Source organism: Pleurodeles waltl, chromosome 5 (assembly GCF_031143425.1).
Source record: "Pleurodeles waltl isolate 20211129_DDA chromosome 5, aPleWal1.hap1.20221129, whole genome shotgun sequence".
In the NCBI taxonomy this organism is placed as follows: Eukaryota; Metazoa; Chordata; class Amphibia; order Caudata; family Salamandridae; genus Pleurodeles; species Pleurodeles waltl.
In genome coordinates, this window is record NC_090444.1 from 29,387,922 (window position 1) to 30,541,354 (window position 1,153,433).

The 1,153,433-nt window shown below is 48.4% G+C and overlaps 1 protein-coding gene across 2 annotated transcripts; it reads left to right on the forward strand.

Annotated features, from left to right (window-relative positions):
- Positions 1-386,920: 386,920 nt before the first annotated feature.
- On the forward strand, positions 386,921-944,798 carry LOC138295312 (NXPE family member 4-like). Of its 2 annotated transcripts, none has more exons than XM_069233530.1 (7): positions 386,921-387,014; positions 452,256-452,383; positions 481,264-481,369; positions 561,723-562,450; positions 855,536-855,597; positions 911,603-911,821; positions 942,016-944,798. In XM_069233530.1, exons 2-7 carry the CDS (start codon positions 452,304-452,306, stop codon positions 942,546-942,548), a joined length of 1,728 nt encoding a protein of 575 aa, XP_069089631.1. In that variant the 5' UTR covers positions 386,921-387,014; positions 452,256-452,303; the 3' UTR covers positions 942,549-944,798. The 2 variants fall into 2 exon arrangements, with proteins under 2 accessions (XP_069089631.1, XP_069089630.1); XM_069233529.1 differs by lacking the exon at positions 386,921-387,014 and adding an exon at positions 387,455-387,527.
- Positions 944,799-1,153,433: the final 208,635 nt, after the last annotated feature.

A 1,153,433-nucleotide genomic window follows, 5' to 3' on the forward strand; every position in this document is an offset into this window, starting at 1 on the left:
TCACCGTCTTCTCATGGTGTTCCTGCCGCTGTGGGGGGTGTTTGCTAATGTCACAGTCTTTTCATGGAATTCCTGCAGCTGTGGGGGGGAGGGTGTTTGCTAATGTCACCCTCTTTTCATAGTGTTCCTGGTGCTGTGGGGGATGGGGGTGTTTGCTAATGTCACCGTCTTCTCATGGAGTTCTTGCTGCTGTGGGGGGTGTTTGCTAATGTCACAGCCTTTTCATGGAGTTCCTGCAGCTGTGGGGAGGGGAGGGTGATTCCTAATGTCACGTCTTTTCATGGTGTTCGTGCTGCAGTGGGGGGATGGGGGTGTGTGGTAATGTGACCCTCTTTTCATGGTGTTCCTGCTGCTGTGGAGGGATGGGAGAGTTAGCTAATGTGACCCTCTTCTCATGGTGTTCCTGCTGCTGTGGGGGAATGCGGGGTGTTTCCTAATGTGACCCTCTTTTCATGGTGTTCCTGCAGCTGTGGGTGGTGGAGGGTGTTGGCTAATGTCACCATCTTTTCATGGTGTTCCTGCTGCTGTGGGGGATGCGGGGTGTTTGCAATTGTCACAGTTGTTCATGGTGTTCCTGGTGCTAGAGGTGTGGGGGGTGTTTGCTAATGTCACCGTATTTTCATGGTGTTCCTGCTTCTGTTGGGGATGTTGGGTGTTTGCTAATGTCACAGTTTTTTCATGGTGCCTAAAGCTGTGGGGGGGTAGAGGGTGTTAGCTAATGCCACAGTCTTTTCATGGTGTTCTTGCTGTTGTGGGGGGTGGCGGTGCTTGCTAATGTGTATGTCTTCTAATGGTGTTCCTGCTGCTTTGGGGGGTGGAGGATGTTTGCTATTGTCACCGTCTTTTCATGGTGTTCCTGCTGCTGTGGTGGTTGCGGTTTGTTTGCTAATGTCACACTTTTTTCATGGTTTTCCTGCAGCTGTGGGGGGTGGATCGTGTTTTCTAAAGCCATTGTCTTTTCATGGGGTTCCTGCTGCTGTTGTGGATGCGGAGTATCTGCTAATGTGACCACCTTTTCATGGAGTTCCTGCAGCTGTGGGGGGGACGGTGTTTGCTAATGTCACCCTCTTTTCATAGTGTTCCTGCTGCGGGGGGTGGGGGTATTTGCTAATGTCACCGTGTCCTCATGGTGTTCCTGCTGCTGTGGGGGGTGTTTGCTAATGTCACAGTCTTTTCATGGAGTTCCTGCAGCTGTGGGGAGGGGAGGGTGTTTCCTAATGTCACCGTCTTTTCATGGTGTTCATGCTGCAGTGGGGGGATGGGGGTGTTTGCTAATGTCACCATCTTTTCATGGTGTTCCTACTGCTGTGTTGGGTGCAGGGTGTTAGCTAATGTGACCCTCTTCTGATGGTGTTCCTGCTGTTGTGGGGGGATAAGGGGTGTTTCCTAATGTGACCCTCTTTTCATGGTGTTCCTGCAGCTGTGGGTGGTGAAGGGAGTTTGCTAATGTCACCATCTTTTCATGGTGTTCCTGCTGCTGTGGGGGATGCGGGGTGTTTGCAATTGTCACAGTTGTTCATGGTGTTCCTGGTGCTAGGGGTGTGTGGGTGTTTGCTAATTTCACCGTCTTTTCATGGTGTTCCTGCTGCTGTGGGGGATGTGGGGTGTTTGCTAATGTCACAGTTTTTTCATGGTGTTCCTAAAGCTGTGGGGGGGGTAGAGGGTGTTTGCTAATGTCACTGTCTTTTCATGGTGTTCCTGCTGCTGTGGGGGGTGGTGGTGCTTGCTAATGTGAACGTCTTCTCATGGTGTTCCTGCTGCTGTAGGGGGTGGAGGATATTTGCTATTGTCACCGTCTTTTCATGGTGTTCCTGCTGCTGTGGTGGTTGTGGGTTGTTTGCTATTGCCACACTTTTTTCATGGTGTTCCTGCAGCTGTGGGGGGGATGGGGATATTTGTTAATGCCACTGTCTTTTCATGGTGTTTCTGCTGCAGTGGGGGGGGGGGGGGTGTTTGCTAATGCAACCATCTTTTCATGGTGTTCCTACTGCTGTGCTGGGTGCGGGTGTTTGCTAATGTGACCCTCTTTTCATGGTGTTCCTGCTGCTGTGGAGGGATGGGAGTGTTAGCTAATGTGACCCTCTTCTCATGGTGTTCCTGCTGCTGTGGGGGGATGTGAGGTGTTTCCTAATGTGACCCTCTTTTCATGGTGTTCCTGCAGTTGTGGGTGGTGGAGGGTGTTGGCTAATGTCACCATCTTTTCATGGTGTTCCTGCTGCTGTGGGGGATGCGGGGTGATTGCAATTGTCACAGTTGTTCATGGTGTTCCTGGTGCTAGAGCTGTGGGGGGTGTTTGCTGATGTCATCATCTTTTCATGGTGTTCCTGCTGCTGTTGGGGATGTTGGGTGTTTGCTAATGTCACCGTTTTTCCATGGTGCCTAAAGCAGTGGTGGGTAGAGGGTGTTAGCTAATGTCACAATCTTTTCATGGTGTTCTTGCTGCTGTGGGGGGGTGGTGGATGTTTGCTATTGTCACAGTCTTTTCATGGTGTTCCTGCTGCTGTGGTGGTTGCGGGTTGTTTGCTAATGTCACACTTTTTTCATGGTTTTCCTGCAGCTGTGGGGGTGTTTTCTAAAGTCACTGGGGGTTATTCTAACTTTGGAGGAGTGTTAATCTGTCCCAAAAGTGACGGTAAAGTGACGTATATACCACCAGCCGTATTACGAGTTCCATAGGATATAATGGACTCGTAATACGGCTGGTGGTAAATCCGTCACTTTTCCGTCACTTTTGGGACGGATTAACACCTCCTCCAAAGTTAGAATAACCCCCACTGTCTTTTCATGGGGTTCCTGCTGCTGTTGTGGATGTGGAGTATCTGCTAATGTGACCCCCTTTTCATTGTGTTCCTGCAGCTGTGGGGGGGGGTGTTTGCTTTGCTAATGTCACCGTCTTCTCATGGTGTTCCTGCTGCGGGGGGTGTTTGCTAATGTCACAGTCTTTTCATGGAATTCCTGCAGCTGTGGGGGGGGAGGGTGTTTGCTAATGTCACCCTCTTTTCATAGTGTTCCTGGTGCTGTGGGGGATGGGGGTGTTTGCTAATGTCACCGTCTTCTCATGGTGTTCTTGCTGCTGTGGGGGGTGTTTGCTAATGTCACAGTCTTTTCATGGAGTTCCTGCAGCTGTGGGGAGGGGAGGGTGTTTCCTAATGTCACCGTCTTTTCATGGTGTTCATGCTGCAGTGGGGGGATGGGGGTGTGTGCTAATGTGACCCTCTTTTCATGGTGTTCCTGCTGCTGTGGAGGGATGGGAGAGTTAGCTAATGTGACCCTCTTCTCATGGTGTTCCTGCTGCTGTGGGGGGATGCAGGGTGTTTCCTAATGTGACCCTCTTTTCATGGTGTTCCTGCAGCTGTGGGTGGTGGATGGTGTTTGCTAATGTCACCATCTTTTCATGGTGTTCCTGCTGCTGTGGGGGATGAGGGGTGTTTTCAATTGTCACTGTCTTTTCATGGTGTTCCTGGTGCCAGGGGGGTGGGGGGGTGTTTTCTAATGTCACCGTGCTTTCATGGTATTCCTGCTGCTGTGGGGGATGGAGGTGTTTGCTAATGTCATCGTTTTTTCATGGTGTTCCTTAAGCTGAGGGGGTAGGGGGTGTTTGCTAACGTTACTGTCTTTTCTTGGTCTTCCTGTTGCTGTGCGGGGTGGAGGGTGTTTGCTAATGTCAGTGTCTTTTCATGATGTTCCTGCTGCTGTGGTGGATGCTGGGTGTTTGCTAATGTGACCCTCTTTTCATGGTCTTCCAGCTGCTGTGGTGGATGTGGGGTGTTTGCTAATGTGACCCTCTTTTCATGGTGTTCCTGCTGCTGTGGGGGATGGGGGATGTTTGCGAACGTCACCATCTTTTCATGGCGTTCCTGCTGCTGTGAGGGACGGGGTGATGCTAATGTGACCCTCTTTTCATGGTGTTCCTGCTGCTGTGGGGGGGATAGAGGATGTTTGCTAATGTGACCATCTTTTCATGGTGTTCCTGCTGCTGTGGTGGGTGGAGGCTCTTTTTTTGATGTTCCTGCTGCTTTTCTGGGTGTTTGCTAATGTGACCGTATCTTCATAGTGTTCCTGCAGTTGTGGGGAGAGGAGGGTGTTTGCTAATATCACCGTCTTTTCATGGTGGTCTTGCTGCTGTGGGGGGTGGAGGGTGTTTGCTAATGTCACCTTCTTTCCATGGTGTTCCTGCTGCTGTGGGGGGTGTTTTCGAACATCACTGTCTTTCAATGGTGTTCCTGCTGCTTTGGGGCACGGGGTGTTTGTTAATGTGACCCACTTTCATAGTGTTCCTGCTGGTGGGGTGGATGCAGGGTGTTTGCTAATGTCACCGTCTTTTCATGGTGTTCCTGCTGCTGCGGGGGGATGCGGGTGTTTGCTTATGTGACCCTATTTCATCATGTTCCTGCTTCTGTGGGCGGTGTTTGCTAATGTGACCATCTTTTCATGGTGATCCTGCTCCTGTGGGGGGGGGGTGTTTGCTAATGTCACTGTCTTTTCATAATGTTCCTGCTGCTGTGGGGGTGTTTGCTAATGTCACAGTCTTTTCCTGGTGTTCCTGCTGCTGTTGGGAATGTTTGCTAATGTCACCGTCTTTTCATGTGCTCCTGCTGTTGTGGGGGGATGCGGGGTGTTTGCAATTGCCACAGTTTTTCTTGGTGTTCCTGGTGTTGTGGGAGTTCAGGGGGTGTTTGCTAATTTCACCATCTTTTCATGGTGTTCCTGCTGCTGTGGGGGATGGGGGTGTTTGCTAATGTCACTGTCTTCTCATGGTGTTCTTGCTGCTGTGGGGGGTGTTTGCTAATGTCATAGTCTTTTCATGGAGTTCCTGCAGCTGTGGGGAGGGGAGGGTGTTTCCTAATGTCACCGTCTTTTCATGGTGTTCATGCTACAGTGGGGGCATGGGGGTGTTTGCTAATGTCACCATCTTTTCATGGTGTTCCTGCTGCTGTGGGGGGATGCAGGGTGTTTCCTAATGTGACCCTCTTTTCATGGTGTTCCTGCAGCTGTGGATGGTGGAGGGTGTTTGCTAATGTCACTGTCTTTTCTTGGTGTTCCTGCTGCTGTGGGGGATGAGGGTGTTTTCAATTGTCACTGTCTTTTCATAGTGTTCCTGGTGCTGGGGGGATGGGGGTGTTTTCTAATGTCACCGTCTTTTCATGGTGTTCCTGATGCTGTGGGGGATGCGGGGTGTTTGCTAATGTCATCGCTTTTTCATGGCGTTCCTGAAGCTGTGGGGGGTAGGTTTTGTTTGCTAACGTCAGTGTCTTTTCATAGTGCTCCTGCTGCTGTGGGGTATGGGGCGTGTTTCCTAATGTGACCCTATTTTCATGGTGTTCCTACAGCTTTGGGTGGTGGAGGGTGTTTGCTAATGTCACCGTCTTTTTTTGGTGTTCCTGCTGCTGTGGGGATGAGGAGTGTTTTCAATAGTCACTATCTTTTCATGGTGTTCCTGGTGCTGGGGGGATGGAGGGGTGTTTTCTAATGTCACCGTCTTTTCATGGTGTTCCTGCTGCTGTGGTGGATGTGGGTTGTTTGCTAATGCCACACTTTTTTCATGGTGTTCCTGCAACTGTGGGGGGTGGAGGGTGTTTTCTAAAGTCAATGTCTTTTCATGGGGTTCCTGCTGCTGTTGTGGATGCGGAGTATCTGCTAATGTGACCCCCCTTTTCATTGTGTTCCTGCAGCTGTGGGTCTGGGGATGGGGGTGTTTGCTAATGTCTCCGTCTCTTCATGGTTTTCCTGCTGCTGTGGTGCAGCTGTGGGGGAAAGGGTGTTTGCTAATGTCATTGTTTTTTCATGGTATTCCTGAAGCTGTGGGGGTTAGGGGGTGTTTGCTAACATCACCATCTTTTCTTGGTGTTCCTGCTGCTGTGGAGGGTGGAGGGTGTGTGCTAACGTCACTGTCTTTTCATGGTGTTCCTGCTTATGTGGGGGGATGGGGGGATTTGCTAATGTCACCGTGTTTTCATGGAGTACCTGGTGCTGGGGGGATGGGGAAGTTTTCTAATGTCACTGTCTTTTCATCGTGTTCCTGCTGCTGTGGTGGATGTGGGTTATTTGCCAATCCCACACTTTTTCATGGTGTTCCTGCAGCTGTGGGGGGTTGGAGGGTGTTTTCTAAAGTCACTGTCTTTTCATGGGGTTCCTGCTGCTGGTGTGGATGCGGAGTATCTTCTAATGTGACCCCCTTTTCATTGTGTTCCTGCAGCTGTTGGGGGTGATGGGGGTGTTTGCTAATGTCTCCGTCTTTTCATGGTTTTCCTGCTGCTGTGGTGCAGCTCTGGGGGGGGGAGGGTGTTTGCCAATGTCATTGTTTTTTCATGGTATTCCTGAAGCTGTGGGGGGTAGGGGGTGGTTGCTAACGTCACCGTCTTTTCTTGGTGTTCCTGCTGCTGTGGGGGGTGGGTGCTAACGTCACTGTCTTTTCATGGTGTTCCTGCTGCTGTGGGGAGATGGGGGTATTTGCTAATGTCACCGTCTTTTCATGGTGTTCCTACTGCTGTGGGGGATGGGGCTTGTTTGCTAATGTGACCCTCTTTTCATGATTTTCCTTCTGCTGTGGGGGGATGGGGTATTTGCTAATGTCACTGTCTTTTCATGCTGTTCCTGCTGCTGTGAAGGATGGGAATTGTTTGCCAATGGTACCCTCTCTTCATGGTGTTCCTGCTGCTGTGGGTGGTGGAGGGTGTTTGCTAATGTCACCGTCTTTTCATGGTGTTCCTGCTGCTGTGGGGGATGGGGGGGTGATGCTAATGTGACCCTCTTTTCATGGTGTTCCTGCTGCTGTGGGGGGATGGAGGGTGTCTGCTTATGTCACTGTCTTTCTATGGTGTTCCTGCTGCTGTGGGGCACAGGGGTGATGCTAATGTGACCGTCTTTTCATGGTGTTCCTGCTGCTCTGGGGGATTGAGGGTCTTTTTGTGGTGTTCCTGCTGCTGTAGGAGTTTTTTGCTAATGTGACCATCTTTTCATGGTGCTCCTGCAGCTGTGGGGATTGGAGGGTGTTTGCTAATGTCACCGACCTTTAATGTTGGTCCTGCTGCTGTGGGGTTGGACGCTGTTTTCTAATGTCACCTTCGTTCCATGGTATTACTGCTGCTGTGGGGGGTGGGGTGTGTATGCTAAGGTCATCGTCTTTTCATGGTGTTCCTGCTGCAGTGGGGAATGGGGGGTGATGCTAATGTGACCCTCTTTTTATGGTGTTCCTGCTCCTGTGGAGGGATGGAGGGTCTTTTTGTGGTGTTCCTGCTGCTGTAGTTTTTTTTTGCTAATGTGACGTCTTTTCATGGTGTTCCTGTAGCTGTGGGGATTGGAGGGTGTTTGCTAATGTCACTGTCTTTTAATGGTGGTCCTTCTGCTGCGGGGATGGAGGGTGTTTGCTAATGTTACCTTTGTTCCATGGTATTCCTGCTGCTGTGGGTGGTGGGGGGTGTTTGCTAATGTCACCGTTTTCTGATGGTGTTCTTGCTGCTGTAGGGGACTTGGGTGTTTGCTAATGTGACCCTCTTTTCATGGTGCTCCTGCTGCTGTGGTGGATGCAGGGTGTTTGCTAATGTGACACTCATTTCATGGAGTTCCTGCTGCTGTGGGAGGCCGGGGGGTGTTTTCTAATGTGACACGCTTTTCATGGAGTTCCCACTGCTATGGGGGGTGGGGGATGTTTGCTACTGTGAGCATCATTTCACAGTGTTCCTGCTGCTGTGGGGGGTGGAGGGTGTTTGCTAATGTCACCTTCTTTTCATAGTGTTCCTGCTGCTGTGGGGGATGGGGGTGTTTGCTAATGTCATCGTCTTCTCATGGTGTTCCTGCTGCTGTGGGGGTGTTTGCTAATGTCACAGTCTTTTCATGGAGTTCCTGCAGCTGTGGGGAGGGGAGGGTGTTTCCTAATGTCACCGTCTTTTCATGGTTTTCATGTTGCAGTGGGGGGATGGGGGTGTTTGCTAATGTCACCATATTTTCATGGTGTTCCTGCTGCTGTGGGGGGATGCAGGGTGTTTCCTAATGTCACCGTCTTTTCATGGCGTTCCTGCTGCTGTGGGGGATGAGGGGTGTTTTCAATTGTTACTGTCTTTTCATGGTGTTCCTGGTGCTGGTGGGATGGGGGGGTGTTCTCTAATGTCACCGTGCTTTCATGGTATTCCTGCTGCTGTGGGGGATGTGGGTGTTTGCTAATGTCATCGTTTTTTCATGGTGTTCCTGAAGCTGAGTGTGTAGAGGGTGTTTGCTAACGTCACTGTCTTTTCTTGGTGTTCCTGTTGCTGTGCGGGGTGAAGGGTGTTTGCTAATGTCAGTGTCTTTTCATGGTGTTCCTGCTGCTGTGGTGGATGCTGGGTGCTTGCTAATGTGACACTCTTTTCATGGTGTTCCAGCTGCTGTGGTGGATGTGGGGTGTTTGCTAATGTGAACCTCTTTTCATGGTGTTCCTGCTGCTGTGGGGGATATGGGATGTTTGCGAACGTCACAGTCTTTTCATGGTGTTCCTGCTACTGTGGGGGCGGGGTGATGCTAATGTGACCCTCTTTTCATGGTGTTCCTGCTGCTGTTGGGGGATAGAGGATGTTTGCTAATGTGAACGTCTTTTCATGGTGTTCCTGCTGCTGTGGTGGGTGGAGGCTCTTTTTGTGGTGTTCCTGCTGCTCTTCTGGGTGTTTGCTAATGTGACCGTATCTTCATAGTGTTCCTGCAGTTGTGGAGAGAGGAGGGTGTTTGCTAATATCACCGTCTTTTCATGGTGGTCTTGCTGCTGTGGGGGGTGGAGGGTGTTTGCTAATGTCACCTTCTTTCCGTGGTGTCCCTGCTGCTGTGGGGGATGTTTTCAAACATCACTGTCTTTCAATGGTGTTCCTGCTGCTTTGGGGCACGGGGGTGTTTGTTAATGTGACCCACTTTCATAGTGTTCCTGCTGCTGGGGTGGATGCAGGGTGTTTGCTAATGTCACCGTCTTTTCATGGTGTTCCTGCTGCTGAGGGGGGATGCAGGTGTTTGCTTATGTGACCCTATTTCATCATGTTCCTGCTTCTGTGGGCGGTGTTTGGTAATGTGACAATCTTTTCATGGTGATCCTGCTCCTGTGGGGGGGGGGTGTTTGCTAATGTCACTGTCTTTTCATGATGTTCCTGCTGCTGTGGGGGATGTTTGCTAATGTCACAGTCTTTTCATGTGCTCCTGCTGTTGTGGGGGGATGCGGGGTGTTTGCAATTGCCACAGTTTGTCTTGGTGTTCCTGGTGTTGTGGGAGTTCAGGGGGTGTTTGCTAATGTCACCATCTTTTCATGGTGTTCCTGCTGCTGTGGGGGATGCAGGGTGTTTGCTAATGTAACCGTTTTCTCATGGTGTTTCTTCAGCTGTTGGGGGTAGAGGTTGTTTTCTAATGTCACTGTCTTTTCATGGTGTTCCTGCTGCTCTGAGGGGTGGGTGGCGTTTGCTAATTCCACCATCTTTCCAAGGTGTTCCTGCTGCAGTTGGGGGGGTGGAGGGTGTTTGCTAATGCCACCGTCTATTCATGGTGTTCCTGCTGCTGTAGGAGGTGGAGGGTGTTTGCTAACGTCACTGTCTTTTCATGGTGTTCCTGCTGCTGTTGTGGATGCGGGGTGTTTGCTAATGTCAGAGATTTTTCATGGTGTTCCTGCAGCTGTGGTGGATGCGAGCATTTGCTAATGCGACCCTCTTTTTATGGTGTTCCTGCTGCTCTGGGGGATGGGATTGTTTGCTCACGTGACCCTCTTCTCATGGTGTTCCTGCTGCTCCAGTTGGTAGAGGGTGTTTGGTAACTTCACAATCTTTTCATGGTGTTTCTGCTGCTGTGGGGGGTGGAGGGTGTTTGCTAATGTCACTGTCTTTTCATGGTGTTCCTGCTGCTGTGGGGGATGGAGGGGGATGCTAATGTGACCCTCTTTTCATGGTGTTCCTGCTGCTCTGGGGGATTGAGGGTCTTTTTGTGGTGTTCCTGCTGCTGTAGGAGTTTTTTGCTAATGTGACCATCTTTTCATGGTGCTCCTGCAGCTGTGGGGATTGGAGGGTGTTTGCTAATGTCACCGACCTTTAATGTTGGTCCTGCTGCTGTGGGGTTGGACGCTGTTTTCTAATGTCACCTTCGTTCCATGGTATTACTGCTGCTGTGGGGGGTGTGTTTGCTAAGGTCATCGTCTTTTCATGGTGTTCCTGCTGCAGTGGGGAATGGGGGGGTGATGCTAATGTGACCCTCTTTTTATGGTGTTCCTGCTCCTGTGGAGGGATGGAGGGTCTTTTTGTGGTGTTCCTGCTGCTGTAGGTTTTTTTTGCTAATGTGACGTCTTTTCATGGTGTTCCTGTAGCTGTGGGGATTGGAGGGTGTTTGCTAATGTCACTGTCTTTTAATGGTGGTCCTTCTGCTGCGGGGATGGAGGGTGTTTGCTAATGTTACCTTTGTTCCATGGTATTCCTGCTGCTGTGGGTGGTGGGGGGTGTTTGCTAATGTCACCGTTTTCTGATGGTGTTCTTGCTGCTGTGGGGGACTGGGGTGTTTGCTAATGTGACCCTCTTTTCATGGTGTTCCTGCTGCTGTGGTGGATGCAGGGTGTTTGCTAATGTGACACTCTTTTCATAGAGTTCCTGCTGCTGTGGGAGGCCGGGGGGTGTTTGCTAATGTGACACTCTTTTCATGGAGTTCCCACTGCTATGGGGGGTGGGGGATGTTTGCTACTGTGAGCATCATTTCACAGTGTTCCTGCTGCTTTGGGGGGTGGAGGGTGTTTGCTAATGTCAAACTTCTTCTCATGGTGTTCCTGCTGCTGTGGGGGGTGTTTGCTAATGCCACAGTCTTTTCATGGAGTTCCTGCAGCTGTGGGGGGGGAGGGTGTTTGCTAATGTCATCCTCTTTTCATAGTGTTCCTGCTGCTGTGGGGGATGGGGGTGTTTGCTAATATCATCGTCTTCTCATGGTGTTCCTCCAGCTGTGGGGGGTGTTTGCTAATGTCACAGTCTTTTCATGGAGTTCCTGCAGCTGTGGGGAGGGGAGGGTGTTTCCTAATGTCACCGTCTTTTCATGGTGTTCATGTTGCAGTGGGGGGATGGGGGTGTTTGCTAATGTCACCATATTTTCATGGTGTTCATGCTGCTGTGGGGGGATGCAGGGTGTTTCCTAATGTCACCGTCTTTTCATGGTGTTCCTGCTGCTGTGGGGGATGAGGGGTGTTTTCAATTGTCACTGTCTTTTCATGGTGTTCCTGGTGCTGGGGGGATGGGGGGTGTTTTCTAATGTCACCGTGCTTTCATGGTATTCCTGCTGCTGTGGGGGATAGGGGTGTTTGCTAATGTTATTGTTTTTTCATGGTGTTCCTGAAGCTGAGTGGGTAGGGGGTGTTTGCTAACGTCACTGTCTTTTCTTGGTCTTCCTGTTGCTGTGCAGGGTGGAGGGTGTTTGCTAATGTCAGTGTCTTTTCATGGTGTTCCTGCTGCTGTGGTGGATGCTGGGTGTTTGCTAATGTGACCCTCTTTTCATGGTGTTCCAGCTGCTGTGGTGGATGTGGGGTGTTTGCTAATGTGACCCTCTTTTCATGGTGTTCCTGCTGCTGTGGGGGATATGGGATGTTTGCGAACGTCACCGTCTTTTCATGGTGTTCCTGCTGCTGTGGGGGCGGGGTGATGCTAATGTGACCCTCTTTTCATGGTGTTCCTGCTGCTGTGGGGGGATAGAGGATGTTTGCTAATGTGAACGTCTTTTCATGGTGTTCCTGCTGCTGTGGAGGGTGGAGGCTCTTTTTGTGGTGTTCCTGCTGCTCTTCTGGGTGTTTGCCAATGTGACCGTATCTTCATAGTGTTCCTGCAGTTGTGGAGAGAGGAGGGTGTTTGCTAATATCACCGTCTTTTCATGGTGATCTTGCTGCTGTGGGGGGTGGAGGGTGTTTGCTAATGTCACCTTCTTTCCATGGTGTCCCTGCTGCTGTGGGGGATGTTTTCGAACATCACTGTCTTTCAATGGTGTTCCTGCTGCTTTTGGGCACGGGGGTGTTTGTTAATGTGACCCACTTTCATAGTGTTCCTGCTGCTGGGGTGGATGCAGGGTGTTTGCTAATGTCACTGTCTTTTTATGGTGTTCCTGCTGCTGCGGGGGGATGCAGGTGTTTGCTTATGTGACCCTATTTCATCATGTTCCTGCTTCTGTGGGCGGTGTTTGGTAATGTGACCATCTTTTCATGGTGATCCTACACCTGTGGGGGGTGGAAGTGTTTGCTAATGTCACTGTCTTTTCATGATGTTCCTGCTGCTGTGGGGGGGGTTTGCTAATGTCACAGTCTTTTCCTGGTGTTCCTGCTGCTGTGGGGGATGTTTGCTAATGTCACAGTCTTTTCATGTGCTCCTGCTGTTGTGGGGGAATGCGGGGTGTTTGCAATTGCCACAGTTTTTCTTGGTGTTCCTGGTGTTGTGGGAGTTCAGGGGGTGTTTGCTAATGTCACCATCTTTTCATGGTGTTCCTGCTGCTGTGGGGGATGCAGGGTGTTTGCTAATGTAACCATTTTCTCATGGTGTTTCTTCAGCTGTTGGGGGTAGAGGTTGTTTTCTAATGTCACCGTCTTTTCATGGTGTTCCTGCTGCTCTGAGGGGTGGGTGGTGTTTGCTAATTCCACCATCTTTCCAAGGTGTTCCTGCTGCAGTGGGGGGGTGGAGGGTGTTTGCTAATGCCACCGTCTATTCATGGTGTTCCTGCTGCTGTAGGAGGTGGAGGGTGTTTGCCTACGTCACTGTCTTTTCATGGTGTTCCTGCTGCTGTGGTGGATGCGGGGTGTCTGCTAATGTGACCCTCTTTTTATGGTGTTCCTGCTGCTCTGGGGGGATGGTATTGTTTGCTAATGTGACCCTCTTCTCATGGTGTTCCTGCTGCTCCAGTTGGTGGAGGGTGTTTGCTAACTTCACCATCTTTTCATGGTGTTCCTGCTGCTGTGGGGGGTGGAGGGTGTTTGCTAATGTCACCGTCTTTTCATGGTGTTCCTGCTGCTGTGGGGGATGGGGGGCCATGCTAATGTGACCCTCTTTTCATGGTGTTCCTGCTGCTCTGGGGGATTGAGGGTCTTTTTGTGGTGTTCCTGCTGCTGTAGGAGTTTTTTGCTAATGTGACCATCTTTTCATGGTGCTCCTGCAGCTGTGGGGATTGGAGGGTGTTTGCTAATGTCACCGACCTTTAATGTTGGTCCTGCTGCTGTGGGGTTGGACGCTGTTTTCTAATGTCACCTTCGTTCCATGGTATTACTGCTGCTGTGGGGGGTGTGGTGTGTTTGCTAAGGTCATTGTCTTTTCATGGTGTTCCTGCTGCAGTGGGGAATGGGGGGTGATGCTAATGTGACCCTCTTTTTATGGTGTTCCTGCTCCTGTGGAGGGATGGAGGGTCTTTTTGTGGTGTTCCTGCTGCTGTAGGTTTTTTTTGCTAATGTGACGTCTTTTCATGGTGTTCCTGTAGCTGTGGGGATTGGAGGGTGTTTGCTAATGTCACTGTCTTTTAATGGTGGTCCTTCTGCTGCCGGGATGGAGGGTGTTTGCTAATGTTACCTTTGTTCCATGGTATTCCTGCTGCTGTGGGTGGTGGGGGGTGTTTGCTAATGTCACCGTTTTCTGATGGTGTTCTTGCTGCTGTGGGGGACTGGGGTGTTTGCTAATGTGACCCTCTTTTCATGGTGTTCCTGCTGCTGTGGGAGGCCAGGGGGTGTTTGCTAATGTGACACTCTTTTCATGGAGTTCCCACTGCTATGTGATTGTTTGCTAATGTGACCCTTTTCTCATGGTGTTTCTGCTGCTCCAGTTGGTGGAGGGTGTTTGCTAACTTCACCATCTTTTCATGGTGTTCCTGCTGCTGTGGTGGGATGGGGAGGTGTTTGCTAATGTCATGATCTTTTCATGGTGTTCCTGCTGCTGTGGGGGATGTGGGGTGTTTGCTAATGTCACCGTCTTTTCATGGTGTTCCTGCTGCGGTGGTGGATGAGGGGTTGTAGGAAAGTACCATCTTGCCTGGCATGTGACTAACTGTCTCACTGAGGCTCTGCTAATCAGAACCTCAGTGGTTATGCTCTCTCATTTCTTTCCAAATTGTCACTAACAGGCTAGTGACCATTTTTACCAATTTACATTGGCTTACTGGAACACCCTTATAATTCCCTAGTATATGGTACTGAGGTACCCAGGGTATTGGGGTTCCAGGAGATCCCTATGGGCTGCAGCAATTCTTTTGCCACCCATAGGGAGCTCTGACAATTCTTACACAGGCCTGCCACTGCAGCCTGAGTGAAATAACGTCCACGTTATTTCACAGCCATTTTACACTGCACTTAAGTAACTTATAAGTCACCTATATGTCTAACCTTTACCTGGTAAAGGTTAGGTGCAAAGTTACTTAGTGTGAGGGCACCCTGACACTAGCCAAGGTGCCCCCACATTGTTCAGAGCCAATTCCCTGAACTTTGTGAGTGCGGGGACACCATTACACGCGTGCACTACATATAGGTCACTACCTATATGTAGCTTCACAATGGTAACTCCGAATATGGCCATGTAACATGTCTATGATCATGGAATTGCCCCCTCTATGCCATCCTAGCATAGTTGGCACAATCCCATGATCCCAGTGGTCTGTAGCACAGACCCTGGTACTGCCAAACTGCCCTTCCTGGGGTTTCACTGCAGCTGCTGCTGCTGCCAACCCCTCAGACAGGCATCTGCCCTCCTGGGGTCCAGCCAGGCCTGGCCCAGGATGGCAGAACAAAGAACTTCCTCTGAGAGAGGGTGTGACACCCTCTCCCTTTGGAAAATGGTGTGAAGGCAGGGGAGGAGTAGCCTCCCCCAGCCTCTGGAAATGCTTTGTTGGGCACAGAGGTGCCCAATTCTGCATAAGCAAGTCTACACCGGTTCAGGGACCCCTTAGCCCCTGCTCTGGCGCGAAACTGGACAAAGGAAAGGGGAGTGACCACTCCCCTGACCTGCACCTCCCCTGGGAGGTGTCCAGAGCTCCTCCAGTGTGCTCCAGACCTCTGCCATCTTGGAAACAGAGGTGCTGCTGGCACACTGGACTGCTCTGAGTGGCCAGTGCCACCAGGTGACGTCAGAGACTCCTGCTGATAGGCTCCTTCAGGTGTTAGTAGCCTATCCTCTCTCCTAAGTAGCCAAACCCTCTTTTCTGGCTATTTAGGGTCTCTGTCTCTGGGGAAACGTCAGATAACGAATGCAAGAGCTCATCCGAGTTCCTCTGCCTCTCCCTCTTCACCTTCTGATAAGGAAACGACTGCTGACCGCGCTGGAAGCCTGCAAACCTGCAACATAGTAGCAAAGACGACTACTGCAACTCTGTAACGCTGATCCTGCCGCCTTCTCGACTGTTTTCCTGCTTGTGCATGCTGTGGGGGTAGCCTGCCTCCTCTCTGAACCAGAAGCTCCGAAGAAATCTCCCGTGGGTCGACGGAATCTTCCCCCTGCAACCGCAGGCACCAAAAAGCTGCATTACCGGTCCCTTGGGTCTCCTCTCAGCACGACGAGCGAGGTCCCTTGAATCCAGCGACTCTGTCCAAGTGACCCCCACAGTCCAGTGACTCTTCAGCCCAAGTTTGGTGGAGGTAAGTCCTTGCCTCACCTCGCTGGGCTGCATTGCTGGGAACCGCGACTTTGCAGCTACTCCGGCCCCTGTGCAATTCCGGCAGAAATCCTTTGTGCACAGCCAAGCCTGGGTCCACGGCACTCTAACCTGCATTGCACGACTTTCTAAGTTGGTCTCCGGCGACGTGGGACTTCTTTGTGCAACTTCGGAGAGCACCGTTTCACGCCTCTTTGTAGTGCCTGTTTCTGGCACTTCTTTGGGTGCTACCTGCTTCAGTGAGGGCTCTTTGTCTTGCTCGACGTCCCCTCTCTCTTCAGGTCCAATTTGCGACCTCCTGGTCCCTCCTGGGCCCCAGCAGCGTCCAAAAACGCCAAACGCACGATTTGCATCTAGAAAGGCTTGTTGGCGCCCTTTCAGCGGCAAAAGACTTTTGCACGACTCTCCCACCCAAGAGGGATCCGTCCACCAAAGGGGAAGTCTCTAGCCCTTTTCTTTCCTGCAGAAACCTCAGCTTCTTCTGTCCAGTCGAAGCTTCTTTGCACCCGCAGCTGGCATTTCCTGGGCATCTGCCCATCTCCGACTTGCTTGTGACTTTTGGACTTGGTCCCCTTGTTCCACAGGTACCCTAGATTGGAAATCCACAGTTGTTGCATTGCTGGTTTGTGTCTTTCCTGCATTATTCCTCTAACACGACTACTTTGTCCTTAGGGGAACTTTAGTGCACTTTGCACTCACTTTTCAGGGTCTTGGGGAGGGTTATTTTTCTAACTCTCACTATTTTCTAATAGTCCCGTCGACCCTCTACAAGGTCACATAGGTTTGGGGTCCATTCGTGGTTCACATTCCACTTTTGGAGTATATGGTTTGTGTTGCCCCTATCCCTATGTTTCCCCAATGCATCCTATTGTAACTATACATTGTTTGCACTGTTTTCTAAGACTATACTGCATATTTTTGCTATTGTGTATATATATCTTGTGTATATTTCCTATCCTCTCACTGAGGGTACACTCTAAGATACTTTGGCATATTGTCATAAAAATAAAGTACCTTTATTTTTAGTATAACTGTGTATTGTGTTTTCTTATGATATTGTGCATATGACACTGAGTGGTACTGTAGTAGCTTCACACGTCTCCTAGTTCAGCCTAAGCTGCTCTGCTAAGCTACCATTATCTATCAGCCTAAGCTGCTAGACACCCTATACACTAATAAGGGATAACTGGGCCTGGTGCAAGGTGCAAGTACCCCTTGGTACTCACTACAAGCCAGTCCAGCCTCCTACAGGGGTGTTTGGAAATGTCACCTTCTTTTCATGGTGTTCCTGCAGCTGTGAGGGGGGGGGTGTTTGCTAATGTGACTGTCTTTTCTTAGTGTTCCTGCTGCTGTGGAGGGTGTTTGCTAATGTCACCATGTTTTCATGGTGTTCCTGCTACTGTGGTTGATGCGTGTGTGTCATAACATGGTGAATGGATATCCGTTGCGGCGGTGGTATGTTTTTGGCAGTCAGCATGGCGGTAAGTTGGATTTACTGCCAACCTCAGAAAGAGGGACTAAATCTCCTGTGCCTTCCAAAAATGAACATTTCCTTGTGTAATGCAAGTGGTGCTCATTCAAAGTGCACCATGAACTTAGGGTCGAGTTCTCTCCATGTAAAAAGAAAACTACAAAATTTGCTAGTACTTTCACTTTCAGTCTCACGGTCACCACAACAACCATGCAATGCTTTCTGTTTATGTTCAGACTGGGCGTCTTTTAGACAATGTGCAACGCTCATGCCAATAGTGGGCACCTTGCTGCTGTGCAACATAATGAAATACATTATATTCTGCAAAGATTGACTTTTATTGTGGCAGCATCGGCTGGGCAGCCTAATCTCTGCACCAGGAGACTGCCTTTATAAAGTCCCTGCACACAGCCCTTTTTAAAATGTAATTTTACATTGCAATAAAGCATGTATTTTTCATATTTTCAAACTCTGCCACGCAGGTCCCTCACTCCTTATATGGTGCACGCCTGCAAGTTCTATGTGGCCAGATGCACCTGCCCAGCAAACTTCAGAATGGATCCCTTCCTCGGACAGAACGGGATGTGGTGAAAGTCCTGGGGGGGTAGGGGCTGTTTGTTAATGTCACCGTCTTTTCATGGTGTTCCTGCTGCTGTGGGGGGTGGAGGCTCTTTTTGTGGTGTTCCTGCTGCTCTGAGGGGTATTTCCTAATGTGACCTTCTTTTCAAAGTGTTCCTGCAGCTGTGGGGAGAGGAGGGTGTTTGCTAATATCATCGTCTTTTCATGGTATTCTTGATGATGTGGGTGTGGAGGGTGTTTGCTAATGTCAACTTCTTTCCATGGTGTTCCTGCTTCTGTGGGGGGTGTTTGCGAACGTCACCGTCTTTCAATGGTGTTCCTGCTGCTGTGGGGCACGGGGGTGTTTGTTAATGTGACCCACTTTTCATAGTGTTCCTGATGCTGTGGTGGATGCAGGGTGTTTGGTAATGTCACCGTCTTTTCATGGTGTTCCTGCTGCTGTGGTGAATGCAGGGCGTCTGCTAATGTCACAGTTTTTTCATGCTGTTCCTGCAGCTGTGGTGGATGCGAGTGTTTGCTAATGTGACCCTCTTTTCATGGTATTCCTACTGCTGTGCGGGACGGGTGGTGTTTGCTAATGCGACCCTCTTTTCATGTTGTTCCTGCTGCTGTGGTGGATGCGGGGTGTTTGCTAATGTCACCGTCTTTTCATGGTGTTCCTGCTGCTGTGGTGAATGCAGGGCATCTGCTAATGTCACAGTTTTTTCATGCTGTTCCTGCAGCTGTGGTGGATGCGAGTGTTTGCTAATGTGACCCTCTTTTCATGGTATTCCTACTGCTGTGCGGGACGGGTGGTGTTTGCTAATGCGACCCTCTTTTCATGTTGTTCCTGCTGCTGTGGTGGATGCGGGCTGTTTGCTAATGTCACCGTCTTTTCATGGTGTTCCTGCTGCTGCGGGGGGTGGAGGGTGTTTGCTAATATCATCGTCTTTTCATGGTATTCTTGATGATGTGGGTGTGGAGGGTGTTTGCTAATGTCAACTTCTTTCCATGGTGCTCCTGCTTCTGTGGGGGGTGTTTGCGAACGTCACCGTCTTTCAATGGTGTTCCTGCTGCTGTGGGGCACGGGGGTGTTTGTTAATGTGACCCACTTTTCATAGTGTTCCTGATGCTGTGGTGGATGCAGGGTGTTTGGTAATGTCACCGTCTTTTCATGGTGTTCCTGCTGATGTGGAGGGATGGGGGGTATTTGCTAATGTCACCGTCTTCTCATGATGTTCCTGCTGCTGTGGAGGATGGGGCGTGTCTGCTAACGTGACCCCCTTTTCATGGTGTTCCTGCTGCTGTGGCGGATGGGGGGTGTTTGCTAAGGTCACCGTCTTTTCATGGTGTTCCTGCTGCTGTGGGGGATGGGGGGTGATGCTAATGTGACCCTCTTTTCATGGTGTTCCTGCTGCTGTGAAGGGATGGAGGGTGTTTGCTAATGTCACCATATTTTCATGGTGTCTCTGCTGCTGTGGGGCATGGGGTTGATGCTAATGTGATCGTCTTTTCATGGTGTTCCTGCTGCTCTGGGGGGTGGAAGGTCTTTTTGTGGTGTTCCTGCTGCTGTCGGGGGTGTTTACTAATGTCACTGTTTTTTCATGGTGTTCCTGACAGTGGGGGGTTGAGGGTGTTTGCTAATGTCACCGCCTTCTCATGGTGTTCCTGCTGCTGTGGGGGTGGCAGTATTTGCTAATGTAAACGTCTTTTCATGGTGTTCCTGCTGCTGAGGGGGGTGGCGATGTTTGGTAATGTCACCGTCATTTCATGGTGTTCCTGCTGATGTGGTGGATGCAGAGTGTTTGCTAATGTGACCCACTTTTCATGGAGTTCCTGCTGCTGTTGGGGGATGGGAGTGTTTGCTAATGTGACCCTCTTCTCATGGTTTTCCTGCTGCTGTGGGGGATGGATGTGCTTGCTAATGTCTCAGTCTTTTCATGGTGTTCCTGCTGCTGTGGGGGAAGCGGGGTGTTTGCTGATGTCACCTTTTTTCATGATGTTGCTCCAGCTGTGAGGGTGAAGGGTGTTTGCTAATGTCACCATCTTTTGATGGAGTTCCTGCAGCTGTGTGTGGTGGAGGGTGTTTCCTACTGTCACCCTCTTTTCATGGTGTTCCTACAGCTCTGGGTGGTAGAGGGTGTTTGCTAATGTCACCGTCATTTCATGGTGTTCCTCCTGCTGTGGGGGATGCGGGGTGTTTGCTAATGTCACAGTTTTTTCATGGTGTTCCGCCTGCTGTGGGGGGTTGGGGATGTTTGGTAATCTCACCTTCTTTTCATGGTGTTCCTGCTGCTGTGGGGCACGGGGGTGTTTGTTAATGTGACCCACTTTTCATAGTGTTCCTGATGCTGTGGTGGATGCAGGGTGTTTGCTAATGTCTCCGTCTTTTCATTGTGTTCCAGCTGCTGTGGTGAATGCGGGGTGTCTGCTAATGTCACAGTTTTTTCATGGTGTTCCTGCAGCTTTGGTGGATGCGAGTGTTTGCTAATGTGACCCTCTTTTCATGGTGTTCCTGCTGCTGTGCGGGACGTGTGGTGTTTGCTAATGCGACCCTCTTATCATGTTGTTCCTGCTGCTGTGGTGGATGCGGGGTGTTTGCTAATGTCACTGTCTTTTCATGGTGTTCCTGCTGCTGTGGGGGGTGTTTGCTAACGTCACCGTCTTGTCATGGTGTTCCTGTTGCTGTGGAGGGATGGGGGTATTTGCTAATGTCACCGTCTTCTCATGGTGTTCCTGCTGCTGTGGAGGATGGGGCGTGTCTGCTAACGTGACCCTCTTTTCATGGTGTTCCTGCTGCTGTGGCGGATGGGGAGTGTTTGCTAAGATTACCGTCTTTTCATGGTGTTCATGCTGCAGAGGGGGATGGGGGGTGATGCTAATGTGACCCTCTTTTCATGGTGTTCCTGCTGCTGTGAAGGGATGGAGGGTGTTTGCTAATGTCACCATCTTTTCATGGTGTCTCTGCTGCTGTGGGGCATGGGGTTGATGCTAATGTGATCTTCTTTTCATGGTGTTCCTGCTGCTCTGGGGGGTGGAAGTTCTTTTTGTGGTGTTCCTGCTGCTGTCGGGGGTGTTTGCTAATGTCACCGTTTTTTCATGGTGTTCCTGAGGCTGTGGGGGGTTGAGGGTGTTTGCTAATGTCACCGCCTTTTCATGGTGTTCCTACTGCTGTGGGGGGTGGTGATGTTTGGTAATGTCACCGTCATTTCATGGTGTTTCTGCTGATGTGGTGGATGCAGGGTGTTTGCTAATGTGACCCACTTTCCATGGAGTTCCTGCTGCTGTTGGGGGATGGGAGTGTTTGCTAATGTGACCCTCTTCTCATGGTGTTCCTGCTGATGTGGGGGGTGGATGGTGCTTGCTATTGTCATAGTCTTTTCATGGTGTTCCTGCTGCTGTGGGGGATGCAGAGTATTTGCTAATGTCACTGTCTTTTCATGGTGTTTCTGTTGCTGTGGGGGAAGCGGGGTGTTTGCTGATGTCACCATTTTTCATGATGTTGCTCCAGCTGTGAGGGTGGAGGGTGTTTGCTAATGTCACCGTCTTTTCATGGAGTTCCTGCAGCTGTGTGTGGTGGAGGGTGTTTCCTACTGTCACCCTCTTTTCATGGTGTTCCTAGATCTCTGGGTGGTAGAGGGTGTTTGCTAATGTCACCGTCATTTCATGGTGTTCCTCCTGTTGTGGGGGATGCGGGGTGTTTGCAATAGTCCCAGTTTTTTCATGGTGTTCCGCCTGCTGTGGGGGGTTGGGGATGTTTGGTAATCTCACCTTCTTTTCATGGTGTTCCTGCTGCTGTGGGGCACGGGGGTGTTTGTTAATGTGACCCATTTTTCATAGTGTTCCTGATGCTGTGGTGGATGCAGGGTGCTTGCTAATGTCTCCGTCTTTTCATTGTGTTCCAGCTGCTGTGGTGAATGCGGGGTGTCTGCTAATGTCACAGTTTTTTCATGGTGTTACTGCAGCTTTGGTGGATGCAAGTGTTTGCTAATGTGACCCTCTTTTCATGGTGTTCCTGCTGCTGTGCGAGACGTGTGGTGTTTGCTAATGCGACCCTCTTTTCATGTTGTTCCTGCTGCTGTGGTGGATGCGGGGTGTTTGCTAATGTCACTGTCTTTTCATGGTGTTCCTGCTGCTGTGGAGGGATGGGGGTATTTGCTAATGTCACCATCTTCTCATGGTGTTCCTGCTGCTGTGGAGGATGGGGCGTGTCTGCTAACGTGACCCTCTTTTCATGGTGTTCCTGCTGCTGTGGCAGATGGGGAGTGTTTGCTAAGATTACCGTCTTTTCATGGTGTTCATGCTGCGGAGGGGGATGGGGGGTGATGCTAATGTGACCCTCTTTTCATGGTGTTCCTGCTGCTGTGAAGGGATGGAGGGTGTTTGCTAATGTCACCATCTTTTCATGGTGTCTCTGCTGCTGTGGGGCATGGTGTTGATGCTAATGTGATCTTCTTTTCATGGTGTTCCTGCTGCTCTGGGGAGTGGAAGGTCTTTTTGTGGTGTTCCTGCTGCTGTCGGGGGTGTTTGCTAATGTCACCGTTTTTTTATGGTGTTCCTGAGGCTGTGGGGGGTTGAGGGTGTTTGCTAATGTCACCGCCTTTTCATGGTGTTCCTACTACTGTGGGGGGTGGTGATGTTTGGTAATGTCACCGCCATTTCATGGTGTTCCTGCTGATGTGGTGGATGCAGGGTGTTTGCTAATGTGACCCACTTTTCAAGGAGTTCCTGCTGCTGTTGGGGGATGGGAGTGTCTGCTAATGTGACCCTCTTCTCATGGTGTTCCTGCTGCTGTGGGGGGTGGATGGTGCTTGCTATTGTCACAGTCTTTTCATGGTGTTCCTGCTGCTGTGGGGGATGCAGGGTATTTGCTAATGTCATCGTCTTTTCATGGTGTTTCTGTTGCTGTGGGGGAAGCGGGGTGTTTGCTGATGTCACCTTTTTTCATGATGTTGCTCCAGCTGTGAGGGTGGAGGGTGTTTGCTAATGTCACCGTCTTTTCATGGAGTTCCTGCAGCTGTGTGTGGTGGAGGGTGTTTCCTACTGTCACCCTCTTTTCATGGTGTTCCTAGATCTCTGGGTGGTAGAGGGTGTTTGCTAATGTCACCGTCATTTCATGGTGTTCCTCCTATTGTGGGGGATGCGGGGTGTTTGCAATAGTCACTGTTTTTCATGATGTTCCTGGTGCTGAGAGGGGTGGGGGGGGGGGTGTTTGCTAATGTCACTGTCTTTTCATGATGTTCCTCCTGCTGTGGGCTATGCGAGGTGTTTGCTAATGTCACCGTCTTTTCATGGAGTTCCTGCAGCTGTGTGTGGTGGAGGATGTTTGGTAATGTCACAGTTTTTTCATGGTGTTTCTGCTGCTCTGGGGGATGCAGGGTGTTTGCTAATGTCACTTTTTTTAAAGCATGTAATTTTCCTATTTTAAAACTCTGCCACGCAGGTCCCTCACTCCTTATATGGTGTGTGCATGCAAGCTCTATGTGGCCAGATGAACCTGCCCAGCAAACTTCAGGATGGATCCCTCCCTCGGACAGAGCGGGAAGTGCTGAAAGTCCTGGGGGAGTAGGGGGTGTTTGCTAATGTCACAATCTTTTCTTGGTGTTCCTGCTGCTGAGGGGGATGAAGGGTGTTTGCTAACGTCACCGTCTTGTCATGGTGTTCCTGCTGCTCTGGGGGGATTTGCTAATGTCACTGTCTTCTCATGGTGTTCCTGCTGCTGTGGAGGATGGGGCTTGTTTGCTAATGTGACCCTCTTTTTATGGTGTTCCTGCTGCTGTGGGGAGATGGGGGTGTTTGCTAAGGTCACCGTCTTTTCATGGTGTTCCTGCTGCTGTGGGGACAGAGGGTGATACTAATGTTACCCTATTTTCATGGTGTTCCTGCTGCTGTGGGGGGATGGAGGGTGTTTGCTAATGTCACTGTTTTTTCATGGTGTTCCTGCTGCTGTGGGGCACGGGGTGATGCTCATCTTTCCATGGTGTTCCTGCTGCTCTGGGGGATGGAGAATCTTTTTGTGGTGTTCCTGCAGCTGTAGAGGTGTTTGCTAATGTGATTGTCTTTTCATGGTGTTCCTGGTGCTGTGGGGATTGGAGGGTGTTTGCTAATGTCACCATCTTTTAATGGTGGTCCTGCTGCTGCAGGGATGGAGGGTATTTGCTAATGTCACCTTCGTTCCATGGTATTCCTGCTGCTGTTGGGGGTGGGGGGTGTTTGCTAACGTCACAGTATTTTGATGGTGTTCCTGCTGCTGTGGGGGACTGGGGTGTTTGATAATGGGACCCTCTTTTCATGAAGTTCCTGCTGCTGTGGTGGATGCGGGGTGTTTGCTAATGTCACTGTCTCTTCATGGTGTTCCTGCTGCTGTGGGGGATGCGGGGTGTTTGCTAATGTCAGAGTTTTTTCCTGGTGTTCCTGAAGCTGTGAGGGGTAGAGGGTGTTTGCTAATGTCACCGTCTTTTCATGGTGTTCCTGCTGCTGTGGGGGGTGGCGGTGTTTGCTAATGTGAACGTCTTTTCATGGTGTTCCTGCTGCTGTGGGGGTGGAGGATGTTTGCTAATGTCACCGTCTTTTCATGATGCTCCTGCTGCTGTGGTGGATGCAGGTGATTGCTAATGTGACCCTCTTTTCATGGTGTTCCTGCAGGTGTGGGGGGGCATGGGGGTGTTTGCTGATGTCACTCTCTTTTCATGGTGTTCCTGCTGCTGTGGGTGGTGGCAGTGTTTGCTAATGTCACAGTTTTTTCATGGTGTTATTGCAGCTGTGACGGTGGCGGGTGTTTGCTAATGTCACAGTTTTTTCATGGTGTTGCTGGTGCTGTGGTTGGTGGAGGGTGTTTGTAAATGTCACAGTCTTTTCATGGTGTTCCTGCTGCTGTGGTGGATGTGGGTGTTTGCTAATGTGACCCTCTTTTCATGGTGTTCCTGCAGTTGTGGGGAGGATGGAGGTGTTTGCTAATGTTTCAGTCTTTTCTTGGTGTTCCTGCTGCTGTGGAGGATGCAGGGTGTTTGCTAATGTCACAGTTTTTTCATGACGTTCCTGCAGCTGTGGGGGGTGGAGGGTGTTTGCTAATGTGACTGTCTTTTCATGGTGTTCCTGCTGCTGTGGGAGGTGGAGGATGTTTGCTAATGTCACCCTCTTTTCATAGTGTCCTGCTGCTATTGGAGGATGGGGGTGTTTGCTAATTTGACTGTCTTTTCATGGTTTTGCTGCAGCAGTGGGGGACGTGGTGTGTTTGTTAATGTCACCATCTTTTCATGGTGTTCCATGGGGCTCCTACAGCTGTGGCCAGGTAGAGAACCAACAAAACGGCTTTCTGAGGGGTCCTCATCACTGTCCGGACTCCTGCTCACAGCTCCACCCTTGTTAACACATCACAGCTGCATTTCCTGAAAAGTAGAAATAGGTCCTTGGGGAGGGGCACCTCAGCCAGGAGATCTTACAAGAGCACTGGTTCTGGGGGGGCCAACATGTCCTGTGCTTGATCCTGGGGAGTGATGGGCCACAGTCTCTCATGTGGGTGTCTTACCCACTGGTTCTGGAGGGGGCAACATGCCCTGTACTTGATCCTGGGAAGTGATGGGCCACAGTCTCTCAGGTGGGTGTCATACCCATTGGCATTGGAGGGAGCAACATGCCCTGTACTTGATCCTGGGAAGTGAAGGGCATGTGGGTGTCATACCCACTGGTTCTGGAGGGGGCAACATGCCCTGTGCTTGATCCTGGGTAGTGATGGGCCACAGTCTCCCAGGTGGGTGTCACACCCACTGGTTCTGGAGGGGGCAATGTGCCCTGTGCTTGATCCTGGGGAGTGATGGGCATGTGGGTGTCATACCTACTGTAGGACGCTGACCTTGCTTTTAGTAGGTACCAATAGTACTTACCCCTTGTGCCAGGTCCAGTTATCCCTTATTAGTAGAGTGTAGTAGTGTTCTACCAGCTTAGGCTGATAGAGGTAGCTATAGCAGAGCAGCCAAGGCTGAACTTGGAGACATGCAAAGCTCATGCAATATCACTTATATTATATGGGTACTATATCATAAGAAAGACAATACTCATAGTTACTAAAAATAAAGGTACTTTATTTTAGTGACAATGTGCCAAAAATATCTCAGAGTATATACTCCCTTAGGAGGTAAGTAACATACACAAAATATACACAACTAACCAAATCAGGAAAGTAAAACAGTCAGAAAGTGTATAAGGGAGACCCCACCCCGAGACCCTGGAAAGTAGGAGTAAAGTACTAAAATTTCCCCAGAAACAAACTAATGCTGTGATAAAGGATTTTGCAGGGACCACAACAGACTGCAAAGCACTGAAGATGGATTCTTGAACCTGAAGCCCTGCAAAGGAAGGGGACCAAGTCCAAGAGTCAATAAAGTGTCTGGGGAGGCAGGAGCCCACTAAACCCCGGATGAAGGTGCAAAATGGCTGCCTCTGGTTGGAAGACGGAGAGAGGAAGTTCTTCTTCATGCAGAAGATGTCCCACGGCGTGCTGGAAGATGCAGAGTTGTTTCTTTGGCAAAATACTACAAACAAGCCTTGCTAGCTGCAAGAGTCACGGTTGGAGACAAAGGGTGCTGCCAGGGCCCAGGAAGGACCAGGATGTTGCCACTTGGGAGAGGAGATAGAGGGGCCCTCAGCAATGTAGAGAGCCCTCAAACAGGAAGGAAGCACCCGCAGAAGCCCTTTAACATGGGTTCAAGAAGACTGAACATGGCGGTCATCTCAACACTGCAAGGAGAGGTCCCACAACGCTGGAGATCATCTCAGGGAGCTGAGCATCGCAGGACGAAATGTGCATGCAGGATTTGTTGGAAATGTGCAGAGAAGCCCTTGTAGCTGCAGATCATGTGGTTGTAGGAACGTACCATCTTGCCTGGCATGTTACCCCCATTTTTTACTTATGTGTCAGTTAGTTTTTGCCTGTCTCACTGGGATCCTGCTAGCCAGGACCCCAGTGCTCATAGTTGTGGCCTGAATGTGTTCCCTGTGTGGTGCCTAACTGTGTCACTGAGGCTCTGCTAACCAGAACCTCAGTGCTTATGCTCTCTCTGCTTTTAAAATTGTCACTGCAGGCTAGTGACCATTTTTACTAATTCTAATTGGCACACTGGAACACCCTTATAGTTCCCTAGTATATAGTACCTAGGTACCCAGGGTATTGGGGTTCCAGGAGATCACTATGAGCTGCAGCATTTCTTTTGTCATCCATAGGGAGCTCAGACAATTCTTACACAGGACTGCCACTGCAGCCTGAGTGAAATAACGTCCACGCTATTTCACAGCCATTTTACACTGCACTTAAGTAACTTATAAGTCACCTATATGTCTAACCTTCACCTGGTGAAGGTTAGGTGCAAAGTTACTTAGTGTGTGGGCACCCTGGCACTAGCCAATGTGCCCCCACATTGTTCAGGGCAATTTCCCTAGACTTTGTGAGTGCGGGGACACCATTACACGCGTGCACTATACATAGGTCACTACCCATATGTAGCTTCACAATGGTAACTCCGAATACGGCCATCTAACATGTCTAAGATCATGGAATTGTCCCCCCCATGCCAAATCTTGTATCAGAGCCTCAGTGATACAGTTAGGCACCACACAGGGAACACATTCAGGCCACAACTATGAGGACTGGGGTCCTGGCTAGCAGGATCCCAGTGAGACAGGCAAAAACTAAATGACACATAAGTAAAAAATGGGGGTAACGTGCCAGGCAAGATGGTACGTTCCTACAACCACATGATCTGCAGCTACAAGGGCTTCTCTTCTCTGACATTTATTGCTTGTTTGAATATAATAGCTAGTCCGCCTCCTCTCTTACCTATACGGTTTTGTGTGATGGTTTGATAGCCCGGAGGAAGGGCTTCTTGCTACACTGGGGCCATGTCATCTCCCAACCATGATTCTGTTATGAATAGTAAGTCAGGTTGTGTGTCTGTGAACAGGTCATAGATGTGGTGCTTGTCTTTTGAGAGTGATCGAGCATTTATGAGCTGGCAGTTTAGGAAAAGTGTGTTAGTGGCAGTGTTGTTTTGTTTAGGAGAAGGGTAAGCAGTATAATTTGAGCTTGAAGCAGGTGTTTTGTTAGTTGTGAAAACTGTGTGAGGCTCACGATAGTCTTCTTTTTCAATATAGTGTTCCTCTGCCAGCAGGTTTAGGAGGCATTTTGTTGGGTCTGTGGGTGTGGGTGGTGGACATGGTGGCTGAGGGAGACATGAAGAGTATACTGTTTTTTTGTAGGGTAACCTTATTATGTAATAGACAAGGGGAGACAAAGTTGTTAAGAGTGGCATGTTGTTTATTTTGTTTGCATCTGTTTAGTGTGGATGGAGTATGGGTTAGGGGTGGTGGAGGAGCATGTGGATCATGATGTAAGGCTGTAAATTGTGCAATGAAGGAGAGGCGAGTGAATGAAAGTTGCTGGGTTGGGGTGCTTGTGGTAGGTGTTTGTGAAGAGTGAGAATGTAGGGGTAAAGATAGGACGGGACTTGTATTCTTTGTGTAGTCATGAGGGTGGGAGTGGGTGTGACGATAAGTATAATGAAAGTTTGTATTGATTTGATGTGCTGATGTGTGTGGTCTGTATTGTTTTTGTGGAATAGTGGGAGGGGATATTGGTGTAGTTGTTTTTGGTGAGGGATTTGTACGTGAGTTAGTGCCGGTGAGTGGAATTAGAGTTTTTCAGGGGGTGTTGATGTGTTTCGGAGATGAATGTATGAGGTATGTAAGAGGGGATGGATGTGTGTCAGGGGAGTTTGTGTTAGTTGTGATGACTGGAAGAGGTATTATGTGTGGTGGAGTGGAGTGTGGGGATTGTATGGTTCTGTGTAATTGGTGAAGAGAGGGAAAGGGTGTTTGTAGATGGCGTGTTGGAAGGCTGGGTTTGGGCATTGTTATGATGAAAGGTGGTCTGTGTGGAGCAAACAGAGGATAGTGTTGTTGGTTTGTATGAACAGGGAGTGTGTATCTGGAAGGCTGAAAGTAATGTATAGTGTGGGTTTGTGTTGTGTGGGTGATAGCAGGTTGTGTTAGTGGGAGTGGACAGAGTAATGTTTGCTGTGAGAATGCAGGGGTTTGACTGTTGTAGTTGTGGAGTATATGTGTATATGTGTTGTATAAGGGTTATTGTGTTGGATGATGGGACATTGCAATCTGTCTGCGATCAGTTTGTGATGCATGAGCTGGATGTCTTTGCAGATAATGAGTTTGCATGTTGATGGCTGTGTAGGGAGTAAACTCCTTTCTGGTCTACTGAGAATTGCAAAGCATTTGTGGCCCTAGGCCATACCAGTCCTGAACAGGCCCAAACAGGCAACTGCCCTTGTCCTCTCCGTCCTTAGCCTCAACGCCTGGGCTGAGACGCCCTGAGTCCTAGACTTAAATAGCCCTATTGGCTAAAAGAAACCTAGTCCTAACCCTAACCAATCAGATTTGTAACCCTGATTCTAACAAACAATGGGAGATCCAGCTCTAATCACCAATCATACCCCTTAACCTGACAACCAATCATAAACCCAGCCCTAGAACAAGGAACCAATCAGAATCTCAGCCCTATCCACCAACCACAACCCCAGCCCTAGAGCCAGCAACCAATCAGAATCTCAGCCCTATCTACTAATCATAACCCCAGCCCTAGAACAAGAGGCCAATCAGAATCTCAGTCCTATCCACCAATCGCAACCCCAGCCCTAGAACAAGGAACCAATCAGAATCTCAGCCCTATCCACCAATCACAACCCCACCCTAGAACCAGCAAGCAATCAGAATTTCAGCCCTATCTACCAATCACAACCCCAGCCCTAGAACAAGGAACCAATCAGAAATGAAGCCCTATCCAACAATCACAACCCCAGCCCTAGAACCAGGAACCAATCAGAATCTCAGCCCTATCCACAAATCACATCCCCAGCCCTAGAACCAGCAACTAATCAGAATCTCAGCCCTATCCACGAATCACATCCCTAGCCCTAGAACCAGGAACCAATCAGAATCTCAGGGTCTCTCTCCTGGGTGTTTCCTCAGATTCAGATTGCAAGACTCCAGCAGGAATACTCTGCATCCTTTACTTCACCGTCTTACCGAAGAAAATGCATCTGGACCCTCCAGGGATTCTACAACTACAACAAAGAAACAAAGACGACTTCTGCAAAATTTAATTTTCAGCTCCTGCCAGCAACTGCAACTGTTTCCCAGTCATGCATTCTAAGAGGACAGCCTCTCTTCAGCCTGCACCAGAAGAAAGAACAAATCTCCCTTGAATCTCCCTTGAAGTGAAGGAGTCACTTCCCTGCTTCAGCAGGCACCCCTCTGCAGCGATGACCAGTGGCATGGGTCCCCTCTCCTGACGAAGTACGTGGATCCAGCATCACAGGTGGTGAACTGAAATGGTCCCGACGTTCTTGACATCCAACTGTCCAACTTTGGTGGAGGGAAGAGCTTGTCTCCCCACGCAAGACAGTACCCCTGTGTAGGAGGCTGGACTGGCTTGTAGTGAGTACCAAGGGGTACTTGCACCTTGCACCAGGCCCAGTTATCCCTTATTAGTGTATAGGGTGTCTAGCAGCTTAGGCTGATAGATAATGGTAGCTTAGCAGAGCAGCTTAGGCTGAACTAGGAGACGTGTGAAGCTACTACCGTACCACTTAGTGTCATATGCACAATATCATAAGAAAACACAATACACAGTTATACTAAAAATAAAGGTACTTTATTTTTATGACAATATGCCAAAGTATCTTAGAGTGTACCCTCAGTGAGAGGATAGGAAATATACACAAGATATATATACACAATAGCAAAAATATGCAGTATAGTCTTAGAAAACAGTGCAAACAATGTATAGTTACAATAGGATGCAATGGGGAAACATAGGGATAGGGGCAACACAAACCATATACTCCAGAAGTGGAATGCGAACCACGAATGGACCCCAAACCTATGTGACCTTGTAGAGGGTCGCTGGGACTATTAGAAAATAGTGAGAGTTAGAAAAATAACCCTCCCCAAGACCCTGAAAAGTGAGTGCAAAGTGCACTAAAGTTCTCCTAAGGACAAAATAGTCGTGTTAGAGGGAAAATGCAAGGAAAACACAAATCAGCAATGCAACAACGATGGATTCCTGACTGAGGGTACCTGTGGAACAAGGGGACCAAGTCCAAAAGTCACAAGCAGCTCGGAGATGGGCAGATGCCCAAGAAATGCCAGCGGTTGGAGCAAAGAAGCTCTTACTAGGCTGAAGAACTGTGAATACTGCAGGAACGACAAGGGCTAGAGACTTTCCCTTTGGAGGATGGATCCCCCACGCCTTGGAGAGTCGTGCAGAAGTGTTTTCCCGCCGAATGGACGCCAACAAGCCTTGCTACACGCAAATCGTGCGTTTGGCGTTTTTGGACGCTGCTGGGGCCCAGGAGGGACCAGGAGGTCGCTAATTGGACCTGCAGAGAGGGGAGACGTCGAGCAAGACAAAGAGCCCTCACTGAAGCAGGTAGCTCCCGGAGAAGTGCCAGAAACAGGCACTACGAAGATGCGTGAAACGGTGCTCGCCGAAGTTGCACAAAGGAGTCCCACGTCGCCGGAGACCAACTTAGAAAGTCGTGCAATGCAGGTTAGAGTGCCGTGGACCCAGGATTGGCTGTGCACAAAGGATTTCCGCCGGAAGTGCACAGGGGCCGGAGTAGCTTGCAAAGTCGCAGTTCCCAGCAATGCAGCCCAGCGAGGTGAGGCAAGGACTTACCTCCACCAAACTTGGGCTGAAGAGTCACTGGACTGTGGGGGTCACTTGGACGGTGTCGCTGGATTCGAGGGACCTCGCTCGTCGTGCTGAGAGGAGACCCAAGGGACCGATAATGCAGCTTTTTGGTGCCTGCGGTTGCAGGGGGAAGATTCCGTCGACCCACGGGAGATTTCTTCGGAGCTTCTGGTGCAGAGAGGAGGCAGACTACCCCCACAGCATGCACAAGCAGGAAAACAGTCGAGAAGGCGGCAGGATCAGCGTTACAGAGTTGCAGTAGTCGTCTTTGCTACTATGTTGCAGATTTGCAGGCTTCCAGCGCGGTCAGCGGTCGATTCCTTATCAGAAGGTGAAGAGGGAGATGCAGAGGAACTCGGCTGAGCTCATGCATTCGTTATCTAAAGTTTCCCCAGAGACAGAGACCCTAAATAGCCAGAAAAGAGGGTTTGGCTACCTAGGAGAGAGGAAAGGCTACTAACACCTGAAGGAGCCTATCACAAGGAGTCTCTGACGTCACCTGGTGGCACTGGCCACTCAGAGCAGTCCAGTGTGCCAGCAGCACCTCTGTTTCCAAGATGGCAGAGGTCTGGAGCACACTGGAGGAGCTCTGGACACCTCCCAGGGGAGGTGCAGGTCAGGGGAGTGGTCACTCCCCTTTCCTTTGTCCAGTTTCGCGCCAGAGCAGGGGCTAAGGGGTCCCTGAACCGGTGTAGACTGGCTTATGCAGAATTGGGCACATCTGTGCCCAACAAAGCATTTCCAGAGGCTGGGGGAGGCTACTCCTCCCCTGCCTTCACACCATTTTCCAAAGGGAGAGGGTGTCACACCCTCTCTCAGAGGAAGTTCTTTGTTCTGCCATCCTGGGCCAGGCCTGGCTGGACCCCAGGAGGGCAGCTGCCTGTCTGAGGGGTTGGCAGCAGCAGCAGCTGCAGAGAAACCCCAGGAAGGGCAGTCTGGCAGTACCAGGGTCTGTGCTACAGACCACTGGGATCATGGAATTGTACCAACAATGCCAGGATGGCATAGAGGGGGCAATTCCATGATCATAGACATGTTACATGGCCATATTCGGAGTTACCATGGTGAAGCTACATATAGGTAGTGACCTATATGTAGGGCACGCGTGTAATGGTGTCCCCGCACTCACAAAGTTCAGTGAATTGGCTCTGAACAATGTGGGGGCACCTTGGCTAGTGCCAGGGTGCCCTCACACTAAGTAACTTTGCACCTAACCTTTACCAGGTAAAGGTTAGACATATAGGTGACTTATAAGTTACTTAAGTGCAGTGTAAAATGGCTGTGAAATAACGTGGACGTTATTTCACTCAGGCTGCAGTGGCAGGCCTGTGTAAGAATTGTCAGAGCTCCCTATGGGTGGCAAAAGAAATGCTGCAGCCCATAGGGATCTCCTGGAACCCCAATACCCTGGGTACCTCAGTACCATATACTAGGGAATTATAAGGGTGTTCCAGTAAGCCAATGTAAATTGGTAAAATTGGTCACTAGCCTGTTAGTGACAATTTAGAAAGAAATGAGAGAGCATAACCACTGAGGTTCTGATTAGCAGAGCCTCAGTGAGACAGTTAGTCACTACACAGGTAACACATTCAGGCACACTTATGAGCACTGGGGCCCTGGGTTACCAGGGTCCCAGTGACACATACAACTAAAACAACATATATACAGTGAAAAAATGGGGGTAACATGCCAGCAAGATGGTACTTTCCTACACCCTGGACACCCCATGTTTTTGGAGTTCCCAAGGCTTGTGGACATCCTCCAAGAACTTCTTTATGCATCACGCGGCTCCGTTCGTCCTTCCTGAGTGGTTCTCTGGTGGCGTGCGATCCCTTTGTGTAGTGCTGTGTGGACCTCCTTTGTACCTTCTTTGTCCCTGTGTTGTGGGACTCCTGTGTGTGCTGTCTGGTCTTTTGAGGGCTTTCCGAGTTACTGAGAGACCCTTCTGATTCCCTTTCCTGGGTAGAGTCCACCAGGTCCCTCTTGGTCCCGGGCAGCACCATTTTCCGCTAACCGCGAGCTTTGCATGTGCCAAGGTTTATTGGTGGAATCCAGCGAAGCAAAACAGACTGCAATCATCCAACCGGCGTGGGACATGTTCTGCACTAACCAGGAACCCGCATCTGTTTTCTTGTGGGCAGTACTGACTGTTGTTCTTCACTGGTGGTTCTTCGTTTGCACCTTCATCTGGGTTAGCAGGGGCTCCTGTTCTCCTTGGACTCTTCAGTGTTTCTTGAAATTGGTCCGGATCTTCCACAGATCTTTAGGTCCAGGAATCCATCATTTGTGTCTTGCAGTCTCTTTTGGTTCTTACATTATCTTCTTTCTCGTGTTCTTGTGTGTTTTAGGAAAGTTGCTGTGATTTACTCCTGCTTTCCTGGGCTCTGTGGTTGGCTCGATTACTTACCTTTGGTGTTTTCTAATACTACCAGCGCCCCTGTACACACTACACTTGTCTAGGTGGGAAATTGACTTTTGCATTCTACTTTCTTAGTATATGGTTTGTGTTCCCCCTAGGCCCATTTCTAACTATTGTGATTTTCACTATTTGCACTGTTTTATAACTGTTTTTACAGCTATTTCTGCATATTAGTGTATATATTTTGTGTGCTACTTACCTCCTAAGGGATTATAGTAGCTATGGTACTTTTGGCATTTGTGTGACCAAAATAAGGTACCTTTATTTTTTGTAACACTGAATATTTTCTTTCATGTGTCTGAGTACTGTGTGACTACAGTGGTATTGCATGAGCTTTGCATGTGTCCGAGTTAGGCCTTGGCTGCTCATCCACATTACCACTAGAGAGCCTGGCTTCTAGGCACTGCCTACATTTCACTAATAAGGGATAACTGGACCTTGTATAAGGTGTAAGTACCTTAGGTAAAGACTGGAAATCAGGCCAGCCTCCACATTGCACCACCAGAACGTCACTTTTTGTGGCTTAATGCCACTTTCTAAATACAGCACCTTTAGACTCATCACTTTGAGTGAAAGGGGCGTGCAATGGGTGTTGCTGTGGATGTATGAGAATTTGTAAACCTGAGGCCTCTCCAAAAACTAACATCACCCCAGGGGTGGCATTAGCATGGCACAACCAGGAGAAATCCTTTTATTTCTCTTTGTTTCTGCCTTTCCTATGTGTGCTGCATTGTGCAGCACATATAGGACTAGCACATCACCATTGTTGATTGTTTATGAGCAGGAAGGGACACCTTCCTGCACATAAACAATCATTCTGGTTCCTTACTGCACAGGGGAGGTGATTTGTTGATTCTTTTCTCGCAGGTGAGACAATGCATCAGTTCCTTACTGGCAGGGGAAGTGATGCATCAATTCTTTCCTTGCAGGAAAGATGATGCGTTAATTTCCAAACCCACAGCCTCAGTTCCTTCCTGCAGTGCTGGGTCTATGAAAAATTGATGCCCAAGGATGGATGCATGAAAAATCCAGACACACTGTGAAGATCAGACAGTGGAAAAACAGACTGACTCAATTCTTCGAGCCACGGGACAGGCACTCCAGCGATTCTGCAGGTGTTGCGTTGATTTTTTCCTTCAGATCACCAGCTTGCACTTCCAAGGGCCCAGGGACTGGAGTTGGTACCATTTGGCAAGTCAGGACTCTCAGCAGAAGAACCAAGGCACCAGCAGATGAAGTCTTTGATATCCTCGAGACCTCTTAACAGGAGGCACGCTCAGTTCAAGCCCTTGGAGAACCTTGGAAAGCAGGATGCAGAAAGCAAAGTCCAGTCCTTTCACTCCCCAGGGCAGAAGCAGTATGCATCAGGCCAGCATAACAAAGCAACAGGAAGTGTGGCAGTCCCTCCTACAGCATCCATCTCTTTTCCTGGCAGAATTTCCTCATTCCAGAAGTGTTCTAACTATGTCGTATCAGAGGTAAAGTACCAATACCCATTTCTGTCTTTGAAGTAGGCAAACATCAAAGAGAACTCTGTTATGCACACGACCCTGCCTTTCCCTGCTGTGGCTCCAGACACACTCTAGGGGGTTGGAGACTGCTTTGTGTGAGGACAGGCACAGCCCTTTTCAAGTGCAGGCATAAGCATCTCCCACCACTGTAGCTCAGGAAGACACATCAGCCTGGTGATGGGCCCTCAGACTATGCAGGACACATCTCCGCTCCCTTGTAGTGACTGTCTGCAGTGAATGCACAAACAGCTCAACTGTCATCCAGACCCAGATGTGTATTAAGCAGACAGGTAGAGGCATAGAATGGCTAAGCAAAAAAATGTCCACTTTCTAAAAGAGACACTGCCCCCTATCCATGGGGCTGCCTTGGGCCTACCTTAGGAATTACTTGCATGTAGTAAAAAAGAAGGTTTGGGCCTGGGAAGTGGTCGCACATGCCAGGTAGAACTGGCAGTTAAAACTGCACACACAGACACTGCAGTGGCAGGTCTCAGACATGCTTACAGGGCTACTCATGTTGGTGGCACAATCAGTGCTGCAGGCCACTAGTAGATTTGATTTACAGGCCATGGTCACACATGGTGCTCTCTACTAGGGACTTGATAGTAAATCATATATGCCATTCATGGACAAACCAATCACCAACACAATTTAGACAGGGAGCACTTACACTTTAGCACTGGTCAGCATTGGTAAGGTGCCCAGAGCCCTAAAGCCAGCGAAAACGAAATTCAGCGCAGGATCAAAAACAGAAGGTCAGAAGCAAAAAGACAGGGGAAACCCCCAAGAACTGACAGGACCAACAGTCCCTGTAGCCTTTGCTTTTTTAAGTGAATTTCTATGTTTTTTATTCTATTTTCTAACTATAACAACCTTGTAACCTTTTTTTACAGTGAATGTATATATACATAGATTTTCACTGAAAACCTAAAGGTTAGAGGGACGTTAAAGTTAGTTTCTGAATTTACACACACTAAACCACTCCCTACCCTCCACAGCCCTCCACACTACTCTATGACACTCCACAACGCTCTATGCCACACCATTCTACTACACTCAGGCCACTCCACTCTACACCACTCTACACTATTCCACTACACTTTACGCCACTCCTCTCTATCCCACTCTACTCCACAACACTTTACTCACTTTATGGCAGATTAATCTTTTTAGTACTGTGCAACTCCACTCTGTGACCCTCCATTCTATGATACTCCACTCAGTGACATTCCATTGTATCCCACTCCAATCTATCCGACTTCAATCTATCCCACTTTAACCTATCCCACTTCACTTTATTCTATTTCACTCTATCCCACTCCACTCTACGACACTCCACTCCATGATACTGCAGTCTGTGTCACTCCACTCTATGACACTCTACGCAACTCCACTATACTCAACTCTACTCTAAGAATGATACTCTACAACATTCTATGCAAATCCACTCTATGTAGCTCCACTATATGACAAATCCACTCTATACCACAAGACTCTATGACACTCTATGCCACTCTACTCTATGCCCCCTATTCTACGTCACTCTGTGACACTACTCCACTCTTCTCCACTCCACTCTACTTCATCCTTTGCCATTCTACTCCACTCCACTCTAGAACACTCAACATCACTCCACGCTAATCTATGCCACTTAACTCTATGCCAGTCAACTCCACTGTACACCACACTACTCTATGACCTACTCTATGACGCTCTACTCTGACACTCTACTCCATGACACTATGCCACTCTGCACAACTCTATTCTATACCACTTCACTCCACTCTATTCCACTCTAAAGGAACTTTACCCACTCAGTGCCCCCCCCACCATATGCCCCTCCACTTACAACTATGATAATCCACTCTATGGCACTCCACAACACTCTACACCACACTACGCCTCACCACTCAACACTCCTCAACTCTGCGGCCCTTTACTCTACAGCACTCTACTCTAAGCCATCTTAGCCCTTCCACTCTATGGCCCTCAATGACACTCCACTCCATGGCACTCCACTCCCCTCCATTCTATGACACTTTATGGCACGCCACTCTAAACGACTCCACTCTATGCAAATTTGCACCACTCCTACTCCACTATACTCAGCTGTTCACCTCTCTACTCAACTTTATACCAGTCCACTCTATGCCACACTATGACTTTTTACCCCACTCTACAACACTTTACTCCACTCTATGACATGTTACTTCACTCTGCGCATGTTACTCCTCTCTATGACAATATACTCTATAGCACTCCACCCTACAACACTCCACTCCACAACAATCCACTCTATCCCACTCCACTCTATGACGCTCCACTGTGTAATTCGTCACTCTGACACTCCACTTTATGACACCTCATTCTGCTCCACTCGATGAACCTTTACACCCCTTCACTCTATGACCCTGCATTATACACCACTCTAGACCTCTCTATACTACTCTACACCACTCTACTCTACTCCACAATGCAACAGTTTACTCCACTCTACACCACTCTGCAACACTCTATGACCCTCCACTCCATGACACTCCGCTGTATCCCTCTCCACTCTATCACAGTCCGATCTACGACATTCCACAACACTCTACAATATTACACTTTACAACACTCTACTCCACTCTTTGTTATCCCACTCTAAAACTCTCTACCCCACTGTACGACACTCTACTCCACTCTATGCCCCTTCACTCTACAAGACGTTACCCTACTCTATGCCTCTCCACTCTCCACCCCCACTCTATGCCACTATGTGGCACTCTACTGTACACCACTCCATGCCACTTCACTCTACGCTACTCTGCTCAACTGTTCACCACTCTACTCTTCTCTATGACAATTTACTCCACTCTACTCCACTCTAAGACACTACACTCTTACACTCCACCCTACGACATTCCACTCCACAATGCTCAATTGTAGTTCACTCCACTCTACAACACTTTACTCTATGACACTCAATTTAATGATAGACTATGCCACTCCACTTTATGACATTCTACTCTACTTTATACCACAACACTCTATGCCCCCTTGCTCTTTGCCCATCCACTCTATAATTCTCCACTCTATGGCACGCCACTGTACATGACCCTGCCACGCAGTACAACAGTTTTCTTCACTGTACTCTACACAACTCCCACTTTGTACTCCACACCACTTTACTCTACATCACTCCACTCTACTCCACTCTACTCTGACACAACTCCACTCAATGCAACTCCCTCTATGGGCTCCATACTACTTTACTCTAGTCCACTTCACTGTACCCCACTCTACTCTATGTCACAGTATTCCACTCTACTCCATTCTAAACCATTCGACTGTGAGCCACTCTAAGCCACTCCACTCTAATCCATGACACTTAACTGCATGAGACTCCACTCTATGACATTCCACTCTGTACCACTCAACAACACTCGTCTCTACTCTACACCACTCCACAGCCCTCTACTCCACTCTACGCCATTCCATACCACTCCACTCTACCACACTGTGCCCCACTGTGTCCCACTCTACTCTATGACACTCCACTCTCCTATGCACCACTAACTTTTAGCTGTGGTTAGCATCAGCTATACTGGTGAACAAAATGGCTAGAACACTTTGGCAAAGCTAGAAACTCTTGCATAGACGAGACTTAGTAGCTTTGCCAATGCTTGTTATGATTGTTCTTCACCCACTCTTGGGAGGGTCAACAACCTGTTTTAATTTGGAAGCCTTTCGAAACAGTTTTACATTAAGCAGTTTAATGTTTTAAATGTACTTACAAATTATGGCAATATCTGAATACATCTTCTATGAAGTTCACTATTATTATAAGAACATGCCTTTTCTGTTCAGAAACAAGTTCCCTGAACATTGCTTCAGTTAGCTGCCAATTAAAATGTAGCCCTTACTGCAAAACAACAATAGTCTCTCACCCAGCTAGCCATAATCTACAAGAACGTATCCATGGTGCATATTAATATTTAGCCAAATGCAAAACAATATAAAGACTCTGTATTTCTAGTACAAGCATTAAAATGTAACAATGGGTATTGATACCTCTAGGTTACTTGTCAAAAACAATTCAATCAGTTTACATTGCATCACACTTTACTTCACCATCATTCTTTTATTGCAGATAAGCATCAAATGGCAATAGTGAAGTATTCTGAGATTCAACACTGACCCAAGTTGCTTTTAGTCATGCTCTAAAACCACTACATTTTTAGACCCAAAAAGTATAAATTCAGTAGCTTCATGTCAGTAAAGGTTTGTTTTAATAAACAGAGAAAAGGTTAATTTCAGTTCAAAATATCTGGATAAACAGCAGGTTATGCTACTTTCCTTTAAAAGGGCTGTCCTTTATGCTGCTACTGTGTGTTTCTGGTGAGCAAAGTGTGTTTAAATGCTGTGTGTTTAAGGCTGCTGTACCACCTCCTTTCTACAGGGGCAGAGCTGAGCAAAAGTATAAACACACTTAATGAAACAGAGGTTTTTTTATAAAAGTTGTAAAAATTGGCACAGATGCTCCTGAAGTCATTTTTTATCAATTAGAAGGCATTGCCTTGTGGGGACCTGAGTTCAGGTCCCCACAGTGCAATCAAGTATCCACAGCGTGAGTGTGTTATCACACTCAAGTACCCACAAGGATATTAACACAACCTCCATACACGCACGGGCACACACACATACTTGCCCACGTGCACACCCACACAAACACACACAGGTGCACGCACACACACACATGCTCACACACACTTTTGCTATGGTTTTGACTGTTTAAAACAGCACAACCTAAATGTCGACCTTACACAAACTAGGGAGGCTCTAGCTAGGAGACTGCAAAACCAGTGCACAGACGTTCTCTTGGATGCTTCCCAGCGCTAGACGTGAAGCCACAGATAACGTGTGGCAGACAAGGTGGGTGGGGCTTGTGAGAAAGTAGCCTCTTTCTAGCATGGTTACCCCCACTTTTGGCCTGTTTGTGAGTGTATGTCAGTGTGTTTTTACTGTGTCACTGGAATCCTGCTAGCCAGGACCCCAGTGATCATACTGAAAACCCTTTATGTCAGTGTGTTTTGCCTGTCTCACTAGGATCCTACTAGTCAGGACCCCAGTGTTCATAGTTTGTGGTCTAATGTGTGTATTGTCAGTAGTGCTCATCTGTGTCACTGAGGCTCTGCTAACCAGAACTTCAGTGCTTATGCTCTCTCTGCTTTTAAATTTGTCACTATTGGCTAGTGACTTCATTTACCAATTTCAATTGGAACACTGGACCCCCCCTTATAAGTCCCTACTATATGGTACCTAGGTATCCAGGGCATTGGGGTTCCAGGAGATCCTTATGGGGTGCAGCGTTTATTTTTACACCCATAAGGACCTCAGACAAACCCTTCCACAGGCCTGCCATTGCAGCCTGCGTGCAATAGTACACACACTATTTCACAGCCATTTTTACTGCACTTAAGTAACCTATAGGTCACCTATATCTCTAACCTTCACTAGCTGAAGGTTAGGTATAAAGTTACTAAGTGTGAGGGTACACTTGCACTAGCAAAGGTACCCCCACATAGTTCAATGCCAATTCCCAGGACTTTGTGAGTGTGGGGACACCATTACACAAGTGCACTACATATTGGTCAATACCTATATGTAGCTTCACAATGGTTACTCTGAATATGGCCATGTAAGGTGTCTAAGATCATGGAATTGTCACCCATGCCAAATCCGGTATTTGGGAGCCAATTCCATGCATCCTGGGGGTTCCACTATGGACCCCCAGTACTGCCAAACCAGCTCTCTGAGGCTTGCACTGCAGCTACAGCTGCTGCCACCTCACAGACAGGGTTCTGCCCCCCTGGGGTCTGGGCATCCCAGTCCCAGGAAGGCAGAAAAAAGCATTTCCTTTGGGATGAGGGTGTTACACCCTCTCCCTTTGGAAATAGGTGCAACAGGCTGGGGAGGGGTAGCCTTCCCCAGCCTCTGGAAATGCTTTGAAGGTCACAGATTGTGCCCTCCCTGCATAAGCCAGTCTACACCAGTTCAGGGACCCTCATTCCCTGCTCTGGTGCAAAACTAGGCAAAGGAAAGGGGAGTGACCACTCCCCTGTCCATCACCACACTAGGGGTAGCACCCAGAGCGCCTTCAGTGTGTCCCAGACTTCGGCCATCTTGCTTTGCAAGGTGTGGGGACACTCTGGAGGCTTCTCAGTGGCTAGTGCCAGCAGGTGACATCAGAGACCCCTCCTGATAGGTCCATACCTGATAAGGTAGCCAATCCCCCTCTCAGGGCTATTTAGAGTCTCTCCTGTGGGTTCTCTTCAGATTCTACTTGCAATTTTCCAGCAGGAATCCTCTGCAACTACTACTTCAGCCGCAGACTGATCCAGTGTGAGAAAGTAGCCTTGTTACCCCCACTTTTGGCCTGTTTGTGAGTATATGTCAGGGTGCTTTCACTGTCTCACTGGGATCCTGCTAGCCAGGGCCCAGTGCTCATAGTGAAAACCCTATGTTTTCAGTATGTTTGTTATGTGTCACTGGGACCCTGCTAGTCAGGACCCCAGTGCTCATAAGTTTGTGGCCTATATGCATGTGTTCCCTGTGTGATGCCTAACTGTCTCACTGAGGCTCTGCTAACCAGAACCTCAGTGGTTATGCTCTCTCTGCTTTCCAAATTGTCACTAACAGGCTAGTGACCAATTTTACCAATTCACATTGGCATTCTGGAACACCCTTATAATTCCCTAGTATATGGTACTGAGGTACACAGGGTATTGGGGTTCCAGGAGATCCCTATGGGCTGCAGCATTTCTTTTGCCACCTATAGGGGGCCCTGACAATTCTTACACAGGCCTGGCACTGCAGCCTGAGTGAAATAATGCCCACATTATTTCACAGCCATTTTACACTGCACATAAGTAACTTATAAGTCACCTATATGTCTAACCTTCACCTGGTGAAGGTTGGGTGCTAAGTTACTTAGTGTGTGGGCACCCTGGCACTAGCCAAGGTGCCCTCACATCGTTCAGGGCAAATTCCCCGGACTTTGTGAGTGCGGGTCACCATTTCACGCGTGCACTATACATAGGTCACTACCTATGTATAGCGTCACAATGGTAACTCCGAACATGGCCATGTAACATGTCTAAGATCATGGAATTGTCACCCCAATGCCATTCTTGCATTGAGGAGACAATTGCATGATCCCCGAGTCTCTAGCACAGACCCGGGTACTGCCAAACTGCCTTTCCCGGGGTTTCACTGCAGATGCTGCTGCTGCCAACCCCTCAGACAGGTTTCTGCGCTCCTGGGGTCCAGCCAGGCCTGGCCCAGGAAGGCAGAACAAAGGACTTCCTCAGAGAGAGGGTGTTACACCCTCTCCCTTTGGAAAAAGATGTCAGGGCTGCGGAGGAGTGGCCTCCCCCAGCCTCTGGAAATGCTTCGATGGGCACAGATGGTGCCCATCTCTGCATAAGCCAGTCTACACCGGTTCAGGGATCCCCCAGCCCTGCTCTGGCGTGAAACTGGACAAAGGAAAGGGGAGTGACCACTCCCCTGACCGGCACCTCCCAAGGTAGGTGCCCAGAGCTCCTCCAGCATGCCCCAGACCTCTGCCATCTTGGATTCAGAGGTGTGCTGGCACACTGGACTGCTCTGAGTGGCCAGGGCCAGCAGGTGATTTCAGAGATTCCTTCTGATAGGCTCTTATCTGTCTTACTAGCATGTCCTCCTTCCTAGGTAGCCAAACCTCCTTTTCTGGCTATTTAGGGTCTCTGCTTTGGGGAATTCTTCAGATACTGAATGCAAGAGCTCACCAGAGTTCCTCTGCATCTCTCTCTTCACCTTCTGCCAAAGGATCGACCGCTGACTGCTCAGGACGCCTGCAAAACCGCAACAAAGTAGCAAAGACGACTACTGCAACCTTGTATCGCTTCATCCTGCCGGCTTTCTCGCCTGTTTCCTGGTGGTGCATGCTCTGGGGGTAGCCTGCCTCCTCTTGCACCAGGAGCTCTGAAGAAATCTCCTGTGGGTCGACAGAATCTTCCCCCTGCAACCGCAGGCAACAAAAGACTGCATCACCGGTCCTCTGGGTCCTCTCTCAGCACGACAAGCGTGGTCCCTGGAACTCAGCAACTCTGTCCAAGTGACTCCCACAGTCCAGTGACTCTTCAGTCCAAGTTTGGTGGAGGTAAGTCCTTGCCTCCCCATGCTAGACTGCATTGCTGGGTACCATGTGATTTGCAGCTGCTCCGGCTGCTGTGCAGTCTTCCAGGATTTCCTTCGTGCACAGCCAAGCCTGCGTCCCCGACACTCTAACCTGCAGTGCACAACCTTCTGAGTTGTCCTCCGGCGTAGTGGGACTCCCTTTTCTGACTTCGAGTGGACTCTGGTTCACTCCTCTTCCAAGTGCCTGTTCCGGTACTTCTGCGGGTGCTGCCTGCTTTTGTGAGGGCTCCCTGACTTGCTGGGCGCCCCCTCTGTCTCCTCATCCAAGTGGCGACATCCTGGTTCCTCCTGGGCCACAGCAGCATCCAAAAACCCTAACCGTAACACTTGCAGCTAGCAAGGCTTGTTTGTAATCTTTCTGTGTGGGAACACATCTGAAAGCTTCTTCACGACGTGGGACATCCATCCTCCAAAGGGGAAGTCCCTAGTCCTCTTCGTTCTTGCAGAAACCAAAGCTTCTTCCATCCAGTGGCAGCTTCTTTGCTCCCTCAGCTGGCATTTCCTGAGCATCTGCCCACTCTCGACATTGTCGCGACTCTTGGACTTAGTCCCCTTGTTTCACAGGTGCTCAGGTCCGGAAATCTACTGTTGTTGCTTTGCTCGTGTTGGTCTTCCTTGTAGAAACCCCCTATCACGACTTCTGTGCTCTCTGGGGGTTATAGGTGCAATTTACACCTACCTTTCAGGGTCTTCAGGTGGGCTATTTTTCTAACCCTCACTGTTTTCTTACAGTCCCAGCGACCCTCTACAAGCTCACATAGGTTTGGGGTCCATTCGTGGTTCGCATTCCACTTTTGAAGTATATGGTTTGTGTTGCCCCTATACCTATGTGCTCTATTGCAATCTACTGTAACTTTATGTTGCTTGCATTACTTCCTTTTGTTATTACTGCATATTTTTGGTATTGTGTACATATATCTTGTGTATATTTGGCATCCTCATACTGAGGGTACTCACTGAGATACTTTTGGCATATTGTCATAAAAATAAAGTACCTTGGTACCCACTACAAGCCAGGCCAGCCTCCTACATCCAGGAACCGCTGTAACAGCAACAAAGTATCCAGAAGGGCTACTTTTCCTCTGAAACATCAGCTCCAGCCAGCAACTGCAACAGTTTCCACAGTGTGCAGGCTCCGGGGACTCCCTGTCTTCACCCTGCATCAGAAGGACAGAAGAAATCTCCAGTGAAGTGACAGAGACACATCCCTGCTCACGCAGGTACCTTCTAGGTTGACGACCGGTTCTCTTGGACTCCTCTCCTAGCGATGAGCATGCTCCTTGGAACACAGGTGGTGGACCTCTTCGACACAGACTGTCCTGAGGTCCTGCTGTCCCAATTTGGAGGAGGTAAGACCTTGCCTTCCCCCAGAATGACAGTACCCCTGTGCACCACATCTTCTTCACCTCCTGAGGCCTCTGTGCACTATTTGCAAACGTCCTTCGTGCACAGTTTGGCCCAGGTCCCCAGCACTCTATCCTGCAATGCTCAACTCTCTGAGTTGTTCTTCGGAGGTGTGGGACCTTCCTTTGTAGTGCTGCACCAACCACATTTTGCACCTCTTTTGTCACTGTGTCCTGGGACTCCCGTGAGTGCTATCTGGTGTCCTGAGGGCTCTCCGAAGAGCTGAGAGCTCCCTCTTCCTCCTCACACAGAGTTGAAGCTGCCAGGTCCCTCCTGGGTCCAGATAGTGCCAACTCGACACAAAATACAACCTGCCAGAACCAAGGCTTGTTGGAGGAATCCAGAGCCAAAACTTGCCTGCATCCAACTTCACGTCATGGGACATCCAGTGCATCATGCAGGAAACCGGTGACATCTTCTTTGGGTGCATTTCTGCAGTCTTCTTTCAACCAGGGACTCTTCTTTTGCACCCTCTTCTGGGTTGGCAGGGGCTCCTGTCCTTCTAGAAACCTCTTTCGACTTCTGGACTTGGTGTCCATCCTTTGCAGGTCTTCAGGTCCAGGAATCCACCATTTGTTGTTTGCAGTCTTGGCTGGTTCTTGCAATAAGTCTAATCACGACTTGTAGTGTGTCCTAAGGAAACTTGCAGAACTTTACTCCTGCTTTTCTGGGCTCTGGGGTGGGGTAATTTACTTACCTTTACTGTATTCTAACTCTCCCAGTGATTCTGCACACCACACTTGTCTAGGGGGGAATTTGTGATTCGCATTGCACTGTCTTAGTATATGGTTTGTGTTGCCCCTAGAACTATTTTCTCCGATTGCATTCTATAGCATTTCCTATTGTTTGCACTATCCTATGTCTAATTACTTACCTTATTTTGGTGACTAGTGTATATATTGTGTATAATACTTACCTCCAGAGAGAGTATTGCCTCTAAGATATTTTTGGTGCTGTGTCACCCAAAAAAACGACCTCTATTTTTAGTAACTCTGAGTATTGTGATTCTTATGATATAGTGCTATATGATGTAAGTGGTATAGTAGGAGCTTTGCATGTCTCCTAGTTCAGCCTAAGCTGCTCTGCTATAGCAACCTGCTAGAACACTATTAATCTACTAATAAGGGATGACTGGACCTGGCACAAGGTATAAGTACCATAAGGTACCCACTATAAGCCAGGCCAGCCTCCTACAACTATAAAACGTTCCACTGTACAAACGACAAACGAATCACGTTGCCAATGCTTGTTGTAATGCACAAGGTGAATGAAGGAGTGAGCAGAGTTTACTTCTGGAATCACGAGTAGCTTTAGAGCTGGACTAGGTTGTTGAGTAATATTTCAAGCCACAGGTGACTCCATCTCATGGGCTGCTGCCCCCCCGGCCCTATCCTGCTGGGGCTGCTACAAGCCCCACGATGCTGAGCCAGGAAGCCAGGGAGACCCCATGTGCCACAAGCTCTTTTAGCAAGCCCGTGAACACTAAATAAGACATTATTTTCTGACTTTCTACCTTTGTTCTTGTAGCTCATCGAGGGTTAACCAGCCGGGTCGGTCGGGCGCAGAGATCTCTGCACCTGAGCAAACACTGACAGTCCTTGGAAAGACAAAGCAGCTGCTGACGAGCCATCAGGCGTCTCTCCAGGGATACTGAGAGGAGAAAGGCTGGGCCGGGGGCGGCTTTTGGGCAGAGAGGCCGGTGCAGCCGCACATGGCGCTGACCTGGGAGCTGCCCTGCCTTCAGAAGGAACATTGGGTTTTAAAAGCAGCTGCTGTTTCCTTGCATGTCCAGCAGTTTTCAGGCAACAATAAAATGTCAAGTAAACGCAGGTGAGTAATGTTTCTGCCGGAGAGAGATCAGAGTTGTGTCTGGTGCAAGTTCTAAGGTAGCCCAGAAGTTAATGCGCCTGCTGCAAAGAATGTGAACCAGGCAGATCTTAAAGCTGTAATCCTCATTGTGACATGTCCTGTAGAATGATTTACACAGGTGTGACTCATTGTCTTTGTTTAACGTGTGGGTGGTGTAAAGTGCTCTGACACCCTAGGGCTGGCATGAGCAGCGCTATGAAAGAGACACAGTGCATGTGTGAGCGAGGGTCTGTGCAGAGATGGGGGTGCTGTTGGAAGGTGGTAGTGAGGGACTCTGTAGAGCAGGAGTTCCCGGGGAGGATGGGGGTGCTAGGCTAGGTGGTTCTAACTCTTGTGGTGCCCACTCTCGGGTCTGTCGCTGCGGTATAGGTGGAAGTGCAGACAATACACCATTGTTGGCCCAGCCTTTAACTGGGGCACCACGGGCTCCCCCAGGGGCCTTCCCTGGCCACAAGGACCACGGCTACATCAGAAGAATGGATTCATACCTTGTGTAGGGTTTGAGAGAAAGATGATGCATTAAAGTGCTGCTGCATCTCAGATTTCAAAAGAGGCGGTGGATGCTTCCTTGTGTCCCCCACACACACCCCCCTGTGTCAACTGATAAGGGAATGACTCATTCTGGACCTCCCTCGCTGACAGCACATCTCCCAACACCTGAGCACCCTCCACTGGCTACCGGTCGAAAAGCGAATCACCTTCAAGCTTCTCACCCACACGTACAAGGCCATGCAAAACACAGGACCAGCCTACCTGAACCATGTCTTCTTCCACACCTCCACCAGATCCCTCCGCTCCCCCCAGATGGCCCTGGCCACCATCCCTTGCATCCGCAAAACCACCACCGTAGGACAATCCTTCACCTACACTGCAGCAAAGAGCTGGAACAACCTCCCCCGCACCTCAGACAAAGCCCGTCACTCACCATCTTCAGGAAGAACCTCAAGACGTGGCTCTTTGGATGAGGCGCCTCCCCTCCAGCACCTTGAGAACCTCATGGGTGAATAGCTGCACTCCACAAATATTGGGGGTCATTACAACCCTGGCGGAAGGCGGAGAACCGGCGGTAAGACCGCCAACAGGCTGGCGGTCTTCCTCTGTGGAATTATGACCATGGCGGTTACCGCCATGGTCATCCGCCGGTTCTCCGTTCCGCCCGCGAGGGTGGAGACGACCGCCGGGCTGGAGACTTGGGTCTCTGGCCTGGCGACAATCACTATACCGCCGGCGGTTTGAACCGCCATGAAATCCATGGTGGTAAGCACTATCAGTGCCAGGGATTTCCTTCCCTCCCCTACCCCCACCATCCCTGCCACCCCCAAAGGTGGCAGGGCCCCTCTCCCCACCCTGACCCCCAACATAACTTCACCCATACCCACACAACACGCACGCAGGCACCACCTACATACTTACACGCACACACGCCGACATACATGCCTACATCCACACACACAGTCATACATGCACACCCACATTCAAACATACACGCACACATCCATACAGACATACCCACAGACATACACGCACTCATCATCATCAAAATACTTTATACGATTGAATTTAACAATCATAAAAGTCATTGCACATAAAAACGATATTCAATAAAAAGCAAATGTTAAAATATATATACATATAAATATAAGTACAACCAAATAAGAGAATAAAAGAAGTTAAAAAAGTAGCAATGTACGGGGCAGGACTTTGGGGCTATCGGGACATGGATGTAGGCATGTATGTCGGCGTGTGTGCGTGTAAGTATGTAGGTGGTGCCTGCGTGCGTGTTGTGTGGGTATGGGTGAAGTTATGTTGGGGGTCAGGGTGGGGAGGGGGGCCCTGCCACCTTTGGGGGTGGCAGGGATGGTGGGGGTAGGGGAGGGAAGGAAATCCCTGGCACTGATAGTGCTTACCACCATGGATTTCATGGCGGTTCAAACCGCCGGCGGTATAGTGATTGTCGCCAGGCCAGAGACCCAAGTCTCCAGCCCGGCGGTCGTCTCCAACCTCGCGGGCGGAACGGAGAACCGGCGGATGACCATGGCGGTAACCGCCATGGTCATAATTCCACAGAGGAAGACCGCCAGCCTGTTGGCGGTCTTACCGCCGGTTCTCCGCCTTCCGCCAGGGTTGTAATGACCCCCAATATTTGTGGAGTGCAGCTATTCACCCATGAGGTTCTCAAGGTGCTGGAGGGGAGGCGCCTCATCCGAAGAGCCACGTCTTGAGGTTCTTCCTGAAGATGGTGAGTGACGGGCTTTGTCTGAGGTGCGGGGGAGGTTGTTCCAGCTCTTTGCTGCAGTGTAGGTGAAGGATCGTCCTACGGTGGTGGTTTTGTGGATGCAAGGGATGGTGGCCAGGGCCATCTGGGGGGAGCGGAGGGATCTGGTGGAGGTGTGGAAGAAGACATGGTTCAGGTAGGCTGGTCCTGTGTTTTGCATGGCCTTGTACGTGTGGGTGAGAAGCTTGAAGGTGATTCGCTTTTCGACCGGTAGCCAGTGGAGGGTGCTCAGGTGTTGGGAGATGTGCTGTCAGCGAGGGAGGTCCAGAATGAGTCATTCCCTTATCAGTTGACACAGGGGGGTGTGTGCGGGGGACACAAGGAAGCATCCACCGCCTCTTTTGAAATCTGAGATGCAGCAGCACTTTAATGCATCATCTTTCTCTCAAACCCTACACAAGGTATGAATCCATTCTTCTGATGTAGCCGTGGTCCTTGTGGCCAGGGAAGACCCCTGGGGGAGCCCGTGGTGCCCCAGTTAAAGGCTGGGCCAACAATGGTGTATTGTCTGCACTTCCACCTATACCGCAGCGACAGACCCGAGAGTGGGCACCACAAGAGTTAGAACCACCTAGCCTAGCACCCCCATCCTCCCCGGGAACTCCTGCTCTACAGAGTCCCTCACTACCACCTTCCAACAGCACCCCCATCTCTGCACAGACCCTCGCTCACACATGCACTGTGTCTCTTTCATAGCGCTGCTCATGCCAGCCCTAGGGTGTCAGAGCACTTTACACCACCCACATGTTAAACAAAGACAATGAGTCACACCTGTGTAAATCATTCTACAGGACATGTCACAATGAGGATTACAGCTTTAAGATCTGCCTGGTTCACATTCTTTGCAGCAGGCGCATTAACTTCTGGGCTACCTTAGAACTTGCACCAGACACAACTCTGATCTCTCTCCGGCAGAAACATTACTCACCTGCGTTTACTTGACATTTTATTGTTGCCTGAAAACTGCTGGACATACAAGGAAACAGCAGCTGCTTTTAAAACCCAATGTTCCTTCTGAAGGCAGGGCAGCTCCCAGGTCAGCGCCATGTGCGGTTGCACCGGCCTCTCTGCCCAAAAGCCGCCCCCGGCCCAGCCTTTCTCCTCTCAGTATCCCTGGAGAGACGCCTGATGGCTCGTCAGCAGCTACTTTGTCTTTCCAAGGACTGTCAGTGTTTGCTCAGGTGCAGAGATCTCTGCGCCCGACCGACCCGGCTGGTTAACCCTCGATGAGCTACAAGAACAAAGGTAGAAAGTCAGAAAAGAATGTCTTATTTAGTGTTCACGGGCTTGCTAAAAGAGCCTGTGGCACATGGGGTCTCCCTGGCTTCCTGGCTCAGCATCGTGGGGCTTGTAGCAGCCCCAGCAGGATAGGGCCGGGGGGGCAGCAGCCCATGAGATGGAGTCACCTGTGGCTTGAAATATTACTCAACAACCTAGTCCAGCTCTAAAGCTACTCGTGACTCCAGAAGTAAACTCTGCTCACTCCTTCATTCACCTCGTGCATTACAACAAGCATTGGCAATGTGATTCGTTTGTCGTTTGTACAGTGGAACGTTTTATAGTTGTAGGAGGCTGGCCTGGCTTATAGTGGGTACCTTATGGTACTTACACCTTGTGCCAGGTCCAGTCATCCCTTATTAGTAGATTAATAGTGTTCTAGCAGGTTGCTATAGCAGAGCAGCTTAGGCTGAACTAGGAGACATGCAAAGCTCCTACTATACCACTTACATCATATAGCACTATATCATAAGAATCACAATACTCAGAGTTACTAAAAATAGAGGTCGTTTTTTTGGGTGACACAGCACCAAAAATATCTTAGAGGCAATACTCTCTCTGGAGGTAAGTATTATACACAATATATACACTAGTCACCAAAATAAGGTAAGTAATTAGACATAGGATAGTGCAAACAATAGGAAATGCTATAGAATGCAATCGGAGAAAATAGTTCTAGGGGCAACACAAACCATATACTAAGACAGTGCAATGCGAATCACAAATTCCCCCCTAGACAAGTGTGGTGTGTGCAGAATCGCTGGGAGAGTTAGAATACAGTAAAGGTAAGTAAATTACCCCACCCCAGAGCCCAGAAAAGCAGGCGTAAAGTTCTGCAAGTTTCCTTAGGACACACTACAAGTCGTGATTAGACTTATTGCAAGAACCAGCCAAGACTGCAAACAACAAATGGTGGATTCCTGGACCTGAAGACCTGCAAAGGATGGACACCAAGTCCAGAAGTCGAAAGAGGTTTCTAGAAGGACAGGAGCCCCTGCCAACCCAGAAGAGGGTGCAAAAGAAGAGTCCCTGGTTGAAAGAAGACTGCAGAAATGCACCCAAAGAAGATGTCACCGGTTTCCTGCATGATGCACTGGATGTCCCATGACGTGAAGTTGGATGCAGGCAAGTTTTGGCTCTGGATTCCTCCAACAAGCCTTGGTTCTGGCAGGTTGTATTTTGTGTCGAGTTGGCACTATCTGGACCCAGGAGGGACCTGGCAGCTTCAACTCTGTGTGAGGAGGAAGAGGGAGATCTCAGCTCTTCGGAGAGCCCTCAGGACACCAGATAGCACTCACGGGAGTCCCAGGACACAGTGACAAAAGAGGTGCAAAATGTGGTTGGTGCAGCACTACAAAGGAAGGTCCCACACCTCCGAAGAACAACTCAGAGAGTTGAGCATTGCAGGATAGAGTGCTGGGGACCTGGGCCAAACTGTGCACGAAGGACGTTTGCAAATAGTGCACAGAGGCCTCAGGAGGTGAAGAAGATGTGGTGCACAGGGGTACTGTCATTCTGGGGGAAGGCAAGGTCTTACCTCCTCCAAATTGGGACAGCAGGACCTCAGGACAGTCTGTGTCGAAGAGGTCCACCACCTGTGTTCCAAGGAGCATGCTCATCGCCAGGAGAGGAGTCCAAGAGAACCGGTCGTCAACCTAGAAGGTACCTGCGTGAGCAGGGATGTGTCTCTGTCACTTCACTGGAGATTTCTTCTGTCCTTCTGATGCAGGGTGAAGACAGGGAGTCCCCAGAGCCTGCACACTGTGGAAACTGTTGCAGTTGCTGGCTGGAGCTGATGTTTCAGAGGAAACGTAGCCCTTCTGGATACTTTGTTGCTGTTACAGCGGTTCCTGGATGTAGGAGGCTGGCCTGGCTTGTAGTGGGTACCAAGGTACTTTATTTTTATGACAATATGCCAAAAGTATCTCAGTGAGTACCCTCAGTATGAGGATGCCAAATATACACAAGATATATGTACACAATACCAAAAATATGCAGTAATAACAAAAGGAAGTAATGCAAGCAACATAAAGTTACAGTAGATTGCAATAGAGCACATAGGTATAGGGGCAACACAAACCATATACTTCAAAAGTGGAATGCGAACCACGAATGGACCCCAAACCTATGTGAGCTTGTAGAGGGTCGCTGGGACTGTAAGAAAACAGTGAGGGTTAGAAAAATAGCCCACCTGAAGACCCTGAAAGGTAGGTGTAAATTTCACCTATAACCCCCAGAGAGCACAGAAGTCGTGATAGGGGGTTTCTACAAGGAAGACCAACACGAGCAAAGCAACAACAGTGGATTTCTGGACCTGAGCACCTGTGAAACAAGGGGACTAAGTCCAAGAGTCGCGACAATGTCGAGAGTGGGCAGATGCCCAGGAAATGCCAGCTGAGGGAGCAAAGAAGCTGCCACTGGATGGAAGAAGCTTTGGTTTCTGCAAGAACGAAGAGGACTAGGGACTTCCCCTTTGCAGGATGGATGTCCCACGTCGTGAAGAAGCTTTCAGATGTGTTCCCACACAGAAAGATTACAAACAAGCCTTGCTAGCTGCAAGTGTTACGGTTAGGGTTTTTGGATGCTGCTGTGGCCCAGGAGGAACCAGGATGTCGCCACTTGGATGAGGAGACAGAGGGGGCGCCCAGCAAGTCAGGGAGCCCTCACAAAAGCAGGCAGCACCCGCAGAAGTACCGGAACAGGCACTTGGAAGAGGAGTGAACCAGAGTCCACTCGAAGTCAGAAAAGGGAGTCCCACTACGCCGGAGGACAACTCAGAAGGTTGTGCACTGCAGGTTAGAGTGTCGGGGACGCAGGCTTGGCTGTGCACGAAGGAAATCCTGGAAGAGTGCACAGCAGCCGGAGCAGCTGCAAATCACATGGTACCCAGCAATGCAGTCTAGCATGGGGAGGCAAGGACTTACCTCCACCAAACTTGGACTGAAGAGTCACTGGACTGTGGGAGTCACTTGGACAGAGTTGCTGAGTTCCAGGGACCACGCTTGTCGTGCTGAGAGGGGACCCAGAGGACCGGTGATGCAGTCTTTTGTTGCCTGCGGTTGCAGGGGGAAGATTCTGTCGAACCACAGGAGATTTCTTCAGAGCTCCTGGTGCAAGAGGAGGCAGGCTACCCCCAGAGCATGCACCACCAGGAAACAGGCGAGAAAGCCGGCAGGATGAAGCGATACAAGGTTGCAGTAGTCGTCTTTGCTACTTTGTTGTGGTTTTGCAGGCGTCCTGAGCAGTCAGCGGTCGATCCTTTGGCAGAAGGTGAAGAGAGAGATGCAGAGGAACTCTGGTGAGCTCTTGCATTCAGTATCTGAAGAATTCCCCAAAGCAGAGACCCTAAATAGCCAGAAAAGGAGGTTTGGCTACCTAGGAAGGAGGACATGCTAGTAAGACAGATAAGAGCCTATCAGAAGGAATCTCTGAAATCACCTGCTGGCCCTGGCCACTCAGAGCAGTCCAGTGTGCCAGCACACCTCTGAATCCAAGATGGCAGAGGTCTGGGGCATGCTGGAGGAGCTCTGGGCACCTACCTTGGGAGGTGCCGGTCAGGGGAGTGGTCACTCCCCTTTCCTTTGTCCAGTTTCACGCCAGAGCAGGGCTGGGGGATCCCTAAACCGGTGTAGACTGGCTTATGCAGAGATGGGCACCATCTGTGCCCATCAAAGCATTTCCAGAGGCTGGGGGAGGCCACTCCTCCGCAGCCCTGACATCTTTTTCCAAAGGGAGAGGGTGTAACACCCTCTCTCTGAGGAAGTCCTTTGTTCTGCCTTCCTGGGCCAGGCCTGGCTGGACCCCAGGAGCGCAGAAACCTGTCTGAGGGGTTGGCAGCAGCAGCAGCTGCAGTGAAACCCCGGGAAAGGCAGTTTGGCAGTACCCGGGTCTGTGCTAGAGACTCGGGGATCATGGAATTGTCTCCTCAATGCCAGAATGGCATTGGGGTGACAATTCCATGATCTTAGACATGTTACATGGCCATGTTCGGAGTTACCATTGTGACGCTATACATAGGTAGTGACCTATGTATAGTGCACGCGTGAAATGGTGACCCGCACTCACAAAGTCCGGGGAATTTACCCTGAACGATGTGAGGGCACCTTGGCTAGTGCCAGGGTGCCCACACACTAAGTAACTTAGCACCCAACCTTCACCAGGTGAAGGTTAGACATATAGGTGACTTATAAGTTACTTATGTGCAGTGTAAAATGGCTGTGAAATAATGTGGGCATTATTTCACTCAGGCTGCAGTGCCAGGCCTGTGTAAGAATTGTCAGGGCCCCCTATAGGTGGCAAAAGAAATGCTGCAGCCCATAGGGATCTCCTGGAACCCCAATACCCTGTGTACCTCAGTACCATATACTAGGGAATTATAAGGGTGTTCCAGAATGCCAATGTGAATTGGTAAAATTGGTCACTAGCCTGTTAGTGACAATTTGGAAAGCAGAGAGAGCATAACCACTGAGGTTCTGGTTAGCAGAGCCTCAGTGAGACAGTTAGGCATCACACAGGGAACACATGCATATAGGCCACAAACTTATGAGCACTGGGGTCCTGACTAGCAGGGTCCCAGTGAAACATAACAAACATACTGAAAACATAGGGTTTTCACTATGAGCACTGGGCCCTGGCTAGCAGGATCCCAGTGAGACAGTGAAAGCACCCTGACATATACTCACAAACAGGCCAAAAGTGGGGGTAACAAGGCTACTTTCTCACACTGGATCAGTCTGCGGCTGAAGTAGTAGTTGCAGAGGATTCCTGCTGGAAAATTGCAAGTAGAATCTGAAGAGAACCCACAGGAGAGACTCTAAATAGCCCTGAGAGGGGGATTGGCTACCTTATCAGGTATGGACCTATCAGGAGGGGTCTCTGATGTCACCTGCTGGCACTAGCCACTGAGAAGCCTCCAGAGTGTCACCACACCTTGCAAAGCAAGATGGCCGAAGTCTGGGACACACTGAAGGCGCTCTGGGTGCTACCCCTAGTGTGGTGATGGACAGGGGAGTGGTCACTCCCCTTTCCTTTGCCTAGTTTTGCACCAGAGCAGGGAATGAGGGTCCCTGAACTGTTGTAGACTGGCTTATGCAGGGAGGGCACAATCTGTGACCTTCAAAGCATTTCCAGAGGCTGGGGAAGGCTACCCCTCCCCAGCCTGTTGCACCTATTTCCAAAGGGAGAGGGTGTAACACCCTCATCCCAAAGGAAATGCTTTTTTCTGCCTTCCTGGGACTGGGATGCCCAGACCCCAGGGGGGCAGAACCCTGTCTGTGAGGTGGCAGCAGCTGTAGCTGCAGTGCAAGCCTCAGAGAGCTGGTTTGGCAGTACTGGGGGTCCATAGTGGAACCCCCAGGATGCATGGAATTGGCTCCCAAATACCGGATTTGGCATGGGTGACAATTCCATGATCTTAGACACCTTACATGGCCATATTCAGAGTAACCATTGTGAAGCTACATATAGGTATTGACCAATATGTAGTGCACTTGTGTAATGGTGTCCCCACACTCACAAAGTCCTGGGAATTGGCATTGAACTATGTGGGGGTACCTTTGCTAGTGCAAGTGTACCCTCACACTTAGTAACTTTATACCTAACCTTCAGCTAGTGAAGGTTAGAGATATAGGTGACCTATAGGTTACTTAAGTGCAGTAAAAATGGCTGTGAAATAGTGTGTGTACTATTGCACGCAGGCTGCAATGGCAGGCCTGTGGAAGGGTTTGTCTGAGGTCCTTATGGGTGTAAAAATAAACGCTGCACCCCATAAGGATCTCCTGGAACCCTAATGCCCTGGATACCTAGGTACCATATAGTAGGGACTTATAAGGGGGGGTCCAGTGTTCCAATTGAAATTGGTAAATGAAGTCACTAGCCAATAGTGACAAATTTAAAAGCAGAGAGAGCATAAGCACTGAAGTTCTGGTTAGCAGAGCCTCAGTGACACAGATGAGCACTACTGACAATACACACATTAGACCACAAACTATGAACACTGGGGTCCTGACTAGTAGGATCCTAGTGAGACAGGCAAAACACACTGACATAAAGGGTTTTCAGTATGATCACTGGGGTCCTGGCTAGCAGGATTCCAGTGACACAGTAAAAACACACTGACATACACTCACAAACAGGCCAAAAGTGGGGGTAACCATGCTAGAAAGAGGCTACTTTCTCACAAGCCCCACCCACCTTGTCTGCCACACGTTATCTGTGGCTTCACGTCTAGCGCTGGGAAGCATCCAAGAGAACGTCTGTGCACTGGTTTTGCAGTCTCCTAGCTAGAGCCTCCCTAGTTTGTGTAAGGTCGACATTTAGGTTGTGCTGTTTTAAACAGTCAAAACCATAGCAAAAGTGTGTGTGAGCATGTGTGTGTGTGCGTGCACCTGTGTGTGTTTGTGTGGGTGTGCACGTGGGCAAGTATGTGTGTGTGCCCGTGCGTGTATGGAGGTTGTGTTAATATCCTTGTGGGTACTTGAGTGTGATAACACACTCACGCTGTGGATACTTGATTGCACTGTGGGGACCTGAACTCAGGTCCCCACAAGGCAATGCCTTCTAATTGATAAAAAATGACTTCAGGAGCATCTGTGCCAATTTTTACAACTTTTATAAAAACTGCCTAGTGGCGACCTCTGTTTCATTAAGTGTGTTTATACTTTTGCTCAGCTCTGCCCCTGTAGAAAGGAGGTGGTACAGCAGCCTTAAACACTCAGCATTTAAACACACTTTGCTCACCAGAAACACACAGTAGCAGCATAAAGGACAGCCCTTTTAAAGGAAAGTAGCATAACCTGCTGTTTATCCAGATATTTTGAACTGAAATTAACCTTTTCTCTGTTTATTAAAACAAACCTTTACTGACATGAAGCTACTGAATTTATACTTTTTGGGTCTACAAATGTAGTGGTTTTAGAGCATGACTAAAAGCAACTTGGGTCAGTGTTGAATCTCAGAATACTTCACTATTGCCATTTGATGCTTATCTGCAATAAAAGAATGATGGTGAAGTAAAGTGTGATGCAATGTAAACTGATTGAATTGTTTTTGACAAGTAACCTAGTGGTATCAATACCCATTGTTACATTTTAATGCTTGTACTAGAAATACAGAGTCTTTATATTGTTTTGCATTTGGCTAAATATTAATATGCACCATGGATACGTTCTTGTAGATTATGGCTAGCTGGGTGAGAGACTATTGTTGTTTTGCAGTAAGGGCTACATTTTAATTGGCAGCTAACTGAAGCAATGTTCATGGAACTTGTTTCTGAACAGAAAAGGCATGTTCTTATAATAATAGTGAACTTCTTAGAAGATGTATTCAGATATTGCCATAATTTGTAAGTACATTTAAAACATTAAACTGCTTAATGTAAAACTGTTTCGAAAGGCTTCCAAATTAAAACAGGTTGTTGACCCTCCCAAGAGTGGGTGAAGAACAATCATAACAAGCATTGGCAAAGCTACTAAGTCTCGTCTATGCAAGAGTTTCTAGCTTTGCCAAAGTGTTCTAGCCATTTTGTTCACCAGTATAGCTGATGCTAACCACGGCTAAAAGTTAGTGGTGCATAGGAGAGTGGAGTGTCATAGAGTAGAGTGGGACACAGTGGGGCACAGTGTGGTAGAGTGGAGTGGTATGGAATGGCGTAGAGTGGAGTAGAGGGCTGTGGAGTGGTGTAGAGTGTAGGAAAGTACCATCTTGCCTGGCATGTTACCCCCATTTTTCACTGTATATATGTTGTTTTAGTTGTATGTGTCACTGGGACCCTGCAACACAGGGCCCCAGTGCACATAAGTGTGCCTGACTGTGTTACCTGTGTAGTGACTAACTGTCTCACTGAGGCTCTGCTAACCAGAACCTCAGTGGTTATGCTCTCTCATTACTTTTAAATTGTCACTAACAGGCTAGTGACCAATTTTACCAATTCACATTGGCTTACTGGAACACCCTTATAATTCCCTAGTATATGGTACTGAGGTACCCAGGGTATTGGGGTTCCAGGAGATCCCTATGGGCTGCAGCATTTCTTTAGCCACCTATAGGGAGCTCTGACAATTCTTACACAGGTCTGCCACTGCAGCCTGAGTGAAATAATGCCCACATTATTTCACAGCCATTTTCACTGCACTTAAGTAACTTATAAGTCACCTATATGTCTATCCTTTACCTGGTAAAGGTTAGGTGCAAAGTTACTTAGTGTGTGGGCACCCTGGCACTAGCCAAGGTGCCCCCACATTGTTCAGGGCAAATTCCCCGACTTTGTGAGTGCGGGGACACCATTACATGCGTGCACTACACATAGGTCACTACCTATGTGTAGCTTCACAATGGTAACTCCGAATATGGCCATGTAACATGTCTAAGATCATGGAATTGGCCCCTCTATACCATCCTGGCATAGTTGGCACAATTCCATGCTCCCAGTGGTCTGTAGCACAGACCCTGGTACTGCCAAACTGCCTTTTCTGGGGTTACACTGCAGCTGCTGCTGCTGCCAACCCCACAGATAGGCTTCTGCCCTCCTGGGGTCCAGCCAGGCCTCGCCCAGGATGGCAGAACAAAGGACTTCCTCAGAGAGGGGGCGTTACACCCTCTCCCTTTGGAAAATGGTGTGAAGGCAGGGGAGGAGTAGCCTCCCCCAGCCTCTGGAAATGCTTTGTTGGGCACAGAGGTGCCCAATTCTGCATAAGCCAGTCTACACCGGTTCAGGGGACCCCTTAGCCTTGCCTGGGCGCGAAACTGGACAAAGGAAAGGGGAGTGACCACTCCCCTGACCTGCACCTCCCCTGGGAGGTGCCCAGAGCTCCTCCAGTGTGCTCCAGACCTCTGCCATCTTGGAAACAGAGGTGCTGCTGGCACACTGGACTGCTCTGAGTGGCCAGTGCCCCCTGCTGACGTCAGAGACTCCTTCTGATAGGCTCCTTCAGGTGTTAGTAGCCTATCCTCTCTCCTAGGTAGCCAAACACTCTTTTCTGGCTATTTAGGGTCTCTTTCTTTGGGGATTCCTCAGATAACGAATGCAAGAGCTCATCAGAGTTCCTCTGCATCTCCCTCTTCACCTTCTGCCAAGAAATCGACTGCTGACCGCGCTGGAAGCCTGCAAAACTGCAACAAAGTAGCTAAGACGACTACTGCAACATTGTAACGCCGCTCCTGCCGCCTTCTCGACTGTTTTTCTTGGTGGTGCATCCTGTGGGGGTAGTCTGCCTCCTCTCTGCATCAGAAGCTGCGAAGAAATCTCCCGTGGGTCGACGGAATCTTCCCCCTGCCAACGCAGGCACCAAAAAGCTGCATCACGGTCCCTTGGGTCTCCTCTCACGACGACGAGCGAGGTCCCTTGAATCCAGCAAGACTGTCCAAGTGACCCCCACGGTCCAGTGACTCCTCAGTCCAAGTTTGGTGGAGGTAAGTCCTTGCCTCCCCACGCCAGACTGCATTGTTGGTTTTTGCGACTTTTGCAACTTCTCCAGCTTCCGTGCACTTCCGGCGGAAATCCTTTGTGCACACCCAAGCCTGGGTCCCCGGCACTCTAACCTGCATTGCACGACTTCCTAAGTTGGTCTCCGGCGACGTGGGACTCCTTTGTGTAACTTCAGGCGAGCACCATTTCATGCATCCTTGTAGTGCCTGTTTCTGGAACTTCTCTGGGTGCTATCTGCTTTTGTTAGGACTCCTTGTCTTGCTCGACGTCCCCTCTACCTCCTGGTCCAATTTGCATCATCCTAGTCCATCCTGGACCACAGCAGCATCTAAAAACGCTAACTGCACGACTTGCAGCTAGCAAGGCTTGTTGGCGTCCATCCGGCGGGAGAACACTTCTGCACGACTCTCCACGGCGTGGGGGATCTATCCTCCATAGGGGAAGTCTCTTGCCCTTGTCGTTCCTGCAGAATTCCTTGCTTCTTTAGTCCACTAGAAGCTTCTTTGCACCAACAGCTGGCATTTCTTGGGCATCTGCCCATCTCCGACTTGCTTGTGACTTTTGGACTCGGTCCCCTTGTTCCACAGGTACGCTCGATTGGAAATCCATTGTTGTTGCATTGTTGGGTTGTGTTATTCTTGCATTATTCCTCTATCACGACTTCCGTGTCTTTGGGGGAACTTTAGTGCACTTTGCACTCACTTTTCAGGGTCTTGGGGTGGGGTATTTTTCTAACCCTTGCTATTTTCTAATAGTCCCAGCGACCCTCTACAAGGTCACATAGGTTTGGGGTCCATTCGTGATTCGCATTCCACTTTTGGAGTATATGGTTTGTGTTGCCCCTATCCCTATGTGCCTACATTGCATCCTATTGTAATTTTACACTGTTTGCACTGTTTTCTAAGACTATACTGCATATTTTTGGTATTGTGTACATATATCTTGTGTATATTTCTTATCCTCATACTGAGGGTACTCACTGAGATACTTTTGGCATATTGTCATAAAAATAAAGTACCTTTATTTTTAGTATAACTGTGTATTGTGTTTTCTTATGATATTGTGCATAATCATTTGTGGTACTGTAGTAGCTTCACACGTCTCCTAGTTCAGCCTAAGCTGCTCTGCTAAGCTACCATTATCTATCAGCCTAAGCTGCTAGACACCCTATACACTAATAAGGGATACCTGGGCCTGGTGCAAGGTGTAAGTACCCCTTGGTACTCACTACAAGCCAGTCCAGTCTCCTACATAGAGTAGAGAGGAGTGTTGTTGAGTGGTACAGAGTGGAATGTCATAGAGTGGAGTCTCATGCAGTTAAGTGTCATGGATTAGGGTGGAGTGGCTTAGAGTGGCTCACAGTCAAATGGTTTAGAATGGAGTAGAGTGGAATACTGTGTCATAGAGTAGAGTGGGGTAGAGTGAAGTGGACTAGAGTAAAGTAGTATGGAGCCCATAGAGGGAGTTGCATTGAGTGGAGTTGTGTCAGAGTAGAGTGGAGTAGAGTGGAGTGATGTAGAGTAAAGTGGTGTGGAGTACAAAGAGGGAGTTGTGTAGAGTACAGTGAAGAAAACTGTTGTACTGCGTGGCAGGGTCATGTACAGTGGCGTGCCATAGAGTGGAGAATTATAGAGTGGATGGGCAAAGAGCAAAGGGGCATAGAGTGTTGTGGTATAAAGTAGAGTAGAATGTCATAAAGTGGAGTGGCATAGTCTATCATTAAATTGAGTGTCATAGAGTAAAGTGTTGTACAGTGGAGTGAACTACAATTGAGCATTGTGGAGTGGAATGTCGTAGGGTGGAGTGTAAGAGTGTAGTGTCTTAGAGTGGAGTAGAGTGGAGTAAATTGTCATAGAGAAGAGTAGAGTGGTGAACAGTTGAGCAGAGTAGCGTAGAGTGAAGTGGCATGGAATGGTGTACAGTAGAGTGCCACATAGTGGCATAGAGTGGGGGTGTAGAGTGAAGAGGCATAGAGTAGGGTAACGTCTTGTAGAGTGAAGGGGCATAGAGTGGAGTAGAGTGTCGTACAGTGGGGTAGAGAGTTTTAGAGTGGGATAACAAAGAGTGGAGTAGAGTGTTGTAAAGTGTAATATTGTAGAGTGTTGTCTAAACACTCATTAGAAATAAAAGTACACAAACCGCCCTTAGCCCTGCCCCGTGGAGAAGGAACAGCAGGAGTATGTAGTGTCCTAAAGCCATTTATATGAATCGGGTTCACAGACCAGGTCTCTTGAAGACACACCCAGGGAAAACGCTGGATATATTCTGACCAAACCTCATTCTCCACTTTAGATCGGAGGCCTGCCACATTCCAAAATAAAAATGAAAGGTGGTCTCTATGCATTTTTTTTAACCTGCCCCGTAGGGGGCTTATTAGCTACCTGAGCCTTCCCTGGGATGATGTTGCTTTCTTTACGTACCAGAGGAGTCAGTGCGCGGGTAGCGATTTGTTTTGGCGGGGCTCTTAAAAACAGTTCATCTTTGGCAAAATGACTGAGGGAAGGTTCCATATCCAATCGTTCTTCTCCAAGGTCTACTGCCAGGTTGTCAGCGCCCAGTTGGGCGGAGTCTGGTGGTTCTATAGGGTGCTTGAGCCTGGGAGGTTCCTTATCAGGTAGTAGTCAATCTGTATCTTCCAGGCTGAGCCCCCAGAATCTATTCACAGTAGGAATCATGTATTGCGACTCAGGCCTGATTCTTTGATCCTCAGGACATACACTCACTCATTCCCATATACACAACACCCCCGCAGGCATACAAGCACTAACACACCCCCTCTACATACACACACGCACACCCCCATGCACCCACACAACACACAACACCCCCCCACCCCCCTCCCCTCACGGACGATCGACTTACCTGGTCTGACGATCCTCCGGGAGGGGACGGGAGCCATGGGGGCAGCTCCGCCGACACCACACCGCCAACAGAACACCACCACGCCGAATCACAGGACGTGATTCGCTGGGCGGTGTTCTGTTGGCGTGGTGGTAGAGGTGGAGCAACCTCAACTTCCCCGCCTCCGGCCAGTATGGCTGTTGGCGGCTCTCCGTCCGTAAAAGGACGGAGAGCTGCCAACGGTCATAATAGGCCGAGCGGCAAACCGCCACAAATGGCGGTCTTCCGCACGGCGGTCCCTCGGCGGTCTTCAAAAAAGACCGCCGAGGTCAAAATGACCCCCATTGATTGATTAATTGAATGCTGCCTGACTTGAAATTAAAATTAAAATTGAGATCATTTAAATGTGAATTTGCTCTCAGATAGACCCGGGAAGCTCTCTGGATGTTATCAGGTCTACCTGGGAGGGCTGCACAGTGGCATAACAAAGGCCCCCGCAGGCCCCCTCAGCACAGTACACAGTGAATGGGTGGGAGGCCCCTGCCTGGGTCTATGAGGGAGGGGGCCATACAGGGTTATTGTAGGGTGATCCTCACGTTTTGTTCCGCCACTGGGGCTGCCTCCTAACACCCTCACTCAGATACATCTTGAGCCTCCCCATTGAGGAGCACCCCACAACTGCTGGCCTGGTGAGGTGACCTTCTTTCATACAAAATGTCCCTGTGGCCATCGACTAACCATGTGAGCATGAATGGGCTCCAGGGGCTTTGTGCAGCTATGCCCTCACATATAATATGGTACACCCTGCCTTAGGGCTGGAAGGCCATGCTAAGTTATAAACCTTAGCACCTGGGACTCCTCCTGCAGACCCAGGTGTGGCTGTACCTCATGACACCCATTTAAGGCTCTCGTAAGATCAGAGACCTGCATGTGGCCCCCTAAAGCCCATTTGGGGGAGTTCTGGAAGGGAAAAGAAAGGCTTTGAGGCAAAATAATGAAAGGAAGATGGCACCGCAGAGTGAAGGGTGAAAGATCAAGAGATAGAGAGGGATGAAAGAGACACCAAGAATACTGTGACAGAGCAAGGTGAGGAAGGACCGCTGAGGGGCAGGAGATGGAGAGAAAGGTGAAACAGTGTGGAAAAGGAGACCGCACAAGTGAGTAAGATTGGTGAGAGAGGGAGAAACGTATTATAAGGAGAACAGAGAGAAAGACTGTAGGAGGCTGGCCTGGTTTGTAGTGGGTACCTATGACCCATAGCGCAGGTTTGCATCAAAAAGTATAAATCTGGGCCTCAGTGTTTAAAAAACAAAGGTACTTTATTTTGGTCACACAAATACCAAATATACCATAGAGGCTATACTCCCTTAGGAGCTAAGTAATACACACATGATATATACTAGTATGCAGCAATAGGCATAAAACCAGTTAGAAAACTGCAATTAGTGAAAACACAATAGGAAGAAATGGGTCTAGGGGAGCACAAACCATAAACTTAGAAAGTGGAATGTGAAAGTCGGGCCCCCACCTAGGTAAGTGTAGTGTGTAGAGGGGAACTGGGGGTACTAAGAAAGCCTAAATGTAAGTACCACTACCCACCCTAGCGACCAGGAAAGCAGGAGTAAATCACAGTAAGTTTCCCAGAACACACACAAAGACGTGCAGAAGAATACTGCAAAACCCAGAAGACACTGCAAGATACCCACCTGGATTCCTGGACCAGAGGACCTGTGGAAAGAGGGGACCCAGTCCAAGAAGCACAGAAAAGTCCAGGAAAGGCAGGGGCCCCTACCCACTAGGATGAAGGTGCAAGAAGTGAACCACCAGCGAAGACGAAGAGTCAGCTCTGCACCCAAGAAGATGAAGTTGGGTTCCTGAAGGGTGTAGGTGATGTCCCATGCCGTAATGAAGATTGCAGTCTGGTTTGCGTTGTTGGGTTTCAACAACAAGACTTGGCACACTCAAAGTTTGCGGTCAGCGGAAAGTGAAGCTGCCGGGGACCAGGAACGACCAGGTGGACTCTACCCAGGAGGGGAAGTCAGAGGGGGCCCTCGGCAACACAGAAAGCACACCGATCCCAGGCAGCACCTACCGGAGTCCCACAGGACAGGGACAGGTGTGTCACAGAAGAGGCCCATGCAGCACTACGAGAAAGGCTCCCACACAGCTGGAGAACCACTCAGGGAGCTCTGCGTCACAGGGAGGCGTGCTGGGAGCTGGAGCTTCAATATGCATGAAGATCTTGGAGGAATGATGCCAACAAGCCTTGGCAGCTGCAAAGGACGCAGTGCATGGGAGTACTGTACTGCGTGGGCAGGCAATGGCTTACTTCACCCAAGTTGGACAGTTGGAAGAGAGGAACATAAGAAACACTTCAGTTCACCACCCGTGATGCAGGATCCACGCAGCTCAGCAGGAGAGGGGATCCATGCAGCTGGTTGTCGTTGCAGATGGTGCCTGCAGAAGCAAGGGAGCGACTCCTTCACCCCAAGGGAAATTCCTTCTTCCTTCTGGTGCAGGCTGAAAACAAGCTGTCCTCAGAGGATGCACGACTGGGCAAATGTTGCAGTTGCTGGAAGGAGCTGTGGATATAATGTTGCAGATGGGGTCTTCCTTCTTTGTTGCAGATTGCCGGGTCCCGGAGCGTCCAGATGCAGTTTCTTCGGTCAGAAGTCGAAGTGGAGAGTGCAGAGGATTCCTACTGGAGTCTTGCAATCCGAATCTGAGGAACCACCCAAAGGAGAGACCCTAAATAGCCCTGAAAGGGGACTTGGTCACCTAGCTGGGTGACCACCTTTCAGGAGGGGGCTCTGGCATCACCTGCTGGCACTTGCCACTCAGATGCTCCCAGAGTTCCCTGCCAACTTTGAATCCAAGATGGCAAAACCCAAGGACCCTCTGGAGGAGCTCTGATTGCCACCCCTGGGGTGGTGATGGACAGGGGAGTGGTCACTCCCCTTTCCTTTGTCCGGTTGTCCCTGAACTGGTGTAGCCTGGATTATGCAAGGAGGGCACCATCTGTGCCCTTCAAATCATTTCCAGTGGCTTGGGGAGGCAACCCCTCCCAGGCCTGTGACAACTATTTCCAAAGGGAGAGGGTCTAACTGCCCTCTCCCAAAGGAAGTCCTTTGTTCTGCCTTCCTGGGCTTGAGCTTCTCAAGCAACAGAAGGGCAGAAACCTGTCTGAGAGGTTACAGCAACTGGGGCTGCCTGAAAAACCTCAGAAGGCTATAATGGCAGTACTGGGGGTCCTCTAAGGAGCCCCAAGAGTGCATTGAATCATACAACCAAGGTTCACAAAAGCATGGGGGTATGATTCCTACATGTTTGATACCAAACATGCCTATGTTCGGATTTGCCATTATGAAGCTGGACCTAGGTAGTCACCTCTGTCCAGTACACACATAAAATGGCGTCCCGCACTCACAAAGTCCAGGAAAATAGTCCTGGAGGTTGTGGGGGCACCTATGCTAGTGCAGGGGCACTCTCAAACACAGGTACTCTGCACCCTGCCCTCAGGGCTGTAAGGCCTGCTATAGGGGTGACTTATAAGTGACCTGGTGCAGTGTAAATGACAGTGAAAGGGTGCATTCACCTTTTCACGCAGGCTGCAATGGCAGTCCTGCAGAAGCCTTTGCATGGCATACCTATGGGTGGCAAAAAATATGCTGCAGCCCCTAGGGATCCCCTGGAACCCCAATGCCCTGGGTACCTCAGTACCGTATACTTGGGAATTATAAGGGGGCACCAGTATGCCAATTGTGGATGAAATACTGGGTTACCAGTATGCAACCACCAAATTTAAGGGATAGAGCATAACTACTTCTGTCCTGATTAGCAGGATCCCAGTAGACACAGTCAAACATACTGAAAACAGCCCAAAAAGGGGGGTAACCAAGCTAGAAAGAGGCTTCTTTCCTACACAACCCCCTTCCCCAAATGAAGGACAATAAGGCTAACCTTGGCCACTTGAGACTTCATTGTCTAGGGTGTGATAAGTGGAGAGTAGCTCTGCAATAGAGCGGTTAGTCCCTTTATCATCCACTATGTGGTCCCTTCCCTGTGGGGAGGTGAACCACCCTGTTTGGTTATTTTTAGCTAGTGAAACTGTGGTCTCTGATATTCCCTAGATTTAAGGTTTGGAAGTGAGAAGGATGACTGTCCCTGGGACTCTGTGTTAGGACAGGGTTGCTGTTCTAAGGGTTGTAATACCAGACAGGTATGCTGTTGTAGCAAGGCTAGAGCAGGGCAAAATGTTTGTCCCCATGGCTCTATAGGAGGACAGGGCTGCTGTCCTTCTTGGGGTAGAGCAGGACAGGGTTGCTGTCCCAAGAGCTCTGTATAAGGACAGGGCTGCTGCCCTATGGCATTTGAGGTAGTGCAGTTGTGCAGCACTAAAGTTTCTCCGGAAGGGCTGGAAGTTTGCTCCATATTTTCTAAGACAGGGCAGGGTTGCTTTTCAGTCTTAGTTTTCCCACAGAGGTGCTTTTTCCTCTGACAGTCCATCTGTGGTAGCTTTTGACTCTTTGGGCACAGGCTCCACTTTAGGGGTGGTATCCCCCCTAACAGGAATGCTATATTTACGGGTAGGGAGGGTAGGGGATACTTTGATATTCTTTTTACCTGTGTTTTGGGGAGTATCCTGAGGCTTCACAGCTCCTTCCCTTCTTTGCTTTTTAATTTCTTTGGAGATTAATGGAAACAATTCCTTGGGAATACCCAGCATGGATGCATGGGTATGAAACTCGACTTTAGCCCAACCTGAGTCCTCTAGTTCATTACCTAAGAGACAGTCTACAGGTAAGCTAGGTGATACTACCACCTGCTGAGGGCCAGTAACTCCTCCCCAACTACTTTACACTACAGCTAAGGGGAGAGACTGAGTGGAGTTGTTGACATCAGTAATTGGTACTTCTGTCCAAGGAGGTGCTGTGCAGGTGACACTAGGTTTTCAGTCACTACAATGATGCTGGCACCTGTTTCCCTGTAGGCCTGGGCCTCAACACCATTTATTAAAATTGACTGTATGTACTTGTCCATGTTAAGGTGACAAGCAGCTAATGTGGCAAGGCCAATGCTGTTGGAGGCTGGCCTGGCTTGTAGTGGGTACCAAGGGGTACTTACACTCTGTACCAGGTCCAGTTATCCCTTATAAGTGTAGAAGAGGTGTGTCTAGCAGCTTAGGCTGCTGATAGAAGGTAGCTATAGCAGAGCAGCTTGAGCTGAACTAGGAGACATGCAAAGCTCCAACTATACCACTGGTGTCATATGCACAATATCATAAGAAAACACAATACACAGATATACTAAAAATAAAGGTACTTTAATTTTATGACAATATGCCAAAAGTATCTCAGTGAGTACCCTCAGTATGAGGATGCCAAATATACACAAGATATATGTACACAATACCAAAAATATGCAGTAATAGCAAAAGGAAGTAATGCAAGCAATGTAAAGTTACAGTAGATTGCAATAGGAGCACATAGGTATAGGGGCAACACAAACCATATACTCCAAAAGTGGAATGCGAACCACGAATGGACCCCAAACCTATGTGAGCTTGTAGAGGGTTGCTGGGACTGTAAGAAAACAGTGAGGGTTAGAAAAATAGCCCACCCCAATACCCTGTAAAGTAGGTGTAAAGTGCACCTACAAACCCCAGAGAGCACAGAAGTCGTGATAGGGGGATTCTGCAAGGAAAACCAACACCAGCAAAGCAAAAACAGTGGATTTCCGGAACTGAGTACCTGTGAAACAAGAAGCCAAGTCCAAGAGTCACGACAGTGTCGAGAGTGGGCAGATGCCCAGGAAATGCCAGCTGAGAGTGCAAAGGAGCTGCCACCAGATGGAAGAAGCTTGGAGTTTTGCAAGAACGAAGAAGACTAGGAACTTCCCCTTTGGAGGATGGATGTCCCACATCGTGAAGAAGCTTGCAGAGGTGTTTCCACGCAGAAAGACCACAAACAAGCCTTGCTAGCTGCAAGGGTCGCGGTTAGGGATTTTGGATGCTGCTGTGGCCCAGGAGGGACCAGGATGTCGCAACTTGGATGATGAGACAGAGGGGGCGCCCAGCAAGTCAGGGAGCCCTCACAGAAGCAGGCAGCATCTGCAGAAGTACCGGGTCAGGCACTTAGAAGAGGAGTGAACTGGAGTTCACCCGAAGTCAGAAAAGGGAGTCCCACGATGCCGGAGGACAACTCAGAAGGTTGTGCACTGCTTGCTAAAGTGTCGGGGACCCAGGCTTGGCTGTGCACAAAGGAAATCCTGGAAGAGTGCACAGGAGCCGGAGCAGCTGCAAATCATGCGGAACCCAGCACTGCAGTCTAACGTGGGGAGGCAAGGAGTTACCTCCACCAAACTGGGACTGAAGAGTCACTGGACTGTGGGAGTCACTTGGACAGAGTTGCTGAGTTCCAGGGACCTCGCTTGTCGTGCTGAGAGGGGACCCAGAGGACCGGCGATGCAGTCTTTTATTGCCTGAGGTTGCAGGGGGAAGATTCCGCGACCCACGGGAGATGTCTTCAGAGCTCCTGGTGCAAGAAGGAGGCAGGCTACCCCCAGAGCATGCACCTCCAGGAAACAGGCGAGAAAGCCGTCAGGATGAAGCGATACAAGGTTGCAGTAGTCGTCTTTGCTACTTTGTTGCGGTTTTGCAGGCATCCTGAGCAGTCAGCGGTCGATCCTTTGGCAGAAGGTGAAGAGGGAGATGCAGAGGAACTCTGGTGAGCTCTTGCATTCGGTATCTGAAAAATTCCCCAAAGCAGAGACCCTAAATAGCCAGAAAAGGAGGTTTGGCTACCTAGGAAGGAGGATAGGCTAGTAAGACAGGTAAGAGCCTATCAGAAGGAGTCTCTGACGTCACCTACTGGCCCTGGCCACTCAGAGCAGTCCAGTGTGCCAGCACACCTCTGAATCCAAGATGGCAGAGCAGGGCTGGGGGGATCCCTGAACCGGTGTAGACTGGCTTATGCAGAGATGGGCACCATCTGTGCCCATCAAAACATTTCCAGAGGCTGGGGGAGGCTACTCCTCCCCAGCCCTGACACCTATTTCCAAAGGGAGGAAGTCCTTTGTTCTGCCTTCCTGGGCCAATTCTCGAGGAGAGGTCAGATCTGAGTCTACTAGTGTCAGAGTCACCAGATCCTCGGGGTCTGCGCACGTTCCGGACACGTCCACCACAAGACAGCTCCAATGCTCTGATTAGAATTGTCACAGAGTCTAAGAGAGTCCAAGTGTGGAAAATGGGATTAGGTAGGGAACAGCTGGGAAGGAGACCTGTAGGAAGCAAAAAGGTTAAAACACACAACATCAAGATTATATCATATTAATCATTACTAGGCTATGACTCTAAGCATTGTCACACTGGAAACATGGATAAAGTAAGCATGGACTAAATAACTAGGCCTCAAGATGTCTGGTTACCTGGGAAGGAATCAAGAAGGATTAATACAACTTTTCAAAGAACCTCTCAATGAAATGTTACACATGGATTAGAAACATCAGAACCTTCTAGAATTACGTTTTCAAATTCAAGCATAGTCTTTTGTATGAGGACAAGGAAATAAATCTGAATGATTTCCATAACACCATAGGAATTGTACTTAAGGGACTTATTATGCTCATACAATATAACATCTAGAATTCTAGCACTTTAGTTTCTTTAAATGCAGGAACATGAATTGCGCACATTGCGGATTTCCACGAGAGTTTGTAAATGCCATGAAATGGTTGCGCACAATGAATAACATGAGTTAGGCACAAGAAATTAATTGCGCGTCTTGCCTATTCGAAGGCCACCAAGTAAATGCCATGAAATGGTAGCGCACAATGCACATCATGAGTTAAGCACAAGAAATGAATCGCGCATCTTGCTAATTCGAAGGCCACCATGTGAATGCCACGAAATGGTAGCGCACACTGAATATCATGAATTAAGCACAAGAAATGAATCGCGCGTCTTGCCAATTCGAATGCCTCCATGTGAATGTCATGAAATGGTAGTGTACAATGAATAACATGAATTAATCTCAAGAAATGAATTGCGCGTTTTGCTGATTCAAATGCTACCTTGTAAATGCCATGAAATGGTAACAAACAATGAGTAGCATGGATTAAACACAAGTCTTGCCGAATCGAATGCTACCTTGTAAATGCCATAAAATGGTAGCGTACAATGAATAACAAGAATTAAGCACAAGAAATTAATCGCACGCCTCGCCGATTCGAATGCTACCTTGTAAATGCCATAAAATGGTAGCGCACAATGAATATCAAGAGTTGAACACAAGCAAAGAATTGCGAGTCTTGCCGATTCGAGTGTCAGCATGTAAATGCCATGAAAACACCAAGCGCACATTCACACGCACAAGAGCAAAATTGTTTTATCATGCAAATTAGGCCCAAGAACTCGAAAGCCTTCGAGAACGGTATTGGGGGCCCAGCCCGACCTCCGTCTTACCGCCCTGATCAAGAATCACCAACAAAGTGAAAGGGCGAGGCCTGGAAGATCAAAGTAGGCCTCCAGAACAGGAGCTCAAGAAGTTGCTGCTGCTCTGCACTGGGACCTCTGAATAGTGAGCATGTGGAGCTGGGCTGGTTCCCTTATATAGAGTCTTGGCCCAGCCCACAAACCACACCCAGGCACGCTGCAGGGAAATCTTCTAGAAGGCCCTGGAAAGGGACCACACCCTGACACACTCTGAAGACCTGCAGCAATACATTGCAAATGAACAGAATTTATAAGCACCTTGAACATAAGTCTTCAGGATTAAACTCTGCAATGAAACAGGTTAAACAACAGCATATCAGCACAATGCATAAATTATGTTATCTTGAAAGTGCTGGGTTTTTGCATTCTAGTCGCCCGTAGAGCGCACACTGCCCTGATGTTGACAGTACTCCCCTCTCCCAGACGCGCACTATGGCCTGGTTTGTCTGGATTGAGATGATGAAAGCGCCTCACAAGTACTGGAGCATGAATATCAGATGCGGAAACCCATGAGTTACTTTCAGGGCCATAACCTTTCCATGAGATTAAGTACCATAGGTTACGCCCTCTCAGTTTGGAATCCAACACCTTCTTGACTTCGTATTCTACTTCCCCCTGCACTAGAACTGGAGCTGGATGAGGGCAGACCTTTTGGACTGCCTTTTTCAGGAGGGAAGTGTGGAACACTGGATGAATCTGTGATGATTTTGGCAATTGCAGTTTAAGGGTCACACAATTGATTTGCTGAAGGACAGTGTAGGGACCTATGAATTTGGGGTTAAACATGTGCTTCTTCTTGAAGTCTATGGCGGTCATTCTGACCCTGGCGGTCTTTGACTGCCAGGGCGGAGGACCGCGGGAGCACCGCCGACAGGCCGGCGGTGCTCCAATGGGGATTCCGACCGCGGCGGTAAAGCCGCGGTCGGACCGGCACCACTGGCGGGCTCCCGCCAGTGTACCGCCGCCCCATTGAATCCTCCACGGCGGCGCAGCTTGCTGCACCGCCGCGGGGATTCCGACCCCCCCTACCGCCATCCAGATCCCGGCGGTCCGACCGCCGGGATCCGGATGGCGGTAGGGGGGGTCGCGGGGCCCCTGGGGGCCCCTGCAGTGCCCATGCCACTGGCATGGGCATTGCAGGGGCCCCCGTAAGAGGGCCCCTACATGTATTTCACTGTCTGCTGCGCAGACAGTGAAATACGCGACGGGTGCAACTGCACCCGTCGCACAGCTTCCACTCCGCCGGCTCGATTCCGAGCCGGCTTCATCGTGGAAGCCTCTTTCCCACTGGGCTGGCGGGCGGTCTGAAGGCGACCGCCCGCCAGCCCAGCGGGAAAGTCAGAATTACCGCCGCGGTCTTTCGACCGCGGAACGGTAATCTGACGGCGGGACTTTGGCGGGCGGCCTCCGCCGCCCGCCAAGGTCAGAATGAGGGCCTATATGTCTTGTAGAAAGCCATACTTTATCACCTGGTTGATATTGCGGTCCCTCACAATGTTTCTTGTCATAAAGCTTTTTGTATTTTTGTTTGGCCTTTTCTAACTGCTGTTGAATCAATTTCTGGGTTTGATGAAGATGTTGAATGGTTTCTGACACAGCTGGTGTAAGAGAACTACTGTATCTTGAGGGATCGTGATGGGCAAGGTGTCAGGATGATAGCCAAACAAGCCGAAAAAGGGTGTAATGCCAGTGGAAGTGTGGAATGAGTTATTGTAGGCTAACTCAGCTAACCAGAGCATTGATGTCCAAGAATGAAGTGCTTTTTCAGCGTAAGCACGCAGATATTGTTTCAAAGTCTGATTTAGTCTTTCAGTTTTACCATCTGTTTGAGAATGATGGCTAGTAGATAGTGTGGAGGTGATTTGAAGTGTTTTGCACCATGTCTTCCAGAAATTGGAGGCAAATTGCGACCCTCGATCGGAGAGGATCATTTTCGGCAGCCCATGATAACGAACCACTCTATTCAGTAAAATAGTTGCCAGTTCACTAGAGGTGAGCAATTTCTTACAGGCAATGAAATGTCCATATTTCATGAGACTACTACCACAAGGATTACTGAATGTTGTTAAACCACTGGTAGTCCTGTAATAAAGTCTAAAGAAATGTGCTCCCAAGGACGACTTGGAATTGGGAGTGGATGCAACAACCCTTTCGATTTCTATTGACTTGTTTTAATGCGAGCACAGACTTCATAGTTGTTTACCATTGCTTTTACGTCTTTTGTCAGGGTAGGCCACCAAAAGTAGCATTGGATTAATTCAAGAGTTTTAGGAGTACCTGGATGACCTGCCGTAGGTGTAACATGCAACCAATGAAATACTATCTTGAGAAGTTTGGTAGTGGGCACGAACAAACGAGCATCATGGAAAGGTAATCCTTGCTTGATTGACCTTTTGGGATCTGCTTGGGCCCATGTCTGCCATTTCTCAATTGTGAAAGAATTACGGATGTCTTCAAAGAAATCTTCAGTTTTTATGATGCATAGGACTTTGTCTGGAGCAATGATAGCTCTGGGGGTTTGAACTGCAGGCAACATGGTAGACTCTTGGCGGGACAAGGCGTCAGCTTCTGGGGACCATACAAATATTTATTTCTTTCTTAATAGCTTAGTGATTGGGGCCACTGTCTGGGAGAAATGATTTATGAACCTCCGATAAAAATTTTCAAACCCCAGGAAACATTGTACATCACAAACAGTCTTTGGGGTGGGCCAATCCGATACGGCTTTTACTTTCTTTTCTGCCATCACCATACCTTGAAGGGTAAGGATAACCCCTAAAAACTCAACTGTGGTAACATGAAGCTCACACTTGGTTAGTTTGCAATATAAATGGTGCTTTAGAAGGGCTACAAGAATTTTCTTGACATGTTGTACATGTTCATTTTCATTGTCAAAGTAGATCAAAATGTCATCGATGTAGACTATGGCAAATATGTTGAGATACTCTCTAAGAACGTCATTCAAGAAACATTGAAATGCTGCTGGAGCATTACACAGACCAAAAGGCATGATGGTGCATTCAAAAAGGCCATATCTTGTCTTGAACGCTGTTTTCCGTTTGTTGCCCTCTCTCATTCTGACAAAATGATAAGCACCTCGTAGATCGAGCTTAGTGTAGATTTTAGCTTTCTCTACTTGTTCCAGCAAGACCAGAATCAGGGGCAAGGGATATTTATTCTTGATGGTGACCTTATTCAAACTTCTATAGTCGATACAAGTTTGAAGATCTCCATTCGCCTTCGGAACAAAAAACAAAGGAGAGTCTGCAAGAGGGCGGATGAAACCATTCTCCAAGAATTGATCTAGATACTTTTGTAAATGTTGATTTTCATGTTCTGACAGGGCATATACACAATAGTTGGGGAGTATCGCACCTGGGATTAGATCAATTTGACAGTCATAAGGTCTATAAGGAGGCAAGATTTCTGCTTCTTTTTCATCTAATACATGTTCATAGGATTAATACTTTTGGGGTAATATAACTTCTTTCTCCGCGGCAGTGGCTATGTAAGAGTTGCAAACTTTTGGTACTTGAGACTTTTGGATGATTTGTTGTTTACATAGCGCTGATGAGAACACGACCTTTCGTTCTGCCCAATAATCTCAGGATTGTGATGAGTTAACCAGGGTAAGCCAAGGATAATTCCATGTTGGGGAGCATGGATCACGTCAAGGATCAGTTTCTCTTTATGTTTATTTCTTTGGTTCTTACCCTAACAGATCACCGACAAGGGGACAGTCTGAAGAGTTACCGGACCTCCAGTCAAGAGTTTTCCATCTACTGCCTGTATTATTTCTGGAGTCTTCTTCTCAATACATGGGATCCCCCATGCACGAACCAATTGGGCGTCAACAAAGTTCCCGGTAGCCCCAGAATCTACTAGGGCCTTCTTGAAATAGGTATTTTTCTTTACTTGAACTTTTATGCCCAGCTTGAGATGTCTAGATTGTGAAGGGTCCACGGTGACACCCAAGAGCAACCCATCTTTACATCTTGGGTGTTTTAGTTTTCTGACTCGATTTGTGTATTGGCTGCAATTTTCTGGACAGGACTTTGTTTGCTCTTTGGTTTGATTGAACATTCTTTGGCGAAATGACCCTTGTGCCCACAATAAAGACATTGGCCCTCATTCCAACCTTGGCGGTCGGTGTTAAAGCGGCGGCCATCCCGCCATCAGGCTGGCGGTCCAAAAAATGGAATTCCGACCCTGGCGGAAACCGCCAACACAGACCGCCGCTTCAACACTCCGACCGCCACGGCGGTACAAACAAACAGCTTGGCAGTCACCGCCAACAGACCGGCGGGAGACAACGTACCGCCTACCCGATCACGACCCACCAATCCGCCACCTTTTCCGGGGCGGGAGCCCCGCCGATAAAAACTCGGCGGAAACAGACTACAAACGGGAAAACGCTCACCTCGACACACTCCACGCGGAATTCCGACAGCATGGAACCAGAGATCCAGGTCCTCCCCGCACTTCTCTACCTGCTCCTCTTCCAGGAGCACGCCCGGCGGCGCGGAAGACATCGGTGAGTACTGCACCTACGACACAGGGGAGGAAAAAAATTACGGGCACACACCCACCCACCCACACCCACTACAACACACACATCAATGTATTCCAATAGATCACTGTTACAACCCCCAAACCCTCCCCCGAAATAATGCAAAGACCAAAGGAATAGGTACCAAACAGGCGGATATATTAAAAAATATACACAAAATTTGATGCACAAAATAAATTAACTATTTACACAATATATACAACTACTTGCAGTAGTCCATCGATTGTCCGTGGACCACGGGGTCCAAATCAAATAGGCAAGGCCCAGTCCCAAAACAAGATCCCCACGGAGAGAACACTGCAGGGGCATCAGATTGAAAAAATACAGGCACCTCAGGGGGAAGGGAAGGGGGGGCACCTCAGCCACTTGAGTACACAACCCACGAGGGGCCTCCATGACCACTGTCCCATCCTGGGGAGAGCAAAGCCACAGTCTCAACAGTCCATACAGTGGGTGGCCTGCCCACTGGGCCATCCTGGGGAGAGCAAAGCCACAGTCTCAACAGTCCATACAGTGGGTGGCCTGCCCACTGGGCCATCCTGGGGAGAGCAAAGCCACAGTCTCAACAGTCCATAACAGACTCCACTGGTACTGGAGGAGGCATGTTGCCCAGAGGACATCCTGCAGCCCTGCCCGAGACAGATCCTGCCCTGCCACGTCTGACAAAGGGCCAGCGGTGCTTGACTTGAAGGGCCCTGTTCAGCGGTTCTTGAGACGGCGGTCCCCAGCGGAGCGGTGCTGGAGACGGCGGGGGCCCTGTTCAGCGGTGCTTGAGACGGCGGGGCCCTGTTCAGCGGTTCTTGAGACGGCGGTCCCCAGCGGAGCGGTGCTGGAGACAGCGGGGGCCCAGTTCAGCAGTGCTTGAGACAGCGGGGCCCTGTTCAGCGGTGCTTGAGACGGCGGGGCCCTGTTCAGCGGTTCTTGAGACGGCGGTCCCCAGCGGAGCGGTGCTGGAGACGGCGGGGGCCCAGTTCAGCGGTGCTTGAGATGGCGGGGCCCTGTTCAGCGGTGCTTGAGACGGCGGGGCCCTGTTCAGCGGCTCTTGAGACGGCGGTCCCCAGCGGAGCGGTGCTGGAGACGGCGGGGGCCCAGTTCAGCGGTGCTTGAGACGGCGGGGCCCTGTTCAGCGGTGCTTGAGACGGCGGGGCCCTGTTCAGCAGTGCTTGAGACGGCAGGGCCCTGTTCAGCGGTTCTTGAGACGGCGGTCCCCAGCGGAGCGGTGCTGGAGACGGCGGGGGCCCAGTTCAGCGGTGCTTGAGACGGCGGGGCCCTGTTCAGCGGTTCTTGAGACGGCGGTCCTTCTATGGCCATCTGCCCAGTGGCTGGTGGGGCCCTCCTGGGCAGCGGGGATGGGGCTCCTTCAATGCCCACCTGGGCTGTGGGTGGTGGGTCCCTCCTGGGCAGCTGGGCTGGGGCCTCCCTGGGCAGCGGCAATGGTGCTGGTGGGGCCCTCCTGGGCAGCTGGGCTGGGGCCTCCCTGGGCAGCGACGATGGTGCTGGTGGGGTCCTCCTGGGCAGCGGGGATGGGGCTGGTGGGGCCCTCCTGGGCAGCTGGCCTGCTGCCTGACTTCTCCGCCCTGCTGCCCTTGCCCACCTTGCCTGAGGGTCTGTGGCCCTTTCCTCCCTTTGGAGCTGTGGCAGGTGACGGTGCCAGGGTAGTGTCCTTGGGGGCTGCTGTCTCAGGGCTCCTGCGCCGGCCCTTCTGTTTCCTGCTCCTCTTCCCAGGGGGTGGGCTGGCTGTCCCCTTGCTGCTGGCCGATGTTCCTGCCCTAGGAGCTGGGGGACTCCAAAACCCCTGCACCTTAGTCAAGGGTGCTGCAGGGCTGGTGGTGGCTGAGGTGCTCTTACTAATCCTACCAGATGGAGGGGGTGGGTCAGGGTCTGGAAAGAGGTTTAGTGTGGACAGGTAAAGTTTTTTGGGACAAAAGGGAAGGGTAGGTGCAGTGGGTCTGGGAGTGGAGGAAGAGGATGTGGTTGTAGGAGAGTCAAGTGTGCTGTCTTTGGCTGCAGGTGCATGAGCTGGAGGCTGTCATGAGGTGGATGGCTGTTGGGTGGGTGGCTGCCTGCGTTTGTGTGGTGTGGAAGAGGGGGTGACAGACACACTGGGAGAGGACACAGGGGACGTGTACATGGTAGTGGGGGTGGTGACTGCACTTGTGCGGACTGTACTGGAGGGTGTGCTGGTGATGGAAGTACTGGCTGATGGTGGTGTGCATGCAGGTGTGAGTGGAGACGTCACAGGGAGGGAGGAGGGAGACGAGGAGGTGGGGGACACAGAGGTGGTAGTGACTGTTGGCATGTCTGCATCTGGATGTTGCTTGTGTGAATGCTTGCGTGATCTGTGGTGCTTATGTTTGGATGAGCTGCTCTTGGGTGTTGAGGTGTGTGCAGGCTGGTCTGATGGTGTGGGTGGGACAGGCAGAGGAACAGGAGACTGGGAGGAGGGAGTTAGTAGAGGGAGGCTGGAGACAGGGACAATGGCTGCCGTCAGTGCTGAGGCCAGAGCCTGGAACGATCGCTGATGGGCAGCCTGACCCAAATGAATGCCCTCCAGGTATGCATTGCTGCGATGAACCTCCCTCTCCACCCCCTGGATGGCATTCAAAAGGATAGACTGCCCAACAATGAGCGTTCTGAGGAGGTCAATGACCTCCTCACTGAGGGCAGCTGGGGTAACTGGGGCAGGGCCTGAGGTGCCTGGGGCGAAGGAGATGCCCGCCTTGGTGTGCGAGCGGGCACGGGGCAAACGTTGAGGGGCTGCATGCAGGGCGGAGCTGGTGCGCTGGGTGGCGGCTGTACCTGTAGGTGCGAGGGGCACGGATGTTGCTCCCTTCCGAGGACGTGTCCGTGTCGCTGTGGTCTCCACGCGTCCCCGTTGTGGAGCCCCCCTCGCCCTCCGTCTCACTGGTCCAGTCTGACTCTGTGGCATGGCCCTCCGGGGCCATGTGAGATGCAGCTCCCTCCTGCCCCGATGCCACTTCTCCTCCGCCTGATGATGCTGATGCACACATGCACAGAAAGACAAACAAAAAGGGGGGGGGAGAGAAATAAAGATATTTTGAGTGCATGGATTACTGCTACCGTTGGCGGACATGACAGACACAGATGCCCCCTGCACTACGTCGCGCACTTGGGGTCCGCTACGCAATCCGTGGCACATGCCCTACACGCCCAGAGATGACAACTGCACACATAGATGACACAGGCCCAGGGATAGCTGTACTTGGCACACTACTGAGGGGGGGTGGGGACACAGGGGCTTACGGAGGGGCCTAGCCTACAGATTTCGCCCTGGCCTAGAGGGACCCACAGCCCTCCTCCCCCACCCAGACACCTCCACTGTGCGCAAACACAGCAGATTGTGCTTGTACTCACCCCCTTGTGTCTGCTGTGCTGCCCTCACGTGCCCATCCAATTCAGGGTAGGCCACCGCCAGGATCCGGAACATCAGGGGGGTCAATTGACGGCTGGTACCCCGCCTACGTTGGGAGGCCATCCCCAGCAGAGACTCGGCTGTCTTCTTGGTCCCGCGGCGGATGTCCTCCCACCTCTTGCGGCAGTGGGTGCCCCGTCGATGGTGGACCCGCAGGGTCCGGACGTCCTTGGCGATGGCACGCCAAATCCCGATTTTCTGATGGGCGCTGACCTATGTGACACGTACAGGGAGAGAGAAATACAAAGTTCAAGTTTGTCTGCGTTATCGTTGGGAGTGGCCCCCCCTCGCCAGCCCTGCCATGTGGCCCCCCAGCCCTGGCATGTGGCCCCCCAGCCCTGCCATGTGGCCCCCCACCCCCCAGCCCTGACATGTGGCCCCCCACCCCCAACCCTGCCATGTGGCCCATGCTCTCATCTGTCGTGCGATTCATACCTCATTCGTTCGCCTCTGCACCTTCGTCCATTCACCCCACTCAACCCAGGCAGTGGCCACAAATCCATCTTGAAATTTACTTACTTGTTGGTCTGGAGGACCGTAGAGTAGCGCATACTGGGGGAGGACCCCATCCATGAGTTTTTCCAATTCTTCACCAGTGAAGGCAGGGGCCCTTTCCCCAGTCGCAGCAGCCATTGTCCCTTCCAGACCGAGGTCACAGCAGCACTTGCAGTATAGGTCCTCTCCTGTGGAAGATCAGGTCTCGAGTGATTCATCAGTTATAAAATGGCGGTCACGCCCGCGGCGGTGCGTTCCGCGGTGGTGCGTACCGCCACCGCCGGCACCCTTCGCCATTGGCTCCTGAAACCCATAGGCTTCAATGTTAACCAATGCGGCTTCGCGCCGCGGTCTTCGCCCGCCGACCGCCGCGGTGTGCAACGCCAGCGCATTGACCTCACATCCCATTGTCACACTTCACAGGTCAGGCAGCCGCCATTTCGAGGGCCCACATGGCTTAATTTCTACTGCGTCACACAGGCCTAGGCCTTGCATAGCCACTCATACAAGCCATTCAATGCATACACAATTGTTTACTGTGCAAACTGTGGCCACGTACCTGTGGGTTGTTTGACTCTGTGCTCCATGTTGTCCTTCCTAGGCAACGTCCGCTGGGTTTGGCGAGGAGAAGGAGGAATGTCCCCGTGTACAGACCGCTGGTGGACCTGTCGACAATGGAAGAACGCCACGTTATACTGACCTACCGGCTTGACCGTGCCACTATACATGAACTGTGTGCCCAGCTGGAGCCAGACCTGATGTCCCCTATCCGCCAACCCACAGGAATTCCCCCTCTGGTGCAGGTCCTGTCAGTACTCCATTTTCTGGCAAGTGGGTCATTTCAGTCAACAGTGGCCATTTCTTCAGGGATGTCACAGCCTATGTTTTCCAAGGTGTTATCTAGAGTGTTGTCTGCCCTGATGAAATACATGAGGAGCTACATAGTTTTCCCTGAGGTGGGCGAATTGGCTACAGTGAAGGGTGATTTCTATGCCCTTGGACATATTCCCAACATCATTGGTGCCATTGATGGGACCCATGTGGCTTTGGTTCCCCCCCGAGAAAGTGAACAGGTGTACAGGAACAGAAAAAGTTACCATTCTATGAACGTCCAGGTAGTGTGTTTGGCTGACCAGTACATCTCCCATGTAAATGCCAAGTTCCCTGGGTCAGTGCATGACGCCTACATCCTAAGGAATAGCAGCATCCCTTACGTGATGGAACAGCTAGAGAGACACCGTGTATGGCTATTGGGGGACTCTGGTTACCCCAACCTGTCGTGGCTACTGACCCCAGTGAGGAATCCCAGGACCAGGGCAGAGGAACGGTACAATGAGGCCCATGGGCGTACTAGGAGGGTGATCGAGCGGACCTTCGGCCTCTTGAAGGCCAGGTTTAGGTGCCTGCATATGACAGGTGGATCCCTGATGTACTCACCCAAGAAGGTGTGTCATATCATCGTGGCCTGCTGTATGCTTCACAATCTGGCTTTGCGACGCCAGGTGCCTTTCCTGCAGGAGGATGGTCCAGATGGTGGTGCTGTGGCAGCGGTGGAACCTGTGGAGAGTGAAGAGGAGGAAGACGACGGGGATGAAACAGACAACAGGGACAGAGTGATAGCACAGTATTTCCATTGACACACAGGTAAAATTCAAAAAAGTATTTTTAAAATTTCTTCTACTCTCCTGCCTCTCTACTGCCTGTCGATTTGCCCCAGTGTATGTTGACTGAGTTGTGGCTTTTCCCTTCCAATTTCAGAGCTGTGGCCCCCACTGCGTGTCTTCTGCTTCGTTTCCCCATGGACTACAGCTGTGTGGCAGCGGTTTGTTGGCATCACTATGTACATATACATTTTGGCACTGTCATGTCTAATACATGATTTAGAAATCACAGCCAGACTCCTGATCGTTTTGTGCAATAATTGTGTTTATTCAAGTGCTCACAAGGGGATGGGTGGTTTCAATTGGGTGGGGGCTATGGTGAAGGAATGTCCATGGCAGAGTCCAGAGTTACAGTCACACAGGTGCATTGTCCGTAGGCCTGTGGAGAGATGGAGCAGGGGCAGTTTAAGGATGGACAGGGTGACAATGTGGGACAGTGGGATGACATCAGGTGGTATCCTTTGCTGGCGGGGGTCTTGACATCCTACTCTGTCTTCTTACGTGATCTCAGGGCCCTCTTGCGGGGTGGTTCTTCTCCTGCAGGAGGTGGGGTTCTGGTGGGCTGCTGTGTGCGGGGGCCTCCTGTCCACTAGCGCCGGCGGAGGTGGTTGGCTGTTCTTGGTCGAGGCTAGTGGCAGGGGCCCTTTGTGGTTCGAGAGTGTCCGTCCTGGTGTTGAGGATATCTTTCAGCAGCCCTACCATGGTGGAGTTGATGGCTCTGATGTCCTCCCTGAACCCCCTATACTGTTCCTCCTGCAGTACCTGGATCTCCTGGAGCCTGGCCAGTACCGTCGCCATCGTCTCCTGGGAGCGGTTGTATGCTACCATGATGGTGGTGAGGGCCTCATGGAGAGTGGGTTCCCTGGGCCCGTCCCCCCCCTGTCGCACAGCTGCCCTCCCAGTTCCCGTGTGTTCCTGGGCCTCTGTCCCCTGGACGGTGTGCCCACTACCACTGCCCCCAGGTCCCTGTTGTTGTTGGGGTGGTGGGTTATCCTGGGTTCCCTCTAGTGGTGGACACACCGCTGATTGACGCGTCCTGGAGACAGAGGCATGGGCCCGCTGGCTGGAAGCTGTGCTGGTTTTCCCAGTGAGGGTTGGGTCTGGTGTGGCCTGTGGCTGTGTGAGGGGAACCGACTGTCCCGAGGTCCCCGATGGTCCGGGCTGGTCATCGGGGTCCAGGTCGACAGAGCTGCTGTCAGCACTGATGGGCTCTTGTGGGGGTGGTATGGAGATTTCTGGACCCTCCTGGGCGGTGTGGTGGCGTTCGGGTCCTGCAGGGGTATAGAGGTATGGTTATTGTTTCAGTGTGTGCCATATCGGTCAATGGGTGGGTTCCCGTGTACCCCAGGGCTGGCATTCCTGTGTGGGGGCTTTAGTGAGGGTGGCTTGTGGGGGAGATGTGTATGTGCAGTGGGCATGCTTTGGTGATGGGTGTCCATGCTTAGTGGACGCATGCAGGGCTAGGTGTTGGGATGGGTGGGTTGTGATGGTGAGTCATTGGCAGGGAGTAGGTGTGCTGGGGGTGGGGGTGAGGGTGGGGGTATGAGTTGGCATGCAGGTGTGGTGGAGGGGAAGTAGTATTGAAGATTCAACTTACCAGAGTCCATTCCTCTGCCAACTCCTGCGAGGCCGTCAGGATGCAGGATGTGCAAGACTTCCTCCTCCCATGCTGTAAATTGTGGGGGTTGAGGTGGGGGTCCGCTGCCAGTCTTGTTCACGGCGATGTTATGCCTGGATACCATGGAACGCACCTTCCCCTGTAGGTCGTTCCATCGCTTCCTGATGTCCTCCCTATTTCTGGGGTGCTGTCCCACAGCGTTGACCCTGTCGACTATCCTTTGCCATAGCTCCATCTTCCGGGCAATGCTGGTGTGCTGGACCTGTGTGCCGAACAGCTGGGGCTCCACACGAACGATTTCCTCCACCATGACCCTGAGTTCTTCGTCAGAGAAGCGGGGGTGTCTTTGTGGTGCCATGGAGGGGTGTGTATGTTGGGTGGGGTGGGGTGTGTGTTGTTAAGTGTGTTAAGTGTGGTGGTGTGTGTTGTTTAGTGCTTGGAGATTGTGTGGGTGATGTTGTGATGTGCCTCTGTGTGATGGTCTACTCTACTCTATGCATTGGTGTCTCTCTGTGTCCTAGAATCGAAATTTTTGACGTAGGGGTTTGTGGGTGATGTGGGTGCGTGTTTTATATTGTATTGTGTGTGTGGGAGTGGTGTATGTATGTGTATCAGGTGTGTGAAATTCAAATAGTCCAATGTTGCTGAGTGTTGTTCGTTTGTGGGTATTCTGTACCGCCAATGGAATACCGCGGTTGAAAGACCGCCGCGTGGATTCGTGGGTCGTAATGGCATGGGCGTATTTCTGTTGGGGTGACGGTGGAGGTTTGGTCATCTCCACTTTTCCGCCGACCGCTGGTATGGCGGCCTTTTGTGGATGTCGGATTTTTGGCGGTTTGGCTGTTGTGGGTCAGAATGACCGTGGCGGTTAATCGAGACCGCGGCGGGATTATGGCGGACTTCTGACCGGCGGTAAGCGCCTTTTACCGCCGAGGTCAGAATGAGGGCCATTGTCCATTCTTTCTACGTAGGTCCTTTTCGTTTTTGGTCAAAGGTCTCCTGATTGTTCCAATTTCCATAGGTTCTGGCATTCTTTCTTTCTGAGTTCTTGATTCTCTATTATCTTGAACACGCCAGGAATATTTTTCAGTCTTTTTTCGTGTTCCCCTTCCTTCTGCAAAACGATGATCCAATCTCAAAACAAGATTTATCAGGTCTTGACAGTCTGTAGGCTGCAGGTCTATTTGAGCTGGAATATCTTTTAACTACTCTTTGAGTCCCTTGTAGAACAAGGCCGCTTGCTTTTCTTCAGGCCAGGATGTCTCGGCTACCAGCTGATTAAAGTTGGCTAAATATGACACTAAGGGGGTCATTCTGACCTCGGCGGTAAAAGGCGCCTACCGCCGGTCAGAAATCCTCCATAATCCCGCCGCGGTCGCGGAAACCCGCCACGGTCATTCTGACCCGCAGAAGGCAAACCTCCGAAAATCCGACCGCCACAACAGACCGCCAGACCAGCGGTCGGCGGAAAGGTGGAGGTGACAAAACCTCCACCGCCACGCCAACAGAAATACGCCCATGCCATTACGACCCACGAATCCACGCAGCGGTCATTCAAACGCGGTATTCCATTGGCGGGACACACCGCCGCGGTCAGAATACACACAAACGAACAAAACTAAGCCACATTGGACGATTTGAATCCCACACACCTGATACACATACACACACCACTCCCACACACACAATACAATATAAAACACACACCCACATCACCCACAAACCCCTACGCTAAAAAATTCGTCAAGAAGGCAAGAGCGAGACACCAGCATCCAAAAAATAACAGCCACAGCCACTCAACACCATCACCCACACACTATCCACACACAAAACAACACACATCACCACACTCAACTCACTTAAATACACATACTCCACCCCACACATCATACACACCACCCCATGGCACCCCAAAGACAACCCCGCTTCACAGACGAAGAACTCAGGGTCATGGTGGAGGAAATCGTTCGGGTAGAGCCCCAGCTGTTCGGCACACAGATACAATACACCAGCATTGCCCGGAGGACGGAGCTATGGCAGAGGATTGTCGACAGGGTGAACGCAGTGGGACAGCACCCCAGAAATCGGGAAGACATCAGGAAGCGATGGAACGACCTACGGGGGAAGGTGCGTTCCATGGTATCCAGGCACAACATCGCCGTGCAGAAGACTGGCGGAGGACCCCCACCTCAACCCCCACAATTCACATCATGGGAGGAGGAAGTCTTGAACATCCTGCATCCTGACGGCCTCGCAGGAGTCGGCGGAGGAATGGATACTGGTAAGTTGAAGCTTCAATACTGCTTCCCCCCCACCTGCATGCCAAATCAGACCCCAACCCTCACCCCCATCCTCGAACCCCACCCTCACCCCCACCCCCATCTTCACCCCCACCCTCACCCCCACCACCATCCTCACCCCCACCACCATCCTCACCCCCACCACCATCCTCACCCCCACCCCCAGCACACCTATTCCCCGCCAATGTCTCACCATCACAACCCACACATCCCAAAACCTAGGCCTGCATGCGTCCACTAAGCATGGACACCCATCACCAAAGCATGCCCAATGCATATACACATCCCCCCTACAAGCCACCCTCACCAAAGCCCCCACACACGAATGCCAGCACTTGGGGACACTTGAACCCACAGATACACCCATATGCCATACATTGAAACTATAACCATACCTCTATACCCCTGCAGGACCCGACCGTCAACACACCGCGGCGGAGGGGCCAGAATTCTCCACACCCCCCACCCAAGAGGCCGTCAGCGATGACAGCAGCTCTGTCGACCTGGACACCGATGACCAGCCCGGACCATCGGGGACCTCTGGACAGTCGGTTCCCCTCACACAGGCCCAGGCCACTACAGACCCTAACCCCTCTGGGAACACCAGCACAGCTCCCACCCAGCGGGCCCATGCCTCTGTCTCCAGGGCGCGTCAATCTGCGGTGTGTCTACCACTACAGGGCACCCAGGATAACCCACCACCCCAACAACAACAGGGACCTGGGGGCAGTGGTAGTGGGCACACCGGCCAGGGGGCAGAGGCCCAGGGAAACAGGGGAACTCGGAGGGCAGCTGTGCGACAGGGGGGGGAGGAGAGGCCCAGGGAACCCACTCTCCACGAGGTCCTCACCACCATCATGGGAGCATACAACCGCTCCCAGGAGACGATGGCGACGGTACTGGCCCGGTTCCAGGAGATCCAGGCACTGCAGGAGGAACACTATCAGGGAGGACATCCGAGCCATCAACACCACCCTGGTTACCATGGTAGGGCTGCTGCAGGACCTCGTCAACACCAGGGCGGACACTGAACAACACCCAAGGGCCCCTGCCACTAGCCTGGACCAAGAACAGCCAACCACCTCCGCCGGCGCTAGTGGACAGGAGGCCCCCGCACAGCAGCAGCCCACCAGACCCCCACCTCCTGCAGGAGAAGAACCACCCCACAAGAGGGCCCTGAGATCTCGCAAGAAGACAGAGTAGGATGTCAAGACCCCCGCCAGCAATGGATACCACCTGATGTCATCCCACTGTCCCACATTGTCACCCTGTCCATCCTTGAACTGCCCATGCTCCATCTCTCCACAGGCCTCTGGACAATGCACCTGTGTGACTGTTACTCTGGACTCTGCCATGGACATTCCTTCACCATAGCCCCCACCCACTTGAAACCACCCATCCCATTTTGAGCACTTAAATAAACACCTATTTTGCACCAAAAAATCTGGAGTCTGGCTGTGATTTCAATAGATTGTAATTTACATGACAGTGCAAATATGTCCTTGTACATGGTGAAGTCAACAAACAGCTGCCACAAAGCTGTAGTCCATGGGGAAACGAAGCACAGGACTCGTAGTGGGGACCCCAGATCTGAAATAGGGAGGGAAAAGCCAAAACTCAGTCATCATACACTGGGGCAAATAGACAGGCAGCAGAGATGCAGGAGAGTAGTTAACATTTACTAAATTATCTTTGAAATGTTACCTGTGTCCTATTGGAAGTACTGTTCAATGATTCTGTCCCTGTTGTCTGTTTCAGCCCCGTCGTCTTCCTCCTCGTCACTCTCCTCAGGTTCCACCGCTGCCACAACACCACCGTCTCGACCATCCTCCTGCAGGAAAGGCACCTGGCGACGCAAAGCCAGGTTGTGAAGCATGCAGCAGGCCACGATGATGTGACACACCTTCTTAGGTGAGTACATTAGGGATCGACCTGTCATATGCAGGCACCTAAACCTGGCCTTTAGGAGGCCAAAGGTGCGTTCGATCACCCTCCTTGTACGCCCATGGGCCTCATTGTACCGTTCCTCTGCCCTGGTCCGGGGATTCCTTACTGGGGTCAGTAGCCACGACAGGTTGGGGTACCCAGAGTCCCCCACTAGCCATACACGGTGTCTCTGTAGCTGTTCCATCACGTAAGGGATGCTGCTATTCCTGAGGATGTAGGCGTCATGCACTGACCCTGGGAATTTGGCATTTACATGCGAGATGTACTGGTCAGCCAAACACACCACCTGGATGTTCATTGAATGGTAATTTTTTCTGTTCCTGTACACCTGCTCCCTGTCTCTTGGGGGAACCAAAGCCACATGGGTCCCATCAATGGCACCAATTACGTTGGGAATATGTCCAAGGGCGTAGAAATCACCCTTCACTGTAGCCAATTCGCCCACCTCAGGGAAAATGATGTAGCTCCTCACGGATTTCATCAGGGCAGACAACACTCTGGATAACACCTTCGAAAACATGGGCTGAGACATCCCAGAAGCAATTCCCACGGTTGTCTGAAATGACCCACTTGCCAAGAAATGGAGTACTGACATGACCTGCACCAGAGGGGGAATCCCTGTGGGTTGGCGGATGGGGGACATCAGGTCGGGCTCCAGCTGGGCACACAGTTCATGGATAGTGGCACGGTTAAGACGGTAGGTCAGGATAATGTGGCGTTCTTCCATTGTCGACAGGTCCACCAGCGGTCGGTACACGGGAGGATTCATCCGTCTCCTCGCCCAACCCAGCGGACGGTGCCTAGGAAGGACAACATGGAGCACACAGTCAAGCAACCCACAGGTACGTACTCACAGCTAGCACAGTAAACGATTCTCTATGCAGTGAATGGCGTGTCTGAGTGGCTATGCAAGGCCTAGGCCTGTGTGACGCAGTTGAAATTGAGCCATGTGGGCCCTGGAAATGGCGGCTGCCTGACCTGTGAAGTGTGACAATGGGATGTGAGGTCAATGCGCTGGCGTGGCACACCGCGGCGGGCGGCGGGCCAAGACCGCGGCGCCAAGCCGCATTGGTTAACATTGAAGCCTATGGGTTTCAGGAGCCAATGGCGAAGGGCGCCGGCGGTGGCGGGACGCACCGCCGCGGTACGCACCGCCGCGGACGTGACCGCCATTTTCTATCTACTTATCCACTTGCGACTTGAACTTTCACAGGAGAGGACCTATACTGCAAGTGTTGCTGTGACCTCGGTCTGGAAGGGACAATGGCTGCTGCACCCGGGGAAAGGGCCCCTGCCTTCACTGGAGAGGAGTTGGAGAAACTTGTGGATGGGATCCTCCCCCAGTATGCGCTACTCTACGGTCCTCCAGACCAACAAGTGAGTTTAATTCTATCTGGATTTGGGGCCACTGGCTGGGTTGGGGGCCTGGCGGGGATGGGGGGCATGTTGGGCCTGGCGGGGGGCATGGCGGGGGGCCTGGCGGGGATGGGGGGCATGTTGGGCCTGGCGGGGGGCCTGGCGGGGGCGTGGCGGGGATGGGGGGCATGTTGGGCCTGGCGGGGGGCATGGCGGGGGGCATGGCGGGGGGCCTGGCGGGGATGGGGGGCATGTTGGGCCTGGCGGGGGGCCTGGCGGGGATGGGGGGCATGTTGGGCCTGGCGGGGGGCCTGGCGGGGATGGGGGGCATGTTGGGCCTGGCGGGGGGCATGGCGGGGGGCCTGGCGGGGATGGGGGGCATGTTGGGCCTGGCGGGGGGCCTGGCGGGGATGGGGGGCATGTTGGGCCTGGCGGGGGGCATGGCGGGGGGCCTGGCGGGGATGGGGGGCATGTTGGGCCTGGCGGGGGGCCTGGCGGGGGGCCTGGCGGGGATGGGGGGCATGTTGGGCCACTGGCAAGGAAAATGCTGACAAACTTGAACGTGGTATTTCTCCCTCCCTGTACGTGTCACATAGGTCCGCGCCCATGAGAAGATCGGGATTTGGCGTGCCATCGCCAAGGAAGTCCGGACCCTGGGGGTCCACCATCGACGGGACACCCACTGCCGCAAGAGGTGGGAGGACATCCGCCGCGGGACCAAGAAGACCGCCGAGTCTCTGCTGGGGATGGCCTCCCAACGTAGGCGGGGTGCCTGCCGTCAACTGAGCCCCCTGATGTTCCGGATCCTGGCGGTGGCCTACCCTGATTTGGATGGGCGCGTGAGGGCAGCACAGCAGACACAAGGGGGTGAGTACAAGCATTATCTACTCTGTTGTCGCGCAGTGGAGGTGTCTGGGTGGGGGAGGAGGGCTGGGGGTCCCCCTAGGCCAGGGCGATATCTGTAGGCTGGGCACCCCCGTAAGCCCCTGTGTCCCCAGCCACCACCCTCAGTAGTTTGTCAGTACAGCCATCCCTGGGCCGTGTCATCCATGGGTGCAGTTGTCAACTCTAGGCGTGTAGGGCATGTTCCACGGAATGCGTAGCGGACCCCAAGTGCGCAACTTAGTGCAGGGGGCATCTGTGTCTGTCATGTCCGCTAACTGTACCGGAGATCCATGTAATCAATATCCCTTTATTTCTCTCTCCCCCCCCCTTTTTGTTTGTCTTTCTGTGCTTGTGTGCATCAGCATCATCAGGCGGAGGAGAAGTGGCATCGGGGCAGGAGGGAGCTGCATCTCACATGGCCCAGGAGGGCCATGCCACAGAGTCAGACTGGACCAGTGAGACGGAGGGCGAGGGGAGCTCCACGACGGGGACGACTGGACCCTGCAGCGACACGGACACGTCCTCGGAAGGGGGCTCCCTTGCGGGGGTGGCACCATCCGTGCCCCCCGCCATTACAGGTACAGCCGCCACCCAGCGCACCATCACCGCCCTCCCAGCAGCCCCTCAGCGTTCGCCCCGTGCCCGCTCTGCCAGGAAGCCGGGCATCTCCTTCGCCCCAGGCACCTCAGGCCCTGCCCCTGTTACCCCCGCTGCCCTCAGTGAGGAGGTCATTGACCTCCTCCGAACGCTCATTGTTGGGCAGACTACCCTTTTGAATGCCATCCAGGGGGTGGAGAGGGAGGTTCATCGCAGCAATGCGTACCTGGAGGGCACTCATTCGGGTCAGGCTGCCCATCAGCAATCGTTCCAGGCTCTGGCCTCAGCACTGACGGCAGCCATTGTCCCTGTCTCCTGCCTGCCTCTACTAACTCCCTCCTCCCAGTCTCCTGTTCCTCTGCCTGTCCCACCCACACCATCAGACCAGCCTGCACACACCTCAACACCCAAGAGAAGCTCATCCAAACATAAGCACCACAGATCACGCAGACATTCACACACGCAACATTCCGATGCAGACATGCCAACAGTCACTACCACCTCTGTGACCCCCACCTCCTCGTCTCCCTCCTCCCTCCCTGTGACGTCTACACTCACACCTCCATTCACCTCACCATCAGCCAGTGTTTCCATCACCAGCACACCCTCCACTCCAGTCCGCACACGTGCAGTCACCACCCCCACTGCCATTTACACGTCCCCTGTGTCCTCTCCCACTGTGTCTGTCACCCCCTCTTCCACACCACACAAACGCAGCCACCCACCCACCCAACAGCCATCCACCTCACGACAGCCTATCCCTCCTGCACCTGCACCCAAAGACAGCAAACGTGACTCACCTACAACCACATCCTCTCCCTCCACTCCCATTCCCACTGTACCTACCACTCTCCATTGTCCCAAGAAGCTCTTCCTCGCCACTACTAACTTCTTTCCTGACCCTGAGCCCCCCCCTCCTTCTCGTCGGGGTAAGAAGAGCACCTCAGCCACCACCAGCCCTGCAGCCCCCTTGACAAGGGTGCAGGGGTATTGGAGCCCGCCAGCCCGCATGTCTGGATCTTCGCCCAGCAGCAAGGGGACAGCCAGCCCACCCCCTGGGAAGAGGAGCAGAAGGCGGAAGGGGCGCCGCAGGAGCCCGCCTTCTACATCCCCCCCGGACACCACCCAGAGACAGTCACCAGCCACAGCTCCAAAGGGAGGCAAGGGCCACAGGCCCACGACTAAGGAGGGCAAGGGCAGCAAGTCGGAGAGGTCAGGCAGGAGGCCTGCTGCCCAGGAGGAGCCCACAACCCCCATAGCCGCTGCCCCGGGAGGAACCGGCACAGCTGCCCCGGGAGAGCCCACCACCCCCATAGCCGCTGCCCAGGGAGGACCCAGCCCAGCTGGCCAGGAGGGCCCCACCACCCACAGCCCAGGTGGGCAGTGAAGGAGCACCATCCCCGCTGCCCAGGAGGGCACCACCAGGCAATTAGCAGTTGGCCATAGACCGTCCGCCGTCTCAAGAACCGCTGAACTGGGCCCCGCCGTCTCAAGAACCGCTGAACTGGGCCCCGCTGTCTCAAGAACCGCTGAACTGGGCCCCGCAGTCTCACGCACCGCTCCGCTGGGCCCCGCCGTCTCAAGAACCGCTGAACTGGGCCCCGCCGTCTCAAGAACCGCTGAACTGGGCCCCGCAGTCTCAAGCACCGCTCCGCTGGGCCCCGCAGTCTCAAGCACCGCTCCGCTGGGCCCCGCCGTCTCAAGAACCGCTGAACTGGGCCCCGCCGTCTCAAGAACCGCTGAACTGGGCCCCGCAGTCTCAAGCACCGCTCCGCTGGGCCCCGCCGTCTCAAGAACCGCTGAACTGGGCCCCGCCGTCTCAAGAACCGCTGAACTGGGCCCCGCAGTCTCAAGCACCGCTCCGCTGGGCCCCGCAGTCTCAAGCACCGCTCCGCTGGGCCCCGCCGTCTCAAGAACCGCTGAACTGGGCCCCGCTGTCTCAAGAACCGCTGAACTGGGCCCCGCAGTCTCAAGCACCGCTCCGCTGGGCCCCGCCGTCTCAAGAACCACTGAACTGGGCCCCGCCGTCTCAAGAACCGCTGAACTGGGCCCCGCAGTCTCAAGCACCGCTCCGCTGGGCCCCGCAGTCTCAAGCACCGCTCCGCTGGGCCCCGCCGTCTCAAGAACCGCTGAACTGGGCCCCGCCGTCTCAAGAACCGCTGAACTGGGCCCCGCAGTCTCACGCACCACTCCGCTGGGCCCCGCCGTCTCAAGAACCGCTGAACTGGGCCCCGCCGTCTCAAGAACCGCTGAACTGGGCCCCGCAGTCTCAAGCACCGCTCCGCTGGGCCCCGCAGTCTCAAGCACCGCTCCGCTGGGCCCCGCCGTCTCAAGAACCGCTGAACTGGGCCCCGCCGTCTCAAGAACCGCTGAACTGGGCCCCGCAGTCTCAAGCACCGCTCCGCTGGGCCCCGCCGTCTCAAGAACCGCTGAACTGGGCCCCGCCGTCTCAAGAACCGCTGAACTGGGCCCCGCAGTCTCAAGCACCGCTCCGCTGGGCCCCGCCGTCTCAAGAACCGCTGAACTGGGCCCCGCCGTCTCAAGAACCGCTGAACTGGGCCCCGCAGTCTCAAGCACCGCTCCGCTGGGCCCCGCAGTCTCAAGCACCGCTCCGCTGGGCCCCGCCGTCTCAAGAACCGCTGAACTGGGCCCCACCGTCTCAAGAACCGCTGAACTTGGCCCCGCAGTCTCAAGCACCGCTCCGCTGGGCCCCGCCGTCTCAAGAACCGCTGAACTGGGCCCCGCCGTCTCAAGAACCGCTGAACTGGGCCCCGCAGTCTCAAGCACCGCTCCGCTGGGCCCCGCAGTCTCAAGCACCGCTCCGCTGGGCCCCGCCGTCTCAAGAACCGCTGAACTGGGCCCCGCCGTCTCAAGAACCGCTGAACTGGGCCCCGCAGTCTCAAGCACCGCTCCGCTGGGCCCCGCCGTCTCAAGAACCGCTGAACTGGGCCCTTCAAGGCAAGAACCGCTGGCCCTTTGGCAGACGTGGCAGGGCAGGATCTATCTCGGGCAGGGCTGCAGGATGTCCTCTGGCCAACTTGCCTCCTCCAGTGGCAGTGGGGTCTGTTATGGACTGTATGGACTGTGGCTTTGCTCTCCCCAGGATGGCCCAGTGGGCAGGCCACCCACTGTATGGACTGTATGGACTGTGGCTTTGCTCTCCCCAGGATGGCCCAGTGGGCAGGCCACCCACTGTATGGACTGTTTGGACTGTGGCTTTGCTCTCCCCAGGATGGCCCAGTGGGCAGGCCACCCACTGTATGGACTGTTTGGACTGTGGCTTTGCTCTCCCCAGGATGGCCCAGTGGGCAGGCCACCCACTGTATGGACTGTATGGACTGTGGCTTTGCTCTCCCCAGGATGGCCCAGTGGGCAGGCCACCCACTGTATGGACTGTTTGGACTGTGGCTTTGCTCTCCCCAGGATGGCCCAGTGGGCAGGCCACCCACTGTATGGACTGTTTGGACTGTGGCTTTGCTCTCCCCAGGATGGCCCAGTGGGCAGGCCACCCACTGTATGGACTGTTTGGACTGTGGCTTTGCTCTCCCCAGGATGGCCCAGTGGTCATGGAGTCCCCTCGTGGATCTGGCGTCGTGTACTCAAGTGGCTGAGGTGCCCCCCCTTCCCTTCCCCCTGAGGTGCCTGTCCTATTTTCTTTCTAATGCCCCTGCAGTGTTCTCTCCGTGGAGTTCTTGTCGTGGGACTGGGCCTTGCCCCTTTGCACAGGACCCCTGTGATCCACGGACAGTGGTTGGACTACATTTAGTAGCTGTATATATTTTGTACATAGTTTATTTATTTATTGGGATTACTGGTGTACATATTTCAATATATCTAGCCGTTTATGATCTCTTCTTTTGGTCTTTGCATTATTTCGGAGGGGGGTGGTTTGTGGGTTGTGACAGTGATCTGTGGGAATGCATTGATGTGTGTGTTGTAGTGGGTGTGGGTGGGTGGGTGTGTGCCGGTAATCTTTTCCCTCCCCTGTGTCGTAGGTGCAGTACTCACCGATGTCTTCCGCGCCGCCGGGCGTGCTCCTGGTATATGAGCAGGAATAGGAGTGCAGGGATGACCTGCAACTCTGGTTCCATACTGCCGGAATCTCGCGTGGAGTGCGTAGAGGTGAGCGTTTTCCCGTTCGTAGTCTGTTTCCGCTGTGTTCTTATCGGCGGTGCTCCCGCCCCGGAAAAGGTGGCAGATTGGTGGGTCGTAATAGGGTGGGCGGTACATTGTCTGCCGCCTGGCTGTTGGCGGGAACCGCCGCGCTGTTTGTTTGTACCGCTGTGGCGGGCGGAGTGTTAAGTTGGCGGGCTGTGTTGGCGGTTCCCACCAGGGTCAGAATTGCATATTTTAGACCGCCGCTTTATCACCGACCGCCAGGGTCAGAATGAGGGCCTAAATCCTGGTTACCTTGTCGTAAGTCTAATAATTCACGATCTGCCGACAATGTTACAGTTCTACGATCAGATACTCGTTCAAACTCACAAACAAAATGTCTCCAGTTGTAAAGCAGGGGACTTTCTTTACGCACAAGAGGAATAGCCCAGGTAGCTGCATCCCCAGTCAGGTATGATAACAAGAAAGCCACTTTGGACTGGGCATCAGGGAAAGTATGTGCTCGGCAGGTGAAGTGTAATTCCACTTGAACCAGGAAAGATTGAGCTTTCAAGGGATCACCTGAGAAACGTTCTGGAGGAGCTAAAGGAATGGCCGAAGGAACATTGAGGGAAATGTTTGTAGGATTACCTCCAGAAGTCTGAGAAGAAGGACCTGGCCAAGACACACCTGTAGGATTTTGTTCCTTCTTCACTACCTTATCCTGTAACTGACTCACTCTCTCAGCTAGGCTAGCTGCCAAATCTTTTGATGACACCACCCCTGCTTGGAGCTGCGTGATAGCCTTGACTAGCATGTCCAATGTGGCCATGCTGAGAACATACGCAAACCAGGAGGATTATTAATTTGTGGGCTCACTATTCTGTCAGAGTCACCAGATCCTCGGGGTCTGCGCAAGTTCCCGACACGTCCACCACAAGACAGCTCCAATACTCTGATTAGAATGTCACAGAGCCTAAGAGAGTCCAAGTGGGGAAAAGGGGATTAGGTAGGAAACAGCTGGGAAGGAAACCTGTAGGAAGCAAAAAGGTTAAAACCCACAACATCAAGATTATATCATATTAATCATTACTAGACTATGATTCTAAGCATGGTCATACTGGAAACATGGATAAAGTAAGCATGGACTAAATAACTAGGCCTCAATATGTCTGGTTACCTGTGAAGGAACCAAGAAGGATTAATACAACTTTCCAATGAACCTCTCAATGAAATGTTACACATGGATTAGAAACATCAGAACCTTCTAGAATTACGTTTTCAAATTCAAGCATAGTCTTTTGTATGAGGACAAGGAAATAAATCTGAATGATTTCGATAACACCATAGGAATTGTACTTAAGGGACTTATTATGCTCATACAATATAACATCTAGAATTCTAGCACTTTAGTTTCTTTAAATGCAGGAACATGACTTGCGCACATTGCGGATTTCCACGAGAGTTTGTAAATGCCATGAAATGGTTGCGTACAATGAATAACATGAGTTAGGCACAAGAAATGAATCACGCTTCTTGCTGATTCGAAGGCCACCAAGTAAATGCCATGAAATGGTAGCGCACAATGCACATCATGAGTTAAGCACAAGAAATGAATTGCGCATCTTGCCGATTCGAAGGCCACCATGTGAATGCCACGAAATGGTAGCGCACACTGAATATTCATAAATTAAGCACAAGGAATGAATCGCAAGTCTTGCCGATTCAAATGCCACCATGTGAATACCATGAAATGGTAGCGTACAATGAATAACATGAATGAAGCACAAGAAATGAATTGCGCGTCTTGCCGTTTCGAATGCTACCTTGTAAATGCCATGAAATGGTAGCGAACAATGAGTAGCACGGATTAAACACAAGAAATGCATTGCGCGTCTTGCCGATTCGAATGCTACCTTGTAAATGCCATAAAATGGTAGCGTACAATGAATAACATGAATTAAGCACAAGAAATGAATCGCATGTTTTGCCTATACGAATGCTACCTTGTAAATGCCATAAAATGGTAGCGTACAATGAATAACATGAATTAAGCGCAAGAAATAAATTGCGCGTCTTGCCGATTCGAATGCTACCTTCTAAATGCCATAAAACGGTAGCGCACAATGAATATCAAGAGTTGTACACGAGCAAAGAATCGCGAGTCTTGCCGATTCGAGTGTCAGCATGTAAATGCCATGAAAACACCAAGCGCACATTCACACGCACAAGAGCAAAAAATTTTATCATGCAAATTAGGCCCAATAACTCGAAAGCCTTCGAGAACGGGATCGGGGGCCCAGCCTGACCTCCGTTTTACCGCCCTGATCAAGAATCATCAACAAAGTGAAAGGCCAAGGCCTGGAAGATCAAAGTAGGCTTCCGGAACAGGAGCTCAGGAAGTTGCTGCTGCTCTGCACCGGGACCTCTGAATAGTGAGCACGTGGAGCTGGGCTGGCTCCCTTTTATAGAGTCTTGGCCCAGCCCACAAACCACACCCAGGCACGCTGCAGGGAAAGCTTCTAGAAGGCCCTGGAAACGGACCGCACCCTGACTCACTCTGAAAGCCTGCAGCAATACATTGCAAATGAACAGTATTTATATGAGCCTTGAACAGAAGTCTTCAGGATTAAACTCTGCAATGCAAAAGGTTAAACAACAGCATATCAGCACAATGCATAAATTAAGTTATCTTGAAAGTGCTGGGTTTTTGCATTCTAGTCGCCCGTAGAGCGCGCACTGCCCTGATGTTGATAACTAGATGCTGGTGTGACAAGTCAGACACACAACTATTCAAAATATGCTCTCTCAACAGAATGTTATACAAGCCCTCATAGTCTGACACTTTGCTGCCATGGAACCATCCTTCCAATGCTTTAACAGAACAGTCTACAAAGTCAACCCAGTCATGTGAGGCCTCTATTCTGGTCTTCCTGAACTTTACTCTGTATTGTTTATTGGTTTTACCAAAACCATGTAAGAGTGCAGTCTTAAGAACACTGTACTTGCCTGAGTCTTCTTCTCTAACAGTGAGAAGTCTATCCCTCCTCTTGTTAGAAAAGGCCAACCACAGAATAGCAGCCCACTACCTTTAACGGTCCCTCTGATCTTTACAGGACCTCTCAGGTGCAGCAAACCACTTGTAAATGTCATCACCCACCTTGTATGGGGAACAACTGTGTGCAGGTTCCTGGATTCAATGGAATCCTTCCTAACTCCATAATTCCTGAAACTGCTGCTGCTGCCACCATGGGGAACTAACCCCAAGCCCTGCCTTTCCCTTTCCACTGCCAAGGCTTATCTATCTAGGAGGCCTATCTATCTAGGGCTAGCTGTTGCTGCTGCAGCCTGGCCTTCTCCTGTCTCAGTTTCCTGAGCTCCCTATCTATTGAGTCTTTTCCAGGAATTGTGCAATTGGATCTCTCAGATACTGAGGTGATGTGGTAATGGGCAGAGGTGGATCTTTTCCTAGCTTTTGTAACCCTAGTGACCTGACCTCTGGGTGTGAAGGGAGCCCTACCTGAGTGACTACATGTAAGGAAATGCCTCCTTGGCATGGTTACCCCCTAACATTTTGCCTTTGCTGATGCTAAGTTTTGATTGAAAGTGTGCTGGGACCCTGCTAACCAGGCCCCAGCACCAGTGTTCTTTCCCTAAACTGTACCTTTGTCTCCACAATTGGCACCACCCTGGCACTCAGATAATTCCCTTGTAAATGGTACCCCTGGTACCACGGGCCCTGTTGTCAGGGAAGGTCTCTAAGGGATGCAGCATGTCTTATGCCACCCTGGGGACCCCTCACTCAGCACATGCATACTGCCTCACAGCTTGTGTGTGCTGGTGGGGAAAAAATTCTAAGTCCACATGGCACTCCCCCCGAGTGCCATGTCAACCTCACACTGCCTGTGGCATAGATAGGTCACCCCTTGAGCAGGCGTTACAGCCCTAAGGCAAGGTGCACTATACCACAGGTGTAGGAGGCTGGACTGGCTTGTAGTGAGTACCAAGGGGTACTTACACCTTGCACCAGGTATCCCTTATTAGTGTATAGGGTGTCTAGCAGCTTAGGCTGATAGATAATGGTAGCTTAGCAGAGCAGCTTAGGCTGAACTAGGAGACGTGTGAAGCTACTACAGTACCACTAATGCCATATGCACAATATCATAAGAAAACACAATACACAGTTATACTAAAAATAAAGGTACTTTATTTTCATGACAATATGCCAAAAGCATCTCAGTGAGTACCCTCAGTATGAGGATAGGAAATATACACAAGATATATGTACACAATACCAAAAATATGCAGTATAGTCTTAGAAAACAGTGCAAACAGTGTAAAATTACAATAGGATGCAATGGGAGCACATAGGGATAGGGGCAACACAAACCATATACTCCAAAAGTGGAATGCGAATCACGAATGGACCCCAAACCTATGTGACCTTGTAGAGGGTCGCTGGGACTATTAGAAAATAGTAAGGATTAGAAAAATACCCCACCCCAAGACCCTGAAAAGTGAGTGCAAAGTGCACTAAAGTTCCCCCAAAGACACAGAAGTCGTGATAGAGGAATAATGCAAGAAAAACACAACCCAGCAATGCAACAACAATGGATTTCCAGTCGAGGGTACCTGTGGAACAAGGGGACCGAGTCCAAAAGTCACAAGCAAGTCGGAGATGGGCAGATGCCCAAGAAATGCCAGCTGTTGGAGAAAAGAAGCTTCTACTGGACTGAAGAATCTGAGGATTCTGCAGGAACAACAAGGGTTAGAGACTTCCCCTTTGGAGGATGGATCCCCCACGCTGTGAAGAGTTGTGCAGAAGTGTTTTCCCGCCGGATGGACGCCAACAAGCCTTGCTAGCTGCAAGTCGTGCGGTTAGCATTTTTGGATGCTGCTGTGGCCCAGGATGGACCAGGATGTCGCCAATTTCGTCAGGGGACAGACGGGATGCCAAGCAAGACAAGGAGCCCTCTCAAAAGCAGGCAGCACCCGCAGAAGTGCCAGAACAGGCACTACGAAGAAAAGTGAAATGGTGCTCTTCTGAAGTTACACAAAGGAGTCCCACGTCGCCGGAGACCAACTTAGAAAGTCGTGCAATACAGGTTAGAGTGCCATGGACCCAGGCTTGGCTGTGCAGAAAGGATTTCCGCCGGAAGTGCACGGGAGCTGGAGAAGTTTCAAAAGTCATGGTTACCAACAATGCAGTCTGGCGTGGGGAGGCAAGGACTTACCTCCACCAAACTTGGACTGAAGAGTCACTGGACCGTGGAGGTCACTTGGACAGTCTTGCTGGATTCAAGGGACCTCGCTCGTCATCGTGAGAGGAGACCCAAGGGACCAGTGATGCAGCTTTTTGGTGCCTGCGGTAGCAGTGTTAGGGTTTGTACACAGCAAAGAGCATGTCCCCTCTCACTGCACTAGTGGGTTCTGTAATAGCTCCCTTTTAAACTTACTATTCAAAGCCTTTCTTGTTATCTCACCTTCCCCCCCCCCTAGGCTTCTGTGTATGTTGTTTAATGTGCTGTTTTGTTTACACATTGGGCCTTGCTTTTACCAAGGCTTCTTTAAAACACTCCTCCCTAGGCCATGTGTTAATCCAACTCATTTGCATAATAACTGAAACTCTGCACACCTTTCAAGAACATGTGCAGCATGTGAGGACCACACCCAGCTCTTCAAACCACACCCAGCTCTGCACACCTTCCAAGAACATGTGCAGCATGTGAGGACCACACCCAGCCCTTCAAACCACACCCAGCTCTTCGAACCACACCCAGCCCTGTCTATAAAAGGCATCCCCCGAGCCTCACCCAGTGCTTGTGCTCGTCTACCTCCCGCTTACCTGAGAACAGATCCCTCGGCGCTGGCACTCCTGCTCTTTACAGACTTTCTTTGACTTCAATTGGCGCAGCTGCTGGCTCTTCCTTCTTCCGGTTTCCGGTTCCTCCTTGCCTCAGCCTCTCTCCTACGAGTAACCTGCAAAAGAGAAAGAAGACAAGGTTAGACTGATCAGTATCTCTTGCCAGCAACAAGTAAGTGCAAAACTTTTTATTACCTGAGGGAGCTTTGACGGCAATTTCTGGATTCGTGTATAGACAGTTTGAGGCGAAGTGCCTTCCACGAGCATTGTGATTAAGGCTCTTTGTTGCAGGATTATTTTGCAGGACTTTGTGAAGCGGACATTGTTTTTTTTCATGGAACTTTTGGGAATCGAACAGTGAAAACCATTGACAGCAAGGAAAACAGTAAATCAAGGACTTGCACAAATTACATGCTGTATTTTGATGTAAAAGTACAGTATTTGTTTTATAAAAGATTCTGGAAATATGCGAAAAGTGAGTCTGCTATTGGGAATTTAGGCTTTAGTTATATTATGATGAATGTTTGATATTGGTAATTCTGATAACGGTATTTGTTTAATTTTTTAGAAGCTTAACAGTAATAGAAAACACATCCCAGAGCAGTAACACATTCCAAACCTGGAAACTAGAGACCAGGATCCAAGAGGTACTTTTAGAAGAGAATTTCCAATAAATAAAGGGATAGTCAGGAACCCATTTAGGAATAGGTTGCACTTATCTGTTCTTTGTTTATGTTTCATTAGGCACCAGTTTCTACAGAAGTCAGAAAGGGCCGCAGATTTGTGCAGCACTTCAACAGTGGAAACGCAAGAACGGTGTTGTCTCTCTTTATTTTATTTTATCCACTTCCCCCCTTCCCTTGAGCTTCTGTTCTTAGTGCACTGTTTTAAAAACTAGTGTGCTGGAACAAGCAGTTTCAGGGTGGGGTCGGATTGTCTTCAACCTCCATCAGAACTGAACAAGAACTCAGGTGAGCTGGGCTTTGACAGAAGCACAAGCCTTAAAAAAATAATTTCAGTTCAGGTGGACGATGAATACCGGGGAAGAAATAGAGGGCATTGACGTCACGGATATGGCGCAGGCCCTAAATGAGGACTTGGCTCATAATGAATCAGTGTCTGGCATCTTGCAACATATGCAAGAGGAAATAGAGAGATTAAAGATGGAGAATACCTCTTTAAAACAGGATTTAAGCAGGTATAAATTTAGGGGATCTCAGTGGAACACAGCTTCTACGCCTTTGTTTAAAACCTCCTCAGAGACAGGGGCGCCATCAAAACATACAACTTTGCCTTCCCCAGTTGAGGTTACTGTTAATGTTCCTAATGTTGTGCCCTTAGCAGCACCTGAACGTTTTCATGGCGATAGTAACAAATTCCATGTTTTTATCAATCAATGTCAATTACACTTCATTTGTAAGCCACAACAGTTCCCTACTGATGATACGAAAGTGGCATTCGTCTTGTCTTATTTGGGTGGCACAGCAGCCAATTGGTCAATTCCTTTCGTGGATAGAGATGATCCCATCCTCCATAATTGGAATCAATTTAAACGTACCATGACCAGCCTTTTTGCAAAACACACTTTCATGCAGGCAAGTGATAATGAGCTTTTAAATCTTAAACAAGGTAACAAGGATTTATTGACCTATCTCACTAGTTTTAATCGTTTACTCACCGAGACACAGTGGCCAGAAGAAAAGCGTGTCTCCCTTTTTTATAAAGGTTTGAGAGACGAGTTAAAAGACGCGCTGGCTCATATCGTTGATTTGCCAAAAGACTATTCAGACTTTGTAGATTTAGTTGTGAAATTAGAACATAGACTAGGAGAAAGAAAGAGAGATAAATACAAACTGGAATCACGGTTAACTTTTATTAGACACGAGAAGAAAGACACAGATAATAAACTCCCTGAACCAGAGCCTATGCAAATAGGGACACTCAGAGGTCCACTCACATCAGAGGAAAAAGAAAGAAGGAGAACATTTCAATTATGTTTATATTGTGGCAGGGCAGGTCACTTTGCCAGAGAATGTCCAGTAAAGCCTAAAACTCCACGAAAGGGTGCTGTTTCCTCCACCTCCTCAACTGAATCGGGAAACGATTAAGCTCGACAAGGGGAGAGGTTACTTGTTCGAGAAAACATCTTAATCAAACCTCTAATGCTGCAGCCTTCAGGGTACCGCACATACCTAGACATTTCATAATTCAGGTCGTTGTAATTGTTACTACCCAAGTGAGGCATTCTCTCCCTGTCCTACTGGACTCAGGCGCGACAGGAAATTTTGTGGATAATAAGTTAGCTGAAATCTTAGGACTTCCTATGTGCCTAAAGCCTTGTCCAGAAGCAGTATGTGCAGTGGATGGGTCAGAATTGACCTCTGGATTAATCACAAAACAAACAAGTCCACTTGTTATGGTCTGTCAGAACGGGCACACAGAGGTGATTAGCTTTGATCTGATAGATACTCCTAATTTTGGTTTGATTCTCGGGGTACCCTGGTTAACAACTCATAACCCAAAAATTGATTGGGTGAATAGAACTGTTACTTTGGATTCCTCTTTCTGTAGAACCAATTGCTATCAAGAAGCAGGTACAGAACAGAGCACAGTATTACACTGTGCTAGTGTTACACAAGATGAACCAAGTCTCCCTCCTGAATATTCTGACTTTAAAGACGTCTTTGATCCAGTAAAGGCTAGTGTGCTGCCCCCACATCGGTCTTATGACTGCCGTATAGATCTTATCCCAGGGGCCCCTTTACCTAATAACAGAGTATATGCTTTGACTGACGAAGAAACCAAATACTTAAGAACCTACCTAGATGACCTACTACAGTCTGGGTTCATCCGTCATTCCACATCTCCAGTGTCATCTCCACTCTTTTTTATCCCGAAGCCGGATAAATCCCTGCGCGCGTGTATCGATTATAGAGGACTAAATAAGGCTACAATAAAGAATAAATATCCTCTTCCTCTAATACCTGTGTTGTTGGATCAATTAAGACATTCTACTGTATACACTAAACTAGATCTGCGGGGAGCTTACCACCTGGTTCGAGTAAAAGAGGGGGATGAGTGGAAGACAGCTTTCAAGACAAAGTTTGGTTTATTTGAGTACACAGTAATGCCCTTTGGGTTATGTAATGCCCCTGCGGCCTTTCAGTTCTTTATAAATGAGGTCCTACACGAATTCCTGGACGTTTGTGTCATAGTATACATAGACGACATCCTCATTTACTCTAAGAACTCAGAAGAACATACCCAACATGTTCGTGCAGTATTATCAAAGTTAAAAGAAAATCATCTTTTTGCTAAGTTAGAAAAGTGTACTTTTAATGTCAACAAGGTGGACTTTTTAGGATACTGCCTGTCACCTCAAGGAATAACTATGGATGTAAAGAAAATCAGTGCTATTGCTGATTGGCCAGAACCATCCTCTGTAAAAGATATTCAGAAATTTCTGGGTTTCGCCAATTTTTACAGGAGGTTTATTGCACATTTTGCAGACATTGCAGCCCCAATAACTACCTTGTTGCGGAAAGGGCAACGATTTCTTTGGACTGATGAGGCGGCACACGCCTTTCAACTCCTAAAACAAAAGTTCACTTCAGCCCCAATTCTGAAACATCCTGATCCTGACTTGCCCTTTTTTGTTGAAGCGGATGCTTCACAAGTAGCTTTAGGAGGAGTTCTCTCTCAACGAGATGCAGTAGATGGCCAGTTACATCCTATAGCCTTCTATTCCAAAAAGTTATTACCAGCTGAACAAAATTACACTGTGGCTGAAAGGGAACTACTAGCTATCAAAGTAGCCTTTTCAGAATGGAGGCACCATTTAATGGGAGCCAAGTACCCAGTTACAATCTTTTCTGACCATAAGAACCTACAGTTTTTTGGATCACTTAAAGCACTAACACCACGTCAGATGCGCTGGTTAATTTTTTTTAGCACATTTGACTTTGTTATAACCTATAGACCAGGTGCACAACAAATTCAATCTGATGTGTTATCTAGATACGGACATACCTCAGACATGAAACAAGATAAAATAGGAGAACCCATTATTCCTCCCCAAAAGTTGTTGGCACCAGTACAACAGAAGGATTTCATCACAGATCTATATAATGCACACATGCAAATAGCACCTCAGGATTGGTTAAAGGATTCCCATAACACAATACAACGAGGTTTATTGTATCACGACAACATGCTGTTAGTGCCCACCTCTGAATTACAAACACAGGTGATAATTTGGCATCACGCCTCACCGTTGGCAGGTCATCCTGGTTGGGTAAAAACCCTGGAAAATGTGCAAAAACACTTTTGGTGGGACACTATAAGAAAGGACATTAAGCAATTTGTCACTACCTGTCCAATTTGTGCAAGACATAAATCTTCTCATAAGGCTCCTGACGGCTTGTTAATACCAATGCCAACACCCAAACAACCTTGGCACACTGTGAGCGTAGACTTTATTGTAGGTTTACCACCTGTAAAATCCTTCACAACAGTGTTGGTTATAGTGGATTTTTTATCTAAAATGGCACATTTTGTACCATTACGGAAATTACCCACGGCGGCAGAATTTGCCGATATTTTTATAAGGGAAATTGTGCGTTTACATGGTTTGCCAAGCAAAGTGGTGTCAGACCGAGGGAGCCAGTTCAACTCCAGATTTTGGAAAAAATTATGTGAAAAACTGAAAATAGATGTGGCCTTATCCACTGCTTTCCACCCAGAGACAGATGGACAGACTGAACGACTGAACCAAACCTTACTTCAAACGCTACGTTGTTTATTGGCTGATTATTCTAGTGAATGGTTGGAAGCTCTTCCTGTAGCAGAGTTTGTTTATAATAATACTGAGCATTCAGCTCTACTTTGCTCACCATTCTATTTCTTGCAGGGGTATCATCCAAGAGCTATACCCATTTTGTTAGAAGATTCCCTGTTGCCTACAGTAACGGATAGATTAACGAGGTTAGGTGACATACAAGACAAAGCCAGGAAACATTTATTAAAGTACAAGGAAAGCATGAAAAGACAAGCAGACAAACACAGGTCTGAGGCCCCAATGTATAAAATTGGTGACAAGGTATGGCTCTCCACAAAAAACCTAAACATAGAGGGATCCCGAAAGCTGCAACCACGTTTCATTGGACCCTTTAGTATAACTGCCATAGTAAACCCGGTAACAGTAAAATTAGATTTACCAAAAGAATATCCAGTACATACTACATTCCATGTGTCCTTGCTTAAGCCGTACAACTCAAAAACCCGACCTGAACCACCACCTCCACCCATACCAATTAAAGGAAATCTGGAATATGAAGTGAAAAGCATAAAAGACTCAAAAAGAATTAGTGGACGTCTGTTTTATTTAGTAGAATGGAAAGGATATGATGAATCTGAGAATTCATGGGAACCAGCATCATATGTACATGCCCCACAGCTGATTAGACGGTTTTATTTAAAAAATCCAGGAAAACCCCGTCCTGTAGGAGGGCCTTTGAGGGGGGCAACTGTTAGGGTTTGTACACAGCAAAGAGCATGTCCCCTCTCACTGCACTAGTGGGTTCTGTAATAGCTCCCTTTTAAACTTACTATTCAAAGCCTTTCTTGTTATCTCACCTCCCCCCCCCCCTAGGCTTCTGTGTATGTTGTTTAATGTGCTGTTTTGTTTACACATTGGGCCTTGCTTTTACCAAGGCTTCTTTAAAACACTCCTCCCTAGGCCATGTGTTAATCCAACTCATTTGCATAATAACTGAAACTCTGCACACCTTTCAAGAACATGTGCAGCATGTGAGGACCACACCCAGCTCTTCAAACCACACCCAGCTCTGCACACCTTCCAAGAACATGTGCAGCATGTGAGGACCACACCCAGCCCTTCAAACCACACCCAGCTCTTCGAACCACACCCAGCCCTGTCTATAAAAGGCATCCCCCGAGCCTCACCCAGTGCTTGTGCTCGTCTACCTCCCGCTTACCTGAGAACAGATCCCTCGGCGCTGGCACTCCTGCTCTTTACAGACTTTCTTTGACTTCAATTGGCGCAGCTGCTGGCTCTTCCTTCTTCCGGTTTCCGGTTCCTCCTTGCCTCAGCCTCTCTCCTACGAGTAACCTGCAAAAGAGAAAGAAGACAAGGTTAGACTGATCAGTATCTCTTGCCAGCAACAAGTAAGTGCAAAACTTTTTATTACCTGAGGGAGCTTTGACGGCAATTTCTGGATTCGTGTATAGACAGTTTGAGGCGAAGTGCCTTCCACGAGCATTGTGATTAAGGCTCTTTGTTGCAGGATTATTTTGCAGGACTTTGTGAAGCGGACATTGTTTTTTTTCATGGAACTTTTGGGAATCGAACAGTGGAAACCATTGACAGCAAGGAAAACAGTAAATCAAGGACTTGCACAAATTACATGCTGTATTTTGATGTAAAAGTACAGTATTTGTTTTATAAAAGATTCTGGAAATATGCGAAAAGTGAGTCTGCTATTGGGAATTTAGGCTTTAGTTATATTATGATGAATGTTTGATATTGGTAATTCTGATAACGGTATTTGTTTAATTTTTTAGAAGCTTAACAGTAATAGAAAACACATCCCAGAGCAGTAACACATTCCAAACCTGGAAACTAGAGACCAGGATCCAAGAGGTACTTTTAGAAGAGAATTTCCAATAAATAAAGGGATAGTCAGGAACCCATTTAGGAATAGGTTGCACTTATCTGTTCTTTGTTTATGTTTCATTAGGCACCAGTTTCTACAGAAGTCAGAAAGGGCCGCAGATTTGTGCAGCACTTCAACAGTGGAAACGCAAGAACGGTGTTGTCTCTCTTTATTTTATTTTATCCACTTCCCCCCTTCCCTTGAGCTTCTGTTCTTAGTGCACTGTTTTAAAAACTAGTGTGCTGGAACAAGCAGTTTCAGGGTGGGGTCGGATTGTCTTCAACCTCCATCAGAACTGAACAAGAACTCAGGTGAGCTGGGCTTTGACAAGCAGGGGGAAGATTCCGTCGACCCACGGGAGATTTCTTCACAGCTTCTGATGCAGAGAGGAGGCTGACTACCCCACAGGATGCACCACCAAGAAAAACAGTCGAGAAGGCAGCAGGAGCGGCGTTACAAGGATGCAGTAGTCATTTTAGCTACTTTGTTGCAGTTTTGCAGGCTTCCAGCGCGGTCAGCAGTCGATTTCTTGGCAGAAGGTGAAGAGAGAGACGCAGAGGAACTCTGATGAGCTCTTGCATTCGTTATCTGAGGAATCCCCAAAGAAAGAGACCCTAAATAGCCAGAAAAGAGGGTTTGGCTACTTAGGAGAGAGGATAGGCTAGCAACACCTGAAGAAGCCTATCAGAAGGAGTCTCTGACATCAGCTGTGGGCACTGGCCACTCAGAGCAGTCCAGTGTGTCAGCAGCACCTCTGTTTCCAAGATGGCAGAGGTCTGGAGCACACTGGAGGAGCTCTGGGCACCTCCCAGGGGAGGTGCAGGTCAGGGGAGTGGTCACTCCCCTTTCCTTTGTCCAGTTCCGCGCCCAGGCAGGGCTGAGGGGTCCCTGAACCGGTGTAAACTGGCTTATGCAGAATTGGGCACATTTGTGCCCAAGAAAGCATTTCCAGAGGCTGGGGGAGGCTACTCCTCCCCTGCCTTCACACCATTTTCCAAAGGGAGAGGGTGTAACACCCCCTCTCTGAGGAAGTCCTTTGTTCTGCCATCCTGGGCCAGGCCTGGCTGGACCCCAGGAGGGCAGAAGCCTGTCTGTGGGGTTGGCAGCAGCTGCAGTGTAACCCCTGAAAAGGCAGTTTGGCAGTGCCAGGGTCTGTGCTACAGACCACTGGGAGCATGGAATTGTGCCAACTATGCCAGGATGGCATAGAGGGGGCAATTCCATGATCTTAGACATGTTACATGGCCATATTCGGAGTTACCATCGTGAAGCTACACATAGGTAGTGACCTATGTGTAGTACACGCATATAATGGTGTCTCCAGCACTCACAAAGTCGGGGAATTTGCCCTGAACAATGTGGGGGCACCTTGGCTAGTGCCAGGGTGCCCACACACTAAGTAACTTTGCACCTAACCTTTACCAGGTAAAGGTTAGACATATAGGTGACTTATAAGTTACTTAAGTGCAGTGAAAATGGCTGTGAAATAATGTTGGCATTATTTCACTCAGGCTGGAGTGGCAGGCCTGTGTAAGAATTGTCAGAGCTCCCTATGGGTGGCAAAAGAAATGCTGCAGCCCATAGGGATCTCCTGGAACCCCAATACCCTGGGTACCTTAGTACCATATGCTAGGGAATTATAAGGGTGTTCCAGTAAGCCAATGTGAATTGGTAAAATTGGTCACTAGCCTGTTAGTGACAATTTGAAAGTAATGAGAGAGCATAACCACTGAGGTTCTGGTTAGCAGATTCTCAGTGAGACAGTTAGTCACTACACAGGTAACACAGTCAGGCACACTTATGAGCACTGGGGCCCTGTGTTGCAGGGTCCAGTGACACATACAACTAAAACAACATATATACAGTGAAAAATGGGGGTAACATGCCAGGCAAGATGGTACTTTCCTACAACAGGTGAGGGCATATGTGCATGAGCACTATGCCCCTACAGTGTCTAAGCAAAACCTTAGACATTGTAAGTGCAGAGAAGCCATAAGAGTATATGGTCTGGGAGTTTGTCAAACACAAACTCCACAGTTCCATTATGGCTAGACTGAAAATTGGGAAGTTTGGTATCAAACTTCTCAGCACAATAAATGCACACTGATGCCAGTGTGCAATGTATTATAACATGCACCCAGAGGGCATCTTAGAGGTGCTCCCTGAATACCAATCTGACTTCTAGTGTAGGATGACCAGTTTCTACCAGCCTGCCACACACCAGACATGTTACTGGCCACATGGGGAGAGTGCCTTTGTCACTCTGTGACCAGTAACAAAACCTGTACTGGGTGAAGGTGCTTCACACCTCCCCCTGCAGGAACTGTAACACCTGGCGGTGAGCCTCAAAGGCTCACCCCTTTTGTTACTGCGCCCCAGGGCATCCCAGCTATTGGAGATGCCCGCCCCTCCGGCCACTACCGCAACTTTTGGCGGCAAGGCTGGAGGAGATCCTGAGAAAAACAAGGAGGAGTCACCCACCAGTCAGGACAGCCCCTAAGGTGTCCTGAGCTGAGGTGATCACTGCCGTTAGAAATCCTCCATCATAGTTTTGGAGGATTCCCTCAATAGGATTAGGGATGTGTCCCCCTCCCCTCAGGGAGGAGGAACAAAGAGGGTGTAGCCACCCTCAAGGACAGTAGCCATTGGCTACTGCCCTCCCAGACCTAAACACACCCCTAAATCTAGTATTTAGGGCACCCCAGAACCCAGGAAATCAGATTCCTGCAACCTGAAGAAACAAGTAGGACTGCTGACCTACAAGCCTGCAGAGAAGACAGAAGACAACAACTGCTTTGGCCCCACCCCCACCGGTCTGTCTCCTGATTTGAAAAGCTGCAACTAGCGACGCATCCGACAGGGACCAGCGACCTCTGAAGCCTCAGAGGACTGCCCTGGACTAAAGGACCAAGAAACTCCCATGAGCTGCTCAACACCAGCAACTTCTTTGCAACAAAGAAACAACTTTCAAAGACTTCACATTTTCCGCCGGAAGCATGAGACTTCACACTGTGCACCCAACTCCCCTGGCCCGAGATCCAGAGAACAAACACCACAGGGAGGACTCCCCTGCCACTGCGAGCCTGTGAGTAGCCTGAGATGACCCCCCTGGCCTCCAACAGCGACGCCTGCAGAGAGAATCCAGAGGCTCCACTTGACCATGACTGCCTGTAACAAGGGACCCGACGCCTGGAACCAGCACTGCACCCGCAGCCCCCAGGACCTGAAGGAACCAAACCTCAGTGCAGGAATGACCCCCAGACGACCCTCTGCCTATCCCAGGTGGTGGCTGTCCCGAGAAGCCCCCACTGCACCCAGCCACCCTGGTGCTGCTGTGGGTGTGTTTTGTGTGCCTACCTGTGTCCCCCTCAGTGCTCTCCAAAATCTCCCTAGTCTGCCCCGAGGACGCGGGTACTTACCTGCTGGCAGACTGGAATCGGAGCACCCCTGTTCTCCATAGGTGCCTATGCGTTTTGGGCACCTCTTTGACCTCTGCACCTGACTTGCCCTGAGCTGCTGGTGTGGTAACTTTGGGGTTGGCTTGAACCCCCAACGGTGGGCTGTCTATGCCCAGGAACTGAGACTTGTAAGTGTTTTACTTACCTTACAAACTAACCATTACTTACTGTAGGAAAGTACCATCTTGCCTGGCTGGTAACCCAATTTTTACTGTATGTATGTTTGTTTTTCCCTATGTGTCACTGGAATCCTGCTAGTCAGGAACCCAGTGCTCATAATGTATGCTCTGTATGTGTTCCCTGTGCGGTGCCTAAGTGTATCACTGAGGCTCTGCTAACCAGAACCTCAGTGGTTATGCTCTCTCTGCTTTTAAAATTGTCACTGCAGGCTAGTGACTAATTTTACCAATTCTCATTGGCACACTATGTAGGAGGCTGGACTGGCTTGTAGTGAGTACCAAGGGGTACTTGCACCTTGCACCAGGCCCAGTTATCCCTTATTAGTGTATAGGGTGTCTAGCAGCTTAGGCTGATAGATAATGGTAGCTTAGCAGAGCAGCTCAGGCTGAACTAGGAGACGTGTGAAGCTACTACAGTACCACTTAGTGTCATATGCACAATATCATAAGAAAACACAATACACAGTTATACTAAAAATAAAGGTACTTTATTTTTATGACAATATGCCAAAGTATCTTAGAGTGTACCCTCAGTGAGAGGATAGGAAATATACACAAGATATATATACACAATAGCAAAAATATGCAGTATAGTCTTAGAAAACAGTGCAAACAATGTATAGTTACAATAGGATGCAATGGGGAAACATAGGGATAGGGGCAACACAAACCATATACTCCAAAAGTGGAATGCGAACCACGAATGGACCCCAAACCTATGTGACCTTGTAGAGGGTCGCTGGGACTATTAGAAAATAGTGAGAGTTAGAAAGATAACCCTCCCCAAGACCCTGAAAAGTGAGTGCAAAGTGCACTAAAGTTCCCCTAAGGACAAAATAGTCGTGTTAGAGGGAAAATGCAAGGAAAACACAAATCAGCAATGCAACAACGATGGATTCCTGACTGAGGGTACCTGTGGAACAAGGGGACCAAGTCCAAAAGTCACAAGCAACTCGGAGGTGGGCAGATGCCCAAGAAATGCCAGCGGTTGGTGCAAAGAAGCTCTTACTAGGCTGAAGAACTGTGAATACTGCAGGAACGACAAGGGCTAGAGACTTCCCCTTTGGAGGATGGATCCCACACGCCTTGGAGAGTCGTGCAGAAGTGTTTTCCCGCCGGATGGACGCCAACAAGCCTTGCTACACGCAAATCGTGCGTTTGGCGTTTTTGGACGCTGCTGGGGCCCAGGAGGGATCAGGAGGTAGCAAATTGGACCTGCAGAGAGAGGGGACGTCGAGCAAGACAAAGAGCCCTCACTGAAGCAGGTAGCACCCGGAAAAGTGCCAGAAACAGGCACTACGAGGATGCGTGAAACGGTGCTCGCCGAAGTTGCACAAAGGAGTCCCACGTCGCCGGAGACCAACTTAGAAAGTCGTACAATGCAGGTTAGAGTGCCGTGGACCCAGGCTTGGCTGTGCACGAAGGATTTCCGCCGGAAGTGCACAGGGGCCGGAGTAGCTTGCAAAGTCGCGGTTCCCAGCAATGCAGCCCAGCGAGGTGAGGCAAGGACTTACCTCCACCAAACTTGGGCTGAAGAGTCACTGGACTGTGGGGGTCACTTGGACGGTGTCGCTGGATTCGAGGGACCTCGCTCGTCGTGCTGAGAGGAGACCCAAGGGACTGGTAATGCAGCTTTTTGGTGCCTGCGGTTGCAGGGGGAAGATTCCGTCGACCCACGGGAGATTTCTTCGGAGCTTCTGGTGCAGAGAGGAGGCAGGCTACCCCCACAGCATGCACAAGCAGGAAAACAGTCGAGAAGGCGGCAGGATCAGCGTTACAGAGTTGCAGTAGTCGTCTTTGCTACTATGTTGCAGGTTTGCAGGCTTCCAGCGCGGTCAGCGGTCGTTTCCTTATCAGAAGGTGAAGAGAGAGATGCAGAGGAACTCGGCTGAGCTCATGCATTCGTTATCTGAAGTTTCCCCAGAGACAGAGACCCTAAATAGCCAGAAAAGAGGGTTTGGCTACCTAGGAGAGAGGATAGGCTACTAACACCTGAAGGAGCCTATCAGCAGGAGTCTCTGACGTCACCTGGTGGCACTGGCCACTCAGAGCAGTCCAGTGTGCCAGCAGCACCTCTGTTTCCAAGATGGCAGAGGTCTGGAGCACACTGGAGGAGCTCTGGACACCTCCCAGGGGAGGTGCAGGTCAGGGGAGTGGTCACTCCCCTTTCCTTTGTCCAGTTTCGCGCCAGAGCAGGGGCTAAGGGGTCCCTGAACCGGTGTAGACTGGCTTATGCAGAATTGGGCACATCTGTGCCCAAGAAAGCATTTCCAGAGGCTGGGGGAGGCTACTCCTCCCCTGCCTTCACACCATTTTCCAAAGGGAGAGGGTGTCACACCCTCTCTCAGAGGAAGTTCTTTGTTCTGCCATCCTGGGCCAGGCCTGGCTGGACCCCAGGAGGGCAGATGCCTGTCTGAGGGGTTGGCAGCAGCAGCAGCTGCAGTGAAACCCCAGGAAGGGCAGTTTGGCAGTACCAGGGTCTGTGCTACAGACCACTGGGATCATGGAATTGTACCAACAATGCCAGGATGGCATAGAGGGGGCAATTCCATGATCATAGACATGTTACATGGCCATATTCGGAGTTACCATGGTGAAGCCACATATAGGTAGTGACCTATATGTAGTGCACGCGTGTAATGGTGTCCCCGCACTCACAAAATTCAGGGAATTGGCTCTGAACAATGTGGGGGCACCTTGGCTAGTGCCAGGGTGCCCTCACACTAAGTAACTTTGCACCTAACCTTTACCAGGTAAAGGTTAGACATATAGGTGACTTATAAGTTACTTAAGTGCAGTGTAAAATGGCTGTGAAATAACGTGGACGTTATTTCACTCAGGCTGCAGTGGCAGGCCTGTGTAAGAATTGTCAGAGCTCCCTATGGGTGGCAAAAGAAATGCTGCAGCCCATAGGGATCTCCTGGAACCCCAATACCCTGGGTACCTCAGTACCATATACTAGGGAATTATAAGGGTGTTCCAGTAAGCCAATGTAAATTGGTAAAATTGGTCACTAGCCTGTTAGTGACAATTTGAAAGTAATGAGAGAGCATAACCACTGAGGTTCTGGTTAGCAGAGCCTCAGTGAGACAGTTAGGCACCACACAGGGAACATATACAGTACATGCACACCTATGAGCACTGGGGCCCTGTGTGACAGGGTCCCAGTGACACATACATATAGGCCACAAACCTATGAGCACTGGGGTCCTGACCAGCAGGATCCCAGTGACACATAACAAACATACTGAAAACATAGTGTTTTCACTATGAGCACTGAGGCCTGGCTATGAGGATCCCAGTGAGACAGTGAAAACAGTGACAAACACCCTGACATACACTCACAAACAGGCCAAAAGTGGGGGTAACAAGGCTAGAAAGAGGCTACCTTCTCACACACTAGAACACCCTTATAATTCCCTAGTATATGGTATCTAGGTACCCAGAGTATTGGGGTTCCAGGAGATCCCTATGGGCTGCAGCATTTCTTTTGCCACCCATAGGGAGCTCAGACAATTCTTACACAGGCCTGCCACTGCAGCCAGAGTGAAATAACGTCCACGTTATTTCACAGCCATTTTACACTGCACATAAGTAACTTATAAGTCACCTATATGTCTAACCCTCACTTGGTGAAGGTTAGGTGCAAAGATACTTAGGGGCATATTTATACTCTGTTTGCGCCGAATGTGCTTCAAAAATTTTGACGCACAATCGGTGCAAACCCTGCCCCATATTTATACTTTGACGTCCGACCCCCCGGGCGTCAAAATTCTATCATGTGCGTCATTTTTTGGAAGGGGGAACCAGCCTTGCGTTAATTATATGCAAGGTAGGCGTTCCCTTCCAAAAAATGACTTTAAGGCCTGTGCCCCATTTTTATACTCAGACGTCATTTTGACGCATAGGAGGGGTGGGCCTTAAAAAACAGCACACAGCCTGATGGGCGCCGTTTTTTAACTCCTGGGTCAGGGCAGACGTCAAGGGACCTGTGGGCTCGGAAGGAGCCCAGAGGTGCCCTCCCCTGCCCCCAGGGAAACCCCCTGCCACCCTTGCCCACCCCAGGAGGACACCCAAGGATGGAGGGACCCATCCCAGGGAAGTAAAGGTAAGTTTGGGTAAGTATTTTTTTCTATTTTTTTTGTGGCATAGGGGGGCCTGATTTGGGCCCCCCTTCATGCCACTAAGCCCAATGACCATGCCCAGGGGACATAAGTCCCCTGGGCATGGTCATTGGGCAAGAGTGCATGACTCATGTCTTTGCTAAGACAGGAGTCATGTCAATGGAGGTTGGGCATCAAAAAAAAAAATGGCGCAAATCCGGTTTGAGGCCTGAATTTTGCCTCAGACCTGACTTCCCCCATTTTTTGACGCACAACCCCCATTTTCCCATACGCCGGCGATGCCTGGTGTGAGTTTTTTTTTTTTACACACACCAGTCCGCAGCGCCGGCTAACGTCATTCCATAAATAGGGCGCCCGCATGGCGTGTTGGAATGGCGTTAGACGGCGGTAACATTTTTGACGCACAACTGCGTTGGCGCAGTTGTGCGTCAAAAAGTATAAATATGGGCCTTAGTGTGTGGGCACCCTGGCACTAGACAAGGTGCCCCCACATTGTTCAGGGCAAATTCTCCGGACTTTGTGATTGCAGGGACACCATTACACACGTGCACTATTATAGGTAAATACCTATATGAAGCGTCACAATGGTAACTCTGAACATGGCCATGTAACATTTCTAGGATCATGGAATTGTCACCCCAATACAATTCTGGTATTGGGGGGACAATTCCATGCACCCCCGGGTCTCTAGCACAGAACCCGGGTACTGCCAAACTAACTTTCCGGGGTCTCCAATGCAGCTACTGCTGCTGCCAACCCCTCAGACAGGTTTCTGCCACCCTGGGGCCTGGGCAGCCTCATCCCAGGAAGCAGAACAAAGGATTTTGTCTGAGAGAGGGTGTTACACCCTCTCCCTTTGGACATAGGTGAGAAGGGCTGGGGAGGAGTAGCCTCCCCCAGCCTCTGGAAATGCTTTGATGGGCACAGATGGTTCCCTCTCTGCACAAGCCAGTCTACACCGGTTCAGGGGTCCCCCAGCCCTGCTCTGGCACGAAACTGGCCAAAACAAAGGGGAGTGACCACTCCCCTGACCAGCACCCCCCAGGGGAGGTGCCTAGAGCGCCTCCAGTGTGTCCCAGACCTCTGCCATCTTGGATGCAGAGGTGTGAGGGCACAATGGACAGCTCTGAGTGGCCAGTGCCAGCAGGTGACGTCAGACACCCCTCCTGATAGGTGCTTACATTTCTCAGTAGCCAATCCTCCTCTGTGGGCTATTTAGGGTCTCTCCTGTGGGCTATTCCTCAGATAACGAATGCAAGAGCTCACCAGAGTTCCTTTGCACTTCCCTTTTTGACTTCTGCCAAGGATCGACCGCTGACTGCTCCAGGACGCCTGCATAACTGCAACAAAGTAGCAAGAAGACTACCAGCAACATTGGAGCACCTCATCCTGCCGGCTTTCTCGGCTGTTTCCTGGTGGTGCATGCTCTGAGGGCTGTCTGCCTTCACCCTGCACTGGAAGCCAAGAAGAAATCTCCTGTCGGTCGACAGAATCTTCCCCCTGCTAACGCAGGCACCAAACTTCTGCATCACCGGTCCTCTGGGTCCCCTCTCATCCTGACGAGCGTGGTCCCTGGAACACCGGAGCTGGGTCAAAGTGTCTCCCACTGTCCAGTGGCCCTTCTGTCCAAATTTGGTGGAGGTAAGTCCTTGCCTCCCCACGCCAGACAGTAATCATGTGTACTGCATGAACTGCAGCTGCTCGGACTTCTGTGCACTTTTGAAAAACATCCTTTGTGCTCATCCTAGACCAGGTCCCCAGCACTCCGTTCTGCATTGCCCAACTCGCTGAGTTGGACTCCGACGTCGTGGGACCCTCCTTTGTGACTGTGAGTCGACCGCTGTCCTCAGGTCTTCTAAGTGCCTATTCAGGTACTTCTGCGGGTGCTGCCTGCTTCTGCATGGGCTCTCTGAGTTGCTGAGCACCCCCTCTGTCTCCTCCTCCAAGGGGCAACCTCCTGGTCCTTCCTGGGCCCTAGCAGCACCCAAAATCCTCAACTGTGACTCTTGCAGCTTGCAAGGCTTGTTTGCGGTCTTTCTGTGTGGAAACAACTCTGCATCCTCCAGCATGCCATGGGACATCTTCTGACTGAAGGAAAAATTCCTGGCACCTTCCGTTGTTGCAGAATCTTTGGCTTCTTACACCCGGAGGCAGCCCTTTTGCACCTTCATACGGGGTTTAGTGGGCTCCTACCCGCCCTGGACACTTGCGTGACTCTTGGACTTGGTCCCCTTCCTTTGCAGGTCCTCAGGTCCAGGAATCCGTCTTCAGTGTTTTGCAGTCAGTTGTTGTCCCTTTCAGAATCCCCTATCTCGAATTTACTTCTTTCTTGGGTAGTAGGGTAACTTTAGTCCTACTTTTCAGGGTCTTGGCATGGGGTATCTTTGACACCCTTAGGCCCATATTTATACTTTTTTAGCTTCGCATACAATTGTATTTTGCAAGTTTGCGCCGTTTCTGAGTCAAAAAATGACGCAAATGCGGTGCTAAAAAAGTATAAATATGGGCCTTAGTGTTTTCTTACTCTCCCAGCGACCCTCTACAACCTACACTAGGCCTGGGGTTCATTTCTAGTTCGCATTTCCACTTTTGGAGTATATGGTTTGTGTTGCCCCTAGGCCTATTTCTACCTTTTGCATTCTATTGTGATTCCAAATTGTTTGCACTACTTTTCTAACTGTTACTTACCTGATTTTGGTTTGTGTGCATTTAATTTGTGTATATTACTTACCTCCTAAGGGAGTATATCCTCTGAGATACGTTTTGGCATATTGTCACTAAAATAAAGTACTTTTATTTTTATTAACTCTGAGTATTGTGTTTTCTTGTGATATAGTGCTACATGATATAAGTAGTATAGTAGGAGCTTTGCATGCCTCCTAGTTCAGCCTAAGCTGCTCTGCTATAGCTACCTTCTATCAGTCTAAGCTGCTAGAACACCTCTAATCTTCTAATAAAGGATACCTGGACCTGGGACACGGTGTAAGTACCACAAGGTACCCACTATAAGCCAGGCCAGCCTCCTACACTTACCTCCCCCAGGAACTGTTGATTTGTGCAGTGTCCACTTTTAAAATAGCTAATTGGCATTTTAACAAAGACTGTATATGATGTTGTATTTTATGCAAAGTTCCTAAGTTACCTGTGTGAAGTACCTTGCATTTTATGTGTTTATTTTAAATCATGAACCTGTGGTTCTTAAAATAAACTCAGAAAATATATTTTTCTATATAAAAACCTATTGGCCTGGAGTAAGTCTTTGACTGTGTGTTCTTCATGTATTGCCTGTGTGTGTACAACAAATGCTTAATACTAGCCTTTGCTAAGCCTACTGCTCGACCACACTACCACAAAATAGAGCATTAGAATTGTCTACTTTTGCCACTATCTTACCTCTAAGGGGAACCCTTGTACTCTGTGCACACTATTTCTCACTTTGAAATAGTATCTACATAGCCAACTTCCTACACTACCCCTCCCACTACTACACTAGTGTGTTTGCTAGGTGGAAGATCTTTAGAAGAACCCTCCCCTGAATGTGAAGGATGATTCTCCGATTCTATGGGGTCAGAATCTCCCTCTACCTGCTCCTCCTCCTGACCACCAGCATGCTCCTGTATCGCCAGGGGAAGGAGACTCAAAAATAAATTCTTTTTTAGGTTCTTCCTCACATCCAGTGTCTTGTCTGTGCAAAGTCCCTTCAATTTCTTGAAGGTCATGCCCTCAAAGGGAGTACCCATGACCTCAGAGCTAGGCCCAGCAGTAGACATGATGTGTGTGTTAGGGTGGTGTAAGAAGATCCTACCCTACCTAACCTCTAGTCTCTTGGAAAGGAGAGTGAGAGACCAGACCCTTATACTAGGTATATTTCTTATAGCTCTAGGTACGGAGTAGTGTTTCTTGTGGAAAGCACCAGGTGACAGAGTGATAAGGCATTTGCAAGTAATTATTCCACCGCTGCACCAACAATGTAGGAGGCTGACCTGGTTTGTAGTGGGTACCTAAGGTACTTACACCTTATATAAGAGTAATGTCTTTCTTGTGTGTAAGTACTGTGTGACTACAGGGGTATTGCAAGAGCCTGGCTTCTAGACATTGACTACATTTCACTAATAAGGGATAACTGGACCTGGTATAAGGTGGAAGTACCTTAGGTACCCACTACAAACCAGGAAAGCCTCCTACACACCGGTGAAGAAGAGTCAGCACTGCACCCAAGAAAACGAAGTCAGGTTCCTGGAGGGTGCAGGTGATGTCCCACCCCGATTGGAGGATTGCAGTTGGGTTTGCATTGCCAGAGTCCACCAACAAGCCTTGGCACACTCAAAGCCTACAGTTAGTGGAAAATGGGGCTGCCGGGGATCAGGAAGGACAAGGTGGACTCTCCCCAGGAGGTGGAGCCAGAGGGGGCCTTCAGCAACACAACAAGCCCACAGAACACCAGGCAGCACATCCAGGAGTCCACAGGACAGGGACACAGAAGAGGCCCATACAGCACTACAAGAAAGGCTCCCATGCCAGGGAGAACCACTCAAGGAGCTGTGCATCACAGGATAGAGCGCTGGGGGCCTGAGCTTCAAGTTGCATGAAGATCTTGGAGGAAGGATGCCAACAAGCCTTGGCCGCTGCAAAAGATGCGTTGCAAAGGGTACTCTCTTGCGTGGGGAGGCAAGGTCTTACCTCCACCAAAGTTGGAAAGTTGGAAGAGAGGACCGTCGGAACCACTTCAGTCCATGACCTGTGATGCAGGATCCATGCAGGTCAGCAGGAGAGGGGATCCATGCAGCCGCTTGTTGTCGCAGTTGGTGCCTGCAGAAGCAGGGGAGTGACTCTTTCACCCCAAAGGAGTTTCCTTTGTTCTTCTGATGCAGGCTGAAGATGGGCTGTCCCCAGATGATGCACAACTGGTAAACAGTTGCCGTTGCCGACAGGAGCCAGAGATACAACGTTGCTGGAGGTGTCTTGCTTCTTTGTTACAGCTTATAGGGTCCTAAAGTGTCCAGATGCAGTTTCTTTGGTGAGAAGTCGAAGGGGAGGATGTAGAGGCTTCCTGCTGGAGTCTTGCAATCCGAATATGAGGAACCACCCAAAGGAGAAACCCTAAATAGCCCTCAAAGGGGGATTAGTCACCCACCTGATAGGTTACCACCTATCAAGGAAGGGTTCTGACGTAACCTGATGTCACTGGCCACTCAGATGCTGTAGGAAAGTACCATCTTGCCTGGCATGTTACCCCCATATTTCACTGTATATATGTTGTTTTAGTGTATGTGTCACTGGGACCCTGCCAGCCTGGGCCCCAGTGCTCATAAGTGTGCCCTGTATGTGTTCCCTGTGTGATGACTAACGGTCTCACTGAGGCTCTGCTAACCAGAACCTCAGTGGTTATGCTCTCTCTGCTTTCTAAATTGTAACTAACAGGCTAGTGACCAATTTCACCAATTCACATTGGCATACTGGAACACCCTTATAATTCCCAAGTATATGGTACTGAGGTACCCATGGTATTGGGGTTCCAGGAGATCCCTATGGGCTGCAGCATTTCTTTTGCCACCCATAGGGAGCTCTGACAATTCTTACACAGGCCTGCCACTGCAGCCTGAGTGAAATAACATCCACGTTATTTCACAGCCATTTACCACTGCACTTAAGTCACCTATATGTCTAATCTTCACCTGGTGAAGGTTGGGTGCTAAGTTACTTAGTGTGTGGACACCCTGGCACTAGCCAATGTGCCCCCACATCGTTCAGGGCAAATTCCCCGGACTTTGTGAGTGCGGGGACACCATTTCAGGCGTGCACTATACATAGGTCACTACCTATGTATAGCGTCACAATGGTAACTCCGAACATGGCCATGTAACATGTCTAAGATCATGGAATTGTCACCCCAATGCCAGAATGGCATTGGGGAGACAATTCCATGATCCCCCGAGTCTCTAGCACAGACCCGGGTACTGCCAAACTGCCTTTCCCGGGGTTTCACCGCAGCTTCTGCTACTGCCAACCCCTCAGACAGGTTTCTGCCCTCCTGGGGTCCAGCCAGGCCTGGCCCAGGAAGGCAGAACAAAGGACTTCCTCAGAGAGAGGGTGTTACACCCTCTCCCTTTGGAAAAAGGTGTCAGGGCTGGGGAGGAGTAGCCTCCCCCAGCCTTTGGAAATGCTTTGATGGGCACAGATGGTGCCCATCTCTGCATAAGCCAGTCTACACCGGTTCAGGGATCCCCCAGCCCTGCTCTGGCGTGAAACTGGACAAAGGAAAGGGGAGTGACCACTCCCCTGACCTGCACCTCCCAGGGGAGGTGCCCAGAGCTCCTCCAGCGTGCCCCAGACCTCTGCCATCTTGGATTCAGAGGTGTGCTGGCACACTGGACTGCTCTGAGTGGCCAGGGCCAGCAGGTGACGTCAGAGACTCCTTCTGATCGGCTCTTACCTGTCTTACTAGCCTATCCTCCTTCCTAGGTAGCCAAACCTCCTTTTCTGGCTATTTAGGGTCTCTGCTTTAAGGAATTCTTCAGATACCAAATGCAAGAGCTCACCAGAGTTCCTCTGCATCTCCCTCTTCACCTTCTGCCAAAGGATCGACCGCTGACTGCTCAGGACGCCTGCAAAACCGCAACAAAGTAGCAAAGACGACTACTGCAACCTTGTATCGCTTCATCCTGCCAGCTTTCTCGCCTGTTTCCTGGTGGTGCATGCTCTGGGGGTAGCCTGCCACCTTCTTGCACCAGGAGCTCTGAAGAAATCTCCCTTGGGTCGACGGAATCTTCCCCCTGCAACCGCAGGCAACAAAAGACTGCATCACTGGTCCTCTGGGTCCCCTCTCAGCATGACAAGCGTGGTCCCTGGAACTCAGCAACTCTGTCCAAGTGACTCCCACAGTCCAGTGACTCTTCAGTCCAAGTTTGGTGGAGGTAAGTCCTTGCCTTCCCACGCTAGACTGCATTGCTGGGTACCGCATGATTTGCAGCTGCTCCGGCTCCTGTGCACTCTTCCAGGATTTCCTTCGTGCACAGCCAAGCCTGGGTCCCCGACACTCTAACCTGCAGTGCACAACCTTCTGAGTTGTCCTCCGGCGTCGTGGGACTCCCTTTTCTGACTTGGGGTGGACTACAGTTCACTCCTCTTCTAAGTGCCTGATCCGGTACTTCTGCGGGTGCTGCCTGCTTCTGTGAGGGCTCCCTGACTTGCTGGGCACCTCCTCTGTCTCCTCATCCAAGTGGCGACATCCTGGTCCCTCCTGGGTCACAGCAGCATCCAAAAACCCTAACAGAGACCCTTGCAGCTAGCAAGGCTTGTTTGCAGTCTTTCTGCAAGCTTCTTCACGACGTGGGACATCCATCCTCCAAAGGGGAAGTTTCTGTCCCTCTTCGTTCTTGCAGAATCCACAGCTTCTACCATCCGGTGGCAGTTTCCTTGCACCCTCAGCTGGCATTTCCTGGGCATCTGCCCACTCTCGACATTGTTGCGACTCTTGGACTTGGTCCCCTTGTTTTGTAGGTCCTCAGGCCCGGAAATCCACTGTTGTTGCTGTGCTGGTGTTGGTCTTCCTTGCAGAAACCCCCTATCACGACTTCTGTGCTCTCTGGGGGTTATAGGTGCAATTTACACCTACTTTTCAGGGTCTTGGGGTGGGCTATTTTTCTAACCCTCACTGTTTTCTTACAGTCCCAGCGACCCTCTACAAGCTCACATAGGTTTGGGGTCCATTTGTGGTTCGCATTCCACTTTTGGAGTATATGGTTTGTGTTGCCCCTATACCTATGTGCTCCTATTGCAATCTACTGTAACTTTACATTGCTTGCATTACTTCCTTTTGCTATTACTGCATATTTTGGTATTGTGTACATATATCTTGTGTATATTTGCTATCCTTATACTGAGGGTACTCACTGAGATACTTTTGGCATATTGTCATAAAAATAAAGTACCTTTATTTTTAGTGTATCTGTGTATTGTGTTCTCTTATGATATTGTGCATATGACACCATTGGTATAGTAGGAGCAGCTGCATATCACGTGGTACACAGCAATGCAGTCTAGCGTGGGGAGGCAAGGACTTACCTCCACCAAACTTGGACTGAAGAGTCACTGGACTGTGGGAGTCACTTGGCCAGAGTTGCTGAGTTCCAGGGACCACGCTCGTCATGCTGAGAGGGGACCCAGAGGACCAGTGATGCAGTCTTTTGGTGCCTGCGGTTGCAGGGGGAAGATTCCATCGACCCATGGGAGATTTCTTCAGAGCTCCTGGTGCAGAGAGGAGGCAGGCTACCCCCTGAGCATGCACCACCAGGAAACAGTCGAGAAAGCCGGCAGGATGAAGCGATACAAGGTTGCTAGTAGTCGTCTTGCTACTTTGTTGCGGTTTTGCAGGCATCCTGAGCAGTTAGCGGTCGATCCTTTGGTAGAAGGTGAAGAACGAGATGCAGAGGAACTCTGGTGAGCTCTTGCATTCGTTATCTGGTGAGATCCCCAAAGCAGAGACCCTAAATAGCCAGAAAAGGAGGATTGGCTACCAAGAATGGAGGATTAGCTACCAAGAGAGGTAAGAGCCTATCAGAGGGAGCCTCTGACGTCACCTGCTGGCACTGGCCACTCAGAGCAGTCCAGTGTGCCACAGACATCTCTGTTTCCAAGATGGCAGAGGTCTTGGACACACTAGAGGAGCTCTGGGCACCTCCCCTGGGAGGTGCAGGTCAGGGGAGTGGTCACTCTCCTTTCCTTTGTCCAATTTCGCTCCAGAGCAGGGCTGGGGGGATCCCTAAACCGGTGTAGACTGGCTTATGCAGAGATGGGCACCATCTGTGCCCATCAAAGCATTTCCAGAGGCTGGGGGAGGCTTCTCCTCCCCAGCCCTTCACACCTATTTCTAAAGGGAGAGAGTGTTACACCCTCTCTCAGAGGAAGTCCTTTGTTCTGCCTTCCTGGGCCAGGGCTGCCTGGACCGCAGGAGGACAGAAACCTGTCTGAGGGGTTGGCAGCAGCAGTAGCTGCAGTGGAGACCTCGGAAAGGCAGTTTGGCAGTACCGGGGTTCTGTGCTAGAGACCCGGGGGATCATGGAATTGTCCCCCAATGACAGAATGGCATTGGGGTGACAATTCCATGATCCTAAACATGTTACATGGCCATGTTCGGAGTTACCATTGTGAAGCTGTACATAGGTAGTGACCTATGTACAGTGCACGCGTGTAAAATCCCCACAGAACAACTAAACTCCCAACTGGCCCACAACCCCCCCCTACACCAACGACCCCAACACAGGAGCACACAACCTCACCAAATGGATCACTACCTGCGCAGACACACTAGCCCCCCTCAGAAAACACATCGCCACCCGCAACATCAAGAACGCCCCATGGTTCACCCCTGGACTCCAAGCGCAAATGCCGCCAAGCTGCCAAAATATCGAGACTAGAACCTTCCACAACCAACTTCTCCACCCTCAAAACCACCATTCGCACCCATCACCAACTCATACGCACCGCCAAAAGAGATCACTACAAGACACGCCTTGACAACAACTCTCAAAACAGCAAAGAACTCCTCACCATCATCAATAAACTTGCCAAAAGCAAAGCCAGCAACATAGATCCCACACACACACAGCCCCTATGTGACGCCCTTTCCAACCACTTCCTCCACAAAATCCTGGACATCCACAACAGCTTCATACCACACACACCCACCACACATACCCCTCACTCACCCAACCCAACCCCCACTCAGGACCCCCCACCACACTCTCCACATGGAACCCCACCACACACGAAGAAACCGAAAAAAACATGAACTCCATCCACTCCGGTTTCCCCTCCGACCCCTGTCCACACCACATCTACAACAAAGCTAGCCCTACCATTGCCCCCATACTCTACAACATAATCAACTCCTCTTTCGACTCCGCCACTTACCCAGACCCCTGGAAGCACGCAGAAATCACTGCTCTCCTAAAAAAAAAACAAGCCGACCCAGAGATCCTCTCCAACTACCGCCCCATCTCCCTCCTCCCTTTTCCTGTCAAGGTTGCAGAGAAATTAGTCAACACCCGCCTATCCCACTTCCTCAAAGCCAACAACACTCTTGACCCCTCACAATCTGGGTTACGCAAGAACCACAGCACAGAAACCACCCTCATCGCATGCACTGACGACATCAGGACCAAAGTTGACAAAGGCGAGACCGTCGCACTCATCCTCCTAGACCTCTCCGCAGCATTTGACACCGTCTGCCACCACACACTCTGCACACTCCTCCACAACATAGGAATTTGCCACAAAGCCTTAGACTGGCTCACCTCCTTTCTCACCGACCGGACCCAGGGAGTCCGCCTTCCGCCCTTCCACTCCAACACTACCAAGATCACCTGCGGAGTCCCCCAAGGGTCCTCCCTCATCCCCACACTCTTCAATATCTACATGATCCCCCTAGCCAACATCCTCCGAGCACACGGAATCACTATCCTCTCCTATGCAGATGACACCCAACTCATCCTCTCCCTCACCCGCAACCCCACCACCGCCAAAAACAACCAACACGCCGCTCTCCTCGACACCGCCAACTGGATGACCACTAACCACCTCAAGCTCAACTCAAACAAAACCGAGATCATCATCTTCAGCCCCAAACAAAACCACATGGCATGACTCCTGGTGGCCCACCGCCCTAGGCCCGCACCCACCCCTGCAACCCACGCACGCAACCTCGGCATCATCCTCGACCCCTCCCTCTCCATGACACAGCAAATCAATGCTGTAACCTCCTCCTGCTTCCACACACTCTGCACTCTAAAAAAATCCTTCAAATGGATTCCCCCAGAAACCAGAAAGACAGTCACCCACGCACTAATCAGCAGCAGACTGGACTGCGGTAACGCCCTCTATGCCGGCACCACACTCAAACTCAAATGCAAACTCCAGAGAATCCAGAACACAGCCGCACGCCTCGTCCTTGGCCTCCCCCGCCACAAACGAATCTCACCACACCTCAAATCCCTTCACTGGCTCCCCATACACAAGAGAATCACATTCAAGATCCTCATCCACGCACACAAATCCCTCCACAACACCGGCCCAACCTACCTCAATGAAAGAATTAACTTCCACACTCCCACTCGCAACCTCTGATCAGCCGACCTCGCCCAAGCCACAGTGCCCCGCATCCAACGCACCACCTCAGGAGGCAGGCCCTTCTCCTACCTCGCCCCCAAAACCTGGAACTCCCTCCCCGAAACCAAAGACCTACTGGTCTTCAGAAAGAACCTCAAGACATGGTTGTTCGATCAGTGACCCTCCCCCCTGTTTCCCCTCCCCCAGCGCATTGAGACCCTCACGGGTGAGTAGCGCACTCTACAAATGTTTTGATTGATTGATTGATTAATGGTGTCCCCGCACTCACAAAGTCCGGGGAATTTGCCCTGAACGATGTGGGGGCACCTTGGCTAGTGCCAGGGTGCCCACACACTAAGCAACTTTGTACCCAACCTTCACCAGGTGAAGGGTAGACATACAGGTGACTTATAAGTTACTTAAGTGCAGTGGTAAATGGCTGTGAAATAACATGGACGTTATTTCACTCAGGCTGCACTGGCAGACCTGTGTAAGAATTGTCAGATCTCCATATGGGTGGCAAAAAAAATGCTGCAGCCCATAGGGATCTCCTGGAACACCAATACTCTGGGTACCTCAGTACCATATACTAGGGAATTATATGGGTGTACCAGTATGCCAATGTGAATTGGTAATTTTAGTCACTAGCTTGTTAGTGACAAATTTGGAAAGCAGAGAGAGCATAACCACTGAGGTTCTGGTTAGCAGAGCCTCAGTGAGACAGTTAGGCATCACACAGGGAACACATACAGGGCACCTACTTATGAGCACTGGGGCCCTTCCTGGCAGGGTCCCAGTGACACATCGACTAAAACAACATATATACAGTGAAAAATGGGGGTAACATGCCAGGCAAGATGGTACTTTCCTACACAACCCCCCACCAAACGAAGGACAATAAGACTAGCCATGACCTGATGAGTCTTCATTGTCTAAGTGGAAATATCTGGAGAGTCCATCTGCATAGGAGGGGGTTCTCCCAGGTCTATGTTCCACTGTATAGTCCATTCCCTGTAGAGATATGGACCACCTTAACAATTTAGGGTTTTCAACTTTCATTTGTTTTAGCCAATGTAGAGGTTTGTGGTCTGTCTGAACAATAAAGTGAGTGCCAAACAGGTATGGCCTCAACTTCTTCAGTGCCCAGACCACAGCAAAGGCCTCCCGCTCAATGGCAGACCAACGCTTTTCTCTGGGGGTCAACCTTCTGCTGATAAAAGCAACAGGTTGATCCTGGCCCTCAGAATTCAATTGTGATAAGACTGCCCCTACCCCTAATTCAGATGCATCAGTTTGAACAATGAATTTCTTGGAGTAACATGGGCTTTTTAGGAAAAGTGCAGAGCACATGGCCTGTTCGAGCTCCTCAAAAGCTTTCTGACAGCTAGCTGTCCATAATACCTTTTTAGGCATCTTTTTACTAGTGAGATCATTAAGAGGGGCTGCTATGGAGCCATAGTTTTTAATGAATCTCCTATAATACCCAGTGGGGCCTGGAAGGCTCTCTCCTGGGTCTGAGTTGTAGGGGGAACCCAATCCATGATTGTCTGGATTTTCCCCTGAAGTGGTGCAATCTGTTCTCCACCCACCAGGTGTCCCAGATAAACCACATTTCCCTGCCCTATCTGGTACTTTGAGGCCTTGATAGTGAGGCCTGCCTATTGCAGGGCCTCCAAAACTTTCCAAAGGTGGACCAGGTGCTCATCCCAGGTTGAGCTAAAGACAGCTATATTATCAAGATATGCTGCACTAAAAGCCTCCAACCCTTGCAGGACTGTGCTCACCAACTTCTGAAAAGTGACAGGTGCATTCTTCAAACCAAAGGGCATCACTGTAAATTGGTAGTGCCCTCCTATAGTTGAAAATGCAGTTTTAGGTTTAGCATCCTCAGCCAACTTGATCTGCCAATACCCTGCAGTCAAATCAAAGGTGCTTAGATACTTGGCAGATGCCAGTGTATCTATGAGCTCATCTGCCCTGGGTATTGGGTGAGCATCAGTTTTTGTTACCTGATTGAGACCTCTGTAGTCTACACAAAACTTCATCTCCCTTTTTCCATCTTTTGAGTGAGGCTTTGGTACCAGCACCACAGGGCTCACCCATGGGCTTTCAGAAGGTTCAACCACTCCTGGATCAAGCATTTTCTGAACCTCTTGTTTTATGCAGTCCCTGACATGGTCAGGCTGCCTACAGATTTTACTTTTGACAGGCAAGCTGTCTCCAGTATCAATTGTGTGTTCACACCAAGATGTGGTGCCTGGCACAGTTGAAAAGAGTTCAGAAAATTGTCCAAGGAGATTTATGCAGTTGTCTTTTTTATTCTGCAGTCAGACAATCTGCCAAAACTACTCCCTCCACTAAAGCATCATTTTCAGTGGTGGAAAAGAGATTAGGGAGAGGGTCACTCTCTTCTTCCTGTCCCTCATCTGTTGCCATGAGCAGGGTGGGATCAGGCAGTTGACATGCCCAGGTCTACCAAATAGGTAACCTCACCCTTTTTCTCAACAATTAGATGGGGTCCACTCCATCTGTCTTGGAGTGCTCTTGGGGCCACAGGCTCCAATACCCACACCTTCTGTCCTGGTTGGTACTGGATCAGAACAGCCTTCTGGTCATGCCATTGCTTCTGGAGCTCTTGGCTGGCCTGAAGGTTTTCACTGGCCTTTTTCCTGTACTCGGCCATTCTGGATCTTAGGCCAAGTACATAGTCCACTATGTCCGGTTTGGGAGCCTTTAACGGTTGTTCCCAACCCTCCTTCACAAGTGTTAGTGGACCTCTTACAGGGTGTCCAAAGAGGAGTTCAAAGGGGCTGAGCCCACTCCTTCCTGGGGTACCTCCCTGTAAGCAAAAAAGAGGCAAGGTAACAAGACATCCCATCTCCTCCTGAGTTTTTCAGGGAGTCCCATTATCATACCTTTGAGAGATTTATTAAACCTCTCTACCAGTCCATTAGTCTGTGGATGATAAGGAGTGGTGAATTTGTATGTTACGCCACATTCCTTCCACATAGCTTTCAAGTATGCAGACATAAAGTTGCTATCCCTGTCTGATACAACCTCTTTAGGGAAACCCACCCTGGAAAAGATTCCCAGGAGGGCCTTTGCCACTGCAGGAGCTGTAGTGGTCCTTAGAGGAATTGCTTCAGGGTATGTATCTTGTGGCATGTTCCACAACCACCAAGATAAACCTATTGCCTGAAGCAGTAGGAGGGTCAAGGGGGCCAACTATGTCAACCCCTACCCTTTAAAAGGGGACCCCAAACACAGGTAGTGGAATAAGGGGAGCCTTTGGTGTGCCACCAGTCTTGCCACTGGCTTGGCAGGTCACACAAGACTTGCAAAAATCTTTAGTGTCCTCTGACATTCTAGGCCAGTGAAACAGGGGGACAAGCCTTTCCCATGTTTTGATCTGGCCCAAATGCCCACCCAAAGGAATGTCATGTGCAAGAGTTAGGAAGAACTCTCTGTACTGCAGGGGAATGACCAATCTCCTGGCTGTTTTGGGTCCCTTTCCTCTGTGTACATGAGGTTGTCCTCCCAGTAAACTCTATGCGAGTCACTGACATCCCCATTTTGCTGTTTGACAGCTTGCTGCCTGAGACTCTCTAATGTGGGACAGGTTTGCTGTGCCACACTCAGCTCTTCCCTGGCAGGCCCCCCTCCACCCAAAAGCTCAGCAGTGTCTGCTGCCAGCTCATCTGGTGAAGGTTCTGCATGGGGAGGAAATTATTCTTCCTCAGAAGGAGAATCATCTGTAGAGGGAGGGATAGTGGGTAGGGATTTAGGGAGCACTTGGTCCATTGTTCCAGGATCCAAGTTACCCTGTCCTTTTTGTTTTTTGGCCTGAGCCCTTGTCAAAGCAAAAATATGCCTAGGAATGCCCAGCATTGCTGCATGAGCCTCCAACTCCACTTCTGCACAAGCTGATGTCTCTAAATCGTTCCCTAGTAGACAGTCTACAGGTAAATCTGAGGCAACCACAACTTTCATTGGACTAGTAACACACCCCCCCCCCATTGAGATTCACAACAGCCATGGGGTGGCTAAGAGTGTTGTCATGAGCGTCTGTCACTTGGCACTGCTGACCAAGTAGGTGTTGTTCAGGGTGCACCAGTTTCTCTATCACCATGGTAACACTGGCACCTGTGTCCCTGTAGGCCTGAACCTCAACACCATTTATTAGGGGAAGTTGCTTGTACTTATCCATATTAAGGGGACAAGCAACCAAGGTGGCCAAATCAATGTCACCTTCAGAGACTAACACAGCCTCTGTGGTCTCCCTAACAAGAACAACCCCAACTAAATTACCAAAAGTGAGCCCAGCTATTCCCTTGGATTGGCTATTAGTAAGTTTGCTCCCACCACCACTGCTATTACTAGGGGCACTAGAATTTGCAGTAGGGGTTGTGGTAGTGGGAGGTTTCGTGTTTTTCTTTAGACAACTGGCATCAGTTGTCCAATGGCCTTTGACTTTACACAAATAACACCAAGGCTTTTTAGGTTGATTATTGGAAGAGGATTTGGACCCACCACCCCCACCAGAGGATTTGTGTGGGCCTGATGAAGACTCAGTTTTACTTTTGTCCCCACCCTTGTCAGAAGACTTACCATCCTTCTTCTTGCCATCCTTGTCACCCCCTGTATGAACTTGTCTGTTCACTCTTGTTCTGACCCATTTGTCTGCCTTCTTTCCCAATTCTTGGGGGAGGTCAGATCTGAGTCCACTAGATATTGGTGTAACAAGTCAGACACTCAGTTATTCAGAATATGCTCTCTCAGAATAAGATTATACAAGCTTTCACAGTCAGAAACTTTACTGCCATGTAACCGCCCTTCCAAGGCCTTCACTGAACAGTCAACAAAGTCTATCCAGTCTTGTGAGGACTCTTTCCTGGTGTCTCTGAACTTAATCCTGTATTGTTCAGTGGTTAAGCCAGATCCATCAAAGAGTGCATCCTTCAAAACTGCAAAATTGTTAGCATCACTTTCTCTAACAGTAAGTAGCCTATCCCTACCATTTCCATTGAAAGATAGCCACAATATAGCAGCCCACTGCCTTTGAGAGACCCCCTGTACCACACAGGCCCTTTCAAGTGCAGCAAACCACTTGTTGATGTCATCCCCCTACTTTTAAGGGGGGACTCTCTTGTGCAGATTCCTGGAATCATGCTCTCTAACAGGATTACTATCAGGAATACTGCTGCAGCCACCATGGGGTCCTAACCCCAATCTCTGTCTCTCCTTCTCCAGGTCTAGGGATTCCCTATTTAAGGCCTGCTGTTGCTGTTTAAGCTTCAGTCTGGTCTCTTCAACCCTCAACTTTTTGAGTTCCCTTTCTAACATACTGTCTTCAGGGTGGGTGGATTGGGAATGCTTGGACACAGAAGATAAATTAGAAACAACGGAGGGGGATCTGTCCCTAACTGACTGAACCCTAGCAACTTGGGCTCCAGGAATAAAGGCTCCCCTACAGTGATGGGAACCTCCATTACTACCAACATTACTGGGTGTCCTGCTAGGGGCAGATCTGGTATAGAACCCTCCCCCCCTCCCTCAAGAAGATCCCCTTAGTCAGAATGGGAACCTTCTATTAACCTCTCATATGATGTGCCTGCTTGGGACTCATCATTCACAATAAGCATGTTAAATAGAAACTCTTTTGTAGGGTTCTTTCCTATCACTAAACCTCTATCTAGGCAGAGACTCCTTAGGCTCTTGTAATTTAAATTGTCATAAGTAGTATTGACCATTTTAAGAGTAGAATCTTCTACAGACATGATAGTAAAAGGTTTAGAAATAGTGAGAAGGAAGAAAATGTTTTAGAACTTTTTAAAGAACAGAGAAAAAACTTTTTCTAACTTTTTAGAAACTTTTAGAAGTTTTAGAATACTTTTCAGCACTTTCTAAAAATCTTAAGAGGAGAAAAGCAAAACTGTTTGGTTAGGTGTACATACACTGAACTTGTTTTGTATATTATTCTCTTATGAAAAGTACACAATGACAAAGTGGTAAGTAGTTGCAAGTACTTATCCCACCGCTGTACAACCAATGTAGGAGGCTGGTCTAGCTTGTAGTGGGTACCAAGGGGTACATACACTCTGTGCCAGGTCCAGTTATCTCTTATTAGTGTATAAGAGGTGTTTCTAGCAGCTTAGGCTGATAGAAGGTAGCTATGGCAAAGCAGCATAGGCTGAACTAGCAGACATGTAAAGCTCCTACTATATCACTGGTGCCATATGCACAAAATCATAAGAAAACACAATACACAGAATTACTAAAAATAAAGGTACTTTATTTTTATGACAATATGCCAAAAGTATCTCAGTGAGTACCCTCAGTTTGAGGATACGTTATATACACAAGATATATGTACACAAACCAAAATTATGCAGGTATTTGCAAGAAAAGTAATGCAAGCCGTGTAAAATTACAGTAGATTGCAATAGGAGCACATAGGGATAGGGGCAACACAAACCATGCACTCCAAAAGTGGAATGCGAACCACGAATGGACCCCAAACCTATGTGGGCTTGTAGAGGGTCGCTGGGACTGTAAGAAAACAGTGAGGGTTAGAAAAATAGCCCACCCCAAGACCCTGAAAGGTAGGTGTAAAGTGCACGTACTCCCCACAGAGAACACAGAAGTCGTGATAGGGGGATTCTGCAGGAAGAACAAACATGAGCAATGCAACAACAGTGGATTTCCGGACCTGAGTACCTGTAAGACAAGGGGACCAAGTCCAATAGTCGAAACAGTGTCGATAGTGGCCAGGAGCCCAGGAAATGGCAGCCGAGGGTGCAAGGAAGCTGCCACCTGTTGGAAGAAGCTTGGAGTTCTGCAAGAAAGAAGAGGACTAGGAACTTCTCCTTTGGAGGATGGATGTCCCACGTCGCGATGAAGCTTGCAGATGTGTTCCAACGCAGAAAGACCGCAAACAAGCCTTGCTAGCTGCATGGGTCGCGGTAGAGGTTTTTGGGTGCTGCTGTGGCCCAGGAGGGGCCAGGATGTCGCCACTTGGAGGAGGAGACAGAGGGGGCACCCAGCAAGTCAGGGAGCCCTCACAAAAGCAGGCAGCACCCGCAGAAGTACCAGAACAGGCACTTGGAAGAAGAGTGAACCGGAGTCCATGTGAAGTCACAAAAGGAAGTCCCACGACGCCGGAGGACAACTCAGAAGGTTGTGCACTGCAGGTTAGAGTGTCGGGGACCCAGGCTTGGCCGTGCACGAAGAAAATCCTGGAAGAATGCACAGGATCCCGGAGCAGCTGCAAATCACGCGATACCCAGCAATGCAGCCTAGCGTGGGGAGGCAAGGACTTACCTCCACCAAACTTGGACTGAAGAGTCACTGGACTGTGGGAGTCACTTGGACAGAGTTGCTGAGTTCCAGGGACCATGCTCGTCATGCTGAGAGGGGACCCAGAGGACCAGTGATGCAGTCTTTTGGTGCCTGCGGTTGCAGGGGGAAGATTCAGTCGACCCACTGGAGATTTCTTCAGAGCTCCTGGTGCAGAGAGGAGGCAGGCTACCCCCAGAGCATGCACCACCTGGAAACAGTCGAGAAAGCCAGCAGGATGAAGCGATACAAGGTTGCTAGTAGTCTTCTTGCTACTTTGTTGAGGTTTTGCAGGCGTCCTGAGCAGTCAGCGGTCGATCCTTTGGTAGAAGGTGAAGAGGAAGATGCAGAGGAACTCTGGTGAGCTCTTGCATTCATTACCTGGTGAGATCCCCAAAGCAGAGACCCTAAATAGCCAGAAGAGGAGGTTTGGCTACCTAGGAAGGAGGATTGGCTACCAAGAGAGGTAAGAGCCTATCAGAGGGAGCCTCTGACGTCACCTGCTGGCACTGGCCACTCAGAGCAGTCCAGTGTGCCACAGACACCTCTGTTTCCAAGATGGCAGAGGTCTGGGACACACTGGAGGAGCTCTGGGCACCTCCCCTGGGAGGTGCAGGACAGGGGAGTGGTCACTCCCCTTTCCTTTGTCCAGTTTCGCGCCAGAGCAGGTCTGGGGGATCCCTAAAGCGGTGTAGACTGGCTTATGCAGAGATGGGCACCATATGTGCCCATCAAAGCATTTCCAGAGGCGCGGGGAGGCTACTCCTCCCCAGCCTTCACACCTATTTCCAAAGGGAGAGGGTGTTACACCCTCTCTCAGAGGAAGTCCTTTGTTCTGTATTCCTGGGCCAGGGCTGCCTGGACCCCCTGGAGGGCAGAAACCTGTCTGAGGGGTTGGCAGCAGCAGCAGCTGCAGTGGAGACCCCGGAAAGTCAGTTTGGCAGTACCCGGGTTCTGTGCTAGAGACCCGGGGGATCATGGAATTGTCCCCCCAATTGCAGAATGGCATTGGGGTGTCAATTCCACGATCTTAGACATGTTACATGGCATTGTTCGGAGTTACCATTGTGACGCTATACATAGGTAGTTGTAGGAAAGTACCATCTTGCCTGGCATGTTACCCCCATTTTTCACTGTATATATGTTGTTTTAGTTGTATGTGTCACTGGGACCCTGGTAACCCAGGGCCCCAGTGCTCATAAGTGTGCCTGAATGTGTTACCTGTGTAGTGACTAACTGTCTCACTGAGGCTCTGCTAATCAGAACCTCAGTGGTTATGCTCTCTCATTTCTTTCCAAATTGTCACTGACAGGCTAGTGACCATTTTTACCAATTTACATTGGCTTACTGGAACACCCTTATAATTCCCTAGTATATGGTACTGAGGTACCCAGGGTATTGGGGTTCCAGGAGATCCCTATGGGCTGCAGCATTTCTTTTGCCACCCATAGGGAGCTCTGACAATTCTTACACAGGCCTGCCACTGCAGCCTGAGTGAAATAACGTCCACGTTATTTCACAGCCATTTTACACTGCACTTAAGTAACTTATAAGTCACCTATATGTCTAACCTTTACCTGGTAAAGGTTAGGTGCAAAGTTACTTAGTGTGAGGGCACCCTGGCACTAGCCAAGGTGCCCCCACATTGTTCAGAGCCAATTCACTGAACTTTGTGAGTGCGGGGACACCATTACACGCGTGCACTACATATAGGTCACTACCTATATGTAGCTTCACCATGGTAACTCCGAATATGGCCATGTAACATGTCTATGATCATGGAATTGCCCCCTCTATGCCATCCTGGCATTGTTGGTACAATTCCATGATCCCAGTGGTCTGTAGCACAGACCTTGGTACTGCCAGACTGCCCTTCCTGGGGTTTCTCTGCAGCTGCTGCTGCTGCCAACCCCTCAGACAGGCATCTGCCCTCCTGGGGTCCAGCCAGGCCTGGCCCAGGATGGCAGAACAAAGAACTTCCTCTGAGAGAGGGTGTGACACCCTCTCCCTTTGGAAAATGGTGTGAAGGCAGGGGAGGAGTAGCCTCCCCCAGCCTCTGGAAATGCTTTGTTGGGCACAGATGTGCCCAATTCTGCATAAGCCAGTCTACACCGGTTCAGGGACCCCTTAGCCCCTGCTCTGGCGCGAAACTGGACAAAAGAAAGGGGAGTGACCACTCCCCTGACCTGCACCTCCCCTGGGAGGTGTCCAGAGCTCCTCCAGTGTGCTCCAGACCTCTGCCATCTTGGAAACAGAGGTGCTGCTGGCACACTGGACTGCTCTGAGTGGCCAGTGCCACCAGGTGACGTCAGAGACTCCTTGTGATAGGCTCCTTCAGGTGTTAGTAGCCTTTCCTCTCTCCTAGGTAGCCAAACCCTCTTTTCTGGCTATTTAGGGTCTCTGTCTCTGGGGAAACTTCAGATAACGAATGCATGAGCTCAGCCGAGTTCCTCTGCATCTCCCTCTTCACCTTCTGATAAGGAATCGACCGCTGACCGCGCTGGAAGCCTGCAAACCTGCAACATAGTAGCAAAGACGACTACTGCAACTCTGTAACGCTGATCCTGCCGCCTTCTCGACTGTTTTCCTGCTTGTGCATGCTGTGGGGGTAGTCTGCCTCCTCTCTGCACCAGAAGCTCCGAAGAAATCTCCCGTGGGTCGACGGAATCTTCCCCCTGCAACCACAGGCACCAAAATGCTGCATTACCGGTCCCTTGGGTCTCCTCTCAGCACGACGAGCGAGGTCCCTCGAATCCAGCGACACCGTCCAAGTGACCCCCACAGTCCAGTGACTCTTCAGCCCAAGTTTGGTGGAGGTAAGTCCTTGCCTCACCTCGCTGGGCTGCATTGCTGGGAACCGCGACTTTGCAAGCTTCTCCAGCCCCTGTGCACTTCCGGCGGAAATCCTTCATGCACAGCCAAGCCTGGGTCCACGGCACTCTAACCTGCATTGCACGACTTTCTAAGTTGGTCTCCGGCGACGTGGGACTCCTTTGTGCAACTTCGGCGAGCACCGTTTCACGCATCCTCGTAGTGCCTGTTTCTGGCACTTCTCTGGGTGCTACCTGCTTCAGTGAGGCTCTTTGTCTTGCTCGACGTCCCCTTTCTCTGCGGGTCCAATTTGCGACCTCCTGGTCCCTCCTGGGCCCCAGCAGCGTCCAAAAACGCCAAACGCACGATTTGCGTGTAGCAAGGCTTGTTGGCGTCCATCCGGCGGGAAAACACTTCTGCACGACTCTCCAAGGCGTGGGGGATCCATCCTCCAAAGGGGAAGTCTCTAGCCCTTGTCGTTCCTGCAGTATTCACAGTTCTTCAGCCTAGTAAGAGCTTCTTTGCACCAACCGCTGGCATTTCTTGGGCATCTGCCCATCTCCGAGCTGCTTGTGACTTTTGGACTTGGTCCCCTTGTTCCACAGGTACCCTCAGACAGGAATCCATCGTTGTTGCATTGCTGATTTGTGTTTTCCTTGCATTCTCCCTCTAACACGACTATTTTGTCCTTAGGGGAACTTTAGTGCACTTTGCACTCACTTTTCAGGGTCTTGGGGAGGGTTATTTTGCTAACTCTCACTATTTTCTAATAGTCCCAGCGACCCTCTACAAGGTCACATAGGTTTGGGGTCCATTCGTGGTTCGCATTCCACTTCTGGAGTATATGGTTTGTGTTGCCCCTATCCCTATGTTTCCCCATTGCATCCTATTGTAACTATACATTGTTTGCACTGTTTTCTAAGGCTATACTGCATATTTTTGCTATTGTGTATATATATCTTGTGTATATTTCCTATCCTCTCACTGAGGGTACACTCTAAGATACTTTGGCATATTGTCATAAAAATAAAGTACCTTTATTTTTAGTATAACTGTGTATTGTGTTTTCTTATGATATTGTGCATATGACACTAGGTGGTACTGTAGTAGCTTCACACGTCTCCTAGTTCAGCCTAAGCTGCTCTGCTAAGCTACCATTATCTATCAGCCTAAGCTGCTAGACACCCTATACACTAATAAGGGATAACTGGGCCTGGTGCAAGGTGCAAGTACCCCTTGGTACTCACTACAAGCCAGTCCAGCCTCCTACATTGGTTGTGCAGCGGTGGGATAAGTGCTTTGAGACTACTTACCACTCTTGTCATTGTACTTTTCATAAGAGAAAAATATACAAAACAAGGTCAGTGTATATACACATAGCCAAAAAGTTTTGCATTTCCTCTTTTCACTCTTTTCTAAGTGCTGAAAAGTACTTCTAAACTTTCAAAAAGTTCTTAAAAGTTTAAAAAGTTTTTTTCTGTCTTTCCAAAAAGTTCTGAAAACTTTTTTCTCTTTGTCTATCACTTTAACTCTCTCTAAAAATGTCTGGCACAGGCCAAAAAGTTGAACTGTCCAAACTTGCATATGATCACCTTAGCTGGAAAGGAGCAAGGAGTCTCTGCATAGAGAGAGGTTTGAGTGTAGGGAAGAATCCTTCCTTAGAACTGTTAATTAATATGCTTAGAGTACAGGATAAGGCCATAAGTGCCCAATCTGTAGAAAAAGTAGCTAATGGTTCTCAATCTGATCCAGGGACTCCCCCAGGAAAAGGTTCAGGAAATAAACTTCTCAGCCTGCCCATTACTAGACAGTCTAGCATAGTTGGTACAGATGTTGAATCACATCATACTGATGATGTGCTCTCACATTATGCTGGTAGCCAAGCTGTTAGGGTGCCCTTGGTAAGGGACAGGTCTCCTTCTGTTCATTCCCATCATACCTCTGTATCTAGAAATGTCCCTCCCACCCACCCTGATGACAGATTGTTAGAAAGGGAGCTCAATAGATTGAGAGTGGAGCAAACCAGACTGAAGCTCAAGAAGCAACAGCTGGATTTGGATAGACAGTCTTTAGAAATAGAGAGGGAAAGACAGAAAATGGGTTTAGATACCCATGGTGGCAGCAGCAGTATTCCCCATAGTCATCCTGCAAAAGAGCATGATTCCAGGAATCTGCATAAGATAGTTCCCCCTTACAAGGAGGGGGATGACATTAACAAGTGGTTTGCTGCACTTGAGAGGGCCTGTGTTGTACAGGATGTCCCTCAAAAGCAGTGGGCTGCTATCCTATGGCTATCATTTACTGGAAAAGGTAGGGATAGGCTCCTTACTGTAAAAGAAAATGATGCTAACAATTTCCAAGTTCTTAAGAATGCACTCCTGGATGGTTATGGCTTAACCACTGAACAGTACAGGATAAAGTTCAGAGATACCAAAAAGGAGTCTTCACAAGACTGGGTTGATTTCATTGACCAGGCAGTGAAGGCCTTGGAGGGGTGGTTACATGGCAGTAAAGTTACTGATTATGACAGCCTGTATAACTTGATCCTGAGAGAGCATATTCTTAATAATTGTGTGTCTGATTTGTTGCACCAGTACTTGGTGGACTCTGATCTGACCTCTCCCCAAGAATTGGGAAAGAAGGCAGACAAATGGGTCAGAACAAGAGTGAACAGAAAAGTTCATACAGGGGGTGACAAAGATGGCAACAAAAAGAAGGATGGTAAGTCTTCTGACAAGGGTGGGGACAAATCTAAAAATGAGTCTTCATCAGGCCCACAAAAACACTCTGGTGGGGGTGGTGGGCCCAAATCCTCCTTTAATCAGAACAAGGAAAAGAAACCATGGTGCTATTTATGTAAGATAAAAGGCCATTGGACAACAGATCCCAGTTGTCCAAAGAAAGGCACCACAGCTCCTACCACTACAACCCCTACTGCTACACCTAGTGTCCCTACTAATAGCAGTGGTGGTGGGAGCAAACCTACTAATAGCCAATCCAAGGGAGTAGCTGGGCTCACTTTTGGTAATTTAGTTGGGGTTGGTCTGATTAGGGACACCACAGAGGCTACTTTAGTCTCTGAAGGGGCTATTGACTTAGCCACTTTGGTTGCTTGCCCCCATAACTTGGAGAAGTACAAGCAACTAACCCTAATAAATGGTGTTGAGGTCCAGGCCTACAGGGACACAGGTGCCAGTGTCACAATGGTGATTGAGAAACTGGTGCACCCTGAACAACACATACTTGGACACCAGTACCAAGTAACCGATGCTCACAACATAACACAAAGCCACCCCATGGCTGTTGTAAATCTCAACTGGGGGGGGGTATCTGGTCCAAAGAAAGTTGTGGTAGCTTCAGATTTACCTGTAGACTGTCTATTAGGGAACGATTTGGAGACATCAGCTTGGTCAGATGTGGAGTTGGAGGCCCATGCAGCAATGCTGGGCATCCCAGGGCATATTTTTGCATTGACAAGGGCTCAGGCCAAAAAGCAAAAAGGACAGGGAAGCTTGGATCCTGGAACAATGGACCAAGTGCTCCCTAAAGCTAGGGCTAGTAGAAGCAAACCACTTCCTACTATCCCTCCCTCTACAGTGGATTCTACTTCTGAGGAAGAAGAATTCCCTCCCTGTGCAGAACCTACACCAGAGGAGCTGGAAGCAGACACTGCTGAGCTTTTGGGTGAAGGGGGGCCTGCCAGAGAGGAGCTGAGTGTGGCACAGCAAACCTGTCCCACATTAGAGGGTCTCTAACAGCAAGCTGTCAAACAGGCTAATGGGGATGTCAGTGACTCACACAGAGTTTACTGGGAGGACAACCTCTTGTACACTGAGCATAGGGATCCTAAACCTGGAGCTGCCAGGAGATTAGTGATTCCTCAGGAGTACAGAAAGTTCCTCCTAACACTGGCACATGACATTCCCTTAGCTGGGCACCTGGGTCAAATGAAAACTTGGGACAGATTGGTACCATTGTTTCATTGGCCTAGGATGTCTGAGGACACAAAAGAATTTTGCAAGTCCTGTGAAACCTGTCAAGCCAGTGGCAAGACAGGTGGCACTCCAAAGGCACCCCTTATCCCACTGCCTGTGGTTGGGGTTCCCTTTGAAAGGGTAGGGGTTGACATAGTTGGCCCCCTTGACCCTCCTACTGCTTCAGGCAATAGGTTTATCTTGGTGGTAGTGGACCATGCCACAAGATATCCTGAAGCTATTCCTTTAAGGACCACTACAGCTCCTGCAGTGGCAAAGGCCCTCCTGGGAATATTTTCCAGGGTGGGCTTCCCAAAGGAAGTAGTATCAGACAGAGGAAGCAATTTCATGTCTGCATACTTAAAGGCCATGTGGAAGGAGTGTGGTGTAACTTACAAGTTCACAACACCCTATCATCCACAAACAAATGGACTGGTGGAGAGATTTAATAAAACTCTCAAAGGCATGATTATGGGACTCCCTGAAAAACTCCGCAGGAGATGGGATATCCTTCTACCATGCCTCCTTTTTGCCTACAGGGAGGTACCCCAGAAAGGAGTGGGCTTCAGCCCCTTTGAACTTCTTTTTGGACACCCTGTTAGGGGTCCACTCACACTTGTAAAGGAGGGTTGGGAACAACCTTTAAAAGCTCCTAAGCAGGATATTGTGGACTATGTACTTGGCCTCAGATCAAGGATGGCTGAGTGCATGAAAAAGGCCAGTAAAAACCTTCAGGCCAGCCAAGAGCTCCAGAAGCAATGGCATGATCAGAAGGCTGTTTTGGTTCAGTACCAACCAGGGCAGAAAGTGTGGGTCTTGGAGCCTGTGGCCCCAAGAGCACTCCAAGATAAATGGAGTGGACCCCACACAATTGTTGAAAAGAAGGGTGAAGTCACCTACTTGGTTGACTTAGGCACTGCCAGGAGTCCCCTTAGGGTGCTCCATGTCAACCGCCTGAAACCCTACTATGACAGGGCTGATCTCACCCTGCTCATGGCAACAGATGAGGGACAGGAAGACGACAGTGATCCTCTACCTGATCTCTTCTCTTCCACAGAACAAGATGCTCTTGTGGAAGGGGTAGTTTTGGCTGATTGTCTTACTGCTGAGCAGAAAGATAATTGCATAAATCTCCTAGGACAATTTTCAGAACTCTTCTCCATTGTGCCAGGCACCACTTCTTGGTGTGAGCACACTATAGATACTGGAGACAGTTTACCTGTCAAAAGTAAGATCTATAGGCAGCCTGACCATGTCAGGGACTGCATAAAGCAAGAAGTTCAGAAGATGTTGGAACTAGGAGTGGTTGAGCACTCTGACAGACCATGGGCTTCTCCTGTGGTACTGGTACCAAAACCCAATTCTAAAGATGGAAAGAAGGAAATGAGGTTTTGTGTAGACTATAGAGGTCTCAACTTGGTAACCAAAACTGATGCTCACCCTATACCCAGGGCAGATGAGCTAATAGATACACTGGCATCTGCCAAGTATCTAAGCACTTTTGATTTGACTGCAGGGTATTGGCAGATCAAATTGTCAGAAGATGCTAAATCTAAGACTGCATTTTCTACCATTGGAGGACATTACCAGTTTACTGTAATGCCTTTTGGTTTGAAAAATGCACCTGCCACTTTTCAGAGGTTGGTGAACACAGTCCTGCAAGGGCTGGAAGCTTTCAGCGCAGCATATTTGGATGATATAGCTGTATTTAGCTCCAGCTGGGATGATCACCTGGTCCACCTATGGAAAGTTTTGGAGGCCCTGCAAAAGGCAGGCCTTCACCATCAAGGCTTCAAAGTGCCAGATAGGGCAGGGTAAGGTGGTTTATCTGGGACACCTTGTTGGTGGGGAACAGATTGCACCACTTCAGGGGAAAATCCAAACTATTATTGATTGGGTTCCCCCTACCACTCAGACTCAGGTGAGAGCCTTCCTAGGCCTCACTGGGTATTACAGGAGGTTCATTAAGAACTATGGCTCCATTGCAGCCCCTCTTAATGACCTCACATCCAAGAAAATGCCTAAAAAGGTATTATGGACAGCAAACTGTCAGAAAGCTTTTGAGGAGCTGAAGCAGGCCATGTGCTCTGCACCTGTCCTGAAAAGCCCTTGTTACTCTAAAAAATTCTATGTCCAAACTGATGCATCTGAATTAGGAGTAGGGGCAGTCCTATCACAACTTAATTCTGAGGGCCAGGATCAACCTGTTGCTTTTATTAGTAGAAGGTTGACCCCTAGAGAAAAGCGTTGGTCTGCCATTGAGAGGGAGGCCTTTGCTGTGGTCTGGGCTCTGAAGAAGTTGAGGCCATACCTGTTTGGCACTCACTTCATTGTTCAGACAGACCACAAACCTCTACTTTGGCTAAAACAAATGAAAGGTGAAAATCCTAAATTGTTGAGGTGGTCCATATCCCTACAGGGAATGGACTATACAGTGGAATATAGACCTGGGAGTAGCCACTCCAATGCAGATGGACTCTCCAGATATTTCCACTTAGACAATGAAGACTCATCAGGTAATGGCTAGTCTTATTGTCCTTCGTTTGGGGGGGGGGTTGTGTAGGAAAGTACAATCTTGCCTGGCATGTTACCCCCATTTTTCACTGTATATATGTTGTTTTAGTTGTATGTGTCACTGGGACCCTGGTAAACCAGGGCCCCAGTGCTCATAAGTGTGCCTGAATGTGTTACCTGTGTAGTGACTAACTGTCTCACTGAGGCTCTGCTAATCAGAACCTCAGTGGTTATGCTCTCTCATTTCTTTCCAAATTGTCACTGACAGGCTAGTGACCATTTTTACCAATTTACATTGGCTTACTGGAACACCCTTATAATTCCCTAGTATATGGTACTGAGGTACCCAGGGTATTGGGGTTCCAGGAGATCCCTATGGGCTGCAGCATTTCTTTTGCCACCCATAGGGAGCTCTGACAATTCTTACACAGGCCTGCCACTGCAGCCTGAGTGAAATAACGTCCACGTTATTTCACAGCCATTTTACACTGCACTTAAGTAACTTATAAGTCACCTATATGTCTAACCTTTACCTGGTAAAGGTTAGGTGCAAAGTTACTTAGTGTGAGGGCACCCTGGCACTAGCCAAGGTGCCCCCACATTGTTCAGAGCCAATTCACTGAACTTTGTGAGTGCGGGGACACCATTACACGCGTGCACTACATATAGGTCACTACCTATATGTAGCTTCACCATGGTAACTCCGAATATGGCCATGTAACATGTCTATGATCATGGAATTGCCCCCTCTATGCCATCCTGGCATTGTTGGTACAATTCCATGATCCCAGTGGTCTGTAGCACAGACCCTGGTACTGCCAGACTGCCCTTCCTGGGGTTTCTCTGCAGCTGCTGCTGCTGCCAACCCCTCAGACAGGCAGCTGCCCTCCTGGGGTCCAGCCAGGCCTGGCCCAGGATGGCAGAACAAAGAACTTCCTCTGAGAGAGGGTGTGACACCCTCTCCCTTTGGAAAATGGTGTGAAGGCAGGGGAGGAGTAGCCTCCCCCAGCCTCTGGAAATGCTTTGTTGGGCACAGATGTGCCCAATTCTGCATAAGCCAGTCTACACCGGTTCAGGGACCCCTTTGCCCCTGCTCTGGCACGAAACTGGACAAAAGAAAGGGGAGTGACCACTCCCCTGACCTGCACCTCCCCTGGGAGGTGTCCAGAGCTCCTCCAGTGTGCTCCAGACCTCTGCCATCTTGGAAACAGAGGTGCTGCTGGCACACTGGACTGCTCTGAGTGGCCAGTGCCACCAGGTGACGTCAGAGACTCCTTGTGATAGGCTCCTTCAGGTGTTAGTAGCCTTTCCTCTCTCCTAGGTAGCCAAACCCTCTTTTCTGGCTATTTAGGGTCTCTGTCTCTGGGGAAACTTCAGATAACGAATGCATGAGCTCAGCCGAGTTCCTCTGCATCTCCCTCTTCACCTTCTGATAAGGAATCGACCGCTGACCGCGCTGGAAGCCTGCAAACCTGCAACATAGTAGCAAAGACGACTACTGCAACTCTGTAACGCTGATCCTGCCGCCTTCTCGACTGTTTTCCTGCTTGTGCATGCTGTGGGGGTAGTCTGCCTCCTCTCTGCACCAGAAGCTCCGAAGAAATCTCCCGTGGGTCGACGGAATCTTCCCCCTGCAACCGCAGGCACCAAAAAGCTGCATTACCGGTCCCTTGGGTCTCCTCTCAGCACGACGAGCGAGGTCCCTCGAATCCAGCGACACCGTCCAAGTGACCCCCACAGTCCAGTGACTCTTCAGCCCAAGTTTGGTGGAGGTAAGTCCTTGCCTCACCTCGCTGGGCTGCATTGCTGGGAACCGCGACTTTGTAAGCTTCTCCGGCCCCTGTGCACTTCCGGCGGAAATCCTTCGTGCACAGCCAAGCCTGGGTCCACGGCACTCTAACCTGCATTGCACGACTTTCTAAGTTGGTCTCCGGCGACGTGGGACTCCTTTGTGCAACTTCGGCGAGCACCGTTTCACGCATCCTCGTAGTGGCTGTTTCTGGCACTTCTCCGGGAGCTACCTGCTTCAGTGAGGGCTCTTTGTATTGCTCGACGTCCCCTCTCTCTGCAGGTCCAATTTGCGACCTCCTGGTACCTCCTGGGCCCCAGCAGCGTCCAAAAACGCCAAACGCACGATTTGCGTGTAGCAAGGCTTGTTAGCGTCCATCCGGCGGGAAAACACTTCTGCACGACTCTCCAAGGCGTGGGGGATCCATCCTCCAAAGGGGAAGTCTCTAGCCCTTGTCGTTCCTGCAGTATTCACAGTTCTTCAGCCTAGTAAGAGCTTCTTTGCACCAACCGCTGGCATTTCTTGGGCATCTGCCCATCTCCGAGCTGCTTGTGACTTTTGGACTTGGTCCCCTTGTTCCACAGGTACCCTCAGACAGGAATCCATCGTTGTTGCATTGCTGATTTGTGTTTTCCTTGCATTCTCCCTCTAACACGACTATTTTGTCCTTAGGGGAACTTTAGTGCACTTTGCACTCACTTTTCAGGGTCTTGGGGAGGGTTATTTTGCTAACTCTCACTATTTTCTAATAGTCCCAGCGACCCTCTACAAGGTCACATAGGTTTGGGGTCCATTCGTGGTTCGTATTCCTCTTCTGGAGTATATGGTTTGTGTTGCCCCTATCCCTATGTTTCCCCATTGCATCCTATTGTAACTATACATTGTTTGCACTGTTTTCTAAGACTATACTGCATATTTTTGCTATTGTGTATATATATCTTGTGTATATTTCCTATCCTCTCACTGAGGGTACACTCTAAGATACTTTGGCATATTGTCATAAAAATAAAGTACCTTTATTTTTAGTATAACTGTGTATTGTGTTTTCTTATGATATTGTGCATATGACACTAGGTGGTACTGTAGTAGCTTCACACGTCTCCTAGTTCAGCCTAAGCTGCTCTGCTAAGCTACCATTATCTATCAGCCTAAGCTGCTAGACACCCTATACACTAATAAGGGATAACTGGGCCTGGTGCAAGGTGCAAGTACCCCTTGGTACTCACTACAAGCCAGTCCAGCCTCCTACAGTAGTGACCTATGTAAAGTGCACGCGTGTAATGGTGTGCCTGCACTCACAAAGTCCGGGGAATTTTCCCTGAACGATGTGGGGGCACCTTGGCTAGTGCCAGGGTGCCCACACTCTAAGTAACTTTGCACCCAACCTTCACCAGGTGAAGGTTAGACATATAGGTGACTTATAAGTTACTTAAGTGCAGTGGTAAATAGCTTTGATACAACGTGGACGTTATTTCACACAGGCTGCCATGGCAGGCCTGTGTAAGAATTGTCAGAGCTCCCTATGGGTGGCAAAAGAAATGTTGCAGCCCATAGGGATCTCCTGGAACCCCAATACCCTGGGTACCTCAGTACCATATTCTAGGGAATTATATGGGTGTACCAGTATGCCAATGTGAATTGGTGAAATTGGTCACTAGCCTGTTAGTGACAAATTTGGAAAGCAGAGAGAGCATAACCGCTGAGGTTCTGGATAACAGAGCCTCAGTGAGACAGTTAGGCATCACACAGGGAACACACACAGGGCACATACTTATGAACACTGGGGCCCTGCGTGGCAGGGCCCCAGTAACACGTAGACTAAAACAAAATATATACAGTGAAATATGGGGGTAACATGCCAGCAAGATGGTACTTTCCTACACTTTCTTGTCCAGTGCCTGGTGGGTACAGCTTTGAGTTCCTTTCTCAGAATCCTAGTTCCAGTTCCCTGTACTAACGAAGCATTTCTTGTCCAGTGCCTGGTGGTTACAGGTTTGAGTTCCCTTCTCAGAATCCTAGTTCCAGTTCCCTGTGAGTATGAGGGCTTTCTTGTTCCAGTGCCTGGTGGGTACAGCCTTGAGTAGCTTTCTCAGAATCCTAGTTCCAGTTCCCTGCTCCAACAAAGCCTTTCTTGTCCCAGTGCCTGGTGGGTACAGCTTCGTGTTCTTTTCTCAGAATCTAGTTCGACTTCCTTGTACCGACAAGGCCTTTCTTGTCCCAGTGCCTGAGGACTACAGCCTCAAGTTCCTTTCTCAGAATCCTAGTTCCAGTTCCCTGTACCAACAAAGCCTTTTTTGCTCCAGTGCCTGGTGGGTTCAGCCTCAAGTTCCTTTCTCAGAATCCTAGTTCCATTTCCCTGTACCAACGAGGCCTTTCTTGTTCCAGTGCCTGGTGGGTACAGATTTGAGTTGCTTTATCAGAATCCTAGTTCCACTTCCCTGTACCAATGAAGCCTTTCTTGTCCCAGTGAATTGTGGGCACAGCCTCGAGTTCCTTTCTCAGAATTCTAGTTCATGTTCCCTGTACCTACGAGGCCTTTCTTGTCTCAGTGCCCGGTGGGTACAGCTTCGGGTTCCTTTCTCAGAATCCTAGTTCCAGTTCCCTGCAACAACAAAGCCTTTCTTGTCCAGTGCCTGGTGGGTACTGCTTTGTCATCCTTTCTCAGAATCCTAGTTCCAGTTCCCTGTACCAACGAAGGGTTTTTTGTCCCAGTGCCTGGTGGGTATAGCTTCAAGTTCCTTTCTCAGAATCCTAGTTCCAGTTCCTTGTACTGACGTGGCCTTTCTTGTTCCAGTGTCTGGTGGGTACTGCTTTGAGTTCCCTTCTCCGAATCCTAGTTCCAGTTCCCTGTACCAACAAAGCCTTTCTTGTCCCAGTGCCTGATGGGTACAGCCTCGAGTTCCTTTCTCAGAATTCTAGTTCCAGTTCCCTACACCTAGGAGGCCTTTTTTGTCCCAGTGCCTGGTGGGTACAGCTTCTAGTTCCTTTCTCAGAATCCTAGTTCCAGTTCCCTGACTAACAAAGCCTTTCTTGTCCAGTGCCTGGTGGGTACAGCTTTGAGTTCCTTTCTCAGAATCCTAGTTCCAGTTCCCTGCTCAAACACAGCCTTTCTTGTCCCAGTGCCTGGTAGTTACAGCTTCGAGTTCCGTTCCCAGAATCTAGTTCGACTTCCTTGTACCGACGAGGCCTTTCTTGTCCCAGTGCCTGGTGGGTACAGCTTCGAGTTCCTTTCTCAGAATCTAGTTCGACATCCTTGTACCGACGAGGCTTTTCTTGCTCCAGTGCCTGGTATGTACAGCCTCGAGTTCCTTTCTCAGAATCCTATTTCCAGCTCCTTGTACCGAAAAAGCCTTTCTTTTCCCAGTGCATGGGGGGTACAGCCTTGAGTTCCTTTCTCCGAATCCTAGTTTCAGTTCCTTGTGCCTACGAAGTGCTTCTTGTCCAAGAGCCTGGTGGGTACAGCCTCGAGATTCTTTCTCCGAATCCTAGTTCCAGTTCCCTGTACCGACGAGGTGTTTCTTGTCCCGGTGCCTGGGGACCACAGCCTCAAGTTCCTTTCTCAGAATCCTCTTTCCAGTTCCCTGTGCCGACAAAACTGTTTTGCTCCAGTGCCTGGTGGGTTCAGCATCGAGTTCCTTTCTCAGAATCCTAGTTCCAGTTCCCTGTACCGACGAGGCCTTTCTTTTTCCAGTGCCTGGTGGGTACAGCTTTGACTTCCTTTATCAGAATCCTAGTTCCACTTCCCTGTACCAACGAAGCCTTTCTCGTCCCAGTGAATTGTGGGTACAGCCTTGACTTCCTTTCTCAAAATCCTAGTTCCATTTCCCTGTACCAACGAGGCCTTTCTTGTTCCAGTGCCTGGTGGGTACAGCTTTGAGTTGCTTTATCAGAATCCTAGTTCCACTTCCCTGTACCAATGAAGCCTTTTTTGTCCCAGTGAATTGTGGGTACAGCCTTGAGTTCCTTTCTCAGAATTCTAGTTCATGTTCCCTGTACCTACGAGGCCTTTCTTGCCTCAGTTCCCGGTGGGTACAGCTTCGGGTTCCTTTCTCAGAATCCTAGTTCCAGTTCCCTGCAACAACAAAGCCTTTCTTGTCCAGTGGCTGGTGGGTACTGCTTTGAGATCCTTTCTCAAAATCCTAGTTCCAGTTCCCTGTACCAACGAAGGGTTTCTTGTCCCAGTGCCTGGTGGGTATAGCTTCAAGTTCCTTTCTCAGAATCCTAGTTCCAGTTCCTTGTACTGACGTGGCCTTTCATGTTCCAGTGTCTGGTGGGTACTGCTTTGAGTTCCCTTCTCCGAATCCTAGTTCCAGTTCCCTGTACCAACAAAGCCTTTCTTGTTCCAGTGCCTGATGGGTACAGCCTCGAGTTACTTTCTCAGAATTCTAGTTCCAGTTCCCTACACCTAGGAGGCCTTTTTTGTCCCAGTGCCTGGTGGGTACAGCTTCTAGTTCCTTTCTCAGAATCCTAGTTCCAGTTCCCTGACTAACAAAGCCTTTCTTGTCCAGTGCCTGGTGGGTACAGCTTTGAGTTCCTTTCTCAGAATCCTAGTTCCAGTTCCCTGCTCAAACAAAGCCTTTCTTGTCCCAGTGCCTGGTAGTTACAGCTTTGAGTTCCTTTCTCAGAATCTAGTTCGACTTCCTTGTACCGACGAGGCCTTTCTTGTCCCAGTGCCTGGTGGGTACAGCTTCGAGTTCCTTTCTCAGAATCTAGTTCGACTTCCTTGTACCGACGAGGCTTTTCTTGCTCCAGTGCCTGGTATGTACAGCCTCGAGTTCCTTTCTCAGAATCCTATTTCCAGCTCCTTTTACCGAAAAAGCCTTTCTTTTCCCAGTGCATGGGGAGTACAGCCTTGAGTTCCTTTCTCCAAATCCTAGTTCCAGTTCCTTGTGCCTACGAAGTGCTTCTTGTCCAAGAGCCTGGTGGGTACAGCCTCGAGATTCTTTCTCCGAATCGTAGTTCCAGTTCCCTGTACCGACGAGGCGCTTCTTGTCCCAGTGCCTGGGGACCACAGCCTCAAGTTCCTTTCTCAGAATCCTCTTTCAAGTTACCTGTGCCGACAAAACTTTTTTGCTCCAGTGCCTGGTGGGTTCAGCCTCGAGTTCCTTTCTCAGAATCCTAGTTCCAGTTCCCTGTACCAACGAGGCCTTTCTTGTTCCAGTGCCTGGTGGGTACAGCTTTGACTTCCTTTATCAGAATCCTAGTTCCACTTCCCTGTACCAACGAAGCCTTTCTCGTCCTAGTGAATTGTGGGTACAGCCTTGAGTTCCTTTCTCAGAATTCTAGTTCAAGTTCCCTGTACCTACGAGGCCTTTCTTGTCCCAGTACCTGGTGGGTACAGCTTTGGGTTCCTTTCTCAGAATCCTAGTTCCTGTTCCCTGCAACAACGAAGCCTTTCTTGTCCAGTGCCTGGTGGGTAATGCTTCGAGATCCTTTCTCAGAATCCTAGTTCCGGTTCCCTGTACCAACAAAGCGTTTCTTGTCCCAGTGCCTGGTGGGTATAGCTTCAAGTTCCTTTCTCAGAATCCTCGTTCCAGTTCCTTGTACTGACGCTGCCTTTCTTGTTCCAGTGCCTGGTGGGTACTGCTTTGAGTTCCTTTCTCAGAATCCTAGTTCCAGTTCCCTGAACCAACAAAGCCTTTCTTGTCCCAGTGCCTGGTGGTTACAGGTTTGAGTTCCTTTCTCCAAATCCTAGTTCCAGTTCCTTGTGCCTACGAAGTGCTTCTTGTCCAAGAGCCTGTTGGATACAGCCTCGAGATTCTTTCTCTGAATCCTAATTCAAGTTCCCTGTACCGATGAGGCCTTTCTTGTCCCAGTGCCTGAGGACTACAGCCTCAAGTTCCTTTCTCAGAATCCTAGTTACAGTTCCCTGTACCAACAAAGCCTTTTTTGCTCCAGTTCCTGGTGAGTTCAGCTTCAAGTTCCTTTCTCAGAATCCTAGTTCCAGTTCCCTGACTAACAAAGCCTTTTTTGTCCAGTGACTGGTGGTTACAGGTTTGAGTTCCGTTCTCAGAATCCTAGTTCCAGTTCCCTGTACGTATGAGGGCTTTCTTGTTCCAGTGCCTGGTGGGTACAGCCTCTAGTTCCTTTCTCAGAATCCTAGTTCCAGTTCCCTGCTCCAACAAAGCCTTTCTTGTCCCAGTGCCTGTTGGTTACAGCTTGGAGTTCCTTTCTCAGAATCTAGTTCAACTTCCTTCTACCGACGAGACCTTTCTTGTCCCAGTGCCTGGTGGGTACAGCTTCGAGTTCCTTTCTCAGAATCTAGTTCGACTTCCTTGTACCGACGAGGCTTTTCTTGCTCCAGTGCCTGGTATGTACAGCCTCGAGTTCCTTTCTCAGAATCCTATTTCCAGCTCCTTGTACCGAAAAAGCCTTTCTTTTCCCAGTGCATGGGGAGTACAGCCTTGAGTTCCTTTCTCCAAATCCTAGTTTCAGTTCCTTGTGCCTACGAAGTGCTTCTTGTCCAAGAGCCTGGTGGGTACAGCCTCGAGATTCTTTCTCCGAATCGTAGTTCCAGTTCCCTGTACCAACAAAGCCTTTCTTGTCCCAGTGCCTGATGGGTACAGCCTCGAGTTCCTATCTCAGAATTCTAGTTACAGTTCCGTACACCTAGGAGGCCTTTTTTGTCCCAGTGTCTGTTCGGTACAGCTTCGAGTTCCTTTCTCAGAATCCTAGATCCAGTTCCCTGACTAGCGAAGCCTTTCTTATCCAGTGCCTGGTGGGTCCAGCCTAGAGTTCCTTTCTCAGAATCCTAGTTCCAGTTCCCTGCTCCAACAAATCTTTTCTTGTCCCAGAGCCTGATGGGTACAGCCTTGAGTTCCTTTCTCAGAATTCTAGTTACAGTTCCCTACACCTAGGAGGCCTTTTTTGTCCCAGTGCCTGTTCGGTACAGCTTCGAGTTCCTTTCTCAGAATCCTAGATCCAGTTCCCTGACTAGCGAAGCCTTTCTTATCCAGTGCCTGGTGGGTCCAGCTTCGAGTTCCTTTCTCAGAATCTAGTTCAACGTCCTTGTACCGAAGAGGCCTTTCTTGCTCCAGTGCCTGGTGGGTACAGCCTTGAGTTGCTTGTTCTGAGTCTGAGTTCAAGTTCCCTATTCCTACGAGGCCTTTCTTGTCCCAGTGCCGGGTGGGTAAAGCTTTGAGTTCCTTTCTCAGAATCATAGTTTCAGTTCCTTGCACCAACTAAGCCTTTATTGTCCAGGGCCTGGTGGGTACAGCTTTGAGTCCCTTTCTCAGAATCCTAGTTGCAGTTCCCTGTACCTACCAGACCTTTCTTGTTCCAGTGCCTGGTGGAAACAGCCTCGAGTTCCTTTCTCAAAATATTAGTTGCAGTTCCCTGTACCAATGAAGCGTTTCTTGTCCGAGTGCCTGGTGGGTACAGCCTTGAGTTCCTTTCTCAGAATCCTAGTTCCAGTTCCTTTTACCAATGCGGCCCTATTTGTTCCAGTGCCTGGTGGGTACAGTTTCAAATTTCCTTTCTCAGAATCCTAGTTGCAGTTCCCTGTACATACAAGGCCTTTCTTGTCCCAGTGCCTAGTGGGTACAACTTTGAGTTCCTTTCTCAGAATCCTAGTTCCAGTTCCCTGTACCAACAACGCCTTTCTTGTCCCAGTGACTGGTGGGTACAGCTTTGAGTTCCTTATTCAGAATCCTAGTTCCAGTTCCTTGTTCCGAAGAAGCCTTTCTTGTCCCAGTGCCTAGTGGGTACAGCCTCGATATCCTTTCTCAGAATCCTAGTTCCAGTTCCTTGTACCGAAAAAGCCTTTCTTGTTCCTGTGCCTGGTGGGTATAGCTTTGAGTTCCTTTCTCAGAATCCTAGTTCCAGTTCCCTGCACCTTCGAGGCCTTTCTTGTTTCAGTGCCCGGTGGGTACAATCTCAAGTTCCTTTCTCAGAATCCTAGTTCCAGTTCTCTGTACAGACAACACCTTTTTTGTCCCAGTCCCTGGTGGGTACAGTCTTGTGTTCTTTTCTCAGAATCCTACTTGCATTTCCCTGTGAGGACGAGACCTTTCTTGTCCCAGTGCCTGGTGAGTTCAGCTTCGAGTTCCTTTCTCAGAATCCTAGTTTCAGTTCCTTGTACCGACAAGGCCTTTCTTGTCCTAGTGACTTGTAGTTACAGCCTCGAGTTCCTTTTTCAGAATCCTAGTTCCAGTTCTTTGTACCTATGAGTCCTTTCTTGTCCCAGTGCCTGGTTGGTACAGCTTTGAGTTCCTTTCTCAGAATCCTAGTTCAAGTTCCCTGTACCTACAAGGCCTTTTTTCTCCCAGTGCCTGGTGGGTACAGCTTCAAGTTCGTTTCTCAGAATCTTAGTTCCAGTTCCCTGCAACAATGAAGCCATTCTTGTCCAGTGCCTGGTGTGTACTGCTTCGAGCTCCTTTCTCAGAATCCTAGTTGAGGTTCCCTGTACCTACAAGGCCTTTCTTGTTCCAGTGCCTGATGGGTAAAGCCTCGAGTTTCTTTCTCAGAATACTAGTTCCAGTTCCCTGTACCAACAAAGTGTTTCTTGTCCCAGTGCCTGGTGGGTATAGCTTTGAGTTCGTTTCTCAGAATTCTAGTTCCAATTCCTTGTACTGACGCGGCCTTTCTTTTTCCAGTGCCTGGTGGGTACTGCTTCGAGTTCCTTTCTCCGAGTCATAGTTCCAGTTCCCTGTACCGACGAGGCCTTTCTTGTCCCAGTGCTGGGTGGGTAAAGCTTTGAGTTCCTTTCTCAGAATCCTAGTTGCAGTTCCCTGTACCTACGAGGCCTTTCTTGTTACAGTGCCTGGTGGGTACAGCCTTGAGCTCCTTTCTCAGAATCCTAGTTCCAGTTCCCTGTACCTATGAGGAAATGTTTGTCCCAGTGCCTGGTGGGTACCGCTTTGAGTTCCTTTCTCAGAATCCTAGTTCCAGTTCCTTTTACCGATGCAGCCCTAATTGTTCCAGTGCCTGGTGGTACATTTTCGAATTCCATTCTCCGAATCCTAGTTTCAGTTCTCTGTACCGATGAGGCCCTTCTAGTCCAGTGCCTGGTGGGTACAGCTTCGAGATCCTGTCTCAGAATCATAGTTCCAGGTCCCTGTACCAAAGAAGTTTTTCTTGTCCATTGCCTGGTGGATACAGCTTCAAGTTCCTTTCTCAGAATCCTAGTTGCAGTTCCTTGCACCTACAAGGTCTTTCTTGTCCCAGTACCTAGTGGGTACAGCTTTGAGTTCCTTTATCAGAATCCTAGTTCCAGTTCCCCGTACCAACAAAGTCTTTCTTGTCCCAGTGACTAGTGGGTACAGCCTCAAGTTCCTTATTCAGAATCCTAGTTCCAGTTCCTTGTACCTGATAGAGCGGAACGTAGTAATAATTTTTCCTGCGTTCGGACGCTCTTTAGGCCGATGAATCTTTTGACTTAGTGGGAACTCTCTGTACTCTTAATCGATCAATCTCATCAAATTCAATAATCAATAACGAACATAAGCAACACCTTGAACAACATAAAACTTAACAATTAATCCAGAATACATTTCGGCGAACCCTGACCTTTCAGTCAGGAATAACCACACCAGTTTATTGCAAAGTTAGTAAATTTATTTCCCTATATTAACAAAGCTAGCACAATGTAAATGTTTCTCAACACCAAGTGATAAACATATATGAACATTAATAGCTGTCCATAACGTCGAAACAAGTGCAATCTATGAAGCATTTGAATCACAAGGCATTCGATAATAGCAATGCAAAGCACTAGTACGATAATCTGTAATGAACTAATGGCATACATTTAGTCAGCATAACAAGATCTCCAATTGCATCGTGCGACATATGGAATCCTCGTCTAACCTCAAATTAGCATCGGCATGTGGGACTTCATGCAAAAACAATTTAGCAACATTAATTTAGAAAGCTCCTAACTAGGGCCCTTATCAAAATCAGCAGTTGGTTACCTAAAAGAAACACAATGCAATTTTACAATTTTCCTTTCATATTTACCAATTACGATCAGCATACAAGGAAGTCTTCGTCTCACAGGTACCGTTCTTCGGTCATCATGGGTACCGTTTCTCGATCTGCATAGGACGGGACAAAGGGGCAGGGGCGAACGGGGCAATTGCCTCACGGCGGCAAAGTAAAACTACTACTTCATGCAAAGGGACAAATCAAAGTTAAAGTCTCTAGGGCAAGAATCATTAAAGTCTCTTTCTCTCGATTAGAGAAAGAATCAAAGTCTCTCAAAATGGCGTCGCAGCAAAGTGGGCCATAATAGCTACGAAGTCTGCAAAATGGCGGGTATCGAGCTGGTAATGGCTACCTTCTTCTTGTGCACCTGGTTTTTATAGACAACAGTTCGAATCCAGTAGGGTCTCCATTGGAGGGTTCATAGGTTAGCTTCAAATTGACCAATCAAAAACGACAGTTCTCAAGCTTTTACTTAAGCATACATTATCCTTGGAGATGGGTACGCAAATCGCAACATTGTTTCCCAATTAGCTCACTTTCAGAGCCTCCATTGTCCGCACCTGCAAGTCGACCTTGAATTAAAGAGAAAATATGCCAAGCTGGCACTAACTTTAAGATAAGCATGTGAACAGTTTCTGTGGAAAAGTACAGCTTCAAGCAAAAATACACGTTTATTAGCACAGTGGAAAAATACGAGCATCTAAACCGTGAGACCAGGCAACTAGGCCAAAGCCTCCGCTAAAGTAATGCTAAGCTAAAGCATTTCAAATAGGCAAATCGTAGCACACGTTTATGATTATGTCGGATTAGTGCAATTCTAATACACCACGTTATATAAAGCACGCGTATAAATGATGGCAAACTACTCTGAGGGCACATTTTGTCCCCGTACAATCTTTATTAGTTCGGTTAATGTCACACATGATTATTTCAGCACTACGTTTAAGCGTTAATAAATCAAAACCTTCATTTTCTGCTTCATCAATCCCTCCTCTGATGACTACTTGTCATCACACAAATTTAGCCCACAAATTTTATTCCATTAAAATTCTGTCAGTTCCCTCTTCCTTTTAGTTCCCCTGGTTTGCGCTTTGTATTCTTCTGCCATTCTTTTCATTATTTTCTCTTCTTTTCTTCTTTTAATTCTTTCCATAATCATTATTATTCCCCTTTTATTCCCCATATTCCAAATACACAAATTATTAATATTAATATTCCTTCTATTATTTTCAATAATATTCCATTCCAAATTCCCCCAATCCAATGTCCCACTGAAGCTATTCCCTTTCCAACCTTCTCCCACACTCCTGGTTCTTTCAATTCTTTCAAATCTGCGCTTTCTTTTGTTAGATTAGCAAGCATAGTTTTAATCTTCACACTATTGTCCGGTATATAGGTACAACAGTGACGTGCACCAATCATTTTGCAAACGCCTCCATCCTTTGCTAAAAGAATGTCTAAAGCAAGCCTATTTTGAAGAGTCATAGCTCTTTCCGCTGCAAGCTCAGCATCTATCAGGATTATAGCACCTGAAAACTTTGTCAGCATGTTATCCACTATAGTAGACAACTTTCTTATTTTGATGGAATTCAGCACAACTCCCAATGAAGGAATCATGGCTCCAAATATATCACCTACCACAGCAGCTGCGGTCTCTCTTTTCTGGATACTATGAGATCCAGATGTCTTTTGAATCATCGATACGTCATCCAGTTGATAAACCTTTGGGAACACTATACCCAAATAACATCTCCCCCACCATCCCTTTGGAAGACGATAATAAGCATTATGCCCACAAATGTAATATACACCTGGAATGACAGGGTCAAGTCCGTTCATCATGAATGTCCATTTGGCCTTAAAAATAAACGTATGTTTGCATTCACTCGCTCCTACAAAAATGTTGTCATAATAGGATTCCCCTCGATATATACAAAATTTCCCTACATGCCAAGCATCTAAAGCAATTTTCCCTTGTGTCTTTATAGCAGCAAAATCATAATTATCTACTGAAGTCCTCTTATGTAGCTCCTTTTCTAATTTCGCATTCATTTGTGCCCTCCTATCATCTGTGCGATCTAAAAAGCTTATTTCTACAGCAGAAACTGAGCAAGTAAGGTTCTCCCTATGAGCATGAGCCGTTTCAAAAGGTAGCATTGGCTCGAAAAATTCCCTCATAATTTTATAATCCCAATATTTTGCAGTCTGGCTTAGCTGCGCTATTATAGGAACATAAGCAAAGGTAACATCATAATTCGAGTAAAAATACTGTATGTTAGATTGACCATAAAACCTAGACATTACTATACTACATGTAATCCCATATGTAAGAGGCATGTGGTGATAAGTTACCCCTTCCTTTACTGATGTCGGTATCTGGGTACACACATAACAATCTTTCGCATCCATAGTTTCAACATACTCTGTTAGTAAGCGATAGAAAACGTTATACGAAAGCTCTTTCTTATCGTGCAAGAGTCTCTCATCCTGTGCTAGCCTTTTCAACGGGGTTAGTTCAGTGGCAGTAACAGGAGCAATAGTAGAAGCAGCAATAGTCTCATTCTCACCCTTTCCATGCATTCCAAACACAATTGCCATTATTATTATTACACATGTAATTACCAAGCCTATACACACATATTTACAATATTTCTTTCTATTATTTTGCGTCATGATCTGTATAGAATCAGAGAGCTAGAAGCACTTATAAATGAAACTATTTAGCAATTCAGTTACGAAGCTGAACGAGCACAATGTTCACACCGTCTTCTTCAAAAGGCCAGTCACTTATCCGTTAGCAGCATTTGTCTCAATTCGGCAATAACTCAGTCCTTATCAGTATAGCAAAGGTCTCATCCGATTTAGCAATGTCTCAGCTGGTTGTTTCTTTCACGTTATATTGTAGCAAACATTTATTACCCTTTCAATCAACAGAGTCTATGAAACTTTTCTTTTCTATTGGTATCTCTTCTTCTTCTTCGTTCTCGATGCTTAGAGATACAAACTCGTCTGTCCAATCATCATTGACTGCATATGCCCATTCAGGACCAGAATACCTCCTGTTTGGTATCCTTTTCCTTTTCAATTTTGCTTCCCTTTTCGACTCTGCTTCGCGGGTACTTTCCTCTTTTGTCAAGTCTTTTTCCTCACTTGACGATTGTTCCACGACAGTCACTTCCTTTCTCTTCTCTTTCACTTTCGGTCTCCCTCCTTCGTTCAAACCTTCTTTACCCTTTTCTTTTATTGGTGAGATGCTTAGTCTTCTCTTTGCACCATGTCCATTTGATGGACCTGCGATCTTTTCTGTGGAAGCTTGAACCTTTTCGTTCTGTTCTGCCTTATCCCCTTCTTCCGGGGAATCGATCACGTTCTCTTTTCCTTTTTCTGTATCGTCTGCTTCTGGGAAAGCCCTCCTCTGATCAGGCTCTCCTGCTTTTTCACCTTTTTCGAGCCCTTCGTCACCGTTACTTTCGTCAGGCTCTGTATCACTTTCAGCTGCTTCAGGTTCTTTGTCACCTTCAGCTGCTTCAGGCTTTTTGCTACCCTCAGCTGCTTCAGGTTCTTTGTCACCTGCAGCTTCTTCATCGCTGTCTGAACTTTCTACTTGGTCTTCCCCAAGTGAGTCGGACTCTTCGTTTTCCAATAATATCTCTTTTTCTCCCACTTCTGCTTGTTCGCTTTCAGTTCGCTTCTGTTCTTTCTCAGCACTCGGTACTGTTTTATCAGGCACTGGCACCTTCAGCGCTTCAACTTCCTCATCTGTGGGACACAACACCTTCTTTGTGTGACTGGCGTGAATCCACTTGGGAACCCCCGCACACTTCACAGCGGTAGTTGTCGTCAGGATCACTTGGAAAGGGCCTTTCCAACGGGGTTCCAGACATGATTTTCTCACGTGCTTCTTTACCACGACCCAGTCACCTGCTTTCAGTGCGTGTCCTGGACCTTGGATCGGTGGCAAGGTGGTTGCTTCCACCTGGTGAGAGAAAGAGCGAACCACGTCAGCCAGACCTTTGCAGTAGTCTAACACCATATCATCTGTAATATTCAAAAGCATGTTTGCGGGAACTGCAGGAAGTCTCATAGCCCTGCCCATGAGAATTTCGTGCGGAGACAATCCAGTTTTTCTATCAGGAGTGTTTCTCATTGACATTAGCACTAAGGGCAATGCGTCAGGCCATTTCAAATTTGTCGATGCACATATTTTTGCCATTCTCGATTTCAGCGTACCATTCATCTGCTCCACCAGTCCTGATGCTTCAGGGCGATAGCTACAATGCAGCTTTTGCTCAATGTTCAGTGCTTCGCAGAGTAACTTTATCACCTCGTTATTGAAGTGACTTCCCCTATCTGATTCTAAAGAGATCGGGAATCCGAAACGTGGTATCAACTCCTCAGCAATAGCTTGGCAACTGTAAGGCTGTCGTTTCTACGTGTGGGATATGCCTCAATCCAGTGACTAAAAATGCACACAATCACCAGCACATATTTCAGACCCCCATGCACAGGCATCTCAATGAAGTCCATCTGCATTCGACTAAAAGGTCCGCTTGCCCTACCAATGTGACTCGCGTTCACGACCGTTCCCTTTCCTGGGTTCATCTGCTGGCAAGTGACACATCGATGGCAAACTGCTTCTGCAGCTTGACGAAATTTGGGGTTAAACCAATCAGTTTTGAACAATCTTATCATGGCATCTCTCCCTAGGTGAGCTTGCCCATGATAGAACCGCGCAAGCTGTGATAAGAGACTATTTGGCAAAACATATTTTCCCTCATGTGAAACCCATAACTCGTCTTGTCTCTTTATACATTGTGATTTGATCCAGGAATCTCTTTCATCCTCCCTGACATTATTCTGTAATGCTTTTAGTTCCTCTATTGTATCTACAACCTTCAAGGCAAATGCTTCAGCTGGTTCTAGCTCTGGCTCACTTATTGTATTCCAATCATCCCTTAGTAATATACAGTTCAAGGCGCAGAATCTTGCGACTTGATCCGCATATGCATTTCCTAGAGACACATAGGGCCTCATTATGACCCTGGCGGGCGGCGGAGGCCACCCGCCAGGATCCCGCCCTCCAAATTACCGCGCCGCGGTCAAAAGACCGCGGCGGGTATTACGAGTTTTCCCCTGGGCTGGCGGGCGGTTCCAGTTAAACCGCCCGCCAGCCCAGGGGAAAACGACCTTCCCACGAGGATGCCGGCTCGTAATCGAGCCGGCGGAGTGGGAAGGTGCGACGGGTGCTACTGCACCCGTCGCGTATTTCACTGTCTGCAAGGCAGACAGTGAAATACATTTTGGGGCCCTCTTACGGGGGCCCCTGCCGTGACCATGCCATTGGCATGGGCACGGCAGGGGCCCCCAGGGGCCCCGCGACCCCCCCTACCGCCATCCTGTTCATGGCGGCTTTCCCGCCATGAACTGGATGGCGGTAGGGGGGGTCAGAATCCTCATGGCTGCGGAGCGCGCTCCGCAGCCATGGAGGATTCCAATGAGCAGCGGAAAGTCAGCGGGAGACCGCTGACTTTCCGCTTCTGACCACGGCTGAACCGCCGCGGTCAGAATGCTCATTGGAGCACCGCCAGCCTGTCGGCGGTGCTCCCGTGGTCGGTGGCCCTGGCGGCCACCGGCCGCCAGGGTCAGAATGACCCTCATAGTCCTGTCCTTTCGTGTGAGCACTACACTTTACCACTGCAACTTCGGCTGGCACTTGAATGGCATGTAACAATTCCCTTATTCTTTCCCGGTTCTTCACTGGGGATCCTGAAGAAGTCAGGAAACCTCTCTGTGACCATAGTTGTCCAAAGTCATGCACAATCCCAAACCCGTATTGACTATCAGTGTAAATGGTGACTTTCATCAATGCAGACAATTGACATGCTCTGGTAAGGGCTACAAGTTCTGCTACTTGTGCAGAGTAGACTCCTTGAAGCCATCCCGCTTCCAAGACTCCTGTTACAGTACATACAGCATATCCTGCTTTCAAAATCCCCATCCCATCTCTTAGACATGAACCATCAACAAAAAGAATCTGGTCATTTTCATCAAGTTTAGTATCCTTGATGTCCGGTCGGGGTTTTGTGCAAAATTCAGTCACCTGAAGGCAGTCATGCTCGACGTCTTCAGCGTTCTCAATTTCAGCATTTTCTCCAGGAAGCAAGGTTGCTGGATTCAACGTAGTGCACCTTTTCAGCTGCACATTCGGTGAGCCCAGAATTATCGTTTCATACCTTGTGAGTCTTGCTCCAGTCATGTGCTGTGTTCGGGAGCGGGTCAAAAGTATCTCAACTGAGTGAGGGACCATGACTGTTACTGGGTGTCCCATCACTATTCCTTCACTCTGAGTGAGGCTAATACCAACTGCTGCTACAGCGCGCAAACACCCTGGGAGTGCTGCTGCAACCGGATCCAAAGTAGCTGAAAAATACGCTACTGGTCTGTTCACGCCACCATGGGCTTGGGTCAAGACAGACAAAGAACATGCATCACGTTCATGGCAAAACAATGTGAAAGGCTTCGTGTAATCAGGCATACCTAAAGCTGGAGCCCTGCACATGCATTCCTTCAGTTCAACAAAAGCATCCATCTCATCTCCTTTCAGCTCAATTTCATCCAGGGCATCCTTCTGGGTCAATTTCAGTAGGGGCTTTGCTAGAGACGAGAAGTTGGGAATCCACTGGCGACAATATCCCACCATTCCCAAAAACTTCCTCACCTCCTTCCTTGTCTTAGGTGGACTCATTTGGAGTATACTTGTAATTCTTTCCTTCATTATTCTCCGTGACCCTTTCTCTATTTGGTGACCCAAGTATTTCACTTTCTTCTGGCAGAACTGTAATTTGGAAGGGGACACTTTATGTCCATTCCTTCCCAAATGATTCAATAGAGCAATGGTATCAGCTGTGCAGTTGCTTTCTGTCTTTGATGCAACCAGTAAGTCATCAATGTACTGTACTAGGGTTGACTCGAATGGCAATTCTAGTTCTTCCAAATCTTTCTTTAGAATTTGATTGAATATTGACGGTGACTCAGAAAACCCTTGAGGAATTCGACACCAACTGTATACTCTGTCTAGGAATTTGAAACAAAAGAGGAATTGGCTGTCCTCATGAAGAGGCACAGAAAAGAATGCTTGTGACAAGTCGATGACTGAAAACCATTCAGCATCGCAAGGAACTTGAAACATTATCACAGCTGGATTCGGTACTACTGGGCAGCACTTTATTATGATGTCATTTATTTTTCTCAAATCCTGCACGAGTCGGACTTTCCCACTTGGCTTTATTAGTCCCATTATCGGAGAATTACATGGGCTGCTTAACACTTCTTTCAGTACCCCTTGTTTTACAAATTCGTCAATAAGTTGGGCAACTTTCATGAGAGTATCTTGTGGCATGTGGTATTGTGGGGTCTGGGGAAAGATCGCATTGGGCTTTACCATCACTTTTACTGGTTCCACTCCTTTCATCAATCCCACCTCTTTCCCTGTCATGTCCCACACTTCCTTTCCGACTGTTTCCCGTAATTCTGCTGGGATATCTTCTTCAGTTATCATCGGGAAAAGACAAATCAGAGGATACTCTTCATCTACAGTTTCCATCTCATCCCCCTCTACACTGTCCTCTTCTTCCCCATCACTGCTCGTCTGTATTATTATCCCTTCGTTTGAACACATGATCGAGCAACCCAATTTGCATAACAGGTCTCTCCCTAACAGTGCTATCGGGCTTGAGTCGCATACCACAAACTGATGTACCCCTTGATAGTTACCGATGCTGACTGGTACCGGATCTGTAATTGGGTTCGTCAGATGTCTGTTTGCTACTCCCACCACTTGAACTGTCCTCCCTGAAAGTGGCAAATTTGGAACTTCACTGCTCTTAACGGTTGACCGTGTGGCTCCCGTGTCAACCAAGAATGAGACACGATGACCCATCACTCTTCCCTCTACGTACGGACCCCTTTGATCAACTTCCAAGGATGCCGCTAGCACACAATCTCCTTCTTCTCCTGAACTTTCACTCTCCCATACGTTGTTTATTCCACTCTCACTGTGTAATGGGAACTGTCGTACTGTGCCGTTTGTACTCATTACCTGACCCGTTACCTGCGGAGGAACCATCACTTGCTGCTGACTCATTGGTGCCAAAGGTATTTGCATTTGCTGATTAGGTACCATAGGTAACTGCTGTTGCATCGGCTGCATTTGCGTCATCTGCATACGAGGCATCTGCATCTGCTGCGGCTGCATAGGCTGTAATCCCTGCAATTGATTTACAGTCTGAAAATTTGGGTTTGGACCTCTCAATTTCGGTCCCCTCATTGTCTGAAATGTATTGACATCATTGTTTTGCTGACCAACACCTACACCTGTACCTGCACCTACACCTGCACCTACACCTGCACCTTCCTGCACCACCATCGGGCACTCGCGTTTCCAATGACCGACGATTCCGCACACGTGACACGGCATCACCTTCTTCATTGCCTGCACACCCGTCACAACAGTGTTCAAATCCGGACCATTATTCACAAAACCTCCTCTGCCTCTGCCTCTGGCCTGTGGCTGAAACGCCATGTTTCCCTGCAACTGCAACTGCTGTTGCGGTACCTGCTGCGGGAACCTTTGCATCCCTTGCAAACCATGCAAACCTTGCAGACCTTGCAAACCTGTTTGAGCTGCCTTAAGCTGCATCATCATCACCTTCTCTTTCAGCCTTTTCTGTTTTACTTCAATTTCGTCGCTACAGTATTTCGCATAAGTCAAGACCTCATCAATTGGTTTCGACTGCCAGCAAATCAAATGCGACTTTATCATTTGGCTTATTTCTGGTCTCAGCCCTTCCACAAATCTGAACACAAAATGGAGCATGTCCTTTGCCTCAATCGTTTCCGTGCCACTGTAATTCTTGAACGCCTTCAACAACCTCTCATAGTAACTATGAATCGATTCTTTAACCTCTTGGGCAGTTCGATCAATTTTCTGCCAATCCACATTTTTCGCGGCAACCTTCGTCTTCAAATGCTCAATCACCTTATAGTACAAACTCATCACCATAGGTGATGGTGCACCCGTTTCTCTATTTCTCTCTGGTTCACTTGTCGGCCAACCTACAGCTCTTTTGCAATCCTCCCACAAATCTGCCGGAACCACAATCTCGAAGAGAGTATTCAGGTCTTCCCAGAGACACTTTGCAAGCTTCACAAACCTATCAGTCTGTTGATACCATTCAATCGGCTTCTCTCTTAGTTTGGGAAAATCATTCGTAAAAGACTGAATGTCGCTTCTGTGCCATGGTACATGTACCAATTTTCCTCCTGCTTTCTCCCTCATTGGTAACATTGTTACTGTATCACTACTCTGCGGTCTTTTCTCATTGTGTTCTGTAACACTGTCCCTCCTCTTATCCTTCCTCTTTACCCACCTGCTTTCCCACTTGTCTAAGCACCTCCACACTTGTGCACTCTGCAACAATTCTCTAAGGTGTGCCTTCATGCCTGCTGATCTCATGTGTTCAAAATCTGTGGTCCCAAAATCCAACCTATAGCTCCTGCTCAAGTGTTTCGTCTTGCCCATGTCAATCCCATTTCTGTCCGCTACTTCCTGCAAACTTTTATGTACCTTGTTTACTTCTTTCGTGATCTTTGGACATAGATACCTCAGCTCTTCTTCCGTGTAGGACTCTAATCTGTTCACACCCATATTCCCTTCCACCAATTCTTGTGCTTCCATGTTCAGCCTCATCCTATTCAAGTAATCTTCTCCTTTCCCACTGTCTGAACTTTGTGTGGAATTTAGACTGTTGAACCACTGGGTTAGCTGTTGCGCATTTACTCCCATCAGTGTAGCATTCACATCGACTGCCATCGATGGCTGTGGCAGCTTTTCAGTGTTCGACGTGAGAGGTATTATCAGTGGGGGGCTCGACCTCACCAGTGTTGACTGAGCACATATGGGACTAAACTCCATCAAGGATCCAGACCCATTGGGCTGAGTCGCTATCGGAGTTATCCCCGGAGTGTTTTCTATGCACCTTCTTTCTGTCCCATTCTGCAGCATTGATCCCTGACTGCTCAGACCCGAATTAGGCTGACTATACAGAGGTACCGCTGGACCTACGGTAATGGGTAAGGATATCGCGTCTGGGTTCTGTCCATTCCCCATGTTCTGTGGCATGTTCATTCCCACACCATGGGTCGTCATTGCCGGCTTGCCCATCTGGCTCCCCGTCATTTGAGCATATGCGTTTCCTCCCTGCATCTGCTTTTGAGGCATCATAAACTGAGTTGATTCAGCTTGTGCTATTGTTGGGTTGTAACCATTCTGTACGCCCCTTAAGGTTGGATCTAAGATCGTTCCTCCACCATTTTCACTGCTGTAGTACCCTGGCATCTGCGGCTGATAATTTTCTACTGGTTTCAACACGGGCACATCTGGATATATTCTCCTAACCTGCGGTATCTGCGGGGTGAACAGCAGACTCGGGTCCTTTGATCCCGATGACGCTCCTGAACTCTGTGTTTCATTGTTCTGTACCAGTGCCGGAGGGGCAGAACTGGCACTTGGACCTTGTCCATTCTCTGCATAAGGCGGTGGACGGTCGTTCAGCAATTCCATTATTAACTCCTCATCTTCTAACTCCTCTTCTCTTCTCAACTTTTCCTCATCCTCTCTATCCTTGGGACACTTTCTGTCTGTCTTACAGGTAGCTTTCTTCCCTGTCTCCTCTCCTTCCTTAGTAATTGCGGGAAACAATTTTATCCCCTACAATACATCTGACCTCCACACCTTCTGTGCATTATCCCACCTAGCATCCGCTAGTGTCTTTTCTACCTTTCTCATCCTGGTCTCAAACTTCTTCTGCTGTTGCTGTCTGGCCATTAGTTCCCAAATTGCTAGAGCCTCAAACTGTGCTGGCCTTGGAGGCACCTTCATGTCGTACATCGTGAATCTCAAATTCTCTAAAATCTTTATATTGAAAGTCCCATATATTGGGAACGCTACGCTCCCATGTTTCTCTGTCAACTTGTGCCATTGCTTTAGCCAAAGACACGGAGCCACCCCCTTCTCTTCCATTACAATGTAAGCTGGTGTACCCTCGGGCGGCGTCTCTTCCCCTACGCTCGCTTTAATGTAAGACTCCCCCTTCATCGCGCTCCTAAATGCTTTAAGGAATTTCATTTTCTCGTCTTTTATTTCACAAAGTTTATAATCAATAGGTAACTTTAATTCCACACAATTTGTAATCAATAGGTGACTTTAATTCCCGGAATACTCTTCACCTGCCTTTCCCCTTCCAATCGAGTCCCACGGACTGCGTCCAATCCGTGCGCGACCCTTCTCTCCAACCAACCTATCCCAGCGCGGCTCTTAGTGACGTCACACTCACACACACTGCGGCTGACAAAGCCTCGCGGCTAGTCTTCCTTCACCCACCTCTCCTCGTAACAACTTCTTGCATATATTGCGAGCTACCAAAAAATAAAACAGATCTGTCGGTTTACTACAGGAAGGGTAACTCAATCGCTTCAGGACCTTAGGGACCTTTCACTAGCCTCGGGACTTTTCACTAGCCTCTGGCCGCTATTCCGTCTTTCTCAGTCCCCACATTCGCAAGCAAATCTGACCCGCAGACTTACTCTCAACTTGTCAATGATCTGTTCTAGTGCACTTAGAATCTTTGTCAAAGCCCGAAGTCGAAGTTTCTTTCACTCCCTAACACACGTACCGACTCGTTGACCACGCCCGATCAACCTACTAAACCGCCCAAACCACAACATGGATCAACATACTCCGGAGTCTCTGGACCTCGCAGGGCCCGTCTCAACAACAACAACCACGTGGACCTTTTTATGCACAAAGTGCCAGACGCATATGAAGTTCGACGACTTCCCTACTCTCCCACTCGGAGCCGCACCTCCGATATCTCTATGAAGTTCGATGACTTCTCTACTTCTACACTCGGAGTCGCACCTCCGCTATCCTCAAAAAAAAAGAAAAATCCTCGCAACCTTTTCACACACCCTGCGGCAATAAGCTGTGCAAGCGCAAAACCCTAACTTCACTCATACCATCACTAGTACCGCCAGCGCTGTTTCCACACCTCCGTTCTCTCCATTCGCAGGCTCCGAGATCCCGGGAAAGTCGCGGTGGACCTAGCCCATCATCATCTTGTCAATCAGTTTTATCCAAGAAAGATCTAATTCAACTTCTCGAATGGGGTCTCAAGATGCGTAACCGTTAATTCGACACCATGTACTTTAATAGTACAGGGTCCCAAAAGACGTAACCGTCCTCTGCTACCATCTACTGATAGAGCGGAACATAGTAATAATTTTTCCTGCGTTCGGACGCTCTTTAGGCCGATGAATCTTTTGACTTAGTGGGAACTCTCTGTACTCTTAATCGATCAATCTCATCAAATTCAATAATCAATAACGAACATAAGCAACACCTTGAACAACATAACACTTAACAATTAATCCAGAATACATTTCGGCGAACCCTGACCTTTCAGTCAGGAAGAACCACACCAGTTTATTGCAAAGTTAGTGAATTTATTTCCCTATATTAACAAAGCTAGCACAATATAAATGTTTCTCAACACCAAGTGATAAACATATATGAACATTAATAGCTGTCCATAACGTCGAAACAAGTGTAATCTATGTAGCATTTGAATCACAAGGCATTCGATAATGGCAATGCAAAGCACTAGTACGATAATCTGTAATGAACTAATTGCGTACATTTAGTCAGCATAACAAGATCTCCAATTGCATCGTGCGACATATGGAATCCTCATCTAACCTCAAATTAGCATCGGCATGTGGGACTTCATGCAAAAACAATTTAGCAACATTAATTTAGAAAGCTCCTAGCTAGGGCCCTTATCAAAATCAGCAGTTGGTTACCTAAAAGAAACACAATGCAATTTTACAATTTTCCTTTCATATTTACCAATTACGATCAGCATACAAGGAAGTCTTCGTCTCACAGGTACCGTTCTTCGGTCATCATGGGTACCGTTTCTCGATCGGCATGGGACGGGACAAAGGGGCAGGGGCGAACGGGGCAATTGCCTCACGGCGGCAAAGTAAAACTACTACTTCATGCAAAGGGACAAATCAAAGTTAAAGTCTCTAGGGCAAGAATCATTAAAGTCTCTTTCTCTCGATTAGAGAAAGAATCAAAGTCTCTCAAAATGGCGTCGCAGCAAAGTGGGCCATAATAGCTACGAAGTCTGCAAAATGGCGGGTATCGAGCTGGTAATGGCTACCTTCTTCTTGTGCACCTGGTTTTTATAGACAACAGTTCGAATCCAGTAGGGTCTCCATTGGAGGGTTCATAGGTTAGCTTCAAATTGACCAATCAAAAACGACAGTTCTCAAGCTTTTACTTAAGCATACATTATCCTTGGAGACGGGTACGCAAATCGCAACATTGTTTCCCAATTAGCTCACTTTCAGAGCCTCCATTGTCCGCACCTGCAAGTCGACCTTGAATTAAAGAGAAAATATGCCAGGCTGGCACCAACTTTAAGATAAGCATGTGAACAGTTTCTGTGGAAAAGTACAGCTTCAAGCAAAAATACACGTTTATTAGCACAGTGGAAAAATACGAGCATCTAAACCGTGAGACCAGGCCACTAGGCCAAAGCCTCCGCTAAAGTAATGCTAAGCTAAAGCATTTCAAACAAGCAAATCATAGCACACGTTTATGATTATGTCGGATTAGTGCAATTCTAATTCACCACGTTATATAAAGCACGCGTATAAAGGATGGCAAACTACTCTGGGGGCACATTTTGTCCCCGTACAATCTTTATTAGTTCGGTTAATGTCACACATGATTATTTCAGCACTACGTTTAAGCGTTAATAAATCAAAACCTTCATTTTCTGCTTCATCATACCTAAGAAGCCTTTCTTGTCCCAGTGCCTGGTGGGTACAGCCCGATATCCTTTCTCAGAATCCTAGTTCCAGTTCCTTGTACCGAAAAAGCCTTTCTTGTTCATGTGCCTGGTGGGTATAGCTTTGAGTTCCTTTCTCAGAATCCTAGTTCCAGTTCCCTGCACCTACGAGGCCTTTCTTGTTTCAGTGCCCGTGGGTACAGCCTTGAGTTCCTTTCCCAGAATCCTAGTTCCAGTTCCCTGTACCGACAACACCTTTATTGTCCCAGTCCCTGGTTGGTACAGTCTTGTGTTCTTTTCTCAGAATCCTACTTGCATTTCCCTGTGAGGACCAGACCTTTCTTGTCCAAGTGACTGGTGAGTTCAGCTTCGAGTTCCTTTCTCAGAATCCTAGTTCCAGTTCCTTGTACCGACGAGGCCTTTCTTGTCCTAGTGACTGGTAGGTACAGCCTCGAGTTCCTTTTTCAGGATCCTAGTTCCAGTTCTTTGTACCTATGAGTCCTTTCTTGTCCCAGTGCCTGGTTGGTACAGCTTTGAGTTCCTTTCTCAGAATCCTAGTTCCAGTTCCCCGTACCAACAAAGTCTTTCTTGTCCCAGTGACTGGTGGGTACAGCCTCAAGTTCCTTATTCAGAATCCTAGTTCCAGTTCCTTGTACCGAAGAAGCCTTTCTTGTCCCAGTGCCAGGTGGGTACAGCCCCGATATCCTTTCTCAGAATCCTAGTTCCAGTTCCTTGTACCGAAAAAGCCTTTCTTGTTCATGTGCCTGGTGGGTATAGCTTTGAGTTCCTTTCTCAGAATCCTAGTTCCAGTTCCTTGTACCAACGAGGCCTTTCTTGTCCCAGTGCCTGGTTGGTACAGCTTTGAGTTCCTTTCTCCGAATCCTAGTACCAGTTCTTTGTACCAATGAGGCCTTTCTTGTCCCAGTGCCTGGTGGGTACAGCTTCGAGTTCAGAATCCTAGATTAAGTTCCCTGTAACAACGAAGCCTTTCTTGTCCAAGTGCATTGTGGGTACTGCCTCGAGTTCCTTTCTCAGAATCCTAGTTCTAGTTCCCTGTACCTACGAGGCCTTTCTTGTCCCAGTGCCTGGTGGGTACAGCTTCGAGTTCGTTTCTCAGAATCTTAGTTCCAGTTCCCTGCAACATTGAAGCCTTTCTTGTCCAGTGCCTGGTGGGTACTGCTTCGAGTTCCCTTCTCAGAATCCTAGTTGAGGTTCCCTGTACCTACAAGGCCTTTCTTGTTCCAGTGCTTGATGGGTACCGCCTTGATTTTCTTTCTCAGAATCCTAGTTCCAGTTCCCTGTACCAACAAATTGTTTCTTGTCCCAGTGCTAGTGGGTATAGCTTTGAGTTCCTTTCTCAGAACCCAAGTTCCAATTCCTTGTACTGATGCGGCCTTTCTTTTTCCAGTGCCTGGTGGGTACTGCTTCGAGTTCCTTTCTCCGAATCATAGTTCCAGTTCCCTGTACCGACGAGGCCTTTATTGTCCCAGTGCTGGGTGGGTAAAGCTTTGAGTTCCTTTCTCAGAATCATCGTTCCAGTTCCTTGCACCAACTAAGCCTTTACTATCCAGTGCCTGGTGGGTACAGCTTTGATTTCCTTTCTCAGAATCCTAGTTCCAGTTCCCTGTACCAACGAAGCGTTTCTTGTCCCAGTGCCTGGTGCGTACAGCTTTGAGTTCCTTTCTCAGAATCCTAGTTGCAGTTCCCTGTACCTACGAGGCCTTTCTTGTCCCAGTGCCTGGTGGGTACAGCTGTGAATTCCTTTCTCAGAATCCTAGTTCCAGTTCCTTGTGGTGACGCAGCCCTACTTGTTTCAGTGCCTGGTAGGTACAGCTTTGAGTTCCTTTCCTCGAATCCTAGTTGCAGTTCCCTCTTCCAACAAAGCCTTTCTTGTCCAGTGCCTGGTGTGTACAGCTTCACGTTCCTTTCTCAGAATCCTAGTTGAGGTTCCATGTACCAACGAGGTCTTTCTTGTTCAAGTGCCTGGTGGGTACAGCCTCAAGTTCTTTTCTCTGAATCCTAGTTCCAGTTCCTTGTACCAACAAAGCCTTTCTTGTCCCAGTGCCTGGTGGGTACAGCCTTGAGTTCCTTTCTCAGAATCCTAGTTCCGGTTTCTTGTACCAACAAAGCCTTTCTTGTCCCAGTGCCTGGTGGGTACAGTTTTGAGTTCCTTTCTCATAATCCTACTTCCAGTTCCTTGTACCAACCAAACCTTTCTTGATAAAGTGCCAGGTGGGTACACCGTTGAGTTCCTTTCTCAGAATCCTAGTTCCAGTTCCATGTATCTACGAAGCCTTTCTTGTTCCACTGCCTGAACGGGTACAGCTTCGAGTTCCTTTCTCCGAATCCTGGTTGCAGTTCCTTGTACCTATGACGCCTTTCTTGTCCCAGTGCCTGGTGGGTACAGCCTCGAGTTCCTTTCTCAGAATCATAGTTACAGTTCCCTGTACCAATGAGGTGTTTCTTGCTCCAGTGCCTGCTGGGTACAGCTTCAAGTTCCTTGTTCTCAGTCCTAGTTCTAGTTCCTTGTACCTACGAGGCCTTTCTTGAGTTCCTTTGTCAGAATCCAAGTTCAAGTTCCCTGTACCACCGAAACGTTTCTTGTCCCAGTGCCTGGTGCGTACAGCTTCAACTTCCTTTCTTAGAATCCTAGTTCCAGTTCCCTGTACCAACTAAGCCTTTTTTCTCCAGTGCCTGGTTGGTACAGCTTCCAGTTCGTTTCTCAGAATCCTAGTTCCAGTTCCCTGTACCTAGGACGCCTTTCTTGTCCCAGTGCCTGTTGGGTACATCCTTGAGTTCCTTTCACAGAATCCTAGTTCCAGTTCCTTGTAGCTACAAAGCCTTTCTTGCGCCATTGCCTGGTGGGTACAGCTTCGATTTCCCTTCTCTCAATCCTGGTTCCAGTTCCTTGTACCTACAAGACCTTTCTTGTCCCAGTACCTCGTGGGTACAGTCTCAAGTTCCTTGTTATCAGTCTTAGTTCCAGTTCCCTAAACCAACAGAGAATACCTTGCTTCAGTGCCTGTTTTGTACAGGCTCGATTTCCCTTCTCCGAATCCTGGTTCCAATTCCTTGTACCAACGGGGCCTTCCTTGTCCCACAGCGTGGTGGATACAGCCTCAAGTTCCTTTCTCAGAATCGTAGTTCCAGTTCCATGTACCTACGAGGCCTTTCTTAGCCCAGTGCCTGGTGGGTGCAGCCTCAAGTTCCTTTGTTAGAATCCTAGTTCCAGTTCCCTGTACCTACGAAGCCTTTCTTGTCCCAGTGCCTGGTGGGTACAGCTTTGAGTTCCTTTCTCAGAATCCTAGTTCCAGTTCTCTGTACCTACGAAGCCTTTCTTGTCCCAGTGCCTGGTGGCTTCAGCCTCGAGTTCCTTTCTCAGAATACTAGTTTGAGTTCCCTGTACCAACAAGGCCTTTCTTGTCCCGGTGCATGGTGGGTACAGCCTCAAGATCTTTTCTCTGAATCCTAGTTCCGGTTCCTTGTACCAACAAAGGCTTTCTTGTCCCAGTGCCTGGTGGGTACAGTTTTGAGTTCCTTTCTCATAATCCTAGTTCCAGTTCCTTGTACCAACCAAACCTTTCTTGATAAAGTGCCAGGTGGGTACACCGTTGAGTTCCTTTCTCCGAATCCTGGTTCCAGTTCCTTGTACCTATGATGCCTTTCTTGTCCCAGTGCCTGGTGGCTACAGCCTCGAGTTCCTTTCTCAGAATCCTAGTTCCGGTTCCCTGTACCTACGAAGCCTTTCTTGTCCCAGTGCCTGGTGGGTTCAGCCTCGAGTTCCTTTCTCAGAATCCTAGCTCCAGTTCCCTGTACCTACGAGGCCTTCTTGTCCCAGTGCCTGGTGGGTACAGCTTCGAGTCCCTTCTCAGAATTCTAGTTCCAGCTCCTTGTACCTACAAATCTTTTCTTGCTCTAGTGCCTGATAGGTTCAGCCTTGAGTTCCTTTCTCTGAATACTAGTTTCAGTTCCCTGTTCCAACGAAGCCTTTCGTTTCCCAGTGTCTACTGGGTACAGCTTCGAGTTCCTTTCTCTGAATCCTAGTTCCAGTTCCTTGTACCGACAAGGGCTTTCTTGTCCCAGTGCCTGGTGGGAAAAGCTTCTACTTCCTTCCTCAGAATCCTAGTCCCAGTTCCTTGTACCTACGAGGCCTTTGTTGCTCCAGTGCCTAGTGAGTACAGCCTCGAGCTCCTTTCTCAGAATCCTAGTCCCAGTTCCCTGTGCCTACGAGGCCTTTCTTCTCCCAGTGCCTGGTGGGTATGGCCTCGAATTCCTTTCTCAGAATCCCACTTCCAGTTCCTGCACCGACAAAGCCTTTCTTGTTCCAGTGCCTGGTGGGTACAGCCTCGAGCTCCTTTCTCAGAATCCTAGTTCCAGTTCCCTATACCTATGAGGAAATGTTTGTCCCAGTGCCTGGTGGGTACAGCTTTGAGTTCCTTTCTCAGACTCTTAGTTCCAGTTCCTTATACCGACAAAGCCTTTCTTGTCCCAGTGCCTGGTGGGTACCCCTTTGAGTTCCTTTCTCAGAATCCTACTTCCAGTTCCTTGTACCGACGAGGCCTTTCTTGTTCCAGTGCCTGGTGGGTACAGCCTCGAGTTCCCTTCTCAAAATCCTAGTTCCAGTTCCTTGTACCAATGAGGCCTTTCTTGCTGCAGTGCCTGGTGGGTACAGCTTAGAGTTCCTTTCTCCGAATCCTGGTTCCAGTTCCTTCTGCCTACAAGGCCTTTCTTGTGCCAGTGTCTTTTGGGTACAGCCTCGAGTTTCTTTCTCAGAATACTAGTGCCAGTTCCCTGTACCAACAAAGCATTTCGTGTCCCAGTGCCTGGTGGGTACAGCTTTGAGTTCCTTTCTCAGAATCCTAGCGCCCGTTACTTGTACCGACGCAGCACTACTTGTTCCAGTGCCTGGTGGGTACAGCTTCGAGTTCCTTTCTCCGAATCCTAGTTCCAGTTCCCTGTACCAACAAAGCCTTTCTTGTCCAGTGCCTGGTGGGTTCAACTTCATATTCCTTTCTCAGAATCCTAGTTCCACTTCCTTGTACCGACAATGCCTTTCTTGTTCCTGTGCCTGGTTGGTACAGCTTTTAGTTCCTTTCTCAGAATCCTAGTTCCAGTTCCCTGAACCAGCGAAACCTTTCTTGTCCCAGTGCCTGGTGGGCTCAGCTTTGAGTTCCTTTCGCAGAATACTAGTTCGAGTTCCCTGTACCGACGACGCCTTTCTTGTCCCGGTGCCTGGTGGGTACAGCCTCGAGTTCCTTTCTCAGAATCCTATTTCCAATTCTCTGTACAGACGAGGCCTTTCTTGTCCCAGTGCCTGGTGTGTACAGCCTCGAGTGCCTTTCTCAGAATCCTAGTTCCAGTTCCCTGTACCAACAAGGCCTTTTTTGTACAAGTGCCTGGTGGGTACAGCGTCGAGTTCCTTTCTCAGAATCCTAGTTCCAGTTCCTTGTACCAACAAACCCTTTCTTCTCCCAGTGCCTGATGGGTACAGCCTCGAGTTCCTTTCTCAGAATCCTAGTTCCGGTTCCTTGTACCAACAAAGCCTTTCTTGTCCCAGTGCCTGATGGGTACAGTTTTGAGTTCTTTTCTCATAATCCTAGTTCCAGTTCATTGTACCAACCAAACCTTTCTTGATAAAGTGCCAGGTGGGTACACCGTTGAGTTCCTTTCTCAGAATCCTAGTTCCAGTTCCATGTATCTATGAATCCTTTCTTGCCCCAGTACCTGAACGGGTACAGCTTTGAGTTCCTTTCTCCGAATCCTGGTTCCAGTTCCTTGTACCTATGACGCCTTTCTTGTCCCAGTGCCTGGTGGGTACAGCCTCGAGTTCCTTTCTCAGAATCCTAGTTCCGGTTCCCTGTACCTACGAAGCCTTTCTTGTCCCAGTGCCTGGTGGGTTCAGCCTCGAGTTCCTTTCTCAGAATCCTAGCTCCAGTTCCCTGTACCTACGAGGCCTTTCTTGTCCCAGTGCCTGGTGGGTACAGCTACGACTTCCTTTCCCGAATCCTAGTCCCAGTTCCCTGTACCTACAAGGCCTTTCTTGTCCAAGTGTCTGGTGGGTACAGCCTCGAGCTCCTTTCTCAGAATCCTAGTCCCAGTTCCCTGTGCCTACCAGGCCTTTCTTTTCCAAGTGCCTGGTGAGTACAACCTCAAATTCCTTTCTCAGAATCCCAGTTCCACTTTCCTGTACCAACAAAGCCTTTCTTGTCCCAGTGCCTGGTGGGTACAGCTTTGAGTTCCTTTCTCAGAATCCTACTTTCAGTTCCCTGTACCAACGAGGCCTTTTTTCTCCCAGTGCCTGATGGGTTCAGCCTCGAGGTCCTTTCTCAGAATCCTAGTTCCAGTTCTATGTACCGATGGACCTTTCATGTCCCAGTGCCTGGTGGGTACAGCCTTGAGTTCCTTTCTCAGGATCCTAGCTCCACGTCCCTGTACCAAAGAAGCCTTTCTTGTTCAGTGCCTGGTTGGTATAGCTTTGAGTTCCTTTGTCAGAATCCTGGTTGCAGTTCCCTGTACCTATGAGGCCTTTCTTGTCCCATTGCTTGGAGGGTACAGCCTCGAGTTCCTTTCTCAGAATCCTAGTTCCAGTTCCTTGTACCTACAAAGCCTTTCTTATCCCAGTGCCTGGTGGGTACAGCTTCGAGTTCCTTTTTCAGAATCCTAGTTCCAGTTCCCTGTACCTACGAGGCCTTTCTTGTCCCAGTGCCTTTTGGGTACAGCCTTGAGTTCCTTTCTCAGAATCCTAGTTCCAGTTCATTGTACCTACAAAGCCTTTCTTGTCCCAGTGCCTGGTGGGTACAGCCTTGAGTTCTTTTCTTAGAATCCTAATTCTAGTTCCCTGTACCAACAAGGCCTTTTTTCTCCCAGTGCCTGATGGGTTCAGCCTCAAGGTCCTTTCTCAGAATCCTAGTTCCAGTCCTATGTACCGATGGACCTTTCATGTCCCAGTGCCTGGTGGGTACATCCATGAGTTCCTTTCTCAGGATCCTAGTTCCTGGTCCCTGTACCAAAGAAGTCTCTTTTGTCCAGTGCCTGGTGGGTACAGCTTTGAGTTCCTTGTTCAGAATCCAAGTTCCAGGTCCCTGTACCAAAGAAGCCTTTCTTGTTCAGTGCCTGGTGTGCACAGTTTGAGTTCCTTTCTCAGAATCCTAGTTACAGTTCCCAGTACCTACGAGGCCTTTCTTGTTTCAGTGCCTAGTGGGTACAGACTCAAGTTCCTTTTTCAGAATCCTAGTTCCAGTTCCCTGTTCCAACAAAGCCTTTCTTCTCCCAGTTCGTGGTGGGTACAGCCTCGAGTTCCTTTCTCACCATGAAAATTCCAGTTCCCTGCACCTACGAGGCATTTCTTGTCCCAGGGCCTGGTGGGTACAGCTTCGAGTTCCTTTCTCAGAATCCTAATCCCTGTTCCCTGTACCTACAAGACCTCTCTTGTTCCAGTGATTGGTGGGTACAGCCTCTAACTCCTTTCTCAGAATCCTAGTTCCAGGTCCCTGTACCAATGAAACGTTTCTTGTCCAGTGCCTGGAGGGTACAGCTTCGAATTCCTTTCTCAGAATCCTAGTTCCAGTTCCACGTACCGATGCGGCCTTTCTGGTTCCAGTGCCTGGTGGGTACAGCCTCGAGTTCCTTTCTCTGAATCCGAGTTCCAGTTCCTTGTACCTACGAGGCCTTTCTTGTCCCAGTGCCTTGTGCGTTCAGCTTTGTGTTCCTTTCTCCGAATTCTAGTTCCATTTCCCTCTACCAACTGAGCCTTTCTTGTCCCACTGCCTGGTGGGTACATCTTTGAGTTCCTTTCTCAGAATCCTAGTTCCAGTTCCCTGTACCTATGAGGCCTTTCTTGTCCAGTGGCTGGTGGCTACATCTTCGAGTTCCTTTCTCAGAATCCTACTTGCAGTTTCCTGTACCTACAACGCCTTTCTTCTTCCAGTGCCTGGTGGGTACAGCCTTGACTTGCTTTCTCAGAATCCAAGTTCAAGATCCCTGTACCACCGAAGTGTTTCTTGTCCCAGTGCCTGGTGGGCACAGCTTCAAGTTCCTTTCTCAGAAACCTATTTCCAGTTCCTTGTACCTACAAGGCCTTTCTTGTTCCAGTGCCTGGTGGGTACACCTTTGAGTTCCTTTCTAAGAATCATAGTTCCAGTTACCTGAACGAACAAACCCTTTCTTGTCCCAGTGCCTGGCAGGTACAGCTTTGAGTTCCTTTCTCCAAATCCTAGTTCCAGTTCCCTGCACCAACGAAGCCTTTCTTGTCCCAGTGCCTGGTGGGTACAGCATTGAGTTCCTTTCTCAGAATCCTAGTTCCACTTCCTTGTATCAACGAGGACTTTCTTGCTCCAGTGCCTGGAGGGTACAGCCTTGAGTTGCTTGTTCTGAGTCCAAGTTCCAGTTCCCTGTTCCTACGAGGCATTTATTGTCCCAGTGACTGGGGGGTACAGCCTCGAGTTCCTTTCTCAGAATCCTAGTTGCAGTACCCTGTACCAACAAAGCCTTTCTTGTCCCAGTGCCGGGTGGGTAAAGCTTGAAGTTCCTTTCTCAGAATCATAGTTCCAGTTCCTTGCACCAACGAAGCCTTTATTGTCCAGAGCCTGGTTGGTACAGCTTCGAGTTCCTTTCTCAGAATCCTAGTTGCAGTTCCCTGTGCCTACGAGGCCTTTCTTGTTTATGTGCCTGATGGGTTCAGCCTCAAGGTCCTTTCTTAGAATCCTAGTTCTAGTTCCCTGTATCTCCCAAGCCTTTCTTGCTGCAGTGCCCGGTGGGTACAGCTTCGAGTTCCTTTCTCCGAATCCTAGTTCCAGTTACTTCTACCTACAAGGCCTTTCTTGTCCCAGTGCCTTGTGGGTACAGCCTCGAGTTTCTTTCTCAGAATGCTAGTGCCCGTTCCCTGTACCAACTAAGCGTTTCTTGCTCCAGTGCCTGGTGGGTACAGCTTCAAGTTCTCTTCTCAGAATCCTAGTTCCAGTTCCCTGTACCAACGAGGCCTTTTTTCTCCCAGTGCCTGATGGGTTCAGCCTTGAGGTCCTTTCTCAGAATCCTAGTTCCAGTTCCCTGTACCAATGGTCCTTTTATGTCCCAGTGCCTGGTGGGTACAGCCTTGAGTTCCTTTCTCAGGATCCTAGCTCCAGGTCCCTGTACCAAACAAGCCTTTCTTGTCCCAGTGCCTGATGGGTACAACTTTGAGTTCCTTTCTCAGAATCCTAAATCCAGTTCCTTGTACCGACGCGGCCCTGCTTGTTCTAGTGCCTGGTGGGTACAGCTTCGAGTTCCTTTCTCCGAATCCTAGTTCCAGTTCCCTGCACCAACTAAGCCTTTCTTGTCCAGTGCCTGGTGGGTCCAGCTTCAAGTTCCTTTCTCAGAATCCTAGTTCCACTTCCTTGTACCAACGAGGCCTTTCTTGTTCCTGTGCCTGGTGGGTAAAGCTTTTGGTACCTTTCTCAGAATCCTAGTTCCAGTTCCCTGAACCAGCGAAAACTTTCTGGTCCCAGTGCCTGGTGGGTACAGCCTTGAGTTCCTTTCACAGAATCCAAGTTCAAGTTCCCTGCACTACCGAAGGGTTTCTTGTCCCAGTGCCTGGAGGGCACAGCTTTGAGTTCCTTTCTAAGAATCATAGTTCCACTTCCTTGTACCGACGAGGCCTTTCTTGTTCCTGTGCCTGGTGGGTAAAGCTTTTAGTACCTTTCTCAGAATCCTAGTTCCAGTTCCCTGAACCAGCGAAAACTTTCTGGTCCCAGTGCCTGGTGGGTACAGCCTTGAGTTCCTTTCACAGAATCCAAGTTAAAGTTCCCTGTACTACCGAAGGGTTTCTTGTCCCAGTGCCTGGTGGGCACAGCTTTGAGTTCCTTTCTAAGAATCATAGTTCCAGTTACCTGAACCAACGAAGCCTTGATTGGTCCAGTGCCTGGTGGGTACAGCTTTGAGTTCCTTTTTCTAAATCCTAGTTCCAGTTCCCTGCACCAACAAAGCCTTTCTTGTCCCAGTGCCTGGTGGGTACAGCTTTGAGTTCCTTTCTCAGAATCCTAGTTCCACTTCCTTGTACCAACGAGGCCTTTCTTGATCCAGTGCCTTAAGGGTACAGCCTCGAGTTGCTTGTTCTGAGTCCAAGTTCCAGTTCCCTGTTCCTACAAGGCATTTATTGTCCCAGTGCCTGGCGGGTACATCCTCAAATTCCTTTCTCGGAATCCTAGTTGCAGTTCCTTGTACCGACGAAGCCTTTATTGTCCCGCTCCTGGTGGGTACAGCCTCGATTTCCTTTCTCAGAATCCTAGTTCCAGTTCCCTGTACCAATGAAGCATTTCTTGTCCCAGTGCCTGGTGGCTACAGCTTCAAGTTCCTTTCTCAGAATCCTAGTTCCACTTCCTTGTACCGACGAGGCCTTTCTTGTTCCTGTGCCTGGTGGGTAAAGCTTTTAGTACCTTTCTCAGAATCCTAGTTCCAGTTCACTGAACCAGCGAAGCCTTTCCGGTTCCAGTGCCTCCTGGGTACAGCTTTGAGTTCCTTTCTCAGAATCCTAGTTCCAGTTCCCTGTACCGATGTGTCCTTTCTTGTCCCACTGCCCTGTGGGTACAGCTTTGAGTTCCTTTCTCCGAATACTAGTTCGAGTTCCCTGTACCGACGAGGCCTTTATTGTTCCGGTGCCTGGTGGGTACAGCCTCGAGTTCCTTTCTCAGAATCCTAGATCCAGTTCCTTGTACCAACGAAACCTTTCTTGACACAGTGCTTGGTGGGTACAGCCTTGAGTCCCTTTCTCTGAATCCTGGTTCCAGTTCCTTGCACCTACAAGACCTTTCTTGTCCCAGTGCCTCGTGGGTACAGACTCAAGTTCCTTGTTCTGAGTCTTAGTTCCAGTTCCCTAAACCAACAGGGAATACCTTGCTTCAGTGCCTGTTTTGTACAGGCTCGATTTCCCTGCTCTGAATCCTAGTTCCAGTTCCTTGTACCAACGGGGCCTTTCTTGTCCCAAAGCGTGGTGGATACAGCCTCGAGTTCCTTTCTCAGAATCGTAGTTCCAGTTCCCTGTACCTACGAGGCCTTTCTTAGCCCAGTACCTGGTGGGTACAGCCTTGAGTTCCTTGTTCTGAATCCTAGTTCCAGTTCCTTGTACCAACAAAGCCTTTCTTGCTCTAGTGCCTGGTGTGTTCAGCCTCGAGTTCCTTTGTCAGACTCCTAGTTCCAGTTCCCTGTACCTACGAAGCCTTTCTTGTCCCAGTGCCTGGTGTGTACAGCCTCACGTTTTTTTTCTCAGAATCCTAATTCCAGTCCCTTGTACCTACGAAGCCTTTCTTGTTCCAGTGCCTGGTGGGTTCAGCCTCGAGTTCCTTTCTCTGAATCCTAGTCCCAGTTCCCTGCACCTGCAAGGCCTTTCTTGTCCCAGTGCCTGGTGGGTACAGCCTCGAGTTCTTTTCTCAGAATCGTAGTTCCAGTTCCCTGTACCTACAAGGCTTTTATTGTCCCAGTGCCTGGTGGGTACAGTTTCGAATCCCTTCTCAGAATTCTAGTTCCAGCTCCTTGTACCTATGATGCCTTTCTTTTTTCAGTGCCTGGTGGGTTCAGCCTTGAGTTCCTTGTTCTGAATCCTAGTTCCAGTTCCTTGTACCAACAAAGCCTTTCTTGCTCTACTGCCTGGTGTGTTCAGCCTCGAGTTCTTTTCTCAGAATCCGAATTCCAGTCCCTTGTACCTACAAGGCATTTCTTGTCCCATTGCCTGGTGGGTTCAGCTTCGAGTCCCTTCTCAGAATTCTAGTTCCAACTCCTTGTACCTACGTAGCCTTTCTTGCTCCAGTGCCAGGTGGTATCAGCCTCGAGTTCCTTTCTCTGAATCCTAGTCCCAGTTCCCTGCACCTACAAGGCCTTTCTTCTCCCAGTGTCTGGTGGGTATGGCCTCGAATTGCTTTCTCAGAATCCCAGTTCCAGTTCTCTGTACCGACACCTTTCTTGTTCCAGTGCCTGGTGGGTACAACCTTGAGTTCCTTTATCCAGAATCCTAGTTCCAGTTTCTGGTACCGACAAAGCCTTTTTTGTCCCAGTGCCAGGTGGGTACAGCTTCGAGTTCCTTTCTCAGAATCCTAGTTCCGGTTCCCTGTACCTGCTAAGCCTTTCTTGCTTCACTGCCTGATGGGTACAGCTTTGAGTTCATTTCTCTGAATCCTAGTTCCAGTTCCTTGTTCCTACGAGGCCTTTCTTGTCCCAGACCTGGTGGGTACAGCCTCGAGTTCCTTTCTCAGAATCCTAGTTCCAGTTCCTGGTATCTAGGAGGTTTTTCTTCTCCCAGTGCCTGGTGGGTACAGTTTTTAGTTCCTTTCTCAGAATCCTAGTTCCAGTTCCTTGTACCAACAAAGTCTTTCTTATCCCAGTGCCTGGTAGGTACACCCTCGAGTTCCATTCTCAGACTCCTAGCTCCAGTTCCTTGTACCCACGAGGCCTTTCTTGTCCCAGTGCCTGGTGGGTACAGCTTTGAGTTCCTTTCTTAGAATCCTAGTTCCAGTTCTCAGTATGAACAAAGCCTTTCTTGTTCCAGTGCCTGGTTGGTACAGCTTTGAGTTCCTTTCTCAGAATCCTAGTTCCAGTTCCTTGTACCTAGGAGGCCTTTCTTGTCCCAGTGCCTAGTGGGTACAGCTTCGAGTTCCTTTCTCAGAATCCTGTTTTGAGTTCCTTGTACCTACGATGCCTTTCTTGTCCCAGTACCTGGTGGGTACAGTTTTGAGTTCCTTTCTCAGAATCCTAGATCCAGTTCTCTGTACCAACGAAGCCTTTCTTGTCCTAGTGCCTGGTGGGTACAGCCTTGAGTTCCTTTCTCAGAATCCTAGTTCCAGTACCTTGTACCGACAAAGCCTTTCTTGTCCAAGTGCCAGGTGGGTACAGCCTCAAGTTCCTTTTTTCAGAATTCTAGTTCCAGTTCTTTGTACCAACAAAGCCTTTCTTGTCCCAGTGCCTGGTGGGTACAGCCTTGTGTTCCCTGTCAGAATCCTAGTTCCAGTTCCTTGTACCAACGAGGCCTTTCTTGTCCCAGTGCCTGGTTTGTACAGCTTTGAGTTCCTTTCTCCTAATCCTGGTTCCAGTTCCTTATACCAACGAGGCCTGGGAAACAACCTGAACAACTACGTTGGAACAACGACTTGCCTGAACAACGAATCCTGAACACCTACTAGGTCTTTTCAATGAAGTACAGAACAACTACTGCCTTAGCACCGACTTTGCCTTAATAACGAAAGCCAAATTAACAAATTTGTAAGTTAAGTTTTGTTTTTTATTTGTTTCGATTTTAATTATTATGTGTTTATATATGCATATATATGTATTTTAAATATGTATATTATTGTATATATTGTATTTATTAATGTATTTTTATTGTATATATTAATGTATATATGTATAATAATGTATAATTATTGTATATATTAATGTATATATTTTTTTTTATATATTTATATATATTTTACATATTTGGTACGTGGTGGTTTGTGTATTGATACTCATTAATTTATTTTAAGCTGCGTTGTGTTTGTGTAGTTCTTTGGAGAGAAGTAGCGCAATTATGTGCGGTTTGTATGGGATGTTGGTGTTATGGGTGGGGAAGTGTCTTAATATTGTGGTAGTAATTTTAATGGTTGAGTATTTTTTTCCTTCATTTTTTTAAAAGGCTTGCTGTGGATTAAGGGACGGGATATATGGGATGGGTGGGATGAAGGGGTTATGGGTGGGGAAGTGTATTCATGATTAGGTATTAATTTATATACTTGGGTATTTTTTTTTTTTTTTTTAATCATTTTGTGGATTTAGGGGTGGGATATATGGCATGCAGGGGTTATGAGTGGGGATGTGCATTAGTACTCGGATATTAAATTATGACGATGAGCATTTTTTTTTTTTAAAGACATGCTGTGGGTTAAGGGATGGGATATATGGGATGTAGGGGTTATGGGTGGGGAAGTGTATTAATAATTGGGTATTAATTTATACACTTGGGTATTTTTTTAATTTTTTTAAATCATGCTGTGTATTTAGGGGCAGGATAAATGGGATGTACAGGTTGTGGGTGGGAAAGTGTATTAATACTCAGGTATTTAGTTAGGACCTTGAGTATTTTTTTTATATTTTTTTAAGAACATGCTGTGGATTAAGGGATGGGATGTATGAGATGTAGAGGTTATGGGTGGGGAAGTGTATTAATACTCAGGTATTGATTTATATACTGGGGACATTTTGTATTCCAATTTTAAAAAATGCTGCGGGATAAGGGGCGGGATATATGGGATGCAGCGGTTTATGGGTTGGGAAGTGTATTAGTAGATAGGTATTAATTTATACACTTGGGTAATTTTTTATTCATTATTTAAAAACAAGCTGCGGGATAAGGGACTGGATATATGGGATGCAGGGGTTATGGGTGGGGAAGTGTATTAATACTTAGGTGTTAATTTATACACTGGGGTACTTTTTTATCATTTTTGAAAACATGCTGCGGGATAAGGGGTGGGATATATGGGATGCATGGGTTATGGGTGGGGAAGTATATTAATACTCAGGTGTTAATTTATACACTTGGGTATTTATTTAAAAAAATGTAAACATATATCGGAATAAGGTGTGAGATATTGGGGATGCAGGGGTTATGGGTGGGGGAGTCACCAGGCAGGTCGCTCCCCCCATCTGCCACGCAGCCCCCTGTGTGTTGAACCTCCGTTGCCGCTTTTGCCGCCTAACTACTCGCTCCCTTTTTTCTGTACCCCTGCGCTTGGCTTCTGTGCCACTTCGTTTTTTCATTCCGTGCCCCTATGTTTTGCTTTCTGTACCCCTGTGCTCTGTTGTCCCTCTCCCGCCGTCTTTTCCCGCCGTTTTTTCCCCGGGTTTTCTCCCAGGTTTTTCCCCGGGTTTTTCCCTTGCTGCTGAGCCCCTGCTGCCCCGCCCCCTTCACTCCCATTGGCCGCCCCGCTCCCACCTCCCAGCTGCTCCACCCTCCCTCTGCCCCCATATGGAGGCCGCAAAGCGGGCGCGCCGCTGGTGCGCCAAAGGTGCGCCTAAGGCAAGCCCATCCGCGCCTGTCCGCGCCTGGACCGCACCCAGCACCAGAACCCCTGGAACCCGCACCCCCGCAACGCCAGACTGCACTACGACGCAAGATCCCTCCATGCACTCAACACCAGACGAGACCACCCCTGCTACCGGGCCACCCCGAAACGTACCCAGGGGCCTTTCACCTGCCGGAACTGCAGATTCACCAGCATCCAACCCTCCACACCACCAGCCAGAGGACCCAACCACCTCCGCTGCATCCTCCTCAACACCCGCTCCGCTCACAAGCACGCCATCTAACTTTGGGACCTCCTAGACTCCACCGCCCCCGACGTCGCCTTCCTGACGGAGACCTGGCTGAACGCCACCTCAGCACCAGACATCGCCATAGCCATCCCACAGGGCTACAAGATCTCCCACAGAGACCGCACCAACGGAGTGGGAGGAGGAATCGCCATCATCCACAAAGACTCCATCAAAATTTCAACGAACACCGATGACACACTCACCACTGCCGAGCACATGCACTTCCAGATCCACACCGACCCCAACACCACCTTCAGAGGAACTCTCATCTACAGACCTCCCGGACTCCGCCCACAGTTCAGTGACACCATCGCCGACCTCATCAGCACCCACGCCCTCGCTTCCACGGACTGCATCCACCTCGGGGACCTGAACTTCCACCTCGAGAACAACAACGACGCCAACTCCACCGCCCTGATCAACAACCTCACCAACCTCGGACTCAAACAGCTCGTAACGACACCCACTCATGCCGCTGGACACACGCTTGACCCCATCTTCTCCGCAAGCCCCCACGTCTCCTTCAACCACACCACCGAACCACACTGGACCGGCCACAGATGCGTCCACTTCACCTTCAGAAAACCCACCACACACCACCGCACCCAACAGCTACCACGCCGCTGCTGGGGCAAGGTCACCGAGGACCAACTGACTACCGCCCTCGCCCTGAGACCACCCACCGACCCAGACACCGCCGCGACCAACCTCACACAGTGGATCAATGACTGCGCCAACACCCTCGCCCCTCTCAAGACCTTTACAACCAACCAAACCAACAAGAAAGCCGCCTGGTTCACCGAGGACCTCCGGATCTCCAAGCACACCTGTCGGAAGCTGGAGAAGAAATGGCTCCACGACCGAACACCAGACAACCACACAGCCCTCAAGAGCGCCACCCGCAGACATCACCAACTCATCAGGACCGCCAAGAAGACCGCCTTCAAGGACCGCCTAGACAACAACACACACAACACCAAAGAGCTCTTCAGCATCATGAAAGAACTCTCCAACCCCAGCTCCATCACCAACGACATCCCGCCATCTCAAGACCTGTGCTACTCCCTGGCGACCTTCTTCCACCGCAAGATCACCGACATCCACGACAGCTTCAACCCGACCTCCCCGCACCCACCACCGAGTCCACCACACCTGCGACTACCACTCGCACCAGTCACCTGACCGTCTGGTCCAGCGTCAGCGACGAAGACACCATCAAAACCATTAACTCCATCCACTCCGGATCCCCATCGGACCCCTGCCCTCACCACGTCTTCAACAAAGCCAGCGCAGCCATCGCGCCCCACCTCCGGAAAACAATCAACTGTTCCTTCGAGACAGCAACCTTCCCAGAAAGCTGGAAGCACGCCGAGATCAACGCCCTTCTGAAGAAGCCCAAGGCGGACCCCAAGGACCTCAAGAACTTCCGGCCCATCTCCCTGCTCCCTTTCCCGGCAAAAGTGACCGAGAAGATTGTCAACAAACAGCTGACCCTCTACCTCGAAGTCAACAACATCCTGGACCCTTCCCAATCTGGTTTTCGCAGTAACCACAGCACCAAGACCGTCCTCATCGCCGCCACTGACGACATCCGGACCCTGATGGACAAAGGAGAAACAGCCGCCCTCATCCTCCTGGTCCTATCAGCAGCCTTTGACACGGTCTGCCACCGCACCCTATCAGCACGCCTCCATGACGCCGGTATCCAAGAGAAGGCCCTGGCCTGGACCACATCCTTCCTCTCTGGCAGAACCCAGAGCGTCCGCCTCCCACCCTTCCGCTCCAAAACCACTGAGATCATCTGCGGCGTCCCACAGGGATCCTCCCTCAGCCCAACACTGTTCAATGGCCCCCCTCGCCCACGTCGCACAACCTCAACATCATCTCCTATCCCGACGACACCCAGCTGATCATATCCCTCACCGAAGATCCCCACACCGCCAAAGCTAACCTCCACCGAGGAATGAAGGCCGTAGCCGACTGGATGAAGGACAGCAGACTGAAGCTGAACTCAGACAAGACGGAGGTCCTCATTCTCGGACCCACCTCATCAGCCTGGGACGACTCTTGGTGGCCCACGTCACTAGGCACAGCCCCGGAACCCACGGACCACGCACGCAACCTGGGGGTCATCCTCGACTCCACTCTCTCCATGACCAGGCAAGTCAACGCCGTCTCCGCGTCCTGCTTCAACACCCTCCGTATGCTCCGCAGGATCTTCAAATGGATCCCCCTCGACACGAGAAAAACCGTTACCCAGGCCCTCATCACCAACAGACTCGACTACGGGAACGCCCTCTACTCAGGAATTACAAACAAGCTCCTGAGATGACTCCAACGCATCCAGAATGCCTCGGCCCGACTCATCCTCGATGTCCCCCGCCGCAGCCACATCACACTCCACCTGAGAGGCCTGCACTGGCTCCCCGTCAACAAAAGGATCACCTTCAAGCTCCTGATCCACGCACACAAAGCACTGCACAACACCGGACCCACCTACCTCAACAACCGACTCAGCTTCCACACCCCCACCCGAAGCCTCCGCTCAGCCAACCTCGCCCTCGCCACAGTCCCCTGCATCCGAAAAACCACTGGCGGTGGCAGATCCTTCTCCTACCTCGCCGCCAAGACCTGGAACACTCTCCCCACCATCCTATGACAGACCCAGGACCTGCTGGCCTTCAGAAGACTCCTCAAGACCTGGCTCTTCGACCAGTAGCACCCCCCCTCCCCAGCACCTTGAGACCCTCACGGGTTTGTAGCACGCTTTACAAATGCAGTGATTGATTGATTGATTGATTGTATTAATACTTAGGTATTAATTTATAGATTAGGGTATTTTGTTTTACTTTTTTTGTAACATGTAGAGGAATAAGGGGTGGGACATAGGGGATGCAGGGGTTATGGGTAGTAAAGTGTATTAATATTTCTGTATTAATTTTAGCACTTGAGTAATTTTTTTATTAGTGTAAACTCTTTTTTTAGGGATGGGATAGTGTTTATTGAGGGATAATGAGTCGGGAGTGTATTGATAATTGATACTGAAATTGTTTTTTTTTTTATTTTGCTTTTCAGCGTTAAAAATGTTTATTTTTTAAAATTTAAAATAGTTATGTATTAATTTTGTATTTAAATATTTATTATAATTGTATTTTGTAGAGTAGAATATTGATTGTAAATACGTAAAACTTTATTATTTTCAATTAATTGTTAGTTTAATTTTTTTATTAATTGTACTTTGTTTTCTTCATTTTTAAAAATTGTTAAAAAATGTTTTTATTTTATTTGGGAAATGTTAGATTTTTTTCTGGTAATATAAAATTAATATGAATATTTTATTTCTTTAAATTTATATTTTTGGAAGTATAATTATAACTGTATATTTAATTTAATTTTTTTTTTTTTTTAATTTTATTATTTAATTTAAAAATCCCAGAAAATGTATAGATATATTTTTTTTTCATTCTTTTAGGTGTCAGAATTTTTTTTCACCAACAAAAACAAATGTTCACATGTAAACATAATTTGTTAATAGTAAAAACACATTTTTTTTATTTTTTTATTTTGTAGATAATATAGTTTTAAGAATGCAATTTGTTTTATTATTTAATATTTACATATTTTTGCACATTTTTTACAAATTTATTTACATGTATTTAACAATTTTTTCTGCTATTTCCTTCTTTTTCCTATTATACCCTATGGGTGAAATAGTCAGTTTTCTATTTTTAGTGCTCTTCCCTGCTTACGTTGTTTGACGTCTTCTTTTTTCAGTCGGAGCAGCGTCGTGGTCAAGACTGGACGGAAGCAGAGACCTCGTTCGAGTAAGTGGAATTATAATTCTTTTTACAGTGTGTTTTAGGGTATTTTTATTGCAGATATAGATGTCGGAGGTACTTCTAAGGTAGGGTTTAGATTTTCGATGTTTGAAATGTTTGTTATGTTTAATTTTTTGTTCCCGTACAGGTTTGCATATGATAGTGGTATCGTTTAAAAAAAAAATGTGTAGCAGTGTTTTACTTTTCAAATAATCGTACTGCTTTTTTAATATATACGAAAAATTGTTTTTTTGCCTGTGATTATTTTATTTTAGGGGTCGACAAACAAGGCAATTGTTCGGTTTTTGAAAAGAATATTTAGTGAATTGTAACAGCCTTTGTAATTATTTATTTTTTGTATTAATAGTGTCCTTTATTTCGTTTTCATGTCTTTTTGTTGATTATTAATTCTTTCTTTAATGCTGTTGCTTTGGTAAGTATGTGATTCACATTTTTTATTTTCTTGGGTATAAAATGTTTTTGGGGTGCTTTTAAAACTGTTTTTTTTTTAAATTTGTAGTTTGGTAAAATGTTATATTTTATTTTTTCAACTTTTTATCGTATATAGAGTTGTTTTTTTCATCATCCATTTATTATGACCAATTTGAATTTTTTTCAGGATGATTAATGTTTTTTTAAAACAAATTTGCAGTATAAAATGCTTCTTCTATATTAATGAAGAAGATTTCTTCAGCAACAAGTGTTTGCATAAAGACATGAAAATTTCAAAGGTAGGAACTGTTTTGGTTGGATTAATTTAGTTCAAAAATAATTTAAAAAATGTCAATTTAATTACTGGTTTTTTTTTTTAAACTGGCAAGAAATTTCTGAGTAGGTTAGTGGTTGTTAGAAATGTAGTATATATGCAAGACTTTCAAGGTAGTCTGAAGCCGCCATTGTATGAAATTCTTGTATTTCTGCCAAAATTCTTTCTGTCATTTCTTTGCTTTTTTGGCTTGTGCGTGGGTTCAGGCTACCTGAGAGTGACTGAGCAAGCCTCATTTCTTGGAAACGTTGCTCCTTCTTCAAAATTTCCATGAAATGATACAGGTGTGGAAGTGGGTTTTCCTATTGCTTTATTGAAGGCGTTGTGCCATCCCTCGATGGCATTATGAGTCTTTGCACCACCTTCTAAGTAGGCCTGGTAGCAGTTCCACCATTCTGTTGGAAATCTTGGCTTTCTTCTGCGACCTGATCTGTTTAGGTGTCCAATCCAGGTTTCTGCGAAATAATTTAGTAAGGGTGCCAATTTGTCTTCATTTATTGTATAATAGTTAGAATCTGTTATTGTTGTGTAATACTCATCTACTTTTTCAGGTGGTACAAAGTATAATGCTGTTAGTTTCCTTAATTCAAATTGCAGTATGCAATCTGAGAAATATTCTCTACTTAAGGATGATTTTTTAATTCTACGCCAATATGCCTGTGAAAAGTGGAACAAGCATCCTGTTATTTGAGTTTCTGGATATATTTTTAGTATTGTGTTTACCATTGACAATTTGAAATCCAGTATTACTTTTCTAGGTCTTTTATTCAGTGTTTTGTTTCTGATTGCTGATAAAGATTCAGTGTAAGTAGAGGAATGTTTGTCAGCCAATAATGCATACACTAGGGGGACTGTAGTGTTATTTTTTGTTGCATGTATAGTTTAAATTTGAGTGAATGGATGGGGTGTAGGTTTAAATGTTCCATCCATCATCCAAATTTCACTATTCTCTAGGATTAGTAAGTTGCCGGTTGTGCTAAATGTTAAAATTCTTTTTTGAGGGCTTTCATTGTCATGCATGAGAAAAGTTTCATTAGAGAAGGTAATATTTAGTTCTGGAGGGATTTTAATGTCTTCATAGGATCACGGTGTTACATGTTGGGGGTTACTTGACAGTTTTTCTCGTTTAAACATTCGTCTAAGGTTAGGTATTGAAGGCATACCTGCAATCTGTACGGGAATACTTTGAACTTCCTCCATTAGAACCTGTCCGCAGGAGTCATTGGAGGTGTGTGCAAAATGTTATATTTTTTGTAAATTTTCTCGTATCTCTATTTCCATTGCAGAGGCAGAGTGGTTGTGCTCTGTTGTCCTAACAACGGTATCTTCCCGAGTAACAGCTCTGCCTCTGCAATGTGAAGAGTAGAATTGTACACACCTCCAATGACTCCTGAGGTCGACAACCTTATCTCTGCAATAAAGATACCCTTAACATTTTAGTAGCTGGTGTCCTGTTGAGGTCATGTAACCTGCTTCACCTTTGACGCCATTCTTAAAATATCTGTAAATAATACAAAAAAATATAGATTATGAAAACTTAGTTAGTTAAAGTGTAGTGCATGCTCTGTCTAATTGTTCGGTGTAGTTGGAATACTAAATTTCACATTTGTTGACTGTTTATCACCTGCCCTGAGATAAGTAATTCATTGATTTAGAATAGTAAATGTGGCCCTAGTCAGTGACCAGTATCTGTTCTGAGGTCAGTACTTTTTGGAGTTGTGATAGTAAATTTCATCTATGTTCACTGTCCAGCACCTGAGCTGACGTAAATATGCAGCTGAGTTGGAGTAGTAAATTTGGCATTTATTCACTGTCCTGAGGTAAGTGCTTTGCGGTGTTGCATTAGTGAATTTGGCTCTATTGAGTGTTGAGCACCTGCTGTATTGTAAGTAGTTGGTGGAGTTGTAATACTGAATTTCCCCTATAGAAACTGTCTGGCACCTTTTTTCATGTAAGTATGTGGTGGAGTTGGAATAGTAAATTTGGGAGCTATTTACTGTCTATCACCTGTGCTGTGGTAAGTTCTTGGTGGAGTTGGAATACTAAATTTGGCTCCATTTGGAGCTTATTATCTGCTCTATAGTAAGTACTTGGTGGAGTTGTAATAGTAGATTTTCCCTGTTGCAACTGTTCAGCATCTGACCTCACTCAAGTATCCAGTGGAGTTGGTATAGTACATTTTGCATATATTGACTGTCTATCACCTGCTCTGAGGTAAGTACTTTGAGTACTTGTATTAGTCAATTTCTTTTATTTAGTATCAAGCACCTGCTCTAAGGTAAGTACTTGGTGGAGGTTTAATAGTAAATCTTACTTTGATTGTAGAGTTCATACTTAGACTGTGTTAAATTGTTGATCTATGTTTTATTTATATTTATTGTATAATTTATTTTTCTTTAATATTATACTTACTTAACTCTTTTTGCTCGGCTTCTTTGTTTTCAAGTTTTTTTTCCCCAGATTTTTCACGTCCTTCAGTGGTTATTTTGTTGGTTGGAGTCTAAAAAAAAATTGGAAAGAGTGTAGTATTTAGTTTTTTTTTTGTATTATTAATGTTCGTACTTTCAATACTTGTGATCGGGTTAGTATTCAGTGCAGTTATACTATTAATTTTTGGCTTTTAGTCATTGTTTTCCACCTGCTCCCAAACGAGTATTAGGTGGTGTTTGAATACTTAAATTAGACTTTACTGATTGTATATAACTTGTCCAGAGGTAAGTACTTGGTGAACTTGGAGTAGCTAATTTGCCCCTATTGAATGTGTAGCACTTGTAGTAAGGTAAGTAGTTGGTGGAGTTTTAATAGTACATTTCTCTTATACTCACTGTCCAGCACCTGACCTCACGTAAGTATGCGGGGAACTTGGAATGGTAAATTTGGAATTTACTGAATGTCTATTATCTACCCTTAGGTAAGTACTTGGTGGAGTTGGAATAGTAATTTTGGTCCTATTCAGTGTCCAGCACCCTCTCTGAGGTAAGTACTTGGTGAAGTTTCAATAGTACATTTCTCTTATACTCACTGTCCAGCACCTACCCTCACGTAATTATGCGGGGAACTTGGAATGGTAAATTTAAAAATTAAATGAATGTCTGTCTGCTGCCCTGAGTTAAGTACTTGGTGGAGTTGGAAAAGTAAATTTGGTTCTATTCAGTGCCCAGCACCTGCCCGGAGGTAAGTACTTGGTGGATTTGTAATAGTACATTTCTCTTATACTCACTGTGCAGCACCTGACCTCATGTAATTATGCAGGAAAGTTGGAATGGTTAATTTGGCATGTACTGAATGTCTGTCATCTGCCCTGAGGTAAGTACTTGGTGGAGTTGGAATAGTAAATTTAGATCTATTTAGTGCCCAGCACCTGCCCTGAGGTAAGTACTTGGTGGAGTTGTAATAGTACATTTCTCTTATACTCACTGTGCAGCACCTGACCTCACGTAATTAAACGGGGAACTTGGAATGGTAAATTTGGAATTTACTGAATGTCTGTCATCTGCCCTGGGGTAAGTACTTAGTGGAGTTGGAAAAGTAAATTTGGTTCTATTTAGTGTCCAGCACTTGCCCTTAGGTAAATACTTGGTGGAGTTGTAATAGCACATTTCTCTTACACTCACTGTCCAGCACCTACCCCTACGTGAGTATGCAGGGAAGTTGGAATGGTAAATTTAGCATATACTGACTGTCTGTCATCTGTCTTGAGGTAAGTACTTGGTGGAGTTGGAATAGTAATTTTGATCTTATTCAGTGTCAAGCATCTGCTCTGAGGTGAGTACTTGGGGGAGTTGTAATAGTACATTTCTCTTATACTCATTGTCCAGCACTTACCCTCACGTAAGTATGCGGGGAAGTTGGAATGGTTAATTTGGCATGTACTGAATGTCTGTCATCTGCCCTGAGGTAAGTACTTGGTGGAGTTGGAATAGTAATTTTGGTCCTATTCAGTGTCAAGCACCTGCTCTGAGGTTAGTACTTGGTGGATTTGTAATAGTACATTTCTCTTATACTCACTGTGCAGCACCTACCCTCACGTAAGTATGCGGGGAAGTTGGAATGGTTAATTTGGCATGTACTGAATGTCTGTCATCTGCCCTGAGGTAAGTACTTGGTGGAGTTGGAATAGTAATTTTAGTTCTATTTAGTGCCCAGCACCTGTCCTGAGGTAAGTAGTTGGTGGAGTTATAATAGTAAATTTCTTTTAAAGTCACTGTCCAGCACCTGCCCTTACGTAAGTATTTGGGGGAGTTGGAATAGTAAATTGTGTATTTATTTACTGTCCTTCACCTGCTCTGAGGTAAGTACTTGGTGGAGTTGGATAGTAAATTTGGTTCTATTTAGAGTGCACCATCTGTCCTGACGTAAGTAGTTTGTGGAGTTGTAACAGTTAATTTAGTGTATACTCACTATCTAGCAGCTGTCCTTACGGAAGTATCCGCTGGAGTTGTATTAGTAAATTTGAGTCTATGTATTGTGCAGTACCTGCTTTAAGGTAAGTACTTGGGTGGAGGTTTAATAGTACATCTTACCTTTTATGTAGAGTCCACACCTAGCCTGTGGTAAAATCTTTATCCATGTGTAGATTACAGTTATTGTATAATTTGTTATTCTTTAATGTTATACTTACTTGAATTTTTTTTTTTTGCTCAGCTTCTTTTTTTTCCAATTTTTCATGTCCTCCAGTGGTTTTTCTGTTCCTTGGGGTCTAAAAGAAATAGTAAAGAGTGTATCATTTAGTTTTTTATTTTGTATTATTAATGTTCTTACTTTCAATACTTGTGATCGTGTAAGTACTGAGTGCAGTTATACTATACATTTTTGGCTTTTAGTTATTGTTTTCCATATGCTCTCAAGTAAGTATTAGCTGGTGTTTGAATAGTTAAATTGGCCTTTACTGGTTGTTTTTAAGCTGCCCTGAGGTAAGTACTTGGTGGATTGGGAATAGTTAATTTGCACCTACTCAGTGTCCAGTACTTGTTTTGAGGTAAGTAGTTTGTGGAGTTTGAATCGTAAATTCACTTTCTTTTCACACCTGCCCTGAGGTAAGTACTTGTTGGAGTTGTAATAATATTTTGTTTTATACTAACTGTGCAGCACCTCCCTCATGTAAGTATCTGGTGGAGTTCGAATAGTAAATTTGTCATTTACTGGTTGTCTATCACTTGCCGTGACGTAAGTACTTGGTGGAGTTGGATTAGTTAATTTGGCATTTATTTACTGTTCATCATCTGTCCTGAGGTAAGTAGTTTGTGGATTTGCAACAGTACATTTGGTTTTATTTAGAGTCTAGCATCTGTCCTGAGGTCAGTAGTTGGTGGAGTTATACTAGTAAATTTGCCCCTATTTTGTGACCAGCTCCTGCCCTGAGGTAAGTAGTTGGTGGAGTTATAATAGTAAATTTCTTTTAAAGTCACTGTCCAGCACCTGCCCTTACGTAAGTATTTGGGGGAGTTGGAATAGTAAATTGTGTATTTATTTACTGTCCTTCACCTACTCTGAGGTAAGTACATGGTGGAGTTGAATAGTAAATTTGGTTCTATTTAGAGTGCACCATCTGTCCTGACGTAAGTAGTTTGTGGAGTTGTAACAGTTAATTTAGTGTATACTCACTATCTAGCAGCTGTTCTTACGGAAGTATCCGCTGGAGTTGTATTAGTAAATTTGAGTCTATGTATTGTGCAGTACCTGCTTTAAGGTAAGTACTTGGGTGGAGGTTTAATAGTACATCTTACCTTTTATGTAGAGTCCACACCTAGCCTGTGGTAAAAACTTTATCCATGTATAGATTACAGTTATTGTATAATTTGTTATTCTTTAATGTTATACTTACTTGAATTTTTTTTTTTGCTCAGCTTCTTTTTTTTCAAATTTTTCATGTCCTCCAGTGGTTTTTCTGTTCCTTGGGGTCTAAAAGAAATAGTAAAGAGTGTATCATTTAGTTTTTTATTTTGCATTATTAATGTTCTTACTTTCAATACTTGTGATCGTGTAAGTACTGAGTGCAGTTATACTATACATTTTTGGCTTTTAGTTATTGTTTTCCATATGCTCTCAAGTAAGTATTAGCTGGTGTTTGAATAGTTAAATTGGCCTTTACTGGTTGTTTTTAAGATGCCCTGAGGTAAGTACTTGGTGGATTGGGAATAGTTAATTTGCACCTACTCAGTGTCCAGTACTTGTTTTGAGGTAAGTAGTTTGTGGAGTTTGAATCGTAAATTCACTTTCTTTTCACACCTGCCCTGAGGTAAGTACTTGTTGGAGTTGTAATAATATTTTGTTTTATACTAACTGTGCAGCACCTCCCTCATGTAAGTATCTGGTGGAGTTCGAATAGTAAATTTGTCATTTACTGGTTGTCTATCACTTGCCGTGACGTAAGTACTTGGTGGAGTTGGATTAGTTAATTTGGCATTTATTTACTGTTCATCATCTGTCCTGAGGTAAGTAGTTTGTGGATTTGCAACAGTACATTTGGTTTTATTTAGAGTCTAGCACCTGTCCTGAGGTCAGTAGTTGGTGGAGTTATACTAGTAAATTTGCCTCTATTTTGTGACCAGCTCCTGCCCTGAGGTAAGTACTTGGTGGAGTTATAATAGTAAATTTCTTTTAAAGTCACTGTCCAGCACCTGCCCTTACGTAAGTATGTGGGGGAGTTGGAATAGTAAATTGTGTATTTATTTACTGTCCTTCACCTGCTCTGAGGTAAGTACTTGGTGGAGTTGAATAGTAAATTTGGTTCTATTTAGAGTGAACCATCTGTCCTGACGTAAGTAGTTTGTGGAGTTGTAACAGTTAATTTAGTGTATACTCACTATCTAGCAGCTGTCCTTACGGAAGTATCCGCTGGAGTTGTATTAGTAAATTTGAGTCTATGTATTGTGCAGTACCTGCTTTAAGGTAAGTACTTGGGTGGAGGCTTAATAGTACATCTTACCTTTTATGTAGAGTCCACACCTAGCCTGTGGTAAAATCTTTATCCATGTATAGATTACAGTTATTGTATAATTTGTTATTCTTTAATGTTATACTTACTTGAATTTTTTTTGTTTTTGCTCAGCTTCTTTTTTTTCAAATTTTTCATGTCCTCCAGTGGTTTTTCTGTTCCTTGGGGTCTAAAAGAAATAGTAAAGAGTGTATCATTTAGTTTTTTATTTTGTATTATGAATGTTCTTACTTTCAATACTTGTGATCGTGTAAGTACTGAGTGCAGTTATACTATACATTTTTGGCTTTTAGTTATTGTTTTCCATCTGCTCTCAAGTAAGTATTAGCTGGTGTTTGAATAGTTAAATTGGCCTTTACTGGTTGTTTTTAAGCTGCCCTGAGGTAAGTACTTGGTGGATTGGGAATAGTTAATTTGCACCTACTCAGTGTCCAGTACTTGTTTTAAGGTAAGTAGTTTGTGGAGTTTGAATCCTAAATTCACTTTCTTTTCACACCTGCCCTGAGGTAAGTACTTGTTGGAGTTGTAATAGTATTTTGTTTTATACTAGCTGTGCAGCACCTCCCTCATGTAAGTATCTGGTGGAGTTCGAATAGTAAATTTGTCATTTACTGGTTGTCTATCACTTGCCGTGACGTAAGTACTTGGTGGAGTTGGATTAGTTAATTTGGCATTTATTTACTGTTCATCATCTGTCCTGAGGTAAGTAGTTTGTGGATTTGCAACAGTACATTTGGTTTTATTTAGAGTCTAGCACCTGTCCTGAGGTCAGTAGTTGGTGGAGTTCTACTAGTAAATTTGCCCCTATTTTGTGACCAGCTCCTGCTCTGTGGTAAGTACTTTGTGGAGTTGGATTAGTAACTTTTCCCTATAATCATTGTCCACCACATGCTGTCATGTAAGTATGCAGTGGCGTTGCAGGAGTACTGTTAGATTTTAGTCACTGTGTATTCGCTGTCCAGAGGTAAGTTCCTTGTAGACTTGGAATAGTACATTTCATGTTTTCTCACTGGGAAGAACAGGTCCTCAGGTAAGTAGTCATCTTGTATGAGGTTAATTCTTAACTTTCTGTAAAGATTTATGCTACCTTTAGTTGCTATTTTGCACTTGCAGTAAGGTAAGTACTCACTAGATTTGTATTACTAATTTACTCCCACTGGTTCTTATTTATCATATCCTGTGAGGTAAGTACCTTTTCAAATGACACTACTAATATTTCGGAACTTCATTTGTTCTAGTTCATTCAGGTATGTACTTACTTTAGAAAGTATTTTCTTTTTTCATATGTTTTTTCTCTAGCCTTCAATTTTGAGGTGAGTAATATCTTGCCTTTGAATTATATTTACTAAGTGAAATCATTTTTTTTTACTATTTCGCAGATGAATTCCTTCACAGATGTACTTCATTTCTTATCATAATCATTTTTTAACATATTTTTTTACCGTAATTTTCAACGCTTTATTCAAACTCTTTTTGAGAAACAGAAATCGTTTACCTTTGATTGGAAAGATGTCCTATAATTTTTTTGGTCATTTTCTTGAAATATATCTATGTAATGTAAAAATGTAAAATTACTTTTTTAATTCGTTTTTTTAGCTGTCCCATAGCTTTGTATATATATTGATATCTATTTTAAGTATATTTTACCTTGCAATGTCAGTAGATGCCGGTGTTGGATAAAATATAGATAACTTTCTCTCCGTACTGCTTCATACGTCCCCTCTGTAAGCTGTTCGGTATAATACTGAACACAAAATGGAGGTCGTCTGTATATATATATATTTTTTTAGGAGTAATGCTATAATTCTAAATAAAATATGTTTTAGACATTTTATTTATTCTAAACTTATTTCTGAAAGAACTTATATTTAATTTTCAAGTATATTTATAGCGTATTTTGCATTTGTTTTCCCTGTTAGTTGTCGTTTCTTGAGGAGAGGAAATACTTCCTGGGTTATGTAGAAACTGTTGTAGGACTAAGGTTTTATAGAGTGTTATTTTCGTTACTGTTCTACCCTTTTTCTTTTTGTTTTAAAACGATTTATTTCATATTAAAAATGTGTTTACATGCTTTTGATTTGTGGTGATGTTTTCATTGTTTTCTGTACGCAAAATATTGTTGTTTTTATTTTCGCTGGTTTTCTAAGGTACTATTGTAGTGGTTCCTGTGTTCGTTATATAGGATGTCGTTGTTTAGGCATATTTCTTTTTAATAGTTTTTTTTGTTGTTTAGACTTCGTTGTTAAAAATTTCGTGGTTTAGGTGTTTTTGGTGTTGTGTGATAGTGGTTTAGGCGGTCGTTGTTTAGGCAGTAGTGGTTCACTCGTACATTCACTAGGCCTTTCTTGTCCCAGTGCCTGGTGGGTACAGCCTTGAGTTCCTTTCTGCAAATCTTAGTTCCAGTTCCCTGCACCGACAAGGCCTTTCTTGTTCCAGTGCCTGGTTGATAAAGCCTTGAGATTGTTTTTCAGAATCCTAATTCCAGTTCCCTCTACCTACGAAGCCTATCTTGTCCCAGTGCCTGGTGGGTACAGCCTTGAGTTCCTTTCTCAAAATCCTAGTTCCAGTTCCTTGTACCTACGAGGCCTTTCTTGTCCAAGTGCCTGGTGGGTACAGTCTCAAGTTCTTTGTTCCAGTTCTCTAAACCAACAGGGAATGCCATGCTTCAGTGCCTGTTACATACAGCTTCGAGTTCCCTACTCAGAATCCTCGTTCCAGTTCCCTGTACCAATGAATGCCTTTCTTGTCCCAGTGCCTGGTGGATACAGCTTTGAGTTCCTTTCTCTGAATCCTAGTTCCAGTTCCCTATACAAACAAAGCCTTTTTTGTTCCAGAGCCTGGTGGGTACAGCTTTGAGTTCCTTTCTCAGAATCGTAGTTCCAGTTCCCTGTACCAAAGAGGACTTTCTTGTCCTAGTGCCTGGTGAGAACAGCTCTGAGTTCCTTTCTCAGAATCCTAATTCCAGTTCCTTCTACCTACAAGGCCTTTCTTGCTCCAGTGCCTGGTGGGTAAAGCCTTGAGTTACTTTCTCAGAATCCTAGTTCCAGTTCCCTGTACCTACGAGGACTTTCTTCTCCCAGTGCCTGGTGGGTACAGGCTCGAGTTCCTTTCTCAGAATCTTAGTTCCAGTTCTCTGTACCTACAAGGCCTTTCCTGTCCCAGTGTCTGGTGGGTACAGGCTTGAGTTCCATTCTCGTAATCCTAGTTCCCTTTCCCTGTACCTATAAAGCCTTTCTTGTCCCAGTACCTGGTGGGTACAGCCTTGAGTTCCTTTCTCAGAATCCTAGTTCAAGCTCCCTGTACCAATGAAGCCTTGTTTGTCCCAGTGCCTGGTGGGAACAGCCTTGAGTTCCTTGTTCTGGATTGTAGTTCCAGTTCCTTGTACCAAGGAAGCCTTTCATGTTCCAGTGCCTGGTGGGGTCAGCCTCGAGTTCCTTTCTCACAATTCTAGTTCCAGTTCCCTGTACCTACAAAGCCTTTCTTGTCCCAGTGCCTAGTGTGTATAGCCTCATGTTCCTTTCTCTGAATGCTAGTTCCAGTTCCTTGTACCTACGAAGCCTTTCTTGTCCCAGTGCCTGGTAGTTACAGCTTCGAGTTTCTTTCTCAGAATCCTAGTTCCAGTTCCCTGTACCTACGAGGCTTTTCTTGTCCCAGTGCCTGGTGGGTACAGCCTCGAGTTCCTTGTTCTGAGTCCTAGTTTCAGATTCCTGTACCAACAAAGCCCGTCTTGTCCCAGTGCCTGGTGGGTACAGCTTTGAGTTTCTTTCTCAGATCCTTAGTTCCTCTTTCTTGTACCTAGAAAGCCTTTCTTGTTCCAGTGGCTGGTGGGTGGAGCTTCGAATTCCATTCTCAGAATCCTAGTTCAAGTTCCCTGTACCCACAAACCCTTTCTTGTCCCAGTGCCTGGTGGGTACAGCCTCGATTTCCTTTCTCAGAATCCTACTTCCAGTTCCTTGTACCGACGAGGCCTTTCTTCTCCCAGTGCCTGGTGGGTACAGCCTCGAGTTCATTTCTCAAAATCCTACTTCCAGTTCTCTGTACCTATGAGGCCTTTCTTCTCCCAGTGCATGTTGGGTACAGCCTTGAGTTCCTTGTTCTGAATCCTAGTTTCAGTTCCCTGTACCAAAGAGGACTTTCTTGTCCTAGTGCCTGGTGAGAACAGCTCTGAGTTCCTTTCTCACAATCCTAATTCCAGTTCCTTCTACCTTCAAGGCCTTTCTTGCTCCAGTGCCTGGTGGGTAAAGCCTTGAGTTATTTTCTCAGAATCCTAGTTCCAGTTCCCTGTACCTACGAGGACTTTCTTCTCCCAGTGCATGGTGGGTACAGGCTCGAGTTCCTTTCTCAGAATCTTAGTTCCAGTTCTCTGTACCTACAAGGCCTTTCCTGTCCCAGAGCCTGGTGGGTACAGGCTTGAGTTCCATTCTCGTAATCCTAGTTCCCTTTCCCTGTACCTATAAAGCCTTTCTTGTCCCAGTACCTGGTGGGTACAGCCTTGAGTTCCTTTCTCAGAATCCTAGTTCAAGCTCCCTGTACCAATGAAGCCTTGTTTGTCCCAGTGCCTGGTGGGAACAGCCTTGAGTTCCTTGTTCTGGATTGTAGTTCCAGTTCCTTGTACCAAGGAAGCCTTTCATGTTCCAGTGCCTGGTGGGGTCAGCCTCGAGTTCCTTTCTCAGAATTCTAGTTCCAGTTCCCTGTACCTACAAAGCCTTTCTTGTCCCAGTGCCTGGTGTGTATAGCCTCAAGTTCCTTTCTCTGAATGCTAGTTCCAGTTCCCTGTACCTACAAAGCCTTTCTTGTCCCAGTGCCTGGTAGTTACAGCTTCGAGTTCCTTTCTCAGAATCCTAGTTCCAGTTCCCTGTACCTACGAGGCTTTTCTTGTCCCAGTGCCTGGTGGGTACAGCCTCGAGTTCCTTGTTCTGAGTCCTAGTTTCAGATTCCTGTACCAACAAAGCCCGTCTTGTCCCAGTGCCTGGTGGGTACAGCTTTGAGTTTCTTTCTCAGATCCTTAGTTCCTCTTTCTTGTACCTAGAAAGCCTTTCTTGTTCCAGTGCCTGGTGGGTGCAGCTTCGAATTCCATTATCAGAATCCTAGTTCAAGTTCCCTGTACCGACAAACCCTTTCTTGTCCCAGTGCCTGGTGGGTACAGCCTCGAGTTCCTTTCTCAGAATCCTACTTCCAGTTCCTTGTACCGACGAGGCCTTTCTTCTCCCAGTGCCTGGTGGGTACAGCCTCGAGTTCATTTCTCAAAATCCTACTTCCAGTTCCCTGTACCTATGAGGCCTTTCTTCTCCCAGTGCATGTTGGGTACAGCCTTGAGTTCCTTGTTCTGAATCCTAGTTTCAGTTCCCTGTACCAAAGAGGACTTTCTTGTCCTAGTGCCTGGTGAGAACAGCTCTGAGTTCCTTTCTCACAATCCTAATTCCAGTTCCTTCTACCTACAAGGCCTTTCTTGCTCCAGTGCCTGGTGGGTAAAGCCTTGAGTTACTTTCTCAGAATCCTAGTTCCAGTTCCCTATACCTACGAGGACTTTCTTCTCCCAGTGCCTGGTGGGTACAGGCTCGAGTTCCTTTCTCAGAATCTTAGTTCCAGTTCTCTGTACCTACAAGGCCTTTCCTGTCCCAGTGCCTGGTGGGTACAGGCTTGAGTTCCATTCTCGTAATCCTAGTTCCCTTTCCCTGTACCTATAAAGCCTTTCTTGTCCCAGTCCCTGGTGGGTACAGCCTTGAGTTCCTTTCTCAGAATCCTAGTTCAAGCTCCCTGTACCAATGAAGCCTTGTTTGTCCCAGTGCCTGGTGGGAACAGCCTTGAGTTCCTTGTTCTGGATTGTAGTTCCAGTTCCTTGTACAAGGAAGCCTTTCATGTTCCAGTGCCTGGTGGGGTCAGCCTCGAGTTCCTTTCTCAGAATTCTAGTTCCAGTTCCCTGTACCTACAAAGCCTTTCTTGTCCCAGTGCCTGGTGTGTATAGCCTCAAGTTCCTTTCTCTGAATGCTAGTTCCAGTTCCCTGTACCTACGAAGCCTTTCTTGTCCCAGTGCCTGGTAGTTACAGCTTCGAGTTCCTTTCTCAGAATCCTAGTTCCAGTTCCCTGTACCTACGAGGCTTTTCTTGTCCCAGTGCCTGGTGGGTACAGCCTCGAGTTCCTTGTTCTGAGTCCTAGTTTCAGATTCCTGTACCAACAAAGCCCGTCTTGTCCCAGTGCCTGGTGGGTACAGCTTTGAGTTTCTTTCTCAGATCCTTAGTTCTTCTTTCTTGTACCTAGAAAGCCTTTCTTGTTCCAGTGCCTGGTGGGTGCAGCTTCGAATTCCATTCTCAGAATCCTAGTTCAAGTTCCCTGTACCGACAAACCCTTTCTTGTCCCAGTGCCTGGTGGGTACAGCCTTGAGTTCCTTTCTCAGAATCCTACTTCCAGTTCCTTGTACCGACGAGGCCTTTCTTCTCCCAGTGCCTGGTAGGTACAGCCTCAAGTTCATTTCTCAAAATCCTACTTCCAGTTCCTTGCACCTATGAGGCATTTCTTCTCCCAGTGCATGTTGGGTACAGCCTTGAGTTCCTTGTTCTGAATCCTAGTTTCAGTTCCCTGTACCTACGAAGCCTTCCTTGTCCCAGTGCCTGGTGGGTTCAGCTTCAAGTCCCTTCTCAGAATTCTCGTTCCAGTTCCCTGTACGAATGAAGCCTTTCTTGTCCCAGTGCCTGGTGGGTACAGCTTTGACTTCCTTTCTCAGAGTCCTAGTCCCAGTTCCCTGTACCTACGAGGCCTTTCTTCTATCAGTGCCTGGTGGGAACAGCTTCGAGTTCCTTTCTCTGAATCATAGTCCCATCTGCGAGGCTTTTCTTGTCCAAGTGTCTGGTGGGTACAGCCTCGAGCTACTTTCTCAGAATCCTAGTGCCAGTTCCCTGTGCCTACGAGGCCTTTCTTCTCCCAGTGCCTGGTGGGTACGGCCTCGACTACTTTCTCTGAATCCTAGTTCCAGTTCCCTGTACCGACAAAACCTTTATTGTTCCAGTGCCTGGTGTGTATAGCCTTGAGTTCCTTTATCCAGAATCCTAGTTCCACTTCCTTGTACTGACGAGGCATTTCTTGTTCCTGTGCCTGATGGGTAAAGCTTTTAGTACCTTTCTCAGAATCCTAGTTCCAGTTCACTGAACCAGCGAAGCCTTTCTTGTCCTAGTTCCTGGTGTGTACTGCTTCGAGTTACTTTCTCAGAATCCTAGTTCCAGTTCCCGGTACCTACTAAGCCTTTCTTGGTCCACTCCCTGATGGGTAGAGTTCGAGTTTGTTTCTCTGAATCCTAGTTCCAGTTCCCTGTACCTATGAGGCCTTTTTTGTACAAGTGCCTGGTGGGTACAGCCTCGAGTTCCCTTCTCAGAATCCTAGTTCTAGTTCCCTGTACCAACAAAGCGTTTCTTGTCCCAGTGCCTGGTGGGTACAGTTTTGAGTTCCTTTATCAGAATCCTAGTTCCAGTTCCTTGTACCAACGAAGTCTTTTATCTCCCAGTGCCTGGTGGGCACAGCCTTGAGTTCCTTTCTCAGACTCATAGTTCCAGTTCCATGTGCCCACAAGGCCTTTCTTGTCCCATTGCCTGGTGGGTACAGCATTGAGTTCCTTTCTCAGAATCCTAGTTCCAGTTCTCAGTACCAACGAAGCCTTTCTTGTTCCAGTACCTGGTTGGAACAGCTTTGAGTTCCTTTCTCAGAATCCTAGTTCCAGTTCCTTGTACCTACGAGACCTGTCTTGTCGCAGTGCCTAGTGGGTACAGCTTTGAGTTTGTTTCTCAGAATCCTAGATCCAGTTCTCTGTACCAACAAAGCCTTTCTTGTCCTAGTGCCTGGTGGGTACAGCTTCGGTTTCCTTGTTCTGAGTCCAACTTCCAGTTCCTTGTACTTACGAAGCCTTTCTTGTCCCAGTGTCTAGTGGGTACAGCCTCAAGATTGTTTCTCTGAATCCTAGTTCCAGCTCCCTGTACCTACGAGGCCTTTTTTGTCCTTTGCCTGGTGGGTACAGCCTTGAGTTCCTTTCTCCGAATCCTAGTCCCAGTTCCTTGTACCTAAGAGGCCTTTCTTGTTGCAGTTCCTGGTGTGTACAGCCTCCAGTCTTTCCTCAGAATCCTAGTTCCAGTTCCCTGTACCTACGAGGCCTTTCTTGTCCCAGTGCCTGGTCTTTACAGCTTCGAGTCCCTTCTCGGAATTCTAGTTCCAGCTCCTTTTACCTACAAAGCCTTTCTTGTTCAAGTGCCTGGTGGGTACAGCCTTGAAATCCTTTCTCAGAATCCCAGTTCCAGTACCCTGTTCCGACTTAGCCTTTCTTGTCCCAGTGCCTGCTGGGCACTGCTTCGAGTTCCTTTCTCAGAATCCTAGTCTCAGTTCCCTGTACCTACGAGGCCTTTCTTGTCCAAGTGCCTAGTGGGTACAGCCTTGAGCTCCTTTCTCAGAATCCTAGTCCCAGTTCCCTGTGCCTACGAGGCCTTTCTTCTCCAAGTGCCTGGTGGGTACGACCTCTAATTCCTTTCTCAGAATCCTAGTCCCAGTTCCCCATGCCTACGAGGCCTTTCTTCTCCCAGTGCCTGGTGGGTACGGCCTTGAAATCCTTTCTCAGAATCCCAGTTCCAGTACCCTGTTCCGACTTAGCCTTTCTTGTCCCAGTGCCTGCTGGGCACTGCTTCGAGTTCCTTTCTCAGAATCCTAGTCTCAGTTCCCTGTACCTACGAGACCTTTCTTGTCCAAGTGCCTAGTGGGTACAGCCTTGAGCTCCTTTCTCAGAATCCTAGTCCCAGTTCCCTGTGCCTACGAGGCCTTTCTTCTCCAAGTGCCTGGTGGGTACGACCTCTAATTCCTTTCTCAGAATCCCAGTTCCAGTTCCCTCTACTGACGAAGCCTTTCTTGTTCCCGTGCCTGGTGGGTACAGCCTTGAGTTCCTTTCTCAGAATCCTAGTTCCAGTTCCTTGTACCGACAAAGCCTTTCTTGTCCCAGTTCCTGGTGGGTACAGCCTCAAGTTCCTTTTTTCAGAATTCTAGTTCCAGTTCCTTGTACCAATGACGCCTTTCTTGTCCCAGCGCCTGGCGGGTACTACTTTGAGTTCCCTGTCAGCATCCTAGTTCTAGTTACTTGTACCAATGAAGCCTTTTTTTGTCCCAGTGCCTGCTGGGTACAGCCTCGAGTTCCTTTCTCAGAATCTTAGTTCCAGTTCCCTGTACCAATGAAGCCTTTCTTCTCCCAGTGCCTGGTGGGTACAGCCTCGATTTCCTTTCTCAGAATCCTAGTTCCAGTTCACTGTACCGAAAAGGACTTTCTTTGTTCCAGTGCCTAGTGGGTACAGACTAGAGTTCTTTTTTCAGAATCCTAGTTCTAGTTCCCTGTACCAATGAAGCCTTGTTTGTCCCAGTGCCTGGTGGGAACAGCCTTGAGCTGCTTGTTCTGAATCCTAGTTCCAATTACTTGTACCAACGAAGCCTTTCTTGATCCAGTGCCTGGTGGGTTCACCCTCTAGTTCCTTTCTCAGAAATCTAGTTCCAGTTCTGTGTACCTACGAAACCTTTCTTGTCCTAGTGCCTAGTGCGTACAGCCTCGAGTTCCTTTCTCAGAATCCTAGTTCCAGTTCCCTGTACCTACAAATACTCTTTTGTCCCAGTGCCTGGTAGTTACATCTTCGAGTTCCTTTCTCAGACTCCTAGTTCCAGTTCCCTGTACCTACGAGGCCTTTCTTGTCCCAGTGATTAGTGGGTACAGCCTTGAGTTCCTTGTTTTGAGTCCTAGTTTCAGTTCCCTGTACCAACTAAGCCAATCTTGTCATAGTGCCTGGTGGGTACAGCTTTGAGTTCCTTTCTCACATCCTTAGTTCCAGTTTCTTGTACCTAGAAAGCCTTTCTTGTTCCAGTGCCTGGTGCGTGCAGCTTCGATTTCCTTTCTCAGAATCCTAGTTCCAGTTCCCTGTACCTATGAAGCCTTTCTTGTCCCCGTGCCTGGTGGGTACAGCCTCGAGTTCCTTTCGCAGACTTCTAGTTCCAGTTCCCTACAAGACCTTTCTTGTCCCAGTGCCTGGTGGGTGCAGCCTTGTGTTCCTTTCTCAGAATCATAGTTCCAGTTCCTTGTACCTACAAAGCCTTTCTTGTCCCAGTGCCTGGTGGGTACAGCCACGAGTTCTTTTCCAGAATCCTAGTTCTAGTTCCCTGTACCAATGAAGCCTAGTTTGTCCCAGTGCCTGGTGGGTACAGCCTTGAGTTCCCTGTTCTGAATCCTAGTTCCAGTTCCTTGTACCAACAAAGCCTTTCTTGCTCCAGTGCCTTGTAGGTCCAGCCTTGAGCTTCTTTCTCAGAATCCTAGTCCCAGTTCCCTGTGCCTACGAGACCTTACTTCTCACAGTGCCTGGTGGGTACGGCCTCAGATTCCTTTCTCAGAATCTCAGTTCCAGTTCCCTGTACTGACGAAGCCGCTCTTGTTCCAGTGCCTGGTCTTTCTTCTCCAAATGCCTGGTCGGTACGACCATGAATTCCTTTCTCAGAATCCTAGTTCCAGTTCCCTGTACCTACGAAGTCTTTCTTGTCCCAGTGCCTGGTGGGTTCAGCCTCGAGTTCCTTTCTCAGAATCCTAGTTCCAGTTCCCTGTACCTACGAGGCCTTTCTTGTCCCAGTGCCTGGTGGATACAGCCTCAAGTTCTTTTTTTCAGAATTCTAGTTCCAATTCCTTGTACCAATGACGCCTTTCTTGTCCCAGTGCCTGGTGGGTACAGCTTTGAGTTCCCAGTCAGAATCCTAGTTAAAGTTCCTCGTACCAATGAAGACTTTCTTGTCCCAGTGCCTGCTGGGTACAGCTTCGAGTTCCTTTCTCAGAATCCTGCTTCCAGTTCCCTGTACCAATGAAGCCATTCTTCTCCCAGTGCCTGGTGGGTAGAGCCTCAAGGTCCTTTCTCAGAATCCTAGTTCCAGTTCCCTGCACCGAAAAGGCCATTCTTGTTCCAGTGCCTGGTGGATACAGCCTTGAGTTTGTTTTCCAGAATCCTAGTTCCAGTTCCTTGTACCGACGAGGCCTTTCTTGTTCCAGTGCCTGGTGGGTATGGCTTTGAGTTCCTAGCTCCGAATCCTAGTTCCAGTTCCCTGTACCTACAAAGCCTATCTTGTCCAAGTGCCTGGTGGGTACAGTCTCAAGTTCCTTGTTCTGAGTCTTTGTTCCAGTTCCCTAACCCAACAGGGAATACCATGCTTCAGTGCCTGGTGTGTAAAGCTTCGAGTTTCCTGCTCAGAATCCTAGTTCCAGTTCCCTGTAATAATGATGCCTTTCTTGTCCCATTGCCTGGTGGGTACAGCCTTGTGTTCCTTTCTCAGAATCCCAGTTCAAGTTCCTTGTGCCAATGAAGCCTTTCTTGTCCCAGTGCCTGGTGGGTACAGCTTCGAGTTCCTTTCTCAGAATCCTGTTTCCAGTTCCCTGTCCTGACAAGGCCTTTCTTCTCCCAGTGCCTGGTGAAAACAGATTTGAGTTCCTTTCTCCGAATCCTAGTTCCAGTTCCTTCTACCTACGAGGCCTTTCTTGCTCCAGTGCCTGGTGTGTAAAGACTTGAGTTCCTTTCTCAGAATCCTAGTTCCAGTTCCCTGTACCTACAAGGCATTTCCTGTGTCAGTGCCTGGTGGGTACAGCCTTGAATTCCTTTCTCAGAATCCTAGTTCCAGTTCACTGTACCTGTGAAGCCTTCCTTCTCACAGTACCTGGTGGGAACAGCCTCGAGTTCTTTTCTCAGAATCCTAGTTCTAGTTCCCTGTACCAATGAAGCCTTGTTTGTCCCAGTGCCTGGTGGGAACGAACTTGAGTTCCTTGTTCTGAGTCCTATTTCCAATTCCTTGTACCAACGAAGCCTTTCTTGCTCCAGTGCCTGGTGGGTTCAGCCTCGAGTTCCTTTCCCAGAATCCTAGTTCCAGTTCCCTGTACCTATAAAGCCTTTCTTGTCCCAGTGCCTGGTGTGTACAGCCTCGAGTTCCTTTCTCAGAATCCTAGTTCCTGTTCCCTGTACTAACAAAGCCGTTCTTGTCCCAGTGCCCGGTGGGTACAGCTTTGAGATCCTTTATCAGATCCTTAGTTCCAGTTCATTGTACCGACAAAGCCTTTCTTGTCCCAGTGCCTGGTGGGTACAGCCTCGAGTTCCTTTCTCGGTATCCTACTTCCAGTTCCTTGTACCGACGAGGCCTTTCTTGTCCCAGTGCCTGGTGGGTACAGCCTCGAGTTCCTTTCTCAGAATCCTAGTTACAGTTCCCTGTACCTATGAGGCCTTTCTTGTCCCAGTGCCTGTTGGGTACAGCCTTGAGTTCCTTGTTCTGAACCTAGTTTCAGTTCCCTGTACCTACGAAGCCTTTCTTGTCCCAGTGCCTGGTAAGTACAGCTTTGAGTTCCTTTCGCAGAATCCTTGTTCCAGTTCCCTGTACCTACAAAGCCTATCTTGTCTCAGTGTCTGGTGGGTACAGCCTCGAGTTCCTTTCTCAAAATCCTAGTTCCAGCTCCTTGTACCTACGAGGGCTTTCTAGTCCAAGTGCCTGTGGGTACAGTCTCATGTTCCTTGTTCTGAGTCTTTGTTCCAGTTTCCTAAACCAACAGGGAATACCATGCTTCAGTGCCTGTTGCGTACAGCTTTGAGTTCCCTGCTAAGAATTCTAGTTCCAGTTCCATGTACCAATTAAGCCTTTCTTGTCCCAGGGCCTGGTGGGTACAGCCTTGTGTTCCTTTCTCCGAATCCCAGTTCTAGTTCCTTGTGCCAATGAAGCCTTTCTTGTCCCAGTGCCTGATCGGTACAACTTCGAGTTCCGTTCTCCGAATCCTAGTTCCAGTTCCCTGTACTGATGCGGCTTTTCTTGTCCCAGTGCCTGGTGAGAAGAGCTTTAAGTTCCTTTCTCTGAATCCTAGTTCCAGTTCCTTCTACCTACGAGGCCTTTCTTGCTCCAGTTGCCTGGTGGGTAAAGCCTTGAGTTCCTTTCTCAGAATCCTAGTTCCAGTTTCCTGTACCTACGAGGCCTTTCCTGTGTCAGTGCCTGCTGGGTACAGCCTTGAATGCCTTTCTCAGAATCCTAGTTCCAGTTCCCTGTACCTATGAAGCCTTTCTTCTCCCAGTGCCTTGTGGGTACAGCCTTGAGTTCCTTTCTCAGAATCCTAGTTCTAGTTCCCTCTACCAATGAAGGAGCCTTGTTTGTCCCACTTCCTGGTGGGAACAGCCTTGAGTTCCTTGTTCTGAATCCTATTTCCAATTCCTTGTACCAAGGAAGCCTTTCTTGCTCCAGTGCCTGGTGGGTTCAGCCTTGAGTTCCTTTCCCAGAATCCTAGTTCCAGTTCCCTGTACCAACGAAGCCTATCTTGTCTCAGTGTCTGGTGGGTACAGCCTCGAGTTCCTTTCTCAAAATCCTAGTTTGAGCTCCTTGTACCTACGAGGCCTTTCTCGTCCAAGTGCCTGTGGGTACAGTCTCATGTTCCTTGTTCTGAGTCTTTGTTCCAGTTCCCTAAACCAACAGGGAATACCATGCTTCAGTGCCTGTTGCATACAGCTTTGAGTTGCCTGCTAAGAATTCTAGTTCCAGTTCCCTGTACCAATGAAGCCTTTCTTGTTCCAGGGCCTGGTGGGTACAGCCGCGTGTTCCTTTCTCCGAATCCCAGTTCTAGTTCCTTGTGCCAATGAAGCCTTTCTTGTCCCAGTGCCTGGTCGGTACAACTTCGAGTTCCTTTCTCTGAATCCTAGTTCCAGTTCCCTGTACCAACGAAGCCTTTTTGTTCCACTGCCTGGTGGGTACAGCTTCGAGTTCCTTTCTCAGAATCCTATTTCCAGTTCCCTGTACTGACGCGGCCTTTCTTGTCCCAGTTCCTGGTGAGAACAGCTTTGAGTTCCTTTCTCCGAATCCTAGTTCCAGTTCCATCTACCTACAAGGCCTTTCTTGCTCCAGTGCCTGGTGGGTAAAGCCTTGAGTTTCTTTCTCAGAATCCTAGTTCCAGCTTCCTGTACCTACAAGGCCTTTCCTGTGTCAGTGCCTGGTGGGTACAGCCTTGAATTCCTTTCTCAGAATCCTAGTTCCAGTTCCCTGTACCTGTGAAGCCTTTCTTCTCCCAGTGCCTGTTGGGTACAGCCTCGAGTTCCTTTCTCAGAATCCTAGTTCTAGTTCCCTCTACCAATGAAGGAGCCTTGTTTGTCCCACTTCCTGGTGGGAACAGCCTTGAGTTCCTTGTTCTGAATCCCATTTCCAATTCCTTGTACCAAAGAAGCTTTTCTTGCTCCAGTGCCTGGTGGGTTCAGCTTCGAGTTCCTTTCCCAGAATCCTAGTTCCAGTTCCCTGTGCATACGAGGCTTTTCTTCTCCAAGTGCCTGGTGGGTACGACCTCGAATTCCTTTCTCCGAATCCCAGTTCCCTGTACCAATTAAGCCTTTTTTGGTCCAGTGCCTGGTGGGTACAGCATTGAGTTCCTTTCTTAGAATCCTAGTTAAAGTTCCTTGTACAGACAAAGCCTTTCTTGTCCCAGTGCCTGGTGGGTAAAGCCTATAGTTCCTTTCTCAGAATACTAGTTCAAGTTCCCTGGACCAATGAAGCCTTGTTTGTCCCAGTAGCTGGTGGGTACAGCCTTGAGTTCCTTTCTCAGAATCCTAGTACAAGTTCCCTGTACCAACGAAGACTTTCTTGCTCCAGTGCATGGTCGGTGCAGCCTTGAGTTCCTTTCTCAGAATCCTAGTTCCAATTCCCTGTACCTACTACAACTTTCTTGCTCCACTGCCTGATGAGTACAGCTTCAAGTTCTTTTCTCCGAATCCTGGTTCCAGTTCCTTGTACCAACAAAGCCTTTCTTGCTCCAGTGCCTGGTGGGTTCAGCCTTAAGTTCCTTTCTCAGAATCCTAGTTCCAGTTCCCTGTACCGACAAGGCCTTTCTTGTCCCAGTACCTGGTGTGTACAGCCTCGAGTCTTTCCTCAGAATCCTAGTTCCAGTTCCCTGTACCTACGAGGCCTTTCTTGTCCCAGTGCCTGGTGGGTACAGCCTCAAGTTCCGTTTTTCAGAATTCTAGTTCCAGTTCCTTGCACCAACAAAGTCTTTCTTGTCCCAGTGCCTGGTGGGTACAGCTTCGAGTTCCCTGTCAGAATCCTAGTTCCAGTTCCTTTTGCCAACAAGACTTTTCTTGTCCCAATGCCTGGTGGGTATAGCTTCGAGTTCCTTTCTCAGAATCCTAGTTCCAGTTCCTTTTACCAACAAGGCCTTTCTTGTCCCAGTGCCTGGTGTGTACAGCCTCGAGTTCTTTTCTCAGAATCCTAGTTCCAGTTCCCTGTACCTACGAGGCCTTTCTTGTCCCAGTGCCTGGTCGGTACAGCTTCGAGTCCCTTCTCAGAGTTATAGTTCCAGCTCCTTGTACCTACTAAGCCTTTCTTGTCCAGGTGCCTGGTGAGTACAGCCTCGAGCTCCTTTCCCAGAATCCTAGTCCCAGTTCCCTGTGCCTACAAGGTCCTTCTTCTCCCAGTGCCTGGTGCGTACGGCCTCAAATTCCTTTCTCAGAATCCCAGGTCCAGTATCCTGTACCGACTAATCCTTTCTTGTCTCAGTGCCTGCTGCATACAGCCTTAAGCTCCTTTCTCAGAATCGTAGTTCCAGTTCCCTGTACCTATGAGGACACTTTTGTCCCAGTGCCTGGTGGGTACAGTTTCGAATTCCTTTCTCAGAATCCTAGTTCCAGTTCCCTGTACTAACAAAGCCGTTCTTGTCCCAGTGCCTGGTGGGAACAGCTTTGAGATCCTTTATCAGATCCTTAGTTCCAGTTCCTTGTACCGACAAAGCCTTTCTTGTCCCAGTGCCTGGTGGGTACAGCCTCAAGTTCCTTTCTCCGTATCCTACTTCCAGTTCCTTGTACCGACGAGGCCTTTCTTGTTCCAGTGCCTGGTGGGTACCTCCTCGAGTTCCTTTCTCAGAATCCTAGTTACAGTTCCCTGTACCTATGAGGCCTTTCTTGTCCCAGTGCCTGTTGGGTACAGCCTTGAGTTCCTTGTTCTGAACCTAGTTTCAGTTCCCTGTACCTACGAAGCCTTTCTTGTCCCAGTGCCTGGTGGGTACAGCTTTGAGTTCCTTTCGCAGAATCCTAGTTCCAGTTCCCTGTACCTACGAAGCCTATCTTGTCTCAGTGTCTGGTGGGTACAGCCTTGAGTTCCTTTCTCAAAATCCTAGTTCCAGCTCCTTGTACCTACGAGGCCTTTCCATTCCAAGTGCCTGTGGGTACAGTCTCATGTTCCTTGTTCTGAGTCTTTGTTCCAGTTCCCTAAACCAACAGGGAATACCATGCTTCAGTGCCTGTTGCGTACAGCTGTGAGTTCCCTGCTAAGAATTCTAGTTCCAGTTCCCTGTACTGACAAATCCTTTCTTGTCCAGTGCCTGGTGGGTACAGCCTCGAGTTCCTTTCTCAGAATCCTAGTTCCAGTTCCCTGTACCAACAACGCATTTCTTGCTCCAGTTCCTGGTGGGTACAGCTTTGAGTTCCTTTCTCCGAAACCTGGTTGCAGTTCCCTGTACCTATGAGGACATTTTTGTCCCAGTGCCTGGTGGATACAGCCTTGAGTTCCTTTCTCAGAATTCTAGTTCCAGTTCCTTGTACCAACGAGGCATTTCTTGTTCAAGTGCCTGGTGAGTACAGCTTCGAGTTCCTTTCTCAGAATCCTAGTTCCAGTTCCCTGTATCTCCTAAGCCATTCTTGCTCCAGTTCCTGGTGGGTACAGCTTCGAGTTCCTTTCTCCGAAACCTGGTTCCAGTTCCCTGTACCTACGAGGCATTTCTTGTCCCAGTGCCTGGTGGGTTCAGCTTTGAGTCCCTTCTCAGAATTCTAGTTCCAGTTCCCTGTACCAACAAAGCCTACTTGTCCCAGTGCCTGGTGGGTACAGCTTCGAGCTACTATCTCAGAATCCTAGTTCCAGTTCCCTGTGCCTACGAGGCCTTTCTTCTCCCAGTGCCTGATGGGTACGGCCTCGAATACTTTCTCAGAATCCCAGTTCCCTGTACCGACAAAACCTTTATTGTTCAAGTGCCTGGTGCGTATAGCCTTGAGTTCCTTTATCCAGAATCCTTGTTCCACTTCCTTGTACCGATGAGGCATTTCTTGTTCCTGTGCCTGGTGGGTAAAGCTTTTAGTACCTTTTCTCAGAATCCTAGTTCCAGTTCACTGAACCAGCGAAGCCTTTCTTGTCCCAGTTCCTGGTGTGTACTGCTTCGAGTTACTTTCTCAGAATCCTAGTTCCAGTTCCCGGTACCTACTAATCCTTTCTTGCTCCACTCCCTGATGGGTAGAGCTTCGAGTTCGTTTCTCCGAATCCTAGTTCCAGTTCCCTGTACCTATGAGGCCTTTCTTGTCCCAGTCCCTGGTGGGTACAGCCTCATGTTCTTTTCTCAGAATCCTATTTCCAGTTCCTTGTACCTACGAGGCCTTTTTTGTACAAGTGCCTGGTGGGTACAGCCTCGAGTTCCCTTCTCAGAATCGTAGTTCCAGTTCCCTGTACCAACAAAGCGTTTCTTGTCCCAGTGCCTGGTGGGTACAGTTTTGAGTTCCTTTCTCAGAATCCTAGTTCCAGTTCCTTGTACCAACAAAGTCTTTTATCTCCCAGTGCTGGTGGGCACAGTCTTGAGTTCATTTCTCAGACTCCTAGTTCCAATTCCATGTGCCCACAAGGCCTTTCTTGTCCCAGTGCCTGGTTGGAACAGCTTTGAATTCCTTTCTCAGAATCCTAGTTCCAGTTCCTTGTACCTACGAGGCCTGTCTTGTCCCAGTGCCTAGTGGGTACGGCTTTGAGTTTGTTTCTCAGAATCTTAGATCCAGTTCTCTGTACCAACAAAGCCTTTCTTGTCCTAGTGCCTGGTGGGTATAGCTTTGAGTTCCTTGTTCTGAGTCCAAGTTCCAGTTCCTTGTACCTACTAAGCCTTTCTTGTCCCAGTGCCTAGTGGGTACAGCCTCGAGATTGTTTCTCGGAATCCTAGTTCCAGGTCCCTGTACCTACGAGGCCTTTTTTGTCCTTTGCCTGGTGGGTACAGCCTTGAGTTCCTTTCTCCGAATCCTAGTCCCAGTTCCTTGTACCTACGAGGCGTTTCTTGTCGCAGTTCCTGGTGGGTACAGACTTGAGTCCCTTGTTCTGAGTCCTAGTTCCAGTTCCTTGTACTTACGAACCCTTTCTCATCCCAGTGCCTAGTCGGTACCACTTCAAGTTTGTTTCTCAGAAAACTAGTTCCAATTCCCTGTACCGACGAGTCATTTCTTGTCCCAGTGCCTGGTGAGTACAGCCTTGAGATCCTTTCTCAGAATCCTAATTCCAGTTCCTGTACCTACGAAGCCTTTCTTGACCCAGTGCCTGGTGGGTACAGTTTTGAGTTCCTTTCTCAGAATCCTAGTTCCAGTTCCCTGTACCTACGAGACCTTTCTTTTCCAAGTGCCTGGTGGGTACATCCTCAAGCTCCTTTCTCAGAATCCTAGTCCCATTTCCCTGTGCATACGAGGCCTTTCTTCTCCAAGTGCCTGGTGGGTGCAACCTCAAATTCCTTTCTCAGAATCCCAGTTCCAGTTCCCTGTACCGATGAAGCCTTTTTTGTTCCAGTGCCTGGTGGGTACAGCCTTGAGTTCCTTTCTTAGAATCCTAGTTCCAGTTCCCTGTACCTACGAGGCCTTTTTTGTTGCAGGTCCTGGTGGAACAGCTTTGAATTCCTTGAGTTCCTTTCTTAGAATCCTAGTTCCAGTTCTCTGTACCTACGAGGCCTTTCTTGTCGCAGTGCTTGGTGGGTTCAGCCTCGAGTTCCTTGTTCTGAGTCCTAGATCCAGTTCCTTGTACCTACGAAGCCTTTCTCGTCCCAGTGCCTGGTAGGTACAGCCTCTAGTTCCTTTCTCAGAATCCTAGTTCAAGTTCCCTGTACCAATGAAGCCTTGTTTGTCCCAGAACCTGGGGGGTACACCCTTGAGTTCCTTTTTCTGAATCCTAGTTCCAGTTCCTTGTACCAACAAAGCCTTTCTTGCTCCAGTGCCTGGTGGGTTCAGCCTCAAGTTCCTTTCTCAGAATCCTAGTTCCACTTCCCTGTACCGACGAGGCCTTTCTTGTCCCAGTGCATGGTGTGTACAGCCTCGAGTCTTTCCTCAGAATCCTAGTTCCAGTTCCCTGTGCTTACGAGGCCTTTCTTGTCCCAGTGCCTGGTCGTTACAGCTTCGAGTCCCTTCTCGGAATTCTAGTTCCAGCTCCTTGTTCCTACAAAGCCTTTCTTGTCCAAGTGCCTGGTGGGTACAGCCTCAAGCTTCATTTCAGAATCCTAGTCCCAGTTCCCTATGTCTACGAGGCCTTTCTTCTCCCAGTGCCTGGTGGGTACGGCCTCGAAATCCTTTCTCAGAATCCCAGTTCAGTTTCCCTGTACCGACTTAGCCTTTCTTGTCCCAGTGCCTGCTGGCACTGCTTCGAGTTTCTTTCTCAGAATCCTAGTCCCAGTTCCTGTACCTACGAGGCCTTTCTTGTCCATGTGCCTAGAGGGTACATGTGAGAAAGTAGCCTCTTTCTAGCCTTGTTACCCCCACTTTTGGCCTGTTTGTGAGTGTATGTCAGGGTGTTTTTCACTGTTTTCACTGTCTCACTGGGATCCTGCTAGCCAGGCCCCAGTGCTCATAGTGAAAACCCTATGTTTTCAGTATGTTTGTTATGTGTCACTGGGATCCTGCTAGTCAGGACCCCAGTGCTCATAGGTTTGTGGCCTATATGTATGTGTCACTGGGACCCTGCCACACAGGGCCCCAGTGCTCATAAGTATGCATGTATGTGTTACCTGTGTAGTGACTAACTGTCTCACTGAGGCTCTGCTAACCAGAACCTCAGTGGTTATGCTCTCTCATTACTTTCAAATTGTCACTAACAGGCTATTGACCAATTTTACCAATTCACATTGGCTTACTGGAACACCCTTATAATTCCCTTGTATATGGTACTGAGGTACCCAGGGTATTGGGGTTCCAGGAGATCCCTATGGGCTGCAGCATTTCTTTTGCCACCCATAGGGAGCTGTGACAATTCTTACACAGGCCTGCCACTGCAGCCTGAGTGAAATAACGCACACGTTATTTCACAGCCATTTTCACTGCACTTAAGTAACTTATAAGTCACCTATATGTCTAACCTTTACCTGGTAAAGGTTAGGTGCAAAGTTACTTAGTCTGTGGGCACCCTGGCAGTAGCCAAGGGGCCCCCACATTGTTCAGGGCAAATTCCCCGACTTTGTGAGTGCTGGAGACACCATTATATGTGTGCACTACACATAGGTCACTACCTATGTGTAGCTTCACAATGGTAACTCCGAATATGGCCATGTAACATGTCTAAGATCATGGAATTGCCCCCTCTATGCCATCCTGGCATAGTTGGCACAATCCCATGCTCCCAGTGGTCTGTAGCACAGACCCTGGTACTGCCAAACTGCCTTTTCAGGGGTTTCACTGCAGCTGCTGCTGCTGCCAACCCCACAGACAGGCTTCTTCCCCCCTGGGGTCCAGCCAGGCCTGGCCCAGGATGGCAGAACAAAGGACTTCCTCAGAGAGGGGGTGTTACACCCTCTCCCTTTGGAAAATGGTGTGAAGGCAGGGGAGGAGTAGCCTCCCCCAGCCTCTGGAAATGCTTTCTTGGGCACAGATGTGCCCAAGTCTGCATAAGCCAGTCTACACCGGTTCAGGGACCCCTCAGCCCTGCTTAGGCGCGAAACTAGACAAAGGAAAGGGGAGTGACCACTCCCCTGACCTGCACCTCCCCTGGGAGGTGCCCAGAGCTCCTCCAGTGTGCTCCAGACCTCTGCCATCTTGGAAACAGAGGTGCTGCTGGCACACTGGACTGCTCTGAGTGGCCAGTGCCTGCAGCTGACGTCAGAGACTCCTTTTGATAGGCTCCTTTAGGTGTTGCTAGCCTATCCTCTCTCCTAAGTAGCCAAACCCTCTTTTCTGGCTATTTAGGGTCTCTGTCTTTGGGGATTCCTCAGATAACGAATGCAAGAGCTCATCAGAGTTCCTCTGCATCTCCCTCTTCACCTTCTGCCAAGAAATCGACTGCTGACCACGCTGGAAGCCTGCAAAACTGCAACAAAGTAGCTAAGAAGACTACTGCAACATTGTAACGGCGCTCCTGCTGCCTTCTCGACTGTTTTTCTTGGTGTGCATCCTGTGGGGGTAGTCTGCCTCCTCTCTGCATCAGAAGCTGCGAAGAAATCTCCCGTGGGTCGACGGAATCTTCCCCCTGCCAACGCAGGCACCAAAAAGCTGCATCACGGTCCCTTGGGTCTCCTCTCACGACGACGAGCGAGGTCCCACGAATCCAGCAAGACTGTCCAAGTGACCACCACGGTCCAGTGACTCTTCAGTCCAAATTTGGTGGAGGTAAGTCCTTGCCTCCCCACGCCAGACTGCATTGTTGGTTTTCGCGACTTTTGCAACTTCTCCAGCTCCCGTGCACTTCCGGCGGAAATCCTTTGTGCACTCGGAAGCTGGGGTCCCCGGAACTCTGACCTGCATTGCACGACTTCCTAAGTTGTTCTCCGGCGACGTGGGACTCCTTTGTGTGACTTCAGGCGAGCACTGTTTCACACATCCTTGTAGTGCCTGTTTCTGGCACTTCTCCGGGTGCTACCTGCTGCTGTGAGGGCTCCTTGTCTTGCTCGACGTCCCCTCTACCTCCTGGTCCAATTTGCACCGTCCTGGTCCATCCTGGGCCACAGCAGCATCCAAAAACGCTAACCGCACAATTTGCAGCTAGCAAGGCTTGTTAGCGTCCATCTGGCGGGAAAACACTTCTTCACGACTCTCCAAGGCGTGGGGGATCCATCCTTAAAAGGGGAAGTCTCTAGCCCTTGTCGTTCCTGCAGTATTCACAGTTCTTCAGCCTAGTAAGAGCTTCCTTGCACCAACAGCTGGCATTTCTTGGGCATCTGCCCATCTCCGACTTGCTTGTGACTTTTGGACTTGGTCCCCTTGTTACACAGGTACCCTCAGTCAGGAATCCATCGTTGTTGCATTGCTGATTTGTGTTTTCCTTGCATTTTCCCTCTATCACGACTTCTGTGTCTTTAGGGGAACTTTAGTGCACTTTGCACTCACTTTTCAGGGTCTTGGGGTGGGTTATTTTTCTAACCCTTACTATTTTCTAATAGTCCCAGCGACCCTCTATAAGGTCACATAGGTTTGGGGTCCATTTGTGATTCACATTCCACTTTTGGAGTATATGGTTTGTGTTGCCCCTATCCCTATGTGCCTACATTGCATCCTATTGTAATTTTACACTGTTTGCACTGTTTTCTAAGACTATACTGCATATTTTTGGTATTGTGTACATATATCTTGTGTATATTTCTTATCCTCATACTGAGGGTACTCACTGAGATACTTTTGGCATATTGTCATAAAAATAAAGTACCTTTATTTTTAGTATAACTGTGTATTGTGTTTTCTTATGATATTGTGCATAATCATTTGTGGTACTGTAGTAGCTTCACACGTCTCCTAGTTCAGCCTAAGCTGCTCTGCTAAGCTACCATTATCTATCAGCCTAAGCTGCTAGACACCCTATACACTAATAAGGGATACCTGGGCCTGGTGCAAGGTGTAAGTACCCCTTGGTACTCACTACAAGCCAGTCCAGCCTCCTACAGTACAGCCTTGAGCTCCTTTCTCAGGATTCTAGTTCCAGCTCCTTGTACCTATGAAGCCTTTCTTGTTCCAATGCCTGGTGGGTACAGCCTTAAGCTTCTTTCTCAGAATCCTAGTCCCAGTTTCCTGTGCCTACGAGACCTTACTTCTCGCAGTGCCTGGTGGGTACGACCTTGAATACTTTCTCAGAATCCCAGTTCCATTTCCCTGTACTGACGAATCCTACTTAAAGTTCCTTGTTCAGACAAAGCCTTTCTTGTCCTAGTGAGTGGTGGGTACAGCCTCGAATTCCTTTCTCAGAATCCTAGTTCAAGTTCCCTGTACCAATTAATACTTTCTTGTTCCACTGCCTGATGGGTACAGCTTCAAATTATTTTCTCCGAATCCTAGTTCCAGTTCCTTGTTCCTACGAGGCCTTTCTTGTTCTCGTGCCTGGTAGGTACAGCCTCAAGTTCCTTTCTCAGAATTCTAGTTACAGCTCCTTGTACCTTCGAGGACTTTCTTGTCGCAGTGCCTGGTTGGTACAGTTTTGAGTTCCTTTCTCAGAATCCTACATCTAGTTCTCTGTAAGAATGAAGCCTTTCTTTTTCCAGTGCCTGATGGGTACAGCTTTGAGTTCCTTTCTCAGAATCCTAGTTCCAGTTCCTTGTACCTACGAGGCCTTTCTTGTCCCAGTGCCTGGTGGGTACAGCCTCAAGTTCCTTTTTTCAGAATTCTAGTTCAAGTTCCTTGTACCAACAAAGCTTTTCTTGTCCCAGTGCATGGGGGGTACAGCTTCGAGTTCCCTGTCAGAATCCTAGTTCCAGTTCCCTGTACCAACGAAGCCACTCTTGTCCCTGGTGGGTACAGCCTCGAGTTCCTTTCTCAGAATCCTAGTTCCAGTTCCCTAAACCAACGAGGCATTTCTTGTCCAGTGCCTGGTGGGTACAGCCTTGAGTTCCTTTTCTCCAAATCCTATTTCTAGTTTCCTGTACCAACGAAACCTGTCTTGTCCCAGTGCCTCATCGGCACAGCTTCGAGTTTGTTTCTCTGAATCCTAGTTCCAGTTCCAGGTACCAACAAGGCCTTTCTTGTCCATTGTCTGGTGTGTACAGCCTTGAGTTCCTTTCTCAGAATCCTATTTCTAGTTCCCTGTACCTACGAAGCCTTTCTTGTCCCAGTGCCTGGTGGGTAGAGCTTTGAGTTCCTTTCTACGAATCCTAGTTCCAGTTCCCTGTACCAACTAAGACATTCTTGTCCCAGTTCCTGGTGGGTAGAGTCTTGAGTTCCTTTCTCAGAATCCTAGTTCCAGTTCCCTGGACCAACAAAGCCTTTCACATTCCAGTGCCTGGTGGGTACAGCTTCAAGTTCCTCCTGAGAATCCTAGTTCCAGTTCCATGTACAAACCAGGACTTTCTTGTCCCAGTGCCTGGTACAGCTTCGAGTTCCTTTCTCTGATTCCTAGTTCCAGTTCCCTGTACCAACAAAGCCTTTATTGTCCCAGTCCCTGGTGGGTACAGCTTAGAGTTCCTTTCTCAGAAACCCAGTTCCATTTCCCTGTACCAACGAAGCCTTTCACATTCCAGTGCCTGGTGGGTCAAGCTTTGAGTTCCATTCTCCTAATCCTAGTTCCAGTTCCTTTACCTACTAGGCCTTTCTTTTCCCAGTGCCTGGTGGGTGCAGCATCGAGTTCCTTTCTCAGAACTCTAGTTCCAATTCCTGGTGCCAACAAAGCCTTTCTTGTCCCAGTGCCTGGTGGGTGCAACCTCAAGTTTCTTTCTCAGAATCCTAATTCCAGTTCCCTGTGCCTATGAAGCCTTTCTCATTCCAGTGCCTGGTGTGTACAGCTTTGAGTTCCTTTCTCCTAATCCTAGTTCCAGTTCCTTGTACCAACAAGGCCTTTCTTGTCCCATGGCCTGGTGGGTACAACTTCGAGTTCCTATCTCCTAATCCTAGTTCAAGTTCCCTGTTCCAATGAAGCCATTTTTGTCCCAGTCCCTGGTGGGTACAGCTTTGAGTTCCTTTCTCAGAATCCTAGTTCCAGTTCCCTGTACCTACGAGGCCTTTCTTGTCGCAGGTCCTGGTGGGTACAGCCTCGAGTTCCTTGTTCTGAGTCCTAGATCCAGTTCCTTGTACCTACAAAGCCTTTCTCGTCCCAGTGCCTGGTGGGTACAGCCTCGAGTTCCATTCTCTTCATCCTAGTTGCAGTTCCCTGTACCAACAAAGCCTTTCTTGTCCAGTGCCTGGTGGGTACAGCCTTGAGTTCCTTTCTCCAAATCCTATTTCTAGTTCCCTGTACCTACGATGCCATTCTTGTCCCAGTGACTGGTGGGTACAGCCTCGAGTTCCTTTCTCAGAATCCTAGTTCCATTTCCTTGTACCAACGAAGCCTTTCTTTACGCAGTGCCTGGTAGGTACAGCTTTGAGTTCCTTTCTCTGAATCCTAGTTCCAGTTCTCCGTACCTACGAGGCCTTTCTTGTCGTAGTGCCTGGTAGGTACAGCTTCGAGTTCCTTTCTCTGAATCCTAGTTCCAGTTCTCTGTACCTACGAGGCCTTTCTTGTTGCAGTGCTCGGTGGGTACAGCCTAGAGTTCCTTGTTCTGAGTCCTAGTCCCAATTCCTGGTGCCAACAAAGCTTTTCATGTCGCAGTGCCCGGTGGGTACAGCCTCAAGTTCCTTTCTCAGAATCCTAATTCCAGTTCCCTGTGCCCAAGAAGCCTTTCTTTTTCCAATGCCTGGTGTGTACAGCCTTGAGCTTCTTTCTCAGAATCCTAGTCCCTGTTTCCTGTGCCTACGAGACCATACTTCTCCCAGTGCCTGGTGGGTACGGCCTCGAATACCTTCTCAGAATCCCAGTTCCATTTCTCTGTACTGACGAATCCTACTTAAAGTTCCTTGTTCAGACAAAGCCTTTCTTGTCCCAGTGAGTGGTGGGTACAGCCTCGAATTCCTTTCTCAGAATCCTAGTTCAAGTTCCCTGTACCAATGAAGACGTTCTTGCTCCACTGCCTGATGGGTACAGCTTCAAATTATTTTCTCTGAATCCTAGTTCCAGTTCCTTGTTCCTACGAGGCCTTTCTTGTTCTCGTGCCTGGTGGGTACAGCCTTGAGTTCCTTTCTCAGAATTCTAGTTACAGTTCCTTGTACCTACGAGGACTTTCTTGTCGCAGTGCCTGGTTGGTACAGTTTTGAGTTCCTTTCTCAGAATCCTACATCTAGTTCTCTGTAAGAATGAAGCCTTTCTTTTTCCAGTGCCTGATGGGTACAGCCTCAAGTTCCTTTTTTCAGAATTCTAGTTCAAGTTCCTTGTACCAACAAGGCATGGGGGGTACAGCTTCGAGTTCCCTGTCAGAATCCTAGGTCCAGTTCCCTGTACCAACGAAGCCACTCTTGTCCCTGGTGGGTACAGCCTCGAGTTCCTTTCTCAGTATCCTAGTTCCAGTTCCCTAAACCAACGAGGCAATTCTTGTCCAGTGCCTGGTGGGTACAGCCTTGAGTTCCTTTTCTCCAAATCCTATTTCTAGTTTCCTGTACCAACGAAACCTGTCTTGTCCCAGTGCCTCGTCGGCACAGCTTCGAGTTCGTTTCTCTGAATCCTAGTTCCAGTTCCAGGTACCAACAAGGCCTTTTTTGTCCAGTGTCTGGTGGGTACAGCCTTGAGTTCCTTTCTCCGAGTCCTATTTCTAGTTCCCTGTACCTACGAAGCCTTTCTTGTCCCAGTGCCTGGTTGGTAGAGCTTTGAGTTCCATTCTCAGAATCCTAGTTCCAGTTCCCTGTACCTACGAGGCCATTCTTATCCCAGTGCCTGGTGGGTACAGTCTTGAGTTCCTTTCTCAGAATCCTAGTTCCAGTTCCCTGGACCAACGAGGCCTTTCTTGTTCCAGTGCCTAGTGGGTACAGCTTCAAGTTCCTCCTGAGAATCCTAGTTCCAGTTCCATGTACAAACCAGGCCTTTCTTGTCCCAGTGCCTGGTGGACACAGCTTCGAGTTCCTTTCTTTGATTCCTAGTTCCAGTTCCCTGTACCAACAAAGCCTTTATTGTCCCAGTCCCTGGTGGGTACAGCTTAGAGTTCCTTTCTCAGAAACCCAGTTCCATTTCCCTGTACCAACGAAGCCTTTCACATTCCATTGCCTGGTGGGTCAAGCTTTGAGTTCCATTCTCCTAACCCTAGTTCTAGTTCCTTGTACCTACAAGGCCTTTCTTGTCCCAGTGCCTGGTGGGTGCAGCCTCGAGTTCCTTTCTCAGAATTCTAGTTCCAATTCCTGGTGCCAACAAAGCCTTTCTTGTCCCAGTGCCTGGTGGGTACAACCTCGAGTTTCTTTCTCAGAATCCTAATTCCAGTTCCCTGTGCCTATGAAGCCTTTCTCATTCCAGTGCCTGGTGTGTACAGCTTTGAGTTCCTTTCTCCTAATCCTAGTTCCAGTTCCTTGTACCAACAAGGCCTTTCTTGTCCCATGGCCTGGTGGGTACAACTTCGAGTTCCTATCTCCTAATCCTAGTTCAAGTTCTCTGTTCCAACGAAGCCATTTTTGTCCCAGTCCCTGGTGGGTACAGCTTTGTGTTCCTTTCTCAGAATCCTAGTTCCAGTTCCCTGTACCTACGAGGCCTTTCTTGTCGCAGGTCCTGGTGGGTACAGCCTCGAGTTCCTTGTTCTGAGTCCTAGATCCAGTTCCTTGTACCTACGAAGCCTTTCTCGTCCCAGTGCCTGGTGGGTACAGCCTCAAGTTCCATTCTCTTCATCCTAGTTCCAGTTCCCAGTACCAACAAAACCTTTCTTGTCCCAGTGCCTGGTGGGTACAGCTTTGAGTTCGTTTCTCGGAATCCTAGTTCCAGTTCCCTGTACCAACAAAGCCTTTCTTGTCCAGTGCCTGGTGGGTACAGCCTTGAGTTCCTTTCTCCAAATCCTATTTCTCGTTCCCTGTACCTACGATGCCATTCTTGTCCCAGTGACTGGTGGGTACAGCCTCGAGTTCCTTTCTCTGAATCCTAGTTCCAGTTCTCCGTACCTACGAGGCCTTTCTTGTCGTAGTGCCTGGTGGGTACAGCTTCGAGTTCCTTTCTCTGAATCCTAGTTCCAGTTCTCTGTACCTACGAGGCCTTTCTTGTCGCAGTGCTTGGTGGGTACAGCCTAGAGTTCCTTGTTCTGAGTCCTAGTTCCAGTTCCTTGTACTTACGAAGCCTTTCTCGTCCCAGTGCCTGGTGGGTACAGCCTCGAGTTCCTTTCTCTGAATCCTTGTTCCAGTTCCTTGAACCGACAAAGCCTTTCTTGTCCCAGTGCCTGATGGGTACAGATTCGAGTTCCCTGACAGAATCCTAGTTCCAGGTCCTTGTTCGAACGAGGTCTTTCTTATCCCAGTGCCTGGTGGGTACAACTTTGAGTTCCTTTCTCCTAATCCTAGTTCCAGTTCCTTGTACCAACGAGGCCTTTCTTGTCCCAGTGCCTGGTGGGTACAGCTTTGAGTTCCTTTCTTCGAATCCTAGTTCCAATTCTCTGTATCAACAACGCCTTTCTTGTCCCAGTCCCCGGTGGGTACAGCCTCAAGTTCTCTGTCAGAATCCTAGTTCCAGTTCCTTGTACCAACGAGGCATTTCTTGTTCCAGTGCCTGGTGGGTACAGCTTCAAGTTCCTCCTGAGAATCCTAGTTCCAGTTCCTTGTACAAACCAGGACTTTCTTTTCCCAGTGCCTCGTGGGTACTGCTTTGAGTTCCTTTCTCTGATTCCTAGTTCCAGTTCCCTGTACAAGCAAAACCTTTCTTATCCCAGTCCCTGTTGGGTACAGCTTTGAGCTCCTTTCTCAGAATCCTAGTTCCATTTTCCTCTACCAACAAAGCCTTTCTCATTCCAGTTCCTGGTGGGTCAAGCTTTGAGTTCCATTCTCCTAATCCTAGTTCCAGTTCCTTGTACCTACTAGGCTTTTCTTGTCTCAGTGCCTGGTGGGTACAGCCTCAAGTTCCTTTCTCAGAATTCTAGTTCCAATTCCTGGTACCAACGAAGCCTTTCTTGTCCCAGTGCCTGTTGGGTACAGCCTCGAGTTCCTTTCTCAGAATCCTAGTTCCAGTTCCCTGTGCCTATGAATCCTTTCCCATTCCCATGCCTGGTGCGTACAGCTTTGAGTTCCTTTCTCCTAATCCTAGTTCAATTTCCCTGTACCGACGAGGCTTTTTTTGTCCCAGTGCCTGGTGGGTACAGCTTCGAGTTCCTTTCTCCAAATCCTAGTTCCAGTTCCCTGTACCAACAAATCCGTTTTTGTCCTAGTGCCTGGTGGGTACAGCTTTGAGTTCCTTTCTCTGAATCCTAGTTCCAGTTCCCTGTACCTACGAGGCCTTTCATGTCCCAGTGCCTGTTTGGTACAGCCTCAAGTTCCTTTCTCAGAATCCTAGTTCCAGTTACCTGTTACGACAAGGCCTTTCTTGTTGCAGTGCCTGGTGGATACAGCCTGAAGTTCCTTTTTCAGAATCCTAGTTCCAGTTCGTTGTACCGACGAGGCCTTTCTTGTTCCTGTGCCTGGTGGGTACAGCCTTGAGTTCCTTTTTCAAAATCCTACTTCCAGTTCCTTGTACCTACGAGGCCTTTCTTGTCCCAGTGCCTGATGGGTACAGCTTCAAGTTCCTTCATCAGAATCCTATTTCTCGTTCCCTGTACCTACGATGCCATTCTTGTCCCAGTGACTGGTGGGTACAGCCTCGAGTTCCTTTCTCTGAATCCTAGTTCCAGTTCTCCGTACCTACGAGGCCTTTCTTGTCGTAGTGCCTGGTGGGTACAGCTTCGAGTTCCTTTCTCTGAATCCTAGTTCCAGTTCTCTGTACCTACAAGGCCTTTCTTGTCGCAGTGCTTGGTGGGTACAGCCTAGAGTTCCTTGTTCTGAGTCCTAGTTCCAGTTCCTTGTACTTACGAAGCCTTTCTCGTCCCAGTGCCTGGTGGGTACAGCCTCGAGTTCCTTTCTCTGAATCCTTGTTCCAGTTCCTTGAACCGACAAAGCCTTTCTTGTCCCAGTGCCTGATGGGTACAGATTCGAGTTCCCTGACAGAATCCTAGTTCCAGGTCCTTGTTCGAACGAGGTCTTTCTTATCCCAGTGCCTGGTGGGTACAACTTTGAGTTCCTTTCTCCTAATCCTAGTTCCAGTTCCTTGTACCAACGAGGCCTTTCTTGTCCCAGTGCCTGGTGGGTACAGCTTTGAGTTCCTTTCTTCGAATCCTAGTTCCAATTCTCTGTATCAACAACGCCTTTCTTGTCCCAGTCCCCGGTGGGTACAGCCTCAAGTTCTCTGTCAGAATCCTAGTTCCAGTTCCTTGTACCAACGAGGCATTTCTTGTTCCAGTGCCTGGTGGGTACAGCTTCAAGTTCCTCCTGAGAATCCTAGTTCCAGTTCCTTGTACAAACCAGGACTTTCTTTTCCCAGTGCCTCGTGGGTACTGCTTTGAGTTCCTTTCTCTGATTCCTAGTTCCAGTTCCCTGTACAAGCAAAACCTTTCTTATCCCAGTCCCTGTTGGGTACAGCTTTGAGCTCCTTTCTCAGAATCCTAGTTCCATTTTCCTCTACCAACAAAGCCTTTCTCATTCCAGTTCCTGGTGGGTCAAGCTTTGAGTTCCATTCTCCTAATCCTAGTTCCAGTTCCTTGTACCTACTAGGCTTTTCTTGTCTCAGTGCCTGGTGGGTACAGCCTCAAGTTCCTTTCTCAGAATTCTAGTTCCAATTCCTGGTACCAACGAAGCCTTTCTTGTCCCAGTGCCTGTTGGGTACAGCCTCGAGTTCCTTTCTCAGAATCCTAGTTCCAGTTCCCTGTGCCTATGAATCCTTTCCCATTCCCATGCCTGGTGCGTACAGCTTTGAGTTCCTTTCTCCTAATCCTAGTTCAATTTCCCTGTACCGACGAGGCTTTTTTTGTCCCAGTGCCTGGTGGGTACAGCTTCGAGTTCCTTTCTCCAAATCCTAGTTCCAGTTCCCTGTACCAACAAATCCGTTTTTGTCCTAGTGCCTGGTGGGTACAGCTTTGAGTTCCTTTCTCTGAATCCTAGTTCCAGTTCCCTGTACCTACGAGGCCTTTCATGTCCCAGTGCCTGTTTGGTACAGCCTCAAGTTCCTTTCTCAGAATCCTAGTTCCAGTTACCTGTTACGACAAGGCCTTTCTTGTTGCAGTGCCTGGTGGATACAGCCTGAAGTTCCTTTTTCAGAATCCTAGTTCCAGTTCGTTGTACCGACGAGGCCTTTCTTGTTCCTGTGCCTGGTGGGTACAGCCTTGAGTTCCTTTTTCAAAATCCTACTTCCAGTTCCTTGTACCTACGAGGCCTTTCTTGTCCCAGTGCCTGATGGGTACAGCTTCAAGTTCCTTCATCAGAATCCTAGTTCCAGTTCCTTGCACCTACGAGGCCTTTCCTTTCCCAGTGCCTGGTGGGTACAGCCTTGAGTTCCTTGCTGTGAATCCTAGTTCCAGTTCCCTGTACCTACGAGTCCTTTATTGTCCCAGTGCCTTGTGGGTACAGTTTGGAGTTCCTTTCTCCGAATCCTAGTTCCAGTTCCCTGTACCGACGAGGCCTTTTTTGTCCCAGTGCCTGGTGGGTACAGCTTCGAGTTCCTTTCTCCAAATCCTAGTTCCAGTTCCCTGTACCAACAAATCAATTTTTGTCCCAGTGCCTGGTGGGAACAGCTTCGAGTTCCTTTCTCTGAATCCTAGTTCCAGTTCCCTGACCGACAAAGCCTTTCTTGTCCAGTGCCTGGTGTGCACAGCCTTGAGTTCCTTTCTCAGAATCCTAGTTCTAGTTCCCTGTAACAACTAGGCCTTGTTTGTCCCAGTGCCTGGTGGGTACAGCCTCGAGTTCCTTGGTGTGAATCCTAGTTCCAGTTCCCTGTACCTACGAGTCCTTTCTTGTCCCAGTGCCTGGTGGGTACAGCCTCGAGTTCCTTGGTGTGAATCCTAGTTCCAGTTCCCTGTACCTACGAGTCCTTTCTTATCCCAGTGCCTGGTGGTTACAGCCTGCCCTTGACCCTTGTTTTCTTGTTCTTTATTTCTAAAACCTGTTCATAAATCCTTGTCTTGTTTTTCTAGGTCTCTGTTTGCTGTCTTGTCTCTCCTGTTCCATTGCAGTGGTGGTCCCCATCTGTTAGAAGGTGACCTCTGGTGTGCTCTCCATGCTGATCAGGTAAGGGAAAGATGTGTGCACTGCTTGACTTGTTAGCCACCCATGAGTCCCCCAGGCCCCCTGAGGTGGGGTCCAGCTGCACCCCGTTCTGTGTGAGCCCCCCAGCACTACTTGACATGTTAGACCCCCTAGCCTTGCCCCCCGAGCCACCTGAAGCTGGAGGCCAGCTGCACCCCTCACACATTTGTTTTTGACAGATTTGTGGAAGTCTCCTGAGGAGAATGTTGGATTGATCCATGGTTTATTTTTGTGCCATGTGCAGTGACCCAACCCCCACCAAATGCCTCTCTCCTCCGCCTGCACACACCACACACTGAGTCAGAGGTGGTGCCAGGATCTGGGAGGAGAACATGTCTGTGGATCACACCCACAGCTAAAATGACCTCTGGACCTGCTGCACCTCTGGCAGCCCCACCCCTGACAGAGCTACAGTGCATGTTCTAGTTTCTGGGCCACCTCGCACAGCCTGCACTGGAGAGACCTGTCCTGCAGCAGACGGCAGCCCATGTGAGTGTGTGTGTTTGTGTTACTAGCTTTGTGGGGGCTTGATTACACAGTGGGGACCTGAAACTAGGTCCCCACAAGGCAAAGTCCTCTAAATGAGTGGAAATGCCTCCAGAAACATCTGTGCAGTTTTTACAAATTGCTTTGTGGGGACATGTGTTTCACCCTGTGTGTTTAATTTTTTTGCTCTGCTCTGCCCCTGTAGCAACAAACAGGATAATGATTTTTAAGAAGCGTACCCATCAGGAAACTTCATACTTGAGTTCAATGGCCTTTTTAATTGTATGTAACATTTTTAAAGCAAAATATTCATCAAATGGAGCTACTGACGTTGCACATTTATTTTTTTGGTGGTTATGTGCTAAGTGTCAGGGCACCCTTGCACTAGGAAAGGTGTCCCCACATAGTTCAGGGCCAATTCCCTGGACTTTGTGAGTGCGGGGACACCATTACACGCGTGCACTACATATAGGTCACTACCTATATACAGCTTCAAAATGGTAACTCCGAATATGGCCATGTGACATGTCTAAGATCATGGAATTGTGCCCCCATGCCAAATCTGGTATTGGGGTGCCAATTCCATGCATCCCGGTGCTTCACTATGGACCCCGGGTACTGCCAAACCAGCTCTCTGGGGTTTTCTCTGCAGCTAGCGCTGCTGCCACCCCACAGACAGGGTTCTGCCCTCCTCGGGTCTGGCCAGCCCAGTCCCACGAAGGCAGAACAAAGGATTTCCTCTGAGAGAGGGTGTTACACCATCTCCCTTTGGAAACAGGTGTTCAGGGCTGGGGAGGAGTAGCCTCCACTAGCCTCTGGAAATGCTTTGATGGGTACAGATGGTGCCCTCCTTGCATAAGCCAGTCTACACTGGTTAAGGGATCCCCCAGCCCCTGCTCTGGTTTGAAACTGGACAAAAGAAAGGGAAGTGACGACTCCCCTGTCCATCACCATCCCAGGGGTGGTGCCCAGAGCCCCTCCAGTGTGTACCAGACCTCTGCCATCTTGAATCCAGAAGTGTGAGGGCACAATGGAGGCCTCTGAGTGGCCAGTGCCAGCAGGCGACGCCAGAGACCCCCTCCTGATAGGTGCTTACCTGACTAGGCGGCCAATCCTCCTCTGAGGGCTATTTAGGGTCTCTCCTGTGGGCTTTTCTTGTGATAATGAATGCAAGAGCTCACCAGAGTTCTTGCCAAGGATCGACCGCTGACTGCTCCAGGACGCCTGCAAAACTGCAACAAAGTAGCAAGAAGACTACCAGCGACATTGTAGCACCTAATCCTGCCGGCTTTCTCAACTGTTTCTTGGTGGTGCATGCTCTGAGGGCTGTCTGCCTTCACCCTGCAGTGGAAGCTACAAAGAAATCTCCTGTGGGTCGATGGAATCTTCCCTCTGCTCCAGCAGGCACCAAATTTCAGCGTCACCGGTACTCTGGGACACCTTTCATCCTGATGAGCGTGGCCCCTGGAACACAGGTGGTGCACCCAAGGGACCCAGACTGTCCAGTGTTTCAACTGTCCAAATTTGGAGGAGGTAAGTCCTTGCCTCCCCTCTCCAGACAGTAATCCTCTGCCACACGTGAACTGCAGCTGCTAGGGCTGCTGTGCACTTTTGCAAGGAATCCTTCGTGCACAACCTAGCCCAGGTCCCCAGCTCTCTGTCCTGCATTGCTCAACTCGCTGAATTGACCACCGGCTTCGTGGGACCCTCTTTTGTAGTGTTGAGACAACTGCTGTGCTCAGTTTTCTTGAACCTGTGTTCAAGTACTTCTGCGGGTTCTGCCTTCTTGTGCATGGGCTCTCTGTATTGCTGAGGGCCCCCCTCTGTCTCCTCTTCCAAGTGGCGACCTCCTGGTCCTTCCTGGGCCCGCGCAGCACAATTTCTTTTCAGCCACAACCTTTGCAGCTAGCAAGGCTTGTTTGCGGTCCTTCTCCAAGGAAACAACTCTGCATCCTCCAGCACTCCGTGGGACATCTTCTGCACAAAGGAGAAGTTTCTAACGCCTTTTGTTGTTGCAGAATCTTCAGCTTCTTCCACCCAGAGGCAGCCATTTTTCACCTTCATCTGGGCTTTAGTGGGCTCCTGCCCCCCGGACACTTTTGTGACTCTTGGACTTGGTCCCCTTCCTTTACAGGTCCTCTTGTCCAAGAATCCGTTTTCAGTGCTTTGTAGTCTGTTGTGGTCTTTGCAGAATCTCCTATCACGAGTTTAGTGTGTTTCTGGTGAAGTAGTATCACTTTTCTCCTACTTTCCAGGGTCTTGGGGTGGGGTATCTTGGACACCCTTGGTGTTTTCATACACTGCCAGTGACCCTCTACATACTACACTAGGCCAGGGGTCCCTATGTGGTTTGCATTCCACTTTCTTAGTTTATGGTTTGTGTTGCCCCTAGGCCTATTGCATCCTATTGTATTCTACAGTGTTTGCACTACTTTCTAACTGTTTACTTACCTGATTTTGGTTTGTGTGTATATTTTGTGTATATTACTTACCTCCTAAGGGAGTATATCCTCTGAGATATTTTTGGCACATTGTCACTAAAATAAAGTACCTTTATTTTTAGTATATCTGTTGTAGGAAAGTACCATCTTGCCTGGCATGTTACCCCCATTTTTCCACTGTATATATGTTGTTTTAGTTGTCTGTGTCACTGGGACCCTGCCAGCCAGGGCCCCAGTGCTCATAAGTGTGCCTGACTGTGTTACCTGTGTAGTGACTAACTGTCTCACTGAGGCTCTGCTATCCAGAACCTCAGTGGTTATGCTCTCTCATTTCTTTCAAATTGTCACTAACAGGCTAGTGACCAATTTTACCAATTCACATTGGCTTACTGGAACACCCTTATAATTCCCTAGTATATGGTACTGAGGTACCCAGGGTATTGGGGTTCCAGGAGATCCCTATGGGCTGCAGCATTTCTTTTGCCACCCATAGGGAGCTCTGACAATTCTTACACAGGCCTGCCACTGCAGCCTGAGTGAAATAACGTCCACGTTATTTCACAGCCATTTTACACTGCACTTAAGTAACTTATAAGTCACCTATATGTCTAACCTTTACCTGGTAAAGGTTAGGTGCAAAGTTACTTAGTGTGAGGGCACCCTGGCACTAGCCAAGGTGCCCCCACATTGTTCAGAGCCAATTCACTGAACTTTGTGAGTGCGGGGACACCATTACACGCGTGCACTACATATAGGTCACTACCTATATGTAGCTTCACCATGGTAACTCCGAATATGGCCATGTAACATGTCTATGATCATGGAATTGCCCCCTCTATGCCATCCTGGCATTGTTGGTACAATTCTATGATCCTAGTGGTCTGTAGCACAGACCCTGGTACTGCCAGACTGCCCTTCCTGGGGTTTCACTGCAGCTGCTGCTGCTGCCAACACCTCAGACAGGCAGCTGCCCTCCTGGGGTCCAGCCAGGCCTGGCCCAGGATGGCAGAACAAAGAACTTCCTTTGAGAGAGGGTGTGACACCCTCTCCCTTTGGAAAATGGTGTGAAGGCAGGGGAGGAGTAGCCTCCCCCAGCCTCTGGAAATGCTTTCTTGGGCACAGATGTGCCCAATTCTGCATAAGCCAGTCTACACCGGTTCAGGGACCCCTTATCCCCTGCTCTGGCGCAAAACTGGACAAAGGAAAGGGGAGTGACCACTCCCCTGACCTGCACCTCCCCTGGGAGGTGTCCAGAGCTCCTCCAGTGTGCTCCAGACCTCTGCCATCTTGGAAACAGAGGTGCTGCTGGCACACTGGACTGCTCTGAGTGGCCAGTGCCACCAGGTGACGTCAGAGACTCCTGCTGATAGGCTCCTTCAGGTGTTAGTAGCCTTTCCTCTCTCCTACGTAGCCCAACCCTCTTTTCTGGCTATTTAGGGTCTCTGTCTCTGGGGAAACTTTAGATAACGAATGCATGAGCTCAGCCGAGTTCCTCTGCATCTCCCTCTTCACCTTCTGATAAGGAATCGACCGCTGACCGCGCTGGAAGCCTGCAAACCTGCAACATAGTAGCAAAGACGACTACTGCAACTCTGTAACGCTGATCCTGCCGCCTTCTCGACTGTTTTCCTGCTTGTGCATGCTGTGGGGGTAGTCTGCCTCCTCTCTGCACCAGAAGCTCCGAAGAAATCTCCCGTGGGTCGACGGAATCTTCCCCCTGCAACCGCAGGCACCAAAAAGCTGCATTACCGGTCCCTTGGGTCTCCTCTCAGCACGACGAGCGAGGTCCCTCGAATCCAGCAACGCTGTCCAAGTGACCCCCACAGTCCAGTGACTCTTCAGCCCAAGTTTGGTGGAGGTAAGTCCTTGCCTCACCTCGCTGGGCTGCATTGCTGGGAACCGCGACTTTGCAGCTACTCCGGCCCCTGTGCACTTCCGGCGGAAATCCTTCATGCACAGCCAAGCCTTGGTCCACGGCACTCTAACCTGCATTGCACGACTTTCTAAGTTGGTCTCCGGCGACGTGGGACTCCTTTGTGCAACTTCGGTGAGCACCGTTTCACGCATCCTCGTAGTGCCTGTTTCTGGCACTTCTCTGGGTGCTACCTGCTCAGTCAGGGCTCTTTGTCTTGCTCGACGTCCCCTCTCTCTGCAGGTCCAATTTGCGACCTCCTGGTCCCTCCTGGGCCCCAGCAGCATCCAAAAACAACAAACGCACGATTTGCGTGTAGCAAGGCTTGTTGGCGTCCTTCCGGCGGGAAAACACTTCTGCACAACTTTCAAAGGCGAGTGGGATCTGTCCACCAAAGGGGAAGTCTCTAGCCCTTTTCGTTCCTGCAGAAACCTCAGCTTCTTCTGTCCAGTCGAAGCTTCTTTGCACCCGCAGCTGGCATTTCCTGGGCATCTGCCCATCTCCGACTTGCTTGTGACTTTTGGACTTGGTCCCCTTGTTCCACAGGTACCCTAGATTGGAAATCCACAGTTGTTGCATTGCTGGTTCGTGTCTTTCCTGCATTATTCCTCTAACACGACTCTTTTGTCCTTAGGGGAACTTTAGTGCACTTTGCACTCACTTTTCAGGGTCTTGGGGAGGGTTATTTTGCTAACTCTCACTATTTTCTAATAGTCCCAGCGACCCTCTACAAGGTCACATAGGTTTGGGGTCCATTCGTGGTTCGCATTCCACTTTTGGAGTATATGGTTTGTGTTGCCCCTATCCCTATGTTTCCCCATTGCATCCTATTGTAACTATACATTGTTTGCACTGTTTTCTAAGACTATACTGCATATTTTTGCTATTGTGTATATATATCTTGTGTATATTTCCTATCCTCTCACTGAGGGTACACTCTAAGATACTTTGGCATATTGTCATAAAAATAAAGTACCTTTATTTTTAGTATAACTGTGTATTGTGTTTCCTTATGATATTGTGCATATGACACTAAGTGGTACTGTAGTAGCTTCACACGTCTCCTAGTTCAGCCTAAGCTGCTCTGCTAAGCTACCATTATCTATCAGCCTAAGCTGCTAGACACCCTATACACTAATAAGGGATAACTGGGCCTGGTGCAAGGTGCAAGTACCCCTTGGTACTCACTACAAGCCAGTCCAGCCTCCTACATTGGTTGTGCAGTGGTGGGATAAGTGCTTGAGACTACTTACCACTCTTGTCATTGTACTTTTCATAAGAGAAAAATTTACAAAACAAGGTCAGTGTATATACACATAGCCAAAAAGTTTTGCATTTCCTCTTTTCACTCTTTTCTAAGTGCTGAAAAGTACTCCTAAACTTTCAAAAAGTTCTTAAAGTTTAAAAAGTTTTTTTCTGTCTTTCCAAAAAGTTCTGAAAACTTTTTGCTCTTTTTCTATCACTTTAACTCTCTCTAAAAAATGTCTGGCACAGGCAAAAATTTTGAACTGTCCAAACTTGCATATGATCACCTTAGCTGGAAAGCAGCAAGGAGTCTCTGCATAGAGAGAGGTTTGAGTGTAGGGAAGAATCCTTCCTTAGAACTGTTAATTAATATGCTTAGAGTACAGGATAAGGCCATAAGTGCCAAATCTGGTGAAAAAGTAGCTAATGGTTCACAATCTGATCCAGGGACTCCCCCAGGAAAAGGTTCAGGAAAGAAACTTCTCAGCCTGCCCATTACTAGACAGTCTAGCATAGTTGGTACAGAGGTTGAATCACACCATACTGATGGTGTGCTCTCACATTATACTGGTAGCCAAGCTGTTAGGGTGCCCTCTGTAAGGGACAGGTCTCCTTCTGTTCATTCCAACATACCTCTGTATCTAGAAATGTCCCTCCCACCCACCCTGATGACAGATTGTTAGAAAGGGAGCTCAATAGATTGAGAGTGGAACAAACCAGACTGAAACTCAAGAAGCAACAGCTGGATTTGGATAGACAGTCTTTAGAATTAGAGAAGGAAAGACAGAAGTTGGGTTTAGATACCCATGGTGGCAGCAGCAGTATTCCCCATAGTCATCCTGCAAAAGAGCATGATTCCAGGAATCTGCACAAGATAGTTCCCCCTTATAAGGAGGGGGATGACATTAACAAGTGGTTTGCTGCACTTGAGAGGGCCTGTGTTGTACAGGATGTCCCTCAAAGGCAGTGGGCTGCTATCCTATGGCTATCATTTAGTGGAAAAGGTAGGGATAGGCTCCTTACTGTGAAAGAAAATGATGCCAATAATTTTACAGTTCTTAAGAATGCACTCCTGGATGGTTATGGCTTAACCACTGAACAGTACAGGATAAAGTTCAGAGAGACCAAAAAGGAGTCTTCACAAGACTGGGTTGATTTCATTGACCATTCAGTGAAGGCCTTGGAGGGGTGGTTACATGGCAGTAAAGTTACTGATTATGAAAGCCTGTATAACACAATCCTGAGAGAGCATATACTTAATAATTGTGTGTCTGATTTGTTGCACCAGTACCTGGTAGACTCTGATCTGACCTCTCCCCAAGAATTGGGAAAGAAGGCAGACAAATGGGTCAGAACAAGGGTGAACAGAAAAGTTCATACAGGGGGTGACAAAGATGGCAATAAGAAGAAAGATGGTGAAAAATCTCAAGATAAGCATGGGGATAAGGGTAAAACCAAAGATCCCACTTCAAATCTTAAACACTCTTCAGAGGGTGGGGATAAAACAAATTCTTCCTCTTCTTCCCAACCTGCACACATTAAAAAGCCTTGGTGCTTTGTGTGTAAAAATAGAGGCCATAGGCCAGGGGATAAGTCCTGTCCAGGTAAACCCCCTGAGCCTACCACCACTAATACATCAAGCTCTAGTGCCCCTAGCAGTAGTGGTACTAGTGGTGGGACTGTTGGCAACAGTCAAGCAAAGGGTGTAGTTGGGTTCACTTATGGGTCCATAGTGGAAACTGATGTAATCAGTCCCAAGACAGTTTCTGTCACACCTAGTGGCATTGGCCTTGCCACACTGGCTGCTTGTCCCCTTACAATGGATAAGTACAGGCAGACAGTTTCAATAAATGGTGTTGAGGCCTTGGCCTACAGGGACACAGGTGCCAGTTTCACTTTGGTGACTGAAAACCTAGTGCACCCTGATCAACACATCATTGGACAACAGTATAAGATTATTGATGTCCATAACTCCACTAAGTTTCTTCCCTTAGCTATAATTTAGTTTAGTTGGGGTGGAGTTACTGGCCCTAAGCAGGTGGTGGTATCACCTAGCTTACCTGTAGACTGTCTCTTAGGTAATGACCTAGAGGCCTCAGGTTGGGCTGATGTAGAGTTTTATGCCCATGCAGCCATGCTCGGCATCCCTGAGGAATTGTTCCCTCTCATTTCAAGTGAAATGAAAAAGCAAAGGAGAGAAGGCCTGAAAACTCAGGATCCCTCTCCATCAACAGGTAAAAAGGGTATCACAGTATCCCGTAACCACCCTACCATTCAGGATCCTATTCCTGTGGTGGGAGAAACCTCTCCTGGGGTGGCACCTGTTCCAAGGGAATCATCAGCTAGCAAAGCTGGACTCCCTGAGGTGGAAGTACCTCTCTGTGGGATAACTAACATTGGTGAGAAAAAGAGCACCATTTTAGTTAACATGGAGCATCCCTCCAACCCTCCCAGAGAAACTTTAGTGCAGAAACTCTGCACTGCCTCACAACACTTAGGACAGCATCCCTGCCCTAGTGTGGAGCTGATAGGACAGCATCCCTGCCCTGCTCCAACCCAAGAGAAACAGCATCCCTGTTCTCTCTTCCAGCCATGTGGACAAAGTTTTTGCCCAGCTATGGCTTTTCTGAGACAGCATCCCTGTCTGGCATTTCCATCACTACAAATAGGTTCAGTGGACAATTCCCACTGCTCTAAACTAAAACTTACTGATAGAAACTCTGAAAATACATCTCCACATTGTTACTTAGCTAAAAAACTTCAAACAGGGTGGTTTACATCCCCACAGGGAAGTAACCATATAGTGGATGATAAAGGGAGTAACCAGTCTATTGCAGAGCTACTCTCTACTTATCACCACTTAGACAATAAAGTCTCAACTGGCCAAGGTTAGCCTTATTGTCCTTCGTTTGGGGGGGGGTTGTGTGAGAAAGTAGCCTCTTTCTAGCCTTGTTACCCCCACTTTTGGCCTGTTTGTGAGTGTATGTCAGGGTGTTTGTCACTGTTTTCACTGTCTCACTGGGATCCTGATAACCAGGCCTCAGTGCTCATAGTGAAAACACTATGTTTTCAGTATGTTTGTTATGTGTCACTGGGATCCTGCTGGTCAGGACCCCAGTGCTCATAGGTTTGTGGCCTATATGTATGTGTCACTGGGACCCTGTCACACAGGGCCCCAGTGCTCATAGGTGTGCATGTATATGTTCCCTGTGTGGTGCCTAACTGTCTCACTGAGGCTCTGCTAACCAGAACCTCAGTGGTTATGCTCTCTCATTACTTTCAAATTGTCACTAACAGGCTAGTGACCAATTTTACCAATTTACATTGGCTTACTGGAACACCCTTATAATTCCCTAGTATATGGTACTGAGGTACCCAGGGTATTGGGGTTCCAGGAGATCCCTATGGGCTGCAGCATTTCTTTTGCCACCCATAGGGAGCTCTGACAATTCTTACACAGGCCTGCCACTGCAGCCTGAGTGAAATAACGTCCACGTTATTTCACAGCCATTTTACACTGCACTTAAGTAACTTATAAGTCACCTATATGTCTAACCTTTACCTGGTAAAGGTTAGGTGCAAAGTTACTTAGTGTGAGGGCACCCTGGCACTAGCCAAGGTGCCCCCACATTGTTCAGAGCCAATTCACTGAACTTTGTGAGTGCGGGGACACCATTACACGCGTGCACTACATATAGGTCACTACCTATATGTAGCTTCACTATGGTAACTCCGAATATGGCCATGTAACATGTCTATGATCATGGAATTGCCCCCTCTATGCCATCCTGGCATTGTTGGTACAATTCTATGATCCCAGTGGTCTGTAGCACAGACCCTGGTACTGCCAGACTGCCCTTCCTGGGGTTTCACTGCAGCTGCTGCTGCTGCCAACCCCTCAGACAGGCAGCTGCCCTCCTGAGGTCCAGCCAAAGAACTTCCTCTGAGAGAGGGTGTGACACCCTCTCCCTTTGGAAAATGGTGTGAAGGCAGGGGAGGAGTAGCCTCCCCCAGCCTCTGGAAATGCTTTGTTGGGCACAGATGTGCCCAATTCTGCATAAGCCAGTCTACACCGGTTCAGGGACCCCTTAGCCCCTGCTCTGGCGCGAAACTGGACAAAGGAAAGGGGAGTGACCACTCCCCTGACCTGCACCTCCCCTGGGAGGTGTCCAGAGCTCCTCCAGTGTGCTCCAGACCTCTGCCATCTTGGAAACAGAGGTGCTGCTGGCACACTGGACTGCTCTGAGTGGCCAGTGCCACCAGGTGACGTCAGAGACTCCTGCTGATAGGCTCCTTCAGGTGTTAGTAGCCTTTCCTCTCTCCTAGGTAGCCCAACCCTCTTTTCTGGCTATTTAGGGTCTCTGTCTCTGGGGAAACTTTAGATAACGAATGCATGAGCTCAGCCGAGTTCCTCTGCATCTCCCTCTTCACCTTCTGATAAGGAATCGACCGCTGACCGCGCTGGAAGCCTGCAAACCTGCAACATAGTAGCAAAGACGACTACTGCAACTCTGTAACGCTGATCCTGCCGCCTTCTCGACTGTTTTCCTGCTTGTGCATGCTGTGGGGGTAGTCTGCCTCCTCTCTGCACCAGAAGCTCCGAAGAAATCTCCCGTGGGTCGACGGAATCTTCCCCCTGCAACCGCAGGCACCAAAAAGCTGCATTACCGGTCCCTTGGGTCTCCTCTCAGCACGACGAGCGAGGTCCCTCGAATCCAGCGACACTGTACAAGTGACCCCCACAGTCCAGTGACTCTTCAGCCCAAGTTTGGTGGAGGTAAGTCCTTGCCTCACCTCGCTGGGCTGCATTGCTGGGAACCGCGACTTTGCAGCTACTCCGGCCCCTGTGCACTTTCGGCGGAAATCCTTCGTGCACAGCCAAGCCTGGGTCCACGGCACTCTAACCTGCATTGCACGACTTTCTAAGTTGGTCTTCGGCGACGTGGGACTCCTTTGTGCAACTTCGGCGAGCACTGTTTCACGCATCCTCTTAGTGCCTGTTTCTGGCACTTCTCAGGGTGCTACCTGCTTTAGTGAGGGCTCTTTGTCTTGCTCGACGTCCCTTCTCTCTACAAGTCCAATGTGCGACCTCCTGGTCCCTCCTGGGCCCCAGCAGCGTCCAAAAACGCCAAACGCACGATTTGCGTGTAGCAAGGCTTGTTGGCGTCCTTCCGGCGGGAAAACACTTCTGCACGACTCTCCAAGGCGAGAGGGATCCATCCACCAAAGGGGAAGTCTCTAGCCCTTTTCGTTCCTGCAGAAACCTCAGCTTCTTCTGTCCAGTCGAAGCTTCTTTGCACCCGCAGCTGGCATTTCCTGGGCATCTGCCCATCTCCGACTTGCTTGTGACTTTTGGACTTGGTCCCCTTGTTCCACAGGTACCCTAGATTGGAAATCCACAGTTGTTGCATTGCTGGTTTGTGTCTTTCCTGCATTATTCCTCTAACACGACTCTTTTGTCCTTAGGGGAACTTTAGTGCACTTTGCACTCACTTTTCAGGGTCTTGGGGAGGGTTATTTTGCTAACTCTCACTATTTTCTAATAGTCCCAGCGACCCTCTACAAGGTCACATAGGTTTGGGGTCCATTCGTGGTTCGCATTCCACTTTTGGAGTATATGGTTTGTGTTGCCCCTATCCCTATGTTTCCCCATTGCATCCTATTGTAACTATACATTGTTTTCACTGTTTTCTAAGACTATACTGCATATTTTTGCTATTGTGTATATATATCTTGTGTATATTTCCTATCCTCTCACTGAGGGTACACTCTAAGATACTTTGGCATATTGTCATAAAAATAAAGTACCTTTATTTTTAGTATAACTGTGTATTGTGTTTCCTTATGATATTGTGCATATGACACTAAGTGGTACTGTAGTAGCTTCACACGTCTCCTAGTTCAGCCTAAGCTGCTCTGCTAAGCTACCATTATCTATCAGCCTAAGCTGCTAGACACCCTATACACTAATAAGGGATAACTGGGCCTGGTGCAAGGTGCAAGTACCCCTTGGTACTCACTACAAGCCAGTCCAGCCTCCTACAGGTACCCAGATAGTTCCAGTGGAGATCCCTGAGGACTCTGGGGAGGGTACTTCCAAAGACCTTTCAGTTAATAGGGCATCTAGTGAAGCTGGTAGTGGGAGGGGGTCACACATTTCTAGGGCACCTTTCACTTCAAAAGGCCAGGTAATTAGAGTTCAGGTAGTTAGAGATAGGTCCACTTCTGCCCATTCCCACATCACCTCTGTGTCAGAGAATTCCCAAGCCTCCCACCCTGAGGATAACACCCTAGACAGGGAACTCAGAAAGCTGAGGTTGAAAGAGGCCAGACTGAAGCTGAGACAGCAGCAGTGGGCCTTAGGCAGGGAGTCTCTAGATGTAGAGAGGGAAAGACAGAGATTGGGGTTAGTTCCCCCTGGTGGCAGCAGCAGTATTCTTGATAGTCATCCTGTAAGAGAAACAGATTCAAGAAACCTGCATAGGATTTCCCCCCTTACAAGGAGGGGGATGACATTAACAAGTGGTTTTCTGCACTTGAGAGGGCCTGTATGGTACAGGTGGTCCCTCAAAGGCAGTGGGCTGCTATCTTGTGGCTATCTTTCACTGGCAAAGGTAGGGACAGACTCCTTAATGTCAGGGACAGTGTTCAAAGCAGGCATCGGGTTTTGTATAGGAAACAATGGAGGGAACCGGGGGTCACTCTAGCAGTGCAGGCAGGGCATGGGGAGGGTTCTCGGGCCAGCCACCACCTGGGCTAGGCAGAGGGTCACGTGGGGGTCACTCCTGCACTGAGGTTTGTTTCCTTCTGGTCCTGGGGGCTGCGGGTGCAGTGCTTGGTCCAGGCGTCGGGTCCCTTGTTACAGGCAGTCACAGTCAGGGTGAGCCTCTGGATTCCCTCTTCAGGCGTCGCTGTGGAGGTGCAGAGGGGTCATCCAGGGGAGGTGCCCAGAGCTCCTCCAGTGTGTTCCTGACCTCTGCCATCTTGGATTCAGAGGTGTTGGGGCACAATGGACTGCTCTGAGTGGCCAGTGCCAGCAAGTGACGCCAGAGACCCCTCCTGATAGGTGCTTACCTCTTTCAGTAGCCAAGCCTCCTTTCTTGGTAGCCAAACCTCCTTTTCTGGCTATTTAGGGTCTCTCCTCTGGGATATTCTTCAGATAACGAATGCAAGAGCTCACCAGAGTTCCTCTGCACTTTTCTCTTCCACTTCTGCCAAGGATCGACCACTGACGTCTCCAGGACGCCTGCAAAACCACAACAAAGTAGCAAGACGACTACCAGCAACATTGTAGCACCTCATCCTGCCGGCTTTCTAGACTGTTTCCTGGTGGTGCATGCTCTGAGGGCTGTCTGCCTTCACCCTGTACTGGAAGCCAAGAAGAAATCTCCTGTGGGTTGACGGAATCTTCCCCCTGCTAATGCAGGCACCAAAAGACTGCATCACCGGTCCACTGGGTCCCCTCTCACCCTGATGAGATTGGTCCCTGGAACACAGGAGCTAGATCCAAGTGACCCACACAGTCCAGTGATCCTTCAGTCCAAGTTTGGTGGAGGTAAGTCCTTGCCTCCCCACGCTAAACTGCAAACCTGTGTAGTGCGTGATTTGCAGCTGCTCTGGCTTCTGTGCACTTCTCCAAGGATTCCTTTGTGCACAGAATAGCCTGGGTCCCCAGCACTCCATCCTGCAGTGCTCAACCCTCTGAGTTGGACTCTGATGTCGTGGGACCCTCTTTTTGTGACTCCGAATTCACAGATCTTCTAAGTGCCTGCTCTGGTACTTCTGCAGGTGCTGCCTGCTTCTGCGGGGGTTCTCTGAGTTGCTGAGTACCCCCTCTGTCTCCTCCTCCAAAGGGCGACACCTTCCTGGTCCTCAACAGCACCCAAAAACCTCTATAGTGACCCTTGCAGCTCGCAATGCTTGTTTGTGGTATTTCTGCATGGAAACACTTCTGCAACATCCAGCATGCCGTGGGACATCTTCCTTCCAAAGAAAAAGTTCCTAGCCCTTTTCGTTGTTGCAGAATCTTCGGCTTCTTCCACTTAGAGGCAGCCCTTTTGAACCTTCATCCGGGGTTTAATGGGCTCCTGCCCCCCCAAACACTATTGCGACTCTTGGACTTGGTCCCCTTGCCTTGCAGGTCCTCACATCCAGGAATCCGTCTTCAGTGTTTTGCTGGTGCTTGTGGTTGTTGCAGAATCCCCCTATCACAACTATTGTGTCTTTCTGGGGTAGTAGGGCAACTTTACTCCTACTTTTCAGGGTCTTGGGGTGGAGTATTTTGGACACCCTTACTGTTTTCATACAGTCCTAGGACCCTCTACAATCTCCCATAGGTCTGGGGTCCATTTGTGATTCGCATTCCACTTTTGGAGTATATGGTTTGTGTTGCCCCTAGACCTATGTTTGCCTATTGCATCCTATTGTGATTCTACATTGTTTGCACTACTTTTCTTACTGTTACTTACCTGTTTTGGGTTTGTGTACATATAACTTGTGTTTATTACTTACCTTCTAAGTGTGGGTATTCTCTGAGATACTGTTGGCATACTGTCACAAAAATAAAGTACCTTTATTTTTAGTAACTCTGAGTCTTATGATATTGTGCTATATGATATAAGTGGTATAGTAGGAGCTTTGCATGTCTCCTAGTTCAGCCTAAGCTGCTTTGCCATAGCTACCTTTTATCAGCCTAAGCTGCTAGAAACACCTCTATTCTACTAATAAGGGATAACTGGACCTGGCACAGGGTGTAAGTACCACAAGGTACCCATTATAAGCCAGGCCAGCCTCCTACATTGGTGGTGCAGTGGTGGGATATGTACTCGTAACTGCTTTACCACTTTGTCATTTGGTGCTTTTCATATGAAAACCTTATACCAAATAGTTCAGTATATGTACACTTAACCACAACTGTTTACTTTTCTACTCTAAAACTTTAAACAAAGTTTCTGAAAAGTTTTAAAAACTTCTAAACGTTTTCCCAAAGTTTGAAAAAGTTTTTTCTCTGTGCTTCTAAAGTTCTAAACCCTTTTCTCTCACTATCCTTAAACCTTTTCTATCATGTCTGTAGTAGAGCCCACTCCCAAAACTATTAATACAACATATGAGAGTTTGAACTATGAAAGTTTGAGGGGTCTCTGCCTGGATAGAGGTTTGAGTATAGAGAAGAATCCTACAAAAGAGTTTCTCTTTAACATGCTCATTGTAGATTACCAGAAACAGTCTGGCCCATCTCAGGAGAGGTTAGAAAATGGGGAAGCTTCCCAGTCAGACTCTGAGGAGTTCCATGAAGGAGCTGGGGAGGGTTCTTACAAAGTCCTGCCCCCTAGTAGGGCACGTAGTGACACTGGTAGTGTTAGAGGATCCCACACCAGTAGGACATCTTTCACACCTAGAGGCCAGGTTACTAGGGTCCAGACAGTTAGGGACATGTATCCCTCTGAAACTTCCCACATTTCCTCTGTGTCTAAACATTCCCAACCCACCCACCCTGAGGATAACTTAATGGAAAGGGAACTCAGAAAGCTGAGGGTAGAAGAGACCAGACTGAAGCTTCAACAGCAGCAGCTGGCCTTATATAGGGAATCCCTAGATATAGAGAGGGAAAGACAGAGGCTGGGGTTAGTTCCCCATGGTGGCAGCAGCAGTATTTCTGATAGCAATCCTGTTAGGGAGCAAGATTCCAGGAATCTGCACAAGATAGTCCCCCCTTACAAGGAGGGGGATGACATTAATAAGTGGTTTGCTGCACTTGAGAGGGCCTGTATGGTACAATTGGTCCCTCAAAGGCAGTGGGCTGCTATTTTGTGGCTATCTTTCACTGGAAAGGGTAAGGATAGGCTCCTTACTGTCAGAGAAATTGATGCCACTAACTACAAAGTTTTGAAAGATGCACTCTTGGATGAATTTGGCTTAACCACTGAACAATACAGGATTAAGTTCAGAGACACCATAAAAGATTCTTCTCAAGACTGCACATATTTTATTAACTGTTCAGTGAAGGCCTTGGAAGGGTGGTTGCATGGCAGTAAAGTTTCTGACTATGAACGCCTGTACAATCTTTTTCTGAGAGAGCATATTCTTAACACTTGTGTGTCTGACTTGTTGCACCAATACCTAGTGGACTCTGATCTGACCTCTCCCCAAGAATTGGGAAAGAAGGCAGACAAATGGGTCAGAACAAGGGTGAACAGAAAAGTTCATACGGGGGTGACAAGGATGGCAAGAAGAAGGGACAAAAGTAAGCATTCTGAGTCTTCATCAGGCACACACAAATCCCCTGGGGGTGGTAGGTCCAAATCCTCTTCTAACAATCAGAAAAAACCTTGGTGTTATTTGTGTAAAGTCAAAGTCCATTGGGCAAGTGATTCCACTTGTCCAAAGAAAAACACAAAACCTCCCACCACAACCCCTGCTGTAACCTCTAGTGCCCCTAGTAAAAGCAGTGGTGGTGGGAAATCTACTACAAATAGCCAATCCAAGGGTGTATCTGGGCTCACTATTGGCACTGTAGTTGGGGTTGGTCTTGTTAGGGAGACCACAGAGGCTGTTTTAGTCTCTGATGGTGGCATTGATTTTGCCACCTTGGTTGCTTGTCCCCTTAATATGGGTAAGTACAAGCAACTTCCCCTAATCAATGGTGTTGAGGTTGAGGCCTACAGGGACACAGGAGTCAGTGTAATTATGGTGATAGAAAAACTGGTCCACCCTGATCAACACCTACTTGGTCAACAATACCAAGTGACAGACGCTCATAACAACACTCTTAGCCACCCCAGGCTGTTGTGAATCTCAATTGGGGGGGGGGTTGGAGGTTACTAGTCCAAAGAAAGTTGTGGTAGCCACTGATTTACCTGTAGATTATCTACTTGGAAACGATTTGGAGACATCAGCTTGGGCAGAAGTGGAGTTGGAGGCTCATGCAGCAATGCAGGGCATTCCTGGGCATATTTTTGCTTTGATAAGGGCTCAGGCCAAAAAGCAAAAAGGAGAGGGAAACTTGGATCCTGGAACAATAGACCAAGTGCTTCCTAAAGCTAGGGGCAGAAAGGGTACATCCCTACCCACTATCCCTCCCTCTACAGATGATTCCCCTTTTGAGGAAGAGGAATTCTATCCCTGTGCACAACCTACACCAGAGGAGCTGGCAGCAGACACTGCTGAGCTTTTGGGTGCAGGGGGGCCTGCCAGGGAAGAGCTGAGTGTGGCATAGCAAACCTGTCCCACATTAGAGGGTCGAAGACAGCAAGCTGTCAAACAGCAGAATGGGGATGTCAGTGACAGTCATAGGGTGTACTGGGAAGGCAACCTCTTGTACACAGAGTCGAGGGACCCAAAACCTTGAGCTGCCAGGAGATTGGTCATTCGACCTGCAGTAAAGAGAGTTTATTCTCACCCTAGCCCATGACCTTTGGCTGGGCATTTGGGCCAGATGAAAACTTGGGAAAGACTTGTCCCCTTGTTTCACTGGCCTCATATGTCAGAGCACACAAAAGACTTTTGTAAATCTTGTGTGACCCGCCAAGCCAGTGGCAAGACTGGTGGCGCTCCAAAGTCCCCTCTAATTCCACTTCCAGTGGTTGGGGTGCCCTTTGAAAGGGTAGGGGTTGACATAGTTGGCCCCCTTGACCCTCCAACTGCTTCAGGCAATAGATTTATCTTGGTGGTAGTGGACCATGCCGCAAGATATCCTGAAGCCATACCTTTAAGGACCACTACAGCTCCTGCAGTGGCCAAGGCCCTCCTGGGAATCTCTTCCAGGGTGGGTTTTCCTAAAGAGGTGGTGTCAGACAGGGGTAGCAACTTCATGTCTGTATACCTAAAAGCAATGTGGAAGGAGTGTGGTGTTAGCTACAAGTTCACCACCCCTTACCATCCGCAAACAAATGGTCTGGTTGAGAGGTTTGATAAAACTCTCAAAGGTATGACAATGGGACTCCCTGAAAAACTCAGGAGGAGATGGTATGTCCTGTTACCGTGCCTCCTTTTTTGCTTACAGGGAGGTGTAGGAAAGTACCATCTTGCCTGGAATGTTACCCCCATATTTCACTGTATATATGTTGTTTTAGTTGTATGTGTCACTGGGACCCTGCCAGCCAGGGCCCCAGTGCTGATAAGTGTGCCCTGTATGTGTTACCTGTGTTATGACTAACTGTCTCACTGAGGCTCTGCTATCCAGAACCTCAGTGGTTATGCTCTCTCATTTCTTTCCAAATTGTCACTAACAGGCTAGTGATCAATTTCACCAATTTCATTGGCATACTGGAACACCCTTATAATTCCCTAGTATATGGTACTGAGGTACCCAGGGAATTGGGGTTCCAGGAGATCCCTATGGGCTGCAGCACTTCTCTTGCCACCCATAGGGAGCTCTGACAATTCTTACACAGGCCTGCCACTGCAGCCTGAGTGAAATAACATCCACGTTTACCACTGCACTTAAGTAACTTACAAGTCACCTATGTCTAACCTTTACCTGGTAAAGGTTGGGTGCTAAGTTACTTAGTGTGTGGGCACCCTGGCACTAGCCAAGGTGCTCCCACATTGTTCAGGGCAAATTCCCCGGACTTTGTGAGTGCGGGGACACCATTACACGCGTGCACTATACATATGTCACAACATATGTATAGCGTCACAATGGTAACTCTGAACATGGCCATGTAACACGTCTAAGATCATGGAATTGTCACCCCAATGCCATTCTGGCATTGGGGAGACAATTCCATGATTCCCCGAGTCTCTAGCACAGACCCGGGTACTGCCAAACTACCTTTCCCGGGGTTTCACTGCATCTGCTGCTGCTGCCAACCCCTCAGACAGGTTTCTGCCCTCCTGGGGTCTAGCCAGGCTTGGCACAGGAAGGCAGAACAAAGGACTTCCTCAGAGAGAGGGTGTTACACTCTCTCCCTTTGGAAAAAGTTGTTAGGGCTGTGGAGGAGTAGCCTCTCCCAGCCTCTGGAAATGCTTTCATGGGCCCAGATGGTGCCCATTTCTGCATAAGCCAGTCTACACCGGTTCAGGGATCCCCCAGCCCTGCTCTGGCGCCAAACTGGACAAAGGAAAGGGGAGTGACCACTCCCCTGACCTGCACCTCCCCTGGGAAGTGCCCTGAGCTCCTCCAGTGTGCTCCAGACCTCTGCCATCTTGGAAACAGAGGTGCTGCTGGCACACTGAACTGCTCTGAGTGGCCAGTGCCAGCAGGTGACGTCAGAGACACCTTCTGATAGGCTCCTCCAGGTGTTGCTAGCCTATCCTCTCTCCTAAGTAGCCAAACCTCCTTTTCTGGCTATTTAGGGTCTCTGCTTTGGGGAATTCTTTAGATAAGGAATGCAAGAGCTCATCAGAGTTCCTCTGCATCTCTCTCTTCACCTTCTGCCAAGGAATCGACCACTGACTGCTCTGGAAGCATGCAAAACTGCAACAAAGTAGCAAAGACGACTACTGCGACCTTGTAACGCTGATCCGGCTGCCTTCTCTACTTTTTTCCTGGTGGTGCATGCTGTTGGGGTAGTCTGCCTCCTCTCTGCACTAGAAGCTCCGAAGAAGTCTCCCGTGGGTCGATGGAATCTTCCCCCTGCAACCGCAGGCACCAAAAGACTGCATCACCGGTCCTCTGGGTCTCCTCTCAGCACGACGAGCGAGGTCCCTTGAACTCAGCAACTCTGTCCAAGTGCCTCCCACAGTCCAGTGACTCTTCGGTCCAAGTTTGGTGGAGGTAAGTCCTTGCCTCCCTACGCTAGACTGCATTGCTGGGAACCGTGTGTTTTGCAGCTGCTCCGGCTCCTCTGCACTCTTCCAGGATTTCCTTTGTGCACAGCCAAGCCTGGGTCCCCGGCACTCTAACCTGCACTGCACGACCTCCTGAGTTGTCCTCCGGCGTCGTGGGACCTTCCTTTGTGACTTCGGGTGAGCTCCAGTTCACTCCACTTCGTAGTGCCTGTTCCGGCACTTCTGCGGGTGCTGCTTGCTTCTGAGTGGGCTCTTTGTCTTGCTGGACGCCCCCTCTGTCTTCTCACGCAATTGGCGACATCCTGGTCCCTCCTGGGCCACAGCAGCATCCAAAAACCCTAACCTCGACCTTTACAGATAGCAAGGCTTGTTTGTGGTCTTTCTGCACGGAAACACCTCTGCAAGTCTCTTCACGACGTGGGACATCTCTCCTCCAGAGGGGAAGTTTCTAGGCCTTGTCGTTCTTGCAGAATCTACAGCTTCTACCATCCGGTGGCAGCTTCTTTGCACCCACAGCTGGCATTTCCTGGGCATCTGCCCACTCCCGACTTGATCGTGACTCTTGGACTTGGTCCCCTTGTTCCACAGGTACTCTCGTCAAGAAATCCATCGTTGTTGCATTGCTGGTGTTGGTCTTCCTTGCAGAATTCCCCTATCACGACTTCTGTGCTCTTTGGGGAACTTAGGTGCACTTTGCACCCACTTTTCAGGGTCTTGGGGTGGGCTATTTTTCTAACCCTCACTGTTTTCTTACAGTCCCAGCGACCCTCTACAAGGTCACATAGGTTTGGGGTCCATTTGTCGTTCGCATTCCACTTCTAGAGTATATGGTTTGTGTTGACCCTATCCCTATGTGCCCCCATTGCATTCTATTGTGACTATACATTGTTTGCACTGTTTTCTATTGCTATTACTGCACATTTTGGTATTGTGTACATATATCTTGTGTATATTTGCTATCCTCATACTGAGGGTACTCACTGAGATACTTTGGCATATTATCATAAAAATAAAGTACCTTTATTTTTAGTATGTCTGTGTATTGTGTTTTCTTATGATATTGTGCATATGACACTAGTGGTACTGTAGGAGCTTCACTCGTCTCCTAGTTCAGCCTAAGCTGCTCTGCTAAGCTACTATTTCTATCAGCCTAAGCTGCTAGACACCCCTCTACACTAATAAGGGATACCTGGACCTGGTGCAAGGTGTAAGTACCCTTTGGTACCCACTACAAGCCAGGCCAGCCTCCTACAGGAGGTACCCCAGAAAGGAGTGGGCTTCAGCCCCTTTAAGCTCCTCTTTGGGCACCCTGTAAGAGGTCCACTTGCTCTTGCGAAGGAAGGTTGGGAACAACCTTTAAAGGCTCCTAAACAGGACATAGTAGACTATGTACTTGGCCTAAGATCTAGAATGGCTGATTATATGAAAAAGGCCAGTAAAAACCTTCAGGCCAGCCAGAAGCTACAAAAGAAATGGCATGACCAGAAGGCTGTCCTGACTCAGTACCACCCAGGACAGATGGTGTGGGTCTTGGAGCCTGTGGCCCCAAGAGCACTCCCAGACAAATGGAGTGGACCCCATCTAATTGTTGATAAGAAGGGTGAGGTTACCTATTTGGTAGAGCTGGGCACTGCCAGGAGTCCCCTTAGGGTGATTCATGTCAACCGCCTGAAACCCTACTATGACAGGGCTGATCTCACCCTGCTCATGGCAACAGATGAGGGACAGGAAGACAAGAGTGACCCTCTCCCTGATCTCTTCTCCACCACTGAAGCAGGTGCCTTAGTGGAGGGAGTAGTCTTAGCAGATTGTCTGACTGCAGAACAGAAAGACAACTGCATCAATCTCTTGAGTCAGTTTTCAGACCTCTTTTCACTTGTACCAAGTACAACATCCTGGTGTGAACATACAATTGACACTGGAGACAGCCTGCCAGTAAAATTTATAAGCAGCCTGACCATTTCAGGGACTGCATTAAACAAGAGGTGCAGAAAATGTTGGACTTAGGGGTGGTGGATTGGGTACCCCCTACAACACACACCCAGGTGACAGTCTTTTTAGGCCTCACAGGGTACTATAGGAGATTCATCAAGAATTATGGCTCCATAGCAGCCCCTCTTAATGATCTCACTAGCAAGAAAATGCCTAAGTAGGTGTTATGGACAGCCAGCTGTCAGAAAGCTTTTGAGGAGCTCAAAGAGGACATGTGGTCTGCACCTGTCCTAAAAAACCCATGTTACTCCAAGAAATTCATTGTTCAAACTGATGCATCTGAATTAGGGGTAGGGACAGTACTATCACCACTGAATTCTGAGGGCCAGGATCAACCAGTTGCTTTTATCAGCAGAAGGTTGACCCCTAGAGAAAAGTGTTGGTCTGCCATAGAGAGGGAGGCCTTTGCTGTGGTCTGGGCACTGAAAAAGTTGAGACCATACCTGTTTGGTACTCACTTTATTGTTCAGACAGACCACAAACCTCTACTTTGGCTAAACCAAATGAAAGGTGAAAACCCTAAATTGTTGAGGTGGTCCATATCTCTACAGGGAATGGACTATACAGTGGAACATAGACCTGGGAGTACCCACTCCAATGCAGATGGACTCTCCAGATATTTCCACTTAGACAATGAAGACTCATCTGGACAAGCCTAGTCTTATTGTCCTTCGTTTGGGGGGGGGTTATGCAGGAAAGTAGTATCTTTCCTGGCATGTTACCCCCATTTTCACTGTATGTATGTTTGTTTTTGCCCTTGTGTCACTGGGATCCTGCTAGGCAGGACCCCAGTGCTCATAATGTATGCCCTGTATGTGTTCCCTGTGTGGTGCCTAACTGTATCACAGAAGCTCTGCTAACCAGAAACTCTTTGTTTATGCTCTCTCTGCTTTCTAAAATTGTCACTGCAGGCTAGTGACTAATTTTTTCCAATTCCCATTGGCACACTGGTACACCCATATAATTCCCTTGTATATGGTACTAGGTACCCAGGGTATTGGGGTTCCAGGAGATCCCTATGGGCTGCAGCATTTCTTTTGCCACCTATAGGGAGCTCAGGCAATTCTTACGCAGGCCTGCCACTGCAGCCTGAGTGAAATAATGTCCACGTTATTTCACAGCCATTTTCCACTGCACATAAGTAACTTATAAGTTACCCATATATCTCACTTGGTGAAGGTTAGATGCCAAGTTACTTAGTGTGTGGGAACCCTGGCACTAGCCAAGGGTCCCCCACTTCGTTCAGGGCAAATTCCCCGAACTTTGTGAGTGCGGGGACACCATTACACGCGTGCACTACACATAGGTCACCACCTATGTGTAGCGGCACAATGGTAACTCCAAACATGGCCATGTAACATGTCCAAGATCATGGAATTGTCCCCCCAATACCATTCTGGTATTGGGGGGACAATTCCATGATCCCTCTGGGTCTCTAGCACAGAACCCGGTACTGCCAAACTGCCTTTCCGGGGTTTCCACTGCAGCTGCTGCTGCTGCCAACCCCTCTGACAGGATTCTGGCCACCTGGGGTCTGGGCAGCCCCGGCCCAGGAAGGCAGAACAAAGGATTTCCTCTGAGAGAGGGTGTAACACCGAATCCCTTTGGAAATAGGTGTGAAGGGCTGGGGAGGAGTAGCATCCCCCAGCCTCTGGAAATGCATTGATGGGCACAGATGGTGACCATCTCTGCAGAAGCCAGTATACACCGGTTCAGTGATCTCCCAGCCGTGCTCTGGCGTGAAAGTGGACAAAGGAAAGGGGAGTGACCACTCACCTAACCAGTACCTCCCAGGGGAGGTGCCCAGAGCTCCTCCAGTGTGTCCCAGACCTCTGCCATCTTGGATTCAGAGGTGTTGGGGGCACACTGGACTGCTCTGAGTGGCCAGTGCCAGCAGGTGACGTCAAAGACCCCCTTTGATAGGTTCTTACCTCTCTTGGTAGCCATACCTCCTTTCTTGGTAGCCAAACATCCTTTTCTGGCTATTTAAGGTCTCTCCTCTGGGGTATTCTTCAGATAACGAATGCAAGAGCTCATCAGAGTTCCTCTGCACTTCCCTCTTTGACTTCTGGCAAGGATCGACCGCTGACTGCTCCAGTACGCCTGCAAGACTGCAACAAAGTAGCAAGACGACTACCAGCAACATTGTAGCGCCTCATCCTGCCAGCTTTCTCGAATGTTTCCTGGTGGTGCATGCTCTGAGGGCTGTCTGCCTTCACACTGCACTGGAAGCCAAGAAGAAATCTTCTGTGGGTAGACGGAATCTTTCCCCTGCTAACGCAGGCACCAAAAGACTGCATCACCGGTCCTCTGGGTCCCCTCTCACCCTGACAAGCGTAGTCCCTGGAACACAGGAGCTAGATCCAAGTGACCCCCGCAGTCCAGTGATCCTTCAGCCCAAGTTTGGTGGAGGTAAGTCCTTGCCTCCCCACGCTAGACTGCAAACCTGTGTACTGCGTGATTTGCAGCTGCTCCAGCTTCTGTGCACTTCTCCAAGGATTCCTTTGTGCACAGCCTAGCCTGGGTCCCCAGCACTCCGTCCTGCAGTGCTCAACCCTCTGAGTTGGACTCCGACATCGCTGGACCCTCCTTTAGTCACTCCAGTTTCACAAATCATCTAAGTGCCTGCTCTAGTACTTCTGCGGGTGCTGCCTGCTTCTGCGGGGGCTCTCCGAGTTGCTGAGCGCCCCCTCTGTCTCCTCCTTCAAGGGGCGACATCCTGGTCCTTCCTGGTCCCCAGCAGCACCCAAAAACCTCTACCATGACCCTAGCAGCTAGCAAGGATTGTTTGCGGTATTTCTGCGTGGAAACACTTCTGCAACATCCTGCACTCCATGGGGCATCTTCCATCAAAAGGAGAAGTTCCTAGACCTTTTCGTTGTTGCAGAATCTTTGGCTTATTCCACCTGGAGGCAGCCCTTTTGCACCTTCATCCGGGGTTTCCTGGGTTCCTGTCCCCCGGACACTATCGCAACTCTTGGACTTGGTCCCCTTGCCTTGCAGGTCCTCACATCCAGGAATCTGTCTTCAGTGTTTTGCTGGTGCTTGTGGCTCTTGCAGAATCCCCCTATTACAACTATTGTGTCTTTCTGGGGTAGTAGGGTAACTTTACTCCTACTTTTCAGGGTCTTGGGGTGGGGTATTTTGGACACCCTTACTGTTTTCTTACAGTCCCAGAGACCCTCCACAATCTCCCATAGGTGTGGGGTCCATTTGTGATTTTCATTCCACTATTGCGATTCTACATTGTTTGCACTACTTTTCTTCCTGTTACCTGTTTTGGGTTTGTGTACATATAACTTGTGTATATTACTTACCTTCTAAGTGAGGGTATTCTCTGAAATACTTTTGGCATATTGTCATAAAAATAAAGTACCTTCATTTTTAGTAACTCTGAGTATTGTGTTTTCTTATGATATTGTGCTACATGATATAAGTGGTATAGTAGGAGCTTTGCATGTCTCCTAGTTCAGCCTAAGCTGCTTTGCCATAGCTACCTTCTATCAGCCTAAGCTGCTAGAAACACCTCTATTCTACTAATGAGGGATAACTGGACGTGGCACAGGGTGTAAGTACCACAAGGTACCCACTATAAGGCAGGCCAGCCTCCTACAGAGAGGAATCGCTGGATGTGGAAAGGGAAAGGCAGAGGTTGGGGTTAGTTCCCCATGGTGGCAGCAGCAGTGTTTTTGAAGTAATCTTGTTAGAGAGCAAGATTCCAGAAACCTGCATAAGGTAGTCCCCCATTACAAGGGAGGGGATGACATGAACAAGTGGTTTGCTGCACATGAGAGGGCCTGTATGGTACAGCTGGTCCCTCAAAGGCAGTGGGATGCTTTATTGTGGCTATCTTTCACTGGTAAGGGTAGGGATAGGCTCCTTGCTGTCAGAGAAAGTGATGCTAATAACTACAAAGTTTTGAAGGATGCACTGTTGGATGGATTTGGCTTAACCACTGAAAAATATAAGATTAAGTTCAGAGACACCAGAAAAGAGTCCTCTCAAGACTGGACAGACTTTGTAGACTGTTCAGTGAAGTCCTTGGAGGGTTGGTTACATGGCAGTAAGGTGACTGACTATGAAAGCCTGTATTATCGAATCCTGAGAGAGCATATTTTGAACAATTGTGTGTCTGATTTGTTGCACCACTACTTGGGAGACTCAGATCTGACCTCTCCCCAAGAATTGGGAAAGAAGGCAGACAAATGGGTCAGAACAAGAGTGAACAGAAAAGTTCATACAGGGGGTGACAAGGATGGCAAAGAGAAGGATGGCAAGTCTTCTGACAAGGGTGGGGACAAAGATAAAAAGCATTCTGCGCCTTCATCAGGCCCACAAAAATCCTCTGGGGGTGCTGGGTCCAAATCCTCTTCTCACAATCAGAAAAAGCCTTGGTGTTATTTATGTAAAGTAAAAGGCCATTGGGCAAGTGATGCCACTTGTCCAAAGAAAAATACAAAGGCTCCCACTACTACAACCTCTACTGCAAATTCTAGTGCCCCTAGTAATAGCAGTGGTGGTGGGAAGTCTACTATAAATAGCCAATCCAAGGGTGTAGCTGGGCTCCCTATTGGCAGTTTAGTTGGGGTTGGTCTTGTTAGGGAGACCACAGAGGCTGTCTCTGATGGTGGCATTGACTTTGCCACCTTGTTTGCTTGTCCCCTTAATATGGGTAAGTACAAGCAACTACCCCTAATTAATGGTGTTCAGGTTGAGGCCTGCAGGGACATAGGAGCCAGTGTAACTATGGCTATGAAGAAACTGGTTCACCCTGATCAACACCTACTTGGTCAGCAGTACCAAGTGACTGATTCTCACAATAACACACTTGGCCACCCCATGGCTGTTGTGAATCTCAACTGGGGGGCTGGGGTTACTGGTCCAAAGAAAGTTGTGCCACTGAATTACTGTAGATTGCTTACTAGGCAATGATTTGGAGACGTCAGCTTGGGCTGAATTGGATTTGGAGGCTCATTCAGCAATGTTGGGCATTCCTGAGCATATTTTTGCTTTAACAAGGGATCAGGCCAAAAACCAAAAAGGACAGTGAAATTTGGATCCTGGAACAATGGACCAAGTGCTCCCAAAAGCTAGGGGTAGAAAGGGTAAATCCTTGCCCACTATGCCTCCCTCACCAGAAGATTCCCCTTTTGAGGAAGAGGAATCCCCTCCCTGTGCAAAACCTATACTAGATGAGCTGGCAGCAGACACTGCTGACCTTTTGGGTGCAGGGGGGCCTGCTAGGGAAGAGCAGAGTGTGGCACAGCAGACCTGTCCCACACTAGAGGGTTTGAGATATCAAGCTGTCAGCCAGCAGAATGGGGATGTGTAGGAAAGTACCATCTTGCCTGGCATGTTACCCCCATTTTTCACTGTATATATGTTGTTTTAGTTGTATGTGTCACTGGGACCCTGCAACACAGGGCCCCAGTGCTCATAAGTGTGCCTGACTGTGTTACCTGTGTAGTGACTAACTGTCTCACTGAGGCTCTGCTAACCAGAACCTCAGTGGTTATGCTCTCTCATTACTTTCAAATTGTCACTAACAGGCTAGTGACCAATTTTACCAATTTACATTGGCTTACTGGAACACCCTTATAATTCCCTAGTATATGGTACTGAGGTACCCAGCGTATTGGGGTTCCAGGAGATCCCTATGGGCTGCAGCATTTCTTTTGCCACCCATAGGGAGCTCTGACAATTCTTACACAGGCCTGCCACTGCAGCCTGAGTGAAATAATGCCCACATTATTTCACAGCCATTTTCACTGCACTTAAGTAACTTATAAGTCACCTATATGTCTAACCTTTACCTGGTAAAGGTTAGGTGCAAAGTTACTTAGTGTGTGGCACCCTGGCACTAGCCAAGGTGCCCCCACATTGTTCAGGGCAAATTGCCCGACTTTGTGAGTGCGGGGACACCATTACATGCGTGCACTACACATAGGTCACTACCTATGTGTAGCTTCACAATGGTAACTCCGAATATGGCCATGTAACATGTCTAAGATCATGCAATTGCCCCCTCTATACCATCCTGGCATAGTTGGCACAATTCCATGCTCCCAGTGGTCTGTAGCACAGACCCTGGTACTGCCAAACTGCCTTTTCTGGGGTTACACTGCAGCTGCTGCCAACCCCACAGACAGGCTTCTGCCCTCCTGGGGTCCAGCCAGGCCTGGCCCAGGATGGCAGAACAAAGGACTTCCTCAGAGAGGGGGTGTTACACCCTCTCCCTTTGGAAAATGGTGTGAAGGCAGGGTAGGAGTAGCCTCCCCCAGCCTCTGGAAATGCTTTGTTGGGCACAGAGGTGCCCAATTCTGCATAAGCCAGTTTACACCGGTTCAGGGACCCCTCAGCCTTGCCTGGGCGCGAAACTGGACAAAGGAAAGGGGATTGACCACTCCCCTGACCTGCACCTCCCCTGGGAGGTGCCCAGAGCTCCTCCAGTGTGCTCCAGACCTCTGCCATCTTGGAAACAGAGGTGCTGCTGGCACACTGGACCGCTCTGAGTGGCCAGTGCCCCCTGCTGACGTCAGAGACTCCTTCTGATAGGCTCCCTCAGGTGTTAGTAGCCTATCCTCTCTCCTAAGTAGCCAAACCCTCTTTTCTGGCTATTTCGGGTCTCTTTCTTTGGGGATTCCTCAGATAACAAATGCAAGAGCTCATCAGAGTTCCTCTGCATCTCTCTCTTCACCTTCTGCCAAGAAATCGACTGCTGACCGCGCTGGAAGCCTGCAAAACTGCAACAAAGTAGCTAAGACGACTACTGCAACATTGTAACGCCGCTCCTGCTGCCTTCTCGACTGTTTTTCTTGGTGGTGCATCCTGTGGGGGTAGTCTGCCTCCTCTCTGCATCAGAAGCTGCGAAGAAATCTCCTGTGGGTCGACGGAATCTTCCCCCTGCCAACGCAGGCACCAAAAAGCTGCATCATGGTCCCTTGGTCTCCTCTCACGACGACGAGCGAGGTCCCTTGAATCCAGCAAGACTGTCCAAGTGACCCCCATGGTCTAGTGACTCTTCAGTCCAAGTTTGGTGGAGGTAAGTCCTTGCCTCCCCACGCCAGACTGCATTGTTGGTTTTTGCGACTTTTGCAACTTCTCCGGCTTCCGTGCACTTCCGGCGGAAATCCTTTGTGCACACCCAAGCCTGGGTCCCCGGCACTCTAACCTGCATTGCACGACTTCCTAAGTTGTTCTCCGGCGACGTGGGACTTCTTTGTGTAACTTCAGGCGAGCACCGTTTTATGCATCCTCGTAGTGCCTGTTTCTGGCACTTTTCCGGGTGCTATCTGCTGCTGTGAGGGCTCCTTGTCTTGCTCGACATCCCCTCTACCTCCTGGTCTAATTTGCACCATCCTGGTCCATCCTGGGCCACAGCAGCCTCCAAAAACACTAACCGCACGACTTGCAGCTAGCAAGGCTTGTTGGCATCCATACGGCAAGAAAACACTTCTGCACGACTCTCCACAGCGTGAGGGATGCATCCTCCAAAGGGGAAGTCTCTAGCCCTTGTCGTTCCTGCAGAATTCCTTGCTTCTTCAGTCCAGTAGAAGCTTCTTTGCACCAACAGCTGGCATTTCTTGGGCATCTGCCCATCTCCGACTTGCTTGTGACTTTTGGACTCGGTCCCCTTGTTCCACAGGTACCATCGACTGGAAATCCATTGTTGTTGCATTGTTGGGTTGTGTTATTCTTGCATTATTCCTCTATCACGACTTCTGTGTCTTTAGGGGAACTTTAGTGCACTTTGCACTCACTTTTCAAGGTCTTGGGGTGGAGTATTTTTCTAACCCTTGCTATTTTCTAATAGTACCAGCGACCCTCTACAAGGTCACATAGGTTTGGGGTCCATTCGTGATTCGCATTCCACTTTTGGAGTATATGGTTTGTGTTGCCCCTATCCCTATGTGCCTACATTGCATCCTATTGTAATTTTACACTGTTTGCACTGTTTTCTAAGACTATACTGCATATTTTTGGTATTGTGTACATATATCTTGTGTATATTTCGTATCCTCATACTGAGGGTACTCACTGAGATACTTTTGGCATATTGTCATAAAAATAAAGTACCTTTATTTTTAGTATAACTGTGTATTGTGTTTTCTTATGATATTGTGCATAATCATTTGTGGTACTGTAGTAGCTTCACACGTCTCCTAGTTCAGCCTAAGGTGCTCTGCTAAGCTACCCTTATCTATCAGCCTAAGCTGCTAGACACCCTATACACTAATAAGGGATACCTGGGCCTGGTGCAAGGTGTAAGTACCCCTTGGTACTCACTACAAGCCAGTCCAGCCTCCTACAGGATGTCAGTGATAGCCATAGGGTGTATTGGGAAGACATCCTCCTGTATACTGAATCAAGGGACCCTAAACCTCGAGCTGCCAGGAGATTGGTCACCGAGAGTTTCTTCTTACCTTGGCACATGACATTCCTTTGGCTGGACATTTGGGCCAAAGTAAAATCTGGGACAGGCTTGTTCCCCTGTTTCATTGGCCTCATATGTCAGAGGACACCAAAGAGTTTTGTCGCTCTTGTGTGACCTGCCAAGCCAGTGGCAAGACTGGTGGCACTCCAAAGGCCCCCTTAATTCCACTTCTTGTGGTTGGGTTGCCCTTTGAGAGGGTGGGAGTTGACATAGTTGGCCCTCTTGACCCTCTAACAGCTTCAGGCAATAAATGTATCCTTGTGGTAGTGGACCATGCCACTAGGTATCCTGATGCCAGCCTCTTAAGGACCACTACAGCTCCTGTAGTGGCAAAGGCCCTACTGGGAATCTTTTCCAGAGTGGGCTTCCACAAGGAAGTGGTGTCAGACAGAGGTAGTAACTTCATGTCTGCATACATGAAAGCAATGTGGAAGGAGTGTGGTGTAACATACAAGTTCACTACTCCTTATCATCCACAAACAAATGGTCTGGTTGAGAGGTTTAATAAAACTCTCAAAGGTGTGATAATGTGACTCCCTGAAAAACTCAGAAGGAGATGGGATATCCTGTTACCTTGCCTCCCTTTTGCTTACAGGGAGGTACCCCAAAAAGAAGTGGTCTTTAGCCCCTTTGAACTCCTCTTTGGGCACCCTGTGAGAGGTCCCCTTGCACTTGTGAAGGAGGGTTGGGAACAACCTTTAAAAGCTCCTAAATAAGACATTGTGGATTATGTACTTGGCCTAAGATCCAGAATGGCTGAGTACACGAAAAAAGCCAGCAAAAACCTTCAGGCTAGCCAGAAGCTGCAAAAGCAATTGCATGACCAGAAGGCTGTCCTGACCTAGTACCACCCACGACAGAAGATGTTGGTTTTGGAGCCCGTGGACCCAAGAGCACTCAAAGACAAATGGAGTGGACCCCATCTAATTGTTGAGAAAAAGGGTGAGGTTACCTACTTGGTAGACCTGGGCACTGCCAGGAGTCCCCTTAGGGTGCTCCATTTCAACTGCCTAAAACCCTACTATGACAGGGCTGATCTCCCCCTGCTCATGGCAACTGATGGGAGACAGGAAGAAGAGAGTGACCCTCTCCCACCAGAGAGTGACTTCTCTTCTCCACCACTGAAGCTGATGGCTTAGTGGAGGGAGTAGTACTGGAAGAGTGTCTTACTGCTGAGCAGAAAGATAACTGTATACATCTTTTAAGTCAGTTTGCTGAACTCTTCTCACTGATACCAGGTACCACTACTTGGTGTGAGCACACAATCAATACTGGAGACAGTTTACCTGCCAAAAGTAAGATTTATAGGCAGCCTGACCATGCCAGGGACTGCATTAAACAAGAGGTTCAGAAAATGTTAGACTTAGGAGTGATTGAGCTTTCATAAAGCCCATGGGCTAGCCCAGTGGTGCTTGTCTGAAAACCTCACAGTAAGGATAGTAAAAGAGAAATTAGGTTTGTGTTAACTATAGAGGGCTCAACCAAGTAACCAAGACAGATGCTCACCCTATACCCAGGGCAGATGAGCTGATAGATACACTGGCTTCTGCCAATTATCTAAGCACTTTCGATTTAACTGCAGAGTAATTGGCAGATTAAATTATCAGAAGATGCTAAACCCAAGACTGCATACTTGGAGGCTTCATCCAGTTTTTCATGTGTCCCAATTGAAGCCTTTGGTTCCTGATCCATACCACCGACACTTCCAACGCTCTCCTCCTCTTTCTGTGGACGGCCATCCTGAATATGAAGTACAGGAAGTTTGTGATTCCCGATTTTTTCAGAACAGACTGCAGTTTTTGATCAACTGGAAGGGCTACCCTCTCAGTGACTGCTCTTTGGAGGATTTCTACTCCGTCCATGCTCCCCACTTGGTTCGCCTGTTTTTTGCCCGTCACCCTGTCAAACCTGGGGCCTCGGGGAGGGGACCTACTGTGATGCTGTGCCTCACCGCGGTGTCTCTTTCTCCGACCACGGTCGGATTGCGCTTCTGATTTTCGGAGCGCCGTCCTCTGCGTTTTTTCCCTGTTTTGGAGGCACGTTCCAGGAAGCATGTTTTGTGCTCCCCGTCACGTCGCCCTTACTTGTTTTAGGGTATTTTCTTTTTTATGTCAGTGGTGGTCTCTTTCTTGTCTTTTTCTTTCCTTTCTTCTTGGTTTCTGTGTACTTCATTTTCCCTGTATTCCTGCTGGTCTCCATGTTGTCTTCTTCTGTTTCCATTTCCCAGCATGCCCCTTTTCTTTTATACTACATCCTTTTTTCCTATTCTTTTCTATGGTATGTTCCCAATTCAAGATGGTGTTGTTTCATTTCTTGTGAGGTCACTTCCTGTTTTCCAGTACATAAGTCACTCAGTCTTGCTCTGCCTTACGTTGCAAACACTTCCCTTTGGTGGTGCTCTTCGCTCCTGTTCATCGTTCCTGTTTCGCTGTTGGAAATTTTTGCCTTTTGTCCTGTTTTCAAGTCCTGTTTATTCTTTCTTTTCAGGAGTTCCTGTTTTGAGTTTTTTTTCCCCATTTTTGGGGGTTTTTCCTCTGGGACTCCTTCTGGAGGGTACGGTCTGCTTAGGTGTTCTCTGTCAAGCGGCACCGTGGCTACTAGAAATGGTCGCCCCTATCTGAGATTATCCAGAACCAGCAGAAGATCAATTTTTCCAATTCTGCATCCAAAGGTGAGAAGTCGTGTGCAGTTTGTGACAGTTGTTGAAGTTGAGCAGAGCCGCTGATCACTGGAGTTTCTTCGTCGTTTGGTTCAGGGCAGTCCTCTGAGGCTTCAGAGGTCGCTGGTCCCAGTTGGATGCATCGCTGGTTGCAGGTTTTCAAATCAGGAGACAGGCCGGTAGGGCTGGGGCCAAAGCAGTTGTTGTCTTCCGTCTTCTCTGCAGGGCTTGTAGGACAGCAGTCCTTTTTCTTTGTTAAGGTTGCAGGAATCTGATTTCCTGGGTTCTTGGGTGCCCCTAAATACTAAATTTAGGGGTGTGTTTAGGTCTAGGAGGGCAGTAGCCAATGGCTACTGTCCTGGAGGGTGGCTACACCCTCTTTGTGCATCCTCCCTGAGGGGAGGGGAGCACATCCCTAATTCTATTGGGGGAATCCGCCAAAACTAAGATCGAGAATTTCTAAAGGGCGGGGTCACCTCAGCTCTGGGCACCTTATGGGCTGTCCTGACTGGTGGGTGACTCCGCCTTGTTTTCCTAATTATCTCCCCCAGCCTTGCCACCAAAAGTGGGGGAAGTGGCCGGAGGGGCGGGCATCTCCACTAGCTGGGATGCCCTGTGGCGCTGTAACGAGAGGGGTGAGCCTTTGAGGCTCACCACCAGGTGTTACAGTTCCTGCAGGGGGAGGTGAGAAGCACCTCCACCCAGTACAGGCTTTGTTCCTGGCCACAGAGTGACAAAAGCACACTCCCCATGTGGCCAGCAACTCGTCTGGTTGTGGCAGGCTGGCAGAAAGTGGTCAGCCTAACACTAGAAGCCGGATTGGTATTCAAGGGGCATCTCTAAGATGCCCTCTGGGTGCATTTTACAATAAATTCCACACTGGCATCAGTGTGCATTTACTGTGCTGAAAAGTTTGATACCAAACTTCCCAGAGTTCAGTGTAGCCATTATGGAACTGTGGAGTTCGTGTTTGACAAACTCCCAGACCATAAACTCTTATGGCTGCCCTGCACTTACAATGTCTAAGGATTTGCTTAGACACTGTAGGGGCATAGTGCTCATGCACATATGCCCTCACCTGTGGTATAGTGCACCCTGCCTTAGGGCTGTAAGGCCTGCTAGAGGGGTGACTTACCTATGCCACAGGCAGTGTGCGTCTGGCATGGCACTCTGAGGGGAGTGCCATGTCTACTTAGTAATTTTCTCCCCACCAGCACACACAAGCTGTGAGGCAGTGTGCATGTGCTGTGTGAGGGGTCCCCAGGGTGGCAAAAGACATGCTGCAGCCCTTAGAGACCATACCTGGCATCAGGGCCCTTGGTACCAGGGGTACCAGTTATAAGGGAGTTATCTGAGTACCAGGGTTGTGCCAATTGTGGAATCAAAGGTACAGTTTAGGGAAAGAACAGTGGTGCTGGGGCCTGATCAGCAGGGTCCCAGCACACTTTCAATCAAAACCTGGCATCAGGAAAGGCAAAAAGTCAGGGAGTAACCATGCCAAGGAGGCATTTCCTTACAAGCTCACCTTGTTTGGCTAGCTAAAAAACTCCGAACAGGGTGGTTCACATCCCTACAGGGAAGTAACCATACAGTGGATGATAAAGGGAGTAACCAATCTATTGCAGAGCTAACTCAACTGGCCAAGGTTAGCCTTATTGTCCATCATTTGGGGGGTGGGGGGTTGTGTAGGAAGGTAGCCTCTTTCTAGCATTGTTACCCCCACCTTTGGCCTGTTTGTGAGTATATGTTTTTACTGTTTCACTGGGATCCTGCTTGCCAGGACCCCAGTGCTCATAGTTTGTGGCCTGAATATGTATACCTGTGTAGTGCTTAACTGTGTCACTGAGGCTCTGCCAATCAGAACCTGAGCTCATGCTATCTCTTCCTTTAAATTTGTCACTACAGGCTAGTGTCCACTTTTACCAATTTTAATTGGCACACTGGAACACCCTTATAATTCCCTAGTATATGGCACCTAGGTACAGAGGGTATTTGGATTCCAGGAGATCCTTATGGGCTGCAGCATTTCTTTTGCCACGCATAAGGAGCTCAGACAAACCCTTTCACAGGCCTGCCACTGCAGCCTGCGTGACATAAAGCACACGTTATTTCACAGCCATTTTCACTGCACTTAAGTAACTTATAAGTCACCTATATGTCTAACCTTCACTTGCTGAAGGTTAGGTGCAAAATTACTAAGTGTGAGGGTACCCTTGCACTAGCAAAGGTGCCCCCACATAGTTCAGGGCCATTTCCCGGGACTTGTGAGTGCGGGTACCGCAGGCACCAAAAAGCTGCATCACTGGTCCCTTGGGTCTCCTCTCACGACGACGAGCGAGGTCCCTAGAATCCAGCAAGACTGTCCAAGTGACCCCCACGGTCCAGTGACTCTTCAGTCCAAGTTTGGTGGAGGTAAGTCCTTGCCTCCCCACGCCAGACTGCATTGTTGGTAACCGCGAATTTTGCAACTTCTCCGGCCTCTGTGCACTTCCGGCGGAAATCCTTTGTGCACAGCCAAGCCTGGGTCCACGGCACTCTAACCTGCATTGCACGACTTTCTAAGTTGGTCTCCGGCGACGTGGGACTCCTTTGTGTAACTTCAGGCGAGCACCGTTTCACTTTTCTTCGTAGTGCCTGTTCTGGCACTTCTGCGGGTGCTGCCTGCTTCTGAGAGGGCTCCTTGTCTTGCTCGGCGTCCCCTCAGTCCCCTGACGAAATTGATGCAGAGAGGAGGCAGACTACCCCCACAGGATGCACCACAAAGAAAAACAGTCAAGAAGGCAGCAGGAGCGGCGTTGCAAGGTTGCAGTAGTCGTCTTAGCTACTTTGTTGCAGTTTTGCAGGCTTCCAGCGCGGTCAGCAGTCGATTTCTTGGCAGAAGGTGAAGAGAGAGATGCAGAGGAACTCTGATGAGCTCTTGCATTCGTTATCTGAGGAATCCCCAAAGAAAGGGACCCTAAATAGCCAGAAAAGAGGGTTTGGCTACTTAGGAGAGAGGATAGGCTAGCAACACCTAAAGGAGCCTATCAGAAGGAGTCTCTGACGTCACCTGCCTGGACTGGCCACTCAGAGCAGTTCAGTGTGCCAGCAGCACCTCTGTTTCCAAGATGGCAGAGGTCTGGAGCACACTGGAGGAGCTCTGGGCACCTCACAGGGGAGGTGTAGGTCAGGGGAGTGGTCACTCCCCTTTCCTTTGTCCAGTTTCGCGCCCAAGCAGGGCTGAGGGGTCCCTGAACCGGTGTAAACTGGCTTATGCAGAATTGGTCACATCTGTGCCCAAGAAAGCATTTCCAGAGGCTGGGGGAGGCTGCTCCTCCCCTGCCTTCACACCATTTTCCAAAGGGAGAGGGTGTAACACCCCCTCTCTGAGGAAGTCCTTTGTTCTGCCATCCTGGGCCAGGCCTGGCTGGACCCCAGGAGGGCAGATGCCTGTCTGAGGGGTTGGCAGCAGCAGCAGCTGCAGTGTAACCCCTGAAAAGGCAGTTTGGCAGTACCAGGGTCTATGCTACAGACCACTGGGAGCATGGAATTGTGCCAACTATGGCAGGATGGTATAGAGGGGGCAATTCCATGATCATAGACATGTTACATGGCCATATTCGGAGTTACCATTGTGAAGCTACACATAGGTAGTGACCTATGTGTAGTGCACGCATGTAATGATGTCCCCACACTCACAAAGTCGGGGAATTTGCCCTGAACAATGTGGGGGCACCTTGGCTAGTGCCAGGGTGCCCACACACTAAGTAACTTTGCACCTAACCTTTACCAGGTAAAGGATAGACATATAGGTGACTTCTAAGTTACTTAAGTGCAGTGAAAATGGCTGTGAAATAATGTGTGCATTATTTCACTCAGGCTGCAGTGGCAGGCCTGTGTAGGAATTGTCAGAGCTCCCTATGGGTGGCAAAAGAAATGCTGCAGCCCATAGGGATCTCCTGGAACCCCAATACCCTGGGTACCTTAGTACCATATACTAGGGAATTATAAGGGTGTTCCAGTAAGCCAATGTAAATTGGCAAAATTGGTCAATAGCCTGTTAGTGACAATTTGAAAGAAATGAGAGAGCATAACCACTGAGGTTCTGGTTAGCAGAGCCTCAGTGAGACAGTTAGTCACTACACAGGTAACTCAGTCAGGCACACTTATGAGCACTGGGGCCCTGTGTGGCAGGGTCCCAGTGACACATACAACTAAAACAACATATATACAGTGAAAAATGGGGGTAACATGCCAGGCAAGATGGTACTTTCCTACACAACCCCCCCCCCAAACGAAGGACAATAAGACTAGTCATTACCTGATGGGTCTTCATTGTCTAAGTGGAAATATCTGGAGAGTCCATCTGCATTGGAGTGGGTACTCCCAGGTCTATGTTCCACTGTATAGTCCATTCCCTGTAGAGATATGGACCACCTCAACAATTTAGGATTTTCACCTTTCATTTGTTTTAGCCAAAGTAGAGGTTTGTGGTCTGTTTGAACAATGAAGTGAGTGCCAAACAGGTATGGCCTCAACTTCTTCAAAGCCCAGACCACAGCAAAGGCCTCCCTCTCAATGGCAGACCAACGCTTTTCTCTAGGGGTCAACCTCCTACTAATAAAAGCAACAGGTTGATCCTAGCCCTCAGAATTAAGTTGTGATAGGACTGCCCCTACTCCTAATTCAGATGCATCAGTTTGGACATAGAATTTTTTAGAGTAACAAGGGCTTTTCAGGACAGGTGCAGAGCACATGGCCTGCTTCAGCTCCTCAAAAGCTTTCTGACAGTTTGCTGTCCACAATACCTTTTTAGGCATTCTTTTGGAAGTGAGGTCATTAAGAGGGGCTGCAATGGAGCCATAGTTCTTGATGAACCTCCTGTAATACCCAGTGAGGCCTAAAAAGGCTCTCACCTGAGTCTGTGTAGTAGGGGGAGTCCAATCCATAATTGTCTGGATCTTCCCCTGAAGTGGTGCAATCTGTTCTCCACCAACCAGGTGTCCCAGATAAACCACCTTCCCCTGCCCTATCTGGCACTTTCAAGCCTTGATAGTGAGGCCTGCCTTTTGCAGGGCCTCCAAAACTTTCCATAGGTGGACCAGGTGATCATCCCAGCTGGAGCTAAAGACAGCTTTATCGTCCAGATATGCTGCACTGAAGGCTTCCAGCCCTTGCAGGACTGTATTCACCAACCTTTGAAAAGTGGCAGGTGCATTTTTCAATCCAAAAGGCATTACAGTAAACTGGTAATGTCCTCCAATGGTTGAAAATGCAGTTTTTGCTTTAGCATCTTCTGATAATTTGATCTGCCGAAACCCTGCAGTCAAATCAAAAGTACTTAGATACTTGGCAGATGCCAGTGTATCTATGAGCTCATCTGCCCTGGGTATAGGGTGAGCATCAGTTTTGGTTACCTGGTTAAGACCTCTGTAATCAACACAAAACCTCATTTCCTTCTTTACATCTTTGGAATGAGGCTTTGGCACAAGCACCACAGGAGAGGCCCATGGACTTTCAGAGTGAACAACCACTCCCAGCTCCAACATTTTCTGGACCTCTTGCTTTATGCAGTCTCTGACATGGTCAGGCTGCCTATAGACCTTACTTTTGACAGGCAAGCTGTCTCCAGTATCTATAGTGTGCTCACACCAAGAAGTGGTACCTGGCACAGTAGAGAAGAGTTCAGAAAACTGACCCAGGAGATTTATGCAATGGTCTTTCTGCTCAGCAGAAAGACAATCAGCCAAAACTACACCTTCCACAAGAGCATCTTGTTCTGTGGAAGAGAAGAGATCAGGTAGAGGATCACTGTCTTCTTCCTGTCCCTCATCAGTTTCCATGAGCAGGGTGAGATCAGCCCTGTCATAGTAGGGTTTCAGGCGGTTGACATGGAGCACCCTAAGGGGACTCCTGGCAGTGCCTAAGTCAACCAAGTAGGTGACTTCACCCTTCTTCTCAACAATTGTGTGTGGTCCACTCCATTTATCTTGGAGTGCTCTTGGCGCCACAGGCTCCAAGACCCACACTTTCTGCCCTGGTTGGTACTGAACCAAAACAGCCTTCTGGTCATGCCATTGCTTCTGGAGCTCTTGGCTGGCCTGAAGGTTTTTACTGGCCTTTTTCATATACTCAGCCATCCTTGATCTGAGGCCTAGTACATAGTCCACAATATCTTGCTTTGGAGCTTTTAAAGGTTGTTCCCAACCCTCCTTAACAAGTGTGAGTGGACCCCTAACAGGGTGTCCAAATAGGAGTTCAAAGGGGCTGAAGCCCACTCCTTTCTGGGGTACCTCCCTGTAGAAGGCTGGACTGGCTTGTAGTGAGTACCAAGGGGTACTTGCACCTTGCACCAGGCCCAGTTATCCCTTATTAGTGTATAGGGTGTCTAGCAGCTTAGGCTGATAGATAATGGTAGCTTAGCAGAGCAGCTTAGGCTGAACTAGGAGACGTGTGAAGCTACTACAGTACCACTTAGTGTCATATGCACAATATCATAAGAAAACACAATACACAGTTATACTAAAAATAAAGGTACTTTATTTTTATGCCAATATGCCAAAGTATCTTAGAGTGTACCCTCAGTGAGAGGATAGCCAATATACACAAGATATATATACACAATAGCAAAAATATGCAGTATAGTCTTAGAAAACAGTGCAAACAATGTATAGTTACAATAGGATGCAATGGGGAAACATAGGGATAGGGGCAACAAAAACCATATACTCCAAAAGTGGAATGCGAACCACGAATGGACCCCAAACCTATGTGACCTTGTAGAGGGTCGCTGGGACTATTAGAAAATAGTGAGAGTTAGAAAAATAACCCTCCCCAAGACCCTGAAAAGTGAGTGCAAAGTGCACTAAAGTTCCCCTAAGGACAAAGTAGTCGTGTTAGAGGAATAATGCCGGAAAGACACAAACCAGCAATGCAACAACTGTTGATTTCCAATCTAGGGTACCTGTGGAACAAGGGGACCAAGTCCAAAAGTCACAAGCAAGTCGGAGATGGGCAAATGCCCAGGAAATGCCAGCTGCGGGTGCAAAGAAGCTTCTACTGGACAGAAGAAGCTGAGGTTTCTGCAGGAACGAAAAGGGCTAGAGACTTCCCCTTTGGTGGACAGATCCCTCTTGCCGTGGAGAGTCGTGCAGAAGTATTTTCCCGCCAAAAGAACGCTAACAAGCCTTGCTAGCTGCAAATCATGCGGTTAGCGTTTTTGGACGCTGCTGAGGCCCAGGAGGGACCAGAAGGTCGCAAATTGGACCAACAGAGAGAGGGGACGTCGAGCAAGACAAGAAGCCCTCTCTAAATCAGGTAGCACCCGGAGAAGTGCCAGAAACGGGCACTACAAGGATGCGTGAAACGGTGCTCGCCGAAGTTGCACAAAGGAGTCCCACGTCGCCGGAGACCAACTTAGAAAGTCGTGCAATGCAGGTTAGAGTGCCGTGGACCCAGGCTTGGCTGTGCACAAAGGATTTCTGCCGGAAGTGCACAGGGGCCGGAGTAGGTGCAAAAGTCGCGGTTCCCAGCAATGCAGCCCAGCGAGGTGAGGCAAGGACTTACCTCCACCAAACTTGGACTGAAGAGTCACTGGACTGTGCGGGTCACTTGGACAGAGTCGCTGGATTCGAGGGACCTCGCTCGTCGTGCTGAGAGGAGACCCAAGGGACCGGTAATGCAGCTTTTTGGTGCCTGCGGTTGCAGGGGGAAGATTCCGTCGACCCACAGGAGATTTCTTCGGAGCTTCTGGTGCAGAGAGGAGGCAGACTACCCCCACAGCATGCACAAGCGGGAAAACAGTCGAGAAGGCGGCAGGATCAGCGTTACAGAGTTGCAGTAGTCGTCTTTGCTACTATGTTGCAGGTTTGCAGGCTTCCTGCGCGGTCAGCAGTCGATTCCTTATCAGAAGGTGAAGAGAGAGATGCAGAGGAACTCGGATGAGCTCTTGCATTCGTTATCTAAAGTTTCCCCAGAGACAGAGACCCTAAATAGCCAGAAAAGAGGGTTTGGCTACTTAGGAGAGAGGATAGGCTACTAACACCTGAAGGAGCCTATCAGCAGGAGTCTCTGACGTCACCTGGTGGCACTGGCCACTCAGAGCAGTCCAGTGTGCCAGCAGCATCTCTGTTTCCAAGATGGCAGAGGTCTGGAGCACTCTGGAGGAGCTCTGGACACCTCCCAGGGGAGGTGCAGGTCAGGGGAGTGGTCACTCCCCTTTCCTTTGTCCAGTTTCGCGCCAGAGCAGGGGCTAAGGGGTCCCTGAACCGGTGTAGACTGGCTTATGCAGAATTGGGCACATCTGTGCCCAAGAAAGCATTTCCAGAGGCTGGGGGAGGCTACTCCTCCCCTGCCTTCACACCATTTTCCAAAGGGAGAGGGTGTCACACCCTCTCTCAGAGGAAGTTCTTTGTTCTGCCATCCTGGGCCAGGCCTGGCTGGACCCCAGGAGGGCAGATGCCTGTCTGAGGGGTTGGCAGCAGCAGCAGCTGCAGTGAAACCCCAGGAAGGGCAGTTTGGCAGTACCAGGGTCTGTGCTACAGACCACTGGGATCATGGGATTGTGCCAACTATGCCAGGATGGCATAGAGGGGGCAATTCCATGATCATAGACATGTTACATGGCCATATTCCGAGTTACCATTGTGAAGCTACATATAGGTAGTGACCTATATGTAGTGCACGCGTGTAATGGTGTCCCCGCACTCACAAAGTTCAGGGAATTGGCTCTGAACAATGTGGGGGCACCTTGGCTAGTGCCAGGGTGCCCTCACACTAAGTAACTTTGCACCTAACCTTTACCAGGTAAAGGTTAGACATATAGGTGACTTATAAGTTACTTAAGTGCAGTGTAAAATGGCTGTGAAATAACGTGGACGTTATGTCACTCAGGCTGCAGTGGCAGGCCTGTGTAACAATTGTCAGAGCTCCCTATGGGTGGCAAAAGAAATGCTGCAGCCCATAGGGATCTCCTGGAACCCCAATACCCTGGGTACCTCATAAGGGTGTTCCAGTAAGCCAATGTAAATTGGTAAAATTGGTCACTAGCCTGTTAGTGACAATTTGAAAGTAATGAGAGAGCATAACCACTGAGGTTCTGGTTAGCAGAGCCTCAGTGAGACAGTTAGGCACCACACAGGGAACATATACATGCACACCTATGAGCACTGGGGCCCTGTGTGACAGGGTCCCAGTGACACATACATATAGGCCACAAACCTATGAGCACTGGGGTCCTGACCAGCAGGATCCCAGTGACACATAACAAACATACTGAAAACATAGTGTTTTCACTATGAGCACTGAGGCCTGGCTATCAGGATCCCAGTGAGACAGTGAAAACAGTGACAAACACCCTGACATACACTTACAAACAGGCCAAAAGTGGGGGTAACAAGGCTAGAAAGAGGCTACCTTCTCACACAACCCCCCCCCAAACGAAGGACAATAAGGCTAACCTTGGCCAGTTGAGACTTTATTGTCTAAGTGGTGATAAGTAGAGAGTAGCTCTGCAATAGACTGGTTACTCCCTTTATCATCCACTATATGGTTACTTCCCTGTGGGGATGTAAACCACCCTGTTTGAAGTTTTTTAGCTAACCAACAATGTGAAGATGTATTTTCAGAGTTTCTATCAGTAAGTTTTGGTTTAGAGCAGTGGGAATTATCCACTGAACCTATTTGTAATGATGGAAATGCCAGACAGGCATGCTGTCTCAGTAAAGCCATAGCTGGGCAAAAACTTTGTCCATTTGGCTGGAAGAGAGAACAGGGATGCTGTTTCTCTTGAGTTGGAGCAGGGCAGGGATGCTGTCCTATGAGCTCCACACTAGGGCAGGGATGCTGTCCTAAGTGTTGTGAGGCAGTACAGGGTTTCTGCACTAAAGTTTCTCTGGGAGGGTTGGAGGGATGCTCCATGTTAACTAAAATGGTGCTCTTTTTGTCACCAATGTTAGTTATCCCACAGAGAGGTACTTCTACCTCAGGGAGTCCAGCTATGCCAGCTGATGATTCCCTTGGAACAGGTGCCACCCCAGGAGAGGTTTCTCCCACCACAGGAATGGTATCCTGAATGGTAGGGTGGTTAGGGGATACTGTGATACCCTTTTTACCTGTTGATGGAGAGGGATCCTGAGTTTTCAGGCCTTCTCTCCTTTGCTTTTTCATTTAACTTGAAATGAGAGGGAACAATTCCTCAGGGATGCCCCGCATGGCTGCATGGGCATAAAACTCTACATCAGCCCAACCTGAGGCCTCTAGGTCATTACCTAAGAGACAGTCTACAGGTAAGCTAGGTGATACTACCACCTGCTTAGGGCCAGTAACTCCACCCCAACTAAACTGAATTATAGCTAAGGGAAGAAACTTAGTGGAGTTATGGACATCAATAATCTTATACTGCTGTCCAATGATGTGTTGTTCAGGAGGCACTAGGTTTTCAGTCACCAAAGTGAAACTGGCACCTGTGTCCCTGTAGGCCAAGGCCTCAACACCATTTATTGAAACTGTCTGCCTGTACTTATCCATTGTAAGGGGACAAGCAGCCAGTGTGGCAAGGCCAATGCCACTAGGTGTGACAGAAACTGTCTTGGGACTGATTACATCAGTTTCCACTATGGACCCATAAGTGAACCCAACTATACCCTTTGCTTGACTGTTGCCAGCAGTCCCACCACTAGTACCACTACTGCTAGGGGCACTAGAGCTTGATCTATTAGTGGTGGTAGGCTCAGGGGGTTTACCTGGACAGGACTTATCCCCTGGCCTATGGCCTCTGTTTTTACACACAAAGCACCAAGGCTTTTTAATGTGTGCAGGTTGGGAAGAAGAGGAAGAATTTGTTTTATCCCCACCCTCTGAAGAGTGTTTAAGATTTGAAGTGGGATCTTTGGTTTTACCCTTATCCCCATGCTTATCTTGAGATTTTTCACCATCTTTCTTCTTATTGCCATCTTTGTCACCCCCTGTATGAACTTTTCTGTTCACCCTTGTTCTGACCCATTTGTCTGCCTTCTTTCCCAATTCTTGGGGAGAGGTCAGATCAGAGTCTACCAGGTACTGGTGCAACAAATCAGACACACAATTATTAAGAATATGCTCTCTCAGGATCAAGTTATACAGGCTGTCATAATCAGTAACTTTACTGCCATGTAACCACCCCTCCAAGGCCTTCACTGAATGGTCAATGAAATCAACCCAGTCTTGTGAAGACTCCTTTTTGGTCTCTCTGAACTTTATCCTGTATTGTTCAGTGGTTAAGCCATAACCATCCAGGAGTGCATTCTTAAGAACTTTGTAATCATTGGCTTCACTTTCTTTCACAGTAAGGAGCCTATCCCTACCTTTTCCACTAAATGATAGCCATAGGATAGCAGCCCACTGCCTTTGAGGGACATCCTGTACAACACAGGCCCTCTCAAGTGCAGCAAACCACTTGTTAATGTCATCCCCCTCCTTATAAGGGGAAACTATCTTGTGCAGATTCCTGGAATCATGTTCTTTTGCAGGATGACTATGGGGAATACTGCTGCTGCCACCATGGGTTTCTAAACCCAGTTTCTGTCTCTCCTTCTCTACTTCTAAAGTCTGTCTATCCAAATCCAGCTGTGGCTTCTTGAGCTTCAGTCTGGTTTGTTCCACTCTCAATCTATTGAGTTCCCTTTCTAACAATCTGTCATCAGGGTGGTTGGGAGGGACATGCCTTGAAACAGAAGTATGGTGAGAATGGACAGAAGGAGATCTGTCCCTTACAGAAGCCACCCTAACAGCTTGGCTAACAGAAACATCACTACCAGTATGGTGAGAATAAATGCTTTTGCTATGATGTGAGACAACACTATTTCTATGGTGTGGCTCATCATCATTACCAACTATGCTAGACTGTCTAGTAATGGGCAGGCTAGGAAGTTTCTTTCCTGAATCTTTTCCTGGGGGAGTCCCTGGATCTGATTGAGAACCATTAGCTACTTTTTCTACAGATTGGGCACTTATGGCCTTATCCTGTACTCTAAGCATGTTAATTAACAGTTCTAAGGAAGGATTCTTTCCTACACTCAAACCTCTCTCTATGCAGAGATTCCTTGCTCCTTTCCAGCTAAGGTGATCATATACAAGTTTGGACAGATCAACATTTTGGCCTGTGCCAGACATTTTTTAGAGAGAGTTAAAGTGATAGTAAAAGATAAAAAGTTTGTCAGAGCTTTTAGAAAGACAGAGAAAAAAACTTTTTAAACTTTTTAGAACTTTTTAGAAAGTTAGAAGTACTTTTCAGCACTTAGAAAAGAGTGAAAAGAGGAAATGCAAAACTTTTTGGCTATGTGTATATACACTGACCTTGTTTTGTATATTTTTCTCTTATGAAAAGTACAATGACAAGAGTGGTAAGTAGTCTCAAAGCACTTATCCCACCACTACACAACCAATGTAGGAGGCTGGACTGGCTTGTAGTGAGTACCAAGGGGTACTTGCACCTTGCACCAGGCCCAGTTATCCCTTATTAGTGTATAGGGTGTCTAGCAGCTTAGGCTGATAGATAATGGTAGCTTAGCAGAGCAGCTTAGGCTGAACTAGGAGACGTGTGAAGCTACTACAGTACCACTTAGTGTCATATGCACAATATCATAAGAAAACACAATACACAGTTAAACTAAAAATAAAGGTACTTTATTTTTATGCCAATATGCCAAAGTATCTTAGAATGTACCCTCAGTGAGAGGATAGCCAATATACACAAGATATATATACACAATAGCAAAAATATGCAGTATAGTCTTAGAAAACTGTGCAAACAATGTATAGTTACAATAGGATGCAATGGGGAAACATAGGGATAGGGGCAACAAAAACCATATGCTCCAAAAGTGGAATGCGAACCACGAATGGACCCCAAACCTATGTGACCTTGTAGAGGGTCGCTGGGACTATTAGAAAATAATGAGAGTTAGAAAAATAACCCTCCCCAAGACCCTGAAAAGTGAGTGCAAAGTGCACTAAAGTTCCCCTAAGGACAAAGAAGTCGTGTTAGAGGAATAATGCCGGAAAGACACAAACCAGCAATGCAACAACTGTGGATTTCCAATCTAGGGTGCCTGTGGAACAAGGGGACCAAGTCCAAAAGTCACAAGCAAGTCGGAGATGGGCAAATGCCCAGGAAATGCCAGCTGCGGGTGCAAAGAAGCTTCTACTGGACAGAAGAAGCTGAGGTTTCTGCAGGAACGAAAAGGGCTAGAGACTTCCCCTTTGGTGGACGGATCTCTCTTGCCGTGGAGAGTTGTGCAGAAGTATTTTCCCGCCGAAAGAACGCTAACAAGCCTTGCTAGCTGCAAATTGTGCGGTTAGCGTTTTTGGGCGCTGCTGAGGCCCAGGAGGGACCAGGAGGTCGCAAATTGGACCAGCAGAGAGAGGGGACGTCGAGCAAGACAAGAAGCCCTCTCTGAAGCAGGTAGCACCCGTAGAAGTGCCAGAAATGGGCACTACGAAGATGCGTGAAATGGTGCTCGCCGAAGTTGCACAAAGGAGTCCCACGTCGCCGGAGACCAACTTAGAAAGTCGTGCAATGCAGGTTAGAGTGCCGTGGACCCAGGCTTGGCTGTGCACAAAGGATTTCTGCCGGAAGTGCACAGGGGCCGGAGTAGGTGCAAAAGTCGCGGTTCCCAGCAATGCAGCCCAGCGAGGTGAGGCAAGGACTTACCTCCACCAAACTTGGACTGAAGAGTCACTGGACTGTGGGGGTCACTTGGACAGAGTCGCTGGATTCGAGGGACCTCGCTCGTCGTGCTGAGAGGAGACCCAAGGGACCGGTAATGCAGCTTTTTGGTGCCTGCGGTTGCAGGGGGAAGATTCCGTCGACCCACGGGAGATTTCTTCGGAGCTTCTGGTGCAGAGAGGAGGCAGACTACCCCCACAGCATGCACAAGCAGGAAAACAGTCGAGAAGGCGGCAGGATCAGCGTTACAGAGTTACAGTAGTCGTCTTTGCTACTATGTTGCAGGTTTGCAGGCTTCCAGCGCGGTCAGCAGTCGATTCCTTATCAGAAGGTGAAGAGAGAGATGCAGAGGAACTCGGATGAGCTCTTGCATTCGTTATCTAAAGTTTCCCCAGAGACAGAGACCCTAAATAGCCAGAAAAGAGGGTTTGGCTACTTAGGAGAGAGGATAGGCTACTAACACCTGAAGGAGCCTATCAGCAGGAGTCTCTGACGTCACCTGGTGGCACTGGCCACTCAGAGCAGTCCAGTGTGCCAGCAGCACCTCTGTTTCCAAGATGGCAGAGGTCTGGAGCACACTGGAGGAGCTCTGGACACCTCCCAGGGGAGGTGCAGGTCAGGGGAGTGGTCACTCCCCTTTCCTTTGTCCAGTTTCGCGCCAGAGCAGGGGCTAAGGGGTCCCTGAACCGGTGTAGACTGGCTTATGCAGAATTGGGCACATCTGTGCCCAAGAAAGCATTTCCAGAGGCTGGGGGAGGCTACTCCTCCCCTGCCTTCTCACCATTTTCCAAAGGGAGAGGGTGTCACACCCTCTCTCAGAGGAAGTTCTTTGTTCTGCCATCCTGGGCCAGGCCTGGCTGGACCCCAGGAGGGCAGATGCCTGTCTGAGGGGTTGGCAGCAGCAGCAGCTGCAGTGAAACCCCAGGAAGGGCAGTTTGGCAGAACCAGGGTCTGTGCTACAGACCACTGGGATCATGGGATTGTGCCAACTATGCCAGGATGGCATAGAGGGGGCAATTCCATGATCATAGACATGTTACATGGCCATATTCGGAGTTACCATTGTGAAGCTACATATAGGTAGTGACCTATATGTAGTGCACGCGTGTAATGGTGTCCCCGCACTCACAAAGTTCAGGGAATTGGCTCTGAACAATGTGGGGGCACCTTGGCTAGTGCCAGGGTGCCCTCACACTAAGTAACTTTGCACCTAACCTTTACCAGGTAAAGGTTAGACATATAGGTGACTTATAAGTTACTTAAGTGCAGTGTAAAATGGCTGTGAAATAACGTGGACGTTATGTCACTCAGGCTGCAGTGGCAGGCCTGTGTAACAATTGTCAGAGCTCCCTATGGGTGGCAAAAGAAATGCTGCAGCCCATAGGGATCTCCTGGAACCCCAATACCCTGGGTACCTCAGTACCATATACTAGGGAATTATAAGGGTGTTCCAGTAAGCCAATGTAAATTGGTAAAATTGGTCACTAGCCTGTTAGTGACAATTTGAAAGTAATGAGAGAGCATAACCACTGAGGTTCTGGTTAGCAGAGCCTCAGTGAGACAGTTAGGCACCACACAGGGAACATATACATGCACACCTATGAGCACTGGGGCCCTGTGTGACAGGGTCCCAGTGACACATACATATAGGCCACAAACCTATGAGCACTGGGGTCCTGACCAGCAGGATCCCAGTGACACATAACAAACATACTGAAAACATAGTGTTTTCACTATGAGCACTGAGGCCTGGCTATCAGGATCCCAGTGAGACAGTGAAAACAGTGACAAACACCCTGACATACACTCACAAACAGGCCAAAAGTGGGGGTAACAAGGCTAGAAAGAGGCTACCTTCTCACACTCCCTGTAGGCAAAAAGGAGGCATGGTAAAAGGATATCCCATCTCCTGCGGAGTTTGTCTGGGAGTCCCATAATCATGCCTTTGAGAGTTTTATTAAACCTTTCCACCAGTCCATTTGTTTGTGGATGATAGGGTGTGGTGAACTTGTAAGTCACCCCACACTCTTTCCACATGGCCTTCAAGTAAGCAGACATGAAATTGCTTCCTCTGTCTGAAACTACCTCTTTTGGGAAGCCCACCCTGGAAAAGATTCCCAGGAGGGCCTTTGCCACTGCAGGAGCTGTAGTGGTCCTTAGAGGAATTGCCTCAGGATATCTTGTGGCATGGTCCACTACCACCAAGATAAACCTATTGCCTGAAGCAGTATGAGGGTCAAGGGGGCCAACTATGTCAACCCCTACCCTTTCAAAGGGAACCCCAACCACAGGCAGTGGAATAAGAGGTGCCTCTGGAGTGCCACCTGTCTTGCCACTGGCTTGACAGGTTTCACAGGACTTACAAAATTCCTTTGTGTCCTCAGACATTCTAGGCCAATGAAACAGGGGAACAAGCCTGTCCCAAGTTTTCATTTGCTCTAGATGCCCAGCAAGGGGAATATCATGTGCAAGAGTTAGGAGGAACTTTCTGTACTCCTGAGGAATCACTAATCTCCTGGCAGCTCCAGGTTTAGGATCCCTTGACTCAGTGTACAAGAGGTTGTTCTCCCAGTAAACTCTGTGAGAGTCACTGATATCCCCATTTGCTTGTTTGACAGCTTGCTGTCTTAGACCCTCTAATGTGGGACAGGTTTGCTGTGCCACACTCAGCTCCTCCCTGGCAGGCCCCCTTCACCCAAAAGCTCAGCAGTGTCTGCTTCAAGCTCCTCTGGTGTAGGTTCTGCACAGGGTGGAAACTCTTCTTCCTCAGAAGAAGAATCCACTGTAGAGGGAGGGATAGTAGGAAGTGATTTGCTTCTACTAGCCCTAGCTTTAGGGAGCACTTGGTCCATTGTTCCAGGATCCAAGCTTCCCTGTCCTTTTTGCTTTTTGGCCTGAGCCCTTGTCAAAGCAAAAATATTCCCTGGAATGCCCAACATTGCTGCATGGGCCTCCAACTCCACATCTGACCAAGCTGATGTCTCCAAATCATTCCCTAATAGACAGTCTACAGGTAAATCTGAAGCTACCACAACTTTCTTTGGACCAGTAACCCCCCCCCCCAGTTGAGATTTACAACAGCCATGGGGTTGCTAAGTGTGTTGTTGTGAGCATTGGTTACTTGGTACTGGTGACCAAGTAGGTGTTGTTCAGGGTGTACCAGTTTCTCAATCACCATTGTGACACTGGCACCTGTGTCCCTGTAGGCCTGGACCTCAACACCATTTATTAGGGGAAGTTGCTTGTACTTATCCATGTTAAGGGGACAAGCAACCAAGGTGGCTAAATCAATAGCCCCCTCAGAGACTAACACAGCCTCTGTGGTCTCCCTAATCAGACCAACCCCAACTAAATTACCAAAAGTGAGCCCAGCTACTCCCTTGGATTGGCTATTAGTAGGTTTGCTCCCACCACCACTGCTATTAGTAGGGACACTAGGTGTAGCAGTAGGGGTTGTAGTGGTAGGAGGCTTGGTGCTTTTCTTTGGACAACTGGGATCTGTTGTCCAATGGCCTTTTACTTTACATAAATAGCACCACGGTTTCTTTTCTTGATTATGTTTAGAAGAGGATTTAGGCCCACCACCCCCACCAGAGTGTTTTTGGGGACCTGATGAAGACTAATTTTTAGATTTGTCCCCACCTTTGTCTGAAGGCTTACCATCCTTCTTCTTGCCATCTTTGTCACCCCCTGTATGAACTTTTATGTTCACTCTTGTTCTGACCCATTTGTCTGCCTTCTTTCCCAATTCTTGGGGAGAGGTCAGATCAGAGTCTACCAAGTACTGGTGCAACAAATCTGACACACAATTATTAAGAATATGCTCTCTCAGGATTAAGTTATACAGGCCTTCATAGTCAGTCACTTTACTGCCATGTAACCACCCTTCCAAGGACTTCACTGAATGGTCAATGAAATCAACCCAATCTTGTGAAGACTCCTTTTTGGTCTCTCTGAACTTTATCCTGTATTGTTCAGTGGTTAAGCCATAACCATCAAGGAGTGCATTCTTAAGAATAGTGAAATTGTTGGCATTACCTTCTTTCACAGTAAGGAGTCTATCCCTACCCTTACCACTAAATGATAGCCATAGGATAGCAGCCCACTGCCTTTGAGGTACATCTTGAACAACACAAGCCCTCTCAAGTGCAGCAAACCACTTGTTAATGTCATCCCCCTCCTTATAAGGGGGAACTATCTTGTGCAGATTCCTGGAATCATGCTCTTTTACAGGATGACTATGGGGAATACTGCTGCTGCCACCATGGGTTTCTAAACCCAATTTCTGTCTTTCTCTTTCTACTTCTAGAGACTGCCTATCTAAATCCAGCTGTTGCTGCTTGAGCTTGAGCTTCAGCCTGGATTCCTCCACTCTCAATCTATTGAGCTCCCTTTCTAACACTCTGTCATCAGGGTGGGAGGGAGGGTCATGCCTAGAAACAGAAGTGTGATGAGAATGGACAGAAGGAGACCTGTCCCTAACAGATGGAACCTTAACAAGTTTACTAGTAGTATAATGTGAGAGGACATCATCTAATTGATGTGAATGCCTACTCCTACTGTGATGAGAGACCACACTATCTGTATGGTGTGACTCTGCATCATCTTCAACCCTGCTAGGCTGTCTGATACTGGGCAGGCTGGGAAGTTTTCTTCCTGAATCTTTCTCTAGGGGAGTCCCTGGATCAGATTGGGAACTATCTACTGCTTTTTCAACAGATGGGGCACCTCTGGCCTTGTCTTTGTGAGAAAGTAGCCTCTTTCTAGCCTTGTTACCCCCACTTTTGGCCTGTTTGTGAGTGTATGTCAGGGTGCTTGTCACTGTTTTCACTGTCTCACTGGGATGCTGATAGCCAGGCCCCAGTGCTCATAGTGAAAACACCATGTTTTCAGTATGTTTGTTATGTGTCACTGGGACCCTGCTGGTCAGGACCCCAGTGCTCATAACTTTGTGGCCTATATGTATGTGTCACTGGGACCCTGTCACACAGGGCCCCAGTGCTCATAAGTGTGCATGTATATGTTCCCTGTGTGGTGCCTAACTGTCTCACTGAGGCTCTGCTAACCAGAACCTCAGTGGTTATGCTCTCTCATTACTTTTAAATTGTCACTAACAGGCTAGTGACCAATTTTACCAATTCACATTGGCTTACTGGAACACCCTTATAATTCCCTAGTATATGGTACTGAGGTACCCATGGTATTGGGGTTCCAGGAGATCCCTATGGGCTGCAGCATTTCTTTTGCCACCCATAGGGAGCTCTGACAATTCTTACACAGGCCTGCCACTGCAGCCTGAGTGAAATAATGCACACATTATTTCACAGCCATTTTCACTGCACTTAAGTAACTTATAAGTCACCTATATGTCTAACCTTTACCTGGTAAAGGTTAGGTGCAAAGTTACTTAGTTTGTGGGCACCCTGGCACTAGCCAAGGTGCCCCCACATTGTTCAGGGCAAATTCCCCGACTTTGTGAGTGCTGGAGACACCATTATATGCGTGCACTACACATAGGTCACTACCTATGTGTAGCTTCACAATGGTAACTCCGAATATGGCCATGTAACATGTCTAAGATCATGGAATTGCCCCCTCTATACCATCCTGGCATAGTTGGCACAATTCCATGCTCCCAGTGGTCTGTAGCACAGACCCTGGCACTGCCAAACTGCCTTTTCAGGGGTTACACTGCAGCTGCTGCTGCTGCCAACCCCACAGACAGGCTTCTGCCCTCCTGGGGTCCAGCCAGGCCTGGCCCAGGATGGCAGAACAAAGGACTTCCTCAGAGAGGGGGTGTTACACCCTCTCCCTTTGGAAAATGGTGTGAAGGCAGGGGAGGAGTACCCTCCCCCAGCCTCTGGAAATGCTTTGTTGGGCACAGAGGTGCCCAATTCTGCATAAGCCAGTTTACACCGGTTCAGGGACCCCTCAGCCTTGTCTGGGCGCGAAACTGGACAAAGGAAAGGGGAGTGACCACTCCCCTGACCTGCACCTCCCCTGGGAGGTGCCCAGAGCTCCTCCAGTGTGCTCCAGACCTCTGCCATCTTGTAAACAGAGGTGCTGCTGGCACACTCGACTGCTCTGAGTGGCCAGTGCCCTCTGCTGACGTCAGAGACTCCTTTTGATAGGCTCCTGCAGGTGTTGCTAGCCTATCCTTTGTCCTAAGTAGCCAAACCCTCTTTTCTGGCTAATTAGGGTCTCTTTCTTTGGGGATTCCTCAGATAACGAATGCAAGAGCTCATCAGAGTTCCTCTGCATCTCCCTCTTCACCTTCTGCCAAGAAATCGACTGCTGACCGCGCTGGAAGCCTGCAAAACTGCAACAAAGTAGCTAAGACGACTACTGCAACATTGTAACGCCGCTCCTGCTGCCTTCTGGACTGTTTTTCTTGGTGGTGCATCCTGTGGGGGTAGTCTGCCTCCTCTCTGCATCAGAAGCTGCGAAGAAATCTCCCGTAGGTCGACGGAATCTTCCCCCTGCTACCGCAGGCACCAAAAAGCTGCATCACGGTCCCTTGGGTCTCCTCTCACGACGACGAGCGAGTTCCCTTGAATCCAGCAAGACTGTCCAAGTGACCCCCACGGTCCAGTGACTCTTCAGTCCAAGTTTGGTGGAGGTAAGTCCTTGCCTCCCCACGCCAGACTGCATTGTTGGTTTTCGTGACTTTTGCAACTTCTCCGGCTCCCGTGCACTTCCGGCGGAAATCCTTTGTGCACCCCCAAGCTGGGGTCCCCGGCACTCTAACCTGCATTGCACGACTTCCTAAGTTGTTCTCCGGCGATGTGGGACTCCTTTGTGTGACTTCAGGCGAGCACCGTTTCACGCATCCTTGTAGTGCCTGTTTCTGGCACTTCTCCGGGTGCTATCTGCTGCTGTGAGGGCTCCTTGTCTTGCTCGACGTCCCCTCTACCTCTTGGTCCAATTAGCACCGTCCTGGTCCATCCTGGGCCACAGCAGCATCCAAACACGCTAACTGCACGACTTGCAGCTAGCAAGGCTTGTTAGCATCCATCCGGCGGGAAAATACTTCTGCACGACTCTCCAAGGCGTGCGGGATCCATCCTCCAATGGGGAAGTCTCTAGCCCTTGTCGTTCCTGCAGTATTCACAGTTCTTCAGCCCAGTAAGAGCTTCTTTGCACCAACAGTTGGCATTTCTTGGGCATCTGCCCATCTCCGACTTGCTTGTGACTTTTGGACTCGGTCCCCTTGTTCCACAGGTACCCTCGATTGGAAATCCATTGTTGTTGCATTGCTGATTTTTGTTTTCCTTGCATTATTCCTCTATCACGACTTCTGTGTCTTTAGGGGAACTTTAGTGCACTTTACACTCACTTTTCAGGGTCTTGGGGTGGGGTATTTTTCTAACCCTTGCTATTTTCTAATAGTCCCAGCGACCCTCTACAAGGTCACATAGGTCTGGGGTCCATTCGTGATTCGCATTCCACTTTTGGAGTATATGGTTTGTGTTGCCCCTATCCCTATGTGCCTACGTTGCATCCTATTGTAATTTTACACTGTTTTCTAAGACTATACTGCATATTTTTGGTATTGTGTACATATATCTTGTGTATATTTCTTATCCTCATACTGAGGGTACTCACTGAGATACTTTTGGCATATTGTCATAAAAATAAAGTACCTTTATTTTTAGTATAACTGTGTATTGTGTTTTCTTATGATATTGTGCATAATCATTTGTGGTACTGTAGTAGCTTCACACGTCTCCTAGTTCAGCCTAAGTTGCTCTGCTAAGCTACCATTATCTATCAGCCTAAGCTGCTTGACACCCTCTACACTAATAAGGGATACCTGGGCCTGGTGCAAGGTGTAAGTACCCCTTGGTACTCACTACAAGCCAGTCCAGCCTCCTACAGTCTTGTTCTCTAAGCATGTTAAGTAACAGTTCCAAAGAAGGATTCTTCCCTACACTCAAACCTCTTTCTATGCAGAGACTCCTTGCTCCTTTCCAGCTAAGGTGATCATATGCAATCTTGGACAGATCAACATTTTGGCCTGTGCCAGACATTTTAGAAAGAGTTAAGTGATAGAAAAAGTGAAGAAAAAGTTTTTCAGAACTTTTTAGAAAGACAGAAAAAAAAACTTTTAAAACTTTTTAGAACTTTTTAGGACATTTAGAAGTACATTTCAGCACTTAGAAAAGAGTGAAAAGAGTGAATGCAAAACTTTTTAGTTATGTGTACATACACTGAACTTGTTTTGTATATTTTTCTCTTATGAAAAGTATAATGTCAAGAGTGGTAAGTAGTCTCAAAGCACTTATCCCACCGCTGCACAACCAATGTAGGAGGCTGGACTGGCTTGTAGTGAGTACCAAGGGGTACTTACACCTTGCACCAGGCCCAGGTATCCCTTATTAGTGTATAGGGTGTCTAGCAGCTTAGGCTGATAGATAATGGTAGCTTAGCAGAGCAGCTTAGGCTGAACTAGGAGACGTGTGAAGCTACTACAGTACCACAAATGCAGATGCACAATATCATAAGAAAACACAATACACAGTTATACTAAAAATAAAGGTACTTTATTTTTATGACAATATGCCAAAAGTATCTCAGTGAGTACCCTCAGTATGAGGATAAGAAATATACACAAGATATATGTGCACAATACCAAAAATATGCAGTATAGTCTTAGAAAACAGTGCAAACAATGTATAGTTACAATAGGATGCAATGGAAACACATAGGGATAGGGGCAACACAAACCATATACTCCAAAAGTGGAATGCGAACCACGAATGGACCCCAAACCTATGTGACCTTGTAGAGGGTCGCTGGGACTATTAGAAAATAGCAAGGGTTAGAAAAATACCCCACCCCAAGACCCTGAAAAGTGAGTGCAAAGTGCACTAAAGTTCCCCCAAAGACTTAGAAGTCGTGGTAGAGGAATAATGCAGGAAAGACACAAACCAGCAATGCAACAACGATGGATTTCCAGTCGAGGGTACCTGTGGAACAAGGGGACCGAGTCCAAAAGTCACAAGCAAGTCGGAGATGGGCAGATGCCCAAGAAATGCCAACTGTTGGTGCAAAGAAGCTTCTACTGGACTGAAGAAGCTGTGGTTTCTGCAAGAACGACAAGGGCTAGAGACTTCCCCTTTAGAGGGTGGATCCCCCACGCCGTGGAGAGTCGTGCAGAAGTGTTTTCCCGCCGGATGGACGCCAACAAGCCTTGCTAGCTGCAAGTTGTGCGGTTAGCGTTTTTGGATGCTGCTGTGGACCAGGATGTCGCCAATTTCGTCAGGGGACAGAGGAGACGCCGAGCAAGACAAGGAGCCCTCTCAGAAGCAGGCAGCACCCGCAGAAGTGCCAGAACAGGCACTACAAAGAAAAGTGAAACGGTGCTCGCCTGAAGTTACACAAAGGAGTCCCACGTCGCCGGAGACCAACTTAGAAAGTCGTGCAATGCAGGTTAGAGTGCCGTGGACCCAAGCTTGGCTGTGCACAAAGCATTTCCGCCAGAACTGCACAGAGGCCGGAGAAGTTGCAAAAGTCGTGGTTACCAACAATGCAGTCTGGCGTGGGGAGGCAAGGACTTACCTCCACCAAACTTGGACTGAAGAGTCACTGGACCGTGGGGGTCACTTGGACAGTCTTGCTGGATTCGAGGGACCTCGCTCTTCGTCGTGAGAGGAGACCCAAGGGACCGGTGATGCAGCTTTTTGGTGCCTGCGGTAGCAGGGGGAAGATTCCGTCGACCCACGGGAGATTTCTTCGCAGCTTCTGATGCAGAGAGGAGGCAGACTACCCCCACAGGATGCACCACCAAGAAAAACAGTCGAGAAGGCAGCAGAAGCGGCGTTACAAGGTTGCAGTAGACGTCTTGGCTACTTTGTTGCAGTTTTGCAGGCTTCCAGCGCGGTCAGCAGTCGATTTCTTGGCAGAAGGTGAAGAGAGAGATGCAGAGGAACTCTGATGAGCTCTTGCATTCGTTATCTGAGGAATCCCCAAAGAAAGAGACCCTAAATAGCCAGAAAAGAGGGTTTGGCTACTTAGGAGAGAGGATAGGCTAGCAACACCTAAAGGAGCCTATCAGAAGGAGTCTCTGACGTCACCTGCCTGGACTGGCCACTCAGAGCAGTCCAGTGTGCCAGCAGCACCTCTGTTTCCAAGATGGCAGAGGTCTGGAGCACACTGGAGGAGCTCTGGGCACCTCCCAGGGGAGGTGTAGGTCAGGGGAGTGGTCACTCCCCTTTCCTTTGTCCAGTTTCGCGCCCAAGCAGGCCTGAGGGGTCCCTGAACCGGTGTAAACTGGCTTATGCAGAATTGGGCACATCTGTGCCCAAGAAAGCATTTCCAGAGGCTGGGGGAGGCTACTCCTCCCCTGCCTTCACACCATTTTCCAAAGGGAGAGGGTGTAACACCCCCTCTCTGAGGAAGTCCTTTGTTCTGCCATCCTGGGCCAGGCCTGGCTGGACCCCAGGAGGGCAGAAGCCTGTCTATGGGGTTGGCAGCAGCAGCAGCTGCAGTGTAACCCCTGAAAAGGCAGTTTGGCAGTACCAGGGTCTGTGCTACAGACCACTGGGAGCATGGAATTGTGCCAACTATGCCAGGATGGTATAGAGGGGGCAATTCCATGATCTTAGACATGTTACATGGCCATATTCGGAGTTACCATTGTGAAGCTACACATAGGTAGTGACCTATGTGTAGTGCACGCATGTAATGGTGTCCCCGCACTCACAAAGTTGGGGAATTTTCCCTGAACAATGTGGGGTCACCTTGGCTAGTGCCAGGGTGCCCACACACTAAGAAACTTTGCACCTAACCTTTACCAGGTAAAGGATAGACATATAGGTGACTTATAAGTTACTTAAGTGCAGTGAAAATGGCTGTGAAATAATGTGTGCATTATTTCACTCAGGCTGCAGTGGCAGGCCTGTGTAAGAATTGTCAGAGCTCCCTATGGGTGGCAAAAGAAATGCTGCAGCCCATAGGGATCTCCTGGAACCCCAATACCTTAGTACCATATACTAGGGAATTATAAGGGTGTTCCAGTAAGCCAATGTAAATTGGTAAAATTGGTCACTAGCCTCTTAGTGACAATTTGAAAGAAATGAGAGAGCATAACCACTGAGGTTCTGGTTAGCAGAGCCTCAGTGAGACAGTTAGTCACTACACAGGTAACACAGTCAGGCACACTTATGAGCACTGGGGCCCTGTGTGGCAGGGTCCCAGTGACACATACAACTAAAACAACATATACAGTGAAAAATGGGGGTAACATGCCAGGCAAGATGGTACTTTCCTACAAGTACCAAACAGGTATGGTCTCAACATTTTCAGAGCCCAGACCACAGCAAAGGCCTCACTCTCTATGGCAGACCAACGCTTTTCTCTAGGGGTCAACTTCCTGCTGATAAAAGCAACAGGTTGATCCTGACCCTCAGTGTTAAGCTGTGATAGAACTGCCCCTACCCCTAATTCAGAAGCATCAGTCTGGACTATGAATTTCTTGGAGTAACAAGGGCTTTGTAGGACAGGTGCAGATCACATGGCCTGTTTTAGCTAATCAAAAGACGTTTGACATCTAGCTGTCCACAATACCTTTTTAGGCATCTTTTTCCTGGTGAGGTCATTAAGAGGGGCTGCAATGGAGCCATACTTCTTAATGAACCTCCTATAGTACCCTGTGAGGCCTAGGAAGGCTCTCACCTGGGTTTGAGTTGTAGGGGGAGCCCATTGCATAATGGTCTAGATCTTCCCTGCAGTGGTGCAATCTGTTTCCCACCTACCAGGTGGCCCAGATAAACCACTTTCCCCTGCCCTATGTGGCACTTTGAAGCCTTGATAGTGAGGCCTGCCTTTTGCAGGGCCTCCAAAACTTTCCAAAGGTGGACCAGGTCATCAGCCCAGGTGGAGCTAAAGGCAGCTATATCATCTAGATATGCTGCACTAAAAGCCTCCAATCCTTGCAGGACTGTATTCACCAACCTCTGAAAAGAGGCAAGTGCATTTTTCAGACCAAAGGGCATAACAGTGAACTGATAGTGCCCTCCAATGGTTAAAAATGCAGTTTGGGGTTTGACAACTTCATCTGCCAATACCCTTCAGTTAAATCAAAAGTGCTTAGATACTTGGCAGAAGCCAGTGTATCTATTAGCTTATCTGCCCCGGGTATAGGGTGAGCATCAGTTTTGGTTACTCGATTGAGACCTCTATAGTCAACACAAAACCTCATTTCTTTTTTACCATCTTTACTGTGAGGTTTTGGGACAAACACCACTGGGCTAGCCCATGGGATCTCAGAAGGCTTAATCACTCCTAGATCCAGCATTTTCTGTACCTCTTATTTTATGCAATCTGTGACATGGTCAGGCTGTCTATAAATCTTACGTTTGACAGGTAAACTGTCTCCAGTGTTGATTGTGTGCTCACACCAGGTAGTTGTACCTGGGATAAGTGAGAAGAGGTCAGAGAATTGGCCTAGGAGATTTAGACAGTTGTCCTTCTGCTCAGCAGTAACGCAATCTGCAAGCACCACTCTCTCCACTAAGCCATCAGCTTCAGTGGTGGAGAAGAGGTCAGGGAGAGGGTCACTCTCTTCCTCCTGCCCCTCATCAGTTGCCATGAGCTGGGTTAAGTCAGCCCTGTCATAATAAGGTTTCAGGCGATTGACATGGAGCACCCTAAGGGGATTCCTGGCAGTGCACAGGTCTACCAAGTAGGGGACCTCGACTTTCTTTTCAACAATGAGATGGGGTCCACTCCATTTGTCCTGGGGTGCTCTTGGGGCCACAGGCTCCAATACCCACACCTTCTGTCCTGGGTGGTATTGGGTCAGGACAGACTTCTGGTCATGCCATTGCTTTTAGAGCTCTTGGCTGACCTGAAGGTGTTTACTGGCCTTCTTCATATACTCAGCCATTCTGGATCTTAGGCCAAGTACATACTCCACAATGTCTTGCTTGGGATCTTTTAAAGGTTGTTCCCAACCCACCTTCACAAGAGCAAGGGGACCTCTTACAAGGTGCCGAATGAGAAGCTCAAAGGGGCTACAGCCCACTCCTTTTTGGGGTACTTCCCTGTAAGCAAAAAAAGAGGCATGGCAACAGGACATCCCATCTCCTTCTGAGTTTTTCAGGGAGTCCCATAATCATAACTTTGAGAGTTTTATTAAACCTCTTAACTAGACCATTTGTCTGTGGATGATAAGGAGTAGTGAACTTGTAAGTTACACCATACCCCTTCCACATATCTTTGAGGTATGCAGACAGGAAGTTACTATCTCTGCTGACACCACTTCCTTAGGGAAACCTACTCTGGAAAAGATTCCAAGGAGGCCTTTTGCCACTGCAGGAGCTGTAGTAGTCCGTAAGGGTATAGCTTCAGGATACCTAGTGGCATGGTCCACTACCACAAGGATAAACCTATTGCCTGAAGCTGTTGGAGGATTAAGGGGGCCAACTGTGTCAACCCCTACCCTCTCAAAGGGCACCCCAACCCCTGGCAGTGGAATTAAGGGGGCCTTAGGTGTGCCACCAGTCTTGACACTGGCTTGGCAGGTCACACAGGAGCGACAAAACTCCTTAGTGTCCTCTGACATGTGGGGCCAGTGAAACAATGGAAGAAGTCTGTCCCAAGTTTTGCTCTGGCCCAAATGCCCAGCCAAAGGAATATAATTTGCCAAGGTCAGAAGAAACTCCCTATACTGCAAAGGGATAACCAATCTCCTGGCAGCTTCAGGTTTAGGGTCTCTTGACTCAGTGTAGAGGAGGTTATCTTCCCAATAGACCTTATGGCTATCAGTGATATCCCCATTCTGCTATTTGACATCTTGCTGTCTTAAACCCTCTAGTGTGGGGCAGGTCTGCTGTGCCACACTCAGCTCTTCCCTAGCAGCCCCCCTGCACCCAAAAGCTCAGCAGTGTCTGCTGCCAGCTCATCTGCTGTAGGTTCTGCCCAGGGAGAGGATTCCTCTTCCTCAAAAGGGGAATCTTCTCGAGAGGGAGGGATAGTGGGCAAGGATTTACCCTTTCCACCCCTGGCTTTTGGGAGCACTTGGTCGATTGTTCCAGGATACAAGCTTTCCTGTCCTATTTGCTTCTGAGCCTGAGGGCTTGTGAGAGCAAAGATTTGACCTGAAATGCCCAGCATTGCTACATGAGCCTCCAACTCCACTTCAGCCCAAGTTGATGTCTCCAAATCATTGCCTAGTAAGCAGTCTACAGGTAAATCAGTGGCTACCACAACTTTCTTTGGACCAGTAACCCCCCCAAGTTGAGATTCACAACAGCCACGGGGTGGCTAAGAGTGTTGTTATGAGCATCCGTTACTTGGTTCTGCTGACCAAGTAGGTGTTGATCAGGGTGAACCAGTTTCTCAAACATCATAGTGACACTCGTTCATGTATCCCTGTAGATCTGAACCTCAAAACCATTTATTAGGGGAAGTTGCTTGTACTTACCCATATTAATGGGGCAAGCAACTAAGGTGGCAAAGTCAATACCACCATCAGAGACTAAAACACCCTCTGTGGCCTTCCTAACAAGACCAACCCCAACTACTTTACCAATGGTGAGCCCAGCTACACCCTTTGATTGGCTATTTGTAGTAGACTTCCCACCACCACTGCTATTACTAGGGGCACTAGAGGACTCAGTTGGGGTTGTGGTAGTGGGAGCCTTGGTATTTTTCTTTGGACAAGTGAATCACTTGCCCAATGGCCTTTACTCTTACCTAAATAACACCATGGCTTCTTTTAATTGTGAGAAGAGGATTTGGACCCACCTCCCCCAGATGATTTTTGTGGGCCTGATGAGGACTCAGAATGCTTTTTAGGGTCGTGCCTGCGTCGCATGCGCTTGCGCATGCGTTTCGCTAAGCGAGACGCTTAAGGAATTAAAAAGGGCTCGGAGCCCTGTCCACGTCACGTCAGTGTCTTTCATTGGCTCGTGGGCTTGCCTGTTAGAATCTGCTTTATTTCATTAGTGGAAGGCATGCATACGTCATGCCTTTTCCGGTGGATAGCCCTCCTCGATCGCATCGATCAAGTACAGAAAACATGCGAGGCTCGCTGTTTTCTGTCCGGCTTGTGGACTACTTTTTCTCTATTTTCCCAGTGCGATCTCGCTTGTTTATCTTTATTTTGCAAATTGATGTGGTTGTGTGATTGGAGCAATGGATACTGCTATTAGGGCAGATGTGAGGTTTGGGGGCTGTGTCAGTAAGGCAAGCGCTCACCCAGGGCGCAGCTGTGCACCATTTTTTATGGCCCTGCGCTTTCTAAAGTGCATACATCGAGCTCAAAAGTTCTCCAAGTTACCACATGCGCTCAGGCAGCGCGTACATACTGCTGGAACAGAGAGGCGACCGCTGCTCCTAGTTTTCGAGCTAATGCACTGAGGGTAATTCCGAGTTGAGTGTATGCGCGTTAAACAGTGCAGTTGCATAGAAACAAGCATACAGTTGCGACGTCTGTGCGCACACACTTTCATTATATTGCCTATCACCAATCTGATGTAGAAAAATTGCGCAGCTGCTGTGTTACTCATATTGTTTAATGTGTGGTGTATACATATTCAGTCACTCGCAATCACAACATACGTACAAAATGTGCCATGCTTTTTGCACGGGGTGGATTGCACTACCATGGCTGTACGTACGGCGTACGGCATACGTGCGTACGTACGTTAGTGTCTATGCACCAGTGGAACTCGTGGTTTGGCATTTACATAGCATGCCTGTAAACTTTTCATACTCAATTGCACTGCAAAAAGCAGCAAAAAACTGATAGTTGTAGAAGGATTCTAAATTGTTCGAAAATACGCGAAAGTCAGCAGAACAGCATCTAAAATCAGAGGAAAAATAAGTTTAAAAAAACATGCTGCGAAAATCTATCAATATACCTAATTTATAGTTAACACAAATTGAAATATGTCTTTTTGATGTCTAAAAAGAAAACAGACTGCTTAAGTCTGCTATCACTTTATTATTATCGCTGTGGCTGATTATTTAGACAAGAATGCAAGTCCAATAATTGACTCTTAAACACATTCTAATTAACACAGCATTTCACTTTTAGTTAAAAATATCTGGTGTTTATTTTTTAGGTCGAGCATAGCAGCGCGCAAGCGCTGCTTTTCCGACGTGTTGGTATGTATCTGGGCTTTTAACCTCGCCCACCGCTCGCCCATTACTAATACTCGTTCGTGGGCTTGCCTTTCAAAAATCCTTTCTTTTTGTTGGTAAATGCTTTACGCTTGTCCCTAATTAGAGCGGTTTTGTTAGCGCCATGGCCATCAACCCTATTACACGGATAATTGCACTTTTGCCACTGCAAGCGAACTTCTTTTTCCTTTTGTAACTCACGGCGGCACTTTGAATCGGCTCGCTTATGTCAACTGTTTTATATTTTCAGTTTGTGTGGCAAGTAAAGTCCAGTTAGGAATTTACAACACTAATAGCTCCACCTCAAGCAAACTCGAGACCCATTGCTTTGCAAATGCTTGTTATTTTTGTCCCCACCCTTGTCAGAAGACTTACCACCCTTCTTCTTGCCATCCTTGTCACCCCCTGTATGAACTTTTCTGTTCACTCTTGTTCTGACCCATTTGTCTGCTTTCTTTCCCAATTCTTGGGGAGAGGTCAGATCTGAGTCCACTAGATATTGGTGTAACAAATCAGACACACAGTTATTCAGAATATGCTCTCTCAGGATTAGATTGTACAGGCTTTCATAGACAGATACTTTACTGCCATGTAACCACCCCTACAAGGCCTTCACTGAACTTTCAACAAAGTCTATCCAGTCTTGTGAGGACTCTTTTCTGGTGTCTCTGAACTTAATCCTGTATTGTTCAGTGGTTAAGCCAAATCCATCCAGAAGTGCATCCTTCAAAACTGCAAAATTATTGGCATCACTTTCTCTAACAGTAAGGAGCCTATCCCTACCCTTTCCATTGAAAGATAGCCATAGAATAGCAGCCCACTGCCTTTGAGGGACCCCCTGTACCATACAGGCCCTCTCAAGTGCAGCAAACCACTTGTTAATGTCATCCCCCCTTGCAAGGAGGGGTCAATCTTGTGCAGGTTTCTTGAATCTTGTTCTCTTACAGGATTACTATCAAGAACACTGCTGCTGTCACCATGGGGAACTAACCCCAACTTCTGTCTTTCCTTGCTACATCCAGATACTGACTTCCTGTCTAAGTCCAATTGCTGCTGTCTCAGCTTCAATGTGGCCTCTTCCAAACTCAGCTTTCTTAGTTCCTTGTCTAGGGTGTTATCCTCAGGGTGGGAGGCTTGGGAATTCTGAGACACAGAGGAAATGTGTGAATTGCCAGAAGTGGACCTGTCTCTACCTGGCTGGACTCTAGTAACCTGGCCTTTTGGAGTGAAAGGTGCGCTACTGATGTGTGACCCCCTCACACTACCAGCTTCACTAGATGGCCTGTTAGCTGACAGGTCTTTGGAGGAACCCTCCCCAGAGTCCTCAGGGCCCTCCCTTGATTCTTCCTGGATACCCTTCTCCTCTACCTCCTGCTCCTGGGATGGGCCAGACTGGTTCTGGTCACTTTCTAGGAGAAGGCTAACGAGAAGATCTTTGATAGGGTTCTTACCAATGCTTAAAACTCTTTCTATGCAGAGACCCCTCAAACTTTTAAAGTTTAGACTACCATAGGTTGCATGAACAACTTTGGGAGTCGCCTCTACTACTGACATAGTTGTAAGAAAGAGTTTAGGGCAGAAAGGAAAAAAGTTTAGACATTTTTTAAAGGAAAGAAAAAAAACTTTTGAAAACTTTTGAAAACTTTCTAGAAACATTTTAGGAAGCTTTATAGAAAGAGAGTTAAACTGTTTAGGTTAACTGTGTATATTTTTAAGTATTTGGAATATGTTGTTCTTATGAAAAGCACCAATGACAAAGTGGTAAAGCAGTTACAAGTACTTATCCCACCGCTGCACCACCAATGTAGGAGGCTGGCCTCGCTTATAGTGGCTATCTGATGGTACGTACACCTTGTGCCAGGTCCAGTTATCCCTTATTAGTAGATTAGTAGTGTTCTAGTAGCTTAGGCTGATAGAGGGAGCTATAGCAGGGCAGCTTAGGCTGAACTAGAAGACATGCAAAGCTCCTACTATACCACTAATATCATATAGGTACTATATCACGAGAAAGACAATATTCAGAGTTACTAAAATAAAGGTACTTTATTTTAGTGACAATGTGCCAAAAATATCTCAGAGGATATACTCCCTTAGGAGGTAAGTAAAATACACAAAATATACACTCAAACCAAAGTTAGGTAAATAAAACAGTCAGAAAGTAGTGCATACACTTTAGAATACAATAGGATGCAATAGGCCTAGGGGCAACACAAACCGTATACTAAGAAAGTGGAATGCGAACCACGAATGGACCCCTAGGCTAGTGTTGCGTGTAGAGGGTCACTGGGAGTGTAAGAAAACACTAAGGGTGTCCAAGATACCCCACCCCTAGACTGTGAAAATTAGGAGTAAAGTGCTACTACTTCCCCAGAAACACAGTAAACTTGTGACAGAGGATTCTGCAAAGACCACAACAGACTGCAAAGCACTGAAGACGGATTCCTGGACCTGAGGACCTGCAAAGGAAGGGAACCAAGCCCAAGAGTCACGTAAGTGTCTGGGGGGGGCAGGAGCCAACTAATCTCCGGATGAAGGTGCAAAATGGCGGCCTCTGGATGGAAGAAGCTGAAGATTCTGCAACAATGAAAGATGCTAGGAACTTCTCCTTCTTGCAGAAGATGTCCCACGGAGAGCTGGAGGATGCAGAGTTGTTTCCTTGGAGAAAGACCACAAACAAGCCTTAGTAGCTGCAAAGATTGCTGTTTGAGAAAAAGGGTGCTGCCCGGGGCCCAATAAGGACAAGGATGTCGCCACTTGGGGGAGGAGACAGAGGGGGCCGTCAGCAACACAGAGAGCCCATGCACAAGAAGGCAGCACCCCCAGAAGTCCTTGAACATGGGTTCAAGAAGACTGAGCATGGCGGTTGCCTCAACACTTCAAAAGAGGGTCCCACGAAGCCAGAGATCAACGATCAACGCTCAACTTCAAGGAGTTGAGCAATGCAGGACGGAGTACTAAGTGCCTGGGCTTGGCTGTGCACTAAGGATTCCTTGCAAAAGTGCACAGAAGCTGTAGCAGCTGCAGTTCACGTGATGCAGAGGATTACTGTCTGGAGAGGCGAGGAAAGGACTTACCTCATCCAAATTTTGACAGTTGGACCACTGGACAGTCTGGGTCCCTTGGGTGCACCACCTGTGTTCCAGGGGCCATGCTCGGCAGGATGAGAGGGGTCCCAGTGTACCGGTGACGCTGAAGTTTGGTGCCTGCTGGAGCAGGGGGAAGATTCCATCAACCCACAGGAGATTTCTTTGTGGCTTCCAGTGCAGGATGAAGGCAGACAGCCCTCAGAGCATGCACCACCAGGAAACAGTCGAGAAAGCTGGCCGGATTAGGCGCTATAATGTCACTGGTAGTCTCCTTGCTACTTTGTTGCGCTTTTGCAGGCGTCCTGGAGCAGTCAGCGGTCGATCCTTGGCAGAAGTCGAAGGGAGAGGTGCAGAGGATCTCTGATGAATTCTTGCAAGTCGTTACCTGAGGAAAAGCCCACAGGAGAGACCGTAAATAGCACTCAGAGGAGGATTCGCCACCTAGTCAGGTAAGCACCTATCAGGAGGGGTCTCTGACGTCACCTTCTGGCACTGGCCACTCAGAGGTCTCCAGTGTGCCCTCACACCTCTGGATTCAAGATGGCAGAGGTCTGAGACACACTAGAGGAGCTCTGGGCACAACCCCTGGGAGGTGATCGACAGGGGAGTGGTCACTCCCCTTTCCTTTGTCCAGTTTCACACCAGAGCAGGGACTGGGGGTTCCCTAAACCGGTGTAGACTGGCTTATGCAAGGAGGACACCATCTGTGCCCTTCGAAGCATTTCCAGAGGCTGGGGGAGGATACTCCTCCCCAGCCCTTAACACCTATTTCCAAAGGGAGAGGGTGTAACACCCTCTCTCAAAGGAAATCCTTTGTTCTGCCTTCCTGGGCCAGGGCTGCCTGGACCCCAGGAGGTCAGAATCCTGTCTGTGGGGTGGCAGCAGCGGTAGCTGCAGAGCAAACCCTAGAGAGCTGGTTTGGCAGTACCCGGGGTCCATAGTGGAGCCCTGAAGATGCATGGGATTGGCACCCCAATACCAGATTTGGTATGGGGGGGAAATTCCATGATCTTAGACATGTTACATGGGAATATTCGGTGTTACCATTGTAAAGCTACATATAGGTATTGACCTATATGAAGTGCACACGTGTAATGGTGTCCCCGCACTCACAAAGTCTGGGGAAATTGCCCTGAACTATGTGGGGGCATATTTGCTAGTGCAAGAATGCCCTCACACTTAGTAACTTTTCACACAACCTTCACTAAGTGAAGGTTAGACATATAGGTGACTGATAAGTTACTTAAGTGCAGCGGTAAATGGCTGTGAAATAACGTGGACGTTATTTCACTCAGGCTGCAGTGGCAGGACTGTGTAAGAATTGTCAGAGCTCCCTATGGGTGGCAAAAGAAATGCTGCAGCCCATAGGGATCTCCTGGAACCCCAATACCCTGGGTACCTAGGTATCATATGCTAGGGACTTATAATGGGGCGACAGTGTGCCAATTGTGGGTAAAATACATCGTTTTGGGAGAGAGAGCATAATCTCTGGGTTCCTGGTTGGCAGGAGCCCGGTAAACACAGTCAAGCACACTGACATCAGGCAGAAAAAGGGGGTAACCATGCCAAGAAAGAGGGTACTTTCCTACACTTGCTTTCCTTTCTAGCCTGATATCCTGGTTTCTTTGTTTTCCATGTTGGGCTTCTGACATTGTAATTGCTGAGTTGGCAGCGGTTCCCTTTATTTCCTTGTTCTGAATCACTGCTCTGTCCTTGTTCTGAATGCGTCTGTATGTTCCATGTACAACCAGAGCATAACTTCCTCCAGTGCCTGTAGGGTACATCCTCGAGTTCCTTTCTCAGAATCCTAGTTCCAGTTCCTTGTACCAATGAGGCCTTTCTTGTCCCAGTGCCTGGTGGGTAAATGTAGGAGGCTGGCCTGGCTTATAGTGGGTACCTTGTGGTAGTTACACCTTGTGCCAGGTCCAGTTATCCCTTATTAGTAGAATAGAGGTGTTTCTAGCAGCTTAGGCCAATAGAGGTAGCAATAGCAGAGCAGCTTAGGCTGAACTAGGAGACATGCAAAGCTCCTACTATACCACGTATATCATATAGCACTATATCACAAGGAAACACAATACTCAGAGTTAATAAAAATAAAGGTACTTTATTTTAGTGACAATATGCCAAAAGTATTTCAGAGGATACCCTCACTTAGGAGGTAAGCAATATACACCAATTATATGTACACAATCCAAAATCAGGTAAGTAACAGTAATAAAAGTAGTCCAAACAATGTAGAATCACAATAGAATGCAATAGGTAGAAATAGGTCTAGGAGCAACACAAACCATATAATCCAAAAGTGGAATGCGAGCCACGAATGGACCCGAGGCCTAGTGTAGGTTGTAGAGGGTTGCTGGGACTGTTAGACAACACTAAGGGTGTCCATGATACCTGTGACAAAGTAGCCTCTTTCTAGCCTTGTTACCCCCACTTTTGGCCTGTTTGTGAGTGTATGTCAGGGTGTTTTCACTGTTTTCACTGTCTCACTAGGATCCTGCTAGCCAGGGCCCAGTGCTCATAGTGAAAACCCTATGTTTTCAGTATGTTTGTTATGTGTCACTGGGACCCTGCTAGTCAGGACCCCAGTGCTCATAGGTTTGTGGCCTATATGTATGTGTTCCCTGTGTGGTGCCTAACTGTCTCACTGAGGCTCTGCTATCCAGAACCTCAGTGGTTATGCTCTCTCATTTCTTTCAAATTGTCACTAACAGGCTAGTGACCAATTTTACCAATTCACATTGGCTTACTGGAACACCCTTATAATTCCCTAGTATATAGTACTGAGGTACCCAGGGTATTGGGGTTCCAGGAGATCCCTATGGGCTGCAGCATTTCTTTTGCCACCCATAGGGAGCTCTGACAATTCTTACACAGGCCTGCCACTGCAGCCTGAGTGAAATAATGCACACATTATTTCACAGCCATTTTCACTGCACTTAAGTAACTTATAAGTCACCTATATGTCTAACCTTTACCTGGTAAAGGTTAGGTGCAAAGTTACTTAGTGTGTGGGCACCCTGGCACTAGCCAAGGTGCCCCCACATTGTTCAGGGCAAATTCCCCGACTTTGTGAGTGCTGGAGACACCATTAAATGCGTGCACTACACGTAGGTCACTACCTATGTGTAGCTTCACAATGGTAACTCCGAATATGGCCATGTAACATGTCTAAGATCATGGAATTGCCCCCTCTATGCCATCCTGGCATAATTGGCACAATTCCATGCTCCCAGTGGTCTGTAGCACAGACCCTGGTACTGCCAAACTGCCTTTTCAGGGGTTTCACTGCAGCTGCTGCTGCTGCCAACCCCACAGACAGGCTTCTGCCCTCCTGAAGTCCAGCCAGGCCTGGCCCAGGATGGCAGAACAAAGGACTTCCTCAGAGAGGGGGTGTTACACCCTCTCCCTTTGGAAAATGGTGTGAAGGCAGGGGAGGAGTAGCCTCCCCCAGCCTCTGGAAATGCTTTCTTGGACACAGATGTGCCCAATTCTGCATAAGCCAGTTTACACCGGTTCAGGGACCCCTCAGCCCTGCTTAGGCGCGAAACTGGACAAAGGAAAGGGGAGTGACCACTCCCCTGACCTGCACCTCCCATGGGAGGTGCCCAGAGCTCCTCCAGTGTGCTCCAGACCTCTGCCATCTTGGAAACAGAGGTGCTGCTGGCACACTGGACTGCTCTGAGTGGCCAGTGCCAGCAGCTGACGTCAGAGACTCCTTCTGATAGGCTCCTTCAGGTGTTGCTAGCCTATCCTCTCTCCTAAGTAGCCAAACCCTCTTTTCTGGCTATTTAGGGTCTCTGTCTTTGGGGATTCCTTAGATAACAAATGCAAGAGCTCATCAGAGTTCCTCTGCATCTCTCTCTTCACCTTCTGCCAAGGAATCGACTGCTGACCGCGCTGGAAGCCTGCAAAACTGCAACAAAGTAGCTAAGACGACTACTGCGACCTTGTAACGCTGCTCCTGCTGCCTTCTCGACTGTTTTCCTGGTGGTGCATCCTGTGGGGGTAGTCTGCCTCCTCTCTGCATCAGAAGCTGCGAAGAAATCTCCCGTGGGTCGATGGAATCTTCCCCCTGCAACCGCAGGCACCAAAAAGCTGCATCACCGGTCCCTTTGGTCTCCTCTCACTACGACGAGCGAGGTCCCTCGAATCCAGCAAGACTGTCCAAGTGACCCCCACGGTCCAGTGACTCTTCAGTCCAAGTTTGGTGGAGGTAAGTCCTTGCCTCCCCACGCCAGACTGCATTGTTGGTAACCGCAACTTTTGCAACTTCTCCGGCCTCTGTGCACTTCCGGCAGAAATCCTTTGTGCACAGCCAAGCCTGGGTCCACCGCACGCTAACCTGCATTGCACGACTTTCTAAGTTGGTCTCCGGCGACGTGGGACTCCTTTGTGTAACTTCAGGCGAGCACCATTTCACTTTTCTTCCTAGTGCCTGTTCTGGCACTTCTGCGGGTGCTGCCTGCTTCTGAGAGGGCTCCTTGTCTTGCTCGGCGTCCCCTCTGTCCCCAGACGAAATTGGCGACATCCTGGTCCATCCTGGGCCACAGCAGCATCCAAAAACGCTAACCGCACGACTTGCAGCTAGCAAGGCTTGTTGGCGTCCTTTCGGCGGGAAAACACTTCTGCACGACTCTCCACGGCGTGGGGGATCCATCCTCCAAAGGGGAAGTCTCTAGCCCTTGTCGTTCCTGCAAAATCCTCAGCTTCTTCCAGTAGAAGCTTCTTTGCACCCACAGCTGGCATTTCCTGGGCAGCTGCCCATCTCCGACTTGCTTGTGACTTTTGGACTTGGTCCCCTTGTTCCACAGGTACCCTCGACTGGAAATCCATTGTTGTTGCATTGCTGGTTTGTGTCATTCCTGCAGAATTCCTCTATCACGACTTCTGTGTCTTTGGGGGAACTTTAGTGCACTTTGCACTCACTTTTCAGGGTCTTGGGGTGGGGTATTTTTCTAACCCTTACTATTTTCTAATAGTCCCAGCGACCCTCTACAAGGTCACATAGGTTTGGGGTCCATTCGTGATTCGCATTCCACTTTTGGAGTATATGGTTTGTGTTGCCCCTATCCCTATGTGCCCCCATTGCATCCTATTGTAATTTTACACTGTTTGCCCTGTTTTCTAAGACTATACTGCATATTTTTGGTATTGTGTACATATATCTTGTGTATATTTTCTATCCTCATACTGAGGGTACTCACTGAGATACTTTTGGCATATTGTCATAAAAATAAAGTACCTTTATTTTTAGTATAACTGTGTATTGTGTTTTCTTATGATATTGTGCATATGGCATTAGTGGTACTGTAGTAGCTTCACACGTCTCCTAGTTCAGCCTAAGCTGCTCTGCTAAGCTACCATTATCTATCAGCCTAAGCTGCTAGACACCCTATACACTAATAAGGGATACCTGGGCCTGGTGCAAGGTGTAAGTACCCCTTGGTACTCACTACAAGCCAGTCCAGCCTCCTACATTGGTTGTGCAGCGGTGGGATAAGTGCTTTGAGACTACTTACCACTCTTGACATTGTACTTTTCATAAGAGAAAAATATACAAAACAAGTTCAGTGTGTGTACACATAACTAAAAAGTTTTGCATTCCCTCTTTTCACTCTTTTATAAGTGCTGAAAAGTACATCTAAACTTTCTAAAAGTTCTAAAAAGTTTAAAAAGTTTTTTTCTGTCTTTCCAAAAGTTCTGAAAAACTTTTTCTTCACTTTTTCTATCACTTAACTCTTTCTAAAAATGTCTGGCACAGGCCAAAATGTTGATCTGTCCAAGATTGCATATGATCACCTTAGCTGGAAAGGAGCAAGGAGTCTCTGCATAGAAAGAGGTTTGAGTGTAGGGAAGAATCCTTCTTTGGAATTGTTGCTTAACATGCTTAGAGAACAAGATAAGGCCAGAAGGGCCCCATCTGTTGAAAAAGTAGTTGATGGTTCCCAATCTGATCCAGGTACTCCCCTAGAGATAGATTCTGGAAGGAAACTTCCCAGCCTGCCCAGTATCAGACAACCTAGCATAGCTGGTATTGATGGGGGGTCACACCATACAGATAGTGTGGTCTCACATCACAGTAGAAGTAGGCAGTCTCACCATACCGATGGTGAGCTCTCACATTATACTGTTAGCCATCTTGTTAAGGTTCCATCTGTTACGGACAGGTCTCCTTCTGTCCATTCTCATCACACTTCTGTTTCTAGGCATGTCCCTCCCACCCACCCTGATGACAGAATGTTAGAAAGGGAGCTCAATAAATTGAGAGTGGAGACATCCAGGCTGAAGCTCAAGAAGCAACAGCTGGATTTAGATAGACAAGCTCTAGAGATAGAAAAAGAAAGACAGAAACTGGGTTTAGATACCCATGGTGGCAGCAGCAGTATTCCCCATAGTCATCCTGTAAAAGAGCATGATTCCAGGAATCTGCATAAGATAGTTCCCCCTTATAAGGAGGGGGATGACATTAACAAGTGGTTTGCTGCACTTGAGAGGGCTTGTGTTGTTCAAGATGTCCCTCAAAGGCAGTGGGCTGCTATCCTATGGCTATCATTTAGTGGAAAAGGTAGGGATAGGCTCCTTACTGTGAAAGAAAGTGAAGCCAATGATTACAAAGTTCTTAAGAATGCACTCCTGGATGGTTATGGCTTAACCACTGAACAATACAGGATAAAGTTCAGAGAGACCAAAAAGGAGTCTTCACAAGACTGGGTTGATTTCATTGACCATTCAGTGAAGGCCTTGGAGGGGTGGTTACATGGCAGTAAAGTTACTGATTATGACAGCCTGTATAACTTGATCCTGAGAGAGCATATTCTTAATAATTGTGTGTCTGATTTGTGGCACCAGTATCTAGTGGACTCAGATCTGACCTCTCCCCAAGAATTGGGAAAGAAGGCAGACAAATGGGTCAGAACAAGAGTGAACAGAAAAGTTCATACAGGTGGTGACAAGGATGGCAAGAAGAAAGATGGTGAAAAATCTCAAGATAAGCATGGGGATAAGGGTAAAACCAAAGATCCTTCTTCAAATCTTAAACCCTCTTCAGGGGGTGGGGATAAAACAAATTCTTCCTCTTCTTCTCAACCCACACACATTAAAAAGCCTTGGTGCTTTGTGTGTAAAAATAGAGGCCATAGGCCAGGGGATAAGTCCTGTCCAGGTAAACCCCCTGAGCCTACCACCACTAATACATCAAGCTCTAGTGCCCCTAGCAGTAGTGGTACTAGTGGTGGGACTGCTGGCAACAGTCAAGTTAAGGGTGTAGTTGGGTTCACTTATGGGTCCATAGTAGAAACTGGGGTAGTCAGTCCCAAGACAGTTTCTGTCACACCTAGTGGCATTGGCCTTGCCACACTGGCTGCTTGTCCCCTTACAATGGATAAGTACAGGCAGACAGTTTCAATAAATGGTGTTGAGGCCTTGGCCTACAGGGACACAGGTGCCAGTATCACTTTGGTGACTGAAAACCTAGTGCATCCTGAACAACACATCATTGGACAACAGTATAAGATTATTGATGTCCATAACTCCACTAAGTTTCTTCCCTTAGCTATAATTCAGTTTAGTTGGGGTGGAGTTACTGGCCCTAAGCAGGTGGTGGTATCACCTAGCTTACCTGTAGACTGTCTCTTAGGTAATGACCTAGAGGCCTCAGGTTGGGCTGATGTAGAGTTTTATGCCCATGCAGCCATGCTGGGCATCCCTGAGGAATTGTTCCCTCTCATTTCTACTGAAATGAAAAAGCAAAGGAGAGAAGGCCTGAAAACTCAGGATCCCTCTCCATCAACATGTAAAAAGGGTATCACAGTATCCCCTAACCACCCTACCATTCAGGATACCATTCCTGTGGTGGGAGAAACCTCTCCTGGGGTAGCACCTGTTCCAAGGGAATCATCAGCTGGCAAAGCTGGACTCCCTGAGGTAGAAGTACCTCTCTGTGGGATGACTAACATTGGTGAGAAAAAGAGCACCATTTTAGTTAACATGGAGCATCTGTAGGAGGCTGGACTGGCTTGTAGTGAGTACCAAGGGGTACTTGCACCTTGCACCAGGCCCAGTTATCCCTTATTAGTGTATAGGGTGTCTAGCAGCTTAGGCTGATAGATAATGGTAGCTTAGCAAAGCAGCTCAGGCTGAACTAGGAGACGTGTGAAGCTACTACAGTACCACTTAGTGTCATATGCACAATATCATAAGAAAACACAATACACAGTTATACTAAAAATAAAGGTACTTTATTTTTATGACAATATGCCAAAGTATCTTAGAGTGTACCCTCAGTGAGAGGATAGGAAATATACACAAGATATATATACACAATAGCAAAAATATGCAGTATAGTCTTAGAAAACAGTGCAAACAATGTATAGTTACAATAGGATGCAATGGGGAAACATAGGGATAGGGGCAACACAAACCATATACTCCAGAAGTGGAATGCGAACCACGAATGGACCCCAAACCTATGTAACCTTGTAGAGGGTCGCTGGGACTATTAGAAAATAGTGAGAGTTAGAAAAATAACCCTCCCCAAGACCCTGAAAAGTGAGTGCAAAGTGCACTAAAGTTCCCCTAAGGACAAAATAGTCGTGTTAGAGGGAAAATGCAAGGAAAACACAAATCAGCAATGCAACAACGATGGATTCCTGACTGAGGGTACCTGTGGAACAAGGGGACCAAGTCCAAAAGTCACAAGCAGCTCGGAGATGGGCAGATGCCCAAGAAATGCCAGCGGTTGGTGCAAAGAAGCTCTTACTAGGCTGAAGAACTGTGAATACTGCAGGAACGACAAGGGCTAGAGACTTCCCCTTTGGAGGATGGATCCCCCACGCCTTGGAAAGTCGTGCAGAAGTGTTTTCCCGCCGGATGGACGCCAACAAGCTTTGCTACACGCAAATCGTGCGTTTGGCGTTTTTGGACGCTGCTGGGGCCCAGGAGGAACCAGAAGGTCGCAAATTGGACCTGCAGAGAGAGGGGACGTCGAGCAAGACAAAGAGCCCTCACTGAAGCAGGTAGCACCCGGAGAAGTGCCAGAAACAGGCACCTCGAGGATGCGTGAAACGGTGCTCGCAGAAGTTGCACAAAGGAGTCCCACGTCGCCGGAGACCAACTTAGAAAGTCGTGCAATGCAGGTTAGAGTGCCGTGGACCCAGGCTTGGCTGTGCACGAAGGATTTCCGCCGGAAGTGCACAGGGGCCGGAGAAGCTTGCAAAGTCGCGGTTCCCAGCAATGCAGCCCAGCGAGGTGAGGCAAGGACTTACCTCCACCAAACTTGGGCTGAAGAGTCACTGGACTGTGGGGGTCACTTGGACGGTGTCGCTGGATTCGAGGGACCTCGATCGTCGTGCTGAGAGGAGACCCAAGGGACCGGTAATGCAGCTTTTTGGTGCCTGCGGTTGCAGGGGGAAGATTCCGTCGACCCACGGGAGATTTCTTCGGAGCTTCTGGTGCAGAGAGGAGGCAGACTACCCCCACAGCATGCACAAGCAGGAAAACAGTCGAGAAGGCGGCAGGATCAGCGTTACAGAGTTGCAGTAGTCGTCTTTGCTACTATGTTGCAGGTTTGCAGGCTTCCAGCGCGGTCAGCGGTCGATTCCTTATCAGAAGGTGAAGAGGGAGATGCAGAGGAACTCGGCTGAGCTCATGCATTCGTTATCTCAAGTTTCCCCAGAGACAGAGACCCTAAATAGCCAGAAAAGAGGGTTTGGCTACCTAGGAGAGAGGAAAGGCTACTAACACCTGAAGGAGCCTATCAGCAGGAGTCTCTGACGTCACCTGGTGGCACTGGCCACTCAGAGCAGTCCAGTGTGCCAGCAGCACCTCTGTTTCCAAGATGGCAGAGGTCTGGAGCACACTGGAGGAGCTCTGGACACCTCCCAGGGGAGGTGCAGGTCAGGGGAGTGGTCACTCCCCTTTCCTTTGTCCAGTTTCGCGCCAGAGCAGGGGCTAAGGGGTCCCTGAACCGGTGTAGACTGGCTTATGCAGAATTGGGCACCTCTGTGCCCAACAAAGCATTTCCAGAGGCTGGGGGAGGCTACTCCTCCCCTGCCTTCACACCATTTTCCAAAGGAAGAGGGTGTCACACCCTCTCTCAGAGGAAGTTCTTTGTTCTGCCATCCTGGGCCAGGCCTGGCTGGACCCCAGGAGGGCAGATGCCTGTCTGAGGGGTTGGCAGCAGCAGCAGCTGCAGTGAAACCCCAGGAAGGGCAGTTTGGCAGTACCAGGGTCTGTGCTACAGACCACTGGGATCATGGGATTGTGCCAACTATGCCAGGATGGCATAGAGGGGGCAATTCCATGATCATAGACATGTTACATGGCCATATTCGGAGTTACCATGGTGAAGCTACATATAGGTAGTGACCTATATGTAGTGCACGCGTGTAATGGTGTCCCCGCACTCACAGAGTTCAGGGAATTGGCTCTGAACAATGTGGGGGCACCTTGGCTAGTGCCAGGGTGCCCTCACACTAAGTAACTTTGCACCCAACCTTTACCAGGTAAAGGTTAGACATATAGGTGACTTATAAGTTACTTAAGTGCAGTGTAAAATGGCTGTGAAATAACGTGGACGTTATTTCACTCAGGCTGCAGTGGCAGGCCTGTGTAAGAATTGTCAGAGCTCCCTATGGGTGGCACAAGAAATGCTGCAGCCCATAGGGATCTCCTGGAACCCCAATACCCTGGATACCTTAGTACCATATACTAGGGAATTATAAGGGTGTTCCAGTAAGCCAATGTGAATTGGTAAAATTGGTCACTAGCCTGTTAGTGACAATTTAAAAGTAATGAGAGAGCATAACCACTGAGGTTCTGGTTAGCAGAGCCTCAGTGAGACAGTTAGGCACCACACAGGGAACATACACATGCACACCTATGAGCACTGGGGCCCTGTGTAACAGGGTCACAGTGACACATACATATAGGCCACAAACCTATGAGCACTGGGGTCCTGACCAGCAGGATCCCAGTGACACATAACAACCATACTGAAAACATGGTGTTTTCACTATGAGCACTGAGGCCTGGCTATCAGGATCCCAGTGAGACAGTGAAAACAGTGACAAACACCCTGACATACACTCACAAACAGGCCAAAAGTGGGGGTAACAAGGCTAGAAAGTGGCTACCTTCTCACACAATCCCTCCAACCCTCCCAGAGAAACTTTAGTGCAGAAACCCTGCACTGCCTCACAACACTTAGGACAGCATCCCTGCCCTAGTGTGGAGCTCATAGGACAGCATCCCTGCCCTGCTCCAACTCAAGAGAAACAGCATCCCTGTTCTCTCTTCCAGCCATATGGACAAAGTTTTTGCCCAGCTATGGCTTTTCTGAGACAGCATCCCTGTCTGGCATTTCCATCACTACAAATAGGTTCAGTGAACAATTCCCACTGCTCTAAACTAAAACTTACTGATAGAAACTCTGAAAATACATCTTCACATTGTTGCTTAGCTAAAAAACTTCAAACAGGGTGGTTTACATCCCCACAGGGAAGTAACCATATGGTGGATGATAAAGGGAGTAACCAGTCTATTGCAGAGCTACTCTCTACTTATCACCACTTAGACAATAAAGTCTCAACTGGCCAAGGTTAGCCTTATTGTCCTTCGTTTAGGGGAGGGTTGTGTGAGAAAGTAGCCTCTTTCTAGCCTTGTTACCCCCACTTTTGGCCTGTTTGTGAGTGTATGTCAGGGTGTTTTCACTGTTTTCACTGTCTCACTAGGATCCTGCTAGCCAGGGCCCAGTGCTCATAGTGAAAACCCTATGTTTTCAGTATGTTTGTTATGTGTCACTGGGACCCTGCTAGTCAGGACCCCAGTGCTCATAAGTTTGTGGCATGTATGTATGTGTTCCCTGTGTGGTGCCTAACTGTCTCACTGAGGCTCTGCTATCCAGAACCTCAGTGGTTATGCTCTCTCATTTCTTTCAAATTGTCACTAACAGGCTAGTGACCAATTTTACCAATTCACATTGGCTTACTGGAACGCCCTTATAATTCCCTAGTACATGGTACTGAGGTACCCAGGTTATTGGGGTTCCAGGAGATCCCTATGGGCTGCAGCATTTCTTTTGCCACCCATAGGGAGCTCTGACAATTCTTACACAGGCCTGCCACTGCAGCCTGAGTGAAATAATGCACACATTATTTCACAGCCATTTTCACTGCACTTAAGTAACTTATAAGTCACCTACATGTCTAACCTTTACCTGGTAAAGGTTAGGTGCAAAGTTACTTAGTGTGTGGGCACCCTGGCACTAGCCAAGGTGCCCCCACATTGTTCAGGGCAAATTCCCCGACTTTGTGAGTGCTGGAGACACCATTATATGCGTGCACTACACATAGGTCACTACCTATGTGTAGCTTCACAATGGTAACTCCGAATATGGCCATGTAACATGTCTAAGATCATGGAATTGCCCCCTCTATACCATCCTGGCATAGTTGGCACAATTCCATGCTCCCAGTGGTCTGTAGCACAGACCCTGGCACTGCCAGACTGCCTTTTCAGGGGTTACACTGCAGCTGCTGCTGCTGCCAACCCCACAGACAGGCTTCTGCCCTCCTGGGGTCCAGCCAGGCCTGGCCCAGGATGGCAGAACAAAGGACTTCCTCAGAGAGGGGGTGTTACACCCTCTCCCTTTGGAAAATGGTGTGAAGGCAGGGGAGGAGTAGCCTCCCCCAGCCTCTGGAAATGCTTTGTTGGGCACACATGTGCCCAATTCTGCATAAGCCAGTCTACACCGGTTCAGGGACCCCTCAGCCCCTGCCTGGGCGCGAAACTGGACAAAGGAAAGGGGAGTGACCACTCCCCTGACGTGCACCTCCCCTGGGAGGTGCCCAGAGCTCCTCCAGTGTGCTCCAGACCTCTGCCATCTTGGAAACAGAGGTGCTGCTGGCACACTGGACTGCTCTGAGTGGCCAGTGCCCACAGCTGACGTCAGAGACTCCTTCTGATAGGCTCCTTCAGGTGTTGCTAGCCTATCCTCTCTCCTAAGTGGCCAAACCCTCTTTTCTGGCTATTTAGGGTCTCTTTCCTTGGGGATTCCTCAGATAACGAATGCAAGAGATCATCAGAGTTCCTCTGCATCTCCCTCTTCACCTTCTGCCAAGAAATCGACTGCTGACCGCGCTGGAAGCCTGCAAAACTGCAACAAAGTAGCTAAGACGACTACTGCAACATTGTAACGCCACTCCTGCTGCCTTCTCGACTGTTTTTCTTGGTGGTGCATCCTGTGGGGGTAGTCTGCCTCCTCTCTGCATCAGAAGCTGCGAAGAAATCTCCCGTGGGTCGACGGAATCTTCCCCCTGCTACCGCAGGCACCAAAAAGCTGCATCACGGTCCCTTGCGTCTCCTCTCACGACGACGAGCGAGGTCTCTTGAATCCAGCAAGACTGTCCAAGTGACCCCCACGGTCCAGTGACTCTTCAGTCCAAGTTTGGTGGAGGTAAGTCCTTGCCTCCCCACACCAGACTGCATTGTTGGTTTTCGCGACTTTTGCAACTTCTCCGGCTCCTGTGCACTTCCGGTGGAAATCCTTTGTGCACACCCAAGCCTGGGTCGACGGCACTCCAACCTGCATTGTACGACTTTCTAAGTTGGTCTCCGGCGACGTGGGACTCCTTTGTGTAACTTCAGGCGAGCACCATTTCACTCATCCTTATAGTGCCTGTTTCTGGCACTTCTCCGGGCGCTACCTGCTGCTGAGAGGGTTCATTATCTTGCTCGACGTCCCCTCTACCTCCTGGTCCAATTTGCGACATCCTGGTCCCTCCTGGGCCACAGCAGCATCCAAAAACGCTAACTGCACGACTTGCAGCTAGCAAGGCTTGTTGGCGTCCAACCAGCGGGAAAACACTTCTGCACGACTCTCCACTGCGTGGGGGATCCATCCTCCAAAGGGGAAGTCTCTAGCCCTTGTCGTTACTTCAGAAGTCCTAGCTTCTTCAGTCCAGTAGAAGCTTCTTTGCACGAACAGCTGGCATTTCTTGGGCATCTGCCCATCTCCGACTTGCTTGTGACTTTTGGACTTTGTCCCCTTGTTCCACAGGTACCCTCGACTGGAAATCCATTGTTTTTGCATTGCTGGGTTGTGTTTTTCTTGCATTATTCCTCTATCACGACTTCTGTGTCTTTAGGGGAACTTTAGTGCACTTTGCACTCACTTTTCAGGGTCTTGGGGTGGGGTATTTTTCTAACCCTTACTATTTTCTAATAGTCCCAGCGACCCTCTACAAGGTCACTTAGGTTTGGGGTCCATTCGTGGTTCGCATTCCACTTTTGGAGTATATGGTTTGTGTTGCCCTATCCCTATGTGCTCCCATTGCATCCTATTGTAATTTTACACTGTTTGCACTGTTTTCTAAGACAATACTGCATATTTTTGGTATTGTGTACATATATCTTGTGTATATTTCTTATCCTCATACTGAGGGTACTCACTGAGATACTTTTGGCATATTGTCATAAAAATAAAGTACCTTTATTTTTAGTATAACTGTGTATTGTGTTTTCTTATGGTATTGTGCATATGGCATTTGTGGTACTGTAGTAGCTTCACACGTCTCCTAGTTCAGCCTAAGCTGCTCTGCTAAGCTACCATTATCTATCAGCCTAAGCTGCTAGTCACCCTATACACTAATAAGGGATGCCTGGTGCAAGGTGTAAGTACCCCTTGGTACTCACTACAAGCCAGTCCAGCCTCCTACATTGGTTGTGCAGCGGTGGGATAAGTGCTTTGAGACTACTTACCACTCTTGACATTGTACTTTTCATAAGAGAAAAATATACAAAACAAGTTCAGTGTGTGTACACAGTGCTAACAAGTTTTGCATTCACTCTTTTCACTCTTTTCTAGTGCTGAAAAGTACTTCTAAACTTTCTAAAAAGTTCTAAAAAGTTTAAAAAGTTTTTTTCTGTCTTTCTAAAAGTTCTGAAAAACTTTTTCTTCACTTTTTCTATCACTTAACTCTTTCTAAAAATGTCTGGCACAGGCCAAAATGTTGATCTGTCCAAACTTGCATATGATCACCTTAGCTGGAAAGGAGCAAGGAGTCTCTGCATAGAAAGAGGTTTGAGTGTAGGGAAGAATCCTTCTTTAGAACTGTTACTTAACATGCTTAGAGAACAAGATAAGGCCATAAGTGCCCAATCTGTTGAAAAAGTAGTTGATGGTTCTCAGTCTGATCCAGGGACACCCCTGCAGATAGATTCAGTAAGGAAACTTCCCAGCCTGCCCAGTATCAGACAGCCTAGCAGGGTTGAGGCTGATGCAGAGTCACACCATACAGATAGTGTGGTCTCTCATCACAGTAGGAGGTCTCACCATACAGATGGTGGAATCTCACATTATACTGCTAGTCAACTTGTTAAGGTTCCCTCTGTTAGGGACAGGTCTCCTTCTGTCCATTCTCATCACACTTCTGTTTCTAGACATGTCCCTCCCACCCACCCTGATGACAGAATGTTGGAAAGGGAGCTTAATAAATTGAGAGTGGAGACTTCCAGACTGAAGCTCAAGAAGCAACAGCAGGATTTAGATAGACAATCTCTAGAGATTGAAAAAGAAAGACAGAAGCTGGGTTTAAATACCCATGGTGGCAGCAGCAGTATTCCCCATAGTCATCCTGTAAAAGAGCATGATTCCAGGAATCTGCACAAGATAGTTCCCCCTTACAAAGAGGGGGATGACATTAACAAGTGGTTTGCTGCACTTGAGAGGGCTTGTGTTGTTCAAGATGTCCCTCAAAGGCAGTGGGCTGCTATCCTATGGCTATCATTTAGTGGTAAGGGTAGAGACAGACTCCTTACTGTGAAAGAAAGTGATGCCAACAGTTTCACTATTCTTAAGAGTGCACTCCTTGATGGTTATGGCTTAACCACTGAACAATACACGATAAAGTTCAGAGAGACCAAAAAGGAGTCTTCACAAGATTGGGTTGATTTCATTGACCATTCAGTGAAGTCTTTGGAAGGGTGGTTACATGGCAGTAAAGTGACTGACTATGAAGGCCTGTATAACTTGATCCTGAGAGAGCATATTCTTAATAATTGTGTGTCAGATTTGTTGCACCAGTACTTGGTAGACTCTGATCTGACCTCTCCCCAAGAATTGGGAAAGAAGGCAGACAAATGGGTCAGAACAAGAGTGAACAGAAAAGTTCATACAGAGGGTGACAAAGATGGCAAGAAGAAGGATGGTAAGCCTTCAGACAAAGGTGGGGACAAATCTAAAAATGAGTCTTCATCAGGCCCCCAAAAGCAATCTGGTGGGGATGGTGGGCCTAAATCCTCTTCAAAACATAATCAAGAAAAGAAACCATGGTGCTATTTATGTAAAGTAAAAGGCCATTGGACAACAGATCCCAGTTGTCCAAAGAAAAGCACCAAGCCTCCTACCACTACAACCCCTACTGCTACACCTAGTGTCCCTACTAAGAGCAGTGGTGGTGGGAGCAAACCTACTAATAGCCAATCCAAGGGAGTAGCTGGGCTCACTATTGCTAACTAAGTTGGGGTTGGTCTGATTAGGGAGACCACAGAGGCTACATTAGTCTCTGAGGGGGCTATTGATTTAGCCACCTTGGTTGCTTGTCCCCTTAACATGGATAAGTACAAGCAACTACCCCTAATAAATGGTGTTTAGGTCCAGGCCTACAGGGACACAGGTGCCAGTGTCACAATGGTGATTGAGAAACTGGTGCACCCTGAACAACACCTACTTGGACACCAGTACCAAGTAACCGATGCTCACAACAACACACTTAGCCACCCCATGGCTGTTGTAAATCTCAACTGGGGGGGGGTTACTGGTCCAAAGAAAGTTGTGGTAGCTTCAGATTTACCTGTAGACTGTCTATTAGGCAATGATTTGGAGACATCAGCTTGGTCAGATGTGGAGTTGGAGGCCCATGCAGCAATGCTGGGCATTCCAGGGCATAGTTTTGCTTTGACAAGGGCTCAGGCCAAAAAGCAAAAAGGACAGGGAAGCTTGGATCCTGGAACAATGGACCAAGTGCTCCCTAAAGCTAGGGCTAGTAGAAGCAAACCACTTCCTACTATCCCTCCCTCTACAGTGGATTCTTCTTCTGAGGAAGAAGAGTTCCCTCCCTGTGCAGAACCTACACCAGAGGAGCTGGAAGCAGACACTGCTGAGCTTTTGGGTGAAGGGGGGCCTGCCAGAGAGGAGCTGAGTGTGGCACAGCAAACCTGTCCCACAATAGAGGGTCTAAGACAGCAAGCTGTCAAACAAGCAAATGGGGATATCAGTGACTCTCACAGAGTTTACTGGGAGGACAATCTCCTGTACACTGAGTCAAGGGATCCTAAACCTGGGGCAGCCAGAAGATTAGTGATTCCTCAGGAGTACAGAAAGTTCCTCCTAACTCTTGCACATGATATTCCCCTTGCTGGGCATCTTGGGCAGATGAAAACTTGGGACAGGCTTGTTCCCCTGTTTCATTGGCCTAGGATGTCTGAGGACACAAAGGAATTTTGTAAGTCCTGTGAAACCTGTCAAGCCAGTGGCAAGACAGGTGGCACTCCAAAGGCACCCCTTATTCCACTGCCTGTGGTTGGGGTTCCCTTTGAAAGGGTAGGGGTTGACATAGTTGGCCCCCTTGACCCTCCTACTGCTTCAGGCAATAGGTTTATCTTGGTGGTAGTGGACCATGCCACAAGATATCCTGAGGCAATTCCTCTTAGGACCACTACAGCTCCTGCAGTGGCAAAGGCCCTCCTAGGAATCTTTTCCAGGGTGGGCTTCCCAAAAGAGGTAGTTTCAGACAGAGGAAGCAATTTCATGTCTGCTTACTTGAAGGCCATGTGGAAAGAGTGTGGGGTGACTTACAAGTTCACCACACCCTATCATCCACAAACAAATGGACTGGTGGAGAGGTTTAATAAGACTCTCAAAGGCATGATTATGGGACTCCCAGAGAAACTCCGCAGGAGATGGGATATCCTTTTACCATGCCTCCTTTTTGCCTACAGGGAGGTACCCCAGAAAGGAGTGGGCTTCAGCCCCTTTGAACTTCTTTTTGGACACTTGTTAGGGGCCCACTCACACTTGTTAAGGAAGGTTGGGAACAACCTATAAAAGCTCCTAAGCAAGATATTGTGGACTATGTACTAGGCCTCAGATCAAGGATGGCTGAGTATATGAAAAAGGCCAGTAAAAACCGTCAGGCCAGCCAAGAGCTCCAGAAGCAATGGCATGAGCAGAAGGCTGTTTTGGTTCAGTACCAACCAGGGCAGAAAGTGTGGGTCTTGGAGCCTGTGGCCCCAAGAGCACTCCAAGATAAATGGAGTGGACCCCACACAATTGTTGAGAAGAAGGGTGAAGTCACCTACTTGGTTGACTTAGGCACTGCCAGGAGTCCCCTTAGGGTGCTCCATGTCAACCGCCTGAAACCCTACTATGACAGGGCTGATCTCACCCTGCTCATGGCAACTGATGAGGGACAGGAAGAAGACAGTGATCCTCTACCTGATCTCTTCTCTTCCACAGAACAAGATGCTCTTGTGGAAGGAGTAGTTTTGGCTGATTGTCTTACTGCTGAGCAGAAAGACCATTGCATAAATCTCCTAGGCAAATTTTCAGAACTCTTCTCTACTGTGCCAGGTACCACTTCTTCGTGTGAGCACACTATAGATACTGGAGACAGCTTGCCTGTCAAAAGTAAGATCTATAGGCAGCCTGACCATGTCAGAGACTGCATAAAGCAAGAAGTTCAGAAAATGTTGGAACTAGGAGTGGTTGAGCACTCTGACAGTCCATGGGCTTCTCCTGTGGTACTGGTACCAAAACCCAATTCCAAAGATGGAAAGAAGGAAATGCGGTTTTGTGTTGACTACAGAGGGCTTAACCAAGTAACCAAAACTGATGCTCATCCTATACCCAGGGCAGATGAGCTCATAGATACACTGGCATCTGCCAAGTATCTAAGCACTTTTGATTTGACTGCAGGGTATTGGCAGATCAAATTATCAGAAGATGCTAAACCTAAAACTGCATTTTCAACCATTGGAGGACATTACCAGTTCACTGTAATGCCTTTTGGTTTGAAGAATGCACCTGCCACTTTTCAGAGGTTGGTGAATACAGTCCTGCAAGGGCTGGAAGCCTTCAGTGCAGCATATCTGGACGATATAGCTGTCTTTAGCTCCAGCTGGGATGATCACCTGGTCCACCTATGGAAAGTTTTGGAGGCCCTGCAGAAGGCAGGCCTCACTATCAAGGCTTCAAAGTGCCAGATAGGGCAGGGGAAGGTGGTTTATCTGGGACACCTGGTTGGTGGCGAACAGATTGCACCACTTCAGGGGAAGATCCAGACAATTATGGATTGGACTCCCCCTACTACATAGACTCAGGTGAGAGCCTTTTTAGGCCTCACTGGGTATTACAGGAGGTTCATCAAGAACTATGGCTCCATTGCAGCCCCTCTTAATGACCTCACTTCCAAAAGAATGCCTAAAAAGGTATTGTGGACAGCAAACTGTCAAAAAGCTTTTGAGGAGCTGAAGCAGGCTATGTGCTCTGCACCTGTCCTGAAAAGCCCTTGTTACTCTAAAAAATTCTATATCCAGACTGATGCATCTGAATTAGGAGTAGGGGCAGTCCTATCACAACTAAATTCTGAGGGCCAGGATCAACCTGTTGCTTTTATTAGTAGGAGGTTGACCCCTAGAGAAAAGCGTTGGTCTGCCATTGAGAGGGAGGCCTTTGCTGTGGTCTGGGCTTTGAAGAAGTTGAGGCCATACCTGTTTGGCACTCACTTCATTGTTCAAACAGACCACAAACCTCTACTTTGGCTAAAACAAATGAAAGGTGAAAATCCTAAATTGTTGAGGTGGTCCATATCACTACAGGGAATGGACTATACAGTGGAACATAGACCTGGGAGTACCCACTCCAATGCAGATGGACTCTCCAGATATTTCCACTTAGACAATGAAGACCCATCAGGTAATGACTAGTCTTATTGTCCTTCGTTTGGGGGGGGGGTTGTGTAGGAAAGTACCATCTTGCCTGGCATGTTACCCCCATTTTTCACTGTATATATGTTGTTTTAGTTGTATGTGTCACTGGGACCCTGCAACACAGGGCCCCAGTGCTCATAAGTGTGCCTGACTGTGTTACCTGTGTAGTGACTAACTGTCTCACTGAGGCTCTGCTAACCAGAACCTCAGTGGTTATGCTCTCTCATTACTTTCAAATTGTCACTAACAGGCTAGTGACCATTTTTACCAATTTACATTGGCTTACTGGAACACCCTTATAATTCCCTAGTATATGGTACTGAGGTACCCAGGGTATTGGGGTTCCAGGAGATCCCTATGGGCTGCAGCATTTCTTTTGCCACCCATAGGGAGCTCTGACAATTCTTACACAGGCCTGCCACTGCAGCCTGAGTGAAATAACGTCCACGTTATTTCACAGCCATTTTACACTGCACTTAAGTAACTTATAAGTCACCTATATGTCTAACCTTTACCTGGTAAAGGTTAGGTGCAAAGTTACTTAGTGTGAGGGCACCCTGGCACTAGCCAAGGTGCCCCCACATTGTTCAGAGCCAATTCCCTGAACTTTGTGAGTGCGGGACACCATTACACGCGTGCACTACATATAGGTCACTACCTATATGTAGCTTCACAATGGTAACTCCGAATATGGCCATGTAACATGTCTATGATCATGGAATTGCCCCCTCTATGCCATCCTGGCATAGGTGGCACAATCCCATGATCCCAGTGGTCTGTAGCACAGACCCTGTTACTGCCAAACTGCCCTTCCTGGGGTTTCACTGCAGCTGCTGCTGCTGCCAACCCCTCAGACAGGCATCTGCCCTCCTGGGGTCCAGCCAGGCCTGGCCCAGGATGGCAGAACAAAGAACTTCCTCTGAGAGAGGGTGTGACACCCTTTCCCTTTGGAAAATGGTGTGAAGGCAGGGGAGGAGTAGCCTCCCCCAGCCTCTGGAAATGCTTTGTTGGGCACAGAGGTGCCCAATTCTGCATAAGCCAGTCTACACCGGTTCAGGGACCCCTTAGCCCCTGCTCTGGCGCGAAACTGGACAAAGGAAAGGGGAGTGACCACTCCCCTGACCTGCACCTCCCCTGGGAGGTGTCCAGAGCTCCTCCAGTGTGCTCCAGACCTCTGCCATCTTGGAAACAGAGGTGCTGCTGGCACACTGGACTGCTCTGAGTGGCCAGTGCCACCAGGTGACGTCAGAGACTCCTGCTGATAGGCTCCTTCAGGTGTTAGTAGCCTTTCCTCTCTCCTAGGTAGCCAAACCCTCTTTTCTGGCTATTTAGGGTCTCTGTCTCTGGGGAAACTTTAGATAACGAATGCATGAGCTCAGCCGAGTTCCTCTGCATCTCTCTCTTCACCTTCTGATAAGGAATCGACCGCTGACCGCGCTGGAAGCCTGCAAACCTGCAACATAGTAGCAAAGACGACTACTGCAACTCTGTAACGATGATCCTGCCGCCTTCTCGACTGTTTTCCTGCTTGTGCATGCTGTGGGGGTAGTCTGCCTCCTCTCTGCACCAGATGCTCCGAAGAAATCTCCCGTGGGTCGACGGAATCTTCCCCCTGCAACCGCAGGCACCATAAAGCTGCATTACCGGTCCCTTGGGTCTCCTCTCAGCACGACGAGCGAGGTCCTTCGAATCCAGCGACGCTGTCCAAGTGACCCCCACAGTCCAGTGACTCTTCAGCCCAAGTTTGGTGGAGGTAAGTCCTTGCCTCACCTCGCTGGGCTGCATTGCTGGGAACCGCTACTTTGCAGCTACTCCGGCCCCTGTGCACTTCCGGTGGAAATCCTTCGTGCACAGCCAAGCCGGGGTCCACGGCACGCTAACCTGCATTGCACGACTTTCTAAGTTGGTCTCCGGCGACGTGAGACTCCTTTGTGCAACTTCGGCGAGCACCGTTTCAGGCATCCTCGTAGTGCCTGTTTCTGGCACTTCTCCGGGTGCTACCTGCTTCAGTGAGGGCTCGTTTTCTTGCTTGACGTCCCCTCTCTCAGCAGATCCAATTTGCGACCTCCTGGTCCCTCCGGGGTCCCAGCAGCGTCCAAAAACGCCAAACGCACGATTTGCGTGTAGCAAGGCTTGTTGGCGTCCTTCCGGCGGCAAAACACTTCTGCACGACTCTCCAAGGCGAGAGGGATCCGTCCACCAAAGGGGAAGTCTCTAGCCCTTTTCGTTCTTGCAGAAACCTCAGCTTCTTCTGTCCAGACGAAGCTTCTTTGCACCCGCAGCTGGCATTTCCTGGGCATCTGCCCATCTCCGACTTGCTTGTGACTTTTGGACTTGGTCCCCTTGTTCCACAGGTACCCTAGATTGGAAATCCACAGTTGTTGCATTGCTAGTTTGTGTCTTTCCTGCATTATTCCTCTAACACGACTCTTTTGTCCTTAGGGGAACTTTGGTGCACTTTGCACTCACTTTTCAGGGTCTTGGGGAGGGTTATTTTTCTAACTCTCACTATTTTCTAATAGTCCCAGCGACCCTCTACAAGGTCACATAGGTTTGGGGTCCATTTGTGGTTCGCATTCCACTTTTGGAGTATATGGTTTGTGTTGCCCCTATCTCTATGTTTCCCCATTGCATCCTATTGTAACTATACATTGTTTGCACTGTTTTCTAAGACTATACTGCATATTTTTGCTATTGTGTATATATATCTTGTGTATATTTCCTATCCTCTCACTGAGGGTACACTCTAAGATACTTTGGCATATTGTCATAAAAATAAAGTACCTTTATTTTTAGTATAACTGTGTATTGTGTTTTCTTATGATATTGTGCATATGACACTAAGTGGTACTGTAGTAGCTTCACACGTCTCCTAGTTCAGCCTGAGCTGCTCTGCTAAGCTACCATTATCTATCAGCCTAAGCTGCTAGACACCCTATACACTAATAAGGGATAACTGGGCCTGGTGCAAGGTGCAAGTACCCCTTGGTACTCACTACAAGCCAGTCCAGCCTCCTACATTGGTTGTGCAGTGGTGGGATAAGTGCTTGAGACTACTTACCACTCTTGTCATTGTACTTTTCAGAAGAGAAAAATATACAAAACAAGGTCAGTGTATATACACATAGCCAAAAAGTTTTGCATTTCCTCTTTTCACTCTTTTCTAAGTGCTGAAAAGTACTCCTAAACTTTCAAAAAGTTCTTAAAAGTTTAAAAAGTTTTTTCTGTCTTTCCAAAAAGTTCTGAAAACTTTTTTCTCTTTTTCTATCACTTTAACTCTCTCTAAAAAATGTCTGGCACAGGAAAAAATGTTGAACTGTCCAAACTTGCATATGATCACCTTAGCTGGAAAGGAGCAAGGAGCCTCTGCATAGAGAGAGGTTTGAGTGTAGGGAAGAATCCTTCCTTAGAACTGTTAATTAACATGCTTAGAGTACAGGATAAGGCCATAGGTGCCCAATCTGGTGAAAAAGTAGCTAATGGTTCGCAATCTGATCCAGGGACTCCCCCAGGAAAAGGTTCAGGAAAGAAACTTCTCAGCCTGCCCATTACTAGACAGTCTAGCATAGTTGGTACAGAGGTTGAATCACACCATACTGATGGTGTGCTCTCACATTATACTGGTAGCCAAGCTGTTAGGGTGCCCTCTGTAAGGGACAGGTCTCCTTCTGTTCATTCCCATCATACCTCTGTATCTAGAAATGTCCCTCCCACCCACCCTGATGACAGATTGTTAGAAAGGGAGCTCAATAGATTGAGAGTGGAACAAACCAGACTGAAGCTCAAGAAGCAACAGCTGGATTTGGATAGACAGTCTTTAGAATTAGAGAAGGAAAGACAGAAGTTGGGTTTAGATACCCATGGTGGCAGCAGCAGTATTCCCCATAGTCATCCTGCAAAAGAGCATGATTCCAGGAATCTGCACAAGATAGTTCCCCCTTATAAGGAGGGGGATGACATTAACAAGTGGTTTGCTGCACTTGAGAGGGCCTGTGTTGTACAGGATGTCCCTCAAAGGCAGTGGGCTGCTATCCTATGGCTATCATTTAGTGGAAAAGGTAGGGATAGGCTCCTTACTGTGAAAGAAAATGATGCTAATAATTTCCAAGTTCTTAAGAATGCACTCCTGGATGGTTATGGCTTAACCACTGAACAGTACAGGATAAAGTTCAGAGATACCAAAAAGGAGTCTTCACAAGACTGGGTTGATTTCATTGACCATTCAGTGAAGGCCTTGGAGGGGTGGTTACATGGCAGTAAAGTTACTGATTATGAAAGCCTGTATAACACAATCCTGAGAGAGCATATACTTAATAATTGTGTGTCTGATTTGTTGCACCAGTACCTGGTAGACTCTGATCTGACCTCTCCCCAAGAATTGGGAAAGAAGGCAGACAAATGGGTCAGTGTAGGAAAGTACCATCTTGCCTGGCATGTTACCCCCATTTTTCACTGTATATATGTTGTTTTAGTTGTATGTGTCACTGGGACCCTGGTAACCCAGGGCCCCAGTGCTCATAAGTGTGCCTGAATGTGTTACCTGTGTAGTGACTAACTGTCTCACTGAGGCTCTGCTAATCAGAACCTCAGTGGTTATGCTCTCTCATTTCTTTCCAAATTGTCACTGACAGGCTAGTGACCATTTTTACCAATTTACATTGGCTTACTGGAACACCCTTATAATTCCCTAGTATATGGTGCTGAGGTACCCAGGGTATTGGGGTTCCAGGAGATCCCTATGGGCTGCAGCATTTCTTTTGCCACCCATAGGGAGCTCTGACAATTCTTACACAGGCCTGCCACTGCAGCCTGAGTGAAATAACGTCCACGTTATTTCACAGCCATTTTACACTGCACTTAAGTAACTTATAAGTCACCTATATGTCAAACCTTTACCTGGTAAAGGTTAGGTGCTAAGTTACTTAGTGTGAGGGCACCCTGGCACTAGCCAAGGTGCCCCCACATTGTTCAGAGCCAATTCACTGAACTTTGTGAGTGCGGGGACACCATTACACGCGTGCACTACATATAGGTCACTACCTATATGTAGCTTCACCATGGTAACTCCGAATATGGCCATGTAACATGTCTATGATCATGGAATTGCCCCCTCTATGCCATCCTGGCATTGTTGGTACAATTCCATGATCCCAGTGGTCTGTAGCACAGACCCTGGTACTGCCAGACTGCCCTTCCTGGGGTTTCACTGCAGCTGCTGCTGCTGCCAACCCCTCAGACAGGCAGCTGCCCTCCTGGGGTCCAGCCAGGCCTGGCCCAGGATGGCAGAACAAAGAACTTCCTCTGAGAGAGGGTGTGACACCCTCTCCCTTTGGAAAATGGTGTGAAGGCAGGGGAGGAGTAGCCTCCCCCAGCCTCTGGAAATGCTTTGTTGGGCACAGATGTGCCCAATTCTGCATAAGCCAGTCTACACCGGTTCAGGGACCCCTTAGCCCCTGCTCTGGCGCGAAACTGGACAAAGGAAAGGGGAGTGACCACTCCCCTGACCTGCACCTCCCCTGGGAGGTGTCCAGAGCTCCTCCAGTGTGCTCCAGACCTCTGCCATCTTGGAAACAGAGGTGCTGCTGGCACACTGGACTGCTCTGAGTGGCCAGTGCCACCAGGTGACGTCAGAGACTCCTGCTGATAGGCTCCTTCAGGTGTTAGTAGCCTTTCCTCTCTCTTAGGTAGCCAAACCCTCTTTTCTGGCTATTTAGGGTCTCTGTCTCTGGGGAAACTTTAGATAATGAATGCATGAGCTCAGCCGAGTTCCTCTGCATCTCCCTCTTCACCTTCTGATAAGGAATCGACTGCTGACCGCGCTGGAAGCCTGCAAACCTGCAACATAGTAGCAAAGACGACTACTGCAACTCTGTAACGCTGATCCTGCCGCCTTCTCGACTGTTTTCCTGCTTGTGCATGCTGTGGGGGTAGTCTGCCTCCTCTCTGCACCAGAAGCTCCGAAGAAATCTCCCGTGGGTCGACGGAATCTTCCCCCTGCAACCGCAGGCACCAAAAAGCTGCATTACCGGTCCCTTGGGTCTCCTCTCAGCACGACGAGCGAGGTCCCTCGAATCCAGCGACGCTGTCCAAGTGACCGCCACAGTCCAGTGACTCTCCAGCCCAAGTTTGGTGGAGGTAAGTCCTTGCCTCACCTCGCTGGGCTGCATTGCTGGGAACCGCGACTTTTCAGCTACTCCGGCCCCTGTGCACTTCCGGCGGAAATCCTTCGTGCACAGCCAAGCCTGGGTCCACGGCACTCTAACCTGCATTGCACGACTTTCTAAGTTGGTCTCCGGCGACGTGGGACTCCTTTGTGCAACTTCGGCGAGCACCGTTTCACGCATCCTCGTAGTGCCTGTTTCTGGCACTTCTCTGGGTGCTACCTGCTTCAGTGAGGGCTCTTTGTCTTGCTCGACGTCCCCTCTCTCTGCAGGTCCAATTTGCGACCTCCTGGTCCCTCCGGGGCCCCAGCAGCGTCCAAAAATGCCAAACGCACGATTTGCGTGTAGCAAGGCTTGTTGGGGTCCTTCCGGCGGCAAAACACTTCTGCACGACTCTCCAAGGCGAGAAGGATCCGTCCACCAAAGGGGAAGTCTCTAGCCCTTTTCGTTCCTGCAGAAACCTCAGCTTCTTCTGTGCAGTCAAAGCTTCTTTGCACCCGCAGCTGGCATTTCCTGGGCATCTGCCCATCTCCGACTTGCTTGTGACTTTTGGACTTGGTCCCCTTGTTCCACAGGTACCCTAGATTGGAAATCCACAGTTGTTGCATTGCTGGTTTGTGTCTTTCCTGCATTATTCCTCTAACACTACTCTTTTGTCCTTAGGGGAACTTTAGTGCACTTTGCACTCACTTTTCAGGGTCTTGGGGAGGGTTATTTTGCTAACTCTCACTATTTTCTAATAGTCCCAGCGACCCTCTACAAGGTCACATAGGTTTGGGGTCCATTCGTGGTTCGCATTCCACTTCTGGAGTATATGGTTTGTGTTGCCCCTATCCCTATGTTTCCCCATTGCATCCTATTGTAACTATACATTGTTTGCACTGTTTTCTAAGACTATACTGCATATTTTTGCTATTGTGTATATATATCTTGTGTATATTTCCTATCCTCTCACTGAGGGTACACTCTAAGATACTTTGGCATATTGTCATAAAAATAAAGTACCTTTATTTTTAGTATAACTGTGTATTGTGTTTTCTTATCATATTGTGCATATGACACTAAGTGGTACTGTAGTAGCTTCACACGTCTCCTAGTTCAGCCTAAGCTGCTCTGCTAAGCTACCATTATCTATCAGCCTAAGCTGCTAGACACCCTATACACTAATAAGGGATAACTGGGCCTGGTGCAAGGTGCAAGTACCCCTTGGTACTCACTACAAGCCAGTCCAGCCTCCTACATTGGTTGTGCAGTGGTGGGATAAGTGCTTGAGACTACTTACCACTCTTGTCATTGTACTTTTCATAAGAGAAAAATATACAAAACAAGGTCAGTGTATATACACATAGCCAAAAAGTTTTGCATTTCCTCTTTTCACTCTTTTCTAAGTGCTGAAAAGTACTCCTAAACTTTCAAAAAGTTCTTAAAAGTTTAAAAAGTTTTTTTCTGTCTTTCCAAAAAGTTCTGAAAACTTTTTTCTCTTTTTCTATCACTTTAACTCTCTCTAAAAAATGTCTGGTACAGGCCAAAATGTTGAACTGTCCAAAATTGCATATGATCACCTTAGCTGGAAAGGAGCAAGGAGTCTCTGCATAGAGAGAGGTTTGAGTGTAGGGAAGAATCCTTCCTTAGAACTGTTAATTAATATGCTTAGAGTACAGGATAAGGCCATAAGTGCCCAATCTGGTGAAAAAGTAGCTAATGGTTCTCAATCTGATCCAGGGACTCCCCCAGGAAAAGGTTCAGGAAAGAAACTTCTCAGCCTGCCCATTACTAGACAGTCTAGCATAGTTGGTACAGAGGTTGAATCACACCATACTGATGGTGTGCTCTCACATTATGCTGGTAGCCAAGCTGTTAGGGTGCCCTCTGTAAGGGACAGGTCTCCTTCTGTTCATTCCCATCATACCTCTGTATCTAGAAATGTCCCTCCCACCCACCCTGATGACAGATTGTTAGAAAGGGAGCTCAATAGATTGAGAGTGGAACAAAACAGACTGAAGCTCAAGAAGCAACAGCTGGATTTGGATAGACAGTCTTTAGAAATAGAGAGGGAAAGACAGAAGTTGGGTTTAGATACCCATGGTGGCAGCAGCAGTATTCCCCATAGTCATCCTGCAAAAGAGCATGATTCCAGGAATCTGCACAAGATAGTTCCCCCTTATAAGGAGGGGGATGACATTAACAAGTGGTTTGCTGCACTTGAGAGGGCCTGTGCTGTACAGGATGTCCCTCAAAAGCAGTGGGCTGCTATCCTATGGCTATCATTTAGTGGAAAAGGTAGGGATAGGCTCCTCACAGTGAAAGAAAATGATGCCAATAATTTCCAAGTTCTTAAGAATGCACTCCTGGATGGTTATGGCTTAACCACTGAACAGTACAGGATAAAGTTCAGAGAGACCAAAAAGGAGTCTTCACAAGACTGGGTTGATTTCATTGACCAGGCAGTGAAGGCCTTGGAGGGGTGGTTACATGGCAGTAAAGTTACTGATTATGACAGCCTGTATAACTTAATCCTGAGAGAGCATATTCTTAATAATTGTGTGTCTGATTTGTTGCACCAGTACTTGGTGGACTCTGATCTGACCTCTCCCCAAGAATTGGGAAAGAAGGCAGACAAATGGGTCAGAACAAGAGTGAACAGAAAAGTTCATACAGGGGGTGACAAAGATGGCAACAAAAAGAAGGATGGTAAGTCTTCTGACAAGGGTGGGGACAAATCTAAAAATGAGTCTTCATCAGGCCCACAAAAACACTCTGGTGGGGGTGGTGGGCCCAAATCCTCCTTTTATCAGAACAAGGAAAAGAAACCATGGTGCTATTTATGTAAAATAAAAGGCCATTGGACAACAGATCCCAGTTGTCCAAAGAAAGGCACCACAGCTCCTACCACTACAACCCCTACTGCTACACCTAGTGTCCCTACTAATAGCAGTGGTGGTGGGAGCAAACCTACTAATAGCCAATCCAAGGGAGTAGCTGGGCTCACTTTTGGTAATTTAGTTGGGGTTGGTCTGATTAGGGAGACCACAGAGGCTACTTTAGTCTCTGAAGGGGCTATTGATTTAGCCACTTTGGTTGCTTGCCCCCATAACTTGGAGAAGTACAAGCAACTAACCCTAATAAATGGTGTTGAGGTCCAGGCCTACAGGGACACAGGTGCCAGTGTCACAATGGTGATTGAGAAACTGGTGCACCCTGAACAGCACATACTTGGACACCAGTACCAAGTAACCGATGCTCACAACATAACACAAAGCCACCCCATGGCTGTTGTAAATCTCAACTGGGGGGGGGGTAACTGGTCCAAAGAAAGTTGTGGTAGCTTCAGATTTACCTGTAGACTGTCTATTAGGGAATGATTTGGAGACATCAGCTTGGTCAGATGTGGAGTTGGAGGCCCATGCAGCAATGCTGGGCATTCCAGGGCATATTTTTGCTTTAACAAGGGCTCAGGCCAAAAAGCAAAAAGGACAGGGAAGCTTGGATCCTGGAACAATGGACCAAGTGCTCCCTAAAGCTAGGGCTAGTAGAAGCAAACCACTTCCTACTATCCCTCCCTCTACAGTGGATTCTACTTCTGAGGAAGAAGAATTCCCTCCCTGTGCAGAACCTACACCAGAGGAGCTGGAAGCAGACACTGCTGAGCTTTTGGGTGAAGGGGGGCCTGCCAGAGAGGAGCTGAGTGTGGCACAGCAAACCTGTCCCACATTAGAGGGTCTCAGACAGCAAGCTGTCAAACAAGCTAATGGGGATGTCAGTGACTCTCACAGAGTTTACTGGGAGGACAACCTCTTGTACACTGAGCATAGGGATCCTAAACCTGGAGCTGCCAGGAGATTAGTGATTCCTCAGGAGTACAGAAAGTTCCTCCTAACACTGGCACATGACATTCCCCTAGCTGGGCACCTGGGTCAAATGAAAACTTGGGACAGATTGGTTCCCCTGTTTCATTGGCCTAGGATGTCTGAGGACACAAAAGAATTTTGCAAGTCCTGTGAAACCTGTCAAGCCAGTGGCAAGACAGGTGGCACCCCAAAGGCACCCCTTATCCCACTGCCTGTGGTTGGGGTTCCCTTTGAAAGGGTAGGGGTTGACATAGTTGGCCCCCTTGACCCTCCTACTGCTTCAGGCAATAGGTTTATCTTAGTGGTAGTGGACCATGCCACAAGATATCCTGAAGCTATTCCTTTAAGGACCACTACAGCTCCTGCAGTGGCAAAGGCCCTCCTGGGAATATTTTCCAGGGTGGGCTTCCCAAAGGAAGTAGTATCAGACAGAGGAAGCAATTTCATGTCTGCATACTTAAAGGCCATGTGGAAGGAGTGTGGTGTAACTTACAAGTTCACAACACCCTATCATCCACAAACAAATGGACTGGTGGAGAGATTTAATAAAACTCTCAAAGGCATGATTATGGGACTCCCAGACAAACTCCGCAGGAGATGGGATATCCTTCTACCATGCCTCCTTTTTGCCTACAGGGAGGTACCCCAGAAAGGAGTGGGCTTCAGCCCCTTTGAACTTCTTTTTGGACACCCTGTTAGGGGTCCACTCACACTTGTAAAGGAGGGTTGGGAACAACCTTTAAAAGCTCCTAAACAGGATATTGTGGATTATGTACTTGGCCTCAGATCAAGGATGGCTGAGTACATGAAAAAGGCCAGTAAAAACCTTCAGGCCAGCCAAGAGCTCCAGAAGCAATGGCATGATCAGAAGGCTGTTTTGGTTCAGTACCAACCAGGGCAGAAAGTGTGGGTCTTGGAGCCTGTGGCCCCAAGAGCACCCCAAGATAAATGGAGTGGACCCCACACAATTGTTGAAAAGAAGGGTGAAGTCACCTACTTGGTTGACTTAGGCACTGCCAGGAGTCCCCTTAGGGTGCTCCATGTCAATCGCCTGAAACCCTACTATGACAGGGCTGATCTCACCCTGCTCATGGCAACAGATGAGGGACAGGAAGAAGACAGTGATCCTCTACCTGATCTCTTCTCTTCCACAGATCAAGATGCTCTTGTGGAAGGTGTAGTTTTGGCTGATTGTCTTACTGCTGAGCAGAAAGACAATTGCATAAATCTCCTAGGACAATTTTCAGAACTCTTCTCTATTGTGCCAGGCACCACTTCTTGGTGTGAGCACACTATAGATACTGGAGACAGTTTACCTGTCAAAAATAAGATCTATAGGCAGCCTGACCATGTCAGGGACTGCATAAAGCAAGAAGTTCAGAAAATGTTGGAACTAGGAGTGGTTGAGCACTCTGACAGTCCATGGGCTTCTCCTGTGGTACTGGTACCAAAACCCAATTCTAAAGATGGAAAGAAAGAAATGCGGTTTTGTGTAGACTATAGAGGTCTCAACTTGGTAACCAAAACTGATGCTCACCCTATACCCAGGGCAGATGAGCTTATAGATACACTGGCATCTGCCAAGTATCTAAGCACTTTTGATTTGACTGCAGGGTATTGGCAGATCAAATTGTCAGAAGATGCTAAACCTAAGACTGCATTTTCTACCATTGGAGGACATTACCAGTTTACTGTAATGCCTTTTGGTTTGAAAAATGCACCTGCCACTTTTCAGAGGTTGGTGAACACAGTCCTGCAAGGGCTGGAAGCTTTCAGTGCAGCATATTTGGACGATATAGCTGTCTTTAGCTCCAGCTGGGATGATCACCTGGTCCACCTATGGAAAGTTTTGGAGGCCCTGCAAAAGGCAGGCCTCACTATCAAGGCTTCAAAGTGCCAGATAGGGCAGGGTAAGGTGGTTTATCTGGGACACCTTGTTGGTGGGGAACAGATTGCACCACTACAGGGGAAAATCCAAACTATTATTGATTGGGTTCCCCCTACCACTCAGACTCAGGTGAGAGCCTTCCTAGGCCTCACTGGGTATTACAGGAGGTTCATTAAGAACTATGGCTCCATTGCAGCCCCTCTTAATGACCTCACATCCAAGAAAATGCCTAAAAAGGTATTGTGGACAGCAAGCTGTCAGAAAGCTTTTGAGGAGCTAAAGCAGGCCATGTGCTCTGCACCTGTCCTGAAAAGCCCTTGTTACTCTAAAAAATTCTATGTCCAAACTGATGCATCTGAATTAGGAGTAGGGGCAGTCCTATCACAACTTAATTCTGAGGGCCAGGATCAACCTGTTGCTTTTATTAGTAGGAGGTTGACCCCTAGAGAAAAGCGTTGGTCTGCCATTGAGAGGGAGGCCTTTGCTGTGGTCTGGGCTCTGAAGAAGTTGAGGCCATACCTGTTTGGCACTCACTTCATTGTTCAGACAGACCACAAACCTCTACTTTGGCTAAAACAAATGAAAGGTGAAAATCCTAAATTGTTGAGGTGGTCCATATCCCTACAGGGAATGGACTATACAGTGGAACATAGACCTGGGAGTAGCCACTCCAATGCAGATGGACTCTCCAGATATTTCCACTTAGACAATGAAGACTCATCAGGTAATGGCTAGTCTTATTGTCCTTCGTTTGGGGGGGGGTTGTGTAGGAAAGTACCATCTTGCCTGGCATGTTACCCCCATTTTTCACTGTATATATGTTGTTTTAGTTGTATGTGTCACTGGGACCCTGGTAACCCAGGGCCCCAGTGCTCATAAGTGTGCCTGAATGTGTTACCTGTGTAGTGACTAACTGTCTCACTGAGGCTCTGCTAATCAGAACCTCAGTGGTTATGCTCTCTCATTTCTTTCCAAATTGTCACTGACAGGCTAGTGACCATTTTTACCAATTTACATTGGCTTACTGGAACACCCTTATAATTCCCTAGTATATGGTACTGAGGTACCCAGGGTATTGGGGTTCCAGGAGATCCCTATGGGCTGCAGCATTTCTTTTGCCACCCATAGGGAGCTCTGACAATTCTTACACAGGCCTGCCACTGCAGCCTGAGTGAAATAACGTCCACGTTATTTCACAGCCATTTTACACTGCACTTAAGTAACTTATAAGTCACCTATATGTCTAACCTTTACCTGGTAAAGGTTAGGTGCTAAGTTACTTAGTGTGAGGGCACCCTGGCACTAGCCAAGGTGCCCCCACATTGTTCAGAGCCAATTCACTGAACTTTGTGAGTGCGGGGACACCATTACACGCGTGCACTACATATAGGTCACTACCTATATGTAGCTTCACCATGGTAACTCCGAATATGGCCATGTAACATGTCTATGATCATGGAATTGCCCCCTCTATGCCATCCTGGCATTGTTGGTACAATTCCATGATCCCAGTGGTCTGTAGCACAGACCCTGGTACTGCCAGACTGCCCTTCCTGGGGTTTCACTGCAGCTGCTGCTGCTGCCAACCCCTCAGACAGGCAGCTGCCCTCCTGGGGTCCAGCCAGGCCTGGCCCAGGATGGCAGAACAAAGAACTTCCTCTGAGAGAGGGTGTGACACCCTCTCCCTTTGGAAAATGGTGTGAAGGCAGGGGAGGAGTAGCCTCCCCCAGCCTCTGGAAATGCTTTGTTGGGCACAGATGTGCCCAATTCTGCATAAGCCAGTCTACACCGGTTCAGGGACCCCTTAGCCCCTGCTCTGGCGCGAAACTGGACAAAGGAAAGGGGAGTGACCACTCCCCTGACCTGCACCTCCCCTAGGAGGTGTCCAGAGCTCCTCCAGTGTGCTCCAGACCTCTGCCATCTTGGAAACAGAGGTGCTGCTGGCACACTGGACTGCTCTGAGTGGCCAGTGCCACCAGGTGACGTCAGAGACTCCTGCTGATAGGCTCCTTCAGGTGTTAGTAGCCTTTCCTCTCTCCTAGGTAGCCAAACCCTCTTTTCTGGCTATTTAGGGTCTCTGTCTCTGGGGAAACTTTAGATAACGAATGCATGAGCTCAGCCGAGTTCCTCTGCATCTCCCTCTTCACCTTCTGATAAGGAATCGACCGCTGACCGCGCTGGAAGCCTGCAAACCTGCAACATAGTAGCAAAGACGACTACTGCAACTCTGTAACGCTGATCCTGCCGCCTTCTCGACTGTTTTCCTGCTTGTGCATGCTGTGGGGGTAGTCTGCCTCCTCTCTGCACCAGAAGCTCCGAAGAAATCTGACGTGGGTCGACGGAATCTTCCCCCTGCAACCGCAGGCACCAAAAAGCTGCATTACCGGTCCCTTGGGTCTCCTCTCAGCACGACGAGCGAGGTCCCTCGAATCCAGCGACGCTGTCCAAGTGACCCCCACAGTCCAGTGACTCTCCAGCCCAAGTTTGGTGGAGGTAAGTACTTGCCTCACCTCGCTGGGCTGCATTGCTGGGAACCGGGACTTTGCAGCTACTCCGGCCCCTGTGCACTTCCGGCGGAAATCCTTCATGCACAGCCAAGCCTGGGTCCACGGCACTCTAACCTGCATTGCACGACTTTCTAAGTTGGTCTCCGGCGACGTGGGACTCCTTTGTGCAACTTCGGCGAGCACCGTTTCACGCATCCTTGTAGTGCCTGTTTCTGGCACTTCTCCGGGTGCTACCTGCTTCAGTGAGGGCTCTTTGTCTTGCTCGACGTCCCCTCTCTCTGCAGGTCCAATTTGCGACCTCCTGGTCCCTCCGGGGCCCCAGCAGCGTCCAAAAACGCCAAAAGCACGATTTGCGTGTAGCAAGGCTTGTTGGCGTCCTTCCGGCGGAAAAACACTTTTGCACGACTTTCCAAGGCGAGTGGGATCCGTCCACCAAAGGGGAAGTCTCTAGCCCTTTTCGTTCCTGCAGAAACCTCAGCTTCTTCTGTCCAGTCAAAGCTTCTTTGCACCCGCAGCTGGCATTTCCTGGGCATCTGCCCATCTCCGACTTGCTTGTGACTTTTGGACTTGGTCCCCTTGTTCCACAGGTACCCTAGATTGGAAATCCACAGTTGTTGCATTGCTGGTTTGTGTCTTTCCTGCATTATTCCTCTAACACTACTCTTTTGTCCTTAGGGGAACTTTAGTGCACTTTGCACTCACTTTTCAGGGTCTTGGGGAGGGTTATTTTGCTAACTCTCACTATTTTCTAATAGTCCCAGCGACCCTCTACAAGGTCACATAGGTTTGGGGTCCATTCGTGGTTCGCATTCCACTTCTGGAGTATATGGTTTGTGTTGCCCCTATCCCTATGTTTCCCCATTGCATCCTATTGTAACTATACATTGTTTGCACTGTTTTCTAAGACTATACTGCATATTTTTGCTATTGTGTATATATATCTTGTGTATATTTCCTATCCTCTCACTGAGGGTACACTCTAAGATACTTTGGCATATTGCCATAAAAATAAAGTACCTTTATTTTTAGTATAACTGTGTATTGTGTTTTCTTATGATATTGTGCATATGACACTAAGTGGTACTGTAGTAGCTTCACACGTCTCCTAGTTCAGCCTAAGCTGCTCTGCTAAGCTACCATTATCTATCAGCCTAAGCTGCTAGACACCCTATACACTAATAAGGGATAACTGGGCCTGGTGCAAGGTGCAAGTACCCCTTGGTACTCACTACAAGCCAGTCCAGCCTCCTACATCATCACAGTAGGAGGTCTCACCATACAGATGGTGGAATCTCACATTATACTTCTAGTCAACTTGTTAAGGTTCCCTCTGTTAGGGACAGGTCTCCTTCTGTCCATTCTCATCACACTTCTGTTTCTAGACATGTCCCTCCCACCCACCCTGATGACAGAATGTTGGAAAGGGAGCTCAATAAATTGAGAGTGGAGACTTCCAGACTGAAGCTCAAGAAACAACAGCTGGATTTAGATAGACAATCTCTAGAGATTGAAAAAGAAAGACAGAAGCTGGGTTTAAATACCCATGGTGGCAGCAGCAGTATTCCCCATAGTCATCCTGTAAAAGAGCATGATTCCAGGAATCTGCACAAGATAGTTCCCCCTTACAAAGAGGGGGATGACATTAACAAGTGGTTTGCTGCACTTGAGAGGGCTTGTGTTGTTCAAGATGTCCCTCAAAGGCAGTGGGCTGCTATCCTATGGCAATCATTTAGTGGTAAGGGTAGAGACAGACTCCTTACTGTGAAAGAAAGTGATGCCAACAGTTTCACTATTCTTAAGAGTGCACTCCTTGATGGTTATGGCTTAACCACTGAACAATACACGATAAAGTTCAGAGAGACCAAAAAGGAGTCTTCACAAGATTGGGTTGATTTCATTGACCATTCAGTGAAGTCTTTGGAAGGGTGGTTACATGGCAGTAAAGTGACTGACTATGAAGGCCTGTATAACTTGATCCTGAGAGAGCATATTCTTAATAATTGTGTGTCAGATTTGTTGCACCAGTACTTGGTAGACTCTGATCTGACCTCTCCCCAAGAATTGGGAAAGAAGTCAGACAAATGGGTCAGAACAAGAGTGAACAGAAAAGTTCATACAGGGGGTGACAAAGATGGCAAGAAGAAGGATGGTAAGCCTTCAGACAAAGGTGGGGACAAATCTAAAAATTAGTCTTCATCAGGCCCCCAAAAGCAATCTGGTGGGGGTGGTGGGCCTAAATCCTCTTCAAAACATAATCAAGAAAAGAAACCATGGTGCTATTTATGTAAAGTAAAAGGCCATTGGACAACAGATCCCAGTTGTCCAAAGAAAAGCACCAAGCCTCCTACCACTACAACCCCTACTGCTACACCTAGTGTCCCTACTAATAGCAGTGGTGGTGGGAGCAAACCTACTAATTGCCAATCCAAGGGAGTAGCTGGGCTCACTATTGGTAACTTAGTTGGGGTTGGTCTGTTTAGGGAGACCACAGAGGCTACATTAGTCTCTGAGAGGGCTATTGATTTAGCCACCTTGGTTGCTTGTCCCCTTAACATGGATAACTACAAGCAACTACCCCTAATAAATGGTGTTGAGGTCCAGGCCTACAGGGACACAGGTGCCAGTGTCACAATGGTGATTGAGAAACTGGTGCACCCTGAACAACACCTACTTGGACACCAGTACCAAGTAACCGATGCTCACAACAACACACTTAGCCACCCCATGGCTGTTGTAAATCTCAACTGGGGGGGGGTTACTGGTCCAAAGAAAGTTGTGGTAGCTTCAGATTTACCTGTAGACTGTCTATTAGGGAATGATTTGGAGACATCAGCTTGGTCAGATGTGGAGTTGGAGGCCCGTGCAGCAATGCTGGGCATTCCAGGGCATATTTTTGCTTTGACAAGGGCTCAGGCCAAAAAGCAAAAAGGACAGGGAAGCTTGGATCCTGGAACAATGGACCAAGTGCTCCCTAAAGCTAGGGCTAGTAGAAGCAAACCACTTCCTACTATCCCTCCCTCTACAGTGGATTCTTCTTCTGAGGAAGAAGAGTTCCCTCCCTGTGCAGAACCCACACCAGAGGAGCTGGAAGCAGACACTGCTGAGCTTTTGGGTGAAGGGGGGCCTGCCAGAGAGGAGCTGAGTGTGGCACAGCAAACCTGTCCCACATTAGAGGGTCTAAGACAGCAAGCTGTCAAACAAGCAAATGGGGATATCAGTGACTCTCACAGAGTTTACTGGGAGGACAATCTCTTGTACACTGAGTCAAGGGATCCTAAACCTGCGGCAGCCAGAAGATTAGTGAATCCTCAGGAGTACAGAAAGTTCCTCCTAACTCTTGCACATGATATTCCCCTTGCTGGGCATCTTGGGCAGATGAAAACTTGGGACAGGCTTGTTCCCCTGTTTCATTGGCCTACGATGTCTGAGGACACAAAGGAATTTTGTAAGTCCTGTGAAACCTGTCAAGCCAGTGGCAAGACAGGTGGCACTCCAAAGGCACCCCTTATTCCACTGCCTGTGGTTGGGGTTCCCTTTGAAAGGGTAGGGGTTGACATAGTTGGCACCCTTGACCCTCCTACTGCTTCAGGCAATAGGTTTATCTTGGTGGTAGTGGACCATGCCACAAGATATCCTGAGGCAATTCCTCTTAGGACCACTACAGCTCCTGCAGTGGCAAAGGCCCTCCTAGGAATCTTTTCCAGGGTGGGCTTCCCAAAGAAGGTAGTTTCAGACAGAGGAAGCAATTTCATGTCTGCTTACTTGAAGGCCATGTGGAAAGAGTGTGGGGTGACTTACAAGTTCACCACACCCTATCATCCACAAACAAATGGACTGGTGGAGAGGTTTAATAAAACTCTCAAAGGCATGATTATGGGACTCCCAGAGAAACTCCGCAGGAGATGGGATATCCTTTTACCATGCCTCCTTTTTGCCTACAGGGAGGTACCCCAGAAAGGAGTGGGCTTCAGCCCCTTTGAACTTCTTTTTGGACACCCTGTTAGGGGCCCACTCACACTTGTTAAGGAAGGTTGGGAACAACCTATAAAAGCTCCTAAGCAAGATATTGTGGACTATGTACTAGGCCTCAGATCAAGGATGGCTGAGTATATGAAAAAGGCCAGTAAAAACCTTCAGGCCAGCCAAGAGCTCCAGAAGCAATGGCATGACCAGAAGGCTGTTTTGGTTCAGTACCAACCAGGGCAGAAAGTGTGGGTCTTGGAGCCTGTGGCCCCAAGAGCACTCCAAGATAAATGGAGTGGACCCCACACAATTGTTGAGAAGAAGGGTGAAGTCACCTACTTGGTTGACTTAGGCACTGCCAGGAGTCCCCTTAGGGTGCTTCATGTCAACCGTCTGAAACCCTACTATGACAGGGCTGATCTCACCCTGCTCATGGCAACTGATGAGGGACAGGAAGAAGACAGTGATCCTCTACCTGATCTCTTCTCTTCCACAGAACAAGATGCTCTTGTGGAAGGTGTAGTTTTGGCTGATTGTCTTACTGCTGAGCAGAAAGACCATTGCATAAATCTCCTAGGCCAATTTTCAGAACTCTTCTCTACTGTGCCAGGTACCACTTCTTGGTGTGAGCACACTATAGATACTGGAGACAGCTTGCCTGTCAAAAGTAAGATCTATAGGCAGCCTGACCATGTCAGAGACTGCATAAAGCAAGAAGTTCAGAAAATGTTGGAACTAGGAGTGGTTGAGCACTCTGACAGTCCATGGGCTTCTCCTGTGGTACTGGTACCAAAAACCCAATTCCAAAGATGGAAAGAAGGAAATGCGGTTTTGTGTTGACTACAGAGGGCTTAACCAAGTAACCAAAACTGATGCTCACCCTATACCCAGGGCAGATGAGCTCATAGATACACTGGCATCTGCCAAGTATCTAAGCACTTTTGATTTGACTGCAGGGTATTGGCAGATCAAATTATCAGAAGATGCTAAACCTAAAACTGCATTTTCAACCATTGGAGGACATTACCAGTTCACTGTAATGCCTTTTGGTTTGAAGAATGCACCTGCCACTTTTCAGAGGTTGGTGAATACAGTCCTGCAAGGGCTGGAAGCCTTCAGTGCAGCATATCTGGACGATATAGCTGTCTTTAGCTCCAGCTGGGATGATCACCTGGTCCACCTATGGAAAGTTTTGGAGGCCCTGCAGAAGGCAGGCCTCACTATCAAGGCTTCAAAGTGACAGATAGGGCAGGGGAAGGTGGTTTATCTGGGACACCTGGTTGTTTGAGAACAGATTGCACCACTTCAGGGGAAGATCCAGACAATTATGGATTGGACTCCCCCTACTACACAGACTCAGGTGAGAGCCTTTTTAGGCCTCACTGGGTATTACAGGAGGTTCATCAAGAACTATGGCTCCATTGCAGCCCCTCTTAATGACCTCACTTCCAAAAGAATGCCTAAAAAGGTATTGTGGACAGCAAACTGTCAAAAAGCTTTTGAGGAGCTGAAGCAGGCTATGTGCTCTGCACCTGTCCTGAAAAGCCCTTGTTACTCTAAAAAAGTCTATGTCCAGACTGATGCATCTGAATTAGGAGTAGGGGCAGTCCTATCACAACTAAATTCTGAGGGCCAGGATCAACCTGTTGCTTTTATTAGTAGGAGGTTGACCCCTAGAGAAAAGCGTTGGTCTGCCATTGAGAGGGAGGCCTTTGCTGTGGTCTGGGCTTTGAAGAAGTTGAGGCCATACCTGTTTGGCACTCGCTTCATTGTTCAAACAGACCACAAACCTCTACTTTGGCTAAAACAAATGAAAGGTGAAAATCCTAAATTGTTGAGGTGGTCCATATCTCTACAGGGAATGGACTATACAGTGGAACATAGACCTGGGAGTACCCACTCCAATGCAGATGGACTCTCCAGATATTTCCACTTAGACAATGACGACCCATCAGGTAATGACTAGTCTTATTGTCCTTCGTTTGGGGGGGTTGTGTAGGAATGTACCATCTAGCCTGGCATGTTACCCCCATTTTTCACTGTATATATGTTGTTTTAGTTGTATGTGTCACTGGGACCCTGCAACACAGGGCCCCAGTGCTCATAAGTGTGCCTGACTGTGTTACCTGTGTAGAGACTAACTGTCTCACTGAGGCTCTGCTAACCAGAACCTCAGTGGTTATGTTCTCTCATTACTTTTAAATTGTCACTAACAGGCTAGTGACCAATTTTACCAATTCACATTGGCTTACTGGAACACCCTTATAATTCCCTAGTATATGGTACTAAGGTACCCAGGGTATTGGGGTTCCAGGAGATCCCTATGGGCTGCAGCATTTATTTTGCCACCCATAGGGAGCTCTGACAATTCTTACACAGGCCTGCCACTGCAGCCTGAGTGAAATAATGCCCACATTATTTCACAGCCATTTTCACTGCACTTAAGTAACTTATAAGTCACCTATATGTCTAACCTTTACCTGGTAAAGGTTAGGTGCAAAGTTACTTAGTGTGTGGGCACCCTGGCACTAGACAAGGTGCCCCCACATTGTTCAGGGCAAATTCCCCGACTTTGTGAGTGCTGGAGACACCATTATATGCGTGCACTACACATAGGTCACTACCTATGTGTAGCTTCACAATGGTAACTCCGAATATTGCCATGTAACATGTCTAAGATCATGGAATTGCCCCCTCTATACCATCCTGGCATAGTTGGCACAATTCCATGCTCCCAGTGGTCTGTAGCACAGACCCTGGCACTGCCAAACTGCCTTTTCAGGGTTTACACTGCAGCTGCTGCCAACCCCACAGACAGGCTTCTGCCCTCCTGGGGTCCAGCCAGGCCTGGCCCAGGATGGCAGAACAAAGGACTTCCTCAGTGAGGGGGTGTTACACCCTCTCCCTTTGGAAAATGGTGTGAAGGCAGGGGAGGAGTAGCCTCCCCCAGCCTCTGGAAATGCTTTGTTGGGCACAGATGTGCCCAATTCTGCATAAGCCAGTCTACACCAGTTCAGGGACCCCTCAGCCCCTGCCTGGGCGCGAAACTGGACAAAGGAAAGGGGAGTGACCACTCCCCTAACCTGCACCTCCCCTGGGAGGTGCCCAGAGCTCCTCCAGTGTGCTTCAGACCTCTGTCATCTTGGAAACAGAGGTGCTGCTGGCACACTGGACTGCTCTGAGTGGCCAGTGGCCAGTGCCCACAGCTGATGTCAGAGACTCCTTCTGATAGGCTCCTTCAGGTGTTGCTAGCCTATCCTCTCTCCTAAGTGGCCAAACCCTCTTTTCTGGCTATTTAGGGTCTCTTTCCTTGGGGATTCCTCAGATAACGAATGCAAGAGCTCATCAGAGTTCCTCTGCATCTCCCTCTTCACCTTCTGCCAAGAAATCGACTGCTGACCGCGCTGGAAGCCTGCAAAACTGCAACAAAGTAGCTAAGACGACTACTGCAACATTGTAACGCCGCTCCTGCTGCCTTCTCGACTGTTTTTCTTGGTGGTGCATCCTGTGGGGGTAGTCTGCCTCCTCTCTGCATCAGAAGCTGCGAAGAAATCTCCAGTGGGTCGACGGAATCGTCCCCCTGCTACCGCAGGCACCAAAAAGCTGCATCATGGTCCCTTGGGTCTCCTCTCACGACGACGAGCGAGGTCCCTTGAATCCAGCAAGACTGTACAAGTGACCCCCACGGTCCAGTGACTCTTCAGTCCAAGTTTGGTGGAGGTAAGTCCTTGCCTCCCCACGCCAGACTGCATTGTTGGTTTTCGCGACTTTTGCGACTTCTCCGGCTCCCGTGCACTTCCGGCGGAATTCCTTTGTGCACACCCAAGCCTGTGTCCACGGCACTCTAACCTGCATTGCACGACTTTCTAAGTTGGTCTCCGGCGACGTGGGACTCCTTTGTGTAACTTCAGGCGAGCACCGTTTCACGCATCCTTATGGTGCCTGTTTCTGGCACTTCTCCGGGTGCTACCTGCTGCTGAGAGGGCTCCTTGTCTTGCTCGACGTCCCCTCTACCTCCTGGTCCAAATTGCGACATCCTGGTCCCTCCTGGGCCACAGCAGCATTCAAAAACGCTAACTGCACGACTTGCAGCTAGCAAGGCTTGTTGGCATCCAACCGGCGGGAAAACACTTCTGCACGACTTTCCAAGGCGTGGTAGATCCATCCTCCAAAGGGGAAGTCTCTAGCCCTTGTCGTTCCTGCAGAATTCCTAGCTTCTTCAGTCCAGTAGATGCTTCTTTGCACCAACAGCTGGCATTTCCTGGGCATCTGCCCATCTCCGACTTGCTTGTGACTTTTGGACTCGGTCTCCTTGTTCCACAGGTACCCTCGACTGGAAATCCATTGTTGTTGCATTGCTGGGTTGTGTTTTTCTTGCATTATTCCTCTATCACGACTTCTGTGTCTTTAGGGGAACTTTAGTGCACTTTGCACTCACTTTTCAGGGTCTTGGGGTGGGGTATTTTTCTAACCCTTACTATTTTCTAATAGTCCCAGCGACCCTCTACAAGGTCACATAGGTTTGGGGTCCATTCGTGGTTCGCATTCCACTTTTGGAGTATATGGTTTGTGTTGCCCCTATCCCTATGTGCTCCCATTGCATCCTATTGTAATTTTACACTGTTTGCACTGTTTTCTAAGACTATACTGCATATTTTTGGTATTGTGTACATATATCTTGTGTATATTTCTTATCCTCATACTGAGGGTACTCACTGAGATACTTTTTGGCATATTGTCATAAAAATAAAGTACCTTTATTTTTAGTAAAACTGTGTATGGTGTTTTCTTATGGTATTGTGCATATGGCATTTGTGGTGCTGTAGTAGCTTCACACGTCTCCTAGTTCAGCCTAAGCTGCTCTGCTAAGCTACCATTATCTATCAGCCTAAGCTGCTAGACACCCTATACACTAATAAGGGATACCTGGGCCTGGTGCAAGGTGTAAGTACCCCTTGGTACTCACTACAAGCCAGTCCAGCCTCCTACAGGGTGAGAGGGGACCCGGAGGACCGGTGATGCAGAAGTTTGGTGCCTGCGTTAGCAGGTGGAAGATTCCGTCGACCCACAGAAGATTTCTTCTTGGCTTCCAGTGCAGGGGGAAAGCAGACAGCCCTCAGAGCATGCACCACCAGGAAACAGTCGAGAAAGCCGGCAGGATGAGTGTAGGAAAGTACCATCTTGCCTGGCATGTTACCCCCATTTTTCACTGTATATATGTTGTTTTAGTTATATGTGTCACTGGGACCCTGGTAACCCAGGGCCCCAGTGCTCATAAGTGTGCCTGAATATGTTCCCTGTGTGGTGCCTAACTGTCTCACTGAGGCTCTGCTAATCAGAACCTCAGTGGTTATGCTCTCTCATTTCTTTCCAAATTGTCACTAACAGGCTAGTGACCATTTTTACCAATTTACATTGGCTTACTGGAACACCCTTATAATTCCCTAGTATATGGTACTGAGGTACCCAGGGTATTGGGGTTCCAGGAGATCCCTATGGGCTGCAGCATTTCTTTTGCCACCCATAGGGAGCTCTGACAATTCTTACACAGGCCTGCCACTGCAGCCTGAGTGAAATAACGTCCACGTTATTTCACAGCCATTTTACACTGCACTTAAGTAACTTATAAGTCACCTATATGTCTAACCTTTACCTGGTAAAGGTTAGGTGCAAAGTTACTTAGTGTGAGGGCACCCTGGCACTAGCCAAGGTGCCCCCACATTGTTCAGAGCCAATTCCCTGAACTTTGTGAGTGCGGGGACACCATTACACGCGTGCACTACATATAGGTCACTATCTATATGTAGCTTCACCATGGTAACTCCGAATATGGCCATGTAACATGTCTATGATCATGGAATTGCCCCCTCTATGCCATCCTGGCATAGTTGGCACTATCCCATGATCCCAGTGGTCTGTAGCACAGACCCTGGTACTGCCAAACTGCCCTTCCTGGGGTTTCACTGCAGCTGCTGCTGCTGCCAACCCCTCAGACAGGCATCTGCCCTCCTGGGGTCCAGCCAGGCCTGGCCCAGGATGGGAGAACAAAGAACTTCCTCTGAGAGAGGGTGTGACACCCTCTCCCTTTGGAAAATGGTGTGAAGGCAGGGGAGGAGTAGCCTCCCACAGCCTCTGGAAATGCTTTCTTGGGCACAGAGGTACCCAATTCTGCATAAGCCAGTCTACACCGGTTCAGGGACCCCTTAGCCCCTGCTCTGGCGCGAAACTGGACAAAGGAAAGGGGAGTGACCACTCCCCTGACCTGCACCTCCCCTGGGAGGTGTCCAGAGCTCCTCCAGTGTGCTCCAGACCTCTGCCATCTTGGAAACAGAGGTGCTGCTGGCACACTGGACTGCTCTGAGTGGCCAGTGCCACCAGGTGACGTCAGAGACTCCTGCTGATAGGCTCCTTCAGGTGTTAGTAGCCTATCCTCTCTCCTAGGTAGCCAAACCCTCTTTTCTGGCTATTTAGGGTCTCTGTCTCTGGGGAAACTTCAGATAACGAATGCAAGAGCTCATCCGAGTTACTCTGCATCTCCCTCTTCACCTTCTGATAAGGAAACGACCGCTGACCGCGCTGGAAGCCTGCAAACCTGCAACATAGTAGCAAAGACGACTACTGCAACTCTGTAACGCTGATCCTGCCGCCTTCTCGACTGTTTTCCTGCTTGTGCATGCTGTGGGGGTAGCCTGCCTCCTCTCTGCACCAGAAGCTCCGAAGAAATCTCCCGTGGGTCGACGGAATCTTCCCCCTGCAACCGCAGGCACCAAAAAGCTGCATTACCGGTCCCTTGGGTCTCCTCTCAGCACGACGAGCGAGGTCCCTCGAATCCAGCGACGCTGTCCAAGTGACCCCCACAGTCCAGTGACTCTTCAGCCCAAGTTTGGTGGAGGTAAGTCCTTGCCTCACCTCGCTGGGCTGCATTGCGGGGAACCGCGACTTTGCAGCTACTCCGGCCCCTGTGCACTTCCGGCGGAAATCCTTTGTGCACAGCCAAGCCTGGGTCAACGGCACTCTAACCTGCATTGCACGACTTTCTAAGTTGGTCTCCGGCGACGTGGGACTCCTTTGTGTAACTTCAGGCGAGCACCGTTTCACGCATCCTTATGGTGCCTGTTTCTGGCACTTCTCCGGGTGCTACCTGCTGCTGAGAGGGCTCCTTGTCTTGCTCGACGTCCCCTCTACCTCCTGGTCCAAATTGCGACATCCTGGTCCCTCCTGGGCCACAGCAGCATTCAAAAACGCTAACTGCACGACTTGCAGCTAGCAAGGCTTGTTGGCATCCAACCGGCGGGAAAACACTTCTGCACGACTCTCCAAGGCGTGGTAGATCCATCCTCCAAAGGGGAAGTCTCTAGCCCTTGTCGTTCCTGCAGAATTCCTAGCTTCTTCAGTCCATTAGATGCTTCTTTGCACCAACAGCTGGCATTTCCTGGGCATCTGCCCATCTCCGACTTGCTTGTGACTTTTGGACTCGGTCTCCTTGTTCCACAGGTACCCTCGACTGGAAATCCATTGTTGTTGCATTGCTGGGTTGTGTTTTTCTTGCATTATTCCTCTATCACGACTTCTGTGTCTTTAGGGGAACTTTAGTGCACTTTGCACTCACTTTTCAGGGTCTTGGGGTGGGGTATTTTTCTAACCCTTACTATTTTCTAATAGTCCCAGCGACCCTCTACAAGGTCACATAGGTTTGGGGTCCATTCGTGGTTCGCATTCCACTTTTGGAGTATATGGTTTGTGTTGCCCCTATCCCTATGTGCTCCCATTGCATCCTATTGTAATTTTACACTGTTTGCACTGTTTTCTAAGACTATACTGCATATTTTTGGTATTGTGTACATATATCTTGTGTATATTTCTTATCCTCATACTGAGGGTACTCACTGAGATACTTTTTGGCATATTGTCATAAAAATAAAGTACCTTTATTTTTAGTATAACTGTGTATGGTGTTTTCTTATGGTATTGTGCATATGGCATTTGTGGTGCTGTAGTAGCTTCACCCGTCTCCTAGTTCAGCCTAAGCTGCTCTGCTAAGCTACCATTATCTATCAGCCTAAGCTGCTAGACACCCTATACACTAATAAGGGATACCTGGGCCTGGTGCAAGGTGTAAGTACCCCTTGGTACTCACTACAAGCCAGTCCAGCCTCCTACAGGGTGAGAGGGGACCCGGAGGACCGGTGATGCAGAAGTTTGGTGCCTGCGTTAGCAGGTGGAAGATTCCGTCGACCCACAGAAGATTTCTTCTTGGCTTCCAGTGCAGGGGGAAAGCAGACAGCCCTCAGAGCATGCACCACCAGGAAACAGTCGAGAAAGCCGGCAGGATGAGTGTAGGAAAGTACCATCTTGCCTGGCATGTTACCCCCATTTTTCACTGTATATATGTTGTTTTAGTTATATGTGTCACTGGGACCCTGGTAACCCAGGGCCCCAGTGCTCATAAGTGTGCCTGAATATGTTCCCTGTGTGGTGCCTAACTGTCTCACTGAGGCTCTGCTAATCAGAACCTCAGTGGTTATGCTCTCTCATTTCTTTCCAAATTGTCACTAACAGGCTAGTGACCATTTTTACCAATTTACATTGGCTTACTGGAACACCCTTATAATTCCCTAGTATATGGTACTGAGGTACCCAGGGTATTGGGGTTCCAGGAGATCCCTATGGGCTGCAGCATTTCTTTTGCCACCCATAGGGAGCTCTGACAATTCTTACACAGGCCTGCCACTGCAGCCTGAGTGAAATAACGTCCACGTTATTTCACAGCCATTTTACACTGCACTTAAGTAACTTATAAGTCACCTATATGTCTAACCTTTACCTGGTAAAGGTTAGGTGCAAAGTTACTTAGTGTGAGGGCACCCTGGCACTAGCCAAGGTGCCCCCACATTGTTCAGAGCCAATTCCCTGAACTTTGTGAGTGCGGGGACACCATTACACGCGTGCACTACATATAGGTCACTATCTATATGTAGCTTCACCATGGTAACTCCGAATATGGCCATGTAACATGTCTATGATCATGGAATTGCCCCCTCTATGCCATCCTGGCATAGTTGGCACAATCCCATGATCCCAGTGGTCTGTAGCACAGACCCTGGTACTGCCAAACTGCCCTTCCTGGGGTTTCACTGCAGCTGCTGCTGCTGCCAACCCCTCAGACAGGCATCTGCCCTCCTGGGGTCCAGCCAGGCCTGGCCCAGGATGGGAGAACAAAGAACTTCCTCTGAGAGAGGGTGTGACACCCTCTCCCTTTGGAAAATGGTGTGAAGGCAGGGGAGGAGTAGCCTCCCACAGCCTCTGGAAATGCTTTCTTGGGCACAGAGGTACCCAATTCTGCATAAGCCAGTCTACACCGGTTCAGGGACCCCTTAGCCCCTGCTCTGGCGCGAAACTGGACAAAGGAAAGGGGAGTGACCACTCCCCTGACCTGCACCTCCCCTGGGAGGTGTCCAGAGCTCCTCCAGTGTGCTCCAGACCTCTGCCATCTTGGAAACAGAGGTGCTGCTGGCACACTGGACTGCTCTGAGTGGCCAGTGCCACCAGGTGACGTCAGAGACTCCTGCTGATAGGCTCCTTCAGGTGTTAGTAGCCTATCCTCTCTCCTAGGTAGCCAAACCCTCTTTTCTGGCTATTTAGGGTCTCTGTCTCTGGGGAAACTTCAGATAACGAATGCAAGAGCTCATCCGAGTTACTCTGCATCTCCCTCTTCACCTTCTGATAAGGAAACGACCGCTGACCGCGCTGGAAGCCTGCAAACCTGCAACATAGTAGCAAAGACGACTACTGCAACTCTGTAACGCTGATCCTGCCGCCTTCTCGACTGTTTTCCTGCTTGTGCATGCTGTGGGGGTAGCCTGCCTCCTCTCTGCACCAGAAGCTCCGAAGAAATCTCCCGTGGGTCGACGGAATCTTCCCCCTGCAACCGCAGGCACCAAAAAGCTGCATTACCGGTCCCTTGGGTCTCCTCTCAGCACGACGAGCGAGGTCCCTCGAATCCAGCGACGCTGTCCAAGTGACCCCCACAGTCCAGTGACTCTTCAGCCCAAGTTTGGTGGAGGTAAGTCCTTGCCTCACCTCGCTGGGCTGCATTGCGGGGAACCGCGACTTTGCAGCTACTCCGGCCCCTGTGCACTTCCGGCGGAAATCCTTTGTGCACAGCCAAGCCTGGGTCAACGGCACTCTAACCTGCATTGCACGACTTTCTAAGTTGGTCTCTGGCGACGTGGGACTCCTTTGTGCAACTTCCGCAAGCACCGTTTCACGCATCCTTGTAGTGCCTGTTTCTGGCACTTCTCTGGGTGCTACCTACTTCAGTGAGGGCTCTTTGTCTTGCTCGACGTCCCCTCTCTCTTCAGGTCCAATTTGCGACCTCCTGGTCCCTCCTGGGCCCCAGCAGCGTCCAAAAACGCCAAACTCACGATTTGCGCCTAGCAAGGGTTGTTGGCGTCCTTTTGGCAGGAAAACACTTCTGCACGACTTTCCACGGCAAGCGGGATCCGTCCACCAAAGGGAAAGTTTCTAGCCCTTTTTGTTCCTGCAGAAACCTCAGCTTCTTCTGTCCAGTTGAAGATTCTTTGCACCCGCAGCTGGCATTTCCTGGGCATCTGCCCATCTCCGACTTGCTTGTGACTTTTGGACTTGGTCCCCTTGTTCCACAGGTACCCTAGATTGGAAATCCACAGTTTTTGCATTGCTGGTTTGTGTCTTTCCTGCATTATTCCTCTAACACGACTACTTTGTCCTTAGGGGAATTTTAGTGCACTTTGCACTCACTTTTCAGGGTCTTGGGGAGGGTTATTTTTCTAACTCTCACTATTTTCTAATAGTCCCAGCGACCCTCTACAAGGTCACATAGGTTTGGGGTCCATTCGTGGTTCGCATTCCACTTTTGGAGTATATGGTTTGTGTTGCCCCTATCCCTATGTTTCCCCATTGCATCCTATTGTAACTATACATTATTTGCACTGTTTTCTAAGACTATACTGCATATTTTTGCTATTGTGTATATATATCTTGTGTATATTTCCTATCCTCTCACTGAGGGTACACTCTAAGATACTTTGGCATATTGTCATAAAAATAAAGTACCTTTATTTTTAGTATAACTGTGTATTGTGTTTTCTTATGATATTGTGCATATGACACTAAGTGGTACTGTAGTAGCTTCACCCGTCTCCTAGTTCAGCCTAAGCTGCTCTGCTAAGCTACCATTATCTATCAGCCTAAGCTGCTAGACACCCTATACACTAATAAGGGATAACTGGGCCTGGTGCAAGGTGCAAGTACCCCTTGGTACTCACTACAAGCCAGTCCAGCCTCCTACACCACTCCTCCAAGGCCTTCACTGAATGGTCAATGAAATCAACCCAGTCTTGTGAAGACTCCTTTTTGGTCTCTCTGAACTTTATCCTGTACTGTTCAGTGGTTAAGCCATAACCATCCAGGAGTGCATTCTTAAGAACTTGGAAATTATTAGCATCATTTTCTTTCACAGTAAGGAGCCTATCCCTACCCTTTCCACTAAATGATAGCCATAGGATAGCAGCCCTCTGCCTTTGAGGGACATCCTGTACAACACAGACCCTCTCAAGTGCAGCAAACCACTTGTTAATGTCATCCCCCTCCTTATAAGGGGGAACTATCTTGTGCAGATTCCTGGAATCATGCTCTTTTGCAGGATGACTATGGGGAATACTGCTGCTGCCACCATGGGTATCTAAACCCAACTTCTGTCTTTCCTTCTCTAATTCAAAAGACTGTCTATCCAAATCCAGCTGTTGCTTTTTAAGCTTCAGTCTGGTTTGTTCCACCCTCAACTTATTGAGTTCCCTCTCTAACATTCTGTCATCAGGGTTGGTGGGAGGGACATTTCTAGAAACAGAGCTATGATGGGAATGAACAGAAGGAGACCTGTCCCTTACAGAAGCCACCCTAACAGCTTGGTTTACATAAACATTACTACCAGTATGGTGAGAGTAAATGCTTTTGCTATGGTGTGAGACAACACTATTTATATGGTGTGGCTCATCATCATTACCATCTATGCTAGATTGTCTAGTAATGGGCAGGCTAGGAAGTTTCTTACCTGAATCTTTTCCTGGGGGAGTCCCTGAATCAGATTGGGAACTATTAGGTACTTTTTCAACAGATGGGGCACCTATGGCCTTATCCTGTTCTCTAAGCATGTTAAGTAACAGTTCCAAGGAAAGATTCTTCCCTACACTCAAACCTCTCTCTATACAGAGACTCCTTGCTCTTTTCCAGCTAAGGTTGTCATATGCAAGTTTGGACAGATCAACAGTTTGGCCTGTGCCAGACATTTTTAGAGAGAGTTAAAGTGATAGAAAAAGAGAAAAAAGTTTTCAGAACTTTTTGGAAAGACAGAAAAAAACTTTTTAAACTTTTAAGAACTTTTTTGAAAGTTTAGGAGTACTTTTCAGCACTTAGAAAAGAGTGAAAAGAGGAAATGCAAAACTTTTTGGCTATGTGTATATACACTGACCTTGTTTTGTATATTTTTCTCTTATGAAAAGTACAATGACAAGAGTGGTAAGTAGTCTCAAGCACTTATCCCACCACTGCACAACCAATGTAGGAGGCTGGACTGGCTTGTAGTGAGTACCAAGGGGTACTTGCACCTTGCACCAGGCCCAGTTATCCCTTATTAGTGTATAGGGTGTCTAGCAGCTTAGGCTGATAGATAATGGTAGCTTAGCAGAGCAGCTTAGGCTGAACTAGGAGACGTGTGAAGCTACTACAGTACCACTTAGTGTCATATGCACAATATCATAAGAAAACACAATACACAGTTATACTAAAAATAAAGGTACTTTATTTTTATGACAATATGCCAAAGTATCTTAGAGTGTACCCTCAGTGAGAGGATAGGAAATATACACAAGATATATATACACAATAGCAAAAATATGCAGTATAGTCTTAGAAAACAGTGCAAACAATGTATAATTACAATAGGATGCAATGGGGAAACATAGGGATAGGGGCAACACAAACCATATACTCCAAAAGTGGAATGCGAACCACGAATGGACCCCAAACCTATGTGACCTTGTAGAGGGTCGCTGGGACTATTAGAAAATAGTGAGAGTTAGAAAAATAAGCCTCCCCAAGACCCTGAAAAGTGAGTGCAAAGTGCACTAAAATTCCCCTAAGGACAAAGTAGTCGTGTTAGAGGAATAATGCAGGAAAGACACAAACCAGCAATACAACAACTGTGGATTTCCAATCTAGGGTACCTGTGGAACAAGGGGACCAAGTCCAAAAGTCACAAGCAAGTCGGAGATGGGCAGATGCCCAGGAAATGCCAGCTGCGGGTGCAAAGAAGCTTCGACTGGACAGAAGAAGCTGTGGTTTCTGCAGGAACAAAAAGGGCTAGAGACTTCCCCTTTGGTGGACGGATATCTCTTGCCGTGGAGAGTCGTGCAGAAGTGTTTTCCCGCCGAAAGGACGCCAACAAGCCTTGCTAGGTGCAAATTGTGCCTTTGGCGTTTTTGGACGCTGTTGGGGCCCAGGAGGGACCAGGAGGTCGAAAATTGGACCTGAAGAGAGAAGGGACGTCGAGCAAGACAAAGAGCCCTCACTGAAGCATGTAACACCCGGAGAAGTGCCAGAAACAGGCACTACAAGGATGCGTGAAACGGTGCTCGCCGAAGTTGCACAAAGGAGTCCCACGTCGCCGGAGACCAACTTAGAAAGTCGTGCAATGCAGGTTAGAGTGCCGTGGACCCAGGCTTGGATGTGCACAAAGGATTTCCGCCCGAAGTGCACAGGGGCCGGAGTAGCTGCAAAGTCGTGGTTCCCAGCAATGCAGCCCAGCGAGGTGAGGCAAGGACTTACCTCCACCAAACTTGGGCTGAAGAGTCACTGTACTGTGGGGGTCACTTGGACAGCATCGCTGGATTCAAGGGACCTCGCTCGTCGTGCTGAGAGGAGACCCAAGGGACCGGTAATGCAGCTTTTTGGTGCCTGCGGTTGCAGGGGGAAGATTCCGTCGACCCACGGGAGATTTCTTCAGAGCTTCTTGTGCAGAGAGGAGGCAGGCTACCCCCACAGCATGCACAAGCAGGAAAACAGTCGAGAAGGCGGCAGGATCAGCGTTACAGAGATGCAGTAGTCGTCTTTGCTACTATGTTGCAGGTTTGCAGGCTTCCAGCGCGGTCAGCGGTCGTTTCCTTATCAGAAGGTGAAGAGGGAGATGCACAGGAACTCGGATGAGCTCTTGCATTCGTTATCTGAAGTTTCCCCAGAGACAGAGACCCTAAATAGCCAGAAAAGAGGGTTTGGCTACCTAGGAGAGAGGATAGGCTACTAACACCTGAAGGAGCCTATCAGCAGGAGTCTCTGACGTCACCTGGTGGCACTGGCCACTCAGAGCAGTCCAGTGTGCCAGCAGCACCTCTGTTTCCAAGATGGCAGAGGTCTGGAGCACACTGGAGGAGCTCTGGACACCTCCCAGGGGAGGTGCAAGTCAGAGGAGTGGTCACTCCCCTTTCCTTTGTCCAGTTTCGCGCCAGAGCAGGGGCTAAGGGGTCCCTGAACTGGTGTAGACTGGCTTATGCAGAATTGGGCACCTCTGTGCCCAACAAAGCATTTCCAGAGGCTGGGGGAGGCTACTCCTCCCCTGCCTTCACACCATTTTCCAAAGGGAGAGGGTGTCACACCCTCTCTCAGAGGAAGTTCTTTGTTCTGCCATCCTGGGCCAGGCCTGGCTGGACCCCAGGAGGGCAGATGCCTGTCTGAGGGGTTGGCAGCAGCAGCAGCTGCAGTGAAACCCCAGGAAGGGCAGTTTGGCAGTACCAGGGTCTGTGCTACAGACCACTGGGATCATGGGATTGTGCCAACTATGCCAGGATGGCATAGAGGGGGCAATTCCATGATCATAGACATGTTACATGGCCATATTCGGAGTTACCATGGTGAAGCTACATATAGGTAGTGACCTATATGTAGTGCACGCGTGTAATGGTGTCCCCGCACTCACAAAGTTCAGGGAATTGGCTCTGAACAATGTGGGGGCACCTTGGCTAGTGCCAGGGTGCCCTCACACTAAGTAACTTTGCACCGAACCTTTACCAGGTAAAGGTTAGACATATAGGTGACTTATAAGTTACTTAAGTGCAGTGTAAAATGGCTGTGAAATAACGTGGACGTTATTTCACTCAGGCTGCAGTGGCAGGCCTGTGTAAGAATTGTCAGAGCTCCCTATGGGTGGCAAAAGAAATGCTGCAGCCCATAGGGATCTCCTGGAACCCCAATACCCTGGGTACCTCAGTACCATATACTAGGGAATTATAAGGGTGTTCCAGTAAGCCAATGTAAATTGGTAAAATTGGTCACTAGCCTGTTAGTGACAATTAATTTGAAAGTAATGAGAGAGCATAACCACTGAGGTTCTGGTTAGCAGAGCCTCAGTGAGACAGTTAGGCACCACACAGGGAACATATACATGCACACCTATGAGCACTGGGGCCCTGTGTGAAGGGTCCCAGTGACACATACATATAGGCCACAAACCTATGAGCACTGGGGTCCTGACCAGCAGGATCCCAGTGACACATAACAACCATACTGAAAACATAGTGTTTTCACTATGAGCACTGAGGCCTGGCTATCAGGATCCCAGTGAGACAGTGAAAACAGTGACAAACACCCTGACATACACTCACAAACAGGCCAAAAGTGGGGGTAACAAGGCTAGAAAGAGGCTACCTTCTCACAGGTGGTTACATGGCAGTAAAGTTACTGATTATGACAGCCTGTATAACTTAATCCTGAGAGAGCATATTCTTAATAATTGTGTGTCTGATTTGTTGCACCAGTACTTGGTGGACTCTGATCTGACCTCTCCCCAAGAATTGGGAAAGAAGGCAGACAAATGGGTCAGAACAAGAGTGAACAGAAAAGTTCATACAGGGGGTGACAAAGATGGCAACAAAAAGAAGGATGGTAAGTCTTCTGACAAGGGTGGGGACAAATCTAAAAATGAGTCTTCATCAGGCCCACAAAAACACTCTGGTGGGGGTGGTGGGTCCAAATCCTCCTTTAATCAGAACAAGGAAAAGAAACCATGGTGCTATTTATGTAAAATAAAAGGCCATTGGACAACAGATCCCAGTTGTCCAAAGAAAGGCACCACTGCTCCTACCACTACAACCCCTACTGCTACACCTAGTGTCCCTACTAATAGCAGTGGTGGTGGGAGCAAACCTACTAATAGCCAATCCAAGGGAGTAGCTTAGGCTCACTATTGGTAACTTAGTTGGGGTTGGTCTGATTAGGGAGACCACAGAGGCTACTTTAGTCTCTGAAGGGGCTATTGATTTAGCCACTTTGGTTGCTTGCCCCCATAACTTGGAGAAGTACAAGCAACTAACCCTAATAAATGGTGTTGAGGTCCAGGCCTACAGGGACACAGGTGCCAGTGTCACAATGGTGATTGAGAAACCGGTGCACCCTGAACAACACATACTTGGACACCAGTACCAAGTAACCGATGCTCACAACATAACACAAAGCCACCCCATGGCTGTTGTAAATCTCAACTGGGGGGGGGTAACTGGTCCAAAGAAAGTTGTGGTAGCTTCAGATTTACCTGTAGACTGTCTATTAGGGAATGATTTGGAGACATCAGCTTGGTCAGATGTGGAGTTGGAGGCCCATGCAGCAATGCTGGGCATCCCAGGGCATATTTTTGCTTTGACAAGGGCTCAGGCCAAAAAGCAAAAAGGACAGGGAAGCTTGGATCCTGGAACAATGGACCAAGTGCTCCCTAAAGCTAGGGCTAGTAGAAGCAAACCACTTCCTACTATCCCTCCCTCTACAGTGGATTCTACTTCTGAGGAAGAAGAATTCCCTCCCTGTGCAGAACCTACACCAGAGGAGCTGGAAGCAGACACTGCTGAGCTTTTGGGTGAAGGGGGGCCTGCCAGAGAGGAGCTGAGTGTGGCACAGCAAACCTGTCCCACATTAGAGGGTCTCAGACAGCAAGCTGTCAAACAGGCTAATGGGGATGTCAGTGACTCTCACAGAGTTTACTGGGAGGACAACCTCTTGTACACTGAGCATAGGGATCCTAAACCGGGAGCTGCCAGGAGATTAGTGATTCCTCAGGAGTACTGAAAGTTCCTCCTAACACTGGCACATGACATTCCCTTAGCTGGGCATCTAGGACAAATGAAAACTTGGGACAGGCTTGTTCCCCTGTTTCATTGGCCTAGGATGTCTGAGGACACAAAGGAATTTTGTAAGTCCTGTGAAACCTGTCAAGCCAGTGGCAAGACAGGTGGCACGCCAAAGGCACCCCTTATCCCACTGCCTGTGGTTGGGGTTGCCTTTGAAAGGGTAGGGGTTGACATAGTTGGCCCCCTTGACCCTCCTACTGCTTCAGGCAATAGGTTTATCTTAGTGGTAGTGGACCATGCCACAAGATATCCTGAAGCTATTCCTTTAAGGACCACTACAGCACCTGCAGTGGCAAAGGCCCTCCTGGAAATATTTTCCAGGGTGGGCTTCCCAAAGGAAGTAGTATCAGACAGAGGAAGCAATTTCATGTCTTTCTACCTAAAGGCCATGTGGAAGGAGTGTGGTGTAACGTACAAGTTCACAACACCCTATCATCCACAAACAAATGGACTGGTGGAGAGATTTAATAAAACTCTCAAAGGCATGATTATGGGTCTCCCTGAAAAACTCCGCAGGAGATGGGATATCCTTCTACCATGCCTCCTTTTTGCCTACAGGGAGGTACCCCAGAAAGGAGTGGGCTTCAGCCCCTTTGAACTTCTTTTTGGACACCCTGTTAGGGGTCCACTCACACTTGTAAAGGAGGGTTGGGAACAACCTTTAAAAGCTCCTAAGCAGGATATTGTGGATTATGTACTTGGCCTCAGATCAAGGATGGCTGAGTACATGAAAAAGGCCAGTAAAAACCTTCAGGCCAGCCAAGAGCTCCAGAAGCAATGGCATGATCAGAAGGCTGTTTTGGTTCAGTACCAACCAGGGCAGAAAGTGTGGGTCTTGGAGCCTGTGGCCCCAAGAGCACTCCAAGATAATTGGAGTGGACCCCACACAATTGTTGAAAAGAAGGGAGAAGTCACCTATTTAGTTGACTTAGGCACTGCCAGGAGTCCCCTTAGGGTGCTCCATGTCAACCGCCTGAAACCCTACTATGACAGGGCTGATCTCACCCTGCTCATGGCAACTGATGAGGGACAGGAAGAAGACAGTGATCCTCTACCTGATCTCTTCTCTTCCACAGAACAAGATGCTCTTGTGGAAGGTGTAGTTTTGACTGATTGTCTTACTGCTGAGCAGAAAGATAATTGCATAAATCTCCTAGGACAATTTTCAGAACTCTTCTCTACTGTGCCAGGCACCACTTCTTGGTGTGAGCACACTATAGATACTGGAGACAGTTTACCTGTCAAAAGTAAGATCTATAGGCAGCCTGACCATGTCAGGGACTGCATAAAGCAAGAAGTTCAGAAAATGTTGGAACTAGGAGTGGTTGAGCACTCTGACAGTCCATGGGCTTCTCCTGTGGTACTGGTACCAAAACCCAATTCTAAAGATGGAAAGAAGGAAATGCGGTTTTGTGTAGACTATAGAGGTCTCAACTTGGTAACCAAAACTGATGGTCACCCTGTACCCAGGGCAGATGAGCTTATAGATACACTGGCATCTGCCAAGTATCTAAGCACTTTTGATTTGACTGCAGGGTATTGGCAGATCAAATTATCAGAAGATGCTAAACCTAAGACTGCATTTTCTACCATTGGAGGACATTACCAGTTTACTGTAATGCCTTTTGGTTTGAAAAATGCACCTGCCACTTTTCAGAGGTTGGTGAACACAGTCCTGCAAGGGCTGGAAGCTTTCAGTGCAGCATATTTGGACGATATAGCTGTCTTTAGCTCCAGCTGGGATGATCACCTGGTCCACCTATGGAAAGTTTTGGAGGCTCTGCAAAAGGCAGGCCTCACTATCAAGGCTTCAAAGTGCCAGATAGGGCAGGGTAAGGTGGTTTATCTGGGACACCTTGTTGGTGGGGAACAGATTGCACCACTTCAGGGGAAAATCCAAACTATTATTGATTGGGTTCCCCCTACCACTCAGACTCAGGTGAGAGCCTTCCTAGGCCTCACTGGGTATTACAGGAGGTTCATTAAGAACTATGGCTCTATTGCAGGCCCTCTTAATGACCTCACATCCAAGAAAACGCCTAAAAAGGTATTATGGACAGCAAACTGTCAGAAAGCTTTTGAGGAGCTGAAGCAGGCCATGTGCTCTGCACCTGTCCTGAAAAGCCCTTGTTACTCTAAAAAATTCTATGTCCAAACTGATGCATCTGAATTAGGAGTAGGGGCAGTCCTATCACAACTTAATTCTGAGGGCCAGGATCAACCTGTTGCTTTTATTAGTAGAAGGTTGACCCCTAGAGAAAAGCGTTGGTCTGCCATTGAGAGGGAGGCCTTTGCTGTGGTCTGGGCTCTGAAGAAGTTGAGGCCATACCTGTTTGGCACTCACTTCATTGTTCAGACAGACCACAAACCTCTACTTTGGCTAAAACAAATGAAAGGTGAAAATCCTAAATTGTTGAGGTGGTCCATATCCCTACAGGGAATGGAGTATACAGTGGAACATAGACCTGGGAGTAGCCACTCCAATGCAGATGGACTCTCCAGATATTTCCACTTAGACAATGAAGACTCATCAGGTCATGGCTAGTCTTATTGTCCTTAGTTTGGGGGGGGTTGTGTAGGAAAGTACCATCTTGCCTGGCATGTTACCCCCATTTTTCACTGTATATATGTTGTTTTAGTTATATGTGTCACTGGGACCCTGGTAACCCAGGGCCCCAGTGCTCATAAGTGTGCCTGAATGTGTTAAAAGTGTAGTGACTAACTGTCTCACTGAGGCTCTGCTAATCAGAACCTCAGTGGTTATGCTCTCTCATTTCTTTCCAAATTGTCACTAACAGGCTAGTGACCATTTTTACCAATTTACATTGGCTTACTGGAACACCCTTATAATTCCCTAGTATATGGTACTGAGGTACCCAGGGTATTGGGGTTCCAGGAGATCCCTATGGGCTGCAGCATTTCTTTTGCCACCCATAGGGAGCTCTGACAATTCTTACACAGGCCTGCCACTGCAGCCTGAGTGAAATAACGTCCACGTTATTTCACAGCCATTTTACACTGCACTTAAGTAACTTATAAGTCACCTATATGTCTAACCTTTACCTGGTAAAGGTTAGGTGCAAAGTTACTTAGTGTGAGGGCACCCTGGCACTAGCCAAGGTGCCCCCACATTGTTCAGAGCCAATTCCCTGAACTTTGTGAGTGCGGGGACACCATTACACACGTGCACTACATATAGGTCACTACCTATATGTAGCTTCACCATGGTAACTCCGAATATGGCCATGTAACATGTCTATGATCATGGAATTGCCCCCTCTATGCCATCCTGGCATAGTTGGCACAATCCCATGATCCCAGTGGTCTGTAGCACAGACCCTGGTACTGCCAAACTGCCCTTCCTGGGGTTTCACTGCAGCTGCTGCTGCTGCCAACCCCTCAGACAGGCATCTGCCCTCCTGGGGTCCAGCCAGGCCTGGCCCAGGATGGCAGAACAAAGAACTTCCTCTGAGAGAGGGTGTGACACCCTCTCCCTTTGGAAAATGGTGTGAAGGCAGGGGAGGAGTAGCCTCCCCCAGCCTCTGGAAATGCTTTCTTGGGCACAGATGTGCCCAATTCTGCATAAGCCAGTCTACACCGGTTCAGGGACCCCTTAGCCCCTGCTCTGGCGCGAAACTGGACAAAGGAAAGGGGAGTGACCACTCCCCTGACCTGCACCTCCCCTGGGAGGTGTCCAGAGCTCCTCCAGTGTGCTCCAGACCTCTGCCATCTTGGAAACAGAGGTGCTGCTGGCACACTGGACTGCTCTGAGTGGCCAGTGCCACCAGGTGACGTCAGAGACTCCTTGTGACAGGCTCCTTCAGGTGTTGCTAGCCTATCCTCTCTCCTAGGTAGCCAAACCCTCTTTTCTGGCTATTTAGGGTCTGTGTCTCTGGGGAAACTTCAGATAACGAATGCAAGAGCTCATCCGAGTTCCTCTGCATCTCTCTCTTCACCTTCTGATAAGGAAACGACCGCTGACCGCGCTGGAAGCCTGCAAACCTGCAACATAGTAGCAAAGACGACTACTGCAACTCTGTAACGCTGATCCTGCCGCCTTCTCGACTGTTTTCCTGCTTGTGCATGCTGTGGGGGTAGCCTGCCTCCTCTCTGCACCAGAAGCTCCGAAGAAATCTCCCGTGGGTCGACGGAATCTTCCCCCTGCAACCGCAGGCACCAAAAAGCTGCATTACCGGTCCCTTGGGTCTCCTCTCAGGATGACGAGCGAGGTCCCTCGAATCCAGCGACTCTGTCCAAGTGACCCCCACAGTCCAGTGACTCTTCAGCCCAAGTTTGGTGGAGGTAAGTCCTTGCCTCACCTCGCTGGGCTGCATTGCTGGGAACGGCGACTTTGCAGCTACTCCGGCCCCTGTGCACTTCCGGCGGAAATCCTTTGTGCACAGCCAAGCCTGGGTCCACGGCACTCTAACCTGCATTGCACGACTTTCTAAGTTGGTCTCCGGCGACGTGGGACTCCTTTGTGCAACTTCGGCGAGCACCGTTTCACACATCCTTGTAGTGCCTGTTTCTGGCACTTCTCTGGGTGCTACCTGCTTCAGTGAGGACTCTTTGTCTTGCTCGACGTCCCCTCTCTCTTCAAGTTCAATTTGCGACCTCCTGGTCCCTTCTGGGCCCCAGCAGCATCCAAAAACGCCAAACGCATGATTTGCGTCTAGCAAGGCTTGTTGGCGTCCTTTCGGCGGGAAAACACTTCTGCACGACTCTCCAAGGCGAGTCGGATCCGTCCACTAAAGGGGAAGTCTCTAGTCCTTTTCGTTCCTGCAGAAACCTTAGCTTCTTCTGTCCAGTCGAAGTTTCTTTGCACCCGCAGCTGGCATTTCCTGGGCATCTGCCCATCTCCGACTTGCTTGTGACTTTTGGACTTGGTCCCCTTGTTCCACAGGTACCCTAGATTGGAAATCCACAGTTGTTGCATTGCTGGTTTGTGTCTTTCCTGCATTATTCCTCTAACACGACTACTTTGTCCTTAGGGGAACTTTAGTGCACTTTGCACTCACTTTTCAGGGTCTTGGGGAGGGTTATTTTTCTAACTCTCACTATTTTCTAATAGTCCCAGCGACCCTCTACAAGGTCACAAAGGTTTGGGGTCCATTCGTGGTTCGCATTCCACTTTTGGAGTATATGGTTTGTGTTGCCCCTATCCTTATGTTTCCCCATTGCATCCTATTGTAACTATACATTGTTTGCACTGTTTTCTAAGACTATACTGCATATTTTTGCTATTGTGTATATAGATCTTGTGTATATTTCATATCCTCTCACTGAGGGTACACTCTAAGATACTTTGGCATATTGTCATAAAAATAAAGTACCTTTATTTTTAGTATAACTGTGTATTGTGTTTTCTTATGATATTGTGCATATGACACTAAGTGGTACTGTAGTAGCTTCACACGTCTCCTAGTTCAGCCTAAGCTGCTCTGCTAAGCTACCATTATCTATCAGCCTAAGCTGCTAGACACCCTATACACTAATAAGGGATAACTGGGCCTGGTGCAAGGTGCAAGTACCCCTTGGTACTCACTACAAGCCAGCCCAGCCTCCTACAATGAGGCGCTACAATGTTGCTGGTAGTCTTCTTGCTACTTTGTTGCGGTTTTGCAGGCGTCCTGGAGCAGTCAGCGGTTGATCCTTGGCAGAAGTCGAAGAGGGAAGTGCAGAGGAACTCTGGTGAGCTCTTTCATTCGTTATCTGAGGAATAGCCCAGAGGAGAGACCCTAAATAGCCCACAGAGGAGGATTGGCTACTGAGAAAGGTAAGCACCTATCAGGAGGGGTCTCTGACGTCACCTGCTGGCACTGGCCACTCAGAGCTGTCCATTGTGCCCCAACACCCCTGTATCCAAGATGGCAGAGGTCTGGGACACACTGGAGGAGCTCTGGGCACCTCCCCTGGGAGGTGCTGGTCAAGGGAGTGGTCACTCCCCTTTCCTTTGTCCAGTTTTGTGCCAGAGCAGGGCTGGGGGATCCCTGAACCGGTGTAGACTGGCTTATGCAGAGAGGGCACCATCTGTGCCCATCAAAGCATTTCCAGAGGCTTGGGGGGCTGCTCCTCCCCAGCCCTTCATACCTATTTCCAAAGGGAGAGGGTGTAACACCCTCTCTCAGAGGAAATCCTTTGTTCTGCCTTCCTGGGATCAGGCTGCCCAGGCCCCAGGGGGGCAGAAACCTGTCTGAGGGGTTGGCAGCAGCAGTAGCTGCAGTGGAGACCCCGGAAAGCAAGTTTGGCAGTACCCAGGTTCTGTGCTAGAGACCCGGGGATGCATGGAATTGTCTCCCCAATACCAGAATGGTATTGGGGAGACCATTTCACGATCCTAGACATGTTACATGGCCATGTTCGGAGTTACCATTGTGACGCTACATATAGGTATTGACCTATATGTAGTGTACGTGTGTAATGGTGTCCCCGCACTCACAAAGTCCGGGGAATTCGCCCTGAACAATGTGGAGGCACCTTGGCTAGTGCCAGGGTGCCCACACACTAAGAAACTTTGCACCTAACCTTCACCAAGTGAGGGTTAGTGTAGGAGGCTGGACTGGCTTGAAGTGAGTACCAAGGGGTACTTACACCTTGCACCAGGCCCAGGTATCCCTTATTAGTGTATAGGGTGTCTAGCAGCTTAAGCTGATAGATAATGGTAGCTTAGCAGAGCAGCTTAGGCTGAACTAGGAGACGTGTGAAGCTACTACAGTACCACTAATGCCATATGCACAATATCATAAGAAAACACAATACACAGATATACTAAAAATAAAGGTACTTTATTTTTATGACAATATGCCAAAAGTATCTCAGTGAGTACCCTCAGTATGAGGATAGCAAATATACACAAGATATATGTACACAATACCAGAAATATGCAGTATAGTCTTAGAAAACAGTGCAAACAATGTATAGTTACAATAGGATGCAATGGAAACACATAGGGATAGGGGCAACACAAACCATATACTCCAAAAGTGGAATGCGAACCACGAATGGACCCCAAACCTATGTGACCTTGTAGAGGGTCGCTGGGACTATTAGAAAATAGTAAGGGTTAGAAAAATACCCCACCCCAAGACCCTGAGAAGTGAGTGCAAAGTGCACTAAAGTTCCCCAAAGGACATAGAAGTTGTGATAGGGGAATTCTGCAGGAAAGACACAAACCAGCAATGCAACAACAATGGATTTCCAGTCGAGGGTACCTGTGACACAAGGGGACCAAGTCCAAAAGTCACAAGCAAGTCGGAGATGGGCAGATGCCCAGGAAATGCCAGCTGTGGGTGCAAAGAAGCTTCTACTGGACAGAAGAAGCTGAGGATTCTGCAGGAACGACAAGGGCTAGAGACTTCCCCTTTGGAGGATGGATTTCCCACGCCGTGGAGAGTCGTGCAAAAGTATTTTCCCGCCGAAAGGACGCCAACAAGCCTTGCTAGCTGCAAGTCTTGCGGTTAGCGTATTTGGATGCTGCTGTGGCCCAGGATGGACCAGGATGTCGCCAATTTCGTCTGGGGACAGAGGGGATGTTGAGGAAGCCAAGGAGCCCTCTCTGAAGCATGCCGCATCCGCAGAAGTGCCACAGCAGGCACTACGAAGAAGAGTGAAACGATGCTCACCCAAAGTTGCACAAAGGAGTCCCACATCGCCGGAGACCAACTTAGAAAGTCGTGCAATGCAGGTTAGAGTGCCGTTGACTCAGGCTTGGCTGTGCACAAAGGATTTCCACCGGAAGTGTACAGAGGCCGGAGTAGCTGCAAAAGTTGCGGCTCCCAGCAATGCAGTCTGGCGTGGGGAGGCAAGGACTTACCTCCACCAAACTTGGGCTGAAGAGTCACTGGACTGTGGGGGTCACTTGGACAGCGTCGCTGGATTCGAGGGACCTCGCTCGTCGTGCTGAGAGGAGACCCAAGGGACCGGTAATGCAGCTTTTTGGTGCCTGCGTTTGCAGGGGGAAGATTCTGTCGACCCACGGGAGATTTCTTCGGAGCTTCTGGTGCAGAGAGGAGGCAGGCTACCCCCACAGCATGCACAAGCAGGAAAACAGTCGAGAAGGCGGCAGGATCAGCGTTACAGAGTTGCAGTAGTCGTCTTTGCTACTATGTTGCAGGTTTGCAGGCTTCCAGCGCGGTCAGCGGTCGATTCCTTATCAGAAGGTGAAAAGAGAGATGCAGAGGAACTCGGCTGAGCTCATGCATTCGTTATCTAAAGTTTCCCCAGAGACAGAGACCCTAAATAGCCAGAAAAGAGGGTTTGGCTACCTAGGAGAGAGGATAGGCTACTAACACCTGAAGGAGCCTATCAGCAGGAGTCTCTGACGTCACCTGGTGGCACTGGCCACTCAGAGCAGTCCAGTGTGCCAGCAGCACCTCTGTTTCCAAGATGGCAGAGGTCTGGAGCACACTGGAGGAGCTCTGGACACCTCCCAGGGGAGGTGCAGGTCAGGGGAGTGGTCACTCCCCTTTCCTTTGTCCAGTTTCGCGCCAGAGCAGGGGCTAAGGGGTCCCTGAACCGGTGTAGACTGGCTTATGCAGAATTGGGCACATCTGTGCCCAAGAAAGCATTTCCAGAGGCTGGGGGAGGCTACTCCTCCCCTGCCTTCACACCATTTTCCAAAGGGAGAGGGTGTCACACCCTCTCTCAGAGGAAGTTCTTTGTTCTGCCATCCTGGGCCAGGACTGGCTGGACCCCAGGAGGGCAGATGCCTGTCTGAGGGGTTGGCAGCAGCAGCAGATGCAGTGAAACCCCAGGAAGGGCAGTTGGCAGTACCAGGGTCTGTGCTACAGACCACTGGGATCATGGAATTGTACCAACTATGCCAGGATGGCATAGAGGGGGCAATTCCATGATCATAGACATGTTACATGGCCATATTCGGAGTTACCATTGTGAAGCTACATATAGGTAGTGACCTATATGTAGTGCACGCGTGTAATGGTGTCCCCGCACTCACAAAGTTCAGGGAATTGGCTCTGAACAATGTGGGGGCACCTTGGCTAGTGCCAGGGTACCCTCACACTAAGTAACTTTGCAACTAACCTTTACCAGGTAAAGGTTAGACATATAGGTGACTTATAAGTTACTTAAGTGCAGTGTAAAATGGCTGTGAAATAACGTGGACGTTATTTCCCTCAGGCTGCAGTGGCAGGCCTGTGTAAGAATTGTCAGAGCTCCCTATGGGTGGCAAAAGAAATGCTGCAGCCCATAGGGATCTCCTGGAACCCCAATACCCTGGGTACCTCAGTACCATATACTAGGGAATTATAAGGGTGTTCCAGTAAGCCAATGTAAATTGGTCAAAATGGTCACTAGCCTGTCAGTGACAATTTGGAAAGAAATGAGAGAGCATAACCACTGAGGTTCTGGTTAGCAGAGCCTCAGTGAGACAGTTAGTCACTACACAGGTAACACATTCAGGCACACTTATGAGCACTGGGGCCCTGGGTTACCAGGGTCCCAGTGACACATACAACTAAAACAACATATATACAGTGAAAAATGGGGGTAACATGCCAGGCAAGATGGTACTTTCCTACACCGGTGATGCAGCTTTTTGGTGCCTGCGGTTGCAGGGTGAAGATTCCGTCAACCCACTGGAGATTTCTTCGCATCTTCTGATGCAGAGAGGAGGCAGACTACCCCCACAGGATGCACCACCAGGAAAACAGTCGAGAAGGCGGCAGGATCAGCGTTACAAGGTCGCAGTAGTCGTCTTAGCTACTTTGTTGCAGTTTTGCAGGCTTCCAGCGCGGTCAGCAGTCGATTTCTTGGCAGAAGGTGAAGAGAGAGATGCAGAGGAACTCTGATGAGCTCTTGCATTCGTTATCTAAGGAATTCTCCAAAGCAGAGACCCTAAATATCCTGAAAAGAGGGTTTGGCTACTTAGGAGAGAGGATAGGCTAGCAACACCTGAAGGAGCCTATCAGAAGGAGTCTCTGACGTCACCTGCTGGCCTTTCCACTCAGAGCAGTCCAGTGTGCCAGCAGCACCTCTGTTTCCAAGATGGCAGAGGTCTGGAGCACACTGGAGGAGCTCTGGGCACCTCCCAGGTGAGGTGCAGGTCAGGGGAGTGGTCACTCCCCTTTCCTTTGTCCAGTTTCGCGCCTAAGCAGGGCTGAGGGGTCCCTGAACCGGTGTAAACTGGCTTATGCAGAATTGGGCACATCTGTGCCCAAGAAAGCATTTCCAGAGGCTGGGGGAGGCTACTCCTCCCCTGCCTTCACACCATTTTCCAAAGGGAGAGGGTGTAACACCCCCTCTCTGAGGAAGTCCTTTGTTCTGCCATCCTGGGCCAGGCCTGGCTGGACCCCAGGAGGGCAGAAACCTGTCTGAGGGGCTGGCTGCAGCAGCAGCTGCAGTGAAACCCCTGAAAAGGCAGTTTGGCAGTACCAGGGGTCTGTGCTACAGACCACTGGGAGCATGGGATTGTGCCAACTATGCCAGGATGGCATAGAGGGGGAAATTCCATGATCATAGACATGTTACATGGCCATATTCTGAGTTACCATTGTGAAGCTACACATAGGTGGTGACCTATGTGTAGTGCACGCATGTAATGGTGTCTCCAGCACTCACAAAGTTGGGGAATTTGCCCTGAACAATGTGGGGGCACCTTGGCTAGTGCCAGGGTGCCCACACAATAAGTAACTTTGCACCTAACCTTTACCAGGTAAAGGATAGACATATAGGTGACTTATAAGTTACTTAAGTGCAGTGAAAATGGCTGTGAAATAATGTGTGCATTATTTCACTCAGGCTGCAGTGGCAGGCCTGTGTAAGAATTGTCAGAGCTCCCTATGGGTGGCAAAAGAAATGCTGCAGCCCATAGGGATCTCCTGGAACCCAATACCCTGGGTACCTCAGTACCATATACTAGGGAATTATAAGGGTGTTCCAGTAAGCCAATGTAAATTGGTAAAATTGGTCACTAGCCTGTTAGTGACAATTTGAAAGAAATGAGAGAGCATAACCACTGAGGTTCTGGATAGCAGAGCCTCAGTGAGACAGTTAGTCACTACACAGGTAACACAGTCAGGCACACTTATGAGCACTGGGGCCCTGGCTGGCAGGGTCCCAGTGACACATACAACTAAAACAACATATATACAGTGAAAAATGGGGGTAACATGCCAGGCAAGATGGTACTTTCCTACAGTTAGACATATAGGTGACTTATAAGTTACTTACGTGCAGTGGTAAATGGCTGTGAAATAACGTGGACGTTATTTCACGCAGGCTGTAGTGGCAGGCCTGTTAAGAATTATCTGAGCTCCCTATGGGTGGCAAAAGAAATGCTGCAGCCCATAGGGATCTCCTTAAACCCCAATTCCCTGGGTATCTAAGTACCATAAACAAGGGAATTACATGGGTGTACCAGTGTGCCAATGAGAATTGGTAAATTTAGTCACTAGCCTGCAGTGACCAATTTAGAAAGCAGAGAGAGCATAAACACTGAGGTTCTGGTTCGCAGAGCCTCAGTGATACAGTTAGGCATTACACAGGGAACACATACAGGACACATACTATGAGCACCGGAGCCCTGCCTGGCAGGATCCCAGTGACACAAGGGCAAAAACAAACATACATACAGTGAAAATGGGGGTAAGATGCCAGGCAAGATGGTACTTTCCTACAGTAAAGTCTTGAGTTCCTTTCTCAGAATCCTAGTTCAAGTTCCCTTTACCATCAAAGCCTCTCTTGTTCCAGTGCCTGGTAGGTTCAGCCTCAAGTTCCTTGTTCTGAATCCTAGTTCCAGTTCCCTGTACCAACAAAGCCTTTTTGTCCAGTGCCTGGTGGGTACAGCCTCGAGGTCCTTGTTCTGAGTCCTAGTTTCAGTTCCCTGTACCAACGAAGCCTTTCTTGTCCAGTGCCTGGTGGGTACAGGCTCGAGATCCTTGTTCTGAGTCCTAGTTTCAGTTCCCTGTACAAACAAAGCCTCTCTTGTTCCAGTGCCTGGTGGGTACAGCCTCGAGTTCCTTTCCCAGAATCCTAGTTCTAGTTCCCTGTAACAATGAGGCCTTGTTTGTCCCAGTGCCTGGTGGGTACAGCTTCGAGTTCCTTTCTCCGAAACCTAGTTCCAGTTCCCTGTACCAACAAATCAATTTTTGTCCCAGTGCCTGTTGGGCACAGCTTCGAGTTCCTTTCTCTGAATCCTAGTTCCAGTTCCCTGTACCGACGAGGCCTTTGTTGTCCCAGTGCCTGGTGGGTACATCTTCGAGTTCCTTTCTCTGAATCATAGTTCCAATTCTCTGTACCAACAAAGCCTTTCTAGTCCCAGTCCCTGGTGGGTACAGCCTTGAGTTCCTTTTCAAAATCCTAGTTCCATTTCCTTGTACCTATGAGGCCTTTCTTGCCCAAATGCCTGGTGGGTACAGCTTCAAGTTCCTTCATCAGAATCCAAGTTCCAGTTCCCTGTACCTACGAGGCCTTTGTTGTCCCAGTGCCTGGTGGGTACAGCTTCAAGTTCCTTCATCAGAATCCTAGTTCCAGTTCCTTGCACCTATGAGGCCTTTCTTGTCCCAGTGCCTGGTGGGTACATCTTTGAGTTCCTTTCTCAGAATCCTAGTTCCAGTTCCCTGTACCAACGAGGCCTTTCTTTTCCCAGTGCCTTGTGGGTACAGCTTTGAGTTCCTTTCTCCGAATTCTAGTTCCAGTTCCCTGTACCGACGAGGCCTTTTTTGTCCCAGTGCCTGGTGGGTACAGCTTCGAGTTCCTTTCTCCGAATCGTAGTTCCAGGTCCCTGTACCAACAAATCCATTTTTGTCCCAGTGCCTGGTGGGTACAGCTTCGAGTTCCTTTCTCTGAATCCTAGTTCCAGTTCCCTGACCGACGAAGCCTTTGTTGTCCCAGTGCCTGGTGGGAACAGCTTTGAGTTCCTTTCTCCGAATCCTAATTCCAGTTCCTTCTACCTACGAGGCCTTTCTTGCTGCGGTGCCTGGTGGGTACAGCCTTGAGTTCCTTTCTCAGAATCCTAGTTCTAGTTCCCTGTAACAACTAGGCCTTGTTTGTCCCAGTGCCTGGTGGGTACAGCCTCGAGTTCCTTGGTGTGAATCCTAGTTCCAGTTCCCTGTACCTACGAGTCCTTTCTTATCCCAGTGCCTGGTGGTTACAGCCTGCCCTTGACCCTTGTTTTCTTGTTCTTTATTTCTAAAACCTGTTCATAAATCCTTGTCTTGTTTTTCTAGGTCTCTGTTTGCTGTCTTGTCTGTCCTGTTCCATTGCAGTGGTGGTCCCCATCTGTTAGAAGGTGACCTCTGGTGTGCTCTCCATGCTGATCAGGTAAGGGAAAGATGTGTGCACTGCTTGACTTGTTAGCCACCCATGAGTCCCCCAGCCCCAGGCCCCCTGAGGTGGGGTCCAGCTGCACCCCGTTCTGTGTGAGCCCCCCTGCACTACTTGACATGTTACACCCCCTAGCCTTGCCCCCCCAGCCACCTGAAGCTGGAGGCCAGCTGCACCCCTCACACATTTGTTTTTGACAGATTTGTGGAAGTCTCCTGAGGAGAATGTTGGATTGATCCATGGTTTATTTTTGTGCCATGTGCAGTGACCCAACCCCCACCAAATGCCTCTGTCCTCCGCCTGCACACACCACACACTGAGTCAGAGGTGGTGCCAGGATCTGGGAGGAGAACATGTCTGTGGATCACACCCACAGCTAAAATGACCTCTGGACCTGCTGCACCTCTGGCAGCCCCACCCCTGACAGAGCTACAGTGCATGTTCTAGTTTCTGGGTCACCTCGCACAGCCTGCACTGGAGAGACCTGTCCTGCAGCAGACGGCAGCGCATGTGAGTGTGTGTGTTTGTGTTACTAGCTTTGTGGGGGCTTGATTACACAGTGGGGACCTGAAACTAGGTCCCCACAAGGCAAAGTCCTCTAAATGAGTGGAAATGCCTCCAGAAACATCTGTGCAGTTTTTACAAACTGCTTTTTGGGGGCATGTGTTTCACCCTGTGTGTTTTATTTTTTTGCTCTGCTCTGCCCCTGTAGCAATAAACAGGATAATGATTTTTAAGAAGCGTACCCATCAGGAAACTTCATACTTGAGTTCAATGGCCTTTTTAATTGTATGTAACATTTTTAAAGCAAAATATTCATCAAATGGAGCTACTGACGTTGCACATTTATTTTTTTGGTGGTTATGTGCTAAGTGTGAGGGCACCCTTGCACTAGCAAAGGTGTCCCCACATAGTTCAGGGCCAATTCTGGACTTTGTTAGTGCGGGGACACCATTACACGCGTGCACTACATATAGGTTAATACCTATATACAGCTTCAAAATGGTAACTCCGAATATGGCCATGTGACATGTCTAAGATCATGGAATTGTGCCCCCATGCCAAATCTGGTATTGGGGTGCCAATTCCATGCACCCCTTGGGCTTCACTATAGACCCCGGGTACTGCCAAACCAGCTCTCTGGGGTTTTCTCTGCAGCTACTGCTGCTGCCACCCCACAGACAGGGTTCTGCCCTCCTGGGGTCTGGCCAGCCCAGTCCCACGAAGGCAGAACAAAGGATTTCCTCTGAGAGAGGGTGTTACACCATCTCCCTTTGGAAACAGGTGTTTAGGGCTGGGGAGGAGTAGCCTCCACTAGCCTCTGGAAATACTTTGAAGGGTACAGATGGTGCCCTCCTTGCATAAGCCAGTCTACACTGGTTAAGGGATCCCCCAGTTCCTGCTCTGGTTTGAAACTGGACAAAAGAAAGGGAAGTGACGACTCCCCTGTCCATCACCATCCCAGGGGTGGTGCCCAGAGCCCCTCCAGTGTGTACCAGACCTCTGCCATCTTGAATCCAGAAGGGTGAGGGCACAATGGAGGCCTCTGAGTGGCCAGTGCCAGCAGGCGACGCCAGAGACCCCCTCCTGATAGGTGCTTACCTGACTAGGCAGCCAGTCTCTCCTGTGGGCTTTTCTTGTGATAATGAATGCAAGAGCTCACCAGAGTTCTTGCCAAGGATCGACCGCTGACTGCTCCAGGACGCCTGCAAAACTGCAACAAAATAGCAAGAAGACTACCAGCGACATTGTAGCACCTAATCCTGCCGGCTTTCTCAACTGTTTCCTGGTGGTGCATGCTCTGAGGGCTGACTGCCTTCACCCTGCAGTGGAAGCTACAAAGAAATCTCCTGTGGGTCGATGGAATCTTCCCTCTGCTCCAGCAGGCACAAATTTCCGCGTCACCGGTACTCTGAGACACCTTTCATCCTGACGAGCGTGGCCCCTGGAACACAGGTGGTGCACCCAAGGGACCCAGACTGTCCAGTGGTACAACTGTCCAAATTTGGAGGAGGTAAGTCCTTGCCTCCCCTCTCCAGACAGTAATCCTCTGCCACACGTGAACTGCAGCTGCTAGGGCTGCTGTGCACTTTTGCAAGGAATCCTTTGTGCACAACCTAGCCCAGGTCCCCAGCTCTCTGTCCTGCATTGCTCAACTCGCTGAATTGACCACCGGTTTCGTGGGACCCTCTTTTGTAGTGTTGAGACAACTGCTGTTCTCAGTTTTCTTGAACCTGTGTTTAAGTACTTCTGCGGGTTCTGCCTTCTTGTGCATGGGCTCTCTGTATTGCTGAGGGCCCCCCTCTGTCTCCTCTTCCAAGTGGTGACCTACTGGTCCTTCCTGGGCCCGCGCAGCACAATTTCTTTTCAGCCACAACCTTTGCAGCTAGCAAGGCTTGTTTGCGGTCCTTCTCCAAGGAAACAACTCTGCATCCTCCAGCACTCTGTGGGACATCTTCTGCACAAAGGAGAAGTTTCTAACGCCTTTTGTTGTTGCAGAATCTTCAGCTTCTTCCACCCAGAGGCAGCCATTTGGCACCTTCATCTGGGCTTTAGTGGGCTTCTGCCCTCCGGACACTTTTGTGACTCTTGGACTTGGTCCCCTTCCTTTACAGGTCCTCAGGTCCAGGAATCAGTTTTCAGTGCTTTGTAGTCTGTTGTGGTCTTTGCAGAATCTCCTATCACAAGTTTAGTGTGTTTCTGGGAAGTAGTATCACTTTTCTCGTACTTTCCAGGGTTTTGGGGTGGGGTATCTTGGACACCCTTGGTGTTTTCATACACTTCCAGCAACCCTCTACATACTACACTAGGCCAGGGGTCCCTATGTGGTTTGCATTCCACTTTCTTAGTTTATGGTTTGTGTTGCCCCTAGGCTTATTGCATCCAATTGTATTCTACAGTGTTTGCACTACTTTCTAACTGTTTACTTACCTGATGTTGGTTTGTGTGTATATTTTGTGTATGTTACTTACCTCCTAAGGGAGTATATCCTCTGAGATACTTTTGGCACATTGTCACTAAAATAAAGTAACTTTATTTTGAGTAACTCTGAGTATTGTGTTTCTTGTGATATAGTGCTATATGACATAAGTGGAATAGTAGGAGCTTTGCATGTCTCCTAGTTCAGCCTACGCTGTTCTGCTATAGCTACCTTCTATCAGCCTAAGGTGCTAGAACACTACAAATCTACTAATAAGGGATAATTGGACCTGGCACAATGTGTAAGTACCATTAGGTACCCACTATAAGCCAGGGCAGCCTCCTACATTGGTGGTGCAGCGATGGGATAAGTACTTGTAACTGCTTTACCACTTTGTCATTGATGCTTTTCATAAGAAAACCATATTCTAAATACTTAGAAATATACACAGTTGACCTAGTCTAACTGTCTTTCTAAAAACGTTCTAAAAACCTTCTAGAAAGTTTTGAAAAATTTGAAAAAGTTTTTCTCTTTTCTTAAAAAAGTTTCTAAACTTGTTTCTCTCTATTCTAAACTCTTTCTTACAACTATATCTGTAGTAGAGGCCACTCCCAAAGTTGTGCAGACAACTTATGACAATTTAAACTTTAAAAGTTTGAGGGGTCTCTCTATAGAAAGGAGTTTAGGGATTGGCAAGAACCCTGCCAAAGATCTTCTCCTTAGCCTCTTCTTGAAATTGACAAGAACCAGTCTAGCCCGCCCCAGGTTCAGGAGGAAGAGGAGTGGGGTACCCAGATAGTTTCAGTGGAGATCCCTGAGGACTCTGGGGAGGGTACTTCCAAAGACCTTTCAGTTAATAGGGCATCTAGTGAAGCTGGTAGTGGGAGGGGGTCACACATCAGTAGGGCACCTTTCACTCCAAAACGCCAGGTAACTAGAGTTCAGGTAGTTAGAGATAGGTCCACTTCTGCCCATTCCCACATCACCTCTGTGTCAGAGAATTCCCAAGCCTCCCACCCTGATAACACCCTAGACAGGGAACTCAGAAAGCGGAGGTTGAAAGAGGCCAGACTGAAGCTGAGACAGCGGCAGTGGGCCTTAGGCAGGGAGTCTCAAGATTTAGAGAGGGAAAGACAGAGATTGGGGTTAGTTCCCCCTGGTGGCAGCAGCAGTATTCTTGATAGTCATCCTGTAAGAGAAACAGATTCAAGAAACCTGCATAAGATTGTCCCCCCTTACAAGGAGGGGGATGACATTAACAAGTGGTTTTCTGCACTTGAGAGGGCCTGTATGGTACAGTTGGTCCCTCAAAGGCAGTGGGCTGCTATCTTGTGGCTATCTTTCACTGGCAAAGGTAGGGACAGACTCCTTACTGTCAGGGACAGTGTTCAAAGCAGGCATCGGGTTTTGTATAGGAAACAATGGAGGGAACCGGGGGTCACTCTAGCAGTGCAGGCAGGGCATGGGGGGGCTTCTCGGGCCAGCCACCACCTGGGCTAGGCAGAGGATCACGTGGGGGTCACTCCTGCACTGAGGTTTGGTTCCTTCTGGTCCTGGGGGCTGCAGGTGCAGTGCTTGGTCCAGGCGTCGGGTCCCTTGTTACAGGCAGTCGCAGTCAGGGTGAGCCTCTGGATTCCCTCTGCAGGCGTCGCTGTGGAGGTGCAGAGGGGTCATCCAGGGGAGGTGCCCAGAGCTCCTCCAGTGTGTCCCAGACCTCTGCCATCTTGGATTCAGAGGTGTTGGGGCACAATGGACTGCTCTGAGTGGCCAATGCCAGCAGGTGACGCCAGAGACCCCTCCTTATAGGTGCCCTCCTGATAGGTGCTGAGTGCCCCCTCTGTCTCCTCCTTCAAAGGGCGACATCCTGGCCCTTCCTGGTCCTCAACAGCACCCAAAAACCTCTATAGTGACCCTTGCAGCTAGCAATGCTTGTTTGTGGTATTTCTGCATGGAAACACTTCTGCAACATCCATGGGACATCTTCCATCCAAAGGAGGAGTTCTTAGCCCTTTTCGTTGTTGCAGAATCTTCGGCTTCTTCCACCCGGAGGCAGCCCTTTTGCACCTTCATCCGGGGTCTCCTGGGCTCCTGCCTCCCCGAACACCATTGCAACTCTTGGTTGTTGCAGAATCCCCCTATCACAAATATTGTGTCTTTCTGGGGTGGTAGGGTACATTTACTCCTACTTTTCAGGGTCTTGGGGTGGAGTATTTTGGACACCCTTACTGTTTTCATACAGTCCCAGGACCCTCTACAATCTCCCATAGGTCTGGGGTCCATTTGTGATTCGCATTCCACTTTTGGAGTATATGGTTTGTGTTGCCCCTAGACCTATGTTTGCCTATTGCATCCTATTGTGATTCTACATTGTTTGCACTACTTTTCTTACTGTTACTTACCTGTTTTGGGTTTGTGTACATATAACTTGTGTATATTACTTACCTTCTAAGTGAGGGTATTCTCTGAGATACTTTTGGCATACTGTCACAAAAATAAAGTACCTTTATTTTTAGTAATTCTGTTTTCTTATGATATTGTGCTATATGATATAAGTGGTATAGTAGGAGCTTTGCATGTCTCCTAGTTCAGCCTAAGCTGCTTTACCATAGCTACCTTCTATCAGCCTAACCTGCTAGAAACACCTCTATTCTACTAATAGGGGATAACTGGACCTGGCACAGGGTGTAAGTACCACAAGGTACCCATTATAAGCCAGGCCAGCCTCCTACATTGGTGGTGCAGCGGTGGGATAAGTACTCGTAACTGCTTTACCACTTTGTCATTTGGTGCTTTTCATAAGAAAACCTTATACCAAATAGTTCAGTATATGTACACTTAACCACAACTGTTTACTTTTCTACTCTAAAACTTTAAACAAAGTTTCTGAAAAGTTTAAAAAACTTCTAAAAGTTTTCCCAAAGTTTGAAAAAGTTTTTTCTCTGTGCTTCTAAAGTTCTAAACCCTTTTCTCTCACTATCCTTAAACCTTTTCTATAATGCCTGTAGTAGAGCCCACTCCCAAAACTGTTAATGCAACATATGAGAGTTTGAACTATGAAAGTTTGAGGGGTCTCTGCCTGGATAGCGGTTTGAGTATAGGTAAGAATCCTACAAAAGAGTTTCTCTTTAACATGATCATTGTAGATTACCAGAACCAGTCTGGCCCATCTCAGGAGAGGTTAGAAAATGGGAAAGATTCCCAGTCAGAGGAGTTCCATGAAGGAGCTGGGGAGGGTTCTTACAAAGTCCTGCCCCCTAGTAGGGCACGTAGTGACACTTGTAGTGTTAGAGGGTCCCACACCAGTAGGACATCTTTCACACCTAGAGGCCAGGTTACTAGGGTCCAGACAATTAGGGACATGTCTCCCTCTGAAACTTCCCACATTTCCTCTGTGTCTAAACATTCCCAACCCACCCACCCTGAGGATAACTTAATGGAAAGGGAACTCAGAAAGCTGAGGGTAGAAGAGACCAGACTGAAGCTTCAACAGCAGCAGCTGGCCTTATATAGGGAATCCCTAGAAATAGAGAGAGAAAGACAGAGGCTGGGGTTAGTTCCCCATGGTGGCAGCAGCAGTATTTCTGATAGCAATTCTATTAGAGAGCAAGATTCCAGGAATCTGCACAAGATAGTCCCCCCTTACAAGGAGGGGGATGACATTAATAAGTGGTTTGCTGCACTTGAGAGGGCCTGTATGGTACAGTTGGTCCCTCAAAGGCAGTGGGCTGCTATTTTGTGGCTATCTTTCACTGGAAAGGGTAAGGATAGGCTCCTTACTGTCAGAGAAAGTGATGCCAATAACTACAAAGTTTTGAAAGATGCACTCTTTGATGAATTTGGCTTAACCACTGAACAATACAGGATTAAGTTCAGAGACACCATAAAAGAGTCTTCTCAAGACTGCACATATTTTGTGTACTGTTCAGTGAAGGCCTTGGAAGGGTGTTTGCATGGCAGTAAAGATTCTGACTATGAACGCCTGTACAATCTTTTTCTGAGAGAGCATATTCTTAACAATTGCGTGTCTGACTTGTTGCACCAATACCTAGTGGACTCTGATCTGACCTCTCCCCAAGAATTGGGAAAGAAGGCAGACAAATGGGTCAGAACATGGGTGAACAGAAAAGTTCATACGGGGTGACAAGGATGGCAAGAAGAAGGGTGGTAAGTCTTCTGAGAAGGGTGGGGACAAAATTAAGCATTCTGAGTCTTCATCAGGCACACAACAATCCTCTGGGGGTGGTGGGTCCAAATCCTCTTCTAACAATCAGAAAAAGCCTTGGAGTTATTTCTGTAAAGTCAAAGGCCATTGGGCAAGTGATTCCACTTGTCCAAAGAAAAACACAAAACCTCCCACCACCACAACCCCTGCTGTAACCTCTAGTGCCCCTAGTAATAGCAGTGGTGGTGGGAAGTCTACTATAAATAGCCAATCCAAGGGTGTAGCTGGGCTCCCTATTGGCAGTTTAGTTGGGGTTGGTCTTGTTAGGGAGACCACAGAGGCTGTTTTAGTCTCTGATGGTGGCATTGACTTTGCCACCTTGTTTGTTTGTCCCCTTAATATGGGTAAGTACAAGCAACTACCCCTAATTAATGGTGTTGAGGTTGAGGCCTGCAGGGACATAGGAGCCAGTGTAACTATGGCTATAGAGAAACTGGTTCACCCTGATCAACACCCACTTGGTCAGCAGTACCAAGTGACTGATTCTCACAATAACACACGTGGCCACCCCATGGCTGTTGTGAATCTCAACTGGGGGGCTGGGGTTACTGGTCCAAAGAAAGTTGTGCCACTGAATTACTGTAGATTGCTTACTAGGCAATGATTTGGAGACGTCAGCTTGGGCTGAATTGGAGTTGGAGGCTCATGCAGCAATGTTGGGCATTCCTGAGCATATTTTTGCTTTAACAAGGGATCAGGCCAAAAACCAAAAAGGACAGTGAAATTTGGATCCTGGAACAATGGACCAAGTGCTCCCAAAAGCTAGGGGTAGAAAGGGTAAATCCTTGCCCACTATCCCTCCCTCACCGGAAGATTCCCCTTTTGAGGAAGAGGAATCCCCTCCCTGTACAGAACCTACACCAGATGAGCTGGCAGCAGACACTGCTGACCTTTTGGGTGCAGGGGGGCCTGCTAGGGAAGAGCAGAGAGTGGCACAGCAGACCTGTCCCACACTAGAGGGTTTGAGATAGCAAGCTGTCAGACAGCAGAATGGGGATGTCAGTGACAGCCATAGGGTGTATTGGGAAGACATCCTCCTGTATACTGAATCAAAGGACCCTAAACCTTGAGCTGCCAGGAGATTGGTCACCGAGAGTTTCTTCTTACCTTGGCACATGACATTCCTTTGGCTGGACATTTGGGCCGAAGTAAAATCTGGGATAGGCTTGTTCCCCTGTTTCATTGGCCTCATATGTCAGAGGACACCAAAGAGTTTTGTCGCTCTTGTGTGACTTGCCAAGCCAGTGGCAAGACTGGTGGCACTCCAAAGGCCCCCTTAGTTCCACCTCTTGTGGTTGGGGTGCTCTTTGAGAGGGTGGGAGTTGACATAGTTGGCCCTCTTGACCCTCCAACAGCTTCAGGCAATGGATTTATCCTTGTGGTAGTGGACCATGCCACTAGGGATCCTGATACCATCCTCTTAAGGACCACTACAGCTCCTGTAGTGGCAAAGGCCCTCCTGGGAATCTTTTACAGAGTGGGCTTCCATAAGGAAGTGGTGTCAGACAGAGGTAGTAGCTTCATGTCTGCATACCTGAAATCAATGTGGAAGGAGTGTGGTGTAACATACACGTTCACTACTCCTTATCATCCACAAACAAATGGTCTGGTTGAGAGGTTTAATAAAACTCTCAAAGGTATGATAATGTGACTCCCTGGAAAACTCAGAAGGAGATGGGATATCCTGTTACCTTGCCTCCCTTTTGCTTACAGGGAGGTACCCCAAAAAGAAGTGATCTTTAGCCCCTTTGAACTCCTCTTTGGGCACCCTGTGAGAGGTCCCCTTGCACTTGTGAAGGAGGGTTGGGAACAACCTTTAAAAGCTCCTAAACAAGACATTGTGGATTATGTACTTGGCCTAAGATCCAGAATGGCTGAGTACATGAAAAAAGCCAGCAAAAACCTTCAGGCTAGCCAGAAGCTGCAAAAGCAATTGCATGACCAGAAGGCTGTCCTGACCCAGTACCACCCACGACAGAAGGTGTTGGTATAGGAGCCGGTGGCCCCAAGAGCACTCAAAGACAAATGGAGTGGACCCCATCTAATTGTTGAGAAAAAGGGTGAGGTTACCTACTTGGTAGACCTGGTCACTGCCAGGAGTCCCCTTCGGGTGCTCCATTTCAACTGCCTAAAACCCTACTATGACAGGGCTGATCTCCCCCTGCTCATGGCAACTGATGGGAGACAGGAAGAAGAGAGTGACCCTCTCCCACCAGAGAGTGACTTCTCTTCTCCACCACTGAAGCTGATGGCTTAGTGGAGGGAGTAGTACTGGCAGATTGTCGTACTGCTGAGCAGAAAGATAACTGAGTAAATCTTTTAAGTGAGTTTGCTGAACTCTTCTCACTGATACGAGGTACCACTACTTGGTGTGAGCATACAATCAATACTGGAGACAGTTTACCTGTCAAAGGTAAGATTTATAGGCAGCCTGACCATGCCAGGGACTGCCTTAAACAAGAGGTTCAGAAAATGTTAGACTTAGGAGTGATTGAGCTTTCATAAAGCCCATGGGCTAGCCCAGTGGTGCTTGTCTGAAAACCTCACAGTAAGGACAGTAAAAGAGAAATTAGGTTTGTGTTGACTATAGAGGGCTCAACCAAGTAACCAAGACATATGCTCACCCTATACCCAGGACAGATGAGCTGATAGATACACTGGCTTCTGCCAATTATCTAAGCACTTTTGATTTAACTGCAGAGTAATTGGCAGATTAAATTATCAGAAGATGCTAAACCCAAGACTGCATACTTGGAGGCTTCATCCAGTTTTTCATGTGTCCCAATTGAAGCCTTTAGTTCCTGATCCATACCACCGACACTTCCAACGCCCTCCTCCTCTTTCTGTGGACGGCCATCCTGAATATGAAGTACAGGAAATTTGTGATTTCCGATTTTTTCGGAACAGACTGCAGTTTTTGATCAACTGGAAGGGCTACCCTCTCAGTGACTGCTCTTGGGAGGATTCCTACTCCGTCCATGCTCCCCACTTGGTTCGCCTGTTTTTTACCCGTCACCCTGACAAACCTGGGGCCTCGGGGAGGGGACCTACTGTGACGCTGCGCCTCAGCGCGGTGTCTCTTTCTCCGACCACGGTCGGATTGCGCTTCCGATTTTCGGAGCGCCGTCCTCTGCGCTTTTTCCCTGTTTTGGCGGCACGTTCCAGGAAGCATGTTTTGTGCTCCTGGTCACGTCGCCCTTACCTGTTTTAGGGTATTTTCTTTTTTTCTGTCAGTGGTGGTCTCTTTCTTGTCTTTTTGTTTCCTTTCTTCTTGGTTTCTGTGTACTTCATTTTCTCTGTATTCCTGCTGGTCTCCATGTTGTCTTCTTCTGTTTCCATTTCCCAGCATGCCCCTTTTCTTTTATACTACATCTTTTTTTCCTATTCTTTTCTATGGTCTTTTCCCAATTCAAGATGGTGTTGTTTCATTTCCTGTGAGGTCACTTCCTGTTTTAAGTCACTCAGTCTTGCTCTGCCTTACGTTGCAAACACTTCCCTTTGGTGGTGCTCTTCGCTCCTGTTCGTCGTTCCTGTTTCGCTGTTGGAGATTTTTGCCTTTTGTCCTGTTTTTATTCTTCCTTTTCAGGAGTCCCTGTTTTGAGGTTTTTTTCCCCATTTTTTGGGGTTTTTCCTCTGGGACTCCTTCTGGAGGGTACGGTCTGCTTAGGTGTTCTCTGTCAAGCGGCACCGTGGCTACTTAAAAGGGTCGCCCCCTATCTGAGATTATCCAGAACCAGCAGAAGACCGGGTGTCTTTTCCAATTCTGCATCCAAAGGTGAGAAGCCGTGTGCAGTTTGTGACAGTTGTTGAAGTTGAGCAGAGCCGCTGATCACTGGAGTTTCTTCGTCCTTTGGTTCAGGGCAGTCCTCTGAGGCTTCAGAGGTCGCTGGTCCCCGTTGGATGCTTTGCTGGTTGCAGGTTTTCAAATCAGGAGACAGGCCGGTAGGGCTGGAGCCAAAGCAGTTGTTGTCTTCCGTCTTCTCTGCAGGGCTTGTAGGTCAGCAGTCCTTTTTCTTAGTTAAGGTTGCAGGAATCTGATTTCCTGGGTTCTTGGGTGCCCCTAAATACTAAATTTAGGGGTGTGTTTAGCTCTAGGAGGGCAGTAGCCAATGGCTACTGTCCTGGAGGGTGGCTACACCCTCTTTGTGCATCCTCCCTGAGGGGAGGAGAGCACATCCCTAATTCTATTAGGGGAATCCGGCAAAACTAAGATCGAGGATTTCTAAAGGCAGGGGTCACCTCAGCTCAGGGCACCTTATGGGCTGTCCTGACTGGTGGGTGACTCCTCCTTGTTTTCCTAATTATCTCCTCCAGCCTTGCCACCAAAAGTGGGGGCAGTGGCCGGAGGGGCGGGCATCTCCACTAGCTGGGATGCCCTGTGGCGCTGTAGCAAGAGGGGTGAGCCTTTGAGGCTCACCACCAGGTGTTACAGTTCCTGCAGGGGGAGGTGAGAAGCACCTCCACCCAGTACAGGCTTTGTTCCTGGCCACAGGGTGACAAAGGCACTCTCCCCATGTGGCCAGCAACTCATCTGGTTGTGGCAGGCTGGCAGAAAGTGGTCAGCCTAACACTAGAAGCCGGATTGGTATTCAAGGGGTATCTCTAAGATGCCCTCTGGGTGCATTTTACAATAAATTCCACACTGGCATCAGTGTGCATTTACTGTGCTGAGAAGTTTGATACCAAACTTCCCAGAGTTCAGTGTAGCCATTATGGAACTGTGGAGTTCGTGTTTGACAAACTCCCAGACCATAAACTCTTATGGCTTCCCTGCACTTACAATGTCTAAGGATTTGCTTAGACACTGTAGGGGCATAGTGCTCATGCACATATGCCCTCACCTGTGGTATAGTGCACCCTGCCTTAGGGCTGTAAGGCCTGCTAGAGAGGTGACTTACCTATGCCACAGGCAGTGTGAGTCTGGCATGGCACTCTGAGGGGAGTGCCATGTCGACTTAGTAATTTTCTCCCCACCAGCACACACAAGCTGTGAGGCAGTGTGCATGTGCTGTGTGAGGGTCCCCAGGGTGGCATAAGACATGCTGCATCCCTTAGAGACCATACCTGGCATCAGGGCCCTTGGTACCAGGGGTACCAGTTATAAGGAAGTTATCTGAGTGCCAGGGTTGTGCCAATTGTGGAATCAAAGGTACAGTTTAGGGAAAGAACACTGGTGTTGGGGCCTGGTTAGCTGGGTCCCAGCACACTTTCAATCAAAACTTGGCATCAGGAAAGACAAAAAGTCAGGGGGTAACCATGCCAAGGAGGCATTTCCTTACAAGCTCACCTTGTTGGCTAGCTAAAAAAACTCCAGGGTGGTTCACATCCCTACAGGGAAGTAACCATACAGTGGATGATAAAGGGAGTAACCAGTCTATAGGAGAGCTACTCTCCACTTATCACCACTTAGACAAAAAAGACTCAACTGGCCAAGGTTAGCCTTATTGTCCATCATTTGGGGGGTGGGGGGTTGTGTAGGAAGGTAGCCTCTTTCTAGCATTGTTACCCCCACCTTTGGCCTGTTTGTGAGTATATGTTTTTACTGTTTCACTGGGATCCTGCTAGCCAGGACCCCAGTGCTCATAGTAAAAACCCTGTTTGTCAGTGTGTTTTGCCTGTCTCACTGGGATCCTGCTTGCCAGGACCCCAGTGCTCATAGTTTGTGGCCTGAATGTGTGTCCCTGTGTAGTGACTAACTGTGTCACTGAGGATCTGCTAACCAGAACCTCAGTGGTCATGCTCTCTCTGCCTTTAAATTTGTCACTACAGGCTAGTGACCACTTTTACCAATTTTAATTGGCACACTGGAACACCCTTATAATTCCCTAGTATATGGTACCTAGGTACCGAGGGTATTTGGATTCCAGGAGATCCTTATGGGCTGCAGCATTTCTTTTGCCACGCATAAGGAGCTCAGACAAACACTTTCACAGGCCTGCCACTGCAGCCTGCGTGACATAAAGCACACATTATTTCACAGCCATTTTCACTGCACTTAAGTAACTTATAAGTCACCTGTATGTCTAACCTTCACTTGCTGAAGGTTAGGTGCAAAATTACTAAGTGTGAGGGTACCCTTGCACTAGCAAAGGTGCCCCCACATAGTTCAGGGCCATTTCCCGGGACTTGTGAGTGCGGGGACGCCATTACATGTGTGCACTACACATAGGTCAATACCTATGTGTAGCCTCACAATGGTAACTCCGAACATGGCCATGTAACATGACCATGGAATTGTCCCCCCAATGCCAAATCTGGTATTGAAGACACAATCCCATGCATCCCCGGGGCTCCACTGTGGACCCTGGGTACTGCCAAACCAGCTCACTCCGGGTTTTCTCTGCAGCTACTCAACCCACAGACAGGGTTCTGACCTTCTAGGGTCTGGGCAGCCCAGTCCCAGGAAGGCACAACAAAGAATTTCCTCTGAGCAAGGGTGTTACACCCTCTCACTTTGGAAATAGGTGTTAAGGGCTGGGGAGGATTAGCCTCCCCCAGCATCTGGAAATGCTTTGAAGGGCACAGATGGTGCCCTCCTTGCATAAGCCAGTCTACACCGGTTCAGGGAACCCCCCAGTCTCTGCTCCGGCGCGAAACTGGATGAAGGAAAGCGGAGTGACCACTCCCCTATCCATCACCACCGAAGGGGTGGTGCCCAGAGCTCCTCCAGTGTGTACCAGACCTCTACCATCTTGAATCCAGAGGTGTGAGGGCACAGTGTAGGCCTCTGAGTGGCCAGTGCCAGCAGGTAACGTCAGAGACCCCTCCTGATAGATGCTTACCTCACTAAGTGGCCAATCCTCCTCTGAGGGCTATTTATGATCTCACTTGTGAGCTTTTCCTCAGATAATGACTTGCAAGAGTTCACCAGAGTTTCTCTGCATCTCCCTCTTCGACTTCAGCCAAGGATTGACCACTGACTGCTCCAGGACGCCTGCAAAACTGCAACAAAATAGCAAGAAGACTACCATCAACATTGTAGCACCAGATCCTGCTGGCTTTCTCAACTGTTTTCTGGTGGTGCATGCTCTGGGGGCTGTCTGCCTTCACCCTGCACTGGAAGCCACGTAGAAATCTCCCATTGGCTGATGGAATCTTCCTCCTGCTCCAGCAGGCACCAAACATTTGCGTCACTGGTACTCTGTGACCCCTCTCATCCTGACGAGCGTGGACCCTGGAACACAGGTGGTGGACCCAAGTGACCCTGACTGTCCAGTGGTCCAACTGTCCACATTTGGTGGAGGTAAGTCCTTGCCTCCCCTCTCCATACGGCAATCCTGTGTACTGCTTGAACTGCAGCTGCTAGGGCTTATGTGCACTATTGCAAGGAATCCTCCATGCACAGCCTAGCCCAGTTCCCCAGTACTCCGTCCTGCATTGCTCAACTCGCTGAGTTGACCACCGGCTTCGTGGGACCCTCTTTTGTAGTGTTGAGACAACCGATGTGCTCAGTTTTCTTGCACCTGTGTTCAATTACTTCTGCCGGTGCTGCCTTCTTGTGGATGGGCTCGCTGTGTTGCTGAGGGCCCCCTCTGTCTCCTCTTCCAATTGGCGATTTCCTGGTCCTTCCTGGGCCCTGGCAGAAACCTTTTACTTCAACTGCGACCTTTGCAGCTAGCAAGGCTTGTTTGTGGTCTTTCTCCAAGGAAACAACTCTGCATCCTCCAGCCCTCCGCGGGACAAGGCTAACCTTGCCCAGATGAGTCTTCATTGTCTAAGTGGAAATATCTGCAGAGTCCATCTGCATTGGAGTGGGTACTTCCAGGTCTATGTTTCACTGTATAGTCCGTTCCCTGTAGGGAGATGGACCACCTCAACAATTTAGAGTTTTCACCTTTCATTTGTTTAAGCCATAACAGAGGTTTGTGGTCTGTCTGAACAATAAAGTGAGTACCAAACAGGTATGGTCTCAACATTTTCGGAGCCCAGACCATGGCAAAGCCCTCCCTCTCTATGGCAGACAAACGCTTTTCTCTAGGGGTCAACTTTCTGCTGATAAAAGCAACAGGTTGATCCTGACCCTCAGTGTTAAGCTGTTATAGAACTGCCCCTATCCCTAATTCAGAAGCATCTGTCTGGACTATGAATTTCTTGGAGTAACAAGGGCTTTGTAGGACAGGTGCAGAGCACATGGCCTGTTTTAGCTAATCAAAAGCCTTTTGACATCTAGCTGTCCACAATACCTTTTTAGGCATCTTTTTCCTGGAGAGGTCATTAAGAGGGGCTGCAATGGAGCCATACTTCTTAATGAACCTCCTATAGTACACTGTGAGGCCTAGGAAGGCTCTCACCTGGGTTTGAGTTGTACGGGGAGCCCATTCTATAATGGTCTGGATTTTCCCCTGCAGTGGTGCAATCTGTTTCCCACCTACCAGGTAGCCCAGATAAACCACTTTCCCCTGCCCTATGTGGCACTTTGAAGCCTTGATAGTGAGGCCTGCCTTTTGCAGGGCCTCCAAAACATTCCATAGGTGGACCAGGTGATCAGCCCAGGTGGAGCTAAAGACAGCTATATAGTCTAGATATGCTGCACTAAAAGCCTCCAATCCTTGCAGGACTGTATTCACCAACCTCTGAAAAGAGGCAAGTGCATTTTTCAAACCAAAGGGCATAACAGTGAACTGGTAATGGCCTCCAATGGTTGAAAATGCAATTTGGGGTTTGACAACTTCATCTGCCAATACCCTTCAGTTAAATCAAAAGTGCTTAGATACTTGGCAGAAGCCAGTGTATCTATTAGCTTATCTGCCCCGAGTATAGGGTGAGCATCAGTTTTGGTTACTCGATTGAGACCTCTATAGTCAACACAAAACCTCATTTCTTTTTGACCATCTTTACTGTGAGATTTTGGGACAAGCACCACTGGGCTAGCCCATTGGATCTCAGAAGGCTTAATCACTCCTAGATCCAGCATTTTCCTGTACCTCTTATTTTATGCAATCTGTGACATGGTCAGGCTGTCTATAAATCTTACTTTTGACAGGTAAACTGTCTCCAGTGTTGATTGTGTGCTCACACCAGGTAGTTGTACCTGGGATCAGTGAGAAGAGGTCAGAGAATTGGCCTAGGAGATTTAGTCAGTTGTCCTTCTGCTCAGCAGTAACGCAATCTGCAAGCACCACTCCCTCCACTAAGCCATCAGCTTCAGTGGTGGAGAAGAGGTCAGGGAGAGGGTCACTCTCTTCCTCCTGCCCCCCATCAGTTGCCATGAGCAGGGTTAAGTCAGCCCTGTCATAATAAGGTTTCAGGCAATTGACATGGAGCGCCCTAAGGGGACTCCTGTCAGTGCACAGGTCTACCAAGTAGGGGACCTCAACTTTCTTTTCAACAATTGGATGGGGTCTACTCGATTTGTCCTGGGGTGCTCTTGGGGCCACAGGCTCCAATACCCACACCTTCTGTCCTGGGTGGTACTGGATCAGGACAGCCTTCTGGTCATGCCATTGCTTTTAGAGCTCTTGGCAGACCTGAAGGTGTTTACTGGCCTTCTTCATATACTCAGCCATTCTGGATCTTAGGCCAAGTACATAGTCCACAATGTCTTGCTTGGGAGCTTTTAAAGGTTGTTCCCAACCCACCTTCACAAGAGCAAGGGGACCTCTTACAGGGTGCCGAATGAGAAGCTCAAAGGGGCTACAGCCCACTCCTTTTTGGGGTACTTCCCTGTAAGCAAAAAAAGAGGCATGGCAACAGGACATCCCATCTTCTTCTGAGTTTTTCAGGGAGTCCCATAATCATACCTTTGAGAGTTTTATTAAACCTCTTAACTAGACCATTTGTCTGTGGATGATAAGGAGTAGTGAACTTGTAAGTTACACCACACCCCTTCCACATATCTTTGAGGTATGCAGACAGGAAGTTACTACCTCTGCTGACACCACTTCCTTAGGGAAACCCACTCTGGAAAAGATTCCAAGGAGGCCTTTTGCCACTGCAGGAGCTGTAGTAGCCCGTAAGGGTATAGCTTCAGGATACCTGGTGGCATGGTCCATTACCACAAGGATAAACCTATTGCCTGAAGCTGTTGGAGGATTAAGGGGGCCAACTGTGTCAACCCCTACCCTTTCAAAGGGCACCCCAACCCCTGGCAGTGGAATTAAGGGGGCCTTAGGTGTGCCACCAGTCTTGACACTGGCTTGGCAGGTCACACAGGAGCGACAAAACTCCTTAGTGTCCTCTGACATGTGGGGCCAGTGAAACAATGGAACAAGTCTGTCCCAAGTTTTGCTCTGGCCCAAATGCCCAGCCAAAGGAATATAATTTGCCAAGGTCAGAAGAAACTCCCTATACTGCAAAGGGATAACCAATCTCCTGGCAGCTTCAGGTTTAGGGTCTCTTGACTCAGCGTAGAGGAGGTTATCTTCCCAATAGACCTTATGGCTATCAGTGATATCCCCATTCTGATGTTTGACATCTTGCTGTCTTAATCCCTCTAGTGTGGGACAGGTCTGCTGTGCCACACTCAGCTCTTCCCTAGCAGCCCCCTGCACCCAAAAGCTCAGCAGTGTCTGATGCCAGCTCATCTGGTGTAGGTTCTGCACAGGGAGAGGATTCCTCTTCCTCAAAAGGGGAATCTTCTCAAGAGGGAGGGATAGTGGGCAAGGATTTACCCTTTCTACCCCTGGCTTTTGGGAGCACTTGGTCCATTGTTCCAGGATCCAAGCTTCCCTGTCCTATTTGCTTCCTGGCCCGAGCCCTTGTGAGAGCATTTGCCCTGGAATGCCCAGCATTGCTACATGAGCCTCCAACTCCACTTCAGCCCAAGTTGATGTCTCCAAATCATTGCCTAGTAAGCAGTCTAAAGGTAAATCAGTGGCTACCACAACTTTCTTTGGACCAGTAACCCCCCCCAGTTGAGATTCACAACAGCCACGGGGTGGCTAAGAGTGTTGTTATGAGCATCCGTCACTTGGTTCTGCTGACCAAGTAGGTGTTGATCAGGGTGAACCAGTTTCTCAATCACCATAGTGACACTCGCTCCAGTATCCCTGTAGGCCTCAACCTCAACACCATTTATTAGGGGAAGTTGCTTGTACTTACCCATATTAAGGGGGCAAGCAACCAAGGTGGCAAAGTCAATACCACCATCAGAGACTAAAACACCCTCTGTGGCCTTCCTAACAAGACCAACCCCAACTACATTACCAATGGTGAGCCCAGCTACACCCTTTGATTGGCTATTTGTAGTAGACTTCCCACCACCACTGCTATTACTAGGGGCACTAGAGGACGCAGTTGGGGTTGTGGTAGTGGAAGCCTTGGTATTTTTCTTTGGACAAGTGAATCACTTGCCCAAAGGCCTTTACTCTTACATAAATAACACCATGGCTTCTTTTAATTGTGAGAAGAGGATTTGGACCCACCTCCCCCAGACGGTTTTTGTGGGCCTGATGAGGACTCAGAATGCTTTTTAGGGTCGTGCCTGCGTCGCATGCGCTTGCGCATGCGTTTCGCTAAGCGAGACGCTTAAGGAATTAAAAAGGGCTCGGAGCCCTGTCCACGTCACGTCAGTGTCTTTCATTGGCTCGTGGGCTTGCCTGTTAGAATCTGCTTTATTTCATTAGTGGAAGGCATGCATACGTCATGCCTTTTCCGGTGGATAGCCCTCCTCGATCGCATCGATCAAGTACAGAAAACATGCGAGGCTCGCTGTTTTCTGTCCGGCTTGTGGACTACTTTTTCTCTATTTTCCCAGTGCGATCTCGCTTGTTTATCTTTATTTTGCAAATTGATGTGGTTGTGTGATTGGAGCAATGGATACTGCTATTAGGGCAGATGTGAGGTTTGGGGGCTGTGTCAGTAAGGCAAGCGCTCACCCAGGGCGCAGCTGTGCACCATTTTTTATGGCCCTGCGCTTTCTAAAGTGCATACATCGAGCTCAAAAGTTCTCCAAGTTACCACATGCGCTCAGGCAGCGCGTACATACTGCTGGAACAGAGAGGCGACCGCTGCTCCTAGTTTTCGAGCTAATGCACTGAGGGTAATTCCGAGTTGAGTGTATGCGCGTTAAACAGTGCAGTTGCATAGAAACAAGCATACAGTTGCGACGTCTGTGCGCACACACTTTCATTATATTGCCTATCACCAATCTGATGTAGAAAAATTGCGCAGCTGCTGTGTTACTCATATTGTTTAATGTGTGGTGTATACATATTCAGTCACTCGCAATCACAACATACGTACAAAATGTGCCATGCTTTTTGCACGGGGTGGATTGCACTACCATGGCTGTACGTACGGCGTACGGCATACGTGCGTACGTACGTTAGTGTCTATGCACCAGTGGAACTCGTGGTTTGGCATTTACATAGCATGCCTGTAAACTTTTCATACTCAATTGCACTGCAAAAAGCAGCAAAAAACTGATAGCTGTAGAAGGACTCTAAATTGTTCGAAAATACGCGAAAGTCAGCAAAACAGCATCTAAAATCAGAGGAAAAATAAGTTTAAAAAAACATGCTGCGAAAATCTATCAATATACCTAATTTACAGTTAACACAAATTGAAATATGTCTTTTTGATGTCTAAAAAGAAAACAGACTGCTTAAGTCTGCTATCACTTTATTATTATCGCTGTGGCTGATTATTTAGACAAGAATTCAAGTCCAATAATTGACTCTTAAACACATTCTAATTAACTCAGCATTTAACTTTTAGTTAAAAATATCTGGTGTTTATTTTTTAGGTCGAGCATAGCAGCGTGCAAGCGCTGCTTTTCCGACATGTTGGTATGTATCTGGGCTTTTAACCTCGCCCACCGCTCGCCCATTACTAATACTCGTTCGTGGGCTTGCCTTTCAAAAATCCTTTCTTTTCGTTGGTAAATGCTTTACGCTTGTCCCTAATTAGAGCGGTTTTGTTAGCGCCATGGCCATCAACCCTATTACACGGATAATTGCACTTTTGCCACTGCAAGCGAACTTCTTTTTCCTTTTGTCACTCACGGCGGCACTTTGAATCGGCTCACTTATGTCAACTGTTTTATATTTTCAGTTTGTGTGGCAAGTAAAGTCCAGTTAGGAATTTACAACAATAATAGCTCCACCTCAAGCAAACTCGAGACCCATTGCTTTGCAAATGCTTGTTATTTTTGTCCCCACCCTTGTCAGAATACTTACCACCCTTCTTCTTGCCATCCTTGTCACCCCCTGTATGAACTTTTCTTTTCACTCTTGTTCTGACCCATTTGTCTGCTTTCTTTCCTAATTCTTGGGGAGAGGTCAGATCTGAGTCCACTAGATATTGGTGTAACAAATCAGACACACAGTTATTCAGAATATGCTCTCTCAGGATTAGATTGTACAGGCTTTCATAGTCAGAAACTTTACTGCCATGTAACCACCCCTACAAGGCCTTCACTGAACAGTCAACAAAGTCTATCCAGTCTTGTGAGGACTCTTTTCTGGTGTCTCTGAACTTAATCCTGTATTGTTCAGTGGTTAAGCCAAATCCATACAGGAGTGCATCCTTCAAAACTGCAAAATTATTGGCATCACTTTCTCTAACAGTAAGGAGCCTATCCCTACCCTTTCCATTGAAAGATAGCCATAGAATAGCAGCCCACTGCCTTTGAGGGACCCCCTGTACCATACAGGCCCTCTCAAGTGCAGCAAACCACTTGTTAATGTCATCCCCCCTTGCAAGGGGGGGTCAATCTTGTGCAGGTTTCTTGAATCTTGTTCTCTTACAGGATTACTATCAAGATCACTGCTGCTGTCACCATGGGGAACTAACCCCAACTTCTGTCTTTCCCTTGCTACATCCAGATACTGACTCCCTGTCTAAGTCCAATTGCTGCTGTCTCAGCTTCAATGTGGCCTCTTCCAAACTCAGCTTTCTTAGTTCCTTGTCTAGGGTGTTATCCTCAGGGTGGGAGGCTTGGGAATTCTGAGACACAGAGGAAATGTGTGAATTGCCAGAAGTGGAGCTGTCTCTACCTGGCTGGACTCTATTAACCTGGCCTTTTGGAGTGAAAGGTGCGCTACTGATGTGTGACCCCTCACACTACCAGCTTCACTAGATGGCCTGTTAGCTGACAGGTCTTTGGAGGACCCCTCCCCAGAGTCCTCAGGGCCCTCCCTTGATTCTTCCTGGATACCCTTCTCCTCTACCTTCTGCTCCTGGGATGGGCCAGATTGGTTCTGGTCACTTTCTAGGAGAAGGCTAACGAGAAGATCTTTGAAAGGGTTCTTACCAATGCTTAAACCTCTTTCTATGCAGAGACCCCTCAAACTTTTAAAGTTTAAACTACCATAGGTTGCATGAACAACTTTGGGAGTCGCCTCTACTACTGACATAGTTGTAAGAAAGAGTTTAGGGCAGAAAGGAAAAAAGTTTAAAAAATTTTTGAAGGAAAGAAAAAAAACTTTTGAAAACTTTTGAAAACTTTCTAGAAACATTTTAGGAAGCTTTATAGAAAGAGAGTTAAACTGTTTAGGTTAACTGTGTATATTTTTAAGTATTTGGAATATGTTGTTCTTATGAAAAGCACCAATGAAAAAGTGGTAAAGCAGTTACAAGTACTTATCCCACCGCTGCACCACCAATGTAGGAGGCTGGCCTCGCTTATAGTGGCTATCTGATGGTATGTACACCTTGTGCCAGGTCCATTTATCCCTTATTAGTAGATTAGTAGTGTTCTAGCAGCTTAGGCTGATAGAGGGAGCTATAGCAGAGCAGCTTAGGCTGAACTAGAAGACATGCAAAGCTCCTACTATACCACTAATATCAGATAGGTACTATATCATGAGAAAGACAATATTCAGAGTTACTAAAATAAAGGTACTTTATTTTAGTGACAATGTGCCAAAAATATCTCAGAGGATATACTCCCTTAGGAGGTAAGTAAAATACACAAAATATACACGCAAACCAAAGTCAGGTAAGTAAAACAGTCAGAACGTAGTGCAAACACTTTAGAATACAATAGGATTGAATACTGTAGGCCTAGGGGGAACACAAACCGTATACTAAGAAAGTGGAATGCGAACCACGAATGGACCCCTAGGCTAGTGTTGCGTGTAGAGGGTCACTGGGAGTGTAAGAAAACACTAAGGGTGTCCAAGATACCCCACCCCTAGACTGTGAAAATTAGGAGTAAAGTGCTACTACTTCCCCAGAAACACAGTAAACTTGTGACAGAGGATTCTGCAAAGACCACAACAGACTGCAAAGCACTGAAGACGGATTCCTGGGCCTGAGGACCTGCAAAGGAAGGGAACCAAGCCCAAGAGTCATGTAAGTGTCTTGGGGGGCAGGAGCCAACTAATCCCCAGATGAAGGTGCAAATTGGCTGCCTCTGGATGGAAGAAGCTGAAGATTCTGCAACAATGAAAGAGGCTGGGAACTTCTCCTTCGTGCAGAAGATGTCCCACAGAGAGCTGGAGGATGCAGAGTTGTTTCCTTGTAGAAAGACCACAAACAAGCCTTAGTAGCTGCAAAGATTGCTGTTTGAGAAAAAGGGTGCTGCCCGGGCCCAATAAGGACAAGGATGTCTCCACTTGGGGGAGGAAACAGATGGGGCCGCCAGCAACACAGAGAGCCCATGCACAAGAAGGCAGCACCCCCAGAAGTCCTTGAACATGGGTTCAAGAAGACTGAGCATGTCGGTTGCCTCAACACTTTAAAAGAGGGTCCCACAAAGCCAGAGATCAACTCAAGGACTTGAGCAATGCAGGACGGAGTACTAAGTGCCTGGGCTTGGCTGTGCACTAAGGATTCCTTGCAAAAGTGCACAGAAGCTGTAGCAGCTGCAGTTCACGTGGTGCAGAGGATTACTGTCTGGAGAGGCGAGGAAAGGTCTTACCTCTTCCAAATTTTGACAGTTGGACCACTGGACAGTCTGGGTCACTTGGGTGCACCACCTGTGTTCCAGGGGCCACGCTCGTCAGGATGAGAGGGGTCCCAGAGTACCAGTGACGCTGAAGTTTGGTGCCTGCTGGAGCAGGGGGAAGATTCCATCAACCCACAGGAGATTTCTTTGTGGCTTCCAGTGCAGGATGAAGGCAGACAGCCCTCAGAGCATGCACCACCAGGAAACAGTCGAGAAAGCTGTCCGGATTAGGCGCTATAATGTCACTGGTAGTCTCCTTGCTACTTTGTAGCGGTTTTGCAGGCGTCCTGGAGCAGTCAGCGGTCGATCCTTGGCAGAAGTCGAAGAGAGAGGTGCAGAGGATCTCTGGTGAATTCTTGCAAGTCGTTATCTGAGGAAAAGCCCACAGGAGAGACCGTAAATAGCCCTTAGAGGAGGATTGGCCCCCTACTCAGGTAAGCACCTATCAGGAGGGGTCTCTGACGTCACCTTCTGGCACTGGCCACTCAGAGGCCTCCAGTGTGCCCTCACACCTCTGGATTCAAGATGTCAGAGGTCTGAGACACACTGGAGGGGCTCTGGGCACCTCCCAGGGGAGGTGATCGACAGGGGAGTGGTCACTCCCCTTTCCTTTGTCCAGTTTCACACCAGAGCAGGGACTGGGGGTTCCCTAAACCGGTGTAGACTGGCTTATGCAAGGAGTGCACCATCTGTGCCCTTCGAAGCATTTCCAGAGGCTGGAGGAGGATACTCCTCTCAAGCCCTTAACTCCTATTTCCAAAGGGAGAGGGTGTAACACCCTCTCTCAAAGGAAATCCTTTGTTCTGCCTTCCTGGGCCAGGGCTGCCTGGACCCCAGGAGGTCAGAATCCTGTCTGTGAGGTGGCAGCAGCGGTAGCTGCAGAGCAAACCCTAGAGAGCTGGTTTGGCAGTACCCGGGGTCCATAGTGGAGCCCTGAAGATGCATGGGATTGGCACCCCAATACCAGATTTGGTATGGGGGGGAAATTCCGTGATCTTAGACATGTTACATTGCAATATTCGGAGTTACCATTGTGAAGCTACATATAGGTATTGACCTTAATGAAGTGCACACGTGTAATGGTGTCCCCACACTCACAAAGTCCAGGGAAATTGCCCTGAACTATGTGGGGGCATTTTTGCTAGTGTAAGAATGCCCTACACTTAGTAACTTAGCACCCAACCTTTACCAGGTAAAGGTTAGACATATAGGTGACTTATAAGTTACTTAAGTGCAGTGGTAAATGGCTGTGAAATAACGTGGACGTTATTTCACTCAGGCTGCAGTGGCAGGACTGTGTAAGAATTGTCAGAGTTCCCTATGGGTGGCAAAAGAAATGCTGCAGCCCATAGGGATCTCCTGGAACCCCAATACCCTGGGTACCTCAGTACCATATACAAGGGAATTATATGGGTGTACCAGTATGCCAATGTGAATTGGGGAAATTGGTCACTAGCCTGTTAGTGACAATTTGTACAGAGAGAGCATAACCACTGAGGTTCTGGTTAGCAGAGTCTCAGTGAGACAGTTAGTCATAACACAGGTAACACATACAGGACACATACTATGAGCACTGGAGCCCTGCCTGGCAGGATCCCAGTGACACAAGGGCAAAAACAAACATACATACAGTGAAAATGGGGGTAAGATGCCAGGCAAGATGGTACTTTCCTACAGTAAAGTCTTGAGTTCCTTTCTCAGAATCCTAGTTCCAGTTCCCTTTACCATCAAAGCCTCTCTTGTTCCAGTGCCTGGTAGGTTCAGCCTCAAGTTCCTTGTTCTGAATCCTAGTTCCAGTTCCCTGTACCAACAAAGCCCTTCTTATCCCAGTGCCTGGTGGGTTCAGCCTCGAGTTCCTTTTTCAAAATCCTAGTTCCAGTTCCCTGTACCTACGAGTCCTTTCTTGTCCCAGTGCCTGGTGGGTACAGCCTTGAGTTCCTTGGTGTGAATCCTAGTTCCAGTTCCCTGTAACTACGAGTCCTTTCTTGTCCCAGTGCCTGGTGGGTACAGCCTTGAGTTCCTTTTCAAAATCCTAGTTCCATTTCCTTGTACCTACGAGGCCTTTCTTGCCCCAGTGCCTGGTGGGTACAGCTTCAAGTTCCTTCATCAGAATCCTAGTTCCAGTTCCCTGTACCTACGAGGCCTTTGTTGTCCCAGTGCCTGGTGGGTACAGCTTCAAGTTCCTTCATCAGAATCCTAGTTCCAGTTCCTTGCACCTATGAGGCCTTTCTTGTCCCAGTGCCTGGTGGGTACATCTTTGAGTTCCTTTCTCAGAATCCTAGTTCCAGTTCCCTGTACCAACGAGGCCTTTCTTTTCCCAGTGCCTTGTGGGTACAGCTTTGAGTTCCTTTCTCTGAATTCTAGTTCCAGTTCCCTGTACCGACGAGGCCTTTTTTGTCCCAGTGCCTGGTGGGTACAGCTTCGAGTTCCTTTCTCTGAATCGTAGTTCCAGTTCCCTGACCGACGAAGCCTTTGTTGTCCCAGTGCCTGGTGGGAACAGCTTTGAGTTCCTTTCTCCGAATCCTAGTTCCAGTTCCTTCTACCTACGAGGCCTTTCTTGCTGCGGTGCCTGGTGGGTACAGCCTTGAGTTCCTTTCTCAGAATCCTAGTTCTAGTTCCCTGTAACAATGAGACCTTGTTTGTCCCAGTGCCTGGTGGGTACAGCCTCGAGTTCCTTGCTGTGAATGCTAGTTCCAGTTCCCTGTACCTACGAGTCCTTTCTTGTCCAGTGCCTGGTGTGCACAGCCTTGAGTTCCTTTCTCAGAATCCTAGTTCTAGTTCCCTGTAACAACTAGGCCTTGTTTGTCCCAGTGCCTGGTGGGTACAGCCTCGAGTTCCTTGGTGTGAATCCTAGTTCCAGTTCCCTGTACCTACGAGTCCTTTCTTATCCCAGTGCCTGGTGGTTACAGCCTGCCCTTGACCCTTGTTTTCTTGTTCTTTATTTCTAAAACCTGTTCATAAATCCTTGTCTTGTTTTTCTAGGTCTCTGTTTGCTGTCTTGTCTGTCCTGTTCCATTGCAGTGGTGGTCCCCATCTGTTAGAAGGTGACCTCTGGTGTGCTCTCCATGCTGATCAGGTAAGGGAAAGATGTGTGCACTGCTTGACTTGTTAGCCACCCATGAGTCCCCCAGCCCCAGGCCCCCTGAGGTGGGGTCCAGCTGCACCCCGTTCTGTGTGAGCCCCCCTGCACTACTTGACATGTTACACCCCCTAGCCTTGCCCCCCCAGCCACCTGAAGCTGGAGGCCAGCTGCACCCCTCACACATTTGTTTTTGACAGATTTGTGGAAGTCTCCTGAGGAGAATGTTGGATTGATCCATGGTTTATTTTTGTGCCATGTGCAGTGACCCAACCCCCACCAAATGCCTCTGTCCTCCGCCTGCACACACCACACACTGAGTCAGAGGTGGTGCCAGGATCTGGGAGGAGAACATGTCTGTGGATCACACCCACAGCTAAAATGACCTCTGGACCTGCTGCACCTCTGGCAGCCCCACCCCTGACAGAGCTACAGTGCATGTTCTAGTTTCTGGGTCACCTCGCACAGCCTGCACTGGAGAGACCTGTCCTGCAGCAGACGGCAGCGCATGTGAGTGTGTGTGTTTGTGTTACTAGCTTTGTGGGGGCTTGATTACACAGTGGGGACCTGAAACTAGGTCCCCACAAGGCAAAGTCCTCTAAATGAGTGGAAATGCCTCCAGAAACATCTGTGCAGTTTTTACAAATTGCTTTGTGGGGACATGTGTTTCACCCTGTGTGTTTAATTTTTTTGCTCTGCTCTGCCCCTGTAGCAACAAACAGGATAATGATTTTTAAGAAGCGTACCCATCAGGAAACTTCATACTTGAGTTCAATGGCCTTTTTAATTGTATGTAACATTTTTAAAGCAAAATATTCATCAAATGGAGCTACTGACGTTGCACATTTATTTTTTTGGTGGTCATGTGCTTTGAGAAGCAGAGAAACGCACAATCAATTGAATCTTGTCTTCCAAGGCATGATCGACTGATTATTAATCAGAGTTCAGTCATTGGTAATGACTGATGGAGACCGGCCAGGCCTGTCCGTGAGGGCGCAACAAAGCTCACCTTGTGAAGATGAGATACATGATGGGATCTTTGCATTTGATGGCCTTTTTATAAAAGTGGATACTCTCCTGTGTAGCAGTTGCATGTTTACATATATGTTACATGTGCGATGTTTGCTCTGATGTCGCTGCATGATGGCTTTGTAAGTATTCATCACCGGTGTCGAAGAATGAGTGAAGCACATCAGTGTTTAGGGAGGCAGCACATTAACACTCTTTTCTGAGTCCAATGTTTTCGAGTGAGGTACATTTCATTCCATCTCAGATACTCTCACAAGGGTGTATGTTGGAACAGAAAAGGCACATGAGAGCCCAACGGGAAGCAGACTTACAGACAAAAGCGCTCATGCTGTAAATGTGCAAACAATTGTTTATGGAACATGAAAATGTCATTCATGTTCTGTAATGTGAGTTTCATGAACTAAATTTCAAGCAGGTCTAGCGTTTCCGCAACGAATCCAAAACCTGAAAAAACCCATCCTATTTGCGCCACTTTTAAAATGAGAAGCTTGGCATAGAGCCGGCTCAGTGCCAGGGGGCTTCGTGCCCAGTGCCCTCCTGGTGCCCACAGAACATCCGCACAGGTAGGCTGCAGGAACAGCCAACCCTGCGCTGGCAGGAGCTGTGGCATGGGCTGTGTCGCTGTGCCCCCGGACTGGCACAGGGTCTCCCAGCACAGGGCAGCTCCGAGCCGGGACATGTCTAACCAAACCCTCCAAGGTGCCTCTAATGTGCTCCAATCACGCAGTCTCACCCCCAAACCTCTTCCTGGTATGAATGTGAGTCTATTCTCAACGCTGTGCCCCCGGACTGGCACAGGGTCTCCCCAGCACAGGGCAGCTCCGAGGCGGGACATGTCTAACCTAACCCTCCAAGGTGCCTCCAATGTGCTCCAATCAGGCAGTCTCACCCCCAAACCTCTTCATGGTATGAATGTGAGTCTATTCTCAACGCTGTGCCCCAGGACTGGCACAGGGTCTCCCCAGCACAGGGCAGCTCCGAGCCGGGACATGTCTAACCAAAGCCTCCAAGGTGCCTCCAATGTGCTCCAATCACGCAGTCTCACCCCAAACCTCTTCCTGGTATGAATGTGAGTCTATTCTCAACGCTGTGCCCCCGGACTGGCACAGGGTCTCCCCAGCACAGGGCAGCTCCGAGCCGGGACATGTCTAACCAAACCCTCCAAGGTGCCTCTAATGTGCTCCAATCACGCAGTCTCACCCCCAAACCTCTTCCTGGTATGAATGTGAGTCTATTCTCAACGCTGTGCCCCCGGACTGGCACAGGGTCTCCCCAGCACAGGGCAGCTCCGAGGCGGGACATGTCTAACCAAACCCTCCAAGGTGCCTCTAATGTGCTCCAATCACGCAGTCTCACCCCCAAACCTCTTCATGGTATGAATGTGAGTCTATTCTCAACGCTGTGCCCCAGGACTGGCACAGGGTCTCCCCAGCACAGGGCAGCTCCGAGCCGGGACATGTCTAACCAAACCCTCCAAGGTGCCTCTAATGTGCTCCAATCACGCAGTCTCACCCCCAAACCTCTTCATGGTATGAATGTGAGTCTATTCTCAACGCTGTGCCCCCGGACTGGCACAGGGTCTCCCCAGCACAGGGCAGCTCCGAGGCGGGACATGTCTAACCAAACCCTCCAAGGTGCCTCTAATGTGCTCCAATCACGCAGTCTCACCCCCAAACCTCTTCATGGTATGAATGTGAGTCTATTCTCAACGCTGTGCCCCCGGACTGGCACAGGGTCTCCCCAGCACAGGGCAGCTCCGAGCCGGGACATGTCTAACCAAACCCTCCAAGGTGCCTCCAATGTGCTCCAATCACGCAGTCTCACCCCCAAACCTCTTCCTGGTATGAATGTGAGTCTATTCTCAACGCTGTGCCCCAGGACTGGCACAGGGTCTCCCCAGCACAGGGCAGCTCCGAGCCGGGACATGTCTAACCAAACCCTCCAAGGTGCCTCCAATGTGCTCCAATCAGGCAGTCTCACCCCCAAACCTCTTCCTGGTGTGAATGTGAGTCTATTCTCAACGCTGTGCCCCCGGACTGGCACAGGGTCTCCCCAGCACAGGGCAGCTCCGAGCCGGGACATGTCTAACCAAACCCTCCAAGGTGCCTCTAATGTGCTCCAGTCACGCAGTCTCACCCCCAAACCTCTTCCTGGTATGAATGTGAGTCTATTCTCAACGCTGTGCCCCCGGACTGGCACAGGGTCTCCCCAGCACAGGGCAGCTCCGAGGCGGGACATGTCTAACCAAACCCTCCAAGGTGCCTCCAATGTGCTCCAATCACGCAGTCTCACCCCCAAACCTCTTCCTGGTATGAATGTGAGTCTATTCTCAACGCTGTGCCCCCGGACTGGCACAGGGTCTCCCCAGCACAGGGCAGCTCCGAGGCGGGACATGTCTAACCAAACCCTCCAAGGTGCCTCTAATGTGCTCCAATCACGCAGTCTCACCCCCAAACCTCTTCCTGGTATGAATGTGAGTCTATTCTCAACGCTGTGCCCCCGGACTGGCACAGGGTCTCCCCAGCACAGGGCAGCTCCGAGGCGGGACATGTCTAACCTAACCCTCCAAGGTGCCTCCAATGTGCTCCAATCACGCAGTCTCACCCCCAAACCTCTTCCTGGTATGAATGTGAGTCTATTCTCAACGCTGTGTGTAAGGACATCATTGTCCGTCATTCTCTGGCGTGTTACACACCAATCACTCATGACACACTGGTGGGACTAGCAGGAAGGGACCCTCGTGTCCAGATGTGCCAAAGCCGCGTTAAGTGTCCGATAAAGAAAGATTTGTGGCCAGTGCTCGCTGCCACCAGCTGGCTTATGTGGGAGGTGATTTTGGAAGAAGACATTTAATTCAGTGACTAGCGCCCGAGGCTGTGGCCCTCACTGCAGTGACCCCCTTTTCTGTGCTGACGTCAGACACTTGCTCTCTGCTGCTTTACTGATTGTGTGTTTGGAACACAGCGCCCTGAGACACAAGTGTGAATGAATAAGTAGGGGGCACATGTATGGCTCAGTTTTAGCACAAATGCCCACAAAAGATGTGGCACATTGCCCCCGCTCCTGTTCCTGTTCCTGCATGGGCAGTTAGCAGTAGCTATGCCATTTTTGCAGAGGTGTTTTTGTCCCCCTTTTATTACTCATTGGGTCTTAAATAACCTCCTTAATATGTGATCAGTCTTAGAGGCAAGTATTTCTTGCAGTTGTACACTCAACTGACTGCAGTCCGGTACAAAATACACAGTCAGTATATTTCAACACTGTGCTGCCTTCATGAAAGATAGTTACTTGCTTTTAGGGTAGCGCTACTTAGCAAACGTGTGCTGCTTCTAAGCCCTTCGTTTATTGTGACGAGGCTGGTGGCATCAGTTAGCAGCTCCATCACAATGATGAGATCCATTCGCACACTACAGATCACTCTTCCTTCAGACAGAGAGGTCACCTGCCCGAACCTCTGTGTGGGAACAACTGGGGCTCGCCCAGATGCAGGACCAGCGTTTGCAGTGCACCCCTGGGGTCTGCCTTGTAAGGGGGTCGATGTTCCGCATTGCCATCCTTCAGTGTGACCCAGTCACCAGTAACACCAGGAGCATGGACATCATGCCAAGTTATGGGTAACTAGTGCCTTTTACTGTTACACATTTATTGGTACTTAAGCTACTGATCTCAGAAGGAGGAAAGGATGAAAACTCCTTGCAGAATGACAGAAACCTTGACCTGCAGATGATGTCAGTGGGCCTTTCAGTCATGGAAGCGTCTTCCTGGCAGATGTTGCCATGAAACAGAAGCTCCTCTGCAGCTGGTCCTGTGAGGTACGGTGTATCCTCATGGGAGGATATGTGCCATCACTGAAGTCTTTTGGAGGAAGATTAGACCTTAGATATTGGTGGAGTCACCTTAGGTAGAACCACATTCAGGGTGTAGCCAGATTCTTGATATCACAGACACCAAACAAGGAAACTTCAAGCTCAGAGGGAGAGCACCTCCGACAAGTTATCGGCAAACTCTGCAGACGTGCTAGGGACTAAACAGTCCCAGTGAATGTACAGAACTGGCCAGGGTATCAATGAGAAGGGGGCCGGGCCACAGGGTACCAGTGAGGAGGCTGAGTATCTCAATGTAGAATCACATCTTGTGTCCGTGAGAAGAATGCAGAGCTCTGCTGATGAACACATAGGGTGTCATCTGCTGATGAATACATAGGGTACCATCTGATGATGAATACAAAGGGTGCCATCTGATGATGAATACATAGGGTGCCATCTGATGATGAACACATAGGGTGTCATCTGCTGATGAATACATAGGGTGCCATCTGACGATGAATACATAGGGTGCCATCTGATGATGAACACATAGGGTGCCATCTGATGAGTAATACATAGGGTGTCACCTGCTGATGAATACATAGGGTGTCATCTGCTGATGAATACATAGGGTGTCACCTGCTAATGAATACATAGGGTGCCATCTGATGATGAACACATAGGCTGCCATCTGATGATGAACACATAGGGTGTCATCTGCTGATGAATACATAGGGTGCCATCTGCTGATGAATACATAGGGTGCCATCTGCTGATTAATACATAGGGTGTCACCTGCTGATGAATACATAGGGTGTCATCTGCTGATGAATACATAGAGTGCCATCTGCTCATCTGCTGATGAATACATCAGGTGTCATCTGCTGATGAATACATAGGGTGCCATCTGCTCATCTGCTGATGAATACATAGGGTGTCACCTGCTGATGAATACATAGGGTGTCACCTGCTGATGAACACATAGGGTGTCATCTGCTGATGAATACATAGGGTGTCATCTGCTGATGAATACATAGGGCGTCATCTGCTGATGAATACATAGGGTGCCATCTGCTCATCTCCTGATGAATACATAGGGTGCCATCTGCTGATGAACACATAGGGTGTCATCTGCTGATGAATACATAGGGTGGCATCTGATGATGAACACATAGGGTGTCATCTGATGATGAATACATAGGGTGCCATCTGATGATGAATACATAGGGTGCCATCTGATGATGAATACATAGGGTGTCATCTGCTGATGAAAACATAGGGTGCCATCTGATGATGAATACATAGGGTGCCATCTGATGATGAACACATAGGCTGCCATCTGATGATGAACACATAGGGTGTCATCTGCTGATGAATACATAGGGTGCCATCTGCTGATGAATACATAGGGTGCCATCTGCTGATTAATACATAGGGTGTCACCTGCTGATGAATACATAGGGTGTCATCTGCTGATGAATACATAGAGTGCCATCTGCTCATCTGCTGATGAATACATCAGGTGTCATCTGCTGATGAATACATAGGGTGCCATCTGCTCATCTGCTGATGAATACATAGGGTGTCACCTGCTGATGAATACATAGGGTGTCACCTGCTGATGAACACATAGGGTGTCACCTGCTGATGAATACATAGGGTGTCATCTGCTGATGAATACATAGGGTGTCATCTGCTGATGAATACATAGGGTGCCATCTGCTCATCTCCTGATGAATACATAGGGTGCCATCTGCTGATGAACACATAGGGTGTCATCTGCTGATGAATACATAGGGTGGCATCTGATGATGAACACATAGGGTGTCATCTGATGATGAATACATAGGGTGCCATCTGATGATGAATACATAGGGTGCCATCTGATGATGAATACATAGGGTGTCATCTGCTGATGCATACATAGGGTGCCATCTGCTGATGAATACATAGGGTGCCATCTGCTGATTAATACATAGGGTGTCACCTGCTGATGAATACATAGGGTGTCATCTGCTGATGCATACATAGGGTGCCATCTGCTGATGAATACATAGGGTGCCATCTGCTGATTAATACATAGGGTGTCACCTGCTGATGAATACATAGGGTGTCATCTGCTGATGAATACATAGGGTGCCATCTGCTCATCTGCTGATGAATACATCAGGTGTCATCTACTGATGAATACATAGGGTGCCATCTGCTCATCTTCTGATGAATACATAGGGTGTCATCTGCTGATGAATACATAGGGTGTCACCTGCTGATGAACACATAGGGTGTCATCTGCTGATGAATACATAGGGTGTCATCTGCTGATGAATACATAGGGTGCCATCTGCTCATCTCCTGATGAATACATAGGGTGCCATCTGCTGATGAACACATAGGGTGTCATCTGATGATGAACACATAGGGTGCATCTGATGATGAATACATAGGGTGCCATCTGCTGATGAATACATAAGGTGTCACCTGCTGATGAATACATAGGGCGCCATCTGCTGAAGAATACATAGGGTGCATTTGATGATGAACACATAGGGTACCATCTGATGATGAATACATAGGGTGTCATCTGCTGATGAATACATAGGGTGCCATCTGCTCTTGAATACATAGGGTGCCATCTGATGATGAATACATAGGGTGTCATCTGCTGATGAGTACATAGGGTGCCATCTGCTGATGAATACATAGGGCGCCATCTGCTCATCTGCTGATGAATACATAGGGTGTCACCTGATGATGAATACACAGGGTGTCACCTGCTGATGAACACATAGGGTGTCACCTGATGATGAATACATAGGGTGTCATCTGCTCATCGGCTGATGAATACATAGGGTGTCACCTGCTGATGAATACATAGGGTGCCATCTGATGATGAATACATAGGGCGCCATCTGCTGATGAATACATAGGGCGCCATCTGCTGATGAATACATAGGGTGCCATCTGCTCATCTGCTGATGAATACCTCAGGTGTCATCCAATGATGAATACATAGGGCGCCACCTGCTGATGAATACATAGGGTGTCATCTGATGATGAGTACATAGGGTGTCATCTGCTGATGCACACATAGGGCGCCACCTGCTGATGAATACATAGGGTGTCATCTGCTGATGAACACATAGGGCGCCACCTGCTGATGAATACTTAGGGTGTGATCTGCTGATGAATACATAGGGTGCCATCTGCTGATGAATACATAGGGTGTCATCTGCTGATGAATACATAGGGCGCCATCTGCTGATGAATACATAGGGTGTCACCTGCTAATGAATACATAGGGTGTCATCTGCTGATGAATACACAGGGCGCCATCTGCTGATGAATACACAGGGCACCATCTGCTGATGAATACATAGGGTGTCACCTGCTAATGAATACATAGGGCGCCATCTGCTGATGAATACATGGGGTGTCACCTGATGATGAATACATAATACATAGGGTGCCATCTGCTGATGAATACATAGGGTGTCATCTGCTGATGAATACATAGGGTGTCATCTGATGATGAATACATAGGGTGTCACCTGATGATGAATGCATAGGGTGCCATCTGCTGATGAATACATAGGGTGTCACCTGATGATGAATACATAGGGTGCCATCTGCTGATGAATACATAGGGTGCCACCTGCTGATGAATACACAGGGTGTCACCTGATGATGAATACACAGGGCGCCATCTGCTGATGAATACATAGGGTGCCATCTGTTGATGAATACACAGGGTGTCATCTGCTGATGAATACATAGGGTGTCATCTGCTGATGAATACATAGGGTGTCATCTGATGATGAATACACAGGGTGTCATCTGAGGAATACATAGGGTGTCATCTGCTGATGAATACATAGGATGCCACCTGCTGATGAATACATAGGGTGTCATCTGCTGATGAATACATAGGGCGCCATCTGCTGATGAATACATAGGGTGCCATCTGCTGATGAATACATAGGGCGCCACCTGCTGATGAATACATAGGGTGTCATCTGCTGATGAATACATAGGGCGCCATCTGCTGATGAATACATAGGGTGTCATCTGCTGATGAATACACAGGGTGGCATCTGATGATGAATACACAGGAAAGGGTACCATCTGCTGATGAATACATAGGGTGCCATCTGCTGATGAACACATAGGGTACCATCTACTGATGAATACATAGGGTGTCATCTGCTGATGAATACATAGGGTGCCATCTGCTCATCTGCTGATGAATACATCAGGTGTCATCTGCTTATGAATACATAGAGTGCCACCTGCTGATGAATGCATAGGGTGTCACCTGATGATTAATACATAGGGTGTCACCTGATGATGAACACATAGGGTGCCATCTGCTGACGAATACATAGGGTGCCATCTGCTGATGAATACATAGGGTGTCATCTGCTGATGAATACATAGGGCGCCATCTACTCATCTGATGATGAATACATAGGGTGTCACCTGCTGATGAATACATAGGGTGTCATCTGATGATGAATACATAGATGATGAATACATAGGGTGTCATCTGATGATGAATACATAGGGTGCCATCTGATGATGAATACATAGGGTGCCATCTGCTGATGAATACATAGGGTGTCATCTGATGATGAATACATAGGGTGCCATCTGCTGATGAATACATAGGGTGCCATCTGATGATGAATACATAGGGTGCCACCTGCTGATGAATACATAGGGTGCCATCTGATGATGAATACATAGGGTGTCACCTGCTGATGAATACATACCTGCTGATGAATACATAGGGTGCCATCTGCTGATGAATACATAGGGTGCCATCTGCTGATGAATACATAGGGTGTCATCTGCTGATGAATACATAGGGTGTCACCTGCTGATGAATACATAGGGTGCCATCTGCTCATCTGATGATGAATACATAGGGTGTCATCTGCTGATGAATACATGGGGTGTCATCTGCTAATGAATACATAGGGTGTCATCTGATGATGAATACATACTGTAGGGTGTCACCTGCTGATGAACACATAGGGTGTCACCTGCTGATGAATACATAGGGTGCCATCTGCTCATCTGATGATGAATACATAGGGTGTCACCTGCTTATGAATACGTAGGGTGTCATCTGCTGATGAATACATAGGGTGGCATCTGATGATGAACACATAGGGTGTCATCTGATGATGAATACATAGGGTGTCATCTGCTGATGAACACATATGGTGCCATCTGCTGATGAATACATAGGGTGCCACCTGATGATGAATACATAGGGTGTTGGTGAGAATACAGGACCAAGCCTGGAATCAGATTTCAGAGAGGTGACAAGCACCGAGTCAGAGACGGTGCCAAGGCCTATCTAGGAACACACGGCGTTAGTTGGAAAGGTATAGGGCTCATCCCCAGGACTGCATAGGGTCTTTGTGAAGACACAGTGCTCTGCCTCAGATGTCCCTGATGTCACAGGCCACTTTAAGTAGCCACCGTGTCTGTGTTTTAAGTATTGTCTTACATGGTCAGTAGAATCACCTGGCAACTTTGCAATAGTTTCCCTTCAAGCATTCATTGAGCTTCTGGGTGGAATGACATGCTTCTCCATACAAGGAGTTGACGAGGTAGCTGATTCAATAGTGCCTGTTGCAGAATTATGTTTTCCTTTTCTACATAAGTGAAGAAGCTTCAAGTGAAGGGGTGCTGTGGGGGTCTCTCTGTTGTTTTCTTGCTAACTCTCCTGATGAGCTGAATTCGAAGAGTTAATGGTATTGGGTTACATGTTGTTAGACCTGCCATCCTTGGTGTGGTTATTTCCCTAACCTTTCACTTTCGGACCTCCTGTTTTGCTGATTTAATTTTGGCTGGCTTTACGACTCTGCCCAGTTTACCACTGCTGACCAGTGCCAAGGTATGTGTGCCCGCTCCTTAAAACATGACAAGATTGGTTTATTCCAGATTGACATATTTAGTTTACTTGTAAGTCCTTAGTAAAGTGCACTGTATGTGTTCAGAGCCTGTAAAGTAAATGCTACCTGTAATCTGTAGCACTGATCTCACTTTTAAAACATGCTTCTGGCCTCTCATTGCAGCATGTGTGTGTACAATATTAAACTGCCATCGTGATCTGGCAAAATAAACCTTTTGCCAGGTCCGAGCCTTCCTTTTTAATACGTATCAGTCACCCCGAGCTTAGGCTCTGGACAGTCCAAAGGGCACAGTGCAATGTATCTAAAAAGCTGGACACGTATCATTAAATTGCACATGTCCGGGTAGTGAAAAACTACTGCATGTTAGATCTCTCCCATAGAATAACATTGACATTACCTTATTACATTTATCAAGCTATAATTTCCAAATGTGAACAGAGGGACAGGTCATGTTTGGTGTCTTTGGAACTGAAATGAAAAATCCTAACTTACGGTGAAGTCAGACTTTAAATTACAATTTTGAAAATGCCACTTTTAGAAGGTTGGCATTTTCCTACCTTATCCATTTGGTGCCTGCGGCCTGTGCCTGGGTCACATGACTGGGTGTAAGTGACAGTTGGGCTTTGTGTATTCCTCCTAGACAGTCATACACAATGGGAGCTTAAGTGTGCCTGGATGGGGATCACTGGCAGAGTGGGAGAGAGGAGCTGTGCACAGCCACACTTACACTTGCATAGGCTGTGTCCTGTCCCCAGACAAAGAGTTGCACATCCCCTGTAGTTAGACAAGAGTTGGGAATAGGAAGGCAGGGCATGTGTGCACTTCAAAGGCAAGTCTCTAGAAGCGTCTCCCAATTCAAAGGCACAACTGGGTATCAATACTGGACATCAGGCATCAGCTCTTCAGTGCACTTCTGGGTCTGTGGATACTCTGACAGGAAGCACTCTGCTGCTGAAAATACTGCCACTCCGTTCAACTGCTGCTCTGAAGGATGCTGCCCTGCTGTGCTGCCTGCTGCCCTTTTACCTGGGTTAGAAGGGCTGGACCATCATCTGTTGAACCCAGGACCCCACAGTGACTTCAGTGGCTAGTTGGCTGGCCTCCTGATTTGATCCTCAGAGACAGAAGGCTTGACGACAGCACGTGGGCGCTGCCATCTGCGAGTCTGCCCTGTAAATGAGCCGAAGTTGATCTGCCAGCCTCTGTGGACCCAAGTCATCTCCGCTGCTATGCGGCTTAACTTCGACAAGAACAGGCAGATTGGCACTACTGCGTAAAGCGGACCCGTCACAAAGACCTGCAGCCCACCAGCAGCCCAAAGTCTCTTTGAAATCGCCACAGCATGATGCAATCTGTGTAGAGGCCCTCGCATCGCTCATCAACAGCAACCTCAACGATAATGCCGGACTCGACATCACAGTCCCTCAGCATCTCTGAACCAATTCATTGCCCCGAATGTGCAAAGCATTCACAATGTGGATCCTCGCAAAGATCCGCAAACCAGAATTTAGGGGACTTTGTTGCATGGACAAAAATGGGCCTTTCAGTCAACCTGTATGTGGTCAGGCTGAACTTGTGACTTTGTTCCGGTTGCAGTAACTAGATATCCATAGTTGGCTCTTAGTGCTTTTTGCCATTATTCTTACTGAAATATTTAAAATTGCATTTATCTGGTTCTACTAATTGGATTTTTGGTATTTTGCTCATGTTTTATTTATATCCTTTTTGTATGGTGTTCTCACTTTTATACTGTTTGAAGTGTTGCACAACATTTTACACATTGCCTCTGAATTAAGCCTGGCTTCTCTGTCCGAGCTACCGGGGGGTTGAACGCGGGTTAATTTGGGGTTTGTGTGAGCCTCACACTGACACAGTTTGTGGTTTCTGCTTGACCAGGGCTCACACCCCAGTCACCCAACAACCCAATTTCTTATAGAGCGTTATCATTCACTGCAGCTGCAGTATACAGCCAGTGTGGTGCTACAGGGCTCATTGTAACTTTTTTCCTTATTGAACTGCCAAACATTGAGCCTGTTTTGAATTTTGTTGATTTTGGTGGAGTAATTTAAAGAAGCATATAATCCATTTTGCACTGACCACAGTATTGCCAGCACTCCTACCTACACTGGTTTCACCACATTATGTATCTCATATGTTTAACAGAACTTTAATATTTATCACAATTGGTTAATGTATATCACTATGTTAAGCTGGTTAAGATGCCTAGATCCTGCCTCTTTGAATTTACATAATTTGTTTACTTGTCAGGCTGCGCAGTTTTTTGATGCAAAGGGCCTGAAATATTTGGTAGTGAGACACTATATACTACTGCAGCCTTTAGTTCTATAATACTAGCACGCACTGGCATATGGGCCAATCCAGTCCTGGTTTTGAAGGGAATGTGTCACCATAACTTTGACCTTTAGCTACTTAAACACCATGTTTAGTTTGAGAGAGGCAATACTTCCATTCAAGACCCAAATGTACAATCCTCCAGGCAAAGGTAGCTGTGCTGCGTTGTGCACTGATAGAACACTGAGCAGCGCTCTATTTCCTGAGGGTCGTTTGCAATAATGTAATCAGTGGTGTTTCCCCTTGGCATGACACCGCATTGCACCATGGCACTAAGGCCAAGAAAATAAACTGGAACTCTACCAAAGTAACATCCTCTGGTACAATTTTCTAGGCAAATTCATCGAAGCAGGGCAAAATATGGGAATTCGTATGGAGGGCTTTAGTTTAGTGGGCTCCTGCCCCCCCCCTGGACACTTGCTTGACTCTTGGACTTGGTCCCCTTCCTTTACAGGTCCTCAGGTGCAGGAATCCGTCTTCAGTGCTTTGCAGTCAGTTGTTGCCATTGCAGAATCCCCCATCATGACTTTGGTGTGTTTCTGGGGTAGTAGGGTAAATTTACTCCTGCTTTTCAGGGTCTTGGGGTGGGGTATATTGGACACCCTTAGTGTTTTCTTACACTCCTAGCGACCTTCTACACACTACACTAGGCCTGGGGTCCATTCGTGCTTCGCATTCCACTTTTGGAGTATATGGTTTGTGTTGCCGCTAAGCCTATTGCATCCTATTGCATCCTATTGTATTATACAGTGTTTGCACTACTTTTCTAACTATTTACTTACCTGTTTTTGGTTTGTGCGTATATTTTGTGTATTTTATTTACCTCCTAAGGGAGTATAGCCTCTGAGATACTTTTGGCATATTTTCACTAAAATAAAGTACCTAGAGTATTATGTTTCTTATGATATAGTGCTATATGATATAAGTGGTATAGTAGGAGCTTCGCATGTCTCCTAGTTCAGCCTAAGCTGCTCTGCTATAGCTACCTCTATCAGCCCAAGCTGCTACAACTGGACCTGGCACAAGGTGTAACTACCATCTGGTACCCACTATAAGCCAGGCCAGCCTCCTACATTGGTGGTGCAGCGGTGGGATAAGTACTTGTAACTGCTTTACCACTTTATCAGTGGTGGTTTCATAAGAAAAACATATACCAAATACTTTAGAATATATACGGTTAACCTAAACAGTTTAACTCTCCTTCTTTAAACTTTCTAAAAAGTTTTAGAAAAGTTTTTAAAAGTTTTTAAAAGTTTTTAAAAGTTTTTCTCTTTTCTCTAAAAGTTTCTAAACTTTTTTCTCTCTGTCCTAAACCCTTTCTAACAATCATGACTGCAGTAGAACTAACTCCCACAGTTGTCCAGGCAACCTCTGGTAGTCTAAACTTTAAAAGTTTGAGGGGTCCCTGCATTATAAGAGGTTTAAGTATTGGTAAGAATCCTAAAAAATATCTTCTCCTTAGCCTTCTCCTAGAAAGTGACCAGAGCCAGTCTGGCCCTTCCCAGGATCAGGAGGTAGAGGAGGGGGGTACCCAGCCAGACTCAGAGGAGTCCCCTGAGGATGCTGGGGAGGGTTCTTCCAAGGACCTGCAGGAAACAGGCCATCTAGTGACATTGGTCGTGGGAGGGAGAGGGGGTGTAGGAAAGTACCATCTTGCCTGGCATGTTACCCCCATTTTTCACTGTATATATGTTGTTTTAGTTGTATGTGTCACTGGGACCCTGGTAACCCAGGGCCCCAGTGCTCATAAGTGTGCCTGAATGTGTTACTTGTGTAGTGACTAACTGTCTCACTGAGGCTCTGCTAATCAGAACCTCAGTGGTTATGCTCTCTCATTTCTTTCCAAATTGTCACTGACAGGCTAGTGACCATTTTTACCAATTTACATTGGCTTACTGGAACACCCTTATAATTCCCTAGTATATGGTACTGAGGTACCCAGGGTATTGGGGTTCCAGGAGATCCCTATGGGCTGCAGCATTTCTTTTGCCACCCATAGGGAGCTCTGACAATTCTTACACAGGCCTGCCACTGCAGCCTGAGTGAAATAACGTCCACGTTATTTCACAGCCATTTTACACTGCACTTAATTAACTTATAAGTCACCTATATGTCTAACCTTTACCTGGTAAAGGTTAGGTGCAAAGTTACTTAGTGTGAGGGCACCCTGGCACTAGCCAAGGTGCCCCCACATTGTTCAGAGCCAATTCACTGAACTTTGTGAGTGCGGGGACACCATTACACGCGTGCACTACATATAGGTCACTACCTATATGTAGCTTCACCATGGTAACTCCGAATATGGCCATGTAACATGTCTATGATCATGGAATTGCCCCCTCTATGCCATCCTGGCATTGTTGGTACAATTCCATGATCCCAGTGGTCTGTAGCACAGACCCTGGTACTGCCAGACTGCCCTTCCTGGGGTTTCACTGCAGCTGCTGCTGCTGCCAACCCCTCAGACAGGCAGCTGCCCTCCTGGGGTCCAGCCAGGCCTGTCCCAGGATGGCAGAACAAAGAACTTCCTCTGAGAGAGTGTGTGACACCCTCTCCCTTTGGAAAATGGTGTGAAGGCAGGGGAGGAGTAGCCTCCCCCAGCCTCTGGAAATGCTTTGTTGGGCACAGATGTGCCCAATTCTGCATAAGCCAGTCTACACCGGTTCAGAGACCCCTTAGCCCCTGCTCTGGCGCGAAACTGGACAAAGGAAAGGGGAGTGACCACTCCCCTGACCTGCACCTCCCCTGGGAGGTGTCCAGAGCTCCTCCAGTGTGCTCCAGACCTCTGCCATCTTGGAAACAGAGGTGCTGCTGGCACACTGGACTGCTCTGAGTGGCCAGTGCCACCAGGTGACGTCAGAGACTCCTTGTGATAGGCTCCTTCAGGTGTTAGTAGCCTTTCCTCTCTCCTAGGTAGCCAAACCCTCTTTTCTGGCTATTTAGGGTCTCTGTCTCTGGGGAAACTTTAGATAACGAATGCATGAGCTCAGCCGAGTTCCTCTGCATCTCCCTCTTCACCTTCTGATAAGGAATCGACCGCTGACCGCGCTGGAAGCCTGCAAACCTGCAACATAGTAGCAAAGACGACTACTGCAACTCTGTAACGCTGATCCTGCCGCCTTCTCGACTGTTTTCCTGCTTGTGCATGCTGTGGGGGTAGTCTGCCTCCTCTCTGCACCAGAAGCTCCGAAGAAATCTCCCGTGGGTCGACGGAATCTTCCCCCTGCAACCGCAGGCACCAAAAAGCTGCATTACCGGTCCCTTGGGTCTCCTCTCAGCACGACGAGCGAGGTCCCTCGAATCCAGCAATACCGTCCAAGTGACCCCCACAGTCCAGTGACTCTTCAGCCCAAGTTTGGTGGAGGTAAGTCCTTGCCTCACCTCGCTGGGCTGCATTGCTGGGAACCGCGATTTTGCAAACTTCTCCGGCCCCTGTGCACATCCGGCGGAAATCCTTCGTGCACAGCCAAGCCTGGGTCCACGGCACTCTAACCTGCATTGCACGACTTTCTAAGTTGGTCTCCGGCGACGTGGGACTCCTTTGTGCAACTTCGGCAATCACCGTTTCACGCATCCTTGTAGTGCCTGTTTCTGGCACTTCTCCGGGTGCTACCTGCTTTAGTGAGGGCTCTTTGTCTTGCTCGATGTCCCCTCTCTCTGCAGGTCTAATTTGCGACCTCCTGGTCCCTCCTGGGCCCCAGCAGCGTCCAAAAACGCCAAACACACGATTTGCGTGTAGCAAGGCTTGTTGGCGTCCATCCGGCGGGAAAACACTTCTGCACGACTCTCCAAGGCGTGGGGGATCCATCCTCCAAAGGGGAAGTCTCTAGCCCTTGTCGTTCATGCAGTATTCACAGTTCTTCAGCCTAGTAAGAGCTTCTTTGCACCAACCGCTGGCATTTCTTGGGCATTTGCCCACCTCCGAGTTGCTTGTGACTTTTGGACTTGGTCCCCTTGTTCCACAGGTACCCTCAGTCAGGAATCCATCGTTGTTGCATTGCTGATTTGTGTTTTCCTTGCATTTTCCCTCTAACACGACTATTTTGTCCTTAGGGGAACTTTAGTGCAGTTTGCACTCACTTTTCAGGGTCTTGGGGAGGGTTATTTTTCTAACTCTCACTATTTTCTAATAGTCCCAGCGACCCTCTACAAGGTCACATAGGTTTGGGGTCCATTCGTGGTTCGCATTCCACTTTTGGAGTATATGGTTTGTGTTGCCCCTATCCCTATGTTTCCCCATTGCATCCTATTGTAACTATACATTGTTTGCACTGTTTTCTAAGACTATACTGCATATTTTTGCTATTGTGTATATATATCTTGTGTATATTTCCTATCCTCTCACTGAGGGTACACTCTAAGATACTTATTGTCATAAAAATAAAGTACCTTTATTTTTAGTATAACTGTGTATTGTGTTTTCTTATGATATTGTGCATATGACACTAAGTGGTACTGTAGTAGCTTCACACGTCTCCTAGTTCAGCCTAAGCTGCTCTGCTAAGCTACCATTATCTATCAGCCTAAGCTGCTAGACACCCTATACACTAATAAGGGATAACTGGGCCTGGTGCAAGGTGCAAGTACCCCTTGGTACTCACTACAAGCCAGTCCAGCCTCCTACAGGGGGTCACACACTAGTAGGGCACCTTTCACTCCTGAAGGCCCGGTTACTAGAGTCCAGGCAGTTAGGGACAGGTCACACTCTGCCAATTCCCAAATGTCTTCTGTGCCACAGAATTCCCAAGCCTCCCATCCTAAGGATAACATTATGGAAAGGGAACTCAGAAAGCTGAGGTTGGAAGAGGCCAGGCTGAAGCTAAAACAGCAGCAGCTGGCCTTAGACAGGGAATATCTGGATGTAGAGAGGGAAAGACAGAGGTTGTGGTACGTTCCCCATGGTGGTAGCAGCAGTGTTTGTGATAGCAATCCTGTGAGAGAACAAGATTCCAGAAACCTGTATAAGATAGTCCCCACTTACAAGGAGGGGGATGACATTAACAAGTGGTTTGCTGCACTTGAGAGGGCCTGTATGATACAGTTGGTCCCTGAAAGGCAGTGGGCTGCCATCTTGTGGCTATCTTTCACTGGTAAGGGTAGGGAAAGGCTACTTACTGTCAGAGAAAGTGATGCTAACAACTACAAAGTTTTGAAAGATACACTCTTGGATGGATTTGGCTTAACCACTGAACAATACAGGATTAAGTTCAGAGCCGCCAGAAAAGAGTCCTCTCAAGACTGGACAGACTTTGTAGACTGTTCAGTGAAGGCGTTGGAGGGATGGTTACATGGCAGTAAAGTTTCTGACTATGAAAGCCTGTATTATTGAATCCTGAGAGAGCATATTTTGAACAATTGTGTGTCTGATGTGTTGCACCACTACTTGGTAGACTCAGATCTGAAAAATCCCCAAGAATTGGTAAAGAAGGCAGACAAATGGGTCAGAACAAGAGTGAACAGAAAATGTCATACAGGGGGTGACAAAGATGGCAAGAAGAAGGATGGTAATTCTTCTGACAAAGGTGGGGACAAAGATAAAAAACATTCTGAGTCTTCATCAGGCCCACAAAAATCCTCTGGGGGTTGTGGGTCCAAATCCTCTTCTCACAATCAGAAAAAAGCCATGGTGTTATTTATGTAAAGTAAAAGGCCATTGGGCAAGTGATTCCACTTGTCCAAAGAAAAACACCAAACCTCCCACTACCACAACCCCAACTGCAACCTCTAGTGCCCATAGTAATAGCAGTGGTGGTGGGAAGTCTATACAAATGGCCAATCTAAGGGTATAGCTGGGCTCACCATTGGTAGTGTAGTTGGGGTTGGTCTTGTTAGGGAGACCACAGAGGCTGTATTAGTCTCTGATGGTGGTATTGACTTTGCCACCTTGGCTGCTTGTCCCCTTAATATGGGGTAAGTACAAGCAACTTCCACTAATAAATGGTGTTGATGTTGAGGTCTACAAGGACACAGGAGCTAGTGTAACTATGGTGATAGATAAACTGGTCCACCCTGATCAACACCTACTTGGTCAGCAGTACCTAGTGACTGAGGCTCACAATAACACACTTAGCCACCCCATGGCTGTTGTGAATCTCAACTGACGGGGTGGGGGTTATTGATCCAAAGAAAGTTGTGGTAGCCACTGAATTACCTGTAGATTGCTTACTAAGCAATGATTTGGAAACATCAGCTTGGGTTGAAGTGGAGTTGGAGGCTCATGCAACAATGCTGGGCATACCTGGGCATATGTTTTGCTTTGACAAGGGCTCAGGCCAAGAAGCAAAAAAGGACAGGGAAACTTGGATCCTGGAACAATGGACCAAGTGCTCCCAAAAGCTAGGGGTAGTAAGGGTAAATCCTCGCCCACTATCCATCCCTCACCAGAAGATTCCCCTCTTGAGGAAGAGGAATCCTCTCCCTGTGCAGAACCTACACCAGAGGCGCTGGCAGCAGACACTGCTGAGCTTTTGGGTGCAGGGGGGCCTGCCAGGGAGGAGCTGAGTGTGGCACAGCAGACCTGTCCCACACTAGAGGGTTTAAGACAGCAAGCTGTGAAACAGTAGAATGGGAATGTCAGTGATAGCCATGAGGTGTATTGGGAAGACAGCCTCCTGTATACTGAATCAAGGGACCCTAAACCTGGAGCTGCCAGGAGATTGGTTATCCCTTTGCAGTATAGGGAGTTTTTTCTAACCTTGGCACATGCCATTCCTTTGGCTGAGCATTTGGGCCAAAGTAAACTTGGGACAGGCTTGTTCCCCTGTTTCACTGGCCTCATATGTCAGAGGACACTAAACTAAAGAGTTTTGTCGCTCTTGTGTGACCTGCCAAGCCAGTGGCAAGACGGGTGGCACTCCAAATGTCCCCTTAATTCCACTTCCTGTGGTTGGTGTGCCCTTTGAAAGGGTAGGGGTTGACATAGTTGGCCCCCTTGACCTGCCAACAGCTTCAGGCAATAGTTTTATCTTTGTGGTAGTGGACCATGCCACTAGGTATCCTGAAGCCATCCCTTTAAGGACCACTACAGCTCCTGCAGTGGCAAAGGCCCTCCTAGGAATATTTTCCAGGGTGGGATTCCCTAAGGAAGTGGTGTCAGACATAGGTAGTAACTTCATTTCTGCATACCTCAAAGCAATGTGGAAGGAGTGTGGTGTAACATGCAAGTTCACTACTCCTTATCATTCACAAACAAAAGTCCCCTTAGGGTGCTCCATGTCAACTGCCTAAAACCCTACTATGACAGGGCTGATCTCACCCTGCTCATGGCAACAGATGAGGGACAGGAAGAAGAGAGTGACCCACTCCCTGATCTCTTCTCCACCACTGAAGCTGATGGCTTAGTGGAGGGAGTAGTACTGGCAGATTATCTTACTGCTGAGCAGAAGGACAACTGAACAAATCTAGTAAGTCAGTTTTCTGAACTCTTCTCACTGATACCAGGTACCACTACTGGGTGTGAGCATACAATCAATACTGGAGACAGTTTACCTGTCAAAAGTAAGATTTATAGGCAGCCTCACCATGTTAGGGACTGCATTAAACAAGAGGTTCAGAAAATGTTAGACTTAGGAGTGATTGAGCCTTCAGAAAGCCCATGGGCTAGCCCAGTGGTGCTTGTCCCAAAACCTCACAGTAAGGATGGTAAAAGAGTGATCAGGTTTTGTGTTGACTATAGAGGGCTCAACCAAGTTACCAAGACAGATGCTCACCCTATACCCAGGGCAGCTGAGCTAATAGATACACTGGCTTCTGCCAAGTATCTGAACACTTTTGATTTAACTGCAGGGTATTGGCAGATTAAATTATCAGAAGATGCTAGACCTAAAACTGCATTTTCCACCTTTGGAGGGCACTATCAATTCACTGTGATGCCCTTTGGTCTGAAGAATGCACCTGCCACTTTTCAGAGGTTGGTGAACACAGTCCTGCAAGGGTTGGAAGTTCTTAGTGCAGCATATCTGGATGACATAGCTGTCTTTAGCTGTACCTTGGATGATCACCTGGTCCACCTTTGGAAAGGTTTGGAGGCCCTGCAAAAGGCAGGCCTCACTATCAAGGCTTCAAAGTGACAGATAGGGCAGGGGAAAGTGGTTTATCTGGGCCACCTGGTAGGTGGGGAACAGATTGCACCACTGCAGGGGAAAATCAAGACCATTGTGGAATGGGCTCCCCCTACAACTCAAAACCAGGTGAGAGCCTTTCTAGGCCTCACTGGGTACTATAGGAGGTTCATTAAGAATTATGGCTCCAATGCAGCTCCTCTTTATGACCTCACTAGTAAAATGATGCCTAAAAAGGTATTGTGTGCTCAAACAGGCCATGTGTTCTGCACCTGTCTTAAAAATCCCTTGCTACTCCAAAATGTTCATAGTCCAGACTGATGCTTCTGAATTGGGGGTTGGGGCAGCTTAATACTGAGGGCCAGGATCAACCTATTGCTTTTATCAGCAGGAGGTTGACCCCTAGAGAAAAGCGTTGGTCTGCCATAGAGAAGGAGGCCTTTGCTGTGGTCTGGGCACTGAAGAAGTTGAGAACATACCTGGTACACCCTCTCCCTTTGGAAATAGGTGTTACAGGCTGGGAAGGGGTAGCCTCCCCCAGCCTCTGGAAATGCTTTGAAGAGCACAGATGGTGCCCTCCTTGCATAAGCCAGTCTACACCGGTTCAGGGACACCAGTCCCTGCTCTGGTGTGAAACTGGACAAAGGAAAGGGGAGTGACCACTCCCCTGTCCATCGCCACCCCAGGGGTGGTGCCCAGAGCTCCTCCAGTGTGCCCCAGACTTCAGCCATCCTGCTTTGCAAGGTGTGGCACTCTGGAGGGCTCTGAGTGGCCAGTGCCAGCAGGTGATGTCAGAGACCACTCCTGATAGGTCCATACCTGATAAGGTAGCCAATCCCCTTCTCAGGGCTATTTAGGGTTTCTCCTGTGGGTTCTCTTCAGATTCTGCTTGTAAGTTTCCTTCAGGAATCCTCTGCAACAACTTCAGACTCTTCTGACCTCGGATCAACCGCAGCCTGCTCTATGAAACGCTGTAACTTCAACAAAGTGTCTACAAGAGACACTTTCTTCAACAACTTCAGCTCCAAGTCAGCAACTGCAACAGTTTTTATGGTGTGCACGCTCTGGGGACTCCCTGCCTTCATCCTGCACCAGATGAACCGAAGAAATCTCCTGTGGAGTGACTCCCTTGCTCCAAGTAGGCACCCTCCAAGATGACGACTGGTACCCTGAGACATCCCTCACAACGACGAGCGTGCTCCTAAGGACACAGAGGGTGGACATCCTCGACAAAGAGGCGGTCATTCCGACCTGGGCGGGCGGCGGTTGCCGCCCGCCCGGCGGAAGCCGCCGGAATACCGCCCCGCGGTCAAGAGACCGCAAGGGGTATTCTAACTTTCCCGCTGGGCCGGCGGGCGATCTGTCAAAGATCGCCCGCCGGCCCAGCGGGAAAGCGCCTTCCACGAGGAAGCCGGCTCGGAATCGAGCCGGCGGAGTGGAAGGCGTGCGACGGGTGCAAGGCAGACACTGAAAAGCCTAGTGGGGCCCTGTTAGGGTGCCCCTGCAGTGTCCATGCCAAGGGGCCCCACGACGCCCGTTCCCGCCGGGCAGGTTCTGGCAGTAAGAACCGCCAGAGCCAGGCCGGCGGGAAGGGGGTCGGAATCCCCATGGCGGCACAGCATGCTGCGCCGCCATGGAGGATTCCCCAGGGCAGCGGGAAACTGGCGGGAGACCGCCAGTTTCCCGTTTCTGACCGCGGCTGAACGTTTGACTGCAAGCGCACTTCTTTTTCCTTCTGTGTCTCTCCCTCGCGCTCATGTTGAGCGTGTTGGTTTGAATGAGCTTGCTTATGTCAACTGTTTTACTTTTCATTTTCAATTTATGTGGTAAGAAAAGTCCAGTTAGGAATTTACAATGCTAATAGCTCTAACTCGAGCAAACAAGAAACCCATTACATTGCAAATGCTTGTTCTCGCTTGCAGTTCCACCTGATACTTGATGCTGGTCATACCCTGTATTTGTTCCACAGTGTAGCTTTTCCCAATAATTTTCACTGTAAGGATTCAGACAGGCATGCGTCAATAATGTGCAGCTGAATGGCATCTTTGTCATTAAATGTATCAAAATCACAGCACTGAACTCGTTGTCCGACTCATGTGATATGGTCATCCATTGGCTCCCCTCTTTCGTGGGAGGCAAGACTAAAAAACTAACTCTCATAGTATGTGTTTTTCTTGGAATGATCTTATTGTTGAGTACTTTAAGCACAATGTTGTAGTTTCAAGCTTTTGTAGCAGGGAGATCCTTGAGACCCTTGCAGAAGCCTTGGCCTGCCAGGTTCTTCATGGTGAGTAGCATCTGTGCTTGACCCTTCTCTCCTGTCGCTCCTCGAAGGTTGTCTGACTCATCTGTTCACTCTCCCCTTGGACCTGAGGTTTCTGATTGAAGTTATCATAATGGTTTTCAGGCTCAAGGATGTGCTGAGGAGCCTTCGGGTGATTTGCTATTCGTCGGCTTGATTAGAGCTTTATTGCCTCCTTGTGAGTGGACTTGTTCTCTTCCTTTATTTATTGATTTATAAATAAATAAACTTTATTTCCACGATTAAAAAAACCCATTGCAATCAGAGAATGAAGAAAAAATATAGCAATTAATTCAGTTGCATTGACAAAGAGGAAGCAAGGAAAGAAAAAAAAAATTGTTGTAATGACGTAAAAACACAGCGCCTAAAATGCCTTCACCAACGTTAATTAAGGACTATAGAATAGCTAAGATACAGTTCATCAGTAATTATCCGAGTCCAAGTGCACCAAGAGGTAAAGTGCTGAAGTGCCATGCTTCCGCTTAGGGTGGAGACAACCAAAAGAAGTGCAGTGCCTCGAGGCACCAGTCTAAGCCCAGGGAGAACTATAGATGCATTCTGAAGTCATAGCTTCCTTGTGAAACAAAGGCTAAAGTGCATTCCGTCATCGTTCATTGCGGCATCACAAGTTACTAAAGTGCAGTTCAACATGGAGGCCCTCATTACAACCCTGGCAGTAAATCCCGATTTCCGCTGTGCCGATGGCCGCCAACATGCCATGACCGTGGCGGTATTCCGCTATGGGTATTATGACCCACACAGAGAATACCGCCACAATACAGACACCCACACAAGTCCGCCACACCAAAGGTCAGTGATAAACTGTCGATAACAAAACCCACACCGTCACACCAACAAGAATACGCCCACAGTATCATGACCCACGAATCAACGCAGCAGTCTTTCAACCGCGGTAAACCATTGGCGGTACACACCGCTGCGCTCAAAATACACACACACCTACAAAACTATACCACATTGGTCGAATCAAAATACACACTCCTGACACATACCACCCCACACCCTCACACTCATACCACTATAAAACACCCACCCACATTACCCACAACCCTTTCAACTAACATATTAGAACAAGCAGAGAGAGAAAAGCGAAAGAGCACACCTTCACCCAGAGGCACAGAACACCATCACTCATACACCATCTACGCACATCACATAATACATCATACAACACATCACACCACACAACACCTCACACATATCACTGACACCACATCATGGCACCTCAAAGACACCCCAGGGTTTCTGAGGAGGAGCTAAGGGTCATGGTGGAGGAAATCATCCAGGAAGAGCCACAGCTATTCGGATCATAGGTGCAGCAGACGTCCATTGCAAGGAAGATGGAGCTATGGCGGAGAATCGTCGACAGGGTCAACGCAGTGGGACAGCACCTCAGAACAAGGGATGACATCAGGAAGAGGAGGAATGACCTACGGGGGAAGGTGCGTTCAGTGGAATCCAGACACCAGATAGCAGTACGGAGGACTGGCGGTAGACCCCTACCTCCTCCCCCACAACTAACAACATGGGAGGAGCATGTCTTGGCGATCATGCATCCTGTAGGAAGCTGGCCTGGCTTATAGTGGGTACCTTGTGGTACTTACACCCTGTGCCAGGTCCAGTTATCCCTTATTAGTAGAATAGAGGTGTTTCTAGCAGCTGAGGCTGATAGAGGGTAGCTATGGCAAAGCAGCTTAGGCAGAATAAGGAAACATGCAAATCTCCCACTATACCACTTATATCATAATGCACAATGTCATAAGAAAACACAATTCTCAGAGTTACAAAAAAATAAAGGTACCTTATTTTTATGACAATATGCCAAAAGTATCTCAGTGAGTACCCTCAGTTAGAAGATAAGTAATATACACAAGTCATATGTACACAAACCCAAAACAGGTAAGTAATGGTAAGAAAAGTAATGCAAACAGTGTAGAATTACAATAGGATGCAAGAGGTGAACATAGGTCTAGGGGCAACGCAAACCATATACTCCAAAAGTAGAATGGGAATCACGATTAGACCCCAGACCTATGGGAGCTTGTAGAGGGTCGCTGGGACTGTGAGAAAACAGTCAGGGCGTCCAAGATACCCCACCCCAAGACCCTGAAAAGTAGGAGTAAAGTACCTCTACTACCCCAAAAGGACACAATAGTCGTGATAGGGGGATTCTGCAAGAACCACAAATACCAGCGAAGCACTGAAGACGGATTCTTGTACCTTAGGACCTGCAAGTCAAGGGGACCAAGTCAAAGAGTCGCAATAGTGTCCAGGGGGGGCAGGAGCCCAGGAAACCCCAGATGAAGGTGCAAGAAGGCTGCCTCCGGATGGAAGAAGCCTAGGATTCTGCAACAACGAAGAGAGCTAGGAACTTCTCATTTGGATGGAAGATGTCCCACGTCGTGCTGAAAGTTGCAGAAGTGTTCCCATGCAGAAATACCGCAATCAAGCCTTGCTAGCTGCAGGGGTCGTGGTAGAGGTTTTTGGGGGCTGCTGGGGACCAGGAAGGACCAGGAGGTCGCCCCTTGGAGGAGGAGACAGAGGGGGCGCTCAGCAACTCAGAGAGCCCCCGCAGAAGCAGGCAGCACCCGCAGAAGTACCAGAGCAGGCTCAGAGTCACAAAGGAGGGTCCCACGATGTTGGAGTCCAACTCAGAGGGTTGAGCACTGCAGGACCGAGTGCTGGGGACCCAGGCTAGGGTGTGCACAAAGGAATCCTTGGAGAAGTGCACAGAAGCCGGAGCAGCTGCAAATCATGCAGTACACAGGTTTGCAGTCTAGCGTGGGGAGGCAAGGACTTACCTCCAACAAACTTGGACTGAAGGATCACTGGACTGTGGATCTAGCGCCTGTGTTCCAGGGACCACGCATGTCAGGATGAGAGGGGACCCAGAGGACCGGTGATGCAGTCTTTTGGTGCCTGCGTTAGCAGGGGGAAGATTCCGTCGACCCACTGGAGATTTCTTCTTGGCTTCCAGTTCAGGGTGAAGGCAGACAGCCCCCAGAGCATGCAAACAGTTGAGAAAGCCAGCAGAATGAGGCGCTACAATGTTGCTGGTAGTCGTCTTGCTACTTTGTTGTAGTTTTGCAGGCATCCTGGAGCAGTCAGTGGTCGATCCTTGGCAGAAGTCGAACAGGGAAGTGCAGAGGAACTCTGGTGAGCTCTTGCATTCGTTATCTGAAGAATTCCCCAGAGGAGAGACCCTACCTAGCCAGAAAAGGAGGTTTGGCTACCAAGAAAGGAGGATTGGCTACCAAGAGAGGTAAGAGCCTATGAGAGGGGGTCTCTGACGTCACCTGCTGGCACTGGCCACTCAGAGCAGTCCAGTGTGCCCCCAACACCTCTGAATCCAAGATGGCAGAGGTCTGGGACATACTGGAGGAGCTCTGGGCACCTCCCCTGGAAGGTACTGGTCAGGGGAGTGGTCACTTCCCTTTCCTTTGTCCAGTTTTGTGTCAGAGCAGGGCTGGGGGATCCCTGAACCGGTGTAGACTGGCTTATGCAGAATTGGGCACATCTGTGCCCATCAAAGCATTTCCAGAGGCTGGGGGAGGCTACTCCTCCCCAGCCATCACACCTATTTCCAAAGGGAGAGGGTGTTACACCCTCTCTCAGAGGAAATCCTTTGTTCTCCCTTCCTGGGCTGGGGCTGTCCAAACCCCAGGAGGGAAGAATCCTGTCTGAGGGGTTGGCAGCAGCAGCAGCTGCAGTGGAAACCCCGGAAAGGCAGTTGGCAGCACCCGGGTTCTGTGCTAGAGACCCGGGGGATCATGGAATTGTCCCCCCAATACCAGAATGATGTAGTGATATAGTATAATGATATAGGGGAACCTACTATTGAACGTGCTGACGCATACGGATGCGCGCACGTGAGAGTTTTTAAACACAGAAGTTTACTGTGTCTGGTTTCCTGACGAAGAGATCGATGTGTAAAGAAGGCTGCCTATAAAAGGTATGGCATTCTTCCCGATGGTTTGTGTGATATATTGATATATTGTGATTGCGAAGGGCTAGAGTGAATGGATTAAACATGATTGGAGGACCTTTAGGCATAATGATTTTGTTGTCTAGGGTTGCTTGGTTGTAATATTGAGGATTGAAATGAGTTACATGATAGCTCAGAATGGAATAGAAAGGATATTGCATTGAAGGTTTGAGGAAACAGTGATACCAACAGTGCATTGTAGTGATTGATAAAAATATGGTATGTGATTTTTGAAAAACTACATAAAGAATTTTGTTTTGTTTAAGGTTGTGAAACAGAAATAGAGGTGGCATTGGTTGGAAGTCTTTGAAGAGCTTGAAATCTGCAGAGTAATGAAATGATCTTGCAGTATATGGGTCAAGGTAAGAGTGTGTTTGTAGGTTTTTATATGATGGTTAGCGGATGTTGCTATGTGATTGAACATGGAGGTTTTTTGCGTTTTAGGTTGATGGATTAATTAAGGGCTTTGGATGAAGAAGAATATTTAATTTAGTGTAGACTTATATGGGTGAGTATGGTTAGTATGTTGGATGTGCTGTATTACCCAGGAAATGAAGTTGATGATGTGTAGGTTAATTTATTTCATTTGGTTAATTGTAGGTTCCCCTATCTATCAGTCCTGATGAAGACCCATATGGAGCCAATATTTGGCCCAAGAGCGTGAGGGGGTCGAAACATCGATGATATTGCTCTAGCCTGGTTTTGGTTTACTTTTGAAGAGAACTGGAATTGGGGGATATAATTCTGTTTGAAGAAATTATATCATGATTCGATGTGGTTTAAGGATTAACCAACAGGCTGTATTTTATAGTTCATATGTTTCCTAAGAGGATGATTTCTGGAATGGTTTGATGTGAAATCCATCACTTCTCATTCTTTACTAAAACACAAGCACTTCATTTCTTTTGCACTTGTTTCTCTTCTATTTCCTTTTTGTTGTGATATGATGGGGATGTCATAAATTGTGTATAAATAAATATATATTTGGTATTTGTAATAAATTATTTTTGTGATAAGTGAAGGGTAATGATGTGTTTGTATGTATGAGGATTGAATGGTTTGACTTTTTGCTCCTAAGGGTCTTTGTTGTTTTTGTAATTAAGCTTTACCCAGACCCCTTTGGGGTTTGTTGGGTTACCCTCTGTGGTCGGTAAAATAGTGACGCAGTTAGGTGCCAACCCATGTGCTCCCCTGAAATGGCCGCTGCCTGACTTGTGAGGAGGGAGAAGGGGAAATTAGGGAATTGCGCTGGCGTTGTGCAGCGTTGCGGTAGGCAGTCGACAACCGCTGCGTATCTCCGCATTGGTTATCATTGGGCCCTATGGGTCCTAGGAGCCAATGGCGATGTACCACCATTTTCTATCTCCTCACTCACTTGATACCTGACCATCAACAGGAGAGGACCTACACTGCAAGTGCTGCTGTGACCTGAGTCTGGAAGCAACAATGGCTACAGTGTCTGGGGAAAGGGCCCCTGCCTTTACTGCGGAGGAGTTGGACAAACTGGTGGATGGGGTCCTCCCCCAGTACACTCTACTCTACGGTCCTTCAAACAAACAGGTGAGTACACTGTGAGAATGATGCGTGGGCAATGCCTGTTTGGAGTGGTGTGGATGTAAGCTACATGTTGGGGGTAGCCTGAGTGCTGCATGTGAGGTGGTCAATGTATGTGCGTCAGGGCATGGGTGGGAAATGGAGGGCAATGAGCATGACGGTCTGGACGGGTGAGTAATTAAATTTGTTCTCTCTGTTTACCCTCTAGGTCAGCGCCCACCAGAAGAAGGGTATTTGGCGTGCCACCGCCAAGGAGGTGCGGATCCGGGGGTTCTATTACAGGCAGAGCACCCACTGCCGCAAGAGATGGGAGGACCTGCGCCGCTGGAGCAAGAAGACTGCGGAGGCCCAGCTGGGGCTAGCCTCCCAACGTGGAAGGGGTGCCCGTCGCACCATGACCCCCCTGATGTTCCGCATCCTGGCAGTGGCCTATCCGGAGTTGGATGGGTGCTTGAGGGCATCACAGCAGCCACAAGGGGGTGAGTAGAGTTTCAGAAAGCTGACTCTGCACGGTTTAGGAATTAGCTGGGTGGGAGATGTGGGGTGTGGGTGCCCCTAGGCCAGGGCGATCATGCCAGGGTAGACCCCTTGTTTGCAGGCTCTGAAACACCCCTACCCCAATGGTACAATTGAGCAGCTACTAGTGTGCAGGATCCTCTGAGTGTCAGGTGTGCATGTGCTGGTGTCAGGCATTGTACCCCATGGGGAGGTGACTACCATAGTGACTGGTTGGGCAAGGCCTAGTGCATAGGACAGATCAGTGTGTGTTGTGTCCGCCAACGGTAGTGGTGCAGCTGGAATTTACCATGTATGTCCTCTGTCTTTCCCCCCCTTCTTGTTTTGTCACCCTGTCCTTGTGTGCATTAGCATCATCTGGCAGAGGAGCTGAGGCACCAGAGACCAAGGGAGCTGCATTCCACATGGCCCATGAGGGTGAATCCACAGAGGGTGAAGGCACCAGTGGGATGGAGTGCGAGGGGAGCTTCAATTCGGAGACAGGAGGGGATACCAGTGAGAGCGACTCCTCCTCTGATGGAAGCTCCCTGGCGGTGGCGGACACCTCTGTGCCCACCCCACCAACAGGTACAGCCACCACCCCCCCTACCAACACCGCCCTCCCAGCAGCCCCTCAGCCTGTTTCCCAAGCCCGCTTACCCAGGAGGGTGGGCATCTCCTTCGCCCCAGGCACCTCAGCCCCTGCCCCAGACAGCCCTGGTGCCCTCAGTGAGGAGGCTATTGACCTCCTGAGATCCCTCACTGTTGGGAAGTCAACCATTCTGAATGCCATCCAGGATGTCGAGAGGCATTTGCCGCAAACAAATGCATACCTGGAGGGCATTCATTCTGGCGTGGCGGCCCAACAGAGAGCATTTCAGGCTCTGGCCTCAGCACTGATGACGGCCATTGTCCCTGTGTCCAGCCTCCCCCCTCCAACTTCCACTACCCAGAACCAATCCCCTCTACCTCAGCCTATCCCAAACACACCTTCAGACCAGCATGCACACACATCAACACACAAAAGTGGCTCAGGAAAACACAAGCACAACACATCATCACACAGGCACTCACACAAGCACCATACCCATGCACACATACCAACATCCACTTCCTCCACTGTGTCCCCCTCCTCCACGTCATCCACCTCCCTCCCAGTCTCGTCTCCACTCACACCTGCATGCACTACATCACCAGCCACTGCTTCCATCACCAGCACGCCCATCACAACACATCACTCCCACAACCATTCACACGTCCCCTGTGTCCTCTCCCAGTGTGTCTGTGAACCCTCCTCCCAAAGTACACAAATGCAGGCACACACCCACTCAACAGCCATCCACCTCACCACAGCCTCCAGCCCATATACCTTCACCCAAACTCAGCAGACGTACACCTCCTACAACCACTACCTCTTTCTCCACTTCCACACCCCCTCCATCTTCTCGTCCCAGTGTGTCTAAAAACCTTTTCCTAGCTAACATTAACCTCTTCCCTACACCTATCCCCGTCCTTCCCCTAGGGTCAGGATGCTTTGATCCCAGCCCAGCACCTCAGCCACCAAATCTGCATCTGCTGTGATCCCTGCAAGTCCGGGTGGATCGAAGGGGGCACCCGTCAGAGCTGCCAGTGTGCCACCTACAGATGTGAAGGACCACCCATTTCCGCCACCTGCCAAGGTCAAGAAGGGGCCGGTATGCAGCAGGGGAAAGTCACACCACCCACCCAGAAAGGCCTCATCCAAACACAAAGAGGACAGTGCCAAGGTCCCAGCAGTGACTACCAAGGTGGGGAAGGGACACAAAACAAAGGGCAAGTCACCTCAGGGCACGATGCCTCCTGGTGAGGGGCTAGTGACCACCATTTCCTCAGAGATGCCAGCGACGTATACCACGGTCACCACTGCTGCAATGACCGCCACCCGCGACGCCACCTTCACAGCCTCCTGCACCGCCACCTGCACCGCTGCTGCCACAACATCAGTCTGCAGCATCCTCCCCAAGGATCAGCCATCCGAAGCTGCCGGAGACGGTCTGGTGTCTCCCTCCACCACTACAGACACCTGCACGATGGGCAGCACCCGCAGCATCTCCGCCGCAGCCAACACCGCAGCCACCGCCGCAGCCACCACCCCCTGCACCACCATCTGCACCGCCAAGTGCCCAGCCAGTGCCACTATATTGGACGTCAGCAGCATCCCCAGTGGGCAGCCGTCTGAGGCTGCAGGTGATGTCCTGGACCCTGGACACGCCACATGAGGCACCAGCACTGGCACTACCAGCAGTTTGCAGACTAAGTCGCCGCAGGATGGAGTGTGGCTCTGCCTCCATGGAGTATCATGCTACCTGTTCCATGTACATTTCGTGGCTCAGACACCCAGGTAAGAGGATGTTAACTGCCACACCCCAGGTGCAGCATCACTGGGCACAATGCCCCCTCCAGAACCAGTGGAGATATGCATCCACTCCGCCTATCCTTGGCAGGATGAAGCACTCTGGGCACAATGCCCCCTCCAGAACCAGTGGAGAGATACATCCACTCCCCCTATCCCTGACAGGATGAAGAACTCTGGGCACAATGCCCCCTCCAGAACCAGTGAAGAGATACACCCACTCCCCCTATCCTTGGCAGGATGAAGCACTCTGGGCACAATGCCCCCTCCAGAACCAGTGGAAGACACCATCCACTTGAGAGACTGTGGCTTTGCACTTTCCAAGACCAAGCAGTGGGCAAACCACCCACTTGAGAGACTTGAGAGACTGTGGCTTTGCACTCCCCAGGACCAGGCAGTGGGCAAACCACCCACTTGAGAGACTTAAGAGACTGTGGCTTTGCACTCCCCAGGACCAGTCAGTTGGCAAACCACCCACTTGAGAGACTTGTGACACTGTGGCTTTGCACTCCCCAGGACCCGGCAGTGGGCATGGAGCCCCCTTGAGGAGCAGTGGCGTCATACCATCTTCCGGCTGAGATGCCCCCCTCCCCTTCCCCCTGAGGTGCCTGCTTTTTTTCGACCTGATGCCCCTGCAGTGTTCTCTCCGTTTTGAGGCAGGTGTCATGTGTGGGCTTCGCCCATGCTTTTTGGGACCACTGGTCCATGGACATTTACAAGGGACAGTGCACGGCCTTGTGTACATAATGTAAAATTTTGTATATACTGATTATTTAAAATTCTCTTGCTATATGAATGTTCCAATAGAACACTGGTTAGACTCATTTCCTTTTGTCCTTGCGTTCTTCCAGGAGGTGACTGGGTGTATCAGTAATGTTGTTGGATGTGTTAGTGTGTATGGTATTGTGGGTGAGGGTGGGTGGGTGGGGTGTTGCGTGCTGCATGTGTGTGCCACTCTCTTTTCCCTCCCCCCATCCTCTGTGTGCTAGGTGCAGTACTCACCGTCGTCGCCACCGCCGCCTTCTTTCTACTTCCTGGTGTATGAGAAGATACACCAACATGGAGAGGATCTGCAATTCGGGCTCCATGGCATCCTGGTTCTTTGTGGAGTGTCGGAAGCTGAGTGGTTCCTCTTCGATGTACTGTTTCTGCCATGGTTTTGCTGCCATTGGTACCGCCCCGGAAAGCTGGCGGATTGGCCTGTCATAATAGGGTGGGTGGTACATTGTCCTCCGCCTGTCTGTTGGCGGTGACCGCCGTGGTGTTTGTTGCTACCGCCCTGGCGGTTGGAGTGTTAAAGTGGCTGTCTATGTTGGCGGTTTCCGCAGTAGTCCTAATCCTATTTTTTTTACCACCGGCCTGATGGCGGTGTTACCGCCGCTTTAACACCGACCACCAGGGTTGTAATGAGGGCCGGAGTCTTTATTTGCGTAGTTAATAAAAACCATTGCAATTCTGAAATAGAAGCAACAAGTGTTGGTAGCTCATCACACAGTAGGACATTTGATAACCATGGTAACAATTGAAAAACAGGGTCTAAAATAAGAAATCGGTATCACCCGTAAGGCTATTTTTGTGCAACTAGAGTTAAAGTGCATTTCAGCAATAGAGCAAGACTCCTGATGAAGGTAAGTTCCTGCAGTTCAAGCTGGAAGACGTGGGGACGGATGTATAACCCTGGTAGAAATGTAGATTTTCCTAGTAAGTTATGATGGAAAGTCTTAATTTTATTAAAGACACGGAGGCGAATATTATGCATTCTTTTCTTACTTTATTTTGAACAGAAGCAGTCAAGAACTACAACTCCCAAAAGGCTTAGCAAGAGGCAAACCAATTGGAGAAAAAGAGTAGTCAAACACTGGACCAATAAGGAGTCACCACAGACCATAGAGTACACCCTTGACTGCAAGCAGCCCTCTTTTCTTGTGTGAGCAGGTCAAAGAGAGTAAAAAAACAAATGAAAAATCAGTCCTATAATTGCCAAAGTGAGAGAGAAGGAGAAAAAATCCTGAACATAGGAAACGAGCCAGGCGAAACTTGGTGAAGAGCGAAGGTCTGGAGGAAGCTGGAGTGCAGAACATTGAAGTCCAGCGTCGTGCAGGAGCGAAAATAGTGAGACTGGAACTATCCCGATGATGGCGGTAATACTGGAGTCGCTGGGAGGGAAAGAAAAATACGTGTTAGTAAAAATAGCGGCGGGATAATATTCGCCTCCGTGTCTTTAATAAAATTAAGACTTTCCGTCATAACTTACTAGGAAAATCTACATTTTATGTCAAGACCGGAAGCTCCTATTATGCAAGTTTAAAGATTGTCAATAACCAAAGAAGTTGCGGTTTTAACAGGTTTGCAATAAAAGGTTCTAAAAACATTATCATTAGACCAATCAGCCAACCCGAGAATGTCCTCTAAACTGGAACCCAACAAAAAGACTTTGGAACCATTGCTCCCCTGGAAGAATGGGCACCAAAGGTGGCAATATCTATACCCGCTAAGGACATAACCCATTTAACCCAACGAGCTAAAGTGGCTGATGAAACTGGGTTGTAAGGTTTACGAAAGGAAATTAAAAGTTGGTGAGAAGAGGACACTCTCAGGTTACAAGTTCTTCTTTCATATTCCTTTAGAGAGAGACCCACACAGAGTTTTGGTTTGTCAGGATAAACAGGGTAGAAGACAGAATGGAGACTGGTTTTGGTGCGTTTGGAAATGTGAAATAGGACACCCGTAGGCATGAAATGACGGGCAGAAACATCCAAAGACTTAACATTAGAGACTCGTTTAATAGAAATTAAACACAACAACATTGTTAGCTTGGCAGAAAGCATTTTTAATGAAAGACCTGAATTGTCCGGCCAAGCGAGAAACAGGTTAAAAACTAGAGAAACATCCCAAATATGGGAATACTTGGGGGACGGAGGTTTGGACAATTTTACTCCCTTCAAGAGGCGACAGATTAAAGGATGTTCCCCTATAGGCTTGCCATCGATATAACGATGGTGCATAGAAATGGCAGATCTATAGAGATTCATAGTTCTATAAGAATTACCTGCGCTTGCCTGGGCCGCTAAGAAATTAATAATTAAGTTTAAATCCGCTGAAAAGGGATTGGCACATTTTCCCACACACCATCCTGACCAAAGAGACCAAGCTGATCTGTAGGCTTGCCTTATGCCAGGAGCCCAGGCGTTATTAATGAATTCTGAAGCATCTGCCGAAATTGGAAAGGTCTGTTGATAACTCGAGGAGAGGAGGAAACCAGACCTGGGACTGCCAGAAGGGAACTACAATGACCAGAGAGGCTTTTTGACGCCTGACCTGGGCTAGTACTCTGTTGATTAAAATGAAAGGAGGAAAAGCATAATATAGTGACTGGGACCAGTCTTGAAGAAAAGCGTCTGTGGAGATAGCTAGAGGATTGGGACGCCAGCTGAAGAAGAGTGGAAGTTGAGAATTGAGTTGAGATGCAAAGAGGTCTATGCGAAAGGGGCCCCATTTGTTTGAAAGTTTTTGAAAGACTGACGGATGCAGTTTCCAATCGCTGGTGTCTTTGAGATAACGGGAATGCCAATCTGCTGTAGAATTCAGGGAGCCTGGGAGGTATTCGGCTAGAAGGGAAAATTTGTGGGAGAGATAAAACTCCCAAAGGCTCTTGGCTAGTAGGGCAAGGGGTCTGGATCTGGTGCCTCCAAGATGATTGATGTAACGTACTGGGGATATGTTGTCCATACGAAGAAGGATGGAACACTGGGCCCTGTTTTTTGTAAAACTTTTGATCACAAAGGAGCCTGTAAGGAGCTCTAAACAGTTTATGTGCAATTTTGACTCCTCTGTGGACCATATACCGCCAGTCGATATCGTACCACAGCGGGCGCCCCAGCCCGTGAGACTTGCATCTGATTCTAATACAAGATCGGGCACAGAGGGGAAGATAGATCTGCTGTTCCATGCATCTAAATGGGATATCCACCACTGAATTTCCATTCGGGATTCTTCGTCTAGAGATATGAGGTCGGAAAAGGCAAGACCCCTGCGAAGGTGAAGGATTTTTAGGCATTGCAGAGCGCGGTAGTGGAGGGGGCCTGTAAAAATGGCCTAAATTGAAGAAGAAAGAAGACCTACCACTCTTGCCAGAGACCTGAGTGAAATTAGATCATTTTGGAGCGTAAGAGTAAGTTCTTTTTTGATTGCAGAAACCTTTGAGGGGGAAGGAGGAGGGTGGCTGAGACAGAGTCTATTCGGAACCCTAAGAACTCTATTTGTTGAGAAGGGATGACCATGGATTTTTTGTGATTTATGAGGAAACCTAGGTCGGTGAAGAGCAAGGTTGTGTTGTGGAGGTGAGAAAGAAGAGAAGACACGTTCTGGTGCATGTTGAGAATGTCGTCGAGGTAAATTATGAGTCTGGTACCCAGAAATCTGAGATGAGCTACAACAGGTTTCAACAGTTTCGTGAAACACCGGGGAGCAGAAGAAAGGCTGAAAGGAAGAGAGGAAAACTGATAGGTTTTTGACCTCCATTGGAATTGTAAGAATTTCCTGTGAGCAGGATGGATAGGAATGGTCAAATGAGCGTCCTGAAGATCTAGTCTGACTAGCCACTTGTTTTGAAGTAAAACATCCCTGAGATGGAGCATAGTTTCCATTTTGAAATGACAGTACACTACAAATTGGTTGAATGATTTGAGATTGATTACTGGCCTGAGTTTTTTGTTCTTTTTGTGAACAAGAAAAAGGGAACTGATGAATCCGGACGGATCAGGGAGAGAAGGTTGGATCGCGTTTTTGTCTAAGAGCGATTGAACCTCTGAAGTAATGAGAGAGGACATCAAAAGAGAGAATTTTGGAGGGAGAGGAGGGAGGGACTGAAAAGGAGGGGAGTAGAGTTTGATGTAATAACTCTGAACAGTGTTTAGAACCCAAGGGTCTGATGACCGCCATTTTGGGAGGAAATATTGTAAACGCCCTCCCACGGGAAGGCCAGAAAGTCGGCTTACCTAGTGAACTGTTGGTTCTGGCATAACGATGTCCACGATTGCGGAAGCCTCTGGAGCTTTGCGGGTAAAATTGTGGTTTCAACTCTTGATTATAGGATTTGAAGGAGTTGGAGGAGCCTCTTGTACCCTGGTTTCGGTACGAGCGGCCGGTAAAGCGGCTCCTGCCTCTACCGGCCTGTGCAAAAACCCGTTGGTTGAACACCTTTTTTAAAGATTGTTGGGCTTTGTCAAGTGACAAGAAAGTGGAAACATAACGGCTGAGGTCTTTGATAAAAGAGTTTTCCATCGGCTTGAATGCCGGGATCCAGTGAGGCTAGGTTAGCCAGCTTAGGGTCCATTTTTAACAAGAGAGCTTTCCTTCTCTCGTGGATGATCGCTTAGTTGGCGTTTCCTAGGAAGCAGAGAGCTCTTTGAATCCAGATCGAAAGATCTGAAAGGTCAATAGGAGAATCATCCAGTCTGGCTGACTCCGCCAGATCGAAAATACGAGCCAGAGGACCCACCACGTCTAAAAGTTTGTCCTGGCAAGCCGTCCAGGCCTTATCAACCCCTTTGCGGGATCCTTACCAAATTTTGTGAAGAAGGTTATCAGGGACTGATCGATGGAGGGAGTGACGGACACGTTAGAGGCTAGGGAAGGCTAGGGAAGGTCTAGGGCATTCCGATCTGAGCTTCGCACGGGTTTGCTTGTCCAAAGGGAGACGAAGACGGGATGAAATATAATCTCCTACATGCTTATAAAGAAGCCACTCAGTAGAATTAGGGTGGTGGATTAGGGAGGGATTCGAACATTGGAACACCCTCGGAAATCGACAATGTTGGATGAAGCGTCACTGAGAGAGAGTTTGAGACGCTTGGGAGGAGGAGAGTATGTTGAAAGATTGTCGTCAGGATTATCAGAATGAGACAAATCGTCCATGTCATCTTCACCAGAGTCCAAAATTTTATAAACAATTATCTTTTTTGGCGCGTCAACAATATTTTTTGATTTAAATTTGCATTTGGAATGAGAAGAAGAAGTAAGCTTTTTTGAAGAATTCCCCTCCTTCACAGGAACCAAGTCTTCAATCTGTTGTGAGGCAACCTCACTGTCCATTTGAGCGCCTTTAGCAGGTCTAGAAGTAGCCTGCTTACGTTTTCTGCCTTCCCCCGCAGAATGGGCCAGAGAATTGGACACCATGGACTTTACTGTATTTTCAATGTTCTTAGACAGTTTTTCCATGGATGCTTGTAAAGCATGTTTTACTGACGACTGAATAGAAATATTCAAACCATGCTTAAACACCTCCTCATCCTCATTTATCTCAGGCATGACAGGAGAACTGTCTGAATCCATGAAAGGAAAGGAAACTGGTGAGGAAAAAAATAAAATAATGTGTCTTGTGGGAAAGTACTTGAGAAAAATCACTGTAATTGACCGTAGAAATGTGGAGGAAAAAACCCTTGGTTGAGTAAGGGTTAACTAAAATGAGAAAACCTCTTTGTCGAAGAAAAACCACTCCCAGAGGGGTGGGGCTGTACAATTGTGCCCGGAAGACGCGAGAGGCCGTGCCCCTGAAAGCCTCTGAATGGACCGCAGAGGAAGCAGCGCGGTCGAAACAGTGCTCTCAGCTGGAAATGCCAGCAGAAAAGGATGTGCACCGACAGGAACAACCAGGAACACATAGAGCGGTCAGTAGCGCGTAAGCGAGGTGCGCTGACAAGAATCCGTGAAATGAAGCTGGGAATAGAACGCGCAACAGTTAGGAGATAATAAGGAGCGAAACGCACGAGGAGAAACGCACGGGGGAGGAGGCGAGGAAACGGGAACCGCTAACTATTAGCGGTGACAGAAGTAATAATGGGAAAAACAATACCAGCAAATAATTAAAAATAGGCAATAAACAAATAATATGTGAGAGAGTACTTATCTTGACTGCAAGCAGCAAGAAAAGAGGGGTGCTTGCAGTCAAGGGTGTACTCTATGGTCTGTGGTGACTCCTTATTGGTCCAGTGTTTGACTCTTTTTCTCCGATTGGCTAGCCTGTTGCTAAGCCTTTTGGGAGTTGTAGTTCTTGACTGCTGCTTTTCAAAATAAAGTAAGAAAAGAATGCATAAAAGAGCCTCCGGTCTTGACATAAAATTAAAAGGCAAGGATTAAAGATGGTAAAGATTAAAATGCAGTTCATCTGGCATTATCAGGGTGGTCCTGTGCGTTGGCTCTTGGTCCAGGCCTTTCAGCCGCATGTGGGTGACCAGTCATGGAGGCAGCTCATACGCTGACTCCATCATGTTCCCTCAAATTTAGTTGTGGACTGTCTAATGAGTAACTCAGCGTTTAAAGCAAATTTTGCAAAACACGCCATAGTTTGTGGTGTCAAGCCTTTCATATGGAACAGGATGACTTGGCGACAAGATGTAATGCAGTTTCAATTAAAGCTGTTTCAAAGATAGATTTTGCACCAAGGTGGTAAAACTGGGCAAATGTATATTATATGAAGAATACTTCTCAAGGATATTTTTATATATTATTTATTTTGTATATGCTTTATTGCTATCTTTCCTTCTAGACCAGTCTTTTCAATACGGCTGCAATCCACCCCTATTCTCTGTGGCATGCGTCAGTCCTCTACTGTATTTCTCTTTCTTGGCCTCTCATTTCAGTATGTCCAACATATTCTCCAATTATCTTTTCCAATTTACTGTCTAGACTCTGCTTTCCAACACATTCTGCTTTCCAGTGGGGAACCTTTCCTTTTGGTCATTCCATTATGGAAGCCATTTATTTCTACTATTTAATGCATATGTCAGTACTTCATTGCTTTTTTCAGGCACATGCACCTTTCCTTTTGGTCATTCCAATATTGCAGCCATTTTTCTCTGCTATTTAAGGCATGTGTCAGACCCTCGTCGCTTTCTTCAGGCACGTGAACCAAGAAATGCACCTTTCCTTTTGATCATTCCGACATGGCGGCCATTTTTCTCTGCTATTTAAGGCATGTGTCAGTCCCTCTTCGCTTTCTTCAGGCACGTGCTGTTTGGTGTAGTCGGGTTTCACCGCGTGATTGTTTTTGGTAAGTTCAGGGCCTGCTCATTAGTGTTTCTACTCATCATTAATCTGTTGGGGTCATGCTTCTATGTTTCATTTCCTTTATAGATTTGACTGAAGTGCTGCAATTCGTGGTGCTACCCTCGCTCTCAGTGGGTTTTAGCGCAGACAACGGGACTGGCGTTGTTGCCGCCATATACCTAAATACTTATAGTTTCCACGTTTGCCCAAGGGGCGTCCCCAGCAGTACCAAGTCTTCTTGATTATCCGTTCACCAAAGATGACTACCTTTGTTTTCTTAAGGCTTATAGTCCACTTGTTGATCAAGCAGTATTTGTGCAGAGAGCTTAGCAAAGTTTGCAAGCCTAGGCCCACACAATTCAGAGATGCAGTCTCGTCTGCTTACCGTGAAGCAGTTATTAGTTGCTGGACTAACTCTGGTGAATGGGAGCAAGTAAATCTGCCAAGTATAAATTGAATAAAATTGGGGCGAGCGCGCACCCCTATTGTATACCTCTGTCTGTAGGATTCTAGATGTTAAACCCTTGTTACATCCAAGGGAACCCGTGCCCGGTGTCTGAGTATAGAAGCTGTACTCCTCTTAACAGGATCAAAGAGATGTTCTGTTCAACTAGAGGCCCCTTCTAAAAATATTAATAATAATAGAGTGTTTTGTAGAGCGCATAGCTACGTCATGAAAAGTGTCCTAGCGCCAAGGATTCGCTCCAGGAATTCAGACAGAACAGTCGCCCAGGAGGCTCAGTTAGATACATCTAAAGAACCAAGGGCCTCCTTTATGAAAAGTCAGCACCGCCTTTGCATCATTTAGTGAAGGAGCCTATCAGAAGGAGTCTCTGACGTCACCTGCTGGCACTGGCCACTCAGAGCAGTCCAGTGTGCCAGCAGCACCTCTGTTTCCAAGATGGCAGAGGTCTGGAGCACACTGGAGGAGCTCTGGGCACCTCCCCTGGGAGGTGCAGGTCAGGGGAGTGGTCACTCCCCTTTCCTTTGTCCAGTTTCACGCCAGAGCAGGGCTGGGGGATCCCTGAACCGGTGTAGACTGGCTTATGCAGAGATGGGTACCATGTGTGCCCATCAAAGCATTTCCAGAGGCTGGGGGAGGCTACTCCTCCCCAGCCCTAACACCTTTTTCCAAAGGGAGAGGGTGTAACACCCTCTCTCTGAGGAAGTCCTTTGTTCTGCCTTCCTGGACCAAGCCTGGCTGGACCCCAGGAGGGCAGAAACCTGTCTGAGGGGTTGGCAGCAGGAGCAGCTGCAGTGAAACCCCGGGAAAGGCAGTTTGGCAGTACCCGGGTCTGTGCTAGAGACTCGGGGGATCATGGAATTGTCTCCCCAATGCCAGAATGGCATTGGGGTGACAATTCCATGATCTTAGACATGTTACATGGCCATGTTCGGAGTTACCATTGTGACGCTATACATATGTCGTGACATATGTATAGTGCACGCGTGTAATGGTGTCCCCGCACTCACAAAGTCCGGGGAATTTGCTCTGAACGATGTGGGGGCACCTTGGCTAGTACCAGGGCGCCCACACACTAAGTAACTTAGCACCCAACCTTTACCAGGTAAAGGTTAGACATATAGGTGACTTATAAGTTACTTAAGTGCAGTGTAAAATGGCTGTGAAATAACGTGGACGTTATTTCACTCAGGCTGCAGTGGCAGGCCTGTGTAAGAATTGTCAGAGCTCCCTATGGGTGGCAAAAGAAATGCTGCAGCCCACAGGGATCTTCTGGAACCCCAATACCCTGGGTACCTCAGTACCATATACTAGGGAATTATAAGGGTGTTCCAGTATGCCAATGTGAATTGGTGAAATGGTCACTAGCCTGTTAGTGACAATTTGTAACGAGAGAGCATAACCACTGAGGTTCTGGTTAGCAGAGCCTCAGTGAGACAGTTAGGCATCACACAGGGAACACATACATATAGGCCACAAACTTATGAGCACTGGGGTCCTGACTAGCAGGGTCCCAGTGACACATAACAAACATTCTGAAAACATGGGGTTTTCACTATGAGCACTGGGCCTTGGCTGGCAGGATCCCAGTGAGACAGTGAAAACACCCTGACATACACTCACAAACAGGCCCAAAGTGGGGGTAACAAGGCCAGAAAGAGGCTACCTTCTCACACGTACGATATGATGTTAAAGCCATAACGCTCAATGGTATCGGCCAGGGGGCGCATATACACATTGAAAAGAGTATAGCTCAAAGAGCAGCCCTGAGGTACCCCTGCAGCAGGTTGGCTAAACTGGAGGCTTTTGTAGGTCTTGTAAGCAGCTACACGAGGATCATTTTTTCCTTGTGTATTCTTCTGTCGCGAGGCCAGGGCTGTCCAGTTATGGATAGTGCTTCGTGCCGGAGGGAAGCACCTTTGGTTGAAGCATATTACTTTTGCTTTCATTGTCCAGGATTCTAGTCCCCCAAGTTGCAGGCCTGTGAATAGTTTTGCACTGATGTCGAAGAGTGCAATCATGTGGTAACTAACCAGGCTCACATATGGGCCTTTCACATGAATAGGATGTATGATTGCCCCTTTCCATGACTCTGGGACCCTATTCCCCTCTAGGCAGGTGTTATATGTTCTACGGAGGTGACTGATCAGGAACACTCAGTTGTTTTTCGTACTTTATGTTCGTCCTTGGACCATAAACGTGCACAGCACAATAAATAGTAAGAAAAAAACATAAAAGATAATACGATCATCAAAGTTAAAATCGAGGCAAGTCCATTTGAGCTGTGCTTGGGTAGGAAAAAAACATAAACAGCCACTAACCCCAAGATATCATTCTAGCAGGGCAGAAACCAGGACGACTAAAACCTAGAAAACAGACTTAAAAGCGGGCTAAGATCCGGTGCCTTCAGCCGTCCGGAGAATCAAAGCTCTATACCAGGTCCAGGTAGCTCGATGCAAATGCTGACATATACAGAATATAAAGTGTCAGATACGATTTTAAAAGAAAATACAAAAAATTGGCTCCTGTTCCAATCAAAAGAGACTAAAACAAGAGCAAAAAACACGTGACACTTCACAGATTTCAGTTCACAACACAGTAGGGATGACGCCACAAACCAACCCCAAAGCATGGTTCACCATGGTAAGAAGTAAAGAGGTTAAAAAAAGCAAAGGTAAAACCCTAGACATGGCAACAATATTAATTCCCATAAAATCAGTGGCACAGTTTCCAAAAGAAGTTGCTCCTCACTTTCCGAGTGATGGGGAGAGGTGAGTCACTCGAGCAAGAAACTCTTGTAATAACCCTGAACACTAGAGCCAAATCCCCGTTTCCTGAGCAGCCACACAGTATATAGATATCGACTGATCTACAAACCAGGGTCTGACTCGTGTCAGATCACGAAATGTGGTTGGCCTCCCAACAGCGTCTTACCCCCATCGAAATACATAGGGGTTTCAGCCAGCTTCTCCTGGGCCTGAAAAATAATACGTGATCAATTTCCTGATTTCAGAACTCCCAGGCAGGCGAAGGAAGCTGGTGGGATTTTCAGCTATAAATGAATTTATTGACAAGTAAAGTTCACACCCTTCATTTTCTATACAGTGTGCGGGCTATTTGGGGGGGGGGGGTTCAATCTGATCAAGATACTCTTCTTTCATAGGGGCAGCTTTGCATTCTTGGAAACCCTCCGCTAGGCTCAAAGATTTGCCTTGACAATGGTAGTCAATGACGTTTCTATTCCACAATGCCACTTTATCTAGGCCCTTAGCATCCACCCTGATTGTGGAAGGATTGTTCTGATACCCACCCAGGCCCAGGTCATTGAGATGGAATTTAACAAATCTGAGCCAATGGCGCATTGCACTGTCTCAACACTTCGCCCAGAGCCAACCTGTAATGATCAAGCTGTGGGGTTGATGACCGTCTAACCCAGTACAAAATGAGTTTCAACATAGCCACGTTACCCACCCTTTCAAGCCTGTGTCAAAAAATAGTGGCCACCTCGGGGTACTCTGTGCTGAATAGCAATCTAAAAACATGATTCTCTTTGTTATCAAACCATTGTCATGTGAGGGCCCCATATTTCTGGTCCATGAAGTGCCACAGCCTTGGTTTGCCCTCTACACCTCCACTGACGGAGAGACCGACTTAGGAGAAGATGCTTTGAATCTTTTGGAGACCAGTGAAGCCGAATGTAACGGCACCGTTTTACTCTTCTGTCCATCTCATTTCCAGGTTGTACTCTTGTCTATTCTAATCCCAGCTAGGCAGAGTTCCTTACTATCTGCAAGGGCTCCCCGTTCATTAACAGTTTGCCTCTGTAGGCTTTGTGCGTTTCGAGCATCATAACTTTAGTTTTCGTGGTGTTCACCTCCAAGCCACGAATATCGCAAAACTCACCGAATATATTGAAGAGATTCTGAAGCCCTGATGGAATTCTGGACAGGAGGAGGGAATCATCTGCAAAGAGCAGTGCAGGTATAGGACAACTAGCACGTCTCGGGGAGTCAAGGGTGCCCTCGCCTAGAAGGTCTACCATGTCATTTATATCCAGGGAGAAGAGTGTTAGCACAAGTACTCACCCTTGTACTCCACACTGGACCGACATGAAGTCAGCTAGAGCACCAGCTGTCCCCCACCTGACGTGCAGTTGTATTAATATGTAGTCATATATGAGCATCCAGCAAGCTCTCATCCACGCCCCTAGCGGCTAAGGTGGACCAAAGCAGCCGCCTCGGAACCAAATCAAAGGAAGCCCTAAGGTCCACAAAAGACATATATAGGTGATCCCGGGTCCGTTTGACGTATTTAGCCACAATAAGATCAAGACGGAAAATGCGGTCTATTGTGCTCATCTTGGAGTGAACCCTGCCGGTAATGGTGATAAAATATGAGCTTCATCCATCCAATCCTGGAGTTTACTCAAGATCTGGTAGCAGAAAACCTTCTGCGGTTGATGTATAAGGCTAATGGGTGGTTATTATTTGAGGTTCCTCTGTCGCCCTTTTTATAAATCGGGATTATCTATGAGTTTTTCCATGAGCCTGGGATATTCCACCCCCGTCAGTATCTCATTCGATAGCTTGTTTGTATAAGGACCCCAAGCGAGGTGTTCAGAGCGACACAGATCACCAGGGATTTTATCTGGTCCCGGGGCCTTCCGGGAGAGAATAACCTTCATCACTTGTAGAGTTTATTGGAGAGTAAAACATAGTGGTGTGGTTACAGTACCCTTCTCCAGTGCTAGGGTTTTAATCACTGCAACATTCAACTCTAAAATGTGAAAAAACCAACCTAAAGGTTTTATCCACCACCCATGTTTCTTGTAAGATGATGATATCATAAGAATTATTAAACATTTCCCAATCGGAGTCTGTAATTTTCCCCTTCATGCCAGCAATATTCCAAGATAGTAACAGTAGGGGATTTCCTCGGCCATTTAAAAAGGATATCGTTTGGTAGAAGGATTACCAAAATCTGGAGGTGTGAGTACGCCTAACTGCCACATGTGGGAGTCTTTTAAGGAATCGCTGGTTGGATACCTGCACTGCCATTTCTAGCTTTATCACGGCCATGTGTAGCTTGAGAAATCTCTACTTGCCAACACATGATGCTTGTGAGCACCCTTCGAGTGTCAGGCAACACTACTGAGGTCCGATAGGGGCTGAAACCTGTAGGGCCAGGGAATATATTTTTCCACCGCTCTCTAGTACTATTTCAAATGGGACCTCCACCAGATAGGGCTTCTGAGTGGGGGGGGTGGAAAAAGAGTTTATAGAAATACCCCAAAGAAACAAGGCCTATGCCAAGTCCCACACCCTCCCAATAGAGCCTAATACCACAGTTAGTTAATCGGTCTGCAAGGTTAGGATATTTATAATTAAATACTATGCAGTCACCAATTGTATGTTTGGATGATGGATCCACCCACCTAACCCTTCTGACAAACAGAATGTCCTGAAATTCCTTGTTCTTGAATTCAGTATTTCACAATAACCAGTGGCAAACTTTATTTATCAGCTGATCAGTGGACTCTTTGTTGCTACTTAGTCATGGGACATCAGTTAGTATGGCCACATAGGGGTAGCAGTCAGGGGGAACGTCCAGTTTAACCTAGTTAGAGTGAATTTGTGAACTCGCAGAGGTTTTGGTCGGTTCACCAGATATAGAACTGGGGCCCCTTGTAGTGCCTGAGGGCTGATGCCCCCCTTTCATACCAACAGTTTCCTTTTTATAAGGTTCACCAGATACCGCGTTGCAGCCTTCGGGAGTAGCCTCCTGACACTGGAGATCCCCTGTCCTACAACTGGTCCCCTTTTGTTGGTAGAAAGAAAAGTGATTATACAGGGGCGGGAAGAAGATTGTTCAACCTGGGAACCACAGTGGGCTAAGGAGGCAAAAGGGATCGAGCTTTGTAATGCACAGTCGTCCCCCATCATGTCTTGATTAGGAACCCCGAGAATTTCATACTGCCTCGTGCGTTCCAGAGTAGTTGCGCTGCATCGTCCAGTTACGTCAGTCTGTCCAGACTCGCCGTTAGCAGAAGCTGCAATTTCCCAAATATAAAATCCAAATCCAAGTCTGGCGTTGACGTGAATCAGAGTTTTCAAGAATTGAAGTCTTAGCTGTGCTGGGCAATACAAGTAGGGTAGGCATAGCTACTGTAGCGATCTGCCCTTTTATAGCCCTAGTAGTTCTAGTCCTAGGGGTCTTTTTCTGGCCTGAGAACACTAAATTGTTTTTAAGTAGCGCTGCAGGCAGGCAATCAGGGTCCAGAGCCCGGCTGCTTCTATGGGACTGTAGCTTTACTTCAATTGTTTGTTTTGTGAAGTTTAGGCATGAAAATCCACTGGATGTGCCCAACAAAAATTTGTTTCTATCTGGGTTCTGCTATAGTTTGGAGATTGGCTCTACCCACTTTTCTTTGGACACCATATTTCCTGACGGGCCCTCTCTCAAGTTGGTTCATGATGGATCATAACAGCTACCTGTTCTTTGCCTTACAAGCCTCACCAGTTTTATCCACTACTGGCCCATGTAGGCTTGCTTGGCCTCCCATACTGCCTTTTTGTATTCTTTAATTATTTCATAGAAGGATTTGAGGTAAGTAGCTGCTATATATTGAGACTTCAAGTTTCTAGCTGCTTTGTTAACTTGCTGCCTATGTTGGCTTAAGGCATAGATATACCACTGTTTTTTAAGTTTCGCCTGCAAGTCGGATGCTTGCATGCTATGCTTACGATGCTTTTTAAAAAAAAAAATCATAAAAGGGGCTTAGACCCCACCCCGTACTTATCTGAACTTACCATTGGTCTTTTCCAACGTCACTCTGCTTTCAATTCTTCTCATTGGCCAGCACGTTGGCACTTCTGTCGTCACTTCTCCCTTCTCTGCTTTGCTTGCCTATCCATGCCTTGGCATAGAGCTTAGCCCAAGTACCACTTCCAGTCACTGGCTAGTGGCTACTTGCCAGTGTCCTTCCGCTAGCTATGCACTTCTGAAGGTACTTTTTAAAAAGTTTTGCTAGCAGGCCGTCTTCCCTCCTCCCTGGTGCTCGAAGAGTCCGGGGTACATGGCTGCTTTGTCTGCACTAATCAGCTGTCTCCAGTCTTTAAAGCTCCCTCATGCAAACAATGGGGGCTGTGCATGACACGTCTGCCCAGGGCTTGCTGTTATACAGCCCCTACCCTTAAGAAATGTCACAATTTTACCAGCAGGCCGTCTTCCAGTTAAATGAAATATTTGGAAAGAACTGGCAACGGAAGAGAAGTGTGTGTGCCTGCATACACGATGGCTATATCCTTGTGTACCTATGTGCATTTTACAAAGTCTAAAATATTGGACTTGTCAGAGACTACTAATGTAGTCTATTGACAAACCCTTGTTTCTCAACTATCATGAAATGTCTTCACCCCGTTCTCTCTGCCCATTGGTCACTCTTCACACACGCCCCCTCCTTCAAGTCATCACAAAATGCACGTCTCCTTTGAAGCGCATTCTTCATCTCACCAGCTTATTTCTCTGCTGACTTGGCTGATTAATGCAAGAAATGATCGGATGTTTCTCTTTTAATTTACTCTTTCGAAAATGTTAGTAGACGATTTAGCGTCCATCACGTCATGGTTTCATTTATTAACACATTACGTGAGTAAACATTAATGGCTCATACTTGTATAATTATATTGCGTGGGATGGTTTCTTGGAGTGCGCCTTGTACTTATATTTTTTTGTGTGTCCGCCGGGTAGGTTCAAATTTGAGAAAAAAATACTTGCGCTGATGCACTATCTGATAAAATCTAAACTTATGTACAATAACATTTTGTTTTAACGACAAACAGGCAGCTTCGAAAATTGGTAGAATGGTTCACATTTCATTTTCTGTCTGGTTCATTGGTCTATCTGAGGACAATTTATTTTATTACTGACACATATGCAAGAACACTAAAACTTATTTAGCAATAAAACCAATTAAGTTAATTAATAATCATATAGAGATATTGAACATGCTTTCACGCTGCCTCGCACAAGCGCGGCCACCACTTTCAGCAAAGTAGGTTGAGGGAACGAACAGAAAGGGAGTTTCCAAGCCCTTTGACAGAGAGGGCAAGTGGTTCCCAGCTCCCAAGCACCTCTTCAGCACAGCACTGTTGCAGTTGTCCTCAGTCTGGAAAGATGAGCACGTTTCACCTAAGACACAACACACACAGATACACTCACTTTTCAACAAAAGTGCTAATACCTGCATTTCATGGATCTCATCACATTATTTGCAGTTAAGTTTATGCAAAGGCAATAGGTTTCGCCTATGCAAATACAATTAACTTTGTAAGTGTTTTTTACATATTACAAAACAGTTGAGCTCCTGTGCAATATAACTTAAAGTTGAAAAAGGCGCTATGTCACAGACAATGCTGGCGTGTTATCGCGCTTTTCTTTAAAGCATGTTGCACAGCTGAACTGCTGTGTGACATGTAAAAAAACATTGACAAAGGCAATAGATTTTTTTGGCCCACATAACGAACTCAGTGGGAAAACCCGGCGACTTCGGCACTGACGGTCAGCAGAAGACCGCCAGCGCGCAGAACCCACTGCCGGCCACATACAGAACATTCAGCTGGGCCAGTGGCCGGAAACAGGGTTTCCGCAGGCCGGCCCAGCTGAATGCAGGACCTCAACATCAACGCCGGCTCCAAATAGAGGCTGGAGCAATGTAGCAGTGCGGCGGGTGCAGCAGCACCCGTCGCACATTTCACTGCCCGTAAATCGGGCAGTTAAATGCGTGAGGGGGCTGTGCATGGGGGCCCTGCACTGCCCATGCCACGTGCATGGGCAGTGCAGGGGCTGCCACGGAAAGGCTTGTGGAACCTAACTCATTATCCGGCGGGCAGTGCTGCTTGCAGTGCTGCCCTGTCGGATATGAAACTCCGCCAGGCTACCTGGTGGCTGAAACCTGGCGGTGGCAGAGTTTCAAAAGTGGCGGTTCTGCCACGTTTATTATATGGCGGCCTGGACCGCCAGGCCAGTGGCGGTAATTACTGCCACCGCCGGCATGGCAGCCCAGACCGCCATGTTCATAATGAGGGCCTTTGCATAGGCGAAACCTATTGGCTTTGCCAATGCTTGTTATGTATCTCCTGCTCATGGATTTTTCATTGCTGTGGAACCAGCTGATTCTTCAGGGATACCTGTATAGTCTCTCATCTAGCAACTGAATCGGACTCTTCCCCTTGCTCAGCTGGTAAGCTTGCTTTACCTTTCTTATAATTTTCCAAGGATAAGTGAGTCCATCCTATTCAAGGCCAGGGGCTGCCTGATTGTTGATGCGGTCAGTGCACTGGTTATTGTTTAATATTTTCGTGATCTGGTGATGATGATCGCATTCGCATCTAACCTCTATATGAAAGCTCTGAATGTCGTGGAAGGTAGAGGAAGCTGTGAAGGTGCAGTCCAAGGTTGACTCAGAATTCCTTGACCTGGGCCTCTGCCATTTGGGAGGCAGCGGGGGTTTTGCCATTAACGGCCGTCAGCCCCAGAGCTTCCAGCGCACGCAGGAGGATGGGGTCGCTGAGTTAATGTTCATGAAGAGCAATTCCTGCCCTGGACCCTTTCTCTGGTGCTTTTCTTGTGTTGGTTTGTCAGGGTGAGGTTGACGTCTCCAGTGATTATCCATGAAATTACCCTGTGGGTAGCTCGCAATTCTAGTAGTTTGTTCTCTGTATTTCTGAGTGATGTGAGGATTTATATATATATATTGACTATCATGGCTGAGGCTGCCCGCGAACAAGAGTTCCAGTTTGTAATTTTTGTTGCCAGAAAGTGGTTGATGTTCACATCTAATTGGCTTCCATTAAAAATGTTGCTGTTTCTTATATACGTTGATAAGCTGCATTTTGGGCACCATTTGGTCTTTGCCTTCTCTGCTAGATTTGAAAATTCTACCTACCCTGGAAGTGGGTTCTCGGCTTTGCACTGGGTTTTTTGGATTCAGGTGATGTCAAAGTTGCGCAAGCTTTGGTCCGGCGGCAGTTTGCTGGCCCCCGCTGTTTTCCACAAAATTAACCTAGTGCTGAATACAGTGAATCAATGTTGCTTTGTATTAGCCTGATCTTATGAGTTTTTCCCGAATTGGATACTTGGAAATATTTTTCCTTTATTTTATTCTGTTGCTGGAGTTGACACACTTTTTGTGTGTTTTACTACATAGGCAACTGCCTGACTCAAAAATGGCATCCTCTATGTATGTCTATGTGGCTTGCCTGGCTCTAAGATGGTTGCAGCTCACTTGCTCCTTCTTTTGTCTTGCTGCTTTACTGAAGGCTATGCCCTTCACAAGATCTTGCTCTTTGTTTGTTTTTAAAGGTGGTTTACCCTGTTTTGTATGGCTGCATGTGGAGGACATGATCGTCTCATGAGAGCTTGCTCTTTCTTTTTGTGTCTGCTGGTGATTCACCCTGCCTTGGAGCTATCTTACTGCTGCTTGCCAAGGAGAAGCATTGCGATGATGGGGGTTCCTTGTTTTAAGTGAGGTGCATTTGCTATTGCTTTTACAGGTTCTTTTAGTTTCACAGTCTTGTTTTTTTAGTGCATGAGTGGTACACAGGCACATGCGCTTTGTACTCATGGTTTGTCTGGATTCTTTGATGTTTTCACCCACTGATACACAGTTATACTCAGAACAGAAGTAGTATAGTCACAACTCTTCATTCTGGACAGTTTGCTGGATGCTGTAATGAGCAGCCAAGATGGCATATGTCCTACTTTCTCGAGGACCTGTCCCTTACTGCCCCTGCCTAGAGAGGGATGTGACCACTTTGGAGGGGCACTCAGGTTCCCAGCCTCTTACAGCCTAACTCTGGCTCCAAGTGCATGTGACTTCATGACAAAACCCTAACTTTGGGGGTGTGGCGAACACTTCATGCAGTGTAGACTTGGCCAGATTCAGACTTGCGTTTGGCCTGTCATTCTTGTGGGGCAATGCATGATATGAGTACAATTCCTGCGATGTTTGATGCATTACAAATGCGTCATACAAGTTCACCAAAATGTCTCGGAAAATTGGTGATTAAGAGTGTCTGTATTTCAGAAGATGACATTGCAACTTGCAATTCAAACGTTTCCTGGGAAGATGTGAGCGCCACATTCATCTGAAACAATAGTGCTTTGAGTTGGTTCACCTTGTCAATGTTAACATTAAATGTTGGAATGGAAAGACACAAGGTGACTACTTTAATTTAATGCGCAGGAGGAAAAAGTATGTTACTGCAGCAGGTCACTAACTTAAAAAAATCCAAACCTATTTACCAGGGCAAGAGCCTACAGGAAATGCTATGGAAATGCCATCCTACTTACAGCACCCAGCTGAGGGTTGGTGGGTTTTATTGAAGCACTGCTTTTGTGCTTCTTGTCTCTGATATTGAAGTCATCCTCACTAGTAATGACTGCACAAGGGCGAGCTGGACTAAGAGTAATGAAGATTACTGGCAAATAATCTGGTGATTCATTAAAGCAAGGACTCTTGCTAGGACTGAATCACCCTTCTGTTCTGTGAGGTGAATTGCCTGACAAAACATTCCACTTCCTCCTTTGATGTAGGGGTAAAATTGTAAATGTGGGGGTGATGGCAATGGAGTGATACAAGGATATCAGTGACATTGGGTTTAGCAGTCACTGGTAAACGTGACCTTGGGATGGAACCCTTGCTTGTAATAAAAGTTACTTGGAATAAAATAAGACAACATCACTTCAAAAGAGTCAGGAAGTGGACCATAAGGTTGGTGCATCCCCTCCACACTGTTTCTGAGTCTGTAAAGTATCTGCAGGATAGTATAGGGAGAGTCCAAGCAGAAGCGGCTGAGAGTCCCAAGCAGAAGCTGCTGAGAGTCCCAAGCAGAAGCAACTGAGAGTCCCAAGCAGAAGCAACTGGGAGTCCCAAGCAAAAGCGACTGGGAGTCCCAAGCAGAAGCGACTGGGAGTCCCAAGCAGAAGCGACTGAGAGTCCCAAGCAAACATGACTGAGAGTCCCAAGCAAAAATGAATAAGAGTCCCACGCAGAAGTGACTGAGAGTCCCAATCGGAAGTGACTGAGAGTCCAAAGCGGAAGTTACTGACAGTCCAAAGCGGAAGTGACTGAGAGTACCTAACAGAAGTGACTGAGAGTACCAAGCAGAAGTAACTGAGAGTACCAAGCAGAAGTGACTGAGAGTCCCAAGCAGAAGTGTAGGAAAGTACCATCTTGCCTGGCATGTCACCCCCATATTTCACTGTATATATGTTGTTTTAGTTGTATGTGTCACTGGGACCCTGCCAGCCAAGGCCCCAGTACTCATAAGTGTGCCCTGTATGTGTTCCCTGTGTGATGACTAAATGTCTCACTGAGGCTCTGCTAACCAGAACCTCAGTGGTTATGCTCTCTCATTACTTTCTAAATTGTCACTAACCGGCTAGTGACCAATTTCACCAATTCACATTGGCATACTGGAACACCCTTATAATTCCCTAGTATATGGTACTGAGGTACCCAGGGTATTGGGGTTCCAGGAGATCCCTATGGGCTGCAGCATTTCTTTTGCCACCCATAGGGAGCTCTGACAATTCTTACACAGGCCTGCCACTGCAGCATGAGTGAAATAACGTCCATGTTATTTCACAGCCATTTACCACTGCATTTAAGTAAATTATAAATCACCTATATGTCTAACCTTTACCTGGTAAAGGTTGGGTGCTAAGTTACTTAGTGTGTGGGCACCCTGGCACTAGCCAAGGTGCCCCCACATTGTTCAGGGCAAATTCCCCGGACTTTGTGAGTGCGGGGACACCATTACACGCGTGCACTGTACATAGGTCACTACCTATGTACAGCGTCACAATAATAACTCCGAACATGGCCATGTAACATGTCTAAGATCATGGAATTGTCACCCCAATGCCATTCTGGCATTGGGGAGACAATTCTATGATCCCCTGAGTCTCTAGCACAGACCCGGGTACTGCCAAACTACCTTTCCCGGGGTTTCACTGCTGCTGCTGCTGCCAACCCCTCAGACAGGTTTCTGCCCTCCTGGGATCCAGCCAGGCTTGGCCCAGGAAGGCAGAACAAAGGACTTTCTCAGAGAGAGGGAGTTACACCCTCTCCCTTTGGAAAAAGGTGTCAGGGCTGGGGAGGAGTAGCCTCCCCCAGCCTCTGGAAATGCTTTGATGGGCACAGATGGTGCCCATCTCTGCATAAACCAGTCTACACTGGTTCAGGGATCCCCCAGCCCTGCTCTGGCGCGAAACTGGACAAAGGAAAGGGGAGTGACCACTCCCCTGACCTGCACCTCCCCTGGGAGGTGCCCAGAGCTCCCCCAGTGTGCTCCAGACCTCTGCCATCTTGGAAACAGAGGTGCTGCTGGCACACTGGACTGCTCTGAGTGGCCAGTGCCAGCAGGTGAAGTCAGAGACTCCTTCTGATAGGCTCTTACCTGTGTTGCTAGCCTATCCTCCTTCCTAAGTAGCCAAGCCTCCTTTTCTGGCTATTTAGGGTCTCTGCTTTGGGGAATTCTTTAGATAACGAATGCAAGAGCTCATCAGAGTTCCTCTGCATCTCTCTCTTCACCTTCTGCCAAAGAATCGACCGCTGACTGCTCTGGACGCCTGCAAAACCGCAACAAAGTAGCAAAGACGACTACGGCAACCTTGTATCGCTGATCCGTCCGCCTTCTCGACTGTTTTCCTGGTGGTGCATGCTGTGGGGGTAGTCTGCCTCCTCTCTGCACTAGAAGCTCTGAAGAAATCTCCCGTGGGTCGACGGAATCTTCCCCCTGCAACCGCAGGCACCAAAAGACTGCATCACCGGTCCTCTGGGTCCCCTCTCAGCACGACGAGCGTGGTCCCTGGAACTCAGCAACTCTGTCCAAGTGACTCCCACAGTCCAGTGACTCTTCAGTCCAAGTTTGGTGGAGGTAAGTCCTTGCCTCCCCACACTAGACTGCATTGCTGGGTACCGCGTGATTTGCAGGTGCTCCGGCTCCTGTGCACTCTTCCACACTCTTCCAGGATTTGCTTTGTGCACAGCCAAGCCTGGGTCCCCGACACTCTAACCTGCAGTGCACAACCTCATGAGTTGTCCTCCGGCATCGTGGGATCTTCTACCATCCGGTGGCAGCTTCTTTGCACCCTCAGCTGGCATTTCCTGGGCATCTGCCCAATCTCGACTTTGTCATGACTCTTGGTCCCCTTGTTCCACAGGTACGCCTGTACGGAAATCCATCATTGGTGCATTGCTGGTGTTGGTCTTCCTTGCAGAATTCCCCTATCACGACTTCTGTGCTCTCTGGTGAACTTAGGTGCACTTTACACCTACTTTTCAGGGTCTTGGGGTGTGCTATTTTTCTAACCCCCACTGTTTTCTTACAGTCCCAGCGACCCTCTACAAGCTCACATAGGTTTGGGGTCCATTCGTGGTTCGCATTCCACTTTTGGAGTATATGGTTTGTGTTGCCCCTATCCCTATGTGCTCCCATTGCATCCTATTGTAATTTTACACTGTTTGCACTGTTTTCTAAGACTATACTGCATATTTTTGGTATTGTGTACATATATCTTGTGTATATTTGCTATCCTCATACTGAGGATACTCACTGAGATACTTTTGGCATATTGTCATAAAAATAAAGTACCTTTACTTTTAGTATATCTGTGTATTGTGTTTTCTTATGATATTGTGCATATGACACTAGTGGTACTGTAGTAGCTTCACACGTCTCCTAGTTCAGCCTAAGCTGCTCTGCTAAGCTACCCTTTTCTATCAGCCTAAGCTGCTAGACACCTCTTCTACACTAATAAGGAATAACTGGACCTGGTGCAGAGTGTAAGTACCCCTTGGTACCACTACAAACCAGGCTAGCCTCCTACAAGAAGGGACTGAGAGTACCTAACAGAAGTGACTGAGAGTACCAAGCAGAAGTGACTGAGAGTACCAAGCAGAAGTGACTGAGAGTCCCAAGCAGAAGCGACTGAGAGTGCCAAGCAGAAGTGACTGAAGGTACGATGTGGGATTCTTTTACCCATACAGGTGAGCTGCTTTAAATGGCTTGAGAAACTTGTAGGACATGAGGGTAGAGTATCCCAAATGGTAGTAAAATGTTAACTGCACCATATTCCATTATCCAAATGTTTCTATCTTCCTTTCTAAAACGGCCATACAAGAGGATGAATCTATCTCATAATCCTCTAGAGTAATGAACAAGTAGTGGCAGTCATCTGGTCCCTCGAAAGAACAATAGGTGAGAGTAATTAAAGTTTGTGCCACTTGTATAAGCACATAATGAAAACTTGTTTTAAATAAGTAGGAAACTGTAGAGGGGATTGAGCAGGATTAAGCTATGTATACTCGATGCCATAGACGTACAGGGTGTGAGTATATACTTCATGCAAAAAAAGGTAAAAAGTAAATTGGAACAAAGCCACAAAGCCATTCGCAGCTCACCCTGTGGTAAAGGGGTGGGGCAGCGCGGCGCGTGGCAAGCGGCAGGTGTGGGGGACACACAAAGCCACATTAAATTTAAAAAAAACGTACCTCACTGCGATGAACTGCACTGCGACCCTTCTCTTGCCCACTTGCAGGCACAGGCTCCCAGTCTGCCCTGCAGCCAATCCTGACGCTGCTCAGAGCAGCGTTAGGATTGGCCAGAGCACCCTTCCTTGGAACTCCAAGGCAGACTAGGAGCGTCTGCCTGCTGTGTGTTTGGTTGGCCCGAGACGGCACGCCAAACACATATGAACACTGAGGGGAGTGCTCTGCACTCCACCCGTCCCTGTCACACCCCATGGCCCTGTCGCTTTTTTTTCAATAAAATGATAATAAACATATGGGCATATTCAAGAGCCATTAGCCCCACATTAGCTCCACCATAGTGTTAGGTTTTTTACCCTAAGGCGCCACTAAAGTGGCATTATCCCAGCACCACATTTACAAAGTGGTGGAATGCATGTATTGCACCACTTTGTAAACCCTTGCACCACATTATGCCTGCGCCAGACATAGGTGGTCATTATGACATTGGTGGTGACTGTTAAAGTGGCGGTAATACCACCAACAGGCTGATGGTAATTACCGCCAAATTAAGACCATGGCGGTGATAACTCCCATAGACAGCCAATGTACCACACCATCTGCCAGGGCGTTAACACCACTCACCACAGCAGTAGCCATCAACAGCCAGGCAGAAGAGAAGGTACCGCCCACCATATTATGACACAGCACACCGCCACAATTTCCGGGGCGGTTCTAACGCCATCAAAAGCCTGGCGGAAACACAACACAGAAGACGAAAGATTCACCATCAGAGACACAGAGAAGATCAACGCCTCCATGGAACCGGAACTGCAGGTCGTCCCAATGCTTTTGTACGCCATGCTCCACCGGAACACCAACGCCGATGAAGACGACGACGGTGAGTACAGCTGCCTAGTACACAAGGGAGGGAAGGAGGAAAAGAAGAGTGACACACACACGCAGAACACACAACATTCACACACACACCATAAACACAACCAGCTGCAGACGAAAAACAATGTCATAGGACACACCTCATAATAATGCCAGGACAACAGTAAGGCAGAATTTAAAATGTATTTGCATGACAACAACCACCATAAGTACCAAAGTGACAAATATTATGTATGAACGATTGTCCAGAAAGGGCCAATGCCCAGTCCAAAGTACAGGAAGCTCACATGGCCCCAACTTGATCCTGATATTCTCCGCATCAAACTGTGCGGAGGCAACATGTTGGAAGTGGGCTGGGGGGGTGAGAGGCACCTCAGCTGAAGTGGGGAACCTGCCCACTGATTCTGGAGGGGGCTCCATTCCCATTTCCCAATGTTGGGGAGTGCAAGGTCACAGTCTCTGAGGTGGGGAACTAGCCTACTGCTTCTGGAGGGGGCACCATGCCCATTTCCTGATACTGAGGAGTGCAAGGTCACAGTCTCTGAGGTGGGGAACTCGCCCACTGCTTCTTGAAGGGGGCTACTTGTCCAACAGTCCCTAGAGGGTGACCTACATGCCCTCTGCTGAAGGTGAGGGCTGCATTGGCTCTGCTGGGGGAGGTGTCCCCTGGACAGCCTCTGCTGGAGGTGAGGGCTGCATTGTCTCTGCTGGGGGAGGTTTCCCCTGGACAGCCTCTGCTGGAGGTGAGGGCTGCATTGCCTCTGCTGGAGGAGGTGTCGCCTTGGCAGCCTCTGCTGGAGGTGAAGGGTGCATTGTCTCTGGTGGGGGAGGTGTCCCCTGGGCAGCCTCTGCTGGAGGTGAGGGCTGCTGTGTCTCAGCTGGAGGTGAGGGCTCCTTGCCTTTCATTGGTGGTTGAGTGGGAACCACTGCTGTCACTGGTGATTGAGTTTGAATCTCTCCTGTCATTGGTGGTTGACTGGGGACCTCTCCTGTCATTGGTGGTTGAGTGGGAACCGCTGCTGTCATTGGTGGTTGAGTGGGAACCTTTCCCTTCCTGGCTGGTGGAGTGGGATCCTTCCCTTTCCTGGCTGGTGGAGTGGAATCCTTCCCTTTCCTGGCTGGTGGAGTGGGACCCTTCCCTTTCCTGGCTGATGGAGTGGGATCCTTCCCTTTCCTGGCTGGTGGAGTGGGATCCTTCACTTTCCTGGCAGGTGGAGTGGAATCCTTCACTTTCTTGCCTCCACGACTAGGAGGTGCCTCGACTGTCCCAGTGGACTGTGTGACTGAGGTGCTGGGCTGGGTCATTGGGATGCAGAGGGAGGGAAGAGGTCAAGTTGGGCAAGGAAAAGCTTCTTAGGGACGGTGGGGCGTAATGAGGGAGGAGGTATGGGAGTGGAGGATGAGGGAGTGGTTGTTGGAGGAGTACGTCCCCTGGACTTGGGTGCAGGTGCATGGACAGTGTGCTGATTCAAGGTGGATGGCTGTTGGGTGTCTGAGTGCCTGCATTTGTGTCCCTTGGGGGGGACAGACAGGGTAGAAGAGGACACAGGGGACATGTGGATGGATGTTGTGAAGGTGTCTGCTAGTGAGGTGTGTGTGCTGCTTGGTGTGGTGATGGTGGTGCTGGCTGTTGAAGCAGTGCATGCAGCTGTGAGTGTGGATGTGACTGTGAGGGAGGAGGAGGAGGGGGAGACAGTGGAGGCAGTGGATGTTGTTGTCTGTGCAACTGTCTGTTGTTTGTGTGAATGCTTATGGCCTGAAGTGTGCGACCTGTGTTTGACTGTTCTTCTCTTGTCTGATGTTTTGTGTGCATGCTCGTCTGTATGTGTGCATGGGATGGGTTGGGGTTGAGGTGACTGGGACTGGGAAGTGATAGTTTGAGGGGGGATGGTAGGAACAGGGACAATGGCTCCCATCAGAGAGGAGGCCAGAGCCTGGAACAATCTCTGTTGGGCCGCCAATCCACCATGGATGCCCTCCAGGAATGCATTGCATTGCTGCATTTGGGATGCCAGCCCCTCAATGGCATTCACTATGGTTGACTGCCCTACAGAGATAGATCTCGGGAGGTCAAGAACCTCCTCACTGAGGGCAGCAGGGCTCACTGGGGCAGGGCCTGAGGTGCCTGGGGCGAAGGAGATGCCCACCCTCCTGGGTGAGCGGGCACAGGCAACTCGGTGAGGGGCAACTGGGAGGGCGGTGCTCGTAGAGGGGGTGGTGGCTGTACCTGTGGCTGGGGTGGGCCCAGAGGTGTCCGCCACCACCAGGGAGATCCCATTGAAGGAGGAATCAGAGTCAGTGTTGTCACCCCCTGTCTCTGCCGTGGTGCTCCCCTCGCCCTCCATTCCACTGGTTCCCTCGGCGTCAGTGGACTCTGCCTCCTGAGATGCAGCTCCCTCAGTCACCGGTGCCTCTGCTCCTCCATCAGATGATACTAATCCACTCATGGACAGGATGACAGAAGAAAAAAGGGGGGAGAGAGAGAAAGGGAACACTGGGTCAATTACAGCGCCAACACCACAGTTGGCATACATATTACCATCACACACAGGGTTCAGGATTGAGCACTATGCACCACACTGGCAATCAATTGGCTAGGTGCCACAGCAAGATGAGGGACAAACACCACCAACTGCAGCCCTCTTGGGACCCACTAAGCCCTGTCTGACATGAAATACAACCTGGCTAGGTTACCTGAATTTGCTATACACCCATTACCCTTGAGCTGGGTCACGCTCCAATGTCTGACCTGGCACTGAGGGGCACCCACTGACTCACACCCACCACTCGGATCCCATGCCACCTACCAATGATTGTAGTTACACCCACTGTACTCACCCCCTTGTGGCTGCTGTGATGCCCTCAAGCGCCCATCCAGCTCAAGGTAGCCCACCGCCAGTATGCAGGCCAACCGTAGGGTCATGTTCCGAAGGGCACTCCTTCTTCGTTGGGAGGCCATCCCCAGCTGGGCCTCCGCGGTCTTCCGTGCCCAGCGTCTCAGGTCCTCCCACCTTTCCCTACACCTGCTGTAGACCCCCAGGGTCTGCACGTCCTTGCCGATGGCACACCACAATCCCTTCTTCTGATGGGTGCTGACCTGCAGAGCTAATACAGACGGAAGGACACCATTACACATACAATCTAGCCTGTCACACATATGGCCCACAGATCCCATTTCCATCTCCATTGGCACACACATCACCCGGCGCCCACCATGTACACTGCAAACAGACATACCACACCCCCAAATGACACAATGCTTGCACACACATCTCCATGCAACCTTGTCACATGCATCGTGCCCAAGGTGTACTCACCTGTTGGTCTGGAGGCCCATACAGCAGTCCATGCTGGGGTAGGACCCCTTCCACCAAATGCTCCAACTCCTCCACAGTGAAGGCAGGGGCCCTTTCCCCGGTCACACGGGCCACGGTAGGTTCCAGACGCAGGTCACAGCAGCACACGCAGTGTAGGTGTTGTCCTGTGGAAAGTCAGGAATCAAGTGAGGATTTCGATAGAAAATGGCAGTCACGTCCGCGGCGGTGTACACCGTCACCGCCGCCGCTGATCCCCATTGGCCACTGTACTCCATAGAGGCCCACATTAGCCAATGAGGAATTGCACAGTGGTGCGAAACCGCTTCCACCACAATGCCCAACGTCGGCGGAGTTACCTCACTTCCACCTGTCCCTAGATAGAGGACAGGAGGTCGCCAATTAATGGTGGTCGACAACATTCAGATAATCCATAACTGTGTCATTGCTTATGATTGCACGTACATCGACCATTCCCACTGTCCCATCACATTAATGCTCTATGTACACTGAGGTGGTGGTTCCATTGTTCACATTCTACTCACTCTTGTGTCCCTTAGATACCTACCAGTGCGGATGAATAGGGGGAGGAGACAAGCCCCCGTGTACAGACCCCTTGTGGACTTGGCTATACTGAAGGACAGGCATATAATAATCACATAAAGAGCTGTGTGTTCAATTGAAGCCTGATCTGATATCAGCTATCCATCATCCTACTGGTATCCCCCCTCTTCTGCAAGTCTTATCAGTGCTCCATTTCTGCCAACTGTTTCTTTCCAAGTGACAGTGGGCTTGGCAGCAGGAATGTCACAGCCAATGTTCTCTGCCTTGCTCAAAAACATGTGCAGCTACATTGCTTTCCCCTAGGTAGATGATTTGGCCACTGTGAAGGCAGGATTCTATGAAATGGGACATATACCCAATATTATTGGGGCAATTGACGGAACACATATTGCGTTTGTCCCCCCGTCAGAATGAACAGGTGTTCAGGAATTGGAAGAGTTTCTACTCTCTCAATGTGCAAATGGTGTGCCTACCGGACCAGTACTTTTCCCACGTCTCTGCCAAGTATCCTCGGTCGGTGCATGACACCTTTGTTCTGAGGAATAGCAGCATCCCACAGCTGATGGCACAACTACAGAGGCACAGAGTGTGGCTAATAGGTGAGCCTGAGTTCCCACCCATTGTATGTCAGTGTATGCCTTCTGGTGTTAACCACATACCATTGTGTAAGGCTAATGTTTGTCCCTCAATACTTGCAGGTGACTCAAGCTACCCAAACCTATTGTGGCTCCTGACCCCTGTGAGGAATGCCAGGAGACGGGTTGAGAATTGTTACAATGATGCACATGGGTGAACCAGGAGAATTATCGAAAGGACCTTCAGCCTCCTGAAGGCCAGGTTCAGATGCCTGCATCTGACAGGTGGATCCCTGTGCTACTCACCCAAGAAGGTCTGCCAGATAGTAATGGCATGCTGCATGTTGTGCAACCTGGTCCTCAGACGACATGTACCTTATCTGCAGGAGAAGGACAGAGAGGATCAGGAGGCAGAGGATGAGGATGTGGATAACAGAACATCAGTTATACGTCAGTATTTCCAATGACACACAGGTGAGACAGTGTAACTGACCATTCCTGTGCCTGTTGTTTTACCTGTGTGACTGTAGCAGGATGGCATTCACTTCCTTTGCATCTCAACATACTGTCACCTATGGCTTCTCATTTTGCAGATGTTGGTGATATTACAACAGTGTACTGATGTGATGACTACAGACAACTACAGGTCATTAATTGTATGCTATCACAGTTTTCAGATCATTTGCACATGATGTGACTGTTTCCATAAATGCAGATCTCATCACATAAAACACTATCAGTCAAGTCGTGTTCAAGGGTGTTTATTATAGTGCAAATCATTGACGGAAAGAGGAATGGAATGGGGTGATGGTAGAGGAAAGTCCAGGGCATGGTTCCATTCTGTTTGTAGCACAGGTCCAGTGTCCAAGGGGCCATAGGAAGGGGAGCAAAGGCAGTTCAAAGTGGACAAGGTGACAGGGTAAGACACAAGGGGGACATTCAGGAGGGTCTTGTTTCCTGGCGGTGGTCTTGGTCTTGGCAAGTCTCTCTAGCTTCTGTCTGGGTTGCAAGGAACGTTTGCGGGGTGGTTCACCTTCTGCAGGGGGAAGGGTGCTAGTGGCCTGTGGGTCCTGTGACAGGGCCTCCTGCCCACTAGCTGTAGCAGACGTGGAGGGCTGGTCAGTAGGCTCGCTAGTGTTAAGGGCCTTCTGGTGTGCTGTCCATTCCCTCATGATGTTGGCCATGTCTGCCAACACCCCTGCTATAAACATCATGGTGGTGTTGAGGGCCTGCAAATCCTCCTTGATCTACTGATGGCGTGCCTCCTGCAGCTGCTTGTTCTCCTGCATGTTGGTAAGGATCTGGCCCACCTTGTCCTGGCATTGTTGGTAGGCCCCCAGGACATTAGTGAGTGCCTCCTGGAGAGTCGGTTCCCTGGGCCTGTCCTCCCCCTGGCGCATAGCGGTCACTCAGTGTCCCTGTACCCTTGTGCCTCTGTCCCATGTATGGTGTGCCCACTGACAATGACCCCAGGACCCTGATTGTCCTGGGTGTGAGGTGTGGACTGGGATCCCTGTACAGGTGGGCACACTGCTGATTGACATGTCTTGGGGACAGAGGTGTGGGGACGTTGGGTGGGTGCTGTGGTATTGGATACTGATGGGGGAGGCTCTGTGGTGGGCTGTGAGTAGGCTGGGGTGGCCGACTGACCAGTGGTCCCTGATGGGCCAGGTAGTTCATCCAGATCCTGAAGTCCAGAGTTACTGTCATCACTGGGGCATCTTCTGTTGGAGGACTAGTTAGACGTGGCACCTTCTCTCCTCTGAGATTGGCTGGGGCACCTTTGGTGATGTAAATGATGTATTATGCCTCATGTCTGTGACAAATTGTACATCTCTGACTTTCCCTTTATCGTTGCTGTTGCCCTGCTGCTTTTCTTTGTGTATGGTGATGTATTGTGGGATTGTTAGCACTCCATGGTGTCCCTGCTTTTGTGATGGGTGTCCATGCAGGGCTGGGAGGGCTGTCCATGCATTGGTATTGCATACAAGGGTAGGCATTGGGGTTAGTCATATGTGTAGGTGCAGTGTGTGGGGTGGAGTCGACTGATGGGAGTGAGAGTGAGGGTGAGGGGGTGAGATGGCATGCAGGTATGGGAGGTGATAAGTAGTAGATATTGACTCACCAGTGTCCAGTCTTCCGGCAACTCCAGTGAGTCCCTCAGGATGCAGTATTGCCAAGACTTGCTCCTCCCATGCTGTGAGCTGTGGGGGGGGGGTTGGTGCCTTGCTGCCACGGAACGTACCTTACCCCATAGGTCGTTCCGCCTCTTCCTGATGTCGCCCCTTGTTCTTGGATGCATTCACCCTGTCCACGATTCTCTGCCATAGCTCCATCTTCCTGCCAATGGATCTTTGCTGTACCTGTCCTCCAAACAGTTGTGGCGCTACCCTGACTATTTCCTCCACCATGACCTGCAACTCCTCATCAGTGAAACGTGGGTGCCTTTGTGGGGACATGGGTGTTGAGTGGTGTGTGTTTGTGAGAGTGTGTTGAGTAATGTGGTGGGGTGTGGGGTGCTTGTGGTGTGTGTGTCTAGTTGTCTCAGTAGTTTTTGTTTCAGTCTGGTGGCAATACTTTGTGTTCGTAAAGGGTTGTGGGTAATGTGGGTGTGTGTTTTATAGTGCTGTGGGTGGGTGAGTGCGGTGTGTATCAGTTTCTGGTGTTTGATTTCAGTTTTGGCCAATGTATTGTTGTTTTGTATTTGGGTGTCCATGCTGAGCGCACCAGTGTGCACCACCAGTGGTTTACCGCCATTGAATGTCTGCTGTGGTGTTTCATGGGTCATAATGTGGTGGGTGTTGTATTGTTGGCATAACGGCATGGGTGAAGAGATTTTCTTGCGCCATTTTTTTTGGCAGTTTTAAAGACTGCTCAGAGCAGGTGTTAAAACGGGGCATACCATTATTTATAATGGGCCCTTATGTACTGTTAGTGACAAGATTTTGGCGCTACTCCTGTAGAGTACACTAATAGCGTCAAAAAATGACACTATTGTATCTATGACAATGAATTAACATGAAATATGAATTATATTTGTTGACTGTTTATAAATACAATAAAGATATATTTTTCAAAGAAAATAGTTGTTTGAGTATATTTTGTGCAGCAACTATGATAAGCATCAATTGCTGTAACTATAAATGAGCTTTTTCTCCAGTTAGTTCAGAAGGCCAACCCTGCCTGACTTGGACAAAGGTTTGGTTCAGCAATCCTGTGCTTCCAGCTCAGGCGGGAGAGACCTGGATTACCACCTCCCCCTGGTCTCTCAGTCCAGATCCTTGTTGTTCCCTTGGGATCAGGGTGGGAGCCGCAAGGAAGGGGAGGAGGAAGGGGAGGAGGATCACGGTTGCCACTGAAGATGCTTCAGATCCTGGCTCTTGCCTCTCTGTGGCTTTTGAACTCGGTTTCCCTGGGTGGGAGGGCCATTTGTACTTAGAACTGAGAGAACTTGGTAGAAGGGAAATTAATTTTCTTCAAAGCACTAGTTTTGTTCAGCTCATAAGATATGTAAACCTTTTAGACATCCGACAATTTTAGTTTTCAAAGAGGTTCTCACTGCTGCCTGAATATACCAAAAATTACTTTCTTGTCTTTTCATCTCTGATCTTTCGTTGTTACTTCACACTAGGAGTTTTGTCCAGTGGTTTTTCTGTTTCTTCACATTTCACATTGGCACCATCTCTTTCTTGTCCAGAATAGAAACGTAAATTGTGCATTAGAAATTCAAACGTCTGTTTTTTTGTTTTTTTCACGAAAAGTCTTTTGTATAAATGGTTTCCAAATATTCTTGTTTTTTAGCAGCCCACACTCTTTTGTGCTTGAACCAAAATATTGTTGAGTTTGAAATAAAAGATGCCCACATTGCACTAGTGATAAAAAGAGATTTACCTAACTGTGTTCTCTTCTTCTGGTTATTTACAGTAGCCACAGCCCTGAGAAGTGGTTCCTGGTGACAGCTGACTCCTCTGAATGAGTTCTCTAGAGCTCAACGCACCAAGAGACACAGGAACACAACCCATGGCTAAGGATCCAGGGACCCAGACAAGGAGGTGGGTCCTAAGTACATGTCAAACACCAGACAGCTCCCAAGGTGGCACCCAATCTGCAAGGATTTTGTGAGATGTGGGCCTCACAAGCCACAGACACTCCTGGCAGAAACAAGCCTTCTAGGGTGCGAAGCCCCTAAATCAAAGAACCCTATCTCAGCCATAGAAAAACACTCATAAGGTACTTTGCAATGTTCACGTGGTAAAAACAGTCTAAAACAAACTAGAGATATCACTGGGCAAGCAAGTGTTAGAAATGAGGTTTCTAGGTGGCAGAGGTATACACCCATGTCCAAGTAGGGACCATAATCCTAGTCAGGGTAGGTCACAACACAATCCAAATTATCCTGTGCCCACCCTCTGGTATTTTGACACTGAGCAGTCAGGCTTAACTTAGAAGGCAATATGTGAAGTGTTTGTGCAAAAACTCATATAGTAACACAGTGAAACCACCACAAAAGTACACCACACAGGTATAGAAAAGTAGATAATCTTTCTCTGAATACATATGGTAAAAAGTTCAAAAATCCAATGTGTACAAGCCACAATATGAATGTTTAAAGATAAAGTCCCAATAAAGCGCATAGAAACGCATTAGCTCCAAATTGGGATATCACAGCGTCGTTGATGGAGTCATTTTCAACAGTCCGACGTCACATGCACCAGTCACAGGGTCGCACGGTCCCCCAGGCACAGTAACTTTTAAAACAAAGAAACTATTGCACATAGTTAGGGAGGTAAGGCGTTGCTGGAGCCAGTGGGGTGTTGGTTCCATACGGTGTCCGGGAAGGTGAGGCATAGGTTTCATGCTGCGAAGCAGGGGACGCGAGGTGTCAGTTCCGTCCGGTTGCAGGGGAGCTGATGCAGCATCGGTGGTGAGGAGTCGTGACAAGGCAGGGTGGATGAATCCATTCAGTCAAGATCTGATGTGTCGACTTTGCAGTGCTGCAATCACACCGCAGGACATCAGCAGCATTGTGGCGACATCTGACTGATGTTGCAGACCGGGGTCGTTACGTTCAGCGAGGATCACGGAGCAGGTAGCAGTGCAGTGTCGGGAAGTGGTGTCAGTGCTGGCGTCACTGAAGTCGGTGAACTAGCCAGAAGCTAGTAGATGAAGTCTTTGTTGGTCCTGAGACTTCAGAACAGGAGCCAAGATCAATCCAAGCCCTTGCAGAGCACTTTTTGGGGAAGGCAGAGTCCTTCCAGCAGGGTCAAGGGCCGGCAGGCAGCAGGGCAACCTGCAGGGCAGCAGTGCTTTGGGTAGCCAGGCAGTTCCTCTGACAAAGTCCAGGTGTAGTTCCAGGAGTGTCTGATTTGGTGGGGTCACTGACCCAGCACATATACCCAAAAGTGCCTTTGAAGTGGGGGGAAACTTCAAAGAGTGATTTTGAATTGCACACGCTCCCCTTTCAACACGGCCCTGTCTGCCAGGATCCTTGTGGGGGTATCAGTCCTTTGTGTGAGGGCAGGCCACTGGCCCTTGAAGAGTAAGAGAGAGCCCCTCTACCCTTCCGGCCCAGACAGACCCATTCAGTAAGGAGATGAAGGCAGATGTGACTGAGTGTCCTGTGTTTATGGTTTTCTGGGTGGAATGCACAAGGGGAACTGTCAAACAGCACAGACCAGATGTGGGTTGGAGAAAGGCTGGAAGGCACCGATGGCAGAAAGTGAAGAGAAATACCCACTTTTTAAAAGTGGCATTTCTAAAATAGTAATTAAATCCAATTTCACCAGTCAGCAGGATTTTCTATTACCATTCTGACCATACTAAACATGACAGGGCCACTCCTTTCAGATCAGAATCTACCACTGAAAAGCATAGAAGGGCAGTTCTAATGCTGGCTTATGAGAGGAGCAGGCCCCACAGTAGTGGAAAATGAATGTGCGAGTGGAAAAAGGGGCGTTTAAGGCTTGGCGAGTAGTTTTAAATGCAAAGTCAAAGTGACAATTAAACTGCACCCACAGGCCTAGCAATGGCAGGCCTAAGACATGGTTTTGGGCTACTTATGTGGGTGGAACAATCAGTGCAGCAGGCCCACTAGTAGCATTTAATTTGCAGGCCCTGGGCACATCTACTGCACTTTACTAGGGTCTTACAAGTAAATTAAATATACCAAATGGGAAGGAGCCAATGTTATCATTGTAGGGGAGAGAGCAGAAGCACTTTAGCACTGGTCAGCAGTGGTAAAGTGTGCAGAGTCCTAAAGCCAGTAAAACTAGGGTCAGAAATATGGAGAGAGGCAGGCACACAGTTGGGGGATGACCACCCCAAGACTGTCAGTTCAAACAGCAAGTCATTGAGAGGAAGTGGCCAGGTGAGAGCCCCTTGGGGGCAGCTAACCAACAGCACTTCCTTGAGAGACATTTTGGCCAGCAGTGGGTAATTGAGATAGCTGGTCAGCAGTGGGTCTATTGGAGCAGTAGGCCAGGATCAGGTCCATTGAGGCAGTTGGCCAGCAGCCGGTCATTGACAGACATTTTGGCAGCAGCGGGTCCATTGGGACAGTTTAACAGCAGCGGGTTGTAGGAGGCTGGACTGGCTTGTAGTGAGTACCAAGGGGTACTTGCACCTTGCACCAGGCCCAGTTATCCCTTATTAGTGTATAGGGTGTCTAGCAGCTTAGGCTGATAGATAATGGTAGCTTAGCAGAGCAGCTTAGGCTGAACTAGGAGACGTGTGAAGCTACTACAGTACCACTTAGTGTCATATGCACAATATCATAAGAAAACTGTAGGAAAGTACCATCTTGCCTGGCATGTTACCCCCATTTTTCACTGTATATATGTTGTTTTAGTTGTATGTGTCACTGGGACCCTAGTAACCCAGGGCCCCAGTGCTCATAAGTGTGCCTGAATGTGTTACCTGTGTAGTGACTAACTGTCTCACTGAAGCTCTGCTAATCAGAACCTCAGTGGTTATGCTCTCTCATTTCTTTCCAAATTGTCACTAACAGGCTTGTGACCAATTTTACCAATTTACATTGGCTTACTGGAAGACCCTTATAATTCCCTAGTATATGGTACTGAGGTACCCAGGGTATTGGGGTTCCAGGAGATCCCTATGGGCTGCAGCATTTCTTTTGCCACCCATAGGGAGCTCTGACAATTCCTACACAGGCCTGCCACTGCAGCCTGAGTGAAATAACGTCCACGTTATTTCACAGCCATTTTACACTGCACTTAAGTAACTTATAAGTCACCTATTTGTCTAACTTTTACCTGGTAAAGGTTAGGTGCAAAGTTACTTAGTGTGAGGGCACCCTGGCACTAGCCAAGGTGCCCCCACATTGTTCAGGGCCAATTCCCCGGACTTTGTGAGTGTGGGGACACCATTACACGCGTGCACTACATATAGGTCACTACCTATATGTAGCTTCACAATGGTAACTCCGAATATGGCCATGTAACATGTCTATGATCATGGAATTGCCCCCTCTATGCCATCCTGGCATAGTTGGCACAATCCCATGATCCCACTGGTCTGAAGCACAGACCCTGGTACTGCCAAACTGCCTTTCCTGGGGTTTCACTGCAGCTGCTGCTGCTGCCAACCCCTCAGACAGGCATCTGCCCTCCTGGGGTCCAGCCAGGCCTGGCCCAGGATGGCAGAACAAAGGACTTCCTCTGAGAGAGGGTGTTACACCCTCTCCCTTTGGAAAATGGTGTGAAGGCAGGGGAGGAGTAGCCTCCCCCAGCCTCTGGAAATGCTTTCTTGGGCACAGATGTGCCCAATTCTGCATAAGCCAGTCTACACCGGTTCAGGGGACCCCTTAGCCCTGCTCTGGCGCGAAACTGGACAAAGGAAAGGGGAGTGACCACTCCCCTGACCTGCACCTCCCCTGGGAGGTGTCCAGAGCTCCTCCAGTGTGATCCAGACCTCTGCCATCTTGGAAACAGAGGTGCAGCTGGCACACTGGACTGCTCTGAGTGGCCAGTGCCACCAGGTGACGTCAGAGACTCCATCTGATAGGCTCCTTCAGGTGTTGCTAGCCTATCCTCTCTCCTAAGTAGCCAAACCCTCTTTTCTGGCTATTTAGGGTCTCTGTCTCTGGGGAAACTTTAGATAACGAATGCAAGAGCTCATCCGAGTTCCTCTGCATCTCTCTCTTCACCTTCTGCCAAGGAATCGACTGCTGACCGCGCTGGAAGCCTGCAACACTGCAACAAAGTAGCAAAGACGACTACTGCAACTCTGTAACACTGATCCTGCCGCCTTCTCGACTGTTTTCCTGGTGGTGCATGCTGTGGGGGTAGTCTGCCTCCTCTCTGCACTAGAAGCTCCGAAGAAATCTCCCGTGGGTCGACGGAATCTTCCCCCTGCAACCGCAGGCACCAAAAAGCTGCATTACCGGTCCCTTGGGTCTCCTCTCAGCACGACGAGCGAGGTCCCTCGAATCCAGCAACTCTGTCCAAGTGACTCCCACAGTCCAGTGACTCTTCAGTCCAAATTTGGTGGAGGTAAGTCCTTGCCTCACCTCGCTAGACTGCATTGCTGGGAACCGCGACTTTTGCAGCTACTCCGGCCTCCGTGCACTTCCGGCGGAAATCCTTTGTGCACAGTCCAGCCAGGGTCCACGGCACTCCAACCTGCATTGCACGACCTCCTAAGTTGTTCTCCGGCGACGTGGGACTTCTTTGTGCGACTTCGGGTGAGCACCATTTCACGCATCCTTGTAGTGCCTGTTTCTGGCACTTCTCTGGGTGCTACCTGCTGCTGAGAGGGCTCCTTGTCTTGCTCGACGACTCCTCTCTCTCCTGGTCCAATTTGCGACCTCCTGGTCCCTCCAGGGCCACAGCAGCATCCAAAAACACTAACAACACGATTTGCAACTAGCAAGGCTTGTTGGCGTTCTTTCGGTGGGAAAACACTTCTGCACGACTCTACACGGCGAGAGGGATCCGTCCACCAAAGAGGAAGTCTCTAGCCCTTTTCATTCCTGCAGAAACCTCCACTTCTTCTGTCCAGTAGAAGCTTCTTTGCATCCACAGCTGGCATTTCCTGGGCATATGCCCATCTCCGACTTGCTTGTGACTTTTGGACTTGGTCCCCTTGTTCCACAGGTACCCTAGATTGGAAATCGATCGTTGTTGCATTGTTGGTTTGTGTCTTTCCTGCATTATTCCTCTAACACGACTTCTTTGTCCTTAGGGGAACTTTAGTGCACTTTGCACTCACTTTTCAGGGTCTTGGGGAGGGTTATTTTTCTAACTCTCACTATTTTCTAATAGTCCCAGCGACCCTCTACAAGGTCACATAGGTTTGGGGTGAATTCGTGGTTCGCATTCCACTTTTGGAGTATATGGTTTGTGTTGCCCCTATCCCTATGTGTCCCCATTGCATCGTATTGTAACTATACATTGTTTGCACTGTTTTCTAAGACTATACTGCATATTTTTGCTATTGTGTATGTATATCTTGTGTATATTTCCTATCCTCTCACTGAGGGTACACTCTAAGATACTTTGGCATATTGTCATAAAAATAAAGTACCTTTATTATTAGTATAACTGTGTATTGTGTTTTCTTATGATATTGTGCAAGTGACACTTGTGGTACTGTAGTAGCTTCACACGTCTCCTAGTTCAGCCTAAGCTGCTCTGCTAAGCTACCATTATCTATCAGCCTAAGCTGCTAGACACCCTATACACTAATAAGGGATAACTGGGCCTGGTGCAAGGTGCAAGTACCCCTAGGTACTCACTACAAGCCAGTCCAGCCTCCTACATTGGTTGTGCAGCGGTGGGATAAGTGCTTTAAGACTACTTACCACTCTTGTCATTGTACTTTTCATAAGAGAAAAATATACAAAACAAGTTCAGTGTATATACACATAGCCAAAAAGTTTTGCATTTCCTCTTTTCACTCTTTTCTAAGTGCTGAAAAGTACTTCTAAACTTTCTAAAAAGTACTAAAAAGTTTTAAAAGTTTTTTTTCTCTGTCTTTCTAAAAGCTCTGACAAACTTTTTTCGCTTTTTCTATCACTTTAACTCTCTCTAAAAATGTCTGGCACAGGCCAAAATGTTGATCTGTCCAAACTTGCATATGATCACCTTAGCTGGAAAGGAGCAAGGAGTCTCTGCATAGAGAGAGGTTTGAGTGTAGGGAAGAATCCTTCCTTGGAACTGTTACTTAACATGCTTAGAGGACATGATAAGGCTAAAAGTGCCCCATCTGTTGAAAAAGTAGCTGATGGTTCTCAATCTGATCCAGGGACTCCCCCAGGAAAAGATTCAGGAAAGAAACTTCCTAGCCTGCCCATTACTAGACAGTCTAGCATAGTTGGTAATGATGATGAGCCACACCATACAAATAGTGTTGTCTCACATCATAGCAAAAGCATTTATTCTCACCATACTGGTAGTGATGTTTCTGTTAGCCAAGCTGTTAGGGTGGCTTCTGTAAGGGACAGGTCTCCTTCTGTTCATTCCCATCATACCTCTGTATCTAGGAATGTCCCTCCCACCAACCCTGATGACAGAATGTTAGAGAGGGAACTCAATAAGTTGAGGGTGGAACAAACCAGACTGAAGCTTAAGAAGCAACAGCTGGATTTGGATAGACAGTCTTTTGAACTAGAGAAGGAAAGACAGAAGTTGGGTTTAGATACCCATGTTGACAGCAGCAGTATTCCCCATAGTCATCCTGCAAAATAGCATGATTCCAGGAATCTGCACAAGATAGTTCCCCCTTATAAGGAGGGGGATGACATTAACAAGTGGTTTGCTGCACTTAAGAGGGCCTGTGTTGTACAGGATGTCACTCAAAGGCAGTGGGCTGCTATCCTATGGCTATCATTTAGTGGAAAAGGTAGGGATAGGCTCCTTACTGTGAAAGAAAATGATGCCAATAATTTCCAAGTTCTTAAGAATGCACTCCTGGATGGTTATGGCTTAACCACTGAACAATACAGGATAAAGTTCAGAGAGACCAAAAAGGAGTCTTCACAAGACTGGGTTGATTTCATTGACCATTCAGTGAAGGCCTTGGAGGGGTGGTTACATGGCAGTAAAGTTACTGATTATGACAGCCTGTATAACTTAATCCTGAGAGAGCATATTCTTAATTATTGTGTGTCTGATTTGTTGCACCAGTACTTGGTGGACTCTGATCTGACCTCTCCCCAAGAATTGGGAAAGAAGGCAGACAAATGGGTCAGAACAAGGGTGAACAGAAAAGTTCATACAGGGGGTGACAAAGATGGCAACAAAAAGAAGGATGGTAAGTCTTCAGACAAGGGTGGGGACAAATCTAAAAATGAGTCTTCATTAGGCCCACAAAAACACTCTGGTGGGGGTGGTGGGTCCAAATCCTCCTTTAATCAGAACAAGGAAAATAAACCATGGTGCGATTTATGTAAAATAAAAGGCCATTGGACAACAGATCCCAGTTGCCCAAAGAAAAGCACCAATGCTCCTACCACTACAACCCCTACTGCTACCCCTAGTGTCACTACTAATAGCAGTGGTGGTGGGAGCAAACCTACTAATAGCCAATCCAAGGGAGTAGCTGGGCTCACTATTGGTAACTTAGTTGGGGTTGGCCTTGTTAGGGAGGCCACAGAGGCTGTGTTAGTCTCTGAGGGGGCTATTGATTTAGCCATCTTAGTTGCTTGTCCCCTTAATATGGATAAGTACAAGCAGCTACCCCTAATAAATGGTGTTGAGGTTCAGGCCTACAGGGACACTGGAGCCAGTGTGACTATGGTCATAGAGAAACTGGTCCACCCTGAACAACACCTACTTGGTCACCAGCACCAAGTAACCGATGCTCACAACAACACACTTAGCCACCCCATGGCTGTTGTTAATCTCAACTGGGGGGGGGGTTACTGGTCCAAAGAAAGTTGTGGTAGCCACAGATTTACCTGTAGACTGTCTACTAGGAAATGATTTGGAGACATCAGCTTGGTCAGATGTGGAGTTGGAGGCCCATGCAGCAATGCTGGGCATCCCAGGGCATATTTTTGCTTTAACCAGGGATCAGGCCAAAAAGCAAAAAGGACAGGGAAGCTTGGATCCTGGAACAATGGACCAAGTGCTCCCTAAAGCTAGGGCTAGTAGAAGCAAACCACTTCCTACTATCCCTCCCTCTACAGTGGATTCAACTTCTGAGGAAGAAGAATTCCCTCCCTGTGCAGAACCTACACCAGAGGAGCTTGAAGCAGACACTGCTGAGCTTTTGGGTGAAGGGGGGCCTGCCAGGGAGGAGCTGAGTGTGGCACAGCAAACCTGTCCCACATTAGAGGGTCTAAGACAGCAAGCTGTCAAACAGGCTAATGGGGATGTCAGTGACTCTCACAGAGTTTACTGGGAGGACAACCTCTTGTACACTGAGCACAGGGATCCTAAACCTGGAGCTGCCAGGAGACTAGTGATTCCTCAAGAGTACAGAAAGTTCCTCCTAACTCTTGCCCACGACATTCCCCTAGCTGGGCACATGGGTCAAATGAAAACTTGGGACAGACTGGTTCCATTGTTTCATTGGCCTAGGATGTCTGAGGACACAAAAGATTTTTGTAAGTCCTGTGAAACCTGTCAAGACAGTGGCAAAACAGGTGGCACCCCAAAGGCACCCCTTATTCCACTGCCTGTGGTTGGGGTTCCCTTTGAAAGGGTAGGGGTTGACATAGTTGGCCCCCTTGACCCTCCTACTGCTTCAGGCAATAGGTTTATCTTGGTGGTAGTGGACCATGCCACAAGATACCCTGAAGCAATTCCTTTAAGGACCACTACAGCACCTGCAGTGGCAAAGGCCCTCCTGGGAATATTTTCTAGGGTGGGCTTCCCAAAGGAAGTAGTATCAGACAGGGGAAGCAATTTCATGTCTGCATACTTAAAGGCCATGTGGAAGGAGTGTGGTGTAACTTACAAGTTCACTACACCCTATCATCCACAAACAAATGGACTGGTGGAGAGATTTAATAAAACTCTCAAAGGCATGATTATGGGTCTCCCTGAAAAACTCAGCAGGAGATGGGATATCCTTCTACCATGCCTCCTTTTTGCCTACAGGGAGGTACCCCAGAAAGGAGTGGGCTTCATCCCCTTTGAACTTCTTTTTGGACACCCTGTTAGGGGTCCACTCACACTTGTAAATCAGGGTTTGGAACAACCTTTAAAAGCTCCTAAGCAGGATATTGTGGATTATGTACTTGGCCTCAGATCAAGGATGGCTGAGTACATGAAAAAGGCCAGCAAAAACCTTCAGGCCAGCCAAGAGCTCCAGAAGCAATGGCATGATCAGAAGGCTGTTTTGGTTCAGTACCAAGCAGGGCAGAAAGTGTGGGTCTTGGAGCCTGTGGCCCCAAGAGCACTCCAAGATAAATGGAGTGGACCCCACACAATTGTTGAAAAGAAGGGAGAAGTCACCTATTTAGTTGACTTAGGCACTGCCAGGAGTCCCCTTAGGGTGCTCCATGTCAACCGCCTGAAACCCTACTATGACAGGGCTGATCTCACCCTGCTCATGGCAACTGATGAGGGACAGGAAGAAGACAGTGATCCTCTACCTGATCTCTTCTCTTCCACAGAACAAGATGCTCTTGTGGAAGGTGTAGTTTTGGCTGATTGTCTTACTGCTGAGCAGAAAGACCATTGCATAAATCTCCTAGATCAATTCTCTGAACTCTTCTCTACTGTGCCAGGTACCACTTCTTGGTGTGAGCACACTATAGATACTGGAGACAGTTTACCTGTCAAAAGTAAGATCTATAGGCAGCCTGACCATGTCAGGGACTGCATAAAGCAAGAGGTGCAGAAAATGTTAGAACTAGGAGTGGTTGAGCACTCTGAAAGTCCATGGGCTTCTCCTGTGGTACTTGTACCAAAACCACATTCCAAAGATGGAAAGAAGGAAATGCGGTTTTGTGTAGACTATAGAGGTCTCAACTTGGTAATCAAAACTGATGCTCACCCTATACCCAGGGCAGATGAGCTCATAGATACACTGGCATCTGCCAAGTATCTAAGCACTTTTGATTTGACTGCAGGGTATTGGCAGATCAAATTGTCAGAAGATGCTAAACCTAAAACTGCATTTTCAACCATTGGAGGACATTACCAGTTTACTGTAATGCCTTTTGGTTTGAAAAATGCACCTGCCACTTTTCAAAGGTTGGTGAACACAGTCCTGCAAGGGCTGGAAGCTTTCAGTGCAGCATATTTGGACGATATAGCTGTCTTTAGCTCCAGCTGGGATGATCACCTGGTCCACCTATGGAAAGTTTTGGAGGCCCTGCAGAAGGCAGGCCTCACTATCAAGGCTTCAAAGTGCCAGATAGGGCAGGGGAAGGTGGTTTATCTGGGACACCTTGTTGGTGGGGAACAGATTGCACCACTTCAGGGGAAAATCCAAACAATTATTGATTGGGTTCCCCCTACCACTCAGACTCAGGTGAGAGCTTTCCTAGGCCTCACTGGGTATTACAGGAGGTTCATTAAGAACTATGGCTCCATTGCAGCCCCTCTTAATGACCTCACATCCAAGAAAATGCCTAAAAAGGTATTATGGACAGCAAACTGTCAGAAAGCTTTTGAGGAGCTGAAGCAGGCCATGTGCTCTGCACCTGTCCTGAAAAGCCCTTGTTACTCTAAAAAATTCTATGTATAAACTGATGCATCTGAATTAGTAGTAGGGGCAGTCCTATCACAACTTAATTCTGAGGGCCAGGATCAACCTGTTGCTTTTATCAGTAGGAGGTTGACCCCTAGAGAAAAGCGTTGGTCTGCCATAGAGAGGAAGGCCTTTGCTGTGGTCTGGGCTCTGAAGAAGTTGAGGCCATACCTGTTTGGCACTCACTTCATTGTTCAGACAGACCACAAACCTCTACTTTGGCTAAAACAAATGAAAGGTGAAAATCCTAAATTGTTGAGGTGGTCCATATCCCTACAGGGAATGGACTATACAGTGGAACTTAGACCTGGGAGTAGCCACTCCAATGCAGATGGACTCTCCAGATATTTCCACTTAGACAATGAAGACTCATCAGGTCATGGCTAGTCTTATTGTCCTTCGTTTGGGGGGGGGGTTGTGTAGGAAAGTACCATCTTGCCTGGAATCTTACCCCCATTTTTCACTGTATATATGTTGTTTTAGTTGTATGTGTCACTGGGACCCTGGTAACCCCGGGACCCAGTGCTCATAAGTGTGCCTGAATGTGTTACCTGTGTAGTGACTAACTGTCTCACTGAAGCTCTGCTAATCAGAACCTCAGTGGTTATGCTCTCTCATTTCTTTCCAAATTGTCACTAACAGGCTAGTGACCAATTTTACCAATTTACATTGGCTTACTGGAACACCCTTATAATTCCCTAGTATATGGTACTGAGGTACCCAGGGTATTGGGGTTCCAGGAGATCCCTATGGGCTGCAGCATTTATTTTGCCACCTATAGGGAGCTCTGACAATTCTTACACAGGCCTGCCACTGCAGCCTGAGTGAAATAACGTCCACGTTATTTCACAGCCATTTTACACTGCACTTAAGTAACTTATAAGTCACCTATATGTCTAACCTTTACCTGGTAAAGGTTAGGTGCAAAGTTACTTAGTGTGAGGGCACCCTGGCACTAGCCAAGGTTCCCCCACATTGTTCAGGGCCAATTCCCCGGACTTTGTGAGTGCGGGGACACCATTACATGCGTGCACTACATATAGGTCACTACCTATATGTAGCTTCACAATGGTAACTCCGAATATGGCCATGTAACATGTCTATGATCATGGAATTGCCCCCTCTATGCCATCCTGGCATAGTTGGCACTATCCCATGATCCCACTGGTCTGTAGCACAGACCCTGGTACTGCCAAACTGCCTTTCCTGGGGTTTCACTGCAGCTGCTGCTGCTGCCAACCCCTCAGACAGGCATCTGCCCTCCTGGGGTCCAGCCAGGCCTGGCCCAGGATGGCAGAACAAAGGGCTTCCTCTGAGAGAGGGTGTTACACCCTCTCCCTTTGGAAAATGGTGTGAAGGCAGGGGAGGAGTAGCCTCCCCCAGCCTCTGGAAATGCTTTCTTGGGCACAGATGTGCCCAATTCTGCATAAGCCAGTCTACACCGGTTCAGGGGACCCCTTAGCCCTGCTCTGGCGCGAAACTGGACAAAGGAAAGGGGAGTGACCACTCCCCTGACCTGCACCTCCGCTGGGAGGTGTCCAGAGCTCCTCCAGTGTGCTCCAGACCTCTGCCATCTTGGAAACAGAGGTGCTGCTGGCACACTGGACTGCTCTGAGTGGCCAGTGCCACCAGGTGACGTCAGAGACTCCTTGTGATAGGCTCCTTCAGGTGTTAGTAGCCTTTCCTCTCTCCTAGGTAGCCAAACCCTCTTTTCTGGCTATTTAGGGTCTCTGTCTCTGGGGAAACTTTAGATAACGAATGCATGAGCTCAGCCGAGTTCCTCTGCATCTCCCTCTTCACCTTCTGATAAGGAATCGACCGCTGACCGCGCTGGAAGCCTGCAAACCTGCAACATAGTAGCAAAGACGACTACTGCAACTCTGTAACGCTGATCCTGCCGCCTTCTCGACTGTTTTCCTGGTGGTGCATGCTGTGGGGGTAGTCTGCCTCCTCTCTGCACTAGAAGCTCCGAAGAAATCTCCCGTGGGTCGACGGAATCTTCCCCCAGCAAACGCAGGCACCAAAAAGCTGCATTACCGGTCCCTTGGGTCTCCTCTCAGCACGACGAGCGAGGTCCCTCGAATCCAGCAACTCTGTCCAAGTGACTATTACAGTCCAGTGACTCTTCAGTCCAAGTTTGGTGGAGGGAAGTCCTTTCCTCACCTTGCTAGACTGCATTGCTGGGAACCGCGACTTTTGCAGCTACTCCGGCCTCCGTGCACTTCCGGCGGAAATCCTTTGTGCACAGTCCAGCCTGGGTCCACGGCACTCTAACCTGCATTGCACGACCTCCTAAGTTGTTCTCCGGCGACGTGGGACTTCTTTGTGCGACTTCGGGTGAGCACCGTTTCACGCATCCTTGTAGTGCCTGTTTCTGGCACTTCTCTGGGAGCTACCTGCTATTGAGAGGGCTCCTTGTCTTGCTCGACGCCTCCTCTCTCTCCTGGTCCAATTTGCGACCTCCTGGTCCCTCCAGGGCCACAGCGGCATCCAAAAACGCTAACTGCACGATTTGCAGCTAGCAAGGCTTGTTGGCTTTCTTTCGGCGGGAAAATACTTTTGCACAACTCTCCACGGCAAGAAGGATCCGTCCACCAAAGGGGAAGTCTCTAGCTCTTTTCGTTCCTGCAGAAACCTCCGCTTCTTCTGTCCAGTAGAAGCTTCTTTGCATCCACAGCTGGCATTTCCTGGGCATATGCCCATCTCCGACTTGCTTGTGACTTTTGGACTTGGTCCCCTTGTTCCACAGGTACCCTAGATTGGAAATCCATCGTTGTTGCATTGTTGGTTTGTGTCTTTCCTGCATTATTCCTCTAACACGACTTCTTTGTCCTTAGGGGAACTTTAGTGCACTTTGCACTCACTTTTCAGGGTCTTGGGGAGGGTTATTTTTCTAACTCTCACTATTTTCTAATAGTCCCAGCGACCCTCTCCAAGGTCACATAGGTTTGGGGTCCATTCGTGGTTCGCATTCCACTTTTGGAGTATATGGTTTGTGTTGCCCCTATCCCTCTGTGTCCCCATTGCATCCTATTTTAACTATACATTGTTTGCACTGTTTTCTAAGACTATACTGCATATTTTTGCTATTGTGTATATATATCTTGTGTATATTTCCTATCCTCTCACTGAGGGTACACTCTAAGATACTTTGGCATATTGTCATAAAAATAAAGTACCTTTATTTGTAGTATAACTGTGTATTGTGTTTTCTTATGATATTGTGCAAGTGACACTTGTGGTACTGTAGTAGCTTCACACGTCTCCTAGTTCAGCCTAAGCTGCTCTGCTAAGCTACCATTATCTATCAGCCTAAGCTGCTAGACACCCTATACACTAATAAGGGATAACTGGGCCTGGTGCAAGGTGCAAGTACCCCTAGGTACTCACTACAAGCCAGTCCAGCCTCCTACAAAAACACAATACACAGTTATACTAAAAATAAAGGTACTTTATTTTTATGACAATATGCCAAAGTATCTTAGAGTGTACCCTCAGTGAGAGGATAGGAAATATACACAATATATATATACACAATAGCAAAAATATGCAGTATAGTCTTAGAAAACAGTGCAAACAATGTATAGTTACAATAGGATGCAATGGGGAAACATAGGGATAGGGGCAACACAAAACAATATACTCCAAAAGTGGAATGCGAACCACGAATGGACCCCAAACCTATGTGACCTTGTAGAGGGTCGCTGGGACTATTAGAAAATAGTGAGAGTTAGAAAAATAACCCTCCCCAAGACCCTGAAAAGTGAGTGCAAAGTGCACTAAAGTTCCCCTAAGGACAAAGAAGTCGTGTTAGAGGAATAATGCAGGAAAGACGCAAACCCACATTTCAACAACGCTGGATTTCCAATCTGGGGTACCTGTGGAACAAGGGGACCAAGTCCAAAAGTCACAAGCAAGTCGGAGATGGGCAGATGCCCAGGAAATGCCAGCTGCGGGTGCAAAGAAGCTTCTACTGGACAGAAGAAGCTGCGGTTTCTGCAGGAATGCAAAGGGCTAGAGACTTTCCCTTTGGAGGACGGATCCCACTCGCCTTGTAGAGTCGTGCAGAAGTGTTTTCCCGCTGAAAGAACGCCAACAAGCCTTGCTAGCTGCAAATCGTGCAGTTAGCGTTTGTGGATGCTGCTGTGGCCCAGGAGGGACCAGGAGGTCGCAAATTGGACCAGGAGAGAGAGGGGACGTCGCGCAATCAAGGAGCCCTCTCAGCAGCAGGTAGCACCCAGAGAAGTGCCAGAAACAGGCACTACGAGGATGCGTGAAACGGTGCTCACCCGAAGTCGCACAAAGAAGTCCCACGTCGCCGGAGAACAACTTAGGAGGTCGTGCAATGCAGGTTAGAGTGCCGTGGACCCAGGCTGGACTGTGCACAAAGGATTTACACCGGAAGTGCATGGAGGCCGGAGTAGCTGCAAAAGTCGTGGTTCCCAGCAATGCAGTCTAGCGAGGTGAGGCAAGGACTTACCTCCACCAAACTTGGACTGAAGAGTCACTGGACTGTGGGAGTGACTTGGACAGAGTTGCTGAATTCGAGGGACCTCGCTCATGGTGCTGAGAGGAGACCCAAGGGACCGGTAATGCAGCTTTTTGGTGCCTGCGGTTGCAGGGGGAAGATTCCGTCGACCCACGGGAGATTTCTTCGGAGCTTCTAGTGCAGAGAGGAGGCAGGCTACCCCCACAGCATGCACCACCAGGAAAACAGTCGAGAAGGCGGCAGGATCAGCGTTACAGAATTGCAGTAGTCGTCTTTGCTACTTTGTTGCAGTGTTGCAGGCTTCCAGCGCGGTCAGCAGTCAATTCCTTGGCAGAAGGTGAAGAGAGAGATGCAGAGGAACTCGGATGAGCTCTTGCATTCGTTATCTAAAGTTTCCCCAGAGACAGAGACCCTAAATAGCCAGAAAAGAGGGTTTGGCTACTTAGGAGAGAGGATAGGCTAGCAACACCTGAAGGAGCCTATCAGAAGGAGTCTTTGATGTCACCTGGTGGCACTGGCCACTCAGAGCAGTCCAGTGTGCCAGCAGCACCTCTGTTTCCAAGATGGCAGAGGTCTGGAGCACACTGGAGGAGCTCTGGACACCTCCCAGGGGAGGTGCAGGTCAGGGGAGTGGTCACTCCCCTTTCCTTTGTCCAGTTTCCCGCCAGAGCAGGGCTAAGGGGTCCCCTGAACTGGTGTAGACTGGCTTATGCAGAATTGGGCTCATCTGTGCCCAAGAAAGCATTTCCAGAGGCTGGGGGAGGCTACTCCTCCCCTGCCTTCACACCATTTTCCAAAGGGAGAGGGTGTCACACCCTCTCTCAGAGGAAATTCTTTGTTCTGCCATCCTGGGCCAGGCCTGGCTGGACCCCAGGAGGGCAGATGCCTGTCTGAGGGGTTGGCAGCAGCAGCAGCTGCAGTGAAACCCCAGGAAGGGCAGATTGGCAGTACCAGGGTCTGTGCTACAGACCACTGGGATCATGGGATTGTGCCAACTATGCCAGGATGGCATAGAGGGAGCAATTCCATGATCATAGACATGTTACATGGCCATATTTGGAGTTACCATTGTGAAGCTACATATTGGTAGTGACCTATATGTAGTGCAAGCGTGTAATGGTGTCCCCGCAATCACAAAGTTCAGGGAATTGGCTCTGAACAATGTGGGGGCACCTTGGCTAGTGCCAGGGTACCCTCACACTAAGTAACTTTGCACCTAACCTTTACCAGGTAAAGGTTAGACATATAGGTGACTTATAAGTTACTTAAGTGCAGTGTAAAATGGCTGTGAAATAACGTGGACGTTATTTCACTCAGGCTGCAGTGGCAGGCCTGTGTAAGAATTGTCAGAGTTCCCTATGATTGGCAAAAGAAATGCTGCAGCCCATAGGGATCTCCTGGAACCCCAATACCCTGGGTACCTCAGTACCATATACTAGGGAATTATAAGGGTGTTCCAGTAAGCCAAAGTAAATTGGTAAAAATGGTCACTAGTCTGTTAGTGACAATTTGGAAAGAAATGAGAGAGCATAACTGTAGGAGGCTGGACTGGCTTGTAGTGAGTACCAAGGGGTACTTGCCCCTTGCACCAGGCCCAGTTATCCCTTATTAGTGTATAGGGTGTCTAGCAGCTTAGGCTGATAGATAATGGTAGCTTAGCAGAGCAGCTTAGGCTGAACTAGGAGACGTGTGAAGCTACTACAGTACCACTTAGTGTCATATGCACAATATCATAAGAAAACACAATACACAGTTATACTAAAAATAAAGGTACTTTATTTTTATGACAATATGCCAAAGTATCTTAGAGTGTACTCTCAGTGAGAGGATAGGAAATATACACAAGATATATATACACAATAGCAAAAATATGCAGTATAGTCTTAGAAAACAGTGCAAACAATGTATAGTTACAATAGGATGCAATGGGGAAACATAGGGATAGGGTCAACACAAACCATATACTCCAAAAGTGGAATGCGAACCACGAATGGACCCCAAACCTATGTGACCTTGTAGAGGGTCGCTGGGACTATCAGAAAATAGTGAGAGTTAGAAAAATAACCCTCCCCAAGACCCTGAAAAATGAGTGCAAAGTGCACTAAAGTTCCCCTAAGGACAAAGAAGTCGTGTTAGAGGATTAATGCAGGAAAGACACAAACCAACAATGCAACAACTGTGGATTTCCAATCTAGGGTACCTGTGGAACAAGGGGACCAAGTCCAAAAGTCACAAGCAAGTCGGAGATGGGCAAATGCCCAGGAAATGCCAGCTGCGGGAGCAAAGAAGCTTCTACTGGACAGAAGAAGCTGAAGTTTCTGCAGGAACGAAAAGGGCTAGAGACTTCCCCTTTGATGGACAGATCCCGCTCGCCGTGTAGAGTCGTGAAGAAGTGTTTTCCCGCTGAAAGAACGCCAACAAGCCTTGCTAGCTGCAAATCGTGCGGTTAGCGTTTTTGGACGCTGCTGTGGCCCTGGAGGGACCAGGAGGTCGCAAATTGGACCAGGAGAGAGAGGGGACGTCGCGCAAGAGAAAGAGCCCTCTCATCAGCAGGTAGCACCCAGAGAAGTGCCAGAAACAGGCACTACGAGGATGTGTGAAATGGTGCTCACCCGAAGTCGCACAAAGAAGGCCCACGTCGCCGGAGAACAACTTAGGAGGTCGTGCAATGCAGGTTAGAGTGCCGTGGACCCAGGCTGGACTGTGCACAAAGGATTTCCGCCGGAAGTGCACGGAGGCCGGAGTAGCTTCAAAAGTCGCGGTTCCCAGCAATGCAGTCTAGCGAGGTGAGGCAAGGACTTACCTCCACCAAACTTGGACTGAAGAGTCACTGGACTGTGGGGGCCACTTGGACAGAGTTGCTGGATTCGAGGTTCCTCGCTCGTTGTGCTGAGAGGAGACCCAAGGGACCGGTAATGCAGCTTTTTGGTGCCTGCGGTTGCAGGGGGAAGATTCCGTCGACCCACGGGAGATTTCTTCGGAGCTTCTAGTGCAGAGAGGAGGCAGACTACCCCCACAGCATGCACAAACAGGAAAACAGTTGAGAAGGCGGCAGGATCAGCGTTACAGAGTTGCAGTAGTCGTCTTAGCTACTTTGTTGCAGTTTTGCAGGCTTCCAGCGCGGTCAGCAGTCGATTCCTTATCAGAAGGTGAAGAGAGAGATGCACAGGAACTCGGCTGAGCTCTTGCATTCGTTATCTAAAGTTTCCCCAGAGACAGAGACCCTAAATAGCCAGAAAAGAGGGTTTGGCTACCTAGGAGAGAGGATAGGCTAGCAACACCTGAAGGAGCCTATCACAAGGAGTCTCTGACGTCACCTGGTGGCACTGGCCACTCAGAGCAGTCCAGTGTGCCAGCAGCACCTCTGTTTCCAAGATGGCAGAGGTCTGGAGCACACTGGAGGAGCTCTGGACACCTCCCAGGGGAGGTGCTGGTCAGGGGAGTGGTCACTCCCCTTTCCTTTGTCCAGTTTCGCGCCAGAGCAGGGCTAAGGGGTCCCCTGAACCGGTGTAGACTGGCTTATGCAGAATTGGGCACATCTGTGCCCAAGAAAGCATTTCCAGAGGCTGGGGGAGGCTACTCCTCCCCTGCCTTCACACCATTTTCCAAAGGGAGAGGGTGTCACACCCTCTCTCAGAGGAAGTTCTTTGTTCTGCCATCCTGGGCCAGGCCTGGCTGGACCCCAGGAGGGCAGATGCCTGTCTGAGGGGTTGGCAGCAGCAGCAGCTGCAGTGAAACCCCAGGAAGGGCAGTTTGGCAGTACCAGAGTCTGTGCTACAGACCAGTGGGATCATGGGATTGTGCCAACTATGCCAGGATGGCATAGAGGGGGCAATTCCATGATCATAGACATGATACATGGCCATATTCGGAGTTACCATTGTGAAGCTACATATAGGTAGTGACCTATATGTTGTGCACGCGTTTAATGGTGTCCCCGCACTCACAAAGTTCAGGGAATTGGCTCTGAACAATGTGGGGGCACCTTGGCTAGTGCCAGGGTGCCCTCACACTAAGTAACTTTGCACCTAACCTTTACCAGGTAAAGGTTAGACATATAGGTGACTTATAAGTTACTTAAGTGCAGTGTAAAATGGCTGTGAAATAATGTGGACGTTATTTCACTCAGGCTGCAGTGGCAGGCCTGTGTAAGAATTGTCAGAGCTCCCTATGGGTGGCAAAAGAAATGCTGCAGCCCATAGGGATCTCCTGGAACTCCAATACCCTGGGTACCTCAGTACCATATACTAGGGAATTATAAGGGTGTTCCAGTAAGCCAATGTAAATTGGTAAAATGGTCACTAGCCTGTTAGTGACAATTTGGAAAGAAATGAGAGAGCATAACCACTGAGGTTCTGATTAGCAGAGCCTCAGCGAGACAGTTAGTCACTACACAGGTAACACATTCAGGCACACTTATGAGCACTGGGGCCCTGGGTTACCAGGGTCCCAGTGACACATACAACTAAAACAACATATATACAGTGAAAAATGAGGGTAACATGCCAGGCAAGATGGTACTTTCCTACACAACCCCCCCCCAAACGAAGGACAATAAGACTAGCCATGACCTGATGAGTCTTCATTGTCTAAGTGGAAATATCTGGAGAGTCCATCTGCATTGGAGTGGCTACTCCCAGGTCTATGTTCCACTGTATAGTCCATTCCCTGTAGGGATATGGACCACCTCAACAATTTAGGATTTTCACCTTTCATTTGTTTTAGCCAAAGTAGAGGTTTGTGGTCTGTCTGAACAATGAAGTGAGTGCCAAACAGGTATGGCCTCAACTTCTTCAGAGCCCAGACCACAGCAAAGGCCTCCCTCTCAATGGCAGACCAACGCTTTTCTCTAGGGGTCAACCTCCTACTAATAAAAGCAACAGGTTGATCCTGGCCCTCAGAATTAAGTTGTGATAGGACTGCCCCTACTCCTAATTCAGATGCATCAGTTTGGACATAGACTTTTTTAGAGTAACAAGGGCTTTTCAGGACAGGTGCAGAACACATGGCCTGCTTCAGCTCCTCAAAAGCTTTCTGACAGTTTGCTGTCCATAATAACTTTTTAGGCATCTTTTTTGAAGTGAGGTCATTAAGAGGGGCTGCAATTGAGCCATAGTTCTTAATGAACCTCCTGTAATACCCAGTGAGGCCTAGGAAGGCTCTCACCTGAGTCTGTGTAGTAGGGGGAACATAATCAATAATTGTTTGGATTTTCCCCTGAAGTGTTGCAATCTGTTCCCCACCAACAAGGTGTCCCAGATAAACCACCTTACCCTGCCCTATCTGGCACTTTGAAGCCTTGATAGTGAGGCCTGCCTTTTGCAGGGCCTCCAAAACTTTCCATAGGTGGACGAGGTGATCATCCCAGCTGGAGCTAAAGACAGCTATATCGTCCAAATATGCTGCACTGAAAGCTTCCAGCCCTTGCAGGACTGTGTTCACCAACCTCTGAAAAGTGGCAGGTGCATTTTTCAAACCAAAAGGCATTACAGTAAACTGGTAATGTCCTCCAATGGTTGAAAATGCAGTCTTAGGTTTAGCATCTTCTGACAATTTGATCTGCCAATACCCTGCAGTCAAATCAAAAGTGCTTAGATACTTGGCAGATGCCAGTGTATCTATGAGCTCATCTGCCCTGGGTATAGGGTGAGCATCAGTTTTGGTTACCAAGTTGAGACCTCTATAGTCTACACAAAACCGCATTTCCTTCTTTCCATCTTTGGAATGGGGTTTTGGTACAAGTACCACAGGAGAAGCCCATGGACTTTTAGAGTGCTCAACCACTCCTAGTTCTAGCATTTTCTGGACCTCTTGCTTTATGCAGTCCCTGACATGGTCAAGCTGCCTATAGATCTTACTTTTGACAGGTAAACTGTCTCCAGTATCTATAGTGTGCTCACACCAAGAAGTGGTACCTGGCACAGTAGAGAAGAGTTCAGAGAATTGATCTAGGAGATTTATGCAATGGTCTTTCTGCTCAGCAGTAAGACAATCAGCCAAAACTACACCTTCCACAAGAGCATCTTGTTCTGTGGAAGAGAAGAGATCAGGTAGAGGATCACTGTCTTCTTCCTGTCCCTCATCAGTTGCCATGAGCAGGGTGAGATCAGCCCTGTCATAGTAGGGTTTCAGGCGGTTTACATGGAGTACCCTAAGGGGACTCCTGGCAGTGCCTAAGTCAACTAAATAGGTGACTTCTCCCTTCTTTTCAACAATTGTGTGGGGTCCACTCCATTTATCTTGGAGTGCTCAAGGGGCCACAGACTCCAGGACCCACACTTTCTGCCCTGGTTGGTACTGAACCAAAACAGCCTTCTGATCATGCCATTGCTTCTGGAGCTCTTGGCTGGCCTGAAGGTTTTTACTGGCCTTTTTCATGTACTCAGCCATTCTTGATCTGAGGCCAAGTACATAATCCACAATATCCTGCTTAGGAGCTTTTAAAGGTTGTTCCCAACCCTCCTTTACAAGTGTGAGTGGACCCCTAACAGGGTGTCCATAAAGAAGTTCAAAGGGGCTGAAGCCCACTCCTTTCTGGGGTACCTCCCTGTAGGCAAAAAGGAGGCATGGTAGAAGGATATCCCATCTCCTGCGGAGTTTTTCAGGGAGACCCATAATCATGCCTTTGAGAGTTTTATTAAATCTCTCCACCAGTCCATTTGTTTGTGGATGATAGGGTGTTGTGAACTTGTACGTTCCACCACACTCCTTCCACATGGCCTTTAAGTATGCAGACATGAAATTGCTTCCCCTGTCTGATACCACTTCCTTTGGGAAGCCCACCCTGGAAAATATTCCCAGGAGGGCCTTTGCCACTGCAGGTGCTGTAGTGGTCCTTAAAGGAATAGCTTCAGGATATCTTGTGGCATGGTCCACTACCACCAAGATAAACCTATTGCCTGAAGCAGTAGGAGGGTCAAGGGGGCCAACTATGTCAACCCCTACACTTTCAAAGGGTACCCCAACCACAGGCAGTGGAATAAGGGGTGCCTTTGGAGTTCCACCTGTCTTGCCACTGGCTTGACAGGTTTCACAGTACTTACAAAATTCTTTTGTGTCCTCAGACATCCTAGGCCAATGAAACAATGGAACCAGTCTGTCCCAAGTTTTCATTTGTCCTAGATGCCCAGCTAGGGGAATGTCATGTGCCAGGGTTAGGAGGAACTTTCTGTACTCCTGAGGAATCACTAATCTCCTGGCAGCTCCAGGTTTAGGATCCCTATGCTCAGTGTACAAGAGGTTGTCCTCCCAGTAAACTCTGTGAGAGTCACTGACATCCCCATTAGCCTGTTTGACAGCTTGCTGTCTGAGACCCTCTAATGTGGGACAGGTTTGCTGTGCCACACTCAGCTCCTCTCTGGCAGGCCCCCCTTCACCCAAAAGCTCAGCAGTGTCTGCTTCAAGCTCCTCTGGTGTAGGTTCTGCACAGGGAGGGAATTCTTCTTCCTCAGAAGTTGAATCCACTGTAGAGGGAGGGATAGTAGGAAGTGGTTTGCTTCTACTAGCCCTAGCTTTAGGGAGCACTCGGTCCATTGTTCCAGGATCCAAGCTTCCCTGTCCTTTTTGCTTTTTGGCCTGAGCCCTTGTCAAAGCAAAAATATGCCCTGAGATGCCCAGCATTGCTGCATGGGCCTCCACCTCCACATCTGACCAAGCTGATGTCTCCAAATAATTTCCTAGTAGACAGTCTACAGGTAAATCTGTGGCTACCACAACTTTCTTTGGACCAGTAACCCCCCCCCAGTTGAGATTAACAACAGCCATGGGGTGGCTAAGTGTGTTGTTGTGAGCATCGGTTACTTGGTACTGGTGACCAAGTAGGTGTTGTTCAGGGTGGACCAGTTTCTCTATGGCCATAGTCACACTGGCACCAGTGTCCCTGTAGGCCTGAACCTCAACACCATTTATTAGGGGTAGCTGCTTGTACTTATCCATATTAAGGGGACAAGCAACTAAGGTGGCTAAATCAATAGCCACCTCAGAGACTAACACAGCCTCTGTGGCCTCCCTAACAAGGCCAACCCCAACTAAGTTACCAATAGTGAGCCCAGCTACTCCCTTGGATTGGCTATTAGTAGGTTTGCTCCCACCAAAACCGCTATTAGTAGGGACACTAGGGGTAGCAGTAGGGGTTGTAGTGGTAGGAGCATTGGTGCTTTTCTTTGGACAACTGGGATCTGTTGTCCAATGGCCTTTTATTTTACATAAATAGCACCATGGTTTCTTTTCCTTGTTCTGATTAAAAGAGGATTTGGGCCCACCACCCCCACCAGAGTGTTTTTGTGGGCCTGATAAAGACTCATTTTTAGATTTGTCCCCACCCTTGTCAGAAGACTTACCATCCTTCTTTTTGTTGCCATCTTTGTCACCCCCGTATGAACTTTTCTGTTCACCCTTGTTCTGACCCATTTGTCTGCCTTCTTTCCCAATTCTTGGGGAGAGGTCAGATCAGAGTCCACCAAGTACTGGTGCAACAAATCAGACACACAATTATTAAGAATATGCTCTCTCAGGATCAAGTTATACAGGCTGTCATAATTAGTAACTTTACTGCCATGTAACCACCCCTCCAAGGCCTTCACTGAATGGTCAATGAAATCAACCCAGTCTTGTGAAGACTCCTTTTTGGTCTCTCTGAACTTTATCCTGTATTGTTCAGTGGTTAAGCCATAACCATTCAGGAGTGCATTCTTAAGAACTTGGAAATTATTAGCATCATTTTCTTTCACAGTAAGGAGCCTATCCCTACCTTTTCCACTAAATGATAGCTATAGGATAGCAGCCCACTGCCTTTGAGGGACATCCTGTACAACACAGGCCCTCTCAAGTGCAGCAAACCACTTGTTAATGTCATCCCCCTCCTTATAAGGGGGAACTATCTTGTGCAGATTCCTGGAATCATGCTCTTTTGCAGGATGACTATGGGGAATACTGCTGCTGCCACCATGGGTTTCTAAACCCAACTTCTGTCTTTCCTTCTCTAGTTCAAAAGACTGTCTATCCAAATTCAGCTGTTGCTTCTTAAGCTTCAGTCTGGTTTGTTCCACCCTCAACTTATTGAGTTCCCTCTCTAACATTCTGTCATCAGGGTTGGTGGGAGGGACATTCCTAGATTCAGAGGTATGATGGGAATGAACAGAAGGAGACCTGTCCCTTACAGAAGCCACCCTAACAGCTTGGCTAACAGAAACATTACTACCAGTATGGTGAGAATAAATGCTTTTGCTATGATGTGAGACAACACTATTTGTATGGTGTAGCTCATCATCATTACCAACTATGCTAGACTGTCTAGTAATGGGCAGGCTGTAGGAGGCTGGACTGGCTTGTAGTGAGTCCCAAGGGGTACTTGCACCTTGCACCAGGCCCAGTTATCCCTTATTAGTGTATAGGGTGTCTAGCAGCTTAGGCTGATAGATAATGGTAGCTTAGCAGAGCAGCTTAGGCTGAACTAGGAGACGTGTGAAGCTACTACAGTACCACTTAGTGTCATATGCACAATATCACAAGAAAACACAATACACAGTTATACTAAAAATAAAGGTACTTTATTTTTATGACAATATGCCAAAGTATCTTAGAGTGTACCCTCAGTGAGAGGATAGGAAATATACACAAGATATATATACACAATAGCAAAAATATGCAGTATAGTCTTAGAAAACAGTGCAAACAATGTATAGTTACAATAGGATGCAATGGGGAAACATAGGGATAGGGGCAACACAAACCATATACTCCAAAAGTGGAATGCGAACCACGAATGGACCCCAAACCTATGTGACCTTGTAGAGGGTCGCTGGGACTATTAGAAAATAGTGAGAGTTAGAAAAATAACCCTCCCCAAGACCCTGAAAAGTGAGTGCAAAGTGCACTAAAGTTCCCCTAAGGACAAAGAAGTTGTGTTAGAGGAATAATGCAGGAAAGACACAAACCAACAATGCAACAACTGTGGATTTCCAATCTAGGGTACCTGTGGAACAAGGGGACCAAGTCCAAAAGTCACAAGCAAGTCGGAGATGGGCAGATGCCCAGGAAATGCCAGCTGCGGGTGCAAAGAAGCTTCTACTGGACAGAAGAAGCTGAGGTTTCTGCAGGAACGAAATGGGCTAGAGACTTCCCCTTTGGAGGACCTATCCCTCTCGCCGTGGAGAGTTGTGCAGAAGTATTTTCCCGCCGAAAGAACGCCAACAAGCCTTGCTAGCTGCAAATCGTGCAGTTAGCGTTTTTGGATGCTGCTGTGGCCCTGGAGGGACCAGGAGGTCGCAAATTGGACCAGGAAAGAGAGGGGACGTCGAGCAAGAAAAGGAGCCCTCTCAGCAGCAGGTAGCACCCGGAGAAGTGCCAGAAACAGGCACTACAAGGATGCGTGAAACGGTGCTCACCCGAAGTCGCACAAAGAAGTCCCACGTCGCCGGAGAACAACTTAGGAGGTCGTGCAATGCAGGTTAGAGTGCCGTGGACCCAGGCAGGACTGTGCACAAAGGATTTCCGCCGGAAGTGCACGGAGGCCGGAGTAGCTGCAAAAGTCGCGGTTCCCAGCAATGCAGTCTAGCGAGGTGAGGCAAGGACTTACCTCCACCAAACTTGGACTGAAGAGTCACTGGACTGTGGGGGCCACTTGGTCAGAGTTGCTGGATTCGAGGTTCCTCGCTCGTCGTGCTGAGAGGAGACCCAAGGGACCGGTAATGCAGCTTTTTGGTGCCTGCGGTTGCAGGGGGAAGATTCCGTCGACCCACGGGAGATTTCTTCGGAGCTTCTGGTGCAGAGAGGAGGCAGAGTACCCCCACAGCATGCACAAACAGGAAAACAGTCGAGAAGGCGGCAGGATCAGCGTTACAGAGTTGCAGTAGTCGTCTTAGCTACTTTGTTGCAGTTTTGCAGGCTTCCAGCGCAGTCAGCAGTCAATTCCTTATCAGAAGGTGAAGAGAGAGATGCAGAGGAACTCAGCTGAGCTCTTGCATTCGTTATCTAAAGTTTCCCCAGAGACAGAGACCCTAAATAGCCAGAAAAGAGGGTTTGGCTACCTAGGAGAGAGGATAGGCTAGCAACACATGAAGGAGCCTATCACAAGGAGTCTCTGACGTCACCTGGTGGCACTGGCCACTCAGAGCAGTCCAGTGTGCCAGCAGCACCTCTGTTTCCAAGATGGCAGAGGTCTGGAGCACACTGGAGGAGCTCTGGACACCTCCCAGGGGAGGTGCAGGTCAGGGGAGTGGTCACTCCCCTTTCCTTTGTCCAGTTTCGCGCCAGAGCAGGGGCTAAGGGGTCCCCTGAACCGGTGTAGACTGGCTTATGCAGAATTGGGCACATCTGTGCCCAACAAAGCATTTCCAGAGGCTGGGGGAGGCTACTCCTCCCCTGCCTTCACACCATTTTCCAAAGGGAGAGGGTGTCACACCCTCTCTCAGAGGAAGTTCTTTGTTCTGCCATCCTGGGCCAGGCCTGGCTGGTCCCTAGGAGGGCAGATGCCTGTCTGAGGGGTTGGCAGCAGCAGCAGCTGCAGTGAAACCCCAGGAAGGGCAGTTTGGCAGTACCAGGGTCTGTGCTACAGACCACTGGGATCATGGGATTGTGCCAACTATGCCAGGATGGCATAGAGGGGGCAATTCCATGATCATAGACATGTTACATGGCCATATTCGGAGTTACCATTGTGAAGCTACATATAGGTAGTGACCTATATGTAGTGCTCGCGTGTAATGGTGTCCCCGCACTCACAAAGTTCAGGGAATTGTCTCTGAACAATGTGGGGGCACCTTGGCTAGTGCCAGGGGGCCCTCACACTAAGTAACTTTGCACCTAACCTTTACCAGGTAAAGGTTAGACATATAGGTGACTTATAAGTTACTTAAGTGCAGTGTAAAATGGCTGTGAAATAACGTGGACGTTATTTCACTCAGGCTGCAGTGGCAGGCCTGTGTAAGAATTGTCAGAGCTCCCTATGGGTGGCAAAAGAAATGCTGCAGCCCATAGGGATCTCCTGGAACCCCAATACCCTGGGTACCTCAGTACCATATACTAGGGAATTATAAGGGTGTTCCAGTAAGCCAATGTAAATTGGTAAAATGGTCACTAGCCTGTTAGTGACAATTTGGAAAGAAATGAGAGAGCATAACCACTGAGGTTCTGATTAGCAGAGCCTCAGTGAGACAGTTAGTCACTACACAGGTAACACATTCAGGCACACTTATGAGCACTGGGGCCCTGGGTTACCAGGGTCCCAGTGACACATACAACTAAAACAACATATATACAGTGAAAAATGGGGGTAACATGCCAGGCAAGATGGTACTTTCCTACAATAACCACTGAGGTTCTGGTTAGCAGAGCCTCAGTGAGACAGTTAGGCACTACACAAGGAACACACACATATAGGCCACAACCTTATGAGCACTGGGGTCCTGACTAGCAGGGTCCCAGTGACACATAACAAACATACTGAAAACATAGGGTTTTCACTATGAGCACTGGGCCCTGGCTAGCAGGATCCCAGTGAGACAGTGAAAACACCCTGACATACACTCACAAACAGGCCAAAAGTGGGGGTAACAAGGCTAGAAAGAGGCTACTTTCTCACACGGGTCCATTGGGACAGTTTACCAGCAGTGGGTCCATTGGGACAGTTTACCAGCAGCAGTTCCTTTGGGACAGTTGGCCAGCAGCCGGTCATTGACAGACATTTTGGGCAGCAGTGGGTCCATTGGGACAATTTACCAGCAGCAGGTCCATTGGGACAGTTTACCAGCAGCAGGTCCATTGGGACAGTTTATCAGCAGCGGGTCCATTGGGACAGTTTACCAGCAGCAGGTCCATTGGGACAGTTGGTCAGCATTGTGTCCTAGAGCTATAATCCTCTCTGCCCCTCACTTCGGCTGCTACACCTGAGTTCTTCCAGGTCTGGGCTCTCATCCCCATTTCGTATTTTGGAAGGAGCCCTGATGGTCCTACAGCTTCAGGAGGAAACTACAAAAAGGAAGATTTTGTTCCACAACATTTCATCAGCAGCAGTAAATCAGGGGTAGCTCCTCCGCCAAGACAAAGGAGCGTCGCCCCCTTGCTTTCAGCAGAAGGGGACGGAAAAAATAAAATGATAATAACAAACTGTTATTATAATTTTATTTTTCGGAAGCCAGGCTAGGGTGGAGTGGGGCTGGAGGGAGGACGGTTCGTGCACCATAAGTGCGCATGTGCGTTTGGTCGGCCAAACAGATACGCACAAGGTGCCACTCCCTCTGTGAGGGCGCTCACACCGGTCACAATGCTGCTGTCATGCTGGTGCCAGCAGCGCCATGGTTGGAGGAGTCTGGAAGCCTGTGTGCTTCCGGGAAGAGGACGTAAGAAAGAGGTAAGTGGGTTTGTTGCTTTCTTTTTCTTTTTTATTCTCCCCGCCCTGCCACCCCTGTTCATTGGAAGCAGCCACTGAATGAAATGCTGTGCTGCCCCCACTGGTGGAGTACCCTCACCACTCATCAGGGCCATGTGGGCAATGCCTGGGTGGGTGACCATTCATTGATGAAAGACAGTATCCTTTGTACGTCACACCCCCAATAATATCAATCAGAGTGAGTTTATGTAGTTCTTTGTAGCACACTGCTGCTGTTTCTAGGCGCTATAAGTAACGTGTGTTCCGTTTGCCAGGAGGACAGGATGCCGGGTGGACCTTGGCTCAGTTCAGTTGGAAAGCATCAAATAACGGCTCCTGTGCACCTATTTATCAGGTTATGCGTGTGTGTGTTATGTGCACAGCTTCTGACATGTTCTGTTTTGTATTTTCAGGATCAACATGTGGCTTCACATATGGACGAAGTGTAACTTACGACTCTTTCTAACACTTATTATGGTTTTCGTTATCGGTTCTATTTATTATCAATTTCCCCAAAAGGTAAGATATCAGTAATGCACTTTAAAGCTTTAGGAACTTGGATATATAGTAAGTTTTTAATATATGTGACCTAAATAATGTATTTATATCGGGACTTTTGTAAAGTGCTGCATGCCACTTGAATGTCTCCCCGAGGCTCTTTGGAGAAGGCTCTGTGGACAAGGCTCTGTGGACAAGGTGAAGGAAGAAGTTGCATGGACACGAGGCAGTTGGCCTGGAATCGAGCATGGCCGTGCCGTCCTACACCGGGACCACCAGGACATGAACAGATGATGTGAAGGGTGGAGGGATGGCAGGACTCCTACAGTTGTGTGGGGAATTACTAGGGCAGGGCACGAGCAGCTCCTAGCCACATATCGAGACGTACAGTAGAGGTGTCCATCCTCTAAGGAGTTCTAGAGGTCGCACTGAGCCTAAGATGTAGATCCTTCAAGGTGAAGGGATCTCCTGTCACAACTGGGCAGGAGGTATCTTCATGTTGGGGCTCTAAGGGGACCCATGAACTGACTATGTATTAATGACTTGGGGTTGTTGGCAGCGCATGAATCTGTTGTTGATATGAGTGGTATCTGGACAGTGGTCAAGTGGTTCCAGTTGTGGAAGGATGGTGATGATGGAAGTTGTTGTTCGATACAGAGCGTTCAGGCAGGCTTTGGCTAGCTTCAGAGCATATCACAACAGGGCGAGCGAGTAGTGCAGAGAATGTTGAGTGAAGAGTAGCCAGTGGCTCATCCGTAGACCTGAACCTTGGGTACTTTACGGTACTCTGCAAAGTCCACCTCGAGATGGAGAGGACCGCAGAGAGCTCCTCAGTGAAGCATTCCTTGAGCTGGAACAGTATCTAAACCTCCCTGTGTTTCTGCCCCACTGACCAGGGAGAACATCTTACTCTCTTGGAGGTGGAACCTTGGGCCTCTGTCCGGGCCCAGGGATATCAGTGTGAACTTTTACTTGACCGGGTGAGTGCGGAAGTTGCAGCTCCGGCAGAAGGAGAGCCCCCAGGAGAAGCAGCTCTGACCTTTTGGAGCTCGACCATGGTATGTGTTGCAGGCCCAAAGCAGAGGTGGACAGACATGAGGAGAACCGTGCATCCCTAGTGTCTCTTACTTCCCTAACTCGTACAGTGGCCCGACCCTCTGAGAGCTTGACCTCCAGGAAGTATGCTCCTCATCTTCCGAGGCGTTTTCAGAGGTAACTTCAAGAATGTGATCCAGTGCTAATGGTGCCAATGGGAAGACAAGCGTAAGAAGTAGGGTTACTGGCTAAGGGGGTGAAACCCTACTTAAACAGGAACCACAGTCCTTGTCAGGGCGACGCCACAAGCAAACCTCAACTTACCTTGTGCTCACCTTCTGGTAGCACAGAGCAGGCAAGCTTAACTTAGAGGCAATGAGTAAAGTATTTATGCAGCACTTTAAACAGTATTAATGTGAAAAATCCAGACGTGAGGAAAGGCCTCTTTTTGACATGGTTAGTCCCCCACTTTTTGGCTTTTGTCTGATGTAGCCTAGAAGTTGTAGTGCCCATGGCCCCTGCTCTTCATGTTCCCTGGGCCAGAGTTCTTGCCCTAAAACTGTTGTGATGCATCAGCGCAATTGGAAACACCTTTAGCTGCCACCATAAATCCCTGGTAAATGGTACTTAGCTGTCCAGGGCAGGAGGTACTAAGGGTAGACCCTGAGGGCAGCAGCACTGATTAGGCCACCCTCTGGTGCCATGCGCTCAAGTGCACCCAGCACTGCCATTGCAGGCAGAGTGTCTATAGGAAAGTACCATCTTGCCTGGCATGTTACCCCCATATTGCACTGTATATATGTTGTTTTAGTTGTATGTGTCACTGGGACCCTGCCAGCCAGGGCCCCAGTGCTCATAAGTGTGCCCTGTATGTGTTACCTGTGTTATGACTAACTGTCTCACTGAGGCTCTGCTATTCAGAACCTCAGTGGTTATGCTCTCTCATTTCTTTCCAAATTGTCACTAACAGGCTAGTGACCAATTTCACCAATTTACATTGGCATACTGGAACACCCTTATAATTCCCTAGTATATGGTACTGAGGTACCCACGGTATTGGGGGTCCAGGAGATCCCTATGGGCTGCAGCAATTCTTGTGCCACCCATAGGGAGATCTGACAATTCTTACACAGGCCTGCCAGTGCAGCCTGAGTGAAATAACGTCCAAGTTATTTCACAGCCATTTACCACTGCACTTAAGTAACTTATAAGTCACCTATATGTCTAACCTTTACCTGGTAAAGGTTAGGTGCAAAGTTACTTAGTGTGTGGGCGCCCTAGCACTAGCCAAGGTGCCCCCACATTGTTCAGGGCAAATTCCCCGGACTTTGTGAGTGCGTGGACACCATTACACGCGTGCACTACACATAGGTCACTACCTATGTGTAGCTTCACAATGGTAACTCCGAATATGGCCATGTAACATGTCTATGATCATGGAATTGCCCCCTCTATGCCATCCTGGCATAGTTGGCACAATCCCATGATCCCACTGGTTTGTAGCACAGACCCTGGTACTGCCAAACTGCCTTTTCAGGGTTTCACTGCAGCTGCTGCTGCTGCCAACCCCTCAGACAGGTTTCTGCCCTCCTGGGGTCCAGCCAGGCTTGGCCCAGGATGGCAGAACAAAGGAATTCCTCAGAGAGAGGGTGTTACACCCTCTCCCTTTGGAAAAAGGTGTTATGGCAGGGGAGGAGTAGCCTCCCCCAGCCTCTGGAAATGCTTTCATGGGCACAGATGGTGCCCATTTCTGCATAAGCCAGTCTACACCGGTTCAGGGACCCCTCAGCCCTGCTCTGGCGCAAAACTGGACAAAGGAAAGGGGAGTGACCACTCCCCTGACCTGCACCTCCCCTGGGAGGTGCCCAGAGCTCCTCCAGTGTGCTCCAGACCTCTGCCATCTTGGAAACAGAGGTGCTGCTGGCACACTGGACTTCTCTGAGTGGCCAGGGCCAGCAGGTGACGTCAGAGACTCCTTCTGATAGGCTCCTTTAGGTGTTGCTAGCCTATCCTCTCTCCTAAGTAGCCAAACCCTCTTTTCTGGCTATTTAGGGTCTCTGCTTTGGGGAATTCCTTAGATAACGAATGCAAGAGCTCATCAGAGTTCCTCTGCATCTCTCTCTTCACCTTCTGCCAAGGAATCGACTGCTGACCGCGCTGGAAGCCTGCAAAACTGCAACAAAGTAGCGAAGACGACTACTGCAACTCCTTAACGCTGATCCTGCCGACTTCTCAACTGTTTTCCTGGTGGTACATGCTGTGGGGGTAGTCTGTCTCCTCTCTGGACTAGAAGCTCCGAAGAAATCTCCCGTGGGTCGACGGAATATTCCCCCTACTACCGCAGGCACCAAAGAACTGCATCACCGGTCACCTGGGTCTCCTCTCAGCACGACGAGCGAGGTCCCTTAAATCTAGCAACTCTGTCCAATTGACTCCCGCAGTCCAGTGACTCTTCAGTCCAAGTTTGGTGGAGGTAAGTCCTTGCCTCCCCACGCCAGACTGCATTGCTGGGAACCACGTATTTTACAGCTACTCCGGCCTCTGTACACTTTCCGTGGAAATCCTTTGTGCACAGCCAAGCCTGGGTCCCCGGCACTCTAACCTGCTTTGCACGACTTTCTAAGTTGTCCTCCAGCGGCGTGGGACTCCTTTGTGCAACTTCGGGTGAGCACCATTTCACTCCTCTTCGTAGTGCCTGTTCCGGCACTTCTGCGGAGGCTGCCTGCTTCTGAGAGGGCTCCTTGTCTTGATTGACGCCCCCTCTGTCCAAAGACGCAATTGGCGACATCTTGGTCCCTCCTGGGCACAGCAGCATCCAAAAACCCTAACCGCACGATTTGCAGCTAGCAAGGCTTGTTGGCGGTCTTTCGGCAGGAAAACACTTCTGCACGACTCTCCACGGCGTGTGGGATCCATCCTCCAAAGGGGAAGTGTAGGAGGCTGGACTGGCTTGTAGTGAGTACCTAGGGGTACTTGCACCTTGCACCAGGCCCAGTTATCCCTAATTAGTGTATATGGTGTCTAGCAGCATAGGCTGATAGATAATGGTAGCTTAGCAGAGCAGCTTAGGCTGAACTAGGAGACGAGTGAAGCTCCTACAGTACCACTTAGTGTCATATGCACAATATCATAAGAAAACACAATACACAGTTATACTAAAAATAAAGGTACTTTATTTTTATGACAATATGCCAAAGTATCTTAGAGTGTACCCTCAGTGAGAGGATAGGAAATATACACAAGATATATGTACACAATACCAAAAATATGCAGTATAGTCTTAGAAAACAGTGCAAACAATGTATAGTTACAATAGGATGCAATGGGGACACATAGGGATAGGGGCAACACAAACCATATACTCCAAAAGTGGAATGCGAACCACGAATGGACCCCAAACCTATGTGACCTTGTAGAGGGTCGCTGGGACTATTAGAAAATAGTGAGGGTTAGAAAAATAGCCCACCCCAAGACCCTGAAGAGTGAGTGCAAATTGCACTAAAGTTCCCCAAAGGACATAGAAGTCGTGATAGGGGAATTCTGCAGGAAAGACACAAACCAGCAATGCAACAATGATTGATTTCCAGTCGAGGGTACCTGTGGAACAAGGGGACCAAGTCCAAAAGTCACAAGCAAGTCGGAGATGGGCAGATGCCCAGGAAATGCCAGCTGTGGGTGCAATGAAGCTTCTACTGGACAGAAGAAGCTTAGGTTTCTGCAGGAACGACAAGGGCTAGAGACTTCCCCTTTGGAGGACGGATCCCTCACGCCGTGGAAAGTCGTGCAGAAGTGTTCTCCCGCCGAAAGACTGCCAACAAGCCTTGCTAGCTGCAAATCATGCAGTAAGCGTTTTTGGATGCTGCTGTGGCCCAGGAGGGACCAGGATGTCGCAAATTGCGTCAGGAGACAGAGGGGACGTCGAGCAAGACAAGGAGCCCTCTCAGCAAAAGGTAGCACCCAGAGAAGTGCCAGAAACAGGCACTAGAAGGATGAGTGAAATGGTGCCCACCCGAAGTCGCACAAAGGAGTCCCACGTCGCCGGAGCAGAACTTAGGAGGTCGTGCAATGCAGGTTAGAGTGCCGTGGACCCAGGCTGGACTGTGCACGAAGGATTTCCGCCGGAAGTGCACGGAAGCCGGAGTAGCTGCAAAAGTCGCGGTTCCCAGCAATGCAGTCTAGCGTGGGGAGGCAAGGACTTACCTCCACCAAACTTGGACTGAAGAGTCACTGGACTGTGGGAGTCACTTGGACAGAGTTGCTGGATTCAAGGGACCTCGCTCGTCGTGCTGAGAGGAGACCCAAGGTACCGGTGATGCAGTTCTTTGGTGCCTGCGGTTGCAGGGGGAAGATTCCGTCGACCCACGGGAGATTTCTTCGGAGCTTCTAGTGCAGAGAGGAGGCAGACTACCCCCACAGCATGCACCACCAGGAAAACAGTTGAGAAGGGTGCAGGATCAGCGTTACAGAGTTGCAGTAGTCGTCTTTGCTACTATGTTGCAGTTTTGCAGGCTTCCAGTGCGGTCAGCAGTCGATTCCTTGGCAGAAGGTGAAGAGAGAGATGCAGAGGAACTCGGATGAGCTCTTGCATTCGTTATCTAAAGTTTCCCCAGAGACAGAGACCCTAAATAGCCAGAAAAGAGGGTTTGGCTACCTAGGAGAGAGGATAGGCTAGCAACACATGAAGGAGCCTATCAGAAGGAGTCTCTGACGTCACCTGGTGGCACTAGCCACTCAGAGCAGTCCAGTGTGCCAGCAGCACCTCTGTTTCCAAGATGGCAGAGGTCTGGAGCACACTGGAGGAGCTCTGGACACCTCCCAGGGGAGGTGCAGGTCAGGGGAGTGGTCACTCCCCTTTCCTTTGTCCAGTTTCGCGCCAGATCAGGGCTAAGGGGTCCCTGAACCGGTGTAGACTGGCTTATGCAGAAATGGGCACCAAAAGTGCCCATGAAAGCATTTCCAGAGGCTGGGGGAGGCTACTCCTCCCCTGCCTTCGCACCATTTTCTAAAGGGAGAGGGTGTAACACCCTCTCTCAGAGGAAGTCCTTTGTTCTGTCATACTGGGCCAGGCCTGGCTGGACCCCAGGAGGGCAGAAGCCTGTCTGAGGGGTTGGCAGCAGCAGCAGCTGCAGTGAAACCCCTGAAAAGGCAGTTTTATCAGTACCAGGGTCTGTGCTACAGACCACTGGGATCATGGGATTGTGCCAACTATGCCAGGATGGCATAGAGGGGGCAATTCCATGATCATAGACATGTTACATGGCCATATTCGGAGTTACCATTGTGAACCTACATATAGGTAATGACCTATATGTAGTGCACGCGTGTAATGGTGTCCCCGCACTCACAAAGTCCGGGGAATTGGCCCTGAACAATGTGGGGGCACCTTGGCTAGTGCCAGGGTGCCCTCACACTAAGTAACTTTGCACCTAACCTTTACCAGGTAAAGGTTAGACATATAGGTGACTTATAAGTTACTTAAGTGCAGTGTAAAATGGCTGTTAAATAACGTGGACGTTATTTCACTCAGGCTGCAGTGGCAGGCCTGTGTAAGAATTGTCAGAGCTCCCTATGGGTGGCAAAAGAAATGCTGCAGCCCATAGGGATCTCCTGGAACCCCAATACCCTGGGTACCTCAGTACCATATACTAGGGAATTATAAGGGTATTCTAGTAAGCCAATGTAAATTGGTAAAATTGGTCACTAGCCTGTTAGTGACAATTTGAAAGAAATGAGAGAGCATAACCACTGAGGTTCTGATTAGCAGAGCCCCAGTGAGACAGTTAGTCACTACACAGGTAACACATTCAGGCACACTTATGAGCACTGGGGCCCTGAACACCAGGGTCCCAGTGACACATACAACTAAAACAACATATATACAGTGAAAAATGGGGGTAACATGCCAGGCAAGATGGTACTTTCCTACAAACCCCCCCCCCCCCCAAAACGAAGGACAGTAAGACTAGCCATGACCTGATGAGTCTTCATTGTCTAAGTGGAAATATCTGGAGAGTCCATCTGCATTGGAGTGGCTACTCCCAGGTCTACGTTCCACTGTATAGTCCATTCCCTGTAGGGATATGGACCACCTCAACAATTTAGGATTTTTACCTTTCATTTGTTTTAGCCAAAGCAGAGGTTTTGTGGTCTGTCTGAACAATGAAGTGAGTGCCAAACAGGTATGGCCTCAACTTCTTCATTGCCCAGACCACAGCAAAGGCCTCCCTCTCAATGGCAGACCAACGCTTTTCTCTAGGGGTCAACGTCCTACTAATAAAAGCAACAGGTTTATACTGGCCCTCAGAATTAAGTTGTGATAGGACTGCCCCTACTCCTAATTCAGATGCGTCAGTTTGGACATAGAATTTTTTAGAGTAACAAGGGCTTTTTAGGACAGGTGCAGAGCACATGGCCTGCTTCAGCTCCTCAAAAGCTTTCTGACAGTTTGCTGTCCATAATACCTTTTTAGGCATTTTCTTGGATGTGAGGTCATTAAGAGGGGCTGCAATGGAGCCATAGTTCTTAATGAAACTCCTGTAATACTCAGTGAGGCCTAGGAAGGCTCTCACCTGAGTCTGAGTAGTAGGGGGAACCCAATCAATAATTGTTTGGATTTTCCCCTGAAGTGGTGCAATCTGTTCCCCACCAACAAGGGGTCCCAGATAAACCACCTTCCCCTGCCCTATCTGGCACTTTGAAGCCTTGATAGTGAGGCCTGCCTTTTGCAGGGCCTCCAAAACTTTCCATAGGTGGACCAGGTGATCATCCCAGCTGGAGCTAAAGACAGCTATATCGTCCAAATATACTGCACTGAAAGCTTCCAGCCCTTGCAGGACTGTGTTCACCAACCTCTGAAAAGTGGCAGGTGCATTTTTCAATCCAAAAGGCATTACAGTGAACAGGTAATGTCCTCCAATGGTTGAAAATGTAGTTTTAGGTTTAGCATCTTCTGATAATTTGATCTGCCAATACCCTGCAGTCAAATCAAAAGTGCTTAGATACTTGGCAAATGCCAGTGTATCTATGAGCTCATCTGCCCTGGGTATAGGGTGAGCATCTGTTTTGGTTACCTGGTTGAGACCTCTGTAGTCTACACAAAACCGCATTTTCTTCTTTCCATCTTTGGAATGGGGTTTTGGTACAAGTACCACAGGAGAAGCCCATGGACTTTCAGAGTGCTCAACCACTCCCAGTTCTAGCATTATCTGCACCTCTTGCTTTATGCAGTCCCTGACATGGTCAGGCTGCCTATAGATTTTACTTTTGACAGGCAAGCTGTCTCCAGTATCTATAGTGAGCTCTCACCAAGAAGTGGTACCTGGCACAGTAGAGAAGAGTTCAGAAAACTGACCCAGGAGATTTATGCAATGGTCTTTCTGCTCAGCAGTAAGACAATCAGCCAAAACTACACCTTCCACAAGAGCATCTTGTTCTGTGGAAGAGAAGAGATCAGGTAGAGGATCACTGTCTTCTTCCTGTCCCTCATCAGTTGCCATGAGCAGGGAGAGATCAGCCCTGTCATAGTAGGGTTTCAGGCGGTTGACATGGAGCACCCTAAGGGGACTCCTGGCAGTGCCTAAGTCAACTAAATAGGTGACTTCACCCTTTTTCTCAACAATTGTGTGTGGTCCACTCCATTTATCTTGGAGTGCTCTTGGGGCCACAGGCTCCAAGACCCACACTTTTTGCCCTGGTTTGTACTGAACCAAAACAGCCTTCTGGTCATGCCATTGCTTTTGGAGCTCTTGGCTGGCCTGAAGGTTTTTACTGGCCTTTTTCATATACTCAGCCATCCTTGATCTGAGGCCAAGTACATAATCCACAATATCTTGTTTTGGAGCTTTTAAAGGTTGTTCCCAACCCTCCTTGACAAGTGTTAGTGGACCCCTAACAGGGTGACCAAAGAGGAGTTCAAAGGGGCTGAAGCCTTCTCCTTTCTGGGGTACCTCCCTGTAGGCAAAAAGGAGGCATGGTAACAGGATATCCCATCTCCTGCGGAGTTTTTCAGGGAGTCCCATTATCATACCTTTGAGAGTTTTATTAAACCTCACTACCAGTCCATTAGTCTGTGGATGATAAGGAGTGGTGTCTTTTTATGTTACACACATTCTTTCCACATAGCCTTTAAGTATGCAGACATAAAGTTGCTACCCCTGTCTGATACAACCTCTTTAGGGAAACCCACCCTGGAAAAGATTCCCAAGAGGGCCTTTGCCACTGCAGGAGCTGTAGTGGGCCTTAGAGGAATTGCTTCAGGATATATTGTGGCATGGTTCACAACCACCAAGATAAACCTATTGCCTGAAGCAGTTGGAGGGTCAAGGGGACAAACTATGTCAACCCCTACCATTTCAAAGCGGACCCCAACCACAGGTAGTGGAATAAGGGGAGCCTTTGGTGTGCCACCAGTCTTGCCACTGGCTTGGCAGGTCACACAAGACTTGCAAAAATATTTTGTGTCATCTGACATCCTAGGCCAGTGAAACAGGGGGACAAGACTTTCCGATGTTTTGATCTGGCCCAAATGCCCAGCCAAAGGAATGTCATGTGCCAGAGTTAGGAGGAACTATCTGTACTGCAGGAGAATGACCAATCTCCTGGCTGCTCCAGGTTTAGGGTCCCTTGCCTCTGTGTACAAGAGGTTGTCCTCCCAGTAAACTCTATGTAAGTCACTGACATCCCCATTTTGCTGCTTGACAGCTTGCTGTCTGAGACCCTCTAATGTGGTACAGGTTTGCTGTGCCACACTCAGCTCTTCCCTGGCAGGCGCCCCTCCACCCAAAAGCTCAGCAGTGTCTGCTGCCAGCTCATCTGGTGAAGGTTCTGCACAGGGAGTAAATTCTTCTTCCTCAGAAGGAGAATCATCTGTAGAGGGAGGGATAGTGGGTAGGGCTTTACCCTTGCTACCCCTAGCTTTAGGGAGCACTTGGTCCATTGTTCCAGGATCCAAGTTACCCTGTCCTTTTTGCTTTTTGGCCTGAGCCCTGGTTAAAGCAAAAATATGCCCAGGAATGCCCAGCATTGCTGCATGAGCCTCCAAGTCCACTTCTGCCCAAGCTGCTGTCTCTGAATCGTTCCCTAGTAGACAGTCTACAGGTAAATCTGAGGCAACCACAACTTTCTTTGGACCAGTAACCCCCCCCACCCCCAAGTTGAGATTCACAACAGCCATGAACTGGGCCATATTCGGAGTTACCATTGTGAAGCTACATGTAGGTAGTGTGAGAAAGTAGCCTCTTTCTAGCCTTGTTACCCCCACTTTTGGCCTGTTTGTGAGTGTATGTCAAGGTGTTTTCACTGTCTCACTGGGATCCTGCTAGCCAGGGCCCAGTGCTTATAGTGAAAACCCTATGTTTTCAGTAGGTTTGCTATGTGTCACTGGGAACCCTGCTAGTCAGGACCCCAGTGCTCATAAGTTTGTGGCCTATATGTATGTGTTCCCTGTGTGGTGCCTAACTGTCTCACTGAGGCTCTGCTAACCAGAACCTCAGTGGTTATGCTCTCTCATTTCTTTCAAATTGTCACTAACAGGCTAGTGACCAATTTTACCAATTTACATTGGCTTACTGAAACACCCTTATAATTCCCTAGTATATGGTACTGAGGTACCCACGGTATTGGGGTTCCAGGAGATCCCTATGGGCTGCAGCATTTCTTTTGCCACCCATAGGGAGCTCTGACAATTCTTACACAGGCCTGCCACTGCAGCCTGAGTGAAATAACGTCCACGTTATTTCACAGCCATTTTACACTGCACTTAAGTAACTTATAAGTCACCTATATGTCTAACCTTTACCTGGTAAAGGTTAGGTGCAAAGTTACTTAGTGTGAGGGCACCCTGGCACTAGCCAAGGTGCCCCCACATTGTTCAGAGCCAATTCCCTGAACTTTGTCAGTGCGGGGACACCATTACACGCGTGCACTACATATAGGTCACTACCTATATGTAGCTTCACAATAGTAACTCCGAATATGGCCATGTAACATGTCTAAGATCATGGAATTGCCCCCTCTATGCCATCCTGGCATTGTTGGAACAATCCCATGATCCCAGTGGTCTGTAGCACAGACCCTGGTACTGCCAAACTGCCTTTCCTGGGGTTTCACTGCAGCTGCTGCTGCTGCCAACCCCTCAGACAGGTTTCTGCCCCCCTGGGGTCAAGCCAGGCTTGTCCCAGGATGGCAGAACAAAGGACTTTCTCTGAGAGAGGGTGTTACACCCTCTCCCTTTGGAAAATGGTGTGAAGGCAGGGGAGGTGTAGCCTCCCCCAGCCTCTGGAAATGCTTTCTTGGGCACAGATGTGCCCAATTCTGCATAAGCCAGTCTACACCGGTTCAGGGGACCCCTTAGCCCTGCTCTGGCGCGAAACTGGACAAAGGAAAGGGGAGTAAGCACTCCCCTGACCTGCACCTCCCCTGGGAGGTTTCCAGAGCTCCTCCAGTGTGCTCCAGACCTCTGCCATCTTGGAAACAGAGGTGCTGCTGGCACACTGGACTGCTCTGAGTGGCCAGTGCCACCAGGTGACGTCAGAGACTCCTTGTGATAGGCTCCTTCAGGTGTTGCTAGCCTATCCTCTCTCCTAAGTAGCCAAACCCTCTTTTCTGGCTATTTAGGGTCTCTGTCTCTGGGGAAACTTTAGATAACGAATGCAAGAGCTCAGCCGAGTTCCTCTGCATCTCTCTCTTCACCTTCTACCAAGGAATCGACTGCTGACAGCGCTGGAAGCCTGCAAAACTGCAACATAGTAGCAAAGACGACTACTGCAACTCTGTAACGCTGATCCTGCCGCCTTCTCGACTGTTTTCCTGGTGGTGCATGCTGTGGGGGTAGTCTGCCTCCTCTCTACACTAGAAGCTCCGAAGAAATCTCCTGTGGGTCGACGGAATCTTCCCCCTGCAACCGCAGGCACCAAAAAGCTGCATTACCGGTCCCTTGGGTCTCCTCTCAGCACGACGAGCGAGGTCCCTCGAATCCAGCAACTCTGTCCTAGTGACCCCCACAGTCCAGTGACTCTTCAGTCCAAGTTTGGTGGAGGTAAGTCCTTGCCTCACCTCGCTAGACTGCATTGCTGGGAACCGCGACTTTGCAGCTACTCCGGCCTCCGTGCACTTCCGGCGGAAATCCTATGTGCACAGTCCAGCCTGGTTCCACAGCACTCTAACCTGCATTGCACGACCTCCTAAGTTGTTCTCCGGTGACGTGGGACTTCTTTGTGCGACTTCGGGTGAGCACTGTTTCACGCATCCTCGTAGTGCCTTTTTCTGGCACTTCTCCGGGTGCTATATGCTGCTAAGAGGTCTCTTTTTCTTGCTCGATGTCCCCTCTACCTCCTGGTCTAATTTGAGACCTCCTGGTCCCTCCTGGGCCACAACAGCATCCAAAAACGCTAACCGCACGATTTGCAGCTAGCAAGGCTTGTTGGCGTTCTTTCGGCGGGAAAACACTTCTGCAGGACTCTCCACGGCGAGAGAAATCCGTCTTCCAAAGGGGAAGTCTCTAGCCCTTTTCGTTCCTGCTGAAACCTCAGCTTCTTCTGTCCAGTAGATGCTTCTTTGCACCCGCAGCTGGCATTTCCTGGGCATCTGCCCATCTCCGACTTGCTTGTGACTTTTGGACTTGGTCCCCTTGTTCCACAGGTTCCCTAGATTGGAAATCCACAGTTGTTGCATTGTTGGTTTGTGTCTTTCCTGCATTATTCCTCTAACACGACTTCTTTGTCCTTAGGGGAACTTTAGTGCACTTTGCACTCACTTTTCAGGGTCTTGGGGAGGGTTATTTTTCTAACTCTCACTATTTTCTAATAGTCCCAGCGACCCTCTACAAGGTCACATAGGTTTTAAGGGTCCATTCGTGGTTCGCATTCCACTTTTGGAGTATATGGTTTGTGTTGCCCCTATCCCTATGTTTCCCCATTGCATCCTATTGTAACTATACATTGTTTGCACTGTTTTCTAAGACTATACTGCATATTTTTGCTATTGTGTATATATATCTTGTGTATATTTCCTATCCTCTCACTGAGGGTACACTCTAAGATACTTTGGCATATTGTCATAAAAATAAAGTACCTTTATTTTTAGTATAACTGTGTATTGTGTTTTCTTATGATATTGTGCAAGTGACACTTGTGGTACTGTAGTAGCTTCACACGTCTCCTAGTTCAGCCTAAACTGCTCTGCTAAGCTACCATTATCTATCAGCCTAAGCTGCTAGACACCCTATACACTAATAAGGGATAACTGGGCCTGGTGCAAGGTGCAAGTACCCCTTGGTACTCACTACAAGCCAGTCCAGCCTCCTACAGGTAGTGACCTATATGTAGTGCACTCGTGTAATGCTGTCCCCGCACTCACAAAGTCCGGGGAATTGGCCCTGAACAATGTGGGGGCACCTTGGCTAGTGCCAGGGTGCCCTCACACTAAGTAACTTTGCACCTAACCTTTACCAGGTAAAGGTTAGACATATGGGTGACTTATAAGTTACTTAAGTGCAGTGTAAAATGGCTGTGAAATAACGTGTGCGTTATTTCACTCAGGCTGCAGTGGCAGGCCTGTGTAAGAATTGTCAGAGCTCCCTATGAGTGGCAAAAGAAATGCTGCAGCCCATAGGGATCTCCTGGAACCCCAATACCCTGGGTACCTCAGTACCATATACTAGGGAATTATGAGGGTGTTCCAGTAAGCCAATGTAAATTGGTAAAATTGGTCACTAGCCTGTTAGTGACAATTTGAAAGAAATGAGAGAGCATAACCACTGAGGTTCTGATTAGCAGAGCCTCAGTGAGACAGTTAGGTATCACACAGGGAACACATACATGTAGCCACAACCTTATGAGCACTGGGGTCCTGGCTAGCAGGGTCCCAGTGACACATTACAAACATACTGAAAACATAGGGTTTTCACTATGAGCACTGGGCCCTGGCTAGCAGGATCCCAGTGAGACAGTGAAAATACCCTGACATACACTCACAAACAGGCCAAAAGTGGGGGTAACAAGTCTAGAAAGAGGCTACTTTCTCACACAACCCCCCCCCCAAACGAAGGACAATAAGGCTAACCTTGGCCAGTTGAGACTTTATTGTCTAAGTGGTGATAAGTAGAGAGTAGCTCTGCAATAGACTGGTTACTCCCTTTATCATCCACTATATGGTTACTTCCCAGTGGGGATGTAAACCACCCTGTTTGAAGTTTGTTAGCTAAGCAACAATGTGAAGATGTATTTTCAGAGTTTCTATCAGTAAGTTTTAGTTTAGAGCAGTGGGAATTGTCCACTGAACCTATTTGTAGTGATGGAAATGCCAGACAGGGGTGCTGTCTCAGAAAAGCCATGGCTGGGCAAAAACTTGTCCAAATGGCTGGAAGAGAGAACAGGGATGCTGTTTCTCTTGAGTTGGAGCAGTGCAGGGATGCTGTCCTATGAGCTCCACACTAGGGCAGGGATGCTGTCCTAAGTGTTGTGAGGCAGCGCAGGGTTTCTGCACTAAAGTTTCTCTGGGAGGGTTGGAGGGATGCTCCATGTTAACTAAAAAGGTGGTCTTTTTGTCACCAATGTTAGTTATCCCACAGAGAGGTACTTCTACCTCAGGGAGTCCAGCTTTGCCAGCTGATGATTCCCTTGGAACAGGTGCCACCGCAGGAGAGGTTTCTCCCACCACAGGAATGGTATCCTGAATGGTAGGGTGGTTAGGGGATACTGTGATACACTTTTTACCTGTTGATGGAGAGGGATCCTGAGTTTTCAGGCCTTCTCTCCTTTGCTTTTTCATTTCAGTAGAAATGAGAGGGAACAATTCCTCAGGGATGCCCAGCATGGCTGCCTGGGCATAAAACTCTACATCAGCCCAACCAGAGGCCTCTAGGTCATTACCTAAGAGACAGTCTACAGGTAAGCTAGGTGATACCACCACCTGCTTAGGGCCAGTAACTCCACTCCAACTAAACTGAATTATAGCTAAGGGAAGAAACTTAGTGGAGTTATGGACATCAATAATCTTATACTGTTGTCCAATGATGTGTTGATCAGGGTGCACTAGGTTTTCAGTCACCAAAGTGATACTGGCACCTGTGTCCCTGTAGACCAAGGCCTCAACACCATTTATTGAAACTGTCTGCCTGTACTTATCCATTGTAAGGGGACAAGCAGCCAGTGTGGCAAGGCCAATGCCACTAGGTGTGACAGAAACTGTCTTGGGACTGACTACCCCAGTTTCTACTATGGACCCATAAGTTAACCCAACTACACCCTTAACTTGACTGTTGCCATCAGTCCCACCACTAGTACCACTACTGCTAGGGGCACTAGAGCTTGATGTATCAGTGGTGGTAGGCTCAGGGGGTTTACCTGGACAGGACTTATCCCCTGGCCTATGGGCTCTGTTTTTACACACAAAGCACCAAGGCTTTTTAAATTGTGTAGGTTGAGAAGAAGAGGAAGAATTTGTTTTATCTCCACCCCCTGAAGAGTGTTTAAGATTTGAAGTGGGATCTTTGGTTTTACCCTTATCCCCATGCTTATCTTGAGATTTTTCACCATCTTTCTTCTTATTGTTCTCTTTGTCACCCCCTGTATGAACTTTTCTGTTCACCCTTGTTCTGACCCATTTGTCTGCCTTCTTTCCCAATTCTTGGGGAGAGGTCAGATCAGAGTCCACCAAGTACTGGTGCAACAAATCAGACACACAATTATTAAGAATATGCTCTCTCAGGATCAAGTTATACATGCTGTCATAATCAGTAACTTTACTGCCATGTAACCACCCCTCCAAGGCCTTCACTGAATGGTCAATGAAATCAACCCAGTCTTGAGAAGACTCCTTTTTGGTCTCTCTGAACTTTATCCTGTATTGTTCAGTGGTTAAACCATAACCATCCAGGAGTGCATTCTTAAGAACTTTGTAATCATTGGCTTCATTTTCTTTCACAGTAAGGATCCTATCCCTACCTTTTCCACTAAATGATAGCCATAGGATAGCAGCCCACTGCCTTTGAGGGACATCCTGTACAACACAGGCCCTCTCAAGTGCAGCAAACCACTTGTTAATGTCATCCCCCTCCTTTTAAGGGGGAACTATCTTGTGCAGATTCCTGGAATCATGCTCTTTTACAGGATGACTATGGGGAATACTGCTGCTGCCACCATGGGTTTCTAAACCCAGTTTCTGTCTCTCCTTCTCTACTTCTAAAGTCTGTCTCTCCAAATCCAGCTGTTGCTTCTTGAGCTTCAGTCTGGTTTGTTCCACTCTCAATCTATTGAGCTCCCTTTCTAACAATCTGTCATCAGGGTGGGTGGGAGGGACATGTCTTGAAACAGAAGTATGATGAGAATGGACAGAAGGAGACCTGTCCCTTACAGAGGGCACCCTAACAGCTTGGCTAACAGAAACATCATTTCTACTGTGGTGAGAATGAATGCTCTTGCTATGATGTGAGACAACACTATTTGTATGATGTGACTCAACATCAGTACCAACTATGCTAGACTGTCTAGTAATGGGCAGGCTAGGAAGTTTTTTTCCTGAATCTTTTCCTGGGGGTGTCCCTGGATCAGATTGGGAACCATTAGCTACTTTTTCAACAGATGGGGAACTTTTAGCCGTATCTTGTTCTCTAAGCATGTTAAGCAATAATTCCAAGGAAGGATTCTTCACTACACTCAAACCTCTCTCTATGCAGAGACTCCTTGCTCCTTTCCAGCTAAGGTGATCATATGCAAGTTTGGACAGATCAACATTTTGGCCTGTGCCAGACATTTTTAGAGAGAGTTAAAGTGATAGAAAAAGAGTAAAGAGTTTTCAGAACTTTTAGAAAGACAGAAAAAAAACTTTTTAAACTTTTTAGAACTTTTTAGAAAGTTTAGAAGTACTTTTCAGCACTTAGAAAAGAGTGAAAAGAGGAAATGCAAAACTTTTTGGTTATGTGTATATACACTGAACTTGTTTTGTATATTTTTCTCTTATGAAAAGTACAATGACAAGAGTGGTGAGTAGTCTCAAAGCACTTATCCCACCGCTGCACAACCAATGTAGGAGGCTGGACTGGCTTGTAGTGAGTACCAAGGGGTACTTGCACCTTGCACCAGGCCCAGTTATCCCTTATTGGTGTATAGGGTGTCTAGCAGCATAGGCTGATAGATAATGGTAGCTTAGCAGAGCAGCTTAGGCTGAACTAGGAGACGAGTGAAGCTCCTGCAGTACCACTTAGTGTCATACGCACAATATCATAAGAAAACACAATACACAGATATACTAAAAATAAAGGTACTTTATTTTTATGACAATATGCCAAAGTATCTCAGAGTGTACCCTCAGTATGAGGATAGCAAATATACACAAGATATATATACACAATACCAAAATATGCAGTTATAGTCTTAGAAAACAGTGCAAACAATGTATAGTTACAATGGTATGCAATGGGGACACATAGGGATAGGGGCAACACAAACCATATACTCCAAAAGTGGAATGCGAACCACGAATGGACCCCAAACCTATGTGACCTTGTAGAGGGTCGCTGGGACTATTAGAAAATAGTAAGGGTTAGAAAAATAGCCCACCCCAAGACCCTGAAAAGTGAGTGCAAAGTGCACTAAAGTTCCCCAAAAGACATAGAAGTCGTGATAGGGGAATTCTGCAGGAAAGACACAAACCAGCAATGCAACAACGATGGATTTTCAGTCGAGGGTACCTGTGGAACAAGGGGACCAAGACCAAAAGTCACAAGCAAGTCGGAGATGGGCAGATGCCCAGGCAATGCCAGCTTTGGGTGCAAGGAAGCTGCTTATGACTGTAGAAGCTTAGGTTTCTGCAGGAACGAAAAGGGCTAGAGACTTCCCCTTTGGAGGACAGATCCCTCACGCCGTGGAAAGTCGTGCAGAAGTGTTTTCCTGCCGAAAAACTGCCAACAAGCCTTGCTAGCTGTAAATTGTGCGTTAAGGGTTTTTGGATTCTGCTGTGGCCCACGAGGGACCAGGATGTCGCAAATTGCGTCAGGAGACAGAGGGGACGTCGAGCAAGACAAGGAGACCTCTCAGCAGCAGGTATCACCAAAAGAAGTGCCAGAAACAGGCACTACGAGGATGCGTGAAACGGTGCTCACCCGAAGTCCCACAAAGCAGTCCCACGTCGCCGGAGAACCACTTAGGAGGTCGTGCAATGCAGGTTTGAGTGCCGTGGACCCAGGCTGGACTGTGCACAAAGGATTTCTGCCGGAAGTGCACGGAGGCCGGAGTAGCTGCAAAAGTCGTGGTTCCCAGCAATGCAGTCTGGCGTGGGGAGGCAAGGACTTACCTCCACCAAACTTGGACTGAAGAGTCAATGGACTGTGTTAGTCACTTGGACAGAGTTGCTGGATTCAAGGGACCTCGCTCGTCGTGCTGAGAGGAGACCCAGGGGACTGGTGATGCAGTTCTTTGGTGCCTGCGGTTGCAGGGGGACGATTCCGTCGACCCACAGGAGATTTCTTCGGAGCTTCTAGTGCAGAGAGGAGGCAGACTACCCCCACAGCATGCACCACCAGGAAAACAGTCGAGAAGGCGGCAGGATCAGCGTTACAGAGTTGCAGTAGTCGTCTTTGCTACTATGTTGCAGTTTTGCAGGCATCCAGCGCGGTCAGCAGTCGATTCCTTGGCAGAAGGTGAAGAGAGAGATGCAGAGGAACTCGGATGAGCTCTTGCATTCGTTATCTAAGGAATCCCCAGAGACAGAGACCCTAAATAGCCAGAAAAGAGGGTTTGGCTACCTAGGAGAGAGGATAGGCTAGCAACACCTGAAGGAGCCTATCAGAAGGAGTCTCTGACGTCACCTGATGGCACTGGCCACTCAGAGCAGTCCAGTGTGCCAGCAGCACTTCTGTTTCCAAGATGGCAGAGGTCTGGAGCACACTGGAGGAGCTCTGGGCACCTCCCAGGGGAGGTACAGGTCAGGGGAGTGGTCACTCCCCTTTCCTTTGTCCAGTTTCGCACCAGAGCAGGGCTAAGGGGTCCCTGAACAGGTGTAGACTGGCTTATGCAGAAATGGGCACCAAATGTGCCCATGAAAGCATTTCCAGAGGCTGGGGGAGGCTACTCCTTCCCTGCCTTCACACCATTTTCCAAAGGGAGAGGGTGTAACACCCTCTCTCAGAGGAAGTCCTTTGTTCTGCCATCCTGGGCCAGGCCTGGCTGGACCCCAGGAGGGCAGAAGCCTGTCTGAGGGGTTGGCAGCAGCAGCAGCTGCAGTGAAACCCCAGGAAAGGCAGTTTGGCAGTACCAGGGTCTGTGCTACAGACCACTGGGATCATGGGATTGTGCCAACTATGCCAGGATGGCATAGAGGGGGCAATTCCATGATCATAGACATGTTACATGGCCATATTCGGAGTTACCATTGTGAAGCTACATATAGGTAGTGACCTATATGTAGTGCATGCGTGTAATGGTGTCCCCGCACTCACAAAGTCTGGGGAATTGGCCCTGAACAATGTGGGGGCACCTTGGCTAGTGCCAGGGTGCCCTCACACTAAGTAACTTTGCACCTAACCTTTACCAGGTAAAGTTTAGACATATAGGTGACTTATAAGTTACTTAAGTGCAGTGTAAAATGGCTGTGAAATAACGTGTGCGTTATTTCACTCAGGCTGCAGTGGCAGGCCTGTGTAAGAATTGTCAGAGCTCCCTATGGGTGGCAAAAGAAATGCTGCAGCCCATAGGGATCTCCTGGAACCCCAATACCCTGGGTACCTCAGTACCATATACTAGGGAATTATAAAGGTGTTCCAGTAAGCCAATGTAAATTTGTAAAATTGGTCACTAGCCTGTTAGTGACAATTTGAAAGAAATGAGAGATCATAACCACTGAGGTTCTGGATAGCAGAGCCTCAGTGAGACAGTTAATCATAACACAGGTAACACATACAGGGCACACTTATGAGCACTGGGGCCCTGGCTGGCAGGGTCCCAGTGACACATACAACTAAAACAACATATATACAGTGAAATATGGGGTTACCTTGCCAGGCACGATGGTACTTTCCTACAACATGGCCATGTAACAAGTCTAAGATCATGAAATTCTTGTAGTGGTTTGTAGTGGCCTGGCTTGTAGTGGGTACCAAAGGTACTTACACCCTGTGCCAGGTCCAGTTATCCCTTATTAGTAGAATAGAGGTGTTTCTAGCAGCTTAGGCTGATAGAAGGTAGCTATGGCAAAGCAGCTTAGGCTGAACTAGGAGACATGCAAAGCTCCTACTATACCAGTGGTGTCATATGCACAATATCATAAGAAAAGACAATACACAGAAGTACTAAAAATAAAGGTACTTTATTTTTATGAAAATATGCCACAAGTATCTCAGTGAGTACCCTCAGTAAGAAGGTAAGTAATATACAAAAGTTATATGTACACAAACCCAAAACAGGTAAGTAAGAGTCAGAAAAGTAATGCAAACAGTGTAGAATTACAACAGGATTCAATAGGTGAACATAGGTCTAGGGGCAACACAAACCATATACTCCAAAAGTGGAATGCGAATTACGAATGGACCTCAGACCTATGGGAGCTTGTAGAGGGTCGCTGAGACTGTAAGAAAACAGTAAGGGTGTCCAAGATACCCCACCCCAAGACCCTGAAAAGTATGAGTAAAGTACACCTACTACCCCAAAAGGACACAATAGTTGTGATAGGGGGATACTGCAAGAACAACAAACACCAGCGGTGCACTGAAAACGGAATCCTGGACCTGAGGACCTGCAAAGCAAGGGGACCACGTCCAGTAGTCACGACAGTATCCGGGGGGGCAGGAGCCCAGAAAACCCCGGATGAAGGTGCAAGGAAGCTGCCTCCGGATGGAAGAAGCTTGGAATTCTGCAAGAACGAAGAGGACTAAGAACTTCTCCTTTGGATGGAAGATGTCCCACGTCGCGATGAAGGTTGCAGAAGTGCTCCCTCGCAGAAATACCGCAAACAAGCCTTGCAAGCTGCAAGGGTCGTGGTAGAGGTTTTTGGGTGCTGCTGGGGACCAGGAAGGACTAGGATGTTGCTCCTTAGAGGAGGAGACAGAGGGGGTGCTCAGCAACTCAGAGAGCCCCGGCTAGACCCCAGGAGGGCAGAAACCTGTCTGAGGGGTTGGCAGCAGCAGCAGCTGCAGTGGAGACCCCGGAAAGGCAGTTTGGCAGTACCCGGGTTCTGTGCTACAGACCCGGGGGATCATGGAATTGTCTCCCCAATGCCAGAATGGCATTGGGGTGACAATTCCATGATCTTAGACATGTTACATGGCAATGTTCGGAGTTACCATTGTGACGCTATACATAGGTAGTGACCTATGTATAGTGCACACGTGTAATTGTGTGCCCGCGCTCACAAAGTCCGGGGAATTTGCCCTGAACAATGTGGGGGCACCTTGGCTAGTGCCAGGGTGCCCACACACTACGTAACTTAGCACCCAACCTTCACCAGGTGAAGGTTAGACATATAGGTGACTTATAAGTTACTTAAGTGCAGTGGTAAATGGCTGTGAAATAACGTGGACGTTATTTCACTCAGGCTGCAGTGGCAGGCCTGTGTAAGAATTGTCAGAGCTCCCTATGGGTGGCAAAAAAAATGCTGCAGCCCATAGGGGCCTCCTGGAACCCCAATACCCTGGGTACCTCAGTACCATATACTAGGGAATTATATGGGTGTACCAGTATGCCAATGTGAATTGGTCAATTTAGTCACTAGCCTGTTAGTGACAATTTGGAAAGCAAAGAGAGAGCATAACCACTGAGGTTCTGGTTAGCAGAGCCTCAGTGAGACAGTTAGTCATCACACAGGTAACACACATAGGGCACACTTATGAGCACTGGGGCCCTGGCTGGCAGGGTCCCAGTGACACATACAACTAAAACAACATATATACAGTGAAAAATGGGGGTAACATGCCAGGCAAGATGGTACTTTCCTACAATGACTAACTGTCTCACTGAGCCTCTGCTAACCAGAACCTCAGTGGTTATGCTCTCTCTTTACTTTCAAATTGTCACTGCAGGCTAGTGATTAATTTGACCAATTCTCATTGGCATACAGGTACACCCATATAATACCATTGTTTATGGTACTTAGGCACCCAGGGTATTGGGGTTCCAGGAGATCCCTATGCGCTGCAGCATTTCTTTTGCCACCCATAGGGAGCTCTGACAATTCTTACACAGGCCTGCCACTGCAGCCTGAGTTAAACAACGTCCACGTTATTTCACAGCCATTTTTCACTGCACATAAGTAACTTATAAGTCACCTATATGTAGCCTCTGGAAATACTTTGATGGGCACAGATGGTGCCCATCTCTGCATAAGCCAGTCTGCACCGGTTCAGGGATCCCCCAGCCCTGCTCTGGCGCGAAACTGGACAAAGGAAAGGGGAGTGATACAGTTAGGCACCACACTGGGAACATATATAGGCCACAAACTTATGAGCACTGGGGTCCTGGCTAGCAGGATCCCAGTGACACATAACAAACACACTGACAACAAAGGGTTTTCACTATGAGCACTGGGCCCTGGCTAGCAGGATCCCAGTGAGACAGTAAAAACACCCTGACATATACTCACAAACAGGCCAAACGTGGGGGGTAACAAGGCTAGAAAGAGGCTACCTTCCTACAATGGGTAGACCTAGTGCCAGCGACAGGAAATGCCCCAAAACACAACGTGGACACATCACATTTTCCCAAAGAAAACTGACCTGTTTTTTGCAAAGTGCCTAGCTGTGGATTTTGGCCCCTAGGTCAGCCGGCATCTAGGGAAACCTACCAAACCTTCGCATTTTTGAAAATTAGATGCCTGGGGGAATCCAAGATGGGGTGACTTGTGGGGCTCTCACCAGGTTCTGTTACCCAGAATCCTTTGCAAACCCCAAAATGTGGTTAAAAAAACACTTTTTCCTCACATTTCGGTGGCAGAAAGTTCGGGAACCTGAGAGGAGCCACAAATTTCCTTCCACCCAGTGTTCTCCCATGTCTCCCAATAAAAATGGTACCTCACTTGTGTGGGTAGGCCTAGTGACCGTGACAGGAATGCCCCAAAACACAACATGGACACATCACATTTTCCCAAAGAAAACAGAGCTGTTTTATGCAAAGTGCCTAGCTGTGGATTTTGGCCTCCAGCTCAGCCGGCACCTAGGGAAACCTACCATACCAGTGCATTTTTTAAAACTAGACACCTAGGAGAATCCAAGATGGGGTGACTTGTGGGGCTCTTACCAGGTTCTGTTACCCAGAATCCCTTGCAAGCACCAAAATGTGGCAAAAAAACACTTTTTTCTCAAATTTCGGTGAAAGAAAGTTCTGGAATCTGAGAGGAGCCACAAATTCCGTTCCACCCAGCATTCCCCAAGTCTCCTAATACAAATGGTACCTCACTTGTGTTGGCAGGCCTAGTGCCAACAACAGGACATGTCCCAAAATAGAACATGGACCCATCACATTTTCCCAAAGAAAACTGACCTGTTTTTTGCAAGGTGCTTAGCTGTGGATTTTGGGCTCTAGCTCAGCAGGCACCTAGGGAAACCTACCAAACCTGTGCATTTTTAAAACTAGACGCCTAGGGAAATCCAAGATGGTGTGACTAGTGGGGCTCTTGCCAGGTTCTGTTACCCATAATCCTTTGCAATCCTCAAAATGTGGCCAAAAAAACACCTTTTCTTCACATTTTGGTGACAGAAAGTTATGGATTCTGAGAGGAGCCACAACTTTCCTTCCACCCAGCATTTCCCCAAGTCTCCCGATAAAAAATGATACCTCACTTGTGTGGGTGGCCCAGGTGCCTGCAACAGAAAAAGGCCAAAAACCTGTAGAGATTAAGGGGATAGCACAGCGAGTTGATAAGCAAATATTTTTCTTTTATACATCCTTTGGCTGACTCTGCTTTGGGGACCCACACAAGTGAGGTATCATTTTACTTGGGAGACTGAGGGGAACGCTGGGGGATAGTAGATATGTGCCAGAGCGCTGATCCTACAAAGAAAATTGGGGCAAATATGCTTTTTTAAGCAAATTCTGAGGTTTGTAGAGGAGTCTGGGTAAAAAAAATGTGGGCGATCCACGCAATCCACACCTACCTGGACTCCTTGGGGTGTCTGGTTTTAAAAAATGTTTGGGTTTGGTAGGTTTCCCTAGATGAAGGCTGCACAAACACATGTAGTTTTGTAATAGATCATTTTGATTTGTCCATGTAATTCTGTGATTTTCCAAACACTAAAATTGTGAAAATAAACGCATTTAGGTTATGTTAAAAAGACCGCTTACCCACCAACCAAGTTGGTGGCATGCTTCATCATCGGGGTCCCACCTGAGGCACCTAGCGTGTCACAGGTGTGCTGTAACGTCTGATTACAGCAGAGCAGGTTTTGTCATTTTTACCACACATACTGGTTGGATTTGGCACGAGGGTGAGTGATGGTTCAGTAGATAAAATTTTATTAGCGTGAGATTTCACAAAATGAAATGCACTGTTAATAACTGAAAGGCCAAAAAACGGAACCAATGACTCACAACTTGTGAGCTATAAAACCATGACAAAGCACCAAGCGCTTTACAGTCCATTCACACTCCTTTCATACATGACATGCACAAGACCATTGACGCCGCCATCCACGGGCCCAGCACATTACAACAATCGCATTGACAGACGCGCCACTCAAGGGCCCATCACTTACATATGCCCACATGCCTGATACAGCAATCACACCAGCTGATGGGAGTGTGTGGACTGACGTTTGGCTGGCACTGGCAGCCAAGTGACACTCCACGTACACCACCAGCCAAGCGCCACCCCACGCACCCCGCCAGCCAAGCACCACTCCAAGCACACCGACAACCAAGCGCCACTCCACGCACACTGCCACCCAAGCGTCACCCCACGCACACCGCCAGCCAAGCGCCACCCCACTCACACCGCCAGCCAAGCGCCACTCCACACACACCGCCAGCCAAGCTCTACCCTAAACACACCGCCAGCCAAGCGCAACTCCACACAAACCGCCATCACTTTTTTTTGTTTTTAAACAACAAAGAAACCACTAACTAATTATAAATAAGTAGAAAACTACAAACACAAAAGCTCTAACTGAAAACATGACAGAAATGCCAACCGTGAAACTGAACATATGAAAATATAAAACAGGCAGTTTACGCTCATGGTATTTCCCAGAAATTGTTTTTGGTGGTTGATAACTCCTGAAACAGCCGGCCACATACAGCCCAGGCTTTGAAGGGCAATAGGGCAGTACATCCGGCTCTCCCTCAGGATACCTCTTCAGGCACATACTTTACATTTCTTAGAGGGCAAGTCTCTTTTTGGGAGTGGGAGGAATGTGATCAGGAAAGTGCTGATCTTTCAATCTGGCCACATCCTCCACCACTGCTACTCTAGGAACTCTTGCCTGTTCCACCACGATAAGGATCTCTAACACTGACTCCTGAAATTTAACAAATGTCATCCTTGACTCAGGTGAACAATCCTTGAACACAGTAAAAGCCTTAAAAGTTGCCAAATGAAATAAATGTAGGGCCAACTTTTTATACCACACGTAAGACTTACGAAGAGCAGTGTAAGGTTCCAACCTCAGATCTACTCTATCAACACCACCCATGTGCTTATTGTAGTCCAAAATGCACGCAGGTTTGCGCACTTCGGCAACGTGACCCCAAACAGACACGGGGGAAGTACTCTCATCATGGATGGTAGATAGCATGTACACATCCCTCCTGTCTGAACATTTCAGAGCTAGCAGCTCATTATTCCGCAAGGCACTGCACTGTCCCCTCTCAAGTTTTTTACAGACAAGCTCCCTTGGATAGCCTTTCCGGTTAGAACGGATTATGCCACAAGCAAGTGTCCACTCTGAACAATTCCCTGAACAACTGCACTCCAGTGTAGAAGTTATTTACGTACAAATGGTGACCTTTGTTAAACAGTTGTCTACCCAGTTCCCACACAATTTTCTTGCTAACTTCAAAAGTGGGCAGACAACCAGGGGGGTCAATACTGGAATCCCTACCAGTGTAGACCCGTAAATTATACACGTATCCTGTACTACTTTCTGACAGCATATACAATTTAGTTCCATACTGTGCACTCTTGTTAGGAATGTACTGCTTAAAAGCCAAACGTCCCTTGAACAGGACCAAAGATTTGTCCACACTTATTTGTTTGCCTGGAAAATACACCTCTGAAAACCGATCTACGAAATGATCTAGGACAGGCATAACCTTAAAAGACGGTCACAATCAGGGTGATCTCGTGGCAAGGCTAAAGCATTGTCAACAAAATGCAGCATCCGAAGAAGAAGCAAATAGCGATTACGAGTCATGGTACAGGAAATATAGCCGTTGCCATCAAGGGACTAGTAGACCAATAAGAAGCCAGTGACGGCTTCCTTATCAACCCCATCTAAAAAGTCAAACCTCAGAACGTTTTCATCTCTTCCAGGTTTGTGGGAATCCACTGGGCAGCTCCAGAATGAGGCCTATGTCTGGCAGCGTTGTCCCTCAAATACTGTTCCGCATACAAATTAATCTGCTCAACAATCTCTTCCAAAAATACATTGTCCATAAACAACTCAAAGAAATTGACAGGCAAAAAAGTTTTCCAGATTTACTCTCCACCTTGGGAGACCAGTAAAGGCAGGCAACTGTGGCTGCTCCATGTCTGGGGCAACCCAGAGGTCAGGTCTTCCAATGGGAAACCCTTCAGCCCCAGGTTGCTGCACTCTTGGCACATCAGTGTCCTCCTCTAAAACAGGCCTTTCATCTGCACTGAGAGTAGCTTCCTCATCAGATGATTCCTGTCGGACTGAAAACTCACTGCCAGAATCTCCTGCTTCCTCCTCTGCCTCAGATGCAGAGTCAGTCTCATAATCATGGTCTGAAGACGACTCAAAGAGCATGCCAACAACCTGCTGAGCGGTCACTCTGCGGCTAGCCATGATCCTTTCTATCAACAAATGGATTGCCAACAACAACTAGTACTAAAATAAGTAATAAACAAAGTGTAGCTTTATCACAAAGAGTTATGTACTAAACACCTATACCACTCACCTGCCTGAAAAAGCTACTCACCAGCACCTACTCTGCACAGACACAGCAATCACCAATGATATCCGACAAAAAATAAAAAAAATAAAAACAAATTAGACATAACACAACACAAATATCATTGTGCACAAATCTGAGGGCAATTTCACACACAATCCTGCATTTAGTACACCACCTACAAACATGTCATTCATGCATGGCAACAATACTCCTTTGGAGTAAATTGCTTTTACTTACCTAAAACATGGAACTGTGCAAACCGCAGGACAACTACTGCCAAAACCGCAAGGATCCACAGCAAGAAAGCAAAAGCTTTGAAGTAGAACAAAAAAAAAATCAACTGTTATAATGTAGGAAAGTACCATCTTGCCTGGCATGTTACCCCCATTTTTCACTGTATATATGTTGTTTTAGTTGTATGTGTCACTGGGACCCTGGTAACCCAGGGCCCCAGTGCTCATAAGTGTGCCTGAATGTGTTACCTGTGTAGTGACTAACTGTCTCACTGAGGCTCTGCTAATCAGAACCTCAGTGGTTATGCTCTCTCATTTCTTTCCAAATTGTCACTGACAGGCTAGTGACCATTTTTACCAATTTACATTGGCTTACTGGAACACCCTTATAATTCCCTAGTATATGGTACTGAGGTACCCAGGGTATTGGGGTTCCAGAAGATCCCTATGGGCTGCAGCATTTCTTTTGCCACCCATAGGGAGCTCTGACAATTCTTACACAGGCCTGCCACAGCAGCCTGAGTGAAATAACGTCCACGTTATTTCACAGCCATTTTACACTGCACTTAAGTAACTTATAAGTCACCTATATGTCTAACCTTTACCTGGTAAAGGTTAGGTGCAAAGTTACTTAGTGTGAGGGCACCCTGGCACTAGCCAAGGTGCCCCCACATTGTTCAGAGCCAATTCACTGAACTTTGTGAGTGCGGGGACACCATTACACGCGTGCACTACATATAGGTCACTACCTATATGTAGCTTCACCATGGTAACTCCGAATATGGCCATGTAACATGCCTATGATCATGGAATTGCCCCCTCAATGCCATCCTGGCATTGTTGGTACAATTCCATGATCCCAGTGGTCTGTAGCACAGACCCTGGTAATGCCAGACTGCCCTTCCTGGGGTTTCACTGCAGCTGCTGCTGCTGCCAACCCCTCAGACAGGCAGCTGCCCTCCTGGGGTCCAGCCAGGCCTGGCCCAGGATGGCAGAACAAAGAACTTCCTCTGAGAGAGGGTGTGACACCCTCTCCCTTTGGAAAATGGTGTGAAGGCAGGGGAGGAGTAGCCTCCCCCAGCCTCTGGAAATGCTTTGTTGGGCACAGATGTGCCCAATTCTGCATAAGCCAGTCTACACCGGTTCAGGGACCCCTTAGCCCCTGCTCTGGCGCGAAACTGGACAAAGGAAAGGGGAGTGACCACTCCCCTGACCTGCACCTCCCCTGGGAGGTGTCCAGAGCTCCTCCAGTGTGCTCCAGACCTCTGCCATCTTGGAAACAGAGGTGCTGCTGGCACACTGGACTGCTCTGAGTGGCCAGTGCCACCAGGTGACGTCAGAGACTCCTGCTGATAGGCTCCTTCAGGTGTTAGTAGCCTTTCCTCTCTCCTAGGTAGCCAAACCCTCTTTTCTGGCTATTTAGGGTCTCTGTCTCTGGGGAAACTTTAGATAACGAATGCATGAGCTCAGCCGAGTTCCTCTGCATCTCTCTCTTCACCTTCTGATAAGGAATCGACCGCTGACCGCGCTGGAAGCCTGCAAACCTGCAACATAGTAGCAAAGACGACTACTGCAACTCTGTAACGCTGATCCTGCCGCCTTCTCGACTGTTTTCCTGCTTGTGCATGCTGTGGGGGTAGTCTGCCTCCTCTCTGCACCAGAAGCTCCGAAGAAATCTCCCGTGGGTCGACGGAATCTTCCCCCTGCAACCGCAGGCACCAAAAAGCTGCATTACCAGTCCCTTGGGTCTCCTCTCAGCACGACGAGTGAGGTCCCTCGAATCCAGCGACACTGTCCAAGTGACCCTCACAGTCCAGTGATTCTTCAGCCCAAGTTTGGTGGAGGTAAGTCCTTGCCTCACCTCGCTGGGCTGCATTGCTGGGAACCGCGACTTTGCAAGCTACTCCGGCCCCTGTGCACTTCCGGTGGAAATCCTTCGTGCACAGCCAAGCCTGGGTCCACGGCACTCTAACCTGCATTGCACGACTTTCTAAGTTGGTCTCCGGCGACGTGGGACTCCTTTGTGCAACTTCGGCGAGCACCGTTTCACGCATCCTCGTAGTGCCTGTTTCTGGCACTTCTCCGGGAGCTACCTGCTTCAGTGAGAGCTCATTGTCTTCCTCGACGTCCCCTCTCTCTGCAGGTCCAATTTGCGACCTCCTGGTCCCTCCTGGGCCCCAGCAGCGTCCAAAAACGCCAAACGCAAGATTTGCGTGTAGCAAGGCTTGTTGGCGTCCTTCCGGCGGGAAAATACTTCTGCACGACTCTCCAAGGCGAGAGGGATCCGTCCACCAAAGGGGAAGTCTCTAGCCCTTTTCGTTCCTGCAGAAACCTCAGCTTCTTCTGTCCAGTTGAAGCTTCTTTGCACCCGCAGCTGGCATTTCCTGGGCATCTGCCCATCTCCGACTTGCTTGTGACTTTTGGACTTGGTCCCCTTGTTCCACAGGTACCCTAGATTGGAAATCCACAGTTGTTGCATTGCTGGTTTGTGTCTTTCCTGCATTATCCCTCTAACACGACTCTTTTGTCCTTAGGGGAACTTTAGTGCACTTTGCACTCACTTTTCAGGGTCTTGGGGAGGGTTATTTTTCTAACTCTCACTATTTTCTGATAGTCCCAGCGACCCTCTACAAGGTCACATAGGTTTGGGGTCCATTCGTGGTTCGCATTCCACTTTTGGAGTGTATGGTTTGTGTTGCCCCTATCCCTATGTTTCCCCATTGCATCCTATTGTAACTATACATTGTTTGCACTGTTTTCTAAGACTATACTGCATATTTTTGCTATTGTGTATATATATCTTGTGTATATTTCCTATCCTCTCACTGAGGGTACACTCTAAGATACTTTGGCATATTGTCATAAAAATAAAGTACCTTTATTTTTAGTATAACTGTGTATTGTGATTTCTTATGATATTGTGCATATGACACTAAGTGGTACTGTAGTAGCTTCACACGTCTCCTAGTTCAGCCTAAGCTGCTCTGCTAAGCTACCATTATCTATCAGCCTAAGCTGCTAGACACCCTATACACTAATAAGGGATAACTGGGCCTGGTGCAAGGTGCAAGTACCCCTTGGTACTCACTACAAGCCAGTCCAGCCTCCTACATTGGTTGTGCAGTGGTGGGATAAGTGCTTGAGACTACTTACCACTCTTGTCATTGTACTTTTCATAAGAGAAAAATATACAAAACAAGGTCAGTGTATATACACATAGCCAAAAAGTTTTGCATTTCCTCTTTTCACTCTTTTCTAAGTGCTGAAAAGTACTTCTAAAACTTTCAAAAAGTTCTTAAAAGTTTAAAAAGTTTTTTTCTGTCTTTCCAAAAAGTTCTGAAAACTTTTTTTTTTTTTTTTTTTTTCTATCACTTTAACTCTCTCTAAAAATGTCTGGCACAGGCAAAAATGTTGAACTGTCCAAACTTGCATATGATCACCTTAGCTGGAAAGGAGCAAGGAGTCTCTGCATAGAGAGAGGTTTGAGTGTAGGGAAGAATCCTTCCTTAGAACTGTTAATTAATATGCTTAGAGTACAAGATAAGGCCATAAGTGCCCAATCTGGTGAAAAAGTAGCTAATGGTTCTCAATCTGTTCCAGGGACTCCCCCAGGAAAAGGTTCAGGAAAGAAACTTCTCAGCCTGCCCATTACTAGACAGTCTAGCATAGTTGGTACAGAGGTTGAATCACACCATACTGATGGTGTGCTCTCACATTATACTGGTAGCCAAGCTGTTAGGGTGCCCTCTGTAAGGGACAGGTCTCCTTCTGTTCATTCCCATCATACCTCTGTATCTAGAAATGTCCCTCCCACCCACCCTGATGACAGATTGTTAGAAAGGGAGCTCAATAGATTGAGAGTGGAACAAACCAGACTGAAGCTCAAGAAGCAACAGCTGGACTTGGATAGACAGTCTTTAGAATTAGAGAAGGAAAGACAGAAGTTGGGTTTAGATACCCATGGTGGAAGCAGCAGTATTCCCCATAGTCATTCTGCAAAAGAGCATGATTCCAGGAATCTGCACAAGATAGTTCCCCCTTATAAGGAGGGGGATGACATTAACAAGTGGTTTGCTGCACTTGAGAGGGCCTGTGCTGTACAGGATGTCCCTCAAAAGCAGTGGGCTGCTATCCTATGGCTATCATTTAGTGGAAAAGGTAGGGATAGGCTCCTTACTGTAAAAGAAAATGATGCTAATAATTTCCAAGTTCTTAAGAATGCACTCCTGGATGGTTATGGCTTAACCACTGAACAGTACAGGATAAATTTCAGAGACACCAAAAAGGAGTCTTCACAAGACTGGGTTGATTTCATTGACCAGGCAGTGAAGGCCTTGGAGGGGTGGTTACATGGCAGTAAAGTTACTGATTATGACAGCCTGTATAACTTAATCCTGAGAGAGCATATTCTTAATAATTGTGTGTCTGATTTGTTGCACTAGTACTTGGTGGACTCTGATCTGACCTCTCCCCAAGAATTGGGAAAGAAGGCAGACAAATGGGTCAGAACAAGAGTGAACAGAAAAGTTCATACAGGGGGTGACAAAGATGGCAACAAAAAGAAGGATGGTAAGTCTTCTGACAAGGGTGGGGACAAATCTAAAAATGAGTCTTCATCAGGCCCACAAAAACACTCTGGTGGGGGTGGTGGGTCCAAATCCTCCTTTAATCAGAACAAGGAAAAGAAACCATGGTGCTATTTATGTAAAATAAAAGGCCATTGGACAACAGATCCCAGTTGTCCAAAGAAAGGCACCACAGCTCCTACCACTACAACCCCTACTGCTACATCTAGTGTCCCTACTAATAGCAGTGGTGGTGGGAGCAAACCTACTAATAGCCAATCCAAGGGAGTAGCTGGGCTCACTTTTGGTAATTTAGTTGGGGTTGGTCTGATTAGGGAGACCACAGAGGCTACTTTAGTCTCTGAAGGGGCTATTGATTTAGCCACTTTGGTTGCTTGCCCCCATAACTTGGAGAAGTACAAGCAACTAACCCTAATAAATGGTGTTGAGGTCCAGGCCTACAGGGACACAGGTGCCAGTGTCACAATGGTGATTGAGAAACTGGTGCACCCTGAACAACACATACTTGGACACCAGTACCAAGTAACCGATGCTCACAACATAACACAAAGCCACCCCATGGCTGTTGTAAATCTCAACTGGGGGGGGTAACTGGTCCTAAGAAAGTTGTGGTAGCTTCAGATTTACCTGTAGACTGTCTATTAGGGAATGATTTGGAGACATCAGCTTGGTCAGATGTGGAGTTGGAGGCCCATGCAGCAATGCTGGGCATCCCAGGGCATATTTTTGCTTTGACAAGGGCTCAGGCCAAAAAGCAAAAAGGACAGGGAAGCTTGGATCCTGGAACAATGGACCAAGTGCTCCCTAAAGCTAGGGCTAGTAGAAGCAAACCACTTCCTACTATCCCTCCCTCTACAGTGGATTCTACTTCTGAGGAAGAAGAATTCCCTCCCTGTGCAGAACCTACACCAGAGGAGCTGGAAGCAGACACTGCTGAGCTTTTGGGTGAAGGGGGGCCTGCCAGGGAGGAGCTGAGGGTGGCACAGCAAACCTGTCCCACATTAGAGGGTCTCAGACAGCAAGCTGTCAAACAGGCTAATGGGGATGTCAGTGACTCTCACAGAGTTTACCGGGAGGACAACCTCTTGTACACTGAGCATAGGGATCCTAAACCTGGAGCTGCCAGGAGATTAGTGATTCCTCAGGAGTACAGAAAGTTCCTCCTAACACTGGCACATGACATTCCCCTAGCTGGGCACCTGGGTCAAATGAAAACTTGGGACAGATTGGTTCCATTGTTTCATTGGCCTAGGATGTCTCAGGACACAAAGGAATTTTGTAAGTCCTGTGAAACCTGTCAAGCCAGTGGCAAGACAGGTGGCACTCCAAAGGCACCCCTTATCCCACTGCCTGTGGTTGGGGTTCCCTTTGAAAGGGTAGGGGTTGACATAGTTGGCCCCCTTGACCCTCCTACTGCTTCAGGCAATAGGTTTATCTTGGTGGTAGTGGACCATGCCACAAGATATCCTGAAGCTATTCCTTTAAGGACCACTACAGCTCCTGCAGTGGCAAAGGCCCTCCTGGGAATATTTTCCAGGGTGGGCTTCCCAAAGGAAGTAGTATCAGACAGAGGAAGCAATTTCATGTCTGCATACTTAAAGGCCATGTGGAAGGAGTGTGGTGTAACTTACAAGTTCACAACACCCTATCATCCACAAACAAATGGACTGGTGGAGAGATTTAATAAAACTCTCAAAGGCATGATTATGGGACTCCCTGAAAAACTCCGCAGGAGATGGGATATCCTTCTACCATGCCTCCTTTTTGCCTACAGAGAGGTACCCCAGAAAGGAGTGGGCTTCAGCCCCTTTGAACTTCTTTTTGGACACCCTGTTAGGGGTCCACTCACACTTGTAAAGGAGGGTTGCGAACAACCTTTAAAAGCTCCTAAGCAAGGTATTGTGGATTATGTACTTGGCCTCAGATCAAGGATGGCTGAGTACATGAAAAAGGCCAGTAAAAACCTTCAGGCCAGCCAAGAGCTCCAGAAGCAATGGCATGATCAGAAGGCTGTTTTGGTTCAGTACCAACCAGGGCAGAAAGTGTGGGTCTTGGAGCCTGTGGCCCCAAGAGCACTCCAAGATAAATGGAGTGGACCCCACACAATTGTTGAAAAGAAGGGTGAAGTCACCTACTTGGTTGACTTAGGCACTGCCAGGAGTCCCCTTAGGGTACTCCATGTCAACCGCCTGAAACCCTACTATGACAGGGCTGATCTCACCCTGCTTATGGCAACAGATGAGGGACAGGAAGAAGACAGTGATCCTCTACCTGATCTCATCTCTTCCACAGAACAAGATGCTCTTGTGGAAGGTGTAGTTTTGGCTGATTGTCTTACTGCTGAGCAGAAAGATAATTGCATAAATCTCCTAGGACAATTTTCAGAACTCTTCTCTACTGTGCCAGGCACCACTTCTTGGTGTGAGCACACTATAGATACTGGAGACAGTTTACCTGTCAAAAGTAAGATCTATAGGCAGCCTGACCATGTCAGGGACTGCATAAAGCAAGAAGTTCAGAAAATGTTGGAACTAGGAGTGGTTGAGCACTCTGACAGTCCATGGGCTTCTCCTGTGGTACTGGTACCAAAACCCAATTCTAAAGATGGAAAGAAGGAAATGAGGTTTTGTGTAGACTATAGAGGTCTCAACTTGGTAACCAAAACTGATGCTCACCCTATACCCAGGGCAGATGAGCTTATAGATACACTGGCATCTGCCAAGTATCTAAGCACTTTTGATTTGACTGCAGGGTATTGGCAGATCAAATTGTCAGAAGATGCTAAACCTAAGACTGCATTTTCTACCATTGGAGGACATTACCAGTTTACTGTAATGCCTTTTGGTTTGAAAAATGCACCTGCCACTTTTCAGAGGTTGGTGAACACAGTCCTGCAAGGGCTGGAAGCTTTCAGTGCAGCATATTTGGACGATATAGCTGTCTTTAGCTCCAGCTGGGATGATCACCTGGTCCACCTTTGGAAAGTTTTGGAGGCCCTGCAAAAGGCAGGCCTCACTATCAAGGCTTCAAAGTGCCAGATAGGGCAGGGTAAGGTGGTTTATCTGGGACACCTTGTTGGTGGGGAACAGATTGCACCACTTCAGGGGAAAATCCAAACTATTATTGATTGGGTTCCCCCTACCACTCAGACTCAGGTGAGAGCCTTCCTATGCCTCACTGGGTATTACAGGAGGTTCATTAAGAACTATGGCTCCATTGCAGCCCCTCTTAATGACCTCACATCCAAGAAAATGCCTAAAAAGGTATTATGGACAGCAAGCTGTCAGAAAGCTTTTGAGGAGCTGAAGCAGGCCATGTGCTCTGCACCTGTCCTGAAAAGCCCTTGTTACTCTAAAAAATTCTATGTCCAAACTGATGCATCTGAATTAGGAGTAGGGGCAGTCCTATCACAACTTAATTCTGAGGGCCAGGATCAACCTGTTGCTTTTATTAGTAGGAGGTTGACCCCTAGAGAAAAGCGTTGGTCTGCCATTGAGAGGGAGGCCTTTGCTGTGGTCTGGGCTCTGAAGAAGTTGAGGCCATACCTGTTTGGCACTCACTTCATTGTTCAGACAGACCACAAACCTCTACTTTGGCTAAAACAAATGAAAGGTGAAAATCCTAAATTGTTGAGGTGGTCCATATCCCTACAGGGAATGGACTATACAGTGGAACATAGACCTGGGAGTAGCCACTCCAATGCAGATGGACTCTCCAGATATTTCCACTTAGACAATGAAGACTCATCAGGTAATGGCTAGTCTTATTGTCCTTCGTTTGGTGTGGGGTTGTGTAGGAAAGTACCATCTTGCCTGGCATGTTACCCCCATTTTTCACTGTATATATGTTGTTTTAGTTGTATGTGTCACTGGGACCCTGGTAACCCAGGGCCCCAGTGCTCATAAGTGTGCCTGAATGTGTTATCTGTGTAGTGAATAACTGTCTCACTGAGGCTCTGCTAATCAGAACCTCAGTGGTTATGCTCTCTCATTTCTTTCCAAATTGTGACTGACAGGCTAGTGATCATTTTTACCAATTTACATTGGCTTACTGGAACACCCTTATAATTCCCTAGTATATGGTACTGAGGTACCCAGGGTATTGGGGTTCCAGGAGATCCCTATGGGCTGCAGCATTTCTTTTGCCACCCATAGGGAGCTCTGACAATTCTTACACAGGCCTGCCACAGCAGCCTGAGTGAAATAACGTCCACGTTATTTCACAGCCATTTTACACTGCACTTAAGTAACTTATAAGTCACCTATATGTCTAACCTTTACCTGGTAAAGGTTAGGTGCAAAGTTACTTAGTGTGAGGGCACCCTGGCACTAGCCAAGGTGCCCCCACATTGTTCAGAGCCAATTCACTGAACTTTGTTGAGTGCGGGGACACCATTACATGCGTGCACTACATATAGGTCACTACCTATATGTAGCTTCACCATGGTAACTCCGAATATGGCCATGTAACATGTCTATGATCATGGAATTGCCCCCTCTATGCCATCCTGGCATTGTTGGTACAATTCCATGATCCCAGTGGTCTGTAGCACAGACCCTGGTACTGCCAGACTGCCCTTCCTGGGGTTTCACTGCAGCTGCTGCTGCTGCCAACCCCTCAGACAGGCAGCTGCCCTCCTGGGGTCCAGCCAGGCCTGGCCCAGGATGGCAGAACAAAGAACTTCCTCTGAGAGAGGGTGTGACACCCTCTCCCTTTGGAAAATGGTGTGAAGGCAGGGGAGGAGTAGCCTCCCCCAGCCTCTGGAAATGCTTTGTTGGGCACAGATGTGCCCAATTCTGCATAAGCCAGTCTACACCGGTTCAGGGACCCCTTAGCCCCTGCTCTGGCGCGAAACTGGACAAAGGAAAGGGGAGTGACCACTCCCCTGACCTGCACCTCCCCTGGGAGGTGTCCAGAGCTCCTCCAGTGTGCTCCAGACCTCTGCCATCTTGGAAACACAGGTGCTGCTGGCACACTGGACTGCTCTGAGTGGCCAGTGCCACCAGGTGACATCAGAGACTCCTGCTGATAGGCTCCTTCAGGTGTTAGTAGCCTTTCCTCTCTCCTAGGTAGCCAAACCCTCTTTTCTGGCTATTTAGGGTCTCTGTCTCTGGGGAAACTTTAGATAACGAATGCATGAGCTCAGCCGAGTTCCTCTGCATCTCTCTCTTCACCTTCTGATAAGGAATCGACCGCTGACCGCGCTGGAAGCCTGCAAACCTGCAACATAGTAGCAAAGACGACTACTGCAACTCTGTAACGCTGATCCTGCCGCCTTCTCGACTGTTTTCCTGCTTGTGCATGCTGTGGGGGTAGCCTGCCTCCTCTCTGCACCAGAAGCTCCGAAGAAATCTCCCGTGGGTCGACGGAATCTTCCCCCTGCAACCGCAGGCACCAAAAAGCTGCATTACCGGTCCCTTGGGTCTCCTCTCAGCACGACGAGCGAGGTCCCTCGAATCCAGCGACGCTGTCCAAGTGACCCTCACAGTCCAGTGACTCTTCAGCCCAAGTTTGGTGGAGGGAAGTCCTTGCCTCACCTCGCTGGGCTGCATTGCTGGGAACCGCGACTTTGCAAGCTACTCCGGCCCCTGTGCACTTCCGGCGGAAATCCTTCATGCACAGCCAAGCCTGGGTCCACGGCACTCTAACCTGCATTGCACAACTTTCTAAGTTGGTCTCCGGCGACGTGGGACTCCTTTGTGCAACTTTGGCGAGCACCGTTTCACGCATCCTCGTAGTGCCTGTTTCTGGCACTTCTCCGGGTGCTACCTGCTTCAGTGAGGGCTCTTTGTCTTGCTTCACGTCCCCTCTCTCTGCAGGTCCAATTTGCAACCTCCTGGTCCCTCCTGGGCCCCAGCAGTGTCCAAAAACGCCAAACGCACAATTTGTGTGTAGCAAGGCTTGTTGGCGTCCTTCCGGCGGGAAAACACTTCTGCACGACTCTCCAAGGCGAGCGGGATCCGTCCACCAAAGGGGAAGTTTCTAGCCGTTTTCGTTCCTGCAGAAACCTCAGCTTCTTCTGTCCAGTCGAAGCTTCTTTGCACCCGCAGCTGGCATTTCCTGGGCATCTGCCCATCTCCGACTTGCTTGTGACTTTTGAACTTGGTCCCCTTGTTCCACAGGTACCCTAGATTGGAAATCCACAGTTGTTGCATTGCTGGTTTGTGTCTTTCCTGCATTATCCCTCTAACACGACTCTTTTGTCCTTAGGGGAACTTTAGTGCACTTTGCACTCACTTTTCAGGGTCTTGGGGAGGGTTATTTTTCTAACTCTCACTATTTTCTGATAGTCCCAGCGACCCTCTACAAGGTCACATAGGTTTGGGGTCCATTCGTGGTTCGCATTCCACTTTTGGAGTATATGGTTTGTGTTGCCCCTATCCCTATGTTTCCCCATTGCATCCTATTGTAACTATACATTGTTTGCACTGTTTTCTAAGACTATACTGCATATTTTTGCTATTGTGTATATATATCTTGTGTATATTTCCTATCCTCTCACTGAGGGTACACTCTAAGATACTTTGGCATATTGTCATAAAAATAAAGTACCTTTATTTTTAGTATAACTGTGTATTGTGTTTTCTTATGATATTGTGCATATGACACTAAGTGGTACTGTAGTAGCTTCACACGTCTCCTAGTTCAGCCTAAGCTGCTCTGCTAAGCTACCATTATCTATCAGCCTAAGCTGCTAGACACCCTATACACTAATAAGGGATAACTGGGCCTGGTGCAAGGTGCAAGTACCCCTTGGTACTCACTACAAGCCAGTCCAGCCTCCTACATATAACAAATACAAATACTTCACCAGTTGACAAACACCCCGCCACCAAGAATTTTCTAATTTTCCCTGGTGCCTAAGTGGCTTCTGCCCTCCTTGGGGGCAGATGGGCCTAAACAAAAATAGGCTGATCTGCTTCCAAGGGGAGGCAGAAATGGCCATCAGTAATGTGCCCCCTTTGGAGGGCGACCCTTGCCAAAGGTGACGCCCCCCCACAAACACACACACACACAAGAACCCTGGTACCTAAGTGGATTCTGACCCCCTTGGGGCCCCGTTGGGGGCAGATAGGCCTAAAAAAATATGCCGATCTGCTCCCAAGGGGGGCAGAAATGGCCAACAGTTCTGTGGCCCCTTTTGGGGGAGACCCTTGCCAAAGGGGACACACCCCAGCACAAAAAAACAAAGGGTAACAAAAGAAAATCCCTGGTGTCTTGGTGGCTTCTGTCCCCCTTGGGGACAGATGGGACTAAAATAAATAGGCCAATCTGCCCCCAAAGGGGGCAGAAATGGCCATCACTAATGTCCCCCCTTTGGGGGGGTGCCCTTTCCCAAGGAAATAACACCAAAAGTCAGTTTTTCTTTACATTTGTCGCTCAATTCTATTGAAATGTAAATCTGCCTCTCGCCTGAGGCTCCACAGCGCCTTGAATGACATTGCGAGGAGCTCTTCCCAGAAAGGGGTGCTGACTATAGGCGAGAAAAGCCATCGGAAAGTCCTTTCTGGTGCCAGCACTGCTGACAGGAGTGTCCCTGAGGTCTGCTCTGGAGGTGAAGCAGAAGTGACCCAGGGCCGCTGTAGCGCTGGTGCGCCCCCACCCCATGGTCACCTCCTCGGATCGCCTCACTACCACCCGGCAAATGTGCCCTCATCTCTCCACAGCCCCAGCACATACATTCACTTGTTTGAAAGCGCTTGCAAAGGCTGCTTTACTAATCCCCTCAGCTGTCCACATAAAACAGAGATCTGTTGTTTGCAGCAGGCACCCTAACCCTCTGCTCTACTTTCTATCGACTCAAAGCTGCTGCTGGACAAAACTTCCATCCCTCTCCCTAGCAGGAACATTAATCACTAGAGGTATCTTGACATTAATTGCTTCCGGAAGGATGGACGAACAAGGAACTTTTCAGCTGGTGCTTTTATCTTGCAAGATTTGTAAGTCATTGCTAAATACAGCGCCCCCTGAGGTCAGCGCCCCCAATGCAGGTCAGCACCCGGTGCGGTCACACCGCTCGCACTGCCCTAAAGCCGTCCCTGGTTACACTCTCGACTTTCCCACTTTTCAAAAACTGTGTCATTCTCGGCAATTATCAGATCGCATTGTCACTTGTTAACTCCTATTTCAAAACTTCGAGCGCTTGGAAAGAGCCTTGATAATCAGCATCATAGACAATATCGTTAACATTGACTTCATGTGATGCAGACCGTGTCGAGGCGCTAGGGCTCACACTTGGAATGTAAAGTTGTGGCGCTGCACCCCTGAGTAGGGACAGTGTCCTCCACTGTGAAAGGCTTGCCGCTTACGCCTTGTTTTGCCACAATATCTAGAAGTGCGAAGGCTTCAGAAGAAATCTCGCAGTTGTGTCTCGGTTCAATGATACTTTTGATATTTTGGCCCATATTTATACTCTGCGTCGAATTAGCATCATTTTTTTAAGCTAATTAGACACAACCCTAACTCCATATTTACACTTTGGCGCTAGAGCCGTCTATCGCCAAAGTTATGGAGTTAGCGTCATTTTTTTACAGCGATAACCTACCATGCATCAATGAGATCCCGGGCAAAAATTGACTCAAAGGCCCTAGCGCCTTCTTTATACTCCTGTGCAAAAGTCACGCACGGGAGGAGGAGGGCCTGGGTCAGGGCAGGCATTAGGGGACCTGTGGGCTCATTTCCATGGTCAGAGACAATGGAAACAGCCCCCAGGTGCCCTTCCCTGCCCCCATGGACACCCCCACCCACCCCTACCTACACTTGGAGGACACCTAAGGATGGGGGGACCCATCCCAAGTAAGTCCAGGTAGGTATTTTACATTTTCTTTTTAAAGTGCCATGGGGGGTTCTAACTTGGGCCCCCCACATGTCACTGTGCCCAATGGCCATGCACAAGAGACATAAGTCCCCTGGGCATGGGCATTGGGCTGGGGGGCATGACTCCTGTCTTTACTAAGACAGGAGTCATGTCCAGGAAGGTTGTGCTTCAAAAAAATGACGCTAGTCAGGTTAGAGTAATTTTTTTATTCTAACCTGACTAGCGCCATTCTTTCCCGCACAACCTCCAGTTCTCCCTACGCCTCCCCTCCCCGGGTTAGCGTCATGTATTTTGATGCTAACCAGGCCTTAGCGTCATCTTGCGCCATTTCCTAAATATGGCGCCCGGCTGGCGTCCAAGAATGGTGCTGGCCGGCGCAATACTTTTTGACGCAAACCTCCGCTAATGCAGGTTTGTGTCAAAAAGTATAAATCTGGCCCTTAGAATTCTCTACTTTGAACTTCCGTAAAGCAAATATCAAACACTCGAGAGCAACAGGGCTATTTACAGAGAACATCTTTAATTCAGCCGGCGCATCGAACAGCACACGGCCACTTTACTCAGAGCAGGGTGGCGGATGGGGCCGTCGGGGCCTCTGGTACATCGGTGTGGATGTCATCTGGGGGTGGGGGACAGATGGGTGTAACATGTAGTTGGGACACCACTACATTGCACACCACTCAGTCCTGCAGCATATTTACATTAGACATTCACAATTTGGGGTACAAGGAAATACAGCAAGTAGCCCAGAATCACAGTTTTTGTTCAAGTGCATGAGCCATGATCGGATCCCCCATAATTGCGTTCCAACGTTAAAAGTACGCGTAATAGCATAGACAATTGTAGAACCACATTGTACACTGCAGTGTCCCATACACCTGTACTGTACTGTAGATTAACATAGCACTTACTAACCCTGGTGAGGCGCTTTGGTGATAGGGCACCGAACAATACTGAACCCAATGGCATTCATTTCATTCTGGAGAGGTGTGTTGATCCTGCCGGCATTCCATCACTGGACATGCAGGTTATCCAGGGATATTGCCACAGCAAGCTCCCAACCCACCGAGCTACTGACTGCAGTGGTGACCAATCGCTGTCCAGTGTAGTTACTATAAGCTGGATACACAGACAGAGGGTGAGCCAATGAAAGGTGAGTATTGTTTGTGAACATGTCTTGACTTCCCAGCAGGCAGGTCGGGCTGTGCCACTGAGGTCACCTTTGGGTCCAGCCCTTCCCTCAAACTACGGTGCGGGGAAGAGGTGTCTGATGGGAAAGTAAAGACTCTTGCATTCACAAAAACATGTTCTAAATATAAACGTAAGCTCTAAAATTCCCAGGAGCCTTTGCTGCCTTCTACAAATAGAAGAAGCTAACTTGTGGCTTGTTGTACTGAGGCCCCCGATCTCCACACACGGGAGGCAAATATAGATGGATACAGGCCTAACACCACAGGAAACCTACAAGCAGTTCCCATTGCAGCAGAGATGCAAGGCCCAAGGCCTAGATACCATGCGCAAAGCATTCTGGGTGGGCAGCAGATTGAATGCCTACATCACTGTCCACAGGTCCCCTAACACCTGTCCTGACCCAGGTGTTAAATAATGGACCTAAGCAGGCTTAGCAGCATCATGTAGGCCCGCTTCCCTCCCGTGCACCTTTTTTGCACCGGAGGATAAATAAGGCGCTAGGGGCTTTGAGTAATTTTTTTGATGTAAACGCCCACCTTGCATCTCATTGACTCAAGGTGGCTTCACGCATCCAAAAAATGACTTTATCTCCAATATTTTCAGGCTAGGCGAGTCAACAGTCAAAATATGGAGTTAAGTTTGCGCTGAATTAGCATAAAACAAAATGGCACTAATTCAGTGCAAAGAAAGTATAGATTTGCCCCTAGAGCCCATATTTGTTCTTATTGATGTAAAACTGTGCAACTGCAGTTTTGCGTCAAAACGTATAGCGCCGCCTTGCGTCATTCCAAAACACCACCTGGACGCAAAAGTTATGGAATCCCATAAGCCGGCGCAAAGGGTGAGCTAGTGTCTTGGAATATGATGTTAGACGGAGGGGGTGGCGGTATGGGAAAAGGGGGGTTTGCACCAAAAAATGACTCTAGGCTGGTTAGAGGCAAAGAAATGCCTTTAACCAGCCTAGCGTCATTTCCTGATGCAAAACCATACATACCACATAACTCCTGTCTTATAAAAGACAGGAGTCATGCCCACCATCCCAATGACCAGAACAGGGGACAAGGGTCACCTGGGCATGGCCATTGCACCCAATGCCATGTAGGGGGGGTCCACTTCAGGGCTCCAATGGCACTCTTAAAAACAGTTTGTAAAATACTTACCTCTACTTACCCTACTTACCTGGGATGGGGTCTCCCATCCTCTGGTGTCCCTCTGGGGTGGGTGGGGGTGTCCCTGGGGCTTAGAATGGGTACCTGTGGGCCCTTTCCATGGTGTTTGAAATACAAATGGGTACACAGTTCCCTCTAACACCTGCCCTGACCCAGGCGTTAAATAATGGCACTAAGGAGGCTTAGCGTCATTATTTAGGCCCATCTCCCCCGTGCACCTTTTTTGCACAGGAGGATAAATATGTCGTTAGGGGCTATAAGTCATTGTTTTGATAGGAACGCCTACCTTGCATCTCACTGATGCAAGGTGGGTTCACGCGTCCAAAAAATTACTAACTCCAGTATTTTGACACTAGATGGGACTACGGTCAAAATATAAATATATGTGTAGGAGGCTGGCCTGGCTTGTAGTGGGTACCAGAGGTACTTACACCTTGTGCCAGATCCAGTTATCCCTTATTAGTGTAGAAGAGGTGTTTCTAGCAGCTTAGGCTGATAGAAGGTAGCTATGGCAAAGCAGCTTAGGCTGAACTAGGAGACATGTAAAGCTCCTACTATACCACTGGTGTCATATGCACAATATCATAAGAAAACACAATACACAGATATACTAAAAACCAAGGTACTTTATGTTTATGACAATATGCCAAAAGTATCTCAGTGAGTACCCTCAGTATGAGGATGAGAAATATACACAAGATATATGTACACAAACCAAAATTATGCAGGTTATAGCACGAAAAGTAATGCAAGCAGTGTAAAGTTACAATAGATTGCAATAGGAGCACATAGGTATAGGGGCAACACAAACCATATACTCCAAAAGTGGAATGCGAACCCCAAACCTATGTGAGCTTGTAGAGGGCCGCTGGGACTGTAAGAAAACAGTGAGGGTTAGAAAAATAGCCCACCCCAAGACCCTGTAAGGTAGGTGTAAAGTGCTCCTACAACCTCCAGAGAGCACAGAAGTCGTGATAGGGGGATTCTGCAAGAAAAACCAACACCAGCAATGCAACAATAGTGGATTACTGGACCTGAGTACCTGTAAGACAAGGGGACCAAGTCCAAGAGTCGCGACAGTGTTGAGAGTGGGCAGGAGCCCAGGAAATGCCAGCTGAGGGTGCAAGGAAGCTTCCACCAGATGGAAGAAGCTAGGTGTTTTGCAAGAACGAAGATGACTAGGAACTTCCCCTTTGGAGGATGGATGTCCCACGTCATGAAGAAGCTTGCAGAGGTGTTCCCATGCAGAAAGACCGCAAACAAGCCTTGCTAGCTGCAAGGGTCACTGATAAGGTTTTTGGATGCTGCTGTGGCCTGGGAGGGACCAGGATGTCACCACTTGGATGAGGAGACAGAGGGGATGGCCAGCAAGTTAGGGAGCCCTCACAGAAGCAGGCAGCACCCGCAGAAGTACCTGAACAGGCACTTGGAAGAAGAGTGAACCGGAGTCCACGCAAAGTCACAAAAGGGAGTTCCACAATGCCAGAGGACAACTCAGAAGGTTGTGCACTGCAGGTTAGAGTGTCGGGGACCCAGGCTTGGCTGTGCACAAGGGAAATCCTGGAAGAGTGCACAGGAGCTGGTGCAGCTGCAAATCACGCGGTACCCAGCAATGCAGTCTAGCGTGGGGAGGCAAGGACTTACCTCCACCAAACTTTGACTGAAGAGTCACTGGACTTTGGGAGTCACTTGGACAGAGTTGCTGAGTTCCAGGGACCACGCTCGTCTTGCTGAGAGGGGACCCAGAGGACCGGTGATGCAGTCTTTTGTTGCCTGCGGTTGCAGGGGGAAAATTCTGTCCACCCACAAGAGATTTCTTCAGAGCTCCTGGTGCAAGAAGGAGGCAGGCTACCCCCAGAGCATGCACCACCTGGAAACAGGCGAGAAAGCCGGCAGGATGAAGCGATACAAGGTTGCTAGTAGTCGTCTTGCTACTTTGTTGCGGTTTTGCGGTTTTGCAGGTGTCCTGAGCAGTCAGCGGTCGATGCTTTGGCAGAAGGTAAGGAGGGAGATGCAGAGGGACTCTGATGAGCTCTTGCATTTGTTACCTGAAGATTTCCCCAAAGCAGAGACCCCAAATAGCCAGAAAAGGAGATTTGGCTACCTAGGAAGGAGGATTGGCTACTAAGAGAGGTAAGAGCCTATCAGAAGGAGTCTCTGACGTCAACTGCTGGCACTGGCCACTCAGAGCAGTCCAGTGTGCCAGCAGCACCTCTGTTTCCAGGATGGCTGAGGTCTGGAGCACACTGGAGGAGCTCTGGGCACCTCCAAGGGGAGGTGCAGGTCAGGGGAGTGGTCACTCTCCTTTCCTTTGTCCAGTTTTGCGCCAGAGAAAGGCTGGGGGATCCCTGAACCGGTGTAGACTGGCTCATGCAGAGATGGTCACCATCTGTGCCCATCAAAGCATTTCCAGAGGCTGGGGGAGGCTACTCCTCCCCAGCCATCAAACCTATTTCCAAAGGGAGAGGATGTTACACCCTCTCTCAGAGGAAATCCTTTGTTCTGCCTTACTGGGCCAGGGCTGTCTGGACCCCAGGAGGGCAGAAACCTGTCTGAGGGGTTGGCAGCAGACCCCGGAAAGGCAGTTTGGCAGTACCCAGGTTCTGTGCTAGAGACCCGGGGGATCATGGAATTGTCTCCCCAATGCCAGAATGGCATTGGGGTGACAATTCCATGATCTTAGACATGTTACATGGCCATGTTCGGAGTTTCCATTGTGACGCTATACATAGGTAGTGACCTATGTATAGTGCACGCGTGTAATGGTGTCCCCGCACTCACAAAGTCCAGGGAATTTGCCTTGAACAATGTGGGGGCACCTTGGCTAGTGCCAGGTAGCCCACACACTAAGTAACTTAGCACCCAACCTTCACCAGGTAAAGGTTAGACATATAGGTGACTTATAAGTTACTTAAGTGCAGTGGTAAATGGCTGTGAAATAAAGTTGATGTTATTTCACTCAGGCTGCACTGGCAGGCCTGTGTAAGAATTGTCAGAGCTCCCTATGGGTGGCAAAAGAAATGCTGCAGCCCATAGGTACCTCCTGGAACCCCAATACCCTGGGTACCTCAGTACCATATACTAGGGAATTATATGGGTGTTCCAGTATGCCAATGTGAATTGGTGAAATTGGTCACTAGCCTGTTAGTGACAATTTGGAAAGCAGAGAGAGCATAACCACTGAGGTTCTGGTTAGCAGAGCCTCAGTGAGACAGTTAGTCACTACACAGGTAACACATTCAGGCACACTTATGAGCACTGGGGCCCTGTGTTGCAGGGTCCCAGTGACACATACAACTAAAACAACATATACAGTGAAAAATGGGGGTAACATGCCAGGCAAGATGGTACTTTCCTACAATATGGAGGTAAGATGGCACTGAATTAGCGTTAAAAAAAATGACGCTAAATCAGCGCAAAGAAAGTATAAATATGCCAGTAAGTATGATAGAACTTACACGCGGGAAGCCAAGAACATTTCTGTCTAAAAGCTCATATCAGCCACCACCGGTTTGGAAAGTAGCTGAAAGCACTGAATTTCAAACAGCTCGTCTATGCATTTAGTTTAAAATGGTCCCACTGGAATTATGCGGCAGGGTAGGGCCACATTATTCGCATCTTTGACTAAATTATGTGGCAAGAAAAAGGTAAATTATTAAGTGTAATGCACACGCTTCATGTTGACTCCTAAAAAGTGAGGAATCTCTGGTCACCAATGGTAGCTGAAGTTTTAAGGATTTCTTCAGAAAAGGATGGAGTGATGCATGTGTAACAACTAATAAAAACAACAAGTTAATATCTCGGAACTTGGTATGGCGTAGGGATCAAAGTTATACTTTGGGTTAGCAACTCTCTTCGGAAGCAGCTGTCATTCGTGCAACACGTGCAGCGGCATTGGGAACAGGGGTTTGAGCGGCCCAATGCACCACAATTGTAGCTGTCGTATAATACCCAAACAGACATAGGACGCTTTAATTGCTTGCACTAAGCCTCGGGTACTCTTGCTGGACCACTGCTCAAAACTGCCACAAGGAAGTAGCATTGCATATGATTTTGTCACTGAAAGGACACAATGAGCCTTTTTAGATTTTATTTTATCTCACTTTACAGGAAACATTCTTGCTAAAAAAGCACCTTCCTAAAAAAATGTCCAAGACTTCAGGACTGGTACTTCAGAAGCCAATCTGTTCTTAAGTCAAGCGCGCAAGCGCCCTGACCTGTTGTAATCTATCTGGTGGCTTTTAACCACGCCCACCGCACGCTCATCACTGTCACTCATTCGAGAGCTTGCCTTTCAAAAATCCTTTGTTATCATTGGTACATGCTTTCCATTTGTCCCTCCTTGGGGCGGTGTTGTGACTGCCTTGGACACCAACCCTGTTTCATGGATAATTGCACTTTGCCGGATATGTTTGACCGCGAGCAAACCTCTTTTTCTTTTTGTGTCTCTCCTTTGCGCTCATGCCCATGGAGGCCGTGACGCTTTGAATCTGCTCGCTTATGTCAACTGTTTTACTTTTGATTTGCAAGAAAAGTCTGGTTAGGAATTTACAACACTGATAGCTCTAACTTGAGCAAACGCGAAACCCATTGCACTGCAAATGCTAGTTATTATTGGTAAAGCGCCGGTGGCACGTCTCACAGCTCACTATGAAGCGCCGGCTTAAATCTGCTTATAGCTGCTTCCTGGCCTCAGCCTCCTGTACCCCTCCTGCGGTCCTTTGAGGTCTCCTGCACACAGCCAGGCCCTCCATCAGGTGACCCTGAGTGCCAGAAGTCCTGGTCATTCAGTACTCTCCATCCTCGAGTATCCTCAGCCTGACCAGGCCCCTCCTGACTCACACACCTGTGGGACCCTTCAGGGCTCACATTCAGGTCTCTCCACCGCCGGAGCTGCCTTTGTCTCCAACATGCTTCATCGTTGAGAAAAAGCTTGTTTCGATTTATGCAAAAAATGTTCACAATAAAAAGCATTGGCCAAGACAAAATGTCAGAAGCCAAGGATAGACCTATTAGCTTTCCCAATGCTTGTTTTTTTTAGCCATGAACGCATGCAACTCAGTGGCTAGAAATGTCGCTTTGTAATCATAGGGCCTGTTAGAAATGGGGTCTTTGGTTGGCAGTCAGGTTACCCTCTGCCCAAGCAAGGACCCTCGCTCTAGTCAGGGTAAAGGAGAATCACACTCAGTTAACCCTCGCTGACCCCGTTGGTAGCTTGGCACTAGCAGGCAGGCTTAACTTCAGAAACAATGTGTAAAGTATTTGTACCAACACACGGAAATATACAGTGTAAACACTACAAAATGGACACCACAGCAGTTTAGAAAAATAGGTAATATTTATCTAAATCAAACAAGATCATAAAGACAAAAGTTAAAATATGAATTTTCAAAAGAATAAGAGTCTTAGGTGGTCATTATGACATTGGCAGTGAGTGATAAAGTGGCGGAAATACCGCCAACAGGCTGGAGGTAATTACCGCCAAATTATGACCATGGAGGTGATCCCTCCCGTAGACAGTCAATGTACCACACCATCCACCAGGGCTTAAACACCACGCACGACCGCGGTAGCCATCAACAGCCAGGCAAAAGAAAAAGTACCGCCCACCATATCACGACATAGCACACCACCCAACACTATCAAAAGCCTGGCAGAAACACTGCACAGAAGACGAAAGACTCACCATCAGAGACACACAGAAGGATAACGCACCATGGAACCGGAACTGTAAGTCGTCACGATGCTCTTCTACTCCATGCTCCACTTGGAATACCAACACGGACGAAGACGATGACGGGGAGTACAGCTCCCTAGCACACAAGGGAGGGGGGAAAAGGAGAGTGACACACATGCACAACACACACCAGACACAACATACACACAACCCGCTGCAGACGAAAAACAATGGCACACGACATATGGCATAATAATGCAAGGGCAACAATAAGGCAGTACTGAGAATGTATTGAATAGGAACAGCCACCAAATGAACCCATTGTGTAACAAAGAGATGTGTACCATTGTCCACAAAGGGCCAATGCCCAGTCCAAAGTACTAGGGGCCCACATGGCCGCAGGGCACAGTCCAAGGCCCAATTTGTTTCCTGACATCATCCGCACAGAACTCTGCAGTGGCATCATTTTGCAAGTGGGCAGGCACCTTAGGTGGATGGGGAATGGGGGGCACCTCAGCCGAAGTCGGGAACTTGCCCACTGGTTCTGGAGGGGGCTCCATGCCCATTATCTTTGTTGGGGAGTGCACAGCAGTCCCTGAAGGTTGGCCTACGTGCCCTCTGCTGGAATGAGGACTGCTCTGTCTCAGCTGGAGGTGAGGGCTGCACTGTCTCAGCTGGAGATGAGGGCTCCGTGACCACTGGTGGTGGTGGTGGAAGTGGTGGTGGTGTTACCCTGCCAGCCTCTGCTGGAGGTGAGGCTGCTCTGTCTCAGCTGGATGTGAGGGCTCCGTGACAACTGGTGGTGGCCCTTGTGCCCTGCCAGCCCCTGCTGGAGTTGAGGGCTCCTTCCCCTTCATGGCAGGAGTCGAGGGCATCTTCCCTTTCATGGCAGGAGTTGTTGGCTTCTTCCCCTTCATGGCAGGAGTCAAGGGCTTCTTCCCCTTCATGGCAGGAGTTGAGAGCTTCTTCCCCTTCATGGCAGGAGTTCCGGGCTTCTTCCCCTTCAAGCCAGGAGGTGTGGGATCCTTACCCTTCTTGCTGGTGGAGTGGGATCCTTCACTGTCTTGCCTCCACGGCTAAGAGGGTCCTCCACTGTCCCCGTGGACTCTTTGGCTGAGGTGCTGGGCTGGATCATTGGGACCGTGCTCTTACGCGCAGGACAGAGGAAGGGGGTGGGAAGAGGTCAAGTTAGGCAAGGAAAAGCTTCTTAGGGACATTGGGGTGGGAAGAGGGAGGAGGGATGGGACTGGAGTTTGAGGGAGTGGTTGTTGGAGGTGTATGTTTGCTGGATTTGGGTGCAGGTGCATGGGCAGTGTGCTTCTGTGAGGTGAATAGCTGTTGGGTGTGAGTGCTTGCGTTTGTGTCCTTTAGGAGGAGGGGACAGACAGGGTGTGAGAGGACACAAGGGATGCGTGGATGGATGTTGTGGAGGTGTGTGCTTGTGAGGTGTGGGGTACTTGGTGTGGTGATGCTGGTGGTGAAGGTGGATGCAATGCATGCAGATGTGAGCGTGGATGTGACTGTGAGGGAGGTGGAGGAGGAGGAGGAGGGGGAGACAGTGGAGGCAGTGGATGTGGTTGTTTCTGCAACTGTCTGGTGTTTGCGTGAGTGCTTGTGGGCTGAAGTGTGGTGCCTGTGTTTGACTGTGCCACTTTTGTGTGATGTCTTGTGTGCATGCCCATCTGTATGTGTGCATGGGATGGTTTGGGGTTGAGGAGACTGGGACTGGGAAGTGGTAGTTGGAGGGGGGATGGTAGGAACATGGACAATGGTGGCCATTAGAGAGGAGGCCAGAGCCTGAATCGATCTCTGTTGGACTGCCACCCCACTGTGGATGGCCTCCAGGAATGCATTGCTGCATCTGGGAAGCCAGCCCCTGGATGGCATTCACAATGGTTGACTGCCCTACAGAGATGGATCTCCGGAGGTCAATAGCCTCCTCACTCAGGGCAGCAGGGCTCACTGGGGCAGGGCCTGAGGTGCCTGGGGCGAAGGAGATGCCCACCCCCCTGGGTGAGCGGGCATAGGCAACTCGGTGAGGGGCAACTGGGAGGGTGGTGCTGGTCCAGGGGGTGGCAGCTGTACCTGCAGCTGGAGTGGTCACAGAGGTGTCCGCCACCATCAAGGAGCTTCCATCCGAGGAGGTGTCTGAGTCTGTGTTGTCATCTCCTGTTTCTGCCTTGGTGCTCCCCTCCTGGTTCCTTAGAGACTCTGCCTCCTGGGTCTTGTGGGATGCAGCTCTCTCTGTCACCAGTGTCCCTGCTCCTCCGCCAGATGATGCTAATGCACACATGGACAGGATGACAGTAAAAAAGGGGGAGAGAGAGAAAGGAAACACTGGGTCAATTACAACACGAACACCACAGTTAGCATACACAGCACCGTCACACACAGGGGTCAGGATTGAGCACTATGCATTGCACTACTGTAGGAAAGTACCATCTTGCCTGGCATGTTACCCCCATTTTTCACTGTATATATGTTGTTTTAGTTGTATGTGTCACTGGGACCCTGTTCTCCAGGGCCCCAGTGCTCATAAGTGTGCCTGAATGTGTTACCTGTGTAGTGACTAACTGTCTCACTGAGGCTCTGCTAATCAGAACCTCAGTGGTTATGCTCTCTCATTTCTTTCAAATTGTCACTGACAGGCTAGTGACCAATTTTACCAATTTACATTGGCTTACTGGAACACCCTTATAATTCCCTAGTATATGGTACTGAGGTAACCAGGGTATTGGGGTTCCAGGAGATCCCTATGGGCTGCAGCATTTCTTTTGCCACCCATAGGGAGCTCTGACAATTCTTACACAGGCCTGCCACTGCAGCCTGAGTGAAATAACGTCCACGTTATTTCACAGCCATTTTACACTGCACTTAAGTAACTTATAAGTCACCTATATGTCTAACCTTTACCTGGTAAAGGTTAGGTGCAAAGTTACTTAGTGTGAGGGCACCCTGGCAGCACTAGCCAAGGTGCCCCCACATTGTTCAGGGCCAATTCCCCGGACTTTGTGAGTGCGGGGACACCATTACACGGGTGCACTACATATAGGTCACTACCTATGTGTAGCTTCACAATGGTAACTCCGAATATGGCCATGTTACATGTCTATGATCATGGAATTGCCCCCTCTATGCCATCCTGGCATAGTTGGCACAATCCCATCATCCCAGTGGTCTGTAGCACAGACCCTGGTACTGCCAAACTGCCCTTCCAGGGGTTTCACTGCAGCTGCTGCTGCTGCCAACCCCTCAGACAGGCATCTGCCCTCCTGGGGTCCAGCCAGGCCTGGCCCAGGATGGCAGAACAAAGGACTTCCTCTGAGAGAGGGTGTTACACCCTCTCCCTTTGGAAAATGGTGTGAAGGCAGGGGAGGAGTAGCCTCCCCCAGCCTCTGGAAATGCTTTCTTGGGCACAGATGTGCCCAATTCTGCATAAGCCAGTCTACACCGGTTCAGGGGACCCCTTAGCCCTGCTCTGGCGCGAAACTGGACAAAGGAAAGGGGAGTGACCACTCCCCTGACCTGCACCTCCCCTGGGAGGTGTCCAGAGCTCCTCCAGTGTGCTCCAGACCTCTGCCATCTTGGAAACAGAGGTGCTGCTGGCTCACTGGACTGCTCTGAGTGGCCAGTGCCACCAGGTGACGTCAGAGACTCCTTCTGATAGGCTCCTTCAGGTGGTAGTAGCCTATCCTCTCTCCTAGGTAGCCAAACCCTCTTTTCTGGCTATTTAGGGTCTCTGTCTCTGGGGAAACTTTAGATAACGAATGCAAGAGCTCATCCGAGTTCCTCTGCATCTCTCTCTTCACCTTCTGCCAAGGAATCGACTGCTGACCGCGCTGGAAGCCTGCAAAACTGCAACATAGTAGCAAAGACGACTACTGCAACTCTGTAACGCTGATCCTGCCGCCTTCTCTACTGTTTTCCTGCTTGTGCATGCTGTGGGGGTAGTCTGCCTCCTCTCTGCACTAGAAGCTCCGAAGAAATCTCCTGTGGGTCGACGGAATCTTCCCCCTGCAACCGCAGGCACCAAAAAGCTGCATTACCGGTCCCTTGGGTCTCCTCTCAGCACGACGAGCGAGGTCCCTCGAATCCAGCAACTCTCTCCAAGTGACCCCCACAGTCCAGTGACTCTTCAGTTCAAGTTTGGTGGAGGTAAGTCCTTGCCTCACCTCGCTAGACTGCATTGCTGGGAACTGCTACTTTTGCAGCTACTCCGGCCCCTGTGCACTTTCGGCGGAAATCCTTTGTGCACAGCCAAGCCTGGGTCCACGGCACTCTAACCTGCATTGCACGACTTTCTAAGTTGGTCTCCGGCGACGTGGGACTCCTTTGTGTAACTTCGGGAGAGCACCGTTTCCACCATTCTCGTAGTGCCTGCTTCTGGCACTTCTCCGGGTGCTACCTGCTGCTAAGAGGGCTTCTTGTCTTGCTCGACGTCCCCTCTACCTCCTGGTCCAATTTGCTACCTCCTGGTCCCTCCTGGGCCACAGCAGCATCCAAAAACGCTAACCGCACGATTTGCAGCTAGCAAGGCTTGTTGGCAGTTTTTCGGCGGGAAAACACTTTTGCACAACTCTTCATGGCAAGAATGATCCGTCCACCAAAGGGGAAGTCTCTAGCCCTTTTCGTTCCTGCAGAAACCTCAGCTTCTTCTGTCCAGTAGAAGCTTCTTTGCATCCACAGCTGGCATTTCCTGGTCATCTGCCCATCTCCCACTTGCTTGTGACTTTTGGACTCGGTCCCCTTGTTCCACAGGTACCCAAGATTGGAAATCCATCGTTGTTGCATTGATGGTTTGTGTCTTTCCTGCATTATTCCTCTATCACGACTTCTATGTCCTAGGAGAACTTTAGTGCACTTTGCACTCACTTTTCAGGGTCTTGGGGAGGGTTATTTTTCTAACTCTCACTATTTTCTAATAGTCCCAGCGACCCTCTACAAGGTCACATAGGTTTGGGGTCCATTCGTGATTCACATTCCACTTTTGGAGCATATGGTTTGTGTTGCCCCTATCCCTATGTGTCCCCATTGCATCCTATTGTAACTATACATTGTTTGCACTGTTTTCTAAGACTATACTGCATATTTTTGGTATTGTGTACATATATCTTGTGTATATTTTCTATCCTCTCACTGAGGGTACACTCTAAGATACTTTGGCATATTGTCATAAAAATAAAGTACCTTTATTTTTAGTATAACTGTGTATTGTGTTTTCTTATGATATTGTGCATATGACACTAAGTGGTACTGTAGTAGCTTCACAAGTCTCCTAGTTCAGCCTAAGCTGCTCTGCTAAGCTACCATTATCTATCAGCCTAAGCTGCTAGACACCCTTTACACTAATAAGGGATAACGGGGCCTGGTGCAAGGTGCAAGTACCCCTTGGTACTCACTACAAGCCAGTCCAGCCTCCTACATTGGTTGTGCAGCGGTGGGATAAGTGCTTTGAGACTACTTACCACTCTTGTCATTGTACTTTTCATAAGAGAAAAATATACAAAACAAGTTCAGTGTGTGTACACATAGCTAAAAAGTTTTTGCATTTCCTCTTTTCACTCTTTTCTAAGTGCTGAAAAGTACTTCTAAACTTTCAAAAAGTTCTTAAAAGTTTAAAAAGTTTTTTTTTCTGTCTTTCTAAAAAGCTCTGACAAACTTTTTACTCTTTTTCTATCACTTTAACTCTCTCTAAAAATGTCTGGCACAGGCCAAAATGTTGATCTTACCAAACTTGCATATGATCACCTTAGCTGGAAAGGAGCAAGGAGTCTCTGCATAGAGAGAGGTTTGAGTGTAGGGAAGAATCCTTCCTTGGAATTGTTACTTAACATGCTTAGAGAACAAGATAAGGCTAAAAGTGCCCCATCTGTTGAAAAAGTAGCTAATGGTTCCCAATCTGATCCAGGGACTCCCCCAGGAAAAGATTCAGGAAAGAAACTTCCTAGCCTGCCCCTTACTAGACAGTCTAGCATAGTTGGTAATGATGAAGAGCCACACCATACAAATAGTGTTGTCTCACATCATAGCAAAAGCATTTATTCTCACCACAGTGGTACTGATGTTTCTGTTAGCCAAGCTGTTAGGGTGTCCTCTGTAAGGGACAGGTCTCCTTCTGTCCATTCTCATCTTACTTCTGTTTCAAGACATGTCCCTCCCACCCACCCTGATGACAGATTGTTAGAAAGGGAGCTCAATAGATTGAGAGTGGAACAAACCAGACTGAAGCTCAAGAAGCAACAGCTGGATTTGGATAGACAGACTTTAGAAGTAGAGAAGGAGAGACAGAAACTGGGTTTAGAAACCCATGGTGGCAGCAGCAGTATTCCCCATAGTCATCCTGCAAAAGAGCATGATTCCAGGAATCTGCATAAGATAGTTCCCCCTTATAAGGAGGGGGATGACATTAACAAGTGGTTTGCTGCACTTGAGAGGGCCTGTGTTGTACAGGATGTCCCTCAAAGGCAGTGGGCTGCTATCCTATGGCTATCATTTAGTGGAAAAGGTAGGGATAGGCTCCTTACTGTGAAAGAAAATGAAGCTAATGATTACAAAGTTCTTAAGAATGCACTCCTGGATGGTTATGGCTTAACCACTGAACAATACAGTTCAGAGAGACCAAAAAGGAGTCTTCACAAGACTGGGTTGATTTAATTGACCATTCAGTGAAGGCCTTGGAGGGGTGGTTACATGGCAGTAAAGTTACTGATTATGACAGCCTGTATAACTTGATCCTGAGAGAGCATATTCTTAATAATTGTGTGTCTGATTTGTTGCACCAGTACTTGGTGGACTCTGATCTGACCTCTCCCCAAGAATTGGGAAAGAAGGCAGACAAATGGGTCAGAACAAGGGTGAATAGAAAAGTTCATACAGGGGGTGACAAAGATGGCAACAAAAAGAAGGATGGTAAGTCTTCTGACAAGGGTGGGGACAAATCTAAAAATGAGTCTTCATCAGGCCCACAAAAACACTCTGGTGGGGGTGGTGGGCCCAAATCCTCCTTTAATCAAAAAAAAGAAAAGAAACCATGGTGCTATTTATGTAAAGTAAAAAGCCATTGGACAACAGATCCCAGTTGTCCAAAGAAAAGCACCAAGCCTCCTACCACTACAACCCCTACTGCTACACCTAGTGTCCCTACTAATAGCAGTGGTGGTGGGAGCAAACCTACTAATAGCCAATCCAAGGGAGTAGCTGGGCTCACTATTGGTAACTTAGTTGGGGTTGGCCTTGTTAGGGAGGCCACAGAGGCTGTGTTAGTCTCTGAGGAGGCTATTGATTTAGCCACCTTAGTTGCTTGTCCCCTTAATATGGATAAGTACAAGCAGCTACCCCTAATAAATGGTGTTGAGGTTCAGGCCTACAGGGACACTTGAGCCAGTGTGACTATGGTCATAGAGAAACTGGTCCACCCTGAACAACACCTACTTGGTCACCAGTACCAAGTAACCGATGCTCACAACAACACACTTAGCCACCCCATGGCTGTTGTAAATCTCAACTGGGGGGGGGGGGGGGGGGTTACTGGTCCAAAGAAAGTTGTGGTAGCCACAGATTTACCTGTAGACTGTCTACTAGGAAATGATTTGGAGACATCAGCTTGGTCAGATGTGGAGTTGGAGGCCCATGCAGCAATGCTGGGCATCCCAGGGCATATTTTTGCTTTAACCAGGGCTCAGGCCAAAAAGCAAAAAGGACAGGGAAGCTTGGATCCTGTAACAATGGACCAAGTGCTCCCTAAAGCTAGGGCTAGTAGAAGCAAACCACTTCCTACTATCCCTCCCTCTACAGTGGATTCTACTTCTGAGGAAGAAGAATTCCCTCCCTGTGCAGAACCTACACCAGAGGAGCTTGAAGGAGACACTGCTGAGCTTTTGGGTGAAGGGGGGCCTGCCAGGGAGGAGCTGAGGGTGGCACAGCAAACCTGTCCCACATTAGAGGGTCTAAGACAGCAAGCTGTCAAACAGGCTAATGGGGATGTTAGTGACTCTCACAGAGTTTACTGGGAGGACAATCTCTTGTATACTGAGGCAAGGGATCCTAAACCTGGAGCTGCTAGGAGATTAGTGATCCCTCAGGAGTACAGAAAGTTCCTCCTAACTCTTGCTCACGACATTCCCCTAGCAGGACATCTGGGACAAATGAAAACTTGGGACAGACTTGTTCCCTTGTTTCATTGGCCTAGGATGTCTGAGGACACAAAGGAATTTTGTAAGTCCTGTGAAACCTGTCAAGCCAGTGGCAAGACAGGTGGCACCCCAAAGGCACCCCTTATTCCACTGCCTGTGGTTGGGGTTCCCTTTGAAAGGGTAGGGGTTGACATAGTTGGCCCCCTTGACCCTCCTACTGCTTCAGGCAATAGGTTTATCTTGGTGGTAGTGGACCATGCCACAAGATATCCTGAAGCAATTCCTTTAAGGACCACTACAACAACTGCAGTGGCAAAGGCCCTCTTGGGAATATTTTCCAGGGTGGGCTTCCCAAAGGAAGTAGCATCAGACAGGGGAAGCAATTTCATGTCTGCATACTTAAAAGCCATGTGGAAGGAGTGTGGTGTGACTTATAAGTTCACTACACCCTATCATCCACAAACCAATGGACTGGTGGAGAGATTTAATAAAACTCTCAAAGGCATGATTACGGGTCTCCCTGAAAAACTCCGCAGGAGATGGGATATCCTTCTACCATGCCTCCTTTTTGCCTACAGGGAGGTACCCCAGAAAGGAGTGGGCTTCAGCCCCTTTGAATTTCTTTTTGGACACCCTGTTAGGGGTCCACTCACACTTGTCAAGGAGGGTTGGGAACAACCTTTAAAAGCTCCAAAACAAGATATTGTGGACTATGGGCCATATTTATACTTTTTGACGCAAAACTGCGCCATTGCAGTTTTGCGCCAAAAAAATTAGCGCCGGCTAACGCCATTCTGAAGCGCCATGCGGGCACCGTATTTATTGAATGACGTTAGCCGGCGTTAGCCGCCGGCGCTGTCTGGTGTGCGTTAAAAAAAACGACGTACACCAGGCAGCGCCGGCGTAGGGGGAAAATGGAGTATGGGCGTCCACAAATGGTGCAAGTCAGGCTGAGGCAAAAAAATCGCCTCAACCCGATTTGCGCCAGTTTTTTACGACTCCCAACCCCCATTGAAATGACACCTGTCTTAGCAAAGACAGGAGTCATGCCCCCTTGCCCAATGGCCATGCCCAGGGGACTTCTGTCCCCTGGGCATGGTCATTGGGCATAGTGGCATGTAGAGGGGCACAAATCAGGCCCCCCTATGCCACAAATTTTTTTCTCCAAAAAATACTTACCTGAACTTACCTTAATGTCCCTGGGGTGGGTCCCTCCATCCTTGGGTGTCCTCCTGGGATGGGCAAGGGTGGCAGGGGGTGTCCCTGGGGGCAGGGGAGGGCACCTCTGGGCTCATTCTGAGCCCACAGGTCCCTTAACGCCTGCCCTGACCCAGGCGCTAAAATCCGGCGCTAATGCGGGTTTTTTAGACCCGCCCACTCCCGGGCGTCATTTTTGCCCGGGAGTATAAATACGACGCATATGCATCGGAGTAATTTTTTAAGACCGGAACGCCTACCTTGCATATCATTAACGCAAGGCAGGTGTTCACGCAAAAAAATGACGCTAACTCCATGAACTTTGGCGCTAGACGCGTCTAACGCCAAAGTATAAATATGGAGTTAGTTTTGCGTCGAATTTGCGTCGAAAAAAATGACGCAAATTCGGCGCAAACGGAGTTTAAATATGCCCCTTTGTACTTGGCCTCAGATCAAGGATGGCTGAGTATATGAAAAAGGCCAGTAAAAACCTTCAGGACAGCCAAGAGCTCCAGAAGCAATGGCATGATCAGAAGGCTGTTTTGGTTCAGTACAAACCAGGGCAGAAAGTGTGGGTCTTGGAGCCTGTGGCCCCAAGAGCACTCCAAGATAAATGGAGTGGACCCCACACAATTGTTGAGAAAAAGGGTGAAGTCACCTATTTAGTTGACTTAGGCACTGCCAGGAGTCCCCTTAGGGTGCTCCATGTCAATCGCCTGAAACCCTACTATGACAGGGCTGATCTCACCCTGCTCATGGCAACTTATGTGGGACAGGAAGAAGACAGTGATCCTCTACCTGATCTCTTCTCTTCCACAGAACAAGATGCTCTTGTGGAAGGGGTAGTTTTGGCTGATTGTCTTACTGCTGAGCAGAAAGACCATTGCATAAATCTCCTAGATCAATTCTCTGAACTCTTCTCTACTGTGCCAGGTACCACTTCTTGGTGCGAGCACACTGTAGATACTGGAGACAGCTTGCCTGTCAAAAGTAAGATCTATAGGCAGCCTGACCATGTCAGGGACTGCATAAAGCAAGAGGTGCAGAAAATGTTAGATCTAGGAGTGGTTGAGCACTCTGAAAGTCCATGGGCTTCTCCTGTGGTACTTGTACCAAAACCCCATTCCAAAGATGGAAAGAAGGAAATGCGGTTTTGTGTAGACTATAGAGGTCTCAACCTAGTAACCAAAACTGATGCTCACCCTATACCCAGGGCAGATGAGCTCATAGATACACTGGCATCTGCCAAGTATCTAAGCACTTTTGATTTGACTGCAGGGTATTGGCAGATCAAATTATCAGAAGATGCTAAACCTAAAACAGCATTTTCAACCATTGGAGGACATTACCAGTTCACTGTAATGCCCTGTGGATTGAAAAATGCACCTGCCACTTTTCAGAGGTTGGTGAACACAGTCCTGCAAGGGCAGGAAGCTTTCAGTGCAGCATATTTGGACGATATAGCTGTCTTTAGCTCCAGCTGGGATGATCACCTGGTCCACCTATGTAAAGTTTTGGAGGCCCTGCAAAAGGCAGGCCTCACTATCAAGGCTTCAAAGTGCCAGATAGGGCAGGGTAAGGTGGTTTATCTGGGACACCTTGTTGCTGGGGAACAGATTGCACCACTTCAGGGGAAAATCCAAACAATTATTGATTGGGTTCCCCCTACTACTCAGACTCAGGTGAGAGCCTTCCTAGGCCTCACTGGGTATTACAGGAGGTTCATTAAGAACTATGGCTCCATTGCAGCCCCTCTTAATGACCTCTCATCCAAGAAAATGCCTAAAACGGTATTATGGACAGCAAACTGTCAAAAAGCTTTTGAGGAGCTGAAGCAGGCCATGTGCTCTGCACCTGTCCTGAAAAGCACTTGTTACTCTAAAAAATTATGGGGGTTATTCTAACTTTGGAGGAGTGTTAATCCGTCCCAAAAGTGACGGTAAAGTGACGGATATACCACCAGCTGTATTACGAGTTCCATAGGATAAAATGGACTCGTAATACGCCTGGTGGTAAATCCGTCACTTTTCCGTCACTTTTGGGACGGATTAACACCTCCTCCAAAGTTAGAATAACCCCCAATATGTCCAAACTGATGCATCTGAATTAGGAGTAGGGGCAGTCCTATCACAACTTAATTCTGAGGGCCAGGATCATCCTGTTGCTTTTATTAGTAGGAGGTTGACCCCTAGAGAAAAGCGTTGGTCTGCCATTGAGAGGGAGGCCTTTGCTGTGGTCTGGGCACTGAAGAAGTTGAGGCCATACCTGTTTGGCACTCACTTCATTGTTCAGACAGACCACAAACCTCTACTTTGGCTAAAACAAATGAAAGGTGAAAATCCTAAATTGTTGAGGTGGTCCATATCCCTACAGGGAATGGACTATACAGTGGAACATAAACCTGGGAGTAGCCACTCCAATGCAGATGGACTCTCCAGATATTTCCACTTAGACAATGAAGACTCATCAGGTCATGGCTAGACTTATTGTCCTTCGTTTAGGGGGGGGGGTTGTGTAGGAAAGTACCATCTTGCCTGGCATGTTACCCCCATTTTTCACTGTATATATGTTGTTTTAGTTGTATGTGTCACTGGGACCCTGTTCTCCAGGGCCCCAGTGCTCATAAGTGTGCCTGAATGTGTTACCTGTGTAGTGACTAACTGTCTCACTGAGGCTCTGCTAATCAGAACCTCAGTTGTTATGCTCTCTCATTCTTTCAAATTGTCACTGACAGGCTAGTGACCAATTTTACCAATTTACATTGGCTTACTGGAACACCCTTATAATTCCCTAGTATATGGTACATAGGTACCCAGGGTATTGGGGTTCCAGGAGATCCCTATGGGCTGCAGCATTTCTTTTGCCACCCATAGGGAGCACTGACAATTCTTACACAGGCCTGCCACTGCAGCCTGAGTGAAATAACGTCCACGTTATTTCACAGCCATTTTACACTGCACTTAAGTAACTTATAAGTCACCTATATGTCTAACCTTTACCTGGTAAAGGTTAGGTGCAAAGTTACTTAGTGTGAGGGCACCCTGGCACTAGCCAAGGTGCCCCCACATTGTTCAGGGCCAATTCCCCGGACTTTGTGAGTGCAAGGACACCATTACACGGGTGCACTACATATAGGTCATTACCTATATGTAGCTTCACAATGGTAACTCCGAATATGGCCATGTAACATGTCTATGACCATGGAATTGCCCCCTCTATGCCATCCTGGCATAGTTGGCACAATCCCATGATCCCAGTGGTCTGTAGCACAGACCCTGGTACTGCCAAACTGCCCTTCCTGGGGTTTCACTGCAGCTGCTGCCAACCCCTCAGACAGGCATCTGCCCTACTGGGGTCCAGCCAGGCCTGGCCCAGGATGGCAGAACAAAGGACTTCCTCTGAGAGAGGGTGTTACACCCTCTCCCTTTGGAAAATTGTGTGAAGGCAGGGGAGGAGCAGCCTCCCCCAGCCTCTGGAAATGCTTTCTTGGGCACAGATGTGCCCAATTCTGCATAAGCCAGTCTACACCGGTTCAGGGGACCCCTTAGCCCTGCTCTGGCGCGAAACTGGACAAAGGAAAGGGGAGTGACCACTCCCCTGACCTGCACCTCCCCTGGGAGGTGTCCAGAGCTCCTCCAGTGTGCTCCAGACCTCTGCCATTTTGGAAACAGAGGTGCTGCTGGCACACTGGACTGCTCTGAGTGGCCAGGGCCAGCAAGTGACGTCAGAGACTCCTTCTGATAAGCTCCTACCTGTGTTGCTAGCCTATCCTCCTTCCTAGGTAGCCAAACTTCCTTTTCTGGCTATTTAGGGTCTCTGCTTTGGGGAATTCTTTAGATAACGAATGCAAGAGCTCATCAGAGTTCCTCTGCATCTCCCTCTTCACCTTCTGCCAAGGAATCGACCGATGACTGCTCTGGACGCCTGCAAAACCGCAACAAAGTAGCAAAGACGACTACTGCAACCTTGTATCGCTGACCCAGCCGCCTTCTCAACTGCTTTCCTCGTGGTGCATGCTGTGGGGGTAGTCTGCCTCCTCTCTGCACTAGAAGCTCCGAAGAAATCTCCCGTGGGTCGACGGAATCTTCCTCCTGCAACTGCAGGCACCAAAAGACTGCATCACTGGTCCTCTGGGTCCCCTCTCAGCACGATGAGCGTGGTCCCTGGAACTCAGCAACTCTGTCCAAGTGACTTCCACAGTCCAGTGACTCTTCAATCCAAGTTTGGTGGAGGTAAGTCCTTGCCTCCCCACGCTAGACTGCATTGCTGGGTACAACATGCACAAGCAGGAAAACAGTCGAGAAGGCGGCAGGATCAGCGTTCAAGAGTTGCAGTAGTCGTCTTTGCTACTATGTTGCAGGTTTGCAGGCTTCCAGCGCGGTCAGCGGTCGTTTCCTTATCAGAAGGTGAAGAGAGAGATGCAGAGGAACTCGGATGAGCTCTTGCATTCGTTATCTAAAGTTTCCCCAGAGACAGAGACCCTAAATAGCCAGAAAAGAGGGTTTGGCCACCTAGGAGAGAGGATAGGCTAGCAACACCTGAAGGAGCCTATCAGAAGGAGTCTCTGACGTCACCTGGTGGCACTGGCCACTCAGAGCAGTCCAGTGTGCCAGCAGCACCTCTGTTTCCAAGATGGCAGAGGTCTGGAGCACACTGGAGGAGCTCTGGACACCTCCCAGGGGAGGTGCAGGTCAGGGGAGTGGTCACTCCCCTTTCCTTTGTCCAGTTTCACGCCAGAGCAGGGCTAAAGGGTCCCTGAACCGGTGTAGACTGGCTTATGCAGAATTGGGCACATCTGTGCCCAAGAAAGCATTTCCAGAGGCTGGGGGAGGCTACTCCTCCCCTGCCTTCACACCATTTTCCAAAGGGAGAGGGTGTCACACCCTCTCTCAGAGGAAGTTCTTTGTTCTGCCATCCTGGGCCAGGCCTGGCTGGACCCCAGGAGGGCAGCTGCCTGTCTGAGGGGTTGGCAGCAGCAGCAGCTGCAGTGAAACCCCAGGAAGGGTAGTTTGGCAGTACCAGGGTCTGTGCTACAGACCACTGGGATCATGGGATTGTGCCAACTATGCCAGGATGGCATAGAGGGGGCAATTCCATGATCATAGACATGTTACATGGCCATATTCGGAGTTACCATTGTGAAGCTACATATAGGTAGTGACCTATATGTAGTGCACGCGTGTAATGGTGTCCCCGCACTCACAAAGTTCAGGGAATTGGCTCTGAACAATGTGGGGGCACCTTGGCTAGTGCCAGGGTGCCCTCACACTAAGTAACTTTGCACCTAACCTTTACCAGGTAAAGGTTAGACATATAGGTGACTTATAAGTTACTTAAGTGCAGTGAAAAATGGCTGTGAAATAACGTGGACGTTATTTCACTCAGGCTGCAGTGGCAGGCCTGTGTAAGAATTGTCAGAGCTCCCTATGGGTGGCAAAAGAAATGCTGCAGCCCATAGGGATCTCCTGGAACCCCAATACCCTGGGTACCTCAGTACCATATACTAGGGAATTATAAGGGTGTTCCAGTAAGCCAATGTAAATTGGTAAAAATGGTCACTAGCCTGTTAGTGACAATTTGGAAAGAAATGAGAGAGCATAACCACTGAGGTTCTGATTAGCAGAGCCTCAGTGAGACAGTTAGTCACTACACAGGTAACACATTCAGGCACACTTATGAGCACTGGGGCCCTGGGTTACCAGGGTCCCAGTGACACATACAACTAAAAAAACATATATACAGTGAAAAATGGGGGTAACATGCCAGGCAAGATGGTACTTTCCTACACAACCCCCCCCCCAAACGAAGGACAATAAGACTAGCCATGACCTGATGAGTCTTCATTGTCTAAGTGGAAATATCTGGAGAGTCCATCTGCATTGGAGTGGCTACTCCCAGGTCTATGTTCCACTGTATAGTCCATTCCCTGTAGGGATATGGACCACCTCAACAATTTAGGATTTTCACCTTTCATTTGTTTTAGCCAAAGTAAAGGTTTGTGGTCTGTCTGAACAATGAAGTGAGTGCCAAACAGGTATGGCCTCAACTTCTTCAGAGCCCAGACCACAGCAAAGGCCTCCCTCTCAATGGCAGACCAACGCTTTTCTCTAGGGGTCAACCTTCTACTAATAAAAGCAACAGGTTGATCCTGGCCCTCAGAATTAAGTTGTGATAGGACTGCCCCTACTCCTAATTCAGATGCATCAGTTTGGACATAGAATTTTTTAGAGTAACAAGGGCTTTTCAGGACAGGTGCAGAGCACTTGGCCTGCTTCAGCTCCTCAAAAGCTTTCTGACAGTTTGCTGTCCATAATACCTTTTTAGGCATTTTCTTGGATGTGAGGTCATTAAGAGGGGCTGCAATGGAGCCATAGTTCTTAATGAACCTCCTGTAATACCCAGTGAGGCCTAGGAAGGCTCTCACCTGAGTCTGAGTGGTAAGGGGAACCCAATCAATAATAGTTTGGATTTTCCCCTGAAGTGGTGCAATCTGTTCCCCACCAACAAGGTGTCCCAGATAAACCACCTTACCCTGCCCTATCTGGCACTTTGAAGCCTTGATAGTGAGGCCTGCTTTTTGCAGGGCCTCCAAAACTTTCCATAGGTGGACCAGGTGATCATCCCAGCTGGAGCTAAAGACAGCTATATCGTCCAAATATGCTGCACTGAAAGCTTCCAGCCCTTGCAGGACTGTGTTCACCAACCTCTGAAAAGTGGCAGGTGCATTTTTCAATCCAAAAGGCATTACAGTAAACTGGTAATGGCCTCCAATGGTTGAAAATGCAGTTTTAGGTTTAGCATCTTCTGACAATTTGATCTGCCAATACCCTGCAGTCAAATCAAAAGTGCTTAGATACTTGGCAGATGCCAGTGTATCTATAAGCTCATCTGCCCTGGGTATAGGGTGAGCATCAGTTTTGGTTACCAAGTTGAGACCTCTATAGTCTACACAAAACCGCATTTCCTTTTTTCCATCTTTAGAATTGGGTTTTGGTACCAGTACCACAGGAGAAGCCCATGGACTGTCAGAGTGCTCAACCACTCCTAGTTCCAACATTTTCTGAACTTCTTGCTTTATGCAGTCCCTGACATGGTCAGGCTGCCTATAGATCTTACTTTTGACAGGTAAACTGTCTCCAGTATCTATAGTATGCTCACACCAAGAAGTGGTGCCTGGCACAGTAGAGAAGAGTTCTGAAAATTGTCCTAGGAGATTTATGCAATTATCTTTCTGCTCAGCAGTAAGACAATCAGCCAAAACTACACCTTCCACAAGAGCATCTTGATCTGTGGAAGAGAAGAGATCAGGTAGAGGATCACTATCTTCTTCCTGTCCCTCATCAGTTGCCATGAGCAGGGTGAGATCAGCCCTGTCATAGTAGGGTTTCAGGCGGTTGACATGGAGCACCCTAAGGGGACTCCTGGCAGTGCCTAAGTCAACTAAATAGGTGACTTCTCCCTTCTTTTCAACAATTGTGTTGGGACCACTCCATTTATCTTGGAGTGCTCTTGGGGCCACAGGCTCCAAGACCCACACTTTCTGCCCTGGTTGGTACTGAACCTAAACAGCCTTCTGATCATGCCATTGCTTCTGGAGCTCTTGGCTGGCCTGAAGGTTTTTACTGGCCTTTTTCATGTACTCAGCCATCCTTGATCTGAGGCCAAGTACATAATCCACAATATCCTGCTTAGGAGCTTTTAAAGGTTGTTCCCAACCCTCCTTTACAAGTGTGAGTGGACCCCTAACAGGGTGTCCAAAAAGAAGTTCAAAGGGGCTGAAGCCCACTCCTTTCTGGGGTACCTCCCTGTAGGCAAAAAGGAGGCATGGTAGAAGGATATCCCATCTCCTGCGGAGTTTTTCAGGGAGACCCATAATCATGCCTTTGAGAGTTTTATTAAATCTCTCCACCAGTCCATTTGTTTGTGGATGATAGGGTGTTGTGAACTTGTACGTTACACCACACTCCTTCCACATGGCCTTTAAGTATGCAGACATGAAATTGCTTCCCCTGTCTGATACTACTTCCTTTGGGAAGCCCACCCTGGAAAATATTCCCAGGAGGGCCTTTGCCACTGCAGGAGCTGTAGTGGTCCTTAAAGGAATTGCTTCAGGATATCTTGTGGCATGGTCCACTACCACTAAGATAAACCTATTGCCTGAAGCAGTAGGAGGGTCAAGGGGGCCAACTATGTCAACCCCTACCCTTTCAAAGGGAACCCCAACCACAGGCAGTGGGATAAGGGGTGCCTTTGGGGTGCCACCTGTCTTGCCACTGGCTTGACAGGTTTCACAGGACTTACAAAATTCCTTTGTGTCCTCAGACATCCTAGGCCAATGAAACAGGGCAACAAGCCTGTCCCAAGTTTTCATTTGTCCTAGGTGCCCAGCTAAGGGAATGTCATGTGCCAGTGTTAGGAGGAACTTTCTGTACTCCTGAGGAATCACTAATCTCCAGGCAGCTCCAGGTTTAGGATCCCTATGTTCAGTGTACAAGAGGTTGTCCTCCCAGTAAACTCTGTGAGAGTCACTGACATCCCCATTAGCCTGTTTGACAGCTTGCTGTCTGAGACCCTCTAATGTGGGACAGGTTTGCTGTGCCACACTCAGCTCCTCTCTGGCAGGCCCCCCTTCACCCAAAAGCTCAGCAGTGTCTGCTTCCAGCTCCTCTGGTGTAGGTTCTGCACAGGGAGGGAATTCTTCTTCCTCAGAAGTTGAATCCACTGTAGAGGGAGGGATAGTAGGAAGTGGTTTGCTTCTACTAGCCCTAGCTTTAGGGAGCACTTGGTCCATTGTTCCAGGATCCAAGCTTCCCTGTCCTTATTGCTTTTTGGCCTGAGCTCTTGTCAAAGCAAAAATATGCCCTGGGATGCCCAGCATTGCTGCATGGGCCTCCAACTCCACATCTGACCAAGCTGATGTCTCCAAATCATTCCCTAATAGACAGTCTACAGGTAAATCTGAAGCTAGCACAACTTTCTTTGGACCAGTTACCCCCCCCCAGTTGAGATTTACAACAGCCATGGGGTGGCTTTGTGTTATGTTGTGAGCATCGGTTACTTGGTACTGGTGTCCAAGTATGTGTTGTTCAGGGTGCACCAGTTTCTCAATCACCATTGTGACACTGGCACCTGTGTCCCTGTAGGCCTGGACCTCAACACCATTTATTAGGGTTAGTTGCTTGTACTTCTCCAAGTTATGGGGGCAAGCAACCAAAGTGGCTAAATCAATAGCCCCTTCAGAGACTAAAGTAGCCTCTGTGGTCTCCCTAATCAGACCAACCCCAACTAAATTACCAAAAGTGAGCCCAGCTACTCCCTTAGATTGGCTATTAGTAGGTTTGCTCCCACCACCACTGCTATTAGTAGGGACACTAGGTGTAGCAGTAGGGGTTGTAGTGGTCGGAGCTGTGGTGCCTTTCTTTGGACAACTGGGATCTGTTGTCCAATGGCCTTTTATTTTACATGAATAGCACCATGGTTTCTTTTCCTTGTTCTGATTAAAGGAGGATTTGGACCCACCACCCCCACCAGAGTGTTTTTGTGGGCCTGATGAAGACTCATTTTTAGATTTGTCCCCACCCTTGTCAGAAGACTTACCATCCTTCTTTTTGTTGCCATCTTTGTCACCCCCTGTATGAACTTTTCTGTTCACTCTTGTTCTGACCCATTTGTCTGCCTTCTTTCCCAATTCTTGGGGAGAGGTCAGATCAGAGTCCACCAAGTACTGGTGCAACAAATCAGACACACAATTATTAAGAATATGCTCTCTCAGGATCAAGTTATACAGGCTGTCATAATCAGTAACTTTAATTGCCATGTAACCACCCCTCCAAGGCCTTCACTGAATGGTCAATAAAATCAACCCAGTCTTGTGAAGACTCCTTTTTGGTCTCTCTGAACTTTATCCTGTACTGTTCAGTGGTTAAGCCATAACCATCCAGGAGTGCATTTTTAAGAACTTGGAAATTATTAGCATCATTTTCTTTTACAGTAAGGAGCCTATCCCTACCTTTTCCACTAAATGATAGCCATAGGATAGCAGCCCACTGCTTTTGAGGGACATCCTGTACAACACAGGCCCTCTCAAGTGCAGCAAACCACTTGTTAATGTCATCCCCCTCCTTATAAGGGGGAACTATCTTGTGCAGATTCCTGGAATCATGCTCTTTTGCAGGATGACTATGGGGAATACTGCTGCTGCCACCATGGGTTTCTAAACCCAGTTTCTGTCTCTCCTTCTCTACTTCTAAAGTCTGTCTATCCAAATCCAGCTGTTGCTTTTTAAGCTTCAGTCTGGTTTGTTCCACCCTCAACGTATTGAGTTCCCTCTCTAACATTCTGTCATCAGGGTTGGTGGGAGGGACATTTCTAGAAACAGAGCTATGATGGGAATGAACAGAAGGAGACCTGTCCCTTACAGAAGGCACCCTAACAGCTTGGTTTACAGAAACATTACTACCAGTATGGTGAGAATAAATGCTTTTGCTATGATGTGAGACAACACTATTTATTTGGTGTGGCTCATCATCATTACCATCTATGCTAGATTGTCTAGTAATGGGCAGGCTAGGAAGTTTCTTTCCTGAATCTTTTCCTGGGGGAGTCCCTGAATCAGATTGAGAACTATTAGGTACTTTTTCAACAGATGGGGCACCTATGGCCTTATCCTGTTCTCTAAGCATGTTAAGTAACAGTTCCAAGGAAGGATTCTTCCCTACACTCAAACCTCTCTCTATACAGAGACTCCTTGCTCTTTTCCAGCTAAGGTTGTCATATGCAAGTTTGGACAGATCAACACTTTGGCCTGTGCCAGACATTTTTGGAGAGAGTTAAAGTGATAGAAAAAGAGAAAAAAGTTTTCAGAACTTTTTGGAAAGACAGATAAAAACTTTTTAAACTTTTAAGAACTTTTTGAAAGTTTAGGAGTACTTTTCAGCACTTTAGAAAAGAGTGAAAAGAGGAAATGCAAAACTTTTTGGCTATGTCTATATACACTGACCTTGTTTTGTATATTTTTCTCTTATGAAAAGTACAATGACAAGAGTGGTAAGTAGTCTCAAGCACTTATCCCACCACTGCACAACCAATGTAGGAGGCTGGACTGGCTTGTGGTGAGTACCAAGGGGTACTTGCACCTTGCACCAGGCCCAGTTATCCCTTATTAGTGTATAGGGTGTCTAGCAGCTTAGGCTGATAGATAATGGTAGCTTAGCAGAGCAGCTTAGGCTGAACTAGGAGACGTGTGAAGCTACTACAGTACCACTTAGTGTCATATGCACAATATCATAAGAAAACACAATACACAGTTATACTAAAAATAAAGGTACTTTATTTTTATGACAATATGCCAAAGTATCTTAGAGTGTACCCTCAGTGAGAGGATAGGAAATATACACAAGATATATATACACAATAGCAAAAATATGCAGTATAGTCTTAGAAAACAGTGCAAACAATGTATAGTTACAATAGGATGCAATGGGGAAACATAGGGATAGGGGCAACACAAACCATATACTCCAAAAGTGGAATGCGAACCACGAATGGACCCCAAACCTATGTGACCTTGTAGAGGGTCGCTGGGACTATTAGCAAATAGTGAGAGTTAGAAAAATAACCCTCCCCAAGACCCTGAAAAGTGAGTGCAAAGTGCACTAAAGTTCCCCTAAGGACAAAATAGTTGTGTTAGAGGAATAATGCAGGAAAGACACAAACCAGCAATGCGACAACTGTGGATTTCCAATCTAGGGTACCTGTGGAACAAGGGGACCAAGTCCAAAAGTCACAAGCAAGTCGGAGATGGGCAGATGCCCAGGAAATGCCAGCTGCGGGTGCAAAGAAGTTTCGACTGGACAGAAGAAGCTGAGGTTTCTGCAGAAAGGAAAAGGACTAGAGACTTCCCCTTTGGTGGACGGTTCCCTCTCGCCTTGGAGAGTCGTGCAGAAGTGTATTCCCGCCAAAAGGACGCCAACAAGCCTTGCTAGGCGCAAATCGTGCGTTTGGTGTTTTTGGACGCTGCTGGGGCCCAGGAGGTACCAGGAGGTCGCAAATTGGACCTGAAGAGAGAAGGGACGTGGAGCAAGACAAAGAGCCCTCACTGAAGCAGGTAGCGCCTGGAGAAGTGCCAGAAACAGGCACTACGAGGATGCGTGAAACGGTGCTCGCCGAAGTTGCACAAAGGAGTCCCACGTCGGCGGAGACCAACTTAGAAAGTCGTGCAATGCAGGTTAGAGTGCCGTGGACCCAGGCTTGGCTGTGCACAAAGGATTTCCGCCGGAAGTGCACAGGGGCTGGAGTAGCTGCAAAGTCGCGGTTCCCAGCAATGCAGCCCAGCGAGGTAAGGCAAGGACTTACCTCCACCAAACTTGGGCTGAAGAGTCACTGGACTGTGGGGGTCACTTGGACAGAGTCGCTGGATTCGAGGGACCTCGCTCGTCGTGCTGAGAGGAGACCCAAGGGACCGGTAATGCAGCTTTTTGGTTCCTGCGGTTGCAGGGGGAAGATTCCGTCGACCCACGGGAGATTTCTTCGGAGCTTCTGGTGCAGAGAGGAGGCAGGCTACCCCCACAGCATGCACAAGCAGGAAAACAGTCGAGAAGGCGGCAGGATCAGCGTTACAGAGTTGCAGTAGTCGTCTTTGCTACTATGTTGCAAGTTTGCAGGCTTCCAGCGCGGTCAGCGGTCGTTTCCTTATCAGAAGGTGAAGAGAGAGATGCAGAGGAACTCGGATGAGCTCTTGCATTCGTTATCTAAAGTTTCCCCAGAGACAGAGACCCTAAATAGCCAGAAAAGAGGGTTTGGTCACCTAGGAGAGAGGATAGGCTAGCAACACCTGAAGGAGCCTATCAGAAGGAGTCTCTGACGTCACCTGGTGGCACTGGCCACTCAGAGCAGTCCAGTGTGCCAGCAGCACCTCTGTTTCCAAGATGGCAGAGGTCTGGAGCACACTGGAGGAGCTCTGGACACCTCCCAGGGGAGGTGCAGGTCAGGGGAGTGGTCACTCCCCTTTCCTTTGTCCAGTTTCGCGCCAGAGCAGGGCTAAGGGGTCCCTGAACCGGTGTAGACTGGCTTATGCAGAATTGGGCACATCTGTGCCCAAGAAAGCATTTCCAGAGGCTGGGGGAGGCTACTCCTCCCCTGCCTTCACACCATTTTCCAAAGGGAGAGGGTGTCACACCCTCTCTCAGAGGAAGTTCTTTGTTCTGCCATCCTGGGCCAGGCCTGGCTGGACCCCAGGAGGGCAGCAGCAGCTGCAGTGAAACCCCAGGAAGGGTAGTTTGGCAGTACCAGGGTCTGTGCTACAGACCACTGGGATCATGGGATTGTGCCAACTATGCCAGGATGGCATAGAGGGGGCAATTCCATGATCATAGACATGTTACATGGCCATATTCGGAGTTACCATTGTGAAGCTACATATAGGTAGTGACCTGTATGTAGTGCACGCGTGTAATGGTGTCCCCGCACTCACAAAGTTCAGGGAATTGGCTCTGAACAATGTGGGGGCACCTTGGCTAGTGCCAGGGTGCCCTCACACTAAGTAACTTTGCACCTAACCTTTACCAGGTAAAGGTTAGACATATAGGTGACTTATAAGTTACTTAAGTGCAGTGAAAAATGGCTGTGAAATAACGTGGACGTTATTTCACTCAGGCTGCAGTGGCAGGCCTGTGTAAGAATTGTCAGAGCTCCCTATGGGTGGCAAAAGAAATGCTGCAGCCCATAGGGATCTCCTGGAACCCCAATACCCTGGGTACCTCAGTACCATATACTAGGGAATTATAAGGGTGTTCCAGTAAGCCAATGTAAATTGGTAAAAATGGTCACTAGCCTGTTAGTGACAATTTGGAAAGAAATGAGAGAGCATAACCACTGAGGTTCTGATTAGCAGAGCCTCAGTGAGACAGTTAGTCACTACACAGGTAACACATTCAGGCACACTTATGAGCACTGGGGCCCTGGGTTACCAGGGTCCCAGTGACACATACAACTAAAACAACATATATACAGTGAAAAATGGGGGTAACATGCCAGGCAAGATGGTACTTTCCTACAGGCACCCCTAGACCAAAATTCTAGATTTGAAAAGGATTCCACAAAGACAAGAAGACCAGCACCAGAGAAACCGCCAGGATGAGAACTGAGGACCTGCTGCACCAGAAGAGGCGCCAAGACCCTTGCTTGCTGCACCAGAGTCCCGACAATCATGACAGTGGAGGAGCTGAACAGTGGACCGACCCCAAGAAACCCAGGGGACCTCCAGGCTTCAAGGACCACCCCAGATCTCCTTCCTGAGTGGAGGCACCACTCAAGAAAAGCAAGTAAACTGCAAAAGATCAAGAAACCAGTGAGGGACACTTCACTGAATCGGCAATATCTCCGCAATCCGAAGTCACAGCTGGACCCAACGACACACAGATGACAGTCTGGAGGTGCCCCCCAACTGTACCTAGTTTGGTGGCGCTGTGTCCCCCAGTGGCTGAGGTAGAGCAATGCCCTGGGTCCTGGTCAGCTGACATCAGACCAGCAGAAAAACAGCTCCCCCAGATCTGACAAATGAACAGGAGGAAGCCCCAGTCGAGGGACTTCGGGAACACCCTGGACCTCTGACCAGAGTACCCCCGTTGTCCTGCAAGCGACCCTCTAAGAGACTTACCTCCAGCTCCAGTGGACTTTGTTGCGCACAGCATCCAAGACCTACAAAATGCCCTGCCCCTGGCCACCCTGGGCCTTGCATCGTGTGTTCTCCTGTGTGCCCCAGGTCCCCAAATCCTTGTGACCTCGACAGGCAACGGGGACCCCCAGGCACCACTTTGAATTTGCAAACCAGCTCCTTTTCCAAGTGGCCCATCCTGGTGGCCCTGTGCCTGTGCCAAGAACTTTTCCAACTCTGCTCCCGCTGGAACCGGGAGCTGCCCAAAGCTCTCCAGCTGGCACAAGGTGCCCACCAACCATTGCGACCACCCTGCAAAAGAAAAGACTGATAACTCATCCATATGGTTTTTAATGCATTTTTAAAAGTGACCGCCTATTGATTCCAATGGTGCGTAATTATGCACTGAAAGACTAACTTTGCTAAAACTTTAAAAAGTCATAACAAGAAAAGTACTTAGCCTATTCTAAAGATTTTGGTCTTAAAAATTACCTAAAAGTCTGAAGTATTTTTATAAACTCTGGTCTCGAGTTATTCATTGAGTGTGTGTGGTGCATGATTGGATTTGTGACTACTCGACCAGCTACGTTACAAATTAGAGCATCAGATGGTCTGATTTTTACTCCTGAAAAATAACCTGTGGTTGTGCGGACCCTCTGCATAGTGTACTTGGTTTTGTAAATTACATAAAGGGCCAGCCTCCATCATGCACTCCCATGTGTGTCCAAACAGAGACTGCATGCTCCATCACTGGATAACATGTTTTGTTGCTAATATGGACCACGGTGGGTGTTCGCCTCTCCCATGTAAGTCTGCACAGAGACTGTGTACTCCTCCACTGCAAAACGTGTTTTGTTGCTAATGTGGTCCACGGTATATGTTGGCCTCTGCCATGTAAGTCCAAACACAGACTACATGCTCTTCCACTGGATAACATGTTTTGTTGTCAATGTGGTCCACAGTGGGTATTGCCCTCTCCCAAATAAGTCCACACACAGACTGCATGCTCCTCCACTGGCTTACATATTTTGTTGCTAATGTTTTCCACGGTGGATGTTGGTCTCTCTCATGTAAGTCCACACATAGAATGCATGCTCCTCCACTGGTTAACATGTTTTGTTGCTCATGTTGGCCACGGTAGATGTTGGCCTCTCCCATGTAAGTCGACAAAAGAGACTGCGTGCGTGCTCCTCCACAGGATAAAATGTTCTGTTGCTCATGTTGTCCACGGTGGGTGTTTGTCTCTCCCACGTACATCCACACACAGACTGAATGCTCCTCCACTGGATAACATGTTTTGTTGCCGATGTGGTCCACAGTGGGTGTTCGCCTCTACCATTTAAGTCCACACACAGACTGGGTGCTCCTCCACTGGATAACATGTTTTGTTGCTAAAGTGGTCAATGATGGGTATTCGCCTCTCCTAAGTAAGTCCACAAACAGACTGCGTGTTCCTCCACTGGATAACATGTTTTGTTGCCAATGTAATCCATGGTGGGATATAACCTGGAAGTGAAAGAAACACAAGGGTAGTAAGGGTGACGAGTGCCGCACTTCTAGGTAGTAACACAGTAGTTTATAACACATATATATGGAAGAGCAATGTCTGGTGCAATCAGGCCGAGTGCCCTACTACCCAGCAGGCACCAAAGCGAGTAACAGAATACCCACAGCCAAACCTAAAGAAAAATTTGCCAGAGCACACAGAATGTTGTGTCCAATAGTGTTGCAGGGATGAAAAACCCTGATGGTTTGTTGAAGGTAAGCGAAAGTCTGAGGTTGAAGAAAACGTCCAGAGTCCTGTTAGTAGAACATGCCTTTATTCGTAGGTGTTGTTGCGCTTGATAATCGTCATAGAAAAACAGCCAACACGTGTTTCGTCACACAAGTGACTTCATCAAGGCTGCAAAAGATATTGATAAAGGCAACAGTTGGTATATAAACGTGTATGGAATCAATAGTGAGCTCATGTCGAAAAGATTCCAAAACCAAAAACCAGTGACTTAGTGTGGAAGCTTGAGAAGATTGGTATTTAAGTGAACAAAACGAGCAAACACAGTGTGACCGGGACACCAATAAAAGGGAGACACCAAATAAATAAAGTGATTTAACACGTCCATGCAATGAATAAAGAGACCCAGAATGTAATCTATTGTGGTCTGATAGATAGTAAAAGTGATACGAAGTATGGTGAATATGAGACTAGGGCAGGGTTGAGAGAGACCAAGCCAATGGATGAGTGTGAACACCTAAAAGGGAGATGTGGAGTAGTACATGTTAGGTGGGTGACAAAGAGAAGAAAGGGCCCACAGTTGTTAAGAGCCATAGTTTATACCTGGGCCATCCGGCCTGAGTGATCACTGTTAAATAGCTCTGTGGGCTGAGATAGGTAATAATGACCTAGGAAGGAAAAGGAAAAAGATTAAAACGGGTATGACTAGCCCGTAGGGGAATGCGATCCGAGAATGTCCGTAAGCATGAGGTACGGAGAGAGAGGAAAATCATTATGTACATACCTTATTGGATAGTGAGGTTCAAAGTGGTAAGGCTGCCTGAACAGCAGCAGGGTGGTTAGGTAAATGAGTACGTAGGTGAAGAATGGTACGGGAGGCCCTGATAAGCCTATGAGTCAAGACCTGAGAGGTGTCAGAAAGATAAATAAAATGAAGGAGTCGGTGTGGAGGGAGCAAAGGCAAACAAAGAAAGCAATTAATAAAGAAAAAATGTTAATTATTTGAAAATATATTTCCCCCAGTGACGAATATGTCTGAAGTCTGTGTTAAGAGAACAATGGTAACGCTAGCCCTACAGGGCTGCAAAGTGCACCTGGTTGGGATAAGAAATCTAACTGGAAAAGAGAAAATGAGGCAAGTACGGTGGATTGATGCCAAATCAAACAATTGGTGCGATACGTAATGTAAAAACGAAGCGCTAATATTAAGCCTGTAAAATGCCAAAGTACTGAAAACAGGCTCGAAAAGCTCAATGTAGCAAAGGTGGAGGATCCATGCGGCAGAAAAAAAGAGGTGTTGAACCTCGGTAATAGAGCCAGGGCACAGAATGGTACTTAAAATGAGCCCGAGAAAGAGAGCGGCCAAAATTGTACGTTAGGCTAAGTCAAACGCAAGTGTAACCGGTGATATTATGCCAGTACTGGGCAAAAGGCAAGCGTACATCAAAAATTGGGCAATCAAATAATATTAGTGATGCGCGTGTAGAAACGGAATGCAAAGAGGGTTTTAAATTAAGGCTAGAGAATGGGTTAAGTCATACGCGGCAATAATGTAAAAATTAAATAAAGGCAACTGTCATGAGCTAAAACATTCAGAAGAGTCAAGTATGGAGTGGCCTAATTGGCAGAAACGGAAGAACATACCTTTGAAAGTCAGGCCGGGGAGGCGCGGTGAGCAGTAAAAGAGCGTCTGATGGTCGTTGCCGACCCGCGCTCTTATGGTGATCAGGGAGTTGGGGAGTCATGGAAATGGAGGGGGGACCCATAGTAGAGCTGAGGGGGACAGTGTGGCGGCCATGTTGGGTGTATGGAATAGTGGTCTGGAAAAAGCGGACTGCAAGAGAATTAGTGAGAGAAAGAAAAGGGAAAGCAAGCGGAAAGTATATGAGTAAAAAGAGGGGGGTGGGAGCATGAAAGTGAGGTTTAGAAAAGGGGGAAGAGAAAGGGAAAACGGAAAAGACATGTCCTAAGTTGGTGATCAGGGTGTACACCCTTACAGTAGTAGTAAGGAAAACACAAAGCACCGTGGAGTGACAAAGACGTACTGGGAGTCCAGTGAACCAAAGGCAATGGTGAGTGTGAAAGACAAGACCATGTAATGTAAAATGCCGCATACAATAAAAGATGTATATACAAATGAATTTTGTGAATGCCTCGTATTACCGAACACATGGTGCATAGTGAAGTCGAAGACGGACACGGAATATAAAAACAAGTTAAAGAATTAGCATCTATTCATAATCGGATGAGTACGTTGTATGTACACATAGATACCTTCAAATATAGTAGAGCATAGCAGGAACGTTATGTACATAATAAAGCTTTAAGCAGAAAGGTTGTCCATAAGTAGATGTGATGCAATGTGCGACGGAATGGAGGATCCCTATACAACACATATGTCTATGCAAATGAACTACGTGGATGCTCTGGTGTTAACAGACACATGGTGCAACGTAAGGCCAAGAACATGGAATATATTGACAGAGTTTCAGAATTAACATCTATTCATAACTGGATGAGTAAATTGTTAGTACATAAAGAAGGATCCAAACCTAGTAGAGCATAGTGAAAGCGTATTGCACATGACTGAGCTTGAGCATACTGGTTGTGCAAAAATAGATATAATGCAACATGCGTACAGGATGGGGTATCAGGTTGGTTATGCCAGGAAGAAGTGTAGTTCATGATCCGTGTTGAGGCCTAGCTCAACTGCGCGGAGTTTTAAGATCCATTTGGCCTCGCATTTACGCAGTTCCCTGGTTCTGTCTCCCCATCTTGGTGAATTAGAAACCTGAGTAATGCCATGGAATCTGATTTTCAGAAGATCCCCTTCCCCATGTGCAGTGTTAAAATGAACGGCAAGGGGATAGTTGATGTTAGCATTTCTAATGGCCCTAATATGCTCCTGAATACGTTCTTTTAGTGGGCGTATAAAACTTCCAATGTAGATCAGACCACATACACATATCAAACAGTAAACAGTGTATTTTGTATTGCAGTTGATGAAACACTTAATGTGGTATGTTGTCCTGGTGTTGTATGAAAATGATATGGTTTTGTTGAGGGCTAGTTGACAGGATATACAGCAGCCACATTTGTAAAAGCCAGTTGGTTTCTCTGGAATCCAACCCAAAGGGCGTGTGGGAGAGGAGAGGCAGAGAAAGCTAGGGCACAAAATGTTCCTGAGAGTCCGACCCCTGCTGTGCACAATGGTGGGGGACCCGCCTAGTGAATCTTTGAGACACGTATCCAGCATTAGCAAGTGCCAATGTTTCTTGAGAATGCGTAGTATCGTCTTGCTGGCTGGACTGTACTGAGTAATAAATGTGACCGGTCTCTGGCTGTTGGGATTTTTAGTAACAAGTTTCTTAGGGCCTCTGATTAGTAACTCATGTTGTTTCTTGTTTGAGATGCGTTTGATAGCACCCGAGATGAGTTTGTTAGAGTAACCCCTAGTTCGGAAGCGGTTGGTCAGGTTTTCGAGTTCCTGCTTAAAAACACCAGTGTCAGAGCAGTTACGTCGAATCCTGACCATTTCTCCGTATGGGATGGCCTTGATCTGTGTGAGAGGATGAGCACTCTGTGCATGCAGGATAGAGTTGCAGGCGGTGGGTTTTCTGTAAAGTCTAGACATAACCTTGTTATTGGTAGTGTACAGCAATAGGTCCAAAAATTCAATTTGAGTAGTGTCCACCTTGTGAGTAAACGTTAAGTTGAACTCATTAGCGTTGAGGTGTTCTATGAGTGTATTAAGGTCATGGATGTCACCAGTCCAAATGGCAAGAATATCATCAATGTACCTACCCCAGTAAAGAATATGCTGGGTGAGATGTGTTGGACAATTCGACCAAAGGTGTATTTTCTCAAATTGACCCATGTATAAATTGGCATACGATGGTGAGAACTTGGCTCCCATGGCTACACCCTGACACTGCCTAAACCACCTGCCATCATGCAAGAATACGTTGTTCTCTAGCACTAGTCATGTGAGTTCAAGAAGCATGTGAGTGTGTTCATATAGTGTTGCATCCCGGGTACTGAGTGTTCGTTGGAGCATTTCGATACCCCTCTCAAGGGCAATGGACGTGTAGAGTGAGCTAACGTCAAGACAACAAAAAACGCAGGTATCCGTCCATTCGATATCTTCGAGTTGACACAAGAGGTCCCTAGTGTCCTGTGTGTACGAAGGTAAGTTACGTACCAAGGGTTGGAGGAAAGAGTCAATGTACTCAGAAATGTGTTCTGTAGGAGAACCGATCCCTGAGATAATAGGTCGGCCAGGAGGAAATCCTCCTGGTTTGTGGACTTTAGGTAGGATGTATATGCAAGGGGCACATGGTGCCTCAATGAACAAAAACCTGTACTCTAAGTCAGTCAGGAGACAACGATTTTTTAAAGATGTCTGTTTGGTTTTGATCAAGTTGGTGATGACAGGCAGAGGGTTGGTTTGGACCACAGAGTAAGCCTGTGTGTCACTGAGTTGTCTATTGATTTCAGTGATGTAGTCAATTTTGTTCATAATGACAACGTTGCCTCCTTTGTCCGCCTCCCTGATAACTATATCAGTATATGTGGAGAGTTTGTGTAGTGCTTGGAGTTCATTGGAGTTTAGGTTCTTATTTGGTCTATAAGTACGGATGTTTACCTTATCCTCTAGGTTGAAAAGTTCTGTACTGATGGCCTTGTAAAAGACATCAATGTGATTGTCCGGTGGTAAAACGGGGACAAACGTGGAGCTTGGTTTGAGCCCACTGACAACTTCTAAGTTTGGTGTGATGTTAAGTTCAGTCAATAGTTCACTGAAGCTTAGTGAGGGCGAGGAAGCGTTGTCAAGGGAGAGAACCGTGTGGATGTCCTGTAGGTCCCTAATAGATTGGTTGCAAGTTGGTAATGTAGCCCGAGCAGCTTTATCAATGTCTGGTTTGCCATGAAAGAACTTTTTAAGCTGTTCACCTCCCATGTAAGTCCTCACACAGCTTGCCTGCTCTTCCACTGGATAAGATGTTTAGTTTCTAATGTAATGTAGTCCACAGTGGCTGTTTGCCTCTCCCATGTATGTCCATACACAGCCAGCATGCTCCTCCACAGGATAACATGTTTGGTTGCTAGTGTGTTGAATGGTGGCTGTTCATTTTTCCCAGGTAAGTCCACACACAGACTGCATGCTCCTCTTGTGGATAACATGTTTTGTTGCTCACATGATCTGCAGTGGGTGCTCGCTTCTCCCATGTAAGTCCACACACAGAGTGTGTGGTCCTCCACTGGATAACATGTATTGTTGCTAATGTGGTCCACGGTGGGTGTTCACCTCTCCCATGTAAGACCACACAGAAACTTCAGCTCCTCCACTGGATAACAGGTTTTGTTGCTCATGTTGTCCACAGTGGGTATTTGTCCCTCCCATGTAGGTCCACACACAGACTGTGTGCTCCTCCACTGGATAACATGTTTTGTTGCTGATGTGGTCCACAGTGGGTGTTCACCTCTCCTCTGTAAGTCTACACACAGACTGCATACTCCTCCACTGGCTAACATGTTTTGTTGCTCATGTGGCCCACTGTGGGTGTTCGTCTCTCCCATGTAAGTCCACACACACCGTGTGGTCGGCGGGGGTGTTCGACTCTCTCATGTAAGTCCACACGGAGACTGCATGCTCCTCCACTGGATACCATGTTTTGTTGTTAATGTGATCCGGTGTTTGCGTACAGCACTGTACAGGATTCAAGTAGCCACTGTCCAAACATTCTTTTTAATATGGGCACATGTGTTTGCTTCTATCCATGCCCAGATACTTTGTTTGACAGTTACGTCCCAGTGTGACTCATATAATATCTATTATTTTCCTTTTCCCCATGCTCAGTGTTGAAATGTCTCGTTAATTGTATCTTATGTGTCAGTCTCTCCTCTTCAGGTACTTTGGAAAAGCCCAATCCTGCCAAGAATCACAGCTGGAAAATTATAGCCCCTTGTCCAGGAAAGGATCACAGCCAACACAAACTGACCTTCAGATCAGCAAGTTCATGAGTGAAATAGACCGGCTGGTACCCAACATCACCTTCAGCCACAAAGACAACACCACCTGCGCAGGGAAGAGCCGGGCCTTTATTGTAAAGCCCAGAGACAGGTACTGCATCGGTGACAAGGTGACAGTCCAACTTGACATGTACGACTACTTGGGCCAAAGGAAGACCTATGGCGGTGATGCTCTAAGGGCAAGGATATACTCTCCGGGTGTAAAAGCTGCAGCTTCTGGGACAATCCAAGATTTCAACAATGGGACGTATCATGTTAATTTCATGCTCTTCTGGGAGACAAAGGTCAGGATCTCACTGCTCCTCATCCACCCCAGTGAGGGTGTTTCGGCACTGTGGAGAGCACGGAATATGGGCTATAAATATGTCACCCACAAGGGAATGTTTACAAGTGCAACCCAAAAGGTCATCACACAATGTGGCTTTGAGTTGGACAGCAAAGAGGAGGTGTGTGAGTACCTGGATGAGAGGGATGAGGAGGCATTCTACTGTGTCAAACCCACCCAGCTACCTTGTGGATCCCTCACAGAACTCGCAAGCCTGCGTACAGAGCTCACCTACCTCAGCAACCTGGAGCTCCAGCTCTTTGAGAGGTAACTGCTTCATTCATGCACATGCCTTGTGTCTTGGGATATGTTGCTTGGCTAAAAAAGTTTACTTGTACTTAACTGCGAACTGAACCATATCTTTGCCCTCCCAAAACATTAGGAAATTGAGGCAATGTAATTGCTCAGGATCACACAGTTTGCAGATGTGAGGAAGCTAGGACTCAAATGCAGGTTTTGTGATGCTGACAGATTGCAAGCGATCCGGCATATAGCTACCTGTCTTCCTGACAATGGTTTGATTCTGTGCATTACAAATAGGACAATTATTCGATCAATCATGATTTATTAACTGTTGCTAATCACCTGTGAGGGTATCCAGGTGCTGAGAACACTCCTGTATTGAGGGCTCAGTTGAACAGCCAGGTCTTGAGTCATTTTCTGAATTCCAGAAGAGAGGATGAAGTCCGTAGGTGAAGGGGAAGGTTTTCTATGATTTCTCCACACGGTAGGAGAAGGAGCTTCATCCACTCTTACTTGTGTGGATGCAGAGGGGTGCGAGGGAGGGGAAAGCAGAGCGCAGGCATCTGGAAGGTTGGTGAAGGCTCAGGCGATGGTTGCTGAATGCTGGTCCTTGATTGTGTGGATCAGCATTTAAAATTGACATATTTTCTGAATGGGAAGCCAATGGAGCTTCTTGAGGTGGGGTGGTGTGGGTTTGTAGGGGGACGTTGTGGATGAGTCTGGCTGCTGAATTCTGTATGGCCTGTAGTGTCTTCAAGTGGTGTGTCGTGATTCCTACAGGGTGCCCACACACTAAGTAACTTAGCACCCAACCTTCACCAGGTGAAGGTTAGACATATAGGTGACTTATAAGTTACTTAAGTGAAGTGGTAAATGGCTGTGAATTAACGTGGACGTTATTTCACTCAGGCTGCAGTGGCAGGCCTGTGTAAGAATTGTCAGAGCTCCCTATGGGTGGCAAAAGAAATGCTGCAGCCCATAGGGATCTCCTGGAACCTCAATACCCTGGGTACCTCAGTACCATATACTAGGGGATTATATGGGTGTGCCAGTATGCCAATGTGAATTGGTAAATTTAGTCACTAGCCTGTAGTGAGAATTTGGAAAGCAGAGAGAGCATAACCACTGAGGTTCTGGTTAGCAGAGCCTCAGTGAGACAGTTAGGCATCACACAGGGAACACATACATATAGGCCACAAACTTATGAGCACTGGGGTCCTGGCTAGCAGGGTCCCTGTGACACATAACAAACATACTGAAAACATAGGGTTTTCACTATGAGCACTGGGCCCTGGCTAGCAGGATCCCAGTGAGACAGTGAAAACACCCTGACATATATTCCCAAACAGGCCAAAAGTGGGGGTAACAAGGCTAGAAAGAGGCTACTTTCCTACAATGAGATCATGATGGCTCTGGTGTTTTGTGTGGTGAACTGGTCCTAGTCCAAGAGCAGGTGATCAGAGTTTGCATTAGGGTTTGCATCCGTAGGAGCGAGCAGGCTAAAAAGGTGTTAGTGGCGGTGGGTTGGGGTTTGACGCTTTTGTAGATGGTGATGATCTTTTTGTTGAAGAGATCTGCCAGGGTGTCCCAGAGTACTGAGAAGGGATTATGATGTTTTAAGTGGCTGAGGGGGTTTCAGAACTCTATGACAATGTTGAAGAGTTTTTTGCTGTGATTAGAGCTGGCTTTAATGCGGTCAGCTAAGGTGCTCCTTTTAGTCTCTTTCAGTAGTTGGTGGTAGTGGTTGAGGGATGATTTGAAGGTGGCTCGGTCTGTGAGCTCCTTCCTGGTGCACCATTTTCTTTCTAGTCACTTACAGTTGCATTCTTGGTTTTCAGTTCTGTAGTATATCAACTGGCCTGTTTAGTGGGTCTCTTGCGTTTTGATTGATGGGCTGACTCTGATGGCTCAATCAGTAATCCAGGCAGAGAAGTTCCTGACAGCCTCTTCTAGGTTTCATGCAGTATCAGGGTGGGAGATTTTGAGGGCATTAGGCCACTGGCCCTCTGATACGTTGTTCCAGCTGCGGTGTGAAGTGCTGGGCGGCTTGGTGGCGGTGCCACGGTATACTGTGATGGTGAAGTGAACGATGACAGTCTTTCCAAGTGAGCTTGGTGACATGTCTGTACTTGACTCTGTCATGGACTGTGAAAATGGGGTCTGAGTGTATGTCTTGCATATTATGTGGGGTCAGTGACTAGGTGGGGGAGACTGATGGATGTTGTTTGTAGTTCTGAGGAGGGTGGTGGTGTTAAGATTGTCAAGGTGAAAATTGAGGTCTCCGAGGAAGATGTAGAGTTTGGTGTCAATGGCGAGCAGGGCGATGAATTCGTGGATGGTATCACAGAAACTGGGCCAATGGTCCTGGAGGTCTGCAGGTGAGGGTGCCTCTAAAGGTGGATTGCTGTCTATTTGGAGTTGGAAATCAAGGTGTGCTATGATCAGGGTGGGGTCGTCTGCGGTGTGTTTGTTAATGCAGTCCCAGTGTGAAATCATGTAGCCACCAGGAGTAGCTGAGGCGATGTCTGGTGCAGATGCGTGGTTGAGACAGTTCTCAGTGAGAAGATTACATCGGGCTGAGTGAGGTGAAGCTCCTCTTCAACACCATCAATAAATATTAATATAAATATTCATGGCTAAAGTGCTTTATGCTCATATCTCATGCACTCTGTGATAAAACTCATTCTAGTACATAACACATGGTGTACTCCCGATTTGCATCTTGACTACCACACTTGTACTGGACAGTACTCGCTTCTCAGCACAACTACTTCCCTTGTACTGGACTGTACTCACACTTCTCAGCAGGACTACCATACATGTACTGGATAGTACTCGCACTTACCAGCATGACTACCACACTTGTACTGGACAGTACTCACCCAGTACTCACCCTTCTCTGCAAGGCCACCATTTGTACTGGACAGTACTCACATTTCTCAGCAGGATTACCACACTTGCACTGGACAGTACTCGTACTTCCCAGCAATACTACCACACTTGTACTGGACAGTACTCGCAAAGTACTCACACTTCTCAGCAGGACCACCACACTTGTACTGGACAGTACTCACACTTCTCAGCAGCACTACCATACGTGTACTGAAGAGGTCTTGCACTTCTCAGAAAGGATTCCATACTGTTAAAACCAGGACTTCTCACCAGTTCTACTATACATTTTGTTAGAAATGGGGTTTCTGGTTGGCTAGGGTATGCACCTAAGCCAGGCAGAACCTTCCCATTCTAGTCAGGGCAAGGGAGTTACACGTCCAAGATAACCCCTGCTCACCCCTTGGTAGCTTGGCACGAGCAGTCAGGCCTAAGCCAGAGGCATAGTGTAAAACGTTTGCACAACACACATCACATATCAGTAATATCCTGCTACCTTAGCAGTTGTCAGAACGTTACACATTAGTTACTCTGCAGAACTAGCAGTAGTCACATACAACACAAAGGTTACTTAGCATTCTGCAACATAAGCTGTAATCAGGAATCACATTACTAAATAAATGCACTTGTCATAAAAGTATCATAAATGTCTGTACCAAGAACATTATAAAACACATGGCAAGTCAAGAAAACATATTAGCATATCATGCTCATAAAGGGAACATTTGCATACATATATGAAACATCATAAACATAGGTAGGCAACATATAAATACATAGGGGCCGCCAGGGCCACCGACCACGGGAGCACCGCCAACAGGCTGGCGGTGCTCCCACGAGCATTCTGACCGCGGCGGTTCAGCCGCGGTCAGAAGCAGAAAGTCGGCGGTCTCCTGCCGACTTTCCGCAGCTCGGGGGAATCCTCCATGGCGGCGGAGCGCGCTCCGCCGCCATGAGGATTCAGACACCCCCTACCGCCATCCTGTTCATGGCGGGAAACCCGCCATGAACAGGATGGCGGTAGGGGGTGCCGCGGGGCCCCTGGGGGCCCCTGCAGTGCCCATGCCAATGGCATGGGCACTGCAGGGGCCCCCGTAAGAGGGCCCCAAAAAGTATTTCAGTGTCTGCTTTGCAGACACTGAAATACGCGACGGGTGCAACTGCACCCGTCGCACCCCTGCAACTACGCCGGCTCAATTCTGAGCCGGCGTCCTCGTTGCAGGGGCATTTCCTCTGGGCCGGCGGGCGCTCTTTTGGAGAGCGCCCGCCGGCCCAGAGGAAATGTGTGAATGGCCGCCGCGGTCTTTTGACCGCGGTGCGGTCATTTGGCGGCGGGACTATGGCGGACGGCCTCCGCCGTCCGCCATAGTCAGAATCACCCCCATAATATCTATATAAAGAACCTATGATATATATATTATCCTTTTAAAAGTACCTGGTTTTATGATGAAGGCACGTCCAGTGGCATGAAAATGACAAGGGGGGCCCAGTGCTCCTCTGCGCCAAAAACAGGGGCCTTGCGATGATTTGGGGAAGAGAGGGGTGACATGCACCCCCTCCTGTACTTATAACGGGCCCCTCCGATGGCCTGCGATCTCAGAGGGCCCCCTCTGGGCCTCAACTGGACCTGCAGAGGGGGGGACCAAGGTGCACAACTATTCTGGGCCACCACAGGGGACTGGTGGTGTGGGAGTCTCTGGTGAGGCTTCCACCCAGCCTGCGGCCTCCCAAAAGGATATTCAGGGCTTCAGTGGGGCCGGGGGGAGCCTCCGATGAGGATTCCTTCCCCCCGCCCGTCCTAAACACATACGCTTAACTCCAAGGGGCAAGGGGAGCCTCCGATGAGGCTTCCTTTCCCCCTGCCCGTGCACCAGGCACTCATGGGCTTCGGCGGGCGGGGAGCCTCCTATGAGGCTTCCTTCCCCTCCTGATGCTCTCTGGCAAAAGAAAGCGGCTCGCCCGGGCCACAACGATGATGGGCCCTACGTTAGGGCCTTCTGGTGACCTGGGGTCGCTCCTCAGAGCAAACCTTGCCCCGGGGGCACCGATAGGAGCACACTTGCTCCGGTTTCCTTTTCTTCGTGCTCCGGAGGCACAGAAGCAGCGCGTCTCTGATGCACTCAGATAATTAGAGAGCCCGGGTTGCGGTGGTGAAACGGGGCACAGCGACACGCTTTTCAAAGTGCTAGGACCCTCCCATGAGCCCGGGTCGTGGCGGTGATTTCTTGCGGCAACAAGCACTTTGAGAGAGCTGTTAACTCAATAGATGAGCGCTCCTTGAGGCGCTAGGGTCATGATTAAGAAGCGTTCCTCATGCGCTTCTGGTTGTTGCAGGAGTCAGAGGCCATGGCACCCTGCCCCTGGGGGACAAAGTACTCAAGGAGCACAGGGTGGCAGGGTCCAGCAGCAGGCCAGCACAAGATGAACGCAAGTAAGCCTGTAAAAACTACCAACTGCTGGTGAGCTGGCTGACAGTTCTGGCCAGTCTGCCACCAACAGATGAAAATCTGACCTCCCAGGGTGAGAGCCTCCACTCTCTAGAGGTCAGAAACAAAGCCTTCAATGGTTGGGGTGTAACAAACCCCTCCTAAAAGGATGACCTACAAATCTGTATTCTAAGGCAGGGAGCTTCAAAGAAACCCACTGCCTTTGGCATGCAGAACTAGCTTTCCTCAGAGGAGGATGCCAAAACTCCCTGCCCCAGGGCCCATCTGGTACTTGGACAGATCTGAAATTAGCAATGCAGAAAAAGTGTCACCCTTGGGTGACCAGCCTGAAGTGGACATTCTATCATGTTGTTTGTGATGGAATTTAGGAACTCTAGACAGGGTGATGCCCACTCCTCACAGGGAATGGTCATCTAGGAAGTGTAGTGACCCCAAGAGTAAGTACCCCATTGGCTACTACCTTTCACTCCCCTTAACCCCTAAATTGAGTAGTTAGAGGACCCCCTGATACCAGACCCTGAGATCTTCTCTGTATCTTCGCTGGAGAAGAAGAAGGAGAAGTGGACGAAATGCTTGCTGAACCCAAGACCGAGGAGCACAATTGACTTGGAGCCAAAACTCTGCCGGCCTGCCGCTGCACCCAACCCCCAGAGAGCAACTGACCTGTCCTGCTGCTGCAGCCTCCAAGAAACTGGGAGAACTGCCAGTGCTCTGCAAATAGCCAGGAGGAACTCCCTTGGAGTAGAGGAGCTACTCCCCTGCATCTGTAGGCAACCAAGAAAACCTTAAGAGGACCAGGACTGCCAAAAACCCAGCACCAGACTTCACCACTGCATCTGAGCCACCTAGCCCATGTTGAAGTGGGCCAACATTGTCAGCGTGGTCCCAACGCACTCCAGAAGAGACGCCCGCCCTGTCCTCACCCACTGTGGACTTCACCACTGGTTCTGCAGCCCTCCCCTGCAACCGCAAGTGATCCAGAAGCAAAACCTCACGCCCCTAGAACACCTCTACACCCGTCTGCCCTGGACCCAGAAGAGGAGAACCCAGAACGTCCCCATGTCTCCCCACCTCATGCGACCTGAGCCCACTTGCTGGCTTGTCGGACTAGACATCCAGTCCACATCTGCAGAATGTTTCTGTGGACCCCCCTGTATCCGCGAGGAACTCCAATGCTTGACCTAATGCCAGAAGACATCCCTGCACCTGCAACCTACAGCCTGAGGAGGAGTGGAGCGATGGTGTACCCACATGCCCAAGAACCTCAAGGGTCCATTCCCCCTGTGGGTTTCCCCTGTAATGTCCTTCCAGTCCATCCTTGCAGCGACTTTGTAACCAGACTGATACAATAGTCTTGAATGTGATACTGTAGGAAAGTCCTCCTTTCTGCCCTGGTCACCCCCAAACTTTTTGTACAGATACTGGTGGTTACTAACTCTTGGCTGTGCCCTGGGTACTGCTTACCTGTCACAGGACCAGTGTTCTGTGTAAAGTAGATATGCAAATTAGGCTAATTATAATTGCCAATATTACCCTACCTATGTGTCAGTAGTATATGGTAGAACATGTAGGTTTAGTCAACCCAGCATAGGTAGTGCACCCATATGTGCACTGCTGAGGTGCCCTGTGTCATTTTAAAGGCTGGCCTGCCTTGCTGGCTGCTTTTAAACAAAAGTTATATGCAAACGTGATTTTGGAATAAAAGTACTTCCAAAGTCTTAAACTACCTTATTTTTTCAATATGTCACCCCAAGATGTGCCCTTTGTGTCTCTAGGGGTGGATGCCATGTAACTATAAGCAGGGACCTTATATAAATAGTTTTTTAAGCCCAGGTGAGGTAAAACAGCCAAATCTGTTCTTCCCTCATTGTAGTGAATGACCTTCATAGGCTAGAATGGGAAAACTTTATTTTAATTTATAAAGTCCCCTTAAGTGTCAGATGCCTCACGTTTGGTATCAAATTAATTGTTATAATGAATCCCACAACTTACAATTGTTTGACTTAATATAACTTGTTCAGGTAAAGAGTTTTAAACTCTACCTAAAAAGTTGTCAACCTCAGCCCTGTAGTGCCCTACTCTGATCGGCCAACCTCTGGAAGCCTGGCCAGACTGCCTTGATGAGGTGTGAAATGGCCGGGCTGAATACAAAGAGATATGACTGGGGGAGGAGAACTTCCCTTAGCAGCTGGAGAAGCAGGAAGGGCAGCCAAATTGGTCTTCAAAGGCAGGGAAGGACATTTGGAGCAACCCAGCGCCTCCCTCACATCATGCAAACCCAGACAATTAGGTGTCCCCTTGATTAGATTAGGAGAGAGCAGTATAGGGGTGGACTCAGCCAGATGTAACCTCCAAAATCAGTTTCAGCCATGATGGATTTTTGAGAAATGTTGCTCCCTTGGATTGATTTTTGGAAAGACCAGGTAGTGGTCATCACAGGGGGAAGGACCCTGCATCTGATTGGACAACCAGGACCCCCTGTTTTTCACCCAGGAACAAGGAGAAAGCTGGTAGACCTACACCCACACCTCAGACCCTTACAAGGAAGAACTACAGGAGAATGACTGCCCTGCAGGACCCCTGACCTGCACCTGGACACTGCACTCTGGAGGACTGCACCAGCTGCTGTAGGAAAGTACCATCTTGCCTGGCATGTTACCCCCATTTTTCACTGTATATATGTTGTTTTAGTTGTATGTGTCACCGGGACCCTGTTCACCAGGGCCCCAGTGCTCATAAGTGTGCCTGAATGTGTTACCTGTGTAGTGACTAACTGTCTCACTGAGGCTCTGCTAATCAGAACCTCAGTGGTTATGCTCTCTCATTTCTTTCAAATTGTCACTAACAGGCTAGTGACCAATTTTACCAATTTACATTGGCTTACTGGAACACCCTTATAATTCCCTAGTATATGGTACTGAGGTACCCAGGGTATTGGGGTTCCAGGAGATCCCTATGGGCTGCAGCATTTCTTTTGCCACCCATAGGGAGCTCTGACAATTCTTACACAGGCCTGCCACTGCAGCCTGAGAGAAATAACGTCCACGTTATTTCACAGCCATTTTACACTGCACTTAAGTAACTTATAAGTCACCTATATGTCTAACCTTTACCTGGTAAAGGTTAGGTGCAAAGTTACTTAGTGTGAGGGCACCCTGGCACTAGCCAAGGTGCCCCCACATTGTTCAGGGCCAATTCCCCGGACTTTGTGAGTGCGGGGACACCATTACACGCGTGCACTACATATAGGTCACTACCTATATGTAGCTTCACAATGGTAACTCCGAATATGGCCATGTAACATGTCTATAATCATGGAATTGGCCCCTCTATACCATCCTGGCATAGTTGGCACAATCCCATGATCCCAGTGGTCTGTAGCACAGACCCTGGTACTGCCAAACTGCCTTTCCTGGGGTTTCACTGCAGCTGCTGCTGCTGCCAACCCCTCAGACAGGCATCTGCCCTCCAGGATGGCAGAACAAAGAACTTCCTCTGAGAGAGGGTGTTACACCCTCTCCCTTTGGAAAATGGTGTGAAGGCAGGGGAGGAGTAGCCTCCCCCAGCCTCTGGAAATGCTTTCTTGGGCACAGATGTGCCCAATTCTGCATAAGCCAGTCTACACCGGTTCAGGGGACCCCTTAGCCCTGCTCTGGCGTGAAACTGGACAAAGGAAAGGGGAGTGACCACTCCCCTGACCTGCACCTCCCCTGGGAGGTGTCCAGAGCTCCTCCAGTGTGCTCCAGACCTCTGCCATCTTGGAAACAGAGGTGCTGCTGGCACACTGGACTGCTCTGAGTGGCCAGTGCCACCAGGTGACGTCAGAGACTCCTTCTGATAGGCTCCTTCAGGTGTTGCTAGACTATCCTCTCTCCTAAGTAGCCAAACCCTCTTTTCTGGCTATTTAGGGTCTCTGTCTCTGGGGAAACTTTAGATAACGAATGCAAGAGCTCATCCGAGTTCCTCTGCATCTCTCTCTTCACCTTCTGCCAAGGAATTGACTGCTGACCGCGCTGGAAGCCTGCAAACCTGCAACATAGTAGCAAAGACGACTACTGCAACTCTGTAACGCTGATCCTGCCGCCTTCTCGACTGTTTTCCTGGTGGTGCATGCTGTGGGGGTAGTCTACCTCCTCTCTGCACTAGAAGCTCCGAAGAAATCTCCTGTGGGTCGACGGAATCTTCCCCCTGAAACCGCAGGCACCAAAAAGCTGCATTACTGGTCCCTTGGGTCTCCTCTCAGCACGACGAGCGAGGTCCCTCGAATCCAGCAACTCTGTCCAAGTGACTCCCACAGTCCAGTGACTCTTCAGTCCAAGTTTGGTGGAGGTAAGTCCTTGCCTCACCTCGCTAGACTGCATTGCTGGGAACCGCGACTTTTGCAGCTACTCCGGCCCCTGTGCACTTCCGGCGGAAATCCTTTGTGCACAGCCAAGCCTGGGTCCACGGCACTCTAACCTGCATTGCACAACTTTCTAAGTTGGTCTCCGGCGATGTGGGACTCCTTTGTGTAACTTCGGATGAGCACCATTTCACGCATCTTCGTAGTGCCTGTTTCTGGCACTTCTCCGGGTGCTACTTGCTGCTAAGAGAGCTCCTTGTCTTGATCGACATCCCCTCTACCTCCTGGCCCAATTTGCGACCTCCTGGTCCCTCCTGGGCCACAGCAGCATCCAAAAACGCTAACCGCACGATTTGCAGCTAGCAAGGCTTGTTGGCGTTCTTTCGGCGGGAAAACACTTCTGCACGACTCTCCACGGCAAGAAGGATCCGTCCACCAAAGGGGAAGACTCTAGCCCTTTTTGTTCCTGCAGAAACCTCAGCTTCTTCTGTCCAGTAGAAGCTTCTTTGCATCCACAGCTGGCATTTCCTGGGCATATGCCCATATCCGACTTGCTTGTGACTTTTGGACTTGGTCCCCTTGTTCCACAGGTACCCTAGATTGGAAATCCATCGTTGTTGCATTGTTGGTTTGTGTCTTTCCTGCATTATTCCTCTAACACGACTTCTTTGTCCTTAGGGGAACTTCAGTGCACTTTGCACTCACTTTTCAGGGTCTTGGGGAGGGTTATTTTTCTAACTCTCACTATTTTCTAATAGTCCCAGCGACCCTCTACAAGGTCACATAGGTTTAGGGTCCATTCGTGGTTCGCATTCCACTTTTGGAGTATATGGTTTGTGTTGCCCCTATCCCTATGTGTCCCCATTGCATCCTATTGTAACTATACATTGTTTGCACTGTTTTCTAAGACTATACTGCATATTTTTGCTATTGTGTATATATATCTTGTGTATATCTCCTATCCTCTCACTGAGGGTACACTCTAAGATACTTTGGCATATTGTCATAAAAATAAAGTACCTTTATTTTTAGTATAACTGTGTATTGTGTTTTCTTATGGTATTGTGCATATGACACTAAGTGGTACTGTAGTAGCTTCACACGTCTCCTAGTTCAGCCTAAGCTGCTCTGCTAAGCTACCATTATCTATCAGCCTAAGCTGCTAGACACCCTATACACTAATAAGGGATAACTGGGCCTGGTGCAAGGTGCAAGTACCCCTTGGTACTCACTACAAGCCAGTCCAGCTTCCTACATTGGTTGTGCAGCGGTGGGATAAGTGCTTTGAGACTACTTACCACTCTTGTCATTGTACTTTTCATAAGAGAATGTGAGAAGGTAGCCTCTTTCTAGCCTTGTTACCCCCACTTTTGGCCTGTTTGTGAGTGTATGTCAGGGTGTTTGTCACTGTTTTCACTGTCTCACTGGGATCCTGATAGCCAGGCCTCAGTGCTCATAGTGAAAACACTATGTTTTCAGTATGGTTGTTATGTGTCACTGGGATCCTGCTGGTCAGGACCCCAGTGCTCATAGGTTTGTGGCCTATATGTATGTGTCACTGGGACCCTGTCACACAGGGCCCCAGTGCTCATAGGTGTGCATGTATATGTTCCCTGTGTGGTGCCTAACTGTCTCACTGAGGCTCTGCTAACCAGAACCTCAGTGGTTATGCTCTCTCATTACTTTCAAATTGTCACTGACAGGCTAGTGACCATTTTTACCAATTTACATTGGCTTACTGGAACACCCTTATAATTCCCTAGTATATGGTACTGAGGTACCCAGGGTATTGGGGTTCCAGGAGATCCCTATGGGCTGCAGCATTTCTTTTGCCACCCATAGGGAGCTCTGACAATTCTTACACAGGCCTGCCACTGCAGCCTGAGTGAAATAACGTCCACGTTATTTCACAGCCATTTTACACTGCACTTAAGTAACTTATAAGTCACCTATATGTCTAACCTTTACCTGGTAAAGGTTAGGTGCAAAGTTACTTAGTGTGAGGGCACCCTGGCACTAGCCAAGGTGCCCCCACATTGTTCAGAGCCAATTCACTGAACTTTGTGAGTGCGGGGACACCATTACACGCGTGCACTACATATAGGTCACTACCTATATGTAGCTTCACCATGTTAACTCCGAATATGGCCATGTAACATGTCTATGATCATGGAATTGCCCCCTCTATGCCATCCTGGCATTATTGGTACAATTCCATGATCCCAGTGGTCTGTAGCACAGACCCTGGTACTGCCAAACTGCCCTTCCTGGGGTTTCTCTGCAGCTGCTGCTGCTGCCAACCCCTCAGACAGGCATCTGCCCTCCTGGGGTCCAGCCAGGCCTGGCCCAGGATGGCAGAACAAAGAACTTCCTCTGAGAGAGGGTGTGACACCCTCTCCCTTTGGAAAATGGTGTGAAGGCAGGGGAGGAGTAGCCTCCCCCAGCCTCTGGAAATGCTTTGTTGGGCACAGAGGTGCCCAATTCTGCATAAGCCAGTCTACACCGGTTCAGGGACCCCTTAGCCCCTGCTCTGGCGCGAAACTGGACAAAGGAAAGGGGAGTGACCACTCCCCTGACCTGCACCTCCCCTGGGAGGTGTCCAGAGCTCCTCCAGTGTGCTCCAGACCTCTGCCATCTTGGAAACAGAGGTGCTGCTGGCACACTGGACTGCTCTGAGTGGCCAGTGCCACCAGGTGACGTCAGAGACTCCTTGTGATAGGCTCCTTCAGGTGTTAGTAGCCTTTCCTCTCTCCTAGGTAGCCAAACCCTCTTTTCTGGCTATTTAGGGTCTCTGTCTCTGGGGAAACTTCAGATAACGAATGCATGAGCTCAGCCGAGTTCCTCTGCATCTCCCTCTTCACCTTCTGATAAGGAATCGACCGCTGACCGCGCTGGAAGCCTGCAAACCTGCAACATAGTAGCAAAGACGACTACTGCAACTCTGTAACGCTGATCCTGCCGCCTTCTCGACTGTTTTCCTGCTTGTGCATGCTGTGGGGGTAGTCTGCCTCCTCTCTGCACCAGAAGCTCCGAAGAAATCTCCCGTGGGTCGACGGAATCTTCCCCCTGCAACCGCAGGCACCAAAAAGCTGCATCTCCGGTCCCTTGGGTCTCCTCTCAGCACGACGAGCGAGGTCCCTCGAATCCAGCGACACCGTCCAAGTGACCCCCACAGTCCAGTGACTCTTCAGCCCAAGTTTGGTGGAGGTAAGTCCTTGCCTCACCTCGCTGGGCTGCATTGCTGAGAACCGCGACTTTGCAAGCTTCTCCGGCCCCTGTGCACTTCCGGCGGAAATCCTTCGTGCACAGCCAAGCCTGGGTCCACGGCACTCTAACCTGCATTGCACGACTTTCTAAGTTGGTCTCCGGCGACGTGGGACTCCTTTGTGCAACTTCGGCGAGCACCGTTTCACGCATCCTCGTAGTGCCTGTTTCTGGCACTTCTCCGGGTGCTACCTGCTTCAGTGAGGGCTCCTTGTCTTGCTCGACGTCCCCTCTCTCTGCAGGTCCAATTTGCGACCTCCTGGTCCCTCCTGGGCCCCAGCAGCGTCCAAAAACGCCAAACGCACGATTTGCGTGTAGCAAGGCTTGTTGGCGTCCATCCGGCGGGAAAACACTTCTGCACGACTCTCCAAGGCGTGGGGGATCCATCCTCCAAAGGGGAAGTCTCTAGCCCTTGTCGTTCCTGCAGTATTCACAGTTCTTCAGCCTAGTAAGAGCTTCTTTGCACCAACCGCTGGCATTTCTTGGGCATCTGCCCATCTCCGAGCTGCTTGTGACTTTTGGACTTGGTCCCCTTGCTCCACAGGTACCTTCAGACAGGAATCCATCGTTGTTGCATTGCTGATTTGTGTTTTCCTTGCATTCTCCCTCTAACACGACTATTTTGTCCTTAGGGGAACTTTAGTGCACTTTGCACTCACTTTTCAGGGTCTTGGGGAGGGTTATTTTGCTAACTCTCACTATTTTCTAATAGTCCCAGCGACCCTCTACAAGGTCACATAGGTTTGGGGTCCATTCGTGGTTCGCATTCCACTTCTAGAGTATATGGTTTGTGTTGCCCCTATCCCTATGTTTCCCCATTGCATCCTATTGTAACTATACATTGTTTGCACTGTTTTCTAAGACTATACTGCATATTTTTGCTATTGTGTATATATATCTTGTGTATATTTCCTATCCTCTTACTGAGGGTACACTCTAAGATACTTTGGCATATTGTCATAAAAAATAAAGTACCTTTATTTTTAGTATAACTGTGTATTGTGTTTTCTTATGATATTGTGCATATGACACTAAGTGGTACTGTAGTAGCTTCACACGTCTCCTAGTTCAGCCTGAGCTGCTTTGCTAAGCTACCATTATCTATCAGCCTAAGCTGCTAGACACCCTATACACTAATAAGGGATAACTGGGCCTGGTGCAAGGTGCAAGTACCCCTTGGTACTCACTACAAGCCAGTCCAGCCTCCTACATTGGTTGTGCAGTGGTGGGATAAGTGCTTTGAGACTACTTACCACTCTTGTCATTGTACTTTTCATAAGAGAAAAATATACAAAACAAGGTCAGTGTATATACACATAGCCAAAAAGTTTTGCATTTCCTCTTTTCACTCTTTTCTAAGTGCGGAAAAGTACTTCTAAACTTTCAAAAAGTTCTTAAAAGTTTAAAAAGTTTTTTTCTGTCTTTCCAAAAAGTTCTGAAAACTTTTTTCTCTTTTGCTATCACTTTAACTCTCTCTAAAAAATGTCTGGCACAGGCCAAAAAGTTGAACTGTCCAAACTTGCATATGATCACCTTAGCTGGAAAGGAGCAAGGAGTCTCTGCATAGAGAGAGGTTTGAGTGTAGGGAAGAATCCTTCCTTAGAACTGTTAATTAATATGCTTAGAGTACAGGATAAGGCCATAAGTGCCCAATCTGTAGAAAAAGTAGCTAATGGTTCTCAATCTGATCCAGGGACTCCCCCAGGAAAAGGTTCAGGAAAGAAACTTCTCAGCCTGCCCATTACTAGACAGTCTAGCATAGTTGGTACAGAGGTTGAATCACACCATACTGAGGATGTGATCTCACATTATGCTGGTAGCCAAGCTGTTAGGGTGCCCTCTGTAAGGGACAGGTCTCCTTCTGTTCATTCCCATCATACCTCTGTATCTAGAAATGTCCCTCCCACCCACCCTGATGACAGATTGTTAGAAAGGGAGCTCAATAGATTGAGAGTGGAACAAACCAGACTGAAGCTCAAGAAGCAACAGCTGGATTTGGATAGACAGTCTTTAGAAATAGAGAGGGAAAGACAGAAGTTGGGTTTAGATACCCATGGTGGCAGCAGCAGTATTCCCCATAGTCATCCTGCAAAAGAGCATGATTCCAGGAATCTGCACAAGATAGTTCCCCCTTATAAGGAGGGGGATGACATAAACAAGTGGTTTGCTGCACTTGAGAGGGCCTGTGTTGTACAGGATGTCCCTCAAAGGCAGTGGGCTGCTATCCTATGGCTATCATTTAGTGGAAAAGGTAGGGATAGGCTCCTTACTGTGAAAGAAAATGATGCCAATAATTTCCAAGTTCTTAAGAATGCACTCCTGGATGGTTATGGCTTAACCACTGAACAGTACAGGATAAAGTTCAGAGAGACCAAAAAGGAGTCTTCACAAGACTGGGTTGATTTCATTGACCATTCAGTGAAGGCCTTGGAGGGGTGGTTACATGGCAGTAAAGTTACTGATTATGAAAGCCTGTATAACACAATCCTGAGAGAGCATATACTTAATAATTGTGTGTCTGATTTGTTGCACCAGTACCTGGTAGACTCTGATCTGACCTCTCCCCAAGAATTGGGAAAGAAGGCAGACAAATGGGTCAGAACAAGGGTGAACAGAAAAGTTCATACAGGGGGTGACAAAGATGGCAATAAGAAGAAAGATGGTGAAAAATCTCAAGATAAGCATGGGGATAAGGGTAAAACCAAAGACCCCACTTCAAATCTTAAACACTCTTCAGAGGGTGGGGATAAAACAAATTCTTCCTCTTCTTCCCAACCTGCACACATTAAAAAGCCTTGGTGCTTTGTGTGTAAAAACAGAGGCCATAGGCCAGGGGATAAGTCCTGTCCAGGTAAACCCCCTGAGCCTACCACCACTAATACATCAAGCTCTAGTGCCCCTAGCAGTAGTGGTACTAGTGGTGGGACTGCTGGCAACAGTCAAGCAAAGGGTGTAGTTGGGTTCACTTATGGGTCCATAGTGGAAACTGATGTAATCAGTCCCAAGACAGTTTCTGTCACACCTAGTGGCATTGGCCTTGCCACACTGGCTGCTTGTCCCCTTACAATGGACAAGTACAGGCAGACAGTTTCAATAAATGGTGTTGAGGCCTTGGCCTACAGGGACACAGGTGCCAGTTTCACTTTGGTGACTGAAAACCTAGTGCCTCCTGAACAACACATCATTGGACAACAGTATAAAATTATTGATGTCCATAACTCCACTAAGTTTCTTCCCTTAGCTATAATTCAGTTTAGTTGGGGTGGAGTTACTGGCCCTAAGCAGGTGGTGGTATCACCTAGCTTACCTGTAGACTGTCTCTTAGGTAATGACCTAGAGACCTCAGGTTGGGCTGATGTAGAGTTTTATGCCCATGCAGCCATGCTGGGCATCCCTGAGGAATTGTTCCCTCTCATTTCAAGTGAAATGAAAAAGCAAAGGAGAGAAGGCCTGAAAACTCAGGATCCCTCTCCATCAACAGGTAAAAAGGGTATCACAGTATCCCCTAACCACCCTACCATTCAGGATACCATTCCTGTGGTGGGAGAAACCTCTCCTGGGGTGGCACCTGTTCCAAGGTAATCATCAGCTGGCAAAGCTGGACTCCCTGAGGTGGAAGTACCTCTCTGTGGGATAACTAACATTGGTGACAAAAAGAGCACCATTTTAGTTAACATGGAGCATCCCTCCAACCCTCCCAGAGAAACTTTAGTGCAGAAACCCTGCACTACCTCACAACACTTAGGACAGCATCCCTGCCCTAGTGTGGAGCTCATAGGACAGCATCCCTGCCCTGCTCCAACTCAAGAGAAACAGCATCCCTGTTCTCTCTTCCAGCCAAATGGACAAAGTTTTTGCCCAGCTATGGCTTTACTGAGACAGCATCCCTGTCTGGCATTTCCATCATTACAAATAGGTTCAGTGGATAATTCCCACTGCTCTAAACTAAAACTTACTGATAGAAACTCTGAAAATACACCTTCACATTGTTGCTTAGCTAAAAAACTTCAAACAGGGTGGTTTACATCCCCACAGGGAAGTAACCATATAGTGGATGATAAAGGGAGTAACCAGTCTATTGCAGAGCTACTCTCTACTTATCACCACTTAGACAATAAAGTCTCAACTGGCCAAGGTTAGCCTTATTGTCCTTCGTTTGGGGGGGGGGTTGTGTGAGAAGGTAGCCTCTTTCTAGCCTTGTTACCCCCACTTTTGGCCTGTTTGTGAGTGTATGTCAGGGTGTTTGTCACTGTTTTCACTGTCTCACTGGGATCCTGATAGCCAGGCCTCAGTGCTCATAGTGAAAACACTATGTTTTCAGTATGGTTGTTATGTGTCACTGGGATCCTGCTGGTCAGGACCCCAGTGCTCATAGGTTTGTGGCCTATATGTATGTGTCACTGGGACCCTGTCACACAGGGCCCCAGTGCTCATAGGTGTGCATGTATATGTTCCCTGTGTGGTGCCTAACTGTCTCACTGAGGCTCTGCTAACCAGAACCTCAGTGGTTATGCTCTCTCATTACTTTCAAATTGTCACTGACAGGCTAGTGACCATTTTTACCAATTTACATTGGCTTACTGGAACACCCTTATAATTCCCTAGTATATGGTACTGAGGTACCCAGGGTATTGGGGTTCCAGGAGATCCCTATGGGCTGCAGCATTTCTTTTGCCACCCATAGGGAGCTCTGACAATTCTTACACAGGCCTGCCACTGCAGCCTGAGTGAAATAACGTCCACGTTATTTCACAGCCATTTTACACTGCACTTAAGTAACTTATAAGTCACCTATATGTCTAACCTTTACCTGGTAAAGGTTAGGTGCAAAGTTACTTAGTGTGAGGGCACCCTGGCACTAGCCAAGGTGCCCCCACATTGTTCAGAGCCAATTCACTGAACTTTGTGAGTGCGGGGACACCATTACACGCGTGCACTACATATAGGTCACTACCTATATGTAGCTTCACCATGGTAACTCCGAATATGGCCATGTAACATGTCTATGATCATGGAATTGCCCCCTCTATGCCATCCTGGCATTGTTGGTACAATTCCATGATCCCAGTGGTCTGTAGCACAGACCCTGGTACTGCCAAACTGCCCTTCCTGGGGTTTCTCTGCAGCTGCTGCTGCTGCCAACCCCTCAGACAGGCATCTGCCCTCCTGGGGTCCAGCCAGGCCTGGCCCAGGATGGCAGAACAAAGAACTTCCTCTGAGAGAGGGTGTGACACCCTCTCCCTTTGGAAAATGGTGTGAAGGCAGGGGAGGAGTAGCCTCCCCCAGCCTCTGGAAATGCTTTGTTGGGCACAGAGGTGCCCAATTCTGCATAAGCCAGTCTACACCGGTTCAGGGACCCCTTAGCCCCTGCTCTGGCGCGAAACTGGACAAAGGAAAGGGGAGTGACCACTCCCCTGACCTGCACCTCCCCTGGGAGGTGTCCAGAGCTCCTCCAGTGTGCTCCAGACCTCTGCCATCTTGGAAACAGAGGTGCTGCTGGCACACTGGACTGCTCTGAGTGGCCAGTGCCACCAGGTGACGTCAGAGACTCCTTGTGATAGGCTCCTTCAGGTGTTAGTAGCCTTTCCTCTCTCCTAGGTAGCCAAACCCTCTTTTCTGGCTATTTAGGGTCTCTGTCTCTGGGGAAACTTCAGATAACGAATGCATGAGCTCAGCCGAGTTCCTCTGCATCTCCCTCTTCACCTTCTGATAAGGAATCGACCGCTGACCGCGCTGGAAGCCTGCAAACCTGCAACATAGTAGCAAAGACGACTACTGCAACTCTGTAACGCTGATCCTGCCGCCTTCTCGACTGTTTTCCTGCTTGTGCATGCTGTGGGGGTAGTCTGCCTCCTCTCTGCACCAGAAGCTCCGAAGAAATCTCCCGTGGGTCGACGGAATCTTCCCCCTGCAACCGCAGGCACCAAAAAGCTGCATCTCCGGTCCCTTGGGTCTCCTCTCAGCACGACGAGCGAGGTCCCTCGAATCCAGCGACACCGTCCAAGTGACCCCCACAGTCCAGTGACTCTTCAGCCCAAGTTTGGTGGAGGTAAGTCCTTGCCTCACCTCGCTGGGCTGCATTGCTGAGAACCGCGACTTTGCAAGCTTCTCCGGCCCCTGTGCACTTCCGGCGGAAATCCTTCGTGCACAGCCAAGCCTGGGTCCACGGCACTCTAACCTGCATTGCACGACTTTCTAAGTTGGTCTCCGGCGACGTGGGACTCCTTTGTGCAACTTCGGCGAGCACCGTTTCACGCATCCTCGTAGTGCCTGTTTCTGGCACTTCTCCGGGTGCTACCTGCTTCAGTGAGGGCTCCTTGTCTTGCTCGACGTCCCCTCTCTCTGCAGGTCCAATTTGCGACCTCCTGGTCCCTCCTGGGCCCCAGCAGCGTCCAAAAACGCCAAACGCACGATTTGCGTGTAGCAAGGCTTGTTGGCGTCCATCCGGCGGGAAAACACTTCTGCACGACTCTCCAAGGCGTGGGGGATCCATCCTCCAAAGGGGAAGTCTCTAGCCCTTGTCGTTCCTGCAGTATTCACAGTTCTTCAGCCTAGTAAGAGCTTCTTTGCACCAACCGCTGGCATTTCTTGGGCATCTGCCCATCTCCGAGCTGCTTGTGACTTTTGGACTTGGTCCCCTTGCTCCACAGGTACCTTCAGACAGGAATCCATCGTTGTTGCATTGCTGATTTGTGTTTTCCTTGCATTCTCCCTCTAACACGACTATTTTGTCCTTAGGGGAACTTTAGTGCACTTTGCACTCACTTTTCAGGGTCTTGGGGAGGGTTATTTTGCTAACTCTCACTATTTTCTAATAGTCCCAGCGACCCTCTACAAGGTCACATAGGTTTGGGGTCCATTCGTGGTTCGCATTCCACTTCTAGAGTATATGGTTTGTGTTGCCCCTATCCCTATGTTTCCCCATTGCATCCTATTGTAACTATACATTGTTTGCACTGTTTTCTAAGACTATACTGCATATTTTTGCTATTGTGTATATATATCTTGTGTATATTTCCTATCCTCTTACTGAGGGTACACTCTAAGATACTTTGGCATATTGTCATAAAAAATAAAGTACCTTTATTTTTAGTATAACTGTGTATTGTGTTTTCTTATGATATTGTGCATATGACACTAAGTGGTACTGTAGTAGCTTCACACGTCTCCTAGTTCAGCCTGAGCTGCTTTGCTAAGCTACCATTATCTATCAGCCTAAGCTGCTAGACACCCTATACACTAATAAGGGATAACTGGGCCTGGTGCAAGGTGCAAGTACCCCTTGGTACTCACTACAAGCCAGTCCAGCCTCCTACATTGGTTGTGCAGTGGTGGGATAAGTGCTTTGAGACTACTTACCACTCTTGTCATTGTACTTTTCATAAGAGAAAAATATACAAAACAAGGTCAGTGTATATACACATAGCCAAAAAGTTTTGCATTTCCTCTTTTCACTCTTTTCTAAGTGCGGAAAAGTACTTCTAAACTTTCAAAAAGTTCTTAAAAGTTTAAAAAGTTTTTTTCTGTCTTTCCAAAAAGTTCTGAAAACTTTTTTCTCTTTTGCTATCACTTTAACTCTCTCTAAAAAATGTCTGGCACAGGCCAAAAAGTTGAACTGTCCAAACTTGCATATGATCACCTTAGCTGGAAAGGAGCAAGGAGTCTCTGCATAGAGAGAGGTTTGAGTGTAGGGAAGAATCCTTCCTTAGAACTGTTAATTAATATGCTTAGAGTACAGGATAAGGCCATAAGTGCCCAATCTGTAGAAAAAGTAGCTAATGGTTCTCAATCTGATCCAGGGACTCCCCCAGGAAAAGGTTCAGGAAAGAAACTTCTCAGCCTGCCCATTACTAGACAGTCTAGCATAGTTGGTACAGAGGTTGAATCACACCATACTGAGGATGTGATCTCACATTATGCTGGTAGCCAAGCTGTTAGGGTGCCCTCTGTAAGGGACAGGTCTCCTTCTGTTCATTCCCATCATACCTCTGTATCTAGAAATGTCCCTCCCACCCACCCTGATGACAGATTGTTAGAAAGGGAGCTCAATAGATTGAGAGTGGAACAAACCAGACTGAAGCTCAAGAAGCAACAGCTGGATTTGGATAGACAGTCTTTAGAAATAGAGAGGGAAAGACAGAAGTTGGGTTTAGATACCCATGGTGGCAGCAGCAGTATTCCCCATAGTCATCCTGCAAAAGAGCATGATTCCAGGAATCTGCACAAGATAGTTCCCCCTTATAAGGAGGGGGATGACATAAACAAGTGGTTTGCTGCACTTGAGAGGGCCTGTGTTGTACAGGATGTCCCTCAAAGGCAGTGGGCTGCTATCCTATGGCTATCATTTAGTGGAAAAGGTAGGGATAGGCTCCTTACTGTGAAAGAAAATGATGCCAATAATTTCCAAGTTCTTAAGAATGCACTCCTGGATGGTTATGGCTTAACCACTGAACAGTACAGGATAAAGTTCAGAGAGACCAAAAAGGAGTCTTCACAAGACTGGGTTGATTTCATTGACCATTCAGTGAAGGCCTTGGAGGGGTGGTTACATGGCAGTAAAGTTACTGATTATGAAAGCCTGTATAACACAATCCTGAGAGAGCATATACTTAATAATTGTGTGTCTGATTTGTTGCACCAGTACCTGGTAGACTCTGATCTGACCTCTCCCCAAGAATTGGGAAAGAAGGCAGACAAATGGGTCAGAACAAGGGTGAACAGAAAAGTTCATACAGGGGGTGACAAAGATGGCAATAAGAAGAAAGATGGTGAAAAATCTCAAGATAAGCATGGGGATAAGGGTAAAACCAAAGACCCCACTTCAAATCTTAAACACTCTTCAGAGGGTGGGGATAAAACAAATTCTTCCTCTTCTTCCCAACCTGCACACATTAAAAAGCCTTGGTGCTTTGTGTGTAAAAACAGAGGCCATAGGCCAGGGGATAAGTCCTGTCCAGGTAAACCCCCTGAGCCTACCACCACTAATACATCAAGCTCTAGTGCCCCTAGCAGTAGTGGTACTAGTGGTGGGACTGCTGGCAACAGTCAAGCAAAGGGTGTAGTTGGGTTCACTTATGGGTCCATAGTGGAAACTGATGTAATCAGTCCCAAGACAGTTTCTGTCACACCTAGTGGCATTGGCCTTGCCACACTGGCTGCTTGTCCCCTTACAATGGACAAGTACAGGCAGACAGTTTCAATAAATGGTGTTGAGGCCTTGGCCTACAGGGACACAGGTGCCAGTTTCACTTTGGTGACTGAAAACCTAGTGCCTCCTGAACAACACATCATTGGACAACAGTATAAAATTATTGATGTCCATAACTCCACTAAGTTTCTTCCCTTAGCTATAATTCAGTTTAGTTGGGGTGGAGTTACTGGCCCTAAGCAGGTGGTGGTATCACCTAGCTTACCTGTAGACTGTCTCTTAGGTAATGACCTAGAGACCTCAGGTTGGGCTGATGTAGAGTTTTATGCCCATGCAGCCATGCTGGGCATCCCTGAGGAATTGTTCCCTCTCATTTCAAGTGAAATGAAAAAGCAAAGGAGAGAAGGCCTGAAAACTCAGGATCCCTCTCCATCAACAGGTAAAAAGGGTATCACAGTATCCCCTAACCACCCTACCATTCAGGATACCATTCCTGTGGTGGGAGAAACCTCTCCTGGGGTGGCACCTGTTCCAAGGTAATCATCAGCTGGCAAAGCTGGACTCCCTGAGGTGGAAGTACCTCTCTGTGGGATAACTAACATTGGTGACAAAAAGAGCACCATTTTAGTTAACATGGAGCATCCCTCCAACCCTCCCAGAGAAACTTTAGTGCAGAAACCCTGCACTACCTCACAACACTTAGGACAGCATCCCTGCCCTAGTGTGGAGCTCATAGGACAGCATCCCTGCCCTGCTCCAACTCAAGAGAAACAGCATCCCTGTTCTCTCTTCCAGCCAAATGGACAAAGTTTTTGCCCAGCTATGGCTTTACTGAGACAGCATCCCTGTCTGGCATTTCCATCATTACAAATAGGTTCAGTGGATAATTCCCACTGCTCTAAACTAAAACTTACTGATAGAAACTCTGAAAATACACCTTCACATTGTTGCTTAGCTAAAAAACTTCAAACAGGGTGGTTTACATCCCCACAGGGAAGTAACCATATAGTGGATGATAAAGGGAGTAACCAGTCTATTGCAGAGCTACTCTCTACTTATCACCACTTAGACAATAAAGTCTCAACTGGCCAAGGTTAGCCTTATTGTCCTTCGTTTGGGGGGGGGGTTGTGTGAGAAGGTAGCCTCTTTCTAGCCTTGTTACCCCCACTTTTGGCCTGTTTGTGAGTGTATGTCAGGGTGTTTGTCACTGTTTTCACTGTCTCACTGGGATCCTGATAGCCAGGCCTCAGTGCTCATAGTGAAAACACTATGTTTTCAGTATGGTTGTTATGTGTCACTGGGATCCTGCTGGTCAGGACCCCAGTGCTCATAGGTTTGTGGCCTATATGTATGTGTCACTGGGACCCTGTCACACAGGGCCCCAGTGCTCATAGGTGTGCATGTATATGTTCCCTGTGTGGTGCCTAACTGTCTCACTGAGGCTCTGCTAACCAGAACCTCAGTGGTTATGCTCTCTCATTACTTTCAAATTGTCACTGACAGGCTAGTGACCATTTTTACCAATTTACATTGGCTTACTGGAACACCCTTATAATTCCCTAGTATATGGTACTGAGGTACCCAGGGTATTGGGGTTCCAGGAGATCCCTATGGGCTGCAGCATTTCTTTTGCCACCCATAGGGAGCTCTGACAATTCTTACACAGGCCTGCCACTGCAGCCTGAGTGAAATAACGTCCACGTTATTTCACAGCCATTTTACACTGCACTTAAGTAACTTATAAGTCACCTATATGTCTAACCTTTACCTGGTAAAGGTTAGGTGCAAAGTTACTTAGTGTGAGGGCACCCTGGCACTAGCCAAGGTGCCCCCACATTGTTCAGAGCCAATTCACTGAACTTTGTGAGTGCGGGGACACCATTACACGCGTGCACTACATATAGGTCACTACCTATATGTAGCTTCACCATGGTAACTCCGAATATGGCCATGTAACATGTCTATGATCATGGAATTGCCCCCTCTATGCCATCCTGGCATTGTTGGTACAATTCCATGATCCCAGTGGTCTGTAGCACAGACCCTGGTACTGCCAAACTGCCCTTCCTGGGGTTTCTCTGCAGCTGCTGCTGCTGCCAACCCCTCAGACAGGCATCTGCCCTCCTGGGGTCCAGCCAGGCCTGGCCCAGGATGGCAGAACAAAGAACTTCCTCTGAGAGAGGGTGTGACACCCTCTCCCTTTGGAAAATGGTGTGAAGGCAGGGGAGGAGTAGCCTCCCCCAGCCTCTGGAAATGCTTTGTTGGGCACAGAGGTGCCCAATTCTGCATAAGCCAGTCTACACCGGTTCAGGGACCCCTTAGCCCCTGCTCTGGCGCGAAACTGGACAAAGGAAAGGGGAGTGACCACTCCCCTGACCTGCACCTCCCCTGGGAGGTGTCCAGAGCTCCTCCAGTGTGCTCCAGACCTCTGCCATCTTGGAAACAGAGGTGCTGCTGGCACACTGGACTGCTCTGAGTGGCCAGTGCCACCAGGTGACGTCAGAGACTCCTTGTGATAGGCTCCTTCAGGTGTTAGTAGCCTTTCCTCTCTCCTAGGTAGCCAAACCCTCTTTTCTGGCTATTTAGGGTCTCTGTCTCTGGGGAAACTTCAGATAACGAATGCATGAGCTCAGCCGAGTTCCTCTGCATCTCCCTCTTCACCTTCTGATAAGGAATCGACCGCTGACCGCGCTGGAAGCCTGCAAACCTGCAACATAGTAGCAAAGACGACTACTGCAACTCTGTAACGCTGATCCTGCCGCCTTCTCGACTGTTTTCCTGCTTGTGCATGCTGTGGGGGTAGTCTGCCTCCTCTCTGCACCAGAAGCTCCGAAGAAATCTCCCGTGGGTCGACGGAATCTTCCCCCTGCAACCGCAGGCACCAAAAAGCTGCATCTCCGGTCCCTTGGGTCTCCTCTCAGCACGACGAGCGAGGTCCCTCGAATCCAGCGACACCGTCCAAGTGACCCCCACAGTCCAGTGACTCTTCAGCCCAAGTTTGGTGGAGGTAAGTCCTTGCCTCACCTCGCTGGGCTGCATTGCTGAGAACCGCGACTTTGCAAGCTTCTCCGGCCCCTGTGCACTTCCGGCGGAAATCCTTCGTGCACAGCCAAGCCTGGGTCCACGGCACTCTAACCTGCATTGCACGACTTTCTAAGTTGGTCTCCGGCGACGTGGGACTCCTTTGTGCAACTTCGGCGAGCACCGTTTCACGCATCCTCGTAGTGCCTGTTTCTGGCACTTCTCCGGGTGCTACCTGCTTCAGTGAGGGCTCCTTGTCTTGCTCGACGTCCCCTCTCTCTGCAGGTCCAATTTGCGACCTCCTGGTCCCTCCTGGGCCCCAGCAGCGTCCAAAAACGCCAAACGCACGATTTGCGTGTAGCAAGGCTTGTTGGCGTCCATCCGGCGGGAAAACACTTCTGCACGACTCTCCAAGGCGTGGGGGATCCATCCTCCAAAGGGGAAGTCTCTAGCCCTTGTCGTTCCTGCAGTATTCACAGTTCTTCAGCCTAGTAAGAGCTTCTTTGCACCAACCGCTGGCATTTCTTGGGCATCTGCCCATCTCCGAGCTGCTTGTGACTTTTGGACTTGGTCCCCTTGCTCCACAGGTACCTTCAGACAGGAATCCATCGTTGTTGCATTGCTGATTTGTGTTTTCCTTGCATTCTCCCTCTAACACGACTATTTTGTCCTTAGGGGAACTTTAGTGCACTTTGCACTCACTTTTCAGGGTCTTGGGGAGGGTTATTTTGCTAACTCTCACTATTTTCTAATAGTCCCAGCGACCCTCTACAAGGTCACATAGGTTTGGGGTCCATTTGTGGTTCGCATTCCACTTCTAGAGTATATGGTTTGTGTTGCCCCTATCCCTATGTTTCCCCATTGCATCCTATTGTAACTATACATTGTTTGCACTGTTTTCTAAGACTATACTGCATATTTTTGCTATTGTGTATATATATCTTGTGTATATTTCCTATCCTCTTACTGAGGGTACACTCTAAGATACTTTGGCATATTGTCATAAAAAATAAAGTACCTTTATTTTTAGTATAACTGTGTATTGTGTTTTCTTATGATATTGTGCATATGACACTAAGTGGTACTGTAGTAGCTTCACACGTCTCCTAGTTCAGCCTGAGCTGCTTTGCTAAGCTACCATTATCTATCAGCCTAAGCTGCTAGACACCCTATACACTAATAAGGGATAACTGGGCCTGGTGCAAGGTGCAAGTACCCCTTGGTACTCACTACAAGCCAGTCCAGCCTCCTACATTGGTTGTGCAGTGGTGGGATAAGTGCTTTGAGACTACTTACCACTCTTGTCATTGTACTTTTCATAAGAGAAAAATATACAAAACAAGGTCAGTGTATATACACATAGCCAAAAAGTTTTGCATTTCCTCTTTTCACTCTTTTCTAAGTGCGGAAAAGTACTTCTAAACTTTCAAAAAGTTCTTAAAAGTTTAAAAAGTTTTTTTCTGTCTTTCCAAAAAGTTCTGAAAACTTTTTTCTCTTTTGCTATCACTTTAACTCTCTCTAAAAAATGTCTGGCACAGGCCAAAAAGTTGAACTGTCCAAACTTGCATATGATCACCTTAGCTGGAAAGGAGCAAGGAGTCTCTGCATAGAGAGAGGTTTGAGTGTAGGGAAGAATCCTTCCTTAGAACTGTTAATTAATATGCTTAGAGTACAGGATAAGGCCATAAGTGCCCAATCTGTAGAAAAAGTAGCTAATGGTTCTCAATCTGATCCAGGGACTCCCCCAGGAAAAGGTTCAGGAAAGAAACTTCTCAGCCTGCCCATTACTAGACAGTCTAGCATAGTTGGTACAGAGGTTGAATCACACCATACTGAGGATGTGATCTCACATTATGCTGGTAGCCAAGCTGTTAGGGTGCCCTCTGTAAGGGACAGGTCTCCTTCTGTTCATTCCCATCATACCTCTGTATCTAGAAATGTCCCTCCCACCCACCCTGATGACAGATTGTTAGAAAGGGAGCTCAATAGATTGAGAGTGGAACAAACCAGACTGAAGCTCAAGAAGCAACAGCTGGATTTGGATAGACAGTCTTTAGAAATAGAGAGGGAAAGACAGAAGTTGGGTTTAGATACCCATGGTGGCAGCAGCAGTATTCCCCATAGTCATCCTGCAAAAGAGCATGATTCCAGGAATCTGCACAAGATAGTTCCCCCTTATAAGGAGGGGGATGACATAAACAAGTGGTTTGCTGCACTTGAGAGGGCCTGTGTTGTACAGGATGTCCCTCAAAGGCAGTGGGCTGCTATCCTATGGCTATCATTTAGTGGAAAAGGTAGGGATAGGCTCCTTACTGTGAAAGAAAATGATGCCAATAATTTCCAAGTTCTTAAGAATGCACTCCTGGATGGTTATGGCTTAACCACTGAACAGTACAGGATAAAGTTCAGAGAGACCAAAAAGGAGTCTTCACAAGACTGGGTTGATTTCATTGACCATTCAGTGAAGGCCTTGGAGGGGTGGTTACATGGCAGTAAAGTTACTGATTATGAAAGCCTGTATAACACAATCCTGAGAGAGCATATACTTAATAATTGTGTGTCTGATTTGTTGCACCAGTACCTGGTAGACTCTGATCTGACCTCTCCCCAAGAATTGGGAAAGAAGGCAGACAAATGGGTCAGAACAAGGGTGAACAGAAAAGTTCATACAGGGGGTGACAAAGATGGCAATAAGAAGAAAGATGGTGAAAAATCTCAAGATAAGCATGGGGATAAGGGTAAAACCAAAGACCCCACTTCAAATCTTAAACACTCTTCAGAGGGTGGGGATAAAACAAATTCTTCCTCTTCTTCCCAACCTGCACACATTAAAAAGCCTTGGTGCTTTGTGTGTAAAAACAGAGGCCATAGGCCAGGGGATAAGTCCTGTCCAGGTAAACCCCCTGAGCCTACCACCACTAATACATCAAGCTCTAGTGCCCCTAGCAGTAGTGGTACTAGTGGTGGGACTGCTGGCAACAGTCAAGCAAAGGGTGTAGTTGGGTTCACTTATGGGTCCATAGTGGAAACTGATGTAATCAGTCCCAAGACAGTTTCTGTCACACCTAGTGGCATTGGCCTTGCCACACTGGCTGCTTGTCCCCTTACAATGGATAAGTACAGGCAGACAGTTTCAATAAATGGTGTTGAGGCCTTGGCCTACAGGGACACAGGTGCCAGTTTCACTTTGGTGACTGAAAACCTAGTGCCTCCTGAACAACACATCATTGGACAACAGTATAAAATTATTGATGTCCATAACTCCACTAAGTTTCTTCCCTTAGCTATAATTCAGTTTAGTTGGGGTGGAGTTACTGGCCCTAAGCAGGTGGTGGTATCACCTAGCTTACCTGTAGACTGTCTCTTAGGTAATGACCTAGAGACCTCAGGTTGGGCTGATGTAGAGTTTTATGCCCATGCAGCCATGCTGGGCATCCCTGAGGAATTGTTCCCTCTCATTTCAAGTGAAATGAAAAAGCAAAGGAGAGAAGGCCTGAAAACTCAGGATCCCTCTCCATCAACAGGTAAAAAGGGTATCACAGTATCCCCTAACCACCCTACCATTCAGGATACCATTCCTGTGGTGGGAGAAACCTCTCCTGGGGTGGCACCTGTTCCAAGGGAATCATCAGCTGGCAAAGCTGGACTCCCTGAGGTGGAAGTACCTCTCTGTGGGATAACTAACATTGGTGACAAAAAGAGCACCATTTTAGTTAACATGGAGCATCCCTCCAACCCTCCCAGAGAAACTTTAGTGCAGAAACCCTGCACTACCTCACAACACTTAGGACAGCATCCCTGCCCTAGTGTGGAGCTCATAGGACAGCATCCCTGCCCTGCTCCAACTCAAGAGAAACAGCATCCCTGTTCTCTCTTCCAGCCAAATGGACAAAGTTTTTGCCCAGCTATGGCTTTACTGAGACAGCATCCCTGTCTGGCATTTCCATCATTACAAATAGGTTCAGTGGATAATTCCCACTGCTCTAAACTAAAACTTACTGATAGAAACTCTGAAAATACACCTTCACATTGTTGCTTAGCTAAAAAACTTCAAACAGGGTGGTTTACATCCCCACAGGGAAGTAACCATATAGTGGATGATAAAGGGAGTAACCAGTCTATTGCAGAGCTACTCTCTACTTATCACCACTTAGACAATAAAGTCTCAACTGGCCAAGGTTAGCCTTATTGTCCTTCGTTTGGGGGGGGGTTGTGTGAGAAGGTAGCCTCTTTCTAGCCTTGTTACCCCCACTTTTGGCCTGTTTGTGAGTGTATGTCAGGGTGTTTGTCACTGTTTTCACTGTCTCACTGGGATCCTGATAGCCAGGCCTCAGTGCTCATAGTGAAAACACTATGTTTTCAGTATGGTTGTTATGTGTCACTGGGATCCTGCTGGTCAGGACCCCAGTGCTCATAGGTTTGTGGCCTATATGTATGTGTCACTGGGACCCTGTCACACAGGGCCCCAGTGCTCATAGGTGTGCATGTATATGTTCCCTGTGTGGTGCCTAACTGTCTCACTGAGGCTCTGCTAACCAGAACCTCAGTGGTTATGCTCTCTCATTACTTTCAAATTGTCACTGACAGGCTAGTGACCATTTTTACCAATTTACATTGGCTTACTGGAACACCCTTATAATTCCCTAGTATATGGTACTGAGGTACCCAGGGTATTGGGGTTCCAGGAGATCCCTATGGGCTGCAGCATTTCTTTTGCCACCCATAGGGAGCTCTGACAATTCTTACACAGGCCTGCCACTGCAGCCTGAGTGAAATAACGTCCACGTTATTTCACAGCCATTTTACACTGCACTTAAGTAACTTATAAGTCACCTATATGTCTAACCTTTACCTGGTAAAGGTTAGGTGCAAAGTTACTTAGTGTGAGGGCACCCTGGCACTAGCCAAGGTGCCCCCACATTGTTCAGAGCCAATTCACTGAACTTTGTGAGTGCGGGGACACCATTACACGCGTGCACTACATATAGGTCACTACCTATATGTAGCTTCACCATGGTAACTCCGAATATGGCCATGTAACATGTCTATGATCATGGAATTGCCCCCTCTATGCCATCCTGGCATTGTTGGTACAATTCCATGATCCCAGTGGTCTGTAGCACAGACCCTGGTACTGCCAAACTGCCCTTCCTGGGGTTTCTCTGCAGCTGCTGCTGCTGCCAACCCCTCAGACAGGCATCTGCCCTCCTGGGGTCCAGCCAGGCCTGGCCCAGGATGGCAGAACAAAGAACTTCCTCTGAGAGAGGGTGTGACACCCTCTCCCTTTGGAAAATGGTGTGAAGGCAGGGGAGGAGTAGCCTCCCCCAGCCTCTGGAAATGCTTTGTTGGGCACAGAGGTGCCCAATTCTGCATAAGCCAGTCTACACCGGTTCAGGGACCCCTTAGCCCCTGCTCTGGCGCGAAACTGGACAAAGGAAAGGGGAGTGACCACTCCCCTGACCTGCACCTCCCCTGGGAGGTGTCCAGAGCTCCTCCAGTGTGCTCCAGACCTCTGCCATCTTGGAAACAGAGGTGCTGCTGGCACACTGGACTGCTCTGAGTGGCCAGTGCCACCAGGTGACGTCAGAGACTCCTTGTGATAGGCTCCTTCAGGTGTTAGTAGCCTTTCCTCTCTCCTAGGTAGCCAAACCCTCTTTTCTGGCTATTTAGGGTCTCTGTCTCTGGGGAAACTTCAGATAACGAATGCATGAGCTCAGCCGAGTTCCTCTGCATCTCCCTCTTCACCTTCTGATAAGGAATCGACCGCTGACCGCGCTGGAAGCCTGCAAACCTGCAACATAGTAGCAAAGACGACTACTGCAACTCTGTAACGCTGATCCTGCCGCCTTCTCGACTGTTTTCCTGCTTGTGCATGCTGTGGGGGTAGTCTGCCTCCTCTCTGCACCAGAAGCTCCAAAGAAATCTCCCGTGGGTCGACGGAATCTTCCCCCTGCAACCGCAGGCACCAAAAAGCTGCATCTCCGGTCCCTTGGGTCTCCTCTCAGCACGACGAGCGAGGTCCCTCGAATCCAGCGACACCGTCCAAGTGACCCCCACAGTCCAGTGACTCTTCAGCCCAAGTTTGGTGGAGGTAAGTCCTTGCCTCACCTCGCTGGGCTGCATTGCTGAGAACCGCGACTTTGCAAGCTTCTCCGGCCCCTGTGCACTTCCGGCGGAAATCCTTCGTGCACAGCCAAGCCTGGGTCCACGGCACTCTAACCTGCATTGCACGACTTTCTAAGTTGGTCTCCGGCGACGTGGGACTCCTTTGTGCAACTTCGGCGAGCACCGTTTCACGCATCCTTGTAGTGCCTGTTTCTGGCACTTCTCCGGGTGCTACCTGCTTCAGTGAGGGCTCCTTGTCTTGCTCGACGTCCCCTCTCTCTGCAGGTCCAATTTGCGACCTCCTGGTCCCTCCTGGGCCCCAGCAGCGTCCAAAAACGCCAAACGCACGATTTGCGTGTAGCAAGGCTTGTTGGCGTCCATCCGGCGGGAAAACACTTCTGCACGACTCTCCAAGGCGTGGGGGATCCATCCTCCAAAGGGGAAGTCTCTAGCCCTTGTCGTTCCTGCAGTATTCACAGTTCTTCAGCCTAGTAAGAGCTTCTTTGCACCAACCGCTGGCATTTCTTGGGCATCTGCCCATCTCCGAGCTGCTTGTGACTTTTGGACTTGGTCCCCTTGCTCCACAGGTACCTTCAGACAGGAATCCATCGTTGTTGCATTGCTGATTTGTGTTTTCCTTGCATTCTCCCTCTAACACGACTATTTTGTCCTTAGGGGAACTTTAGTGCACTTTGCACTCACTTTTCAGGGTCTTGGGGAGGGTTATTTTGCTAACTCTCACTATTTTCTAATAGTCCCAGCGACCCTCTACAAGGTCACATAGGTTTGGGGTCCATTCGTGGTTCGCATTCCACTTCTAGAGTATATGGTTTGTGTTGCCCCTATCCCTATGTTTCCCCATTGCATCCTATTGTAACTATACATTGTTTGCACTGTTTTCTAAGACTATACTGCATATTTTTGCTATTGTGTATATATATCTTGTGTATATTTCCTATCCTCTTACTGAGGGTACACTCTAAGATACTTTGGCATATTGTCATAAAAAATAAAGTACCTTTATTTTTAGTATAACTGTGTATTGTGTTTTCTTATGATATTGTGCATATGACACTAAGTGGTACTGTAGTAGCTTCACACGTCTCCTAGTTCAGCCTGAGCTGCTTTGCTAAGCTACCATTATCTATCAGCCTAAGCTGCTAGACACCCTATACACTAATAAGGGATAACTGGGCCTGGTGCAAGGTGCAAGTACCCCTTGGTACTCACTACAAGCCAGTCCAGCCTCCTACAGAGAAAAATATACAAAACAAGTTCAGTGTATATACACATAGCCAAAAAGTTTTGCATTTCCTCTTTTCACTCTATTCTAAGTGCTGAAAAGTACTTCTAACTTTCTAAAAAGTTCTAAAAAGTTTAAAAAGTTTTTTTTCTCTGTCTTTCTAAAAGCTCTGACAAACTTTTTATCTTTTACTATCACTTTAACTCTCTCTAAAAATGTCTGGCACAGGCCAAAATGTTGATCTGTCCAAACTTGCATATGACCACCTTAGCTGGAAAAGAGCAAGGAGTCTCTGTGTAGAGAGAGGTTTGAGTGTAGGGAAGAATCCTTCCTTGGAATTGTTACTTAACATGCTTAGAGAACAAGATAAGGCAAGAAGTACCCCATCTGTTGAAAAAGTAGCTAATGGTTCCCAATCTGATCCAGGGACTCCCCCAGGAAAAGATTCAGGAAAGAAACTTCCTAGCCTGCCCATTACTAGACAGTCTAGCATAGTTGGTAATGATGAAGAGCCACACCATACAAATAGTGTTGTCTCACATCATAGCAAAAGCATTTATTCACATCACAGTGGTACTGATGTTTCTGTTAGCCAAGCTGTTAGTGTGTCCTCTGTAATGGACAGGTCTCCTTCTGTCCATTCTCACCATACTTCTGTTTCAAGGCATGTCCCTCCCACCCACCCTGATGACAGATTGTTAGAAATGGAGCTCAATAGATTGAGAGTGGAACAAACCAGACTGAAGCTCAAGAAGCAACAGCTGGATTTGGATAGACAGACTTTAGAAGTAGAGAAGGAGAGACAGAAACTGGGTTTAGAAACCCATGGTGGCAGCAGCAGTATTCCCCATAGTCATCCTGCAAAAGAGCATGATTCCAGGAATCTGCATAAGATAGTTCCCCCTTATAAGGAGGGTGATGACATTAACAAGTGGTTTGCTGCACTTGAGAGGGCCTGTGTTGTGCAGGATGTCCCTCAAAGGCAGTGGGCTGCTATTCTATGGCTATCATTTAGTGGAAAAGGTAGGGATAGGCTCCTTGCTGTGAAAGAAAGTGATGCCAATAATTTTACAGTTCTTAAGAATGCACTCCTGGAAGGTTATGGCTTAACCACTGAACAGTACAGGATAAAGTTCAGAGAGACCAAAAAGGAGTCTTCACAAGACTGGGTTGACTTCATTGACCATTCAGTGAAGGCCTTGGAGGGGTGGTTACATGGCAGTAAAGTTACTGATTATGACAGCCTGTATAACTTGATCCTGAGAGAGCATATTCTTAATAATTGTGTGTCTGATTTGTTGCACCAGTACTTGGTGGACTCTGATCTGACCTCTCCCCAAGAATTGGGAAAGAAGGCAGACAAATGGGTCAGAACAAGAGTGAACAGAAAAGTTCATACAGGGGGTGACAAAGATGGCAATAAGAAGAAGGATGGTAAGTCTTCTGACAAGGGTGGGGACAAATCTAAAAATGAGTCTTCATCAGGCCCACAAAAACACTCTGGTGGGGGTGGTGGGCCCAAATCCTCCTTTAATCAAAACAAAGAAAAGAAACCATGGTGCTATTTATGTAAAGTAAAATGCCATTGGACAACAGATCCCAGTTGTCCAAAGAAAAGCACCAAGCCTCCTACCACTACAACCCCTACTGCTACACCTAGTGTCCCTACTAATAGCAGTGGTGGTGGGAGCAAACCTACTAATAGCCAATCCAAGGGAGTAGCTGGGCTCACTATTGGTAACTTAGTTGGGGTTGGCCTTGTTAGGAAGGCCACAGAGGCTGTGTTAGTCTCTGAGGGGGCTATTGATTTAGCCACCTTAGTTGCTTGTCCCCTTAATATGGATAAGTACAAGCAGCTACCCCTAATAAATGGTGTTGAGGTTCAGGCCTACAGGGACACTGGTGCCAGTGTGACTATGGTCATAGAGAAACTGGTCCACCCTGAACAACACCTACTTGGTCACCAGTACCAAGTAACCGATGCTCACAACAACACACTTAGCCACCCCATGGCTGTTGTAAATCTCAACTGGGGGGGGGTTACTGGTCCAAAGAAAGTTGTGGTAGCCACAGATTTACCTGTAGACTGTCTACTAGGAAATGATTTGGAGACATAGGCTTGGTCAGATGTGGAGTTGGAGGCCCATGCAGCAGTGCTGGGCATCCCAGGGCATATTTTTGCTTTAACCAGGGCTCAGGCCAAAAAGCAAAAAGGACAGGGAAGCTTGGATACTGGAACAATGGACCAAGTGTTCCCTAAAGCTAGGGCTAGTAGAAGGAAACCACTTCCTACTATCCCTCCCTCTACAGTGGATTCAACTTCTGAGGAAGAAGAATTCCCTCCATGTGCAGAACCTACACCAGAGGAGCTGGAAGCAGATACTGCTGAGCTTTTGGGTGAAGGGGGGCCTGCCAGGGAGGAGCTGAGTGTGGCACAGCAAACCTGTCCCACATTAGAGGGTCTAAGACAGCAAGCTGTCAAACAGGCTAATGGGGATGTCAGTGACTCTCACAGAGTTTACTGGGAGGACAATCTCTTGTACAATGAAGCAAGGGATCCTAAACCTGGAACTGCCAGGAGATTAGTGATTCCTCAGGAGTACAGAAAGTTCCTCCTAACTCATGCACACGACATTCCCCTAGCTGTAGCTGGGCATCTAGGAAAAATGAAAACTTGGGACACGCTTGTCCCCTTGTTTCATTGGTCTAGAATGTCAGAGGACACAAAAGATTTTTGTAAGTCCTGTGAAACCTGTCAAGCCAGTGGAAAGACAGGTGGCACCCCAAAGGCACCCCTTATCCCACTGCCTGTGGTTGGGGTTCCCTTTGAAAGGGTAGGGGTTGACATAGTTGGCCCCCTTGACCCTCCTACTGCTTCAGGCAATAGGTTTATCTTGGTGGTAGTGGACATTGCTGCAAGATACCCAGAAGCAATTCCTTTAAGGACCACTACAGCTCCTGCAGTGGCGAAGGCCCTCCTGGGAATCTTTTCCAGGGTGGGCTTCCCAAAGGAAGTAGTATCAGACAGGGAAAGCAATTTCATGTCTGCACACTTAAAGGCCATGTGGAAGGAGTGTGGTGTAACTTATAAATTCACTACACCCTATCATCCACAAACTAATGGACTGGTGGAGAGATTTAACAAAACTCTCAAAGGCATGATTATGGGTCTCCCTGAAAAACTCCGCAGGAGATGGGATATCCTTCTATCATGCCTCCTTTTTGCCTACAGGGAGGTACCCCAGAAAGGAGTGGGCTTCAGCCCCTTTGAACTCCTCTTTGGTCACCCTGTTAGGGGTCCACTAACACTTGTCAAGGAGGGTTGGGAGCAACCTTTAAAAGCTCCAAAGCAAGATATTGTGGATTATGTACTTGGCCTCAGATCAAGGATGGCTGAGTATATGAAAAAGGCCAGTAAAAACCTTCAGGCCAGCCAAGAGCTCCAGAAGCAATGGCATGATCAGAAGGCTGTTTTGGTTCAGTACAAACCAGGGCAGAAAGTGTGGGTCTTGGAGCCTGTGGCCCCAAGAGCACTCCAAGATAAATGGAGTGGACCCCACACAATTGTTGAGAAAAAGGGTGAAGTCACCTATTTAGTTGACTTAGGCACTGTTGGAAAGTACCATCTTGCCTGGCATGTTACCCCCATTTTTCACTGTATATATGTTGTTTTAGTTGTATGTGTCATAGGGACCCTGGTAACCCAGGGCCCCAGTGCTCATAAGTGTGCCTGAATGTGTTACCTGTGTAGTGACTAACTGTCTCACTGAGGCTCTGCTAATCAGAACCTCAGTGGTTATGCTCTCTCATTTCTTTCCAAATTGTCACTAACAGGCTAGTGACCATTTTTACCAATTTACATTGGCTTACTGGAACACCCTTATAATTCCCTAGTATATGGTACTGAGGTACCCAGGGTATTGGGGTTCCAGGAGATCCCTATGGGCTGCAGCATTTCTTTTGCCACCCATAGGGAGCTCTGACAATTCTTACACAGGCCTGCCACAGCAGCCTGAGTGAAATAACGTCCACGTTATTTCACAGCCATTTTACACTGCACTTAAGTAACTTATAAGTCACCTATATGTCTAACCTTTACCTGGTAAAGGTTAGGTGCAAAGTTACTTAGTGTGAGGGCACCCTGGCACTAGCCAAGGTGCCCCCACATTGTTCAGGGCCAAATCCCTGAACTTTGTGAGTGTGGGGACACCATTACACGCGTGCACTACATATAGGTCACTACCTATATGTAGCTTCACAATGGTAACTCCGAATATGGCCATGTAACATGTCTATGATCATGGAATTGCCCCCTCTATGCCATCCTGGCATAGTTGGCACAATCCCATGATCCCAGTGGTCTGTAGCACAGACCCTGGTACTGCCAAACTGCCCTTCCTGGGGTTTCACTGCAGCTGCTGCTGCCAACCCCTCAGACAGGCATCTGCCCTCCTGGGGTCCAGCCAGGCCTGGCCCAGGATGGCAGAACAAAGAACTTCCTCTGAGAGAGGGTGTGACACCCTCTCCCTTTGGAAAATGGTGTGAAGGCAGGGGAGGAGTAGCCTCCCCCAGCCTCTGGAAATGCTTTCTTGGGCACAGATGTGCCCAATTCTGCATAAGCCAGTCTACACCGGTTCAGGGACCCCTTAGCCCCTGCTCTGGCGCGAAACTGGACAAAGGAAAGGGGAGTGACCACTCCCCTGACCTGCACCTCCCCTGGGAGGTGTCCAGAGCTCCTCCAGTGTGCTCCAGACCTCTGCCATCTTGGAAACAGAGGTGCTGCTGGCACACTGGACTGCTCTGAGTGGCCAGTGCCACCAGGTGACGTCAGAGACTCCTGCTGATAGGCTCCTTCAGGTGTTAGTAGCCTATCCTCTCTGTTAGGTAGCCAAACCCTCTTTTCTGGCTATTTAGGGTCTCTGTCTCTGGGGAAACTGTAGATAACGAATGCATGAGCTCAGCCGAGTTCCTCTGCATCTCTCTCTTCACCTTCTGATAAGGAATCGACCGCTGACCGCGCTGGAAGCCTGCAAACCTGCAACATAGTAGCAAAGACGACTACTGCAACTCTGTAACGCTGATCCTGCCGCCTTCTCGACTGTTTTCCTGCTTGTGCATGCTGTGGGGGTAGTCTGCCTCCTCTCTGCACCAGAAGCTCCGAAGAAATCTCCCGTGGGTCGACGGAATCTTCCCCCTGCAACCGCAGGCACCAAAAAGCTGCATTACCAGTCCCTTGGGTCTCCTCTCAGCACGACGAGCGAGGTCCCTCGAATCCAGCAACTCTGTCCAAGTGACCCCCACAGTCCAGTGACTCTTCAGTCCAAGTTTGGTGGAGGTAAGTCCTTGCCTCACCTTGCTGGGCTGCATTGCTAGGAACCGCGACTTTGCAGCTACTCCGGTCCCTGTGCACTTCCGGTGGAAATCCTTTGTGCACAGCCAAGCCTGGGTCCACGGCACTCTAACCTGCATTGCACGACTTTCTAAGTTGGTCTCCGGTGACGTGGGACTCCTTTGTGCAACTTCGGCGAGCACTGTTTCACGCATCCTCGTAGTGCCTGTTTCTGGCACTTTTCCGGGGGCTACCTGCTTCAGTTAGGTCTCTTTGTCTTGCTCGACGTCCCCTCTCTCTTCAGGTCCAACTTGCGACCTTCTGGTCCCTCCTGGGCCCCGGCAGCGTCCAAAAACGCCAAACACACGATTTACGACTAGCAAGGCTTGTTGGCGTCCTTTCAGCGGAAAAACACTTCTGCACAAATCTCCAAGGCAAGTGGGATCCGGCCACCAAAGGGAAAGTCTCTAGCCCTTTTTGTTCCTGCAGAAACCTCAGCTTCTTCTGTCCAGTAGAAGCTTCTTTGCACCCGCAGCTGGCATTTCCTGGGCATCTGCCCATCTCCGACTTGCTTGTGACTTTTGGACTTGGTCCCCTTGTTCCACAGGTACCCTAGATTGGAAATCCACAGTTGTTGCATTGCTGGTTTGTGTCTTTCCTGCATTATTCCTCTAACACGACTTCTTTGTCCTTAGGGGAACTTTAGTGCACTTTGCACTCACTTTTCAGGGTCTTGGGAGGGTTATTTTTCTAACTCTCACTATTTTCTAATAGTCCCAGCGACCCTCTACAAGGTCACATAGGTTTGGGGTCCATTCGTGGTTCGCATTCCACTTTTGGAGTATATGGTTTGTGTTACCCCTATCCCTATGTTTCCCCATTGCATCCTATTGTAGCTATACATTGTTTGCACTGTTTTCTAAGACTATACTGCATATTTTTGCTATTGTGTATATATATCTTGTGTATATTTCCTATCCTCTCACTGAGGGTACACTCTAAGATACTTTGGCATATTGTCATAAAAATAAAGTACCTTTATTTTTAGTATAACTGTGTATTGTGTTTTCTTATGATATTGTGCTTATGACACTAAGTGGTACTGTAGTAGCTTCACACGTCTCCTAGTTCAGCCTAAGCTGCTCTGCTAAGCTACCATTATCTATCAGCCTAAGCTGCTAGACACCCTATACACTAATAAGGGATAACTGGGCCTGGTGCAAGGTGCAAGTACCCCTTGGTACTCACTACAAGCCAGTCCAGCCTCCTACATTGGTTGTGCAGCGGTGGGATAAGTGCTTGAGACTGCTTACCACTCTTGTCATTGTACTTTTCATAAGAGAAAAATATACAAAACAAGGTCAGTGTATATACACATAGCCAAAAAGTTTTGCATTTCCTCTTTTCACTCTTTTCTAAGTGCTGAAAAGTACTTCTAAACTTTCAAAAAGTTCTTAAAAGTTTAAAAAGTTTTTTCTGTCTTTCCAAAAAGTTCTGAAAACTTTTTTCTTTTTCTATCACTTTAACTCTCTCTAGAAATGTCTGGCACAGGCCAAAATGTTGATCTGTCCAAACTTGCATATGACAACCTTAGCTGGAAAAGAGCAAGGAGTCTCTGTATAGAGAGAGGTTTGAGTGTAGGGAAGAATCCTTCCTTGGAACTGTTACTTAACATGCTTAGAGAACAGGATAAGGCTAGAAGTGCCCCATCTGTTGAAAAAGTAGCTAATGGTTCTCAATCTGATCCAGGGACTCCCCCAGGAAAAGATTCAGGAAAGAAACTTCCTAGCCTGCCCATTACTAGACAGTCTAGCATAGTTGGTAATGATGATGAGCCACACCATATAAATAGTGTTGTCTCACATCATAGCAAAAGCATTTATTCTCACCATACTGGTAGTGATGTTTCTGTTAGCCAAGCTGTTAGGGTGGCTTCTGTAAGGGACAGGTCTCCTTCTGTCCATTCTCACCATACTTCTGTTTCAAGGCATGTCCCTCCCACTCACCCTGATGACAGATTGTTAGAAAGGGAGCTCAATAGATTGAGAGTGGAACAAACCAGACTGAAGCTCAAGAAGCAACAGCTGGATTTGGATAGACAGACTTTAGAAGTAGAGAAGGAGAGACAGAAACTGGGGTTAGAAACCCATGGTGGCAGCAGCAGTATTCCCCATAGTCATCCTGCAAAAGAGCATGATTCCAGGAATCTGCACAAGATAGTTCCCCCTTATAAGGAGGGGGATGACATTAACAAGTGGTTTGCTGCACTTGAGAGGGCCTGTGTTGTACAGGATGTCCCTCAAAGGCAGTGGGCTGCTATCCTATGGCTATCATTTAGTGGAAAGGGTAGGGATAGACTCCTTACTGTGAAAGAAAGTGATGCCAATAATTTTACAGTTCTTAAGAATGCACTCCTGGATGGTTATGGCTTAACCACTGAACAATACAGGATAAAGTTCAGAGAGACCAAAAAGGAGTCTTCACAAGACTGGGTTGATTTCATTGACCATTCAGTGAAGGCCTTGGAGGGGTGGTTACATGGCAGTAAAGTTACTGATTATGAAAGCCTGTATAACACAATCCTGAGAGAGCATATACTTAATAATTGTGTGTCTGATTTGTTGCACCAGTACCTGGTAGACTCTGATCTGACCTCTCCCCAAGAATTGGGAAAGAAGGCAGACAAATGGGTCAGAACAAGGGTGAACAGAAAAGTTCATGCAGGGGGTGACAAAGATGGCAATAAGAAGAAAGATGGTGAAAAATCTCAAGATAAGCATGGGGATAAGGGTAAAACCAAAGATCCCACTTCAAATCTTAAACACTCTTCAGAGGGTGGGGATAAAACAAATTCTTCCTCTTCTTCCCAACCTGCACACATTAAAAATCCTTGGTGCTTTGTGTGTAAAAACAGAGGCCATAGGCCAGGGGATAAGTCCTGTCCAGGTAAACCCCCTGAGCCTACCACCACTAATACATCAAGCTCTAGTGCCCCTAGCAGTAGTGGTACTAGTGGTGGGACTGCTGGCAACAGTCAAGTTAAGGGTGTAGTTGGGTTCACTTATGGGTCCATCATAGAAACTGGGGTAGTCAGTCCCAAGACAGTTTCTGTCTCACCTAGTGGCATTGGCCTTGCCACACTGGCTGCTTGTCCCCTTACAATGGATAAGTACAGGCAGACAGTTTCAATAAATGGTGTTGAGGCCTTGGCCTACAGGGACACAGGTGCCAGTATCACTTTGGTAACTGAAAACCTAGTGCATCCTGATCAACACATCATTGGACAACAGTATAAGATTATTGATGTCCATAACTCCACTAAGTTTCTCCCCTTAGCTATAATTCAGTTTAGTTGGGGTGGAGTTACTGGCCCTAAGCAGGTGGTGGTATCACCTAGCTTACCTGTAGACTGTCTCTTAGGTAATGACCTACAGGCCTCAGGTTGGGCTGATGTAGAGTTTTATGCCCATGCAGCCATGCTGGGCATCCCTGAGGAATTGTTCCCTCTCATTTCTACTGAAATGAAAAAGCAAAGGAGAGAAGGCCTGAAAACTCAGGATCCCTCTCCATCAACAGGTAAAAAGGGTATCACAGTATCCCCTAACCACCCTACCATTCAGGATACCATTCCTGCGGTGGGAGAAACCTCTCCTGGGGTGGCACCTGTTCCGAGGGAATCATCAGCTGGCAAAGCTGGACTCCCTGAGGTAGAAGTACCTCTCTGTGGGATAACTAACATTGGTGACAAAAAGAGCACCATTTTAGTTAACATGGAGCATCCCTCCAACCCTCCCAGAGAAACTTTAGTGCAGAAACCCTGCACTGCCTCACAACACTTAGGACAGCATCCCTGCCCTAGTGTGGAGCTCATAGGACAGCATCCCTGCCCTGCTCCAACTCAAGAGAAACAGCATCCCTGTTCTCTCTTCCAGCCATATGGACAAAGTTTTTGCCCAGCTATGGCTTTTCTGAGACAGCATCCCTTTCTGGCATTTCCATCACTACAAATAGGTTCAGTGGACAATTCCCACTGCTCTAAACTAAAACTTACTGATAGAAACTCTGAAAATACATCTTCACATTGTTGCTTAGCTAAAAAACTTCAAACAGGGTGGTTTACATACCCACAGGGAAGTAACCATAGAGTGGATGATAAAGGGAGTAACCAGTCTATTGCAGAGCTACTCTCTACTTATCACCACTTAGACAATAAAGTCTCAACTGGCCAAGGTTAGCCTTATTGTCCTTCGTTTGGGGGGGGTTGTGTGAGAAAGTAGCCTCTTTCTAGCCTTGTTACCCCCACTTTTGGCCTGTTTGTGAGTGTATGTCAGGGTGTTTTCACTGTCTCACTGGGATCCTGCTAGCCAGGGCCCAGTGCTCATAGTGAAAACCCCATGTTTTCAGTATGTTTGTTCTGTGTCACTGGGACCCTGCTAGTCAGGACCCCAGTGCTCATAAGTTTGTGGCCTATATGTTTGTGTTCCCTGTGTGGTGCCTAACTGTCTCACTGAGGCTCTGCTAACCAGAACCTCAGTGGTTATGCTCTCTCTCTTTTATTTCAACTTGTCACTGACAGGCTAGTGACCAATTTTACCAATTTACATTGGCTTACTAGAACACCCTTATAATTCCCTAGTATATGGTACTGAGGTACCCAGGGTATTGGGGTTCCAGGAGATCCCTATGGGCTGCAGCATTTCTTTTGCCACCCATAGGGAGCTCTGACAATTCTTACACAGGCCTGCCACTGCAGCCTGAGTGAAATAACGTCCACGTTATTTCACAGCCATTTTACACTGCACTTAAGTAACTTATAAGTCACCTATATGTCTAACCTTTACCTGGTAAAGGTTAGGTGCAAAGTTACTTAGTGTGAGGGCACCCTGGCACTAGCCAAGGTGCCCCCACATTGTTCAGAGCCAATTCCCTGAACTTTGTGAGTGCGGGGACACCATTACATGCGTGCACTACATATAGGTCACTACCTATATGTAGCTTCACAATGGTAACTCCGAATATGGCCATGTAACATGTCTATGATCATGGAATTGCCCCCTCTATGCCATCCTGGCATAGTTGGCACAATCCCATGATCCCAGTGGTCTGTAGCACAGACCCTGGTACTGCCAAACTGCCCTTCCTGGGGTTTCACTGCAGCTGCTGCTGCTGCCAACCCCTCAGACAGGCATCTGCCCTCCTGGGGTCCAGCCAGGCCTGGCCCAGGATGGCAGAACAAAGGACTTCCTCTGAGAGAGGGTGTTACACCCTCTCCCTTTGGAAAATGGTGTGAAGGCAGGGGAGGAGTAGCCTCCCCCAGCCTCTGGAAATGATTTGTTGGGCACAGATGTGCCCAATTCTGCATAAGCCAGTCTACACCGGTTCAGGGGACCCCTTAGCCCTGCTCTGGCGTGAAACTGGACAAAGGAAAGGGGAGTGACCACTCCCCTGACCTGCACCTCCCCTGGGAGGTGTCCAAAGCTCCTCCAGTGTGCTCCAGACCTCTGCCATCTTGGAAACAGAGGTGCTGCTGGCACACTGGACTGCTCTGAGTGGCCAGTGCCACCAGGTGACGTCAGAGACTCCTTGTGATAGGCTCCTTCAGGTGTTGCTAGCCTATCCTCTCTCCTAAGTAGCCAAACCCTCTTTTCTGGCTATTTAGGGTCTCTGTCTCTGGGGAAACTTTAGATAACGAATGCAAGAGCTCATCCGAGTTCCTCTGCATCTCTCTCTTCACCTTCTGCCAAGGAATCGACTGCTGACCGCGCTGGAAGCCTGCAAACCTGCAACATAGTAGCAAAGACGACTACTGCAACTCTGTAACGCTGATCCTGCCGCCTTCTCGACTGTTTTCCTGCTTGTGCATGCTGTGGGGGTAGTCTGCCTCCTCTCTGCACCAGAAGCTCCGAAGAAATCTCCCGTGGGTCGACGGAATCTTCCCCCTGCAACCGCAGGCACCAAAAAGCTGCATTACCGGTCCCTTGGGTCTCCTCTCAGCACGACGAGCGAGGTCCCTCGAATCCAGCGACTCTGTCCAAGTGACCCCCACAGTCCAGTGACTCTTCAGTCCAAGTTTGGTGGCAGTAAGTCCTTGCCTCACCTCGCTGGGCTGCATTGCTGGGAACCGCGACTTTTGCAGCTACTCCGGCCACTGTGCACTTCCGGCGGAAATCCTTTGTGCACAGCCAAGCCTGGGTCCACGGCACTCTAACCTGCATTGCACGACTTTCTAAGTTGGTCTCCGGCGACGTGGGACTCCTTTGTGCAACTTCGTGTGAGCACTGTTTTACGCATCCTCGTAGTGCCTGTTTCTGGCACTTCTCCGGGAGCTACCTGCTGTTGAGAGGGCTCCTTGTCTTGCACGACGTCCCCTCTCTCTCCTGGTCCAATTTGCGACCTCCTGGTCCCTCCAGGGCCACAGCAGCGTCCAAAAATGCTAACGGCACGATTTGCAGCTAGCAAGGCTTGTTGGCATTCTTTTGGCGGGAAAACACTTCTGCACGACTCTCCACGGCGAGCGGAATACGTCCACCAAAGGGGAAGTCTCTAGCCCTTTTCGTTCCTGCAGAAACCTCAGCTTCATCTGTCCAGTAGAAGCTTCTTTGCACCCGCAGCTGGCATTTCCTGGGCATTTGCCCATCTCCGACTTGCTTGTGACTTTTGGACTTGGTCCCCTTGTTCCACAGGTACCCTAGATTGGAAATCCACAGTTGTTGCATTGTTGGTTTGTGTCTTTCCTGCATTATTCCTCTAACACGACTTCTTTGTCCTTAGGGGAACTTTAGTGCACTTTGCACTCACTTTTCAGGGTCTTGGGGAGGGTTATTTTTCTAACTCTCACTATTTTCTAATAGTCCCAGGGACCCTCTACAAGGTCACATAGGTTTGGGGTCCATTCGTGGTTCGCATTCCACTTTTGGAGTATATGGTTTGTGTTACCCCTATCCCTATGTTTCCCCATTGCATCCTATTGTAGCTATACATTGTTTGCACTGTTTTCTAAGACTATACTGCATATTTTTGCTATTGTGTATATATATCTTGTGTATATTTCCTATCCTCTCACTGAGGGTACACTCTAAGATACTTTGGCATATTGTCATAAAAATAAAGTACCTTTATTTTTAGTATAACTGTGTATTGTGTTTTCTTATGATATTGTGCATATGACACTAGGTGGTACTGTAGTAGCTTCACACGTCTCCTAGTTCAGCCTAAGCTGCTCTGCTAAGCTACCATTATCTATCAGCCTAAGCTGCTAGACACCCTATACACTAATAAGGGATAACTGGGCCTGATGCAAGGTGCAAGTACCCCTTGGTACTCACTACAAGCCAGTCCAGCCTCCTACATTGGTTGTGCAGCGGTGGGATAAGTGCTTTGAGACTACTTACCACTCTTGTCATTGTACTTTTCATAAGAGAAAAATATACAAAACAAGGTCAGTGTATATACACATAGCCAAAAAGTTTTGCATTTCCTCTTTTCACTCTTTTCTAAGTGCTGAAAAGTACTCATAACTTTCTAAAAAGTTCTAAAAAGTTTAAAAAGTTTTTTTCTCTGTCTTTCTAAAAGCTCTGACAAACTTTTTATCTTTTACTATCACTTTAACTCTCTCTAAAAATGTCTGGCACAGGCCAAAATGTTGATCTGTCCAAACTTGCATATGACCACCTTAGCTGGAAAGGAGCAAGGAGTCTCTGTGTAGAGAGAGGTTTGAGTGTAGGGAAGAATACTTCCTTGGAACTCTTACTTAACATGCTTAGAGAACAGGATAAGGCTAGAAGTGCCCCATCTGTTGAAAAAGTAGCTAATGGTTCTCAATCTGATCCAGGGACTCCCCCAGGAAAAGATTCAGGAAAGAAACTTCCTAGCCTGCCCATTACTAGACAGTCTAGCATAGTTGGTAATGATGATGAGCCACACCATAGAAATAGTGTTGTCTCACATCATAGCAAAAGCATTTATTCTCACCATACTGGTAGTGATGTTTCTGTTAGCCAAGCTGTTAGGGTGGCTTCTGTAAGGGACAGGTCTCCTTCTGTCCATTCTCACCATACTTCTGTTTCAAGGCATGTCCCTCCCACCCACCCTGATGACAGATTGTTAGAAAGGGAGCTCAATAGATTGAGAGTGGAACAAACCAGACTGAAGCTCAAGAAGCAACAGCTGGATTTGGATAGACAGACTTTAGAAGTAGAGAAGGAGAGACAGAAACTGGGTTTAGATACCCATGGTGGCAGCAGCAGTATTCCCCATAGTCATCCTGCAAAAGAGCATGATTCCAGGAATCTGCACAAGATAGTTCCCCCTTATAAGGAGGGGGATGACATTAACAAGTGGTTTGCTGCACTTGAGAGGGCCTGTGTTGTACAGGATGTCCCTCAAAGGCAGTGGGCTGCTATCCTATGGCTATCATTTAGTGGAAAGGGTAGGGATAGACTCCTTACTGTGAAAGAAAGTGATGCCAATAATTTTACAGTTCTTAAGAATGCACTCCTGGATGGTTATGGCTTAACCACTGAACAATACAGGATAAAGTTCAGAGAGACCAAAAAGGAGTCTTCACAAGACTGGGTTGATTTCATTGACCATTCAGTGAAGGCCTTGGAGGGGTGGTTACATGGCAGTAAAGTTACTGATTATGAAAGCCTGTATAACACAATCCTGAGAGAGCATATACTTAATAATTGTGTGTCTGATTTGTTGCACCAGTACCTGGTAGACTCTGATCTGACCTCTCCCCAAGAATTGGGAAAGAAGGCAGACAAATGGGTCAGAACAAGGGTGAACAGAAAAGTTCATGCAGGGGGTGACAAAGATGGCAATAAGAAGAAAGATGGTGAAAAATCTCAAGATAAGCATGGGGATAAGGGTAAAACCAAAGATCCCACTTCAAATCTTAAACACTCTTCAGAGGGTGGGGATAAAACAAATTATTCCTCTTCTTCCCAACCTGCACACTTTAAAAAGCCTTGGTGCTTTGTGTGTAAAAACAGAGGCCATAGGCCAGGGGATAAGTCCTGTCCAGGTAAACCCCCTGAGCCTACCACCACTAATACATCAAGCTCTAGTGCCCCTCGCAGTAGTGGTACTAGTGGTGGGACTGCTGGCAACAGTCAAGTTAAGGGTGTAGTTGGGTTCACTTATGGGTCCATCATAGAAACTGGGGTAGTCAGTCCCAAGACAGTTTCTGTCTCACCTAGTGGCATTGGCCTTGCCACACTGGCTGCTTGTCCCCTTACAATGGATAAGTACAGGCAGACAGTTTCAATAAATGGTGTTGAGGCCTGGGCCTACAGGGACACAGGTGCCAGTATCACTTTGGTGACTGAAAACCTAGTGCATCCTGATCAACACATCATTGGACAACAGTATAAGATTATTGATGTCCATAACTCCACTAAGTTTCTCCCCTTAGCTATAATTCAGTTTAGTTGGGGTGGAGTTACTGGCCCTAAGCAGGTGGTGGTATCACCTAGCTTACCTGTAGACTGTCTCTTAGGTAATGACCTAGAGGCCTCAGGTTGGGCTGATGTAGAGTTTTATGCCCATGCAGCCATGCTGGGCATCCCTGAGGAATTGTTCCCTCTCATTTCTACTGAAATGAAAAAGCAAAGGAGAGAAGGCCTGAAAACTCAGGATCCCTCTCCATCAATAGGTAAAAAGGGTATCACAGTATCCCCTAACCACCCTACCAATCAGGATACCATTCCTGTGGTGGGAGAAACCTCTCCTGGGGTGGCACCTGTTCCAAGGGAATCATCAGCTGGCAAAGCTGGACTCCCTGAGGTAGAAGTACCTCTCTGTGGGATAACTAACATTGGTGACAAAAAGAGCACCATTTTAGTTAACATGGAGCATCCCTCCCAGAGAAACTTTAGTGCAGAAACCCTGCACTGCCTCACAACACTTAGGACAGCATCCCTGCCCTAGTGTGGAGCTCATAGGACAGCATCCCTGCAGTGCTCCAACTCAAGAGAAACAGCATCCCTGTTCTCTCTTCCAGCCATATGGACAAAGTTTTTGCCCAGCTATGGCTTTTCTGAGACAGCATCCCTTTCTGGCATTTCCATCACTACAAATAGGTTCAGTGGACAATTCCCACTGCTCTAAACTAAAACTTACTGATAGAAACTCTGAAAATACATCTTCACATTGTTGCTTAGCTAAAAAACTTCAAACAGGGTGGTTTACATCCCCACAGGGAAGTAACCATAGAGTGGATGATAAAGGGAGTAACCAGTCTATTGCAGAGCTACTCTCTACTTATCACCACTTAGACAATAAAGTCTCAACTGGCCAAGGTTAGCCTTATTGTCCTTCGTTTGGGGGGGGTTGTGTGAGAAAGTAGCCTCTTTCTAGCCTTGTTACCCCCACTTTTGGCCTGTTTGTGAGTGTATGTCAGGGTGTTTTCACTGTCTCACTGGGATCCTGCTAGCCAGGGCCCAGTGCTCATAGTGAAAACCCCATGGTTTCAGTATGTTTGCTATGTGTCACTGGGACCCTGCTAGTCAGGACCCCAGTGCTCATAAGTTTGTGGCCTATATGTATGTGTTCCCTGTCTGGTGCCTAACTGTCTCACTGAGGCTCTGCTAACCAGAACCTCAGTGGTTATGCTCTCTCATTTATTTCAAATTGTCACTGACAGGCTAGTGACCAATTTTACCAATTTACATTGGCTTACTGGAACACCCTTATAATTCCCTAGTATATGGTAATGAGGTACCCAGGGTATTGGGGTTCCAGGAGATCCCTATGGGCTGCAGCATTTCTTTTGCCACCCATAGGGAGCTCTGACAATTCTTACACAGGCCTGCCACTGCAGCCTGAGTGAAATAACGTCCACGTTATTTCACAGCCATTTTACACTGCACTTAAGTAACTTATAAGTCACCTATATGTCTAACCTTTACCTGGTAAAGGTTAGGTGCAAAGTTACTTAGTGTGAGGGCACCCTGGCACTAGCCAAGGTGCCCCCACATTGTTCAGAGCCAATTCCCTGAACTTTGTGAGTGCGGGGACACCATTACATGCGTGCACTACATATAGGTCACTACCTATATGTAGCTTCACAATGGTAACTCCGAATATGGCCATGTAACATGTCTATGATCATGGAATTGCCCCCTCTATGCCATCCTGGCATAGTTGGCACAATCCCATGATCCCAGTGGTCTGTAGCACAGACCCTGGTACTGCCAAACTGCCCTTCCTGGGGTTTCACTGCGGCTGCTGCTGCTGCCAACCCCTCAGACAGGCATCTGCCCTCCTGGGGTCCAGCCAGGCCTGGCCCAGGATGGCAGAACAAAGGACTTCCTCTGAGAGAGGGTGTTACACCCTCTCCCTTTGGAAAATGGTGTGAAGGCAGGGGAGGAGTAGCCTCCCCCAGCCTCTGGAAATGCTTTGTTGGGCACAGATGTGCCCAATTCTGCATAAGCCAGTCTACACCGGTTCAGGGGACCCCTTAGCCCTGCTCTGGCGCGAAACTGGACAAAGGAAAGGGGAGTGACCACTCCCCTGACCTGCACCTCCCCTGGGAGGTGTCCAGAGCTCCTCCAGTGTGCTCCAGACCTCTGCCATCTTGGAAACAGAGGTGCTGCTGGCACACTGGACTGCTCTCAGTGGCCAGTGCCATCAGGTGACGTCAGAGACTCCTTGTGATAGGCTCCTTCAGGTGTTGCTAGCCTATCCTCTATCCTAAGTAGCCAAACCCTCTTTTCTGGCTATTTAGGGTGTCTGTCTCTGGGGAAACTTTAGATAACGAATGCAAGAGCTCATCCGAGTTCCTCTGCATCTCTCTCTTCACCTTCTGCCAAGGAATCGACTGCTGACCGCGCTGGAAGCCTGCAAACCTGCAACATAGTGGCAAAGACGACTACTGCAACTCTGTAACGCTGATCCTGCCGCCTTCTCGACTGTTTTCCTGCTTGTGCTTGCTGTGGGGGTAGTCTGCCTCCTCTCTGCACCAGAAGCTCTGAAGAAATCTCCCGTGGGTCGACAGAATCTTCCCCCTGCAACCGCAGGCACCAAAAAGCTGGATTACCGGTCCCTTGGGTCTCCTCTCAGCACGACGAGCGAGGTCCCTCGAATCCAGCGACTCTGTCCAAGTGACCCCCACAGTCCAGTGACTCTTCAGTCCAAGTTTGGTGGAGGTAAGTCCTTGCCTCACCTCGCTGGGCTGCATTGCTGGGAACCGCGACTTTTGCAGCTACTCCGGCCCCTGTGCACTTCCGGCGGAAATCCTTTGTGCACAGCCAAGCCTGGGTCCACGGCACTCTAACCTGCATTGCACGACTTTCTAAGTTGGTCTCCGGCGACGTGGGACTCCTTTGTGCGACTTCGGGTGAGCACCGTTTCATGCATCCTTGTAGTGCCTGTTTCTGGCACTTCTGCGGGTGCTACCTGCTGCTGAGAGGGCTTCTTGTCTTGCTCGACGTCCCCTCTCTCTCCTGGTCCAATTTACGACCTCCTGGTCCCTCCAGGGCCACAGCAGCGTCCAAAAACGCTAACCGAACGATTTGCAGCTAGCAAGGCTTGTTGGCTTTCTTTCGGCAGGAAAGCACTTCTGCACGACTGTCCACGGCGAGTGGGATCCGTCCACCAAAGGGGAAGTCTCTAGCCCTTTTCGTTCCTGCAGAAACCTCAGCTTCTTCTGTCCAGTAGAAGCTTCTTTGCACCCGCAGCTGGCATTTCCTGGGCATTTGCCCATCTCCGACTTGCTTGTGACTTTTGGACTTAGTCCCCTTGTTCCACAGGTACCCTAGATTGGAAATCCACAGTTGTTGCATTGTTGGTTTGTGTCTTTCCTGCATTATTCCTCTAACACGTCTTCTTTGTCCTTAGGGGAACTTTAGTGCACTTTGCACTCACTTTTCAGGGTCTTGGGGAGGGTTATTTTTCTAACTCTCACTATTTTCTAATAGTCCCAGCGACCCTCTACAAGGTCACATAGGTTTGGGGTCCATTCGTGGTTCGCATTCCACTTTTGGAGTATATGGTTTGTGTTACCCCTATCCCTATGTTTCCCCATTGCATCCTATTGTAGCTATACATTGTTTGCACTGTTTTCTAAGACTATACTGCATATTTTTGCTATTGTGTATATATATCTTGTGTATATTTCCTATCCTCTCACTGAGGGTACACTCTAAGATACTTTGGCATATTGTCATAAAAATAAAGTACCTTTATTTTTAGTATAACTGTGTATTGTGTTTTCTTATGATATTGTGCATATGACACTAGGTGGTACTGTAGTAGCTTCACACGTCTCCTAGTTCAGCCTAAGCTGCTCTGCTAAGCTACCATTATCTATCAGCCTAAGCTGCTAGACACCCTATACACTAATAAGGGATAACTGGGCCTGATGCAAGGTGCAAGTACCCCTTGGTACTCACTACAAGCCAGTCCAGCCTCCTACATTGGTTGTGCAGCGGTGGGATAAGTGCTTTGAGACTACTTACCACTCTTGTCATTGTACTTTTCATAAGAGAAAAATATACAAAACAAGGTCAGTGTATATACACATAGCCAAAAAGTTTTGCATTTCCTCTTTTCACTCTTTTCTAAGTGCTGAAAAGTACTCATAACTTTCTAAAAAGTTCTAAAAAGTTTAAAACGTTTTTTTCTCTGTCTTTCTAAAAGCTCTGACAAACTTTTTATCTTTTACTATCACTTTAACTCTCTCTAAAAATGTCTGGCACAGGCCAAAATGTTGATCTGTCCAAACTTGCATATGACCACCTTAGCTGGAAAGGAGCAAGGAGTCTCTGTGTAGAGAGAGGTTTGAGTGTAGGGAAGAATACTTCCTTGGAACTCTTACTTAACATGCTTAGAGAACAGGATAAGGCTAGAAGTGCCCCATCTGTTGAAAAAGTAGCTAATGGTTCTCAATCTGATCCAGGGACTCCCCCAGGAAAAGATTCAGGAAAGAAACTTCCTAGCCTGCCCATTACTAGACAGTCTAGCATAGTTGGTAATGATGATGAGCCACACCATAGAAATAGTGTTGTCTCACATCATAGCAAAAGCATTTATTCTCACCATACTGGTAGTGATGTTTCTGTTAGCCAAGCTGTTAGGGTGGCTTCTGTAAGGGACAGGTCTCCTTCTGTCCATTCTAACCATACTTCTGTTTCAAGGCATGTCCCTCCCACCCACCCTGATGACAGATTGTTAGAAAGGGAGCTCAATAGATTGAGAGTGGAACAAACCAGACTGAAGCTCAAGAAGCAACAGCTGGATTTGGATAGACAGACTTTAGAAGTAGAGAAGGAGAGACAGAAACTGGGTTTAGATACCCATGGTGGCAGCAGCAGTATTCCCCATAGTCATCCTGCAAAAGAGCATGATTCCAGGAATCTGCACAAGATAGTTCCCCCTTATAAGGAGGGGGATGACATTAACAAGTGGTTTGCTGCACTTGAGAGGGCCTGTGTTGTACAGGATGTCCCTCAAAGGCAGTGGGCTGCTATCCTATGGCTATCATTTAGTGGAAAGGGTAGGGATAGACTCCTTACTGTGAAAGAAAGTGATGCCAATAATTTTACAGTTCTTAAGAATGCACTCCTGGATGGTTATGGCTTAACCACTGAACAATACAGGATAAAGTTCAGAGAGACCAAAAAGGAGTCTTCACAAGACTGGGTTGATTTCATTGACCATTCAGTGAAGGCCTTGGAGGGGTGGTTACATGGCAGTAAAGTTACTGATTATGAAAGCCTGTATAACACAATCCTGAGAGAGCATATACTTAATAATTGTGTGTCTGATTTGTTGCACCAGTACCTGGTAGACTCTGATCTGACCTCTCCCCAAGAATTGGGAAAGAAGGCAGACAAATGGGTCAGAACAAGGGTGAACAGAAAAGTTCATGCAGGGGGTGACAAAGATGGCAATAAGAAGAAAGATGGTGAAAAATCTCAAGATAAGCATGGGGATAAGGGTAAAACCAAAGATCCCACTTCAAATCTTAAACACTCTTCAGAGGGTGGGGATAAAACAAATTATTCCTCTTCTTCCCAACCTGCACACTTTAAAAAGCCTTGGTGCTTTGTGTGTAAAAACAGAGGCCATAGGCCAGGGGATAAGTCCTGTCCAGGTAAACCCCCTGAGCCTACCACCACTAATACATCAAGCTCTAGTGCCCCTCGCAGTAGTGGTACTAGTGGTGGGACTGCTGGCAACAGTCAAGTTAAGGGTGTAGTTGGGTTCACTTATGGGTCCATCATAGAAACTGGGGTAGTCAGTCCCAAGACAGTTTCTGTCTCACCTAGTGGCATTGGCCTTGCCACACTGGCTGCTTGTCCCCTTACAATGGATAAGTACAGGCAGACAGTTTCAATAAATGGTGTTGAGGCCTGGGCCTACAGGGACACAGGTGCCAGTATCACTTTGGTGACTGAAAACCTAGTGCATCCTGATCAACACATCATTGGACAACAGTATAAGATTATTGATGTCCATAACTCCACTAAGTTTCTCCCCTTAGCTATAATTCAGTTTAGTTGGGGTGGAGTTACTGGCCCTAAGCAGGTGGTGGTATCACCTAGCTTACCTGTAGACTGTCTCTTAGGTAATGACCTAGAGGCCTCAGGTTGGGCTGATGTAGAGTTTTATGCCCATGCAGCCATGCTGGGCATCCCTGAGGAATTGTTCCCTCTCATTTCTACTGAAATGAAAAAGCAAAGGAGAGAAGGCCTGAAAACTCAGGATCCCTCTCCATCAATAGGTAAAAAGGGTATCACAGTATCCCCTAACCACCCTACCATTCAGGATACCATTCCTGTGGTGGGAGAAACCTCTCCTGGGGTGGCACCTGTTCCAAGGGAATCATCAGCTGGCAAAGCTGGACTCCCTGAGGTAGAAGTACCTCTCTGGGGGATAACTAACATTGGTGACAAAAAGAGCACCATTTTAGTTAACATGGAGCATCCCTCCCAGAGAAACTTTAGTGCAGAAACCCTGCACTGCCTCACAACACTTAGGACAGCATCCCTGCCCTAGTGTGGAGCTCATAGGCAGCATCCCTGCAGTGCTCCAACTCAAGAGAAACAGCATCCCTGTTCTCTCTTCCAGCCATATGGACAAAGTTTTTGCCCAGCTATGGCTTTTCTGAGACAGCATCCCTTTCTGGCATTTCCATCACTACAAATAGGTTCAGTGGACAATTCCCACTGCTCTAAACTAAAACTTACTGATAGAAACTCTGAAAATACATCTTCACATTGTTGCTTAGCTAAAAAACTTCAAACAGGGTGGTTTACATCCCCACAGGGAAGTAACCATAGAGTGGATGATAAAGGGAGTAACCAGTCTATTGCAGAGCTACTCTCTACTTATCACCACTTAGACAATAAAGTCTCAACTGGCCAAGGTTAGCCTTATTGTCCTTCGTTTGGGGGGGTTGTGTGAGAAAGTAGCCTCTTTCTAGTCTTGTTACCCCCACTTTTGGCCTGTTTGTGAGTGTATGTCAGGGTGTTTTCACTGTCTCACTGGGATCCTGCTAGCCAGGGCCCAGTGCTCATAGTGAAAACCCCATGTTTTCAGTATGTTTGCTATGTGTCACTGGGACCCTGCTAGTCAGGACCCCAGTGCTCATAAGTTTGTGGCCTATATGTATGTGTTCCCTGTCTGGTGCCTAACTGTCTCACTGAGGCTCTGCTAACCAGAACCTCAGTGGTTATGCTCTCTCATTTATTTCAAATTGTCACTGACAGGCTAGTGACCAATTTTACCAATTTACATTGGCTTACTGGAACACCCTTATAATTCCCTAGTATATGGTAATGAGGTACCCAGGGTATTGGGGTTCCAGGAGATCCCTATGGGCTGCAGCATTTCTTTTGCCACCCATAGGGAGCTCTGACAATTCTTACACAGGCCTGCCACTGCAGCCTGAGTGAAATAACGTCCACGTTATTTCACAGCCATTTTACACTGCACTTAAGTAACTTATAAGTCACCTATATGTCTAACCTTTACCTGGTAAAGGTTAGGTGCAAAGTTACTTAGTGTGAGGGCACCCTGGCACTAGCCAAGGTGCCCCCACATTGTTCAGAGCCAATTCCCTGAACTTTGTGAGTGCGGGGACACCATTACATGCGTGCACTACATATAGGTCACTACCTATATGTAGCTTCACAATGGTAACTCCGAATATGGCCATGTAACATGTCTATGATCATGGAATTGCCCCCTCTATGCCATCCTGGCATAGTTGGCACAATCCCATGATCCCAGTGGTCTGTAGCACAGACCCTGGTACTGCCAAACTGCCCTTCCTGGGGTTTCACTGCGGCTGCTGCTGCTGCCAACCCCTCAGACAGGCATCTGCCCTCCTGGGGTCCAGCCAGGCCTGGCCCAGGATGGCAGAACAAAGGACTTCCTCTGAGAGAGGGTGTTACACCCTCTCCCTTTGGAAAATGGTGTGAAGGCAGGGGAGGAGTAGCCTCCCCCAGCCTCTGGAAATGCTTTGTTGGGCACAGATGTGCCCAATTCTGCATAAGCCAGTCTACACCGGTTCAGGGGACCCCTTAGCCCTGCTCTGGCGCGAAACTGGACAAAGGAAAGGGGAGTGACCACTCCCCTGACCTGCACCTCCCCTGGGAGGTGTCCAGAGCTCCTCCAGTGTGCTCCAGACCTCTGCCATCTTGGAAACAGAGGTGCTGCTGGCACACTGGACTGCTCTCAGTGGCCAGTGCCATCAGGTGACGTCAGAGACTCCTTGTGATAGGCTCCTTCAGGTGTTGCTAGCCTATCCTCTATCCTAAGTAGCCAAACCCTCTTTTCTGGCTATTTAGGGTCTCTGTCTCTGGGGAAACTTTAGATAACGAATGCAAGAGCTCATCCGAGTTCCTCTGCATCTCTCTCTTCACCTTCTGCCAAGGAATCGACTGCTGACCGCGCTGGAAGCCTGCAAACCTGCAACATAGTAGCAAAGACGACTACTGCAACTCTGTAACGCTGATCCTGCCGCCTTCTCGACTGTTTTCCTGCTTGTGCTTGCTGTGGGGGTAGTCTGCCTCCTCTCTGCACCAGAAGCTCCGAAGAAATCTCCCGTGGGTCGACAGAATCTTCCCCCTGCAACCGCAGGCACCAAAAAGCTGGATTACCGGTCCCTTGGGTCTCCTCTCAGCACGACGAGCGAGGTCCCTCGAATCCAGCGACTCTGTCCAAGTGACCCCCACAGTCCAGTGACTCTTCAGTCCAAGTTTGGTGGAGGTAAGTCCTTGCCTCACCTCGCTGGGCTGCATTGCTGGGAACCGCGACTTTTGCAGCTACTCCGGCCCCTGTGCACTTCCGGCGGAAATCCTTTGTGCACAGCCAAGCCTGGGTCCACGGCACTCTAACCTGCATTGCACGACTTTCTAAGTTGGTCTCCGGCGACGTGGGACTCCTTTGTGCGACTTCGGGTGAGCACCGTTTCACGCATCCTTGTAGTGCCTGTTTCTGGCACTTCTGCGGGTGCTACCTGCTGCTGAGAGGGCTCCTTGTCTTGCTCGACGTCCCCTCTCTCTCCTGGTCCAATTTACGACCTCCTGGTCCCTCCAGGGCCACAGCAGCGTCCAAAAACGCTAACCGCACGATTTGCAGCTAGCAAGGCTTGTTGGCTTTCTTTCGGCAGGAAAGCACTTCTGCACGACTGTCCAAGGCGAGTGGGATCCGTCCACCAAAGGGGAAGTCTCTAGCCCTTTTCGTTCCTGCAGAAACCTCAGCTTCTTCTGTCCAGTAGAAGCTTCTTTGCACCCGCAGCTGGCATTTCCTGGGCATTTGCCCATCTCCGACTTGCTTGTGACTTTTGGACTTAGTCCCCTTGTTCCACAGGTACCCTAGATTGGAAATCCACAGTTGTTGCATTGTTGGTTTGTGTCTTTCCTGCATTATTCCTCTAACACGTCTTCTTTGTCCTTAGGGGAACTTTAGTGCACTTTGCACTCACTTTTCAGGGTCTTGGGGAGGGTTATTTTTCTAACTCTCACTATTTTCTAATAGTCCCAGCGACCCTCTACAAGGTCACATAGGTTTGGGGTCCATTCGTGGTTCGCATTCCACTTTTGGAGTATATGGTTTGTGTTACCCCTATCCCTATGTTTCCCCATTGCATCCTATTGTAGCTATACATTGTTTGCACTGTTTTCTAAGACTATACTGCATATTTTTGCTATTGTGTATATATATCTTGTGTATATTTCCTATCCTCTCACTGAGGGTACACTCTAAGATACTTTGGCATATTGTCATAAAAATAAAGTACCTTTATTTTTAGTATAACTGTGTATTGTGTTTTCTTATGATATTGTGCATATGACACTAGGTGGTACTGTAGTAGCTTCACACGTCTCCTAGTTCAGCCTAAGCTGCTCTGCTAAGCTACCATTATCTATCAGCCTAAGCTGCTAGACACCCTATACACTAATAAGGGATAACTGGGCCTGGTGCAAGGTGCAAGTACCCCTTGGTACTCACTACAAGCCAGTCCAGCCTCCTACATTGGTTGTGCAGCGGTGGGATAAGTGCTTTGAGACTACTTACCACTCTTGTCATTGTACTTTTCATAAGAGAAAAATATACAAAACAAGGTCAGTGTATATACACATAGCCAAAAAGTTTTGCATTTCCTCTTTTCACTCTTTTCTAAGTGCTGAAAAGTACTCATAACTTTCTAAAAAGTTCTAAAAAGTTTAAAACGTTTTTTTCTCTGTCTTTCTAAAAGCTCTGACAAACTTTTTATCTTTTACTATCACTTTAACTCTCTCTAAAAATGTCTGGCACAGGCCAAAATGTTGATCTGTCCAAACTTGCATATGACCACCTTAGCTGGAAAGGAGCAAGGAGTCTCTGTGTAGAGAGAGGTTTGAGTGTAGGGAAGAATACTTCCTTGGAACTCTTACTTAACATGCTTAGAGAACAGGATAAGGCTAGAAGTGCCCCATCTGTTGAAAAAGTAGCTAATGGTTCTCAATCTGATCCAGGGACTCCCCCAGGAAAAGATTCAGGAAAGAAACTTCCTAGCCTGCCCATTACTAGACAGTCTAGCATAGTTGGTAATGATGATGAGCCACACCTGTAGGAAAGTACCATCTTGCCTGGCATGTTACCCCCATTTTTCACTGTATATATGTTGTTTTAGTTGTATGTGTCACTGGGACCCTGGTAACCCAGGGCCCCAGTGCTCATAAGTGTGCCTGTATGTGTTACCTGTGTAGTGACTAACTGTCTCACTGAGGCTCTGCTAATCAGAACCTCAGTGGTTATGCTCTCTCATTTCTTCCCAAATTGTCACTGACAGGCTAGTGACCATTCTTACCAATTTACATTGGCTTACTGGAACACCCTTATAATCCCCTAGTATATGGTACTGAGGTACCCAGGGTATTGGGGTTCCAGGAGATCCCTATGGGCTGCAGCATTTCTTTTGCCACCCATAGGGAGCTCTGACAATTCTTACACAGGCCTGCCACTGCAGCCTGAGTGAAATAACGTCCACGTTATTTCACAGCCATTTTACACTGCACTTAAGTAACTTATAAGTCACCTATATGTCTAACCTTTACCTGGTAAAGGTTAGGTGCAAAGTTACTTAGTGTGAGGGCACCCTGGCACTAGCCAAGGTGCCCCCACATTGTTCAGAGCCAATTCACTGAACTTTGTGAGTGCGGGGACACCATTACACGCGTGCACTACATATAGGTCACTACCTATATGTAGCTTCACCATGGTAACTCCGAATATGGCCATGTAACATGTCTATGATCATGGAATTGCCCACTCTATGCCATCCTGGCATTGTTGGTACAATTCCATGATCCCAGTGGTCTGTAGCACAGACCCTGGTACTGCCAGACTGCCCTTCCTGGGGTTTCACTGCAGCTGCTGCTGCTGCCAACCCCTCAGACAGGCAGCTACCCTCCTGGGGTCCAGCCAGGCCTGGCCCAGGATGGCAGAACAAAGAACTTCCTCTGAGAGAGGGTGTGACACCCTCTCCCTTTGGAAAATGGTGTGAAGGCAGGGGAGGAGTAGCCTCCCCCAGCCTCTGGAAATGCTTTGTTGGGCACAGATGTGCCCAATTCTGCATAAGCCAGTCTACACCGGTTCAGGGACCCCTTAGCCCCTGCTCTGGCGCGAAACTGGACAAAGGAAAGGGGAGTGACCACTCCCCTGACCTGCACCTCCCCTGGGAGGTGTCCAGAGCTCCTCCAGTGTGCTCCAGACCTCTGCCATCTTGGAAACAGAGGTGCTGCTGGCACACTGGACTGCTCTGAGTGGCCAGTGCCACCAGGTGACGTCAGAGACTCCTGCTGATAGGCTCCTTCAGGTGTTAGTAGCCTTTCCTCTCTCCTAGGTAGCCAAACCCTCTTTTCTGGCTATTTAGGGTCTCTGTCTCTGGGGAAACTTTAGATAACGAATGCATGAGCTCAGCCGAGTTCCTCTGCATCTCCCTCTTCACCTTCTGATAAGGAATCGACCGCTGACCGCGCTGGAAGCCTGCAAACCTGCAACATAGTAGCAAAGACGACTACTGCAACTCTGTAACGCTGATCCTGCCGCCTTCTCGACTGTTTTCCTGCTTGTGCATGCTGTGGGGGTAGTCTGCCTCCTCTCTGCACCAGAAGCTCCGAAGAAATCTCCCGTGGGTCGACGGAATCTTCCCCCTGCAACCGCAGGCACCAAAAAGCTGCATCTCCGGTCCCTTGGGTCTCCTCTCAGCACGACGAGCGAGGTCCCTCGAATCCAGCGACACCGACCAAGTGACCCCCACAGTCCAGAGACTCTTCAGCCCAAGTTTGGTGGAGGTAAGTCCTTGCCTCACCTCGCTGGGCTGCATTGCTGGGAACCGCGACTTTGCAAGCTTCTCCGGCCCCTGTGCACTTCCGGCGGAAATCCTGTGTGCACAGCCAAGCCTGGGTCCACGGCACTCTAACCTGCATTGCACGACTTTCTAAGTTGGTCTCCGGCGACGTGAGACTCCTTTGTGCAACTTCGGCGAGCACCGTTTCACGCATCCTCGTAGTGCCTGTTTCTGGCACTTCTCCGGGTGCTACCTGCTTCAGTGAGGGCTCTTTCTCTTGCTCGACGTCTCCTCTCTCTGCAGGTCCAATTTGCGACCTCCTGGTCCCTCCTGGGCCCCAGCAGCGTCCAAAAATGCCAAACGCACGATTTACGTGTAGCAAGGCTTGTTGGCATCCATCCGGCGGGAAAACACTTCTGCACGACTCTCCAAGGCGTGGGGGATCCATCCTCCAAAGGGGAAGCCTCTAGCCCTTGTCGTTCCTGCAGTATTCACAGTTCTTCAGCCTAGTAAGAGCTTCTTTGCACCAACCGCTGGCATTTCTTGGGCATCTGCCCATCTCCGAGCTGCTTGTGACTTTTGGACTTGGTCCCCTTGTTCCACAGGTACCCTCAGTCAGGAATCCATCGTTGTTGCATTGCTGATTTGTGTTTTCTTTGCATTTTCCCTCTAACACGACTATTTTGTCCTTAGGGGAACTTTAGTGCACTTTGCACTTACTTTTCAGGGTCTTGGGGAGGGTTATTTTTCTAACTCTCACTATTTTCTAATAGTCCCAGCGACCCTCTACAAGGTCACATAGGTTTGGGGTCCATTCGTGGTTCGCATTCCACTTCTGGAGTATATGGTTTGTGTTGCCCCTATCCCTATGTTTCCCCATTGCATCCTATTGTAACTATACATTGTTTGCACTGTTTTCTAAGACTATACTGCATATTTTTGCTATTGTGTATATATATCTTGTGTATATTTCCTATCCTCTCACTGAGGGTACACTCTAAGATACTTTGGCATATTGTCATAAAAATAAAGTACCTTTATTTTTAGTATAACTGTGTATTGTGTTTTCTTATGATATTGTGCATATGACACTAAGTGGTACTGTAGTAGCTTCACACGTCTCCTAGTTCAGCCTGAGCTGCTTTGCTAAGCTACCATTATCTATCAGCCTAAGCTGCTAGACACCCTATACACTAATAAGGGATAACTGGGCCTGGTGCAAGGTGCAAGTACCCCTTGGTACTCACTACAAGCCAGTCCAGCCTCCTACATTGGGGACAGCGGTGGGATAAGTGCTTTGAGACTACTTACCACTCTTGTCATTGTACTTTTCATAAGAGAAAAATATACAAAACAAGGTCAGTGTATATACACATAGCCAAAAAGTTTTGCATTTCCTCTTTTCACTCTTTTCTAAGTGCTGAAAAGTACTTCTAAACTTTCAAAAAGTTCTTAAAAGTTTAATAAGTTTTTTTTCTGTCTTTCCAAAAAGTTCTGAAAACTTTTTTCTCTTTGTCTATCACTTTAACTCTCTCTAAAAATGTCTGGCACAGGCCAAAAAGTTGAACTGTCCAAACTTGCATATGATCACCTTAGCTGGAAAGGAGCAAGGAGTCTCTGCATAGAGAGAGGTTTGAGTGTAGGGAAGAATCCTTCTTTAGAACTGTTAATTAATATGCTTAGAGTACAGGATAAGGCCATAAGTGCCCAATCTGTAGAAAAAGTAGCTAATGGTTCTCAATCTGATCCAGGGACTCCCCCAGGAAAAGGTTCAGGAAAGAAACTTCTCAGCCTGCCCATTACTAGACAGTCTAGCATAGTTGGTACAGAGGTTGAATCACACCATACTGATGGTGTGCTCTCACATTATACTGGTAGCCAAGCTGTTAGGGTGCCCTCTGTAAGGGACAGGTCTCCTTCTGTTCATTCCCATCATACCTCTGTATCTAGAAATGTCCCTCCCACCCACCCTGATGACAGATTGTTAGAAAGGGAGCTCAATAGATTGAGAGTGGAGCAAACCAGACTGAAGCTCAAGAAGCAACAGCTGGATTTGGATAGACAGTCTTTAGAAATAGAGAGGGAAAGACAGAAGATGGGTTTAGATACCCATGGTGGCAGCAGCAGTATTCCCCATAGTCATCCTGCAAAAGAGCATGATTCCAGGAATCTGCATAAGATAGTTCCCCCTTACAAGGAGGGGGATGACATTAACAAGTGGTTTACTGCACTTGAGAGGGCCTGTGCTGTACAGGATGTCCCTCAAAAGCAGTGGGCTGCTATCCTATGGCTATCATTTACTGGAAAAGGTAGGGATAGGCTCCTTACTGTAAAAGAAAATGATGCCAACAATTTCCAAGTTCTTAAGAATGCACTCCTGGATGGTTATGGCTTAACCACTGAACAGTACAGGATAAATTTCAGAGATACCAAAAAGGAGTCTTCACAAGACTGGGTTGATTTCATTGACCAGGCAGTGAAGGCCTTGGAGGGGTGGTTACATGGCAGTAAAGTTACTGATTATGACAGCCTGTATAACTTGATCCTGAGAGAGCATATTCTTAATAATTGTGTGTCTGATTTGTTGCACCAGTACTTGGTGGACTCTGATCTGACCTCTCCCCAAGAATTGGGAAAGAAGGCAGACAAATGGGTCAGAACAAGAGTGAACAGAAAAGTTCATACAGGGGGTGACAAAGATGGCAACAAAAAGAAGGATGGTAAGTCTTCTGACAAGGGTGGGGACAAATCTAAAAATGAGTCTTCATCAGGCCCACAAAAACACTCTGGTGGGGGTGGTGGGCCCAAATCCTCCTTTAATCAGAACAAGGAAAAGAAACCATGGTGCTATTTATGTAAGATAAAAGGCCATTGGACAACAGATCCCAGTTGTCCAAAGAAAGGCACCACAGCTCCTACCACTACAACCCCTACTGCTACACCTAGTGTCCCTACTAATAGCAGTGGTGGTGGGAGCAAACCTACTAATAGCCAATCCAAGGGAGTAGCTGGGCTCACTTTTGGTAATTTAGTTGGGGTTGGTCTGATTAGGGAGACCACAGAGGCTACTTTAGTCTCTGAAGGGGCTATTGACTTAGCCACTTTGGTTGCTTGCCCCCATAACTTGGAGAAGTACAAGCAACTAACCCTAATAAATGGTGTTGAGGTCCAGGCCTACAGGGACACAGGTGCCAGTGTCACAATGGTGATTGAGAAACTGGTGCACCCTGAACAACACATACTTGGACACCAGTACCAAGTAACTGATGCTCACAACATAACACAAAGCCACCCCATGGCTGTTGTAAATCTCAACTGGGGGGGGGTATCTGGTCCAAAGAAAGTTGTGGTAGCTTCAGATTTACCTGTAGACTGTCTATTAGGGAACGATTTGGAGACATCAGCTTGGTCAGATGTGGAGTTGGAGGCCCATGCAGCAATGCTGGGCATCCCAGGGCATATTTTTGCTTTGACAAGGGCTCAGGCCAAAAAGCAAAAAGGACAGGGAAGCTTGGATCCTGGAACAATGGACCAAGTGCTCCCTAAAGCTAGGGCTAGTAGAAGCAAACCACTTCCTACTATCCCTCCCTCTACAGTGGATTCTACTTCTGAGGAAGAAGAATTCCCTCCCTGTGCAGAACCTACACCAGAGGAGCTGGAAGCAGACACTGCTGAGCTTTTGGGTGAAGGGGGGCCTGCCAGAGAGGAGCTGAGTGTGGCACAGCAAACCTGTCCCACATTAGAGGGTCTCAGACAGCAAGCTGTCAAACAGGCTAATGGGGATGTCAGTGACTCACACAGAGTTTACTGGGAGGACAACCTCTTGTACACTGAGAATAGGGATCCTAAACCTGGAGCTGCCAGGAGATTAGTGATTCCTCAGGAGTACAGAAAGTTCCTCCTAACACTGGCACATGACATTCCCTTAGCTGGGCACCTGGGTCAAATGAAAACTTGGGACAGATTGGTACCACTGTTTCATTGGCCTAGGATGTCTGAGGACACAAAAGAATTTTGTAAGTCCTGTGAAACCTGTCAAGCCAGTGGCAAGACAGGTGGCACTCCAAAGGCACCCCTTATCCCACTGCCTGTGGTTGGGGTTCCCTTTGAAAGGGTAGGGGTTGACATAGTTGGCCCCCTTGACCCTCCTACTGCTTCAGGCAATAGATTTATCTTGGTGGTAGTGGACCATGCCACAAGATATCCTGAAGCTATTCCTTTAAGGACCACTACAGCTCCTGCAGTGGCAAAGGCCCTCCTGGGAATATTTTCCAGGGTGGGCTTCCCAAAGGAAGTAGTATCAGACAGAGGAAGCAATTTCATGTCTGCATACTTAAAGGCCATGTGGAAGGAGTGTGGTGTAACTTACAAGTTCACAACACCCTATCATCCACAAACAAATGGACTGGTGGAGAGATTTAATAAAACTCTCAAAGGCATGATTATGGGACTCCCTGAAAAACTCCGCAGGAGATGGGATATCCTTCTACCATGCCTCCTTTTTGCCTACAGGGAGGTACCCCAGAAAGGAGTGGGCTTCAGCCCCTTTGAACTTCTTTTTGGACACCCTGTTAGGGGTCCACTCACACTTGTAAAGGAGGGTTGGGAACAACCTTTAAAAGCTCCTAAGCAGGATATTGTGGACTATGTACTTGGCCTCAGATCAAGGATGGCTGAGTACATGAAAAAGGCCAGTAAAAACCTTCAGGCCAGCCAAGAGCTCCAGAAGCAATGGCATGATCAGAAGGCTGTTTTGGTTCAGTACCAACCAGGGCAGAAAGTGTGGGTCTTGGAGCCTGTGGCCCCAAGAGCACTCCAAGATAAATGGAGTGGTCCACACACAATTGTTGAAAAGAAGGGTGAAGTCACCTACTTGGTTGACTTAGGCACTGCCAGGAGTCCCCTTAGGGTGCTCCATGTCAACCGCCTGAAACCCTACTATGACAGGGCTGATCTCACCCTGCTCATGGCAACAGATGAGGGACAGGAAGAAGACAGTGATCCTCTACCTGATCTCTTCTCTTCCACAGAACAAGATGCTCTTGTGGAAGGTGTAGTTTTGGCTGATTGTCTTACTGCTGAGCAGAAAGATAATTGCATAAATCTCCTAGGACAATTTTCAGAACTCTTCTCCATTGTGCCAGGCACCACTTCTTGGTGTGAGCACACTATAGATACTGGAGACAGTTTACCTGTCAAAAGTAAGATCTATAGGCAGCCTGACCATGTCAGGGACTGCATAAAGCAAGAAGTTCAGAAGATGTTGGAACTAGGAGTGGTTGAGCACTCTGACAGTCCATGGGCTTCTCCTGTGGTACTGGTACCAAAACCCAATTCTAAAGATGGAAAGAAGGAAATGAGGTTTTGTGTAGACTATAGAGGTCTCAACTTGGTAACCAAAACAGATGCTCACCCTATACCCAGGGCAGATGAGCTAATAGATACACTGGCATCTGCCAAGTATCTAAGCACTTTTGATTTGACTGCAGGGTATTGGCAGATCAAAATGTCAGAAGATGCTAAACCTAAGACTGCATTTTCTACCATTGGAGGACATTACCAGTTTACTGTAATGCCTTTTGGTTTGAAAAATGCACCTGCCACTTTTCAGAGGTTGGTGAACACAGTCCTGCAAGGGCTGGAAGCTTTCAGTGCAGCATATTTGGATGATATAGCTGTCTTTAGCTCCAGCTGGGATGATCACCTGGTCCACCTTTGGAAAGTTTTGGAGGCCCTGCAAAAGGCAGGCCTCACTATCAAGGCTTCAAAGTGCCAGATAGGGCAGGGTAAGGTGGTTTATCTGGGACACCTTGTTGGTGGGGAACAGATTGCACCACTTCAGGGGAAAATCCAAACTATTATTGATTGGATTCCCCCTACCACTCAGACTCAGGTGAGAGCCTTCCTAGGCCTCACTGGGTATTACAGGAGGTTCATTAAGAACTATGGCTCCATTGCAGCCCCTCTTAATGACCTCACATCCAAGAAAATGCCTAAAAAGGTATTATGGACAGCAAACTGTCAGAAAGCTTTTGAGGAGCTGAAGCAGGCCATGTGCTCTGCACCTGTCCTGAAAAGCCCTTGTTACTCTAAAAAATTCTATGTCCAAACTGATGCATCTGAATTAGGAGTAGGGGCAGTCCTATCACAACTTAATTCTGAGGGCCAGGATCAACCTGTTGCTTTTATTAGTAGAAGGTTGACCCCTAGAGAAAAGCGTTGGTCTGCCATTGAGAGGGAGGCCTTTGCTGTGGTCTGGGCTCTGAAGAAGTTGAGGCCATACCTGTTTGGCACTCACTTCATTGTTCAGACAGACCACAAACCTCTACTTTGGCTAAAACAAATGAAAGGTGAAAATCCTAAATTGTTGAGGTGGTCCATATCCCTACAGGGAATGGACTATACAGTGGAACATAGACCTGGGAGTAGCCACTCCAATGCAGATGGACTCTCCAGATATTTCCACTTAGACAATGAAGACTCATCAGGTAATGGCTAGTCTTATTGTCCTTCGTTTGGGGGGGGGTTGTGTAGGAAAGTACCATCTTGCCTGGCATGTTACCCCCATTTTTCACTGTATATATGTTGTTTTAGTTGTATGTGTCACTGGGACCCTGGTAACCCAGGGCCCCAGTGCTCATAAGTGTGCCTGTATGTGTTACCTGTGTAGTGACTAACTGTCTCACTGAGGCTCTGCTAATCAGAACCTCAGTGGTTATGCTCTCTCATTTCTTCCCAAATTGTCACTGACAGGCTAGTGACCATTCTTACCAATTTACATTGGCTTACTGGAACACCCTTATAATCCCCTAGTATATGGTACTGAGGTACCCAGGGTATTGGGGTTCCAGGAGATCCCTATGGGCTGCAGCATTTCTTTTGCCACCCATAGGGAGCTCTGACAATTCTTACACAGGCCTGCCACTGCAGCCTGAGTGAAATAACGTCCACGTTATTTCACAGCCATTTTACACTGCACTTAAGTAACTTATAAGTCACCTATATGTCTAACCTTTACCTGGTAAAGGTTAGGAGCAAAGTTACTTAGTGTGAGGGCACCCTGGCACTAGCCAAGGTGCCCCCACATTGTTCAGAGCCAATTCACTGAACTTTGTGAGTGCGGGGACACCATTACACGCGTGCACTACATATAGGTCACTACCTATATGTAGCTTCACCATGGTAACTCCGAATATGGCCATGTAACATGTCTATGATCATGGAATTGCCCACTCTATGCCATCCTGGCATTGTTGGTACAATTCCATGATCCCAGTGGTCTGTAGCACAGACCCTGGTACTGCCAGACTGCCCTTCCTGGGGTTTCACTGCAGCTGCTGCTGCTGCCAACCCCTCAGACAGGCAGCTACCCTCCTGGGGTCCAGCCAGGCCTGGCCCAGGATGGCAGAACAAAGAACTTCCTCTGAGAGAGGGTGTGACACCCTCTCCCTTTGGAAAATGGTGTGAAGGCAGGGGAGGAGTAGCCTCCCCCAGCCTCTGGAAATGCTTTGTTGGGCACAGATGTGCCCAATTCTGCATAAGCCAGTCTACACCGGTTCAGGGACCCCTTAGCCCCTGCTCTGGCGCGAAACTGGACAAAGGAAAGGGGAGTGACCACTCCCCTGACCTGCACCTCCCCTGGGAGGTGTCCAGAGCTCCTCCAGTGTGCTCCAGACCTCTGCCATCTTGGAAACAGAGGTGCTGCTGGCACACTGGACTGCTCTGAGTGGCCAGTGCCACCAGGTGACGTCAGAGACTCCTGCTGATAGGCTCCTTCAGGTGTTAGTAGCCTTTCCTCTCTCCTCGGTAGCCAAACCCTCTTTTCTGGCTATTTAGGGTCTCTGTCTCTGGGGAAACTTTAGATAACGAATGCATGAGCTCAGCCGAGTTCCTCTGCATCTCCCTCTTCACCTTCTGATAAGGAATCGACCGCTGACCGCGCTGGAAGCCTGCAAACCTGCAACATAGTAGCAAAGACGACTACTGCAACTCTGTAACGCTGATCCTGCCGCCTTCTCGACTGTTTTCCTGCTTGTGCATGCTGTGGGGGTAGTCTGCCTCCTCTCTGCACCAGAAGCTCCGAAGAAATCTCCCGTGGGTCGATGGAATCTTCCCCCTGCAACCGCAGGCACCAAAAAGCTGCATCTCCGGTCCCTTGGGTCTCCTCTCAGCACGACGAGCGAGGTCCCTCGAATCCAGCGACACCGTCCAAGTGACCCCCACAGTCCAGAGACTCTTCAGCCCAAGTTTGGTGGAGGTAAGTCCTTGCCTCACCTCGCTGGGCTGCATTGCTGGGAACCGCGACTTTGCAAGCTTCTCCGGCCCCTGTGCACTTCCGGCGGAAATCCTGTGTGCACAGCCAAGCCTGGGTCCACGGCACTCTAACCTGCATTGCACGACTTTCTAAGTTGGTCTCCGGCGACGTGGGACTCCTTTGTGCAACTTCGGCGAGCACCGTTTCACGCATCCTCGTAGTGCCTGTTTCTGGCACTTCTCTGGGTGCTACCTGCTTCAGTGAGGGCTCTTTCTCTTGCTCGACGTCCCCTCTCTCTGCAGGTCCAATTTGCAACCTCCTGGTCCCTCCTGGGCCCCAGCAGCGTCCAAAAACGCCAAACGCACGATTTACGTGTAGCAAGGCTTGTTGGCGTCCATCCGGCGGGAAAACACTTCTGCACGACTCTCCAAGGCGTGGGGGATCCATCCTCCAAAGGGGAAGCCTCTAGGCCTTGTCGTTCCTGCAGTATTCACAGTTCTTCAGCCTAGTAAGAGCTTCTTTGCACCAACCGCTGGCATTTCTTGGGCATCTGCCCATCTCCGAGCTGCTTGTGACTTTTGGACTTGGTCCCCTTGTTCCACAGGTACCCTCAGTCAGGAATCCATCGTTGTTGCATTGCTGATTTGTGTTTTCTTTGCATTTTCCCTCTAACACGACTATTTTGTCCTTAGGGGAACTTTAGTGCACTTTGCACTTACTTTTCAGGGTCTTGGGGAGGGTTATTTTTCTAACTCTCACTATTTTCTAATAGTCCCAGCGACCCTCTACAAGGTCACATAGGTTTGGGGTCCATTCGTGGTTCGCATTCCACTTTTGGAGTATATGGTTTGTGTTACCCCTATCCCTATGTTTCCCCATTGCATCCTATTGTAGCTATACATTGTTTGCACTGTTTTCTAAGACTATACTGCATATTTTTGCTATTGTGTATATATATCTTGTGTATATTTCCTATCCTCTCACTGAGGGTACACTCTAAGATACTTTGGCATATTGTCATAAAAATAAAGTACCTTTATTATTAGTATAACTGTGTATTGTGTTTTCTTATGATATTGTGCATATGACACTAAGTGGTACTGTAGTAGCTTCACACGTCTCCTAGTTCAGCCTGAGCTGCTTTGCTAAGCTACCATTATCTATCAGCCTAAGCTGCTAGACACCCTATACACTAATAAGGGATAACTGGGCCTGGTGCAAGGTGCAAGTACCCCTTGGTACTCACTACAAGCCAGTCCAGCCTCCTACAACACCATAGAAATAGTTTTGTCTCACATCATAGCAAAAGCATTTATTCTCACCATACTGGTAGTGATGTTTCTGTTAGCCAAGCTGTTAGGGTGGCTTCTGTAAGGGACATGTCTCCTTCTGTCCATTCTCACCATACTTCTGTTTCAAGGCATGTCCCTTCCACCCACCCTGTTGACAGATTGTTAGAAAGGGAGCTCAATAGATTGAGAGTGGAACAAACCAGACTGAAGCTCAAGAAGCAACAGCTGGATTTGGATAGACAGACTTTAGAAGTAGAGAAGGAGAGACAGAAACTGGGTTTAGATACCCATGGTGGCAGCAGCAGTATTCCCCATAGTCATCCTGCAAAAGAGCATGATTCCAGGAATCTGCACAAGATAGTTCCCCCTTATAAGGAGGGGGATGACATTAACAAGTGGTTTACCGCACTTGAGAGGGCCTGTGTTGTACAGGATGTCCCTCAAAGGCAGTGGGCTGCTATCCTATGGCTATCATTTAGTGGAAAGGGTAGGGATAGACTCCTTACTGTGAAAGAAAGTGATGCCAATAATTTTACAGTTCTTAAGAATGCACTCCTGGATGGTTATGGCTTAACCACTGAACAATACAGGATAAAGTTCAGAGAGACCAAAAAGGAGTCTTCACAAGACTGGGTTGATTTCATTGACCATTCAGTGAAGGCCTTGGAGGGGTGGTTACATGGCAGTAAAGTTACTGATTATGAAAGCCTGTATAACACAATCCTGAGAGAGCATATACTTAATAATTGTGTGTCTGATTTGTTGCACCAGTACCTGGTAGACTCTGATCTGACCTCTCCCCAAGAATTGGGAAAGAAGGCAGACAAATGGGTCAGAACAAGGGTGAACAGAAAAGTTCATACAGGGGGTGACAAAGATGGCAATAAGAAGAAAGATGGTGAAAAATCTCAAGATAAGCATGGGGATAAGGGTAAAACCAAAGATCCCACTTCAAATCTTAAACACTCTTCAGAGGGTGGGGATAAAACAAATTCTTCCTCTTCTTCCCAACCTGCACACATTAAAAAGCCTTGGTGCTTTGTGTGTAAAAATAGAGGCCATAGGCCAGGGGATAAGTCCTGTCCAGGTAAACCCCCTGAGCCTACCACCACTAATACATCAAGCTCTAGTGCCCCTAGCAGTAGTGGTACTAGTGGTGGGACTGCTGGCAACAGTCAAGTTAAGGGTGTAGTTGGGTTCACTTATGGGTCCATCATAGAAACTGGGGTAGTCAGTCCCAAGACAGTTTCTGTCTCACCTAGTGGCATTGGCCTTGCCACACTGGCTGCTTGTCCCCTTACAATGAATAAGTACAGGCAGACAGTTTCAATAAATGGTGTTGAGGCCTTGGCCTACAGGGACACAGGTGCCAGTATCACTTTGGTAACTGAAAACCTAGTGCATCCTGATCAACACATCATTGGACAACAGTATAAGATTATTGATGTCCATAACTCCACTAAGTTTCTCCCCTTAGCTATAATTCAGTTTAGTTGGGGTGGAGTTACTGGCCCTAAGCAGGTGGTGGTATCACCTAGCTTACCTGTAGACTGTCTCTTAGGTAATGACCTAGAGGCCTCAGGTTGGGCTGATGTAGAGTTTTATGCCCATGCAGCCATGCTGGGCATCCCTGAGGAATTGTTCCCTCTCATTTCTACTGAAATGAAAAAGCAAAGGAGAGAAGGCCTGAAAACTCAGGATCCCTCTCCATCAACAGGTAAAAAGGGTATCACAGTATCCCCTAACCACCCTACCATTCAGGATACCATTCCTGTGGTGGGAGAAACCTCTCCTGGGGTGGCACCTGTTCCGAGGGAATCATCAGCTGGCAAAGCTGGACTCCCTGAGGTAGAAGTACCTCTCTGTGGGATAACTAACATTGGTGACAAAAAGAGCACCATTTTAGTTAACATGGAACATCCCTCCAACCCTCCCAGAGAAACTTTAGTGCAGAAACCCTGCACTGCCTCACAACACTTAGGACAGCATCCCTGCCCTAGTGTGGAGCTCATAGGACAGCATCCCTGCCCTGCTCCAACTCAAGAGAAACAGCATCCCTGTTCTCTCTTCCAGCCATATGGACAAAGTTTTTGCCCAGCTATGGCTTTTCTGAGACAGCATCCCTTTCTGGCATTTCCATCACTACAAATAGGTTCAGTGGACAATTCCCACTGCTCTAAACTAAAACTTACTGATAGAAACTCTGAAAATACATCTTCACATTGTTGCTTAGCTAAAAAACTTCAAACAGGGTGGTTTACATCCCCACAGGGAAGTAACCATAGAGTGGATGATAAAGGGAGTAACCAGTCTATTGCAGAGCTACTCTCTACTTATCACCACTTAGACAATAAAGTCTCAACTGGCCAAGGTTAGCCTTATTGTCCTTCGTTTGGGAGGGGTTGTGTGAGAAAGTAGCCTCTTTCTAGCCTTGTTACCCCCACTTTTGGCCTGTTTGTGAGTGTATGTCAGGGTGTTTTCACTGTCTCACTGGGATCCTGCTAGCCAGGGCCCAGTGCTCATAGTGAAAACCCCATGTTTTCAGTATGTTTGTTCTGTGTCACTGGGACCCTGCTAGTCAGGACCCCAGTGCTCATAAGTTTGTGGCCTATATGTTTGTGTTCCCTGTGTGGTGCCTAACTGTCTCACTGAGGCTCTGCTAACCAGAACCTCAGTGGTTATGCTCTCTCTCTTTTATTTCAACTTGTCACTGACAGGCTAGTGACCAATTTTACCAATTTACATTGGCTTACTGGAACACCCTTATAATTCCCTAGTATATGGTACTGAGGTACCCAGGGTATTGGGGTTCCAGGAGATCCCTATGGGCTGCAGCATTTCTTTTGCCACCCATAGGGAGCTCTGACAATTCTTACACAGGCCTGCCACTGCAGCCTGAGTGAAATAACGTCCACGTTATTTCACAGCCATTTTACACTGCACTTAAGTAACTTATAAGTCACCTATATGTCTAACCTTTACCTGGTAAAGGTTAGGTGCAAAGTTACTTAGTGTGAGGGCACCCTGGCACTAGCCAAGGTGCCCCCACATTGTTCAGAGCCAATTCCCTGAACTTTGTGAGTGCGGGGACACCATTACATGCGTGCACTACATATAGGTCACTACCTATATGTAGCTTCACAATGGTAACTCCGAATATGGCCATGTAACATGACTATGATCATGGAATTGCCCCCTCTATGCCATCCTGGCATAGTTGGCACAATCCCATGATCCCAGTGGTCTGTAGCACAGACCCTGGTACTGCCAAACTGCCCTTCCTGGGGTTTCACTGCAGCTGCTGCTGCTGCCAACCCCTCAGACAGGCATCTGCCCTCCTGGGGTCCAGCCAGGCCTGGCCCAGGATGGCAGAACAAAGGACTTCCTCTGAGAGTGGGTGTTACACCCTCTCCCTTTGGAAAATGGTGTGAAGGCAGGGGAGGAGTAGCCTCCCCCAGCCTCTGGAAATGATTTGTTGGGCACAGATGTGCCCAATTCTGCATAAGCCAGTCTACACCGGTTCAGGGGACCCCTTAGCCCTGCTCTGGCGTGAAACTGGACAAAGGAAAGGGGAGTGACCACTCCCCTGACCTGCACCTCCCCTGGGAGGTGTCCAAAGCTCCTCCAGTGTGCTCCAGACCTCTGCCATCTTGGAAACAGAGGTGCTGCTGGCACACTGGACTGCTCTGAGTGGCCAGTGCCACCAGGTGACGTCAGAGACTCCTTGTGATAGGCTCCTTCAGGTGTTGCTAGCCTATCCTCTCTCCTAAGTAGCCAAACCCTCTTTTCTGGCTATTTAGGGTCTCTGTCTCTGGGGAAACTTTAGATAACGAATGCAAGAGCTCATCCGAGTTCCTCTGCATCTCTCTCTTCACCTTCTGCCAAGGAATCGACTGCTGACCGCGCTGGAAGCCTGCAAACCTGCAACATAGTAGCAAAGACGACTACTGCAACTCTGTAACGCTGATCCTGCCGCCTTCTCGACTGTTTTCCTGCTTGTGCATGCTGTGGGGGTAGTCTGCCTCCTCTCTGCACCAGAAGCTCCGAAGAAATCTCCCGTGGGTCGACGGAATCTTCCCCCTGCAACCGCAGGCACCAAAAAGCTGCATTACCGGTCCCTTGGGTCTCCTCTCAGCACGACGAGCGAGGTCCCTCGAATCCAGCGACTCTGTCCAAGTGACCCCCACAGTCCAGTGACTCTTCAGTCCAAGTTTGGTGGCAGTAAGTCCTTGCCTCACCTCGCTGGGCTGCATTGCTGGGAATCGCGACTTTTGCAGCTACTCCGGCCCCTGTGCACTTCCGGCGGAAATCCTTTGTGCACAGCCAAGCCTGGGTCCACGGCACTCTAACCTGCATTGCACGACTTTCTAAGTTGGTCTCCGGCGACGTGGGACTCCTTTGTGCAACTTCGTGTGAGCACTGTTTCACGCATCCTCGTAGTGCCTGTTTCTGGCACTTCTCCGGGAGCTACCTGCTGTTGAGAGGGCTCCTTGTCTTGCTCGACGTCCCTTCTCTCTCCTGGTCCAATTTGCGACCTCCTGGTCCCTCCAGGGCCACAGCAGCGTCCAAAAATGCTAACCGCACGATTTGCAGCTAGCAAGGCTTGTTGGCATTCTTTTGGCGGGAAAACACTTCTGAACGACTCTCCACGGCGAGCGGAATACGTCCACCAAAGGGGAAGTCTCTAGCCCTTTTGTTCCTGCAGAAACCTCAGCTTCTTCTGTCCAGTAGAAGCTTCTTTGCACCCGCAGCTGGCATTTCCTGGGCATTTGCCCATCTCCGACTTGCTTGTGAATTTTGGACTTGGTCCCCTTGTTCCACAGGTACCCTAGATTGGAAATCCACAGTTGTTGCATTGTTGGTTTGTGTCTTTCCTGCATTATTCCTCTAACACGACTTCTTTGTCCTTAGGGGAACTTTAGTGCACTTTGCACTCACTTTTCAGGGTCTTGGGGAGGGTTATTTTCCTAACTCTCACTATTTTCTAATAGTCCCAGCGACCCTCTACAAGGTCACATAGGTTTGGGGTCCATTCGTGGTTCGCATTCCACTTTTGGAGTATATGGTTTGTGTTACCCCTATCCCTATGTTTCCCCATTGCATCCTATTGTAGCTATACATTGTTTGCACTGTTTTCTAAGACTATACTGCATATTTTTGCTATTGTGTATATATATCTTGTGTATATTTCCTATCCTCTCACTGAGGGTACACTCTAAGATACTTTGGCATATTGTCATAAAAATAAAGTACCTTTATTTTTAGTATAACTGTGTATTGTGTTTTCTTATGATATTGTGCATATGACACTAGGTGGTACTGTAGTAGCTTCACACGTCTCCTAGTTCAGCCTAAGCTGCTCTGCTAAGCTACCATTATCTATCAGCCTAAGCTGCTAGACACCCTATACACTAATAAGGGATAACTGGGCCTGATGCAAGGTGCAAGTACCCCTTGGTACTCACTACAAGCCAGTCCAGCCTCCTACATTGGTTGTGCAGCGGTGGGATAAGTGCTTTGAGACTACTTACCACTCTTGTCATTGTACTTTTCATAAGAGAAAAATATACAAAACAAGGTCAGTGTATATACACATAGCCAAAACGTTTTGCATTTCCTCTTTTCACTCTTTTCTAAGTGCTGAAAAGTACTCATAACTTTCTAAAAAGTTCTAAAAAGTTTAAAAAGTTTTTTTCTCTGTCTTTCTAAAAGCTCTGACAAACTTTTTATCTTTTACTATCACTTTAACTCTCTCTAAAAATGTTTGGCACAGGCCAAAATGTTGATCTGTCCAAACTTGCATATGACCACCTTAGCTGGAAAGGAGCAAGGAGTCTCTGTGTAGAGAGAGGTTTGAGTGTAGGGAAGAATACTTCCTTGGAACTCTTACTTAACATGCTTAGAGAACAGGATAAGGCTAGAAGTGCCCCATCTGTTGAAAAAGTAGCTAATGGTTCTCAATCTGATCCAGGGACTCCCCCAGGAAAAGATTCAGGAAAGAAACTTCCTAGCCTGCCCATTACTAGACAGTCTAGCATAGTTGGTAATGATGATGAGCCACACCATAGAAATAGTGTTGTCTCACATCATAGCAAAAGCATTTATTCTCACCATACTGGTAGTGATGTTTCTGTTAGCCAAGCTGTTAGGGTGGCTTCTGTAAGGGACAGGTCTCCTTCTGTCCATTCTCACCATACTTCTGTTTCAAGGCATGTCCCTCCCACCCACCCTGATGACAGATTGTTAGAAAGGGAGCTCAATAGATTGAGAGTGGAACAAACCAGACTGAAGCTCAAGAAGCAACAGCTGGATTTGGATAGACAGACTTTAGAAGTAGAGAAGGAGAGACAGAAACTGGGTTTAGATACCCATGTTGGCAGCAGCAGTATTCCCCATAGTCATCCTGCAAAAGAGCATGATTCCAGGAATCTGCACAAGATAGTTCCCCCTTATAAGGAGGGGGATGACATTAACAAGTGGTTTGCTGCACTTGAGAGGGCCTGTGTTGTACAGGATGTCCCTCAAAGGCAGTGGGCTGCTATCCTATGGCTATCATTTAGTGGAAAGGGTAGGGATAGACTCCTTACTGTGAAAGAAAGTGATGCCAATAATTTTACAGTTCTTAAGAATGCACTCCTGGATGGTTATGGCTTAACCACTGAACAATACAGGATAAAGTTCAGAGAGACCAAAAAGGAGTCTTCACAAGACTGGGTTGATTTCATTGACCATTCAGTGAAGGCCTTGGAGGGGTGGTTACATGGCAGTAAAGTTACTGATTATGAAAGCCTGTATAACACAATCCTGAGAGAGCATATACTTAATAATTGTGTGTCTGATTTGTTGCACCAGTACCTGGTAGACTCTGATCTGACCTCTCCCCAAGAATTGGGAAAGAAGGCAGACAAATGGGTCAGAACAAGGGTGAACAGAAAAGTTCATGCAGGGGGTGACAAAGATGGCAATAAGAAGAAAGATGGTGAAAAATCTCAAGATAAGCATGGGGATAAGGGTAAAACCAAAGATCCTACTTCAAATCTTAAACACTCTTCAGAGGGTGGGGATAAAACAAATTATTCCTCTTCTTCCCAACCTGCACACTTTAAAAAGCCTTGGTGCTTTGTGTGTAAAAACAGAGGCCATAGGCCAGGGGATAAGTCCTGTCCAGGTAAACCCCCTGAGCCTACCACCACTAATACATCAAGCTCTAGTGCCCCTAGCAGTAGTGGTACTAGTGGTGGGACTGCTGGCAACAGTCAAGTTAAGGGTGTAGTTGGGTTCACTTATGGGTCCATCATAGAAACTGGGGTAGTCAGTCCCAAGACAGTTTCTGTCTCACCTAGTGGCATTGGCCTTGCCACACTGGCTGCTTGTCCCCTTACAATGGATAAGTACAGGCAGACAGTTTCAATAAATGGTTTTGAGGCCTGGGCCTACAGGGACACAGGTGCCAGTATCACTTTGGTGACTGAAAACCTAGTGCATCCTGATCAACACATCATTGGACAACAGTATAAGATTATTGATGTCCATAACTCCACTAAGTTTCTCCCCTTAGCTATAATTCAGTTTAGTTGGGGTGGAGTTACTGGCCCTAAGCAGGTGGTGGTATCACCTAGCTTACGTGTAGACTGTCTCTTAGGTAATGACCTAGAGGCCTCAGGTTGGGCTGATGTAGAGTTTTATGCCCATGCAGCCATGCTGGGCATCCCTGAGGAATTGTTCCCTCTCATTTCTACTGAAATGAAAAAGCAAAGGAGAGAAGGCCTGAAAACTCAGGATCCCTCTCCATCAATAGGTAAAAAGGGTATCACAGTATCCCCTAACCACCCTACCATTCAGGATACCATTCCTGTGGTGGGAGAAACCTCTCCTGGGGTGGCACCTGTTCCAAGGGAATCATCAGCTGGCAAAGCTGGACTCCCTGAGGTAGAAGTACCTCTCTGTGGGATAACTAACATTGGTGACAAAAAGAGCACCATTTTAGTTAACATGGAGCATCCCTCCCAGAGAAACTTTAGTGCAGAAACCCTGCACTGCCTCACAACACTTAGGACAGCATCCCTGCCCTAGTGTGGAGCTCATAGGACAGCATCCCTGCAGTGCTCCAACTCAAGAGAAACAGCATCCCTGTTCTCTCTTCCAGCCATATGGACAAAGTTTTTGCCCAGCTATGGCTTTTCTGAGACAGCATCCCTTTCTGGCATTTCCATCACTACAAATAGGTTCAGTGGACAATTCCCACTGCTCTAAACTAAAACTTACTGATAGAAACTCTGAAAATACATCTTCACATTGTTGCTTAGCTAAAAAACTTCAAACAGGGTGGTTTACATCCCCACAGGGAAGTAACCATAGAGTGGATGATAAAGGGAGTAACCAGTCTATTGCAGAGCTACTCTCTACTTATCACCACTTAGACAATAAAGTCTCAACTGGCCAAGGTTAGCCTTATTGTCCTTCGTTTGGGGGGGGTTGTGTGAGAAAGTAGCCTCTTTCTAGCCTTGTTACCCCCACTTTTGGCCTGTTTGTGAGTGTATGTCAGGGTGTTTTCACTGTCTCACTGGGATCCTGCTAGCCAGGGCCCAGTGCTCATAGTGAAAACCCCATGTTTTCAGTATGTTTGCTATGTGTCACTGGGACCCTGCTAGTCAGGACCCCAGTGCTCATAAGTTTGTGGCCTATATGTATGTGTTCCCTGTGTGGTGCCTAACTGTCTCACTGAGGCTCTGCTAACCAGAACCTCAGTGGTTATGCTCTCTCATTTATTTCAAATTGTCACTGACAGGCTAGTGACCAATTTTACCAATTTACATTGGCTTACTGGAACACCCTTATAATTCCCTAGTATATGGTAATGAGGTACCCAGGGTATTGGGGTTCCAGGAGATCCCTATGGGCTGCAGCATTTCTTTTGCCACCCATAGGGAGCTCTGACAATTCTTACACAGGCCTGCCACTGCAGCCTGAGTGAAATAACGTCCACGTTATTTCACAGCCATTTTACACTGCACTTAAGTAACTTATAAGTCACCTATATGTCTAACCTTTACCTGGTAAAGGTTAGGTGCAAAGTTACTTAGTGTGAGGGCACCCTGGCACTAGCCAAGGTGCCCCCACATTGTTCAGAGCCAATTCCCTGAACTTTGTGAGTGCGGGGACACCATTACACGCGTGCACTACATATAGGTCACTACCTGTATGTAGCTTCACAATGGTAACTCCGAATATGGCCATGTAACATGTCTATGATCATGGAATTTCCCCCTCTATGCCATCCTGGCATAGTTGGCACAATCCCATGATCCCAGTGGTCTGTAGCACAGACCCTGGTACTGCCAAACTGCCCTTCCTGGGGTTTCACTGCGGCTGCTGCTGCTGCCAACCCCTCAGACAGGCATCTGCCCTCCTGGGGTCCAGCCAGGCCTGGCCCAGGATGGCAGAACAAAGGACTTCCTCTGAGAGAGGGTGTTACACCCTCTCCCTTTGGAAAATGGTGTGAAGGCAGGGGAGGAGTAGCCTCCCCCAGCCTCTGGAAATGCTTTGTTGGGCACAGATGTGCCCAATTCTGCATAAGCCAGTCTACACCGGTTCAGGGGACCCCTTAGCCCTGCTCTGGCGCGAAACTGGACAAAGGAAAGGGGAGTGACCACTCCCCTGACCTGCACCTCCCCTGGGAGGTGTCCAGAGCTCCTCCAGTGTGCTCCAGACCTCTGCCATCTTGGAAACAGAGGTGCTGCTGGCACACTGGACTGCTCTCAGTGGCCAGTGCCACCAGGTGACGTCAGAGACTCCTTGTGATAGGCTCCTTCAGGTGTTGCTAGCCTATCCTCTATCCTAAGTAGCCAAACCCTCTTTTCTGGCTATTTAGGGTCTCTCTCTGGGGAAACTTTAGATAACGAATGCAAGAGCTCATCCGAGTTCCTCTGCATCTCTCTCTTCACCTTCTGCCAAGGAATCGACTGCTGACCGCGCTGGAAGCCTGCAAACCTGCAACATAGTAGCAAAGACGACTACTGCAACTCTGTAACGCTGATCCTGCCGCCTTCTCGACTGTTTTCCTGCTTGTGCTTGCTGTGGGGGTAGTCTGCCTCCTCTCTGCACCAGAAGCTCCGAAGAAATCTCCCGTGGGTCGACAGAATCTTCCCCCTGCAACCGCAGGCACCAAAAAGCTGCATTACCGGTCCCTTGGGTCTCCTCTCAGCACGACGAGCGAGGTCCCTCGAATCCAGCGACTCTGTCCAAGTGACCCCCACAGTCCAGTGACTCTTCAGTCCAAGTTTGGTGGAGGTAAGTCCTTGCCTCACCTCGCTGGGCTGCATTGCTGGGAACCACGACTTTTGCAGCTACTCCGGCCCCTGTGCACTTCCGGCGGAAATCCTTTGTGCACAGCCAAGCCTGGGTCCACGGCACTCTAACCTGCATTGCACGACTTTCTAAGTTGGTCTCCGGCGACGTGGGACTCCTTTGTGCGACTTCGGGTGAGCACCGTTTCACGCATCCTTGTAGTGCCTGTTTCTGGCACTTCTGCGGGTGCTACCTGCTGCTGAGAGGGCTCCTTGTCTTGCTCGACGTCCCCTCTCTCTCCTGGTCCAATTTACGACCTCCTGGTCCCTCCAGGGCCACAGCAGCGTCCAAAAATGCTAACCGCACGATTTGCAGCTAGCAAGGCTTGTTGGCTTTCTTTCGGCAGGAAAGCACTTCTGCACGACTCTCCACGGCGAGTGGGATCCGTCCACTAAAGGGGAAGTCTCTAGCCCTTTTCGTTCCTGCAGAAACCTCAGCTTCTTCTGTCCAGTAGAAGCTTCTTTGCACCCGCAGCTGGCATTTCCTGGGCATTTGCCCATCTCCGACTTGCTTGTGACTTTTGGACTTAGTCCCCTTGTTCCACAGGTACCCTAGATTGGAAATCCACAGTTGTTGCATTGTTGGTTTGTGTCTTTCCTGCATTATTCCTCTAACACGTCTTCTTTGTCCTTAGGGGAACTTTAGTGCACTTTGCACTCACTTTTCAGGGTCTTGGGGAGGGTTATTTTTCTAACTCTCACTATTTTCTAATAGTCCCAGCGACCCTCTACAAGGTCACATAGGTTTGGGGTCCATTCGTGGTTCGCATTCCACTTTTGGAGTATATGGTTTGTGTTACCCCTATCCCTATGTTTCCCCATTGCATCCTATTGTAGCTATACATTGTTTGCACTGTTTTCTAAGACTATACTGCATATTTTTGCTATTGTGTATATATATCTTGTGTATATTTCCTATCCTCTCACTGAGGGTACACTCTAAGATACTTTGGCATATTGTCATAAAAATAAAAGTACCTTTATTTTTAGTATAACTGTGTATTGTGTTTTCTTATGATATTGTGCATATGACACTAAGTGGTACTGTAGTAGCTTCACACGTCTCCTAGTTCAGCCTAAGCTGCTCTGCTAAGCTACCATTATCTATCAGCCTAAGCTGCTAGACACCCTATACACTAATAAGGGATAACTGGGCCTGATGCAAGGTGCAAGTACCCCTTGGTACTCACTACAAGCCAGTCCAGCCTCCTACATTGGTTGTGCAGCGGTGGGATAAGTGCTTTGAGACTACTTACCACTCTTGTCATTGTACTTTTCATAAGAGAAAAATATACAAAACAAGGTCAGTGTATATACACATAGCCAAAACGTTTTGCATTTCCTCTTTTCACTCTTTTCTAAGTGCTGAAAAGTACTCATAACTTTCTAAAAAGTTATAAAAAGTTTAAAAAGTTTTTTTCTCTGTCTTTCTAAAAGCTCTGACAAACTTTTTATCTTTTACTATCACTTTAACTCTCTCTAAAAATGTCTGGCACAGGCCAAAATGTTGATCTGTCCAAACTTGCATATGACCACCTTAGCTGGAAAGGAGCAAGGAGTCTCTGTGTAGAGAGAGGTTTGAGTGTAGGGAAGAATACTTCCTTGGAACTCTTACTTAACATGCTTAGAGAACAGGATAAGGCTAGAAGTGCCCCATCTGTTGAAAAAGTAGCTAATGGTTCTCAATCTGATCCAGGGACTCCCCCAGGAAAAGATTCAGGAAAGAAACGTCCTAGCCTGCCCATTACTAGACAGTCTAGCATAGTTGGTAATGATGATGAGCCACACCATAGAAATAGTGTTGTCTCACATCATAGCAAAAGCATTTATTCTCACCATACTGGTAGTGATGTTTCTGTTAGCCAAGCTGTTAGGGTGGCTTCTGTAAGGGACAGGTCTCCTTCTGTCCATTCTCACCATACTTCTGTTTCAAGGCATGTCCCTCCCACCCACCCTGATGACAGATTGTTAGAAAGGGAGCTCAATAGATTGAGAGTGGAACAAACCAGACTGAAGCTCAAGAAGCAACAGCTGGATTTGGATAGACAGACTTTAGAAGTAGAGAAGGAGAGACAGAAACTGGGTTTAGATACCCATGTTGGCAGCAGCAGTATTCCCCATAGTCATCCTGCAAAAGAGCATGATTCCAGGAATCTGCACAAGATAGTTCCCCCTTATAAGGAGGGGGATGACATTAACAAGTGGTTTGCTGCACTTGAGAGGGCCTGTGTTGTACAGGATGTCCCTCAAAGGCAGTGGGCTGCTATCCTATGGCTATCATTTAGTGGAAAGGGTAGGGATAGACTCCTTACTGTGAAAGAAAGTGATGCCAATAATTTTACAGTTCTTAAGAATGCACTCCTGGATGGTTATGGCTTAACCACTGAACAATACAGGATAAAGTTCAGAGAGACCAAAAAGGAGTCTTCACAAGACTGGGTTGATTTCATTGACCATTCAGTGAAGGCCTTGGAGGGGTGGTTACATGGCAGTAAAGTTACTGATTATGAAAGCCTGTATAACACAATCCTGAGAGAGCATATACTTAATAATTGTGTGTCTGATTTGTTGCACCAGTACCTGGTAGACTCTGATCTGACCTCTCCCCAAGAATTGGGAAAGACGGCAGACAAATGGGTCAGAACAAGGGTGAACAGAAAAGTTCATGCAGGGGGTGACAAAGATGGCAATAAGAAGAAAGATGGTGAAAAATCTCAAGATAAGCATGGGGATAAGGGTAAAACCAAAGATCCTACTTCAAATCTTAAACACTCTTCAGAGGGTGGGGATAAAACAAATTATTCCTCTTCTTCCCAACCTGCACACTTTAAAAAGCCTTGGTGCTTTGTGTGTAAAAACAGAGGCCATAGGCCAGGGGATAAGTCCTGTCCAGGTAAACCCCCTGAGCCTACCACCACTAATACATCAAGCTCTAGTGCCCCTAGCAGTAGTGGTACTAGTGGTGGGACTGCTGGCAACAGTCAAGTTAAGGGTGTAGTTGGGTTCACTTATGGGTCCATCATAGAAACTGGGGTAGTCAGTCCCAAGACAGTTTCTGTCTCACCTAGTGGCATTGGCCTTGCCACACTGGCTGCTTGTCCCCTTACAATGGATAAGTACAGGCAGACAGTTTCAATAAATGGTTTTGAGGCCTGGGCCTACAGGGACACAGGTGCCAGTATCACTTTGGTGACTGAAAACCTAGTGCATCCTGATCAACACATCATTGGACAACAGTATAAGATTATTGATGTCCATAACTCCACTAAGTTTCTCCCCTTAGCTATAATTCAGTTTAGTTGGGGTGGAGTTACTGGCCCTAAGCAGGTGGTGGTATCACCTAGCTTACGTGTAGACTGTCTCTTAGGTAATGACCTAGAGGCCTCAGGTTGGGCTGATGTAGAGTTTTATGCCCATGCAGCCATGCTGGGCATCCCTGAGGAATTGTTCCCTCTCATTTCTACTGAAATGAAAAAGCAAAGGAGAGAAGGCCTGAAAACTCAGGATCCCTCTCCATCAATAGGTAAAAAGGGTATCACAGTATCCCCTAACCACCCTACCATTCAGGATACCATTCCTGTGGTGGGAGAAACCTCTCCTGGGGTGGCACCTGTTCCAAGGGAATCATCAGCTGGCAAAGCTGGACTCCCTGAGGTAGAAGTACCTCTCTGTGGGATAACTAACATTGGTGACAAAAAGAGCACCATTTTAGTTAACATGGAGCATCCCTCCCAGAGAAACTTTAGTGCAGAAACCCTGCACTGCCTCACAACACTTAGGACAGCATCCCTGCCCTAGTGTGGAGCTCATAGGACAGCATCCCTGCAGTGCTCCAACTCAAGAGAAACAGCATCCCTGTTCTCTCTTCCAGCCATATGGACAAAGTTTTTGCCCAGCTATGGCTTTTCTGAGACAGCATCCCTTTCTGGCATTTCCATCACTACAAATAGGTTCAGTGGACAATTCCCACTGCTCTAAACTAAAACTTACTGATAGAAACTCTGAAAATACATCTTCACATTGTTGCTTAGCTAAAAAACTTCAAACAGGGTGGTTTACATCCCCACAGGGAAGTAACCATAGAGTGGATGATAAAGGGAGTAACCAGTCTATTGCAGAGCTACTCTCTACTTATCACCACTTAGACAATAAAGTCTCAACTGGCCAAGGTTAGCCTTATTGTCCTTCGTTTGGGGGGGGTTGTGTGAGAAAGTAGCCTCTTTCTAGCCTTGTTACCCCCACTTTTGGCCTGTTTGTGAGTGTATGTCAGGGTGTTTTCACTGTCTCACTGGGATCCTGCTAGCCAGGGCCCAGTGCTCATAGTGAAAACCCCATGTTTTCAGTATGTTTGCTATGTGTCACTGGGACCCTGCTAGTCAGGACCCCAGTGCTCATAAGTTTGTGGCCTATATGTATGTGTTCCCTGTGTGGTGCCTAACTGTCTCACTGAGGCTCTGCTAACCAGAACCTCAGTGGTTATGCTCTCTCATTTATTTCAAATTGTCACTGACAGGCTAGTGACCAATTTTACCAATTTACATTGGCTTACTGGAACACCCTTATAATTCCCTAGTATATGGTAATGAGGTACCCAGGGTATTGGGGTTCCAGGAGATCCCTATGGGCTGCAGCATTTCTTTTGCCACCCATAGGGAGCTCTGACAATTCTTACACAGGCCTGCCACTGCAGCCTGAGTGAAATAACGTCCACGTTATTTCACAGCCATTTTACACTGCACTTAAGTAACTTATAAGTCACCTATATGTCTAACCTTTACCTGGTAAAGGTTAGGTGCAAAGTTACTTAGTGTGAGGGCACCCTGGCACTAGCCAAGGTGCCCCCACATTGTTCAGAGCCAATTCCCTGAACTTTGTGAGTGCGGGGACACCATTACACGCGTGCACTACATATAGGTCACTACCTGTATGTAGCTTCACAATGGTAACTCCGAATATGGCCATGTAACATGTCTATGATCATGGAATTTCCCCCTCTATGCCATCCTGGCATAGTTGGCACAATCCCATGATCCCAGTGGTCTGTGGCACAGACCCTGGTACTGCCAAACTGCCCTTCCTGGGGTTTCACTGCGGCTGCTGCTGCTGCCAACCCCTCAGACAGGCATCTGCCCTCCTGGGGTCCAGCCAGGCCTGGCCCAGGATGGCAGAACAAAGGACTTCCTCTGAGAGAGGGTGTTACACCCTCTCCCTTTGGAAAATGGTGTGAAGGCAGGGGAGGAGTAGCCTCCCCCAGCCTCTGGAAATGCTTTGTTGGGCACAGATGTGCCCAATTCTGCATAAGCCAGTCTACACCGGTTCAGGGGACCCCTTAGCCCTGCTCTGGCGCGAAACTGGACAAAGGAAAGGGGAGTGACCACTCCCCTGACCTGCACCTCCCCTGGGAGGTGTCCAGAGCTCCTCCAGTGTGCTCCAGACCTCTGCCATCTTGGAAACAGAGGTGCTGCTGGCACACTGGACTGCTCTCAGTGGCCAGTGCCACCAGGTGACGTCAGAGACTCCTTGTGATAGGCTCCTTCAGGTGTTGCTAGCCTATCCTCTATCCTAAGTAGCCAAACCCTCTTTTCTGGCTATTTAGGGTCTCTGTCTCTGGGGAAACTTTAGATAACGAATGCAAGAGCTCATCCGAGTTCCTCTGCATCTCTCTCTTCACCTTCTGCCAAGGAATCGACTGCTGACCGCGCTGGAAGCCTGCAAACCTGCAACATAGTAGCAAAGACGACTACTGCAACTCTGTAACGCTGATCCTGCCGCCTTCTCGACTGTTTTCCTGCTTGTGCTTGCTGTGGGGGTAGTCTGCCTCCTCTCTGCACCAGAAGCTCCGAAGAAATCTCCCGTGGGTCGACAGAATCTTCCCCCTGCAACCGCAGGCACCAAAAAGCTGCATTACCGGTCCCTTGGGTCTCCTCTCAGCACGACGAGCGAGGTCCCTCGAATCCAGCGACTCTGTCCAAGTGACCCCCACAGTCCAGTGACTCTTCAGTCCAAGTTTGGTGGAGGTAAGTCCTTGCCTCACCTCGCTGGGCTGCATTGCTGGGAACCGCGACTTTTGCAGCTACTCCGGCCCCTGTGCACTTCCGGCGGAAATCCTTTGTGCACAGCCAAGCCTGGGTCCACGGCACTCTAACCTGCATTGCACGACTTTCTAAGTTGGTCTCCGGCGACGTGGGACTCCTTTGTGCGACTTCGGGTGAGCACCGTTTCACGCATCCTTGTAGTGCCTGTTTCTGGCACTTCTGCGGGTGCTACCTGCTGCTGAGAGGGCTCCTTGTCTTGCTCGACGTCCCCTCTCTCTCCTGGTCCAATTTACGACCTCCTGGTCCCTCCAGGGCCACAGCAGCGTCCAAAAATGCTAACCGCACGATTTGCAGCTAGCAAGGCTTGTTGGCTTTCTTTCGGCAGGAAAGCACTTCTGCACGACTCTCCACGGCGAGTGGGATCCGTCCACTAAAGGGGAAGTCTCTAGCCCTTTTCGTTCCTGCAGAAACCTCAGCTTCTTCTGTCCAGTAGAAGCTTCTTTGCACCCGCAGCTGGCATTTCCTGGGCATTTGCCCATCTCCGACTTGCTTGTGACTTTTGGACTTAGTCCCCTTGTTCCACAGGTACCCTAGATTGGAAATCCACAGTTGTTGCATTGTTGGTTTGTGTCTTTCCTGCATTATTCCTCTAACACGTCTTCTTTGTCCTTAGGGGAACTTTAGTGCACTTTGCACTCACTTTTCAGGGTCTTGGGGAGGGTTATTTTTCTAACTCTCACTATTTTCTAATAGTCCCAGCGACCCTCTACAAGGTCACATAGGTTTGGGGTCCATTCGTGGTTCGCATTCCACTTTTGGAGTATATGGTTTGTGTTACCCCTATCCCTATGTTTCCCCATTGCATCCTATTGTAGCTATACATTGTTTGCACTGTTTTCTAAGACTATACTGCATATTTTTGCTATTGTGTATATATATCTTGTGTATATTTCCTATCCTCTCACTGAGGGTACACTCTAAGATACTTTGGCATATTGTCATAAAAATAAAAGTACCTTTATTTTTAGTATAACTGTGTATTGTGTTTTCTTATGATATTGTGCATATGACACTAAGTGGTACTGTAGTAGCTTCACACGTCTCCTAGTTCAGCCTAAGCTGCTCTGCTAAGCTACCATTATCTATCAGCCTAAGCTGCTAGACACCCTATACACTAATAAGGGATAACTGGGCCTGATGCAAGGTGCAAGTACCCCTTGGTACTCACTACAAGCCAGTCCAGCCTCCTACATTGGTTGTGCAGCGGTGGGATAAGTGCTTTGAGACTACTTACCACTCTTGTCATTGTACTTTTCATAAGAGAAAAATATACAAAACAAGGTCAGTGTATATACACATAGCCAAAACGTTTTGCATTTCCTCTTTTCACTCTTTTCTAAGTGCTGAAAAGTACTCATAACTTTCTAAAAAGTTATAAAAAGTTTAAAAAGTTTTTTTCTCTGTCTTTCTAAAAGCTCTGACAAACTTTTTATCTTTTACTATCACTTTAACTCTCTCTAAAAATGTCTGGCACAGGCCAAAATGTTGATCTGTCCAAACTTGCATATGACCACCTTAGCTGGAAAGGAGCAAGGAGTCTCTGTGTAGAGAGAGGTTTGAGTGTAGGGAAGAATACTTCCTTGGAACTCTTACTTAACATGCTTAGAGAACAGGATAAGGCTAGAAGTGCCCCATCTGTTGAAAAAGTAGCTAATGGTTCTCAATCTGATCCAGGGACTCCCCCAGGAAAAGATTCAGGAAAGAAACGTCCTAGCCTGCCCATTACTAGACAGTCTAGCATAGTTGGTAATGATGATGAGCCACACCATAGAAATAGTGTTGTCTCACATCATAGCAAAAGCATTTATTCTCACCATACTGGTAGTGATGTTTCTGTTAGCCAAGCTGTTAGGGTGGCTTCTGTAAGGGACAGGTCTCCTTCTGTCCATTCTCACCATACTTCTGTTTCAAGGCATGTCCCTCCCACCCACCCTGATGACAGATTGTTAGAAAGGGAGCTCAATAGATTGAGAGTGGAACAAACCAGACTGAAGCTCAAGAAGCAACAGCTGGATTTGGATAGACAGACTTTAGAAGTAGAGAAGGAGAGACAGAAACTGGGTTTAGATACCCATGGTGGCAGCAGCAGTATTCCCCATAGTCATCCTGCAAAAGAGCATGATTCCAGGAATCTGCACAAGATAGTTCCCCCTTATAAGGAGGGGGATGACATTAACAAGTGGTTTGCTGCACTTGAGAGGGCCTGTGTTGTACAGGATGTCCCTCAAAGGCAGTGGGCTGCTATCCTATGGCTATCATTTAGTGGAAAGGGTAGGGATAGACTCCTTACTGTGAAAGAAAGTGATGCCAATAATTTTACAGTTCTTAAGAATGCACTCCTGGATGGTTATGGCTTAACCACTGAACAATACAGGATAAAGTTCAGAGAGACCAAAAAGGAGTCTTCACAAGACTGGGTTGATTTCATTGACCATTCAGTGAAGGCCTTGGAGGGGTGGTTACATGGCAGTAAAGTTACTGATTATGAAAGCCTGTATAACACAATCCTGAGAGAGCATATACTTAATAATTGTGTGTCTGATTTGTTGCACCAGTACCTGGTAGACTCTGATCTGACCTCTCCCCAAGAATTGGGAAAGAAGGCAGACAAATGGGTCAGAACAAGGGTGAACAGAAAAGTTCATGCAGGGGGTGACAAAGATGGCAATAAGAAGAAAGATGGTGAAAAATCTCAAGATAAGCATGGGGATAAGGGTAAAACCAAAGATCCCACTTCAAATCTTAAACACTCTTCAGAGGGTGGGGATAAAACAAATTATTCCTCTTCTTCCCAACCTGCACACTTTAAAAAGCCTTGGTGCTTTGTGTGTAAAAACAGAGGCCATAGGCCAGGGGATAAGTCCTGTCCAGGTAAACCCCCTGAGCCTACCACCACTAATACATCAAGCTCTAGTGCCCCTCGCAGTAGTGGTACTAGTGGTGGGACTGCTGGCAACAGTCAAGTTAAGGGTGTAGTTGGGTTCACTTATGGGTCCATCATAGAAACTGGGGTAGTCAGTCCCAAGACAGTTTCTGTCTCACCTAGTGGCATTGGCCTTGCCACACTGGCTGCTTGTCCCCTTACAATGGATAAGTACAGGCAGACAGTTTCAATAAATGGTGTTGAGGCCTGGGCCTACAGGGACACAGGTGCCAGTATCACTTTGGTGACTGAAAACCTAGTGCATCCTGATCAACACATCATTGGACAACAGTATAAGATTATTGATGTCCATAACTCCACTAAGTTTCTCCCCTTAGCTATAATTCAGTTTAGTTGGGGTGGAGTTACTGGCCCTAAGCAGGTGGTGGTATCACCTAGCTTACCTGTAGACTGTCTCTTAGGTAATGACCTAGAGGCCTCAGGTTGGGCTGATGTAGAGTTTTATGCCCATGCAGCCATGCTGGGCATCCCTGAGGAATTGTTCCCTCTCATTTCTACTGAAATGAAAAAGCAAAGGAGAGAAGGCCTGAAAACTCAGGATCCCTCTCCATCAATAGGTAAAAAGGGTATCACAGTATCCCCTAACCACCCTACCATTCAGGATACCATTCCTGTGGTGGGAGAAACCTCTCCTGGGGTGGCACCTGTTCCAAGGGAATCATCAGCTGGCAAAGCTGGACTCCCTGAGGTAGAAGTACCTCTCTGTGGGATAACTAACATTGGTGACAAAAAGAGCACCATTTTAGTTAACATGGAGCATCCCTCCCAGAGAAACTTTAGTGCAGAAACCCTGCACTGCCTCACAACACTTAGGACAGCATCCCTGCCCTAGTGTGGAGCTCATAGGACAGCATCCCTGCCCTGCTCCAACTCAAGAGAAACAGCATCCCTGTTCTCTCTTCCAGCCATATGGACAAAGTTTTTGCCCAGCTATGGCTTTTCTGAGACAGCATCCCTTTCTGGCATTTCCATCACTACAAATAGGTTCAGTGGACAATTCCCACTGCTCTAAACTAAAACTTACTGATAGAAACTCTGAAAATACATCTTCACATTGTTGCTTAGCTAAAAAACTTCAAACAGGGTGGTTTACATCCCCACAGGGAAGTAACCATAGAGTGGATGATAAAGGGAGTAACCAGTCTATTGCAGAGCTACTCTCTACTTATCACCACTTAGACAATAAAGTCTCAACTGGCCAAGGTTAGCCTTATTGTCCTTCGTTTGGGGGGGGTTGTGTGAGAAAGTAGCCTCTTTCTAGCCTTGTTACCCCCACTTTTGGCCTGTTTGTGAGTGTATGTCAGGGTGTTTTCACTGTCTCACTGGGATCCTGCTAGCCAGGGCCCAGTGCTCATAGTGAAAACCCCATGTTTTCAGTATGTTTGTTCTGTGTCACTGGGACCCTGCTAGTCAGGACCCCAGTGCTCATAAGTTTGTGGCCTATATGTTTGTGTTCCCTGTGTGGTGCCTAACTGTCTCACTGAGGCTCTGCTAACCAGAACCTCAGTGGTTATGCTCTCTCATTTATTTCAACTTGTCACTGACAGGCTAGTGACCAATTTTACCAATTTACATTGGCTTACTGGAACACCCTTATAATTCCCTAGTATATGGTACTGAGGTACCCAGGGTATTGGGGTTCCAGGAGATCCCTATGGGCTGCAGCATTTCTTTTGCCACCCATAGGGAGCTCTGACAATTCTTACACAGGCCTGCCACTGCAGCCTGAGTGAAATAACGTCCACGTTATTTCACAGCCATTTTACACTGCACTTAAGTAACTTATAAGTCACTTATATGTCTAACCTTTACCTGGTAAAGGTTAGGTGCAAAGTTACTTAGTGTGAGGGCACCCTGGCACTAGCCAAGGTGCCCCCACATTGTTCAGAGCCAATTCCCTGAACTTTGTGAGTGCGGGGACACCATTACACGCGTGCACTACATATAGGTCACTACCTATATGTAGCTTCACAATGGTAACTCCGAATATGGCCATGTAACATGTCTATGATCATGGAATTTCCCCCTCTATGCCATCCTGGCATAGTTGGCACAATCCCATGATCCCAGTGGTCTGTAGCACAGACCCTGGTACTGCCAAACTGCCCTTCCTGGGGTTTCACTGCGGCTGCTGCTGCTGCCAACCCCTCAGACAGGCATCTGCCCTCCTGGGGTCCAGCCAGGCCTGGCCCAGGATGGCAGAACAAAGGACTTCCTCTGAGAGAGGGTGTTACACCCTCTCCCTTTGGAAAATGGTGTGAAGGCAGGGGAGGAGTAGCCTCCCCCAGCCTCTGGAAATGCTTTGTTGGGCACAGATGTGCCCAATTCTGCATAAGCCAGTCTACACCGGTTCAGGGGACCCCTTAGCCCTGCTCTGGCGAGAAACTGGACAAAGGAAAGGGGAGTGACCACTCCCCTGACCTGCACCTCCCCTGGGAGGTGTCCAGAGCTCCTCCAGTGTGCTCCAGACCTCTGCCATCTTGGAAACAGAGGTGCTGCTGGCACACTGGACTGCTCTGAGTGGCCAGTGCCACCAGGTGACGTCAGAGACTCCTTGTGATAGGCTCCTTCAGGTGTTGCTAGCCTATCCTCTCTCCTAAGTAGCCAAACCCTCTTTTCTGGCTATTTAGGGTCTCTGTCTCTGGGGAAACTTTAGATAACGAATGCAAGAGCTCATCCGAGTTCCTCTGCATCTCTCTCTTCACCTTCTGCCAAGGAATCGACTGCTGACCGCGCTGGAAGCCTGCAAACCTGCAACATAGTAGCAAAGACGACTACTGCAACTCTGTAACGCTGATCCTGCCGCCTTCTCGACTGTTTTCCTGCTTGTGCATGCTGTGGGGGTAGTCTGCCTCCTCTCTGCACCAGAAGCTCCGAAGAAATCTCCCGTGGGTCGACGGAATCTTCCCCCTGCAACCGCAGGCACCAAAAAGCTGCATTACCGGTCCTTTGGGTCTCCTCTCAGCACGACGAGCGAGGTCCCTCGAATCCAGCGACTCTGTCCAAGTGACCGCCACAGTCCAGTGACTCTTCAGTCCAAGTTTGGTGGAGGTAAGTCCTTGCCTCACCTCGCTGGGCTGCATTGCTGGGAACCGCGACTTTTGCAGCTACTCCGGCCCCTGTGCACTTCCGGCGGAAATCCCTTGTCCACAGCCAAGCCTGGGTCCACGGCACTCTAACCTGCATTGCACGACTTTCTAAGTTGGTCTCCGGCGACGTGGGACTCCTTTGTGCGACTTCGGGAGAGCACCGTTTCACGCATCCTTGTAGTGCCTGTTTCTGGCACTTCTCCTGGTGCTACCTGCTGCTGAGAGGGCTCCTTGTCTTTCTCGACGTCCCCTCTCTCTCCTGGTCCAATTTGCGACCTCCTGGTCCCTCCAGGGCCACAGCAGCGTCCAAAAACGCAAACCGCACGATTTGCAGCTAGCAAGGCTTGTTGGCTTTCTTTCGGCAGGAAAGCACTTCTGCACGACTCTCCACGGCGAGTGGGATCCGTCCACCAAAGGGGAAGTCTCTAGCCCTTTTCGTTCCTGCAGAAACCTCAGCTTCTTCTGTCCAGTAGAAGCTTCTTTGCACCCGCAGCTGGCATTTCCTGGGCATTTGCCCATCTCCGACTTGCTTGTGACTTTTGGACTTAGTCCCCTTGTTCCAAAGGTACCCTAGATTGGAAATCCACAGTTGTTGCATTGTTGGTTTGTGTCTTTCCTGCATTATTCCTCTAACACGTCTTCTTTGTCCTTAGGGGAACTTTAGTGCACTTTGCACTCACTTTTCAGGGTCTTGGGGAGGGTTATTTTTCTAACTCTCACTATTTTCTAATAGTCCCAGCAACCCTCTACAAGGTCACATAGGTTTGGGGTCCATTCGTGGTTCGCATTCCACTTTTGGAGTATATGGTTTGTGTTGCCCCTATCCCTATGTTTCCCCATTGCATCCTATTGTAGCTATACATTGTTTGCACTGTTTTCTAAGACTATACTGCATATTTTTGCTATTGTGTATATATATCTTGTGTATATTTCCTATCCTCTCACTGGGGGTACTCTCTAAGATACTTTGGCATATTGTCATAAAATTAAAGTACCTTTATTTTTAGTATAACTGTGTATTGTGTTTTCTTATGATATTGTGCATATGACACTAGGTGGTACTGTAGTAGCTTCACACGTCTCCTAGTTCAGCCTAAGCTGCTCTGCTAAGCTACCATTATCTATCAGCCTAAGCTGCTAGACACCCTATACACTAATAAGGGATAACTGGGCCTGGTGCAAGGTGCAAGTACCCCTTGGTACTCACTACAAGCCAGTCCAGCCTCCTACATTGGTTGTGCAGCGGTGGGATAAGTGCTTTGAGACTACTTACCACTCTTGTCATTGTACTTTTCAGAAGAGAAAAATATACAAAACAAGGTCAGTGTATATACACATAGCCAAAAAGTTTTGCATTTCCTCTTTTCACTCTTTTCTAAGTGCTGAAAAGTACTCATAACTTTCTAAAAAGTTCTAAAAAGTTTTAAAAGTTTTTTTCTCTGTCTTTCTAAAAGCTCTGACAAACTTTTTATCTTTTACTATCACTTTAACTCTCTCTAAAAATGTCTGGCACAGGCCAAAATGTTGATCTGTCCAAACTTGCATATGACCACCTTAGCTGGAAAGGAGCAAGGAGTCTCTGTGTATAGAGAGGTTTGAGTGTAGGGAAGAATCCTTCCTTGGAACTGTTACTTAACATGCTTAGAGAACAGGATAAGGCTAGAAGTGCCCCATCTGTTGAAAAAGTAGCTAATGGTTCTCAATCTGATCCAGGGACTCCCCCAGGAAAAGATTCAGGAAAGAAACTTCCTAGCCTGCCCATTACTAGACAGTCTAGCATAGTTGGTAATGATGATGAGCCACACCATATAAATAGTGTTGTCTCACATCATAGCAAAAGCATTTATTCTCACCATACTGGTAGTGATGTTTCTGTTAGCCAAGCTGTTAGGGTGGCTTCGGTAAGGGACAGGTCTCCTTCTGTCCATTCTCACCATACTTCTGTTTCAAGGCATGTCCCTCCCACCCACCCTGATGACAGATTGTTAGAAAGGGAGCTCAATAGATTGAGAGTGGAACAAACCAGACTGAAGCTCAAGAAGCAACAGCTGGATTTGGATAGACAGACTTTAGAAGTAGAGAAGGAGAGACAGAAACTGGGTTTAGAAACCCATGGTGGCAGCAGCAGTATTCCCCATAGTCATCCTGCAAAAGAGCATGATTCCAGGAATCTGCACAAGATAGTTCCCCCTTATAAGGAGGGGGATGACATTAACAAGTGGTTTGCTGCACTTGAGAGGGCCTGTGTTGTACAGGATGTCCCTCAAAGGCAGTGGGCTGCTATCCTATGGCTATCATTTAGTGGAAAGGGTAGGGATAGACTCCTTACTGTGAAAGAAAGTGATGCCAATAATTTTACAGTTCTTAAGAATGCACTCCTGGATGGTTATGGCTTAACCACTGAACAATACAGGATAAAGTTCAGAGAGACCAAAAAGGAGTCTTCACAAGACTGGGTTGATTTCATTGACCATTCAGTGAAGGCCTTGGAGGGGTGGTTACATGGCAGTAAAGTTACTGATTATGAAAGACTGTATAACACAATCCTGAGAGAGCATATACTTAATAATTGTGTGTCTGATTTGTTGCACCAGTACCTGGTAGACTCTGATCTGACCTCTCCCCAAGAATTGGGAAAGAAGGCAGACAAATGGGTCAGAACAAGGGTGAACAGAAAAGTTCATACAGGGGGTGACAAAGATGGCAATAAGAAGAAAGATGGTGAAAAATCTCAAGATAAGCATGGGGATAAGGGTAAAACCAAAGATCCCACTTCAAATCTTAAACACTCTTCAGAGGGTGGGGATAAAACAAATTCTTCCTCTTCTTCCCAACCTGCACACATTAAAAAGCCTTGGTGCTTTGTGTGTAAAAACAGAGGCCATAGGCCAGGGGATAAGTCCTGTCCAGGTAAACCCCCTGAGCCTACCACCACTAATACATCAAGCTCTAGTGCCCCTAGCAGTAGTGGTACTAGTGGTGGGACTGCTGGCAACAGTCAAGTTAAGGGTGTAGTTGGGTTCACTTATGGGTCCATCATAGAAACTGGGGTAGTCAGTCCCAAGACAGTTTCTGTCTCACCTAGTGGCATTGGCCTTGCCACACTGGCTGCTTGTCCCCTTACAATGGATAAGTACAGGCAGACAGTTTCAATAAATGGTGTTGAGGCCTTGGCCTACAGGGACACAGGTGCCAGTATCACTTTGGTAACAGAAAACCTAGTGCATCCTGATCAACACATCATTGGACAACAGTATAAGATTATTGATGTCCATAACTCCACTAAGTTTCTCCCCTTAGCTATAATTCAGTTTAGTTGGGGTGGAGTTACTGGCCCTAAGCAGGTGGTGGTATCACCTAGCTTACCTGTAGACTGTCTCTTAGGTAATGACCTAGAGGCCTCAGGTTGGGCTGATGTAGAGTTTTATGCCCATGCAGCCATGCTGGGCATCCCTGAGGAATTGTTCCCTCTCATTTCTACTGAAATGAAAAAGCAAAGGAGAGAAGGCCTGAAAACTCAGGATCCCTCTCCATCAACAGGTAAAAAGGGTATCACAGTATCCCCTAACCACCCTACCATTCAGGATACCATTCCTGTGGTGGGAGAAACCTCTCCTGGGGTGGCACCTGTTCCGAGGGAATCATCAGCTGGCAAAGCTGGACTCCCTGAGGTAGAAGTACCTCTCTGTGGGATAACTAACATTGGTGACAAAAAGAGCACCATTTTAGTTAACATGGAGCATCCCTCCAACCCTCCCAGAGAAACTTGAGTGCAGAAACCCTGCACTGCCTCACAACACTTAGGACAGCATCCCTGCCCTAGTGTGGAGCTCATAGGACAGCATCCCTGCCCTGCTCCAACTCAAGAGAAACAGCATCCCTGTTCTCTCTTCCAGCCATATGGACAAAGTTTTTGCCCAGCTATGGCTTTTCTGAGACAGCATCCCTGTCTGGCATTTCCATCACTACAAATAGGTTCAGTGGACAATTCCCACTGCTCTAAACTAAAACTTACTGATAGAAACTCTGAAAATACATCTTCACATTGTTGCTTAGCTAAAAAACTTCAAACAGGGTGGTTTACATCCCCACAGGGAAGTAACCATAGAGTGGATGATAAAGGGAGTAACCAGTCTATTGCAGAGCTACTCTCTACTTATCACCACTTAGACAATAAAGTCTCAACTGGCCAAGGTTAGCCTTATTGTCCTTCGTTTGGGGGGGGTTGTGTGAGAAAGTAGCCTCTTTCTAGCCTTGTTACCCCCACTTTTGGCCTGTTTGTGAGTGTATGTCAGGGTGTTTTCACTGTCTCACTGGGATCCTGCTAGCCAGGGCCCAGTGCTCATAGTGAAAACCCCATGTTTTCAGTATGTTTGTTCTGTGTCACTGGGACCCTGCTAGTCAGGACCCCAGTGCTCATAAGTTTGTGGCCTATATGTTTGTGTTCCCTGTGTGGTGCCTAACTGTCTCACTGAGGCTCTGCTAACCAGAACCTCAGTGGTTATGCTCTCTCATTTATTTCAAATTGTCACTGACAGGCTAGTGACCAATTTTACCAATTTACATTGGCTTACTGGAACACCCTTATAATTCCCTAGTATATGGTACTGAGGTACCCAGGGTATTGGGGTTCCAGGAGATCCCTATGGGCTGCAGCATTTCTTTTGACACCCATAGGGAGCTCTGACAATTCTTACACAGGCCTGCCACTGCAGCCTGAGTGAAATAACGTCCACGTTATTTCACAGCCATTTTACACTGCACTTAAGTAACTTATAAGTCACCTATATGTCTAACCTTTACCTGGTAAAGGTTAGGTGCAAAGTTACTTAGTGTGAGGGCACCCTGGCACTAGCCAAGGTGCCCCCACATTGTTCAGAGCCAATTCCCTGAACTTTGTGAGTGCGGGGACACCATTACACGCGTGCACTACACATAGGTCAATACCTATATGTAGCTTCACAATGGTAACTCCGAATATGGCCATGTAACATGTCTATGATCATGGAATTTCCCCATCTATGCCATCCTGGCATAGTTGGCACAATCCCATGATCCCAGTGGTCTGTAGCACAGACCCTGGTACTGCCAAACTGCCCTTCCTGGGGTTTCACTGCGGCTGCTGCTGCTGCCAACCCCTCAGACAGGCATCTGCCCTCCTGGGGTCCAGCCAGGACTGGCCCAGGATGGCAGAACAAAGGACTTCCTCTGAGAGAGGGTGTTACACCCTCTCCCTTTGGAAAATGGTGTGAAGGCAGGGGAGGAGTAGCCTCCCCCAGCCTCTGGAAATGCTTTGTTGGGCACAGATGTGCCCAATTCTGCATAAGCCAGTCTACACCGGCTCAGGGGACCCCTTAGCCCTGCTCTGGCGTGAAACTGGACAAAGGAAAGGGGAGTGACCACTCCCCTGACCTGCACCTCCCCTGGGAGGTGTCCAGAGCTCCTCCAGTGTGCTCCAGACCTCTGCCATCTTGGAAACAGAGGTGCTGCTGGCACACTGGACTGCTCTGAGTGGCCAGTGCCACCAGGTGACGTCAGAGACTCCTTGTGATAGGCTCCTTCAGGTGTTGCTAGCCTATCCTCTATCCTAAGTAGCCAAACCCTCTTTTCTGGCTATTTAGGGTCTCTGTCTCTGGGGAAACTTTAGATAACGAATGCAAGAGCTCATCCGAGTTCCTCTGCATCTCTCTCTTCACCTTCTGCCAAGGAATCGACTGCTGACCGCGCTGGAAGCCTGCAAACCTGCAACATAGTAGCAAAGACGACTACTGCAGCTCTGTAACGCTGATCCTGCCGCCTTCTCGACTGTTTTCCTGCTTGTGCATGCTGTGGGGGTAGTCTGCCTCCTCTCTGCACCAGAAGCTCCGAAGAAATCTCCCGTGGGTCGACGGAATCTTCCCCCTGCAACCGCAGGCACCAAAAAGCTGCATTACCGGTCCCTTGGGTCTCCTCTCAGCACGACGAGCGAGGTCCCTCGAATCCAGCGACTCTGTCCAAGTGACCCCCACAGTCCAGTGACTCTTCAGTCCAAGTTTGGTGGAGGTAAGTCCTTGCCTCACCTCGCTGGGCTGCATTGCTGGGAACCGCGACTTTTGCAGCTACTCCGGCCCCTGTGCACTTCCGGCAGAAATCCTTTGTGCACAGCCAAGCCTGCATCCACGGCACTCTAACCTGCATTGCACGACTTTCTAAGTTGGTCTCCGGCGACGTGGGACTCCTTTGTGCGACTTCGGGTGAGCACCATTTCACGCATCCTCGTAGTGCCTGTTTCTGGCACTTCTCCAGGTGCTACCTGCTGCTCAGAGGGCTCCTTGTCTTGCACGACGTCCCCTCTCTCTCCTGGTCCAATTTGCGACCTCCTGGTCCCTCCAGGGCCACAGCAGCGTCCAAAAACGCTAACCGCACGATTTGCAGCTAGCAAGGCTTGTTGGCATTCTTTCGGCGGGAAAACACTTCTGCACGACTCTCCACGGCGAGAGGGATCCGTCCACCAAAGGGGAAGTCTCTAGCCCTTTTTGTTCTTGCAGAAACTTCAGCTTCTTCTGTCCAGTAGAAGCTTCTTTGCACCCGCAGCTGGCATTTCCTGGGCATTTGCCCATCTCCGACTTGCTTGTGACTTTTGGACTTAGTCCCCTTGTTCCACAGGTACCCTAGATTGGATATCCACAGTGGTTGCATTGTTGGTTTGTGTCTTTCCTGCATTATTCCTCTAACACAACTTCTTTGTCCTTAGGGGAACTTTAGTGCACTTTGCACTCACTTTTCAGGTTCTTGGGGAGGGTTATTTTTCTAACTCTCACTATTTTCTAATAGTCCCAGCGACCCTCTACAAGGTCACATAGGTTTGGGGTCCATTCGTGGTTCGCATTCCACTTTTGGAGTATATGGTTTGTGTTGCCCCTATCCCTATGTTTCCCCATTGCATCCTATTGTAGCTATACATTCTTTGCACTGTTTTCTAAGACTATACTGCATATTTTTGCTATTGTGTATATATATCTTGTGTATATTTCCTATCCTCTCACTGAGGGTACACTCTAAGATACTTTGGCATATTGTCATAAAAATAAAGTACCTTTATTTTTAGTATAACTGTGTATTGTGTTTTCTTATGATATTGTGCATATGACACTAGGTGGTACTGTAGTAGCTTCACACGTCTCCTAGTTCAGCCTAAGCTGCTCTGCTAAGCTACCATTATCTATCAGCCTAAGCTGCTAGACACCCTATACACTAATAAGGGATAACTGGGCCTGGTGCAAGGTGCAAGTACTCACTACAAGCCAGTCCAGCCTCCTACATTTGGTCCCCTTCCTTTTCAGGTCCTCAGGTCCAGGAATCCGTCTTCAGTGTTTTGCTGGTGCTTGTGGTTCTTGCAGAATCCCCCTATCACGACTATTGTGTCTTTCTGGGGCAGTAGGGTAACTTTACTCCTACTTTCTAGGGTCTTGGGGTGGGGTATTTTGGACACCCTTACTGTTTTCTCACAGTCCCAGCAACCCTCTACAATCTCCCATAGGTCTGGGGTTCATTCGTGATTCGCATTCTACTTTTGGAGTATATGGTTTGTGTTGCCCCTAGACCTAAGTTCACCTATTGCATCCTATTGTGATTCTACATTGTTTGTGTAGGAGGCTGGACTGGCTTGTACTGAGTACCAAGGGGTACTTACACCTTACACCAGGCCCAGGTATCCCTTATTAGTGTAGATGGGTGTCTAGCAGCTTAGACTGATAGAAAAGGTAGCTTTGCAGAAAAGCTTAGGCTGAACTGGGAGACGAGTGAAGCTCCTACAGTACCACTAGTGTCACTTGCACAATATCATAAGAAAACACAATACACAGATATACTAAAAATAAAGGTACTTTATTTTTATGACAATATGCCAAAAGTATCTCAGTGAGTACCCTCAGTATGAGGATAGCAAATATACACAAGATATATGTACACAATACCAAAATATGCAGTAATAGCAATAGAAAACAGTGCAAACAATGTATAGTCACAATAGAATGCAATGGGGGCACATAGGGATAGGGGCAACACAAACCATATACTCTAGAAGTGGATTGTGAACCACGAATGGACCCCATGCCTATGTGACCTTGTAGAGGTTCGCTGGGACTGTAAGAGAACAGTGAGGGTTAGAAAAATAGCCCACCCCAAGACCCTGAAAAGTGGGTGCAAAGTGCACCTAAGTTCCCAAAAGAGCACAGAAGTCGTGATAGGGGAATTCTGCAAGGAAGACCAACACCAGCAATGCAACAACGATGGATTTCCTGACGAGAGTACCTGTGGAACAAGGGGACCAAGTCCAAAAGTCACGATCAAGTCGGGAGTGGGCAGATGCCCAGTAAATGCCAGCTGTGGGTGCAAAGAAGCTGCCACTGGATGAAAGAATTTGTGGATTCTGCAAGAACCACAAGGGCTAGAAACTTCCCCTTTGGAGGATGGATGTCCCACGTCGTGAAGAGTTGTGCAGAGGTGTTTTCGTGCATAAAGACCGCAAACAAGCCTTGTTAGCTGCAAGGGTTGTGGTTAGGGTTTTTGGATGCTGCTGTGGCCCAGGAGGGACCAGGATGTCGCCAATTGCGTGATGGGAAAGAGGGGACGCCCAGCAAGACAAGGAGCCCTCTCAGAAGCAAGCAGCAACGGCAGAAGTGCTGGAACAGGCACTAGAAAGTGGAGTGAACCGGAACTCACCCGAAGTTGCACAAGAGGGTCCCACGAAGCCGGAGGACAACTCAGGAGGTCGTGCAATGCAGGTTAGAGTTCTGGGGATCCAGGCTTAGCTGTGCACAAAGGAAATCCTGGAAGAGTGCACAGGAGTCGGAGTAGCTGCAAAACACTTGGTTCCCAGCAATGCAGTCTAGCATGGGGAGGCAAGGATTTACCGCCACCAAACTTGGACTGAAGAGTCACTGGACTGTGGGAGTCACTTGGACAGAGTTGCTGAGTTCAAGGGACTTCGCTCGCCGTGCTGAGAGGAGACGCAGAGGACCGGTGATGCAGTTCTTTGGTGCCTGCGGTTGCAGGGGGAAGATTCTGTCGACCCACAGGAGATTTCTTCAGAGCTTCTAGTGCAGAGAGGAGGCAGACTACCCCCACAGCATGCACCACCAGGAAAACAGTCGAGAAGGCGGCAGGATCAGCGTTACAACTTCTCAGTAGTCGTCTTTGCTACTTTGTTGCAGTTTTGCAGGCTTCCAGCGCGGTCAGCAGTCGATTCCTTGGCAGAAGGTGAAGAGAGAGATGCAGAGGAACTCTGATGAGCTCTTGCATTCGTTATCTAAGGAATTCCCCAAAGCAGAGACCCTAAATAGCCAGAAAAGGAGGTTTGGCTACTTAGGAGAGAGGATAGGCTAGCAACACCTGAAGGAGCCTATCAGAAGGAGTCTCTGACGTCACCTGCTGGCACTGGCCACTCAGAGCAGTCCAGTGTGCCAGCAGCACCTCTGTTTCCAAGATGGCAGAGGTCTGGAGCACACTAGAGGAGCTCTGGGCACCTCCCAGGGGAGGTGCAGGTCAGGGGAGTGGTCACTCCCCTTTCCTTTGTCCAGTTTCGCGCCAGAGCAGGGCTGAGGGATCCCTGAACTGGTGCAGACTGGCTTATGCAGAGATGGGCACCATCTGTGCCCATCAAAGCATTTCCAGAGGCTGGGGGAGGCTACTCCTCCCCAGCCCTGACATCTTTTTCCAAAGGGAGAGGGTGTAACACCCTCTCTCTGAGGAAGTCCTTTGTTCTGCCTTCCTGGGCCAGGCCTGGCTGGAGCCCAGGAGGGCAGAAACCTGTCTGAGGGGTTGGCAGCAGCAGCAGCTGCAGTGAAACCCCAGGAAAGGTAGTTTGGCAGCACCGGGTCTGAGCAGAGACTCGGGGGATCATGGAATTGTCTCCCCAATGCCAGAATGACATTGGGGTGACAATTCCATGATCTTAGACATGTTAAATGACCCTGTTCGGAGTTACAATTGTGACGCTATACATATGTCGTGACATATGTATCGTGCACGCGTGTAATGGTTTTCCCGCACTCACAAAGTCCGGGGAATTTGCCCTGAACAATGTGGGAGCACCTTGGCTAGTGCCAGGGTGCCCACACACTAAGTAACTTAGCACCCAACCTTTACCAGGTAAAGGTTAGACACATAGGTGACTTATAAGTTACATAAGTGCAGTGGTAAATGGCTGTGAAATAACGTGGACGATATTTCACTCAGGCTGCACTGGCAGGCATGTGTAGGAATTGTCAGATCTCCCTATGGGTGGCACAAGAAATGCTGCAGCCCATAGGGATCTCCTGGAACCCCAATACCCTGGGTACCTCAGTACCATTTACTAGGGAATTATAAGGGTGTTCCAGTATGCCAATGTAAATTGGTGAAATTGGTCACTAGCCTGTTAGTGACAATTTGGAAAAAAATGAGAGAGCATAACCACTGAGGTTCTGGATAGCAGAGCCTCAGTGAGCCAGTTAGTCATAACACAGGTAACACATACAGGGCACACTTATGAGCACTGGGGCCCTGGCTGGCAGGGTCCCAGTGACACATAGAACTAAAACAACATATATACAGTGAAATATGGGGGTAACATGCCAGGCAAGATTGTACTTTCCTACACAACCCCCTCCCCCCCCAAACGAAGGACAATAAGACTAGCCATGACCTGATGAGTCTTCATTGTCTAAGTGGAAATATCTGGAGAGTCCATCTGTATTGGAGTGGGTACTCCCAGGTCTATGTTCCACTGTATGGTCCATTCCCTGTAGGGATATGGACCACCTCAACAATTTAGGGTTTTCACCTTTCATTTGTTTTAGCCAAAGTAGAGGTTTGTGGTCTGTCTGAACAATGAAGTGAGTGCCAAACAGGTATGGCCTCAACTTCTTCAGTGCCCAGACCACAGCAAAGGCCTCCCTCTCTATGGCAGACCAACACTTTTCTCTAGGGGTCAACCTCCTGCTGATAAAAGCAACAGGTTGATCCTGGCCCTCAGAATTAAGTTGTGATAAGACTGCCCCTACCCCTAATTCAGATGCATAAGTTTGGACAATGAATTTTTGGGAGTAACAGGGGCTTTTCAGGACAGGTGCAGAGCACATGGCCTGCTTCAGCTCCTCAAAAGCTTTCTGACAGTTTGCTGTCAATAATACCTTTTTAGGCATTTTCTTAGATGTGAGGTCATTAAGAGGGGCTGCAATGGAGCCATAGTTCTTTATGAACCTCCTGTAGTACCCAGTGAGGCCTAAGAAGGCTCTCACCTCAGTCAGAGTTGTAGGGGGAACCCAATCTATAATAGTTTGGAATTTCCCCTGAAGTGGTGCAATCTGTTCTCCAGCTACCAGGTGTCCCAGATAAACCACTTTCCCCTGCCCTATCTGGCACTTTGAAGCCTTGATAGTAGGCCTGCCTTTTGCAGGGCCTCCAAAACTTTCCACAGGTGGACCAGGTGATCATCCCAACTGGAGCTAAAGACAGCTATATCATCTAGATATGCTGCACTAAAAGCTTCCAGCCCTTGCAGGACTGTGTTCACCAACCTTTGAAAAGTGGCAGGTGAATTTTTCAATCCAAAAGGCATTACTGTGAATTGGTAATGGCCTCCAATGGTTGAAAATGCAGTTTTTGCTTTAGCATCCTCTGATAACTTGATCTGCCAATACCCTGCAGTCAAATCAAAGGTGCTTAAATACTTAGCAGATGCCAGTATATCTATTAGCTCATCTGCCTTGGGTATAGGGTGAGCATCAGTTTTGGTTACCTGGTTGAGACCTCTGTAGTCAACACAAAATCTCATTTCCCTTTTACCATCTTTGGAATGAGGTTTTGGTACAAGTACCACAGGAGAGGCCCATGGACTTTCAGAGTGCTCAACCACTCCCAGTTCAAGCATTTTCTGCTCTTCTTGCTTTATGCAGTCTCTGACATGGTCAGGCTGCCTATAGATCTTACTTTTGACAGGCAAGCTGTCTCCAGTATCTATAGTGTGCTCACACCAAGAAGTGGTGCCTGGCACAGTAGAGAAGAGATCAGAAAACTGACCCAGGAGATTTATGCAGTGGTCTTTCTGCTCAGCAGTAAGACAATCTGCCAGTACTACACCTTCCACTAGAGCATCTTGTTCTGTGGAAGAGAAGAGATCAGGGAGAGGGTCACTCTCTTCTTCCTGTCCCTCATCTGTTGCCATGAGCAGGGTGAGATCAGCCCTGTCATATTAGGGTTTCAGGCGATTGACATGGAACACCCAAAGGGGACTCCTGGCAGTGCCTAAGTCAACTAAGTAGGTGACTTCACCCGTTTTCTCAACAATAATGTGGGGTCCACTCCATTTGTCTTGGAGTGCTCTTGGGGCCACAAGCTCCAAGACCCACACTTTCTGCCCTGGTTGGTACTGAACCAAAACAGCCTTCTGGTCATGCCATTGCTTTTGGAGCTCTTAGCTGGCCTGAAGGTTTTTACTGGCCTTTTTCATGTACTCAGCCATCCTAGATCTTAGGCCAAGTACATAGTCCACTATGTCTTGCTTTGGAGCTTTTAAAGGTTGTTCCCAACCCTTCTTCACAAGTGTTAGAAGACCGCTTACAGGGTGTCCAAATAGGAGTTCAAAGGGACTGAAGCCCACTCCTTTTTGGGGTACCTCCCTGTAAGCAAAAAGGAGGCAAGGTAACAGGACATCCCATCTCCTGCGGAGTTTGTCAGGGAGTCCCATTATCATTCCTTTGAGAGTTTTATTAAACCTCTCAACCAGTCCATTTGTTTGTGGATGATAGGGTGTGGTGAACTTGTATGTCACACCACATTCCTTCCACATGGCCTTTAAGTAAGCAGACATGAAATTGCTTCCCCTGTCTGATACCACCTCTTTTGGGAAGCCCACCCTGGAAAAGATTCCCAGGAGGGCCTTTGCCACTGCAGGAGCTGTAGTGGTCCTTAGAGGAATTGCTTCAGGGTATCTGGTGGCATGGTCTACTACCACCAAGATAAACCTATTGCCTGAAGCCGTAGGAGGGTCAAGGGGGCCAACTATGCCAACCCCTACCCTTTCAAAGGGAACCCCAACCACAGGCAGTGGAATAAGGGGTGCCTTTGGAGTGCCAACTGTCTTGCCACTGGCTTGACAGGTTTCACAGGACTTACACAATTCCTTTGTGTCCTCTGACATTCTAGGCCAATGAAACAAGGGGACAAACCTGTCCCAAGTTTTCATTTGCCCCAGATGTCCAGCTAAGGGAATGTCGTGGGCTAGAGTTAGGAGGAGCTTTCTGTATTCCTGAGGAATCACCAATCTCCTGGTAGCTCCAGGTTTTGGATCCCTTGCTTCAGTATACAAAAGGTTGTCCTCCCAGTAAACTCTGTGAGAGTCACTGACATCCCCATTTGCTTGTTTGACAGCTTGCTGCCTTAGACCCTCTAGTGTGGGACAGGTATGCTGTGCCACACTCAGATCCTCCCTGGCAGGCCCCCCTTCACCCAAAAGCTCAGCAGTGTCTGCTTCCAGCTCCTCTGGTGTAGATTCTGCACAGGTGGAAATTCTTCTTCCTCAGAAGATGAATCCACTGTAGAGGGAGGGATAGTAGGTTGTGTTTTACCTTTACTAACCCTAGCTTTAGGGAGCACTTGGTCCATTCTTCCAGAATCCAAGTCACCCTGTCCTTTTTGCTTTTTGGCCTGAGCCCTGGTTAAAGCAAAAATATGCCCTGGAATGCCCAGCATTGCTGCATGAGCCTCCAACTCCACTTCTGCCCAAGCTGATGTCTCTAAATCGTTCCCTAGTAGACAGTCTACAGGTAAATCTGAGGCAACCACAACTTTCTTTGGACCAGTAACCCCCCCCCCCAGTTGAGATTCACAACAGCCATGGGGTGGCTAAGAGTGTTGTTATGAGCATCAGTCACTTGGTACTGGTGACCAAGTATGTGTTGTTCAGGGTGGACCAGTTTCTCTATTACCATTGTAACACTGGCACCTGTGTCCCTGTAGGCCTGAACCTCAACACCATTTATTAGGGGTAGTTGTTTGTACTTATCCATGTTAAGGGGACAAGCAACCAAGGTGGCCAAATTAATGACCCCCTCAGAGACTAACACAGCCTCTGTGGTCTCCCTAATCAGACCAACCCCAACTAAATTACCAAAAGTGAGCCCAGCTACTCCCTTGGATTGGCTATTAGTAGTTTTGCTCCCACCACCACTGCTATTACTAGGGGCACTAGGTGTAGCAGCAGGGGTTGTGTTGGTAGGAGGCTTTGTGCTTTTCTTCGGGCAACTGGGATCAGTTGTCCAATGGCCTTTTATTTTACATAAATAGCACCATGGTTTCTTTTCTTTGTTTTGATTTGAAGAGGATTTGGGCCCACCACCCCCACCAGAGTGTTTTTGTGGGCCTGATGAAGACTCATTTTTAGATTTGTCCCCACCCTTGTCAGAAGACTTACCATCCTTCTTCTTCTTGCCATCCTTGTCACCCCCTGTATAAACTTTTCTGTTCACCCTTGTTCTGACACATTTGTCTGCCTTCTTTCCCAATTCTTGGGGAGAGGTCAGATCAGAGTCTACCAGGTACTGGTGTAACAAATCAGACACACAATTATTAAGAATATGCTCTCTCAGGATTAAGTTATACAGGCTTTCATAGTCAGAAACTTTACTGCCATGTAACCACCCCTCCAAGGCCTTCACTGAATAATCAACAAAGTCTACCCAGTCTTATGAGGACTCTTTTCTGGTTTCTCTGAACTTAATCCTGTATTGTTCAGTGGTTAAGCCAAATCCATCCAAGAGTGCATTCTTCAAAACTGTACAATTATTGGCATCACTTTCCTTAACAGTAAGGAGCTTATCCCTACCCTTTCCACTGAAAGATAGCCATAGGATAGCAGCCCACTGCCTTTGAGGGACCTCCTGTACAACACAGGCCCTCTCAAGTGCAGCAAACCACTTGTTAATGTCATCCCCCTCATTGTAAGGAACTATCTAATGCAGATTCCTAGAATCATGCTCTTTTGCAGGATGACTATTTGGAATACTGCTGCTGCCACCATGGGGTCCTAACCCCAACCTCTGTCTTTCTCTTTCTAAATCAAAGGACTGCCTATCTAAATCCAGGTTGTTGCTTCTTGAGCTTCAGCCTGGATTCTTCCACTCTCAATCTATTGAGTTCCCTTTCCAACACTCTGTCATCAGGGTGGGTGGGTGGGGCATGCCTTGAAACAGAAGTATGGTGAGAATGAACAGAGGGATACCTGGCCCTAACAGATGATACTCTAACAACCTGGCTAACAGAAGTAATACTCCTACTGTGATGAGAACTCACATTAGTACCAGCATTGCTAGGTGGTCTGCTAATGGGCAGGTTGGGAAGGTTCCCTTCTAAATCTTTTGCTAGGGGTGCACAGTGTCAGATTGAGAACTATCAGCTAATTTCTCACCAGAAGTGCCACCTAAGGTCTTATCTTGTTCAATGAGCATATTAACTAACAGTTGTCTTGAGGGATTCTTCCCTACCCCTAAACCTCTATCTATGCAGAGAATCCTTGCTTCCTTCCAGCTAAGGTTGTCATAAGCTATGCTGGCCAGATCAAGAGTTTGGCCTGTACCAGACATGATAGAAAAGGTTTTAAGGGACAGAAAAAGAGAGAAAAAGTTTTCAGAACTTTTTAAAGGACAGAAAAAAATATTTTAAAACTTTTTAAGAACTTTTTGAAAGTTTAGAGGTACTTTTCAGCACTTAGCAAAGAAGTGAGAGAAGAAAAGCAAAACTTTTTGGTTAGGTGTACATACACTGAACTTGTTTTGTATATTTTTCTCTTATGAAAAGTACAAAATGACAAAGTGGTAAGTAGTTGCAAAGTACTTATCCCACCGCTGCACAACCAATGTAGGAGGCTGGACTGGTTTGTAGTGAGTACCAAGGGATACTTACACCTTGCACCAGGCCCAGGTATCCCTTATTAGTGTAGAGGGGTGTCTAGTAGCTTAGGCTGATAGAAAAGGTAGCTTAGCAGAGCAGCTTAGGCTGAACTAGGAGACGAGTGAAGCTCCTACAGTACCTCTAGTGTCACTTGCACAATATCATAAGAAAACACAATACAGAGATATACTAAAAATAAAGGTACTTTAATTTTATGACAATATGCCAAAAGTATCTCAGTGAGTACCCTCAGTATGAGGATAGCAAATATACACAAGATATATGTACACAAGACCACAAATATGCAGTATAGCAATAGAAAACAGTGCAAACAATGTATAGTTACAATAGGATGCAATGGGGACACATAGGGATAGGGGCAACACAAACCATATACTCTAGAAGTGGAATGCGAACCACGAATGGACCCCAAACCTATGTGACCTTGTAGAGGGTCGCTGGGACTGTAAGAAAACAGTGAGGGTTAGAAAAATAGCCCACCCCAAGACCCTGAAAAGTGGGTGCAAAGTGCACCTAAGTTCCCCAAAGAGCACAGAAGTCGTGATAAGGGAATTCTGCAAGGAAGACCAACACCAGATCAAATCAAATCAAAATCATTAACATTTATAAAGCGCGCTACTCACCCGTGCGGGTCTCAAGGCGCTAGGGGGAAGGGGGGGTTACTGCTGCTCGAAAAGACAGGTTTTGTGGAGTCTCTGGAATGCGGAGTGGTCCTGGGTGGTCCTGAGGCTGGTGGGGAGGGTGTTCCAGGTCTTGGCTGCCAGGAAGGAGAAGGACCTCCCACCCGCCGTGGAGCGGCGGATGCGAGGGACGGCAGCGAGCACGAGGTCAGAGGAACGGAGGAGACGGGTGGGGGCGTAGAAGCTGAGGCGACGGTTGAGGTATTCCGGTCCCTTGTTGTGGAATGCAACAACAATGGATTTCCTGATGAGAGTACCTGTGGAACAAGGGGACCAAGTCCAAAAGTCACGATCAAGTCGGGAGTGGGCAGATGCCGAGGAAATGCCAGCTGTGGGTGCAAAGAAGCTGCCACCGGATGGTAGAAGTTGTGGATTCTGCAAGAACGACAAGGGCTAGAAACTTCCCCTTTGGAGGATGGATGTCCCACGTCGTGAAGAGTTCTGCAGAGGTATTTCAGTGCAGAAATACAGCAAACAAGCCTTGCTAGCTGCAAGGGTCCCGGTTAGGGTTTTTGGATGCTTCTGTGGCCCAGGAGGGACCAGGATGTCGCCAATTGCGTGAGGGGACAGAGGGGTGCCCAGTAAGACAAGGAGCCCTCTCAGAAGCAAGCAGCACCCGCAGAAGTGCCGGAACAGGCACTACGAAGTGGAGTGAACCGGAACTCACCCGAAGTTGAACAAGAGGGTCCCACGAAGCCGGAGGACAACTCAGGAGGTCGTGCAATGCAGGTTAGAGTGCTGGGGACCCAGGCTTGGCTGTGCACAAAGGAAATCCTGGAAGAGTGCACAGGAGCCGGAGTACCCCCACAGCATGCACCACAAGGAAAACAGTCGAGAAAGCGGCAGGATCAGCGTTACAACGTCGCAGTAGTCGTCTTTGCTACTTTGTTGCAGTTTTGCAGGCTTCCAGCGCGGTCAGCAGTCGATTCCTTGGCAGAAGGTGAAGAGAGAGATGCAGAGGAACTCTGATGAGCTCTTGCATTCGTTATCTAAGGAATTCCCCAAAGCAGAGAACCTAAATAGCCAGAAAAGAGGGTTTGGCTACTTAGGAGAGAGGATAGGCTAGCAACACCTGAAGGAGCCTATCAGAAGGAGTCTCTGACGTCACCTGCTGGCCCTGGCCACTCAGAGCAGTCCAGTGTGCCAGCAGCACCTCTGTTTCCAAGATGGCAGAGGTCTGGAGCACACTGGAGGAGCTCTGGGCACCTCCCTTGGGAGGTGCAGGTCAGGGGAGTGGTCACTCCCCTTTCCTTTGTCCAGTTTCGCACCAGAGCAGGGCTGAGGGATCCCTGAACCGGTGTAGACTGGCTTATGCAGAAATGGGCACCATCTGTGCCAATGAAATCATTTCCAGAGGCTGGGGGAGGCTACTCCTCCCCTGCCTGAACACCTTTTTTCAAAGGGAGAGGGTGTAACACCCTCTCTCTGAGGAAGTCCTTTGTTCTGCCATCCTGGGCCAAGCCTGGCTGGACCCCAGGAGGGCAGAAACCTGTCTGAGGGGTTGGCAGCAGCAGCAGCTGCAGTGAAACCCCTGAAAAGGCAGTTTGGCAGTACATGGGTCTGTGCTAGAGACCCGTGGGATCATGGGATTGTGCCAACAATGCCAGGATGGCATAGAGGGGGCAATTCCATGATCTCAGACATGTTACATGGCCATATTCGGAGTTACCATTGTGAAGCTACACATAGGTAGTGACCTATATGTAGTGCACGCGTGTAATGGTGTCCCCGCACTCACAAAGTCCGGGGAATTGCCCTGAACAATGTGGGGGCACCTTGGCTAGTGCCAGGGTGCCCACACACTAAGTAACTTTGCACCTAACCTTTACCAGGTAAAGGTTAGACATATAGGTGACTTATAAGTTACTTAAGTGCAGTGAAAATGGCTGTGAAATAATGTGTGCATTGTTTCACTCAGGCTGCAGTGGCAGGCCTGTGTAAGAATTGTCAGAGCTCTCTATGGGTGGCAAAAGAAATGCTTCAGCCCATAGGGATCTCCTGGAACCCCAATACCCTGGGTACCTCAGTACCATATACTAGGGGATTATAAGGGTGTTCCAGTATGCCAATGTAAATTGGTGAAATTGGTCACTATGCTGTTAGTGACAATTTGTACAGAGAGAGCATAACCACTGAGGTTCTGGTTAGCAGAGCCTCAGTGAGACAGTTAGGCATCACACAGGGAACACATACATATAGGCCACAAACTTATGAGCACTGGGGTCCTGGCTAGCAGGGTCCCAGTGACACATAACAAACATACTGAAAACATAGGGTTTTCACTATGAGCACTGGGCCCTGGCTAGCAGGATCCCAGTGAGAGTGAAAACACCCTGACATACACTCACAAACAGGCCAAAAGTGGGTGTAACAAGGCTAGGAAGAGGCTACTTTCTCACACACATGGCCTGCTTCAGCTCCTCAAAAGCTTTCTGACATTTTGCTGTCCATAATACTTTTTTAGGCATTTTCTTAGATGTGAGGTCATTAAGAGTAGCTGCAATGGAGCCATAGTTCTTTATGAACCTCCTGTAGTACCCAGTGAGGCCTAAGAAGGCTCTCACCTGAGTCTGATTAGTAGGGGGAACCCAATCTATAATAGTTTGGATTTTCCCCTGAAGTGGTGCAATCTGTTCTCCACCTACCAGGTGTCCCAGATAAACCACTTTCCCCTGCCCTATCTGGCACTTTGAAGCCTTGATAGTGAGGCCTGCCTTTTGCAGGGCTTCCAAAACATTCCATAGGTGGACCAGGTGATCATCCCATCTGGAGCTAAAGACAACTATATCATCTAGATATGCTGCACTAAAAGCTTCCAGCCCTTGCAGGACTGTGTTCACCAACCTTTGAAAAGTGGCAGGTGCATTTTTCAATCCAAAAGGCATTACTGTGAATTGGTAATGGCCTCCAATGGTTGAAAATGCAGTTTTTGCTTTTGCATCCTCTGATAACTTGATCTGCCAATACCCTGCAGTCAAATCAAAGGTGCTTAGATACTTGGCAAATGCCAGTGTATCTATTAGCTCATCTGCCCTGAGTATAGGGTGAGCATCAGTTTTGGTTACCTGGTTGAGACCTCTGTAGTCAACACAAAATCTCATTTCCCTTTTACCATCTTTGGAATGAGGTTTTGGTACAAGTACCACAGTAGAGGCCCATGGATTTTCAGAGTGCTCAACCACTCCCAGTTCACGTATTTTCTGCACTTCTTGCTTTATGCAGTCTCTGACATGGTCAGGCTGTCTATAGATCTTACTTTTGACAGGCAAGCTGTATCCAGTATCTATAGTGTGCTCACACCAAGAAGTGGTGCCTGGCACAGTAGAGAAGAGTTCAGAAAACTGACCCAGGAGATTTATGCAGTGGTCTTTCTGCTCAGCAGTAAGACAATCTGCCAGTACTACACCTTCCACTAGAGCATCTTGTTCTGTGGAAGAGAAGAGATCAGGGAGAGGGTCACTCTCTTCGTCCTGTACCTCATCTGTTGCCATGAGCATGGTGAGATCAGCCCTGTCATAGTAGGGTTTCAGGCGATTGACATGGAGCACCCTAAGGGGACTCCTGGCAGTGCCTAAGTCAACTAAGTAGGTGACTTCACCCTTTTTCTCAACAATAATGTGGGGTCCACTCCATTTGACTTGGAGTGCTCTTGGGGCCACAGGCTCCAAGACCCACACTTTCTGCCCTGGTTGGTACTGAACCAAAACAGCCATCTGGTCATGCCATTGCTTTTGGAGCTCTTGGCTGGCCTGAAGGTTTTTACTGGCCTTTTTCATGTACTCAGCCATCCTAGATCTTAGGCCAAGTACATAGTCCACTATGTCTTGCTTTGGAGCTTTTAAAGGTTGTTCCCAACCCTCCTTCACATGTGTTAGAGGACCTCTCACAGGGTGTCCAAATAGGAGTTCAAAGGGGCTGAAGCCCACTCCTTTTTGGGGTACCTCCCTATAAGCAAAGAGGAGGCAAGGTAACAGGACATCCCATCTCCTGCGGAGTTTGTCAGGGAGTCCCATTATCATTCCTTTGAGAGTTTTATTACACCTCTCAACCAGTCCATTTGTTTGTGGATGATAGGGTGTGGTGAACTTGTATGTCACACCACATTCCTTCCACATGGGCTTTAAGTAAGAAGACATGAAATTGCTTCCCCTGTCTGTTACCACCTCTTTTGGGAAGCCTACCCTGGAAAAGATTCCCAGGAAGGGCCTTTGCCACTGCAGGAGCTGTAGTTGTCCTTAGAGGAATTTCGTCAGGGTTTCTGGTGGCATGGTCCACTACCACCAAGATAAACCTATTGCCTGAAGCCGTAGGAGGGTCAAGGGGGCCAACTATGTCAACCCCTACCCTTTCAAAGGGAACCCCAACCACAGGCAGTGGAATAAGGGGTGCCTTTGGAGTGCGAACTGTCTTGCCACTGGCTTGACAGGTTTCACAGGACTTACAAAATTCCTTTGTGTCCTCTGACATTCTAGGCTAATGAAACAAGGGGACAAGCCTGTCCCAAGTTTTCATTTGCCCCAAATGTCCAGCTAAGGGAATGTCGTGGGCTAGAGTTAGGAGGAACTTTCTGTATTCCTGAGGTATCACCAATCTCCTGGCAGCTCCAGGTTTTGGATCCCTTGCTTCAGTATACAAAAGGTTGTCCTCCCAGTAAACTCTGTGAGAGTCACTGACATCCCCATTTGCTTGTTCGACAGCTTGCTGCCTTAGACCCTCTAGTGTGGGACAGGTTTGCTGTGCCACACTCAGCTCCTCCCTGGCAGGCCCCCCTTCACCCAAAAGCTCAGCAGTGTTTGTTTCCAGCTCCTCTGGTGTAGGTTCTGCACAGGGTGGAAATTCTTCTTCCTCAGAAGTAGAATCCACTGTAGAGGGAGGGGTAGTAGGTAGTGTTTTACCTTTACTAAACCTAGCTTTAGGGAGCACTTGGTCCATTCTTCCAGAATCCAAGTCACCCTGTCCTTTTTGCTTTTTGGCCTGAGCCCTGGTTAAAGCAAAAATATGCCCTGGAATGCCCAGCATTGCTGCATGAGCCTCCAACTCCATTTCTGCCCAAGCTGAAGTCTCTAAATCGTTCCCTAGTAGACAGTCTACAGGTAAATCTGAGGCAACCACAACTTTCTTTGGACCAGTAACCCCCCCCCCCCAGTTGAGATTCACAACAGCCATGGGGTGGCTATGAGTGTTGTTATGAGCATCAGTCACTTGGTACTGGTGACCAAGTAGGTGTTGTTCAGGGTGGACCAGTTTCTCTATTACCATTGTAACACTGGCACCTGTGTCCCTGTAGGCCTGAACCTCAACACCATTTATTAGGGGTAGTTGCTTGTACTTATCCATGTTAAGGGGACAAGCAACCAAGGTGGCCAAATCAATGGCCCCCTCTGAGACTAACACAGCCTCTGTGGTCTCCCTAATCAGACCAACCCCAAATAAATTACCAAAAGTGAGCCCAGCTACTCCCTTGGATTGGCTATTAGTAGGTTTGCTCCCACCAGCACTGCTATTACTAGGGGCACTAGGTGTAGCAGCAGGGGTTGTAGTGGTAGGAGGCTTGGTGCTTTTCTTTGGGCAACTGGGATCAGTTGTCCAATGGCCTTTTATTTTACATAAATAGCACCATGGTTTCTTTTCTTTGTTTTGATTTGAAGAGGATTTGGGCCCACCACCCCCACCAGCGTGTTTTTTGGGCCTGATGAAGACTCATTTTTAGATTTGTCCCCACCCTTGTCAGAATACTTACCATCCTTCTTCTTGCCATCCTTGTCACCCCCTGTATGAACTTTTCTGTTCACCCTTGTTCTGACACATTTGTCTGCCTTCTTTCCCAATTCTTGGGGAGAGGTCAGATCAGAGTCTACCAGGTACTGGTGTAACAAATCAGACACACAATTATTAAGAATATCCTCTCTCAGGATGAAGTTATTCAGACTTTCATTGTCAGAAACATCACTGCCATTTAACCACCCCTCCAAGGACTTCACTGAATAGTCAACAAAGTCTACCCAGTCTTGTGAGGACTCTTTTCTAGTTTCTAGTTTCGCGTCCAGAGCAGTCAGCGTCGATTCCTTGGCAGAAGGTGAAGAGAGAGATGCAGAGGAACTCTGATGAGCTCTTGTATTCGTTATCTAAAGAATTCCCCAAAGCAGAGACCCTAAATAGCCAGAAAAGGAGGTTTGGCTACTTAGGAAGGAGGATAGGCTAGCAACACAGGTAAGAGCCTATCAGAAGGAGTCTATGACGTCACCTGCTGGCCCTGGCCACTCAGAGCAGTCCAGTGTGCCAGCAGCACCTCTGTTTCCAAGATGGCAGAGGTCTAGAGCACACTGGAGGAGCTCTGGGCACCTCCCAGGGGAGGTGCAGGTCAGGGGAGTGGTCACTCCCCTTTCCTTTGTCCAGTTTTGCGCCAGAGCAGGGCTGGGGGATCCCTGAACCGGTGTAGACTGGCTTATGCAGAGATGGGCACCATCTGTGCCCATCAAAGCATTTCCAGATGCTGGGGGAGGCTACTCCTCCCCAGCCCTGACACCTTTTTCCAAAGGGAGAGGGTGTAACACCCTCTCTCTGAGGAAGTCCTTTGTTCTGCCTTCCTGGGCCAAGCCTGGCTGGGCCCCAGGAGGGCAGAAACCTGTCTGAGGGGTTGGCAGCAGCAGCAGCTGCAGTGAAACTCCGGGAAAGATAGTTTGGCAGTACCCGGGTCTGTGCTAGAGACTCGGGGGATCATGGAATTGTCTCCCCATTGCCAGAATGGCATTGGGGTGACAATTCCATGATCTTAGACATGTTACATGGCCATGTTCGGAGTTACCATTGTGACGCTAGACATATGTAGTGACATATGTATAGTGCACGCGTGTAATGGTGTCCCCGCACTCACAAAGTCCGGGGAATTTGCCCTGAACGATGTGGGGGCACCTTGGCTAGTGCCAGGGTGCCCACACACTAAGTAACTTTGCACCCAACCTTTACCAGGTAAAGGTTAGACATATAGGTGACTTATAAGTTACTTAAGTGCAGTGGTAAATGGCTGTAAAATAACGTGGACGTTATTTCACTCAGGCTGCAGTGGCAGGCCGGTGTAAGAATTGTCAGAGCTCCCTATGGGTGGCAAAAGAAATGCTGCAGCCCATAGGGATCTCCTGGAACCCCAATACCCTGGGTACCTCAGTACCATATACTAGGGAATTATAAGGGTGTTCTAGTATGCCAATGTGAATTGGTGAAATTGGTCACTAGCCTGTTAGTGACAATTTAGAAAGAAATGAGAGAGCATAACCACTGAGGTTCTGGTTAGCAGAGCCTCAGAGAGACAGTTAGGCATCACACAGGGAACACATACATATAGGTCACAAACTTATGAGCACTGGGGTCCTGGCTAGCAGAGTCCCAGTGACACATAACAATCATACTGAAAACATAGGGTTTTCACTATGAGCACTGGGTCCTGGCTAGCAGGATCCCAGTGAGACAGTGAAAACACCCTGACATATACTCACAAACAGGCCAAAAGTGGGGGTAACAAGGCTAGAAAGAGGCTACTTTCTCACACATCCCCCCCAAACGAAGGACAATAAGGCTAACCTTGGCCAGTTGAGACTTTATTGTCTAAGTGGTGATAAGTAGAGAGTAGCTTTGCAATAGACTGGTTACTCCCTTTATCATCCACTATATGGTTACTTCCCTGTGGGGATGTAAACGACCCTGTTTGAAGTTTTTTAGCTAAGCAACAATGTGAAGATATATTTTCAGAGTTTCTATCAGTAAGTTTTAGTTTAGAGCAGTGGGAATTGTCCACTGGACCTATTTCTAGTGATGAGAATGCCAGACAGGGATGCTGTCTCAGTAAAGCCATAGCTGGGCAAAACCTTTGTCCATATGTCTGTTAGAGAGAACAGGGATGCTGTTTCTCTTGAGTTGGAGCAGGGCAGGGATGCTGTCCTATGAGCTCCATACTAGGGCAGGGATGCTGTCCTAAGTGTTGTGAGGCAGTGCAGAGGTTCTGCACTAAAGTTTCTCTGGGAGGGTTGGAAGGATGCTCCATGTTAACTAAAATGGTGCTCTTTTTCTCACCAATATTAGTTATCCCACAGAGAGGTACATCCACCTCAGGGAGTACAGCTTTGCCAGCTGATGGTTCCCTTGGAACAGGTGCCACCCCAGGAGAGGTTTCTCCCACCGCAGGAATGGTATCCTGAATGGTGGGTGGTTAGGGGATACTGTGATACCCTTGTTACCTGTTGTTGTAGAGGAATCCTGAATTTTCAGGCCTTCTCTCCTTTGCTTTTTCATTTCAGTAGAAATGAGAGGGAACAATTCCTCTGGGATGCCCAGCATGGCTGCATGGGTATAAAACTCTACATCAGCCCAACCTGAGGCCTCTAGGTCATTACCTAAGATACAATCTACAGGTAATCTAGGTGATACTACCACCTGCTTAGGGCCAGTAACTCCACCCCAACTAAGCTTAACTATAGCTAAGGGAAGAAACTTAGTGGAGTTATGGACATCAATAATCTTATACTGTTGTCCAATGATGTGTTGTTCAGGAGCCACAAGGGTTTCAGTCACCAAAGTGATACTGGCACCTGTGTCCCTGTAGGCCTGGGCCTCAACACCATTTATTTAAACTGTCTGCCTGTACTTATCCATTGTAAGGGGACAAGCAGCCAGTGTGGCAAGGCCAATGCCACTAGGTGAGACAGAAACTGTCTTGGGACTGACTACCCCAGTTTCTATGATGGACCCATAAGTGAACCCAACTACACCCTTAGTTTGACTGTTGCCAGCAGTCCCACCACTATTACCACTACTACTAGGGGCACTAGAGCTTCATGTATCAGTGGTGGTAGGCTCAGGGGGTTTACCTGGACAGGACTTGTCGCCTGGCCTATGGCCTCTGTTTTTACACACAAAGCTCCAAGGCTTTTTAATGTGTGCAGGTTGTGAAGAAGAGGAAGAATTTGTTTTATCCCCACCCCCTGAAGAGTGTTTAAGATTTGAAGAAGGATCTTTGGTTTTAACCTTATCCCCATGCTTATCTTGAGATTTCTCATCATCTTTCTTCTTGCCATCCTTGTCACCACCTGTATGAACTTTTCTGTTCACTCTTGTTCTGACCTATTTGTCTGCCTTCTTTCCCAATTCTTGGGGAGAGATCAGATCTGAGTCCACTAGATACTGGTGCAACAAATCAGACACACAACTATTAAGAATATGCTCTCTCAGGATTAAGTTATACAGGCTTTCATAGTCAGAAACTTTACTGCCATGTAACCACCCCTCCAAGGCCTTCACTGAATGGTCAACAAAGTCTACCCAGTCTTGTGAAGACTCCTTTTTGGTTTCTCTGAACTTGATCCTGTACTGTTCAGTGGTTAAGCCATAACCATCTAGGAGTGCATTCTTAAGAACTGTAAAATTATTGACATCACTTTCCTTCACAGTAAGGAGCCTATCCCTACCCTTTCCACTGAAAGATAGCCTTAGGATAGCAGCCCACTGCCTTTGAGGGACCCCCTGTACAACACAGGCCCTCTCAAGTGCAGCAAACCACTTGTTAATGTCACCCCCCTCCTTGTAAGGGGTAACTATCTTGTGCAGATTCCTAGAATCATGCTCTTTTACAGGATTACTATCTGTAATACTGCTGCTGCCACCATGGGGTCCAAACCCCAACCTCTGTCTTTCTTTTTCTAAGTCAAATGCTTCCCTGTCTAGATCCAGCTGTTGCTTTTTTAGCTTCAGCCTTGACTCTTCCACTCTCAATCTATTGAGTTCCCTTTCTAACACTCTGTCTTCAGGGTGGGTGGGTTGGGCATGCCTTGACACAGAAGAATGGTGTGAACGAACAGAGGGAGACCTGTCCCTAACAGATGGCACTCTAACAACCTGGCCTAAAGGAGTAATCACCCTACTGTGATGTGAACTCACATCAGTACCAGCCCTGCTACGTGGCCTGCTAAGGGGCAGGTTGGGAAGGTTCCCTTCTAACACCTTTATTGGGGCTACCCTAGAATCAGAGTGTGAACCATCAGCTAATCTCTCACCAGATGTGCCAGCTATGGTCTTATCATGTTCAATGAGCATATTAATTAACAATTCTCTAGAGGGATTCTTCCCTACCCCTAAACCTCTATCAATACAGAGACTCCTTGCACTTTTCCAGCTAAGGTGGTCATAAGCAGTGCTGGTCAGATCCAGAGTTTGACCTGTACCAGACATGATAGAAAAGGTTTAAGGGACAGAAAAAGAAAGAAAAAAGTTTCAGGACTTTTGAAGGAACAGAAAAAAAACGTTTTCAACTTTTAAGAAACTTTTTGAAAGTTTAGGGGTACTTTTCAGCACTTAGCAAAAGAGTAAGAGAAGAAAAGCAAAACTTTTTTGGTTAGGTGTACATACACTGAACTTGTTTTGTATATTTTTCTCTTATGAAAAGTACAAAATGACAAAGTGGTAAGTAGTTGCAAGTACTTATCCCACCGCTGCACAACCAATGTAGGAGGCTGGCCTGGTTTGTAGTGGTACCAAGGGGTACTTAAACTCTGCACCAGGTCCAGTTATCCCTTATTAGTGTAGAAGAGGTGTCTAGCAGCTTAGGCTGATAGAAAAGGGTAGCTTAGCAGAGCAGCTTAGGTGAACTAGGAGACGTGTAAAGCTCCCACTATACCACTAGTGTCATATGCACAATATCATAAGAAAACACAACATACAGATATACTACAAATAAAGGTACTTTATTTTTATGACAATATGCCAAAAGTATCTCAGTGAGTACGCTCAGTATGAGGATAGCAAATATACAACGAAGAAGGGGGGGAAGGGACCGGGAGATGCAGCCCATAGGGATCTCCTGGAACCCCAATACCCTGGGTACCTCAGTACCATATACTAGGGAATTATAGGGGTGTTCCAGTATGCCAATGTGAATTTGTGAAATTGGTCACTAGCCTGTTAGTGACAATTTAGAAAGTAATGAGAGAGCATAACCACTGAGGTTCTGGCTAGCAGAGCCTCAGTGAGACAGTTAGGCATCACACAGGGAACACATACATATGGGTCACAAACTTATGAGCACTGGGGTCCTGGCTAGCAGGGTCCCAGTGACACATAACAAACATACTGAAAACATAGGGTTTTCACTATGAGCACTGGGCCCTGGCTAGCAGGATCCCAGTGAGACAGTGAAAACACCCTGACATATACTCACAAACAGGCCAAAAGTGGGGGTAACAAGGCTAGAAAGAGGCTACTTTCTCACGGGCTCTAACCTGACTATTTCCTCTACCATGACCCGCAAGTCCTCATCTGTGAAACGGGGGTGCCTTTGTGGGGCCATGGGTGTTGTGTGGTGTGTGTAAGTGTGTGGGTCTTGGTACTGTGGTTGGGTGTGTGTAGTGGAGTGCATGAGGGATGTATGCGTGTGTGTGTGTAGTTGTCGCAGTGGTCTTGATGTCTGTCCAGTGGCAATGATTTGTATTCGTACATGGTTGTGGGTAATATGTTTGTGTGTTTTATAGTGGTGTGGATGGGTGTGTTGTGTGTATGGGTGTCAGATGTGTGTTTTGTTAATTGGCCAATGTTGTGTAGTTTAGTATTTGGGTGTCCATTCTGAGCGCGGCGGTGTGTACCACCAAAGGTTTACCACAGTTGAATGTCCGCTGTGGTGATTTGTGGGTCATAATGTGATGGGTGTTGTTTTGTTGGCATAACGGTATAGATGTTGGTACTGACAGTTTACCACTGACCTTTGGGCTGGCAGATTTGTGTATGTGGCTGTGTTCTGTCGGTTTGGTGTGTGTGTGTCATAATATGGCAAACAGATATCTGCCACCGCGGTGGTATGTTGGTGGCCGCCACCCTGGCGGTAAGCGGAATTTACCACCAATCTCACAATGAGGGCCTTTGTCTGGCCTGCTCTTTTCTTATGCAAGGCACTGCATAACCAATTACCTGCTGGGCAGAATGCCTCATATGTGTGACAGCGGCTTCATAGAGTCTTTATTGAAATGTGAGTCTGCGGTTTTGTAGCTTTGTGATGAGTGCACTGTGAGAGGAGGCCTGTTTTTGCATGTTTAGGCCCCACTTTTTGCCTGATGCTGATGTGTTCTAGAAGTTGGTAGTGCCCAGGGCTCCTGCTAAACAGGTTCCCTGGGCCAGAGCTCTTTCCCTAAAACTTTATGCTTGGCACATTTGGTTATACTCTTAAATACCCCTGTAAGTCCCTAGTAAATGGGTACCCCAGTACCTCGGGCGAAGGTTATTAAGAGTAGGCCCCTGGGGGCAGCAGCACCAACTATGCCAACCCCAAGGGCCCTGCCCCAGATGCACCCAGCATTGCCATTGCAGGCTGAGTGTACTGGGGGAACCCAAAAAGGATGAATTCGACATGGCACACTCTCTGTGTGCCCTGTCCACCATACACTGCATATGTTATGGGTAAGTCACCCCTCTAGCAAGCCTTTCAGCCCTAAGGCAGGGTGCACCATACTATATGTGAGGGCATAGCTGCATGAGCCATATGCCCCACTGTGTCCTTGCTAAAACTAGGACATAGTGAGTGAACAGAGCAGCCATTTGAATGTATGTACTAGGCACAGGTCAAGCACAAGTTCCCCAGCTACATAATTGCCACTGCACCCTGGGTTATTTGGTATCAGACAACTAAGAATATTTAATCCAAACTGATACCAGTATTGGATTTACCCCTAAATGTACCCAGGGGCAACCTTAGAGGCGCCCCCTGCGTAAGCTTACCCTAACTGGCAGAGTTGCTGGCTGGTTCCATCTAGCTTCTACTCCAGACAGCCAATATACAAACCTGGGGGAGAGCCTTGGCACTCTGGTTTGTAAGACAATGCCCTTCCTGGGTGGAGGAGCTAACTCCCCCTCCCTCAGGAATGTGCAACACTTTTGCGGTGAACTTCAAAGGGCTACAGCCCCTGAAACTCGAGCCCCCAGGCGTGCTGCTAGCAGCAGAGGGCTTCCCCCTTTGCAAACCCCCACTTTTGGTGGGATAAAAGGCGGGAAACCAGACAAAGGGTAGGAGGAGTGGCCTCACTGAGCATGCACCACCCCTAAGGGCTTGCATGCAAAGTGGACCCTCTGATTCAGTTTTCTCCATCTTGGAATGGAGAAAAACAGCCAATGAGGTTTAGGGAGGTGGCCCTTCCTACAGGAAGTGGTCACTATAATGGGTGCAGCCACCAAAGGGTAAGTGCCCCATTGGACACTACCAGGTTCCCCCTGAAACGCCCACTAAATTCAGTATTCAGTGGGCTCCCCTGGACCAAGATTTTAGATTCGAAAATGATTCCAAGAAGACAAGAAGACGAGCACCAGAGAAACCGCCAGGATGAGAACCAAGGACCACCTTCTCCAGAAGAGGCGCCAAGACCCCTGCTTGCTGCACCAGAGTCCCGACAATCATGACAGTGGAGGAGCTGAACACTGGACCAACCCCAAGAAACCCAGGGGACCTCCAGGCTTCAAGGATCACCCCAGATCTCCTTCCTGAGTGGAGGCACCACTCAAGACAAGCAAGAAAACTGCAAAAGACCAATAAACCAGTGAGGGACACTTCACTAAATCGTCGATATCGCCGCAACCGGACATCACAGCTGGATCCAAAGACACACAGACGACAGTCCAGAAGTGTCCCCCAACTGTACCAAGTTTGTTGGTGCTGCGACCCCTAGTGGCCGAGGTAGAGCAATACCCTCGGTCCTGGTCAGATGACATCGGACCAGGAGAAAACCAGCTCCTCCTGAGCTGACAAAGGACCAGGAGGAAGCCCCAGTCAAGGGAGTTCAGGAAGACCCCGGACCTCAGAGCAGAGTGCCCCTGTTGTCCTGCAAGCGACCCTCCAAGAGACTTACCTCCAGCTCCAGTGGACTTTGTTGCGCACAGCATCCAAGACCTCCAAAACGCCCTCTACCTGGCCTCCCTGGGCCTTGCATTGTGGGTTATGCTGTGTGTCCCGGGTCCCTAACCGCTGGTGACCTCGACAGACAAAGGGGAGCCCCAGGCACCACTTTGAATTTGCAAACCAGCTCCTTTTCCAAGTGGCCCATCCAGGTGCCCCTTGCCTGTGCCAAGAACTTTTCCAACTCACCAGCTCCTTTTCCAAGTGGCCCATCCAGGTGGCCCTGTGCCTGTGCCAAGAACTTGCACCGGGAGCTGCCCGAAGCTCTCCAGCTGGCACAAGGTGCCCACCGGCCACTGCGACCACCCTGCAAAAGAAGTGATTGGTAACTCAACAGTACGATTTTTAATGCATTTTTAAAAGTGACCGCCTTTTGATTCCAATGGTGCGTAATTATGCACTGAAGGACTAACTGTGCTAAAGCTTTTAAAAGTCATAACAAGAAAAGTACTTAACCTATTGAAATGATTTTGGTCTTAAAAATTATAAGAAAAGTCTGAAGTATTTTTATAAACTCTGGTCTCGAGTTATTCATTGAGTGTGTGTGGTGCATGATTGGATTTGTGAGTACAGCACACAATTAGCACATCTCCTGGATTAGCCTAACTGCTCGACCAGCTACCTTAAGAATTAGAGCATTAGATGGTCTGATTTTTACCCCTGAAAACTAACATGTGGTTGTTCGGACCCTCTGTATAGTGTACTTGGGCCATCCTCAAATATGCACTCCCATGTAAGTCCAAACAGAAACTGGGTGCTCAATCACTGGATAACATGTTTTGTTGCTAATGTGGACCACGGTGGGTGTTCGCCTCTACCAGGTAAGTCCAAACACAGACTACATGCTCCTCCACTGCATAACATGTTTTGTTGTCAATGTGGTCCACAATAGGTGTTGCCCTCTCCCAAATAAGTCCACACATAGACTGCATTCTCCTCCACTGGATAACATATTTTGTTGCTAATGTTGTCCACCATGGATGTTGGTCTCTCTCATGTAAATCCACACAGAGAATGGATTCTCCTCCACTCGTTAACATGTTTTCTTGCTCATGTTGTCCACTTTGGATGTTGGCCTCTCCCATGTAAGTCCACAAAAGAGACTAGGTGCTCCTCCACTGGATAATATGTTCTGTTGCTCATGTTGTCCACGGTGGGTGTTTGTCTCTCCCATGTACGTCCACAACACAGACTGCATGCTCCTCTACTGGATAACATGTTTTTTTGCTGAAGTGGTCCGCAGTGGGTGTTCGCCTCTCCCATGCAAGTCCACACACAGACTGCGTGCTCCTCTACTGGATAACATGTTTTGCTGCTAAAGTGGTCCATGATGGGCGTTCGCCTCTCCCAAGTAAGTCCACAAACACTGTTGTGGCCCTCATTCCAACCCTGGCGGTCGGTGTTAAAGCGGCGGCCAACCAGCCAACAGGCTGGCGATCTAAGAAATGGAATTCCGACCCTGGCGGGAACCGCCAACACAGCCCACCACTTTAACACTCCGACCGCCACGGCGGGACAAGCAAACAGCGCGGCGGTCACCGCCAACAGACAGGCGGGAGACAATGTACCACCCACACTATCACGACCCACCAATCCGCCACCTTTTCCGGGGCGGTTGCCCCGCCGATAAAAGCACGGCGGAAACAGACTTTTCTAACGGAAAACGCTCACCTCTACACACTCCACGAGGAATCTGGACAGCATGGAACCGGAACTACACATCCTCCCAGCCATTGTCTTCCTGCTCCTCTACCAGTAGCACGAACGCCGGCGCAGACGACAACGGTGAGTACTGCACCTACGACACAGGGGAGGGGGAGGCAAAAAATTACGGGGACACACATACGCCACACACCCACCCCCACCCTCACCCACTACAACACACACATCAATGCAGAGCAACAAGTCAGAGTGACACCCCAAACCCCCCGGAAGAATGCAAAGACAAAATAAAATGATCATTAAAAATGAAGTATATTATAGCATAATTGAAGTTAAGTGAAATATGAAATATATAAATAAAATATATTACATCATGAACAATATATACATAGGTCAAAAGTCCGGCCCATATTGGCTATCATCCATTGTTCGTGGGCCAATGGGCCTAAACACATGGGCAAAGCCCACACACGAGACCCGATTCCATTGGAGAGAACACTGCAGGGGCATCAGATAGTAAAACTACAGACACCTCAGGGGGAAGGGAAGGGGGGGCACCTCAGCCAGTTGAGTCCACGACGCCAGATCCACGAGGGGCCTCCATGCCCACTGTACCATCCTGGGGAGTGCAAAGCCACAGTCTCACAAGTCTCCACAGTGGGTGGGTTGCCCACTGATCCATCCTGGGGAGTGCAAAGCCACAGTCCATCAAGTGGATTACAGACTACACTGGTTCAGGAGGAGGCATGGTGCCCAGAGTGCTTTGTGAAGCCCTGGCCGACACAGATCCGGCCCTGCCAATGGGCCAGCGGTGCTTGAGATGAAGGGCCCAGCGGAGCGGTGCTTGAGATGAAGGGCCCAGCGGAGCGGTGCTTGACAGGAAGGGCCCAGCAGAGCGGTGCTTGACAGGAAGGGCCCAGCGGAGCGGTGCTTGAGATGAAGGGCCCAGCGGAGCGGTGCTTGACAGGAAGGGCCCAGCGGAGCGGTGCTTGAGATGAAGGGCCCAGCGGAGCGGTGCTTGACAGGAAGGGCCCAGCGGAGCGGTGCTTGTCTTGAAGGGCCCTGTTCAGCAATGCTTGTCACGGCGGGGCCCTGTTCAGCAGTGCTTGTCTTGAAGGGCCCTGTTCAGCGGTGCTTGTCACGGCGGGGCCCTGTTCAGCGGTGCTTGTCACGGCGGGGCCCTGTTCAGCGGTGCTTGTCACGGCGGGCCCTGTTCAGCTGTGCTTGTCTTGAAGGGCCCTGTTCAGCGGTGCTTGTCTTGAAGGGCCCTGTTCAGCGGTGCTTGTCTTGAAGGGCCCTGTTCAGCTGTGCTTGTCTTGAAGGGGCCTGTTCAGCGGTGCTTGTCTTGAAGGGGCCTTGACAGGAAGGGCCCAGCGGAGCGGTGCTTGACAGGAATGGCCCAGCGGAGCGGTGCTTGACAGGAAGGGCCCAGCGGAGCGGTGCTTGACAGGAAGGGCCCAGCGGAGCAGTTCAGAGACGGCGGTGCCCAGCGGAGCGGTGCTTGAGATGAAGGGCCCAGCGGAGCGGTGCTTTACAGGAAGGGCCCAGCGGAGCGGTGCTTGACAGGAATGGCCCAGCAGAGCGGTGCGTGACAGGAAGGGCCCAGCGGAGCAGTGCTTGACAGGACGGGCCCGGCGGAGCAGTTCAGAGACGGCGGTGCCCAGCGGAGCGGTGCTTGAGATGAAGGGCCCAGCAGAGCGGTGCTTGACAGGAAGGGCCCAGCGGAGCGGTGCTTGACAGGAAGGGCCCAGCGGAGCGGTGCTTGACAGGAAGGGCCCAGCGGAGCAGTTCAGAGACGGCGGTGCCCAGCGGAGCGGTGCTTGAGATGAAGGGCCCAGCGGAGCGGTGCTTGACAGGAAGGGCCCAGCGGAGCGGTGCTTGAGATGAAGGGCCCAGCGGAGCGGTGCTTGACAGGAAGGGCCCAGCGGAGCAGTGCTTGACAGGAAGGGCCCAGCAGAGCGGTGCTTGAGATGAAGGGCCCAGCGGAGCGGTGCTTGAAAGGAAGGGCCCAGCGGAGCGGTGCTTGAGATGAAGGGCCCAGCGGAGCGGTGCTTGACAGGAAGGGCCCAGCGGAGTGGTGCTTGTCTTGAAGGGCCCTGTTCAGCGGTGCTTGTCACGGCGGGGCCCTGTTCAGCGGTGCTTGTCTTGAAGGGCCCTGTTCAGCGGTGCTTGTCACGGCGGGGCCCTGTTCAGCGGTGCTTGTCACGGCGGGGCCCTGTTCAGCGGTGCTTGTCACGGCGGGCCCTGTTCAGCAGTGCTTGTCTTGAAGGGCCCTGTTCAGCGGTGCTTGTCTTGAAGGGCCCTGTTCAGCGGTGCTTGTCTTGAAGGGGCCTGTTCAGCGGTGCTTGTCTTGAAGGGGCCTGTTCAGCGGTGCTTGTCTTGAAGGGGCCTGTTCAGCGGTGCTTGTCACGGCGGGGCCCTGTTCGGCGGTGCTTGTCACGGCGGGGCCCTGTTCAGCAGTGCTTGACATGTGTTCCCAGGGAACCAGATCGGGCCAATATTTTCCGCTCAGTCGCCATCCGACCTTTCGCTTGCGGGGCCCTCCTGTGCTGGAGTCCTGGGCCCGTGGGTGTCCTCCTTCACACCCAAAATGGGGCTGGTGGGGCCCTCCTGGGCAGCTCGCCTGCTGCCGGACTTGTCCGCCCTGCTGCCCTTGCCCTCCTTCGCCGATTCTCTGGGGCCCTTGCCTCCCTTTGTGGATGTGCCAGGTGATGGTGCCAGGGTAGTGCCTTTGGGGGCTGCCGTCTCTGGCCCCAGGGGGTGGGCTGGCTGTCCCCTTGCTGCTGGCCGATGTTGCTGCCCTAGAAGCTGGTGGACTCCAATAGCCCTGGACTATGGTCCTTGTAGGTGCAGGGCTTGTGGTGGCTGAGGTGCTGTTTGGACTCTTACGAGATGGAGGGGGTGGGTCAGGTGATGCAAAGAGGTTAATTTGGGAGAGGAAAAACATTTTAGGAGCAGTGGGAAGGGTAGGCGCAGTGGGTATTGGAGTGGAGGAAGAGGATGTGGTTGTAGGAGAGTCAAGTGTGGTGTCTTTGGGTGCAGGTGCTTGTGACGGAGGCTGTCGTGAGGTGGATGGCTGTTGGGTGGGTGGCTGCCTGCGTTTGTGTGGTTTGGAAGAGGGGGTGACAGACACACTGGGAGAGGACACAGGGGACGTGTAAATGGCAGTGGGGTGGTGACTGCACGTGATCGGAGGGTGTGCTGGTGATTGACGTACTGGCTTATGGTGGTGTGCATGCAGGTGGGAGTGGAGACGTCACAGGGAGGGAGGAGGGAGACGAGGAGGAGGGGGACACAGAGGAGGCAGTGGCTGTTGGCATGTCTGCATGTGGATGTTGCATGTGTGAATGCTTGTGTGATCTGTGGTGCTTATGTCTGGATGAGCTTCCCTTGGGTGTTGAGGTGTGTGCAGGCTGGTCTGTAGGTGTGGCTGGGATAGGCAGAGGAACAGGGGAGTGGGACTGGGATGAGGAAATTGGAGGGGGGAGGCAGGAGACAGGGACAATGGCTGCCGTCAGTGCTGAGGCCAGAGCCTTGAACGATCGCTGATGGGCAGCCTGACCCGAATGAATGCCCTCCAGGTATGCATTGCTCCGGTGCACCTCCCTTTCTACACCCTGGATGGCATTCAAAAGGGTAGACTGCCCAACAATGAGCGTCTGGAGGAGGTCAATGATCTCCTCACTGAGGGCAGCAGGGGTAACTGGGGCAGGGCCTGAGGTGCCTGGGGCGAAGGAGATGCCCGCCTTCCTGGCCGAGCGGGCACGGGCGAACGCTGAGGGGCTGCTTGGAGGGCGGAGCTGGTGCGCTGGGTGGCGGCTGTACCTGTTGTAGCGGTGGGCACGGATGTTGCCGCCACCACAAGGGAGCTCCCTTCCGAGGACGTGTCTGTGTCGCTGACGTCTCCACGGGTCCCCGTTGTGGAGCTCCCCTCGCCCTCCGTCTCACTGGTGAACTTGGAGTCGGTTGCATGGCCCTCCGGGGCCATGTGAGATGCAGCTCCCTCGTGCTCCGATGCCACTTCTCCTCCGCCTGATGATGCTAATGCACACATGAACAGGAAGACCAAAAAAAAGGGGGGGGGAGAAAAAATGACATGTTGAGTGCATGCATTGGCGACACCGTTGGCGGAGAGGACAGACACAGAAGCCCCCTGCACTACGCTGCGCACTCGGTGTACACTACTCAATTATTGTGACTTGGCCTACAAGCCTATGGACGACAACTGCACACATATGTGACCCAGGGCCATGGATAGCTGTACTTAGCACCCTACAGAGGTGGGGGGCGGGGGCACAGGGCCATGCCTTACGGAGGGGCCTAGCCTACAGAAATCGCCCTGGCCTAGAGATACCCACATCCCTCCTCCCCCACCCAGACACCTCCTGTGCCAACTGTGCGCTAATATAGCAGAATGTGCTGGTACTCACCCCCTTGTGTCTGCTGTGATGTCCTCAAGCGCCCATCCAAATCGGGGTAGGCCACCGCCAGGATCCGGGACATCAGGGGGGTCAATTGCCGTGTGGCACCCCTCCTAGGTTGGGAGGCCATCCCCAGCAGAGCCTCCGCGGTCTTTCTGCTCCCGCGGCGGATGTCCTCCCACCTCTTTCGGCAGTGGGTGCCCCGTCTGTTGTGGACCCCCAGGGTCCGGACGTCCTTGGCGATGGCACGCCAAATGTCGATCTTCTGATGGGCGCTGACCTATGTGACATGGACAGGGTGGGAAAATAAATATCATCATTTTCTGCATGGTCGATGTGAGTGGCCCCCCTCCCCAACCTTGCCATATGGCACATGCTCTCATCTGTCGTGCGATGCATGCCTCATTCGCTCCCCTCCCCACCATCTTTCATCCACCCCACTCAACACAGGCATTGCCCACAAAGCATGTTCCCAGTGTACTTACCTGTTGGTCTGGAGGACCGTAGAGTAGCGCATACTGGGGGAGGACTCCATCCACGAGTTTGTCCAATTCTTCAGAAGTGAAGGCAGCGGCCCTTTCCCCAGTCGCAGCAGCCATTGTCTCTTCCAGACCGAGGTCACAGCAGCCTTTGCAGTATAGGTCCTCTCCTGTGGATGATCAGGTATCGAGTGATTAAGCAGAAAGGAAATGGCGGTCACACCCGCGGCGGTGCGTACCGCGACCGCCGGCGCACATCATCGTTGGCTCCTGAAACCCATAGGGTTCAATGTTAACCAATGCAGCTTTGCACCGCGGTCTTCGACCGCCTACCGCCACGGTGTGCCACGCCAGCGCATTGACCTCACATCCCATTGTCACACTTCACAGGTCAGGCAGCCGCCATTTCAAGGGCCCACATGGCTTAATTTCTACTGCGTCACACAGGCCTAGGCCTTGCATTGCCACTCATACAAGCCATTCAATGCATATAGAATCGTGTAGTGTGCAAGCTGTGTGAACGTACCTGTGGGTTGCTTGACTCTGTGCTCCATGTTGTCCTTCCTAGGCACCGTCCGCTGGGACTTGCGAGGAGATGGAGGAATGTTCCTGTGTACAGACCGCTGGTGGACCTGTCGACAATGGAAGAAAGACGATGAATGTCCAGGTGGTCTGTTTGGCTGACCAGTACATCTCCCATGTTAATGCCAAGTTCCCTGGGTCAGTGCATGACGCGTACATCATGCGAAATAGCAGCATCCCTTATGTGATGGAACAGCTACAGAGACACCGTGTGTGGCTAATTGGTGACTCTGGTTACCCCAACCTGTCGTGGCTACTGACCCCAGTGAGGAATCCCCGGACCAGGGCAGAGGAACGGTACAATGAGGCCCATGGGCGGACTAGGAGGGTGATCGAGCGGACCTTCGGCCTCCTGAATGCCAGGTTTAGGTGCCTGCATATGACAGGTGGATCCCTAATGTACTCACCAAAGAAGGTGTGTCATATCATCGTGGCCTGCTGTATGCTTCACAACCTGGCTTTGCGACGCCAGGTGCCTTTCCTGCAGGAGGATGGTCCAGATGGTGGTGTTGTGGCAGCTGTGGAGCCTGCGGAGAGTGAAGAGGAGGAAGACGAAGAGGACGACACAGACAACAGGGACAGAGTGATACTACAGTATTTTCAATAACACACAGGTAAGATTCAACACCGGCATTTTACAATTACTTACAGTCTCCTGCCTCTCTACTGTCTGGCCTATTCCCCCAGTGTATGTTAACTGAGTTGTGACTTTCCCTTCAATTTTCAGAGATGTGGCCCCTACTGCGTGTCCTCTTCTTTGTTTACCCATGGACTACAGCTGTGTGACAGTGGTATGTTCTCATCACTGTGTAACTGGACATTTTGTCAGCGTTATGTTTAAAACATTTGTTCACAATACAGGCAGACTCCAGATTGTTTTTGTGCAATAAGTGTTTTTATTAAAGTGTTGAATTTCGGGACATGTTTGAAAATCGGTGATGGGTGATGGTGGAGGAATGTCCATGGCAGAGTCCAGCTTTTCAGTCTCACAGGTGCATTGTCCATATGCCTGTGGAAGGTGGAGCTGGGGCAGTTTCAGGTTGGACAGGGTGACAATGTGGGACAGTGGGATGACATCAGGGGGTATCCTTTGCTGGCGGGGGTCTTGGCATCCTACTCTGTCTTCTTACGAGATCTCAGGCCCCGCTTGCGGGGTGGTTTTTCTTCTGCAGGAGGTGGGGTTCTGGTGGCCTGTTGTTGTGTGGGGGCCTCCTGTCCACTAGCGCCGGCAGAGGTGGTAGCCTGTTCTTGGTCTATGCTAGTGACAGGGGCCCTTTGTGGTGCCACATGGTCCCGCAATGTGGCGACAATCTGGTTGAGTGCCCCGACGATGGTGCCCATTGCGGAACTGATGCTTCGAAGTTCTTCCCTGAACCCCATGTACTGTTGCTCCTGCATGACCTGGATCTCCTGGAACCTGGCCAGTACCGTCATCATCGTCTCCTGGGAGTGGTGGTATGCTCCCATGATGGAGGAGAGGGCCTCGTGGAGAGTGGGTTCCCTGGGCCTGTCCCCCCCCTGTCGCACAGCAGCCCTCCCAGTTCCCCTGTTTCCCTGGGCCTCTGTCCCCTGGACGGTGTGCCCACTACCACTGCCCCCAGGTCCCTGTTGTTGTTGGGGTGGTGGGTTAACCTGGGTGCCCTGTAGTGGTGGACACACCGCTGATTGACGTGTCCTGGAGACAGAGGCATGGGGCCGCTGGGTGGGAGCTGTGCTGGTGTTCCCAGAGGGGGTTAGGTCTGCTGTGGCCTGTGGCTGTGTGAGGGGAACCCACTGTCCCGAGGTCCCCGATGGGCCGGGCTGGTCATCTGGGTCCAGGGAGACAGAGCTGCTGTCATCACTGGTGGCTTCTTCTGGGGGTGGGATGAACATTTCTGGACCCTCGTGGGCGGTGTGGTGGCGTTCGGGTCCTGCAGGGGTATAGAGGTATGGTTATTGCTTCTGTGTATGCCATATCGTGCAGTGGGTGGGTGCCCGTGTACCCCAGGGCTGGCATTCCTGTGTGGGGGCTTTTGTGAGGGTGGCTTGTGGGGGAGATGTGTATGTGCAGTGGGCATGCTTTGGTGATGGGTGTCACCGCTTTGTGGACGCATGCAGGGCTAGGTGTTGGGATGGGTGGGTTGTGATGGTGAGACATTTGCAGGGAGTAGGTGTGATGGGGGTGGGGGTGAGGGTGTGGGTATGATTTGGGATGCAGGTGGGGTGGGGGGGATGAAGTAGTTAAGATTTGACTTACCAGAGTACATTCCTCCAGCTACTCCTGCGAGGCCTTCAGGATGCAGGATGTGCAAGACTTCCTCCTCCCATGCTGTAAATTCTGGGGGAGTAGGTGAGGGTCCGCCGCCAGTCTTCTGCACCGCGATGTTGTGCCTTGATACCATGGAACGCACCTTCCCCCATAGGTCGTTCCACCGCTTCCTGATGTCATCCCGATTTCGTGGATGCTGTCCCACAGCGTTGACCCTGTCGACTATTCTTTGCCATAGCTCCATCTTCCTGGCAATGCTGGTGTGCTGCACCTGTGTCCCGAAGAGCTGGGGCTCTACCCGAACTATTTCCTCCACCATGACCCGGAGTTCAGCGTCTGAAAACCGGGGGTGTATTTGGGGTGCCATGGGGTGGTGTGGATGAGGTGTAGGGTGGTGTATGTGTTCTAGAGTGTGGTGAGTGTGGTGATGTGTGGTGTTTTGTGCGTGGATATTGTGTGGGTGATGGTGTGGTTTCCCTCTGTGTGATGGTGTTCTCTAATCTGTGCTGTCTGTCTCTGGCTTTCTGTCGGATTTTTTGGTCGTGAGGGTTTGTGGGTGATGTGGGTGTGTGTTTTATATTGTATTGGGTGTGTGGGAGTGGTGTGGGTATGTGTATCAGGTGTGTGTATTTCGAATTGTCCAATGTGGTTGTGTTTTGTAAGTGTGTGTGTATTTCGACCGCGGCGGTGTGTACCGCCAATGGAATACCGCGGTTGTAAGACCGCCGCGTGGATTCGTGGGTCGGAATGGCATGGGCGTATTTCTGTTGGCGTGATGGTGGAGGTTTGGTCATCGCCAGTATCCCGCTGACCTTTGGTGTGGTGGACTTTTGTGGATGTCGGGTTTTTGGCGGTTTGCCAGTTGCGGGTCAGAATGAACGTGGCGGTTTACCGCGCCCGCGGCGGTGTTATGGCGGTCTTCTGACCGGCGGTGAGCGCCTTTTACCGCCGAGGTCAGAATGACCCCCTGTGTGTTCCTCCACTGGATAACATTTTTTGTTGCTAATGTAATCCATGGTGGGTGTTCACCTCTCCCATGTAGGTCCACACACAGACTGCATGCTCCTCCACTGGATAAGGTGTTTAGTTTCTAATGTAATGTAGTCCACAGTGGCTGTTTGCCTCTCCCATATAAGTCCTCACACAGACAGCATGCTCCTCCACTGGATAACATGTTTGGTTGCTAATGTGTTGCATGGTGGCTGTTTGTAGGAGGCTGGCCTGGCTTGTAGTGGGTATCAAGGGGTACTTACACTCTGTACCAGGTCCAGTTATCCCTTATTAGTGTAGAAGAGGTGTTTCTAGCAGCTTAGGCTGATAGAAGGTAGCTATAGCAGAGCAGCTTAGGCTGAACTAGGAGACATGCAAAGCTCCTACTGTACCACTGGTGTCATATGTACAATACCATAAGAAAACACAATACACAGATATACTAAAAATAAAGGTACTTTATTTTTATGACAATATGCCAAAAGTATCTCAGTGAGTACCCTCAGTATGAGGATGCCAAATATACACAAGATATATGTACACAATACCAAACATATGCAGTAATAGCAAAAGGAAGTAATGCAAGCAATGTAAAGTTACTGTAGATTGCAGTAGGAGCACATAGGTATAGCGGCAACACAAACCATATACTCCAAAAGTGGAATGCGAGCCACGAATGGACCCCAAACCTATGTGAGCTTGTAGAGGGTCGCTGGGACTGTAAGAAAACAGTGAGGGTTAGAAAAATAGCCCACCCCAAGACCCTGAAAAGTAGGTGTAAAGTGCACCTATATTCCCCAGAGAGCGCAGAAGTCGTGATAGGGGAATTCTGCAAGGAAGACCAACACCAGCAATGCAACCAAAGTGGATTTCCAGACGAGAGTACCTGTGGAACAAGGGGACCAAGGCCAAGAGTCGCGACAAAGTCGAGAGTGGGCAGATGCCCAGGAAATGCCAGCTGAGGGTGCAAAGGAGCTGCCAACGGATGGTAGAAGCTGTGGATTCTGCAAGAACGAAGAGGACTAGAAACTTCCCCTTTGGAGGATGGATGTCCCACGTCGTGTAGAAGCTTGCAGAGGTGTTCCCACGCAGAAAGACCAAAAACAAGTTTTGCTAGCTGCAAGGGTCACGGTTAGGGTTTTTGGGTGCTGCTGTGGCCCAGGAGGGACCAGGATGTCGCCACTTGGATGAGGAGACAGAGGGGGCACCCAGCCAGTCAGGGAGCCCTCACAGAAGCAGGCAGCACCCGCAGAAGTACCGGAACAGGCACTTGAAAGAGGAGTGAACCGAAGCTCACCTGCAGACACAAAAGGGAGTCGCACGATGCCAGAGGACAACTCAGAAGGCTGTGCACTGCAGGTTAGAGTGTTGGGGACCCAGGCTTGGATGTGCACGAAGGAAATCCTGGAAGAGTGCACACGAGCCGGAGCAGCTGCAAATCACGCGGTACCCAGCAATGCAGTCTAGCGTGGGGAGGCAACGACTTACCTCCACCAAACTTTGACTGAAGAGTCACTGGACTGTGGGAGTCACGTGGACAGAGTTGCTGAGTTCCAGGGACCACGCTCGTCGTGCTGACAGGGGACCCAGAGGACCGGTGATGCAGTCTTTTGTTGCCTGCGGTTGCAGAGGGAGGATTCCGTCGTCCCACGGGAGATTTCTTCAGAGCTCCTGGTGCAGAGAGGAGGCAGGCTACCCCCAGAGCATGCACCACCAGGAAACAGACGAGAAGGCTTCAGGATGAAGCGATACAAGGTTGCAGTAGTCGTCTTTGCTACTTTGTTGCGGTTTTGCAGGCGTCCTGAGCAGTCAGCGGTCGATCCTTTGGCAGAAGGTGAAGAGAGAGATGCAGAGGAACTCTGATGAGCACTTGCATTCGTTATCTAAAGAATTCCCCAAAGCAGAGACCCTAAATGGCCAGAAAAGGAGGTTTGGCTACCTAGGAAGGAGGATAGGCTAGTAACACAGGTAAGAGCCTATCAGAAGGAGTCTCTGACGTCACCTGCTGGCACTGGCCACTCAGAGCAGTCCAGTGTTCCAGCAGCACCTCTGTTTCCAAGATGGCTGAGGTCTGGAGCACACTGGAGGAGCTCTGGGCACCTCCCCTGGGAGGTGCAGGTCAGGGGAGTGGTCACTCCCCTTTCCTTTGTCCAGTTTCGCGCCAGAGTAGGGCTGGGGGATCTCTGAACCGGTGTAGACTGGCTTATGCAGAGATGGGCACCATCTGTGCCCATCAAAGCATTTCCAGAGGCTGGGGGAGGCTACTCCTCCCCAGCCCTGACACTTTTTTCCAAAGGGAGAGGGAGTAACACCCTCTCTCTGAGGAAGTCCTTTGTTCTGCCTTCCTCGGCCAAGCCTGGCTGGACCCCAGGAGGGCAGAAACCTGTCTGAGGGGTTGGCAGCAGCAGCAGCTGCAGTGAAACCCCGGGAAAGGCAGTTTGGCAGTACCCGGGTCTGTGCTAGAGACTCGGGGGATCATGGAATTGTCTCCCCAATGCCAGAATGGGGTGACAATTTAATGATCTTAGACATGTTACATGGCCATGTTCGGAGTTACCATTGTGACGCTATACATAGGTAGTGACCTATTTATAGTGCACGTGTGAAATGGTGTCCCCGCACTCACAAAGTCCGAGGAATTTGCCCTGAACGATGTGGGGGCACCTTGGCTAGTGCCAGGGTGCCCACACACTAAGTAACTTAGCACCCAACCTTCACCAGGTGAAGGTTAGACATATAGGTGACTTATAAGTTACTTAAGTGCAGTGGTAAATGGCTGTGAAATAACGTGGACGTTATTTCACTCAGGCTGCAGTGGCAGGCCTGTGTAAGAATTGCCAGAGCTCCCTATGGGTGGCAAAAGAAATGCTGTAGCCCATAGGGATCTCCTGGAACCCCAATACCCTGGGTACCTCAGTACCATATACTAGGGAATTATAAGGGTGTTCCAGTATGCCAATATGAATTGGTGAAATTGGTCACTAGCCTGTTAGTGACAATTTAGAAAGCAGAGAGAGCATAACCACTGAGGTTCTGGTTAGCAGAGCCTCAGTGACACAGTTAGTCATCACACAGGGAGCACATACAGGGCATACTTATGAGCACTGGGGCCCTGGCTGACAGGGTCCCAGTGACACATACACTAAATCAACATATATAAAGTGAAATATGGGTTTAACATGCCAACCAAGATGGTACTTTCCTACACAACCCCTGTGAGAAGGTAGCCTCTTTCTAGCCTTGTTACCCCCACTTTTGGCCTGTTTGTGAGTGTATGTCAGGGTGTTTGTCACTGTTTTCACTGTCTCACTGGGATCCTGATAGCCAGGCCTCAGTGCTCATAGTGAAAACACCATGTTTTCAGTATGGTTGTTATGTGTCACTGGGATCCTGCTGGTCAGGACCCCAGTGCTCATAGGTTTGTGGCCTATATGTATGTGTCACTGGGACCCTGTCACACAGGGCCCCAGTGCTCATAGGTGTGCATGTATATGTTCCCTGTGTGGTGCCTAACTGTCTCACTGAGGCTCTGCTAACCAGAACCTCAGGGGTTATGCTCTCTCATTACTTTTAAATTGTCACTAACAGGCTAGTGACCAATTTTACCAATTCACATTGGCTTACTGGAACACCCTTATAATTCCCTAGTATATGGTACTAAGGTACCCAGGGTATTGGGGTTCCAGGAGATCCCTATGGGCTGCAGCATTTCTTTTGCCACCCATAGGGAGCTCTGACAATTCTTACACAGGCCTGCCACTGCAGCCTGAGTGAAATAACGTCCACGTTATTTCACAGCCATTTTACACTGCACTTAAGTAACTTATAAGTCACCTATATGTCTAACCTTTACCTGGTAAAGGTTAGGTGCAAAGTTACTTAGTGTGAGGGCACCCTGGCACTAGCCAAGGTGCCCCCACATTGTTCAGAGCCAATTCACTGAACTTTGTGAGTGCGGGGACACCATTACACGCGTGCACTACATATAGGTCACTACCTATATGTAGCTTCACCATGGTAACTCCGAATATGGCCATGTAACATGTCTATGATCATGGAATTGCCCCCTCTATGCCATCCTGGCATTGTTGGTACAATTCCATGATCCCAGTGGTCTGTAGCACAGACCCTGGTACTGCCAGACTGCCCTTCCTGGGGTTTCACTGCAGCTGCTGCTGCTGCCAACCCCTCAGACAGGCAGCTGCCCTCCTGGGGTCCAGCCAGGCCTGGCCCAGGATGGCAGAACAAAGAACTTCCTCTGAGAGAGGGTGTGACACCCTCTCCCTTTGGAAAATGGTGTGAAGGCAGGGGAGGAGTAGCCTCCCCCAGCCTCTGGAAATGCTTTGTTGGGCACAGATGTGCCCAATTCTGCATAAGCCAGTCTACACCGGTTCAGGGACCCCTTAGCCCCTGCTCTGGCGCGAAACTGGACAAAGGAAAGGGGAGTGACCACTCCCCTGACCTGCACCTCCCCTGGGAGGTGTCCAGAGCTCCTCCAGTGTGCTCCAGACCTCTGCCATCTTGGAAACAGAGGTGCTGCTGGCACACTGGACTGCTCTGAGTGGCCAGTGCCACCAGGTGACGTCAGAGACTCCTGCTGATAGGCTCCTTCAGGTGTTAGTAGCCTTTCCTCTCTCCTAGGTAGCCAAACCCTCTTTTCTGGCTATTTAGGGTCTCTGTCTCTGGGGAAACTTTAGATAACGAATGCATGAGCTCAGCCGAGTTCCTCTGCATCTCCCTCTTCACCTTCTGATAAGGAATCGACCGCTGACCGCGCTGGAAGCCTGCAAACCTGCAACATAGTAGCAAAGACGACTACTGCAACTCTGTAACGCTGATCCTGCCGCCTTCTCGACTGTTTTCCTGCTTGTGCATGCTGTGGGGGTAGTCTGCCTCCTCTCTGCACCAGAAGCTCCGAAGAAATCTCCCGTGGGTCGACGGAATCTTCCCCCTGCAACCGCAGGCACCAAAAAGCTGCATTACCGGTCCCTTGGGTCTCCTCTCAGCACGACGAGCGAGGTCCCTCGAATCCAGCGACGCTGTCCAAGTGACCCCCACAGTCCAGTGACTCTTCAGCCCAAGTTTGGTGGAGGTAAGTCCGTGCCTCACCTCGCTGGGCTGCATTGCTGGGAACCGCGACTTTGCAACTACTCCGGCCCCTGTGCACTTCCGGCGGAAATCCTTCGTGCACAGCCAAGCCTGGGTCCACGGCACTCTAACCTGCATTGCACGACTTTCTAAGTTGGTCTCCAGCGACGTGGGACTCCTTTGTGCAACTTCGGCGAGCACCGTTTAACGCATCCTCGTAGTGCCTGTTTCTGGCACTTCTCCGGGTGCTACCTGCTTCAGTGAGGGCTCTTTGTCTTGCTCGACGTCCCCTCTCTCTGCAGGTCCAATTTGCGACCTCCTGGTCCCTCCTGGGCCCCAGCAGCGTCCAAAAACGCCAAACGCACGATTTGCGTGTAGCAAGGCTTGTTGGCGTCCTTCCGGCGGGAAAACACTTTTGCACGACTCTCCAAGGCAAGCGGGATCCGTCCACCAAAGGGGAAGTCTCTAGCCCTTTTCGTTCCTGCAGAAACCTCAGCTTCTTCTGTCCAGTCGAAGCTTCTTTGCACCCGCAGCTGGCATTTCCTGGGCATCTGCCCATCTCCGACTTGCTTGTGACTTTTGAACTTGGTCCCCTTGTTCCACAGGTACCCTAGATTGGAAATCCACAGTTGTTGCATTGCTTGTTTGTGTCTTTCCTGCATTATTCCTCTAACACGACTCTTTTGTCCTTAGGGGAACTTTAGTGCACTTTGCACTCACTTTTCAGGGTCTTGGGGAGGGTTATTTTTCTAACTCTCACTATTTTCTAATAGTCCCAGCGACCCTCTACAAGGTCACATAGGTTTGGGGTCCATTCGTGGTTCGCATTCCACTTCTGGAGTATATGGTTTGTGTTGCCCCTACCCCTATGTTTCCCCATTGCATCCTATTGTAACTATACATTGTTTGCACTGTTTTCTAAGACTATACTGCATATTTTTGCTATTGTGTATATATATCTTGTGTATATTTCCTATCCTCTCACTGAGGGTACACTCTAAGATACTTTGGCATATTGTCATAAAAATAAAAGTACCTTTATTTTTAGTATAACTGTGTATTGTGTTTTCTTATGATATTGTGCATATGACACTAAGTGGTACTGTAGTAGCTTCACACGTCTCCTAGTTCAGACTAAGCTGCTCTGCTAAGCTACCATTATCTATCAGCCTAAGCTGCTAGACACCCTATACACTAATAAGGGATAACTGGGCCTGGTGCAAGGTGCAAGTACCCCTTGGTACTCACTACAAGCCAGTCCAGCCTCCTACATTGGTTGTGCAGTGGTGGGATAAGTGCTTGAGACTACTTACCACTCTTCTCATTGTACTTTTCATAAGAGAAAAATATACAAAACAAGGTCAGTGTATATACACATAGCCAAAATGTTTTGCATTTCCTCTTTTCACTCTTTTCTAAGTGCTAAAAAGTACTTCTAAACTTTCAAAAAGTTCTTAAAAGTTTTAAAAGTTTTTTTCTGTCTTTCCAAAAAGTTCTGAAATCTTTTTTTCTCTTTTTCTATCACTTTAACTCTCTCTAAAAAATGTCTGGCACAGGAAAAAATGTTGAACTGTCCAAACTTGCATATGATCACCTTAGCTGGAAAGGAGCAAGGAGTCTCTGCATAGAGAGAGGTTTGAGTGTAGGGAAGAATCCTTCCTTAGAACTGTTAATTAATATGCTTAGAGTACAGGATAAGGCCATAAGTGCCCAATCTGTAGAAAAAGTAGCTAATGGTTCTCAATCTGATCCAGGGACTCCCCCAGGAAAAGGTTCAGGAAAGAAACTTCTCAGCCTGCCCATTACTAGACAGTCTAGCATAGTTGGTACAGAGGTTGAATCACACCATACTGATGGTGTGCTCTCACATTATGCTGGTAGCCAAGCTGTTAGGGTGCCCTCTGTAAGGGACAGGTCTCCTTCTGTTCATTCCCATCATACCTCTGTATCTAGAAATGTCCCTCCCACCCACCCTGATGACAGATTGTTAGAAAGGGAGCTCAATAGATTGAGAGTGGAACAAACCAGACTGAAGCTCAAGAAGCAACAGCTGGATTTGGATAGACAGTCTTTAGAATTAGAGAAGGAAAGACAGAAGTTGGGTTTAGATACCCATGGTGGCAGCAGCAGTATTCCCCATAGTCATCCTGCAAAAGAGCATGATTCCAGGAATCTGCACAAGATAGTTCCCCCTTATAAGGAGGGGGATGACATTAACAAGTGGTTTGCTGCACTTGAGAGGGCCTGTGTTGTACAGGATGTCCCTCAAAGGCAGTGGGCTGCTATCCTATGGCTATCATTTAGTGGAAAGGGTAGGGATAGACTCCTTACTGTGAAAGAAAGTGATGCCAATAATTTTACAGTTCTTAAGAATGCACTCCTGGATGGTTATGGCTTAACCACTGAACAGTACAGGATAAAGTTCAGAGAGACCAAAAAGGAGTCTTCACAAGACTGGGTTGATTTCATTGACCATTCAGTGAAGGCCTTGGAGGGGTGGTTACATGGCAATAAAGTTACTGATTATGAAAGCCTGTATAACACAATCCTGAGAGAGCATATACTTAATAATTGTGTGTCTGATTTGTTGCACCAGTACCTGGTAGACTCAGATCTGACCTCTCCCCAAGAATTGGGAAAGAAGGCAGACAAATGGGTCAGAACAAGGGTGAACAGAAAAGTTCATACAGGGGGTGACAAAGATGGCAATAAGAAGAAAGATGGTGAAAAATCTCAAGATAAGCATGGGGATAAGGGTAAAACCAAAGATCCCACTTCAAATCTTAAACACTCTTCAGAGGGTGGGGATAAAACAAATTCTTCCTCTTCTTCCCAACCTGCACACATTAAAAAGCCTTGGTGCTTTGTGTGTAAAAACAGAGGCCATAGGCCAGGGGATAAGTCCTGTCCAGGTAAACCCCCTGAGCCTACCACCACTAATACATCAAGCTCTAGTGCCCCTAGCAGTAGTGGTACTAGTGGTGGAACTGCTGGCAACAGTCAAGCAAAGGGTGTAGTTGGGTTCACTTATGGGTCCATAGTGGAAACTGATGTCATCAGTCCCAAGACAGTTTCTGTCACACCTAGTGGCATTGGCCTTGCCACACTGGCTGCTTGTCCCCTTACAATGGATAAGTACAGGCAGACAGTTTCAATAAATGGTGTTGAGGCCTTGGCCTACAGGGACACAGGTGCCAGTTTCACTTTGGTGACTGAAAACCTAGTGCCTCCTGAACAACACATCATTGGACAACAGTATAAGATTATTGATGTCCATAACTCCACTAAGTTTCTTCCCTTAGCTATAATTCAGTTTAGTTGGGGTGGAGTTACTGGCCCTAAGCAGGTGGTGGTATCACCTAGCTTACCTGTAGACTGTCTCTTAGGTAATGACCTAGAGGCCTCAGGTTGGGCTGATGTAGAGTTTTATGCCCATGCAGCCATGCTGGGCATCCCTGAGGAATTGTTCCCTCTCATTTCAAGTGAAATGAAAAAGCAAAGGAGAGAAGGCCTGAAAACTCAGGATCCCTCTCCATCAACAGGTAAAAAGGGTATCACAGTATCCCCTAACCACCCTACCATTCAGGATACTATTCCTGTGGTGGGAGAAACCTCTCCTGGGGTGGCACCTGTTCCAAGGGAATCATCAGCTGGCAAAGCTGGATTCCCTGAGGTGGAAGTACCTCTCTGTGGGATAACTAACATTGGTGAGAAAAACAGCACCATTTTAGTTAACATGGAGCATCCCTCCAACCCTCCCAGAGAAACTTTAGTGCAGAAACCCTGCACTACCTCACAACACTTAGGACAGCATCCCTGCCCTAGTGTGGAGCTGATAGGACAGCATCCCTGCCCTGCTCCAACCCAAGAGAAACAGCATCCCTGTTCTCTCTTCCAGCCATATGGACAAAGTTTTTGCCCAGCTATGGCTTTTCTGAGACAGCATCCCTGTCTGGCATTTACATCACTACAAATAGGTTCAGTGGACAATTCCCACTGCTCTAAACTAAAACTTACTGATAGAAACTCTGAAAATACATCTTCACATTGTTGCTTAGCTAAAAAACTTTAAACAGGGTGGTTTACATCCCCACAGGGAAGTAACCATACAGTGGATGATAAAGGGAGTAACCAGTCTATTGCAGAGCTACTCTCTACTTATCACCACTTAGACAATAAAGTCTCAACTGGCCAAGGTTAGCCTTATTGTCCTTCGTTTGGGGGGTGGTTGTGTGAGAAGGTAGCCTCTTTCTAGCCTTGTTAGCCCCACTTTTGGCCTGTTTGTGAGTGTATGTCAGGGTGTTTGTCACTGTTTTCACTGTCTCACTGGGATCCTGATAGCCAGGCCTCAGTGCTCATAGTGAAAACACCATGTTTTCAGTATGGTTGTTATGTGTCACTGGGATCCTGCTGGTCAGGACCCCAGTGCTCATAGGTTTGTGGCCTATATGTATGTGTCACTGGGACCCTGTCACACAGGGCCCCAGTGCTCATAGGTGTGCATGTATATGTTCCCTGTGTGGTGCCTAACTGTCTCACTGAGGCTCTGCTAACCAGAACCTCAGGGGTTATGCTCTCTCATTACTTTTAAATTGTCACTAACAGGCTAGTGACCAATTTTACCAATTCACATTGGCTTACTGGAACACCCTTATAATTCCCTAGTATATGGTACTAAGGTACCCAGGGTATTGGGGTTCCAGGAGATCCCTATGGGCTGCAGCATTTCTTTTGCCACCCATAGGGAGCTCTGACAATTCTTACACAGGCCTGCCACTGCAGCCTGAGTGAAATAACGTCCACGTTATTTCACAGCCATTTTACACTGCACTTAAGTAACTTATAAGTCACCTATATGTCTAACCTTTACCTGGTAAAGGTTAGGTGCAAAGTTACTTAGTGTGAGGGCACCCTGGCACTAGCCAAGGTGCCCCCACATTGTTCAGAGCCAATTCACTGAACTTTGTGAGTGCGGGGACACCATTACACGCGTGCACTACATATAGGTCACTACCTATATGTAGCTTCACCATGGTAACTCCGAATATGGCCATGTAACATGTCTATGATCATGGAATTGCCCCCTCTATGCCATCCTGGCATTGTTGGTACAATTCCATGATCCCAGTGGTCTGTAGCACAGACCCTGGTACTGTCAGACTGCCCTTCCTGGGGTTTCACTGCAGCTGCTGCTGCTGCCAACCCCTCAGACAGGCAGCTGCCCTCCTGGGGTCCAGCCAGGCCTGGCCCAGGATGGCAGAACAAAGAACTTCCTCTGAGAGAGGGTGTGACACCCTCTCCCTTTGGAAAATGGTGTGAAGGCAGGGGAGGAGTAGCCTCCCCCAGCCTCTGGAAATGCTTTGTTGGGCACAGATGTGCCCAATTCTGCATAAGCCAGTCTACACCGGTTCAGGGACCCCTTAGCCCCTGCTCTGGCGCGAAACTGGACAAAGGAAAGGGGAGTGACCACTCCCCTGACCTGCACCTCCCCTGGGAGGTGTCCAGAGCTCCTCCAGTGTGCTCCAGACCTCTGCCATCTTGGAAACAGAGGTGCTGCTGGCACACTGGACTGCTCTGAGTGGCCAGTGCCACCAGGTGACGTCAGAGACTCCTGCTGATAGGCTCCTTCAGGTGTTAGTAGCCTTTCCTCTCTCCTAGGTAGCCAAACCCTCTTTTCTGGCTATTTAGGGTCTCTGTCTCTGGGGAAACTTTAGATAACGAATGCATGAGCTCAGCCGAGTTCCTCTGCATCTCCCTCTTCACCTTCTGATAAGGAATCGACCGCTGACCGTGCTGGAAGCCTGCAAACCTGCAACATAGTAGCAAAGACGACTACTGCAACTCTGTAACGCTGATCCTGCCGCCTTCTCGACTGTTTTCCTGCTTGTGCATGCTGTGGGGGTAGTCTGCCTCCTCTCTGCACCAGAAGCTCTGAAGAAATCTCCCGTGGGTCGACGGAATCTTCCCCCTGCAACCGCAGGCACCAAAAAGCTGCATTACCGGTCCCTTGGGTCTCCTCTCAGCACGACGAGCGAGGTCCCTCGAATCCAGCGATGCTGTCCAAGTGACCCCCACAGTCCAGTGACTCTTCAGCCCAAGTTTGGTGGAGGTAAGTCCGTGCCTCACCTCGCTGGGCTGCATTGCTGGGAACCGCGACTTTGCAGCTACTCCGGCCCCTGTGCACTTCCGGCGGAAATCCTTCGTGCACAGCCAAGCCTGGGTCCACGGCACTCTAACCTACATTGCACGACTTTCTAAGTTGGTCTCCGGCGACGTGGGACTCCTTTGTGCAACTTCGGCGAGCACCGTTTCACGCATCCTCGTAGTGCCTGTTTCTGGCCCTTCTCCGGGTGCTAGCTGCTTCAGTGAGGGCTCTTTGTCTTGCTCGACGTCCCCTCTCTCTGCAGGTCCAATTTGCGACCTCCTGGTCCCTCCTGGGCCCCAGCAGCGTCCAAAAACGCCAAACAATCGATTTGCGTGTAGCAAGGCTTGTTGGCGTCCTTCCGGCGGGAAAACACTTCTGCACGACTCTTTAAGGCGAGACGGATCCGTCCACCAAAGGGGAAGTCTCTAGCCCTTTTCGTTCCTGCAGAAACCTCAGCTTCTTCTGTCCAGTCGAAGCTTCTTTGCACCCGCAGCTGGCTTTTCCTGGGCATCTGCCCATCTCCGACTTGCTTGTGACTTTTGGACTTGGTCCCCTTGTTCCACAGGTACCCTAGATTGGAAATCCACAGTTGTTGCATTGCTGGTTTGTGTCTTTCCTGCATTATTCCTCTAACACGACTCTTTTGTCCTTAGGGGAACTTTAGGTTACTTTGCACTCACTTTTCAGGGTCTTGGGGAGGGTTATTTTTCTAACTCTCACTATTTTCTAATAGTCCCAGCGACCCTCTACAAGGTCACATAGGTTTGGGGTCCATTCGTGGTTCGCATTCCACTTCTGGAGTATATGGTTTGTGTTGCCCCTACCCCTATGTTTCCCCATTGCATCCTATTGTAACTATACATTGTTTGCACTGTTTTCTAAGACTATACTGCATATTTTTGCTATTGTGTATATATATCTTGTGTATATTTCCTATCCTCTCACTGAGGGTACACTCTAAGATACTTTGGCATATTGTCATAAAAATAAAAGTACCTTTATTTTTAGTATAACTGTGTATTGTGTTTTCTTATGATATTGTGCATATGACACTAAGTGGTACTGTAGTAGCTTCACACGTCTCCTAGTTCAGCCTAAGCTGCTCTGCTAAGCTACAATTATCTATCAGCCTAAGCTGCTAGACACCCTATACACTAATAAGGGATAACTGGGCCTGGTGCAAGGTGCAAGTACCCCTTGGTACTCACTACAAGCCAGTCCAGCCTCCTACAACCCCCCCCAAACGAAGTACAACCAGATTAGCAATGACCTGATGAGTCTTCATTGTCTAAGTGGAAATATCTGGAGAGTCGATCTGAATTGGAGTGGGTACTCCCAGGTCTATGTTCCACTGTGTAGTCCATTCCCTGTAGAGATATGGACAACCTCAACAATCTAGGGTTTTCACCTTTCATTTGTTTTAGCCAAAGTAGAAGTTTGTGGTCTGTCTGAACAATGAAGTGAGTGCCAAACAGGTATGGCCTCAACTTCTTCAGTGCCCAGACCACAGCAAAGGCCTCCCTCTCTATGGCAGACCAACACTTTTCTCTAGGGGTCAACCTCCTGCTGATAAAAGCAACAGGTTGATCCTGGCCCTCAGAATTTAGTTGTGATAAGACTGCCCCTACCTCTAATTCAGATGCATCAGTTTGAACAATGAATTTCTTGGAGTAACATGGGCTTTTTAGGACAGGTGCAGTGCACATGGCCTGCTTCGGCTCCTCAAAAGCTTTCTGACAGCTAGATGTCCACAATACCTTTTTAGGCATCTTCTTGGAAGTGAGATCATTAAGTGGGGCTGCAATGGAGCCATAGTTTTTAATGAATCTCCTGTAATACCCAGTGAGGCCTAAGAAGGCTCTTACCTGGGTCTGAGTTGTAGGGGGAACCCATTCCATGATTGTCTGGATTTTCCCCTAAAGTGGTGCAATCTGTTCTCGACCTACCAGGTGTCCCAGATAAACCACATTCCCCTGCCCTATCTGGCACTATGAAGCCTTGATAGTGAGGCCTGCCTTCTGCAGGGCCGCCAAAAGTTTCCACAGGTGGACCAGGTGATCATCCCAGTTTGAGCTAAATACAGCTATATCATCCAAATATGCTGCACTAAAAGACTCCAACCCCTGCAGGACTGTGTTCACCAACCTCTGAAAAGTGGCAGGTGCATTTTTCAAACCAAAGGGCATTACTGTGAATTGGTAGTGCCCTCCAATAGTCGAAAATTCAGTTTTTGCTTTAGCATCCTCTGATAACTTGATCTGCCAACCCTGCATTCAAATCAAAGGTGCTTAGATACTTAGCAGATGCGAGTGTATCTATGAGCTCATCTGCCCTGGGTATAGGGTGAGCATCAGTTTTAGTTACCTGGTTGAGACCTCTGTAATCTACACAAAACCTCATCTCTCTTTTCACATCTTTAGAGTGAGGCTTTGGTACAAGCACCACAGGAGAGGCCCATGGGCTTTCAGAATGTTCAACCACTCCTAGTTCAAGCATTTTCTGAACCTCTTGTTTTATGCAGTCCCTGGCATTCTCAGGCTGCCTATTGTAGGAGGCTGCACTGGCATGTAGTGAGTACCAAGGGGTACTTACACCTTGCACCAGGCCCAGTTATCCCTTATTAGTGTATAGGGTGTCTAGTAGCATAGGCTGATAGATAATGGTAGCTTAGCAGAGCAGCTTAGGCTGAACTAGGAGACGAGTGAAGCTCCTACAGTACCACTAGTGTCATATGCACAATATCATAAGAAAACACAATACACAGATATACTAAAAATAAAGGTACCTTATTTTTATGACAATATGCCAAAAGTATCTCAGTGAGTACCCTCAGTATGAGGATAGCAAATATACACAAGATATATGTACACAATACCAAAATATGCAGTAATAGTATTAGAAAACAGTGCAAACAATGTATAGTTACAATAGGATGCAATGGGGACACATAGGGATAGGGACACCACAAACCACATACTCCAAAAGTGGAATGCGAACCACGAATGGACCCCAAACCTATGTGACCTTGTAGAGGGTCGCTGGGACTATTAGAAAATAGTAAGGGTTAGAAAAATAGCCCACCCCAAGACCCTGAAAAGTGAGTGCAAAGTGCACTAAAGTTCCCCAAAGGACATAGAAGTCATGATAGGGGAATTCTGCAGGAAAGACACAAACCAGCAATGCAACAAAGATGGATTTCCAGTCGAGGGTACCTGTGGAACAAGGGGATCAAGTCCAAAAGTCACAAGCAAGTCGGAGATGGGCAGATGCCCAGGAAATGCCAGCTGTGGGTGCAAAGAAGCTGCTACTGGGCAGTAGAAGCTTAGGTTTCTGCAGGAACGAAAAGGGCTAGAGACTTCTTCTTTGGAGAATGGATCCATCACGCCGTGGAGAGTCGTACAAAAGTGTTTTCCTGTCGAACAAACGCCAACAAGCCTTGCTAGCTGCAAATCGTGTGGTTAGTGTTTTTGGATGCTGCTGTGGCCCAAGAGAGTCCAGGATGTCGCCAATTCCGTCAGGGGACAGAGGGGGCGTCGAGTAAGACAAGGAGCCCTCTCAGCAGCAGGCAGCACCCGCAGAAGTGCCAGAAACAGGCACTACGAGGATGCGTGAAACGGTGCTCACCCGAAGTCGCACAAAGGAGTCCCACGTCGCCGGAGAACAACTTAGGAGGTCGTGCAATGCAGGTTAGAGTGTCGTGGACCCAGGCTGGACTGTGCACAAAGGATTTCTGCTGGAAGTGCACGGAGGCCGGAGTAGCTGCAAAAGTCGCGGTTCCCAGCAATGCAGTCTGGCGTGGGGAGGCAAGGACTTACCTCCACCAAACTTGGACTGAAGAGTCACTGGACTGTGGGAGTCACTTGGACAGAGTTGCTGGATTCAAGGGACCTCGCTCGTCGTGCTGAGAGGAGACCCAGGGTACCGGTGATGCAGTTCTTTGGTGCCTGCGGTTGCAGGGGGACGATTCCGTCGACCCACGGGAGATTTCTTCAGAGCTTCTAGTGCAGAGAGGAGGCAGACTACCCCCACAGCATGCACCACCAGGAAAACAGTCGAGAAGGCGGCAAGATCAGCGTTACAGAGTTGCAGTAGTCGTCTTTGCTACTTTGTTGCAGTTTTGCAGGCTTCCAGCGCGGTCAGCAGTCGATTCCTTGGCAGAAGGTGAAGAGAGAGATGCAGAGGAACTCGGATGAGCTCTTGCATTCGTTATTTAAGGAATCCCAAGAGACAGAGACCCTAAATAGCCAGAAAAGAGGGTTTGGCTACCTAGGAGAGAGGATGGGCTAGCAAGACCTGAAGGAGCCTATCAGGAGGAGTCTCTGACGACACCTGATGGCACTGGCCACTCAGAGCAGTCCAGTGTGCCAGCAGCACCTCTGTTTCCAAGATGGCAGAGGTCTGGAGCACACTGGAGGAGCTCTGGGCACCTCCCAGGGGAGGTACAGGTCAGGGGAGTGGTCACTCCCCTTTCCTTTGTCCAGTTTCGCGCCAGAGCAGGGCTGAGGGGTCCCTGAACCGGTGTAGACTGGCTTATGCAGAAATGGGCACCATGTGTGCCCATGAAAGCATTTCCAGAGGCTGGGGGAAGCTACTCCTCCCCTGCCTTCACACCATTTTCCAAAGGGAGAGGGTGTCACACCCTCTCTCAGAGGAAGTCCTTTGTTCTGCCATCCTGGCCCAGGCCTGGCTGGACCCCAGGAGGGCAGAAGCCTGTCTGAGGGGTTGGCAGCTGCAGCAGCTGCAGTGAAACCCCGGGAAAGGCAGTTTGGCAGTACCAGGGTCTGTGCTACAGACCACTGGGATCATGGGATTGTGCAAACTATGCCAGGATGGCATAGAGGGGGCAATTCCATGATCATAGACATGTTACATGGCCATATTCGGAGTTACCATTGTGAAGCTACATATACGTAGTGACCTATATGTAGTGCACGCGTGTAATGGTGTCCACGCACTCACAAAGTCCGGGAAATTGGCCCTGAACAATGTGGGGGCACCTTGGCTAGTGCCAGTGTGCCCACACACTAAGTAACTTTGCACCTAACCTTTACCAGGTAAAGGTTAGACATATAGGTGACTTATAAGTTACTTAAGTGCAGTGTAAAATGGCTGTGAAATAACGTGGACGTTATTTCACTCAGGCTGCAGTGGCAGGCCTGTGTAAGAATTGTCAGAGCTCCCTATGGGTGGCAAAAGAAATGCTTCAACCCATAGGGATCTCCTGGAACCCCAATACCCTGGGTACCTCAGTACCATATACTAGGGAATTATAAGGGTGTTCCAGTAAGCCAATGTAAATTGGTAAAATTGGTCATTAGCCTGTTAGTGACAATTTGTAAAGAGAGAGCATAACCACTGAGGTTCTGGTTAGCAGAGCCTCAGTGAGACAGTTAGGCATCACAGGGAACACATATCTATAGGTCACAAACTTATGAGCACTGGGGTCCTGACTAGCAGGGTCCCATTGACACATAACAAACATACTGAAAACATAGGGTTTTCACTATGAGCACTGGGCCCTGGCTAGCAGGATCCCAGTGAGACAGTGAAAACACCCTGACATACACTCAAAAACAGGCCAAAAGTGGGGGTAACAAGGCTAGAAAGAGGCTACTTTCTCACACAACCCCCCCCCCCCCAAACGAAGGACACTAAGGCTAACCTTGGCCAGTTGAGACTTTATTGTCTAAGTGGTGATAAGTAGAGAGTAGCTCTGCAATGGACTGGTTACTCCCTTTATCATCCACTATATGGTTACTTCCCTTTGGGGATGTAAACGACCCTGTTTGAAGTTTTGTAGCTAAGCAACAATGTGAAGATGTATTCTCAGAGTTTCTATCAGTAAGTTTTAGTTTAGAGCAGTGGGAATTGTCCACTGAACCTATTTGTAGTGATGGAAATGCCAGACAGGGATGCTGTCTCAGAAAAGCCATGGCTGGGCAAAAACTTTGTCCATATGGCTGGAAGAGAGAACAGGGATGCTGTTTCTCTTGAGTTGGAGCAGGGCAGGGATGCTGTCCTATGAGCTCCACACTAGGGCAGGGATGCTGTCCTAAGTGTTGTGAGGCAGTGCAGAGTTTCTGCACTAAAGTTTCTCTGGGAGGGTTGGACGGATGCTCCATGTTAACTAAAATGGTGCTCTTTTTCTCACCAATGTTAGTTATCCCACAGAGAGGTACTTCTACCTCAGGGAGTACAGCTTTGCCAGCTGATGTTTCCCTTGGAACAGGTGCCACCCCAGGAGAGGTTTCTCCCACCACAGGAATGGTATCCTGAATGGTAGGGTGGTTAGGGCATACTGTGATACCCGTTTTACCTGTTGATGGAGAGGGATCCTGAGTTTTCAGGCCTTCTCTCCTTTGCTTTTTCATTTCACTAGAAATGAGAGGGAACAATTCCTCAGGGATGCCCAGCATGGCTGCATGGGCATAAAACTCTACATCAGCCCAACCTGATGCCTCTAGGTCATTACCTAAGAGACAGTCTACAGGCAAGCTAGGTGATACCACCACCTGCTTAGGGCCAGTAACTCCACCCCAACTAAACTGGATTATAGCTAAGGGAAGAAACTTAGTGGAGTTATGGACATCAATATTCTTATACTGTTGTCCAATGATGTGTTGTTCAGGAGGCACTAGGTTTTCAGTCACCAAAGTGATACTGGCACCTGTGTCCCTGTAGGCCAAGGCCTCAACACCATTTATTGAAACTGTCTGCCTGTACTTATCCATTGTAAGGGGACAAGCAGCCAGTGTGGCAAGGCCAATGCCACTAGGTGTGACAGAAACTGTCTTGGGAGTGACTACCCCAGTTTCTACTATGGACCCATAAGTGAACCCAACTACACCCTTAACTTGACTGTTGCCAGCAGTCCCACCACTAGTACCACTACTGCTAGGGGCACTAGAGCTTGATGTATTAGTGGTGGTAGGCTCAGGGGGTTTACCTGGACAGGACTTATCCCCTGGCCTATGGCCTCTGTTTTTACACACAAAGCATCAAGGGTTTTTAAATTGTGTAGGTTGAGAAGAAGAGGAAGAATTTGTTGTATCCCAACCCCCTGAAGAGTGTTTAAGATTTGAAGTGGGATCTTTGGTTTTACCCTTATCCCCATGCTTATCTTGAGATTTTTCACCATCTTTCTTCTTATTGTTCTCTTTGTCACCCCCTGTATGAACTTTTCTGTTCACCCTTGTTCTGACCCATTTGTCTGCCTTCTTTCCCAATTCTTGGGGAGAGGTCAGATCAGAGTCCACCAGGTACTGGTGCAACAAATCAGACACACAATTATTAAGAATATGCTCTCTCAGGATCAAGTTATACAGGTTTTCATAATCAGTAACTTTACTGCCATGTAACCACCCCTCCCAGGCCTTCATTGAATGGTAAATGAAATCAACCCAGTCTTGTGAAGACTCCTTTTTGGTCTCTCTGAACTTTATCCTGTATTGTTCAGTGGTTAAGCCATAACCATCCAGGAGTGCATTCTTAAGAACTTTGTAATCATTGGCTTCACTTTCTTTCACAGTAAGGAGCCTATCCCTCCCTTTTCCACTAAATGATAGCCATAGGATAGCAGCCCACTGCCTTTGAGGGACATCCTGTACAGCACAGGCCCTCTCAAGTGCAGCAAACCACTTGTTAATGTCATCCCCCTCTTTATAAGGGGGAACTATCTTGTGCAGATTCCTGGAATCATGCTCTTTTGCAGGATGACTATGGGGAATACTGCTGCTGCCACCATGGGTTTCTAAACCCAACTTCTGTCTTTCCTTCTCTACTTCTAAGGTCTGTCTAACCAATTCCAGCTGTTGCTTCTTGAGCTTCAGTCTGGTTTGTTCCACTCTCAATCTATTGAGCTCCCTTTCTAACAATCTGTCATCAGGGTGGGTGGTAAGGACATGTCTTGAAACAGAAGTATGGTGAGAATGGACAGAAGGAGACCTGTCCCTTACAGAAGGCACCCTAACAGCTTGGTTAACAGAAACATCACTTCTACTGTGGTGAGAATGAATGCTCTTGCTATGATGTGAGACAACACTATCTGGATGGTGTGACTCTACATCAGTACCAACTATGCTAGACTGTCTAGTAATGGGCAGGCTCTGAAGTTTCTTTCCTGAATATTTTCCTAGGGGAGTCCCTGGATCAGATTGGGAACCATTAGCTACTTTTTCAACAGATGGGGCCCTTTTGGCCTTATCTTGTTCTCTAAGCATGTTAAGCAATAATTTCAAGGAAGGATTCTTACCTACACTCAAACCTCTTTCTACACAGAGACTCCTTGCTCCTTTCCAGCTAAGGTGGTCATATGCAAGTTTGGACAGATCAACATTTTGGCCTGTGCCAGACATTTTAGAAAGAGTTTAAGTGACAGAAAAAGTGAGAAAAAGTTTTTAGAACTTTTAGAAAGACAGGAGAATAAAAACTTTTAAAACTTTTTAGAACTTTTTAGAAAGTTTAGAGGTACTTTTCAGCACTTTAGAAAAGAGTGAAAAGAGGAAATAGAAAACTTTTTGGTTAGGTGTACATACACTGAACTTGTTTTGTATATTTTTCTCTTATGAAAAGTACAATGACAAGAGTGGTAAGTAGTCTCAAAGCACTTATCCCACTGCTGCACAACCAATGTAGGAGGCTGGACTGGCTTGTAGTGAGTACCAAGGGGTACTTACACCTTGCACCAGGCCCAGTTATCCCTTATTAGTGTATAGGGTGTCTAGCAGCATAGGCTGATAGATAATAGTAGCTTAGCAGAGCAGCTTAGGCTGAACTAGGAGACGAGTGAAGCTCCTACAATACCACTAGTGTCATATGCACATTATAAGAAAACACAATACACAGATATACTAAAAATAAAGGTACTTTATTTTTATGACAATATGCCAAAAGTATCTCAGTGAGTACCCTCAGTATGAGGATAGCAAATATACACAAGATATATGTACACAATACCAAAATATTCAGTAATAGTATTAGAAAACAGTGCAAACACTGTATAGTTACAATAGGATGCAATGGGGACACATAGGTATAGGGGCAACACAAACCATATACTCCAAAAGTAGAATGCGAACCACGAATGGACCCCAAACCTATGTGACCTTGTAGAGGGTCGCTGGGACTATTAGAAAATAGTAAGGGTTCGAAAAATAGCCCACCCCAAGACCCTGAAAAGTGAGTGCAAAGTGCACTAAAGTTCCCCAAAGGACATAGAAGTCATGATAGGGGAATTCTGCAGGAAAGACACAAACCAGCAATGCAACAACAATGGATTTCCAGTTGAGGGTACCTGTGGAACAAGGGGACCAAGTCCAAAAGTCACAAGCAAGTCGGAGATGGGCAGATGCCCAGGAAATGCCAGCTGTGGGTGCAAAGAAGCTGCTACTGGGCAGTAGAAGCTTAGGTTTCTGCAGGAACGACAAGGGCTAGAGACTTCCCCTTTGGAGGACGGATCCCTCACGCCGTGGAGAGTCGTACAGAAGTGTTTTCCCGCCGAAAGACTGCCAACAAGCCTTGCTAGCTGCAAATCGTGCGGTTAGTGTTTTTGGATGCTGCTGTGGCCCAGGAGGAACCAGGATGTCGCCAATTGCATCAGGGGACAGAGGGGGCGTCGAGCAAGACAAGGAGCCCTCTCAGCAGCAGGCAGCAGCCGCAGAAGTGCCAGAAACAGGCACTACAAGGATGCGTGAAACAGTGCTCACCCGAAGTCGCACAAAGGAGTCCCACGTTGCCGGAGAACAACTTAGGAGGTCGTACAATACAGATTAGAGTGCCGTGGACCCAGGCTGGACTGTGCACAAAGGATTTCCGCCGGAAGTGCACGGAGGCCGGAGTAGCTGCAAAAGTCGCGGTTCCCAGCAATGCAGTCTGGCGTGGGGAGGCAAGGACTTACCTCCACCAAACTTGGACTGAAGAGTCACTGAACTGTGGGAGTCACTTGGACAGAGTTGCTGGATTCAAGGGTCCTCGCTCGTCGTGCTGAGAGGAGACCCAGGGTACCGGTGATGCAGTTCTTTGGTGCCTGCGGTTGCAGGGGGATGATTCCGTCGACCCACGGGAGATTTCTTCGGAGCTTCTAGTGCAGTGAGGAGGCAGACTACCCCCACAGCATGCACCACTGTAGGAAAGTACCATCTTGCCTGGCATGTTACCCCCATTTTTCACTGTATATATGTTGTTTTAGTTGTATTTGTCACTGGGACCCTGTTCTCCAGGGCCCCAGTGCTCATAAGTGTGCCTGAATGTGTTACCTGTGTAGTGAGTAACTGTCTCACTGAGGCTCTGCTAACCAGAACCTCAGTGGTTATGCTCTCTCATTTCTTTCAAATTGTCACTGACAGGCTAGTGACCAATTTTACCAATTTACATTGGCTTACTGGAACACCCTTATAATTCCCTAGTATATGGTACTGAGGTACCCAGGGTATTGGGGTTCCAGGAGATCCCTATGGGCTGCAGCATTTCTTTTGCCACCCATAGGGAGCTCTGACAATTCTTTCACAGGCCTGCCACTGCAGCCTGAGTGAAATAACGTCCACGTTATTTCACAGCCATTTTACACTGCACTTTAGTAACTTATAAGTCACCTATATGTCTAACCTTTACCTGGTAAAGGTTAGGTGCAAAGTTACTTAGTGTGAGGGCACCCTGGCACTAGCCAAGGTGCCCCCACATTGTTCAGGGTCAATTCCCCGGACTTTGTGAGTGCGGGGACACCATTACACGCGTGCACTACATACAGTATAGGTCACTACCTATATGTAGCTTGCATAAATCTCCTAGATCAATTCTCTGAACTCTTCTCTACTGTGCCAGGTACCACTTCTTGGTGTGAGCACACTATAGATACTGGAGACAGTTTACCTGTCAAAAGTAAGATCTATAGGCAGCCTGACCATGTCAGGGACAGCATAAAGCAAGAGGTGCAGAAAATGTTAGAACTAGGAGTGGTTGAGCACTCTGAAAGTCCATGGGCTTCTCCTGTGGTACTTGTACCAAAACCCCATTCCAAAGATGGAAAGAAGGAAATGCGGCTTTGTGTAGACTATAGAGGTCTCAACCTGGTAACCAAAACTGATGCTCACCCTATACCCAGGGCAGATGAGCTCATACGCTTCTACGTCCCCACCCGCCCCCTCCGCTCCGCTGGCCTCGCACTTGCTGCCGTCCCTCGCACCCGCCGCTCCACGGCGGGTGGGAGATCTTTCTCCTTCCTGGCGGCCAAGACCTGGAACTCCCTCCCCACCAGCCTCAGGACCACCCAGGACCACTCCGCTTTCCGGAGACTCCTAAAGACTTGGCTGTTCGAGCAGCGATAACCCCCCCTTTCCCCCCTAGCGCCTTGAGACCTGCACGGGTGAGTAGCGCGCTTTATAAATGTTAATGATTTGATTTGATTTGATTTGATAGATACACTGGCATCTGCCAAGTATCTAAGCACTTTTGATTTGACTGCAGGGTATTGGCAGATCAAATTGTCAGAAGATGCTAAACCTAAAACTGCATTTTCAACCATTGGAGGCCATTACCAGTTTACTGTAATGCCTTTTGGATTGAAAAATGCACCTGCCACTTTTCAGAGGTTGGTGAACACAGTCATGCAAGGGCTGGAAGCTTTCAGTGCAGCATATTTGGACGATATAGCTGTCTTTAGCTCCAGCTGGGATGATCACCTGGTCCACCTATGGAAAGTTTTGGAGGCCCTGCAAAAGGCAGGCCTCACTATCAAGGCTTCAAAGTGCCAGATAGGGCAGGGTAAGGTGGTTTATCTGGGACACCTTGTTGGTGGGGAACAGATTGCACCACTTCAGGGGAAAATCCAAACAATTATTGATTGGGTTCCCCCACCACTCAGACTCAGGTGAGAGCCTTCCTAGGCCTCACTGGGTATTACAGGAGGTTCATTAAGAACTATGGCTCCATTGCAGCCCCTCTTAATGACCTCACATCCAAGAAAATGCCTAAAAAGGTATTATGGACAGCAAACTGTCAGAAAGCTTTTGAGGAGCTGAAGCAGGCCATGTGCTCTGCACCTGTCCTGAAAAGCCCTTGTTACTCTAAAAAATTCTATGTCCAAACTGATGCATCTGAATTAGGAGTAGGGGCAGTCCTATCACAACTTAATTCTGAGGGCCAGGATCAACCTGTTGCTTTTATTAGTAGGAGGTTGACCCCTAGAGAAAAGCGTTGGTCTGCCATAGAGAGGGAGGCCTTTGCTGTGGTCTGGGCTCTGAAGAAGTTGAGGCCATACCTGTTTGGCACTCACTTCATTGTTCAGACAGACCACAAACCTCTACTTTGGCTAAAACAAATGAAAGGTGAAAATCCTAAATTGTTGAGGTGGTCCATATCCCTACAGGGAATGGACTATACAGTGGAACATAGACCTGGGAGTAGCCACTCCAATGCAGATGGACTCTCCAGATATTTCCACTTAGACAATGAAGACTGATCAGGTCATGGCTAGTCTTATTGTCCTTCGTTTGGGGGGGGGGTTGTGTAGGAAAGTACCATCTTGCCTGGCATGTTACCCCCATTTTTCACTGTATATATGTTGTTTTAGTTGTATGTGTCACTGGGACCCTGTTCACCAGGGCCCCAGTGCTCATAAGTGTGGCTGAATGTGTTACCTGTGTAGTGACTAACTGTGTCACTGAGGCTCTGCTAATCAGAACCTCAGTGGTTATGCTCTCTCATTTCTTTCAAATTGTCACTAACAGGCTAGTGACCAATTTTACCAATTTACATTGGCTTACTGGAACACCCTTATAATTCCCTAGTATATGGTACTGAGGTACCCAGGGTATTGGGGTTTCAGGAGATCCCTATGGGCTGCAGCATTTCTTTTGCCACCCATAGGGAGCTCTGACAATTCTTACACAGGCCTGCCACTGCGGCCTGAGTGAAATAACGTCCACGGTATTTCACAGCCATTTTACATTAGACTTAAGTAACTTATAAGTCACCTATATGTCTAAACTTTACCTGGTAAAGGTTAGGTGCAAAGTTACTTAGTGTGAGTGCACCCTGGCACTAGCCAAGGTGCCCCCACATTGTTCAGGGCCAATTCCCCGGACTTTGTGAGTGCGGGGACACCATTACACGCGTGCACTACATATAGGTCACTACCTATATGTAGCTTCACCATGGTAACTCCGAATATGGCCATGTAACATGTCCATAATCATGGAATTGCCCCCTCTATACCATCCTGGCATAGTTGGCACAATCCCATGATCCCAGTGGTCTGTAGCACAGACCCTGGTACTGCCAAACTGCCTTTCCTGGGGTTTCACTGCAGCTGCTGCTGCTGCCAACCCCTCAGACAGGCATCTGCCCTCCTGGGGTCCAGCCGCCAGGCCTGGCCCAGGATGGCAGAACAAAGAACTTCCTCTGAGAGAGGGTGTTACACCCTCTCCCTTTGGAAAATGGTGTGAAAGCATGGGAGGAGTAGCCTCCCCCAGCCTCTGGAAATGCTTTCTTGGGCACAGATGTGCCCAATTCTGCATAAGGCAGTCTACACCGGTTCAGGGGACCCCTTAGCCCTGCTCTGGCGCGAAACTGGACAAAGGAAAGGGGAGTGACCACTCCCCTGACCTGCACCTCCCCTGGGAGGTGTCCAGAGCTCCTCCAGTGTGCTCCAGACCTCTGCCATCTTGGAAACAGAGGTGCTGCTGGCACACTGGACTGTTCTGAGTGGCCAGTGCCACCAGGTGACGTCAGAGACTCCTTGTGATAGGCTCCTTCAGGTTTTGCTAGCCTATCCTCTCTCCTAGGTAGCCAAACCCTCTTTTCTGGCTATTTAGGGTCTCTGTCTCTGGGGAAACTTTAGATAACGAATGCAAGAGCTCATCCGAGTTCCTCCGCATCTCTCTCTTCACCTTCTGCCAAGGAATCGACTGCTGACCGCTCTGGAAGCCTGCAACACTGCAACAAAGTAGCAAAGACGACTACTGCAACTCTGTAACGCTGATCCTGCCGCCTTCTCGACTGTTTTCCTACATTGGTTGTTCAGCGGTGGGATAAGTGCTTTGAGACTACTTACCACTCTTGTCATTGTACTTTTCATAAGAGAAAAATATACAAAACAAGGTCAGTGTATATACCCATAGCCAAAAAGTTTTGCATTTCCTCTTTTCACTCTTTTCTAAGTGCTGAAAAGTACTTCTAACTTTCTAAAAAGTTCTAAAAAGTTTAAAAAGTTTTTTCTCTGTCTTTTTAAAAGCTCTGACAAACTTTTTTCTCTTTTTCTATCGCTTTAACTCTCTCTAAAAATGTCTGGCACAGGCCAAAATGTTGACCTGTCTAAGATTGCATATGACCACCTTAGCTGGAAAGGAGCAAGGAGTCTCTGTATAGAGAGAGGTTTGAGTGTAGGGAAGAATCCTTCCTTGGAATTGTTACTTAACATGCTTAGAGAACAAGATAAGGCAAGAAGTGCCCCATCTGTTGAAAAAGTAGCTAATGGTTCCCAATCTGATCCAGGGACTCCCCGAGGAAAAGATTCAGGAAAGAAACTTCCTAGCCTTCCCATTACTAGACAGTCTAGCATAGTTGGTAATGATGTTGGGTCACACCATATAAATAGTGTAGTCTCACATCATAGCAAAAGCATTTATTCTCACCACAGTGGTACTGATGTTTCTGTTAGCCAAGCTGTTAGGGTGCCCTCTGTAAGGGACAGGTCTCCTTCTGTTCATTCTCATCATACGTCTGTGTCTAGGAATGTCCCTCCCACCCACCCTGATGACAGATTGTTAGAAAGGGAGCTCAATAGATTGAGAGTGGAACAAACCAGACTGAAGCTCAAGAAGCAACAGCTGGATTTGGATAGACAGACTTTAGAAGTAGAGAAGGAGAGACAGAAACTGGGTTTAGAAACCCATGGTGGCGGCAGCAGTATTCCCCATAGTCATCCTGTAAAAGAGCATGATTCCAGGAATCTGCACAAGATAGTTCCCCCTTATAAGGAGGGGGATGACATTAACAAGTGGTTTGCTGCACTTGAGAGGGCCTGTGTTGTACAGGATGTCCCTCAAAGGCAGTGGGCTGCTATCCTATGGCTATCATTTAGTGGAAAAGGTAGGGATAGGCTCCTTACTGTGAAAGAAAGTGATGCCAATAATTTTACAGTTCTTAAGAATGGACTCCTGGATGGTTATGGCTTAACCACTGAACAGTACAGGATAAAGTTCAGAGAGACCAAAAAGGAGTCTTCACAAGACTGGGTTGATTTCATTGACCATTCAGTGAAGGCCTTGGAGGGGTGGTTACATGGCAGTAAAGTTACTGATTATGATAGCCTGTATAACTTGATCCTGAGAGAGCATATTCTTAATAATTGTGTGTCTGATTTGTTGCACCAGTACCTGGTAGACTCTGATCTGACCTCTCCCCAAGAATTGGGAAAGAAGGCAGACAAATGGGTCAGAACAAGGGTGAACAGAAAAGTTCATACAGGGGGTGACAAAGATGGCAATAAGAAGAAAGATGGTGAAAAATCTCAAGATAAGCATGGGGATAAGGGTAAAACCAAAGATCCCACTTCAAATCTTAAACACTCTTCAGAGGGTGGGGATAAAACTAATTCTTCCTCTTCTTCTCAACCTTCACACATTAAAAAACCTTGGTGCTTTGTGTGTAAAAACAGAGGCCATAGGCCAGGGGATAAGTCCTGTCCAGGTAAACCCCCTGAGCCTACCACCACTAATACATCAAGCTCTAGTGCCCCTAGCAGTAGTGGTACTAGTGGTGGGACTGCTGGCAACAGTCAAGTTAAGGGTGTAGTTGGGTTCACTTATGGGTCCATAGTAGAAACTGGGGTAGTCAGTCCCAAGACAGTTTCTGTCACACCTAGTGGCATTGGCCTTGCCACACTGGCTGCTTGTCCCCTTACAATGGATAAGTACAGGCAGACAGTTTCAATAAATGGTGTTGACCTACAGGGACACAGGTGCCAGTATCACTTTGGTGACTGAAAACCTAGTGCACCCTGATCAACACATCATTGGACAACAGTATAAGATTATTGATGTCCATAACTCCACTAAGTTTCTTCCCTTAGCTATAATTCAGTTTAGTTGGGGTGGAGTTACTGGCCCTAAGCAGGTGGTGGTATCACCTAGCTTACCTGTAGACTGTCTCTTAGGTAATGACCTAGAGGCCTCAGGTTGGGCTGATGTAGAGTTTTATGCCCATGCAGCCATGCTGGGCATCCCTGAGGAATTGTTCCCTCTCATTTCTACTGAAATGAAAAAGCAAAGGAGAGAAGGCCTGAAAACTCAGGATCCCTCTCCATCAACAGGTAAAAAGGGTATCACAGTATCCCCTAACCACCCTACCATTCAGGATACCATTCCTGTGGTGGGAGAAACCTCTCCTGGGGTGGCACCTGTTCCAAGGGAATCATCAGTTGGCAAAACTGTACTTCCTGAAGTAGAAGTACCTCTCTGTGAGATAACTAACATTGGTGACAAAAATAGCACCATTTTAGTTAACATGGAGCATCCCTCCAACCCTCCCAGAGAAACTTTAGTGCAGAAACCCTGCACTGCCTCACAACACTTAGGACAGCATCCCTGCCCTAGTGTGGAGCTCATAGGACAGCATCCCTGCCCTGCTCCAACTCAAGAGAAACAGCATCCCTGTTCTCTCTTCAAGTCATATGGACAAAGTTTTTGCCCAGCTATGGCTTTACTGAGACAGCATCCCTGTCTGGCATTTCCATCACTACAAATAGGTTCAGTGGACAATTCCCACTGCTCTAAACTAAAACTTACTGATAGAAACTCTGAAAATACATCTTCACATTGTTGCTTAGCTAAAAATCTTCAAACAGGGTGGTTTACATCCCCACAGGGAAGTAACCATATAGTGGATGATAAAGGGAGTAACCAGTCTATTGCAGAGCTACTCTCTACTTATCACCACTTCGACAATAAAGTCTCAACTGGCCAAGGTTAGCCTTATTGTCCTTCGTTTGGGGGGGGGGGTTGTATGAGAAAGTAGCCTCTTTCTAGCCTTGTTACCCCCACTTTTGGCCTGTTTGTGAGTGTATGTCAGGGTGTTTTCACTGTCTCACTGGGATCCTGCTAGCCAGGGCCCAGTGCTCATAGTGAAAACCCTATGTTTTCAGTATGTTTGTTATGTGTCACTGGGACCCTGCTAGTCAAGACCCCAGTGCTCATAAGTTTGTGGCCTATATGTATGTGTTCCCTGTGTGGTGCCTAACTGTCTCACTGAGGCTCTGCTAATCAGAACCTCAGTGGTTATGCTCTCTCATTTCTTTCAAATTGTCACTGACAGGCTAGTGACCAATTTTACCAATTTACATTGGCTTACTGGAACACCCTTATAATTCCCTAGTATATGGTACTGAGGTACCCAGGGTATTGGGGTTCCAGGAGATCCCTATGGGCTGCAGCATTTCTTTTGCCACACATAGGGAGCTCTGACAATTCTTATTCAGGCCTGCCACTGCAGCCTGAGTGAAATAACGTCCACGTTATTTCACAGCCATTTTACACTGCACTTAAGTAACTTATAAGTCACCTATATGTCTAACCTTTACCCGGTAAAGGTTAGGTGCAAAGTTACTTAATGTGAGGCACCCTGGCACTAGCCAAGTTGCCCCCACATTGTTCAGGGCCAATTCCCCAGACTTTGTGAGTGCGGGGACACCATTACACGCGTGCACTACATATAGGTCACTACCTATATGTAGCTTCACAATGGTAACTCCGAATATGGCCATGTAACATGTCTATGATCATGGAATTGCCCCCTCTATACCATCCTGGCATAGTTGGCACAATCCCATGATCCCAGTGGTCTGTAGCACAGACCCTGGTACTGCCAAACTGCCCTTCCTGGGGTTTCACTGCAGCTGCTGCTGCTGCCAACCCCTCAGACAGGCATCTGCCCTCCTGGGGTCCAGCCAGGCCTGGCCCAGGATGGCAGAACAAAGAACTTCCTCTGAGAGAGGGTGTGACACCCTCTCCCTTTGGAAAATGGTGTGAAGGCAGGGGAGGAGTAGCCTCCCCCAGCCTCTGGAAATGCTTTCTTGGGCACAGATGTGCCCAATTCTGCATAAGCCAGTCTACACCGGTTCAGGGGACCCCTTAGCCCTGCTCTGGCGCGAAACTGGACAAAGGAAAGGGGAGTGACCACTCCCCTGACCTGCACCTCCCCTGGGAGGTGTCCAGAGCTCCTCCAGTGTGCTCCAGACCTCTGCCATCTTGGAAACAGAGGTGCTGCTGGCACACTGGACTGCTCTGAGTGGCCAGTGCCACCAGGTGACGTCAGAGACTCCTTGTGATAGGCTCCTTCAGGTGTTGCTAGCCTATCCTCTCTCCTAGGTAGCCAAACCCTCTTTTCTGGCTATTTAGGGTCTCTGTCTCTGGGGAAACTTTAGATAACGAATGCAAGAGCTCATCGGAGTTCCTCTGCATCTCTCTCTTCACCTTCTGCCAAGGAATCGACTGCTGACCGCTCTGGAAGCCTGCAACACTGCAACAAAGTAGCAAAGACGACTACTGCAACTCTGTAACACTGATCCTGCCGCCTTCTCGACTGTTTTCCTACATTGGTTGTGCAGCGGTGGGATAAGTGCTTTGAGACTACTTACCACTCTTGTCATTGTACTTTTCATAAGAGAAAAATATACAAAACAAGGTCAGTGTATATACACATAGCCAAAAAGTTTTGCATTTCCTCTTTTCACTCTTTTCTAAGTGCTGAAAAGTACTTCTAACTTTCTAAAAAGTTCTAAAAAGTTTAAAAAGTTTTTTCTGTCTTTTAAAAGCTCTGACAAACTTTTTTCTCTTTTTCTATTACTTTAACTCTCTCTAAAAATGTCTGGCACAGGCCAAAATGTTGACCTGTCTAAGATTGCATATGACCACCTTAGCTGGAAAGGAGCAAGGAGTCTCTGTATAGAGAGAGGTTTGAGTGTAGGGAAGAATCCTTCCTTGGAATTGTTACTTAACATGCTTTGAGAACAAGATAAGGCAAGAAGTGCCCCATCTGTTGAAAAAGTAGCTAATGGTTCCCAATCTGATCCAGGGACTCCCCGAGGAAAAGATTCAGGAAAGAAACTTCCTAGCCTTCCCATTACTAGACAGTCTAGCATAGTTGGTAATGATGTTGGGTCACACCATATAAATAGTGTAGTCTCACATCATAACAAAAGCATTTATTCTCACCACAGTGGTACTGATGTTTCTGTTAGCCAAGCTGTTAGGGTGCCCTCTGTAAGGGACAGGTCTCCTTCTGTTCATTCTCATCATTCGTCTGTGTCTAGGAATGTCCCTCCCACCCACCCTGATGACAGATTGTTAGAAAGGGAGCTCAATAGATTGAGAGTGGAACAAACCAGACTGAAGCTCAAGAAGCAACAGCTGGATTTGGATAGACAGACTTTAGAAGTAGAGAAGGAGAGACAGAAACTGGGTTTAGAAACCCATGGTGGCGGCAGCAGTATTCCCCATAGTCATCCTGTAAAAGAGCATGATTCCAGGAATCTGCACAAGATAGTTCCCCCTTATAAGGAGGGGGATGACATTAACAAGTGGTTTGCTGCACTTGAGAGGGCCTGTGTTGTACAGGATGTCCCTCAAAGGCAGTGGGCTGCTATCCTATGGCTATCATTTAGTGGAAAAGGTAGGGATAGGCTCCTTACTGTGAAAGAAAATGATGCTAATAATTTCCAAGTTCTTAAGAATGCACTCCTGGATGGTTATGGCTTAACCACTGAACAATACAGGATAAAGTTCAGAGAGACCAAAAAGGAGTCTTCACAAGACTGGGTTGATTTCATTGACCATTCAGTGAAGGCCTTGGAGGGGTGGTTACATGGCAGTAAAGTTACTGATTATGATAGCCTGTATAACTTGATCCTGAGAGAGCATATTCCTAATAATTGTGTGTCTGATTTGTTGCACCAGTACCTGGTAGACTCTGATCTGACCTCTCCCCAAGAATTGGGAAAGAAGGCAGACAAATGGGTCAGAACAAGGGTGAACAGAAAAGTTCATACAGGGGGTGACAAAGATGGCAATAAGAAGAAAGATGGTGAAAAATCTCAAGATAAGCATGGGGATAAGGGTAAAACCAAAGATCCCACTTCAAATCTTAAACACTCTTCAGAGGGTGGGGATAAAACTAATTCTTCCTCTTCTTCTCAACCTGCACACATTAAAAAACCTTGGTGCTTTGTGTGTAAAAACAGAGGCCATAGGCCAGGGGATAAGTCCTGTCCAGGTAAACCCCCTGAGCCTACCACCACTAATACATCAAGCTCTAGTGCCCCTAGCAGTAGTGGTACTAGTGGTGGGACTGCTGGCAACAGTCAAGTTAAGGGTGTAGTTGGGTTCACTTATGGGTCCATAGTAGAAACTGGGGTAGTCAGTCCCAAGACAGTTTCTGTCACACCTAGTGGCATTGGCCTTGCCACACTGGCTGCTTGTCCCCTTACAATGGATAAGTACAGGCAGACAGTTTCAATAAATGGTGTTGAGGCCTTGGCCTACAGGGACACAGGTGCCAGTATCACTTTGGTGACTGAAAACCTAGTGCACCCTGATCAACACATCATTGGACAACAGTATAAGATTATTGATGTCCATAACTCCACTAAGTTTCTTCCCTTAGCTATAATTCAGTTTAGTTGGGGTGGAGTTACTGGCCCTAAGCAGGTGGTGGTATCACCTAGCTTACCTGTAGACTGTCTCTTAGGTAATGACCTAGAGGCCTCAGGTTGGGCTGATGTAGAGTTTTATGCCCATGCAGCCATGCTGGGCATCCCTGAGGAATTGTTCCCTCTCATTTCTACTGAAATGAAAAAGCAAAGGAGAGAAGGCCTGAAAACTCAGGATCCCTCTCCATCAACAGGTAAAAAGGGTATCACAGTATCCCCTAACCACCCTACCATTCAGGATACCATTCCTGTGGTGGGAGAAACCTCTCCTGGGGTGGCACCTGTTCCAAGGGAATCATCAGTTGGCAAAACTGTACTCCCTGAGGTAGAAGTACCTCTCTGTGAGATAACTAACATTGGTGACAAAAATAGCACCATTTTAGTTAACATGGAGCATCCCTCCAACCCTCCCAGAGAAACTTTAGTGCAGAAAGCCTGCACTGCCTCACAACACTTAGGACAGCATCCCTGCCCTAGTGTGGAGCTCATAGGACAGCATCCCTGCCCTGCTCCAACTCAAGAGAAACAGCATCCCTGTTCTCTCTTCAAGTCATATGGACAAAGTTTTTGCCCAGCTATGGCTTTACTGAGACAGCATCCCTGTCTGGCATTTCCATCACTACAAATAGGTTCAGTGGACAATTCCCACTGCTCTAAACTAAAACTTACTGATAGAAACTCTGAAAATACATCTTCACATTGTTGCTTAGCTAAAAATCTTCAAACAGGGTGGTTTACATCCCCACAGGGAAGTAACCATATAGTGGATGATAAAGGGAGTAACCAGTCTATTGCAGAGCTACTCTCTACTTATCACCACTTAGACAATAAAGTCTCAACTGGCCAAGGTTAGCCTTATTGTCCTTCGTTTGGGGGGGGGGGGGTTGTATGAGAAAGTAGCCTCTTTCTAGCCTTGTTACCCCCACTTTTGGCCTGTTTGTGAGTGTATGTCAGGGTGTTTTCACTGTCTCACTGGGATCCTGCTAGCCAGGGCCCAGTGCTCATAGTGAAAACCCTATGTTTTCAGTATGTTTGTTATGTGTCACTGGGACCCTGCTAGTCAAGACCCCAGTGCTCATAAGTTTGTGGCCTATATGTATGTGTTCCCTGTGTGGTGCCTAACTGTCTCACTGAGGCTCTGCTAATCAGAACCTCAGTGGTTATGCTCTCTCATTTCTTTCAAATTGTCACTGACAGGTTAGTGACCAATTTTACCAATTTACATTGGCTTACTGGAACACCCTTATAATTCCCTAGTATATGGTACTGAGGTACCCAGGGTATTGGGGTTCCAGGAGATCCCTATGGGCTGCAGCATTTCTTTTGCCACCCATAGGGAGCTCTGACAATTCTTATACAGGCCTGCCACTGCAGCCTGAGTGAAATAACGTCCACGTTATTTCACAGCCATTTTACACTGCACTTAAGTAACTTATAAGTCACCTATATGTCTAACCTTTACCTGGTAAAGGTTAGGTGCAAAGTTACTTAGTGTGAGGCACCCTGGCACTAGCCAAGGTGCCCCCACATTGTTCAGGGCCAATTCCCCGGACTTTGTGAGTGCGGGGACACCATTACACGCGTGCACTACATATAGGTCACGACCTATATGTAGCTTCACAATGGTAACTCCGAATATGGCCATGTAACATGTCTATGATCATGGAATTGCCCCCTCTATACCATCCTGGCATAGTTGGCACAATCCCATGATCCCAGTGGTCTGTAGCACAGACCCTGGTACTGCCAAACTGCCCTTCCTGGGGTTTCACTGCAGCTGCTGCTGCTGCCAACCCCTCAGACAGGCATCTGCCCTCCTGGGGTCCAGCCAGGCCTGGCCCAGGATGGCAGAACAAAGAACTTCCTCTGAGAGAGGGTGTGACACCCTCTCCCTTTGGAAAATGGTGTGAAGGCAGGGGAGGAGTAGCCTCCCCCAGCCTCTGGAAATGCTTTGTTGGGCACAGATGTGCCCAAGTCTGCATAAGCCAGTCTACACCGGTTCAGGGGACCCCTTAGCCCTGCTCTGGCGCGAAACTGGACAAAGGAAAGGGGAGTGACCACTCCCCTGACCTGCACCTCCCCTGGGAGGTGTCCAGAGCTCCTCCAGTGTGCTCCAGACCTCTGCCATCTTGGAAACAGAGGTGCTTCTGGCACACTGGACTGCTCTGAGTGGCCAGTGCAACCAGGTGATGTCAGAGACTCCTTGTGATAGGCTCCTTCAGGTGTTGCTAGCCTATCCTCTCTCCTAGGTAGCCAAACCCTCTTTTCTGGCTATTTAGGGTCTCTGTCTCTGGGGAAACTTTAGATAACGAATGCAAGAGCTCATCCGAGTTCCTCTGCATCTCTCTCTTCACCTAATGCCAAGGAATCGACTGCTGACCGCTCTGGAAGCCTGCAACACTGCAACAAAGTAGCAAAGACGACTACTGCAACTCTGTAACACTGATCCTGCCGCCTTCTCGACTGTTTTCCTACATTGGTTGTGCAGCGGTGGGATAAGTGCTTTGAGACTACTTACCACTCTTGTCATTGTACTTTTCATAAGAGAAAAATATACAAAACAAGGTCAGTGTATATACACATAGCCAAAAAGTTTTGCATTTCCTCTTTTCACTCTTTTCTAAGTGCTGAAAAGTACTTCTAACTTTCTAAAAAGTTCTAAAAAGTTTAAAAAGTTTTTTCTCTGTCTTTTTAAAAGCTCTGACAAACTTTTTTCTCTTTTTCTATCACTTTAACTCTCTCTAAAAATGTCTGGCACAGGCCAAAATGTTGACCTGTCTAAGATTGCATATGACCACCTTAGCTGGAAAGGAGCAAGGATTCTCTGTATAGAGAGAGGTTTGAGTGTAGGGAAGAATCCTTCCTTGGAATTGTTACTTAACATGCTTAGAGAACAAGATAAGGCAAGAAGTGCCCCATCTGTTGAAAAAGTAGCTAATGGTTCCCAATCTGATCCAGGGACTCCCCGAGGAAAAGATTCAGGAAAGAAACTTCCTAGCCTGCCCATTACTTGACAGTCTAGCATAGTTGGTAATGATGTTGGGTCACACCATACAAATAGTGTAGTCTCACATCATAGCAAAAGCATTTATTCTCACCACAGTGGTACTGATGTTTCTGTTAGCCAAGCTGTTAGGGTGCCCTCTGTAAGGGACAGGTCTCCTTCTGTTCATTCTCATCATACGTCTGTGTCTAGGAATGTCCCTCCCACCCACCCTGATGACAGATTGTTAGAAAGGGAGCTCAATAGATTGAGAGTGGAACAAACCAGACTGAAGCTCAAGAAGCAACAGCTGGATTTGGATAGACAGACTTTAGAAGTAGAGAAGGAGAGACAGAAACTGGGTTTAGAAACCCATGGTGGCGGCAGCAGTATTCCCCATAGTCATCCTGTAAAAGAGCATGATTCCAGGAATCTGCACAAGATAGTTCCCCCTTATAAGGAGGGGGATGACATTAACAAGTGGTTTGCTGCACTTGAGAGGGCCTGTGTTGTACAGGATGTCCCTCAAAGGCAGTGGGCTGCTATCCTATGGCTATCATTTAGTGGAAAAGGTAGGGATAGGCTCCTTACTGTGAAAGAAAGTGATGCCAATAATTTTACAGTTCTTAAGAATGCACTCCTAGATGGTTATGGCTTAACCACTGAACAGTACAGGATAAAGTTCAGAGAGACCAAAAAGGAGTCTTCACAAGACTGGGTTGATTTCATTGACCATTCAGTTAAGGCCTTGGAGGGGTGGTTACATGGCAGTAAAGTTACTGATTATGACAGCCTGTATAACTTGATCCTGAGAGAGCATATTCTTAATAATTGTGTGTCTGATTTGTTGCACCAGTACCTGGTAGACTCTGATCTGACCTCTCCCCAAGAATTGGGAAAGAAGGCAGACAAATGGGTCAGAACAAGGGTGAACAGAAAAGTTCATACAGGGGGTGACAAAGATGGCAATAAGAAGAAAGATGGTGAAAAATCTCAAGATAAGCATGGGGATAAGGGTAAAACCAAAGATCCCACTTCAAATCTTAAACACTCTTCAGAGGTTGGGGATAAAACTAATTCTTCCTCTTCTTCTCAACCTTCACACATTAAAAAACCTTGGTGCTTTGTGTGTAAAAACAGAGGCCATAGGCCAGGGGATAAGTCCTGTCCAGGTAAACCCCCTGAGCCTACCACCACTAATACATCAAGCTCTAGTGCCCCTAGCAGTAGTGGTACTAGTGGTGGGACTGCTGGCAACAGTCAAGTTAAGGGTGTAGTTGGGTTCACTTATGGGTCCATAGTAGAAACTGGGGTAGTCAGTCCCAAGACAGTTTCTGTCACACCTAGTGGTATTGGCCTTGCCACACTGGCTGCTTGTCCCCTTACAATGGATAAGTACAGGCAGACAGTTTCAATAAATGGTGTTGAGGCCTTGGCCTACAGGGACACAGGTGCCAGTATCACTTTGGTGACTGAAAACCTAGTGCACCCTGTAGGAGGCTGGACTGGCTTGTAGTGAGTACCAAGGGGTACTTGCACCTTGCACCAGGCCCAGTTATCCCTTATTAGTGTATAGGGTGTCTAGCAGCTTAGGCTGATAGATAATGGTAGCTTAGCAAAGCAGCTCAGGCTGAACTAGGAGACGTGTGAAGCTACTACAGTACCACTTAGTGTCATATGCACAATATCATAAGAAAACACAATACACAGTTATACTAAAAATAAAGGTACTTTATTTTTATGACAATATGCCAAAGTATCTTAGAGTGTACCCTCAGTGAGAGGATAGGAAATATACACAAGATATATATACACAATACCAAAAATAAGCAGTATAGTCTTAGAAAACAGTGCATACAGTGTAAAATTACAATAGGATGCAATGGGAGCACATAGGGATAGGGGCAACACAAACCATATACTCCAAAAGTGGAATGTGAATCACAAATGACCCCAAACCTATGTGACCTTGTAGAGGGTCGCTGGGACTATTAGAAAATAGCAAGGGTTAGAAAAATACCCCACCCCAAGACCCTGAAAAGTGAGTGCAAAGTGCACTGAAGTTCCCCTAAAGACACAGAAGTCGTGATAGAGGGAAAATGCAAGGAAAACACAAATCAGCAGTGCAACAACGATGGATTCCTGACTGAGGGTACCTGTGGAACAAGGGGACCAAGTCCAAAAGTCACAAGCAAGTCGGAGATGGGCAGATGCCCAAGAAATGCCAACTGTTGGTGCAAAGAAGCTCTTACTAGGCTGAAGAACTGTGAATACTGCAGAAACGACAAGGGCTAGAGACTTCCCCTTTGGAGGATGGATCCCACACGCCTTGGAGAGTCGTGCAGAAGTGTTTTCCCGCCGGATGGACGCCAACAAGCCTTGCTAGCTGCAAATCGTGCGGTTGGCGTTTTTGGACGCTGCTGTGGCCCAGGATGGACCAGGACGGTGCAAATTGGACCAGGAGGTAGAGGGGTCGTCGAGCAAGACAAGCAGCCCTCACAGCAGCAGATAGCACCCGGAGAAGTGCCAGAAACAGGCACTACGAGGATGCGTGAAACGGTGCTCGCCTGAAGTCACACAAAGGAGTCCCACGTCGCCGGAGAACAACTTAGGAAGTCGTGCAATGCAGGTTAGAGTGCCGGGGACCCCAGCTTCCGGGTGCACGAAGGATTTCCGCCGGAAGTGCACGGGAGCTGGAGAAGTTGCAAAAGTCGCGAAAACCAACAATGCAGTCTGGCGTGGGGAGGCAAGGACTTACCTCCACCAAACTTGGACTGAAGAGTCACTGGACCGTGGGGGTCTCTTGGACAGTCATGCTGGATTCGTGGGACCTCGCTCGTCGTCGTGAGAGGAGACCCAAGGGACCGTGATGCAGCTTTTTGGTGCCTGCTTTAGCAGGGGGAAGATTCCGTCGACCCACGGGAGATTTCTTCGGAGCTTCTGGTGCAGAGAGGAGGCAGACTACCCCCACAGCATGCACAAGCAGGAAAACAGTCGAGAAGGCGGCAGGATCAGCGTTACAGAGTTGCAGTAGTCATCTTTGCTACTATGTTGCAGGTTTGCAGGCTTCCAGCGCGGTCAGCGGTCGATTCCTTATCAGAAGGTGAAGAGGGAGATGCAGAGGAACTCGGCTGAGCTCATGCATTCGTTATCTGAAGTTTCCCCAGAGACAGAGACCCTAAATAGCCAGAAAAGAGGGTTTGGCTACCTAGGAGAGAGGAAAGGCTACTAACACCTGAAGGAGCCTATCAGCAGGAGTCTCTGACGTCACCTGGTGGCACTGGCCACTCAGAGCAGTCCAGTGTGCCAGCAGCACCTCTGTTTCCAAGATGGCAGAGGTCTGGAGCACACTGGAGGAGCTCTGGACACCTCCCAGGGGAGGTGCAGGTCAGGGGAGTGGTCACTCCCCTTTCCTTTGTCCAGTTTCGCGCCAGAGCAGGGGCTAAGGGGTCCCTGAACCGGTGTAGACTGGCTTATGCAGAATTGGGCACATCTGTGCCCAACAAAGCATTTCCAGAGGCTGGGGGAGGCTACTCCTCCCCTGCCTTCACACCATTTTCCAAAGGGAGAGGGTGTCACACCCTCTCTCAGAGGAAGTTCTTTGTTCTGCCATCCTGGGCCAGGCCTGGCTGGACCCCAGGAGGGCAGCTGCCTGTCTGAGGGGTTGGCAGCAGCAGCAGCTGCAGTGAAACCCCAGGAAGGGCAGTTTGGCAGTACCAGGGTCTGTGCTACAGACCACTGGGATCATGGGATTGTGCCAACTATGCCAGGATGGCATAGAGGGGGCAATTCCATGATCATAGACATGTTACATGGCCATATTCGGAGTTACCATGGTGAAGCTACATATAGGTAGTGACCTATATGTAGTGCACGCGTGTAATGGTGTCCCCGCACTCACAAAGTTCAGTGAATTGGCTCTGAACAATGTGGGGGCACCTTGGCTAGTGCCAGGGTGCCCTCACACTAAGTAACTTTGCACCTAACCTTTACCAGGTAAAGGTTAGACATATAGGTGACTTATAAGTTACTTAAGTGCAGTGAAAAATGGCTGTGAAATAACGTGGACGTTATTTCACTCAGGCTGCAGTGGCAGGCCTGTGTAAGAATTGTCAGAGCTCCCTATGGGTGGCAAAAGAATTGCTGCAGCCCATAGGGATCTCCTGGAACCCCAATACCCTGGGTACCTTAGTACCATATACTAGGGAATTATAAGGGTGTTCCAGTAAGCCAATGTGAATTGGTAAAATTGGTCACTAGCCTGTTAGTGACAATTTAAAAGTAATGAGAGAGCATAACCACTGAGGTTCTGGTTAGCAGAGCCTCAGTGAGACAGTTAGGCACTACACAGGGAACATATACATGCACACCTATGAGCACTGGGGCCCTGTGTGACAGGGTCCCAGTGACACATAAATATAGGCCACAACCCTATGAGCACTGGGGTCCTGACCAGCAGGATCCCAGTGACACATAACAACCATACTGAAAACATGGTGTTTTCACTATGAGCACTGAGGCCTGGCTATCAGGATCCCAGTGAGACAGTGAAAACAGTGACAAAACACCCTGACATACACTCACAAACAGGCCAAAAGTGGGGCTAACAAGGCTAGAAAGAGGCTACCTTCTCACACAACCCCCCCCCCAAACGAAGGACAATAAGGCTAACCTTGGCCAGTTGAGACTTTATTGTCTAAGTGGTGATAAGTAGAGAGTAGCTCTGCAATAGACTGGTTACTCCCTTTATCATCCACTATATGGTTACTTCCCTGTGGGGATGTAAACCACCCTGTTTGAAGTTTTTTAGCTAACCAACAATGTGAAGATGTATTTTCAGAGTTTATATCAGTAAGTTTTAGTTTAGAGCAGTGGGAATTATCCACTGAACCTATTTGTAATGATGGAAATGCCAGACAGGGATGCTGTCTCAGTAAAGCCATAGCTGGGCAAAAACTTTGTCCATTTGGCTGGAAGAGAGAACAGGGATGCTGTTTCTCTTGAGTTGGAGCAGGGCAGGGATGCTGTCCTATGAGCTCCACACTAGGGCAGGGATGCTGTCCTAAGTGTTGTGAGGTAGTGCAGGGTTTCTGCACTAAAGTTTCTCTGGGAGGGTTGGAGGGATGCTCCATGTTAACTAAAATGGTGCTGTTTTTCTCACCAATGTTAGTTATCCCACAGAGAGGTACTTCCACCTCAGGGAGTCCAGCTTTGCCAGCTGATGATTCCCTTGGAACAGGTGCCACCCCAGGAGAGGTTTCTCCCACCACAGGAATGGTATCCTGAATGGTAGGGTGGTTAGGGGATACTGTGATACCCTTTTTACCTGTTGATGGAGAGGGATCCTGAGTTTTCAGGCCTTCTCTCCTTTGCTTTTTCATTTCACTTGAAATGAGAGGGAACAATTCCTCAGGGATGCCCAGCATGGCTGCATGGGCATAAAACTCTACATCAGCCCAACCTGAGGCCTCTAGGTCATTACCTAAGAGACAGTCTACAGGCAAGCTAGGTGATACCACCACCTGCTTAGGGCCAGTAACTCCACCCCAACTAAACTGAATTATAGCTAAGGGAAGAAACTTGGTGGAGTTATGGACATCAATAATCTTATACTGTTGTCCAATGATGTGTTGTTCAGGAGGCACTAGGTTTTCAGTCACCAAAGTGAAACTGGCACCTGTGTCCCTGTAGGCCAAGGCCTCAACACCATTTATTGAAACTGTCTGCCTGTACTTATCCATTGTAAGGGGACAAGCAGCCAGTGTGGCAAGGCCAATGCCACTAGGTGTGACAGAAACTGTCTTGTGACTGATTACATCAGTTTCCACTATGGACCCATAAGTGAACCCAACTACACCCTTTGCTTGACTGTTGCCAGCAGTCCCACCACTAGTACCACTACTGCTAGGGGCACTAGAGCTTGATGTATTAGTGGTGGTAGGCTCAGGGGGTTTACCTGGACAGGACTTATCCCCTGGCCTATGGCCTCTGTTTTTACACACAAAGCACCAAGGCTTTTTAATGTGTGCAGGTTGGGAAGAAGAGGAAGAATTTGTTTTATCCCCACCCTCTGAAGAGTGTTTAAGATTTGAAGTGGGATCTTTGGTTTTACCCTTATCCCCATGCTTATCTTGAGATTTTTCACCATCTTTCTTCTTATTGCCATCTTTGTCACCCCCTGTATGAACTTTTCTGTTCACCCTTGTTCTGACCCATTTGTCTGCCTTCTTTCCCAATTCTTGGGGAGAGGTCAGATCAGAGTCTACCAGGTACTGGTGCAACAAATCAGACACACAATTATTAAGTATATGCTCTCTCAGGATTGTGTTATACAGGCTTTCATAATCAGTAACTTTACTGCCATGTAACCACCCCTCCAAGGCCTTCACTGCCTGGTCAATGAAATCAACCCAGTCTTGTGAAGACTCCTTTTTGGTCTCTCTGAACTTTATCCTGTACTGTTCAGTGGTTAAGCCATAACCATCCAGGAGTGCATTCTTAAGAACTGTAAAATTATTGGCATCATTTTCTTTCACAGTAAGGAGCCTATCCCTACCTTTTCCACTAAATGATAGCCATAGGATAGCAGCCCACTGCTTTTGAGGGACATCCTGTACAGCACAGGCCCTCTCAAGTGCAGCAAACCACTTGTTAATGTCATCCCCCTCCTTATAAGGGGGAACTATCTTGTGCAGATTCCTGGAATCATGCTCTTTTGCAGGATGACTATGGGGAATACTGCTGCTGCCACCATGGGTATCTAAACCCAACTTCTGTCTTTCCCTCTCTATTTCTAAAGACTGTCTATCCAAATCCAGCTGTTGCTTCTTGAGCTTCAGTCTGGTTTGTTCCACTCTCAATCTATTGAGCTCCCTTTCTAACAATCTGTCATCAGGGTGGGTGGGAGGGACATTTCTAGATACAGAGGTATGATGGGAATGAACAGAAGGAGACCTGTCCCTTACAGAGGGCACCCTAACAGCTTGTCTACCAGTATAATGTGAGAGCACATCATTAGTATGGTGTGATTCAACCTCTGTACCAACTATGCTAGACTGTCTAGTAATGGGCAGGCTGAGAAGTTTCTTTCCTGAACCTTTTCCTGGGGGAGTCCCTGGATCAGATTGAGAACCATTAGCTACTTTTTCTACAGATTGGGCACTTATGGCCTTATCCTGTACTCTAAGCATATTAATTAACAGTTCTAAGGAAGGATTCTTCCCTACACTCAAACCTCTCTCTATGCAGAGACTCCTTGCTCCTTTCCAGCTAAGGTGATCATATGCAAGTTTGGACAGTTCAACATTTTTCCCTGTGCCAGACATTTTTTTTAGAGAGAGTTAAAGTGATAGAAAAAGAGAAAAAAAAGTTTTCAGAACTTTTTGGAAAGACAGAAAAAACTTTTTAAACTTTTAAGAACTTTTTGAAAGTTTTAGAAGTACTTTTCAGCACTTAGAAAAGAGTGAAAAGAGGAAATGCAAAACTTCTTGGCTATGTGTATATACACTGACCTTGTTTTGTATATTTTTCTCTTATGAAAAGTACAATGACAAGAGTGGTAAGTAGTCTCAAGCACTTATCCCACCACTGCACAACCAATGTAGGAGGCTGGACTGGCTTGTAGTGAGTACCAAGGGGTACTTGCACCTTGCACCAGGCCCAGTTATCCCTTATTAGTGTATAGGGTGTCTAGCAGCTTAGGCTGATAGATAATGGTAGCTTAGCAAAGCAGCTCAGGCTGAACTAGGAGACGTGTGAAGCTACTACAGTACCACTTAGTGTCATATGCACAATATCATAAGAAAACACAATACACAGTTATACTAAAAATAAAGGTACTTTATTTTTATGACAATATGCCAAAGTATCTTAGAGTGTACCCTCAGTGAGAGGATAGGAAATATACACAAGATATATATACACAATACCAAAAATAAGCAGTATAGTCTTAGAAAACAGTGCATACAGTGTAAAATTACAATAGGATGCAATGGGAGCACATAGGGATAGGGGCAACACAAACCATATACTCCAAAAGTGGAATGTGAATCACAAATGACCCCAAACCTATGTGACCTTGTAGAGGGTCGCTGGGACTATTAGAAAATAGCAAGGGTTAGAAAAATACCCCACCCCAAGACCCTGAAAAGTGAGTGCAAAGTGCACTGAAGTTCCCCTAAAGACACAGAAGTCGTGATAGAGGGAAAATGCAAGGAAAACACAAATCAGCAGTGCAACAACGATGGATTCCTGACTGAGGGTACCTGTGGAACAAGGGGACCAAGTCCAAAAGTCACAAGCAAGTCGGAGATGGGCAGATGCCCAAGAAATGCCAACTGTTGGTGCAAAGAAGCTCTTACTAGGCTGAAGAACTGTGAATACTGCAGAAACGACAAGGGCTAGAGACTTCCCCTTTGGAGGATGGATCCCACACGCCTTGGAGAGTCGTGCAGAAGTGTTTTCCCGCCGGATGGACGCCAACAAGCCTTGCTAGCTGCAAATCGTGCGGTTGGCGTTTTTGGACGCTGCTGTGGCCCAGGATGGACCAGGACGGTGCAAATTGGACCAGGAGGTAGAGGGGTCGTCGAGCAAGACAAGCAGCCCTCACAGCAGCAGATAGCACCCGGAGAAGTGCCAGAAACAGGCACTACGAGGATGCGTGAAACGGTGCTCGCCTGAAGTCACACAAAGGAGTCCCACGTCGCCGGAGAACAACTTAGGAAGTCGTGCAATGCAGGTTAGAGTGCCGGGGACCCCAGCTTCCGGGTGCACGAAGGATTTCCGCCGGAAGTGCACGGGAGCTGGAGAAGTTGCAAAAGTCGCGAAAACCAACAATGCAGTCTGGCGTGGGGAGGCAAGGACTTACCTCCACCAAACTTGGACTGAAGAGTCACTGGACCGTGGGGGTCTCTTGGACAGTCATGCTGGATTCGTGGGACCTCGCTCGTCGTCGTGAGAGGAGACCCAAGGGACCGTGATGCAGCTTTTTGGTGCCTGCTTTAGCAGGGGGAAGATTCCGTCGACCCACGGGAGATTTCTTCGGAGCTTCTGGTGCAGAGAGGAGGCAGACTACCCCCACAGCATGCACAAGCAGGAAAACAGTCGAGAAGGCGGCAGGATCAGCGTTACAGAGTTGCAGTAGTCATCTTTGCTACTATGTTGCAGGTTTGCAGGCTTCCAGCGCGGTCAGCGGTCGATTCCTTATCAGAAGGTGAAGAGGGAGATGCAGAGGAACTCGGCTGAGCTCATGCATTCGTTATCTGAAGTTTCCCCAGAGACAGAGACCCTAAATAGCCAGAAAAGAGGGTTTGGCTACCTAGGAGAGAGGAAAGGCTACTAACACCTGAAGGAGCCTATCAGCAGGAGTCTCTGACGTCACCTGGTGGCACTGGCCACTCAGAGCAGTCCAGTGTGCCAGCAGCACCTCTGTTTCCAAGATGGCAGAGGTCTGGAGCACACTGGAGGAGCTCTGGACACCTCCCAGGGGAGGTGCAGGTCAGGGGAGTGGTCACTCCCCTTTCCTTTGTCCAGTTTCGCGCCAGAGCAGGGGCTAAGGGGTCCCTGAACCGGTGTAGACTGGCTTATGCAGAATTGGGCACATCTGTGCCCAACAAAGCATTTCCAGAGGCTGGGGGAGGCTACTCCTCCCCTGCCTTCACACCATTTTCCAAAGGGAGAGGGTGTCACACCCTCTCTCAGAGGAAGTTCTTTGTTCTGCCATCCTGGGCCAGGCCTGGCTGGACCCCAGGAGGGCAGCTGCCTGTCTGAGGGGTTGGCAGCAGCAGCAGCTGCAGTGAAACCCCAGGAAGGGCAGTTTGGCAGTACCAGGGTCTGTGCTACAGACCACTGGGATCATGGGATTGTGCCAACTATGCCAGGATGGCATAGAGGGGGCAATTCCATGATCATAGACATGTTACATGGCCATATTCGGAGTTACCATGGTGAAGCTACATATAGGTAGTGACCTATATGTAGTGCACGCGTGTAATGGTGTCCCCGCACTCACAAAGTTCAGTGAATTGGCTCTGAACAATGTGGGGGCACCTTGGCTAGTGCCAGGGTGCCCTCACACTAAGTAACTTTGCACCTAACCTTTACCAGGTAAAGGTTAGACATATAGGTGACTTATAAGTTACTTAAGTGCAGTGAAAAATGGCTGTGAAATAACGTGGACGTTATTTCACTCAGGCTGCAGTGGCAGGCCTGTGTAAGAATTGTCAGAGCTCCCTATGGGTGGCAAAAGAATTGCTGCAGCCCATAGGGATCTCCTGGAACCCCAATACCCTGGGTACCTTAGTACCATATACTAGGGAATTATAAGGGTGTTCCAGTAAGCCAATGTGAATTGGTAAAATTGGTCACTAGCCTGTTAGTGACAATTTAAAAGTAATGAGAGAGCATAACCACTGAGGTTCTGGTTAGCAGAGCCTCAGTGAGACAGTTAGGCACTACACAGGGAACATATACATGCACACCTATGAGCACTGGGGCCCTGTGTGACAGGGTCCCAGTGACACATAAATATAGGCCACAACCCTATGAGCACTGGGGTCCTGACCAGCAGGATCCCAGTGACACATAACAACCATACTGAAAACATGGTGTTTTCACTATGAGCACTGAGGCCTGGCTATCAGGATCCCAGTGAGACAGTGAAAACAGTGACAAAACACCCTGACATACACTCACAAACAGGCCAAAAGTGGGGCTAACAAGGCTAGAAAGAGGCTACCTTCTCACACACCCTGATCAACACATCATTGGACAACAGTATAAGAATATTGATGTCCATAACTCCACTAAGTTTCTTCCCTTAGCTATAATTCAGTTTAGTTGGGGTGGAGTTACTGGCCCTAAGCAGGTGGTGGTATCACCTAGCTTACCTGTAGACTGTCTCTTAGGTAATGACCTAGAGGCCTCAGGTTGGGCTGATGTAGAGTTTTATGCCCATGCAGCCATGCTGGGCATCCCTGAGGAATTGTTCCCTCTCATTTCTACTGAAATGAAAAAGCAAAGGAGAGAAGGCCTGAAAACTCAGGATCCCTCTCCATCAGCAAGTAAAAAGGGTATCACAGTATCCCCTAACCACCCTACAATTCAGGATACCATTCCTGTGGTGGGAGAAACCTCTCCTGGGGTGGCACCTGTTCCAATGGAATCATCTGTTGGCAAAACTGTACTCCCTGAGGTGGAAGTACCTCTCTGTGGGATAACTAACATTGGTGAGAAAAAGAGCACCATTTTAGTTAACATGGAGCATCCCTCCAACTCTCCCAGAGAAACTTTAGTGCAGAAACCCTGAACTGCCTCACAACACTTAGGACAGCATCCCTGCCCTAGTGTGGAGCTCATAGGACAGTATCCCTGCCCTGCTCCAACTCAAGAGAAACAACATCCCTGTTCTCTCTTCCAGCCATATGGACAAAGTTTTTGCCCAGCTATGGCTTTCTTGAGACAGCATCCCTGTCTGGCATTTCCATCACTACAAATAGGTTCAGTGGACAATTCCCACTGCTCTAAACTAAAACTTACTGATAGAAACTCTGAAAATACATCTTCACATTGTTGCTTAGCTAAAAAACTTCAAACAGGGTGGTTAGTGGATGATAAAGGGAGTAACCAGTCTATTGCAGAGCTACTCTCTACTTATCACCACTTAGACAATAAAGTCTCAACTGGCCAAGGTTAGCCTTATTGTCCTTCGTTTGCGGGGGGGGTTGTGTGAGAAAGTAGCCTCTTTCTAGCCTTGTTACCCCCACATTTGGCCTGTTTGTGAGTGTATGTCAGGGTGTTTCCACTGTCTCACTGGGATCCTGCTAGCAAGGGCCCAGTGCTCATAGTGAAAACCCTATGTTTTAAGTATGTTTGTTATGTGTCACTGGGACCCTGCTAGCCAGGACCCCAGTGCTCATAAGTTTGTGGCCTATATGTATGTGTTCCCTGTGTGGTGCCTAACTGTCTCACTGAGGCTCTGCTAATCAGAACCTCAGTGGTTATGCTCTCTCATTTCTTTCCAAATTGTCACTAACAGGCTAGTGACCATTTTACCAATTTACATTGGCTTACTGGAACACCCTCATAATTCCCTAGTATATGGTACTGAGGTTCCCAGGGTATTGGGGTTCCAGGAGATCCCTATGGGCTGCAGCATTTCTTTTGCCACCCATAGGGAGCTCTGACAATTGTTACACAGGCCTGCCACTGCAGCCTGAGTGAAATAACGTCCACGTTATTTCACAGCCATTTTACACTGCACTTAAGTAACTTATAAGTCACCTATATGTCTAACCTTTACCTGGTAAAGGTTAGGTGCAAAGTTACTTAGTGTGAGGGCACCCTGGCACTAGCCAAGGTGCCCCCACATTGTTCAGAGCCAATTCCCTGAACTTTGTGAGTGCGGGGACACCATTACACGCGTGCACTACATATAGGTCACTACCTATATGTAGCTTCACCATGGTAACTCCGAATATGGCCATGTAACATGTCTATGATCATGGAATTGCCCCCTCTATGCCATCCTGGCATAGTTGGCACAATCCCATGATCCCAGTGGTCTGTAGCACAGACCCTGGTATTGCCAAACTGCCCTTCCGGGGGTTTCACTGCAGCTGCTGCTGCTGCCAACCCCTCAGACAGGCATCTGCCCTCCTGGGGTCCAGCCAGGCCTGGCCCAGGATGGCAGAACAAAGAACTTCCTCTGAGAGAGGGTGTGACACCCTCTCCCTTTGGAAAATGGTGTGAAGGCAGGGGAGGAGTAGCCTCCCCCAGCCTCTGGAAATGCTTTCTTGGGCACAGATGTGCCCAATTCTGCAGAAGCCAGTCTACACCGGTTCAGGGGACCCCTTACCCCTGCTCTGGCGCGAAACTGGACAAAGGAAAGGGGAGTGACCACTCCCCTGACCTGCACCTCCCCTGGGAGGTGTCCAGACCTCCTCTAGTGTGCTCCAGACCTCTGCCATCTTGGAAACAGAGGTGCTGCTGGCACACTGGACTGCTCTGAGTGGCCAGTGCCACCAGGTGACGTCAGAGACTCCTTCTGATAGGCTCCTTCAGGTGTTGCTAGCCTATCCTCTCTCCTAGGTAGCCAAACCCTCTTTTCTGGCTATTTAGGGTCTCTGTCTCTGGGGAAACTTTAGATAACGAATGCAAGAGCTCAGCCGAGTTCCTCTGCATCTCTCTCTTCACCTTCTGCCAAGGAATCGACTGCTGACCGCGTTGGAAGCCTGCAAAACTGCAACATAGTAGCAAAGACGACTACTGCAACTCTGTAACGCTGATCCTGCCGCCTTCTCGACTGTTTTCCTGGTGGTGCATGCTGTGGGGGTAGTCTGCCTCCTCTCTGCACTAGAAGCTCCGAAGAAATCTCCCGTGGGTCGACGGAATCTTCCCCCTACAACCGCAGGCACCAAAAAGCTGCATTACCGGTCTCTTGGGTCTCCTCTCAGCACGACGAGCGAAGTCCCTCGAATCCAGCAACTCTGTCCAAGTGTCCCCCACCGTCCAGTGACTCTTCAGTCCAAGTTTGGTGGAGGTAAATCCTTGCCTCACCTCGCTAGACTGCATTGCTGGGAACTGCGACTTTTACAGCTACTCCGGCCTCCGTGCACTTCCGGCGGTAATCCTTTGTGCACAGTCCAGCCTGGGTCCACGGCACTCTAACCTGCATTGCACGACCTCCTAAGTTGTTCTCCGGCGACGTGGGACTTCTTCGTGCGACTTCAGGTGAGCACCATTGCACGCATCCTCGTAGTGCCTGTTTCTGGCACTTCTGCGGGTGCTACCTGCTGCTGAGAGGGCTCCTTATCTTGCTCGACGTCCCCTCTCTCTCCTGGTCCAATTTGCGACCTCCTGGTTCCTCCAGGGCCACAGCAGCGTCCAAAAACTCTAACCGCACGATTTGCAGCTAGCAAGGCTTGTTGGCGTTCTTTCGGCGGGAACACACTTCTGCACGACTCTCCACGGCGAGTGGGATCCGTCCACCAAAGGGGAAGTCTCTAGCCCTTTTTGTTCCTGCAGAAACCTCAGCTTCTTCTGTCCAGTAGAAGCTTCTTTGCACCCGCAGCTGGCATTTCCTGGGCATCTGCCCATCTCCGACTTGCTTGTGACTTTTGGACTTGGTCCCCTTGTTCCACAGGTACCCTAGATTGGAAATCCACAGTTGTTGCATTGTTGGTTTGTGTCTTTCCTGCATTATTCCTCTAACACGACTTCTTTGTCCTTAGGGGAACTTTAGTGCACTTTGCACTCACTTTTCAGGGTCTTGGGGAGGGTTATTTTTCTAACTCTCACTATTTTCTAATAGTCCCAGCGACCCTCTACAAGGTCACATAGGTTTGGGGTCCATTCGTGGTTCGCATTCCACTTTTGGAGTAGATGGTTTTTGTTGCCCCTATCCCTATGTTTCCCCATTGCATCCTATTGTAACTATACATTGTTTGCACTGTTTTCTAAGACTATACTGCATATTTTTGCTATTGTGTATATATATCTTGTGTATATTTCCTATCCTCTCACTGAGAGTACACTCTAAGATACTTTGGCATATTGTCATAAAAATAAAGTACTTTTATTTTTAGTATAACTGTGTATTGTGTTTTCTTATGATATTGTGCATATGACACTAAGTGGTACTGTAGTAGCTTCACACGTCTCCTAGTTCAGCCTAAGCTGCTCTGCTATGCTACCATTATCTATCAGCCTAAGCTGCTAGACACCCTATACACTAATAAGGGATAACTGGGCCTGGTGCAAGGTGCAAGTACCCCTTGGTACTCACTACAAGCCAGTCCAGCCTCCTACAGTGACCCTCTGTCTCCTCATCCAAGTGGCGACATCCTGGTCCCTCCTGGGCCACAGCAGCATCCAAAAACCCTAATCGCAACTCTTGCAGCTAGCAAGGCTTGTTTGCGGTCTTTCTGTGTGGGAACACCTCTGCAAGCTTCTTCACGACGTGGGACATCCATCCTCCAAAGGGGAAGTTTCTAGTCCTCTTCGTTCTTGCAGAATCCACAGCTTCTATCATCCGGTGGCAGCTTCTTTGCACCCTCAGCTGGCATTTCCTGGGCATCTGCCCACTCCCGACATTGTCGCGACTCTTGGACTTGGTCCCCTTGTTCCACAGGTACTCAGGTCCGGAAATCCACTTTGGTTGCTTTGCTGGTGTTCGTCTTCCTTGCAGAAACCCCCTTTCACGACTTCTGTGCTCTCTGGGGGTTATAGGTGCACTTTACACCTACCTTTCAGGGTCTTGGGGTGGGCTATTTTTCTAACGCTCACTGTTTTCTTACAGTCCCAGCGACCCTCTACAAGCTCACATAGGTTTGGGGTCCATTCGTGGTTCGCATTCCACTTTTGGAGTATATGGTTTGTGTTGCCCCTATACCCATGTGCTCCTATTGCAATCTACTGTAACTTTACAATGCTTGCATTACTTCCTTTTGCTATTACTGCATATTTTTGGTATTGTGTACATATATCTTGTGTATATTTGGCATCCGCATACTGAGGGTACTCACTGTGATACTTTTGGCATATTGTCATAAAAATAAAGTACCTTTATTTTTAGTATATCTGTGTATTGTGTTTTCTTATGATATTGTGCATATGACACCAGTGGTATAGTAGGAGCTTTGCATGTCTCCTAGTTCAGCCTAAGCTGCTCAGCTATAGCTACCTTCTATCAGCCTAACCTGCTAGAAACACCTATTCTACACTAATAAGGGATAACTGGACCTGGTACAGAGTGTAAGTACCCCTTGGTACCCACCTGAACAATGTGGGGGCACCGTAGCTAGTGCCAGGGTGCCCACACACTAAGTAACTTTGCACCCAACCTTCACCAGGTGAAGTTAGACATATAGGTGACTTATAAGTTACTTAAGTGCAGTGGTAAATGGCTGTGAAATAACGTGGACGTTATTTCACTCAGGCTGCAGTGGCAGGCCTGTGTAAGAATTGTCAGAGCTCCCTATGGGTGGCAAAAGAAATGCTGCAGCCCATAGGGATCTCCTGGAACCCCAATACCCTGAGTACCTCAGTACCATATACTAGGGAATTATATGGGTGTACCAGTATGCCAATGTGAATTGGTAAATTTAGTCACTAGCCTGTTAGTGACAATTTGTAAAGAGAGAGCATAACCACTGAGGTTCTGGTTAGCAGAGCCTCAGTGAGACAGTTAGGCACCACAAAGGGAACATATATAGGCCACAAACTTATGAGCACTGGGGTCCTGACTAGCAGGATCCCAGTGACACATAACAAACACTCTTACAACATAGGGTCTTCACTATGAGAGATGGGCCCTGGCTAGCAGGATCCCAGTGAGACAGTGAAAACACCCTGACATATACTCACAAACAGGCCAAAAGTGTGTGTAACAAGGCTAGAAAGAGGCTACTTTCTCACACTTACCCATATTAAGGGGGACAAGCAACCGAAGTGGGAAAGTCAATGCCACCATCAGAGACTAAAACAGCCTCTGTGGTCTCCCTAACAAGACCAACCCCAACTACATTGCCAATAGTGAGCCCAGCTACACCCTTAGATTAGCTATTTGTAGTAGACTTCCCACCACCACTGCTATTACTAGGAGCACTAGAGGTTGCAGTAGGGGTTGTGGTAGTGGGAGCCTTGGTGTTTTTCTTTGGACAAGTGGCATCACTTGCCCAATGGCATTTTACTTTACATAAATAACACCATGGCTTTTTCTGATTGCGAGAAGAGGATTTGGACCCACCACCCCCAGAGGATTTTTGTGGGCCTGATGAAGACTCCAAATGTTTTTTATCTTTGTCCCCACCCTTGTCAGAAGACTTACCATCCTTCTTCTTGCCATCCTTGTCACCCCCTGTATGAACTTTTCTGTTCACTCTGGTTCTGACCCATTTGTCTGCCTTCTTTCCCAATTCTTGGGGAGAGGTCAGATCAGAGTCTACTAGGTATTGTTGCAAGCAGTCAGACACAAAATTGTTAAGAACATGCTCTCTAAGAATAAGATTATACAGGCTTTCATAGTCAGAAACTTTACTGCCATGCAGCCAACCTTCCAACGCCTTCACTGAACAGTCCACAAAATCTGTCCAGTCTTGAGAGGACTCTTTTCTGGTGTCTCTGAACTTAATCCTGTATTGTTCAGTGGTTAAGCCAAATCCATCCAAGAGTGCATCCTTCAAAACTTTGTAGTTATTAGCATCACTTTTTCTGACAGTAAGGAGCCTATCCCTACCCTGGCCATTAAAAGATACCCACAAGATAGTAGCAAACTGCCTTTGATGGACCAACTGTACCATACAGGCCCTCTCAAGTGCAGCAAACCACTTGTTAATGTCATCCCCTCCCTGTAAGGGGGGACTATCTTATGCAGGTTTCCGGAATCTTGCTCTCTAGCAGGATTATTATCAAAAACACTGTTGCTGCCACCATGGTGAACTAACCCCATCCTCTGCCTTTCCCTTTCCACATCCAGAGATTCCCTGTCTAAGGCCAGCTGCTTCTGTTTAAGCTTCAGCCTGGCCTCTGCCAACCTCAGCTTTCTGAGTTCCCTTTCCATTAAGTTATCCTCAGGGTGGGAGGCTTGGGAATTGTGAGACAGAGAAGAAATGTGGGAATTGGCAGAGTTTGACCTGTTCCTAACTGGCTGGACTCTAGTAACCTGGCCTTTAGGAGTGAAAGGTGCCCTACTAGTGTGTGACCCCCTCCCACTACCAGTATCACTAGGTGGCCTGTTAGCTGGGAGGTCCTTGGAAGAAATCTCCCCAGCATCCTCAGGGGACTCGTCTGAGTCTGGCTGGGTAACCTCCTCCTCTACCTCCTGATCCTGGGATGGGCCAGACTGGTTGTGGTCACTGTGAGAAAGTAGCCTCTTTCTAGCCTTGTTACCCCCACTTTTGGTCTGTTTGTGAGTGTATGTCAGGGTGTTTTCACTGTCTCACTGGGATCCTGCTAGCCAGGGCCCAGTGCTCATAGTGAAAACCCTATGTTTTCAGGATGTTTGTTATGTGTCACTGGGACCCTGCTAGTCAAGACCCCAGTGCTCATAAGTTTGTGGCCTATATGTATGTGTTCCCTGTGTGGTGCCTAACTGTCTCACTGAGGCTCTGCTAATCAGAACCTCAGTGGTTATGCTCTCTCAATTCTTTCAAATTGTCACTGACAGGCTAGTGACCAATTTTACCAATTTACATTGGCTTACTGGAACACCCTTATAATTCCCTAGTATATGGTACTGAGGTACCCAGGGTATTGGGGTTCCAGGAGATCCCTGTGGGCTGCAGCATTTCTTTTGCCACCCATAGGGAGCTCTGACAATTCTTACACAGGCCTGCCACTGCAGCCTGAGTGAAATAACGTCTACGTTATTTCACAGCCATTTTACACTGCACTTCAGTAACTTATAAGTCACCTATATGTCTAACCTTTACCTGGTAAAGGTTAGAAGCAAAGTTACTTAGTGTGAGGGCACCCTGGCACTAGCCAAGGTGCCCCCACATTGTTCAGGGCCAATTCCCCGGACATTGTGAGTGCGGGGACACCATTACACGCGTGCACTACATATAGGTCACTACCTATATGTAGCTTCACAATGGTAACTCCGAATATGGCCATGTAACATGTCTATGATCATGGAATTGCCCCCTCTATACCATCCTGGCATAGTTGGCACAATCCCATGATCCCAGTGGTCTGTAGCACAGACCCTGGTACTGCCAAACTGCCTTTCCTGGGGTTTCACTGCAGCTGCTGCTGCTGCCAACCCCTCAGACAGGTTTCTGCCCTCCTGGGGTCAAGCCAAGCTTGTCCCAGGATGGCATAACAAAGGACTTCCTCTGAGAGAGGGTGTTACACCCTCTCCCTTTGGAAAATGGTGTGAAGGCAGGGGAGGAGTAGCCTCCCCCAGCCTCTGGAAATGCTTTCTTGGGCACAGATGTGCCCAATTCTGCATAAGCCAGTCTACACCGGTTCAGGGGACCCCTTAGCCCTGCTCTGGCGCGAAACTGGACAAAGGAAAGGGGAGTGACCACTCCCCTGACCTGCACCTCCCCTGGGAGGTGTCCAGAGCTCCTCCAGTGTGCTCCAGACCTCTGCCATCTTGGAAACAGAGGTGCTGCTGGCACACTGGACTGCTCTGAGTGGCCAGTGCCACCAGGTGACGTCAGAGACTCCTTCTGATAGGCTCCTTCAGGTGTTGCTAGCCTATCTTATCTCCTAGGTAGCCAAACCCTCTTTTCTGGCTATTTAGGGTCTCTGTCTCTGGGGAAACTTTAGGTAACGAATGCAAGAGCTCATCCGAGTTCCTCTGCATCTCTCTCTTTACCTTCTGCCAAGGAATCGACTGCTGACCGCGCTGGAAGCCTGCAAAACTGCAACATAGTAGCAAAGACGCCTACTGCAACTCTGTAACGCTGATCCTGCCGCCTTCTCAACTGTTTTCCTGGTGGTGCATGCTGTGGGGGTAGTCTGCCTCCTCTCTGCACTAGAAGCTCCGAAGAAATCTCCCGTGGGTCGACGGAATCTTCCCCCTGCAACCGCAGGCACCAAAAAGCTGCATTACCGGTCCCTTGGGTCTCCTCTCAGCATGACGAGCGAGGTCCCTCGAATCAAGCAACTGTGTCCAAGTGACCGCCACAGTCCAGTGACTCTTCAGTCCAAGTTTGGTGGAGGTAAGTCCTTGCCTCACCACGCTAGACTGCATTGCTGGGAACCGCGACTTTTGCAGCTACTCCGGCCCCTGTGCACTTCCGGCGGAAATCCTTTGAGAACAGCCAAGCCTGGGTCCACGGCACTCTAACCTGCGTTGCACTACTTTCTAAGTTGGTCTCCGGCGACGTGGGACTCCTTTGTGTAACTTAGGGTGAGCACCATTTCACGCATCCTTGTAGTGCCTGTTTCTGGCACTTCTTCGGGTGCTACCTGCTGCTAAGAAGGCTCCTTCTCTTGCTCGACGTCCCCTCTACCACCTGGTCCAATTTGCGACCTCCTGGTCCCTCCTGGGCCACAGCAGTATCCAAAAACGCTAACCGCACGATTTGCAGCTAGCAAGGCTTGTTGGCTCTCTTTCGGTGGGAAAACACTTCTGCACGACTTTCCACGGCAAGGGGGATTCGTCCACCAAAGGAGAAGTCTCTAGCCCTTTTTGTTCCTGCAGAAACCTCAGCTTCTCCTGTCCATTAGAAGCTTCTTTGCACCCACAGCTGGCATTTCCTGGGCATATGCCCATCTCCGACTTGCTTGTGACTTTTGGACTTGGTCCCCTTGTTCCACAGGTACCCTAGATTGGAAATCCATCGTTGTTACATTGTTGGTTTGTGTCTTTCCTGCATTATTCCTCTATCACGACTTCTATGTCCTTAGGGGAACTTTAGTGCACTTTGCACTCACTTTTCAGGGTCTTGGGGAGGGTTATTTTTCTAACTCTCACTATTTTCTAATAGTCCCAGCGACCCTCTACAAGGTCACATAGGTTTGGGGTCCATTCGTGGTTCGCATTCCACTTTTGGAGTATATGGTTTGTGTTGCCCCTATCCCTATGTGTCCCCATTGCATCGTATTGTAACTATACATTGTTTGCACTGTTTTCTAAGACTATACTGCATATTTTTGCTATTGTGTATATATATCTTGTGTATATTTCCTATCCTCTCACTGAGGGTACACTCTAAGATACTTTGGCATATTGTCATAAAAATAAAGTACCTTTATTTTTAGTATAACTGTGTATTGTGTTTTCTTATGATATTGTGCAAGTGACACTTGTGGTACTGTAGTAGCTTCACACGTCTCCTAGTTCAGCCTAAGCTGCTCTGCTAAGCTACCATTATCTATCAGCCTAAGCTGCTAGACACCCTATACACTTAGAAGGGATAACTGGGCCTGGTGCAAGGTGCAAGTACCCCTAGGTACTCACTACAAGCCAGTCCAGCCTCCTACATTGGTTGTGCAGCGGTGGGATAAGTGCTTTGAGACTACTTACCACTCTTGTCATTGTACTTTTCATAAGAGAAAAATATACAAAACAAGTTCAGTGTATATACACATAACCAAAAAGTTTTGCATTTCCTCTTTTCACTCTTTTCTAAGTGCTGAATAGTACTTCTAACTTTCTAAAAAGTTCTAAAAAGTTTTACAAGTTTTTTTTTCCAGTCTTTCTAAAAGCTCTGACAAACTTTTTTCTCTTTTTCTATCACTTTAACTCTCTCTAAAAATGTCTGGCACAGGCCAAAATGTTGATCTGTCCAAACTTGCATATGATCACCTTAGCTGGAAAGGAGCAAGGAGTCTCTGCATAGAGAGAGGTTTGAGTGTAGGGAAGAATCCTTCCTTGGAATTGTTACTTAACATGCTTAGAGAGCAAGATAAGGCTAAAAGTGCCCCATCTGTTGAAAAAGTAGCTAATGGTTCCCAATCTGATCCAGGGACTCCCCCAGGAAAAGATTCAGGAAAGAAACTTCCAAGCCTGCCCATTACTAGACAGTCTAGCATAGTTGGTACTGATGTTGAGTCACACCATACAGATAGTGTTGTCTCACATCATAGCAAGAGCATTCATTCTCATCACAGTAGAAATGATGTTTCTGTTAGCCAAGCTGTTAGGGTGCCCTCTGTAAGGGACAGGTCTCCTTCTGTCCATTCTCATCATACTTCTGTTTCAAGACATGTCCCTCCCACCCACCCTGATGACAGATTGTTAGAAAGGGAGCTCAATAGATTGAGAGTGGAACAAACCAGACTGAAGCTCAAGAAGCAACAGCTGGATTTGGATAGAAAGACTTTAGAAGTAGAGAAGGAGAGACAGAAACTGGGTTTAGAAACCCATGGTGGCAGTAGCAGTATTCCCCATAGTCATCCTGCAAAAGAGCATGATTCCAGGAATCTGCACAAGATAGTTCCCCCTTATAAGGAGGGGGATGACATTAACAAGTGGTTTGCTGCACTTGAGAGGGCCTGTGCTGTACAGGATGTCCCTCAAAGGTAGTGGGCTGCTATCCTATGGCTATCATTTAGTGGAAAAGGTAGGGATAGGCTCCTTACTGTGAAAGAAAATGAAGCTAATGATTACAAAGTTCTTAAGAATGCACTCATGGATGGTTATGGCTTAACCACTGAACAATACAGGATTAAGTTCAGAGAGACCAAAAAGGAGTCTTCACAAGACTGGGTTGATTTCATTGACCATTCAGTGAAGGCCTTGGAGGGGTGGTTACATGGCAGTAAAGTTACTGATTATGACAGCCTGTATAACTTGATCCTGAGAGAGTATATTCTTAATAATTGTGTGTCTGATTTGTTGCACCAGTACTTGGTGGACTCTGATCTGACCTCTCCCCAAGAATTGGGAAAGAAGGCCGACAAATGGGTCGGAACAAGGGTGAACAGAAAAGTTCATACAGGGGGTGACAAAGATGGCAACAAGAAGGATGGTAAGTCTTCTGACAAGGGTGGGGACAAATCTAAAAATGAGTCTTCATCAGGCCCACAAAAACACTCTGGTGGGGGGGGGGGGGGGGTGGGCCCAAATCCTCTTCTAATCAAAACAAGGAAAAGAAACCATGGTGCTATTTAATGTAAAATAAAAGGCCATTAGACAACAGATCCCAGTTGTCCAAAGAAAAGCACCACTGCTCCTACCACTACAACCCCTACTGCTACACCTAGTGTCCCTACTAATAGCAGTGGTGGTGGGAGCAAACCTACTAATAGCCAATCCAAGGGAGTAGCTGGGCTCACTATTGGTAACTTAGTTGGGGTTGGTCTTGTTAGGGAGACCACAGAGGCTATATTAGTCTCTGAGGAGCTATTGATTTAGCCACCTTAGTTGCTTGTCCCGTTAATATGGATAAGTACAAGCAGTTACCCCTAATAAATGGTGTTGAGGTTCAGGCCTACAGGGACACTGGAGCCAGTGTGACTATGGTCATAGAGAAACTGGTCCACCCTGAACAACACCTACTTGGTCACCAGTACCAAGTAACCGATGCTCACAACAACACACTTAGCCACCCCATGGCTGTTGTAAATCTCAACTGGGGGGGGGGGTTACTGGTCCAAAGAAAGTGGTGGTAGCCACAGATTTACCTGTAGACTGTTTACTAGGAAATGATTTGGAGACATCAGCTTGCTCAGATGTGGAGTTGGAGGCCCATGCAGCAATGCTGGGCATCCCAGGGCATATTTTTGCTTTAACCAGGGCTCAGGCCAAAAAGCAAAAAGGACAGGGAAGCTTGGATCCTGGAACAATGGATCAAGTGCTCCCTAAAGCTAGGGCTAGTAGAAGTAAAGCACTTCCTACTATCCCTCCCTCTACAGTGGATTCTACTTCTGCGGAAGAAGAATTTCCACCCTGTGCAGAACCTACACCAGAGGAGCTGGAAGCAGACACTGCTGAGCTTTTGGGTGAAGGGGGGCCTGCCAGGGAGGAGCTGAGTGTGGCACAGCAAACCTGTCCCACACTAGAGGGTCTAAGACAGCAAGCTGTCAAACAGGCTAATGGGGATGTCAGTGACTCTCACAGAGTTTACTGGGAGGACAATCTCTTGTACACTGAAGCAAGGGATCCTAAACCTGAAACTGCCAGGAGGTTAGTGATTCCTCAGGAGTACAGAAAGTTCCTCCTAACTCTAGCCCACGACATTCCCCGAGCTGGACATCTAGGACAAATGAAAACTTGGGACAGACTTGTTCCCTTGTTTCATTGGCCTAGGATGTCTGAGGACACAAAGGAATTTTGTAAGTCCTGTGAAACCTGTCAAGCCAGTGGCAAGACAGGTGGCACTCCAAAGGCACCCCTTATTCCACTGCCTGTGGTTGGGGTTCCCTTTGAAAGGGTAGGGGTTGACATAGTTGGCCCCCTTGACCCTCCTACTGCTTCAGGCAATAGGTTTATCTTGGTGGTAGTGGACCATGCCACAAGATATCCTGAAGCAATTCCTTTAAGGACCACTACAGCACCTGCAGTGGCAAAGGCCCTCCTGGGAATATTTTCCAGGGTGGTCTTCCCAAAGGAAGTAGTATCAGACAGGGTAAGCAATTTCATGTCTGCATACTTAAAGGCCATGTGGAAGGAGTGTGGTGTGACTTACAAGTTCACTACACCCTATCATCCACAAACAAATGGACTGGTGGAGAGATTTAACAAAACTCTCAAAGGCATGATTATGGGTCTCCCTGAAAAACTCCGCAGGAGATGGGATATCCTGTTACCATGCCTCCTTTTTGCCTACAGGGAGGTACCCCAGAAAGGAGTGGGCTTCAGCCCCTTTGAACTCCTCTTTGCATACCCTGTTAGGGGTCCACTAACACTTGTCAAGGAGGGTTGGGAACAACCTTTAAAAGCTCCAAAACAAGATATTGTGGATTATGTGCTTGGCCTCAGATCAAGAATGGCTGAGTATATGAAAAAGGCCAGTAAAAACCTTCAGGCCAGCCAAGAGCTCCAAAAGCAATGGCATGACCAGAAGGCTGTTTTGGTTCGGTACAAACCAGGGCAGAAAGTGTGGGTCTTGGAGCCTGTGGCCCCAAGAGCACTCCAAGATAAATGGAGTGGACTCCACACAATTGTTGAGAAAAAGGGTGAAGTCACCTATTTAGTTGACTTAGGCACTGCCAGGAGTCCCCTTAGGGTGCTCCATGTCAACCGCCTGAAACCCTACTATGACAGGGCTGATCTCACCCTGCTCATGGCAACTGATGAGGGACAGGAAGAGGACAGTGATCCTCTACCTGATCTCTTCTCTTCCACAGAACAAGATGCTCTGGTGGAAGGTGTAGTTTTGGCTGATTGTCTTACTGCTGAGCAGAAAGACCATTGCATAAATCTCCTGGGTCAGTTTTCTGAACTCTTCTCTACTGTGCTAGGTACCACTTCTTGGTGTGAGCACACTATAGATACTGGAGACAGTTTACCTGTCAAAAGTAAGATCTATAGGCAGCCTGACCATGTCAGGGACTGCATAAAGCAAGAGGTGCAGAAAATGCTAGAACTGGGAGTGGTTGAGCACTCTGAAAGTCCATGGGCTTCTCCTGTGGTACTTGTACCAAAACCTCATTCCAAGGATGGAAAGAAGGAAATGCGGTTTTGTGTAGACTACAGAGGTCTCAACCAGGTAACCAAAACTGATGCTCACCCTATACCCAGGGCAGATGAGCTCATAGATACACTGGCATCTGCCAAGTATCTAAGCACTTTTCATTTGACTGCAGGGTATTGGCAGATCAAATTATCAGAAGATGCTAAACCTAAAACTGCATTTTCAACCATTGGAGGCCATTACCAGTTCACTGTAATGCCTTTTGGTTTGAAAAATGCACCTGACACTTTTCAGAGGTTGGTGAACACAGTCCTGCAAGGGCTGGAAGCTTTCAGTGCAGCATATTTGGACAATATAGCTGTCTTTAGCTCCAGCTGGGATGATCACCTGGTCCACCTATGGAAAGTTTTGGAGGCCCTGCAAAAGGCAGGCCTCACTATCAAGGCTTCAAAGTGCCAGATAGGGCAGGGTAAGGTGGTTTATCTGGGACACCTTGTTGGTGGGGAACAGATTGCACCACTACAGGGGAAAATCCAAACAATTATTGATTGGGTTCCCCCTACTACTCAGACTCAGGTGAGAGCCTTCCTAGGCCTCACTGGGTATAACAGGAGGTTCATTAAGAACTATGGCTCCATTGCAGCCCCTCTTAATGACCTCACATCCAAGAAGATGCCTAAAAATGTATTATGGACAGCAAACTGTCAGAAAGCTTTTGAGGAGCTGAAGCAGGCCATGTGCTCTGCACCTGTCCTAAAAAGCCCTTGTTACTCTAAAAAATTCTATGTCCAAACTGATGCATCTGAATTAGGAGTAGGGGCAGTCCTATCACAACTTAATTCTGAGGGCCAGGATCAACCTGTTGCTTTTATTAGTAGGAGGTTGACCCCTAGAGAAAAGCGTTGGTCTGCCATTGAGAGGGAGGCCTTTGCTGTGGTCTGGGCACTGAAGAAGTTGAGGCCATACCTGTTTGGCACTCACTTCATTGTTCAGACAGACCACAAACCTCTACTTTGGCTAAAACAAATGAAAGGTGAAAATCCTAAATTGTTGAGGTGGTCCATATCCCTACAGGGAATGGACTATACAGTGTAACATAGACCTGGGAGTAGCCACTCCAATGCAGATGGACTCTCCAGATATTTCCACTTAGACAATGAAGACTCATCAGGTCATGGCTAGTCTTATTGTCCTTCGTTTGGGGGGGGGGTTGTGTAGGAAAGTACCATCTTGCCTGGCATGTTACCCCCATTTTTCACTGTATATATGTTGTTTTAGTTGTATGTGTCACTGGGACCCTGTCATCCAGGGCCCCAGTGCTCATAAGTGTGCCTAAATGTGTTACCTGTGTAGTGACTAACTGTCTCACTGAGGTTCTGCTAATCAGAACCTCAGTGGTTATGCTCTCTCATTTGTTTCCAAATTGTTACTAACAGGCTAGTGACCAATTTTACCAATTTACATTGGCTTACTGGAACACCCTTATAATTCCCTAGTATATGGTACTGAAGTACCCAGGGTATTGGGGTTCCAGGAGATCCCTATGGGCTGCAACATTTCTTTTGCCACCCATAGGGAGCTCTGATAATTCTTACACAGGCCTGCCACTGCAGCCTGAGTGAAATAACGTCAAACGTTATTTCACAGCCATTTTACACTGCACTTAAGTAACTTATAAGTCACCTATATGGCTAACCTTTACCTGGTAAAGGTTGGGTGCTAAGTTACTTAGTGTGTGGGCACCCTGGCACTAGCCAAGGTGCCCCCACATTGTTCAGGGCCAATTCCCCGGACTTTGTGAGTGCGGGGACACCATTACACGCGTGCACCACATATAGGTCACTACCTATATGTAGCTTCACAATGGTAACTCCGAATATGGCCATGTAATATGTCTATGATCATGGAATTGCCCCCTCTATACCATCCTGGCATAGTTGGCACAATCCCATGATCTCAGTGGTCTGTAGCACAGACCCCGGTACTGCCAAACTGCCTTTCCCGGGGTTTCACTGCAGCTGCCGCTGCTGCCAACCCCTCAGACAGACATCTGCCCTCCTGGGGTCCAGCCAGGCCTGGCCAAGGATGGCAGAACAAAGTACTTCCTCTGAGAGAGGGTGTTACACCCCCTCCCTTTGGAAAATGGTGTGAAGGCAGGGGAGGAGTAGCCTCCCCCAGCCTCTGGAAATGCTTTCATGGGCACATTTGGTGCCCATTTCTGCATAAGCCAGTCTACACCGGTTCAGGGACCCCTTAGCCCTGCTCTGGCACGAAACTGGACAAAGGAAAGGGGAGTGACCACTCCCCTGACCTGTACCTCCCCTGGGAGGTGACCAGAGCTCCTCCAGTGTGCTCCAGACCTCTGCCATCTTGGAAACAGAGGTGCTGCTGGCACACTGGACTGCTCTGAGTGGCCACGGCCAGCAGGTGACGTCAGAGACTCCTCCTGATAGGCTCCTTCAGGTGTTGCTAGCCTATCCTCTCTCCTAGGTAGCCAAACCCTCTTTTCTGGCTATTTAGGGTCTCTGTCTCTTGGGATTCCTTAGATAACGAATGCAAGAGCTCATCCGAGTTCCTCTGCATCTCTCTCTTCACCTTCTGCCAAGGAATCGACTGCTGACCGCGCTGGAAGCCTGCAAAACTGCAACAAAGTAGCTAAGACGACTACTGCAACTCTGTAACGCTGATCCTGCTGCCTTCTCGACTGTTTTCCTGGTGGTGCATGCTGTGGGGGTAGTCTGCCTCCTCTCTGCACTAGAAGCTCCGAAGAAATCTCCCGTGGGTCGATGGAATCGTCCCCCTGCAACCGCAGGCACCAAAGAACTGCATCACTGGTCCCTTGGGTCTCCTCTCAGCACAACGAGCGAGGTCCCTCGAATCCAGCAACTCTGTCCAAGTGACCCCCTCCGTCCAGTGACTCTTCAGTCCAAGTTTGGTGGAGGTAAGTCCTTGCCTCCCCACGCCAGACTGCATTGCTTGGAACCGCGACTTTTGCAGCTACTCCGGCCTCTGTGCACTTCCGGCGGAAATCCTTTGTGCACAGCCAAGCCTGGGTCCACGGCATTCTAACCTGCATTGCACAACTTTCTAAGTTGGTCTCCGGCGACGTGGGACTCCTTTGTGCAACTTCGGGGGAGCACCGTTTCACACATCCTTGTAGTGCCTGTTTCTGTCACTTCTGCGGGTGCTATCTGCTGCTGAGAGTGCTCCTTGTCTTGCTCGATGTTTCCTCTGTCTCCTGACGTAATTTGCGACATCCTGGTCCCTCCTGGGCCACAGCAGCATCCAAAAATGCTTACCGCACGATTTGCAGCTAGCAAGGCTTGTTAGCGGTCTTTTGGCGGGAAAACACTTCTGCACAACTCTCCACGGCGTTTGGGATCCGTCCTCCAAAGGGGAAGTCTCTAGCCCTTGTCGTTCCTGCAGAAACCTAAGCTTCTTCTGTCCAGTAGAAGCTTCTTTGCACCCACAGCTGGCATTTCCTGGGCATCTGCCCATCTCCGACTTGCCTGTGACTTTTGGACTTGGTCCCCTTGTTCCACAGGTACCCTCGACTGGAAATCCATCGTTGTTGCATTGCTGGTTTGTGTCTTTCCTGCAGACTTCCCCTATCACGACTTCTATGTCCTTTGGGGAACTTTAGTGCACTTTGCACTCACTTTTCAGGGTCTTGGGGTGGGCTATTTTTCTAACCCTTACTATTTTCTAATAGTCTCAGCGACCCTCTACAAGGTCTCATAGGTTTGGGGTCCATTCGTGGTTCGCATTCCACTTTTGGAGTATATGGTTTGTGTTGCCCCTATCCCTATGTGTCCCCATTGCATCCTATTGTAACTATACATTGTTTGCACTGTTTTCTAAGACAATACTGCATATTTTTGGTATTGTGTATATATATCTTGTGTATATTTCCTATCCTCTCACTGAGGGTACACTCTGAGATACTTTGGCATATTGTCATAAAAATAAAGTACCTTTATTTTTAGTATAACTGTGTATTGTGTTTTCTTATGATATTGTGCATTTGACACTAAGTGGTACTGTAGGAGCTTCACTCGTCTCCTAGTTCAGCCTAAGCTGCTCTGCTAAGCTACCATTATCTATCAGCCTATGCTGCTAGACACCCTATACACTAATAAGGGATAACTGGGCCTGGTGCAAGGTGCAAGTACCCCTAGGTACTCACTACAAGCCAGTCCAGCCTCCTACAGTACCTCAGTACCATATACTGGGGAATTATAAGGGTGTTCCAGTATGCCAATGTAAATTGGTGAAATTGGTCACTAGCCTGTTAGTGACAATTTGAAAGAAATGAGAGAGCATAACCACTGAGGTTCTGGATAGCAGAGCCTCAGTGAGACAGTTAGTCATAACACAGGTAACACATTCAGGGCACACTTATGAGCACTGGGTCCCTGGCTGGCAGGGTCCCAGTGACACATACAACAAAAACAACATATATACAGTGAAAAATGGGGGTAACATGCCAGGCAAGATCGTACTTTCCTACACTGAGGCTCTGCTAACCAGAACCTCAGTGTTTATGCTCTCTGCTTTCAAAATTTGTCACTGCAGGCTAGTGACTAAATTTCCCAATTCTCATTGGCACAATGGTACACCCACATAATTCCCTTGTATATGGTACTGAGGTACCCAGACTATTGGGGTTCCAGGAGATCCCTATTGGCTGCAGCATTTCTTTTGCCACCCATATGGTGCTTTGACAATTCTTACACAGGCCTGCCACTGCAGCCTGAGTGAAATAACATCCACGTTATTTCACATCCATTTACCACTGCACATAATTAAATTATAAGTCACCTATATGTCTAACCTTCACTTAGTGAAGGTTGGGTGCCAAGTTACTTAGGTGGTCATTCTGACCTCGGCGGTAAAAGGCGCCTACCGCCGGTCAGAAATCCTCCATAATCCCGCCGCGGTCGCGGAAACCCGCCACGGTCATTCTGACCCGCAGAAGGCAAACCTCCGAAAATCCGACCGCCACAACAGACCGCCAGACCAGCGGTCGGCGGAAAGGTGGAGGTGACCAAACCTCCACCGCCACGCCAACAGAAATACGCCCATGCCATTACGACCCACGAATCCACGCGGCGGTCATTCAAACGCGGTATTCCATTGGCGGGACACACCGGCGCGGTCAGAATACACACAAACGAACAAAACTCACCCACATTGGACGATTTGAATCCCACACACCTGATACACATACACACACCACTCCCACACACACAATACAATATAAAACACCCACCCACATCACCCACAAACCCCTACGCTTAAAAATTCGTAAAGAAGACAAGAGCGAGACACCAGCATCCAAAACATAACAGCCACAGCCACTCAACACCATCACCCACACACTATCCACACACAAAACAACACACACCACCACACTCAACTCACTTAAATACACATACTCCACCCCACACATCATACACACCACCCCATGGCACCCCAAAGACAACCTCGCTTCACAGACGAAGAACTCAGGGTCATGGTGGAGGAAATCGTTCGGGTAGAGCCCCAGCTGTTCGGCACACAGATACAATACACCAGCATTGCCCGGAGGACGGAGCTATGGCAGAGGATTGTCGACAGGGTGAACGCAGTGGGACAGCACCCCAGAAATCGGGAAGACATCAGGAAGCGATGGAACGACCTACGGGGGAAGGTGCGTTCCATGGTATCCAGGCACAACATCGCCGTGCAGAAGACTGGCGGAGGACCCCCACCTCAACCCCCACAATTCACATCATGGGAGGAGGAAGTCTTGAACATCCTGCATCCTGACGGCCTCGCAGGAGTCGGCGGAGGAATGGATACTGGTAAGTTGAAGCTTCAATACTGCTTCCCCCCCACCTGCATGCCAAATCAGACCCCAACCCTCACCCCCATCCTCGAACCCCACCCTCACCCCCACCCCCTTCCTCACCCCCACCCTCACCCCCACCACCATCCTCACCCCCACCACCATCCTCACCCCCACCCCCAGCACACCTATTACCCGCCAATGTCTCACCATCACAACCCACACATCCCAAAACCTAGGCCTGCATGCGTCCACTAAGCATGGACACCCATCACCAAAGCATGCCCAATGCATATACACATCCCCCCCACAAGCCACCCTCACCAAAGCCCCCACACACGAATGCCAGCACTTGGGGACACGGGAACCCACAGATACACCCATATGCCACACATTGAAACTATAACCATACCTCTATACCCCTGCAGGACCCGACCGTCAACACACCGTGGCGGAGGGGCCAGAATTATCCACACCCCCCACCCAAGAGGCCGTCAGCGATGACAGCAGCTCTGTCGATCTGGACACCGATGACCAGCCCGGACCATCGGGGACCTCTGGACAGTCGGTTCCCCTCACACAGGCACAGGCCACTATAGACCCTAACCCCTCTGGGAACACCAGCACAGCTCCCACCCAGCGGGCCCATGCCTCTGTCTCCAGGGCGCGTCAATCTGCGGTGTGTCTACCACTACAGGGCACCCAGGATAACCCACCACCCCAACAACAACAGGGACCTGGGGGCAGTGGTAGTGGGCACACCGGCCAGGGGGCAGAGGCCCAGGGAAACAGGGCAACTCGGCGGGCAGCTGTGCGACAGGGGGGGGAGGAGAGGCCCAGGGAACCCACTCTCCACGAGGTCCTCACCACCATCATGGGAGCATACAACCGCTCCCAGGAGACGATGGCGACGGTACTGGCCCGGTTCCAGGAGATCCAGGTGCTGCAGGAGGAACACTATCGGGGGTACAGGGAGGACATCAGAGCCATCAACACCACCCTGGTTACCATGGTAGGGCTGCTGCAGGACCTCGTAAACAGCAGGGCGGACACTGAACAACACCCAAGGGCCCCTGCCACTAGCCTGGACCAAGAACAGCCATCCACTTCCGCCGGCGCTAGTGGACAGGAGGCCCCCGCACAGCAGCAGCCCACCAGACCCCCACCTCCTGCAGGAGAAGAACCACCCCGCAAGAGGGCCCTGAGATCTCGCAAGAAGACAGAGTAGGATGTCAAGACCCCCGCCAGCAAAGGATACCACCTGATGTCATCCCACTGTCCCACATTGTCACCCTGTCCATCCTTGAACTGCCCATGCTCTATCTCTCCACAGGCCTCTGGACAATGCACCTGTGTGACTGTTACTCTGGACTCTGCCATGGACATTCCTTCACCATAGCCCCCACCCACTTGAAACCACCCATCCCATTTTGAGCACTTCAATAAACACCTATTTTGCACCAAAATATCAGGAGTCTGGCTGTGATTTAAATAGATTGTAATTGACATGACAGTGCAAATATGTCCTTGTACATGGTGAAGTCAACAAACAGCTGCCACAAAGCTGTAGTCCATGGGGAAACGAAGCACAGGACTCGTAGTGGGGACCCCAGATCTGAAATAGGGAGGGAAAAGCCAAAACTCAGTCATCATACACTGGGGCAAATAGACAGGCAGCAGAGATGCTGCAGAGTAGTTAACATTTACTAAATTATCTTTGAAATGTTACCTGTGTCCTATTGGAAGTACTGTTCAATGATTCTGTCCCTGTTGTCTGTTTCAGCCCCGTCGTCTTCCTCCTCGTCACTCTCCTCAGGTTCCACCGCTGCCACAACACCACCGTCTCGACCATCCTCCTGCAGGAAAGGCACCTGGCGGCGCAAAGCCAGGTTGTTAAGCATGCAGCAGGCCACGATGATGTGACACACCTTCTTAGGTGAGTACATTAGGGATCCACCGGTCATATGCAGGCACCTAAACCTGGCCTTTAGGAGGCCAAAGGTGCGTTCGATCACCCTCCTAGTACGCCCATGGGCCTCATTGTACCGTTCCTCTGCCCTGGTCCGGGGATTCCTTACTGGGGTCAGTAGCCACGACAGGTTGGGGTACCCAGAGTCCCCCACTAGCCATACACGGTGTCTCTGTAGCTGTTCCATCACGTAAGGGATGCTGCTATTCCTGAGGATGTAGGCGTCATGCACTGACCCTGGGAATTTGGCATTTACATGCGAGATGTACTGGTCAGCCAAACACACCACCTGGATGTTCATTGAATGGTAACTTTTTCTGTTCCTGTACACCTGCTCCCTGTCTCTTGGGGGAACCAAAGCCACATGGGTCCCATCAATGGCACCAATTACGTTGGGAATATGTCCAAGGGCGTAGAAATCACCCTTCACTGTAGCCAATTCGCCCACCTCAGGGAAAATGATGTAGTTCCTCACGGATTTCATCAGGGCAGACAACACTCTGGATAACACCTTCGAAAACATGGGCTGAGACATCCCGGAAGCAATTCCCACGGTTGTCTGAAATGACCCACTTGCCAAGAAATGTAGTACTGACATGACCTGCACCAGAGGGGGAATCCCTGTGGGTTGGCGGATGGGGGACATCAGGTCGGGCTCCAGCTGGGCACACAGTTCATGGATAGTGGCACGGTTAAGACGGTAGGTCAGGATAATGTGGCGTTCTTCCATTGTCGACAGGTCCACCAGCGGTCGGTACACGGGAGGATTCATCCGTCTCCTCGCCCAACCCAGCGGACGGTGCCTAGGAAGGACAACATGGAGCACACAGTCAGGCAACCCACAGGTACGTACTCACAGCTAGCACAGTATACGATTCTCTATGCAGTGAATGGCGTGTCTGAGTGGCTATGCAAGGCCTAGGCCTGTGTGACGCAGTTGAAATTGAGCCATGTGGGCCCTGGAAATGGCGGCTGCCTGACCTGTGAAGTGTGACAATGGGATGTGAGGTCAATGCGCTGGCGTGGCACACCGCGGCGGGCGGCGGGCGAAGACCGCGGCGCGAAGCCGCATTGGTTAACATTGAAGCCTATGGGTTTCAGGAGCCAATGGCGAAGGGCGCCGGCGGTGGCGGGACGCACCGCCGCGGTACGCACCGCCGCGGACGTGACCGCCATTTTCTATCTACTTATCCACTTGCGACTTGAACTTTCACAGGAGAGGACCTATACTGCAAGTGTTGCTGTGACCTCGGTCTGGAAGGGACAATGGCTGCTGCGACTGGGGAAAGGGCCCCTGCCTTCACTGGAGAGGAGTTGGAGAAACTTGTGGATGGGGTCCTCCCCCAGTATGCGCTACTCTACGGTCCTCCAGACCAACAAGTGAGTTTAATTCAATATGGATTTGGGGCCACTGGCTGGCTTGGGGGCCTGGCGGGGATGGGGGGCATGTTGGGGCTGGCGGGGGGCCTGGCGGGGGGCCTGGCGGGGATGGGGGGCATGTTGGGCATGGCGGGGGGCCTGGCGGGGATGGGGGGCATGTTGGGCATGGCGGGGGCATGGCGGGGGGCCTGGCGGGGATGGGGGGCATGTTGGGCCTGGCGGGGGGCCTGGCGGGGATGGGGGGCATGTTGGGCCTGGCGGGGGGCCTGGCGGGGATGGGGGGCATGTTGGGCATGGCGGGGGCCTGGCGGGGATGGGGGGCATGTTGGGCATGGCGGGGGGCATGGCGGGGGGCCTGGCGGGGATGGGGGGCATGTTGGGCATGGCTGGGGGCCTGGCGGGGGGCCTGGCGGGGATGGGGGGCGTTGGGCCACTGGAAAGGAAAATGCTGAGTAACTTGAACGTGGTATTTCTCCCTCCCTGTACGTGTCACATAGGTCCGCGCCCATGAGAAGATCGGGATTTGGCGTGCCATCGCCAAGGAAGTCCGGGCCCTGGGGGTCCACCATCGACGGGGCACCCACTGCCGCAAGAGGTGGGAGGACATCCGCCGCGGGACCAAGAAGACCGCCGAGTCTCTGCTGGGGATGGCCTCCCAACGTAGGCGGGGTGCCTGCCGTCAACTGAGCCCCCTGATGTTCCGGATCCTGGCAGTGGCCTACCCTGATTTGGATGGGCGCGTGAGGGCAGCACAGCAGACACAAGGGGGTGAGTACAAGCATTATCTACTCTGTTGTCGCGCAGTGGAGGTGTCTGGGTGGGGGAGGAGGGCTGGGGGTCCCCCTAGGCCAGGGCGATATCTGTAGGCTGGGCACCCCCGTAAGCCCCTGTGTCCCCAGCCACCACCCTCAGTAGTTTGTCAGTACAGCCATCCCTGGGCCGTGTCATCCATGGGTGCAGTTGTCAACTCTAGGCGTGTAGGGCATGTTCCACGGAATGCGTAGCGTACCCCAAGTGCGCAACTTAGTGCAGGGGGCATCTGTGTCTGTCATGTCCGCTAACTGTACCGGAGATCCATGTACTCAATATCCCTTTATTTCTCTCTCCCCCCCCCTTTTTGTTTGTCTTTCTGTGCTTGTGTGCATCAGCATCATCAGGCGGAGGAGAAGTGGCATCGGGGCAGGAGGGAGCTGCATCTCACATGGCCCAGGAGGGCCATGCCACAGAGTCAGACTGGACCAGTGAGACGGAGGGCGAGGGGAGCTCCACGACGGGGACGACTGGAGCCTGCAGCGACACGGACACGTCCTCGGAAGGGGGCTCCCTTGCGGGGGTGGCACCATCCGTGCCCCCCGCCATTACAGGTACAGCCGCCACCCAGCGCACCATCTCCGCCCTCCCAGCAGCCCCTCCGCGTTCGCCCCGTGCCCGCTCTGCCAGGAAGCCGGGCATCTCCTTCGCTCCAGGCACCTCAGGCCCTGCCCCTGTTACCCCCGCTGCCCTCAGTGAGGAGGTCATTGACCTCCTCCGAACGCTCATTGTTGGGCAGACTACCCTTTTGAATGCCATCCAGGGGGTGGAGAGGGAGGTTCATCGCAGCAATGCGTACCTGGAGGGCATTCATTCGGGTCAGGCTGCCCATCAGCGATCGTTCCAGGCTCTGGCCTCAGCACTGACGGCAGCCATTGTCCCTGTCTCCTGCCTGCCTCTACTAACTCCCTCCTCCCAGTCTCCTGTTCCTCTGCCTGTCCCACCCACACCATCAGACCAGCCTGCACACACCTCAACACCCAAGAGAAGCTCATCCAAACATAAGCACCACAGATCACGCAGACATTCACACACGCAACATTCCGATGCAGACATGCCAACAGTCACTACCACCTCTGTGACCCCCACCTCCTCGTCTCCCTCCTCCCTCCCTGTGACGTCTACACTCACACCTCCATTCACCTCACCATCAGCCAGTGTTTCCATCACCAGCACACCCTCCACTCCAGTCCGCACACGTGCAGTCACCGCCCCCACTGCCATTTACACGTCCCCTGTGTCCTCTCCCACTGTGTCTGTCACCCCCTCTTCCACACCACACAAACGCAGCCACCCACCCACCCAACAGCCATCCACCTCACGACAGCCTATCCCTCCTGCACCTGCACCCAAAGACAGCAAACGTGACTCACCTACAACCACATCCTCTCCCTCCACTCCCATTCCCACTGTACCTACCACTCTTCATTGTCCCAAGAAGCTCTTCCTCGCCACTACTAACTTCTTTCCTGACCCTGAGCCCCCCCTCCTTCTCGTCGGGGTAAGAAGAGCACCTCAGCCACCACCAGCCCTGCAGCCCCCTTGACAAGGGTGCAGGGGTATTGGAGCCCGCCAGCCCGCATGTCTGGATCTTCGCCCAGCAGCAAGGGGACAGCCAGCCCACCCCCTGGGAAGAGGAGCAGAAGGCGGAAGGAGCGCCGCAGGAGCCCGCCTTCTACATCCCCCCCGGACACCACCCAGAGACAGTCACCAGCCACAGCTCCAAAGGGAGGAAAGGGCCACAGGCCGACGACTAAGGAGGGCAAGGGCAGCAAGTTGGAGAGGTCAGGCAGCAGGCCTGCTGCCCAGGAGGAGCCCACAACCCCCATAGCCGCTGCCCCGGGAGGAACCGGCACAGCTGCCCCGGGAGAGCCCACCAGCCCCATAGCCGCTGCCCAGGGAGGACCCAGCCCAGCTGGCCAGGAGGGCCCCACCACCCACAGCCCAGGTGGGCAGTGAAGGAGCACCATCCCCGCTGCCCAGGAGGGCACCACCAGGCATTTAGCAGTTGGCCATAGACCGTCCGCCGTCTCAAGAACCGCTGAACTGGGCCCTTCAAGGCAAGAACCGCTGAACTGGGCCCTTCAAGGCAAGAACCGCTGAACTGGGCCCTTCAAGGCAAGAACCGCTGAACTGGGCCCTTCAAGGCAAGAACCGCTGAACTGGGCCCCGCCGTCTCAAGAACCGCTGAACTGGGCCCTTCAAGGCAAGAACCGCTGAACTGGGCCCTTCAAGGCAAGAACCGCTGAACTGGGCCCCGCCGTCTCAAGAACCGCTGAACTGGGCCCCGCCGTCTCAAGAACCGCTGAACTGGGCCCCGCCGTCTCAAGAACCGCTGAACTGGGCCCCGCCGTCTCAAGAACCGCTGAACTGGGCCCCGCCGTCTCAAGAACCGCTGAACTGGGCCCCGCCGTCTCAAGAACCGCTGAACTGGGCCCTTCAAGGCAAGAACCGCTGAACTGGGCCCTTCAAGGCAAGAACCGCTGAACTGGGCCCCGCCGTCTCAAGAACCGCTGAACTGGGCCCTTCAAGGCAAGAACCGCTGAACTTGGCCCTTCAAGGCAAGAACCGCTGAACTGGGCCCCGCCGTCTCAAGAACCGCTGAACTGGGCCCCGCCGTCTCAAGAACCGCTGAACTGGGCCCCGCCGTCTCAAGAACCGCTGAACTGGGCCCCGCCGTCTCAAGAACCGCTGAACTGGGCCCTTCAAGGCAAGAACCGCTGAACTTGGCCCCGCCGTCTCAAGAACCGCTGAACTGGGCCCCGCCGTCTCAAGAACCGCTGAACTGGGCCCTTCAAGGCAAGAACCGCTGAACTGGGCCCTTCAAGGCAAGAACCGCTGAACTGGGCCCCGCCGTCTCAAGAACCGCTGAACTGGGCCCCGCCGTCTCAAGAACCGCTGAACTGGGCCCCGCCGTCTCAAGAACCGCTGAACTGGGCCCTTCAAGGCAAGAACCGCTGAACTGGGCCCCGCCGTCTCAAGAACCGCTGAACTGGGCCCCGCCGTCTCAAGAACCGCTGAACTGGGCCCCGCCGTCTCATGAACCGCTGAACTGGGCCCTTCAGGGCAAGAACCGCTGGCCCTTTGGCAGACGTGGCAGGGCAGGATCTATCTCGGGCAGGGCTGCAGGATGTCCTCTGGCCAACTTGCCTCCTCCAGTGGCAGTGGGGTCTGTTATGGACTGTATGGACTGTGGCTTTGCTCTCCCAGGATGGCCCAGTGGGCAGGCCACCCACTGTATGGACTGTTTGGACTGTGGCTTTGCTCTCCCCAGGATGGCCCAGTGGGCAGGCCACCCACTGTATGGACTGTATGGACTGTGGCTTTGCTCTCCCCAGGATGGCCCAGTGGGCAGGCCACCCACTGTATGGACTGTTTGGACTGTGGCTTTGCTCTCCCCAGGATGGCCCAGTGGGCAGGCCACCCACTGTATGGACTGTATGGACTGTGGCTTTGCTCTCCCCAGGATGGACCAGTGGGCAGGCCACCCACTGTATGGACTGTATGGACTGTGGCTTTGCTCTCCCCAGGATGGCCCAGTGGGCAGGCCACCCACTGTATGGACTGTTTGGACTGTGGCTTTGCTCTCCCCAGGATGGCCCAGTGGGCAGGCCACCCACTGTATGGACTGTATGGACTGTGGCTTTGCTCTCCCCAGGATGGCCCAGTGGGCAGGCCACCCACTGTATGGACTGTTTGGACTGTGGCTTTGCTCTCCCCAGGATGGCCCAGTGGGCAGGCCACCCACTGTATGGACTGTATGGACTGTGGCTTTGCTCTCCCCAGGATGGCCCAGTGGGCAGGCCACCCACTGTATGGACTGTATGGACTGTGGCTTTGCTCTCCCCAGGATGGCCCAGTGGGCAGGCCACCCACTGTATGGACTGTATGGACTGTGGCTTTGCTCTCCCCAGGATGGCCCAGTGGGCAGGCCACCCACTGTATGGACTGTATGGACTGTGGCTTTGCTCTCCCCAGGATGGCCCAGTGGTCATGGAGTCCCCTCGTGGATCTGGCGTCGTGTACTCAAGTGGCTGAGGTGCCCCCCCTTCCCTTCCCCCTGAGGTGCCTGTCCTATTTTCTTTCTGATTCCCCTGCAGTGTTCTCTCCGTGGAGTTCTTGTCGTGGGACTGGGCCTTGCCCCTTTGCACAGGACCCCTGTGATCCACGGACAGTGGTTGGACTACATTTAGTAGCTGTATATATTTTGTACATAGTTTATTTATTTATTGGGATTAATGGCGTACATATTTAAATATATCTGCCCGTTTATGATCTCTTCTTTTGGTCTTTGCATTATTTCGGAGGGGGGTGGTTTGTGGGTTGTGACAGTGATCTGTGGGAATGCATTGATGTGTGTGTTGTAGTGGGTGTGGGTGGGTGGGTGTGTGCCGGTAATCTTTTCCCTCCCCTGTGTCGTAGGTGCAGTACTCACCGATGTCTTCCGCGCCGCCGGGCGTGCTCCTGGTATATGAGGAGGAATAGGAGTGCGGGGATGACCTGTAACTCTGGCTCCATACTGCCGGAATCTCGCGTGGAGTGCGTAGAGGTGAGCGTTTTCCCGTTCGTAGTCTGTTTCCGCCGTGTTCTTATCGGCGGTGCTCCCGCCCCGGAAAAGGTGGCAGATTGGTGGGTCGTAATAGGGTGGGCGGTACTTTGTCTGCCGCCGGGCTGTTGGCGGGAACCGCCGCGCTGTTTGTTTGTACCGCTGTGGCGGTCGGAGTGTTAAGTTGGCGGGCTGTGTTGGCGGTTCCCGCCAGGGTCAGAATTGCATATTTTAGACCGCCGGCCTGTTGGCGGCTTGGCCGCCGCTTTATCACCGACCGCCAGGGTCAGAATGAGGGCCTTAGTGTGTGGGCACCCTGGCACTGGCCAAGGTGCCCCCACATCGTTCAGGGCAAATTCCCCGGACTTTGTGAGTATTGGGGGGACAATTCCATGATTCCCTGGGTCTCTAGCACAGAATCCTGGTACTGCCAAACTGCCTTTCCGGGGTTTCCACTGCAGATGCTGCTGCTGCTGCTGCCAACCCCTCAGACAGGATTCTGCCCTCCTGGGGTCCAGGCAGCCCTGGTCCAGGAAGGCAGAACAAAGGATTTCCTCTGAGAGAGTGTGTTACACCCTCTCCCTTTGGAAATAGGTGTGAAGGGCTGGGGAGGAGTAGCCTCCCCCAGCCTCTGGAAATGCTTTGATGGGCACAAACGGTGCCCATATCTGCATAAGCCAGTCTACACCGGTTCACGGATCCCCCAGCCCTGCTCTGGTGCCAAACTTGACAAAGGAAAGAGGAGTGACCACTCCCCTGACCAGTATGTGCACGAAGGTATTTTGCAAAGAGTACACAGAGGCCTCAAGAGGTGAAGAAGACACAGTTCACAGGGGTACCGTCGTTCTCTGGGAAGGCAAGGTCTTACCTCCTCCAATTTCCATCAGCAGGACCTCAGGACAGTCTATGTCGATGATTTCCACCCTCTGTGTCCTTAGGAGCACGCTTGTCGTTGTGAGACGAGTCTCAGGGTACCAGTCGTCACCTTGGAAGGTGCCTGCTTGGAGCAGGGGAGTGGCTCCGTCACTCCACGGGAGATTTCTTCAGTTCTTCTGGTGCAGGATGAAGACAGGGAGTCCCCAGAGCGTGCACACCGTGGAAACCGTTGCAATTGCTGGCTGGAGCTGAAGTTGTAGAGGAAAACTAGACCTTATGGATACTTTGTTGCTATTACAGCGGTTCCTGGAGCAGTCTGAAGTCAATCCGAGGTCAGAGGATGAAGTAGTAGTTGCAGAGGATTCCTGCTGGAAAGCTGCAATTAGAATCTAAAGAGAACCCAGAGGAGAGACCCTAAATAGCCCTGAGAGGGGGATTGGCTACCTTATCAGGTATGGACCTATCTGGAGGGGTCTCTGACGTCACCTGCTGGCTTTGGCCACTCAGAGCCCTCCAGAGTACCCCCAAACCTTGCAAAGCAAGATGGCTGAAGTCTGGGACACACTGGAGGAGCTCTGGGCACCACTCCTGGGGTGGTGATGGACAGGGGAGTGGTCACTCCCATTTCCTTTGTCCAGTTTCCCACCAAAGCAGGGGAGAAAGGGTCCCTGAACCGGTGTAGACTGGTTTATGCAAGGAGGGCACCATCTGTGCCCTTCAAAGCATTTCCAGAGGCTGGGGGAGGCTACCCCTCCCCAGCCTGTAGAACCTATTTCTAAAGGGAGAGGGTGTAACACCCTGCTCTCAGAGGAAATGCTTTGTTCTGCCTTCCTGGGACTGGGCTCCCCAGACCCCAGGAGGGCAGAGCCCTGTCTGTGAGGTGGCATATTCGGAGTTACTATTGTGAAGCTACATATAGGTATTGACCTATATGTAGTGCACATGTGTAATGGTGTCCCTGCACTCACAAAGTCTGGGGAAATGGCCCTGAACTATGTGGGGGCACCTTTACTAGTGCAAGGGTGCCCTCACACTTAGCAACTTTGCATCTAACCTTCAGCAGGTGAAGGTTAGAAATATAGGTGACTTATAAATTACTGTGCAGTGAAAATGGCTGTGAAATAGTGTGTGCACTATTTCAAGCAGGCTGCAATGGCAGTCCTGTGTAAGAGTTCGTCTGAGCTCCCTATGGGTGGCAAAAGAAATGCTGCAGTCCATATGGATCTCCTGGAACCCCAATGCCCTGGGTACCTAGGTACCATATACTAGGGACTTTTAAGGGTGGATCTAGTATGGCAATTGAAATTGGTAAATGAAGTCACTGGCCTACAGTGACACATTTAAAAGCAGAGAGAGCATAAGCACTGAGGTTCTGATTAGCAGAGCCTCAGTGACACAGTTAGGCACTGCACAGGTGTGAGAAAGTATCAATCAATCAGTCGCATTTATAAAGCGCGCTACTCACCCGTAAGGGTCTCAAGGCGCTGTGGGGGGGGGTCAATGCTCGAAGAGCCAGGTCTTGAGCTGCCGTCTGAAGTGAAGGTGGTCTTGTATGGTGCCAAGGTGGCTGGGAAGGGAGTTCCAGGTCTTCGCTGCTAGGTAAGAGAAGGACCTGCCTCCGGCAGTGGCTTTGCGAATGCGTGGTACGGCTGCCAGGGCTTGTCCGGTCGAGCGTAGGGTGCGAGGAGGAGTGTAGAAGGAGATGCGGTGGTTGATGAGTTCTGGTCCGCGGTTGTGCAGGGCTTTGTGTGCGTGGGTGAGGAGTCTGAAGGTTATCCTCTTTTTGACTGGAGCCTCTTTCTAGACTTGTTACCCCCACTTTTGGCCTGTTTGTGAGTATATGTCAGGGTGTTTTCACTGTCTCACTGGGATCCTGCTAGCCAGGGCCCAGTGTTCATAGTGAAAACCCTATGTTGTCAGTATGTTTGTTATGAGTCACTGGGACCCTGCTAGCCAGGACCCCAGTGCTCATAAGTTTGTGGCCTATATGTATGTGTTCCCTGTGTGATGCCTAACTGTCTCACTGAGGCCCTGCTAACCAGAACCTCAGTGGTTATGCTCTCTCTGCTTTCCAAATTTGTCACTAACAGGCTAGTGACTAAATTTAACAATTCACATTGGCATACTGGTACTCCCATATAATTCCCTAGTATATGGTACTGAGGTACCCAGGATATTGGGGTTCCAGGAAATCCCTATGGGCTGCAGCATTTTTTTTGCCACCCATAGTGAGCTCTGACAATTCTTACACATCCTGCCAGTGCAGCCTGAGTGAAATACCGCCCACGTTATTTCACAGCCATTTACCGCTGCACTTAAGTAACTTATAAGTCACCTATATGCCTAACCGTCACCTGGTGAAGGTTAAGTGCAAAGTTACTTAGTGTGTGGGCACCCTGTGTAGGAGGCTGGTCTGGCTTGTAGTGAGTACCAAGGGGTACTTACACCTTGCACCAGGCCCAGGTATCCCTTATTAGTGTAGAGGGGTGTCTAGCAGCTTAGGCTGATAGAAAAGGTAGCTTAGCAGAGCAGCTTAGGCTGAACTAGGAGGCGAGTGAAGCTCCTACAGTACCACTAGTGTCATATGCACAATATCATAAGAAAACACAATACACAGATATACTAAAAATAAAGGTACTTTATTTTTATGACAATATGCCAAAAGTATCTCACTGAATACCCTCAGTGTGAGGATAGCAAATATACACAAGATATATGTACACAATACCAAAATATGCAGTAATAGCAATAGAAAACCGTGCAAACAATGTATAGTCACAATAGAATGCAATGGGGGCACATAGGGATAGGGGCACCACAAACCATATACTCTAGAAGTGGAATGCGAACCACGAATGGACCCCAAACCTATGTGACCTTGTAGAGGGTCGCTGGGACTGTAAGAAAACAGTGAGGGTTAGAAAAATAGCCAACCCCAAGACCCTGAAAAGTGGGTGCAAAGTGCACCTAAGTTCCCCAAAGAGCACAGAAGTCGTGAAAGGGGAATTCTGTAGGAAAGACCAGCACCAGCAATGCAACAACGATGATTTTCCAGACAAGAGTACCTGTGGAACAAGGGGACCAAGTCCAAAAGTCACGATCAAGTCGGGAGTGGGCAGATGCCCAGGAAATGCCAGCTGTGGATGCAAAGAAGCTGCCACCTGATGGTAGAAGCTGAGGATTCTGCACGAACGACAAGGGCTAGAAACTTCCCCTTTGGAGGATGGATGTCCCACGTTGTGAAGAGTCGTGCAGAAGTGTTTTCCCGCAGAAAGACTGCAAGCAAGCCTTGCTAGCTGCAAGGGTCACGGTTAGGGTTTTTGGATGCTGCTGTGGCCCAGGAGGGACCAGGATGTCCCCTATTGCGTGAGGGGACAGAGGGGGCATCCAGCAAGCAAAGAGCCCACTCAGAAGCAAGCAGCACCCGCAGAAGTGCCGAAACAGGCACTACGAAGTGGAGTGAATCGGTGCTCACCCGAAGTTGCACAAGAGAGTCCCACGCCGCCGGAGGACAACTCAGGAGGTCGTGCAATGCAGGCTAAAGTGCCGGGGACCCAGGCTTGGCTGTGCACAAATTAATCCTCGGTGAGTGCACAGGAGCCGGAGTAGCTGCAAAACACACGGTTCCCAGCAATGCAGTCTGCCGTGGGGAGGCAAGGACTTACCTCCACCAAACTTGGACTGAAGAGTCACTAGACTGTGGGAGTCACTTGGACAGAGTTGCTGAGTTCAATGGACCTCGCTCGTCGTACTGAGAGGCGACCCAGAGGACGGGTGATGCACTCTTTTGGTGCCTGCGGTTGCAGGGGGACGATTCCGTCGACCCACGGGAAATTTCTTCGGAGCTTCTAGTGCAGAGAGGAGGCAGACTACCCCCACAACATGCACCACCAGGAAAACAGTCGAGAAGGCGGCAGGATAAGCCTTACAAGGTCGCAGTAGTTGTCTTTGCTACTTTGTTGCAGTTTTGCAGGCTTCCAGCGCGGTCAGCAGTCGATTCCTTGGCAGAAGGTGAAGAGAGAGATGCAGAGGAACTCTGATGAGCTCTTGCATTCGTTATCTAAGGAATTCCCCAAAGCAGAGACCCTAAATAGCCAGAAAAGGAGGTTTGGCTACCTAGGAGAGAGGATAGGCTAGCAACACCTGAAGGAGCCTATCAGAAGGAGTCTCTGACATCACCTGCTGGCCCTGGCCACTCAGAGCAGTCCAGTGTGCCAGCAGCATCTCTGTTTCCAAGATGGCAGAGGTCTGGAGCACACTGGAGGAGCTCTGGGCACCTCCCAGGGGAGGTGCAGGTCAGGGGAGTGGTCACTCCCCTTTCCTTTGTCCAGTTTTGCGCCAGAGCAGGGCTGAGGGATCCCTGAACCGGTGTAGACTGGCTTATGCAGAGATGGGCACCATCTGTGCCCATCAAAGCATTTCCAGAGGCTGGGGGAGGCTACTCCTCCCCAGCCTCTGACACCTTATTCCAAAGTGAGAGGTTGTAACACCCTCTCTCTGAGGAAGTCCTTTGTTCTGCCATCCTGGGCCAAGCCTGGCTCGACCCCAGGAGGGCAGAAACCTGTCTGAGGGGTTGGCAGCAGCAGCAGCTGCAGTGAAACCCCGGGAAAGGCAGTTTTGCAGTACCCTGGTCTGTGCTAGAGACCCGGGGAATCATGGGATTGTCTCCCCAATACCAGGATGGCATTGGTGGGGCAATTCCATGATCTTAGACAAGTTACATGGCCATATTCGGAGTTACCATTGTGAAGCTACACATAGGTAGTGACCTCTATGTAGTGCACGCGTGTAATGGTGTCCCCGCACTCACAAACTCCGGGGAATTGGCCCTGAACAATTTGGGGGCACCTTGGCTAGTGCCAGGGTGCCCACACACTAAGGGGGTTATTCTAACTTTGGAGGAGGTGTTAATCCGTCCCAAAAGTGACGGAAAAGTGACGGATTTACCACCAGCCGTATTACAAGTCCATTATATCCTATGGAACTCGTAATACAGCTGGTGGTATATCCGTCACTTTACCGTCACTTTTGGGACGGATTAACACTCCTCCAAAGTTAGAATAACCCCCTAAGTAACTTAGCACCCAACCTTTACCAGGTAAAGGTTAGACATATAGGTGACTTATAAGTTACTTAAGTGCAGTGAAAAATGGCTGTGAAATAACGTGGACGTTATTTCACTCAGGCTGCAGTGGCAGGCCTGTGTAAGAATTGTCAGAGCTCCCTATGGGTGGCAAAATAAATGCTGCAGCCCATAGGGATCTCCTGGAACCCCAATACCCTGGGTACCTCAGTACCATATACTAGGGAATTATAAGGGTGATCCAGTATGCCAATGTAAATTGGTAAAATTGGTCACTAGCCTGTTAGTGAAAATTTGGAAAGAAATGAGAGAGCATAACCACTGAGGTTCTGATTAGCAGAGCCTCAGTGAGACAGTTAGGCATCACACAGGGAACATATACATATAGGTCACAAACTTATGAGCACTGGGGTCCTGGCTAGCAGGGTCCCAGTGACACATAACAAACATACTGAAAACACAGGGTTTTCACTATGAGCACTGGGCCCTGGCTAGCAGGATCCCAGTGAGACAGTGAAAACACCCTGACATACACTCACACACAGGCCAAAAGTGGGGGTAACAAGGCTAGAAAGAGGCTACTTTCTCACACCCTGGCACTAGCCAAGGAGCCCCCACATCATTCAGGGCAAATTCCCCAGACTTTGTGAGTGCGGGGACACCATTACAAGTGTGCACTGTACATAGGTCACTACCTATGTACAGCGTCACAGTGGTAACTCCGAACATGGCCATGTTACATGTCTAAGATCATGGAATTGTCCCCCCAGTGCCATTTTGGCATTGGGGGGACAATTCCATGATCCCCCGGGTCTCTAGCACAGAACCCGGGTACTGCCAAACTGCCTTTCCGGGGTCTCCACTGCAGCTGCTGCGGCTGCCAACCCCTGAGACAGGTTTCTGCCCTCCTGTGGTCCAGGCAGCCCTGGCCCAGGAAGGCAGAACAAAGGACTTCCTCTGAGAGAGGGTGTCACACCCTCTCCCTTTGGAAATAAGTGTGAAGGCTGGGGAGGAGTAGCCTCACCCAGCCTCTGGAAATGCTTTGATGGGCACAGATGGTTCCCATCTCTGCATAAGCAAGTCTACACCGGTTTAGGGATCCCCCAGCCCTGCTCTGGCGCAAAACCGGACAAAGGAAAGGGGAGTGGCCACTCCCCTAACCTGCACCTCCCAGGGGAGGTGCCCAGAGCTCCTCCAGTGTGTCCCAGACCTCTGCCATCTTGGAAACAGAGGTGTTGGGGGCACACTGGACTGTTCTGAGTGGCCAGTGCCAGCAGGCGACGTCAGAGACCCCTCTGATAGGGTCTTACCTCTCTTGGTAGCCAATCCTCCTTTCTTGTTAGCCAAACCTCCTATTCTGTCTATTTAGGGTCTCTCCTGTGGGGAATTCTTCAGGTAACGAATGCAAGAGCTCACCAGAGTTCCTCTGCATCTCCCTCTTCGACTTCTACCAAGGATCGACTGCTGACTGCACCAGGACGCCTGAAAACCACAACAAAGTAGCAAGACGACTACCAGCAACATTGTAGCACCTAATCCTGCCGGCTTTCTCGACTGTTTCCTGGTGGTGCATGCTCTGGGGGTCGCCTGCCTTCACACTGCACCAGAAGCACACAAGAAATCTCCAGTGGGTCGACGGAATCTTCCCCCTGCTAAAGCAGGCACCAAAAGACTGCAAGGTCCTTTGGGTCCCCTCTCATCCTGACGAGCGTGGTCCCTGGAACACAGGAACTCTACCCAAGTGACTCCCACAGCCCAGTGGCCCTTCCGTCCAAGTTTGGTGGAGATAAGTCCTTGCCTCCCCACGCTAGACTGCAAACCTGTGTACTGCGTAATTTCCGCTGCTCCGGCTCCTGTGCACTCTTCCAGGATTTCCTTCATGCACAGCCTAGCCTGGGTCCCCAGCACTCCATCCTGCAGTGCTCAACCCTCTGAGTTGGCCTCCGACATCGTGGGACCCTCCTTTGTAACTTCGCGTGGACTCTGGTTCACAAATCTTCTAAGTGCCTGTTGAGGTACTTCTTCGGGTGCTGCCTGCTTCTGTGAGGGCTCTCTGAGTTGCTGAGCACCCACTCTGTCTTCTCCTCCAAAAGGCGACATCCTGGTCCTTCCTGGTCCTCAGAAGCACCCAAAAACCTCTACCGTAACCCTTGCATCTAGCAAGGCTTGTTTGCAGTATTTCTGCGTGGGAGTACCTCTGCAAGCTTTATCGCGATGTGGGACATCTTTCATCCAAAGGAGAAGTTCCTAGTCCTCTTCTTTCTTGCAGAACTCCAAGCTTCTTCCATCTGGAGGCAGCTTCCTTGCACCTTCATCCGGGGTTCCCGGGCTCCTGCCCCCCTGGACACTGTCGCGACTATTGGACTTGGTCCCCTTGCTTTGCAGGTCCTCAGGTCCAGGAATCCGTTTTCAGTGCACCGCTGGTGTTTGTGGTTCTTGCAGAATCCCCCTATAATGACTATTGTGCTCTTTTGGGGTAGTAGTTTACTTTACTCCTACTTTTCAGGGTCTTGGGGTGTGGTATCTTGGACACCCTGACTGTTTTCTTACAGTCCCAGCGACCCTCTAAAAGCTCCCATAGGTCTGGGGTCCATTCGTGATTCGCATTCCACTTTTGGAGTATTATGGTTTGTGTTGCCCCTAGACCTATGGTCACCTACTGAAACCTATTGTAATTCTACACTGTTTGCATTACTTTTCTGACTCTTACTTAGTTGTGGTTTGTGTGCATATAACTTGTGTATATTACTTACCTTCTTACTGAGGGTACTCACTGAGATAGTTGTGGCATATTGTCATAAAAATAAAGTACCTTTATTTATAGTAACTCTGTGTATTGTGTTTTCCTATGATATTGTGCATATGATATGAGTGGTATAGTAGGAGCTTTGCATGTCTCCTAGTTCAGCCTAATCTGCTTTGCCATAGCTACCTTCTATCAGCCTAAGCTGATAGAAACACCTCTATTCTATTAATAAGGGATAACTGGACATGGCACAAGGTGTAAGTACCTTTGGTACCCACTACAAGCCAGACCAGCCTCCTACAACCCCATGCTCACAAAGTCTGGGGAAATTGCCCTGAACAATGTGGGGGCACCTTGGCTAGTACCAGGGTGCCCTCACACTTGGTAACTTTGCACCTAACCTTCACTAAGTGATGGTTAGACATATAGGTGACTTATAAGTTACTTAAGTGCAGTGTAAAATGGCTGTGAAATAACGTGGACGTTATTTCACTCAGGCTGCAGTGACAGTCCTGTGTAAGAATTGTCTGAGCTCCCTATGGGTGGCAAAAGAAATGCTGCAGCCCATAGGGATCTCCTGGAACCCCAATACCCTGGGTACCTCAGTACCATATACTAGGGAATTATAAGGGTGTTCCAGTAAGCCAATGTAAATTGGTAAAAATGGTCACTAGCCTGTTAGTGACAATTTGGAAAGAAATGAGAGAGCATAACCACTGAGGTTCTGATTAGCAGAGCCTCAGTGAGACAGTTAGTCACTACACAGGTAACACATTCAGGCACACTTATGAGCACTGGGGCCCTGGGTTACCAGGGTCCCAGTGACACATACAACTAAAACAACATATATACAGTGAAAAATGGGGGTAACATGCCAGGCAAGACGGTACTTTCCTACACAACCCCCCCCCCAAACGAAGGACAATAAGACTAGCCATGACCTGATGAGTCTTCATTGTCTAAGTGGAAATATCTGGAGAGTCCATCTGCATTGGAGTGGCTACTCCCAGGTCTATGTTCCACTGTATAGTCTATTCCCTGTAGGGATATGGACCACCTCAACAATTTAGGATTTTCACCTTTCATTTGTTTTAGCCAAAGTAGAGGTTTGTGGTCTGTCTGAACAATGAAGTGAGTGCCAAACAGGTATGGCCTCAACTTCTTCAGAGCCAAGACCACAGCAAAGGCCTCCCTCTCAATGGCAGACCAACGCTTTTCTCTAGGGGTCAACCTTCTACTAATAAAAGCAACAGGTTGATCCTGGCCCTCAGAATTAAGTTGTGATAGGACTGCCCCCACTCCTAATTCAGATGCATCAGTTTGGACATAGAATTTTTTAGAGTAACAAGGGCTTTTCAGGACAGGTGCAGAGCACATGGCCTGCTTCAGCTCCTCAAAAGCTTTCTGACAGTTTGCTGTCCATAATACCTTTTTAGGCATTTTCTTGGATGTGAGGTCATTAAGAGGGGCTGCAATGGAGCCATAGTTCTTAATGAACCTCCTGTAATACCCAGTGAGGCCTAGGAAGGCTCTCACCTGAGTCTGAGTGGTAGGGGGAACCCAATCAATAATAGTTTGGATTTTCCCCTGAAGTGGTGCAATCTGTTCCCCACCAACAAGGTGTCCCAGATAAACCACCTTACCCTGCCCTATCTGGCACTTTGAAGCCTTGATAGTGAGGCCTGCCTTTTGCAGAGCCTCCAAAACTTTCCATAGGTGGACCAGGTGATCATCCTAGCTGGAGCTAAAGACAGCTATATCGTCCAAATATGCTGCACTGAAAGCTTCCAGCCCTTGCAGGACTGTGTTCACCAACCTCTGAAAAGTGGCAGGTGCATTTTTCAAACCAAAAGGCATTACAGTAAACTGGTAATGTCCTCCAATGGTAGAAAATGCAGTCTTAGGTTTAGCTTCTTCTGACAATTTGATCTGCCAATACCCTGCAGTCAAATCAAAAGTGCTTAGATACTTGGCAGATGCCAGTGTATCTATGAGCTCATCTGCCCTGGGTATAGGGTGAGCATCAGTTTTGGTTACCACCTCTATAGTCTACACAAAACCGCATTTCCTTCTTTCCATCTTTAGAATTGGGTTTTGGTACCAGTACCACAGGAGAAGCCCATGGACTGTCAGAGTGCTCAACCACTCCTAGTTCCAACATTTTCTGAACTTCATGCTTTATGCGGTCCCTGACATGGTCAGGCTGCCTATAGATCTTACTTTTGACAGGTAAACTGTCTCCAGTATCTATAGTGTGCTCACACCAAGAAGTGGTGCCTGGCACAGTAGAGAAGAGTTCTGAAAATTGTCCTAGGAGATTTATGCAATGGTCTTTCTACTCAGCAGTAAGACAATCTGCCAAAACTACACCTTCCACAAGAGCATCTTGTTCTGTGGAAGAGAAGAGAGCAGGTAGAGGATCACTGTCTTCTTCCTGTCCCTCATCAGTTGCCATAAGCAGGGTGAGATCAGCCCTGTCATAGTAGGGTTTCAGGCGGTTGACATGGAGCACCCTAAGGGGACTCCTGGCAGTGCCTAAGTCAACCAAGTAGGTGACTTCACCCTTCTTTTCAACAATTGTGTGGGGTCCACTCCATTTATGTTGGAGTGCTCTTGGGGCCACAGGCTCCAAGACCCACACTTTCTGCCCTGGTTGGTACTGAACCAAAACAGCCTTCTGATCATGCCATTGCTTCTGGAGCTCTTGGCTGGCCTGAAGGTTTTTACTGGCCTTTTTCATGTACTCAGCCATCCTTTATCTGAGGCCAAGTACATAATCCACAATATCCTGCTTAGGAGCTTTTAACGGTTGTTCCCAACCCTCCTTTACAAGTGTGAGTGGACCCCTAACAGGGTGTCCAAAAAGAAGTTCAAAGGGGCTGAAGCCCACTCCTTTCTGGGGTACCTCCCTGTAGGCAAAAAGGAGGCATGGTAGAAGGATATCCCATCTCCTGCGGAGTTTTTCAGGGAGACCCATAATCATGCCTTTGAGAGTTTTATTAAATCTCTCCACCAGTCCATTTGTTTGTGGATGATAGGGTGTTGTGAACTTGTACGTTACACCACACTCCTTCCACATGGCTTTTAAGTATGCAGACATGAAATTGCTTCCTCTGTCTGATACTACTTCCTTTGGGAAGCCCACCCTAGAAAATATTCCCAGGAGGGCCTTTGCCACTGCAGGTGCTGTAGTGGTCCTTAAAGGAATTGCTTCAGGATATTTTGTGGCATGGTCCACTACCACTAAGATAAACCTATTGCCTGAAGCAGTAGGAGGGTCAAGGGGGCCAACTATGTCAACCCCTACCCTTTCAAAGGGAACCCCAACCACAGGCAGTGGGATAAGGGGTGCCTTTGGGGTGCCACCTGTCTTGCCACTGGCTTGACAGGTTTCACAGGACTTACAAAATTCCTTTGTGTCCTCAGACATCCTAGGCCAATGAAACAGGGGAACAAGCCTGTCCCAAGTTTTCATTTGTCCTAGGTGCCCAGCTAAGGGAATGTCATGTGCCAGTGTTAGGAGGAACTTTCTGTACTCCTGAGGAATCACTAATCTCCTGGCAGCTCCAGGTTTAGGATCCCTATGCTCAGTGTACAAGAGGTTGTCCTCCCAGTAAACTCTGTGAGAGTCACTGACATCCCCATTAGTCTGTTTGACAGATTGCTGTCTGAGACCCTCTAATGTGGGACAGGTTTGCTGTGCCACACTCAGCTCCTCTCTGGCAGGCCCCCCTTCACCCAAAAGCTCAGCAGTGTCTGCTTCCAGCTCCTCTGGTGTAGGTTCTGCACAGGGAGGGAATTCTTCTTCCTCAGAAGTAGAATCCACTGTAGAGGGAGGGATAGTAGGAAGTGGTTTGCTTCTACTAGCCCTAGCTTTAGGGAGCACTTGGTCCATTGTTCCAGGATCCAAGCTTCCCTGTCCTTTTTGCTTTTTGGCCTGAGCCCTTGTCAAAGCAAAAATATGCCCTGGGATGCCCAGCATTGCTGCATGGGCCTCCAACTCCACATCTGACCAAGCTGATGTCTCCAAATCATTCCCTAATAGACAGTCTACAGGTAAATCTGAAGCTACCACAACTTTCTTTGGACCAGTTCCCCCCCCCCAGTTGAGATTTACAACAGCCATGGGGTGGCTTTGTGTTATGTTGTGAGCATCGGTTACTTGGTACTGGTGTCCAAGTATGTGTTGTTCAGGGTGCACCAGTTTCTCAATCACCATTGTGACACTGGCACCTGTGTCCCTGTAGGCCTGGACCTCAACACCATTTATTAGGGTTAGTTGCTTGTACTTCTCCAAGTTATGGGGGCAAGCAACCAAAGTGGCTAAATCAATAGCCCCTTCAGAGACTAAAGTAGCCTCTGTGGTCTCCCTAATCAGACCAACCCCAACTAAATTACCAAAAGTGAGCCCAGCTACTCCCTTGGATTGGCTATTAGTAGGTTTGCTCCCACCACTACTGCTATTAGTAGGGACACTAGGTGTAGCAGTAGGGGTTGTAGTGGTAGGAGCTGTGATGCCTTTCTTTGGACAACTGGGATCTGTTGTCCAATGGCCTTTTATTTTACATAAATAGCACCATGGTTTCTTTTCCTTGTTCTTATTAAAGGAGGATTTGGACCCACCACCCCCACCAGAGTGTTTTTGTGGGCCTGATGAAGACTCATTTTTAGATTTGTCCCCACCCTTGTCAGAAGACTTACCATCCTTCTTTTTGTTAACATCTTTGTCACCCCCTGTATGAACTTTTCTGTTCACTCTTGTTCTGACCCATTTGTCTGCCTTCTTTCCCAATTCTTGGGGAGAGGTCAGATCAGAGTCCACCAAGTACTGGTGCAACAAATCAGACACACAATTATTAAGAATATGCTCTCTCAGGATTAAGTTATACAGGCTGTCATAATCAGTAACTTTACTGCCATGTAACCACCCCTCCAATGCCTTCACTGCCTGGTCAATGAAATCAACCCAGTCTTGTGAAGACTCCTTTTTGGTCTCTCTGAACTTTATCCTGTACTGTTCAGTGGTTAAGCCATACCCATCCAGGAGTGCATTCTTAAGAACTTGGAAATGATTAGCATCATTTTCTTTCACAGTAAGGAGCCTATCCCTACCTTTTCCACTAAATGATAGCCATAGGATAGCAGCCCACTGCCTTTGAGGGACATCCTGTACAACACAGGCCCTCTCAAGTGCAGCAAACCACTTGTTAATGTCATCCCCCTCCTTATAAGGGGGAACTATCTTGTGCAGATTCCTGGAATCATGCTCTTTTGCAGGATGACTATGGGGAATACTGCTGCTGCCACCATGGGTATCTAAACCCAACTTCTGTCTTTCCTTCTCTAATTCAAAAGACTGTCTATCCAAATCCAGCTGTTGCTTTTTAAGCTTCAGTCTGGTTTGTTCCACCCTCAACTTATTGAGTTCCCTCTCTAACATTCTGTCATCAGGGTTGGTGGGAGGGACATTTCTAGAAACAGAGCTATGATGGGAATGAACAGAAGGAGACCTGTCCCTTACAGAAGCCACCCTAACAGCTTGGTTTACAGAAACATTACTACCAGTATGGTGAGAATAAATGCTTTTGCTATGATGTGAGACAACACTATTTATTTGGTGTGGCTCATCATCATTACCATCTATGCTATATTGTCTAGTAATGGGCAGGCTATGAAGTTTCTTTCCTGAATCTTTTCCTGGGGGAGTCCCTGAATCAGATTGAGAACTATTAGGTACTTTTTCAACAGATGGGGCACCTATGGCCTTATCCTGTTCTCTAAGCATGTTAAGTAACAGTTCCAAGGAAGGATTCTTCCCTACACTCAAACCTCTCTCTATACAGAGACTCCTTGCTCTTTTTCAGCTAAGGTTGTCATATGCAAGTTTGGACAGATCAACACTGTAGGAGGCTGGACTGGCTTGTAGTGAGTACCAAGGGGTACTTGCACCTTGCACCAGGCCCAGTTATCCCTTATTAGTGTATAGGGTGTCTAGCAGCTTAGGCTGATAGATAATGGTAGCTTAGCAAAGCAGCTCAGGCTGAACTAGGAGACGTGTGAAGCTACTACCGTACCACTTAGTGTCATATGCACAATATCATAAGAAAACACAATACACAGTTATACTAAAAATAAAGGTACTTTATTTTTATGACAATATGCCAAAGTATCTTAGAGTGTACCCTCAGTGAGAGGATAGGAAATATACACAAGATATATATACACAATAGCAAAAATATGCAATATAGTCTTAGAAAACAGTGCAAACAATGTATAGTTACAATAGGATGCAATGGGGAAACATAGGGATAGGGGCAACACAAACCATATACTCCAAAAGTGGAATGTGAACAACGAATGGACCCCAAACCTATGTGACCTTGTAGAGGGTCGCTGGGACTATTAGAAAATAGTGAGAGTTAGAAAAATAACCCTCCCCAAGACCCTGAAAAGTGAGTGCAAAGTGCACCAAAGTTCCCCTAAGGACAAAATAGTCGTGTTAGAGGGAAAATGCAAGGAAAACACAAATCAGCAATGCAACAACGATGGATTCCTGACTGAGGGTACCTGTGGAACAAGGGGACCAAGTCCAAAAGTCACAAGCAGCTCGGAGATGGGCAGATGCCCAAGAAATGCCAGCGGTTGGTGCAAAGAAGCTCTTACTAGGCTGAAGAACTGTGAATACTGCAGGAACGACAAGGGCTAGAGACTTCCCCTTTGGAGGATGGATCCCCCACGCCTTGGAGAGTCGTGCAGAAGTGTTTTCTCGCCGGATGGACGCCAACAAACCTTGCTACATGCAAATCGTGCGTTTGGCGTTTTTGGACGCTGCTGGGGCCCAGGAGGGACCAGAAGGTCGCAAATTAGACCTGCAGAGAGAGGGGACGTCGAGCAAGACAAAGAGCCCTCACTGAAGCAGGTAGCACCCGGAGAAGTGCCAGAAACAGGCACTACGAGGATGCGTGAAACGGTGCTCGCCGAAGTTGCACAAAGGAGTCCCACGTCGCCGGAGACCAACTTAGAAAGTCGTGCAATGCAGGTTAGAGTGCCGTGGACCCAGGCTTGGCTGTGCACGAAGGATTTCCGCCGGAAGTGCACAGGGGCCGGAGTAGCTTGCAAAGTCACGGTTCCCAGCAATGCAGCCCAGCGAGGTGAGGCAAGGACTTACCTCCACCAAACTTGGGCTGAAGAGTCACTGGACTGTGGGGGTCACTTGGACGGTGTTGCTGGATTCGAGGGACCTCGCTCGTCGTGCTGAGAGGAGACCCAAGGGACCGGAAATGCAGCTTTTTGGTGCCTGCGGTTGCAGGGGGAAGATTCCGTCGACCCACGGGACATTTCTTCGGAGCTTCTGGTGCAGAGAGGAGGCAGACTACCCCCACAGCATGCACAAGCAGGAAAACAGTCGAGAAGGCGGTAGGATCAGCGTTACAGAGTTGCAGTAGTCGTCTTTGCTACTATGTTGCAGGTTTGCAGGCTTCCAGCGCGGTCAGCGGTCGATTCCTTATCAGAAGGTGAAGAGGGAGATGCAGAGGAACTCGGCTGAGCTCATGCATTCGTTATCTAAAGTTTCCCCAGAGACAGAGACCCTAAATAGCCAGAAAAGAGGGTTTGGCTACCTAGGAGAGAGGAAAGGCTACTAACACCTGAAGGAGCCTATCACAAGGAGTCTCTGACGTCACCTGGTGGCACTGGCCACTCAGAGCAGTCCAGTGTGCCAGCAGCACCTCTGTTTCCAAGATGGCAGAGGTCTGGAGCACACTGGAGGAGCTCTGGACACCTCCCAGGGGAGGTGCAGGTCAGGGGAGTGGTCACTCCCCTTTCCTTTGTCCAGTTTCGCGCCAGAGCAGGGGCTAAGGGGTCCCTGAACCGGTGTAGACTGGCTTATGCAGAATTGGGCACATCTGTGCCCAACAAAGCATTTCCAGAGGCTGGGGGAGGCTACTCCTCCCCTGCCTTCACACCATTTTCCAAAGGGAGAGGGTGTCACACCCTCTCTCAGAGGAAGTTCTTTGTTCTGCCATCCTGGGCCAGGCCTGGCTGGACCCCAGGAGGGCAGCTGCCTGTCTGAGGGGTTGGCAGCAGCAGCAGCTGCAGTGAAACCCCAGGAAGGGCAGTCTGGCAGTACCAGGGTCTGTGCTACAGACCACTGGGATCATGGAATTGTACCAACAATGCCAGGATGGCATAGAGGGGGCAATTCCATGATCATAGACATGTTACATGGCCATATTCGGAGTTACCATGGTGAAGCTACATATAGGTAGTGACCTATATGTAGTGCACGCGTGTAACGGTGTCCCCGCACTCACAAAGTTCAGTGAATTGGCTCTGAACAATGTGGGGGCACCTTGGCTAGTGCCAGGGTGCCCTCACACTAAGTAACTTTGCACCTAACCTTTACCAGGTAAAGGTTAGACATATAGGTGACTTATAAGTTACTTAAGTGCAGTGTAAAATGGCTGTGAAATAACGTGGTCGTTATTTCACTCAGGCTGCAGTGGCAGGCCTGTGTAAGAATTGTCAGAGCTCCCTATGGGTGGCAAAAGAAATGCTGCAGCCCATAGGGATCTCCTGGAACCCCAATACCCTGGGTACCTCAGTACCATATACTAGGGAATTATAAGGGTGTTCCAGTAAGCCAATGTAAATTGGTAAAAATGGTCACTAGCCTGTTAGTGACGATTTGAAAGTAATGAGAGAGCATAACCACTGAGGTTCTGGTTAGCAGAGCCTCAGTGAGACAGTTAGGCACCACACAGGGAACATATACATGCACACCTATGAGCACTGGGGCCCTGTGTGACAGGGTCCCAGTGACACATACATATAGGCCACAAACCTATGAGCACTGGGGTCCTGACCAGCAGGATCCCAGTGACACATAACAACCATACTGAAAACATAGTGTTTTCACTATGAGCACTGAGGCCTGGCTATCAGGATCCCAGTGAGACAGTGAAAACAGTGACAAACACCCTGACATACACTCACAAACAGGCCAAAAGTGGGGGTAACAAGGCTAGAAAGAGGCTACCTTCTCACACAACCCCCCCCCAAACGAAGGACAATAAGGCTAACCTTGGCCAGTTGAGACTTTATTGTCTAAGTGGTGATAAGTAGAGAGTAGCTCTGCAATAGACTGGTTACTCCCTTTATCATCCACTATATGGTTACTTCCCTGTGGGGATGTAAACCACCCTGTTTGAAGTTTTTTAGCTAAGCAACAATGTGAAGATGTATTTTCAGAGTTTCTATCAGTAAGTTTTAGTTTAGAGCAGTGGGAATTGTCCACTGAACCTATTTGTAGTGATGGAAATGCCAGACAGGGATGCTGTCTCAGAAAAGCCATAGCAGGGCAAAAACTTTGTCCATATGGCTGGAAGAGAGAACAGGGATGCTGTTTCTCTTGGGTTGGAGCAGGGCAGGGATGCTGTCCTATCAGCTCCACACTAGGGCAGGGATGCTGTCCTAAGTGTTGTGAGGCAGTGCAGAGTTTCTGCACTAAAGTTTCTCTGGGAGGGTTGGAGGGATGCTCCATGTTAACTAAAATGGTGCTCTTTTTCTCACCAATGTTAGTTATCCCACAGAGAGGTACTTCCACCTCAGGGAGTACAGTTTTGCCAACTGATGATTCCCTTGGAACAGGTGCCACCCCAGGAGAGGTTTCTCCCACCACAGGAATAGTATCCTGAATGGTAGGGTGGTTAGGGGATACTGTGATACCCTTTTTACCTGTTGATGGAGAGGGATCCTGAGTTTTCAGGCCTTCTCTCCTTTGCTTTTTCATTTCACTTGAAATGAGAGGGAACAATTCCTCAGGGATGCCCAGCATGGCTGCATGGGCATAAAACTCTACATCAGCCCAACCTGAGGCCTCTAGGTCATTACCTAAGAGACAGTCTACAGGTAAGCTAGGTGATACCACCACCTGCTTAGGGCCAGTAACTCCACCCCAACTAAACTGAATTATAGCTAAGGGAAGAAACTTAGTGGAGTTATGGACATCAATAATCTTATACTGTTGTCCAATGATGTGTTGATCAGGGTGCACTAGGTTTTCAGTCACCAAAGTGAAACTGGCACCTGTGTCCCTGTAGGCCAAGGCCTCAACACCATTTCTTGTAACTGTCTGCCTGTACTTATCCATTGTAAGGGGACAAGCAGCCAGTGTGGCAAGGCCAATGCCACTAGGTGTGACAGAAACTGTCTTGGGACTGATGACATCAGTTTCCACTATGGACCCATAAGTGAACCCAACTACACCCTTTGCTTGACTGTTGCCAGCAGTCCCACCACTAGTACCACTACTGCTAGGGGCACTAGAGCTTGATGTATTAGTGGTGGTAGGCTCAGGGGGTTTACCTGGACAGGACTTATCCCCTGGCCTATGGCCTCTGTTTTTACACACAAAGCACCAAGGCTTTTTAATGTGTGCAGGTTGGGAAGAAGAGGAAGAATTTGTTTTATCCCCACCCTCTGAAGAGTGTTTAAGATTTGAAGTGGGATCTTTGGTTTTACCCTTATCCCCATGCTTATCTTGAGATTTTTCACCATCTTTCTTCTTATTGCCATCTTTGTCACCCCCTGTATGAACTTTTCTGTTCACCCTTGTTCTGACCCATTTGTCTGCCTTCTTTCCCAATTCTTGGGGAGAGGTCAGATCAGAGTCTACCAGGTACTGGTGCAACAAATCAGACACACAATTATTAAGTATATGCTCTCTCAGGATTGTGTTATACAGGCTTTCATAATCAGTAACTTTACTGCCATGTAACCACCCCTCCAAGGCCTTCACTGCCTGGTCAATGAAATCAACCCAGTCTTGTGAAGACTCCTTTTTGGTATCTCTGAACTTTATCCTGTACTGTTCAGTGGTTAAGCCATAACCATCCAGGAGTGCATTCTTAAGAACTTGGAAATTGTTAGCATCATTTTCTTTTACAGTAAGGAGCCTATCCCTACCTTTTCCAGTAAATGATAGCCATAGGATAGCAGCCCACTGCTTTTGAGGGACATCCTGTACAGCACAGGCCCTCTCAAGTGCAGCAAACCACTTGTTAATGTCATCCCCCTCCTTGTAAGGGGGAACTATCTTATGCAGATTCCTGGAATCATGCTCTTTTGCAGGATGACTATGGGGAATACTGCTGCTGCCACCATGGGTATCTAAACCCATTTTCTGTCTTTCCCTCTCTATTTCTAAAGACTGTCTATCCAAATCCAGCTGTTGCTTCTTGAGCTTCAGTCTGGTTTGCTCCACTCTCAATCTATTGAGCTCCCTTTCTAACAATCTGTCATCAGGGTGGGTGGGAGGGACATTTCTAGATACAGAGGTATGATGGGAATGAACAGAAGGAGACCTGTTCCTTACAGAGGGCACCCTAACAGCTTGGCTACCAGTATAATGTGAGAGCACATCATCAGTATGATGTGATTCAACCTCTGTACCAACTATGCTAGACTGTCTAGTAATGGGCAGGCTGAGAAGTTTCTTTCCTGAACCTTTTCCTGGGGGAGTCCCTGGATCAGATTGAGAACCATTAGCTACTTTTTCTACAGATTGGGCACTTATGGCCTTATCCTGTACTCTAAGCATATTAATTAACAGTTCTAAGGAAGGATTCTTCCCTACACTCAAACCTCTCTCTATGCAGAGACTCCTTGCTCCTTTCCAGCTAAGGTGATCATATGCAAGTTTGGACAGTTCAACTTTTTGGCCTGTGCCAGACATTTTTAGTGAGAGTTAAAGTGATAGACAAAGAGAAAAAAGTTTTCAGAACTTTTTGGAAAGACAGAAAAAACTTTTTAAACTTTTAAGAACTTTTTGAAAGTTTTAGAAGTAATTTTCAGCACTTAGAAAAGAGTGAAAAGAGGAAATGCAAAACTTTTTGGCTATGTGTATATACACTGACCTTGTTTTGTATATTTTTCTCTTATGAAAAGTACAATGACAAGAGTGGTAAGTAGTCTCAAAGCACTTATCCCACCGCTGCACAACCAATGTAGGAGGCTGGACTGGCTTGTAGTGAGTACCAAGGGGTACTTGCACCTTGCACCAGGCCCAGTTATCCCTTATTAGTGTATAGGGTGTCTAGCAGCTTAGGCTGATAGATAATGGTAGCTTAGCAAAGCAGCTCAGGCTGAACTAGGAGACGTGTGAAGCTACTACCGTACCACTTAGTGTCATATGCACAATATCATAAGAAAACACAATACACAGTTATACTAAAAATAAAGGTACTTTATTTTTATGACAATATGCCAAAGTATCTTAGAGTGTACCCTCAGTGAGAGGATAGGAAATATACACAAGATATATATACACAATAGCAAAAATATGCAGTATAGTCTTAGAAAACAGTGCAAACAATGTATAGTTACAATAGGATGCAATGGGGAAACATAGGGATAGGGGCAACACAAACCATATACTCCAAAAGTGGAATGTGAACCACGAATGGACCCCAAACCTATGTGACCTTGTAGAGGGTCGCTGGGACTATTAGAAAATAGTGAGAGTTAGAAAAATAACCCTCCCCAAGACCCTGAAAAGTGAGTGCAAAGTGCACCAAAGTTCCCCTAAGGACAAAATAGTCGTGTTAGAGGGAAAATGCAAGGAAAACACAAATCAGCAATGCAACAACGATGGATTCCTGACTGAGGGTACCTGTGGAACAAGGGGACCAAGTCAAAAAGTCACAAGCAGCTCGGAGATGGGCAGATGCCCAAGAAATGCCAGCGGTTGGTGCAAAGAAGCTCTTACTAGGCTGAAGAACTGTGAATACTGCAGGAACGACAAGGGCTAGAGACTTCCCCTTTAGAGGATGGATCCACCACGCCTTGGAGAGTCGTGCAGAAGTGTTTTCCCGCCGGATGGACGCCAACAAGCCTTGCTACACGCAAATCGTGTGTTTGGCGTTTTTGGACGCTGCTGGGGCCCAGGAGGGACCAGAAGGTCGCAAATTAGACCTGCAGAGAGAGGGGACGTCGAGCAAGAAAAAGAGCCCTCACTGAAGCAGGTAGCACCCGGAGAAATGCCAGAAACAGGCACTACGAGGATGCGTGAAACGGTGCTCGCCGAAGTTGCACAAAGGAGTCCCACGTCGCCGGAGACCAACTTAGAAAGTCGTGCAATGCAGGTTAGAGTGCCCTGGACCCAGGCTTGGCTGTGCACGAAGGATTTCCGCCGGAAGTGCACAGGGGCCGGAGTAGCTTGCAAAGTCGCGGTTCCCAGCAATGCAGCCCAGCGAGGTGAGGCAAGGACTTACCTCCACCAAACTTGGGCTGAAGAGTCACTGGACTGGGAGGGTCACTTGGACGGTGTCGCTGGATTCGAGGGACCTCGCTCGTCGTGCTGAGAGGAGACCCAAGGGACCGGAAATGCAGCTTTTTGGTGCCTGCGGTTGCAGGGGGAAGATTCCGTCGACCCACGGGAGATTTCTTCGGAGCTTCTGGTGCAGAGAGGAGGCAGACTACCCCCACAGCATGCACAAGCAGGAAAACAGTCGAGAAGGCGGCAGGATCAGCGTTACAGAGTTGCAGTAGTCGTCTTTGCTACTATGTTGCAGGTTTGCAGGCTTCCAGCGCGGTCAGCGGTCGATTCCTTATCAGAAGGTGAAGAGGGAGATGCAGAGGAACTCGGCTGAGCTCATGCATTCGTTATCTAAAGTTTCCCCAGAGACAGAGACCCTAAATAGCCAGAAAAGAGGGTTTGGCTACCTAGGAGAGAGGAAAGGCTACTAACACCTGAAGGAGCCTATCACAAGGAGTCTCTGACGTCACCTGGTGGCACTGGCCACTCAGAGCAGTCCAGTGTGCCAGCAGCACCTCTGTTTCCAAGATGGCAGAGGTCTGGAGCACACTGGAGGAGCTCTGGACACCTCCCAGGGGAGGTGCAGGTCAGGGGAGTGGTCACTCCCCTTTCCTTTGTCCAGTTTCGCGCCAGAGCAGGGGCTAAGGGGTCCCTGAACCGGTGTAGACTGGCTTATGCAGAATTGGGCACCTCTGTGCCCAACAAAGCATTTCCAGAGGCTGGGGGAGGCTACTCCTCCCCTGCCTTCACACCATTTTCCAAAGGGAGAGGGTGTCACACCCTCTCTCAGAGGAAGTTCTTTGTTCTGCCATCCTGGGCCAGGCCTGGCTGGACCCCAGGAGGGCAGCTGCCTGTCTGAGGGGTTGGCAGCAGCAGCAGCTGCAGTGAAACCCCAGGAAGGGCAGTCTGGCAGTACCAGGGTCTGTGCTACAGACCACTGGGATCATGGAATTGTACCAACAATGCCAGGATGGCATAGAGGGGGTAATTCCATGATCATAGACATGTTACATGGCCATATTCGGAGTTACCATGGTGAAGCTACATATAGGTAGTGACCTATATGTAGTGCACGCGTGTAATGGTGTCCCCGCACTCACAAAGTTCAGTGAATTGGCTCTGAACAATGTGGGGGCACCTTGGCTAGTGCCAGGGTGCCCTCACACTAAGTAACTTTGCACCTAACCTTTACCAGGTAAAGGTTAGACATATAGGTGACTTATAAGTTACTTAAGTGCAGTGTAAAATGGCTGTGAAATAACGTGGTCGTTATTTCACTCAGGCTGCAGTGGCAGGCCTGTGTAAGAATTGTCAGAGCTCCCTATGGGTGGCAAAAGAAATGCTGCAGCCCATAGGGATCTCCTGGAACCCCAATACCCTGGGTACCTCAGTACCATATACTAGGGAATTATAAGGGTGTTCCAGTAAGCCAATGTAAATTGGTAAAAATGGTCACTAGCCTGTTAGTGACGATTTGAAAGTAATGAGAGAGCATAACCACTGAGGTTCTGGTTAGCAGAGCCTCAGTGAGACAGTTAGGCACCACACAGGGAACATATACATGCACACCTATGAGCACTGGGGCCCTGTGTGACAGGGTCCCAGTGACACATACATATAGGCCACAAACCTATGAGCACTGGGGTCCTGACCAGCAGGATCCCAGTGACACATAACAACCATACTGAAAACATAGTGTTTTCACTATGAGCACTGAGGCCTGGCTATCAGGATCCCAGTGAGACAGTGAAAACAGTGACAAACACCCTGACATACACTCACAAACAGGCCAAAAGTGGGGGTAACAAGGCTAGAAAGAGGCTACCTTCTCAAAAACACTTTGGCCTGTGCCAGACATTTTTTTAGAGAGAGTTAAAAGTGATAGAAAAAGAGAAAAAAGTTTTCAGAACTTTTTGGAAAGACAGAAAAAAACTTTTTAAACTTTTAAGAACTTTTTGAAAGTTTAGAGGTACTTTTCAGCACTTAGAAAAGAGTGAAAAGAGGAAATGCAAAACTTCTTGGCTATGTGTATATACACTGACCTTGTTTTGTATATTTTTCTCTTATGAAAAGTACAATGACAAGAGTGGTAAGTAGTCTCAAGCACTTATCCCACCACTGCACAACCAATGTAGGAGGCTGGACTGGCTTGTAGTGAGTACCAAGGGGTACTTGCACCTTGCACCAGGCCCAGTTATCCCTTATTAGTGTATAGGGTGTCTAGCAGCTTAGGCTGATAGATAATGGTAGCTTAGCAGAGCAGCTTAGGCTGAACTAGGAGACATGTGAAGCTACTACAGTACCACTTAGTGTCATATGCACAATATCATAAGAAAACACAATACACAGTTATACTAAAAATAAAGGTACTTTATTTTTATGACAATATGCCAAAGTATCTTAGAGTGTACCCTCAGTGAGAGGATAGGAAATATACACAAGATATATATACACAATAGCAAAAATATGCAGTATAGTCTTAGAAAACAGTGCAAACAATGTATAGTTACAATAGGATGCAATGGGGAAACATAGGGATAGGGGCAACACAAACCATATACTCCAAAAGTGGAATGCGAACCACGAATGGACCCCAAACCTATGTGACCTTGTAGAGGGTCACTGGGACTATTAGAAAATAGTGAGAGTTAGAAAAATAACCCTCCCCAAGACCCTGAAAAGTGAGTGCAAAGTGCACTAAAGTTCCCCTAAGGACAAAATAGTCGTGTTAGAGGAATAATGCAGGAAAGACACAAACCAGCAATGCAACAACTATGGATTTCCAATCTAGGGTACCTGTGGAACAAGGGGACCAAGTCCAAAAGTCACAAGCAAGTCGGAGATGGGCAGATGCCCAGGAAATGCCAGCTGCGGGTGCAAAGAAGCTTCTACTGGACAGAAGAAGCTGAGGTTTCTGCAGGAATGAAAAGGGCTAGAGACTTCTCCTTTGGTGGACGGATCCCTCTCGCCTTGGAGAGTCGTGCAGAAGTGTTTTCCCGCCGAAAGAATGCTAACAAGCCTTGCTAGATGCAAATTGTGCAGTTAGCGTTTTTGGATGCTGCTGTAGCCCTGGAGGGACCAGGAGGTCGCAAATTGGACCAGGAGAGAGAGGGGACGTCGAGCAAGACAAAGAGCCCTCTCACCAGCAGGTAGCACCCGGAGAAGTGCCAGAAACAGGCACTACGAGGATGTGTGAAACAGTGCTCACCCAAAGTCGCACAAAGGAGTCCCACGTCGCCGGAGACCAACTTAGAAAGTCGTGCAATGCAGGTTAGAGTGCCGTGGACCCAGGCTTGGCTGTGCACAAGGGATTTCCGCCGGAAGTGGACAGGGGCCGGAGTAGCTGCAAAAGTCGCGGTTCCCAGCAATGCAGCCCAGCGAGGTGAGGCAAGGACTTACCTCCACCAAACTTGGATTGAAGAGTCACTGGACTGTGGGGGTCACTTGGACAGAGTCGCTGGATTCGAGGGACCTCGCTCGTTGTGCTGAGAGGAGACCCAAGGGACCGGTAATGCAGCTTTTTGGTGCCTGCGGTTGCAGGGGGAAGATTCCGTCGACCCACGGGAGATTTCTTCGGAGCTTCTGGTGCAGAGAGGAGGCAGACTACCCCCACAGCATGCACAAGCAGGAAAACAGTCGAGAAGGCGGCAGGATCAGCGTTACAGAGTTGCAGTAGTCGTCTTTGCTACTATGTTGCAGGTTTGCAGGCTTCCAGCGCGGTCAGCAGTCGATTCCTTGGCAGAAGGTGAAGAGAGAGATGCAGAGGAACTCGGATGAGCTCTTGCATTCGTTATCTAAAGTTTCCCCAGAGACAGAGACCCTAAATAGCCAGAAAAGAGGGTTTGGCTACCTAGGAGAGAGGATAGGCTAGCAACACCTGAAGGAGCCTATCAGAAGGAGTCTCTGACGTCACCTGGTGGCACTGGCAACTCAGAGCAGTCCAGTGTGCCAGCAGCACCTCTGTTTCCAAGATGGCAGAGGTCTGGAGCACACTGGAGGAGCTCTGGACACCTCCCAGGGAAGGTGCAGGTCAGGGGAGTGGTCACTCCCCTTTCCTTTGTCCAGTTTCGCGCCAGAGCAGGGCTAAGGGGTCCCCTGAACCGGTGTAGACTGGCTTATGCAGAATTGGGCACCTCTGTGCCCAACAAAGCATTTCCAGAGGCTGGGGGAGGCTACTCCTCCCCTGCCTTCACACCATTTTCCAAAGGGAGAGGGTGTCACACCCTCTCTCAGAGGAAGTTCTTTGTTCTGCCATCCTGGGCCAGGCCTGGCTGGACCCCAGGAGGGCAGATGCCTGTCTGAGGGGTTGGCAGCAGCAGCAGCTGCAGTGAAACCCGAGGAAGGGCAGTTTGGCAGTACCAGGGTCTGTGCTACAGACCACTGGGATCATGGGATTGTGCCAACTATGCCAGGATGGCATAGAGGGGGCAATTCCATGATCATAGACATGTTACATGGCCATATTCGGAGTTACCATTGTGAAGCTACATATAGGTAGTGACCTATATGTAGTGCACGCGTGTAATGGTGTCCCCGCACTCACAAAGTTCAGGGAATTGGCTCTGAACAATGTGGGGGCACCTTGGCTAGTGCCAGGGTGCCCTCACACTAAGTAACTTTGCACCTAACCTTTACCAGGTAAAGGTTAGACATATAGGTGACTTATAAGTTACTTAAGTGCAGTGTAAAATGGCTGTGAAATAACGTGGATGTTATTTCACTCAGGCTGCAGTGGCAGGCCTGTGTAAGAATTGTCAGAGCTCCCTATGGGTGGCAAAAGAAATGCTGCAGCCCATAGGGATCTCCTGGAACCCCAATACCCTGGGTACCTCAGTACCATATACTAGGGAATTATAAGGGTGTTCCAGTAAGCCAATGTAAATTGGTAAAATTGGTCACTAGCCTGTCAGTGACAATTTGGAAAGAAATGAGAGAGCATAACCACTGAGGTTCTGATTAGCAGAGCCTCAGTGAGACAGTTAGTCACTACACAGGTAACACATTCAGGCACACTTATGAGCACTGGGGCCCTGGGTTACCAGGGTCCCAGTGACACATACAACTAAAACAACATATATACAGTGAAAAATGGGGGTAACATGCCAGGCAAGATGGTACTTTCCTACAACAGCGTTGAGTAAATTATGCAGCAAGAAAGGTCAAATTTTGCAGCACATTTGGTGAGAGCATTACTTCATTCTGGTGTCATTTTATTTTGTGGTTTTTACACTTGTTAACGCTGCCTGGGCATTGGTTGTACCTCATTAGCACCAGTTTAACACCCAAGTGTAGCAAGAAGCTACAGATCTGTGACCAGTGGAGCTTTACAAAGCGCCTCACACCGCGCGGCTGCACCAGTCAGCGTTTTAGTAACTTCACAACCGTCGGAAGTAGAATTTGTTTTTTGTTTTTAAATCTGCAAATTTTGCAGCCGGTGGTGGATTTTGGAGTAAATATGGCAAATCTATAATTATGCCAAAAAAAAGCTGTGGCAGCACAATTACATAATCCCAGTGGTCCTGGTTACAACACTCCTTTCCCATAGTTACAGCAAACAAGTAGCACCGGACTACACCCCTGCACATGTATTTACAGAGTTGTACCCAGGAAGGTTTCATACACCTTCTTTCTTATCTCTGACGGCAGCCTCCGGTCAGCGAGCGTCCACTCATGCACATGAGCAGAGGCCGCATGTGGAACAGAGCATGCGCCGCTCATCCTCCCTTTCCTCCTTATGCCACTGCGAGGAAATGTGTGAGCAAGAGTGACTTTTAACATCACATATTGTGATGTCCGAGCGCCCTGCCAACGCAGCAATGCTCTTCACTCAGCACCAAAAAAAGAAATTCAGCCTAGGTGAATTTTGGGAATTTCCCATTAGGCTTGTAAGGTGAAGTTCCCAAAATGACGCCATTACACCACTCTGTATAATTACGCAACATTTCCTGCAAAAAATGTGCTGTGAGATTACCAGTGCAAATGTACTGGGAGCACACATGACCTACACAAGGCGAGTGGTTACTGTTTGCTGTGCTTTTGTTTGAATGTGTCCCTGTACCACAAATTTACACGAGGATGCTTTAAAATTTTTAGAAATAATTTTGATGGAATTTCGAGAAATTACATGAAAGCAAATTGTGCATGTTTCACACACCCCGTAGCTACATATACTTTTATTATTGTCAAGAAAACAACTTCATGATCGTCCACGTCCCTCCAGTCCGCGCCTTTCCCTCATAGTCACTCGGTAGAATCATTCATGTCTGGAGTAGTGGCCCACAGACCTACCGATGAGGCTGAGGCGAAGGCCCAGCCCAGCATCTCAGCCCAGCATCTCGTAGCCCAGCATCTCAGCCCAGCATCTCGTAGCCCAGCATCTCAGCCCAGCATCTCGTAGCCCAGCATCTCGTAGCCCAGCATCTCGTAGCCCAGCATCTCGTAGCCCAGCCTCTCGTAGCCCAGCCTCTCGTAGCCCAGCATCTCGTAGCCCAGCATCTCGTAGCCCAGCTTCTCGTAGCCCAGCATCTCGTAGCTCAGCATCTCGTAGCCTCGTAGCCCAGCATCTCAGCCCAGCATCTCGTAGCGTCGTAGCCCAGCATCTCGTAGCCCAGCATCTCAGCCCAGCATCTCGTAGCCTCGTAGCCCAGCATCTCGTAGCCCAGCATCTCGTAGCCCAGCCTCTCGTAGCCCAGCATCTCGTAGCCCAGCATCTCGTAGCCCAGCTTCTCGTAGCCCAGCATCTCGTAGCTCAGCCTCTCGTAGCCCAGCCTCTCGTAGCCCAGCCTCTCGTAGCCCAGCCTCTCGTAGCCCAGCATCTCGTAGCCCAGCATCTCGTAGCCCAGCATCTCGTAGCACAGCCTCTCGTAGCCCAGCCTCTCGTACCCAGCTTCTCGTAGCCCAGCATCTCGTAGCACAGCCTCTCGTAGCCCAGCATCTCGTAGCCCAGCTTCTCGTAGCCCAGCCTCTCGTAGCCCAGCATCTCGTAGCTCACCATCTCGTAGCCCAGCCTCTCGTAGCCCAGCATCTCGTAGCTCAGCATCTCGTAGCCTCGTAGCCCAGCATCTCAGCCCAGCATCTCGTAGCGTCGTAGCCCAGCATCTCGTAGCCCAGCATCTCAGCCCAGCATCTCGTAGCCCAGCATCTCGTAGCTCAGCCTCTCGTAGCCCAGCATCTCGTAGCCCAGCATCTCGTAGCTCAGCATCTCGTAGCCTCGTAGCCCAGCATCTCAGCCCAGCATCTCGTAGCGTCGTAGCCCAGCATCTCGTAGCCCAGCATCTCAGCCCAGCATCTCGTAGCCTCGTAGCCCAGCATCTCGTAGCCCAGCATCTCGTAGCCCAGCCTCTCGTAGCCCAGCATCTCGTAGCTCACCATCTCGTAGCCCAGCCTCTCGTAGCCCAGCATCTCGTAGCCCAGCATCTCGTAGCCTCGTAGCCCAGCATCTCAGCCCAGCATCTCGAAGCCTCGTAGCCCAGCATCTCAGCCCAGCATCTCGTAGCGTCGTAGCCCAGCATCTCGTAGCCCAGCATCTCAGCCCAGCATCTCGTAGCCCAGCATCTCGTAGCCCAGCCTCTCGTAGCCCAGCCTCTCGTAGCCCAGCCTCTCGTAGCTCAGCATCTCGTAGCCTCGTAGCCCAGCATCTCAGCCCAGCATCTCGTAGCGTCGTAGCCCAGCCTCTCGTAGCCCAGCCTCTCGTAGCCCAGCATCTCGTAGCCCAGCATCTCGTAGCCCAGCTTCTCGTAGCCCAGCATCTCGTAGCTCAGCATCTCGTAGCCTCGTAGCCCAGCATCTCAGCCCAGCATCTCGTAGCGTCGTAGCCCAGCATCTCAGCCCAGCATCTCGTAGCCTCGTAGCCCAGCATCTCGTAGCCCAGCATCTCGTAGCCCAGCCTCTCGTAGCCCAGCATCTCGTAGCCCAGCATCTCGTAGCCCAGCTTCTCGTAGCCCAGCATCTCGTAGCTCAGCCTCTCGTAGCCCAGCCTCTCGTAGCCCAGCCTCTCGTAGCCCAGCCTCTCGTAGCCCAGCATCTCGTAGCCCAGCATCTCGTAGCCCAGCATCTCGTAGCACAGCCTCTCGTAGCCCAGCCTCTCGTACCCAGCTTCTCGTAGCCCAGCATCTCGTAGCACAGCCTCTCGTAGCCCAGCATCTCGTAGCCCAGCTTCTCGTAGCCCAGCCTCTCGTAGCCCAGCATCTCGTAGCTCACCATCTCGTAGCCCAGCCTCTCGTAGCCCAGCATCTCGTAGCTCAGCATCTCGTAGCCTCGTAGCCCAGCATCTCAGCCCAGCATCTCGTAGCGTCGTAGCCCAGCATCTCGTAGCCCAGCATCTCAGCCCAGCATCTCGTAGCCCAGCATCTCGTAGCTCAGCCTCTCGTAGCCCAGCATCTCGTAGCCCAGCATCTCGTAGCTCAGCATCTCGTAGCCTCGTAGCCCAGCATCTCAGCCCAGCATCTCGTAGCGTCGTAGCCCAGCATCTCGTAGCCCAGCATCTCAGCCCAGCATCTCGTAGCCTCGTAGCCCAGCATCTCGTAGCCCAGCATCTCGTAGCCCAGCCTCTCGTAGCCCAGCATCTCGTAGCTCACCATCTCGTAGCCCAGCCTCTCGTAGCCCAGCATCTCGTAGCCCAGCATCTCGTAGCCTCGTAGCCCAGCATCTCAGCCCAGCACCTCGAAGCCTCGTAGCCCAGCATCTCAGCCCAGCATCTCGTAGCGTCGTAGCCCAGCATCTCGTAGCCCAGCATCTCAGCCCAGCATCTCGTAGCCCAGCATCTCGTAGCCCAGCCTCTCGTAGCCCAGCCTCTCGTAGCCCAGCCTCTCGTAGCTCAGCATCTCGTAGCCTCGTAGCCCAGCATCTCAGCCCAGCATCTCGTAGCGTCGTAGCCCAGCATCTCGTAGCCCAGCATCTCAGCCCAGCATCTCGTAGCCCAGCATCTCGTAGCTCAGCCTCTCGTAGCCCAGCATCTCGTAGCCCAGCATCTCGTAGCCTCGTAGCCCAGCATCTCAGCCCAGCATCTCGTAGCCTCGTAGCCCAGCATCTCAGCCCAGCATCTCGTAGCGTCGTAGCCCAGCATCTCGTAGCCCAGCATCTCAGCCCAGCATCTCGTAGCCCAGCCTCTCGTACCCAGCTTCTCGTAGCCCAGCCTCTCGTACCCAGCTTCTCGTAGCCCAGCATCTCGTAGCACAGCCTCTCGTAGCCCAGCATCTCGTAGCCCAGCTTCTCGTAGCCCAGCCTCTCGTAGCCCAGCATCTCGTAGCTCACCATCTCGTAGCCCAGCCTCTCGTAGCCCAGCATCTCGTAGCTCAGCATCTCGTAGCCTCGTAGCCCAGCATCTCAGCCCAGCATCTCGTAGCGTCGTAGCCCAGCATCTCGTAGCCCAGCATCTCAGCCCAGCATCTCGTAGCCCAGCATCTCGTAGCTCAGCCTCTCGTAGCCCAGCATCTCGTAGCCCAGCATCTCGTAGCTCAGCATCTCGTAGCCTCGTAGCCCAGCATCTCAGCCCAGCATCTCGTAGCGTCGTAGCCCAGCATCTCGTAGCCCAGCATCTCAGCCCAGCATCTCGTAGCCTCGTAGCCCAGCATCTCGTAGCCCAGCATCTCGTAGCCCAGCCTCTCGTAGCCCAGCATCTCGTAGCTCACCATCTCGTAGCCCAGCCTCTCGTAGCCCAGCATCTCGTAGCCCAGCATCTCGTAGCCTCGTAGCCCAGCATCTCAGCCCAGCATCTCGTAGCCTCGTAGCCCAGCATCTCAGCCCAGCATCTCGTAGCGTCGTAGCCCAGCATCTCGTAGCCCAGCATCTCAGCCCAGCATCTCGTAGCCCAGCATCTCGTAGCCCAGCCTCTCGTAGCCCAGCCTCTCGTAGCCCAGCCTCTCGTAGCTCAGCATCTCGTAGCCTCGTAGCCCAGCATCTCAGCCCAGCATCTCGTAGCGTCGTAGCCCAGCATCTCGTAGCCCAGCATCTCAGCCCAGCATCTCGTAGCCCAGCATCTCGTAGCTCAGCCTCTCGTAGCCCAGCATCTCGTAGCCCAGCATCTCGTAGCCTCGTAGCCCAGCATCTCAGCCCAGCATCTCGTAGCCTCGTAGCCCAGCATCTCAGCCCAGCATCTCGTAGCGTCGTAGCCCAGCATCTCGTAGCCCAGCATCTCAGCCCAGCATCTCGTAGCCCAGCATCTCGTAGCCCAGCCTCTCATAGCCCAGCCTCTCGTAGCCCAGCCTCTCGTAGCTCAGCATCTCATAGCCTCGTAGCCCAGCATCTCAGCCCAGCATCTCGTAGCGTCGTAGCCCAGCATCTCGTAGCCCAGCCTCTCGTAGCCCAGCCTCTCGTAGCCCAGCCTCTCGTAGCCCAGCATCTCGTAGCCCAGCCTCTCGTAGCCCAGCATCTCGTAGCCCAGCATCTCGTAGCCCAGCATCTCGTAGCTCAGCCTCTCGTAGCCCAGCCTCTCATAGCCCAGCCTATCGTACCCCAGCTTCTCGTAGCCCAGCCTCTCATAGCCCAGCCTCTCGTAGCCCAGCATCTCGTAGCACAGCCTCTCGTAGCCCAGCATCTCGTAGCCCAGCATCTCGTAGCCCAGCCTCTCGTAGCCCAGCCTCTCGTAGCCCAGCCTCTCGTAGCCCAGCATCTCGTAGCCCAGCATCTCAGCCCAGCATCTCGTAGCCCAGCATCTCGTAGCCCAGCCTCTCGTAGCCCAGCCTCTCGTAGCCTCGTAGCCCAGCATCTCAGCCCAGCATCTTGTAGCCCAGCATCTCGTAGCCTCGAAGCCCAGCATCTCAGCCCAGCATCTCGTAGCCCAGCATCTCGTAGCCTCGTAGCCCAGCATCTCAGCCCAGCATCTCGTAGCGTCGTAGCCCAGCATCTCGTAGCCCAGCATCTCAGCCCAGCATCTCGTAGCCCAGCCTCTCGTAGCCCAGCCTCTCGTAGCCCAGCCTCTCGTAGCCCAGCATCTCGTAGCCCAGCCTCTCGTAGCCCAGCATCTCGTAGCCCAGCATCTCGTAGCCCAGCATCTCGTAGCTCAGCCTCTCGTAGCCCAGCCTCTCATAGCCCAGCCTATCGTACCCCAGCTTCTCGTAGCCCAGCCTCTCGTAGCCCAGCCTCTCGTAGCCCAGCATCTCGTAGCACAGCCTCTCGTAGCCCAGCATCTCGTAGCCCAGCATCTCGTAGCCCAGCCTCTCGTAGCCCAGCCTCTCGTAGCCCAGCATCTCGTAGCCCAGCATCTCAGCCCAGCATCTCGTAGCCCAGCATCTCGTAGCCCAGCCTCTCGTAGCCCAGCCTCTCGTAGCCTCGTAGCCCAGCATCTCAGCCCAGCATCTTGTAGCCCAGCATCTCGTAGCCTCGTAGCCCAGCATCTCAGCCCAGCATCTCGTAGCCCAGCATCTCGTAGCCTCGTAGCCCAGCATCTCAGCCCAGCATCTCGTAGCGTCGTAGCCCAGCATCTCGTAGCCCAGCATCTCAGCCCAGCATCTCGTAGCCTCGTAGCCCAGCATCTCAGCCCAGCATCTCGTAGCCCAGCCTCTCGTAGCCCAGCATCTCGTAGCCCAGCATCTCGTAGCTCAGCCTCTCGTAGCCCAGCATCTCGTAGCTCAGCATCTCAGCCCAGCATCTTGTAGCCCAGCATCTCGTAGCCTCGTAGCCCAGCATCTCAGCCCAGCATCTCGTAGCCCAGCATCTCGTAGCCTCGTAGCCCAGCATCTCAGCCCAGCATCTCGTAGCGTCGTAGCCCAGAATCTCGTAGCCCAGCATCTCAGCCCAGCATCTCGTAGCCTCGTAGCCCAGCATCTCAGCCCAGCATCTCGTAGCCCAGCCTCTCGTAGCCCAGCATCTCGTAGCCCAGCATCTCGTAGCTCAGCCTCTCGTAGCCCAGCCTCTCGTAGCCCAGCATCTCGTAGCTCAGCCTCTCGTAGCCCAGCCTCTCATAGCCCAGCCTCTCGTAGCCCAGCTTCTCGTAGCCCAGCCTCTCGTAGCCCAGACTCTCGTAGCCCAGCATCTCGTAGCCCAGCCTCTCGTAGCCCAGCATCTCGTAGCCCAGCATCTCGTAGCCCAGCATCTCCTAGTCCAGTATCTCGTAGCTCAGCATCTCGTAGCCCAGCATCTCGTAGCCCAGCCTCTCGTAGCCCAGCATCTCGTAGCCCAGCCTCTCGTAGCCCAGCCTCTCGTAGCCCAGCATCTCGTAGCCCAGCCTCTCGTAGCCCAGCATCTCGTAGCCCAGCATCTCGCAGCCCAGCATCTCGTAGCTCAGCATCTCAGCCCAGCATCTCGTAGCCCAGTATCTCATAGCCCAGCCTCTCGTAGCCCAGCATCTCTTAGCCCAGCCTCTCGTAGCCCAGCATCTCCTAGCCCAGCATCTCCTAGCCCAGCATCTCGTAGCCCAGCATCTCGTAGCCCAGCATCTCGTAGCCCAGCCTCTCGTAGCCCAGCATCTCGTACCTCAGCCTCTCGTAGCCCAGCCTCTCGTAGCCCAGCATCTCCTAGCCCAGCATCTCGTAGCCCAGCATCTCGTAGCCCAGCCTATCGTAGCCCAGCATCTCGTAGCCCAGCCTCTCGTAGCCCAGCATCTCGTAGCCCAGCCTCTCGTAGCCCAGCCTCTCGTAGCCCAGCATCTCGTAGCCCACCATCTCGTAGCCCAGCCTCTCGTAGCCCAGCCTCTCGTACCCAGCATCTCGTAGCCCAGCCTCTCGTAGCCCAGCATCTCGTAGCCCAGCCTCTCGTAGCCCAGCCTCTAGTAGCCCAGCATCTCGTAGCCCAGCCTCTCGTAGCCCAGCATCTCGTAGCTCACCATCTCGTAGCCCAGCCTCTCATAGCCCAGCATCTCGTAGCCCAGCATCTCGTAGCCTCGTAGCCCAGCATCTCAGCCCAGCATCTCGTAGCGTCGTAGCCCAGCATCTCGTAGCCCAGCATCTCAGCCCAGCATCTCGTAGCCTCGTAGCCCAGCATCTCAGCCCAGCATCTCGTAGCCCAGCCTCTCGTAGCCCAGCATCTCGTAGCCCAGCATCTCGTAGCTCAGCCTCTCGTAGCCCAGCCTCTCGTAGCCCAGCATCTCGTAGCTCAGCCTCTCGTAGCCCAGCCTCTCATAGCCCAGCCTCTCGTAGCCCAGCTTCTCGTAGCCCAGCCTCTCGTAGCCCAGACTCTCGTAGCCCAGCATCTCGTAGCCCAGCCTCTCGTAGCCCAGCATCTCGTAGCCCAGCATCTCGTAGCCCAGCATCTCCTAGCCCAGCATCTCGTAGCTCAGCATCTCGTAGCCCAGCATCTCGTAGCCCAGCCTCTCGTAGCCCAGCATCTCGTAGCCCAGCCTCTCGTAGCCCAGCCTCTCGTAGCCCAGCATCTCGTAGCCCAGCCTCTCGTAGCCCAGCATCTCGTAGCCCAGCATCTCGCAGCCCAGCATCTCGTAGCTCAGCATCTCAGCCCAGCATCTCGTAGCCCAGCATCTCATAGCCCAGCCTCTCGTAGCCCAGCATCTCTTAGCCCAGCCTCTCGTAGCCCAGCATCTCCTAGCCCAGCATCTCGTAGCCCAGCATCTCGTAGCCCAGCCTCTCGTAGCCCAGCATCTCGTAGCCCAGCCTCTCGTAGCCCAGCATCTCGTACCTCAGCCTCTCGTAGCCCAGCCTCTCGTAGCCCAGCATCTCCTAGCGCAGCATCTCGTAGCCCAGCATCTCGTAGCCCAGCCTCTCGTAGCCCAGCATCTCGTAGCCCAGCCTCTCGTAGCCCAGCATCTCGTAGCCCAGCCTCTCGTAGCCCAGCCTCTCGTAGCCCAGCATCTCGTAGCCCACCATCTCGTAGCCCAGCCTCTCGTAGCCCAGCCTCTCGTACCCAGCATCTCGTAGCCCAGCCTCTCGTAGCCCAGCATCTCGTAGCCCAGCCTCTCGTAGCCCAGCCTCTAGTAGCCCAGCATCTCGTAGCCCAGCCTCTCGTAGCCCAGCATCTCGTAGCTCACCATCTCGTAGCCCAGCCTCTCGTAGCCTCGTAGCCCAGCATCTCGTAGCCCAGCATCTCGTAGCCCAGCCTCTCGTAGCCCAGCATATAGTAGCTCAGCCTCTCGTAGCCCAGCCTCTCGTAGCCCAGCCTCTCGTAGCCCAGCATCTCGCAGCCCAGCCTCCCGTAGCCCAGCATCTCGTAGCCCAGCATGTGGTAGCTCAGCATCTCGTAGCCCAGCATATCGTAGCCCAGCCTCTCGTAGCCAAGCATCTCGTAGCCCAGCATCTCGTAGCCCAGCCTCTCGTAGCCCAGCATCTCGTAGCCTCGTAGCCCAGCATCTCGTAGCTCAGCCTCTTGTAGCCTCGTAGCCCAGCATCTCGTAGCCCAGCCTCTCGTAGCCCAGCATCTCGTAGCCCAGCTTCTCGTAGCCCGCATCTCGTAGCCCAGCCTCTCGTAGCCCAGCATCTCGTAGCCCAGCCTCTCGTAGCCCAGCATCTCGTACCTCAGCCTCTCGTAGCCCAGCCTCTCGTAGCCCAGCATCTCCTAGCCCAGCATCTCGTAGCCCAGCATCTCGTAGCCCAGCCTCTCGTAGCCCAGCATCTCGTAGCCCAGCCTCTCGTAGCCCAGCATCTCGTAGCCCAGCCTCTCGTAGCCCAGCATCTCGTAGCCCACCATCTCGTAGCCCAGCCTCTCGTAGCCCAGCCTCTCGTACCCAGCATCTCGTAGCCCAGCCTCTCGTAGCCCAGCATCTCGTAGCCCAGCCTCTCGTAGCCCAGCCTCTAGTAGCCCAGCCTCTAGTAGCCCAGCATCTCGTAGCCCAGCCTCTCGTAGCCCAGCATCTCGTAGCTCACCATCTCGTAGCCCAGCCTCTCGTAGCCTCCTAGCCCAGCATCTCGTAGCCCAGCATCTCGTAGCCCAGCCTCTCGTAGCCCAGCATATAGTAGCTCAGCCTCTCGTAGCCCAGCCTCTCGTAGCCCAGCCTCTCGTAGCCCAGCATCTCGCAGCCCAGCCTCCCGTAGCCCAGCATCTCGTAGACCAGCATGTGGTAGCTCAGCATCTCGTAGCCCAGCATATCGTAGCCCAGCCTCTCGTAGCCAAGCATCTCGTAGCCCAGCATCTCGTAGCCCAGCCTCTCGTAGCCCAGCATCTCGTAGCCTCGTAGCCCAGCATCTCGTAGCTCAGCCTCTTGTAGCCTCGTAGCCCAGCATCTCGTAGCCCAGCCTCTCGTAGCCCAGCATCTCGTAGCCCAGCTTCTCGTAGCCCGCATCTCGTAGCTCAGCCTCTCGTAGCCCAGCATCTCGTAGGCCAGCATCTCGTAGCTCAGCATCTCGTAGCCCAGCATCTCGTAGCCCAGCATCTCGTAGCCCAGCATCTCGTAGCTCAGCCTCTCGTAGCCCAGCCTCTCGTAGCCCAGCATCTCGTAGCCCAGCCTCTCGTAGCCCAGCCTCTCGTAGCCTCGTAGCCCAGCATCTCGTAGCCAGCCTCTTGTAGCCTCGTAGCCCAGCATCTCGTAGCCCAGCCTCTCGTAGCCCAGCATCTCGTAGCTCAGCCTCTCGTAGCCCAGCCTCTCGTAGCTCAGCCTCTCGTAGCCCAGCCTCTCGTAGCCCAGCCTCTCGTAGCCCAGCATCTCGTAGCCCAGCATCTCGTAGCCCAGCCTCTCGTAGCCCAGCATCTCATAGCTCAGCCTCTCGTAGCCCAGCCTATCGTAGCTCAGCCTCTCGTAGCCCAGCATCTCGTAGCCCAGCATCTCGTAGCCCAGCCTCTCATAGCCGAGCCTCTCGTAGCCCAGCCTCTCGTAGCCTCGTAGCCCAGCATCTCATTGGCCAGCATCTCGTAGCCCAGCCTCTCGTAGCCCAGCATCTCGTAGCTCAGCCTCTCGTAGCCCAGCCTCTCGTAGCCCAGCCTCTCGTAGCCCAGCTTCTCGTAGCCCAGCCTCTCGTAGCCCAGCCTCTCGTAGCCCAGCATCTCGTAGCACAGCCTCTCGTAGCCCAGCATCTCGTAGCCCAGCATCTCGTAGCTCAGCCTCTCGTAGCCCAGCCTCTCGTCGCCCAGCCTCTCGTAGCCCAGCATGTCGTAGCCCAGCCTCTCGTAGCCCAGCAATTCGTAGCTCAGCCTCTCGTAGCCCAGCCTCTCGTAGCTCAGCCTCTCGTAGCCCAGCCTCTCGTAGCCCAGCATCTCGTAGCCCAGCCTCTCGTAGCCCAGCATCTCGTAGCTCAGCCTCTCGTAGCCCAGCCTCTCGTAGCTCAGCCTCTCGTAGCCCAGCATCTCGTAGCCCAGCATCTCGTAGCCCAGCCTCTCATAGCCGAGCCTCTCGTAGCCCAGCCTCTCGTAGCCTCGTAGCCCAGCATCTCGTTGCCCAGCATCTCGTAGCCCAGCCTCTCGTAGCCCAGCATCTCGTAGCTCAGCCTCTCGTAGCCCAGCCTCTCATAGCCCAGCCTCTCGTAGCCCAGCTTCTCGTAGCCCAGCCTCTCGTAGCCCAGCCTCTCGTAGCCCAGCATCTCGTAGCACAGCCTCTCATAGCCCAGCATCTCGTAGCCCAGCATCTCGTGGCCCAGTATCTCGTAGCCCAGCCTCTCGTAGCCCAGCATCTCGTAGCTCAGCCTCTCGTAGCCCAGCATCTCGTAGCCCAGCATCTGGTAGCTCAGCATCTCGTAGCCCAGCATCTCGTAGCCCAGCATCTCGTAGCCCAGCCTCTCGTAGCCCAGCCTCTCGTAGCCTCGTAGCCCAGCATCTCGTTGCCCAGCATCTCGTAGCCCAGCCTCTCGTAGCCCAGCATCTCGTAGCTCAGCCTCACGTAGCCCAGCCTCTCATAGCCCAGCCTATCGTACCCCAGCTTCTCGTAGCCCAGCCTCTCGTAGCCCAGCCTCTCGTAGCCCAGCATCTCGTAGCACAGCCTCTCGTAGCCCAGCATCTCGTAGCCCAGCATCTCGTGGCCCAGTATCTCGTAGCCCAGCCTCTCGTAGCCCAGCATCTCGTAGCTCAGCCTCTCGTAGCCCAGCATCTCGTAGCCCAGCATCTGGTAGCTCAGCATCTCGTAGCCCAGCATCTCGTAGCCCAGCATCTCGTAGCCCAGCATCTCGTAGCTCAGCCTCTTGTAGCCTCGTAGCCCAGCATCTCGTAGCCCAGCATCTCGTAGCCCAGCCTTTCGTAGCCCAGCATCTCGTAGCCCAGCATCTCGTAGCCCAGCTTCTCGTAGCCCAGCATCTCGTAGCTCAGCCTCTCGTAGCCCAGCATCTCGTAGCCCAGCATCTCGTAGCTCAGCATCTCGTAGCCCAGCATCTCGTAGCCCAGCATCTCGTAGCCCAGCATCTCGTAGCTCAGCCTCTTGTAGCCCAGCCTCTCGTAGCCCAGCATCTCGTAGCCCAGCCTCTCGTAGCCCAGCATCTCGTAGCCCAGCCTCTCGTAGCCCAGACTCTCGTAGCCTCGTAGCCCAGCATCCCGTAGCCCAGCATCTCGTAGCCCAGCCTCTCGTAGCCCAGCATCTCGTAGCCCAGCATCTCGTAGCCTCGTAGCCCAGCATCTCGTAGCCCAGCATCTCGTAGCCCAGCCTCTCGTAGCCCAGCATCTCGTAGCTCAGCCTCTCGTAGCCCAGCCCCTCGTAGCTCAGCCTCTCGTAGCCCAGCATCTCGTAGCCCTGTATCTCGTAGCCCAGCCTCTCGTAGCCCAGCCTCTCGTAGCCTCGTAGCCCAGCATCTCGTAGCCCAGCCTCTCGTAGCCTCGTAGCCCAGCATCTCGTAGCCCACTCTCTCGTAGCCCAGCCTCTCGTAGCCCAGCATCTCGTAGCCTCGTAGCCTAGCATCTCGTAGCCCAGCATCTCGTAGCCCAGCATCTCGTAGCTCAGCCTCTCGTAGCCCAGCCTCTCGTAGCCCAGCCTCTCGTAGCCCAGCTTCTCGTAGCCCAGCCTCTCGTAGCTCAGCCTCTCGTAGCCCAGCATCTCGTAGCCCAGCATCTCGTAGCTCAGCATCTCGTAGCCCAGCATCTCGTAGCTCAGCCTCTCGTAGCCCAGCATCTCGTAGCTCAGCCTCTCGTAGCCCAGCCTCTCGTAGCCCAGCATCTCGTAGCCCAGCCTCTCGTAGCCCAGCCTCTCGTAGCCTCGTAGCCCAGCATCTCGTAGCCAGCCTCTTGTAGCCTCGTAGCCCAGCATCTCGTAGCCCAGCCTCTCGTAGCCCAGCATCTCGTAGCTCAGCCTCTCGTAGCCCAGCCTCTCGTAGCTCAGCCTCTCGTAGCCCAGCCTCTCGTAGCCCAGCCTCTCGTAGCCCAGCATCTCGTAGCCCAGCATCTCGTAGCCCAGCCTCTCGTAGCCCAGCATCTCATAGCTCAGCCTCTCGTAGCCCAGCCTATCGTAGCTCAGCCTCTCGTAGCCCAGCATCTCGTAGCCCAGCATCTCGTAGCCCAGCCTCTCATAGCCGAGCCTCTCGTAGCCCAGCCTCTCGTAGCCTCGTAGCCCAGCATCTCATTGGCCAGCATCTCGTAGCCCAGCCTCTCGTAGCCCAGCATCTCGTAGCTCAGCCTCTCGTAGCCCAGCCTCTCGTAGCCCAGCCTCTCGTAGCCCAGCTTCTCGTAGCCCAGCCTCTCGTAGCCCAGCCTCTCGTAGCCCAGCATCTCGTAGCACAGCCTCTCGTAGCCCAGCATCTCGTAGCCCAGCATCTCGTAGCTCAGCCTCTCGTAGCCCAGCCTCTCGTCGCCCAGCCTCTCGTAGCCCAGCATCTCGTAGCCCAGCCTCTCGTAGCCCAGCATCTCGTAGCTTAGCCTCTCGTAGCCCAGCCTCTCGTAGCTCAGCCTCTCGTAGCCCAGCCTCTCGTAGCCCAGCATCTCGTAGCCCAGCCTCTCGTAGCCCAGCATCTCGTAGCTCAGCCTCTCGTAGCCCAGCCTCTCGTCGCTCAGCATCTCGTAGCCCAGCATCTCGTAGCCCAGCATCTCGTAGCCCAGCCTCTCATAGCCGAGCCTCTCGTAGCCCAGCCTCTCGTAGCCTCGTAGCCCAGCATCTCGTTGCCCAGCATCTCGTAGCCCAGCCTCTCGTAGCCCAGCATCTCGTAGCTCAGCCTCTCGTAGCCCAGCCTCTCATAGCCCAGCCTCTCGTAGCCCAGCTTCTCGTAGCCCAGCCTCTCGTAGCCCAGCCTCTCGTAGCCCAGCATCTCGTAGCACAGCCTCTCATAGCCCAGCATCTCGTAGCCCAGCATCTCGTGGCCCAGTATCTCGTAGCCCAGCCTCTCGTAGCCCAGCATCTCGTAGCTCAGCCTCTCGTAGCCCAGCATCTCGTAGCCCAGCATCTGGTAGCTCAGCATCTCGTAGCCCAGCATCTCGTAGCCCAGCATCTCGTAGCCCAGCCTCTCGTAGCCCAGCCTCTCGTAGCCTCGTAGCCCAGCATCTCGTTGCCCAGCATCTCGTAGCCCAGCCTCTCGTAGCCCAGCATCTCGTAGCTCAGCCTCTCGTAGCCCAGCCTCTCATAGCCCAGCCTATCGTACCCCAGCTTCTCGTAGCCCAGCCTCTCGTAGCCCAGCCTCTCGTAGCCCAGCATCTCGTAGCACAGCCTCTCGTAGCCCAGCATCTCGTAGCCCAGCATCTCGTGGCCCAGTATCTCGTAGCCCAGCCTCTCGTAGCCCAGCATCTCGTAGCTCAGCCTCTCGTAGCCCAGCATCTCGTAGCCCAGCATCTGGTAGCTCAGCATCTCGTAGCCCAGCATCTCGTAGCCCAGCATCTCGTAGCCCAGCATCTCGTAGCTCAGCCTCTTGTAGCCTCGTAGCCCAGCATCTCGTAGCCCAGCATCTCGTAGCCCAGCCTTTCGTAGCCCAGCATCTCGTAGCCCAGCATCTCGTAGCCCAGCTTCTCGTAGCCCAGCATCTCGTAGCTCAGCCTCTCGTAGCCCAGCATCTCGTAGCCCAGCATCTCGTAGCTCAGCATCTCGTAGCCCAGCATCTCGTAGCCCAGCATCTCGTAGCCCAGCATCTCGTAGCTCAGCCTCTTGTAGCCCAGCCTCTCGTAGCCCAGCATCTCGTAGCCCAGCCTCTCGTAGCCCAGCATCTCGTAGCCCAGCCTCTCGTATCCCAGCCTCTCGTAGCCTCGTAGCCCAGCATCCCGTAGCCCAGCATCTCGTAGCCCAGCCTCTCGTAGCCCAGCATCTCGTAGCCCAGCATCTCGTAGCCTCGTAGCCCAGCATCTCGTAGCCCAGCATCTCGTAGCCCAGCCTCTCGTAGCCCAGCATCTCGTAGCTCAGCCTCTCGTAGCCCAGCCCCTCGTAGCTCAGCCTCTCGTAGCCCAGCATCTCGTAGCCCTGCATCTCGTAGCCCAGCCTCTCGTAGCCCAGCCTCTCGTAGCCTCGTAGCCCAGCATCTCGTAGCCCACTCTCTCGTAGCCCAGCCTCTCGTAGCCCAGCCTCTCGTAGCCCAGCATCTCGTAGCCTCGTAGCCTAGCATCTCGTAGCCCAGCATCTCGTAGCCCAGCATCTCGTAGCTCAGCATCTCGTAGCCCAGCCTCTCGTAGCCCAGCATCTCGTAGCCCAGCATCTCGTAGCCCAGCATCTCGTAGCCCAGCATCTCGTAGCCCAGCCTCTCGTAGCCCAGCATCTCGTACTGATGCCACCTCGGTGATCACAAGGTTCTCAAGTCTCCCATCTTGATGCCTGGTGGACAGTCCAAGCCAAGGTTTCTCCTTTGCATTCCGAGCCTTGCAGTCCTGATTATCCCATGAAATCAGGAATACTACGCAAACATCCGGGGTACTTGAGATACCTCAGGCATAGACTTAGGAAACTTAGGAGCTCTGCTCACTACCGTGGGATGGGGGGCCCAGCGAGCAGATGTGTACAGCAAAATGTAGATGAACTTTTGGAGGGGCAGCTATTCAGAGACCACCTCTCCATTCCTGCAGTCTGAAGTAAAGAAAACAAGCATTTGCAATGCAATAGGTCTCACATTTGCTTGAGTTAGAGCTATTGGCACTGTAAATTCATAATTGGACATTTCTTGCCACACAGATTGATCAACCATATCTCATAATTTCGTATTTTCCTGCCATATAATTCCAGTGGCCCGGCATATAACTAAAGCCCTTCCATTTACTTTCTTCCTCTATGTGCAGCAAAAAATGAAAATGTTGCCATTTAGCATCCTAATTTTAACCACCAGAAAAAACAACACCTACTGGCTCTCATAACTGAATAATGTATTTAATTTGTTTTACAAACACAAAAGAAGTTTGCACAATATTAACGTACGTTTTAAGTACACCTTTATTGTGTAAGCACTAATGCACATTGTTGACACACTCTGTAAATCAAACTGCTCTCACCAGAATTTAAGGAGGCTTGGATTGGTCTCTCCTTCCTTTTTAGGGTCGAGTCTGCATTGCATGCGCTCGCGCATGCGTTTCACAGCAAAACTCTTTAGTGTTCAGAAAAGGACTCGGAGCACTGTCGACGTCACGTCAGTGCTTTTTATTGGTTCGTGGGCTTCCCTAATAAAATCGGCTTGGTTTCATTAGTGGATGGCACGCATACCTCATGCCTTTTCCGGTGGCTAGCCCTCCTCGAGCGCAGCGACCAAGTACAGAAAACATGCGAGGCTCGCTGTTTTCCGTCGGTCTCGTGGACTTCTTTTTCTCTAATTTAGGAGCGCGATCTCGCTTGGCAGAATTCGGGCGCTTTACATAGTAAATTTCAGTTTTTTGGGTTATGTACATAAATGCACTTTTGCCCGATAGGTGAAAAGTCGGGTTAGGAGTTTACAACGCGATCAGCTCTAACATGAGCAAACACGAGACCCGTTGCATTGCAAATGCTTGTTTTATGTGCTGTTGTTGTTGGTCCACCTACCAAAAAACAGATGAATGGTTTGAAATAGAAATGTTCTGTGGTTTGAAGAATTATGGGGTTGAATGTTCTAGAAATGTTTATGGTTTCATGGGATGGAATGGGAGGCATCTTGTGAGGTGGTTTGTGTAGCAGGAGGATGGGACGTGCGATGCATGTGGGTTTGAGCTGGGTCAGAGTTGTCTGTCTGTTTACCCGACACAACAGCAATCTGCTAGTTCCAATGTAAATGCGTGTTCCTTGCACACAAGCAGCTGAGATTTGGTGAGAGGTTATAGCTGAGAGTACGACGCAGAGCTTAGAAACTGTATTAGTGAGACGAAGCGCTATATAAAGCAAGACAGTCCCTTTCCCTCAGTTCTTGTAACAGAGCCCCGTTGCCTCATTTTCTGGGCTTGCTATAATACTTTTTAAAGCGCTGGTGTAAACTCGCTGTCAGGAGCTAGCAGGCATGTTTACACGGAAACGGAGCGTCTGTAAATGATCACATGATGGAGCTTCAGATCAGCCGCAGAAATAATCAATGGCTTTCCAAGGCTATGAGGAGATGAACATTACCTGCATGAGGTTTATGAACTGCAGACAAGCCTAACTTCAGAAGGAGACCTTAGAGAACCAACCTATGCAGCAGCACCTGCTCTCCTTTACAGTGCAAGGGGAGGGCCAGAGGAGGCATGGGGGTGGGGTACAGCGGGAAGGGGCAGTAGGGGGCACAGGGAAGCAATACTATGGGGGGGAGCGGGGAGGGAGGTTTGGGCAAAACTAGGGGTGGTAGGAGGGTCTCTGGAAAAGCACAGACATTGCATTTGTAAAAGTACAAACGAGCACCTTGATGTAGACTCTGATGATGGACCAGATGATGTGAAACAGCAGCCCAGGGAAGTCCTTTGTTTTGTTCTGCACACGTTCAGGCGGCCAGAATACCCTGCCATAAACCTCATAATAACAACGCCCCCGATAACAAAGCAAGTTGGCACGGGGATGAGGAACTGCAGCGCATGGATAACTGAAGGTGAATGCCTCCTAATTCTACCTGCATTTCTCTATCGCTGGCAGGATAAACAAGCCACGGCGAAGGAGAAGAGGGGCTCGTAATGACCTTGACATTATCGCGCATGGCGTGCAGGGCATCTTAAATTGGGGCAGTATACTTTCAATATTCTATCGGTAGCGATTTTCTCTACGCATCGGCAGCACGTAGGGAAATCACAAAAACACAGTTGTGATTACAATTATCTGTGGGGCGGCAGGGGGCGGAAACAGGCGCCCTCATAAAACAGCCTCTAACATTTGTACTCTGTCTTTGAATGCACAGCACACATAACCAGAGAAGAACGGGATTTAGAGCCTGTTAACACAAACAGACGGGAGCCACTGAAGCATCCCGCGCTCTGGTCAAATGCTATTAGCCTTTGAAAAAAGTAGTCCCTAAGCACATGTTACATTGGCACAAGTGGAAGGGTACAAGTACTGGGGCCATGCCAGGATTTTTTAAGGACACTGAAACAAACCAGTCAAAAAGCAGAGACCCCACAAAGTGTAGAAGTTTATACTAAAGTATATACAAGAGGCCTCGAATGCTCGACCTAAAAAGGAACCTTTATTTCAACATGGTTTAAAGTCTCGCCTCAAGAAACATAAGAGCAATGCTGGTCCCGCAAGGACCCATTAAGCCAACCATTTCTATGTTACAAAGCTCTTGGCTAGCCAGGAGTTTTAAGCCCACACACATACGAAAACAAAACTAACGTTTCAGAATGCAAAGTGTTGTTCTCTACAACCCACCTGCAATGAAACAAACTGCGAGATGAGACATTTCTTCCTGTTATACAAAAGGAAATGACAGCCATGCATGCTGTCAATGATGCCAAATGACCTAACTGGGAAAGATGTGACAAATGGGAACGCAAGGGAAAAGGCCCCTGAAGCTATCCGAGTCGCTGTTTCACTTCTTAGATATCTGTCACTATTACAGAAACTGCGTTACAACTGTCAGAATGGCAACAGCATATCCAAGACAAGCATTTGCAATGCAACAGGTCTCGCGTTTGCTCATGTTAGAGCTGATAGCGTTGTAAACTCCTAACCCGACTTTTCACCTACCGGCAAAAGTGCATTTATATACATAACCCGAAAAAGTGCAACTAACTATGTAAAGCGCCCGACTTCTGCCAAGCAAGATTGCACTTGTAAATTAGAGAAAAAGAAGTCAACGAGCCAGACAGAAAACAGCGAGCCTCGCATGTTTTCTGTACTTGGTCACTGCGCTCGAGGAGGACTAGCCACCGGAAAAGGCATGACGTATGCATGCCTTCGACTAATGAAAGCAAGCAGATTTTATTAGGCAAGTCCACGAACCAATAAAAAAAACTGACGTGACGTCGACAGGGCTCCGAGTCCTTTTCTGAACACTAAAGAGTCTCGCTGTGATACACATGCGCGAGCGCATGCAACGCAGACTCGACCCTAAAAATAGAGTATGTTTTTATCTTTAAAATGACACTAAAACTATTAAAATTGGATAAGGGGAACCAGAGATATACATTTTTAAGGAATAAATGTTTTCTAGTGCATAGAAGCAAATAGCGCTCAGAGGGTTAAATAAAAGGTCACACTGGACAGGGATAAAGTCCAGAGTTCAGGCCACCTATGATGTAGCACTGTTACACTTACTTTCAGAAGTGTTTCTTGATACAGGAAAGTGGTCCACAGCACCAGCCAACGGTTCAGAGGCTCTGGTTTGCCTCTTGGGGTCTGGGACTACAACCCCCACAAATGCAACTCTTCAATTTAGGGGGCTGTTTACAACAGTCTCCAAACTTCTGTATCTTCTTCCAGAGGTCCCCTTTGGGACCTTGAAGTGTCCAAAACTTGATCCAAGGTTCCAGAAGCTCTAAGTTGCTCATTGGGAGTTGGGACTACAATTCCCAGAATGCACCTACTCAGAATCCTCAAATGGCTACTGGATGCTGGTCAGGTGGGCTCTGCTTGCAGGACTTGATGCAGGGGACTCTGGGAATCTTCTTTGTACCTGTAGCTTACAGGATGTTCACTTCTGGAGTTGCAGAAGCAAGGCAAAGTCCTTTTCTTGTTGAAGCCCAAAGTGTAGAGCTGGTGTAGTCCTTGTGAATGCAGTGTCCAGGTGCAGGCCAGGTGCCCAGCAGGGCAGTCCTAATTTCTCAGTATCTTCTTCCAGCAGGGATCTGAGGTGTGGGTGCAGCTCTGGCAAATGTATCCTTGTTCCTGGGGGTTAAAAGCAGGGGGCCCAACTGTCCAATCACTGGCAGGCCACTACCCTCTTGAATTACCATTTCCTGGGAGGTGTGGCAAAAATTAATCCCAGGGAGAAATCCAAAATGGCAGAAACTGAATTTTGGAGGTTAGGTCTGGCTGAGCCCAACCACTGTTGTGGCTAAAAATCCTTAACACACCCTTCTCCTGCCCTTTCCTAATTTAATCAAGAGGGCACCTGATTGTCTGGGTTTGCAGAAAATGAGGGCGGTCCTGAGCTGCTCCAAATGTTCTTCCCTCCTTTGAAGACCAGTTTGGCTGCCCTCCCCCATCCTGTTTCACCATCTGCTGAGTGATATTTGTGTTTTGACCACTGGCTCTGTGTCGCACCACTTTGTACTTGGCTTAGATGTCCACCGTCACATTTGCGGTCACAAGTTACAGACTCCATTTTGTATTCAGCTTAGCCTTAGCTTCACTGCCACGTTAAAGGTGCAAGTATTTTTCCGTACAAAACATGTTATGCAACGTGTTTTCTATTCTCCGTGTCTGCGTGTTCTTTTCTCGCCAAAGGGCTAGGTCATAACGTGGAGGAATCAGTCAGTCAGCAAGATAAGGATATCCTAGAATGATGTTTATGGTACAGCAGGGAACGGTTTCGTTTTGGGAGAGACACCTTGGGAAATTGGCCAGTTCCAACCTGTTTCCTTCAAAACTGACTTAAAGTAGCCAGCATTTTTGAATACTTCTTGTGGACCAGAAGGGGTTTCTAGAAATCTTCTTCCTCGTTTGTTTAAGGTATATAAGAGACCTTGGTCAACAGTGGGAGATTCAGAGACCTCAATCAGGATTGAGATGTCGAATGCCTGATATATTTCTCATGAGGGTAGATCTCTCTCTTTCTCATTACGGTCGAACAGGGGTCAACGACTTGTCGGCAGGAGAAAGGTGAAGCACCAGATAGGCCCTACAGTGATGAATTTTTACTAATTATTTGGTTTGCATTGTGTATGAATATATATGTCAATATAGGTAGTTGTATCTTTGCATGTATATATTTGCTGTTTATAGATTAAAGATTCTTTGTACATGTACTCACTCTATCGTTGCACATTTTGAAGGTACAATTTTGGGTATACTGACCTTCCTTCATGAGCCTTGCGAAGTGATATAATAAATTTCTTCTTTAAACTAAGAAATGCATTCCAGAGATTGTTTTTGACGCCTATCAGTGTGTGTATCTTGGCTCTTTCTAAAGTAAAGCACAACAGCTCCCCAAGGCACTTCCTTTGTCTTCAGCCCAAGCCACTTCACACCTCATCGAGACAGCCTGGCCAGGCTGCCAGAGGTTGGCCAATCAGAGAAGGGCACTACAGAGTTGAAGTCAGCAACTTTCAGGTAGAGTTCTAAAACTCTTTCCCTCAACTAGTTATATTAAATTCCACAATGGAAAGTTGTTGGGTTTATAATACCAATAGATTTGATACCAAAACTCTCCATATTTAGCTCCTTTTGGGACTTTATTAATTTAAAATAAAGTCTCCCCATTTTAGCCTATGAAACCCACTTACTACTATAATGGAAAAATGAATTTGGCTATTTTTCCTCACCAGGGCTTATAAAATATATTTTATAAGGTCCCTGCTTATAGTAAACTGCACCCACCCCTGGGGTCACTTAGGACACACCTTAGGGGTGACTTATATGGAAAAATAAGGTAGGTTAAGACTTTGGAAGTATTTTTGATTCCAAAGTGGAATTTCCATGTAACTTTAATTTAAAAACAGCCAGCAAGGCAGGCCTGCCTTTAGAATGACACTGGGCACCTCAGCAGTGCACCTATGGTGCACTACTTATGCTGGGGTCCATAAACCTACATGCCCTACCATATACTAGGGACTTATAGGTAGGTTGACACAGCCAATTATAACTTGCCTAATTTGCATAAGCACTTTACTCAGAGCACAGGCCCTGGGACTGGGTAGCATCAAAAATAGGGGCTTCTGCAACCAGCCCAGTTTACTCGCATTGATGCAGAGCTTGCTCTTCTAGGATAGACTAATCAGCTTTTGCATCAAAAAAGTGAATCCTCCTTCAGTGAACCAGGCACTATCACGGAGAAATGTTATAATTTCTCCAAACACGTTCCCACATGGCATGTGCGATGGACTGTGCAGCAGACACAGGGGCATATTTATGTGGATTTGGCGTAGGGCAATGCAGCAAGTCAACTTGCTGCGCTGCCCTACTCCAAAGTGAAAGGCAGGACTGCACCGTATTTATGCAGCGTGGTACATTCCTGTCCTTTCTTCCTACACTGGAGCCGTTTTGCCAGGCTTGCGCCAACACCGGCAGCCTTGCGCAATGATGCACGGGTGCCTGTGCTGTCGGCAGCATTCTTTGTTGTGCAGGAAGGGGCACCGTCCTGTACAAAAACAATCCAGAGATGTGTTTTCCTCTTTGTATGGGTGCTGCAGAATGCAGCATATGTAGAAAGAAGAAAAACGAAGAGAAATACAAATATTTCTCCTTGCTACCCCTAACCTCTGGAGGTATAAGGTTCTGGAGCAACCCCAGGCTTACAGGCTCTCATAAATCTGGGGATGTGTCAAAATCCATGGGTGTTGCATGTGAAAACCCACAGCAATGCCCAAGGAACACCTCCCTGGTGCAGAGTAAGGCAATGGCGTGTGAAATGTTTAAGAATTTGCCTTGGCACATGTTTTTGAGTAAATATACAGTACAAATCCTGTGCTAAACTGCACACACCCCTATGTGCCCTGGTGCAAAGGTAATGAGTGGCCCTAGGAGCTTGTTTGTGTCCAAGCACGGGGGTGACAGCAGCGGAAGGCGGCATTTTAGTAAATGTGGCTGTGCACTGCTTTCAACCCCTTTGTGCAGCACAGTGCAACCATAATAAATCTGCCTTGTAGTGTTTATCTGGACAATTAGTGGCTGCAGCTAAGCCTATGAGGCTCATACTTTGGCATCTGAAGACTGTGGCTGGACATTGCAGCTGGGAATGTAAGGCTTTGGATTTGCATTTCAGGCTGTATCTGGGCTTGCACTGGTTCTGCTTGTTCATCTGACTATTGCCCCACTTCATTTAAAGAATGTTTCTGTTCATACGATGACTGTCTCTCTGCGGGTGGTGGTTGTGTCCGTGTGTGTAATTGTTGTGCTTGTGTTTTGCTGCAGGTGGTGGTTGTATTGGTGCATGTACTGGTTGAGCCTTTGTCTGCAGGTGGTGGTTGTATCGGTGCAAGCAATGGTTGCGCCTGTGTCTCTCTGCCGATGGTGGTTGTATCTGTCTGTGTAATGGTTGTTCCTGTGTCTTTCTGCAGGTGGTGGTTGTATGTGTGAGTGTAGCAGTTGCGCTTGTGTCTCTCTGCAGGTGATGGTTGTATCTGTGTGTGTAATGTGTTGCGCCTGTGTCTCTCTACAGGTGGTGGTTGTATCTGTGCATGTAACAATTGCACCTGCCTCTCTCTGTGGGTAGTGGTTGTTTGTGTGCATGTAACGTGATGTGCCTGGTCTTTTTGCAGGTGGTGGTTGTATGTGTGTGTAGGAGGCTGGACTGGCTTGTAGTGAGTACCAAGGGGTACTTGCACCTTGCATCAGACCCAGTCATCCCTTATTAGTGTATAGGGTGTCTAGCAGTTTAGGCTGATAGATAATGGTAGCTTAGCAGAGCAGCTTAGGCTGAACTAGGAGACGTGTGAAGCTACTACAGTACCACTTAGTGTCATATGCACAATATCATAAGAAAACACAATACACAGTTATACTAAAAATAAAGGTACTTTATTTTTATGACAATATGCCAAAGTATCTTAGAGTGTACCCTCAGTGAGAGGATAGGAAATATACACAAGATATATATACACAATAGCAAAATTATGCAGTATAGTCTTAGAAAACAGTGCAAACAATGTATAGTTACAATAGGATGCAATGGGGAAACATAGGGATAGGGGCAACACAACCCATATACTCCAAAAGTGGAATGCGAACCACGAATGGACCCCAAACCTATGTGACCTTGTAGAGGGTCGCTGGGACTATTAGAAAATAGTGAGAGTTAGAAAAATAACTGTAGGAGACTGGACTGGCTTGTAGTGAGTACCAAGGGGTACTTGCACCTTGCACCAGGCCCAGTTATCCCTTATTAGTGTATAGGGTGTCTAGCAGCTTAGGCTGATAGATAATGGTAGCTTAGCAGAGCAGCTTAGGCTGAACTAGGAGACGTGTGAAGCTACTACAGTACCACTTAGTGTCATATGCACAATATCATAAGAAAACACAATACACAGTTATACTAAAAATAAAGGTACTTTATTTTTATGACAATATGCCAAAGTATCTTAGAGTGTACCCTCAGTGAGAGGATAGGAAATATACACAAGATATGTATACACAATAGCAAAAATATGCAGTATAGTCTTAGAAAACAGTGCAAACAATGTATAGTTACAATAGGATGCAATGGGGAAACATAGGGATAGGGGCAACACAAACCATATACTCCAAAAGTGGAATGCGAACCACGAATGGACCCCAAACCTATGTGACCTTGTAGAGGGTCACTGGGACTCTTAGAAAATAGTGAGAGTTAGAAAAATAACCCTCCCCAAGACCCTGAAAAGTGAGTGCAAAGTGCACTAAAGTTCCCCTAAGGACAAAGAAGTCGTGTTAGAGGAATAATGCAGGAAAGACACAAACCAGCAATGCAACAACTGTGGATTTCCAATCTAGGGTACCTGTGGAACAAGGGGACCAAGTCCAAAAGTCACAAGCAAGTCGGAGATGGGCAGATGCCCAGGAAATGCCAGCTGTGGGTGCAAAGAAGCTTCTACTGGACAGAAGAAGCTGAGGTTTCTGCAGGAACGAAAAGGGCTAGAGACTTCCCCTTTGGTGGAAGGATCCCCCTTGCCGTGAAGAGTCGTGCAGAAGTGTTTTCCGGCCGAAAGAATGCCAACAAGCCTTGCTAGCTGCAAATCATGTGTTTGGCGTTTTTGGACGCTGCTGGGGCCCAGGAGGGACCAGGAGGTCGCAAATTGGACCTGAAGAGAGAAGGGACGTCGCGCAAGACAAAGAACCCTCACTGAAGCAGGTAGCACCCGGAGAAGTGCCAGAAACAGGCACTACGAGGATGCGTGAAATGGTGCTTGCCGAAGTTGCACAAAGGAGTCCCACGTCGCCGGAGACCAACCTAGAAAGTCGTGCAATGCAGGTTAGAGTGCCGAGGACCCAGGCTTGGCTGTGCACAAAGGATTTCCGCCAGAAGTGCACAGGGGCCGGAGTAGCTGCAAAGTCGCGGTTCCCAGCAATGCAGCCCAGCGAGGTGAGGCAAAGACTTACCTCCACCAAACTTGGGCTGAAGAGTCACTGGACTGTGGGGGTCACTTGGACAGAGTCGCTGGATTCGAGGGACCTCGCTCGTCGTGCTGAGAGGAGACCCAAGGGACCGGTAATGCAGCTTTTTGGTGCCTGCGGTTGCAGGGGGAAGATTCCGTCGACCCTCGGGAGATTTCTTCGGAGCTTCTGGTGCAGAGAGGAGGCAGGCTACCCCCACAGCATGCACAAGCAGGAAAACAGTCGAGAAGGCGGCAGGATCAGCGTTACAGAGTTGCAGTAGTCGTCTTTGCTACTATGTTGCAGGTTTGCAGGCTTCCAGCGCGGTCAGCAGACGATTCCTTATCAGAAGGTGAAGAGGGAGATGCAGAGGAACTCGGATGAGCTCTTGCATTCGTTATCTAAAGTTTCCCCAGAGACAGAGACCCTAAATAGCCAGAAAAGAGGGTTTGGCTACCTAGGAGAGAGGATAGGCTAGCAACACCTGAAGGAGCCTATCAGAAGGAGTCTCTGACGTCACCTGGTGGCACTGGCCACTCAGAGCAGTCCAGTGTGCCAGCAGCACCTCTGTTTCCAAGATGGCAGAGGTCTGGAGCACACTGGAGGAGCTCTGGACACCTCCCAGGGGAGGTGCAGGTCAGGGGAGTGGTCACTCCCCTTTCCTTTGTCCAGTTTCGCGCCAGAGCAGGGGCTAAGGGGTCCCTGAACCGGTGTAGACTGGCTTATGCAGAATTGGGCACATCTGTGCCCAAGAAAGCATTTCCAGAGGCTGGGGGAGGCTACTCCTCCCCTGCCTTCACACCATTTTCCAAAGGGAGAGGGTGTCACACCCTCTCTCAGAGGAAGTTCTTTGTTCTGCCATCCTGGGCCAGGCCTGGCTGGACCCCAGGAGGGCAGATGCCTGTCTGAGGGGTTGGCAGCAGCAGCAGCTGCAGTGAAACCCCAGGAATGGCAGTTTGGCAGTACCAGGGTCTGTGCTACAGACCACTGGGATCATGGGATTGTGCCAACTATGCCAGGATGGCATAGAGGGGGCAATTCCATGATCAAAGACATGTTACATGGCCATATTCGGAGTTACCATTGTGAAGCTACATATAGGTAGTGACCTATATGTAGTGCACGCGTGCAATGGTGTCCCCGCACTCACAAAGTTCAGGGAATTGGCTCTGAACAATGTGGGGGCACCTTGGCTAGTGCCAGGGTGCCCTCACACTAAGTAACTTTGCACCTAACCTTTACCAGGTAAAGGTTAAACATATAGGTGACTTATAAGTTACTTAAGTGCAGTGTAAAATGGCTGTGAAATAACGTGGACGTTATTTCACTCAGGCTGCAGTGGCAGGCCTGTGTAAGAATTGTCAGAGCTCCCTATGGGTGGCAAAAGAAATGCTGCAGCCCATATGGATCTCCTGGAACCCCAATACCCTGGGTACTTCAGTACCATATACTAGGGAATTATAAGGGTGTTCCAGTAAGCCAATGTAAATTGGTAAAAATGGTCACTGGCCTGTTAGTGACAATTTGGAAAGAAATGAGAGAGCATAACCACTGAGGTTCTGATTAGCAGAGCCTCAGTGAGACAGTTAGTCACTATATATACAGTGAAAAATGGGGGTAACATGCCAGGCAAGATGGTACTTTCCTACACAACCCCCCCCCAAACGAAGGACAATAAGACTAGCCATGACCTGATGAGTCTTCATTGTCTAAGTGGAAATATCTGGAGAGTCCATCTGCATTGGAGTGGCTACTCCCAGGTCTATGTTCCACTGTATAGTCCATTCCCTGTAGGGATATGGACCACCTCAACAATTTAGGGTTTTCACCTTTCATTTGTTTTAGCCAAAGTAGAGGTTTGTGGTCTGTCTGAACAATGAAGTGAGTGCCAAACAGGTATGGCCTCAACTTCTTCAGAGCCCAGACCACAGCAAAGGCCTCCCTCTCAATGGCAGACCAACGCTTTTCTCTAGGGGTCAACCTCCTACTAATAAAAGCAACAGGTTGATCCTGGCCCTCAGAATTAAGTTGTGATAGGACTGCCCCTACTCCTAATTCAGATGCATCAGTTTGGACATAGAATTTTTTAGAGTAACAAGGGCTTTTCAGGACAGGTGCAGAGCACATGGCCTGCTTCAGCTCCTCAAAAGCTTTCTGACAGTTTGCTGTCCATAATACCTTTTTAGGCATTTTCTTGGATGTGAGGTCATTAAGAGGGGCTGCAATGGAGCCATAGTTCTTAATGAACCTCCTGTAATACCCAGTGAGGCCTAGGAAGGCTCTTACCTGAGTCTGAGTGGTAGGGGGAACCCAATCAATAATTGTTTGGATTTTCCCCTGAAGTGGTGCAATCTGTTCCCCACCAACAAGGTGTCCCAGATAAACCACCTTACCCTGCCCTATCTGGCACTTTGAAGCCTTGATAGTGAGGCCTGCCTTTTGCAGAGCCTCCAAAACTTTCCATAGGTGGACCAGGTGATCATCCCAGCTGGAGCTAAAGACAGCTATATCGTCCAAATATGCTGCACTGAAAGCTTCCAGCCCTTGCAGGACTGTGTTCACCAACCTCTGAAAAGTGGCAGGTGCATTTTTCAAACCAAAAGGCATTACAGTAAACTGGTAATGTCCTCCAATGGTAGAAAATGCAGTCTTAGGTTTAGCATCTTCTGATAATTTGATCTGCCAATACCCTGCAGTCAAATCAAAAGTGCTTAGATACTTGGCAGATGCCAGTGTATCTATAAGCTCATCTGCCCTGGGTATAGGGTGAGCATCAGTTTTGGTTACCAAGTTGAGACCTCTATAGTCTACACAAAACCGCATTTCCTTCTTTCCATCTTTAGAATTGGGTTTTGGTACCAGTACCACAGGAGAAGCCCATGGACTGTCAGAGTGCTCAACCACTCCTAGTTCCAACATTTTCTGAACTTCTTGCTTTATGCAGTCCCTGACATGGTCAGGCTGCCTATAGATCTTACTTTTGACAGGTAAACTGTCTCCAGTATCTATAGTGTGCTCACACCAAGAAGTGGTGCCTGGCACAGTAGAGAAGAGTTCTGAAAATTGTCCTAGGAGATTTATGCAATGGTCTTTCTGCTCAGCAGTAAGACAATCTGCCAAAACTACACCTTCCACAAGAGCATCTTGTTCTGTGGAAGAGAAGAGATCAGGTAGAGGATCACTGTCTTCTTCCTGTCCCTCATCAGTTGCCATGAGCAGGGTGAGATCAGCCCTGTCATAGTAGGGTTTCAGGCGGTTGACATGGAGCACCCTAAGGGGACTCCTGGCAGTGCCTAAGTCAACCAAGTAGGTGACTTCACCCTTCTTTTCAACAATTGTGTGGGGTCCACTCCATTTATCTTGGAGTGCTCTTGGGGCCACAGGCTCCAAGACCCACACTTTCTGCCCTGGTTGGTACTGAACCAAAACAGCCTTCTGATCATGCCATTGCTTCTGGAGCTCTTGGCTGGCCTGAAGGTTTTTACTGGCCTTTTTCATGTACTCAGCCATCCTTGATCTGAGGCCAAGTACATAATCCACAATATCCTGCTTAGGAGCTTTTAAAGGTTGTTCCCAACCCTCCTTTACAAGTGTGAGTGGACCCCTAACAGGGTGTCCAAAAAGAAGTTCAAAGGGGCTGAAGCCCACTCCTTTCTGGGGTACCTCCCTGTAGGCAAAAAGGAGGCATGGTAGAAGGATATCCCATCTCCTGCGGAGTTTTTCAGGGAGACCCATAATCATGCCTTTGAGAGTTTTATTAAATCTCTCCACCAGTCCATTTGTTTGTGGATGATAGGGTGTTGTGAACTTGTACGTTACACCACACTCCTTCCACATGGCTTTTAAGTATGCAGACATGAAATTGCTTCCTCTGTCTGATACTACTTCCTTTGGGAAGCCCACCCTGGAAAATATTCCCAGGAGGGCCTTTGCCACTGCAGGAGCTGTAGTGGTCCTTAAAGGAATTGCTTCAGGATATCTTGTGGCATGGTCCACTACCACCAAGATAAACCTATTGCCTGAAGCAGTAGGAGGGTCAAGGGGGCCAACTATGTCAACCCCTACCCTTTCAAAGGGAACCCCAACCACAGGCAGAGGGATAAGGGGTGCCTTTGGGGTGCCACCTGTCTTGCCACTGGCTTGACAGGTTTCACAGGACTTACAAAATTCCTTTGTGTCCTCAGACATCCTAGGCCAATGAAACAGGGGAACAAGCCTGTCCCAAGTTTTCATTTGTCCTAGATGCCCAGCTAAGGGAATGTCATGTGCCAGTGTTAGTAGGAATTTTCTGTACTCCTGAGGAATCACTAATCTCCTGGCAGCTCCAGGTTTAGGATCCCTATGCTCAGTGTACAAGAGGTTGTCCTCCCAGTAAACTCTGTGAGAGTCCCCGACATCCCCATTAGCCTGTTTGACAGCTTGCTGTCTGAGACCCTCTAATGTGGGACAGGTTTGCTGTGCCACACTCAGCTCCTCTCTGGCAGGCCCCCCTTCACCCAAAAGCTCAGCAGTGTCTGCTTCCAGCTCGTCTGGTGTAGGTTCTGCACAGGGAGGGAATTCTTCTTCCTCAGAAGTAGAATCCACTGTAGAGGGAGGGATAGTAGGAAGTGGTTTGCTTCTACTAGCCCTAGCTTTAGGGAGCACTTGGTCCATTGTTCCAGGATCCAAGCTTCCCTGTCCTTTTTGCTTTTTGGCCTGAGCCCTTGTCAAAGCAAAAATATGCCCTGGGATGCCCAGCATTGCTGCATGGGCCTCCAACTCCACATCTGACCAAGCTGATGTCTCCAAATCATTCCCTAATAGACAGTCTACAGGTAAATCTGAAGCTACCACAACTTTCTTTGGACCAGTTACCCCCCCCCCCAGTTGAGATTTACAACAGCCATGGGGTGGCTTTGTGTTATGTTGTGAGCATCGGTTACTTGGTACTGGTGTCCAAGTGTGTGTTGTTCAGGGTGCACCAGTTTCTCAATCACCATTGTGACACTGGCACCTGTGTCCCTGTAGGCCTGGACCTCAACACCATTTATTAGGGTTAGTTGCTTGTACTTCTCCAAGTTATGGGGGCAAGCAACCAAAGTGGCTAAATCAATAGCCCCTTCAGAGACTAAAGTAGCCTCTGTGGTCTCCCTAATCAGACCAACCCCAACTAAGTTACCAATAGTGAGCCCAGCTACTCCCTTGGATTGGCTATTAGTAGGTTTGCTCCCACCACCACTGCTATTAGTAGGGACACTAGGTGTAGCAGTAGGGGTTGTAGTGGTAGGATCAGTGGTGCCTTTCTTTGGACAACTGGGATCTGTTGTCCAATGGCCTTTTATTTTACATAAATAGCACCATGGTTTCTTTTCCTTGTTCTGATTAAAGGAGGATTTGGACCCACCACCCCCACCAGTGTGTTTTTGTGGGCCTGATGAAGACTCATTTTTAGATTTGTCCCCACCCTTGTCTGAATACTTACCATCCTTCTTTTTGTTGCCATCTTTGTCACCCCCTGTATGAACTTTTCTGTTCACTCTTGTTCTGACCCATTTGTCTGCCTTCTTTCCCAATTCTTGGGGAGAGGTCAGATCAGAGTCCACCAAGTACTGGTGCAACAAATCAGACACACAATTATTAAGAATATGCTCTCTCAGGATTAAGTTATACAGGCTGTCATAATCAGTAACTTTACTGCCATGTAACCACCCCTCCAAGGCCTTCACTGAATGGTCAATGAAATCAACCCAGGCTTGTGAAGACTCCTTTTTGGTCTCTCTGAACTTTATCCTGTACTGTTCAGTGGTTAAGCCATAACCATCCAGGAGTGCATTCTTAAGAACTTGGAAATTATTAGCATCATTTTCTTTCGCAGTAAGGAGCCTATCCCTACCTTTTCCACTAAATGATAGCCATAGGATAGCAGCCCACTGCCTTTGAGGGACATCCTGTACAACACAGGCCCTCTCAAGTGCAGCAAACCACTTGTTAATGTCATCCCCCTCCTTATAAGGGGGAACTATCTTGTGCAGATTCCTGGAATCATGCTCTTTTGCAGGATGACTATGGGGAATACTGCTGCTGCCACCATGGGTATCTAAACCCAACTTCTGTCTTTCCTTCTCTAATTCAAAAGACTGTCTATCCAAATCCAGCTGTTGCTTTTTAAGCTTCAGTCTGGTTTGTTCCACCCTCAACTTATTGAGTTCCCTCTCTAACATTCTGTCATCAGGGTTGGTGGGAGGGACATTTCTAGAAACAGAGCTATGATGGGAATGAACAGAAGGAGACCTGTCCCTTACAGAAGCCACCCTAACAGCTTGGTTAACAGAAACATTACTACCAGTATGGTGAGAATAAATGCTTTTGCTATGATGTGAGACAACACTATTGATATGGTGTGGCTCATCATCATTACCATCTATGCTAGATTGTCTAGTAATGGGCAGGCTAGGAAGTTTCTTTCCTGAATCTTTTCCTGGGGGAGTCCCTGAATCAGATTGAGAACTATTAGGTACTTTTTCAACAGATGGGGCACCTATGGCCTTATCCTGTTCTCTAAGCATGTTAAGTAACAGTTCCAAGGAAGGATTCTTCCCTACACTCAAACCTCTCTCTATACAGAGACTCCTTGCTCTTTTCCAGCTAAGGTTGTCATATGCAATTTTGGACAGATCAACATTTTGGCCTGTGCCAGACATTTTTTAGAGAGAGTTAAAGTGATAGAAAAAGAGAAAAAAGTTTTCAGAACTTTTTGGAAAGACAGAAAAAAAACTTTTTAAACTTTTAAGAACTTTTTGAAAGTTTAGAGGTACTTTTCAGCACTTAGAAAAGAGTGAAAAGAGGAAATGCAAAACTTTTTGACTATGTGTATATACACTGACCTTGTTTTGTATATTTTTCTCTTATGAAAAGTACAATGACAAGAGTGGTAAGTAGTCTCAAGCACTTATCCCACCACTGCACAACCAATGTAGGAGGCTGGACTGGCTTGTAGTGAGTACCAAGGGGTACTTGCACCTTGCACCAGGCCCAGTTATCCCTTATTAGTGTATAGGGTGTCTAGCAGCTTAGGCTGATAGATAATGGTAGCTTAGCAGAGCAGCTTAGGCTGAACTAGGAGACGTGTGAAGCTACTACAGTACCACTTAGTGTCATATGCACAATATCATAAGAAAACACAATACACAGTTATACTAAAAATAAAGGTACTTTATTTTTATGACAATATGCCAAAGTATCTTAGAGTGTACCCTCAGTGAGAGGATAGGAAATATACACAAGTTATATATACACAATAGCAAAAATATGCAGTATAGTCTTAGAAAACAGTGCAAACAATGTATAGTTACAATAGGATGCAATGGGGAAACATAGGGATAGGGGCAACACAAACCATATACTCCAAAAGTGGAATGCGAACAACGAATGGACCCCAAACCTATGTGACCTTGTAGAGGGTCACTGGGACTATTAGAAAATAGTGAGAGTTAGAAAAATAACCCTCCCCAAGACCCTGAAAAGTGAGTGCAAAGTGCACTAAAGTTCCCCTAAGGACAAAGAAGTCGTGTTAGAGGAATAATGCAGGAAAGACACAAACCAGCAATGCAACAACTGTGGATTTCCAATCTAGGGTACCTGTGGAACAAGGGGACCAAGTCCAAAAGTCACAAGCAAGTCGGAGATGGGCAGATGCCCAGGAAATGCCAGCTGCGGGTGCAAAGAAGCTTCTACTGGACAGAAGAAGCTGAGGTTTCTGCAGGAACGACAAGGGCTAGAGACTTCCCCTTTTGTGGACGCATCCCACTCGCCGTGGAGAGTCGTGCAAAAGTGGTTCCCGCCGAAAGAACGCCAACAAGCCTTGCTAGCTGCAAATCGTGCGTTTGGCGTTTTTGGACGCTGCTGGGGCCCAGGAGGGACCAGGAGGTCGCAAATTGGACCTGAAGAGAGAGGAGACGTCGAGCAAGACAAAGAGCCCTAACTGAAGCAGGTAGCACCCGGAGAAGTGCCAGAAACAGGCACTACAAGGATGCGTGAAACGGTGCTCGCCGAAGTTGCACAAAGGAGTCCCACGTCGCCGGAGACCAACTTAGAAAGTCGTGCAATGCAGGTTAGAGTGCCGTGGACCCAGGCTTGGCTGTGCACAAAGGATTTCTGTCGGAAGTGCACAGGGGCCGGAGTAGCTGCAAAAGTCGCGGTTCCCAGCAATGCAGCCCAGCGAGGTGAGGCAAGGACTTACCTCCACCAAACTTGGGCTGAAGAGTCACTGGACTGTGGGGGTCACTTGGACAGAGTCGCTGGATTCGAGGGACCTCGCTCGTCGTGCTGAGAGGAGACCCAAGGGACCGGTAATGCAGCTTATTGGTGCCTGCGTTTGCAGGGGGAAGATTCCGTCGACCCACGGGAGATTTCTTCGGAGCTTCTGGTGCAGAGAGGAGGCAGGCTACCCCCACAGCATGCACAAGCAGGAAAACAGTCGAGAAGGCGGCAGGATCAGCGTTACAGAGTTGCAGTAGTCGTCTTTGCTACTATGTTGCAGGTTTGCAGGCTTCCAGCGCGGTCAGCAGTCGATTCCTTATCAGAAGGTGAAGAGGGAGATGCAGAGGAACTCGGATGAGCTCTTGCATTCGTTATCTAAAGTTTCCCCAGAGACAGAGACCCTAAATAGCCAGAAAAGAGGGTTTGGCTACCTAGGAGAGAGGATAGGCTAGCAACACCTGAAGGAGCCTATCAGAAGGAGTCTCTGACGTCACCTGGTGGCACTGGCCACTCAGAGCAGTCCAGTGTGCCAGCAGCACCTCTGTTTCCAAGATGGCAGAGGTCTGGAGCACACTGGAGGAGCTCTGGACACCTCCCAGGGGAGGTGCAGGTCAGGGGAGTGGTCACTCCCCTTTCCTTTGTCCAGTTTCGCGCCAGAGCAGGGGCTAAGGGGTCCCTGAACCGGTGTAGACTGGCTTATGCAGAATTGGGCACATCTGTGCCCAAGAAAGCATTTCCAGAGGCTGGGGGAGGCTACTCCTCCCCTGCCTTCACACCATTTTCCAAAGGGAGAGGGTGTCACACCCTCTCTCAGAGGAAGTTCTTTGTTTTGCCATCCTGGGCCAGGCCTGGCTGGACCCCAGGAGGGCAGATGCCTGTCTGAGGGGTTAGCAGCAGCTGCAGTGAAACCCCAGGAAGGGCAGTTTGGCAGTACCAGGGTCTGTGCTACAGACCACTGGGATCATGGGATTGTGCCAACTATGCCAGGATGGCATAGAGGGGGCAATTCCATGATCATAGACATGTTACATGGCCATATTCGGAGTTACCATTGTGAAGCTACATATAGGTAGTGACCTATATGTAGTGCACGCGTGTAATGGTGTCCCCACACTCACAAAGTTCAGGGAATTGTCTCTGAACAATGTGGGGGCACCTTGGCTAGTGCCAGGGTGCCCTCACTAAGTAACTTTGCACCTAACCTTTACCAGGTAAAGGTTAAACATATAGGTGACTTATAAGTTACTTAAGTGCAGTGTAAAATGGCTGTGAAATAACGTGGACTTTATTTCACTCAGGCTGCAGTGGCAGGCCTGTGTAAGAATTGTCAGAGCTCCCTATGGGTGGCAAAAGAAATGCTGCAGCCCATAGGGATCTCCTGGAACCCCAATACCCTGGGTACCTCCGTACCATATACTAGGGAATTATAAGGGTGTTCCAGTAAGCCAATGTAAATTGGTAAAAATGGTCACTAGCCTGTTAGTGACAATTTGGAAAGAAATGAGAGAGCATAACCACTGAGGTTCTGATTAGCAGAGCCTCAGTGAGACAGTTAGTCACTACACAGGTAACACATTCAGGCACACTTATGAGCACTGGGGCCCTGGGTTACCAGGGTCCCAGTGACACATACAACTAAAACAACATATATACAGTGAAAAATGGGGGTAACATGCCAGGCAAGATGGTACTTTCCTACAATAACCCTCCCCAAGACCCTGAAAAGTGAGTGCAAAGTGCACTGAAGTTCCCCTAAGGACAAAGTAGTTGTGTTAGAGGAATAATGCAGGAAAGACACAAACCAGCAATGCAACAACTGTGGATTTCCAATCTAGGGTACGTGTGGAACAAGGGGACCAAGTCCAAAAGTCACAAGCAAGTCGGAGATGGGCAAATGCCCAGGAAATGCCAGCTTCGAGTGCAAAGAAGCTTCTACTGGACAGAAGAAGCTGAGGTTTCTGCAGGAATGAAAAGGGCTAGAGACTTCCCCTTTGGTGGACGTATTCCGCTCGCCGTGGAGAATCGTGCAAAAGTGATTTCCCGCCGAAAGAACGCCAACAAGCCTTGCTAGCTGCAAATCGTGCGTTTGGCGTTTTTGGACGCTGCTGGGGCCCAGGAGGGACCAGGAGGTCGCAAATTGGACCTGAAGAGAGAAGGGACGTCGAGCAAGACAAAGAGCCCTCACTAATGCAGGTAGCACCCGGATAAGTGCCAGAAACAGGCACTACAAGAATGCGTGAAACGGTGCTCGCCGAAGTTGCACAAAGGAGTCCCACGTCGCCGGAGACCAACTTAGAAAGTCGTGCAATGCAGGTTAGAGTGCCATGGACCCCGGCTTGGCTGTGCACAAAGGATTTCCGCCGGAAGTGCCCAGGGGCCGGAGTAGCTGCAAAGTCGCGGTTCCCAGCAATACAGCCCAGCGAGGTGAGGCAAGGACTTACCTCCACCAAACTTGGACTGAAGAGTCACTGGACTGTGGGGGTCACTTGGACAGAGTTGCTGGATTCGAGGGACCTCGCTCGTCGTGCTGAGAGGAGACCCAAGGGACCGATAATGCAGCTTTTTGGTGCCTGCGTTGCAGGGGGAAGATTCCGTCGACCCACGGGAGATTTCTTCGGAGCTTCTGGTGCAGAGAGGAGGCAGGCTACCCCCACAGCATGCACAAGCAGGAAAACAGTCGAGAAGGCGGCAGAATCAGCGTTACAGAGTTGCAGTAGTCGTCTTTGCTACTATGTTGCAGGTTTGCAGGCTTCCAGCGCGGTCAGCAGTCGATTCCTTATCAGAAGGTGAAGAGAGAAATGCAGAGGAACTCGGCTGAGCTCATGCATTCGTTATCTGACGTTTCCCCAGAGACAGGGACCCTAAATAGCCAGAAAAGAGGGTTTGGCTACTTAGGAGAGAGGATAGGCTACTAACACCTGAAGGAGCCTATCAGCAGGAGTCTCTGACGTCACCTGGTGGCACTGGCCACTCAGAGCAGTCCAGTGTGCCAGCAGCACCTCTGTTTCCAAGATGGCAGAGGTCTGGAGCACACTGGAGGAGCTCTGGACACCTCCCAGGGGAGGTGCAGGTCAGGGGAGTGGTCACTCCCCTTTCCTTTGTCCAGTTTCGCGCCAGAGCAGGGGCTAAGGGGTCCCTGAACCGGTGTAGACTAGCTTATGCAGAATTGGGCACATCTGTGCCCAAGAAAGCATTTCCAGAGGCTGGGGGAGGCTACTCCTCCCCTGCCTTCAAACCATTTTCCAAAGGGAGAGGGTGTCACACCCTCTCTCAGAGGAAGTTCTTTGTTCTGCCATCCTGGGCCAGGCCTAGCTGGACCCCAGGAGGGCAGATGCCTGTCTGAGGGGTTGGCAGCAGCAGCAGCTGCATTGAAACCCCAGGAAGGGCAGTTTGGCAGTACCAGGGTCTGTGCTACAGACCACTGGGATCATGGGATTGTGCCAACTATGCCAGGATGGCATAGAGGGGGCAATTCCATGATCATAGACATGTTACATGGCCATATTCGGAGTTACCATTGTGAAGCTACATATAGGTAGTGACCTATATGTAGTGCACGCGTGTAATGGTGTCCCCGCACTCACAAAGTTCAGGGAATTGGCTCTGAACAATGTGGGGGCACCTTGGCTAGTGCCAGGGTGCCCTCACACTAAGTAACTTTGCACCTAACCTTTACCAGGTAAAGGTTAGACATATAGGTGACTTATAAGTTACTTAAGTGCATTGTAAAATGGCTGTGAAATAACGTGGACGTTATTTCACTCAGGCTGCAGTGGCAGGCCTGTGTAAGAATTGTCAGAGCTCCCTATGGGTGGCAAAAGAAATGCTGCAGCCCATAGGGATCTCCTGGAACCCCAATACCCTGGGTTCCTCAGTACCATATACTAGGGAATTATAAGGGTGTTCCAGTAAGCCAATGTAAATTGGTAAAAATGGTCACTAGCCTGTTAGTGACAATTTGGAAAGAAATGAGAGAGCATAACCACTGAGGTTCTGATTAGCAGAGCCTCAGTGAGACAGTTAGTCACTACACAGGTAACACATTCAGGCACACTTATGAGCACTGGGGCCCTGGGTTACCAGGGTCCCAGTGACACATACAACTAAAACAACATATATACAGTGAAAAATGGGGGTAACATGCCAGGCAAGATGGTACTTTCCTACACAACCCCCCCCCAAACGAAGGACAATAAGACTAGCCATGACCTGATGAGTCTTCATTGTCTAAGTGGAAATATCTGGAGAGTCCATCTGCATTGGAGTGGCTACTCCCAGGTCTATGTTCCACTGTATAGTCCATTCCCTGTAGGGATATGGACCACCTCAACAATTTAGGATTTTCACCTTTCATTTGTTTTAGCCAAAGTAGAGGTTTGTGGTCTGTCTGAACAATGAAGTGAGTGCCAAACAGGTATGGCCTCAACTTCTTCAGAGCCCAGACCACAGCAAAGGCCTCCCACTCAATGGCAGACCAACGCTTTTCTCTAGGGGTCAACCTTCTACTAATAAAAGCAACAGGTTGATCCTGGCCCTCAGAATTAAGTTGTGATAGGACTGCCCCTACTCCTAATTCAGATGCATCAGTATTTTTTAGAGTAACAAGGGCTTTTCAGGACAGGTGCAGAGCACATGGCCTGCTTCAGCTCCTCAAAAGCTTTCTGACAGCTTGTTGTCCATAATACCTTTTTAGGCATTTTCTTGGATGTGATGTCATTAAGAGGGGCTGCAATGGAGCCATAGTTATTAATGAACCTCCTGTAATACCCAGTGAGGCCTAGGAAGGCTCTCACCTGAGTCTGAGTGGTAGGGGGAACCCAATCAATAATTGTTTGGATTTTCCCCTGAAGTGGTGCAATCTGTTCCCCACCAACAAGGTGTCCCAGATAAACCACCTTACCCTGCCCTATCTGGCACTTTGACGCCTTGATAGTGAGGCCTGCCTTTTGCAGGGCATCCAAAACTTTCCATAGGTGGACCAGGTGATCATCCCAGCTGGAGCTAAAGACAGCTATATCGTCCAAATATGCTGCACTGAAAGCTTCCAGCCCTTGCAGGACTGTGTTCACCAACCTCTGAAAAGTGGCAGGTGCATTTTTCAAACCAAAAGGCATTACAGTAAACTGGTAATGTCCTCCAATGGTAGAAAATGCAGTCTTAGGTTTAGCATCTTCTGACAATTTGATCTGCCAATACCCTGCAGTCAAATCAAAAGTGCTTAGATACTTGGCAGATGCCAGTGTATCTATGAGCTCATCTGCCCTGGGTATAGGGTGAGCATCAGTTTTGGTTACCAAGTTGAGACCTCTATAGTCTACACAAAACCGCATTTCCTACTTTCCATCTTTGGAATGGGGTTTTGGTACCAGTACCACAGGAGAAGCCCATGGACTGTCAGAGTGCTCAACCACTCCTAGTTCTAACATTTTCTGGACCTCTTGCTTTATGCAGTCCCTGACATGGTCAGGCTGCCTATAGATCTTACTTTTGACAGGTAAACTGTCTCCAGTATCTATAGTGTGCTCACACCAAGAAGTGGTACCTGGCACAGTAGAGAAGAGTTCAGAGAATTGATCTAGGAGATTTATGCAATTATCTTTCTGCTCAGCAGTAAGACAATCAGCCAAAACTACACCTTCCACAAGAGCATCTTGTTCTGTGGAAGAGAAGAGATCAGGTAGAGGATCACTGTCTTCTTCCTGTCCCTCATCAGTTGCCATGAGCAGGGTGAGATCAGCCCTGTCATAGTAGGGTTTCAGGCGGTTGACATGGAGCACCCTAAGGGGACTCCTGGCAGTGCCTAAGTCAACTAAATAGGTGACTTCTCCCTTCTTTTCAACAATTGTGTGGGGACCACTCCATTTATCTTGGAGTGCTCTTGGGGCCACAGGCTCCAAGACCCACACTTTCTGCCCTGGTTGGTACTGAACCAAAACAGCCTTCTGATCATGCCATTGCTTCTGGAGCTCTTGACTGGCCTGAAGGTTTTTACTGGCCTTTTTCATATACTCAGCCATCCTTGATCTGAGGCCAAGTACATAGTCCACAATATCCTGCTTAGGAGCTTTTAAAGGTTGTTCCCAACCCTCCTTTACAAGTGTGAGTGGACCCCTAACAGGGTGTCCAAAAAGAAGTTCAAAGGGGCTGAAGCCCACTCCTTTCTGGGGTACCTCCCTGTAGGCAAAAAGGAGGCATGGTAGAAGGATATCCCATCTCCTGCGGAGTTTTTCAGGGAGACCCATAATCATGCCTTTGAGAGTTTTATTAAATCTCTCCACCAGTCCATTTGTTTGTGGATGATAGGGTGTTGTGAACTTGTACGTTACACCACACTCCTTCCACATGGCCTTTAAGTATGCAGACATGAAATTGCTTCCCCTGTCTGATACTACTTCCTTTGGGAAGCCCACCCTGGAAAACAATTCCCAGGAGGGCCTTTGCCACTGCAGGAGCTGTAGTGGTCCTTAAAGGAATTGCTTCAGGATATCTTGTGGCATGGTCCACTACCACTAAGGTAAACCTATTGCCTGAAGCAGTAGGAGGGTCAAGGGGGCCAACTATGTCAACCCCTACCCTTTCAAAGGGAACCCTAACCACAGGCAGTGGGATAAGGGGTGCCTTTGGGGTGCCACCTGTCTTGCCACTGGCTTGACAGGTTTCACAGGACTTACAAAATTCCTTTGTGTCCTCAGACATTCTAGGCCAATGAAACAGGGGAACAAGCCTGTCCCAAGTTTTCATTTGTCCTAGATGCCCAGCTAAGGGAATGTCATGTGCCAGTGTTAGGAGGAACTTTCTGTACTCCTGAGGAATCACTAATCTCCTGGCAGCTCCAGGTTTAGGATCCCTATGCTCAGTGTACAAGAGGTTGTCCTCCCAGTAAACTCTGTGAGAGTCACTGACATCCCCATTAGCCTGTTTGACAGCTTGCTGTCTGGGACCCTCTAATGTGGGACAGGTTTGCTGTGCCACACTCAGCTCCTCTCTGGCAGGCTCCCCTTCACCCAAAAGCTCAGCAGTGTCTGCTTCCAGCTCCTCTGGTGTAGGTTCTGCACAGGGAGGGAATTCTTCTTCCTCAGAAGTAGAATCCACTGTAGAGGGAGGGATAGTAGGAAGTGGTTTGCTTCTACTAGCCCTAGCTTTAGGGAGCACTTGGTCCATTGTTCCAGGATCCAAGCTTCCCTGTCCTTTTTGCTTTTTGGCCTGAGCCCTTGTCAAAGCAAAAATATGCCCTGGGATGCCCAGCATTGCTGCATGGGCCTCCAACTCCACATCTGACCAAGCTGATGTCTCCAAATCATTCCCTAATAGACAGTCTACAGGTAAATCTGAAGCTACCACAACTTTCTTTGGACCAGTTACCCCCCCCCAGTTGAGATTTACAACAGCCATGGGGTGGCTTTGTGTTATGTTGTGAGCATCGGTTACTTGGTACTGGTGTCCAAGTATGTGTTGTTCAGGGTGCACCAGTTTCTCAATCACCATTGTGACACTGGCACCTGTGTCCCTGTAGGCCTGGACCTCAACACCATTTATTAGGGTTAGTTGCTTGTACTTCTCCAAGTTATGGGGGCAAGCAACCAAAGTGGCTAAATCAATAGCCCCTTCAGAGACTAAAGTAGCCTCTGTGGTTTCCCTAATCAGACCAACCCCAACTAAGTTACCAATAGTGAGCCCAGCTACTCCCTTGGATTGGCTATTAGTAGGTTTGCTCCCACCACCACTGCTATTAGTAGGGACACTAGGTGTAGCAGTAGGGGTTGTAGTGGTAGGAGCAGTGGTGCCTTTCTTTGGACAACTGGGATCTGTTGTCCAATGGCCTTTTATTTTACATAAATAGCACCATGGTTTCTTTTCCTTGTTCTTATTAAAGGAGGATTTGGACCCACCACCCCCACCAGAGTGTTTTTGTGGGCCTGATGAAGACTCATTTTTAGATTTGTCCCCACCCTTGTCTGAAGACTTACCATCCTTCTTTTTGTTGCCATCTTTGTCACCCCCTGTATGAACTTTTCTGTTCACTCTTGTTCTGACCCATTTGTCTGCCTTCTTTCCCAATTCTTGGGGAGAGGTCAGATCAGAGTCCACCAAGTACTGGTGCAACAAATCAGACACACAATTATTAAGAATATGCTCTCTCAGGATTAGGTTATACAGGCTGTCATAATCAGTAACTTTACTGCCATGTAACCACCCCTCCAAGGGCTTCACTGAATGGTCAATGAAATCAACCCAGTCTTGTGAAGACTCCTTTTTGGTCTCTCTGAACTTTATCCTGTACTGTTCAGTGGTTAAGCCATAACCATCCAGGAGTGCATTCTTAAGAACTTGGAAATTATTAGCATCATTTTCTTTCACAGTAAGGAGCCTATCCCTACCTTTTCCACTAAATGATAGCCATAGGATAGCAGCCCACTGCCTTTGAGGGACATCCTGTACAACACAGGCCCTCTCAAGTGCAGCAAACCACTTGTTAATGTCATCCCCCTCCTTATAAGGGGGAACTATCTTGTGCAGATTCCTGGAATCATGCTCTTTTGCAGGATGACTATGGGGAATACTGCTGCTGCCACCATGGGTATCTAAACCCAACTTCTGTCTTTCCTTCTCTAATTCAAAAGACTGTCTATCCAAATCCAGCTGTAGCTTTTTAAGCTTCAGTCTGGTTTGTTCCACCCTCAACTTATTGAGTTCCCTCTCTAACATTCTGTCATCAGGGTTGGTGGGAGGGACATTCCTAGAAACAGAGCTATGATGGGAATGAACAGAAGGAGACCTGTCCCTTACAGAAGCCACCCTAACAGCTTGGTTAACAGAAACATTACTACCAGTATGGTGAGAATAAATGCTTTTGCTGTGATGTGAGACAACACTATTTATATGGTGTGGCTCATCCTCATTACCATCTATGCTAGATTGTCTAGTAATGGGCAGGCTAGGAAGTTTCTTTCCTGAATCTTTTCCTGGGGGAGTCCCTGAATCAGATTGAGAACTATTAGGTACTTTTTCAACAGATGAGGCACCTATGGCCTTATCCTGTTCTCTAAGCATGTTAAGTAACAGTTCCAAGGAAGGATTCTTCCCTACACTCAAACCTCTCTCTATACAGAGACTCCTTGCTCTTTTCCAGCTAAGGTTGTCATATGCAAGTTTGGACAGATCAAAATTTTGGCCTGTGCCAGACATTTTTAGAGAGAGTTAAAGTGATAGAAAAAGAGAAAAAAGTTTTCAGAACTTTTTGGAAAGACAGTAAAAAACTTTTTAAACTTTTAAGAACTTTTTGAAAGTTTAGAGGTACTTTTCAGCACTTAGAAAAGAGTGAAAAGAGGAAATGCAAAACTTTTTGGCTATGTGTATATACACTGACCTTGTTTTGTATATTTTTCTCTTATGAAAAGTACAATGACAAGAGTGGTAAGTAGTCTCAAGCACTTATCCCACCACTGCACAACCAATGTAGGAGGCTGGACTGGCTTGTAGTGAGTACCAAGGGGTACTTGCACCTTGCACCAGGCCCAGTCATCCCTTATTAGTGTATAGGGTGTCTAGCAGCTTAGGCTGATAGATAATGGTAGCTTAGCAGAGCAGCTTAGGCTGAACTAGGAGACGTGTGAAGCTACTACAGTACCACTTAGTGTCATATGCACAATATCATAAGAAAACACAATACACAGTTATACTAAAAATAAAGGTACTTTATTTTTATGACAATATGCCAAAGTATCTTAGAGTGTACCCTCAGTGAGAGGATAGGAAATATACACAAGATATATATACACAATAGCAAAAATATGCAGTATAGTCTTAGAAAACAGTGCAAACAATGTATAGTTACAATAGGATGCAATGGGGAAACATAGGGATAGGGGCAACACAACCCATATACTCCAAAAGTGGAATGCGAACCACGAATGGACCCCAAACCTATGTGACCTTGTAGAGGGTCGCTGGGACTATTAGAAAATAGTGAGAGTTAGAAAAATAACCCTCCCCTAGACCCTGAAAAGTGAGTGCAAAGTGCACTGAAGTTCCCCTAAGGACAAAGTAGTCGTGTTAGAGGAATAATGCAGGAAAGACACAAACGAGCAATGCAACAACTGTGGATTTCCAATCTAGGGTACCTGTGGAACAAGGGGACAAAGTCCAAAAGTCACAAGCAAGTCGGAGATGGGCAAATGCCCAGGAAATGCCAGCTGCGGGTGCAAAGAAGCTTCTACTGGACAGAAGAAGCTGAGGTTTCTGCAGGAACGAAAAGGGCTAGAGACTTCCCCTTTGGTGGACGAATCCCTCTTGCTTTGGAGAGTCGTGCAGAAGTGTTTTCCCGCCGAAAGAACGCCAACAAGCCTTGCTAGCTGCAAATCGTGCATTTGGCGTTTTTGGACGCTGCTGGGGCCCAGGAGGGACCAGGAGGTCGCAAATTGGACCTGAAGAGAGAGGGGACGTCGAGCAAGGCAAAGGGCCCTCACTGAAGCAGGTAGCACCCAGAGAAGTGCCAGAAACAGGCACTACGAGGATGTGTGAAACGGTGCTTGCCGAAGTTGCACAAAGGAGTCCCACGTCGCCGGAGACCAACTTAGAAAGTCGTGCAATGCAGGTTAGAGTGCCGTGGACCCCGGCTTGGCTGTGCACAAAGGATTTCCGCCGGAAGTGCACAGGGGCCGGAGTAGCTGCAAAGTCGCGGTTCCCAGCAATGCAGCCCAGCGAGGTGAGGCAAGGACTTACCTCCACCAAACTTGGACTGAAGAGTCACTGGACTGTGTGGGTCACTTGGACAGAGTCGCTGGATTCGAGGGACCTCGCTCGTCGTGCTGAGAGGAGACCCAAGGGACCGGTAATGCAGCTTTTTGGTGCCTGCGGTTGCAGGGGGAAGATTCCGTCGACCCTCGGGAGATTTCTTCGGAGCTTCTGGTGCAGAGAGGAGGCAGGCTACCCCCACAGCATGCACAAGCAGGAAAACAGTCGAGAAGGCGGCAGGATCAGCGTTACAGAGTTGCAGTAGTCGTCTTTGCTACTATGTTGCAGGTTTGCAGGCTTCCAGCGCGGTCAGCAGTCGGTTCCTTATCAGAAGGTGAAGAGAGAGATGCAGAGGAACTCGGCTGAGCTCATGCATTCGTTATCTGACGTTTCCCCAGAGACAGAGACCCTAAATAGCCAGAAAAGAGGGTTTGGCTACTTAGGAGAGAGGATAGGCTACTAACACCTGAAGGAGCCTATCAGCAGGAGTCTCTGACGTCACCTGGTGGCACTGGCCACTCAGAGCAGTCCAGTGTGCCAGCAGCACCTCTGTTTCCAAGATGGCAGAGGTCTGGAGCACACTGGAGGAGCTCTGGACACCTCCCAGGGGAGGTGCAGGTCAGGGGAGTGGTCACTCCCCTTTCCTTTGTCCAGTTTCACGCCAGAGCAGGGGCTAAGGGGTCCCTGAACCGGTGTAGACTGGCTTATGCAGAATTGGGCACATCTGTGCCCAAGAAAGCATTTCCAGAGGCTGGGGGAGGCTACTCCTCCCCTACCTTCACACCATTTTCCAAAGGGAGAGGGTGTCACACCCTCTCTCAGAGGAAGTTCTTTGTTCTGCCATCCTGGGCCAGGCCTAGCTGGACCCCAGGAGGGCAGATGCCTGTCTGAGGGGTTGGCAGCAGCAGCAGCTGCAGTGAAACCCCAGGAAGGGCAGTTTGGCAGTACCAGGGTCTGTGCTACAGACCACTGGGATCATGGGATTGTGCTAACTATGCCAGGATGGCATAGAGGGGGCAATTCCATGATCATAGACATGTTACATGGCCATATTCGGAGTTACCATTGTGAAGCTACATATAGGTAGTGACCTATATGTAGTGCACGCGTGTAATGGTGTCCCCGCACTCACAAAGTTCAGGGAATTGGCTCTGAACAATGTGGGGGCACCTTGGCTAGTGCCAGGGTGCCCTCACACTAAGTAACTTTGCACCTAACCTTTACCAGCTAAAGGTTAGACATATAGGTGACTTATAAGTTACTTAAGTGCAGTGTAAAATGGCTGTGAAATAACGTGGACGTTATTTCACTCAGGCTGCAGTGGCAGGCCTGTGTAAGAATTGTCAGAGCTCCCTATGGGTGGCAAAAGAAATGCTGCAGCCCATAGGGATCTCCTGGAACCCCAATACCCTGGGTACCTCAGTACCATATACTAGGGAATTATAAGGGTGTTCCAGTAAGCCAATGTAAATTGGTAAAAATGGTCACTAGCCTGTTAGTGACAATTTGGAAAGAAATGAGAGAGCATAACCACTGAGGTTCTGATTAGCAGAGCCTCAGTGAGACAGTTAGTCACTACACAGGTAACACATTCAGGCACACTTATGAGCACTGGGGCCCTGGGTTACCAGGGTCCCAGTGACACATACAACTAAAACAACATATATACAGTGAAAAATGGGGGTAACATGCCAGGCAAGATGGTACTTTCCTACAGTGTGCATGTAACACGTTGCACCAGGGTCTCTTTGCAGGTGGTGGTTGTATCTGTGTGTATAACAGTTGCACTCAGGTATCTTTGTAGGTGATGGTTCTATCTGTGTGTGTAACTGTTGCCCCTGTGTCTCTTTGCAGTTGGTGGTTGTATCTGTGCATGTAACGATTGTGCCTGTATCTTTCAGCAGGTGGTGGTTGTATCTGTGCGTATAATAGCTGCGCCTGGGTCTCTCTGCAGGTGGTGGATGTATCCATGCATGTAATGGTTACACCTGTGTCTCCTTGCAGGTGGTGGTTATATGTGTGTAATGATTGCTCCTGTGTCTCCCTGCAGGTGGTGGTTGTATGTGCACATGTAACGGTTGCTCTTGTGTCTCCCTGAAGATGGTAGTTGGATCTGTGCATGTAACAATTGCACCTGCCTCTCTCTGTGGGCGGTGGTTGTATGTGCACGTGTAACATGTTGCACCTGGGTCTCTTTGCAGGTGGTTGTATCTGTGCAGGTAATGGTTGCGCCTGGTCTCTCTGCAGGTGGTGGATGCATCCATGCATTTAATGGTTGCACTTGTGTCTCTCTGCAGATGGTGGTTGTATGTGTGTAATGATTGCACCTGTGTCTCCCTGCAGGTGGTGGTTGTATGTGCGCATGTAATGTTTGCCACATGTCTCTCCGCAGATGGTGGTTGTATTTGTGGGTGTAATGGTTGCACCTGGGTCTCTCTGCAGGTGGTGGTTGTATCTGTGCATGTAACGTTGTGCCTGGGTCTCTTTACAGGTGGTGGTTGTATCTGTGCATGTAACTGTTGCGTCTGTGTCTCTCTGCAGGTGGTGGTTTTATCTGTGCATATAACAATTGTGCCTGTGTCTTTCTGCAGGTGGTGGTTGTATCTGTGCGTGTAATGGTTGTGCCTAGGTCGCTCTGTGGGTTGTAGCTGTATCCATGCATATAATGGTTGTGTCTGGGTCTTTCTGCAGGTGGATGTATCCATGCATGTAATGGTTGCACCTGTGTCTCTCTGCAGGTGGTGGTTGTATCTGTGTGTGTAATGATTGCATCTTTGTCTCTCTGCAAGTGGTGGTTGTATCTGTGCATGTAATGCTTGCATCTGAGGTGCTCTGCAGGTGGTGGTTGTATGTGTGTAAATGTTGTGCCTTTGTCTCTCTGTAGGTAGTGCTTGTACGTGTGCATGTAATGTGTTGTGCCTATGTCTCTCTGCAGGTGGTGCTTGTATATGTGCGTTTAACAGTTGTGCCTGTGTCTCTCTGCAGGTGGTGGTTACATCTGTGCAGGTAACGGTTGCGCCTGTGTCTCTTTGCAGGTGGTGGCTGTATCTGTGCGTGTAATTGTTGCGCCTGGGTCTCTTTGCAGGTGGTGGTTGTATGTGCGCATGTAACCGTTGCTCTTGTGTCTCTCTGAAGATGGTAGTTGGATCTGTGCATGTAACAATTGCACCTGTGTCTCTCTGTGGGTGGTGGTTGTATGTGTGCATGTAACATGTTGCGCCTGGGTCTTTTTGCAGGTGGTTGTATCTCTGTGTGTAACAGTTTTGCCTGGGTCTCTTTGCAGGTGGTGGTTGTATCTGTGCCTGTAATGGTTGCCTCTGTGTCTCTCCGCAGATAGTGGTTGTATTTGTGGGTGTAATGGTTGCACCTGGGTCTCTTGCAGGTGATGGTTGTATCTGTGCATGTACTGTTGTGCGTGGGTCTCTTTACAGGTGGTGGTGGTATCTGTGCATGTACCTGTTGCATCTGTCTCTCTCTGCAGGTGGTGGTTTTATCTATGCATGTAACGATTGTGCCTGTGTCTTTCTGCAGGTGGTGGTTGTATCTGTGCGTGTAATGGTTGTGCCTAGGTCGCTCTGCGGGTTGTAGCTGTATCCGTGCATATAATGATTGCGTCTGGGTCTTTCTGTATGTGAATGTATCCATGCATGTAATGGTTGCACCTGTGTCTCTCTGCAGGTGGTGGTTGTATCTGTGTGTGTAATGATTGCATCTTTGTCTCTCTGCAAATGGTGATTGTATCTGTGCATGCAATGCTTGCGTCTCAGGCGCTCTGCAGGTGGTGATTGTGAGAAGGTAGCCTCTTTCTAGCCTTGTTACCCCCACTTTTGGCCTGTTTGTGAGTGTATGTCAGGGTGTTTGTCACTGTTTTCACTGTCTCACTGGGATCCTGATAGCCAGGCCTCAGTGCTCATAGTGAAAACACTATGGTTTCAGTATGTTTGTTATGTGTCACTGGGATCCTGCTGGTCAGGACCCCAGTGCTCATAGGTTTGTGGCCTATATGTATGTGTCACTGGGACCCTGTCACACAGGGCCCCAGTGCTCATAGGTGTGCATGTATATGTTCCCTGTGTGGTGCCTAACTGTCTCACTGAGGCTCTGCTAACCAGAACCTCAGTGGTTATGCTCTCTCATTACTTTCAAATTGTCACTAACAGGCTAGTGACCATTTTTACCAATTTACATTGGCTTACTGGAACACCCTTATAATTCCCTAGTATATGGTACTAAGGTACCCAGGGTATTGGGGTTCCAGGAGATCCCTATGGGCTGCAGCATCTCTTTTGCCACCCATAGGGAGCTCTGACAATTCTTACACAGGCCTGCCACTGCAGCCTGAGTGAAATAACGTCCACGTTATTTCACAGCCATTTTACACTGCACTTAAGTAACTTATAAGTCACCTATATGTCTAACCTTTACCTGGTAAAGGTTAGGTGCAAAGTTACTTAGTGTGAGGGCACCCTGGCACTAGCCAAGGTGCCCCCACATTGTTCAGAGCCAATTCACTGAACTTTGTGAGTGCGGGGACACCATTACACGCGTGCACTACATATAGGTCACTACCTATATGTAGCTTCACCATGGTAACTCCGAATATGGCCATGTAACATGTCTATGATCATGGAATTGCCCCCTCTATGCCATCCTGGCATTGTTGGTACAATTCCATGATCCCAGTGGTCTGTAGCACAGACCCTGGTACTGCCAGACTGCCCTTCCTGGGGTTTCACTGCAGCTGCTGCTGCTGCCAACCCCTCAGACAGGCAGCTGCCCTCCTGGGGTCCAGCCAGGCCTGGCCCAGGATGGCAGAACAAAGAACTTCCTCTGAGAGAGGGTGTGACACCCTCTCCCTTTGGAAAATGGTGTGAAGGCAGGGGAGGAGTAGCCTCCCCCAGCCTCTGGAAATGCTTTGTTGGGCACAGATGTGCCCAATTCTGCATAAGCCAGTCTACACTGGTTCAGGGACCCCTTAGCCCCTGCTCTGGCGCGAAACTGGACAAAGGAAAGGGGAGTGACCACTCCCCTGACCTGCACCTCCCCTGGGAGGTGTCCAGAGCTCCTCCAGTGTGCTCCAGACCTCTGCCATCTTGGAAACAGAGGTGCTGCTGGCACACTGGACTGCTCTGAGTGGCCAGTGCCACCAGGTGACGTCAGAGACTCCTGCTGATAGGCTTCTTCAGGTGTTAGTAGCCTTTCCTCTCTCCTAGGTAGCCAAACCCTCTTTTCTGGCTATTTAGGGTCTCTGTCTCTGGGGAAACTTTAGATAACGAATGCATGAGCTCAGCCGAGTTCCTCTGCATCTCCCTCTTCACCTTCTGATAAGGAATCGACCGCTGACCGCGCTGGAAGCCTGCAAACCTGCAACATAGTAGCAAAGACGACTACTGCAACTCTGTAACGCTGATCCTGCCGCCTTCTCGACTGTTTTCCTGCTTGTGCATGCTGTGGGGGTAGTCTGCCTCCTCTCTGCACCAGAAGCTCTGAAGAAATCTCCCGTGGGTCGACGGAATCTTCCCCCTGCAACCGCAGGCACCAAAAAGCTGCATTTCCGGTCCCTTGGGTCTCCTCTCAGCACGACGAGCGAGGTCCCTCGAATCCAGTGACTCCGTCCAAGTGACCCCCACAGTCCAGTGACTCTTCAGCCCAAGTTTGGTGGAGGTAAGTCCTTGCCTCACCTCGCTGGGCTGCATTGCTGGGAACCGCGACTTTGCAAGCTACTCCGGCCCCTGTGCACTTCCGGCGGAAATCCTTCGTGCACAACCAAGCCTGGGTCCACGGCACTCTAACCTGCATTGCACGACTTTCTAAGTTGGTCTCCGGCGACGTGGGACTCCTTTGTGCAACTTCGGCGAGCACCGTTTCACGCATCCTCGTAGTGCCTGTTTCTGGCACTTCTCCGGGTGCTACCTGCTTCAGTGAGGGCTCTTTGTCTTGCTCGACGTCCCCTCTCTCTACAGGTCCAATTTGCGACCTCCTGGTCTCTCCTGGGCCCCAGCAGCGTCCAAAAACGCCAAACGCTCGATTTGCGTGTAGCAAGGCTTGTTGGTGTCCATCTGGCGGGAAAACACTTTTGCACGACTCTCCAAGGCGTGCGGGATCCATCCTCCAAAGGGGAAGTCTCTAGCCCTTGTCGTTCCTGCAGTATTCACAGTTCTTCAGCCTAGTAAGAGCTTCTTTGCACCAACCGCTGGCATTTCTTGGGCATCTGCCCATCTCCGAGCTGCTTGTGACTTTTGGACTTGGTCCCCTTGTTCCACAGGTACCCTCAGTCAGGAATCCATCGTTGTTGCATTGCTGATTTCTGTTTTCCTTGCATTTTCCCTCTAACACGACTATTTTGTCCTTAGGGGAACTTTAGTGCACTTTGCACTCACTTTTCAGGGTCTTGGGGAGGGTTATTTTGCTAACTCTCACTATTTTCTAATAGTCCCAGCGACCCTCTACAAGGTCACATAGGTTTGGGGTCCATTCGTGGTTCGCATTCCACTTTTGGAGTATATGGTTTGTGTTGCCCCTATCCCTATGTTTCCCCATTGCATCCTATTGTAACTATACATTGTTTGCACTGTTTTCTAAGACTATACTGCATATTTTTGCTATTGTGTATATATATCTTGTGTATATTTCCTATCCTCTCACTGAGGGTACACTCTAAGATACTTTGGCATATTGTCATAAAAATAAAGTACCTTTATTTTTAGTATAACTGTGTATTGTGTTTTCTTATGATATTGTGCATATGACACTAAGTGGTACTGTAGTAGCTTCACACGTCTCCTAGTTCAGCCTAAGCTGCTCTGCTAAGCTACCATTATCTATCAGCCTAAGCTGCTAGACACCCTATACACTAATAAGGGATAACTGGGCCTGGTGCAAGGTGCAAGTACCCCTTGGTACTCACTACAAGCCAGTCCAGCCTCCTACATTGGTTGTGCAGTGGTGGGATAAGTGCTTGAGACTACTTACCACTCTTGTCATTGTACTTTTCATAAGAGAAAAATATACAAAACAAGGTCAGTGTATATACACATAGCCAAAAAGTTTTGCATTTCCTCTTTTCACTCTTTTCTAAGTGCTGAAAAGTACTTCTAAACTTTCAAAAAGTTCTTAAAAGTTTAAAAAGTTTTTTTTCTGTCTTTCCAAAAAGTTCTGAAAACTTTTTTCTCTTTTTCTATCACTTTAACTCTCTCTAAAAAAAATGTCTGACACAGGAAAAAATGTTGAACTGTCCAAACTTGCATATGATCACCTTAGCTGGAAAGGAGCAAGGAGTCTCTGCATAGAGAGAGGTTTGAGTGTAGGGAAGAATCCTTCCTTAGAACTGTTAATTAATATGCTTAGAGTACAGGATAAGGCCATAAGTGCCCAATCTGGTGAAAAAGTAGCTAATGGTTCTCAATCTGATCCAGGGACTCCCCCAGGAAAAGGTTCAGGAAAGAAACTTCTCAGCCTGCCCATTACTAGACAGTCTAGCATAGTTGGTACAGAGGTTGAATCACACCATACTGATGGTGTGCTCTCACATTATACTGGTAGCCAAGCTGTTAGGGTGCCCTCTGTAAGGGACAGGTCTCCTTCTGTTCATTCCCATCATACCTCTGTATCTAGAAATGTCCCTCCCACCCACCCTGATGACAGATTGTTAGAAAGGGAGCTCAATAGATTGAGAGTGGAACAAACCAGACTGAAGCTCAAGAAGCAACAGCTGGATTTGGATAGACAGTCTTTAGAATTAGAGAAGGAAAGACAGAAGTTGGGTTTAGATACCCATGGTGGCAGCAGCAGTATTCCCCATAGTCATCCTGCAAAAGAGCATGATTCCAGGAATCTGCACAAGATAGTTCCCCCTTATAAGGAGGGGGATGACATTAACAAGTGGTTTGCTGCACTTGAGAGGGCCTGTGCTGTACAGGATGTCCCTCAAAAGCAGTGGGCTGCTATCCTATGGCTATCATTTAGTGGAAAGGGTAGGGATAGACTCCTTACTGTGAAAGAAAGTGATGCCAATAATTTTACAGTTCTTAAGAATGCACTCCTGGATGGTTATGGCTTAACCACTGAACAGTACAGGATAAAGTTCAGAGAGACCAAAAAGGAGTCTTCACAAGACTGGGTTGATTTCATTGACCAGGCAGTGAAGGCCTTGGAGGGGTGGTTACATGGCAGTAAAGTTACTGATTATGAAAGCCTGTATAACACAATCCTGAGAGAGCATATACTTAATAATTGTGTGTCTGATTTGTTGCACCAGTACCTGGTAGACTCTGATCTGACCTCTCCCCAAGAATTGGGAAAGAAGGCAGACAAATGGGTCAGAACAAGGGTGAACAGGAAAGTTCATACAGGGGGTGACAAAGATGGCAATAAGAAGAAAGATGGTGAAAAATCTCAAGATAAGCATGGGGATAAGGGTAAAACCAAAGATCCCACTTCAAATCTTAAACACTCTTCAGAGGGTGGGGATAAAACAAATTCTTCCTCTTCTTCCCAACCTGCACACATTAAAAAGCCTTGGTGCTTTGTGTGTAAAAACAGAGACCATAGGCCAGGGGATAAGTCCTGTCCAGGTAAACCCCCTGAGCCTACCACCACTAATACATCAAGCTCTAGTGCCCCTAGCAGTAGTGGTACTAGTGGTGGGACTGCTGGCAACAGTCAAGTTAAGGGTGTAGTTGGGTTCACTTTTGGGTCCATAGTAGAAACTGGGGTAGTCACTCCCAAGACAGTTTCTGTCACACCTAGTGGCACTGGCCTTGCCACACTGGCTGCTTGTCCCCTTACAATGGATAAGTACAGGCAGACAGTTTCAATAAATGGTGTTGAGGCCTTGGCCTACAGGGACACAGGTGCCAGTTTCACTTTGGTGACTGAAAACCTAGTGCCTCCTGAACAACACATCATTGGACAACAGTATAAGATTATTGATGTCCATAACTCCACTAAGATTCTTCCCTTAGCTATAATTCAGTTTAGTTGGGGTGGAGTTACTGGCCCTAAGCAGGTGGTGGTATCATCTAGCTTACCTGTAGACTGTCTCTTAGGTAATGACCTAGAGGCCTCAGGTTGGGCTGATGTAGAGTTTTATGCCCATGCAGCCATGCTGGGCATCCCTGAGGAATTGTTCCCTCTCATTTCAAGTGAAATGAAAAAGCAAAGGAGAGAAGGCCTGAAAACTCAGGATCCCTCTCCATCAACAGGTAAAAAGGGTATCACAGTATCCCCTAACCACCCTACCATTCAGGATACTATTCCTGTGGTGGGAGAAACCTCTCCTGGGGTGGCACCTGTTCCAAGGGAATCATCAGCTGGCAAAGCTGGACTCCCTGAGGTGGAAGTACCTCTCTGTGGGATAACTAGCATTGGTGAGAAAAAGAGCACCATTTTAGTTAACATGGAGCATCCCTCCAACCCTCCCAGAGAAACTTTAGTGCAGAAACTCTGCACTGCCTCACAACACTTAGGACAGCATCCCTGCCCTAGTGTGGAGCTCATAGGACAGCATCCCTGCCCTGCTCCAACCCAAGAGAAACAGCATCCCTGTTCTCTCTTCCAGCCATATGGACAAAGTTTTTGCCCAGCTATGGCTTTTCTGAGACAGCATCCCTGTCTGGCATTTCCATCACTACAAATAGGTTCAGTGGACAATTCCCACTGCTCTAAACTAAAACTTACTGATAGAAACTCTGAAAATACATCTTCACATTGTTGCTTAGCTAAAAAACTTCAAACAGGGTGGTTTACATCCCCACAGGGAAGTAACCATATAGTGGATGATAAAGGGAGTAACCAGTCTATTGCAGAGCTACTCTCTACTTATCACCACTTAGACAATAAAGTCTCAACTGGCCAAGGTTAGCCTTATTGTCCTTCGTTTGGGGGGGGGGTTGTGTGAGAAGGTAGCCTCTTTCTAGCCTTGTTACCCCCACTTTTGGCCTGTTTGTGAGTGTATGTCAGGGTGTTTGTCACTGTTTTCACTGTCTCACTGGGATCCTGATAGCCAGGCCTCAGTGCTCATAGTGAAAACACTATGGTTTCAGTATGTTTGTTATTTGTCACTGGGATCCTGCTGGTCAGGACCCCAGTGCTCATAGGTTTGTGGCCTATATGTATGTGTCACTGGGACCCTGTCACACAGGGCCCCAGTGCTCATAGGTGTGCATGTATATGTTCCCTGTGTGGTGCCTAACTGTCTCACTGAGGCTCTGCTAACCAGAACCTCAGTGGTTATGCTCTCTCATTACTTTCAAATTGTCACTAACAGGCTAGTGACCATTTTTACCAATTTACATTGGCTTACTGGAACACCCTTATAATTCCCTAGTATATGGTACTAAGGTACCCAGGGTATTGGGGTTCCAGGAGATCCCTATGGGCTGCAGCATCTCTTTTGCCACCCATAGGGAGCTCTGACAATTCTTACACAGGCCTGCCACTGCAGCCTGAGTGAAATAACGTCCACGTTATTTCACAGCCATTTTACACTGCACTTAAGTAACTTATAAGTCACCTATATGTCTAACCTTTACCTGGTAAAGGTTAGGTGCAAAGTTACTTAGTGTGAGGGCACCCTGGCACTAGCCAAGGTGCCCCCACATTGTTCAGAGCCAATTCACTGAACTTTGTGAGTGCGGGGACACCATTACACGCGTGCACTACATATAGGTCACTACCTATATGTAGCTTCACCATGGTAACTCCGAATATGGCCATGTAACATGTCTATGATCATGGAATTGCCCCCTCTATGCCATCCTGGCATTGTTGGTACAATTCCATGATCCCAGTGGTCTGTAGCACAGACCCTGGTACTGCCAGACTGCCCTTCCTGGGGTTTCACTGCAGCTGCTGCTGCTGCCAACCCCTCAGACAGGCAGCTGCCCTCCTGGGGTCCAGCCAGGCCTGGCCCAGGATGGCAGAACAAAGAACTTCCTCTGAGAGAGGGTGTGACACCCTCTCCCTTTGGAAAATGGTGTGAAGGCAGGGGAGGAGTAGCCTCCCCCAGCCTCTGGAAATGCTTTGTTGGGCACAGATGTGCCCAATTCTGCATAAGCCAGTCTACACTGGTTCAGGGACCCCTTAGCCCCTGCTCTGGCGCGAAACTGGACAAAGGAAAGGGGAGTGACCACTCCCCTGACCTGCACCTCCCCTGGGAGGTGTCCAGAGCTCCTCCAGTGTGCTCCAGACCTCTGCCATCTTGGAAACAGAGGTGCTGCTGGCACACTGGACTGCTCTGAGTGGCCAGTGCCACCAGGTGACGTCAGAGACTCCTGCTGATAGGCTCCTTCAGGTGTTAGTAGCCTTTCCTCTCTCCTAGGTAGCCAAACCCTCTTTTCTGGCTATTTAGGGTCTCTGTCTCTGGGGAAACTTTAGATAACGAATGCATGAGCTCAGCCGAGTTCCTCTGCATCTCCCTCTTCACCTTCTGATAAGGAATCGCCCGCGACCGCGCTGGAAGCCTGCAAACCTGCAACATAGTAGCAAAGACGACTACTGCAACTCTGTAACGCTGATCCTGCCGCCTTCTCGACTGTTTTCCTGCTTGTGCATGCTGTGGGGGTAGTCTGCCTCCTCTCTGCACCAGAAGCTCTGAAGAAATCTCCCGTGGGTCGACGGAATCTTCCCCCTGCAACCGCAGGCACCAAAAAGCTGCATTTCCGGTCCCTTGGGTCTCCTCTCAGCACGACGAGCGAGGTCCCTCATATCCAGCGACACCGTCCAAGTGACCCCCACAGTCCAGTGACTCTTCAGCCCAAGTTTGGTGGAGGTAAGTCCTTGCCTCACCTCGCTGGGCTGCATTGCTGGGAACCGCGACTTTGCAAGCTACTCCGGCCCCTGTGCACTTCCGGCAGAAATCCTTCGTGCACAGCCAAGCCTGGGTCCACGGCACTCTAACCTGCATTGCACGACTTTCTAAGTTGGTCTCCGGCGACGTGGGACTCCTTTGTGCAACTTCGGCGAGCACCGTTTCACGCATCTTCGTAGTGCCTGTTTCTGGCACTTCTCTGGGTGCTACCTGCTTCAGTGAGGGCTCTTTGTCTTGCTCGACGTCCCCTCTCTCTACAGGTCCAATTTGCGACCTCCTGGTCTCTCCTGGGCCCCAGCAGCGTCCAAAAACGCCAAACGCTCGATTTGCGTGTAGCAAGGCTTGTTGGCGTCCATCCGGCGGGAAAACACTTCTGCACGACTCTCCAAGGCGTGGGGGATCCATCCTCCAAAGGGGAAGTCTCTAGCCCTTGTCGTTCCTGCAGTATTCACAGTTCTTCTAGCCTAGTAAGAGCTTCTTTGCACCAACCGCTGGCATTTCTTGGGCATCTGCCCATCTCCGAGCTGCTTGTGACTTTTGGACTTGGTCCCCTTGTTCCACAGGTACCCTCAGTCAGGAATCCATCGTTGTTGCATTGCTGATTTGTGTTTTCCTTGCATTTTCCCTCTAACACGACTTCTTTGTCCTTAGGGGAACTTTAGTGCACTTTGCACTCACTTTTCAGGGTCTTGGGGAGGGTTATTTTTCTAACTCTCACTATTTTCTAATAGTCCCAGCGACCCTCTACAAGGTCACATAGGTTTGGGGTCCATTCGTGGTTCGCATTCCACTTTTGGAGTATATGGTTTTTGTTGCCCCTATCCCTATGTTTCCCCATTGCATCCTATTGTAACTATACATTGTTTGCACTGTTTTCTAAGACTATACTGCATATTTTTGCTATTGTGTATATATATCTTGTGTATATTTCCTATCCTCTCACTGAGGGTACACTCTAAGATACTTTGGCATATTGTCATAAAAATAAAGTACCTTTATTTTTAGTATAACTGTGTATTGTGTTTTCTTATGATATTGTGCATATGACACTAAGTGGTACTGTAGTAGCTTCACACGTCTCCTAGTTCAGCCTAAGCTGCTCTGCTAAGCTACCATTATCTATCAGCCTAAGCTGCTAGACACCCTATACACTAATAAGGGATAACTGGGCCTGGTGCAAGGTGCAAGTACCCCTTGGTACTCACTACAAGCCAGTCCAGCCTCCTACAGTGATTATATGTGTCTAACAGTTGTGCCTGTGTCTCTCTGCAGGTGGTGCTTGTATGTGTGCATGTAATGTGTTGTGCCTGTGTCTCTCTGCAGGTGGTGGTTACATCTGTGCATGTGACGGTTGTGCCTGTGTCTCTTTGCAGGTGGTGGTTGTATCTGTGTGTGTAATGGTTGCATCTGGGTCTGGTTGCATCTGGTGGTTGTATCTGTGGATGTAATGTTTGCTCCTGGGTCTATCTGCAAGTGGAGGTTGTATCCGTGCCTGTTATGGTTGCACCTGTGTCTCTCTGCGGGTGGTGGTTATATCTGTGCGTGTGATGGTTGCGTCTGTGTCTCTCTTCAGGTGGTGGTTGTATCTGTGCGTGTAACAGTTGCACCTGTGTCTCTCTAAAGATGGTGGTTGGATCTGTGCATGTAATGCTTGTGCCTAGTCATATGATATTAGTGTCCTCTTATATAATGCATATTTTTGTTCCTGTGCATATTCAAATTATAGTTGTTCTTGTGCATATGACACGTGTGCTTGTTCATGTGGTGGAGGTGCTAGTTCATATGATGGCTGCTTCTGTTGATATGATCATCACATCTGTCCAGTTGATGATTTTGTGTATTCATGTGGTGGTTGCTCCTGTTCATATGATGGCTGTCCCTTTTCATATGATGAGTCTGTCTGTGCATTGCATGTTTGTGCTTCATCATATGAAGGTTGTGTCTGTTCATTTTATGCTGGTGCCTGTGCATATGATGGCTATTCCTGTTCATGTGGTGGTTTTGTCTGTGTATTCATGGTTGTACCAGGTCATATGATTGATGATATGATGATTGTTCCTTTGACAGTTGTTTCTGTTCATGTGATGTGTGTCTCTATGATTCTGTCTGCTAGTATGATGGTTGTGGCTTTCCATGGATGTTCTGTTCATATGACAGATGTTCCTGGTCAGTGATGGATGTGCCTGTTCACAGGAGCAGTAACTGCACATATGATGGTTGTGTTTACTCATCAGATGGTTGTCTGTTCATATAATGGTTTTTCCTGTTTATATTTGATTGTACCTCTTTATGTGATGGTTGTGTCTGTTACGTGATGTCTGTTCTTCATGGTGTTTTGTGTTCATATGATGGTTGTTCCTCTCCATGAGTGTGCCTGTTCAGATGATGGTTGTTCGAGTTCACACAATGGTTGTGCTACCGATATGATGGCTTTGTTTATCCATCTGAAGGTTGTTCCAGTTAACATGATGTGTTTGTGCATAGGGTGATTGTACTAAATCATGAAGGTCATGTCTGTTATGTGATGGCGGTGCCTGTTCATGTCAAGGGTGCGTCCTCTGCACACCACGGCTGTAAATGTTCAGATGTAGTTTGTTTTTGTTGTTCCAGTTCATATGATGTTATGTCTGTTCATATGATGATCCTATCTAAGTATGTGTTGACTGCTCCTGTACATATTAGGATTGTATGTTAGTATGACGGGTGTTTGCTGTTCATACAATGGTTGTGCCTCTTCATGTGATGGGTCTTGTTCATATGATGGTTCTGTCTGTTGCTCTGATAGTTGTATCTATGAAGCTGGTGGTTGTTGTCCACGTATGTCTGTACTGGTTCTGCATGTAATAGTTCTGTCTGTCCACACAATCATTTCATTGGATATTTGAGTCGCTTATATAGTACTGGGCTGATAATTCTGAACCAAAATGAATTTCCAGCTGCAGGTAATCTAATACATTCCTCCTATGAGACACACAAAAGGTTTATGTCTTTAAAGCACTTAAGATATTCTATGTTTTCTTATAATTTTTAGGCCCAACCTTCGAGTGGAAATACCACATACCATCCAGGATATTGAGGTCTTCAACTGCACCGGTGAGTCCTGCTACCAGCCTCTGTGAGCAAGCAGGTAGGGTAAGAATACTGTCCCGCTTACAGCACACGTGGTGCCTGCCTCTACTTTATGAATGTAGGTTGTTTGGAAACCTTACAGGATTACTCTGCTTGCTTTCTACGTGTGGATTTACTGCAGGAGGTGAGGACATACCCTCACCACCCTCAGAAGATGCATCTGTACATGCAGGCTGCAGTGTATTTTGGACTCTGTGGAGCACTGCTCCTGGAGCCCTGTGGTGTCAGGTGTGAGAAAGTAGCCTCTTTCTAGCATGGTTACCCCAATTTGGCCTGTTTGTGAGTGTTTGTCAGCGTGCTTTTACTGTCTCACTGGGATCCTGCTAGCCAGGACTCACAGTGCTCATAGTTTGTGGCTTATGTGTGTGTTGTCAGTGTGCTTAACTGTGTCACTGAAGTTCTGCTAACCAGAACTCCAGTGCTTATGCTCACCCTATTACCAAATTAGTCACTATAGTTTAGTGACTCCATATTTCAATTCTAATTGGCACACTGGACCCCCCCCCCTTATAAGTCCCTAGTTTATGGTACCTAGGTACCCAGGGCATTGGCGTTCCAGGAGATCCTTATGGGCTGCAGCATTTCTTTTGCCACCCATAAGGAGGTCAGACAAACCTTTTTTCAGGACTGCCACTGCAGCCTGAGTGAAATAGGGCCCACACTATTTCACAGCCTTTTTCACTGCATTTAAGTAACTTATTAGTCTCCTACATGCCTAACCTTCATTTACTGAAGGCTTGGTGCAAGGTTACTGTGTGAGGTCACCCTTGCACTAGCAAAGGTGCCCCCATGCTGTCCAGGGCCAATTTCCCGGACTTCTTGAGTGTGGGGACATGATTACACACGTGCACTACATATATGTCAATACAAATATGTAGCTTCACAATGGTAACTCCGAATATGGCCATGTGAGGTGTCTAAGATCATGGAATTGTCCCCCCATTCCAAATATGGTATTGGGGGGGGGGGGCAGTTCCATGCACCCTGGGGGCTCCACCATGGACCCCCAGTACTGCCAAACCAGCTCTCTGAGGTTTTCACTGTGGCCCCAGCTGCTGCCACCTCCCAGACAGGTTTCTGCCCTCCTGGAGACTGAGCAGCACAATCTCAGGAAGGCAGAACAATGCATTTCCTTTGGGAGGACGGTGTTACACCCTCTCCCTTTGGAAATAGGTGTTACAGGCATGGGAGGGGTAGCCTCCTAGAGCCTCTGGAAATGCTTTGACGTTACAGATGGTGCCCTTCTTGCATAAGCCAGTGTACACCAGTTCGGGACCCCCAGTCCCTGCTCTGGTGTGAAAATAGACAAAGGAAAGGGGAGTGCCCACTCCCCTGTCCTTCACCACCCCAGGGGGGGTGCCCAGAGCTCCTCCAGTGTGTCCCTGGGATTTGCCATCTTGGATTCCAAGGTGTGGGGACACTTTGGAGACCTCTGAGCAGCCAGTGCCAGCCGGTGATGTCAGAGATCCCTCCTCATAGGTGCATACCTGGGTTGGTAGCCAATCCTCCTCACAGGGCTATTTAGGGTCTCTCTGTAGGAGGCTGGCCTGGCTTGTAGTGGGTACCAAGGGGTACTTACACTCTGTACCAGGTCCAGTTATCCCTTATTAGTGTAGAAGAGGTGTTTCTAGCAGCTTAGGCTGATAGAAGGTAGCTATAGCAGAGCAGCTTAGGCTGAACTAGGAGACATGCAAAGCTCCTACTATACCACTGGAGTCATATGCACAATATCATACGAAAACACAATACACAGATATACGAAAAATAAAGGTACTTTATTTTTATGACAATATGACAAAAGTATCTCTGTGAGTACCCTCTGTATGATTATGCCAAATAGACACAAGTTATATGTACACAATACCAAAAATATGCAGTAATGGCAAAAGGAAGTAATGCAAGCAATGTAAAGTTACAGTAGATTGCAATAGGAGCACATAGGTATAGGGGCAACACAAACCATATACTCCAAAAGTGGAATGCATACCACAAATGGACCCCAAACCTATGTGAGCTTGTAGAGGGTCGCTGGGACTGCAAGAAAACAGTGAGGGTTAGAAAAATAGCCCACCCCAAGACCCTGAAAGGTAGGTGTAAAGTGCACCTACAACTCCCAGAGAGCACAGAAGTCGTGATAGGGGGATTCTGCAAGGAAGACCAACACCAGCAATGCAACAACAGTGGATTTCCAGACCTGAGTACCTGTAAGACAAGGGGACCAAGTCCAAGAGTTGAAACAGTGTCGAGAGTGGGCAGATGCCCAGGAAATGCCAGCTGAGGGTGCAAAGAAGCTGCCGTCGGATGAAGAAGCTTTGTGTTCTGCAAGAACGAAGAGGACTAGGAACTTCCCCTTTGGAGGATGGATGTCCCACGTCGTGAAGAAGCTTGCAGAGGTGTTCCCACACAGAAAGACCGCATACAAGCCTTGCTAGCTGCAGGGGTCGCGGTTAGGGTTTTTGGATGCTGCTGTGGCCCAGGAGGGACCAGGATGTCGCCACTTTGATAATGAGACAGAGGGGGCGCCCAGCAAGTCAGGGAGCTCTAACAGAAGCAAGCAGCACCCGCAGAAGTACCGGATCAGGCACTTAGAAGATTTGTGAACTGGAGTTGGCTCAGAGTCACAAAGGAGGGTCCCACGATGCTGGAGGCCAACTCAGAGGGTTGAGCACTGCAGGACGGAGCGCTGGGGACCCAGGCTAGGTTGTGCATGAAGGAAATCCTGGAAGAGTGACCAGAAGCCGGAGCAGCTGCAAATCACGCAGTACACAGGTTTGCATTCTAGCATGGGGAGGCAAGGACTTACCTCCACCAAACTTGGGCTGAAGGATCACTGGACTGTGGGAGTCACTTGGATAGAGTTCCTGTGTTCCAGGGACCACGCTCGTCAGGATGAGAGGGGACCTAGAGGACTGGTGATGCAGTCTTTTGGTGCCTGTCTTAGAGGGGGAAGATTCTGTTGACCCACTGGAGATTTCTTCTTGGCTTCCAGTGCAGGGTGAAGGCAGATGACCCCCAGAGCATGCACCACCAGGAAACAGTCTAGAAAGCCAGCAGGATGAGGCGCTACAATGTTGCTGGTAGTCGTCTTGCTACTTTGTTGCGGTTTTGCAGGGGTCCTGGAGCAGTCAGTGGTCGATCCTTGCTAGAAGTCGAAGAGGGAAGTGCAGAGGAACTCTGGTGAGTTCTTGCATTCGTTATCTGAAGAATTCCCCAGAGGACAGACTCTAAATAGCCAGAAAAGGAGGTTTGTCTACCAAGAAAGGAGGATTGGCTACCAAGAGAGGTAAGAGCCTATTAGAGAGGGTCTATGACATCACCTGCTGGCACTGGCCACTCAGAGCAGTCCAGTGTGCCCCCAACACCTCTGTTTCCAAGATGGCAGAGGTCTGGGACACACTGGAGGAGCTCTGGGCACCTCCCCTGGGAGGTGCTGGTCAAGGGAGTGGTCACTCCCCTTTCCTTTGTCCAGTTTCGTGCCAGAGCAGGGCTGGGGGATCCCTGAACTGGTGTAGACAGGCTTATGCAGAGATGGGCACCATCTGTGCCCATCAAAGCATTTCCAGAGGCTGGGGGAGGCTACTCCTCCCCAGCCCTTCACACCTATTTCCAAAGGAAGAGGGGGCAACACCCTCTCTCAGAGGAAATCCTTTGTTCTGCCTTCCTGTGCCAGGGCTTTCTGGACCTCAGGAGGGCAGAATCGTGTCTGAGGGGTTGGCAGCAGCAGCAGCTGCAGTGGAAACCCCTGAAAGGCAGTTTTGCAGTACCCGGGTTCTGTGCTAGAGACCCTGGGGATCATGGAATTGTCACCCCAATACCAGAATGGTATTGGGGTGACAATTCCATGATCTTAGAAATGTTACATGGCCATGTTCAGAGTTACCATTGTGACGCTATACATAGGTAGTGACCTATGCATAGTGCACGCGTGTAATGTTGTCCCCACACTCACAAAATCATGGGAATTTGCCCTGAACGATGTGGGGGCACCTTGGCTAGTGCCAGGGTGCCCACACACTAAGTAACCTGGCACCCAGCCTTCACCAGGTGAAGGTTAGACATGTAGGTGACTTATAAGTTACTTATGTGCAGTGAAAAATGGCTGTGAAATAACGTGGACGTTATTTCACTCAGGCTGCAGTGGCAGGCCTGTGCAAGAATTGTCTGAGCTCCCTATGGGTGGCAAAAGAAATGCTGCAGCCCACAGGGATCTCCTGGAACCCCAATACCCTGGGTAGCTAAGTACCATATACAAGGGAATTATATGGGTGTACCAGTGTGCCAATGAGAATTGGTAAGTTTAGTCACTAGCCTGCAGTGGCAAATTTAGAAAGCAGAGAGAGCATAAACACTGAGGTTCTGGTTAGCAGAGCCTAAGTGATACAGTTAAGCACCACACAGGGAACACATATAGGCCACAAACTTATGAGCACTGGGGTCCTGACTAGCCGGGTCCCAGTGACACATAACAAACATACTGAAAACATAGGGTTTTCACTATGAGCACTGGGCCCTGGCTAGCAGGATCCCAGTGAGACAGTGAAAACACCCTGACATACACTCACAAACAGGCCAAAGGTGGGGGTAACAAGGCTAGAAAGAGGCTACCTTCCTACACAGCTGTCCAAATTTGATGGATGTAAGAACTTGCCTCCCTGTGCTGCGACAGTACCCCTGTGCACCACGTCTTCTCCAGCTCCTGGGCTTCTGTGCACTTCTTCCAAGAAACCTTTGTGCACAGTGCAGCCCAGGTCCCCAGCACTCCATCCTACGACAAACAACTCGCTGAGTTGTTCTCTGGCGGCGTGGGACCTTCCTTTGTAGTGCTGCAACAACCTCACTTTGCATCTTTGTCCCCGTGTTCTGGGATTTCTGTGGGTGCTGTCTTGTCTTCTGAGGGCTCTCTCCAGTGCTGAGAGCCCCCTCTGTCTCCTCAGTCTGTGTTGAGTCCTCCAGGTCCCTCATGGGTCCAGGCAGCTCCTTTTTGACTCAAACCGCGTACCAAGACTTGTTGGCCGAATCCAGCAACGCAAACAGCCTGCATCCAACAACTCGACGTGGGACATCACCTGCACCAAGCAGGAACCTGCAGCCATCTTCTTTGGTGCTCTTCTGTACTGTTCTTCTAACCGGAGAATCCACTTTTGCACCTTCATCCAGGTTGGCAGGGGCTCCTGTCCTTCCTGGACTCTTCTTCGACTTCTGGACTTGGTCTCCTCTCTCCACAGGTCTTCGGGTCCAGGAATCCATTGTTTGTTGCTTGCAGTCTTGCTTGGTTCTTGCAAAACCTCTTATCACGACTTGTAGTGTGTCCTGAGGAAACTTGCAGTACTTTACCCCTGTTTTCCTGGGCTCTGGGGTGGGGTACTTTACTTACCTTTGGTGTTTTCCTACATTCCCAGTGCCCCTTTACACTTGCTTAGGGGGGAATCAGTGATTCGCATTCCACTATTTTAGCATATGGTTGGTGTTGCCCATTGTAATCTATGGTATTTTCTACTGTTTGCACTATTCTGTGACTGTTTTGTTGTTTACTAGTGTATATATTGTGTATAATACTTACCTTCAGAAGGAGTATAGCCTCTTAGATATTGTTGGCATTGTGTCACTAAAATAAAGTACCTTTCTTTTTGGTAACACTGAGTATTGTGTTTTATTGTGTGTAAGTACTGTGTAACTATGGTGGTATTGCAGGAGCTTTGCATGCCTCCTAGTTCAGCCTAAGCTGCTCTGTTACAGCTACCTCTATCAGCCTAAACTGCTAGACCACCTCTATTCTACTAATAAGGGATTACTGGACCTGGCACAAGGTGTAAGTACCTTAGGCACCCACTACAAACCAGCCCAGCCTCCTACATTGGTGGTGCAGCGGTAGGATGAGTACTTCCGATTGCTTTACCACTTTGTTACTGGTGCTTTTCACAAGAAAAGTGTACTCCAATACTTAGAGATTAATACAATTGTACCTAGCAGTCATTTTTCACTTTCTAAAAAGTTCTTTCAAACTTTCTAAAGGTTTTTCAAAAGTTCTGAATTTTTTTTTTCTTTTCTCCAAAAAGTTAGGCCAAATAGTTTGCTAACTTTTTACTCCTCTCCCTAACCTCTTTCTTTCACTATGTCTGGTTTAGAGGCTACCCCGAGGGTTGTGAAGACACTTATGAAAGCTTGCATTTCAAAAGTCTGATGGGTCACTGATTAGAAATAAGTTTATGGATTGGAAAGAACCCTACAAGGATTTTCTCTTGAATCTCCTCTTGCAAGATGATCAGGAACATCCTACTGGTCGGGTACAGTCAGAAGGGGAAGTAGAGGGAGATTCCACCCAGGAAGATTCAGGAGAGCATTCTGAAAATCCAGGGGCGGGTTCTTCCACTGATCTTTCTATTAACAAACCTCCTAGTGTAGCTGATAGTGGGAAGGGGTCTCACACAAGTAGGGCACCCTTTACACCTAGAGGCCAGGTCACTAGGTTACACCTGTTAGGGAAATATCTTCTTCTGTCCATTCTCACATCACCTCAGTCTCTGAAGGGTCTTGTAGGAGGCCGGCCTGACTTATAGTGGGTACCTTGTGGTACTTACACCTTGTGCCAGGTCCAGTTATCCCTTATTAGTAGAATAGAGGTGTTTCTAGCAGCTTAGGCTGATAGAGGTAGCTATAGCAGAGCAGCTTAGGCTGAACTAGGAGACATGCAAAGCTCTTACTATACCACTTATATCATATAGCACTATATCATAAGAAAACACAATATTCAGAGTTACTAAAAATAAAGGTACTTTATTTAAGTGAGAATATACACAAAATATACACACAAACCAAAATCAGGAATGTAAAACACTTAGAAAAGTATTGCAAACACTGTAGAACACAATAGAATGCAAATAGGCCTCGGCCTAGGGGCAACACAAACCATATATTCCAAAAGTGGAATGCTAACCACGAATGGACCCCAGGCCTAGTGTAGTGTGTAGAGAGTCGCTGGGAGTATAAGAAAACACTAAGGGTGTACAAGATACCCCACCCCAAGACCCTGAAAGGTAGGCGTAAAGTGACCCTACTACCACAGAAAGACAGTAAAGTCGAGATAGGGGATTCTGCAAAGAGAGCAACGGACTGCAAAGCACTGAAGACGGATTCCTGGACCTGAGGACCTGCAAAGGAAGGGGACCAAGTCCAAGAGTCACGTAAGTGTCCAGGGGGGGCAGGAGCCCACTAAACCCCGGTTGAAGATGCAAATGGGCTGCCTCCGGGTGGAAGAAGCTGAAGATTCTGCAACAACGGAAGGAGCCAGGAACTTCTCCTTTGGTCAGAAGATGTCCCACGGCGTGCTGAAGGATGCAGAGTTGTTTCCATGCAGAAGACTGCAAACAAGCCTTGCTAGCTGCAAGAGTCACTGTTGAAGAAAAAGGAGATCCCTATGGGGTGCAGCATTTCTTTTGCCACCCATAGGGAGCTCAGACAATTCTTACACAGGACTGCCACTGCAGCATGAGGGAAATAACGTCCATGTCATTTCACAGCCATTTTGCACTGCACTTAAGTAACTTATAAGTCACCTATATGTCTAACCCTCACTTAGTGAAGGTTAGGTGCAAAGTTACTTGGTGTGAGGGCACCCTGGCTCTAGCCAAGGTGTCCCCACATTGTTCAGGGCTAATTCCTTGGACTTTGTGAGTGCGGGGACACCATTACACGCGTGAACTACATATAGGTCAATACCTATGTGTAGCTTCACAATGGTAACTCTGAACATGGCTGAAGGGGCTGAGACTTTCAGAGCACATGTGGCAACTAACTAACTCCTGGAGGATGCCATTTTGTGCTATCCCAGAAGACTGTGCAAGAAGGAGGGGATGGGGGCAAGGAAGTGATATGGCACATCTGGATAGGCCAGAGGTGCAGACCTGCTGGACACTTCCGCCCCCACTTAAAAGGTCTTGCACAGGGGAGAGCTCTCTCTCTTGGCTGTGCTTCACTGCTGGACACTGGGACTGCAGACGGGCGTCATGGATATCTGGAAGGAAGAACCTCCTGACTGCCCTTGGGGCAGGGACTCTGCCCCTGAAGCATTCTAGGCCAGCAAGGTGAATGCCAGGGTCAATGCAAGCTGTCCCCCCTAACCCCCCAGAGGACCAGTTGGGGGAAGGACTGGACTACTGCAAGGAGAGCACGCTGCCCAGAAGGAAAAGAGGGAACCCAGAGGAAAGGTTGGTGCAGGGAGTCAGTGGGACTGGCTCCCTATGATCTGGGACCCTTCGAGGCAAGGAGGCCTGAGGAGAGTGCTCCTGGTGGTAAGGGCTTGTCACCAGGAGTGAAACAACACAAGAATGATGTAGGAGGCTGGTCTGGCTTGTAGTGAGTACCAAGGGGTACTTGCACCTTGCACCAGGCCCAGTTATCCCTTATTAGTGTATAGGGTGTCTAGCAGCTTAGGCTGATAGATAATGGTAGCTTAGCAGAGCAGCTTAGGCTGAACTAGGAGACGTGTGAAGCTACTACAGTACCACTTAGGCCCGTATTTATACTTTTTGACGCTAAACTGCGCTAACGCAGCTTAGTGTCAAAAAGTTTTGCGCCGGCTAACGCCATTCTGAAGCGCCATGCGGGCGCCGTATTTATTGAATGGCGTTAGCCGGCGCTGCCTGGTGTGCGTGGAAAAAAACCACGTACACCAGGCAGTGCCGGCGTAGGGAAAAATGGCGTTAGGGCGTCTTAAAAATGGTGCAAGTCAGGTTGACGCCAAAAAATCGCCTCCACCCGATTTGCGCCATTTTTTACGACGCCATTTACATGACTCCTGTCTTAGTAAAGACAGGAGTCATGCCCCCTTGCCCAATGGCGATGCCCAGGGGACTTATGTCCCCTGGGCATGGTCATTGGGCATTGAGGCATGTAGGGGGGCACAAATCAGGCCCCCCTATGCCAAAAAAACATATTAAAAAAAAAAAAATGTATACTTACCTGAACTTACCTGAATGTCCCTGGGATGGGTCCCTCCATCCTTGGGTGTCCTCCTGGGGTGGGCAAGGGTGGCAGGGGGGGTCCCTGGGGGCATGGGAGGGCAGCTGTGGGCTCATTTTGAGCCCACAGGTCCCTTAACGCCTGCCCTGACCCAGGCGCTAAAATCCGGCGCAAATGTGGGGTTTTTTGCCCCGCCCACTCCCGGGCGTGATTTTTGCCCGGGAGTATAAATACGACGCATTTGCGTCGCAGTCATTTTTTTAGACGGGAACACCTACCTTGCATCTCATTAACGCAAGGAAGGCGTTCACGCAATAAAATGACGCTCTTTCCTCATACTTTGGCGCTAGACGCGTCTAACGCCAAAGTATAAATATGGCGTTAGTTTTGCGCCGAATTTGCGTTGAAAAATACGACGCAAATTCAGCGCAAACGGAGTATAAATATGCCCCTTAGTGTCATATGCACAATATCATAAGAAAACACAATACACAGTTATACTAAAAATAAAGGTACTTTATTTTTATGACAATATGCCAAACTATCTTAGAGTGTACCCTCAGTGAGAGGGTAGGAAATATACACAAGATATATGTACACAATACCAAAAATATGCAGTATAGTCTTAGAAAACAGTGCAAACAATGTATAGTTACAATAGGATGCAATGGGACACACAGGGATAGGGGCAACACAAACCATATACTCCAAAAGTGGAATGCGAACCACGAATGGACCACAAACCTATGTGACCTTGTAGAGGGTCGCTGGGACTATTAGAAAATAGTGAGGGTTAGAAAAATAGCCCACCCCAAGACCCTGAAAAGTGAGTGCAAAGTGCACTAAAGTTCCCCAAAGGACATAGAAGTCGTGATAGGGGAATTCTGCAGGAAAGACACAAACCAGCAATGCAACAACGATGGGCTAGAGACTTCCCCTTTGGAGGACGGATCCCTCATGCCGTGGAGAGTCGTGCAGAAGTGTTTTCCCGCCAAAAGACCGCCAACAAGCCTTGCTAGCTGCAAATCGTGCAGTAAGCGTTTTTGGATGCTGCTGTGGCCCAGGAGGGACCAGGATGTCGCAAATTGCGTCAGGAGACAGAGGGGGCGTCGAGCAAGACAAGGAGCCCTCTCAGCAGCAAGTAGCACCCAAAGAAGTGCCGGAAACAGGCACTACGAGGATGCGTGAAACATGCTCACCCGAAGTTGCACAAAGGAGTCCCACGTCGCCGGAGACCAACTTAGGAAGTCGTGCAATACAGGTTAGAGTGCCGTGGACCCAGGCTTGGCTGTGCAAAAAGGATTTCCGCCGGAAGTGCACAGAGGCCGGAGTAGCTGCAAAAGTCACGGTTTCCAGCAATGCAGTCTGGCAAGGGACCGGTAATGCAGCTTTTTGGTGCCTGCGGTTGCAGGGGGAAGATTCCGTCGACCCACGGGAGATTTCTTCGGAGCTTCTAGTGCAGAGAGGAGGCAGACTACCCCCACAGCATGCACCACCAGGAAAACAGTCGAGAAGGCGGCAGGATCAGCGTTACAGAGTTGCAGTAGTCGTCTTTGCTACTATGTTGCAGTTTTGCAGCCTTCCAGCGCGGTCAGCAGTCGATTCCTTGGCAGAAGGTGAAGAGAGAGATGCAGAGGAACTCGGATGAGCTCTTGCATTCGTTATCTAAGGAATCCCAAGAGACAGAGACCCTAAATAGCCAGAAAAGAGGGTTTGGCTACCTAGGAGAGAGGATAGGCTAGCAACACCTGAAGGAGCCTATCAGGAGGAGTCTCTGACGTCACCTGATGGCACTGGCCACTCAGAGCAGTTCAGTGTGCCAGCAGCACCTCTGTTTCCAAGATGGCAGAGGTCTGGAGCACACTGGAGGAGCTCTGGGCACCTCCCAGGGGAGGTACAGGTCAGGGGAGTGGTCACTCCTTTTCCCTTTGTCCAGTTTCGGGCCAGAGCAGGGCTAAGGGGTCCCTGAACCGTTGTAGACTGGCTTATGCAGAATTGGGCACCAAATGTGCCCATGAAAGCATTTCCAGAGGCTGGGGGAGGCTACTCCTCCCCTGCCTTCACACCATTTTCCAAAGGGAGAGGGTGTAACACCCTCTCTCAGAGGAAGTCCTTTGTTCTGCCATCCTGGGCCAGGCCTGGCTAGACCCCAGGAGGGCAGATGCCTGTCTGAGGGGTTGGCAGCAGCTGCAGTGAAACCCCGGGAAAGGCAGTTTGGCAGTACCAGGGTCTGTGCTACAGACCACTGGGATCATGGGATTGTGCCAACTATGCCAGGATGGTATAGAGGGGGCAATTCCATGATCATAGACATATTACATGGCCATATTCGGAGTTATCATTGTGAAGCTACATATAGGTAGTGACCTATATGTAGTGCACGCGTGTAATGGTGTGTAGGAGGCTGGACTGGCTTGTAGTGAGTACCAAGGGGTACTTGCACCTTGCACCAGGCCCAGTTATCCCTTAATAGTGTATAGGGTGTCTAGCAGCATAGGCTGATAGATAATGGTAGCATAGCAGAGCAGCTTAGGCTGAACTAGGAGACGAGTGAAGCTCCTACAGTACCACTTAGTGTCATATGCACAATATCATAAGAAAACACAATACACAGTTATACTAAAAATAAAGGTACTTTATTTTTATGACAATATGCCAAAAGTATCTCAGTGAGTACCCTCAGTATGAGGATAGCAAATATACACAAGATATATGTACACAATACCAAAATATGCAGTAATAGTCTTAGAAAACAGTGCAAACAATGTATAGTTACAATAGGATGCAATGGAGACACATAGGGATAGGGGCAACACAAACCATATACTCCAAAAGTGGAATGTGAACCACGAATGGACCCCAAACCTATGTGACCTTGTAGAGGGTCGCTGGGACTATTAGAAAATAGTAAGGGTTAGAAAAATAGCCCACCCCAAGATCCTGAAAAGTGAGTGCAAAGTGCACTAAAGTTCCCCAAAGGACATAGAAGTCGTGATAGGGGAATTCTGCAGGAAAGACACAAACCAGCAATGCAACAACGATGGATTTCCAGTCAAGGGTACCTGTGGAACAAGGGGACCAAGTCCAAAAGTCACAAGCAAGTCGGAGATGGGCAGATGCCCAGTTAATGCCAGCTGTGGGTGCAAAGATGCTGCTACTGGACAGTAGAAGCGTAGGTTTCTGCAAGAACGACAAGGGCTAGAGACTTCCCCTTTGGAGGACGGATTTCTCACGCCGTGAACAGTCGTGCAGATGTGTTTTCCCGCCAAAAGACCGCCAACAAGCCTTGCTAGCTGCAAATCGTGCAGTATGGGTTTTTGGACACTGCTGTAGCCCAGGAGGGACCAGGATGTCGCAAATTGCGTCAGAAGACAGAGGGGACGTCGAGAAAGACAAGGAGCCCTCTCAGCAGCAGGTAGCTCCCGGAGAAGTGCCAGAAACAGGCACTATGAGGATGCGTGAAACGGTGCTCACCCGAAGTCGCACAAAGGAGTCCCACGTCGCCGGAGAACAACTTAGGAGGTCGTGCAATGCAGGTTAGAGTGCCGTGGACCCAGGCTGGACTGTGTACAAAGGATTTCCACCGGAAGTGCACGGAGGCCGGAGTAGCTGCAAAAGTTGCGGTTCCCAGCAATGCAGTCTGGCGTGGGGAGGCAAGGACTTACCTCCAACAAACTTGGACTGAAGAGTCACTGGACTGTGGGAGTCACTTGGACAGAGTTTCTGGATTCAAGGGACCTCGCTCGTCGTGCTGAGAGGAGACCCAGGGTACCGGTGATGCAGTTCTTTGGTGCCTGCGGTTGCAGGGGGACGATTCCGTCGACCCACGGGAGATTTCTTCGGAGCTTCTAGTGCAGAGAGGAGGCAGACTACCCCCACAGCATGCACCACCAGGAAAACAGTCAAGAAGGCGGCAGGATCAGCGTTACAGAGTTGCAGTAGTCGTCTTTGCTACTATGTTGCAGTTTTGCAGGCTTCCACCGCGGTCAGCAGTTGATTCCTTGGCAGAAGGTGAAGAGAGAGATGCAGAGGAACTCGGCTGAGCTCTTCCATTCGTTATCTAAAGTTTCCCCAGAGACAGAGACCCTAAATAGCCAGAAAAGAGGGTTTGGCTACCTAGGAGAGAGGATAGGCTAGCAACACCTGAAGGAGCCTATCAGAAGGAGTCTCTGACGTCACCTGGTGGCACTGGCCACTCAGAGCAGTCCAGTGTGCCAGCAGCACCTCTGTTTCCAAGATGGCAGAGGTCTGGAGCACACTGGAGGAGCTCTGGACACCTCCCAGGGGAGGTGCAGGTCAGGGGAGTGGTCACTCCCCTTTCCTTTGTCCAGTTTCACGCCAGAGCAGGGCTAAGGGGTCCCTGAACCGATGTAGACTGGCTTATGCAGAAATGGGCACCAAATGTGCCCATGAAAGCATTTCCAGAGGCTGGGGGAGGCTACTCCTCCCCTGCCTTCACACCATTTTCCAAAGGGAGAGGGTGTAACATCCTCTCTCAGAGGAAGTCCTTTGTTCTGCCATCCTGGGCCAGGCCTGGCTGGACCCCAGGAGGGCAGATGCCTGTCTGAGGGGTTGGCAGCAGCAGCAGCTGCAGTGAAACCCCAGGAAGGGCAGTTTGGCAGTACCAGGGTCTGTGCTACAGACCACTGGGATCATGGGATTGTGCCAACTATGCCAGGATGGTATAGAGGGGGCAATTCCATGATCATAGACATGTTACATGGCCATATTCGGAGTTACCATTGTGAAGCTACATATAGGTAGTAACCTATATGTAGTGCACGCGTGTAATGTTGTCCCCGCACTCACAAAGTCCGGGGAATTGGCCCTGAACAATGTGGGGGCACCTTGGCTAGTGCCAGGGTGCCCACACACTAAGTAACTTTGCACCTAACCTTTACCAGGTAAAGGTTAGACATATAGGTGACTTATAAGTTACTTAAGTGCAGTGTAAAATGGCTGTGAAATAACGTGTGCATTATTTCACTCAGGCTGCAGTGGCAGGCCTGTGTAGTATTTGTCAGAGCTCCTTATGGGTGGCAAAAGAAATGCTGCTGCCCATAGGGATCTCCTGGAACCCCAATACCCTGGGTACCTCAGTACCATATACTAGGGAATTATAAGGGTGTTCCAGTATGCCAATGTGAATTGGTAAAATTGGTCACTAGCCTGTTAGTGACAATTTGTACAGAGAGAGCATAACCACTGAGGTTCTGGTTAGCAGAGCCTCAGTGAGACAGTTAGGCACCACACAGGGAACACATACATATAGGCCACAAACTTATGAGCACTGGGGTCCTGACTAGCAGGGTCCCAGTGACACATAACAAACATACTGAAAACATATGGTTTTCACTATGAGCACTGGGCCCTGGCTAGCAGGATCCCAGCGAGACAGTGAAAACACCCTGACATACACTCACAAACAGGCCAAAAGTGGGGGTAATAAGGCTAGAAAGAGGCTACTTTCTCACACAACCCCCCCCCCAAACGAAGGACAATAAGGCTAACCTTGGCCAGTTGAGACTTTATTGTCTAAGTGGTGATAAGTAGAGAGTAGCTCTGCAATAGACTGGTTACTCCCTTTATCATCCACTATATGGTTACTTCCTTGTGTGGATGTAAACCACCATGTTTGAAGTTTTTTAGCTAAGCAACAATGTGAAGATGTATTTTCAGAGTTTCTATCAGTAAGTTTTAGTTTAGAGCAGTGGGAATTGTCCACTGAACCTATTTGTAATGATGGAAATGCCAGACAGGGATGCTGTCTCAGAAAAGCCATAGCTGGGCAAAAACTTTGTCCATATGGCTGGAAGAGAGAACAGGGATGCTGTTTCTCTTGAGTTGGAGCAGGGCAGGGATGCTGTCCTATGAGCTCCACACTAGGGCAGGGATGCTGGCCTAAGTGTTGTGAGGCAGTGCAGGTTTTCTGCACTAAAGTTTCTCTGGGAGGGTTGGAGGGATGCTCCATGTTAACTAAAATGGTGCTCTTTTTCTCACCAATGTTAGTTATCCCACAGAGAGGTACTTCTACCTCAGGGAGTACAGTTTTGTCAACTGATGATTCCCTTGGAACAGGTGCCACCCTAGGAGAGGTTTCTCCCACCACAGTAATGGTATCCTGAATGGTAGGGTGGTTAGGGGATACTGTGATACCCTTTTTACCTGTTGGTGGAGAGGGATCCTGAGTTTTCAGGCCTTCTCTCCTTTGCTTTTTCATTTCAGTAGAAATGAGAGGGAACAATTCCTCTGGGATGCCCAGCATGGCTGCATGGGCATAAAACTCTACATCAGCCCAACCTGAGGCCTCTAGGTCATTACCTAAGAGACAGTCTACAGGTAAGCTAAGTGATACCACCACCTGCTTAGGGCCAGTAACTCCACCCCAACTAAACTGAATTATAGCTAAGGGAAGAAACTTAGTGGAGTTATGGACATCAATAATTTTATACTGTTGTCCAATAATGTGTTGTTCAGGAGCCACTAGGTTTTCAGTCACCAAAGTGATACTGGCACCTGTGTCCCTGTAGGCCAAGGCCTCAACACCATTTATTGAAACTGTCTGCCTGTACTTATCCATTGTAAGGGGACAAGCAGCCAGTGTGGCAAGGCCAATGCCACTAGGTGTGACAGAAACTGTCTTGGGACTGACTACCCAGTTTCTACTATGGACCCATAAGTGAACCCAACTACACCCTTAACTTGACTGTTGCCAGCAGTCCCACCACTAGTACCACTACTGCTAGGGGCACTAGAGCTTGATGTATTAGTGGTGGTAGGCTCAGGGGGTTTACCAGGACAGGACTTATCCCCTGGCCTATGGCCTTTGTTTTTACACACAAAGCACCAAGGCTTTTTAAATTGTGTAGGTTGAGAAGAAGAGGAAGAATTTGTTTTATCCCCACCCCCTGAAGAGTGTTTAAGATTTGAAGTGGGATCTTTGGTTTTACCCTTATCCCCATGCTTATCTTGAGATTTTTCACCATCTTTCTTCTTGTTGCCATCTTTGTCACCCCCTGTATGAACTTTTCTGTTCACCCTTGTTCTGACCCATTCGTCTGCCTTCTTTCCCAATTCTTGGGGAGAGGTCAGATCAGAGTCCACCAAGTACTGGTGCAACAAATCAGACACACAATTATTAAGAATATGCTCTCTCAGGATCAAGTTATACAGGCTGTCATAATCAGTAACTTTACTGCCATGTAACCACCCCTCCAAGGCCTTCACTGAATGGTCAATGAAATCAACCAAGTCTTGTGAAGACTCTTTTTTGGTCTCTCTGAACTTTATCCTGTATTGTTCAGTGGTTAAGCCATAACCATCCAGGAGTGCATTCTTAAGAACTTGGAAATTATTAGCATCATTTTCTTTCACAGTAAGGAGCCTATCCCTACCTTTTCCACTAAATGATAGCCATAGGATAGCAGCCCACTGCCTTTGAGGGACATCCTGTACAACACAGGCCCTCTCAAGTGCAGCAAACCACTTGTTAATGTCATCCCCCTCCTTATAAGGGGGAACTATCTTGTGCAGATTCCTGGAATCATGCTCTTTTGCAGGATTGTAGGAGGGTGGACTGGCTTCTAGTGAGTACCAAGGGGTACTTGCACCTTGCACCAGGCCCAGTTATCCCTTATTAGTGTATAGGGTGTCTAGCAGCTTAGGCTGATAGATAATGGTAACTTAGCAGAGCAGCTTAGGCTGAACTAGGAGACGTGTGAAGCTACTACAGTACCACTTAGTGTCATATGCACAATATCATAAGAAAACACAATACACAGTTATACTAAAAATAAAGGTACTTTATTTTTATGACAATATGCCAAAGTATCTTAGAGTGTACCCTCAGTGAGAGGATAGGAAATATACACAAGATATATATACACAATAGCAAAAATATGCAGTATAGTCTTAGAAAACAGTGCAAACAATGTATAGTTACAATAGGATGCAATGGGGAAACATAGGGATAGGGGCAACACAAACCATATACTCCAAAAGTGGAATGCGAACCACGAATGGACCCCAAACCTATGTGACCTTGTAGAGGGTCGCTGGGACTATTAGAAAATAGTGAGAGTTAGAAAAAAAAACCTCCCCAAGACCCTGAAAAGTGAGTGCAAAGTGCACTGAAGTTCCCCTAAGGACAAAGTAGTTGTGTTAGAGGAATAATGCAGGAAAGACACAAACCAGCAATGCAACAACTGTGGATTTCCAATCTAGGGTACCTGTGGAACAAGGAGATCAAGTCCAAAAGTCACAAGCAAGTCGGAGATGGGCAGATGCCCAGGAAATGCCAGCTGCGGGTGCAAAGAAGCTTCTACTGGACAGAAGAAGCTGAGGTTTCTGCAGGAACGAAAAGGGCTAGAGACTTCCCCTTTGGTGGACGGATCCCACTCGCCGTGGAGAGTCGTGCAGAGGTATTTTCCCGCCGAAAGAACGGCAACAAGCCTTGCTAGCTGCAACTCGTGCGTTTGGCGTTTTTGGACGCTGCTGGGGCCCAGGAGGGACCAGAAGGTCGCAAATTGGACCTGAAGAGAGAAGGGACGTCGAGCAAGACAAAGAGCCCTCACTGAAGCAGGTAGCACCCGGAGAAGTGCCAGAAACAGGCACTATGAGAATGCGTGAAACAGTGCTTGCCGAAGTTGCACAAAGGAGTCCCACGTCGCCGGAGACCAACTTAGAAAGTCGTGCAATGCAGGTTAGATGTAGGAGGCTGGACTGGCTTGTATGAGTACCAAGGGGTACTTGCACCTTGCACCAGGCCCAGTTATCCCTTATTAGTGTATAGGGTGTCTAGCAGCTTAGGCTGATAGATAATGGTAGCTTAGCAGAGCAGCTTAGGCTGAACTAGGAGACGTGTGAAGCTACTACAGTACCACTTAGTGTCATATGCACAATATCATAAGAAAACACAATACACAGTTATACTAAAAATAAAGGTACTTTATTTTTATGACAATAGGCCAAAGTATCTTAGAGTGTACCCTCAGTGAGAGGATAGGAAATATACACAAGATATGTATACACAATAGCAAAAATATGCAGTATAGTCTTAGAAAACAGTGCAAACAATGTATAGTTACAATAGGATGCAATGGGGAAACATAGGGATAGGGGCAACACAAACCATATACTCCAGAAGTGGAATGCGAACCACGAATGGACCCCAAACCTATGTGACCTTGTAGAGGGTCCTGGGACTATTAGAAAATAGTGAGAGTTAGAAAAATAACCCTCCCCAAGACCCTGAAAAGTGAATGCAAAGTGCACTAAAGTTCCCCTAAGGACAAAAGAGTCGTGTTAGAGGAATAATGCAGGAAAGACACAAACCAGCAATGCAACAACTGTGGATTTCCAATCTAGGGTACCTGTGGAACAAGGGGACCAAGTCCAAAAGTCACAAGCAAGTCGGAGATGGGCAGATGCCCAGGAAATGCCAGCTGCGGGTGCAAAGAAGCTTCGACTGGACAGAAGAAGCTGAGGTTTCTGCAGGAACGAAAAGGGCTAGCGACGTCCCCTTTGGTGGACGGATCCCTCTTGCCTTTGAGAGTCGTGCAGAAGTGTTTTCCCGCCGGAAGGACGCCAACAAGCCTTGCTACACGCAAATCGTGCGTTTGGCGTTTTTGGACGCTGCTGGGGCCCAGGAGAGACCAGGAGGTCGCAAATTGGACCTGCAGAGAGAGGGGACGTCATGCAAGACAAGGAGCCCTCACTGAAGCAGGTAGCACCCGGGGAAGTGCCAGAAACAGGCACTAAAAGGATGCATGAAACGGTGCTCGCGAAGTTGCACAAAGGAGTCCCACGTCGCCGGAGACCAACTTAGAAAGTCGTGCAATGCAGGTTAGAGTGCCGTGGACCCAGGCTTGGCTGTGAACGAAGGATTTCCGCCGGAAGTGCACAGGGGCCGGAGTAGCTGCAAAGTCGCGGTTCCCAGCAATGCAGCCCAGCGAGGTGAGGCAAGGACTTACCTCCACCAAACTTGGGCTGAAGAGTCACTGGACTGTGGGGGTCACTTGGACAGCGTCGCTGGATTCGAGGGACCTCGCTCGTCGTACTGAGAGGAGACCCAAGGGACCGGTAATGCAGCTTTTTGGTGCCTGCGGTTGCAGGGGGAAGATTCCGTCGACCCACGGGAGATTTCTTCGGAGCTTCTGGTGCAGAGAGGAGGCAGACTACCCCCACAGCATGCACAAGCAGGAAAACAGTCGAGAAGGCGGCAGGATCAGCGTTACAGAGTTGCAGTAGTCGTCTTTGCTACTATGTTGCAGGTTTGCAGGCTTCCAGCGCGGTCAGCGGTCGTTTCCTTATCAGAAGGTGAAGAGGGAGATGCAGAGGAACTCGGCTGAGCTCGTGCATTCGTTATCTAAAGTTTCCCCAGAGACAGAGACCCTAAATAGCCAGAAAAGAGGGTTTGGCTACCTAGGAGAGAGGAAAGGCTACTAACACCTGAAGGAGCCTATCACAAGGAGTCTCTGACGTCACCTGGTGGCACTGGCCACTCAGAGCAGTCCAGTGTGCCAGCAGCACCTCTGTTTCCAAGATGGCAGAGGTCTGGAGCACACTGGAGGAGCTCTGGACACCTCCCAGGGGAGGTGCAGGTCAGGGGAGTGGTCACTCCCCTTTCCTTTGTCCAGTTTCGCGCCAGAGCAGGGGCTAAGGGGTCCCTGAACCGGTGTAGACTGGCTTATGCAGAATTGGGCACATCTGTGCCCAACAAAGCATTTCCAGAGGCTGGGGGAGGCTACTCCTCCCCTGCCTTCACACCATTTTCCAAAGGGAGAGGGTGTCACACCCTTTCTCAGAGGAAGTTCTTTGTTCTGCCATCCTGGGCCAGGCCTGGCTGGACCCCAGGAGGGCAGCTGCCTGTCTGAGGGGTTGGCAGCAGCAGCAGCTGCAGTGAAACCCCAGGAAGGGCAGTCTGGCAGTACCAGGGTCTGTGCTACAGACCACTGGGATCATGGAATTGTACCAACAATGCCAGGATGGCATAGAGGGGGCAATTCCATGATCATAGACATGTTACATGGCCATATTCGGAGTTACCATGGTGAAGCTACATATAGGTAGTGACCTATATGTAGTGCACGCGTGTAATGGTGTCCCCGCACTCACAAAGTTCAGTGAATTGGCTCTGAACAATGTGGGGGCACCTTGGCTAGTGCCAGGGTGCCCTCACACTAAGTAACTTTGCACCTAACCTTTACCAGGTAAAGGTTAGACATATAGGTGACTTATAAGTTACTTAAGTGCAGTGTAAAATGGCTGTGAAATAACGTGGACGTTATTTCACTCAGGCTGCAGTGGCAGGCCTGTGTAAGAATTGTCAGAGCTCCCTATGGGTGGCAAAAGAAATGCTGCAGCCCATAGGGATCTCCTGGAACCCCAATACCCTGGGTACCTCAGTACCATATACTAGGGAATTATAAGGGTGTTCCAGTAAGCCAATGTAAATTGGTAAAAATGGTCACTAGCCTGTCAGTGACAATTTGAAAGTAATGAGAGAGCATAACCACTGAGGTTCTGGTTAGCAGAGCCTCAGTGAGACAGTTAGGCACCACACAGGGAACATATACATGCACACCTATGAGCACTGGGGCCCTGTGTGACAGGGTCCCAGTGACACATACATATAGGCCACAAACCTATGAGCACTGGGGTCCTGACCAGCAGGATCCCAGTGACACATAACAAACATACTGAAAACATAGTGTTTTCACTATGAGCACTGAGGCCTGGCTATCAGGATCCCAGTGAGACAGTGAAAACAGTGACAAACACCCTGACATACACTCACAAACAGGCCAAAAGTGGGGGTAACAAGGCTAGAAAGAGGCTACCTTCTCACATTAGAGTGCCGTGGACCCCGGCTTGGCTGTGCACAAAGGATTTCCGCCGGAAGTGCACAGGGGCCAGAGTAGCTGCAAAGTCGCGGTTCCCAGCAATGCAGCCCAGCGAGGTGAGGCAAGGACTTACCTCCACCAAACTTGGACTGAAGAGTCACTGGACTGTGGGGGTCACTTGGACAGAGTCGCTGGATTTGAGGGACCTCGCTCGTCGTGCTGAGAGGAGACCCAAGGGACCGGTAATGCAGCTTTTTGGTGCCTGCGGTTGCAGGGGGAAGATTCCGTCGACCCACGGGAGATTTCTTCGGAGCTTCTGCTGCAGAGAGGAGGCAGGCTACCCCCACAGCATGCACAAGCAGGAAAACAGTCGAGAAGGCGGCAGGATCAGCGTTACAGAGTTGCAGTAGTCGTCTTTGCTACTATGTTGCAGGTTTGCAGGCTTCCAGCGCGGTCAGCAGTCGATTCCTTATCAGAAGGTGAAGAGAGAGATGCAGAGGAACTCGGCTGAGCTCATGCATTCGTTATCTGACATTTCCCCAGAGACAGAGACCCTAAATAGCCAGAAAAGAGGGTTTGGCTACTTAGGAGAGAGGATAGGCTACTAACACCTGAAGGAGCCTATCAGCAGGAGTCTCTGTCGTCACCTGGTGGCACTGGCCACTCAGAGCAGTCCAGTGTGCCAGCAGCACCTCTGTTTCCAAGATGGCAGAGGTCTGGAGCACACTGGAGGAGCTCTGGACACCTCCCAGGGGAGGTGCAGGTCAGGGGAGAGGTCACTCCCCTTTCCTTTGTCCAGTTTCGCGCCAGAGCAGGGACTAATGGGTCCCTGAACCGGTGTAGACTGGCTTATGCAGAATTGGGCACATCTGTGCCCAAGAAAGCATTTCCAGAGGCTGGGGGAGGCTACTCCTCTCCTGCCTTCACACCATTTTCCAAAGGGAGAGGGTGTCACACCCTCTCTCAGAGGAAGTTCTTTGTTCTGCCATCCTGGGCCAGGCCTTGCTGGACCCCAGGAGGGCAGATGCCTGTCTGAGGGGTTGGCAGCAGCAGCAGCTGCAGTGAAACCCCAGGAAGGGCAGTTTGGCAGTACCAGGGTCTGTGCTACAGACCACTGGGATCATGGGATTGTGCCAACTATGCCAGGATGGCATAGAGGGGGCAATTCCATGATCATAGACATGTTACATGGCCATATTCGGAGTTACCATTGTGAAGCTACATATAGGTAGTGACCTATATGTAGTGCACGCGTGTAATGGTGTCCCCGCACTCACAAAGTTCAGGGAAATGGCTCTGAACAATGTGGGGGCACCTTGGCTAGTGCCAGGGTGCCCTCACACTAAGTAACTTTGCACCTAACCTTTACCAGGTAAAGGTTAGACATATAGGTGACTTATAAGTTACTTAAGTGCAGTGTAAAATGGCTGTGAAATAACGTGGACGTTATTTCACTCAGGCTGCAGTGGCAGGCCTGTGTAAGAATTGTCAGAGCTCCCTATGGGTGGCAAAAGAAATGCTGCAGCCCATAGGGATCTCCTGGAACCCCAATACCCTGGGTACCTCAGTACCATATACTAGGGAATTATAAGGGTGTTCCAGTAAGCCAATGTAAATTGGTAAAAATGGTCACTAGCCTGTTAGTGACAATTTGGAAAGAAATGAGAGAGCATAACCACTGAGGTTCTGATTAGCAGAGCCTCAGTGAGACAGTTAGTCACTACACAGGTAACACATTCAGGCACACTTATGAGCACTGGGGCCCTGGGTTACCAGGGTCCCAGTGACACATACAACTAAAACAACATATATACAGTGAAAAATGGGGGTAACATGCCAGGCAAGATGGTACTTTCCTACACAACCCCCCCCCAAACGAAGGACAATAAGACTAGCCATGACCTGATGAGTCTTCATTGTCTAAGTGGAAATATCTGGAGAGTCCATCTGCATTGGAGTGGCTACTCCCAGGTCTATGTTCCACTGTATAGTCCATTCCCTGTAGGGATATGGACCACCTCAACAATTTAGGATTTTCGCCTTTCATTTGTTTTAGCCAAAGTAGAGGTTTGTGGTCTGTCTGAACAATGAAGTGAGTGCCAAACAGGTATGGTCTCAACTTCTTCAGAGCCCAGACCACAGCAAAGGCCTCCCTCTCAATGGCAGACCAACGCTTTTCACTAGGGGTCAACCTTCTACTAATAAAAGCAACAGGTTGATCCTGGCCCTCAGAATTAAGTTGTGATAGGACTGCCCCTGCTCCTAATTCAGATGCATCAGTTTGGACATAGAATTTTTTAGAGTAACAAGGGCTTTTCAGGAGAGGTGCAGAGCACATGGCCTGCTTCAGCTCCTCAAAAGCTTTCTGACAGCTTGCTGTCCATAATACCTTTTTAGGCATTTTCTTGGATGTGAGGTCATTAAGAGGGGCTGCAATGGAGCAATAGTTCTTAATGAACCTCCTGTGATACCCAGTGAGGCCTAGGAAGGCTCTCACCTGAGTCTGAGTGGTAGGGGGAACCCAATCAATAATTGTTTGGATTTTCCCCTGAAGTGGTGCAATCTGTTCCCCACCAACAAGGTGTCCCAGATAAACCACCTTACCCTGCCCTATCTGGCACTTTGAAGCCTTGATAGTGAGGCCTGCCTTTTGCAGGGCCTCCAAAACTTTCCATAGGTGGACCAGGTGATCATCCCAGCTGGAGCTAAAGACAGCTATATCGTCCAAATATGCTGCACTGAAAGCTTCCAGCCCTTGCAGGACTGTGTTCACCAACCTCTGAAAAGTGGCAGGTGCATTTTTCAAACCAAAAGGCATTACAGTAAACTGGTAATGTCCTCCAATGGTAGAAAATGCAGTCTTAGGTTTAGCATCTTCTGACAGTTTGATCTGCCAATACCCTGCAGTCAAATCAAAAGTGCTTAGATACTTGGCAGATGCCAGTGTATCTATGAGCTCATCTGCCCTGGGTATAGGGTGAGCATCAGTTTTGGTTACCAAGTTGAGACCTCTATAGTCTACACAAAACCGCATTTCCTTCTTTCCATCTTTGGAATGGGGTTTTGGTACCAGTACCACAGGAGAATCCCATGGACTGTCAGAGTGCTCAACCACTCCTAGTTCTAACATTTTCTGGACCTCTTGCTTTATGCAGTCCCTGACATGGACAGGCTGCCTATAGATCTTACTTTTGACAGGTAAACTGTCTCTAGTATCTATAGTGTGCTCACACCAAGAAGTGGTACCTGGCACAGTAGAGAAGAGTTCAGAGAATTGATCAGGGGGATTTATGCAATTATCTTTCTGCTCAGCAGTAAGACAATCAGCCAAAACTTCACCTTCCACAAGAGCATCTTGTTCTGTGGAAGAGAAGAGATCAGGTAGAGGATCACTGTCTTCTTCCTGTCCCTCATCAGTTGCCATGAGCAGGGTGAGATCAGCCCTGTCATAGTAGGGTTTCAGGCGGTTGACATGGAGCACCCTAAGGGGACTCCTGGCAGTGCCTAAGTCAACTAAATAGGTGACTTCTCCCTTCTTTTCAACAATTGTGTGGGGACCACTCCATTTATCTTGGAGTGCTCTTGGGGCCACAGGCTCCAAGACCCACACTTTCTGCCCTGGTTGGTACTGAACCAAAACAGCCTTCTGATCATGCCATTGCTTCTGGAGCTCTTGGCTGGCCTGAAGGTTTTTACTGGCCTTTTTCATGTACTCAGCCATCCTTGATCTGAGGCCAAGTACATAGTCCACAATATCCTGCTTAGGAGCTTTTAAAGGTTGTTCCCAACCCTCCTTTACAAGTGTGAGTGGTCCCCTAACAGGGTGTCCAAAAAGAAGTTCAAAGGGGCTGAAGCCCACTCCTTTCTGGGGTACCTCCCTGTAGGCAAAAAGGAGGCATGGTAGAAGGATATCCCATCTCCTGCGGAGTTTTTCAGGGAGACCCATAATCATGCCTTTGAGAGTTTTATTAAATCTCTCCACCAGTCCATTTGTTTGTGGATGATAGGGTGTTGTGAACTTGTACGTTACACCACACTCCTTCCACATGGCCTTTAAGTATGCAGACATGAAATTGCTTCCCCTGTCTGATACTACTTCCTTTGGGAAGCCCACCTGTAGGAAAGTACCATCTTGCCTGGCATGTTACCCCCATTTTTCACTGTATATATGTTGTTTTAGTTGTATGTGTCACTGGGACCCTGGTAACCCAGGGCCCCAGTGCTCATAAGTGTGCCTGAATGTGTTACCTGTGTAGTGACTAACTGTCTCACTGAGGCTCTGCTAATCAGAACCTCAGTGGTTATGCTCTCTCATTTCTTTCCAAATTGTCACTGACAGGCTAGTGACCATTTTTACCAATCTACATTGCCTTACTGGAACACCCTTATAATCCCCTAGTATATGGTACTGAGGTACCCAGGGTATTGGGGTTCCAGGAGATCCCTATGGGCTGCAGCATTTCTTTTGCCACCCATAGGGAGCTCTGACAATTCTTACACAGGCCTGCCACTGCAGCCTGAGTGAAATAACGTCCACGTTATTTCACAGCCATTTTACACTGCACTTAAGTAACTTATAAGTCACCTATATGTCTAACCTTTACCTGGTAAAGGTTAGGTGCAAAGTTACTTAGTGTGAGGGCACCCTGGCACTAGCCAAGGTTCCCCCACATTGTTCAGAGCCAATTCACTGAACTTTGTGAGTGCGGGGACACCATTACACGCGTGCACTACATATAGGTCACTACCTATATGTAGCTTCACCATGGTAACTCCGAATATGGCCATGTAACATGTCTATGATCATGGAATTGCCCCCTCTATGCCATCCTGGCATAGTTGGCACAATCCCATGATCCCAGTGGTCTGTAGCACAGACCCTGGTACTGCCAGACTGCCCTTCCTGGGGTTTCACTGCAGCTGCTGCTGCTGCCAACCCCTCAGACAGGCAGCTGCCCTCCTGGGGTCCAGCCAGGCCTGGCCCAGGATGGCAGAACAAAGAACTTCCTCTGAGAGAGGGTGTGACACCCTCTCCCTTTGGAAAATGGTGTGAAGGCAGGGGAGGAGTAGCCTCCCCCAGCCTCTGGAAATGCTTTGTTGGGCACAGATGTGCCCAATTCTGCATAAGCTAGTCTACACCGGTTCAGGGACCCCTTAGCCCCTGCTCTGGCGCGAAACTGGACAAAGGAAAGGGGAGTGACCACTCCCCTGACCTGCACCTCCCCTGGGAGGTGTCCAGAGCTCCTCCAGTGTGCTCCAGACCTCTGCCATCTTGGAAACAGAGGTGCTGCTGGCACACTGGACTGCTCTGAGTGGCCAGTGCCACCAGGTGACGTCAGAGACTCCTGCTGATAGGCTCCTTCAGGTGTTAGTAGCCTTTCCTCTCTCCTAGGTAGCCAAACCCTCTTTTCTGGCTATTTAGGGTCTCTGTCTCTGGGGAAACTTTAGATAACGAATGCACGAGCTCAGCCGAGTTCCTCTGCATCTCCCTCTTCACCTTCTGATAAGGAAACGACCGCTGACCGCGCTGGAAGCCTGCAAACCTGCAACATAGTAGCAAAGACGACTACTGCAACTCTGTAACGCTGATCCTGCCGCCTTCTCGACTGTTTTCCTGCTTGTGCATGCTGTGGGGGTAGCCTGCCTCCTCTCTGCACCAGAAGCTCCGAAGAAATCTCCCGTGGGTCGACGGAATCTTCCCCCTGCAACCGCAGGCACCAAAAAGCTGCATTACCGGTCCCTTGGGTCTCCTCTCAGCACGACGAGCGAGGTCCCTCGAATCCAGCGATGCTGTCCAAGTGACCCCCACAGTCCAATGACTCTTCAGCCCAAGTTTGGTGGAGGTAAGTCCTTGCCTCACCTCGCTGGGCTGCATTGCTGGGAACTGCGACTTTGCAGCTACTCCGGCCCTTGTGCACTTCCGGCGGAAATCCTTCGTGCACAGCCAAGCCTGGGTCCACGGCACTCTAACCTGCATTGCACGACTTTCTAAGTTGGTCTCCGGCGACGTGGAACTCCTTTGTGCAACTTCGGTGAGCACCGTTTCACGCATCCTCGTAGTGCCTGTTTCTGGCACTTCTCCGGGTGCTACCTGCTTCATTGAGGGCTCTTTGTCTTGCTCGACGTTCCCTCTCTCTGCAGGTCCAATTTGCGACCTCCTGGTCCCTCCTGGGCCCCAGCAGCGTCCAAAAACGCCAAACGCACAATTTGCGTGTAGCAAGGCTTGTTGGCATCCTTCCGGCGGGAAAACACTTCTGCACGACTCTCCAAGGCAAGAGGGATCCGTCCACCAAAGGGGAAGTCTCTAGCCCTTTTCGTTCCTGCAGAAACCTCAGCTTCTTCTGTCCAGTCGAAGCTTCTTTGCACCCGCAGCTGGCATTTCCTGGGCATCTGCGCATCTCCGACTTGCTTGTGACTTTTGGACTTGGTCCCCTTGTTCCACAGGTACCCTAGATTGGAAATCCACAGTTGTTGCATTGCTGGTTTGTGTCTTTCCTGCATTATTCCTCTAACACGACTCGTTTGTCCTTAGGGGACCTTTAGTGCACTTTGCACTCACTTTTCAGGGTCTTGGGGAGGGTTATTTTTCTAACTCTCACTATTTTCTAATAGTCCCAGCGACCCTCTACAAGGTCACATAGGTTTGGGGTCCATTCGTGGTTCGCATTCCACTTCTGGAGTATATGGTTTGTGTTGCCCCTATCCCTATGTTTCCCCATTGCATCCTATTGTAACTATACATTGTTTGCACTATTTTCTAAGACTATACTGTATATTTTTGCTATTGTGTATATATATCTTGTGTATATTTCCTATCCTCTCACTGAGGGTACACTCTAAGATACTTTGGCATATTGTCATAAAAATAAAGTACCTTTATTTTTAGTATAACTGTGTATTGTGTTTTCTTATGATATTGTGCATATGACACTAAGTGGTACTGTAGTAGCTTCACACGTCTCCTAGTTCAGCCTAAGCTGCTCTGCTAAGCTACCATTATCTATCAGCCTAAGCTGCTAGACACCCTATACACTAATAAGGGATAACTGGGCCTGGTGCAAGGTGCAAGTACCCCTTGGTACTCACTACAAGCCAGTCCAGCCTCCTACATTGGTTGTGCAGTGGTGGGATAAGTGCTTGAGACTACTTACCACTCTTGTCATTGTACTTTTCATAAGAGAAAAATATACAAAACAAGGTCAGTGTATATACACATAGCCAAAAAGTTTTGCATTTCCTCTTTTCACTCTTTTCTAAGTGCTGAAAAGTACTCCTAAACTTTCAAAAAGTTCTTAAAAGTTTAAAAAGTTTTTTTCTGTCTTTCCAAAAAGTTCTGAAAACTTTTTTCTCTTTTTCTATCACTTTAACTCTCTCTAAAAAATGTCTGGCACAGGCAAAAATGTTGAACTGTCCAAACTTGCATATGATCACCTTAGCTGGAAAGGAGCAAGGAGTCTCTGCATAGAGAGAGGTTTGAGTGTAGGGAAGAATCCTTCCTTAGAACTGTTAATTAATATGCTTAGAGTAAAGGATAAGGCCATAAGTGCCAAATCTGGTGAAAAAGTAGCTAATGGTTCTCAATCTGATCCAGGGACTCCCCTAGGAAAAGGTTCAGGAAAGAAACTTCTCAGCCTGCCCATTACTAGACAGTCTAGCATAGTTGGTACAGAGGTTGAATCACACCATACTGATGGTGTGCTCTCACATTATACTGGTAGCCAAGCTGTTAGGGTGCCCTCTGTAAGGGACAGGTCTCCTTCTGTTCATTCCCATCATACCTCTGTATCTAGAAATGTCCCTCCCACCCACCCTGATGACATATTGTTAGAAAGGGAGCTCAATAGATTGAGAGTGGAACAAACCAGACTGAAGCTCAAGAAGCAACAGCTGGATTTGGATAGACAGTCTTTAGAATTAGAGAAGGAAAGACAGAAGTTGGGTTTAGATACCCATGGTGGCAGCAGCAGTATTCCCCATAGTCATCCTGCAAAAGAGCATGATTCCAGGAATCTGCACAAGATAGTTCCCCCTTATAAGGAGGGGGATGACATTAACAAGTGGTTTGCTGCACTTGAGAGGGCCTGTGCTGTACAGGATATCCCTCAAAAGCAGTGGGCTGCTATCCTATGGCTATCATTTAGTGGAAAAGGTAGGGATAGGCTCCTTACTGTAAAAGAAAATGATGCCAATAATTTCCAAGTTCTTAAGAATGCACTCCTGGATGGTTATGGCTTAACCACTGAACAGTACAGGATAAAGTTCAGAGAGACCAAAAAGGAGTCTTCACAAGACTGGGTTGATTTCATTGACCAGGCAGTGAAGGCCTTGGAGGGGTGGTTACATGGCAGTAAAGTTACTGATTATGACAGCCTGTATAACTTGATCCTGAGAGAGCATATTCTTAATAATTGTGTGTCTGATTTGTTGCACCAGTACTTGGTGGACTCTGATCTGACCTCTCCCCAAGAATTGGGAAAAAAGGCACACAAATGGGTCAGAACAAGAGTGAACAGAAAAGTTCATACAGGGGGTGACAAAGATGGCAACAAAAAGAAGGATGGTAAGTCTTCTGACAAGGGTGGGGACAAATCTAAAAATGAGTCTTCATCAGGCCCACAAAAACACTCTGGTGGGGGTGGTGGGTCCAAATCCTCCTTTAATCAGAACAAGGAAAAGAAACCATGGTGCTATTTATGTAAAATAAAAGGCCATTGGACAACAGATCCCAGTTGTCCAAAGAAAGGCACCACAGCTCCTACCACTACAACCCCTACTGCTACACCTAGTGTCCCTACTAATAGCAGTGGTGGTGGGAGCAAACCTACTAATAGCCAATCCAAGGGAGTAGCTGGGCTCACTTTTGGTAATTTAGTTGGGGTTGGTCTGATTAGGGAGACCACAGAGGCTACTTTAGTCTCTGAAGGGGCTATTGATTTAGCCACTTTGGTTGCTTGCCCCCATAACTTGGAGAAGTACAAGCAACTAACCCTAATAAATGGTGTTGAGGTCCAGGCCTACAGGGACACAGGTGCCAGTGTCACAATGGTGATTGAGAAACTGGTGCACCCTGAACAACACATACTTGGACACCAGTACCAAGTAACCGATGCTCACAACATAACACAAAGCCACCCCATGGCTGTTGTAAATCTCAACTGGGGGGGGGTAACTGGTCCAAAGAAGGTTGTGGTAGCTTCAGATTTACCTGTAGACTGTCTATTAGGGAATGATTTGGAGACATCAGCTTGGTCAGATGTGGAGTTGGAGGCCCATGCAGCAATGCTGGGCATCCCAGGGCATATTTTTGCTTTGACAAGGGCTCAGGCCAAAAAGCAAAAAGGACAGGGAAACTTGGATCCTGGAACAATGGACCAAGTGCTCCCTAAAGCTAGGGCTAGTAGAAGCAAACCACTTCCTACTATCCCTCCCTCTACAGTGGATTCTACTTCTGAGGAAGAAGAATTCCCTCCCTGTGCAGAACCTACACCAGAGGAGCTGGAAGCAGACACTGCTGAGCTTTTGGGTGAAGGGGGGCCTGCCAGGGAGGAGCTGAGTGTGGCACAGCAAACGTGTCCCACATTAGAGGGTCTCAGACAGCAAGCTGTCAAACAGGCTAATGGGGATGTCAGTGACTCTCACAGAGTTTACTGGGAGGACAACCTCTTGTACACTGAGCATAGGGATCCTAAACCTGGAGCTGCCAGGAGATTAGTGATTCCTCAGGAGTACAGAAAGTTCCTCCTAACACTGGCACATGACATTCCCTTAGCTGGGCACCTGGGTCAAATGAAAACTTGGGACAGATTGGTACCATTGTTTCATTGGCCTAGTGTAGGAAAGTACCATCTTGCCTGGCATGTTACCCCCATTTTTCACTGTATATATGTTGTTTTAGTTGTATGTGTAACTGGGACCCTGGTAACCCAGGGCCCCAGTGCTCATAAGTGTGCCTGTATGTGTTACCTGTGTAGTGACTAACTGTCTCACTGAGGCTCTGCTAATCAGAACCTCAGTGGTTATGCTCTCTCATTTCTTTCCAAATTGTCACTGACAGGCTAGTGACCATTTTTACCAATTTACATTGGCTTACTGGAACACCCTTATAATCCCCTAGTATATGGTACTGAGGTACCCAGGGTATTGGGGTTCCAGGAGATCCCTATGGGCTGCAGCATTTCTTTTGCCACCCATAGGGAGCTCTGACAATTCTTACACAGGCCTGCCACTGCAGCCTGAGTGAAATAACGTCCACGTTATTTCACAGCCATTTTACACTGCACTTAAGTAACTTATAAGTCACCTATATGTCTAACCTTTACCTGGTAAAGGTTAGGTGCAAAGTTACTTAGTGTGAGGGCACCCTGGCACTAGCCAAGGTGCCCCCACATTGTTCAGAGCCAATTCACTGAACTTTGTGAGTGCGGGGACACCATTACACGCGTGCACTACATATAGGTCACGACCTATATGTAGCTTCACCATGGTAACTCCGAATATGGCCATGTAACATGTCTATGATCATGGAATTGCCCCCTCTATGCCATCCTGGCATTGTTGGTACAATTCCATGATCCCAGTGGTCTGTAGCACAGACCCTGGTACTTGCAGACTGCCCTTCCTGGGGTTTCTCTGCAGCTGCTGCTGCTGCCAACCCCTCAGACAGGCAGCTGCCCTCCTGGGGTCCAGCCAGGCCTGGCCCAGGATGGCAGAACAAAGAACTTCCTCTGAGAGAGGGTGTGACACCCTCTCCCTTTGGAAAATGGTGTGAAGGCAGGGGAGGAGTAGCCTCCCCCAGCCTCTGGAAATGCTTTGTTGGGCACAGATGTGCCCAATTCTGCATAAGCCAGTCTACACCGGTTCAGGGACCCCTTAGCCCCTGCTCTGGCGCGAAACTGGACAAAGGAAAGGGGAGTGACCACTCCCCTGACCTGCACCTCCCCTGGGAGGTGTCCAGAGCTCCTCCAGTGTGCTCCAGACCTCTGCCATCTTGGAAACAGAGGTGCTGCTGGCACACTGGACTGCTCTGAGTGGCCAGTGCCACCAGGTGACGTCAGAGACTCCTTGTGATAGGCTCCTTCAGGTGTTAGTAGCCTTTCCTCTCTCCTAGGTAGCCAAACCCTCTTTTCTGGCTATTTAGGGTCTCTGTCTCTGGGGAAACTTTAGATAACGAATGCATGAGCTCAGCCGAGTTCCTCTGCATCTCCCTCTTCACCTTCTGATAAGGAATCGACCGCTGACCGCGCTGGAAGCCTGCAAACCTGCAACATAGTAGCAAAGACGACTACTGCAACTCTGTAACGCTGATCCTACCGCCTTCTCGACTGTTTTCCTGCTTGTGCATGCTGTGGGGGTAGTCTGCCTCCTCTCTGCACCAGAAGCTCCGAAGAAATCTCCCGTGGGTCGACGGAATCTTCCCCCTGCAACCGCAGGCACCAAAAAGCTGCATTACCGGTCCCTTGGGTCTCCTCTCAGCACGACGAGCGAGGTCCCTCGAATCCAGCGACACCGTCCAAGTGACTCCCACAGTCCAGTGACTCTTCAGCCCAAGTTTGGTGGAGGTAAGTCCTTGCCTCACCTCGCTGGGCTGCATTGCTGGGAACCGCGACTTTGCAAGCTTCTCCGGCCCCTGTGCACTTCCGGCGGAAATCCTTCGTGCACAGCCAAGTCTGGGTCCACGGCACTCTAACCTGCATTGCACGACTTTCTAAGTTGGTCTCCGGCGACGTGGGACTCCTTTGTGCAACTTCGGCGAGCACCGTTTCACGCATCCTCGTAGTGCCTGTTTCTGGCACTATTCCGGGTGCTACCTGCTTCAGTGAGGGCTCTTTGTCTTGCTCGACGTCCCCTCTCTCTGCAGGTCCAATTTGCGACCTTCTGGTCCCTCCTGGGCCCCAGCAGCGTCCAAAAACGCCAAACGCACGATTTGCGTGTAGCAAGGCTTGTTGGCGTCCATCCGGCGGGAAAACACTTCTGCACGACTTTCCAAGGCGTGGGGGATCCATCCTCCAAAGGGGAAGTCTCTAGCCCTTGTCGTTCCTTCAGTATTCACAGTTCTTCAGCCTAGTAAGAGCTTCTTTGCACCAACCGCTGGCATTTCTTGGGCATCTGCCCATCTCCGAGCTGCTTGTGACTTTTGGACTTGGTCCCCTTGTTCCACAGGTACCTTCAGACAGGAATCCATCGTTGTTGCATTGCTGATTTGTGTTTTCCTTGCATTCTCCCTCTAACACGACTATTTTGTCCTTAGGGGAACTTTGGTGCACTTTGCACTCACTTTTCAGGGTCTTGGGGTGGGTTATTTTGCTAACTCTCACTATTTTCTAATAGTCCCAGCGACCCTCTACAAGGTCACATAGGTTTGGGGTCCATTCGTGGTTCGCATTCCACTTCTGGAGTATATGGTTTGTGTTGCCCCTATCCCTATGTTTCCCCATTGCATCCTATTGTAACTATACATTGTTTGCACTGTTTTCTAAGACTATACTGCATATTTTTGCTATTGTGTATATATATCTTGTGTATATTTCCTATCCTCTCACTGAGGGTACACTCTAAGATACTTTGGCATATTGTCATAAAAATAAAGTACCTTTATTTTTAGTATAACTGTGTATTGTGTTTTCTTATGATATTGTGCATATGACACTAAGTGGTACTGTAGTAGCTTCACACGTCTCCTAGTTCAGCCTAAGCTGCTCTGCTAAGCTACCATTATCTATCAGCCTAAGCTGCTAGACACCCTATACACTAATAAGGGATAACTGGGCCTGGTGCAAGGTGCAAGTACCCCTTGGTACTCACTACAAGCCAGTCCAGCCTCCTACATTGGTTGTGCAGCGGTGGGATAAGTGCTTGAGACTACTTACCACTCTTGTCATTGTACTTTTCATAAGAGAAAAATATACAAAACAAGGTCAGTGTATATACACATAGACAAAAAGTTTTGCATTTCCTCTTTTCACTCTTTTCTAAGTGCTGAAAAGTACTTCTAAACTTTCAAAAAGTTCTTAAAAGTTTAAAAAGTTTTTTCTGTCTTTCCAAAAAGTTCTGAAAACTTTTTTCTCTTTGTCTATCACTTTAACTCTCTCTAAAAAATGTCTGGCACAGGCCAAAAAGTTGAACTGTCCAAACTTGCATATGATCACCTTAGCTGGAAAGGAGCAAGGAGTCTCTGCATAGAGAGAGGTTTGAGTGTAGGGAAGAATCCTTCCTTAGAACTGTTAATTAATATGCTTAGAGTACAGGATAAGGCCATAAGTGCCCAATCTGTAGAAAAAGTAGCTAATGGTTCTCAATCTGATCCAGGGACTCCCCCAGGAAAAGGTTCAGGAAAGAAACTTCTCAGCCTGCCCATTACTAGACAGTCTAGCATAGTTGGTACAGAGGTTGAATCACATCATACTGATGATGTGCTCTCACATTATGCTGGTAGCCAAGCTGTTAGGGTGCCCTCTGTAAGGGACAGGTCTCCTTCTGTTCATTCCCATCATACCTCTGTATCTAGAAATGTCCCTCCCACCCACCCTGGTGACAGATTGTTAGAAAGGGAGCTCAATAGATTGAGAGTGGAGCAAACCAGACTGAAGCTCAAGAAGCAACAGCTGGATTTGGATAGACAGTCTTTAGAAATAGAGAGGGAAAGACAGAAAATGGGTTTAGATACCCATGGTGGCAGCAGCAGTATTCCCCATAGTCATCCTGCAAAAGAGCATGATTCCAGGAACCTGCATAAGATAGTTCCCCCTTACAAGGAGGGGGATGACATTAACAAGTGGTTTGCTGCACTTGAGAGGGCCTGTGCTGTACAGGATGTCCCTCAAAGGCAGTGGGCTGCTATCCTATGGCTATCATTTACTGGAAAAGGTAGGGATAGGCTCCTTACTGTCAAAGAAAATGATGCTAACAATTTCCAAGTTCTTAAGAATGCACTCCTGGATGGTTATGGCTTAACCACTGAACAGTACAGGATCAAGTTCAGAGATACCAAAAAGGAGTCTTCACAAGACTGGGTTGATTTCATTGACCAGGCAGTGAAGGCCTTGGAGGGGTGGTTACATGGCAGTAAAGTTACTGATTATGACAGCCTGTATAACTTAATCCTGAGAGAGCATATTCTTAATAATTGTGTGTCTGATTTGTTGCACCAGTACTTGGTGGACTCTGATCTGACCTCTCCCCAAGAATTGGGAAAGAAGGCAGACAAATGGGTCAGAACAAGAGTGAACAGAAAAGTTCATACAGGGGGTGACAAAGATGGCAACAAAAAGAAGGATGGTAAGTCTTCTGACAAGGGTGGGGACAAATCTAAAAATGAGTCTTCATCAGGCCCACAAAAACACTCTGGTGGGGGTGGTGGGCCCAAACCCTCCTTTAATCAGAACAAGGAAAAGAAACCATGGTGCTATTTATGTAAGATAAAAGGCCATTGGACAACAGATCGCAGTTGTCCAAAGAAAGGCACCACAGCTCCTACCACTACAACCCCTACTGCTACACCTAGTGTCCCTACTAATAGCAGTGGTGGTGGGAGCAAACCTACTAATAGCCAATCCAAGGGAGTAGCTGGGCTCACTTTTGGTAATTTAGTTGGGGTTGGTCTGATTAGGGAGACCACAGAGGCTACTTTAGTCTCTGAAGGGGCTATTGACTTAGCCACTTTGGTTGCTTGCCCCCATAACTTGGAGAAGTACAAGCAACTAACCCTAATAAATGGTGTTGAGGTCCAGGCCTACAGGGACACAGGTGCCAGTGTCACAATGGTGATTGAGAAACTGGTGCACCCTGAACAACACATACTTGGACACCAGTACCAAGTAACCGATGCTCACAACATAACACAAAGCCACCCCATGGCTGTTGTAAATCTCAACTGGGGGGGGGTATCTGGTCCAAAGAAAGTTGTGGTAGCTTCAGATTTACCTGTAGACTGTCTATTAGGGAACGATTTGGAGACATCAGCTTGGTCAGATGTGGAGTTGGAGGCCCATGCAGCAATGCTGGGCATCCCAGGGCATATTTTTGCTTTGACAAGGGCTCAGGCCAAAAAGCAAAAAGGACAGGGAAGCTTGGATCCTGGAACAATGGACCAAGTGCTCCCTAAAGCTAGGGCTAGTAGAAGCAAACCACTTCCTACTATCCCTCCCTCTACAGTGGATTCTAATTCTGAGGAAGAAGAATTCCCTCCCTGTGCAGAACCTACACCAGAGGAGCTGGAAGCAGACACTGCTGAGCTTTTGGGTGAAGGGGGGCCTGCCAGAGAGGAGCTGAGTGTGGCACAGCAAACCTGTCCCACATTAGAGGGTCTCAGACAGCAAGCTGTCAAACAGGCTAATGGGGATGTCAGTGACTCACACAGAGTTTACTGGGAGGACAACCTCTTGTACACTGAGCAAAGGGATCCTAAACCTGGAGCTGCCAGGAGATTAGTGATTCCTCAGGAGTACAGAAAGTTCCTCCTAACACTGGCACATGACATTCCCTTAGCTGGGCACCTGGGTCAAATGAAAACTTGGGACAGATTGGTACCACTGTTTCATTGGCCTAGGATGTCTGAGGACACAAAAGAATTTTGTAAGTCCTGTGAAACCTGTCAAGCCAGTGGCAAGACAGGTGGCACTCCAAAGGCACCCCTTATCCCACTGCCTGTGGTTGGGGTTCCCTTTGAAAGGGTAGGGGTTGACATAGTTGGCCCCCTTGACCCTCCTACTGCTTCAGGCAATAGGTTTATCTTGGTGGTAGTGGACCATGCCACAAGATATCCTGAAGCTATTCCTTTAAGGACCACTACAGCTCCTGCAGTGGCAAAGGCCCTCCTGGGAATATTTTCCAGGGTGGGCTTCCCAAAGGAAGTAGTATCAGACAGAGGAAGCAATTTCATGTCTGCATACTTAAAGGCCATGTGGAAGGAGTGTGGTGTAACTTACAAGTTCACAACACCCTATCATCCACAAACAAATGGACTGGTGGAGAGATTTAATAAAACTCTCAAAGGCATGATTATGGGACTCCCTGAAAAACTCCGCAGGAGATGGGATATCCTTCTACCATGCCTCCTTTTTGCCTACAGGGAGGTACCCCAGAAAGGAGTGGGCTTCAGCCCCTTTGAACTTCTTTTTGGACACCCTGTTAGGGGTCCACTCACACTTGTAAAGGAGGGTTGGGAACAACCTTTAAAAGCTCCTAAGCAGGATATTGTGGATTATGTACTTGGCCTCAGATCAAGGATGGCTGAGTACATGAAAAAGGCCAGTAAAAACCTTCAGGCCAGCCAAGAGCTCCAGAAGCAATGGCATGATCAGAAGGCTGTTTTGGTTCAGTACCAACCAGGGCAGAAAGTGTGGGTCTTGGAGCCTGTGGCCCCAAGAGCACTCCAAGATAAATGGAGTGGTCCACACACAATTGTTGAAAAGAAGGGTGAAGTCACCTACTTGGTTGACTTAGGCACTGCCAGGAGTCCCCTTAGGGTGCTCCATGTCAACCGCCTGAAACCCTACTATGACAGGGCTGATCTCACCCTGCTCATGGCAACAGAGGAGGGACAGGAAGAAGACAGTGATCCTCTACCTGATCTCTTCTCTTCCACAGAACAAGATGCTCTTGTGGAAGGGGTAGTTTTGGCTGATTGTCTTACTGCTGAGCAGAAAGATAATTGCATAAATCTCCTAGGACAATTTTCAGAACTCTTCTCCATTGTGCCAGGCACCACTTCTTGGTGTGAGCACACTATAGATACTGGAGACAGTTTACCTGTCAAAAGTAAGATCTATAGGCAGCCTGACCATGTCAGAGACTGCATAAAGCAAGAAGTTCAGAAGATGGTGGAACTAGGAGTGGTTGAGCACTCTGACAGTCCATGGGCTTCTCCTGTGGTACTGGTACCAAAACCCAATTCTAAAGATGGAAAGAAGGAAATGAGGTTTTGTGTAGACTATAGAGGTCTCAACTTGGTAACCAAAACAGATGCTCACCCTATACCCAGGGCAGATGAGCTAATAGATACACTGGCATCTGCCAAGTATCTAAGCACTTTTGATTTGACTGCAGGGTATTGGCAGATCAAAATGTCAGAAGATGCTAAACCTAAAACTGCATTTTCGACCATTGGAGGACATTACCAGTTTACTGTAATGCCTTTTGGTTTGAAAAATGCACCTGCCACTTTTCAGAGGTTGGTGAACACAGTCCTGCAAGGGCTGGAAGCTTTCAGTGCAGCATATTTGGATGATATAGCTGTCTTTAGCTCCAGCTGGGATGATCACCTGGTCCACCTATGGAAAGTTTTGGAGGCCCTGCAAAAGGCAGGCCTCACTATCAAGGCTTCAAAGTGCCAGATAGGGCAGGGTAAGGTGGTTTATCTGGGACACCTTGTTGGTGGGGAACAGATTGCACCACTTCAGGGGAAAATCCAAACTATTATTGATTGGGTTCCCCCTACCACTCAGACTCAGGTGAGAGCCTTCCTAGGCCTCACTGGGTATTACAGGAGGTTCATTAAGAACTATGGCTCCATTGCAGCCCCTCTTAATGACCTCACATCCAAGAAAATGCCTAAAAAGGTATTATGGACAGCAAACTGTCAGAAAGCTTTTGAGGAGCTGAAGCAGGCCATGTGCTCTGCACCTGTCCTGAAAAGCCCTTGTTACTCTAAAAAATTCTATGTCCAGACTGATGCATCTGAATTAGGAGTAGGGGCAGTCCTATCACAACTTAATTCTGAGGGCCAGGATCAACCTGTTGCTTTTATTAGTAGAAGGTTGACCCCTAGAGAAAAGCGTTGGTCTGCCATTGAGAGGGAGGCCTTTGCTGTGGTCTGGGCTCTGAAGAAGTTGAGGCCATACCTGTTTGGCACTCACTTCATTGTTCAGACAGACCACAAACCTCTACTTTGGCTAAAACAAATGAAAGGTGAAAATCCTAAATTGTTGAGGTGGTCCATATCCCTACAGGGAATGGACTATACAGTGGAACATAGACCTGGGAGTAGCCACTCCAATGCAGATGGACTCTCCAGATATTTCCACTTAGACAATGAAGACTCATCAGGTAATGGCTAGTCTTATTGTCCTTCGTTTGGGGGGGGGTTGTGTAGGAAAGTACCATCTTGCCTGGCATGTTACCCCCATTTTTCACTGTATATATGTTGTTTTAGTTGTATGTGTCACTGGGACCCTGGTAACCCAGGGCCCCAGTGCTCATAAGTGTGCCTGTATGTGTTACCTGTGTAGTGACTAACTGTCTCACTGAGGCTCTGCTAATCAGAACCTCAGTGGTTATGCTCTCTCATTTCTTTCCAAATTGTCACTGACAGGCTAGTGACCATTTTTACCAATTTACATTGGCTTACTGGAACACCCTTATAATCCCCTAGTATATGGTACTGAGGTACCCAGGGTATTGGGGTTCCAGGAGATCCCTATGGGCTGCAGCATTTCTTTTGCCACCCATAGGGAGCTCTGACAATTCTTACACAGGCCTGCCACTGCAGCCTGAGTGAAATAACGTCCACGTTATTTCACAGCCATTTTACACTGCACTTAAGTAACTTATAAGTCACCTATATGTCTAACCTTTACCTGGTAAAGGTTAGGTGCAAAGTTACTTAGTGTGAGGGCACCCTGGCACTAGCCAAGGTGCCCCCACATTGTTCAGAGCCAATTCACTGAACTTTGTGAGTGCGGGGACACCATTACACGCGTGCACTACATATAGGTCACGACCTATATGTAGCTTCACCATGGTAACTCCGAATATGGCCATGTAACATGTCTATGATCATGGAATTGCCCCCTCTATGCCATCCTGGCATTGTTGGTACAATTCCATGATCCCAGTGGTCTGTAGCACAGACCCTGGTACTGCCAGACTGCCCTTCCTGGGGTTTCTCTGCAGCTGCTGCTGCTGCCAACCCCTCAGACAGGCAGCTGCCCTCCTGGGGTCCAGCCAGGCCTGGCCCAGGATGGCAGAACAAAGAACTTCCTCTGAGAGAGGGTGTGACACCCTCTCCCTTTGGAAAATGGTGTGAAGGCAGGGGAGGAGTAGCCTCCCCCAGCCTCTGGAAATGCTTTGTTGGGCACAGATGTGCCCAATTCTGCATAAGCCAGTCTACACCGGTTCAGGGACCCCTTAGCCCCTGCTCTGGCGCGAAACTGGACAAAGGAAAGGGGAGTGACCACTCCCCTGACCTGCACCTCCCCTGGGAGGTGTCCAGAGCTCCTCCAGTGTGCTCCAGACCTCTGCCATCTTGGAAACAGAGGTGCTGCTGGCACACTGGACTGCTCTGAGTGGCCAGTGCCACCAGGTGACGTCAGAGACTCCTTGTGATAGGCTCCTTCAGGTGTTAGTAGCCTTTCCTCTCTCCTAGGTAGCCAAACCCTCTTTTCTGGCTATTTAGGGTCTCTGTCTCTGGGGAAACTTTAGATAACGAATGCATGAGCTCAGCCGAGTTCCTCTGCATCTCCCTCTTCACCTTCTGATAAGGAATCGACCGCTGACCGCGCTGGAAGCCTGCAAACCTGCAACATAGTAGCAAAAACGACTACTGCAACTCTGTAACGCTGATCCTGCCGCCTTCTCGACTGTTTTCCTGCTTGTGCATGCTGTGGGGGTAGTCTGCCTCCTCTCTGCACCAGAAGCTCCGAAGAAATCTCCCGTGGGTCGACGGAATCTTCCCCCTGCAACCGCAGGCACCAAAAAGCTGCATTACCGGTCCCTTGGGTCTCCTCTCAGCACGACGAGCGAGGTCCCTCGAATCCAGCGACACCGTCCAAGTGACTCCCACAGTCCAGTGACTCTTCAGCCCAAGTTTGGTGGAGGTAAGTCCTTGCCTCACCTCGCTGGGCTGCATTGCTGGGAACCGCGACTTTGCAAGCTTCTCCGGCCCCTGTGCACTTCCGGCGGAAATCCTTCGTGCACAGCCAAGTCTGGGTCCACGGCACTCTAACCTGCATTGCACGACTTTCTAAGTTGGTCTCCGGCGACGTGGGACTCCTTTGTGCAACTTCGGCGAGCACCGTTTCACGCATCCTCGTAGTGCCTGTTTCTGGCACTACTCCGGGTGCTACCTGCTTCAGTGAGGGCTCTTTGTCTTGCTCGACGTCCCCTCTCTCTGCAGGTCCAATTTGCGACCTTCTGGTCCCTCCTGGGCCCCAGCAGCGTCCAAAAACGCCAAACGCACGATTTGCGTGTAGCAAGGCTTGTTGGCGTCCATCCGGCGGGAAAACACTTCTGCACGACTCTCCAAGGCGTGGGGGATCCATCCTCCAAAGGGGAAGTCTCTAGCCCTTGTCGTTCCTGCAGTATTCACAGTTCTTCAGCCTAGTAAGAGCTTCTTTGCACCAACCGCTGGCATTTCTTGGGCATCTGCCCATCTCCGAGCTGCTTGTGACTTTTGGACTTGGTCCCCTTGTTCCACAGGTACCTTCAGACAGGAATCCATCGTTGTTGCATTGCTGATTTGTGTTTTCCTTGCATTCTCCCTCTAACACGACTATTTTGTCCTTAGGGGAACTTTGGTGCACTTTGCACTCACTTTTCAGGGTCTTGGGGTGGGTTATTTTGCTAACTCTCACTATTTTCTAATAGTCCCAGCGACCCTCTACAAGGTCACATAGGTTTGGGGTCCATTCGTGGTTCGCATTCCACTTCTGGAGTATATGGTTTGTGTTGCCCCTATCCCTATGTTTCCCCATTGCATCCTATTGTAACTATACATTGTTTGCACTGTTTTCTAAGACTATACTGAATATTTTTGCTATTGTGTATATATATCTTGTGTATATTTCCTATCCTCTCACTGAGGGTACACTCTAAGATACTTTGGCATATTGTCATAAAAATAAAGTACCTTTATTTTTAGTATAACTGTGTATTGTGTTTTCTTATGATATTGTGCATATGACACTAAGTGGTACTGTAGTAGCTTCACACGTCTCCTAGTTCAGCCTAAGCTGCTCTGCTAAGCTACCATTATCTATCAGCCTAAGCTGCTAGACACCCTATACACTAATAAGGGATAACTGGGCCTGGTGCAAGGTGCAAGTACCCCTTGGTACTCACTACAAGCCAGTCCAGCCTCCTACACCTAGGATGTCTGAGGACACAAAGGAATTTTGTAAGTCCTGTGAAACCTGTCAAGCCAGTGGCAAGACAGGTGGCACTCCAAAGGCACCCCTTATCCCACTGCCTGTGGTTGGGGTTCCCTTTGAAAGGGTAGGGGTTGACATAGTTGGCCCCCTTGACCCTCCTACTGCTTCAGGCAATAGGTTTATCTTAGTGGTAGTGGACCATGCCACAAGATATCCTGAAGCTATTCCTTTAAGGACCACTACAGCTCCTGCAGTGGCAAAGGCCCTCCTGGGAATATTTTCCAGGGTGGGCTTCCCAAAGGAAGTAGTATCAGACAGAGGAAGCAATTTCTTGTCTGCATACTTAAAGGCCATGTGGAAGGAGTGTGGTGTAACTTACAAGTTCACAACACCCTATCATCCACAAACAAATGGACTGGTGGAGAGATTTAATAAAACTCTCAAAGGCATGATTATGGGACTCCCTGAAAAACTCAGCAGGAGATGGGATATCCTTCTACCATGCCTCCTTTTTGCCTACAGGGAGGTACCCCAGAAAGGAGTGGGCTTCAGCCCCTTTGAACTTCTTTTTGGACACCCTGTTAGGGGTCCACTCACACTTGTAAAGGAGGGTTGGGAACAACCTTTAAAAGCTCCTAAGCAGGATATTGTGGATTATGTACTTGGCCTCAGATCAAGGATGGCTGAGTACATGAAAAAGGCCAGTAAAAACCTTCAGGCCAGCCAAGAGCTCCAGAAGCAATGGCATGATCAGAAGGCTGTTTTGGTTCAGTACCAACCAGGGCAGAAAGTGTGGGTCTTGGAGCCTGTGGCCCCAAGAGCACTCCAAGATAAATGGAGTGGACCCCACACAATTGTTGAAAAGAAGGGTGAAGTCACCTACTTGGTTGACTTAGGCACTGCCAGGAGTCCCCTTAGGGTGCTCCATGTCAACCGCCTGAAATCCTACTATGACAGGGCTGATCTCACCCTGCTCATGGCAACAGATGAGGGACAGGAAGAAGACAATGATCCTCTACCTGATCTCTTCTCTTCCACAGAACAAGATGCTCTTGTGGAAGGTGTAGTTTTGGCTGATTGTCTTACTGCTGAGCAGAAAGATAATTGCATAAATCTCCTAGGACAATTTTCAGAACTCTTCTCTACTGTGCCAGGCACCACTTCTTGGTGTGAGCACACTATAGATACAGGAGACAGTTTACCTGTCAAAAGTAAGATCTATAGGCAGCCTGACCATGTCAGGGACTGCATAAAGCAAGAAGTTCAGAAAATGTTGGAACTAGGAGTGGTTGAGCACTCTGACAGTCCATGGGCTTCTCCTGTGGTACTGGTACCAAAACCCAATTCTAAAGATGGAAAGAAGGAAATGAGGTTTTGTGTAGACTATAGAGGTCTCAACTTGGTAACCAAAACTGATGCTCACCCTATACCCAGGGCAGATGAGCTTATAGATACACTGGCATCTGCCAAGTATCTAAGCACTTTTGATTTGACTGCAGGGTATTGGCAGATCAAATTGTCAGAAGATGCTAAACCTAAGACTGCATTTTCTACCATTGGAGGACATTACCAGTTTACTGTAATGCCTTTTGGTTTGAAAAATGCACCTGCCACTTTTCAGAGGTTGGTGAACACAGTCCTGCAAGGGCTGGAAGCTTTCAGTGCAGCATATTTGGACGATATAGCTGTCTTTAGCTCCAGCTGGGATGATCACCTGGTCCACCTATGGAAAGTTTTGGAGGCTCTGCAAAAGGCAGGCCTCACTATCAAGGCTTCAAAGTGCCAGATAGGGCAGGGTAAGGTGGTTTATCTGGGACACCTTGTTGGTGGGGAACAGATTGCACCACTTCAGGGGAAAATCCAAACTATTATTGATTGGGTTCCCCCTACCACTCAGACTCAGGTGAGAGCCTTCCTAGGCCTCACTGGGTATTACAGGAGGTTCATTAAGAACTATGGCTCCATTGCAGCCCCTCTTAATGACCTCACATCCAAGAAAATGCCTAAAAAGGTATTATGGACAGCAAGCTGTCAGAAAGCTTTTGAGGAGCTGAAGCAGGCCATGTGCTCTGCACCTGTCCTGAAAAGCCCTTGTTACTCTAAAAAATTATATGTCCAAACTGATGCATCTGAATTAGGAGTAGGGGCAGTCCTATCACAACTTAATTCTGAGGGCCAGGATCAACCTGTTGCTTTTATTAGTAGGAGGTTGACCCCTAGAGAAAAGCGTTGGTCTGCCATTGAGAGGGAGGCCTTTGCTGTGGTCTGGGCTCTGAAGAAGTTGAGGCCATACCTGTTTGGCACTCACTTCATTGTTCAGACATACCACAAACCTCTACTTTGGCTAAAACAAATGAAAGGTGAAAATCCTAAATTGTTAAGGTGGTCCATATCCCTACAGGGAATGGACTATACAGTGGAACATAGACCTGGGAGTAGCCACTCCAATGCAGATGGACTCTCCAGATATTTCCACTTAGACAATGAAGACTCATCAGGTAATGGCTAGTCTTATTGTCCTTCGTTTGGGGGGGGGTTGTGTAGGAAAGTACCATCTTGCCTGGCATGTTACCCCCATTTTTCACTGTAGATATGTTGTTTTAGTTGTATGTGTCACTGGGACCCTGGTAACCCAGGGCCCCAGTGCTCATAAGTGTGCCTGAATGTGTTACCTGTGTAGTGACTAACTGTCTCACTGAGGCTCTGCTAATCAGAACCTCAGTGGTTATGCGCTCTCATTTCTTTCCAAATTGTCACTGACAGGCTAGTGACCATTTTTACCAATCTACATTGCCTTACTGGAACACCCTTATAATCCCCTAGTATATGGTACTGAGGTACCCAGGGTATTGGGGTTCCAGGAGATCCCTATGGGCTGCAGCATTTCTTTTGCCACCCATAGGGAGCCCTGACAATTCTTACACAGGCCTGCCACTGCAGCCTGAGTGAAATAACGTCCACGTTATTTCACAGCCATTTTACACTGCACTTAAGTAACTTATAAGTCACCTATGTCTATCCTTTACCTGGTAAAGGTTAGGTGCAAAGTTACTTAGTGTGAGGGCACCCTGGCACTAGCCAAGGTGCCCCCACATTGTTCAGAGCCAATTCACTGAACTTTGTGAGTGCGGGGACACCATTACACGCGTGCACTACATATAGGTCACTACCTATATGTAGCTTCACCATGGTAACTCCGAATATGGCCATGTAACATGTCTATGATCATGGAATTGCCCCCTCTATGCCATCCTGGCATTGTTGGTACAATTCCATGATCCCAGTGGTCTGTAGCACAGACCCTGGTACTGCCAGACTGCCCTTCCTGGGGTTTCACTGCAGCTGCTGCTGCTGCCAACCCCTCAGACAGGCAGCTGCCCTCCTGGGGTCCAGCTAGGCCTGGCCCAGGATGGCAGAACAAAGAACTTCCTCTGAGAGAGGGTGTGACACCCTCTCCCTTTGGAAAATGGTGTGAAGGCAGGGGAGGAGTAGCCTCCCCCAGCCTCTGGAAATGCTTTGTTGGGCACAGATGTGCCCAATTCTGCATAAGCCAGTCTACACCGGTTCAGGGACCCCTTAGCCCCTGCTCTGGCACGAAACTGGACAAAGGAAAGGGGAGTGACCACTCCCCTGACCTGCACCTCCCCTGGGATGTGTCCAGAGCTCCTCCAGTGTGCTCCAGACCTCTGCCATCTTGGAAACAGAGGTGCTGCTGGCACACTGGACTGCTCTGAGTGGCCAGTGCCACCAGGTGACGTCAGAGACTCCTGCTGATAGGCTCCTTCAGGTGTTAGTAGCCTTTCCTCTCTCCTAGGTAGCCAAACCCTCTTTTCTGGCTATTTAGGGTCTCTGTCTCTGGGGGAACTTTAGATAACGAATGCACGAGCTCAGCCGAGTTCGTCTGCATCTCCCTCTTCACCTTCTGATAAGGAAACGACCGCTGACCGCGCTGGAAGCCTGCAAACCTGCAACATAGTAGCAAAGACGACTACTGCAACTCTGTAACGCTGATCCTGCCGCCTTCTCGACTGTTTTCCTGCTTGTGCATGCTGTGGGGGTAGCCTGCCTCCTCTCTGCACCAGAAGCTCCGAAGAAATCTCCCGTGGGTCGACGGAATCTTCCCCCTGCAACCGCAGGCACCAAAAAGCTGCATTACCGGTCCCTTGGGTCTCCTCTCAGCACGACGAGCGAGGTCCCTCGAATCCAGCGACGCTGTCCAAGTGACCCCCACAGTCCAGTGACTCTTCAGCCCAAGTTTGGTGGAGGTAAGTCCTTGCCTCACCTCGCTGGGCTGCATTGCTGGGAACCGCGACTTTGCAACTACTCCGGCCCCTATGCACTTCCGGCAGAAATCCTTCGTGCACAGCCAAGCCTGGGTCCACGACACTCTAACCTGCATTGCACGACTTTCTAAGTTGGTCTCCGGCGACGTGGAACTCCTTTGTGCAACTTCGGCGAGCACCGTTTCATGCATCCTCGTAGTGCCTGTTTCTGGCACTTTTCCGGGTGCTACCTGCTTCAGTGAGGGCTCTTTGTCTTGCTCGACGTCCCCTCTCTCTGCAGGTCTAATTTGCGACCTCCTGGTCCCTCCTGGGCCCCAGCAGTGTCCAAAAACGCCAAACGCACGATTTGCGTGTAGCAAGGCTTGTTGGCGTCCTTCCGGCAGGAAAACACTTCTGCACGACTCTCCAAGGCGAGAGGGATCGGTCCTCCAAAGGGAAAGTCTCTAGCCCTTTTCGTTCCTGCAGAAACCTCAGCTTCTTCTGTCCAGTCGAAGCTTCTTTGCACCCGCAGCTGGCATTTCCTGGGCATCTGCCCATCTCCGACTTGCTTGTGACTTTTGGACTTGGTCCCCTTGTTCCACAGGTACCCTAGATTGGAAATCCACAGTTGTTGCATTGCTGGTTTGTGTCTTTCCTGCATTATTCCTCTAACACGACTCTTTTGTTCTTAGGGGACCTTTAGTGCACTTTGCACTCACTTTTCAGGGTCTTGGGGAGGGTTATTTTTCTAACTCTCACTATTTTCTAATAGTCCCAGCGACCCTCTACAAGGTCACATAGGTTTGGGGTCCATTCGTGGTTCGCATTCCACTTCTGGAGTATATGGTTTGTGTTGCCCCTATCCCTATGTTTCCCCATTGCATCCTATTGTAACTATACATTGTTTGCACTGTTTTCTAAGACTATACTGTATATTTTTGCTATTGTGTATATATATCTTGTGTATATTTCCTATCCTCTCACTGAGGGTACACTCTAAGATACTTTGGCATATTGTCATAAAAATAAAGTACCTTTATTTTTAGTATAACTGTGTATTGTGTTTTCTTATGATATTGTGCATATGACACTAAGTGGTACTGTAGTTGCTTCACACGTCTCCTAGTTCAGCCTAAGCTGCTCTGCTAAGCTACCATTATCTATCAGCCTAAGCTGCTAGACACCCTATACACTAATAAGGGATAACTGGGCCTGGTGCAAGGTGCAAGTACCCCTTGGTACTCACTACAAGCCAGTCCAGCCTCCTACACCACCCTGGAAAATATTCCCAGGAGGGCCTTTGCCACTGCAGGAGCTGTAGTGGTCCTTAAAGGAATTGCTTCAGGATATCTTGTGGCATGGTCCACTACCACTAAGATAAACCTATTGCCTGAAGCAGTAGGAGGGTCAAGGGGGCCAACTATGTCAACCCCTACCCTTTCAAAGGGAACCCCAACCACAGGCAGTGGGATAAGGGGTGCCTTTGGGGTGCCACCTGTCTTGCCACTGGCTTGACAGGTTTCACAGGACTTACAAAATTCCTTTGTGTCCTCAGACATTCTAGGCCAATGAAACAGGGGAACAAGCCTGTCCCAAGTTTTCATTTGTCCTAGATGCCCAGCTAAGGGAATGTCATGTGCCAGTGTTAGGAGGAACTTTCTGTACTCCTGAGGAATCACTAATCTCCTGGCAGCTCCAGGTTTAGGATCCCTATGCTCAGTGTACAAGAGGTTGTCCTCCCAGTAAACTCTGTGAGAGTCACTGACATCCCCATTAGCCTGTTTGACAGCTTGCTGTCTGAGACCCTCTAATGTGGGACAGGTTTGCTGTGCCACACTCAGCTCCTCTCTGGCAGGCCCCCCTTCACCCAAAAGCTCAGCAGTGTCTGCTTCCAGCTCCTCTGGTGTAGGTTCTGCACAGGGAGGGAATTCTTCTTCCTCAGAAGTAGAATCCACTGTAGAGGGAGGGATAGTAGGAAGTGGTTTGCTTCTACTAGCCCTAGCTTTAGGGAGCACTTGGTCCATTGTTCCAGGATCCAAGCTTCCCTGTCCTTTTTGCTTTTTGGCCTGAGCCCTTGTCAAAGCAAAAATATGCCCTGGGATGCCCAGCATTGCTGCATGGGCCTCCAACTCCACATCTGACCAAGCTGATGTCTCCAAATCATTCCCTAATAGACAGTCTACAGGTAAATCTGAAGCTACCACAACTTTCTTTGGACCAGTTACCCCCCCCCAGTTGAGATTTACAACAGCCATGGGGTGGCTTTGTGTTATGTTGTGAGCATCGGTTACTTGGTACTGGTGTCCAAGTATGTGTTGTTCAGGGTGCACCAGTTTCTCAATCACCATTGTGACACTGGCACCTGTGTCCCTGTAGGCCTGGACCTCAACACCAATTATTAGGGTTAGTTGTTTGTACTTGTCCAAGTTATGGGGGCAAGCAACCAAAGTGGCTAAATCAATAGCCCCTTCAGAGACTAAAGTAGCCTCTGTGGTCTCCCTAATCAGACCAACCCCATATAAGTTACCAATAGTGAGCCCAGCTACTCCCTTGGATTGGCTATTAGTAGGTTTGCTCCCACCACCACTGCTATTAGTAGGGACACTAGGTGTAGCAGTAGGGGTTGTAGTGGTAGGAGCAGTGGTGCCTTTGTTTGGACAACTGGGATCTGTTGTCCAATGGCCTTTTATTTTACATAAATAGCACCATGGTTTCTTTTCCTTGTTCTGATTAAAGGAGGATTTGGACCCACCCCCCCCACCAGAGTTTTTTTGTGGGCCTGATGAAGACTCATTTTTAGATTTGTCCCCACTCTTGTCTGAAGACTTACCATCCTTCTTTTTGTTGCCATCTTTGTCACCCCCTGTATGAACTTTTCTGTTCACTCTTGTTCTGCCCCATTTGTCTGCCTTCTTTCCCAATTCTTGGGGAGAGGTCAGATCAGAGTCCACCAAGTACTGGTGCAACAAATCAGACACACAATTATTAAGAATATGCTCTCTCAGGATTAGGTTATACAGGCTGTCATAATCAGTAACTTTACTGCCATGTAACCACCCCTCCAAGGCCTTCAATGAATGGTGAATGAAATCAACCCAGTCTTGTGAAGACTCCTTTTTGGTCTCTCTGAACTTTATCCTGTACTGTTTAGTGGTTAAGCCATAACCATCCAGGAGTGCATTCTTAAGAACTTGGAAATTATTAGCATCATTTTATTTCACAGTAAGGAGTCTATCCCTACCTTTTCCACTAAATGATAGCCATAGGATAGCAGCCCACTGCCTTTGAGGGACATCCTGTACAACACAGGCCCTCTCAAGTGCAGCAAACCACTTCTTAATGTCATCCCCCTCCTTATAAGGGGGAACTATCTTGTGCAGATTCCTGGAATCATGCTCTTTTGCAGGATGACTATGGGGAATACTGCTGCTGCCACCACGGGTATCTAAACCCAACTTCTGTCTTTCCTTCTCTAATTCAAAAGACTGTCTATCCAAATCCAGCTGTTGCTTTTTAAGCTTCAGTCTGGTTTGTTCCACTCTCAACTTTTTGAGTTCCCTCTCTAACATTCTGTCATCAGGGTTGGTGGGAGGGACATTCCTAGAAACAGAGCTATGATGGGAATGAACAGAAGGAGACCTGTCCCTTACAGAAGCCACCCTAACAGCTTGGTTAACAGAAACATTACTACCAGTATGGTGAGAATAAATGCTTTTGCTATGATGTGAGACAACACTATTTATATGGTGTGGCTCATCCTCATTACCATCTATGCTAGATTGTCTAGTAATGGGCAGGCTAGGAAGTTTCTTTCCTGAATCTTTTCCTGGGGGAGTCCCTGAATCAGATTGAGAACTATTAGGTACTTTTTCAACAGATGAGGCACCTATGGCCTTATCCTGTTCTCTAAGCATGTTAAGTAACAGTTCCAAGGAAGGATTCTTCCCTACACTCAAACCTCTCTCTATACAGAGACTCCTTGCTCTTTTCCAGCTAAGGTTGTCATATGCAAGTTTGGACAGATCAACATTTTGGCCTGTGCCAGACATTTTTAGAGAGAGTTAAAGTGATAGAAAAAGAGAAAAAAGTTTTCAGAACTTTTTGGAAAGACAGAAAAAAACTTTTTAAACTTTTAAGAACTTTTTGAAAGTTTAGAGGTACTTTTCAGCACTTAGAAAAGAGTGAAAAGAGGAAATGCAAAACTTTTTGGCTATGTGTATATACACTGACCTTGTTTTGTATATTTTTCTCTTATGAAAAGTACAATGACAAGAGTGGTAAGTAGTCTCAAGCACTTATCCCACCACTGCACAACCAATGTAGGAGGCTGGACTGGCTTGTAGTGAGTACCAAGGGGTACTTGCACCTTGCACCAGGCCCAGTTATCCCTTATTAGTGTATAGGGTGTCTAGCAGCTTAGGCTGATAGATAATGGTAGCTTAGCAGAGCAGCTTAGGCTGAACTAGGAGACGTGTGAAGCTACTACAGTACCACTTAGTGTCATATGCACAATATCATAAGAAAACACAATACACAGTTATACTAAAAATAAAGGTACTTTATTTTTATGACAATATGCCAAAGTATCTTAGAGTGTACCCTCAGTGAGAGGATAGGAAATATACACAAGATATATATACACAATAGCAAAAATATGCAGTATAGTCTTAGAAAACAGTGCAAACAATGTATAGTTACAATAGGATGCAATGGGGAAACATAGGGATAGGGGCAACACAAACCATATACTCCAAAAGTGGAATGCGAACCACGAATGGACCCCAAACCTATGTGACCTTGTAGAGGGTCGCTGGGACTATTAGAAAATAGTGAGAGTTAGAAAAATAACCCTCCCCAAGACCCTGAAAAGTGAGTGCAAAGTGCACTGAAGTTCCACTAAGGACAAAGTAGTCGTGTTAGAGGAATAATGCAGGAAAGACACAAACCAGCAATGCAACAACTGTGGATTTCCAATCTAGGGTACCTGTGGAACAAGGGGACCAAGTCCAAAAGTCACAAGCAAGTCGGAGATGGGCAAATGCCCAGGAAATGCCAGCTGCGGGTGCAAAGAAGCTTCTACTGGACAGAAGAAGCTGAGGTTTCTGCAGGAACAAAAAGGGCTAGAGACTTCCCCTTTGGAGGACGGATCCCACTCTCCGTGCCGAGTCGTGCAAAAGTGTTTTCCCGCCGAAAGAACGCCAACAAGCCTTGCTAGCTGCAAATCGTGCGTTTGGCGTTTTTGGACGCTGCTGGGGCCCAGGAGGGACCAGGAGGTCGCAAATTGGACCTGAAGAGAGAGGAGACGTCGAGCAAGACAAAGAGCCCTCACTGAAGCAGGTAGCACCCGGAGAAGTGCCAGAAACAGGCACTACAAGGATGCGTGAAACGGTGCTCGCCGAAGTTGCACAAAGGAGTCCCACGTCGCCGGAGACCAACTTAGAAAGTCGTGCAATGCAGGTTAGAGTGCCGTGGACCCCGGCTTGGCTGTGCACAAAGGATTTCCGCCGGAAGTGCACAGGGGCCGGAGTAGCTGCAAAGTCACGGTTCCCAGCAATGCAGCCCAGCGAGGTGAGTCAAGGACTTACCTCCACCAATCTTGGACTGAAGAGTCACTGGACTGTGGGGGTCACTTGGACAGAGTCGCTGGATTCGAGGGACCTCGCTCGTCGTGCTGAGAGGAGACCCAAGGGACCGGTAATGCAGCTTTTTGGTGCCTGCGGTTGCAGGGGGAAGATTCCGTCGACCCACGGGAGATTTCTTCGGAGCTTCTGGTGCAGAGAGGAGTCAGGCTACCCCCACAGCATGCACAAGCAGGAAAACAGTCGAGAAGGCAGCAGGATCAGCGTTACAGAGTTGCAGTAGTCGTCTTTGCTACTATGTTGCAGGTTTGCAGGCTTCCAGAGCGGTCAGCAGTCGATTCCTTATCAGAAGGTGAAGAGAGAGATGCAGAGGAACTCGGCTGAGCTCATGCATTCGTTATCTGACGTTTCCCCAGAGACAGAGACCCTAAATAGCCAGAAAAGAGGGTTTGGCTACCTAGGAGAGGGGATAGGCTAGCAACACCTGAAGGAGCCTATCAGGAGGAGTCTCTGACGTCACCTGATGGCACTGGCCACTCAGAGCAGTCCAGTGTGCCAGCAGCACCTCTGTTTCCAAGATGGCAGAGGTCTGGAGCACACTGGAGGAGCTCTGGGCACCTCCCAGGGGAGGTACAGGTCAGGGGAGTGGTCACTCCCCTTCCCTTTGTCCAGTTTCGCGCCAGAGCAGGGCTAAGGGGTCCCTGAACCGGTGTAGACTGGCTTATGCAGAATTGGGCACCAAATGTGCCCATGAAAGCATTTCCAGAGGCTGGGGGAGGGTACTCCTCCCCTGCCTTCACACCATTTTCCAAAGGGAGAGGGTGTAACACCCTCTCTCAGAGGAAGTCCTTTGTTCTGCCATCCTGGGCCAGGCCTGGCTGGACCCCAGGAGGGCAGATGCCTGTCTGAGGGGTTGGCAGCAGCAGCAGCTGCAGTGAAACCCTGGGAAAGGCAGTTTGGCAGTACCAGGGTCTGTGCTACAGACCACTGGGATCATGGGATTGTGCCAACTATGCCAGGATGGTATAGAGGGGGCAATTCCATGATCATAGACATATTACATGGCCATATTCGGAGTTACCATTGTGAAGCTACATATAGGTAGTGACCTATATGTTGTGCACGCGTGTAATGGTGTCCCCGCACTCACAAAGTCCGGGGAATTGGCCCTGAACAATGTGGGGGTACCTTGGCTAGTGCCAGGGTGCCCTCACACTAAGTAACTTAGCACCCAACCTTTACCAGGTAAAGGTTAGACATATAGGTGACTTATAAGTTACTTAAGTGCAGTGTAAAATGGCTGTGAAATAACGTGGACGTTATTTCACTCTGGCTGCAGTGTCAGGCCTGTGTAAGAATTGTCAGAGCTCCCTATGGGTGGCAAAAGAAATGCTGCAGCCCATAGGGATCTCCTGGAACCCCAATACCCTGGGTACCTCAGTACCATATACTAGGGAATTATAAGGGTGTTCCAGTAAGCCAATGTAAACTGGTAAAATTGGTCACTAGCCTGGTAGTGACAATTTGAAAGTAATGAGAGAGCATAACCACTGAGGTTCTGGTTAGCAGAGCCTCAGTGAGACAGTTAGGCATCACACAGGGAACACATACCTATAGGTCACAACCTTATGAGCACTGGGGTCCTGACTAGCAGGGTCCCAGTGACACATAACAAACATACTGAAAACATAGGGTTTTCACTATGAGCACTGGGCCCTGGCAAGCAGGATACCAGTGAGACAGTGAAAACACCCTGACATACACTCACAAACAGGCCCAAAGTGGGGGTAACAAGGCTAGAAAGAGGCTACTTTCTCACAAATGATGAAAATCAGCCCTTGGGGGACCGAGATATCCCAGGAAAAAGGATGGCGACCTTTGGAGAAGCAGCTACGAAGCGTGTGGGGCTCCGTAGCTGCTCGAGACTGTGCCCCCGGGGTGGGCCATGTCCCAGGGGCAGCCCCAGGTGGAAGTGGAGTGAGGGGAGTGCCGTCGCACTCCTACTCTGGATGAGGAAGGGGCCCTGGACCCCATCCCGGGGCCCCGTAAAGCCTGGCCCGAAGTGATTTGATGGGGGGGCACTGTTGCGAACCCCCCCTGCCGCGATGGGTAGGGACCCCGGATGCCATCCCGGGGCCCCCTGTGGCCGAAGCAAAGCCGGGGAGCGCCATTGTGCTCCCGTGAAGATGTGAGGTTGGGGCCCTGGACCCCATCCCGGGGCCCCTTGAAGACTGAGGAGTGGGGGGGTACCGTCGCGCACCCCCCCAAGATGGCAGCCGGCGGTCGAGGGGCCGGCCAAAGAAGAAGCCAGTGAAGGTGGGCCCGGGGGGGGCCCAGCAGAGGACTAGTTGGGGGGTGCCGTCGCGCCCCCAGTGAAGATTCCCAGGAGGGGCCCCGGACCCCATCCCGGGGGCCCAAGAAGAGAGTGGCATCGGGGAGCACCATCACGCTCCCCGTAGAGATGAGGATGGGCTGCAGACCCCATCCCGGGGCCCGAAGCTGCTGGGAGGAAAGGGGGAGTGCAGTTGCACTCCACCAAGCGGCCCGTCCGGGCGCAAGCCTCCCCGGGTCTGCCCGCTGGAGCGGGCAGACAGCACAGAGAAAGCCGGCTCCCGTGGCAGCACACGGAGTTGCTGCCCGTGCGGGGAGTTGGCGGGGGCGGCCAGTGATGGGCTCCCTGCGCCGCCCTCCAACGAGGGAGACTTTACCTGGTGAGGGGGTACCCGGGTGGGACCCGCACCCCCCACGAACCAGCATCGGCTTGGGCAGCAATGCGGCTCTGCCCGGCACAGCGGAAGAGCCGCTAAGTTATTATGCAGCTGCCCCCGCATGCTTTGCGGGGCCGGAGCCAGGGATGGTCCCCTAAACAGGCTTGTGGTGATCCCAGGATGATGGGGCCACCACCCAATTCACGCCCAGGGACAGGGGGAGCTGCAGGAGCAGCGCAGCCTTCCCCAACTTCGTTTTGTGTCCCCACCCTAGGTAGGGTGGGACAAAAGAAGGATAACCCCCCAAGGGTACTAACCTATGGTTGGAGTCCAAGCTTATGTGAGCTTTTGTTTCAGTTTTTGGAATGGTATTCTGTCTTCAATTAGGAGTAATCTAAAAGTAGTTCTAATGGTTAAATTGCTTGAATATGGTCCTATATGTTCTCTGATTATGCTAATTTGAATAATGACACTGTGAGCCATCTCTTGGCAAAATGGAAGTATTTAATTGCAAATGTAGGAGTATTCATTTCTTCTTACTGTCAAATGTTCAATATTGTCAAATGTTCAAATGTCGCAAAGGGCATACCGGGGATTGTTTTGCCATGTGGGTTGTTGGATTAAATCCTCCCTTGAGGAGACATGAGAGATGACACAATGTTTTCCCAGAGTGATTCTATTACTTTGTGTATATTTATAGATTGTTGCATAGTATTGAGTAGTGTGTGGGAATAATGAATGTACTTTTACTTTATCAAAAGAAAAAGCACAGACTGGACATTCATTTATTGAGAGTCATGCTTGTGTGCTTGTGAATGGGGATTACTAGCCTACACCACCTCCCTTGAGTAAGCCTTGGACTGCTCTGCAACGCTACCCTATGAGAGTCAAGCGCTACGCTGGGGTGTTTGGTTCCCAGTGGCGGTCGTGTGCGGACTCATTACTTGTGCAGGCCACACAACTAATGACCCACCTTCCAACAGTTAGACATATAGGTGACTTATAAGTTACGTAAGTGCAGTGAAAATGGCTGTGAAATAGTGTGTGCACTATTTCACGCAGGCTGCAATGGCAGTCCTGTGTAAGGGTTTGTCTGAGCTCCCTGTGGGTGGTAAAAGAAATGCTGCAGCCCATAAGGATCTCCTGGAACCCCAATGCCCTGGGTACATAGGTACCATATAGTAGGGACTTATAAATTGGGGTCTAGCGTGCCAATCTGGATTGGAATATGGAGTCACTAGACTATAGTGACAAATTTGGAATCAGAGAGAGCATAAGCACTGGAGTTCTGATTAGCAAGTCTCTGCTGGATATTTTAGGATCAGACAGTCCGTAATGTTCATATGCGGCCACCTCCTCGCCTTCTTCTCAATGTATAGTCAAGCTCACAATTTATTGGGGCTCTAATGGAATGAGATGTTTGGGTTTCATAGAAAAATTCTTAACATAAAGAAATCACAGGGCTCTGAAAATGTTTAAAAAATGTTGAATAAGAATTGGTGAATGATTAATTGATGTTCACTGATATTATTTCAGATCATGGCACCACTCCAAAACCGAAGTGTGAGATCGGGATGTGGCCACCGTTCCCCGGAGGCTTCGTTTTGCAGGATATATGGACTCCAGTCTCCTGTAGCATGAAGAGGTTCAGGACACCAGAGGAGATCAATAGCTGCCTGAAGGGGAAGACCATCTACTTCATGGGGGATTCAACGGTGAAGCAGTGGAAGAATTTCCTGACCGACAATGTAAAAAGTAGGTGGAACTTAGTCCTAGAGTGAATGAGGGGAACCTTGGTATCTACACCACATCCAGCTCGGATGACACTGTAGAGAGCAGCAGCATTGGCTTGGGAATACCCAGGGAGGCAGCAAAGCAGAAAACGTGTATAGGAAGAGTCAGGAGAGAACTCCTGTCAAAGAGGAGGAGGCTTCTAGTTGAGAAGACATCACAGAACTGAGATGTGGGAGCAGAGCCTCAGCTAGAAGCCGCATCCAGAGAACACTTTGCAAGGTATTGACAATGTCATTAGGGATGCCGCTGTGGCATCTGGGAGACCATGGAGCAAGGCACCCCCCACAGCCAGTAAGAGGGCACAAGGGCTTAAACAGCAATCCTGGGGTTGCTTTCTGGAAGAACCTTTCACTTTCTTTGGAAGAGAGATCTAGTACCAGGTTGTCTTGGTTCGTTTTTGCAATGTGTTCTTGGAGGATGAGGTTGGTTTCCAGGGTGACACCAAGGCCCGTATTTATACTCCGTTTGCGCCAAATTTGCGTCGTTTTATTCGACGCAAATTCGGCGCAAAACTAACGCCATATTTATACTTTGGCGTTAGACGCGTCTAGCGCCAAAGTATGGGGAATGAGCGTCATTTTTTGGCGTGAACGCCTTCCTTGCGTTAATGAGATGCAAGGTAGGCGTTCCCGTCTAAAAAAATGACTGCGACGCAAATGCGTCGTATTTATACTCCCGGGCAAAAATCGCGCCCGGGAGTGGTCGGGGCAAAAAACCCCGCATTTGCGCCAGATTTTAACGCCTGGGTCAGGGCAGGCGTTAAGGGACCTGTGGGCTCAAAATGAGCCCACAGCTGCCCTCCCATGCCCCCAGGGACTCCCCCTGCCACCCTTGCCCACCCCAGGAGGACACCCAAGGATGGAGGGACCCATCCCAGGGACATTCAGGTAAGTTCAGGTAAGTATTTTTTTTAATTTTTTGTATTTGTTTTGGGGCATAGGGGGGCCTGATTTGTGCCCCCCTACATGCCACAATGCCCAATGACCATGCCCAGGGGACATAAGTCCCCTGGGCATGGCCATTGGGAAGGGGGCATGACTCCTGTCTTTACTAAGACAGGAGTCATGGAAATGGCGTCTGGGCGTCGTTAAATATGGCGCAAGTCGGGTTAAGACGTTTTTTTTGCCTCAACCTGACTTGCCCCATTTTAAGACGCCCTAACGCCATTTTTCCCTACGCCGGCGCTGCCTGGTGTACGTGTTTTTTTTCCGCGCACATCAGGCAGCGCCGGTCTGCTAGCGCCGGCTAACACCATTCTATAAATACGGCGCCCGCATGGTGCTTCAGAATGGCGTTAGCCGGCGCTAAACTTTTTGGCGCAAAACTGCGATAGCGCAGTTTTGCGTCAAAAAGTATAAATATGGCCCCAAGTTACTTGGCATATGGTGAACGTTGGGGTTCAATGCACAAAAGGTTTGTCATTGAGCTGAGTTTGTATTAAATGTTGCTTGATGTTATTGGCACATAAGTGAAATTCTGCCTCGGGTTGAACTTCAGGTCAGGACTGGATATCCAGGTCTGGAAAAGTTGAGGCACAGGCAGTGTTTGAGGTATTGGATGTGTGAAGCATAACAGATTCTCAAGGAGAGTTGTGTATTGTCAGCACATTGTTGAATTGTGATGCTGCTATCTGTGAGTAAGGCCCCCAGGGGTTCCCTGTAGAGGTTGGTGATAACAGAGGAACCCTGGGGGACTGCACAAGTTATAGGAATAGTTTGGGACCTGGAAATACCCATGTGAACAAAGTGGTGTTGGTTGTAAAGGTGGAAGAACCAGTGAATCCTGTTCAAGACTCCAGGGTGTGTATGTGGGTGGGATGGTCTACTGTGTTGAAGGCAGCTGAGAGGTCCAGCAGTATCGGGAAGCAGGGGTCATGTTCATCTGTCGTATCTCAGGTTCAGTGGGACGGGGCTCTGGTTCAGCAGGCGGAAACAGATACTGCACTTTTCTGTGTCTGCCCTTTCCTGGGTACGCTAGGGCAGTGGGACACCCTGAGGAGCTGAATGAATTCCCGCACCTCTTGCTTTTAGTTCTGGGTAGTGATAGATTTAGCTGTTTCTCAGAAGTTATGCTGTAAATACAATAGACAGAGAGAGGGGGCTGTGTGGATCCCCCCAAGCCATTTGGTCTGCTGTCACTCAGATTTTGATCAGCCCATATTACAGCTAATTGGTGTCCTAAATGTTAGCCTCCATATACAGCATACTCTCCCTTCACTATAAAGCATCCATTTATCAATAAAGAGCTTGCATGAGACTACGTAGGAATGGGTTACATATTTTTTTCTGTTATGAATTCCATTCAATGCATGGATAATGGAGCATTCATGCATTGCACTGGTGACGCATAGTTTGTGGTGCACCAGACTGCCCCTGTTGTATCCACTTAATTCCATGCTGCTGCTGCATGCGTCTCCCTCTGCACACCCACCTCTCCAGAAAGTATTGCTTAGTCGTAACTCCATGATTGCTCCTGAGCAGGGCATCCGTTGCCTCTGACACATACTGGAGGCTTTCCACAGGATTCGAGGAGAGGATCTCCAGGAGGGTGACCATGGAGTCTGTGCCAAGTGAATCCAGCCCAGTGGCTGCTTCTTGGATGGTGTTTCTGTCTGAGACCACCTGTGTGTGTTGCTCAGGAGGCGTCTCTGTCTGAGTCCAGCTGTGTGTGCTGCTGAAGAGGCGTCTCTGTCTGAGACCACCTGTGTGTGTTGCTCAGGAGGCGTCTCTGTCTGAGTCCAGCTGTGTGTGCTGCTGAAGAGGCGTCTCTGTCTGAGACCACCTGTGTGTGTTGCTCAGGAGGCGTCTCTGTCTGAGTCCAGCTGTGTGTGCTGCTGAAGAGGCGTCTCTGTCTGAGACCACCTGTGTGTGCTGCTCAGGAGGCGTCTCTCTCTGAGATCACCTGCGTGTACTGCTCAGGGGGCGTCTGTCTGAAACTACCTGTGCGTCCTACTCAGGAGGCATCTCTGTCTGAGACCACCTGTGCGTGTCACTCAGGAGGCGTCTCTGTTTGAGACCACCTGTGTGTGCTGCTCAGGAGGCGTCTCTGTTTGAGACCACCTGTGTGTGCTGCTCAGGAGGCGTCTCTGTCTGAGATCACCTGTGTGTGCTGCTCAGGAGGCGTCTCTGTCCGAGATCACCTGTGTGTGCTGCTCAGGAGGCGTCTCTGTCTGAGACCAGCTGTGTGTGCCGCTCAGGAGGTGTCTCTGTCTGAGACCAGCTGTGTGTGCTGCTCAGGAGGCATCTCTGTCTGAGACCACCTGTGTGTGTTGCTCAGGAGGCGTCTCTGTCTGAGTCCAGCTGTGTGTGCTGCTTAGGAGACGTCTCTGTCTGAGATCACCTGCGTGTGCTGCTTAGGAGGCGTCTCTGTCTGAGATCACCTGTGTGTGCTGCTGAAGAGGCGTCTCTGTCTGAGACCACCTGTGTGTGTTGCTCAGGAGGCGTCTCTGTCTGAGTCCAGCTGTGTGTGCTGCTGAAGAGGCGTCTCTGTCTGAGACCACCTGTGTGTGCTGCTCAGGAGGCGTCTCTCTGTCCGAGATCACCTGCTTATGCTGCTCAGGAGGTGTCTCTGTCTGAGACCAGCTGTGTGTTCTGCTCAGGAGGCCTCTCTGTCTGAGACCAGCTGTGTGTGCTGCTCAGGAGGCGTCTCTGTCCGAGATCACCTGTGTGTGCTGCTCAGGAGGCGTCTCTGTCTGAGACCACCTGTGTGTGCTGCTCAGGAGGCATCTCTGTCTGAGACCACCTGTGTGTGCTGCTCAGGAGGCGTCTCTCTGTCCGAGATCACCTGCTTATGCTACTCAGGAGGCGTCTTTGTCTGAGACCACCTATGTGTGCTGCTCAGGAGGCATCTCTGTCTGAGACCAGCTGTGTGTGCTGCTGAAGAGGCGTCTCTGTCTGAGATCACCTGTGTGTGCTGCTCAGGAGGCATCTCTGTCTGAGACCACCTATGTGTGCTGCTCAGGAGGCGTCTCTGTCTGAGACCACCTGTGTGTGCTGCTCAGGAGGCATCTCTGTCTGAGACCACCTGTGTGTACTGCTCAGGAGGCGTCTCTCTGTCCGAGATCACCTGCTTATGCTGCTCAGGAGGCGTCTCTGTCTGAGACCACCTATGTGTGCTGCTCAGGAGGCATCTCTGTCTGAGACCAGCTGTGTGTGCTGCTGAAGAGGCGTCTCTGTCTGAGATCACCTGTGTGTGCTGCTCAGGAGGCGTCTCTGTCTGAGACCACCTATGTGTGCTGCTCAGGAGGCATCTCTGTCTGAGACCAGCTGTGTGTGCTGCTGAAGAGGCGTCTCTGTCTGAGATCACCTGTGTGTGCTGCTCAGGAGGCGTCTCTGTCTGAGACCACCTATGTGTGCTGCTCAGGAGGCATCTCTGTCTGAGACCAGCTGTGTGTGCTGCTGAAGAGGCGTCTCTGTCTGAGATCACCTGTGTGTGCTGCTCAGGAGGCGTCTCTGTCTGAGACCACCTGTGTGTGCTGCTCAGGAGGCATCTCTGTCTGAGACCACCATGCTTGTGCTGCTCAGTAGGCGTCTCTGTCTGAGACTGTAGGAAAATGCCATCTTTCTTGGCATATTACCCCCATTTTTTCCTGTATGTCAGTATGTTTTTGCCTGTCTCACTGGGATCCTGCTGGTCAGAACCCCAGTGCTCATAGTTTATGGCCTAATGTGTGTGTGTGTATAGTGCTTAACTGTGTCACTGAGGCTCTGCTAACCAGAACCTCAGTGCTTATGCTCTCTCTGCTTTTAAATTTGTCACTATAGGCTAGTGACTTCATTTACCAATTTCAATTGGCACACTGGACCCCCCTTATAATTCCACAGTATATGGTACCTCGGTACCCAGGGCATTGGGGTTCCAGGAGATCCTTATGGGCTGCAGCATTTATTTTGCCACCCATAGGGAGCTCAGGCAAACCCTTCTACAGGCCTGCCACTGCAGCCGGTGTGAAATAGTGCACACACTATTTCACAGCCATTTTCACTGCACTTAAGTAACTTATAAATCACCTATATGTCTAACCTTCATTTGCTGAAGGTTAGGTGCAAAGTTACTAAGTGTGAGGGCACCCTGGCACTAGCCAAGGTGCCCCCACATAGTTCTGGGCCAATTTCCAGGACTTTGTGAGTGCGGGGACGCCATTACACGCATGCACTACTGTAGAAAAGTTGTCTCTTTCTAGCATGGTTACCCCCACTTTTGGCCTGTTTGTGAGTGTGTGTCAGTGTGTTTTTACTGTGTCACTGGGATCCTGCTAGCCAGGACCCCAGTGCTCATAGTTTGTGGCCTAATGTGTGTGTTGTCAGTAGTGTTTGGCTGTGTCACTGAAGCTCTGGTAACAAGAACCTCAGTGCTTATGCTCTTTCTACTTTTAAGTTTGTCACTGTAGGCCAGTGACCCCATTTACCAATTTCAATTGGCATATTGGACCCCCCTTAAAAGTCCCTAGTATATGGTACTGAGGTACCCAGGGTATTGGGGTTCCAGAAGATCCATATGGGCCGCAACATTTCTTTTGCCACCCATAGGGAGCTCTGACAAACTCTTATACAGGACTGCCACTGCACCCTGCGTGAAATAGTGCACACACTATTTCACAGCCATTTTCACTGCACGTAAGTAACTTATAAGCCACCTATATGTCTAACCTTCACTTGCTGAAGGTTAGGTGCAAAGCTACTAAGTGTGAGGGCACCCTGGCACTAGAAAAGGTGCCCCAACATAGTTCTGGGCCATTTCCTCGGACTTTGTGAGTGCGGGGACACCATTACACGCTTGCACTACATGTAGGTCAATACCTATATGTAGCTTCACAATGGTAACTCCGAATATGGTATGTAACATGTCTAAGATCATGGAATTGCCCTCTCATTCAAAATCTGGTATTGGGGAGCCAATTCCATGCATCCTGGGGGATCCACCATGGACCCCCAGTACTGCCAAACCAGCTCTCTGAGGCTTGCACTGCAGCTACAGCTGCTACCACCTCACAGACAGGGTTCTGCCCTCCTGGGGTCTGGGCAGCCCAGTCCCAGGAAGGCAGAACAAAGCATTTCCTCTGAGAGCAGGGTGTTACACCCCCTACCTTTGGAAATAGGTGTTAAAGGCTGTGGAGGGGTAGCCTCTCCCAGACTCTGGAAATGCTTTAAAGGACACAGATGGTGCCATCCTTGCATAAGTCAGTCTACACCGGTTCAGGGAACCCCCAGTCCCTGCTCTGGCGTGAAACCGGACAAAGGAAAGGGGAGTGACCACTCCCCTGTCCATCACCACCCCAGGGATGGTGCCCAGAGCTCCTCCAGTGTGTCCCAGACCTCTGCCATCTTGAAACCAGAGGTGTGAGGGCACTCTGGACTGCTCTGAGTGGCCAGTGCCAGAAGGTGACGACAGAGACCCCTCCTGATAGGTGCTTACCTGACTAGCTGGCCATTCCTCCTCTGAGGACTATTTAGGGTCTCTCCAGTGAGGGCCCCCTCTGTCTCCTCTCCCAAGTGGCGACAACCTGGTTCTTCATGGGCCCGGGCAGCACCCTTTTTCTCTTACCACAACTCTTGCAACTGGCAATGCTTGTTTGCGCTCTTTTGCCAAAGAAACAACTCTGCATCCTCCAGCACTCCGTGGGACATCTTCTGCATGAAGGAGAAGGTCCTAGCATCTTTCGTTGTTGCAGAATCTTCAGCTTCTTCCAACCAGAGGCAGCCATTTTGCACCTTCTTCTGGGGTTTAGTGGGCTCCTGCCTCCCCTGGACACTTTAGTGACTCTTGGACTTGGTCCCCTTCTTTTGCAGGTCCTCAGGTGCAGGAATCCATCTTCAGTGCTCTGCAGTCTGTTGTGGTCTTTGCAAAATCCTCTATCAAGTCTTTAGTGTGTTTTTGGGGAAATAGTAGTACTTTACTCCTACTTTCCAGGGTCTTGGGGTGGGGTATCTTTGGCACCCTTAGTGTTTTTTTACACTCCCAGCGACCCTCTACACACTACACAAGCCTAGGAGTCCATTCGTGGTTCGCATTCCACTTTCTTAGTATATGGTTTGTGTTGCCCCTAGGCCTATTGCATCCTATTGTATTCTACAGTGTTTGCACTACTTTCTGACTGTTTTACTTACCTGATTTTAGTTTGTGTATATATTTTGTGTATTTTACTTAGCTTCTCAGGTAGTATATCCTCTGAGATACTTTTGACACATTTTCACTAAAATAAAGTACCTTTATTTTTAGTAACTCTGAGTATTGCCTTTCTTATGATATAGTACCTATATGATATAAGTGGTATAGTAGGAGCTTTGCATGTCTCCAGGTTCAGCCTCAGCTGCTAGAACACTACTAATCTACTAATAAGGGATAACTGGACCTGGCACAAGGTGTAAGTACATCAGGTATCCACAATAAGCCAGGCCAGCCTCCTACAACTGGTGGTTGTCCAATATGCCAACATGGTTGCAGCATTGTTGACAGTAGTGGCAGGTCCATCCATGCTTACAAGTGTTTGTGGTATTGTTAGCACTGTTTGGTGGTTGATTCAGTGGGACACTTGGAGGACAGTTTTTGGCAGAGTCACTTCTTAGAGGGGCCCTGTTCTTGGCAGGTGTTCCTGTGCCATATATTGGCCTGAGGGTCCGTTTGAGTGCCTGGTGTTGGCCGGTACGGGTTGAGATGGATGTCCCCTGTGTGTCCTGAGAGGGTGGTACATGTGAAGTTGCTGCTGATGCTGTTGTTGTCCGGTCTGTATCCAGGGCTGTAGTAGGGGCTTCCTGGTCTGTGTGGGCCTCAGGTTGTGTTGGGACAAGCTGCAGCAGCACACCTGCTATGCTGGCCATTGTGGCATTGTGCAATTTCCACTGCTCCAAGGCCTCTTGGTGGTGTGCTTGCTGCATCCTCTGACTCTGCTCCAGGGTGGATACTATCTGGGCCAATCTGTCCTGCGTATGGTGATATGCTCCCAGGACCTCCGAGATGGGCTGCAGCATCCATCCTGTGGCCTCTCACCTGGATCACTGATGCCCTCCCACTGGGCCTAGCCCCCTGTGCGTGTGTCCCCTGCACAGGACTGGCGGTACCACTTGTACTGGGGCCATCGTCTTCCTGCCTGTTGGTAGGGGTGACTGTGGCCTCTGTATTTGTGTTCCACCAGTCTGTGGCCTGGATACAAAGGTGTGGGGACGGTTGCCCTGGGCTGTTGTTGTTGGATGGGTGGTAGGGGTGTCAGTGGTATCCTGGGTGGGGCTGCTGGATGGTGACAGTCCAGGACTGTGTGAGGGGCCAGAGTGATTGTCAGTGTCCAGGATTCCATCCCCAGTGTCCTGGGAGGTGCCTCTGTCTCCCTGTGGGGCACTGCCACTCCTTGTCCTGTCCGTCAGGGTGGCATGGTTGATGGTGCCTGTTGGGAGGAATGGACATGTCTGTTACATTAGCATGATCGGATGGGGTGCACAGGCCTGGGCGGTTTTGTGCAGGTTACATACTTTGGGGCCATGCAGGATGCTTTGCTTAGGATGTGGAGGTGCATTGTGGGTGCTGTAGGCCATTGTGTTTCCTTGCAGGGGTGGGTGGAAGTGCACAGGGGGTGGGATGTGGGCATGTTACTGGGTTTCTGGGCCTGCAGGGGGACTGGATTAAGTGCTTGTGGCCTGGGTAGGGTTGTGGTCCTGGTGGTAGCTGGAGGTGTGGAGTGGTGCATGCATTTCAGGTGTGATGGAGATGGGGTAATTATAGATGACTTACCCGAATCCATTCCTCCAGTGAGTCTAGTGAGTCCCTCAGGGTGCAGGATGGCCAGTACCTTTTCCTCCCAGTCAGTGTAGTCGGGTGATGTTGGTAGAGGTCCTCCCCCAGTCTTCTGGACTGCAATGTGGTGCCTCAATGCCATGGACCTGACCTTCCCACACAGGTCATTCCATCTCTTGCGGATGTTGTACCTGGTGCGTGGATGGTGTCCCACTGCTTTGACCCTGTTGACTATTGTCTGCCATAGCTCCATCTTCCTGGTGATGGGTGTGTGCCAGACCTGTGCCCCGAATAGTTGTGGCTCGACCTTCAGGATCTCCTCCACCATGGTCCTTAGCTCCCTTTCTGTGAAGCGTGGGTGTTTGGGGGGTGCCATTGTAGGAAAGTACCAGCTTGCCTGGCATGTTACCCCCATTTTTCACTGTATGTATGTTGTTTTAGTTGTATGTGTCACTGGAATCCTGCCAGCCAGGGCCCCAGTGCTCATAAGTGTGTCCTGAATGTGTTACCTGTGTTATGACTAACTGTCGCACCGAGGCTTTGCTATCCAGAACCTCAGTGGTTATGCTCTCTCATTTCTTTCACATTGTCACTAACAGGCTAGTGACCAATTTTACCAATTTACATTGGCATACTGGAACACCCATATAATTCCCTAGTATATGGTACTGAGGTACCCAGGGTATTGGGGTTCCTGGAGATCCCTATGGGCTGCAGCATTTCTTTTGCCACCCATAGGGAGCTCTGACAATTCTTACACAGGCCTGCCACTGCAGCCTGAGTGAAATAACGTCCACGTTATTTCACAGCCATTTACCACTGCACTTAAGTAACTTATAAGTCACCTATATGTCTAACCTTTACCTGGTAAAGGTTAGGTGCAAAGTTACTTAGTGTGTGGGTACCCTGGCACTAGCCAAGGTGCCCCCACATTGTTCAGGGCAAATTCCCCGGACTTTGTGAGTGCGGGGACACCATTACACGCGTGCACTACACAGAGGTCACTACCTATGTGTAGCTTCACAATGGTAACTCCGAATATGGCCATGTAACATGTCTATGATCATGGAATTGCCCCCTCTATGCCATCCTGGCATAGTTGGCACAATCCCATGATCCCACGGGTCTGTAGCTCAGACCCTGGTACTGCCAAACTGCCTTTCCCGGGGTTTCACTGCAGCTGCTGCTGCTGCCAACCCCTCAGACAGGTTTCTGCCGTCCTGGGGTCCAGCCAGGCTTGGCCCAGGATGGCAGAAAAAAGGACTTCCTCAGAGAGAGGGTGTTACACCCTCTCCCTTTGGAAAAAGGTGTCAGGGCTGGGGAGGATTAGCTTCCCCCAGCCTCTGGAAATGCTTTCATGGGCACAGATGGTGCCCATTTCTGCTTAAGACAGTCTACACCGGTTCAGGGACCCCTTAGCCCTGCTCTGGCACGAAACTGGACAAAGGAAAGGGGAGTGACCACTCCCCTGACCTGCACCTCCCCTGGGAGGTGCCCAGAGCTCCTCCAGTGTGCTCCAGACCTCTGCCATCTTGGAAACAGAGGTGCTGCTGGCACACTGGACTGCTCTGAGTGGCCAGGGCCAGCAGGTGACGTCAGAGACTCCTTCTGATAGGCTCCTTCAGGTGTTGCTAGCCTATCTTCTCTCCTAAGTAGCCAAACCCTCTTTTCTGGCTATTTAAAGTCTCTGCTTTGGGGATTTCCTTAGATAATGAATGCAAGAGCTCATCAGCGTTCCTCTGCATCTCTCTCTTCACCTTCTGCCAAGGAATCGACTGCTGACTGCGCTGGAAGCCTGCAAAACTGTAACAAAGTAGCGAAGATGACTACTGCAACTCTGTAACGCTGATCCTGCCGCCTTCTCGACTGTTTTCCTGGTGGTGCATGCTGTGGGGGTGGTCTGACTCCTCTCTGCACTAGAAGCTCCGAAGAAATCTCCCGTGGGTCGACGGAATCTTCCTCCTGCTACCGCAGGCACCAAAGAACTGCATCACCGGTACCCTGGGTCTCCTCTCAGCACGACGAGCGAGGTCCCTTGAATCCAGCAACTCTGTCCAAGTGACTCCCCCAGTCCAGTGACTCTTCAGTCCAAGTTTGGTGGAGGTAAGTCCTTGCCTCCCCACGCCAGACTGCATTGCTGGGAACCGTGACTTTTGCAGCTACTCCGGTCTCTGTGCACTTCCGGCAGAAATCCTTTGTACACAGCCAAGCCTGGGTCCACGGCACTCTAACCTGCATTGCACGAATTTCTAAGTTGTCCTCCGGCGACGTGGGACTCCTTTGTGCGACTTCGGGTGAGCACCATTTCACTCCTCTTCGTAGTGCCTGTTCTGGCACTTTTGCGAGTGCTGCCTGCTTCTGAGAGGGCTCCGTGTCTTGCTCGATGCCCCCTCTGTCCCCAGACGCAATTGGCGACATCCTGGTCACTCCTGGGCTACAGCAGCATCCAAAAACGTTAACTGCACGACTTGCAGCTAGCAAGGCTTGTTGGCGGTCTTTCTTCAGGAAAACACTTCTGCACAACTCTCCACGGCATGTGGGATCGATCCTCCAAAGGGGATGTCTCTACCCCTTGTCGTTCCTGCAGAATCCTCAGCTTTTACTGTCCAGTAGCAGCTTCTTTGCACCCACAGCTGGCATTTCCTGGGCATCTGCCCATCTCTGACTTGCTTGTGACTTTTGGACTTGGTCCCCTTGTTCCACAGGTACCCTCGACTGGAAATCCATCATTGTTGCATTGCTGGTTTGTGTCTTTCCTGCAGAATTACCCTATCACGACTTCTATGTCCTTTGGGGAACTTTAGTGCACTTTGCACTCACTTTTCAGGGTGGGCTATTTTTCTAACCCTAACTGTTTTCTTACAGTCCCAGCGACCCTCTACAAGGTCACATAGGTTTGGGGTCCATTCGTGGTTCGCATTCCACTTTTGGAGTATATGGTTTGTGTTGCCCCTATCCCTATGTTTCCCCATTGCATCCTATTGTAACTATACATTGTTTGCACTGTTTTCTAAGACTATACTGCATATTTTTGCTATTGTGTATATATATCTTGTGTATATTTCCTATCCTCTCACTGAGGGTACACTATGAGATACTTTGGCATATTGTCATAAAAATAAAGTACCTTTATTTTTAGTACATCTGTGTATTGTGTTTTCTTATGATATTGTGCAAGTGACACTTGTGGTACTGTAGTAGCTTCACACGTCTCCTAGTTCAGCCTAAGCTGCTCTGCTAAGCTACCATTATCTATCAGCCTAAGCTGCTAGACACCCTATACACTAATAAGGGATAACTGGGCCTGGTGCAAGGTGCAAGTACCCCTTGGTACTCACTACAAGCCAGTCCAGCCTCCTACAGTTATCAAGTGGAGGAAGGATTTGTGTATGATGGCCAGGCCACCGCCTTGGCGAGAAGCCCGGTCTTTGCAAAGCAATTTGTAGTCCCTGGGGATGGCAATGGCGATGTCTGGTGTGGATGCTGAGTTTGTCCAGGTTTCAGTGAGGAAGATGATGTTCGGGCGGGTGGAGTCCAGTAGGTCCCAGAGTTCTACGGCATGTTTGTGGAAAGAGTGAATGTTGAGGAGGATGCAGCTGAGAAACTCCGGGTAGGTGTTCAATGGTTCCGTGGTGGGAAGGTCTGGTGTTTGGTGTAGGTGCGGTGGCAGTGGAGGCAGGAGAACGGTCTGTGGGTGTCTCTGGGTGATGTGAGATTGCGGGGGGGATCATCCTGTGTTCAGCGAGTGGAGGGTCTTTGTGTTCTAGCAATTCTAGATCGGAGGGCCAGGGATCTGGAGCTTGGTGCGGGCCAGGCACGGACAGGCGCAGACAGGCTTGCCTTTGGTGCATCTTCAGCTCACCAGTGGCGCGACCGTGCCATGGTTGCCATTAAGAAGATATGGGAGGCGGGGGTCCAGTCAGCGGCGAGATGGGAGGGCCGGTAAGCACTTTGCATGTAAGCACTTTGCAGGGAGTGAGGGGGGCAGGTCCACAGGGGCAGCAGCGGCGTGGGAAAATGCAGAGAGAGTGAAAGGAGAGAGAAAGAGACAAGAAGGAAAGAAAAGCAAAATTACATACAAATGACAGAAAAATAAACAGAAGTAAAAGCAGGAGTAATGAGAGACAGCAAGATACTTATATGCAGATGGCCACTAGGCCACCAGGGATGGGCCTGTAACTGAGAGTCAAGCAGGCTCTCAGTTCGCTTGCAGTAGAGGCAGCAAGCAAACAGATGGAGCTGCACAGTGGAGGGCAAACAGACGCTGACCAGGTGGTCAGAGGAGTCACTCTGTCAGTGTGCAGCAGCTGCCATTCAGAAGGGGAGGGAGGCAGGGAATCCAGTCAGCTGGGAGGTGAGAGGGCAGAAAAGCGCTTCACAGGGAGGTCAGAAGAGTCGCAGTGGCCACCATTAAGAAGGGGAGGGAGGCGGGGGATCCGGTCTGCTGGGAGACAGGAGGGTGGGAAGGCGCTTCACAGGGAGGGAGGGGGAAGGGCAGCAACAGCACGGGAAAACGTGGGGAGAGTGAAAGGAGAGAGAAAGAGACAAGAAGGAAAGAAAAGCCAAATGAAATAAAAATGACAGAAAAATAAGCAGAAGTTTAAAGCAGGGGTAAAGAGAGACAGAAAGATACTTACAAGCAGATGGCCAGTAGGCCTTCAGGGATGGGCCTCGAACTGAGAGTCAGGCAGGCTCTCAGTTAGCTTGCAGCAGAGGCAGTAGTAGCAGCAAACAGGTGGAGCTGCACAGAGGAAGGCAAACAGATGCTGACCAGGAGGTTAGAGGAGTCGCCTGACTCCAAGCTGTCTAAGGTGACAAAGCCAGGGGCAGGCCTCGTGTCAGGTTCCTGTGTGGGCTGTAGGCAAAGTCCTTTGAAATGTTCTCTCCAGCCATCCTGCCAGAAAGGATCTCTCCCACCTACACCAGAATCCAATTGTTAACTGTCTGGACCCAGTACACATTCTTGATGGTGGAACCATTAACAGGACAACAAAGCTGGAAACTCATAGAAAGGCCTCAGAAACTTTGGGCAGGAAAATCCCAACTTTCTAAAAGTGGCATTTTCAAAATTATAATTTAAAATTCGACTTTACTATTAAAAGAGAATTTTAAATTACAGTTCATTTGAATGAAAAAACATGTCTCTATCTGCTCCCAATCTAAAGTTAGAACTTATGAAATGTAATAAAGTAGCCCAGTGTGAGTCTATGGGGGAGATAGGCCTTACAACAGCTAAAAACAACTTTAGTTTTCTACTACCAGGACATGCAAACCTTAAAACCACAATTAAGGGTGACATAATATTTTTAAAAAAAGGTTTAAGCCTGGCAAAAGGTTTATTTTGGCAGTTTGAAATGGTAGTTTAAAACTGCTCTACAGGCTGCAGTGGCAGGCTTGAGACATGTTTTACAGGGCTACCTTAGTAGGTAGCACTATGAGTGCTGCAGCTTACTAGAAGAATTTAATTTAGAGGCCCTTAATACATGTAGTACCATTTACAAGGGACTTGCAAGTAAATTAAATGTACCACTCAGGCATAAGAAGATGTTACCACTTTAGCACAGGTTAGCAGGGTGTGAGACATTGACTGAGGGAGGTGGGAGTCCTTCTCGAGCAACAGACAATCCTTGTCAGGGAACTACAAAAAGTTACTAAACTAACCTGTGCTTGACCCTCTGGTAGGTGGCATAAAAGCGGTGAGGCTACACCTAGATGCAATGTTTAAAGTATTTATGCAAATTTGACACCAAGACATGCAGACATTTTTCATCATGTCTTATAATAAGTTTACTTACATGCAGAAAAATCCTACTATACAAACAAGTATATTGTTAACCATGCTTAAAAGGTAGTGCCTAAGCAATACAAATACCAACAACCAAAACCTAATCAATAACAAACACCATTAAAAAGCATTTCACAGCTCTCCAGAATTGTTGTGATCAACCAATCAACAGCTTTTCACAGTTCTGCAGTGTTTTTTTTATCACAATTTTTTTTCAAAGCAAAAAGTCCCTTCATAAGTGACCCATGGCTTGGGTGTACAATAGTGTCAAGAAATCCAGTGTCAGGAGCTCAGTTCATTATCATAGATAGCAGCCCAACTCCCCGATGCCTTTGCCTATGCATTTCGATCTCCCAGGGACTTAGTTGCACAAGATCTTCATCGGGCCACCTCCTTAATAAAGGCAAGCGTGTGATAGTTCCATGTCAGAAAACAGGTGGTTCTGTGTGTAAAATAAAATTAAATAACACATTTTAAAAAAGTAGTTATCAAAAAAATCCCACATCTCACCTGGCCTGGGTGCTCTCTCGCACATACCTGGTAATGTCAAAAAACTGCTTTTTAGGGTGCCGCAGTGTATTTTTTTAAAAAGCTGGAAAACATTATAATGCAAAAAACAAAACATCAATGAGAGGAAGAGAACCAGAGAATAATATGATTACCCCATAGGATTTAATTCCCTATTGCCTCTGAGGTGAAAGTAATCCATGTGGAAGTAAACCAGTCCCTTCCACTGCACCCCCACTGAGAACCCATTGAGAGAGCCCAGAACTCTGCCACGCTGGGGTGCACCAGACACCAAATCGATGCAATAAGTCGGTTGCTGGTGACCACCATATGTACATAGACAACCCAGGGTGTCCCTGGGCTTTATCCTACATTGATAAACACAGCTTGACAGGCCCTCCTTACCACGCAACTGAGCCTAAGAGATAAAGGGGTTCATTCTGACCCCGGCGGGCGGCGGGAGCCGCCCGCCTGGAGGGAACCGCCAGAATACCGCTGCGCGGTCAAAAGACCGCCACGGGTATTCTGTGTTTCCCACTGGGCTGGCGGGTGACCGCCAAAAGGCCGCCCGCCAGCCCAGTGGGAAACACCCCTCCATGAGGATGCCGGCTCCGAATGGAGTCGGCGGAGTGGACGATGTGCGACGGGTGCAGTGGCACCCGTCGCGTATTTCAGTGTCTGCAAAGCAGACACTGAAATACAAAGTGGGGCCCTCTTACGGGGGCCCCTGCAGTGCCCATGCTATTGGCATGGTCACTGCAGGGGCCCCCAGGGGCCACACGACACCCCTCACCACCATCCTGTTCCTGGCGGGCGGAACCGCCAGGAACAGGATGGCGGTGAGGGGGTCGGAATCCCCATGGCGGCGCAGCAAGCTGCGCCGCCATGGCGGATTCCCATGGGCAGCGGAAAGTCGGCGGTACACCGCCGACTTTCCGTTTCTGGCCGTGGCTGTACCGCCACGGTCAGAATGCCCGGCGGAGCACCGCCAGCCTGTTGGCGGTGCTACCGCCAGCCCCGGCGGTCCATGACCGCCGGGGTCAGAATGACCCCCAAAGTCCAATATCTTATCCTGAAGACAAATAATATTGTCTGAACAATGGTGTAGGAAAGAACCCTCTTTCTTGGCATGATTACCCCCATGTTCTGCCTGTTTGTCTGTGTTCACTGGGATCCTGCTAACCAGGACCCTAGTGATTATGCTCTCTCCCTTTAAGCTTAATTACTTGAACCACATACACCTCACATTTGTCATACTGATGCCCCATGTAAGTCCCTAGTATATGGTACCCAGGGCATTGGGGTAGCAAGGGATCCCCATGGGCTGCAGCATGTATTATGCCACCCATGGGGAGCCCATGCAAAGTGTATCTGCAGGACTGCCTTTGCAGCCTGCGTGAAGGGTGCATGCACCCTTTTCACTACAGCTCACTGTACCTGGTCACTGTAAGTCACCCCTATGGTAGGCCCTCCTAGCCCAGGGGGCAGGGTGCAAGTACTTGTGGGTGCCCCTACAAACTCCAGTTCCATTTTGCTGGACTTTGTGAGTGCAGGGACTCCACTTTATGTGTGTACTAGACATAAGTCACTACCTATGTCCAGCTACCTAATGGTAACTCCGAACCTGGGCATGTTTGGTATCAAACATGTCAGAATCATACACCAATACTGTTGCCAGTATTGGAAGTATGATTCCATGCACTCTGGGAGCTCCTTAGAAGACACCCAGTATAGTTCCTACCAGCCTTCTTGGGTTTTCCAGGCAGCCCAAACTGCTGCCACTCCTCAGACAGGTTTCTGCCCTCCTGCTGCTTGAACAGCTCAAGCCCAGGAAGGCAGAACAAAGGATTTCCTTTGGGAGAGGGGGTAACACCCTCTCCCTTTGGAAATAGGTGTTCCATGGCTTGGGAGGGGTAGCCTCCCCAAGCCACTGGTATGATTTGAAGGGCAATTTTGGTGCCATCTGTGCATAAACCAGTTTACACCAGTTCAGGGACCCCCAGTCCCTGCTCTGGCGCAAAACTGGACAATGGAAAGGGGAGTGACTACTCCCATGTCCATCACCACCCCAGGGGTGGTGCCCTGAGCTCCTCCAGAGGGTCCCTGGGTTCTGCCATCTTGAATCCAAGGAGGACAGGGGCCTCTGGGAGCATCTGAGTGGCCAGGTCAGGCAGGTGATGTCAGACCCCCCTCCTGGTAGGTGATTGTAGGAGGCTGGCCTGGTTTGTAGTCGGTACCTAATACCAGGTCCAGTTATCCCTTATTTGTGAAATGTAGGCCGTGTTCTAGCAGGTAAGGCTGTCTAGAGGTAGCTGTAGCAGAGCAGCTTAGGCTGAACTAGGAGACATGCAAAGCTTCTGCAATACCACTATAGTTACACAGTACTTATACACAATAATAGGCAATGCTCAGTGTTACCAAAAATAAAGGTACTTTATTTTAGTGACACAAGGCCAAAAATATCTTAGAGGCAATGCTCCTTCTGGAGGTAAGTATTATACACAATATATAGACTAGAGACCAAAATCAGGTAAGTAAATAGTCATAGAATAGTGCAAACAGTAGAAAATACAATAGAATGCAATAGGCCTAGGGGCAACACAAACCATATATTAAGAAAGCAGAATGCGAATCGCAAATTCTCCCAAAGGCAAGTGTAGTGTGTAGAGAGGTGCTGGGAGTGTAAGAAAACACCAAAGGTAAGTAAAGTACCCCACCCCAGAGCCCAGGAAAGTAGGAGTAAGGACCTGCAAGTTTCCTCACGACACACTACAAGTTGTGATAAGAGATACTGCAAGAACCAAGCAAGACTGCAATCAACAAACTGTGGATTCCTGGACCTGAAGACCTGTGAAGAGAGAAGACCAAGCCGGAACATTCCAGGAAGGATAGGAACCCATGCAGAAAAGCACAAAAGAAGATGGTTGCGGGTTCCTGCGTGGGACAGGAGATGTCCCACATCGAGTTGTTGGACGCAGGCTGGTTGTGTCACTGGATTCGTCCAACAAGCCTTGGTTCAAACAAGTTTGAGGTTTGCGTCAAAATGGCGCTGCCTGGACCCAGTTCAAGTTGACCCAGTCTGTCTCCTCAGTACAAGTTGACCCAGTGTCAACTTGTACTGAGGAGACAAAGGGGGCTCTCAGCACTGGAGAGAGCCCACAGATGACCAGGCAGCACCCACGGGAGCCCCAGGACACAGGGACAAAGAAGATGCAAAGTGCGGTTGGTGCAACACAACAAAAGAAGGTCCCACCCCGCCAGAGAACAGCTCAACAAGTTGTGCGTCGCAGGATGGAGTGCTGGGGACATGGGCTACACTGTGCACAAAGGATTCTTGGAAGAAGTGCACTGAAGCCCAAGGAGCTATGTAGGAAAGTACCATCTTGCCTGGCATGTTACCCCCATTTTTCACTGTATATATGTTGTTTTAGTTGTATGTGTCACTGGGGCACTGGTAACCCAGGGCCCCAGTGCTCATAAGTGTGCCTGAATGTGTTACCTGTGTAGTGACTAACTGTCTCACTGAGGCTCTGCTAATCAGAACCTCAGTGGTTATGCTCTCTCATTTCTTTCCAAATTGTCACTAACAGGCTAGTGACCATTTTTACCAATTTACATTGGCTTACTGGAACACCCTTATAATTCCCTAGTATATGGTACTGAGGTACCCAGGGTATTGGGGTTCCAGGAGATCCCTATGGGCTGCAGCATTTCTTTTGCCACCCATAGGGAGCTCAGACAATTCTTACACAGGCCTGCCACTGCAGCCTGAGTGAAATAACGTCCACGTTATTTCACAGCCATTTTACACTGCACTTAAGTAACTTATAAGTCACCTATATGTCTAACCTTTACCTGGTAAAGGTTAGGTGCAAAGTTACTTAGTGTGAGGGCACCCTGGCACTAGCCAAGGTGCCCACACATTGTTCAGAGCCAATTCCCTGAACTTTGTGAGTGCGGGGACACCATTACACGCGTGCACTACATATAGGTCACTACCTATATGTAGCTTCACCATGGTAACTCCGAATATGGCCATGTAACATGTCTATGATCATGGAATTGCCCCCTCTATGCCATCCTGGCATTGTTGGTACAATTCCATGATCCCAGTGGTCTGTAGCACAGACCCTGGTACTGCCAGACTGCCCTTCCTGGGGTTTCACTGCAGCTGCTGCTGCTGCCAACCCCTCAGACAGGCAGCTGCCCTCCTGGGGTCCAGCCAGGCCTGGCCCAGGATGGCAGAACAAAGAACTTCCTCTGAGAGAGGGTGTGACACCCTCTCCCTTTGGAAAATGGTGTGAAGGCAGGGGAGGAGTAGCCTCCCCCAGCCTCTGGAAATGCTTTGTTGGGCACAGATGTGCCCAATTCTGCATAAGCCAGTCTACACCGGTTCAGGGACCCCTTAGCCCCTGCTCTGGCGCGAAACTGGACAAAGGAAAGGGGAGTGACCACTCCCCTGACCTGCACCTCCCCTGGGAGGTGTCCAGAGCTCCTCCAGTGTGCTCCAGACCTCTGCCATCTTGGAAACAGAGGTGCTGCTGGCACACTGGACTGCTCTGAGTGGCCAGTGCCACCAGGTGACGTCAGAGACTCCTGCTGATAGGCTCCTTCAGGTGTTAGTAGCCTTTCCTCTCTCCTAGGTAGCCAAACCCTTTTTTCTGGCTATTTAGGGTCTCTGTCTCTGGGGAAACTTTAGATAACGAATGCATGAGCTCAGCCGAGTTCCTCTGCATCTCCCTCTTCACCTTCTGATAAGGAATCGACCGCTGACCGCGCTGGAAGCCTGCAAACCTGCAACATAGTAGCAAAGACGACTACTGCAACTCTGTAACGCTGATCCTGCCGCCTTCTCGACTGTTTTCCTGCTTGTGCATGCTGTGGGGGTAGTCCGCCTCCTCTCTGCACCAGAAGCTCCGAAGAAATCTCCCGTGGGTCGACGGAATCTTCCCCCTGCAACCGCAGGCACCAAAAAGCTGCATTACCGGTCCCTTGGGTCTCCTCTCAGCACGACGAGCGAGGTCCCTCGAATCCAGCGACACCGTCCAAGTGACCCCCACAGTCCAGTGACTCTTCAGCCCAAGTTTGGTGGAGGTAAGTCCTTGCCTCACCTCGCTGGGCTGCATTGCTGGGAACAGCGACTTTGCCAGCTACTCCGGCCCCTGTGCACTTCCGGTGGAAATCCTTTGTGTACAGCCAAGCCTGGATCCACAGCACTCTAACCTGCATTGCACGACTTTCTAAGTTGGTCTCCGGCGACGTGGGACTCCTTTGTGCAACTTCGGCGAGCACCGTTTCACGCATCCTCGTAGTGCCTGTTTCTGGCACTTCTCCGGGTGCTACCTGCTTCAGTGAGGGCTCTTTGTCTTGCTCGACGTCCCCTCTCTCTGCAGGTCCAATTTGCGACCTCGTGGGCCCTCCTGGGCCCCAGCAGCGTCCAAAAACGCCAAACGCACGATTTGCATGTAGCAAGGCTTGTTGGCATCCATCTGGCGGGAAAACACTTCTGCACGACTCTCCAAGGCGTGATGGATCCATCCTCCAAAGGGGAAGTCTCTAGCCCTTGTCGTTCCTGCAGTATTCAGAGTTCTTCAGCCTAGTAAGAGCTTCTTTGCACCAACCGCTGGCATTTCTTGGGCATCTGCCCATCTCCGAGTTGCTTGTGACTTTTGGACTTGGTCCCCTTGTTCCACAGGTACCCTCATCGTTGTTGCATTGCTGATTTGTGTTTTCCTTGCATTTTCCCTCTAACACGACTATTTTGTCCTTAGGGGAACTTTAGTGCACTTTGCACTCACTTTTCAGGGTCTTGGGGAGGGTTATTTTTCTAACTCTCACTATTTTCTAATAGTCCCAGCGACCCTCTACAAGGTCACATAGGTTTGGGGTCCATTCGTGGTTCGCATTCCACTTCTGGAGCATATGGTTTGTGTTGCCCCTATCCCTATGTTTCCCCATTGCATCCTATTGTAACTATACATTGTTTGCACTGTTTTCTTAGACTATACTGCATATTTTTGCTATTGTGTATATATATCTTGTGTATATTTTCTATCCTCTCACTGAGGGTACACTCTAAGATACTTTGGCATATTGTCATAAAAATAAAGTACCTTTATTTTTAGTATAACTGTGTATTGTGTTTTCTTATGATATTGTGCATATGACACTAAGTGGTACTGTAGTAGCTTCACACGTCTCCTAGTTCAGCCTAAGCTGCTCTGCTAAGCTACCATTATCTATCAGCCTAAGCTGCTAGACACCCTATACACTAATAAGGGATAACTGGGCCTGGTGCAAGGTGCAAGTACCCCTTGGTACTCACTACAAGCCAGTCCAGCCTCCTACAAGCTAGAGATGACGAGGTGCACAGGGGTACTGCCGCAAACCGGGAAGGCAAGCTCTTACCTCCACCAAGGTTGGATAGCTGGACCTTAGGACATCTGGGTTGTGTCGGTCCACCACCTGTGTTTCAGGGAGCGCACTCGTCATCAGGAGAGGAGTCCCAGAGAACTGGTTGTCGCCGCAGAAGGATGCTTGCAGGAGCAGGGAAATGACTCTGTCTCCAGAGTGTCCCCACACCTTGGAATCCAAGGTGGCTAATGCCAGGAACACACTGGAAGATCTCTGGTAACCACCCCTGGGGTGGTGATGGACAGGGGAGTGGTCACTCCCCTTTGCTTTGTCCAGTTTTGCGCCAGAGCAGGAACTGGAGGTCCCTGAACTGGTGTGGACTGGCTTATGCAAGGGGGGCACCATCTGTGCCCTTCAAAGCAGTTCCAGAGGCTCTGAAAGGATACCCCTCCCAAGCCTGTAACAGCTATTTCCAAAGGGAGAGGGTGTAACACCCTCCTCCCAAAGGAAATGCATTGTTCTGCTTTTCTAGGATTGAGCTGCTCAGTCCCTAGGAAGGCAGAAACCTGTCTGTGAGGTGACAGCAGCTGTAGCTTCAGTGGAAACCTCAGAGAGCTGGTTTGGCAGTACTGGGGGTCCATGGTGGAGCCTCTAGGGTGCATGGGATTGCACCCCCCCATACCAGATTGGGAATGGGGGGACAAATCCATGATCTTAGACACCTCACATAGCCATATTTGGAGTTACCATTGTGAAGCTACATATATGTATTGACATATATGTAGTGCATGCATGTAATGGTATCCCCTCACTCAGGAAGTCCGGGAAATTGGCCCTCGATAATGTGGGGGCACCTTTGCTAGTGCAAGGGTGCCCTCACACTTAGTAACTTTGCACCTAGCCTTCAGTAAATGAAGGTTAGACATATAGGTGACTTATAAGTTACTTAAGTGCAGTGAAAATGGCTGTGAAATAGTGTGGGCACTATTTCACTCAGGCTGCAGTGGCAGTCCTGAAGAAAGGTTTGTCTGAGCTCCTTATGGGTGGCAAAAGAAATGCTGCGGTCCTAAGCATCTCTTGGAACCCCAATCCCCTGGGTACCTGGGTACCATATACTAGGGACTTATAAGGGGAGTCCAGTGTGCCAATTGGAATTGGAATATGAAGTCACTAAACTATAGTGACCAATTTGGTAAGTAGGGAGAGCATAAGCACTTGAGTTCTGGTTAGCAGAACTTCAGTGACACAGTTGAGCATACTGATAACACACACATAGGCCACACACTATGAGCAGTGGGGTCCTGGCTAGCAGGATCCCAGAGAGACAGGCAAAACACACTGACAAATAGGGTTTTAACTATGAGCACTGGGGTCCTGGCTAGCAGGATCCGGTTGAGACAGTAAAAACACACTGACACACACACTCACAAACAGGCCAGAAATGGGGGTAACCATGCATAACCCCCCATTCCCCAAAGGAAGGACAATAAGGCTAACCTTGGCCAGTTGAGACTTTATTGTCTAAGTAGTGGTAAGTGGAGAGTAGATCTGCAATAGAGTGGTTACTCCCTTTATCGTCCACTGTATGGTTACTTCCCTGTGGGGATGTAAACCACCCTGTTTGGAGATTTTTACCTAAACAACAGTGTGAGCGTAAATTCTCAGAGTTTCTATTTGTAACTTTTAAAGTTGGGCAGTGGGATTGGTCCACTGGGCCTATGTCAAATGAAGAGAATGCCAGACAGGCATGCTGTCTCAGTAAAGCCATAGCTGGGCAAAAAGTTTGTCCACATGGCTGTAAGAGAGAACAGGGTTGTTTCTCTCTGAGGGCAACTGGTCTTTAATCTGCACGAGAAGAAGGAAGGAATCTCCCTTGGAGTGAAGGAGTCACTCGCTTGCATCCGCAGGCACCAACTGCAACGAGGACCGGCTGCGTGGATCTCTTCTCATTGTGAGTGACATGGATCCTGCATCGCAGGTGGTGGTCCGGAGTAGTCCTCTGGGTCCTCTCTGCCAGCTGTCCAACTTTGGTGGAGGTAAGCCCTTGCCTTCCCACACAGGACAGTAGCCCTGTGCACCATGTCTCTTGCAGCTACTAAGGCTTGTTGGCATCTCCTCCAAGCTTCAAGCTACGTGTAGCCCCAGCCCCCATCACTTCTTCCTGCGACACACAATCCTCTGCGTGCTATTCCTGCGGTGTGAGACCCTTCTCCAATTGTGCTGCGTGGTTTCCTCTGCAACTCCTGGGTCCTCTTCCAGTGGTTCTCCTCTGGGGGCTGCCTTTTCTTCTGTGAACTCTCTTCCTTGCTGAGGGTCGCCCCAGGACTCCCGCTCTGGGTTGAGTCCTCCTGGACCTTGCTGGTCCCTGGCAGCTCTACTTTTGCTTCACTGTGACTTCTGCTTTTGACAAGGTTTTTAGGTGGCTTCTCCACACCACTGACCGACTGCAATCATCCATCTAGCATGGGACGTTGACTGCATCTTCCAGGAACTCTTCACCAACTCCAGGGCCGCATTGCTGACCATCTTTGTCCTACGATCAATCAACTCCTGCAACCACAGATGGTTGGGTAGTGGCTCCTGCCCCCACTGGACACTTCTGTGACTTCTGGACTTGGTCCCCCTCTTCCACAGGTCTTCCTCTTCAGGAATCCACAGCAGTCTTGTCTGGGTGTTGCATTATTCTCTTTTTCGTCCTTTTGGAAACTCCAGTAACTTACTCCTTTCTTCCTGGTCGCTGGGGGGGTACTGTGGTACTTACCTTTGGGGCTTCCTAGTTCCCCCAGCTCCTCACTATACACTCCACTTACCTAGGTGGGGGTCCTGCATTCGCATTCCATTTCTTTTAGTGTATGGTTGGCTCCCCCTAGGGTCACTATTGCCTATTTGCTATTGCACTGTTTTCTATCACTTTCTATGCCTATTCCTAACTACTCGTGTACATATCTAGGCCCTCATTCCAACCCTGGCGGTCTCTGACCGCCAAGGCGGAGGGCAGCGGAAGCACCGCCAACAGGCTGGCGGTGCTTCCTGGGCTATTCTGACCGCGGCGGCAAAGCCGTGGTCAGAAAAGGGGAACCGGTGGTTTCCTGCCGGTTTTCCCCTGGCCCAGGGAATCCTCCATGGCTGGGGATTCCGACCCCCTTCCCGCCAGCCTGTTTCTGGCGGTTTTCACCGCTAGAACCAGGATGGCGGGAACGGGTGTCGTGGGGCCCCTGGGGGGCCCTGCACTGCCCATGCCACTGGCATGGGCAGTGCAGGGGCCCCCTAACAGGGCCCCATACAGATTTTCACTGTCTGCTTTGCAGACAGTGAAAATCGCGATGGGTGGCACTGCACCCGTCGCACCCCTGCAACTCTGCCAGCTCCATTTGGAGCCGGCTTCCTCGTTGCATGGGCTTTCCCGCTTGGCCGGCGGGCGGCCTTTTGGCGGTCGCCCGCCGGCCCAGCGGGAAAGTTGGAATGGCCGCCGCGGTCTTTTGACCTCGGGCGGTCATTCGGCGGTAACCGCATGGCGAGCGGCGACCGCCGCCCGCCGCGGTCAGAATGACCACCCTAGTGTGTTACTTACCTCCTATTGGATGGTTGCCTCTCTAGTACTTTTTGGTAATTGTGTCACTAAAATAAAGTACTGTTATTTTTGTACACTGAGTGTTTACTTTTATGTGTGTAAGTGGTGTGTGACTACAGTGGTATTACATGAGCTTTGCATGTCTCCTAGATAAGCCGTGTCTGCTCATCCACAGCTACCTCTAGAGAGCCTGGCTTCTAGACACTGCCTACAGTACACTAATAGGGGATCCCTGGACCTGGTATATGGTGTAAGTACCTCAGGTACCCACCACACACCAGGCCAGCATCCTACAAATGGGCATTAGCATGTTATCTCTGTTCCCTGTGTCTGATGTTCTAACAGAGCACTACCTTCAAGTGTCAGTCTTGTCTCTTCAGCTGCACCACCCCCCAGAAGACAAAAAAAGAAGTACTTGGCAGTTCATCTGTCTCTTGTGGTTTTAGGAACAACAGTCCATCTTTCCCTTCTAGTGCAACTCTTTATTCTCCATTCAGTAATGAAAATGACATTCAGACCTGGCCCACGCTAGTCCCTATGTGACAAAGTCTGGTTTTTGGCCTTATGAGTCAACTTCAGCAGCACTATGCACTTGATTCATGCAAGTCCCCAGGAGGCCAAGAAAGCCTTACCCGACCTGATGGCAGCCAATGAGTGCAAGAAAACCAAGTCACATATTTGTGGGCACTGGGCTCTTGATGCTGGTGGACTGTGACCTCTCCAGGTCTTTTTCAAAAGACGTGTCGGGGCTGCCATAGAGCAATCCACTCAAGGGCTTTGTTGTGGATGCAGGCAACATGTAGTCTGGTGCAGAGGGTGGCATGGGAGATGGTGTTGAAGGCAGCAGAAAGGGCCAGGAGGATGAGGGCTGCTGTTTCGCTGCGGTGGAGGAGGGTGCGGATGTCATCTGTGGCTGTGGGGAGTGCGGTCTCATGCTGTGGTTGCTCCTGAATCCAGATTGGGAGGGGTCCAGAATGTGGTTGGTCTTGATGGATTTGGGAGGTGGGCATTGATGGCCTTCTCAACAACTTTGGCTCGGAAGGGGAGCAGTGAGATGGGTCTATAGTTTTTCAGGTCCATCAGGTCGACGGAGGACTTTTCGATAGAGGGCTGCTCTCTGCGTGTTTCTGGTCTTCCGGGAAGATGGTTGCCTCAATGGAGCAGTTGATGGTGTGGCACAGTTCAGAGCAATGGTGGAGCCGGCTTGATTGAAGATGTGAGAGCAAGGGTAGGAATGTGCCACTGTTAGCATGGTTGCCCCCTCACCTTTTGCCTAGTGTTGATGCCAACTTTGATTGGAAGTGTGCTGGGACCCTGCTAACCAGGCCCCAGCACCAATGTCCTTTACCTAAAACTGTACCTTTGTTTCCACAATTGGCACAGCCCTGACACACAGTTAAGTCCCTTGTAAAAGGTACCCATGGTATCAAGGGCCCTGTGGAAAGGTCGCTAAGGGTTACAGCATGTATTATGCAACCCTGGGGACCCCTCACTCAGCACATGCCCACTGCTATGCAGTTTGTGTGTGCTGGTAGGGAGAAAAAGACAAAGTCGACATGGCACCCCTATCAGGGTGCCATGCCCACAAACCACTGCCTGTGGCATAGGTAAGTCACCCCTCTAGCAGGCCTTACAGCTCTAAGGCAGGGTGCACTATACCACAGGTGAGGGCAATATGCCCCTACAGTGTCGAAGTCCATTCTTAGACATTGTAAGTGCAGTGTAACCATACAGAGCATATGGTCTGGGAGTTTGCCATTACAAACCCCACAGCTCCATAATGGCTTCAATGAATACTGGGAAGTTTGGTATCAAACTTCTCAGCACAATAAACCCACACTGATGCCAGTGTGGAATTTACTACTGTGCCAGCCTGCCACTTTCAGACAAGTTTCTGATCACATGGGGTGAGTGCCTTTGTGCACTCTGTGATCAGAAACAAAGCCTGTCCTGGGTAGAGGTGCTTCACACCTTCCCCCGCAGGAACCTGTAACATATGGCAGTGAGCCTTAAAGGCTCAAGCCTCGGGTTACAGTGGCCCAGGGCACTCCAGCTAGTGGAGATGCCTGCCCCCGGGCAAAGCCCCACTTTTGGTGGCAAGTCCGATGGGAAAATAAGGGAAAACAGTGAGGAGTGACCCCCCCCAGCCAGGACCACCCCTATGGTGTCCAGAGCTGAGGTGACCCTCCCTCCATGCAGAATCCTCCATCTTGGTTTGGAGAACAGGAACCAATAGGGATAGGAATGTGTCACCTTCCCCAAAGGGAGTGGGCACAAGGAGGGTGTAGCCACCCTCAGGGACAGTAGCCATTGGCTACTGCCCTCTGACCCCTCAGAACGCTCCTAAATCTAGGATTTAAGGGTCTCCCTGAGCCCAGCTCACCAGATTCCTGGCGACCTACAAGAAGAAGAAGGACTGCTAAGCTGAACTCCCAGCAGAGAAGAAGGAAGATGACAACTGCTTTGGCCCCAGCCCTACTGGCCTGTCTCTTGCTTCAAAGAACCAGCAAAAAGACCAGCAACGTGTCTAGCGGGCCCAGCGACTCCTGCCAAGTCCAGAGGACTGCCCTGCACCCAAAAGGACAAGGAACTCCAGAGGACAGCGACTCTGTCTAAATAAACCTACAACCAAGGATTCCCACTTCACTCCTGATGCGTGAGTCTTGACCCCTGTGCACCCGACATCCACGGCCCGTGTCCAGGTGGTCCATCCAGCAAGAGAGGGTCTCCAGGCGATTGCGAGCAAGTGCCCACCCTGGGTTGACCTCTCTGCCCCTCGACGACGGCACCTGCAGAGGGAATCCGAGGACCCCCCTGACCGTGAAACTCCGGACAAAGATATCTAATGCCTAAGAACACACTGCACCCGCAGCCCACAAGCCTTGGAGAAACTGACTCCCAGTGCATCATCGTTCAGCAGGCGGTCCTCCTTCCTGTCCGACAGTGGTGTGCCCGAGACAACCCCCTGGACCTCGCCTGCAGCCTCTGCGTGACCCCCGAGGTCTCCTCATAGACTAGCATTGAAAACCCGACATCCTGTTTGCACCGTGCACCCGCCCCCCCCTGTACCACTGAGGGTGTGTGTTTGATGCCTTCTTGTGATGTCTTCAGTGCTCTTCTAATCCCCCCTTGTCTGCCCTCCGAGTTGCGGGTACGTACCTGCAGGCAGGCCTCCCGAGTACTCCCTGTCTCCATCGGAGCTAATGTTCAATTTGCTCAACTTTGAATTTTGCACCCAGCCGACCCCTTGTTACTGGTGGTGGGTGTTTGGGGTTAACTTGAACACCAATCGGTTGACTTCCTAAAACCCAGAGCCTGAAACTGTAAGTGTTGTACTTACCTGTAAACCGACCTAACACTTCTTCCCCCCAGGAACTGTTCTAAAATCTGTAGTTTGTCCACTTTTAAAATAGATTATTGCCAATAATTAAAACAATGTATTACTTATCTATTTCAAACAAAGTACTGTTGATACCTGTGTGAAATACAAGTCTTTTAAGGTACTTACCTGCAACTTTCATCTTGTGGTTCTAAAACTAACTTTAAAAAGATATTTTTACAATATAAAAACCATTGGTCTGGAGTTAAGTCATTGAGTGTGTGCTTCTCTTTTCTGTGTGTGTACAACAAATGCTTTGCACTACCCTCTGATAAGCCTAACTGCTCGACCACACTACCACAAAAGAGAGGATTAGTATTATCTACTTTAGCCTCTGTTAAGCCTTTGGGGAGCCCCTGGACTCTGTGCACAATATATCTCACTTTGATATAGTATATATATAGAAGTGATAGAGCACCCTGACAGCCCCCGGGCTATCCACGGTCCGAAGTGGATTGATTTCATGATCTTGAGGGTGTCTTCTGAGGTGATGGGGGGTCCATTGGTGGAGGGTTGGCAGGATGGTGGACTCTTTGGGGTATGATGGCAGTGGGCAGGGTGGGGGTGTCTTGGGTGGTGAATCCGTTGTGGATATCCAGGATCTTGCAGTGCAAGAAAATGGTGAGATTGTCTCAGAGGTCTTGGAAGGTTGGGATGTCTGTGGTGTCCGTACTAAGTTTGGTGAATTCTTTGACTACGGTGAAGAGTTCTTTGCTGTTGTGAGCGTTGTAGGAAAGTACCATCTTACCTGGCATGTTACCCCCATTTTTTACTTGTGTGTCACTTTGTTTTTGCCTGTCTCACTAGGAACCTGCTAGCCAGAACCCCAGTGCTCACAGTTGTGGCCTGAATGTGTTCCCTGTGTGGTGCCTAACTGTGTTACTGAGGCTCTGCTAATCAGAACCTCAGTCCTTATGCTCTCTCTGACTTTAAAATTTTCACTGCAGGCTAGTGACCATTTTTTACCAATTCTATTTGGCACACTGGAACACCCTTATAATTCCCCTGTATATGGTACTTAGGAACCCAGGGTATTGAGGTTCCAGGAGATCCCTATGGGCTACAGCATTTATTTTGCCACCCATAGGGAGCTCAGACAATTCTAACCGTGCCTGTGGCCTTCTACTGCTACGAGAGTAGTGCTTGGGGTGTCTTTCTCGGTCTAACAAGACCGCATTACCATGACACATGCCTAGGTCATGGCACACATCCATGATCACCCATGACCAAAAATCAGTACAAAGTTTCCAGATGCAGCTGAGGCACTCAGGCAGGGGTGTACATCCATCACCATGCAGGGGACTTCTCAGTCCTGTCACCAAGTTACAGTTGAGTTCCATAGGCTATAAATAACTAACCTCCCATAAACGTATATTTTGTGAGCACAGCAGTCACAAGCCCACCAAACTTCACGTGTATGTTCACCAGACCAGTTCCTACCCATCTTTTAAGATCAACTTCAGCGGTCCTGCTCTCAGTGTCAAGAATCACAAAAGGCGGTCATCATTTCTCATTCCTAATGGTTACTCTCTGGAACATTCCTCCCTCTCCTCTTCAGTGCCAGCACGCCTGTCTCTGTTCAGAAAACCTCTTTCAGCTTATCCCTTCACACATCAACCAGATGTACTCCCTTAACATTCTGCTTCCCATACAGTGCCATGATGCCCGTCATGTGGTAGCGCCCTCTGTAACGCCTCACTCAGCCCCAGTAGTCAATATAAGAGGCTTTCAATTAGACTGATACCTGCACATGTGGGCGAGGCATGCAAGGGAATGTGATTCAGTTGACTGCATCATGTCCTCTAATTCTCAACTCTCTTCTCATTCATCCACAGCCCTGAAGGAGCTGGACCTGTATGAAGGAGGATGGCAGAAGATGCTAATGGCTGTTGATGTTGACAGAAACATTCAAATCAGGTATAAGAAACATGGAAATCCATTTGCCTGTGGCTTCTACTCGGTAAGGGAGGACCGAACAATCCCTCGGCAGATCGATCAAGTTGGAGGAAACGAGCATACAGTGATTGCCCTGTCTCTTGGTGCACACTTCCGGGCTTTCCCCATGCATCTCTTCATCCGAAGGGCCATCAACATCCGCAGGGCCATCGAACGCCTCTTCCTGCGGAGCCCAGAGACCCGGGTAGTCATCAAAACAGAGAACACGAGTGACATGGAGAGAGACTTCGAAAAGCTTAGTGACTTTCATGGATTTGTTCAATACTCAATATTAAATTCCGTATTCCGTGGTCTGAACGTTGGAGTAGTTGATGCATGGGACATCACCACTGCCTTTGCATCAAACAATATGCACCCGTCACCAACAGTGATCGAAAACGAAATAAATCTTTTCCTAACCCTCATCTGTTGAGGATCACAAAATGGTGTCAGGCGGAAATCTAGAAAAAGAATATCTACAAAGAAGATCAAATTATATTTAGTTACTGATTTTGGATTATATTTGAGAAGCTGAGGATCCATGGACTGAGGTGGCTCAGTCCCTGAAACAAGAAGTTAAAACTCCACCGACTGACTCACTTATTCAAAGGCTCACTCACTCCCTGACCGACTGACTCACTCACATGTCTAACAGTGACATTAACCCAAATGAACAATAATGTAAGACACCATTTAAATATTTAGGCCATAAAAACATCATATTTCAAGTGTTTGTTCCAATCCTGTTGTGCTAAGTACTAGTGTGGTTGAACAATACACAGTGACAAAATCTACATTTGTAATTAACTCCTGTCCGAGGTGGTGGTAGTAGTGAAAGAGATTGTCAGATCTCACACGGGTGCCACAGAGTAAACAGGGTCTTCTGGGCCCAGTCCATGATGGGGAAGGTTGTTTGCTGTTGGTGTCCTGGGCCCCATCTTAATAATGTTCTCCAAACTGGGAGAACCCAATAATCAACCAGCAGGCACAAAAACTAGAATGTGCAGTCCAGTGCCTGTCTTTGGGAATATAAAGAACTTCAAAATACACGTGATTCACAGAGGCAGAGTGTTTCTCTTGCTCACAGATCTGCCTCTCTTGTGGTGCTGCCTGACCACCTCTCTATTCAAGGCTCTGTTTCCCCTGGAGTGACCCTATGCACTGTAGTCCCCTCCTCAGGCTCCTAACAAAAGAGTAAATAAGATTCACATCATATACCGTCTCCACAGATTTTAAATGTGCATTCAATAACTCTGGTCCCACCCCTATAGAGGTATGTGGGCAGATTCAGTCTCAAGTCCTTTGTGCTTGACTCAGCATTGTTATGTGTATGTGTAAAGCGCACTGTCACTCGTGGGGGTATTGTGGCACCGAGCAGCTGTGTGTGCCTAGACCTGCCTATGGTAGGTTGGCTAGTTGAAAAGGCAGGTCTTACGCCGTTCTTACTTCCGACAACGCCCTCAGCACTTGTTGTCTGTGTCACAGTCAAGGAGGAAGGTCGAGTGCTACCCACATCTTCTACATTCATGATCTCCCAGGAAAACAGATGAAAAGCAATTCAGCCACCTGCTGTCATCAAGATTCTGGCATCTTCAGCATTTGTCCAGGCTGATGTCGGCAGGTCTTATGGTTAGCAATCACGATCAGCTTCTCTGTCGATACAGACAAACGTCACCATTAGGACAATCCTCTTCTGGGACAACGTAACAATTTCACGGTGAAGCTTTCTCTCTGAATCAATGTGTGCTCTGGACCACTGCAGTTCAAGAGGCTCTCTTTCTCTGGGTATTCACCACATTCCTGGGCTCCTCTTCCTGAGCAGTCTTTCCTCCTGCTGGGCCAGGGTGAACCCTTAACTTTCTAAGCAAGGAAGCCAGGCTTCTAGTTGCTAGGCAGTCTCTCAGATCATCCAGCAGTAAGTGCAACCTTCAGTTGATGTCCCCTCACCTCTGGGAGACCTTTCAGACAGATGCCAGCTCTGGTCACACAACTGCCCTTTGAATATTCTGCAAAGCACTCCTTTCTTTGGTCATGAAGAACCTGGAGCTGGAGCTTTTGTGCACCTGCTCTAGACAGGGGATGTGGGTCTCAAACTTCAGAAGATGTTTGTTGTGGTCCTTTGGACTTGTCCTTCTGAGGCTGCTCTCCAGACACAGCCTGTGTGTAAAGTGATGCTTCTTGCAGCAGGAAGCACCCAAACGCTGGGCACAGTGAAGTGTGAGGTGTCTTCACCAAGCTGTCATCAGTCTCTCTAAATCAGTAATTAGGGGCAACCAAAAGGGCAGGACCTGTCCAGAAACTTCCTCACCTTGAACAAGAGAAACTGCAGTCCCACCCCTCATTCCTACTACCAACCAAGTGGCGGTGGCCCCGGACAAACTAATCTGCAAACCCTCCCTAGTCCTCATGTAATTTTTAAAGGTGGCCCTGCCTCGATCCTTCTCTCTTCCATGTCTGAATCTTCACCCTCCACCCACCGGAATTCAGGCAATTCACTTCCACTCTCTGGGGAGGCTGTCCCTCCCTCAGTCTTGTGCCATGGCATGTTTGGTAGACTTATAACATACTCTTTCACCCAAGGGGGTCATGGCGCTGCAGAACACTACTTTTGTGGCGAGACAAGACCAATTAACTAAATAAAAGGGTTTTTGTTTCCTAAATAAAATGTGGAAAGATAACTTAATGTCTGGTGGCACTGTACTTAATACCTGTGAAAGCACAGCCCACTATGGAAGATCTACTACAGGAAGGGAGAGTATGAACACACTGTTGATCTGGAGGGTGGAACATAGTGAGATGCAGGTCCATATATACAGAGATTTTTCAAATTAATCTAGCCTGCCTATGAAGCTGATTAAGGCATGCTAGGATAGGTGTATGTGGAGTGAAGTGAGGGGCTGAGATTCTCAGCACAGACCCTTGATTATGAATGATGAATTAATGTCTCATTGATGAATCACTGACAGAATATCGGTAACAAAAATATTGTGCGGTGATATTACTGTTTCAATCAATCAATCAAGCAATAATTTGTTAAGCGCGCTACTCACCCGGAAGGGTCTCAAGGTGCTGGAGGTTGGGGAGTAGGGGTTCGGGTGCTACTGCTCAAAGAGCCATGTTTTGAGGCACTTTCTGAAGGTTAGGAGGTCCTGGGTCTTACGGAGGGTGGTGGGGAGGGAGTTCCAGGTTTTGGCGGCGCAGTGGGAGAAAGATCTGCTGCCAGATGTGGTGCGTTGGATGCGAGGGCCTGTTGCAAGGGCGAGGTTGGCAGAGCAGAGTTGGCCGGTTGGGATGTGGAACTTAAGTTGTTCGTTTAGGTAGGACGGTCCGGAGTTGTGGAGGGCTTTGTGTGCGTGGATTAGGATTTTGAAGACAACCCTTTTGTTGATGGGTAGCCAGTGTAGGGTTCTGAGGTGGGCGGAGATGTGTTTGTGGCGAGGGAGGTTGAGGATGAGACGTCCTGCGGTGTTTTGGATGCGTTGGAGTTTTCTATGGAGCTTGGCTGTGGCCCCAGCATAGACGGTGTTGCCGTAGTCCAGCCTGCTGCTGATGAGGTCGTGGGTGACCGTTCTTCTGGTTTCTGTTGGAATCCACTTGAAGGTCTTGTGGAGCAAACGGAGGGTGTTGAAGAAAGGAGACAATATGGCGTTGACTTGCTTAGTCATGGAGAGAGATGAGTCAAGTATGAAGCCGAGATTGCATGGGTGGTGAGTTTCGGGGGTGTTCCTAGGGTGGCTGGCCACCATGAGTCGTTCCATGCTAACTTGTTGGGTCTGAAGATGATGATCTCAGTTTTTCCTGATTTCAGTTTGAGGTGGCTTGCTGTCATCCAATTAGCGATGGCGAGAAGACCGGTGTGGAGGTTGTTCTTGGCGGTAGAGGGGTTCCTCATGAGGGAGAGGATGAGCTGGGTGTCGTCGGCGTAGGAAATTATGTTGAGGCCGTGGGGTCGGATGATGTTGGCGAGCGGAGCCATGTAGATATTGAAGAGAGTGGGGCTGAGTGAGGATCCTTGGGGGACTCCACATATGGTTTTGGTGGCTTCAGACCGGAATGGGGGAAGGCGAACACTTTGGGTTCTCTCGGAGAGGAAGGAGGTGAGCCAGTCCAGGGCTTTATGGCAAATACCGGCATCAAAGAGGCGTGTGCGAAGGGTTTTGTGGCATATGGTGTCGAAGGCTGCGGAGAGGTTGAGAAGGATGAGGGCAACGGTTTCACCCTTGTCAAGTCTGGTCCTGATGTAGTCGGTGCAGGCGATGAGGGCAGTCTCGGTGCTGTGGTTTTTGCAGAATCCAGATTGGGAGACCTCGAGTATGTTGTTGTCTTCCAGGAAGCTGGACAGCTGTTTGTTGACTACCTTCTCTATGACCTTCGCGGGGAAGGGGAGTAGAGAGATAGGTAAGTAGTTTGTGAGGTCTTCGGGGTCTGCTTTGTTTTTTTTTAGCAAAGCGTTGACTTCGGTGTGTTTCCAAATATCTGGAAAGGTGGCGGTCTCAAAGGAGCTGTTGATGACGGACCGGAGCTGGGGAGTGATGATTTGTCTGGCCTTGTTGAAGACGTGGTGGGGGCAGTGGTCTGTTGGAGAGCCTGAGTGGATGCTGCTCATGGTCTTGGTGGTTTCTTCATCGTTGGCGGGGGTCCAGGTGCTCAGTACGGTGGTGTGGTGGTGTGCGGTGGGGTTGGCTGTGTCAGTGGTGGTGATGGTGGGTGACGTCGTTATGAAGCTTTCATGGATGTTTGTGATCTTGCGGTGGAAGTAGCTGGAGAGGGACTTGCAGAGGTCTTGTGAGTGTGGAGGGTCGATGGCACAGGATTTGGGTTTGGTGAGTTCCTTGATGATGGCGAATAGTTCCTTGCTGTTGTGTGCGTTGTTGCCTATACGCTCTTTGTGGAAGGATCTCTTGGGGGTCCTGATGAGCTGGTGGTGTTTGCGCGTTGCTGATTTGTGGGCGGAGAAGTTGCTCACTGATTGGTCTTGGCGCCAGTCCTTCTCAATTTTCCGGCATTCTTGTTTGGAGGTCTGAAGTTCTGCTGTGAACCAGGGAGCTGTCTTGTTAGTGCGGGTGTTGTTGGGTTTTTTGAGTGGAGCGAGGGTGTTTGCGCAGTCCTCGAGCCATCTTTTGAAGTTGAGGGCAGCAGCGTTGGGGTCGTTGGAAATGGGTGGAGTAGATTGGGCGAGGTTGGAGATCAGCTGTTCTTTGGAGATCTTGTTCCACTTGCGGTGAGGGATAGGATGTTGTTAGTGGTGGGCTTCAGGAAGGAGAAGTGAATGCAGTGGTGGTCAGTCCAATGGGGTTCGGTGGTGTGAGTGAAGGTGATATGGCTTCTGGCGGAGAATATGGTGTCAAGTGTCCGGCTGAGTGGGTGGGCGAGGTGACCAGTTGCTTGAGGCCGAGCTTTGCGAGGTTGTCCAGCAGGGCAATGGAGTTGCAGTTGCTGGTGTTCCCTAGGTGGAAATTTAGGTCGCCGAGGAGCAGGTAGTCCGGGGAGGCGAGGGCATGGGAGCTGATAGCATCGGCGATGGCATCACAGAACAGGGGGCGGGGCCTGGCGGGCTGTAGACAAGGGTTCCTCTCAAGGTGGTGTTGGCGTTGATGTGTATCTGAAAGTGTAGGTGTTCTGCGGCGTCCAGGGTGTCGCTGGTGTTGGTGGAAATCCTGATAGAACTTCTGTGTACTATGGGATTCCTCCTCCTGGTTTCTTGATACGGTCCCTTCGGGTGATTTTGTATCCTTCCGGGATGGCTATAGCGATGTTGAGCTCAGATGAGGGGTTCATCCGTGTTTCCGCGAAGAAGGCGATGTCGGGAGAGACTGTCGTGAGTAGATCCCAGAGCTCGATGGCGTGCTTGTGGACGGAGCGGGTGTTGAGGAGAATGTAGCTGAGGTGGTTGGGGTGTCTGGTGTTGTTGTGGTGTTTGTTGGCTTGATTGCAGGAGAAGTGGCATGAGTGACATGGGAAAGGTCTGTGGGTGTGTCGGGGGTCAGCCTGGGCGCAGGCAGTGCGTTGAGCAATGCGGTGGAGTAGAGGTGTTTAGGGACGTGGGGAGGGGTGTGGGCGAGGGGGACGTGCGCTGGGCACGGTCCTGGCGCGGACAGGCGCAGACGGGCTTGCCTCTGGCACGCCTTTGGCCGGGAAGGTGGGAGGGAGGAGCAGCTGGGAGTTGGGAGGGAGTGACGAATGGGGGCGCGAAGGGGCGAGGAAGCTCGAGAAAGGCACAATGAACAGCAAACTAAGATGCACAATAAAAGGCACAATAACAAGGCACAATAGAAGGCACAACAACAAAGCACAATCAAAGCAAAAAAGGCACGAGTTAAAAAATGGCACAACAGTAGGAACGCCTACCACTAGGCACCAGGGATAAGGGGCAGGCAGGTGCCTGTGGGTGGTGGAGGGCCTCGAACTCGCTGCAGCAGCGAGGGCGGGGTCGGGCGCACGAGGGCAGTCTGGTGGAGCTGCTCGTCACGCAGAGTAGTTCCTGGCCTAAATCAGGTCAGGGGTCACTCTGGGCAGCGCGCAGCGGCCGCCATTAAGAAGGGGAGGTGGGAGGGAGGAGCAGGTGGGAGGCGGGAGGGAGTGACGAATGGGGTGCGAGGGGGCGGGGCCACAGGGGATGCAGCGGCGAGAACCAGGCAGGGCCAGAAACGGGCGGGGAAGCCCGTGAAAGGCACAATGAACAGCAAACTAAGATGGCACAATAAAAGGCACAATAACAAGGCACAACAACAAGGAACAATCAAAGCAAAAAAGGCACAAGTTAAAAAACGGCACAACAGTAGGAACAATGATACTCACGCCCACCACTAGGCACCAGGGATGAGGCGCAGGCGGGTGCCTGTGGGTGGTGGAGGGACTCGAACTCACGGCGGCAGCGAGGGCGGGGTCGGGAGCACGAGGGCAGTCTGGTGGAGCTGCTTGCCGCGCACTGTGTCAAAAATATAGAGCGGTTGCCACTGGGTAGTTATAGTTATAGTTAGGACCTAGTTTCTATAGAAAAAGTATTTTTTTACTTGCCTATATCTTTAGCACTGGTTGATGAATCTTCACAAAATGACCCCCAAATAATTGCCAGATACTCTCTGGAAAGTTTTGGAGTGATCAGTCAAGCAGGGGCCGAGAAAAAGTGAGGGCCCCAAAATGCTTTTCCTCCATTCATTTTTCCATAGGTATTTTGAACAGCGATGGAGCCAAAACTACTTAACAGAATGACACAAAATTTAGCAGAAAGGTCGGTCCTGGTCCAGAAAGTGACATTTTTGTGATTTGGTGTGAATCTGTTCAGTGTTTTTTTTGTAATTAACTGGAAGGCAAATTTGTATATATAGGGACGTGGATCCTCCTCGAATCCTCTGCGGATTCAGAGGAAAAGCAAGGCCCTGATTTGCTGCCTGCAACCTAACAGAGAAGTTGCAGGTGCCATTTTGTTTCTCCCATTGCTTGGGGGCGAGGGGAGGGTGGGAATTGGAAAAAAACTGTGTAAAAACATGGAAGGGGTCAAGATACAGGTATCCTGACCCTATAGGACACATGAAGGGATCCCTTAGGGACCCCTCATGGTCAAAAAATGTTCATTTTTTGGGGGGCCGATCTGCGGATTTGCGGATCCTCCTCGGATCCTCCACGGATCTTCCTCGATCCTTGGGAAAAGCAAGGCCCTGATTGGCTTGCCACAATCTGACACAAATATTAACATGTGTGATAAAAAACACATAGAAATTTACTGAAAGAAACAAAGGTTACAGGGACGATGTAGTTAGGTCCTGAATTTACTTGTACAAAAGCACAGAATTTATTTCAGCATTTAAAGTTAGAGTTCTTTCAAGTAACTATAACTTGCATCTTAAGGTAACTATAACTCGTGCCTTCACCATGCACAGCTAATTACTCCACATGTTATATCATTGATGACATATTCTATGCCATATTTCATATTCTCAATGCAACATGTGCAGTTTTGTACGAGTAAATTCAGAACCTAACTATAATGTCTGTGAGAAAACTGGGCTGATTGCAGAAGCCCCCCAACGTTTTGCCCCATTTTTCACTCATGCTGATGATTTCCTGACTCTGATGGTGCCCTGGACACTGCTAAACAGTTCCCAGGCCTGTGCTCTGATTAAAGTAACATATTGAAATTAGGCTAATTATAATTGGCTATGCCAACCTACCTAAAAGCCCTGAGTATATGGCAGGACATGTAGGTTTAGGGACCCTAGCATAAGTAGTACCCCATAGATGTACTGCTGTGGTGCCCAGTGGCATTCTAAAGGCAGGTCTGCTTTGCTGGCTGCTTTTGAATTAAGGTTAATCCCAAATTCGACTTTGGAATCAAAAGTACTTCCAAAGTCTTGATATACCTTATTTTTACATATACGTCACCCCTAAGGTGTGCCCTAGGTGCCCCAGGGATGGGTGCAGTGTAACTATAAGCAGGGACCTTATAAAATATGTTTTATAAGCCCTGGTGGGGGGGGGGAGATAGCTAAATTAGTTTCCCACCATTGTAGTGAATGGGCTCCATAGACTAAAATTGATAGACTTTAGTTCAAATTAATAAAGGCTGTGGAGGAGCTAAATATTTCAAGTTTGGTATGAAACATATTGTTATAATAAACCCATATAACTTGCACCTAGAAAGAGTTTCTGGCCAGGCTGCCTTGATGAGGTGTAGAGTGGCCTGGGCTGGACACAAAGGAAGTGCCTGGGGAAGGAGATCTGCCTCAGCAGATGGCAGAGTAGGATGGGGGGAGAGCAGCCAAACTGCTCTTCAAAATGAAGGAAGGACATTTGGGACAGCATCTGTACCTCCCTCATTTCCTGCAAACCCTCCCCTCTGATTAGATTATGAGAGGGCTGGAAAGGGGTGTGCTAAGGTAAACCTAACCACACCAGTGATGGGCTTAGCCACACACAACCTCTAAAATGTAATGTTTGCCATCTTGGATTTTGGGAGAATGTTGCTACCTGGAACTGATTTTTGCCACACTTCCCAGGAAGTGGTGACTCAAGAGGGTGGTGGCCTGCATGTGATTTGTCAAGAGACCCTCCTGCTTTCCACCTCAGGAGCAAGGATAAATATGTCAGAGCTGCACCCACACCTAAGATCCCTACCATAAACAAAGACAAGAAGATGAAGGACTGCCGTGCTGGACCCCTGACCTGCACCTTGCCACTGCACTCTGAAGGACTACACCAGCTGCACACTTGGGCTTCACCACAAAAAGGACTCAGCCTCTCTTCAACTGGTTCAAGAAGGGACTCCCTCTTTGCAACAGGTAGAAAATAGCTGATCAGAGTCACCTGCATCACGCGCTGATCAGTGGCTAGTGGTCATTTTTGGATTTGAACCAGGTGCATTCAGGGAGTTGGGTTCCTAACCCTCAAGGAGCAACTCAGAGCTTCTGGAATCTTGGGATGAGTTGTGGACTCCTAAAGGACCTTTGTTAGAAATGGGGTCTAAAGTTGGCAGAGGTATACACCCTTGTCCAAGTAGAAACCACAATCATAGTCAAGGCAAGACACCCACAATCCAAATTATCCTGTGCTCACCTTCTGGTAGCTTGGCACTGAGAGGTCAGGCTTAACTTGGATGGCAATGTGTAAAGTGTTTGTGCAATAAATCATACAGCAACACAGTAAAAACACCAAAACAATACATGTAGGAGGCTGGACTGGCTTGTAGTGAGTACCAAGGGGTACTTACACCTTGCACCAGGCCCAGGTATCCCTTATTAGTGTATAGGGTGTCTAGCAGCTTAGGCTGATAGATAATGGTAGCTTAGCAGAGCAGCTTAGGCTGAACTAGGAGACGAGTGAAGCTCCTACAGTACCACTAGTGTCACTTGCACAATATCATAAGAAAACACAATACACAGATATACTAAATATAAAGGTACTTTATTTTTATGACAATATGCCAAAGTATCTCAGTGAGTACCCTCAGTATGAGGATAGCAAATATACACAAGATATATGTACACAATACCAAAAATATGCAGTATAGTCATAGAAAACAGTGCAAACAATGTATAGTCACAATAGGATGCAATGGGGACCCATGGGAATAGGGGCAACACAAACCATATACTCCAAAAGTGGAATGCGAACCACGAATGGACCCCAAACCTATGTGACCTTGTAGAGGGTCGCTGGGACTGTCAGAGAACAGTGAGGGTTAGAAAAATAGCCCACCCCAGGACCCTGAAAAGTGAGTGCAAAGTGCACTAAAGTTCCCCAAAGAGCACAGAAGTCGTGATAGGGGAATTCTGCAGGAAAGACACAAACCAGCAATGCAACAACGATGGATTTCCAAACGAGGGTACCTGTGGAACAAGGGGACCAAGTCCAAAAGTCACAAGCAAGTCGGAGATGGGCAGATGCCCAGGAAATGTCAGCTGTGGGTGCAAAGAAGCTGCTACTAGGCAGTAGAAGCTGAGGATTCTGCAGGAACGACAAGGGCTAGAAACTTCCCCTTTGGAGGATGGATGTCCAACGTCGTGAAGAGTCGTGCAGATGTGTTTTCCCGCTGAAAGATTGCAAACAAGCCTTGCTAGCTGCAAATCGTGCGGTTAGGGTTTTTGGATGCTGCTGTGGCCCAGGAGGGACCAGGATGTCGCCAATTGCGTCAGGGGACAGAGGGGGCGCCCAGCAAGACAAGGAGCCCTCTCATAAGCAGGCAGCACCCGCAAAAGTGCCGGAACAGGCACAATGAAGAGGAGTGAAACGGTGCTCACCCGAAGTTGCACAAAGGAGTCCCACACCGCCGGAGGACAACTTAGAAAGTCGTGCAATGCAGGTTAGAGTGCCGTGGACCCAGGCTTGGCTGTGCACAAAGGATTTCCGCCAGAAGTGCACAGAGGCCGGAGTAGCTGCAAAAGACACGGTTCCCAGCAATGCAGTCTGGCATGGGGAGGCAAGGACTTACCTCCACCAAACTTGGACTAAAGAGTCACTGGACTATGGGAGTCACTTGGACAGAGTTGCTGGATTCAAGGGATCTCGCTCGTCGTGCTGAGAGGAGACCCAGGGGACCAGTGATGCAGTTCTTTGGTGCCTGCGGTAGCAGGGTGAAGATTCCGTCGACCCACGGGAGATTTCTTCGGAGCTTCTAGTGCAGAGAGGAGGCAGACTACCCCCACAGCATGCACCACCAGGAAAACAGTCGAGAAGACGGCAGGATCAGCGTTACAATGTCGCAGTAGTCGTCTTTGCTACTTTGTTGCAGTTTTGCAGGCTTCCAGCGCGGTCAGCAGTCGATTCCTTGGCAGAAGGTGAAGAGAGAGATGCAGAGGAACTCTGATGAGCTCTTGCATTCGTTATCTAAGGCATTCCAAAAGCAGAGACCCTAAATAGCCAGAAAAGAGGGTTTGGCTACTTAGGAGAGAGGATAGGCTAGCAACACCTGAAGGAGCCTATCAGAAGGAGTCTCTGACGTCACCTGCTGGCCCTGGCCACTCAGAGCAGTCCAGTGTGCCAGCAGCACCTCTGTTTCCAAGATGGCAGAGGTCTGGAGCACACTGGAGGAGCTCTGGACACCTCCCAGGGGAGGTGCAGGTCAGGGGAGTGGTCACTCCCCTTTCCTTTGTCCAGTTTCGCGCCAGAGCAGGGCTGAGGGGTCCCTGAACCGGTGTAGACTGGCTTATGCAGAAATGGGCACCATCTGTGCCCATGAAAGCATTTCCAGAGGCAGGGGGAGGCTACTCCTCCCCTGCCTTAACACCTTTTTCCAAAGGGAGAGGGTGTAACACCCTCTCTCTGAGGAAGTCCTTTGTTCTGCCATCCTGGGCCAAGCCTGGCTGGACCCCAGGAGGGCAGAAACCTGTCTGAGGGGTTGGCAGCAGCAGCAGCTGCAGTGAAACCCCTGAAAAGGCAGTTTGGCAGTACCAGGGTCTGTGCTACAGACCCGTGGGATCATGGAATTGTGCCAACAATGCCAGGATGGCATAGAGGGGGCAATTCCATGATCTTAGACATGTTACATTGCCATATTCGGAGTTACCATTGTGAAGCTACACATAGGTAGTGACCTATGTGTAGTGCACGCGTGTAATAGTGTCCCCGCACTCACAAACTCCGGGGAATTTGCCCTGAACTATGTGGGGGCACCTTGGCTAGTGCCAGGGTGCCCACACACTAAGTAACTTTGCACCTAACCTTTACCAGGTAAAGGATACACATATAGGTGACTTATAAGTTACTTAAGTGCAGTGGTAAATGGTTGTGAAATAACGTGGACGTTATTTCACTCAGGCTGCAGTGGCAGGCCTGTGTAAGAATTGTCAGAGCTCCCTATGGGTGGCAAAAGAAATGCTGCAGCCCATAGGGATCGCCTGGAACCCCAATACCCTGGGTACCTCAGTACCATATACTAGGGAATTATAAGGTGTAGGAAAGTACCATCTTGCCTGGCATGTTACCCCCATTTGTCACTGTATATATGTTGTTTTCAGTATGTTCAGTATCCAGGGCCCCAGTGCTCATAAGTGTGCCTGACTGTGTTACCTGTGTTATGACTAACTGTCTCACTGAGCCTCTGCTATCCAGAACCTCAGTGGTTATGCTCTCTCATTTCTTTCAAATTGTCACTAACAGGCTAGTGACCAATTTTACCAATTTACATTGGCTTACTGGAACAACCTTATAATTCCCTAGTATATGGTACTGAGGTACCCAGGGTATTGGGGTTCCAGGAGATCCCTATGGGCTGCAGCATTTCTTTTGCCACCCATAGGGAGCTCTGACAAATACTACACAGGCCTGCCACTGCAGCCTAAGTGAAATAATGCACACATTATTTCACAGCCATTTTCACGGCACTTAAGTAACTTTTAAGTCACCTATATGTCTAACCTTTACCTGGTAAAGGTTAGGTGCAAAGTTACTTAGTGTGTGGGCACCCTGGCACTGGCCAAGGTGCCCCCACATTGTTCAGGGCAAATTCCCCTGACTTTGTGAGTGCGGGGACACCATTACATGCGTGCACTACACATAGGTCACTACCTATGTGTAGCTTCACAATGGTAACTCTGAATATGGCCATGTAACATGTCTATGATCATGGAATTGCCCCCTCTATGCCATCCTGGCATAGTTGGCACAATCTCATGATCCCAGTGGTCTGTAGCACAGACCCTGGTACTGCCAAACTGCCTTTTCAGGGGTTTCACTGCAGCTGCTGCTGCTGCCAACCCCTCAGACAGATTTCTGCCCTCCTGGGGTCCAGCCAGGCTTGGCCCAGGATGGCAGAACAGAGGACTTCCTCAGAGAGAGGGTGTTACACCCTCTCCCTTTGGAAAATGGTGTGAAGGCAGGGGAGGAGTAGCCTCCCCCAGCCTCTGGAAATGCTTTCATGGGCACAGATGGTGCCCATTTCTGCATAAGCCAGTCTACACAGGTTCAGGGACCCCTCAGCCCTGCTCTGGCGCGAAACTGGACAAAGGAAAGGGGAGTGACCACTCCCCTGACCTGTACCTCCCCTGGGAGGTGCCCAGAGCTCCTCCAGTGTGCTCCAGACCTCTGCCATCTTGGAAACAGAGGTGCTGCTGGCACACTGGACTGCTCTGAGTGGCCAGGCCAGCAGGTGACGTCAGAGACTCCTCCTGATAGGCTCCTTCAGGTGTTGCTAGCCTATCCTCTCTCCTAAGTAGCCAAACCCTCTTTTCTGGCTATTTAGGGTCTCTGCTTTGGGGAATTCCTTAGATAACGAATGCAAGAGCTCATCAGAGTTCCTCTGCATCTCTCTCTTCACCTTCTGCCAAGGAATCGACTGCTGACCGCGCTGGAAGCCTGCAAAACTGAAACAAATTAGCAAAGATGACTACTGCGACCTTGTAACGCTGATCCTGCCGCCTTCTCGACTGTTTTCCTGGTGGTGCATCCTGTGGGGGTAGTCTGCCTCCTCTCTGCATCAGAAACTGCGAAGAAATCTCCCGTGGGTCGACAGAATCGTCCCCCTGCAACCGCAGGCACCAAAGAACTGCATCACCGTTCCCTTGGGTTCCCTCTCAGCACGATGAGCGAGGTCCCTCGAATCCAGCAACTGTGTCCCAGTGACCCCCACAGTCCAGTGACTCTTCAGTCCAAGTTTGGTGGAGGTAAGTCCTTGCCTCCCCACGCCAGACTGCATTGCTGGGAATCGCCACTTTTGCAGCTACTCCGGCCTCTGTGCACTTCCGGCGGAAATCCTTTGTGCACAGCCAAGCCTGGGTCCATGGCACTCTAACCTGCATTGCACGACTTTCTAAGTTGGTCTCCGGCGACGTGGGACTCCTTTGTGCAACTTCAGGTGAGCACCATTTCACTCTTCTTCGTAGTGCCTGTTCTGGCACTTCTGCGGGTGCTAACTGCTTCTGAGAGGGCTCCTTGTCTTGCTCGACGCCCCCTCTGTCCCCAGACGCAATTGGCGACATCCTGGTCCATCCTGGGCCACAGCAGCATCCAAAAACGCTAACCGCACGACTTGCAGCTAGCAAGGCTTGTTGGCGATCTTTTGGCGGGAAAACACTTCTGCACGATTCTCCACGGCGTGGGAGATCCATCCTCCACAGGGGAATTCTCTAACCCTTATTGTTCCTGCAGAATCCTCAACTTCTTCTGTCCAGTAGAAGCTTCTTTGCACCCACAGCTGGCATTTCCTGGGCATCTGCCAATCTCCGACTTGCTTGTGACTTTTGGACTTGGTCCCCTTGTTCCACAGGTACCGTCGACTGGAAATCCATCTTTGTTGCATTGCTGGTTTGTGTCTTTCCTGCAGAATTCCCCTATCACGACTTCTATGTCCTTTGGGGAACTTTAGTGCACTTTGCACTCAATTTTCAGGGTCTTGGGGTGGGGTATTTTTCTAACCCTTACTATTTTCTTATAGTCCCAGCGACCCTCTACAAGGTCACATAGGTTTGGGGTCCATTCGTGGTTCGCATTCCACTTTTGGAGTATATGGTTTGTGTTGCCCCTATCCCTATGTGCTCCCATTGCATCCTATTGTAACTATACATTGTTTGCACTGTTTTCTAAGACTATACAGCATATTTTTGGTTTTGTGTACATATATCTTGTGTATATTTGCTATCCTCATACTGAGGGTACTCACTGAGATACTTTGGCATATTGTCATAAAAATAAAGTACCTTTATTTTTAGTATATCTGTGTATTGTGTTTTCTTATGATATTGTGCATATGACACTAGTGGTACTGTAGGAGCTTCACATGTCTCCTAGTTCAGCCTGAGCTGTTCTGCTAAGCTACCATTATCTATCAGGCTAAGCTGCTAGACACCCTATACACTAATAAGGGATAACTGGGCCTGGTGCAAGGTGTAAGTACCCCTTGGTACTCACTACCAGCCAGTCCAGCCTCCTACATTGGTTGTGCAGTGGTGGGATAAGTGCTTTGAGACTACTTACCACTCTTGACATTGTACTTTTCATAAGAGAAAAATATACAAAACAAGTTCAGTGTATGTACACCTAACTAAAAAGTTTTGCATTTCCTCTTTTCACTCTTTTCTAAGTGCTGAAAAGTACCTCTAAACTTTCTAAAAGTTCTTAAAAAGTTTAAAAAGTTTTTTTTCTGTCTTTCTAAAAGTTCTGAAAAACTTTTTCTTCACTTTTTCTATCACTTAAACACTTTCTAAAAATGTCTGGCACAGGCCAAACTGTTGATCTGTCCAAAATTGCTTATGATCACCTTATCTGGAAAGGAGCAAGGAGTCTCTGCATAGAAAGAGGTTTAAGTGTAGGTAAGAACCCCTCTAGAGAACTGTTAGTGAATATGCTTATTGAACAGGATAAGGCCAAAGCTGGCAATACTGTTGAAAAGTTAGCTGATGGTTCCCACTCTGATTCTGGGGCACCCCTAGCAAAAGATGTGGGAGGGAAACTTCCTAGCCTGCCCATTAGCAGACAACCTAGCATAGTTGGTACTGATGTTGAGTCACATCATACAGATGGTGTGCTCTCACATTACACTGTTAACCAAGCTGTTAGGGTGCCATCTGTTAGGGACAGGTCTCCTTCTGTTCATTCTCATCACACTTCTGTTTCTAGGCATGTCCCTCCCACCCACCCTGATGACAGAGTGTTAGAAAGGGAGCTCAATAGATTGAGAGAGGAGGAATCCAGGCTGAAGCTCAAGAAGCAACAGCTGGATTTAGATAGACAGTCCTTAGAGATAGAAAGAGAAAGACAGAAAATTGGGTTTGAAACCCATGGTGGCAGCAGCAGTATTCCCCATAGTCATCCTGCAAAAGAGCATGATTCCAGGAATCTGCATAAGATAGTTCCCCCTTATAAGGAGGGGGATGACATTAACAAGTGGTTTGCTGCACTTGAGAGGGCCTGTGTTGTACAGGATGTCCCTCAAAGGCAGTGGGCTGCTATCCTATGGCTATCATTTAGTGGAAAGGGTAGGGATAGACTCTTTACTGTGAAAGAAAGTGATGCCAATAATTTCACTATTCTTAAGAATGCACTCCTTGATGGTTATGGCTTAACCACTGAACAGTACAGGATGAAGTTCAGAGACACCAAAAAGGAGTCTTCACAAGACTGGGTTGATTTCGTTGACCATTCAGTGAAGGCCATGGAGGGGTGGTTACATGGCAGTAAAGTTACTGATTATGACAGCCTGTATAACTTAATCCTGAGAGAGCATATTCTTAATAATTGTGTGTCTGATTTGTTGCACCAGTACCTGGTAGACTCTGATCTGACCTCTCCCCAAGAATTGGGAAAGAAGGCAGACAAATGGGTCAGAACAAGGGTGAACAGAAAAGTTCATACAGGGGGTGACAAAGATGGCAAGAAGAAGGATGATAAGCCTTCAGACAAGGGTGGGAACAAATCTAAAAATGAGTCTTCATCAGGTCCACAAAAACACTCTGGTGGGGGTGGTGGGCCCAAATCCTCTTCTAATCAAAATAAAGAAAAGAAACCATGGTGCTATTTATGTAAAATAAAAGGCCATTGGACAACAGATCCCAGTTGTCCAAAGAAAAGCACCAAGCCTCCTACCACTACAACCCCTACTGCTACTCTTAGTGTCCCTACTAATAGCAGTGGTGGTGGGAGCAAACCTACTAATAGCCAATCCAAGGGAGTAGCTGGGCTCACTATTGGTAACTTAGTTGAGGTTGGTCTGCTTAGGGAGACCACAGAGGCTGTGTTAGTCTCTGAAGGGGCTATTGATTTAGCCACCTTGGTTGCTTGTCCCCTTAACATGGATAAGTACAAGCAACTACCCCTAATAAATGGTGTTGAGGTTCAGGCCTACAGGGACACAGGTGCCAGTGTCACAATGGTGATTGAGAAACTGGTCCACCCTGAACAACACCTACTTGGTCACCAGTACCAAGTAACCGATGCTCACAACAACACATTTAGCCACCCCATGGCTGTTGTAAATCTCAACTGGGGGGGGGGTTACTGGTCCAAAGAAAGTTGTGGTAGCCTCAGATTTACCTGTAGACTGTCTACTAGGGAATGATTTGGAGACGTCAGCTTGGTCAGATGTGGAGTTGGAGGCCCATGCAGCAATGCTGGGCATCCCAGGGCATATTTTTGCTTTAACCAGGGCTCAGGCCAAAAAGCAAAAAGGACAGGGTGACTTGGATCCTGGAACAATGGACCAAGTGCTCCCTAAAGCTAGGGCTAGTAGAAGTAAAGCACTACCTACTATCCCTCCCTCTACAGTGGATTCTTCTTCTGAGGAAGAAGAATTTCCAACCTGTGCAGAACCTACACCAGAGGAGCTGGAAGCAGACACTGCTGAGCTTTTGGGTGAAGGGGGGCCTGCCAGGGAGGAACTGAGTGTGGCACAGCAGACCTGTCCCACACTAGAGGGTCTAAGACAGCAAGCTGTCAAACAAGTAAATGGGGATGTCAGTGACTCTCACAGAGTTTACTGGGAGGACAACCTCTTGTACACTGAAGCAAGGGATCCAAAACCTGGAGCTTCCAGGAGATTGGTGATTCCTCAGGAGTACAGAAAGTTCCTCCTAACTCTAGCCCACAACATTCCCCTTGCTGGACATTTGGGGCAAATGAAAACTTGGGACAGGCTTGTTCCCTTGTTTCATTGGCCTAGAATGTCTGAGGACACAAAAGATTTTTGTAAGTCCTGTGAAACCTGTCAAGCCAGTGGCAAGACAGGTGGCACTCCAAAGGCACCCCTTATTCCACTGCCTGTGGTTGGGGTTCCCTTTGAAAGGGTAGGGGTTCACATAGTTGGCCCCCTTGACCCTCCTACTGCTTCAGGCAATAGGTTTATCTTGGTGGTAGTGGACCATGCCACAAGATACCCTGAGGCAATTCCTCTAAGGACCACTACAGCTCCTGCAGTGGCAAAGGCCCTCCTAGGAATCTTTTCCAGGGTGGGCTTCCCAAAAGAGGTAGTTTCAGACAGATGAAGCAATTTCATGTCTGCTTACTTGAAGGCCATGTGGAAAGACTGTGGGGTGACATACAAGTTCACCACACCCTATCATCCACAAACAAATGGACTGGTGGAGAGATTTAATAAAACTCTCAAAGGCATGATTATGGGACTCCCAGATAAACTCCGCAGGAGATGGGATATCCTCTTACCATGCCTCCTTTTTGCCTACAGGGAGGTACCCCAGAAAGGAGTGGGCTTCAGCCCCTTTGAACTCCTCTTTGGACACCCTGTTAGGGGTCCACTAACACTTGTCAAGGAGGGTTGGGAACAACCTTTAAAAGCTCCAAAGCAAGATATTGTGGATTATGTACTTGGCCTCAGATCAAGGATGGCTGAGTACATGAAAAAGGCTAGTAAAAACCTTCAGGCCAGCCAAGAGCTCCAGAAGCAATGGCATGACCAGAAGGCTGTTTTGGTTCAGTACCAACCAGGGCAGAAAGTGTGGGTCTTGGAGCCTGTGGCCCCAAGAGCACTCCAAGATAAATGGAGTGGACCCCACACAATTGTTGAAAAGAAGGGTGAAGTCCCCTACTTAGTTGAATTAGGCACTGCCAGGAGACCCCTTAGGGTGCTCCATGTCAACCGCCTGAAACCCTACTATGACAGGGCTGATCTCACCCTGCTCATGGCAACTGATGAGGGACAGGAAGAAGACAGTGATCCTCTACCTGATCTCTTCTCTTCCACAGAACAAGATGTTCTAGTGGAAGGTGTTGTACTAGCAGATTGTCTTACTGCTGAGCAGAAAGACCACTGCATAAATCTCCTGGGTCAGTTTTCTGAACTCTTCTCTACTGTGCCAGGTACCACTTCTCGGTGTGAGCACACTATAGATACTGGAGACAGCTTGCCTGTCAAAATTAAGATCTATAGGCAGCCTGACCATGTCAGAGACTGCATAAAGCAAGAGGTGCAGAAAATGTTAGAACTAGGAGTGGTTGAGCACTCTGAAAGTCCATGGGCCTCTCCTGTGGTACTTGTACCAAAACCTCATTCCAAAGATGGAAAGAAGGAAATGCGGTTTTGTGTTGATTACAGAGGTCTCAACCAGGTAACCAAAACTGATGCTCACCCTATACCCAGGGCAGATGAGCTCATAGATACACTGGCATCTGCCAAGTATCTAAGCACTTTTGACTTGACTGCAGGGTATTGGCAGATCAAATTATCAGAAGATGCAAAAGCAAAAACTGAATTTTCAACCATTGGAGGCCATTACCAATTCACAGTAATGCCTTTTGGATTGAAAAATGCACCTGCCACTTTTCAGAGATTGGTGAATACAGTCCTGCAAGGGCTGGAAGCTTTCAGGCAGCATATCTGGACGATATAGCTGTCTTTAGGTCCAGCTGGGATGATCACCTGGTCCCCCTATTGAAAGTTTTGGAGGCCCTGCAAAAGGCAGGCCTCACTATCAAGGCTTCAAAGTGCCAGATAGGGCAGGGGAAGGTGGTTTATCTGGGACACCTGGTTGGTGGAGAACAGATTGCACCACTTCAGGGGAAAATCCAAACAATTATTGATTGGGTTCCCCCTACTACTCAGACCAGGTGAGAGCCTTTTTAGGCCTCACTGGGTACTATAGGAGGTTCATAAAGAACTATGGCTCCATTGCAGCCCCTCTTAATGACCTCACTTCAAAGAAAATGCCTAAAAAGGTATTATGGACAGCAAGCTGTCAGAAAGCTTTTGAAGAGCTGAAGCAGGACATGTGCTCTGCACCTGTCCTGAAAAGCCCTTGTTACTCTAACAAATTCTATGTCCAGACTGATGCATCTGAATTAGGAGTAGGGGCAGTCCTATCACAACTTAATTCTGAGGGCCAGGATCAACCTGTTGCTTTTATTAGTAGGAGGTTGACCCCAAGAGAAAAGCGTTGGTCTGCCATTGAGAGGGAGGCCTTTGCTGTGGTCTGGGCACTGAAGAAGTTGAGGCCATACCTGTTTGGCACTCACTTCATTGTTCAGACAGACCACAAACCTCTACTTTGGCTAAAACAAATGAAAGGTGAAAATCCTAAATTGTTGAGGTGGTCCATATCTCTACAGGGAATGGACTATACAGTGGAACATAGACCTGGGAGTACCCACTCCAATGCAGACGGACTCTCCAGATATTTCCACTTAGACAATGAAGACCCATCAGGTAATGACTAGTCTTATTGTCCTTCGTTTGGGGGGGTTGTGTAGGAAAGTACCATCTTGCCTGGCATGTTACCCCCATTTTTCACTGTATATATGTTGTTTTAGTTGTATGTGTCACTGGTACCCTGCCAGCCAGGGCCCCAGTGCTAATAAGTGTGCCTGACTGTGTTACCTGTGTTATGACTAACTGTCTCACTGAGGCTCTGCTATCCAGAACCTCAGTGGTTATGCTCTCTCATTTCTTTCAAATTGTCACTAACAGGCTAGTGACCAATTTTACCAATTTACATTGGCTTACTGGAACAACCTTATAATTCCCTAGTATATGGTACTGAGGTACCCAGGGTATTGGGGTTCCAGGAGATCCCTATGGGCTGCAGCATTTCTTTTGCCACCCATAGGGAGCTCTGACAAATACTACACAGGCCTGCCACTGCAGCCTAAGTGAAATAATGCACACATTATTTCACAGCCATTTTCACTGCACTTAAGTAACTTATAAGTCACCTATATGTCTAACCTTTACCTGGTAAAGGTTAGGTCCAAAGTTACTTAGTGTGTGGGCACCCTGGCACTAGCCAAGGTGCCCCCACATTGTTCAGGGCAAATTCCCCTGACTTTGTGAGTGCGGGGACACCATTACACGCGTGCACTACATATAGGTCACTACCTATGTGTAGCTTCACAATGGTAACTCCGAATATGGCCATGTAACATGTCTATGATCATGGAATTGCCCCCTCTATGCCATCCTGGCATTGTTGGCACAATCCCATGATCCCAGTGGTCTGTAGTACAGACCCTGGTACTGCCAAACTGCCTTTTCAGGGGTTTCACTGCAGCTGCTGCTGCTGCCAACCCCTCAGACAGATTTCTGCCCTCCTGGGGTCCAGCCAGGCCCGGCCCAGGATGGCAGAACAAAGGACTTCCTCAGAGAGAGGGTGTTACACCCTCTCCCTTTGGAAAATGGTGTGAAGGCAGGGGAGGAGTAGCCTCCCCCAGCCTCTGGAAATGCTTTCATGGGCACAGAAGTGCCCATTTCTGCATAAGCCAGTCTACACCTGTTCAGGGACCCCTCAGCCCTGCTCTGGCACGAAACTGGACAATGGAAAGGGGAGTGACCACTCCCCTGACCTATACCTCCCCTGGGAGGTGCCCAGAGCTCCTCCAGTGTGCTCCAGACCTCTGCCATCTTGGAAACAGAGGTGCTGCTGGCACACTGGACTGCTCTGAGTGGCCAGGCCAGCAGGTGATGTCAGAGACTCCTCCTGATAGGCTCCTTTAGGTGTTGCTAGCCTATCCTCTCTCCTAAGTAGCCAAACCCTCTTTTCTGGCTATTTAGGGTCTCTGCTTTGGGGAATTCCTTAGATAACGAATGCAAGAGCTCATCAGAGTTCCTCTGCATCTCTCTCTTCACCTTCTGCCAAGGAATCGACTGCTGACCGCGCTGGAAGCCTGCAAAACTGCCACAAAGTAGCAAAGATGACTACTGCGACCTTGTAACGCTGATCCTGCCGCCTTCTCGACTGTTTTCCTGGTGGTGCATCCTGTGGGGGTAGTCTGCCTCCTCTCTGCATCAGAAGCTGCGAAGAAATCTCCCGTGGGTCGATGGAATCGTCCCCCTGCAACCGCAGGCACCAAAGAACTGCATCACCGGTCCCTTGGGTCCGCTCTCAGCACGACGAGCGAGGTCCCTCGAATCCAGCAACTGTGTCCAAGTGACCCCCACAGTCCAGTGACTCTTCAGTCCAAGTTTGGTGGAGGTAAGTCCTTGCCTCCCCACGCCAGACTGCATTGCTGGGAACCGCGAGTTTTGCAGCTACTCCGGCCTCTGTGCACTTCCGGTGGAAATCCTTTGTGCACAACCAAGCCTGGGTCCACAGCACTCTAACCTGCATTGCACGACTTTCTAAGTTGGTCTCCGGCGACGTGGGACTCCTTTGTGCAACTTCGGGTGAGCTCCATTTCACTCTTCTTCGTAGTGCTTGTTCTGGCACTTCTGCGGGTGCTGCCTGCTTCTGAGAGTGCTCTTTGTCTTGCTCAACGCCCCCTCTGTCCCCAGACGCAATTGGCGATATCCTGGTCCATCCTGGGCCACAGCAGCATCCAAAAACTCTAACCGCACGACTTGCAGCTAGCAAGGCTTGTTGGCAATCTTTCGGCGGGAAACACTTCTGCACGACTCTCCACGGCGTGGGGGATCCATCCTCCAAAGGGGAGGTCTCTAACCCTTGTCGTTCCTGCAGAATCCTCAGCTTCTTCTGTCCAGTAGAAGCTTCTTTGCACCCATTATCTATCAGCCTAAGCTGCTAGACACCCTATACACTAATAAGGGATAACTGGGCCTGGTGCAAGGTGTAAGTACCCCTTGGTACTCACTACAAGCCAGTCCAGCCTCATACATAAGGGTGTTCCAGTATGCCAATGTGAATTGGTGAAATTGGTCACTAGCCTGTTAGTGACAATTTGGAAAGAAATGAGAGAGCATAACCACTGAGGTTCTGGATAGCAGAGCCTCAGTGAGACAGTTAGTCATAACACAGGTAACACATTCAGGCACACTTATGAGCACTGGGGCCCTGGCTGGCAGGGTCCCAGTGACACATACAACTAAAACAACATATATACAGTGAAAAATGGGGGTAACATGCCAGGCAAGATGGTACTTTCCTACACAACCCCCCCCCCAAACGAAGGACAATAAGACTAGTCATTACCTGATGGGTCTTCATTGTCTAAGTGGAAATATCTGTAGAGTCCATTTGCATTGGAGTGGGTACTCCCAGGTCTATATTCCACTGTATAGTCCATTCCCTGTAGGGATATGGACCACCTCAACAATTTAGGATTTTCACCTTTCATTTGTTTTAGCCAAAGTAGAGGTTTGTGGTCTGTCTGAACAATGAAGTGAGTGCCAAACAGGTATGGCCTCAACTTCTTCAGTGCCCAGACCACAGCAAAGGCCTCCCTCTCTATGGCAGACCAACGCTTTTCTCTAGGGGTCAACCTCCTACTAATAAAAGCAACAGGTTGATCCTGGCCATCAGAATTAAGTTGTGATAGGACTGCCCCTACTCCTAATTCAGATGCATCAGTTTGGACATAGAATATTTTAGAGTAACAGGGGCTTTTCAGGACAGGTGCAGAGCACATGGCCTGCTTCAGCTCCTCAAAAGCTTTCTGACAGTTTGCTGTCTATAATACCTTCTTAGGCATTTTCTTTGATGTGAGGTCATTAAGAGGGGCTGCAATGGATCCATAGTTCTTTATGAACCTCCTATAATACCCAGTGAGGCCTAAAAAGGCTCTCACCTGAGTCTTAGTGGTAGGGGGAACCCAATCTATAATAGTTTGGATTTTCCCCTGAAGTGGTGCAATCTGTTCTCCACCAACCAGGTGTCCCAGATTAACCACCTTCCCCTGCCCTATCTGGCACTTTGAAGCCTTGATAATGAGGCCTGCCTTTTGCAGGGCCTCTAAAACTTTCCATAGGTGGACCAGGTGATCATCCCAGCTGGAGCTAAAGACAGCTATATCGTCCAGATATGCTGCACTAAAAGCTTCCAGCCCTTGCAGGACTGTGTTCACCAACCTTTGAAAAGTGGCAGGTGCATTTTTCAATCCAAAAGGCATTACTGTGAATTGGTAATGGCCACCAATGGTTGAAAATGCAGTTTTTGCTTTTGCATCTTCTGATAATTTTATCTGCCAATACCCTGCAGTCAAGTCAAAAGTGCTTAGATACTTGGCAGATGCCAGTGTATCTATGAGCTCATCTGCCCTGGGTATAGGGTGAGCATCAGTTTTGGTTACCTGTTTGGGACCTCTGTAGTCAACACAAAACCGCATTTCCTTCTTTCCATCCTTGGAATGAGGTTTTGGTACAAGTACCACATGAGAGGCCCATGGCCTTTCAGAGTGCTCAACCACTCACAGTTCTAACATTTTCTGCACCTCTTGCTTTATGCAGTCTCTGACATGGTCAGGCTGCCTATAGATCTTACTTTTGACAGGCAAGCTGTCTCCAGTATCTATAGTTTGCTCACACCAAGAAGTGGTACCTGGCACAGTAGAGAAGAGTTCAGAAAACTGACCCAGGAGATTTATGCAGTAGTCTTTCTGCTCAGCAGTAAAACAATCTGCCAGTACAACACCTTCCACTAGAGCATCTTGTTCTGTGGAAGAGAAGAGATCAGGGAGAGGATCACTGTCTTCTTCCTGTCCCTCATCAGTTGCCATGAGCAGGGTGAGATCAGCCCTGTCATAGTAGGGTTTCAGGCGATTGACGTGGAGCACCCTAGGGGGACTCCTGGTAGTGCCTAAGTCAACTAAGTAGGTGACTTCACCCTTCTTTTCAACAATTGTGTGGGGTCCACTCCATTTATCTTGGAGTGCTCTTGGGGCCACAGGCTCCAAGACCCACACTTTCTGCCCTGGTTGGCTGAAAAACAACCTTCTGATCATGCCATTGCTTCTGGAGCTCTTGGCTGGCCTGAAGGTTTTTACTGGCCTTTTTCATGTACTCAGCCATCCTTGATCTGAGGCCAAGTACATAGTCCACTATGTCTTGCTTTGGAGCTTTTAAAGGTTGTTCCCAACCCTCCTTAACAAGTGTTAGGGGACCTCTCACAGGGTGACCAAATAGGAGTTCAAAGGGGCTGAAGCCCACTCCTTTCTGGGGTACCTCCCTGTAAGCAAAAAGGAGGCAAGGTAACAGGACATCCCATCTCCTGCGGAGTTTTTCAGGGAGTCCCATAATCATGCCTTTGAGAGTTTTGTTAAATCTCTCCACCAGTCCATTTGTTTGTGGATGATAGGGTGTAGTGAACTTGTATGTCACACCACACTCCTTCCACATGGCCTTTAAGTAAGCAGACATGAAATTGCTTCCCCTGTCTGATACCACCTCTTTTGGGAAGCCCACTCTGGAAAAGATTCCCAGGAGGGCCTTTGCCACTGCAGGAGCTGTAGTGGTCCTTAGAGGAATTGCTTTAGGATATCTGGTGGCATGGTCCACTACCACCAAGATAGACCTATTGCCTGAAGCAGTAGGAGGGTCAAGGGGGCCAACTATGTCAACCCCTACCCTTTCAAAGGGAACCCCAACCACAGGCAGTGGAATAAGGGGTTCCTTTGGAGTGCCACCTGTCTTGCCACTGGCTTGACAGGTTTCACAGGACTTACAAAAATCTTTTGTGTCCTCAGACATTCTAGGCCAATGAAACAAGGGAACAAGCCTGTCCCAAGTTTTAATTTGCCCCAAATGTCCAGCAAGGGGAATGTCGTGGGCTAGAGTTAGGAGGAACTTTCTATACTCCTGAGGAATCACCAATCTCCTGGAAGCTCCAGGTTTTGGATCCCTTGCTTCAGTGTACAAGAGGTTGTCCTCCCAGTAAACTCTGTGAGAGTCACTGACATCCCCATTTGCTTGCTTGACAGCTTGCTGTCTTAGACCCTCTAGTGTGGGACAGGTCTGCTGTGCCACACTCAGTTCATCCCTGGCAGGCCCCCCTTCACCCAAAAGCTCAGCAGTGTCTGCTTCCAGCTCCTCTGGTGTAGGTTCTGCACAGGGTGGAAATTCTTCTTCCTCAGAAGAAGAATCCACTGTAGAGGGAGGGATAGTAGGTAGTGCTTTACTTCTACTAGCCCTAGCTTTAGGGAGCACTTGGTCCATTGTTCCAGGATCCAAGTCACCCTGTCCTTTTTGCTTTTTGGCCTGAGCCCTGGTCAAAGCAAAAATATGCCCTGGAATGCCCAGCATTGCTGCATGAGCCTCCAACTCCACTTCTGCCCAAGCTGATGTCTCTAAATCATTCCCTAATAGACAGTCTACAGGTAAATCTGAGGCAACCACAACTTTCTTTGGGCCAGTAATCCCCCCCCCCCAGTTGAGATTCACAACAGCCATGGGGTGGCTAAGGGTGTTGTTATGAGCATCGGTTACTTGGTACTGGTGACCAAGTAGGTGTTGTTCAGGGTGGACCAGTTTCTCTATTACCATTGTAACACTGGCACCAGTGTCCCTGTATGCCTGAACCTCAACACGATTTATTAGGGGTAGTTGCTTGTACTTATCCATGTTAAGGGGACAAGCAAGCAAGGTTGCTAAATCAATAGCCCCCTCAGAGACTAACACAGCCTCTGTGGTCTCCCTAATCAGACCAACCTCAACTAAGTTACCAATAGTGAGCCCAGCTACTCCCTTGGATTGGCTATTAGTAGGTTTGCTCCCACCACCACTGCTATTAGTAGGGACACTAGGTATAGCAGTAGGGGTTGTAGTGGTAGGAGGCTTGGTGCTTTTCTTTGGACAACTGGGATCTGTTGTCCAATGGCCTTTTATTTTACATAAATAGCACCATGGTTTCTTTTCTTTGTTTTGATTAGAAGAGGATTTGGGCCCACCAACCCCACCAGAGTGTTTTTGTGGGCCTGATGAAGACTCATTTTTAGATTTGTCCCCACCCTTGTCAGAAGACTTACCATCCTTTTTCTTATTGCCATCTTTGTCACCCCCTGTATGAACTTTTCTGTTCACCCTTGTTCTGACCCATTTGTCTGCCTTCTTTCCCAATTCTTAGGGAGAGGTCAGATCAGAGTCCACCAGGTACTGGTGCAACAAATCAGACACACAATTATTAAGAATATGCTCTCTCAGGATCAAGTTATACAGGCTTTCATAATCAGTAACTTTACTGCCATGTAACCACCCCTCCAAGGCCTTCACTGAATGGTCAACAAAGTCTACCCAGTCTTGTGAAGACTCCTTTTTGGTCTCTCTGAACTTCATCCTGTACTGTTCAGTGGTTAAGCCATAACCATCCAGGAGTGCATTCTTAAGAACTGTAAAATTATTGGCATCACTTTCTTTCACAGTAAGGAGCCTATCCCTACCCTTTCCACTAAATGATATCCATAGGATAGCAGCCCACTGCCTTTGAGGGACATCCTGTACAACACAGGCCCTCTCAAGTGCAGCAAACCACTTGTTAATGTCACCCCCCTCCTTATAAGGGGGAACTATCTTGTGCAGATTCCTGGAATCATGCTCTCTTGCAGGATGACTATGGGGAATACTGCTGCTGCCACCATGGGTTTCAAACCCAATTTTCTGTCTTTCTCTTTCAATTTCTAAGGACTGCCTATCTAAATCCAGCTGTTGCTTCTTGAGCTTCAGCCTGGATTCCTCCACTCTCAATCTATTGAGCTCCCTTTCGAACACTCTGTCATAAGGGTGGGTGGGAGGGACATGCCTAGAAACAGAAGTATGAAGAGAATGGACAGAAGGAGACCTGGCCCTAACAGATGGCACCCTAACAGCTTGGCTAACAGAAACAGCACTTCTACTATGATGAGAAGGAATACTCTTACTGTGATGTGAGACCACACTATCTGTATGATGTGACTCAACATCAGTACCAACTATGCTAGGGTGTCTGTAATGGGCAGGCTAGGAAGTTTCCCTTCTACATCTTTTGCTAGGGGTGCCCCCGGATCAGATTGGGAACCATCAGCTAACTTTTCAACAGAAGTGCCAACTCTGGCCTTATCCTGTTCGACAAGCATATTCACCAACAGTTCTCTAGAGGGATTCTTTCTTACATTTAAACCTCTATCTATGCAGAGACTCCTTGCTTCTTTCCAGCTAAGGTTATCATAAGCAAGTTTGGACAGATCAACAGTTTGGCCTGTGCCAGACATTTTAGACAGTGTTTAAGTGATAGAAAAAGTGAAGAAAAAGTTTTTCAGAACTTTTGGAAAGACAGAAAAAAACTTTTTAAACTTTTTAAGAACTTTTAGAAAGTTTAGAGGTACTTTTCAGCACTTAGAAAAGAAGTTAAAAGAGGAAATGCAAAACATTTTGGTTAGGTGTACATACACTGAACTTGTTTTGTATATTTTTCTAATATGAAAAGTACAGTGACAAAAGTGGTAAGTAGTTGCAAAGTACTTATCCCACCGCTGCACAACCAATGTAGGAGGCTGGACTGGCTTGTAGTGAGTACCAAAGGGTACTTACACCTTGCACCAGGCCCAGGTATCCCTTATTAGTGTATAGGGTGTCTAGCAGCTAAGGCTGATAGATAATGGTAGCTTAGCAGAGCAGCTTAGGCTGAACTAGGAGACGAGTGAAGCTCCTACAGTACCACTAGTGTCACTTGCACAATATCATAAGAAAACACAATACACAGATATACTAAAAATAAAGGTACTTTATTTTTATGACAATATGCCAAAGTATCTCAGTGAGTACCCTCATTATGAGGATAGCAAATATACACAAGATACATGTACACAATACCAAAAATATGCAGTATAGTCTTAGAAAACAGTGCAAACAATGTATAGTTACAATAGGATGCAATGGGGACACATAGGGATAGGGGCAACACAAACCATATACTCCAAAAGTGGAATGCGAACCACGAATGGACCCCAAACCTATGTGACCTTGTAGAGGGTCGCTGGGTCTGTCAGAGAACAGTGAGGGTTAGAAAAATAGCCCACCCCAAAACCCTGAAAAGTGAGTGCAAAGTGCACTAAAGTTCCCCAAAGAGCACAGAAGTCGTGATAGGGGAATTCTGCAGGAAAGACACAAACCAGCAATGCAACAACGATGGATTTCCAAACGAGGGTACCTGTGGAACAAGGGGACCAAGTCCAAAAGTCACAAGCAAGTCGGAGATGGGCAGATGCCCAGGAAATGCCAGCTGTCGGTGCAAAGAAGCTGCTACTAGGCAGTAGAAGCTGAGGATTCTGCAGGAACGACAAGGGCTAGAAACTTCCCCTTTGGAGGACGGATGTCCCATGTCGTGAAGAGTCGTGCAGAGGTGTTTTCCCGCCGAAAAACCGCCAACAAGCCTTGTTAGCTGCAAATCGTGCGGTAAGGGTTTTTGGATGCTGCTGTGGCTCAGGAGGGACCAGGATCTATCCAATTGCGTCAGGGGACAGAAAGGTCACCTAGCAAGAAAAGGAGCCCTCTCAGAAGCAGGCAGCACCCACAGAAGTGCTGGAACAGGCACTACTAAGAAGAGTGAAACAGTGCTCACCCGAAGTTGCACAAAGGAGTCCCACACCGCCAGAGGACAACTTAGAAAGTCGTGCAATGCAGGTTAGAGTGCCGTGGACCCAGGCTTGGCTGTGCACAAAGGATTTCCACCGGAAGTGCACAGAGGCCGGAGTAGCTGCAAAAGCCGCGGTTCCCAGCAATGCAGTCTGGCGTGGGGAGGCAAGGACTTACCTCCACCAAACGTGGACTGAAGAGTCACTGGACTGTGGGAGTCACTTGAACAGAGTTGCTGGATTCAAGGGACCTCGCTCGTCGTGCTGAGAGGAGACCCAGGGGACTGGTGATGCAGTTCTTTGGTGCCTGCGGTAGCAGGGGGAAGATTCCGTCGACCCACGGGAGATTTCTTCGGAGCTTCTAGTGCAGAGAGGAGGCAGACTACCCCCACAGCATGCACCACCAGGAAAACAGTCGAGAAGGCGGCAGGATCAGCGTTACAATGTCGCAGTAGTCGTCTTAGCAAATTTGTTGCAGTTTTGCAGGCTTCCAGCGCGGTCAGCAGTCGATTCCTTGGCAGAAGGTGAAGAGAGAGATGCAGAGGAACTCTGATGAGCACTTGCATTCTTTATCTAAGGAATTCCCCAAAGCAGAGACCCTAAATAGCCAGAAAAGCGGGTTTGGCTACTTAGGAGAGAGGATAGGCTAGCAACACCTGAAGGAGCCTATCAGAAGGAGTCTCTGACGTCACCTGCTGGCCCTGGCCACTCAGAGCAGTCCAGTGTGCCAGCAGCACCTCTGTTTCCAAGATGGCAGAGGTCTGGAGCACACTGGAGGAGCTCTGGGCACCTCCCAGGGGAGGTGCAGATCAGGGGAGTGGTCACTCCCCTTTCCTTTGTCCAGTTTCGCGCCAGAGCAGGGCTGAGGGGTCCCTGAACCTGTGTAGACTGGCTTATGCAGAAATGGGCACCATCTGTGCCCATGAAAGCATTTCCAGAGGCTGGGGGAGGCTACTCCTCCCCTGCCTTAACAACTTTTTCCAAAGGGAGAGGGTGTAACACCCTCTCTCTGAGGAAGTCCTTTGTTCTGCCATCCTGGGCCAAGCCTGACTGGACCCCAGGAGGGCAGAAACCTGTCTGAGTGGTTGGCAGCAGCAGCAGCTGCAGTGAAACCCCTGAAAAGGCAGTTTGGCAGTACCATGGTCTGTGCTACAGATCTGTGGGATCATGGGATTGTGCTAACAATGCCAGGATGGCATAGAGGGGGCAATTCCATGATCTTAGACATGTTACATGGCCATATTCGGAGTTACCATTGTGAAGCTACACATAGGTAGTGACCTATGTGTAGTGCACACGTGTAATGGTGTCCCCGCACTCACAAAGTCCGGGGAATTTGCCCTGAACTATGTGGGGGCACCTTGGCTAGTGCCAGGGTCCCCACACACTAAGCAACTTTGCTCCTATCCTTTACCAGGTAAAGGATAGACATATAGGTGACTTATAAGTTACTTAAGTGCAGTGGTAAATGGCTGTGAAATAACGTGGACGTTATTTCACTCAGGCTGCAGTGGCAGGCCTGTGTAAGAATTGTCAGAGCTCCCTATGGGTGGCAAAAGAAATGCTGCAGTCCATAGGGATCTCCTGGAACCCCAATACCCTGGGTACCTCAGTACCATATACTAGGGAATTATAAGGGTGTTCCAGTATGCCAATGTGAATTGGTGAAATTGGTCACTAGCCTGTTAGTGACAATTTGGAAAGAAATGAGGGAGCATAACCACTGAGGTTCTGGATAGCAGAGCCTCAGTGAGACAGTTAGTCATAACACAGGTAACACATTCAGGCACACTTATGAGCACTGGGGCCCTGGCTGGCAGGGTCTCAGTGACACATTCAACTAAAACAACATATATACAGTGAAAAATGGGGGTAACATGCCAGGCAAGATGGTACTTTCCTACAATACACCTCACAGGTTTAGAAAAATAGATAATATTTATCTGAATGGAAAAAGGTGAACATGACAAAGATCCCAAAAGCACAAGTTGAAACATCACTTTGAAAAGGTTTGAAAGAGTCTTAATCCTTAGAAATAAAAGTTGTCTGTTACACACTCTGTAGGAAAGTACCATCTTACCTGGCATGTTACCCACATTTTTACTGTATATATGTTCGTGTTTGCCTGTGTCACTGGGATCCTGCTAGCCAGGACCCCAGTGCTCATAAAGTGTGCCCTGTATGTGTTCCCTGAGTGGTGCCTAACTGTATCACTGAGGCTCTGCTAATCAGTACCTCAGTGTTTATGCTCTCTCTGCTTTTAAAATTGTCAGTGCAGGCTAGTGACTAATTTTACCAATTCTGATTGGCACACTGTGTGAGAAGGTAGCCTCTTTCTAGCCTTGTTACCCCCACTTTTGGCCTGTTTGTGAGTGTATGTCAGGGTGTTTGTCACTGTTTTCACTGTCTCACTGGGATCCTGATAGCCAGGCCCAAGTGCTCATAGTGAAAACACTATGTTTTCAGTATGGTTGTTATGTGTCACTGGGATCCTGCTGGTCAGGACCCCAGTCCTCATAGGTTTGTGGCCTATATGTATGTGTCACTGGGACCCTGTCACACAGGGCCCCAGTGCTCATAGGTGTGCATGTACATGTTCCCTGTGTGGTGCCTAACTGTCTCACTGAGGCTCTGCTAACCAGAACCTCAGTGGTTATGCTCTCTCATTACTTTTAAATTGTCACTAACAGGCTAGTGACCAATTTTACCAATTCACATTGGCTTACTGGAACACCCTTATAATTCCCTAGTATATGGTACTGAGGTACCCAGGGTATTGGGGTTCCAGGAGATCCCTATGGGCTGCAGCATTTCTTTTGCCACCCATAGGGAGCTCTGACAATTCTTACACAGGCCTGCCACTGCAGCCTGAGTGAAATAACGTCCACGTTATTTCACAGCCATTTTACACTGCACTTAAGTAACTTATAAGTCACCTATATGTCTAACCTTTACCTGGTAAAGGTTAGGTGCAAAGTTACTTAGTGTGAGGGCACCCTGGCACTAGCCAAGGTGCCCCCACATTGTTCAGAGCCAATTCCCTGAACTTTGTGAGTGCGGGGACACCATTACACGCGTGCACTACATATAGGTCACTACCTATATGTAGCTTCACCATGGTAACTCCGAATATGGCCATGTAACATGTCTATGATCATGGAATTGCCCCCTCTATGCCATCCTAGCATAGTTGGCACAATCCCATGATCCCAGTGGTCTGTAGCACAGACCCTGGTACTGCCAAACTGCCCTTCCTGGGGTTTCACTGCAGCTGCTGCTGCTGCCAACCCCTCAGACAGGCATCTGCCCTCCTGGGGTCCAGCCAGGCCTGGCCCAGGATGGCAGAACAAAGAACTTCCTCTGAGAGAGGGTGTGACACCCTCTCCCTTTGGAAAATGGTGTGAAGGCAGGGGAGGAGTAGCCTCCCCCAGCCTCTGGAAATGCTTTCTTGGGCACAGATGTGCCCAATTCTGCATAAGCCAGTCTACACCGGTTCAGGGACCCCTTAGCCCCTGCTCTGGCGCGAAACTGGACAAAGGAAAGGGGAGTGACCACTCCCCTGACCTGCACCTCCCCTGGGAGGTGTCCAGAGCTCCTCCAGTGTGCTCCAGACCTCTGCCATCTTGGAAACAGAGGTGCTGCTGGCACACTGGACTGCTCTGAGTGGCCAGTGCCACCAGGTGACGTCAGAGACTCCTGCTGATAGGCTCCTTCAGGTGTTAGTAGCCTATCCTCTCTCCTAGGTAGCCAAACCCTCTTTTCTGGCTATTTAGGGTCTCTGTCTCTGAGGAAACTGCAGATAACGAATGCAAGAGCTCAGCCGAGTTCCTCTGCATCTCTCTCTTCACCTTCTGATAAGGAAACAACTGATGACCGCGCTGGAAGCCTGCAAACCTGCAACATAGTAGCAAAGACGACTACTGCAACTCTGTAACGCTGATCCTGCCGCCTTCTTGACTGTTTTCCTGCTTGTGCATGCTGTGGGGGTAGCCTGCCTCCTCTCTGCACCAGAAGCTCCGAAGAAATCTCCCGTGGGTCGACGGAATCTTCCCCCTGCAACCGCAGGCACCAAAAAGCTGCATTACCGGTCCCTTGGGTCTCCTCTCAGCACGACGAGCGAGGTCCCTCGAATCCAGCGACTCTGTCCAAGTGACCCCCACAGTCCAGTGACTCTTCAGCCCAAGTTTGGTGGAGGTAAGTCCTTGCCTCACCTCGCTGGGCTGCATTGCTGGGAACCGCGACTTTGCAGCTACTCCGGCCCCTGTGCACTTCCGGCGGAAATCCTTTGTGCACAGCCAAGCCTGGGTCCACGGCACTCTAACCTGCATTGCACGACTTTCTAAGTTGGTCTCCGGCGACGTGGGACTCCTTTGTGCAACTTCGGCGAGCACCGTTTCACGCATCTTCGTAGTGCCTGTTTCTGGCACTTCTTCGGGTGCTACCTGCTTCAGTGAGGGCTCTTTGTCTTGCTTGACGTCCCCTCTCTCTACAGGTCCAATTCGCGACCTCCTGGTCCCTCCTGGGCCCCAGCAGCGTCCAAAAACGCCAAACGCACGATTTGCGCCTAGCAAGGCTTGTTGGCGTCCTTTCGGCGGGAAAACACTTCTGCACGACTCTCCAAGGCAAGAGGGATTCGTCCACCAAAGGGGAAGTCTCTAGCCCTTTTCATTCTTGCAGAAACCTCAGCTTCTTCTGTCCAGTTGAAGCTTCTTTGCACCCGCAGCTGGCATTTCCTGGGCATCTGTCCATCTCCGACTTGCTTGTGACTTTTGGACTTGGTCCCCTTGTTCCACAGGTACCCTAGATTGGAAATCCACAGTTGTTGCATTGCTGGTTTGTGTCTTTCCTGCATTATTCCTCTAACACAACTGCTTTTTCCTTAGGGGAACATTAGTGCACTTTGCACTCACTTTTCAGGGTCTTGGGGAGGGTTATTTTTCTAACTCTCACTATTTTCTAATAGTCCCAGCGACCCTCTACAAGGTCACATAGGTTTGGGGTCCATTCGTGGTTCGCATTCCACTTTTGGAGTATATGGTTTGTGTTGCCCCTATCCCTATGTTTCCCCATTGCATCCTATTGTAACTATACATTGTTTGCACTGTTTTCTAAGACTATACTGCATATTTTTTGCTATTGTGTATATATATCTTGTGTATATTTCCTATCCTCTTACTGAGGGTACACTCTAAGATACTTTGGCATATTGTCATAAAAATAAAGTACCTTTATTTTTAGTATAACTGTGTATTGTGTTTTCTTATGATATTGTGCATATGACACTAAGTGGTACTGTAGTAGCTTCACACGTCTCCTAGTTCAGCCTAAGCTGCTCTGCTAAGCCACCATTATCTATCAGCCTAAGCTGCTAGACACCCTATACACTAATAAGGGATAACTGGGCCTGGTGCAAGGTGCAAGTACCCCTTGGTACTCACTACAAGCCAGTCCAGCCTCCTACATTGGTTGTGCAGCGGTGGGATAAGTGCTTGAGACTACTTACCACTCTTGTCATTGTACTTTTCATAAGAGAAAAATATACAAAACAAGGTCAGTGTATATACACATAGCTAAAAAGTTTTGCATTTCCTCTTTTCACTCTTTTCTAAGTGCTGAAAAGTACTCCTAAACTTTCAAAAAGTTCTTAAAAGTTGAAAAAGTTTTTTTCTGTCTTTCCAAAAAGTTCTGAAAACTTTTTTCTCTTTTTCTATCACTTTAACTCTCTCTAAAAAAAATATGTCTGGCACAGGCCAAAGTGTTGATCTGTCCAAACTTGCATATGACAACCTTAGCTGGAAAAGAGCAAGGAGTCTCTGTATAGAGAGAGGTTTGAGTGTAGGGAAGAATCCTTCCTTGGAACTGTTACTTAACATGCTTAGAGAACAGGATAAGGCCATAGGAGCCCCATCTGTTGAAAAAGTACCTAATAGTTCCCAATCTGATTCAGGGACTCCCCCAGGAAAAGATTTAGGAAAGAAACTTCCTAGCCTGCCCATTACTAGACAGTCTAGCATAGATGGTAATGATGATGAGCCACACCATAGAAATAGTGTTGTCTCACATCATAGCAAAAGCATATATTCTCACCATACTGGTAGTAATGTTTCTGTAAACCAAGCTGTTAGGGTGGCTCCTGTAAGGGACAGGTCTCCTTCTGTTCATTCCCATCATAGCTCTGTTTCTAGAAATGTCCCTCCCACCAACCCTGATGACAGAATGTTAGAGAGGGAACTCAATAAGTTGAGGGTGGAACAAACCAGACTGAAGCTTAAAAAGCAACAGCTGGATTTGGATAGACAGTCTTTTGAATTAGAGAAGGAAAGACAGAAGTTGGGTTTAGAAACCCATGGTGGCAGCAGCAGTATTCCCCATAGTCATCCTGCAAAAGAGCATGATTCCAGGAATCTGCACAAGATAGTTCCCCCTTATAAGGAGGGGGATGACATTAACAAGTGGTTTGCTGCACTTGAGAGGGCCTGTGTTGTATAGGATGTCCCTCAAAGGCAGTGGGCTGCTATCCTATGGCTATCATTTAGTGGAAAAGGTAGGGATAGGCTCCTTACTGTGAAAGAAAATGATGCTAATAATTTCCAAGTTCTTAAGAATGCACTCCTGGATGGTTATGGCTTAACCACTGAACAGTACAGGATAAAGTTCAGAGAGACCAAAAAGGAGTCTTCACAAGACTGGGTTGATTTCATTGACCATTCAGTGAAGGCCTTGGAGGGGTGGTTACATGGCAGTAAAGTTACTGATTATGAAAGCCTGTATAACACAATCCTGAGAGAGCATATACTTAATAATTGTGTGTCTGATTTGTTGCGCCAGTACCTGGTAGACTCTGATCTGACCTCTCCCCAAGAATTGGGAAAGAAGGCAGACAAATGGGTCAGAACAAGGGTGAACAGAAAAGTTCATACAGGGGGTGACAAAGATGGCAATAAGAAGAAAGATGGTGAAAAATCTCAAGATAAGCATGGGGATAAGGGTAAAACCAAAGATCCCACTTCAAATCTTAAACACTCTTCAGAGGGTGGGGATAAAACAAATTCTTCCTCTTCTTCCCAACCTGCACACATTAAAAAGCCTTGGTGCTTTGTGTGTAAAAACAGAGGCCATAGGCCAGGGGATAAGTCCTGTCCAGGTAAACCCCCTGAGCCTACCACCACTAATACATCAAGCTCTAGTGCCCCTAGCAGTAGTGGTACTAGTGGTGGGACTGCTGGCAACAGTCAAGCAAAGGGTGTAGTTGGGTTCACTTATGGGTCCATAGTGGAAACTGATGTAATCAGTCCCAAGACAGTTTCTGTCACACCTAGTGGCATTGGCCTTGCCACACTGGCTGCTTGTCCCCTTACAATGGATAAGTACAGGCAGACAGTTTCAATAAATGGTGTTGAGGCCTTGGCCTACAGGGACACAGGTGCCAGTTTCACTTTGGTGACTGAAAACCTAGTGCCTCCTGAACAACACATCATTGGACAACAGTATAAGATTATTGATGTCCATAACTCCACTAAGTTTCTTCCCTTAGCTATAATTCAGTTTAGTTGGGGTGGAGTTACTGGCCCTAAGCAGGTGGTGGTATCACCTAGCTTACCTGTAGACTGTCTCTTAGGTAATGACCTAGAGGCCTCAGGTTGGGCTGATGTAGAGTTTTATGCCCATGCAGCCATGCTGGGCATCCCTGAGGAATTGTTCCCTCTCATTTCTACTGAAATGAAAAAGCAAAGGAGAGAAGGCCTGAAAACTCAGGAACCCTCTCCATCAACAGGTAAAAAGGGTATCACAGTATCCCCTAACCACCCTACCATTCAGGATACCATTCCTGTGGTGGGAGAAACCTCTCCTGGGGTGGCACCTGTTCCAGGGGAATCATCAGTTGGCAAAACTGTACTCCCTGAGGTGGAAGTACCTCTCTGTGGGATAACTAACATTGGTGAGAAAAAGAGCACCATTTTAGTTAACATGGAGCATCCCTCCAACCCTCCCAGAGAAACTTTAGTGCAGAAACTCTGCACTGCCTCACAACACTTAGGACAGCATCCCTGCCCTAGTGTGGAGCTGATAGGACAGCATCCCTGCCCTGCTCCAACCCAAGAGAAACAGCATCCCTGTTCTCTCTTCCAGCCATATGGACAAAGTTTTTGCCCAGCTATGGCTTTTCTGGGACAGCATCCCTGTCTGGCATTTCCATCACTACAAATAGGTTCAGTGGACAATTCCCACTGCTCTAAACTAAAACTTACTGATAGAAACTCTGAAAATACATCTTCACATTGTTGCTTAGCTAAAAAACTTCAAACAGGGTGGTTTACATCCCCACAGGGAAGTAACCATATAGTGGATGATAAAGGGAGTAACCAGTCTATTGCAGAGCTACTCTCTACTTATCACCACTTAGACAATAAAGTCTCAACTGGCCAAGGTTAGCCTTATTGTCCTTCGTTTGGGGGGGGGGTTGTGTGAGAAGGTAGCCTCTTTCTAGCCTTGTTACCCCCACTTTTGGCCTGTTTGTGAGTGTATGTCAGGGTGTTTGTCACTGTTTTCACTGTCTCACTGGGATCCTGATAGCCAGGCCCCAGTGCTCATAGTGAAAACACTATGTTTTCAGTATGGTTGTTATGTGTCACTGGGATCCTGCTGCTCAGGACCCCAGTGCTCATAGGTTTGTGGCCTATATGTATGTGTCACTGGGACCCTGTCACACAGGGCCCCAGTGCTCATAGGTGTGCATGTACATGTTCCCTGTGTGGTGCCTAACTGTCTCACTGAGGCTCTGCTAACCAGAACCTCAGTGGTTATGCTCTCTCATTACTTTTAAATTGTCACTAACAGGCTAGTGACCAATTTTACCAATTCACATTGGTTTACTGGAACACCCTTATAATTCCCTAGTATATGGTACTGAGGTACCCAGGGTATTGGGGTTCCAGGAGATCCCTATGGGCTGCAGCATTTCTTTTGCCACCCATAGGGAGCTCTGACAATTCTTACACAGGCCTGCCAATGCAGCCTGAGTGAAATAACGTCCACGTTATTTCACAGCCATTTTACACTGCACTTAAGTAACTTATAAGTCACCTATATGTCTAACCTTTACCTGGTAAAGGTTAGGTGCAAAGTTACTTAGTGTGAGGGCACCCTGGCACTAGCCAAGGTGCCCCCACATTGTTCAGAGCCAATTCCCTGAACTTTGTGAATGCGGGGACACCATTACACGCGTGCACTACATATAGGTCACTACCTATATGTAGCTTCACCATGGTAACTCCGAATATGGCCATGTAACATGTCTATGATCATGGAATTGCCCCCTCTATGCCATCCTAGCATAGTTGGCACAATCCCATGATCCCAGTGGTCTGTAGCACAGACCCTGGTACTGCCAAACTGCCCTTCCTGGGGTTTCACTGCAGCTGCTGCTGCTGCCAACCCCTCAGACAGGCATCTGCCCTCCTGGGGTCCAGCCAGGCCTGGCCCAGGATGGCAGAACAAAGAACTTCCTCTGAGAGAGGGTGTGACACCCTCTCCCTTTGGAAAATGGATGTGAAGGCAGGGGAGGAGTAGCCTCCCCCAGCCTCTGGAAATGCTTTCTTGGGCACAGATGTGCCCAATTCTGCATAAGCCAGTCTACACCGGTTCAGGGACCCCTTAGCCCCTGCTCTGGCGCGAAACTGGACAAAGGAAAGGGGAGTGACCACTCCCCTGACCTGCACCTCCCCTGGGAGGTGTCCAGAGCTCCTCCAGTGTGCTCCAGACCTCTGCCATCTTGGAAACAGAGGTGCTGCTGGCACACTGGACTGCTCTGAGTGGCCAGTGCCACCAGGTGACGTCAGAGACTCCTGCTGATAGGCTCCTTCAGGTGTTAGTAGCCTATCCTCTCTCCTAGGTAGCCAAACCCTCTTTTCTGGCTATTTAGGGTCTCTGTCTCTGGGGAAACTGCAGATAACGAATGCAAGAGCTCATCCGAGTTCCTCTGCATCTCTCTCTTCACCTTCTGATAAGGAAACAACTGCTGACCGCGCTGGAAGCCTGCAAACCTGCAACATAGTAGCAAAGACGACTACTGCAACTCTGTAACGCTGATCCTGCCGCCTTCTCGACTGTTTTCCTGCTTGTGCATGCTGTGGGGGTAGCCTGCCTCCTCTCTGCACCAGAAGCTCCGAAGAAATCTCCCGTGGGTCGACGGAATCTTCCCCCTGCAACCGCAGGCACCAAAAAGCTGCATTACCGGTCCCTTGGGTCTCCTCTCAGCACAACGAGCGAGGTCCCTTGAATCCAGCGACTCTGTCCAAGTGACCCCCACAGTCCAGTGACTCTTCAGCCCAAGTTTGGTGGAGGTAAGTCCTTGCCTCACCTCGCTGGGCTGCATTGCTGGGAACCTCGACTTTGCAGCTACTCCGGCCCCTGTGCACTTCCGGCGGAAATCCTTTGTGCACAGCCAAGCCTGGGTCCACGGCACTCTAACCTGCATTGCACGACTTTCTAAGTTGGTCTCCGGCGACGTGGGACTCCTTTGTGCAACTTCGGCGAGCACCGTTTCACGCATCCTTGTAGTGCCTGTTTCTGGCACTTTTTTGGGAGCTACCTGCTTCAGTGAGGACTCTTTGTCTTGCTCGACATCCCTTCTCTCTACAGGTCCAATGTGCGACCTCCTGGTCCCTCCTGGGCCCCAGCAGCGTCCAAAAACGCCAACGGCACGATTTGCGCCTAGCAAGGCTTGTTGGCATCCTTTCGGCAGGAAAACACTTCTGCACGACTCTCCAAGGCGAGAGGGATAAGTCCACCAAAGGGGAAGTCTCTAGCCCTTTTCGTTCCTGCAGAAACCGCAGCTTCTTCTGTCCAGTTGAAGCTTCTTTGCACCCGCAGCTGGCATTTCCTGGGCATCTGCCCATCTCCGACTTGCTTGTGACTTTTGGACTTGGTCCCCTTGTTCCACAGGTACCCTAGATTGGAAATCCACAGTTGTTGCATTGCTGGTTTGTGTCTTTCCTGCATTATTCCTCTAACACGACTGCTTTGTCCTTAGGGGAACTTTAGTGCACTTTGCACTCACTTTTCAGGGTCTTGGGGAGGGTTATTTTTCTAACTCTCACTATTTTCTAATAGTCCCAGCGACCCTCTACAAGGTCACATAGGTTTGGGGTCCATTCGTGGTTCGCATTCCACTTTTGGAGTATATGGTTTGTGTTGCCCCTATCCCTATGTTTCCCCATTGCATCCTATTGTAACTATACATTGTTTGCACTGTTTTCTAAGACTATACTGCATATTTTTTGCTATTGTGTATATATATCTTGTGTATATTTCCTATCCTCTTACTGAGGGTACACTCTAAGATACTTTGGCATATTGTCATAAAAATAAAGTACCTTTATTTTTAGTATAACTGTGTATTGTGTTTTCTTATGATATTGTGCATATGAGACTAAGTGGTACTGTAGTAGCTTCACACGTCTCCTAGTTCAGCCTAAGCTGCTCTGCTAAGCTACCATTATCTATCAGCCTAAGCTGCTAGACACCCTATACACTAATAAGGGATAACTGGGCCTGGTGCAAGGTGCAAGTACCCCTTGGTACTCACTACAAGCCAGTCCAGCCTCCTACATTGGTTGTGCAGCGGTGGGATAAGTGCTTGAGACTACTTACCACTCTTGTCATTGTACTTTTCATAAGAGAAAAATATACAAAACAAGGTCAGTGAATATACACATAGCCAAAAAGTTTTGCATTTCCTCTTTTCACTCTTTTCTAAGTGCTGAAAAGTACTCCTAAACTTTCAAAAAGTTCTTAAAAGTTTAAAAAGTTTTTTTCTGTCTTTCCAAAAAGTTCTGAAAACTTTTTTCTCTTTTTCTATCACTTTAACTCTCTCTAAAAAAAAAATGTCTGGCACAGGCCAAAGTGTTGATCTGTCCAAACTTGCATATGACAACCTTAGCTGGAAAAGAGCAAGGAGTCTCTGTATAGAGAGAGGTTTGAGTGTAGGGAAGAATCCTTCCTTGGAACTGTTACTTAACATGCTTAGAGAACAGGATAAGGCCATAGGTGCCCCATCTGTTGAAAAAGTACCTAATAGTTCCCAATCTGATTCAGGGACGACTCCCCCAGGAAAAGATTTAGGAAAGAAACTTCCTAGCCTGCCCATTACTAGACATTCTAGCATAGATGGTAATGATGATGAGCCACACCATAGAAATAGTGTTGTCTCACATCATAGCAAAAGCATATATTCTCACCATACTGGTAGTAATGTTTCTGTAAACCAAGCTGTTAGGGTGGCTCCTGTAAGGGACAGGTCTCCTTCTGTTCATTCCCATCATAGCTCTGTTTCTAGAAATGTCCCTCCCACCAACCCTGATGACAGAATGTTAGAGAGGGAACTCAATAAGTTGAGGGTGGAACAAACCAGACTGAAGCTTAAAAAGCAACAGCTGGATTTGGATAGACAGTCTTTTGAATTAGAGAAGGAAAGACAGAAGTTGGGTTTAGAAACCCATGGTGGCAGCAGCAGTATTCCCCATAGTCATCCTGCAAAAGAGCATGATTCCAGGAATCTGCACAAGATAGTTCCCCCTTATAAGGAGGGGGATGACATTAACAAGTGGTTTGCTGCACTTGAGAGGGCCTGTGTTGTACAGGATGTCCCTCAAAGGCAGTGGGCTGCTATCCTATGGCTATCATTTAGTGGAAAAGGTAGGGATAGGCTCCTTACTGTGAAAGAAAATGATGCTAATAATTTCCAAGTTCTTAAGAATGCACTCCTGGATGTTTATGGCTTAACCACTGAACAGTACAGGATAAAGTTCAGAGAGACCAAAAAGGAGTCTTCACAAGACTGGGTTGATTTCATTGACCATTCAGTGAAGGCCTTGGAGGGGTGGTTACATGGCAGTAAAGTTACTGATTATGAAAGCCTGTATAACACAATCCTGAGAGAGCATATACTTAATAATTGTGTGTCTGATTTGTTGCACCAGTACCTGGTAGACTCTGATCTGACCTCTCCCCAAGAATTGGGAAAGAAGGCAGACAAATGGGTCAGAACAAGGGTGAACAGAAAAGTTCATACAGGGGGTGACAAAGATGGCAATAAGAAGAAAGATGGTGAAAAATCTCAAGATAAGCATGGGGATAAGGGTAAAACCAAAGATCCCACTTCAAATCTTAAACACTCTTCAGAGGGTGGGGATAAAACAAATTCTTCCTCTTCTTCCCAACCTGCACATATTAAAAAGCCTTGGTGCTTTGTGTGTAAAAACAGAGGCCATAGGCCAGGGGATAAGTCCTGTCCAGGAAAACCCCCTGAGCCTACCACCACTAATACATCAAGCTCTAGTGCCCCTAGCAGTAGTGGTACTAGTGGTGGGACTGCTGGCAACAGTCAAGCAAAGGGTGTAGTTGGGTTCACTTATGGGTCCATAGTGGAAACTGATGTAATCAGTCCCAAGACAGTTTCTGTCACACCTAGTGGCATTGGCCTTGCCACACTGGCTGCTTGTCCCCTTACAATGGATAAGTACAGGCAGACAGTTTCAATAAATGGTGTTGAGGCCTTGGCCTACAGGGACACAGGTGCCAGTTTCACTTTGGTGACTGAAAACCTAGTGCCTCCTGAACAACACATCATTGGACAACAGTATAAGATTATTGATGTCCATAACTCCACTAAGTTTCTTCCCTTAGCTATAATTCAGTTTAGTTGGGGTGGAGTTACTGGCCCTAAGCAGGTGGTGGTATCACCTAGCTTACCTGTAGACTGTCTCTTAGGTAATGACCTAGAGGCCTCAGGTTGGGCTGATGTAGAGTTTTATGCCCATGCAGCCATGCTGGGCATCCCTGAGGAATTGTTCCCTCTCATTTCTACTGAAATGAAAAAGCAAAGGAGAGAAGGCCTGAAAACTCAGGAACCCTCTCCATCAACAGGTAAAAAGGGTATCACAGTATCCCCTAACCACCCTACCATTCAGGATACCATTCCTGTGGTGGGAGAAACCTCTCCTGGGGTGGCACCTGTTCCAACGGAATCATCAGTTGGCAAAACTGTACTCCCTGAGGTGGAAGTACCTCTCTGTGGGATAACTAACATTGGTGAGAAAAAGAGCACCATTTTAGTTAATATGGAGCATCCCTCCAACCCTCCCAGAGAAACTTTAGTGCAGAAACTCTGCACTGCCTCACAACACTTAGGACAGCATCCCTGCCCTAGTGTGGAGCTGATAGGACAGCATCCCTGCCCTGCTCCAACCCAAGAGAAACAGCATCCCTGTTCTCTCTTCCAGCCATATGGACAAAGTTTTTGCCCAGCTATGGCTTTTCTGAGACAGCATCCCTGTCTGGCATTTCCATCACTACAAATAGGTTCAGTGGACAATTCCCACTGCTCTAAACTAAAACTTACTGATAGAAACTCTGAAAATACATCTTCACATTGTTGCTTAGCTAAAAAACTTCAAACAGGGTGGTTTACATCCCCACAGGGAAGTAACCATATAGTGGATGATAAAGGGAGTAACCAGTCTATTGCAGAGCTACTCTCTACTTATCACCACTTAGACAATAAAGTCTCAACTGGCCAAGGTTAGCCTTATTGTCCTTCGTTTGGGGGGGGGGGGTTGTGTGAGAAGGTAGCCTCTTTCTAGCCTTGTTACCCCCACTTTTGGCCTGTTTGTGAGTGTATGTCAGGGTGTTTGTCACTGTTTTCACTGTCTCACTGGGATCCTGATAGCCAGGCCCCAGTGCTCATAGTGAAAACACTATGTTTTCAGTATGGTTGTTATGTGTCACTGGGATCCTGCTGGTCAGGACCCCAGTGCTCATAGGTTTGTGGCCTATATGTATGTGTCACTGGGACCCTGTCACACAGGGCCCCAGTGCTCATAGGTGTGCATGTACATGTTCCCTGTGTGGTGCCTAACTGTCTCACTGAGGCTCTGCTAACCAGAACCTCAGTGGTTATGCTCTCTCATTACTTTTAAATTGTCACTAACAGGCTAGTGACCAATTTTACCAATTCACATTGGCTTACTGGAACACCCTTATAATTCCCTAGTATATGGTACTGAGGTACCCAGGGTATTGGGGTTCCAGGAGATCCCTATGGACTGCAGCATTTCTTTTGCCACCCATAGGGAGCTCTGACAATTCTTACACAGGCCTGCCACTGCAGCCTGAGTGAAATAACGTCCACGTTATTTCACAGCCATTTTACACTGCACTTAAGTAACTTATAAGTCACCTATATGTCTAACCTTTACCTGGTAAAGGTTAGGTGCAAAGTTACTTAGTGTGAGGGCACCCTGGCACTAGCCAAGGTGCCCCCACATTGTTCAGAGCCAATTCCCTGAACTTTGTGAGTGCGGGGACACCATTACACGCGTGCACTACATATAGGTCACTACCTATATGTAGCTTCACCATGGTAACTCCGAATATGGCCATGTAACATGTCTATGATCATGGAATTGCCCCCTCTATGCCATCCTAGCATAGTTGGCACAATCCCATGATCCCAGTGGTCTGTAGCACAGACCCTGGTACTGCCAAACTGCCCTTCCTGGGGTTTCACTGCAGCTGCTGCTGCTGCCAACCCCTCAGACAGGCATCTGCCCTCCTGGGGTCCAGCCAGGCCTGGCCCAGGATGGCAGAACAAAGAACTTCCTCTGAGAGAGGGTGTGACACCCTCTCCCTTTGGAAAATGGTGTGAAGGCAGGGGAGGAGTAGCCTCCCCCAGCCTCTGGAAATGCTTTCTTGGGCACAGATGTGCCCAATTCTGCATAAGCCAGTCTACACCGGTTCAGGGACCCCTTAGCCCCTGCTCTGGCGCGAAACTGGACAAAGGAAAGGGGAGTGACCACTCCCCTGACCTGCACCTCCCCTGGGAGGTGTCCAGAGCTCCTCCAGTGTGCTCCAGACCTCTGCCATCTTGGAAACAGAGGTGCTGCTGGCACACTGGACTGCTCTGAGTGGCCAGTGCCACCAGGTGACGTCAGAGACTCCTGCTGATAGGCTCCTTCAGGTGTTAGTAGCCTATCCTCTCTCCTAGGTAGCCAAACCCTCTTTTCTGGCTATTTAGGGTCTCTGTCTCTGGGGAAACTGCAGATAACGAATGCAAGAGCTCATCCGAGTTCCTCTGCATCTCTCTCTTCACCTTCTGATAAGGAAACAACTGCTGACCGCGCTGGAAGCCTGCAAACCTGCAGCATAGTAGCAAAGACGACTACTGCAACTCTGTAACGCTGATCCTGCCGCCTTCTCGACTGTTTTCCTGCTTGTGCATGCTGTGGGGGTAGCCTGCCTCCTCTCTGCACCAGAAGCTCCGAAGAAATCTCCCGTGGGTCGACGGAATCTTCCCCCTGCAACCGCAGGCACCAAAAAGCTGCATTACTGGTCCCTTGGGTCTCCTCTCAGCACGACGAGCGAGGTCCCTCGAATCCAGCGACTCTGTCCAAGTGACCCCCACAGTCCAGTGACTCTTCAGCCCAAGTTTGGTGGAGGTAAGTCCTTGCCTCACCTCGCTGGGCTGCATTGCTGGGAACCGCGACTTTGCAGCTACTCCGGCCCCTGTGCATTTCCGGCGGAAATCCTTTGTGCACAGCCAAGCCTGGGTCCACGGCACTCTAACCTGCATTGCACGACTTTCTATGTTGGTCTCCGGCGACGTGGGACTCCTTTGTGCAACTTCGGCGAGCACCGTTTCACGTATCCTCGTAGTGCCTGTTTCTGGCACTTCTTCGGGTGCTACCTGCTTCAGTGAGGGCTCTTTGTCTTGCTCGACGTCCCCTCTCTCTACAGGTCCAATTTGCGACCTCCTGGTCCCTCCTGGGCCCCAGCAGCTTCCAAAAACGCCAAACGCACGATTTGCGCCTAGCAAGGCTTGTTGGCGTCCTTTCGGCGGGAAAACACTTCTGCACGACTCTCCAAGGTGAGAGGGATCCGTCCACCAAAGGGGAAGTCTCTAGCCCTTTTCGTTCCTGCAGAAACCTCAGCTTCTTCTGTCCAGTTGAAGCTTCTTTGCACCCGCAGCTGGCATTTCCTGGGCATCTGCCCATCTCCGACTTGCTTGTGACTTTTGGACTTGGTCCCCTTGTTCCACAGGTACCCTAGATTGGAAATCCACAGTTGTTGCATTGCTGGTTTGTGTCTTTCCTGCATTATTCCTCTAACACGACTGCTTTGTCCTTAGGGGAACTTTAGTGCACTTTGCACTCACTTTTCAGGGTCTTGGGGAGGGTTATTTTTCTAAATCTCACTATTTTCTAATAGTCCCAGCGACCCTCTACAAGGTCACATAGGTTTGGGGTCCATTCGTGGTTCGCATTCCACTTTTGGAGTATATGGTTTGTGTTGCCCCTATCCCTATGTTTCCCCATTGCATCCTATTGTAACTATACATTGTTTGCACTGTTTTCTAAGACTATACTGCATATTTTTTGCTATTGTGTATATATATCTTGTGTATATTTCCTATCCTCTTACTGAGGGTACACTCTAAGATACTTTGGCATATTGTCATAAAAATAAAGTACCTTTATTTTTAGTATAACTGTGTATTGTGTTTTCTTATGATATTGTGCATATGACACTAAGTGGTACTGTAGTAGCTTCACACGTCTCCTAGTTCAGCCTAAGCTGCTCTGCTAAGCTACCATTATCTATCAGCCTAAGCTGCTAGACACCCTATACACTAATAAGGGATAACTGGGCCTGGTGCAAGGTGCAAGTACCCCTTGGTACTCACTACAAGCCAGTCCAGCCTCCTACACACTGGAACACCCTTATAATTCCCTAGTATATGGTACCTAGGTACCCAGGGTATTGGGGTTCCAGGAGATCCCTATGGGCTGCAGCATTTCTTTTGCCACCCATAGGGAGCTCAGACAATTCTTACACAGGACTGCCACTGCAGCCTGAGTGAAATAACGTCCACGTTATTTCACAGCCATTTTACACTGCACTTAAGTAACTTATAAGTCACCTATATGTCTAACCTTCACCTGGTGAAGGTTAGGTGCAAAGTTACTTAGTGTGAGGGCACCCTGGCACTAGCCAAGGTGCCTCCACATTGTTCAGGGCAAATTCCCCAGACTTTGTGAGTGCGGGGACACCATTACACGCGTACACTACATATAGGTCAATACCTATATGTGGCGTCACAATGGTAACTCCGAACATGGCCATGTAACATGTCTAGGATCATGGAATTGTCATCCCAATACCATTCTGGTATTGGGGGGACAAATCAATGCATCCCCGGAGCTCCAGCATAGAGCCCAGGTACTGCCAAACTAACTTTCTGGGGTTTTCTCTGCAGCTTCTGCTGCTGCCAACCCTCAGACAGGTGTCTGCCCCCTGGGGCCTGGGCAGCCCAGTCCCAGGAAGGCAGAACAAAGGATTTCCTCTGAGAGAGGGTGTTACACATTCTCCCTTTGGAAATAGGTGTTAGGGGCATGAGAGGAGTAGCCTCTCCTGGCCTCTGGCAATGCTTTGAAGGGCACAGACGGTGCCCTCCTTGCATACGCCAGTCTACACCGGTTCAGAGATCCCCCCAGTCCTGCTCTGGTGCGAAACTGGACAAAGGAAAGGGGAGTGACCACTCACCTGACCAGCACCTCCCAAGGGGAGGTGCCAGAGCTCCTCCAGTGTGTCCCAGACCTCTGCCATCTTGGATGCAGAGGTGTGAGAGCACAATGGACACCTCTGAGTGGCCAGTGCCAGCAGGTGAAGTCAGAGACCCCTTCTGATTGGTGCTTACCTTTCTCTGTAGCCAATCCTCCTCTGAGGGCTATTTAGGGTCTCTCCTGTGGGTTTCTCACCAGATAACGAATGAAAGAGCTCACCAGAGTTCCTCTGCACTTCCCTCTTCGACTTCTGCCTAGGATCGACCGCTGACTGCTCCAGGATGCCTGCAAAACCACAACAAAGTAGCAAGAAGACTACCAGCAACATTGTAGCACCTCGTCCTGCCGGCTTTCATGACTGTTTCCTGGTGGTGCATGCTCTGAGGCTGTCTGCCTTCACCCTGCACTGTAAGCCAAGAAGAAATCTCCTGTGGGTCGACCGAAGCTTCCCCCTGGCAATGCAGGCACCAAACTTTTACATCACTGGTCCTCTGGGTCCCCTCTCATCTTGACGAGCGTGGTTCCTGGAACACAGGAGCTGGATCCAAGTGTCCCATACAGTCCAGTGGCCCTTCTGTCCAAATTTGGTGGAGGTAAGTCCTTGCCTCCCCACGTCAGATAGTAATCCTGTGTACTGCGTGAACTGCAGCTGCTCAGGCTTCTGTGAACTTTTGCAAGACTTCCTTTGTGCACAACCTAGCCCAGGTCCCCAGCACTCCGTCCTGCATTGCCCAACTCGCTGAGTTGGACTCCGACTTCATAGGACCCTATTTTGTTGTGCTGAGTCGACCGTTGTGCTCAGATCTTCTGAATGCCTGTTCAGCTGCTTCTGCGGGGGCTGCCTGCTTCTGCGTGGGCTCTCTGTCTTTCAGAGTGCTCCCCCTATCTCCTCCTGCAAGGGGTGACCTCCTGGTCCTTTCTGGGCCCTGGCAGCACCCGAAGCCTTCAACCACGACTCTTGCAGCTAGCAAGGCTTGTTTGTGGTCTTTCTGCGTGGAAACAACTCTGCATCCTTCAGCATGCCGTGGGACATCTTCTGACCAAAGGAGAAGTTCCTGGCACCTTCCGTTGTTGCAGAATCTTCAGCTTCTTCCACCCAGAGGCTGCCCTTTTGCACCTTCATCTGGGGTTTAGTGGGCTTCTGCCCCCCCCCGGACACTTTCGTGACTCTTGGACTTGGTCCCCTTCCTTTGCAGGTCCTCAGATCCAGGAATCCGTCTTCAGTGCTTTGCAGTCAGTTGTTGTCTTTGCAGAATCCCCTATCTCGACTTTACTGTCTTTCTGGGCTAGTAGGGTAACTTTACTCCTACTTTTCATGGTCTTGGGGTGGGGTATCTTGGACACCCTTAGTGTTTTCTTATACTCCCAGTGACCCTCTACACACTACACTAGGCCTGGGGTCCATTTGTGGTTACCATTCCACTTTTGGAGTATATGGTTTGAATTGCCGCTAGGCCTATTATCTCCTATTGCATTCTATTGTGTTCTACAGTGTTTGCACTACTTTCCTAATTGTTTACTTACCTGATTTTGGTTTGTGTGTATATTTTGTTTATTTAAATTACCTCCTAAGGGAGTATATCCTCTGAGATACTTTTGGCATATTATCACTAAAATAAAGTACCTTTATTTTTAGTAACTCTGAGTATTGTGTTTCTTATGATATAGTGCTAAGTGATATAAGTGGTATAGTAGGAGCTTTGCATGTCTCTTAGTTCAGCCTAAGCAGCTCTGCTATAGCTACCTCTATGAGCCTAAGCTCCTAGAACACCTCTAATCTACTAATAAGGGATAACTGGACCTGGCACAAGGTGTAAGTACCACAAGGTACCCAGTATAGGCCAGGCCAGCCTCCTACATTGGTGGCAGCGGTGAGAAAAGTACTTGTAACTGCTTTACCACTTTGTCATTGCTGCTTTTCATAAGAAAAATATATACCAAATACTTCATAATATCAACAGTAAACTAAATAGTTTAACTTTCTTTCTCTAAAACTTTCTAAAACATTTCTGAAAAGTTTCTGAAAACTTTCAAAAGTTTTCAAAAAATATTCCGTTCTTTTAAAAGTTCCAAAAACGTTTTTCTCTCTCTGTCCTAAACCTTTTCTGTCATATCTGCAGTAGAGCCTACTCCTACAGTTGTCCAGGCAACATATGGGAATCTAAACTTTAAACTTTTGTGGGGTCTCTACATTGAAAGAGGTTTAGCAATTGGTAAGAATCCTACAAAAGATCTTCTCCTCAGCCTTCTCCTAGGAAGTGACCAGAACCAGTCAGGCCTATCCCAGGATCAGGAGATAGAGGAGGGGGGTAACCAGTCAGACTCAGAGGAGTCCCCTGAGGTTACTGGGGAGGGTTCTTCCAAGGACCTGTCAGCTAATAGGCCATCTAGTGACACTGGTAGTGGGAGGGGGTCACACATTAGTTGGGCACCTTTCACTCCTAAAGGCCAGGTTACTAGCGTCCAGTCAGTTAGGGACAGGTCCAACTCTGCCAATTCCCACATAACTTCTGTGTCTCACAATTCCCAAGCCTCCCACCCACAGGAAAACTTAATGGAAAGGGAACACAGAAAGCTGAGGTTGGAAGAGGCCAGGCTGAAGCTTAAACAGCAGCAGCTGGCCTTAGACAGGGAATCCTTGGATGTGGAAAGGGAAAGGCAGAGGTTGGGGTTAGTTCCCCATGGTGGCAGCAGCAGTGTTTTTGTTAATAATCCTGTTAGAGAGCAAGATTCCAGAAACCTGCATAAGATAGTCCCCCCTTTCAAGTAGGGGGATGACATTAACTAGTGGTTTGCTGCCCTTGAGAGGGCCTGTATGGTACAGTTGGTCCCTAAAAGGCTGTGGGCTGCTATTTTGTGGCTATCTTTCACTGGTAAGGGTAGGGATAGGCTCCTTACTGTCAGAGAAAGTGATGTTAATAACTACAAAGTTTTGAAAGATGCACTCTTTGATGGATTTGGCTTAACCACTGAACAATACAGGATTAAGTTCAGAGACACCAGACTGGACAGACTTTGTAGACTGTTCAGTGAAGGCCTTGGAGGGTTGGTTACATGGCAGTAAGGTGACTGACTATGAAACCCTGTATAATCTAATCCTAAAAGAGCATATTTTGAACAATTGTGTGTCTGATTCGTTGCACCAGTACTTGGTAGACTCAGATCTGACCTCTCCTCAAGAAATGGGAAAGAAGGCAGACAAATGGGTCAGAACAAGAGTGAACAGAAAAGTTCATACAGGGGGTGACAAGGATGGCAAGAAGAAGGATGGTAAGTCTTCTGACAAGGGTGGGGACAAAGGTAAAAAACATTCTGAGTCTTCATCAGGCACACAAAAATCCTCTGGGGGTAGTGGGTCAAAATCCTATTCTCACAATCAGAAAAAGCCTTGGTGTTATTTATGTAAAGTAAAATGTCATTGGGCAAGTGATGCCACTTGTCCAAAGAAAGACACCAAATCTCCCACTACCACAACCCCAACTGCAAATTCTAGTGCCGCTAGTAATAGCAGTGGTGGTGGGAAGTATACTACAAATAGGCAATCCAAGGGTGTACCTGGGCTCACTATTGGCAGTGTAGTTGGGGTTGGTCTTGTTAGAGAGACCACAGAGGTTGTTTTACTCTTTGATGGTGGCATTGACTTTGCCACCTTGGTTGCTTGTCCCCTTAATATGGGTAAGTACAAGCAACTACCCGTAATTAACGGTGTTGAGGTTGAGGCCTACAGGGACACAGGAGCCAGTGTAACTATGGTTATAGAGAAACTGGTTCACCCTGATCAACATCTACTTGGTCAGCAGTACCAAGTGACTGATGCTCACAATAACACACTTAGCCACCCCATGGCTGTTGTAAATCTCAACTGGGGGGGCGTTAGTGGTCCAAAGAAAGTTGTGGTAGCCACTGAATTACCTGTAGATTGCTTACTAGGCAATGATTTGGAGACATCGGCTTAGGCTGAAGTGGAGTTGGAGGCTCATGCAGCAATGCTGGGCATTCCTGGGCATATTTTTGCTTTAACAAGGACTCAGACGAAAAAGCAAAAAGGACAGGGAAATTTAGATCCTGGAACAATGGACCAAGTGCTCCCAAAAGCTAGGGGTAGAAAGGGCAAATCCTTGCCCACTATCCCTCCCTTACCAGAAGATTCCCCTTTTGAGTAAGAGGAATCCTCTCCCTGTGCAGAACCTACACCAGGTGAGCTGGCAGCAGACGCTGCTGAGCATTTGGGCGCAGGGGGGCCTGCTAGGGAAGAGCTTAGTGTGGCATAGCAGACCTGTCCCACACTAGAGGGTTTGAGACAGCAAGCTGTCAAACAGCAGAATGGGGATGTCAGTGATAGCCATAAGATGTATTGGAAAGCCAACCTCCTGTATACTGAGTCAAGGGACCCTAAACCTGGAGCTGCCAGGAGATTGGTCATCCCTTTGCAATACATAGAGATTCTTCTTACCTTGGCACATGACATTCCCTTGGCTGGGCATTTGGGCCAAAGTAAAACTTGGGACAGGCTTGTTCCCCGTTTCACTGGCCTCATATGTCAGAGGATACCAAAGAGTTGTGTCGCTCTTGTGTGACCTGCCAAGCCAGTGGCAAGACTGGAGGCACTCCAAAGGCCCCCTTAATTCCACTTCCAGTGGTTGGGGTTCCCTTTCAAAGGGTAGGGGTTGACATAGTTGGCCCCCTTGACCCTCCAACTGTTTCAGGCAATAGGTTTATCCTGGTGGTAGTGGACCATGCCACTAGGTACCCTGAAGCCATCCCCTTAAGGACCACTACAGCTCCTGCAGCAGCAAAGGCCCTCCTGGGATTCTTTTCCAAAGTGGGCTTCCCTAAGGAAGTGGTGTCAGACAGATGTAGTAACTTCATGTCTGCATAGCTCAAAGAAATGTGGAAGGAGTGTGTTGTAACATAAAAGTTCACTACTCCTTATCATCCACAAACAAATGGTCTGGTAGAGAGGTTTAATAAAACTCTCAAAGATATGATAATGGGACTCCCTGAAAAACTCAGAAGGAGATAGGATGTCTTATTACCTTGCCTCCTTTTTGCTTACAGGGAGGTACCCCAAAAAGGAGTGGGCTTCAACCCCTTTGAACTCCTGTTTGGACACTCTGTGAGAGGTCCCCTTGCACTTGTTAAGGAGGGTTGGGAACAACCTTTAAAAGCTCCTAAACAGGACATAATGGACTATGTACTTGGCCTAAGATCAAGAATGGCGGAGTACATGAAAAATGCCAGTAGAAACCTTCAAGCCAGCCAAGAGCTGCAAAAGCAATGGCATGACCAGAAGGATGTCCTGACCAAGTACCTCCCAGGACAGAAGGTCTGGGTTTTGGAGCCTGTGGCCCCAAGAGCACTCCAGGACAAATGGAGTGGACCCCACCTATATGTCTAACCCTCACTTAGTGAAGGTTAGGTGCAAAGTTACTGAGTGTGAGGGCACCCTGGCACTAGTCAAGGTGCCCCCACATTGTTCGGGCAATTTTCCCGGACTTTGTGAGTGCGGGGACACCATTACACGCGTGCATTACATATAGGTCAATACCTATATGTAGCTTCACAATGGTAACTCCAAATATGGCCATGTAACGTGTCTAAGATTATGGAATTGTCCCCCCATGCCAAATTTGGTATTGTGGTGCCAAACCCATGCATCCCCGGGGCTCCAACATGGACCCCAGGTACTACCAAACTAGCTCTGTGGGGGTTTCTCTACAGCTACCACTGCTGCCAACCCTCAGACAGGTTTCTGCCCTCCTGGGGTCTGGGCAGCCCAGTCCTAGGAAGGCAGAACAAAGGGTTTCCTCTGAGAGAGGGTGTCACACCCTCTCCCTTTCGAAATAGGTGTTAAGGGCTGGGAAAGAGTGGCCTCCCCAATCCTCTGGAAATGCTTTGAAGGGCACAGATGGTGCCCTCCTTGCATGAGCCAGTCTACACCAGTTCAGGGATCCCCCAGCCCCTGCTCTGGCATGAAACTGGACAAAGGAAAGGGGAGTGACCACTCCCCTGTCCATCACCACCCCAGGGGTGGTGCCCAGAGCTCCTCCAGTGTGTCCCAGACCTCTGCCATCTTGAATGCAGAGGTGTGAGGGCGCAGTGGAGACCTCTGAGTGGCCAGTGCCAGCAGGTGATGCCAGAGACCCCTCCTGATAGGTGCTTATCTGGATAGGTGGCCAATCCTCCTCTGAGGGCTATTTAGGGTCTCCCCTGTGGGTTTCTCTTCAGATAATGAATGAAAGAGCTCACCAGAGTTCCTCTGCACCTCTCTCTTCAACTTCTGCAAAGGATCGACCGCTGACTGGTCCAGGATACCTGCAAGTCACAAAAGGGAGTCCCACAACGCCGGAGTACAACTCAGAAGGTTGTGCACTGCAGGAAGGAGTGTCGGGGACCCAGGCTTGGCTGTGCACGAAGGAAATCCTGGAAGAGTGCACAGGAGCCGGAGCAGCTGCAAATCACACAGTACCCAGCAATGCAGTCTAGCGTGGGGAGTCAAGGACTTACCTCCACCAAACTTGGACTGAAGAGTCACTGGACTGTGGGAGTCCCTTGGACAGAGTTGCTGAGTTTCAGGGACCATGCTCGTCGGGCTGAGAGGGGACCCAGAGGTCCAGTGATGCAGTCTTTTGGTGCCTGCGTTAGCAGGGGGAAGATTCCGTCGACCCACGGGAGATTTCTTCAGAGCTCCTGGTGCAGGGAGGAGGCAGGCTACCCCCAGAGCATGCACCACCTGGAAACAGTCGAGAAAGCCGGCAGGATGAGGCGATACAAGGTTGCTAGTAGTCGTCTTGCTACTTTGTTGCGGTTTTGCAGGCGTCCTGAGCAGTCAGCGGTCGATCCTTTGGCAGAGGGTCAAGAGGGAGATGCAGAGGAACTCTGGTGAGCTCTTCCATCCATTATCTAAAGAATTCCCCAAAGCAGAGACCCTAAATAGCCAGAAAAGGAGGTTTGGCTACCAAGGAAGGAGGATTGGCTATCAAGAGAGGTAAGAGCCTATCAGAAGGAGTCTCTGACGTCACCTGCTGGCACTGGCCACTCAGACTAGTCCAGTGTGTCCCCAGCACCTCTACATCCAAGATGGCAGAGGGCTGGGACACACTGGAGGAGATCTGTGCACCTCCCCTAGGAGGTGCAGGTCAGGGGGTGGTCACTCCCCTTTCCTTTGTCCAGTTTTGCGCCAGAGCAGGGCTGGGGGATCCCTGAACCGGTTTAGACTGGCTTATGCAGAGATGGTCACCATCTGTGCCCATCAAAGCATTTCCAGAGGCTGGGGGAGGCTACTCCTCCCCAGCCCTCACACCTATTTCCAAAGGGAGAGGGTGTTACACCCTCTCTCAGAGGAAGTCCTTTGCTCTGCTTCCTGGGCCAGGGCTGCCTGGACCCCAGGAGGGCAGAAACCTGTCTGAGGGGTTGGCAGCAGCAGCAGCTGCAGTGGAGACCCCGGAAAGGCAGTTTGGCAGTACCCGGGTATGATGCTAGAGACCCGGGGGATCATGGAATTGTCCCCCCAATGCCAGAATGGCATTGGGGTGACAATTCCATGATCTTAGACATGTTACATGGCCATGTTCGGAGTTACCATTATGAGGCTATACATAAGTAGTGACCTATGTGTAGTGCACATGTGTAATGGTGTCCCCACACTCACAAAGTCCGGGGAATTTGCCCTGAACAATGTGGGGGCACCTTGGCTAGTGCCAGGGTGCCCACACACTAAGTAACTTTGCACCCAACCTTCACCAGGTGAAGGTTAGACATATAGGTGACTTATAAGTTACTTAAGTGCAGTGGTAAAGGGCTGTGAAATAACGTGGATGTTATTTCACGCAGGCTGCAATGGCAGGCCTGTGTAAGAATTGTCATAGCTCCCTATGGGTGGCAAAAGAAATGCTGCAGCCCATAGGGATCTCCTGGAACCCCAAAACCCTGGGTACCTCAGTACCATATACTAGGGAATTATATGGGTGTACCAGTATGCCAATGTGAATTGGTAAATTTAGTCACTAGCCTGTTAGTGACAAATTTGGAAACAGAGAGAGCATAACCACTGAGGTTCTGGTTAACAGTGAGACAGTTAGGCATCACACAGGGAACACATATAGGCCACATATAGGCCACAAACTTATGAGCACTGGGGACCTGGCTAGCAGGGTCCCAGTGACACATAACAAACATACTGACAACATATGGGGGGTCATTACAACATTGGCGGTAAAAGCCGTTTACCGCCGCGCAGAAGACCACCAATACACCGCCGCGGCTGCGGAAAACCGCCAGATCTATTATGACCCACATCTCGGAATCCACCGAAATTCAGCCACCCATACAAGTCCGTCACACCAAAGGTCAGTGATAAACTGGCGAAAACAAATCCTCCACAGTCACGCCAACAGAAACAAGCCCATTCTATCACAACACACGAATCCACGCGGCAGTCTTTCAACCGCGGTATTCCATTGGCGGTACACACCGCCGCGCTCAAAACATACACACATCTACAAAACACCGCCACATTGGACAATTCCAAATACACACACCTGATACACATACAAACACCACTCCCACACACCCAATGCAATATAAAACACACACCCACATCACCCACAAACCCCTACAACCAAAAATTATTAATGAAGGCCAGAGAGACTGCACAGCATAGACAACCCCACCACACAGAGGCACACAACACCATCACCCATACAACATCCACGCACAAAACACCACACACCACTACACATCACCACACTCATCACCACATACACCACCCCATACATCACCTACACCACCCCATGGCACGGCAAAGACACCCCAGGTTCTCCGAGGAGGAGCTCAGGGTCATGGTGGAGGAAATCGTACGGGTAGAGCCACAGCTATTTGGATCACAGGTCCAGCACACCTCCATAGCTAGGAAGATGGAGCTATGGCGAAGAATAGTCGACAGGGTCAATGCAGTGGGACAGCACCCAAGAAATTGGGAGGACATCAGGAAGAGGTGGAACGACCTACGGGGGAAGGTGCGTTCCGTGGTCTCAAGACACAACATCGCGGTACAGCGGACAGGCGGCGGACCCCCACCTCCTCCCCCACAACTAACAACATGGGAGGAGCAGGTCTTGACCATTATGCATCCTGAGGGTCTCGGAGGAGTCGGTGGAGGAATGGACTCTGGTAAGTCAAATCTTAACTATCATCCCCCACCCTACCTGCATGCAGTCACAGACCCCCAACCTCACCCCCTCCCCTATTACTCCAACTCCTCACTAATGTACTAATAACACAAACCACACATCCCAACACCAAGCCCTGCATGACACAACAAAGCATGGACACCCCTCACTAAAGCATGCCCACTGCACATACCCATAACACCCCCCAACCATCATCACACAAGCGCCCACACAGGAATGCTAGCACTGGGGTACACACTCACCCACCCATTGCACACCATGACACACACAGATGCAATATTCATGCTTTTACACCTCTGCAGGACCACTACCCAACGTCACCAGACAGGAGGGTCCAGACATCTCTACCCCACCCACAGAAGAGGCCCACAGTGATGACAGCATCTCTGGCCAACTGGATCCAGATGACCAGCCCGGACCATCGTGGGCCTCGGGACAGTCGGTTCCCCTCGCACAGGCACAGCCCACCACAGACCTTCCACCCTCTGGTAACGCCAGCACAGCACCCACCCAGCGGGCCCATACCTCCGTACCCAGGAAACGTCAATCAGCTGTGTGTCCACCACTACAGGGAACCCAGGATAACCCACCACCCCAACAACAACAGGGACCTGGGGGCAGTGGTAGTGGGCACACAGTCCAGGGGACGGAGGCACAGGAACACAAGGGAACTGGGAGGGCTGCCGTGTGACAGGGGGCGGACAGGCCAAGGGAACCCACTCTCCACGAGGCCCTCTCCTCCATGGGAGCCTACCACCACTCCCAGGAGACGATGGCTACGGTCCTGGCCAAGTTTCAGGAGACCCAGCGACTGCAGGAGGAACAGTATTTGGGGTTCAGGGAGGAACTCAGAACCATCAGCTCTGCCCTGGGCACCATCGTAGGGGTGCTGAAGGACATAATGAACACCATGAGGGACACCGTACCACTCCAAGGGGCCCCTGACACTAGTATGGACGATGAACTGCCTACCACCTCTGCCAGCGCTAGTGGACAGGACGCCCCGCCACAGGACCACCACACCAGCACCCCACCCCCTGCAGACGGAGAACCACCCCGCAAGCGGTCCCTGAGATCCAGGAACAGGACAGAGCACGATGGCAAGACCCCCGCCAAGAAATGAGACCACCCTTATTGTCATCCCACTGTCCCACTTTGTAACCCTGTCCATATTGGAACTGCCCCAGCTCCACTTCCTATGCCCATATGGGCAGTGCACCTGTGAGACTAATAGACTGGACTCTGCCATGGACATTCCTCCACCATCACCCCTCACCATTTTACCACCCCCTCCAATATTTAGCACTTCAATAAACACCCTTGAAGCACAAAACAATCTGGAGTCAGTCTGTGATTTTGAAAATGTGTACTAGCTATGACAGTGACAAAATCCGTTCTCAAATGTAATGTCAACATACCTATGTCACACATCACCAGTCCATGAAGAATGCAAGCAGATGACACACGTTGGTAACCACACCTGTGAAACCATAAGGGAAATGTACAACTCAGTTACCAAATACTGCTTGAAATTGACAGACAGGATAGAGGTAGTGTGAAAGTACTTGTAGTAGGCAAAAAAGTGTTCTCACCTGTCTGTCACTGAAAATATTGCTGGATGACTGAGTCCCTGTTGTCAATGTCTTCATCCTCTGCTTCTTCCTCATCACTGTCCACAGGCTCCACAGCTGCCACAACACCGTCATCTGGACCATCCTCCTGCAGAAAAGGCACCTGGCGTCGCAAAGCAAGATTGTGAACCATACAGCAGGCGATGATGATCTGGCACACTTTCCTTGGTGAGTAGACTAGGGAACCACCTGTCATATGGAGGCAGCTGAACCTGGCCTTCAGGAGGCCGAAGGTGCATTCGATCACCCTGCTAGTCCGCCCATGTGCCTCATTGTAGCGTTCCTCTGCCCTGGTCCTGGGATTCCTCACTGGGGTCAGTAGCCATGACAGGTTGGGGTAACCAGAATCCCCTAATAGCCACACACCGTGCCTCTGGAGTTGACCCATCACATAAGGGAGGCTGCTATTCCGCAGGATGTAGGCGTCATGCACTGAGCCAGGGAACATAGCATTTACCTGGGAGATGTACTGGTCTGCCAAACATACCATCTGTACATTCATGGAATGATAACTCTTCCGGTTCCTGTACACCTGTTCACTCCTGTGGGGGGGGGGACCAAAGCCACATGGGTCCCATCAATGGCACCTATGATGTTAGGGATATGTCCAAGGGTATAGAAGTCAACTTTAACAGTAGCCAAATCCTCCACCTGAGGGAAAACGATGTAGCTCCTCATGTGTTTCAGCAGGGCAGACAACACTCTGGACAACACGTTGGAAAACATAGGCTGGGACATCCCTGATGCCATGGCCACTGTTGTTTGAAATGACCCACTTGCTAGGAAATGGAGCACTGATAGCACCTGCACTTGAGGGGGGATCCCTCTGGGATGGCGGATAGCTGACATCAGGTCAGGATCCAACTGGGTACACAGTTCCTGTATTGTGGCACGGTCAAACCTGTAGGTGATGATTAAATGTCACTCCTCCATTGTCAACAGGTCCACCAGCGGTCGGTACACCGGAGAATTTCGCCATCTCCTCACATGTCCCAGCTGACGGTGCCTAGGAAGGACAAGAGCGACCACAGAGTCAAGCAACTCAGAGGTATGTACCCACAGCTACACAGAACACGAAACATAATCCAAAAAGTTGTCTGTATGTGTGTTGAGTCCAGGCCTAGGTATGTGTGACGCGGTTAAAAATTAAGCCATGTGGGCCCCTGAAATGGCAGCTGCCTGACCTCTAAACTGGGACAATGGGATGTGAGGTAACTGTGCTGGCGTTGTACACCGTCGCGGTAGGCGGTGGAAGACCGCAGCGCAATGCTGCATTGATTAACATTGGACCCTATGGGTCCCAGGAGCCAATGACGAAGTGCGCCGGCGGTGATGATTCGCACCGCCGCGGACGTCACCGCCATTTTCTATCTGTTCAATCACTCGATACCTGATATTCGACAGGAGAGGACCTATACTGCAAGTGCTGCTGTGACCTCGGTCTGGAAGAGACAATGGCTCGGGCGTCTGGGCAAAGGGCCCCTGCCTTCACTGCACTGGAGTTGGAGAAGCTCGTGGACGGGGTCCTCCCCCAGTAGACACTACTCTACGGTCCTCCAGACCAACAGGTGAGTACACAGGGAGCAAGTTGTATGGGCTATGCCTGGGTGGAGAGGGCTGGTTGTAAGAAGGAAGGGGGCAGAGTTCTGCAAACATGAAGGACTGTGGATGCATGTGCCACATGGCAAGGGTAGGGATGTGGGCCACTCACTTGGACGGTGCAGTTGGTAATGACTTCTCTTCTTCCCCTGTACATGTCATGTAGGTCAGCGCCCACCAGAAGAAGCATATTTGGTGTGCCATCGCCAAGGACGTCGGGACCCTGGGGGTCCACCAGAGACGGAGCACCCACTTCCGTAAAAGATGGGAGGACATTCGCCGCTGGAGCAAGAAGACGGCGGAGGCTCAGCTGGGGATGGCCTCCCAACGTGGGAGGGGTGCCCGTCGCACCATGACCCCCCTGATGTTCAGGATCCTGGTGGTGGCCTACCCTGAGTTGGATAGGCGCTTGAGGGCATCACAGCAGACACAAGGGGGTGAGTACAACATCATTCAGCGGACTTTGCGCGCAGTGAAGGTGTCTGGGTGGGGGAGGAGGGCTCTGGATTTCCCTAGGCCAGGGCGAGTTCCGTGGGCTAGGCCCCTCCATAATGTAGGCCATGTGCCACTCCACCCCACCTCTGTAGAGTGCCAAGTACAGGTATACATGCCCATGTGTCATCTATGTGTGCTGATGTCCACCATAGCCATGTAGGCCATATCCCAGGAACTGCATCAGTAGAGGCCAACAGCGTGGCGTAGTGCAGGGGGCTGCTGTGTCTGTACTGTCCGCCAACGATAGCGGTAAGCCATGCACTCAACCTGTCTTTCTTCTGTCGTCACCACCCCCCTTTTCTGCTCTCCCTGCTCTTTTGTGCATCAGCATCATCAGGCGGAGGTACAGTGGCACCGGAGCACGAGGGAGCTGCATTCCACATGGCCATGGAGGGCCACACCACCGACTCTGAATACACCAGTGGGACAGAGGGCGAGGGGAGCTTCACGGTGGGGACAGGATCAGCAACCAGCGACACAGACTCGTCCTCCAATGGGAGCTCCCTTGTGGGGGCGGCAAAATCTGTGCCCCCCACTTCTACAGGTACAGCCGCCACCCCCCCTACCAGCACTGCCCTCCCAGCAGCCCCTCAGCCTTCGCCCGCTCACCCAGGAGGGTGGGCATCACCTTCACCCCAGGCACCTCAGCCCCTGCCCCTGTCACCTCTGCTGCCCTCAGTGAGGAGGCCATTGACCTCCTCAGGTCACTCACTGTTGGGCAGTCTACCATTGTGAATGCCATCCAGGGTGTAGAAAGGGTGTTGCAACACAGTAATGCATTCCTGGAGGGCATTCATTCTGATCAGGCTGCCCTTTATCGAACCCTGCAATCTCTGGCCTCAGCACTGATGGCAGCCATTGTCCCTGTGTCTAGCCTCCCCCCTCCAACTTCCTCCACCCAGACCCAATCCCCTGTACCCCAGCCTATCCCAAGCACACCATCAGACCAGCCTGCACACACGTCAACACACAAGGGAAGCTCAGGCAAACATAAGCACCACACATCCCACAGGCACTCACACAAGCATCACACACATACAGACACACCAACATCCACTGCCTCCACTGTGTCCCCCTCCTCCTCGTCTCCCTCCTCCTTCCCAGTCTCGTCTACACTCACACCTGCATGCACTACCACTACAGCCACTAGGTCCCGCACCAGTACACCCACCACCACACCCCGCTCACCTGCACTCACCACCCCCACTCCCATTTACACGTCCCCTGTGTCCTCTCCCAGTGTGTCTGTGACGCCCCCTCCCAAAGTACACAAAAGCGGGCACACACACACCCAACATCCATCCACCTCACGACAGCCTCCAGCGCATGCACCTGCACCCAAATCAACAAAAGTTACACCTCCTACAACCACCTCCTCTTTCTCCTCTCCCGGACCCCCTCCAGCTACCCGTCCCAGTGTTCGTCAGAAACTTTTCCTGAGCAACCTTGACCTCTTTCCCACCACCCCCCCCCTCCAATTCATAGGTCCCATACTAGCACCTCCACCAAAACATCTCCGGTACCAGTGGTGCCTGTTAGAGGTATCTGGAGTGCACCGGGCACCAGGGCAGCCAGTGTGACACGGAGCCACAGCACAGCCAGTCCCCCCTGTGAAGCACCAGAAGTTGGACAGTGCCCGACGGGATAGGGGGAAGACTACAGCCGGCAAAGTCACTCACAAGGGTCCCGGGGGGACTGTCCACTCAGCTGTGACTCCTCCCAAGGTGGGGAAGGGGCAGAAGAAAGTGCCAAAGTCTGGGAAGAGCAGCACGGCGGAGAAGCCCGCCATCATCCCTGCTGCCCAGGAGGCCACCGCCAGCCCCATCGTCACTGCCAGGAGGCCACCGCCAGAGTCAGTGCCCAGGAGGGCAGTCCCATTGTCAGTGGCCAGGAGGCCACCGCCAGAGTCAGTGCCCAGGAGGGCAGTCCCATCGTCACTGGCCAGGAGACCACCGCCAGAGTCAGTGCCCAGGAGGGCCCCGGCAGCCACAGCCCCGCTGGGCAATGAGGGACCGCCATGGCAAACACCGCTGCACAGGTCAGAGACAGCAAAGTCAAGCACCGCTGAACAGGGCAAGCACCGCTGAACAGGGCACAGACCGCCATGGCAAGCACCGCTGAACAGGGCAAGCACCGCTGAACAGGGCAAAGACCGCCATGGCAAGCACCGCTGAACAGGTCAGAGACAGCAAAGTCAAGCACCGCTGAACAGGGCAAGCACCGCTGAACAGGGCACAGACCGCCATGGCAAGCACCGCTGAACAGGGCAAAGACCACCATGGCAAGCACCGCTGAACAGGTCAGAGACAGCAAAGTCAAGCACCGCTGAACAGGACAAGCACCGCTGAACAGGGCAAAGACCGCCATGGCAAGCACCGCTGAACAGGGCAAGCACCGCCAACTCAAGCACCGCTAGCCCATGTGCGGCAGGGGCAGTGACGGAACTGGGACCGTCACGGGGAGAGTGATGCACTCTGGGCACCAGTCCCCCTCCAGAACCAGTGGAGACATGCATCCACTACGTCTGTCCTTAAGAGGATGAAGCACTCTGGGCTCCATGGCCCCTCCAGAACCAGTGGAGACTGTTATCCACTTGAGAGACTGTGGCTTTGCACTCCCCAGGATGGTACAGTGGGCAACCCATCCACTGTATAGACTTGAGAGACTGTGGCTTTGCACTCCGCAGGATTGAATAGTGGGCAACCCACCCACTGTAGAGACTTGAGAGACTGTGGCTTTGCACTCCCCAGAATGGTACAGTGGGCAACCCACCCACTGTAGAGACTTGAGAGACTGTGGGGGTCATTCCAACTTTGGCGGGCGACGGAGGCCGCCCGCCAAAGTTCCCCCGTCGAAAGACCGCTCCGCGGTCAAAAGACCGCGGGGGTCATTTCGACTTTCCCGCTGGGCCGGTGGGCGACCGCCAAAAGGGCGCCCGCCGGCCCAGCGGGAAAGACCCTGCAACAATGAAGCCGGCTACGAATGGAGCCGGCGGAGTTGCAGGGTTGCGACGGGTGCAGTTGCACCCGTCGCGATTTTCACTGTCTGCAGAGCAGACAGTGAAAATCTTAATGGGGCCCTATTAGGGGGCCCCTGCACTGCCCATGCCGGTGGCATGGGCAGTGCAGGGGCCCCCAAGGGCCCCACGACACCTGTTCCCGCCATCCTGGTTCTGGCGGTGTAAACCGCCAGAAACAGGCTGGCGGGAAGGGGTCGGAATCCCCATGGCGGCGCTGCAAGCAGCGCCGCCATGGAGGATTCTCTGGGCCAGGGGTAATCCGGCGTTAAAGCCGCGGTCAGGATAGCCCTGTAAGCACCGCCAGCCTGTTGGCGGTGCTTCCGTTGCCCTCCGCCCTGGCGGTCAGAGACCGCCAGGGTTGGAATGAGGGCCTGTGTCTTTGCACTCCCCAGGATACATCAATGGGCATGGAGCCCACTCGTGGATCTGGCGTGGTGCTGTCATCTGGCTGAGGTGCCCCCCCTTCCATTCCCCCTGAGGTGCCTGCTGTATTTCTATCTGATGCCCCAGCAGTGTTCTCTCTGTTTTTCTCAGGTATCGTGTGTGGGCCTCGCCCATGCATTTTGGGCCCAGTGGTCCACGGACATTGAATGGTGCATTACATGCACTACTAATTATGATGTATATTTTGTTGATTGTGTATATATATCTGTATATATTTGGTTACTCTATTTTGATATATTGCAATGGTTGCACTCATTTCCTTTTGTCTTTGCATTCTTCCGGGGGGTTTGGGGGTTGTTACTGTAATGTTTAAATATGCGTTGGTGTGTGTGTTGTAGTGGGTGAGGGTGGAGGTGGGGGTGGGGGTATTGCGTGTGTGTGTGTCTGACTTTTGCCTCCCCCCTCCCCTATGTAGTAGGTGCAGTACTCACTGTTGTCTTCGGCGCCGGCGTTGCTGGTGATCGTACAGGAGCAGGAAGACTATCGCAGGGAGTATTTGGAGTTCCGGCTCCATGGTGTCATCGTTCCTCGTGGAGTGTGTAGAGGTGAGCGTTTTCCCTTTGAAATGGCTGTATCCGCCGTGTTTTTCTCCATGGTGAATCCGCCCCGGAAAAGGTGGTGGATTGGTAGGTTGTGATACTGTGGGCGGTACTTTGTCTCCCGCCTGTCTGTTGGCGCTAACCGCCGCCCTGTTTGTCTATACCGCCGTGGTGGTCAGAGTGTTAAAGTGGCTGTCTTTGTTGGCGGTTTTCGCCACGGTCATAATTCCCTTTTTTTTCAGCCGGCCTGTTTGCAGTCTTACCGCCACTTTAACACCGTCCGCCAGGGTTGTAATGACCCCCATGGTCATTGTCTATGAGCACTGGGCCCTGGCTAGCAGGATCCCAGTGAGATAGTGAAAACACCCTGACATATACTCACAAACAGGCCAAAAGTGGGGGTAACAAGGCTAGAAAGAGGCAACTTTCTCACACAACCCCCCCCAAACGAAGCACAATAAGGCTAACCTTGGCCAGTTGAGTCTTTATGGTCTACATGGTGATAAGTGGAGAGTGGCTCTGCAATAAACTGGTTACTCCCTTTATCATCCACTATAAGGTTACTTCCCTGTGGGGATGTAAACCACCCTGTTTGAAGTTCTTTAGCTAACCAACAATGTGAAGATATATTCTCAGAGTTCCTATCAGTAAGTTTTAGTTTAGCACAGTGGGAATTGTCCACTGGACCTATTTCTAGTGATGAGAATGCCAGACAGGGATGCTGTCTCAGTAAAGCCATAGCTGGTCAAAAACGTTGTCCATATGGCTGTAAGAGAGAACAGGGATGCTGTTTCTCTTGAGTTGGAGATGTGCAGGGACGCTGTTCTATGAGCTCCACACTAGGGCAGGGCTGCTGTCCTAAGTGTTTTGAGGCAGTGCAGGGTTGCTGCACTAAAGTTTCTCTGGGAGGGTTGGAGGGATGCTCCATGTTAACTACAATGGTGGATGTTTTCTCACCAATATTAGTTATCCCACAGAGGGGTACTTCCACCTCAGGGAGTACAGCTGTGCCAGCTGATGGTTCCCTTAGTACAGGTGCCACCGCAGGAGAGGTTTCTCCTACCACAGGAATGGTATCCTAAATGGCAGGCATTTGCTTTTTCATTTCAGTAGAAATGAGAGGGAGCAATTCCTCAGGGATACCCAGCATGGCCTCATGGGTATGAAAATCTACCTCAGCCCAGCCTGAGGTCTCTAGGTCATTACCTAAGAGACATGTCTACAGGTAAGCTAGGTGACACTACCACCTGCTTAGGGCCAGTAACTCCACCCCAACTAAGCTGAACTATAGCTAAGGGAAGAAACTTAGTGGAGTTATGGACATCAATAATCTTGTACTGTTGTCAAATGATGTGTTGTTCAGAAGGCACTAGGTTTTCAATCACCAAAGTAATACTGGCGCCTGTGTCCCTGTAGGCCTGGGCCTCAACAACACCATTTATTGAAACTGTCTGCCTGTACTTATCCATTGTAAGGGGACAAGCAGCCAGTGTGGCAAGGCCAATGCCACCAGGTGTGACAGAAACTGTCTTGGGACTGACTACCCCAGTTTCTATGATGGACCCATAAGCGAACCCAACTACACGCTTACTTTGACTGTTGCCAGCAGGCCCACCACTATTACCACTACTGCTAGGGGCACTAGAGTTTGATGTATTAGTGGTGGCTGGCTCAGGGGGTTTACCTGGACAGGACTTATCCCCTGGCCTATGGCCTCTGTTTTTACACACAAAGCACCAAGGCTTTTTAATGTGTGTATGTTGTGAAGAAGAGGAAGAATTTGATTTATCCCCACCCCCTAAAGAGTGTTTAGGATGTTAAGAAGGATCATTGGTTTTACCCTTATCCCCATGCTTATCCTGAGATTTCTCACCATCTTTCTTCTTGCCATCCTTGTCACCCCCTGTATGAACTTTTCTGTTCACTCTTTTTCTGACCCATTTGTCTGCCTTCTTTCCCAATTCTTGGGGAGAGGTCAGATCTGAATCCACTAGATATTGGTGTAACAAGTCAGACACACAGTTATTCAGAATATGCTCTCTCAGAATAAGATTATACAGGCTTTCATAGTCAGATACTTTACTGCCATGTAACCACCACTCCAAGGCCTTCACTGAACAGTCTACAAAGTCTGTCGAGTCTTGAGAGGACTTTTTTCTGGTGTCTCTGAACTTAATCCTGTATTGTTTAGTGGTTAAGCCAAATCCATCCAAGAGTGCATCCTTCAAAACTGCAAAATTGTTAGCATCACTTTCTCTGACAGTAAGGAGCCGATCCCTACCCTTTCCAGTGAAAGATAGGCACAATATAGCAGGCCACTGCCTTTGAGGGACCCCCTGTACCATACAGGCCCTCTCAAGTGCAGCAAACCACTTGTTGATGTCATCCCCCTCCTTGTAAGTGGGGACTATCTTGTGCAGATTCCTGGAATCGTGCTCTCTAACAGGATTACTATCAGGAATACTGCTGCTGCCACCATGGGGTCCAAACCCCAATCTCTGTCTTTCCTTCTCCAGGTCTAGGAATTCCCTATCTAAGGCCAGCAGTTGCTGTTTAAGCTTCAGTCTGGTCTCTTCAACCCTCAACATTTTGAGTTCCCCTTCTAACAAGTTATCCTCAGGGTGGGTGGGCTGGGAATGCTTGGACACAGAAGACACATTGGAAACAACAGAGGGGGATCTGTCCCTAACTGACTGAACCCTATCAACTTGGCCTCTAGGAATAAAGACTTCCCTACTGTGATGGGAACCTCCATTGCTACCAACATTACTGGGTGTCTTGTTAGAGGGAAAATCCTGATTAGAACCCTCCCTCCCCCCCTCAAGGAGATCCCCCGAGTCAGATTGGGAACCTTCTATTAACCTCTCATTTGATGTGCATGCTTGGGACTCATGATTCATAATAAGCATGTTAAATAGAAATTCTTTGGCAGGGTTCTTTCCTATCACTAAACCTCTTTCTAAGCAGAGACTCCTTAGGCTCTTGTAATTCAAATTGTCATAAGTAGTATTGACCATTTTAAGAGTAGAGTCTTCTACAGACATGATAGTAAAGGGTTTAGAAATAGTGAGAAGGAAGAAAAGTTTCAGAACTTTTTAAAGAACAGAGAAAAAAAAAATTCTAACTTTTAGAAACTTCTAGAAGTTTTAGAATACTTTTCAGTACTTTGTAAAAAGTTTGAGAGAAGAAAAGCAAAACTTTTTGGTTAGGTGTACATACACTGAGCTGTTTTGCATATTATTCTCTTATGAAAAGTACACAATGACAAAGTAGTAAGTAGTTACAAGTACTTATCCCACCGCTGCACAACCAATGTAGGAGTCTGGCCTAGCTTGTAGTGGGTACCAGAGGTACTTACACCTTGTGCCAGGTCCAGTTATCCCTTATTAGTGTAGAAGAGGTGTTTCTAGCAGCTTAGGCTGGTAGAAGGTAGCTATGGCAAAGCAGCTTAGGCTGAACTAGGAGACATGTAAAGCTCCTACTATACAACTGGTGTCATATGCACAATATCAGAAGAAAACACAATACACAGAAGTCCTAAAATTAAAGGTACTTTATTTTTATGACAATATGCCAAAAGTATCTCAGTGAGTACCCTCAGTATGAGGATAGGATATATACACAAGATATATGTACACAAACCAAACTTAGGTATGTAATAACAAGAAAAGTAATAGAAACAGTGTAGAATTACAATAGATTGTAATATGAGCACATAGGTATAGGGGCAACACAAACTATATACTCCAGAAGTGGAATGCGAACCACGAATGGACCCCAAACCTATGTGATCTTGTAGAGGGTCGGTGGGACTGTAAGAAAACAGTGAGGGTTAGAAAAATAGCCCACCCCAAGACCCTGAAAGGAAGGTGTAAAGTGCACCTATTACCCCCAGAGAGCACAGAAGTCGTGATAGGGGGATTCTGCAGGAAGAACAAACACCAGCAATGCAACAACAGTGGATTTCCGGACCTGAGTACCTGTAAGACAAGGCAACCAAGTCCAATAGTCGCGACAGTGTCGAGAGTGGGCACGAGCCCAGGAAATGCCAGCTGAGGGTGCAAGGAAACTGCCACCGGATGGAAGAAGCTTGGTGTTCTGCAAGAAAGAAGGGAGCTAGGGACTTCTCCCTTGGAAGACGGATGTGCCACGTCGCGATGAAGCTAGGTGAGGTGTTCCCACACAGAAAGACTGCAAACAAGTCTTGCTAGCTGCAAGGGTTGTGGTAGAGGTTTTTGGGTGCTGCTGTGGCCCAGGAGGGACCAGGATGTCGCCACTTGGAGGAGGAGACAGAGGAGGCGACCAGCAACTCAGGGAGACCTCACAGAAGCAGGCAGCACCTGCAGAAGTACCTGAACAGGCACTTTGAAGTAAAGTGAACCGGAGTCCATGCGAAGTCACAAAAGGGAGTCCCACGACGCCGGAGGACAACTCAGAAGGTTGTGCACTGCAGGAAGGAGTGTGCGGGACCCAGGCTTGGCTGTGCACAAAGGAAATCCTGGAAGAGTGCACAGGAGCCGGAGCAGCTGCAAATCACGCGGATCCCAGCAATGCAGTCTAGCGTGGGGAGGCAAGGACTTACCTCCACCAAACTTGGACTGAAAAGTCACTGGACTGTGGGAGTCACTTGGACAGAGTTGCTGAGTTCCAGGGACCACGCTCGTCGGGCTGAGAGGGGACCCAGAGGACCAGTGATGCAGTCTTTTGGTGCCTGCGTTAGCAGGGGGAAGATTCCGTCGACCCACAGGAGATTTCTTCAGAGCTCCTGGTGCAGAGAGGAGGCAGGCTACCCCCAGAGCATGCACCTCCTGGATACAGTTGAGAAAGCCAGCAGGATGAGGCGATACAAGGTTGCTAGTAGTCGTCTTGCTACTTTGTTGCGGTTTTGCAGGCTTCCTCAGCAGTCAGCGGTCGATCCTTTGGCAGAAGGTGAAGAGGGAGATGCAGAGGAACTCTGGTGAGCTCTTACATTCGTTATCTGAAGAATTCCACAAAGCAGAGACCCTAAATTGCCAAAAAGGAGGTTTGGCTACCTAGGAAGGAGGATTGGCTACCAAGAGAGGTTAGAGAGTCTCAGAAGGAGTCTCTGACGTCACCTGCTGGCACTGGCCACTCAGAGCAGTCCAGTGTGTCCCCAGTACCTCTAAATCAAAGATGGCAGAGGTCTGGGACACACTGGAGGAGCTCTGGGCACCTCTCCTGGGAGGTGCAGGTCAGGGGGGTGGTCACTCCCCTTTCCTTTGCCCAGTTTCGCGCCAGAGGAGGGCTGGGGGATCCCTGAACATGTGTAGACTGGCTTATGCAGAGATGGGCACCATCTGTGCCCATCAAAGCATTTCCAGAGGCTGGGGGAGGCTACTCCTCCCCAGCCCTCACACATATTTCCAAAGGGAGAGGGTGTTACACCCTCTCTCAGAGGAAGTCCTTTGTTCTGCCTTCCTGGGCCAGGCCTGGCTGGACCCCAGGAGGGCAGAAACCTGTCTGAGGGGTTGGCAGCAGCAGCAGCTGCAGTGAAACCCCGGGAAAGGCAGTTTGGCAGTACCCGGGTCTGTGCTAGAGACTCGGGGGGATCATGGAATTGTCCCCCCAATGCTAGAATGGCATTGGGGGGACAATTCCATGATCTTAGACATGTTACATGGCCATGTTCGGAGTTACCATTGTGACGCTATACATAGGTAGTGACCTATGTGTAGTGCACGCGTGTAATGGTGTCCCCGCACTCACAAAGTCTGGGGAATTTGCCCTGAACGATGTGGGGGCACCTTGGCTAGTGCCAAGGTGCCCACACACTAAGTAACTTTGCTCCCAACCTTCACTAGGTGAAGGTTAGACATATAGGTGTCTTATAAGTTACTTAAGCGCAGTGATAAATGGCTGTGAAATAACGTGGACGTTATTTCACGCAGGCTGCAATGGCAGGCCTGTGTAAGAATTGTCGTAGCTCCCTATGGGTAGCAAAAGAAATGCTGCAGCCCATGGTGATCTCCTGGAACCCCAATACCCTGGGTACCTCAGTACCATGTACTAGGGAATTATATGGGTGTACCAGTATGCCAATGTGAATTGGTAAATTTAGTCACTAGCCTGATAGTGACAAATTTGGAAAGCAGAGAGAGCATAACCACTGAGGTTCTGGTTAGCAGAGCCTCAGTGAGACAGTTAGGCATCACACAGGGAACACATTTAGACCGCAAACTTATGAGCACTGGGGTCCTGGCTAGCAGGGTCCCAGTGACACATAACAAACATACTGAAAAAATAGTGTCTTCACTATGACCACTGGGCCCTGGCTAGCAGGATCCCAGTGAGATAGTGAAAACACCCTGACATATACTCACAAACAGGCCAAAAGTGGGGGTAACAAGGCTAGAAAGAGGCTACTTTCTCACACAACCACCCCCCCCCAAACGAAGCACAATAAGGCTAACCTTGGCCAGTTTAGACTTTATTGTCTAAGTGGTGATAAGTAGAGAGTAGCTCTGCAATAGACTGGTTACTCCCTTTATCATCCACTATATGGTTACTTCCCTGTGGGGATGTAAACCACCCTGTTTGAAGTTTATTTAGCTAACCAACAATGTGAAGATGTATTCTCAGAGTTCCTATCAGTAAGTATTAGTTTAGCACAGTGGGCATTTTCCACTAGACCTATTTCTAGTGATGAGAATGCCAGACAGGGATGCTGTCTCAGTAAAGCCATAGCTGGGCAAAAACTTTGTCCATGTGGCTGGAAGAGAGAACAGGGATGCTGTTTCTCTTGAGTTGGAGCAGGGCAGGGACGCTGTTCTATGAGCTCCACACTAGGGCAGGGCTGCTGTCCTAAGGCCCATATTTATACTTTTTGACGCTAAACTGCGCTAACGCAGTTTAGCGTAAAAAAATTTAGCGCCGTCTAACGCCATTCTGAAGCGCCATGCGGGCGCCGTATTTATGGAATGGCGTTAGCCGGCGCAAGCAGACCGGCGCTGCCTGGTTTGCGTGGAAAAAAAACACGTAGACCAGGCAGCGCCGGCGTTGGGAAAAAATGACGTTAGGGCGTCTTAAAATGGGGCAAGTCAGGTTGAGGCAAAAAAATCGCCTCAACCCGATTTGCGCCATTTTTTTACGACGCCCAGACGCCATTTCATGACTCGTGTCTTAGTAAAGACAGGAGTAATGCCCCCTTGCCCAATGGCCATGCCCAGGGGACTTGTGTCCCCTGGGCATGGTCATTGGGCATAGTGGCATGTAGGGGGGCACAAATAAGGCCCCCCTATGCCACCCAAAAAAAAGTAAAAAAATATAAAAAATAATACTTACCTGAACTTACCTGAATGTCCCTGGGGTGGGTCCCTCCATCCTTGGGTGTCCTCCTGGGGTGGGCAGGGGTGGCAGGGGGGTCCCTGGGGGCAGGGGAGGGCACCTGTGGGCTCATTTTGAGCCCACAGGCCACTTAAGGCCTACCCTGACCCAGGCGTTAAATAGTGGCGCAAATGCGGGGTTTTTTGACCCGCCAACTCCCGGGCGTGATTTTTGCCCGGGAGTATAAATACGACGCATTTGCGTCGCCGTCATTTTTTTAGACGGGAACGCCTTCCTTGCATCTCATTAACGCAAGGAAGGCGTTCACGCAAAAAAATGACGCTATTTGCCAATACTTTGGCGCTAGACGCGTCTAACGCCAAAGTATAAATATGGCGTTAGTTTTGCGCCGAATTTGTGTCGAAAAAAACGACGCAAATTCGGCGCAAACGGAGTATAAATACGGGCCTAAGTGTTTTGAGGCAGTGCAGGGTTGCTGCCCTAAAGTTTCTCTGGGAGGGTTGGAGGGATGCTCCATGTTAACTACAATGGTGGACTTTTTCTCACCAATATTAGTTATCCCACAGGGAAGTACTTCCACCTCAGGGAGTACAGCTGTGCCAGCTGATGATTCCCTTAGTACAGGTGCCACCCCAGGAGAGGTTTCTTCTACCACAGGAATGGTATCCTGAATGGCAGGGTGGGTAGGGGATACTGTGATGCCCTTTTTACCTGTTGTTGGAGAAGGATCCTGAGTTTTCAGGCCTGTTCCTTTCCTTTGCTTTTTCATTTCAGTAGAAATGAGAGGGAGCAATTCCTCAGGGATACCCAGCATGGCTGCATGGGTATGACACTCTACCTCAGCCCAACCTGAAATCTCTAGGCCATTACCTAAGAGACAGTCTACAGGTAAGCTAGGTGACACTACCACCTGCGTAGGGCCAGTAACTCCACCCCAACTAAGCTGAAATATAGCTAAGGGAAGACACTTAGTGGAGTTATGGACATCAATGATCTTGTACTGTTGTCCAATGATGTGTTGTTCAGAAGGCACTATGTTTTCAGTCACCAAAGTGATACTGGCACCTGTGTCCGTGTAGGCCTGGGCCTCAACACCATTTATTGAAACTGTCTGCCTGTACTTATCCATTGTAAGGGGACAAGCAGCCAGTGTGGCAAGGCCAATGCCACCAGGTGTGACAGAAACTGTCTTAGGACTTACTACCCCAGTTTCTATGATGGACCCATAAGCGAACCCAACTACACGCTTACTTTGACTGTTGCCAGCAGTCCCACCACTATTACCACTACTGCTAGGGGCACTAGAGTTTGATGTATTAGTGGTGGTTGGCTCAGGGGGTTTACCTGGACAGGACTTATCCCCTTGCCAATTGCCTTTATTTGTACACACATAGCACCAAGGCTTTTTAATGTGTGTATGTTGTGAAGAAGAGGAAGAATTTGATTTATCCCCACCCCCTGAAGAGTGTTTAGGATGTGAAGATGGATCTTTGGTTTTACCCTTATCCCCATGCTTATCCGGAGATTTCTCACCATCTTTCTTCTTGCCATCCTTGTCACTCCCTGTATGAACCTTTCTGTTCACTCTTGTTCTGACCCATTTGTCTGCCTTCTTTCCCAATTCTTGGGGAGAGGTCAGATCTGAGTCCACTAGATATTAGTGTAACAAGTCAGACACACAGTTATTCAGAATATGCTCTCTCAGAATAAGATTATACAGGCTTTCATAGTCAGATACTTTACTGCCATGTAACCACCACTCCAAGGCCTTCACTGAACAGTCTACAAAGTCTGTTGAGTCTTGAGAGGACTTTGTTCTGGTGTCTCTGAACTTAATCCTGTATTGTTTAGTGGTTAAGCCAAATCCATCCAAGAGTGCATCCTTCAAAACTGCAAAATTGTTAGCATCACTTTCTCTGACAGTAAGGAGCCGATCCCTATCCTTTCCAGTGAAAGATAGCCACAATATAGCAGGCCACTGCCTTTGAGGGACCCCCTGTACCACACAGGCCCTCTCAAGTGCAGCAAACCACTTGTTGATGTCATCCCCCTCCTTGTAAGTGGGGACTATCTTGTGCAGATTCCTGGAATCGTGCTCTCTAACAGGATTACTATCAGGAATACTGCTGCTGCCACCATGGGGTCCAAACCCCAATCTCTGTCTTTCCTTCTCCAGGTCTAGGAATTCCCTATCTAAGGCCAGCAGTTGCTGTTTAAGCTTCAGTCTGGTCTCTTCAACCCTCAACTTTTTGACTTCCCCTTCTAACAAGTTATCCTCAGGGTGGGTGGGCTGGGAATGCTTGGACACAGAAGACACATTGGAAACAACAGAGGGGGATCTGTCCCTAACTGACTGAACCCTAGCAACTTGGCCTCTAGGAATAAAGACTTCCCTACTGTGATGGGAACCTCCATTGCTACCAACATTACTGGGTGTCTTGTCAGAGGGAAAATCCTGATCAGAACCCTCCCTCCCCCCCTCAAGGAGATCCCCCGAGTCAGATTGGGAACCTTCTATTAACCTCTCATTTGATGTGCATGCTTGGGACTCATGATTCACAATAAGCATGTTAAATAGAAATTCTTTGGTAGGGTTCTTTCCTATCACTAAACCTCTTTCTAAGAAGAGACTCCTTAGGCTCTTGTAATTCAAATTGTCATAAGTAGTATTGACCATTTTAAGAGTAGAGTCTTCTACAGACATGATAGTAAAGGGTTTAGAAATAGTGAGAAGGAAGAAAAAGTTTCAGAACTTTTTAAAGAACAGAGATTAAAACTTTTTCTAATTTTTAGAAACGTTTAGAAGTTTTAGAATACTTTTCAGTACTTTGTAAAAAGTTTGAGAGAAGAAAAGCAAAACTTTTTGGTTAGGTGTACATACACTGAACTGTTTTGCTTATTATTCTCTTATTAAAAGTACACAATGACAAAGTGGTAAGTAGTTACAAGTACTTATCCCACCGCTGCACAACCAATATAGGAGTCTGGCCTAGCTTGTAGTGTGTACCAGAGGTACTTACACCTTGTGCCAGGTCCAGTTATCCCTTATTATTGTAGAAGAGGTGTTTCTATCAGCTTAGGCTGGTAGAAGGTAGCTATTGCAAAGCAGCTTAGGCTGAACTAGGAGACATGTAAAGCTCCTACTATACCACTGGTGTCATATGCACATATCATAAGAATACACAATACACAGAAGTACTAAAAATAAAGGTACTTTATTTTTATGACAATATGCCAAAAGTATCTCTGTGAGTACCCTCAGTATGAGGATAGGATATATACACAAGATATATGTACACAAACCAAACTTAGGTAAGTAATAGCAAGAAAAGTAATGCAAACAGTGTAGAATTACAATAGATTGCAATCGGAGCACATAGGTATAGGGGCAACACAAACCATATACTCCAAAAGTGGAAAGTGCACCTACTACCCCCAGAGAGCACAGAAGTCATGATAGGGAGATTCTGCAGGAAGAACAAACACCAGCAATGCAACAACCGTGGATTTACGGACCTGAGTACCTGTAAGACAAGGGGACCAAGTCCAATAGTCGCGACAGTGGCGAGAGTGGGCAGGAGGCCAGGAAATGCCAGCTGAGGGTGCAAGGAAGCTGCCACCGGATGGAAGAAGCTTGGTGTTCTGCAAGAAAGAAGAGAGCTAGGGACTTCTCCTTTGGAAGATAGATGTCCCATGTCGCGATGAAGCTTGCAGATGTGTTCCCACGCAGAAAGACTTCAAACAAGCCTTGCTAGCTGCAAGTGTCGTGGTAGAGGTTTTTGGGTGCTGCTGTGGCCCAAGAGGGACCAGGATGTCGCCACTTGGAGGAGGAGACAGAGGAGGAGCCCAGCAACTCAGGGAGACCTCACAAAACCAGGCAGAACCCGCAGAAGTACCTGAACAGGCACTTGGAAGTAAAGTGAACCAGAGTCCATGCGAAGTCACAAAAGGGAGTCCCACAACGCCGTAGGACAACTCAGAAGGTTGTGCACTGCAGGAAGGAGTGTCAGGGACCCAGGCTTGGCTGGGCATGAAGGAAACCCTGGAAGAGTTCACAGGAGCTGGAGCAGCTGCAAATCACGTGGTACCCAGCAATGCAGTCTTGCGTGGGGAGGCAAGGACTTACCTCCACCAAACTTGGACTGAAGAGTCACTGGACTGTGGGAGTCACTTGGACAGAGTTGCTGAGTTCCAGGGACCACGTTCGTTGGGCTGAGAGGGGATCCAGAGGACCAGTAATGCAGTCTTTTGGTGCCTGCGTTAGCAGCGGGAAGATTCCGTCGACCCACGGGAGATTTCTTCAGAGCTCCTGGTGCAGGGAGGAGGCAGGTTACCCCCCAGAGCATGCACCACCTGAAAACAGTTGAGAAAGCCGGCAGGATGAGGCTAAACAAGGTTGCTAGTAGTCGTCTTGCTACTTTATTGCAGTTTTGCAGGCGTCCTGAGCAGTCAGCGGTCGATCCTTTGGCAGAAGGTGAAGAGGGAGATGCAGACGAACTCTGGTGAGCTCTTGCTTTTGTTATCTGAAGAATTCCCCAAAGCAGAGACCCTTAATAGCCAGAAAAGGAGGTTTGGCTACCAAGGGAGGAGGATTGGCTACCAAGAGAGGTAAGAGTCTATCAGAAGCAGTCTCTGACGTCACCTGCTGGCACTGGCCACTCAGAACAGTCCAGTATGTCCCCAGCACCTCTAAATCAAGATGGCAGAGGTCTGGGACACACTGGAGGAGATCTGGGCACCTCCCTTGGGAGGTGCAGGTCAAGGGGGTGGTCACTCCCCTTTCCTTTGTCCAGTTTCGCGCCAGAGCAGGGTTGGGGTATCCCTGAACCGGTGTAGACTGGTTTATGCAGAGATGGGAACCATCTTTGCCCATAAAAGCATTTCCAGAGGCTGGGGGAGGCTAATCCTCCCCAGCCCTCACACCTATTCCCAAAGGGAGAGGGTGTTACACCCTCTCTCAGAGGAAGTCCTTTGTTCTGCCTTCCTGGGCCAGGGCTGCCTGGACCCCAGAAGGGCAGAAACCTGTATGAGGGGTTGGCAGCAGCTGCAGTGGAGACCCCGGATAGGCCGTTTGGCAGTACCCGGGTACTGTGCTAGAGACCCGGGGGATCATGGAATTGTCCCCACAATGCCAAAATGGCATTGGGGTGACAATTCCATGATCTTAGACATGTTACATGGCCATGTTTGGAGTTACCATTGTGACGCTATAAAGAGGTAGTGACCTATGTGTAGTGCACGCGTGTAATGGTGTCCCCTCACTCACAAAGTCCAGGGAATTTGCCCTGAACGATGTGGGGGCACCTTGGCTAGTGCCAGGGTGCCCACACACTAAGTAACTTTGCACCCAACCTTCACCAGGTGAAGGGTAGACATATAGGGGACTTATAAGTTACTTAAGTGCAGTGGTAAATGGCTGTGAAATAACGTGGACGTTATTTCATGCAGGCTGCAATGGCAGGCCTGTGTAAGAATTGTCATAGCTCCCTATGGGTGGCAAAAGAAATGCTGCAGCCCATAGGGATCTCCTGGAACCCCAATACCCTGGGTACCTCAGTACCATATATTAGGGAATTATATGGGTGTACCAGTATGCCAATGTGAATTGGTAAATTTAGTCACTAGCCTGTTAGTGACAAATTTGGAAAGCAGAGAGAGCATAACCACTGAGGTTCTGGTTAGCAGAGCCTCAGTGAGACAGTTAGGCATCACACAGGGAACACATAGAGGCCACAAACGTATGAGCACTGGGGTCCTGGCTAGCAGGGTCCCAGTGACACATAACAAACATACTGACAACATAGGGGGTCATTACAACATTGGCGGTAAAAGGCGCTTACCGCCGTGCAGAAGACCGCCAATACACCGCCGGGGCCGCGGTAGACCGCCACAGCTATTATGACACACATCTCGGAATCCGCCGAAATTCAGACACCCACACAACACCAAAGGTCAGTGATAAACATGCGGAAACAAATCCTCCACCTCCACGCCAACAAAAACACGCCCATGCTATTACGACCCACGAATCCACGCGGCGGTCATTCAACCCCGGTATTCCATCGGCGGTACACAATGCCACGCTCAAAATACACACACATCTACAAAACACTGCCACATTGGACAATTCAAAATACACACACCTGATACACATACACACACCACTCTCACACACCCAACACAATATAAAACACACACCCACATCACCCACAAACCCCTACGACCAGAAATTCTGAAAGAAGGCCAGAGAGACAGCACAGCAATTGACAACCCCATCACACAGAGGCACACAACACCATCACCCACACAACATCCACGCACAAAACACCACACACCACTACACTCACCACACTCATCACCACATACACCACCCCACACCTCACCCACACCACCCCATGGCACGCCAAAGACACCCCCGCTTCTCCGAGGAGGAGCTCCGGGTCATGGTGGAGAAAATCGTCCGGGTAGAGCCACAGCTATTTGGCTCACAGGTACAGCACACATCAATAGCCAGGAAGATGGAGTTATGGCGCAGAATAGTGGACAGGGTCAATGCCGTGGGACAGCACCCAAGAAATAGGGAGGACATCAGGAAGAAGTGGAACGACCTACGGGGGAAGGTGCGTTCAACGGTCTCCAGGCACAATATCGCTGTTCAGCGGACTGGCGGCAGACCCCCACCTCCTCCCCCACAACTAACAAAATGGGAGGAGCAAGTCTTGACCATCTTGCATCCTGAGGGCCTTGGAGGAGTCGGTGGAGGATGGGACACTGGTAAGTCAAATCTTAACTATCATATCCCCCACCCTACCTGCATGCTATCACCCCCCCCACCCTCACCCCCTCCAATATCACTCCAAATCCTCACTAATGTACCCATAACACAAACCACCCATCCCAACACCAAGCCCTGCATGACACAACTAAGCATGGTCACCCTTCACTAAAGCATGCTCACTGCACATACCCATAACACCCCCCCAACCATCATCACACAAGCCCCCACAATGGAATGCTTGCACTGGGGTACACGCACACCCACCAATTGCACACCATGACACACACACATGCTATAATCATGGTCTTATGCCCCTGCAGGAACCCGAAGGACCGTCACCACACCAGAGGGTCCAGACAACACCACTCCACCCCCAGAAGAGGCCCACAGTGACGACAGCAGCTCTGCCCTACTGGATCTTGATGACCAGCCCGGACCATCATGGGCCTCAGGACAGTCGGTTCCCCTTGCACAGGCACAGCCCAACACCGACCTTCCACCCTCTGGTAACACCAGCACAGCACCCACCCAACCGGCCCAAACCTCCCTACCCAGGACAGGTCAATCAGCGGTGTGTCCACCACTACAGGGCACCCAGGGTAACCTACCACCCCAACAACAACAGGGACCTGGGGGCAGTGGTAGTGGGCACACAGTCCAGGGGACGGAGGCCCAGGAACATAGGGGAACTGGGAGGGCTGCTGTGCGACAGAGGGAGGACAGGCCAAGGGAACCAACTCTCCACGAGGCCCTCTCCTCCATCATGGGAGCATACCACCACTCCCAGGAGACGATGGCGACGGTCCTGGACAAGTTGCAGGAGACCCTGCGCCTGCAGGAGGAACACTATTTGGGGTTCAGGGAGGAGCTCAGGACCATCGGCTCCGCCCTGGGCACCATCGTAGGGGTGCTGAAGGACATACAGCAGACCTTGAGGGACACCGTGGCACTCCAAGGGGTCCCTGACACTAGAAACAACGATTAATACCCACCACCTCTGCCGGCGCTAGTGGACAGGACGCCCCGCCACAGGACCACCACACCAGCACCCCACCCCCTGCAGACGGACAACCACCACGCAAGCGGTCCCTGAGATCCAGGAACAGGACAGAGCAAGATGGCAAGACCCCCGCCAGGAAATGAGACCACCCTGATTGTCCTCCCACTGTCCCACTTTGTTACCCTGTCCATATTCGAACTGCCCCAGCTCCACTTCCTATGCCCAGATGGGCAGTGCACCTGTGAGACTAATAGACTGGACTCTGCCATGGACATTCCTCAACCATCCCCCATCACCATTTTACAACCCCCCTTCATTTTCTGATTTGTATTATCAATGACAGTGTCATAATGGATGTACCATTGTAAGGCTAACATACCTATGTCACACATCACAAAACCTTGAAGGATGCAAGCAGTTGACACGTAGGTTACCACACCTGTGAAACCGTATTGGAAGGGTACAACTCAGTTAACAAATAGTGAGTGAAATCGACAAACAGGATAGAGATAGACGTGTGAAAGTTAATGTAATGTTAAACCAGAAAATGTTCTCACCTGTGTGTCACTGGAAATATTGCTGTATGACTGACTCCCTGTTGTCGTTTTCTTCTTCCTCAGCTTCATCCTCATCACTGTCCACAGGCTCCACAGACTCCACAGCTGCTACAACACCGTCATCTGGATCATCCTCCTGCAGAAAAGGCACCTGGCGTCGCAATGCCAAATTATGGACCATGGAGCAGGCGATGATGATGTCGCACACCTTCTTCGGTGAGTAGAATAGGGATCCACCTGTCATATGGAGGCACCTGAACCTGGCCTTCAGGAGGCCGAAGGTGCGTTCGATCACCCTCCTAGTCCGCCCATGGGCCTCATTATACCGTTCCTCTGCCCTGGTGTAGGAAAGTACCATCTTGCCTGGCATGTTACCCCCATTTTTCACTGTATATATGTTGTTTTAGTTGTATGTGTCACTGGGACCCTGCCACACTGGGCCCCAGTGCTCATAAGTGTGCCTGACTGTGTTACCTGTGTTATGACTAACTGTCTCACTGAGGCTCTGCTATCCAGAACCTCAGTGGTTATGCTCTCTCATTTCTTTCAAATTGTCACTAACAGGCTAGTGACCAATTTTACCAATTTACATTGGCTTACTGGAACACCCTTATAATTCCCTAGTATATGGTACTGAGGTACCCAGGGTATTGGGGTTCCAGGAGATCCCTATGGGCTGCAGCATTTCTTTTGCCACCCATAGGGAGCTCTGACAATTCTTACACAGGCCTGCCACTGCAGCCTGAGTGAAATAATGCACACATTATTTCACAGCCATTTTCACTGCACTTAAGTAACTTATAAGTCACCTATATGTCTATCCTTTACCTGGTAAAGGTTAGGTGTAAAGTTACTTAGTGTGTGGGCACCCTGGCACTAGCCAGGGTGCCCCCACATTGTTCAGGGCAAATTCCCCGACTTTGTGAGTGCTGGAGACACCATTACATGCGTGCAATACACATAGGTCACTACCTATGTGTAGCTTCACAATGGTAACTCCGAATATGGCCATGTAACATGTCTATGATCATGGAATTGCCCCCTCTATGCCATCCTGGCATAGTTGGCACAATCCCATGCTCCCAGTGGTCTGTAGCACAGACCCTGGTACTGCCAAACTGCCTTTTCAGGGGTTTCACTGCAGCTGCTGCTGCTGCCAACCCCTCAGACAGATTTCTGCCCTCCTGGGGTCCAGCCAGGCCTGGCCCAGGATGGCAGAACAAAGGACTTCCTCAGAGAGAGGATGTTACACCCTCTCCCTTTGGAAAATGGTGTGAAGGCAGGGGAGGAGTAGCCTCCCCCAGCCTCTGGAAATGCTTTCTTGGGCACAGATGTGCCCAATTCTGCATAAGCCAGTTTACACCGGTTCAGGGACCCCTTAGCCCTGCTTAGGCGAGAAACTGGACAAAGGAAAGGGGAGTGACCACTCCCCTGACCTGCACCTCCCCTGGGAGGTGCCCAGAGCTCCTCCAGTGTGCTCCAGACCTCTGCCATCTTGGAAACAGAGGTGCTGCTGGCACACTGGACTGCTCTGAGTGGCCAGGGCCAGCAGGTGACGTCAGAGACTCCTTGTGATAGGCTCCTTCAGGTGTTGCTAGCCTATCCTCTCTCCTAACCTGTTAGGTTGGCTTCTGTAAGGGACAGGTCTCCTTCTTTTCATTCCCATCATAGCTCTGTTTCTAGAAATGTCCCTCCCACCAACCCTGATGACAGAATGTTAGAGAGGGAACTCAATAAGTTGAGGGTGGAACAAACCAGACTGAAGCTTAAAAAGCAACAGCTGGATTTGGATAGACAGTCTTTTGAATTAGAGAAGGAAAGACAGAAGTTGGGTTTAGATACCCATGGTGGCAGCAGCAGTATTCCCCATAGTCATCCTGCAAAAGAGCATGATTCCAGGAATCTGCACAAGATAGTTCCCCCTTATAAGGAGGGGGATGACATTAACAAGTGGTTTGCTGCACTTGAGAGGGCCTGTGTTGTACAGGATGTCCCTCAAACGCTGCTGGGGCCCAGGAGGGACCAGGAGGTCGCAAATTGGACCTGAAGAGAGAAGGGACGTCGAGCAAGACAAAGAACCCTCACTGAAGCAGGTAGCACCCGGAGAAGTGCCAGAAACAGGCACTACGAGGATGCGTGAAACGGTGCTCGCCGAAGTTGCACAAAGGAGTCCCACGTCGCCGGAGACCAACTTAGAAAGTCGTGCAATGCAGGTTAGAGTGCCGTGGACCCAGGCTTGGCTGTGCACAAAGGATTTCCACCGGAAGTGCACAGGGGCCGGAGTAGCTTGCAAAGTCGCGGTTCCCAGCAATGCAGCCCAGCGAGGTGAGGCAAGGACTTACCTCCACCAAACTTGGACTGAAGAGTCACTGGACCGTGGGGGTCACTTGGACAGAGTCGCTGGATTCGAGGGACCTCGCTCGTCGTGCTGAGAGGAGACCCAAGGGACCGGTAATGCAGCTTTTTGGTGCCTGCGGTTGCAGGGGGAAGATTCCGTCGACCCACGGGAGATTTCTTCGGAGCTTCTGGTGCAGAGAGGAGGCAGGCTACCCCCACAGCATGCATAAGCAGGAAAACAGTCGAGAAGGCGGCAGGATCAGCGTTACAGAGTTGCAGTAGTCGTCTTTGCTACTATGTTGCAGGTTTGCAGGCTTCCAGCGCGGTCAGCGGTCGTTTCCTTATCAGAAGGTGAAGAGGGAGATGCAGAGGAACTCGGCTGAGCTCATGCATTCGTTATCTGAAGTTTCCCCAGAGACAGAGACCCTAAATAGCCAGAAAAGAGGGTTTGGCTACCTAGGAGAGAGGATAGGCTAGCAACACCTGAAGGAGCCTATCACAAGGAGTCTCTGACGTCACCTGGTGGCACTGGCCACTCAGAGCAGTCCAATGTGCCAGCAGCACCTCTGTTTCCAAGATGGCAGAGGTCTGGAGCACACTGGAGGAGCTCTGGACACCTCCCAGGGGAGGTGCAGGTCAGGGGAGTGGTGACTCCCCTTTCCTTTGTCCAGTTTCGCGCCAGAGCAGGGGCTAAGGGGTCCCTGAACCGGTGTAGACTGGCTTATGCAGAATTGGGCACCTCTGTGCCCAACAAAGCATTTCCAGAGGCTGGGGGAGGCTACTCCTCCCCTGCCTTCACACCATTTTCCAAAGGGAGAGGGTGTCACACCCTCTCTCAGAGGAAGTTCTTTGTTCTGCCATCCTGGGCCAGGCCTGGCTGGACCCCAGGAGGGCAGCTGCCTGTCTGAGGGGTTGGCAGCAGCAGCAGCTGCAGTGAAACCCCAGGAAGGGCAGTTTGGCAGTACCAGGGTCTGTGCTACAGACCACTGGGATCATGGGATTGTGCCAACTATGCCAGGATGGCATAGAGGGGGCAATTCCATGATCATAGACATGTTACATGGCCATATTCGGAGTTACCATTGTGAAGCTACATATAGGTAGTGACCTATATGTAGTGCACGCGTGTAATGGTGTCCCCGCACTCACAAAGTTCAGGGAATTGGCTCTGAACAATGTGGGGGCACCTTGGCTAGTGCCAGGGTGCCCTCACACTAAGTAACTTTGCACCTAACCTTTACAAGGTAAAGGTTAGACATATAGGTGACTTATAAGTTACTTAAGTGCAGAGTAAAATGGCTGTGAAATAACGTGGACGTTATTTCACTCAGGCTGCAGTGGCAGGCCTGTGTAAGAATTGTCAGCGCTCCCTATGGGTGGCAAAAGAAATGCTGCAGCCCATAGGGATCTCCTGGAACCCCAATACCCTGGGTACCTCAGTACCATATAATAGGGAATTATAAGGGTGTTCCAGTAAGCCAATGTAAATTGGTAAAATTGGTCACTAGCCTGTTAGTGACAATTTGAAAGTAATGAGAGAGCATAACCACTGAGGTTCTGGTTAGCAGAGCCTCAGTGAGACAGTTAGGCACCACACAGGGAACATATACATGCACACCTATGAGCACTGGGGCCCTGTGTGACAGGGTCCCAGTGACACATACATATAGGCCACAAACCTATGAGCACTGGGGTCCTGACCAGCAGGATCCCAGTGACACATAACAAACATACTGAAAACATAGTGTTTTCACTATGAGCACTGAGGCCTGGCTATCAGGATCCCAGTGAGACAGTGAAAACAGTGACAAACACCCTGACATACACTCACAAACAGGCCAAAAGTGGGGGTAACAAGGCTAGAAAGAGGCTACCTTCTCACACAACCCCCCCCCCCAAACGAAGGACAATAAGGCTAACCTTGGCCAGTTGAGACTTTATTGTCTAAGTGGTGATAAGTAGAGAGTAGCTCTGCAATAGACTGGTTACTCCCTTTATCATCCACTATATGGTTACTTCCCTGTGGGGATGTAAACCACCCTGTTTGAAGTTTTTTAGCTAAGCAACAATGTGAAGATGTATTTTCAGAGTTTCTATCAGTAAGTTTTAGTTTAGAGCAGTGGGAATTGTCCACTGAACCTATTTGTAGTGATGGAAATGCCAGACAGGGATGCTGTCTCAATAAAGCCATAGCTGGGCAAAAACTTTGTCCATTTGGCTGGAAGAGAGAACAGGGATGCTGTTTCTCTTGAGTTGGAGCAGGGCAGGGATGCTGTCCTATGAGCTCCACACTAGGGCAGGGATGCTGTCCTAAGTGTTGTGAGGCAGTGCAGGGTTTCTGCACTAAAGTTTCTCTGGGAGGGTTGGAGGGATGCTCCATGTTAACTAAAATGGTGCTGTTTTTGTCACCAATGTTAGTTAACCCACAGAGAGGTACTTCTACCTCAGGGAGTCCAGCTTTGCCAGCTGATGATTCCCTTGGAACAGGTGCCACCCCAGGAGAGGTTTCTCCCACCACAGGAATGGTATCCTGAATGGTAGGGTGGTTAGGGGATACTGTGATACCCTTTTTACCTGTTGATGGAGAGGGATCCTGAGTTTTCAGGCCTTCTCTCCTTTGCTTTTTCATTTCAGTAGAAATGAGAGGGAACAATTCCTCAGGGATGCCCAGCATGGCTGCATGGGCATAAAACTCTACATCAGCCCAACCTGAGGCCTCTAGGTCATTACCTAAGAGACAGTCTACAGGCAAGCTAGGTGATACCACCACCTGCTTAGGGCCAGTAACTCCACCCCAACTAAACTGAATTATAGCTAAGGGAAGAAACTTAGTGGAGTTATGGACATCAATAATCTTATACTGTTGTCCAATGATGTGTTGATCAGGGTGCACTAGGTTTTCAGTCACCAAAGTGAAACTGGCACCTGTGTCCCTGTAGGCCAAGGCCTCAACACCATTTATTGTAACTGTCTGCCTGTACTTATCCATTGTAAGGGGACAAGCAGCCAGTGTGGCAAGGCCAGTGCCACTAGGTGTGACAGAAACTGTCTTGGGACTGATGACATCAGTTTCCACTATGGACCCATAAGTGAACCCAACTACACCCTTTGCTTGACTGTTGCCAGCAGTCCCACCACTAGTACCACTACTGCTAGGGGCACTAGAGCTTGATGTATTAGTGGTGGTAGGCTCAGGGGGTTTACCTGGACAGGACTTATCCCCTGGCCTATGGCCTCTATTTTTACACACAAAGCTCCAAGGCTTTTTAATGTGTGCAGGTTGGGAAGAAGAGGAAGAATTTGTTTTATCCCCACCCTCTGAAGAATGTTTAAGATTTGAAGTGGGATCTTTGGTTTTACCCTTATCCCCATGCTTATCTTGAGATTTTTCACCATCTTTCTTCTTATTGCCATCTTTGTCACCCCCTGTATGAACTTTTCTGTTCACCCTTGTTCTGACCCATTTGTCTGCCTTCTTTCCCAATTCTTGGGGAGAGGTCAGATCAGAGTCTACCAGGTACTGGTGCAACAAATCAGACACACAATTATTAAGTATATGCTCTCTCAGGATTGTGTTATACAGGCTTTCATAATCAGTAACTTTACTGCCATGTAACCACCCCTCCAAGGCCTTCACTGCCTGGTCAATGAAATCAACCCAGTCTTGTGAAGACTCCTTTTTGGTCTCTCTGAACTTTATCCTGTACTGTTCAGTGGTTAAGCCATAACCATCCAGGAGTGCATTCTTAAGAACTTGGAAATTATTGGCATCATTTTCTTTCACAGTAAGGAGCTTATCCCTACCTTTTCCACTAAATGATAGCCATAGGATAGCAGCCCACTGCCTTTGAGGGACATCCTGTACAACACAGGCCCTCTCAAGTGCAGCAAACCACTTGTTAATGTCATCCCCCTCCTTATAAGGGGGAACTATCTTGTGCAGATTCCTGGAATCATGCTCTTTTGCAGGATGACTATGGGGAATACTGCTGCTGCCACCATGGGTATCTAAACCCAACTTCTGTCTTTCCTTCTCTAATTCAAAAGACTGTCTATCCAAATCCAGCTGTTGCTTTTTAAGCTTCAGTCTGGTTTGTTCCACCCTCAACTTATTGAGTTCCCTCTCTAACATTCTGTCATCAGGGTTGGTGGGAGGGACATTTCTAGAAACAGAGCTATGATGGGAATGAAAAGAAGGAGACCTGTCCCTTACAGAAGCCAACCTAACAGCTTGGTTTACAGAAACATTACTACCAGTATGGTGAGAATAAATGCTTTTGCTATGATGTGAGACAACACTATTTATATGGTGTGGCTCATCATCATTACCATCTATGCTAGATTGTCTAGTAATGGGCAGGCTAGGAAGTTTCTTTCCTGAATCTTTTCCTGGGGGAGTCCCTGAATCAGATTGGGAACTATTAGGTACTTTTTCAACAGATGAGGCACCTATGGCCTTATCCTGTTCTCTAAGCATGTTAAGTAACAGTTCCAAGGAAGGATTCTTCCCTACACTCAAACCTCTCTCTATACAGAGACTCCTTGCTCTTTTCCAGCTAAGGTTGTCATTGTGAGAAGGTAGCCTCTTTCTAGCCTTGTTACCCCCACTTTTGGCCTGTTTGTGAGTGTATGTCAGGGTGTTTGTCACTGTTTTCACTGTCTCACTGGGATCCTGATAGCCAGGCCTCAGTGCTCATAGTGAAAACACCATGTTTTCAGTATGGTTGTTATGTGTCACTGGGATCCTGCTGGTCAGGACCCCAGTGCTCATAGGTTTGTGGCCTATATGTATGTGTCACTGGGACCCTGTCACACAGGGCCCCAGTGCTCATAGGTGTGCATGTGTATGTTCCCTGTGTGGTGCCTAACTGTCTCACTGAGGCTCTGCTAACCAGAACCTCAGTGGTTATGCTCTCTCATTTCTTTCCAAATTGTCACTGACAGGCTAGTGACCATTTTTACCAATTTACATTGGCTTACTGGAACACCCTTATAATTCCCTAGTATATGGTACTGAGGTACCCAGGGTATTGGGGTTCCAGGAGATCCCTATGGGCTGCAGCATTTCTTTTGCCACCCATAGGGAGCTCTGACAATTCTTACACAGGCCTGCCACTGCAGCCTGAGTGAAATAACGTCCACGTTATTTCACAGCCATTTTACACTGCACTTAAGTAACTTATAAGTCACCTATATGTCTAACCTTTACCTGGTAAAGGTTAGGTGCAAAGTTACTTAGTGTGAGGGCACCCTGGCACTAGCCAAGGTGCCCCCACATTGTTCAGAGCCAATTCACTGAACTTTGTGAGTGCGGGGACACCATTACACGCGTGCACTACATATAGGTCACTACCTATATGTAGCTTCACCATGGTAACTCCGAATATGGCCATGTAACATGTCTATGATCATGGAATTGCCCCCTCTATGCCATCCTGGCATTGTTGGTACAATTCCATGATCCCAGTGGTCTGTAGCACAGACCCTGGTACTGCCAGACTGCCCTTCCTGGGGTTTCACTGCAGCTGCTGCTGCTGCCAACCCCTCAGACAGGCAGCTGCCCTCCTGGGGTCCAGCCAGGCCTGGCCCAGGATGGCAGAACAAAGAACTTCCTCTGAGAGAGGGTGTGACACCCTCTCCCTTTGGAAAATGGTGTGAAGGCAGGGGAGGAGTAGCCTCCCCCAGCCTCTGGAAATGCTTTGTTGGGCACAGATGTGCCCAATTCTGCATAAGCCAGTCTACACCGGTTCAGGGACCCCTTAGCCCCTGCTCTGGCGCGAAACTGGACAAAGGAAAGGGGAGTGACCACTCCCCTGACCTGCACCTCCCCTGGGAGGTGTCCAGAGCTCCTCCAGTGTGCTCCAGACCTCTGCCATCTTGGAAACAGAGGTGCTGCTGGCACACTGGACTGCTCTGAGTGGCCAGTGCCACCAGGTGACGTCAGAGACTCCTGCTGATAGGCTCCTTCAGGTGTTAGTAGCCTTTCCTCTCTCCTAGGTAGCCAAACCCTCTTTTCTGGCTATTTAGGGTCTCTGTCTCTGGGGAAACTTTAGATAACGAATGCATGAGCTCAGCCGAGTTCCTCTGCATCTCCCTCTTCACCTTCTGATAAGGAATCGACCGCTGACCGCGCTGGAAGCCTGCAAACCTGCAACATAGTAGCAAAGACGACTACTGCAACTCTGTAACGCTGATCCTGCCGCCTTCTCGACTGTTTTCCTGCTTGTGCATGCTGTGGGGGTAGTCTGCCTCCTCTCTGCACCAGAAGCTCCGAAGAAATCTCCCGTGGGTCGACGGAATCTTCCCCCTGCAACCGCAGGCACCAAAAAGCTGCATCTCCGGTCCCTTGGGTCTCCTCTCAGCACGACGAGCGAGGTCCCTCGAATCCAGCGACACCGTCCAAGTGACCCCCACAGTCCAGTGACTCTTCAGCCCAAGTTTGGTGGAGGTAAGTCCTTGCCTCACCTCGCTGGGCTGCATTGCTGGGAACCGCGACTTTGCAAGCTTCTCCGGCCCCTGTGCACTTCCGGCGGAAATCCTGTGTGCACAGCCAAGCCTGGGTCCACGGCACTCTAACCTGCATTGCACGACTTTCTAAGTTGGTCTCCGGCGACGTGGGACTCCTTTGTGCAACTTCGGCGAGCACCGTTTCACGCATCCTCGTAGTGCCTGTTTCTGGCACTTCTCCGGGTGCTACCTGCTTCAGTGAGGGCTCTTTGTCTTGCTCGACGTCCCCTCTCTCTGCAGGTTCAATTTGCGACCTCCTGGTCCCTCCTGGGCCCCAGCAGCGTCCAAAAACGCCAAACGCACGATTTGCGTGTAGCAAGGCTTGTTGGCGTCCATCCGGCGGGAAAACACTTCTGCACGACTCTCCAAGGCGTGGGGGATCCATCCTCCAAAGGGGAAGTCTCTAGCCCTTGTCGTTCCTGCAGTATTCACAGTTCTTCAGCCTAGTAAGAGCTTCTTTGCACCAACCGCTGGCATTTCTTGGGCATCTGCCCATCTCCGAGCTGCTTGTGACTTTTGGACTTGGTCCCCTTGTTCCACAGGTACCTTCAGACAGGAATCCATCGTTGTTGCATTGCTGATTTGTGTTTTCCTTGCATTCTCCCTCTAACACGACTATTTTGTCCTTAGGGGAACTTTGGTGCACTTTGCACTCACTTTTCAGGGTCTTGGGGTGGGTTATTTTGCTAACTCTCACTATTTTCTAATAGTCCCAGCGACCCTCTACAAGGTCACATAGGTTTGGGGTCCATACGTGGTTCGCATTCCACTTCTGGAGTATATGGTTTGTGTTGCCCCTATCCCTATGTTTCCCCATTGCATCCTATTGTAACTATACATTGTTTGCACTGTTTTCTAAGACTATACTGCATATTTTTGCTATTGGGTATATATATCTTGTGTATATTTCCTATCCTCTTACTGAGGGTACACTCTAAGATACTTTGGCATATTGTCATAAAAATAAAGTACCTTTATTTTTAGTATAACTGTGTATTGTGTTTTCTTATGATATTGTGCATATGACACTAAGTGGTACTGTAGTAGCTTCACACGTCTCCTAGTTCAGCCTGAGCTGCTTTGCTAAGCTACCATTATCTATCAGCCTAAGCTGCTAGACACCCTATACACTAATAAGGGATAACTGGGCCTGGTGCAAGGTGCAAGTACCCCTTGGTACTCACTACAAGCCAGTCCAGCCTCCTACAGTCATATGCAAGTTTGGACAGATCAACACTTTGGCCTGTGCCAGACATTTTTAGAGAGAGTTAAAGTGATAGAAAAAGAGAAAAAAGTTTTCAGAACTTTTTGGAAAGACAGAAAAAAAACTTTTTAAACTTTTATGAACTTTTTGAAAGTTTAGGAGTACTTTTCAGCACTTAGAAAAGAGTGAAAAGAGGAAATGCAAAACTTTTTGGCTATGTGTATATACACTGACCTTGTTTTGTATATTTTTCTCTTATGAAAAGTACAATGACAAGAGTGGTAAGTAGTCTCAAGCACTTATCCCAGCACTGCACAACCAATGTAGGAGGCTGGACTGGCTTGTAGTGAGTACCAAGGGGTACTTGCACCTTGCACCAGGCCCAGTTATCCCTTATTAGTGTATAGGGTGTCTAGCAGCTTAGGCTGATAGATAATGGTAGCTTAGCAGAGCAGCTTAGGCTGAACTAGGAGACGTGTGAAGCTACTACAGTACCACTTAGTGTCATATGCACAATATCATAAGAAAACACAATACACAGTTATACTAAAAATAAAGGTACTTTATTTTTATGACAATATGCCAAAGTATCTTAGAGTGTACCCTCAGTGAGAGGATAGGAAATATACACAAGATATATATACACAATAGCAAAAAATATGCAGTATAGTCTTAGAAAACTGTGCAAACAATGTATAGTTACAATAGGATGCAATGGGGAAACATAGGGATAGGGGCAACACAAACCATATACTCCAAAAGTGGAATGCGAACCACGAATGGACCCCAAACCTATGTGACCTTGTAGAGGGTCGCTGGGACTATTAGAAAATAGTGAGAGTTAGAAAAATAACTCTCCCCAAGACCCTGAAAAGTGAGTGCAAAGTGCACTAAAGTTCCCCTAAGGACAAAAGAGTCGTGTTAGAGGAATAATGCAGGAAAGACACAAACCAGCAATGCAACAACTGTGGATTTCCAATCTAGGGTACCTGTGGAACAAGGGGACCAAGTCCAAAAGTCACCAGCAAGTCGGAGATGGGCAGATGCCCAGGAAATGCCAGCTGTGGGTGCAAAGAAGCTTCGACTGGACAGAAGAAGCTGAGGTTTCTGCAGGAACGGAAAGGTCTAGAGACTTCCCCTTTGGTGGACAGATCCCTCTCGCCATGGAGAGTCGTGCAGAAGTGTTTTCCCGCCGAAAGGACGCCAACAAGCCTTGCTAGGCGCAAATCGTGCGTTTGGCGTTTTTGGACGCTGCTGGGGCCCAGGAGGGACCAGGAGGTCGCAAATTGGAACTGATGAGAGAGGGGACGTCGAACAAGACAAAGAGCCCTCACTGAAGCAGGTAGCACCCGGAGAAGTGCCAGAAACAGGCACTACGAGGATGCGTGAAACGGTGCTTGCCGAAGTTGCACAAAGGAGTCCCACGTCGCCGGAGACCAACTTAGAAAGTCGTGCAATGCAGGTTAGAGTGCCGTGGACGCAGGCTTGGCTGTGCACAAAGGATTTCCGCCGGAAGTGCACAGGGGCCAGAGTAGCTTGCAAAGTCGCGGTTCCCAGCAATGCAGCCCAGCGAGGTGAGGCAAGGACTTACCTCCACCAAACTTGGACTGAAGAGTCACTGGACCGTGGGGGTCACTTGGACAGAGTCGCTGGATTCGAGGGACCTCGCTCGTCGTGCTGAGAGGAGACCCAAGGGACCGGTAATGCAGCTTTTTGGTGCCTGCGGTTGCAGGGGGAAGATTCCGTCGACCCACGGGAGATTTCTTCGGAGCTTCTGGTGCAGAGAGGAGGCAGGCTACCCCCACAGCATGCACAAGCAGGAAAACAGTCGAGAAGGCGGCAGGATCAGCGTTACAGAGTTGCAGTAGTCGTCTTTGCTACTATGTTGCAGGTTTGCAGGCTTCCAGCGCGGTCAGCGGTCGTTTCCTTATCAGAAGGTGAAGAGGGAGATGCAGAGGAACTCAGCTGAGCTCATGCATTCGTTATCTGAAGTTTCCCCAGAGACAGAGACCCTAAATAGCCAGAAAAGAGCGTTTGGCTACCTAGGAGAGAGGATAGGCTAGCAACACCTGAAGGAGCCTATCACAAGGAGTCTCTGACGTCACCTGGTGGCACTGGCCACTCAGAGCAGTCCAATGTGCCAGCAGCACCTCTGTTTCCAAGATGGCAGAGGTCTGGAGCACACTGGAGGAGCTCTGGACACCTCCCAGGGGAGGTGCAGGTCAGGGGAGTGGTCACTCCCCTTTCCTTTGTCCAGTTTCGCGCCAGAGCAGGGGCTAAGGGGTCCCTGAACCGGTGTAGACTGGCTTATGCAGAATTGGGCACCTCTGTGCCCAACAAAGCATTTCCAGAGGCTGGGGGAGGCTACTCCTCCCCTGCCTTCACACCATTTTCCAAAGGGAGAGGGTGTCACACCCTCTCTCAGAGGAAGTTCTTTGTTCTGCCATCCTGGGCCAGGCCTGGCTGGACCCCAGGAGGACAGCTGCCTGTCTGAGGGGTTGGCAGCAGCAGCAGCTGCAGTGAAACCCCAGGAAGGGCAGTTTGGCAGTACCAGGGTTTGTGCTACAGACCACTGGGATCATGGGATTGTGCCAACTATGCCAGGATGGCATAGAGGGGGCAATTCCATGATCATAGACATGTTACATGGCCATATTCGGAGTTACCATTGTGAAGCTACATATAGGTAGTGACCTATATGTAGTGCACGCGTGTAATGGTGTCCCCGCACTCACAAAGTTCAGGGAATTGGCTCTGAACAATGTGGGGGCACCTTGGCTAGTGCCAGGGTGCCCTCACACTAAGTAACTTTGCACCTAACCTTTACCAGGTAAAGGTTAGACATATAGGTGACTTATAAGTTACTTAAGTGCAGTGTAAAATGGCTGTGAAATAACGTGGACGTTATTTCACTCAGGCTGCAGTGGCAGGCCTGTGTAAGAATTGTCAGAGCTCCCTATGGGTGGCAAAAGAAATGCTGCAGCCCATAGGGATCTCCTGGAACCCCAATACCCTGGGTACCTCAGTACCATATAATAGGGAATTATAAGGGTGTTCCAGTAAGCCAATGTAAATTGGTAAAATTGGTCACTAGCCTGTTAGTGACAAGTTGAAAGTAATGAGAGAGCATAACCACTGAGGTTCTGGTTAGCAGAGCCTCAGTGAGACAGTTAGGCACCACACAGGGAACATATACATACACACCTATGAGCACTGGGGCCCTGTGTGACAGGGTCCCAGTGACACATACATATAGGCCACAAACCTATGAGCACTGGGGTCCTGACCAGCAGGATCCCAGTGACACATAACAAACATACTGAAAACATAGTGTTTTCACTATGAGCACTGAGGGTTGGCTATCAGGATCCCAGTGAGACAGTGAAAACAGTGACAAACACCCTGACATACACTCACAAACAGGCCAAAAATGGGGGTAACAAGGCTAGAAAGAGGCTACCTTCTCACACTCATCAGAGTTCATCTGCATCTCTCTCTTCACCTCCTGACTAGGAATCGACTGCTGACCGCGCTGGAAGCCTGCAAAACTGGCACAAAGTAGCTAAGACGACTACTGCGACCTTGTAACGCTGATCCTGCCGCCCTCTCAACTGTTTTCCTAGTGGTGCATCCTGTGGGGCTAGTCTGCCTCCTCTCTGCATCAGAAGCTGCGAAGAAATCTCCCGTGGGTCGACGGAATCTTCCCCCTGCAACCGCAGGCACCAAAAAGCTGCATCACCGGTCCCTTGGGTCTCCTCTCAGCATGACGAGCGAGGTACCTCGAATCCAGCAACACTGTCCAAGTGCCCCTCACAGTCCAGTGACTCTTCAGTCCAAGTTTGGTGGAGGTAAATGCTTGCTTCCCCACGCCAGACTGCATTGCTGGGAACCGCGACTTTTGCAGCTACTCCGGCCTCTGTGTACTTCCGGCGGAAATCCTTTGTGCACAGCCAAGCCTGGTTCCACGGCACTCTAACCTGCATTGCACAACTTTCTAAGTTGGTCTCCGGCGACGTGGGACTCCCTTGTGCAACTTCGGGTGAGCACCGTTTCACTCTTCTTTGTAGTGCCTGTTCTGGCACTTCTGCGGGTGCTGCCTGCTTCTGAGAGGGCTCCTTGTCTTGCTCGACGCCCCCTCTGTCCCCAGACGAAATTGGCGACATCCTGGTCCATCCTGGGCCACAGCAGCGTCCAAAAACGCTAACCTCAAGACTTGCAGCTAGCAAGGCTTGTTGGCGTCCTTTCGGCGGGAAAACACAATTCTGCACGACTCTCCACGGCGTGGGGGATCCATCCTCCAAAGGGGAAGTCTCTAGCCCTTGTCGTTCCTGCAGAATCCTCAGCTTCTTCTGTCCAGTAGAAGCTTCTTTGCACCCACAGCTGGCATTTCCTGGGCATCTGCCCATCTCCGACTTGCTTGTGACTTTTGGACTTGGTCCCCTTGTTCCACAGGTACCCTCGACTGGAAATCCATTGTTGTTGCATTGCTGGTTGGTGTCTTTCCTGCAGAATTCCCTTTTCACGACTTCTATGTCCTTTGGGGAACTTTAGTGCACTTTGCACTCACTTTTCAGGGTCTTGGGGTGGGGTATTTTTCTAACCCTTTCTATTTTCTAATAGTCCCAGCGACCCTCTACAAGGTCACATAGGTTTGGGGTCCATTCGTGGTTCGCATTCCACTTTTGGAGTATATGGTTTGTGTTGCCCCTATCCCCATGTGCTCCCATTGCATCCTATTGTAACTATACATTGTTTGCACTGTTTTCTAAGACTATACTGCATATTTTTGGTATTGTGTACATATATCTTGTGTATATTTTCTATCCTCATACTGAGGGTACTCACTGAGATACTTTTGGCATATTGTCATAAAAATAAAGTACCTTTATTTTTAGTATATCTGTGTATTGTGTTTTCTTATGATATTGTGCATATGGCATTAGTGGTACTGTAGTAGCTTCACACGTCTCCTAGTTCAGCCTAAGCTGCTCTGCTAAGCTACCATTATCTATCAGCCTAAGCTACTAGACACCCTATACACTAATAAGGGATAACTGGGCCTGGTGCAAGGTGTAAGTACCCCTTGGGACTCACTACAAGCCAGTCCAGCCTCCTACATTGGTTGTGCAGCGGTGGGATAAGTGCTTTGAGACTACTTACCACTCTTGACATTGTACTTTTCATAAGAGAAAAATATACAAAACAAGTTCAGTGTGTGTACACATAACTAAAAAGTTTTGCATTTCCTTTTTTCACTCTTTTCTAAGTGCTGAAAAGTACCTCTAAACTTTCTAAAAGGTCTTAAAAAGTTTTAAAAGTTTTTTTCTGTCTTTCCAAAAGTTCTGAAAAACGTTTTCTTCACTTTTTCTATCACTTAACTCTTTCTAAAAGTTTCTGGTACAGGCCAAACTGTTGATCTGTCCAAAATTGCATATGATCATCTTAGCTGGAAAGGAGCAAGGAGTCTCTGAATAGAAAGAGGTTTGAGTGTAGGGAAGAATCCTTCTTTGGAATTGTTGCTTAACATGCTTAGAGAACAAGATAAGGCCAGAAGGGCCCCATCTGTTGAAAAAGTAGCTAATGGTTCCCAATCTGATCCAGGGACTCCCCTAGAGATAGATTCAGGAAGGAAACTTCCTAGCCTGCCCATTACTAGACAGTCTAGCATAGTTGGTACAGATGCTGGGTCACATCATACAGATGGTGTGCTCTCACATTACACTGTTAGCCAAGCTGTTAGGGTGCCCTCTGTAAGGGAAAGGTCTCCTTCTGTCCATTCTCAGCATACTTCTGTTTCAAGACATGTCCCTCCCACCCACCCTGATGACAGAGTGTTAGAAAGGGAGCTCAATAGATTGAGAGTGGAGGAATCCAGGCTGAAGCTCAAGAAGCAACAGCTGGATTTAGATAGGCAGTCTCTAGGGATAGAAAGAGAAAGACAGAAACTGGGTTTAGAAACCCATGGTGGCAGCAGCAGTATTCCCCATAGTCATCCTGTAAAAGAGCATGATTCCAGGAATCTGCATAAGATAGTTCCCCCTTATAAGGAGGGGGATGACATTAACAAGTGGTTTGCTGCACTTGAGAGGGCCTGTGTTGTTCAAGATGTCCCTCAAAGGCAGTGGGCTGCTATCCTATGGCTATCATTTAGTGGTAAGGGTAGGGATAGACTCCTTACTGTGAAAGAAAGTGATGCCAACAATTTCACTATTCTTAAGAATGCACTCATTGATGGTTATGGCTTAACCACTGAACAATACAGGATAAAGTTCAGAGAGACCAAAAAGGAGTCTTCACAAGACTGGGTTGATTTCATTGACCATTCAGTGAAGGCCTTGGAGGGGTGGTTTCATGGCAGTAAAGTGACTGACTATGAAAGCCTGTACAACTTAATCCTGAGAGAGCATATTCTTAATAATTGTGTGTCTGATTTGTTGCACCAGTACCTTGTAGACTCTGATCTGACCTCTCCCCAAGAATTGGGAAAGAAGGCAGACAAATGGGTCAGATCAAGGGTGAACAGAAAAGTTCATACAGGGGGTGACAAAGATGGCAAGAAGAAGGATGGTAAGCCTTCAGACAAAGGTGGGGACAAATCTAAAAATGAGTCTTCATCAGGTCCACAAAAACACTCTGGTGGGGGTGGTGGGCCTAAATCCTCTTCTAATCAAAATAAGGAAATGAAACCATGGTGCTATTTATGTAAAATAAAAGGCCATTGGACAACAGATCCCAGTTGTCCAAAGAAAAGCACCAAGCCTCCTACCACTCCAACCCCTACTGCTACACCTAGTGTCCCTACTAATAGCAGTGGTGGTGGGAGCAAACCTACTAATAGCCACTCCAAGGGAGTAGCTGGGCTCACTATTGGTAACTTAGTGGGGGTTGGTCTGATTAGGGAGACCACAGAGGCTATGTTAGTCTCTGAGGGGGCTATTGATTTAGCCACCTTGGTTGCTTGTCCCCTTAACATGGATAAGTACAAGCAACTACTCCTAATAAATGGTGTTGAGGTTCAGGCCTACAGGGACACAGGTGCCAGTGTCACAATGGTGATTGAGAAACTGGTCCACCATGAACAACACCTACTTGGTCACCAGTACCAAGTAACCGATGCTCACAACAACACACTTAGCCACCCCATGGCTGTTGTAAATCTCAACTGGGGGGGGGTCCAAAGAAAGTTGTGGTAGCCTCAGATTTACCTGTAGACTGTCTACTAGGGAATGATTTGGAGACATCAGCTTGGTCAGATGTGGAGTTGGAGGCCCATGCAGCAATGCTGGGCATCCCAGGGCATATTTTTGCTTTAACCAGGGCTCAGGCCAAAAAGCAAAAAGGACAGGGTGACTTGGATCCTGGAACAATGGACCAAGTGCTCCCTAAAGCTAGGGCTAGTAGATGTAAAGCACTTCCTACTATCCCTCCCTCTACAGTGGATTCTTCTTCTGAGGAAGAAGAGTTTCCACCCTGTGCAGAACCTACACCAGAGGAGCTGGAAGCAGACACTGCTGAGCTTTTGGGTGAAGGGGGGCCTGCCAGGGAGGAGCTGAGTGTGGCACAGCAGACCTGTCCCACACTAGAGGGTCTAAGACAGCAAGCTGTCAAACAAGCAAATGGGGATGTCAGTGACTCTCACAGAGTTTACTGGGAGGACAACCTCTTGTACACTGAAGCAAGGGATCCTAAACCTGGAGCTGCCAGGAGATTAGTGATTCCTCAGGAGTACAGAAAGTTCCTCCTAACTCTTGCTCATGATATTCCCCTTGCTGGACATTTAGGGCAAATGAAAACTTGGGACAGGTTTGTTCCCTTGTTTCATTGGCCTAGAATGTCTGAGGACACAAAAGATTTTTGTAAGTCCTGTGAAACCTGTCAAGACCGGGGCAAGACAGGTGGCACTCCAAAGGCACGCCTTAATCCACTGCCTGTGGTTGGGGTTCCCTTTGAAAGGGTAGGGGTTGACATAGTTGGCCCCCTTGACCCTCCTACTGCTTCAGGCAATAGGTTTATCTTGGTGGTAGTGGACCATGCCACAAGATATCCTGAGGCAATTCCTCTAAGGACCACTACAGCTCCTGCAGTGGCAAAGGCCCTCCTGGGAATCTTTTCCAGGGTGGGCTTCCCAAAAGAGGTAGTTTCAGACAGAGGAAGCAATTTCATGTCTGCTTACTTGAAGGCCATGTGGAAAGAGTGTGGGGTGACATACAAGTTCACCACACCCTATCATCCACAAACAAATGGACTGGTGGAGAGATTTAATAAAACTCTCAAAGGCATGATTATGGGACTCCCAGACAAACTCCGCAGGAGATGGGATATCCTTTTACCATGCCTCCTTTTTGCCTACAGGGAGGTACCCCAGAAAGGAGTGGGCTTCAGCCCCTTTGAACTCCTCTTTGGACACCCTGTTAGGGGTCCACTCACACTTGTCAAGGAGGGTTGGGAACAACCTTTAAATGCTCCAAAACAAGATATTGTGGATTACGTACTAGGCCTCAGATCAAGGATGGCTGAGTATATGAAAAAGGCCAGTAAAAACCTTCAGGCCAGCCAAGAGCTCCAGAAGCAATGGCATGACCAGAAGGCTGTTTTGGTTCAGTACCAACCAGGGCAGAAAGTGTGGGTCTTGGAGCCTGTGGCCCCAAGAGCACTCCAAGATAAATGGAGTGGACCCCACACAATTGTTGAAAAGAAGGGTGAAGTCACCTACTTGGTTGACTTAGGCACTGCCAGGAGTCCCCTTAGGGTGCTCCATGTCAACCGCCTGAAACCCTACTATGACAGGGCTGATCTCACCCTGCTCATGGCAACTGATGAGGGACAGGAAGAAGACAGTGATCCTCTACCTGATCTCTTCTCTTCCACAGAACAAGATGCTCTAGTGGAAGGTGTTGTATTGGCAGATTGTCTTACTGCTGAGCAGAAAGACCACTGCATAAATCTCCTGGGTCCGTTTTCTGATTTCTTCTCTACAGTGCCAGGTACCACGTCTTGGTGTGAGCACACTATATATACTGGAGACAGCTTGCCTGTCAAAAGTAAAATCTATAGGCAGCCTGACCATGTCAGAGACTGCATAAAGCAAGAGGTCCAGAAAATGTTAGAACTAGGAGTGGTTGAGCACTCTGAAAGTCCATGGGCCTCTCCTGTGGTACTTGTGCCAAAACCTCATTCCAAAGATGGAAAGAAAGAAATGAGGTTTTGTGGTGATTACAGAGGTCTCAACCAGGTAACCAAAACTGATGCTCACCCTATAACCAGGGCAGATGAGCTCATAGATACACTGGCATCTGCCAAGTATCTAAGGACTTTTGATTTGACTACAGGGTATTGGCAGATCAAATTATCAGAAGATGCTAAAGCTAAAACTGCATTTTCAACCATTGGAGGACATTACCAATTCACAGTAATGCCTTTTGGATTGAAAAATGCACCTGCCACTTTTCAGAGGTTGGTGAATACAGTCCTGCAAGGGCTGGAAGCCTTCAGTGCAGCATATCTGGACGATATAGCTGTCTTTAGGTCCAGCTGGGATGATCACCTGGTCCACCTATGGAAAGTTTTAGAGGCCCTGCAGAAGGCAGGCCTCACTATCAAGGCTTCAAAGTGCCAGATAGGGCAGGGGAAGGTGGTTTATCTGGGACACCTGGTTGGTGGAGAACAGATTGCACCACTTCAGGGGAAAATCCAAACAGTTATTGATTGGGTTCCCCCTACTACTCAGACTCAGGTGAGAGCCTTTTTAGGCCTCACTGGGTACTATAGGAGGTTCATAAAGAACTATGGCTCCATTGCAGCCCCTCTTAATGACCTCACTTCTAAGAAAATGCCTAAAAAGGTATTGTGGACAGCAAGCTGTCAGAAAGCTTTTAAGGAGCTGAAGCAGGCCATGTGCTCTGCACCTGTCCTGAAAAGCCCTTGTTTCTCTAAAAAATTCTATGTCCAAACTGATGCATCTGAATTAGGAGTAGTGGCAGTCCTATCACAACTTAATTCTGAGGGCCAGGATCAACCTGTTGCTTTTATTAGTAGGAGGTTGACCCCTAGAGAAAAGCGTTGGTCTGCCATTGAGAGGGAGGCCTTTGCTGTGGTCTGGGCACTGAAGAAGTTGAGGCCATACCTGTTTGGCACTCACTTCATTGTTCAGACAGACCACAAACCTCTACTTTGGCTAAAACAAATGAAAGGTGAAAATCCTAAATTGTTGAGGTGGTCCATATCTCTACAGGGAATGGACTATACAGTGGAACATAGACCTGGGAGTACCCACTCCAATGCAGATGGACTCTCCAGATATTTCCACTTAGACAATGATGACCCATCAGGTAATGACTAGTCTTATTGTCCTTCGTTTGGGGGGGGTTGTGTAGGAAAGTACCATCTTGCCTGGCATGTTACCCCCATTTTTCACTGTATATATGTTGTTTTAGTTGTATGTGTCACTGGGACCCTGCCACACAGGGCCCCAGTGCTCATAAGTGTGCCTGACTGTGTTACCTGTGTTATGACTAACTGTCTCACTGAGGCTCTGCTATCCAGAACCTCAGTGGTTATGCTCTCTCATTTCTTTCAAATTGTCACTAACAGGCTAGTGACCAATTTTACCAATTTACATTGGCTTACTGGAACACCCTTATAATTCCCTAGTATATGGTACTGAGGTACCCAGGGTATTGGGGTTCCAGGAGATCCCTATGGGCTGCAGCATTTCTTTTGCCACCCATAGGGAGCTCTGACAATTCTTACACAGGCCTGCCACTGCAGCCTGAGTGAAATAATGCACACATTATTTCACAGCCATTTTCACTGCACTTAAGTAACTTATAAGTCACCTATATGTCTATCCTTTACCTGGTAAAGGTTAGGTGCAAAGTTACTTAGTGTGTGGGCACCCTGGCACTAGCCAAGGTGCCCCCACATTGTTCTGGGCAAATTCCCCGACTTTGTGAGTGCTGGAGACACCATTACATGCGTGCACTACACATAGGTCACTACCTATGTGTAGCTTCACAATGGTAACTCCGAATATGGCCATGTAACATGTGTATGATCATGGAATTGCCTCCTCTATGCCATCCTGGCATGGTTGGCACAATCCCATGCTCCCAGTGGTCTGTAGCACAGACCCTGGTACTGCCAAACTGCCTTTTCAGGGGTTTCACTGCAGCTGCTGCTGCTGCCAACCCCTCAGACAGATTTCTGCCCTCCTGGGGTCCAGCCAGGCCTGGCCCAGGATGGCAGAACAAAGGACTTCCTCAGAGAGAGGGTGTTACACCCTCTCCCTTTGGAAAATGGTGTGAAGGCAGGGGAGGAGTAGCCTCCCCCAGCCTCTGGAAATGCTTTCTTGGGCACAGATGTGCCCAATTCTGCATAAGCCAGTTTACACCGGTTCAGGGACCCCTTAGCCCTGCTTAGGCGTGAAACTGGACAAAGGAAAGGGGAGTGACCACTCCCCTGACCTGCACCTCCCCTGGGAGGTGCCCAGAGCTCCTCCAGTGTGCTCCAGACCTCTGCCATCTTGGAAACAGAGGTGCTGCTGGCACACTGGACTGCTCTGAGTGGCCAGGGCCAGCAGGTGACGTCAGAGACTCCTTCTGATAGGCTCCTTCAGGTGTTGCTAGCCTACCCTCTCTCCTAAGTAGCCAAACCCTCTTTTCTGGCTATTTAGGGTCTCTGCTTTGGGGAATTCCTTAGATAACGAATGCAAGAGCTCATCAGAGTTCCTCTGCATCTCTCTCTTCACCTTCTGCCAAGGAATCGACTGCTGACCGCGCTGGAAGCCTGCAAAACTGCAACAAAGTAGCTAAGACGACTACTGCGACCTTGTAACGCTGATCCTGCCGCCCTCTCGACTGTTTTCCTAGTGGTGCATCCTGTGGGGGTAGTCTGCCTCCTCTCTGCATCAGAAGCTGCGAAGAAATCTCCCGTGGGTGGACGGAATCTTCCCCCTGAAACCGCAGGCACCAAAAAGCTGCATCACAGGTCCCTTGGGTCTCCTCTCAGCACGACGAGCGAGGTCCCTCGAATCCAGCAACACTGTCCAAGTGACCCTCACAGTCCAGTGACTCTTCAGTCCAAGTTTGGTGGAGGTAAGTCCTTGCCTCCCCACGCCAGACTGCATTGCTGGGAACCGCGACTTTTGCAGCTACTCCGGCCTCTGTGCACTTCCGGCGGAAATCCTTTGTGCACAGCCAAGCCTGGGTCCACGGCACTCTAACCTGCATTGCACGACTTTCTATGTTGGTCTCCGGCGACGTGGGTCTCCCTTGTGCAACTTCGGGTGAGCACCGTTTCACTCTTCTTCATAGTGCCTGTTCTGGCACTTCTGCGGGTGCTGCCTGCTTATGAGAGGGCTCTTTGTCTTGCGCGACGCCCCCTCTGTCCCCAGACGAAATTGGCGACATCCTGGTCCATCCTGGGCCACAGCAGCATCCAAAAACGCTAACTGTACGACTTGCAGCTAGCAAGGCTTGTTGGCGTCCTTTCGGCGGGAAAACACTTCTGCACAACTCTTCACGGCGTGGGGGATCCCTCCTCCAAAGGGAAAGTCTCTAGCCCTTGTCGTTCCTGCAGAATCCTCAGCTTCTTTTGTCCAGTAGAAGCTTCTTTGCACCCACAGCTGGCATTTCCTGGGCATCTGCCCATCTCCGACTTGCTTGTGACTTTTGGACTTGGTCCCCTTGTTCCACAGGTACCCTCGACTGGAAATCCATTGTTTTTGCATTGCTGGTTGGTGTCTTTCCTGCAGAATTCCCTTATCACGACTTCTATGTCCTTTGGGGAACTTTAGTGCACTTTGCACTCACTTTTCAGGGTCTTGGGGTGGGGTATTTTTCTAACCCTTACTATTTTCTAATAGTCCCAGCGACCCTCTACAAGGTCACATAGGTTTGGGGTCCATTTGTGGTTCGCATTCCACTTTTGGAGTATATGGTTTGTGTTGCCCCTATCCCTATGTGCTCCCATTGCATCCTATTGTAATTATACATTGTTTGCACTGTTTTCTAAGACTATACTGCATATTTTTGGTATTGTGTACATATATCTTGTGTATATTTTCTATCCTCATACTGAGGGTACTCACTGAGATACTTTTGGCATATTGTCATAAAAATAAAGTACCTTTATTTTTAGTATATCTGTGTATTGTGTTTTCTTATGATATTGTGCATATGGCATTAGTGGTACTGTAGTAGCTTCACACGTCTCCTAGTTCAGCCTAAGCTGCTCTGCTAAGCTACCATTATCTATCAGCCTAAGCTGCTAGACACCCTATACACTAATAAGGGATAACTGGGCCTGGTGCAAGGTGTAAGTACCCCTTGGTACTCACTACAAGCCAGTCCAGCCTCCTACATTGGTTGTGCAGCCGTGGGATAAGTGCTTTGAGACTACTTACCACTCTTGACATTGTACTTTTCATAAGAGAAAAATATACAAAACAAGTTCAGTGTATGTACACATAACTAAAAAGTTTTGCATTTCCTTTTTTCACTCTTTTCTAAGTGCTGAAAAGTACCTCTAAACTTTCTAAAAGTTCTTAAAAAGTTTAAAAAGTTTTTTCTGTCTTTCCAAAAGTTCTGAAAAACGTTTTCTTCACTTTTTCTATCACTTAACTCTTTCTAAAAATGTCTGGTACAGGCCAAACTGTTGATCTGTCCAAAATTGCATATGATCACCTTAGCTGGAAAGGAGCAAGGAGTCTCTGCATAGAAAGAGGTTTGAGTGTAGGGAAGAATCCTTCTTTGGAATTGTTGCTTAACATGCTTAGAGAACAAGATAAGGCCAGAAGGGCCCCATCTGTTGAAAAAGTAGCTAATGGTTCCCAATCTGATCCAGGGACTCCCCTAGAGATAGATTCAGGAAGGAAACTTCCTAGCCTGCCCATTACTAGACAGTCTAGCATAGTTGGTACAGATGCTGGGTCACATCATACAGATGGTGTGCTCTCACATTACACTGTTAGCCAAGCTGTTAGGGTCCCCTCTGTAAGGGATAGGTCTCCTTCTGTCCATTCTCAGCATACTTCTGTTTCAAGACATGTCCCTCCCACCCACCCTGATGACAGAGTGTTAGAAAGGGAGCTCAATAGATTGAGAGTGGAGGAATCCAGGCTGAAGCTCAAGAAGCAACAGCTGGATTTAGATAGGCAGTCTCTAGGGATAGAAAGAGAAAGACAGAAACTGGGTTTAGAAACCCATGGTGGCAGCAGCAGTATTCCCCATAGTCATCCTGTAAAAGAGCATGATTCCAGGACCCCTTGGTACTCACTACAAGCCAGTCCAGCCTCCTGCACCTGGTCCTGGGAATCCTCACTGGGGTCAATAGCCAGGAAAGGTTGGGGTAACCAGAGTCCCCCAATAGCCATACACGGTGCCTCTGGAGTTGACCCATCATATCAGGGATGCTGCTATTCCGCAGGATGTAGGCGTCATGCACAGAGCCAGGGAACGTAGCATTTACCTGCGAGATGTACTGGTCTGCCAAACAGACCATCTGGACATTCATGGAATGATAACTCTTCCTGTTCCTGTACACCTGTTCACTCCTGTGGGGGGGGACCAGAGCTACATGGGTCCCATCAATGGCACCTATGACGTTGGGGATATGTCCAAGGGCATATAAGTCACCTTTCACTGTAGGCAAATCCTCCACCTGAGGGAAAATGATGTGTCTCCTTACGTGTTTCAGCAGGGCAGACAACACTCTGGACAAGACGTTGAAAAACATAGGCTGGGACATCCCTGATGCCATGGCCACAGTAGTCTGAAATGAGCCACTTGCAAGGAAATGGAGCTCTGACAGCACCTGCACGTCAGGGGGGATTCCAGTTGGATGGCGGATCGGTGACATCAGGTCTGGCTCCAACTAGGTACAGAGTTCCTGGATAGTGGCACGGTCAAACCGGTAGGTGACGATGACATGTCTTTCTTCCATTGTTAAGAGGTCCACCAGCGGTCGGTACACCGGAGGATTCCGCCATCTTCTCATATGTCCCAGCTGACGGTGCCTACGAAGGACAACAGCGAAGAACCAGTCATTATTCCTCCAGGTATGTACCCACAGTTACACACAAGACTACACCAGTCACAAAACCCTTCCTGTATGTGTGTTGAGCGTAGGCCTAGCTATGTGTGACGCAGTAGTAAATTAAACCAAGTGGGCACCTGAAATGGCGGCTGCCTGACCTCTAAACTGGGACAATGGGATTGTGGGGTAACTGCGCTGGCGTTACACACCGTCGCGGTAGGCGGTCGTAGACTGCGGCGCAATGCTGCATTGGTTAACATTGGACCCTATGGGTCCCAGGAGCCAATGAACAGGTGCGCCGGCGGTGATGATGCGCACTGCCACGGACGTCACCGCCGGTGACGTCACCGCCATTTTCTATCTGCTCAATCACTAGATACCTGACCTTCGACAGGAGAGGACCTACACTGCTAGTGCTGCTGTGACCTCTGTCTGGAAGCGACGATGGCTGCTGCGTCTGGTGAAAGGGCCCCTGCCTTCACTGCACAGGAGTTGGAGAAACTTGTGGATGGGGTCTTCCCCCAGTACACACTACTCTACGGTCCTCCAGACCAACAGGTTAGTACACAGGGAGCACGTTGTATGGGCTAGGCCTGGGTGGAGAGGGCTGGGTGGAAGAGGGAAGGGGGCAGAGTTCATAGAACATTAATGCATGGGAATGAATGGGCCACATGGCCAGAGTAGGGAGGGGGCCACTCACATTGACGGTGCAGTTGGTAATGACTGTTCCTCTTCCCTTGTGCATGTCATGTAGGTCAGCGCCCACTAGAAGAGGGACACCTGGCGTGCCATCGCCAAGGAGGTCCGGACCCTGGGGGCCCACCAGAGACGGGGCACCCACTGCCTTAAGAAATGGGAGGACATTCGCTGCTGCAGCAAGAAGTCGGCGAAGGCTCAGCTGGGGATGGCCTCCCAACGTGGGAGGGGTGCCCATCGCACCATGACCCCCCTGATGTTCCGGATCCTGGTGATGGCCTACCCGGCATTGGATGGGCGCTTGAGGACATCACAGCAGACACAAGGGGGTGAGTACAACCTCATTCTGCTGACCTTGCGTGCAGTGGAGGTGTCTGGGTGGGGGAGGTGGGCTGTGGGTGTCCCTAGGCCAGGACGAGTTAGGTAGGCAAGGCCCCTCCGTAATGTAGGCCATGTGGCACTCAACCCAACCTCAGCAGAGTGCCAAGTCGAGGTATAGTTGCCCCTGTGGCATCCATGTTCGCAGATGTCCACCATTGCCATGTAGGCCATAACCCATGTGCAGAGTGCAGGAGCACGGCGTAATGCAGGGGGCTGGTGCGTCTGTCTAGTCCGCCAACGGTAGCGGAATGCCATGCACTAAAACTCTCTTTCTTCTGTCTCCCCCCCTTTTCCTGCTCTCCCTGTCCTTTTGTACATCAGCATCAACAGGCAGTGGTACAGTGGCACCGGAGCACGAAGGAGCTGCATCCCACATGGCCATGGAGGGCCACACCACGGACTCTGAATGCACCAGTGGGACGGAGGGCGAGGGGAGCTTCACGTCGGCCACCGGATCACCAACCAGCCCCCTGTGGTGGCGGCACCATCTGTGCCCCCCACTTCTACAGGTACAGCCGCCACCTCCCCTACCAGCACCGCCCTCCCAGCAGCCTCTCAGCGTTCACCCCGTGCCCGCTCACCCAGGAGGGTAGGCATCACCTTCGCCCCAGGCACCTCAGGCCCTGCCCCAGTCACTCCTGCTGCCCTCAGTGAGGAGGCCATTGACCTCCTCAGGTCACTCACTGTTGGCCAGTCTACCATCGTGAATGCCATCCAGAGTGTAGAACGAGAGTTGCAACACGGTAATGCATTCCTGGAGGGCATTCATTCTGGTCAGGCTGTCCTTCAGCGAACCCTGCAATCTCTGGCCTCAGCACTGATGGCAGCCATTGTCCCTGTGTTGAGCCTCCCCCCTCCAACTTCCTCCACCCAGACCCAATCCTCTGTACCCCAGCCCATCCCAAGCACACCTACAGACCAGCATGCACACAAGTCAACACATAAAAGTAGCTCAAGCAAACATAGGCACCACACATCCCACAGGCACTCACACAAGCATCACACCCAAACAGACACAGCAACATCCACTGTCTCCACTGTCTCCCCCTCCTCCTCTTCTTCCTCCTCCCTCCCTGTCTCGTCTACACACACACTTGCATGCACCACATCTACAGGCACCATGAATCGCACCAGGACACCCAGCACCACAAGCCGCTCACCTGCACTCACCACCTCCACTGCCATTTACACTTCCCCTGTGTCCTCTCCCAGTGTGTCTGTGACGCCCCTCCCACAAACGCTGGCAATCACTCACCCAACATCCATCCACCTCACGACAGCCTCCAGTACCTGCACCTGCACCCAAAACAGCTAAAGTAACACCTCCTCTTCCTCCACTCCCAGACCCCCTCCAGCTACCCATCCCAGTGTTCGTCGTAAACTGTCCCTCTGTAAAATTGACCTTTTTGACCCCATCCCCCCCTCCAATTCATCAGTCCCATCGTAGCGCCTCAGCCAAAAAGCCTCCAATACCAGTGGTGCGTGTTCAAGGCTTGTGGAGTGCACCCGCCACTAGGGCAGGCAGTAGGACCCGGAGCCAAGGCACTGGCAGCCCACCCCCTGTCAAGGCTCTAAAATTGGAGAGTGGACTACGGGACCGTGTTAAGACTCCTGGTGGGACAACAACTGACATGGGTTCGAAGGGGATTGGTGAGTCAGCTGTGACTCCACCAAAGGTGGGGAAGGTCCAGAGGAAGTCTTGCCAGCCTGTTGTGAGTGTCACGGCGGAGAAGTGCGCCATCATTTCCGGCAGTCCAGACACAACCGCCAGCACCGTCGTCACTGGTCCAGAGACCACCGCCGGAGTCACAGCCCAGGAGGGCTCAAGTATCGTCACTGGTCAGGAGACCACCGCCGGAGTCACAGCCCAGGAGGGCCCAAGTATCGTCACTGGTCAGGAGACCACTGCCGGAGTCACAGCCCAGGAGGGCTCAAGTATCGTCACTGGTCAGGAGACCACCGCCGGAGTCACAGCCCAGGAGGGCCTAAGTATTGTCACTGGTCCAGAGACCATCGCCAGAGTCACAGCCCAGGAGGGCTCAAGTATCGTCACTGGTCAGGAGACCACCGCCGGAGTCACAGCCCAGGAGGGCCCAAGTATCGTCACTGGTCAGGAGACCACCGCCAGAGTCACAGCCCAGGAAGGCTCAAGTATCGTCACTGGTCAGGAGATCACAGCCAGAGTCACAGCCCAGGAGGGCACAGGTATCGTCACTGGTCCAGAGACCACCGCCGGAGTCACAGCCCAGGAGGGCCTCGGCTGCCACAGCCCCGCTGGTCAATGATGGAACGTCATGCCACACACCAATGCCCAGTGTAGAGAACGTCATGCCACACACCAATGCCCAGTGTAGAGATCGTCATGCCACACACCAATGCCCAGTGTAGAGATCGTCATGCCACACTCCAATGCCCAGTGTAGAGATCGTCATGCCACACACCAATGTCCGTATCAGAACCGTCATGTCAAAGCACCGCTGAACAGGGCAAAGACCGCCATGTCAAAGCACCGCTGAACAGGGCAAAGACCGCCATGGCAAAGGGCAAAGACCGCTATGGCAAAGCACCGCTGGACAGGGCAAAGACCGCCATGTCAAAGCACCGCTGAACAGGGCAAAGACCGCCATGGCAAAGGACCACTGAACAGGGCAAAGACCGCCATGGCAAAGCACCGCTGAACAGGGCAAAGACCGCCATGTCATAGCACCGCTGAACAGGGCAAAGACCGCCATGGCAAAGCACCGCTGAACAGTCCAGAGCCGCCATGGCAAAGCACCGCTGAACAGGGCAAAGACCGCCATGGCAAAGCACCGCTGAACAGGGCAAAGACCGCCATGTCAAAGCACCGCTGAACAGGGCAAAGACCGCCATGGCAAAGCACCGCTGAACAGGGCGAAGACCGCCATGGCAAACCACCGCTGAACAGGGCAAAGACCGCCATGTCAAAGCACCGCTGAACAGGGCAAAGACCGCCATGGCAAAGCACAGATGAACAGGGTAAAGACCGCCATGGCAAAGCACCGCTGAACAGGGCAAAGATCGCCATGTCATAGCACCGCTGAACAGGGCAAAGACTGCCATGGCAAAGCACCGCTGAACAGTCCAGAACCGCCATGGCAAAGAACCGCTGAATAGGGCAAAGACCGCCATGGCAAAGCACCGCTGAACAGTCCTGAACCGCCATGTCAAAGCACCGCTGAACAGGGCAAAGACCGCCATGTCAAAGCACTGCTGAACAGGGCAAAGACCGCCATGTCAAAGCACTGCTGAACAGGGCAAAGACCGCCATGGCAAAGCACCGCTGAACAGTCCAGAACTGCCATGGCAAAGCACCGCTGAACAGGGCAAAGACCGCCATGGCAAAGCACCGCTGAACAGGGCAAAGACCGCAATGGTGAAGACCGCTGAACAGGGCAAGCACCGTGTAGGAATGGAAAGGCCACATCAGGCATCCTTATCTCATGTGCAGTTGGGACAGTGACAGGACATGAACTTTCACGGGGAGACTCATCCAGTTTGGGCACCAGTCCCACCCAGTACCAGTAGAGAACTGCATCTACTTGGGAGACTGTGGCTTTGCACTCCCCAGTATGGCACAGTGGGCAAACCACCCACTGTAGAGACTTGAGAGACTGTGGCTTTGCACTCCCCAGGATGGCACAGTGGGCAAACCACCCACTGTAGAGACTTGTGAGAATGTGGCTTTGCACTCCCCAGGATGGCACAGTGGGCAAACCACCCACTGTAGAGACTTGTGAGACTGTGGCTTTGCACTCCCCAGGATGGCACAGTGGGCAAACCACCCACTGTAGAGACTTGAGAGACTGTGGCTTTGCACTTCCCAGGATACATCAATGGGCATGGAGCCCCGTCGTGGATCTGGCTTCTCATTCATCTGGCTGAGGTGCCCCCCCTTCCCTTCCCCCTGAGGTGTCTGTAGTATTTCTATCTGATGCCCCGGCAGTGTTCTCTCCAATTGTGGTCAGGTATCGTTTGTGGGCCTCGCCCATGCATTTTTGGACTGTTGGTGCACGGACATTGTTGTGTACATATCTGCACTACTTCTCGTATTGTATATATAATTATGAGTGATTTTCAACTATATATCTGTATATTTTTGTATGACATGTATATTGGCACATTATAATGTTTGACCGAATTTCGCATTGTCTTTTCATTCTTCCGGGGGGATTGTGGGTTGTTACTGTGATTTTTGTGAATGCATTGGTGTGTCTGTTGTAATATGCGAGGGTGGGGGTGTTTGGTGGGTGTCCCCCTAACTTTTGCCTCCCCCGTGTCGTAGGTGCAGTACTCACCGGTGTCTTCGGCGCCTACGTAGCTGTTGGTCGTAGAGGAGCAGAAAGACAAGGACAGGGAGTATTTGTAATTCCGGCTCCATGGTGGCCTCCTTCCTCGTGGGATGTGTTCAGGTGAGCGTTTTCCCATAGCAAAAGCTGTTTCCGCCGTGTTTTTATCCACGGTGAATCCGCCCAGGAAAAGGTGGCGGATTGGCGGGTTGTAATACTGTGGGCGGTACATTGTCTCCCGCCTGTCTGTTGGTGGTAACCGCTGCGCTGCTTGTCTGTACCGCCGTAGCAGGCGGTGTGTTAAAGTGGCTGTCTTAGTTGCCGGTTTCCGCCAGGGTCATAATTCCCTTTTTTTGTCCGCTGGCCTGTTTGCGGTATTTCCGCAACTTTAACACCGTCCGCCAGGGTTGTAATGACCCCCATAGTGTCTTCGCTATGAGCACTGGGCCATGGCTAGCAGGATCCCAGTGAGATAGTGACAACACTCTGACATATACTCACAAACAGGCCAAAAGTGGGGGTAACAAGGCTAGAAAGAGGCTACTTTCTCACACAACCTCCCCCCCCAAACAAAGGACAATAAGGCTAACCTTTGCCAGTTGAGTCTTTATTGTCTAAGTGGTGATAAGTGGAGAGTAGCTCTGCAATAGACTGGTTACTCCCTTTATCATCCACTATATACTGTAGTTACTTCCCTGTGGGGATGTAAACCACCCTGTTTGAAGTGTTTTAGCTAACCAACAATGTGAAGATGTATTCTCAGAGTTCCAATCAGTAAGATTTAGTTTAGAACAGTGGGAATTGTCCACTGGACTTATTTCTAGTGATGAGAATGCCAGACAGGAATGCTGACTCAGTAAAGCCATGGCTGGGCAAAAAATGTGTCCATATGGCTGTAAGAGAGAACAAGGATGCTGTTTCTCTTGTTTTGGAGCAGGGCAGGGATGCTGTTCTATGAGCTCCACACTAGGGCAGGGCTGCTGTCCTAAGTGTTGTGAGGCAGTGCAGCGTTGCTTCACTAAAGTTTCTCTGGGAGGGTTGGAGGGATGCTCCATGTTGACTACAATGGTGGACTTTATCTCACCAATGTTAGTTATCCCACAGAGAGGTACTTCCACCTCAGGGAGTACAGCTGTGCCAGCTGATGGTTCCCTTGGTACAGGTGCCACTCCAGGAGAGGTTTCTCCCACCACAGGAATGGTATCCTGAATGGCAGGGTGGGTAGGGGATACTGTGATGCCCTTTTTACCTGTTGTTGGAGAAGGATCCTGAGTTTTCAGGCCTGTTCCTCTCCTTTGCTTTTTCATTTCAGTAGAAATGAGAGGAAGCAATTCCACAGGGATACCCAGTATGGCTGCATGGGTATAAAACTCTACCGCAGCCCAACCTGAGGTCTAGAGGTTATTACCTAAGAGACAGTCTACAGGTAAGCTAGGTGACACTACCACCTGCTTAGGGCCAGTAACTCCACTCCAACTAAGCTGAACTATAGCTAAGGGAAGAAACTTAGTGGAGTTATGGACATCAATAATCTTGTACTGTTGTCCAATGATGTGTTGTTCAGGAGGCACTAGGTTTTCAGTCACTATGATGGGAGCTTCTATTACTACCAGCATTGCTAGGTGGTCTGCTAAGGGGCAGATTTTTAACAGAACCCTCCCCACCTCCCTCAAGGAGATCCTCTGAGTCACAATGGGAGCCATCTATTAACTTCTCATTTGAAGTGCCTGCTTGGGACTCATCATTCACAATCAGCATGTTATATAGAAATTCTTTAGTGGGGTTCTTCCTATCACTAAACCTCTATCTAAGCAGAGTCTCCTTATGCTCTTGTAATTCAAATTGTCATAGGTAGTATTGACCATTTTAAGAGCAGACTCTACATCAGACATGATAAAAGAAGGTTTAGAGACAGTGAGAAGAAAGAAAAAGTTTCAGAACTTTTTAAAGAACAGAGAAAAAAACCTTTTTCTAACTTTTAGAAACTTTTAGAAGTTTAGAGAAACTTTTCAGAACTCTGTAAAAAGTTTAAGCGGAGAAAAGCAAAACTTTTTGATTAGGTGTACATACACTGAACTTGTCTTGTATCTTATTCTCTTAATTAATCAATCAATCAATCAATATATTTATAAAGCGCACTACGTACCCAATAGGGTTTCAAGGTGCAGGGGGGTGGGGGGGCGCTGCTACTGTTCGAAGAGCCAGGTCTTGAGGAGTCTCCTGAAGGTGAGTAGGTCCTGGGTCAGTCGTAGGTTGGTAGGGAGGGTGTTCCATGTCTTGGCGGCGAGGTAGGAGAAGGATCTGCCTCCAGATGTCTTTCGGTGGTGCGGGGAACAGTGGCGAGTGCGAGGTCTGCGGAGCAGAGCTGTCGGTGGCGGTGTAGAAGTTGAGTCTGTTGTTCAGGTAAGCAGGTCCGGTGTTGTGGAGTGCTTTGTGTGCGTGGGTGAGGAGCTTGAAAGTGATCGTCTTGTCAACGGGGAGCCAGTGGAGTTTTCTCAGGTGGGGAGTGATGTGGTTGCGGCGAGGTACGTTGAGAATCAGTCGGGTGGATGCGTTTTGGATGCGTTGGAGGCGTCGTAGGTGTTTTGTCGGGTGCTTGTGTACAGTGTGTTGCCGTAGCCTAGCCTGCTGCTGACGAGGGCCTGTGTTACTGTTTTTCTTGTGTCTGTTGGGATCCACTTGTAGATCCCACGGAGCATGCGGAGAGTGTTGTAGCAGGAGGAGAAGACTGCGTTGACCTGTTTTGACATGGAGAGGAAAGAGTCGAGGATGAAGCCCAGTTTGCGTGCGTGGTCGGTCGGTGTAGGTGGGGTTCCTAGAGATGTTGCCCACCAGGAGTCGTCCCAGGCGGAGGGGTTGGGTCCGAGGATGAGGACCTCCGTCTTGTCTGAGTTCAGTTTCAGGCGGCTGTTTCTCATCCATTTCCCTCGTGGAGGTTGGACTTGGCGGTGTGTGGGTCCTTGGTGAGGGAGAGGATGAACTGGGTGTCGTCGGCGTAGGAGATGATGTTGAGGTTGTATCGGCGGACTACTTGGGTGAGGGGTGCCATGAAGATGTTGAATAATGTTGGGCTGAGGGATGAGCCCTGGGGTACGCTGCAGATGATTTTGGTGGCTCTGGAGCGGAAGGGGGGGAGGCGGACTCTCTGGGTTTTGTCGGAGAGGAAGGATGTAGTCCATGTGAGGGCTTTCTCTTGTATTCCGGCTTCGAGGAGGCGGGTTCTCAGAGTGTGATGGCATACCGTGTCGAAGGCGGCTGATAGGTACAGGAGGATGAGGGCTGATGTTTCGCCGTTGTCCATTTGGCGTCTGATGTCGTCTGTGGTGGTGAGGAGTGCGGTCTCGGTGCTGTGATTTTGTCAGAAGCCAGATTGGGAGGGGTCCAGGATGTTGTTGTCTTCGAGATGGCGAGTCAGTTGTGCATTGACGATTTTTTCTATGACCTTCGCAGGGAAGGGGAGTAGGGAGATGGGTCTGAAGTTCTTTAGGACCTGGGTGTCTGCTTTGGGTTTCTTAAGGAGGGGGTTGATTTTGGCGTGTTTCCAGCTTTCAGGGAATGTTGCTGTTTCGAAGGAGATGTTGATGACCGTCCGTAGTTGGGGAGCGATGGCTGTGTCTGCTTTGTTGTACACGCGGTGAGGGCATGGGTCTGATGGGGATCCGGAGTGTATGGAGTTCATGATTTTGCGTGTCTCGGTATCGCTGACGTTGGTCCAGGTGGTTAGGTGATTGGCGCAGGTGGTGTTAGCCGGGGTGGTGTCTGGCATGGTGGGGGCGGCTGTGGTGTCGAAGCTGTTGTGGATGTCGGTAATCTTTTGGTGGAAGTAGGTGGCAAGAGAGTCGCAGAGTTCTTGTGAGGGTGGAATGTCGTTGATGGTGGCGCTGGGGTTGGAGAGTTCCTTCACGATGCTGAAGAGCTCTTTGCTGTTGTGTGCATTGTTATCTAGGCGGTCTTTGAAGGAGGATCTTTTTGCTAGTCTGATTAGTTGGTGGTGTCTGCGGGTGGCATCTTTGTGGGCAGTGAGGCTGTCAGGTGTGTGTTCGGCGAGCCATTCATTCTTGAGTTTCCGGCAGATACGCTTGGAGGTTTGGAGCTCTTCGGTGAACCAGGTGGCTTTCTTGGTGACTTGGTTGTGGGTGGACTTCTTGAGTGGTGCGAGGGAGTTGGCGCAGTTGTTGATCCACTGTCTGAGGTAGTGGGCGGCGGAGTCTGGGTCGGCGGGGTCGTTAGGCGGCTTCTGGGCAAGGGCGTTGGTCAGCTGGTCTTGGGTGACTTTGCTCCAGCGGCGGCGGGGTGTCTGCAGGGTACGGTGGTGCTTGACCTTTTTCTGGAAGGTGAAGTGGACGGTCCAGTGGAGTTTGGTGGTGTGGTTGAAGGTGATGTGGGTGCCTGTGGAGAAGATGGGGTCAAGCGTGTGGCCGGCTGCGTGGGTGGGAGTGGTGATGAGTTGTCTGAGGCCGAGGTTGGCGAGGTTGGCGATCAGGGTGGTGGAGTTGACGTTGTTGTTCTCGAGGTGGAAGTTCAGGTCCCCGAGGAGGATGTAGTCTGTAGAGGCGAGTGCGTGGGTGCTGGCGAGGTCCGAGATGGAGTCGCTGAAGGGTGCACATGGTCCAGGGGATCTGTAGACGAGTGTTCCTCTGAGGGTAGTTACAAGTACTTATCCCACCGCTGCACAACCAATGTAGCAGGCTGGCCTGGCTTGTAGTGGGTACCAGAGGTACTTACACCTTGTGCAAGGTCCAGTTATCCCTTATTGGTGTCATATGCACAATCCTTTCCTTTGCTTTTTCATTTCAGTAGAAATGAGAGGGAGCAATTCCTCAGGGATACCTAGCATGGCTGCATGGGTATGAAACTCTACCTCAGCCCAACCTGAGGTCTCTAGGTCATTACCTAAGAGACAGTCTACAGGTAAGCTAGTTGACACTACCACCTGCTTAGGGCCAGTAACTCCAACCCAACTAAGCTGAACTATAGCTAAGGGAAGAAACATAGTGGAGTTATGGACATCAATAATCTTGTACTGTTGTCCAATGATGTGTTGTTCAGGAGGCACTAGGTTTTCAGTCACCAAAGTGATACTGGCACCTGTGTCCCTGTCGGCCTGGGCCTCAACACCATTTATTGAAACTGTCTGCCTGTACTTATCCATTGTAAGGGGACAAGCAGCCAGTGTGGCAAGGCCAATGTCACCAGGTGTGACAGAAACTGTCTTGGGACTGACTACCCCAGTTTCTATGATGGACCCATAAATGAACCCAACTACACCCTTACTTTGACTGTTGCCAGCAGTCCCACCACTATTACCACTACTACTAGGGGCACTAGAGTTTGATGTATTAGTGGTGGCTGGCTCAGGGGGCTTACCTGGACAGGACTTATCCCCTTGCCAATGGCCTTTATTTTTACACACATAGCACCAAGACTTTTTAATGTGTGTATGTTGTGAAGAAGAGGAAGAATTTGGTTTATCCCCACCCCCTGAAGAGTGTTTAGGATGTGAAGATGGATCTTTGGTTTTACCCTTAACCCCATGCTTATCCTGAGATTTCTCACCATCTTTCTTCTTGCCATCCTTGTCACCCCCTGTATGAACTTTACTATTCACTCTTGTTCTGACCCATTTGTCTGCCTTCTTTCCCAATTCTTGGGGAGAGTCAGATCTGAGTCCACTACATATTGGTGTAACAAGTCAGACACACAGTTATTCAGAATATGCTCTCTCAGAATAAGATTGTACAGGATTTCATAATCAGATACTTTACTGCCATGTAACCACGCCTCCAAGGCCTTCACTGAACAGTCTACAAAGTCTGTCCAGTCTTGAGAGGACTCTTTTCTGGTGTATCTGAACCTAATCCTGTATTGTTCAGTGGTTAAGCCAAATCCATCCAAGAGTGCATCCTTCAAAACTGCAAAATTGTTAGCATCACTTTCTCTAACAGTAAGGAGCCTATCCCTACCCTTTGCGGTGAAAGATAACCACAATATAGCAGCCCACTGCCTTTGAGGGACCCCCTGTACCATACAGGCCCTCTCAAGTGCAGCAAACCACTTGTTGATGTCATCCCCCTCCTTGTAAGGGGGACTATCTTCTGCAGATTCCTGGAAACATGCTCTCTAACAGGATTACTATCAGGAATACTGCTGCTGCCTCCATGGGGTCCAAACCCCAATCTCTGTCTTTCCTTCTCCAGGTCTAGGGATTCCCTATCTAAGGCCAGCTGTGGCTGTTTAAGCTTCAGTATGGTCTCTTCAACCCTAAACTTTTTTAGTTCTCTTTCTAACAAGTTATCCTCAGGGTGGGTGGGCTGGGAGTGCTTGGACACAGAAGACACATTGGAAACAACAGAGGGGGATCTGTCCCTAACTGACTGAACCCTAGCAACTTGGCCTCTAGGAATAAAGACTTCCCTACTGTGATGGGAACCTCCATTACTACCAACATTACTGGGTGTCTTGTTAGAGGGAAAATCCTGATCAGAACCCTCCCTACCTCCCTCAAGGAGATCCCCTGAGTCAGATTGGGAACCTTCTATTAACCTCTCATTTGATGTACCTGCTTGGAACTAATCATTCACAATAAGCATGTTAAACAGAAATTCTTTGGTAGGGTTCTTTCCTATCACTAAACCTCTTTCTAAGCAGAGACTCAGGCTCTTGTAATTCAAATTGTCATAAGTAGTATTGACCATTTTAAGAGTAGAGTCTTCTACAACATGATAGTAAAGGGTTTAGAAATAGTGAGAAGGAAGAAAAAGTTTCAGAACTTTTTAAAGAACAGAGAAAAAAAAAATTCTAACTTTTAGAAACTTCTAGAAGTTTTAGAATACTTTTCAGTACTTTTTTAAAAATTTGAGAGAAGAAAATCAAAACATTTTGGTTAGGTGTACATACACTGAACTGGTTTGCATATTATTCTCTTATGAAAAGTACACAATGACAAAGTGGTAAGTAGTTACAAGTACTTATCCCACCGCTGCACAACCAATGTAGGAGTCTGGCCTGGCTTGTAGTGGGTACCAGAGGTACGTACACCTTGTGCCAGGTCCAGTTATCCCTTATTAGTGTAGAAGAGGTGTTTCTAGCAGCTTAGGCTGGTAGAAGGTAGCTATGGCAAAACAGCTTAGGCTGAACTAGGAGACATGTAAAGCTCCTACTATACCACTGGTGTCATATGCACAATATCATAAGAAAACACAATACACAGAAGTACTAAAAATAAAGGTACTTTATTTTTATGACAATATGCCAAAAGTATCTCAGTGAGTACCCTCAGTATGAGGATAGGATATATACACAAGATATATGTACACAAACCAAACTTAGGTAAGTAATAGCAAGAAAAGTAATGCAAACAGTGTAGAATTACAATAGACTGCAAAAGGAGCACATAGGTATAGGGCCAACACAAACCATATACTCCAAAAGTGGAATGCGAACTACGAATGGACCCCAAACCTATGTGAGCTTGTAGAGGGTCGCTGGGACTGTAAGAAAACAGTGAGGGTTAGAAAAATAGCCCACCTCAAGACCCTGAAAGGTAGGTGTAAAGTGCACCTACTACCCCAGAGAGCACAGAAGTCCTGATAGGGGGATTCTACAGGAAGAACCAACACCAGCAATGCAACAACAGTGGATTTCCGGACCTGAGTACCTGTAAGACAAGGGGCCCAAGTCCAATAGTCGCGACAGTGCCGAGAGTGGGCAGGAACCCAGGAAATGCCAGCTGAGGGTGCAAGGAAGCTGCCACTGGATGGAAGAAGCTTGGTGTTCTGCAAGAAAGAAGAGAGCTAGGGACTTCTCCTTTGGAAGACGGATGTCCCACGTCGCGTTGAAGCTTGCAGATGTGTTCAAACGCAGAAAGACCGCATACAAGCCTTGTTAGCTGCATGGATTTCGATAGAGGTTTTTGGGTGCTGCTGTGCCCCAGGAGGGACCAGGATGTCGGCACTTGGAGACGGAGACAGAAGAGGCTCCCTGCAAATCAGGGAGCCCTCACAGAAGCAGGCAGCACCCGCAGAAGTACCTGAACAGGCACTTGGAAATAAAGTGATTCTGAGTCGACGCAAAGTCACAAAAGGGAGTCCCATGACGCCAGAGGACAACTCAGAAGGTTGTGCACTGCAGGAAGGAGTGTCGGGGACCCAGGCTTGGCTGTGCATGAAGGAAATCCTGGAAGAGTGCACAGGAGCCGGAGCAGCTGCAAATCAAGCGGTTCCCAGCAATGCAGCCTAGCGTGGGGAGGCAAGGACTTACCTCCACCAAACTTGGACTGAAGAGTCACTGGACGGTGGGAGACACTTGGACAGAGTTGCTGAGTTCCAGGGCCCACGCTCGTCGGGCTGAGAGGGGACCCAGAGGACCAGTGATGCAGTCTTTTGGTGCCTGCGTTAGCAGGGGGAAGATTCCGTCGACCCACTGGAGAATTCTTCAGAGCTCCTGGTGCAGGGAGGAGGCAGGCTACCCCCAGAGCATGCACCACCTGGAAACAGTTGAGAAAGCCGTCAGGATGAGGCGATACAAGGTTGCTAGTAGTCGTCTTGCTACTTTGTTCCGGTTTTGCAGGCGTCCTGAGCAGTCAGCGGTCGATCCTTTGGCAGAAGGTGAAGAGTGAGTTGCAGAGGAACTCTGGTGAGCTCTTGCATTCGTTATCTGAAGAATTCCCCAAAGCATTGTCCCTAAATAGCCAGAAAAGGAGGTTTGGCTACCAAGGAAGGAGTATTGGCTACCAAGAGAGGTAAGAGCCTATCAGAAGGAGTCTCTGACGTCACCTGCTGGCACTGGCCACTCAGAGCAGTCCAGTGTGTCCCCAGCACCTCTAAATCCAAGATGGCAGAGGTCTGGGACACACTGGAGGACCTCTGGGCACCTCCCCTGGGAGGTGCAGGTCAGGGGGGTGGTCAATCCCCTCTCCTTTGTCCAGTTTTGCACCAGAGCAGGGCTGGGGGATCCCTCAATCAGTGCAGACTGGCTTATGTAGAGATGGGCACCATCTGTGCCCATCAAAGCATTTCCAGAGGCTGGGGGAGGCTGCTCCTCCCCAGCCCTCACACATATTTCCAAAGGGAGAGGGTGTTACACCCTCTCTCAGAGGAAGTCCTTTGTTCTGCCTTCCTGGGCCAGTGCTGCCTGGACCCCAGGAGGGCAGAAACCTGTCTTAGGGGTTGGCAGCAGCAGCAGCTGCAGTACCCGGGTACTGCAGTTTGGCAGTACCCGGGGACTGTGCTAGAGACCCAGTGGATCATGGAATTGTCCCCCCAATGCCAGAATGGCATTGGGGTGACAATTCCATGATCTTAGACATGTTACATGGCCATGTTCGGAGTTACCATTGTGACGCTATAAAGAGGTAGTGACCTATGTGTAGTGCACGCGTGTAATGGTGTCCCTGCACTCACAAGTCCGGGGAATTTGCCCTGAAGCATTTGGGGGCACCTTGGCTAGTGCCAGGGTGCCCGCACACTAAGTAACTTTGCACCCAACCTTCACCAGGTGAAGGTTAGACATATAGGTGACTTATAAGTTACTTAAGTGCAGTGGTAAATAGCTGTGAAATAACGTGGACGTTATTTCACGCAGGCTGCAATGGCAGGCCTGTGTAAGAATTGTCATAGCTCCCTATGGGTGGCAAAAGAAATGCTGCAGTCCATAGGGATCTCCTGGAACCCCAATACCCTGGTAACCTCAGTACCATATTCTAGGGAATTATATGGGTGTACCAGTATGCCAATGTGAATTGGTAAATTTAGTCACTAGCCTGTTAGTGACAAATTTGGAAAGCAGAGAGAGCATAACCACTGAGGTTCTGGTTAGCAGAGCCTCAGTGAGACAGTTAAGCATCACACAGGGAACTCATATAGGCCACAAACTTATGAGCACTGGGGTCCTGGCTAGCAGGATCCCAGTGACACATAACAAACACACTGTTAACATAGGGTCTTCACTATGAGCACTGGGCCCTGGCTAGCAAGATCCCAGTGAGATAGTGAAAACACCCCGACATATACTCACAAACAGGCCAAAAGTGGGGGTAACAAGGCTAGAAAGAGGCTACTTTCTCACACCTGCTTAAGATAGTCCCCCCTTACAAGGATGGGGATGACATTAACAAGTGGTTTGCTGCACTTGAGAGGGCCTGTATGGTACAGTTGGTCCCTCAAAGGCAGTGGGCTGCTATCTTGTGGCTATCTTTCACTGGAAAGGGTAGGGATAGGCTCCTTACTGTCAGAGAAAGTGATGCTAATAACTACAAAGTTTTGAAAGATGCACTCTTGGATGGATTTGGCTTAACCACTGAACAATACAGGATTAAGTTCAGAGACACCAGAAAAGAGTCCTCTTAAGACAGGACAGACTTTGTAGACTGTTCAGTGAAGGCCTCAGAGGGTTGGTTACATGGCAGTAAGGTGACTGACTATGAAAGCCTGTAAAATCTAATCCTGAGAGAGCATATTTTGAACAATTGTGTGTCTGATTTGTAGCACCAGTACTTGGTAGATTCAGATCTGACCTATCCTCAAGAATTGGGAAAGAAGGCAGACAAATGGGTCAGAACAAGAATGAACAGAAAAGTTCATACAGGGGATGACAAGGATAGCAAGAAGAAGGATGGTAAGTCTTCTGACTAGGGTAGAGACAAAGATAAAAAACATTCTGAGTCTTCCTCAGGCCCACAAAAATCCGCTGTGGGTGGTGGGTCCAAATCCTCTTCCCACAATCAGAAAAAGCCATGGTGTTATTTATGGAAATTAAATGGCTATTGGGCAAGTAATTCCACTTGTCCAAAGAAAAACACCAAGGCTCCCACTACCACAACCCCAACTGCAACCTCTAGTGCCCCTAGCAATATCAGTGGTGGTGGGAAGTCTACTACAAATAGCCAATCCAAGGGTATAGCTGGGCTCACCACTGCAGTGTAATTGGTGTTGGTCTTGTTAGGGAGACCACAGAGGCTGTTTTAGTCTCTGATGGTAGCACTGACTTTGTCACCTTGGTTGCTTATCCCCTTTATATGGGTAAGTATAAGCAACTTCCCCCATTAAATGGTGTTGAGGTTGAGGTCTACAGGGACACAGGAGACAGTGTAACTATGGTCATAGAGAAACTGGTTCACCCTGAGCAACACCTACTTGGTCAGAAGTACCAAGGCCCATATTTATACTTTTTGACGCTAAACTGCGCTAACGCAGTTTAGCGTCAAAAAGTTTTGCGCCGTCTAACGCCATTCTGAAGCGCCATGCGGGCGCCGTATTTATGGAATGGCGTTAGACGGCGCAATCAGACCGGCGCTGCCTGGTTTGCGTGGGAAAAAACCACGTAGACCAGACAGCGCCGGCGTAGGGGGAAAATGGCGCATGGGCGTCTTAAAATGGGGCAAGTCAGGTTACGTCGAAAAAATCGTCTTAACCCGACTTGCGCCATTTATTTTCGACGCCCATCCCCCATCAACATGACTCCTATCATTGTAAAGATAGGAGTCATGCCCCCTTGCCCAATGGCCATGCCCAGGGGACTTCTGTCCCCTGGGCATGGTCATTGGGCATAGTGGCATGTAGGGGGGCACAAATCAGGCCCCCCTATGCCACAAAAAATTATTAAAATAAAAAAAAAAAATACTTACCTGAACTTACCTGGGGTGGGTCCCTCCAGCCTTGGGTGTCCTCCTGGGGTGGGCAAGGGTGGCAGGGGGGGTCCCTGGGGGCAGGGGAGGGCACTCTGGGCTCATTTTGAGCCCACTTGTCCCTTAACGCCATGCCTGACCCAGGCGTTAAAAAGCGGCGCAAATGCGCCGTTTTTAGCAACGCCCACTCCCGGGCGTCTCTTTTGCCCGGGAGTATAAATACCACGTAAAGGCCTGGGAGTCATTTTTTAGACGGGAACGCCTCCCTTGCATATCATTAACGCAAGGAAGGGGTTCACGCTAAAAAATGACGCACATTCCGGGAACTTTGGCGCTATTCGCCTCTAACGCCATAGTATAAATATGGCGTTAGTTTGCGTTAGTTTTGCGTCGAAATTGCGTAAAAAAAAACGACGCAATTTCGGCGCAAACGGAGTATAAATATGCCCCCAAGTGGCTGATGCTCACAATAACACACTTAGCCACCCCATGGCTGTTGTAAATCTCAACTGGGGGGGTTACTGGTCCAAAGAAAGTTGTGGTTGCCTCAGATTTACCTGTAGACTGTCTACTAGGGAACGATTTAGAGACATCAGCTTGGGCAGAAGTGGAGTTGGAGGCTCATGCAGCAATGCTGGGCATTCCAGGGCATATTTTTGCTTTAACCAGGGCTCAGGCCAAAAAGCAAAAAGGACAGGGTGACTTGGATCCTGGAACAATGGACCAAGTGCTCCCTAAATCTAGGGGTAGCAAGGGTAAATCCCTACTCACTATCCCTCCCTCTACAGATGATTCTCCTTCTGAGGAAGAAGAATTTCCTCCCTGTGCAGAACCTTCACCAGATGAGCTGGCAGTAGACACTGCTGAGCTTTTGGGTGGAGGGGCGCCTGCCAGGGAAGAGCTGAGTGTGGCACAGCAAACCTGTCCCAAATTAGAGGGTCTGAGACAGCAAGCTGTCAAACAGCAAAATGGGGATGTCAGTGACTCACATAGAGTTTACTGGGAGGGCAACCTCTTGTACACCGAGGCAAGGGACCCAACACCTAGAGCAGCCAGGAGATTGGTCATTCCCCTGCAGAACAGAGAGCTCCTCCTAACTCTTGCACATGACATTCCACCTGTAGGAAAGTACCATCTTGCCTGGCATGTTACCCCCATATTTCACTGTATATATGTTGTTTTAGTGTATGTGTCACTGGGACTCTGCCAGCCAGGGCCCCAGTGCTCATAAGTGTGCCCTGTATGTGTTCCCTGTGTGATGACTAACTGTCTCACTGAGGCTCTGCTAACCAGAACCTCAGTGGTTATGCGCTCTCTGCTTTCTAAATTGTCACTAACAGGCTAGTGACCAATTTCAGCAATTCACATTGGCATACTGGAACACCCTCATAATTCCCTAGTATATGGTACTGAGGTACCCAGGGTATTGGGGTTCCAGGAGATCCCTATGGGCTGCAGCATTTCTTTTGCCACCCATAGGGAGCTCTGACAATTCTTACACAGGCCTGCCACTGCAGCCTGAGTGAAATAACGTCCACGTTATTTCACAGCCATTTACCACTGCACTTAAGTAACTTATAAGTCACCTATATGTCTAACCTCCACCTGGTGAAGGTTGGGTGCAAAGTTACTTAGTGTGTGGGCGCCTTGGCACTAGCCAAGGTGCCCCCACATCGTTCAGGGCAAATTCCCCGGACTTTGTGAGTGCGGGGACACCATTACACGCGTGCACTATACATATGTCACTACATATGTATAGCGTCACAATGGTAACTCCGAACATGGCCATGTAACATGTCTAAGATCATGGAATTGTCACCCCAATGCCATTCTGGCATTGGGGAGACAGTTCCATGATCCCATGAGTCTCTAGCACAGACCCGGGTACTGCCAAACTACCTTTTCCGGGGTTTCACTACAGCTGCTGCTGCTGCCAACCCCTCAGACAGGTTTCTGCCCTCCTAGGGTCCAGCCAGGCCTGGCCCAGGAAGGCAGAACAAAGGACTTCCTCAGAGAGAGGGTGTTACACCCTCTCCCTTTGGAAAAAGGTGTCAGGGCTGGGGAGGAGTAGCCTCCCCCAGCCTCTGGAAATGCTTTGATGGGCACAGATGGTGCCCATCTCTGCATGAGCCAGTCTACACCGGTTCAGGGATCCCCCAGCCCTGCTCTGGTGCGAAACTGGACAAAGGAAAGGGGAGTGACCACTTCCTTGACCTGCACCTCCCAGGGGAGGTGCCCAGAGCTCCTCCAGTGTGTCCCAGACCTCTGCCATCTTGCATTCAGAGGCGTGCTGGCACACTGGACTGCTCTGAGTGGCCAGGACCAGCAGGTGATGTCAGAGACTCCTTCTGATAGGCTCTTACCTGTGTTACTAGTCTATCCTCCTTCCTAGGTAGCCAAGACGGTCACCCAGGCACTCGTCACCAGTCGACTAGACTACGGAAACACCCTCTACACCAGAACCACGGCCAAACTACAGAAAAGACTCCAACGCATCCAGAACGCCTCATCCTCAACATCCCCCGACACAGCCACATCTCCGGACACCTGAGAGACCTGCACTGGCTCCCCGTCAGCAAGAGAATCACGTTCCGTCTCCTCACCCACGCACACAAGGCCCTCCACGACCTGGGCCCCAGGTACCTCAACAACCGCCTGACCTTCTACACTCCCACCCGCCAGCTACGATCGACCAGCCACGCCCTCGCCGCCGTTCCACACATCAGAAAAGCCACCATGGGAGGAAGATCCTTCTCCTACCTGGCAGCCAAGACTTGGAACTCCCTCCCCATCCACCTCCGTCTGACCCAAGACCACCTCTCCTTCAGGAAGCAACTCAAGACCTGGCTGTTCGAGCAGTAGCGTACCCCCCTCCCCCAGCGCCTTGAGACCCTCCGGGTGAGTAGCGCGCTTTACAAATTCTTGATTGATTGATTGATTGATTGAACCTCCTTTTCTGGCTATTTAGGGTCTCTGCTTTGGGGAATTCTTCAGATACCGAATGCAAGAGCTCATCAGAGTTCCTCTGCATCTCTCTCTTCACCTTCTGCCAAAGGATTGACCGCTGACTGCTCAGGACTCCTGCAAAACCGCAACAAAGTAGCAAAGACGACTACTGCAACCTTGTATCGCTTCATCCTGCTGGCTTTCTCGACTGTTTCCTGGGGGTGCATGCTCTGGGGGTAGCCTGCCTCCTTCTTGCACCAGGAGCTCTGAAAAAATCTCCCGTGGGTCGACGGAATCTTCCCCCTGCTACCGCAGGCAACAAAAGACTGCATCACCGGTCCTCTGGGTCCCCTCTCAGCACGACGAGCGTGGTCCCTGGAACTCAGCAACTCTGTCCAGTGACTCCCACAGTCCAGTGACTCTTCAGCCCAAGTTTGGTGGAGGTAAGTCCTTGCCTCCCCACGCTAGACTGCATTGCTGGGTACCGTGTGATTTGCAGCTGCTCTGGCTCCTGTGCACTCTTCCAGGATTTACTTCGTGCACAGCCAAGCCTGGGTCCCCGATACTCTAACCTGCAGTGCACAACCTTCTGAGTTGTCCTCCGGCGTTGTGGGACTCCCTTTTCTGACTTCGGGTGGACTCTGGTTCACTCCTCTTCCAAGTGCCTGTTGAGGTACTTCTGTGGGTGCTGCCTGCTTTTGTGAGGGCTCCCTGACTTGCTGGGCGCCCCCTCTGTCTCCTCATCCAAGTGGCAACATCCTTGTCCCTCCTGGGCCACAGCAGCATCCAAAAACCCTTACTGCGACCCTTGCAGCTAGCATGGCTTGTTTGCGGTCTTTCTGCGTGGGAACACCTCTGCAAGCTTCTTCACGGCGTGGGACATCTATCCTCCAAAGGGGAAGTTCCTAGTCCTCTTCGTTCTTGCAGAACACAAAGCTTCTTCCATCCGGTGGCAGCTTCCTTGCACCCTCAGCTGGCATTTCCTGGGCAACTGCCCACTCTCGACACCGTAGTTTTACAGGTACTCAGGTCCGGAAATCCACTGTTGTTGCATTGCTGGTGTTGGTCTTCCTTGAAGAAACCCCCTATCACGACTTATGTGTTCTCTGGGGGTTATAGGTGCACTTTACACCTACTTTTACAGGGTCTTGGGGTGGGCTATTTTTCGAACCCTCACTGTTTTCTTACAGTCCCAGCGACCCTCTACAAGCTCACATAGGTTTGGGGTCCATTCGTGGTTCGCATTCCACTTTTGGAGTATATGGTTTGTGTTGCCCCTATACCTATGTGCTCCTATTGCAATCTACTGTAACTTTACATTACTTGCATTACTTCCTTTTGCTATTTCTGCATATTTTTTGTATTGTGTACATATATCTTGGGTATATTTGGCATCCTCATACTGAGGGTACTCACTGAAATACCTTTGGAATATTGTCATAAAAATAAAGTACCTTTATTTTCAGTATATCTGTGTATTGTGTTTTCTTATGATATTGTGCATATGACACCAGTGGTATAGTAGGAGCTTTGCATGTCTCCTAGTTCAGCCTAAGCTGCTCTGCTATAGCTAACTTCTATCAGCCTAAGCTGCTAGAAACACCTCTTCTACACTAATAAGAGATAACTGGACCTGGTACAGAGTGTAAGTACCCCTTGGCACCCACTACAAGCCAGGCCAGCCTCCTACACCACCCCATGGCTGTTGTGATTCTCAACTGGGGGGGGGGGGGGAGTTACTGGTCCAAAGAAAGTTGTGGTAGCCACTGAATTACCTGTAGATTGCTTACTAGGCACTGATTTGGAGACATCAGCTTGGGCTGAAGTGGAGTTGAAGGCTCATGCAGAAATGCTGGGCATTCCTGGGCATATTTTTGCTTTGACAAGGGCTCAGACCAAAAAGCAAAAAGGACAGGGAAACTTGGATCCTGGAACAATGGACCAAGTGCTCCCAAAAGCTAGGGGTAGTAAGTGTAAATCCTTGCCCACTATCCCTCCCTCTCCAGAGATTCCCCTTTTGAGGAAGAGGAATCCTCTCCCTGTGCAGAACCTACACCAGAGGAGCTGGCAGCAGACACTGCCGAGCTTTTGGGTGCAGGGGGGCTGCTAGGTAAGAGATGAGTGTGGCACAGCAGACCTATCCCACACTAGAGGGTTTGATACAGCAAGCTGTCAAACAACAGAATGGGGATGTCAGTGATAGCCACAAGGTGTATTGGGAAGACAACCTCCTGTATACTGAGTCAACTGACCATAAATATGGAGCTGCCAGGAGATTGGTTATCCCCTTGCAGTATAGGGAGTTTCTTCTTAATTTGACACATGGCATTCCTTTGGCTGGGCATTTGGGCCAGAGTAAAACTTGGGACAGGCTTGTTCCATTGTCAAACTGGCCTTATATTTCAGAGGACACCAAAGAGTTTTGTTGGTCTTGTGTGACCTGCCAAGCCTGTGGCAAGACTGGTGGCAAGACTGGTGGCACACCAAAGGCCCCTTAATTCCACTTCCTGTGGTTGGAGTGCTCTTTGAAAGGGCAGGGGTTGACATAGTTGGCCCCCTTGACCCTTCAACAGCTTCAGGCAATAGGTCTATCCTTGTGGTAGTGGACCATGCCACTAGGTATCCTGAAGCAATTCCCTTAAGGACCACTACAGCTCCTGCAGTGGCAAAGGCCCTCCTGGAAATCTATTCCTGTGTGGGATTCCCTAATGAAGTGGTGTCAGACAGAAGTAGTAACTTCATGTCTGCATACCTCAAAGCTATGTGGAAGGAGTGTGGTGTAACATACAAGTTCACAGCTCCTTACCATCCACAAACAAATGGTCTGGTTAAGAGGTTTAATAAAACTCTCAAAAGTATGATAATGGGACTCCCTGAAAAACTCAGGAGATGGGATGTCCTGTTACCTTGCCTCCTTTTTGCTTACAGGGAGGTACCACAAAAAGGAGTGGGCTTTAGCCCCTTTGAACTCCTCTTTGGTCACCCTGTGAGAGGTCCCCTTGCACTTGTGAGGGAGAGTTGGGAACAACCTTTAAAAGCTCCTAAACAGGACACTGTGGACTATGTACTTGGTCTAAGATCAAGAATGGCTGAGTACATGAAAAAGGCCAGTAAAAACCTTCAGGCAGAGCTGCAAAAGCAATGGCATGGCCAGAAGGCTGTTCTGACCAGGTATAGTCGGTTATAGGCAGCCTGACCATACCAGGGATTGTATTAAACAAGAGGTACAGGAGATGTTGGACTTAGGATTGTTTGAGCCTTCAGAAAGCCCATGGGCTAGCCCAGTGGTGCTTGTCTCAAAACCTCACAGTAAGGATGGTAAAAGAGAAATGAGGTTTTGTGTTGACTGTAGAGGTCTCAATCAAGTAACCAAGACTGATGCTCACCCTATACCCAGGGCAGATGAGCTAATAGATGCACTGGCTTCTGCCAAGTATCTAAGCACTTTTGATTTAAATACAGGGTATTGGCAGATTAAATCATCAGAAGACGCTAAACCTAAAACTGCATTTTCCACCATTGGAGGGCACTATCAATTCACTGTGATGCCCTTTGGTTTGAAGAATGCATCTGCCACTCTTCAGCGGTTGGTGAACACAGTCCTGCAAGGTTTGGAAGCTTCTAGTGCAGCATATCAAGATGATATAGATGTCTTTAGCTCCACCTGGGATGATCATCTGGTCCACCTGTGGAAAGTTTTTGAGGCCCTGCGAAAGGCAGGCCTCACTATCAAGGCTTCAAAGTGCCAGATAGGGCAGGGGAAAGTGGTTTATCTGGGGGAACAGATTGCACCACTGCAGGGGATGATCCAGACCATTATAGAATGGGCTCCCCCTACAACTCAAACCCAGGTGAGAGGCTTTCTAGGCATCACAGGGTACTATAGGAGGTTATCAAGAATTATGGCTCTATTGCAGCTCCTCTTAATGACCTCACTACTAAGAAGATGCCTAAAATGGTATTGTGGACAGCTAGCTGTCAAAAAGCTTTTGATTAGCTCAAACAGGCCATGTGCTCTGCACCTGTCCTAAAAAGCCCTTGCTACTCCAAGAAGTTCATAGTCCAGACTGATGCTTCTGAATTGGGGGTTGGGGCAGTGCTATCACAGCTTAATACTGAGGGCCAGGATCAACCTGCTGCTTTTATCAGCAGGAGGTTGACCCCTAGAGAAAAGTGTTGGTCTGCCATAGAGAGGGAGGCCTTTGCTGTGGTCTGGGCACTGAAGAAGTTGAGGGCATACCTGTTTGGGACTCACTTTATTGTTTAGACAGACCACAAACCTCTATGTTGGCTAAAAGAAATGAAAGGTGAAAACCCTAAATTGTTGAGGTGGTCCAGCTCCCTACAGGAGAAGTGTGGCACAATGCTTAGTGCGGCAGACCCTGATGCAGAGATCTGGCCCTGGGACCAGGTTTCAATTTCTGCCTTGGGGTGTCCTGGGCTCAATTCCCTTGGACCAGATAATTCTCACCTCTGTGCCTAATCTAATTAATGGGTCCCACTCTGTAACTCTGGGCAATAGCTTGCTTAATCTGCACAATGGCCCTGACAGCGCTTGGATGCCTGTCTTCACACTACTCCAGCAACTTTAGTGCCAACAGATGCGTCAGAATTTCTGATGCATCTGTAAAAACATGAGCCGAGGAACACTGTATTGTAAATACAGTGCATCCATGGTGTCGTGACGGGATTGCAGGAAGCGCAAGAGATCTGACGCATCGATGGTGATGTGTATGATTCTTGTTAACGAGGCCCTATGTTTGAAGCTGCACCTCTATTCCAGCTCCTGAGGTGTAACTTCAGTGATAGGCTTGTACTTGGCTGGCTGCTGGTGGTAAACCACCACTTTAGGCTAGAAGCTGTGGTAGCGTTCAACATGCAAAGCCCCATCCTTATGCCAGCCATGCAGTTCAAGCACATTCTGTAACATACCATCCCTGACAGTAACCCCTATAAACCCTATTATAAGCACCATTTCTGGCAGAAACCTACATGTATTTAAAGGAGCACATGTACACATGACGTGCCAGTACTAAAAAAGTAGTGGAAGTAAACCAAAGAGTGAATAGCTTTAAAATTAGCAGCGAAAACCTTTACATTTGTTGGTGTACACAGAGTAAGTTTCTGAAAAATATTTGTGTGCATTTAAAAGCAGTGACCTGGCATTATGAGCAGGAGGTTCGAGTTTGTCCTACCTGGCACCGCACTGATATGGCCATTTGCTTTTTCCGACTCTCTACTGACCGGGCGAGTTCGGGTGAATGGGCTTATCAGGGCTCCCTACTACGTATTACACGTAAGACTCATGGAGTGCTGGCTTGTATGGTCCCAACATTATTCAATACTTACGTTTCCTGCTACTACACCATTAACTAATTCAGGAACTAATCCATTCGCATGGTTTCGCTTTGGATATGTCCTCTTGTATGTACAATTTCTTCCTTGAAAAAGTCCTGCTGGACGAAACACGTGTTGGCTGTTTTCTGCGTACATATGTTTCCATGTTTTCAACATAAGGAATTAAAGATTTTGGACTTCTATTTACTGTGGACTATTACGTGGAGCGCCCTGGTATTTCTGTTTTTGAAATGGCCCTCACTGTGTTGCAAATTCCTAGTCTGTGCTGTGTGCATGTGAAGCATGGCCCTGGACACAGGACTCACCAGGGCCGGGGGGGGGGGTCGACTCCTGGTTCTCAGAGTCTAATGAGACCAGTAGGTGTGTGGACACAACAGCCATCCAGTTAGGGCTTGGACAGGGACAGTCTGTCCACTTGGACTCATGCACAGAGGCAGGCCACCATGTGCTTGCATTAAATAGGACATCAAGTCCTTCAGAGGCAAATATCTGGGCCTGCAGCACTGCACAGGAGCAGGGCAACAGTACAGCATGTCGACCACTCACCCCTACCCCCTGTTCTGAAGAATTATAACACGTGGACTAGCAGGACAGGCTGCTACCAGTAGTTCAGGACTGCCTGCTGGAGGCGCCAACCAGCAACCACTGCCACAAATGAAGTACTGCCTCTGATGCAGAAAAAGTTTTTTTTAGACATGTTTTTATGAACGTGACATAACACAATCTAGTCAGAGCACAGCATATACATGTGGAAGGACAGGTAACATGGATGACCATGAGGATCATCTCCATTTAGCGACAGCCAAATGGCACAGTGGTGCCCACAGCTATGGCTCAAAAAGAAGACGCTCCATGTTATACCAATATGTGTCTGGTGGTCTGTCAGCCCATGAAGACATCCCAATCCATGTTCCAATCTGTCCAAGCTATGAGGGGCTGCAATAGGGGAAAAGGGGGGGTTATCAGACGATGTGAGGCAATGACATGGCCACCGGTGGGGAGTGAGTCACAGGTGCATAAGGATAGCCGGTTCGCAGCTGCAGCGCACACAGCTCCACCCATCAGGGATCAGAGCGCATGGGCGGGCCTCTCGTCCGGACGGGGGACCAGGCTCTCCGCCTCTGCAGCAGGTGTCATTGGGTTTGGGAGTTGTGGACTGTCAGTGAGGGTTGTTGGGGTTGGGGAATCCTTGTTGTCAAGCCGCTCCAGCAGAATGCCCCTGTTAGAAATGGGGTCTCTAGCTGGCAGTTCTACACCCTGTCCAAGTAGGGACCCTAACTCTAAAGCATTTGCACATAACACAGTAATACAGTGACAACACTTCAAAAGGACACCACACAAGTGTTAGAAAAATAGCCAATATTTATCTGTGTAAAACAAGACTAAAATGAGAACAATTCAACATACAGCAATAAGGATATGAATTTTGCAAAAATTAACTTAAAAATACAGTGCAATGCAACGGGTCTCACATTTCTCCAAGTTAGAGCTATTAGCAGTTGTAAACTCCCAACCGGACTTTTCTTGGCTCATTAAATGGAAAAAAAGAGCGTAATCGTGCTGCTACATTTCAATCGTAGTGAATCCTATTGGCAAAAATGCAATTATCTACGTAACCGGCAAAAGTGCAATTAACTATATAACAGAGTCGATGTCATGCAAAGCGCTCGACTTCTGCCAAGCGAGATCGCGCTGCAAAAAAGAGAGAAATTAGTCCACAAACAGGATGTAAATCAGTGAGCCTCGTATGTTTTCAGTACTTGGTTGCTGCGCTCGAGGACGGCTAACCACAGGAAAAGGCATGACGTATGCATGCCTTCCACTAATGAAAGTAAGCAGATTTTAAAAGGCAAGCCCACGAACCAATGAAAGACACTGACGTGACATGGACAGGGCTCCGAGCCCTTTTCTAACTACTACAGCGTCTCGCAAGCGATACGCATGCGCAAGCGCATGCTAGCGCAGGCTCGAACCTAAAAATTTAACAGTTCAGGCTGCCCACAGGATCGCGGGCCAGCTATGGTGTCCGGAAGACCCACAAACAGTACCTTGGAAATATAGGGCACCGTGGCCCTTGTGATGAGATCCGGAGTGCAGCGTCGCTGGCGTCAGCAGGTGTCGACGTGCATCCGTTCTGGAGGTCGGTGCAGGGGAGGTTGGACCCTTGAAGTCACAAGTGCTGCAGATCGAACTCTGGGCTAATGATGAAGTCAGGGCCCTGGACTTGATGGCATCAGGGCTGTGGTGCGTAGCAGGACGATGCGACATGCGGTGCACAGGTCACGGTGCAGGCAGTGGCTCGGCGACGGCATCCTGCGCCATCAGGGAGACCAGGGCTGCGGGGTGAATCAGGGCAGTGCGACGTGCGGTGTCTCCAGGTCCCAGTGCTGGCAGCTGCGTTGTCATTGCTGAATCGCTGTTGTTGGTAGGCCCAGGGTCGCAGTACGACACAGGGCGGGCTCCGTGGGGCAGCCTGTGGGTCGTGGTGCAGGCAGCTTGTGACAAGGCTGGAGTTGATGGCGCTGGCGTCAGTGGACTGGGGCTGTGGTGTGGGACGAGATGTACCACACGAGAGGTGTCCTTAGGCCTGGTGCAGGTATCAGCGTCGGTATCAGCGTAGAGCAGCAGCATCGGGGATACCAAGGCTGTGGTGTGAGCAAGGCAATGCGCACTGCGGGGCCTTCAGTTCGTAGCAGCTCGATGATGGCCTTAGATGGAGTCTTCGGTGAGACCAGGGTTAAGGTGCGAAGCAGGGCACGGCTCTGTGTCACGTCATCAGGTCACGGTGCAGGTAGCAAGGGGTTGAGGGCATTGTGGTGGTTCTTCTTCTTCTACAGCACAAAATACACAGTTCCTAGTGCTGTAGGGAGATGAAATTGAAGTCCTTGATATTCCTGAAACTTCCAACAGGAGGCAAGCTCTACTTCAAGCCCTTGGAGAAACTTCACAAGCAGGATACACAGCAAAGTCGTCTTCGTCCTCTTTAAGGCAGAAGCAGCAACTGCAGGTCAACCCAGCAACGCACAGAAAGCAAAGGGGCAGTACTCCTCCTCCAGCTCTTCTCCTTGGCAGCGGTTCTGCTTGATCCATAAGTGTTCCAAAAGACTGAGGTTTCAGGTCCACTACTTATACTCATTTCTGCCTTTGAAGTAGGCATCCTTCAAAGGAAAGTCTCTGTTGTTCACAAGATATTGCCTTGTCTAGGCCTCACCCCAGACACACTCCATGGGGTTGGAGACTGCATTCCAGGTGCAGGTGTCAGCTATTCCTAACCCACTCTAGTCCAGGAAGACTCATCAGGATATGCAGGACACACCTCAGCTCCCTTTGTGTCACTGTCTAGAGGGAGTTCAGAAACAGCCCAATTGTCAATCTGACCCAGATGTGGATTCTACAGGCAGGTAGAGATAGGAAATGGTCAAGTTTTCTAAAAGTGGCATTTTTAAACAAACATTCCAAAAAAACTCTACCAAAATATGTATTTTTAAATTGTGAGTTGAGACCCAAAATCTCCATGGGCCAGATGTATCAAGAATCCACTTTGCGATTCTCAAATAGCAATTTTTAAGAAATCGCTATGTCAGAGTCGCAAAATGGTAAGTATCATATTTGCGATTCGGTAATAGCGATTTGTTAAAAATTGCAAAGGCTATTACCGAATTGCAAATAGGGATTCTGAGCCCATTTGCACCTATGGGCCTGTAGGCCCATATTTGTGAATTTTTTGCATTTCCCAAATTGCGAATTCCTAACTGGAATTTGCAATTTCAGAAATGCAAACCCCAGGGTGCTGGGGCCTAAGGCCGTCTCTGCTGCACCCCGAAAAATTATTTTAGGACATGTAAGGCGCGCACATTCCAAAGGGGCACGTGTGCGTTACATGTCAATTTCAAAAATGAATTTTTAATGCATTTCTTAAATTTGACATGGTTACCACCAAATTGTATTTGGTGGTAATTGCGATTCCTTAACGCCCAGTTCGCATTAAGGAAAAGCTTGATACATGTGCTTAGGAAATCGCAAATATGGTCTCCTCATTTGTGATTTCCTATCTAGAGAATGGCAATTTGCGATTCTGTAAACGGGCTCGCGATTCCTTAAAATTGCATAGCGAGTGCTTTTCATGCACACTGAAAGGCATTTTTGCATTCGCAAATGGTCGTTCGCACTGTTTGCGAATGCAAAAAGCTTTGATACATCTGGCCTCAAATCTCTATTTGCTCCCAATTGGAAACTGCAACAAAAGGATATCTGAAGGCAGCCCCATGTTAACCTATAGGAGGGATAGGCCTTGCAAGAGTGAAAATCAGGACATGTACAACACACCAGCACATATCCTACCATTTAAATATGCTGCACCCTGCCCAGGGGGTACCTAGGGCTACCTTAGGGGTGACGTACATGTAGTAAAAGAGAAGGTTTGGGGCTGGCAAGTGGGTGCACTTGCCAGGTCGAATTGGCAGTGCAAAACTACCCACCCAGACACTGCAATGGCAGTAGGGATAAACCAGTCACCAATACAGTTTATGCAGGGAGTACGTGCACTCAAGAACTGATCAGCAGTTGTGAAGTGCGCACAGACCATAAACCCGCGAAAACAAAGTCCAGCATAACATTAAAACAGGAGGTCAAAAGGCAAAGAGACAAGGGAAACGCGCCAAAAGATGCCAGGTCTAAGAGCCCCCTGTTTCCAAGTCTCTCTCAGTGGATCCTGCGCTCTTGTGCCGCCCCCCTCATGCATACCTGCCAGCCGCTTGCATCCCTCTGGTGCGTCGGGTCGGGTCAGTGATTGGCCATAAGGCATTTGGCCAGCACCAGTCCCAGCAGGGTGACTCTAGGATTCATCTTGGTTACCCGTTCGGGGGTTGGGAGGACTCCCACAGGCAGTGCTTCATGGATGCGTCCAGGTGGACCCGACTGGCCCTCTGGGGCACCTGCAATGTCCGCCCCAGAACCGCTGCAGCTGCAACACCCTGAGTCCTATGTAGGCATGTTGCTGGCTCCACGCCGGCCGTCTCACATCAATTCTATGTAGCCACTGTGGTGTTAAGCATGTGCACTGTAGATAGTGGAATTGTGTAAGTTTGAAGCCTCTGCGAGAGGCTCAGGTAAGTCCCACGCCCACTTCTCACGCACTTCTGACAGCTTTGAGGTCCTTGTATAAATGGGAAACCAGGCCCCTCAAGGAGCACAGGTCCAGCCACAGCTGGAGTGTCAGGGATTCCTCGGGTTCCGGAGGGAAGCAAATCCAGACCTCACTTGCTGTGCAGGATATCTTGGTGGGTGCAGGAATTGGCCAGGTCCTAGCTGGGAAAGGTTCGGGGCCCCTGCACACGTGAGAAAGGTACTTTTCAGAGACAGACCGCCAGGAGTGGCACAGCCTACCTCATACCATCAAGTCATGTCCATCGCTGATTGGATCAGTCAGACGCACATCAGCCATGTCAGGGGCTGCGGCCTGGTGTAGGGGGTTCGTTGCAGCACACAGGGGACTGCTTGCTGCCCAACCTCCGTCACGTGGCGAACCATGAATGGACAACCATCCAGGACTCCAGGCACTCAGTATCCAGGAAGGTCCAACTCCTCCCCCACTATGCCAGCAACGCCTTCTCCTCATTTATGCCACTGAAGCATTAATCAACTAATAGATTTATTTACATTTTTATTACAATTACTAAGCTAATACATTTAAGAAAGTAGAACGGAATGTATTTAAAAACACACGAGAAAAGAAATACTTCGTAAAGCTGAAATATTAAAAAGAAACAGTTTAAAAAAAGTGTTCCCTGCAAGTCTTTGAGCATCATTCATGGTTCATAATCCTTCTAGAAGACAACTCAGATTGTTGTTTCGTCAACATCAGAGCCTCACATTCCTCAGTGAACGCTCGGGTGACTTGTGTAAGACAGTTCAGACTTTTTACTCAGTTTAACAGACCACACGTGGTGATAACTTAACACTTGGGTTACAATGTTACAATTCATTTTCATGGTTACAGTAAACTAACCATCTAAAACAGCTAGTACCCATGTTCCACCTCTCCACTCAACACACAACTCTTCCATATGAAGTCAGTAACATTAAACTGTGTATTGACTACATTTACTAAAAAACAGTTCATGACTCGACAACAAACCCTTTCAGCTTTTACATCAATGCAGCTGTACTTCTAGACTGTCCTTGTTAAGGCGGCTAGGGACTGATATATCTGCTTCAGTTTTTTAATTCTGACGACAGGTAGGCTCTGGTGTAAGTGTACTTCAGTTCTAAAGATGGGTACTCTCTCTTGTGTAAGAGTACTTCATTGCTAAAGATGGGTACACTGTGGTGCAAGAGTACTTCAGTACTGAAGATGGGTACACTGTGGTGTACGTGTACTTCAGTTCTTTACCTGTAACTTTTAGCATGGTCAGGTGTATCTGTATATCAGTTCATAACTTGTAAAGAAGGGTACGCTCTGGTGGAGGTCTTTATCAGTTCTTTAGTTGTAAAGATAAATAGGCTCTGGTGTAAGTGTACCTCAGTTCTAAAAATGGGTACACTCTGGTGTAAGAGTACTTCAGTTCTAAAGAAGAGTACACTCTGTTGTAAGAGTACCTCAGTGCTAAAGATGGGTAAACTCTGGTGTAAGAGTACTTCAGTTCTAAAGATGGGTAAAAAGATGGGTAAACTCTGGTGTAAGAGTACTTCAGTGCTAAAGATAGGTACACTCTGGTATAAGAGTACTTCAGTTCAAAAGATGGGTAAACTCTGGTGTAAGAGTACTTCAGTTCTAAAGATGGGTACACTCTGGTGTAAGAGTACTTCAGTTCTAAAGATGGGTACACTCTGGTGTACGGTGTAAGAGTACTTCAGTTCTAAAGATGGGTACACTCTGGTGTAAGAGTACTTCGGTTCTAAAGATGGGTACACTCTGGTGTAAAAGTACTTCAGTTCTGCAGATGGGTAGGCTCTGGTGTAAGAGTACTTCAGTTCTAAAGATGGTTAAACTCTGGTGTAAAAGTACTTCAGTTCTGAAGATGGGTAGGCTCTGGTGTAAGAGTACTTCAGTTCTAAAGATGGGTAAACTCTGGAGTAAGAGTTCCTCAGTTCTAAAGATGGGTACTCTCTTGTATAAGAGTACTTCAATGCTGAAAATGGGTAACTGTGTTGTAAGTGTACTTCAGTTCTAAAGATGGGTACACTGTGGTGTGAGAGTACTTCCGTTCTAAAGATGGGTACACTCTGGTGTAAGAGTACTTCAGTTCTAAAGATGGGTACGCTCTGGTGTGAGTGTATTTCAGTTCTAAAGATAGGTATGTTCTGGTGTAAGAGTACTTCAATTCTAAAGATGGGTACACTGTGGTGTAGGAGTATTTCAGTTCTAAAGATGGGTACACTCTGGTGTAAGAGTACTTCAGTTCTAAAGATGGGTATGATCTGCTGTAAGTGTACTTCAGTTCTAAAGAAGAGTACACTCTGGTGTAAGAGTACCTCAGTGCTAAAGATGGGTACACTCTGGTGTAAGCGCACTTCAGTTCTAAAGATGGGTAAACTCTGGTGTAAGTGTACTTCAGTTCTAAAGATGGGTACACTCTGGTGTAAGAGTACTTCAGTTCTAAAGATGGGTAAACTCTGGAGTAAGAGTACCTCAGTTCTAAAGATGGGACCTCTCTGGTATAAGAGTACTTCAATGCTGAAAATGGGTAACTGTGTTGTAAGTGTACTTCAGTTCTAAAGATGGGTACACTGTGGTGTGAGAGTACTTCCGTTCTAAAGATGTGTACACTCTGGTGTAAGAGTACTTCAGTTCTAAAGATGGGTACGCTCTGGTGTGAGTGTATTTCAGTTCTAAAGATAGGTATGTTCTGGTGTAAGAGTACTTCAGTTCTAAAGATGGGTACACTGTGGTGTAGGAGTATTTCAGTTCTAAAGATGGGTACCCTCTGGTGTAAGAGTACTTCAGTTCTAAAGATGGGTACACTCTGGTGTGAGTGTATTTCAGTTCTAAAGATAGGTATGCTCTGGTGTAAGCGTACTTCAGTTCTAAAGATGGGTACACTCTGGTGTAAGAGTACTTCAGTTCTAAAGATGGTTACGCTCTGGTGTAAGCGTACTTCAGTTCTAAAGATGGGTACACTCTGGTGTAAGAGTACTTCAGTTCTAAAGATGGGTACGCTCTGGTGTAAATGTACTTCAGTTCTAAAGATGGGTACACTGTGGTGGAAGAATACTTCAGTTCTAAAGATGGGTACACTGATGTAAGAGTACTTCAGTTCTAAAGATGGGTAAACTCTGGTGTAAGAGTACTTCAGTGCTATAGATAGGTACACTCTGGTATAAGAGTACTTCCGTTCTAAAGATGGGTAAACTCTGGTGTAAGAGTACTTCAGTTCTAAAGATGGGTACACTCTGGTGTAAGAGTACTTCAGTTCTAAAGATGGGTTCACTCTGGTGTACGGTGTAAGAGTACTTCAGTTCTAAAGATGGGTACACTCTGGTGTAAGAGTACTTCGGTTCTAAAGATGGGTACACTCTGGTGTAAAAGTACTTCAGTTCTGAAGATGGGTAGGCTCTGGTGTAAGAGTACTTCAGTTCTAAAGATGGGTAAACTCTGGTGTAAGAGTACTTCAGTGCTAAAGAAGGGTAAGCTCTGGTGTAATAGTACATCAGTTCTAAAGATGGGTACACTCTGGTGTAAAAGTACTTCAGTTCTGAAGATGGGTAGGCTCTGGTGTAAGAGTACTTCAGTTCTAAAGATGGGTAAACTCTGGAGTAAGAGTACCTCAGTTCTAAAGATGGGTACTCTCTTGTATAAGAGTACTTCAATGCTGAAAATGGGTAACTGTGTTGTAAGTGTACTTCAGTTCTAAAGATGGGTACACTGTGGTGTGAGAGTACTTCCGTTCTAAAGATGGGTACACTCTGGTGTAAGAGTACTTCAGTTCTAAAGATGGGTACGCTCTGGTGTGAGTGTATTTCAGTTCTAAAGATAGGTATGTTCTGGTGTAAGAGTACTTCAATTCTAAAGATGGGTACACTGTGGTGTAGGAGTATTTCAGTTCTAAAGATGGGTACACTCTGGTGTAAGAGTACTTCAGTTCTAAAGATGGGTATGATCTGCTGTAAGTGTACTTCAGTTCTAAAGAAGAGTACACTCTGGTGTAAGAGTACCTCAGTGCTAAAGATGGGTACACTCTGGTGTAAGCGCACTTCAGTTCTAAAGATGGGTAAACTCAGGTGTAAGTGTACTTCAGTTCTTTACCTGTAACTTTTAGCATGGTCAGGTGTATCTGTATATCAGTTCATAACTTGTAAAGAAGGGTACGCTCTGGTGGAGGTCTTTATCAGTTCTTTAGTTGTAAAGATAAATAGGCTCTGGTGTAATTGTACCTCAGTTCTAAAAATGGGTACACTCTGGTGTAAGAGTACTTCAGTTCTAAAGAAGAGTACACTCTGTTGTAAGAGTACCTCAGTGCTAAAGATGGGTAAACTCTGGTGTAAGAGTACTTCAGTTCTAAAGATGGGTAAACTCTGGTGTAAGAGTACTTCAGTTCTAAAGATGGGTAAACTCTGGTGTAAGAGTACTTCAGTGCTAAAGATAGGTACACTCTGGTATAAGAGTACTTCAGTTCTAAAGATGGGTAAACTCTGGTGTAAGAGTACTTCAGTTCTAAAGATGGGTACACTCTGGTGTAAGAGTACTTCAGTTCTAAAGATGGGTACACTCTGGTGTACGGTGTAAGAGTACTTCAGTTCTAAAGATGGGTACACTCTGGTGTAAGAGTACTTCAGTTCTAAAGATGGGTACACTCTGGTGTAAAAGTACTTCAGTTCTGAAGATGGGTAGGCTCTGGTGTAAGAGTACTTCAGTTCTAAAGATGGTTAAACTCTGGTGTAAAAGTACTTCAGTTCTGAAGATGGGTAGGCTCTGGTGTAAGAGTACTTCAGTTCTAAAGATGGGTAAACTCTGGAGTAAGAGTACCTCAGTTCTAAAGATGGGTACTCTCTTGTATAAGAGTACTTCAATGCTGAAAATGGGTAACTGTGTTGTAAGTGTACTTCAGTTCTAAAGATGGGTACACTGTGGTGTGAGAGTACTTCCGTTCTAAAGATGGGTACACTCTGGTGTAAGAGTACTTCAGTTCTAAAGATGGGTACGCTCTGGTGTGAGTGTATTTCAGTTCTAAAGATAGGTATGTTCTGGTGTAAGAGTACTTCAATTCTAAAGATGGGCACACTGTGGTGTAGGAGTATTTCAGTTCTAAGATGGGTACACTCTGGTGTAAGAGTACTTCAGTTCTAAAGATGGGTATGATCTGCTGTAAGTGTACTTCAGTTCTAAAGAAGAGTACACTCTGGTGTAAGAGTACCTCAGTGCTAAAGATGGGTACACTCTGGTGTAAGCGCACTTCAGTTCTAAAGATGGGTAAACTCTGGTGTAAGTGTACTTCAGTTCTAAAGATGGGTACACTCTGGTGTAAGAGTACTTCAGTTCTAAAGATGGGTAAACTCTGGAGTAAGAGTACCTCAGTTCTAAAGATGGGTACTCTCTGGTATAAGAGTACTTCAATGCTGAAAATGGGTAACTGTGTTGTAAGTGTACTTCAGTTCTAAAGATGGGTACACTGTGGTGTGAGAGTACTTCCGTTCTAAAGATGTGTACACTCTGGTGTAAGAGTACTTCAGTTCTAAAGATGGGTACGCTCTGGTGTGAGTGTATTTCAGTTCTAAAGATAGGTATGTTCTGGTGTAAGAGTACTTCAGTTCTAAAGATGGGTACACTGTGGTGTAGGAGTATTTCAGTTCTAAAGATGGGTACCCTCTGGTGTAAGAGTACTTCAGTTCTAAAGATGGGTACACTCTGGTGTGAGTGTATTTCAGTTCTAAAGATAGGTATGCTCTGGTGTAAGAGTACTTCAGTTCTAAAGATGGGTATTCTGTGGTGTAGGAGTATTTCAGTTCTAAAGATGGGTACACTCTGGTGTAAGCGTACTTCAGTTCTAAAGATGGGTACACTCTGGTGTAAGAGTACTTCAGTTCTAAAGATGGGTACGCTCTGGTGTAAATGTACTTCAGTTCTAAAGATGGGTACACTGTGGTGGAAGAATACTTCAGTTCTAAAGATGGGTACACTGATGTAAGAGTACTTCAGTTCTAAAGATGGGTAAACTCTGGTGTAAGAGTACTTCAGTGCTATAGATAGGTACACTCTGGTATAAGAGTACTTCAGTTCTAAAGATGGGTAAACTCTGGTGTAAGAGTACTTCAGTTCTAAAGATGGGTACACTCTGGTGTAAGAGTACTTCAGTTCTAAAGATGGGTACACTCTGGTGTACGGTGTAAGAGTACTTCAGTTCTAAAGATGGGTACACTCTGGTGTAAGAGTACTTCGGTTCTAAAGATGGGTACACTCTGGTGTAAAAGTACTTCAGTTCTGAAGATGGGTAGGCTCTGGTGTAAGAGTACTTCAGTTCTAAAGATGGGTAAACTCTGGTGTAAGAGTACTTCAGTGCTAAAGAAGGGTAAGCTCTGGTGTAAGAGTACTTCAGTTCTAAAGATGGGTACACTCTGGTGTAAAAGTACTTCAGTTCTGAAGATGGGTAGGCTCTGGTGTAAGAGTACTTCAGTTCTAAAGATGGGTAAACTCTGGAGTAAGAGTACCTTAGTTCTAAAGATGGGTACTCTCTTGTATAAGAGTACTTCAATGCTGAAAATGGGTAACTGTGTTGTAAGTGTACTTCAGTTCTAAAGATGGGTACACTGTGGTGTGAGAGTACTTCCGTTCTAAAGATGGGTACACTCTGGTGTAAGAGTACTTCAGTTCTAAAGATGGGTACGCTCTGGTGTGAGTGTATTTCAGTTCTAAAGATAGGTATGTTCTGGTGTAAGAGTACTTCAATTCTAAAGATGGGTACACTGTGGTGTAGGAGTATTTCAGTTCTAAAGATGGGTACACTCTGGTGTAAGAGTACTTCAGTTCTAAAGATGGGTATGATCTGCTGTAAGTGTACTTCAGTTCTAAAGAAGAGTACACTCTGGTGTAAGAGTACCTCAGTGCTAAAGATGGGTACACTCTGGTGTAAGAGCACTTCAGTTCTAAAGATGGGTAAACTCTGGTGTAAGTGTACTTCATTTCTAAAGATGGGTACACTCTGGTGTAAGAGTACTTCAGTTCTAAAGATGGGTAAACTCTGGAGTAAGAGTACCTCAGTTCTAAAGATGGGTACCCTCTGGTATAAGAGTACTTCAATGCTGAAAATGGGTAACTGTGTTGTAAGTGTACTTCAGTTCTAAAGATGGGTACACTGTGGTGTGAGAGTACTTCCGTTCTAAAGATGTGTACACTCTGGTGTAAGAGTACTTCAGTTCTAAAGATGGGTACGCTCTGGTGTGAGTGTATTTCAGTTCTAAAGATAGGTATGTTCTGGTGTAAGAGTACTTCAGTTCTAAAGATGGGTACACTATGGTGTGGGAGTATTTCAGTTCTAAAGATGGGTACGCTCTGGTGTAAGAGTACTTCAGTTCTAAAGATGGGTACACTCTGGTGTGAGTGTATTTCAGTTCTAAAGATAGGTATGCTCTGGTGTAAGAGTACTTCAGTTCTAAAGATGGGTATTCTGTGGTGTAGGAGTATTTCAGTTCTAAAGATGGGTACACTCTGGTGTAAGCGTACTTCAGTTCTAAAGATGGGTACACTCTGGTGTAAGAGTGCTTCAGTTCTAGAGATGGGTACGCTCTGGTGTAAATGTACTTCAGTTCTAAAGATGGGTACACTGTGGTGCAAGAATACTTCAGTTCTAAAGATGGGTACACTGATGTAAGAGTACTTCAGTTCTAAAGATGGGTGCGCTCCGGTGTAAGAGTACTTCAGTTCTAAAGATGGGTACGCTCTGGTGTAAATGTACTTCAGTTCTAAAGATGGGTACACTGTGGTGGAAGCATACTTCAGTTCTAAAGATGGGTACACTGATGTGAGAGTACTTCAGTTCTAAAGATGGGTGCGCTCTGGTGTAAGAGTACTTCAATGCTGAAGATGGGTACACTGTGTTATAAGTATACTTCAGCTCTACAGATGGGTACACTCTGGTGTAAAAGTACTTAATTGCTAAGGATGGGTACACTCTTGTGTAAGAGTACTTCAGTTCTAAAGATGGGTACACTGTGGTGTAAGCGTACTTCAGTTCTAAAGATGGGTACCCTCTGGTGTAAGAGTACTTCAGTTCTAACGATGGGTATGCTCTGGTGTGAGTGTATTTCAATTCTAAAGATAGGTATGCTCTGGTGTAAGAGTACTTCAGTTCTAAAGATGGGTACACTGTGGTGTAGTAGTATTTCAGTTCTAAAGATGGGTACACTCTGGTGTAAGAGTACTTCAGTTCTAAAGATGGGTACGCTCTGGTGTAAATGTACTTCAGTTCTAAAGATGGGTACACTGTGGTGGAAGCATACTTCAGTTCTAAAGATGGGTACACTGATGTGAGAGTACTTCAGTTCTAAAGATGGGTGCGCTCTGGTGTAAGAGTACTTCAATGCTGAAGATGGGTACACTGTGTTGTAAGTATACTTCAGCTCTACAGATGGGTACACTCTGGTGTAAAAGTACTTCAATGCTAAAGATGGTTACACTCTAGTGTAAGAGTACTTCAGTTCTAAAGATGGGTACACTGTGGTGTAAGCGTACTTCAGTTCTAAAGATGGGTACCCTCTTGTGTAGGAGTATCAGTTCTAACGATGGGTACGCTCTGGTGTAAATGTACTTCAGTTCTAAAGATGGGTACACTCTGGTGTAAGAGTACTTCAGTGCTAAAGAAGGGTACGCTCTGGTGTAAGAGTACTTCAGAGCTAAAGATGGGGGCACTCTGGTGTAAGAGTACTTCAGTTCTAAAGATGGGTGCGCTCTGGTGTAAGAGTACTTCATTGCTGAAGATGGGTACACTGTGTTGTAAGTATACTTCAGCTCTACAGATGGGTACACTCTGGTGTAAAGTACTTCATTGCTAAAGATGGGTACACTCTAGTGTAAGAGTACTTCATTTCTAAAGATGGGTACATTGTGGTGTAACCGTACTTCAGTTCTAAAGATGGGTACCCTCTTGTGTAGGAGTACTTCAGTTCTAACGATGTGTACACTCTGGTGTAAGAGTACTTCAGTTCTAAAGATGGGTACGCTCTGGTGTGAGTGTATTTCAGTTCTAAAGATAGGTATGTTCTGGTGTAAGAGTACTTCAGTTCTAAAGATGGGTACACTATGGTGTGGGAGTATTTCAGTTCTAAAGATGGGTACGCTCTGGTGTAAGAGTACTTCAGTTCTAAAGATGGGTACACTCTGGTGTGAGTGTATTTCAGTTCTAAAGATAGGTATGCTCTGGTATAAGAGTACTTCAGTTCTAAAGATGGGTATTCTGTGGTGTAGGAGTATTTCAGTTCTAAAGATGGGTACACTCTGGTGTAAGCGTACTTCAGTTCTAAAGATGGGTACACTCTGGTGTAAGAGTGCTTCAGTTCTAAAGATGGGTACGCTCTGGTGTAGGAGCATCAGTTCTAACGATGGGTACGCTCTGGTGTAAATGTACTTCAGTTCTAAAGATGGGTACACTCTGGTGTAAGAGTACTTCAGTGCTAAAGAAGGGTACGCTCTGGTGTAAGAGTACTTCAGAGCTAAAGATGGGTACACTCTGGTGTAAGAGTACTTCAGTTCTAAAGATGGGTACGCTCTGGTGTGAGTGTATTTCAGTTCTAAAGATAGGTATGTTCTGGTGTAAGAGTACTTCAGTTCTAAAGATGGGTACACTATGGTGTGGGAGTATTTGAGTTCTAAAGATGGGTACGCTCTGGTGTAAGAGTACTTCAGTTCTAAAGATGGGTACACTCTGGTGTGAGTGTATTTCAGTTCTAAAGATAGGTATGCTCTGGTGTAAGAGTACTTCAGTTCTAAAGATGGGTATTCTGTGGTGTAGGAGTATTTCAGTTCTAAAGATGGGTACACTCTGGTGTAAGCGTACTTCAGTTCTAAAGATGGGTACACTCTGGTGTAAGAGTGCTTCAGTTCTAAAGATGGGTACGCTCTGGTGTAAATGTACTTCAGTTCTAAAGATGGGTACACTGTGGTGCAAGAATACTTCAGTTCTAAAGATGGGTACACTGATGTAAGAGTACTTCAGTTCTAAAGATGGGTGCGCTCCGGTGTAAGAGTACTTCAGTTCTAAAGATGGGTACGCTCTGGTGTAAATGTACTTCAGTTCTAAAGATGGGTACACTGTGGTGGAAGCATACTTCAGTTCTAAAGATGGGTACACTGATATGAGAGTACTTCAGTTCTAAAGATGGGTGCGCTCTGGTGTAAGAGTACTTCAATGCTGAAGATGGGTACACTGTGTTATAAGTATACTTCAGCTCTACAGATGGGTACACTCTGGTGTAAAAGTACTTAATTGCTAAGGATGGGTACACTCTTGTGTAAGAGTACTTCAGTTCTAAAGATGGGTACACTGTGGTGTAAGCGTACTTCAGTTCTAAAGATGGGTACCCTCTGGTGTAAGAGTACTTCAGTTCTAACGATGGGTATGCTCTGGTGTGAGTGTATTTCAATTCTAAAGATAGGTATGCTCTGGTGTAAGAGTACTTCAGTTCTAAAGATGGGTACACTGTGGTGTAGGAGTATTTCAGTTCTAAAGATGGGTACACTCTGGTGTAAGAGTACTTCAGTTCTAAAGATGGGTACGCTCTGGTGTAAATGTACTTCAGTTCTAAAGATGGGTACACTGTGGTGGAAGCATACTTCAGTTCTAAAGATGGGTACACTGATGTGAGAGTACTTCAGTTCTAAAGATGGGTGCGCTCTGGTGTAAGAGTACTTCAATGCTGAAGATGGGTACACTGTGTTGTAAGTATACTTCAGCTCTACAGATGGGTACACTCTGGTGTAAAAGTACTTCAATGATAAAGATGGTTACACTCTAGTGTAAGAGTACTTGAGTTCTAAAGATGGGTACACTGTGGTGTAAGCGTACTTCAGTTCTAAAGATGGGTACCCTCTTGTGTAGGAGTATCAGTTCTAACGATGGGTACGCTCTGGTGTAACTGTACTTCAGTTCTAAAGATGGGTACACTCTGGTGTAAGAGTACTTCAGTGCTAAAGAAGGGTACGCTCTGGTGTAAGAGTACTTCAGAGCTAAAGATGGGTACACTCTGGTGTAAGAGTACTTCAGTTCTAAAGATGGGTGCGCTCTGGTGTAAGAGTACTTCATTGCTGAAGATGGGTACACTGTGTTGTAAGTATACTTCAGCTCTACAGATGGGTACACTCTGGTGTAAAGTACTTCATTGCTAAAAATGGGTACACTCTAGTGTAAGAGTACTTCATTTCTAAAGATGGGTACATTGTGGTGTAACCGTACTTCAGTTCTAAAGATGGGTACCCTCTTGTGTAGGAGTACTTCAGTTCTAACGATGGGTACATTCTGGTGTAAATGTACTTCAGTTCTAAAGATGGGTACACTCTGGTTTAAGAGTACTTCAGTGCTAAAGATGAGTACGCTCTAGTGTAAGAGTACTTCAGTGCTAAAGATGGGTACACACTGGTGTAAGAGTATTTCAGTGCTGAAGATGGGTACACTGTGGTATAAGTGTACTTCAGTTCTTTACTTGTAACGTTTAGCATGGTCAGGTGTAACTGTATATCAGTTCATAATTTGTAAAGAAGGGTACGCTCTGGTGGAGGTCTTTATCAGTTGTTTAGTTGTAAAGATAAATAGGCTCCGGTGTAAGTGTACCTCAGTTCTAAAGATGGTACTATCTGGTGTAAGAGTACTTTAGTTCTAAAGATGGGTAAACTCTGGTGTAAGAGTACTTCAGTTATAAGGTATACTTCAGTTTTAAAGAAGGTTACACTCTGGTGTAGGTGTACTTCAGTTCTAAAGATGGGTAAACTCTGGTGTAAGAGTACTTCAGTTCTAAAGATGGGTAAATTCTGATGTAAGAGTACTTCAGTGCTAAAGATGGGTACACTCTGGTACAAGAGTACTTCAGTTCTAAAGATGGGTAAACTCTGGTGTAAGAGTACTTCAGTTCTAAAGATGGGTAAATTCTGGTGTAAGAGTACTTCAGTGCTAAAGATGGGTACACTCTGGTGTAAGAGGACTTCAGTTCTGAAGATGGTTAGGCTCTGGTGTAAGAGTACTTCAGTTCTAAAGATGGGTACTCTCTGGTGTAAGAGTACTTCAGTTCTTTACTTGTAACTATTAGCATGGTCAGGTGTATCTGTATATCAGTTCATAACTTGTAAAGAAGGGTACGCTCTGGTGTACGTCTTTATCAGTTCTTTAGTTGTAAAGATAAATAGGCTCTGGTGTAAGTGTACCTCAGTTCTAAAAATGGGTACACTCTGGTGTAAGAGTACTTCAGTTCTAAAGATGGATATGATCTGCTGTAAGTGTACTTCAGTTCTAAAGAAGAGTACATTCTGTTGTAAGAGTACCTCAGTGCTAAAGATGGGTAAACTCTGGTGTAAGAGTACTTCAGTTCTAAAGATGGGTAAACTCTGGTGTAAGAGTACTTCAGTTCTAAAGATGGGTACACTGTGGTGTAGGAGTATTTCAGTTCTAAAGATGGGTACACTCTGGTGTAAGAGTACTTCAGTTCTAAAGATGGGTACGCTCTGGTGTAAATGTACTTCAGTTCTAAAGATGGGTACACTGTGGTGGAAGCATACTTCAGTTCTGAAGATGGGTACACTGATGTGAGAGTACTTCAGTTCTAAAGATGGGTGCGCTCTGGTGTAAGAGTACTTCAGTGCTGAAGATGGGTACACTGTGTTGTAAGTATACTTCAGCTCTACAGATGGGTACACTCTGGTGTAAAAGTACTTCAGTGCTAAAGATGGTTACACTCTAGTGTAAGAGTACTTCAGTTCTAAAGATGGGTACACTGTGGTGTAAGCGTACTTCAGTTCTAAAGATGGGTACCCTCTTGTGTAGGAGTATCAGTTCTAACGATGGGTACCCTCTGGTGTAAATGTACTTCAGTTCTAAAGATGGGTACACTCTGGTGTAAGAGTACTTCAGTGCTAAAGAAGGGTACGCTCTGGTGTAAGAGTACTTCAGAGCTAAAGATGGGTACACTCTGGTGTAAGAGTACTTCAGTGCTGAAGATGGGTACACTCTGGTGTAAGAGTACTTCAGTTCTAAAGATGGGTGCGCTCTGGTATAAGAGTACTTCATTGCTGAAGATGGGTACACTGTGTTGTAAGTATACTTCAGCTCTACAGATGGGTACACTCTGGTGTAAAGTACTTCATTGCTAAAGATGGGTACACTCTAGTGTAAGAGTACTTCATTTCTAAAGATGGGTACATTGTGGTGTAACCGTACTTCAGTTCTAAAGATGGGTACCCTCCTGTGTAGGAGTACTTCAGTTCTAACGATGGGTACATTCTGGTGTAAATGTACTTCAGTTCTAAAGATGGGTAGACTCTGGTTTAAGAGTACTTCAGTGCTAAAGATGAGTACGCTCTAGTGTAAGAGTACTTCAGTGCTAAAGATGGGTACACACTGGTGTAAGAGTATTTCAGTGCTGAAGATGGGTACACTGTGGTATAAGTGTACTTCAGTTCTTTACTTGTAATGTTTAGCATGGTCAGGTGTAACTGTATATCAGTTCATAACTTGTAAAGAAGGGTACGCACTGGTGGAGGTCTTTATCAGTTGTTTAGTTGAAAAGATAAATAGGCTCTGGTGTAAGTGTACCTCAGTTCTAAAGATGGGTACACTCTGGTCTAAGAGTACTTCTGTCCTAAAGATGGGTACACTCTGGTGTATGGTGTAGGAGTACTTCAGTTCTAAAGATGGGTACACTCTGGTGTAAGAGTACTTCAGTTCTAAAGATGGGTAGGCTCTGGTGTAAGAGTACTTCAGTTCTAAAGATGGATACACTCTGGTGTAAGAGTACTTCAGTGCTAAAGAAGGGTAAGCTCTGGTGTAAGAGTACTTCAGTTCTAAAGATGGATACACTCGGGTGTAAGAGTACTTCAGTTCTAAAGATGGGTAGGCTCTTGTGTAAGAGTACTTCAGTTCGAAAGATGGGTACACTCTGGTGTAAGAGTACTTCAGTTCTGAAGATGGGTAAACTCTGGAGTAAGAGTACCTCAGTTCTAAAGATGGGTACACTGTGGTGTAAGAGTACTTCCGTTCTAAAGATAGGTACGCTCTGGTGTGAGTGTATTTCAGTTCTAAAGATAGGTGCTCCTGGTGTAAGAGTACTTCAGCTCTACCGATGGGTACACTCTGGTGTAAGCGCACTTCAGTGCTATAGATGAGTACACTCTGGTGAAAGCGTACTTCAGTGCTAAAGATGGGTACACTGTGGTGTAAGTGTACTTCAGTTCTAAAGATGGGTAAACTCTGGTGTAAGAGTACCTCAGTTCTAAGGATGAGTACACTCTTGTGTAAGAGTACTTCAGTTCTAAAGATGGGTACACTGTGGTGTAAGCGTACTTCATTGCTAAAGATGGCTACACTCTGGTGTAAGAGTACTTCAGTACTAAAGATGGGCACATTCTGGTGCAAGAGTACTTCAGTTCTAAAGATGGGTACTCACTGGTGTAAGCGTACCTCAGTTCTAAAGATGGGTACACTCTGGTGTAAGCGTACTTCAGTTCTAAAGATGGGTACCCTCTTGTGTAAGAGTACTTCAGTGCTAAAGAAGGGTACGCTCTGGTGTAAGAGTACTTCAGAGCTAAAGATGGGTACACTCCGGTGTAAGAGTACTTCAGTGCTGAAGATGGGTACACTCTGGTGTAAGAGTACTTCAGTTCTAAAGGTGGGTACACTCTGGTGTAAATGTACTTCAGTTCTAAAGATGGGTACACTCTGGTGTAAGAGTACTTCAGTGCTAAAGATGGGTATGCTCTGGTTTAAGAGTACTTCAGTGCTAAAGATGAGTATGCTCTAATGTAAGAGTACTTCAGTGCTAAAGATGGGTACACACTGGTGTAAGAGTATTTCAGTGCTGAAGATGGGTACACTCTGGTGTAAGAGTACTTCAGTTCTAAAGATGGGTAAACTCTGGGGTAAGAGTACTTCAGTTCTAAAGATGGGTAAACTCTGGTGAAAGAGTAGTTCAGTTCTAAAGATGGGTAAATTCAGGGGTAAGAGTAATTCAGTGCTAAAGATGGGTACACTCTGGTATAAGAGTACTTCAGTTCTAAAGATGGGTAAACTCTGGTGTAAGAGTACTTCAGTTCTAAAGATGGGTACACTCTGGTGTATGGTGTAAGAGTACTTCAGTTCTAAAGATGGGTACACTCTGGTGTAAGAGTACTTCAGTTCTAAAGATGGGTAAACTCTGGAGTAAGAGTACCTCAGTTCTAAAGATGGGCGCTCTCTTGTATAAGAGTACTTCAATGCTGAAAATGGGTAACTGTGTTGTAAGTGTACTTCAGTTCTAAAGATGGGTACACTGTGGTGTGAGAGTACTTCCGTTCTAAAGATGGGTACACTCTGGTGTAAGAGTACTTCAGTTCTAAAGATGGGTACGCTCAGGTGTGAGTGTATTTCAGTTCTAAAGATAGGTATGTTCTGGTGTAAGAGTACTTCAGTTCTAAAGATGGGTACACTGTGGTGTAGGAGTATTTCAGTTCTAAAGATGGGTACACTCTGGTGTAAGAGTACTTCAGATCTAAAGATGGGTACGCTCTGGTGTAAATGTACTTCAGTTCTAAAGATGGGTACACTGTGGTGGAAGAATACTTCAGTTCTAAAGATGGGTACACTGATGTAAGAGTAGTTCAGTTCTAAAGATGGGTGCGCTCCGGTGTAAGAGTACTTCATTGCTGAAGATGGGTACACTGTGTTGTAAGTATACTTCATCTCTACAGATGGGTACACTCTGGTGTAAAAGTACTTAATTGTTAAGGATGGGTACACTCTAGTGTAAGAGTACTTCAGTTCTAAAGATGGGTACACTGTGGTGTAAGCGTACTTCAGTTCTAAAGATGGGTATCCTCTGGTGTAAGAGTACTTCAGTTCTAAAGATGGGTACGCTCTCATGTGAGTGTATTTCAGTTCTAAAGATAGGTATGCTCTGGTGTAAGAGTACTTCAGTTCTAAAGATGGGTATACTGTGGTGTAGGAGTATTTCAGTTGTAAAGATGGGTACACTCTGGTGTAAGAGTACTTCAGTTCTAAAGATGGGTACGCTCTGGTGTAAATGTACTTCAGTTCTAAAGATGGGTACACTGTGGTGGAAGCATACTTCAGTTCTAAAGATGGGTACACTGATGTGAGAGTACTTCAGTTCTAAAGATGGGTGCGCTCTGGTGTAAGAGTACTTCATTGCTGAAGATGGGTACACTGTGTTGTAAGTATACTTCATCTCTACAGATGGGTACACTCTGGTGTAAAAGTACTTAATTGTTAAGGATGGGTACACTCTAGTGTAAGAGTACTTCAGTTCTAAAGATGGGTACACTGTGGTGTAAGCGTACTTCAGTTCTAAAGATGGGTACACTCTGGTGTAAGAGTACTTCAGTTCTAAAGATGGGTACGCTCTGGTGTAAATGTACTTCAGTTCTAAAGATGGGTACATTGTGGTGGAAGCATACTTCAGTTCTAAAGATGGGTACACTGATGTGAGAGTACTTCAGTTCTAAAGATGGGTGCGCTCTGGTGTAAGAGTACTTCATTGCTGAAGATGGGTACACTGTGTTGTAAGTATACTTCAGCTCTACAGATGGGTACACTCTGGTGTAAAGTACTTCATTGCTAAAGATGGGTACACTCTAGTGTAAGAGTACTTCATTTCTAAAGATGGGTACATTGTGGTGTAAGCGTACTTCAGTTCTAAAGATGGGTACCCTCTTGTGTAGGAGTACTTCTGTTCTAACGATGGGTACTCTCTGGTGTAAATGTACTTCAGTTCTAAAGATGGGTACACACTGGTGTAAGAGTATTTCAGTGCTGAAGATGGGTACACTGTGGTATAAGTGTACTTCAGTTCTTTACTTGTAACGTTTAGCATGGTCAGGTGTATCTGTATATCAGTTCATAATTTGTAAAGAAGGGTACGCTCTGGTGGAGGTCTTTATCAGTTGTTTAGTTGTAAAATTAAATGGGCTCCGGTGTAAGTGTACCTCAGTTCTAAAGATGGTACTACCTGGTGTAAGAGTACTTTAGTTCTAAAGATGGGTAATCTCTGGTGTAAGAGTACTTCAGTTATAAGGTATACTTCAGTTTTAAAGAAGGTTACACTCTGGTGTAGGTGTACTTCAGTTCTAAAGATGGGTACACTCTGGTGTAAGAGTACTTCAGTTCTAAAGATGGGTAAACTCTGGTGTAAGAGTACTTCAGTTCTAAAGATGGGTAAATTCTGGTGTAAGAGTACTTCAGTGCTAAAGATGGGTCCACTCTGGTATAAGAGTACTTCAGTTCTAAAGATGGGTAAACTCTGGTGTAAGAGTACTTCAGTTCTAAAGATGGGTAAATTCTGGTGTAAGAGTACTTCAGTGCTAAAGATGGGTACACTCTGGTGTAAGAGGACTTCAGTTCTGAAGATGGTTAGGCTCTGGTGTAAGAGTACTTCAGTTCTAAAGATGGGTACACTCTGGTGTAAGAGTACTTCAGTGCTGAAGATGGGTACACTGTGGCGTAAGTGTACTTCAGTTCTTTACTTGTAACTATTAGCATGGTCAGGTGTATCTGTATATCAGTTCATAACTTGTAAAGAAGGGTACGCTCTGGTGTAGGTCTTTATCAGTTCTTTAGTTGTAAAGATAAATAGGCTCTGGTGTAAGTGTACCTCAGTTCTAAAAATGGGTACACTCTGGTGTAAGAGTACTTCAGTTCTAAAGATGGATATGATCTGCTGTAAGTGTACTTCAGTTCTAAAGAAGAGTACATTCTGTTGTAAGAGTACCTCAGTGCTAAAGATGGGTAAACTCTGGTGTAAGAGTACTTCAGTTCTAAAGATGGGTAAACTCTGGTGTAAGAGTACTTCAGTTCTAAAGATGGGTAAACTCTGGTGTAAGAGTACTTCAGTGCTAAAGATAGGTACACTCTGGTATAAGAGTACTTCAGTTCTAAAGATGGGTAAACTCTGGTGTAAGAGTACTTCAGTTCTAAAGATGGGTACACTCTGGTGTATGGGGTAGGAGTACTTCAGTTCTAAAGATGGGTACACTCTGGTGTAAGAGTACTTCAATTCTAAAGATGGGTACACTCTGGTGTAAGAGTACTTCAGTTCTAAAGATGGGTAGGCTCTGGTGTAAGAGTACTTCAGTACTAAAGATGGGTACACTCTGGTGTAAGAGTACTTCAGTGCTAAAGAAGGGTAAGCTCTCGTGTAAGAGTACTTCAGTTCTAAAGATGGATACACTCGGGTGTAAGAGTACTTCAGTTCTAAAGATGGGTAGGCTCTTGTGTAATTGTACTTCAGTTCGAAAGATGGGTACACTCTGGTGTAAGAGTACTTCAGTTCTAAAGATGGGTAAACTCTGGAGTAAGAGTACCTCAGTTCTAAAGATGGGTACTCTCTGGTATAAGAGTACTTCAGTGCTGAAGATGGGTAACTGTGTTGTAAGTGTACTTCAGTTCTAAAGATGGGTACACTGTGGTGTAAGAGTACTTCCGTTCTAAAAATAGGTACGCTCTGGTGTGAGTGTATTTCAGTTCTAAAGATAGGTACGCTCTGGTGTAAGAGTACTTCAGCTCTACCGATGGGTACACTCTGGTGTAAGCGCACTTCAGTGCTAAAGATGAGTACACTCTGGTGAAAGCGTACTTCAGTGCTAAAGATGGGTACACTGTGGTGTAAGTGTACTTCAGTTCTAAAGATGGGTAAACTCTGGTGTAAGAGTACCTCAGTTCTAAGGATGAGTACACTCTTGTGTAAGAGTACTTCAGTTCTAAAGATGGGTACACTGTGGTGTAAGCGTACTTCATTGCTGAAGATGGCTACACTCTGGTGTAAGAGTACTTCAGTGCTAAAGATGGGCACATTCTGGTGCAAGAGTACTTCAGTTCTAAAGATGGGTACTCACTGGTGTAAGCGTACCTCAGTTCTAAAGATGGGTACACTCTGGTGTAAGTGTACTTCAGTTCTAAAGATGGGTACCCTCTTGTGTAGGAGTACTTCAGTTCTAACGATGGGTACGCTCTGGTGTAAATGTACTTCAGTTCTAAAGATGGGCACACTCTGGTGTAAGAGTACTTCAGTGCTAAAGAAGGGTACGCTCTGGTGTAAGAGTACTTCAGAGCTAAAGATGGGTACACTCCGGTGTAAGAGTACTTCAGTGCTGAAGATGGGTACACTCTGGTGTAAGAGTACTTCAGTTCTAAAGGTGGGTACACTCTGGTGTAAATGTACTTCAGTTCTAAAGATGGGTACACTCTGGTGTAAGAGTACTTCAGTGCTAAAGATGGGTATGCTCTGGTTTAAGAGTACTTCAGTGCTAAAGATGAGTACGCTCTAATGTAAGAGTACTTCAGTGCTAAAGATGGGTACACACTGGTGTAAGAGTATTTCAGTGCTGAAGATGGGTACACTGTGGTATAAGTGTACTTCAGTTCTTTACTTGTAACGTTTAGCATGGTCAGGTGTAACTGTATATCAGTTCATAACTTGTAAAGAAGGGTACGCTCTGGTGGACGTCTTTATCAGTTGTTTAGTTGTAAAGATAAATAGGCTCTGGTGTAAGTGTACCTCAGTTCTAAAGATGGTACTTTCTGGTGTAAGAGTACTTTAGTTCTAAAGATGGGTAAACTCTGGTGTAAGAGTACTTCAGTTATAAGGTATACTTCAGTTTTAAAGAAGGTTACACTCTGGTGTAGGTGTACTTCAGTTCTAAAGATGGGTACACTCTGGTGTAAGAGTACTTCAGTTCTAAAGATGGGTAAACACTGGTGTAAGAGTAGTTCAGTTCTAAAGATGGGTAAATTCTGGTGTAAGAGTAATTCAGTGCTAAAGATGGGTACACTCTGGTATAAGAGTACTTCAGTTCTAAAGATGGGTAAACTCTGGTGTAAGAGTACTTCAGTTCTAAAGATGGGTACACTCTGGTGTATGGAGTAAGAGTACTTCAGTTCTAAAGACTGGTACACTCTGGTGTAAGAGTACTTCAGTTCTAAAGATGGGTACACTCTGGTGTAAGAGTACTTCAGTTCTAAAGATGGGTAAACTCTGGAGTAAGAGTACCTCAGTTCTAAAGATGGGTGCTCTCTTGTATAAGAGTACTTCAATGCTGAAAATGGGTTACTGTGTTGTAAGTGTACTTCAGTTCTAAAGATGGGTACACTGTGGTGTGAGAGTACTTCCGTTCTAAAGATGGGTACACTCTGGTGTAAGAGTACTTCAGTTCTAAAGATGGGTACGCTCAGGTGTGAGTGTATTTCAGTTCTAAAGATAGGTATGTTCTGGTGTAAGAGTACTTCAGTTCTAAAGATGGGTACACTGTGGTGTAGGAGTATTTCAGTTCTAAAGATGGGTACACTCTGGTGTAAGAGTACTTCAGTTCTAAAGATGGGTACGCTCTGGTGTAAATGTACTTCAGTTCTAAAGATGGGTACACTGTGGTGGAAGAATACTTCAGTTCTAAAGATGGGTACACTGATGTAAGAGTACTTCAGTTCTAAAGATGGGTGCTCTCCGGTGTAAGAGTACTTCATTGCTGAAGATGGGTACACTGTGTTGTAAGTATACTTCATCTCTACAGATGGGTACACTCTGGTGTAAAAGTACTTAATTGTTAAGGATGGGTACAATCTAGTGTAAGAGTACTTCAGTTCTAAAGATGGGTACACTGTGGTGTAAGCGTACTTCAGTTCTAAAGATGGGTACCCTCTGGTGTAAGAGTACTTCAGTTCTAAAGATGGGTACGCTCTGGTGTGAGTGTATTTCAGTTCTAAAGATAGATATGCTCTGGTGTAAGAGTACTTCAGTTCTAAAGATGGATATACTGTGGTGTAGGAGTATTTCAGTTCTAAAGATGGGTACACTCTGGTGTAAGAGTACTTCAGTTCTAAAGATGGGTACGCTCTGGTGTAAATGTACTTCAGTTCTAAAGATGGGTACACTGTGGTGGAAGCATACTTCAGTTCTAAAGATGGGTACACTGATGTGAGAGTACTTCAGTTCTAAAGATGGGTGCGCTCTGGTGTAAGAGTACTTCATTGCTGAAGATGGGTACACTGTGTTGTAAGTATACTTCAGCTCTACAGATGGGTACACTCTGGTGTAAAAGTACTTCAATGCTAAAGATGGGTACACTCTAGTGTAAGAGTACTTCAGTTCTAAAGATGGGTACACTGTGGTGTAAGCGTACTTCAGTTCTAAAGATGGGTACCCTCTTGTGTAGGAGTACTTCAATTCTAACGATGGGTACGCTCTGGTGTAAATGTACTTCAGTTCTAAAGATGGGTACACTCTGGTTTAAGAGTACTTCAGTGCTAAACATGAGTATGCTCTAGTGTAAGAGTACTTCAGTGCTAAAGATTGGTACACACTGGTGTAAGAGTATTTCAGTGCTGAAGATGGGTACACTGTGGTATAAGTGTACTTCAGTTCTTTACTTGTAACGTTTAGCATGGTCAGGTGTACCTGTATATCAGTTCATAATTTGTAAAGAAGGGTACGCTCTGGTGGAGGTCTTTATCAGTTGTTTAGTTGTAAAGATAAATAGGCTCCGGTGTAAGTGTACCTCAGTTCTAAAGATGGTACTATCTGGTGTAAGAGTACTTTAGTTCTAAAGATGGGTAAACTCTGGTGTAAGAGTACTTCAGTTATAAGGTGTACTTCAGTTTTAAAGAAGGTTACACTCTGGTGTAGGTGTACTTCAGTTCTAAAGATGGGTACACTCTGGTGTAAGAGTACTTCAGTTCTAAAGATGGGTAAACTCTGGTGTGAGAGTACTTCAGTTCTAAAGATGGGTAAATTCTGGTGTAAGAGTACTTCAGTGCTAAAGATGGGTACACTCTGGTATAAGAGTACTTCAGTTCTAAAGATGGGTAAACTCTGGTGTAAGAGTACTTCAGTTCTAAAGATGGGTAAATTCTGGTGTAAGAGTACTTCAGTGCTAAAGATGGGTACACTCTGGTGTAAGAGGACTTCAGTTCTGAAGATGGTTAGGCTCTGGTGTAAGAGTAATTCAGTTCTAAAGATGGGTACATTCTGGTGTAAGAGTACTTCAGTGCTGAAGATGGGTACACTGTGGTGTAAGTGTACTTCAGTTCTTTACTTGCAACTATTAGCATGGTCAGGTGTATCTGTATATCAGTTCATAACTTGTAAAGAAGGGTACGCTCTGGTGTAGGTCTTTATCAGTTCTTTAGTTGTAAAGATAAATAGGCTCTGGTGTAAGTGTACCTCAGTTCTAAAAATGGGTACACTCTGGTGTAAGAGTACTTCAGTTCTAAAGATGGATATGATCTGCTGTAAGTGTACTTCAGTTCTAAAGAAGAGTACATTCTGTTGTAAGAGTACCTCAGTGCTAAAGATGGGTAAACTCTGGTGTAAGAGTACTTCAGTTCTAAAGAAAGAGTACTTCAGTTCTAAAGATGGGTAAACTCTGGTGTAAGAGTACTTCAGTTCTAAAGATGGGTAAACTCTGGTGTAAGAGTAATTCAGTGCTATAGATGGGTACACTCTGGTATAAGAGTACTTCAGTTCTAAAGATGTGTAAACTCTGGTCTAAGAGTACTTCAGTTCAAAAGATGGGTACACTCTGGTGTATGGTGTAGGAGTACTTCAGTTCTAAAGATGGGTACACTCTGGTGTAAGAGTACTTCAGTTCTAAAGATGGGTAGGCTCTGGTGTAAGAGTACTTCAGTTCTAAAGATGGGTACACTCTGGTGTAAGAGTACTTCAGTGCTAAAGAAGGGTAAGCTCTGGTGTAAGAGTACTTCAGTTCTAAAGATGGATACACTCGGGTGTAAGAGTACTTCAGTTCTAAAGATGGGTAGGCTCTTGTGTAAGAGTACTTCAGTTCGAAAGATGGGTACACTCTGGTGCAAGAGTACTTCAGTTCTAAAGATGGGTAAACTCTGGAGTAAGAGTACCTCAGTTCTAAAGAATGGTACGCTCTGGTGTAAGAGTACTTCAGAGCTAAAGATGGGTACACTCTGGTGTAAGAGTACTTCAGTGCTGAAGATGGGTTCACTCTGGTGTAAGAGTACTTCAGTTCTAAAGATGGGTGCGGTCTGGTGTAAGAATACTTCATTGCTGAAGATGGGTACACTGTGTTGTAAGTATACTTCAGCTCTACAGATGGGTACACTCTGGTGTAAAAGTACTTCATTGCTAAAGATGGGTACACTCTAGTGTAAGAATACTTCAGTTCTAAAGATGGGTACACTGTGGTGTAAGCGTACTTCAGTTCTAAGGTGGGTACCCTCTTGTGTAGGAGTACTTCAGTTCTAACGATGGGTACGCTCTGGTGTAAATGTACTTAAGTTCTAAAGATGGGTACACTCTGGTTTAAGAGTACTTCAGTGCTAAAGATGAGTACGCTCTAGTGTAAGAGTACTTCAGTGCTAAAGATGGGTACACACTGGTGTAAGAGTATTTCAGTGCTGAAGATGGGTACACTGTGGTATAAGTGTACTTCAGTTCTTTACTTGTAACGTTTAGCATGGTCAGGTGTAACTGTATATTAGTTCATAACTTGTAAAGAAGGGTACGCTCTGGTGGAGGTCTTTATCAGTTGTTTAGTTGTAAAGATAAATAGGCTCCGGTGTAAGTGTACCTCAGTTCTAAAGATGGTACTATCTGGTGTAAGAGTACTTTAGTTCTAAAGATGGGTAAACTCTGGTGTAAGAGTACTTCAGTTATAAGGTATACTTCAGTTTTAAAGAAGGTTACACTCTGGTGTAGGTGTACTTCAGTTCTAAAGATGGGTAAACTCTGGTGTAAGAGTACTTCAGTTCTAAAGATGGGTAAATTCTGGTGTAAGAGAACTTCAGTGCTAAAGATGGGTACACTCTGGTATAAGAGTACTTCAGTTCTAAAGATGGGTAAACTCTGGTGTAAGAGTACTTCAGTTCTAAAGATGGGTAAATTCTGGTGTAAGAGTACTTCAGTGCTAAAGATGGGTACACTCTGGTGTAAGAGGACTTCAGTTCTGAAGATGGTTAGGCTCTGGTGTAAGAGTACTTCAGTTCTAAAGATGGGTACACTCTGGTGTAAGAGTACTTCAGTGCTGAAGATGGGTACACTGTGGCGTAAGTGTACTTCAGTTCTTTACTTGTAACCATTAGCATGGTCAGGTGTATCTGTATATCAGTTCATAACTTGTAAAGAAGGGTACGCTCTGGTGTACGTCTTTATCAGTTCTTTAGTTGTAAAGATAAATAGGCTGTGGTGTAAGTGTACCTCAGTTCTAAAAATGGTTACACTCTGGTGTAAGAGTACTTCAGTTCTAAAGATGGATATGATCTGCTGTAAGTGTACTTCAGTTCTAAAGAAGAGTACATTCTGTTGTAAGAGTACCTCAGTGCTAAAGATGGGTAAACTCTGGTGTAAGAGTACTTCAGTTCTAAAGATGGGTAAACTCTGGTGTAAGAGTACTTCAGTTCTAAAGATGGGTAAACTCTGGTGTAAGAGTACTTCAGTGCTAAAGATAGGTACACTCTGGTATAAGAGTACTTCAGTTCTAAAGATGGGTAAACTCTGGTGTAAGAGTACTTCAGTTCTAAAGATGAGTACACTCTGGTGTATGGTGTAGGAGTACTTCAGTTCTAAAGATGGGTACACTCTGGTGTAAGAGTACTTCAGTTCTAAAGATGGGTACACTCTGGTGTAAGAGTACTTCAGTTCTAAATATGGGTAGGCTCTGGTGTAAGAGTACTTCAGTTCTAAAGATGGGTACACTCTGGTGTAAGAGTACTTCAGTGCTAAAGAAGGGTAAGCTCTGGTGTAAGAGTACTTCTGTTCTAAAGATGGATACACTCGGGTGTAAGAGTACTTCAGTTCTAAAGATGGGTAGGCTCTTGTGTAAGAGTACTTCAGTTCGAAAGATGGGTACAATCTGGTGTAAGAGTACTTCAGTTCTAAAGATGGGTAAACTCTGGAGTAAGAGTACCTCAGTTCTAAAGATGGGTACTCTCTGGTATAAGAGTACTTCAGTGCTGAAGATGGGTAACTGTGTTGTAAGTGTACTTCAGTTCTAAAGATGGGTACACTGTGGTGTAAGAGTACTTCCGTTCTAAAGATAGGTACGCTCTGGTGTGAGTGTATTTCAGTTCTAAAGATAGGTACGCTCTGGTGTAAGAGTACTTCAGCTCTACCGATGGGTACACTCTGGTGTAAGCGCACTTCAGTGCTAAAGATGAGTACACTCTAGTGAAAGCGTACTTCAGTGCTAAAGATGGGTACACTGTGGTGTAAGTGTACTTCAGTTCTAAAGATGGGTAAACTCTGGTGTAAGAGTACCTCAGTTCTAAGGATGAGTACACTCTTGTGTAAGAGTACTTCAGTTCTAAAGATGGGTACACTGTGGTGTAAGCGTACTTCATTGCTGAAGATGGCTACACTCTGGTGTAAGAGTACTTCAGTGCTAAAGATGGGCACATTCTGGTGCAAGAGTACTTCAGTTCTAAAGATGGGTACTCACTGGTGTAAGCGTACCTCAGTTCTAAAGATGGGTACACTCTGGTGTAAGCGTACTTCAGTTCTAAAGATGGGTACCCTCTTGTGTAGGAGTACTTCAGTTCTAACGATGGGTACGCTCTGGTGTAAATGTACTTCAGTTCTAAAGATGGGCACACTCTGGTGTAAGAGTACTTCAGTGCTAAAGAAGGGTACGCTCTGGTGTAAGAGTACTTCAGAGCTAAAGATGGGTACACTCCGGTGTAAGAGTACTTCAGTGCTGAAGATGGGTACACTCTGGTGTAAGAGTACTTGAGTTCTAAAGGTGGGTACACTCTGGTGTAAATGTACTTCAGTTCTAAAGATGGGTACACTCTGGTGTAAGAGTACTTCAGTGCTAAAGATGGGAATGCTCTGGTTTAAGAGTACTTCATTGCTAAAGATGAGTACGCTTTAATGTAAGAGTACTTCAGTGCTAAAGATGGGTACACACTGGTGTAAGAGTATTTCAGTGCTGAAGATGGGTACACTGTGGTATAAGTGTACTTCAGTTCTTTACTTGTAACGTTTAGCATGGTCAGGTGTAACTGTATATCAGTTCATAACTTGTAAAGAAGGGTACGCTCTGGTGGACGTCTTTATCAGTTGTTTAGTTGTAAAGATAAATAGGCTCTGGTGTAAGTGTACCTCAGTTCTAAAGATGGTACTTTCTGGTGTAAGAGTACTTTAGTTCTAAAGATGGGTAAACTCTGGTGTAAGAGTACTTCAGTTATAAGGTATACTTCAGTTTTAAAGAAGGTTACACTCTGGTGTAGGTGTACTTCATTTCTAAAGATGGGTACACTCTGGTGTAAGAGTACTTCAGTTCTAAAGATGGGTAAACTCTGGTGTAAGAGTACTTCAGTTCTAAAGATGGGTAAATTCTGGTGTAAGAGTAATTCAGTGCTAAAGATGGGTACACTCTGGTATAAGAGTACTTCAGTTCTAAAGATGGGTAAACTCTGGTGTAAGAGTACTTCAGTTCTAAAGATGGGTACACTCTGGTGTATGGAGTAAGAGTACTTCAGTTCTAAAGACGGGTACACTCTGGTGTAAGAGTACTTCAGTTCTAAAGATGGGTACACTCTGGTGTATGGAGTAAGAGTACTTCAGTTCTAAAGACGGGTACACTCTGGTGTAAGAGTACTTCAGTTCTAAAGATGGGTACACTCTGGTGTAAGAGTACTTCAGTTCTAAAGATGGGTAAACTCTGGAGTAAGAGTACCTCAGTTCTAAAGATGGGTGCTCTCTTGTATAAGAGTACTTCAATGCTGAAAATGGGTAACTGTGTTGTAAGTGTACTTCAGTTCTAAAGATGGGTACACTGTGGTGTGAGAGTACTTCCGTTCTAAAGATGGGTACACTCTGGTGTAAGAGTACTTCAGTTCTAAAGATGGGTACGCTCAGGTGTGAGTGTATTTCAGTTCTAAAGATAGGTATGTTCTGGTGTAAGAGTACTTCAGTTCTAAAGATGGGTACACTGTGGTGTAGGAGTATTTCAGTTCTAAAGATGGGTACACTCTGGTGTAAGAGTACTTCAGTACTAAAGATGGGTGCGCTCTGGTGTAAATGTACTTCAGTTCTAAAGATGGGAACACTGTGGTGGAAGAATACTTCAGTTCTAAAGATGGGTACACTGATGTAAGAGTACTTCAGTTCTAAAGATGGGTGCGCTCCGGTGTAAGAGTACTTCATTGCTGAAGATGGTTACACTGTGTTGTAAGTATACTTCATCTCTACAGATGGGTACACTCTGGTGTAAAAGTACTTAATTGTTAAGGATGAGTACAATCTAGTGTAAGAGTACTTCAGTTCTAAAGATGGGTACACTGTGGTGTAAGCGTACTTCAGTTCTAAAGATGGGTACCCTCTGGTGTAAGAGTACTTCAGTTCTAAAGATGGGTACGCTCTGGTGTGAGTGTATTTCAGTTCTAAAGATAGGTATGCTCTGGTGTAAGAGTACTTCAGTTCTAAAGATGGGTATACTGTGGTGTAGGAGTATTTCAGTTCTAAAGATGGGTACACTCTGGTGTAAGAGTACTTCAGTTCTAAAGATGGGTACTCTCTGGTGTAAATGTACTTCAGTTCTAAAGATGGGTACACTGTGGTGGAAGCATACTTCAGTTCTAAAGATGGGTACACTGATGTGAGAGTACTTCAGTTCTGAAGATGGGTGCGCTCTGGTGTAAGAGTACTTCATTGCTGAAGATGGGTACACTGTGTTGTAAGTATACTTCAGCTCTACAGATGGGTACACTCTGGTGTAAAAGTACTTCAATGCTAAAGATTGGTACACTCTAGTGTAAGAGTACTTCAGTTCTAAAGATGGGTACACTGTGGTGTAAGCGTACTTCAGTTCTAAAGATGGGTACCCTCTTGTGTAGGAGTACTTCAGTTCTAACGATGGGTACGCTCTGGTGTAAATGTACTTCATTTCTAAAGATGGGTACACTCTGGTTTAAGAGTACTTCAGTGCTAAAGATGAGTATGCTCTAGTGTAAGAGTACTTCAGTTCTAAAGATGGGTACACACTGGTGTAAGAGTATTTCAGTGCTGAAGATGGGTACACTGTGGTATAAGTGTACTTCAGTTCTTTACTTGTAACGTTTAGCATGGTCAGGTGTAACTGTATATCAGTTCATAATTTGTAAAGAAGGGTACGCTCTGGTGGAGGTCTTTTTCAGTTGTTTAGTTGTAAAGATAAATAGGCTCCGGTGTAAGTGTACCTCAGTTCTAAAGATGGTACTATCTGGTGTAAGAGTACTTTAGTTCTAAAGATGGGTAAACTCTGGTGTAAGAGTACTTCAGTTATAAGGTATACTTCAGTTTTAAAGAAGGTTACACTCTGGTGTAGGTGTACTTCAGTTCTAAAGATGGGTAAACTCTGGTGTAAGAGTACTTCAGTTCTAAAGATGGGTAAATTCTGGTGTAAGAGTACTTCAGTGCTAAAGATGGGTACACTCTGGTATAAGAGTACTTCAGTTCTAAAGATGGGTAAACTCTGGTGTAAGAGTACTTCAGTTCTAAAGATGGGTAAATTCTGGTGTAAGAGTACTTCAGTGCTAAAGATGGGTACACTCTGGTGTAAGAGGACTTCAGTTCTGAAGATGGTTAGGCTCTGGTGTAAGAGTAATTCAGTTCTAAAGATGGGTACACTCTGGTGTAAGAGTACTTCAGTGCTGAAGATGGGTACACTGTGGTGTAAGTGTACTTCAGTTCTTTACTTGTAACTATTAGCATGGTCAGGTGTATCTGTATATCAGTTCATAACTTGTAAAGAAGGGTACGCTCTGGTGTAGGTCTTTATCAGTTCTTTAGTTGTAAAGATAAATAGGCTCTGGTGTAAGTGTACCTCAGTTCTAAAAATGGGTACACTCTGGTGTAAGAGTACTTCAGTTCTAAAGATGGATATGATCTGCTGTAAGTGTACTTCAGTTCTAAAGAAGAGTACATTCTGTTGTAAGAGTACCTCAGTGCTAAAGATGGGTAAACTCTGGTGTAAGAGTACTTCAGTTCTAAAGATGGGTAAACTCTGGTGTAAGAGTACTTCAGTTCTAAAGATGGGTAAACTGTGGTGTAAGAGTACTTCAGTGCTAAAGATAGGTACACTCTGGTATAACAGTACTTCAGTTCTAAAGATGGGTAAACTCTGGTGTAAGAGTACTTCAGTTCTAAAGATGGGTACACTCTGGTGTATGGTGTAGGAGTACTTCAGTTCTAAAGATGGGTACACTCTGGTGTAAGAGTACTTCAGTTCTAAAGATGGGTACACTCTGGTGTAAGAGTACTTCAGTTCTAAAGATGGGTAGGCTCTGGTGTAAGAGTACTTCAGTTCTAAAGATGGGTACACTCTGGTGTAAGAGTACTTCAGTGCTAAAGAATGGTAAGCTCTGGTGTAAGAGTACTTCAGTTCTAAAGATGGGTAAACTCTGGTGTAAGAGTACTTCAGTTCTAAAGATGGGTACACTCTGGTGTATGGTGTAGGAGTACTTCAGTTCTAAAGATGGGTACACTCTGGTGTAAGAGTACTTCAGTGCTAAAGAAGGGTAAGCTCTGGTGTAAGAGTACTTCAGTTCTAAAGATGGATACACTCGGGTGTAAGAGTACTTCAGTTCTAAAGATGGGTAGGCTCTTGTGTAAGAGTACTTCAGTTCGAAAGATGGGTACACTCTGGTGTAAGAGTACTTCAGTTCTAAAGATGGGTAAACTCTGGAGTAAGAGTACCTCAGTTCTAAAGAATGGTACGCTCTGGTGTAAGAGTACTTCAGAGCTAAAGATGGGTACACTCTGGTGTAAGAGTACTTCAGTGCTGAAGATGGGTTCACTCTGGTGTAAGAGTACTTCAGTTCTAAAGATGGGTGCGCTCTGGTGTAAGAATACTTCATTGCTGAAGATGGGTACACTGTGTTGTAAGTATACTTCAGCTCTACAGATGGGTACACTCTGGTGTAAAAGTACTTAATTGCTAAAGATGGGTACACTCTAGTGTAAGAATACTTCAGTTCTAAAGATGGGTACACTGTGGTGTAAGCGTACTTCAGTTCTAAAGGTGGGTACCCTCTTGTGTAGGAGTACTTCAGTTCTAACGATGGGTACGCTCTGGTGTAAATGTACTTCAGTTCTAAAGATGGGTACACTCTGGTTTAAGAGTACTTCAGTGCTAAAGATGAGTACGCTCTAGTGTAAGAGTACTTCAGTGCTAAAGATGGGTACACACTGGTGTAAGAGTATTTCAGTGCTGAAGATGGGTACACTGTGGTATAAGTGTACTTCAGTTCTTTACTTGTAACGTTTAGCATGGTCAGGTGTAACTGTATATTAGTTCATAACTTGTAAAAAGGGTACGCTCTGGTGGAGGTCTTTATCAGTTGTTTAGTTGCAAAGATAAATAGGCTCCGGTGTAAGTGTACCTCAGTTCTAAAGATGGTACTATCTGGTGTAAGAGTACTTTAGTTCTAAAGATGGGTAAACTCTGGTGTAAGAGTACTTCAGTTATAAGGTATACTTCAATTTTAAAGAAGGTTACACTCTGGTGTAGGTGTACTTCAGATCTAAAGATGGGTACACTCTGGTGTAAGAGTACTTCAGTTCTAAAGATGGGTAAACTCTGGTGTAAGAGTACTTCAGTTCTAAAGATGGGTAAATTCTGGTGTAAGAGTACTTCAGTGCTAAAGATGGGTACACTCTGGTGTATGGTGTAAGAGTACTTCAGTTCTAAAGATGGGTACACTCTGGTGTAAGAGTACTTCAGTTCTAAAGATGGGTACAATCTGGTGTAAGAGTACTTCAGTTCTAAAGATGGGTCAATTCTGGTGTAAGAGTACTTCAGTGCTAAAGATGGGTACACTCTGGTATAAGAGTACTTCAGTTCTAAAGATGGGTAAACTCTGATGTAAGAGTACTTCAGTACTAAAGATGGGTACACTCTGGTGTATGGTGTAAGAGTACTTCAGTTCTAAAGATGGGTACTCTCTTGTATAAGAGTACTTCAATGCTGAAAATGGTTAACTGTGTTGTAAGTGTACTTCAGTTCTAAAGATGGGTACACTGTGGTGTGAGAGTACTTCCGTTCTAAAGATGGGTACACTCTGGTGTAAGAGTACTTCAGTTCTAAAGATGGGTACGCTCTGGTGTGAGTGTATTTCAATTCTAAAGATAGGTATGTTCTGGTGTAAGAGTACTTCAGTTCTAAAGATGGGTACACTGTGGTGTAGGAGTATTTCAGTTCTAAAGATGGGTACACTCTGGTGTAAGAGTACTTCAGTTCTTTACTTGTAACGTTTAGCATGGTCAGGTGTAACTGTATATCAGTTCATAACTTGTAAAGAAGGGTACGCTCTGGTGGAGGTCTTTATCAGTTGTTTAGTTGTAAAGATAAATAGGCTCCGGTGTAAGTGTACCTCAGTTCTAAAGATGGTACTATCTGGTGTAAGAGTACTTTAGTTCTAAAGATGGGTAAACTCTGGTGTAAGAGTACTTCAGTTATAAGGTATACTTCAATTTTAAAGAAGGTTACACTCTGGTGTAGGTGTACTTCAGATCTAAAGATGGGTACACTCTGGTGTAAGAGTACTTCAGTTCTAAAGATGGGTAAACTCTGGTGTAAGAGTACTTCAGTTCTAAAGATGGGTAAATTCTGGTGTAAGAGTACTTCAGTGCTAAAGATGGGTACACTCTGGTGTAAGAGTACTTCAGTTCTAAAGATGGGTAAACTCTGGTGTAAGAGTATTTCAGTACTAAAGATGGGTACACTCTGGTGTATGGTGTAAGAGTACTTCAGTTCTAAAGATGGGTACACTCTGGTGTAAGAGTACTTCAGTTCTAAAGATCTAAAGATGGGTAAATTCTGGTGTAAGAGTACTTCAGTGCTAAAGATGGGTACACTCTGGTATAAGAGTACTTCAGTTCTAAAGATGGGTAAACTCTGGTGTAAGAGTACTTCAGTACTAAAGATGGGTACACTCTGGAGTATAGTGTAAGAGTACTTCAGTTCTAAAGATGGGTAAACTCTGGAGTAAGAGTACCTCAGTTCTAAAGATGGGTACTCTCTTGTATAAGAGTACTTCAATGCTGAAAATGGTTAACTGTGTTGTAAGTGTACTTCAGTTCTAAAGATGGGTACACTGTGGTGTGACAGTACTTCCGTTCTAAAGATGGGTACACTCTGGTGTAAGAGTACTTCAGTTCTAAAGATGGGTACGCTCTGGTGTGAGTGTATTTCAGTTCTAAAGATAGGTATGTTCTGGTGTAAGAGTACTTCAGTTCTAAAGATGGGTACACTGTGGTGTAGGAGTATTTCAGTTCTAAAGATGGGTACACTCTGGTGTAAGAGTACTTCAGTTCTAAAGATGGGTATGCTCTGGTGTGAATGTACTTCAGTTCTAAAGATGGGTACACTGTGGTGGAAGAATACTTCAGTTCTAAAAATGGATACACTGATGTAAGAGTACTTCAGTTCTAAAGATGGGTGCGCTCCGGTGTAAGAGTACTTCATTGCTGAAGATGGGTACACTGTGTTGTAAGTATACTTCAGCTCTACAGATGGGTACACTCTGGTGTAAAAGTACTTAATTGTTAAGGATGGGTACACTCTAGTGTAAGAGTACTTCAGTTCTAAAGATGGGTAAACTCTGGTGTAAGAGTACTTCAGTTCTAAAGATGGGTAAATTCTGGTGTAAGAGTACTTCAGTGCTAAAGATGGGTACACTCTGGTATAAGAGTACTTCAGTTCTAAAGATGGGTAAACTCTGGTGTAAGAGTACTTCAGTTCTAAAGATGGGTAAATTCTGGTGTAAGAGTACTTCAGTGCTAAAGATGGGTACACTCTGGTGTAAGAGGACTTCAGTTCTGAAGATGGTTAGGCTCTGGTGTAAGAGTAATTCAGTTCTAAAGATGGGTACACTCTGGTGTAAGAGTACTTCAGTGCTGAAGATGGGTACACTGTGGTGTAAGTGTACTTCAGTTCTTTACTTGTAACTATTAGCATGGTCAGGTGTATCTGTATATCAGTTCATAACTTGTAAAGAAGGGTACGCTCTGGTGTAGGTCTTTATCAGTTCTTTAGTTGTAAAGATAAATAGGCTCTGGTGTAAGTGTACCTCAGTTCTAAAAATGGGTACACTCTGGTGTAAGAGTACTTCAGTTCTAAAGATGGATATGATCTGCTGTAAGTGTACTTCAGTTCTAAAGAAGAGTACATTCTGTTGTAAGAGTACCTCAGTGCTAAAGATGGGTAAACTCTGGTGTAAGAGTACTTCAGTTCTAAAGATGGGTAAACTCTGGTGTAAGAGTACTTCAGTTCTAAAGATGGGTAAACTCTGGTGTAAGAGTACTTCAGTGCTAAAGATAGGTACACTCTGGTATAAGAGTACTTCAGTTCTAAAGATGGGTAAACTCTGGTGTAAGAGTACTTCAGTTCTAAAGATGGGTACACTCTGGTGTATGGTGTAGGAGTACTTCAGTTCTAAAGATGGGTACACTCTGGTGTAAGAGTACTTCAGTTCTAAAGATGGGTACTCTCTGGTGTAAGAGTACATCAGTTCTAAAGATGGGTACGCTCTGGTGTGAGTGTATTTCAGTTCTAAAGATAGGTATGCTCTGGTGTAAGAGTACTTCAGTTCTAAAGATGGGTATACTGTGGTGTAGGAGTATTTCAGTTCTAAAGATGGGTACACTCTGGTATAAGTGTACTCAGTTCTTTACTTGTAACGTTTAGCATGGTCAGGTGTAACTGTATATCAGTTCATAACTTGTAAAGAAGGGTACGCTCTGGTGGAGGTCTTTATCAGTTGTTTAGTTGTAAAGATAAATAGGCTCCGGTGTAAGTGTACCTCAGTTCTAAAGATGGTACTATCTGGTGTAAGAGTACTTTAGTTCTAAAGATGGGTAAACTCTGGTGTAAGAGTACTTCAGTTATAAGGTATATTTCAATTTTAAAGAAGGTTACACTCTGGTGTAGGTGTACTTCAGATCTAAAGATGTGTACACTCTGGTGTAAGAGTACTTCAGTTCTAAAGATGGGTACACTCTGGTGTAAGAGTACTTCAGTTCTAAAGATGGGTAAATTCTGGTGTAAGAGTACTTCAGTGCTAAAGATGGGTACACTCTGGTATAAGAGTACTTCAGTTCTAAAGATGGGTAAACTCTGGTGTAAGAGTACTTCAGTACTAAAGATGGGTACACTCTGGTGTATGGTGTAAGAGTACTTCAGTTCTAAAGATGGGTACACTCTGGTGTAAGAGAACTTCAGTGCTAAAGATGGGTACACTCTGGTATAAGAGTACTTCAGTTATAAAGATGGGTAAACTCTGGTGTAAGAGTACTTCAGTACTAAAGATGGGTACACTCTGGTGTATAGTGTAAGAGTACTTCAGTTCTAAAGATGGGTAAACTCTGGAGTAAGAGTACCTCAGTTCTAAAGATGGGTACTCTCTTGTATAAGAGTACTTCAATGCTGAAAATGGTTAACTGTGTTGTAAGTGTACTTCAGTTCTAAAGATGGGTACACTGTGGTGTGAGAGTACTTCCGTTCTAAAGATGGGTACACTCTGGTGTAAGAGTACTTCAGTTCTAAAGATGGGTACGCTCTGGTGTGAGTGTGTTTCAGTTCTAAAGATAGGTATGTTCTGGTGTAAGAGTACTTCAGTTCTAAAGATGGGTACACTGTGGTGTAGGAGTATTTCAGTTCTAAAGATGGGTACACTCTGGTGTAAGAGTACTTCAGTTCTAAAGATGGGTACACTGTTGTGGAAGCGTACTTCAGTTCTAAAGATGGGTACACTGATGTAAGAGTACTTCAGTTCTAAAGATGGGTGCTCTCCGGTGTAAGAGTACTTCATTGCTGAAGATGGGTACACTGTGTTGTAAGTATACTTCAGCTCTACAGATGGGTACACTCTGGTGTAAAAGTACTTAATTGTTAAGGATGGGTACACTCTAGTGTAAGAGTACTTCAGTTCTAAAGATGGGTAAACTCTGGTGTAAGAGTACTTCAGTTCTAAAGATGGGTAAATTCTGGTGTAAGAGTACTTCAGTGCTAAAGATGGGTACACTCTGGTATAAGAGTACTTCAGTTCTAAAGATGGGTAAACTCTGGTGTAAGAGTACTTCAGTTCTAAAGATGGGTAAATTCTGGTGTAAGAGTACTTCAGTGCTAAAGATGGGTACACTCTGGTGTAAGAGGACTTCAGTTCTGAAGATGGTTAGGCTCTGGTGTAAGAGTAATTCAGTTCTAAAGATGGGTACACTCTGGTGTAAGAGTACTTCAGTGCTGAAGATGGGTACACTGTGGTGTAAGTGTACTTCAGTTCTTTACTTGTAACTATTAGCATGGTCAGGTGTATCTGTATATCAGTTCATAACTTGTAAAGAAGGGTACGCTCTGGTGTAGGTCTTTATCAGTTCTTTAGTTGTAAAGATAAATAGGCTCTGGTGTAAGTGTACCTCAGTTCTAAAAATGGGTACACTCTGGTGTAAGAGTACTTCAGTTCTAAAGATGGATATGATCTGCTGTAAGTGTACTTCAGTTCTAAAGAAGAGTACATTCTGTTGTAAGAGTACCTCAGTGCTAAAGATGGGTAAACTCTGGTGTAAGAGTACTTCAGTTCTAAAGATGGGTAAACTCTGGTGTAAGAGTACTTCAGTTCTAAAGATGGGTAAACTCTGGTGTAAGAGTACTTCAGTGCTAAAGATAGGTACACTCTGGTATAAGAGTACTTCAGTTCTAAAGATGGGTAAACTCTGGTGTAAGAGTACTTCAGTTCTAAAGATGGGTACACTCTGGTGTATGGTGTAGGAGTACTTCAGTTCTAAAGATGGGTACACTCTGGTGTAAGAGTACTTCAGTTCTAAAGATGGGTATACTGTGGTGTAGGAGTATTTCAGTTCTAAAGATGGGTACACTCTGGTATAAGTGTACTCAGTTCTTTACTTGTAACGTTTAGCATGGTCAGGTGTAACTGTATATCAGTTCATAACTTGTAAAGAAGGGTACGCTCTGGTGGAGGTCTTTATCAGTTGTTTAGTTGTAAAGATAAATAGGCTCCGGTGTAAGTGTACCTCAGTTCTAAAGATGGTACTATCTGGTGTAAGAGTACTTTAGTTCTAAAGATGGGTAAACTCTGGTGTAAGAGTACTTCAGTTATAAGGTATATTTCAATTTTAAAGAAGGTTACACTCTGGTGTAGGTGTACTTCAGATCTAAAGATGTGTACACTCTGGTGTAAGAGTACTTCAGTTCTAAAGATGGGTACACTCTGGTGTAAGAGTACTTCAGTTCTAAAGATGGGTAAATTCTGGTGTAAGAGTACTTCAGTGCTAAAGATGGGTACACTCTGGTATAAGAGTACTTCAGTTCTAAAGATGGGTAAACTCTGGTGTAAGAGTACTTCAGTACTAAAGATGGGTACACTCTGGTGTATGGTGTAAGAGTACTTCAGTTCTAAAGATGGGTACACTCTGGTGTAAGAGTACTTCAGTGCTAAAGATGGGTACACTCTGGTATAAGAGTACTTCAGTTATAAAGATGGGTAAACTCTGGTGTAAGAGTACTTCAGTACTAAAGATGGGTACACTCTGGTGTATAGTGTAAGAGTACTTCAGTTCTAAAGATGGGTAAACTCTGGAGTAAGAGTACCTCAGTTCTAAAGATGGGTACTCTCTTGTATAAGAGTACTTCAATGCTGAAAATGGTTAACTGTGTTGTAAGTGTACTTCAGTTCTAAAGATGGGTACACTGTGGTGTGAGAGTACTTCCGTTCTAAAGATGGGTACACTCTGGTGTAAGAGTACTTCAGTTCTAAAGATGGGTACGCTCTGGTGTGAGTGTGTTTCAGTTCTAAAGATAGGTATGTTCTGGTGTAAGAGTACTTCAGTTCTAAAGATGGGTACACTGTGGTGTAGGAGTATTTCAGTTCTAAAGATGGGTACACTCTGGTGTAAGAGTACTTCAGTTCTAAAGATGGGTACGCTCTGGTGTGAATGTACTTCAGTTCTAAAGATGGGTAGTCTGTGGTGGAAGAATACTTCAGTTCTAAAAATGGATACACTGATGTAAGAGTACTTCAGTTCTAAAGATGGGTGCGCTCTGGTGTAACAGTACTTCAGTTCTAAAGATGGGTACGCTCTGGTGTGAGTGTATTTCAGTTCTAAAGATAGGTATGCTCTGGTGTAAGAGTACTTCAGTTCTAAAGATGGGTATACTGTGGTGTAGGAGTATTTCAGTTCTAAAGATGGGTACTCTCTGGTGTAAGAGTACTTCAGTTCTAAAGATGGGTACGCTCTGGTGTAAATGTACTTCAGTTCTAAAGATGGGTACACTGTGGTGGAAGCATACTTCAGTTCTAAAGATGGGTACACTGATGTGAGAGTACTTCAGTTCTAAAGATTGGTGCGCTCTGGTGTAAGAGTACTTCATTGCTGAAGATGGGTACACTGTGTTGTAAGTATACTTCAGCTCAACAGATGGGTACACTCTGGTGTAAAAGTACTTCAATGCTAAAGATGGGTACACTCTAGTGTAAGAGTACTTCAGTTCTAAAGATGGGTACACTGTGGTGTAAGCGTACTTCAGTTCTAAAGATGGGTACCCTCTTGTGTAAGAGTATCAGTTCTAACGATCGGTACGCTCTGGTGTAAATGTACTTCAGTTCTAAAGATGGGTACACTCTGGTGTAAGAGTACTTCAGTGCTAAAGAAGGGTACGCTCTGGTGTAAGAGTACTTCAGAGCTAAAGATGGGTACACTCTGGTGTAAGAGTACTTCAGTTCTAAAGATGGGTGCGCTCTGGTGTAAGAGTACTTCATTGCTGAAGATGGGTACACTGTGTTGTAAGTATACTTCAGCTCTACAGATGGGTACACTCTGGTGTAAAGTACTTCATTGCTAAAGATGGGTACACTCTAGTGTAAGAGTACTTCATTTCTAAAGATGGGTACACTGTGGTGTAAGCGTACTTCAGTTCTAAAGATGGGTACCCTCTTGTGTAGGAGTACTTCAGTTCTAACGATGGGTACCCTCTGGTGTAAATGTACTTCAGTTCTAAAGATGGGTACACTCTGGTTTAAGAGTACTTCAGTGCTAAAGATGAGTACGCTCTAGTGTAAGAGTACTTCAGTGCTAAAGATGGGTACACACTGGTGTAAGAGTATTTCAGTGCTGAAGATGGGTACACTGTGGTATAAGTGTACTTCAGTTCTTTACTTGTAACGTTTAGCATGGTCAGGTGTAACTGTATATCAGTTCATAATTTGTAAAGAAGGGTACGCTCTGGTGGAGGTCTTTATCAGTTGTTTAGTTGTAAAGATAAATAGGCTCCGGTGAAAGTGTACCTCAGTTCTAAAGATGGTACTATCTGGTGTAAGAGTACTTTAGTTCTAAAGATGGGTAAACTCGGGTGTAAGAGTACTTCAGTTATAAGGTATACTTCAGTTTTAAAGAAGGTTACACTCTGGTGTAGGTGTACTTCAGTTCTAAAGATGGGTAAACTCTGGTGTAAGAGTACTTCAGTTCTAAAGATGGGTAAATTCTGGTGTAAGAGTACTTCAGTGCTAAAGATGGGTACACTCTGGTATAAGAGTACTTCAGTTCTAAAGATGGGTAAACTCTGGTTTAAGAGTACTTCAGTTCTAAAGATGGGTAAATTCTGGTGTAAGAGTACTTCAGTGCGAAAGATGGGTACACTCTGGTGTAAGAGGACTTCAGTTCTGAAGATGGTTAGGCTCTGGTGTAAGAGTACTTCAGTTCTAAAGATGGGTACACTCTGGTGTAAGAGTACTTCAGTGCTGAAGATGGGTACACTGTGGTGTAAGTGTACTTCAGTTCTTTACTTGTAACTATTAGCCTGGTCAGGTGTATCTGTATATCAGTTCATAACTTGTAAAGAAGGGTATGCTCTGGTGTAGGTCTTTATCAGTTCTTTAGATGTAAAGATAAATAGGCTCTGGTGTAAGTGTACCTCAGTTCTAAAAATGGGTACACTCTGGTGTAAGAGTACTTCAGTTCTAAAGATGGATATGATCTGCTGTAAGTGTACTTCAGTTCTAAAGAAGAGTACATTCTGTTGTAAGAGTACCTCAGTGCTAAAGATAGGTAAACTCTGGTGTAAGAGTACTTCAGTTCTAAAGATGGGTAAACTCTGGTGTAAGAGTACTTCAGTGATAAAGATAGGTACACTCTGGTATAAGAGTACTTCAGTTCTAAAGATGGGTAAACTCTGGTGTAAGAGTACTTCAGTTCTAAAGATGGGTACACTCTGGTGTATGGTGTAGGAGTACTTCAGTTCTAAAGATGGGTACACTCTGGTGTAAGAGTACTTCACTTCTAAAGATGGGTAGGCTCTGGTGTAAGAGTACTTCAGTTCTAAAAATGGGTACACTCTGGTGTAAGAGTACTTCAGTGCTAAAGAAGGGTAAGCTCTGGTGTAAGAGTACTTCAGTTCTAAAGATGGATACACTCGGGTGTAAGAGTACTTCAGTTCTAAAGATGGGTAGGCTCTTGTGTAAGAGTACTTCAGTTCGAAAGATGGGTACACTCTGGTGTAAGAGTACTTCAGTTCTAAAGATGGGTAAACTCTGGAGTAAGAGTACCTCAGTTCTAAAGATGGGTACTCTCTGGTATAAGAGTAATACAGTGCTGAAGATGGGTAACTGTGTTGTAAGTGTACTTCAGTTCTAAAGATGGGTACACTGTGGTGTAAGAGTACTTCCGTTCTAAAGATAGGTACGCTCTGGTGTGAGTGTATTTCAGTTCTAAAGATAGGTACGCTCTAGTGTAAGAGTACATCAGCTCTACCGATGGGTACACTCTGGTGTAAGCGCACTTCAGTGCTAAAGATGAGTACACTCTGGTGAAAGCGTACTTCAGTGCTAAAGATGGGTACACTGTGGTGTAAGTGTACTTCAGTTCTAAAGATGGGTAAACTCTGGTGTAAGAGTACCTCAGTTCTAAGGATGAGTACACTCTTGTGTAAGAGTACTTCAGTTCTAAAGATGGGTACACTGTGGTGTAAGCGTACTTCATTGCTGAAGATGGGTACATTCTGGTGTAAGAGTACTTCACTGCTAAAGATGGGCACATTCTGGTGCAAGAGTACTTCAGTTCTAAAGATGGGTACTCACTGGTGTAAGCGTACTTCAGTTCTAAAGATGGGTACACTCTGGTGTAAATGTACTTCAGATCTAAAGATGGGCACACTCTGGTGTAAGAGTACTTCAGTGCTAAAGAAGGGTACGTTCTGGTGTAAGAGTACTTCAGAGCTAAAGATGGGTACACTCTGGTATAAGAGTACTTCAGTGCTGAAGATGGGTACACTCTGGTGTAAGAGTACTTCAGTTCTAAAGATGGGTACACTCTGGTGTAAATGTACTTCAGTTCTAAAGATGGGTACACTCTGGTGTAAGAGAACTTCAGTTCTAAAGATGGGTAGGCTCTGGTGTAAGAGTACTTCAGTTCTAAAAATGGGTACACTCTGGTGTAGAGTACTTCAGTGCTAAAGAAGGGTAAGCACTGGTGTAAGAGTACTTCAGTTCTAAAGATGCATACACTTGGGTGTAAGAGTACTTCAGTTCTATAGATGGGTAGGCTCTTGTGTAAGAGTACTTCATTTCGAAAGATGGGTACACTCTGGTGTACGAGTACTTCAGTTCTAAAGATGGGTAAACTCTGGAGTAAGAGTACCTCAGTTCTAAAGATGGGTACTCTCTGGTATAAGAGTAATTCAGTGCTGAAGATGGGTAACTGTGTTGTAAGTGTACTTCAGTTCTAAAGATGGGTACAGTGTGGTGTAAGAGTACTTCCGTTCTAAAGATAGGTACGCTCTGGTGTGAGTGTATTTCAGTTCTAAAGATAGGTACGCTCTAGTGTAAGAGTACTTCAGCTCTACCGATGGGTACACTCTGGTGTAAGCGCACTTCAGTGCTAAAGATGAGTACACTCTGGTGAAAGCGTACTTCAGTGCTAAAGATGGGTACACTGTGGTGTAAGTGTACTTCAGTTCTAAACATGGGTAAACTCTGGTGTAAGAGTACCTCAGTTCTAAGGATGAGTACACTCTTGTGTAAGAGTACTTCAGTTCTAAAGATGGGTACACTGTGGTGTAAGCGTACTTCATTGCTGAAGATGGGTACATTCTGGTGTAAGAGTACTTCACTGCTAAAGATGGGCACATTCTGGTGCAAGAGTACTTCAGTTCTAAAGATGGGTACTCACTGGTGTAAGCGTACCTCAGTTCTAAAGATGAGTACACTCTGGTGTAAGCGTACTTCAGTTCTAAAGATGGGTGCCCTCTTCTGTAGGAGTACTTCAGTTCTAAAGATGGGTACGCTCTGGTGTAAATGTACTTCAGTTCTAAAGATGGGCACACTCTGGTGTAAGAGTACTTCAGTGCTAAAGAAGGGTACGTTCTGGTGTAAGAGTACTTCAGAGCTAAAGATGGGTACACTCTGGTGTAAGAGTACTTCAGTGCTGAAGATGGGTACACTCTGGTGTAAGAGTACTTCAGTTCTAAAGATGGGTACACTCTGGTGTAAATGTACTTCAGTTCTAAAGATGGGTACACTCTGGTGTAAGAGTACTTCAGTGCTAAAGATGGGTATTCTCTGGTTTAAGAGTACTTCAGTGCTAAAGATGAGTATGCTCTAATGTAAGAGTACTTCAGTGCTAAAGATGGGTACACACTGGTGTAAGAGTATTTCAGTGCTGAAGATGGGTACACTGTGGTATAAGTGTACTTCAGTTCTTTATTTGTAACGTTTAGCATGGTCAGCTGTAACTGTATATCAGTTCATAACTTGTAAAGAAGGGTACGCTCTGGTGGAGGTCTTTATCAGTTGTTTAGTTGTAAAGATAAATAGGCTCTGGTGTAAGTGTACCTCAGTTCTAAAGATGGTACTATCTGGTGTAAGAGTACTTTAGTTCTAAAGATGGGTAAACTCTGGTGTAAGAGTACTTCAGTTATAAGGTATACTTCAGTTTTAAAGAAGGTTACACTTTGGTGTAGGTGTACTTCATTTCTAAAGATGGGTACACTCTGGTGTAAGAGTACTTCAGTTCTAAAGATGGGTAAACTCTGGTGTAAGAGTAGTTCAGTTCTAAAGATGGGTAAATTCTGGTGTAAGAGTAATTCAGTGCTAAAGATGGGTACACTCTGGTATAAGAGTACTTCAGTTCTAAAGATGGGTAAACTCTGGTGTAAGAGTACTTCAGTTCTAAAGATGGGTACACTCTGGTGTATGGTGTAAGAGTACTTCAGTTCTAAAGATGGGTACACTCTGGTGTAAGAGTACTTCAGTTCTAAAGATGGGTACACTCTGGTGTAAGAGTACTTCAGTTCTAAAGATGGGTACACTCTGGTGTAAGTGTACTTCAGTTCTAAAGATGGGTAAACTCTGGAGTAAGAGTACTTCAGTTCTAAAGATGGGTACTCTCTTGTATAAGAGTACTTCAATGCTGAAAATGGGTAACTGTGTTGTAAGTGTACTTCAGTTCTAAAGATGGGTACACTGTTGTGTGAGAGTACTTCCGTTCTAAAGATGGGTACACTCTGGTGTAAGAGTACTTCAGTTCTAAAGATGGGTATGCTCTGGTGTGAGTGTATTTCAGTTCTAAAGATAGGTATTTTCTGGTGTAAGAGTACTTCAGTTCTAAAGATGGGTACACTGTGGTGTAGGAGTATTTCAGTTCTAAAGATGGGTACACTCTGGTGTAAGAGTACTTCAGTTCTAAAGATGGGTGCGCTCTGGTGTAAATGTACTTCAGTTCTAAAGATGGGTACACTGTGGTGGAAGAATACTTCATTTCTAAAGATGGGTACACTGATGTAAGAGTACTTCAATTCTAAAGATGGGTGCGCTCCGGTGTAAGAGTACTTCATTGCTGAAGATGGGTACACTGTGTTGTAAGTATACTTCAGCTCTACAGATGGGTACACTCTGGTGTAAAAGTACTTAATTGCTAAGGATGGGTACACTCTAGTGTAAGAGTACGTCAGTTCTAAAGATGTGTACACTGTGGTGTAAGCGTACTTCAGTTCTAAAGATGGGTACCCTCTGGTGTAAGAGTACTTCAGTTCTAAAGATGGGTACGCTCTGGTGTGAGTGTATTTCAATTCTAAAGATAGGTATGCTCTGGTGTAAGAGTACTTCAGTTCTAAAGATGGGTACACTGTGGTGTAGGAGTATTTCAGTTCTAAAGAAGGGTACGCTCTGGTGTAGGTCTTTATCAGTTCTTTAGTTGTAAAGATAAATAGGCTCTGGTGTAAGAGTACTTCAGTTCTAAAGATGGGTAAACTCTGGTATAAGAGTACTTCAGTTCTAAAGATGGGTAAACTCTGGTGTAAGAGTACTTCAGTTCTAAAGATGGGTACACTCTGGTGTATGGTGTAGGAGTACTTCAGTTCTAAAGATGGGTACACTCTGGTGTAAGAGTACTTCACTTCTAAAGATGGGTACACGCTGGTGTAAGAGTACTTCAGTTCTAAAGATGGGTAGGCTCTGGTGTAAGAGTACTTCACTTCTAAAGATGGGTACACTCTGGTGTAAGAGTACTTCAGTGCTAAAGAAGGGTAAGCTCTGGCGTAAGAGTACTTCAGTTCTAAAGATGGATACACTCGGGTGTAAGAGTACTTCAGTTCTAAAGATGGGTAGGATCTTGTGTAAGAGTACTTCAGTTCGAAAGATGGTTACACTCTGGTGTAAGAGTACTTCAGTTCTAAAGATGGGTAAACTCTGGATTAAGAGTTCCTCAGTTCTAAAGATGGGTACTCTCTGGTATAAGACTACTTCAGTACTGAAGATGGGTAACTGTGTTGTAAGTGACTTCAGTTCTAAAGATGGGTACACTGTGGTGTAAGAGTACTTCCGTTCTAAAGATAGGTATGCTCTGGTGTGAGTGTATTTCAGTTCTAAAGATAGGTACGCTCTGGTGTAAGAGTACTTCAGCTCTACCGATGGGTACACTCTGGTGTAAGCGCACTTCAGTGCTAAAGATGAGTACACAGTGGTGAAAGCGTACTTCAGTGCTAAAGATGGGTACACTGTGGTGTAAGTGTACTTCAGTTCTAAAGATGGGTAAACTCTGGTGTAAGAGTACCTCAGTTCTAAGGATGAGTACACTCTTGTGTAAGAGTACTTCAGTTCTAAAGATGGGTACACTGTGGTGTAAGCGTACTTGATTGCTGAAGATGGGTACACTCTGGTGTAAGAGTACTTCACTGCTAAAGATGGGCACATTCTGGTGCAAGAGTACTTCAGTTCTAAAGATGGGTACTCACTGGTGTAAGCGTACCTCAGTTCTAAAGATGGGTACACTCTGGTGTAAGCGTACTTCAGTTCTAAAGATGGGTACCCTCTTGTGTAGGAGTACTTCAGTTCTAACGATGGGTACGCTCTGGTGTAAATGTACTTCAGTTCTAAAGATGGGCACACTCTGGTGTAAGAGTACTTCAGTGCTAAAGAAGGGTACGCTCTGGTGTAAGAGTACTTCAGAGCTAAAGATGGGTACACTCTGGTGTAAGAGTACTTCAGTGCTGAAGATGGGTACACTCTGGTGTAAGAGTACTTCAGTGCTAAAGATGGGTGCGCTCCGGTGTAAGACTACTTCAGTGCTAAAGATGAGTACGCTCTAATGTAAGAGTACTTCAGTGCTAAAGATGGGTACACACTGGTGTAAGAGTATTTCAGTGCTGAAGATGGGTACACTGTGGTATAAGTGTACTTCAGTTCTTTACTTGTAACGTTTAGCATGGTCAGGTGTAACTGTATATCAGTTCATAACTTGTAAAGAGGGGTACGCTCTGGTGGAGGTCTTTATCAGTTGTTTTGTTGTAAAGATAAATAGGCTCTGGTGTAAGTGTACCTCAGTTCTAAAGATGGTACTATCTGGTGTAAGAGTACTTTAGTTCTAAAGATGGGTAAACTCTGGTGTAAGAGTACTTCAGTTATAAGGTATACTTCAGTTTTAAAGAAGGTTACACTCTGGTGTAGGTGTACTTCAGTTCTAAAGATGGGTACACTCTGTTGTAAGAGTACTTCAGTTCTAAAGATGGGTAAACTCTGGTGTAAGAGTAGTTCAGTTCTAAAGATGGGCAAATTCTGGTGTAAGAGTAATTCAGTGCTAAAGATGGGTACACTCTGGTATAAGAGTACTTCAGTTCTAAAGATGGGTAAACTCTGGTGTAAGAGTACTTCAGTTCTAAAGATGGGTACACTCTGGTGTATGGTGTAAGAGTACTTCAGTTCTAAAGATGGGTACACTCTGGTATAAGAGTACTTCAATGCTGAAAATGGGTAACTGTGTTGTAAGTGTACTTCAGTTCTAAAGATGGGTAAACTCTGGAGTAAGAGTACCTCAGTTCTAAAGATGGGTACTCTCTGGTATAAGAGTACTTCAATGCTGAAAATGGGTAACTGTGTTGTAAGTGTACTTCAGTTCTAAAGATGGGTACACTGTGGTGTGGGAGTACTTCCGTTCTAAAGATGGGTACACTCTGGTGTAAGAGTACTTCAGTTCTAAAGATGGGTACGCTCTGGTGTGAGTGTATTTCAGTTCTAAAGATAGGTATGTTCTGGTGTAAGAGTACTTCAGTTCTAAAGATGGGTACACTGTGGTGTAGGAGTATTTCAGTTCTAAAGATGGGTACACTCTGGTGTAAGAGTACTTCAGTTCTAAAGATAAGTACACTCTGGTGAAAGCGTACTTCAGTGCTAAAGATGGGTACACTGTGGTGTAAGTGTACTTCAGTTCTAAAGATGGGTAAACTCTGGTGTAAGAGTACCTCAGTTCTAAGGCTGAGTACACTCTTGTGTAAGAGTACTTCAGTTCTAAAGATGGGTACACTGTGGTGTAAGCGTACTTTAGTTCTAAAGATGGGTACCCTCTGGTGTAAGAGTACTTCAGTTCTAAAGATGGGTACGCTCTGGTGTGAGTGTATTTCAGTTCTAAAGATAGGTATGCTATGGTGTAAGAGTACTTCAGTTCTAAAGATGGGTATACTGTGGTGTAGGAGTATTTCAGTTCTAAAGATGGGTACACTCTGGTGTAAGAGTACTTCAGTTCTAAAGATGGGTACGCTCTGGTGTAAATGTACTTCAGTTCTAAAGATGGGTACACTGTGGTGGAAGAACACTTCAGTTCTAAATATGGGTACACTGATGTAAGAGTACTTCAGTTCTAAAGATGGGTGCGCTCCGGTGTAAGAGTACTTCATTGCTGAAGATGGGTACACTGTGTTGTAAGTATACTTCAGCTCTACAGATGGGTACACTCTGGTGTAAAAGTACTTAATTGTTAAGGATGGGTACACTCTAGTGTAAGAGTACTTCAGTTCTAAAGATGGGTACACTGTGGTGTAAGCGTACTTCAGTTCTAAAGATGGGTACCCTCTGGTGTAAGAGTACTTCAGTTCTAAAGATGGGTACGCTCTGGTGTGAGTGTATTTCAGTTCTAAAGATAGGTATGCTCTGGTGTAAGAGTACTTCAGTTTTAAAGATGGGTATACTGTGGTGTAAGAGTATTTCAGTTCTAAAGATGGGTACACTCTGGTGTAAGAGTACTTCAGTTCTAAAGATGGGTACGCTCTGGTGTAAATGTACTTCAGTTCTAAAGATGGGTACAGTGTGGTGGAAGAATACTTCAGTTCTAAAGATGGGTACACTGATGTGAGAGTACTTCAGTTCTAAAGATGGGTGCGCTCTGGTGTAAGAGTACTTCATTGCTGAAGATGGGTACACTGTGTTGTAAGTATACTTCAGCTCTACAGATGGGTACACTCTGGTGTAAAAGTACTTCATTGCTAAAGATGGGTACACTCTAGTGAAAGAGTACTTCAGTTCTAAAGATGGGTACACTGTGGTGTAAGCGTACTTCAGTTCTAAAGATGGGTACCCTCTTGTGTAGGAGTACTTCAGTTCTAACGATGGGTACGCTCTGGTGTAAATGTACTTCAGTTCTAAAGATGGGTACACTCTGGTGTAAGAGTACTTCAGTGCTAAAGAATGGTACGCTCTGGTGTAAGAGTACTTCAGAGCTAAAGATGGGTACACTCTGGTGTAAGAGTACTTCAGTGCTGAAAATGGGTACACTCTGGTGTAAGAGTACTTCAGTTCTAAAGATGGGTGCGCTCTGGTGTAAGAGTACTTCATTGCTGAAGATGGGTACACTGTGTTGTAAGTATACTTCAGCTCTACAGATGGGTACACTCTGGTGTAAAAGTACTTCATTGCTAAAGATGGGTACACTCTAGTGAAAGAGTACTTCAGTTCTAAAGATGGGTACACTGTGGTGTAAGCGTACTTCAGTTCCGGAAATGGGTACCCTCTTGTGCAGGAGTACTTCAGTTCTAACGATGGGTACGCTCTGGTGTAAATGTACTTCAGTTCTAAAGATGGGTACACTCTGGTTTATGAGTACTTCAGTTCTAAAGATGAGTACGCTCTAGTGTAAGAGTACTTCAGTGCTAAAGATGGGTTCACACTGGTGTAAGAGTATTTCAGTGCTGAAGATGGGTACACTGTGGTATAAGTGTACTTCAGTTCTTTACTTGTAACGTTTAGCATGGTCACTGTGTAACTGTATATCAGTTCATAACTTGTAAAGAAGGGTACACTCTGGTGGAGGTCTTTATCAGTTGTTTAGTTGTAAATATAAATAGGCTCCGGTGTAAGTGTACCTCAGTTCTAAAGATGGTACTATCTGGTGTAAGAGTACTTTAGTTCTAAAGATGGGTAAACTCTGGTGTAAGAGTACTTCAGTTATAAGGTATACTTCAGTTTTAAAGAAGGTTACACTCTGGTGTAGGTGTACTTCAGATCTAAAGATGGGTACACTCTGGTGTAAGAGTACTTCAGTTCTAAAGATGGGTAAACTCTGGTGTAAGAGTACTTCAGTGCTAAAGATGGGTACACTCTGGTATAAGAGTACTTCAGTACTAAAGATGGGTACACTCTGGTGTATGGTGTAAGAGTACTTCAGTTCTAAAGATGGGTACACAGGTGTAAGAGTACTTCAGTTCTAAAGATGGGTAGGCTCTGGTGTAAGAGTACTTAAGTTCTAAAGATGGGTACACTCTGGTGTAAGAGTACTTCAGTTCTAAAGATGGATTAACTCTGGAGTAAGAGTACCTCGGTTCTAAAGATGGGTACTCTCTGGTATAAGAGTACTTCAGTGCTGAAGATGGGTACACTGTGTTGTAAGTGTACTTCAGTTCTAAAGATGGGTACACTGTGGTGTAAGAGTACTTCCGTTCTAAAGATGGGTACACTCAGGTGTTAGAGTACTTCCGTTCTAAAGATGGGTACGCTCTGGTGTGAGTGTATTTCAGTTCTAAAGATAGGTACGCTCTGGTGTAAGAGTACTTCAGTTCTAAAGATGGGTACACTGTGGTGTAAGAGCATTTCAGTTCTAAAGATGGGTACACTCTGATGTAAGAGTACTTCAGTTCTAAAGATGGGTATGCTCTGGTGTAAATGTACTTCAGTTCTAAAGATGGGTACACTGTGGTGGAAGCGTACTTCAGTCCTAAAGATGAGTACACTGATGTAAGAGTACTTCAGTTCTAAAGATGGGTGCGCTCTGGTGTAAGAGTACTTCAGTGCTGAAGATGGGTACACTGTGTTGTAAGAATACTTCAGCTCTACAGAGGGGTACACTCTGGTGTAAAAGTACTTCAGTGCTAAAGATGGGTACACTCTAGTGTAAGAGTACTTCATTTCTGAAGATAGGTACACTGTGGTGTAAGCGTACTTCAGTTCTAAAGATGGGTAAACTCTGGTGTAAGAGTACTTCAGTTCTAAAGATGGGTAAACTCTGGCGTAAGAGTACTTCAGTTCTAAAGATGGGTACACTGTGGTGGAAGAATACTTCAGTTCTAAAGATGGGTACACTGATGTAAGAGTGCTTCAGTTCTAAATATGGGTGCGCTCCGGTGAAAGAGTACTTCATTGTTGAAGATGGGTACACTGTGTTGTAAGTATACTTCAGCTTTACAGATGGGTACACTCTGGTGTAAAAGTACTTAATTGCTAAGAATGGGTACACTCTAGTGTAAGAGTACTTCAGTTCTAAAGATGGGTACACTGTGGTGTAAGCGTACTTCAGTTCTAAAGATGGGTACCCTCTGGTGTAAGAGTACTTCAGTTCTAAAGATGGGTACGCTCTGGTGTGAGTGTATTTCAATTCTAAAGATAGGTATGCTCTGGTGTAAGAGTACTTCAGTTCTAAAGATGGGTACACTGTGGTGTAGGAGTATTTCAGTTCTAAAGATGGGTACACTCTGGTGTAAGAGTACTTCAGTTCTAAAGATGGGTACGCTCTGGTGTAAATGTACTTCAGTTCTAAAGATGGGTACACTGTGGTGGAAGCATACTTCAGTTCTAAAGATGGGTACACTGATGTGAGAGTACTTCAGTTCTAAAGATGGGTGCGCTCTGGTGTAAGAGTACTTCATTGCTGAAGATGGGTACACTGTGTTGTAAGTATACTTCAGCTCTACAGATGGGTACACTCTGGTGTAAAAGTACTTCATTGCTAAAGATGGGTACACTCTAGTGTAAGAGTACTTCAGTTCTAAAGATGGGTACACTGTGGTGTAAGCGTACTTCAGTTCTAAAGATGGGTACCCTCTTGTGTAGGAGTACTTCAGTTCTAACGATGGGTACGCTCTGGTGTAAATGTACTTCAGTTCTAAAGATGGGTACACTCTGGTGTAAGAGTACTTCAGTGCTAAAGAATGGTACGCTCTGGTGCAAGAGTACTTCAGAGCTAAAGATGGGTACACTCTGGTGTAAGAGTACTTCAGTGCTGAAGATGGGTTCACTCTGGTGTAAGAGTACTTCAGTTCTAAAGATGGGTGCGCTCTGGTGTAAGAATACTTCATTGCTGAAGATGGGTACACTGTGTTGTAAGTATACTTCAGCTCTACAGATGGGTACACTCTGGTGTAAAAGTACTTCATTGCTAAAGATGGGTACCCTCTTGTGTAGGAGTACTTCAGTTCTAACGATGGGTAAGCTCTGGTGTAAATGTACTTCAGTTCTAAAGATGGGTACACTCTGGTTTAAGAGTACTTCAGTGCTAAAGATGAGTACGCTCTAGTGTAAGAGTACTTCAGTGCTAAAGATGGGTACACACTGGTGTAAGAGTATTTCAGTGCTGAAGATGGGTACACTGTGGTATAAGTGTACTTCAGTTCTTTACTTGTAACGTTTAGCATGGTCAGGTGTAACTGTATATCAGTTCATAACTTGTAAAGAAGGGTACGCTCTGGTGGAGGTCTTTATCAGTTGTTTAGTTGTAAAGATAAATAGGCTCCGGTGTAAGTGTACCTCAGTTCTAAAGATGGTACTATCTGGTGTAAGAGTACTTTAGTTCTAAAGATGGGTAAACTCTGGTGTAAGAGTACTTCAGTTATAAGGTATACTTCAGTTTTAAAGAAGGTTACAGTCTGGTGTAGGTGTACTTCAGATCTAAAGATGGGTACACTCTGGTGTAAGAGTACTTCAGTTCTAAAGATGGGTAAACTCTGGTGTAAGAGTACTTCAGTTCTAAAGATGGGTAAATTCTGGTGTAAGAGTACTTCAGTGCTAAAGATGGGTACACTCTGGTATAAGAGTACTTCAGTTCTAAAGATGGGTAAACACTGGTGTAAGAGTACTTCAGTACTACAGATGGGTACACTCTGGTGTATGGTGTAAGAGTACTTCAGTACTAAAGATGGGTACACTCTGGTGTATGGTGTAAGAATACTTCAGTTCTAAAGATGGGTACACTCTGGTGTAAGAGTACTTCAGTTCTAAAGATGGGTAGGCTCTGGTGTAAGAGTACTTCAGTTCTAAAGATGGGTACACTCTGGTGTAAGAGTACTTCAGTTCTAAAGATGGATAAACTCTGGAGTAAGAGTACCTCGGTTCTAAAGATGGGTACTCTCTGGTATAAGAGTACTTCAGTGCTGAAGATGGGTACACTGTGTTGTAAGTGTACTTCAGTTCTAAAGATGGGTACACTGTGGTGTAAGAGTACTTCCGTTCTAAAGATGGGTACACTCTGGTGTAAGAGTACTTCAGTTCTAAAGATGGGTAAGCTCTGGTGTGAGTGTATTTCAGTTCTAAAGATAGGTACGCTCTGGTGTAAGAGTACTTCAGTTCTAAAGATGGGTACACTGTGGTGTAAGAGTACCTCAGTTCAAAAGATGGGTACACTCTGGTGTAAGAGTACTTCAGTTCTAAAGATGGGTAAACTCTGGTGTAAGAGTACTTCAGTTCTAAAGATGGGTAAATTCTGGTGTAAGAGTACTTCAGTGCTAAAGATGGGTACACTCTGGTGTAAGAGTACTTCAGTTCTAAAGATGGGTACGCTCTGGTGTAAATGTACTTCAGTTCTAAAGATGGGTACACTGTGGTGGAAGCATACTTCAGTTCTAAAGATGGGTACACTGATGTGAGAGTACTTCAGTTCTAAAGATGGGTGCACTCTGGTGTAAGAGTACTTCATTGCTGAAGATGGGTACACTGTGTTGTAAGTATACTTCAGCTCTACAGATGGGTACACTCTGGTGTAAAAGTACTTCATTGCTAAAGATGGGTACACTCTAGTGTAAGAGTACTTCAGTTCTAAAGATGGGTACACTGTGGTGTAAGCGTACTTCAGTTCTAAAGATGGGTACCCTCTGGTGTAAGAGTACTTCAGTTCTAAAGATGGGTACGCTCTGGTGTGAGTGTATTTCAATTCTAAAGATAGGTATGCTCTGGTGTAAGAGTACTTCAGTTCTAAAGATGGGTACACTGTGGTGTAGGAGTATTTCAGTTCTAAAGATGGGTACACTCTGGTGTAAGAGTACTTCAGTTCTAAAGATGGGTACGCTCTGGTGTAAATGTACTTCAGTTCTAAAGATGGGTACACTGTGGTGGAAGCATACTTCAGTTCTAAAGATGGGTACACTGATGTGAGAGTACTTCAGTTCTAAAGATGGGTGCGCTCTGGTGTAAGAGTACTTCATTGCTGAAGATGGGTACACTGTGTTGTAAGTATACTTCAGCTCTACAGATGGGTACACTCTGGTGTAAAAGTACTTCATTGCTAAAGATGGGTACACTCTAGTGTAAGAGTACTTCAGTTCTAAAGATGGGTAAACTGTGGTGTAAGCGTACTTCAGTTCTAAAGATGGGTACCCTCTTGTGTAGGAGTACTTCAGTTCTAACGATGGGTACGCTCTGGTGTAAATGTACTTCAGTTCTAAAGATGGGTACACTCTGGTGTAAGAGTACTTCAGTGCTAAAGAATGGTACGCTCTGGTGCAAGAGTAGTTCAGAGCTAAAGATGGGTACACTCTGGTGTAAGAGTACTTCAGTGCTGAAGATGGGTTCACTCTGGTGTAAGAGTACTTCAGTTCTAAAGATGGGTGCGCTCTGGTGTAAGAATACTTCATTGCTGAAGATGGGTACACTGTGTTGTAAGTATACTTCAGCTCTACAGATGGGTACACTCTGGTGTAAAAGTACTTCATTGCTAAAGATGGGTACCCTCTTGTGTAGGAGTACTTCAGTTCTAACGATGGGTACGCTCTGGTGTAAATGTACTTCAGTTCTAAAGATGGGTACACTCTGGTTTAAGAGTACTTCAGTGCTAAAGATGAGTACGCTCTAGTGTAAGAGTACTTCAGTGCTAAAGATGGGTACACACTGGTGTAAGAGTATTTCAGTGCTGAAGATGGGTACACTGTGGTATAAGTGTACTTCAGTTCTTTACTTGTAACGTTTAGCATGGTCAGGTGTAACTGTATATCAGTTCATAACTTGTAAAGAAGGGTACGCTCTGGTGGAGGTCTTTATCAGTTGTTTAGTTGTAAAGATAAATAGGCTCCGGTGTAAGTGTACCTCAGTTCTAAAGATGGTACTATCTGGTGTAAGAGTACTTTAGTTCTAAAGATGGGTAAACTCTGGTGTAAGAGTACTTCAGTTATAAGGTATACTTCAGTTTTAAAGAAGGTTACAGTCTGGTGTAGGTGTACTTCAGATCTAAAGATGGGTACACTCTGGTGTAAGAGTACTTCAGTTCTAAAGATGGGTAAACTCTGTTGTAAGAGTACTTCAGTTCTAAAGATGGGTAAATTCTGGTGTAAGAGTACTTCAGTGCTAAAGATGGGTACACTCTGGTATAAGAGTACTTCAGTTCTAAAGATGGGTAAACACTGGTGTAAGAGTACTTCAGTACTACAGATGGGTACACTCTGGTGTATGGTGTAAGAGTACTTCAGTACTAAAGATGGGTACACTCTGGTGTATGGTGTAAGAATACTTCAGTTCTAAAGATGGGTACACTCTGGTGTAAGAGTACTTCAGTTCTAAAGATGGGTAGGCTCTGGTGTAAGAGTACTTCAGTTCTAAAGATGGGTACACTCTGGTGTAAGAGTACTTCAGTTCTAAAGATGGATAAACTCTGGAGTAAGAGTACCTCGGTTCTAAAGATGGGTACTCTCTGGTATAAGAGTACTTCAGTGCTGAAGATGGGTACACTGTGTTGTAAGTGTACTTCAGTTCTAAAGATGGGTACACTGTGGTGTAAGAGTACTTCCGTTCTAAAGATGGGTACACTCTGGTGTAAGAGTACTTCAGTTCTAAAGATGGGTAAGCTCTGGTGTGAGTGTATTTCAGTTCTAAAGATAGGTACGCTCTGGTGTAAGAGTACTTCAGTTCTAAAGATGGGTACACTGTGGTGTAAGAGTACCTCAGTTCAAAAGATGGGTACACTCTGGTGTAAGAGTACTTCAGTTCTAAAGATGGGTAAACTCTGGTGTAAGAGTACTTCAGTTCTAAAGATGGGTAAATTCTGGTGTAAGAGTACTTCAGTGCTAAAGATGGGTACTCTCTGGTGTAAGAGTACTTCAGTTCTAAAGATGGGTACGCTCTGGTGTAAATGTACTTCAGTTCTAAAGATGGGTACACTGTGGTGGAAGCATACTTCAGTTCTAAAGATGGGTACACTGATGTGAGAGTACTTCAGTTCTAAAGATGGGTGCACTCTGGTGTAAGAGTACTTCATTGCTGAAGATGGGTACACTGTGTTGTAAGTATACTTCAGCTCTACAGATGGGTACACTCTGGTGTAAAAGTACTTCATTGCTAAAGATGGGTACACTCTAGTGTAAGAGTACTTCAGTTCTAAAGATGGGTACACTGTGGTGTAAGCGTACTTCAGTTCTAAAGATGGGTACCCTCTTGTGTAGGAGTACTTCAGTTCTAACGATGGGTACGCTCTGGTGTAAATGTACTTCAGTTCTAAAGATGGGTACACTCTGGTGTAAGAGTACTTCAGTGCTAAAGAATGGTACGCTCTGGTGCAAGAGTACTTCAGAGCTAAAGATGGGTACACTCTGGTGTAAGAGTACTTCAGTGCTGAAGATGGGTTCACTCTGGTGTAAGAGTACTTCAGTTCTAAAGATGGGTGCGCTCTGGTGTAAGAATACTTCATTGCTGAAGATGGGTACACTGTGTTGTAAGTATACTTCAGCTCTACAGATGGGTACACTCTGGTGTAAAAGTACTTCATTGCTAAAGATGGGTACCCTCTTGTGTAGGAGTACTTCAGTTCTAACGATGGGTACGCTCTGGTGTAAATGTACTTCAGTTCTAAAGATGGGTACTCTCTGGTTTAAGAGTACTTCAGTGCTAAAGATGAGTACGCTCTAGTGTAAGAGTACTTCAGTGCTAAAGATGGGTACACACTGGTGTAAGAGTATTTCAGTGCTGAAGATGGGTACACTGTGGTATAAGTGTACTTCAGTTCTTTACTTGTAACGTTTAGCATGGTCAGGTGTAACTGTATATCAGTTCATAACTTGTAAAGAAGGGTACGCTCTGGTGGAGGTCTTTATCAGTTGTTTAGTTGTAAAGATAAATAGGGTCCGGTGTAAGTGTACCTCAGTTCTAAAGATGGTACTATCTGGTGTAAGAGTACTTTAGTTCTAAAGATGGGTAAACTCTGGTGTAAGAGTACTTCAGTTATAAGGTATACTTCAGTTTTAAAGAAGGTTACAGTCTGGTGTAGGTGTAATTCAGATCTAAAGATGGGTACACTCTGGTGTAAGAGTACTTCAGTTCTAAAGATGGGTAAACTCTGGTGTAAGAGTACTTCAGTTCTAAAGATGGGTAAATTCTGGTGTAAGAGTACTTCATTGCTAAAGATGGGTACACTCTGGTATAAGAGTACTTCAGTTCTAAAGATGGGTAAACACTGGTGTAAGAGTACTTCAGTACTACAGATGGGTACACTCTGGTGTATGGTGTAAGAGTACTTCAGTACTAAAGATGGGTACACTCTGGTGTATGGTGTAAGAATACTTCAGTTCTAAAGATGGGTACACTCTGGTGTAAGAGTACTTCAGTTCTAAAGATGGGTAGGCTCTGGTGTAAGAGTACTTCAGTTCTAAAGATGGGTACACTCTGGTGTAAGAGTACTTCAGTTCTAAAGATGGATAAACTCTGGAGTAAGAGTACCTCGGTTCTAAAGATGGGTACTCTCTGGTATAAGAGTACTTCAGTGCTGAAGATGGGTACACTGTGTTGTAAGTGTACTTCAGTTCTAAAGATGGGTACACTGTGGTGTAAGAGTACTTCCGTTCTAAAGATGGGTACACTCTGGTGTAAGAGTACTTCAGTTCTAAAGATGGGTAAGCTCTGGTGTGAGTGTATTTCAGTTCTAAAGATAGGTACGCTCTGGTGTAAGAGTACTTCAGTTCTAAAGATGGGTACACTGTGGTGTAAGAGTACCTCAGTTCAAAAGATGGGTACACTCTGGTGTAAGAGTACTTCAGTTCTAAAGATGGGTAAACTCTGGTGTAAGAGTACTTCAGTTCTAAAGATGGGTAAATTCTGGTGTAAGAGTACTTCAGTGCTAAAGATGGGTACACTCTGGTATAAGAGTACTTCAGTTCTAAAGATGGGTAAACTCTGGTGTAAGAGTACTTCAGTACTAAAGATGGGTACACTCTGGTGTATGGTGTAAGAGTACTTCAGTTCTAAAGATGGGTACACTCTGGTGTAAGAGTACTTCAGTTCTAAAGATGGGTGGGCTCTGGTGTAAGAGTACTTCAGTTCTAAAGATGGATACACTCTGGTGTAAGAGTACTTCAGTTCTAAAGATGGATAAACTCTGGAGTAAGAGTACCTTGGTTCTAAAGATGGGTACTCTCTGGTATAAGAGTACTTCAGTGCTGAAGATGGGTACACTGTGTTGTTAGTGTACTTCAGTTCTAAAGATGGGTACACTGTGGTGTAAGAGTACTTCCGTTCTAAAGATGGGTACACTCTGGTGTAAGAGTACTTCAGTTCTAAAGATGGGTACGCTCTGGTGTGAGTGTATTTCAGTTCTAAAGATAGGTACGCTCTGGTGTAAGAGTACTTCAGTTCTAAAGATGGGTACACTGTGGTGTAAGAGTATTTCAGTTCTAAAGATGGGTACACTCTGATGTAAGAGTACTTCAGTTCTAAAGATGGGTACGCTCTGGTGTAAATGTACTTCAGTTCTAAAGATGGGTACACTGTAGTGGAAGCGTACTTCAGTCCTAAAGATGAGTACACTGATGTAAGAGTACTTCAGTTCTAAAGATGGGTGCGCTCTGGTGTAAGAGTACTTCAGTGCTGAAGATGGGTACACTGTGTTGTAAGAATACTTCAGCTCTACAGAGGTACACTCTGGTGTAAAAGTACTTCAGTGCTAAAGATGGGTACACTGTACTGTAAGAGCACTTCAGTTCTAAAGATAGGTACACTGTGGTGTAAGCGTACTTCAGTTCTAAAGATGGGTAAACTCTGGTGTAAGAGTACTTCAGTTCTAAAGATGGGTAAACTCTGGTGTAGGAGTACTTCAGTTCTAAAGATGGGTAAACTCTGGTGTAAGAGTACTTCAGTGCTAAACATGGGTACGCTCTGGTGTAAATGTACTTCAGTTCTAAAGATGGGTATATTCTGGTGTAAGAGTACTTCAGTGCTAAAGTTGGTTACACTCTGGTGTAAGAGTACTTCTGTGCTGAAGATGGGTACACTCTGGTGTAAGAGTACTTCAGTTCTAAAGATGGGTACGCTCTGGTGTAAATGTACTTCAGTTCTAAAGGTGGGTACACTCTGGTGTAAGAGTACTTCAGTGCTGAAGATTGGCATGCTCTGGTGTAAGAGTGCTTCAGTGCTAAAGATGGGTACGCTCTAGTGTAAGAGTACTTCAGTGCTAAAGATAGGTACACATTGGTTTAAGAGTATTTCAGTGCTGCAGATGGGTAAACTGTGGTATAAGTGTACTTAAGGTCTTTACTTGTAACGTTTAGCATGGTCAGGTGTAACTGTATATCAGTTCATAACTTGTAAAGAAGGGTACGCTCTGGTGGAGGTCTTTATCAGTTGTTTAGTTGTAAAGATAAATAGGCTCTGGTGTCAGTGTACCTCAGTTCTAAAGATGGTATGATATGGTGTAAGAGTACTTTAGTTCTAAAGATGGGTAAACTCTGGTGTAAGAGTACTTCAGTTATAAGGTGAACTTCAGTTTTAAAGAAGGTTAGACACTGGTGTAGGTGTACTTCAGTTCTAAAGATGGGTACACTCTGGTGTAAGAGTACTTTGGTTCTAAAGATGGGTACACTGTGGTGTAAGTGTACTTCAGTTCTAATGATGAGTACAATCTGGTGTAAGAGTACTTCAGTTCTAAAGAAGGGTAAACTCTGGTGTAAGAGTACTTCAGTTCTAAAGATGGGTAAGCTCTGGTGTAAGAGTACTTCAGTTCTAAAGATGGGTAAGCTCTGGTGTAAGAGTACTTCAGTTCTAAAGAAGGTCACACTCTGGTGTACGTATACTTCAGTTCTAAAGATGGATTCACTCTGGTGTAAAAGTACTTCAGTTTTAAAGATGGGTACACTGTGATGTAAGTGTACTTCAGTTCTAAAGATGGCTACACTTTAGTGTATGGTGTAAGAGTATTTCAGTTCTAAAGATGGGTACACTCTGGTGTAGGAGTACTTCAGTTCTTAAGATGGATACACTCGGGTGTAAGAGTACTTCAGTTCTAAAGATGGGTAGGCTCTTGTGTAAGAGTACTTCAGTTCGAAAGATGGGTACACTCTGGTGTAAGAGTACTTCAGTTCTAAAGATGGGTAAACTCTGGAGTAAGAGTACCTCAGTTCTAAAGATGGGTACTCTCTGGTATAAGAGTACTTCAGTTCGAAAGATGGGTACACTCTGGTGTAAGAGTACTTCAGTTCTAAAGATGGGTAAACTCTGGAGTAAGAGTACCTCAGTTCTAAAGATGGGTAAGTTCTGGTGTGAGTGTATTTCAGTTCTAAAGATAGGTATGATCTGGTGTAAGAGTACTTCAGTTCTAAAGATGGGTACACTCTGGTGTACGAGTACGCCAGTTCTAAAGATGGGCACGCTCTGGTGTAAATGTACTTCAGTTCTAAAGATGGGTACACTGTTGTGGAAGCGTACTTCAGTTCTAAAGATGGGTACACTCTGGTGTAAGAGTACTTCAATGCTGAAGATGGGCATGCTCTGGTGTAAGAGTGCTTCAGTGCTAAAGATGGGTACGCTCTAGTGTAAGAGTACTTCAGTGCTAAAGATAGGTACACATTGGTTTAAGAGTATTTCAGTGCTGAAGATGGGTAAACTGTGGTATAAGTGTACTTAAGGTCTTTACTTGTAACGTTTAGCATGGTCAGGTGTAACTGTATATCAGTTCATAACTTGTAAAGAAGGGTACGCTCTGGTGGAGGTCTTTATCAGTTGTTTAGTTGTAAAGATAAATAGGCTCTGGTGTCAGTGTACCTCAGTTCTAAAGATGGTATGATCTGGTGTAAGAGTACTTTAGTTCTAAAGATGGGTAAACTCTGGTGTAAGAGTACTTTGGTTCTAAAGATGGGTACACTGTGGTGTAAGTGTACTTCAGTTCTAATGATGAGTACAATCTGGTGTAAGAGTACTTCAGTTCTAAAGAAGGGTAAACTCTGGTGTAAGAGTACTTCAGTTCTAAAGATGGGTAAGCTCTGGTGTAAGAGTACTTCAGTTCTAAAGATGGGTAAGCTCTGGTGTAAGAGTACTTCAGTTCTAAAGAAGGGCACACTCTGGTGTACGTATACTTCAGTTCTAAAGATGGATTCACTCTGGTGTAAAAGTACTTCAGTTTTAAAGATGGGTACACTGTGGTGTAAGTGTACTTCAGTTCTAAAGATGGCTACACTTTAGTGTATGGTGTAAGAGTATTTCAGTTCTAAAGATGTGTACACTCTGGTGTAGGAGTACTTCAGTTCTTAAGATGGATACACTCGGGTGTAAGAGTACTTCAGTTCTAAAGATGGGTAGGCTCTTGTGTAAGAGTACTTCAGTTCGAAAGATGGGTACACTCTGGTGTAAGAGTACTTCAGTTCTAAAGATGGGTAAACTCTGGAGTAAGAGTACCTCAGTTCTAAAGATGGGTACTCTCTGGTATAAGAGTACTTCAGTTCGAAAGATGGGTACACTCTGGTGTAAGAGTACTTCAGTTCTAAAGATGGGTAAACTCTGGAGTAAGAGTACCTCAGTTCTAAAGATGGGTACGTTCTGGTGTGAGTGTATTTCAGTTCTAAAGATAGGTATGATCTGGTGTAAGAGTACTTCAGTTCTAAAGATGGGTACACTCTGGTGTACCAGTACGCCAGTTCTAAAGATGGGCACGCTCTGGTGTAAATGTACTTCAGTTCTAAAGATGGGTACACTGTTGTGGAAGCGTACTTCAGTTCTAAAGATGGGTACACTGATGTAAGAGTACTTCAGTTCTAAAGATGGGTGCACTATGCTGTAAGAGTACTTCAGTGCTAAAGATGGGTACGCTCTAGTGTAAGAGTGTAGGAGGCTGGACTGGCTTGTAGTGAGTACCAAGGGGTACTTACACCTTGCACCAGGTCCAGGTATCCCTTATTAGTGTATAGGGTGTCTAGCAGCTTAGGCTGATAGATAATGGTAGCTTAGCAGAGCAGCTTAGGCTGTACTAGGAGACGTGTGAAGCTACTACAGTACCACAAATGCATATGCACAATATCATAAGAAAACACAATACACAGTTATACTAAAAATAAAGGTACTTTATTTTTATGACAAAAGTATCTCAGTGAGTACCCTCAGTATGAGGATAAGAAATATACACAAGATATATGTAAACAATTCCAAAAATATGCAGTATAGTCTTAGAAAACAGTGCAAACAGTGTAAAATTACAATAGGATACAATGTAGGCACATAGGGATAGGGGCAACACAAACCATATACTCCAAAAGTGGAATGCGAATCACGAATGGACCCCAAACCTATCTGACCTTGTAGAGGGTCGCTGGGACTATTAGAAAATAGTAAGGGTTTAGAAAAATACCCCACCCCAAGACCCTGAAAAGTGAGTGCAAAGTGCACTAAAGTTCCCCTTCAGTTCTAAAGATGGGTACGATCTGGTGTAAATGTACTTCAGTTCTAAAGATGGGTACACTCTGGTGTAAGAGTACTTCAGTTCTAAAGATGGGTACGCTCTGGTGTAAATGTACTTCAGTTCTAAAGATGGGTACACTCTGGTGTAAGAGTACTTCAGTGCTAAAGATGGGTATGCTCTGGTGTAAGAGTACTTCAGTGCTAAAGATGGGGACACTCTGGTGTAAGAGTACTTCAGTTCTAAAGATGGGTACGCTCTGGTGTAAATGTACTTCAGTTCTAAAGATGGGTACACTCTGGTGTAAGAGTACTTCAGTGCTAAAGATGGGTATGCTCTGGTGTAAGAGTACTTCAGTGCTAAAGATGGGTACGCTCTAGTGTAAGAGTACTTCAGTGCTAAAGATGGGTACGCTCTGGTGAAAGCGTACTTCAGTGCTAAAGATGGGTACACTGTGGTGTAAGTGTACTTCAGTTCTCAAGATGGGTACACTCTGGTGTAAGAGTACCTCAGTTCTAAAGATGAGTACACTCTTGTGTAAGTGTACTTCAGTGCTAAAGATGGGTACACTCTGGTAAAAGTGTACTTCAGTGCTGAAGCTGGGTACACTGTGGTGTAAGTGTACTTCAATTCTAGAGAAGGGTATGTAGGAGGCTGGCCTGGCTTGTAGTGGGTACCAGGGGGTACTTACACTCTGTACCAGGTCCAGTTATCCCTTATTAGTGTAGAAGAGGTGTTTCTAGCAGCTTAGGCTGATAGAAGGTAGCTATAGCAGAGCAGCTTAGGCTGAACTAGGAGACATGCAAAGCTCCTACTATACCACTGGTGTCATATGCACAATATCATAAGAAAACCCAATACACAGATATACTAAAAATAAAGGTCCTTTATTTTTATGACAATATGCCAAAAGTATCTCAGTGAGTACCCTCAGTATGAGGATGCCAAATATACACAAGATATATGTACACAATACCAAAAATATGCAGTAATAGCAAAAGGAAGTAATGCAAGCAATGTAAAGTTTCAGTAGATTGCAATAGGAGCACATAGGTATAGGGGCAACACACACCATATACTCCAAAAGTGAAATGCTTACCACGAATGGACCCCAAACCTATGTGAGCTTGTAGAGGGTGAAGGAAAGTACCATCTTGCCTGGCATGTTACCCCCATTTTTCACTGTATATATGTTGTTTTAGTTGTATGTGTCACTGAGACCCTGCAACACAGGGCCCCAGTGCTCATAAGTGTGCCTGACTGTGTTACCTGTGTAGTGACTAACTGTCTCACTGAGGCTCTGCTAACCAGAACCTCAGTGGTTATGCTCTCTCATTACTTTTAAATTGTCACTAACAGGCTAGTGACCAATTTTACCAATTCACATTGGCTTACTGGAACACCCTTATAATTCCCTAGTATATGGTACTAAGGTACCCAGGGTATTGGGGTTCCAGGAGATCCCTATGGGCTGCAGCATTTCTTTTGCCACCCATAGGGAGCTCTGACAATTCTTACACAGGCCTGCCACTGCAGCCTGAGTGAAATAATGCCCACATTATTTCACAGCCATTTTCACTGCACTTAAGTAACTTATAAGTCACCTATATGTCTAACCTTTACCTGGTAAAGGTAAGGTGCAAAGTGACTTAGTGTGTGGGCACCCTGGCACTAGCCAAGGTGCCCCCACATTGTTCAGGGCAAATTCCCCGACTTTGTGAGTGCTGGAGACACCATTATATGCGTGCACTACACATAGGTCACTACCTATGTGTAGCTTCACAATGGTAACTCCGAATATGGCCATGTAACATGTCTAAGATCATGGAATTGCCCCCTCTATACCATCCTGGCATAGTTGGCACAATTCCATGCTCCCAGTGGTCTGTAGCACAGACCCTGGTACTGCCAAACTGCCTTTTCTGGGGTTACACTGCAGCTGCTGCTGCTGCCAACCCCACAGACAGGCTTCTGCCCTCCTGGGGTCCAGCCAGGCCTGGCCCAGGATGGCAGAACAAAGGACTTCCTCAGAGAGGGGGTGTTACACCCTCTCCCTTTGGAAAATGGTGTGAAGGCAGGGGAGGAGTAGCCTCCCCCAGCCTCTGGAAATGCTTTGTTGGGCACAGATGTGCCCAATTCTGCATAAGCCATCTACACCGGTTCAGGGACCCCTCAGCCCCTGCCTGGGCGCGAAACTGGACAAAGGAAAGGGGAGTGACCACTCCCCTGACCTGCACCTCCCCTGGGAGGTGCCCAGAGCTCCTCCAGTGTGCTCCAGACCTCTGCCATCTTGGAAACAGAGGTGCTGCTGGCACACTGGACTGCTGTGAGTGGCCAGTGCCCACTGCTGACGTCAGAGACTCCTTCTGATAGGCTCCTTCAGGTGTTAGTAGCCTATCCTCTCTCCTAAGTAGCCAAACCCTCTTTTCTGGCTATTTAGGGTCTCTTTCTTTGGGGATTCCTCAGATAACGAATGCAAGAGCTCATCAGAGTTCCTCTGCATCTCCCTCTTCACCTTCTGCCAAGAAATCGACTGCTGACCGCGCTGGAAGCCTGCAAAACTGCAACAAAGTAGCTAAAACGACTACTGCAACATTGTAACGCCGATCCTGCTGGCTTCTCGACTGTTTTTCTTGGTGGTGCATCCTGTGGGGGTAGTCTGCCTCCTCTCTGCATCAGAAGCTGCGAAGAAATCTCCCGTGGGTCGACGGAATCTTCCCCCTGCTACCGCAGGCACCAAAAAGCTGCATCATGGTCCCTTGGGTCTCCTCTCACGACGACGAGCGAGGTCCCTTGAATCCAGCAAGACTGTTCAAGTGACCCCCATGGTCCAGTGACTCTTCAGTCCAAGTTTGGTGGAGGTAAGTCCTTGCATCCCCACGCCAGACTGCATTGTTGGTTTTTGCGACTTTTGCAACTTCTCCGGCTCCCGTGCACTTCTGGCAGAAATCCTTTGTGCACCCCCAAGCTGTGGTCCCCAGCACTCTAACCTGCATTGCACGACTTCCTAAGTTGGTCTCCGGCGACGTGGGACTCCTTTGTGTAACTTCAGGCAAGCACCATTTCACACATCCTCGTAGTGCCTGTTTCTGGCACTTCTCCGGGTTCTACCTGCTGCTGTGAGGACTCTTTGTCTTGCTCGACGTCTCCTCTACCGCTTGGTCCAATTTGCACTGTTCTGGTCCATCCTGGGCAACAGCAGCATCCAAAAACGCTAACCGCACGACTTGCAGCTAGCAAGGCTTGTTGGCGTCTAACCGGCGGGAAATCACTTCTGCACGACTCTCCACGGCATGGGGGACCTATCCTCCAAAGGGGAAGTCTCTAGCCCTTGTCGTTCCTGCAGTATTCCTTGCTCCTTCAGTCCAGTAGAAGCTTCTTTGCACCAACAGCTGGCATTTCTTGGGCATCTGCCCATCTCCGACTTGCTTGTGACTTTTGGACTCGGTCCCCTTGTTCCACAGGTACCCTCGACTGGAAATCCATTGTTGTTGCATTGCTGGGGTGTGTTTTCCTTGCATTATTCCTCTATCACGACTTCTGTGTCTTTGGGGGAACTTTAGTGCACTTTGCACTCACTTTTCAGGGTCTTGGGGTGGGGTATTTTTCTAACCCTTACTATTTTCTAATAGTCCCAGCGACCCTCTACAAGGTCACATAGGTTTGGGGTCCATTCGTGGTTCGCATTCCACTTTTGGAGTATATGGTTTGTGTTGCCCCTATCCCTATGTGCTCCCATTGCATCCTATTGTAATTTTACATTATTTGCACAGTTTTCTAAGACTATACTGTATATTTTTGGTATTGTGTACATATATCTTGTGTATATTTCTTATCCTCATACTGAGGGTACTCACTGAGATACTTTTGGCATATTGTCATAAAAATAAAGTACCTTTATTTTTAGTATAACTGTGTATTGTGTTTTCTTATGATATTGTGCATATGCATTTGTGGTACTGTAGTAGCTTCACACGTCTCCTAGTTCAGCCTAAGCTGCTCTGCTAAGCTACCATTATCTATCAGCCTAAGCTGCTAGACACCCTATACACTAATAAGGGATAACTGGGCCTGGTGCAAGGTGTAAGTACCCCTTGGTACTCACTACAAGCCAGTCCAGCCTCCTACATTGGTTGTGCAGTGGTGGGATAAGTGCTTTGAGACTACTTACCACTCTTGACATTGTAGTTTTCATAAGAGAAAAATATACAAAACAAGTTCAGTGTATGTACACATAGCTAAAAAGTTTAGCATTTCCTCTTTTCACTGTTTTCTAAGTGCTGAAAAGTACTTCTAAACTTTCTAAAAAGTTCAAAAAAGTTTTAAAAGTTTTTTTGCTGTCTTTCTAAAAGTTCTGAAAAACGTTTTCTTCACTTTTTCTATCACTTAACTCTTTCTAAAAGTGTCTGGCACAGGCCAAAATGTTGATCTGTCCAAACTTGCATATGATCACCTTAGCTGGAAAGGAGCAAGGAGTCTCTGCGTAGAAAGAGGTTTGAGTGTAGGGAAGAATCCTTCTTTAGAACTGTTACTGAACATGCTTAGAGAACAAGATAAGGCCATAAGTGCCCAATCTGTTGAAAAAGTAGTTGATGGTTCTCAGTCTGATCCAGGGACACCCCTGCAGATAGATTCAGAAAGGAAACTTCCCAGCCTGCCCAGTATCAGACAGCCTAGCAGGGTTGAGACTGATGCAGAGTCACACCATACAGATAGTGTGGTCTCTCATCACAGTAGGAGGTCTCACCATACAGATGGTGGGATCTCACATTATACTGCTAGTCAACTTGTTAAGGTTCCCTCTGTTAGGGACAGGTCTCCTTCTGTCCATTCTCATCACACTTCTGTTTCTAGAAATGTCCCTCCCACCCACCCTGATGACAGAATGTTGGAAAGGGAGCTCAATAAATTGAGAGTGGAGACTTCCAGACTGAAGCTCAAGAAGCAACAGCTGGATTTAGATAGACAATCTCTAGAGATTGAAAAAGAAAGACAGAAGCTGGGTTTAAATACCCATGGTGGCAGCAGCAGTATTCCCCATAGTCATCCTGTAAAAGAGCATGATTCCAGGAATCTGCACAAGATAGTTCCCCCTTACAAAGAGGGGGATGACATTAACAAGTGGTTTGCTGCACTTGAGAGGGCTTGTGTTGTTCAAGATGTCCATCAAAGGCAGTGGGCTGCTATCCTATGGCTATCATTTAGTGGTAAGGGTAGAGACAGACTCCTTACTGTGAAAGAAGGTGATGCCAACAATTTCACTATTCTTAAGAGTGCACTCCTTGATGGTTATGGCTTAACCACTGAACAATACAGGATAAAGTTCAGAAAGACCAAAAAGGAGTCTTCACCAGATTGGGTTGATTTCATTGACCATTCAGTGAATTCCTTGGAAGGGTGGTTACATAGCAGTAAAGTGACTGACTATGAAGGCCTGTATAACTTGATCCTGAGAGAGCATATTCTTAATAATTGTGTGTCAGATTTGTTGCACCAGTACTTGGTAGACTCTGATCTGACCTCTCCCCAAGAATTGGGAAAGAAGGCAGACAAATGGGTCAGAACAAGAGTGAACAGAAAAGTTCATACAGGGGGTGACAAAGATGGCAAGAAGAAGGATGGTAAGCCTTCAGATAAATGTGGGGACAAATCTAAAAATGAGTCTTCATCAGGCCCCCAAAAGCAATCTGGTGGGGGTGTTGGGCCTAAATCCTCTTCAAAACAAAATCAAGAAAAGAAACCATGGTGCTATTTATGTAAAGTAAAAGGCCATTGGACAACAGATCCCAGTTGTCCAAAGAAAAGCACCAAGCCTCCTACCACTACAACCCCTACTGCTACACCTAGTGTCCCTACTAATAGCAGTGGTGGTGGGAGCAAACCTACTAATAGCCAATCCAAGGGAGTAGCTGGGCTCACTATTGGTAACTTAGTTGGGGTTGGTCTGATTAGGGAGACCACAGAGGCTACATTAGTCTCTGAGGGGGCTATTGATTTGGCCACCTTGGTTGCTTGTCCCCTTAACATGGATAAGTACAAGCAACTACCCCTAATAAATGGTGTTGAGGTCCAGGCCTACAGGGACACAGGTTCCAGTGTCACAATGGTGATTGAGAAACTGGTGCACCCTGAACAACACCTACTTGGTCACCAGTACCAAGTAACCGATGCTCACAACAACACACTTAGCCACCCCATGGCTGTTGTAAATCTCAACTGGGGGGGGGGGTTACTGGTCCAAAGAAAGTTGTGGTAGCTTCAGATTTACCTGTAGACTGTCTATTAGGCAATGATTTGGAGACATCAGCTTGGTCAGATGTGGAGTTGGAGGCCCATGCAGCAATGTTGGGCATTCCAGGGCATATTTTTGCTTTGACAAGGGCTCAGGCCAAAAAGCAAAAAGGACAGGGAAGCTTGGATCCTGGAACAATGGACCAAGTGCTCCCTAAAGCTAGGGCTAGTAGAAGCAAACCACTTCCTACTATCCCTCCCTCTACAGTGGATTCTTCTTCTGAGGAAGAAGAGTTCCCTCCCTGTGCAGAACCTACACCAGAGGAGCTGGAAGCAGACACTGCTGAGCTTTTGGGTGAAGGGGGGCCTGCCAGAGAGGAGCTGAGTGTGGCACAGCAAACCTGTCCCACATTAGCGGGTCTAAGACAGCAAGCTGTCAAACAAGCAAATGGGGATATCAGTGACTCTCACAGAGTTTACTGGGAGGACAATCTCTTGTACACTGAGTCAAGGGATCCTAAACCTGGGGCAGCCAGAAGATTAGTGATTCCTCAGGAGTACAGAAAGTTCCTCCTAACTCTTGCACATGATATTCCCCTTGCTGGGCATCTTGGGCAGATGAAAACTTGGGACAGGCTTGTTCCCCTGTTTCATTGGCCTAGGATGTCTGAGGACACAAAGGAATTTTGTAAGTCCTGTGAAACCTGTCAAGCCAGTGGCAAGACAGGTGGCACTCCAAAGGCACCCCTTATTCCACTGCCTGTGGTTGGGGTTCCCTTTGAAATGGTAGGGGTTGACATAGTTGGCCCCCTTGACCCTCCTACTGCTTCAGGCAATAGGTTTATCTTGGTGGTAGTGGACCATGCCACACGATATCCTGAGGCAATTCCTCTAAGGACCACTACAGCTCCTGCAGTGGCAAAGGCCCTCCTGGGAATCTTTTCCAGGGTGGGCTTTCCAAAAGAGGTAGTTTCAGACAGAGGAAGCAATTTCATGTCTGCTTACTTGAAGGCCATGTGGAAAGAGTGTGGGGTGACATACAAGTTCACCACACCCTATCATCCACAAACAAATGGACTGGTGGAGAGGTTTAATAAAACTCTCAAAGGCATGATTATGGGACTCCCAGACAAACTCCGCAGGAGATGGGATATCCTTTTACCATGCCTCCTTTTTGCCTACAGGGAGGTACCCCAAAAAGGAGTGGGCTTCAGCCCCTTTGAACTTCTTTTTGGAAATCCTGTTAGGGGTCCACTCACACTTGTTAATGAGGGTTGGGAACAACCTATAAAAGCTCCTAAGCAAGATATTGTGGACTATGTACTAGGCCTCAGATCAAGGATGTCTGAATACATGAAGAAGGCCAGTAAAAACCTTCAGGCCAGCCAAGAGCTCCAGAAGCAATGGCATGACCAGAAGGCTGTTTTGGTTCAGTACAAACCAGGGCAGAAAGTGTGGGTCTTGGAGCCTGTGGCCCCAAGAGCACTCCAAGATAAATGGAGTGGACCCCACACAATAGTTGAAAAGAAGGGTGAAGTCACCTACTTGGTTGACTTAGGCACTGCCAGGAGTCCCCTTAGGGTGCTCCATGTCAACCGCCTGAAACCCTACTATAACAGGGCTGATCTCACCCTGCTCATGGCAACTGATGAGGAACAGGAAGAAGACAGTGATCCTCTACCTGATCTCTTCTCTTCCACAGAGCAAGATGCTCTTGTGGAAGGTGTAGTTTTGGCTGATTGTCTTACTGCTGAGCAGACAGACCATTGCATAAATCTCCTAGGCCAATTTTCAGAACTCTTCTCTACTGTGCCAGGTACCACTTCTTGGTGTGAGCACACTATAGATACTGGAGACAGCTTGCCTGTCAAAAGTAAGATCTATAGGCAGCCTGACCATGTCAGAGACTGCATAAAGCAAGAAGTTCAGAAAATGTTGGAACTAGGAGTGGTTGAGCACTCTGACAGTCCATGGGCTTCTCCTGTGGTACTGGTACCAAAACCCAATTCCAAAGATGGAAAGAAGGAAATGCGGTTTTGTGTTGACTACAGAGGGCTTAACCAGGTAACCAAAACAGATGCTCACCCTATACCCAGGGCAGATGAGCTCATAGATACACTGGCATCTGCCAAGTATCTAAGCACTTTTGATTTGACTGCAGGGTATTGGCAGATCAAATTATCAGAAGATGCTAAAGCAAAAACTGCATTTTCTACCATTGGAGGACATTACCAGTTCACTGTAATGCCTTTTGGTTTGAAAAATGCACCTGCCACTTTTCAGAGGTTGGTGAATACAGTCCTGCAAGGGCTGGAAGCCTTCAGTGCAGCATATCTGGACGATATAGCTGTCTTTAGCTCCAGCTGGGATGATCACCTGGTCCACCTATGGAAAGTTTTGGAGGCCCTGCAGAAGGCAGGCCTCACTATCAAGGCTTCAAAGTGCCAGATAGGGCAGGGGAAGGTGGTTTATCTGGGACACCTGGTTGGTGGAGAACAGATTGCACCACTTCAGGGGAAGATCCAGACAATTATGGATTGGACTCCCCCTACTACACAGACTCAGGTGAGAGCCTTTTTAGGCCTCACTGGGTATTACAGGAGGTTCATCAAGAACTATGGCTCCATTGCAGCCCCTCTTAATGACCTCACTTCCAAAAGAATGCTTAAAAAGGTATTGTGGACAGCAAACTGTCAAAAAGCTTTTGAGGAGCTGAAGCAGGCTATGTGCTCTGCACCTGTCCTGAAAACCCCTTGTTACTATAAACAATTCTATATCCAAACTGATGCATCTGAATTAGGAGTAGGGGCAGTCCTATCACAACTAAATTCTGAGGGCCAGGATCAACCTGTTGCTTTTATTAGTGGGAGGTTGACCCCTAGAGAAAAGCGTTGGTCTGCCATTGAGAGGGAGGCCTTTGCTGTGGTCTGGGCTTTGAAGAAGTTGAGGCCATACCTGTTTGGCACTCACTTCATTGTTCAAACAGACCACAAACCTCTCCTTTGGCTAAAACAAATGAAAGGTGAAAATCCTAAATTGTTGAGGTGGTCCATATCTCTACAGGGAATGGACTATACAGTGGAACATAGACCTGGGAGTACCCACTCCAATGCAGATGGACTGTCCAGATATTTCCACTTAGACAATGAAGACCCATCAGGAAATGACTAATCTTATTGTCCTTCGTTTGGGGGGGGTTGTGTAGGAAAGTACCATCTTCCCTGGCATGTTACCCCCATTTTTCACTGTATATATGTTGTTTTAGTTGTATGTGTCACTGGGACCCTGCAACACTTGGCCACAGTGCTCATAAGTGTGCCTGACTGTGTTACCTGTGTAGTGACTAACTGTCTCACTGAGGCTCTGCTAACCAGAACCTCAGTGGTTATGCTCTCTCATTACTTTTAAATTGTCACTAACAGGCTAGTGACCAATTTTACCAATTCACATTGGCTTACTGGAACACCCTTATAATTCCCTAGTATATGGTACTAAGGTACCCAGGGTATTGGGGTTCCAGGAGATCCCTATGGGCTGCAGCATTTCTTTTGCCACCCATAGGGAGCTCTGACAATTCTTACACAGGCCTGCCACTGCAGCCTGAGTGAAATAATGCCCACATTATTTCACAGCCATTTTCACTGCACTTAAGTAACTTATAAGTCACCTATATGTCTAACCTTTACCTGGTAAAGGTTAGGTGCAAAGTTACTTAGTGTGTGGGCACCCTGGCACTAGCCAAGGTGCCCCCACATTGTTCAGGGCAAATTGCCCGACTTTGTGAGTGCGGGGACACCATTACATGCGTGCACTACACATAGGTCACTACCTATGTGTAGCTTCACAATGGTAACTCCGAATATGGCCATGTAATATGTCTAAGATCATGGAATTGCCCCCTCTATACCATCCTGGCATAGTTGGCACAATTCCATGCTCCCAGTGGTCTGTAGCACAGACCCTGGTACTGCCAAACTGCCTTTTCTGGGGTTACACTGCAGCTGCTGCTGCCAACCCCACAGACAGGCTTCTGCCCTCCTGGGGTCCAGCCAGGCCTGGCCCAAGATGGCAGAACAAAGGACTTCCTCAGAGAGGGGGTGTTACACCCTCTCCCTTTGGAAAATGGTGTGAAGGCAGGGGAGGAGTAGCCTCCCCCAGCCTCTGGAAATGCTTTGTTGGGCACAGATGTGCCCAATTCTGCATAAGCCAGTCTACACCGGTTCAGGGACCCCTCAGCCCCTGCCTGGGTGCGAAACTGGACAAAGGAAAGGGGATTGACCACTCCCCTGACCTGCACCTCCCCTGGGAGGTGCCCAGAGCTCCTCCAGTGTGCTCCAGACCTCTGCCATCTTGGAAACAGAGGTGCTGCTGGCACACTGGACTGCTCTGAGTGGCCAGTGCCCACTGCTGACGTCAGAGACTCCTTCTGATAGGCTCCTTCAGGTGTTAGTAGCCTATCCTCTCTCCTAAGTAGCCAAACCCTCTTTTCTGGCTATTTAGGGTCTCTTTCTTTGGGGATTCCTCAGATAACGAATGCAAGAGCTCATCAGAGTTCCTCTGCATCTCCCTCTTCACCTTCTGCCAAGAAATCGACTCGTGAGCGCGCTGGAAGCCAGCAAAACTGCAACAAAGTGGCTAAGACGACTACTGCAACATTGTAACGCCGCTCCTGCTGCCTTCTCGACTGTTTTTCTTGGTGGTGCATCCTGTGGGGGTAGTCTGCCTCCTCTCTGTATCAGAAGCTGCGAAGAAATCTTCCGTGGGTCGACGGAATCTTCCCCCTGCTACCGCAGGCACCAAAAAGCTGCATCACGGTCCCTTGGGTCTCCTCTCACGACAACGAGCGAGGTCCCTTGAATCCAGCAAGACTGTCCAAGTGGCCCCCACGGTCCAGTGACTCTTCAGTCCAAGTTTGGTGGAGGTAAGTCCTTGCCTCCCCACGCCAGACTGCATTGTTGGTTTTCGCGACTTTTTCAACTTCTCCGGCTCCCGTGCACTTCCGGTGGAAATCCTTTGTGCACCCCCAATCTGGGGTCCCCGGCACTCTAACCTGCATTGCACAACTTCCTAAGTTGGTCTCCGGCGACGTGGGACTCCTTTGTGTAACTTCAGGCGAGCACCGTTTCACGCATCCTTGTAGTGCCTGTTTCTGGCACTTCTCCGGGTGCTACCTGCTGCTGTGAGGGCTCATTGTCTTGCTCGACGTCCCCTCTACCTCCTGGTCCAATTTGCACCGCCCTGGTTCATCCTGGGCCACAGCAGCATCCAAAAACGCTAACCGCACGACTTGCAGCTAGCAAGGCTTGTTGGCGTCCAACCGGCGGGAAAACACTTTTGCACGACTCTCCACGGTGTGGGGGACCCATCCTCTAAAGGGGAAGTCTCTAGCCCTTGTCGTTCCTGCAGTATTCCTTGCTTCTTCAGTCCAGTAGAAGCTTCTTTGCACCAACAGCTGGCATTTCTTGGGCATCTGCCCATCTCCGACTTGCTTGTGACTTTTGGACTCGGTCCCCTTGTTCCACAGGTACCCTCGACTGGAAATCCATTGTTGTTGCATTGCTGGGGTGTGTTTTCCTTGCATTATTCCTCTATCACGACTTCTGTGTCTTTGGGGGAACTTTAGTGCACTTTGCACTCACTTTTCAGGGTCTTGGGGTGGGGTATTTTTCTAACCCTTACTATTTTCTAATAGTCCCAGCGACCCTCTACAAGGTCACATAGGTTTGGGGTCCCTTCGTGGTTCGCATTCCACTTTTGGAGTATATGGTTTGTGTTGCCCCTATCCCTATGTGCTCCCATTGCATCCTATTGTAATTTTACATTGTTTGCACTGTTTTCTAAGACTATACTGCATATTTTTGGTATTGTGTACATATATCTTGTGTATATTTCTTATCCTCATACTGAGGGTACTCACTGAGATACTTTTGGCATATTGTCATAAAAATAAAGTACCTTTATTTTTAGTATAACTGTGTATTGTGTTTTCTTATGATATAGTGCATATGCATTTGTGGTACTGTAGTAGCTTCACACGTCTCCTAGTTCAGCCTAACCTGCTCTGCTAAGCTACCATTATCTATCAGCCTAAGCTGCTAGACACCCTATACACTAATAAGGGATAACTGGGCCTGGTGCAAGGTGTAAGTACCCCTTGGTACTCACTACAAGCCAGTCCAGCCTCCTACAGAGGGTCACTGGGGCTGTAAGAAAACAGTGTAAGAAAACAGTGAGGGTTAGAAAAATAGCCCACCCCAAGACCCTGAAAAGTAGGTGTAAAGTGCACCTATGACCACCAGAGAGCACAGAAGTCGTGATAGGGGGTTTCTGCAAGGAAGACCAACACCAGCAAAGCAACAACAGTGGATTTCCGGACCTGAGTACCTGTTAAACAAGGGGACCAAGTTCAAGAGTCGCGACAATATCGGGAGTGGGCAGATGCCCAGGAAATGCCAGCTGAGGGTGCAGAGAAGCTGCCACTGGATGGAAGAAGCTTTGGTTTCTGCAAGAACGAAGAGGACTAGGAACTTCCCCTTTAGAGGATGGATGTCCCACGTCGTGAAGAAGCTTGCAGAGGTTTTCCCATGCAGAAAGAAAGCAAACAAGCCTTGCTAGCTGCAAGGGTCGCGATTAGGGTTTTCGGAGGCTGCTGTGGCCCAGGGGGTACAAGGATGTCGCCACTTGGATGAGGATACAGAGGGGGCACCCAGCAAGTCAGGGAGCCCTCACAGAACCAGGCAGCACCCGCAGAAGTACCGGAACAGGCACTTGGAAGAGGAGTGAACCGGGGTCCACCCGAAGTCAGAAAAGGGAGCCCCACAACGCCAGAGGACAACTCAGAAGGTTGTGCACTGCAGGTTAGAGTGTCAGGACCCAGGCTTGGCTGTGCACGAAGGAAATCCTGGAAGAGTGCACAGGAGCCGGAGCAGCTGCAAATCACCCGGTACCCAGCAATGCAGTCTAGCGTGGGGAGGCAAGGACTTACCTCCACCAAACTTGGACTGAAGAGTCACTGGACTGTGGGAGTTCCAGGGACCACGCTCGTCGTGCTGAAAGGGGACCCAGAGGACCGGTGATGCAGTCTTTTGTTGCCTGCGGTTGCAGGGGGAGGATTCCATCGTCCAACGGGAGATTTCTTCAGAGCTCCTGGTGCAAGAAGGAGGCAGGCTACCCCCAGAGCATGCACCACCAGGAAACAGGCGAGAAAGCGGCAGGATAAGTGATACAAGGTTGCAGTAGTCGTCTTTGCTACTTTGTTGCGGTTTTGCAGGCGTCCTGAGCAGTCAGCGGTCGATCCTTTGGCAGAATGTGAAGAGAGAGATGCAGAGGAACTCTGGTGAGCTCTTGCATTCGGTATCTGAAGAATTCCCCAAAGCAGAGACCCTAAATAGCCAGAAAAGGAGGTTTGGCCACCTACGAAAGGAGGATAGGCTAGCAACACAGGTAAGAGCCTATCAGAAGGAGTCTCTGACATCACCTGCTGGCCCTGGTCACTCAGAGCAGTCCAGTGTGCCAGCACACCTCTAAATCCAAGATTGCAGAGGTCTGGGGCACGCTGGAGGAGCTCTGGGCACCTCCCCTGGGAGGTGCAGGTCAGGGGAGTGGTCACTCCCCTTTCCTTTGTCCAGTTTCATGCCAGAGCAGGGCTGGGGGATCCCTGAACTGGTGTAGACTGGCTTATGCAGAGATGGGCACCATCTGTGCCCATCAGAGCATTTCCAGAGGCTGGGGGAGGCTACTCCTCCCCAGGCCTGGCACCTTTTTCCAAAGGGTGTAACACCCTCTCTCTGAGGAAGTCCTTTGTTCTGCCTTCCTGGGCCAAGCCTGGCTGGACCCCAGGAGGGCAGAAACCTGTCTGAGGGGTTGGCAGCAGCAGCAGCTGCAGTGAAACCCCGGGAAATGCAGTTTGGCAGTACCCGGGTCTGTGCTAGAGACTCGGGGGATCATGGAATTGTCTCCCCGATGGCAGAATGGCATTGGGGTGACAATTCCATGATCTTAGACATGTTACATGGCCATGTTTAGAGTTACCATTGTGACGCTATACATAAGTAGTGACCTATGTATATTGCACGCGTGTAATGGTGTCCCAGCACTCACAAAGTCCAGGGAATTTGCCCTGAACGATGTAGGGGCACCTTGGCTAGTGCCAGGGTGCCCACTCACTAAGTAACTTAGCACCCAACCTTCACCAGGTGAAGGTTAGACATATAGGTGACTTATAAGTTACTTATGTGCAGTGTAAAATGGCTGTGAAATAATGTGGGCATTATTTCACTCAGGCTGCAGTGACAGGCCTGTGTAAGAATTGTCAGAGCTCCCTATCGGTGGCAAAAGAAATGCTGCAGCCCATAGGGATCTCCTGG

Bases quoted from the DNA above. Each gene is read 5' to 3' on its own strand.
- LOC138295312 (XM_069233530.1), top strand. From the start codon at position 452,304: ATGAGTTCTCTAGAGCTCAACGCACCAAGAGACACAGGAACACAACCC. The intron at 855,598-911,602 runs GTGAGTCCTGCT...ATATTATTTCAG, and splicing joins TGAGGTCTTCAACTGCACCG to ATCATGGCACCACTCCAAAA. The intron at 911,822-942,015 runs GTAGGTGGAACT...ATTCATCCACAG, and splicing joins CCTGACCGACAATGTAAAAA to CCCTGAAGGAGCTGGACCTG.